Raw genomic sequence first — 999,626 nt, 5'->3', positions numbered from 1 at the left:
AATGCCTGCACCCCTCATGATATCTCATATCTCATCTCATCTCACCTCAGCTCACCTCACCTTATGCTTTCGAATGAGAAACTTGCTTTCCAATCCTTGCAGCTGATAAAAAAAGAGTAGTGAAAACTTTGAAAATAAAACTGCTGTAATGCTACTCACTGGTAAATATGTATGTCTGAGGAAGAACCACATGCTTCACATTTTATAAATTAGTACATGGAGGGTTAAAGGCACATCCTGTGGGTATGTTGTAAGAAATGCCCAGAATACCTCTGTTCCCAGGATACCACTCCCCTGCAAAAAGTGCCTTCAGCCTCTTGGCAGTGCTGTATCTGTTTCTCTAAGGGGAACTACAGACATAATCCCCCTCAGCTGCATCAAAAATAGTACCCACGTACTTTTCTTGTCATAAGGCTTTCATTTACATATATGTAGGAATACAATTTTTTCACAATTTAATTCCCAAATTAATACTTCAGTTTTGATCTATGTTTACTGATATCACTTTTAACAGAAACAGACCCCAAATTATTCCCCATAATTCTCGAGAAGAATATTTATGCAATATATTCCTTAATTAAAGAATATATTATAGAATACCGACAAGGACTTTATGATGGAAGGAGGCAGAGTGACAGGATCAGAGGCTTGCTTTAGGGTTCCATCACTCATGTAGGCTGAAATTTAGAAACTGCATTAAACCATCAGCCAACATTTGAAATGAAACATGCAGAAGTGATTTTTCTTTCTGAAAGCTGGGAGAGCTTCAGAAACCTTTTCTTTTGTATTTCTCTTCATCATTTTATTGCTTTTGGTTTCAGCTATAAGCAGAAATGGCTGTGTCCCCTCCCAACTTCTTGTGCCCCTCCAGCCTTCTTGCTGGCTGGGCATGAGAAGCTGAAAAATCCTTGGCTTAGTATAAACATTACTCAGCAACAACTGAAAACATCAGTGTGTTATCAACATTCTTCTCATACTGAACTCAAAACATAACACTGTACCAGCTACTACGAAGAAAGTTAACTCTACCCCAGCCAAAACGAGGACACAGGGTCATCAAAGGCACAGCAGACCACTTCTCTTATTGTTCAAGCCATCAAACCAGAGAAGTCTGAGGTTCCAATAGGTTCCCACCTATTGGCTGTTAAAAATTGGAGACTGCTGATTTGAAGTATAACTACTGTGATGGCAATGAACAGAAAAATATTCTTTTTCCATCTGTACAAGATAATTGCATATCATACCTGTCTTGTCTGAAGCTGTAGACCAGGGATTTTGCTCATTTTAGCTCTTTTATATATATATTTTTATATATATATATATATACACACATATAGGCTTTTCTCTAGAAAGTTGATCAGATATGCAACCTGTCTGTTTTTCTTAATTTGCTGTGAAGCAGAGGTGCATATTTTTGAAGTTCCGAATAATATTGTTGTAGCTGCTGCTAATAATCTGTGCTTTTCTAGTACCCTTACTCTCCCTTTGCTCTGGAACAAGAAATGTAAATTGCAGCTAATATAAACAACAGCAAATCAATTCTTACTGTGTCCTGCAAGTCAGTTTTGTTCTATCCATTTTCTATATGTAGGGTATATCTTGCTTAATATTTTGAAATAAAAATAAAAGCCAGTGAATTCTCTAGATCTGTGAATTCCTATTCATTATAATAAAACAGCACTATGAAGCACAAAAATGTTTTTATAATTATATGAAAAGTTGTTAGGGAGGTACTTTGTAGGTTTTAGTTGTTTAATAATAAAATTATTTTGTAATTTAGTGACAAAAATTTAATTTTGATTAAAATCAAGTTTTATGAGAAATTGCAAGGGGCAATTTCCTGATGGCACCAGGAACATTTTGTTTTTCAAAAGGTGCAAGCATACTGTCTAACTAACTGACTTTTTTTTTAACTTTTCTACTCCTTTCAAATCTATTGTTCTCAGTGGAGAACAAGGAGATAACGGCAGAATGTAAGATATGGTACTTACCAGCCAGACCTCCAGCAAATACTTTGCAGGTGTTTTGAGGGCCCCATATTACAGACTAAAACTCCTTACACTAAATATTTTTTAATTCTAAAAGTGGCATAAAATTGTCTGGTGCTGCATATTTTCGATAAACCAAAACCAAATAACAACTTATTTCCTGTGTGCTAGGTCCTGGGAAAGCACAGAAAGAAAAGGAATGTCAAGCCACTAACAAATGATATTTAAAGAAAAATAGATTCCTACTGACATCATTAAGTCTGTGGAATTGTTTTTATAAGGGTACATACCTATGCCCTATCAATTTTTCCTAAGAAATATATAAATAAAGAAAAACATCAAGTGTTAGAGCCTATCTTGAGAAAATGACCAGCTATTTAAACATGCTGTTGCATTTTCAGCATAGCTGCTTGCTCTAAATTAGCAAATCCAAATGTGTATATGACAATTTACTGTGGTTAGTGTTATTTTCATTAACTACTAGTTATCAGCTTCTAAGGGAAAGTTTATTCTAAAATCAGTAAGAAAACTTATATATGGTGGGGGAAAGCAGAGAAAATTTTTTGTGATCTAAAAATGTGTATTTAGTTAATGAAAATTTGATTTAACTCTTAATGGAAAATTATTTCACAGTCATAGGGTTTGGTAAGGATCTATTTTCAATAATTAATTAAGTGGTTATTAGGTTGGTCAAAATACCTGACTCATTATCAACCAAAAAATACATTTCATCAGCTATTGTTTTATTTGTACTTCTAAAAAGAATCTCTGTTTTCAGACAAATTCAAGAATGTGAGTGTATATAAATAGTGCAGGTATTCATGAACATGTATTTTAAAATGGAATAAATATAAGGTGGATATAACTGTTCATGGAAGCACAGTATCAGGAAATGAAAAACTGTTATTCGGGGTCTAGAATTAAGTTTCATTGATTGTCCAGTCCAAATTTCTGTGTATCCATGCCTCAGTTACCCCTTCTGCAATATAGCTTTTATTTCTCAGGTACATTATTGTGAAATTGTCAGATTTGATTTCATGTTGAATGATACTGTGTAAATTGTGAGCCTAGCGTTGTATAAAAATATTGAAGGAGCTTTTAAAGCAAGCCACAATAATTTCCAACTGTGTGTAACTGTAAGGCCATATGTTTGCTTCATTTTTTTAAATCCTAGAGGTATTTTGTTTTTTTATAATGTATGCAAATAATGAACATAAAGCACTCCTCCGCCTATACGTAGATACCTAGCAGTTAAACTTCATGTCTAATAATGAAAATGGTTGTTGAGAGAGAGAAGTCGCATGGCTGTACAGTCTTTAATATTCTCGTAATAAGGCAGTCGCAGATCTAATCTTGTTGCTGATAACATTTTGAAGGGTTTTGTCCGAGAACACTAGACACAGGAACTGGCTGGGAACTTCTTAATGAGACATTTCCTTAATCAGAATATCTATGAGTTGTGAAGACTAAAAGCCTCCCATTTGGATGCCTTCTCAGGTGAAGGAGAGAATCTATGTTGGCAAGAAACACTAATTACAGCACAACCAAATGGCCAAGGCGCTCTCTTGGGATGTTCATTCCCTACTTTGCCTCTGTTGCATTACATTTCATTGGAGAACATTAACCGTATCTCTGTGGGCTACTCTAATCTCTCCCAAAAACATCCATTGGTGATTTTTTATAAATGATAGTAACCCAGACAAAACCCGCCTGTTTAAGCAGGTGGTTTACACTGGAAGTGGGGACATGAGGTAATTCCAGATTTCAGACGAAGATTCCAGTCACTGGGCTGCTGATTTTATTTGAGAGTCTCTCTCTTTCTTGCATGTCTCTGGGATTGCACATGGAAAACTAATGAAAATTTTAAAATGCAAAATCAAATACTAAATTCCTTGCCAGCCCTAATAGGAACTTGCTTTTCCATAAAAGTTTTGAAACCATTAAAGCACAAGGGAAACTAACACGATCAGCAGGAAACACTCAACTCCTTGAAATGTGTTCGTTTTGCAGCTACAGAGATTTCCAGCTGGAATGTCCCTGATAATAATTAATTTCCCCCTACAGCACTGTTTTCATTCCCTTGCTGGGAAGAGCACTACAAAGCCTGGCTCTGCTGTAGCGTCTGGGAACAAAGACAAGACACTCCCACTTCTCGCTGCCTCTTTCTCAAAACTAAACTCAGGTGGAAATTTCACTCCCTGTGTATTGCCTTGATTAATGAGATGATATCAGGTCCAGGGCTAAATACACTATAGCATTCATAAAATGTTCGAATTACTGGAACTCTTTTCTCCTGACGATTAATATGAGTGTAATGGGCTGCCATTCCCAATTGTTTTGTCACATCTTTGCTACACAACCGGAGCCTACATTGGAACTGAGACTCGCTTTAATTATTGAATTAACACAATTTCATGGTTGATATGCTTCCTTCTCACCTCTGGGCTTTATATTTACTGGTCTGCCGTGATCTTTTTCCCTATTGGTGCAAGGAGAAATTAATGTATTTGCTTGTTGCTCATGCATTACTATCCATAACAATCCCAAATTAAATTTTACCTGAAGAAACAGAGTCTTGCATCAAAACTTTTCCCTACAGCTCCTTATACATTTAAAAATAAGCAAAACATCTTTCTTTTCACAATTACAGCCATACGTTTCCATTGCAGGATACTCGTATCCAAACTATCTGTTATATATTTCAGTTTTATGTCATTTCTTGAAACCTGTGGTCCAGATTACTGAGGCAGAGTAACTATGAACCTCATCCCTGGCCTGTCCCTGAACATCACTATGCTATAGCTCGTTCAAACAAAATAGCAGCCAAAGTTTAGATTCTAGAGTATTAAAGTGTTCAGAATGTTTAGATATCCAGAATATTTAAGCCTTCATCTAATGCAGGTTCTTAATCATTAGGCCCACATTCAGATATATCTGTGCAGCATTAAAAAAAGGACATTGTCATCTGTGGTGGCAGAGTTCCCCATCGTCTGTAGTAAAAGAATTTAAGGGGGTTTGTTCTTTTCTTCTGAAATGATGCCCACTGTTTTCTAAGCACTCACAGTGGGGCTTAGCTGAGAGAAACTTGTGCTGGATATGTGACAACTCATCACAATCATCTCTTCCTTGCACCCTGTCACATTTAAACCATCTGAAGTAATCTCCTATCATGGTGATGAGCTTGGCTAAGAAGGCAATACATTGCAGAAAAGATAAAGTCATACTTAGGGAAAACGGAAAATGTGTGATTTTAAAAGCATACAAATTAGCCATAAAAAAAAAAAAGCATTGAATCAAAAACTTCTTCCTCACTAGTGTTTCTTCTTTTGTTTTCACCTACTGTCTTTTTCCCTATCGCATTGTAATTGTTCTCTCATTTCATTCTCATCATTTTTTGCTCCCCAAGGAGAGGAGAAGTGAGGACTACTGCTTTGTCAGCTCACCTGGAAGAACATGTAAATAACAGCAATTAAACTATGGAGAAATGAAGAATTATTCAATAACATAACAATATCGGGGAAGTGGGATATGCTCATTTCAGTATCTGGTTCACTTAATATCCAAGCAGTTTTTAGAAAGACCATCATCATCAACAAGCCTTTTAGCTATCCATGTCTTGCATGAATCTGTCAGTAGTAGGCCATTTAGAGTAGTAGGGGTAGTGAAGGGGTGGCCTCCCTCCACTACCCTTTCATTCATTCTGCAAATCAATATTTTTTTTTTCCACCCAAAACTGTTCCGTATTGTGTGGTCCCATTTTGTTAGTAATTTCAGTGAAACCACAAATACCTTTTTAGCAAGAAAACTATTTAGTCTGTGAATAATTTCATGTTCATCTGACACCGGGAGGAAATAAAAGGAAAGTGATTTATTACAGTAGTCTCTTACTTAAAAAGTTAGTTCCCCCCCCCCAATCCTTTATTCTCCAAAAGAGCAAATTCAGACAGATTGTGTTGTGACTTTGAGAGCTTTATGCTCATTTACTTACTACTGGAATTATTTTGCAGATGGAAATGTTCAGGGCTGCATGGCCTCCTCTACAGCATTTACTTGGGAATATTTAATTTTTCACAGAAGATATCCTTCGGAGTTATATGCCACTGAACTTCCTCCAGGAAGAGGGATTGCACACTTGAGTAACAGTTGCCAAGTTTGGTTCTGTGTTTGTCTTGTACTTGTTGAACTTAATACAAAGGAGACACACTACACTGTGTCAGTACAACTGAACTTTAGGTAGCCTTGCTAAAGCAGGAAATCCACATTTTGTATATTCTTTCTTTCAGAGTACATATTGAAAGTACATTTTTATAAACGGATATTATACAATAGGAGGTGTTTTCAGAGCTGACAAAGACCTTGGGAAAGTTAATGTTTTTCTATTATTAACTAATCAAGAAACTGTACTCCCTGCTCATTTTTCTATGCAATGAGCCATAATTCTTTTGTTGTTGGGTAACCTTTAACTTCTATGGAACATTAACTGATCATGAATTAAAAGGAATTTCAATGGAAGATCAGACAGAAACTCCATGCATAGTATTATAAGATTTTTAATTGTCATTATTTATTAAACTTTCCAGACTTATTTTTATATCAGAGCAAACCAATCATATTCTAGACACTTAGAATAATGATAAGAATATTCTATACTAGAAATGATAAAAGGCTACAATGTTATACAGTGCTTGTATATCCACCTGATAACTCTTCTTCTAATCATGTGTTTCCAACACATGGATTTTTCTGGTAAATATCAAAAGAAAACCCATGCAACTAAGAAATTAAATGAAGAAAATTCAAATCCAGCAGGAAAAGGGTTGCAGTAAGGATCAGAAAAGAGAAAACAGTTTTGGGACAAAACTATCACATCTATTGCCTCTATTTCAACCAAGGAAGCAAGAGTTTCTCTCCTGTCTCAATTCAAACTTTTTAGTTGAGCAATTTTATGAAACTGTCTCAGATAGACCGAGGTTTTTCTCCACTTTCATCTACTGCATTTTGTCCTTTTTTAGGCAAGCCTGGTAAAACATCCTATCAAATCTTCATTTGAAAGTCCTGTGTGTTTAATAAGAAGTTGTAAAGTCTGTCTGCATAATGAGCTGCATTAGGAAGAGCCAGCAGGCTAAGGGAAGAGCTAATTAACCTCTGCTTGGCATGCCTGCAATGTTCTGTCCAGTTCTAGGACGGAAAAAATATCAACAAACTGGACAGAGTCTGGTGAAGGGACACTTATGGACAGTTAGGGGGTGAGAGCACACAACGTACAAGAGAGGCTGAAGGAACAGGGTTCGCTTAGCCTGGAGTACAGAAGCAAAAGGAGAGGTCAAACTGCAGTCTTCCACTACCTAAGGGAGGATTATAGAGAAGAAGAAGCCAGACTGTTTTCAGAGGTCCACTGAGAAAAGACAAGAGGCAAGAGTCAGAAACTATAGCAAGTGAAACTCTAATTACATATAGCTGCTGCCCAGAGGCAACCTTCTGGAGATGAATCTCCAAAGAAAGGAATGCATCCTCTTTCTCAACTGTGCCTTTGCAACTCTTCATTTTTGTCCAACGGGAAAATGGCTATTAGCCTCACATTCCTCTATAGCAAACCTGGGCACAGATGACTGCTATTGCCTCCTCACCTTTTGTGGAGAATTAGATAGCATCACTCTTCCCTTTTAATATAAACAAAATCTTAAATTTCTCATCTTAAGGTGACTCAATACTCTATTTATTATATATTGTTCATCTACAATCAAATCATCTCAAACTTACAGTTCCTGATACTTTTAGGTTTCCATAGTAACTACAGATGACACAATAAAACTTCAGAGGTAAGGAATGGGATAGAGTGCTGAGACCAAGCACACCTTTGTCATATGCTGATGGCATGTTTTCACATCTCAGAACTGCATGACAGGGAATTACAGGGCAGGGAAGTGAGAGAAAACTGACATGAATGACCTTGTCCGTGTTTTGACCACCATGAACATACCACAGTGACTTCCTCTTCACTGGGTCAGGTAACCCCATTCTTTCACAATGATTTCCACAGGTATTTTGCCTTATTTCTGTAAAAAATTTAACTGGGATAAGTTGTTAGTACAATATATGTTCATAAGCTATTCAGACGTTAATGTGGAATTGCAGTTATGTAAAATTAAACCCTTTAAAATAGATTGAATAATAATAACCCTCAATCGGTAGGTAGGCTGGCAGATTGGCAGATCTATATCATTATACAAGACATATTTCTATTCTCATCAACATTTTCTCATTCATTCAAAACAATAATGAACAACTTCTTGCTGTATTTTTTGGCTTCTCCTTTCTTTTGTATTACTTTTGAGATACCTTTTACCTTTTTTTCTTTTTTTTTTTGTTTTTTTGTTTTGGTTTGGTTTTTTTTAGTGTTTCTGGACCAGAATGTTGAGCTTCTGGTTGGTGAGTAGCTGAGCTTATTTTTTCTCTCCAAATAATTTTCAGGATTTTCTAATTAAAAAACAAGAATGTGTTTGTATCATTATTGTCTAAAAACCCAAGAACTGGAAAGATGGAATGTTAAAGAGGATCCAGGAACAGATTCAATTTGGTCACTTGTGAAATACCAACACACCTGAATTCAAATGAATGATCCCCATACCTCAGCTGTCTTGCTCTCTAGTCTCACTAGATAAACATCTTTGGACATTAAAGCTTCCAGACACATGCAATCTTGTATTTAAGCATATAGACAAAACTTTAGTTCAAATATCCTGTTGACTAAGCTTAGTCAAGATCTGGAAACTGTTCCTCTGCCTAAATCCCCTGATTCATTTGTCATGCTCTGAGCATGACCACAGGAGCAGGTTATTCACAGGATAAGTTTCATGCCCCTTTTAACTTTTCCATGGCAGCACAGCGCACTGACCCAACTGGTAGGTGACATAGCTTCAACTCCTTTTCAGTGTCAAAGAATTTTGACCCAGCATTCCCTCTCTTCAGCAAAATCCCACTAACTCCTTGGAAAAAAAGTGATTCTCTACCTTTGAATTGATGTTGTCTGTCTACAGAAAATGTATGAAGTCTAATTCAAGCCTAGTTGTAAGGACCCTTCAATAGAAAAAACGAGGACCTAGTGGCATTTTCTTCTCTGTGGACTGTTTCTGTATTTCATCCAGTCATACTTTCATTTCAGGTGCTCACATGAACCAGTCACTTTGGATTCTCTTCTGAAGTTATAAGGAAGCCTGCACACCTGACACAAACTTCAAGTTTCCCATCTAGTGACCTTGGAACCTAAAACATATTCCAGCCCCTGCTTTTTAAAGAGCCCAGCTCTGTTGCCGGTTCTAGCTCCTACCCTTGAACCAGGAGGCCAGGCGACAGATGGTAATGCAGGCTGAGGTGTCTCTGAACTCCTTCCTTTGCCTTTACCACATTTGAAATTGCACTTCAATGCCCTTCATGCATGTTCCCTGTATTTTGGTGTGTAGCCTCATGCTGATGGCAGTAGCCAAAGATCAGTATCGTTTTCAAGGTTTTCTGCGATTCATATGTTCTGTGATTATAGATATCAATTAGGTTTCTTTGAAAAGAGATACCTGCACAAAAAGCAATTTTCTCTGCTTGTAATATTCTACATTGCACTAGATATTGCTGAAGATATTGCTGTCTGAATAGGATTGTTCTCCCTCATTACCCCACATCTCAGCTTGGTAGTGCGATGAATCCACAATCCTGTATTTATGACTTCACAGTCCTAACCATGGAAACAATCTGTAGTAGCGCAAATTCAGTGCTGTGGCTTTACTTAAGATCAAACTGGTAAAGCAGACAAGGACTGCAGAGAAAGGCTGCTATTTCAGCAGAAATAATTTGAAAAAGAGAAATGAATACGTGAAACGATAACGAAAAGCCATTCTAAATACAGGGAAATTGTTTAAGTCTTTCTTTAACCCATAAACAATCATATACTTCATTTGAATTACTTTGGGTAGCACTAAACTAGGGCTTATTTTAAGAGCATTTCAAGGCATTGGCTGCGATGCCTTTCCATTTAAATATGAATAAGAAGGAAAAAAAAGATGTGTTGTGGGGTGGAGGGAAAGCAAATCCTTGTAAGAGGCTCTGTCACCTGGCCAAATTCTCGGCTCTGTGTGCAGTTCATTAGCTTTAGAGCATATAGTGATACCACTACATCTGGTCCATCTGCCCTGGAGGGAATGAGAAATCAAGCTACAAAGATGAGGGAGAAAAGTGAGGCAGTTGGCTAGCCAGAGGTATAATTTTGTTTTTTGCAACTATTGGCAGAGAGTACATGGGATGTCCACCAGAAAGACTGGCTGAAGTTATCTCCTGTTTCTCACTCCTGACTGTAAAAGAGAGGCTGAGCTCCCCTGGAGCTGTAACTATAACTTTCCATCTGGAAAAAAAAAAACAAAAAACCAACCCTATGATGGGAATGGGAGGAATTGCCACTGCTCTGAATGGAGCTTGAAGACTGAATGACTGCAGGAGTCGCTACATGCTGTGCTGGTGAATTTGCCAACACTTGCATTACATCTTGTTTGATCTCCACTCAAATTTCCTTATACACTGTCTGAAGAAGATACCCTCAAATCTGGTCCAAACTTAGCAGCTGCAGTGGCTGGCTCCCAGAGTTGTGATCCAGTGGGCTGCAGTTGTCTGTACATGACTGCTGCCAGACTGCAGTAACCTGTAAAGGCATTAGCCACAGCAGGAAACGTTTCCTCTCCTTCTTTTCCTGCCAGAAGAGTTGGATGTGGCAACATGCTGGGATGGGAATGCTGCTTATAGCTCCTTCCTCCTGTCCCCTTTCCTCCCCGACCTGTATCCTGCAGAAAAGATGTCCCTTCTTTCCCAAGAGCATCCATAGGCATTGGGACAGGCAGTCACTGAGAAACAGGACAGCAGGATGGTGTTGCCAAGCCATGCATGGGCAGGACATGTCTCCCTCCTCCCCCCTCACATGCTCTCAGGGCCAAGATTCGCTTTGTCTTTGAGGAGGTCCTGAGCAGGAGGAGGTAATTGCTAACGAAAAGGTGACTTGGGATGGATGGAAGAATCTTAAGACGAGCATCTTCATAAACTGTGTGCTGAACCACATTAGTATAGCCATTTTCAGAAAATATTCTTAATGTATAAAGTATTTTTTTCTCACATTCCTTCAGCCATGCTCAAAATTATGAACTTTGGAGTTTTCCAAGATTTGGACACCTGTGGGAAGAGCTTGAATTTGATGAAGATTTATTTTAAAGCTAATTACAACTTTTAAATCTGTGTGCAGACATGATGTTTTGGGAAAGACTTGGTGTATTGGGTCTGGCTGAGATGGAGTTAATACTCCCCATAGCAGCCCTCATAGCACTGTGCTCTGCATCAGTAGCTAGAAAGGTGTTGATAACACACCAGTGTTTTGGCTACTGCTGAGCAGTGCTGGCACAGCATCAAGGCTGTCTCTCCAACATTTTTGCCCCCCCCTCAACGGCAGGCTGGGGCAGGGCGAGATCTCGGGAGGGGACATAACCAGGACAGCTGACCTAAACTAACCAAACAGATATTCCATACCATATGACGTCAGCTCAGATATAAAAGCTAAGTAAAGGGAGACGGAAGGGGGGCATTTTTTGTCTTCAGGAGCAACCACTACGCGTACTGAAGCCCTGCTTCCCAGGAAGTGGCTAGACATCGCCTGCTGATGGGAAGTAGAGAATAATATCATTTGTTTTTCTTTGCTTTCGCGCGCGACCTTGGCTTTCAGTTTATTAAACTGTCCTTATCTTGACCCACGAGCCTTTGGTTATATTTTCTTCCCCCTGTCCAGTTAAGAAGGGGGAGTGATAGAGCGGCTTTGGTGGGCACCTGGCATCCAGCCAGGGTCAACCCACTACAGTCCATTTTGGCGCCCAACGTGGGGCAAGACAACGGCAGTTTTGCATTAAACGTGCCATAGCTAGTTATTAAGTGGCAAGCTCCTGTGCAGGTCACGGAGCTTGTTGCCTGCTTGCTTATCTCTACCTTGCTGAGTTTGGGAACATGGTAACACAAATAATGGCTGTGTGCTTTGCCCTGGCACTGATGGCTTTGCTGTGCTGTGGGAGCTATCTTGTGGGGAGAATGAAGGAACTCGGGAACATGCTAATACAAATAATATCTATGTGCTTTGTCCTGGCACTGGTGGCTTTGCTGTGTTGTGGGAGCTATCTTGTGGAGGAGATGAGGGAACACATCTCCCTCTCCCTACCGGGCATTGATGTGAATGGTTTTATTATGCAGGCTCCTGAGGTCCTTGTTCACCCTTATGTGAGTTGTTCAGTACTAATAACTAATACTGGTGGTATATTATGGGTATTGTGGAATCTGGTCTCGTCCTGGTATAAGAGAAGACAAGTTTTGGGTGAGGCAATACTGAAATGTGCCCTCAAGCGACCGGTCCCTGGGTGGCAGGGTATATGGAAGGATTTGGGCAGATTCCTAGGACGGTTATCACCTCCCATAATCTGGGACTTTACACCTGAACAGGCAAGTAACCCTGGCAAACTGACGCGCCACCTGATAGAAGGGTGCCTTGCCTATCCCAATGAAAACCAGCAGCTTCTCGCACTGTACTGGGGCCTGGCCTATGCCTACCGAGCCATAGTTCAACACTCTCAGAGGACCACGGTCGAGGCAGGGACCCAAACAACAACAACAACTACAGTAATTGCCCCAATAGTGAAAAAGAAACAGTGGACGAGGAGATCAACAGGTCCATACCATCGATTAGTGAGGGAAGAAGAAGAAGAAGAGGAAAGGCTTAATCTAGAAGCTGGTCCTTCGATAAAGAAATTGGAGGAAGGAGTGAGGGAACTTAGACAGGAAGCGGAAACTACCCGGTCCCTGACGTCCTCAGAACTTCGGGACTTGCGGAAAGACTACAGCCGCCAGCCAGGTGAGCGGATTGCTGCCTGGCTGCTCCGATGCTGGGATAACGGGGCCGACAGTCAGCAACTGGAAGGCAAGGAAGCCCAACAGCTGGGATCCCTCGCTAGAAACCGGGGAATTGAAAGAGGAATTGGAAAAGAGGCAGCAATTTGCAGTCTCTGGAGCCGGCTCCTCTCAAGTGTGAGGGCAAGATATCCATTCAAGGAAGATCTTGTGAATTCCTCAGAAAAGTGGACTACCGCAGATGAAGGCATCCAGTACCTGAGAGAGTTAGCAGTGGTGGAAGTCATCTACAGTGATCTAGATGATGAGGAAGTCTCAAAAGATCCAGAGGATGTCCTGTGCACACGGGCCATGTGGAGAAAGGTGATTCAAGGTGCCCCAGCGTCATATTCTAACAGCTTGGCAGCAATGTATTGCCCAGATATGGAAACACCAACTGTGGAGAAAGTGTCGTCTTGGCTCCAAAACTTTGAAGAAAATCTCTGTGTCTCCTCATCCCTACAGGACAGTGCCTTGGCTCTTAGGGACGCTCCAAGAAATCAGTCCTCTCCTGCCCCGGTCAGAGGGAAAGGGAGCCCAAGGCGTATGCCACGTGGTACACTCTGGTTCTTCCTGCGTGACCAAGGGGAGGACATGAGGAAGTGGGACGGTGAACCCACCTTTAAGCTGGAAGCCCGCGTACGTGAACTGAGAGGGAAGACAGCTGTTAAGAAGGGGTCACCCAAGAAGAAGGCTGTCAGTGTCGTTGCTGTAGAGGCCCAAGAAAGCAATCAGCGATCCTCCAGGCATAGAAGAACTGAAACGACCTCCCTTGACTCTGGTGAGGGGACTTCTGGTCTGGCACCGCAAGGGTCAGACAGTGAATACTCTGATGAGGAACAGCAATAGAGGGTCCCTGCCTTCGGCCAGGAGGAGGAAAGGGATGACCGGATATACTGGACTGTGTGGATTCGATGGCCTGGCACATCAGACCCACAGAAGTATAAGGCTTTGGTAGACACTGGTGCACAGTGTACGCTGGTACCATCAGTGTATAGGGGCACAGAACCCATCTGGATCTCTGGAGTGACAGGGGGATGCCAGGAATTGACTGTATTGGAGGCTGAAGTGAGCTTGACAGGGGACAAGTGGGAAAAGCACCCCATTGTGACTGGCCCAGAGGCTCCTTGTATCCTTGGCATAGACTACCTCAAGAGAGGGTACTTCAAGGACCCAAAGGGGTACCGATGGGCTTTTGGTGTAGCCACTGTAAACGCAGAGAAGATCAAACAGCTATCTACCCTGCCTGGCCTCTCGGAAGATCCCTTCATTGTGGGACTGTTGCAAGTTGAAGAACAGCAGGTGCCAATCGCTACCAGGACGGTGCACCGCCGGCAATATCGGACAAACAGAGACTCCCTGGCTCCCATCCATGAGCTGATCCATCAACTAGAGAGCCAAGGAGTCATCAGCAAGACTCATTCACCTTTTAATAGTCCTATATGGCCAGTGCGAAAGTCTGATGGAGGGTGGAGGTTAACAGTAGATTATCGCGGCTTGAATGAAGTGACACCGCCACTGAGTGCTGCTGTACCAGACATGTTAGAGCTCCAGTATGAACTGGCATCAAAGGCAGCCACGTGGTATGCTACAATTGATATTGCCAATGCGTTTTTCTCCATTCCTTTGGCAGCAGAGTGCAGGCCACAGTTTGCTTTCACATGGAGAGGTGTCCAATACACCTGGAATCGACTGCCCCAGGGGTGGAAGCACAGCCCTACCATTTGTCACGGACTAATCCAAACAGCACTGGAACAAGGCGATGCCCCTGAACATTTACAATACATAGATGACATCATCGTGTGGGGCAACGAGGCAGAAGAAGTGTTTGAGAAGGGAAAAAGAATAATTCAGATTCTTCTGAAAGCTGGTTTTGCCATAAAGAAGAGCAAGGTCAAGGGACCTGCACAGGAGATTCAGTTCTTGGGAATAAAATGGCAGGATGGACGCCGTCATGTCCCTATGGATGTGGTTAACAAGATAGCAACTATGTCTCCACCAGCTAACAAGAAAGAAACACAAGCTTTCCTAGGCCTTGTGGGGTTCTGGAGAATGCATATTCCAGGTTATAGTCAGCTTGTGAGCCCTCTCTATCGAGTAACGCGGAAAAAGAACTATTTTGAATGGGGCCCTGAACAACAACAAGCCTTTGAGCATATCAGACAGGAAATAGCTCGTGCGGTAGCTCTTGGGCCTGTCCGGACAGGACCAGATGTACAAAATGTGCTCTACACTGCAGCTGGGGAGCATGGTCTCACCTGGAGCCTCTGGCAGAAAACACCAGGAGAAACCCGAGGTCGACCATTAGGGTTTTGGAGCCGGGGGTACCGAGGATCAGAAGCCCACTACACCCCGACTGAAAAAGAGATACTAGCAGCATATGAGGGGGTTCGAGCCGCTTCAGAAGTTGTTGGTACAGAAGCATATCTTCTCTTGGCACCACGATTGCCCGTGCTACACTGGATGTTCAAAGGAAACATCCCCTCTACACATCATGCAACCAGTGCTACATGGAGTAAGTGGATAGCATTGATCACGCAACGGGCTCGACTGGGGAAATCTAACCGCCCAGGAATTCTGGAAGAGATCATGGACTGGCCAGAAGGCAGAGATTTTGGAGCATCGCCTGAGGAGGTGGCTCGTGCCCAAGAGGCACCACCATATAATGAGTTATCAGAAGATGAAAGGTGTTATGCTTTGTTTACTGATGGATCCTGTCGTGTGGTAGGGAACCATCGGAAGTGGAAAGCTGCTGTGTGGAGTCCCACACGACAAGTCGTTGAGGCCACTGAAGGAGAAGGTGAGTCAAGTCAGTTTGCAGAAGTGAAAGCCGTCCAACTAGCCCTAGACATTGCTGAACGAGAAAAGTGGCCAGTACTCTACCTCTATACTGACTCCTGGATGGTGGCTAATGCCCTGTGGGGGTGGCTACAGCAGTGGAAGAAGACCAATTGGCAACGCAGGGGTAAACCCATCTGGGCAGCAGCATTGTGGCAGGACATTGCTGCCCGTGTAGAACACATGACTTTAAAGGTACGTCATGTAGACGCTCACATGCCCAAAAGCCGTGCCACTGAAGAACATCGAAATAATGAACAGGTAGACAAGGCTGCCAAAATAGAAGTAGCTCAGGTGGACCTGGACTGGGAGCGTAAGGGTGAGCTATTTGTAGCTCGCTGGGCCCATGAGACATCGGGACATCTAGGGAGAGATGCAACGTATAGGTGGGCTCGTGATCGAGGGGTGGACCTGACCATGGAGGCCATCACACAGGTCACTCATGAATGTGAAACATGTGCTGCAATCAAACGAGCCACCAGAGTAAAGTCTCCCTGGAACAGAGGGCGGTGGCTGGGCTTTCGATATGGCGAGGCCTGGCAAATTGACTACATTGGACCACTGCCACGAACACGCCAAGGCAAGCGCTACATACTCACGATGGTGGAAGCAACTACTGGTTGGCTAGAAACATATCCTGTAAACCATGCCACTGCCCGAAACACCATCTTAGGTCTCGAAAGGCAAATTTTATGGCGACATGGTACCCCGGAAAGAATTGAATCAGACAATGGGACTCATTTCCGAAATAACCTCATAAGCTCCTGGGCAAAGAAACACGGCATCGAGTGGGTGTACCACATACCCTATCACCCACAAGCATCTGGAAAAATTGAGAGATATAATGGACTGTTGAAGACTATGTTGAGAGCGCTAGGCAATGGGACATGGAAGCATTGGGATACAAATTTAGCAGAAGCCACTTGGCTAGTTAACACCAGAGGGTCTGCTAACCGTCCTGGTCCTGCCCAAACAAAACCCCTACATACTGTGGGAGGAGATAAGGTCCCCGTAGTGCACATGGGGAAGTGGCTGGGGAAGGCAGTGTGGATTTCTCCTCCCATGGGAAAAGGCAAACCCATTCGTGGGATTGTCTTTGCTCAGGGACCTGGGTGTACTTGGTGGGTAATGCGGAAGGATGGGGAGACCCAGTGTGTGCCTCAAGGACATTTAACCTTGAGGGAAAAATAATCTGTGATGTGAGTTGTATGTTGTAGGAAGTAATGTAGCAGGAATGACCTGAACTGCGGAGGAGTGAACTTCGTAAGGAACCAGACAAGTGCATCGGTGACCCAAACCAAGCCGGTGTTGGTGCCCAACGATCGAACATACTGCTTCTCCTGTCCTGACCACTCATCTTGATGGATGGGGCCCAAGTCATAACCTGTGTGTGAACATCTGGAGGAGTGGAAGAAGCCCATGGAATATCTATCTGTTAAAGGACAGGGGATAGTAATTAATAAGAATGTATAAATCTGTATGTTGGGTATAAAAGTGGTTTAAGTATGTAGTTTCAGTTGTAAGTGTTGGTAAGAAGGGATTTCAGTAATGAGAATTAAATACAATGGCATGGTTAGAAGATATCTGTATTAAATTATGTGGGACCTGAGCATGATGCAAATGGTATGGAATAAGGGGTGGAGATTGTATTGGGTCTGGCTGAGATGGAGTTAATACTCCCCATAGCAGCCCTCATAGCACTGTGCTCTGCATCAGTAGCTAGAAAGGTGTTGATAACACACCAGTGTTTTGGCTACTGCTGAGCAGTGCTGGCACAGCATCAAGGCTGTCTCTCCAACATTTTTGCCCCCCCCTCAACGGCAGGCTGGGGCAGGGCGAGATCTCGGGAGGGGACATAACCAGGACAGCTGACCTAAACTAACCAAACAGATATTCCATACCATATGACGTCAGCTCAGATATAAAAGCTAAGTAAAGGGAGACGGAAGGGGGGCATTTTTTGTCTTCAGGAGCAACCACTACGCGTACTGAAGCCCTGCTTCCCAGGAAGTGGCTAGACATCGCCTGCTGATGGGAAGTAGAGAATAATATCATTTGTTTTTCTTTGCTTTCGCGCGCGACCTTGGCTTTCAGTTTATTAAACTGTCCTTATCTTGACCCACGAGCCTTTGGTTATATTTTCTTCCCCCTGTCCAGTTAAGAAGGGGGAGTGATAGAGCGGCTTTGGTGGGCACCTGGCATCCAGCCAGGGTCAACCCACTACACTTGGTCAGAAAGCTTGTCACACCTATAGTTACGCATACCCCTAGGATCATCAAGTGCCATCAGAATATTTCAAATTAAAATAGAACAGGGTTCACATAACACTAAACAGTCCCTGTTTAAGTCATTATTAGGAGGTTACCTAACCCCTCACAACTCTGTTGATTCCACCTTGATGATGTCCTTGATTACTGTCATGCTGCAAAGGCTGCCTGTAGCCTACATGCTTTTGATAACAGTGATATTATGAACACCATATGAATTAGCACCAAGCAGGGAATAAGAGATTATTGCTGCCAGAAATTGATCTCAGGCACTGAAGGAAGATAAAACATTATTTTCCCCTTTAAGCAGCACTTCTTCCTTTTGCCTTCATATGCTTTCTAGACTGTGATTATTCATTGTGTAAATACAAGTGTAAGAAGTGCTACATAAAGTATATTGCACTTGCTAAACCTTAAGCCACGTTGATACATCCTTGAAGCACTGCAGCACGGACTGAAAGATACTTCTCCAACAACTCTCATTATTCATGGATCATTGACATGATAGACCCTAATGGCTCCCTGAAAGCCATTACAGTGTGCTATATAAATGTGAGCCCTTAATCCATGGATCATTGGCATGATAGAATGCAACATTCTTTCAAAACCCTTGCAGTCTATCAAGTGAATGCATGCTATTAGAGATCTTTAATTTGTGGATTATTGCCACAATTGATCATTACACTTCCTTTGGGGCTGCTGTGGTCTATCCTGTTAAAGTATATTCGGTGAGCGCTAATCGGTAGATTATTGATACAAGTATTTTCGCCTGTTTTGTCAAAAGAACTGGCACAGTTGAGGGATCTCTCTCTCCTAGGCTCTTCTAGACTCTTTAATTCTTTAGTTCAATGACTTGCATTTTCACTTCTTTCTTTTGCTGCATTATCAATTGCTTATGCAAACAAACAAGTTTATGTTTTCAAATGGTGTTTTATATTCATCCTAGTAAAATGGGATTTCAGCTTTCACTTCTATAATTTGTGAGATGAGGCACAAGATGACACAGACAAAAATATGTGTTCTTGCTTGAAAGTGTAGCCCTGAGACTCCTGTAGCCTATGAACACAGGTACTATTATATTTTGAGTGGCAGAGATGGTAAAAACGTTCATGAAAAAATTATATTGCACTTCTTTTATGCATACCAGTAATGAGTGCTTTTAAACGGACTTTCTCACACAATTCTTCTATTAAAATTCCTAAAGTTATCAACCCAGACCCTATGGATTTGTAGTCTTGAGATTAACCTTTTAATGTTTAACTATTAGAAAAGTTCTTATGGTAGCCCAGTGGCATTCAGCTATTTCTGACCTGTAAGTAATAAAATGGCTAAATCTCACCTCATAAACCCCCATAACTTACATTCTTGCCTATTCCTGGTAGTATTGTAGAGATAGGTGGTTGGGGTGGGAAACTGATGGCCTGAAGAGTGGCTCAGAGCACCACATCTCCCAGGCTGCTAGGCAGCAAAAGGACTGTATCCAAGGCTCTTATGTTGCTCGGATTCCCAGCCGGGACACAAATGCAATGAGCTGGCTGCTTACCTCCCCCTGAAAACTTGCCTTTCAGTTTCAGCAAATCGACATTTCTCAACAAAAGAAAAAGTCTGCTTTGCTAGAAAATTCCTAATAATCTCTTCTTCTTCTTGCTCAGTTCATGCTGACCGTGGTTTGGATAGACCCTTGGATGGGTCCAATTCACGTCTATCAGGCATACATCTAGTACTGATGCAGTGGCTGCAGAATCTCAGTTTGCATTAAAAGATTTTCTTGTTCAGCCTTGGTGGTTGCTAAGAAAAACCTGGAATGTGAACTGAATGCAGTGGCTTTACTTACAGCTGCTTGGAGACACGAAAGAAGAGCAGCAGATGGGGAAGCAGCAGCGGTTGCTAGAGCACAAAGCCAGCGAGAAAGCCACTTGCTCCCACACCTGCAGGAAGAGGCATGGTTCTCATTTTTCAGGGGGTGACGGGAGTGTGAAAGGCTGGTTAAGAGGAGAAATCTGCCTGGGGAATGGACATGGGAAGTGAGCAGAGATGTCTGTGGCAACAACAGCAGGGAATAGGATCAGGAGGAAAGTTTACTCACCCTTCCCTGCCTCATCACCTGTCTCAGAGACTCAGACATTTGCTGCTATCAGCCAGGGTATGCGGTTTCCTATCTGAGTTCTTATCTAGTCTAAAACTGCTGATGTTGTTTTTTTAAGAGATAACTTCCATTGTAGCTAAGACTTCTGATTTTGTAAAGCCTGCATCCTTTCACAATGAAGGATTGCCATATAAACTCTGTTGCAGCATAGTGTAAGATATGTGAATTCCTTAGCCCTTTTTTTAGCCTTCTATGAACAAAAAGATAGCAAAATCAATTTAAACCAGATAGGTCCAATAAATAAAGGTGTGTGTGTGGGACCATCTCTGCTGAGAGCATATGTGGTTTTTCAGCTAAGGGCATGTATTTTCAGAAACCGTGACAGCCTCTCAGTGGGACAGCAGTAGGTAGTTTAGGCTCCAGATCTGACTTATGTTAAAATAATCACAATCTAATGGAGATAACCTCAGCAAGTTATTTTATTTGCCTTCCCTCTGTGCTTTTAGAAGAGAAAATGTTAAATTTCCATTGATTTTAGGGAACGTAAACAAATTCTTTTAACTAATGTGCTACTATTTGTCTCGCAGCAGTGCTCAGTGTAACTCCACAAAATTATTTTCCAGGATGCAGTTCCTCATTAGAATTGCTTTGAAGGCAAATCTGTAGTGAGAGTTCCCACCACAGCCTTTTGCCTCACCACACGTTGCTGCCCTCTCAGATGTACTCGTTCAACTGTTTGTGTATCTGTGCTCTAAAGCAGACTGGTGAAGTGACCTTCGGTGCGCACAGTAGTTGTTTTTTGAACCCTGCTGTTTTCACACAGGGACCTGTTCTCACTGATCCCATTTGTAGAACAGACCATGTGGTGCTGTTTGGGAAGGTAATGAGTAGTGGGAGGTGAGCTTGCCTCTGCAAGGGTGGGACAAGGACCTCTAAAATGGTTTTCATAGAACCATAGAAATATAGAATGGTTTGGGTTGGAAAGGACCTTAAAGATCATCTCGTTCCAACCCTCCTGCCATGGGCAGGGACACCTTCCACTGGACCAGGTTGCTCAAAGCCCCATCCAACCTGGCCTTAAACACTGCCAGGGATGGGGCAGCCACAACTTCTCTGGGCAACCTGTTCCAGTGCCTCACCACCCTCACTGTGAAGAACTTCTTCCTTCCATCTAATCTAAATCTACCCTCTTTCAGATTAAAGCCATTACCTCTTGTCCTATCGCTACATGCCCTTGTAAAAAGTCCCTCTCCAGCTTTCTTGTAGGCCCCCTTTAGGTACTGGCAGGCTGCTAGAAGGTCCCCCTGGAGCCTGCTCTTCTCCAGGCTGAACAACCCCAACTCTCTCAGCCTGTCTTCATAGGAGAGGTGCTCCAGCCCCCTGGTCATCTTCGTGGCCCTCCTCTGGACACGCTCTAACAGGTCTATGTCCTTATGTTGGGGGCCCCAGCGCTGAAGGCAGTACTCCAGGTGGGGTCTCATGAGAGTGGAGTAGAGGGGCAGAATCACCTGCCTCGACCTGCTGGTTACACTCCTTTTGATGCAGTCCAGAATGCCACTGGCTTTCTGGGCTGCGAGCACACATTGCTGGGTCATATTCGGGTTTTCATCCACTAATACCCCCAAGTCCTTCCCCGCAGGGCTGCTCTCAATCCACTCATCGCCCAGCCTGTATCCATGTTTGGGACTGCCCCAACCCAGGTGCAGGACCTTGCACTTGGCCTTGTTGAACTTTAGAAGGTTTCCAAAGGCCCACCTCTCCAGCCTGTCCAGGTCCCTCTGGATGGCATCCCTTCCCTCCAGCGTGTCGACCGCACACACAGCTGGTGTCGTCAGCAAACTTGCTGAGGGTGCACTCGGTCCCACTGTCCATGTCGCTGACGAAGATGTTAAACAGCACCGGTCCCAATACCAACCCCTGAGCAACACCACTTGTCCTGCTCTCCACTGGTTTTGCTGAGAGACAGCTCATAATGTTGGATATTATGTGGAGGTTATACTCGTATTAGTGGTATTAGAATGAAGCACTTCAGCTGTATTGTTGTGTATATTCTTGCAGACGTATTTTGTGGTGTGTGTGTCTGAACAAGGATGATGAAAAATGCTCTACTGGCTTTTTCAGAAATAGAAACAAATATGGAAATAATGTAAAAAGTCTGCATTTGTTTTCCTTCTTCCGATGGCCTTTAGGAGGTTTCTGTGAAAGAAAAATGTAATAAAAATCAATATTTAAAAACAGCCTGGAATTTCCCTTTAAACTATAGCAGCACTGCTGGTTGTTGCTACATTAACTGCTCTCATGAAGTTGCTTAACGATATCTTGTTAGTGATGGAAGATAATGAGATGATAAGGGCAAAATTCATTGACCTTTCAAAGCTTTTGATTCACTAAATGACACTGTTAGATAAGCTAATTAAATTTTGCTTTTTTTTGCTGGAATGATGGCTTGGTCCTGATTTTATTTGATTAAGAGGAAAAATCAGTGGCTGTTTTAGGCTATCATTCTGATTTATTACTATTACTATTGAAAGGTGCCTTAGGGCTCAAGAACTGATTTACTTCTTTTTATTTAGTCCTAAATTATCTCTGAGATATTTCTGATAAGACCTACATTCACTTACATGGTATTTGACAATACTATTTTGTACAACAGTTCTGTAATATCTCTGCCTTAATATGCTTGCTTCCAAAATCACTATCATAAAAGCATTTGGAAAGATAAACTTGAGATAATGATAAAAGACTAACTTCATCTCAGTTCCCCAAGAGACTTGTCAAGGGGAAAGAAATACTCAGCTAACAGTAAGGCTGCAATAAATTATCAGAGAATAACATGATTAGTCAGAATATTTTACTCATGGCATTCACATACAAATGCTCCAAGATAAAAGTGTGCAGGCCCCCAGTTCTGCAAAACTCTTAATCATGCATTTACTTCTAGGCATTTGAGCAGTTTAAATTTTATGTCCTTTAGCCCATCACTGGGAATCCAATTGGGTTTGATGAGGCTTCTCGTGCTCTTTAACTCAGCATATGTTTCTGAATCAGACTCATAGTTCACAAGAAGAAAAGTAAATGATATATACTGCTAGAGCTCCTGAACAAAATGGTGAAAAGCATGAAGTCTGCTACCAGGTGCATGTGCAATATAAAACTTTCTTGATTTGATGATGTCTTAATATTGCTAGCTACTTTATGTTAAATATTAGCTAGTCGACGTAGATATCACTATTTTTAGTCAGGTTATTTTATGAAGTACAATATCTCAGACTGTATAAAATATTTTACAAAACTAAGTATATTACATCCATTCATCTAACTTCATGTCTCAAACTTTTAATCTCACTAAAAACTGATACCAGGACTCACAGTTTATTTTTCTTAAAATTATTTTGACAGCTATTATTAATACATCTTGCCTTAATTTGTATCAGTTAAGTTAAAATAGATCCCCCCCCCCCCCCGAACTGGGATGCTGCCAGAATAACTGAGCTCTAGCTGGTCAGGCAAGACATTGGTGCTACACTAGTATTCTTCTACTCCTCTGGAATTTCCTGGGCTTATTATTAAAAATGACACCCCATAAATCAGCAGGGTTTCTGGAAGCCCCCATGAAACCCAGTTTAGGTGAGAAGCACCAGCACTTCCAGATTTTTTGCTGCAAAATTAGGACTCAGAGCCTGGAAGTCTTGCCATGGGTTTTGGGCTCCGTAGCTGCAGCCAGGCCGCAGGCACTGCAATTCTGCTTGTCTGACTCCGAGGCAGATTCTGCAGGAGTCTACCTCGTTCACCCCACCCCGAGCTGGGCACGACGCGACATCAGCTAAGGCAGTCTATAATGATCAACACAGGACCCTGCATGTCCTTTTCAGATGAGATCTCTGCAAAGACAGTTTTCCTGCAAAGTTGCGAAAGAATAGAAAGCTACCAAAATCCACAGAAGCCACAAAAATCTACGAGAGGGATATAAACAGTGAGAGGCTCGCGGGTACACATAAGACGCGGGAGCATTTTGCAGTAGATCAGCAGACTTCTGTGGCAAAGGTAGGAGAGACTGGTTTTATACGCAAGATCAGAGAAGACAGGCTGATGCAGAAAGACCGCATGTTGTGGACGAAAGCAAGGTGGAGGCTCGTGATTCTCTCCAGAAGGCAGGACTGCCCAGCCCCACAGCGCTTCAGGTTGGCTAGAGAAAAGAGACAGAGAAGCACAAGCAGATTTTATTATTTTGATCTTGCTTATGTACTTCGTGTTCTTGTAAACAAGAGTATTGTACTGAGAAGCTTCAAGTAAAATGTACCCTAATACTTGTGGGTCTGTTTGATTATATTGTTCATGTACTTCCTGAAAAATTGAACTATAAACTCAAAGCTGTCTACCACTGATAGTAACCTGGGAAAGGTACATTTAAGCTACCAGAGAATTCTGACTTGTTTATCCTATTTTCCAAATTCTAAATAACTAGAAGACACATTTGCATACTTAAAAAGATAAAATAATCAAAGGGTAAGGAAGACTATGCCTACTAGCAGGTAGGGTTGCACAAGTAAGAGTAGACTCAGTTGCAATGATTGGTGCTGAGGACGTGGTGTTCTTGTGATACATATTTAAGAAGTTTTGTTTCTTTGGACTAGGTCTAGTGTGCCCACAGCCTGACCAGATGGAGGGTATTAAGTGAGCTCCTGGAGTACCACTTCTGGTTTAGTTTCATCTGGTACAAATACGGTTCAAGTGCCCTAATGTTGTTCCACAGTGCAAAGTGAAGCAAAAGAAGTGAGGATGACTGGGAAATTTTCTTCAAAAGCATGATTCATATCGAAAGACCGACATACCCAAAACATCTAGAATCCCTAAAGTGGGGAATGCTGAAGTGCTTTTCAGGTTCAGGGGCTTGAAATATGTGGTGAATTTAGCAGTGGCTCCCCCTGACCAGTGATGGTTACCAAGAGGAGATACTCAGCCAGATTCCTTAACAAATCTTGTCTAAAATAAAACCTGGTTTAACATTTGACTTGTGAAACAACATCAGAGATTTTGGATGGTTTGGATTCTGCCTCTACAAGCTGTGCTTAAGTGTGGGGATTGCTACAGATGGCACCTTTCAGATCAAGAAAGGGATATTTTAAGAAGTTAACAGTCTAGAGGATTTTCTGGTTTGCTTTTGAAAACACAAACATGTAAGTATGGTGCTTCTAAAGGTTCTTTTAGAACCTATAGGGGAATAAATAATGTTTTACAATCACAGTTTAAATAAATAACGAGACTGATTTCTTGGCATCTGTGATAGATTATAAAGTGCAGAACATTGTTACGGGTTTGATGGGTAAAGAAGATTTTTTTTTTACGTCAGGCAGGGCAAAATTTTACCATTATTCCTGTGAATGTAGTTGATCTATGCTTACTATGTTCTGGTTCCTTATTGTAGAGGAACACAGTCATGTCTATGTTATTGAGTTAGGACCAGTTAACATTTGCAGGCTCTGGAATTTTGGTGTCTATATAGTTAAGTTTTTTAAATGACCCTTGGCATTGTTGTGGCTCATGTCAATCAGTATTCTCCAAAAGGTATCTCCAACAAAGTTCTGGAGTTACCATAGGACAGGGGCCTAATGTGCCTTTAGACACATTCCTGGTGTGGACACCCTGTTTTGGAGAGCGAGTAATTTAATAGCATGGATGCAGCTGTTCTGCTCCCCTTGGCCTCATCAGGAGACTGGAGTCCTGGGTATACTCAATTTACTAGTTTGGGCATAGCCATATGGACAGAGGTTTGGAGAATGTTGCAGCTTAAATCTACTGTATTTTCTGCATAACGTACAGGACCTTGAAGCAGATTCTGTGTATCACTCTTCTAAGATGCCATTGTGCTTATTATAGTGTAGCATAGCACAGCATTATGAGGTACGGTGTTCAAAACGGGTCTGGGGGCAGCTAGAGCTGTCTGTTCCTCTTTCACGTGTCCAAGAATGCGAACGTTGCCCCATGCAGTGCTAAATGGCATGGCTACTGAAATACAATACTGAGCTGCTCAGACAAAATATGTTACAAGCCTACAGGGTAAGAGGAAATATTACTTTACAGTTCAACCAGTTACAAACTGGATCACTTAAACATAGAACACAATTTTTGAAGAATTTGAACAAATTAATGTATAATGCTGCAAGCTCTCTATGCCTGGAATTCCTATTGGCTTCCCAGAGAGATCAGTATGTGGCAGATTTATAGAAATAGTTCGTAGGCAGTTTGATCGTTCAATAAGCAAAACTGTGTAAGGCACATTTTTTTATATAAAGTCATGTCTGCTTTATTCTCCAAACTTCTCTTTCCCTGTTTCCAATTTCATTTGCCAGTCATGCAGAACAATGTGGTGTAACCCAAAAAGGAGACTGAGTAAAATGAAAAAGGGCAGCATACACTGTAGCATGCAAAATGCAGCCTGACAGTGGTGCTGAATGTTAATGAGTAATTATTTGGTCTCACCCCAATCAGTCTTGATCAGATAATTAATTCAGGGCCTGACCATATGACCTGAATTTCTGAATGCAATTGCTGCATAATATCATTTTTCAATGTGTGAACAGGTGGTTCACAAAATGCCTTCATTTTTTACAAAATAAATTCCCTTCATCTCAGTTTTTCAAAAGCTTAACAGCATAATGTGTACTTAGAAAAATCTATAAATGTAGGTTAATAATATTTTGGACCCAAACAGCCTTTCTTCAAGATCACCGCCCACGTAGAGGTCCTTTGTATTAGTTTTTAAGCACAGTAGAGTTACCAAATAGTTGCTTATAACCTCCAGGTTATCTTAAATTCCCACCACTAAGCATCTATTTATTAACTAAAATGCTATTAAAACAAAAAATTAGATCTGCAGCTTCACCTTGGCTAACTCTCAAAACGTAGATTCTTCCTACATGCAGAAAAGTAAATGAGTAATGGACTGTGTATTACTTCACGTATTACATTTTGTGCTCTTTTATTTTTTTCTTGCTTTGAAACTTTAAATTCCTGAAAGACAATGATGGATAAGGGATACTGGGGAGAGAAGACAGATTTTGTTTCCTTTGAATATGTACCTAAATATTTTCACTTATGAATATAGGCAAATGTGGAATATAGGCAAATGTGGAATAAAGGCAAATGTAGTCTCTAAGGAAATCACATTCCTTCTCTGAGGAAATCACTTAGATATGCTACGTGAAGATCTGAATTACTGAGTGCTGCCTTGAAGCAAGAAAGAAGGTACGTGGTGTTACTTGAGAAACTTGATTTTTAAAGTCTAACGTCCTGAATTCTAGTTCATGCTATCAAGAAGGTAAAGATACCATTTCCTCCTGCTTCTCACATAGCTACAGATTCAGGAGGTAAGTCAGAAGAAAAAGATTTCATTGAGCACCCTTGATGTGAATAAATAAATATTTACATGGAGTATTTGGACCAAATGGATCTGGAATCAAGGTTATAAATATTGCTCCTGTGGTGCCTTGGATTTGGAGGGGGCATCTACTCTGAATCAGGAAACAAATTTGGGAAGTGGGGGAAGAAGGAAGATTTGACACAGGATCCTTAGCACAATCACAGAAAACTCTTCGCATCAGAAGATTCACAGCAGTTTTAGTTAGACCAATGATGGCCCCCTTTTGAGTGAAACAGACTTTATTTTTAGAGGGAGGAGTGACTGTAAATCAGTAAGAAGGTTCAGGAGTGTGTTAGAAGAAGAGGGAAATGGGAAATTATTATGCTCCAGGTTGGAGCATGACCACTTCTGGTGGATTCCTGAGCATGAGTACTCAGGAATCTACTACATTAAAATGAAAGGAAAATTGGAAAGGAAATGAAAAGAAAGAAATTAACATTGGAAATGTTAGTTAACACAGGTGAGCAGTCATCAGCATGACAGACTCTCCAGCTGAAGAGCAGTATCCCATGTGGAGGAAGACTTGAAAAGATGGAAGACATCTCTGGACTCTGGGTAATAACAATGGAAGGTAACTGGCAAGTCTTTGAATCACATGGGACACATTTGAACTTCCTTCCTGTCCTGATGTAGACTTCTATAGATAGTGTTTCATTTTCTGGTGGGAAAGAATTAAGATCCAGAGGAATCATGAGACAATATAGTACTCCTTTTGGGGATTCAAGGGATCTTTTCTTTTGGTTTATGCCATCTGGTATTTATTATGGGGCTTTGGAAACTGGTTTATATGTAACATATATAAATTTCTCTAATGCATCAATTCAAAAGTTCATTCAAGCCAACATCCTGTCTCAAATACTTTCCACTTTCTTGTGCTGAAGGAAAAATTGTAAGAACAGGTGTAGAGTGATTCTTTTCCCCTTAAAACTTCCCAGTTTCCTGGAACTTGTGGAGGCAGATTGCATTTCATTCATTGTGTTTAACAGCTACTGATGGGCCTAATGTCCATAACTTTTCCTAATCCTCTCTTTAAATCTACTTACATTTTTTTGGCTGCCATTAACATAGATTATATTTCTTTCTGAGGCAGCAGGTTATTGATGTATGAAGCAAAACTGCATAACTCTATAAACTGTGGGACCTGGAAAAGAAGGTATCTGTGCTCGACTTTCATGAGTCAGTTGTGTAGGCAAGGAGATGATAGCCAGAATAATCTCTAGTAAGTCTGGGTAATGGTAAGCATAGGATATAGGATGTGCTGTGGATTGCACCAAATCTGCATGTTACAGAGAGCCTTTGTATTACCATTTATACTGCACACCTGAAGGAGGAAGTTGTTCTGGTTTTATTGACAGTTTGTCAACAGTGGGTTTGGGTATTTACTTTTTTAATAAGGATTTTAATTGGTTAGTTATTGTGACCAACAGACCAACACCTACCCCATATTTGTATGTTGTCATTTATTTAAAAAAGAAAAGGTGATGTTTTGAGACATTCCAATCTCAGAAGGAGGTTCTTCTACATTTTTGGGCGTGAATCAGACATTTGATCATTTTAGGTAAAAGGTATTTATGTGCTGATAACCTATGGAGTTTGTTAACACTTGCTTGAGCCAAGGAAACTTGTGTTACAGGAGATGGATTTTGGGCTGGCCCAGTTTGAAAACTAAATTTTTTTTTCTCTCTAAGATTTTTAGAAAAGTCAAAGACATTTTCAAAATGCGAGAGTTCAGGAGTGTTGCAAAACCACACAGATGAAATGAGAGTTGACGAAGTAAAACCTGTTGTTTTTTTCTGTGTTCTTTTGCAGGACACAAATATATATCTGCTTGTTATCACTTCCTAAGATTGTGGTAAACTGTGGAACTCATGGACACGATCATCCTAAGGAAAGTGGTTACAGGAGAAAGCTGGAGTCAGCTGGATTTGTAAAGGACCGTAGATGGCAGAACAACCTCCTTTAATGTATTAAGGAACTGAAAATAGAAGAGGGTACAAACAGGTAGGATTATGAGAGGCTAAGCATACTGGGAGAGTATAGAAAGAAACTGCTGACATGCTGAATATAGTTCAAGAGTATTGCAGTAAACTCTTTCAAGGACAAACTATTCTTTCTTTACTGCAGAGACAAATATTTCAAGTTTTCTCATTTTAGCGGTTAAAGGTGGGATGGATGGACCCTGCAGTTAGCAGAAGGGATGGTGTTAATTAAAACATTTGTTACCACTTGCTTTTCTGTATCACAAAGAAAGACAATTGTTACCTACCTTGACAACTATTTTTCAGATGTTCAGAGACAATGAATGTAATTTATAAAGTATCTGCTGACCACATAAAGAAAGGATTTAGGAATGTCCAACAGCCTTCTTCAGGTTGCTTGACTGAGAGTATAAAGCAGCAGTTCATTTTTCAGAGTTACTAGGAAACATCAAGGGCTTCCCAGTTGCTTCTGATGGAGGTAGACCGAGATAGCTTTTCAGGATGTGTTTGTGTTTGCCTGTACTTTGACTTCTGTAATTATTATTTTAAAGCTTTTATTTGACAAATAAAAACACTCAAGCTGAAGTATAAACTGCTTGGCTCAGAAAGCTGTAGTTAATTTAATCTAGAATTGAGGCATACGTGTGTCTATATGTGTCTTATCTTGGAGCATCCCTTCAAAAATATTCATAAACGAAAAGGATTGCACATGGCTATGCAATATGCATTTGATTTTCCTTTGCTGCAAATGGCACTGCTCATCAGCTGGATTGGGGTACAAAATTTGTTGACGCACAGATATGATTCTCTCTGGGCTGAAAAAGGTCACCTTGCCAATGAAGGAGTCCTTAACTTGTCTTGCCAAAGCCACATAGCAATGCCTATTCCTGCCATAGCTAATTAGCAGTGTTATAAAATGAGGAAGTAAGAAAGGAGAATGGGAAGAAGTTAGGATTCTTTCCTGGCAGTACAATGGAGTCAGAAGCATTTCCATAGGTCATAATAAACTGTCTCAGACGTTAGTAGTTTACGCTGAGCAGCCTTACTTGCTGTATGAAACCATACATCAGTTTCTGGTTGACCACTGTCCTCATACTCCTGTAATTCAGTTTCTTCATCATTTCCTTGCACCACTTTGTTTCTGTTGATGCCCAAGGAACGTTGTGTTTCAGAAATTTTTGTAGATGATGGCAATGCAGAACCCTTTCAGCGGACTCTTTCCAGAATCTAATGAGAATCGTGTGTTCCTGCTAGAATGTTTAAATATGATATATAGTATCCAAACAACTCTGACTAACAAAGCACAAATTATAAGTAGAATCACATACAAATGAGGAATTAAACACTGAGAAGTGGTATATCTGGAATGACTCCACCCAGACATTACAAGGCATGTGATATGATTGACGGTGGTAGCTCTCAATGGTGGGACATAACATGAAGGTGGGCTTCCCTGTATCAGCTTTGTGTAGCTTATCTTCAGGGCCTTTGTACCTTCTCTCCAACCAGCACCAAAAGTCGGAGTTCAGAGTACTGCAGAGGGCTTGGCAGGGTTCTGGGCTTGCTGCTGGAGGCTTCATGGCCATTTCGTGCTGTCACTTGGATATAACGACAAATGTGTGATGAATAGCAGGTCTGGTCCATAGCTGGTGGTTTCAGGCCCAGGCCAAATTGTTTAGTCTGGAGTTAGAGAGCATCTATAGAAATTTCTTCCTTTAGAAACATCTCAACAAGATATTTGTTTATGACACCTAGAGAGATGCTGTCTGAAACCTGGGAGGGCCTTCAGGAGGAGGGCAAAAGTGTCTGAATGCAGAGAACAGTGAGAATCAATCACTCAGGTTTTGTGTTCTCAGAAGCTTTCTGTGGATGTTACCTAGGCTACTTCACAGAAGTAGCAATTGGGTAAGTATTAGAAATGATAAATGAGAGCTCAGCTTTTATAGCCTAAAGTGTGCAATCCAGTTCCTAGGCTCTTTGAAAGAATTCTGGTCATGGTTTCCTCCCTATTTTGCCTCTGAATACCACATCTGGTGTAACCCTGTCTCCACCACTGTTCTACGCGTGGAGGCTTTATATGACTACTCTCTCAAACCTGCAACTTGAAGTGTTTCCTTTGTCTGCTGTATTAGAATTTCTGTAACATAGGCTGGAACTTTGCAACCAGTAAATCAGTGTAATCAATGAAGTAAATTTTATAATCGGTATCTACTTCTACTGTGAAAGTCACTGTTGTGACTTTAAGATATTAAAGATAAGATAGTAAACACAAGTAAGCAAATATTTTCATTGTTATGTACATCTTCTTTTGATACAGACCACACAATCGCAACCAATGTTTTTTCTATACCTTTCACTCAGGGAAATTCCTCATCCCGGTTTAGAGGCTGGACTACAAGTAAAACGCTTATCAGTTTACTAATAACCTGAACTTCCATAACTTTGATGATTCAAAATATTTGATCCCTGATGGTAAAGAGCCTGTAGTCTTCAATCCAGAGTCCTAGTTGTGAGCCTTACTGTCCACAGCCATTTTCAAGATGCTATCATAGGAATGAAAAAGACCGTTACTACTAAATCTTCATGAATAAATGTTAGTTTGTTGAAACTGAAAATTCTTGTGTGTCAAGTTCTGACTTAAGAAATCAACCAATTCACACTTTGAATATTTGCGTAATGTTTACTATGGAAGAGCCTGGTGGTTATAACAGAATGAAGCATGAGACCCCTGCTCCCCTCATTCTCAGTGCTAGTAGACACCTACATCTAGCTTTCCCCATTCTTGGATGAACTACTGGTCTCCAAATGACTAGTCCTGGAGGTCTTCCTCTTCCCCTCCATTCCCTTGGGATATGCCTTACTGATTCCTTGGAGAAGAAGAACCATTATTCACCCACCTTTACTCACGCCACTTCTGTACTGCACTCAGTAACATACACTGAAAGTGAATAATCTTTTAGTAACTGCAGACTTCAAGGGATGGAATAACTATCAAGCTCCTTCAGAAGCTGCTTAAAGTTTTTCTCTTGTTAACATTATTTGCTTAATTTTCATTTGGAATTTTTCTCATTTGAGCTTCTTAGCAGTACATCTTGGAGGAACTCCCACCTACAGAAGTGTATATTAGATCAGGCCATAAATGAGCAAAATGAAGACTATTTTCTGGAATGTAACCTCTTTTTTATGTGAGTGATTATAAACATTGTCGCTCGTGAAATAGCAATGTAAAGGAATAATTCCTGTGATATTACGAGCTTCTAAATAAAGAAAAGTCACAGTCTAATGTTACTATAAGCTTTAAAAATATATTCTTAGGTAAACATTATGATCACAAGCTATAAGATTAAAACTGTATTACATTTTAGCTATTAAACAGCAGATTACTAAAGAAAAAAAAGTCTAAATGCACTGAACATTTTTGCTTGAAATATTTATAATTTTACAGTCTAAACTGTTTTTAGGCATGAATGTGTTCTAAATGTCCATTCAAATTCTTTGTTTTGTCTTTAATTATATCTCACCTTGACTAACAGTTCTGACAAATTATATAGTAATGATGTAGTTAGATACACACAGAATGAGCAATAAATAAAAATATTTTTGAACCTGAAAAATATACCAGTAAAAACCAAAAGGGTAATAATACACCAGGACTTCATTATGCCTTGTTTATGAGTGGCATAAAATGGAAAACCTATATAAACATTACCTCAGATCTCTTTGAATGAATGGAAGAAGCAGTGCAATGCCTCTAAATGAAGACTGGAAGAAGCACTGATGAAAAGCCAGTACCCCACTGACATTAGAACCCAGGTATCTATAGCTTGTTTCCAACCACCTATTTGTTAGCAAGCTACATCTACTTTATGAAATAGTGTTTCAATGAAAGCTTCTGCCTCACCAGACCAGAGGACCTGTTAAATGTGTCGTTCCCTTCTCTCTGGGGTGGGAAGGTAAAGAGGGAACGGTCCTACATCCCACAGGTGAGGCATAGCTACAAAGCCACTTACGATGAATCAATGCAGAAACGATGCTGCTTCATCAAGACCTTTCCCGCCATTGTATCTCCGTTACATATCGCTATTTGCCCAAAGCAGTCTGCAAGCTGACATGGGATTGCAGCTGTCCACAGCAGCATCCCCCTGTGCCTCTCCCCACATGCCTCCATATGTGGTCAGCTAAAAGGAGGTGTTGCCAACGATCCTCTCACTTCTGTGAAGTCAAAATTGTAGATGAACCTTTCAGAGAGCTGACAACAAGTTCACTTACTTTACAATAATTATTCAGTCTGTTCTAGTTTACATGAAGGTATAGAGTTGATATGAACCATTCTGAGAATGAAGGAGTAAAAAGCCATGAATTTTTTTAGGAATATTTCATTAGTTGATTAGTTCTTCATGGCCGCCCCAGGCCCAGCTCTGGGACATCAATTTGTGGTGTAAATATGTCTGCAGGCATATAGTTCAAGGGAAAACCTGACTAAAAAACCCACCAAACACAAAAATAAATAAATAAATAAATAAATAAAGACATCTTTGCTCAGTGGGCATGAGATTTATTTGCTTTTATTTTATTCCATAAAAGCTAGCAGAGAAAGAAAACACACAGCTGCTGCACACTGGAAATGCACACACACAAAAGTAATATTGAACAGTACAAGTTGCTTGTTTAATTTTAGCTCTGCTCCCTGGATATTTAAAAAGAGTACTTAAAGACTAGCATTTTTGGAAGGCTTGATCAAAATGCATATGAGAAGGTATCTGAGAAATTTTATTTAAAATGTAAAAATGTGTTATAAAAACTTCAGACAAGACCATACACTTACAGTGCACCAGGGGCCTTAAGGAATGTATCTAGAAACAGCTTAGACATCCTTAGAAATATAGCAAGGAACTGCTATAAAATAAGGCTTTTACATTAATGTAAACAATATTTTGCTGTCTAATTGCTAAATTGGCTAGCAGTTCTCAAGAAATTACTGAACCAGGTGAGCGCATGTGAATGCTAAACCATTTATTAGAATACAGGTATGAAAAGATGACCTGAAGAGAAAGAGAGGTTTTCCTGCAAGTTGGCAGATCCTTAGATGTTGATCAAAGCCAATATGTGTGTAATGCATTCAGAATTGGCTTTCAATTTATTGAGGTAACAGAAAGGCTGGGAGATCTTCAGTATTGGTAACACCTTGACAATAGGATTTCTAGGAAAAATGAAGGTATTATGAGCAGGCACTTCTGTTTAGAAACTAAGCTCTGCCCAGCTGTTCTATGAATCCTGGAACTTGTGCTGGTGGTGGAGGTGAGGAATAAGACTGTCGACTCAAGCCAGCTCAGCTCAGCTGTGTTGTCACCTCTCAGATTATTAACCAGTGTACCTGTGCTCTGCAGAATTGTCACCTTTTGGATTATTTACACAGAATCACAGAAACACAAAATTGCTTAGGTTAGAAGAGATCATCTCTCTTGAGAACATCTAGTTGACCCCCCCTGCTCAAGCAGGGTCAGCTACAGTAGGTTGCCCAGGACTATGTCCAGTCAGGCTTTGAATATCCCCAAGGATGCAGGTTCCACAACCATTCTGGGCAACCTGTTCCTGTTTTTGACCACTCATACAGTAAAAATGTGTTTTCTTGTGTTCAGATTGAATTTCATGTGCTTTAATTTGTATCATTTGCCTCTTGGCCTGTCACAAGATACTACTGAGAAGAGTCTGGCTCCATCACCTTCATTCCCGACCATCAGGTAAGTGTGCTGTTGACAATTCTCCCAGTTCCAGACTCCCAGAAACACTCAAGCTTGCTTTGCAAAGAATGGCTATACTGCATCAAGATGGAAATGCACCTGGAAGAAACCTAAGTAGATTTGAATGGTGCTGTACTAATAAGTCTTTTCAGACCTGAATCAATTTACACTACCTACAACCATCGTTCTGCTGATATAACACACAGATAATCCATCCCTAGATAAGTGAGATATATATTCATATTTATAATCATTAGCAAGAAGTGTGGCTATTGGCTGAGAGTTTTGTTTTAATTACTGTTTATCTTTAGTGTGTGGTACATCACAACAAATGTAAGCCCAGAAGGCAGCGTTGAATCATTTTGATCCATTGCATTAGGTAGCTTAACAGTGTGACATGCTGAAATGACAAAATACCAGATCTCTGTCGACGATGTGAAGTGCTTAGAATTACTTTTCATTCAGACTGAACATAAAATTTTAGAAGAGGACTTGTGGAACAGAAATAGCATGATGGAGGATAAGACAAGCATCTTTCAAGGTCATAGGCTGTCGAAGTCAACAAATTCAAACACAGTGTCTAGAAGCAGGAGTTTCTGAAATATAAATACTACAGATTTTTCTCAGAGTCTGTGTTATGTAACTCCAATCTTGGGAAAACTGTCTTTTCAGTCTAAATGCATCATTTCAGACTTTTCAATCATATTATGATATATCCTGTTTCAAAATGTTTAAACAAAGCAAACTCCAGTTTAACGCATGGGCGACCTTAGAAGGAAACCTGTTTTTCACCCCATTAATCTATGACTTTACAAAGACAGAACAGAACTTTTTTTAAAGACTTATTATATTTCTTTTTTCTTCATGTTTGCCCCAAATATCATCTTTAGTGACATTTCAAGTAGAATTGTGAAAATATATGGGTTTCATTACACTTTGCCTTTTGTTATATAGGTATGTATTAATAAAGGGATCTATTTTATCTGAAATGGCATACAATGCCATTATAATTAGTCTACAAAGTTCGCGACGCCTTCAGTAAAAACCATAAATATATAAATTTCAAGGCAATGATTTTCTTACTAACAGTGAGCTAAATGTACTTTCCTCATACAGAGTATCTCTACAAGCATTTGCATTTAAACTAATGGTTCACACCACATCCTCCAACACATAGATTTCCACCTGTTTTAACAAAAATGACCATGTCAGCATAACTTCCCCTCCAAGACATTACAAGCAGAGGAAATTATGTACATATAAGTGTAGAGAGGCTATTAGGAAGAAGTGGGAGGGAAGACCAAACTGAAGAATGAATCCACCTAATGAGCCATCTTCTAGTTCCCTCAAGTTGAGCTGATGCAATTTATACCATCTGTGTAAACTGTAGCATATTGAAAAGTAGGGGAAAAATGTTAACACGTGTTAACAGGCATTTTGTACTTTTCATGGGCTTTCCATCCATAAAAGAACAGTAACAGCTCCTGCTGATGTTTCTGAACTTCAAAATCCTTTCTGAACTAGGCTTCACCAGGGACCCATAAGGGCTATGTGATCAAGAGGAACCTAAAGCTGGCAGAGATTAATTTGAGAGTTCAGGTGAAGAAAAGTATCAGATAGTTTTCTACAGCAAGGTCTCAAATATTGAATTAGTTCCCACAGAAATTAATCAGCCCACATCCTTAACATGCCTGAACAAAACCACAAAATGTACTTATTTTTAGAAGACATTCCCCTAACAAAGCAAAAATAAAGAGAACACAAGAAAAAAAGGCTAAGACATTGGAACAGAAAGGAAAAGGAGATGTCTGCATATTTATGATACCAAGTAATAATTAAATGCTTGGCACCTGAATCATATTTTGATGGACAAATCAGAAAATGAAACAAAAATAGGCAATCAACATGCAATACGACCTGAAAAAGTTAGACATCGTACTCAGATTTTATGTTAGTCCAAAATACTTTTTTACTTGAGAATGCATCTGGGTGTTGTTTTCTAAAGAAATCTAGCATCTATTTTTCCTAGTTTGTTTCCTTTCTACCCTTCAGGAATGTTACCTTTCATTAAAGAATCAAATCTCTGCCAGATTCTTCTAACAACCTCTAAAAGAGTAATGTCTCCATGTTAGTTTACCTGCCAAAAGAGTAGCAGAGAAAAAAAAAAGCACAGGCTGCTAATCAAAGTTTTAGAATTTACCTTCAAGGTGACTACGCCAGAGTAACTTTAAGGTCACTGTGAATGAAACAATTGATGGATGAGAAGTAATAACACAGACAATCTTTAGTTTCAAATATCAGAATAACTCAAAATGTCCACACTTTAATTACTTTTGTCAAAACACATATTTTAGAAGCAATCACTTAATATCAGTATTGTGAAATGCCATGAAAAATTGAAAACTCAAATACTTTTTCTTCAATGATATAACACTATTACATTTTTGAGTGCTATACTTCTAAGGTGGTTGCTGAAAATTTATGTTAACTGTTCCTTAGTACAATTTAACTTTGGTTTATTAAACTTTTATGTTCAGCTGAGGAAAAAGATGATGAAAACTAGGTTGACTAAAAAATTAAGTAAAATAGAATGAAAAGGTGGTTAAAATCTCATTAGTACTGGAATGCATAGTTTAGTCTAAAAATATTATTTTTCACATACGTATTTTGTAATTTTTATAATGTTACTATTGACCAACACAGCTTAATTAAATAGAGTTGCATTGTATAGTTATAAGGGAGATATTGGCTTAGATCTGGTGGTAAAGAATATAATAGTCTGTCAGTTTGGAACAATAAAGGAGAACTGGGGGGAAAAGATATGAGAAAGTAAAAAACAAGATATTTTTTTGTTTAAAGTACAGTTTAAATAATCGTATGGAGTGGGAATCATCAATGGTAGTTTTTTAAGTCTGAACTAGTCATCTAGACTCCGTCATCAACAGAGGGAGAGAGGCACTTCCAGGTGAAAGATTTACCCCATCCAATACTAAGTACCTAAGCTAGTTGGGATGAATCTAGGTTGGGAAGTAATTTCTCTCTCCACTGGCAAAAGAAGGAGCTTTGGTTACCAACTTGGGCCAGGTGCCCAGAGGCGATGTAACTGCCAGCCCGAATCATATCTCAACATACTTATCTGGGCAGAATCATTCTGTAGCTCTACAAAAGCTCAGAAAATAAAAGAAAATGAAACAATTAACAAAAAGACACATTGCAATGATTTTACTTATTGATGTTACCTAGAGTGATAAAAGAAGAAACACTCGAGCTATGACTCGGTGACATGATTACAGACTTTTAGTGAGGTTTATGCTGTAAATCAGTCAAAAAAGTATTGTTGGGGCAGAAGAACATTTCTGATACTCTGACATTTTGTACAGCTCACTGTCTAGGTGATAGTGTTGAAAGGTGCACTAGAACTTGACGGTCATAAAATATCGTATAAGAAAAAATACTAAGACAAAATTAAAGCATAAAGTTAGCAATTATGAGGAAAAAAAAAGAAATATAAAAAGCTCCAGTCTGAGTTACAACAGGTGACTATATGAAATGAATTGATTTAGTGGATGTAAATATGTACAAAGAACCTTAGCTTTTTGGCCCTTCTGTGCAGTGTATGTCATCAGTTCTGTGTGCACAGTGCTTTTTCTCTGAAACAATCTCCATAAAACACATGTTACTGAATGACTATCTCAGGCTGAGGATCAAATATGTGCATTTACTGTATGCTGAATAAAGCTTACTCTCACTGTGAGTAACATTTGTTAGTATGAGTGTTGAAAAGATTAGGGCAGAGAGCAATAATAACTTAGAGAATGCAGATCATATAACAACAGACTATCTGAAATTTCCTTTTTTTCTTACTTTGCATTATATTGTACATAGAAAATTGAGTACATGCATATCTCATATTCCATCTTTAAATTTTTTTGGATGGTTGTTTCGGAATCCAAATTCACTTTAACTAAAATAAGCTTTATTTTCTTATACACAGGTCTCTGTTTTCTCAGAATTGTCCCATGGAGGGAAGACATGATTTGTCCACTTTCCAGTGTTACGAGATGTCTACTGTGGATTTCATTTGCTGTATTTGTAGGGATGTACCATTTAATTGTCTACACCTAAGCTAGTTGTCTGAGCCTCTACTATAGCAAAAGAAAATGAAGAGGCATTTTTAGGGCATGATTTATGTGATGTATTTTAAATATTTACTTTTAAATGAGATTAATAATTCTCTCAAAGTAGCCTTTTTTATTTTTCTCCATCAGTTGTAAAGAGAATCTGGATGACTAGTTCAGAAGTATCTGTCTACATTTTAGATGTATAAGGTCTAGCAAGATGAATCACATCTTCAATGACTCAGTCATCTAAAAATCTTACCATTGGGATGCTTGAAAATAGAAAATAAACCTGTGGAGGTTCGTGGGCTAACATTTCTGCCATGACACTAAGTTGAGCTTTATGCAGTCATTGTCTACAGTTCACCAAGACTCTACAGTAACTTCCATACATATAATGCAGAAGGAAATAATATTCCTCAGGGAGGGCTCATTCTTCATTTACAGTTTGCAGAATATTTGCAAAGTTATCTAAAGCTAGTCAGAAATCTAAATAGAGACAAAAACACATAGACAATGGCAAGAGATTTTCATAAAGACCCAGGGAAGAGGGGAATATGAGAATACAGATCCTTATCTACTCTACAGTCTTTCAACTTCCAAGAGTATATTTATACTTTAGAAAGAGCAGAAAGTAATTCTTGTTGACATTATACTGGTGCTGAGGTAATGCCTGTTGGATTTTGTTTTCGGTTTAGTTTTGTTTTGTTTGTCATTGTTAATGGAAGTATATTACCAGCTTTTTAGCTTCTTAAAAAGTTTCTGCACATGAATTAGTCAGATACACTGAAGTAAAATACAGCACTTATAACTGATTTAGACTTTCTAAAGATGATGACAAAGTTTCCCCTGAGATTTTTTTGAGGAATTGAGTACTCATTTGATGAGAAGTAAAAAACAGTCACGGATCAGAAGCTAGCTAAGCAGCGGAAAACAAAGAGTAGAAATTAATTATTATTATTCAACAGGGTGAAGGTTAACATATCAGGAGCTCTTAAACAGTACTGGTAAGGAATTTTAATGGTCCTCTAAAAAGGTATGGCAGACAGGTAACAAAATTGCGTGGGAGTGTTGAAAGCTTAATATCTGTCTGGCTTCAGTGTGCTGATAGAAAGCATTTATATATGTGGGGATGTAACAGTCCAGCACTGGGGAGAACACAGTTACCCCAGGAAAAATAGACAGAATTCTACTGACATGAAGTTGCCCTTTACAAATATATGATACTTTGCTTTTTGAACTGCGACGATTCCTGCCTCTCAAAACAAAACAACTCTTCGCTAGTCTGGGCAGTTTTAAAGCAGAATATCTGCATCCAAGCACAGAGGAACATGTCTGCTTTACTCAATTCTTAAAGTGACAAACTGATTAGGCATGGACAAATCTTAGCACAGCTTATAAGGCAGACTGAGAAACTTAAAAGGTAGCTAGTATAGCCTCACTGTCTTCGTTTAACATTCATCAAGAAAGCTTCAGAAGCAATCTTGGAAAGATAAGAGCATTTGAGTTCTTTAGAGACTTGGTAGGTAGTATATTGTCTGCTCTTTGGAACAAGCTTGCATAGGTAGTCCACAAAGGAGCTATGCAAACAGAAGATACCCAAGAAGTGGGGTGTACTGTACTTTTTTCTTCTTCAGAGACTGTCCTTTCAAAGCATAGTCAGCATTCTTCCTTTTAATAGTTGAAATATAATTTTTATATTTCATTACATATATGTTTGCATATTTTTCTATTATAATGCAGAATGTTTAAAAAAGTTCTTGTTACTTTTACTGTTTCAGTTTTAATAAGCAACATGCAGAACTCACTCACTGCTATATTATATCATTTAATTCAAACACCTGTTAAAACTCAAAAAAAAAAAGAGTTATCCTTCATTTGGATATGCATTACAGCAGACAATTCTGCATAAGCATTGACAGATAATCTAGCTACTGGCCATAATAAAATGTAATGCCCCTTCAAATAAATTGTATTATAAAATTTCTGCAGATTTCTGATGATTAGAGAGAAGATACAATTCTAGATAGATAGACTATCACAATCTGTAAGTTTCCTTCCTGGTAACTAAGCTATGTCATTTCCATTTGGGAAAAAAAAAAAAAAAGGCATACAAGATATATTTAATCATTTCAGAGTTATTGATTAACACCTCAAAGTCATCTTCATGCATATCAGTCATAGATAAGAAGTGAAAGAACAAGAGAGGATAATAGCCAAAATGACCAACAGCCAGAGACAGTGAAGAAGCTGCTGCAGTCTGCTGAGAAAATCTGACACATATGCATTGTTACATACACATGCATAGGTACACAAATGCCTACAAGTATCCTCAAATAGAAGCATTGCCAAGTATTGAAATAAAATTCTGGTTTATAAATACAGATACCATACTATTAATCTCTATGGAAAAGAGATTTTTTTTATGAGATTCCAGGCTTTTTTTTTTCTCTTTTTTTTTAATGTAAGAAAGAAAAGTAGTATCTCTGACATAGAAATGATACACTTGAAGTAACTACATCCATTTTGCTAAAAAGACATGGTCTGAATGAACTCCTGAAGTGAAATAATCATCAACTACTAGTACTATCTACTTAACATGCTATGTATAGGATAGGATCTAACTGCTGTATTTTTGTTTGACTAGTGTTTTTCTTCATAACCTTTTCCAAACATTGAAAAAATAAATGTTTGCCTGCAGAACCTTATGCTTTTTCCTCATGCTAGGATTTTCAAATGCATTCAGAATGTCTCTCTTCTGTTTTATACATGCCAAAGCTGCTTTCTTTCAAAAGTGTTTCAACTATATCACTTTTAAGACTAACAATCTCCAAGTCTTTAACCTTTCAGTTAAAGGTGCTATTGTATCTAGTTAGTTTCACTTTAAAGTGAAGTTTTAAATAAGGAGTGCAAAAATTGAATGGAGGGAGTCTGAAATTATCATGAATCAGTAATTTCCTCATATATACATATATAAATGTATGTATGTATACAACAAGTGTGAAGTGAAAAGAAATGCTTTCTAAATATCACCCTTGGAAAAATTCAGTTTGGGATCTGAAAAGCAATCTGCATTAATTTGTATTGCATTGTTTGCACTTCAGCACAGAAAAAGAAATCTGTTAACTTAACAGCTGCCATTTTAACACAGACACTTTTCCAGTGTAGAATTTCCCTTTAAAGGTTATCTCAACACACTTATCAACATCCAATAGACAGTTGCACAAGTGCAATTTTGTAATTGGAAATAATTTCTCACAATCCTGAGTTGCCGCAACATTCTGTTAATTGATACTATTTGTTAAAGCATCTGTAATGAAGAGTACTGTATTTCCATCCAATAAACCGGATTCATTAGTGTGTTGTTAAACACTGCGGTTTTGAAGAATGGGTAAGAAGCTGCAAGAACAAAGTACTTTCCCAGTTCTTTGCTTCATTAAACAGTCTGAAGGACTTCTCCAAAGGGCACAGCCTTGAATGCCTGGGTTATCTCAACTAAACCTCTGCACTGAAGAACCTACTTCATCGGTAGAAACCCCTCTGTATGTGAATGATAAAAAAGAACAAAAGATTCAGCTCATTCAAACAGTAGGTATCCATTGAATCCAGGTTCTGTGTGGAAGCAGAGTTTAGGATGCTTGAAGCACAACAGAACAGCAAGGAAATAATTTACTCTAGTGTTACAAAGTTGGAGAGTGAAAGCTCTCCCAAGTGAGGGAGGATTGCTTTGAAAGCAGATGAATCAAGTTAATTAGTAGTGTATATATCACAGATCATGAAATAGGCCTTCAGGATTTAAAAGTACCAGTCTAATACTATAAACATGCAGAATGCATTTTACATTTGCTTCTATTATAATACTTTTTAATGAATGAAATGAAATGAAATGAAATGAAATGGGGATGCGATTGAATGACAGCATAATAACGTCTAAAAGCAAATCCCTACACAGAAGTCTTTTACTTTAATAAAGTATTATTACTAGGGTTTTTCAAAATGTTGCCAAGCTTTCTGCAAGTAGTAAAAGCAAGATAAGCAAAAATACACAGTCAGTCTTTGCAAATAATAAGCTTGACAAGTTCATCAGTAAGGTAATGCAGCTAATAAAGCCCTTTGATCTCTTCAGAGCAAACTACAAACATGAGTAAGTTTCAACAACACATACACACATTACAGATGTGAACTTCCTTGAGTCTGCCTCTCCTCATCCTCCAAAGTATGTGATCCCAGGAAAAGAAAAACAGTACAGTAGGGATTCATTTGTAACTAATGGAAATGAGCATTAATAAGTTTTCAGTAAATACAAACAAATCTTAAGGATTCCTCCTCCACTCTTAGTATATGTTTTGGTCACAGGATTTTGCAATGGATCTGACTTATAAAACCACATTTTATTAATCATATTCCTTGTCTGATTTCCTATGGAAGTAAGATTTGTGTCCATGTTTAAGTGTGTGTGTTAGAGCTTCTTGCTCCCTGGCCCAAGAGCTTTTAAAATCAGCTCTTTTCAGTCAAATTTAACAAAGGAATAGAGGTCTCAAGCAAGTTCATTATGTCAAGTTTTCTGCAAATAGGCAAACTGATAGCAATGAAGGTACCTCAGCTGAGGGAAAAACAGCAACACGAGCACACACATTAGACACCTGAGAGTCTAGATCACATCAGGAGATGGAAGAGAGCCCTTATAAATGCCCCCACAAAGGGAAATGTTTTCAACAGAGCTAGCACCTTTTTGGGGCATCAAATTTAACCAATCATGAGACAGGAAACTGTAGAAAAACAGGCTTCATTAGTTCTAGTGCTTGTACTCTTCTAGCATAGATTTGTGAGGAAACATAAAATTTTCTACAGAATTATTCCTCTTGGTTTCCTTCACACTCCCTTTTTTATTCTACTTTTCATCCATAGATCTCACCAAAGTTAAGAAAGAAAGTGACTTCACCACATAAAAATGGTGACATTTTGAGGAATAAGTGTAGTTTAGGTAAAATTGCATTATTCACAAAGAATATATTTTATGGGAAAAATATTGACTTGTTCCCAGAAGACACGAAAAAACCACATGTTTAAAACTATATTTTTTGACATCACTTGAAAACTAATTTAGAATCACACTTATACCTGACAGAACTCTAGTTCATGCCTGGCAACCAATTCTTTCAACACCCAGCTTAAACAGAGAAGACCCTATTTCATCATAGGGAAGGTAGTCTCTTCCCAGGAAGAAGAGCATGCCTCTCCAAGCTACCAGCCCTGTAAACCTACAAGAAGACATTTAAAAGCAAGAGTCTGGTTTGTAGATAGATTTTCAGTTTTTAAATTCCTATCCAAGAATTAGAATTCTCCACAGAGAAATAAAATTATTTTAGAGGGCACATAACAATCCAGACTTTTCAGATATCACAGCCGTTAGATACAACTAAAAAGAAGTGAAATATCTCTAGTTGTTTCTACACAGAACGTGATGAAACAGAAATATCTGAGCTAGCCTTCATACCAAAAGAAATATATTAAGTCAAGAGAGTACTTTGTTCTGGCAATTTTTCACTGCTGACTTCAGCCCAAAGTATATGGATAAAATTATGAAAAATTTACATTTACTTTTTTCACTTTTTTTTAACTTGCTAGGGTGGAATTGGGAATTCTCCAGATGGTGACTGAAATGGCATGGAATTAAATCATATCAGAAACATCCAGAAACTAATATCCAGGATAGGGGCAATAGAACCTGGACCTACACAACTGCTACAGACAAATCTCCCTGTGATATGTAATGTGTATTTTGACTAGACTATTGAGTTGCTGTTAATAAATATTTCCCTAAATGCATATCTGAACTCGTTGTTGATTTCGGTGGAGTTGCATTTCCACCAGAGCGCACATTCACATTCAAAATCTCATATAATATACATATTACATTATGAATATATGATATTCAAATTCTATGTATAATATATGAATATAGAGTATTCATACTATGTGCGTAGGTTTTGTTATAAAATAATACTCTTTCCTTAAAGTGACCAGAAGCCATGAAGCCACTGACAATCAACACCTCTGTTTGTCATATTAATACAATATTTTCTTTTCTTACTTTTATGGCAATAATCACTAAACAGCAAAACCCAGAAGTATTAGGGGTTGGCACATAAATCTGTAAGTAAGTACACAGAAAGATGCAAATAATTTAGTGTGAAAATTTGGTTAACACCATGACATTACTTTGGCAAAGAATAGATCAGACAGTTACAAGGCTGGGCACAAAAGGTTGTCTGAAAAGACTTTGCCTATGGAGTGAAGTTTGGTGTTTCACAAAATTTCCCTTCTGATATATGATGTTTAGACTCACCACTGAACATTTCATCCAGCCCACAAACATGATTTATACTGTGCTGTTCATCACCATTTGTTAGAATAATGCTTGCTATATCTCTAAGATCTTTCACCTTCTGAATGATCTTTCACAGGTGAATGAGATGACTAATATAACTTACTGTGTCTAGAAAATAATACTGTAATAAATTACAGACCTTACAGCATGTTCTGTAAAGAAAAGATAAGGTTATAGATGGGCAAGTATTGGTATACTTACCAGCTGATGAAGAAATATAGTGAAATAGAAACTGACCCACTCTGGGAATAACTCCATGTTTGACCTGAAGGCTGGTGGACATAGTCTTTTAGCTAAGTTGATTGAACTGAAAACTCATATATGTGTGTATGTACATATATATGTGTATATATACATATCTATATGTATGGAATCAGCAGTAATCAGCACGTGCATTTGCGTTTCTGCTAGGATTTGTTCTTAAGTATGAAAGCTCATCCCTAAGCACAATGAGTTTAGTTAATCATGCTAGACTCATGCTTAAGTTAGCAAATGTGATGCCCATCTACAGGAAGGGACAGAAGGAGGATCCGGGGAACTACAGGCCTGTCAGTCTGACCTTGGTGCCAGGGAAGGTCATGGAGCAGATCATCCTGAGTGCCATCACGTGGCATGTACAGGACAACCAGGGGATCAGGCCCAGTCAGCGTGGGTTTGTGGAAGGCAGGTCCTTCCCTGATCTCCTTCTATGAGAAGGTGACCCGCCTAGTGGATGAGGTAAAGGCTGTGGATGTTGTCTGCCTAGACTTTAGTAAAGCCTTTGACACTATTTCTCACAGCATTCTCCTGGAGACACTGGCTCCTCATGGCTTGGATGGGCGTACTCTTCGCCGGGTAAAAAATTAGCTGGATGGCCAGGCCCAAACAGTTGAGGTGAATGGAGTTAAATCCAGTTGGCGGCGGGTCACAAGTGGTGTTCCCCAGGGCTCAGTGCTGGGGCCGGTTCTGTTTAATATCTTTATCAATGATCTGGATGAGGGGATCGAGGGCACCCTCAGCAAGTTTGCAGACGACACCAAGTTGGGCGGGAGGGTTGATCTGCTGGAGGGTAGGGAGGCTCTACAGAGAGATCTGGACAGGCTGGATCGATGGGCTGAGGCCAACTGTGTGAGGTTCAACAAGGCCAAGTGCTGGGTCCTGCACTTGGGTCACAACAACCCCACGCAGCGCTACAGGCTTGGGGAAGAGCGGCTGGAAAGCTGCCCGGTGGAAAAGGACCTGGGGGTGCTGGTCGACAGCCGGCTGGATATGAGCCAGCAGTGTGCCCAGGTGGCCAAGAAGGGCAACGGCATCCAGGCCTGTATCAGAAATGGTGTGGCCAGCAGGAGCAGGGAGGTGATCGTCCCACTGTACTGGGCACTGGTGAGGCCGCACCTCGAGTCCTGTGTTCAGTTTTGGGCCCCTCACTACAAGACAGACATGGAGGTGCTGGAGCGTGTCCAGAGAAGGGCAACGAAGCTGGTGAGGGGCCTGGAGCACAAGTCTGATGAGGAGCGGCTGAGGGAACTGGGGTTGTTTAGCCTGGAGAAAGGGAGGCTGAGGGGAGACCTTATCGCTCTCTACAACTGCCTGAAAGGGGGTTGTAGTGAGGTGGGGGTCCATCTCTTCTCCCAAGTAACAAGCGATAGGACGAGAGGAAATGGCCTCAAGTTGAACCAGGGGAGGTTTAGATTGGATATTAGGAAAACTTTCTTCATCAAAACAGTTATCAAGCATTGGAACAGGCTGCCCAGGGAAGTGGTTGAGTCACCATCCCTGGAGGTATTTAAAAGACATGTAGATGTGGTGATTAGGGACACGGTTTAGGGGTGGATTTGGCAATGCTAAGTTTACAGTTGGACTCAATGATCTTAAAGGTCTTTTCCAACCTAAGCAATTCTATCATTCTATACTAAAAAAAAAAAAAAAAAAAGGACTTCTACTACTGATGATGTACTGAATTATCTTTTGGTGTTAATGTAGCATGCCACTCATTCACAGAACTAAGGAATTGGGTTCATTAAGATGGTTCTTAGGCAAAGATCTCTTTCTCTTATTTTCTTAAATACATACTAGAGGAATAGTAGTCCTTTCACTGAACTGAGAGATATTCAGGGCAAAGTCTACCTAGCTGTTGCTTTTTTGTGCATTCTTTGATTGCAAACATTCCACTGTTTCTCAAAAATTGTGATAATAACAGTGACAAAGAGCTTTACTGAACCTGGCAAGTAAGAAGAAAGAGCACAGTATCACCTTTTTGCTCTAAGCCATAGTTTGCTAGTTTAACTATCTAAATGATACATACTACACAGGATTCAGTACTAGAAGATCATACAGGAGTTATTACCAAAGTAGCTAGCAGTGGTTGTTATTATTGTTGTATACTTATGGAATAACTGAGTGTTCAATGCTCGCTTCTGTTCTGTGACAATCAAGGGGTTGGGGGTTCCTTTTGCTCCACCATTCTTGATCTTTTTCTTAAGTGAGCCCTGGTATTTATGTGGTCAGCCAGATAAGACAACTGATGCAGCTGAAGATTATCCCTGCCAAACATATCTGTCTACCTCTATGTGTGTGTGAAATTTGCCACTGGATCAGATCCTTGTTCAGCTAACAGTGTAGTCTTATGAGTGCTAGCAGTGGTATAAGAAACGAGGTGGGAAGACTTAACGAAGGGCAGGAAGGTGAGACTACTTGCTCTTAAGCTGTCTTAAATCAACTGTGAAATTGCATCCCCCTTATAGACCTTCACTGGCTGAATGAAGTTCAGTGTGAGAGATGAGGTTAGATTCCACAAACGCACCCAAAAGTCAGGTACTGCAAGATGTGGAATATTTATATTTTCATCCTCATTCATACAGATTTTGAGGAGAGTTCATAGCTCTTTTCTCTTTTTTTTTTTTTTCCCCCCAATTTACCTTTGTGTGTGAGTTAAGTGCTACAGTGTTAGACAATTTCACTATCAAGAATATAAATATGGAACAGCTACTTGCAATGACTACTTACCTCAAAGGGACATCAGATATGAAGAGGCTTCTGATGTCTTGCAATCCATACTGGGCAATTCAGAATGGCAGTGAAAAGTAACTGATCTGTGTTAAAATTATATCCTCATAATACTCACAAGTATTATGCAGACAGGGAATTTGTGGTTTTAAAGGTGTGTGATAGCTTAGTCGAGAAAGCATGTTATAGAGCCTCAGAAATCCTCCTTCCATAAAAAACCAGCAAGGGTAATCACTGCATTTTTGTTAGTTGAAGCTGTAGTCAAGATCACTGGAAAATCATGGGCAGTATAAAATAATGGATTCTGTGCATTTCACATAATTCTTCAATTTTCTGCCACCTGGCAATAATACTGTCTGTTTAGCAGCCTCTATGGAGGGCAGCAGTTTGTAAAAATGCTCATGTCAGAAGAAAAGTGAAAGCACAAGAGAAAGAAGTATAAAGAATGATCTTTACAAAGTGCAAAGAAAGGAAAGTGGTGAAACTGGAAGGGAGATAACTTTAAGAAATTCAGAAGAAGAGGAAAGAGAGATGAAAAGTAGAAGTAAAACAAGTACTTAAAAATTGGAAGGTAAGATGGGAATATCCCTTGTGATATTTAATAGCTGTATCTAAACTCCCATATTCACACAGGCGTGCTTGTAAAGCCCTTTGTGCCATGTATTTGCCATTCGAGGTGAAATATTTTGTGAACATTCTTCTCTCCCACAACCTCCATGTGGCCTGACTGGGACGGAGAAGAAATCCAGAGGGATTTGGTGGGAAGGGAGCTTTAGCACACACAGGACCTCCAGGTATACCACAATGCACGTCACTCAGGCACACAACTCTCCTTCTCCCATTACTTGAGTGAAAAAGACCACTGCAGAGACCCTTCGCACTGGCGAACCTTTCTACAGCCAGAAATTACATTCAATAACTATGCAACCTGCTCGTGTGAAAAGCTTAGGGCTTGACACACCTATAAAACAGAAATGCAAACATCAAGAGAACTGAATTCTAAATAGATTGTCAAAATGTCTTTTTTTCTAGTTAGGCTAAAAATTCAATAGGAATTTGCTTTGAGACTATATTTCCAGATTTAAACTTTCGATCTGCATTAGATGTTCACAGACTAGAATGAGCTCAACCTGCAAGAAGTCCTCAAAACCACAGAATGTTGAGATGGTGACAATTTTCATGTTCTTATCAAGTTTGTGTACTTGATAAAATATACTGATAAAATATACATTTTACTGGCTCAAGTCCAATCCAAGAACTTAATTTCCTGGGGTGGGTCTCATCTCTGAATTTTAGCCATCGAAGAGCAAGGCTTCTAAACTGAGATGTATTGGCTTCCTCTCTAGCTAGTGGAGGGAAATAAGCGCTTCCAGAAAATAATTCATCCTGCTTAATTTAGAATAAAATTAATTGCTTTTCTGGAGGGGCTTACCTACCTTTCACCACTGATTGTGGAAATGAAATGCCAACACTTTAACTAGCCAATATTAGTTGCAGTGAATCTAAGCTTTGAACTTTGACTCAGTCAAAGAACTGCATACCAAAACCCAGGCTGCAGATCCTGCAAAATCTGGCTCAGCCCCTGAGTAATTATGGAGGTACCTTATTTTTTACATTGAAATACTCAAGGTAGGGAACTCCCATATGTGTGTCTGCATTTGTAACTCCTGCCTAAGACAGGAATTCAGAAACAAGATACTGTTCTGCCTGAGCGCCCTGCAGGGCTTTTCTGGGAATGACTGCTGTACGGTGTGTGAGATTAAGTTCTGCACAGAATCTGTTTGCAGTTGCCACAATTTTTTGAAAACACCACCAGAAAAGGTTGATTTATCCTCAGTTTAAGTACCAAGGGGTTACAGTAGTCCCGTGGGAATGGGGATATAGATGGTCTCAAGCCTGACACTTTCACGCTTCAGGAAACTGCCTTAACAGTCGGGCTGCAGGCTAATGCAGGCAGAGGGAGGAGAAAACATCCACACACCAAGCAAAATGTGTGTCTATGTAGCAAGGAAAGCAAGGTGTTTGGGGTTTTTTCTTACCTTGTCCCTAACCTTTTCATGATTTCCCATTAGCCATACAAAGAATTCATTCCTTAACAGCAGCTTGAATAATTTGTACAGAGTGACAAGGTGATGATCTGACAAACATCCCTAGAACACATTTAACCTTATTGGTAGGAATAATTCCAAAATAGGTTGTGAGACAATTGGTATATGATTGCTTGTTCAATAGGCGACTGCAAATTGCAGAGTAAATATCTGTATCCAGGATCTCTTGATCCCAAACAAATGAGTCTCTCTGGTCTCTTAGTCTCTTATATAGGAATGATGAGGTGTTCTTTACTCTTTTTTTTCTTTTCACTTGCCAAAATGTTGACAGATTGAGTCAATTAATCCTTATTCAAACAATGTTTCCTGTAGAAAAAGCTCTGTTATAGGCTTCCTCTTTCTGTACAGCAGTCAACACACTCTTATCACTGTTTTACCTTGTGATAAAAACAGGGAAACCAAAGAACCCCAACAGGTACACTGCACAAAGGTACACAGAAACAGAAGCAAAACAAACTGCCTGCTTTTAGTCTTCTAAAAAAATAAAACTAAAATCAAACCCGTCAAATGTAGATGCAAGAGTTGCTAGCAAAGGAACAAAACTGAGTCCAGTCCAATTGAACAAGGTAAAGATCACCAATCCTCCTCCCTTCAAGACCTAGCAGCCCAAACTTGTAAAAACATTCCTCTTCCAAATCATTAGCAGTGGAGATAATTGTAGGGACATGAGTCTGATTTCCTCGTGGCGTTGATTGGCAGTCTTAGAACTGCTGGTCTGTTTACTTTCTTGGCTGCGGGGTTAATGATACAGACAGCTGAACAATTGGAAGGGAATTGAACTGTATATTGCAAGGTTTTTCTCAACTGCCAGGAGGATAGATGACCCTGCTGTGCTTTCATTTTCTACCCACCCAAAATTATTTTTCCTGAAAACCTCCTACCGATCTTATGCTTTCAATAGGTTAAAATTGTACAGTTTCCTCTCCTTGTGGGGGTGTCTTTTGAGGAGTCATTTCCCATCCAATTTATGATACAGTACTAACTTGCTGTTGTGAAGGCTTGTATTCCAACATCTCTCAAAATATTGAAACAATTTATAACATGGAAAGGACATCTGAAATTTAGGAGAAGACAAAAAATACTTTAAACTTATTGGCATTGTCATATGGGGTCATTTTTTCTTCTTCTCTCTTAAAACCAGAAGAGACTCACACACACAGGGAGTCTGGGCTGAAAAGCAGAAAAACCTGAAAACACACTTAAGGGTTCACAGAAACCCTCCTCCTGAACAGTCTTCCTAATTCCCTGTTACATTTCATGGATCAAAGTACATGATATGCCAGAAAAGAGAGCAAAAATGCACTTTACACAGCTATTCCAAGGCAGAAATTTTGCGCATATGGGTCCCTTCAGGGAAAAAATATGTACAGTATGATTCTTCCTTTATTTCATATTTACCTACTACTAGATCAGAAGCTTCACTCTCTCAGACTGCTTAAAAAATCCTCCATCTTATTCCAAAAAGATATGGAAGACCTCAGAAATAAATTTAATAGCTTTTGTCCACTTCTTGTAACAGTCAGGGATTAAATATCTCTCTGTGACCCTGAATCTATAAAAAGTCTATCAGGTAGACTATACAAGTTGCTGGGCAACCTAACCCAAACAAGGATCAAGGCTAAATAGGGAGACCAGGCATGTGTATTCCTATATTGTAAAAAAAAAAAAAAAAAAAAGGAATGACCATTAGCTCTCTTACTGGAAACCAGTATGAGATCCCACACGATTACAACTTGAACTCATATTCAAATTTTGTTGGAGGGAGTGCAACACAGCAGAGACACTGATTTGCACCGTTTGGTTGTGCCTTACAATTACACCTTCAGAAAAGTATGCTGTCACTATATAGATAAAACTTCCAACTTCCAACTTTCAGATTTCATCACCAAAACTAGAAACCTGCTGTACAAAATATGAACAATTTTAAATTTTCTACTTTTTTCCTCATTCCACTTTTGGCTACAAAACAAGCTGCAGTCAGAGAAACATATTGGCGCTAACAATTTAAAGACTGCAGTAAAGAAATCTTGTTGAAAATGTAGTTCTAACTTCTTAGGGTAAATATGTATTTTTCAAGAAAGCACTTGCTCTTCCAGTACGACATTAAATTTTTGATTCATAGGCTATGACAATTATTTTTCTGGGAGTGAATTTTCCCTAGGCAGCCAACCAGAATGAGGCAGAAACTTCACTTGGATGAGGAGACTGAGAGGATAATTGTTAAATAACACACCAGTTCTTAACTGTTGGACTTAACTCTTGTTAGATACCACTTAAGTTCTAAATAGGTTAGATTTCTATTTAAGGACATGAGAATGACTGCACTAACTGGGACCTGAGTCTGGGAAGCCCAGTATCTTGTCTCCAGTGACAGCCAGTAGTAGATGTTTGGGAAAAACGTGTAAGAAAACAACAAATATTCTTCCTTTGTGTATTTTTATACTTTCCAGATAAATCCAGAGACTAAGTCAGAAATTCAGTTTTGACCACGCTTTGGCTCCTTCCCCTGTGTAATCATCCTTGTTTGGTAAGCTCTTGCACTACAACTTCCACCACCCTCTCCTGTAATGAGCTCTACAGCTTAATTATCCACTCTGTGAAAGGTTGTTTCTCTTTTGTGTTAAACTCTGCATGATGATATCAGTAGGTGCTCTTCTAGTTTTGTATGGCAAGGAACAGTGAAAGAATAGTCATTCCTTAGTCACTTTTCCTTGCCATGCATGATTTAACTGATACCTAGCCCATCACTTCTGTACTGTTTTTTTTCTAAGCAGAAGACACCCACTCTTCCTAACCTTTGCCAACATGTTGTCACCATTATCTGTATATTTTCCAGTTTCTCTGTAAGTTTCTGAGAGAGCAACAAGAGTTCCATGCAGTATTCGTTGACGGGGACTTATCATAGATTTATACAATATCATAATGACAGTAAAACTTCTACTTTGTTTCCAATTCCTTCCTTCATAATTCTTTATGTTCTGTCATTTTCCCTTACTTCTCCTGACTACTGGGTCGATATCTTTGGGACTGATATACTGTGACACTGTTACACTTTTCTGAGTAGTAATATCAAACTTAGAGCTTGCAATTACACAGATGTTTTTATGGTTATACTTTTCCACATGAGGCACTTTCTGCTCACTGATGCTAAGTTTCAGGTGTTATTTTGCTACCTACTTCCCCATATCTTATGAAATCTTCTTGGACTTTTCACTTTAAATTTTATAGCCAAGTTTTGAAAGGATTTCTTGTCATCTGCAACTTTTACGCCCAATTATTTTTTTTCCAGATTATTTATGATTATTTCAGGTTGTAGAGATGCTAGGACAGGTTTGGAGTAAAGCTGCCTATATATGCCATCATTCTGGAAACTGAATGTGTATTCCTGTCCTTTGTTTCCTATTTATAGACCACTTGCCAGTCTGTAAGAGCACTTCTTCTCCTAGAAAAAAAATCAGGATTTTTCTTTTATGAGCGCCTTTGATGAATATTTTTCTAGCAAGTTAATAGCAGCATACTAGACCATTTGTGATGCTTTCCTGTCGATGTTTTTTTTCTTTCTCATTTTTAACCTTATTAATTGTATGCAATCTTTTATTATTATGATCATTATCATTTCAAGTTCTTTGAGCAACTGATATATAACTCCATAGAATGTCAAACCCGTGTTTGCTATTAGTTTTCAATTAGAAGGCCAAGATTTTCAAAAACAACTAGTGATTTTGGAGCCTTAACTGCATAGTTGCAAACGTAGGACAATTTAAGACGGTAACTCTTCAACAAATAGTTGTAACTCATCTAATCCGAAGGTTCAAATCTTGGAACAGGTCAGATGAGTCAATCATTAAAAATCCCTGGTTTTACCCTGACTAACTAAAAAGAGAGCTTAGATGATGACCTTGGATGTAGCAGCCTACAGACGTAGGGGGATACAGACATATCCCACCTTGCTTATCTAGACATAGTTTGCATGAGGAGATAACGTATTTGGGGCATATCTAATGTCAAAGCTATCAGCTTTCTTTTTGTTGCTTAGAATGAATAAACAGATAGCAAGCATATGAAATCTGTACGGGGTCAGCTAAAGTCTTCTGGAAATTTGCAGCCCTCTTGGTAATGTGGCAGGGAGAAAACAATCAGAGAACAAAAATTTAGGCTCATTTGACAATGGTCTGCTTGTAAACCTGTCAGGAATCCATGTATGACATTACCACTTCTTGATAAACATCTTTTATACTAAAAGGGGGGGGGGGGCTGTTTTTATTGTTGTTTGTTTGGGGGGGTGTCTGTTCTTTGACTAAAAAAAAAAAAATTTTTGAAGTTTCTTAAGGCTAGCATGGGCATGGAAGAGCAGACACATCACCTCACATGGACGGCTTAATGCAGGCAGTATTGTAAACAGCACTCTAGGGAAAGGTTTCAGAAGTGCATTTAATTGCATTTTCCACTTCTTGTAACAGCAAGGGATTAAATTGAGACAAAATGTAATAGAACCAGTTCTTTCCTACCTGCTTAAAGAAAGACAGGAAGCTAACTGAAAACTGTGTTTATTAACTTGCTAGGAAAAAAAAGCCTATCCAAAATTAATGAATTTATAAGCCTATTACTTCTCATGACTAATGGAGAATTCTTCAGCTAGAATCTAAATGAGTGTTATGAGAGGTTAAGAAATGAGGATTGGAACCTACTGCATTTATTTACAAGTGTTTAATTCCCATAACCTGATGAAGCTAACTAAGGACATTGCAGCATCCACGTGAAAAGAGAAACAATGCTCAGTTAGATATTGTACATTACTCAGTGGTCTAACAGGTGGCATGTGTTACTCAGTATACATATCTACTCATGACAAATACCTATCTTCTGCACTGCTCTAATACTTGCCCATTATCTTTATACTTGCCAGAATGCAAATTCTTGAAGTTCTTTCTGGAAGTTTTCTTCTACAAATTATAGTCCTGTAAAATTTGTATTTATGCTGCTACTTTCTTTTTCTGGAAGAATTCTTTGCTGGGATAAACAGTAGAGGAATAAAATATGCCTCTTCAGACAGACAGTGACAGTGACTGAATCCCCATCTTCAATGTGGATCAGTGGATAGATACCTGCATGTTTCAAGATAACAGAACTTAATTGGTAAGCAGTGACACTCTCCACTATGAACGGATTGATATGAAAAAAAACCCAAAGAACAACTATTTGAGGTTTCAAGAAACAGTTGTTGTAAATACTCATACTTTATATTATCTTTCTGCTTTTCAAGGGATAGTGTTTTTAAATGCTGTATTCCCATACACAGTATCTCTAGAGGTGGAACACTCAACTGCCTGACTCACTAGAGCAATTAAGAAGCGTAATATTAAGGCAATAGTACAGACATCTCTGAAGTTGTTGTAAATATTCCGAGGCTTAAAATGTCATGTTATCTTGCGACTTGAGCTATCACATGAATATATAAGAATGGACATCTTGAATCAGACCAAAATTTCAACAGGGACAGAATTCAGTCTTTGGCTGTTGTTAACAGCAGAAAGAATAAGGTAATTATGTGGTGATGTACCCTTTGTATGCCTTGTCCATTTCTGACAATTTGTTGCCAAAGGAATTTTCAAGACAGGTGGAGAATTGGGTCTGACAGGTCTTGATAGACATTTCTTCCAGAAATTAATGTGACCTTCTTGCTTTTTGAGCTCAGTGTGCAACATGGGGCAAAGTCACTTCCCGCTGCTTGCTCTCAGAAGAGCAGACACAACACTAGATGAACTTAGGAAGTAAATGACAACTTTCCTTCTGTAACAGCAGTAAAAACATTAGGTGCACGGTAAACAAACAAGCATTGAAAAACATCCTTTCCCACACATGTGTGGTGCTAGTCATTTGACACATCGGTTCCTCCTTGCCACCCTATTCCATCCAAGAAAACTCTATAGTCCAGGGTTTGGTTTAAGCAGCCTTCGCAACAGCACTGCTTAACATGCACCCTTGCTTGCTTCATATCTCTGTTGTGTGACCAATTGTGTACTAACAATACGAAAGACTTTGAAGAATCTTTCGCTCTGATTTTTAGTCTTGAGAGAGTTTTATTAAACACTAACTTGCAAAGTCCAATGCATTTGTAAGGTGGTTTGGTTTTTTTTTTTCTTTTTATTTTATATTATAAGGGAATTAGTTCCTTTTTATTCCATGATCACTTTTTTGTCCATTCTGATTTTTCTCTCTGATGACTCTGTCTTCTTCACATATGTACAGCCTTATTTCTCTCACCCTGACATCTTGTCAGTTTTATTTTATCTTGACAACCACAACTGGGAGTTACTTAGTGTCTGAAGTGGAAGAATGAAAAAATAAAGGCAGCTTTTAAACTTCTGCATTCTGCCTACCCTACACTCTCTCCCACAGCTCTTCAGTGGGTTAGTTTCATTTTGCATTGAAAAAATACAATCAGGTGAACAAAACAGCACCAATTGGATTTTTTTTTTCACCACTAAATTAAATTACCCAGCTGATCAGATGAAGGGAGGAAGGCTCTGGAAATTCAGGGTAGTGATTAAAAAAAATAAAAAGATAAACCCCTCATCTGTTTAAAATGTAAGAGCACTAAAGCAAGCTTTTCTCCTAACTCCATCTCCAATTACTCTGTTATTCTGGTTATATTGTTTACTACAATATACCTCATTATATTGTTTAATACAAATGCACTGGGCAGTAGAAAAGAGGGTTTCTTGAGAGGTCTTGCAGCAGTAGAGGTAATCTGGACTAGGGAGGCTGATCAACTGTAGCAGCCATGGGCAAATTAGAAACTAATAGGAATGGGAGGCTCCTGAGTAAAAAGAGAAGCTTTGAAACAAGGAGAGACAGCAGCTTTATTAAATGTGTTTAGCATATTCGTCCTTGCTCTTGTTCACAGTTGTGATAGGATCTACTTGAAGAGGAGTTTTAAACTGTGGTGTAGCTTGCTAATTAAACACACATACACACATGAACTCTTGCATTGCCTGATCACAACCAATCTCCAAAGAGATTTGAAACCTCTTTCATGAGCCAATTTCCATTTGGCTTTCTTAGTGATCTGTAAGACTTTTTTGTTGTATTCATCTTAAATATGGAAGACTAGATCCACTGGGAAAACTTAGCAGTTGCATTGTCCTAAGTTGGAGCACCTGACTTTTACAGTATCTAGCAGAATTTTGCCATTCATGTTTGGTATCCAAATTACTTGTTTAATACTAGAGCCAGATCACAGTGAGCTGAACAAAGTAGCTGATGAACTCAAAATGTACCATTTGTAGTGGGAGGAAGGGCATTTTCAATGTGTTTTCAGTTGGATCACCCCTGTAATTGTGGGATCTTGATGCTGGAGGAGAGCTAAAGCAGGACCAAGGCATGCTGGACCACCTCTAGTAGATCTGTGTCCTTATATGCATCACAATGGGATTCACAAATATGGCTTTTTTAGTAGGACCCTGTATTAGCTTCCCAGACATGAACTCTGGAGTACCCTAAATCCCTGCCTTCTCTGAGTTTAGGCTCTTATTTTAACAGAGTGAAATATATCTCTTTGCAAGAGATTTGCGGTAGCCTTACAGGGGAGTAACTAGGGCATAAAGTAAAATGAGGAAATACTGAGAAGGCTTCAAATAAAGAAAATAAAAAGTGTATTATTCTGCTTTATTATCCTGCCTTTCAAATGTGCATTGCTAAATGAAAAAAAAAAATTAAAAGCTATATTTTCCAATTTCAAAATGATGGAAGAATTGCATGAAATAAAATAGTGTGGTAAGGAAAAGCATAAATGAAAAATATCTAATAATCACTCCAAATTTAGATCTTCAGTTTCAAGGTCTTTGATAGCATTGCATATACTTACCCCACGTCTTTATATGGAATCCTTTTTCTGTTGGATTGTGTTGGAGAAATCATATGACTTAAATAGAGATCTGATCTAAGCAGATGCCTATCAAATTATTTGCAGTGTGCTTGTATGTGGCTTTCTGTGCTTTGAGTCTTTGGAGTGATGATTGTCCATTAATTTACATTTTTCCTGCTGTTTTTTCCTTAAAACCAAAATTATAATATTGTATGCTTGCTCTCTCTCTCTTTGTTTCTCTTTCTCTGTCCACCCAACCTCATGCACGATATAGTCTGAAAAGCTCACAAGATTTTAGCACACATATCATTAATTATAGTCTCTCTGGTTCCTATACAACTGAAGAAAGATATGGATTATTTTAAAATTCTAGTGTGTAGAAATAAATAAAATTTTTGAATGCTTTTTTTCCAATGTATGAGCTTGCTGGGAATAATAAAAACATGAGATTTGTGTATGTACTGACATGAATTACATCTAGCTATACCTACTTGCCTTGACTTTCAAACACAGATTTGTGGTATATGCAGACATACCACAGAGAGTCAGGTAAATTTGCAGCAAAACTATATGGACCCGTGGGATTGACTGGGAGCTCCTACAACCTCCTGACCTGGCCATCAAGATACTGTACAGATGTGATATCTGTCCTATGAAGAGTTCAGTGTGACCTTATTTCTTTCAGTTGTCTTCCTGCTGACTGAGGTTTTAATGGTCAAGTAAAAAATGGTAACCCTAATTAAATGCAAATGCCTTAGGTCACTCTTTCCCGGACAGCTTTGAATAAGAGAACAAAAACCTTTGAACTGAAACTTGACTTTAAATGGGAACATGTGCAGAATGGATTTGTGAAATAACATGTTCGTGGGACACTATTACCAGCTTTTGATAAAAAGGTTCAGCTGAGGCCAAAGAGGTCAATACCAACATTATGTTTGACAGGTTCATATATAGCCAGCAGGTCCTCCTAATATCTTGAATGAAATGCTTTTGGATGAGAGAGGGACCTTTATTGTCTGTATGAGGACTGCAGACTGGGGCACACTTCAACTAACTTTAAATCTCCTAAAGTTCGATGTCCAGGTTTGAACTACTCAAGATTTGTTTATAGTTAGCCAAGAGTAATAATAGGCATTCTTAGACTGCACTTTGTCTGACCTCTCTTAGATGTTTCTACCTTAGGAATATTAGGGTGACGTGAGTCGCTCAAGAATTTTCTAGTTCTTTCCATAGTGAACCTTGGATGACTATGTCAGGCCATGATACCCACCTTTAAGATGCCAGAGTAAGATCCTCCATAATGATCAGTCATAAATATACCATTGTAATTTCTCTTTCATAATTTGCTTTCTCGAGGGTTTCATGCGTGAAGATCTACATGTGTATGCCTCTGAGACATAGGGAGGACGTGGGAGATGGCTCTGAATATGCAGCAATGTGAACATTGATCTAATAATTACTTATGAGTAATTGCTAAGGTGAAGAATAGATACTACGTGCCTGGGTGTTGCAGATGAACAATATGAAATTCATCATGTATTCATGCAGAATCTCTATCAGTTCTTCTGGAAGATATTTTCTATCTGAAGAGTGGCAAAATGTCAACATAATTGTCTCTGAGTTCAGATAAAGTGAATGCACTCAAAGGATTTTGTTGCAAATGAGCTTCTGACTCATTAATGCAAAGAAGAGAAGAGAATGGTTATGGTGTCTTCAGTTTGTTTGTTTATCTCTCTTGGCCTGAATTTGTGACAGCTGTCTGGAAACCTTCCACTGGGAAATGCACATTCAACAACATTTCAAATGTTCCACCAAAACATGTCAAATTCTTCTAATTTCCCAATTGGATCCAGGAAGGTTTCTCAGGAAAAATCTGTTTGATTAACACCCGGCTTTCTGCTTCCTTGGCACTCCCCATGGCAAGCTCCTGCGGTGCTGGTAACCTGGGGAGGCCAAGGAATGCCGCCTCCAGTGATGGCTTCCAGGTTGTCTGCTGGGCGCCCGGGCCACCAGAAGCCCTGAGGACCTGGGCTTGCCTTTCAGCTCCTAGAGCTTCCAGACGACTGGCCACATGGCAGATATCCTGGCAGTGATTGGAGGAAGGTTGGAGAGTTGTACTAGGAAAAAAAAAAAAAAAGAAGAAAACTGTATTTTTTAAAAGAATGATACTCAAGGAGAAGTATCCGTGTGCTGCTCAGATGGCTTTCTGAAGCAGGTAAGAGTGGGCAGCTGTTCAGCAGTATGATTCAGGATGGTAAAAGGGTTTTTGAACAGAGACCTTGTGTTGGTTACAATGAGGCAAAAGCTGAGCCCCGGCACCCGTATTTTGCACTTTTGTGAGATAGCTCTTTACCAGTTTATGATCGTGGTCTGATTAGGGAAAAGTTGCATGCTTAGTGGTTTAATCAGTTTGAACCGATGAGCAATTCATGGGAGATTTGGCTCATTTTGAATGAAACATTTTAGCAATTGGGCGAGCTTCTCAGCTGACTCTTCAGATGGAGATAAAACTGGTCGAGATGGTTGCTAGGGCCTAAATAAGGATCTGCTGCAGGCGGTGACGGCCTACTCAGCCCTCCTATAGCTGGAAGAAGATGTACATTTACAACCAGCAGAAAGTCTTTTATACCAATACAATTGCATCACCGCTGTAGATGGGGGCATTGCAGTCCTTTAGTCAAACTGGCGTGGTTAAAGTGGTACAAATATTCGTGTGCACTTACAGCCATACTTCCCTGACACGGAGTTCAGGCAAGTTCTGGGAAGAATCAGCAGAAGTTTGAGCAAAGAAACACACCTGCAGAGCCAGTGCAGCAATCAGTGGTGAGCATAGCTGAAAAATTCCAGGGAGGTGCACCAGACAGACTGTGGAAGATTGGCTAAATAAAATGCTAAGGGAAAGATGACAGGTCTTTTCTGGAAAGGTCAGGAAGCTAAAAGTAAACTAGGGTTTTTGTGAAGAGGAAAACAGAGCTAGGAAAATTGGTGTGAAGAAGAAAGGATGAAGAGCTAAGTACATGCTATTCCCCAGTTTCTTCAGAGACAGGATTTTGTGTTGTACACATGTTATAGCTCTACTTGAAATAGTTCCCTGGAGGCTGGGTTGAAAATGAAGATATATCTTTCAAGGCAAAATGAGTATGAAGTATTATTGCTTTGTAAATGAAAGCAAACATATTAATTAAATTGCAAACAATCTAAAAAAAGAAGAAAATTAATTAAACATTCTCTTTTTTGTGACATATATGTAAAATATGAGTACAGAATAATCCAATTACAAGCATTTTCAAATTATTGGGACGAGCTGTTAGTGAAATAGGATGCATAATTTTCGTACTATAAAGGAGTGTTGTCACTCTGGTCTTCATCCTTTTACTGTAATATCTCCTGTGTAATGATAAACAAAGATCCAAAGACAACACCAGCACTGCTGAAACGTACAATATGGGTGTCTAATATAATTATAATTAACAGTTTCTATTCATTTGCAGGATATACCCTGATGGCATTGCTCAAGAGAGGGGGACCATTAGTGGTAATTATGCTTTGACTTTGTAATGTTGGATTGAAGTGATGGTTTCTGACAAAACCAGAAATAAAAGACCGGTGCTTCGAAAAGTGTAACACCACTGCCATCTAACAGCTCCTACAGAGCATCACAAGTTAGCGGCAGAGAAAAATACCTCAGATTCACGAATCTAGAGTCCTTGTATTTTTTATGGTGACTGCATAAAGAAAGTCTCGTTCTATATTGTTTCTAAATCAGGAATTACCTGATTTTGCTTTTTCAAGGAGTAATATTAAACTTTTGTACTTGTTCTGAATTTGATTGTAAGCAGTGAAATTTAGTTTATCTTTGCATGACAGAGGGGAAGTTAAAACTGTAATGGAAATGTACCTGACTTTGGAAATTTGGCTTTGCCCAGGGACAAGATACAAGACAGGGTGTATGCTGGAGGGCAGTGAAAAGTCAAAGGAAACAACAGACTGCATGATCATAGGAATTTCTACATCAAATCACACAACTGGCCTACCAGTTTGCTACCTTGTACCTAACAAATGCTCCAGAAGGATGTTGAAGAACAGTTAAAATAGAAAATGGTAAATTTTTAACTCGCAGATTGTGTCATTCTATAAGGTTCTGTCTTCTCTTTATGCTACCTGGTGTAAATTGGGATGATCTCATTATTACTATTTTTTCACATCCTGTTAACACTGCTGCTTCTGAAAGCGACTTTCACCAGCAAACAGGACACTGAGTACAAAAGTTTCTTATTTCCATGCTCTAAACCTGATGTCCTTCAAGCCTATTGGAGGCTGGATTTTTTTCCTATGCCTGATATCAGGGGCTACCAACAATTCTTATTCTGCCTTTTTTTTTTTTTTTTTTACTGTGAGTTCTCTTATTATTTCCAATTATTTAACTTTTCTTTTCCAGACATTCTTATTACATCTCTAGTTATTTTCATCATCTGTTTTAAAATCTTTTTGCTTTCTGCCATTTCTTTTTTTTTTAAAGGGAAAAATGTGTGGCATAATCAAAATACAGAATTCCATCACATTAGGTAAAATCAATGTATCCATTACAACTCTGGTGTGTTGTCTTGTTTTCCAGTTAGCTGAAATGAAACTAAGCATAAGACAGTTTCTAGTGAATCCAAAGGGATGGGAGCTAAGAGCGAAAGATCTGTAGGAAAAGCTCTAGACACAATAGACCTGGAAGAAAAACAAAGCAAAATAAAAGTGAGGTAAGTTTTTTCTTTTGGTCCAAAGAGCTTCCACTCTGTGAGAGACTGAAGGAGTTGATGTCTCAAACACTGTGGTGGGGCAAGTTCTGTGTAACAAGGAACTCTGCCTGGCAAGGAACGCCAGGTGAAAAGCCGCCGATCAGCACCCATCGGCACCGGGGTGGGGGGCCGTGCCGGAGGGTGCCCAGCTCCCTGCTCTGATGTGCTGAGCAGGGCAACTCACCGCCCAGGGAAGGGGAGGTCACTCCCCAAACAACCCCCAAGTCCCAACGGCTCACAAACTGCTCGTGACGCCTAATTAGCCTAATAAGTTCGGGTGCCCGCCCGAAGGAGGGGCAGGGATGATAAAAGGACACACAGGCTGAAGCCCCAGGTGCGCAAGCCCACCGGGACTGGACCCCTCGGCTGACCGAACCAGCGCTGGGCCCAGGACCGGTGAAATCTTCCTCTTCTCTCTTTCCCTCTTTCCTTTTCCATCATCCCTGCACCTCATCCCTTTAGACACAAACCGTTGACCAAGTCTGGGACTAGGAGCGGATCCAGCCGCTCCGGGCTCCTCTCTGAGAGGGAGTCGAGAGAGCGAGGGGTCCGCTCCGAACCTCGGGACCCAACGGGAGGGCTCGACTTATTGTCTTCCCTGAACTGATTCCCAGATAAGCAAGGCCTGTAGTATATGTTTGGTGGTGTAGGGTTAGCACATGTTACGCAGTTTACTGACATAGTTTCCATGCCAATTTTTGTTGTGAGCATACCAGTTTTTGTGGTGAGCGTGCCAATTCTTGTTGTGAGCAAATAAAAATTGAGTTTTGTGAGTTAAAGGATCTCTGGTGTCGTTTCACCTTAGTCCTGACCTGGGAAACAACAAACCTGAGTCATCATCCTGAGAAATTGGGACGTGACACCCTCCTACAAGTCAGTGGGATTTTGGATCTTAAAACACTTTTGAAAAAAAAAAAAAATCTGCTGATCTTTAGCTATATCTCAACAGGAATGTTCAGAATGAAACACACATATGGACCAGAGCTTTCCATCTTTACTTTTCAGAGTGTTGTGATGGTGTTGAAAGCCAAGCTGCTGTTACAGGGCTCTCAGCTCTTTAAAAGCCAAATGACATGAGAGGGAAAGTGCAGAACCTCTTTCTCTGCCTGCCGTAGCTCTGCAATTCCTCACTGAAAGCCCCAATAGAAGACAGAGAAAAACAAGTACTTTAGGCCAAATTATTATTAAATTAGATATTTTACTTGGGTAGAAAAGGCAATTTAAAAATCCATATAGATTTTTTGCAGGAACGTTCACTGTGGTCACTGTCCAGAAGGCTGAAAATACCACACGGGTAATAAGCTATCTACAGGCTCTTTGTGAGACAAAGTACATCTTTCAGCAGAACACATTTTTTCAAGGTTAGCTGCTCAGGACTTAATAAGATGAAATATGTAATTTAGAAGCATGAACGTGGTTTCATGTAGTGTCACCCATGACAAACAACATAGTATAATAGTCACCATGGAGATACCTTTTTCTGCTTTACGCTTACAGAGTATTCTCAGCCTGCAGTAGCTAAGTTTATGATTGCCACCTGGTGGCTACTAAAGAAAATCAATTAGATTTTGGAAGCTCCGGGATTATTAAAAATAACAGTACTGGACATGCTTCAGTAAAAAAAAGGCATTTCTGTTGATTCAGGTGGTATCCTGTGGAAAACCCAGCTGAAATTATGCAGAGAAACGTATACAAAATTTTCATTCATTCTTTGCCTCTTGTTTCATTTTTTTAAAGCATATTTAGATGTTAAAAGAGAAACCAATACATTGAACAGAGGAGCTGAGATTCCGTCAATACGTCATTCATGAGGGGCTCCTTGAACTACCTTCCATCAACATACACAAACAGTTTTTTCTTAACAGCTGGAATTTGTTTGGAGTGAAACATATTTATAAACAGTAGCATTGTTTATAAACAATCAAAACCAACAAGACCCCTGCAAAGTTTTTTTCCTGCATTTGTTTTTTGTCCTATATTTACAATTAGATTCTAGGGGAACTTCTGTTATGGAAATAACAATCAGAGCAAGCAAAGAGCATATGTTGTCAAGATTTAAAATGCTGGATTACAAGTCTCCCTTCTGGTTCATGATGAACTTAGTATCATTGACTGCTCAGGCTTACTGTAATGAAAAAGTAAAGGAAATTGCATTAAGTGACCAGCAAATGCCCAACTGTTTCAAATAACAGGCTAATGGTGCTTTAACTAAGAGAAAATTAAATTCGTGACTCTGGGATCACTACGCCATTTGAAAATAGGTAGAACTGGTTAGAATTTTTTTTTCTCCCTGTGATTTAAAAAAAAAAGTATTTGAATAAAGAAAAGTTGTGAATGCAAAGTAAAATGCTGGGATTTGGAAATCCTGTGCCTCGTGGTGGATGGAACGTCTGACTCTGCCTTCCTCTTTCTGGGCCAGGTGTCTGGAGCGGGCACATCCCTGGAGGATAGCCTTTTGGAAAGAGGAGGTAATGAGTCATGAAGTCCCTGGATGTGATGGATGATGTGAAATGTATTACAGCAAGACACTGAGACTTGGAGAAGAAAGGATATGAAGCAAGCAAATTTATCTGCCCTCTTGACTATTTCATTCTTGTTTCCAGGCTCTCCTTTTCTGTCCCCATTAACTTGGAACTGGAAAAGTGTCACACGTGGTGGCAAAAGAACAAAAAGAGCAGGGGCACCAGTGCCCACTAAGGTGAGGGCACTTGCATGAAGGATGCAGACCTCAGCCACAGGAAGAAATTGAACCACCATCACCCACATGCTGCATACATTTAAACCACTTTATTGAAAAAAGTATGAGAGTGTGCAGTAATACAAGGAGGGCAAGAGGAAAGAAGATGAGAAAGAAAGGAATTAACTTTCCCCCCCTACTATCATAAAAATTGCTAAATCTCCTCTCTCTCATTTCAATTCAATCCTTGGGCATTTGGAGAAAGAGCAAGGATATCTCACATAAGGAGAGGAATGACATTTGGTATTCTTGCATATATTCATTCTTCCTGCAGTGTTGAATATGGTGTCCAAATCCTGGTGAGGAAATTATTTTAAGAATATGGAATTCTTATGGATGTGGAGAATATTTCCTCCGACTAACTTAAACAGTTTTCTGAGTATGTTTATATTCAGTGAAGAACTTTATTTTCCCACGTATTTTATAGAGCCTGTTTACCTGACTCAGAGCTGTAGATTTGCTGTAGAGCTGGTAGATGTCAGCTAGGCACTGCAAGCCTCAATTTGCATTAAATTTTTTTGTTTATTTAATCCATTATGCTTATAATGGAAATATTCATGCATTTTATTTAGGGTAGAAATTTATTTATTCAGTTTTAAAATTTGACACTTCAGGGACATCTCTTAAGGAGTGAAATGAGATCTGAATTACAAATGAGACAGAGCATCAACACCTAAATGGGAATTTTGATTACCAGAAGATCAGAGAAAGGGAGGTTGTTCAGCTCTAGGTCTTTGATTCAATTGCACACAGTACAGGACCTGACAGACAAATTCAGTTCCAAGTTTCTAAATCCTAAGATTTATTAAGAAAGAGACTGTTCAGACCCTATGGAACATTTGTTTCATGTCCATCTTTGCTTTAAACAAAATATTGCGTAAGTTCAAAGACAGTGTAGATGATAGGTGTTACTGCTGAACTTAGTGCTCTGGCTGAAGATGAAGAAACAATTCATAATTGCTTTCCTGTGGGTAAATTTTGCCCCAAATTCTGTGCTTCTGGAAGATATAGTATCAACATCCATGAGACCTCATGTAGTAACGATAAACAGAAAAAACCCACCCCAACCCCATGAAACTAATGCAATCTGGAAAGCCTCCATAGAACAGCTGGGGAACTACCTCTTGACTGTAGCAGGATTCCTCCTGCTCAGTATACCAGCCCCCTGAGTAACCAAAAATTGCCTACACCTATGAGTAGAAATTAAAAATATTAATAAAGCCAAGAACCATATATTGTGAATATGAGGGCAAAAAGTTCCAGAACAGTTTATTGTCAACAAGTCAGAGTAACTTTGATCCTATTGTGTTCTGTCAAATTGGTAGGAGTAAGTGTGCAACTGGGTTTCGGACCTAGAGGATTTGAGCTATAAGGATGCCTCAGTACCAAACCAGCCATGGTGCCAGTTTGTTTCCATTTCCCTAAAACATGAAATGAACTTCCAGGATTTTTAAGTCACATGAGTCTAAACTGACTATGACGTGGCTTCCATGTATCATTTGATATTTCAAAACACTCGGGGTTTGGATGCAGTTCTTAATACACGTTCTGTTGTTTTGCAAGACTGATTTTTACAGCTCTGTGTGGAAAACTTGTATTTTTATAATGTCATCACAATCATAAGACACCTTGAAAAAAATATATAATTATATATTATTTTGATAAAATAGGAATACACAGTGCTCCACTAACTCATCTAAAAAGAAGACATATTTGATTTGAAGCTGACACTGATTTTTCCCTGTGTGAATATAATGGTATGTATAATAAAAATATTGACAAGAAGGTGTATTTCTTATATCATAGAATTTTCATTCAAAAGTAAGTTTATTATGATTCCTCGCTATTGGCTACATCCAGTTCTTACTGTAGCACAATAGCTTTGCTGTATTCTTCAATCTATTTAATATAAGAGATTGTTTTCTTTTTTTCCCAAATAAGAAATTCTTGATGGCTCAGAAAAAAAAGCTAGTACACTCATTTGCTGCAGAGATGTAACATGAATTATATTTTTTTAAGCTAATAAGCAGCTTTTTTATTTTAATTTTTATTAATCGGGAACACAATGTCAGAGCAGTATGTTATCAAGGACAAGAGAATGGTCACCACATGAAGAGAAGCAACTTTCCAGAGTAGTCTGGAAAATTATTTTTAGTAATAGCAGAGGATGCCTTTAAAATGGTGAAGAAAAAAACCTGAAACAATAAACCCCTCAAAATTACAAACAATTTTCATAATGGCAAAAAAATACTAAATTCTTGAACCAGCTTCTTGTTTGTTTGGGAAATTTTGTTTGTCACTTTTAATTTTGTTCTTACATTCTAGACTCTCGCTTGCTAATTTGCCAGACACAGGCTTCCACTTGCCTTTTCATTGCTATACAAATTATATTATTAAATTGCATACAGGACTGTGTGCCTATGCCTAGTAGTCCTTCTCCTAGTGTCTGACAACATATCCCTGTACTACATGCCGTTGTACCTCCAGTCTTACCTGTTTCTGAAATCTGTATGTTCTTCTGAATTTAAGCTTTCTTAGAGTCCCTGATTGATTTACTGGGAGGGGGGAAAGCCTCTACTCAAAAGCCCACAGTCAATCCAGAGAGGATTTCTATCATAGCAGAAAATGAAAGGCATAAAATATTTGCCTAAAGAGTTTTTCCAGCACTACCTACTACATAGCAAATTGGGATAGAGATCATAGAAAGCCTTTAAAAAACTTATGTTTTCCATGAATCTTCATAAGCAGGAAGATTTGAATCTTCTTTTAGCGGGACATGAAATGTAGTACATAGGAGTGCAGCTTTGCTCCTGGTAGCTTTCTAAAATCTTCCAAGGAAGCCAAGGCTTCTCTGAAGTATCTGAGGAATAGCGTAAGTAAAGTAAAATGTCTAATTATGCCTATTACTCTGGTTTAATTGTCCCTGGGACAAAAATTACCTGATAATCTTTATTAAATCACTGTTAGATTAAAATAATGTTGAGACGAAGGCATCTATGCATTTGACAAGAAGAGATATACTCCCATTCTGGAAAGATAGAGATTTCTAAGAGTGCAAATCGCTCAAGCCCCTGAACCTCAAGGCAGGGACTAGGGGAACGAAGCCCCACCCATTGTAAGCGAAGATCAGATTCAAGACCACCTGAGAAACCTGAACGTGCGTAGGTCCATGGATCCTGAGGGAACTGCCTGATCCAGCTGCCAAGCCACTCTCCATGGTATTTGAAAAGTCATGGCAGTCAGGCAAAGTCCCCAGTGCCTGGAAAAAGGGAAGTGTCAGACCCATTTTTAAAAAGGGCAAAAAGGAGGACCCCAGGAACTCCCAACCAGTCAGCCTCACCTCGGCGCCTGGTAAGATCATGGAACAGATCCTCCTGGAAGTTATGTCAAAACGTGGAAGACAGGAAGGTGATTAGAGACAGCCAACATGGCTTCACCAAGGGCAAATCATGCTTTACTAATCTAGTGGCCTTCTACAATGGAGTGACTGCATCAGTGGACAAGGGAAGAGCTACGGATATCATCTATCTGGACTTCTGTAAGGCCTTTGATACAGTCCCCCACAACATTCTTGCTGTTAAATTGGAGAGATAGGGGTTTGATGGATGGACTGTTAAATGGATAAGGAATTGGCTGGATGGCCACGTCCGAAGTCTTACAGTCAATGACTCAATGTCCAAGGGGAAAGCAGTAACAAGTAGTGTCCCTCAGGGCTCTGCACTGGGACCAAATCTATTTGATATCTTAATCAGCGACACAGCGGGATTGAGTGCATCCTCAGCGAGTTTGTGGCTGGCACCACACACCGCTGAGTGGTGCAGTATGCTTGAGGGAAGAGATGCCATCCAGAGGGACCCTGACAGCCTTGAGGGGTGGGTCCATTTGAACCTCATTAAGTTAAACAGGGCCAAATGCAAGACCCTGCACCTGGATAGGGGCAATCCCTGGTACCAATACAGACTGGGGGATGAACAAATTGAGAACAGCCCTGCAGAGAACCACTTAAGGATATTGGTGGATGAAAAATTGGATGTGAGCCAGCAATGTGTGTTTGCAGCGCAGAAAGCCAATCTTTTCCTGGGCTGCATAAAAAGCAGCAGGGCTAGCAGGCTGAGGAAGGTGTTTCTCCCCATCACTACTCCACTCTCATGAGACCCCACCTGGAGTACTGCATCCAGCTCTGGGGTCCCCAGCACAAGACAGACACGGACCTGTTAGAGCGGATCCAGAGGAGGACCACAAAAATGGTCAGAGGGCTGGAACACCTCTCCTGTGAAGAAAGGCTGAGAGAGTTGGCGTTGTTCAGCCTGGAGAAGAGAAGGCTCCGGGGAGACCTTTCAATATGTAAAGGGGACTTATAAGCAAGATGGAGAGAGACTTTTTACCAAGGCCTGTAGTGACAGGACAAGGGGCAATGGTTTTAAACTGAAAGAGGGTAGATTTAGGTTGGTTTTCTGATGAGGGTGGTGAGACACTGGCACAGGTTGCCCATCATAGGATGCCCCCTCAATGGAATTGTTCAAGGCCATGTTGGACATGACTTTGAGCTACCTGACCTAGTGAAAGATGCCGCTGCCATGGCAGGGGGGTTGCACCAGATGATCTCTAAAGGTCCCTTCCATCCCAAACCATTCTATGAATCTATGATTCTAAGAAATGCTCAGGGCATATTAAGCAGGAGGCCACAAGCAAGAGGGCATGGAAGAGGACTGAATAAGATAACTGGGTAGAAGTGATGAATACATGCTTGAAAAACTCATTGCTTGCTTGGTCTGGTAAATGCATTTACTTTTGAAGAACATAGTCCGTCACTTTTAGTCTAGAGTATAGGCTAGTGTAGTCTCGTGAAGCTTTATTAAAAAAAGTGGAACAACTCAACGTTAAACTAAAAAAGATGGAAAATATGTTATAAAGAAAAAAAAAGAAAGACAAGGTTCTTGAAATAACATTACATATATATCAAAAGTTTAATGAGTTTTACTTTGGTTTACAGATACTCTGTTTCCTTCTTCTCATCCCCATGTGAATAATGGCCAGCCAGAGAAAATACTTAATTCTGAGTTCCAAACGGTTTTCTTAAAATAGGAACCACACTTCACTGGCATTTACTTTAGGCCTTATGGTGTTGCACACATAAAGCGAAACCTTGACCTTGTTGCAGTCAGGGAGATTTGACCCCAAAGTTGAGGCCTCACGTCTCTTCCTGGGAAGCCAGTGGCCTAATGATGAACTGGCATCGCTGGCCCACTGGTTTTAATCTACTGAGTCATTTAAATTACTCTCATTCACAATGTCTGAAGCTATTCGTGGCAGGGCAAATCTGGCTTCAAACCATTCTGACACGCAAAAGGAGTTTGTATGAAATCTGCACGTTGAAACGAAGCAGTCGCGGTGGCCTTCGCTCACCCATTGCACGCACCTACCTGTGTGAGCGGGTGGTTGGGTCAAAAAGGCGGGTGGCTGGGAAGGTGAGTGGAGACCTCAGACAGGTTACAGGGCTGTGAGGAAACTGGGAGTCTTTTGGCTTAGTTCCTCACCGTATTTACAGCTCAGACTGTTACAAATGAGTTTTTATTTTCACCTGTTGTTTCCCACAGTACCTTATGCCAGCTTCACTGTATTTTGGCTCATCAGGAGGGACAGCGCTGATTTCCACAGACGTATTGCCATCCTTTAGTGTCACCTAAAATGGTTCCTAAAACATTTGAAGTCTGACTTGTAAATGTCTCCGTACTTACCTCTTTGAAGTGTTGTTTTGTTACCAATCCCTTTTGAGAATAACCAATCCGCGTGTGACCAGACAGACAAATATCTAATACCACTTATTGATTCAGATCCTCATCATAAACTATTGAGTATCCCATAGGTAATAAATGAACATGTATTTTTGTAGATGTCACATCACTGAAATTTGATATACACATGATCTAAAAATTAAATGCTTTTCTTTTGTAGGTATTATTTTTCATTTCTTCTAATTTTATTCCCTTGATAGGAAGTCTGAGATGAACAGCTGGAAAGTACTGATGTTATGTTATACAGTATAGTCTGGAAAACCAGTTAAATATGAGGAAATTACCTCAATCTTTATATTTTTGTCAGAGGCATTTTACAAAATAGGTAGCTGCAGTCCAGGTGAGAACACAGGTTCTTTTCTGTTTTGTTTTGGGTTTTTTCCTCTTTTTTTTTTTTGTTGTTTGTTTTTCTTTTGAGGAAAAAGGAAGGTTGTTTAAATTTAATCATTATTTAAAATCATTATCCCCCCCCAACACCTTGGGCTTAATTTCATTCACAAATCCCTAGTACCCAAAAAGTCAGACTCACTGGTTGCATCTTTAAATTTATTCTTAGTAGAGCATTATTTTTAGTATTTTTTCACAATCTTCAACAGTTTCTCCTGTCATTTTGAAAACAAGTTTTTCTGTGAGTCATTGTAATAAATTATTTCATCAAAGTTCTCTGTAAAAAATTAAAGATAGTATTAGTTGCTTAACTAAAGTTGCTATAATAATACAATATTTAATATATTATTACAATTTACAGGTTTTTTTTTTCTTTTTTTTTTCTTTTTTTTTTTTTTCTGGCAGGACCACGTAGCCCTCTTTTCAATGCTAAGAATCATAGGACATTCCATATAGTTAAAAAACACTGATGCCTGTTTAGGCCATTTCAAATAAAATCCAGTCCTTAACTCTGTAGAAAGAAAAAACAAAAAAAAGAAGGAAAAGAAAAAGGAAACAAGATTAAACACAGTTAATTAAATTTGCTTTTAACATGAGCTTTCTCTTCATACAATTTGGGAATAACAGAAGAGTAGAATAATTTTAATTGCAAATCTGTTAACATAAGCATGTAATTTGTAGCTGCATAGTTCAATATGAATCTTTAAAAGGCCAAAAATCTGGTTTTGAACAAAACAAAAAACAAACAAATGAAACCAAGCAGCTTCTGAAGAACTACATAAATAGTCATTAAGGGTTAATAATAAAAATGCAATAATCAGAATTCTTTAATTTAATTTTCACTTGTAGGAGTGAAAATATTGTCAATTTTTTTCAATATTTCTTCTAGTATTTATAATCCTGTGTAAGTTTTTGCATATTCAAACCCTGAATGAAGCTTGTTAGATTTCAGAAAAAGAAAGGTCTATCAAAGCAAAGCTCAAAGCTTTGGCTCAACATGACTTTTGCATAGAGCTGCAGCTAATTATTTGACCAACCACTTGGACAAACCTTTGGAACATTTCAATCTTTCAGCTGTTCACATGCTTATTTATCTTATCCATGTGAGTTTATACGTGCTCAAAGGGACCTTGGGCTTTCCAAATCCTCCCTGAAGTCAGTGGAAGGACTTGCGCTGGAACGGGCAGGTTTTGATCCATAGTATTAATCCTAGTTCTATCTAAATGAAAAGCATGAGTCCCATTGAATTCAGTGGACCTGTGGACTAGTGATGGATAGAAAACTGATGGGAGAACACCTCTCTGTGAAGGAAAAAATAAATCTTTTTTTGTGGGTTTTTTTGTTGTTGTTTTGGTTTGGTTTGGGGGGGGTTTTTTGGTTTTTTTTTCCTGCACATGTAGCAAATACAAAGTAGGAGAGCTTTACATCTTATCAAATGCATTTAATTTTTTAGAGGGCTACTAAAGCAAAAATATGTCCTAGGTCAGACCAGTGACTCTGTCAGAGAAAGGGGAAAGTGGAGGGAGGGAATGAATGGGAGAAAGAAAAGACAATTTTTTTTCTTCTTCTGCCTTTGTTTTTACTGGTCTTCTCCAAAACCCACAAAAACTAGTGACTATTTTGCCCATTATTCACAGGCCTGATATCTTCCAACCAATGTAGCTGCTCTGCTTTCTTTTCAGAGTTTTCCTAGAAAGCTGATTAGTAGCTGATAATAGTTAAGTACCACTACCGCATAGGAACTTGGTCCTGTAATGTGCTAGGTGCTATTCACCATCGGGTGAAGTAACTAGAACTGAGCACATTTGGTTGAAATCCTGTATCGCCTGTGCAAATTGTAATAAATGCTGTCAAAATTAGGTAATGCTACCAGGTTATCGACTGCTTAATATATAATCTGCCTACATTCCTCAGAGGAGAAGAGCATCCCTCTCCCACATGTGTGCTGTAACCAGACCTTGCATATTTTGACTAGGCCAATTAATACTTCATTAATTTGTGTCCACTGGAGCAACACCAGAAAAGAAACAGATAAAAATACTTCTTTCTCATTCAGTAAAGAGTAGCCTGCTGTTTAGAGAGAGGACTAGTGTGCATTCACAGGAAACTCAATCACTGCATTCTAGCTGGTATAGGGTTATCACTTCATCCTCCATCTGTATTTCATGCAAAAAAGCTGGTGTAGGAGCCTAAGGCTAGTAAAAAACTTTAGAAACATGAATCCCTGGTGGAGAGAGGTACTTCCTGGATGCTCAGAGGACGACTCTGAGGGCTAAAATAAGACTATCCTGTCCAGTGGAGACCACTGGCTTAGGTGGCACCTTCCTCAGTAGATTCTCTTTTTATATCACCAACTCCTATTGTGTACTACACTTCACCCAGCTTAATTCAGACGTGTATATTCACCACTTATAAGATGCACAAAAGTTTGGTGCAGCAATGCTCAGCGTTGTCCTGACTAAGGATACATTCAAATAAATCTTGCAGCGGTGTATGAAGATGTTATCTCCCTCTGCTGCCTGCTTTATCCCTCTGCCAGAAAGTACCTCTCTGCTTTCTTTGATTCCCTCCACTGCTAAAGTCTTGATGGAAAGGTACGTGTGCCTGTGTTACAGATGTCTCTGTTGGCAATCTAGTCTTCACCCAGATGCCCTTCATTTTGCACTGGAGTGGGACATCATGTCTTCTCTTCTGCTTATCCTACTCTGGGACAATAAATCCTGGCAAAACCATCCAGGGAGGCAGCTGGGAGGGGTAATGTCTGAGCTGCCCCAAAGAGCAATTTGTCAACAAACCGCTTGTCCCTTCTGCTGAGATAGTCCTCGGTCTGAGAATAGCAAAAGGATTTGAAGACATACACAGCTGGTAAAATCCTCACCCTTTACTCAGAGGGCTGGTTACAAAGCACGCCTATCATTTTAATCCTATCTCAGTTGGTCGGGGAGTTCAGCTCACGTCTTGCATTTAAAGTACACTAGTGCTTTCTCTGGCCTTCGTAATGGGGCCTGACTGAGACTGAGGGCATGAGCAGGGCAAGCACAGTCCGCTCTGAAGAGGAAACCCAGTCATTTTGTGTATGTCCAAGAGACGAACGTGGCATGAGGAGAATGAGAGAGTCTGGAGAACGGACTGAAGCACTTTGAATGGAGCCTCTCCCCTGGGACCCAGGACGGAGACCTCCTGTGCTCCTGACACCCACTGGAACCGCTGGGACGGGGTCTGTGCTGGGAACCTTCTGCAAAAGTCAAGGATTTGAATGAAAAGTTCAGAAGAATAATAACTAAGCTTGTAGGAGACAGGATAGTGGAATGAATAACCAAATATGTCCCTTCCCCCCAAATTTTTTATTTTTCTTATTACAAAATATATTTCTGCTGCTGAAATTCTACTTGGAAATTCACACTCCATAGTAAGGAACATAAATACAGTAATTTGGCCCTATTTATTTCATAAGTCTTATCCTTTGGTGGTTTTTTTGTATTTGTAATAATTGTGGATAACATATATTGGTGTCTCTCTTTTAAGATAGAACTATTTCTATACAGATCTACACCTACATAAGCATCTTTTTTTTCATCTCTGTTATATTTTGAAGAAGTATAGCTTGTTTCTCAGATGGATTTTCCAACTTGGCCCAGCTCTAGTTTTACTTTTTTTTAGTTTCATCACTCACAGTAGTTCTCTCTCCCTTCTTCCCCCTCCAGGGACAGATCAAGCCTGTTAACATTTGGAAAAAATGCCGGAAAATACTTGAAAACTTAGAGGTGTTCAGTAAACGTGATTGCTCAGAGTTGTTGCAGAACCTGCAGGCAAATTAAATCCCTCAGTTGAAATGTTATGCGCTCCAGTCCTATTTGCCATCCCAAAATCTAGTTTTAATGAGAACTATCATATTCAGAACTGAACGTATTCTTTTCCCAAGCTTTTCTAAAATACTGCTGTCTCCTGACAGCTGCTGACTGATGACAGAGCCTCTTTTTACCTCAGAAAGGCTATTTAGTTTCATCTCCGCAATGACGAGGTTTCTGTTAGTTTGTCCTCTGTGTTCCTAGCTGAATTTTGAAACCACTCCTTCACCAAGCTAATAAAACAGTAGACAATAATAAGAAAACAGAACCATTCACCATTAATTTGCCATCGCCAGGCTCTTGTTAAGACTCGGCATCCTCTGTTGATGCACCATGCCCACGAGCAATTCCTGAGTAAAGACTGTGGGACGATGAATCGAGACCTATGTGCTAGAGTGGATTTTTTGTGGGTGCATTCCTGTACCTGTATCGAGGCCCACTGAAGTCAGCATGACTCTGAGCCCAGCTCGAAGCCTGCCTGGGCAGGGCTCATCACAGCCCTGGGGCACCGACGGGAGAGACAGTGAAAGCTGCAGTAAGGACCAGGCACCTTCACAAACCCCTTAGGGGACTGCTTACAGGTAGCTTGACATTTCCTAAGACAAATTTGTTTCACTTTCCTCAGAGCTACCTCTGCTCTGCAAACGAGTTTTGCTTGTGCTTTGGATAGTCGCTTAAGACAGGTTTCACTGTGTAAATTTGTGTGCACGTACATAAGCTGTCTTCAGCTCTCACAATAAGCAGGTATCTTCTGTGCGGAGAGGCAATGCTTACAAAAAGGACATTCATTATAACAAATACAGAGAGAGCAGAAGACAACGTCCTTGTCCCTTGCTTTTTAATAGAAGAGTATAACTATATAAGCTGAGCGCCACATTGCGTACCGGATGAAACCTGCCATCTCTGCTGTTTGAAATACAGCGCTCATTCTTTCTTCTTTAATCACTTAGAATAACGTTATTTTTAACCCTCAGGAAGGAATTTCTTGAAAGTCTACGTTTGGTTTGTATCTATTGTTCCACAGGTTCTTTGGCAGCTGATGGCTTGGTTTCATCATTTATAGAACTAAAACTTCATTCTAACATTTTGTTGGTTTTGTCTTTAAATTATGGCGTGCAGAAGGACAGCCTTCACCTGCTATATTTAAAAAAAAAAAAGATACTGTCTCTTTAATGAAAAAAAAGCGTCAATATAATGTATTACCAAATGCAAATGCAATAAGGAATAACATATAGCTCTAGTTATGTTATATGACATTTGGCTTAGCAGTATTAACATATTGCACAAAATTTGGATTTTCCCTATTGCAGAAAATAAGACGATAAAAGACATGGGAAATTTTTCTCTTCCATATGATCATAAAATAAATTCTATTTTTTTCTTTTTCATCTCATCAGTCATTTGCAGAAATATTTTAGTACTAGTTCTTTGTTAAGCCAGCTCTTTATCATGTATGTGTTAGGCATACAGTACAAGGAGAAATGGAACAAGATGGCAGTTACAGCAGTGGCAAGATGCAAATTTATTCTGGCAAAAAAGTAATATGTGCACAATATCAAGCATGCTTAAGTTTGTGCCAGGAAAACTATTACGAATGAGGAATGGATGGAATGGAATTTTGCATCATACATGATTACGTGTTGCTTAACTTCATAGAAGAGTCTTTGTCTACTCCTGATGTCCCAGGTGCCACCAAGAGAAGCTGAATGCCACACTGCTGGAGTGAAAATGGCAACAGATACCCCAGCAGTAGTCATCTCTGCAACATGACTCTTTGTTTCAAAAATTAAAGAAACAGACATCAAAAAGATGACAGAGAAAATTCACAGACCATTGAACTGCAGGCACTAACTCCAGGTGGGGAAAGGGGGAGGAATTTATGACATCTTGTACTTGTGTAATAATTGAAAGTCTGTAATTTTTTTTCCCACTTCATTTTGCCCAAGTTTAATTTGGCTACTTTATGGATGTGATGATGTTGTCACTGTTTTTCCTCATGTCTCTCTCATATTGTATGACACGTGACTGAGTGTAGCCAAGCAGTGGAGGAGTCATATTTTTCACTGTCACCACCTGAAAACATTTTTATAGAAAAATAAGGGATGAAGAATGAAGAAGAGCAGGAGAGAAGAAAGAAAATGCCTTAAAGATAGCTCTCTACATTAATTCACCATGAGGCAAACCAGAAATAATAACTCTTCTTCATGTGCCAATTCAATCGGGATGAACCAGACTTGCTACTGTATTGGTACAGTGTAAAAATAGATGACAGTGAGTAATGGCGTGAACAAAAAACCATGAAGAACGTCACAGAAACGGATGTTGGATGGCCTTTGCACAGCAGAGGTAGATAAAGGTTATAACAAACTGTTTACTGACCACGCACACTTACTAGAATTAAGAGGTCAGTTGAACAAGAGCTCACCTAGTAAGAGCTTTCTCAGCAGTGTGACTCATCAGCTGTTGTACAGTACCAGAGCACTGCCCAGTTATTGCTCCATCACTTTTCAATAACATCTCTGTCCTTTCAAAAGTCTACATTCTACCATTAGTTAAGGCTTTTTCATTTGCATTTCTACATTTTTCCCCACTTTTTGCATCAATTCAATATAATTAATACATGCCCCTCTAACAGAAAATAAAATAACTAAAAAGCACCATGTTTTATTGAACAAAATATAGCATGTGCAAGGAAGGGAAGGGAGGAAGTATAGAAACAAACCAGTGCTGAAGAATTTTGCATTAGCTGGTGCTTTTTGTTGTTGTCATATTTGCACAGATCATTTTAGGCTCTTCAGTCCAGGTTGTAGTAAAACACTATCAAAACAAATACTCTTGCAAAATATTTGAGCTTTTGAAGCTTAACATGTGCATCTTGAACCGCTTAAGCAGCATGGTTATCTTCTTTTTGTTTTTCTCCAGAATTTAACAGACCATAAAGTGTATACAAAAACGCATTATGCACCAGTGATTAAATGTTCTTACAACATTAATATTTATCAAGGGGTATTTCATAGTTAGAAAGTAGGTAACTATATTTTATTTCCTAAGACAACATTTCCTATAGTTTTCCTTCGTCTCCCAGCTACACAACAAACATCTCTAAAGTGCACTTCCCAAGTGTAGTTAGAGAATAGGAAGGAATGTAAAGTTTTTAAAAACAGCCCTTATTAACTTTTCCTTCCATTGATTCTACTGTAAACTCTAAAAAGCCTTTTTAAAAAGCAAATTCTCGTACACTCAGCAGGTGAAATGTTCCCACAAAAATAAAAGGAAACAAATTAAAAACCACCCCAAACAATGAAAAATCAGCAATCGTATTACAATCTTTTCTCGACTACTCATTTCCTAGTATATCTTTACTGGTTTTATTGCACATTTATGAAAACGGTTGTCCTATATATTTAAAAAAAAATAGTTTCTTTATCTGTGCTAACACATTCTTGTGCACCCTTAATAACTAGAGTAACTTTCAACAACACGTAGATATTAGAAAAACAATGGAATCAAAACCAAAGGGATACTTTGTATTGTAGATGCTCAAAGGCTTCTAGTGTAATCTTGTTGAGACAAAAAGACTTGGATTTTGGAAGCTCTTTGCTCCCATTCCTTATGGAAAGCTGCTGGTTATGTGACAGCAGGAGAACTCAAAACGTAATTCACAATGAATGCCAATCCTTCACCTCCAATATGAAGGCTTCCCAACTACTCAACTTGCTGAGCATAACTGGTTTTACATAGCATATCTAAAAAAGGCTGCTCCTGTTCAACTGACCAGTGAGAAAGGACTGGACTTCTTCAAAACGGGTATTGGAGCAACAGTTTGTTATATATTTCTTTACATTTTTTAACTGTCCAATCCCACCTTGTAAGGAGAGCACTTGTTTGTTCAGCTAAAAGGAACCCCCTTCATGCTCCTTTTGGGTTTGCTCAGTCAACTGGTTTGTGCAACAGTGGCAGAGGCACACTGGAATTGTGTACCCATTCATTGTGATTACACAGACAGAAGCAAATGTACGTTGTCTGCAATGGGAGATGGGAAGGGGAAAGGAGATGAATGGTTCCCGTGGGTAAGAGGACAGTTAGGTTTGTTTGGGTTTATTTGTGGTTGCTTTTTTTTCTTTTTTTTTCTTTTTTTTGTTAAATTTTGTTTTGTTGTTCTTTTTGTGATTTTTTTTGTTGTTTTTTTTTTGTGTGTTTTGTTTTTTTTTTGTTTTTTTTTTTTTTTTTTGCTATGTCATGGAATCATAGCAGTCATTCCTCTAATAGAAACTGACAGGACATAAAAGACAGAACTATCAGATGAACACACACAATGACTAGAAATATATCGACAGAGAAAAGACTTAATTTAGCTTTGAGAAACCGTCCCAAAAATAAAATCCTGTATTAACAAGTGCAAAAAACAAACAAAAAAGAAACTCCAAACATTAAAACACAGTGTATAAAATGGTGTGAGAAATTTAAGTCACCATACAGCCTTTTAGTCAATAAAAAGCTGTGTTCGTGTGTCCTTGTTGTTTGGGTAGTGGCCCATTCTTTTCATTTTACCCAAAAGGTCATTCAAGAAGAGATCTGAGGGCAAAGCACTCAGTCCTTGCTATTTTTGACTGTAGTCATTTGGGCCTCTTGTGTTTCTATCATGTAAGATGAATCCTTTCTTTTATTCCTCGTTGGTTGAATGATCTTCCAAAGTTGTTACGCCTCCAAAGCCCAGTCCTGTTGAGTTCTGTGCTGCTGAGACTGTAAGTACTGTATGTAAGAGAATTAATACAAGAACACACAGTTTAAGTCTGCTGTTACACAGTCTTGATGCTGATGAAACTGTGAGCGATGTCCTGTGACACATTGTTGAGCCACTTGTTTTTATAGTCCCTTTGGATTGATGATCTGATAATAGTCCCCATCTGACATCACAGCATTCTGGTTCTGCATTGGTTGGATAGTTTTCATAGAGCCCTGTAGGGTAAACACGAGAAAAAATAAACATCAGGCACAAAAAGATTGGCAGAAGTTGGTGGCTCAAAGGAACAGTCAATCGTTTAGTCTAGGCTATCGAATGCACATCTCTGGCTGAGCCTGAGGCCCTCAAAACACTTGCCGGTTTGTATAGTTATTGTCGCTGAAGGGATATGCGCTGTCTAACAGGAAGCAACACCAAAAGATCATTCGACAGAAGTATGACACCGAGCATGCTTGTGGAAAGAAATGGCATTAAAAAGTAATTACTGATGTTTGAATGGTAAGGATTTTTGAGTCCTTCCTTCGTGGGAAGTAACAACTAATGATGAAGTAACAAGTAACCAAATGACATTTCCACAGAATTTGAAAGGATCTTGAAATTCTTCCTCAGTCTGCAAGCACATACCACTAATACCACTGTCTATGAAAAGTTAGGCATTAAATAGCAAATAATTGATATACTGACAATAGTGACAATATTGGTTGTCAAACCAATACAGATCCAACAGCTCCCAAACAGAGCTGTTCAGAGTCGACTTGTTTACCCTACCTCAGCTGAGTTCTTCCAGCTGGGGTGTTCTCTTTGGCATATCCCAGAGGTGAGAACAATCTTTCCTCACCATGCAATAATTGGATCTCTTGATATTTCTCACTATACATCTAGGCCATTTCTGCCTTTGGAACATTACTGAGTTACTCAGCCTGATCTGATTATGAATTTTTGAACAGTTAGAGGAGTTCTGTCTTTTCCGAAAGACACAACTGTCCTTTTGGAAATTGCCAATGCTGTCTGCATTGTTATATAGGAGAGTAACATAACCAGAGTGTTCTGTTTGCTTCTCACATATCTTCTTTTCTGACAAATTAAAAGAACCTAATTAGGCTGTTTAACAAATAGTCAAATGCAAGAATGTCTAACAAAATGGGCAAGCACCTTTTCTCCATTTAAACTGATCTTGGAACAAATTTTGCAGTAAATACTCTAAGGTAGTGCTAGGTTTTATAAAAAAACCCCACCTATCTGTGTTGAAATATTAGGATAAAGATTTTGAAAGCAGCTACATAATTGCTATAATTTATAAATTAACTTTACTTCTTGGAACAAGAATTACATTTTGTCTAAAGTATTACAGCAATGATATTACTTTCAAAAAGCAATGCCTACAAGTCTAGGCATAACAGTCTTGGGTCCAGGCACCAGACTGCTTGTACTTTGTGAATAACCTGTAAAGAAAAGCAGCACACCTTAAAATAAGATAAAACTGAACTCTTTGATTCCTACTTCCATAATATTTATCTGCAACTAAACAAAAAGTACATTAGGTATGCTGAGCATGTTAAAACGCAGATTAAACCTAGACTGGTACTTTTTTACATAGCTGACACAACAGTCTACTATGTTATACATGAGTCCAAATAAAGTTGTATCTATTTTTGGATTTAACCAAGTTTTTAAAGGTACAGGAATGAGAACAGCTTGCTTGATTTCTGTAAAGTCAGGGTTTACTCTGTAGGAAATCAGGCCATTTTTGCACCTATGTAGTCAGATGCTTAAGGCAGCATACCAATGCTTGAAAATTATTTATTCTCTCTCAGATCATCACTAAATGTACTTCATACTTTTGAAGAGATTCTGTTACATTTTGGAACTTGTGGACAGTTGTTTATTGCAAGTGTAATAAAGCAGTCTTATTGCTAACACCCTATTTTCTGAGACCCATCTTTTGGTGTTTGTGTGCATAAGAGTGTTTTTAAACATGGTAACAAACAGGAGGTGCCTCCCAGAGCAGGTAATTATACAATCTGTGCTGTGACTGCAGTAGCTCAAACTGTTAGCGGTAATTGAAGAGACACAGAGAATGGTTAATACTTTGATCCCACTGAGGCTTGTTTACTCTTCAAACTATATTTCGTGCCTTTCTTGTTATAGGGAAACCCAGACTTCCTTTGAAATCAAAGCCTATATATACAAGTTGGCAATCATAAGGTATTTAAATAGTTTGTATGCACTTACTGAATTATAAATAAATTGGAGGCAACTCCACATTCAAAGCTGCATTGAACTTGTTCCTTAATGCAAAATTACATTTCCTCTTTTTTTTCAATTCAGCAATCGAATTTAGGTTTTGAATTTGCAGTTACATATTTAATAATCAATTAACTACAGAACCACTATTCATATGACAGTTGCAGCACATTTAGATAAATTCAGTCAGAGCTTTTGCACTGAAATAATAAAACTTGATGACTGTGCTTCACCACATACTTGTTTGTAGCCATAAGTATCAGTTTTGGCCCCTTGGATCTTATCAGTCAGTCTACTCAGACAGAAGGCTACAAACCCGTGACTTGCCAGAAAGCCTGGAAAGCTGGCTACATCAGCATTGGAAAATCAAGGAGGAAAAACCTAGTTTGTTCTTTTATCAAAACATTTTATATGGACACAGAGTTTGGGATAAGAAATAAAAAGGATCAGTTCAGCTTGCAGACAACATTACTCTGTAATACTCGGATGTTCGTTAATTGTATTTCTGAGACTGACTTACCAACTGTTACTGGTTCGAAACCTACTTTGCTTTTCACTTTTCACTTAAAATTCTCAGCTCTGGATCTCCCTTTTCCCAACTTTTCCCAGCACTCACCTATATTTTCACCGGCAGAAATCTCAGTGCATATGGAGGTTCTTGGACCTTGATCATAATCAAGGATCTAGAATTTGCCAGGATACTTTTTGGTATCAAACCATTCTCCAGACAGATATGCTATCACTCACGAAGGTCATGTAAAAGCTATCTCTGCTTTTTAACTGGATAGTTTTTTCACAGGCAGAAAACATTTTGATGATCAGCACAGCAGCTATATCTGTAGGGAGTGTGAGTTCCTAATACTGATGCAAGAATTAAGGCTACTCATTTGACTGAAATTATGTTCATGGATACATGACTGTAGATAAATCTAGTGTATCCTGTTCAGCTGAATCATACTGAAAAAGGTGTGACAGCATGAGCATGTTACTCACTTTGTGCGGAAAAAGCTTTGGGGGAAAAGCAGCAAACAGCAAATAAGTTCTTAAACAAGAATTAAAATCACAAAGACTGTCTATGCATGCATGGTCTGCTGACCAGCTAGATCACCAGCTAACTCAGAGAATGCTCTGGTTTCTGTTGAGCACTTGCATTTCTTTTGCTCAGGAGCCAGCATGCAAAAGAGGTGGTTGCATTTCCACATCTCACCGCAACACTTCTCAGGACGTGTCATGCTTGTAGCTGGATCTGTACCTGCAGCAGCTGCTCTGGCTTGGCCCGCTTCTTGGTTTCTTTGCTACGGAAAGAGCTATGGAGCCAGAGTATTCTGCATCAAACGAAACTGGCCTGGTTGATGTATTTGTTGTCATTGCTGGATAAGTATTTTGGAAAGCCACAGAAATAAACCAGTTCTTACTGTATGTTTTTTCCTCATTTTCTTTCTGTAGAACTCTGAATTGTGGTCTCTCTTAACATAGATTTCTGATTATTTTGAGAGGCATACCAAGCTTCTTGTGCTTGAAGAAAAGGCCATGAACTAGAAGAAGAAACCTGGTAAGTAGATGTAGTATACCAGAATTTTTGAATGCTCCATTTTATTGTGAAGCCCAAAGTAAATAATGTCTGCCAAGAGTGATCCATCCAGCAGTGACATCATTGTAACAGTGAACGCCAACACTCTGCATGACATTTCTCTTTCTGGGGAATTATTTCTGAGATTTCAGTATTAACATTTCCCAACTACAGAAGGCAAGAGAACACATTAGATATTATATGACTAGATTTTGCTGCTTGCTTACATCTGATCTGCAAGCCAGCACTCTTCGATCTTATCCAGATGGTCCTCTCAATTTCTAAATTTCTGTGTCTGTGACACATTATGATGCTTCTGTTTAGACATGTATTTTACACCCTTCATATTATAAAAAGTAATAAAATGAAATGTAGAAGAAGGCTTAAAGAGAAATAATTTATTCTTTAGTCAAACAGATTATTCTTAAACTGGTGAATAAGGCTGTTCAGCTCTTTTGAAAAGGCTAATTTCCATTTCGGACTCCATTCCAATGGTTGGAGGAAATCTGGGTTGCTCTGTTTTAATTTTGTTTTATCACTATATGTTGGTGACTATTTTAGATAGTTGCCTCGGGGATATTTTCCTGTGTGTACATGTCCACATTCAAGAAAAATTCATTGTGTTTCTTCACCATGCATGGATATTTTTTCCCTGAAATATTTACAGGACCAATTTCCTCCTGTTGGTGTTATCCCTGTAAAAGTGACTGAGCTGCTGCAGGTCAGAAAAATAAGTAAATAGCTAACTCTCAAGGCTATGTTTTATCTCTGCTATGTTGAGATACAGGATAAGGGTCCGATAACTTGCTTCTAGCAAGCATTTGGCTTTCCCCAGCTCCCCCTCCAGTTTTGCTTCTATTATGTACAATTTTTGATCAAAATTATTTACTACTGTGACATGAAAGGAAAGGGTCATACATATCTAAAAGTACTGTGTTACCACAGAAAGTTCAGGGATATCAATAGGTTAATTGCCTGGGGCTTTTTATGGAAGAACATTTGCAGCTAACAAACTTATTATGATATGAGACCTCATTCATGGGAAAGCCCCAATATTCTAGACTAGAAGAAAACTACAGTCAAAAAGATTAGCCATTTAGTTGACAGATTCTGTTGCAAAACCACGTCAAATTTTCCTTGTAAGCAGATCCATAGCTAGTAACTATTTAAACCATGCTTGTCAAACAAAAATGGGATTTGTCCTGCTGTCTGTGTTAGCTTAATATTTTGATATTTTAGGACCTACTAAGAAGTGTAGGCAGGAGGCAAATGACACATTATTATGAGTTATTTTTAGAGTAAGAATTTGGATTAAGTATATAAATTTTTTTGAGTTTGCCAAGAACAACATAAAGCAGATTGAATTCAGAGATTTTTCTCTTCTTGAATTGTTCTACAAAGAAAAGATTGTGATGCATTCTATATATCAATTTTTCTCAAGGAAATTGCTTTTCAAATTGCACTGAAATCAGGGCATCTGTTTTGAAACAGACACTCTATAGCTAAACCTGCTGGTGAAACCCAGGCACACATTACCCCTTGAGAGGAAGCTGCAGTTTAAAGTATTGTTCCTAATACCTTTGTTGAGCTTTGTTAGTCAACAAACTCTTTCTACAGATTGGTGAGAATTCTCTGTAATAATTCTCACTATGTCCTTAGAAACATTAGTGTGTGCTATGAAACATGATTGAGTGTTCTGGTGAATACTCTTCTTTACTCTAAAGGAGGAGGAGTTTCTGAGGAAGCACTACTTTGCAGGGATCACATAAAAATATGTTACTGATGTTTGCCAAAAATTGATATATGAGAGAATGTTCACACTATGCATTCCAAGCAACTGAGGTGTTGATTGGAACACATGAAATTAGGAGCCTAAATTAATATGAACCGAATGGAAAGATATGAGTGATTCAAAGCACCTGAATCACCTGCCCACTCACCTCTTCTCTCCCCTTACTTTCTCTTTCTACACTGAAAAGTATCAGAAGTGTGTTCAGCACAGGAAAGTAGACAAATTTGACTCTCCTCCTGCTGACAGAAGACTCATTCTGATGACGCTGCTCTTAGGAAGTGCCAGAGGGTGCCATGCTGGTTTTGGAAGAAGCTGATGCAACGCATCTCTGCCTTATTGCTGCTCACTACATTCCCTTCCTTTCCTTCACAGGGGAACTTAAGTGCTCCTTTAAATTCCGTGACATCTATTGTACAGGCAAAGAGCGTGAGAACATGGCTGAGATTTCCTGCCTGATACTTGCTGCTGGGTGATGGCCCTGTTATGCCACAAGGCACAAAGAGACCGTAAGTCTTGATCAATACAAAGAAAGCCCTTAGCAACACAGCTAGCCCTAATTCTGCACTCTAAGGTGGTCCAGACTTGGCACACAGATAGCAGTTTTGGGACTGTACTCCCAGCAGGCAAATAGGCTACATCTGTATTAACAAGTAGTTTGGGGCAAGAGGAGAAGATCTGTATAATGAAACAGCTGGTGCTGAGTATCTTGTGTCAACCCTAAATACATTTGGAGGGTTTTTACCTCACTCTAGCTCTAGTCTAATTCTGTAGACCATTTGTGCATCAGCGGTTGGGGCGTGCTAGGTATGGTCCTGTAGCACATCTCCTAGTTTAGTTTAGTCCAAAGGAACCCAGTTTGTATCCTCCAAGACCTCTCCCCAGTGCAAGTCAAACAGCAAGGACTATGAACAGGAGATTTGCTTCAAAAGTACACTCCTGAACTAGATTGCTAATGTGGATGCAACTGCAGCGTTGGTCTTGATGGCATATCCTGGCTGCTCGGGGAAGGGCCACGTGTGCGGAGGAGAGGTAACCTCTTCTCCCCTCTCTTTGGGCAACTCTGCTGATCATTTGGTGAAAACTGAGCTCTCATGTTTTCTGCGTTGAGCAAACTGCAGGCCTGAATGGATAGTTTTGGCTGTGAAGAAAACATTTATGGCCTCTGCATCCTCTTTCTGTCTCCACTGGGAGATGGCAGCAAGTCAAACAGAAACAGTTCATGGGCTGGACCAGTCCCCAGGCCAGCTGCTGGACCACATTACTTTGGAAGGCATGGGAAAAGCAGGAGTTGTGAATCATTACCAGTCTCTTCCCAGTGCTCTGTACATAGAGTCATACAACTTTCAGCTCTCTTTTCACACTCAGAGAACATGTGTGAAAGAAATCTTCCACATCTTCCATTCACACTGGAGGAAAAAAAGGAAAAGATGGCTACATAAAAAACTTTACCTGGAACTTTGCACGGGACTCATTCACTGTAATCTGCCGCGTGTGTGTATGTATGCCTAAACACTATTATTATCTCCCTTAAATAAGATTTTGTTTTGCACGGGCAATTCTAGACATCTGAGCTGCAGAAAGAAACATTAGATGAAACCACTGGAAACTTTAATCATATGGATATAAACTCTGAAAGTCTAAACTGAAAGCAACCGTTCAATTTTAACGAATATTAAAAACAGTATGTTCCAGAACGATTTCTTTCCTTCTATTTCCTAGAAGAAAGGGGGGAGAGGGGAACACAAACTTCTTCCTAGCTAACTGCATGTTTCCATAATCAGAACCACACTGTGATTCTGATTGTTTTGATTAATCTCCCAAGTACTTCCTCTTGCACTGCAATGGTCTCACATCCTCACATGCTTTTTTACAAAAGACAAGTTCTGGTGATACACAACTAGTGTAGCATCCCCTCTGCTTTTCCCACTATCTACGTTCATTGGAGGTAATCAAGTAAGACATTCTCAGGCTAGAATACTTCTTACTTATTATACCAGTCCTTCAGGAATTTCCAAGAAGTCATTATTAATCCATATTATAAACTACAACTTTTTTTTTTATTTGATGGTGTCAGACATAACAATGACTGCAAAATTTCTTGGGAAAAATAGCCAGTCCTATGCTGTTTTCTCATCACGTGGGCCTTCTAGGGAAGGATAAAACCTCTGTTATTATTTCTTTTTACAATCTCCAGTACTTTTTTTTTTTTTCAGCCTCCAACCTCGAGAAAATTCTGCCCTGAAAGAAAAAAAAAAGTATGTGAGTTCCCTGTCCACCGGTGCCCCCATGGCCCCGCTCCCAGCAGGTGCTCACCGCTGCGGCGGGATGGGGATGGGGAGGGGAGGCGGCAGCTTGGTACTGCTGTTGCAGCTCCTACTGCTGCTGGTGACATGAAGCCACACCAGCCTCTTATTTAACTGCAATTGGAAAATGGCCTGTAATATTTGTATGTACATCCTGCGCTCTGTGCTGTAATCAATATCAAATAAAAACAGTATCACCCGTACAACTTTTCCTGTTACTTGCCTTCCACTGCGTATTGAAATGTTTTATAGAAATCGGTCCTCTGTCTTTCCATTAACCTAGATCTTTACTGGACCTTAGAGGAAATAGTCTGTTACCATGGAGTGGATGAAGGGAAGCCCTCCTTATAAAACTGTTGCTTCTAAAACATTATTAAAGAAAATCAGAATCCACAAGTTCTTGAAGTTTCTCAGAGATAAATCATCCTATAAGCAGAGGGGGTCATTTTTTTTGTCCAGAAAATATTTTATAATTAACAGTGTTCCTTAGTTAGCCAGCTAGTCTTTCATTAGTTTCATGGGGGAAAAAATCTCATACCGACATAACCCAATTCAGTTCCTGCTGGATTCCTCTGAAAATGTAACTCAAAATTTCAAAAAAGGACCTGTAGGATTTCTCTCCAGGGGATGCCATCGGAGCCAGGAGCAGCAGAGATATTCAAGCCTAATTTAAATGACTGACAGGCTGTGGCAAAATGCCATTCATGAGGAATCCCTGAACATGAAGTTTGCTGCTGCTGTGTTTCCTGTAGCAGAGCTCAATGGTGACCAGCTTCCCTACTGGGAAGGGTCGAATGGAGACAGCAGACAACCAGCTATAGCACCTAAATATCACATAGAAATACCTGTGACCTGACTCTTTTGGGGTTTGCCAATGAATTTCACCCAGCCCAGGAAGAGCAAGATCAGTAACTAGAAATCCCAGAACGTGTCTGCCAGACAGGAGCTCAGAGAAAGCGGAGCAGGAGAAGACATCCCTCATGACCTGGGTGGCCTGCTTTCAGTTGCTTTTCTGCAAATGGAGTTCAAGTTAACTGTCAAGCCACAAGCTATGTTGAGGTAGAGTATGTTGTGTGCTGTTGAACTCACCGTACTTTGCATGAAATAATTCTGCCTTCACTAAACTGCAGAGAAGTGTAATTCTTTAGTCCCAGAGCAGATACTAATTTCCTGTTGTTTAGTGGCAGGAGGTGCTCTTACGGTGAGCTGCTGATTAATAAGAGGGTGACAATGGGCCTGTATGCCAGGCAAAATCTGGATTTCAGCCTTGTACCTCTCCTCAGCATCTTCTCTTGCACACAACTGCCTAGTGTCAGCGTGCTGTCTCCTAGGGGTCCGTGAACACAAGCTCTGCTCTGCTGATGCTGAGGGTCTTGACTCGAGAGGACAAAAAGTTCAACCAAATATCAGTTAGCGGACTGCTGAGCTGAGATTCAGGTCACCCTGGTTTTAAGTGTCTGCAATAAGATCTTGGGCACTAACAGCAGCTACAGCAAATGGAGCGGAGCCAGCGCTGTTAGCGGGGCACAGAGAGCTAGTCAGCTCATCAGGTGCAGATGCCTACTTAGGTTGAATTAAATAGCGCTCAGCTCTACTGACTACACCAGATCTTCAGTGACTCTAGTGAGAGCTTAGTCATAGAGTTTATGTGTAGATACCCACGCTACTAATGCCTGCACTAAAATGAGTTTAATCCTCCCCTCAATCTGCTTTTCATCCCAAACTCAGAGCTACTGACTGTCAGTAATCTTTGCAAAGTCATCTATTTTGTCTGGTTTAGGAAGGAATTTGGACTTGGAGATATTCTAGGAAAATGAAGAGGTGGATATGTATTTTCTGAGAGATTTTCTGAAATAATTACTAAGATGGTTTTATTTATTTTTTGTTTGTTCTTTGCCATTGTGTGTGTAAGTGTGCACACACGTGTATATACAAGTACGCACACACACATATATTGTATACACGTCGTAAATAAAAATGTCCTAAGTCTCTCACTTCAGCTTTTACTGTCCTATCTTAAACTGGAAAATAATGCTCATTTGCTTGCTGTGTTTGCATATTGGAAGGCTATTAATATTTATGAAATGCATTGAAGTGCTAAGCACCATTACCTTATTGATGACTACCAAATTATAACTCAGCTTACATTTCATTATATTGTCTTTTGCATATGGATGGATATTGCTCGATTGTGCACAATAGGCTTAATCTTCAAGAAGAAATACAGTAAATATCTTGCTACCAGAACCCCCCCTAAATCCAAACACAGTGTATAAGGGGAAGTGAATTGCCACAAATATTATGCCTGCCTCTGAGATGGTATAGAACATTTATGGGGTTTTATATTTTACTCTGTTTTTAAGTAGCTTACCTTGGGCAGCGCATTTGGAATGAAGCTTTCCAGTGCAGCCCTAATTTAAGGTGGAGGCTGTCTAATTTCAGATATTGGGACCAGACTGTCAAATGATCTAAGTGTTGAAATGCCTTTTTACTGATTTAGTGGGAATAAGTCACCTAAATATCTTCAGGATTCTCAGATGATACTCTAGACACCAGAAATCTGCAGATAACATTGATATGAGATGAAATTTTGTGTGGATGACTCCCAGCGAGTCCTGAAAAAAAGTATCTGCGGTACCTGAGATGTACTAAAAGTATTTCTTGCCTACCACATCCTCTCTGGTTGGGTCATTCTGGGATAATGTTTGAAGCAGAATGGAATGTAAAAAAGGAACCAAATCATTTTATCAATCAATGTGTAGACATATATTAGCAATACCTTTTAAAATTAAAATACTCACAGAATGTAACAAGACTCAAGAAGAGACCAAAAGATCAGTTCTTCACAGGTGAACAACTGATTCTTAAAATTCTTCACTAGTGAAAGACCTTTCCTTAGACATTTACCTTCCAAGAGCTGCTGCACAGTTTTGAGTGCTATGCCTCAGATTCTTCATTTATCTGACATAAGAAAGCAGGTGAACAAAGGTGAATATATTACAAACTGGACTTGCCTTTCTCTTTTTTTTCTGAATATTGCATGACACAGAGCCTCTTTCTCCGAGTACTGCATGACACAGAGCAACAAAAATCCTCCACCAAATTATTAAGCGTAAAAAATAACCAGAACAAATTTCTTCTAGTAATTTTATTTTGTAAAGTTAATGACTGTGGCAAGCTGTAGCATAAATGTGCATTACTAAATCTGGGCTCAAATCCTAGCACCTCCGACAAATTTTTTGTGATGAGGAATACCTTCAGGCTCTCACAGTTAGAGCTAATGGAAGAAACATTATCCATACTCTCCTTCACATTTAGATTTATGAAAACAAGTGAAATTAGCTTTTCTATACTATACCTGTACAGATGAAACTTGATAGTCCTCCATAGATGACATCATCATTGTCTGGTAATATAAAGGGACACCTCGTCTGAACCTCCAAACAGTATTGCTTGCAAGGAATTCTGTTGCTGCAGTGAAACTGTGTGACTTCAAAATACTGGGAACAGAGCCAGGCTTTGTAGACAGTCTGGAAAAAGAGAAGAACCAGAAGTATAGATGGATGACAATAGCACTGTCATTATTAGAAGAACATACTGTACTGCACACCTACATTAACGCTGCTTCTGAAAGAAAATTTTGAGAGAATATCACCTGGGTAAAACATAATCTTAACTTTTGACTGTCCTCCCACTTCAGAAATGAAAACTCCAGCCAAGTCATTTAAAAGCAACACTTAGTCAGGACTAGGCTTATGCTATTCTTTTATCTTAGTTTGTAAACAAGTATGTCTCTTAGATGCACGTTTTTATTAGATGCATGCACACATGCCACACACCCCTGTCCCTTATTATATACAAACTGAGATCCCAACCGCATTTGAAGCTGGTCTGGGAAAAACTTATGAAAGTACATGCAAGAAATAGTTTAAAACTCAGCTCAGGCCAGCTCTGTTCTTTGTATCACCTAGAGCTAAGCTATCAGGTTGCAATAGATGGTGCTGCTTCCCTTCAAATAAAACCTTATCCACTCAACAGCATTAAAACTCACATTAGGGTTCCCGAACACCAGCAGCTGTAGACTAGGGGATAAATCCGCAACAGTGAGGAAGGAGCAATGCCTACATTTGGGAGCTAAAAGGAACACATTAAAGATGCTGTCATCTGATGCTGTGTAGCCATGGCTGCAGGACCTATGATTATTACAACTATTATCATCATTTAAACAGAAAAACAAATAAATATGTTGATTTTAGTTTCTTTTGCCTATTCTCTTCTGAGCAATGATCTTTGTCATAAGAATTAAACTAGCCTTTTGGACACAGAATTTTCACATGTGATCATACAAAAATAGATTGGACACCAGGCTACGAAGGTGATGAAAAACCTGTATGACTGAGTACAGAGAGGTTTGCTTGTTTCCCATTTTATTTTCCACTTATCTGTTTTGAAGTACATTATTTACTGGTTAGGTGCTTGCTATCTAGGTTGTTATGTAATGGAAATTTCCTTTTCGTATTCATTCAGAATATCTGAAAATCTTAGTAACTACCTTCCTTTTATCACAGGCTGAAAAGCAATATAGTCAGCTGATTGTTTTCCTTCTTCCTAGACCTGTTTTTAATAAAAAAGGAAACTTAGATTAAATTTTGAAGCACAGAAAATTCAAAAACTGACACCTGAAAAGAGCAGTCTAACTAAGAGTTTGGTTTGATTTCAGTATGTTTCATCTCATGAATTATAATTTTATTAGTGTCAATAGAGGGTTACATTGTATAATTCATTTCAATTTATTAGTCCCAGAATTGCAAAACTTTTGTCTTAGCTTGTTTGCAATGGTGGCAGGTATGGGTAGGGTTGCTAGGTGATAAAGTGAAGCCTTTATCACTAATCTATGTTTTGTGATTATCTCTTTATAGAGATAGTAGCTTTTGCCTACTGCGTTCTGTAGAACATGATTTTTTTCATTACGAATTCAAATTGCTTACAAAGGTTTCTTATCCACAGTAAATGATTAATGAGAAGGAAGACTGGGTGGTGTGTGTACTTTTTGTTCTTAAATAAACTTTTAAACAGCAAGTGGTTTTCCCAGTGTTGACTATATCCCCCACCACATTTTTAATGCTTCAGTTGCTATATTGACACTTCCAAGAATAAAAGAAATAAAAGGTAATTGTTTTTCTGTTTTTAATTAGTCAGTGAGCCTAGTCTATTGCTTGGAGACAGGAACACTGGGTCTGATAACAGATAAATATTCACAGATGTTCCTTTCTGATCACTAACACTGTAGACCTGCTTAGTATGAATGCACATGTTCTCTTCATAGAAGAGATCTAAGAGTAGTAAGTTGGCTTATGAATCATATTTGAAAATGTACATCAGTTTATAGGGAGTGTATTGAAGAGCACACCATGCATGGTAACAAGAAAATGAGCAAACCCATGTGTCTACTTAAGCAAGACAGTAAATAAATGTTTATTCAAGAGCAGAAGTAAATAATGCAATCATAGGCTTCTGTGACCACTTTTCTGTATCCAATCTCAGTTTGTACACATCATCTTCCTGCTCTGATTCACAAGTCCTCAGCTTTGGCTCAAAATTGCATTTGAACTCTTGTCCGTATTTTTAAAGAATGCATGAGTATACCTGTTCCTGAGATCTATTTCTCAGATAAATGCCTCACAGTCTGTATCCTTTTTATTGCAGCCCTTTTCAACCTTGCCTGCAGTCTGTATCAAGATTTTTAATATGTTGGTCCCTTTTTGCTCTGTTTCGGCAAGTGGCTTTACATGGAAAGTAAGATTTTCAGAGTTCTGTCTGGATATGAACTAAGGTCATATCCCACTTCAGGGTGAGATGCTGATACTTATCAGCCTTCCTACCCCCATGCTCTGGTTTCTTCAAAAGAAATTTCAGGTCTGTGGGACAAGATACCTCTGCAGAACACTATAAGATGTTCAAGTAGTAGGAGGTGAAACCCTTAGGGGGTCCTTAAAATGAGCCTAGGAGATAGGAGACGCTGGTCTTCAGCCCTTCCCACTAAGATCCTCCATTTTTCCAGGTCTTTTTCAGGCCTGAGAAGTGGCATGAAATAGCCTGAGTAGTCAGAGGAGGGAACAACATGGAAAAGCACCAATTTAATACTTGAGTACTTATGGTGCAGCTGAGGTAGAATTAAGTCACATCTGGATAAGGAAAAGAAATAGGGTCAGAGCCAGATTTGAGCACTAGAGCAGGCTCGTCTGTAGTACCTAGCTGCTAGCACACTGCCTCCACAGCTTTGGCCTGTGCTAACTCACATATTTCCAGACAGTGCCTAGCCATTGCCTGGGAAAAGGTGTATTCCAAGCACCATACCCAGTAAACAGTTTTGATATGGCCATGCCGTTTTCTGGAGAAAAAAGAAAAAAAAGTAGATGTTTGCAGATGAACTGTGCTGGGCTAGCTGGTAGACCAGAGAATAGTCCCTCTCCACTCTTACTTACTAGGACAGACATGATTTAAGTGCCTACTTTCCCAACAAAGACCCCAAATAACCTCTCCTATCCTTCCTGGACATCTTAGACTTTCTAGGCACCAAAGGTTTTACACAGAAATCTTCCTTTCATGCCTAAAGATGTGCTACCCACCAGGGAGTGCAGAAGAAGATCTGATCTCATATTTGTGCATACCACCTGCTGCTCAGCAGCCTTTGCATGAGTCCCATGTCTGATCCAACTGAGTTAAGTAGATCCAGAGCAGTCCAAAGTCTTTTCTTTGTTTCAGTGATAGTGAAAGGTGACTTCTTTAGCTTAAATACTAGAAGCCCATGATTTGGAACTGAAATGTATTGAAATTTCTTGAAATTTTCCTAATAGAAAAGCAGATATTAGGGCCTTGGATCAGCCAGTATTCCTTCTTATACCCTGGGAAACAGACGTTTTCGTTGGTTGGGAATTCTGTTCTATCTCCTAGCAAATCCCGAATGCACTTAAAACATGCACTGTATAACATGGCCTGAAACTGTCCAAGAAAATACATATTGGCTTGTATTTTGAGTATGGTGTGCACTTTACAAACTGTGCTTTGATAAGAGGGTATTTTTCTTTTTTTAAAGGACATCAATGGCTAAACCCCAAAATTTATAATCACAATAAATGGTCATCTTAAAAAATATTACATATAGAACACCATAAAGTATTAGTTACATTCTATTAGTATTTTCCTATGTAATTTTCAGTGTGTCAATGGAAAAGATAGAAGGTGGATGTGAGGAGAAGACCATGTGTTAAATAGCCAGAGGCACGGAAAATCCTCTAGATTTTCCATGAAGTAAAGTTTTCTAGAGCAAAATTCTTGCTCCTTCAAAACATGCACTTTCTCAAGATTCAAGTCAATAAAACAAATGTCTTGGATTACCTTTCAAGGAAAGCAAAGAGGGTCTGTGACAGCAGTAGATGGGGCTTTCACTTTATCATATCCTCAACTAAAGAAAACAAAACTAAAACTAACTCCCAACATGCACTGAATTAAACTGAGTTATAAGATTGGGAAAGATATATAAATTATAGAGAAAATATAAGAATACACAACTATCAACAGCTTTTGAAGAAACAAGAGGAAATCTAGATTTTTACAAAAAAACAGAGCTTTAGAAGACAAAAGCATCATTTTTATTAATAGATATTTTGTGAATTTAAGTTCTGATTTAGGCACTCTATTTGAAAGAGATACAGTCCTGGCTATTAGACAAGACACTATGTTGGAAAGATAGTATCACATAAGAATAAAGTCATCTTTCATGTACAGAAGCATAACTACAAAATCTCAGAAGGTTTTAGTGGTAATTTTGCTCACCTAAATAAATTAAACCTACACTACCTTGTTCCTGTAGGAAAAAAATTAAAAATTACACTTTTGAAAAAGTCCACCAATCAATGCTGGCTTTATATACCTGTATTCATATGCATAAGTGCCTACTCAGGACAATCATCATCACAATCTTCTTCGTATTTGAAAATTATAAATAATAAAATGATAAAAATATAATATTAATTAGGCAGATTAATTCATTATTTGGCATTCATTTTATTTCTACCGTATAAGTTTCAAGCCAATGTCTGGAAGCAGAAAAAATATTCTGTGACTTCAGTGACCAAGCACAAATACCCAGCTTCAGCAATTCAAGGAATGAACACTCCACAAACAAACCAGACACTAGACTGCATTTGCTTGTCAAACCATTACAGATAATAAATGGATTCAGAGTTAAAAGGAAGAAAGCAAGGTTGTGTGTGGAGAATTTGGGGAAACTAAAAGAGCAGCGTGTGCTTTTTCCCTCAGGACATGAGGAAGAACACTTATTTTTGTCTCTTTATGGGGAATAGCAGTCCAGATATTGTCTCTTTTCAGGATATTCTGTGTCTCATATCACATGTGAGGTTAGACAGTGTCTCAGAGTTATTCTTTCTGGTCTTGAAAGGCAATCAGACAGAACTATTAGGTAAGACAGCTGCATTACTTGCCTAGAGAGGGGCCAGTCGCTGCTGCCCACAATGTGTACAGTACCGCCGGGTAGAACAGTGCGTTGGCTGACCACAGCCCTGCTCATTGCGCTAGCTGACCTACAGCTGGCTGTGCAACTGCACAAAACTAACTTTAATTGTATGACCCGTATTCACTAAGACTGCAAAAATGATGGGAAGATAAATTTGTATTTACTATGCATATATGCCCACAGTCTTTCTCCCTCCCCCTCTCATTCTCACTCACTCATACAAGCACAATACATATAATACTAAATAGCCTAATTTCTGTTAAAACAGACTGAGTACATAGCCTGAATCATCTGAGTCACACTGCATGAGAAGTATCAGTAGAGCAGAATGGAAAAGCTCGAACGGTTTCATTCTCTGTGGCTGTCAATTCTTCATAGTTTTCAAGAGATTAATTCGGCTTTCTTCTGTCCCTTCCCCCTTTGTATCTGACTGCCGTTGCCATCACAGTTCTTAACGAACACTGTGAAATTTCCAGGAAGTACTTACTCTAGCTATTCTCCATGTAAATGACTTTTTTTTCCTCACTGAACAAAAATTTGATGTTACTGGCTGGCTTGTCAAAATAATAATACAAAAGGGAACCTAGAAATCATCAAATAACTCTTACTGTGTAGATGTGGAGGATGGTGGGAGGGAAAGAAAGTAGGAAGCGAGAAGTCACAACAGAAGCTCTCTCTCAAAATGGTAAACTTTCTGAATCAAAATAGATTTCAACTGCTTTGCACTGATGTTTGCAACCATATTCATTCCTCAGTATGAAAATGAAGTCTTCAGAGAACAACTTAATAATTCCACCTATCAGTTGAAAAGGAAGAGGCCCTCATGAACTTCAGAGGCATTCTGTTCATTGACATTTTCAACCACATCAGGAAACTGTACCTTCTTGGGATAAAGGAATCAACGATATTGCCTTGAGACAGTGTGATATGGTTCCAGCTCAGCTTCTCTCAAAGCTTGTGAGTATTTTGAGCTAAATTCTGCATTCTTTATACTAAGGAGTACCTCAGGCTGTGACTAAACTATTAATTTTTCCAAGAATATTAATGGAATAACTTATTACGTAAGCTGAGCTTTTTCAGCAGAACTTCATGCAGAAACAGCATTCATTAAAAAAAAAATAAAATCTGGATTGCAGAATAGTGAAGTGGGCTTCAAGTTTTGGTGTGTTCTACCCCAGTGGTCCCCAGCCCATGCTGACTCATTAACAATAACAGTGAATAAGCAGTGTATGGAGAGCAAAACCCTTCTTTTCCTGTCAGCCTCAGTTTCAGCATATGCTTTTCTGTAGCCAAAAGTAACCTTAAAGATTCTAGTATGCAACATGCTGCCTATATGCAACAGGTGATGACTACTTCACGTGTCTAATTTCTGCCTGATTCATAGACCTATGAATGTATGAACTATTTAAAGGCATTATATGTGCATTTAAAGTTAGAGCATAAGTTTAAATCCAGTGCATTGCCTGTTTTTTGAGTCTGGGTGAATTGTTGTCTCTGTGTGGTGTTCTGTGACATTACCACAATCAATAATGTTGTCTCTTCTATGGTTTCCATCTCAACCTTTTTAGAAACATTTTTAAAGCATTTACTTCAGCCTGACTTCCTTTACTTCATTTTAGTTTGTTTTAGTATCTCACAACCTTAAAGAGTAGGGTCACCAGGTATATTAGGGGGTTAAAAATAGTAGTACTCTTCATGAGCTGAGATGTCAATAACAGCTTTGGAGAAGAGCTACTGGTAAAGGCTGGAAAACCTTCTAAGCCTTCGCTTACCCAAATAAAGATATCCACTCATGCACTCAGAACTGTGCCTGAACATTGGCCAGGCAAAGATGAATATATCAAACAATATATATAGGAAATAAGGGGACGAGATCTTAATGTAATTATGGGTTTCATGCCAGCTGTGAGGGACCTCAGAAGAGCATGCCTATTTCTTCCTGTGCTAAAGCTTTTGCTGTAAAATTCACTTTAAATCTTATGCATGCTGTACAGCAGAGAAGTAATAGCTACTGTCACCGACCAACTAACTCACTGTCTGTGCAGTGCAGTCTCTAAAAGGCTTTTTATATTTGGATCACCAGTTGTGTTGGTTTGAGTGACAGTGCATCTTCTTTAAGAAACACTCGGGTCAATCTCAGCTTCTGCTTTGTGCATCAGGACCTGAGATATCACGTTGTACAAGCAGAGATGTCTTTTAGATAGGCTACAAGTGTATTTTATATAGACTACACAACCAAAATATAGGTGGCTAACTGGTACAAGACCTGATTAAGTCTGACAAGGGTAGTGTTACAAATGTGAACTCCCCCAGGAACTTTGTCAGTTTTGAGCAGTAAGTGCTGTCTGACTTCAGGAAAACTGCATTTTGCATGTGTAGTATGGAATAAAAATCAGCTCTTACAGAGAGCCTTCTGCCCATGAGAGCTGCGGGGCTGCTGGTGGCATTCCTCTTCTGCCAGCCTTCGCTCCCAGTCCCATTCTGAGATTGTGGGCAGCCTCAGGATAGGGCTGACTACGCACACAAATAGTGCAGCAATAGTGACCGGGTAGGAGGATCAGTCCTCCATAAGGTGTCTTTGCCAATGAGAGTCAGTGGTACCATCAGGTGATTAAACGTTCTTCATTACACGCAGTAGAAAATATATAACAAGGGGCTTTCCAAGATGTCAGTTGCTGAAAATAAGATATTTCACAGGAACAGGTTTCAACAGACAAAAGGGTTTTTTTAAAAAAAGTTATCATTTTAATTTTATTTCAACACTACCAAAATCAAACAATTTTGACTGGAGAAATATATTTCAATTAGGTTCAAACATTTTTTATCCAAATAAACTATTGTCATTTTTGTTTATACAACCAAACATTGCTCATAAAACATTCATTTAAATACACATCACACTTCTGTATTTTATTACATTAATATTGACTCAAAGCTGTTCTGCTTTTTGGAGAACTTGCTTCGTACATGCACACACCCCCACACCCACACCCAACATTTTTTGGGGGGGGGAATTCTAATTTTGGTTTTGATTTTTTTTTTTTAAATCTGATCCAGAATGAACACAAATTAGCAATCTGAGCTTCCTGTAGAACAGACATTATATTTTCCAGTTTTTCCATTCTACATGCATTTTTTAAATTCTTTGTGTTAAAAGACTGCACCAGGATATGAGAATGTCTGTTTCATATTACGGAAGCATGCCTGAGATTTACAGTAATTTGGGAACAAACATATCTGCCTGGTGGTTATTTTAACCTTTGATTTTATTTATATTTTATTATAATAAAGACTTTCTGTATCTTCATGGATGGAATATAAGTATTTTAATATTTATCCAGAAGATCTTGATGTTAGTGAATGCAAACTATTGTATTAAGAGACAAAAACTGTTAGTGTTTCCTAAAGGACGGTAGATTAAATAGGAAAACTTGTTTCTTTCCCTATTTTGCCTATTATATGAATAATTTCATCTGAAAGACACACATGCTATTTTATTTGAAGATAGAGGAAAGGTAAACCAAGGTTGAAATTCATTTGCCAGAACATTGTTGATCTTAGCTTCAGTTCATATACTGCATAACAAGATTTCCTTTAACCAAATACAAATGAGAGGACTGACAAGCTGCTCTGCTCACATCTTTGTTGTTTATATTGGAAAAGACAACCAGAAAGATGCAAATATTCCAGCTCCTAATACAAATATGTTTCTTTGATTATGGAGAAATTACTGCAGAGTAGATGGCATCAACGTCTCACTGTCACTTTGGTAATCTTAAAGAGAAATTAGACCCAGATATAGAAGAGATCTATAATGTTCCTATCTGCCAAAAGAAATTAAGCGTCTGCAAGGAATAGATGTGCAAAAAAACAGATCCATCAGTCCTATCTTTCCAGTGATTAGCCATCCAATCTATTGGGGTCATCATAATGATTAACTTCTCTGTTGTTTTATAATATCCTAAAACCTGAACTCATAATCTGTATCAGAATTCAGTCTCAGCTCTTAGTATCACAAAGAAACTTTCTTTTGAAGATCACAAACATCCTTTTGGGTGAGCTCGAAGGAAATTGAAAATTGAAAATTGAATAACTCATTACAGAAATAAGTGGTCTGGTAAAAAGCAAAAAGGGGGCACTAGCCTTTGGTTTTGTGAGCTTAGTAGTACTCCATCTAATCAGATGCTGCATTAAAATGTTCAAATGATTAAAATAAAACAAATGAATAATCTTTAAAGTGTCTGATCAGCCTCCCTGGAAGATCTTAGGACCACTGACTTTGAGTCAGTTCGCAACGGGCAGGGGCCTGTTATAAAGTTTTACAGTCTGTTATAAAAATATGTCTGAATTCATGAACCAAGCGACCTGTCAAGGCTGGAAGGTCTTTGTGTTCAACTCTGCTCTCCATCACTTTTAAAGTGATGGCAGTCTATATAAATCAGTTTAACATGACATTATTCAGAAGGTTGATACTGCTGACTACCAGTGCATGCAGGAGGCTGGGACAGTCTCTCTCTTTATATCATCTGCTTCCTCAAATTAAGGACCTGATTTTTTCTCCTGACAAAGCTCCAGGGCTGTGCAGAAGAGACAACCCCATATGGGCCCAGAGGGCCTCCAATCAACTTGCAACAGCTGCTGCAGATTCCTGGCAGATGAGGGGACTTGTCATAGGCTGATATAAACATACACAGAGAAATAGTTTTCTGTGTCTTGACTTTCTCTTTCCATTTGGAATTATAACCTCTTTAAGCACAAGACTTATTCAACTTCGATGCTGAATTTCCATCTTGAACATGCAGGCTGAAAAGTTCTCTGTCTAAATCCAGACAAGCAGCTGAAAATTCAGTAAATAAGATGACAAAAGCTAAAGACAAGGAGCCAATGAATCCAGAAGAAATAAGAAAATTAAGGCACCAGAGATAAGACAAATCCTTTAGAATCTGAAATCTATTAAAATAGCAAAAAAACCCAAGAACTCATAACAATGGAAGGAGCCTGTCATAGTGTAGACTCTATTAATGATATTGTCTGTATCACTGCCACAAGTTTATTTTAATCATGGTCTTTTGAAATTTATTAGAAGAACTTTATTGTGTTGTAAACTATCTAGAGACAAAGCAGATTGGCCTTACTCTTTTCTCTAGACATTTTTGAATGCAGGAACAGGACTGGAGACGCCACTGCACTATTCTACATTGCTACACTCAATGTCTTCAAGTTGTGCTACCTCTACCCTTTACATTTAATGTATGGACTGACATAAAGACCTCAGAGTTGCATGCTGTTGCTATGACATTGAAGTGACACATCCAGACACCTGAAGATGGTGAGTGCATGAGCTTAAAAGCAGCTCCCAAGGAAAGGAGACAGGTCCCCCCTTCTCACAGTTTTTTTCCTCTCACAGCTCTGGTTTGAGGCCACACAGCTGCACCAAAAGCTGGCTTGACCCCAGGTAGCCAAACCTTGCCTGGATGGGGATATATATGACATTGCAGTCAGAGCCATGACAGCTTGTGATCATGTATTCAATAAATCATATTTTCTGGGAGAGCACAATAAGCTCTCCAAAGAGTTCACCAATAAACTCAAGAATAATTTCACCCAAGAGCAGGTGTCCCAAGTGAGGAGTTTCCCCAGTCTGGCGTGGCTCTGCAAGGGACTAGACATTTGCCATAGCAGAATGAAGCTTGTTATCACAGGAGATTACAGAGCAACAGGACAACTTGCACATACCTTTTGCCATTTCACCTGCCAATCTGGTGATCACCAGCATAGAGGCTGAAATACAATCTTCTCATCTCTGATTTCCCAGAAGAGTTGGAAGCATCAAGTGTCTGTCTAAGGATCTATGCAGGCTGTCTGCAGTTTAGCCCACAGTGACAGCTCACGTCTATAAGTTCAGCATTCAGAGCTCTCACACCATATAATACAGTATTCATGAGACTTCAAGCTCAAGCAACCCCCTTAGGAAGCCCGTGTTACTTTTTTTTTTTTTTTTTTTTTTTGCCAGTTCTCTATTTTCTTTGTGTAATCTCACTATAATATAGTTTGAGAAATCCCTTGAAAGCTAGTCTAAATGTTGTTTACCGGCATACAAAACCCATGATGCCTCTGCAATTTATACTTCATCATCAGACTCATAGTTCATTGGCTGTCTTTGAACGTTTCTTTTTATATATTAACTCTCCCATAACCGGGTTTACCTTGGAGACAATTTGAGGTGTATTTTTGATCTTTTCTACTCCATTTACTCATGTATAAAGATAAGTAAAACAAATTTAAGATATTTAAGACCCTATCCAATTATTCAAACACTACAGTCATATACTGTGCCATGCATGTAGACAGAGATGGCTGATTCAGTTGAACACAAAGAGCAATGCTGGAAGCACAGATTATTGCAGATATTGTTGCTGACATTCAGAGATTAAAGTGGAATTTCGCAAGCACTATTAACACTAGAAATGCTTATTCAAATACCTAGATTTATCAGGTTTTGCCACTTAAATTCTAATACATCTTTTATGTCCCCCGAACTTGTAATGGCGCTTTACCACTTTAAGCCACTTAATCTTGATTATTGGTCAATTAGAAGGAACAAATATGAAGATGAGATATTGAATTGTGATTCCATTGAAGACAAGACAGGTCCGTGACTTCTACCTAATTTTGTGTGCCAGACCATTAGTTCTGTCTCATACAGAGTGGAAGAGGGCCTCCATCAGGCTTTCCCCAGGAGAGTATGAGATAGGTATTACTTTGAAAAAGCTTCAGTCTCAGGGCATGAGAGTTGGTAGTAGAAAATAAGCCTCAAGAGCTTTTGGATGATGGGATTAGTGCACAGTCATCACCTACTGCTAGTGATGGTCTGTGGTCTTGAAGAGCTCATAGACTGCACTGTTGTTGACTGACTGTTCAACGGTGAGACCACAAGCAAATCACGGCTGCAGGATTCAAAGCTGTTGAGCAAGCAGGCAAATGAAAACATTAACTATGAGTATTTCTGCAACAAAGAACCTCACTAGACTTTCTGATAGAATTTATAAAAGCTTCTTTTTTGCTTGTGTAGCATGTTTGCTTCCCTCAGTTGTCAAGAAGATGCGAATAATACAGTTCTTTTCACTTCCTATCTATTTCCATTATTTTCTTCCTACTTTCCTATCCTGCATTTCCAAAATACAATTGTTTGTTTACTTTTCCCAATCCTTTTCTATGTTAGTGGTGGTCTAACATGTTCTCATGTCTGGATGCCTGGCAGCTCTTGGAAGGAAAAAATAGGTTTAATTGATCCAAACCTTGTTGTGCTTCCAGAGAAGACCCAGGAATGTCTCAGTGATTCCAGCCCGAAAGGGCCAGCTTTCAGCATTACTATACACTTCTGCAGAAGAAATAGCTGGTTTTAATAACATACAGAATGTATACAACATGTCTCATCTTTACAGTGCCTAATACTTGGATCAGTTCTGCATGCCTGGTCCAGGGAAAAAGCTTTTGTTTTGTGCTAGACTCTTGGGGCTAGCTGAAGTGGAAATTACAAGACAGGTCACATTAGGTAACATTTTTAGCTAACAAAAAAAAAAGCCTTATCTAGTTGTATGATTAGTGTGATACTACTCTGTGAGCTGCTGTACTAGCAATTATCTCCATAAAGAGAAATATCCCTTTTTTTCCTCTGCCAGATTTCCATCATCTTTAATAGTATCAAACTTAAAATATATGTTTTTATCTGAAATATCAAAATGCTTTCACTGCTTTATGCAGTATCTTTCTGGGAAACTGAATAAAACACTATATCATAATGTGCAGTGCTTGCTATAAAATTCTTTCTATTTGATCCTGTTGGATTATATCATGCTGTTTCAATTTCAGGCATTTTGCTTAACCATCTATATTCTTGTTATACATCAGACATTAATATCAATTTACTTACAGCTAAAATGTGCCTTTAGAGGCATCCTGTTAAGTGTGGTGCCATCTTAGGGAGAATCAGGGGATTTGGGGCTCAGTGTTTTTTATATTTCATTTGTATTCCTTCACTGATAGGTATGCAATAATGATATTCAAAAAGATACTGTGTCTTCCACAGTGATACTGTAAAAGAGTTGTTACACAAGAATGAAACAAGATGAGCTTGTAATGAATGCACCAAATCACTACCACATTATTTTTATGGCATTATATATATTTAACTTTGCCGTCACAATAGCATGTTCATCCACTCTTTCTTTTCACAGAGGACTGCCTGAGTTATGCAAAACTGGTATTTCTGCAAGCTGTTGTAAAGGGAACTTTTTCTCTCTGAACAGCAGTGTTGTTTGCTCTCAGGTTTTCAAATATTTACTTCATTGCAGCTTTTCTTAGGTGATTTCATGTGCTACACGGGGTCAAGTCTGAATGCAACTATCTGCTGACACACCTAACAATTTGCATAGGTCAGTAACATCAGGGAAAATATTGTGATGCAGAGTTTTGCCCTTCAAATTTACTTTCATTTGCTGTTGCTACAGCTTGTTCAGCAAATAGAAGACAATGTTGGAAGACTACCAAAGAGCTTGAGAATAAAATGCCAGGCCCACTACCAAAAATTGTACTGTCTGTCATTAAGAAAAGATGGCTTGAGAGTAGAAAATATTGTACTTCGTATTTCAGAATGATTCCCTGAGTCATTCAGAGACTCTCTGACAAGTAAGGCACAGACATATTTGGAAGCTAATAAGTTGGTTAAGACAATATTTCAAAGTGGAATAATAAAATAAAGTGTAAATGGTGATATGAGAAAGGCTAACCAGTGTGATTTCTGCAAAGGTAAATTCTCTCTCTAATGCATTAGAATTCTTCCAAAGCATAAAAATGAAAATGTGATTCTGGTGACAATTTATTTAGCCTTTCAAAAATCCATTAACAAGATCTCCAGAAAAGGTAGTAAACAAATTATTACTGCTTGTGAGTAGTATACAGTCATGTATACGAACTGGGTAAGGGGAAGCAAAGGGAGGGGAAAAAATAACCAGTTGGTTTTCATCAGTGCAAAAGCGTAAAAGCAGGGTGTCTCAGGTTTTCATATATGCTATGTTTTGCTTAGTAATGTATGAACGCATTAGAAAGAGGGTTAAACAACAAGAAAGCAAGAGTACAGAAAGAAAAAAAGTTAATCACATCCAAAAAAAAAGTTCAGCTGAACTGAAAACTTGCTGAATAGAGAGTGAAGTTTAGTGCTGAAGAATTGAAAGAAATGAAACTTTGTGAAGGAAATTTAAACTACTCGTATACCATAAGGGATTTTAAATTTAGTATGTGATCCAGGAAAATTATCTGGATCTTGCTGTTCAGTGATCTCTGTGCAGTTACAGCCAGAAAAGATAACAAATAGATGCACAAATGCTGGGAAGTGAGGTAGGAACAGTCGTCTCCTGCATAGCTAGTGCCACAGGCTTACCTGGAATACTCTACCCAGAAACAGATAAACCTACCCACAAAATTAGAGAAAAGCAGACAGCATTTCCATCACTGGGACCTCTGAAGAAAGACTGAAAGACTGAGTCATGAAGCTTTAGAAAAGACATGGTGGCAAGGAAAAATCTAAAAAATTATGAGTGTTGTAGAGAAGAGGGACAATTTTCTGATCTCCTTATTTCATGTTCCAGAACCAGGGGGCAAAGAAGTAATAAAACAGAAAAGTCTTACTTTTGAAATAATAAAGGGAAATATTTTTCCATATAATGCTTAGACTTGGCAGTCATACAATAACATTTTCTAGAGAACAAGCAAATAAGATTCAGAAAAATCCTTTCTAAGGTAAGGCCATATGTTCCTTTGTATAGTTAACAGAGGAAAAAATTTTTTTGAAGACCTTCAGGGAGCAAAACTGTGCCCACCTTAGATACCTAGGTGTACTGGCTACTGTCTTTGAAGAACCTGATTTCTCACTGATTTGTTTTCTCACTTTTGCATATATAAAGGCATTTATACTTAATTTAGGAGAGCTACTGCACTAGATGATACTTAAAATGCAGGTGTACACAAGGTGGCTTGGATACCTTATAGTGCTAACAGAAAGAGTACTAGTACAAATAGAAACAAAGTCTTTAAGAAAATCTCTCACTTTCAGATTTAATGATCAGGAAATTTCTGTGCTATTGCTTATTCTGAAATTTCTGGCTTCTTCCTGGGCAAGGTCTATTGCTGACTACTGTGGAAACAAGATTGTGGGTGGGATGGCTTATTGATAAAGTCCTGCAAGTGACAGTTGTCTTGTGGACAGTTGCCTTCTAGGGAATTACTCTTAATTTCAGTGGGAGACAACAGTGAATAAATCATGTGCTAGTGTCCAAGAACAGGACACTCATATTTGTCTCCAAAGCTACTGGGAACCCTACAAAAGCAGCCAATGGAGACGCATGGTCTGATTTGCCCACATTGTTTAATAAAATGATAAAAGGTAAAAAGATATCTGTTTACTATACTAAAAGGAGAACTTAAATGTCTAGTAAAAAAAAATCCTGAAGGATAAATTACAAAAGAAAACAGATTAGCTTTTTTATAATGCAAGTCCTTAGTTTAGACCCAGGTTCTCTAATTACCCTGTTCTTTCACGTGGTTTCCATGATGACTGCAAGTCAACATAAATACAGGCTGTTGTAAAAATAGCTGAACCTTCCCACATCTTTACAGTAGATGCACATTCCTGCTACCACTCTTGTACTGGGAATAATATTAGTGCAGCCATATCTTAAGGCAGACCAGGTCTTCTTTACTGACTTAATTCTCAGCTGAATCAGACCTGTGATCCAGCCCTGTGAATTGCAAGCATGGGAGAGACACTAGTTGGGAATGAGGAGTAAGGAAGCCCTATGTCTTTTTGTGCGGTCCCATTCATTTATAGACTTCAGGTGACTGTGGAGGCTAAACCTGCACCTTTAGATGGCTTGTGACCAGCTGCAGCACCAGGACAGACCATGTTTCCTGTGTGACATTCCCCCAGCAATGACTGAAGAAGAAAAAATGCAGAAAGGCATAGAAAATGTAATCAAAATGGTCCAATAGCAACAAACTTTTTTTTTTTTTTTTTTTTTTTTTTACCAGAGGCATTAACATCTCATTTGTTAAAATTAAGCCACAGGTTATTTTTGATCTTTAAATTTCTGTTTGGAACTTTAGATGCTTTAGAACTTTCAAACATATAGCTATTTTTAAATTTTCACTGTCATTTTGTGATGATTTTTGTTCCTTAATGAAACCCTGTTTTGTCTGGAAGCTCTGCTGTGACTGTCAAAGTGCCTCTTTCCTGAATGCACTCAATGTAATAATTGCAGATCTTTCTTTGCTAGCCTGTGACCTAGTTAATTATCCTTTTATGAAGCTGTATTTCTTCTCATATTGACAGGTTTTATTCTTTTTTTTAATGAAGGTGCTGTCTTTATGAACATCAAAGGTATCTTGGAAAGTCATCACTGGCAGCATAGTCTGTCAACCTGTGCTGTATACAATGGTATTTTGTGGAATATAGAATGGGAAAAGAGCACAGAACCAAATCCGTAATTTCTGCCATCAGCTGCTCTTCTTCATGCTGGGAATCTCACCCATACTAATAACGATCTTTACAATGGCAAGCCTGCGTATCTTCTTAAAAAGTTCTCCTCTTTAGCAGAATGAGAAAATAATACATTAAGCTCCTGTGCTTCTTTGCCTTCAAAGTTCTAAATTCCTTCAAAGTTGGTTAATCTCAGAAACTAGCCTCAGACATCTCTTTTTTGGGGTGATTACAGTTCCACTGATTGACATACAGAATCCTTCATCTAGGCAGTGAACTATCTGTGTGACATGATAATTCCTAAAGATCCACTCTCATGAATGCTAACAAGCTGCTTGGAAACAGCAAATCTCCCCTGCCTACTTTTTTCCTTCTTAATGACTTATTTCTACTAAATTATTTCCCAACCATGCTGTGTTAGCTGAATTTTTTTTTTTTTTACTACATATTTTGCTTTCATTTCTTTTGCTTGTTCACTGGCACTAAATGCACTCATATTTAATTACTTTTTGTTCACAACCTTGTCTAGGGGCCACAATTCCTGGTCAGAATCAGGGCCCAGTCATGCTACTTAGGAATTAAGTGCGATGGGCAAAATCCAACACCGAAGCAGACAACTGACAAGTCTAGAGCTGAAGTTTTAAAAATGAAATGTTTGCAGTCGTCTAGTCTTCACAGGTGTTAAAACACCACAGAACTCATTGACTGCAGTTGAATTGATGATTCCTGCTTTCTTAGATAGAAAGCAGCCTTTACATAATTAAAATGATGCGGGGAAACTGGTCACAAAGGCAGAAGCCCCCAAGATACTGAATTCCCACAAGTTTGTAAAATTACTTGACTGAATACAGTAAAAAAATACAACAGAGAGTAAGGTCAAATTACAAACTTAATCCTTACTAAACATCAAAGATGTCACCCAGGAGTTTAACAACCCAAGACATGAAGCTAAGCTTCAATGGTTCTGCTGTTCATGAATATACCTGTTTTGTTGGTATTGCTGTGGTCTCATCACTGTAATAAAAAACTGCCCTTGTGATGCTAAATAAAAATTCTTCCCACTATATTTGTTTCCAGAACTTTTATTCTTCAAATAAACAAGTGGTTCCATCATAGGCAGCCACATTATGCAATGATTTGGGGTATTATACTGTGTTGTAATCAGAGTTGATTGTAAACAGAGTTGTGCAGCTCAACCTCATTTCTGAGAATCGTGATAATCTATTTTGAGAAGATTTCTCAATAAACCATTCTCTTGGAGGTTACCGGAACAGGAATTACACTCTTCCTTGTCACTCCTGTGTTATCTGGATTAAAGGCATTTATGCACTATTTTCTCATGTCTTTCATAGAGCAATTCTGTCCCATGTTGCATCTCTGTGCTCTTTGGACCAGCAATAACAGGAACAATATTTAAGGAAATAGCTTCTGCATTAATCAATTAATTCATGAAAATCCTGTTTGTGGGAAACCTTGGCTTGGAATATCAGAAGATGATACAGGCCCAGAACATCCATGTGTTTTTGAGGGAGAGGAAAAGCTCAGAACATGAGCAGAGTGGAGGGAAAGAGTCGTTCAAAGAAGAGATGGGCATGTGTCTCTGTGGGAGACTCCAAGTCTGCAAGAGAGTGGTAGGCCGTAGGACCTGGTCAGAGGGTCAGTCAAAGTTAAAGACTCCATATGTCCTTCCATATGGCTTCCTGCCCGGTGCGAACACTGAAACGCCGTACCTTTGCCACTCCGTGCGGTATGAAATACTAGATAGAAAGTTCTGAAGCCTGCCGCCGGTACAACAGCTCAGCTGTCTAGGCGTACGTTAAGGATCCTGGGATACGCTTCAGGAAGAAAACTTGTTAACCCCACTGTTCTGACCACTGTTTTCTATGTATGTCAGTAAGACAGTGTCTGGTGCCAGGAGTTTGTATGAGCTATTGCAAACTGAATAATAAGTATGATTTGCAAATCCTATAGGGGTTGGCTTGTGAAGGGTCTTTCATGAACTGAATCCAACCATGTAGTTGTCAAGACCAGGAGTTAATTTTTAATTTTTTTTTTTTTTAAGGTATGTTCTGCTAACAGAATTAGACAGAGGGATACAAGAGAGAAAGAGAAAGAAATGGCTGAGGAGACCTAAGAAATATAGCAGTGTATGTGACGACCTCTCTTTCTCTGCAGCTATATTCAATTCCTTGCAGGCATAACTTCAAAATATAGAGATATACTTTCCTGCCTCAATTCTACCCAGTTTGATGTCACCTCACTTTTGTTCTCTAAAATACACCAACCAGAAATAAAGAACAACAAAATAGACTTTGTTCTTTTTGCTATGATAATTTAAAGCTTTAGTTGTTTAAGTCTCCACACAATTATTTACTCTCTCATTTTGGATCTGTTTTGTCAAATGTGATTAAATTATTTTTTCGTGAATCTCTCTTGATATGCTTTGTGGAAGTCTCTGTCTCAAATACCTCTCAGCACCAGATATCCTAGGCTGTGTTTTAGCTGTGGGAAAGAGAAGTGTAGGTGGAATTCATGCCTTCATTTTCTAAAAGCAAGTCTCACTCTTAGCTCAAGCAAGGCTGTACTTGTATTGCACGGATGAAGCTTATATCTGTTTAAATGTTAATGAAGCATTACTAGCTGGGCACTTCAGGTGCCAGGGTCATCTTTTTCTGTGGGTTCTGTATAATCAATGGAGACACACTGATTCCTACTATGACTCACTTGCTGAAACAGCCTGCCTACCTACCGTAGGGATGCAGAGATTTAGAGAGATTATCCTCCCCTACTCCGAACTCCTATATTAGAGGATATAAGTAATTCATATTCTTTTGATAAACTGCTACTAATTCTAAAGATAGGAAACGGACCCAAATAAGTAAAGGAAGTTTATTAACATAGATTTTACTGGGGAGTCTTGTCTTATATCCACAGATCATGGAGTGAATGAATGCAATGAGATGTCTGTATTTGGGAAATGTGGCATCCTCCCAACAAAAAGAAGCTTATGATAGGGAAAATTAGCCATTGTGGGGGTTTTTGTTTTGGTTTGTTTGTTTGTTTTTGTGGTGGGTTGACCCTGGCTGGACGCCAGGTGCCCACCAAAGCCGTTCTATCGCTCCCCCTCCTCAGCTGGACAGAGGGGAGAAAATATAACAAAGGGCTTGTGGGTCGAGATAAGGACAGGAGAGATCACTCACCAATTACCGTCATGGGCAAAACAGACTCAGCTTGGGGAAAATTAACTCAATTTATTACAAATCAACCAGAGTAGGGTAATGAGAAATAAAACCAAATCTCAGAACACCTTCCCTCCACCCCTCCCTTCTTCCCGGGCACGACTTCACTCCCGGATTCTCTACCAACCCCCCAGCGGCACAGGGGGACGGGGATGGGGTTTACGGTCAGTTCATCACACGTTATTTTCTGCCGCTTCATCCTCCTCAGGGGCAGGACTCATCACACTCTTCCCCTGCTCCAGCGTGGGGTCCCACCCACGGGAGACAGTCCTCCACCAACTTCTCCAACGTGGGTCCTTCCCATGGGCTGCAGTTCTTCACGAACTGCTCCAGCATGGGTCCTTTCCACGGTGTGCAGTCCTTCAGGAGCACACTGCTCCAGTGTGGGTCCCCCACGGGGTCACAAGTCCTGCCAGAAAACCTGCTCCATGGGCTCCTCTCTCCACAGATCCGCAGGTCCTGCCAGGAGCCTGCTCCAGCGCGGGGTTCCCACGGGGTCACAGCCTCCTTCGGGAACCCACCTGCTCCGGCGTGGGGTCCTCCCCGGGCTGCAGGTGGAGATCTGCTCCCCCGTGGACCTCCCTGGGCTGCAGGGGGACAGCCTGCCTCACCATGGTCTTCCCCACGGGCTGCAGGGGAATCTCTGCTCCGGCGCCTGGAGCATCTCCTCCCCTCCTTCTGCACTGACCTGGGGGTCTGCAGGGCTGTTTCTCTTACATGTTCTCACTCCTCTCTCCGGCTGCCGTTTATCTCCGTCCCAACTTTTTTCCTTCTTAAAAATGTTATCCCAGAGGCGCTACCACTATCGCTGATGGGATCAGCCTTGGCCGGCAGTGGGTCCGTCTCAGAGCCGGCTGGCATTGGCTCTCTCGAACACAGGGGAAGCTTCCAGCAGCTTCTCACAGAAGCCACCCCTGTAACCCGCCCCGCTACCAAAACCTTGCCACACAAAGCCAATACAGTTTTAAATATGATTGTCCTGTTAAAGAGCATTCATCTGTACAAGCAAGTAGACTTTGTGCTCTGTGGGTTTAGATCTGGACACAGGGAAGAGAAGTGGATACATACTTTTTGTCTGTAAATATAACCTTCTGCTAAATAGCTCAAAAACATGTTAGAATTTGGCCAGTACCAATATTACCGGTAAACTCTAATTCCAAAAAGTGCTGTAGCCACAAAATCAGGAACAACTTTTTTGGCAGCCAATTCCTTTTTTGAATTGAACATGACCTGTTAAAAGAGAGGCCAAGGACTTTGCGACGAACTGTACAAAGTAATTTCTTGTCAAAATTTGCTATATAATTTCCCCCATCAGGAAGTCCTCTTTGTGAGATGTAAAAATAATTCTACTGTCCATCTTAGTCCTGTACAATGAAATGCTGGAGCTAGACCAAAGTGGCAGTTGTTTAAAATTAAAGATTAAATAATTACACAGATTTATGCACAAAAAGAATGCTGGGGATAATGTGTTCAGTCTGCATCAGCCAGTGACACACATCACAGCATACAGTATCCTGTCACATTCTAGTATTGTATATAAATGTCAACTCTGCTATTTATTTTCAATTTAAAATGCATTAATATTAGCTCTATCATGCTGACAAATCTTATAATGAAGACAGTTGATTAATTTTTTTTTTTCCTGAAGGACGGGCAAAGACAAGCACGAATTTCAATGCAATGATGAACATGTCTCATTATTTTATTGGGAACTTCATTCATTCATCCAGTTCTTATTCATGGCAAAATAATCTATAAGCAAAGACACGAAGAACGAGAGATGGGAACTAAACACATAAGAAAAATTGCTAGGAAATGTTAAAGAAAAGCCAAGAACAATGTTTTTATTTTTACATACTTTGATACCTATGATTAATTGCTTTACATTATGACTAATTGCTTTACCTGTATTCATCAACTTTTTGTTAATTTTAAATTGCTTTACACTTTTCGAAGGTTATACAGACATTATTATTTAATCACTTGGTTTACTTGACCACAGAACAAATCACTGGATTGATTGATTGATTCATTGATTTGTATTTTCTTTAGCTAACAAAAGACAGTGCTATCATGGAGTGGTGTGTTTTTAAGTATATGCAAGGTCACGTTTTAACATTACCTATTCCAAACACTTGAAAACGCAGGATTGAGACTGAGAAATCACAAGGCTAGATTAATTATCATGTACTCTTATAAACCAGTGTATTCAGGATTCATCTTCACAAAACAAAGAATCAGACTGAGGATCTGGTTTCAACAACAATTTTTGTGAGCAAGAAAGTATAAGGCAGTTACTGAATGAAAAGTTGCTTTCATTGAAGCAATGGTCACTAAAGACTCTATGATATGGTGATGCTGAAGCACGTCCAGAGAATCATGGGCTGGGATCACTGGGTAATCCAGGCGGGAAAGGGCCTCAGGAGATCTCTAGAGCACCCCTCTGCTCAAAGCAGGGCCACCTGTGAGGTCAGAACGGGTTGCTCAGGGCTTTGTCTTGAAACCCCCCAAGAACGGAGCCTGCACAACCTCCCTGTCCCACTGCTGATGATCTTCAGGGGGGGAAAAGTATTTTCTGACAATCTTCTGGAACCTCTTTTGTTTTAAGTTATGTCTGTTCTCTTCTTGCTGTGAAGAGCCTGGATCTGTCTTCTCACTGACCTCCCTGTAGATACTGTTAAATTGCTATTAGACCCTCTCAACTTCAGAGATGCCATCACTCGATGTTTACTCATCGATTGGCAGTCACACTCAGAGAAAGTGTTTAAGGCTTGATAAACATTGAGTCTCATCCATCAGTTTTTTTCTTAGATTTTTCAGATTTTTCAAAAAGTAGTAATTTTTCTTCCTTGCATACTGATCAAAAAAGGGCTGAATTCATATAAGGTAATTGCTGAAAGAGTTTGAGGCGATGGAAAGCAAATTTAAACAAATTCACTGAACTCTTCTGTAACCTACAAATAGACTGCTTTTGAACAAAAGAGGAGGTTCTTATCTAGTCAAAGGATTTGATTAATCTTACACCAGTGTAATTTCAGATTTCAAACAAAGCATTACATTTTGTGAATTTTGATTGATAGAAATTGTAAGATATGGCAACTGGCACAAGATGTGCTAGACTTATATGGTCTTTTCCAAAAGTTGTTCCTCCTCTGTTTCTGTAGAAAAGATGAAGGAAATTTTTCAAATTGGGAAAGTTTCTGAAGAGCAGAGAAACCAGCAGTGGCAAAAGACAAGTAAGGCTAAAGAGTTTGTTACTAACAGTCCTGAGTTGTATCATGCTGTTACTTTAAAGCATAATTCCATCACAGAATTAATAATAATTGTTTAATGTTAATAATTTGCAGCACAGTACAGCTCAGTACAGATAATTTGTACTTCTAAATTCACAGTTCTCAAAGGCACTGTCAACACTGGGTAACTCTCACCATCCACAGCAAGACATGAAAAATGTTTGACGAATGTGTAAAAAGTAGTAGAGAGTAAAAGGGCAACAAATGTAAATATGGGAACCTAATATTAATCCCTTAAAGTAATACATTTACACACAAAGAAGGGGCCTATTTCTACTTCATTCACAGTGACTAAACTGCTCCACATCCACTCACAAAAGATACAAGGCAAGATTTTAAAGCAGAATCTTTCTCTGCTGTTTTCTAATTAAAGACAAAAGTGCTGAGGGCACACAATGTAATTAATTAAAATGAACACAAGGTGATTGAAAGTAAATTTAGAGAAATTCACTAAATTCTTTTGGAGCTTTGATCAATAATGTATGTTCAATTAATGCTTAATCGTAAATTATTCTTGTGGTAAAATATGGGTTTGCTTTAAATAAAGAATGAGACATGCCAGGAAATAAATAAGGTATTATTGTTCAGCTTTGAGGACCACATTGTATTCTGGCCATTATCCAATCATGGGATCACAACACACATCCGGATGCTGATCAATATCTTCTCATTGAACAGGCCAGAACTAAAGGGGCTAATTCTCATGTTTGTAGAGGAGCTTTTACATTCCTACAAGGAATATGGAATATATTCCAATAATTTTTCAAAGTGTGCAAAGGGACACTTGCGTAAATGTATTCAGGAGACTTAGGCAGTTAGTAAATGGTTTGCTTTGTCCCTTGTGCTGTCTCCATTCTGAAGGTCACGTTCACTTTTTCTCCTAAAGTGGCCTGTACTTTGGCTTATCTCAGCCCTAAAGCATCAGTGAGAAAGCTGAGAGTTAAATCTTCTTTTGTAGTACAGCTTCAAAGTGTAGAACAGGAACTGGGGAAACAAACTGAAGTTAATCTCTGTCGTATATGCCTTCTATACCAAATCTGTTTTCACTTTGTTTTCTTAATTTGACCACAATGGATTACTTTCAACTCCCAGTACTGTTAGGATGCTTTTTTTTATGTATTACTATTTCTCTGCAGAGTTCTTCAGTTTGCACTGCAGCCTTTTTTTTCTTTCAACTACATTTTCTGTGCAAGTGCATTCTATACCTGGACGCGACTGCTGGTCAGTCAGAGTCTTACATATTCTGTATTTATTATCTCTGCTTTCAATTAAAACTGAACAGCTCATGTAGTTTCAGAGTTAAAAAACCAAAAACACTATAAAAATATCAGGAAGCAAAGGGAAGAGCTGTTCAGGGATATCACTATTCACCTAGGTTCAGCAGCTATTTATTTTCTAAATGGGCCAAATGTGATAAAAGTTAGGACCGGTCATGTCAGCCCAGCCAGGAGGAGCCTGGAGGTGTTCCTGCGTGACCGGCTTCTGCTAAGGGGAAGAAATTAGGGGAAGAAAAGGTTCCTACCTCCCTGCCCATGTGAGGATGACAGCCTTGCCCGTTCGCCCAGTCCCACCCCTGCCGTGGATGCTACCGGCAGGCTGCGAACCCCACTTCTCTCTTATTTGGTGGCACTGCTCCCTTTAAGCCCCCCTCTGCTCCCCACCACGGATAAATTGCACGCCCCCAGACAGCTCAGAGCACTAACCCCCTTCTTTTGGTAATCCGGCAGTTTTCCCTGAGTTGCATTTCCCCCGACCCCTGTTTGGTCCAGCTTCTGATTAAACTGAAGGGCGACGAAGCAGCGACTGCAGCGGGGCCCTGAGCGTCCCCTCGCAGGCGGCGTGTGGCCTGGCAGCGGCAGACCTCCGGCTTTTCCTCTGCAAGTTTTAGCAGTTCACAGGTGGAGCGGGCCACCCGTTTCCATCAGAAATAGCTCTGTCCGTTTTAAAGCCCGTGTCTGTACTCCTGTCAGCTTGGCTGGGGTTTATGCTCTCTGATCTGCGGGACTAGCAGTGCTGCTCTCATCGCTGTTTCACAAGAAGCCTATTTCTAAACCTTGTTTTTCACTGATTAAAGAGGAAACTTGTTGAAACTGTAGGATATTGCAGTGTAACCCAGAAAAATTCTTAAATCACTTGACATTCATGTGTAAAGTAACTCTTCTGTCACATTGGGAAAGTAAGTTTCTTGCCAACTTAGCCTCGCTCAGTTCCCTAAGTGTCAATCCTCTGCGCACCGATAGATTGCTTAAAGAAATCTTATAAAGTCGGAAGAGAAGCTACTTGCTATTTATGCCATAAAGAGTTTTTGCAGCTCTGAGGAGCTGAAATGTGACCTGTTTGTTTCACTGCGGTGCACAGCAGCACGCATGAGAAATCAGCCAAGAGAAACTTAAAAGGAAATATTGAGCTGCTCCCTGTCTTTTTAAGCACTCTAATCTCTTAATAAGAGTTGGCAGGTGCTAACGGTTTTGCACTGATTTCTTTCTCCTTTTTCGGTTATCTCAGTTCTGTGGAGGTAGATTCATTTTCTGGGTTCATTAAGTATTCCTTCACCTGCCTTGAAATGGAACTGCAGGCCCTTTGATAAATAGATTAAAAGGTTATCTTATTTCAATGTTGCTTCTACAAGTATCTTTGTTTTCTCTGATGAAATGCTCTTTTGTAGCTTTCTAGAGCGGTAACCTCCGTGGATCACAATAAATGTCCCTACTCCTCCCACAGCAAAAACAAATGAGGGTGGGAAGGAAACGCTTTGCCTTAATTCTTCAGCAAAGGCGTTCAAAGCAGTGCTAAACAGCAGCACTCTCTTCTGTGCTGATTTCAGCACGTCCCCCATGAAAATTACAATGCCAACTTAACCCCTCGCTGATGCCATTAACAGAGATTCACCAGATGTAATTTCCTCCTGTTATTAATAAGAGCAGTTTAAATAACAAAGCTTGAAGGAATACAAAGGCGCAGGAAGCTCCGGTGCCTTCACCATATACTCTCACAGCCACGTCTGAGAAAAGCACCAGGCAAAGTAGAAAGATGTGGTCACATTCAGGTCTCGAACATTAACAGGTTTAAGGTGGTTTAAACATCGGATACAAAAAGTAAGCAATCCGATTAGAGCACCGCTAAAGTAAAACACTTTAGGAAAAAACTAGCTTTTGAGACAGGGATTTACTGAGAGGGACGCAGAGGCTGCAGCATGTCGTGCCTGACAAAGCATGAGCTCCACAAAGCGCAGTGAGAAAGGGACGGTGCTGCTGCATCTGCCGCCTTGCTCGGCACTAAGCTCTGGAGCACACGACCAGGGACACGATTTTGCCACGGCATGAATTGCTGCTGGGAGACGCCGCTGCAGCCTCTGGGAGAAAACAGGGACATGAGCTCTCTAACCGCTAACCCCTGGGAGACAGCATCGGCCAGCCACAAATGCATTCCGTGCTGCGTTGCAGTTGTCGGTCTGAGACAACCACAAACTGGTAATGCTTCTGTAGCTACTGCTCTGTTTTCTCCGAACATACCTCTTCCAGATGCACTGGAAAAACACTTCGCCAAATAAGAGCCACAGACATTATGCACATGTAAATATATTGACTTCAGAGGGATTCAGGTTAGGCGTGTACCCGAGGGCCTTTCTAAATCAAGGCTGAAGCACAGGCTGTGAATGGGAATAGTGCCTCACGCAACTTTCCTTGCGCTTTGTATAAAATAGTCCTATTGCCTGTAGTTTTGCAGATTCGTCTTTTTTTCTTCATTTATTCGTGGTCTAAAAAGACTGTTAAGCAAGACAGCAAGCCTGATGACAATATAAACAATGCCAATATTACAAAAGACACCCTCTGTTCTGCTAAGTAAAAGATCAAGACCAAAGGACACCAACTGGCTCACATCCACACTGCTCAGGGCTTATTTAACCCTTGCGGTAGATTTAAGTATTTGCAGCAGTTCAAGGGCAGAGCTGAGGAGACAACTCACCATTAAACAGTGTGGGTAATTAGGATCTAGAGCTTTCTCTCTTGCTCTTTTTCTTCTCTGGCTTTCTTTTACTGGCTTTCTTTTATAAGTATCAGATATTCTGCACATTTCTTAGGACCTCAGGAAACGTCCGTGACCCTTGTGATTTTCAGGTGTCACATTCTAGGTCTGGGCATAACTTGGTAGTGTGCATATAGTCAGTGTGTGAGACATTTCATGTAACTTGCTGAAATGCAACTGCACTCCGGATTCAGCTGCAGAGTAAAATAGAATAGTCCTTGGCGTCTGCAGTCCTCAGTGAGTTAAAATATGAGACACTCAGGGAAACAACAAAAAATCAAGGATACCTTCATATAATATTGCAGAAGCTCAGGACAATACGAAGAGCAGAACACTTGAAAGCAGTGAAAGCAAGCACTCTAAGTATATATAAGTATTCAGAAAAGTACTTTAATAAACAGCCATTGAAAAAAATTTTACATGAGGAAAAGAAAACAAGGTTGTTAAAAATTCAGGGACATTTATCAGGCAGTCACTTCTTGAGGTCATGAATGTAATCAAAGCCTGTTACCATGTCAGTAAAGAATTTGCACAAGTACTTTTTACCACATCATTGTTTTGTACAATGTGAAGGAAAAGCCATTCAAGATCGTGAACTAAAAAAATAAATAAATACCCAAGATCTACAAGGACAAGGACAATGACAATAGGACACACAGTTCTCGTAGTGAATCTTATGCTGATATGTTTTTCTGACAATAAAATAGCGATTTCTTGCTATTCTGTAACTGCTGCTATTTTTCTATTTTTACAAAGGCATATATTTTTCATATTCATTTTAATTAAATGATATACAATGACCAGAGCCTACAATAGACTTGTGGGGATTTAAGAAGGAGGTAAGGTAGGACAGCTTCCCTCCCCTCTACTTGCAGGTTTGGTGACATCTTACCTCACACAAGCTTGAGGCACACTGAAGGGGAAACTGGGACAATTGCCTATTAGCTTCAAGCCCAGAAGCAGCTCTAAAAATGTTTAGTCATGGAATTTTTTTTCTTTCTGAAATAATCTATACCTTTGAGAAAGAAAAAATACAGGAAAAATGGGAATACTTTTGGAACTAATAATGTCTATTCTGTAAGTAAGCATTTGACTATTTCTCTATTACAGTTTTGTGGAAATTATATGTGTAGGGGAAAATAAAGATGGGAAAAGACAACCACTCTCTCACTATGACTGATCTGTTATCCAAATCAATTTTAAATGGAAAACATTATGATTTCTAGAGTTTTGTGAAAGCGAGTAATTTTTGTAATCCTGGCAGAGCAATGTTCTCTTTTCCAAATGTACACTTTAAGGAAATTCTGTTGAATGCTCCATGGAGAGGAGAAGAACCATGTGGAAATTGCTTTCTAAATATTTCAACTGTTTCTGTGCACCCTGGGACACCCGCTGACTTTCATTAATGTAAAACATCAGAAACTATGGATTTGCTTGTCAGTTGACATAGTAGAACTATAAATCAGCCAAGGTTTTGGTATTATAATTTATCTAGGCATCTTAGGAAGAAAAGCCTTGTTGATACCCTCTGACTCTGGGACATAAGTAAAACTAGAATTCAGACCAGGAAAGACATTATAGAATTGGAATACTAATGTTTCCAAAAGCACTGATGCTTCCAAAAGATGCTACATCAATGGTGTGGTCTAGCACAGGATGACCCAGATCCACACTCTTGCTGAATAATGAAACATCCAAGTCACAGACCACTTAACCTATGCTAGGGCTTCTAAGAAGCAGCAAGAAAATGACTTGTTTGCATATTTCCTCACTTAAGCCTTTTCTTTCTTTGTTTGTTTCCAGTGTTTCAGCACTGACATAATCAGCAGGTTATTTCATGTAACCCTGAACAACCACAAGATTTGGATATTGGTTTTAAAAGATTTAAAATATATATTTTCATAAGAACTTTATCTGATGTAATAACTTTCATCATGCCATCACACCTTGATATTATTTTTATGTCTTTTCTTAAGTCATTATTGTCTATTTAAATTTAAGGGTGGAGATACCTTTGCTCATCTTGGTGTGTGAGACCTAGTTAACTGAAATTAATAGAAAAAAGGAATAGTAAACTTGACAGTACAGGATGTATTAAATTAATTTGCTGAAATTATAAATAGGGTATGATGTCAATCTGTCAATAGGCAAATGCTCAGAATCAGGTGAGAATCAGTTTATTTCATTTCATATGCGATCTGTAAGAGAAGAAAAAGAGAATGAAGCCATGAAAAAATATTGTGCTTGGGTGGATTATGGAATCCAAGAGACATTAAAGTACCCAGTAAAAAAGACCAAAGAAACCCAAGAATTTCACATTTGAGTCTACAAACTGACTTCTACAGAAGCACCTCTGAAGGAAAAAGCACCTCTAGAATTTCCAACTCAAATAATTACCTGGAAACATTGTCCTAGTGAAGAGTTATCCTAAATAAGTCAAATATAAGGAAAGTGGTCCAATGAAAATGAAAGCAGAAGAAGATTTGATATGCTTTGAAACTTGAAAAATATAGCAACAGAAGCTCTGATCAGTATATAATATCATACAACTAAAGAAAAACAAAGTAAATAATTTATTCTTTAAAAAAAACAGGAGACACTGATATGATGCTATAACAAAACTAGGAAGACAGAAATTAAATTTAACCAGGAAATCTCAGCAAATTGATATTGATCAAAATTCTAGGACTAGGCAAACAAATTCTTTTCTTATTTAATAGGGATAAAAGTAGCTTAGGTGAACACCAGCAGAAGTTTAATGACTATCCCTGCCAGACTACATCCTAAACTAAAATTATTCTGTCACTGTAAACACCAATACACAAGCAGGTCATTCTAGGCTTCTTGTTACAGCCAATGAAAAGAAATATGTGTTTGTGAAATTTGATTCATCTCCTATTATGTAAGAAGTATAAAAGAAGTAAGATGTAGATGTCCTTGGCACAGGATCTTTTCTGGATGAGTTCCTCTAATTCACAGTTATTGTATCAGCCAATGTGCACCTCCAACTGGATGAATACAAACTTGAAGTTTAGATGTATAACAGTGGACCTTCAGGTTGCTCAAACACACCACTTTTTTGGTCTTTTGCGTGTGATGGATAAGATACAACATGACCTACAGCAGCAAGGAGATACAGGCAATGAACAGATGTTCCATTATGTTGAAGGTAAAGAATGTGTGATTCTGACCTTATTAATATTATATATATTAATTTACATCTATGTACATAGCTCTTTAGCTGTCTGCAGAATCTGTTGGCAAAGGGGGTTCCAGTAATCTCCCCTCTAGTCTGTGTGAGAACTGCTGTTTCAAATACCATTCCTTCAACTGAAGACTGTATCTAAAAAAACAGACTCAGAAACTTTTCTGGATTCAGTATTCCCCACACAGTGAAATTATGTCCGGACTCTATATTGCAGTAGGATGTGGACATGCTCAAGGAGAAATACCCGCTTTCTCTTCTAAGACATTCTGGCTTGCCCCCAAAGAAGCCTGCGCATGTAGGGTGTGTTAGTGTGCTCCTCCTGGTCCCAAATGCTGTATTCCTCAGGAGATAAACCTGGAAAGCAATTTCTCTTTGCTCTCCTGAAATTTTTCAGAATTCTTGAACCTGTAATGGAGGAGGTTGAAGGAAAGCTGAAGATTTTTGCTCATTGAGGAGGTTTCAAAGAAACTATTCTGTCAATGAAAGCTTTTTTCTCTACAACTCTTTTCTTAGCAGTACCCTCAGAACTATGGAGATCTACAGAACATTTATTATTCTGGCTTATTACACAGCAAGAATAAAAGTCAAAGTATGTCATCTTATCCAAAACATCCTTTAAAAATCAAGAAGTATTTGCAAATACTAGTAGTACATTTTTTTCCTGGAATGCACTCTCTAAAAGGAAGCTAAGCTTCCCAGAAGAGAAATTTTCAGTATAACCACAACTTCTTACAGCTGTAACAAGTTGGACAATTTGGAATATATTATTGCAGAATATCTCTGCTGCTAAAATGAATGTTAATGTAAAAAGTAATAAAAAAAGATTACTGAGCATCCCCAATGCTGTTGTGCTTCTGAATTATATGATTTTACAGTCGTCTTCATTAGATTTTACATTTCTCAAAGTCAAACATGTAATTTCATCATTTCCACAAGCAAAACTTAAGATACGGTACTGGATTACATAATTAATGAAAACGACACAATAAAGCACTTAGCTGTGTTCGGCCTATGAGACTACTTGTATGCGTGAATTTAAAAACCTCTGCAATTTTGCCTGTAGATGCCTTACATGGTTTTGCCTCATGATTATGTTCAGCCAGCATGTGTTACCATTCAACTGGGGGAAAACAGATGTTCTCTATTAATTCTAAATTCAGCAAAACTGATTCATTTTATGCTTTAGAATGAATTTATATGCTGCCTTGGGGGTAACCTTTATGTAATACAGGGCATCTTGTTCCCAGTTTGGGCAAGCTAGAATAATTCTACTTTGTTTTATAGCTTTATCCTAAAGCTAGCACAAAACCCTCTAGAACATAAAAGATTTTCCTTATCAGCATGATATACAGTATTATTGTTATAATTCTCTCTAAACAGATAATGTCAGTGCCATAGAGTGAGTACATTAATACAACCATTGTCAAACTTCTCATCTTAAGCAATCCCTAAAATCTCCCCAAAATTTTGCACTCATAGTTTATGATTGCATATGCCAACACCTCAGTTATCACAGCAAACTCCAAAATTTAGTTTCCCAGTACAAACATGTGGCTTAGGACCCTCTTATGATCAGCAGAGACAGATACACTGCTCAGAAGGACAGTTCAGATACTTCATGGGCTAAAATTCCTGCTGGAGATATTTTTAACTCTTCAGTTTGGTAGAGAAAATTTTGAAACTACAATCCTTTATAAAATTTTCTTCCATAAGCCCAGGCCCAAATATAAATATGTTGCAAATATGGGGACATGATATGATTTAATAAAGGAAACTGAAGTATAAAACATCTCTTAAATCAAAATACTTTGTAAAAGGGAACATTTCAGAAGTTCTATTTGAAAGTCTTATCTGTAGAAATTGGTTTCTCCTTCAGGATTCTTCAATCCAGGCCTAGAACTGGAATTTTCACTCTCATTTATGAATATATGGGAACTTAAAAAAAATAATCTAGCTGACACCCATAGGAAGAAGTACAATCTGCCAACAGGGTGCAGTATGTTCTCACACGTGTGGTCTTCCGTATTTCTATCAAAGAAAACCACCTGAAAATAACTGCTTCTACTGAGAACAAGTAGTTTCTGCTCCCAACTTCTGCTCCCAACAGAAGTTCTATGGAGACATAAGTATAACAGACTATCCCAAATGAAAACTCTTACCAACTTTACTTATTTTTATCTTTAAATACAGCTGATTTTCTTTTCTTTTTTTTTTTTTAAAGCAGGTTTAACTATATGCACATTTTGAAGGGCTAGTAATGAACCATTTCTGTGTTCTATAGGAATAAAAAGAAGTTTTAACAAAAGGCAATATTTCAAGAGAGTATGTTTTAAACTTAAAATCAGAAAAGGAAAAAAGAAAAACAAACATCCGTGCTCTTCAAGGTCTGGAAGAAAGTTCACCATAGTGTTAACTTTTACAAAAAATAAAACAATTTTAAGGTTAAACTAAACCCAAAAGGCCAAAAGAGTGATTTGCAGAGAAGGATGTTAGCAATTATAGATCCAGGGAGGTTCATTCATTCTGCGATATTACAAGGCAGTCTACTCCCAGTAGAACATTGCTGAAGCCAATACAATCTGTCTGTGACATGGAGTAGTTTAATTCATTGTTTTTATGTGTTGAAAGTAGAAAAAAATTGCAGCAAATTTGCTTCCACAGGCCACGCTTTACACATGTAAAGCAGGCAAATAAGTTGAAGAGATTGTTTGCTAGTTAAAAAGATTACACCTTGCATACTTTTATGGTTTATGTTTCCAATTTCTCTCCCAAACCCTCCTCAAAGTATACTTTGTTTCCATTCTTTGATTTAATTTTCTGTCATTTGCTTACCTAACATTTTTGTTGTTATTTTGTAATAATAGATATTAGGGGGTTTTATGAGTAAAATTTTTCAGTCGCTTCAACGCACTTTGCAAGACATTCACATAAAACTTGGTGTTTCTGCAAATAAAAATTGTTTTCTATAAGGTTTTCTATCAGCTCAACATATTTACAGGAAACCACTCCTTTTTTTCAGCAGTATCTAGGAAAATAAATGATCTCTTACGTAAATTAATCATGTTATGCCATTTTGATCTTCAGTGTCATCTCTGGAGCTGGTATGTTGAGATGCACAACATTTTTCAATATATCTTTGCTTGTTCTTCATCAGCTTGTGCTTCAGTCCTCATTCAAACACAATTAATTCATGACTGTAACATAAAAAAATGTCTGGGCTGCAAATCAGGTTATGAATTTTCCTGGGTTGGGAGGGCTAATAATGACAGGGTGCTGAATAAAGCATTACCTGCTTAATCCTTCCTTTCTGAAGCAGAAAAAGGGTGCCCAACCGAAGCTTTGTTTCCCATATCCACAATTCACTGCTAAACAGCGAGAGGTGTTATCACCTGGCGGTGTGGACAGCTGGAAAGTACCACCGTAGTGTAAACCAGGGAGCTATTATGGAGGGAATGAAATGTTTCCTGTGGTTACTTCAGGTGTATTTCAGCTTTTATAGCCCTGGTCACTTGAACTATTAAATATAATGCATGACTGTAAGGCCTGATTAAATGTATTGCATGACTGTTAGGCCAAAGCTAAAGATAATAATGCAAAAGTAAAATCAAAAGTGGGAAAGAGCCAGAGATAAGCAAAAGACGGAGATAAATAAGTATTTAGGTATTATAATGTGCCAGATTTTATGATGAATATAATTAGAAAGTTAGTCCTTACAGTAGGTCTTATACCTTTTAAGACTACTGATATTTAGCCTTCTCTCAGTCCCAGTTACTCCGATAGACCAGAATTTGCTTTTTCTGGATATTACTCCCAACTTCCCATCTGTTTTTTATGAGGCTAAAGGGGTCAACTCCTTCAACGAAAGAACTGTTGAAAGCAACAGCCATTCGGAAAGATGAGAAAATGCAAGACTGATCCTTCTATACAACTCTCATCTTCTTACATGATTGAATCATGTTGGGCTGTCACATCCCATTACTGTTTTAAATGTGTACAGGTGGTTTCATTTGTGCTTACTCCACGACGGCAAGCTTGGACTTCAAACCCCAAAGTTTACATCAGGTCATTTAATGGAGCTGAAGCTAAAATTTTAAGGCAGAAAAACCAGAAAAGCATCAGTTCTTAAAGGAATTTGCTTAGTCTTTTTGATATGGATATAAAACTAACATACCAATTTCAGTCGGTGTTTTAAGACAGATTATTCGGTATAATAAAGATGCTGCAGGAAGTCCAAATAATTATTAATAAAAAGCAACCCTTAAAAGTCAAAAGGAACCTTTCACAGGAGTCTTGTTATATACAAGGAGCTATGCTATTAGTCTAAAATTTAGTTGGCTGGCTTCTCACCATCCCCTGCTCCTCCCTGAAATCTGTCTTTGACTCTGTTTTCTGAAAGAAAGGTGTTTGTCTGCTTGTTCATCTCATTGAATAAAACAACATAATTCACTGTCCAGGGCTGTGCTCGTCACCAGATTATCCTCCTGACCAGTTTTCAACCTAACTCACCAAAGACTACCTAGCCTGCTTTGAAAACAACTGTGGAACTGTACTGATACCTACAAGCAGTACTGAATGCAGTAACTCAAAAATAGAATAGACAATATCTTTGGAAAGGGATTGTTTTAATAAAAAATATTTTACATTAACTGAAAACTTTCACAGCTGTATACTTTCAATTAGTAAGTAGTATCAGCTGGAAAAAAAGGGGGGTTTATTATTAAATTCAAAGGCTTTGTATGGATATTTTATTGAAAAAACATTTTGATTTTCCCTTTCAAAATGGTATTTTTATGTAGAACATTGAATAAATTGACTATTGGATACAACTGTAAAGGAGAAAAGAAATAAAAATTTGACATCAACATTCTGCTTAGATTTGACCAAAATATTTTCACTGATTCAGAATGAATTTTTCTCCAATTTACAGTTTGTCTAGTTCTAAGTCAGGACAGGTACATCAAAAGTTAAAATGATTAATTACCTAATTTGTTCTACTCAAAACCAATAGATTAAAGAAAATAAAGTACTAAAAGTAAACATTATACACATTTCCTATTACTTGAATTTAAAACTTTCCAAAAGGTTTGCATATATGTTTTATCTCACACCTTCTTTCTTGGGTGTCACAACCAAATTGTGTCTCTGTAGATCAGCTCCTTCTGCCACAGCCTTCTTTCATGCTTAACTCTTCCTAACACAAAAGGTAATTTAAAATATTATAGACCTTTACTGTTTGTTTTCAATTCTGGGAAGTTAATAAGAGCCACCCAGCTGATAGGGTTCCACAGATGTCTAAAGACTCATTAAAGTATTTTCTTAAATGAATCTTAATTTCTATTAATTATTTTTCTTTTCTACCTACTTTTTAAAGAAATCCTTCTTAAATATTACCTCATGGTTCTTCTAAGTTGCATATATGGTATCTACATATTAATATAGAACATCCTCATGCTCCAGTGTCTATAAAGAAGTTTCCTATAATGACTGTTTTCTTTCATTTACTTGTAAAAAACTTGAATCTCTTTTCATATAGAATCAGCGTGCTTGTTTAAAAAAAGCTACACTTGTAAGATGTTAAAATGAAATTTTTAAAGAAAAACAATAATTTGATGCTTATGGTTTTTCATCCGCAAATTCTGAAATTTTTTTTCCCCCAGTTTTTGATGTAGTCAGTCAGAACAGATGCTTTTGCAGAGGTCTAGGCAAAATAGAAAATAAACCATTGATTTGTATATACCATATCTACTTTGCACAAAATTATATTAATGTTTTGAATTTTAAAACTTTATTGTCAAATGTCTATGATTTCATTCCTCATATCTAAATAATGTAACAATTTTGATTACCTATTCATTCTCTACTAACATTATCTTTTTAAGTTGACAGAGGAATATATAGGAGACAGTATATATGAGTGGCAATGAGGACGAGCATGTGTGCGTGTGTACATATACGTGTGTATGTGTGTGAGAGAGTACTTCCGTGCCATGCTTATGTCTTTTATTCCTCCCTTACATATATGCAAGCCTTTGCTGTCTATAAAGACATTAAATAAACAAAACATGAAGAACTAAAAGAAAGCGTAGTGTAATACACACATTTCTTTCAAAAACTTATTTCTTTTGCAGCAATTCTACAGCATGAAGTATTCCATGCTTTTGAAAGGAAGTCCAGGGGGTTTGTGGTTTCAGTTTTTTTGCTTCCATGTCTAGGAATTAAAACATTGCTACAATCCATTGGAAAATGTTAGATAACTTAGTATATGAAAATATCACCATAAACATCTCTCAAAGTTATTCCAGGTGAAACCCCTTATTTTATCAGCTCTAAGTCTAATACTTTGACAGCCTAACAGTCTTGAAATATGTGCATAGGAAAAAAAGAGAAAATTTTTTTTCATAAGAATATTTATTGCTTCAAAAAGTCATCTAAAATTAGAGGAAAAAAACCTAGAACACTAGGGAAAGGTCTTAATAATTTAATAATAGAACTTAATCAGGACTTAAAGAGATCACTGGAGTTAATTAGCAAGAAAGAGTGCTTGTAATATGCAGTCAGGCTGAGAGGAACATAAATAAAATGAAGCAATGATCTATGCCCTAAAGATATGTTATGTATAACCACAGAGGCCATATACTGTACCAGCACAATAGCACAAAGATTAATTATCACTAGAAACTATTTCCATATATTCCATCTGTTACAAAATATTTTAATATAATTTATTTCAATATATATCTGTATGTTCCTTCAGGGAGGAAGATAGAACAATCTCTAGTGTACAGATTGATTGTATAAACGTAGAAGAAAAGGAGAATCAGATATAGTGATTAACACCAAAGTTATCTCAGATACAAATTACAAGGAAGGATAATGCATGAGCTAAGCTTTCACAGCTTGTTCTGAGTCATGCAAAAGAGAAACTTTCTCTGAAAATAATCCTAGATATATGATAACCACTTTCAGCAGGACACTATAATGGCTATGTTATTTTCTCCATTACATCGCTGTCATACAAATGCCCGGAAGCAAGAAGATAAGGTAACCGGAGGGATCCCCTACCCACTCCTGCAAAAGCCCCCTCAAGACAGGGAAAGGCAGTAGGGCTGAATGGTGGGAACAGACGGGATGTAGCTCCTCTTTAGGTTGGTTAGCTCTTTTTCAAAATATTCTCTGTCTCCCTCTCAGTATCCTTGCTTATTCTCTCTCTGCATAGCTGCATTTGCATTAAGTGACTAGTTGCATTAATGCATAGAAGAGTATAATGTATAGGTGTGTCCGTACAGTTGCAGCAAGGTTATGTCTGATACAGAGCTGCTGCATAAGCAGGACTTGCAGCCTTGTGATTTAGTGATGGACAATCTGCCACTCAGGCAAGTTTCCCAGATACTGATACAACCACTTTGTGCTCGTTTAACAAAAAGTGTCGACTGATGTTACAGCTAATCGGATCTACTGACTAGCTACTCCCAAGCGTTGCTGTGAGTGGGAGGCTGGGCTAGATGATGGTCAATGGTCTCTTCCCACCATTTTTTTCTATGTTTCTACTATCAAAAAAGACAGTTTCTGCCCTCCTCTCTCCTACTCCCTCCTTCTTCTCTGGTCTGACCCTTCAGTGGGTCCATTTAGGGAGTTAAGCTCATACAAAATTACTATGACCCCAAAAAGATTAAAAAAAACCTCATTATGGCATTTAACTCCATGAAACAGTTCACCAACCATTCGACAAGTTTGTGTTCTGATACAAAATATACGGGAGATGAGGAAATATGTGGCCAGCATGAAGGGTGGAGAGAGGACTGCCCTTTTCTGCAGCAGCTAGCCTTTAGGTTGCACAGCTGTAACACCAAATTGCACGCTAAGTTTGGGTTTTTTCTGATATCACAGCAATTCAGGAAAAAGCTCAACAGGTGAAAATTTCCACTGATATGCTATACTAGCTTAATCAAGTTGCAGCAGCATATTCAATATTCTGTTAACAACACTGTTAACAACATAGATTTTAAAAAAAAGTAAATATAAGAAAAATATCTCCTATTAACTGTTAAATTTCATAAAACTCTCATGTCATTGCTTTTCCTGAACTGCTCTATTTAAATAAAAAAAAAAAAAAGAGTTTAATAGATTTAATAGACAGAGTGTGTTTGTAAAGATGGTTTGTATATTTTAGTGAGAATGAAACATTTCATTAATGATACTTGATGTCTTTGGTGAAAATCAAAAGCAAAATTAACATAAAATCACATAGGAGAAGGACACAAATCCTTTTTTCCTTTTCTTTACTTTTTGTCCCCAAATGTTAATCCTTCTGCTTTTAATTGTTTCAGTAACTATCAATATTCTGTTTTAGTGCCAAGAGCACTTCTAGTTGAAGGTCTGTTCAATTTGTTCAATATGGGAGAAGAATATAGGAAGATATTATCTCTGAAATGTGAAATAAGTTTAGCTATAATATGGATTCATTTAAATCTCCTTAATACTTAATGTTTAGTACCTGACACGAGGTTGAGTTTTATAAGGATTTCATTTCTAGTTGGTATAAGAAAACAGAAAATTAAAAATTGCAAATTGGCTAATATTCTGTGATTTTAATAAGAATCATAATTTTAGTTAGTTTTTAACAGGGTAGCAAAAACCTGGTTTTAAAACTCTCTGCTACTGGATGTCAAGATATTACTCCTATTACCTGGCTCTTGATTTCAATAATTTCTATGACAGTTTACAGCTTACCTCTTGTATGTCAGAGTTTGTAGCTGATCCATATGTTCACCCAGGTAAGGTTTGGACATGGGACTGACATTCTCACAATATTTCTTTAAAATGCCTTGTAAAATTTACCTGCAAGAAATCTGAATTCCTTTGGAAAACAGTGTAAGACAGCAAAGCCCTCACCTTTCTGAACAATGTGCTCAAAGATATGAATTTAAGAGCAAAGTAGCAGCATGTTTAAGTAAGTGCATAATTAAAATTCTGTGAGTAGCATACCTGCTTGAGCAACGCTTAACATTTTCTTAAGGTAGACTCATATTCTGAAGTACTGTGAATAAGGACACAGACGCAAACAAGTCCTGAATTTTGTGGACAGTTTATGTTGATCTTCAGTGTGATTTCAATAGGCACATGTAGGTATGGCGTGTGCATGTGTATGTGTACAAATAAAACTGCTAAACACTGACATTGTTTACTCATAGTGATGTCTGTTGCCTTTGAATAAAAGTTATAGATATATATGTATAACAAAGGATTTTCCACTGATGATAAAATGTAGAACTAAGCAATTTTGTATTTTAAATAATTAGGATGTATGAGAAATATGCATGATATGTACTCATATACTATATATACACAAATAGCAATTATATGTACTTTAATAACACTTGTTCTACATTTACAAAATCTAGCTTTGTGTAGGTCTATGTCCACATAAAGGTCCAATGCCTGTTTTAATCTGTAAGACCCTGAGGGTAGATATAAAATTCAACTCCAAACAAAAGAAATGAAACTTTGGTCTTTACTCTAAGAAATAAAATGATGTTCTTCTAGAGTAATGATTTTCCAAGGTTATATGCTACAGCTTTAAAACATTAAAGATTAATTGTACAAAGTATAAGAAGTTGTCTCATAGTATAAAAATCAGAGTACTTATTTTGTGTATAAATTTTATTCAAATTTAAGATCCACAATTGAAAATGTTAAGGGTGTCTTGAAGCTAATAATCAGTAATTTAGTCCAATATTACTACCTAAGATATAGATAAATTATGTATAAATGAAATAAATCCTTAAGTTACCTATAGAAGTGTTAATTCAGAAGTTAGCTACTTTCTTTTTTCCACAATACCAATATAAATTCAGATCAAGATTTTATTTCATATGTAACTAATTCTTTCTTGACCTGTGGATGAAAATATCAACTTTGATGATCTCTAAAAAAAGAAAAGAATATGGATGAGTTGGATGCACTTGTTGAAAACAATTGTTCTTTCATTGCTTACATCTACTCTATATATTGTTCAGCAAACTTCATTCATCCAAGGTGAAGTTAAGATCTCTATCATTAAGCTTAATTTTCTTCTAACTCAATTTTTTTTGTCTTTATACTCCATCAACCTACTTTTGTAATTTCTATGCGAAAAATCAAGGAAAGGTTTCCCGGTAGCCCTATTGGAAAATTAATATGCTGAAAGAGAGCATAGGGTATAGGTCAAGTTAATTTCTCATACGAAACAGATTAGGTAACCACAGGAGAAAAAAATATGTGCATAATGGATAACAGTAATCATCATCATAATAAAAGTGTATTATCTTGAAATGTAGTGAAGATATACTGTCCTTGCTGTACAGCGGAGATTATTTCATTAATTGTTAATTATTTTTACAATCTCCTATTAAATGAAAAAGCCTATTTCAGACTTTGGAAGTACTGGGTACTTTCTTTACAAATAAAATAGTCATCATAGCAGAGGGGAACACAACAGTAAGGAAACTGGGAAAACTAATCTGAGGAAGCAAAGCCTTTCTGCAAGCTCCCTGGTGCCCGACTCATTTTCTTAATGCAATTTGCTAAAGGAGACTTAGTGCGTTGGCTCAACACTGTTTCCTAGTTTTTCTCCTTTTCACAGTTATTTTAAAAATCACAAACAGAGCTCTCCCTGTAATTTCCAAGCTCTTAAGGAGTGAGATATAAAATACAGAAAAGACTTTCTATCCTTTCCTTCCTAAGATCATACAAGAGTTTGGAACAATCCAAAAGTAACAAAGTTCTGAAATTTCTATATTGTATTCCAGTGACTAGGGAGAAAGTATCAAACGTCTTTGTGTACTAATATTTTTTCAAAAGAAAATTAAAAAAAAATGCATATTGCAAGACTGCTGCCCCTGAAATTTCAGGATAATGTGGTATGACACATCATTTTATTTACTATTTACAGAGCTACTAAGTAATTCACAGACTTAGAGCATTCACCGCCCGTTGCCCACTTGGCCAAAACAGAGATGTGAAAAGGCAGGTTTACTACTCAGCTGGCAGGGAGAAAACTGCTGCACAGAGAGGGCAACCAGTGTTTAGTAGCAGGACCTACCCAGGAAGCTATGAACATAACCTTCCACTTTTTGCTTCCCTGAAGGAGAGCAGGAGTGCCAAATCCAACCAGTCCTCCTTTTTCTTGTATCAGCTTTTAGTCTCCTCTCTTCTCTCCAGGAAAAGGGGGGTGAGGGGGTGGGGAGGGGTGGGGGGGTGTTTGTAAATCAGTGCTGTGTATTCTTCTGAGAAGTTTGAGTTGACTGATTATTTATAATAGCAGTTGTGGTTTGGAGGCTCTGAATTCTTGGAAACTCATTCTGCTAAGCACTGCAGAAAGATACACATAGGGAGCACAAAGCCCTGCCCCAAGGAGCTTGCCCATTAAATAGCAAAAAAACTAATTAGACAAGTAAGCAAGATAAAACCAACAACTAATACAATGTTTTAGTAAATCCTAAAACACTGATGGTAAATTAACTAACTCACAGCAGCAAGCACAGCTCCTATCCTGCCTTGCCTATCTTAGCAAATACAAGATTTCTGCATGCATTTTATAAAATTCGGTGTTTACTTTTGTTCCATTTCTGTTTATGTCATTAATCCCCAGATGAGCTGCAGTCTCCTCTGAAGGAAAACTTTATTCAGTAAGTAAATGGGTCATTCTGTTGCTGTGCTAATGATATATTCTGATCAGCTTCTTTCATCATAAATACAAACTGCGGAAAGCTAAATAAAGCTGGGATGACATTTGAACTGAATAGTTCAGATTAAAAGGAGGAAGATTCGAGTGATTTCTTCCATAAGACATAAAATGCAGTGGGAAAACACCTGGTTGTTTCTCACTCTGTTTGTTTCATTTTGCTTATGAAAGTTTTCAGTATGCTGAGGGAACTTCATGCAATGAATTCTAGATATGAAATATTCTTATATTTCCTAGAATCAAGCACAAAGTCTGGAAAAGTTAAGACTTATTGCCATGATGATTGAGACTGATGGAAATGTTTAATAATTTTTAACTTAATTCTCCATTCTTTGACATCTAGCGAACTGTTCTTCTGCCAACCAAATGTATAAAATTCTTTAAAATTAACTCAGAAATAAGAACTTTATCCCTGTACAACAGTAAATCACTGTATATGTGCAGAACAAGATGGAGAATCGCGATGATTATATCAAAATCAGAATGTCTTGTGGAGGTCATTTGTATTGAAAGGCACTTATCTCTGGAATATGCTGTCCTCAGAGCCTGATAAGCACTAATCCTATTGCTTTTTAGGGTATGACATGAAGCACATTTGTTTATAAATGCATGTTCATAAAGTCAATTCCTGTTTAATGTTATATTTGTCAGCTGGTATTTTTATAAACTAAAAAGACAAGCAATAGAACCAGATACAAAAAAAGTGATATAAAATTTTGCATATTTATATTTCAACAGTGATGGAGAATGCTATTATTTTAACATATATGTGGAGAAATTCAGAATAGTTTTGAGATACTGGAATTCATTCTTTATTCTGTGCAATGCAGAAAAATATTCCCAAGGACAATCTCCTCCTTCAACTTTCTATACATCCCCAAGCCAAAATTTCTCCATTGATATGAAAACTGAAGATCATTCATGAAATTTGTGTTGATTCTTGTCAAACTGAGCCTAAGGAGTTACACAAGACCATCTATTCAGGAAAGAAAATAGCTCAAGGGTCTTAAAATGCCTGTGACACCTCAGTGCAGACATGAATGTTTTGACCCAAACCAGAGAATCATAAAATCATGGTTTGGGTTGGAAGGGACCTTAAAGATCATCTCGTTCCAACCCCCCTGCCATGGGCAGGGACACCTTCCGCTGGACCAGGTTGCTCCAAGCCCCATCCAACCTGGCCTTGAACACTGCCAGGGATGGGGCAGCCACAACTTCTCTGGGCAACCTGTTCCAGTGCCTCACCACCCTCACTGTGAAGAACTTCTTCCTTCCATCTAATCTAAATCTACCCTCTTTCAGATTAAAGCCATTACCTCTTGTCCTATCGCTCCATGCCCTTGTAAAAAGTCCCTCTCCAGCTTTCTTGTAGGCCCCCTTTAGGTACTGGCAGGCTGCTAGAAGGTCCCCCCGGAGCCTGCTCTTCTCCAGGCTGAACAACCCCAACTCTCTCAGCCTGTCTTCATAGGAGAGGTGGTAGGTAAAAGAAGGCAATAGGTAGGAGAAAGTGGTTGCCAGATTCAATAGTAGGTAAACTTCTGTCTGTGCCCATCTACTTAAACAATTCTCTCAAATCTGAAAGACAGCAGAAGAAACTGAGGTGGGGTGGGGGCAGGGGTGAAAATTCTTTTTTCAGTCAGAGTGCATATAAAGATAGCTAGGTTTTGTTGTTGCTGTTGCTGTTATTTTTTTTTCCTTAGTAATAATTCACTCCAGGTATTGTACAGAAAGATAAATAATTGAAACAATATTCCTTTTTTCCTTGCAAATGATAATAAGAGTGGGACAGGAACCAGGTCAAGATTTTTTTGTGCTGAGAACTGAGAAGCGTCAGCTGACCTCAGAGGAAGCTACTAGATACTCAGTGTTTTAGAAAAGCGATCACATACTTAAGAGTTTAGTATAAGATCTAATTTATTCTTTTAATTTGTTTAAAAGTTAAGGAAGTGATCAACTCCTTGAACTTCAATAATACTAAACAGTCATGTAAAATTTTACAAGTCCATGTCTGCATTGTTTTTACTATATTAGGTACTAACCCCTCCAGAGTCAAGAGGAAAGTAGATTTAAAAACACTTCACTGTCATATACTACTTCTTACCTATACTGATGAGTGCAGAAAAACCCCATTATTTTACAGTTAAGAAACAACTAGAAAAGAATAGTAAAAAGTCTTGAGTAGAAATATAATATGAGATCTCCTTGCCCATGCTCCGTTCTCCCTTGTTTCCTTAGCTCCATGGTACTACATATGCAATTGCATATCTACTAATATCACATGCAATGCTGAGATCCCTTACTTCATATCTGAATAGCAAAGGACTTTAATGTCACAGTATGTCTTCATTGAACACATCTCACTATTTAGAAATTGTTTCTGGCACTTAAATACAGTCCAGTATTTATTTCCTCTCACTCCAAACCTTAAGGAGCTTATCATATTTACAAAAAAATATTTTTTCTTTATATTTATAGATCTCTGATCTTTCTTTGTTGGACCTTAGCAATGACATATATGTCTTTGAGACTTCAGTATTAATTCACTTAACTCACTGTTCAACCTCTGCTGTAGTCTCATGGGTCATTCATAAGAATATTTTAACTTTTCTGTTCTGTGAATATGCAGGCCGCATTTTTCATTGAATAGTCTGCTACCATATGTCATTACAACCGTGAATGTCTACACTGGTATTATAAAATTTTTGCTTGTTTTATTCTGCATTTGTATCTTTGAATGGAGCCAAGTGGAAAAGACATTATTATTTGTATTAATGAGAATAAATCTTACAAGAAACAAAATTCTGTTCCTCAGAAGAATGAAAATAAGAGCCTTTCAATGTTGTTTTGGAGACAACTTTGAACATCAAAAATTTATCCTTTTCCATATAATTTTAATTACTGAAGTGATGAAATTAGAAGTGTAATTTTATGTTCCCATTATATGCAATAGAAAGAGAAAGGGTGAGAGACTGTGACAGATGGCAATGCAGAACTAAGTTAGGGTTTTCCTCTGCAGTACTATGTCTCTTTACTTTGCTATATGCAGCACGCCTGACTAGCTTCTTAATCTAGAACTTAGTTAGTCACCTAAAATTAGGTGTTCTGAATACCACCGTAAACATTTATTTTCAGCTCTTTTCAGCCTAGATATGGCACAGTGTTTCATAATATGTTTTTATTAAAACTAATGTTTTTTCCTAAAATTTTTAGTGTTAAAACACAGAAGATATGCTATTATGTTTCTAGCTAGCACCAGAATTCCTTCTTTCATCCAAACCCATTAGTCTGTTTCCTGTCACATTCCCTTACTCATGTAAAACCTCTCTTTTATAATATTCTCTTGTATTGGGCCATATTCTCACAGTGATTTGCAACACATCATTACTTATTTTCTAGACTTGTAATTAAATATACTAGTTATTCTCCCTTTCAAATACTAAATGAAGAAACTAAATACTATTGTTGTTATATTTTATTATTTATTCATATACTCATTTTATATTGTATAATATTATACTAGAGATAATTATATGGGATAACAAAGGCAAGCCTCTGATGTGATGCATCCTTATTCAGCTTGCCTCTATGCAGTGTGTGTAGAAAATTATTTGCAAACATTCTGACAAATTAAAAAAGTTAAATGTTGCAGCATCTTGGCCTTTCTGTGTTCACTTTTCTGGAATATCAACTGCTTCTGTGAGAGTCTGATGAATTTCAAGTCCATCCGAGCCTGTTTTCTGACAAAATACAATTATTTTCAGTTGGAAATGAAACTGCTTTTTCTTTTCCATTTGTTGTTCTGTTTTTGCAAAAGCTCAACATTATCTTATACCAGGAGCAGTGACAGATTGTGGTGATAAAGCCACACTGACAGAGCTTTTATTGTGAGAGTCCTTCCTCATGTTTTTATGGAACTTAAACGCATCTTTGGCAGTCCCTGGCCTCTCTTCACTGCTAGCATTTTTATTCTTCTTAGGCTTATGATAACACTAAGCAGTAGAAGCAGCCCGCCATAGAACAAAGGTTAATTAACACACCAGATGGAGAGAGAGACCTGTTGACATGTTCTACAGATTCTTGGCCAAAGCCCAGGCACAGAGGTTGTTATAAGGTCCAGCCAGAGTCCTAGCTGACACTGGACTCATGACACCTACAGCACCAGTGAATATGCGTATGGTCGGTAACTGCACCGGGGTACGTGACACGTTATACCAGGACATTTTATTGTGCAGGAGTCGGAGCAGGCAGGTGGACTAGAGGATGTCTTGCTGCCCCTTCCAAGGATCTTTCATCTGATTTGCATGATTAAATGAAAATGCCCTCTGCTGTCATTTTCTTTTGATACGCATAGATATAATTAAGTTCATCGCTTCCAAAACTATTAAAATAGTGACTGGCTAAGGCTTCTAGGCTAACCTAGTCACCTAGGCTCCCTCTGAAGCCAACAGAGACAGAAAGATACCTTCCAAAAAAAATTCACCCCTCATGTTGCAGACATTTATTAATTATATGAGATCCTAGCTGATCTTCTTCCAGGCCCTCTCACTGAGCTATAGAAGAACCACAGGCATAAACATTTGTCTGGAAGAAAAGTTCATTAACCGCCAATAAATTTAGATAGTATGTTTATTTTTTTAACTGGTATTGAAAGATACAGACTTCTAAAATGACAACGATTAATAGAAATTAAAAGGGATTGTTTGGCTAATTTAGTGCTTTCGGCATTAAAAAGTTTAGAAGGAATTAAATGGTTTTGTTTAGCTGTGGCAAACACCTATGTAGCACAGAGCTACATAGGGCATCCTTATGCAAAATATATCTGAGAAAGGAAAATACTTAGACTCTTGTTAAAATGTGCAAAGTTATTTAAAATTATTAATGATCCTCTCTGATTTTAAATGGAATTGTCTTATAACTTCTTTATTCTGCTTTGCCTCTGACTACTCCAGGGGATTTTTCCTTATGTTTTCTGTACTAATTAGAAAACAAACCCACACCTAGAGGTCCATTTTGTTGCCCCAGTGGAAGTAAAGAAACTGAGAAAATAATAGAAAAAGAGAAAAGGAGACAATATTTTTAAAGAAAAACTCAAAATTTAGAAAATCTGTCATTTGAAATGCTTGTTCCAGATAGCTTCAAATAAAATAATATTATGTATAACAAGTATTGTAGCAATCTCCAATGTTTTCAGCAGCACTGTAATGCATACCTTCCCCACCCCCTTTAATATTTTTGCAAACGGTGCATGGTATTTTCCCTTACACCTCTTTCTATTCACCTAAAAGTAAACTGAAGTAAACCTTTTAAAACATAAAAATGCATTCAGTGCATTGAAACTTGCACCGACTGTGAGCAGAAAAGCCAGGAGAGTGTACGGCTGTATGCCTGATCTATGCCTTTCCTTCTTGCCTTCCTTCCTTGAACCTTTTCCTGAGGGGTATTTGAGGGACTGTCCACTAAACCTCTGCTTTCCATTTTTGATCACTTCAATAAAAGGACAATTAGTAATATATATTTCCAGAACTTAGTGAATTACAGCCATATAGAACATCCAAAACAAATACCAAACTGGTCAAAAAAGCCTTGGACTGATGTATTATGCAATTATTTTAAACTCTATTGCAGATAAAAATATAACAAACTCAGTTAATTCCTTCTTTAATCTGTGCATTATTTTGAAGGAGGATCCTGCCCCCTGCCCCCCCCAGTTTTTACTAGTTACACAATAAAAGGTGAAAATTAGCAGGTCAGTATGGGGCCCCCTGTTTTTTTAATTCTATTACATAATTATGGAGAGATGTCACCACTAATGGCAATAAAGCTTTGCAGCACTTGATCATCTGGCTTATTTCCCCCCTGTGAGGTTTCCATTAGATTAGACATCTTAAAATTATTTCACCAGAAATATCAATAAATGAAGTTCAAATGAAATTAAATTTGGTTAACTGCTGGTTATTTCCCACCTTGTGTGACAGAAGTTTGAGCAGTGTTGTAATAAACTTCTGACCTGACTCTTTTCTTTTCTATTTATTTATTTATATATTTGTTTAGAGTTTAGAAAGACACCTTAAATATACTTTCGGCTACTTTCTATGGCACCTACTGGTGACAGAGGAAGGTGTGGGAGAAATCTCATTTTATTAAGTACGGAACTTTTGGGTCCCTGTCCCTTTGAATTGCTAGAACCCTTTTACACTTCTCCACAATAGACTTTTATCTTATTGTGCTCACAATTTTACTATGTTAAAAATAATAATAGTTTATTTTAACGAGGTATTAATCATTTCAAATCATTCCCAACACAAGGCAAAACACAGTTTATTTTATAACAGCTTGGTTTGTCCTTTCCTGTTAGAAACCATAGTCAAATTTCAAGTCATTCATGGTCATTGATTATCCATCCCTTGCAAAGAGTGTTACAAAGGCATGTGGATTTATACATAGTTTTGGTAATAATGATTTGAGCGAAATATTGTGTTTGAAATTTATTTTTCTTTTTCAATGCTACTTAAACATCACAATCTGACAAACTCAAAATACCTTTTACTGCTTAATGGTACAATCCCTTTGTTCATGTTATTTATACTGCACCTTTGATAGTATGAAAGTTTATTGTTTCAGTTGTAATGTTTTTTCATTGTCTTTTAAAATAGTTTTGAGGCGGACTCTGAAGAAAAACATTTCCCATCTGAATAAGATCAGAATTTTTTGTTCATCTCTTAATTTCATAGCAAAGTCCTATTTTATTTCATTTTATTATCTCTCTGTCTTTAATTTCAGTTATTTCACACAATGGGAAGGCTCTGGATTTATGCATAGAACATAGCATGAAAAAAACCGTATCTGTCAAGTGTTAAATGACACTGATGTTCTTATCTCCCACTGCTATCATCAGATGCCTGTCCTGCATAATCTCAAATGAAAACAACTGAAAGCCACAAGAATTGTGATCATCGACCCTCTCCCAGGTTTGCCATTCCTGTTCCAGGAAGTTCCTGAGCTAAAAATAGTAGGAACGTTTATTTCTAGTATTAGCAAGAATTGTTGTTTATTCTCTCCCTTTTCTGACTTTGCTAATGGCCACTTCTGAATACTAAACTAAATGGATGTTTGGTCCTCCCTGGACATTCTTTACTTTCCTAAACACTACTAGGACATGTCTATTGCCTCTCACTGTCAACAGTAAATGATATATTTAGGTCAGAAAAGAGAATCAGGACGGCACTATACAACATGGAATGGGTCACTAATGAATACATCAGATTTGAAATTCCCCAAGTACATCCTCGTGGCCACCAGAGGCTCAAGAAAACTTTGAAAAGGCTTCTCAAAGTGTGGAGAAGATGTCTCTCTGATGGAGACAGATTTTTTTAAGTAGCTCCCAGCTTGCTGTCCTGCATGCTAAATAGTCCTCTGAAGACAGGAGCTTGACAATACTTGCTCCACATCACTGGAGGGTAACTTAACTATATCAGTTTGCTTACTTTTTGCCTACAAACTTCCTTTTCTCTGTCATTGGCTAGACTTGGGTCTTGTTTTCCTGAACCACTCAGCTCAGGAATGAAGTGGAGGAGGTTGATTGGTATAAATGAGACAGTTTGGGCTCATTTCAACTGTGAATTAAAATATAACAAGACCAAGGTGACGACGGTTAATTTTTTATTATTTCATAACATTATGTAACTTACTAAAATTATCATCTTCCCCCTGTCCCCCTTTCATTTTACAGGCAGAAAATCCTTAAACAGCTTCCTTTATACTACCTGTCTGACAGCTTTGCCTGGGAAAGTGTATGAATTTCCAATTAAGTCAGACTAGATAAATTTGCTTCTGCCATCATCAAAATGTGAAAATCAAACCAAGTATTCAACATATTGCAGCCTAGTGGCACAATATAAGAGCAAGCTGAGACGTAGCAGAGTATTTGTTATCTAATAGGCAGCTGAAGATTATAGCTAATAATACAGGTTACTAGGCAGGAACTCTTCTTTCCATTCCTCCCTGCTTCTTTGGTCTGGAACAGCAGTAGAATTTACCTTTGAAGTTGCTCTGTAAAACACCTTTTGAAAATGATATAACTAAATGAGCTGCTTGCTTTATGTTAGGGCACAGGACCTGTTATTTTTACAGCTCTGAGGGTCTTGAGGAGCTATTGTCATCATCTAAACCCGGATTTCTGCTGCTCAATTCCTATCAGAATTCCATTGTTAATGCCTTCAAAAAGTCAGACACCTACCAGAAAAATAGGTACCCCAGTTAGCATCAGTAGAATTGAAGCACTTTAAGGCTAACAGAGGTCCTTTCCCTGCTTCTGTAGTTTTGATGCACAGGAAATGAGAAACAATCTGGATTTTAGAAGTGGAATTAGAAGGCGTTATTAACCTCCATGAAGTATCACGCAGAGACAAAATCTTTACTTAATATCTTTGCTTGAGAGGCCGACCTATAGCAACCAGCTTCCTTCGAACTACTGGCTAGGCCTCTTGTATATTCTGTTTAGTCAAAGTTAGTCAGATTTGCCAATAAATATGGATTTAATTCTTTCTGTAACTTAATTTATTTTGACTTGAAGTGATTACAAGCACCATGTTTGTGTGCCCAGCTGAGAGGGTGGAAAACTCTGACATTTCAGCTAGTGTTTGGGGATAACATATAATAGATACAAGAGAGGATGTGTGCTGTGATCTTACCATAAAAAAGACATGGATATAGACAACTACCTGCTCAGGACTGCTTGCAATATCTGTCATAAGATGTCAAGGGAGTCTCTCCCTAACCTCAAATTAATTATTTCTCCAAAGTTCCTCTGGAGTTCAGCAGCAAGCAATTATGAATGTTCCAATTTAGATGCTGGTTTTGGAGGAGGACCTCCACATCAGAGGTTCTCATGCAACAGTTTTGGTTATGGAAGTAACCAAGTGTATATACAAGGGCGTGAAGTTAGAGCACTAGACGTAACCCATTCTCACTTCCAGAAATAAAAATATCTGGGTTCTAGCTCACTCCTTCCCAACCGCACAAAAGGAGAAACTATTTTTTGTGCTTTCACTAGTCATGCCCCTACTCTGATGTTCTCCTTACAAATAGTACTTACTAGATCTGTATCACTGAAAGTCTTCCAGAGAAAACTAACTGATGGTATAGCTGGATGAACAAATTCATTGTTGAAAACCCATCGATGGATCAAATGACAGAAGAAATTATGGATATTTTATAACAGAAAACAGGAAAAAAGGGAGGAGAAGATCTGGAAATTCAAAAAAGCTTTGGATGATATGACAACTGCAGTACATATATTACATGGCCATGCTGGCCTGTCATTTATGGGTACATGCAGGCTGAGTGAATGATGAACTTAAACTCCCACAGAGAAAGTGTCTCCTTTGGCTGCAGGTCAGAGATGAAAGTGGTCTTAAGCTAAGAGAATTTCAGATAATCTTTTAGACCACAGGGTACTCCAGACAACAGTTTGGAATTTTCAAAGACAGTAGTAAAAGGCTTTTACTAAAAACTGTCAGGAAAGGGAAAGAATCACAGTAAAGCTAAGCCAGGCAAAAGGTTCTAAGATGTGTCATTGGAGCAGGGTTTTCACTGAGTAAAGGTTTTATTCTAAGCAAATGTATAGTGGGCCACCATGGAAGACATTGCAGTAGGAGACAGTGATTTCAAGCAGAATCTAGGCGGAGTTTAACTGTAGGCCTTGCTTGCAGAGACCCATACGTTAGTGTGAGCGACTGCTAGATAACCTGAGCGCATACTGTGACATGAGCACGTGCTGCCTTTAACAATACCATCGGTACTTACTTCTTGTAAGAGCTGTTCCTATGGAGCTGTATAAGAGCATAACGCTCTCCGTGAACCTTGGTGTGCCATCTAGAAAGTTCAGCATTGACCAGGTAAAAGCCTGATACCTCTGTCCACTTGTCAGAACGCTAGAAAGAGGTGAAGAACATTGAGGCTGGAGAACCTCACCACAGGTGGGATCTGAGCAGCATGCTGCAGTCTACGAGGAGGGGCTCGTCTGATGTTACAACAGCCAGGGTTCCCAGCACCAGAAGGGACGTAAGGTTGCTAACATCTTTTCTATCATTTCCATCCTTTACTCAGTAAACCAGTTAACTAACCTTGAGTGTCAGCACTTTTCTTACTGACATCCTAAAAGAATTGATCTCCCCTGTGCAAAACAAAACATCTGCACTCCAAGATTAGGATTGCAACAAAACTGAGAATAGATAGTTTTGGTCTGGAAAAGAAAGGTCAGTAAATTAAAAGTAACTGAAGTTGGTAACAAGCATACTAAGAAAACTACTAATTATTACTTTTAGTATTCAAGCTCAGACTGGCTGTAAAATAACTAAATTAAATTGGTGTCTTATACTGTTATATTGGTCAAATGATTATGTATAGACAAAGCCTCGAGGCTAGACCTTAGGTCCTAATTTTTGTTAACTTTATCACTCCTTCATACTAACTGGCTATGTAACGGAATACGGGAATAAAGGAAAAGTGTCGGGTCCATCTATTTCCTTAGCCAGTGCATGTTTTACAATGAAAACTGTAATAAATATTGGGGGAAAAAAAATCTTACCTGCTTTTTATCTTAATGTGGATAGATGTTCCCTTTCCTTAGTAGAGAACAGAATAGAACTAAAAAATTTTTTCAAGAAGATTATACAGTATTAATTCACAGTTTTAGTAAGTAACTGGGTTGACATTAAGAATATAGCCATTATAACCTGATCATTATTAGACATTCATTTTTGTAGATCTTCAGAAATGAAAAAAGAGGTTGAAAACCAAACTCTTCCCCTATCTACAAACAAAAAACCCCAAACAAATAATCTTTCCCTCTCCTGTAGCTATGGAATTAATAGCAAAAATATTATTTGATTTTTCTCTCTGTGTGCCTTCGGTCAATTCTTCAGAGCCAGGCCAACATACTCCACAGTCACTGCCAACTTAACCTGCCCTTAATTCCTGGAAAAGAAGGCTTTGGTTTTCAATGTTCTGATGGTAGGAAAGTGAAGAACCTATACTACAGCTTCTTTTGACAAACAATGTATTGGGGAAAAAAGAGAAAAATCTGAAGCAAAAGATTCTGCCAAAAATATTTGAACTTAATTATTCCCCTTCAGGACTTTATTAAAATACATTTAAAACTTTAATCATCTTTCATCTACTGAAAAGTGAGTGGTTTTGAAGGTAAAAAAGAAACCCCCTAATAATTTAGAAAATACTTTAGATATAGTAGTTTATGTCCTCTGTTTTTAGCCTGGTGAATAAATAAATAAAAAAATCAAATTCTTGACGAAAGCACTGTTTGTGTTAATCATACAAATTGTATAACAGTATTATAGCTGCAAGAACTGGTCAGCTTTGGTCCAGAGATCTTACAATGTCCTTCTAAACATTCTTCATCCATCAGTATGAATTTATCAAAGAATTAAAAATATTAGGGGTTTTATATTATTTGCAAAGTTGCATGCAAAATTCTAATCTCTTAGGTTTCCAAACTAAATGTATTTCTTTAATTTTGTAAATTTTATATACCTCTTAAAACTTCAAATCATAGTATCAAAACCTTATGTAACCTACAATCCTTTTTAATTTTAAAAATTACTATATGAAGTAGGGAAGTATCACAAGTTCTGTGTTCCAGTGGAGAATGAAAATCTTTTTCAAAGTAAAAGAAAGCCTTTGATAATCCATAGAAACGCACTCAACTCTTCTGAAACTTTAATCCTTATAATTAATGACACACTCTTTCCTTACACTTTTTAATATGTTTTATGTAGTCATCCAAGCAATTAAGTTGATACATAAGAAGGGCCAGCCAGTCTCTCAAAAGCCTCTGGCAATCAAGGGAAAAAGTACACAATCTGAACATGACATAGGGAAAACATCATGACCAAATGATTTCTATATGCATAAATACTGCAGAAATCAGATTTCCTGACTCTGGCTGTTCAGCTGAAAAGCTCCTCTACATAAGCTTCTCCAGCGGACTTTTCATTACAAAATAATTTACACAAGGCTAGCATGTATTTTGGATAGAGAATTACCGTCCAACAGATATTAGCATCTTAAAAGGCGGAGGTTTCTTAATGCCCAGAGTGAAGTCTGTTCATAATTACAGACATCTACGAATTAAAAAATAAAAATAAATCCACAAAAAACCAAAGCCCCAAAACAGGGCTGTTGAGTATACACAGGACAACTGTGTCTGGTCACACATACGTAGTTCACGTACATGCGCTTCTCCAGTGCTCACAGCTCAGGCATACCCGAGTCATTGTGCCTATTTGTTAGAAGATACATACGCGTTATATGAACAAACAACTATACAGGCCCTAAATCTTCACATTAATCCAATTTACTATTGCAAATGACAGATTTCTCATAGAACAGTGAACTTTTGCGCACATGCTTCAGTCTGACCTTTTGTTGCAACAAATCTTTTGTTAGGTTGTATTTTGTCTAAAATCAAGTTCACAATCAAGATTTAAGATAAACTGCATTTCTGAAGAGTATTTCTAGATCCCATACTTAACCAAAAAACTGAGACCAAGTGATGACTACCTTTGGTAGTGCCATATGAAATACAGCTCTAGTTCTTTTCATGTTGCTACATGGAATTGTTTAATCATTTTTTAGTTGCTGAAGAATTTACAATTCAAACCTTATGGTTTTTGACATTTTTGAACGAAGTCATTTTAAGACAGGCCAATCTACCACAGAGAGTGCAGCATATCGAGACAGTTGATACACTTAACTAACAATTATTTTGTTTTCTGTATTAAGCATTCCTTTATGTGGTTTGTGATACTATGAAGAAATATATTTAAAAAAGAAAGAGAAAAAAGAAAAAAAAATGATGAAGCAAGCCAAGAGATACAGTGAAAAGTTAGGAAAAGGATTCTAATTTTGCAGTGAACCAACAAACCCCTGATAGCGTTGGTTGGCCCTTACTGCCAGGATGCCTCCTGCTTCCTTTTGAGCTGGGGACCGGGTTTTCACCTTCACAGAGGGTCAGGTCACCCTGCCTGGGCAGAACAGCGGAGACAGGAGCCATCTGCCCTACAGCTCTGCCAGGCTGCTGTGGCTCCTATGCCAAATCAAAATGTTGGGCTTGAGACCAGTTCTTTTTTGATTTTAGGCTGCTGTGGGCTTTTTGGTGAAAAGCCAGGCCAACTGGGCTCCAGAACCTCACCTAATATACATAAAAACACACCAAAATGTAAACTAGAAAATTTTAACCAAGTGTGTTTGACACCAACCTTTAATCCTTTCAACTTTCCACACTGGAAGTGCTTTGCAAAGCACTGAAAAGTGTGAAGAAATTAAGCTGCAGTTTTTCTAACATACCAAACAACACTTGAGAATGAAATGTTTTTATGAATTACAGAGACAAAATGCACAACAGTTGAACATATGTTAATTTAATGAATGTCATCATCTATGACTGGAAATAATCAGTATTAATCTTGATGAAATGTAAGAAATTATTAAATGAAATCATATTTGTGAGAGCATGTTCAGAGATAAAAAAGTGAAAGGAAGCAGAATATTTTCACCTTTTTTCCTCTGGTTTTCTGCTTAATTTCTTTTCCCAGAAGTGTTTTGCTCCCACACTACAAAACAGACTTAAATCGAGCTGCACACCTGTGAGAATGTATCTGTATTTTCTTTTCTCTAGGACCTTTTTCTTAAAATATCAGTTCAGGGTGGCAGAATGTACAATTACTCTTTCAATAGAATTGAGTCAATTCTGCTAATAATTTTCTTACACTGTTCAATTATATATTCTATTATTTAGAGTGTTTTAATTCACTTCTTCCCTATATCCTTCAAAAAAGACTGTGTTTTACCACCAGAGGCAAAGTTCTCTGGGAGAGAAAGTAACAATGCACGTAACTGGATCCCTCACCTATTACTTTAAATTACACCAAAAGAACACTTTTTCAAATCTATAGACAATAATGAAAACACTTCAATAGAAAACATAGACAATTTTATCTCTAAAAATTTAATGAAAAAAAATTACTTTAACAGTGTGTATCAGTAGGGACATGCAGAAGTAATGTCACTGTGAATAACACTGTTGGAAAACAATTAACCTATGAAGCAATATCTTGCAAAGTCTTTTGCTAAAGCACTTGAAGTTCTGATGCAAATCTCAGAAGACAAAAAATTCTGATTATTCAGTGTTGACTAATACATTATCACTGTTTACTGTAACATACCTTTGCTTTTCATGCAGACTAACACAAATTAGCTAGCTTTCCAAAGCCTATATTTTGATTTTATATTGAGCTGGTTATTAACCACAATCAAATATGCAAAGTCATATTCTAAATTTGTACCTTTTTTCCTCAATGACTGTTATTTTCCCATTAGTCATATTGGTATAATCAAGAATTTGTCAAATTATGTTTTGATTAATGAATTTTTTTCTGCTATAGCTTAATAAGCACACAATGGCAATCATCACTGAGAGAAACCTTCTCCCATCTGGGCTTTCATATTATAAAAAATGAATGTGCTATTAATTGGCTACAATTTTCCTCAGAAACCAAAAGATATTATGAACCCCAGTCAGAAAGTACGTATAATGACTGTTTGCATGTCTAAACACAAGTGGGTACTTTGCAGCATCATTTTATGATTGTTAGCATAACTCTGAAGACAGTCTTCCAGAAGTGTCTGAACATATGTTTGAGGAACTGGCAGCAATAGTAGTTTTTCTTGAAGTAGTTCCTTAAAAAAGAGCAAGTTCAATTTTAAAGGTGTGGATTTCTTTCATGTTCCTATCTAGCATGCTTACAGGAAATAAAGTGGGAGTGGAAAATGCAGTTAGAAAATTCCTTCACACCCTTCTTAACTTATTTTGGTTAACAAAGAAGAAAATATCATTTATGAGCTACTGCAGTAAATAATAGATCTGAAGCAAGCAGGAAGTGTAGGAGTATTTACAACAGAATAGCTGAATTTCTACGAAGGATATTGCAAGTGGAAGGAAAAAGGTAGCAGGAGAACTTTTACGTACATTTGGAAGTAAAAATTAAGTCTAAATTCAGAGCGGAACAAAAAATTACAGAAAATGAAAGTGTCTAATTTTCCTGATAACACCCAAAATACTGCAGGAGATAATAATAAGGTTTTAATGAGAACTGTCATCAAGATAAAATAAGAATATATACAGACATTTGCTTTTGCTACCCAAAAGTTCAATTCAGTTCATTCACAACAGAAGGTGAACATTTTGCTGTTGTAGCCACAGTCTATTGAGAAGTTTGAGCTTTCATCTAGTGACTCTTGTTTAACTAAGATGTTTTTACCAGCCAGCCCTGCTCTTCCCAACACAGTTCCCTGTATCCTGAGTCTTTACTTCTGTCTGATGAACAGTTTTGTTGTCTAATGGCAGTGTGTATTGCTGCTTCTTCCCCAGCTCCTTCACCAGGCCTGAGGTTACCCTCTCATCTGGATCCCATCTACCCTAGAGACGTGCGCCTTACCGAAGATGCACGTGGGTGTCAGCCATGTCTATACAGCAACTTTGTTCTTTTAGACATCTCTCTTGTCACTGAGACAAACGGTCCATTGTTCCTGCGCTTTCTGGTTTGGTGTCACCTCTGCCCGTGCACATACACGAGAGACTCAGACCAGGGAACTGATGTGTCACCTAGCAAAAATGCTTGGTTGTTTTTTTCCACATGTATTTTGATGTCTTAATGAGGAAATGAACATATCGGTGCAAGGAGAGACAAGGATCAAACAGCTAAAGGTACAGGAGAGGAGGAAAAAGCCATTTCCTTCTAGAATATACTGGATTTAGAAGGACACTGAGTTAAAATTGCTGTGTGAACATAATTTTGCTGTTTGGAATTGGTTTTCCTGTTCTCTTTTAAAAAATCTAGTCATAAGAAGGAAGTAATAAGTAACATAGCAAAAGGAACCTTGAATCAAAACAATAATAATAGTATTAAAATACTCAAAACCTACAAAGAACAAGATCTGAAGTTGATTAGACAATCTTCTGATGAAGTTAAATGTGATATGGTGTCCTACTTTCCCAAGGAACGTGAGTCTCATTCAGTCCATGGGATGGGCAATACAAGATTTGCTCAGCTGATGAAATACCCCAAGAACACAGTCCTCTATGGCAAAGTAACATGAGAATATTTAAAACTGGGAAAATGAAGAAAAGGAATTAAATTCAGAGCTTATCTGCAATACTTTCACGCGTTATATTCCTAGCTAAAATGTCAAATTTCTAGAAAAACAGAAAGTACCAAATAAAATACATTAAAAACAGAATTTGACATCACAAAGGAACAAGTGACCTGTAATACCGGATATTCTTAGACGTTAGGCATATTCAGGATTCAAAGGCCATCTGTTGTGAAGCAACCAGTCTCCACCTCATCATTTTCAATTACTTCAACCCCCATGTTTAATCAATTCCAGGGTGCTTTTATAAAACTATAATACTAACTGGCCTGATAACATACTATTAACATTAACAAGTAACAATCATTCTAGAAGAGATGAGTAAAACAAATAAGAAGTTCTGTGTTACAGGAAATAGGTCTGGTTGGGAAGGGTGACTTTGAAATAAGAGCGTGGATATAGAGAGTAAATTCATAGTTGCTGCTGTGCTTAGTAAAAGAATTTTCCCTCCCTCAGCAAAACAAAATTGTACACATAAAAAAGACTTGATTGTTCAGTGCACTATATCATGCTGATGCTTTTTCATATCAGGAAGACAATATTTAAAAGGGAAGACCTGAGACCCGTGCCCCAAAATACTGTGAATTACTGAACTTTTGAAACTACATTGACAGTAACCAATCATTTCCCTTCTAATAGTTCAGTGAAAAAATTCTTGCATCTCTAAGGAGCTCTTCTATAATGAATTACAATCTGCTTGGTCACAAGGCTTTCAGACCATATCTTGGTTATCATTTACTTATTGTGGCCCACTAACTTCATATTTCCTTTATTATCAGTTGCACAAATATATCAACAACCTTGTCATTCAAAGCCAAAATGTAGAAAGTTCTTCAGGCAGAATGCAATAGAATTTCTAATACAATCACTTATTGCAATTACTATATGCAAAATAAAATGCTTCAGAAAATTTCAAACCAATGAAAGTTGTATTTTTTCTTGTCATTACTAGATATCCCCACTATATCTGTTTTGAAAAGTTTTGTTTCTGAACTCAACCTAAGTAGAAAAAAGATAATAACGTGTAAGAAGAAATTTCACCCAACTAAATGAAGATATTCCTTACTCAAACTGGGGAGCAGAGGTGAATTATGGAAGGATACGACCTTGAATTCCTATTTTCAGAGAAGTGCTCTATTTAGATATGGAACTAAAACATCTGTTTAGGTGTATTCTATTGTCAATCTGTCTACCTGAATGCACACTTCATGAGCAGCTTTACGAGAACTTAAAATATTGGCACAGTCTGTTCTGCACAGTCAGTCCTTCTGGATGAGAAAAAGGAAAGACGAAATCAGATAAAATTAGGCTGAAAGAGATTTTGAGAGTTTAATCAACTTTTTTTCCCAAGACAGAATCAGTTCTTCCTAACACATTCTTGACAGATGTTTGTTTTATCCATTCTTAAATCCCTAAGGATTCCAGCATTCTGGCTAGGCAAGCGATTCAAATTCTTAATCATCGTTAAAATTAGCAAGTTTTCCACTGTGTCTAATTTAAACATTCTTTACTGCAGTTTAAACTCTTTATTTCTCTGACAACAGGAGTTATAGAAAAGGTTTTCCCTTTATCTTTTCAGCAAGTTTCCCTCTGTGAAAACCCTTCTTATGCCACCAATAGTCTTACTTTTTCTAAATCTTTGAGTCTTTCTGAACATCTAAACTTATCACCCTTTCTTCCCTTGTCCTTTTCAGCCTCAGAAGGACAGACCCTGCTGCCTCTGAGCTGCAGCTTTACTTCTCAGTGTCTCACCTATCACTTGAAAGACGCACCACAATCCTGCTCATGGTATAACAAAAAAATTATCTCAACCTTTGGTCATCAATGAAAAACAAACTATGAAAGAAGTTGAGCAGTTTGTTTCAACTGCTTGGTATTAATTTGTATCTGATGAGAAAAATTTTAATTCACTGAGGGAGGGAAAAGGGGCTACAGACCTGCTTTTAATTTAAGAAGTTATATTCTGAATCTCTGAATGGCTTTTGAGATCGTCATTGATTGTTAGTCAGTGGGAGTCTTTCCATTAACTCCAGTAAGAATTTGAATCAGATTCTTAGAATTATAAAACCCCAAAGTACATAATTCTCATTATGTCAATGGGTGTTAGATGCCTAGCATCTGTGTGTGTTCCTGCAAAACCTGTCTTTAGTGCTTATTAATTCAAAGAGCACTGATGAAAAACATCAGCTTGTCCTATCAAAATTGGGACTAATGTTCCATTTGCAAAACTTTTTAAAAGCATGGCATGTAATATATATACAATTAACATGATTTTTACAGCAGAAGCAGCAAAAGTAACAATCTGTACACACCAGCTGCTGGCAGCTTAGCAGAGCACATGTTGATTTCAAATGTTTGATGTCTCATGTCATTTAGAAAGCATGAGATTTGGACGAACAGCCCTCTCCAGGCTTTTGACATACTCTAGAAACCAATCTGTTCTCTTGGACTTAGCTGGTGTGCACAGGACAGATGTACCAACCGCCTTAATGAAGTACTGTAAATTCTAATTTAGTGTCTGCAGAATAAATGAGGCTGTTCAGAAGCAATCTAACTTATTTACAGGTCACCATATTAATAATTGAAGAGTGCTGTCCGATACTACACAGCCTACGGTTATCAAGGAATCTCTCTACAGTTCCACCATTCCTCCCAGGTTTTTCACAAAAATTACATCATTCGGACTATTATCACATGCCTGACCTTCTACGTTTATTCTCAGGGACTAGCCCAAGTAAGACGGAGGCACAACTGATGACACACACGCAGGCTCAGTCAACAGCAGAGCAAGTATCTATTACTTCCATTACTGTCTCATCTCTAAGAGCCTAGACAACCTCAGTTGCACTCGTAAGATTTCCTCCAATTCTCTTCTGTGAAGTATTTTTTACCACATTGAGTGCAATGCATGCTGCAATATTGTATCTTCTTTATCTTCAACTACAGTTCTATTTTGTTGCCCCCCTTTTTTGTGACATCTGCAGTTATGTCACATTCTTATGAAACACGGGTTTTCTGTAGTGTAAAGTAATAAGAAATGTCCATTTCTACCTATTTCATATTTCGTTTTCCCGATAAAACTACCCCCCCTAGAAAAGTATTTGCCTGGCTTATTGAGACTGACTTATTCTAGAGGTCCAAGGAAATGTCAACATGTTATTGAAGAATTTTGTAAGACTCTGTGAAATATGTCTATGAATGATTAGGTTGCTGAAAGGCACCCTGATCTGGAGAGGACATAGACTAAGAAACAATACTATTGTCCTCCCTAAGATTAAATAGCAGTTTTCAAGTCACTAAGTGATTGTCAGTTCCAATATTCTGATTTGTCAGTGTGCTCAGGGATGATGAAAAAAAAAATTATAAAAGTGCTACATCTTGTAACTGATGATTTTAATGTGGTCCAAAATTATAAATGTTAATAGTTTAGCATCCTTTTTACAAGTGTGCTTAATCCCATTTTACTGGATATGACACAGAGGTATATGAAGGATAAATTATTTTTTCATTTTCTTCTCTTCTTCTTTTTTATGTATATATATATCTGATATACAATATGGTTGAAAAATGAATATAATACTTTAATTATCAAGTCAGGGTGTGGGGAGGCACTTTCTGGTCCATGGTATGCTTCAGATGCTACTGCAATTAATTATAAAGTATAAGAATAGCAACAACTTTGATATTTTTCCAGAAATTATGTTTTTTCTGAAATCAGTTTTGCATACCAGTTAAGGATATATAATTTTAAGTGAGGGTTTTTTTAGTAGTAAATATCACAAAGTAGTTGTATACTTAGGAAAAAACCGAACAAACCTGTTGATGTGTATTTGTTTTAGAAAGAACAAACAACATTATAAATGTTCTTACCATGTAAATGATTCAGGAGTTCTAAATTGAGTATTTCTATCTCAAATTTATGTCTGACTTGTCATTTACAAACAGAATATGGAAAGATGTGTTTCATCTGAGTATTTCATATCAAAGGAAAATGCTGTATTTAGCGTAGGTGGCTGATTTCTTGCTGGTTTTGGAAATCAGGTCCTTCATTGTATATGTGAAAGAAAAATAGGTTAAGATTTTAAGAACATGTAAAGAATATGAAAACTGTAACAAAATGTTTTTATTCCGTACTGGAGAAGTATTTTTCTGCTTGTTTCCATTTTAAAATTAACTGACATTCAGAGTTTTGGGATCAAAAGGAATTGAAAAGATTTTCTTAGTGACTTTTTCTTATTTACTGACAAGTCAGACACACACTCAAAAAATTGCTAGACTGGTCAGGAGTTTGGTGTTATTGACTATTTATCACAAAGATATTTCAAATTACTTCTGCTTATTTAACTGTATTGTCCACTTGAGCTTATGGCAATGATTTTGAAATCTCCTAGACAGCAGACTCAGGTCAATCAAGTAACTCAATGACTTCAATGGGATTATGTGCAAGCCATAAAGAAAAAAGAAGTAAATATATTTCAGGTTTATGAACATCAAAGCATATATGCATACATATATGAACATCAAAACACATATAAAGATGTGGGTTCTGTGGTACTTGCATGAATTTTCTGTCTATCAAAAATACCAGCAAACTTCCACAACTTTCTGCCTGTCTGCCTAATGATAGAGCTTCTGTAGGACTTCTGTCCTCTTTCTGTCTAATTCTATAGACAAATACTGAAAGATGCATTTAGTTGTTCAATGACAATAAGCAAAAGTGACTAACACCTACGAATTCTGCAGAACTGTCTATCCTAATAAATAAAGAAAACTTTCAATATGAATATATATAACTCAGTTTTACTTTATCTTTTTATATTTATCATCAGTTTATAGTAATCTTTTATAATTTTTTGTAATCAACTTGCTGAAATTACTGTAAAGAACTGTTTGACTGCACAAATTTGTACAAAGATTTTCTTCTTGCAGTTTAAAGAAGCTGCCTTGAAAAATTTCTGCCAACTTACTAAGAGAAAATACTAAATTATTGAGAAAGTCTTCCCTTAATTAATTTTATTGCTTTTTTAAAGTGGTATCATGTTTCTGAAACTTACAACTAAGATAAATTCAGTGCCATGCTATCACATCAAAAAATTGGTAAAATGACTCAGCCATTATCTTGATGCAATACTTATATGTACAGTGATTATAAAAGCCTATTCAGCTGTCACCTAGAAGGTGCATTAATCAATATTGTATATTCACATTAATAAGAAATGTGATTATCTTTTCCTTCAGTTTTCATACTGACAAGTCAGGAACCTTAAAACTAATCTTTTCAGAACTAGAGAAAGCCAAACTATTTAGATCAATAAATATAAAATACTCCATATATAAATTTACATTATTATATGAATGTATATTATCATATGGGAAAACTTGCAAATGATCAAGTAATGGCTGGATAGCTTCTTCCGAAGGCTTAGTTTCAAATTACCTTCCAGAATACTGGATATATTCATTCAAAGTCATACTGCGGGCCTTGTGTCCCTGTTCTCTGGTGTCCCAATTTTCTTCTCTCAAAAGATACAAATAAATGATTTAGACTGGGTGCTTTGTGATCCTGGTGGGTTCGGGGTTTTTCTTGTGAGAGCTGAAACTGAAGAAATTGTATTGACAAGTGCAAATATCTGTGGATCAAAAGCAAAGCCAGTTTTTATCCAAACCCCTAAAGACTAAAATTGCTGAATTTTATACTGCTCTGTTAATTTTCTCCTAATAGAATTATTCCTGTAATTTATGACTCTGCTGTAATTGGAATTTTCTTGACCTATTGAAAGTTTTACCAGAACTGACATGCTTCCATGAGAAGTTCAGGTTCTGATGGACTAAATCCAGCAAAAAGACATTTCATCACAGAGTCCTCTACCAGATGTAGAAGTAAGACTCTTGAATTTTACTGTAATGTCAGCATGCAAGCTCTGGCTAATTGACATGAAATATTTAGACAGATGTAAGGAAGAAGTTCGTTACCGTGAGGGTGGTGAGGCACTGGAACAGGTTGCCCAGAGAAGTTGTGGCTGCCCCATCCCTGGCAGTGTTCAAGGCCAGGTTGGATGGGGCTTGGAGCAACCTGGTCCAGTGGAAGGTGTCCCTGCCCATGGCAGGGGGGTTGGAACAAGATGGTCTTTAAGGTCCCTTCCAACCCAAACCATTCTATAATTCTGTGATGTAGATGTGCCTGATACTGTGTGCCTATGAAGAGCTGGCATGCTGTTAACCATTGACTCTTCTGAAACAGATACCTTATTCCTATATATATTACCACAAGGTCCTGGGGGACAATCATTTACCTACAGAAGAAGTTAAGAGTACTTTCATAATTTTGTACTTCTATGCAGTATTATAACTGGGCTACAAGCAAACTAGGCCTTAAACAAGCATTTCACAGCTGTCTGAATCAAGATATTTAAACACCTGAGGATGCAGATAGACATTAAGTACAATTTCCACAATAACACGTACAAATGACAGTTCTGTTGCTTTCCTACCAGAACTAGTTAAAAATTACAACTGAAGTGAATGGAACTCTGTGAATATCACTCAGGACTTACAGAAATGAATGTGTAGAAATGAATTAATGAGAACATGGCAAGAACATGCCCTGTATGAGCAGAGAATTTGTATTTGGTGTATAAATAGGTCTGTGAGTGTGCAAGTCACTGAAAATGCTCTTTCCAAACTGCTGCTGTTTGTGTGCTGTTATTAGACTTTACTGACACATATTGTCTCTACAACAGCTAATCAGAGTCCTACTAAACAACTACTATAACTGCATATGTTCAGTCACTGGAGCTGGGATACATTTCCAGTTCATGACAGTATATTTATTACTATATTGTGGACATTACTACTACTTGGAAAAGGGATTTCTATCACTGTCTTTCAAGCTGCTCTGTCATTTAATGTGGTTGTTCAAATGTAAAAGATTGCTTGGATGGTAATATAATTCTGTTCACATTGTAATCAAAATCAAAATGAGCTTTCATGAAAATAGTATTTGGCTTTATCACACCATATTGAGAATGACTAATAGAAAAATCTAACCTGATTCCTTATTTCTTTTTCTTTGGTTGATAAATCATAGAATCATAGAATCATTTCGGTTGGAAAAGACCTTCAAGATCATTGAGTCCAACCATTAACCATGCCCCCTAAACCATGTTCTGAAGTACCCTGTCCACTCACTTTTTGAATATCTCTAGGGATGGTGACTCAACCACTTCCCTGGGCAGCCCATTCCAATGTTTGACAACCCTCTCAGTAAAAAAATTTTTCCTAATATCTAACCTAAATCTCCCTTGCCTCAACTTGAGGCCATTTCCTCTTGTCCTATCTCCAGACACCTGACAGAAGAGACCAGCACCCACCTCACTACAACCCCCTTTCAGGCAGTTGTAGAGAGCGATAAGGTCTCCCCTCAGCCTCCTCTTCTCCAGACTGAACAGCCCCAGATCCCTCAGCCACTCCTCATAAAGTAACATATAACCCATCTTATTTTCAAATTCAGAGTATCTGATAAAATGAACAGACAGACTTTATGGCTGATGGCTTTTATTGTGATCAACAGATGAACGCCATCAAGGGTATAAATAGAAAGCACATATCCATATTGTGGCTTATCATTCTGTGTTAGAAAGAGGCAGTTCTCATTTGAGTAAGTGAAGGAACTCAGTGTTCCATCAGAGAAGGGCAAAAAGTTATTCTTAGATGAATCTTAATACACATACATCTGAAGCAGATTATGAATTTAGCAAGCAGCTTTCATTCCCTCTTCTCAACATGTTATAATTGTAATTAATATGGCTCTGGCTGAGAGATGGTCTGAACTTTTTTTTTCTTTTCCCTTCTCTGTGAAAGACAGGTGGGGATAGAAAGCTTTGTTAGGCTGAAATCAGTAATGATCGCTCTCAAAGGAAGGAGTGGCAATTTAGGCAGGGCGAAACCTGTCACTTTCAGAGAAGCAAAATGAGCAGATAATTGCAATCTTCAACTTTCAAGGTTCACTTGCACCTTTAAATGAAATAAGCATATTAATGTAATTTCCTCCTCTTCTTTTACAAGAGGCCTAAGTTGTCCCTTTCTTTTTCTGGTGTAAAGGCACTGATAGGAAGATGGACGGGAGAGCAGGAACGTTCCTCCTCATTTTGCTGGTGGTGTTTGGGGTTTTTTTAACCTTAATGGATCATCTAAAAATGATATAATGATAATATAATGGTGGATTCCATTTTACATGCTTTTCGTTTCTCTGACCTTGGGACTATGGGCCTCTATCAGATGCTACTCAAAACCATTACCTTCATCTAGAACAAAGATTATTGGCTCATGAGCTATTGAAGCAAAACAGCATGCTGATCTCCACATCAACCTAGACTGTGGTCGTAGTGCCATTTTAAAGTCACACTGTCAGATCTTAGAAGCTATTGCTTACTTAAAAGTTACAGTCTGAACATTCTGAATACAGCAGCTACAATGAAGACCCTCCTTGCTTATTGGTGCACATTAATTAATCACCAAATAACCAGACAAAGACACCTCTCATGATAGGTGACACCAAAAATACTGGGCGAGGCTTTCTTGGTTCTGTCAGTACAGGAAGGAGGTATTTACAGACTAAAACAGAACCCATGAGCGCTGCCTAGAGAAGCTATGCTATGGCTACATATGTACTGGTGGGCTAAATAAAACAATGCTAGAGGCAAGGTCATCTGTGCGCGCTAGTTGCCAGTAGTCTCTAGTATATATCTGATTTACATTAACATGAACTCTTTTAGAAAATGCCTAGGAATGATTTGGGGTGTTGACTGATGGACTGTTCCCAGTATGCAGTATGCACAAGGCCACTCTGGGTAGCGGGTGGGAAGTCAGCTGTATGAACACTGTCCGAGCTGAGCCATTTGTCCTCACAGCGAGAAAATTATGTTTGGACTATTTTAATTACTGGTTTAGATGTAGCTACTGGGGCTGTAGTGAAAGGCTGTAAAAACTTAGGTAAGATAAACAGGTATATAAATGCTTAATTTGTAAGTCTTTTTTCCCCTCTGAAGGTTTTCTGTTACTGTTAAAATAAACTTGTGATTTAGAGGGATTTCGAATCACCATTCCTTACATTTTCCAGACAGAAGAAGTATGTGCACCCAAAATGAAGGATATGCACTGTCAGTGATAGACACCTGGACTCATTCCACATATTTACAAAATTACTTGGCTCCAAAGGCTAACCCAAGCCTTAGGTGAGCTTTTGTGTGTTGCACTATACTTCCATACTTTTAGTTAGTTGTTGAGGCAAGTAAGCACTAAATGTTTCTTCTTTGCATTGCATTTGACTTGGGAATCAACTTGAAAGAGTGAACTATCTCTTTTAAGTCATAATAAAATTCAAGCATCACGGTTTAAAAGTCTCCTTCTCCACATGGGGTGTTAGATTATGTAGGAAAAAACAGATAGACAAATGTCTATATTCTTAAATCAAAACTACTTAGGGAAGCAACAGTAGCACTGACAGGGTGTGATGTTTCCTGGCACACTATTCAGAACATAGTGGTCATCATTTATTTCATAAATGCTATGGACTTCAACTGATTATCTAATAGGTCTTGAACCAATGGTCACCCAGTAAAAGATACAATACCAAACAATTCTGGGTTTTTTTTTAATGTAAGAGGAGGTTCTGAACAAACTCATAAGATTCCAGTTAGAAGCAGGAGATACCAAAAGGCTGTGCTGAAATTCAATTATCTGAGACAATTCAAAATCTGACTCCAAAGGGGTGCGTAATCAGATATGGGGACACAATCAGAAAAGTTAAAAAATCTCTACTGCAGCCGTTATACCTTGACTTTTTGCACTCCTACCCAATACAGTTTCTTCTCTCTTTTTTTCACTACATATACCCATTTTGTTACTTACACATAGCAGCACTTTCTCTTTAAAAGCAGCTTTTAAAAAAAAAATCTATGTAAGTGTTACTACTAATGGGGAAAATACAGGGAAATGTCCTCTCACCCTGAAATTGTGAAGAACGTTACTTTTTCATTTGGCTGTGTAAGCTCCCTGTTCATAATATAGCTTGAGGCTTGGCGTGGGAGGAATGTTTATACATGTCCACCAAACTCATAAACTTTTCTATTTTTTTCAAGATGACTGTACACTCCTAGATATAGACAATGACAGCCCAACACAGAGTCACACAATCTGTAATACCTGGGAGCCTTCTCTGTTACTCAGGTCAGACCACCTTTAGGTGAATCAGCACTAGAAAATAAATAAATTTTAAAAAGGCATTTATTATATGGAAAAGTTATAGAGAAAAGTGGAGTTTTAACCTTTTTCAGTGCAGTTTACTCAGCAGATTCTTAAATGAAAAAATTTGTCTTAAATATTTTTCAGTCGTACATAAAAAAAAAGATAAGAGAAATGTTACAGTAAGAAAGACCATTCTAATTTTCCTCTAAGACCTTTCTTTTAGAGACAGCATATTTACAAGCCAAACTGCTATTGTAATTGAAACCTTTTTTGGTTTTGTTTTTTTTTTTTAATGCATCCAGATTAAAAGGGAATGAAAACTTTAACCTAGGAAATGGTAGATTTTTTTAATGGCCAGTATGTTAGAAATTTTCAGACTTCTACATAATAAAGCTATTATAGAACAGAAATTAATTTAATCATTCTTACAGAGGAAGAAAGCAGATCATGTCAAGCAAGAAGGAATGTAAAATAGAAATTAATTAACTGAAATGTTGGGTAACTGTAGAGATCAGTGACAATAAGATTAGTCATGGACAGAAATGAGTAAGAAATGTGCTGCAGTACTAGCCTACAAAGCACTAACAGAAGAATTAAAATTATTAAACAGATTTTCAAAACATTTTGATATATAAGTAGGCAAGGTGGGGTTTTTCTGTTGTTTTTAATTTACTCTTGAAGGTTAACATCTAGGAAAAATGGCCAAGTGAAAACACAAAAGGAGGTTAAAAGGTACGTGAAAATTGCAATAAATTGGCAATAGGTAACTGTGTGTGTGTGTGTGTGTGTACACACTTCTTTTTATACAAAAATGAACATACAGTTTCCAGCAAATAATTAAAAAAATCCAACTGCTCATGCAATCAAGAACTGAGGAATTGTATTGGTCAAAGAAGATAAATAGCATTCTTGTGATTTTTAAGGTATGATTAATGCTAATTGACTTCAGAATTGAAAACAAAATTCTTTGTCTTATTATATGATCAGTCCAGAAAGATTAAAGGATCAGCTGTTTAGCCTAATGTAATTTCCATTGCTTGTGTAATTGCATATATGTGGATTTCTTTTATGAAGATTGGTTCTAATATCAAGTTTAATACCTCAGTCCTTTTTGACAGTAAGAATATAGGGAAATTTCTGATTATGCTGTTCTTATTCATCCCCAATTGACATTAAAGTACCTATTTCACTGAGGTGTATGTGAGCTGGGATTTATTGCAATTTTCACATACCTTTTAACCTGCTGTGTTTTAGCTTGGCCATTTTTCCTAGGTGTTAACCTTGAACAGATAATTAAAAACAAATAAAAAAAACCCCCTTCCCTACTAATATATCAAAATATCTTAAATATCTGTTTAATAATTTTAATTCTTTTGTTAGTGCTTTGTAGGCTAGTACTGCAGCATGTTTCTTACCCATTTCTGTCCATGACTAATCTTATTGTCACTGATCTCTACAGTTAAGAGTTCAAAGAGTGAAGATTTTCTTCTTACATTACTCAATTAACAGGACTGCAGTTTATCTGGTCCTGTTTTCATGATAGTATTGACAAATATGTGTGCAAGTTTTGTGTAAATATCTATGTGTATTTTGTCTATAAATCTCAAAAGATAGAATTTGTTAAAAATTCACAAATCCTAAAATAACAGAATCTGTACTAGTCTCTTGTCTTTAACCATACCGGTTATTGATGTCAAATGTGAGGTCAAAGGAGGAATTTCTCTCACTTTGTGCTCAAATTTACCAGTTAATCCTTCGCAAGAGCTAACCTTTACACCTCAGAGCTATCACTAATACTCAATCTGAAACTGTGTAAGAGCAAGCAAAAACCTGAAGCTTCACGAAATCCATGAAGAACCTCAGAAAAAATATCTTGCTTTCCTAATGAAAACCCATTGTGACCGTTCTGTTCTAAACCCCTAAATTAGATAAACATCTTTGAAATCACTCTGAAGGCAAAGAAAAAGTCAGGATGCTACCATAAAATTTGTGAGCTATCTTACCTTTTTCTTGGACTAATGGTATACTTGAGTTAATGATAAAAGGACATATATACTTGTTTATTGTTTAGGTAGAAGTAACATAAAATGTTCAGGGAGTGTCTCCTACATTAATACTCTACATTTCAGACCTTGGGCACATGTAAGCAGCTTCCAAAAGCAAATAACTCTGTGTCCTTTATTACCGCATAAGTTTATTTTTAAAATATATAGACAAAAGCAAGGAAGATTGTGTTTGCAGATAGACACCCTTGCAGTTTTAGTCAAACTATTTACAACCTCTCCTACGCTGGAGATTTTGGATATCACAGTTGAGATGCAGTAACTGATAGTGTGAGCACAATATAAAATCTCATATCATAAAAAAGTTCAGTCTAATCACTACAGAATGGTGATTTAAGTTAATTTGTCTTATGAAGAAGGAGAGCTTCCTTAATAATGTAGTGTTCAGGATGCAGAAATAGTAATTGAACAGATGGGGACAGTAATGTTTTACATCACTCTGGCCAGCTTGGTAAAAATATTTTTGTGCATAGCCTGTGTAAGCTGTATATTTTAATCCCTGCCTTATATGACAAAGGAGAAATAGTTAAGAATATGCTGCGCTGTAGAATTTATTCCTAGCTGAACAATAGGTAATTTAAAAGTTATGATTGTGAGAAAGTCATGTTTGCGTAATCAGTATTCTTACATAGAAAGGCAATAAGTGAAGTTTTATAAGGGCAAATTTATGCAGAAAAATACACCAAAAGTTGTAAAATACAAAGATATGCTTTCTAGCTTCAGAAACCCATAGCCACAAATTGCTGGAAGCTATGAGTATGTTCTGGAGAAGTACTCCTATATGCTTGACCTGTTCTCAGATTCCTCTGTGGACATTCACTGTCGACTGTTGGAAAAAGGATATTGGGCTACATGTTCTTAATTTGTCCGAAGCTAGAGCAACTTCCTGAAGGTCAGCCTTTCCCTGAGTGCTGACAAAAACTGCTTATAGCTTCTCCCTGTTAGTGGTTCATGTAACCATTATCACTTTACAAACAGAATAATGACAATCACAGCCCTTTAAATAACTGGATGAAGATAAAATGTAGATGTTAATAATCTATGTAAATATAACCGTAAAGCACTACTACTTTCATAACAGCATTCTCTTCCAAATAGTACTAATATTATTCTGCCACTCCTAACTGCAATATGCAAGTCTGACCATGTGACCAGATAAAAAATAAATCCCAATTTTTATTGCCCTATGTGAGTCCATAATTCCTTTTGTGGAGTTCAACTAGTTGATGAACTTGTCTGTTTTGCACCTTCTTCTATTCTGTAATGAGCATAATGATAAGTAGCTTTTAGGGGAGGCTATATAAACCAGGAGAAATTTCGCACTATATAGAGCTTATTTACAATATTAAGAGTGTGTGAAAAAAATACTTATTCAGGTATAAAGCCTGTTGGAAAATGCAATGCATTCAAGGACCATTGGAGCAAGTCCATAGAATTAAGAATATTACCTGGACTTTATTACAGTTCTACTAGAGATTAGCTCTACTTCAGATCTGTTATTAAATCAACTCACACCCAGAAAAACCTTGTAAGTAGGTTGTTCAGGCATGCAGCTTCCCAATGGCACACTCCTGAGTCACTTAGCAGGAGTTCACATAAAGTGCAACGCTGCTTTGTAGAGTTTTGGGATGCTAAAAGAAGTGATCATCGGTGAAGTGTCAGATCTATTCAGACAAATATTAGTTAAATTTGTTAAATGGGAGGTTGAGAGAAATGTTGCTCGTAAGAAAATTCTACAAAGTTTTTAGTGTGCACCCAAAAATATTAGCTAGCGTCTCAGATTTATTTTCTTTAAACATTTAATTGGCTGTCTGAAATTCCTCAGTCCTTCTTCCAGGCAATTATGTACTTTGAAACATTCATGTCTCCTTTGGTAGTAAGCTTAATCAAGAAGAGCCAAAAGGCAAAATCACTTCTCACTGTATACTGGCTACTTCACCACATCTTTTTTGATTAGTAGTGCCTTCATACTGTGTGCTTAAATTTAGAAATACATGCACAGCTTACAGTTTTTAAGCTTTAAAGCCTGGGTTTACTCTTCTCTTGTGTCCTATTGCTCACAACAGCTATTCTGCATTCATTCTATTTCTTCTAACAGAGAAGCAGCTCTAATATGAGAAAATTTGGCTTAAACCACTTTGTTTCTAACCATAAGATTTTTCAAGGTTTGAGTCCAATGTTTGGCCCCTGGGAGTCCAAAATGACAGACCAGCGTTCATGGACAATTTATTCCTTGGGCAGATGAAGTCAACTAATAGTATTGCTGCCGTCAGCTGGAAAGTCTGTTGCACACATGAAAATGCAAGTCCTGCAAAATACAGCATTGTTTGTAAGGACTATTGCATTTAGTTTCTGGATTCATTCTAATAAATGCTTATTCCTAACAGTTTTGCCTGAATTCCAAAACCTTTCTGCTTAAATAAAAACAATGGTATGAAGTTTTTAAAAGAAGTTTATGAAAGACCTATCTGCCATACTTAAGTAACATTTGCAGTATTTCTGCTCTCCATCAGAGAAATTTATCATTGCACAGAATCATGTTGCACCAATTTGGTATCTCATCAGCTGGCAACAAAACAAAACATTTTTCATTTTTTAAATCTGTTAAAAGTATGTTTTATTTTCTGTTGTGTTACAAGTAATTAAAATTCTTCTTCTTTGAGTAACAGTAATCTCTTCTTTAATGAATATTCTTCTAAAAGTAAGCTTATTATTCTCCTAAATTGGGGGGGGGGGGGGGATTTATTTAGAACAAGTAATTATTAATTTTATGAACCTAGACAACTTCTTCCCAAGTGTCTTTTACAGTGCCCTGTAGATACTGGAGTGTTTGCAGGAATGTCTGCACCCACCAACGGGTGCTTAGAATCAGACAGGCATGGCCCTGTCATCGCTATGTCTTCTGAGGGTTCCCAAGTGCCTACATTTGTGTTAATGGAATCTCAGAACTACTTATTACTCTTTTATTCCTCACATGTGCAAGACAGCTTAGTATTAAATTATGTCTACACTGAGATTTTTTTCCTTCAGAATACCAAGAAGGGCTTCTAATCTCTGAAAAAAGGTCAGCCAAAAATAAAGCTTTATGACTGGGACCCACATTTATGTTGTTATGAGAACCCTTGTTGAGGGTATTCATTTGTGTATAGAAATATTTCCATATCATGATCTTGAAATACACCTACTCAAGTCATGCAAAGTAGTTTGCTTTTAAACTTTTCCTCAGATCAATTTGCCATGGAAAAAATAAGTACCCTGAAGTTTTTCCTAGATAAAATTTTCTACAATAATAGCCAATAAGGTTAAGTGTCTCCTAAGACAAAGGATAGCTCTTCACTGAACCCATGTAAGTGTCCTCTGCTTTCCAGTTCAGATTCTGTTACATCATGAACTCATCACTACAGCAATGTTGATATTTATGTACTTTGAAGAAGTCAGGAATCATTTTTCTTTATTGGCTGAGTTATTTTCCTCACAGAAATGTTCTTACTAATAAATCCTCTTGAATTATGAAGGCAGTTATCTGAAAGCTCTGTAACTTACTTGATTGTTTCACTACATAGAACAGTGAAAATCCTTCCAAACCGATTAAAGAAAGTTTGAAAGAGGAACCAATATATACTATGATTATTGTTTATGAAGAAAGCATGGGTTTATAGTAATTTGCTTAAAGAAGTGTAAGGAAACAGCTCCATTTTGCTGTTTATGATAAGTCCTCATTCTGCTTCTCCCCATATGCAGAAAAGACCTGCTTCTGGTATTCCCAAAGATGAAGAAAACACAAAACATCAGCTACTGCACTGCACTGCATAGCTTCCTATTATCTCATCAGTCCAATCTCTTCTTTGGTTAAAAGGTAATGTTTCTGGTAAGACTAGAGCAATCCTCAATTTTTTTGATGTTTTGAATTCTGCTAAAAAAAAAAAAAAGATTAATTGAAAAATGCTTTAGAGCATCTGTTGTTCAGCTTCATGAGAATCCGCTATTTCTGCATGTTTGTACCTCCACATCCATCACATAAATTTCAAAAGTCACTTGTTAACATTAGAATAATATAATTATTAGGAGAATAAAGAAGTATTTACACCACTTATTAATCTATGTACTTTACTGGTAATTTTGAAACAAGAAGTAGAAAAAATAAAAAACAAGGTGAATGCATAAAGCTCTTTGCTTACTTGCACTTTTGAAATATAGAAACAAGTTTTAAGCATTCTGAAGGTCAAAAACCCTAATATTCAAATAAATATAACTGCTGTAAATCAGAAAATAACCCCACAGGTAAAAATAGGAAAACATAGCACTGACATGCATGCAATTGCATCATTCGTTTTATCTCTAAACCAAAGGAAATAATTATAAAACATAAGGAAGGATAACAAAAGCCATGGAAGCACTTGAAAGAAGCATATAATGTAGAAAGTAAAGAAAAAATAAATGTATGTAATCTGGGAAAGGGTGGGCATCAACTGTCACTGATTCAAATGTTATCAGTAAGTAGCAGAAAAAGTAACTGTGAGATACAGAAAATGGGTGAACCTGATAAATTTAATTTTTGTTGTCCTTATACTAGCCTTCTCTGAAGATATTATTTACAGTAGAAAACAAACAAGCAAACAAAAAATTACCATAAAGAGAGTATTTCAACAAAGCTACCTCTACCATTGTTGTTCAAGTATAGGTTACAAATGTTTCATGTGAAGTGTTAGACAGCTTTGAAAAACAAATGCCATAGACATGTTACATGGAGGTGGCCCTGATAATTATGTATCTACTTGAAACTGCTATTATTGTAATATCCCAAGCAACAGTGAAGAACAGTTATGGAACTGAATAACCATTTATGCAAAATAACCCTATGCTACAGGACAAGTAGAAAGTAGAATATAAAATTATTCTCCTATTAACTTTCATTTGACTCTTTCTTCAGGGAAAAAAACCAAACAAACAAAAACCTAAACCCCTAAAGAAATATTTATGGATGGCAAGTAGTGTCATGACACAATTGTGCTAGATCAAATCAATATCAAATATCAAATGTTAGTAAACAAGGCTCTTCAATTTCCCTGTCACAACTCCTCATGTTCTCCACTGAATGTTCATTAGGTCTCTACCCTGTGGGTGCAACAACAAGCAACAGATCCCTAGGACATTAGGCCTCCAACTTTCCTTCAAAATTATTGATGAAATCCTGTTGATTTCAGAAGAAACAGGATTCAACTCTAAAACATTTTATGATACATAGTTCTAGTTGGAATACCTGTTATTAAATTAATCAATTATTTAAAATACTGTACTGAAGTATTTTTAATACTTGCTATGGACAGAATACAAAAAAATCATGCTTGCCAACTTGGATTTCTGATCAGATGAGTTATATGGTACTGTTTCTATTCCTTGAAGAAATAAATACGCAATTACATCCCACATTTTTCTCTTTTAAGCTTTAGATATTATGGCTTATAAAAATTTGTGCCAATAAAACTATCGTATGAATGTTGATGGATAAATAATCCAAAAGGGCAGCAGGCACAGACAAAGCATAGACTAATGACTGGTCACAGTCAATATGTAGAGTTTGACTTGCTTTTGAGCATATCTTAATTGTGCTTGTCGTGGTTTAACCCCAGCCAGCAACTAAGCACCACACAGCCGCTCGCTCACTCCCCCACACCCAGTGGGATGGGGGAGGGAATTGGGAAAAAAAAAAAGTAAAACTCGTGGGCTGAGATAAGGACAGTTTAATAGGACAGAAAAGGAAGGAAAAAAAATAGAATTAGAACATACAAACCAAGTGATGCACAATGCAATTGCTCACCATCCACTGACCAATGTCCAGTTAGTTCCCAAGCGGCGATTCCCCCCACCCCCACTCCCTCCAGTTTATATACTGGGCATGTAGAGTACATTGTATGGAATACCCCGTTGGCCAGTTTGGGTCAGCTGCCCTGGCTGCATCCCCTGCCAACTCCTTGTGCCCCTCCAGCTTTCTCGCTGGCTGGGCATGAGAAGCTGAAAAATCCTTGACTTTAGTCTAAACACTACTGAGCAACAACTGAAGACATCAGTGTTATCGACGTTCTTCGCATACTGAACTCAAAACATAGCACTGTACCAGCCACTAGGGAGACAGTTAACTCTATCCCAGCTGAAACCAGGACAGTGCTCTATCCAAACAGTAGCACAGTTCAAGCATTTTCTGAATATTTTAATGGCATGTTGCTGAATGGAATATTGTAACAGCCGTTTGGCTGTATTTTGTCCTGTGAATCTCAGAATTTGCACTCCCTTTTTCCTACCTCCAGGGAAAACACTGTATCCATGGAGTGGATAAAAACACAGGAAAATCTACAAGATGAATCTTACAGATAATTTAACTGCTATATTATTTTTTTTTTCTGTGACAAAGTGCTCCTTGCCTTAAGCATAACATGACCCGGGTGGCCATTACTGTCATTATGAGAACAAGAATAGTACGAAAAAGGACCTCATGGCTGAATTCTCAAAATCCTAAGATCTAGATTCATTTCAACTAGCACTTTTAATGAGACACCTAAGTGACACTCCCTAGGTGAAGAGAAAGAAATTCAGAGAGAGAAATTGGTTCAGCCCACTTAAGATATGGATGGATCTGCAAATTGATTGGATAGATTCATGTCTAAGTACTTTGGGATAAAAAACATCCAGAAATCTCAATACATTTGTTATTACATGGAGTCCATTAACACTTATGTCACATAGTCCTGCTGGACCACATCCTGAAATTTTACCCTATTTATAGTCAATCTTTCCTCAGTTACACAACCTTTGAATTTAATGTGAGGTTGCCCAAGTAAAAATGAGATTCAGAAGAGTAATATCTGCAGGATTTGCATCACTGATAGCAGCAGCAGAAAATTTCTGAGAAGCAGAACTATTCAATTGATTTGATCTTAATTAAAATAAAATTGATTATGTGAAAAATATTCATTTGCTTTCACAGTTTCACAGACACAAAAAGCAGCACTAATTAGGTGTCTCTAGAAAAGGGAAGAGCATTCTTTTCATTGTCTTTTTCTCAGTTGTGCTTACTGTGCTACTGTCTTTGAGGGCAGCAAAAAACCATGACACACTACAATATTAATATTGTCATGAACTGAAGATCATTATGGTACCCATTCAAGCAGGTTCCTTCGCTGCCAAGAAAATAGTTTGCAGAGCCAGAAATTGAAGGTTCAATACCAAAGGATGATGGTTTTAGGCTTCTTGAAAGACCTTCATTGTTCCTTATGGGAGTCCTATAGTAAACAAGGATTTCAAGTTGTGCCAAAGTAAGTTGTTTGTCACTGAAAGTAGGAAATTTTCATTCTTTTTCATCACTTTTACATGAAAACGTGGTAAGGAAAAGTACTTTCCTGTAGCATGAACTCAGGAATGATGTGAAAATGAAAGTAGATTTTGTTCCTTGCAATAAACTTGGAGACTGAAAGCTGAATAAATATGAAAGACTACAAAATTTTGAGAGATTGTAAATTTTGAAAGAATAACTTCCCAAGAAGCTCTACTTCGATAATTTCTTCCCAGTTCTAAACTGATCAGATAATTTTGCCATTTTTTTATAGCTGAAATGTATTGATTTGTGAATTAGGAACATAGCAAAAAACATAGTTGAATATAGATGGACTTCCACATTAGAATCTGTGCAGGATTGGATCTGTCAGTATGTCTAAGCCCAATAAACCTACCACAGAAATTGAAGAACTTCTCTGAATTAATACAAAGATTTTTTTCATCCAGCCCTTCGGTATTACTGAAGTAAGTGGTAAAGAGACATGAAGTTTAGAATCAACTTTGCACAACATCCCTTTGCCTCCTAGAAGAATCAGCTCTGACTTTTATGCCCCTATTACAACACAGGTAATAAATGTTCAATGTATCAAAATCAAATATTGTCCTGGTTTCAGCTGGGATAGAGTTAACTGTCTTCCTAGTAGCTGGTACAGTGCTATGTTTTGAGTTCAGTATGCGAAGAATGTTGATAACACTGATGTTTTCAGTTGTTGCTCAGTAGTGTTTAGACTAATGTCAAGGATTTTTCAGCTTCTCATGCCCAGCCAGTGAGAAAGCTGGAGGGGCACAAGAAGTTGGCACAGGACACAGCCAGGGCAGCTGACCCAAAGTGGCCAACGGGGTATTCCATACCATGGGACGTCCCATCCAGTACAGAAACGGGGAAGTGGGGGGCAGGGATTCGCCGCTCGGGGGACTGGCTGGGTGTCGGTCGGCGGGTGGTGAGCAATTGCACTGCGTATCATTTGTACATTCCAATCCTTTCATTATTGCTGTTGTCATTTTATTAGTGTTATCATTATCATTATTAGTTTCTTCTTTTCTGTTCTATTAAACCGTTCTTATCTCAACCCACGGGTTTTGCTTCTTCTCCCGATTTTCTCCCCCATCCCGCTGGGTGGGGGGGAGTGAGTGAGCGGCTGCGTGGTGTTTAGTTGCTGGCTGGGGTTAAACCACGACAAATATATATGGAGAAATTAAGATTTTGGTAGAAGCAATAGTCAAGTGTTCATGTTCTGTAGATCTTTCAGAAGCAGCTGTGTGTCTCAGACATATGGTGTGTTCTTAAAAGGTATAGTAGAAAATATTTGCATGGATTATAGTATACACTCAAATACATTTCTGTTAACTTACTGAACAAATGTACATCAATATGATATTCAAAGCTGATTTAATTATCTAAGTGTAAAGCTAGAATATTTCTCTGTTCATGTCTTCAATATTGGAAACCAGAAAAAGAAAGACATTTGGGAATGTCCAAAATTAAAATTCTTTTTCCTGCAGTTCTGCTTTTATAGTTTACCTAAGTTGTGGTTCCAGTTGTTCTACCACTTTACATCTTACTTTCACTACACGTCTGTGGATAGTGTTTTTATATTAAAGCAGAAAGATTTCTGCTAGGTAACAGGACTTAGTGTTGCAATGATTTTATAGTTAAAAGATAATGATATTGCTTTTCTTATGGGTGAGACAAGATAGAGGTTATATTCATGTTCTAGAGCATGGAACCTTCAGAGCTTTAGAAAAATAAAACTGAGCACCTTTAATTTCCTGTTCACCTGAACTGTACTGAAAAGGAACTTTATATTTGAGAATTGTTGCAAATGAAGTCTTGTGAAGGTGAAAAATGTCTGGACGATCGGGAGACCATGAGAAATCTGAAAATAAAACCTCAATTCAATTAGCAAACATAGGAAGTATTGATGCTTTTGAAATCTGTTAGAACTTCACCATCCACTCAAAATTATCTAACAATCTATGGGATAATCATAAAAACCTGAGGGGAGTTCTCCTTATTGTCTGGATGATTCTTCATATTTTCACTTAAGGTTAGGGATTACCAGTAACTATAGTAACACTACCATTTGAGAATGCATTTCCTTTCCGAATAATTTCTGGATATTTGTATACAAACTACTGAACTGCATCTTTCAAACTGAATATGAGACTGTTCTGAATTCAAATCCTATGACAATGAATAAAATATAATATAAAACAAGATGAAAAAAAAATATTTATGTTAACATTATTCTCCCAAATACACAAAGAGGCTTCTACCAAGAGCTTGTTCTTTTGTGCCATCTGTTCATCATTCTGCCTCTCCATTGAATGAGGTTGCAACTGTGATTTTCATTTCAATGAGTATTCTGATTCCATGGGAAACAAATAAAAGCTTATACTGTTTATGAAGTGAGAAAAGCCTAAGTAAAATAAGCACTTTGATAATTTAGAAAGAAAGATGATGCTTAATATAATCACTATATCACAATTATTTACTCTATTGAGCAATGGTATTGTGAAATGCAGTTTATCAAATGTGTAACTTTTGCTAGAAACTCTAAAAGAAATCAGAGTGACAGAACTGTGCAATGAGCTGGTAAGATCAAATTGTTTGTAATCGATCTTTCCAGCAAATCTGGATAATAATGGGAAAAACTAATGGAGTTAAGTTGAATTCTTTGCTAAACTTTGCTAGAAGATGACAGAAAACTTCCAGATTTGGTTGTTTAATTCTGTTTGTATTTTAAAGTACAATCTTTCAAACTACTACGGAGAGATTTACTACAGCACTGTAATGTTTCCTAGATTACACATATAGATAATTTAATGTGCCTATATCTAAGATATCTGAAGTTAGGCAAGCTTTCTTAAGCTCTTGTTCTGCAACAGAATCCACACAAAATTATAATTTCACACTCACTGCTTCTATCATATTGCTAGGCTCAGGGTACTGTAATTCATGGACTAATAATTCTGTAGAGCTACAACACTACTTTACTGTAAAGACTAAATAATGCAGTGCTGTGTCTTGAGGTTCTACTCATCCAACTTTTTCCAAAGTTGCTAAATACAAAATAAATTATAAAACAGAACTATCACGATTTCATATATCAAGTCAGTGGCAGTTCTAAAACTGGTAAACAAAACACTTAACCATGATGAGTCTGAAGTGGGGACCCTCTTTTCCGGGAATTTCTGAGGTGTCTGTGAGAGGAGTTCTAAGATAAGGTTATCTGTGGAATGGAAAATGGTACATCGATTGTCTCCAAACTAAAAATTACTTTTATTATTGAAGAGTTTATTTTCTGAAAGCACAGATGGTGTCAACATGCTTCAGTAGCCATCTTTCAGTAGCTGAGAACAGAATGAAATTGCAAAGTAGTGGAATAGACCAGGTATAGAGAGCAGAGCTGTGTAGTTTTGATGAACAAAATGGAGTTTTATTTCATTAAGATCAAGGAGAAAAAAACTCAGGTTCTTTTCTTTTCTTTTCTTTTCTTTTCTTTTCTTTTCTTTTCTTTTCTTTTCTTTTCTTTTCTTTTCTTTTCTTTTCTTTGTTTTAATTTAGGAAATTTTTAAAACAAAACTACTCTTACATGTGAAAAGGTCATAATAGTTTTACATTTTTCCAGCTGTTCTTGGGCAATAATAATTGCTCAAAGCCTGAGTTTAAAAATACTTTTGCTACCCCTAAAACTATTCTCAGCTTTCATGTTATTTACTTCAATCATGCATCTTATTGAATCCTTCCCTCTTGGAACTGGGGTGGTTAAGTCCTTTCTAATAAGCCTGTAAGTCAGAGAGGAGCAGATATTGCAGCTGCATATAATCAGGCACGACTCTCACCTGAAGATAGTGTGGTTCAGTCTCAACAGAGTTTTATAGACCTCAATAAAATCTTTCTTTGAGATTATGTCTTAACGGTGACATCCAGTAGCAGCACAGCGCCATGGAGGTCTAAGAGAACAAATCATACAAAACAAGAACTGTGTAGGTTATTCATTTCCAAGGTAATATTAATAGGGCCAAAATGTTTAGTTGTTATAAAGTGGAAAACGAAAAAATGGACATTATCTTGCAAAGGACATTGTTATTTTGTCCTATATGCCCCTTTTCATGAAATTCCTATTGAAGGTTAATGACCATGCTTATTTTCATTTATCTCCTATCTGTTGTCATTTCCAAACTAGTGCAAGAGTGAACTGAAAAGCATATTTCTTGGGAGTAGGTCTTAGTCAGCGTCTCCACCTGCAGGCCTCTGGTTTCAAAGTACACAAAAATGTCCCACTGCAGTAGCCCTCAGGGGTGACTTCTCTGACTACTCAGGCTTGCAGAGATGAGCATGTAACAGCTGGGGCTGAGCGGGAACAGAGGCACAGGACAAAGTTACAAGGTCCTTTACAAAGTCATTAGCATTTTTTCTCTTCTCTAGTGTACGACAGCTAAATATTTTTGTCTTGTAAGCGTTACTTTATTATCTTAAAAATAATAAACCTATACCATTCTTGTTTTCTATGATACTGTACTCTTAATTTTTTTCCCCATCATACATGCATGCATACAAGTGTGCAGGCACACACACAAAATGCAAACAGATCTACTAAAAAATTATTCTTAATATCCCCCCCAGCTAAAAACCACTAGAGCCACCACTGAACAAACTATTCCACCACATCTACTATGATGTGTAAAACCAAACCTAATCTTGCACACCCACCCCTGCACCCCAAATCCAAATATTAAGCCATGAAGTCCTGTATGTGCACCAAAAGATTTTTTTCTTTTTCAAAACCTACAGGTGCATTGACCTTACTTGCATGACTCCCTTTGCAGAACTGTATCTATAAACACCTCCCCTTAATCCTTGAAAGAAAGCGTGCCAAAAAGCTCTCACAAATAATAAAATCACAAAACTTCTGCTCAAGGTAAGGAAAATATATAAATACTAGTTTTATGCCCAACATTTTTGCCTGACCCTAAGATGCTTGCTCATGCAGGACTTTGAAAGACCTCCCTGAGAAGACTGACTGACTGACTTTTGACTAATAGGATCCTAATTAAGTTAAGCCAGGACATAAAAAGACAGGTAAGCAGAAATGTTCACGGTCCTCAACTCATCAGACCTGAAAGGCCATAAAAAATCACCACCGGCCACAGAGAAAATTATTCTTAGCTGTGCTTAGGAAACATAAAAACATTAAGGAGAAAGAAGTTAAAATTGTTCAGATACAAAATCAACAGAAAAGGAACATGGGGAAAAAACCATAGCTGACACTCCCCACCTTCCCTCTCCCATTACCATCTACTACTTTCCTTTCACCTGCTCTGTCAGATTTAATCCCTCACAGCACCAGATTTATGAAAAAAAAGGCCTTTTCAACCACTGGAGGATATTTGGCCTGTCTCTCTGGAATACGAATGTTGATGCTGTCATTCATGGTAATCACACTAGTGAGAAGACTAAAGGGTGAATGATAATGTCTCCAGAAAGTTTGCAAGGGAAATATAAGTTAAAAATACTTTTCACTGAGTATTTTTTTCTCTTCTGCTATTGTGAAGTGGTTTTAAAAAGCTGAGCACTGCGGTGAGCAGTATCTCAAGAAATACACTGATGTACAGCTGGACAACAACATCAGAAGAATTAGGGATGTTCAGGTCTTTTCATAAGGACAAACTTATTTTCTTTCATAGAACTGGTGGCCACAGTGCCTTTACCGCATGCAGGTATCATAACTTTTCTCCAAAAAACTTTCTGAATTAAATTCTTTTGCTTTTGTGTTGCACCCGAGTGCCTTTTCAGAGACACAGAGCCTTTCAAAAATTACAAAAAGTTATATTTCTCCTTAATTTTTCTGCTGGTAAAAGGAAGGTGATTCTTCTTTTAACTCAGAAGAAATAAAGTGTGCCTGCGTATAAGGCAACTGAAATGGCTGTAGAGGAAAAAGCTGCTGTTATTTTAGAATAGATCAGGAAATAATAAGCTTAAGTTACAATATAAGAGATTTTAGTTAGATCATCGGGGGAAAACATAATAGTCCTGTAACTTTAGTTTGCTTACTTAGTGCAAATTCATGCTTAGTTCAATTCTGATATTCTCAACATTGTTTTAAACAAACACTAGGAAAAAAAAAGGTGAGATTGTGTTCTTGGTATAGGGTGACAGAATGAAAAACTTGAAAACAACAGTATGTGGGCTTCAGAGAGACCTGATTTTCTTCACTGGCACTATTTTTACGGTTAACATTAGGTTAACATTAGGTTAACATTAGGTGGTACATGATACTTCAATTTGTATTGAAATATTAAAACTTTAATGCTATTGCATTAGTACTCACTAAACTAAGGAAAGCACCTGCATGGTTAAAAATAGCTATAAATTTATTGTATAAGTAAGTTTTTTTAAAATTTGAGACAATTAACTAGTGTTTCTCTTTTTCTTTTTTTTCTTTTTCTTTTTTTTTTTTTTGTGTCAGTCGTTGCATTGCTGCCTTTTTGACAAGAGAAACCAAGAACAAAAGACAAGGCAGGTGCTGTGAGAACCACTGCCTGTCTCCTTTGTGCCATCTCTTACAAACACAGTGTCAAATTTTCCCCTCAGCAGAAGCAGATCCATAGATGTAATTGGGATCTGGCTGTTTCCATAGCACTACTTGGCGTCTCAGTTTAATGTGTTGCTAGCCACTAGTTTGCTAGCACAGTGCAGGTCCCTCCCCTGGTTAAAAGCAGGATGTAAAGATATTTCAGTGCTAAATGTGTGCAGGGGCCCCTTGTGAGGATTGCTACCTAACCTCTCAAAGTCTTAAACATATCCTTAGCAAAAAAAAAAAAAACCCAAACCAAAATCCCACCATAGCAGCATTCTAGACTAAAGTACATGAACAAAATATGTATAATCAAACATACACGTCAGTACAGGGTTTCCCATCACCATTGCTTATCGCTTAGTAAGATAAGAAACACTTAGCAGAGTAAGAAATAAGAATAGAATAATTTCTGTATTCATCTTTCTGTCTCAACTTCCTACCCTTCTGAGCAGTTGCCAGCCTGCAGCAGGAGCCATCTCAAGTTGTTTAAATGCCTTCTGAAATTTGCGGCTTCTTTCCTGATTTGTGGAACCTTCCTATCACATCTAGGAAGGTGATCATGTTTTCTGATTTGGCTGTCTAGCTAGGTCAGGCTATTTCTGACCTTGGCCTAAGCTCCCCGTGTTCTGAACTGGGTTTGTCTCTTGAAGATTCCTATTTGTTTTTCCTCCTTACCTGCTTTTTTTTGATGAGGCTTCCACCAGCGTACAACACCCAGCAGATCACAGGCGGCTCTGCTCTGCTTTGGGTAACTTTCCATTGTTTCAGAATAAACTCTTCCCCACAGACAGAGAAGAGAACACTGGGTCTCCTGGGCTTCTGCTAACCCATCATCCCAACCTGCTTTTAACTACTGTCTCTGGTCTGGAGGGACACAGTGTAGTCCTTGCCAGCTGTACTGCATGCGCTTTAATATGGAAGAATTTAGAAAAAAAAAAAAAGGCAGAGGAATTTTGTAATAACTCTACCTCACGAAACAGAATCTGTAAATTGTGTATAGACAATTATTCATATCATCACAGCCAATGAACTTATTTGGACTTGATACATATTTTTTTCTCCCAGTGGAACTATTGAGTTCACTGGCAGGAGGAGTCCTCCTGGGACAGAAAATTATTTGAGATCCAGATAATCTCTTTGCAAAAATCTCTAGGCACTTTCATCTCTCTAAGCTACTTTTATACAATGAGCTAAAATGACTGTGGCACACCATGCTAACAAAACACTCATGGATTTTCATCCTCTGCTTGTCTTCTGTCCCAGATAGTGGAAGGAAGAATGAAAATAATGCCGTGCATCTTCTCTCTTTATGGAAAGGGCTGTGCATAGTCGGTATTTGTAATCTACAATACTGGTGAGATTTAGCAGTTTGTAGATCTGTATTTTGTTAGCATTTCTACAAAAGATTTACTGTCAGAATTTGGATGGACCGTTTTACTTTTCTGTGGCCATGTAATGAGAGAAACTATGTTTATATATATTTATATAAATGCATATATATTTTAATGCAAACCAGAACATATAAAACCAGAAAATGGATGAAGCATGACTGGGTTTTCAATCTAATTTTAATACAGGAAATTAAAACTGACTGAAGGTCAGCTTTCACAGCAGCTGTTAATACAGTGAAGTTACTCTGTTTGAGATCAAACCTTACTTGAATCATTAAGACTTCAGGTTTCTCATGCTATCATACTATCTTGCCCTTGAAACTCGCCAGTGTTGTATAGACTGCAGAATGAACTTTAGTTGGAAAATTACATGCCAGTGAACTAGAACTAGATCTCTAGTTCCATTTTACACACAGGTTGAGCCAAAAAAAGTAATCATGATTTCCCCTCTTGCTCTGTGACTCTTTTTTCCTGGGAATAGAAAACAAATAATACCTTGGTCTTGCTTTCCAAAAAGTAAACAAGGTGATAATAGCAACAGCAATTCTGTTAAACTTTTCCTCATACAGAAGGAACTTTGGGATCCTGTAGGCTTCTGCCAAATAGCTTTGCTTCAGTGCAAAAATAAGGCCAAATGAATGCACAGTAGTTAGTCCCTAACTCAGCAGGAGGGAACACAGAGTGAGGACGCTGACTGGCAAGTGATGACAAATCTTGCGACAGCCCCCAGCTGGCGACTCTGCCCTTCTGACAGGGGTCAATGGCAGAGTCAGCAGAGATAATGCTGGCCCGCTTGTCAGCTGCTTCGGCACAAAGTCCTTCGCTGGCAGCCTAAACCGAGACTTCCAGCTTTACATTTACATCTCTGAGGGTGAGAATTTGTGATAAAGCTGAACCAATCTAATGGCTCGCTTCCAGTAAAACTGGCTGTCCCTTCCTCCCATGTTCTCTCATCCTAGATGCCTACTGTCACCTCCTCCCTGCTGCTGACTTTGACACTCATCTGACCTCAAAATGAGACCGTTCAATGGAACGCTAACAAAATTAAAACAGCAATGGATGCCTAGTAGTGTAGGTGGCTCAAAGGAGAAAAGAAAACTTTGGCTCTAAGTGAGCAATGGAGGACTGCTCCCTTTGGTGCAAAGAGTTATTAGATCAGCTTATTCACATTGTAGAGCCATATATTGGGTTTGCGTGGCAAGATTTTGGTAGCGTGGGGGCTACAGGGGTGGCTTCTGTGAGAAGCTGCTAGAAGCTTCCCCTATGTCTGACAGAGCCAATGCCAGCCAGCTCCAAGATGGACCCGCCGCCGGCCAAGGCCGAGCCCATCAGCGATAGTGGTAGCGCCTCTGGGATAACAGATTTAAGAAGGAAAAAAAGTTGCGGCGGACACAGAAACGGCAGCCGGAGAGAGGAGTGAGAACATGTAAGAGAAACAGCCCCGCAGACCCCCAGGTCAGTGCAGAAGGAGGGGAGGAGACGCTCCAGGCGCCGGAGCAGAGATTCCCCTGCAGCCCGTGGGGAAGACCACGGTGAGGCAGGCTGTCCCCCTGCAGTCCATGGAGGTCCACGGTGGAGCAGATCTCCACCTGCAGCCCGGGGAGGACCCCACGCCGGAGTAGGTGGGTTCCCGAAGGAGGCTGTGACCCCGTGGGAACCCCGCGCTGGAGCAGGCTCCTGGCAGGACCTGCGGATCTGTGGAGAGAGGAGCCCACGGAGCAGGTTTTCTGGCAGGACTTGTGACCCCACAGGGGACACATGCTGGAGCAGTCTGTGCCTGAAGGACTGCAGCCTGGGGAAGGACTGTCTCCTGTGGAAGGGACCCCATGGTGGAGCAGGGGAAGAGCGAGGAGTCCTCCCCTGGAGGAGGAAGGAGCGACAGAGACAACACGTGATGAACTGATCATAACCCCCATTCCCCGTCCCCCTGTGCCACTGGCAGGGTAGGTAGAGAATCCAGGAGTGAAGCTGTGCCCAGGAAGAAGGGAGGGGTGGGGGAAGGTGTTTTAAGATTTGGTTTTATTTCTCATTACCCTACTCTGGTTTGATTGGCAATAAATTAAGTTAATTTTCCCCAAGTGGAGTCTGTTTTGCCCGTGATGGTAATTGGCTGAGTGATTTCTCCCTGTCCTTATCTCGACCCATGAGCCTTTTTTTATATTTTCTCTCCCCTGTCTGGCTGAGGAGGGGAGTGATAGAGCAGCTGTGTGGTGCTTAGTTGCTGGCTGGGGTTAAACCACGACAAGCCTCATCCTGTGAAGTGGAGTGGAAATGGAGAACTCGCCTCATACGCCAGCTACAGTGGGTAGTTACTGTCACCAAACAGAGAACAAATAGTTGTGGATGGTACGGTAGCCACAGCACGATCTGCTAGAATTAGCATGCTGCCTGGAGTTATCCAGTATTCAGACTACATTGGAGTTAGCCATTAAATCAGCAAATTGCCAGGGTTTTCCACCACTACGATCTAACTTGCTGCATCACTATTGTGCTACTATCTAAAGCCATCAACACTTGAATCCAACTGCTCCCACAAACAAGCCAGGTAGGATGAAACTAAAGCATCACTTAGGTTTGTGTATGCTGTAATTATGAAATGCAATCACAACATGTGGAGGATACTTGTATTAGCTTTAATCTGGCTACCACGTCTGTTGAGAGCAGTGAAACTGAAGTAGTATGGCTTCTGCAGGAGCCATGTAAGACTGCCTATGACCCTGTCTAACAATTTGGTTGTGTTATGAATGTTTGCTGAACTCAGAGCACCTGAAGACCACTTTATGCTTACCAAAGCTTAATATCAGCCTAGGAACACTGAAATCAGCCTCAAAATGCAATGCAGATATCTCTTTCATTTGAATTTTTCCAAATCCAATTTTGTTGTTCCCATGAACTACCAAGAAATCCAGCAGCCCCATTTTCAGGTTCGCAGAGTTGAATCTGGCAAGGAAAACTTTGGAAGGCTTGCCTGCTTTCTACTGATTGTCTTGAGCAAACTAAAAGCATCCTGAAGAAATGTGCCAATTTAAACCAGTTGACATCATTGGACAAACAATTTCTGACTAATTTCACATCTCAGATTGTTTCTGTTGGCTAACTGTTATTTGGTCCTTGATTACAAGAATAACAGAATTATCCTCTTAAGTACAACCTCCTAAGCAGAGGAATTGCTTTGCAATGTGTTTGTTCTGGGTGACACAGGTGCGGTTCTGGAGATCAGAACACAAGAGAGCCTGAGTCCTAGGATGCAAAAATATTGCCATGGAAAAACATAACAAAACTCAGGAAACATCACTAAAGCTGAGGAGCTCTTACTTTCATTTAACTGGCAACAAACCCAATTATTTAACAAATTTACAATTCTCTGTTTTGGAACTTAACCAGCCAACTGAAGCAATGTTTGCAGAGAGGGGGAGAAAAAGAGAAGGCAGGCAAGTTTGCTCCAAACCTTCTGTTCAGCTTCTTGAGCTTAAAACATTTCTGTTCTGTTAATTTCATGTCATTCAGACGCTCGCTGTGAATGACAAATACGGTCACAAGCTAGAGCAGATCATTTTCCATTCATACATCTCAGCCTAACCAAATGAAGGACCAAATCCATGTCAGAGCCTCGCGTCAATTTTGCTCAGACCCTGTAAAGAAGTTGCGTGCATTTCTAGTTGAGTATCATCCCCTAATCCTAGGATTAATTAGGTATAAAGTTGGCACATAGGGCCTGGGTGGAGCTGGAACTGCTTCTGGAGGAAGGACCTCATTTAAAGTGACGAGAGTGCCCTGGTGATAAACAGAAACTGTTAGAGGAAACAGCCTGGTCCAGGCTAACATGCTTCAGTTAGCTGTCTGCGTTTACACCGCAGTGAATTATGAAGAAATAAAAGACCTGCACAATATCACCCTCTTCATTTTCCTACTAAATTACTCTAGCTAAAGAAAAAAGACTGCAGGCTTCCTGAACACTTTTGTCTCAGGCATTTTGATGCCTACTTTATAGGAGGGCATGATTTATGTGTCCTCCCTACAATGCCTGTGTTATATACGACAATAAGAAACTGTGGCAGAAGCACGTTTTATTTAAAAGCAAAACAAATTCAAATTACTTAAAAAATATCTTTCTATAAAATTCTTTATTCAAGAAATCAGAGTATTTAGGATTGTCTGCACAGGAATATATTTTCTGCCTTCCATTTTAATATAATGAAAATGCAATCATTCCTTTCTGTTACCTGTGCAAGCTGAGTAGCTGAGTATCTTGCTTTATCACCCCAAAGAACAAGAGACAAACATCACATGGATACAGTACAAATGCTTCGTAATTACAATTTTAATTAACAGTCAAAATTAACCAATAAATGGCCAAACTACATATACATAAACACCTCTTTTCTCTCGAGATGTACAATTTAAAGTCCGAATCAATATTGTTGATGAAGATCCTATGAAACAAAACCTGCTGAAGTAAGAATCCAGCTCTTCTTTCTGTTCTGGGCAGCCTGGGGAAATTTCATTCTCTGTGCTTTAGTTCCTTTGTTCCTCCTGTATCATGGGAATAACAGTATTGGTAAATGAGCAGACGTTTTTAATGATGTTTGCAAAAGTATTTGCACTCATCAGTTCTTGCATTCTGCGCATAAATATGCTTTGCTTCTTATGATATACTACCTCTGTGAACATTTCTGTCAGTACACTATTTTCGGAGAATGTATCAGGAACTAGATACAACAGGAAGGAGTAGCAAGTTTAAGCTAATCTATATTAAAAATATGAAGCAAAAAGTCACTAACAGTAATTTATATGACCCCTATATGCCAGTAATAATTATCTTCTCAGCAAGAGGTTTCCAAAACTCCAACCCTTCTCCCTTTAACTTGTACAATGTAAACAGAAAGGTGTATGAAATAGAATACAAATCTAGGCATGTTTGGTTTAGCAGCAATAGATCTTCATTTAGGCCTTCACTAATGGAGCTTTTTTTCTTGCTTTTTTGCTGCTTCTCATCTCCTCCTTTATTTGAGACTTTTTTTGGTCATTAGCTGCCTCCTGTATTTTTCCTTTAACCAATCATCAAATGTTCCCATAGAAACATCTGGGGGTTTTATCTGCCATTATCCTTTCTATTATACTTTATTATTTTCACATTTGTTTTATGTTTCTCATCTGCCACATTTTCACCTCCAGATCTCCATCAAAAATATATTTTCTACAATAGCTGACTCATCTAGAGATGTAAAGACATAGTTTAATTATTTCAGTTCAGTTTTTGGCAAGATGACAATAAAAGCTAAAAGTGTTAATCCCAGGCTTTCAGAGCCCTTGCGAAATTAAATATTAACCATGTACAATAAAACAGATCAAAGAATAATGTGCATAAAAGCTCACAATCCACTTAATACTAACCTGCAACAAGTCAAAGTAATAATAGAAAAATGCAGTTGTAATGAGCATAATATTTTAACTGAGGGAATAATTTATCACTGGAAAGATTTACCAGAGCATGTGTTAGATTCTGTACTATTTGAAGTCTTTATTATCAAGCTACTAGTGTGTTTTAAAGGATATTTTAGGCAGAAACCTTTTAATGAGTGGTTTCAATTCATGAATCACAGGAAATCCTCAAATGTTCTTAAAACTTATGCAAGAAAGAAGTTAGAAAGGGAGGTCTTGCAGGTAAAGCATTCACTTTTCTTAAATTATTGTCTTTAAAACAGTTTGCTTACAAAATCTAGGAAAAAGATCTAGTGAATGTAAAGAAGAGTGAAGGGGACTTAGCAGGATTCAGGGATTTTCCAGACCCGGAAAACAGGTGGAAGAGGTGTTGTAATTGCAAAGGCCATGTAGAGAATTCTTCCCAGCACAGAACAGCCTTCCTTCTTCTCATGGTCCCTTGCAGCCCAAAGGGAGAAAATAGAAGTTGGTTCAGGGAAGGTATAGTGAGCAGGATTTGGTGGAGTTGGTAGAAACAGGCAGACGCTACAGTGGCAGCAAGGACATTTCTTGGAATACCATTCTGTGCCTGCCAATCTCCGGATAGTTTTACTAATGCTTTGTATTAAAGCAGCAGACTGACAGCAGTATAGAATACAGCTGTCAGAGATGGCCCCTGTCTGTCTTGTTACTGTCGGGCCTGTTGGAGGGTGATGCTACATTAAATCTCTGCTGGGACCTTATGTTATTAAACAGAATGCATACTACTAAGGAGAAAAAACATCAAATATATTGGTAAAAAGGCTATGTAGTTGCCCTTGTATAATATAATATGCAGCACTTGTATACATAGATTCATTCACACATAAAATTGTGCAGCATATTTTTTGAGGCTATTGTCTTTCCATTGCTTTTATTAAGATGTCGGGATTATCTTTAAATCTTGGCACAGTCATCTCTCCAAGGGTATAATGAGCCCCTTCCTCTTGCTCAGCGACTCACCCACCACTACAGCATGATTGCTACTAAAGTTCAAGGAGAGTTTCTGTTAGATACTAATAAGTAGTATGACTTTTTCCCCCACCAAAAGTTGTAACAGCAGAGGCTTCACCTTCTTCTGAAATTCACTAATATAGCAGATACATTACCTAAATACACTTACTTAAAGAATGAGCTATTTTTCTGAAACCCTCATGAAAAAGCTAGCAAAGCACCAGATTTTTAAAAGCATTTGAGGACATGGAGATACAAACAAGATTTTAGGGAGGTTTTTTTTCAAATCATTTCATTCTCCATCAGATCAGTGGATGTCAGCATCTTTACAGCAGGAGCCATCAGCTGGTGAGTTTTTAAGCAGCTCACAAGTAGCTTGCTTACAGCTCCCTTGGGTTGCTCCTCTGCTGAGGTGGTGACGTACAGTCAACAGAGCTGAGCTGGCACAGAGACTTTTGGGTACTTTGAACATCTAGCTCTTTATCTCCCGCTACTCAAACGCTCCCTCACTTCATAGCCTCCTCAGCTGAGGTATGTGTCTTCACGCAGGGTTTTGATATATGACACCTGGGTCAGAAAGATTGGTCACCTTTGCATTTAAATGGTTTCCAAAATGCAACTAGGGTCCCAGTATATACATGGAACTTGTTTTCCTTGCTGGAAGCATCCTGTATTTTATATACAACATCATGCAAGCTTGGTACTTTCCCCTGAAGTTACGTTAATTTAGCAGTGAGCAGGGCAGGCTGCAGCACATGCCTTGCCTGCCCCCACCCCCCCAGAGCCCAGCATGCTTAGAATACATCTGGCTTTACTCAGAAAACTATGAAAAAAAAATATAGGTTGGCTATATGTCTGGACTTCAGCTGGTTTTGTAACGGAAGCTGTATTGGAAATGAACGGGAGTACTTTTGTGGATGACTTGGTCTTTTACAGGAACAACCTTCTCTGAGAAGCTCTTGCAAAGTGGCTCAGGTACCCTGCTACACCTCCAGAAATAAGTTCTGCTGGATTTATGACAACAGTGGTCCTGGCTGCCCCACCCAATATTTCAGTCTGGTGAGTTCAATATGACTACATCAGACAGTGCCTATACCACTCTTACATAGAATGTTGATTATAGGCACTCTCGTGTCTGACCCAAGTACTAGTACACCCTATCTTTAAAAGGATATTTTACTCCTGCAAAGGTTCACAGGAAAACATGTGCTCTAGAAGGGGATGCCTCATCACTGTGTTGAGGGTGTGTTTGCCAGTTCTCAAGCACATCTCAAGTGCAGTCTCCCAAAGGTCTTGATTTTTCTGTGGAATCATCAGCTCTTGGCTCAGATGCCACTTCCCTGGGACAGCCTCAGAAATTTGGGTTGAAATCTTTTGAAAAGCCCTTTTATTAAAGAGAATTTATCAGGAAATATGATACCAACATGCTCATTCCTTGTGAACTCGACTGCATGCCTCTGAAATGGGGGAGCCACACTTTCTCTCCAGAAAGTTCCTAAAGATAACAAATACCCTCTGCAGAAGTATAGGGACATCCCATTGCCATGCAAAGAGACACAGTAATCTCATTCTTTTCGTTATAAGAAAGTTTTTTGACCACAAAATACTCCAAAATTCAGTCCGAAGTCCATAGATCTATACTTAGCTGCTGTTTCACTTCCTTAAAAAAAAAAAAAAGTTTCCTAAAAAAGTCCGTTGTCAGGTTTCAGACTATGTTGTGCAGACTTCAATGGCTTCTGTAATGCAGAGGGCTATACATTACTATGGCTAAAGCAAAACCTCCTCCTAGAAAAATCATCTGCTTTTAGTGAGAACAGATGCTTCAAATTGACTTTCAGATTGAAACATAAACTCCTCTAAATCAGGATCATGTTTGACCGTAGGGCAGCTGAACTGCTTTTCTACTGCATATGGAGGGAGTATCTGGAGTTATGCTTATTTTGAAGCAAAGATATTTTGTTTTCCAGAACTATTCGGTCTGTGGGGAAATTTTTCAAATAATTCTAATCATTTGGATGAAGTGTTGTCCATTTATCTGAGTAAATAGGCAATAAGTGCAGCAGTTGAATGCTGTTGGAAATTTATATTCATTTCATTCTTTTTTTTCTTATGGAGCAATGCTTCTGTAAATGATCCAGGTCCTATCATTTAGTTTAAATTATGTTAGATGCTGTGTTAATTTAAAACTAATGCTTTGGTTAGACTGATCAAAATACTATGGCTCCAATGTCAAATGTTAATGGCCAAAATGAAAGGCGCATGTAAGGGAAACACTATAAGAAGCTTAAAATAATTTGGAGTTTGTGTAACAGACCCTATAATTTTTGTTTCATGAATCACTAAGTCAAACCTACAAAATGCATAGTAATGAAAGTGATATTTTTTTGTGTGACAGCAGTAAAAACAGATACTGTTTTAAGGATATTATGTAGCTCTCTATCCTTAAATAGTGTTGTCTTATCTAAATATCTCAGCTGAAATATCTCAGTATCCAAAATAGAGTTAGAGATAGCTGCAATACCCTGTTGTAATCACATTAGTTAAGAAGGTCATACTAGCTTTATCTTGGGGGCAAAAGGATGTGCATGTAGTTTATATTGGAAACAGCAGTGCACTTTGATCAAAAACTATATTTTGATCTGCTTTTGTAAAAGAAAAATTATATAAGTGAAACTTGTTCAAAGTAAGCTGTTGACTCCTTCCTATTAACATACTTCTGCTATATTTTTGCAAAATGCTAATGAGCTATAACTGATGCATTCATCTGGAGTAGGAATACCTCAACTCCTGCTTGAAATGATGCTATGGGGCCCATAAAGAAGAGTGCACACCTGAAACAGTGGTACCATTTCAACAGTCAAACTGAGGAAATTCCCTGAGACTGGACTTCCATTTAGCCAAGGGCATTCCACAGCACAGTGGGACATAAATTTTAGCAGAAAAGGATGAGTTATTACTTATCCCAATCTCAGTCCCAATCAATGGGCTTCCAAATATCTCAAATTCATTTTTAATTGCTTCTTTTCCAAGAATCCACAAACCTTGCACAATCCCCACAGTGGCACTTTACCAGAAAGCAGCAAAAGTGTTTGGAGTTGGTTTTGTAATAGCATGCTTGCATGAACTTGCCCTTGACGCAGAAGAAACTCTGGCATCAACCAAATAATATTGACAGAAACATGTCACAGTGGCCAGATTCTCTTTCTTTCTTTCTTTCTTTTTCTTTCTTTCTTTCTTTCTCTTTCTTTCTTTCTTTCTTTCTTTCTTTCTTTCTTTCTTTCTATTTACAATGGTTTTTCACAGAAAGAGAAAGTCCTTTATAATGATCCTGAGCTGCACATTCCTTCTATCTGGCTCATAGCTCACAGACCAAGTCAGCGTAGGACAAAACGTGACAGTGTTAAGTCACTTTCTTCATAGAGAAAAAAAAAGGAAGATGTAAAACAGATGGACTCTTGTCTTATGTGACCCAGAGCAGCAGAAGTGTCCTTGTCACTGCTCTGGATTAGGGGAGCATTTTACTGCTTCAAACTAAGGCAAACTGTTGAGATGTCCTGCAAGACCTATTCCAGGAGTGAGGCCTTAGCAATTCTGTAGCCCCTACAGAAGCTGTAGGAGACAAGAATGACACCTGTAGCAGCAGCAAAGTTACATAGATATGTTTAGGGATTCTTTCATTAAATTCAACACTATTTTTTTTTTAAAGAAGTCACAGTTGAATAATTATTTTAATTATGCTGCAATTGATCCAGAAAGTGAAAATAAAACATACGGAAGAAATTCTGCAATCTTAATCCAGAAAAACTTTCCAGATGCAGAATTAGTTTAATTTGCTGACGTGCAGATTTTTTGGGTGATGTTTTCAATAATTGTTAAGAGTAATTTCTCATATGAAAGAGAAACAAAACAAACCCTTAGAAACCCTGTTCTCAGTTTACTGCTTTTATTTAAGATTCAACTCATCTTTATATAGAACTGGAGACTTAGGACATTATCAAGAGGTAGTGAAATTTCTTTCCATGCACCTCTGAGCTCCAAGCAAGGATCAGGTTTAACATAGCGATATATCAGATATATTTAGGACTAGTGACATTCACAACCACTCTCCAGATGTTTTTAGACCAAAATAAATAGGCCATAAATAGGTTTGATCTAAAGCCCTATTGTTACGAGCCAGCATATTTCGCAATCCTATTCATAAATGTAGCAAAACGTGTTCGCCCCTATTATTTGAGTCAGAAGGTAGTTGTCCCTGCCTCCCCCCACCCACCCAACTTTGTTATTCTGGTGGTCAGAAACCTGTTTCTAGTCTAGCTTTGTTCATGAACTGTGTGTACTTATTTCTTTTTGTACCAATATTACCTGTTGTGTACATGTTTCTTCTTCCTCACAAGTGTTTATGTCCCTGAAGGATTTAGAAAGAACAGTCGTATCCATTCTCAGCAATTCTCTTGCTAAAGTACAAAATTCAGGATTGGATCCTGTAAGGTATTTGTGTGCCTAACTCCTATTTAGGCCTTACATTTACACTGAAACCAATTACTTCAGTGGGCATTACGCTCCCCAGTAGGAGTTCAGTGGATAAAGAACTTGGAGAGGCTGAACTGAAGCATCTCTGCTTTTCTTTCATTATTGTCCTGGTTTCAGCTGGGATAGAGTTAATTTTCTTTATAGTAGCTGGTACAGTGCTATGTTTTGGGTTCAGTATGAGAAGAACACTGACAACACACTGATGCTTTTAGTTGTTGCTAAGTCGTGTTTGGACTATGTCAAGGATTTTTCAGCTTCTCATGCCCAGCCAGCAAGAAGGCTGGAGGGGCACAAGAAGTTGGGAGGGGACACAGCCAGGGCAGCTGACCCAAACTGGCCAAAGGGGTATTCCATACCATGTGATGTCATGCCCAGTATATAAAATGGGGGGAGTTGGCGTGGGGGAGATCGCCGCTCGGGAACTAACTGGGCATCAGTTGGTGAGTGGTGAACAATTGCATTGTGCATCACTTGTATATTCCAATTCTTTTGTTATTATTATTGTCATTTTATTATTGTTATTATTATCATTATTATTTTTTTTGTTTCTGTTCTATTAAACTATTCTTATCTCAACCCATGAGTTTTACTTTTTTTTTTCCGATTCTCTCCCCCATCCCACTGGGTGGGGGGAAGTGAGTGAGCAGCTGTGTGGTGCTTAGTTGCTGGCTGGGGTGAAACCACAACAGACCAGTACACAAATATTTTCCTTTTTGGTGTGATGATTGTATAAACAAGGACAGAATGAAAGTCCTTTAACATTCCAGTTTATGCATTTGGTTAATGCATGAACAGTGTTGACTGTGCCTCAGTGATTGAGTTTTTTTCTGCAGTGTGTTACATTTCATGGACAACAGGTAATTAAGTTTCATCAGCGTAACAACTTGGTCAGTGTTTAAGTGCACTTTACATTTGTATTTTTAATGGAGTGACAATTTTTCTAACCTTTTATAAAGACAACAGTGACACTTAAATGTTTTTGCTTGACTGATGCAGATAAATCTTTAACATCCCATTACCATATTAAAACAGAGCAGCTACGAGCTTGACTCTGGCTGGCTTCAGACAGCAGCAGAGTTGTGCATGTTTGAGGTGGTCTGTAGGTGTGGAACAGCCAGGAGGGCTGCTACTGCAGGATGACATTTTCAGATACAGCAATCGCTCTAAATTTGGAGTCAGCCTACTGGGGGAGAAGATGCAGATAAATCAACCATTCAGGAGATCACTTACATCTTAGATCAAGCAGATCAAATGAAAAGAACATTTAAACTCATTGAAGTAAACGGAGAATGAAATTAAACCAAAGGTAGATCATGTCAGACTAAGCTTGTATTTATCTTTGATAACTCATCTGCCAAATAATCTTAGTGGTTAGTCTAATCTACAGAGACTTCAATAAAGCATTGATATAGTACTACATGGGAAGCACTAATTGGGCTGGGAAAGCAGAGCAGTAGCACAAGAATTACAAAGCAATGATCAGAGCACGATCAATCAAAGTTTCAGCTATGCAGCTCTGCATTTTCCTGTTTTCCAAATCTTGCTCAAAACCACAACTGCCCACCTTGGAGCAAACACTGATGAATTGTGTGGAGTCATGAATCAGAAGACTGGAGAGATGCTACTAGTGGGATTACTCAGAGTTGAGAGGCATAGTAATTCTGTTGATGACATCAGGCCATGGAAATGTTAAGCTAGAGGGTATGGATAGTCAGAAATATGTAGTAGGAACTGAGTGTCCTCAAGTGGCATAGGTGAACTAGGATGAAATTTTACAGTTACAGGTATGCAATTAAAGACTAGTAACAATAATTTTACTATTAGATCTTTTATTGGTAATGACTATCGGTAGAAAGGCTTGATTACACTAGCTGGACAGAGTACCTCAAGTGCAATTCAGCCTGTAAAAAGGCAAAGTTAACTGAAGATAAAGGCAAAGTTATCCTAAAGACTTGGGAGAATATTAATAGCTTTTTATAAGGCACTGAGAAGACATTATCTTTGGTGCAGTGTTGTCAATGTCCACGAAAGATAATTTTAATGATTTAACCCCAGCCAAAGAACGTTTCAAAGAGCAGCTTGAATTCCCACTGGAATACACAGTGCAGATTTTGCCTTTGTGTTTAATATTATAAACTCATGGTGCTTCCCTCCTAATATTTGCCAGTGACAAATCTCTGGTACTTACAGTCTCTCCCCATCACTCCCCCAATTAAGTCCAAGCACCAAATGCAAGAAGCTGGATGTTTTTCATGTACTAACAATATCCTTTCTTAGATGAACGTGAACAATACTTTTAGTCATATTTTACAAACACCAGAAGAAATTAGGCTTTCTTTGCTCCCTTTATCACAGAATCAAGAATCAGAGACTGGTTGAGGTTGGAAGGGAGCTCTGGAGGTCCTCTGGTCCAACCCCCCTGCTCAAGCAGGGCCACCTAGAGCTGGTTGCATGGGACTGTGTCCAGGCAGCTTTTGACCATCTCCAAGGAGGGAGACTCCACAACCTCCCTGGGCAACCTGTGCCAGGGCTCCGTCACCATCGCAGTGAAAAAGTCTTTCCTGATGTTCAGATGGAACCTCCTGCGTTTCAGGTTTTTCCTCTTATGAAGGATTATGAAGGATTAATTGATCCAGGGGTTTGGGGGCTGTTTTTGTTTGGGGGTTGTTTTTTTGTGGTGGTTTATTTATTTTCCCCTCTGCTATTGAGACATAAAAAGCATTATGAAATTGTTTTGCCCTTCGGGAAAATAAATGTGGTTGCTCTTGAGTTGCAGTGATAAAATGCCGGATTTCTTGGTGTGTGATCATACCTATAACTCCATACAGGTTCACAGGGCTTCTCCTGGAGGTAAATTCTTATATCAGCACTGGGCAACCTAAGAGAATTTCAGGGGATGGTATAAGAACGGGGGAACAAATAACTCCCCTTGTTCAGTCTGTTACTCTCACCTGCCAAACATGGGTAGGGACACTGATGAAATGTCAACAGAGAATCTCTGTAACTTCTTTTACAAACAGAAACACTGCCTGTCTTTGTCAACTGCTTTTCTTTGTTATTACTGATATATCTCATGAGTAATTAATTTTAAATTTTTTTAACTCAACCCCTAGAACTTGGCCTAATAATCTTGAAGCTAGTATCCATTCAATAGATTTTGGATGTTTATGTAGTAGGGACAAAACACAATAGAAACTTATCTGCAAGTCAGTTTATGACTGTTGTAGCTCTGTAAGGAAAAATATATCAAAATCTTAAAGCTCAAACCAAAAGAAAATGCTGAAGTTTATGTTACTTTTTATTTTTACATTGTTTCCATAATTAATTAAAAAAAAAGTTTTGATTTTTTGATAGTGTTTTAAGCTGGCTACTAATAAATATTGTTGATAATTAAAGTATATTGCAATCAGTAAGTCCCATATGAATTTTAGCACAAGTAATCCAGCAGATCTGCAGTTTTATTCTCCCCCTTTCCTTTCCCCCTGCCCCTAGTTCCTTTCCCACTCAGATGGCTTTTAATGAGCTCTCACCATCTGATGACTGCAGGAGACTGATATCTCTTTAATAAAATATTGTAATCACTGTTGTAAGGAAGGCAGAACAGATTAAAATTAAAAGATTTGGAAAGCTTTTTCTTGGGCAACCATCAGTTTTGAATACACACATTTAGATTTACAAGAAGAGTAGCAGGAGCAAACTATGCAACTACCTCTTATTATAATTTGCTCATTTACACTTTAATGAATAAATTATTATGCTGTATCAGTTCTGTTCTGCTATCATGATAAAACTTGCATTTATATAACCTGTAATCAGTTTCACTATGGGCACAAGGGAAAAGTTGATTTTGAGATGACAACCACAAATTATTTTTTTTACATACCGCTTGGTTTTGAGAATTTACAAATGGTTTGTAGCAACATGCAAAAGGGAAAGTGCTATTAGAGGTGTGTCTACGGCAATTATTACTGTGCTGAGAGCTGGAATGGGTAGAGTGAATAGGCTGTGCCATCCCCGTTTCACTTGCCTGAGCTATAGCACATATTTTGCTTCTTGTGATTTGCTTTGCTGCTACTCTAACTGTTTTGTCAGAAGGAAGAAAAAAGACTTTTTTTACATCTATACAAGATAAAAAGTGGATTTCAACATGAGATTACTTAATCCCAGCAAGCCTGAGATATTTTGCTAAATGGCCCACATGCATTTTTATTATATAGGTATCACTCTCTCCACTGAGATTTTTTCAATGTCTATAAATAAAGGCATTAAATATCATTTGTTCCCATCCTTGGCAATCATTTAAGTCCTAATTTTTCAGGTCTTCAGTGAAAATAGAAAAATGATATTAAATCTCACTTTGTTTTCTCCTTCATAGAACACTAGCTGGTCTCCTTTTTCTATTGTCAATTGACTGTTATTCAAAGCAGCTGACAAATTTGAAGGTTAACTTCAGAATATGAGGGGGAAGGCTTATAACTTCCTACACATCACATATAAGTCTTTCACAAAGTTCTCACACTTTTTTTTCCTCACCAGGAAGGACTAAAACTTATCTGCAGAACCTATATCTGTAGCTTTACTTTCATAAATTCATCATTGTGCTGATTGAGTCATACAGCTCTCCTGGTGGCATAGCCAACATTCTCAACATCTCGCTGTAGTTGTAGCTATGGTGGAGAGAAGTTGAACAGAAAAACGCAGATGTATGCTTTTGCCATCTTCTTTTATGGCAGGATAACATGGTATCCTTTTGTAGCCAACTTTTTTTCAGTACCTACCTAACCTCTGTGTCATTGTATTTACAATTTATCATGACCAGTAGGTTCAGAAAAGAGCTTCAGTGCCATGGCCAAGCAAGAGGTAGAGCAAGAATGGGAAGCCTAAGTCATGAATGCAGACCTCAGTGCTTTCCAAATATCGTAAATTTATCTTTACAACATACCCATGAAGAAGCAAAACTCCCAGTCCTTACACAGATCCCAGAAACCTGGGACTTGCCTCACCTACAGCTAGGGATGATTAGGAAGAAGTAAAAAGGTGGAAGTTGACTACGTGAACATACCTCTTGTTCACAGTCGGGAAAACTTAGTTCATGCCCAAATACAACTTCTGAAGGATGCTTTACCAAACTGGGACTGTAAGTAACCTGAAACATGTCCTACATTCCATTTTTTATAAGGACTCAAACAACTCTAGCTCCCTATTTGCCCTTATCCTATGAACAGACTTCCCTAACATCCAGTTGATTATGAGAACTGGTAAATTTCCATAAAGAGCAGTTCTGACCCTCTCCGCCCCCCAGTTCAATAGTATCTCAGTAAAATATTTATGTTAAATTCTGGTCATACCAATATAATCTTATTCTATTCTTTCTTTTCTAGCTTGACTTTTATAGAAGTTGTCAAAAATGTTAGACCTAAAATTATAGAAAGGCAGACAAATAGCAAGATATTTACTATTTTTTAAAATTTGCTTTGCTTTGTTTACTTATGCATGGTATGGTGTCAGAATCTGAGTCTATGTATAATACTTATATATAACTGGCAATTTTTTATTATTAGATTTGCTTAAATTTTCAGTCCTTTTATTTAATTTCAGGGTGATTGCTGGGAATCTAAGATATATTAACTAAAAGCAATTGCCGCAGAATAACTCTGCTGTTGATCAGCTTTTTTGGAATGTTAATGCCCCATTCTGAAGCTTTTATTTAATTTTTTTTTTTTTTTAATTCAGAAAATGTTGACTCACTCAGTTTTAAATACAAATTATCAAACACAGTGTCAATTCATGGTAACAGAGAGAATCAACAAAGATTTAGAATTCAGGCAGTGATAATTCCACAGCATGCAGCAAACATTCTTTACTTAAATTCTGTTTTCACAGCTAGTAACTTTTCAGTGATTCAAATCATGTCAACTGCTGCCACAGTGGCCCTCTTGAGACAAGAGGGGTGTAATAAAGGTTTTCAATTTGTCTGCACTGGTTTAGCTGAGTGGCAACATCAAGCAGAGCTTTCACATTTATAATGAATATGATTAAAGAATGTATTTGTAAAAATGCATACTTGAAATATGAAAATAAGATCAGAAACAACATTATGACCATTGAGCCATGTTTGGGAAGAGGGCTGTACATTTTACTAAGATCTGAAGGTTGCTACTTACGTTCAAGCCTCTCAAGTATTTTAATCATTTATTTTTCTGTGTTACATTGATTAACAGCTAGCAGGCACACTCACATTTGTTTCCAGACAAGACATGGGTTGTCCAGCAGTGACTAATCTTTGCTCTTGTGGTTCAGTTCTTTCAAAGAATGCCTTTGAGGGCCAGGAAAAGAAGAACTGTGGTGCCAGGCAGAATTAAATTGGTTTGCATATCTGCCAACTTGGCTGATCTTGGAAATTCAAAACAGCAATCATGCAAAGAAGCTGTCTTCTCTTGAAATTTAAAACTGAAAGGTGATATGAGACATAGCTAAGCACACAGTGTTGGTGTCCGAGGCAGAAGACAGTTTTTTCTTTTGTTGACAGTACTTCATTAACCATACCCAGTGTATGTTAAAGAATAGTGGCAAAGCATAGAAAATGATTGATCATTTGAATTAATCATTTACACTAGTAGGGTATTTGGGCCACATGGACAAAATTCCAGTTTTAGCCACAGTCTTTCATTGGGGGTGCAGGGACTTCTCCCCACCTGCTTGGAACATTTCTGTGAGGCTTTCTTCTCACCTCAGCTTTTCACCACCAACACAGCCCTGTGCCTTGGAAGCTGAATATGGAAGTAAAGTGGCATCAGAGGTCTAAAAGCATTAATGCAAGGAGTAATAAGGAGGCTGGACAATGACGATCAGAAAGGGACACAAAAAGCATGTAGAGAACCAATGGATTTGGCTTACTTTATTATCGCTTCAATAATACGAACAAAAGATATTTGGGAATGCAAAGCATAGCTCGCACTTATGCTACTTGTTCTAGAAAAGACTCCAAGTGTTTACTTCAGAATATCACCTTTGCAAGAATCCATAAAGGGAGTAATGAGAAACCGGTGTTCAGCCTTCTTTCTTTCTGCTCGCAAGCCTGGCAGAGGATGTGTTTAAATCTGATGAGCTGATGCAATTTGTGAGGTGTCCTTGACAGATCAGAAGAGGGCTGAAATACTGTAGAATTTCCTTAGTTACATTTATTTTCATCTTTCTGGACAGGTTAACTCTTTCAAATAATTTAAACCATAAACTATTGTACTTTTTTCTTTTTTACCCCATTACTTTAAGATCTTGAATATGAAACTCCACTTAAAACAATAAAGTAACCTTAATTAAGCTACAGAGTCATTACTTAATAACTCACAGCAACCTTAAGCTATTTATTCCCAAATTCAGGGGATATTCATTGGAGAATGGTACCGCAACCCACACTCCTGGACACACTCTATCTCAACCAAATTCTTACCTCTCTTGTTCTTTGTCTAATTCTTCCTATTTTCCTGTCAAAAAATTGCTATTTATTTTTAACCATAATATTCCATTACATCACAAACCTTCCAAGCATATACATATTTATATCTTGTACCCAATCTGTCTACAAATACAGAAGTTAATTCATGAATAAATTTCAAGTCTGCAAAATTAGACAGTATTCAAACACAGAATATCCATATACAATGTGTATGCATTTATAAAAACACACATACACACGCGTGCATGAAATATGTATACATAAATAAAGAGTATGTACTTATCTGTGTATATATGGATATAGATGTGTGAGTGGGTCTACACATATACTCACTTACACTCCTCCAAAATTCTGTAATTATTATCATTATGAACATCAGTAGTCAGGGATATTCAAATTATTATTATAATTTCCAATTATTTTCCATTTTCTATTAAATTAGTGAATGCCAAAAGCAGATGAGGTTTCCTCTTTTTCAAAACAAAGCACTGAAATCACAGTAATAACTGTTAATACCACTACCTTACTTGTATTCCAGTTTATCTTTCCCTTAATTAAAATAAAGACATATACATGTTTTTCACTCTTGCCCATTCATTTCAATTTTTGGTTTTTTTTTCAAATTAAATAGTGCTTTGGTTTACCTTGCTTTCTTTCCCTCCCTCTCAATTTTCTTTCCTGTCTTTGTTCTCCTTGTAGGGTTTTTTAGACACAAAAAAGTTTTAGGAAGATAGATAGATTATCTTCATAAACCACTATGGTATACAATAGAAGCCAAGCCAAGCCATGACCAGAATTTTTGTTTCAAGCTTAACTTCTATGCAAAGAATAGAAAGACAAATAACTAGAGACTGTATTCACTAAACATCCCGCTCCCTACAGCATAAGCACAGGCTGACTGTGTTGCGGAAGGTGGCAGAGCTGAGCTACATGAGCATGCAGACCACACCTGAACGGGACGTGAACAGCACGTGGCGATAACGGGATAAGATTGTGAGGCTATAACAGCACAGGAATGCATATAAATTATAGAGGCTGTTAATGTGTTTTGGAGGGCTTTAAGGACTTTGTTTAGCTGCTTAAAAGTAGTCATTCATGATAAAGCAGAACTCATAGCTTGCTAAATGCTTTTACTTAACGTTGACCTCTGATTGGAGGAATAAGAAGATTCGGCAAGCCCCAGAGCCAGTTCGAGCCAGGAAAAGGAGACGTAGTAACCACTAGCCTAAAAACAGGAAAGAGAAAGAACCCGCCTAGAGATGAGAAGAAGGACCCAGTGAGAGAAAAGAAGACCCCAGACCCAAATATTACTGTTGGACCAGACTATGGGGTGAGGGGCAGGAACTTAGACTGTAAGGGTATAAGTGCCCAGGGAGTTTAGTGTTTGGGGTCCCTCTCCAGAGGCACCCAGCTCGAGCTGTCTAAATTTATGCACCATAGATGTAGTAAATTACGCTTTTTATTTTGAAGGCCTTGATTAGAGATTCTGCTTCAGAGAACCTAGGGTCAAGCCTGAGGGAAGAAGAAGTACCCGAGGGTGAGCGCGTGGGTGTGAGGAGTGGGACGGGGCACCCGTCGCCTCGCTGGAGTTGCCCACTGCGAAGGAGCTCTGGTCCGAGCAGGTAAAGCCTCGGGTGGTCTGTGTGACTCCTCCATCGGTGCGTGGATGCTCGGGCAGCACGCTCCCTTAACAACTGCAGCGCCATATGTTTTCTCCACAGCTGGGACCACACAGAACTTTGACCCCCAACATCTAGATGCTAGCCCTCAATTTTCATCTTCCCTTCCTGAGGGCATTCCTTACCATTAACTCCCGAGGTCCTTCCAGCCTCCGGACAAGTGCCCCAGGAAGTCTGGCAAAACCTCCCCATGCCCCTGTCCCTCCGAAGGGTCTTTACTGCGGGTCCTCTGCTACCCACCATCTCTCTGCTAGGGTCATTCCTATGGCAAAGCTAAACTCTACTCATGAAGCATATGTGTTCATGGACAGAACTAGATTCTGTGCAACAGATATATTTATAGAGGAAACCTCTGCTTTTAGGGATGTTACTTCTTCCTACCACACTTTCAGCCCCATATCACTGCTTTCAATTTGCTGCCGTCTATTAAGGAGGGAAAAATCACTTTGGACATTTATCAATCATTAAATAAAACTTTGTATCTTTATTCTCTCCAAAGATACCCATTAGCAGGGAAGATAATATTCCATGTAGCATTTATTTTCAAAAAAAATTTTCAACTTCTCCTGCAAAAGACTGAAATCTTTTTACTATAGGGTTAGGTTTTACCTAAATTACATTAAGATAGAAATAAATTAAAAGTCAGTTTATGAACAAAAAGGTTTCAGTGATACCTAACAACATACAACTGCAATTGTTTCATAGTGTAGATAAGCTGGAAGACAAAAAAGTACATTTTATCATAATGGAACTCCCCTCTCTAAGTGGTAGGAAATCTTCAGAAGATTTCTAAAACATACTACTAGTGGGCAATAGCACTTGAAATATTTAAGTTTCCTTTGTCAGCTTTGGAGTATGTGGATCTCATTTCAGTCAATGTAGAAGACAGCAAATCTAAAAGACTCGCCTGCTTTGAAAGTATTTTGATTTCTTTTCTTATTTTCTTTCTTTTTTTTCCTACCTTGTTTTAACCTTTAAATAACATCAGAAGGCAAACTGATAACTTTATGTTTGTTTTGTGGATTTTCAAAATTTGCATTCATATAGTAGCTTTTATGCAATGTAAATACATTGCATTGTATTAGAAAAGCTTCTAGGTGATAATTTTTATAAGAACAAATGGATTGTGATGCATGTCAAAGGCAAGTGATTTCTGGATGCTGAAAATCATTAGAACACAAGCACATTTGCAGTATGATCTAGCGTTGTTCAAACCGATACTTCTGTTGGCAGGTAAAAAAAGTAAAATCTAATATATAATAACCATTTCAGGTTGAACACTAAAATGTTGTGGGTATTTTTTCCTGAGACACAAAAATTTGAAAATGCTTCCTTTGTATCAAACATAGCATGCTATTCAAGCTGGAAAGAAACAATTGGGTATTTGTAAAAGAAGAAATACTCATCTAGAAATTTAATATTCTTTCATTTTACGGAAACCCGGAGGTTATGCAAATCCCAGGTTCGGTTTCTTCTGCCTGAAACTTACATCTCCCATACTCTACAAGAATATTCTAGACATTGAGCTTCAAATTATTTTTGAGAGGGGAATGCTTTCAGTCTTGGCTCTCTTTCAAAACCAATCTGTGCTAACTGAGCGACCCTCTTCTGCTTTCTCGCTGCATAAACACTTAAGAGTTTTATAGAATTGAAAGAGCTCCAGCAGGAGCAAAACAAGAAGACCCATCCCAGCCTACTTCATAACCGCAGGCTAGGACTTTCAGGTGAGAACTGTAGTGATTTGTTCAAGTGTCTGGGCCAAATTAGACAGCTGATAGTTTTAAATACATTTCTCTGACAACCCAAAAGTGTTTCCTAACTTGTGGATTAAGGCCTACTCTTAAATTTTAGACTTGGAACAAGGAGTGTCAGGCTTCCTCATTTATTATATTGAAAGTGTTTCACATTATTGATTAGTAAAAGAGAGTAGGAGTGAAAAATAACTTACTCTTGTGACTCTCTTCTTTTTCCTAGATGAGATGTTCTGGTAAATTTAATACTAGTTTGAACACATTTTTGGCATAATTAAAACTACCTGTCAGCAAATATGTTAATTGCTGAAATAAAAATCATGCTTACTTCAAATTTTTTGTAAAGCAGGTCTTCACATACAGCGCTACTTTATGTCAAGTTCATGACAAATGTTCTATTAAGAAAAACTGAGTGTGTAGCTGGAATATGTGTGATCATTATCATTTAATGCCTATAGGATTGAGGCAATATATAAATTCTCCATTTCAGTGCAAAACCACTGCTACAGGGCTTTCAGAAATGTGACAGATTACATGGAAAAATTCCAACAAAGTAGAATGAATAATCACTAGAATAAAAAATAAATTAATAATACACCTTTTCATATACGATTGATCTAAGTTGTCAAATATTAACAAACAAAAATTTAAAAATTGTAAGATTAAGAAATACCTGAAAATGTACTGGCTAACCTAAATGTGTATGAAATCTAGTACATGACCACAGGTTTTATGATTTCCATATAAACAATGGCATCTGTTGGGCAACTCTGAATTCCTCATCTACATGAGCAAGCTGCACCTTTTACATTTTTAAGTGCCCCCAAAGTGTCTATGCTAGATAGCTCATTGTGTGTTAAACATCAGAGATATTTTTACCTGACAGGAGCAGTGTTGCACTAATCCTAACTAAACACTTTCTCTGCAGAGAGGCAGAGGGGGAAAAAAAAGAAAAATAGAAAAAAACAGGTGCAACAACACAGCTAACCCCCAAACTTTCAATTTCAGTCAGATTTTCTGATTAATTATATTAATTCCTTCCTGTTCCTTATTATATATTGAGTGGGCAAACATTTCTAATAACATACCACAGTTGGAAAGTGTCACGTCTCCATCTGATGCTCAAAAACATCTGTGAGGAGAAAGCTTTCTGTGTCCCCAGTCACCTTGGAGCTTACATGAACTCACAAGGAAAATAAATTACAACCTACTTATTCATTGGCAGGGAATTTATGGATCTGTCCACAGGGAGTAAAGATAACCTTTGCATTACTCTGATTTGAAGATCAGGTGAGGAAACATTTGTTCTTATATATAAAGCTATGTGAAATCAACCAATTAGAAGAAACAGAAGATCTGGAAGTAAGCTTGGGAAACAAGGAGAAGGAGGTGCAAAAGGACAGACAGCTGCTTGAGTAATTTTACACCACCTGACCTACCAAGGTTTTGGGTTGGGTTGGGTTGGGTTGGGTTTTTTTATGAATACTGTATGAGTAAGAGACCATTGTGATCAGTATTTGAATCTGATACATTTACATTTACAAGGCACAAAACTAGTTTCAGTGCTGGCGCAGTAACCACAGCGGGCCAAGACTGAGAATCTGGTTCATATTTTAAGCAAACTGGAGTTTGAAAAAGAGACCAGCTATCCACGTATATAGTAAATATTCCCAACAGATGGTTGTGACCCTTAGGCAGCTGGCTACAGAAGCTTCAACGTACTCTTAGAAGACCTCTTACTATTTTAGATCTCAGCCCTACAAATTCATTCCTCCATAACTTTATGAAAATTGATAAACCTATAAAAGCCAACAAGGCCACTTATGATTGAAAGTACTGCCCCAGTGGGATCAGGCCAGTATATGGTAGTCCAATGCACTCTGTGTTATATGCTTTAGCTAGCTTTTTTTGATGTGTGCATGAGTGAAGCAGTATATACACAATTTGTCTGAAAGCCATGACAAAAGCACAGCTTACTGAGTGCCATAAAGTAAATCTGCTGAGTGATAACCAGAAAATAACCATTCCTTGGAAATGGCAGTATCTGTTATATTGAAGGAAACAGAATTAAAACAAATAGCACCTTCAAATATCCTAAGATAAAATCTGCAATGCAGTGGTAAATCCCAGTGATTGTTTCCTCAAAATTACCTGAAGTTTCTAAGTAGAATGCAGTGAAAAAGAAGAAAGGGAAGAATGCATTTTTGTGCCTCATATTATAGTTCTTTTCCATTGCACTACTTGGTGTAAAGTTACAAGGTGTTCACTTTTGCTGTTTTCCTCATTCTGGCTTTGGCCTTTTTTTTATTATACCCTCTCTGCAGAGTCAGCAAAAACATTGCATTTGAGATGACTAACAGAATTTTCAGGAAAAGAAAGAGAGACTTTTGGAGATATGGGAGAATGAGGGTAAATAAGTCTTCAAACTTGGAAAAAAATACCACGGGGAACCTTTGTTTTCTTGGGATCACTTATTTGTTCATTCATAAAAAAAAGCAAGTCTATGTATACTTGTACAAGAGTCTGAACAACCTCATAGATGCTGGAAAGTGAAATCTCTATCATGCCACAGCATTTACATACTGTTTACATACTATGCTATCAACTTCTATAAAAATAGGAAGAAGTGAGAAAGTGTTGGAATTAGTTTTGTGAGAAGTTGCTCAGCATCTTTCAGATTTTGGTCATGTGAACCTAGTTGAAAAAGCAGAACTGAGATTTTTGCTTTTTATGAACTGGGTAAGTAGGGAATGTAAGAGATGACTTTACAGTCTCTGTTCTGAGTAACATTCTGTATTGCTTGGGCAAGTTTCTAAGCCTACCTGAGACTCAACTCCCTTTCCATAAAAATATAGCTAGTAATGCTTCCTTTACACCTTTCTTCTCTCTCTTGCCTACTTAGAACCTAAGCTTTTCAGACCAGGGGACATCTCTTACTGCAGTCTCTCTGGGATCTCTTCAAAGGTTTGTAGAGCATTGATACCCAATACATAGCAAATGTTCTGCTAAATGGGAACCAAAAGGATGAACGTAGGCACAAAGAACACAGATCCTTTGACAACATCATTTGAGAAAACTTTCCTGAAGAAGAGACAGCAGTAAGAAAGTATAAAGGAAGAAATAAAGAAAGAAAAATGTTCTGAGGAAGCCCAGAAAGGATTAATGTTCAGTTAATATGAATGATTTAGAGCACCTTTTTAATCCTCATTTCAGGATCTATATAAAACTGATGAGCACAAAATTAAGAAGAAAAAGAAGCTGAGATGTGATTAACATTTCTCAATATCAGCCTTTGTATTCTAACTAAGGATAAAGTTGCTATGTGACCTATTTTTTGTGCTGCAGATGATACAAGGCATAGTTTTTTCTAACTGTGCCTATCCAGGTACTTATTCAACTTGTTTTCAAGAGACACACAGAAGCTGAGTTAAAACATTCTGTAACAGCCTCAATTAAAAAAAAACCCAAACAACCCAATCAACACAAAAATGCAATTGATTTGACTCCTGTTGTCCAAACACCACAATATGATTAACAAATTCAAGCACGGTGAAGTACAGGGAAACACAGAGCAGTTTACAAATACTCTTTTGATAGACAATTTGTTTTGTATCTATGCAGTTTCAACCTGTTCTCTGAGATTTGTTTACACCCCATAAAACACTCAAGCAAGCCTTGCAGTGAAGACCATGACCTAGACCCCTCTTCTTTTTCCTAATGTGCACTAACTACCAAATTACGGAAGCATTTCACTTTTGTCTGAATCTGGGTTATTACTGTTACTATCGATAGCATTATTACTCAAAGTGGCAGAAAGAGTAGTGAGCATACAACACACATGTGTATACCCCAGCCCAGCTAAAGGCAAAGGGTTAAGAAAAGTGTATGAGAATCACCTCACAGGTGACAGAGACAGAGAACTCAGTTCTCCCAAATACTGGATTAGTGCAGTAATTGCAGTTATTGGACAAGCTCCAATAGTAGTGCTCCATCTAAAAGCACAAGTGAAATTAATATGGCCATGCCCAGTGCACCTTGTACAGCACTCAGTCATGTCAATGTTTATTAAGGAAAATCTGAGTGCACCAATTATGTTATATCCCTCTGGATGTATAAGAAATGAGAATGCACATCTGGTTGAAGGATCTTAAAACAAAAGAGGTACTGAGCTGCTCAGTGATTTCAGGACAGTTATTTCTGTACAAGAACTGATGGTCCTTAAGCATACAGTGAATTTAGCAGTAGAATCTTAGGAAGCTAGAAGCTAAGTATGTGGTTTTAAGTTTATAGTCTTGGACTTAGACCAATAAATTTGACATAGTATCAGTTTAAGTGCCTTTATAAATCTGTATCTGTGGCAGTGCAGCAGCATTTCCATTAACAGGTGGTTTCTCTGTGATTTCCTCTGGTGACAAACCCGTTTACTTTACATGTCAACACTCCAGTGTAGCATCAGTTCACTGTACCGTTTGATCCAGGTGTCCTCTCCAAAAACAAGATCTGCATGCGCTTCTGCACAATTTCACAGGTATCTTGTTCCTCTGTGAAGAAAACCTTAACTTTTTTTTGAAGATTTTTTCCTAAAAAATTTCTGAGGAGTAAGACTATCACAGACAGGTCTTATTTTCTATAACCAGCCTTAGTAAAGATTATATCTCTCCTCCTAAACAATTGCAACATGAAAGAAGTCTCCATTTAAGCTGACTTTCAGCAACTTGTGGAAACAACTCTTCACACTACTGTAGATAGGTAACAAATTTATAAACAACTGCTATCTGGGCCTCTAAATTATCCTCAAGTGCCACTTACAAGGTTTTCAGAATGGTTTACATTTTTCCTGAAAGTAGAACCATATAAGCTCTATTTCTACAATGTTTCCATCAATGACAGATTTTGTACATGAAAAACAGAATGTCATATCCACAATATTTGCAAAGGATAACCAGAGACAGAAGTTAAAGAATTGGGACTAGTCCAAACATTTAATTACTTTTTAAAAATACGTAAATAACATCCCTTTTTTTCTAAAATATAAGAATAGCTAGGAAAATGTGCCTAGATCTGTACAAAAGCCTTGAAATAAAAATGTTTTCAAACATTGTTTAATGACAGAAGGATATTCTGGCACCATGGAGCTGACTTGCTTCCCCTTCCCTCCTGAGTGATAAGACTTCCAAGGAGAAAGGTCTCCTCTCTTCCCACTTGATCAGAAGTTGCCACTGTTAGTAATGTGGCTTAAGTGTATTGACTTCTACAGGACACCCTCTTACACTCCCTTGCAGGCAGGGCTGAACTCTGCTGCGATAAATGAACTCTATTTAGTTGGTCCTCAGAAAAGTTTTACTCAATTACATACCAGAGAGTTTTATCTGCAGATTATTAAGGAAAGAGTGAGTTCAAGGAAAAAGAACAGTCTGCATAATTTATTTTTATTCCTTCTCTTCTTAAGTAGCATTAGAAACGCAAGTAGTGGTATGGGTAATGGAGGGACATCACCAAGAAACGAGATTTAAACAATTTGGGAATGAAGAAACTAGGTTGAATTGGCAAACTGCAATACAATATTTTTTACAGTCTTGGGACAGCATCTAAAAAAAAACAGGAGAAGGAAGTTAGTGTGAAAAAGCATTACCTTACTTCCTTTTTGTTGGTCTATTTGCATACAAAATATCATGTTTAGATATAGGTTTGACATTACAGTGGTTTCTCTCATTTTATATTTTGCAAATCAAATAAGAAATCTATCAGTAATGATATTAAAAGGACTTTATCTAGTATACCCAGCTATGCTGGGATTATGAGTAGCTGAAGCTTATTGTGCTCGTTTCTCACTTTGATCACTGTAAAAAATTTTAAACCTATATTTTTTAAAAGAAAGAAAGAGGGTCAACTGTATCTATTTTATTTTGGCCTTGGTGGTAGGCAATTTTGTAATTGCCCTTTTCTTAATACTTTGAAATACTTCAAAGTTTCTTAAAACTCAGAACACTTTGACTGTAACATACCATCAAAGCATGGAGGCATGGAGTGTAATAAGAGAAGAGAGATAATGTATCATATCTACCAGGTCACATAAAAGCTAATACTTAGATATTAATGTAATATAACCTAATGGTGTCTTTTGTGCTAAAATGGTATCTAACTGTTACTACAAAATACACATATTTTTTGATAAGGGCAGGAAGAAAAGCAAATCAATCTTTTAAGGAGGCAATAATTTTAGAAATGTTAAGTTGTGTAAAATATGTATATATTATATATGTGTATGTCTATATACCTAGCTATATATAAAGAACTGTTGTCCTGTGTAAATAAGTTGTCACCTGGGAAAATAAAAGAAAAATAAGGCTAGACTGTGCTTCCAACTTTTCAGTAAGATATTTGTGATATCTTTATCGATTGCAGCTGTACCTTGCATGCCTCCAAGTAGGCTCAATTTCAAAATGACTTCAAAATGCAAACTAACTACTTAATTCTCTAACTTATTAAAAACAGCTACTAATTTATGAGAACAGAACAATCAGTCAGATCAGCGTCCTATGTGGTAAAGGCATTATACTTACACAGGAATTACTGCACCCAGCTAATGGTTTATGACTGTACAGGGAAAGATCTTTGGTCTGGTTTTGAAGAGATCACACAGTAGAAAATTTGTCACAAGGTAATTTAGCACAATATATGTATCACTGTTATTCTGTTGATTTCATTTTTGTCTATAAAACTGAAGAATCTTCTAGTACTCAGCAACTTCCCCCTACATAAATAAATATATTTTCAACTCCCATTCTCTGAAGTCTTTCCTGTTTTTTTCATAGTAAAAGGTATGCTGAAAGGAACATGAACTTTAATCTCCAGCCTGGCATTGTGGTCTTCCTTCCCAATAAAAGAACAATAATAGTTAGTGGTCATAAAGATTCAGCTACATATTTATTGCTGACACACCATTCACCTCTTGTACAAAGTTGTGGTTAATTGCAATGGAGAACTTTTTTTTTAATTTAATATACTTAGCTCCACCTGAAGAAACATTGCAGGATACTTCTCAGGGTGAGGTGACAATACCAATACCTTGTAGGACGGATTGACTTGCACTTTGTGTATCTTCGAGCAAGTTAAGTCTTACCTGAGTCTCAATTTTTCTGAGTAGTTCCAAAATTATTTTTGGTTTTGTCTATTGTAACACAGAGAGTATGAAGACCTGATGGAACTGCGGTATTGCAAATGCACCTTGCAGTTCATTCATGATCTTAACAGTAGAAATAGACTGGATTCAAAACCTTCTGAAATCTTTAAAAAATGGAAAATTTTCTGTTAACTTGAAAGAAAGTGTCCCAGGCCTTAGATCTCTCCTGTTAAGAGCTAGTATCTGGATACTGAAAAAAGATCCAAGAAATTATTTTTTGAGAACCTGTCCTGCAACCTAAGCTGCCCGCTTCTACTTGTATCCACTTCACAAACGCAATACAAAACACAAGAGTACCTATTGCCTGCTGGAGATGTCTAAATATCTCTTTTATTGTAAGAAAACTGCCACAAAGACGTTATGCTATAATAAAGGGTATACAAAAATGTGATACTCTTACAACAATAAAAGTAAATAAGTAGTAAATACAGGTTTCATCTTGCTTTTCACAAACACACACACACGGCAGTTGCCAGGGTACTTCATGGCTGGCGGGTTGAGGTAATGAAGAGGTTTTGAGCATGTGCACAACTCCTTCCAGCAAAGCTGGTTACTGATGTTTTTCGTTACTCAGCAGTGCCAAAATCTTCAGAATTGCACATAATTTATCCTTAATACTTCAACAGGCCATTGTCAACTTCATCTGCCTGCCTGTCTGCTGCTGTTTTCTTCAATTGATGTACATGCTTCAAGATAAAAAGCAACACATACGTGTGTGGATTTTCATTAGAAATGCAATCCTAAAATTGAGTGGTATAGTAAAACTTACCACAATTCAAGCTGAAGAACACAATACAAGCAGGAAGGTGCTAATCACCGAGATTTAACACCTAGGAATCAGCCTTTAAGCCAGGAAAATGTGTATGCATCTGACAAACTATTTGCTGATACAATCATTTTTTCAAAGACTGCTATGCATTTGTGTATGCAATTGTGCAAATTATGTGTGCAAACTCATAAAATTTACTCACACACTTGCCTGTATGCTATCCTGGTTGTAGTTCCAGAATTTTGCTCTTAAAAAAAGGTCTTTGCTTTCTTTTTGGCCTTAATTTAAGATTGTGGTTCAATATTTTCAATTCTTTGCTTTGTCATGGGATTTAATATTGAATTCAGAGGAGTCTCACATGAACATATCCAGAATAGATTAAAAACAAAATTATGTTATAAAATTTGCAGGAAAACAGGGAGTTTTATATACCTATACAAGTACGAATAAGCAAATTTTAATTAATATTACTATTTATAAAATTCAGTAATGTTTACTTCCATCATGATGAAATGAAATTAAATGATTTCACCTGAGCTATTTGCAAATGGTTTACACTTTTCTCAAATGTTTATTAAAATCGTTTACAAAATAGCTTCTTAAGGTAATTGAGGTAGGAGATGAAAATTCAAATAGACACTGCAATGGCTAGTTTTTACTGGATATAAACAGCAGAATGAATTTCACATGCACAACAGAGAAAATATCTATGTTTTGAAAAACCAACTGCTTTCCTATAAAGATCTCTAGCATGTGACTGATAGTTTCTGGAGCTAAATTAATTTGCTAGAATATTTACAGGAGCTGAACACATAATAAATTCAATCGCAATAAAAGGTAATATATTTTTTAAAACAGCCAGAATGTAGTAATTAAGTTTTATCTTAGTTTAATGGTATATCCTATTTCAGTTGCCCCACCTGTCTCCTAACTGCCAGGAATCCATTGTGTCACAGGAGCACAGGGGGACACCAAAGCCTGATCATCATACCCACGCTATAAGGAGACTTTCACATTATCTAACTTTAAGAAGTTGGGTTAGGTGTGCAAGTCAGAAAGCTTGTTTGTTGATACTCCCAACAGAGACTTTTCCATCCAGAACTTAATGCAGTGAACGAAGATATAGGATCCTTCTCAGAATCACCTTTTAAAGAACCATCTCTTTCCGCCATGTATGAATGAAGCGTAGCAAGACAAGTGTCCTACCTGGGACACATCAGCAATTTCTTTCAAAAAAGGCTGCACGGGCAACTCCTAACCTATACAATCATTCCAAGTACAGATGAAGGAAGAGCACTGGGAGGACATCAGCAATTTTGTAAGTCTGAAACTGTTAAATTCATTATTATATCATGGATATGAAATCATGGCACAGTCCAGGAAGCAGAACAGAATGTCTAATTTGCTCCATCCAGAAGCCCCAAGATTCTCCAGACACAGGGAAAAGTCTTGCAGAAATGTGAACTGAGGATGTGATGTATGAAAAAGGGAAGGACGTCTGTTTGGATTTTGGCAAGATCAAAAAGCAGAGAAAGTGAACACTTGATATCGGAGATATACTTCAGATAGCAAATAAACAGGGAATTTAGATGGACCTAATAAGAAAATAATTTGGATTTAAAAAGGCAAATCAGTGGTATCCTTAGCATAGGGGGTAGGTATGCAAGTCTACTATAGCTGTTCCCCACAAAGTTTACTTCTTCTTTAATTACAAAACACTAGATCCTTAGCTGGAAAACACTAAGTTGCTCTTAAACACTGAATGAAACCTACTCTCAAAGTACCGCTAAATTATGATGAATCAGAGTGCAGTGAATTTAAATAAGAAGTCACATATTCTCTCTATAGACTACTCATGGACAAAGTAAGTAATGGGTTTTTTTATCAGATGCATATTTTGACTAAACTGGTTTCTGTGAAGAAAATAAGATTTACAACCCAAGATTCTGATACTATATAGCTAACTAATAAAATATCAGTCTTGTCAAGTTACTGATCACTCATAATGACAATTCACTGATAAAATTCTGGTAACCTCCATTGAAATCCTACAGAAATAAATGAATTTTGAGGCAAAATTTGTGAGGAAAAAAATAAAAAAAAAGCTCCTTGTAGCTTCAAATCCAATTTCAGAGACCCATTAATCTCCTAGCCCCAGAAATTATTTTTACAATATCAAAATCACAAGTAAGTGGTTACCTTTTCTAGTCAAAGTGAGTTTGAAGAGAGCAACGGTAGACAACAAGCATTTTATCAGAAAGATGGGTTAGATGATCAATCTTTTACATTTCTACCTCTTAGACTTCTACATCTTCCTGTAAGATAGGCTGCCACTTTCTTACACTGCAAAGCTCCAAATAAGACTAGCTTTACAATTCGAGTGGTGACCATTGTGATAATAGTGGCAGTTTGCATTGCAGGCTATTGCCCTCTGCTCATCTGTTCTGTAACTGAAAAGAACAATCAGACAAATGTTCGGAGTGCTTCAGTAAATTGGAACAGTGTAGTAAATCTCTAGTTTCAGTAATAATATATGTAAACCTCAGTACATCAGTATTTAAAGTGAATAACACTAGAAAATAGCAAAACCTGAGTAAATAACTATGTTCTTAGTGAAGGAATCTAACTGCTTGCAGAAAAGAAATAGGATAACATGTTTTAATCGTAAAACTGTATTTTATACAAAATTCGGAAGCGACTATGTCTATCAAAACTTGAATATTTTATTTGTGCTTTTCTGTTCAAGGTGCCCTTTGTGTTAAGTACAAAAGTGAATATATGTGAGACACAGACTTCTCCCAGCTATCAAACTGCTTCAGAAACAAAAAAGTGTCTGGATCTGGAGAGCAAGGAGGAATTCCTCTGCACTTTCAAAGAGCTCTGAGAGAGAGTTCAGAGGAAGCTGGCATTGTCAATAATGCCTAAAGGAATTCATGGAATAAATATAAGGCAATAGCTATGTAATTTCTAAAGATATTTTTAAAGAGAGTTTCTGAAATTAAATAAAAATAAAAGTTGAAATCCTAGACTGCTCCCACCACATTTTTTCTGTGAAGAAAAAATAATAATTTTATTAGCCTTTGGCAGAAAAGAGGCTATTTTTTCTCAGTGATAGTGTCTCCTTGTGGTATTAAGAATATCAGAGAAGTTTATTATGGTTAAAGGGACATTGTTAGTAAACATGGGAAAAATGCACTGCTTTGTTCCTACCTGAACTGAAACCAGTGGGATTTTCTCCACTGATTTTGGTGTAATAGGATTAAGACTTCAGTTTTATCAAGTAAGTTATTAAAATTGAGGAGATTGACTCTGAATCCCGCTCTTATGCAAGTAGTAGCCACATCTCTATGGGATTATTCAGAAGATGACCACCTAAAGCAGATTTAAGGCCAACAAACCTTTTATGTTGTTCTTTTCACTCATTGTTTGTCCAGTGAGAAACCATCCAAACTGGGGGAAAAAAAAAAAAACAAACCAAAACCCAAAGAAAAAAACAAAGCAATTTTTTTTTCCCTTGGGTGCTTGCAGTCAAAATTTTGCAGTATTGTGTATTTCAAGTTCAGACTTGAAAAGCACTGGATAGTGATTCTAAGTAAAAATCAAGCTAACCTTTTTATTTTTAATTTCCCAGACTGAAAGAAGTGTAAATTCAATGAAGAACACATCTGAAAAACACTGTCAAATAAGATGTTACACTCTATTTAAAACATTTTTTTATGCTGCATTGTTATTTAAACCAAGCATAAGAAACCAATAATATAATTATTTTTTCTAACCATTCTGATCAAGACTCACTACTTAAGTGGCAAAAGATGCAATTTATGGCTTATGCTGTATGTGGAAAAAAGTGTGTTAATGATTTTTTTCAACATGTCCATTTCACAGCTGACTGCAATTTCCGGGGATTAGGCTCAGTCACCCAGGTTCTTCCTCCCCTTTCTGTGCTCCCAGATGCTATTTAAAGTTCCCTTAAAAAGTGTCGCTGTCCTGTCGTCCCTCCCCCCCCCATTTTAACTATATTAATCTTCCATTGCTCAGGCTAGAATATTCTTTGTAAGCTATAACTGAAGAGAAATCTTTATTTCAATTCTAGTGAAATTCTTCATTCATTTCTCGGAATGAGATTGTGGATCATCAAGTTCACTGAGGACATCTAGGATCTCACTGCTTCAGAGCAGGGACCCGCTCCATCGCAATGACTAAATGGTGTCTTTTGTATTACCATTATGCCTCTTGTCTTCCCTTGAAATATATCCAAATATGCTGAAGTCATTAATCTCTAAAACAAAAATTTTAGATTACATAGAGTTAGACTAATTTAAGTCTCTCCCCAGGATCAGTCTGCAATAAACATTCCTTCAGCAAGCCAAGAAGTGGCACCTCCACTACCTCCCACAGACTCTTTAAGACGGTTTCATCCCCAGGATGTGAGAACTTAAGGGACTTTCCTTAGAACTGCTCATTCCAACTTCTCTGTAACCATGTGGGAATTCATCTCCCTGACATGAGATCTGAGGTCCTCCTCTCATGCTCTCACTGCCAGTCTTGTGGATGCTTTGGCAGTGAAAGAGGAAGAGAATGTAAAAGGATAAAGTCATATATGCAGAAGAGAAATGATAGTGGCCCCACTTTAGAAACATGGTATTATGCAGCCTTGTTTTTTGCAGGCCTTGGAAAATGTATTGTGTATGGAGCAATGATTTCAGGAAAAAAAGGAAAATAATTTTGTGTGTAGCTGATTTCATGTATGAGAGAGATGAATAGCATGGCTGGATCTTCTTCATGACAGTATTGCCCTGGCAATGAGCAAGTCACCTAAACCAAAGATTTTTAGAAATGCTTACTAATAGCTTTTCCTATTTTCTGGATTAGCAATTTTGGTTTTAATAATGAGCATTAGCAACTGAAATGTGAAATGGTTATTCCTATCATATTATTGTTACTTACTCAAAGAAAAACAACAAAAAAAGGCACCATAAAGGATGGGTTTGATCCATCTGATACTTGAAGTTTAAAGAATAGGTTTTTAACCTGTGATAGTTATCTACTTCATTCATGGCTAATGGAAACAATTAGCACCCTTCCATGGCAGTTTGGCAGGATCTAAGAAAGGTGTGCTTCCCCTCTCCATTGACAACAGAGGGCAGTGAGATGACAAGCTTAAGCTAAACACAGAAGTGTTAGGTGGATATTATAAAACAGATTAATTCAACAGTGACTCATAATTTTGGAAAATCATTAGAATAAAATCTTTAGTCTAAAAATCTTGTTGTTAATAGTGATGTCTGATTTTCTGTATGAAAAGTATCATTTACTCTAACAAAGACCCTGAAAAGATAAATACTTTAGAGTTTTTAAATAAGTAAAATAGTGGACTAAAATTACCACAACCTCCTGAAAAAAAATCCCAATGGAAGCTTTATATTTGCCCATGAATTCCAGGAGTAAATAAGAACACATCACGGAAAATGTGGATCCTAGTGGCCTGTAGGCAAAAATGAGTAATCTAACTGTAATTAGTGAGTTTCTTGTAATGTTTAGGTACAGACAAATATAGTTTTCAGAATATTTGAAAAAACAAGGTTAAAAACGTTACTGGAACTCTTGCCTACTTTTTGGTTTAGAATAAAAGGCTCAACCGGAGCAATATACCAAAGAAAACTGCTGAAATGAGATATCTGAAAATGTGTCTCTGGCCCTGTGACCTCCCATGCAGCACAGCTGACCTTTGTCGTTGAAGGTCCAGGGACGCCACATGCAAAATACAGTGTGACTTTGTGATAAAATAAAAAAGCTGCCACCCAGCCAGTGGAAGAACAAAGCAAACAATATTTTTCCAATACATGCTACTGAGCAGCGGCACTAGGCACCTTCTGCAAATAAACATTTAAAATCATCTTTTAAAAGACACAAATACCGTCCCTAATTAAGAACTACCACAAACGTTGCTTGGAATCAGCTTAGATATTCAATGATATGAAAACATGACAGGATTCCTATATATTCCAATCTGGGTGAGCTAATCAGTGGTTTTCCCTTTCCTTACCCTGCAGAGGTTGATGTCAGCTGTTTCATTTGAGCTCTTCTCTGACATATGCCTCTTGCTAGTTGCCGGGCAACCAGCATCACTGAGAAAGCTAAACATGTGCACCAAGTATTATTCCCATCAATGCTTTATTTCAGAGTACCTCGAAACATCTTGGCCAACTCACAAGTTTGGTTTCCCAGCCTGCAGTCCCCAAGGAATGGCTTCACATCACCATGTTCAGCAGGAAATGTGGATGCAGTTGCTTTGAGCAAATAAAATCACCTGAAAATGCTATTGAAGGAAAATACAAACATAGGTCTAGAATACTGAGGTTGGTTTGGGGTTGGGTTTTTTGTTTGGTTTTTTTTTGCTTAAAAAACCCCAACAAACAAAACCTTAAATATTGATTATTCATTTAGACCTCTTCAGGAAATCTTTAATGAAGTAGGACACCTGAAGTATATGTAAAGATTTACACTCTTTCTCACAAGTATAAGTCATTTTCTAATGGTCCCGTAGAGGTTGTGAGAAGAAAAGTCTGCAGAGTAGCATCGATATTGGGCTATTAAGAAACAGAAAAACAGACAGTCTGAAGTAATGAGCTGAATCTATCATGGTATTCACAGACAGTTTTTCAGGTGAAAGAATGAAAGCATAAATTAAATCACCATACAGTTTAATAACTCTCTAATATTCTTTTCTGTAAATCCAGTGGCATATACTGAACACACAATTGTGGAGTCTGGTGGATGGTTTAGAAAGGTCTGTGTATAGGTTAAATGGCTCCCACTGTGAAGCCTAGTAATTTTATTTACTGCTTATTTCTGATGGGAAGTGGCTATCATTGCGATAACTAACAAAAATTGATAGGACTCCAGCTTCAAAAACATTACATAGTAAAAGCCCCAAAGCATATGCAGACAGGCAGAGAAACATATAAAAAGAGGTGCATAAAAAAATGAGAGTAATAGGCATGGCACCTTGCCAATATATGTTTGTTGTGATCCAATGGTTTTATAAAAATGAGAATCAGAGCTTTAGACAAACCATAGTCCTTTGAAACGGAACTGCTGACAAATATGTTAACACTTAATTTTGATATATGTGCAGTCCTTTCTGATCTGAAGCTACAAGGGTAAAATTAAAATTTCATTCTTGCTGTGCAAGTGGGATCTGTTAATCATCTTTTATTAGGAGAAAAGTAATTTCATGGAATACTTACACTAAGAAATAAAATCTTTCCTAACTGGAAATGTTATTTCTACTACAACATTTATGTCTTTGTTGCATTTTCTTTCTGGCTTGGGTTTTGTTTGGGTTTTTTTATAAATTTTTTATTTTTATATATAAAGTCTGTAATAAAGATTTCTCTTTCCTTTGTATGTCATATGGCAGCACACGGTCAGGAAAACAACATAACTGTTTCAATTTTTCCTAAGTAATAACAAAGTGAAATGGAAATTTGAGATGTTTTTTCCTGTCAAAGACAGTTCATAAGTAAAAACTGTAGAGTCTAATATTAGCTCAGTTCATATCATATTGGGATAAAAGATGAAAGGATTTTTAGGTTTATTTATTAGTTGTACTCTACACAAGTGAGGATTTCATCTTCATACAACTCTGGTCATATCAAATGGTGATTTCAGTTTGTTTAACCTGAATCCTTTTATGAAATGGGATTACTTACATTGGACTAACATTTCACTAGTAATAACTAGCTTTCTAATATTTTGAAAATAAAAATGTCTTTCAGAGTATTAATAAGAATATTCCTTGGCAGAATCTGGGTCCAATTATTATGTTTTTATAAACACATGTATATATATGCATACATATAAACACATGCATATACATGCAGTCCTAGATATGTATGTTAACATACCAAATCTTATTTTAAATGTCCACATTTCATTAAAATACTGTACCAATTAAGAGTGGTGCTGTTCTGCAGAGGTTGCTGGAGCTAAAATTTGTGTAAAGATAAATCCTGGTATATAATTGACTTTGGAGACCTGGATGGGTCTTCTGAACCTCAGTTTTAATTTTGTGTATTTTTGTTTGATGCTAAAATGAAAATTTAATTCAGGGGATAAAAAATATGCAGTGGCCACACAGTTTGTGATAGCTCACAGTGAGGAAACCTCTACAAGCTCATAACCAGGCTAGTAGGAGTTCTCAGTTTACCTAATCATTAAGAATAATTCATTAGCAATCAATTTGTGCCTCTAGTAATTGTGGACACAGTTCAAACTGTTGTTTTATGCTCCCCTGAGTCACACAGTTTTCAGTAGATGTATCATCCAAATGTAGTTGTATATTTGTGAACATACGTTAATTTTTTTAAATATTTTTACCTGAAAAAAAATCAAATCTTTAATATCCCTGAAATTTATAAAGATGACCTCACAGTTTGTGCATGGAAGTATCCCTGATAGAAATATTAAGGAACACTAGGAAACAAACAGAGACAACAAACCAATTCTAGCAAGTTGGAAATTATAAAAAATATATTATCTTACTCTCAGTGGAAAAAAAAATCTAAAAGTAAATGAACCGATTAAAAGGGTTTTTAAATTACAAATTAGGTATCTACTTTCCTCTCTAACTTCTAAAACCTTTTTATTCCATTTTGTTTAAATCTTCCCTAACCAAACAAAATCAGCTTGCAGAAATATGTATTAGTGTTTGTTTCATCCTCTCTCTCTGTTTGCAAGAGTAAAAAAAAACATGTTTGCTCCGCAGTTATTCACAAGGGAAAGATTGCATGTTGCTGTCTCCCACTACAAAAGTAGTTGAAATGGCTCCTTTTCCAGCTTGAAGAACTCCTAAAGGTTGTTATAAATTAAACAGAGGTGGGAGAAAAAGAGAAAATCTGTTCTACGCAAAGTCCAGCATTGCTGTTAATGTTGGTGTCTGTATGATGTGCAGCTCTAACTGGTACAGCCTTGTCGTTAACATTGCCTCTGTTTTCACATCATTAGCAGATAATCCAGTAAGATTTGGAAGTAAAAAGTACAGTTTACTTCCCTTCCTTTCCAAAGTTGTCTCTAGAAGTAAAATTAGCTATATTGTGTCTTACAGAGTTCAGTAAAGTATTCTAAGTTTTCTGAGGTTAACACAAATTACAATAATTTTATTAAAAAGGAGACTGTCTTTCTTGACTGAGGACCAGTTAGTCAAAGAATTATTCAATAATCTCAAAAAAAACCAGTAAGAGCTACAATGCATGGATGTTTTCTCTGGGTCCACAAAATTATTAAAAGTTTCAAACAGAAAGTCCTTCAAAAAGAAGGAAGTCTGAAATATAGACCTGTTTCTTGCTGTCTTCCTTAATCCTCCGAGTTTGGCAATTGCCTAGTTCAAAACACCATAATAGACCTCCTGCCTTGAAAAATCAATTGGTAACTAAATAGCCACAAAAAGATTAACAAAATGGGAATATTCATCTGCTATAACAACTATCCTAAAGTTTTGGTAAATCTGTAGTAACTAGCACCTAGTCCTCAGTTACAAAACCAACTATAATGAAATAGTTTTTTACGCCATGCTTGTATTGCACCAGAGTGGAGCTGCTAAGTCTTCTGCCAATTCTACCTTCACACCATGCTTGAAACCTGCCAGCAGAGCTGGCTGGGAATTGAAAGCTGAACAGTTAATGCATGACTCTCCAGTTTAATCCACGGTGGTTACAGGGGAACTCCTGAACCCCAGGGCAGCCCCTTTAGTCTCTTTCTTCCAGGATGGATCCTTTGGCTTCCAGGAGTCAATAACAATAGACCTAGGGCAGAGGATTTTTTCCTAAAACTCAATACCCTGGTGCCAAGCCCAACACTGTAATGATTTCCCTTTCCTTAGTAGGCTGTCCTGCAGAATAGCAATTCTCCATTTTGTGAAGGAGTGAACTACGCACTAGGTCCCACAACCTTGTGTGACACTGAGGAGCTGGACTTCCATGAACGGCTTCATAGACAGGGCCGTATATATCGCACCAGTGATTAAACAGCCTGAAGATAAGACACCATATCCAAACATTCATTTTTCTCCAGGATAGTGCCCACAGCTCAGACTTGGGGTGAAAAGTTCCTATAAACATAAACATAAAACAAAATTGAAAAGTTTCTGAAACTAATAAGCTGCTACCTCTGGTCCTTCAAAAATCTGTGTATAAAACAGTTTTCCCTCAATTTATCTACCCCAGTATAACTAGACATGACCCAGCTAGGTCTTTTCTTTTACTTTGCCGGAACATGTTCGCTGTGATGTTTTTGAAGATGAGCCTCATAATGGGACATCTTATTTTTGTTATTATAGCCATTTCAAGTGCTATCAACACTTTTATCAGCCAAGATGAAGAAGTAAAAGCAGTATGCAAGTATGGACAAGCATTACAGTGAGTAATGCAGAGACATTCAGATACCACAGAATCATAGAATCATTTAGGTTGGAAAAGACCTTTAAGATCACGGAGTCCAGCCATTAACCTAACACCACCAAGTCCACCACTAAACCACGTCCCTAAGCACCACATCTACACATCTTTTAAATACCTCCAGGGATGGTGACAACCACTTCCCTGGGCAACCTGTTCCAATGCTTGATAACCATTTTGATGAAGAAAGTTTTCCTAATATCCAATCTAAACCTCCTCTGGTGCAACTTGAGGCCATTTCCTCTTGTCCTATCGCTTGTTACTTGGGAGAAAAGACCCACACCCACCTCGCTACAACCTCCTTTAAAATATATTTTCTAGCTATTTTCTTTCAGAGTCAAGCATTTATTAAATTAATTCCAAGCTAGCTAGCTTTATTGAAGTGCTGTATATGCAGAAAAGTACTGAGTTTTGTTTAAAAGTGAGGGAAATTATTCTCTGCTAAATGCTGTAAAACTAACCCTTTAACTACTTCAGTTTAGTTTTAATATGAGACCTCACAATCTTTTAGAATTTCATAATAGATTTGAGAAAACAAATGTGCCCAGACCTATTTCCTGTCTCTTGAGGGAGATTAAGTTTGCAATAAACAGAAATTAGCTAACTCTCAATTTATATTGCAAAGCTGGAAATAATATCCTTTCTTTCAACAACTGAACATACTGTACAATTGAGTGTGAAAATTATTTAGGAACAGTCATGACCCAACTTGCCAAATTTTGCTTCACACTAATTATTGTAAAAGAATTAAAAAAGCTCCAATTCTGTCAGTTCTGAAAGAGATGCCCATAATACTTAGTAGCAAATAAGAAAAACAAATGCAGTAATTAAATTTCCAAGCCCAAGTCCATGATTTTAATTTAAAGCAAATAAGTGATAAATATCTCAAAAAATATCTCAGTGAGTAAATTAACTGTTTAGTCTTTGGCATGACAACTCAATGGTAGCGACAGAAACTGCATAGAACTAACCCAGTCCAGCTCAGCCCACACCAAACAACCGCTAGCTCAGTGAAAGAGCTGCTTTAAGAACACATACATTTTTACAGTGCCAAAGAAAATGAAGAGTGGATATCAAAATACTAATTTTCAAAGAATGGGAGAACTAAAGTCTGTCTTCACTAGGATTTTTTATTCAAGTTGACTTCCAATTCCCTGCTGTCAGTCTATACAGTAATAGTATGTTTGTTTGAACCCTCTGTAGTTGTGTCTGGAGGCGAACATGCTGTCCAGAACTTCTCACATGCAGATTAGAGCATTCAAATTTATGTTGACGGACCATTACTTAATTTGAATTAAACTCAACTATTTTCTTTGAGTTTGGTGGTAATCAAAGACCAGACCACAACAGAGAGAAACTGCTGATGCATCTTGCATCCCTGTGCATTGGCAAGCCATTATTCTAAGTGGGCAAATTCCTTTCAGATGAGATGAACTACGACACAAATCACATGGTGAGAAACTTAAATGTATTTGGGTAGTTAAAAAAGGGAGTTACCTGTTAAAATACAGTTGGAAATCTAAACCCTCTTCCAGACCTCCTCTTTGATGGATTTCACAGAGATTCAGAACATACAATGTGTTTAATTCTCCTGAACTAACAAGTGACTTGGACAATACAAATGCCCCAAAATCTGTGAACTGAAAATGATGTCGTATCCTAGACTAAGTGTACAAAATGTGTGTATAGGGATGGTGTCTTTAATTTATGACATGTATTTCAAAATGTACCTCCATGCACCCAACTTATCAGAATTTTTATTTTACTGTTTCAAAGTAGAGCTTAACTGTTTACAATTTTCTGACCTTTAATGCTCTTCCAGGGAAAATCTCCAGTGCACCAATTTAAAAAAGGCACCAACTACTGATTTCCTTTTCTTAAAAGGATTCCATAGATCCTAAAGGATGCTAACAGTAGCAGCTGAAAACTGACTTAAAGATATTTTTAAAGGAATGTAAACAATGTCCTATTTCTTCCAGAATCCTCAGACTATTATATTCAGTCAAGATAAATGAATATTCCTTTTTTCTGCAAGCCACAGTCATCTTCATAAGGTTCCTTTTTGTGGCCAGCAACATTTATCTTCATCACATTAATGATGAATGGCACTTCTTACTGCACTGTATGAATTACAAGTTCTCTCATTCTTGATATAAATTCTGCAGTTCAGGTCTTTTCTATTGGCTTTGGGGAATAAAACAGGAGTGGAAAGAGAAAACATAGGGCAGAAATAATTCACAACATTTCTGAACATGCAATGTGTGAATTTGTAATTTGCACTAGCATCCAAGTGGGAATGATTTGATAGAGTATTACTATCAGCATTAATTGCTCCCACAGAAAAAAAAAAAATCATCATTCTATCTAGAAAACCATTGCCTTTGAAGTAGTCAGATTTTTTTTATGAAATACTTGTATTCCTGGAAATAAAAAATATGTATCATTACACTGGTCTGCCTTTCTGCTAAAAATACAGAGAATATTTTTAAAACAATTTCTTAATAATGTTTATCACTGAAGTCTAAAATTAGAGGTGTTTCAGTAACCTCCATAAGTGAGTCCAAAATATTTCCAGTGCAATGAAGAATCAAGATTTGTGGGAAGGAAGCACTGCAAAGAATGAAAAAATATGTCCATTTTCTATTATTGCATTGTTTGCCTTTAATGGGAAAATTTACATTGAAAACGCTACTAGAACACAAAAGATTTGATTCTGACTTTTGCAGCCAGCAGAGCATTGTAGGTGAATGACGTGCTGGAAGCCTCAAGTGGCTTCCACGGCCCTAGGTAGATCCTGTAAGTGAAATAATAAGCTTTCACATGGCTCAGTTTTCTGAGCTTACAGAACTCCCTCTTTAGTGTAGACTAGATACTTCTGCAGAACTGATCACATGTTCTATAACTACATGTCTGTTCTACAATCCCACTGAATTTAAAAGGCATTGGGTCAATGCTGGAATGTAAACTTTTCTGTTTAATTTCTCCCATTCCGTCATCATCTTGAGAATCTCTAAATCTGCCGTCTTCCATTTAGCATCCAAACAAGTCTCAGTCTCCAAGAGACATTAGACTCAGCTTTACCAGACTAACCCAATGAAATCTAAAGTTTCAAGGTCAGGAATCCATGCCATCTTAATGATGCTTTAAGAAAGGTCAAACACTAAAAACGAGATTTACAGAAGCCAGCAAGCTGTGAGTGATCTCAACAATGAGTACTGGAAATGAGTATTATTAACACTTTCCCTGTCTGGGAGAATTTAATAATGGTGTAGAAAAAAATGTCTACCTGAATTAAAGATTCTCAACTATGGACTATATTCTTTGTGTTCAGGCATGCAAATTGATGAACTCACCCCAAAATGGAGAAAAAAAGGTCTTGACTGCTTTCTATGCAGTAATTCAGCAGTCAGAGAACTCATTGCTTATGTGGGAAAAACCTGGTTCAAAGCTGCCCTCCTCTGATATTTGCAGTAGGTAGTTACATGTAGGTATTTCAACCCACATCTCTGACTTGGCAAATTCAAGGTTTAAGGAGTTGGATCTCTTTCACAGTCTTACTTATACTACAATTTATTTGAACATCATTCAGAACAGGGACCGGGACCAATACGTTCGTTATGCAAGGTATTTAATGATTTCCTAGTTCAATATTTAATCATTTTTTTTCCAAAAAATAAGCCAGATTAAAGCATGTTTTCCTGTAGACAAGCTCTGGAAACATCCATCAGGTAGCCAAGAGGACCTCTGATTAAGGAAATGCAATGGGAGAGGGGTGTTAAATTGGTCAACTTCATCAAGCTGTGGCTGTTCACATACTTCTCAATAAAACTTTAAGTACCTTAAAGAACTTGACCATTTCCAGAGCACTGAGAACTGCTCTTGGACTTTGGTTTTTAAAGGAGAATGTAGGTACCCAAATCCATCTGTGGATCTTGCCCTTTGCCATTCATTCTGGCTTCCAGTGGCTGAACTCACAACAAAGTAAGTGTAGATAAATTTATGAAATCACTGAAAACCTCTATTTTTACAAGTTTAGAAAGAAAATAAACAGTAATAGATTGGTTTCTTTTTGTTCTTTTTATGTGTGATCATAAATGACATAACATATATTCTTTTAGAAAAAAAAACCTTACAGAAACTTTACAAGGAAAGCACTTTTTTCAAAACAGTGTGAATGCAGTAGCCATCCTCAGCTAGGTAAATCTTTATACACTTAGATTTTGTACCGTACAATGCAATTTGCATTCAAAGTACTTATAAAACATGGCCCCATCAGAATGGCTATACCTTATAAATGACATCCTCAGTTACTTCCCTCCAGAAAACCCCCTTTTTCCTTAGGTTTCAAGCCAGACAGTCAGTGAGACATCTTGGTTCTGGAGCAAGATGTCCATCTATTGTTCTCTAAGTCAGTAACTGCCTCTCAGAAAGACCTTAATCTAGATCTGGGATCTGGACACTGAGATTAACTGCCCTTCACATATTAGCTGCATCCCCTCTTGCTATCGATGCAACTGTCGCTCTTCAAGTTGGAGGACCCCTATGCCTTCTATTAAAACCAGGGTATGGTTTTACTGTGCAGTTAAAGCTATGGACTTCTTGAAAATCCTATGCAATCTTCTTACCTAAAGCCCAGTTACAGCTGTTTCTCAGGTACAGTGACAGGAAGGCCCAGTCGTGAGTTCCCTCACGAGACTCATGGCATTTTTTTATTTTTGAAAAAAAATATTGTGTAGAAAAAATTCCTACTCACACAACATTTGCACAACCTGGCAGTTTTCCATGTTCAAAACTGAAGATACAATGTCATGTTTTTATGGAAAGATATTTTTTTTTCATAAACTTCAGTAAACACTAACTGCATAAATCCCTCGTAAGCAAATATAAAATAAGCTTATCTTCCAGCTTATAGGAGAGGAGCTTAATATCCACTTCTTTCAGATAAGTAGTTTTGGAACTGCGGAACTGCACTGGGTAAACATTTCAAAAGCAATTAAAAAAGTAATCCTTGATTTTCAATAAAGAAGAACTTGAACATCCAGTGACCTGTGAGCATATTAAAATATTGTTACATGTTCAAAATGGGGTTTTAATTGAAGAGTATTTTATTGTGTATAACTACATGCAACCTATCTGAAAAACATGTAGAAGATTATTAAACAGTGAGAGCAGGCATTTGCTTTACACTTGCTTTAAAGACTTTATTTGCCTGGAGGTGAAACTGGCCATTTTTGTCAGCTGCAGTGTAAGCAGCATAGCTTTCCTTTGCAAACAAAAAACAACCCTGAAAAAGGTTAACACATAGGTGGGAATTGAGAATGCAACATGAAATCAACATCTGGATTCACATAACAATCCAATGGTAACAATTCCTAATTTCTAAGTCAAACATGCTTATAGCCGAGAAAACAATGACCGGTTTTATAACATTGGGACTCAAGATTGGGTGAACAAACACAATGTCTGAAAAGAAGGTTAACCAATGTTGTAGCTTTAGACAAGGATGAATATAAAATTTGTGACATAGTCCTTAATTTTATCACAAAATGGCAAAAAGAAGAGGGAGGGGGGAGAAAAAAGGAGGGAGGGAAGGAAAAAAGAAACAGACATGCTTTTTTTCACTTGTATGCACCCTATCTGAGATCACCAAGAGAGAGAAAAATTATTTTATAAGGTGTCATACGAATTGACACACAGGCACTGTTATTCAGCAAAGAAAGAGAAGATGATGCAGAAACTTATACTGTACTTGGTGGAGCTAGAATAATTTGATTTTTCTTGAGTAAATGGAATAAATGTATCCCCAGCATTTTAGAGCACACATAGCAGTATCGGATTAAAAAAAAAATCTAAAGCTGACTGATTAAATTTTGTTTAACTGGAAATAAGAACATTTTATTGTTCCCTTATTTAGCCTCTGATTCCAATACTTTAGCTGCTGTTTTCTTTTTTTCTTTGCTCCCTAAATGAGTCTGGCTCTTCATATGCATGGTACAGTTTAACCATTTAAAAACAAAGCCAATGAAAAACCCCAAACCACCACCACCAAAAAAACCCTACCAACAAAACCCCCAAATCCCCTTGCTCTTTACTGACTGTCTCTTGCCGAAGAGTTAGATGTAATCGAATTCACGTTTTTATCAGGTTTGGGTGTTCCCTGATGGGATCCCGTAACAAGCTGCAGGTTTTGACAGTGGGGGGACTGCAGAGGTGGTCTTTGTGAGAAGATGCCAGGGGCTGCCCCATGCCAAATACAGCCAGCTCCAGATGGCCCCGCCACGGGGCATGGCTCAGCCCTTCGGCCAAGTGCGTGACGCTTCTGGGAAATGTATTTAAGAAAGGGCAAAACACCGGGAGCGGGGGGAACGGGGGAATGAGAGAACACGGAGGCCAGAGGAATAGGAGGTGCTCCATGGCGGAGGTGGTAACAGCCCCAAAGGGACTGCAGCCCCTGGAAGACCCAGGCTGGAACAGGTACTTCCCTGAAGGAAGTGCGGCCTGTGGAGGACCCACGCCGGAGCAGTGGAAATGAGTAAGAAGGAAGGAGCGGTGGAAGAAAAGAGTGGGGAACAGGAGCGGCAGAAAGAAACTGCGACACGCTGACGCCAACCTCCTGCCATTCACTGAAGGGACGGAGTGTAACCTGCAGTAGTGACAAGGGACTAGAGATTAGGAAGTGGGGAGGAGAGGTGTTTTCCGGAATTGTTTAAATATTTGTATTTCTTTCTGAATACCTCAGTCAGTATTTAAATGTTTATGTTAATTGGCAATAAATTAAATTAAATTCCCCAAGTTGAGTCTGTTTTGCCTGTGGCAGTAACTGGTGAGTGATTTCCCTGTCTTTATTTTGACCCATGAGTTTTTTCACTACTGGTCTTCATATTTTCTTCCGCATCCTGTGGCGGGTAGGACTGAGCAACTGGATGGGTGTTTGGCTGCTAGCCAGGGCCAACCCAACATCTAAGATAACCATACAGGGTTTAATTTTAGGCTTTCGAGGACTAACTGCCCTATTGTGCAATAGTTTCTGTCAATGCAAAATGAACAGGAAAAAAAAAAAAGAAGTTCTGACAGGTATGAGACTTTGAAAGGATGGGAACTTCAAAGACTACATTATGATAGATGTTATGAACATAGATGATATTAATAAAAACCAGTTTTGTTGCTAGAATTGTTATGTAGCATCCTTAAGCTGGTTCAGTTGTGAGATAAATACAATAATCACAAGGCAGGCATCTGAATCCTCAAAAAGTATTGCTTCTGGAGAAATGCAGATATATGCAAAATGAAATTGTACACAGAGGTTTGTTGCAGTGGACAAACAAAGAAAGCTAAAAAGTGAACAGTCCTCACACAGGTCTAAATCTGACACGTGGAAATATCTTGCAGTTTTTCCTGGACCCCATGAAGATGGTTAGTGCTAGTAACTGTTCCGGTTCCTACCATGTATTTTTATTTTTTATATATATATATATATATACACACACACATATGCATTCATACATATATATGCACAAAACCCATCCTGTGTTTATATGAGAATTGTCTGGGACATGTTAATATTTTGTATTTTCAAATATGTACTTTCTCTTTAGAAAGACTTTCCCCTGCCTTCCTCTTTCTCTGCCCCCCACCCCCCACCCCTGCCATGACTATACTCAGGAATTTACTATTTGCTCTCTCCGACATGAGCTTTTTACATTATTTTATCATAAGTATTCTTTGTGATGCCTCTATCTTTGTCCATTTCTTCTGTAGACATTTTCTAATCAGACCTGGAATTGTCTTAGAATGGAATTCCACAAATTCACAATAACTTTGAATAGATCAGGGGGCTACTACATCCGCTTGCCCCAGCAGTATAATTTTGGGCATATCCCAATAACAGGAGAACTCAAAAGAAGTCATAAGATGGAAAAAACAAATCATTTCAGACACCCAAGAAAAATAATTGTCTTGAAAAGACCTGCATTAATACTGTGAAAATTAAGTGAAGCAGCCATGAAATCTTTGTATTGCGACTGTTGAGTATCGTTGGCATGAATATAAGTCACTGTGAAAACTTCATTTATCTCCTCAATTCTGCAGCCATTTCCTAAGGGCCATTAGCATGTGATTTTCCATTGTATACCATATTGTGTGATTTTACTCCATACATTGCCTTTATGGTAATTTTGAACATGTAACAACATTTTCTTCCTTTATGGTGTTTTCTCTTGCTTCTCTACCTCCACGAGATTTTAAGGTTTAACAATAAAGTACCTGTATAGAGTCTTTGTAATGAGGAGAAGCATGCAAGCTGAAGTTGTTAACAGGGCATTTTTTTTCCTTGGTCATTTTTGCAATCCCTGAACTTTCATTATATCTTTTATCAGATGTACTATACTCAGAGGAATCACAATGAAAATCTGTATTATAAGACTACCTGATTTTTGATACCTTCATACATTCAAACCAACAGTTATGGCCACCCAAAGTGTGCAGTGTACTTCAACAAAAGGCAGAACAAGAAAAAGAAAAAAGAAACCCATCAAGCTCCTAAATCAAATAAAGGCACTGAGAAACTTTAAATTCAAGTATGAAAAACAGACTAGGTAAGACAGTCGTTTAATTATGATTCAGTTGTGATTTAACAATAAAAGCAAGCAGAGGTGAAACCTAGTGTACACCCATGCTGCTTAGCCCATCTTAGATTCTTGATTTTTCAAGTTTTAAATACAAGTACTCAGTCCCTTGCATATTGCTGAATCAAATGATCAAAGCCACTGTAGTATATGGAAGGAGAAAGGGGAAATCTGTCTCATTTTTCTATTCATTGGCAAAAGTAGTTTCAGTATTGTGAACAGGACGGAATATTAAGATTCCAGCTAGGATTAACCATCAGTAGATTATCAATATTAAAAGTAGGAATGGAGAAGAAAAGAAATAAATATTCACGGCTGCACCTAAGGTATTGTATTTCATAAATTTTCACTTGGCATTGATATGTTTGCACTTGTCTAAAGGAAAAATTCTGACTTCAATGGTTTTTCAATGATGTATGATATAACATAAATTTGGATATCATACGATTATAGCAATAAGTTCTTGTAGTACTAGGTAATACTTGAAAAGAAGACATTACAGAGCTCAAACAAGGGACAAAGGTTCTGTCACAACTGGCCTTTTGCTCTCTCCACATGAGTCCGTCACATAAAAAATCCCAAAATGTGTTGTGGGTTTTTTTATTATTTTAGTGGAAAAATCCTGTAGCACTAATGTTTCATGCAGAGACTCTGATACAGATATTAAGTATCTAACTCACATTTATACATACAGGGAGAAAAAGAACCATAGGACCACTTGTTTGGTATAAGTATTTTGCCTCCTTTCCAGTCTCCACAAAGGAAAAGATGACATGAAGGCAGTAAGTTTTTTTTCTAATTAAGCTAAAAAAATCAGGAGTTAATTTACACATGTTGGGGAAGATGATGCTCCTCATAGAGGCAAAAAAGACTTCTTGAGCAGCTTATAAAGAAACTTTGGATTCAGTACAACAGGGGGAGTAACAAGATATTAGGACACAGAATGGCAGATGAAACCAACATCCATGAAAGTACATGATTATTCAGCAGGAATAGTGCAAGGCATGATGCAGGAAGAACATTACATTCTGCCTTCCATTAGAAATAAAAGCATTAGGTAGCTATTTTCTCTAAGGTTTTAAGGAAGAAAAGGATTCTAAGGAGAGAACTGAGCAAAAAAGAGTAGTCTTTTATGCGTTTTATGTTAAAAAAAGAAGACCAAGAAAAATACGTTTTCTTATACCAACAAATGCTAGTGTAAAATTTTTTCTCTAATTAACAAAGGATTTTGCCGTACATCAATGACAACTGAAAATTTCTAACCCTTTTTTCTTGATAAACAGCAAAGAAATAATTATAGTTTCCACTCAAATAGTTAGTTTCCACATAACGCTTCTTTTGTTCGAGAAATTTCTCATAAGCCATGAGAAATTTAGATTTCAATATTGTCTTGGAGCAGAAGCTAAGGCTGCAAGATGATAAACTGGTTTTCTCACAAGAACAAAAATAAGATTTTGCTGGCTACATGGTCAACAGAGTCCATTCTCTCTCACACCTGCCCAGCCCGGCTTCCTCCCTCCCTTTCAAAAGAAATCAGAGATTATGAATGGTTAAACAAAGTCCATAAGCAAGCATGAATTTAGATAAAGGAAACTGATGATTTATTTGGTGTAATAGAAAACCTTATTAATTCCTTCTCCTCCAGCACTATGGTACATCTATGACAAAAGGGAAGGAAACACCTAAGGAGCAAACAGTGAGAGGAGAAGTAACACAATACTGACCGGTGTCTCAGGCTCTCAGATGTGGGAAGGTATTTGAGAAAATGGTTCACACTCTTATACTGAAAACCCTTAAAGATATAGTCCACCACCACTATCCCTGAAAACAGCAGAAAAGGCTGTAATAATCATCTTCCAAGATGACCAGACTTTATAGATCCCATCCAAAGAGGAAAAGGAAATGATGAGGGGGAAAGAACAATCTCAAAATGCTCTTTTTCCAGGATTGCATGAGAGAATTAATGCCTAGATGAATATAAAATGGTGAGATCCCTTCACTAGGCTGTGAGGCGTGAAATTTGCTCTGATTGCCAAGATCTTTGGAACCGAATGGCATACTCACCATCACTATAAGGGAGGATGCCAAGAGGCATCTATAAGAAAAAGAAGCAGAAATCAATGCAGGATAAGCCAAGATATGAAATGCTTTTATTTTGTTTCATCTGCTGCCGGCAGAGGCCTTGTCCTAAGAGCAGGCTTAGCACCCAGTGTAAACTTTTCTCAACACAGTTTATTCTGGCTAAAGACCGTTGTGTTCGCAGTCATGCTTTTTTCCAAGAGAATCTTTTCAATTTTGTCAAAAATCTCTTCCTCACCATAACTATTCTTGCATTTGAATGGACTTCAAACATTCATTTCTATCTGCTTACTGATTATGTTACCAGACATGACTGCATATTTTTGGCAAAATAACATTTCCAGAGACCAACACAGCTTTATATTTTGCATGATGGTTAGTCAACTTTCAGGGATCACCTACTTGTTTCAATATATTGAATATGCATCTAACGGCAGAAATCAGAGCTGATTACTGGATGGTGAAGGAATTATCAGCAACACGGCAATATAGCATTGAGGAAAATTGAAACGATGATGTTTATTTTCTTAAAAGGTAGAATTGTTCTTCAAGTAATAAAGCAGTGATGTATTTGTACTTGATAAATTTGGTATGACACGTAAAATAAAATACAGATATTTTGTATTCCAGTATACAATCACACACATTAAAAACAGGAAATCCAAACATTACCATTCCAGATATAAGTTTTCGTCAGAAATGTCTGTAGCTGAGAAACAGGTAAACTTTTTTTGCACTGTGTACACTAAACAAAAGAAAAGTTGTGGCTCCACCATAAATGCTGAATGTAAGATATTTCAAAATAATGAATGTGATTAAAGTCACCTAAATTATTTGTTATTAAAAATTCACTTGCTTCTAAACTTGTTAAAATCTTATTAGAAGGTGGAAGTTTTGTCATATTTTATGATGTGAGTTGCTAAATACCTTGCTCATGCTAAACTGTGCCACATCATTACCTAAGTAATCATCACAAAATCCCTCTTAAGTTGGCATAAGAATAATGAAGCTTTTTTGCACAAAAGAATGAACAGACAATAGAACAGACAAATAGATCCATAAATATTTGTAAATTTCCTTCTGATTACCTCAGGAATTTTTATGATCTTCAGAGAATGTTTCTGACAAGATATGAATGTGTGTCTGCAATTAAAACCTTCCAATATGCAGAGGATGGGAATATAAACCTTATATACAAGACACAGCTGTCATATAGAATTTAATTGCTTGTAACCCATCAGCATCCCTAGCCAGCACCACTGTTTACACTGAGATATTTGGTAAACTGATGGTGAATAGGATGAAGACTGATTTAAAAAAAAAATAAATTGCAAAACTGAAATAGCAACAAGAAAGTCACTAAACTCGGAGTAAACAGACCAAGAACATGGCATACCACATACTTTGTGGAAAGATGTGTTACAATAGCTCCTTGATGTTATTTCAGATCTCCCTTTAATGCACAGAATCAAAATGAGGAAGATCTAGCTTGGGTTTTAAGTTTGTTAAATGCTCAAGAACTACTTTTGGCATATAGATTGCAAAGAGAGAATTTCTTCCAGCAATTAACAAGGGATAATGTATGAATTAAAAATTAACAAAGTCTTCCTATGTTCTTAAAACTAACTCCCATTTGCAGCACCATAGCCTTCTTAGAATCTAGTCTTCCCTGATTACTTAGCTGTTTCAAACAGTGTTTCGAAAAAATAGTCATAATATTATCATTATAGTTCCTTAACACTTTTTAAATGTTGACCTGTCAAAATAGTATTTCTCAAGATAGAAAGAGAGAAGAGGCCCTCCCATCAGCAAGAAAGATATATTACAAATATGCATCTATGGACCAGAAAGAGAGAGAAGAGAATGGGAAAAAAAATTAGACTTATTTTTCCCACCATTTTATATTTTTTTTAAAAATAGAGGAGAGTTTATTATTTAACCCCAAACTGGACAACAGACAACAAAGTTTGAAAAACCCCGATTTAAACCATCTTTCAATAATCCAAGAAATATAAGTCTTTCATGTCTTTCCTTTGGCCTCAAGAGTGAACTTAGGCAAGCAAATATAACTTTGACTTCTGTTGTCTGGCACTTTGATTTCTTCGGTTGGAAAATAACTTTTTTCAGGTAAGCTATTAAGTATCATTATCTTATTTTAATGGAATTCTGATTCCAACATGTCTTCATTTTCTTTCATCAGTTATCACAAATGTTGTCAAGCACTGATGTTTGAGTTCATCAAGTTTTAAATGGAGACACCTTCTTTAAGTGCCTGTGCTGTGAGTGGGAGCTCTCATCATAGCTATTGAAAAGAGGTAGACTGTTTGAGAGACTAATTTTAGGTAGGCTATCTCTTTTCCATTAGACAATGCTAGATTCCTAGTTTACACACTCAGTTAAGCGTCTAAGGTTGGACGGAATAGGCCTGGGCCTTAACACATACATCTTTTCTTTGTGTGAATAAATAGTACACTTAGAAAAACAAGAAGTAGAAAGTTCCACTGACTACACTCAATAACCCTAGCTTTCAGCAGTCAGGGATTTGGAAAACAGACCTTGACACTCCCGATAAACAAAGAGGAATTAAATAACTCCAAATAAAGTGCTAGGTAATGTTACTTTTATTACTGCTCTACAGAGCCATGTCCTATGCAGTCACAGTTCACACAACTCAACAGATACATTTCATTTTGAATTTATCCTTGAGCTGAGAAACTACATGCAGTAGGAAGTAACACTAGACAGGACTTGAAGAGAAAAATGTTTCAGTACTGTTATGTACTGTATTTGTAGCCCTTGTAAATGAAAGGAGACAAGGAAGAACACTACTTATTCACTGTACAAGTTTATTACGGTCTCCAGAATCAACACTAACAAGAGGAAAAGTCAGAAAGAGTACACTTCACACTTGCTGGATGGAGAAGAATTGCTGATTACATGATCTCCCAAAAGCACTGGGTTAAACTATAGAAATTCTCCTAATAAGGCCATTCGACTTTGAAATCATCAAGTCACAGAGTGCAACCCATACAAGTTCAGTCTTACCATGACCAGGCATTGTTTTGAAATTAGCATCCATGATCAAGAACTTTGCTAGTGACAGGTAAATGGGAATAAAAGAGAAAATATCTATTTTCCTTCTTTTTAGAATTAAGAGCTTAGAATGGGTTTGGCAGAGAATTCTGCCTGGATGGTATAATCTGTGCTGTGTGAGCTTCCAGGGCAGATGAAAAATCTTAGCTTTGTCAGTCCAGTACCTTTTAATGACATGATATAGCTGCTTTCTTTTCAGTATAGATTATGTTACTGTGGAACAATCAACTTGAGATATATAATAGCTTAGTGAATAGGTTATGTTATTGTGGAATGATCTGCTCAGGATATATGATAACTCAAAGGTGGTTGCACACTAACCTACCAATTGCACCCTTTCCCCTCACTACACACAGACCAACTGAGGAGGTCCAGTAATAAGAATGGAGAAAATTCTGCATATGCTTCATGTGGCTTATGTGCAGTGTGCTTGGTTGAGGTGAAATATAAGCAGAGAAGCAGAACAACATACTTTTGAAATATCGATAGATGTTTCTCCATGATGAAACAACTACGATAGAAGGTATTCAGCAAAAATGACTAGTTTAGAAGCAGTTTGAGAGATGCACTAGGGATGGATCGCAAGGCTGGATTGCTCAGGGAGGTTGTGCAGGTTCCATCCTTGCAGGTTTTCAAGACCCAACTGAACAAAGACCTGAACAACCTGGTCAGATCTCACAGCTGGTCCTGCTTTGAGCAGGACTGCACTATAGACCTCCTGAGGTTCCTTCTAGTCTGAATGCTTATATGACACCATCTCTGCCTCCAGCTTGTCTTGTCACTTTTTTCCTAACCTTGTGCATAAAATAAGGCTCATTACTATTCCCATCATGTATTATATTATTGTATACTACGTAGGATATAATAATGACAATGTTATTGAAATCAATAAATAAACTATAAATAAAATATATTTCAACTTCTTATGGATATTTGTGCAATTGATACTTGTGGAACATGAGTTTCAAAATTTTGCATTCACATGTGTGAATGGAAAACTTATTTTGTTCCTGTAAGCAAAGAATATTTAATGCTGTTCTTATTGCTGTGGCTTAACCACCAATACCTTTCCAATAGGTGAAAAAAAAAAATATGGCTTGTCTCCTGAGGACTACTTGTTCCTATTACTTAACTCAAAACTCTCTGGGTGCTGAAAGATAAATTGATGAAAATACCATACCCAGGGAAATCTTATTCTGCTTGCAGATATTCCAGGAGCAGAAAGAGTGGCTAAATTTATCAGGTTAATTATTCATTGTGAATTATTATGAACACTAATAATAATAATAATAGTAATTATTATTATGATTGCTACTACTACTACTACTACTATTTCCATTGTTCCTATGCCACAATTTTCACTGCTGGATGTCAGGTGCATATATTTTGTGGTGCACTGATTAAAGATATAATTAAGTTCCTTTTCCTGAAAAAATCTTCCCATTCCCTAAAAATAGTTATTTTCATCAAGTCGTGTTAGAAGCACTGTGACTGCTGATAATATACTGTCAAAGAAGACAAAAAGGAAAAAAATTATTTGCTTGAAGATCTTTCCTCACTGAGTAGTATAAGATATTAAGTAAGTTTCCATATGTTGGATTCAGGAAGGAAAAAGTAATTTTAGGGAATACAAAAAAGCAGGCAGTTTCCAAGGTGACAGCCAGAGAATACTAACAGTTTATTAGTTTTTAAGTCATGAGAAAAAAAAAAAAAACAAACAAGAACAACATCCCCCCCCAAACTGTCAGGATTCTTGGAAGTTTGACTGCAATGTTTGGCCCTCTCTTTACATGAATTACTTGAGCTTTATAACATAAAGTCACATTAGCAGCTCTGTGCCAGTGAAAATAATGTTAGGTTAGTTGGAGGCATTTCAATAACCTTACAGTAGTGATTAGGCAGGATACAAAGCTGAATAGAGACTTATTCAGGTCAAAACATCATAATCTTGGTTTTACTGGGAAAGGAGCAGAATGCAGATGAACAGCATAGTAATTTCTTAGTGAGAGATATATGTACCTCCTGCTAGCCAAAGCGGAGGGTTTCTTCTTCATTTAAGAGTTTTTATTTTTTTAATTGACTTAATTTTTTATGAAACATGTATGTCCTCTTGTTCCTGTCCTCTTTGCTGAAGTAAACTCGACCGTTCTATATTACTCCAATTTAGCCACCTCCAGCATGCTAATTTAGTTGACTTGTGTGATTGACCATTTTCTTAATGTGTATTTCTACCATGTTGCAGGCTTAGCGACCCAAGGTTTATTAAGTGTATCTATATCACTTCAAAACATGTTTCGGTGGAAGGCGTCAGCTCCTCCAAACACACAAAGGAACACCGAGGCATGACAGCAGACGGAGAACCCAATAACTGAGCCAGAGACACGAGCCCCCCCGCCAGCTGTCCCAAGGGAGCCCCCAGCCCCACGGAAAGCCATCAGGAGTCCATGGGAGATGCTTTGCTCGACCGCCTTTTGGACTGAAAGGGCTCACTGTCTAGGGGTGTGAGACCCCTTATGGGATGCAGGGAAAGAGCGCTTCAGGTTTGCACAAGAAATTACGGGATGTTTGGGAGGAACCAAACATGGAGAAAGAGCAGGATCGAAGTGGAACAAACATGTGAAAGGGAGGGATAAGGGTTAAAGAGCATTGGTCACACGCAAACCATGCAAACAAGTGGCGGGTCAAGCCCTGCACCTGATCAGCGGTTTGTCCCGTCTTCTCACTGAACTACATTTCCAACTCCTTTCCTGCATGAGAGGACTCTGTTCAGTTTGCATGTGTGTATGGAGGCGTGCATGCCAGCAACTGGAGTCAGAGCAGGAGGTCTGTCTGTCTGTTTGTCTGTCGGTCTGTGGTGCCAGCAACTAGAGAGGCCAATGAGCCTGCATGTTGAGTTGGGGGTGTGTGTGCCAGCATGTGATTGCTGGGGAAAATCAAGTTGGACTAGCTGGCAAGTAGGATAAGAGGTTTGAGAGCCAAGTATTGGAGCAACCATAAGTCTGGGCCAAACACTGGAGAGACAAAAGGATCAGCAAGTTGGCTACTGGACGGGCCAGGAGGCCCGAGTCAGCTAATAGGGAGACCACAGAGACAGAGGGTCATCTACTGGTATGGCCATGGGTCTGGTCCTGCTACTGGCAAGACTTTTTTGTAAATCTGTGTCCCTGTGTGTGAGGACACGAGAGGATCCAGGTACAGATTGGGTGACTGTAGGGATCCATAGCACATGGGAACATGTGCGTGTGTGTGTGTGCGTGCGTGCACACACCTGGGTGTGCAGGTCTGAGTTCTGGCAACAGGAGAGGGGTTGTGGGCTTCGGTGGCTGGCATGCCCACATGCCAGCAACTGGGGAGACTATGGGGACCCAGGGGCCAGCTACTGGATACAGCTACTGGGGACCGAGTAAGTTTTCTGGCTGGGGAAAGACCTTAAGAGTATTTCAGAGTCAGCAGCAGAAGCAGGAAGGGAACGGACTCTTCCTTCCTCCATTAGTAAAATACTTTTTCCTCATCTCATGGCTGTGTCACAACGGCTGAAGCTTGCCGGCTTCACTCCTCCACCACAAAGAGGATGGTGAGATCACATCAAAGCATGGTGCATGTGATAAAGCCAGAATTCCTCTTAAGCCCCATGGTGGCTATTTTATGACATGAGAACTACAATTTTATTTTCTTAGTTGAAAAGCTATTATTACTTAATAGTTCTATTATAAAAGCACCCACAGGTCCTGCTTTACGATTGGAGACTGGCTGCGATAGGCATTGCCTTCACAGAGAGACAGATTTAGTTCCTGCCTAAAGAGACTGTGGTGAACAGACAGGCTGGCAACTGAAGAACGTAACCCCTTTTCAAACAATCTAGTTTTGCCTTTAAAGCACACACACAGAAGTAAAAAGTTTGTCTCTAGGCATAATGAAACTCAAATCCTGGCTAGATCTTTAAGTAATGTAAATACTTATGTGTATATATTTATATTTAATGTTTTTGTTTCTGTGTTTGTTATGCTATACAAGAATGTGAAAAGGCAGGACCTGATTATGACTCCTTATATACTAGTCCATTTTCACTTAAGGATTCTAACACTTATTTTCGATAATGTAGCTCATGGTTTGCAAATATAATAAATACATATTGCTTTCTAAAATCAGTCAACATATATGATGATGAAATATCTGCCATTATGTTTTGCAAATCTGCACACTAATGTGCTACCATTTACTGTAAAAATAACGCTTAAATAATATAGTCATTGTATCATTGCTAGTTAGAGATATTAGAAAAAAGGCCAAAAGAGCAGGGGAGAAAAAGGGCTTTGTGGTGAAGAGCGTGAACTAACAGCATGATGCACAGCTAAGTGGGAAGCCTGTGCAGATTCTGAGAAGGACTCTGAATCGAAGGCCACAGGATGGGGGAAGAGACATATGCTTATGCAGGTGAACAGGCAGAGCTTGCAGCATGTGAAAACATCTTGAGATAGCTAAGAAATCCCATTAACAACCTCTCAGCTGCAGGGCTGTGAAAAGATGAGGTACAATAAGCACTGATGGGAAACCTCAGGAAAAGAAATCAGAGGAAAAAATTAGTCTAGAGTGAGAAGTCAGATGACCCATTTAGTTGACAGTGTTTTAGCCTGCTCTCTTAAATAAATGGAACAGAAGCAATAATTCATCATTGTTCTACCTCCTTGTCTCTCTTGTCAACCCTGAATGTATTAGAGCTCTCTGACTCTTTCCTGCATGATTACATTAGAACATAAAGTCTGATTATTCATGCATGAAATGATTAATTTTTGTTTTAACTTATGGAATATCCTTTGCTGTATCAATGCTGTGATTAAAAAAGCTCTTCAGTGCATAAAATAAATGGCTTAAACTTGATCATGCAATAATTAACACCTCAATGCACACAGGTATAAGTGTATCAAACAGGGCTATGTGGCAATGATGCAATTCACACCAGCTGTCTAAACTGTATGGGAATTTTCTACTTTTGTTCCTTTTTGGAAAATGCCAGTTCATGCATATCAAATAACTCTATGAAAATTTATCAGTGTGAAGAAAAAAGTCATTGGAATATGTTTCTTAGCTCCATAGTAAACACCTCTTATATACTAAGACATTCTTTTTCACACTAAGCTAATAACAAGATAAACAGAAGACCCAGGCATAAGTCTTTCCTCTCAGTCTCTCTGAAGAGGGACCTGAAAAGGATATTCTGTACCCCAGTTAAGTCCTGTGCATTTTTCTTTCATAGTTTGAAAGTCTTCTTTATCACCATGATGCAGAACAATAATATTTTTTGAATTATGGAAGTTTCATGGGTGGGAAAATGATTCTCCATTCACGTCCAAATCAACTGAGTATTGAGATTTACTACAAGTGAAAGGTAGCCTGCTACAGCATGATTTCAGTCTTGAAACCATGTCCATCAACACCACAGCACCCATTTATCCTTGCCATGGAAATATCTTGCAGAAATGACATGGAGAAGAAACAGATGAAAGAACAGATATATTCATACATGATCCAGATTCAGGTTTTAAACTGAGGAAAATAATCATAACCCTCTGTGATACAGAATAGCAAGAACATTTAGCATAACTGATCAGGAAATGAAATTTTCTAAAGATTTTCTCTCATCTTAATGAGATGTTGCATGTAGAGTGGTTCTTTAAAAATAATACACCTACATCAGGAATAAAAAGATGTGCACGTTCTCTAAATCTTCAGTATTTTCATGGTACAAAACAGATACCACAAGACCACACATACACACAAATGTAATATCCCTCCCTCCCTCTCTTCTTCTGTCCTTCCTTCCTTCCTACTTTCTTTCCTCCTTCTCTTTTTCATTCTTAATGCTGTTGCTTAAGGCATATGTTGGCTGAATTACATACTTTGCTCCATACTGCATTCCTGGTTGACTTTCAACAGAAACAGCTTGTTTTTATCTTTATTTTTCTGTGGGATGTGGAATGTTTTCTTAGCTTCTTTTTACTGAAGTAGTAAGAACCGACTGGGGAAAATGAGGTGGAAAATGTAATGCTAATACTTTCCTGATTATAAATGGACTGCCCAGTTACCAAACATAATAAAACAACAAGAGACTATGCTAGGGGAAAGCTATTTTCTGTTCATCTTCAAGTGTTAGGAGTGTGTCTCTTTCTAAGAAACACAAACATGAATTTATACCACACAGATGTCATTCTGAATAAGTAGAATTTGCCCTGAAAAAATTTAGTAATGTATGTCTAAGACCCATAGATAGTTTTCGGGAGGTGGAGGGGTGCCCACATACCTGCTTCATATCTATTTGTTGGTGTTTTTTTCAGAAATAAACATTACTACATGAATTAAATCCAAATAATGTTGCTCAATTAGATTTAGTAAAGAGAATTAACTTGCTTTTGATTCCAACGAAGGAAAAAAATCATGAAAAACTAGTACTAGGGAAAAACAATGGGTTAACCAGTCATTTTTATTTATGAGAGGATGAAAATCAAGTCAGAACCTAAAAGATTTGATGAATAGTTATTCTTTACTCCAAAAAAGAAATTAATTAATTTGCTTCCTAGTTCCCTGCCCTTTTCCATTCCCTCCATTATACAAATGGAACTCTTATTTTTCCACTATATGAATCTGAGCAGTGAAATATTTTGTGTTTATTTTAATTTTGATTTTTAGCTGAGTTATTTCAGATATTTTGTTTACTGCAGAGTTTCACTAACAATTGGCACAGCAGAAAAGACAATAGCTTGTTGCATGAACACAGGAATGAGTGTCCAGCTGTTCTTAAAATGGCTTTTCTGCCAGAGAAAACACACCGTTGAATGACATCCTTTGGTACCATGTCTGAACAAGGATAAAAAGAAAATGGGTTACATTCCAATCTTGGTTGCCCAGTGCACATTTCAAAACATGTTGGTATACTGACATAGATGGAATTATTTCACACATAACATGAAGTAGCTGAAATTTGATTTTTGTTCAAGTCAACAACTGACATGTAAAGCAGAATTTGCAGGCTAACATTCAATTAAAAAATGATTGAATCTGCGATCAGAAAAGAATGCTTTTATTTTAAACCTTTTCTTGGCACAAAATCTAAGGCATTTCATTTGTTCCACACAGTGATATGGAAAGACTAAAGACAATATATACAATGCCATGACTTAAATGAAGGAACATGACAATAAATACTTGTTTTGAATAACACCTACAGAATATAGCAGCCATTAGCAAATTCTCACAGTTCATTGCTGCAATGATCTAAGTGCCAGTATTTTAAAGAAGTTATCCTGATTATTTTTCACTTGAAACATACAATAAGAGATATATCAACCAACTTTATAGAAATATTTCAGCATACCCTTGACTCTTTTTTGAATAAGACAGACTTCGTATAGGGAAAGTTTTGAAATTTCAGTGCTGAAAAAGGAAAAAATATTTTTCATTATTTAAGTCCTTTTCTTGACTAAAGACAAATCCCTAGAACAAGTTTAACTGTTCAGTGTTTAACAGAGCACTAGATGGGGCAGCTAAGAGAAGGGGGAGGGGGCTAAGAGAACTTTTTAATGAACTGGTGGAGGTTATGAAGCAGTCCCATTGTGTAACACCTTGGCATTATGTAGACATCAGTCTATAAATTGTCAGGGATGTGTGATGTTTCTCCAAGATCCACAGCAAAAGACTGATGGCTGCCCAACAAGAAGGGATAGACAGAATGCAAGGAAGCCCTACTACAGAAAACGAGATGCTTTGATGAAACAGTACTTCGTCAAAATCAGAATAACAAGCAGGAGAAAGGAATAACAAAATAGACTTTCATCGTGTTGGACTATGGAACTAGCCAAGGAAAAGGGAGAAGTTTGGGTAATAAAATATTTTTTAAGTGTAAAAGATGCTAAGAAGCAAAAGGCAACACATTCCTCAACATGTCTAATATTTATTTCCTAGCTAGAAAATTCCTGAGCTATCTACTGTAAAAAGTGTTTTCTTTCTTGAACCTGTGCATACTTGTTTGTTTCCATTATCAGACATCCCTGAAGACATGACTTGTAAACACAGAAGGCCTACAAGATTGGATCGCTAGAAAATTTTGTAATTAAGCTACAATGAAGCCAAAGAATGCATTTATGAGAAAGTAGGAGGATTAAAACTAATCCCCGGGTTTAAGGTAGTTGTGAAAAGTTCCTGAAAAAACATAAAAGACAGCCAGCTGAGATCAGAGGGCCTAGTGCAGTAAGAAGCAAAGAGTGCAGAAGAACATCTCTTTTTATATATTTGGCTTGTTAAGACATTTTACTAATTCTGTTTGGGACCATGCTCATGTGCTCCCAAAGTCCTGAATCAGTTAAGAAATGTTTGATTATGCTACATTCAGGGAAGCTCCTCAAATTTGTTGACTATTCACTTAATGAGGGATGCCAGGTACTTAAAGGGCCTATACTAGGACTGGCCATAGATGGCTTATTGTTTGAATGAAAAGAGTATTAATCCTTTGCATAAAGTTAATAGAAATAAAGTTATGAGTGACAACTGAATAGATAAGCAATGTTATGGTCAGTAAATACTTCTAAGGATTCTTAGGTACAAAAGCTAGTCAGTTATGAATTGTTTAAATACAGATTATATGCTTATGGGGGGACAGTATATACCCAAACCAGCAGTTATCTGCACTTCTGATTTCAGGAAGCGTTGAATTCAGAAAAAACTAAGTGCTAGAGAATAAAGCTGTTCTCATGATCTGCATTAGTTGATTTTCTTTCAGTTTATTTTTAAAATCTCTAACCCATAGCTCTAAATAAAACGTTGCAGGCTGCTTGTGAACATAACCATAAAACGATACTGGTTTGCTTCAATCCCATTTTAACATGGCAAAACTAGCTGAGCCTTTGGTGGCATATTCTAAATCAGGAATTATAGTACCACCCAAGAACAAGTGAGTGTTTCATTTCAACACTAAGTACGTCATCCTTCTTTAATATAACCTCCCCCTGGAAGTAATACTTTGAGAAACAGATTATGCTAAATCTGAGGAGAAAAACAACCTGTTAGCTTTCTCGAGACAGGCTGTAAGCATCTTCAGTTTCTACTCATGTCAGTGGGAACTGCCAGAGCTCAATGATTTTGAATCAAGTTTTGGATAAAACCATCATCAAAATAGCCATCCTTCCATTTGGACAGCAGAAAATAGAAACAGTGTGTTTCTGTCGAGTTCAACCGATGCTGGAGATACCAAATAATCTCCTATAAGAATTATTAATTTCAAATTACAATAATTTCTGAATATATAATCCAAGGTCAGGTAGCCCATAATGTGTTTGGATACAAGATAAGGAAATAAAAAAATCTTTATCTGTCTTTGTTCCTTACAGATGCATAGCTACAAGATCTCAAAGAGAATCTGTCACTAGCAGTAGCTGTAGCAGCCTCAATGAAATCACAGGAGAAAAAGAAAATTTAAGTCTAGACAGATGAGAGTAGGCTGACTATGCTAAACTATTTTATAGGAGCAGTAAAGTGAGGAATACAAAGGATGTGGAAAACACACTGAGAAACTAATTTATGTAGGGAAAATGCTTAAAGTGATGCACTGCCTACAAAATGAGGCTGCAGTCATAACTGCTTTTATAAAACAAAAGAGACATTCCTATGAGATGCTGCCAATGCATTTGTAATACCTTAAAAAGCCATTTCACTATTTGATGTGCAAATTTTATATGAAATAATTATATACATGCATCCTTAAGCTAATGCTGGTTTTGTCTACTTCATGTGGTCATGGTAGTTTTCATATGAGAATGGAATGAATATTGATAGACATTGTAGGCAATTAGCTATAAATCTATGTAACAAGTAATTAAAAGACATAACTTCTATGGAAACTCTCCTGAAAGACTGCATGGGCAAAAAAAGTATTTAGGGTAGATTACCTCTATTCTATCACAGACAACTGCTCTTTAAAATGCATACTTTGTTCCTGCCAATTTGCATAGCTAATACTGAGTTAATTGAAATCTGAGATCAGGAGATTCTGATATTTCTTGGGCTTTTCTAAGCCTGCATACAATTATATTTCTCCATTTGAGTAGGCACACTGACATGAATATCCCTAATCATGGAGGAATACAGTACTGTCCTTAAAACTATTGTCAAGGTAAATAATTTGTTCTTCATTTCTGAGTATCAGGACATGAAATGGTTATAATTTTCAAGGTAGTAACTCTCAATCTCTGTTTGCCAGGCAGTGAAAAAATTACGTTGAATGGGGAGTCAAGCAAGATCAGAGATCTTTTTTTTTTAGTATGCAAGACATTTTTTCCTAATGATTGGATCAACAGAAATGTCCAAATAGTTTTTGTTTAATTATTTGCAGTTTAGGGGTAAATACACTGAGCCAGTTCAAAGTGTTTTCTCCCTCTCTTAAACTGCATACAATCCTCTGTTAAGTATATTGATTTCCATTTTTATTTGCATGAAAGAAAAACAATTATTTGACATAATTACTGGCATGCTGTTGACAATTTGTCATTTGATTCATCCATGGTTAACATTTTCAAGGGCAACTGTTGTGATATTTTTAACATCCTTGTATAACAGTAAAGGGGGGGGGGTTGTCCTTTTTTTCCCTTCTCCCCTTTTCCTTTTCCTTTTCCTTTTCCTTTTCCTTTTCCTTTTCCTTCTCCTTCTCCTTCTCCTTCTCCTTTTCCTTTTCTTCTTTCTTTAATGATGACTGTTTCAGAGTTCTGTGCAGGTAGTTTGTCTGTGCATTCATTTGCTGTCTTCTTCATTCACCCTAGTAGTACTGCAGAAATGTTACACACTCCAAACCCCCAAAAAAAAAAAAAGGAAGCAACTGACTGTAAAACAAGCTATATTCAAATTTAATTTAGCAGTGGCAATTGTAATTGGTTTGAACAGTTGAAACACTTCCAAGATTTTACATGTAAAAGCTCAGATGAAAATGGAAGATCTGCAATTCGAGCTACTGAATCGTATGCGATGGCATAGTTTAGACTGCAAAAAAGAAGCATCTGCTCTTGTTCCCTGAATTCACTTTAAATATGGGAATTAAAATGTTTCCACAACCTAAATCGTAAATAGTATGTTTTCAATGTGCTTGTATGTCCTTTTTCTTAAAACTCTAACCTTAGGAAACACTAATTTAACGATTCACAAATTTTGTCTGAATTGGTAACCACTCACTACTAAGAAAAGAAACACTTCAAAGAAGAGTTTAGATATCTCTGGATTTCTACCACCATGCTGTTTTCAGTATAGGCAATGCAATGTTGTTGAGGAGAGCTATACTGTAGGTGATATTTTGTCATTAACAACTGTTTAAGCATTACAAATTTCTATGAAATACAAGTTCTGATCCTGAAAAGTGCTGGACACCCTCAAGTGCTATTACATTAAATGGGAGTCAAGAGCTTGAAGTACCTCACAGAAGATGCTTGGAATATCCATTCAGCCCCACTATAAGTTAAAACTTAAAACTCATTCAAAACTTAATGTGGGAGTATACCAACAGATGTCATTTTCTCTAAATACAAACCTTTCAAGAAAAACAGTCAGGGTTGTAATAAATGGTACCATGATGATTTTCAAGGACTACATATTTCCTTTAAGCACACAAAAAGCCACATGTTTAAAATTCTGAGACAATCTAGGAAAGAAAGTCAGCCATGTCCTGGTTTTTCCTTCTTAGTGAATAAGTTGTTATTCTGCATTTTTAAGTCCTCCAACATAAAGTATTAGATATGCTTATTGCTGTATTAAAGATTACATACACATATCATTAAAAGATACTATTTTTACACTACTGTGTGATGCAAGAGAAGTGGAAAAAATTAAAGCCCATCATTTCTTCTGAAGAAAACTCCTTCTTTAACTTTCTAATTGCGATGAACTAAAAGAATTATTCGTCAAATGATGTTAAAAGACCAATTTATTTCCTCACTCTTTTCAAGTGTAAATTTGAAATGCATTCATATGAAGTTAAACCAAGTTAAATTATTGAACTGCAAGTCTCTGTATGTAAGCAGTAAGCTCATTTAAACCAGCCTTGAACTTCTAGACTGAATTTGAGTCACTTGTTCTTATTACTATTTCCTGCACAAAGTAGAAATCATCACTTAAGGAGAAATGAATTGGTTTAGGAATTGTTTTAACTGCCACTCTTATGCTGTTCTGTAGACAAAGATGTTCCAGTTTTTTCTCATTAACTGCATCTCCTGTACCCATCCTTTTCCTCAGATGCAGACTATCCATTACATGTTATTTCTAAGTGTACTTGGGCATGACAAAGCAGACTAGGGAAGCACAGTTTGCACTTCTTGTATCTGTTCCTCCAAAGACAGTCATTCTCTATGTACAACATCCTACACGTGAGTCTGAGAAGTTGGAAAGGATTCTGAAAAGCCTGGCTTTTAAGTTTTCAGGTAAATTGGGTGATTTGCCTTCTTCTGATATACCTCATCTTTTCTCTCAGGAAATTGTTAAATTATCATCTCTGTCATACAAAGTAGTACTTCTGAAGAGGAAATACTTACACTTCTAATAAACCAGATGGTACCAAATGATACAGTTCTCAGAAAAGGATGTCTAAAGAGCCTTACAGAATTTTCTTAACCTGCCTATTCTCTTGCCGTGACTTGAAAATACAATATATAGCTGGCTGGATATATATTTTTATCATTTTATGGAAAGAATAAATTTTTAAAAAATTATTTCCATTCCATATTGTGATGAAACTGATACCATTTCAGGCTGAAAACATGTCCAGTACTAGTTGTTAGAGTATTCAGATGGGGTGTAAGAAATCTGTTTCTGTCTTTTTTTTTTACATATAAGGATGAACAAGAAGAAGAATCTGAGCCTGCCATTTCCTGAATGTTTGTCTTGCTTGCTGTCCTGGCTGTTTTAGAGTTGGGAGGGAGCAGGGGAGAATTTTTCTTTGTTATAACCAGAAATTTCACTCAGGACAATGGAGTTACATTTCCTTAAAAGGTTCTGCTCTCAGCAAAAGGCTATTTTCTAAACTAAAAGTGGCAGGTTGAAAAATTTCACACCAACACTGAACTAACTCAATATACTTAGTATACTTCATACCAAAAAAAGGAAACATCATGCAAAAACATGTTTGTTGGTTCTGCTTTTTCCGCCTAATTCTGGATTCAAAATTATGTATTTATATTTGGGGGGGGGGAAGAAAGAGCCTCTGAAGTGGTTTTCACTCTACTCTTGACTTACCTGCAAATTTAAAACAGAACTGCCATACTTAGAAGAATGCTTGGAGGTGAAACAACTGATGAAATTTCATACTACATGTCTCCCACTGAAGAGTAAGCTCTGTGGGCATCTCTTCAAATACCAACAACCACTGCAGGTTATTTTCCTCTACAAAAAAAACATTCTTTCTCAGCACGCTGTCTTCTGTGAATAGTCTTCTGGTGTTCACTAACTCCTATATACCATAGTAATAGGCATTTTATCCAGTTTCAAAACCTCGTGGCTTGAATCTTTTTCCATCCTTATCTTCTACACTCTTTTCACCTACTCCTACTGTGAACTCATTGCTATGTGGGACAGTAGCTGATGCATGAAGGTCACAGACAAGGCACACTTGAATAGGCAGTGCATTGTTAAATTCTGAATGCAACTTTGCTCTAATACACTTATTATTATAATGAATGTCATACCTTAAATAACAGAAAGAAATCACAGTTTACAAAGGACAAGGTTTTTAGACAGAGAGAAGTAGGGAGATGGTCAGACGCTTCAAGGAAGAAGTCACCATTCCTGACATTCTTCTGGCAGAAAGAATCAGAGATTCAGGGACAAGGTCAGGAGAAAGAGTTTAATTTCAGAGTATCACATGAAGTGCTTGAATGCTGTAACTGAGTGATAGAAATGTATTTCTCTAGTCAGACCACTTCATATCTTGTGTAAGCCTGGAAATACCTTGTTGTTGCTGCTGTTGTTGTAACCATTTATTGATGTATTCTATGAGGGGGGGGGGGGGGTTGTTATATCACTTCTATTTTTAGACTTGTTTGTGAATCTGAAAAATTTTATGACGCTACTAGCAACTTTGTAGATTATATCATGAAGGAAAAGATTCTTCAGTCTGCTCAGCTTGAAAGTCACAATCTAAAAAGAACGAACTAAAAACTCCTTTATACAGAGTGTTTTTTCAAGCCTCCAAGTGCACAAGAAGTATATAATGACAATAGATGAGTGCTACGTATGGCAGGCTAAAATGACAGTGGCGTGCATTCACCCAAGTGGAAGGAGTGAACAAAAGTCTGACACCCACCTACTATGAGTCATGACCATTTTAATGTTAGCTACATTTTGTGATGCCATCATCCTAACCCAGTTCAGGCAACTTTATTGTGGAATAACCTCCGTTTCCATCAATTGATTACTTGAACAAAAACTTATGTGTTAATGATACAGACAGACACATCTATCTCTATCTAAAGTCTTTCAAAGGCCTTTGAAACCTCTCAAGAGGCTGTCTTACAAGAATAAAACTTATTATTCATTTACATCAACTGTAATTCCTCCTTAAAAGTCCTTTTCTTCTGTTTCTCTAGATTTAGTTTTCCAACCAACATTTGAGGTAACCAGTGTGAGCTTCATCTCTTTCAGATGTGTCCCTGCGAGGAGGCTGAAGTAGGAATCTGTGAAACGTGCTTGAGGCAAGCTCAATCTTTGAGCAATCTTTTAGCATGTGACAGCAAAATGGGCAGAAAGGAGCAGGAGTGATAACCCTGGACTGATCAAGTCAGCTAAGAGGTTGTTAGTAGATATTGTGACTATTTGGAGCTGAGGAATACAAAGAAGTTCTGTAGCTCCAAAGAGAATGAATTGGAGTACTTATTTACATCTTCCATATAGAACACACATCAGGCTTTTTCCACTTAGATGAGTGAGTTGGTGATAATCAACAAGGAGTCAAACTTCTGTTCCTCACAACATGTCTCCCTCTGCTACCAGGCAAAAAAAATCAGTCTTCTGACCCTGTCATCAGTTATTTGTACATTTGTGATATACACCTGCCATAGAACAAAACCAGCAGACCATTTTTTCATATTGAATATGTTACTTTTTATGGATAAAATTCTCAATCTGCTGAATAATCAAGTTATGTGATTAGAGTGTAAACCTCATCTCCAATGGCTGACACTATTGGAAGCTACAAGAAGCTTGTAGCATTATAAATTAACATTTGTTTTGTGTTTTTATTGTATTACAAACTAGAAGGAGAAATTTAAATAAAATGTTTATAAGCAGTTTTCTGGAAGTAGCTTTCTTCCTCTACCTTTTCTGCCTTTGCTTTCCTTCTTTGCCAGCTTTCTTACCAGACTATGCTGATGTGTTCTTAGTAGCTTATTTTCTCTACAGTAGTACTACAGACGTGTTTACAGAATATATACAGTTTAAGACAGACATATTATTCCTGATTTAAAAAAAAAATAAAAAAAATTCAAATTCTACTTTACTAAACATCCGTAGCTATATATCTGATGATAAGTTGTTTCCTAGTAGACATTTTTTAAGACTGTACATTGGATTTGTGACAGATAGTACATCTGCAGTCTTTTCTGGTATTACCAAGAAATGTTACAGACTAGCAAAATTTTGCTTTGTGTGCATGAATTAGAAAATTGCACCAGAGAAACTGGGCTAATGTAGAAACAGATACCAGACTGGCAACAAGAACGTTAAAAAATCCTAGTTCGATCTGCAATGTTGACAGAGTATATTGGTAAATTCATGTCACCAGGTGAGACATCTGGCAATGAACTGTGAATGATAGCATGAAGTAATTTAAAAATATCTGAAAGTATGGTAAAACGCCATCTGCACATATTTTCATTGTTATATTAACTGCAGTCAACCCAGCAACAAAAATTAGCATACCTGCTTATCTTGCAGCAAAGCTCTTTTGAAATTCTATCGCCACAAAAAGCACGTCAGTTACATTAACAACATTGTTCAAGGCTTTAGCTACATTAATGTAAAGCAACATTAGTAAAAATGACTTGAGTTTTCTGGAGTGTGAGTACTTATTAATTTGAATGGGGATCAATGACTCTGCAGAATGTCTTGAAACTGGATTTTGTGTACATACACAAAGTTTAGGGGCCTGTTTGAATAACTCAGGTTTGAACATATTGCACTGAAGAACTTGGTTCCACTCTACCAGTCATTGAGTTCAGTTTCTAAGAGTATCTCAGAAGGTTAAACTGGATTGAGCAACACATTCTGTGACAGTAAGGAAAAATACATCCCAGAGACTGTTGCACATAATAGTAATAAAATCTTCACAAGGACATCACTTTAATATGCATGGCTTTGAAGAAATTAAGTTTACAATTTTTCCATATATTATATATTAGTTAATGTTATACATTAATGTTAGAACCAAAAATCTGGATGTGTCATTCATGTCTGTCCTGGGTTACTGCATTTGAATCAGTCCTTGTCAAGAAAAAAAAAAAAAAAACGGGAAAAAAAAACCCAACAAACCAAAACCCAAAGAAAACAGTCCTGTAAATATATTGAAAATTTATAGTCTTCAGTGTTAATTCTCCTTCTACATACACCCTAAAATAAGCCACTGCTTCATCTTGTGCCAGGTTTGATTTATGGCATTCAAAGTAAATACAAGAATAAAAGACATGAATACTTGTTATCTCCCAGTAAATTATAGGCTTTCACAAGCTTGTGTTTTATAGCCTGATGTTAAGGAATATAAATATAAAGCACACTATAAAAGCTTTGTCAGTGATCACCCAAAGGACGTACAAAGACTGTTCCTAACGACTGTCAGATCTTTAACTAAAGGTCAAGTAAAATACTACTGCAAGCCATGGGGAGACCTTCAAGTTGTTATGTAACAGGAGATTACTTTGGGGGGATTTCTGTTTACAACAACAAAATGGCATGAATATATATATAAAAATATATATTGCTATGTAAGATGATATCAAGAGGGATCTGGGAAATACCAGTGAGTAGAGAGAGAAGAATCTCAAGGAAATTCTTTAATATGCTAAATGTAAATGTATTTGTTTGTTTGTTGGTCTTTCTCAGTGAGTGTCAGGAAGCTGTGAAAAATATGTTCAGGGAGATGTGAACTGAAGGTTTTGATAGCTTTTGCCAGGCTCATAGGTGCATTCTCAATGAAATGCAGGAAGAGGACCCAGCAGATTAAAAGGCAAAAACAAGTGGTCAGATGGGAAAAGAAGAGACAGCAGTTCATGGTGATATGGACATCTCTACATAGCACTTCAGAGGAAAGCTGGTTGCAATTCTTCTAATATTGTTTTCCTAGAAAAACTAGGTTGGCTAAAAGTACCTATGTGAGGCTTTTGACAAGCATAGGATTTCCAGCAAGAAACACATGGAAGAAAAATCATTCCTGGACAGCCAATAAATCAGACATTTGGAAACTCTGTGGCTTTTAGGAGATCAAATTTCAAATTCATAACAATGCACACTAACAAATTGAACCTCATTCTCTTTTGTTTCAAGTTAATGCCCTGTTGGTTAATTGGCAGAAAATGTTTGACATTGTTAAAACTGTTTAATTGAATATGAAACCGTTCAGAGGAGAGGTCAATTCACGCCATCAGAGATTCATACACATTGATGAGATCTCCCCGTGCCTTCTCTTCTCCAGGCTGAACTGTCCCGGCTCTCTCAGCCTCTTCTTATATGACAAATGCACCGGTCCCTTCATCATCTTTGTGGCCCTGTGCTGGACTTGCTATAATAAGTCCATGTCTCTCCTGTACTAGAGAGCCCGTGCCTGTACGCAGCACTCCTGGTGTGCTTCACCAGTGCTGAGCAGAGGGGGAGGATCTCCTCACTTGACCTGCTGGCAATGTCCTGCCTAAAGCAGGAATTCTTTCTTGATGAAGAATACAGAAAAGGTCTAAATCAAAATATTTTGCTGGATGGATAAATTTTCCCATAAATACATTCAAAGGGAAGAGGTAGGATGACAGAGAAAAAGGAAGATGTGGAAAGCAGCCAAATGAATTCTCTTTTGAGCATCTAGATTCAGTCAGGGGATCTGCAGCTTTAAATACTGTATGGTTTGCAGGTATTATGGATCACACATGAGTTAACACTAGGCAGGATACCAGCAATATATGTTTCTGATTTGCTCAGTTTTTGATTTATTGTTCCTGCTATAGGGAAGAAGGTGGTAAGATTTGCTGTTGTTACTCTAGGCCAAAAAAAAGCTTTTGGAAAATGCATCTTTTATGGACTTCAGGAATTTCCTTTTTTTACCTGTTATTCATGAGTTATCTTTGCAAATCCTTGTACACGAAAGGAAACACGTTGGTTTGGAGGTATGCACACTATAAGCTTTTTAATGTCTGGCAATGTTACGATGTCCTAATTCCCTGTCCCTACTCTTTCAAGATCTGTGGTTGAACAGAAACTCTCACTTGTCTCAGTTTTGAGATGACCATGTGATGTACATAAATTGTGACTTTTGGGAAGCTTCCTAAATGTCACCTACTTGAATTTATGTCTTTGGAGGTGACTAAGCTAGCTAAGTGAGCAGATCTTGCTTATTTTAAATGTAAAGAGCATTCCCCTTGCACTCTTACGCCAACTATTTTCACCCATTTGCAGTGGGAGCAGGAATAGGTGGACTCCACAAAAGAGCTGCTCCTGTTGGCTTCATAGCCTGTGGGCTCTTGGCCCATATGGGACTCGTGGGAGGTACAACAGGTAGCTAAGCAGGAAGGGAATCGGTCTCCTCCAGAGTGGCTCCTGGAAATGTTCAGCCAATGCTGGACAACCCCAAACATAGTTATGAGTTACTTCTCTGTTTTGTAACAGAGCCAAGAGATATTAAAGGAGATTGGGAATCCTTTGTGCTAGACATCATGCAGCATATCATAAAAACAACCTCTTCCCTTATTTCAGAAGACTGGAAAAAGCATTACGTTCCATTTTAATGATGACAAATTGAGGTTCAGACTTGCTGAAAGCAATGAAGATCTTCATAGGAGATCTGGAAACTGAACTTGGACATTTTGAATCCAGCACAGTTTAAGAATCAAGTCCCATTATGGTTAGCCTGAAATACAGGACATTTCAGGGTATGGACTATAAAACCGAGTGAACTTTAAAACTTTTTCAGTCAGCTAATGAGCACCCTTGCAATATTCAAACTAACTGTTACACAAATTCTTTCTTTTTTTATTTTTTTTTTTAGTTGGACATTCTCTTTAAAGCTCTTTCTTTTTTATAGCAGTCTTCAGTCCAGTTTTCTAATTTTAGGTACTTCATCAGCTTTTAGCACAGTACAGAATTTTTGTATGGAATTAAGTTGCCTAGTTTATTTGATTCTGTATCTGAAAAAGAAAAAAAAATCTTTTGCTAATTCTATTTCTCTTTTAAATTTAGCTCTAAAGTTATACTAAAGTTACAACTGAACAATTTAACACAAAAATATGAGAAACAGATAATTGCATTCATAAATGTACTTTGAACCCCTAAGCACCAGTTGGCACTTTTTATTCGATTTGCACGTTTAAAATGTTATTACAGCATTGTGACATAGCTCTGTTGCTTTTTCTTTCTTTTGTTTTTTCCCCCTCCATAAAATTTGAAAAATAAGTTGTCATCATTTCACTAAACATGCAGGGTGTTCACTGAACATGCAGGATAACTGACCAGATTGGGTTTGTGTTTAAGAAAGGATTTTCTTGTGCATAAGGAAGGGAGTCTGTGCACACACGTTGATTGTTAACTTAATGCTCTGTGAACAGCCTTCCTGAAGTCAGGTTCTACTTGAAGTGTAGGAAGCTGAACACGCACATCACACTTCATAAGATCAGGCACTAAAAAGATAAGCAATCCCTTATTTTCCAGGCTTTAAAATACAGCAGTGCATAAGCTGAGCTTTCCCCATACAGGTAAATTATGGCAACTGGAGATGTGGCACTACTGCTGCTTCTTTTCCTGACACTATTGCTTTTGTCACCATCCCTGTCTCCCTCACTGTAACTCTGATTGCTAGCATTTATGTGGGTGATAGGAGCAGTGACAGCAGGCACAGCAGCAGGCAGCTTCAATCTGTGAGATACATCTTCATTTTAGATATCCTTTGGAAAGAGATTGTCTTCCATAGAATAGAATATGAGGAGTAGCACAAGATGTGCAACGTAGATAAAGGACGTTCCACATATACTCTACATAAATTCCTTAAAAGCAAAGGACCAAAGTGTAGCAGGAAATGTAGGCTATGTCTGGCATTCGTATTCTGTACATTTTTAATAAGTTAGCTTGTACTAAGAACACAGTCAAAACAGCCTTTGCCGTCTTCCAAGTTTTTTTGTTTGTGTGCTGAAACAACTCATTCTCAAGGAAGAAAATGCCAAAGGGAAGGATTTAGTAATTTTGACTAAAACTTTTTATGAACTCTCCAAGGGAAAGATAAAGGAAGAACCAACTGAGTTGCAAATGTGCAAAATTAGTTTCTTCTATTTTCCTCTTCATAAACTGCAAGGGAGGAAAAAAAAAAGAGAGAGCGGAAAAAAAAAAAAGTGAAAAAAACCAAAGCCACAGTCAATCTCCTTTACCTTCAGGGAATACTTTCATTTTTCTGATATTTTTCTTTCCCCCAGATGTAAGACAAGGCAATGCTATTTACTGAAAGGTCCTATTTTGAAGCTCCTGTGTTGGAGCCTCACACAGCAGCAGTACTGTGGTCTCATCTGAGTCAAACAGGTGACATTTTCTGACTTAGTTCATTGGTTTTCTTTGTCATCTTTATGTGTTCATGGGTGGCTGGCATTTATGCTCCCTTATTTCCTCATGCCCACTGTGACAAACTATTTGTCAGCTATAATTTGCTCAAAAGCAACCAACCAAAACTGCATACAGCAGAGCAAAGAAAAAAAGAGCAAGAGGGAGAGGAGGTTTACAGAAAACTATAAACTTCTAATGTTAAAGGGGCCCTTTAAAACCACCTGTAAAACCAGTGAATTTCACAAACTAATTCTAGCATTGCATTGTTTCCTTTTGCAAATTCCGATGGAAAGGAGTATTCCTCAGCACTCTCCCCAAGTGTTAAAGAGGGCCACGAACTGCTCGCACCGACCAGGGAAAGCTTAGCTCCCTTTATCCTTGGCACCAGCTCAGCTCATTTTGCCCGGCCAATGGAAGCTTATACTTCCAGCTAGTAGTTGTATAAAGTTTTTCCTCCTCCACTTTAAAGCAGCCACACTGCTGTTAGTAATCAAAGGTAGGTAGTTGCTACCTGGCTTGCATAAGTACTTGTGCTGGTAATTATAGCACTTTCTTTCTCCTGTTCTTCCAGGAATTTACAGCTCCCCTGTAGCCTGAGAAGAAGAAAGGAGAGAATGATCTACGGGAAGGGGAGCAGGGAGAGAGTCACAGAGGGACAGGTGAACACAAAAGACCTTTGTGATTTCTAAGAGTTTGGGAGAACACAAGTGAAACAAAGCTAGGTATTTTTCTAAATGCTGAAGACAGAAAAGTTACCTTTTTCACAGTGTCTGCCACCCGCTGCAGCTTCAGTCTTACATAATTTGGAAGCACAATTTTCTGAAGTTTAACGGATGTAAATAAAATAAAAGAGCATTCACTACAGGGTAATCCTTATATATAAAAAAAAAAAGGAAACAACCTTGGTAAAAAGTAATAATAACTTGGACTGCCCTTGACTTTATACTGCAATATGTGTAGCTTCACTATTACATGTGCCAGGCCACATACGCAGTGCAAGTAAGCAAGGCTTGTAATAAAGGACAAATCTTTTATTAGGCCAAAGTAGTATAGCTGGGGAAAAAAATTAGACAAGATTTTGTGTGCGTATGCCTTTCTTCAGATTTGAAATAGAGGGAGTAGCTACAATTCTGGAGCAGATTTTGTCAGAGTTTAGCAAATAATGTAGTAACAAAATGTCCTCTGGAAGAAAAGGTAATTGGTACCAGTAGAATAAAAGAGATGATGCAGGGAGAAGGAGCAAAGAAGTGAGGGAAAGAGGTATGCTAAAGTTATGTTATAGGGGAGAGAGAGAGAGAGACGTATATAGAGTTATTGGTGTTGGAGGAAGGCTGCTTTTTAGAGATATTAAAAACTAGTATCTCTATTAATTCAGTGATTTTTTTTTTCTTTACTATTTCTTCTTATCTGCTTAAGCCATGATAGCTACAGCAGCACTGTTCTGAGATACAATATCCAATACAGCTGTTTAGATAAATAATATGCTATTACATTTCAGTTGTGACTGCAGGCTCTGAAGGCATGGCTAAGGCTTTCCTGAACCTCGTGCATTGTGTCAGCCTCTTGAGACCTTCATTAATCCAAATTTGTTAGGATAGTTTTTGAATTGCCCTTGCACTATACTGATGAATGGTCCCAAAGACCCAGTAAGTCTATTCTCATGTGCGATTCTTGGTTCTCATTAAAATCTTTTTCTTCTCTGAAACTTAAGGAAAGCCATTGATTTTTACTGCAGATGACCTTCATAATGCCCACAGTTTCTTCGCTGACTGAAAGGAAACGCCTCAAACCATAACACATTTCTTTTTTAAGCATTTTTTGTGTGTGGTGTGTGGTCAAGAAAGCTGGGGATTAGGATAAAATTTACGCTATTTCGCTTCACATTTTTGCTGATAATATGAATAGTGTTTTGTGCACAGATTAACATGATCCTTTGCATTATCTGATTAACTTTTGTAACTCTGTTATAATGAGCCCATACTGTTACTTATCATAGTAATTGGTATAGTGTATATCTGTCTTTCACTGTGTTTGTTTTGTATTTTTAATAAAATTAAATCAATAACAAGAAATTACCTTCTAAAACCCTGCTTCCTGTTATTGTACGGCCTGTTGCCCAAAGCATTGTGAGAAAAAGGATGCTTAGGTGAAGAAGAAGGTACCTTTCTTCTCATGACCTGACTACTGCCTATATATTGGAGGTCATACTAAAGACAGAGATGGGTTTGATCTTACTTCAGTGCCATCTGAAACACCATAATTTTCTTTGAATTCATGAGTATTTAAGGTAAATTAGTGTTTTCTGTCCATAATTTACTATGTCAAGTGCAGACGTCTAGAGTAGTAGGATATAAACTCCATCTCAGACCTGTGTGTTAGTTCTTACGGACTAAAGGAGAAACAAGAGTGGTCAGTGAAAAAGTACCTCTCTATGTTGGAAGAGTTTTCATATGGTCACCCGGGGCAAGTCTGATCCCAGAACTTTGGGGGAACCTTAGAAAGAAAAAAAAAAAATTACACAACTGAAGTACTATCTGCAAACTCTACCCTGGGCTTCAAATTTTACCTGCTGTTAATGGTCTTAAATTCCACATCACCATATAAGATCCACAGTTTTATGTGGATATACATAGGGACTTTCCTGAAACTTTGCAAAACACATTTTTACTATAAATTTCTGAGATTTTTTGATTTTTTGATTTTTTACTTAAACCAAGAAATTTTTACTGCTTATTCCCAGGAATATTCTATTTGTTATGAAACAAAACATAAAATTTTCATTCTGAAAGTCTCTAATTTACAGTCAGACTTGCACAGTATTTCAGAGATTTTTTCCTGAAGTTTCCTTTTCCATGAATTAAAAAGTATAAGGGAAAAATCTTAGATTTCAGGGATCCATTAATTAGCTTAGAAAATTTTCAGCTTTGCTAGAATAAAATCCTGGCCTAACAAGAATAGACACAAGAGTAATATATCTATTATTCAGACAAAAAGATGGTGGGTTTTGGTTTTTTGCTTAACTTTTCTATGTATCATTAATGTTTAGAAGAATTACAACCATAAAATGTACTTATTAGCTTAAAAGGAAGCTAAGTGGAATTCTCATAAGCTAGTTGCAATTGGGGGAAAAGGGTTTTATATGGAATCGAGCAGTCAGAAGCAATACCTGGGAATACTGTGTAAAGTAAATGTGTTCAAGTGATTAAGTAGTCAACTAAAGTAAAAGAAAAAATATTTTCAGGTATAAACTAAGAAGTGAAAGGAAGGGGAACAACCCCAGCAATGGTTTAGATAATTATGGCAGACTAATAACTCCCAATATTCCTTTTAACAATGTGAACATGTGGCACCCCGAATGATTCAACAATTGTTCTCAGAAGCAGTGTTCGCAGCGAGAAAGTCCTAAGAAATGGCTGGTTTTAGGAAACTCAAGCGGCCGGGGGGTTGTGGGCTGAGCGCCCGGAGGACGGCTGCCCCATCCCTCTTGTTGGCCACCCTGCCTGCCGCCAGAGCAGGTCTGCTCTCCATCTCCCCACTTAAAGAAGGAGACACCTCGGCTTTGCCAGCTCTCTGCCTGAGGGCACGGAGGTCTCCTCCTTGCCAGCCCACAGGTGAGTGACTATCTAGGAGCAGGCTGCAGCTCCTGGGTGGGTGGTTTCTTAAGAGGCACTGCAATCCAGCAGGTCGTCTCCTTACCTGGCAGGGGAACAAATGAGAAAAAGCCTGCCAGAAGCCCAGCATCCCTTTTTTTTTTTTTTGCTTTCTGTTAATACTATCGAGTTTGTATGCCTATTCTTTGTAATTTTTCAGTACTGCTTCCATTTCTATATATTGCCAATTACTTAAGATTACCTGTAGGAGTATAAATTACAACTTAACAATGACTAATTAAAATTTACACACGATTACTTTACATTTTAAGAATAAATTATACACCATCATATTCAGTCATGCTGCATTAGTTGATTCAGTAAATTCAAAACAAAGGCTTTTATCTCTCCCTTTTTACTAAATGACTTCACTCTTATCATGCCATTTTGTCTACAATAAAGTTAGGAATTCATTCATGTTTTTCTTTCTAATTCAAAACTCTAAAACTGAGATATGTCAGAATTCTCACTGGATGCAAATTATCTCTGAAATGTTTTCTTCTTTCAGTCTTAATGAAATCTTTTATGGCGATCTTCTCAAGCAACTGCTTATGCAAAGCAAATGACTATGACATTTCTAAAAGCATTTCACACAGCTCTTTTTAGCTTCATTAGATATTGATTCTTCAGCCTTCTGTGAGTCAAAAATAAAAGTTAAATTTATAAAATCATTCTTGAACTGTATTAGAAGCAGCTGAGACCAATAATCTAGGGTTTACCAAGAGCTAGGTTCAAGGGCTAGTGAAAGCAATCTAGAAAGCTGGACAGGCTTTTTAGGAATATCATCATCATCAAACTCTCTCTAAAATATTTCAGAAAAATTAACAATTTCTTCATCAACACCCCCCCCCCATTTAATTTCCTCCTTATCCTCGTGATAGGAATTATTTTTAAGTCTGAAAAACTGGGAGTGTTTAAACTTACTCTGTAATCTTCTCCAAAAACTTCCTAATTCTTATTTCTTTGCAATACACCTCCTTCAAGTCAGATAGGCTTTCATTTTTAAGATGCACTTTCATTCTTAAGATGCGCACATACTATGTGCTCAGAAATTCAGCAAATGTGGCATTCCAATATGGATGTCATATTTACTTATTTACTTCATACTTACTTTCCAATACATGAAAGAGAGGTTTTACAGCCCACCCGCTGTGAAGTACAATAGCTTTGTACCAAGCATTAAGAAATTCCAATTTATGCAACATCCAAGGCTGACAGCAAACCTTATTCAGTTCCGCTCTCCAGCAGCTCATGATCTTTGTAAACAAATAATATTAAGAATTGGGAAAATACACTGCACAGGAGTCTGTACTCTGCATAAAATCTTCCCGAGCAGAGGATGGAACAAGGAAATCACGACATTCTGTGAAAAGAACAAGCTTGAGGCATCCTCTCAAGAAGGAGAATAAGGGTGACTAAAGAGCAAAATTAACAATAGTACTTGAAAAGCAAGCTGATAATAAAACCAGCTTTTCAAACTTATGTCCTTCTTAACGTAGCATTGGACTTTTTAAAGGAAGTTAGCTTTCCATTGAAAGATGGATGATAAAGATCTGAAACGATCCTATAGATGGTGTAGGTACCTACAAGTTACTTTCCATAGAAATCGACCTTACAGGTGGTAAGACTCCAAAGTGGGTACTGCAGCCCAAACTCTGCGTACAGGCAGAAATCAGCCTCTCCACCCTCTTACTGACTGTTAGAAGAAGGAACGTTAACAATGGGAGTGCAAGGCAGTAAGGATGGTAGGAGGCTAAGGAAGTATACGTGTCTGAAAGGTAGTGGTTAAAGGAACCGGTAAAAGATGGCAGAGCTTGGTTTTCAGCCCTGCACATAACTGATTATTACTTACTCCTACTTCAGATCCTCTTGTGGATCCCAATCTGAAACAACTTGTTTTTCCCTTATGTCATACAGAAAAGGTATTTTCTTAAGACTGAATTTCATTCACAGGAGCTAGGTTTAACAACACGCACCATCACTGCGGTTTCCCAGCTGGGTCCTGTCTGGAGTATCACATGAGAGCCGTGCAGTGTGTTAAATCGGTTTTTTTCTCTGTAGGAACCAAAGCTTTCGTTCCTCAGCTGTGGGGCTGGGAGATGGATATACGCACAGATGTAACCTGAATGTAGGGTTGTGAGAGAGCCATGAGAGTATATCTATCCTTGGAAGACGGAGAAGCTTTTCACAGTCTTGCAGCTATGTTGACTGGAGGCAAATAACTGAGAAATCACTTAAACCTCTGTATCACTTCTTCCTGTTAGTAAAATGAAGGTAGTGATATTTCCCTTCCTTTGACCCTCCTTTGTCTGTTTATAATTCAAGCCAAAAATTTATATATAATGGCAAACTATCACTAAGACTAGCCTAAAGATATGTAATTGACCTACAAATACCAGAGGTTTGTTTCTAAACACAGCTTCTTATTGATATGCTTAGCTTTCCAACAGCTGATTTAGAAAGCAGATGCACCAGCATAAAACTGAGACTTATTCAAGATGTTTTTCCTTCATTTCAAGTGTGTTCTATTGCAAGAAACTGAAACCATCAGGGTATTTTGTTTGGGTTTTTTGGGGGGGTGGGGTTTTTTTTTATTTTCTCACATTATCAAAGAAGTATTTTTCTTATTTTCTCCTTGTGTCTCTTCTCCTGTTGACACTGTACACACTAGGTTAGCAGATGTGTTTCCTTACAATTTACTAGTGATTTCTATTCCTTAGCTGCATGTTGCAGTGTTCCAAATAATGACTTTCTTGAAGGAATGTGTCTAAAACCTTGAAAGAAAAGTTGAGATCTTCCATAATAGAAATCAGTTTAGAAAGATATTTTTATTTTAAATCCTTAAGTTCATACTGGTTCAAAATACAATCTCAGATTCTTTCCAATACATTTTACTCCTCTGTAAAATACTAGTGAAGATGTAACATCAGTGATATGTACAGATTGTTTGAGTTCAGTGGATTAATATGGCTCATTGAGAAATGCACACCACTAACCATTTATTTTACGTATCTCTTTTTAAAACAAAATAGAAAGAATAGAAATGCATACATCACAGAAGGTAAGAGATTAACCAGAAGGTTAGAGAAAAACAAAGTAAATTATCACTAAAATTTATATATAGCAGAAAATACGTTGCCAAAATTCTTCCTACAGAATAAAACTTGCAACTGCTTGAGCAGTATGTAGGAAAATCCAGTTCAGGAATAATGCTAAAATTTTGTCCTTTCCCTGTCCAGTTTTTTAGCATTTTGTAAAAAATGGAATCTCTTTGAAATTCAATGCCATTGAGCCAGTCTGAACTAAATTTTTTTTTCAGAAATATAGAAAACCTGGAGATTGCAATAAAAAAAATAATCAAAATGAATTCTTGTTAAGGATATCAACATTCAGATAAGGAGATACAGGCAATCAAGAGGTTCTCTGCTAAGAGTGAAAAAAATTAATCAATATGACAATTCAAATATTACTATCTCATGACTGTCAGAGTTCAGGGATTGAGAATGAATACCCAAGAACTGGGACCTTATGTAAGCTCACTGCCAAACAAAGTGACAAGTCTTATGGCTTCAGAGGTTTCAAAATCTATTGTCTTGCTCTACTGCATCATCACATTTGCTTCATACTGTTCTTATAAGGCATCATTACAAGTGTGAAGATGTAACTATGTGGCAGTTAAAACGCTTACTATATATTTGAGAAACCTTCAAAGACTAGTAATCTAAATGCTTCTTTAAACAAGATGGCAAAAAATACCACTTCACGAAGATAATGGGTGTCTATGTCTAACTCATTTATAGTTGCACGTATTCAGCATGAAGTAACAATATAATTTAATTTTACTTAGCAGATTTTGCTTGCTTGGAGATGCTTTCAAAAATGGTAAATTACTGATAGAAACAACACACTAAACATTACAGTATAATATGTTTTTTAGCAGCAATTTCTTTGTTCTTAAGGACATTAGTGGAAAAGCATTATATGTGGAAATAATATGTTATTATACAGACCACTTGGGTGAGCAGTAAGGCTTAAGATGAGATTTTTCATATTGTACAAATAGAAGAAGGCCAGACTTTAGGATTGGCAATGGCATAGGATGGAATGCTTTTCCTTCTCATTAGTGGTTTGAGGTGAGCCATGTTATTAGCGACCAAAAACCATATATGACCAGTTTTCATATGTATTTGATGTCACATGTAAAAGAAGTGCATGATTACAAATTTCTAAGCCACATATATTTTAACGTAGGAAGTCTTCACCAAAAATAACAGATACTGAACCAAGGCAGTCACAAAAAAAAAAAGATGTGTTTGGCTGGTTGAGGAGAAAAACAAAACAAACAACTACCAAACTTCCATGCAACCTTTATAAAAAGGAAAGAAATATGAACGTAGTAGTATGAAAAACTGGGTATACTGCCTCCCATGATGTATCATGTCTATAAATCATGAGCCATTCCTATATGATTGGAATCTCTAGATATCGCCACAATTAAAAAAAAAATTATACTGATTATGGTTTATTACAGCTCAAAGGCTACTAATCAGTATTTCTCACCGTCTGGTTATTTCATGCAGACAAATAGAAACACACAACATTGCAAGTGCAGTGTCTGTTATCCACCTAAATCCATGTCTGAAGCAGATAACTACAGCAGGGGAAGACATGCAGAATTCTTTTGAAATACAAGACAGTTCTAAAAACTTGCTTTCTCTAACACACAGTACTGTGTAGGAACAAATAATATCGATAGAAATAAAAAAAAAAAAAATTCTTGAAGAATATACTACACCATATATCACATCCAATTCTGCCTTTCCTGGCAATGTGTTAGTCATGTCGCTTGCATAATACACTACTGAAGGACTTTAAAATACTGTGGTCATTATCAAAGCCTATTTAATTTTGAATAAAATCTTTAAGTTCTTTTGTCTTGCTTATTTTCACAAGCCATTATACTCAGTTTTGTAGGCTGTGGCAATTCAGCTGCAGGTCGTTTGGGGGAATGAAGTTATCACATTATAGCCAATTTACAGATGGACCGAACAACACCAGCTGTTACATCTGGTTTTGGCCAGAAGCCTAGGGTGTGAATGCAGCCCACTCAATATTTTATACACAGTCAATGAATATTTCTTATCTCCTGATTACAGTGGTGACTGGCTCTTTTAAGAGGTTTAAGCTGAAATATAAACTCCCCAAAATATTCTGACTCAGAGTGGTTATTAGAGTGAGTTACTGGTAACAAGTGACAGAATCAGACAACACTCACAAACTCTTTCCTCTAATATTTGACTGCCTATTTAAGAAAAAAAAAATCAGCACAGTTACAAACCTAAGACTAAAAATTACGGGAGAATATGATATTGGCCTCAGAGGTTCTACCGCGACTGCAGAGACAATTGGAATTGGGGATCAACTCTGAGCTTTGCAGCAGCCGCTCCTTTGAAATCAGTCCTTCAGAACTGTATCTGTGCACATCTGTAATTACATGCATTTACCAGTAATGGCAGAATCAAAATAATGCTAAAATCAATAAGAAACCTTCCTTTCATTCAGGGTAACGTGGGATAAGGCCCTGCTATGGTACACAGATTTCTCTGTCTTCCACAGAGAACATAGTCTACTGAGATCAATTTACAGCTCCCCTATAGCAACCAGAAATGGAAAATAAAGCAAACACAGGATCAAAATGCAATATAATTAAATAATAATGATAACTGTACTAAATTATTAAATATTACTAAATTCAATAGTGCTTCAATAGTATTAAAATACCAAAAGATTACGTCTTCTAAATTTTTAGAGCAAATTAATGTCCAAGAATTAAAGTGAATAGACTACATTCTACTAATACTCACAACTGGGGATAGTGAAGGAAGGCCAAAGTTAAAGCTACTCAAACCACTAGATCTTTGTCATGTTATAGGAAAGTCAAAATGCCAATATGATTTTTCCTCCTTTCCTGTTGTGATACGGGACTGTTCCATGTACAAGAATACGGGGAGAGAGGAGAGAAAGAAAAGTGGTGATAAATTCCGCAAAAACAACAGAGCAGGAGCTGGAGATGTGTGTGGGAAATGAGGATTACTGCTAGTAAATACTAGACATCGAACTAGAGCCTTAACAGTCCTGAGGAACAACTTGTACCTGAAGGTTCGACAGAATTTATCTTTGAACAGTAAGAGTATTACAGCTTCTATCTTTTTCCAAAACAAACACCCGATACAGACATGCACAGAAACTTTGACATATTCATTAATTGTTTCTTCTTTCTCTAGGGGAATTTTTACATAAGCAAAACAGAAGATGGTAACAAGAAGAGTTTCCTTCTGCAAAGGGAACTCTATTGGACAAAATCAGAGGGCAATGCTGCTCAGTTAGGCCTGAGATAATGATGGTAGTTTAGAAAAATATATTTGAATATCTTAATTTGGGGATACTTAAAATTAAGAGTTAATTATGGATCTACACTGAAGAAAGTATTGGAAAATTACTTCTGAATATCCTTTCAATTATGTATTACATTTTTCTTAAAACTACGAAGCTTCCTTCAGTTTTGGTCCAGACTATTATTTTGTCCAACTAGTTGATAGAGTTATCAAGATGTCTAGCTCAATGAATACAACCAATTGCTGGAGTTTATACAGAGAGCACAGACATTCTGTTGGAATTAATAGGAGGTTTTGCCAAAGAGTTATTTTAGTAAAATTACTGTGCTATTTTGGGTGCCTGTGTTTACAAAGAGTTGGAGAAATTACTTTTTAGTATTCAAAAGAATAGATTATTGAGACTGAAGATTCATTATTGTTTTTATAAACTAATTTGACAGCTGTTGATTCGACCACTCAAAGCAATCTCTGAGCATTTATAGCCTAATACCATCTCAAACGGAACTTACTCTGGGGAAGTACATTACTAACCACAGAAATCATTTGATGATTTGTGAGAACATGCCTGAAATCTGCTTGAAGTGTGTAGAGAAACAGAGGCTATTGTTAAAAAATTCTTAGTGTTCATTAAAATGAATGGTTCTATGCAAACTAGTATTGTTTTACACTGTAGTCTGTATTTAAATGTTCTTAAACTGCATTATTCAAATCAGAAACTGATTAGCATCTGGCTTGTTACACACAAGCCATTTTGTCAATATCAATGACAATAAACAATAACAAATAATGATCAAAAGAACAGCTTTCAATATTCAATATTTCAGCTTGGAAATCAGCTAAAATTGTACTTAAGTCCTGAGTTTCAGAGACTCTTAAATTGAAGACACATTGGAAAGATACTAATGCTTGTTATGAATTCAAAAGTTCCTTTCTAAAAGATCTCAATCTACATGTAGTAATTTGATATGGAAAATGAGCCAAATTTTAAGGAGTTTAAATTCACATTATTTAGTGTACTCACTAAGTGTTGAGACTATGAAGAATCTTCTTAGATGCAGTAGCTATTTCACAATTATCCACTACAAGTTTTCCTCCTATTTAATATGAACATCTAGCACTGACTACCATTGATAGTAATTTATATGGTTCATTGATTCCACCTGATGCAGTTATTACTAATAAATCATATATCAAAAAATGATGAAATGAGGATATGATATTTTGAAATGAAATAATAAACTTCTATAAACATAACATGTAAACTATGATTACACTTAGTGTTTCATTAGCCCTATGATAACAGAGTGCCAGTGTTTAACTCTGGGATTTTACAAAAAATGTATCTTTTATCATAAAATTCTGATCTCTTAACTCACAAAAATAGATCTAGCTTTTTTACTAAAATTGCTCAAAATATTAGGCAGTCACAAATGAAAACATAAACATTTCAGTAACAAAAGTTACCCAAATATTTTAAGTGGTGTGCTGCATTTTGTGTGCGCCACATGCTGGAAGCCGCAACAGCCAGACACTAATATGTCATTGAAAGACTATATAATGCAATATGAAAATATCTTCATATATCTTATGTCAAAAATCTCATGACTATCAGATAGAAGTCAGTTTGAGACTGTTTCAGCTCAAGTTATTATAACATAGCTAAAATTATAGTATAGCTAACATTATAGCAGCTGTCTTCCTGGTTGTTCATATTTATGATTTACATGTGCTTTATTTTAAAATAAGCTATTGCAAGACTATTGAAGATTGTTTTATCAGATAAGCAAGTCTATTATACAGGAATTGCAGCCGTTTGTTTTAATCTATTTGAGCTTGAAACAAGGCGTCATGAACTTACAGAAATCTCTGCCCTACCTTGGATGTAGTGCTAGTTATTTATTCAACAATGACTTCTCTGCTTGGTTTTGGTGAGTTGTTTCTTTTTGCCTGTGTATCTGTAAACCAGTTTAATCGACAGACCCACACTTCTCCAGCTCTCTAAGGTAGACTGTATAATATTTTTGCCTTCCTGCTGCATGGAAAAATTTGAAAGAAGTATTCTGCTCAAGTATACTTTGCCCTAGAGGAAAATTTGCAAATATATTTAATGACTGTTTATCACAATGCACATGGAAAACAATGTGATTTCTCTTGCAAGGTTTTTTCCATTTTTTTTCTTCTGCAAGTAGGGAAAATGTTCTTAACTAAGAAACAGAAACACTACTGAAGCTGAGAACACAAAACTGAATGAAAGAATGAGATCTGGCACACAGTAGTGAAGATTAATGTTCAAAGGTGGTCAAATTTTGCACCTTTTGAGCCAGCCACTACTAAAGGAGCAAATCACTGCTTAGAAAACACAGTTGCATTAGTACATGAAGTTACTAATTACAAGACAATATATATTAGAGAGCAGTTAATTCACCCAAATTCTAATTTTCTCATGATCCAGTGATTGACGACATTTGAAATGCACTTTCTTATTAAATGTGATACTGCAAATGACAAATTCAGTTAAAGGTGTAATATTAAACAAAGTCAGTATTGAAAACTGCATATAAAAATCATATTTTATCTGATTTCCTATTTAACTGAAAATAACAGTGTTCTTTGGGTGCTAAGTATATTCAGCATTTGCTCAACTACATTGTGGCATTGGAGAAAAAAAACCCTGCTTTAAGCATCTGAAGAGAAACTAAATAAACACCAGGGATCACTTTATAAAGACAGGCTTCTTATAAATTCCATCAGCACAGAATAATCTTAACCACATTAAGCTAGGTCCTCAGTTCACATATACTGCCATAAATTGTTGCTAGCAACAGAGATTGCCCTGGTGTAAGAAAAAAGTGGAGGAATAAAGGAATCATACTCTGATCATAGGGCATGAAGACAAAAGGCAGCTTAGTGTACAGATGAGAGGGAAATAGCTGTTGTTTAAAGCAACAGCTGAAGCAAGCAGACAACTGCAGTAGAGAAAAATAAAATCTAAACCCAGCACTAGCTGAAATCAGATTGGATAACATGAAGGATGAGTGGTCAGCTGCCAAACACATACAAAAAAAAAAAAAAAGTACAAAACCAGATTAATGATAAAGTTATTGGGAATCCAAAACATTAGATAATTCTACAGTAAACATAACTGATGATTACTAGAAATAGAATATCTGGATGGGATTATTTAATTTGTTTGCAGATATGTTTACTGTATTTGCCCAGGATAATCCTTGAAGTTCTGCTTACATAAAATTAAATCTGAATAGTCAGTTGCCATAACAACATAATAAATTAGTTCTCTAGATTTATTTTCGATCATTCGACTACAGGATTTTTTACTAGGATCTTTGTGATTTAACTCCTCAATGTTTCCCAGTATTACTTAAATGAAGAATCTGCATATTTAATTTATCTCTAGGATACTTCATAATTTCTTTTCCTTAAAGAAGTAAGACAGGCTCAAAGAATCTGATACTTAAATAACACCAGAAAAAATATTGTACTTTCTTTGGTAGAATCATAGAAAGCCTCAGAAAATAAAAATAGATAAATATATTTCATCCTTTTGTGTTTTTACTAGCTGTATTAGATTACAGCACCACATTTCTGCTCAAAAAAATACGGAATTAGACTATCTACTTAAGAGCCATACTCCTACATACAGCTTTTAAGTATAGTATTGCCCATATAATTTTGGAAGTAACCACACTCTCAGGGAGTGCTGTGTTCTAAAGACTGCATTTCAGTTCCTGCCTTCACAAGGTGAAACCAAAATTGTGTTTAAAAAATACAAAACAAAACAACCCCCCCGACAATCTATTTAATTGTTGCCAAGTGGAGGAGATATTACTTTTAATGTGCCTGTCCCCAGGTGAAAACCCGCAGGAAGGCAAATGGAACAGGTGGTAACTTCTCTCCACGCCTCCTGTGTAACGACAGCTCTATCAGGACCCCACGACAGTCATGAGGAAGGGTGAAACCTTCTACACCGGTGGGCCCAAATTCAAGTGACTGTGTTTGTAGCGATGGTAAATGGGAGTGCGTACAAAGGCTAGTGCTAAAGCTGATCAAATGCTAATGCCAGTAACAGGTATGCTAGCAGCCCACAGACTATTCATGAATATATTAGTATACGTTTGTCCTGGTTTTGGCTGGGATACAGTTAATTTTCTTCCCAGCAGCTGGTACAGTGTTGTGGTTTGGGTTCAGTATGAGAAGAACGTTGATAACACACTGACGTTTTCAGTTGTTGCTAAGTCGTGTTTAGACTAAAGTCAAGGATTTTTCAGCTTCTCATGCCCAGCCAGCAAGAAGGCTGGAGGGGCACAAGGAGTTGGGAGGGGACACAGCCAGGGCAGCTGACCCAAACTGGCCAACGGGGTATTCCATACCATGTGATGTCACGTCCAGTATATAAACTGGGGGGAGTTGGCCTGGGGGGGATTGCTGCTCGGGAACTAACTGGGCACCAGTCGGCAGGCGGTGAGCAATTGCATTGTGCACCACTTGTATATTCCAATATTTTTATTTTTATTATTGTCATTTTATTATTATTACCATTATTATTTTCTTCCTTTCTGTCCTATTAAACTGTCTTTATCTCAGCCCACAAGTTTTACTTCCCCCCCCGATTCTCTCCCCCATCCTACTGGGGTGGAGGGGGAGGCAGGGAGCAAGCAGCTGTGTGGTGCTTAGTTGCTGCCTGGGGTTAAACCATGAAAATGTTTAATTGTAAAACTGTTCAGTCCAATCAGAAGAGGTCTTAACTTTCCACTGATGCATCAAGTATCTATCTACTGAAGGATCAGCAAATAATGTAAATTATTTACATAGTCATATGTTTACACTCAAAGAGTAAAGTATATTCTCTCTCTTGGCATACTCTGAATTCATGTTCTCTCCCGTGCTCTTTGTTTCTCCGAAACACACTTGCCTACATACAAATTATGTTCAAACTTGTTTTCTTATTGTCATCCATAAGGAGTACATGGCAAATTAAAACACATTCAAGTAGACGCAGCCAAGAGAAGAAGTAGTGAGGGCATGGAAAACCTTTATAAGTGTCAATGCTGCCAGTGGGACTAGACTAAGACAGGCAGGTAAAATCTTGCTTTTCACAAAAAGAACTAGACTGTGTGAAAACACATTCAGTGAACAGATAGAGGGGGAAAAACAAGGGGAAAAAAAGAACTAGCTCAGTATTTGGGGATGGGGTTCTACGTTAGTTATTGTAGTTTGCCATCTTTTTCATCTTCTTCAGTTTTGCATTTTGACCTGTTACATTTCCTTGTTAACTGTTTCATACAATGAAGATTCATTCTTATCTCTTGTTCTTAAGTTATAATAAAAACAGTAAAAATACCTGATCCCTTGTCAGCATAAGTACCTGACCAACCCAAATTAACCTAAAAAAGGCTCACCTGGTTCTGACATTCACCGAGCAACAAAACATAAAGAAAACTCATAAGTGCTGAATCAGATATGAACTTATCCACTCTTTCAAAGGCATTACCTAAGCCTATAGTGGGAAATTGCGTGTGATTGAGATGTCTGAGCTAACACCAGTCTTGGTTAGCTTGTTCATGTGGTTCAGCTCTGTACCCCTAGACAGGGCTCTTTCCAATCTTGCAAGCAGTAAAACCTCCTTAGTACAGCTAATGGGCTTAGTCATAATATGTTGTTAACAGTTCTGCAGATTGTTTTATTGTGTTCATTGTGTGAAACAGATGTGCCCTAAAAGGTGTAAAGAAGATGAACGTTAAATGATAAAGAAAAAAGGAGACTCTTTCGTGTTTAATATCTCGATAGAAATTTCTTTCAAGCCAGTTTAAAAAAAGGGTAAAAAGTTGCAAAATTTATGCATGATTTTCACAGGAAATGTTTCCCATTAAAACATACTGAGGGAAACTTAACAACATATTTTGCCATTTTTTGGATCATCCATACGTACTTTCAATTCAGCTTCATACATTATATAAAATGCCTGTAAGAAGTTGCAAGGCTTAAGATAAAATTGTGGTATTATTAAGGAAAAAAGAAAAAAAGCACATAGAAAGTGTTTCTGTCAACAGTGTTTTGTGTCCCCATTTATTAGCTGCGGTAGTGCAAAATGAAATCATCGTGAACCTATAAAATACAGTAAAAACTTCACATCAGTTTTGTGTGTGAGGAGCTTGGATAATTCTATTATTATGCTGTGTAAAACTCTACAAACACAAATCAGAAATTAATAAGTTTTGAGAATGCCTTGAAGTAACAAAAAAAATAATAAATTGACTTGTGTATTATATAAGGAAAGGGTTTTGGGGGAGACATAGGGTAAAAGGGGAGCCATGAGTGAATTGCTGGGGCGCACAAGTGGAAGATGGAAAGGCACAATGTATAGTGACTTCAGTGACTAGGCAGGGGAGGGAAGTGGCAACTGAGCTCAGCTCAGAAGCTGAGGAGAGAGAAAAAAGATATTTTACTCCTACTTTCAAAATTGTCATGAATCCCACAAAATTTGGGGATAGTGACTAAAGAATGAGTTTTTAGTTACTCTTATCTATATTTAATACATCTTTATTTAGCTGTCAGGGTCATTACAGCTCTGAAATGGCACTGCCTCTAAAAGAGAGGAAGCTGAACAAACCCATTTGAGGGAAGATGAGTTGGCAATACATGTTCCCATGCTAATGCCTCTGAAGAGTATATACAAACATGTGTGAAGTATCATCATGTCACAGTCTGAATTGCATAAAGCTTTCTATTACTTTCATCTAGTAGAACTAGAAGGCAAGCCTGCTCCAGAAAATTTCTGCATGCCAGGTGATATAGTAGAAAAGGATTCTCCACTCTCGGATGTTCTCTGGCAGTAAAGAATAATTGTTTGCTGCCTTATGAGAAACAGGAATTCAGCATAGTGCAGAACAACAAAAGCTACAGTTGGGCATATTTTAACAACTCACTACCTTCAAGCTCACCATTAAATAAGAAAAGGCATAAAAAAGATTAAATTACTTTTGCTTGGATCTTTGGCTTCAAAGTTGCCTATTTTGTGCAATTAAAACACATAGAGAGGATTTTTTAGTAGGCAGTGGATTAAAGACAGGAGCTGGGACTGGAAACCAAATGCTATTCCATCATTGCTATGTGCCTTGCCCTCTAAGATATAAACTGTGGACTTGCTTTTTTGATTTCACAATAGCATGTTGAGAGTAGTCGTCACCAGACTCATATATTAGCCTTCTCTGATGAAATGTGAGTCTGAATTCTCCAAGTTGAGAAAAAGATAGAACCCAGATCCCCTATTTCTTAGACAAATGTCTCACTAGTTTTATCAGAGGTTGATGGTTTCACTTCTTATCTCTATTTTATAATCAAAGCGTAAATCCTATCCCTGTCTTTTAAACATAATTATAGGCACCAACCCTTGGGAAAGGATTTTTTTAAAGCAGGTTTTCTGATTTCTTGATTTATCAAATTTATTTTAATTTACTATGCTTCTCCAAGTTCAACATGCTTACTAAACTCTGATAGAATTTGACACATCAAATTTAAGCTGCAACTTCAATTTTACTTTTATTTTTTTAATGAGGAGGTCCTAACTAGTGGTTGCAAAACTCAGACAGGACATGTGAGAAGACCAGCTTTTCTTTCTAATAGAATTTAAACCCATGTTTCCTCCATTCTCTGCTTCATTCACTCCTGTCAAGAGTCCTACACAACCAGGTCATAGACTATTCAAGGAATGTCATACATGGGAAAGAAGTGACACATTTGATCTCTTCTATGCTGTGATAACTAAATACTTTGAAATAATTTGAAATTCACTGGACCAAGACAAAAGCAGAAATACGATGACAACTGTAGTGTAATGTTTAAGACACGTTCCTGGAAGCTCTGGGTTCGAAACCAACTGGGTCTCACAGAAAATACAGAAAAAGATCATGAACCAAAGACCAAAAGCAGTCTCCCACCACTTTCTTATGTTACTGTTGGGTACCAGAGAAAATACAGAACTGGGATGCAATGAATATCTCGGCTATTTTTTGTAATTATGATCCCACATTTCCACTGTCTGTCAGCACTAGCCATCATTTATTTATGCTCATTAAACATGAGTAAAATTATTAGTCCTGTCACCCTTTACCTTGATGGTCATCATTAGTCACACTGTATGTCCCAAAGAACCTCCCTGATGAGAACTGTTGTGTTATGCACCCCTCTGCTCATGCAACCCCGAAGTCACCACTTCACCTTCACAAAAATTAAGCAGTGTTCTCGTATTCATGCTCAGGTAAACCCTTTGTGATAAAAATTGCGAGATCTGAAATCCATTTTCCTCCTAAGAAGATCCCACATCCTCTCATACAGTTCACTTTTCATTACAGAAGAAACTTTTCAAAAAACAGATGTTCATGGACCTCAACAGATAATGTCACAAGACCCCAACAGCTTCCTTCACTGATTCCTTACCCCTCCTCCCCCAGGGCCTCCTCTGGCCATGACTTCCCAAAGACACTCCACATGAAGAGCAAAATTTTTGGCAGCAGGGAACTTTTTAACGGCAGAACCTTAACTTCTAACTTCATTTGGTAACTTTAATGAAGGAAGGTGGTGCTCAGGTTGGAATAGTTCCTCCATCCCTAAGGCACTACATGTTTTAATACACCATTACTACTGATCTGCCATATACCTGCTTATTTGCACCCATTTTATCTTATAACCCTGCTACTCTGCAATAGCTGTTACTAGTCATTATGCAGCTGTATTTTTTTAAGAGGTATTTTTTAAGCAGAACTGTAAAGGTAACTCTGTACTACTTTGCCACACACTTAAAGTCTTAACTTTCCAAAATTTAAACACACCGAGCTCAACATTTGGGCTATTTTTACAGCAGTTTTATATGAGCAGAAGAGCTTGTTTAACATTAGAAACATGATTTCCACATGCAATAATTGGGCGGATCAGTCCCTTAGCATAACTTATTTAACAAGTCATTATTCGATCCTGACTCTAAACGACAATCCGTTCACTGTAAGTATTTACCTAATGACTTTAGTTAAAGGATGTTAGCTATCTTTTCCCCAAAGCATTCACTTCGAGTACTCAAGGGCCACTATATTGATATTCTGTAGTTGTGAAAGGCAGAAGCAAGCAATTATCCAATTCCAAAAATTTAATGAGGCTCAGGTAGATTTAAAACCACAGTCTGATTTGCCCATTATATTCAAGGTCTACATGCTGTAGGTTTCATGCTTTAGAAAATTATGCATTAGGTTTGTTGTTCAAATTATTTGCCTTTTTGGTTTTTTTTATTGATTGTACCATGAATCTTAGGCATTTTCTCAGTATGCTTCCCTAATCTATAGAGTGCTGTGCTATTTTAAATTTGTAATACTTATTCCTGTGCTGCTTACTTATCTAGTTCCAGTGCCCTCTGAGAGAGTTAGAGTATGTTTTATTATTTAAACCATTAGCAATTTTTCAGCACTGCTTAGGGATGTTTTTATCTTAAACTGATAAACTGCTTATCACTTGGTATCAGTGTTAAAACCAAACCACTTTTATTTCTCAGAAAATAAATAAATAAATAAATAAATAAATAAATGTAGCATTCAGAAGTTAACAGCAATTAAGTTGAGCTTTGTTTAGATGAAAGCTTCCTGATTGCAGCAAAGCGGTGATACCAACATGCATATTTTTGTGAAGGTTAGAAAGCCACTTAGCTTTCTATTATGGAAAGTAAACAGATGTGGACAATTCAGAGACCATTCAATATAAGGGGAATCCGTGGTTTTTCAAGGCAGCCTGAAATTCAAGAAGAGTTCTTTCTTTGAACAAAAAGTCTTACTTTTGTAAAAGGAGTGGACTTTAAGTATGTTTATTTGACCACATTGTTGGGGAAAAAAAAGAAAGCAACTACGAGTGAGAAGATAATGAGTGAAAAAGCACAAGGATGGATAGTACGTAGGATTGTCAGCCTTGATACCTATTCACAAACCCTGCAGCTATAGGTCCCTCAAGCATACCTTTGAAAATTTGGTCACCTGGAGTTGAAGGCAAAGCATGGAGGGTTATTTTGGCTGTCAGCTTTAAATAGCAACCAACTCCCTACTCCCTTTCTCTTTAGCATATCCTTCACAAACAAGGAAGATCACACTCTGCTACAAAATGTTAGGCTGTAGTGATGGGCGTAATGACCTTTATAGTGTGTCACATCCTGCAGAAAGTTATGTGCAGTGATGGATTTGATTATGTTTTTCTCTCTGACCGTACCATTCTCTATTGGAGTATTTTTTTTACAATTGCTTAGATTGCCTGGGAAATTGGATTCTAGTTTACAAGCAGTCTTTTCATTATTTTTTTTTAACTAGCGGCAATACACTGGAATTTATACTTCACATGATGCACTGTACATTTCTGGAAGTCTCAAGTATTCTGCTGCTTGTATAACTGTTGACATCTGTTATGCAAGATATGCTATTGCTCTCCAGACTATTATATGCACTATTATTAGATAAAAGCACATGCTTTTGCCCATGCATTTTGCCACTAGTTTTACGTGGTACAGTATATACTTTAGGGACTCCACTTTTCCAGGAAGGCTTTAGACACAGCAGTGAGTAAAACGGAGCAACACCAATTGACTAGAAAAAGTTATTTCAAAATATTCAAATCCCTTTTGTAGTGCTTGATGCAGAAAAATACAGACACTAACCAAGTATTGGAGAGTATGCATAGGTTGGGGGGGGTGTTAGGTTTTTTTTTTTCTCTCCACTGTAAAAAGTAAATCTTTTCACACTGAACCACTAGCAGGCTTATCATCTCAATTTTACTAAGAATTTGTTTCAGGTAGACCAGAGGCTATATTTAATATGGTCACATTTATTTCAGTGAGCTTTTGAATTTAGAAAGATTTCATGTTACGGAAGACAGACTATGCTTAAATTACATGATAATATCCATCTTTTGACATTTCCAGAGTTCCCCAAATTGAGGTAAGCCTTTACCCAGCTTAAAATACCCATTGGAATAGACAAATCTTGCACAGGAGTAAACCATCTGTTTAAATATTTCAGAGATTCAGTAAGAACACAAATTAAAGGAAGCACTGGTTTTATGTCCTTTGATAGTATGAGAGAATTGTGGGGTTTGATAGCTCATAAAGTATCTTCACGGATCTTTTGCCATCAGCTCCTTTCCGCAGTTAGTACTAGGGCATAGCCCTGAGCAACCTGACCTGTCGTTACCCTTGCTTGGAGGAGGGGGGCGACCAGGAGACCTCAGAAAACTCCCGCTGTCCCTAAATCTATACTGCCACAGCAGAAAAGAAGATTCCTGGCAGTTTTTCTAGGACATTTCCTAGGTGCTTTAAAAATTAGAAGCTGCTGATCTATAACATCCTCGGCATGAACAGTAAGCTCTTAGGGGTATAATATTTTAGCTGTACTGAATGCATTTCTTTTTAATATACTGCTAAAGTCACTGCAGTTCTTGAAAAAGGCTAAGGGAAAGGGTTAGAAATTACTGGCCAGCACCACTCCTCCTAATAGCATTACTCCCTAAATAGAGGCTGTGTACTTAGCTGCCTTCTGCTCCCCTCTTCGCAAGACCTTGCTTCGAGACTGGAATTTCTCCTTCTCCTCCTACGGTTCTCCTTACCTACCATGCTCCATCTTCCTACTTGCACTTCTATTTATTTTTCCTCTTTTCAGGAAATAAAACTTTCTGAGTTTTAAATAGTAACACTTTATTTTAGAATTGGTTTGTAAAGTACCAGAAAGAAAAAAAAAAATCTTGGGAACTCCTGAAATGTTCCAGGACAAGTCATTCCTCATCCCTCCCCCACCATTATACATTAGCGTATAATAACATAATAAACAGGTACTGCTGAGTTAAATACGGGAGATCCAGCTTTGCTGTAACTCAACATATTCTATTGAACTTGCTCTCCTGCTTCCACGTTTTCACCAGGTCAAACACGCTGTCTGCATAGGCTTATGGTAACTCTTTTATTTCAATAAGAAATTCTACCTCAGCTACAAGAAATCTCTCCTATGATGTGCCCCTATGAAAAGTTTCTTCTTCAAGTAGCTGTTATTTTTCTTTCTCCCCAGTTTCTAACAATCTTCTAAATTTTTCTCTATGATCAGGCATTTGATTTTCTTATAATAAACTGATACTATCTTAAAGGAAAGAAAAACCCCACATTTCATAGGACTTACTCTTTTATTCTCTGTGAGATATCAAAACTAAGAAGCAATTGTGACAGTATTTCTTTTGTTTTTTCAGAGCTTGCTGGGATGTGTTTCATCCAAACCTATGCTCATATTACCAATTTATTCGACTTTTCTTTCTCATTTCTGCTTCAAATGTCACTTTTTTTTTTTTTAACTATTAGATTACATACCACTAAATTGAGAAATAGCCTTAATCAGGACATTTCCCAAGGAATGGAATTAAACCTAATGATACTTATCAGCAAGAACTGATGCTTAATTGGGATAGTAATTCGCTTAACTGGGATGCCTGTAGGTTATTTACCGTAATCAGATAAGGACATCTGATCCTTATTTTCCTGAGAAGGTTATTAGAAGTGCTAGTTCTAGAAAGATGTTGTAATTATATCACAGTATTTCAAGTGTGATACCCTCCCTTGAGTTGTTGTTCACCTGTTCACAGCTGCGCTGTAGCTATATTCACTGTCTAAGCTATACCATAAGTATCCTCCTCTGAGCCACGGGGGTTGAGGAGGTGACATCCTGAGCATTCCCTAACCCTTAGGGCAGGATGAAGAATATAGCAGCTCATGCTGTGAATGAACTGGGAACTCATTCATAAAAGCCAGGTGATCACTTGATCTGCCTGACAGCAAGATCCCATAACCAGCATTGGACTAATGGAATAGTCTAATAATGGCTAACAACGACTACAGAGTAATTAACATCAGCTAATGGGTCGTTCTTGTAAGGTCTTTGAGGATGCACTTATACAACAAGAATTTGAGTGGTATTTCAGTGAGCTGCAGACATTTTATAACCGCAGATGTAAACTGCTCTTTCTGAGCTATTTAGGAGACTATGCTCTCTGGGATGGCTATATTAAAAGAGTGTTTAGGAAACTGTTTCAATATGCTACTTTAATTCACTACATTTTAGCTCACTTGGTCAAATATAACAAAAGTTGAACTGCTGACAGAAGACACGGCATCATTTTCAGCTCCTTAATGAGACAATAGTTTTGAGAGGGGTAGGGCAACAGAAAGCTACTTCAGACTCAAAATAGCCTTTTGCTAATTATACTCCTTCACAGCATTATGCAGATGAAAGTATTCAGCCTCTCAGCACTAGACATAATGGAACCAATCATGCAAAGCAACACCGTCAAGATAGAGGTTGTTACAGTTAGGACTAAAACCAACAAAAAACCTTTTTTTTAAATTCTTTTTTATTATGTCCTGGTTTCAGCTGGGATAGAGTTAACTGTCTTCCTAGTAGCTGGTACGGTGCTATGTTTTGAGTTCAGTATAAGAATGTTGATAACACTGATGTTTTCAGTTGTTGCTCAGTAGTGTTTAGTCTAAAGTCAAGGATTTTTCAGCTTCTCAAGCCCAGCCAGCGACAAAGCTGGAGGGGCACAAGAAGTTGGCACAGGACACAGCCAGGGCACCTGACCCAAACTGGCCAACGGGGTATTCCATACCATGGGACGTCCCATCCAGTATAGGAACTGGGAGTGGGGGCGGGGGATCGCTGCTCGGGGACTGGCTGGCTGTCGGTCGGCGGGTGGTGAGCAATTGCACTGCGCATCATTTGTACACTCCAATCCTTTCATTATTACTGCTGTCATTTTATTAGTGTTATCATTATCATTATTAGTTTCTTCTTTTCTGTTCTATTAAACCGTTCTTGTCTCAACCCACGAGTTTTACTTCTTTTCCCGATTTTCTCCCCCATCCCACTGGGGGGGGGGGAGTGAGTGAGCAGCTGTGTGGTGCTTAGTTGCTGGCTGGGGTTAAACCACGACATATTATTAACAATTTTACTGCAAGTTGGGTACACCAGAGCTTTAAAAGTTATAGCTAATGGACAATCCATTCTTGATTGTTCTCATCCTGAAATTCACTGTTACTCTTTTCACTCCGTTGAGCGTCATGCTTTGCTTGGAGGTCAGGAGTTTACTCCATCTAAGCCTGCTACTCAGGGTCCTTGGGAATGGAAAGGATGAAGAATGACTGATTCCATCAACACAAATCACTTATCCATGCATTCACAAATGCCAGTAAGAATGGAAGTGAACATGAAAACCATGCCTTCTAATATGCAGAGTTAATGCCTGTCACCCTAATTTCAAAGATCGTAGAAAGCAATTATACTTTCTTTTGCTTTTCATTCTCCAATGGACATTTCTGCTTCATTACACAGGACTGTGCGGAGCCCAAGAACCATTTGCAGACCTCATCTGAAATTTTAATGAAAAAAGAGAGTAATAAAATCTGGATATTTCCATAAAGCAGAACTACATCTCTTTCTCTTCATTTTTTGCAGCTACTGATTTAGGAAGGAAGCTTTGTAAATTCATTGATAATTAACCTGGATTCACAACAATCTGCATGAATGCTACAGTTTCTTGGATAGGGGAAAGCTGCTATTAGCTTATAAGAGTGGTCTAATAGCCATTTTTCAGCTTCTCAGGTTATGTTTAACCACTCAGCAATCTCATCTGAACAACAACAACGCACACAGTCCGTATGTCTTCATTGCAGGACCTCAAAACCAGACATGAAGCAGGCAAGAGAATGCACAAATGTGCAGATAACTTTGAAGAAGCATTTATACATTGAATCATATAGATACCCTTTTTGGTCCTACTGCTACTGACACCATCTGACATAACATTCTCTATCTGACTGATTTACCCAAATAAAACAAAGTATTTCTGTTTAACAGTTCCATTTCACCAATACATTCTGGCATAGATTTCTAGGACAGTTGAAAAAAGAACAAACTCAATCTATTTTTGTATGCTTTTAGAGATTGATCAAGTTTTGAAATGACTGTGTATAGCAGGGGAGATATTGAGCTCCTTCTAGCAGCCTCCAGAGATCCTGTGCGATGTGCAGCAGTACTGTACAGCTTCCGCAGAATATTCCTAGACATCAATCTTTTGATGGACATTTGTAAAAAACCAAAGCTTTTTTAGGCAGTGTGCAGTCTGTTCCCTGACCCAGCTCCATTAGTGTGTATGGACTGGTGATGATGACAAAGGCTGTAAAGCTCTGGCAGCTCTTTTCCAGGAGTCTAGGGCTGCTGCCACTGCTGGAGCTCATTGGAATTCCATGTTCCTGTAGCAGAGCTCTGCTCATGCTGCAAAGCAGCCAATGATCATGGAGCAAAGGCTCCTTGATCTTACTGTCAGATGTATGTTTCCAGTCAAACACATGGGCAGTCTCTAAAACTACAGTAAATGATACAAATATAACAGTGAGTGGTATAGCCATATCATATGGATATACCAGTGAGGTCTTTTTGAGCTTGAGCCTAACACTATGCTCGTCTCACCTTTGAACTCTCTGTGGGAGCCATCTGAACCACATATACATGGTAGGACAGAGGTTGGCTGCTTCTTGCTCTATATTATAATCAGTCATCCTTCTTACCTAGTAGCAACATGCTATTCACAGTAATCTTATTTAGGATTTGTTTCAGATTGGCCCTCTTCTCTCAGAAGGGCATGTGCACATTAAACATACTGTTCATTCAACTGCAGAGTCCTAATGCCCAAGAACACTTTGCTGTTGTATTGGATATGTATCCCAAGTGCTTAAAAAACAATACTGAAGATATTTTTTTTGTTAGTTTCAGAGTAAATACACATATATTCCTTTCCTTCCCTGCCAAAGTATCATCTATGATAGAATATTTTTTACTTGGTTTCATTTTGATCAAAGGTTCATTACAAGACAATAATGTCAGGCAAAAAAATAGATGTAATTTGGGGAAAGGATGTTCTGTCTCCTTACGGGAGAAGAAAACTGTTTTGGTCAAGGGGCATATTTAAATGCACAACTAGGAAAAGACAGATCTAGCATGACTAACAGATATTGTGCTATCACAGTATGAAATGGACAGCACTTGGATCACATGACCACAGTGATATCCCTGTAGAAAAATATCCCTTCTCTTAGGCAGAGCTTGAGATTCAGTTCCATTAACAGTCAAAAGCAACAGAGAAGTAGTTTGGTGATGGAAGAGGTCTTCACCTTCCAGCCATCTCTTTTGTGCTGGCATTAGCTGTGGTATAACTTTGTGGTGAGGCAGATCAGAAAATTTATCTCATCAAGAACACCCAGATTGAAGGGAATAGAAGAAAACTGCCCTGTTTGATGACAGCTTACAGTCACATAGAAATTAAGTTATTCCAGATAACATCTAAAGTACTGCAGATAAACTTTTGACCAAGTTCAATAATTACGGTTACCACACTGTGCTGTGTGGACTAGCTTGTGTTAATCAGTCTGGAGCTAGTTCACTATTAGTATTACATCTCATTGCACAATGCAGACGTGTGTGGGGAGAATTTTCAGGCAATATGACAAAAATGCTCTTTTTATTTTTAAAGCTAATGGTTTATGGTATAATTACAATATCTACTCTATGTAATTAGTGTAGTATGAATAGTATTAGTATTAAAAATTTATATCAGTGTGGATCTCTGTCAAGATCAGGATTCGATTGTGCTGGTTTTCTTTTCTATGCAAAATTATTTGCTAATTTATAAATGAAGAGCCTCTGTGGAGTTGAAACAAACAGACATAGCAGATGGTTACTTCCTACTAAAATCACAAGTAAAAATAATTCTACATTTTCTTCAGTAGTTGTCCATATGACGAAACAGAGACTCATTAATACAGAAGTACTGTAGCACATTAGTTACAACTTTATGTTTTTAGGTAGTTATTACAAATAAGTCAACATAGTTAATCGTGTGTTAATAATTCCCTTTCATATCTATTTCCAAGGCTTCCAAACTTTTTTTTTAATAGCGGAGTATTGTCTGCTGAAAGGCAATATTTAAATATGCATTTGGGATTGAAAATCATGCTCTTAAACACAGGAAATAGGGTACATATTTTTTGGATTGGACCTAATCTCAGTCCTCCTGAATGTTCACGCAAAAATGTCCATATGCCGCAATGCTTAATTCTAGATGGAGACACGTGTTTAAAGGAAGCAGCTTGGCTCTACGCTCTTGTGGTTAGGACACTTGCTGGCTGAGGATGTGAAAGACCTACGGTCATGTACTACTGAAGGGCACAAAAGCACTGAAGGGGTTTTAGTGGGTTCCACCTTAAGACCAAGAAGAGAAGAAAAAAGTCAGGATACATATGGTCAACTGTGTAATGCTGGATGAAGAGACAAATATTATTTCTTGATCTAAGCACTGATCTGTTTATTCCCTGAAGCATGACATTATGAAGATGAATGAAATTTTCTTCGTTGTCATTTTTCAACACAATATGCCACCTGCATTAGCTGACATTCACAATTCATCAGCATTTTACATTTTAGAAAGTATATCAAGACCTCACCGCTCTTTTCTTAAAAAGTATGACTTCAAATAGCTTTGTGGGTTTTCTTTATGTGAAAGAAAAGACAAAACCTTTTCCTATTATGCACTTAGACAGCTCATAGCCACTTAAATAAGAGGTATTTCTACAGCATACTTTAAAATATTTTTCCAGCTATAAAGATTTTATTTGCAGCTGGCTTCTTTGCACTGAAGTGATCTTGAATTTACACATAAATGAAATCAGTAAGCAAGACAAAATTCTTCAGGCCATTAAATCTTTGCACATTTAAAGCACTAGGAGGCATAATCTTACTGTGACCTTGAGGCAGAACTGTGTTACTAGCTATATTAACTACTGAAACTATAAAGACATCAAATTTACTTCCAAACTAAGAATATATTTAATTTTCAGTAGAGAACTACAGGATTTATCATTACAGCTGAAGAAACATCTTCCCCTGAAAAATAGTGTAAAAATGTGATACTTTGGGACATTCAAAATGAATCATAAGTTTCTGCCAAATTTGCAAATAACTTTAGCTGAAAAAAAAATCAATTCTTGTATCCAAGCAAATATTTGATTTGGAAATAAAGATAAAATTAATTAAGAAGAAAAACATTTAGAAAATGCCAAAAGCCAAAACCAAATGGTTTAGATTGAATGTCATTTTAATCCAGCAACCTAACCCTATGTTGCTTGAATAACAAATTCTTTGGTATTTTTAAAAACTGTTCTTACCGCTGGTGTAACAAGAAGCTATATATTCATCTTGTTTGGTTTGTTTTTTTTAATATAATGTATCTGCAAGTAGGAGAGGGAGTAGCATTTTATTAAAGGCATGGTGTCCAAAAGTCCCAAATTGTTCTTATTATTTAGCTTTATCAGAGATATTTTATTGTTTGCTTTTTAGCTTTTATCAAACCAAAATAAAAAAGAAGACAATAACTGTGATCGATTGTCTCACAAAGATTTTGTCCATCATAAAGTATGGGTAACAGTTTGGTTTTTATAGGCTCTTTTAACAATTGAGCTCAAAAATTCCAAGATTGCCGAGTGCATCTAATTATATTCATGCAGTCCTACAGGGAAAAGTCTTAAAGATCTGTCTGACAGATCAGTAAAGTTTAGCTGTGGTAATTCCAGTGGTTCTTACTTTCAGATAACTTTATTCCCAGGTCCTTATTGAAAGTCATGTCTTTCACATAGGGATGGCTCAGTGGCTCATGAACCAATTTACAGCCCTACTTTCTAAAGTAAACAAGCCCTCAATTTCAGTTTTCCTTAATTCACCAGAATGCAATTTGCAACAGTTTAGGAGCTGTCACCCAAGCATCTGAGCTGTGCTAGCAGTAGATGCAGAGACATAACTGAGAGGGGATTTGGCAGCTGGAAAGCAATGCTGCAAGGGGCAACTCTTCCCAGCTAAGCCATTCCCAGAGCAAATCAGAGCCATCAGAGAGTAATTCAGTGCATGCCAAGAAGGCAATCCTCACTGAAATCATTAGCGATGATCCAAACACAAATACAGATGCAATTATTAATTTATTAATCATTAATCATTTAATAATAATAATACCTTATTTATCATTGAGGCAGATTATTTTTCATTGACTCTCACACATGTTTGTAAAGTTCCTATACTTTTTTCTCTCTGAGCTATTGTAACAGTATCTTTTGGGCAATGTATACACCTTTGCTTAAACCTAAAATTGTTCTGAAGAATATATCTTCATCCAGCTCAAACGTAACTATTACAAAATGCACTATTAATTCATGAAAATCCTTTTCTTTTCTGTAAGCAGCACATTGTAAACTGGTGTTTGTTGATTTGCTTGTGAATCTGTGTGTATTATTAAGGTGCAGTGATATTATGCCCAACTGGGCAGCCCAGAATGACAGAAACTCTCCCTAGGGAAATTGAGTTAACATTAAAGGAGAAAATCCATGATCATAAATTTTCCTTAGATAGAATTCCTAACTACGTAAAATAAGATACTATTATTATTAGAATGGCAATGTAATAAGTCACCTAAACTTTTCACCTAAAAAATCACTTTCCATACCTAAAGCCACTATCTCAGTAATGCTCTCATTTATGTACCTGTGTTTGCATCTGTTTGCAATTTCTAACTGGAGTGCCTTCAGTGATCGTACTCTGAACTAGCACCTTGACACTACTAACACAGATCAAGGTCAAAAAAACGCTTTTCCTTTGCCCCTCTAAAGCAGCATTTTGAAAGCTGTCACTTTTATTAGTCACTTCAAAGCTAGTCTGGCACACCCATTACCATCTGATTACCTCCTAAAATCCTGATAAACATAATTAGTATTTTAATATCTTTGCACTGCACAATTGCATTTTAATATCTTTGCGATTAAGAGGACAATGTAAGGAAAACACGTCCTTTCAACATTTAAATGAATGAATTTCATGACTTAGCTCCTTTTACAAGACTGAAATATTGCAAGCCGAGAATACCTACTGAATAAAATCTTAACTTGAAGTGGTTTCCAAGTAATAATTCTCTTTTCAACTGCCACTTTTAAAATAATTTAGTGGTGCAAACTCTTTGCTCTACTAGCAAAAAGAACCAAGCACAGACCAAGAAAAACAAAAGATGTGATACTTACCCTTTCTACCCATTAAACAAATTTGTCTGGGTAATGGCACAAAATGAGAAAGAAAATACATAGTTATTACCCTCCCTACTCCCTCAAAGCTTGGAAAACACCATATCACTTCTTTTGTTTTCTGTTTTCTTTTGCAGAACACTTTTATGTTGATCATATAAGTAAATGAACTTTGGGACATAAAAATTTTAGGACATTAAATGAAAATAATCCATTATTAAAAATATGTGCATTAGAATCATAACAACATAAAACACAGCAAGAACATAAAAGCTTGCTCTGCATTAATTTGCAAAAATTTTCCATAAGCAGAGCCGTAGAAAGGAACAGGACTGATACTGTAGCTCTGGCTTTTTTGTAGTTTTGGGTTTGGGTTTTTTTGCTTCTGATAGGTCAGGAGTCTCCTGGGGAAACAGAAACATTTTGTTAAATGTTCAAATTGTTAGTGACCTAAAATTCAGTTAAAAATTAATTAATTCAAGTAGAATGGTCCTCTTCCAAGTTAAACCTTATGTAATCAACATACGTTATTCTCCTAATAGAGAAAACTTTAAAATGTGCTCCTGTTATATCTCAGTGGTTGATAGGCACAGCAAGTATTTTAAGAAAACACTTTGTGTACTAGAACTGGCTTTGAGATATCCAGTATATGTCTGGAAACCTAAACCAAAGCGACACATGCCTGAGAGAGTATAGTCCTAGAAATGCTCAGGCTATATCAGTACATGTCAACTTAACACTGCCAGTGCATGACCTGAGGTCTGGACACTGCTCCACAGGCTGCAGAAGGGGTAACGTGGTCTCTGGTGGGGGGCTTTGGCCCATGCACCTACAGCTTTCCCAAATAATTCCTCAGCACGGGCCAGCAACTGGTCCAAAGAGGCCACCTCCATTAGAGAGTGAGTGATTTTAGTGAGGCGGACAGGAGCACTGTGATGGCCCGTCCCCACCTCTTTCTGGTCATGCTTTGTCTACTGCTGTGTAGCTTTGAAGTCTCTCATACTTAAAAGTCAGAACATTTATGTGTCACGGCAAGGAAATTAAACACTGGGATCGTAGGATGGATGGAAGTGATAAGACGTTACTACAGTAAGTTACTCCTTTTCCCTCTCAATAGTTTAACGATAGTTACCTAAACTTAGACTTACAAAAGTATAATTACAGGGTGGTTACTGACATGTAGATACAGCTGGACTGGTCTCAAACTAACCAGCTAAGGAAGTGCAGGCTGTGGTGTTGAATATTTTTGTCTATATTCTCACAGGTTTTTAGTGGTATAAAACATGCATGGAAGTCAACAGAAGGGGTAGGAAAGCATCACGTAAAGGAAGATTAGTTAGACTGCTATAGTAACGTAGACCTAGTCAATCACCTCTATAATCAAGTAATTAAGAAAAATATGAAACATATTTACCAATACATATATTTTTGTTCTAAATAGTAAGATGAGCAACAAGTCTAACATTTACCATACTTCATTTAATTTTGTAGCCAACTGGTATTATGTATATGTGTATATGTATACATATATATAAAAATACCAATTTTGCTGCAAAAAATGGCTTGTAGTTAAGTGAAACTATACACTTAAATCTGAGGGAATATTTTTGCAAAGGTGTTTTTCTCTTACTTAGGATTGTCCCCAGTATTTAGAATCTGATTTATGAAAATGCCTTTTCGTAATATTAATATTTTGTTTACTCTACAACAGTTTATCCTAGCTTTTCATTTCTCTGAGAGACAAAAATGTAGACTGATAAAAACAATTTTAAATTACTTTTCACTCATTGCATTAGATTAAACTCCACACACACATACAAATTTCTGTACCTCTCATAGGTAGAGGATCATTAACCTTCAGAACAAACGTTTTCCAATAAAATGATGAATAAACAAAAAAAGTCAAAAGCACACTCAGTTTTCTGACTGAAACTAGACAACAGCTTTGAGTTCAGGACACTGATTTCTTTCAAAGCCTAGAAAGGCAAGAAAGAGCTCTGACAAGAAAAGCTCTAAATAACAAAATCATTGGGGGATAGATCCTTCAAAATGTGAGCAAATCAATTCCTAAGTAATCCATTCCTAGGATATATCATTACAGTGTTACTAATTCAGATGTATAAAAGAACAGAGTCACTGCTTTTTTTTTTTTACTGACTAACAAGGACAGAACCACCAGGCAACAGCCTTTTTCCTGAGATGTAAACTCAGCCTCAAGCTGTTCCAGCTTGGGACTCCTGACAATGTAGAAAACACACTGCTAGCCAGGGAATCAAGTCAACGGCCTGGGAATGAAACTCTGGGATCAGTCCCAGTTAAACCATCTTAGAAAGGGAAATTGCATGAGACCTTGGAGTTTCCATAGACAGACAACGAAAGTACCTAAGAGCAGTGAAATCTGCATGCAGTATCATCTAAGTCATTTCTGCCTGGAATATTCCACAGAAATAGGATGCATTTTCACAGAGCTGGCATGAATGTGAGAAGGAAGAATGTAAATACAACGTATTTTCAGCTTCGATGAATTTCTCACTGTCGTGGTTTAACCCCAGCCAGTAACTAAGCACCACACAGCTGCTCACTCACTCCCCCAACACCCCCAGCGGGATGGGGGAGAAAATCGGGAAAAGAAGTAAAACTCGTGGGTTGAGATAAGAACGGTTTAATAGAACAGAAAGGAAGAAACTAATAATGATAATGATAACACTAATAAAATGACAACAGGAATAATGAAAGGATTGGAGTGTACAAATGATGCGCAGTGCAATTGCTCACCACCCGCCGACCGACACCCAGCCAGTCCCCGAGCAGCGATCCCCCGCCCCCACTCCCAGTTCCTATACTGGATGGGACGTCCCATGGTATGGAATACCCCGTTGGCCAGTTTGGGTCAGCTGCCCTGGCTGTGTCCTGTGCCAACTTCTTGTGCCCCTCCAGCTTTCTCGCTGGCTGGGCATGAGAAGCTGAAAAATCCTTGACTTTAGACTAAACACTAAGCAACAACTGAAAACATCAGTGTTATCAACATTCTTATACTGAACTCAAAACATAGCACTGTACCAGCTGCTAGGAAGACAATTAACTCTATCCCAGCTGAAACCAGGACACCCACAAGAATCATGATTTTAAAAGTGCATATATTCATATATTCATATATGAATTCATATATTACTTGGGATCAGAACATTGTCTCTTTAAATAATTGTTAACCTAAGTATGATACTGTAATCATCATGTTTTCTGCAAGAGTTAACCAAATGTTCAACTATAATATTAGTACCTTTATTAAATATGGTCTCACACATAATTGCCACCCATATGAAATTAAAACTTCATCAATTGTGTTGTGCCTGGTTGCCTTCCTAGAAGCATTAAAAATAGTGCATTTTAGCACTCCTAGTGACTGTATATTAGTAAAAAGTAATTAGACACTTTAATAACACTTTGGCTAGAGCATCAGCAAGTTTATCTTCTTAGTTTGTGTTCTGGATCTTATTAGTTTGCATTTTGCAGTACGGTACACACCCACACAAAGCAAAACCTGGCCAACACCTGAGAAGACACAGCCATAGATTATTTTTTTTTACTGCAGAGCCTTTATTCAATTTTGTACAATAAAGAAGCAATCATTAAGAGTTCTCGACAGGTTTAACCACTACCACGTCTTAGTTTACTTACAACTTTAAGAAACTTTTCTACTGTAAAGTTTCTTATGAATATTTTCGTGCTTCAGATATCACTTGAAAATATGTGTCAGCTATGGTGAGCTATGTCTCAGTGAGCTGAGTACTGCAATTTCTTAACAAGGATAGTGCTTTTTACAGGGGGATTTTCTCTTCTAGAGAAGTGTACGTGCCACATTTGCCTCAGCTTGTGATTAAAATCATTGTTGTTTTAGCTGCCTGCACAGAGATTAATGCCATCATCAAATGAACAGTTCCTTTGATTAGTAAGTGTCTGGAGAATTGTGTCCCAATCACTAACAGGCAAAGAAAACACCTAAAACATTCCTTTAGAAAAGTTGTGGGTTGTAGAAGTCAAATAAAGCACCAACTGGAAAAGAGAAAAAAAAAAAATCTAACAGTATGCTTGACAGGTCATCTCTAAAAAAAGCCCTGCTAGAGAAATAAGTTACAATTTCTTCTCTTATATAAATCTCATCTCTATTAAGTACTTAGATCAAAAACCATTACTGAGCTACAACATTATGGCCTTTTTTGTGCAGTGTTTATCAAAACCAAACTTTTTAATGATGCCCTTCTTTATAAGTAAACCTTACAGTAAAATCCAGAAACAACGATGAATGTAGATTTGCCCTTAGGCAGTCCTGACTGTAGACAGGTCCAAAAATGTGAGAGGTGTCTAGGTTTCCCTCTGCCAGAATGTGCGTATATTAATGTTATTAAATATTAAGATACTATCAAATATTAATATTAAATGCTTTTAATTATTAAGATACAAATATTAAGATTAAAAGATTAAATAAAAATTCTCCAAATATACTTCATGTATCAGCTAGTCATATGCATAGTCTACTGTGTGTTAAACTCCATGATTGATACCATCAATCATAATATGATATATAACGTAAAATAATTTTCTAACATGTTAATTCTATCTAATAAAGTTGTTATTCAAAATTATTTAAGGGACAGGTGTGAAATTTCCCAAAAGAAGCCTCCCACCAATTCTAGATCAGGCACCCTGCAGGTTCAGGTTCAAAACAAGAATGAGAAATAAGAATTTTACTAAGACTTTAAGAGCCAAGCTTTCTGTCAAAGAAAATCTCTTCCTTCACCAATTCACAGGAAAGCTTCTGAATGAACCACTTTCCACTGCTTCCTTTCACTTCTGATTTCACTTGCCTACCACACACAGAAGTTTAGCACCATGAGTAAGGTATTTCTGGGTTCAACATGTATGCAAATTATTATATACAGAATATGTCATTGCAATAGCACTAAAATTGCAAAGTCATGTCCTCAGAAGTTTTTTAATTCCAGAGTTTTTCAGGAGTGGCCCATTACTTGAAAAGGCTGGTGAAGATACAGTCTAGATAAAGTCTAAAAAAGAGCCTTAAAGATTTAAAAAATCCTCATATTTGGTTACTATCTATCCCTATAAACACCTCAACTTTCCAGTATTCCAATCGCCAGAAATTCAGTCCCTTAGTTCTAAAATTACCTGACATGTAGCATCATCACAGTAATGCACCAGGTGACCAGTTGAGCACAGCTACTGGCTGCCACAAAAGTATTTTCCTCTTCCTTTGATTCCTGCAAATCAACTAATGAAACTAATGCTTTTCAGGGTGGGTGGGAGGTGAATGGGGTCAAACTGACCTCTCCTCTTCCAGATCATTAAATTATTCCAGGAGAGGAATCCTTCTGATGTCCCTCCACTCTCCAGATGGCAATTATAATTCATTGGGGTAGAAAGCATGGGTGGCACCTGGAACAAAATTCTGAGTTTATCTAGTGGTAACAACAAAACCAAGGGGTCCAATATGCTAACCTCAGCTCCAAAAATGAACTAATGTAAAAATCTTTTGGCCTAGGTTTGGATCTCAGAGCTGCTCAGGTCAGCTTCTCACGCCAGGCAATGATCTGCTGATGGCTGACCTTGAACTCTTCCTGGAGTTCACAGCAGATAGCAGCACAGTTCAAAGGGAGATGTGGAGAGCTTCCCCTCCAGTGGCACATTTCCCAGGATGAAGATGTTCTCCAGAGAAGTGAGAAGTCAGCTGGGACTACTTCAGGATGGAGGTGGATACCTAACTTGGTTTCCAATGTCCCAAGTAGTGGGATCCCATCAGTTAGTTATTGTATAAAAAGACCACCATCTTTTCCTCTGTTTTTTTCTGCATGGACATTCACATTCAGATAGAGGTTAAGGGGCTCTAAACCCCATGTATTCTCTTGTGGGGCCCCACCTGGAGCAGGCTGTATCGTATCATAGCCTTCCAGACTGAATCAGTTGGGCCAGGTCAACCGAGCACGTTGCCTAATACGGGCCTAATGCAGAAAACAGGATTAGCTGCCACTGCTTAAGCTGCTAGCCTTTTTCCACGGGCCATTCCGATTTGCCTGATGCATCAGGTATTATTAATTGAGCAAGGGAAGTAGGTAAGTTATTGCAGTATCACAGTCGGTCTTTGCAGTTGATGAGAATTGGGGTTGCTTAATTCCAAACACGATAAAGACTTTAAAAGTTAATGTGCAGCTTGTACTGAATAATAACAGGAAAATATTATAATGAATAGTTAATCATCACTTAATTAAATTTTCAGGATACAAGGGCTACTAAGCAATTAAGCAAATATTCTGTACTTAAGGGCATAATTAAAGGGCCTTCCTGCTTCCTGCATATAACATCATTTTAAAAACTTTACATTTCTCATGATCATTTTTACCGGGAAATACCTGTGAGGCAGAAGGCAGATTATGCAGCAGTATTTCTTTGTTTCCTCAAAGCTGCCACAATTAAAAATAATGTCTTAAACAATTTACATAATAATCAGTCACAAAAGCAATTGTTCATTAAGTCTAGCATATTAAGGGTCAATGCCATATAACTAGATCGCTGAAATAATGGAATGTGCTCTTTTCAACAGTTTGATATCTGTGACTGATTCATCACACCCTTCCATCTGTAGTTAATAAAGTCTGGCTGGCACTCTGCTTTTGAGCCTTAGTTAGCTGTAGAGTTTATATGATAGGGCATTATGAGACTGGATGCTGTCTAAGGACAACAAATATGTACGCAAACATTGCAATATTTTAGCAAAGAAGTCAAGATTTAAAAATCAAAGTTTATGAAGTCTAGCAGACTTTATCAGAACAGGTTCTGGTTTGGAAATACACACAAGCACTCTTGGGATTCAGGCCACTACAGTCAATTCTCAGTCTCATTGATTTTCACTAGTATGAGCAAAATTAACAGAAGACAACATTTCAAATTATTTCAGTTCAAATATTTCAGTTCATTCAGACTCAGCCGTTCCTTCTTTCTCAATCCATCCTGCTATTTGAAACATTCCTGTCACCATGATATCATAAACTGCCCAAAACAACTGGACACTTTTGCAAGAATTCCAATAAAACAAGCAGCCATCTCTGTTTTTGTAGAATGTGCTATGTAGCTCTGTTCGTAGTAGCCTTATTAAACCTGTTCAACAGGATGCTATGACAGTGGTATCGACTACTCTGGTTTACCTTATAGACTCCTTTTTATTCCATTGGTCTCTTTAACAATATTGTTTATTCCATTTCTTATAACACAAATTATTGATAGAAAAAAGACCAGCCTAGTTATCTTGTCACTCAATCTTCTGTATGTTTCCTGAACTATGTACATACAATTTTCCTACATTCTACGTGGCTATGAACAATAGCTAATGAAATATGGTTATGCTCTTTTTTAATGCGCTATCTCTAAAAGAATGGTTAAACTGCATCATGTTATGAAACAATGGCCAACTGAGAAAATGCAGAAATAAAGGCACCTTTGCAGATTTTGACAGTTGCTTTGTTATATTTGTGGCTGACATTTTTACGCATATTTCCATGGGTTTCCTCCTGGAAGGCAGGTAGGTCATGATTATTCTAATTTTAGCGTGTGAAGTGCAAAGTGAAAAGACACACAAAGAAAGAATTTCTTCACTATTCCTCCTCAGAAAACTTATGAACTGTGTGAGTCATCAGATTTCTTTGCTATTTATCCTACCAGAACAGTATATTTGGATGTCAGGAAAATTATAACCCAATCCCAGTCTACACTTTCCTAAATAGAAGTGGTTGCACAGTTCTCCCCTCCTACTCATAGTCTACTGCAAGACAAAAAAAAAAAAAACCAAAAACCAAAAACACAACAAAAAAACGCAACAAAAAACAACCCCCCCCCCCAACCCCTCTATAATATCAACATTTTAAAGCTGCCAGTGCTTTCCTCTGTCTCTCACTTTTTCTCTGGTTAAATACTCATATCTTCACTAGCATACACCATCTCATCTCTTCATGAAGACAGCTGCCAAGATCTAAGCTGCTGAAACAGCAATGACTTTGTAAAATAAGCCAGGCAAAAGAAAATAAAAAGCTACATTTTTTCAGTGATGATCTCCAAGTTCAAACTAGTATAAAGTTCACATGCACTAGTATTCAGTCTCAAGAAGACAATTTAGCGGCAGACAGAAGCTATGAATTATCAACATAAATTGATTTCATATTGAATCTTTCTTAGGACCTTCTACAGTCCACATTAGCATTTAGCAGTCTACCACTGTTTTTATGAACAGAATGCTAATTTGACAGCACACCCACTTTCACTCCTTCACATCTCTCTACATACGAATCCTTAAAATGCAGAATAAATTTTATAGCGACACAGCATTTGAAAATCACTGAGGAGTTCTGCTTTGAAATTACAACTTATTAAACAAATACCTTGGTTACTGAAAACAAGCACAAGCATACTGATATGATGGAGATACTTTTCATTAGTCAGCTGTCTGTTAGGACACAAAAATACTTTCAACAGGACATTTTCTGAGGAATTTTTGTTTCTTCGTAAAATGTCCTGTTGGTGCTATCCAAGTGATCTATGGAAAGGAACTTACTGTATTCTAAAAAACTTACCTAAAAATTTGAGAGATCAGTAGACTGAAGACACTATAATCTGGGATGTCTTTTCATAAAATACTTGAATCTCACCTTGTTAGCATCTCTGTCAGGTCATTCATTTCCCAGCAGCCCACTTAGCCTCCTAGATATGTTTTTCTTGAGCCTGTAAACTCTGAAACTGTCCAGCTTCCAGGGAACTGTGCGCTTTGGAAATCCTGTTTTCTGTAAAAACTAGTTAAACTAAGAATTAAGAAGTAAATATGCTGCAACCCTTGTTGCATCCCCTTAAAGTCCACTGAGGAGAGTGCCATATGATCAAGGCTTGCAGAAAGTCATATACATGATCTATTGGACTCCAGCATCAACCAGGGCCTTCACAAAATTGTTTTCTGCCTAGGAGAACTCTGTTCCATAATTACTGAAATAAAAGAAGGAGCAATATTTGTATCACTTATCTGTGGGGACCTAATGTAGCGTGTAAAACTTCCTCAGTCCCTTTTGCAATCCATTGGGGAAAAAAGGTGATAGGAGTGGAGTATTACAAACTGTCCTTTGGATACTCCTCTATCTCTGTCATTCATTTTTTCCTGACAGCAAAGACTCTGCATAAAATAGTAGGGCAACTAAAACAGATGATGTGAATGTTCCTCCAAAAAGATTCAGTGTAGTGGATTTCTGGTTTGGCAGAGCATTTTTTAAATCCAAGCATCTCATTGTTATATATGAAAGAAGACAAATTCTGAAACCTTGACATTCTTCATAAAACATTCAGTTGTTTACTCAGGTTTAGTTATACACTTAGGCATCAAAATCATCCTGATTTCGTGGGTTATCTGACATCACTGATGTACAGTACTAAAGGATTTTTAAATCAATTGCACACGTGAATCTTAAAATCAATGAAGAGAAAGTAAATCAACACTGGAACAACACTGCACAGGGTGCTTTAAATTCTCCATCACCTGAAGTCTATATACTACAGAAGGAGTAATTTCTGAAGTCCTTTCCAACCACAACTACTACCAGAATTCATATTTGGAGCAAGCACATGAACAGCAATGGAATGAAGTGCAAGTTATTAACAGCAAGTGTGAAGGACAACTGTGTAGGAATGCCAGAACATTCCTTCCTTCCTCCAGAGAGTATCCCTGAAGGCTAACTGAAGTCACTATCTTGTTGCAACTAACAGAAGAAATGTCTCAGTGTTACGTACCTGAATAATAATAATGAGGAGGAAGAAAGAATGAACTTCATTGTTTTTTCTTTCTTTTCCCTTGCTTTTGTGTATCTGCTTAATCTTACATAAATGCCCTTTTTATTCAACGATCTTCTCGTCAGGAAAGTCTGAGCTTTTAAGAGTTGCAACAGTGCCATGGGACTCCTGTTCACAGAATTTCATTTGTCTTTGTAGTCTGCAGCCTCCGATCTCAGAAATACAATACTGAGGGTCCAAAATATGAACATGAGGAGCAGCAGCAACAGCATACTCAAAACATAAATTTCTTGGGGACAATTGCGGAAAAATGTCAATTAAACAAGACACTATTGCTAGTTGTTCTATGACAACGAGTTCCCTTCTGACTATGTGTTATGCTATAAGCAAAACAGACATATGTTCAGAGTATGTTTGGATTATTCCTCCAAATAATTTCTTCCTCAGTTATAAGATTCTGTTATTGAATTTCTCTCTTCTTCATCCATTGTTCGCTCCTGAATTTCCTTCCAAGATGCTTGCTAAATACTGCTAATGCTCTTTTAGATTAAATTGAGAATGATATTTATCAAATGCTTGCCCAGTCTTGTCTGCTAGCTTCCTGGAGTAAATGTTGAAGGAATTTAATGTTTATTTAATGTCGGGTTTCATTTTGGCATACAGAATTTTGGAAATATGTCGTTAACCTAACTATAATTTATCAAATGGAATTTAAAATGGAAGAGGTCTCTAGATCAAATTCACTGTTAGGTTTTGATAGCTTCTGACAGGACAAAACCGTGGAAACATTACTTTTAGTGGAAAGCCATGAATAGCTTGTATAAACAGTAAAACAGAGGTAACCCCTTCTAATCCAGGTTAATTAGGTCATTAGTTTATGATTCTGAGAAAGGTTAATACAATTTATGCCAGACAACATAGGGTAATGGAAAATATAGCTTGCTCAGCTTCTTTGATATTTCCTTTTCTTTTTAATGAGATAACAAAAAAGACTGATTAGGTTAGTAGAGTCAACACCATATTCATAGGTCTTTTCAAATTAGGGATATAGCTGCTATGTAAACCAGAATATAAATTGTATGGCTTTTGTTTCTAGCTCACATTTGTCTAAGTTTGCTTTTCAGATACTCAATTTAATTACATGTAATGTATAGTCATGAGGGTAATTAATGGAATATAGATTCTAGTGTGGCACTACCAAAAAGACTGTCACAGTCCTTGGATAACTGAACAAGGGAAATATTAAGTAGGCATGGGCCAGTTATTTTATCCATTTATTTTTAGTGGTACTAAGAACATTTTGCAAGCAGTTTAAAGAGAGTAATGAAAAACAATTGGAGACAGTTCAGAAACAAGGATCCAGAATGATGAATGGACTCTAAAACATGCCATTAACGTCCATTCAGCAACATTCACCCCAAAATCTATGTAATTCATCACAGTGAAATTAAATAATTAATTAATCACACCTGATTTATAAGTTAATACAACCAGACCCAATGCTTGAAAGTGAAAGTTGGGTAGCATCTCACAGAGGATTGAAAAAGCACTTTTGTTGAATCATGATAAACTTCTAGTAAAATTTTTAGCGGCTCTTTAACTTTTCTGTTGAAAATGGTCGATGAGATTTTTGAATTCTTGGGAACTTTTTTACTTCACTTTGGTTTCCAAATGCACGTTCACTAGCTCTGATAGTAATGGATTGAGTGAAGTCCCATGAGCTCTGTTTGCATACATGGCCATACTAGTCCTCTGGACTTCTAGTTTGTGACTCTATTTTAACATTTTAGTAAAGGCAATTATAGTCCCTTTTTATATGAATCTTGGAGTTAACATCCATGATTGACTGTTATTGGAAGGAGAGAAGAACATAAAATATACTTGCAGAGAGAGTTAAGTGTTTGTCTTATGTGTAGGGCAAAGAGAAACATCCATATATTAAGTACTTTTAATAATACAAGAACATCAACTCACAGATTTAGAGGCCCAGCTTTGAAGTACCAAAGTGTAAAGAGGGGTTTTTTAGTAAAATGGAGTATTCCAGAAGAAAGGCAATTTTCATCAAGCATAGAGCTGCAGGCACAATGAAGATTGGGAACCTTGCATCCGATTTAGAACTGAATGAAAGCAGTTCCCAGGCAGAGTTTTTGCAGGGATAAAAAGAACCGTCAAATGAAATCAGAAATTGGTGTGCAAATTGAGAGCTGTAGAATGCTATAATTAACTGAAAGAACTGGCAAGCTTGGGCTTGATGACATTAGTAATCAAAAGTAACCTCAGAGATTTTGGGACTTTGTTCTTATTCCAAAATCTTAGAGATAAATTATTTGTAACTACTGTTTTTCTGTATCTGTCTCAGTTCTTGTTAGACTATTGTGTTAAATGATTTCTACATTATTTGCAAATCCTTTTATTGCCACAAAAGGTAAAATTACGTTTTATACAAAAAAAACCCCACCCTCAAATTTATGTCTAAAAGATCTCCTTTTTATTTAATGTCATTTTTCACTCTTGGCTTTTGGTCTCATAAATCAATACACATATACCCCTAATGTGATCAAAATTAGCAATCGTATTACATGCCGCATTATTTGGGGAAGTCAGTTTTTCTCTTTTGACCTCGTTTGCCATCTATAAGCAAGAAATCACATGAACATGCTAATTTTAGTTTTGGAAGGAAGGGATTCTGTCACTGTGTAAGCATTCGTGTGTGTGTTGGGTTTGACGAAAGGATAGATAAAAGGTACAACATTTGAACAGAAGGATTCCTCTCTCCAAGACACCAAAGCTCTGCAGAAATCAAGCACCATCATCTACTTCAGAGTCTGCTGAGTAGCCGGGGCTGGACTCAGCCCAAGGCACCCTTGGAGGCCACTGCCTAGAGCCTCCCTGCTGCCAAACTTCGGAGCTCTGGAAAGCAGATCAGAGCTGGGTTTCCCACTGCACAGCTTGCAGTGGGCTCCTTCAGTCTTTTTTCTGTTTCCAGAAACTGCAGAAGTATGTCCTCAGCTTCTTCACACCTTATACTGCGCATAAGCGAGCCATGTTCACAAGCACAGAAACTCTTTCTTCTGCATGCCAAGCAGAAAAGGACATCATATAAAGCAGCACACGGGCTCTACTAGTGCTTCCTCAGTTTGCGGTATTTCAATATTCAAAAGATAACTACTTGCTCTAATCAAAGCCTGCTTCTTCCAGAGGCAAGGCTTCATTGCAAAATGTTTGGGTTTTTTCCTGTCACAATTCTCTTTGAGAGAAAGAACTTTATTGCCACACAGCAGCTTCAAATTTCACTGTCTACTTTTCCCCTTCCTCAACTAGGAGCATAGTAGACACTGAACCCAGGGTCAATATTTATGAACGCTGAGAGAGAGAAGCTGTAGAGTTACAGCTTGCATTTAACAGCAACATTTCTGGCTATGTTTATATCCGTTAAGTAAATAAAGAAACATTTCAAATAGCCGATAAGTAATATGATGTACATCATTTACCAGTCTTGTCCACTGCAGAAACGAGGTGTTTCAGTACTAACCGGGAAGTTAAAACTAGCTTGTAGCCTCTGCACAAGAGCATTACCGGGAGCAAGAAGCAGCACACCCATGGCTGATACAGGGGCCCTGGCAGGCCAGCTGGGAGGTGTAACGCAATAGAACCCACAGACAGGGTCCGATGGAAGAAACAATTCCTCCCACTTTCTGGACTGTGTCTTAGGCTCTGCCAGCACCAGGTGAACCTTAGTTACAAGCAAAATTTCAGCAACATTAATATAACTTCATGCAGACAAACGCGAGGCGACACATCTATGCTTCATCTTAGGTACGCAAATGAACAGCCTATTTAGCGTCATTCCACAGCGCAGCTTGTTTCCTACATCAGGAACCAGAGTCATGAGAGCAGTTGGCTGATTTCAGTTTCCAAGCCTGGAAATCTTAGCAAAGCAGGTAATTTGATCTGATTTTCCTTGGACCCTGTGTATTTCTAAAGCTATTGTTTATCACTTAAACTACTCAAGCAGCACTCGGCCTGAAAAGGCAATTGAACTGAGCAAAAGGATCAGAAGTTAACATTCCTTTCAACAGCAATATTCTGCCCAAGGTTCTATTCCTCCAAGTCTTTTGCCTTGCATATTCTTTTCTCCTAATCCAAGTTCTAAAAAACAACTGAGACTTTCCTTTTTTTTTTTTTTTTGTCATCACTGCTGTTATTCATGAAACTTTGAAATTTTGGCATCCTAAAAAAGACAGATGGAATAAATATCACACCTACAAAATAGATGTGTACATCTGTGTTAGCTCTTGAGGCTTTTTCTGTAGACATTAAAGAGAAAAAATCACATCATATCTGATCCTACAAGGCAAATCGGTTGAACTCACGTAGTGTCTACTTCTCTATGTTGACTATGAAGGGATTTTATAGAATTAGTTCAGATGCAGTCATGTATATTGTAGGCATCTAATCCTACCCCAGGATTTTCACAATATTCCACTGGATGTGTCAGCCGTGTGCATAAAGTAGGTACCAAGTAGGAAACACAGAAAGACAAACATTTCTTAAATATCTAAAATAACTCCTCTGTGGAATGTCCCTGTGATTTTGGTGTAGGAGGCATTCAGCACTGAAATGTAGTTCTAAGTTAATTTTCATGTTTCCTTTTCATTTTGCCTCTAACTGTTTGGCAGGTTCTGCAGCCAAGAGATGGGTGTTATTCCAGAAAACAAGAAGCACAGTTTGCAGGATTTTACTATTGAAGTAGGCTGAAACTTCTCACACAGAAGCTATCACGTTTAGATTTTCAGAGCACAGCTTTAAAGTAAATGATGGTATGCAGGCACGGATTATAGATACCTTGCTGGATTAGATGAAGAACTAATGGGCAGAAGAAGAGGGTATGATTCTGAAAGAAGTCCAACAGTTCTGCTTGATTTATCTTCCTAGCCAGGCTGAGCTTACAATATTAGCTTTAAACAGCCTTTTGCTTCATTCTTCATCTTCCCTCCTGCCCACATTCCCTAATTTCCTTGACATTAATGATGTTCAAATCTGGAAAGGACAATCACTGGATGCAAATTCGGCACAATGTATAATAGCCACTTGTTTCACAGCAGAATACATATTCTCTTGTCCCTTAGAAATATCTCACCCCAACTTACATGTATATGTGTTTCTAAAAAAAAAATCAAGCAAAAACCAAACTCAAAACCCAAAACAAAACAAAAAAAATCAATGAAACAAAAAAGTTTGGCTTTTTTTACCAGTACTATTTGAAATTTCAAGAATTTCTTAACATTTATATTACTTCTCTTCATAAAAGAAAAACCTAACAACAGCCTTACAAGCATTCTGTATATAATCATACTCAGAAAAGTAACACTGTACATTTCTTGATGTATTCTACTCACAGGATTATTTCCTTCTCTGCTATATTTCTACTTCCAGACAAGATCCAGTGAACCTCAACTTCTTAATTTGATAGTTGATATGCCTAGATTTTTTTTTATTTTTATCCTAAGCTATAGTTTTAATAAGAAGTCTTTTAAGGAATCCACACATGATGTTGTAAAGAAGTGACTATACAAAAATGACCCTGTTTAATCAAGTAAATCTAATGTTTATTTATCCTCAGGGTTGTGTCTTTCTCTAACAGCAAAAGTAAGAAGTGCTATTTTTATTGTTGTTGGCTTTTTAATACTCTCAGTAACAATGTAGTGTTTATAAAGAAATGAGACAAGAATTTTCCTTATGACACCCATTAGTAGAATTGTTAATTGGTTTGATCCTTGTCTATATTATCTTTCTCCACTGAAATTTCTTACTCATTCTAGTAATATTAGTCAGGAAACACCTGCAAATTAAGAATGATGTCTTTCTTTGAACTTAGTTTACAACATCATGATTAAATGTCAGCCTCATTAGTATAGGAGTATTTTCACCGTTCCAGTTATTGCAGCAGCAGTGAAGAACGATAGGGGAAGCAGATTACTGTAAAAAACAACTTGATTTTATCTGTATGATCCACATAAAAATCAGCTGCTCTGGTATAATTGTATGAAGCTAGAGTAATAATTATTGATGGATTTATATAGAAAAAGAAAAGAACAAAGTTGACTTTTTGAATCACAGGCTGAGTTTCTATGTATGCCAACTGAAAAAAATATATATACGTGTGTTGTTCCTCTTGCAAACAGATTTTAATTGGGAAGTCATTGAGATGTGAAGAATCACTGAGACATCATGAAGATGAAATCACTTTTTCACAGGAACAGCAGAGTCACTCCCATACTGCCATGAGGGAGAGATGCTTGTAAAATATTTGCTAGTGGATGAGCAATTGCTATGCAATGACTGAAGCTTATAAACCAAATCACAATCACCTGGCATTTGTTTTTCATTGCATCCATGGACTACAAGTACTTTGGGACAGGAACAGTCTCTTCTGTACACAAAACTGACTATCATCGTTGAACTGAGGCACAACTGAAACATCCATAAATCTGTAACTAAATATTTTAATTAATGCACTTGTAACCAGATTTAACATATTAGTTCAAAAGTGGTTTAACTGAGTGTAACCCCTGAATTTGAAAGACATGTGTTTGTTTCTGTTCCTTTGTTATTTAAAAATATGCATCCGTGTTTTGACCTAGCTAAACACTTCAGAAAAATGAAGAGATTATTTCTGTGACAGCTTTAAAAGCTATTATATAGAGAGCTTTGAAACTTTTCTTTTTAAATGCATCTAAATAAATGCATAATGGTTCTTCATCCATTTGATTTGTAGATTCAATATTTTCACGGAATGCTCATCAAATGAATTTTAAATTTGCCTCTGAGGTCATGCTTACTTATGTTTCCCTAATTTGAAGCTACTGTTTGTTAGTCTAGCAGTTCCCTCAAGATACAACTGAAGGTTTTCAAATTTAGTAAGTTTATCAAATATATATATGTCAGGAAATCTGGAATGAAAATCATACTGAAAATCATCTGTTTTCTCTCAGTAATTTAAGAGCTAAATCTACTTCATAGTTAATAAAGGTCTTATTTTGAGAGATTGATCCTTTTTTCCCTTGTCTCATTGGTATATTGGCATTTCATTATTCCCTTCTAACTCACCAGCTGAATCATACTCAGAATCAAATTGGAAGAGCTTGAATCATGTAAGTGAAACATGAATAAAATCTAATGAGCTATCTTTTCTGATAGGACATTTTTAAGCTGATTAATTTACTTTGAACAGGATAGTTGCATTTAGAATTTGCGCATACAGCAAGACTACAAGACAAAATGACCCTAAAGAGCTTTGGGGGCATATTTGGTAGAACATCTGCAAGTAACTCTAATTTATGGTCTTAGTGAGCAAATGAAACATTTATTCAGATACTGAATAGGTCTTACAACTATAAGGAAGGTAAGAAGCTGCCTTCGTATTTGCTTATTTTCCATTTCAATGAAGCAAGAGCTTTTCTTTTTTCCCACAATGAAAGGAGTGAAAAAGTATCACGGGAAGGAGAAAAAGTTAGGACAGAGAAGGAGAATATATTTCTTAAGTGCTTTGTTTTGGCCTTTAGAAAAGGAATAACACAATTCAGTCAATGTTCTTTTTGGCACAGAGCATAAAAAATTTTACATAACATTTCATGGCACTTCATAAAGCTGAAGACATCTTAATTGGCTGCTTTTGAATGAAAGGCTCTTTTATTCTTCAGTATCATATACCTACATTTTAATAGGCATGCTTTTTTGTAAGAGTTTTTGTCCAGACATTTCTCCTCCAATTTTTAGGAAAAAAGTACTTGGTATATAGAATCCTCTAAATGGAATTTTAAAATCCTATTTACTGTGCTTTTTTCTCTAAGTTAACTGTTTCCTTCTTCCACAGAGGAAACAAAACATTTCCAAATGAAACAAGAATGTCCTTATTCCAGGCTTCATTGTGAGTGTTATGCTATTTACCATCCGTGTAACAGAGGGTAAAAATGCAGTGGCTCTGTTTCAAAGAAGTGGTGGATCCCAACTGCAGAAGTCAGATATGTGTTAGTGTTTCCTAACCACATTCCACCTCTGTATGAGCATTAAAAGGAACATCTGACTGCATTTTGGCTGATCCAGCCAAATATCACCTTCCCAACCTGAAAAAAAAAAAAAACCAAAACAAAAAAGCTTTTTCCCCAGTGCTTTTTATTAATATTATCCTCTGAATTAAAAACAAAAACAAGAACAAAAACCATAGTGGAGTGGAGAGACAGGTCAAGGCTGTTATCTTTAATTTCTCCGCAACTGTGCTGGAAAATAAGCCTAGGGGTAAAAAAAATTATGAAACATCACCCTGTTTACCACCTAAAAGGAGAAAGTTGGCATGTACAGATTGTTTGTGATAGTGAAATTAAACAGCAAACAATTCTGACAGTGAAATTAAACAGCAAACAATTACACATCCATAAAAGAGAATACCCATCTGAGCAGATGATGGCATACATTTATGTGTTGAAAGCCTACATATACCCAAGCACTAAAAAGCAAAGATCTATAAAAATAGATTATAAAACTCTCCATTTCTGCGCTCTTACATAACACTTGAAAGTTAATTCCAGTAGAGCTAAACTGCTGCAGAAACATTCAATACACCCCCAAAATACTGAAACAGGCAAAGAAAATACATACACTGCTGTTCTCAGATTGGATGTATCCAAGCTCATGGTTAATGGTTAGGGTGGCCCACTGCATCACAGTACATCAGACTCCAACGCCTTGATCTGAGTGATGTGGTTTAGATTAAACTAGAATTACGTATGGCTTTTCATTTGTATTGTTCAATTGTACATTAACTCCTGGAAGACCACCACTACAGTCAGATGGATTAACTGACCCTGAATAGTACTACATGTACCTGTATTGACACTTGAAGAAGAAATTGTTTATTTTGTTCTCACACTGGGCTTTCCTCTCTTTGCAATCTGCAACTAAAGCTATGATGCTGGGCTAATGAGGAGACCCAGAAGTGCCACAGGTTTTCCACATTTCATGTAGCTGAATATAATCTGCTGTGTAACTCTGCCAGCTCGTTGCAGCGTTTGGAACAGCATGGATTCCTTTTTTGGCTTGGCTCATACATAATAGATCGAGGGACAGGAAATCATGTGTAGTTCAGCTGAAGTTTGTGTCATGGAAGAGACTGAAAATAGTTGCCGGATGTAGAGCGCTAACTGCTGACAGGCTCTTGGTCAACAAAGCCCAATATAGCAAACGAGGACAAAGTGTTTTCCCTGAACAGTAGGGTTTGAGTTCCAGTTCAGATGGTTACAATACAGACACTTTACAAAACTTTCCTTCTCATATTTTAGGGCTACTACAGATCAACAGTCTTAACCTGGCATGCAGTGCGCTCCGCATGTAATGGCTACAGTCTGAGTCCTCAAGCAGGACTGAATGAGGTAAATCTATTTAATCCTGTTTTTTGATGTCATCAAATATATAAGCAGAATAATATAATACCTACCACTAGCTGGATTTTAGCTAATAATATCTCTTAATAAATGCAATTATATTCCTAAGGCATTTCATCTTCTAACATTAACTTTTATCAGCCTGTCCATTCTGTCGACAACAAAAGCAATCATTGAATGTAATTTAAGCAAACTGGGGTCTGTTTCTAAGTATGATATATCACTGGAACCCATAGCAGTTCGTTACACTGGATATATAAAAAAAAATTTGTTTTCCATGCACAGCAACTAATGAAGCTTGTTGTCTTTTGGATTTATATACAATATCCTTTTAAGTCACATCACTACAACAGCTCCATGCTTTTTTCCATCTCACTAGCTTTTGCACCACAAAGTCGGTAATTCCCTCATATATCCCTGCTCCAGCTTTCTCCATGTCCCCTAAAACATATCCCAGCATACACACCTCCCTCTTTTATCCTCTAACCAGAGCTGGACCCATGGCAGCGTACGCACTGGCTCTGGGAGCAGCCACTGACTGGTTTGAGGACAGGGAACTGCTGAGCTCACTTTCCATCTTTCCATCCATGGACATATTCAGTGGGAATGCTCCCCTCTCTCCACCAACTTGCACGATACTTGTGTAACATACTACCTTTGAGGCACTTAATCTTTTATCGGATTTGACTAAAATTGGCAGGAGATTCTAAAATTAGGGGGGGAGGAAAGTCAGAGATAGTGAAAGCAAATTTATACAGGCTTCATTTCCTCAAGAACCACAGTAAAATTTGATTCACCTAAACATGTGTGAATCTTCACAAAGTACTTTAAGAAATATAGGTATGTTAGAAATTTAGTAAAGGATTATGAAAATGTCTAAGCTTATCATATTAAAGTTCTTTAAAAGCCTCTGTGGATGAAAATACATGCAAAATACCTTCTAAAACCATTGCAGGCTTGTAGCGCATACTGAATAAATTACTCTATTTTTCCATGATTCTATTTTCTATGATTTAAGAGGTGCATTTATAAGTATGTCCTCAAGTCCTTTGTTGGCATGTAATCAAAGATCTGTTAGCAAGGCAATTCTCTGCACAATTCTCTCTGTCCAGATTGAAGCTGCATTTGACATGACTTCTAGACAGAATGCAATAAAAATTGCTGTCACTAGTCAGAAACTAGTGTTCCTTATGGTCAGAAATACTAACTTTGCTGTGTGGGATCGTTTCACATTAATCTTACAATTATATTCCCAGCTATTTTATGTGGGAATATATTCAGCAGTTTCTTGATGATCAAAGTCCAAGATGAAATTTCTGGTTAAAACCAGGCAGGGAACCATTCCAGGCCATACCCGAACATCCAGCAACCCAGTAGTTAGGGCACACGTTTAAGAGAGAGAAGAAACAAACTAAACCCCCTGCCTTCCTAATTCGGGTTCTTTAGTTTCACGTGTAGAAACTGTAACTTGACATCTGTGACATCTGTAAGAAGTAAGTAGCAGATGCTGCCTCACCAGAAGAGTAGGATTTTATGTCCTTTTTGACTCACTTTATCTTGGCACGAATGCCCGAGCAAGGTTCAGAGTGGTAGGGTGCCCACAGACTTTCAGCTTTGGTGGTCAGACCAGCTTTCTGTTTGTGGAAAGACAGTCTATAAATACATCTAACGAGACTGCTTGAAAATTTATTTCCTGGATTGCTGTGTAATGCTACTTGGTTTGTTAAGTAGCTGTCACGTCCCTGTGTGGGCTGAGAAGATTTGCACACTGGGCATGTTTACAAGGTGCTTCAAGAGGAGAGGAGCGACCGCAGCCAGTAGCACGAGCACAGAGAGCATCCTCGGAGCGGAAACCCAGCTCGGTGTCAGGCAGGTGCACGCTATCCCCTCAGCTGTCCTATCTCTTACAGTCAACAGCTGTTGATAACTTCCACTTGTTCTGCTAGTTCATTAGTTCACGTTCAGTAATAGCAAATCTATTGCCCCGGGCAAAGAAAAATAAATGTTACAGTATGGAGGATCTATAGCTGTGCAACTGGCTTGATTTTATGAACTCTTACTGCCCCGAAGCAGAGGACGCGGACTCAGCATGCTGCACTGCATCACTGAAGTAACATCCCCTATTTGCTGCCCAGGAACCTACAGAGACTCCTTGTGATTTCTTTGAGTCTCTGCTTTCCAGTCAGTTCGCACCTTCTGTACTCTACTGCTAATACGCATTTGATATAATAAACTGAGGATGTGTTGGGGAAAGACGTAGCAGGTAAAAACATTATAGTGTTGTTTCCAAGCAGTGTAAAGGTAAAGTTTAGTCACTATTTACTGTTGAATCTTTATGTCCAACACTTCTTACCATGAGTAAGCTTTCACCTGTGTCTGCACTTGCCTCCCTCATTATTTGTTGAACTAACACTGACCTTTTTATCTCCTATGTCCTCTGCAAAATTTAACTTCATGTATTCAATATGCCTTTTCTGCTAGAGTAACACCAACAATAATTACTGAAGGACATGAACTTTTTAGCTAGGCATTTCTGCAGAGTATTTTCCACTGATAAAACAAAGGCATACTTTCCTACATAGACAAAATTTGACTTTAATTTTGAAAGGGTAATGGCTGAAAGAAGAAGCAGCTGTATCTAAAACAGAGACATTAGTCGTGTTCAAATCAGATAGACAAGTGTAAACAGCATGGTGGAGAGGGGAAGACTATGAATCTTATGTTCATCTTTTTTTTTCAGTCTCCATTGTGTTCTTTTGCTACCTATTTTTAAATTTTATTCTTTTGTTTGAAAACCAAGATCATTCTTCTGTATTCCTGAGAGCAAATGTTTTCTCCTGTCTTTTCTAACTAGTTTGTAGTGCATGCAACTGAGTCTAAGAGGAAGCCCCAGAAAACACCCTGTGCTCTCTATTATGGACTGGTTGGTTCATTTTGTTTTTTCCAGTGCCTCCCCGCCCCCCCCCCATGATTTTTTGTGATGTGGAAGCATAAATAAAGCCACATCCTTTTAGAAAATGAGAAAAATCTAACTTAACGTTTCCCTAGTGAAGAGATGATCAAACATCTAGTACTTTTCTTGGAACACATACATATTGACAGCCTGTGAATTGTTTTTGTTGCTGTACCTCTGCTTCTGTGTGTGTGTGTGCATTTTAACTATTAAGGATGTATAAAGCTCTTCGGGAGCTTTAATAAAAACTGCAAAACAATACAAACAATAAAAATGCTACTGTGGAGAGTGCTAGGAATAGTTATCTGTAGTTCATCTTCATGATATATTATTACACTATCTGAGCTATAACATTTTATTAAGCTAACCCCAGGGTACTCCAGATCTCTTATAAATGGGGAATATTTTTTCTGAAGTGAAGGCAGACTTTTTCCTAGTGATTAATCATTAAAATAGTCCCTAGAGAATGAAATATCAGATTCATACCAAACTTGCATTTTTAAAAACACAGATTAAGAAATCCTACCTAAAGAGGCTGGGAACACACTTTCGTCTTGGAATTAATACATAAAATGTGTATGAATCCAGAGTGTTATCTGTAATTTGCTTATATATAAACTTTCTTGAAAGAAAGAACTGCCGCTGCATGGACTATATTTTGTGGAATATTAGTTACGAAAATATTTAAATTTTGCCATTGAATTGGAATTATAGCCTATTTGGAACTGTAATCTGTTTCATCATCAGAACAACGATTTATTTTCTCTTTCCTTTTCCCATAGATGACTCAGTAAACCCTCCCACTAACCCAGCCCATTCATCAGCCTGAAGCAGAGCTGCTAGTTTTTTAATGGGTTAGATGTTGACCCTGGGGAAAACTGAACAATTCACACACTTTAAATCAAATCAGGATCAAAGAAATTTATTGATTTACTAATGACATGTAATTAACCAGCAAACACTATGCTCGGGAACAGTATCAGAAACAAAACAAAACACCGTAATAGACACTTGCAAGATCGTAGCACATACCTTCAGATTTCCAAATGCAATTTATTTCTCATCCCGAGAAGTCGTACACCACCCCGCCGCCGTGAGGGTCCCCTCGGCCGTGGGGGTCAGAAGCTCACGCCCCGCCCCAGGAGTGGGTGCCCGTTGTGTGTCCCCCCTCCTGCGGGACAAGTGGGTGCCCTGATCTGGGGCTGTCCCTGTGCCGTACCCTGCACCCCCTGACCCACGTGCTGGTGAGAACGCCCCGTGTCCCGGCGGGATGGCTGACCTGTTATTGCCCCTCTGGGGCAAGGTGACTGCTGCTGTGTCAGAAATCTCTTTGGAATTCCCTGCTTGCTGTTTCATTTTGCTGATGGTTGTCTTCCACTTCGGTCTGATCAGTGTGGGGCAAAGGCCCTTTTGGGTGCCCCCCGCATCGCCCAGACACACAGAGGGCTTACTCCCTCTTTCCCATTCTATCAGCTGTGGTTACAGGGACATTTTTGTCAAGGGCCAGCAATGTCCCCACCTTCACGAAGTTTGAGTCAAAGTCTGAGACAGAGCATTTCCAGCTACCGTTGGGAAGACAGAGGCAGATTGAGTACAAAAGTCCCAAGAGTCATTCAGTGAAATTATTAGTGGTTTAACTGCATACGGTTTGTATTGTTACACTGACACCTCACAGGGCATCTAAAAACAGGTTTTATGACAGAAGAAGAGAAGGCTACCTGTAAGGATCTTAACGTAAAAGCATACCACTTATTTGCAAGTCCTTGCAATGCTACGAGGCCAAGGAAAAATTTAGAGGACATAAAGGAAAGAAATGGTAGAATAAAGTCCTATAATTATTATCTTTTGGCTGCCTACCACCTAAAGTGAATCTCGAGCTCTTGGAGAGGTGCCTGGGTCTTGCTCCAAAGGTCCAGGGAGGGAACTGGGCTACTCCAACATAAGACTGTTACTAATGCAGACCATAGCACAACTCTGACATTACCACATTTCAGCGTAGGAGCCAAAGTAATGCCTGCACTGAGCCAGAGGACCCAGCTAACAAGAAAACACTTGGCTAAAAGGTGAATAGTAAGGCAGCAGAAGGAATAATCATGGCTGACGTGCAATAGAAGCAGCAAATCTCTAGATGGAGTGAAATTGCTGAAGGTCACAAAAGTAAGGGAGGAGGTTATTCTATGTTGAAGGTGTGACTTGACCAAGGGTAGGTCAAGATGAGGACAGAGGACCTCTTGCATAATACTTCTGCATTAGGTAAGTAATGCTTTCCAAGATAAACATAGAACTAAAGCAAGGTTTCTTAGATCCTTCAAGGCCTCCTCTCCTCCCTTTCTCATTCCCTCCCTCTCTCTCTTCTTTCCTTCTTGTCTTTTCACCAGTATACTTATGGTATTACCTTAAAATCTAAAGAATTTTAGCTTTGGACAATTAGACAATCGTCCAACTGTCATTAGACAATTACAGTATCGTAATGTGCAGAGCCTACCTCAAGGCAAACCTAGGCTAAAACATCCTATAATTGAAAAATGAGGCCAAAACTAGCAAGCCAAATGCATTTTTTCATTCCTTGCATGTGAACCAAAGATGCCTGTTCACTGGTTAAGCAAGAAACAGATAAAAGCAAGTCTGTTTGTGAATATCTTCTTTTAAATATGGTGTGACTGATATGAACTGTACTCACCTACAGCTTCACACTGACTTATACAGTATCTACAAGTTCATCTAAATTGAATTAAAGGATCAAGTTGCTTTACTGTCATAATAGTTCGAGCAAATTATCTTAGAAAATCAAATCCTCACAGTTTATACCAACCTTGCCATATAAATCTTCACTGGAATTTTAGTTTTCCAGTTTGGAAAATATGTTTATTTCTGAGATATAAAAATGCTGGGAGTTCATTAAGAAAACTCTAGAAAGTATTGAATAAATAAAGGCTTCTATATGTCAGAAAATACTTTTTAAGGAATTACTTCCAACAGATACATAGACCAGCTTGGTAGATAGTTACCTCCTGGATAAAGTGGGAATAACTGTTGCTTAACCTACTTTAAGACCAGAACTCATCCCAAGTTTCAGCTCCTCAGACACTGACAGGAACCCAGAAATAGGACAGAAACTTGTCTGATTTTTTCCCTGAAATTCTCCCGTTAATTCATATTACATAGCAACTTTAACTTTCAGTAATAAAAACAGTAATAAAAATAATATCAACAGTAAGATTAAATTTTTTTATAATTATTATAATATTTTTCCTTAAATAAGTGTTGTTGGTGAAGACTGAGAATTTTGAACTAGTGAAATGGGAAAAATCTGGAAAGACAAATTTGGCATTTTAACGAAACTGCTCACAGCTATAAGTCTAATGCTCTTACACTTTATACAATAATTATAGGTACCCACTAGCACTGTCATACATAAGGGTCTGTCATCATTTCCATTGTAAACCCAGTTTTTCAAGGATTAAAACTCAGCTGTGAAAATTTTCTTCTGCTTTAGATTTGGCATTGAAGACCCAGCTTGGGAAAGCATTTCTTTAGGGTTAGATACCTTGTGCACCCTGATAGCCCCATACCAGCTGTGAACATCACATTTAAATTTTAATGAATAGGGGGGAAAAAACCCTGAAAAATTAAATTCCACTTTCTAAATGGTTTTGCAAGTATATTTGTGAGGAATGCAAATAGAACAGTTGAGAACCAATCATACAGTGTTACAGTAGCAGCATGTAGTAGTTTGGGAAATAGATCAAGAGATGAAAACATCATTCAGACTACTTGACTTTTAACCTAGATCTCAGTATTTTTCCTTTGAATTATTTTTTTTATCTTATATTTCTCTTGTGCTGTCTAATCCAGATCATCTGAATCACAAAGGATGCAGAACTAGAAACACTAGTGGGTTTCACTCACTCTAAATTAGGCATTCAAGTGTCAGGCATCCAAGTCTGAGCTAAGCCTCCCTTTTAGTCAATGGACAGACACATCGTGAGAAAAATTTCTTTCAAAGATGGGTTTTTAAGACAGGTTACTGAAACTGACTTATTCAAACTTGATGTTCTAAACAGGGTCAAAATAAAGCACAGACTGTATTCTAAGCACTTTAGCACTCCTTTTTAATGCTTTGAAATGAATAAATGATTAAACATCTCAGTTTGTAAGTTATCCCCTCATTCATATGTCAGAATGTTAAACTTTGCTACCTTGAAATATTTGCCATCACTTGGAAGCATTCAACAATCATATTTTACTGAAAAAAATAAAAAGAAATTTGTCGTGGTTTAACCCCAGCCAGCAACTAAACACCACGCAGCCGCTCACTCACTCCCCCAACACCCAGTGGGATGGAGGAGAAAATCGGGAAAAGAAGTAAAACCTGTGGGTTGAGACAAGAATGTTTTAATGGAACAGAAAAGAAGAAACTAATAATGATAATGATAACACTAATAAAATGACAACAGCAATAATGAAAGGATTGGAATGTACAAATGATGCGCAGTGCAATTGCTCACCACCCGCCGACCGACACCCAGCCAGTCCCCGAGCAGCGATCCCCCGCCCCCACTCCCAGTTCCTATACTGGATGGGACGTCCCATGGTATGGAATACCCCGTTGGCCAGTTTGGGTCAGGTGCCCTGGCTGTGTCCTGTGCCAACTCCTTGTGCCCCTCCAGCTTTCTCGCTGGCTGGGCATGAGAAGCTGAAAAATCCTTGACTTTAGTCTAAACACTACTGAGCAACAACTGAAAACATCAGTGTTATCAACATTCTTCGCATACTGAACCCAAAACATAGCACTGTACCAGCTACTAGGAAGACAGTTAACTCTATCCCAGCTGAAACCAGGACAAAATTATATACAATTTTTACAATAAATTGAGTATGTATCGAACCAGCAGTTTTGTGATGCTGATTTCTCTGCTGTATAAAATGATCCGAGTTATCTGGAAAATTCCTGATGGAATTGATATTGTCAGCAAATGTTTAATGTTATGTTTAACCTGCAATTTTCATAGAAATCTACTATGTCTTTGCAATATTTTGTCAGGAAAGGTTTGGCTGAGAGGCAGCTGGTCTTGAACAGCCAGCATCCATTGGTACTCACCTAGTAGACACCGGAGAATTATAGTTTTCATACAGTCTGTTTCAGGTTGAAATTTGAGCCTCAGCCTCCTGAATCTCAGGGACACCCCAGACCAAGGACTGCTGAACATACTGGATTTTTTTTGTTGTTTGTTTTTTTCATTAAAACAAACAAACAGAAATCTTTGACAGGTCTCATTTCATCATGGAGATGAAGCAGGAACACTCTTAGATCTTGAAACTTTCCATTTAACCTGCATGGGATTTTGTTGTTTATGTTTTGTATCCATCACCCAATTCACTTTGTGAAAGTATATCCAAGATAACTTGTTGTAAAACAGTAAAGATAATAATAGCTATAAATGCATATGGTAGGTTTTGTTGCAAAGCCAAGGCTCTTTCCAGGCATTGAAACTTTCACTCCTAATATATAGTGATAAGAGTAAAGTTCAGATAAGCTACCAGCTATAGATAACAAAAATGGACATGCTGCAGCCATTCTTGGCTGCGGTTTTCTTGTATGCCAGTGCTAACCTGTGCGTGCCACATCTGTGATGTTCATAGGAACATTCTTCCCTCCTATATATTCATTGCAATTCATGTAGGGCTTTTTCCACATTTAGGGACACAGTTGCATCATGCAGTCTTTAAAGTAACATAAAGTTTCACCACAAGGACATTCCAAGTTATTTTCCACAGCTAGAAATGATAAGAAAACTTGGTTTTTTCTAGTATCAAACCACCTTCACTATGAGGTTCCTCAAATATAACTAAAATAGATATGTTTATGTTCTTCTTAGGAGAAACTATAATAAGTGAATTTGTAGGTGTGTGAGACATCTGTGTGACTGGGAAAAAAAATACAGGAAGGCATTGTATTTTGATGTGGGGATATAATAAAGGGAAGACTGAAGAATCTGTCCCTGTAATTCCATGCAAGTAAATGCACAAATACATACACAAAATAGGCATATTCATTGTTCCTCACACAAGAAATAAGTTAAGACAGTTTAGTATTAAACTGGAATAAAATTTAGTTGTATATGTTCTGACAGTTCAGAAACTCCCCCCCGATCACTAAAAAAAATTCTCGAAAGGTGGCAGTCATTAATAGGTATTGACATCAGTAGGTAGTTGGAACAATTCTGTATCTGGATCCACTTTTTGAGCATTTGGAATAAAAGATGAAATCCCAGCTTCAGACAGATAAGTGTAGTTATTTTGCCTTTAGCCGTGAAGCTGTTGAGGAAGCTACACAAAGCTTTTTTTCTCAATATCATGAGAAAACATGAAATGGAAGTGGAAAATTCAGTAACAGAGAAGACTAACAATTGCAATGAAAGTCAAGCTGTTGCTGGAAAAGACACTAGATAGCAGTCTCTGCAGAAGACGACTAATCTAAGCCAACATAAGACATGCCAGAGAAATATCGAGATATGCATTTTTTCTTCTTTTTCTGCAGTAAAAAGCTACACCAGAAGTCCTGAATTCTAGCTAATCTTGTTCATCACAGAAAGTAAGTACAGAAATTCCGGTGTTACCTGTCTTCATATTCTTAGCATAGTCACATGCCCTCAAGTTTCAGACATTCATGAACTGAAATACTAGAATATCATAAAGGTACTTTCAGTGGTAACTGTTAACTTCTCACACCATTTAAAACCAGAAAAATAAAATTTAAAAAAAGACAGGTTTTGAGGAGAGAACAGGTCCTTAAAATTTTCATGTTAAGTCATGTACAGAAAGTCTTTAAAATCATGCTTGAACAAACTTGGCCCAATCCTTTTCAGATTATATAAATAGGAAGAAAACATACTTCTACTACAAAACCAGGTTGTGACCTATTTTTGGATACTCAGAATTGGTTCAACCTATAAACTTGGTATAAACACAGTCTTCCATGAAGAAATCAGCTTGTCAAATGAGTTTTCTTGCTTCATATATGAAATAAAAAGTGATTTAGTATGTGCACAAGCTGTGCAAAAAACTCCAGTAAAAACTGTCTACCGTGCAGAACTGCAGTATATAACGTAGCTTTAGTGAGAGAGGTAGAAAGAACTGATTGTGTAGGGGCATGTAAGCAAGAATCCTGTTGTTGCTCTCTTATCCCTTTCTGTCAACTCCCAAGTAGAGGTGGAGAAATTAATCTTATTCTTTTCTCAATGAGGTTAGAATTACTGTGTCTGAGAACTGGTGGGAAAAAGGTGAGGTGGTGGAAAGCCCACCCCATTTACACAAAGATATGACCACCTTGCAAAAGAAAGAGGACATCTCCAGCGAGGGAGCGATGGGATGTGCACCCTCTGTATTAAGACAGATTTTTGCATCTCCATGGTGCAAAATGCCTTGTTGGGCTCCTGCTGGAGTGGTGTCCATACCATGGTCCTTATGCCAGATTTAGATAACAAACCACCATCTGTCCTGGAGCTTATGTGTAATACCAGTTAGCCAGGATATTAGATTACCATTCAGTTATTTGTTTCCAACTGTAGGTTTAGACATCCTGTATAAACATATTTATTTTTACAGTTTTCAGAAGAGGATAAAGGAACTCAAAATATCAAGCTTGTAATGTTAATTAATTGTGCATTTGCCTACAACAAAGCCTTCATCCCAATATGCTATAAGAGCTGTTTCTTTAATACTGGTTTTATTTCAGAAGTATCACACTGAATTTCTTGTTGTTCCAAGAATTTTTTGGGAAAACACCTAATACAAGTTCTCTACATTCAGAATTATTGTCCTGACTGAATAAATGTAAGATCTTATAATGTTCTAAAAGTGGCTATCACAAACCATCTTCTTGCTTTTAATGATAATAGGAAGATTAACAAAATGTATTGCTTTCCAGATTTAGCAGAATATAGATCAGCCAAGGAACTCGTACTTGAGACAGAACTACTGTGAAAACATTAACTATTGTAGCCAGTGGAAATGTCTGATAAGGAAACCCATAAGAATCTGTAGTATTCCTTTTCAAAAAATAATTCCAAGATTTACCCAGTTAAATTAGCATTATAGACTTCTAATGGATTTCTTAATTGGACATTGTTATTAACAAGAAAATGAAATTGACTGCACACAGACTGGGCATTCCCTTTCGATAAACAAAATTAAAAGTAGGATTTATGCTCCCTCCTGCAAAAGCTTTCTCGAATGCACTGCAATTAATAATTCACCCGTGAAAGATAAAATAGGGAAAGATCTGCATGCCCATGTAGGGAGTCTCCCATCTGTGACTTCAAAGGGGAAATTCTGTCTTCTTGTGTTGCTTCTATTATTCTCTCTGTTCTGCAGAGGCTACTGCAGTTCTGGTGCTGCATAATCATATTTCTACCCTCTCCTAACAGTGCTCTTTCACTTCTTCTTCTCAGCATCCTGGCAGGACTGTCTCCTCACTCTTTCCTCCCTCCCTGTGCTGTCTCTTTTCTTGAGGAGTTCCTTCATAGCTCCCAAAATATTCTTTTCATTAAGGATGCTTTCAGGAAGGAAAGGCACAGCTCTGATCAAATCAAAGGCTCTGGAGCAATCAGGCAGCCTGGGAATCCCTGGTGATCGTGGAAATGAAGTAAAGCACTTCCCCTGTGCTTGCAGAGGTAAAGCCACAAACCCCTTGCTATGGACTATATGGATGGGTATTACGGCAACTGTTCGTAAGTTATATGGTCCTTAGCTTCTTGAAAAAACACACTTACATATGCAGGAGAAGCAAACTATGCATACAAACAACGACGCACACGTGACAACCTCTGGCAAACACGGCACTCTTTGTCATGCCAAAACCACAGGAGATATTCCTGAAGTGGCCAGGCACTGGCAGAGGGCTCTAGGCGCCTCAAGAAAATGGACAAATACACAGAGAAATAAAGAAAATATCAGAGGAATATAGAGCATAATATCTTCAGACATATAATTTGCTGTCCATGTAGGAAAAATAGGAGGAAAAAGATTCTGCCCCATAGAAGTGACAATGTAGAACCTTGATCACAAAAATGAAAGGGCTGAACTTGATTCAAACAAGGTGAGTTTGGGATTACTCCCATGTCAGTCTGTACTCAGAAACATAGAACCTCACAACAGGGTCAGAAATATTTCCACCACTCTTAAGATATCCTTCTTCAAACTGCTCATCAGGATGGTGGTGCCACAACCTTCCTAATCTCTGGCAGGGCTTTGCTGACGTTTCAGAAGAGATGCAGTGTTAAGCCACCACTCCTTGTTCCTATCCCCACTGGATACAGAGAACAGTTACCTCCCTCTGAAAATAATCTTCTTTTAACTTGGCATGCTTATGTTGAAGTAGATAGGCTAGATAGATTAAAGCAATATATCTAAGAGGAGTAGGGGAAGGACTATAATTGTATCCTTTCCATATGCCAGCTATGCTAAAGAAAGAATTTTGCACATTATAGATCGTAAAGTCATTGTACACACAACCGTTATCAACAATCAGCACTCCTCTGTACCTCTCCTAGCCATCACTGTTCTTTGCAAAAGTAAAAGTAAAGCTGAGATTTCAGTTGCTGCAGTGGGAAAATGCTGTATATTCTGACAGCAACTGATGTTGTTCCACTAATTCTTTGTAAACAGGTAGTCATGATCATTATGACTCCAAGAATTATACTAGAGAACATGTTTTGAAAAATGATACATAACCAGAAAAGAGGCTATCCAACTAATTTTAGAGCATTATGGAATACACAATTAAGGAGCTTTTCCATATGAAAAAAGCTCATCATTCTGGCATTCAGCTGTTGGAATCGTTGCTAGAATGTTACTTAAACAGTATTTTAGAACAGAATTTCACAGTAATAAGTACTTCCTTCTTCCTGAGTCTCTTTTTTTTTTTTTAATCTGAAAGAGGAATATTCAAAGCATGAATAATAGAATATAATAAAAGTGATTCCCTACTTTTTAGAGGTCAATTTGCTTTGCAATCTATTGGAAATGATTAATAGAAAGAATAACACAATAGCAGTGTGGCATTAAATTAGGCCATTTGTCCAAACAAGGCCATTCCACTGATTATTAGATGCCTAACTACTTTGTACAAATTTCTCTAGCAGATGTTAAAATCCAGTATGAAAAAATGGAAGAGAAAGAATGAAATGGAAACAATACTACAAAATTTTCTTCTGGCTTTAGATTCTGCCATTAGCTGTGTTTTCATACAACAAAAGGAAGACACGTACAACCACTATTTGATTAATGATATTTTGGTCACTCAGTACCTAACTCTTTGCAGGCTTTTACAGGAATGCTCATATGCTCCCTCCTGCTTCCGTGGTCCTGCTCTGGGAAGCAATTACATTTTGCAAAGAGCCCAGCTTTGCAACCTGGTCCTGTACAGCATTTAGGTACATACTTGGACCTAATCCCCAAGACATGGGTATTGATTAAGGCTACTTCTAGATCAAGAACAGTCTTGAAGACAGGCTCCAGGGAAAATGTATAGGCTATTCGTAGCAATTATTCCCAGGGCTGCACACAAGGTTTACTTCTTGTTGAACAAGATGCACACCCACGGGGAAAAAGGCTCAGTAGAACAGCAGTGTACGCTTACTGCTTGGACCCGTCATGGTGTTACATCTCCTGGCTCTAGGTGACAACCTAGAAGTGTCCCATCTATCTATTGGTGATGCCACACGAATAAAGCTTGGTAGAGGATGAGATCATTACAAACTTTCATGGCAGAGCTAGGATACTGCCTGCCACAAGGCAGGGGTTTTTTTGTAAGAAGCCTTATTTCAGTCTTCTGCAAGACTGAATGGATGGATCTGTCCTGACATGTCTCAGAAATGCATTAGGCTCTCTACCACGTTTATGTCAAACTGAACAAGGCACAGTGCTGGCATAGTTGAGGTGACTCCATAAGTTCCTTTCCAGTACCTCTTTTCTTTGATTGTCCACATGAGCTGACACAAAACCATGAGAAACTAAATATTTATCCTCTCAGAAATTCACTGTTCATCCATCCTGCCTTTAAAAATCCAACCCAGCCTCAATCCCAAACCAAACCTAAAACTGGAGAGATCACTAGATTATTCTCTATAGCTGAAGGTATTCAAGAAAGGAATTCGATTTCCTGGCCAGCTACCCACTCACAATTAGGATGACTGAGAGTAGCTTTTTAAGTCTGAAGCACAGTTCTAATTTATGTCTCTGAATCTGCAAGAGCATGCTTAAAACATGCTATTTATTTATGTTTAACCAAAATGAAATCATTAAACCCTCAAGCTTTACACTAAGCAATACGTCATGTGCTGAACCACAACTCTAAAGCTTTGAATACCTTAACAAAATGGATCTTGAATACGTCACCCTCTTTTCATCCTCCTGATGTGTATGAAACCCATTTCCAAAAGTCTTAAGTTTTTCTCATACATTTCTCTTTGAACCTAATCTTTGGATGACAGGTGAAATGACTCAAAGCAGGATTCTGTATCAACTTTACATTACCTTTGTCCTATCTGTGGTACAAATATTTTGAAACAAGCAATATCTGAATCTTATTGTCTAATAATAATTCCATTTTCTGTGAGAAACTACTCATCATTCTGCACATCATACTTAAAGAAAAATGGGATATAATGTCTGAATTTGCTGGGGGGGGGCAGAAATCTTGCAAGAAAAATACTTGTTTTAAGTCCAGCTACAACAGCAGAACAACTGTATTCCTGTGCTCAGAAAGCTGGTTCTAAAATCCTATCTCAGTCTTTTTACAATCATAGTTATTATCTCTCAATCTAAGTGCCAAGCAGACAGAAGAGGGATAATGAATAAGCTAAAGCATGGAGATAGCAGCCAGTGAGAATATTCACACTGGCATGATGGTCTTCCCCTGATCTTGGTGCAGAAGTCAAAATATGTATGACCCACATTAATAACTTTACATTAATTTGACTGAACGTGATCGCAGGGAGTAGTGACACAGTCATTCACGAACTGTGCAAGTCATTGTCTTTAAAAGGAAATACATTTCATTGTGCTACTCAGTTGTCTGCCCTGTGTCCTTGTAGTGACCATGGCACAGTGTTGCCAACTGTTTTATCTGGTAGCAGCCCAGTACTGGTGCCTTTAAAATAGTTTTTAGAAATTACAATAGAACTGGTACAATAATAGCATCACAACACAGTGTCTGCTTGGAAAATGTGGGTGCAATTCCTTACAGTCATATTTGCATGTGGATTTATAACTGTAGTAAGTTACTCGGTTTACCAAGTTTTATCTCTAATCTAGGCAAGTACATGCACACATTATTTCTGTGAAATATCCTCTCTTTGCCTATGTACACTTACCAAGGTTTCTAATTTTAAGAAGACCATGAAACCTTTATGAGAATTCACATTAACTGGTAAGACAGTCTTCACTAATGACTTAGGATACACATTTATAACTTCAGCATGTTCTGCGGACCAAATTTCACTATATCTCAGTATTCAAGTCAAGAGGAACATATGGATATTACAAGAATATTTTCTGTTGCTTTCAAGGGGTATGCATTTAACAGAGATTTAAAGCACATGCTTAAATGGTTTGCTGAAAAGGGATCATCTGGAGAATCAGAGCTGAAGACAGGAGGAAACAGTAAGGTAGCTTTAATAGCTATCTGAAATTGCTTTTAATCCTAATCGAAATCTGTAAATATCCATATATGACAGTGCAAAGTCTCATACATTCTTTTATAGACCTTTTATGGACAAGTCCATAAGGTCAGGAGTATTTAAGATTCAAGATCAAGCTGTGTTAGTTTCGTATGTAACTAATACTGCATCTCACTATTAGTAAAGCCTAAAATTACTGTTGTTATTTTGTCCATTTGGGGGTGATTATTTCTTAGTCTAGCTGCCAACTGGCTTTGTTGTGGCTCTCTCTGAACAATGGAACTTCTCCCAAGGAGAGAAGAGTTGAAAGGCAATTCATCATCTTACACTTGCAGTACAACTGATGTATTGAAATAAACCCACATAAACTATATTCGATTTAAATCATTTAAGTGCCCAAGTATTCCTGTATTAGCTAATTCACTGTACTGAACTATACTTTTTACTCATCAAACCATTAAGATACTAGTCAGTTTGTCATTACAGTTGCCATTATCTAGGTCCAATTATGAATTCCTTGATCCTTTCTGATGAGAATTCATTGATATTGGATCTTTAGGCAATGGTAAATACTTGGAGAATTTGAAATTAATTCACATTATGTGGGTCAGTATTTTGAAAAATGAGAGTATTTATATACTTTGAAAAGTCTCCTCCTTCTTGTTTTGAAGCATCATCTTTCAAAATTTTCTCACTCTACTCTAGGAATTCCATATTTATTTTATTTGCTCATTTATTTCTGACAAAAAATTCTTTCCAGATTAAACTTTCTATTCCTTATTCTCATCTCAAAAATGAGTTTTGTTTGTTAAATTTGAGAAAACTGTTCAAATGTAACACATTGGGAACTAAGTTGAAAGAGGATTTTTTTTTCTGTAAAAATAAACTATGAAACTAGATTACTTTTTAAGGTTACTTCTTCAGTTACTTAAATAAAATTAACTGCTCTGAAAATCTGATAGGCAACATGAAATTTTGGAAACTAAGTGAAATAGTAATAGGCAGTGAAATAAATCATTTTGCAGCAATTAAAGTACATCATGCTCACTAAGTTTTAGAGTGATGGCAATCTTTAATTAAGCCTCTGTTCCCTTCCCCAGATTTCATAAGCAATAAAGAACGCTGTCAGAAGAGGATGGACAAAGGCAGAAGCCCAGAGAAGATAAGTCATTCCTGTGCTAAAGGAAGCTTTCTTTCCCTAGGCATGGCTCAGATCCATACAGTTAACAGGCTGAGTCCTTTCGCTTTCTAAGAGCTACTTTCTTTATTGGCAAATTTGTTCTTTTCTTTTTTTAGTGCTAGAGTTAATTAGCTTCAGCTATTTTATTACAGGAGCTTCATGTTCGGGACATTAGTCAACTGTTTGCATTTTCATCAGTGTCTCTCCCTTCTTTTATAATCTAAATGAGAGTTGTCCAAGTGCAGAGGAAAATATATAACCTCAGCTTCTCAACTGATACATAATTCCGAAGTTTCTTTCACTTCAACGAGTATAAGCTGATCTGGCACTGAATGCATCAGCTCAAGAAGCTCCTTAGCTTTGGAGCGCTAACCCTGTCATTTGGCATTTGACATATGTTTTAACTTCAGTAAAGCGAACATCAAATTCCGTGGATATACAATTTATTTTAACATGGAATTCAATATTGCTGTAAATATGTATATATCAGAGATAAGCAGAATTTTGTTTCCCAAACAGAAACTTGATGACATAAAAGACCTTTTAGGGTGAACAATGCCTTTTCTTTAGAGCGATTAAAATATGTTTTGAAAATGATCCTATAAAAACAATTATTCAATATTTGTCGCTAGAGATCCTCTGTATAAGTCCTGTTTGCTCTCTTCTCCTTCCAGCTGCTGCTGTTGAGGGCACTCCCAGATTCCCAGGGAGGCAAAATATACTTGACCTTAGGACCCCTTGCTTCCCAAGGCTATTGTCAAATTAATGACACTTGGCAAAGGAATTTACAGGGGTATTAACTGAAACATTGGCCGGCCTTTCACAAGATAAAATACAGTGCAGGACACATTTTAATTAAACTTCTTCTGCAGGAAGATGTCCTCAGGCAGCAAAAGCTGGGCTCCCCCTTGCCTCTGTGGTTCTGATGATAAACTGCTGAATCCTATGTGTACAAAAAGCTACCAACTCCCATGTGTGCAACCTGCAAAGAAATAACACGCTATTTTTCCAGTCACTGTCACTCCTCCACAGCTTATATTTTCTCCAAGTTTGTTCTCAGTTTTAAAGCTATGATCCTAAAATTTGCCCAGCAGACACAAAACCAATAAAGATTAGAGCTTCTGCTTGAATTTGCTGCTGGAGTGGGATGGGAAGGGGTGAAGGAAAAACATATGCTTTTGCCACAGTCTAAAGAGCAAATTTTTCTCCTCGGTGACAGTATTGGCCTGAGAGAAAAGACATATTACCCCTTAACTCTCCCCTTACCAAACCCTTCTGATACATTGCTTGGTGATGCACGTTGACTTGTACCCTTTAGCACAGCCAAGGTATAATATCAGACCTCATTTCATAAATACTCACAGGTTTCATCTTTGAGCAAGCAAATTATATTGATTGTATTGCAACCCATAATATAATAGAAAGGAAGAGTAAAAATATACTTAAATTAGTGCAGCAATAGCTGTCATATGGCAATCATGGGAAAATCTGCTAACACAGAATATTATACATTTTTATTTTCATGTATCCTATTTCTCATAAACTTTAACGGCTAAACCCAGGAAATTCTAGTCCAGTATACTGTCGGCTATATGATGGCAGTTGAAAACATGAAGTACCTTTTAAATCATCTACTGAATATGAACTGTTGGCCAGATATTGTATCAGGCTTTCCTTCTGAGACATATAATAAGCTAAATCCTGTAAATCCTCATACACATATTGGTCGTATGGATAAAACATCAAAAGTTATTTCAGTGAGAATTCCCCTGCTTAAAATCAAATGGGGTTAGATGTTTCAGGATCAAAAACCTATTCTTTAAGTAGTCTTTCTGTTTTCATTGAGATGATTTGAAAAGTAAGATACTGCTCAGGCTAGGAATGCAGAATCTATCCCACCATTCATGCTATGCAAACAGCTTGAAACTCAGGAGATACTTGGAACACATAAGCTGAATTTTAACATCCACAGAATGAATAAACATACTTTATGTGACATTAAACTCGAAAAATGTTTTAAATAATATATTGGAATTCTAGGCACAGTAACCCCCTTACCACATCAAAATTAAATCTGGGTTTGGGACACTACTGAGAACGAGCAAGAAGTATTTGCAAAAACTGACTGCACTGAAGTGTGAAAAACCAATTAAAACTTCCAGCCACCCCTGGATATAAATGTTTTCCATAAAATAAAATGTTGCTAAAAAACTCATGTCATGATTACACACTTAAAAAAGAATCCATTTTATTTAGAAGAAATGCTAGGAGAGAAATTTAAATTGAATAGACACAAAAGATTTTAATTACAGTTTTAAATGGGATTAATTGCATCTTTAAATATCAAACCCACAAATATCATTTTCAGCACACATTTTCTGCTTCATATTTATACCTAGCCAGTGTACTTGGACCTGACCAGGCAACCTTAGACAAACGATACTCCATTTGATCTGTGGAGCCAAAAGCCTGCAATCGCTGCTGTGCGACCGAAGCCTCTGTAAAGCTGCACATCACCACATCTGCTGTATCACTCTGACGCTTTGTCCGTAAAGCCTCAGTATGCCTTCACCAGCCTTACCCTTCCACCTTCCCCGTGGTTTGTGCTTTTACGACATCCTCCTTACAGCGGTATCTCAACTCTGCCACATAGCAGTCAAGGTAAAGGGACGTTGGTTGCAACTCCTACTTTTAACAGCTAGGTAATTGCCGATTTCTAATTCCCAAAACTCTGGGACACTTATTTTAACAGGGGAAAACTTACAAAAACAAACAAGCCAACAAACCGAATTAACTTTCCTTTACTACCATAATGTCTACATTTCTCAGATTAGTATTTTTATAGACAGACCTGCTGAGAGATCTAGCACTCATTCCTCAAAGCAGATTAGAATAGAAAAGTTAACACCTTGCTGGACCAGACCAGCATGTTCAGAGAGTTTAGTGTCTTGTCACTGACCATAGGTATAGACTGCAGTTGGGGGAACACTTGCTGCACTTATGGAAGTACTAAAAGTAAATTTAAACTGTCTAGTTTAAGGAACAAATGCTGTGAGAATGTGTCAAGATGGGTTTATACAAACCTGTCAAAGACTGGGAATACTAGTCCACAGTGAATACCATACTGCTGAGGATTTTTTGCATCTGGTTTGGGGGGGTTTTGTTGTTGTTGGGGTTTTTTTGGTTTTGGTTTTGGTTTTGGTTTTTTTAAGCTAGAAGGATTTAAAAGAGTGCTAGTATGCTTACTGATGCTGTCATTACACTCTGAGTTATGGTAGAAATCATAGGCAGTAATGGTCCGCAGAAAATGTTTGAAAGGGAAGTACGAGAAACTCATCAGCACAGCAGTACTTGAATCACACTCATGGTAAAAATTTCTTTAAAATCTAAATGGTTAAAAATCTTAAGACAGTTTAATAGACTTTCAAATATTGTTTTTCTCATCTTTAGTGTGACAATTACAGACAATCCAGTATAGTTAATTGACTGAGTTAAGGCCAGAAAATTGGACATAATGTCCATTGGGAAAATTACTTATTTTGTATGGATATATTTTTTTTAATCATTAGTAAAGTGAAGAAAATAAACAGCACATTTTGGGAACATGCAGGCATGTGGATTAGTAGGATGTCTTATGTTCAGTTCTGTAAATTATTGATCTACTCTAATCAGTTTGTTATTTGGCAACCCAAACTCAGAATGGTTTAACCTGACATCCCTGTACAAGTAGAGTATTTATTTTCTATAAGCAGACTACATGATTTTCAGGATTATTTCAAGAAAGCAACAGAAAGGAGAAAGTTAGCTGATGAATAATAGCCTGCAGCTAAAGGCTATCCTCTCGGTGCTAGAAAGCTCATACCAATTTAGCTCCAGCATTGCTATATAGGTGATTCTCATACTTTAAATTGGTTGACCTTTCCTTGAAATCCACGTCCCAACAAATCAGCTACTACTATATACAAGGAGTACATGCCAGCCTGTGCTGTAACCAACTGTCCCTGCTCATCTCTTGTCAGCCTGCGCCTGTTAACTTTGCTACCACAGAAAGAAACATTTTCACCGAGGAAGAGAGACATGAAGGTGAAGGAACGAGGGGAAAGTCAAAAGCTGTCCAACTTCTGCTGGGGCTTCATTCTCCATCCCTGCTGAAGATACTTTCCTGCTTCTTCCTTCCCTAAGCCCAACATGGCTCAGCTTGAAAACAGGTCATCTAATTTATACAACAGACCCCAAATACAAAAGCTGAGAGCCAAGATAAAAAAGAGGTGTCGTGGTTTAACCCCAGCCAGCAACTAAACACCACGCAGCCGCTCACTCACTCCCCCAACACCCCCAGTGGGATGGGGGAGAAAATCGGGAAAAGAAGCAAAACCCGTGGGTTGAGAGAAGAACGGTTTAATAGAACAGAAAAGAAGAAACTAATAATGATAATGATAACACTAATAAAATGACAACAGCAATAATGAAAGGATTGGAATGTACAAATGATGCGCAGTGCAATTGCTCACCACCCGCCGACCGACAGCCAGCCAGTCCCCGAGCAGCGATCCCCCGCCCCCACTCCCAGTTCCTATACTGGATGGGACGTCCCATGGTATGGAATACCCCGTTGGCCAGTTTGGGTCAGCTGCCCTGGCTGTGTCCTGTGCCAACTTCTTGTGCCCCTCCAGCTTTCTCGCTGGCTGGGCATGAGAAGCTGAAAAATCCTTGACTTTAGTCTAAACACTACTGAGCAACAACTGAAGACATCAGTGTTATCAACATTCTTCGCATACTGAACCCAAAACATAGCACTGTACCAGCTACTAGGAAGACAGTTAACTCTATCCCAGCTGAAACCAGGACAAGAGGCCATGAAGGTAGGTACACAGGGAAGAGCTGTGGGGTGTTGATGTTCTCCTTTACTAGGAGCAGCACAGGCAGGTGCAGTCATGAGGAGGTATTTTCATGGGTCATTTTCTTTTCCAGCACTCACCTTTCAGGAGGAGCAGCAGTCAAAGCAGTTGAGTATGTGTGACAGGTTTGTATGAGACAAAGCCTGGCACTAACAGCATCTGACAGGCTCTAATAGAGTCCTACAGGAAAACAGTTTAGGAAGTTCTTGCCTTTAAAGCTGAGGGAAATGGAAAAAAATCACACCAGCACTCTTACCACATGTACTTAGAGATAGAAATGCATATTGACTTTATACAACTCATGATTTCACTTGCTGTAGGATCTCATTTTCTTGTGGTGGCAACAATTGACCCAATGAGTCTATTTGGTGAGGCTGCTATGCGGGTCTAGGAAATGTGATCGTTTCTGGTGCTAACATTGTGTCTTCCCTATCTTAAACAAGCATGTGCCAATGCTTCTTATTCTGAATTAGTAATCACATCCTACACATTACAAACCATCAGATCTCAGGGGCTAGCAAGCTGTTCCATGTTGCCACCCATCCTCGACATTAGATCTGATAGTTGCTTGGTGGTTGCTAAGGCAGTCTTGCTAAGTCTCATTCATGCAGAATAGGAATTATTCACTGCTTCAGTCTCCAAGCTACCTGTCTTCCAAAGCGAGATTCACAATGGATTTGATGGCATATAAAACAACAACATCCTTGCTCAGAGTTTTTCAAGAAATCCCCCTTATTTCAGTGTTCACGAATGAGCAGGGCTTGATTGTGACAAGCTTCAGACAGAAACCTGCCACGTAAACCTGAATTTGAACTTTGTATACTGTCTGCTTTTCTGCTCTTCAACCTTATCAAACTACCCTTCTATTTCTAAAAGCATTTCTAATTAGATTATATCAAACCATGTATTAATTAGCAGACTCCATATTTCCCCAGTACAGGATGTAGTTTCTAATTCAGATAGCCATTTGACTAAGGAAAATCTAAACTGTTATTTATCTCACTGCAAAAAGAAACACAGCACTGCAGTCCTTATTCATGCTCTGCTGAGCAGAGGAATCAAAGTAATACCAGGAACCCAGGAAAGCCACTTTGCGTGCCAAATCTCATCTGTTTTTAATACACCATTTAATCTCATGATCACTTTCACAACGTCTGTTCTGCTTTAGCAAAACAGTATACCATGCCTATGCTTTCATACCAACAAATTCTACTATTCGAAACAACTAAATAGAGTTAGATCGAACATTTTTCTTCCTAATTACTCAATTGCTAAGGGAAGACAAATGCACATGTATAACCTTTAACACATTGACACACTTTTAAAATATTCCTCTACAGGTGACATATACACGTGCCGGGTACTGCGCACTGGGCAGATTTTTCGCTGTTAGTTTAACTGGCGTGCAGATGTGCTGAAGTTGGAAGAAGGTTATATTTACAAACACTAAATTAACCAAAGTATGCCTTTTCCAAAACGTGCCATCAACATCACAAAATTGTGTACACATTTGACTGAAATTATCATAGACTTTCATTTGGGGAAAAACAAATGCTCAGACACAGCAAGGTTCAGAGGTGAGGCGAAGTGACCCCTCCACTTGGCACATCAGGGATTAGAGCCATTCACAATCATTGTGAAAGGCAATTTTTATTTTTGCTGTCTTGCCTGACAGCATTTCAATCCAAACCTTCTAAGAAATATTCCTAAGAGCAGATTTTTGAGTCTCTTTTCATGCCAATGAATTCTACTACTAAAATTAGAACTAGTAGAATTAGTTTGGGGTTTTTTCTTTCAAATGAAGTAATTGGTAGAGTAAAAAGCCTGCTTTTTTAATATTATTCACTCATACAGTAGAGTAGGCAGAAATTTACTTGTCTGGTTGCTAATATTTTATTTAACAAAATTAAAATCTTGTATGGTGGGGACTGGTTACAGGGTAGGAAATCACATACTTTGTCTCTGAAATTACTGTTTTATTAAAAACCTGTTTTATATGAAATATAACAATTCCAACAAGAAGGATCATTAACTCTATGGAGTGCTGGATTCATGTCTCCAAAGAACAGAGGAGAGAAATGAAATGTCCTTTCCTTTGTTGTTGATGAATTTTGTAATTATCAGTTACCCAACTTAACTGGGAACGACACTTTTATCCAGAAGTTCAATAAGAATGGTTGAAATTAGTGTGCCTTATTTTAAACTAAAATATGGGATTTTCCCACAGTTTTTCAAGAATCAGAAACTTTTCCATGTAGTAAAACTACAACAAATAAGTTAACCTTAGAGTATGGGTATCAAATTAAGATATGTATTTGTTTTTTTCTCTAAAACTAAACAGCACTTTACTATGATATCTCAGTAGTCATTTTATGCTCCTTGAATTTTATATTAAGCTGCTTGTTTCCCCCCACATAAAACTTTAATAGCAGGTGTGTGAACTTGTGATCTGATCAAAAAATAAAGGGTCAGACTCCTAAGGACAGCATCTGATCTCTATTACAAAATGTGGTCAAGATATAAGGAAATCTGTCAGAGAAGTGTATTTTAAGTAAATCTGGTGTAATTTATATGTTTGGGGGTCGAAAAGCTGGTATGTTTTACAAGCAAAAGTTGCACAAGGGTTGTTGTGGGGTATGATTCTGTTATGTAAAATCTGCCTTGCAGTACAATTTTCTATAATTTTCTTCATGCTTCCGCATTACAGTGCAAGAAGATTTTATGCACACCAGCCAATACAAAAGTATCGTGAGCTGCAGCTGTTCCCTGCTTGACCTATCCAAGCCTTTTTGTTCTTGCTGGAGATTTTTTTAATATATGAAAAGGAACTCTGTTGTGCTCAGGTGGGGTTACACAGATAAAAAATCTGCCCCAAAGTCAGGAAAAAAAAAAAAAAGAAAAAGAAATGTGAGGTGAGGTGATTTAGGAATAAATGTTCATTTACAGTATTACCATGCTTACAAGTGCTGTGCCATCCCACCCATCCATTAATGCACTGAATTGCTCTTGGTCCCCTTTTACTAAGCCACCTTCTCTCAGTACAACAGAACCAAAAGGCAATAACTGTGACGAGTACAATTAGAATAACTTTACCTACTTATTAATACAGCAAGTTGAAAGCACTGAATTTAGGTTTTGATGTGTGTCTGTCTTTTGTACCAATATGTGTCAGAATATGAAAGCGTCAGAAGGCACTCTGATAAAATTTGTAGTACAGAGAGCAGACGGGAAAAGCTAGCACTGCAACTGGAAAAAGGCATTTTTTTTCCTTTGGGTTTGTTTGTTTATGAGTGAATTGAAGGTAGAGTGCAGCATGGTACAGCATAACAGAACAGAAAGGCTACAGACACAGATAAGAAAAGGAAACAGCAGTTGCTGAAGAATAAAACAAATATCGAGTTATACTAGAAGAATGAATGTAAGCTGTGGAAGTTGTGGTACATTATAAAATCTTAAAAGAGCAATAGGAGGTTTTACTTGAGTAAGAAAACAGAAGATGCCAGGGAATGAATTATTCCACAAACAGGCATGAGAAATATAATTTTTTAAAACATTAGCGCTTTTTCTTTTTTTTTGGGGGGGGGGGTTGCACAAGAACTTCTTTAGTCTTCTGAATGGTTTCCTCCTTCTCTCTACTTCTCCATTTTTGATATACCGAAGAAGGCTTTTTCAGGTCTGGTGGAAATAGTATCTCAAAACCACCTGGATTTTGACTCAAACAATTAGGCTTTTTACATCTTAGCTGTGATCCAAAAGCCTTGCTTCCAGCAGAAGATGTACAAGCCTATGACATCACCCCAACCATAAGTGTCTATGTGCCTTGACCTTTCAATTCCTTGAGAGAGAGCTAACAAGATAGCCATACCCACTGGATATGACTATTAAAGGGAAGAAAAGCTTTGCTGCACTACGGCATTTTCAGAAAAAAATCCAGCTAATGGAAAGTGCTTGACAATGCTTGCTTTTGTCTTTCCCTTTGCATGTTCAGCTGTACCTAATCTTTGCAGTTAGACAAAAGCCAGGACAAATTACATGTTTGTCTCTGCCTATCCAAAGAAAAGGAACAAAGGTTTCAGAATCAGCTATAGAAAATGGAGTTATTTTTCTTACTCTTTACAAATATTTAAATTATAAGTATTTGAGCTGCAGAAATAGCAAACTGAGCTGAAACTGCTGCTCCCCAAGAAACTTGAAAATACTTTTTTTTTAAAAATAAGAAATTTCTTTTCATTTGTCATGCAAATACTTTCAAGAGTAGTTAAAAGGAAGAATTTTTAGGTTTGATTTTATGAGACGAGAGTCATTTTAAGTATTACAGTTTTGGGGTTAGGTTTTTCTGAGGAAGGAATGCAGAAAGTGGACAAATCCACAAAAAATATTTCTTTTATTTTGAAAGCATTTGTTTAATAACAATTCTGCGGTACTTCTGGTCCTAAGAAATGTCATACTCCACAAATTTATATAATTTTAAATTAAATACATGCTGTAATTTTACAAGAGAATTTTTACCATTAGTTCCACTGCACATTTTATTTATCTCTGACCTTTTACTGTACAACCATGTTGCTTCTTGCAGCATGTCTTATGTCGTCTGTAAGGTACTAAGTCCAAAAGACACACACTTTACTGTACAACATGGGGCAGTGGGAGTGAAGAAATGTCTTCCAGAAAAGGTTAGTCATTCAAAAAATGGTTAAATGTATTTTCTACTGCATAGTTTTCACTGTTTTGAAAAAATCAGGAGATTTTTGTAGTGGGGTGGATGGTAGGCTACTGTATCATGATATGAACCCTGCCACCTGTACACACTTAAGTTTTGAGAGGGAGTTGTGATGTAGCATCGTCTTTGGTAGTTACACCACATTCATAGTTGTTGTCCACCACTGTGGTTCTCCTCTTCTGGCTGTATGCCATGTTAAGGGATAATGAAAAATATTGCCGTTTGTGGAGTGAAGCAAAGGTCCTCATTCCTTTGCAATGCAAAATCAGGCAGCTGCAGGCCAGAATTTTGATTTACCCATACAGCTTGGTGTGGAATACCTGAGCAGGAATGCAGCTACTGTATTAAGGCAGAACGAATGGCAGCTATCTGCCTTTGAGCTCTGGAGACATGGAATTATGGAACATAGATGTGGATATTCAGAGGAAAACCCTGAACTGCTACTATCATAGGATACAAGTAATTAACAAGGCTTTGTTTTAATAATACAAGTACACAGAGCTTGTGAATGGGCTGAAAAAAAACAATTTTATTTTAAAAGATGGTTGCTATGCTGTAATTTTTTTTTTGGTAGCAACTAGACATATCAATCGATCATTTTGTTGACTGCATAATTATTTAAGGGTTCGCCCTTCTAAGTACCCCCACAGAGTGCTACAGCAGCAGAACAATACCAGTTCTGCAGAGTGAGTGTTCAATTTTGTGTAGCCAAAGAGATAATGTCAATCCATTTGACACAACCTAGTACAGGAAAATGAGAGTTGGATTTTCTCCGGAAAAATGTTTCAAGATAAGCAAATGAGATCTTGGTCTAGAGAATGTCATGAATATCTGAAAGTACATATGTAATTGCATATGCATATGTGTCTGAGATGAGTCAATTCATCCTTGTGTTTCTGTAGATATTTCCACAGCATATGGGGGGGTGTGTATATAGACGAGACTGTTTAGCATTAGAATTTATTAGATTTTTCTGCCTCTATTCTACTAGTTGATATCAAAAGTTATGCCATGCAGTTTATGATATGTAATAGGAAAGTACACAATGCAATTCCTTGATTTAAAAAACTGTATTTCTGATCTGGGACTAGGGCTTCTCTGCAACGGTGCAATAGAAAAGTGTTCTTTGGTGACTAACCAGAATAGCAGAAGAGCAAATGGGTCTTCAACCTTTGTTCTAATGTGCTCACATGTTCAGCATTGAGTAAAAATCATCTTTGCACATAGTCTGAAATTACTGTCACTTTTTCAAACCAACTGGGGACCGAAATGGATTCTTTTTAGTTTGTAACACAAGCTGAATTTGTCACAGCAATAGTGGGCAAATTTTATGCTCTTCTGTATGTCTTATTAGCTGCTCATCCACTGCGTTTTTAGGTGAAAAATCTAAATTATTAGAAGAGGCTTATTCAGCCTAAAGAATGCTTGGTTTTCTGTGATACATAAGCTCCAAAAGTTCATGATTACTTGCTGTGCACTCTTCACAAAGGTTGGCATGAGGTTAAGCAGTCATAAAAATCCCTGCTCTGTACTGTTAGGCAGAGAAGATGTTCAGGCTCAGAGGGACTGAGTTACCTTGTCCTAGAAGCTGCCTGTAGCCCTGACCTGTTCTTCTGCCCTCTGCTAGAATAAAGGACCAATACTTCTATAATTCTCTTGGTCTGTCCAAAAATTTTGCTAAATCTGTCCAAATAAAAGTTTCATCTGGGAAGATGCCATGTCTTTTACACCCCACTGTTTGTATTTTGGCAAAATCTATTTAAGATCTCTGCAAATTTTTTTTGATAACATGACATGTCCCATTCCCAGAATTTTTGTTTACCGTGAGCATTTCAGTTAAAGTGAATCCTGGCTGGAATCAAAGCCATTCTCCAAACTTCCCTATATGCAACAAGCTAGTTTCTGTAATTCTCTTTTCTTTTTTTTATAACTTCAGCCAAAAAGAAATTACTGGGTAGCTAAATATTTTATCTCTATGTAAAGGAGACAAACAATAAGGGGTTAAAGTAACAGACCACAGGAGCAATGATCAGGGATTATTTGGTCAATCTTGTGGCCACATTCTAAAATGTACTGAATTCTTCCTTAAACTGGAAGGCAAGTGCTTTTACCTGATGGAGGAAAAAATGTTTGGCTGATAACCTGCAGCTTGCTAGAGAAAAGAACAATAATGTGCTGAATGTGATCAGCAAGAAATGAGCTGGGCTCTTTACCTCCCTTTCCTCATGTGTGGCCGTGCTAAACCATGCTGTTCTTGGCAAGAAAAAACATACTAACCTGCTCTGCCTATACAAGGTGGTTATCTATGTGTTGAAAACCAATCCATTTAGAATGAAGTAGAGGAAAAACATAGGCTTTCTCCATACCTAGAATACTATTTTACTAGAGGAGTTTCTGCAATGCTGATGATTTTCAACTACCTTTAGCTCTAACTGGAGTTCTAGGAACACTTTGAAGGTTTGGACCACTATTTTTTGTAACATAAATCTAAAAACTTCCTCTAAATACCCTCTAGCTATTATATACTGGCTTACTTTTCACAGACAGCATAACAAAAGAGATTCCTGAAGGTATGGAGGAGGCAAGAATTAATTTTGGGAATGCTAATAGCATCACACATAAATTTACCTTCAAGCAATTGTTCTAGTAATTATTTCTCTCATTTATTATATTATAATGAGTGTATTTAAAAAAAAAACTGACAAAATCAATAAAGTAATTTCTAATAAATTTCATTTAGAATAGGTGTATTGGACTCTCCTTTTATAAGCTCATACACCCTAAGCTCATCAAATGTAACTTCTGATAGCTAAAAAAAAGAATTGCCAGTAGATTTCTTTTGATTGTACAGTGCAGCATATTTCATTTTCCTTGGTATAGATGTCTGTAGGCACTGGATTACATTTTTTCAAGTATCTTCCAGAAACTGTAGCACAAACTTATCGTTTTCTTCTGGATTAAAGCTAGGAAAGTCAACAGCTTCAGCAACTGTCAGGATACAGTCTCACCTGATGTTTGCTAGCTATTATTTAATAAACCTCTCGAAGGGCAAGAGTGGACCTGTGCTTCTAAAATTTGTATTCTTCTCTGTTTTTTCAGTGAAGTCCTGATGCACAACTGGCTGGAGCTCCCACATCAGTGTTCCCCATGGATCTCCCTGTGTCTCCGAGAGTTAAGTACACAAATGAGAAGGGCAAAACGCAGCATGAATATTAATGTCCTGGCCATGCATCTTTGAGCTGGCAGGGCTCGTTTACGTGGGCGGCTGCCAGATGTGATCATTTGGAATATGAAACTACTTTAGAAGAAAGGTGTGAAATAAATCAAGAATCCACAGGAAAGCACAAAGCTATCATTTGTTTTTTACAAAACTATGCATTTATTTTTGTCTACAGTCTAGTAGTATATCTGCTAGAAACTTAAAAGAAAAGTAGGTATTGCCCAAGGTTGAATAAAATGCTGCAAGCCAAAATTACAGAACTAATAATAGGTGAAGATGTGCAGAACCAGAGCTAGTGCCTTTGTTTCCTCTCTCTGAGACATTGAATAGATATTAGCAATATATTTAATGGACACTTGAGTATTAATATATTGCTGCTTTTTTCCCCTTCTTTCCCTCCCTTTGGAGGATATTTTTTGGGGGTAACGAGAAAACAAGGCTCTCTGCAGACTGGCAGTGGCTAACCCCAGCTGTTTCCTGTATTTTTCCTAAGCCGAGCACCTCACGTTACCAGTTGCTGTGACACATGTAATGTCATTAGACAGGGAATAAGCAATTTCAAAACCATCTACAGAGCCCAACATCTAATTAGTCAAACAAGCAGGCTGGGAAATCAGAAACACCAGAGCCAACTCTATCTTGCAATGTGCTGTGACAAAAACTTATGCCAACTGCATCTATGCTCCAGGGCAGTACTGAAATGACTTCAGGTACAAATAATCATGATCAGATGAGACTCAAAAAATAACAGTTTTGTAATTCTTGAGAAAAAAGATGGATTTTTATATGCTATGGCTGTGTAGTAGAAGGAGGGGGGAGAAAAAATAATAACTTTTTCAGTGGTGAGTGAAATGGTATCCTCTGGAAAGGGCAGGAGGAGGATGCCAGGGCATTTTGGGATGGGAGTCTTAAGATTTTCTTCTTGGCAAATTAATATAAGATGATTGTAAAATACCCAGCAGAAATCCTATTCTGACTGTGATGGGGCTGGGAAAGAATTGTAACTTTCACACTGGGAGACCTTCAGCCAGATTGATGCTGTCCCTTACCCTGAAGGGCTATAGAACTTGCCTGCACAACCTGTGACTTTATAAAGCACTGTCATCTGCTACAGAAAGTGGGGTATAGAAAAGACAGAACCAGGCTCTTCTCTGAGGTGCACGAGAAAACAAAAAGAGGTGACGGGCTGTAGCAAGGCAAGTTCTGACTAGAGAAAAGGGAAAGAAAAAAAAAAAACCTCCAGGTGCAAGTGTTTAAACACCAGGCTGTATCATCGAGAGAGGCTCCTGGAGATTTTCAGAACTGAACCAGAAGTCTTGAGCAACCTGATGTCCTTTGAAGCTAGCTCTGCTTTGAGGGTGTGACTGGGCTCGAGGAACACCAGAGGTCTCTGACAACCTGAATTATCTTGTGATTCTGTGATATCCTACCATGGTTCAGGGATGGGGTCCTTGAACTTTCAGCCAGGACTGTGTGTCAGGAGTGGAATTTATAGTTTGGGGGAAGTTGTTCTGACACAAGGAATGAGATTGTTATTCTTTAAAGGTAAAGCATTTATTAATGTGTTTGTAGATTTGATTTAATTTCCAAATCTATTATTTTTTGTCCTCTCTTGTTGTAACTAGAACTCTCTGCAGCATTTCAGGCTGCTTTCTCCACCTGGACACCTTTTCTTAGATTATTTTTTAATTGTGTGAGTCAGAAGCAATGTATTCTATTGCCTCTGTTCCTCAGGGGACTGTAGGACTCTTTAGGCTTACTATTTACGTAGCCTATTTGCTATATGCTTTCTCCTGACAGCTGTGAATGCCATCGCTAACTCTTCCTTATATTTCAACAGCCACTCAAAAAAAAAAAAAAAAAAAAAAGGAAGGGGAGGGGAGAGAGGAGAATGAGAGAAAAGTCCCTAAATAATAAAATATATCTGATAGCAATGACTGACATATGGCTGAATTACAAAGAATTAAAAGTTCTTTTTTGTAATGAACGTGGAATTTTTTGTCTTACCAGATGTGCTGCAATGTTAATAGGGTGGGGTTTTTTATGCAAGACTTCAGGGCAAAAAGGATCTGACAGAGGAGAATTTATCTTTTGCCTTCATCTCTAACTTAAGTCAGCCCTTGAACTCTTGAGCAAAGCTACTCCTAGCAGTCTAGGTCTTGCTACTGTAGATAAAATAAAATATAAATTCCTTCCTTTCTCTTCAATTGTATTCATTCTAGACTGAAAATATACATAAAGGGAAACAAGTTACTCATTCTTAGAATATATACAGACTCCATCTCTGTTTACTCCTCCACTGAGAAATCAGACTGTAAGTGTGCACAAATATTACTGCTCAGAAGGTAAGTAACATGCTACTCAGGAATTTTGTGAGAAATACTAAGTGCTAAACAAAACATGTAAAATGATGATAGATTTCTGACTTTTCACTAGAAGTTGACACGTAGATTTGATTGACTTTTAATTTATTTTTAAAGGAAAAAAACGTGAACAAAATTGTTTTTGCAAAAATGCTATTGCACGTTTCTCCCAGCCCCAATGGGAGGGTGTCTAGAAATAGAAAATTCCTCTGGTAGCCACGGCTAGAATGAATTCAAGGTAACAGCTAAGCTTTTAAAAGGTTGCCTGAGGTATGTCTTGCCTGAAAAACAAGAAGATATGTGTACATATTATTAACAGCAACGTATTTAAAGCATGAATACAGGAATTATAGCATAAAGACTTTCTCCAATAAAAGTCAGACCTGTCCATGGACTGAGAAACCACTACTTGGGCAAAGAGTAATAAATACCATATTACACCTTGTAAATATAATTTCTTAGGATCAAATGAACTCTTTTTCTAAAATGAATTCCACTGATCCTGAGCTTACAAATGTTTTGTACAGTACTTCCTTTAGCAATTTCTTTTACAGAATTTATTTTACAGAATTTATTGCATACAGAAGTTCGTGGGCAAAATCTTTTTTTTCCCCTCTGTGTTCCATCAGTGTTTGCCAGCACATAGGTTTTAAAAATACTTGCATTAATACCCTCCTCACTGTACCATATTGTAGTTGCAGTGTTGCTCAGTACTCATGATGTTCTTTATTTCTTTGGAAAATATCATATTTTTTTTTTCTTGACTAATACTTATTTCCAGTTTTGTTCATAACTTAACTGACCCAAAGAAACCAAATTGCCTTCACTTTCCAGCAGCTGTAACTACATAACTATGCTGGTTTTAACTACATAGCTATGTTGCAATCCAAAAATAAAATGTAACTCTGAGAAAATCATCTTATTTCTGGTTTGCAGACAGAATTTTCAGTCTTTCACAAGCATTGATGCTATGTAAACCAAGTGTTTATTTCATTAGGGCCTGAAGGATCATTTGTCATTCTAGTGATCAAAAATAAAACAAAAAACTAGGCAACAACACTGACTTACTGTACAAAGAAGACATTTCCAGGTCAAAATGAAAGAACCTAGACTGTCTTACCACTTCCATATTTACACGTGTCCCCCTGCATCTGCTTTTTTTTTCCTCACTATACAACCCATTGAAGACAATACTGTTAAATAACTCTTGTTGCTACATGAGAAAGAGAGAAAACATTATCATGCTGATCACTAGTGATAACAGCTGTTACGTAATTTTGTTATGAAGCTATTTCCTGCTGCTAGAGGGCTGGAAATAACATTTACTCGTATAATTGTAATTCCATTTATTTTATTCATCCTGACCTAAATAAAAATCATGAATTGATCCATATCGAATATTTCATGGTGATAACCTCTTTAATAAAAAATGACTTAAAAGTTTTCACTAATATTTGACATGTTATTACAAAATAACTAGCGGTAAAAGTCGTATCTCAAACAACCAAAGCTATACTAACTTCAAATATCAGTTTGTCCTCCTCATAGGACTAGACTTCCATCCAATTACCTTTCATCAATCAGTAAATTATTTACTTATTATTTATTTACTGTTTTTATACATATATATATATATAAAAATACATATATGGGTCATAGTACCCTCTTTAGCCATTTGAAAGTTTGACATCTGCATAAAACCAGTCATCCAAGTTATCTCTATGGTAAATGAAGAGAGAGAGTCTCTAGAAGCCAAATAGCAAATCCTTTAAGAGATGTCTCAAGACAGGTATGCTTTTATAATTACTTTTCTCCTCAGATATGACTAGCTTAAACTATCTGTGCAGCTTATCTATGTCTATTATTATGTATGATGAATCCGGCCTGAAATGTGGGAGTCATTTTTCTTAAATTATCCAATTAAAGGCTAATCCTAACAAATAACAAAGAGCTGGGGAGAATCGGAGGAACAATGAAAGACAGAGGGGCCCTCATAACCTAATAATCACTGCAAAGAGAGCACACAGAAATGGTTAATCCCTAAGACCACACAAGGAGACCGGTTAGACCATTGTCCCTGGTCAAAAGCAGTCACAGAAAGGAACTTTGTCCCTGTAATGGCATGACATGCAACTGAAGAGGCTTGCTGTCTCAACGGGCGTGGGACTTACTGGCAAGAGGTTTGGAGGAAGGCATAAATCTTATCAAAAGATGTTTTCAGGGGATTGTGGGATGTAAGAAACTCATTAGGTGATGTTAAGGAGTGCAGCGATGAAAGAGGCACTCGGGATGACAACAAGATGGTTCCGAAGCAACGGCAAAAAAGGAACTCTTTATTGTCTCTTACAGCATACTTATATGTTACTAACACAGGAGCGCATATCTGGCTCGGCTGGGATGTTTGGCAGTCCTCAGAACAGTTAAAGATAAAAACATTCCATACACGTACTCATGACTGTCTTCAGCCACATCTTCCCAGGCCTACACAAGGCCATCCTCCGACCTGACCTTGTAAAACTAGTTCTTCAAAGGCTTGGCAAACATGCAGCACGACAAATTCTAACGGTCACTCTTGAAAACAAACGCCAGGTGTTCCGAGCTGCTCCCACAAAGGAGCGAAGTCAAAGGTGGGGAAAGGAAGGGATCAAGGTGGATCTGGGAGAACAAGCGTGAGGGAAGAGGTGACAACATGGGCTGGCCAAGTGCAACAAGAATGAGGGCCACAAGCCGGAGGGTGCTGGGTGCTGGCAACTCAAGGAAGGTGCAGTCTAAGGGCCTGCTACCAAGTGGCCTGACCATGTAAAGCTAGCGACACAAGGGACTTGCGTATGGCGTGTGTGTGTGCGTGTATACTCCGCTAGCGGACATCACTCCTGATAATGTGGAGCAGAGGAACAGCCTGTGCTGCTCGTGTTGGGATGAGAGCTGTGCTGAGAAAGACACGCTCTTCTGTCCTTGTGGGTCCGTGCACCCAGCCATGTTCGTACTGTGCATCTGTCTCTGCTGGGAGTGGGCGCTCAGCCTTGCGGAAGGCTGGACCTGGGGCCGGAGGAGATCCCCAGGTCCTGTAACCCCCAGATTCAGGTGCCTCTGGGGAGGTGCAACCCCCCTCTGCCACAGGAACGCCAGAACTGCAGAACGGCACCAGGGCAGGCTTCTTCTCCAGCTGCTTACAAGGGCTGGACAGCGTTACTTAACAGGTCATTCCTCCCTGTCCGCTGTTCTTCTCGGCAACAACTGGAAGGAGGGACCTGCTAGATCTTCATCCGTCCTCATATCTCTCTGCATTATTACCTGTCTGTAATTCCCCTGTAGGAGAACCTTTTAAATTTTAAAGCGATGGATCTATATGTCCTTCTAAAGAGTTCCCTAAACCGCATGTGACCTGTTGAATGGGGTTCATTATACGTATTCAATTAATTTTTAGAAACGGTTAATAAACCACCACCACTGACAAACAAAATTTAAAAAATCAGTATTAAGTAATCTGAATCTTAACATACATGAGCAAATTGATAATGCGCTCATTTTCGGTGAGACTGCTTATCTACTTTCTCTACTGGTTTTCAAACAGTTGACTCTGCAAAGAAAATTAGTGAATGAGAGCTCTCTTTAAGTCTCTGCTGGTTTCCAGGTCCTCCTTCTGCTTTCCACACAGCACTAGATTCACATTCTTCATTTGGTTATCTGTACTATTAGTAAATCAGAGGAATAAAAGGGGGGGGGGGGAGCTGCTATTCAGACACAATTATACACAAATTAAGACTTAAAAAGCTCTCATCCCTGCTGTTGACTATAGAGCTTCACCTTGATCTCAGTGCATGGCTCACATTAAGTACCATCTTGAGTGACAATAGAAACTTGAAACTTGAATCACACTTTAATCTGTGATTGCATCTGAACATATTTCATTCATCTCCCTGAATACTTATTTTTAATCACTCTGTAGCACAATCTACCAGAGCCCAGTGAAAAAAGAGATAAGAGGACAGAAAATAAAAGAAAGGGCTCCTGAAGAAAAATCATGTTATTGCGTCTTATTTCTTATTTTTTCTCATTCTGTACTTGTACCATACCTAGTAGTCCAAGTACTTGTCCTAGGCTTCTTATCCAGGAATGAGGTGTTTGTGCTCCACTACAATATAAATATTAGATAATAAAAGTATTCTGGAGTGTTTGGTTATAGCCTACAAACAATATGAATGTAACATAAAACCAATGGGGTTATAACTTTCAACCAATATTTTGCTATTGATCTAGATTTAGAACAGTCTTCTAAAATCCATCTTTTAGAAAATGAGTTGTGGGTAGCAGACAAATAATCAATTACTGATTGGAAACAGAAGAAAAGTACAGGGAAAGATAATAGATTAAGGATGAGAAGTAGGAAAAGACAAGAGAAAAATAGAAAAAAGAAAAAGAAAGAAGGGTGAATCTGAGAGAAAGGTAGTGGCAGAGAATATTATTTACACGAGGTAGATGAGAAAAATGCAAGAAGAAAGAGAAAACTGTGAAATAATAATGAATAAAAAGGCTTAGAAAAGTTGAGGAGAAGAAAAAAAGAACACAATAAAACAATCAAGGCAAAAGAATTAATAGGGAAAAAAAGGATTTTTGAACACTTTTTTCTGTGCAACTTGTAACCAAAGGAAAGGAGGGTAGATGGAATAGGACAAGAAGAAAACTAAAAAAAAAATGAAGGGAAATCTGTAGAGACTACTAAAGAAACAAAAGAAAAGGCAAAGAGCAAAGGAGTAGAACATGATATACCTTGTGCTGCAAGCATCAACATTCTAAATATATCAACATTTTACAATATATTTTACTTTCTCTTCATTCCCATTCATTACATTCTATACTCTTTTTTAGAAATTTAGTCTTGAGCTATATCCTGCAAATTGGCAGACATTAAATTCCATCTGCAATCTTAAATAAATTTCTAAAGGTAGAACATTGGTGCTAAGTATTTCCAATAATACAGCAGAAGTTTTATTTTAGTTTCAAGTCAATAGATGGCATTAGTTTATTATAATAATGATATTTTATATATTGCATTTCACACTGGTATTTGTGATAGATTTGAAATATGATGCAGAATACCTCAATACAGTATGAAAATCTTAAGTATGTATTTTCAATGTGTGTCATTAAGCTTACATTTCACTGCTGTTTAAAATAGTTGGAAATGATAAACGCTTGAAGTACAAATAATTTACCACTGAGGTTTGATTCTCATGAAGATTTTCACTGGTACAAACTACAAAGGTAATTTGTTAGTGGATGATTTCTTTATACACTTTAAAATTTGAGAGGTCTTTTCCATCACTAAAAGTATCTTCACACCATGTGTAAGGCTATACAAAGAAATAAAGACATCTCAGCAGGTCTTGTAAGAAACACCAATCATTCATAGATTAAATCAGACTGAATTTGCTCATTTCCACAAAAGTAAGAAACAAAAAGAGTAAACTTCATTGCTTGCCAAGCTTGCCAAGCATGACTGGGATGACAAATGTCTCTAGCACAGACGCTCAGATTCAGGCAAACCTCTTGTAGACCGGTTTTGCCCCAGCTGGGCTAAGATCAACGCAGTCCTGCATCCTGTTTACAGTACTAGCGGATTTTCATCAGGATAGCTGAAAGGGAGGCAGATAATAAGAGCAGAACATTTTAAATCCTATCTGCCACTTTAGTAAGATCCAGGTTTTTATAGGCAGATTCTCTGCAGAAGACTATTAGGTGTCTCATGTATATGTCTAAATCATAATCTATGAACCTAAAAAAAATTTACTTTACTTCCCTGAGTAGAATTCTGCTGGAATTATGCCACTTTAGACTTGGTCTAGAAAAGTTTTTAATTTCAAATGAAAACAATTATTCCTTTACTGTATTTCTTTTAGGGAAGTTTGAAAAATTGTACTCAAGTCTTAAATTAAATAGCTCAGGTTTCTGTTGCAAAACAGACAGCTGATCACATTTTTTCTGCCCCCTTTTTTCTCAACAAATCACAATTACTTTTAGGCCAGCAGGCAGTTTCTGCAAAACTGCCAAAGTCCAAATTTTTTTGTTTTAATTCTGTGAACAAACTTCATTGTTAAAAGGAAGAAGCAAAAGCTCATTCAGATGCAATATTGACTTTGTTGAAAAGCATTTCAGATGTTTCACTCCAAGTGTCAAATACTTACATTCATAATTATATATCATTGGTGTGTTTATATACCCTTAAACACTATCAAACAATCCCTGTAAGGGTTGCTGCACAATGTCTTTCCTGGGATCTCATGCTGGGAAGTACAGGTACAGAATTCTGACATCTTCTGCTTTCTAATATCTCCTGCTCTCTAAATATTACTATTCGGTGCCCTAAAGCTCTCTTTTTACCTTAACTCTTACTGATTTTGTTGTATATGAAAAATGTCCAGAACAACCATAGACATACCTCATATCTTGCTATCTATGGTTAAAACGCTTAGATTTCTGGAGGCTAAAAATGCTAATTGTTATTGTGTTCCACCAGCTAAAATATTAGCAGGAAAACCAATGCCTACAAAATTAAGATGTTTTCTTTTGAAAAATATTTTGAAATCTCAACCTGAAGAGGTAGCAACACTGCATTCAAGGGACGCAGGATGAAAACCTTGCAGTTTTAAGTGGTATTAAAGTTCACTTTCAGTGAGATATAAAGGTCAGTTAAAATCACATATTTGCAATCTTGCATGTTGCATAAGCAGAAGCTGTACCCAGGTATTCTTATTTTTGTAAGCCCAAATTCCTTAATGCCTCAAGACATTAAACTCAGGGCTTGAAAGGACTGCATCAGCCACCAGATCCAGTCTCCTGGAACTGTGGGAAACAATGCAATAGGAACGGAACTCAAAAACATTCTGCAGAACTTCTACCCTATTATCTTCTGTACAATAAAGGCATGAGACACCTCTAAAATATGACACTTTTAAGACTACTATACAAAGGACAGCATGCCTCGAGGTATCGGAAAAAGAGCAGGAGATAAGAAGGTTGCCAGTAATGCATTGAATTGCTGAAGTGCAGAGAATTTGTTATCCAGAAGTGAATGCAGTCACTTCCCTAATGATCTCTGCCCATCTGCCCGGAGGAAAATTGTTTCCTATTTCCTGACAAGAAATATCTGGTAATTACATTAAATTGGCTTGTAAATATGGGAGCAAATAACAATAACCAACAACTTAGAAATTTTGAAAACAGCTCCTTGTATGGAGAAGCTGAACAATCACATCCATCCTTAATTCTGAGCACTGAGAGCCTGGGATTTGATGCAATCACTGCTAGAGTAAGCCAATTTCTTTCCGGGAGTGGGATTTATTGCTTATGTATGTTGTACATATTAAACAGATATTTAGATTCAAAGAATTGACTGTGATGTAAAGACCAATAAACTCAGGTCAAGGGTTGGGGGAGGAAAGGGAATCACAAATGGTATTGAAATCCTTTACTGTTGAATTATTAACACAACACTCCAGTAACAAGTATTAGAACAGACCCTTCAAAAATTCACGCACGGATATTTGTAGTCAGCTTCTCAGCTATAGAAAAAACCCTTCATTGATCATTTCTATGAATTGGTTTCTGGGATATTGTTTAAATGTTGACTTGTAAAATCACCCTTCTAAATTCATTTAGCAACCATAATGTGATCAAAGGAAACATTGGAAAAAAACAGTGACAGAACCTGATGACCAAATCAGAAAGAAGACTTCTTTCCCCAGGTCATGTTGTTCTGTGATCAAAGAAAATTTCCACTCTAAGAATCCTTGTCTTATGCAGTCAGGGAACACATCATCAACTAAATGGACAGAGGTACCCAATCTATTGCTGAATAGATGTTGATTTGGAAGGAGAGGAGTGAAAGCGAAAGACAGAGAGAGAGAGAACCTTTTGGGATGGATATGCATGTATGGCAACAAAAGTTGGTAGATTAGAAATTGCAATACTTGAGATATTCTAGAAATAAGGAGGGGACTAAACCAAGCCTCCTACAAAATAATGTGCCATTAAATTCAGTCCAAATAAATTCTGACCTTTTACTTCACCTCGTAAGTATTTTCCTTCCTTTCTTTCTAATCCCTATTAACTTCGGAAATGTTCCCTCAGGAAACACAACGGATCATAACTTTCCCAATAAAGCAACTCTTGAGTATAGGGAGGCTTCCAATATGGTTGAGAACTAGTCTGAACTAAGTAACCAGTAAAAATAACATAGGAATGAAGAAACTGAAAATACATCCATTTAAAATTATACTTTGTTTCCCAGGCCCACTCCTTGAAAGAATCAAACTGACAGGATCATAGCTTTTTACCCCAAATGCTAGACTTCTGGCCATGTTTAATAAAATTCCTTGGAGAAGGGATATAGCAAGAACCGTTCTTTCCCTAGACCACCCATGTTCTTTAGAAGGTCCATTTCTCTCGTACCTAAGGGATGATACCAGTGACAACAGATAAACAAAAGACATCTGCAAGAAGTACGCCAGAACTTATGTTGAGATCCGTGTTAAATCTGAGTATGCAAAGGCTATCTACAGCATACTTCCACCACTTTCCTCTAAAAAATCACATAAACGGATATAACCCACTTTACTGGTTATAATTTGTACTTCAGTGAATACATAAGAAACAAACAAGTCATCTTCAAAGTCCTCATGGATGTGGCACAAATCACCTAAGGGATCATTCCACTCTAACGATCATGACCTGCTTTGACATCTACAGAGGAACAACATCCAGAGCGATGTACACATCTGCACAACTTCCTTTTTCACCCATCGACAAATCTTTTCTAGCTTTCAGGGTGAGCTGTGCCATCAGGATTTTTAAAGCAAAACCACAAGATTATGCTTCCTGTAACCAGCATTTATGTCTTAAATATATAAAATTGATTTAGATAACAACTCTGCTGATTAGAAAAGAGAGACTTTTTTTTCCTGTCTCATAATCATAATATTGTTTAACAGTATACATGAATAGATCTGTTCATAGTAATGTTGCATCCACAATCAGGTTTATGGTGCAATCATCTGTCTGTGAGCAGAAATGGCTACAGTCAGGTGTCAAGCTGAAATGTTTTCCCGGAGCAAAAGCCTGCCAGACACTACATATTTGCCACTATGGATTAGGTCTAGTCAGAAATTATGTGAAATGGTGTTGGGAAAATTCAGTTTGACAAAACCCAAACAGTATTTCAAGCAAAATTCTGCCATGCATTTTGGAGAACTGTCTAAGCCTGGGAAATCAAGGCTTTTGGCTTTCCTTATCATCCAGTACATCTGCTTGCAGTACTCAAGTCCTGGAATTCCTCGTCTGGGAGTCTCCTTTTGCATCTGGCTTGAGCCATAGGACTGGAGTCCTTGGCTGTAGGGTGACCTCGTCCTCAAGCCATGAATGAGAGTCCTGCATCTGCAGCCCTCTGCTCGATAGACCATCAGACCAAAATAAAATCTAAAATTTCCTGACATTTCCTAACTCCATTCTGGACAGTTCTACTCCTGATTTACTGTCAGAGCAAATTAAAGTTATTTCTTTTGAAATACAAATTTAATAAAATAATTAACAATTGTAGGCAGGACAAACTATAATAATAAGTTTCATCACAATCTGCTTGCAACAGGGGAGATAAAGATGAAGCATTTTGTCTTGAGTGATAAGAAAGAAGGAAAAATGTCTGGTTTATCTTTAAAACTTCAAAGACAGGTGAGCACATCTGCAGCATACTCCCAGAGACTTCTGGAGAGATTTGGTACTTTGCATACATGGGCAACAGTAAAGCTACATCTGCAAGTGAGTGCATCACAATTTCATTTTGTTTGCTAGGAAACATCCAATACTTCCACTTGCCAAACCTGCAGACTGTACCAGGTAAACCAGTGAACTGTGTGGCATGACACTTCTTAATAAATGATCATGGTGGTTCTCATTATTAATGATTGTGAAGTGCTCACCTAATAAAGGTATTTGTAAATGCTGGTTTCTAACGTGAGCATGTATTACCTAATACAGGAATAGTCACAATTAGTTAAAAACATAAAAGCAGCATAATTAATGTAGCTAGCAAGAAAAACTAAAGCCTCATTTATTTCAGGATAAACTTGGTGCATAACTGTATATAAACAAGGGAGCAGAAGTGACTGGAATGTCATTACTCAAATTCATGCTTCCTTGATAAAAATAACGCAAACAAAAATCAGTTACTCGGCTCATTCATTTTATTCCTCATTTCTTCATATGTTTTGTGTAGGGATGAAAGCCCCAGCCTGCCCTCCACTTGTTCCAGGCACAGATAATTACTGCACTGACTGCCTCAGTTCTAAGTTATTCTGTGCTTAGTGACTGCTAGCTTGCTTTAAGTGCCAGCTTGTTTTAAGTGCAACCTAGATGTGAAAAAATACAGAAAAATCAAAACAGAAAAGTGTCAATCATTTTCTCTTTAAAATGCTAGCTTGAAATAATAAGAAGAGCTTTATGGCAGTTTGGGGGTTTTTTTAATGTCAGATAAGGATCAAAACATCTAAAGTACCAGGGGACCTTAACTAACCTGTCTGTCCTTATCTAAATGATAAAAGGCTTACGCTGGCCTTATTGCTTAAATATGATATATCTACAGTAGCATTTTTCTTTTCCCGTACTGCTGGAAGAAGAGAAATGGCAAAGCAAACATCTACTCAGACCTGAAAGCTACCCAGGCAGCAGGGTCCTTTTGTGAAGCTATGCAATAACAGTGTTGACCAGCCTACAACAGCTTAAGGTAACTCTTTAAAATGACATGGCAAAAACCATACCCTACAGGGTAAAAAATATTGCCTTGTAAATATGCAAACTTGCTCCGACAAACTGTTACAGATACTACTATCTCCGCTACTAAGAAATCAGCTTTATAAAGTAGGTACCAATTACAACAATTAGAACAGCTGTATTTCTTCAGATGTGCAACAACAAAAAAGATCCCACCAGGCGCCACAGAGTAACGGTGTGGTAGTGACATAAACCCAAATAACCAAGTTTGCCTGAATTCTCGTGTTGCAACAGCAGCATTCATCTTCTGAGAACCAAGTTTTAAGTTTAATCTTTTGTGTGACATAATATTTGCTGGCTAAAAAGGACAACCCATAAATTTAAGCTTTTGAAAGTTTTCAGTTCACCACATATGCAGACAGAGGCATATTCTGAACTTTTTAGAGACAACTAATGGAATGAACAGGTGGAAAAGAAAAGGAAGAGCTCTATACTGAAAAAATACTATTTGTCGAAGTCTAAAAAAACCCCCACAAATAATAAATCTTAATTACATTTCATTTTAGTAGTGATACTTCTATATTATTTTTAATGACATAAAGGAGTCTATTTTTATTTTTTACCTTGATACACAATTATGTTAAATTAGAACAATTGAGACTTTATTTAATTTCCAATTAGCTATAGTCATCTGGCACTGGGAAAAAAATTCAAAAGACTTATGTTACTTTTTTTTTACTTAAACTTCTCCAGTTTGCTTAGGGTTTTCCTGACTTTGCTCAATAGGCTCATATATGTTGAAAATTGTTTTTCTAGGTATGCCTGCTCCGGGAGTCCTCAAGTATGATCTGTATTTCTGGACCTTGGCATTAAATAGCCTTCATTTAATAAACTAAACTATACAGTTCATACCTATATTCCAGCTCTGCAATTTAAAATGGTAAAGACATCTGATTTAATGAGCTAAACTAAACTAAGTCAACACTGTGCACACAAATTTTCATTATCAACATTTTGATACCAACAATACGGAGATGTGGAATACACTAAAAACCAGTAACTGTGAAACACACTTCCCTTAATTCTTATCAGAAAAGTTACTGAAAAAGAAGAAATAGATAAATATTTAATTACTTCCTAGTTCTTGAACTAGTATACATTTACATCTAGATTGCGTGAGGTTTTGCTTGATTTTTAATTCAAACTGAAGTTTCTCCTTTCTTCTTTTTAAATTAAAAAAAAAATTAATTATTTGAAACATAAAGGTATTGTATTTTTCTAACTAAAGGTTTAACTACTCTTGTGTAGGTATGTCAACTTAGAGGAACAAATATTATTTGTCTAATCAAGATATGGTTGGAAGAAAAAAATCCCAATAACATTCCATGCTTTGGAGAAAAATAACACAAAACATAAAAAACCTTCCCCAAAAGTCAGAAGATTGTTCAAATGATATTTTATCCCACCCCCTATTGACTTTCCCAAAGCCTTCTGGACTGCCCTTCCACTGTGGGAAAGGAACCATCATTTATCACAGCCTGCTCCTTGCTTGCAGGGCCCTATTAACCTCACTGTCAGGCCCTGCCATCTCTTCTTGGGTAACCGTGAAGGACATCTTTCCTGTCATCAAAAGATAAAAGAACATCACCTTTATTAGTCTCCCTTTTCCTAGTTTTTCCCTACCAAAAATAAGCAAAGCTGCACAACTGTTTTATGCCCATAGTTAATTCAATCATGTTCTTTGAAAAGTTGTCAGGTATTTGGAAACTGCCAACACAAATTTGTTTCTTATTTCTTCAATATGTTGCACGTGTCATTAAAAATCTGAGGTGAGTATTTGAAGGGGAAAAAAGGAAACTTCAAAGCTTAAATTTACAGTGTAGGGACTTATTCTGTTCAGAAAAACATAAAGATCTCTGGTGGGTGACGTTCTGTCCAGTTCAAGGTATATCCAAATATGTCCTATTCATTTAAACCTTCTCATCCAAGGCACAGCAACAAGCACCTTTGGGGATTAAAAAATAACTGAAGTTTCAGAATTTCCTGTGCTCTATTCACTCCCAGAATTGTTCCACAGTATTTTCCAACACAATCCTATTGCTTGTATCCATCTGCTAATCAGGTCTGTGCTTCCCGATGATCCCAATTTGTCAGCGTGGCAGTGCACACGGCTGGCTCCTCAGAACTCCTCACACTCTGAACTCTCCCCAGTTCCCACGTGCTGCAGTCCCCAGGAAGAAGGGCAACCTGCATCCAAAGATGCCATGGGGCCTATTTTCCAAGCGTGAGCTCAGCACAACCTTGATGCCTACAGTCACCTTAGAAAAAAAAACTTAGAAAGAAGAAAACCACTCAGTAAGTATAAACACTCATCACATGAGCCTTTATTATGTGGTTCACTTACATATATGCTTACCTTCCTAGGCAGTTTACGATACCTGCAGCCATACAAGCATAATGCAACCAAACACACCATAAGCCAAATGCATGGAGGGATTTTTGATAAGTGAAACAAAAGTTTAGTATCAACAGAACAGAAGAAAATCCTTCCCACTGAAGACTATTTCCTGGCGCAATTTGTACTTTCTACCCCCAGCTGCTCTGTTGTTTCACTTACTAAGAGTATACATCAGAAACAGGTATGTAGCACAAAACAGTCTTCACATTTTTAATAACAGACCTATACTTTTGCTCATAGTGTCCAGGGAGGACAAATGAATCAGGAAGTGCCTGTGGAAACTTTTAGCTCAAATATTACCATTTTAAGTAAAAGTGAGTTAATGAGAATAGAACTAGAATAGAAATACTGCTAAAATGTAACTGTAATAGTCATTTTCATCCAAACACAAGGCATCTAACAGCTTCACACTGGGATGAGCTGCCATGGTGAGGAAATCACAGGGAAAGATAAGAAGACAGTTTTCAATAGAATCCCTTGTTCTTAAGCAGAAATTGTGTATAATATATGTGAGAAAGTTCTATTAATATCCTTGGACAAGACTGAAAGGACTGGAGCAGAGAAGTGCATGTATTATTGTTGTTTCATACCTAACAAGCTGTTTGGTGCTTTCTCTAATATGTATTCCTTGTCAAGCTGTGGAGGTGTTGATAAAAGTATTCTCCATGTCATTCTCCCATCCTCTCTCATAAAACATTGATAAAAACAGAAAAGGAACTGCACTGGGGAAAAAAGTACCTAGAACACATCAACTTAAGTGTTTTTAAACAAAAGCCTCACTTTTCTGTTAAAAAGTGTTGAAAGGGATTTTTTTTAAAGTATCCCTATCCAAAAGGAGTTCTAGCTGGCAGAATATTTGGAGCAACAGCCTTTAAGTTATCATTGGCCACCTGAAATTTAAAAAAAAATATGTATTTTTAAGACACAACACAGACGAAGGGAAATTTTAAAAATCCATCTGGGACCATGAATGGCGCTCTCCTCACTAGATACATATTCTAGGAACTGAAATTTGGTAACAGCTTGGTACAACAAGGTGGCAACGATTTTAGTTAGAGTTCATCTGGGCATATATGTAAAAAAATGCAGGCTATGCAGTCAAAGACTCATCTAAAAAGGACCCAAATCCACCTTCCCAATGGTAAAATTGAAACCATGATACTATACTGAATTGGATATGTTTGCCTTTGATTTATTCTCTCTTCCACAAATAGTCATTGCAAAGATTACAACAAAAAACACATGGTGTTTGATAAAATCTTCATGTTTCTGCTGGGTAGAGACACAACACACAGCAAAAGTAAAATCTACACAGCAGAAGTAGAATCTTCTACATTGCTTTCTTTTTTCTTCACTGTTAAATGTCTTAGGGGGGTCTTTTCTTATAAAGTCCACCAACAGAACCTTATGAGGGCGTCTAGTTTATACTCAAGGCATGCCCACAGTTTAACAAAGTAATTTTCCCCAGTAAATTTTCAGATAATGCTGAAGTTCCTTCATGCCCCTAGAAAATATACATCAAATCCGGTATCAAGTGTGAAAGCAGCAGCGCAAGGACACCTGAACTGGAGAAGTGAGAAGGGGAATCGACACTGGAATCTGCTTCCAATCTATCTGTTGAGAAGCCAGCTGCAACAAAGCTGAAATAGCAACAAATGAAAGATCTGCAGGTATAGTCACAGGAATATATAGACGGTACTTTTGACATTTTATGTTTTCTAACTCCAATGATTTTTCCAATTTCTTCACTCTTTGGCTGAGTAAAGGTGATTTAACCCTTTTTTCAAAGCCTGCCTAGTATGAAGCATGATCCCTCTCTCAGCCTTTTCACTCCTGCCCCAAGATTATTTCTTATATTACACATATTTTGAAATTCTTGAGAGCTGAGAAATGTGCTTGCCAATTTTTTTGGCTTTCCTCTCCAAGAGGTGGTTTGAGGTCAGGTGATAGTGAATAGCATGCAACAGTCAAAAGAAATCTCCTGGCTAGCTTCTCTGTTAAGAAAGAGCTTACAGCTCTGAGAGTACTTTTTTTTTAAAGAAAACTAGCACATGTTCCTCTATAACTGCACTTCACAAATAGAAATACTGAAACAAATAGAAAATGCAACTTATTTAACATTTTGCTGTGTATTCATAGGATGCAATATTCTCTCCCAAAGAAATTTGTTTTCTTGTATTACCTCTTTTGTGATTGCCTGAGCTGTCTGACACTAATAAAATTAACTCACTGGATTCCTTATTTTATAGAACTGGGATCGCTCTGAACCATCATTTTATTTGGTAACAAATTCAGTGAAAATATCTCTTGATTTTCACATGAATTTTAAATAGAATAATCAAAATTTCTTTTTTAATACTTACTACAATTTCTAAAGACACAGATGAAACTATAGCATGTCACAGAAAGTAGGAGAGATTGCTGTGGAAGTTTGTTTGGTTTTTTTTTTCTGGCCTTTGGCCATTATTCTGTGAATCAGTGTGGCCATCAGGTATTGACAAATGTGTCACCAGTGACAACGCTGAGCAAGAGGGATTAATACAAGCAGACATTTCTTGGACTATTTGGAAGGGAGGCTTTGGAATTGAATTAAATGTGACTTCGTAGACCATAGACTCAGAGCTTGACTGTAGTGGTGAAGATCTTTTCCCTGTGAATGTCTGTTTCTCTTGAATGGTGCACATTTGCCACTATTGAAATGGCATTCTGTTTGGATAATAATCTGATAAATTACATTTCTCAGGAGGAGAAAAAATGTTTTGCATCTCTACACTAGGCAACTGACAGCACCAAGTGGCTCGTAAAGAGATCATGGAATTAATATTCTGTAACTGTGCAAGAAAATCATGCTGGGTAGGGTCCTATTCACCAGTCACACAAATGTGCCAAGGAGTGATAGTGTGATGCAGTTTTGATATAGCTTAAACATTTTAACAAGCTGAAAATTATCAGCTTAACCAAAGGTTAGTGCAGGGTACTGATAGAACTGATTTGATTCTAGTCCAGTTTAATTTAAATGCTGGCAAGGAAACCTGAGGCAGTAAATGATAAACCAGTCACTGCCAAGATATTCTTGACCTCCTTTTTAGAATATGAAATTGTTTGTTTCTGTGGCTTTTTCCTGCCCCCATGCAATGTTTACACTATTACCAATGTAAGCAAGTGAGATCTCTGACCAAAATGCAGACATTTGGTGGAAAGACTATGTTTTCACAGCATTTTATGAGAGAAGTCCTACTGTGAATTATGAATGAACGATGACTGCAGAGGTACCCACCCAAAAGAATATCCCTGATTTCCATCCCCACAGTGGTCAGTCAGCCCTCTCTGGCTTTTACCATTCCTCTTGGACTGACCGTTAAGAACAGCTGAGTTCATCCCTCTGTCCTGTATTCCTCAAAGGACTTCTTGACAAGGAACTGAGCTTCTGCTATTTGACTATGCATGTTATGATCTTGTAATAGGCTGACACAGGGATTCATACCCAAGGTCAGTTATTCTGGCAAGCCACAAAGCTGGCACTGTAGAGGAAATCCAGCTTTTAGTAGTAGAGAACGCAATGTTGCTATGGTCAAAATCCATTTATAACGTGTAAAGCAGCCTTTCAAATCAATCAGAGGCAGTGAGCTGTAAAGGAATTGCATCCCAAGGAATCTCCTTGCACTTCCATTTTAATGCATAGCATCATTATAGATCTCATGTCACATAAAATCTGACTTCTGTGAGAACAAATGAGGGCATTAAATTCTTTTAACTTCCACTGACATGGCTGCAACTATAAATCATGTTCAGAATTGCCTGGAAGTCACAAACCTAAAGCAGAAAATAAAATAAAACCATCAAAATTACTTCATTTTTGTCCTGGCTCTATATTATGCACAAATGCAAACCTGTATGCAGGACTGATGCTCAAACCCTGCAAGCAGTTACCTGTATGAGAACCTTTATGCTCACGAGTAGCCTGAATTCAACCAGTAAGGAAATCCAATGGGACAACACCCATTCATATGTGTTTGCAGGTTCAAAGCATTACATTGCCTTCAGGTCCCAAGTGCAAGCACCGGCTTTTCCTTCCATATTCTGTTCAGACATTATAAACTGTAAAGGCCATGTAGAATTTTAAATTTTCATCCACGAGATAGATAGTGCAATATTTCATCCTCTAGAACATTTCCATGCATTGATGAAGGTGAAACCTCCAAGACACCAATGAAAAGTTTATCAGCCTTGCAAGGATCTGACAGGTTTCTCAGCAGTCTGTGAAAGCGTCTACCGCTGCTTTAGGAAATGGAGCGGCTAGAAGGAATTTAAAATTTCAGCAACAAATACAAAAACAGCCGCTGGCAAAAGAAGTGCTAGTTACAAACTCAGTACAGCAAAAATACTGATGCTCTAGTTCAAGCATCAACAGCACATTCCCTGATGGCACAGCTAGATGACTTCTACTAATTCCCATATCTCCTACCGAGTATAGCAAGACTGTTGTTCCATCTGTCGGCAGCGGAGGGGAGGGGGATAGGGGGGAAGTCACTTATGCCAATTTGCTAAGAAGAAATAATATCCATCTTACAGCAGCAACAGCAGCATAGCAACAATATGCCAATATGCGAATAGCAGAGCTAGAGCCCTGCTTTTCAGAGGTTTCTTGGTTGTGCTAAAGACATATGATGAACTTTGTCTCTGCAAAAGTCAGTCCTGCTGTTACACTTATTGCTGGCATTGTTGCAATTACAAATGCTAAATTTGCAACTGCTGGCAAGGCCTAAGGCACACTCCCTTGGACTGTGGGGAGTAAAGAGGTATGCGACCTCCAGGGAGGACTTCATGTCTAAAGACAATGTTTCATGGGGATAGCAAGAATGAAGTGGTTATTAAAAATGTGGCAAAACAATTGCTCTGGGGTATGGGCAACAAACCTACCAGTATGGCAGACAGTTATGTCAAGCAGTAGTAGCTGACTAAATATCTGCTTGTTTTATTCACTATTTGGGGTCTGTGCTAGAAATTGTCCAGCAGTGTGCAGGAGCTCCTGGGGCAGAAACAGCTGTTCCTGCTATACTGTCTCCTACGCAGTGCAAGAACCCATCTAGTGTCCTGGTCCTTGTGTGTATTTCAGTGGGAGACGGCAAACAAGATTTACCCCAGTTATTGTTGGGTTCCTTTTATGCACCGTGAGGGGAAACATCCCCTGCCGTACTTCACGGAAGACAGTACAGATGCACAAGGATTTTGTGCGAATGAGAAAATCTTCTTGTGGTTTTTGTTTCACAGCTTCCTTTTGGCCAGAGCCTGCTCAAAAGAGCACAAAGCATGATTCAGGTGTTCTTGTTTTATGGAAACACCTCCATATATTATTTTTTTTCCCCAGAGGACATTTCAACCAATAATTCACATTTTAAATTTCTTTAATTAGAAATACGCTTTAAAAGTAATAGAAAGAAAAGGAATTAAACACTCTTAGCAGTCTTTCACTTAAAGAAGAATACAATGGGTTAAGGCAGCTCCTGGAGAGAATAAAGATGAAATTATTCAAAAGACAGTGTTTTCCTGATTTTAAACAATAGTATTTTTTCAATTCTTTAAACTGTTGAAAAATTCAGAGGTAAGGTGCTAGGCATTTATATTGATGTTATGGTTGCAATCAATAGTAAATCTCAGAAAACTGCAGCAATATGAGTGGGCAGCAGACAGAACTGAAGTCCTTTGCCCAAGAATAATAAAACAAAATCTGCATACATAAAGGCATCAGATACATCAAATAGAAGTCAAAATAAATTCTAACAATAGCAGAAGAAAAAAACCCTGTGAAACTATGGAAAATATTCATAATTTCTAAAGTAGGATGCTCCATTCATGTAGAAATATACCGTTTAAATTTCTTCAGATCCTCTTTGTTGGGGAGAAACAGAATGATAACTCCTCTCCCTGTGAAGCTTTTAAATACTTGTGAAGGCTGCTGAGGCACAGATAAGAAGGTGTGCCAAACCCTCAGCTACAGAGGAACCCCTCATGAGCCAAAGAAACTAAACACAGCCTGATGCTTACTTCTTCCATTCCTGTGTCACTAGGATGAAGTCTGAGGTATTGTGAGTTATCACAGAACTTTGTGGATATAACTTGAGCATCATTAGGGAATAGCAAAGTTCCTTGCATATATTAGACATAACTGAGAAAACAACAAAACAAAACTGTCTTTCAACTTAATAGAAAATCACTTCACATTAACCAGTTCTCATGTGTCCACCAGCTCCAGGTATCATCTATTCCATTCCTTTCTATACTCTTTCCATTACTGTACTTCTCACTTGGAGTAACTGAACCCCACAGATGTTAGGACTTAAGAATGTAAATATATGAGATTGTAAGAAGTGGAAGCACATACCACATTCTTAAAGCCAGCTGCTATCACACTGCAAGCCACATTAACTTAATTAAACCTCCTATAGGGTGTTCCGTATTGTTTCACCAGTTTTTGCTCGCACTAATTCAGACAGGTCAGAGGAGGTAAACCAGCGAATCAACAGTGGAACAAGGTGCAGATCATGATCCTGTATGCAATAAAAGTGATTAAATTAGTTTAGAGAATGTGACTTCAGTGAGGAAGCACACAGGATACATGTTAACGTCACTATATTAATTTGCAGAAGTGTGATGTAAGGAAAACAATTAAACAAAGGAACTTCCTTAAGGAGAAACATCTACTCAGCCATAGGAACAGGAATTCCTTCCCAAAACTTCAAAAATTATGGGAGATTTTTTAAAGGTGCAATAAATTGGGAGTAGCTTGACTGATTCTTGAGCAAATAAAATAGTACCAGGAAACAAGATGATTTCAAAAATTTTCCTTGGGGAAAAAAGTAATAATTAAAACCAAAATTGTTTTAATTTGGATCAAAAATGTGACTGGATTTCAAATGACCATCACAAATCCCATCAACTCTAAATACTATAGAATTTTGCTGTCTGAATTCCATAATGAAGTTAGTACTTGAACAAAACAAAAAATATTTAACTTTTTAGGAAAAAAGGGCAGAAGATTAAAGACAAATTCATTTGACCAAATTTTTGTACATGTGTGCAATATGGTCTATAACACTTAAGTTAAAATCCAGTGTGTTATTAACATAGATTTATGAACCACATTCCAGCCAAAACATGTCCCTTAACTGAAAGAATAATTGAGCTTGCAGGGTGTGCGAATGGCTAGAGACATGCTCTGCTGTCAAATTAAAATGCCATCCTTTTTTAAGTGCAAACCTAAATATTCCTCAAAATCCTTCAGTTTAGGATGGAAGAAAAGGAGCATGATGGGTCAACTTTTGGCTGATTTTGAAGGGAGGTGAAATGAAAACTGTGACTTGTTTTCACTGCAGCACATGCCAATGTCTATCCCGGCACAGTGTGTTTGAATAAGATCTTGCGGGCTGCTGTGGAATTTGAATATTCAAACACTTACCAAATTTAAGGAAGCACATTGACCCAATTAACAGTTATCCAGCACATGCACTGTAGATCTTTTGATTTTTGTGAGGCACTTAAAGCCAGTCTCGGCCGTGCTGGTGCCAAAATAGCCCCCAATGACATGCTCCTGTATCCCTCCTAATCAATCATGTCTCTCGTGGGGAGTGCCTGATGCAACTAAACAATAACAACTTCATTTTGTAAATGTTTCTGCTCAGTCCAGCTCACCACGTCTGAACGTTCAACTGTACTTAAACAAAAAAGGCGGCAGAAACGTGTGGTGATGTGGAGCAATATCATCCTTCTGGGCACAGCATGTCTTAGAGCAGCCGCACCTGTAAGATACCACGGCCTAAATAATGACGCGGGAGCGTTCATTTCTACTGAAGTTAACAGAAATTTTGTTACCAGTGTCCATGAGGCCAAGATTCCACCTGTTGAACTATATTTGCCTTTGACTCAAGGTCTCTAAGCCTGTGTATAGATCAGCATGTGTGAACACCTTCAGCCTCCTTGACTGCCTCCTGGTATCTTGGCATGACATATTGGATATTCATATTTGATTTATTATGTGGGAAAGTCCTTCCTGAAGCAAACAATAGCTAGAAGGGAGAAGCTGGCTCTAGCTTAGAAGCATTTAAATGTTATTTTTAAGTTGTCTTTAACTCTGAAGAAATTCCAGATTTATGTTTCCTGGAAAACAATAATAGCAGCAGGCTTTCTGAATCAATGTGAATAAAATCTAAATGTGTTATAAGAGGAACACATAATAACTCACTGATGGATAATTTGAAGAACTGGCTCACAAAATATGAAAAACTGTCTCTGTGAAATAATTGCAGTATTTCTCCAAATTACCTAACTCTTTTTCAGAAGGAGAGAACAGTTTGAAAAAGCTTTCCAAATATTTCATAATTTCCACTAAAAATGGAGAAATGTAATTTTGCCACAAAACGTAAAACAGAAGAAAGCTTCACAGGTTGAAATGTGCTCTTTTCTGGTTTTCAACAACATATTCACTTTGAAATTGTACAGTGAAGAAAAAACAAAACATACCTCTTTTCCATTCTAGCCCGCTTTGTTCAAAGAAATGTTTTAAAGGCAATGAAAATATACTTGATCACTCATAGAAGAATTGTGACACATACTACCTCAAAATTACCATCAGTGCTTTTCCCACAACTAAGATTAGAATATCCACAGGTTCTAATTGCCTGCACTCACTTGTTAAAAATCAGCCTTTTATATGCATTCATTCTACAGTAAATCCAAATTTCCTTACCCACCTTTTAATTCAGGCAGAACTCCTACAAAATACAAAAGTCACGATAAATGCTACACTAATCAAGGTTACTTAGTCATTTTTATTGAATGTTTTACTAAAATTCCTGTTCTGTTCAGACTTTTTTTTATTATTATTTTGTAAAATAAATTGCATTTTATTCTACCTTATGGAAAGGGTCAAAGTTGAAGGTAGATTTTTGGAAAGATGATGAGAAGGCAGATAATACACTTCCATTCTAAAAGACTTTCCATCATGTATCTTCATTGTTTGTGTATCAACCAATTTCAGTGAAGGTTTTTGTCTATAAACTAATTTCAGTGAAGATTGTTTGTGTATAAACCAATTTCAGTGAAGAACAGTCTTGTGTATGGTTATGGTTTCCACAAAAGCTCTGGCTTTAGCATTTTGCAGCAGGCATGAAAATGTTTTCTCTAGGTCTGCCTTTTTTCCTCTGTTTTTTATTTATCTCTTTCTCCCTCTTTTTTTTCTTTTTTTCCCCCCTTTTTTTTGGCCATTGTTTGGCTGTTGCTTACAAACACAGTTCATTACTGTCCAGTTTCCCTGGGAAGGCGACATTAAGCAAGACTATTCTTTGAGAAACAATCCAAATCTATCTATATTCATAAAGGTTTTGTGTATGTATGTTTGGCAGAAAAGGAAGTCTGCCTCCCTTAATTTTAAAGCTATCTTCAAGAAGAAAGAGGCGAGATTCTCCAGTGCCTGAACAAAGTGAACAATATACACAATAATATTGTGTAAGTCCAGTAACATCACAGTATTTATCTTTCTACTGATGTAGTCATAAAAAGATTAAGCACTGACAAACCACAATTTTCGCTTAATATTTCTGTGCTTTCTCTTATTCTGAGAATCCATAATGTTAGGCCATTTTTGGTTTTAAGTTAAATCCCTGCTCTGGCAGCGTTTCCTGTTATCCATGGCTTAATATAATACAAGTCCATAAAGATGAGGGTTCAAAAGCAACTAATCTTAGCTATTAGCACAAAATCTGTTAGAACATGTGAAGTATATATATGAGGGCGAAATTGAAGCTTAGAACTTTTCTCTACAGTAGGTTTAGAAAACATTTGCATATTTAATAGCTAGTGAGCAAAGGTCAACTCCATCGACAGCACTGCTGTAATCTACATAGAAATCTGCACAAGACTTCAGTCTTTCTGGTGTTGAAATTATAGTGGTCTGCCCACTGTTGAGGCCAAAAGCATAACTAATTCCTCTAGCCCTCCTAAAAAAATCAAATTGGCTGCTACCATCTAAATCACAACACATTAATATATACTTCTCAAAAGCAAAAAGATGATCAAGAATGTAAAATACATGAGATTACCATAAACCCATAGGAAATTAACTATCAAGCAAGCAAGGAGACAGAAAAATGTAGCAAATTTTAAAAAGGTAAACACTAGAAAAGAATTGAAATTAGTGGCCTTTTAGTAGGAACCCAGTAAATTTTTGCAACAAAAAAAGTTGGCTTTGAAATGCATGAGTCTTCTGCAGCTATACCTTTACTCAGGTAGTCCTTTGCTTGCTAAAAGGAGAATTTCTTTCCACATTTCTTGGAGGTGCTTAATACTGGCATTGTAGAGAGCAGGATCTTCAGGGAGACAACTGTTGTTAATCAACTTCTGTACCACTACTATTTTTTATTTTTAATAAAGTATTCACATTTTTCTCTGAAGGCTCCATTTGATTGTAAGGATATTCAGATTTACTTCACAAGATGGGAAACCTGATGGTTATTTTTCTAATTAGACATAGAGCCATACACAAAAAGACATGTGACTGAACACAAAGAGCGGGTATTTAACATTCATAGGTGCTTAAATGTGACTTAAATTACTGACATATGCAGTGAAGATGATACTATGCATGAGAAAGCATCATGAATTCATACAAAACAAACTCTGTCTTTTTAGCATAAATATCCTGGATTTGGACTGAAAAATAAATATTCCAAAGACTGTGACTCACTAGTTGAAAAACTAAAACCAAAGATGAGTTCCAGAAATCTCAGTAACTGGGGGTGTGACATCATAAAATATGTTTCCTGAAAATGATTCTCACATGAACAAAGATTTCATTAGAAATCTTCCAGGGGACTCAGCCACTGGAAAAATAATTTGTTTCCTTTTCACTGAGTTGCAGCTAGTCTGAGGTCACTTTTCTTTGTATTTTTAAAGAAGCTACTTCATCATATCCTTCTCCCATTTTGCCAAAAGTCAAAAGGACTTATTGCAAAGTCCTCAGCTAATCAGAAAGATTGTGAGAGACAATAATGACTGGGTATTTCTAATAGTAACCACTATAAAAAGTCACTCCATTGGACTGTGTGAATAGTACCTGGACATTAAATTAGATTCCCATCTTGCATTCTGACAGCCAAATTTAAACATGTATATATACATACACACACACACACACACACAGATGCACACCTTCATGATGAGATGGACAAGCATGCACTCCGTATTACTTTTATTTCTCTTTTTCCTAGCTCTGCAGAAGTGCAAGAACACAAAAAGGTGGGGAAGGAGGAAAGGAGGTTTGACCAGCATGTCAGAAAACATTCAACACACTTGTAAGAAACAACTGAAAAGTCAGATTACAGCCACAGAGCTAGGAGAGTCAGCCTAGCCAGTTCCCAGCTTGCACAGGTATTTGCTCCCTACAGTACAGATGCCAGCAGCCACCTCTAGGTGATGGATTTCCACCATGATCACCACACTGTATCACGTTCCGGATGATGAAGCATCTTTGCATTGAATGACTGGTAGTAAATCAACTTTATTAACAGTGCCCACAGAAGTCACCAGTTCCTTTTCAGTCCTTCCTCCTCCTTTTCAAAAGGGCAATTCAGGAACTGAGGTTGAGTAATGGTGTGGCTGCTAGCACAATTTATGAAATGAAGATTGTATCTTAGAGGGTGAGCAGTTTGTATAATAGCAGGTTCAGATGAACTATTTGGGAAGAAATCTTTGCAACCAAAAAGGCTTTCTTACTACTCAGTTACCTTTTATTGTACATAAATCAACCAAACATACTAGGGGTTCACAATGTTGGACTGAGGTGGGCTTATCAGGGAAGCGCTGTTTCAGCAGAACACCGTAGCAAGTATATCACCCTTAAGCATGTGGTTACCCTGATTGAAGTCAGAGATAGCTTAGGCACGGAGCTGGGAGAGGAATTATATTCCCAGTTACAGAGGGTTTATGACTATAAAATATTCTCCTCCCACAACTCTAAGTACTTTCAACACATAAAAACGTAACACACAATGATATTAGTATTCCATGAAATACAGTAGTATTACAGAAGGAGAGTCATCTTATTTATGATGTGTGGGAAGGGAAGGGAAGGGAAGGAAAAGGAAAAAGGAAAAAGGAAAAAGGAAAAGGAAAAGGAAAAGGGAAAGGGAAAGGGAAAGGGAAAGGGAAAGGGAAAGGGAAAGGGAAAGGGAAAGGAAAAGGAAAAGGAAAAGGAAAAGGAAAAGGAAAAGGAAAAGGAAAAGGAAAAGGAAAAGGAAAAGGAAAAGGGGGAAGGGAGAAAAGGGGGGAAGGGGAAAAAGAGAAGAAAAAAGATTCAGATTCATGCTAGGGAAAAGAATATTAAAAAATGGAGAAAAAAACCACAAAGCAGTCTCAAGAAAGCATGAATAGCAGAAAATTGTAGACATACAAAGGCATTACAGAGAAGAAAAGGAAAAGCATAGTAACACCAAGAAACAGGATGAATAATGACAGGATGAGGATAATATAGAATAAATGGAAGAGTTACATAGAAGTGATGAGACTAGGCGAGGGGAATGAATAAGATGCTGGGAAGCCCAGAGAGAGTGGAGAGAGGAATCAGTTGCACTTACTACTGATTATGACGATTTCATGAAAGAGCATAGTATAGGGACCATCACTTATTATAAGAACTTAATTTGGCAGACTTGCTTTTTGGAGTGATTTATATAAGGTATTTCTCTTCTTTCCCCACTTAGTATATCCATAATATTGCTTTGGTCTTTGCTTGTTAAAAAGATACTGTGACTGACTTCAAGGTAAAACCACACATCTCTAGGAAATAAGTTTTCATGTGTTATAGTTCTTTATTATTTATTTATTCTTTTCCTTTTAATACATTCTTTTTCCTACATGCTACCCTGGGACATACATTCAGAGAACTCTTGCTCTTCTTGGGTATGTAAGGTCATTATAAAGCAGCTTTAGCCTCAAGCCTTATGAACGATACTGCTGGAAACATGTACTAACAGGGAGATTCACTGCCAATTGCTTAATTATATCCAAATCCAAGAGCCTGACTATAGACGCATTCATATCTGGTGGGATGCTACCTCCTAGCCAAAGGCCATCTTTCTACATACTTTTAAATTTTCCCTGTAATTGAAGATCCAGAGTCCAGAACGCCTAGGTGGCAAAATGGTTTTCATGGTTTCTTTGAGAATTAAAACCCACTACAGCAATATTTTGTTAATGTTTATGAGAAGAAAATGTCACTCTTGGGTGGCAAACCTCTTTAGCTACGCAAGGCACACCTTTATTTCTTCTACTGTTTCTTTTGCGAGAGGCATTTCTAATCCATTGGCTAGGATGCAGTATATAAAACTGAACTGTTGGGCTGGATTATTCATGTATGGGTTTCCTGATGGTGCAAATGACATACAGCTAATAATAATCAAACTAATTAGCACATGTATAGCACTTTGTATCTTGGACGCCCATACAAACGTTAACTAATTAATTCTCACAATACCCCTGTGAGGAAAGGAAGTAATTATCCTGAGCCCCATTTAACACACGCAGAGAGGTTAAAGCATTATTCTGGCTGGAAAACGTAAACCGGGGGTTGGTATTAGGGTGCTTTATGTTTGCGATTCCTCAGTGATACTGCTCGTCAAGAGCCAGGCCTGCAAGCTGGGCTTTTACGCTGGCGGAGGAGAGGGGACAGCCTGCCTGGGGCGGGTTGCGCGGTTGCAGGAGGAGACACCCTGCCTCTTCGTACCTCCTCCCTAAACTTTTTCCTTCGTAAAGTCCTTTCCTTCAGTTCCACTATGTCCTACGCATTTTGTGGTTCCAGCGAGGCCTTTTGGTCTGTGGTGGCCTCCCTGCGTTTCTGCTGCGGTCTGAGCGACACTTGCGAACGGCTTTGGCCGGTGTGCGGCGTACGTACGTACGTACGCGGGCTCTGACCTCAGCCCAGGCAGCGGGGAGGAACGAGAGGCAAATCCTCTGTACTTGCCTGTGAGGACTGAGGGAGAGAAAGAAGCGAAACTATTTCTGACATTAACGTAAAGAGGTTTGCCTTTTCTGTTCTACACCTAAGGAACAGGCCTGTTACATGAGAAGAGGCCATGATCCTGCAATTCATTTTGGGAACAAAACCAGTTTTAAGATACTTCCTTTCAGTGAAAGCAGGTTACTGCAGAACTAAAGTCTGCCTTCTTGCATGGGAGTAAAATAAGCACAAGAATTCATGTAAGACACTATTTATCTCCCAGTTAATTTTGTGAATGCATCATAGAGACAAAATGTGCAATGCAAATCAAGCAGCCCAGGTGTTGAGAATACAGGTTAATGATTACAAGAAATAGTCCCCAATTAAAATATATCTTGGTCAAGAGCAGGTCACGACTACGTATCATTTCAGTAGGCCTTACCTTTCACTAGCATTATTTTGTAATCCAACCTGTTATAGTTATGGAGAAGTACTGCTTGCATAAAGGTTATGCATTTCCACTACCCATTTTGGAGGACAGACCATTGCACTGGACGCTGCCTTCAAGAACTTACGAGTTCAAAAATGCAGAGCAAAAACTAAAGGACTACAATGAGAACAGAATAACATGTCTAAAGCCATGCAAAAAGTTAGAGGCAGGTTCCCTGTTTTTCTAAACCTGTGCTAACATGGCTTTAAACTACAAACACACCTGCAGTGGCTGTATTTTTCCTATCTGTAAAGCACAGAAGGTCCAATAGTTAGATACTTTTGGTTTCACATGCTAATAAATTGGAAAATTGAGTGTGGTACAATTTTCTACTCTTAGAAAACAATGAGAGTAGATAAAGTAATCACAAAGGATAAAAGAGTAAGGCTTTCTGAACTTTGCTTTGTTTATGGATTTTTCTGAAGAAGCAACAACTCGTGCAGGGCTTTATCTCAGACTTCCAGTAATACTTCTTGTTCAGCTTAACTTTCAAATGCTATCTCTTAGAGAGAAGCACACTATCCGACAGATATAATATCTACTTGTAGACCTTTAACAGGTCAAACAAGTTCAGGAATCAAGTCAGATTTTACTCTAGATGAGAATGAAACAATTAGGTAATTTATCTAATTAAGTATTACGTATTTATGAAACAAAATTGATTTTGTAGTGTAGGTATATCAAGAGAGTACTTAATGGTAATTAATCATCTATCATCATTGCCAGGACTTGTCAACCACAATTATGCAAAAATTCCTCTCATTAACACAGACTTAGTCGCACAAATCCAACTTAACTTATAACTAAGGCAGGGCCACCAGATGGTATAATCCAACAGAAGTGTGTCACAAGTAAACAAATGAACCAAAATAATCTCCCATAATACAAAACCAACAGGGGAGGAGAAAGCCCAACCAAGCCCTCAACTGTTCATTCCCATGATGTTTTCAGTATCTATGTTTATGAAAGACTTGGTGCTTTATATTCAGCTTCATTAAGCGAGCCTTGAATCACTGATAAGTGATGAATACCTTGGGCAGGGAATCGTCTAACAGCCTCGAAACGACACTCTGCCATTCCTAAATCCCTCTTGCCATGGGGTGCTGCTTGGGGAAATAATGCTTCTTTGGGATACAGGAATTTTCCAGGCATCTTTATGTTTCCAGAACCACCTACGAGATCTGCTCCATAGCCGCAGACGGACTCATTGTCTCTTTGTATCAGACTGGGATCTAGGGTCACAGTGAATGGGCCAACTCCATTTCTGACTCCGTATTTGCAGCTCTGTAAATTCACCGTTTCTACACTGTCTGTAAAGTAAAACCTTCTGTGCTCTGAAATGCACTACACTGGACTCCCTTGGTGCTCTCTACTTTGACCTGGTTGGTAGAATACATGAAGTTGCATTCCCCACATAAATCAGTAATTTAATAGTTTTCTGCAAAAAATTTTCTCTCTCCAGCAAGACTGTATATTAAAGAGAAAAAAGTCTATATGTATGTTTATATCCACATAAAAAAGTCAATTTCAAATCACTGATTAGATGGAGTTTATATTTCATAATGAAATGAGTCTACACAACTGCTGTTATGGGAAATGTGCTTAAAATTCATACACACTCCTTAATAAAAATGCCAAATTAACAGAAAAGAAATTAACAGAAAGAATTGGGAGCTGCCATATCCAGCTTTCACAATGTTTAATTGGTGAAGTTGGCAATTGAGAAGGAGTGTTGATATTTATTTGAATCTTTTAAATACTTTAAAACTTTATAAAGTTACTAGAACATAGTAACATGCGTTCTCTTTAGTAATCTACATATTATCGATACATATTTCAAGTTAGCATATGTCTCTAAATAATGAGTCTGACATAGCCTCGTATACACATAAGAATTTTAGTAATTAACTAATTAATACACGGCTTCAATAGTTATTCCCAGAGCTGGCTTTGCTTTTATGCTGGAGTTGCAGCTGCATTTCTACATTTTAACCAATAGGTGGCACTATGAATGTCTAGAAAATATCTATAAATTTAACACATTTTTTGATTGCAAATTAGTTTCCAGGTGATCAGTAGCCAAACTAACAGCTAGATATAATTAATAATTATATAGCAGTAATTGGAGTATGAGGGAAGCATACAAGAAAAAGAAAAACACAACTAACAAGAGCTATGAAACTCAAAACCAGATGGAATAAGAAATGATGAGACACTGTCAGAATAGATTTACAAGAACCAAATCCTGGCAGCAGCAATACAATAACATACAAGTTGATACAAATTAGAAAGGCACAAATTAGCGAAGCACACATTTCTGTGATAGAATTGCTCTTCAGTTCAGAAAATAAGATTCCTATAATATGGCTCAAGCTAGACATCAAAACTTAAAACACCTTAAATAAAGTTTTTGGAAAAATAGGTGAATATATGAACATTTGATATGTATGCAAAATTTTAGATTGTGCCAAAACTAAAGGAAAATGAGTGTCTGAAAGGACAGCTCAGAAAATGTGAAATATACCCAAAAGCTGGCAAGCTGTAGCTGCGGCCCAGGGAAGGACACACAAACACCAGTCATACGACATCCTGACCCACAACCGCTTGCAACAGTTTGTGCAAAACATGTAAAACAAGAGTCAAGGTGCTGCCATGCCAGAACACATTAAAAGGAAAGAAGGATAATGGGTATTTCTAAGAAAAACTGAAACACTAGACAAAGGAATTCACTGCCAGATCCAAACTGGGATGCCACTGCCAAGTCAAGTACTACACCACATGATAATAAGCATATATCCATATACACACACACGCACATGCACGCACAAACCCAGGTTTTTAACATATTATTCCTTCTTCTCCTCACTATAGAGACAAATTTTCATACGGAGACCATCACTCACTGAAAACACTTCCTGCAGAAAGGTAGCCAAAATTATTGTTTCCAATATTTTGCTTAAAAGATTAAAAATAAATAAGAAATGTTGCAAGAAATTGAATGCGGTATGTTATGTGAACCTAAAGAAATAATTCATTAAAAATGCTTTACAAAACAGCAGATGACATATCAGAAAATTTACTAGAAAGCAAAGCCTTTCAAACAAATGGAGGAATATTTTCTGAAAGACACAAGGTTTTGTTTTGAAATAAGAGGGTGCTGTAAGCTACAGAGAATTGTTTAGACATTTTTTGAAACTCAAATACTTGCACTTAACCCACAAATTTGTATTTATTCAAAGCTGAAGTAAAAATGGCTTACACGTAAATTTTGTTTAAATATTAAGATACATGACTATGCACTTTTTGGAGGGAACATAGTGACATCCATTAACAGAATGAAAAGCTTTTTTGTAAGTGTTAAGGAGCAACTTAAGGAATCGGAAAATGTGAAAAATATATTTTTTAATTTGCCTCCTAAGACTCAAAAAGTCTAGAAGTATAAGCTTGGCATTGTCTCAAAATGTTTTAAAAAATAAAAGTTAAAAATCCTTCCAAAGTGAAATAACAAAAACAGATACAAAAAGCCAAGAATTTGCAAGTATCCACCCCTTTGTGGTTTTGATAAATGTAAATATCTAACTGAAAGACTCCACCACTACTTATGGGGGCCCAGTAGACAAAACTGTGAATGGTGGGGAGAAAAAATAAATTACTTCAGCTTTTAAAAACCATCTTATTAAGAAGAAATCTAGAGACAGATGTTACTAACATCTACCACAGACATCATATACATACATATTTATGCCAACACACAAATATATTTTTTACATTAAAGAAATCTGAAAGGAATTTCAGGAAAAAGAACTTTATCAACGTTTCTACTGTAAATGGGGAAAATGCAAAGGATCTTTTTTACTCAAAAGGTTGATAAATCAATGGCAACAATGTAAATTCTGAAACTGAGGAAATATCCATCATAATTAAATGGAATTAAAGCAGTTGCAGTAGGAAAAAATGTTGAGATATATTACATGAAGAAATTAAATTTTCTTTTTTAAAACCGATGTAAAAAAAGGAGGGAACATCTAATTGTAACTTAAGAGAATAAAATTATTTCATAAAGTTTTAAACAACCCACCTTTGGCATTCAAAGAAGGTAAACCACTAAACCCACTAAAAAGTTTGCAAACTCTTTGGCATGTCATGCCTGACTAGATTTGTTAAGGGAGTACATTAAATGAATGAAATTTTAAAAAACCTTCTCGCTCTTATTTTACAGACTCCACAGGAAGAAGAACCCAGAGCTCTGCTGTTCACTCACCCCTATGGCTCTGCAAATAATTAATTTTTCAGTTCACTAGTCACTCACTAGAGTAAGGGTAACAGGAAAAAAAAAAAAGGCAGGAAGCTAAAATAAATATTTCAAGTGAGATGGAAAAAATTCTTTATGGGGCATTTCTTCATAAAAGAGAAAAAAAATCTTTTGAGACATCTTTAATCTGAATTTTGGCATCTTTGTAGACAGAAGTCTTGCTTGAAAGCAAAAAATATTTATTTTGTATCAAAATGCCAGAACAAGATACTTCAGAGTTTCTCCTTTTCTTCCTATGGAGGAAAAGGAAGGTCCCAAATTAACTAATGAACAAAGTTCTCTTTAGTCTATCATAGAATAAAGTCATATTACTGAAGAATTTTATGTAAAATCACACCAGGAAAATACATGCTTGGCACAAACATCCATACAGCAGCCTATAGGCAGTCTAAAAAATGTGCTTATCTTAAATATCTTTTTTTTTTTTTTTTCCTAGCAAGCTGTTACAAACCACTTTCTGCTGGTGAGAGACTGCCACTTTCATCTAACAGGGACAACCGTTCTACCCCATGAAAGGAAGAACATTGCAGAAATCCCCTTTTTCTCTAACTGAAACACCATGTCTACACCACACATGAGAAATTTGGGGTTTAAAAGATATTAGAGCCACATCTTCATGACACAACACCTGAGCATTTAAGCCCTGCTCCTCCATAGAGCTAATAAGCATTCAGTGCTGATTATTCCCATACTCTGAGATACTTTTTAAACCTTACTCTTTATGATAAACTGTCATTTAAGATGACTAGCTGTTTGTCTAAAATTCTTTCCCAATTAATTGCATTCATGCCCACTGGTACCTGGCTATTTGTGCTGTATTTGAACTTTTTTGTAATATATCAGAACCTGTAAGAATTGGCAAAGTTTATCAGACTGAGACCATTTGCAATTTCATTGGAAGTATTCAGCAGTAGCAACAGGTCATGACTTGCTTTCACAGATCATTTAGTTGTCACAAAACAGCGTGGAATCAAGATCTCTAAATGCAACAACAACAAAAAAAAAAAGATATCCAAACAATATATAAGTGATGGTTGGTGCACCAAATTCCTTCTGCAGATCCCTTCCAGCTCAAGAGCCTTGTTTTGTTCATCTTTAGAGAACATTGATTTACACAGCTATACAGCCTAAGATGGACTGGCGGGTTCTAACAGTCCTAGCAGATAGACATTGAAGAGGAAATCCACATCAGTATGGCTATCACCCTTTGAGCTCAAGTGTAGTTTCAGCTCTCTTCAGTTATACTTACTACAGTACAGGTCAGCACAGTTCCACTGCTCTCTTTTCTGGACATCAGAAATACTTTTCCCCCTCCCGAAGAAACTATGCCAACAGAATTGATCATTTGAGACTGAACTGATCTGAACTAGAAAATCTGCAACCTTTCCTACCTTACTTTTCTTTTGAGAGGGGGTTGGCTTACTTTTTTGCTGTTGTTTAATTTTGTTTACAGGGTTCAATACCCAAAAATGAATGAAGTTGTCCGAGTTGAACCTGATTGATAGACACAAAAAGTCTTTGATTACCATCTGTAAACAACGTGATAGCAGGCCTGATGTGGGTATGGAAGTAGCCCAACCATGTACATAAAATCAGGTATAATGGCATGCCAGACCACTCATAGCCTATCTAAAGAAACCCCTGCACAGTACCTTCTCACTCATAGGCAGAAGACTAATCTGAACAACACAAGCATGAGTTCAATTTGCCTTGTATTTGCCTTGTAGCTAATACTGCAACTAACAAGTCACCCATTCAGAACTGCAGCGTCGCAACAATACAACCACATTAATTTAGGAAAAGAAATAGAAAAGAGAACTTAATTGCTTGAGAAATACCATGATAATGAAATACTAAATCATTGAAAGTTCACCCAGAATAGCCTGAGCAGTTCTCAGCAGACTGGTAAGGAAAGAAAGATGGTATAGCCAAACAAAGGCAAAATGGAAGATCCAACATATTACAAGTTGGAGAAGATATCCATGATGGTAAAAGACAAGCAACATTCGAATATACAAGATATATATATGACAGGCACTTCAGGGATCAGAGCAACACACGGCACGTTACATCAATACCTAAAGGAATTTATCAGCTTGAGACCCAAGAGTGCACATCCATGCTGCTACACTCTTTGCCCTTCAGCAGGACTGATTTGTTTGGCTTCCCTGCTATGTGACATGGTTAGATACTTTCCATTGCAAAACAAGGAAACACATTCCCTGTTCCAAAAGACTGCCGTAACGGAAGTGTAGGGTTTTTCTCCCTAAAAGCTATGCCTTTCTAGCGTAAATAACCTAAGCTAAAAACATGGCAATGACTCATTGTTGACATCCACATAAGGTTTTTTTGTCAGTTAGGGGCAGAGTGCTTTTTGCTTGTGCCAATGTAATAGCTTGAAGATTAGAAAGTTTTCATCAGGTCCTTGGCCTAGGGTTCAGATTCTGCTACAGCCTCAGATAAATAAAAGATTCACCCTTATCCTCAAGTGATTCCAACCCCTCTTGCTGGAAACCTTTCTTCCAGATGTTGACTTTGCAGACTCTATCTTCGTTAGCGATTAATGTGGTGCAACAGCAGTAGATCCGTAGTGCAGAATAGTTGGTAGAGCAGACCCGATCACCACACTGCACGTGATTCAGGGGAAGTTTACTCCTGAATAGCTCTGGTGTGGTCCTATAACTGGAGCATCCATTAGCAGTCAGAGTGCACTAGGAGAGCTTCTGGATTGTATCTTGCTGTTTAGTTTTACTTGAAAGGACTCCACTGTGAGATCACAAAACCAGCCAGCAAGTACTGGGTGATTACGTCAAAAGTGCATGTCTGACCTGAACAAAAATGCTAATGTCAGCAGACCACAGAGTATCACCCCAAGAACAGGCTGTGACCTATGTAGGATTGCACAGGCTGAGAGGACAAACTCGAATGCGAAGGGCCCTCTTGGGAGAACAGGGAATGAACAAGAACATTGCCTTGTTCACTTGAAGGATTACACTAGAAGGAGCAGAGACGGTATCAGTGACATTGAAACATAAACAAGTAACACATTGGTCTATAGATTGTAAAATAGAGCTCTAATTGCTGCACTCTATAAAAAAAATTAAATCAGGCTACTAATATGCCCAAATACTGTGTAACTAGCCACCAGCAGCTGTAGCAGAAAGATAAATAGCTTTGTCCTACTACAGTCTGCTGTTCCTTTTGAGTCCAGCCCTCAGTTATTGAAAGACATGGAGATAGCATTGAAGGGCAATAGGGGAAAAAAGAAAACATCCCTCAGTTCATTTTTTCTGTAATTGCCACTGCTTTTGTGGTTAAGATCTGACAAAAAAAAAAAGATTGCTTTGCTCTTCTACCTAGGGCTTTTTGTTTGCCTGGTTATCTCAGGCAGGAGTATGTTATTTTTTTTCATGCTTCTAGATCAGGACTCGTCATTTATGATCATAAATAAAAGCTAGAAATCTTTTAGAAAGATGCTTTTTTATGGTTTAATTTTATACTTTCTAGTTATACTCGCTGCATAGTGATTATAATTACAGTTTACAGTTCATCAAAATGGCAATGTTCCTATACATAATAGAAGACAATATCTTTTCAATCATGGATAGCTGCTAAATTCACAAACACTTTACATAGCTTTTACTGAACTTTATTTTTAAAGTTTACTGTGTGCTTTAAAAGTTTTGCTACCTTAGCTCAAACGGGGAATTAGCAGTTCTGGGTTTATCACTGCAGCATGCAATATTTAGGTCTGCTTACTTATATTTACATTAAAACAAGTGATTCCTCCGATTTGCTTGCATTTTCTGGAGACATTCATAACATTTGGTTATGTTAAAAAATGACATAACTCAAAAATTCAAAGCTCTTGAGCTTTCCACGCTTCTAGAAACAAGGCAGTTCTTAAAAGAATGGGGAAACAAAACCAAGGTGAGACAACAGCACTGCTTTAAATCATAATTATCCAGAAGCTCAGATGCTTAGAGCAGGTCGAGCTCCACTGGGTTCAGCAGAGCTACATGCTCTTGCACTGCTTTAGGATGCAGTCAGGATTATACAACACGCCTCAAGTCCCCCTCCTCGATTCTGCATTTTGCCCTTGCTACTTGAAAACAGACTCTTAGAAATGCTTTTTATTCCAATGTCTATTTAATCACAGCTGATCTATTTTAACAAACTTTTCAAACACTGTTTCTGGATCTCTCTATTTTTATTTTTAATAAGGCTATGTAAAAAGCAAGTATAAATAAAGCCCTAATACAATAGTACTGCATAAACACATGCGTTTTACTCAGAACAAGAACTCTGGAGAGATAATTAACTCAAATTGCAGGGGTTTTGTCCAAACACTCTGCAGTTACTGACAATTTCCCTACTTTTAACTACCTTATAATTATAAATGGTCTATATGCCAGACCACTTTGTCATTTTTCTATTGGCTAGTAAGAAATAAAAGCTTTAGCTGTAGTCTGCCTTCTTTCTTTATTCCATATTGTACCATCTCCATGGTTGCTATTAGAAATGAGAGAAAAGGATAACTCTAACCTTAAAGTCCCTTCAGTCAAAATGCTGCTAATTTGTAAATCCCATTGACAGTCACTAATAGCAATGAAGGTTTACCTGCACTCGCATCCCTTAATATACAAATTCCTTTTACAGAACAGCCATTATATTCACATCTGAAGATCCATTCATAATGACAGTGAGCCTTTCTTATGGTTTTTTTTTTAATAATTTCATTATAATTATGTAACAGTTTAACTCATGTTCAGAACATCATAATATTTTATTTCCCACGTACCTAACCACCATTGTTATGGCAATGCTATCCCTAGAACATGGTCTGAAGTGTCTCCTCATAGAGGTTGATGATCTGGCGAAATAAGCAATGTTTTCAGGTATTTTCAGTAAGAAAATGTATTTGGTCAAGTTAAGGTTATGCAGTAATTATCAGCCTCAAAGATGAGTATTATTCATCTTGTTGGCAAGCTGGACTTCTTGTTTTCAGGTCTTAGATTTCTTGCAGGAGATGTTTCTGTTGGGTTGAATGTTGCTTCCTGGTAGTAGTCTAATTCCCCTGAGCAGATATTAAGATTCATATTACCTTTATATGTGTATTAGATCAGCAACTCAGTATCAGGATGTTGTGAATGGCCAGAAAATATTATTTTTGAGGAAGTCATCAGTTTTCCGTGATGGCAGCATAAGTATTAAATAACTATCACTGAACGTCAGAAGAAAGAAAAGGCAAAACCATCTAATATGAACCTCAGTGTCCCTTCTTTCCTATATTTGTTTTCTGACAGTTACTATGTAAAACTTCTAGTGATGACAACTTTCTATCTTTCCTGTTTCTAAAGGAGCCAAGGCAGTCATTCTAGAGAAAAGACTGGACTATGAATATAGGCTGATTTTAATAATGAGGAACTGCCAGTGTTCTGTGAGACCAGATAAGCCACATATTCCAGTATGCAACAGTCCTTTGTGGATCAATTTTCCCTTGCCCTTGCTGGGTTCTCTCTTTTTAATGAGCCCAGAGGGCCAAAGGAATCACTTTCTCAACACTGTTCACACTCCCAGTGTCATGACCAGATCCCAACTAGACAGACTAATACCAAAATGGTTTCATAAAAAGTCTTAAAATGAAACTTTTTTAAAGTAATAGTACATCAATAGCAAATTGTTTTCTTTTGTCAAAGAATTACCCAAATAAAATCTCTTACTTTAAAAGAAGGAAACAGGACACATGAACACACATTTGAAGGACTGATTTTATTTGTTTTTCTATTGGCACAATGAATATCCGTACAATTAATTTTTTCTTATAGCTAATGGAACTGATTATATTGCAGCCAACCTCCAAATTTATGCATCAGTACATATTCCTAAACAAGTGTTAGGTATTTGTGCAATATAATTAGAGTGCATACCAATGCAACATAGTTGTATTGGGAAACAAAAAAACCCACTCCACTTCTATTTTGCATCCATACAGACCTAAAGCCTGAATAATTAGCCTGGCATCTGGAAATGTTCCTTTGATATGAATGACAAAACTCCTGCTGACGTTAGTGGATCTAATGGCCCACTCTAAGCAACCTCATTTCCTTCAAATAGATTTTGGCTTTGTTTTCCTGGATTTTAGAAGTATTTTGGCCATTTTAAATTATACTATATGTTTTTAATCACCTCTCAGTTGAGTAGTCACCACTCAGGCAAAGATCCCATCAATATGAGAAAAGGTTATTAGATAAGACTGTAATTAATGGCCATAGACATGTATGCAAGCCCTAAATTTATAAACTATGGGCACATAAACTTTGGGAAATATTTCAAACTCAGTCCAAACCTATTTCAATACCAGAAATAAAAAAATTTTAATCTTATCATAAGGTGTGTGACATCAGTGAGGTATTCTTTATTTATCCAAATGATGTACTCATCCCACATTTATACAAGCTAATATTTGTCTTTTATGTTATGCCACTTTCTGGGCTTGCTATTAAGAAAATTGACAAAAAAAAAACCCACCCAAAAGTAATCTTGGATAAGAAAAATATATACATATTAGGCATATATAAGAAATGCAGAAAACTTCATTATTAGTGATGATGAGAATTCAGTGAAAAAAAGCCTACATTATGCTATTTACTTTCTCATAATAGGCAGAAATTCCAGTTTGCCCAAGACTGACACTGCAATGAGCTGACATTGCTACTTGCGGGTAAATAATGTGAGAGACTTAACACTGATTACAGAATCTTCTGGTGCTAGTGGGGTGTAAGGAAAGTACTTAACTCTTAGTCTTGCTCCCAGTTTCCTTCCTAGTGAAAGGTATGGCATTATCAACCTTTAGAAAAACAGTGGAACACTAGAGAACCTCCTCACACACTTCTGAACATGAGAGAAGAAAGACAAAGCTTAATGAAATAAAATACTGACCCCAGTCAGTAAAGCCGCTTAATAGAATTAGTATAGGACTCGCATTAACTGCAGTGAGGTCATTCCCTCCCTAGATTTTAAAGATAGGTGGTATAACAACCTGTTATTAAAAGCAAAAACACTGCCAAAAAGCAAAAATGTGGCAGAAGAATAAAAGGTAGGGAAAGAGAAACAAGGTAACCTTCAAAAAGGTCAGTGGGAGGGATAACAGGCAGAGAATCAGGGAGCTCGGTCTCTGGAATCCTTTTAGTCACTAGTATCTTATACCTGATTAGGATGAAATGATTGTTATGTTTGACTTTGTGTCAGAAGAGATGGGAGAAGTGTTGTATGATCTTTTCTATTAGGACTGGAGGGAGAAAAACCCAGTAATGAACATAAATGAACTGGAGGAAGAGAATAGAAAGCTCCAGGATGCAAGCTCAAAAAAAGTGCCAGGAAAGGGTAGTTTCCTTCCTAAAATATGGGCATGAAGAGGTCTGAATCTTTTAATATATATAAATATATAAACATACATACGTATATATATATATATATATATAAAATGAGGAAGTATACCCTGCCCCCTTGGGGAAGTAGCTTAGGATAGTAAACATGGATAAATTAGAGCTTGCTGTAGTAGATAGGATGGTGTAATCCTCAAAGATATTGTCAGTGGCTTTGAACTTGTTTCGGAGTATGAGAAGAAGATTTGAAATAGCCATCTATCTCTTCAGAATTTGCATATACATCACTACTGTTGTCTCAAAGCTCCACTTCTGTGGAGACTATTTCCAAAATATGGTACAAACATTGGCCAACATGCTATTTTGCAGAACTGCTCCCTTGGTCCCCATCCCCTTGTTTAACCTTAATTGTGATTTTAGGGTTCTTTACTTTCTTCTTGTATTGGCTTTGTGTGGCAAGGTTTTGGTAGCGGGGGGGTTACAGGGTTGGCTTCTGTGAGAAGCTGCTGGAAGCTTCCCCTGTGTTCGAGAGAGCCAATGCCAGCCGGCTCTGAGACGGACCCACCGCCGGCCAAGGCCGAGCCAATCAGCGATAGTGGTAACGCCTCTGTGATAACATTTTTAAGAAGGAAAAAAGTTGGCACAGATGGAAATGGCAGCCGGAGAGAGGAGTGAGAACATGTAAGAGAAACAGCCCTGCAGACCCCCAGGTCAGTGCAGAAGGAGGGGAGGAGATGCTCCAGGTGCCGGAGCAGAGATTCCCCTGCAGCCCGTGGGGAAGACCATGGTGAGGCAGGCTGTCCCCCTGCAGCCCAGGGAGGTCCACGGTGGAGCAGATCTCCACCTGCAGCCCGGGGAGGACCCCACGCCGGAGCAGGTGGGTTCCCGAAGGAGGCTGTGACCCCGTGGGAACCCCGCGCTGGAGCAGGCTCCTGGCAGGACCTGCGGATCTGTGGAGAGAGGAGCCCACGGAGCAGGTTTTCTGGCAGGACTTGTGACCCCGTGGGGGGCCCACGCTGGAGCAGTCTGTGCCTGAAGGACTGCACACCGTGGAAAGGACCCATGCTGGAGCAGTTTGTGAAGAACTGCAGCCCGTGGGAAGGACCCACGTTGGAGAAGTTGGTGAAGGACTGTCTCCCGTGGGAGGGACCCCACGCTGGAGCAGGGGAAGAGTGTGATGAGTCCTGCCCCTGAGGAGGATGAAGCGGCAGAAATAACGTGTGATGAACTGACCGTAAACCCCATCCCCGTCCCCCTGTGCCGCTGGGGGATTGGTAGAGAATCCGGGAGTGAAGTTGTGCCCAGGAAGAAGGGAGGGGTGGAGGGAAGGTGTTCTGAGATTTGGTTTTATTTCTCACTACCCTAATCTGGTTGATTTGTAATAAATTGAGTTAATTTTCCCCAAGCTGAGTCTGTTTTGCCCATGACAGTAATTGGTGAGTGATCTCTCCTGTCCTTATCTCGACCCACAAGCCCTTTGTTATATTTTCTCTCCCCTGTCCAGCTGAGGAGGGGGAGTGACAGAACGGCTTTGGTGGGCACCTGGCGTCCAGCCAGGGTCAACCCACCACACTCCTCTTGGGAAAGGAACCAAAGAAACCCCTGTGGTAGCTGAATCTGACTGTAGTGAAAAGTACTGAGAAAAGAACTGACCTGCTGCTGAACTCAGATAACAAGCTGCTTATGCCTACAGCAGACAGCTCATGCCCTTTAGAGAAAGGAGACAGACAAACAGAGAAAGTTGCACTGGCAATTGTACTGGTTATTCTTCTACCTTCCCCTCATGAAATAACCACATAACCCTGTTCAAAATCCAGACAGAGGCATGAGGAATATGCAGTGTGGTAGTTAGGTCTCAAAAAGCAGTGAGGAAGTCAAGAAAATAAGTTTTTCATTCACCCAGCTGTATTTATACAGACCATGCTGTCTTTTTTCCTTCCACATTTTTTCCATTTCATACATTGCCAAAATCATCTCAAGTAAATGCAGTCAACTGACTTGGATACGTCTTAGCCTGCTCTGATTTACCGTGAAAGAATAAAGATGTGTCTGTTAGTGGATGAGAAGGCGGTACAGTCAATGTGTCTTAAGTATAATAAGCAAATAATCCTAGCTTCCCGATATATTTTCAGAAACATCTAAGTCTGAAATAACACTTTCACATACATATCCAGGAGCAGTTGGATTTTTATAAAAAATACATGGCACTATTAATGGTCAGGTTAAATCTGATTTCCTGATACAGGAAGTATCTATGAGGTAGTTCATCTAACAGCAGAGGTGAACCCAAATAACTTTCTTCTTTATATAACATTTTTCCTAAGATTTTAGAAAAACAAGTCAATGAAAACAAGGTGTTTGTTGTGCAGCAGAAACACAATGAATGACTGGGGCATAAGAAGACTTCTCTGGACCCGAAGGGGCTGTGCAGAAAGAATACAGAAGAACAGAACAAGTGTCTTCAGTACAAGCTCTGTGCTTTAGACACAAGTTATCTAATGGGGGATGATTTAAAACTTTTTTAGCACTAATTCACAATAACAACAGAAAAAGATTCAGAATAAAAAGGAGGAATTAGAAGAACTTCTGAAAATGTTAAAACCATTTCATACTAGCTTTGTTCAAAATGAAATGCTTAATTTCATTACCATAAAATGTTTCAAAATTAGCAAAACAAAACTCTTTTTTAATTTTGAAACATCAAAAAATTTTATTTTTTGATCTTGAAAAAATATTTTAAGAGGCCATAAAAATGAAATGAAGCATCCTCTCCGCATTTACCCAAAGTAGTTTTGTTGACAATGTAGTAGCTTTTTTATAACAAAATCTTAGAAAAAAAAAATGTTCCAGTTCAAGAGATTTCCTGTTTTTCTTAATTTTGTTTTAGCTACTGAATTAAAAAATTATTATCTTCTTAGCATTAATCCTGAATTTATTTAAAAATTCAGGTAGAAACACATATACATTTTTTAACAAGAACTCTTTTTAACAATATTTCTGACCTTGAATACAGAGCGTATGAAACAATTAAAGTTTAAGGCTTCCTTTAATAACTGAGACAGAGAATTTTTCATATTACAAATTGGGTAATCTTTGCTGCAGCTTAAGGAAAATGGGACCTCATCTCTATTTATGATATGTCAAACCCCAGGTGTATCACATCTGGGGAGTGGGGAGATTATCTGATGCTGAAGACCAGGTAAAAATTAGTATGTTAATGTCAATAATGTATTACCACAGTTGGGAGTTATGATGGTATTGAATTAATGATTTAAGACCGGTACTGTGATGAATATTGATGTTTCTGTTAATACATATAACTTCAATAGTTCAGTTTATTTATTTGGGGGGACAGCTGCCTACAAAACTCTAATTTTAAATCAAAGGGGTTTAGTGAGTCATGTTACATTTAGTCATGCCACCTCCTTGTCTTCCAGAACCCTGTAATTTAGAATATGAATAAATTTGTGTTTAACTTGTTAAAATAAGGGTAAGATCCTTCTCTACTGTAATATCATGCTGAAGGCCCAGGCAGAAGGTCCAGTTGTGTCTGGCTTCAGCACCCATATTAGAAGACGGCTCTTTAGCAGAAGATGTTGGAGCATGTTGGTGGAACCAGCAAATGATCATGATCCAGTATTGCAAAAATAAGAATCAGGAAAAACTCTCAGCTTTAAAAAATCAAACTAACAAGGAGGCACATTCAGATCCACATGAGCCTTCTCTTTCCAACGTATTCCAGAACTAAAACAAGGAAGTTTGGGATCCTCTAAGCACTATACTATGGTGGACAAAAATCCTACAATGGTACCTATGAGCTGATTTATTAAGCTGTAATCTGTTGTTCAAGCTCTCTCTGCATCACAGTGACCTGTGATGGAGTCAGTGGCACAGATCCCACACTTCACTCTTTATTTGCTATGAAACTTCCTCCAAACCCATGGAGACAGAAAGGCTCTGCATTCACTCCAAATACGGAGTTGCAGACTGGGAGCACAGCTGAGGCCAAGTAGTATTTTAGCATGTTGAGACACTACCGAGGCAGAGGTTTTTTCTTCGGTTGTAAAAGGAGTGTGAATGGAGAGAAGCAGGTTAATGGGGGACCATGAACATTTGTTCGTTCTGCTGAACAGTGCTATACTTGTCTAAATTTTGTTACTCTTTTTATTCACTCTGACCAAGGAAGGAACACGAATCATGCCATAAGGAAAAACACACATTTGTTTTTAATGAATGAATCTTCTCATCATTATAATGTGTTAATCACCCAATAACCAGAGACATTATTTAGGTAATTATTATAGACTTATGAAACAGAGGTTATTGAAAATGAACACTTAGACGCTAAATTAATTCCACAGCATTTATGCTTCCTGCATTAACAAAATGTATGTCTTGTATCTGGGTTTCAGTATACATTTACAGATATGAAGTGAGGCCATTCATGATTTATTTATATTCAGTTAAGTACGTGTTAAGAAAGAAGAGATGTCAGTCTGCCTATAAAAATGTTAGCAAACAAAGACGAGATTATAGGAATAAAAAAAAACGTTTTAGTCACAATTTTCTGCACATCTGATATGTAGCATAGAACTGAAACATTTTGCCTACAAAACTAGAGGCGTGAACGAAGATGATCTGCCCAGGATTACCATTCCAGAGGCTTTCTCAGGGGATGGAAGCTGATCTGTATTCAGTACATGTGTATCAACCCACATATTTATTCCAACCTTGCCACCAAGACATCTAAGGATGCTTTAGTCTGGACGAGGAACTAAGTTCTCAAACACAAGATGGCAATGCATCCACCTTATTCTGAATCAGAGAAGCCCAGACACCTTAAATAGCACCAAAACAAGGAAAATGGAAAGCTTGTGATGGACGGCAGCTAAACTGTAAAACAATAATAATACAGCTGGTAGCAGAAGCAGCAATACAGATGTATTAAGTATGAGACTGTACTTTTCAGACTAAAGGAAAAAGACTTCTGACCATAAGGTATTTACAATTTCTAGAAGAGTGGTTGGGCAGAGATTTATCAAGAGACACAAAACCTTTTGACAAAATTGCTGCTCACATTTTAAATAGAAATCAAAATAGTCTATGTGAGGAATTGAGTGTGGTGGGAAGAATGAAAAAAAAAATTAATTAAAACTTTATGTTTGGGGTATTTTTCCAACTTACTGACCACCCTCTGCCACAGCACAGCTTCAAAATACTTTCCAAAGAAAAACAGTTTATCAGTTTCACAAAAATCTAGGTCCGCCAAGCCACAGCAACAACAGTGAGCTACATTTTCTGCTTTAACGGAGTTCAGGTTTGCCTGGGTCACTGGTAGGAATTACTGAATATAAATATACCTTTCTTCATTACATAAATTAGATCTTCTTTTTTTTTTCCTTTTTTTTTCTTTTAAACCACAGATTGCAAGCTTGAGAGCATGTTATCTAGCTGTGTAGGAAAGTTAGCTAGCTTCAACTGAGAGAAAGAAAGGGAATTGTAGAGTTAGATTTGAGCTAACTTTAAGCTACAATTGTCACTATATATGTCCTACATAAATACCATCTATTTCATTCCCGTCCCATAGCTCTTAACAGGTAGTATTATATTTGTCATTTATACAAACACCTGCTGGTTTTTTTCTCTCTTGTGGACATTATTCTCAGTTAGCCAGAGAAAACTCAGTGTCAATACTTGAATGCTAAACACTCTGTTTTACTATCTGACACTAACAGAATCATTTATCTAGACACAAAGGAGCTGGTTAAGACAGATACTGAAAACATTGGATTATGAGTCACACACCAGACATACATTAATAGTTACTTATTCCTGTTTCTTTTCAAGCCAGTGATTTCTAGTTTTCTAGTGATTCTGCTTGTAGTTTACCAGCAATATAACTCAAAACCAGGTGTCTTCACTCAGTTAAAAAATGCTTATTTTTATCTACACCATAAATGCAAATACAGCTGAGAAGTGCAAAAGAAAAACTCTTAAGATTCTTCAGCACTATGCACGTGTGCTAAAATACATATTAGTACTCCAAAAGGTGATGTGTCAGCTCCAGAGGAAAACAAAAATCCCTGATCTTTGCAATGCCCAGCATCCCCTGGACATTGTTTAGTGCCACCAACTCTCACTGAGGTCATCTGTCACTTTTCTGTGGTGCTGAACTCACACGTCTGCAACACGACGAAGGCTGGCTACAGAAAGTTCTCTCAACTTGTTTATATGGCTTCCTGTCAAAGGGCTTCCAAAGAAATGAGCATGAAATCATTTGCAAAAGGATTTTTAGTTTTAGTAGTTTGATAAACATACAGAGGTGAACACGCCACTTATTCTCACCTTTAGCCTTTTTTTTACTACATTGCTATCAAAAAGATACATGATCTATACAGAATATAACAAGTATAGGACAATACAGAATAAGTTCAAAAATATTAATAAAATCTTCTAGGAAGTCTTCAAAGCTTCACAGTGGTTCTTCCCTTTGTACATATGTGTGCACATGTCTTTTTTCCCCTTTCTAAGTGGGCATTTTCTGAAATCAAAGGGTCTGTAATTTTTCAAAGCATATCGGGTTGTTTCAGTAAAATTCAGGCAGCACATAAAGAAAACAACCAAGACAGCAGAAAAGAAATATCCTTTACTAAGCTAATTACTATGCTTTATACAACCAAATTAGGTCTGAAATTTTCTAATTACATAGAGAATACATGAATATTTCCTCTGGCATATGGGATTTCAGGAGCGAGTTTGGGAAGATATGAAAGGAAATGAGCACCTTGAGAGATTAAATATGATACCAGCTTGATTCCATTACAATAATTTGTCAGCTGCTGTCTGATTAAAATAAAACAGAATATTCAGGCTCCTTTTTTTTATTATGATACTTACTATGACAATTATTAGAAAAACTTATAATGAAGGTCAAGAGTTTGTGTGATGCCTTATTAATTTTCAGGTTATTTACTATTATTTCTTTTTTTCTCAGAGTTTAACGTAAGTCCAGTCAAAATTTGTTAGCCAGTAGGAACTGCATTTTCGTTACAAGAAGCCAGAAGAAATTCCGTGTAAAAAGCAAAGCTATTTCTTGAAGTTTTATGTGAGAGCTTGAAACCAAGGAACTCTGGAGAAAAACAGAAAACTTGTTCAGAAAGAGTAGGGGAAGAAAGGAATACAAGGTATGTATGCTTATTTCTATAGAGTGTATAGAGGTGCATGGTAACTTTTAGTTATTTAGTGGTGCTCACCTACCAAGTCTCAAGCATTCCATGGGACAGGAGGAGCTTGGTGCCAGTTTACCCAGGCAAGGAAAAGCAGGGCCAAGCAATGGTCCTGGCTGTGCGGCAGGACCAGTTTCATTCCTTGGCAGTCACGGTCACTGCTAACTATTCTGTTTCCTGAGAACTGCTGTTCCTGACAGTTCCTAATGTTTCCATTGACTCCACAGGGCAAACCAAAACACCTTTTACACTTCCCTTTTTCTCCCATCCCTCTGTCTCCCACCAATAAACATAATTTCCTGCCAGAAAGTTAGATCAAATATTTTAAAGTGTTTATTTATACTGTAGTAAACTGTATACATACGCACACACATGTAAAAAGAAAATTGGGCCAGTAATATCTTTTGAGGACTGATGAAAGTAATCAAGATGCTTTTGCTCTTCCTGCATGAAAAGATTAATTATACCTCCAATATGTTCAGATATAACAAGCAGGACGATAGCCAAGATATTATCTTCCTGGTCTCTTGCACATTAGTTCTTCATCAGTCTACATTGACTAGATTTTCCAAAGCTGCCAGAGGTGTGAAAGAATAGGGAAAGAAGAAGACAGAATTGGCTGTGTGCATATATAAACTGAAGCATGGCTCACCTATTCTTACCTTATAGCAATGTTTAAGTTCTCAGCTCTAGTCCATAGCATGAAGCATTATTGTGCCTGCCATCTTGCAAGGCATCTGAGCACAAGGCGTATTTCTCTATAGGTAAGACTCTGTTAAGTGTTCTGTTAAGAACAGCTGTATACCTTGAGGTATTCACACTGTCGGCATATTCCTTTGTGGGAAAAGCTGGACTTAAAAGCCATGAGACTACATCTTGCCAGACAGTCCATATAGATTTCTTACACACTTAAAAACTGTTCTAAAGGCAAAACCTGTATTTCAAAAAGATGCAAAAGAGGGAGTTTTTTGTTTTGGTTTCAGGGTTTTTTAAGGAAATAGGAGAAATTACCTGTACCAACTGCTTTGCTAGCACAGACTGGCTATTTTTCATATCAAATTGATGGAAGCCTATTAAGAGTCTAACAGAACTCCGGTGCTTTTATCTAACACAAGTTCTCGTTTCAAAAAAGAGTAAAAAAGATAGAAGACCGGGCTTCATGTACAGGTCAATTTCTTAATAAATCATTTGATGTTTTAAATCACTTAATTTGCACTTCTATCACTTGCTTTGCAGGCAACCTGAACTCTAAACTCCATTTCACAGAGCATCTTCTACTATTTTCATTAAGGCATGCATGTGTGTGTGTAGGGTCGGGCAGGCAGGTGGGTCTGAATGATTTTCCCCTTTTCCACCAGCATCATGTGGAGTGGACACAGCAACCGATCTATGGCAGCTACGTTCGAAATTCAGACCACTAATGATTTGTTAAGCATTTTTATTCTAGGCAGAATGGCCTTTTATCTAACTTATTTTGCGTTTCAAAAGACTGTGAAATGTTAAAACCTTGTAACATTCCATAAAATATGTTTCACAATATTAAATATGTACTAATAAAAATGTGTTTGCATGAATATGACAAATTGAAGAGATAATGAGCTAAAATAAATTTGCAGAAGTATTTTACATACCAAAAAAGTAATATGACCGTGCAGTTGCTTCAGGTAATTTTGTTTGTTCTTTTCAAATGCGAGATTTTTATGCAGTGTTTTAAACCTTCATGCAAGGGCATCCCAAAAATTATTTTTAAAGAACTTTTTTTAATGTCCTCATTATCCCGTCAACATAACATATTTAGGGAATGACCATTATCTAAAATTTTATTGTCAGTTTGCAAGATTTTCTAAAGCATGCAGTCCAAGCAGTGACTAAAGCACTCAAAGCTTTTGTGTGCATCTACACAGGTGTGCATATTATTTTTCACATAAAAACATTAAAATTATTTCCTCAGTATTTTTCATTTAAAAATCCCACAAATTAAAAGCACAGAACCCTTTCCACGAAATATGCAGTAGGTCTTCAAAGAGCTTCACCGATCCACACAATTTAAATGCCAATAAACCTTATATTTCTTTCATGATAGTAATTTGTGTTGACAAGCATTGCTTTTTTCCTGAGTCAACCACCACCACACAATTATTCCTTCCTAAATCTCCCTATTTAACCCAGGCAGCCAAAGTCACTTTATAATTTCCTCAGATATATTATGCAGGGGTCTAGTTTGGGTTTTTCAGGGAGGGATGTTTGTTTTTTAACTTGAAATCACTCTTTCATGACTACTTTCTTGAAAATATATATTTGACAAGACCTTATCCTTTCACATGTCTTTCCCTTCCTTCCCATTTCTGTAGCCTCAGTAGAGGTTTATCAAATACCTTTCTGCTCCTCAGCTCTTTGGAGAAATTTGCAGCCATAAAAATAACAGCCAGAAAAAATCTATATATATCCCACATGAAGCATGCTGTCCCTCAGACTCAAGCAGATATCAAAGATTCTGTAACCTCTTCAGTAGGAACCTGTTTGAAACACACGTACAGAAAAATAACGAGTTCAAATAATCGATGCTGTTGTGGGGTCCTTTTAAGTCCATGTTACTTTGTGTGACTGTTCCCTTGTGTCATAGTTTTCTCTGCCAAATGCCATGATACCAAATCTTCATTTAGCATTCACAAGAGTTGAACCAAGGACAGAAATTGCTTTCCTGGGCAACTTCTGAGGTTTTCAGAATTATCTTTGTTTCTTAGTGAAACAGATGCATTTTGAGCATGTTAGTTAAAACAGCATTTTGCAGGGTACAGTTTTCCATAAAACAGAGCACTGTGGGGAAAAAAATGTCCTCCTTGGCATTTGGGGTGGCTTTGTAAAAGTCGCCAGTTCGAGTCCATGGGCTGCCTGATTCACAGCAGAATTTTTCATTTCAGATCAATAGAAAAAAGCTTTCAACTACTCCTCACTTCTCTAAGTCAGAATTTAACCATCTAATTAAAGCTAGAACTGCCTTCCTCTGTTCTCATACCTTCTTCAGGTTTGACAGAGCTACTGAGGGGACACATGAAGGAGATGACTGGGAACGGTCTGGATGGATTTCCCAAGGATAAATCATGCATAACCTCCCCAATTGCCTTGCGCGCTAAAATGAGTACCTCTGTGGACAAAGAGAGAGCAGTGGCTGCCATTTACCTGCCCTTCAGCCAGGATTTTGACACTGGGAGCCTGGGCAGGAGCCGGCAGCAAGCCCTGGCAGCGGACACGGCCAGCAGCAGCGGGGGCACAGCCAGGAGCTTGGGGCAGGGGTGGCCCCTCCGCCCAGCGCTTGTCGTTAGACCACATCCAGATGCCACGGCCAGTCTGGTGCCTCCCAGTGCGGGAAAGACACCCATAACCGGGAGCGAGTTCACCCCTGTGATGCTCGGGCGCGGAGGGTGTCCTCGTGAGCAGAGACCGGGGCAGTGGGGCTTGTCCAGCCTGGGGCAGGGACGGCTTCGGGGACACCTCGGACCACCCCAGTGCCTACGGCGGGGGGATGGAGAGGGGATGGGGGGGCCCTTCACGGCCGCGCGTGGCAGGGCAACGAGGTACAGCAGGCATGAACCGAAACGAGAGCTTCGGGATGGGTCCTGAAGCCTTTCCCCCACGGGGACAGGCTGCCCAGGGAGATTGGGTGGGCTCCATCCTTGGGGGGGTTAAGCCTCAGCTGGGCAAAGCCCTGAGCAACCTCACCCGGTCCCGCAGCTGGCCCTGCTTGGAGCAGGGTTGCACAAGAGACCTCCTGAGGTCCCTTCCAGCCTAAATGACCCTACAAAACCATGATTTTTCATTAAATCTAATTTTCCAGAGGACGTATTCTGATCAGCTTTAGTACTTAGCCTTCCAGGTTTTCTTAAGGCTCATTTGATAGCCGTGCTCCCACAAACTGACAGGGACCTTTTTAAGGTTCTAGAGGACTGCTAGGAACCTCTTGGCTATTCTGCTAATGGATTATGATAAATTTCTTGATTAAACTATCACCAGGACAGACTCAGAGGATACTCTGACATATGAAATATTCAGTACATTATAATTTGATCACTTAATATTATTTATCAGTCAAAATCGTAAGCGTAAGAAACTAAAATTAACAAGGTTGATTCCATGCTGAAGCAGATTTTATGTAATGTGAGTAACTGATTTGATATTTATATGGATAAGAGAGTGGAAAGACTTATTGGAAATACAAGGTTAGAAATGAAAAAATTGTTAGGAACTGCAGTATGGCTGGGAGGCAGCTATTCACCTCCCAGTTCAGTTTAACCACACGACATTGTTTGCATTGTTCAGAAATTGTCCTGTTCCTCCTGAAGACCATTTGCTCTCTTTCTGTCAAGCACTCGCTGTGCAAAGCCTGCTTTCCCCTTTGCCATCAATCCACCCAGCACTGTGTCAGCCGTTGCTGAAGAAAACCAAGGTATTCTCGGCTTTCTCAGATTGTTACTTTCCCCCGGGTTGTTCATCTTGCTTCATTCCCCTTCATTTTGACACTACAGAAATTAATTAAGCCTTTCATCATGAAGTTCCAGTTTGTGGGACTTCGAGGACCACTGAGAAAACGCAGCCTTCTTTATTTGCTGTAACATTTCCCTGCAAGTCACTAAAGAGTAGCACAGAGGTATGGCACTCTTTCCCTGAAAATGGTTGATCATACCATGATTGTATCTCGAGGCTTCTGCGTGTCCTGTGCAACACCCGTGCCTTCATCAGTGCAGGTGAGTAAGTACAGTTCCCTTAAACAAGTCTGAGGGACAGTCAGCTTTTTCAACAAAAAGAGATAAAGCATTCAGAATAAGTCAAAGGAAATTCTCCAGTGTGAATAAAGTCTATTTTCAAATTATTAGAGAATCATTTTGCTGCCACTTTAAGTATGCTTTGTCTGAGATGTCAGAAAGAAATAAGAGCAGAGGCTGTTGTGTGGGAAAGTCATGGAAACAATCCAACAGCTCCCATCAAACGTGCAGTCTTACAGCGAGAGTTACTACACTTGATCTCATGGGGTGGAGATGCCCTAACTCTCAGTTTCTTCATTAACTTTGATAATATTGGAGGACCCAGAAACCTTCCCAATGTCTCAAGGTGGAACTATATGACCATGAACTTCACCTAACCAGAGCCTAGCTTACCTGGATCCAAGCAGAAACACCAGACACCTGTCTTGTTATCACATTAAAACTCAGACTGCATAGAAGCAAAGGAAGATCAAACCTCTTTTTATTAGGTGTCAGGAGACAGAAGTTTGTTTTCTAAAAGGCAGAATTTAGCTCTAAGAAAAATCAGTAAGAGCTTGAGAAATGATCACTGGATGCAGGTTACTTCATTTCTGTTTTAAAAGGCCAAACCCTAGAGGAAGGAGTCAGAAAAGAAGGTAAGCGACAGGTTTCTCAAGACTAAAGAAGTTCTGAGCTGAGCGGAGCCGAGCACGGGTGCTGTGAACAGAGATGCTGCAGCTGCCGCGGGGACATCGCTTTACTTGAAACTGCTCATTTCAGACCTTGGAGACGGACATGGGATAAAGACCTTTCAGGGGTTTAAATTCCTGAATGGAGGCAAGAAAAAGTAAATAAAAATATATTTTGCAGCTGCTTGGATAAACTTGGCTACTTTCGACTAGTTTACATATTGCATAATCTTGCCAATCTACTAAGGAGCCAGATAGCTTCTAGACCATACGTTATTTCCCTCCACCGCTTCAGTGACAAATAAAGGAAGGTAAATCACCTTGCTTACCACGTGCCTGAGGCAAAGCTTAATCTAAAATATTTCAAAGCTAACAAAACCTGAGTTAGCAGAGAAAAATGTAGAATTTAACCTCCGTGGGAAAACAAGGTCTAATTCCTTCACACATACGTGACCGTGATTAGCCTTCTACACTTAAGCAGGATTTGCAGTGTAACAGAGCTCCTCACATGCAGAGAATTAAATGCAAGCATACCCACTTGCAGGCTCAAGGCCTGCAACACTGTCTTCTTCTCAGTTCCTTAATTATGGTTTTGCCTAACACTGCTACTCAGAAATCACCAAGAAAATACTAAAGAGCTGTAAAAATAAATAAATAAATAAATCAATAAATAAATCCCATCTTCAGCTTCTATTTAGACAGCTGATGTATATATGAAAAGATGTTTACAGAAAAATTAATTGGAGTTTTACAATCAGTAAAATGTTTTTCTATTCATTCATTACATGCAAAAAGAGGTTTTCTGCAGTGACTTTACAACCAAATTAATTCCTTCTAGTAGATTTAATCTGAGAGTTTCATTTTATACTTTTAAGTGATGTCACATTTTCTTCTTGTCTAGGCTATACTTAAATTGTGTGATTGCTAAAATTGGACCTGTCCAATTTTTCTATTGGAAGAGCTAAAAGATTTTTGGAGTAAAAGTCTCACCTTTTATTTCTTTTTTTTTTTAATTGAAAATTTCCAGAAAAAGACTAAAATCAAAATGAAGCTGTGTGATAGTTAATGTTCTTTTTTATTATTTTAAAAAGTAAATACTGAATCTGTGTATAATCACACTGGTGGGAGGTGGTATTACAAAGGTAACAGCCAAATAGTAGAGAGAAGCATAATCAAGTTTGCTTGAGATTAAGCCTTAAAGATTGTGAAAGTATATAAATAAAGATCAAAGCTGGGGGTTTTTTAAGTCACAATAAAATTCTTTGGAATTCAGTCATTAGTCTGGGTGCTTATAGCCTGTTATTTTTCTCATCATTAAAGAAAAATATTTGGATTGATAACAATATACACATATTTTACTTGAGAATTTGGTCATAGCCATTTATTATACAAAACCTATGCATGCACATATTTGGAGGACTCAAGATTCACCAAGGACGTATAACGGTGAACAGAGAGAGAAATAAAAATTTTCAAGGCAGTTGAGGAGAGCTCTGTCCAAGTACATGTTAAGAATGTATTTCATTATCATGTCTGACACTAGAAATATAGTTTAGGTTCAGACTCAATGATTTTGCCGAACTGGGATGTGACTATTTTATTTTTCAAGAGTACCCTAATTTTCTCCATTAACTTTATACTATTTCTTTTCTCTTCACAATTTTAATTAGGTCCTCATTCATAAACACAGCAATATTATTGCTGAAAGACAGACAGCCAGGCAGTAAGCTCTACAGTCATGAGTATTAATCATCTGTTTAACTCACCCAATTTTCTACTGAAACTTCCTCAGACTAAGAAGGAATTTCCATTTCTACAACATGTTAATCAAGGTAAAGAAAATACCGCATTAAAAAAAGCCAATATTCTTCTATAATTCAGTAAAAATATTTTAAAATGTACTAGGTGATTAAGATAAATTCCATTTCACAAGTATGTGGATCATATCAGATTAAGGTTGTTTCATTTTTCCCACCTCCAAGTCATCATCACAAATAAGCAAACGTATCTAATTTCACAGCTTAACCTTTAATGCTCAAAAGAGCCAAAATCCTCATTTAGCCCAGGAGAATATTTTTTATAGAAAACAAGGGAAGACCAAAAGGAAGATTAGTGACAAGAAAAAGCAGTTTTGAAACAAACATTGGTTTTATCTTTAGTATTTCAAGACTGATGATCCTATAAGAGCCATTGGTATGTAACAAGTATCGATGTCTTGATATGATCTTTCCCAAACACACACATTTGGGGGGCAATTCCTCTTCATCTTTTAAAGAACAGTTCCATTAACTTAAAATGGATTACTTGTTTTAAGGAAATCATGTGTGCTTAGCCATAAATTTGTTATTTCTTTCTGCTCTGAAACGTGAATAATTGTAAGCCTGTAGAACAGGGGGGAAAACAGGTACAGTGAATAAATGTGTACTTTCCTGAGGTTCAAACATTCCCTCTCTAGCATCCTATTTCCCTTAGGAATTTGTCAATATTTATATTTACTATTCTTATTATCACCTAACAACTCCATTTATAGAACATTTTCCATTAATTTAACTTTCTTGACACATTCAGAAGCCATATAGAAACAGACAGGATGTTGAAAAGGTGGGGATTTCATGCATTTATTAGGTCAGGTGACTCTATTTTCCCAAATAAACAAACAAAACCCCCACAACTCCCCTCAATGTAACATGCACTGCAGTGTTTCCTTGCAATGGTCTTTTTCTTTCTAGTTTAGCGTTCTACTTCCTGAGATAACATTCACAGCAGTAGGACTATTGTACAAACAAAAATGAACCCACACTGGAATATGAAAAATTCACAAGGAAATTCAGTAAGACTTATTGAACTGACCTGCTACTTTGAAAAAGGCTGAGGAACTCTAACTCTACCTCTCCATCACCCCATTTTACGTTCCTCTGTGTAAAGTTTTGGATTTTTTTTTTTTCCTTTCCGTGGAATACATGAAACAGATCTGCAGCACCAACTCCCAGCTTTTCTGTGGATCCACTGACTTCAAAGTCATTCAGTGTCACTGTTTATGAAATGCCGTAAGAATTTTTAGGCAGCTAGCAGATTGTTCTCATACCTGGGCTCTTTGTATATTAGCATAATAATTTTTAACAATTTCTGCATACCAAGATAAATGAATGCTGTAGGTGGTAAAAAGTCCACAGAAAAACAATGAGGCAGTGTAGAAATAAAAATAAACATTTTTCTTGTTCTTTTTTTGTTGTTTGGCTAAGAGATAAAGTAACCAATCTGTTTATCAGATATTCTCTGGCAATTTTTTGCAAACAAATATTGTCCATGGGAGGAGAATAGGGCTTTTCTTGTGTTCCCTAAACCAGCTGGTTTTAATCAGACCTCAGGTGCACCAAATAGCTGTCTTCCTCTCCATTCAAGAGAAATTTCTGATATGGGTTGTGAATGACTCCTTGCCTACAGAATGCAGTTAATTTATGAAAGAGAATAGGAAGTCCTTAGCCTTTGTCAACAGGACTTATTACTAAATTCACTAATAATTGAAATATGAAGTCTTTCCAGATGTCTTAAGACTCACATGCACAATAATCTAAAAAAGAAGCAAAATGTGGAAGTAGAAACTGAGGACTGAATCCTACACATTTTGCTAGGTGAAGAAAGGCAAAACTAGAAAAAAATAACCTGCCTTAAAACCCTTCTGTATAATGTGTATATACGGTGGAATGGTTTCCGTTGGAAGGGACCTTTAAAGATCACCTAAAGCAACCTCTCTGCTGTGGGCACAGACATCTTTCACTAAATCAGGTTGCTCAAGGCCCCATCCAGCCTGACCTTGAACAATTCTAGGGAAGGGGCATCCACAGCTTCTCTGGGCAACCTGTTCTAGTGTCTCGCCACCCTCATCGTAATAAATTTCCTCCTTCTGTCCATTCTAAATCTGCCCTCTTTCAGTTTAAAACTGTTACCTCTTGTCCTGTCACTACAGTCCTTGGTAAAAACTCTCTCTCCATCTTGCTTAAAAGCCTGCTTTAAGTATAAAAAGGCTGCAATAAGGTCTCCACGGAGCCTCTTCTTCTCCAGGCTGAACAACGCCAACTCTCTCAGCCTTTCTTCACAGGAGAGGTGTTCCAGCCCTCTGACCATTTTTGTGGCCTCCTCTGGACCTGCTGGTCCTCCTCTGGACCTGCTTTAACAGGTCCATGTCTGTCTTATACTGGCAATCCCAGATTTGGGCGCAGTACTCCAGGTGGGGTCTCATGAGAGCCCAGTAGAGGAGGAGAATCACCTCCCTCAACCTGCTGGTCATGCTTTTTATGCAGTCCAGGATATGATTGATTTTGTGGACTCCAAGCACACATTGCCAGCTCAAATCCAATTTTTCATCCACTAATATCCCCGAGTCCTTCTCGGCAGGGCTGCTCTCAATCCATTTATTCCCGCAGTCTGTATTGATGTGGCGGATTGCCCCAACCCAGTTGCAGGACCTTACACTTGGCCTTGTTGAACTTCATGAGGTTTACATGGGCCCACACATCAAGCCTGTCACAGTCCCTCTGGTTGCATCCCTTCCCTCAAGCATATCAACTGCACCACTCAGCTTGGTGTCATCCACAGACTTGCTGAGGGTGCACTCAATCCCACTGTCCGTGTCATTAAAAAAGATACTGAACAGTTCCGGTCCCAGTATGGACCCCGGAGGGACACTGCTTCTTACTGGTCTCCATTTGGACATTGAGCCATGGACTGCAATTTGTTGGATGCAGCCATGCGGACAATACCTTATCCAATGAATAGTCCATCCATCAAACCCACATGTCTCCAATTTAGTGACAAGAATGTTGTGTGGGAGCATGTCAATGCCCTTACACAAGTCAAGGTACCCTTGACTTGAACTTGCAGTTAAGAATAAGTTTACCACCTCTAAAATAAAGAACCAACCCTTTCCTCAAAACTCGGGAAACAAGATCACTTTCCACCTATGGGACATCAATGCTTTCATTTCATTAGATAATGCGGTAATAACTTATGGATCACAAATAAAACATGAAGAAAAGGTTTCTTCTGAATGAAGGCTCTCTCTTTAGCTGCGAGTGCACTCAGCTGTAATTCCCAAATGCACTGGGAACAGACAAAGCATGGTTACTAGACCACACACTTGATGTAAAGGAAGCGCTGGCTCTAAGCTGGGCTGACAAGACCCACATAAAGAAACAGTTTTCTAGGACACTGCAGCTGGCTTAGCCTCTTTTAAAATTAATTCACATCAAATTTTCTACCCTTTGGAGACTGCAATCAGGTCCTACATGTGGAAGGGACAGAAAAACAGCAAGTAGGTTAAAAATTTCACCCAAACCTTTAGCTATCAATCCAACATAAACTCAGTCCAAAAGTTTGGTGGTTTTTTTCTTTAATTCTAAGCATTTTTTGATTAAATACAGATACTATTTAATGGTTTAGCAACAGATATGAAAGAACATTGACCCTAGGCTTTCCTGATATTTCCTTTTTCTGACACATCTGAGACCATCTGTTGCTGTTGATTAATTTTTCTCTAAGTCTTTCAAAAGCTCACATCTTTGTTCTGGTTGTTTTATTACAAACTCCTCCCCTTTTTTCATCTCTGCTTTATTTCCTCCACAGTACCAGTGTGATATACTTTGCTATCCCGCCTATTGCCTTTTTGCATTTCTCATCAGTGGAAAAACAAACTACTGTTGTACACTGCTGGCTCCTTCATGCTTGGAGCCTTAGCAGCACAGAAGCAATGCTCTGCCTCCTTGCAGAACTGCATCCCTCTAGGAGCAACCCGTCAGCTTGGGAATCCCTTTATTGGTTCATGAATTGTGAAGTACAGTTGCTATCTTCCCCGTTGCAATAATTTTCAGTGTGACTCTCAGTAAATAAGTATTATCTCTAAAGTAAGCTCCATTAAGAGGACATTCCTCCCCTTCTGACCACTTTAAATATTCTCCTAGCATTTTTGCATCTAAAAGGTTAGTTGGGTTTTTATCCTAAACTTTCAACATAAAGTGCCTTCTCCTCCTCAAATAAAATAGTAAATGTAAACCCATGAGGTTTTACATCTTTTTTTTTCTTTTTTCTTTTTTTCTGGTAGCATAATGGTTTGTGTGCAAAGACAGATTTATACTTTTATACAGATATATATATTTGTGTTTCCCCAGATTTACATTCCCTCAGAATAAGTCAGTAGTCCACTGACTGTTAACTTTCAGAAAGCTCATCCAAAACCAACAGATAATGAAGGGGTTTTGTAGAAAAAGCAGAAGTTCACAGCAAATTTTTTTATTAAAGGGACAGCATTCCATTAAGCATCTTGCATTTTAGGGATACTAGTGTAATTGACCTTGCCAATGTATGAGGTTTTTCTCATCACTGGTATTTTACATTACCATACGAGATGGACTGCAAAATAGGGGTGTTTGTTACTTTTAAATGGAGTCAGGCTATGTTGTTTACCTTTTCTTTTTATTGTCATGAAAAGCAGATTTCCTAGGTTCTCTAACACTAGTAGTACAAACAGAAGAAACAAAAATGAAAATCCCGCCTCAGCGCCCAAAAATGTTATTTTTCTCTAGGTAACTATGACGTCATACAACGCACATGAGATCGACTAAATCAAATAGCGCAATTATGGTTGTTCAGAATTTAGTAATCAGCTTGGAAGTAAACTTTTGGCATGTAACATTTTTTGCATATGAGGCCTTATCACTAGGCTAGAGGTTTGAACATAAGACTTTAACTCTGATACTGAAAGATCCTCCTGAATCCTTCCTGCTTACCTCTTCATTCCAACAGGTCAACATGCAAAATTTCTCTCTCTCTCTCTTTCTGCATATATGTATATTTACACACATATTGCCTATACAGTTAATTACCTCCATGATATATATGCCTTCCCAATAGATTTTTTGATGGTTTAGCATGTGATTGTTAATTTTTATGTACTATTTGATATTTATTGTGGTTTAAACACAGATATATTCCTGTCAGGATAGCTTAGGACAGGTGGAAAGAGGAACATGGAAAAAGAGCAGCTAAGTGAAAACTTTGAGTTACTGAAAGAATGGGAAACGATATTTTATCTGATCATGGGGTTTTTTCAATGAAAAAAAAACTCATAGAAGCCATAATGAAAAGAAAACTTTTATTTTGCTTTTTGAAATAACATTACAAAAGGAGTATCAGAATAAAATGTGCAAAATTACATGCATCATGATCATGAGTTCCTTGCTACTTCCTTTTTTTTTAAAGGAGTTGGCTATGAACCATACTTGCAGCAGTCCTCATAGGATTGGCCAACAGAGAAGATAACTCCCCTGGGAACATGCAAGATGCTCTGCTATAAAAATTGCCTTTTTCCAAACTAGCTAAAACCACTGACCCCCAAAATTCATAGGTAAAAACATGAAGTTAACTTGAAAGATAATTCATTGGGTTTGACTGTTTCTTCACTGACCTGAGATTTTCATCCAAGTCTTCATTCTCACTGATATTCTTTCAGCATTTCCTTGCAGAGAGAAATTTTGGTAAGAAGATGTGAGTATAGCATGGAAGAAAGTCACATACTTGCTCCAGGGTCCAGAACTGGCTTTTCTTCTGCTCTGCAAGTTGAACTTTGATTTCCTTTTCTCATCAGTTCAAGTCCATTATGGCAGACAGGGCATGTTCTCCTTTGTGTACATCCTCTACGCATCTACTTATAATACCTGCTTGTCTCAAACAATTCGAAGTAACATACACCTCTGCTTGAGATAAACTGGGTGGATGCTGAAGAGGGAAAATAACTTGAGATCAAACAGAGGTTTCTGCTTCAAGGCTGTCTCTGCTTTACTGAACTTTACAAAGAACAGCTGTCGCCTCATGCTTTTTCTTTCAAACTACGCAAGCAGCCTTAATGTCCAGCGACTCTCTAGTGACAGCATGCGACTGTGGCTTACAGGAGAATGTCTGCTGACAGATACAGAATCGGCAGATGAAGAGTCCTGTAAATTAAAACAAATAACACATTTTTTAGAGACTAAAATCCAATAGCTTCACTTTTTTTTTATTTATTTAGTAATTACAAAGCTATAGAAAAGATGCCGCTTGCTGGATACAGACTGAACTTACTTCTGAAGCCAGGAGAAGTCTTCACCAGTAAGGAGCAGGATCATGCGCTCTGCCTGGCTACTTCAGAGAACACGGAAGGGGAAAGGGCATCTCCAAGGCAGATGCTGAAGATGGCTTTAAAGATAAAGCTGGTGACTAATAACTACTCTTTTAAGAACTTTCAGGGAGCACCAGAGATTTGTGGTAAATGCTTATTGTGTGTTTGCTAATAATACCCTGTTCTTCCAGAAGACAGAAAAACAAAATAGATTGACTTTCAGCTTACCACTTGGGATAGGCTTTTACTACATACTCTGAATTTATATAGTTTTATTAATATTTACCGTTTGTAATGCACTTAGCAGATGGTCACTGAAACTATTTCTTCTTGATGCTTTCTTGCATATAATACAATGTTCTTCTCTCCCTCTGTGTCTTGTAGGGAGAGAGAACAAGACACTTTGGCCTAACACCTGAATAACACCAGTAGTATTTTTAAGATAGCATTCCTGCAAAGTAACATCACTCATTAAAAACAGGTGATATCACCACTACCAACAGCAAAATCATACTGCTGGATGGATTGTCACAAAAATAGCACTTGTTTCCTTTGCTCCAGGCCTGCCTAGGCTCAGTTTTCAAGAGATAACAATTATTTTCTTGTTCAAAAGGCCCTCAGGTCTTCTAGGAAAAAAATTATATACTAATTGTTTTGAAGAAACAATCCATTACAAGTTCTCCTCAATATTTCTTTAGACAGCAAAGTTTCCTAAACACGTTTATATTCCCCAAGTCCTCTTGTACTAGTCAAGTTAGTTGATGCCAGTCAAACTTACTATCACTGAAGGTCCCCACCCAAGTTCTTCAAATCAACAGAGATTAGATGGAGCAAATTCAGACTGCCTACTGTAGCCTTGAAGGCAAACGCAGGACCTACAAGAGCAGTTAAGTTCAAGGCAGCAATGTCTCACTGCTTAAGAGTCAGCACACAGATCCTGTTTTGGTAATGTGGATAAAAGTGGGCATGATGCCTAATATACAACCATGTCACTGATGCATGGTATCGCTTGGATCAGTTTCTTGTGCAGACTCCTTACACCACTGCTTCATGCTCTGAATTAACTGGTTCAGTTCAGTAAAAACACCACTGTTTGACCCTCTGTAGGATGTATTGGATTCTTACTTTCTACTCAGTAGAGAAATGTCAAAGTAAGAATATTGCTAGAGCAGCAGGGATTTCATGCACGGATCTTGGAAAAAAATTCACAACAGTTTGTTCTGGTCTCTTTCCCTCTCCATCTCACTTTTTAATATAATTTTGATGGCATACATTCCTGATAAGGCAATATTATTTCAGCAGTCTATGAACGAACTTAGAGCAATGGATTGGAATCAGTCTCATGAGAAATCAAAGCAAGCATTCTCTCTCATGGTCACACAAGCAATACACTAGCTAAAAATAAGGATGAAAAGAAGGCCAATGTTTACCTAGAATATAAAAGTAGGTGGTTAAGATGAGATACACTGTAAAATAGTTCTAAAAAGACTAAAAATAACACCTTTCTTTTAAGATTCTGACATGCAATATATAATTTTCCTGTATGAAAATTCAAATGTACTTTAGCTAAAATGTGTATGAAAATGCCCTTCTAAATTGAGTCACTTATCAGCACTTAGGGACAGCACATCACAGGCCCCTTAATTTTTTATTTTGTCTACGTGAATCATTCACATTAAAAAGTATCTGGCTTCTTTTAAACATTACTGTACAAAGTAATTGTAAAATGTTCATTTCACCAAGGACTTTTACATCTGTTATACACGTTGTTAAAACTGCATTACAGTAAATAAAATATTCTCCTTCAGGTCAGCCTAAATGTTAAAAGTCAGGATTATAGCTTAGTTGAGCAACACATACTGTATGTTAAGTTCTGAGCCATCCAAGTTCAAGAAGGCTGTCCAGAAACCAAAGGAAGGGTTAGCAAGTTCAGGGAAGAGTTAGCAAGAAAGTAAGAAGACCTAAGAGGAGAAACAAAGAGTTCATTTATTCTGACAAGGAGCTCAGGAGATAGTCACAGCAGCCTACTTGAACAACAGTTACATAAATGAGAGACTCATCCCAAGTAATAGCAAGTGGTATAAGAAAGCACAGCAGTCACCTTCACTTTCAAACCACACTTTAGGAAGAACTTTTTCACTAGAAGGGTAGTGTATGACTGGAACAAGCCAGCATGAGACATTGTGAAATCTGTATCTTTCCAAGACTCAGATAGAGAAAAACACAAGGAGCTGGTGCAGTGCTTGAAAGTGCTGCTTTGACAGGGCAGTGAAACTAGAGGGCTCCTGGAGGTCTCCCCCAACCAACATTTGTATGGTTCTATGAGGTAAGCTCATTCAATTTGTGTATTATTAGAGTGCCATTACATCTGCCTATAGAAATAAAAAGCAGGAAATAAATGTCTGTCTTTTATTTTTTAATGTCCAAATTCAGACTGTAAAGGCCAAGGAAAGATGTGAAAACCCTTACAAATCCACAAGCTTGAGACAATAGGAATATGGACATTTCTTCCTAACTCCATATCATTTATTTAAGTGTCGACCCTTAAAATCTGTGCTAACAATTCTTTTTTATACTAGCCAGCCAAAGAAACTGCAGATGCTCTACTGTAGAGGGCTGATGGCAGACTGCATTCAAAAGGGAAAAAAAAGTCCTGTATATTTGAAGAATAAATTTATAAAAATAATCTGAATTTATTACGATAAATATAGTTCCATCAACGTTTAGCAGAGTTTTTATTATCTATTTCCTAAGAAAGTAATCATATTATTGACAGTTTCTCCTGGTATATAGTTAAATAACTTTGAACTATTAAGACAAGAAGCCTATGTCCCTTGCTGGCTAAACGTCCTCTTAAAACAGACAGTTGCTTGAAGGAGCTATTCACATAATATAGATGTTTCCTCTGTTTCCATATTGCAACAGTTTTGCTTCTGTTTCCTCTTTGTCTCCTCAAATTAAACAAGGCCTTAGCCATACGTTATGAATTATTAATTTGAATGAGTATCTTTTCCTTTCAATGATAAACTGATTAATTTCATTGTCTGCAAAGTCTGTCCTTTCCTTTTCAAGAGGAAAACCAGGCACTTTAGCTTGAATTTTTCAGCAGCTAAAACAGCAAATTCTGTATTTCTGCAAAACTGGTAAGAAAATCAAGGAAAAATGTTCTCGCAATTTTGGTACAACGTGCATACTATTTCAGTCATGTGTATTTAATCTACATGTGTTTCTGTTGCTTTGAATTTCTGTAACAATTCACTGCATTCACTTTTCAGGTAAAGGGTTATGAGAGAGCTAACTTATTGATTCATTCTACTACAGGGCATAAACTTGATTTGAGCTACAAATTCTTGATTTGAAACATGTTGATGAACGTGAAACATTTTGTCTTCTTTATTAATCAAGAAGGTTTGTAATTTTGCCCATTGTAGCAATTAAACATTTTTTTAATTTAGGAATTGATTTTGAATTCATAAGCATAGCAGTTCCTTGTCATAATGCTGTCAGTGCAATGTAATGAGTACCAGGGAGCATAAGAAGGTATTATTCTGAGACTCAAGGGAAGAAAGAAGGAGTTCCTTGAAAAGTATGAGAAAAAAGAAGTTATTTTATCCAGCACCTTGAAAAGAAACTTGCTGCTGAACTAAAACATTAAAGACAACCAAATCTTATCAACCAACTGAAGAATCACAGAATCACAAAATGGTTGAGGTTGGAAGGGAGCTCTGGAGGTCCTCTGGTCCAACCCCCTGCTCAAGCAGGGCCACCTAGAGCTGGTTGCATGGGACTGTGTCCAGGCAGCTTTTGAACATCTCCAAGGAGGGAGACTCCACAACCTCCCTGGGCAACCTGTGCCAGGGCTTGGTCACCCCCACAGTGAAAAAGTGTTTCCTGATGTTCAGAGGAACCTCCTGTGTTTCAGTTTGTGCCCATTGCCTCTGGGCTTGTCACTGAGCACCACCGAAAAGAGCCTGGCTCTGTCTTCTTTGCGCCCTCCCTTCAGGTATTTATTTACATTAATAAGATCGCCCTGAGCCTTCTCTTCTCCAGGCTGAACAGTCCCAGCTCTCTCAGCCTTTCCTCACAGGAAATATACTCCAGTCCCTTTATCACCTTAATGGCACTGCACTGGACTCTCTCCATTACATCCATGTCTTTCTTGTACTGGGAGCCCAGAACTGGACACAACACTGCAGGTGTGGCCTCACCAGTGCTGAGGAGAGGAGAAAGATCACCCCCCTCGACCTGCTGGTAATACTTTGGCAGATGCAGCCCAGGGTACCATTAGCCTTCTTTGCAGCAAGGGCATTTTGGCGGCTCATGTTCACCCTGGTGTCCACCAGGACCCCCATGTCCTTTTCTGCAATGCTGAAGACTTTAAGTCAAAGGACAATAAAAAGTTTAGTTACGGTTTCACAGTAATTTTTTCAGCAGACTGTGAAGGACTTGATCAGAGAATTTAAAATCAGAAATTCCTGAATCTTTATTCTCCACGTTCCTTCATGCAGATAGCCTAGGATTTTAGCGGACTATGTGTGACACTATGTGAAGTTGTGCACTTGGTAGCTTTTACGGTATTATTATTCTTTAAAGCTTTAACATCATTTTTTCAGTTAAGGTTGGTCTCTCCCCTAAAATGAGAGCCAATATTCATCTCATTTTTTCCCATCAGTTAAAGGGGAGATGATAATTTTCTGTCTCACCAGTTGCTTTCAAAATTCCTTTCTTTTGCCAACTTCAGTATAACAAAGGAGTCTATTGACACTTCATGTTTCCCGTGCGGTGCCAAATATAGAGACCCTAAAAACGGAGCATATACTTTATTTCCTACACTTGCTACAAAAAAAGAAGAAGAAGAAACACCCTTAGTAATATGAAGAATCAAAATGTGAGAAGAGAGGTGGATTTGAATAATCATCCCAATCTGTCATTGTTTCTTGTTCTTTTCTTCTGAAAGAAGCTTAACTGGTTTTGCACCATCTTTGGTTCTCCTGTTGTGCATCTTGCTCTTTTCTTCACATTTCTTTTTTAGGTTTGCTCATTTTTTATTTTCTTTAGCAGGTCGGAAACTCATCTCTCAAGCGTTCCTTCCTGCAGGTCTCCCCCAATGTACTTCCTTTCACCTCCCTGGAGCCCACAATACACTTTATCCCACAACAAAACAAGAACAAAATGTTACCGGTCTGTGTTTTTACAACCAATTTGCTATAATCACTTTCCTTTGTATTATATAACAGAAAGTACTGTACATCACCTTCAAGAGAAGGGAGGCTTTGTCTCAACTATTTTTAACAGATTTCTGTTTGTGCTCTTTTTCCAACTTCTTTTCTGCAACTCCCCTGCTATCTTTCTCACACTCCACAGTGCCTGGTTTGACAATAAACACTGTATTTTTGAAGCCTGTGCTCAAGATCAATTGAGGCAATGAACCGTTGAGTCTGGATAGGTAGGGGTTTTTACATTTCTTAAAGATTAAAAAATATATGTAACCTGGCACACAGTGTGTAATACATAAAATACCGAAGTTTATGTATTCTATTTTTCACTGAATGGCATTCTTTTTAGCTGTCTTGATAATGCCACACTTATACATTTATAAAAAAATTGACTGAATATTGAGTAATTGGAAAAAAAAATATATATATACTGCCCTGCCATTTGAGTAACGTTGATAAATGTAAACAAGGATACATAGTCCTCCAGTGGAAAAAAGTGTCATAAATTGCAAAAGTATATGTGAAAGTTTTTTGAGAGAAGGAGGCTTCCAACATGGCCTGCCTACTTGGAGAAATTGTTCTCTTCTTCCTTTGAGGAATATTTATCTCGTTCCCTTACACTTTCATTTTAATGGGATGATTGAGTACATTTTTCCCTCCTCTCATCTTTGCTTCTTGTACAGGTTTCATGATTTATTGTGTCCCAACACAGAGATTAATTATTTTCTGATTTTAGGCCTCAATCATTTTATTCTTTGCAATGTCTTCATCAATGTCAACTCATGTTTTTAACTGGTAAGGCCACAGGGAAGCTAAAGGGCTCACAGAAAACCCACCCTGGAAGTTTATCTTAGGAGGCAAACTTACAGGAATCTCTATGGGTTTTTTTCTAGAAAGGGGACTCACGCAGCTTCTCTACAGCTTTCTGATGAACTAAAGAAATGCTGACTCCTGTAATACAGGATTTAGGAAAGGGCAGGGAGTTTTTCTTTACGAGGTTGCCAGGATCACATTTTATTACTGGATGTAAATGCTGAATAATGCTTGAATTACAGTGAGCACGTGTGGTTAGGAAATTAGCAACTGTCTCTATAAAGCTGAAAAACCTAAATGACAGGCACTGATTAGGCTATGCCTGGTTTTAATTTTTATCTCAAACCTGATAATATTTGAAAAACTGAAGCATTTCCTTTCTACTCTATTATTTTTACTGCTTCTGTTTCTGATTCTTCCAGCCCTCCTCACATCTACAATGCCAACCAACAGTGGGCAAAACTAGAGATGGGGGAGCCTAAAAGTGGATTTTCTTTGTTAAGCAGAGTTGTTAGATGACTTACTGAGCTCGTTCGCAAGAAGCCTGAACAACACGCAAATGCCCACTGAAGATGGACTACTGCTTTGATTAGCAACAGTAGGTTTATCACACATACGTTACTGAAAGCACCCTTCAATGCTTGAGAGACCAGAAATGAAAAGCATGCAGAATTTTATATGCCATGACAACTACTGCTTGCGATATTAAAAGCAAAAGGAAACAAACAAGTACAATGATTTAAAACTATGGATGTGTCACTGGGTTAAGAAAATTAAAAAATAAATAATTAACAAATACATTCTGTTCTTGTACCTGACAGGCACATGTTACTTCAGCCACAGGTACCATGAAGCATGACTATTTCCTTTAATTCTACTCATTTAGGAGGGCCAGATGTCCTGTATCACATTTTGCAAGCTCCTTCCTGCTAGCACATTCAGATCACTATATTAAACTTCCACTGGTAGTGTGTATTTGGAGCATAGGAGGAAAGATGGTTGAAACAGATTATTTTTATAAGTTTGGTATACAAAATGCTGAAAAGCTGAATTTCTGTGAGGAGAAAATTATAGTTGGGTTACCAGAAGATGTTAGCAATGGGTGGAAAATAGATATGGTGGTCATTTGGAGTGGCATATATTTCACTGAACTTGAGTTACCTGTGAAGTAGGCATGTACATTGGGAAATGATTAACTACCCCTTCTAAGTGTCTGCTCCTCTGAAATGATGTGTTTGGGCAAGTCTAGCCCATTACACTGTAATTTTCTAAAGTTAGGCAACATAGGTCCTATCTTAGCTTACTATTCACTGGCTTTCTTAGCTTTCTAGAAAGCACATTATGTATGCATCAACAGTAGCTTTTCTGTGTCAAGCACTGTTGGGTATTAGTCTATTCTAGAATTTTTTATTTGGAAAAATCATGTCAACTTGCACTTGAGACTGTTTGCATGCAGCTCCAGTAAAGCCGTATTTTCCCCTTCTGGAGGCAAATAATATACTTTCAAAATGTGCTAATTACTGTAAGAGTGTCGTTGAAAATATGACAGTCTATATTTATACTCAAATACCATGTTTATAGTTTGACTTTTTTTATTTTATATTCTTAGAACTAAGTGCATCCTCCCCTTTCCCTCCTCCCTCACACACACTGGCCCAGAACTAATAAGAAATGAATCAGCTTACTGAAATGCAATATAAACTTCTGTACACTTTATATCCTATTCTTTCAGCTGTTGCCAAGACAAGGCTAAATCTCTTTAGAGCATGTAGCTTTAATATATAATCAACTAGAAGAGGTTTACTGCAAATGCTACACAAAGTGACTGTTCAATTTACTAGATACTAAACTTCTCATAGATTTCACCTATACGTCTCACTTGTGCATTGCTGTGGTCTAGAAATTTATAAGCAAGAGCTGTTGTGGTTCCAGAATGGGACTGGTGTAATGCTGGTATATATACACACAGTCCATTGAGCTGAGTCCTGCTTTTAGAGATTAAATGGAGCATGTAGGAAAAACAAAGGGTTTACGTTATTGCTCTTGGCACATGATACAATAGGATGCAATATGGCAAGACTGCAGCATTGGAATGGGTTCATGAGTCAGAACAGACATAGAAACAGCAAAAATTGAGCAACATTTCAATATGGCTGTTCTTATATATCTTAAATGCCATTCTTACAATTATCTCAAAACAATGATACGTTACTAGTGTGTTTCTAGGGTTAACCAGTACCTGTGCTTATGCAAGTTCGTTGCTGGTCTGCATTGCCATTACCATAACTTAAATCTGCACCCCCATAAACCGACTAAATTCTGACACAGCGTCCTCTCAGATGGAACATTCTCTAGTAATGTACTCATCACATATAATGGATATTCGGCCTATTGCAAGTATATAGACTGTAGCTATAAAGAACATATTGGTTATTTATTTATTTATTTATTTATTCCAGAAACTGTTGAAAGAATGATCAAATGGGAAATGACGTTGACTTCCTACTAGGTGGCCTTCTTGCCCCGGAGTATCATGGACAAACCTGGCCTAAGTGGCCTTCCATACAAATACTGTGGCCCAAGGTGAGAGTTTGGAGAAACACCTGATATCCTTTTCGACTTGTGGTCATAACAACTAAGCTTGGAGGATCAGCCTTCCATGCAAAAAGTATAGGCTGTGTAATGGACAGTTGTGGACCTTGCCTCACCTCATTAGGAGGGTGGCAGTTCAACAAGAAGTCATCCATACATATAAAGTTAATTTCAATTGGGATACAAGTCAAATTTCAGCACAAGTTGCCAGTCAGAAAAGCAGTCACATGGTGTGAAAGACCAGTCCAGCTTGGATACCAACACTGTGTAATGGCACACAGTGTGCTAACGAATGCGGACTCAGGTCTAGCCTATGCATAACAACACGGGCAACAGAGTGAGAGGAGCTGACTATAGGCACAGACATCCATAACTCTACTGCTGGCCTTGCCAGACCCCTGGAAAGCTAAGACAATTGCTTCTACTACTGCCAAAATGCTGAAGAGTGTGTGTTAGAGGTTATTCTTAACCAGCAAGACCATGGTTCTCAGCTCCCTGTTACCCACAGTAATTTACAAGGTTGTTTCTCCCACTCAGCTGCACCTTTCAGCCCATCATTTTTCCCTCTCAGGAATATCTGTGATATTCTCACAGGAATATCACAGACAGAAATAGACTCCTGTATATTATAATAGCATATTTAAAAGCTGTTTATGCAGTGCATGTATAAATGGAGCAAAGATTACCATACCCATATCAAAGTGTTAATTTTGCTCCATTTATATGCATGCTGGTTTAAAGTTTATGGCCAATGTGTAAAGAAAATTAAAGCAGTTCAGCATGCTGCTCCCATCTTGTTCATGCAAAAATCCAAATTAGTTCAAAGGGACTTTGTGGAGTAGCAAGATGACCCAGTTCTTCACTTCTGCACTCACTGCATCCATGCACAGTTGCGTAGTAAAAAGTTTCCGTAAGATGAGAATTCACTGTGAACAAAGCAAAATACTACAAAATTTATAAAGCTACAACTGGTGTGATGGTCTTAAATTATCCTACAATCTCATGAATAGTGCTGTAAGGAAATAAGGATACCATCCATGCTTTGCTAACATACTTAGATTTTTTTTTCTCATTGGCTTGTAAGTTTTATTTATTAACTTTTTTTCTCACCACAACTGGTGTGAAGATTAGGGTGCACAGGGAATGGATACCTGAACGCTATAATTTTTTGGAGGTGGGAATGGGAAGGGGAATAAAATATACTAATGGATCATAACCAGTCACAAGAAATTTTGAAAAGCATAATTTTCTGTTCAAGGAGAGAGATGTAAGAGAAAAAGAGTGGAAATAAATGACTGAAATGATGGCAGCAATCACGAATGAAAAAAGTATGTTCAAAAAGAGATTCCTACCAACCCTCCCCTAAAACACTGGAAGACATGGGGTTTAAGCCATTATGTGAAGATAGTTAAGTCTTGGGAGAATTTCGAGCACTGACTCCTATACAAAATACTTCCTCTGTCCTCCATACAAACTGACAGCCTACAATGATAGTGGTGAGTTTACGTTCACATTATGGATGGAAGTCAGTGAAGTGAGAAAACACGTTACAGGTCTTCTACCTTAAATTGACTCGACCAAGTCCGCTATTATTCTACTCCCTCCCTATTAAAAGTCAGATTCTGCATACAATAAACACATGAACTATTCATATAAGTTATATTTTTTTACTTTTGAGTTGCCTTTTTTTTTCCTGGGCTTCTGCCCTAGATTCACCATTTCCAGTCACCAGTGTTCAGACTGTAACAAAGCAGCAGCTCTAATGAAGACAGCATGATCTAAAGCCTTATCTTGGGGAGTGGAATTGAGGTGAAAACATGACAGTCCGTAACTTTAACCTTCCCATAACGTTTCTTTGTTAGCACTGAATGACTATGAAAACAATAAATCACTTAATGGGATTGAGATTTCACTTTTACATTAGTTTATGTAAGCTAAGACCATTAGATTTTTCCTGACGAAGATGTGTCTTTTAGGTTGCTGACCATGAACAGGAAGGAAAAATGTGTGAGGAATATACAATCAGTCAATTAATGTCAGCATTTTCTTAAAATACCCAAAGAAACAGCTAAAAATACCCCACAACTCATCCAGCCACAGCTCTCACCTGAAAACAGGAGATACTTAGTCTCTAGAAAGTCTACAAATGTGTTTTCAAGAAGGGTGTGCAAATGCTAGGTTGATCCATAACCATACAAAACCACAGTATAAAACACTTCTCAGCAAGCGTAGCAAAAGTAAGTTCTGTGCAGTGTACAAATTTAATCATTAATTGCCTCTGAAAAGGGGATTGAATTGATTTCACATTCCGCCTCTAATATTTTTACATTTGTGCATTAGTTTTTCTGTCAATATCCCCCAAACTAACTTCACTAAGAAATCCACTCTGAGAACATTTGTAGAACACCTCATGAAAAAAACAAGTGGTGAAGTCCACTCCTCATACAGGGGAGGGAAGGAAGTGAAAATTCTCTGAACATTAACACCATGTAAAAAAGCTTTTTTGTACAGCAACAGGGCGTTCTCAAACTACAGATCTGTTTAAACAAAAACTCTCCATGGCTGTTACTTGTTTTTCCCAGCTCTTAAATGTGGTGTTAGTTAAAAGTTTGATCCCAGCACAACAAGGGGCTGTTCATGACCTGGTGAACGGGATGTTAGACACATTCTCAGCTAATTGCTGTAAAATTACTGATGTTGCAGCAGCATGCCATGTGAAAAAGGAAAGAATAAAAGAAAATCACAGCCTGGCTGTATGAATGGGCAAGTTCATTTCCTCCTGCATTGTTGCTACTGCAAAATCACTATCACCTACGGAGTACAGAAAGATTTTAAACTGATGTTCTGATTGATACAGAAGAAACATCAAATTTAACGCTGGACTTAACAAAGCACCGGACTATCCCTTCTAAAGCATTTAAATGAAAAAGATGAAATGAAAAAGAAATCATTTCTAATTTCTTATTAGAAATATTTTTTCTCATTCCATTGTACTGGTCAATTTGGAAAATTAAGTATCTTTTCTTCCCAGATGTTGTCCTGTATTATTATACATAATAGCTTTCTCCACTTGTGTATTCTAATGTAAGATGTTATTGAGTATGAGATTAATCAAATACCAACCTGACATCAAAATCAGAGAACAATTCAATATTTTATATCTGGTATAACTCAAGTCTTCTGAATTCATCCTATCCCCCAAAGAATCAGCTGCTTTCTTGGTGTTTTGGGTTTTGTGGGTTTTGTTTGTTTGTTTTTGTTTTGCTTTCCAGTTGTTTCATATTAGACTCCTTGGAGCCTTTCATTGAGACTCTTGAGACACAGCCCTGTTCTCACAGATCCAGTTTCTGGGCAGGGGCTATTCCTGTCCATATTAATCATGTATGAAACAATATCAATATTGACTTCTTTTCTTTATAATAGCTTTAAAGTTCTGTAACAATAACACTGTGGTATTATCTTTAATCCTTATTACCCACCCCCAAACAAGCCCTGGCAGCGTGTATTACAGTGAACACACTCACTAAGCATGCACCACTAAACAATTATGTTATAGCCGTGCTTGGAATGGCTTGAGACAAAGCTGTTCAGACTTCCTGGCACAGGTTAGCCAAATAAATACACAAAAATTACAGTTTCTTTTACTGCCTTATTTGCTGTATATATAGTATCCCAGACTACTCAATGTGCTTTTTCTTCTCTTTTTTATTCCCCCGATCAAAGATAGGAGACAGAGGAAGAAAGCTGAAGTGGGTAGAGAGGAAAACAATGTTCATGGGTTTTGAGGGCAACAGGAAAACAAGGCAATACATTTAAAACACATAAAACAGTACGAAAACAACCTGGAAGGAGGGTTTAAGGTCTGAACCACCGATGTCCCTCGACACTCGGCCGGTTTCACTGCAGTGCTGGGGATCTGTGACACCAGTTGGCTCCGGGTCTGCCAACTCTTCCAGCCGTCCTGTCATGTTTAGCGAGACCACTCGTGTGTGCAAGGTCTTGCAGAACCAGATCCAGGCAGTAAAAGGTGATGCAGAAGAAATGTGTCATGAAGGAACACATCCTAGCAGGGCCAGTCTTGACTTAAGTCTATTTTCACTTCCTTCAGTGTATGAGTTAAAACAATAATTAGATGTCTCTTAGCTGCGCTTGACGTATTTTCCCCAGCCTTCAACTCAACACTTGGATTCAGAAAAAGACACAGGTCTAAGCCTCTATTATGACACTACTTGTAACACCTGTATATAAAAGAATAAACCACTTTTCTGTTTTTCAGACTCATTTTTATTCTCTTTCTAAAATTCAGAAATGAAAATAATTATTTATCTGAAAACAGATGGATGTAAAGGTGTGTTGGATGGGAGCTGTCAGGCCAGCTCAGCATCTCCTCGCTGAGCCATGTGTTACTGTAATATTTGTAAAGAATAGCAGTAGAACCATAAGACATACAGTCGTAGCTTTCAAGTGTTTTATTTTGAAAAAGTAGAGTTACATATGTCAGTTTTCATTCAGCAAAACCATACTTGTTTAGATACTGTAACATTCCATAAATATTGATATTTCATTATTTTACAGAATCATAGAAAAGAAGGAGGTATTTTTAGGTAAAGCTTTTGTTATGAGAGATATAACAGAGCTAACAACATGTTTATAGCTTTGGGGCTTTTTCTTTCAAGAGAAACAAAACATAACCCTAAATTTAAATCAGCATTATAGGTTTGGGACTCTGCAATCTGGAAAATCCATAGAAGTTCTATTCCCTAAGCAGGGACTGAAAAAAAGGGAAAAAAAAAATCAGACAAAATCCCAGTATCATGGTCTTTCATTTTGACTTATAGAACACTTCACTCAGTTTATCCTTTTTTTGGTTGCAAGAATACTTCATGGAACCTCCACGGCCTTTATAAAAGACAGAAGATGTTCATAAAAACTATCTAGTTTGCACTAAAATAAATATCTTTGGTTTTAGCAACTGAAGATGTTCATTTTTTAAACAAAATCTACTGATGTAGGCATATTAAGAAGAAACCTTTATAGTTCAGCATTTATCATTTACAAGACTCATGTTTGTGCATTTTACGTAATAATAAATTGCTTGCTTGCAGTTTAAATTTGATCTCTAAGAAACCGGGGGGGGGGGGGGGGGGGGGGTCCATAAAAGAGTTCGAACAATATCACCATGCACAATCTTTTCTCTACATAGCAGTCTCTGAACAAAGCTGAATCCCCAACTAATTTTATGACGTTTATGTGCCTAATGGTTTCACAATGTTGTGTTCTCTTTGAAGAAAATAAAGTTGACTAGGCAGCATTTTGGTGCATCACAAGACCGAAATCATTGTAATCAGGAAGAAACATGACTGCGGCACAGCAGGCACAGAAAAATTATATTTCATTTCATTTACAGTGTCAGACATGACCAGACAATGGAAAATCTATTCTTCCTTAAAAAAAAAAAAAAAAAAAGAGAGAGAGAAGATTATATCAAAAGGTTTCAGTTTTGCATAGAAAACATTTTTTGTTATAGAAAAAGTAGTCTAACTGAGCATTCCTGACCAGTTGTAGTCAGTACATCAAAATGTGTAAGGCTTGCATCAAGAAGTTGCTTGTTTCCCCATTAACTTCTAATGCAGCCTGGGGAAAAAAAAACTCTGAAAGACCAAGTCCCAAACCTATTTTCAATATGCAGGAGTACATAAAATGTTATTTTAAAGCTAGCAAAATAGAGTGATTCTCAACGTTGATGCAATACATACCCTGAAAGCAGCTGTAAAATGAGCTTAAAAATCCATTGTTATGATTGACTGAGAGATTACTTTGCATGTACAAATCAAACCTTTTCCCATTTAATGCCAGAAAAACAGAGCTCCTTATTCTATTCTGAAACTCAATTTCGACTAAATAATAAGAATTTTGACAAACAGAATGGGGACAGAATTTTCACTTTGTGTGTGGTGCATGTGTGAAAAATCATATGTTGCTATTTGATTAATCTTAGTGCTTCAGTGTACACCCTTTTCAGAGAAATAAATTATACTCACAATAAATATACCACTGTTAACATTTTAGCTTTCTAAAGAAATTATATGCTTCTGAGTTTCTGTGCTTTGATACTCATCACTTCAAAAAAACTTTTTGATCTCAACTTTTTTTTATGCTTACTCAACTTTCCTATATACCTTTAGCCAAACAAATTTCTACAGCCCATATAACTAGTCACATAGATCACTCTTTCACATATTCCCAGTGAGGAGATCTTTAGACTATCCTTATCACAGGATCTCAGCTGGTTTTGGGCATAGAAAGAGAGCATTAAATACCCACTCAGGGTAGGAAATGTGCATTACGCAGATGCATATTACTTCATACATTTATACATAATCTTGTCTGTAAAAAAGCACATACATGTACACATATGTAAGCACATATACCCATATTCATATAGAAAAATCTGTGGGTATGTGATGAGCTACATTGCCACAGTTAAGTATCTGTCCTACCTTCAGCGACTAAGTACAAATATTTTTGTCACCATAAAATATCCAAGGGGTAATGGTTTTAAACTAAAATAGGGTACATTTAGACTAGATATAAGGAAGACATTTTTTACGATGAGGGTGGTGAAACACTGGAGCAGGTTGCCCAGAGAGGTGGTAGATGCCCCAGCCCTGGAAACATTCAAGGCCAGGTTGGACGGGGCTCTGAGCAACCTGATCTAGTGGAAGATGCTCTTGCTTATTGCAGAGGGGGGGTTGGACTAGATGACCTTTAAAGGTCCCTTCCAACCCAAACTAGTCTATGATTCCATGACCAGCTGGTGTATAGGCTAAATAGTCCATTGCTGGTATTTAAGACCAATCAGGTCCACTCATTGCAATCCAGAAGGGTAGGAAAGAGATGAAGGAAGGCCCCTCAGAAGTTCCCCCCTGCCATGTCTACCCAAGTTGCACATTGAAATTAAACAAACACAACTGTATTGAACAACAAATGTTCTAACCAGTAGGTTAATCAAATGCCAAAGAAATAGTAAGCATTCTAGAAAAAGCAGTCACTCCAGAATTAAAAAAAAAAAAAGTTTAAATAAAGCAAGCAGTATTTCATGTATATCTCCATTAAAAATGTCAAATGAAACCCCAGATCAAATCTAACTTAAACATAACTTTAGTGTGTAATAATCCACTCATGAAAGTTAGTCTTGATGCCTTATTGTACACTTACTATATAAAGTTAGAACCAAAACACTGTCCAAAACTGAATCGTATTAAGGTTTCACAGCTATGTTTTCTACTTTAGTATCACAGATTAAAAATTCCTTGAAACCTTGTTTCTAAACAAAAGTAAGTGGCAAGAGAACAGACTGAAGAGATGTGATTTAGTGACACCATTCATTATTAAAGACATAAGTGAAATGTGAAGACAATGTGAGAAAGCAGTGGTCATTTCAGTAAGTCAAATGCTTCTTTTCTTTATCTTTTTTTTTCTTTTTCATAGGGAGTAATGATTCGGGCTTCTTTCTTTCTTGCATAGCATTTTGTTTTATGGTTTACAGCCAGCACCTCATTGGCTGGAACAATCCCAATGCTTATATAAAAGCGATCAAGGAACTATTTTCTTCTGAATACGAGAGAAGCATCATGATCAAAAAATCCCTGCTTTCTTTTCCTGACTGTTCTCCAGATGACTTTGCAATCCTGAATTATTTATGTTTTGACAAAGGCTGTGATATAATTCCAGAAATTTTAAAAGAGGATGTCTCCAAAATTTTCCACCTCAGTCAACAAGACATATGATATTCCCTGAGCATAACAGCTTTCCTGCCAGAAAATAAAATATGTTTCTACTTACTGCCAACCCACCTGACTCTACCTAAGTAAAGTCCTTGCCAAGTCCATCAGCCTTTCCACCCTAAACCCTCAATCCATTCATTCTTGCTCGACTTAATATGCATTCCCTTACCCACCAAATCATGAAACACTATTCGATGGACCTAAAATACACTAAAGTGGTATCTTTCAAAAGTGGGGCATGGGGCGCTAATTCTATGAACGTTGCTCTTGTCATATGAAGTATGGACTGTAAATTCAGAGAACGAGATCTCGTTTGGTCTGAGTGGATTTCCCCTGATGGCCAGTGATCTGTGCAGAAGAAAGGCATTGGCGTAAAAGTGCCAATTGGAAGTAGGAATGGGCCCCCATGGAAGGCAGGGAAACACAGTCAGCGGCTGCCAAAGAGCCACTTTGAACCACAGCCTCTACTAAATTCAAAGACCAGGTCTCCTCAAAAGACACATTGGGAAAATTTCAAGCTAAAGATCACCTTTATACTTGTTTACTATATTCTAAGAACCTAGAATGAAAGGAGCTTTGATTTGATTATGATTAGTGAAGCTAAAGCAAGCAATAAGTTTTTCCCCTCAGCTCCTTCCCATCTACTAAGATTATAATCTCTAAACAGGTAGGAAAGATTCGAAACCCCTTTTGCTTTTCCTTTTCATGGCTGTTTAGCTCAGAATCATGGGGACACTTAGGAGACTGATACTACTGTGTAGGAAGCCAGACCAGCTAAACACAAATGGTGGAAAAATAAACTTAGGAGAGTAAGAGAGTACAGCCAGCTTGTGCTATTTAAAAACCTGGTTACAGACAGAGAAAAAGTTACAGAATCAACTGGGTTACTTAGTCTGGCTTGTAACCTTACCTCCTAGTTCTAAGTGTTGACAGAGGAGGAAATGCTGGTGCTAGGAGGACAAAGAGGGAGCAAAAGCAAAATGATAGCACAAGCAAAAAAGAGGACAAAAAGAACTTTGAAAGGCAACAGGCATGGAAAAGAGAGAGAATATTATAAGGGCAGAAAGGAAAAGGGCCTAATCTAGATAGAGCCCGTACAACTGAAAAGTAAGCGTGTAGTTAAGGAGCCTTAGCTGACTAGTAAGCTCCCTAATACAGCCAATCAAGGGCAGCAGATGCCTTCAAAGCAGTGGTATAATTATAGCTTTAGTCTGATGCTGTGAATCCCCCTCCTGAAGAGAGTCACATCTCTTCAGTGACTGCATGTAGAATTTCAGGGCACCTGTGCTGCCTGAAGTGGATTTCACAAATAACATCTCTGCATAAATAACTGCTCTGCATAAACAGCCCTTTGTGATGAGACGTACCTCCCTGTTCAAACCATTTGACAAGAAACAAAGAACAAACCCCAAAAGCAAAGCTGAGATTTTACTTTGGGAAGTTTCAAAACAGTCTGAATTTATCAATGAATTCACATCATAGCTCTCCATTTGGCTAGCATGCAAATTACATAACAGTTTAAAATTTACTTTTAGTATAGTGAAGCCATTCTGCCCTATCTTCAAGTCACTGAAGCAATTGCTAGGGTTTTTTGCCAAATTCAGGCATCATTTTGTTTCTAGAAGGTAACATTGCAGTACAATTAGGTCCTTCTGATGCTAATTAGTCAGAGAGGATGGTTTAGATCATTTTCCGACTATGGTAATCCAGCCAGCCAGATACTGCACAATAGTTTATGAGTTGAAATTTACCTGGATATATATGTACATACACAGTCCATACACATTTTGTATGATATATTATTCACAATAGTCCTACTTAAGTTACAGGTAATTGTAACTTTATTTTCCTTTCATGTCCTCTGTGGATATGAACACTTTGGCTGATGTTCTGAACGCTGAATTAATCTCTTTATCGTAGTAATGACAGATGAAAAGAAATGACCTATTTTTACAATATGATTATTATTTTTTTGCCAGAATTCATTTTTATTGCTTTCTAAGCTCCCCTGCTATCATGTGTTTTCCTCATTTCTTAAATCTTAATGTTCCAGTCTTCCGTTTCCTGTATAAAATAGCTATAAGTGGATTATAAGGCAAGCATTAAAGATACAGTACATACTGCATAATCAGATGATGAAATGTTAGCAAAATACAGGGCTGATGCTCCTAGGTGCATTTTAACTCTTTGTAATCATATTTGATCCTTTCTGGAGGTAGCTGAACAAAACGTTTAAAGGAAAACTGTGGAAGTCCTTGAGAAATTTTGTTGCTTGGAAAAAGCTGGATTTTTAACAAGACTTTTCTTCATTAAGTCTGAAGGAAAATACTACCCAAACAGATCATTTTCAAGGAAAGATGACTTTCAGCTCTCCTCGATACACATTTTGTTGTAATTCAGAAACTACCAGAATGAATCAGTATCTTTGATCCTGTCTTTCAGTGTTGGTCAAAATAAAACATGAGTCATTTAAATAATATGTGAATATGCAGATATTCACATTTTAAAAACACAGCATAAGTAAATATGAAATAATCTATTCTTCTACATTAACTGCCCTTGGATAACTAATCAAAGGATAATTGAAGCAGAAACTTGATAATGCTTTTAAAATATATAACAAAGTAACTTATAATATCTATATATTTCCAAATATATTTTAAAACTCTTACTGTCTATGTTCACACACTTTTATCTATCCTAGTACACATTTGCAATCCATTTTTAATGTAATGCCACGCATTGTATTAAATTTGAGGAAATACAATATGATCTTAAAGGTTATACTTTACACTGTATTACAGACCTGAAAAATATGTTAAGTTTTATTAAAGTTAAGTCATGCCCCATAAAGCCAGGAAAGGGTAATGTTAAATATGCTCTCCTGTACATGCATATTATGACTGTATTGATTTTTCTCTCATATAGACCCTGCTACATTCAATGCATACATACTTTGCTCATTAAATGACCATCCAGTACTTTCCTTTTCTTAAATTTTTTAATATAGGGCCTTATTTATTGTGTATTTTTCAGACCTACTTTGAAGGCACAATTGATCATTCCTTGCAGGATTTTGGAGTGATTATTTGTACAGCACAGGAGTGTTTGAAAAGACTTTTTTTCTTCGTCAGCACCTATTCAATGAGGTTAGGATTTAGTGAACTTTCATCTAGGCAAAAAAGAGGTATCAAAGTGAAAGGCTTCCAACATTGGGTAATGAACTCAAGGTGCCTAACATCTAATTTTTCAAAGTACTTTAGCCTTCAGAGATGTGTTCAACACTGCGTTGTCTGAGCAGAGCAGTCCTGAGATCACAGGACAGACTAAGCACTCTTATTTTAGGTTATTAGGCCAGTCTCCTGGGAGGTATCAGCTAGTTCGAGTCCAGAAATTGCCACTGAGCATATGCAAACTAGGATTTTTGCCACTTGGCCAAATCTGGATGGAATTTTACAAAGGTAGCAGAAGATTCCTCTTTAGCACAGATATCTCTCAACATCCTGTAATGTCTATTATCCTGCTCCAAATCTGTGAGCTTTTAAAAAGACTTATGACCCTAGCCTTTTTCTTGAAATTAAATGAACTGAACCGATATAAATTCAGTCAATCTGAATAAAATATCAATCTCTAATGTTTCAGATCACACAGTCAACAACTGACATGTGGCTCAGAAATTAGTCACCTGCTGCCAGCCCCACCAGCACCTTTCTATTTTTCTAAGGTACTTTTATACTAACACAAGAATAGTAACACTATTTATATGCAAACCATATTTGCCCACCTCATTCCCACTCATCACCTTGTCTTTCTTAGAAGTTAAATTGCCTGGTTTACGTACTCAGAGTACTTGCAGATTTGGTTGTTTCTGTAGGGAGAGCACAATAAGTCCCACTAAGTTATTTGCTGTTAGCCTATAAGTTGCATTCACTGTAGCTGGCATCCAAACCATTGAATACTGAATTGTAGCAGAATCTGTCTGCAGTAATTAATTATTAATTAAGCAGACTGGTACTAGGGAAAAAAGAAAAGGCAAAAAGCCATGTCAAAAGCACTGATACTGTGAAATCTTACTAAAAGCTGTAATGAGCATGCAGCAGTTCACCACATGCATACAAAGCCACGTAAGTTACCTATTTATAGATCTTAATTTCCAACTAAAATGAAGGATCTGAAATTAAATCTAAACACATAAATACGTAGGTTCTCAGTTTTATAAACTAACCTGGGAAACTACAGGATTTCCCTCAGAACTATTCAGGAAAATGAACTCTGAACTTCTGAAACTACTTGTTTGAGCTTAATTAAAAATACAATAAGAAATTAGGCCATACATTTCTTTTACGTGTATAATGAGTAAAATGAAGCAATAGAATTGCTTCATGGGAAGCTTTTGGTAGGTAGTGGCAGTATTTAGGTTCTGTTTGGCTACAGCTAGTATGTGTCTGTTATTCTTAACCCTGAAAACTCAATAAACTACCCTCCATATACAGAATAGTAGATGGGGTAGTGAAAGACTGCTTTTCATGGTATCTTTTATGTTGCCTTATCAAGGAACACATCTTTTCGGAAGAATTTCACACACATAAAATAAATGTACACCTATTCCTGGTAAATGATCCTCTTCTGCAGTGTACCAATGACATACACACAGATTATGAACGAAGTAGTTTGAAAGCCGAATTATCTGCCAACAAATAGAACCTTGAACTCTGTGAGATTAAAGGCAGCCCCATGCTGATCATGCTGAACTAGGACTCACTTTAAAACAACAAAGCCAAGAATGAAGTATGTATGTGATTTGTTGAAACTAATTAGTCATCAACATGCAAATTAGTCAGTAACATGAAGACTTCCATGGTCAAAATCAACAGCAGTAGCAACATGAGGGAAAATAAATCATTTCAAGTGAAGTAACAGGTTAAGACCCTGATTCCTCCTCTTTACTTAGGCTTCTAAATGACAGGACTAAATCAACAGTGTTGCAGTAGCTTTCAATCCAACCAGGAGCTGAGTATCATTTCTACCAGCCAGCTAAGAAATTGTTCTTTGTGGTCTTCCTCTTTTATTATTAAGCATTTATGGAGATCACCGTGCCTATTCTTTCAGTGAATGGTAGGTGACCAAAATTTGATGGGCTCAGCTAATTACATCTAGTCAGACCCATCACATAAGAAAACCCCCAGAGGGGCTACACAGAGAAAACATCACCCTGTAAAAGACAAGAAATACTTTTGATTTAAGTCTGCATAGCTACTTCACTGGCACATGACTTCATTTGACAGCCCACTGTACAGAATAACCACATCAGTTTTATTCAATCAAGTATTGCATTCATATAGAGGCAAAGACGTGTCACCTTCTCATGATGTCTCATGGCAAACTGCACACACTTCAAACAATGTATATCAACAAATAGATGGTTTAGTTTCACAGTGTACATTACAGGAAAAATCTTCCCTGACAGCCTATTTGTCAGTGCGTCGGATGCAGCACTGTAACACCAGACCATCTGGAGATTCCAGGGAAAAAAACACTTCGGGTGAAATTCCTCCTTCGGCTACTGCTCACTGAAAGGAGAGAGAATAACGGGCCTTCTCTGCGGTTTGTCATAACATCGGAAACCAGGGACTGACTGTGCTGCTTTTGTTTGTATTGGTTTGCAAAAAGATAGGATATGCTGTAGCAATAAAAGCAGAGGATCAGAAATTAAGATTGAGTCATGACAAAACACTGCTAAGATTTACTCCTCCATTTTCGCAAGGGGAGGAATGTGTATTCCATATACATGCATTTTCAGTCTTCAAATGTCATAGCACAAAAATCAGCAGACTACTTAGATTCAAACAGCAATTTGCATCAGATTTCTTGATGATGCTATGCACACTGCTGAATTATTTTGACTCATTTGCATCTAATGACCCACGGTCACTAATGAGTTATGAACTCCCAATGCTCAGAAGGTAAAACTCACTAACGTGTTTATTGCTCTAATTCACCAGGTGGAGTTTTAACAGCAATGTTGTCTTTCTTACAACAAAACGTAATTTTTATAATTACAGTGTGACATCTGTTACATATTACTTTAGACCAGTCTGCCCAATAGACTCTTACAAAGAGTAAGAAAAGAATCTTCACAGTTTTTACAGTGGTTTCTACTTGCTGCAAAATAACATTTAATACTGCTGCTGGTGGAAGAAGTTATTGGGACTATAGACAGTTATATAAATTATACCTAGGTATATACTCTGAACAAAATACCATAAAGAATGAAAAATATTCAGATATAGTTGGATTACAGTTAACAATGTCCTCAGGGGAAAAAAATCTGGATTGGACAATGTATTTGTGAAGTAATTAGACAACAATCCCACAGTAGCCATGCTATACTTAGTTTAGTAACAAAACACTCATCCATTTAGATTTGCTCACATTTGCTGTTAGATACATTATAATTGAGGAATACCAAATGCTGTGCTTTAGTCTGATTTGCTGCTGATTAACAGCAGAAGAAGCCAAACTTAGAGCTTTTTAAGAACAGATGGTGCTTCTTTCCTCTTCTTACTGGTCAAAAATTCAGAGAAAATAAGGATGAAGACGGATGTAGATAGAGAAGCAAGCGAAAGAGAAAAAAAAGTTTGGCAGTTCCCATAAGCAGCTATAGAAACAAATTATACCCATCTTCCACTGTGGGTGTGCAAGTTTGAGGATTCACAGATGGCTTGGAATTCAGCTCCTCATCAGAGCTGAATCTGTTTCGAAGACAGTCTGAAAAAGGGGTGCTGAGTGATTGCAAAATGTTTCTTTTCCCACTTTTACTACTTGATAGTTTCCCATCCTTCCCTCCTTTTTCTCCAAATTAACAAAACATGAAGTAAGAATGGAAGTTTATTGAGGTACCAGGAAAAAATGGATGGTTCCAGTATTTGCCCAGATCAGACAACTAAAAGTTGTTTTCACTGTGGGTTTCCTAAAGTCTAAGGGGACTTGAGGAGTTCTCATATCCTCCCACCTGCTCCTTATAAATAAAACCATGACTCACTTTTAAAAAATTGGTATCAAGTGAGTCATTCTTTTGCACAATCAGCTTGAGACACCTTAAAATGGTGGTCTCCTTTCCTCTATCAAGAGGACAGGAACATTTCAAAATTCTAGGAAATACAACCAAATGTAAAGGAAGGTGCCTGGCTTTCTGAGAATCAGTCATAAAGATAAAGAAAACCATCTCAACTGTGCTGAATAAGTGTTCAGTCAGTAATTAGGTGCTGGAGTCAGTAATTAGGTGCTAGAATATAGCGTCAGAAACAGACTCGCTGCTGTTGAGAAGGTATTGTCCGTCTTTGTTCCAAAGCACAAAACCCCCCATTTGGATCCTGGTATTTCCAGCTATATACTGGCTATAGCCCTTTCTTCAAAGTCCACCAACCTATCTTTTACATCTGAAGATGCTCTATTTGCCATCCAATTGCACCAGGCTCTGTCTGCTAGGACTTGCATTAGTCTGTTCTCTAAGCTGAAAAAAATCAAGAGTTCACCCTCCTAGCACATCTTCCTATTGATTAATGTTATGAAAGAAGTGAGAAATTTCTTTTCGTCTCTGCCAGACTCACCAGTGGAGCCAAAATCCCCTCATGCACTGACTTACTGCATGATTTTCATTCTTTGTGGTGACCCACTTGAAATTTCATCAATACAGCTCAGCTAGTCAGTCTATCGGTGAAAACCAATGGCAACAGCCTTGCTAAGCCCTTGTTTGCTTCTGTCAGAGAGTTCATGAGGGCTCTCAAGAATGGGAAGGCAAAGGTGCACAAGTGTCCCGCTTGAAAAATCCCCCATGTCCCATCAGATGGAGGCATTTAGTCTCTCTGCAAAGAATTCAAAAAATGTAGTTTAACTCTGTTTCTTACCACAGAATATAGGCAAATACAGTTCGACTTACTCTGTTTAGAAAACTGATGGGGATTTCATAACAAGAGAAAGGCAAGACTGCTATGAAGAATGTCTTAAAAGACATAAAATGCTTCCAAAGCTAAGACAGCCGCAAGGAAGATTTCTCTGTGGTCTGCTAAGTTTCCCGTGGAACTCTCCTGGGGTACACACTAAAATACCTCCTGTTTTATAGGTCTGACGCAGTCACGTTAACACCATGTAAATGTTTTCACGTGCCAGACACTGAAAAAAGGACTGTTAATTGGAATCTTAATAATGTCTGTAGGTTAAACTACAATAAATAAATAATGCCTAATAGTTTCATAAATGAACATCTGAAAACATGACAAATATAAAAAAGCATGAAATCAAAGTTTAGAATCCAAAATAGTAGACAGATTCTGTCTACACATGTTGGTGTCTGAATTACAGAGAACTGCTATTTCCACAAACCTTTACTTCTTTACTTCTTTACTTTACACTAAAGTCACCCTGGACATGAAACAAGACAGTAACCTTTATTCTCCTTCATTGTTCTTAATGAACTGCTGAGAAATAAATTTAGCAGAGGGGACAATTAAACTGAGGTTTTCATTTTCTGAAATGAAACTATTATGTTAACAATTATTCCTTCCCTATACATGCTATCATGTATTTCAGAACTCTTAATAATTTTGTGCGGCAATGAAGCAGTTATTTACCTACTGCATCTGTCAGCAAAATGCTGAGTTTGAGTCTTCATTCCCCTCCATTTACAAATACTGTCTTATAAAGTCCACCTTTCTGCACATATTTCCAAATTGACCTATGTAGAACCACGGGTTTTTTATGATGGCAAAACATTTTTATCATTTATGTTTATGTTTTAAAGACAGTGTTCTCCACAAAACACTAAAGAAAATGCAGAAGATAATACTAAAAGCTCAAAACTGCAGAGTGTACTTTCCACTATTCATTGCAAATCTCTCTCTGGACCTATCATACCTGTGAATACCTAGAAGGTAGTAAAACATCTCAGTCATAAATAAAAGCAGTGAGCATATAATGCCCCACACAAGACATGACACATATCTTAAATACTAATTCAATCAGCATCACATAAAAGTTCTGTGAAAACTGAATTACCTTCCATCTCACAGTTGGAGATAACTTCCTGTCATGTCTAATCACTGGGAGAAAAACCAGATGCCACAGGCCAGCTCACATTTAGTTAATTATGCTTAACTATATAATAAGAACTGTCAAGTAGTAAATTTTTTTTACAACACCGATTTCGTCTTGTATTTTAAGAACAATCTTTGGACTTCATGAATATTCAGAAGGGTTGAGCATGTTATCGAGTAGGTCAAGAGATAGCCCATATTTTTTAATGTATTTACTGTTATTTTTTTCCCCATTCTTTGAAACTACATCTCAAATGACAGAATACATCTGTAGAGAGGCTGTTTAAAAACCTGAACGTTTGAAAATCCCCAGAAGGTGCATGAAACAAAAGAGCTATAAAAGTAACTGCTCAAATTATTGCTGCTACTGCTTATTTGCTTACATTCATTGCAATACAAAATGCTAGAACAGCAAACAGCAGTTTTCCTACTTGCAGTAAAGGTATTGTCGCAAGAAGAAAGACTGTGGGTGGGACTTACTTCAGGGTTTAAACACCTACAATAGGTATCTGTACGAGAGCTTGGAGGCTAACCTATTGCAGTTAATGAAATGTAGAAAATGACTCAGTAACTAACCACTGGGTGTCTTCTTTGGATAGATAGGCTGAATTACTTTCTAGACTCCATTGACCACATGGGGAACTCAAACTCCCTACAGATAGCATATTCTGGCACTGAATCTCACACTTGGTCTGCTTGACCAAAAACCAGAACAAAACAAAAATTATATTAAACTGCAGTCAGTGCTAGAAATATAACCACCATGGTCCATATTTAGCCACATATACCTCCAATGATTATGACAGAAATCATGCTCCATTATAGCCAGCGTAAAATACCTTGCAATTATACAATCAGTATGTCCAAGAGTACAAAGTAGTTTAAAGCATTAAACATGTATTAGAAATAGGATGACAAATGCTTTGAGGTTTCATCTGACTTGGAAAGAATGTCCCTCATACTGAAAGATCTGATTCTCAGGAAATGCTTTTTATCCATGGCTAAAGTTTTCCCTTTTACAAGGCAATTTGGGTGTTAATCTAGCAGATTTTCAGATACCCAGCCACTCAGGGCACATATTGTCTAGAAATCCTTCCCAAACGACCCCTCTGCCTATACCAATCAACTTCATAAAATTCATAGCAAGTCCTAGCTGCTCAGCAAGAGCCAAACCAGAGACGTCAGGGCAACTGCTGGCCAGCCCCACACCGGCACGTCTGCTTACGACCTGCAGTGGACAGACCTACAGATCCTTCCCATGCATTCTACGGGTGTACCAAAGAGCAGCTTGAGAACGGGGAATTAACACAACCAGTGCAGAGAGACAAACACACACACTTTGTTGGAGAGTCTATGCTGAGAGAGTGTGCACAAAGGCACCCCAGAATGTTAAACCGGGGGCAACTAATGCGTGATGGTTTTCCAGTCAAGAATTTTTCAAGCAGATATTGGGTATCAGTTTTGATGATATCCAGATGAGAAAGGAGATTCTCCTAAAAGCATTACTTTTACTGGTGTAAATAAATAACAGGTCAAATTAGTATGAGAGTATCACGTTCACCAGTGTTAGACAGGAGTTACTTCTTCACCACAGAGCATTGGATTCAGTATTAATCCTTAAACTGTGAGTTCCAAAGTGTTACGCTAAGTCTACTCCTGCCAACAAAGAAAAGTTGCTAATAAGCAAATTCAGGCCCTTTTATGAATTCAGTAGAACCTTAAGAAAACTGCAACTGCGTTTTTTATACACAGACCCATGAGATGCTAGAACAAGTTCAACATATTTTTATTATTTATGGGTACACAAAAAGCTTCCTATTTTACAAGGAATTCAGACATGCTAAAATGCTAATACTACGAGTGACAATAGCTTTCTTTTTCATCTAAGCCACAGGTACTTGTTTTTCAGCTCCCCAAATCCTTTCTCCAAGACCTTTAAAGTTAATCTCAGTAATTAATTCAGATGTGTCTGTCATATGTGTTAAAGAAAATTCTCTTGACTACACCATATTTTTCTCAATTTAGAGCTGTCCTGTGAGAAAAATGGGGGAAAAAATGCAATCTCAATTTACGTTGGCTTTAAAATCAGTAGGGAAAATTTCAGCTGCTCCCCAAACTATTTTCATTCTTTTTTTATTTCTCACGGTTTTTGTGCTGCAGGTATATACAGTTCTTTTGTAATCTTTTTCTTCCCAGCTTCTGGAGATTGTGAGGGCTCTTTTTCATTTTATTCTACGTTTCGGTTTCTTGCACTAAGGCCAAGTATAAGACATGAACTGCATCTTGGAGTTGCCTATTTCATTTTTCCCTGATTAGAGAGGGAACTATGCATCTAGTTCAGACTAGCTGCCTAATTTTTAAAGAGCTGAAACTAAATTAATTCACAAGATTACTCCACCCTTGGATACGGCTCTAGCTGGAGAGGAGCAAGGGAGTGATGCTCTTAACTTCCCTCACCACACAAACGCAACCCGCGGCTGCGTGTGCATCCTGAAAGCTTTTCACCATATTGCTGAGCCCACCCCCTTATTTCACCGTTTGGTATGACTGGACTACATTTTGCCTGCATGCTGTGGCACTCTGACAGGTTTAAAAAGAAAGTGGCTGGCTGGGCCAGGATTGCACTGTTGGACTAACATCAGTTTGACTTTGTCCACTCTTTTGTAGTAACTCCTTCAGGAGAGAAGTGTCATCTGTGTATGCATAAATCCAAGGCTCAAGGTTTGTTTGTCTCTGACCTTCTCCAGCTGAAAACCGGGGCGTATCTATATGTGGCCGTGGCAGCTTTCCAGTCTTTCAGCAAAACTGCTTGTGTGGTTCACACTATTTAAGTCACCTGTACATTTTCAAGCTTGCTCAGCTGCACTGTTCTTTATAACAGCTACTTTTTATATCTTGCCTCAGGTTTCATATCAGTAAATTATTATCCTTTTACTTGCCTTAACACAATTTTAAAAGGTATCTTATCATGACAAAACTGTGCCTAAACACATTTCAAAGAATTACTACTCAGGAAAAAGAAAAAAACCAAACCAAAACACAAACCAAACACAGAACTGCTTTTATACTAAAAATGCAGTGAGAGGAAAATTGTGATAAGATATAACTTCTGAAGGAGTGGAAATAAAGTAGAATAATGCACACTAGTCAATGACACTAATGAGGCATGCAAAATCACAATTACACAATTGTGCCTGTGGGTACAGTCTCTGTTTATGACTTTTAACATTGAGCAGGTAATAACACAGATGTGTTTTGTAAATCCCTAAGAGTCAAGTTCAGAGCTATTTAGCTAAATCCTGGAAGAAACATTTTGTCAAAATACCATGATGTCCATTATTTATTCCCAGTTTACGCTGCATTTAAAAAGCTTATCAAAGCATTTTACTATTGAACAATATTTTACAGAGGTGAGATGCACAACGATTATTTGCAACATAATAATTATGGCTAAATTAGATATTTAACTGTGATTACAGTCTTCTCTTGTTATTTTTGACAATGCAATAGGACCCAGAAGACTTCAGACAATATCAGGCCCTTACTATGCCAGACAACACAAGCATGCCATGAAGACAAACACGGAGCATGAATGGACTTGAGAGAAAAGCACCATAAATCTTAAATCTGCAAATCAAATATCATCAGAACTAACAGCGACAGTTCTGGGGACCGTACTACTATGTTGTATAACTTGAAAGAATTAAACTTTAGTAAATGTAATAAGCACTCACAAGTGCACCGTCCTTCTGGGATGTTCTATTTTTTTTTTCTCTACTGCCCATGAATAATATAATAGATTACTAAATAAATATATTAACACTAATAGATTAACAACTAAAAAAACCCCCAGACCTCTAAGAATCCTCTATTCTAAAGAGAAAGGAAACATTTCCAGAATAAGTTTCTAAATCGGATTAGCTTTTAAAAAGGCTTTTGTAAATGCCATTTATTTGCCTAGGAACAATCGGCTTGGCAATCACACCTGTTTTTCTATCGAACTGGTTAACATAAATGTGAAAGGATCAAACATGTCTTTGATTTTCAGAAACCCGCATCAAAATTTCAATTAAAAAAGGTCAATTCTATAGGTGGCTGAAAAACAAGGAAATAAAAAAGCAGCAAAAATAAAGCTTCTGAAATATTTCAATCAACTCTACTTTGTAGTAGCAACCACACTGTATTTAACTTACTGCTGGGCTGACTGACCCCAAAGAAAGAAAAAATAATTCCCCTAATTTCACACAGTGAAAGATAATTTTGCAAATTATCTCAAGTATTTGGATATCTATAAAACTTTTACACAGTATGATTGCAGCCAAGGGTCAATTGACTTCGCAGGGTGCAAAATCAGGCTATTTCACTGTAAAGGAGCCATTTGCACAGACTTCTCTGGACCAAAACTCAGTTTGCAAGTTTCCTGAGGACAAATTAGGAGGCCTTCATCACTCCTTTTGCTCCTCTGAGCTCTCCCAACTGCCACCTCAAGCTAGGGAGAGTCATTTGTTTGCTTTAATTTGTCACAGCTGCACAGACTTCCGCTAAATGAAATAACATATTTTTATAATCAGATGAAAACAACTGAGAAAACAAATCTCAGATTGAAAATCCAGAAGCTGCAACAGTTGATAATGATATCAACTGATTCTCAGAGATATTAACCATCTTCAGCTCTTTCCCTGACACCAGTCTATATGCTAGGTTGAAAATAACTGGCTGAAGGCCTCCTTTTAACAGAAAGGAGATGACTGTATTAGGCTACCAAGAGCAGCATAATAAACCTTTGGTCCAAATTCTGCTACCTTCTGTTGATGTTCTGATTCCCCCAAGTAGTTAAGATGCTTATTCATCTTTGAAATCAATGACCTGTTGGTAGCTGAAATACTCTTTTGAATTTGAGCAAGTGGCACAAGTTTCTGCCACCCGAATTTATTGGTAGCTGAAGTGAAGGAGGCTGAATCTAACTCTTTGGGAGTGTCTTCTTAATCTGCTTTAGGGTAAGGAAAATGAGAGCACATCATCTGGCTTTGCTGCATGCATAAAGTGGTCTTCTCTCTGCAAAAGCAGCAATGGTTGCTAGCTTTTAAATTAGTACATTATAAATAGGAGGGTTTGAATGACATTCAGAACTTGAGAGTAATAAAGGCACGAAAAGATCACAGGAGTTTATCCAAGTTGTAAAGCAAGCCACGGGAGGGATCTGAGGCACAATCTGTGTGCTTTACCTCTAAAGGTACCATCTCAGTTCCACTAACACACATCATTTCAGTAGCTTTCAGTATCTGTACAAACAACAGCAAGGGGACTGGGACTAAATTCTAAAAATGACATGACCATACATTCTCAGTTAAAGTCACTAAAAGGCTACCAGCTTTTCCATGTGCAGAACCACATCTTCAGGCCCACATTCTCAGGACAAAACATCTGAGGACATGGAACATTCTGAAGAATGAGTTAAGCCCTTCTATTGTAAAGAACAACACTAGTAAGAACAGAACTGGATAAGGAAAATATTTATTTTAAAGATTCGTGTTATGATAGTTAATACAAATATATAGAAAATACTTGGAAATCATCACCTGGCATGACTGGCACTACTGGACATCTATGGCGCTAAACAAGTCCACCAAAATAATATCAGAGGAGTGAAACGCAAACAGCCAAGCAATTTCAATTTTTAGCGCAACACTAAGTACTCTCCAGGAGTAAACTATTACATTAACAAAAAGAAATAGTAAGAGAAAAAGAAGTCACTGCATCTGCACCTTCATTTTGCCAACAATTACTAATTTCTTTAACTGTGAAGGCTAGAACACAGTACTTCCAGAAACTTGAACTATGGATATGGAGTGAACACACAAATAAAATTACTGACAAGATCAGGACTTCAGCAGATACAGAAACATAGTTACGATAATATTTCATTAAAAAAAAAAAAAATTCATAGCTTGCATGTATAAAATTTATATTGGGTTTGATTTAGGATCAGAAGATTGCCAGACCCCTTAACCTTCAATGATAAAGGTGTAATACAGAAAAAAAATAAAAGAAACATTGTTGCTTTTATGAAGTTTAACCTTTATCCAAGTCTGACTTCTGAAACACAGAACAAAAAAAGAGGTTCCTAGCCTAAAATCAGCCTACAAACTCAGCCTAGTCTACAAAGGAATGAAATGAGTGTTTCCTCTGTAATTGAATTATGTCCAGCAATAAAAAATAATAAAGGCAGACTACCTGATTTATAAATTCTATTTTCTTTTAATATTTAGAAAAAAAGTATCTTTATTCTCTATGGATCCTTTACAGTTTATCTTGTTTATGAACTTAACAACCTAGGTACAAGTGTCCTCAGCTCAGCTGGGATAGAGTTAATTTTCACAGGAACCTGGGAGGGGGCACAGCCAGGACAGCTGACCTGAACTCCGAACTCCGGGTGGTGAGCAGTTGCGCTACGCATCACTCGTTTTGTATATTCTTTTATCAGTACTGTTGTTGTTGTTGTAACTTCTCTTTTTGTGTTGTCCCAGTAAATTGTCCTTATCTCAACCCACGAGGTTCTGTTCTTTTTTTTCTTTTCTGATTCTCCTCCCTGTCCCACGGGAGGGGAGCGGGAGGAGCGAGCGAGCGGCTGCGTGGTCCTTTGTTACCGGCTGGGCTGAAACCACAACAAGAAGTTAACAGTTCTGAGAGTTGGCATTTGTTCCATAATACTACTTAAGGAAAAGGGTGGAGGTAGGAGGGAGAAGCGGAAAAAGAGAATAGAAACAAAGGTCACAGACATCAGAATATTTAATAATTTATAAGCAGAGTATGTATTTGTCTTCTGCCCTGAAACTTCTTGGGGATTTGAGCCCAGAATGCTATTTACCCTGCCAAAATAAGGCCATTTCCTTCAGTGGGCAAGTAGAACAGCTTTAGACTCGGCGCTTAGGCAAAAAAAAGTCACATGTCTTTTTGCCAACATAATCCTCCAGCAAAAATCTTCCCTGGGTAACAAGATTTATATGCAGTAAGGCTGGATGGCAGAAGTAGACAGGCTACATTGAGAACAGCTCAGGAGCATAAGAAACTCAGCAGAAAGCCGAGATATGAAGAGTGCATTTACATCAGGCTTCCAGAAGCTCAGCTGTCTATATACCCCTCTGGATTATTACTGGCTAAAAGTGCCAACTAGATTTTAATCTTTCTTTCCCCCCATCATTCTTTTTCCATATTGAGCAAGTACTCACCTTCCACTGTTTGACATTGCAATCCGCTACTCTGTACTTTCACAAGCTCTTTACAACCTTTGCTGATATTCATACTTGAAGTGAAATGCAAAGGGTAGAAGAAGTCAGGCAATTATATTTTGAAAGTGCAATGTTCTGAACAGTAACCCCATATTAGCCTGGGCACTTCCAAACCATATAATCTGTCTCGGTGATGAAGAATCAAAAAGAAAAGTATTCAACATTTGTACAGGCCTTTCCATTTTGAGCATTATGAATATTAACATTCCTCCAGGGAATCATTTGGACCCACCAACTAAAAATAACAGAGTAGAAATTGACAGTTCCTTGAAAATAGGTCAATATGATCACCCATATTCTGCAAAAGAAGAAACTGAGATACTTACAAGACTAAGAAAAATGCTTATACTAAAATACCTAGAGCTTTTCTCTCTTACAAACCATCCTTAGATGCTAGACACATGGCTTGATTACCAGAGATGACAAATACCAACTAATCTCATTGATTTCATACTAACCAACAGGGTCAAACAGCTGTGCATGGGTCTGCCATCACCATCAACAGAAAGGCAGAAGCTTATTAGGGTGCAAGGATGGCCCTCAGGAGACGTCACTTGTTTGTTCCGTGTGTCATAAACCTGATGATTGGATGAGCTGGTACAATAGAAAAAGATCTCTCGCCAATTGGCTTGGTCCCATGTTCAGAGTTAGGAAAGTGAACACTTTGGAAACAGTGACCCATTTTTTTGAATAATGAAATATATTCATTTTCAAAATCTCTGCCTCCATCCTTTCTCCGTAAGTCTCTAAATCTTGCCTCATTTGTTTCTAGGACCTTGCCAGCTCCCTTCTCGTTTACCAAACCCCTCTTTTCGCTTGCTTCAGCAATTTGTACATAGCACTCATCAAAGACCAAAAATACTTTTATCTCCTTTATTTTTATTACAATCGTGTTTCTCGTCTGCCTACATCCCTGTTCTGGCTTCTGATCTCTTTCCATATCAAGTACCAGATGTTCATCATGGCCTCAACACCAGCAGGAAACCTCGCAAACACGCAGTGGGGCTGACGGATAAGCACGGTGTAAAAAGTACACTCACTGATAACAAGGTCAGAGGAAAAAACTAAATTACTTCTTTGCATCAGTGTTCACAGTAAAACAGTTTAGGAAGTTTCCAAAACTCGAATTTTAATTTGAAGGGGAAGGCATCAGAAGAACTTGCTCAGTTGAAATATCTATGGAAAAGGTTTTGGAAGGACTCAGAAAAAGAACAGTAAAAAATCCACCACAAACTGAATACATCAGTTTCTCTAGGAATTAAAGTAGGAAAGCACTGAGCTGTCATTGAAACCAGTCTCAGTATCAGAGGACAACAGGTAATAATACTAATAATGCCAATTTCTGAAGCGCTCCAGTATACCCAATTTCTAGCCAACACTTTGATAGTAAAACACAGAATGAAATTAGTAGACCCATAGTAACTATAGTGAAGATTCGACGCTATTTTTTTAATCAGACTTCACAAAATTCTTAGAGGGCATTTTGATAAACTCAGTGAGCATGGGAGATGAGTGAAATGGATGAAACAGGGAACTGGAACTCCAAAGAGCTCTCGGAAATGTCTTTCACCTAAAGCCAGAAGAAGTTTCAGAGGCCAAGAATAAATGATTGGTATTCACAATTTCAAAATTATTCACAGTAATAAAAAATAAAGCTGACAGTAAAGAGCGAATGAAGGAAGCCTTGTTATTAAGGGATTGAGTTTCACCTTTTATTTTAGTGACCAATAAAAAAGCATGCAAAGTACCATACATGGAGAAAAACAATTCTAACCATACGTACGTGATGCATTAAATTATCTGTTGCTGTACAAGAAAGAGATGTTGCAAATATTGTTGATGGTCCTCTGAAGATATAGTGGTTATCATTAGTAATCAGAAAGACAAACAGAATGCTAGGAACTGTTAAGAAAGAAATGCAGAAAGAAAATAAATGCCTCCATATTGGTTAGTAATTTGCAATTCTGGCTGCCCCATCTCAAAAAGAATATAGTAAATTTAGAAAAGGTTGACTACAATGACCAGAGGTAAGGAACAGCATCCATCAAAATTGAGGAGAAACAGACCATCAGGATGGCTTTGCTTTGAAATCAGAAGGTGCAGGAAACTATAAGGTAAAAAATGATATGGAAAAGAGGAATAGGGAAGGGGGTTTTGTCTTTTTCATAACGCAAGGACTGGTGGACACCCAAAAATTTGCAAAAAATAAGACTTAAAAGAAATCATTAGGGAGTATTTTTTCTTTTGACAAGTTATCAAATTATGATACTTGTGGGGGACCTCAGCTGGACTGAGGCCCCTGGACAGGATGACTTTGACCTTGAGAAGATTCCAGTCTACCCGTGAGAGAACAAACAGGAACAAGAAGAACTGCAAGATAAACAAGTTTTGAGGAAGCGTTGACCGCAAGAGAAGGCGTACGTGTCCTTTTGGCAGAAGAGCTGAGTTGTGACGAACTGTGCAAATGTTAACCAATGATAAGACAGCATAACAACTTTGAACCAATAAGAAAGAGACACATCTGGGCAAGCTAAGGGGAAAGAGAGTATAAATGAACAGAGAAAGAGAGCAATAAAGGCTTTTTGCACTAGCTTGCTTTTATAAAGTTTTGTTGTCTTGTCGTTTTGTCCGTCTCGACCGCAACAGATACTCATTGCCACAGGATGTGAGAGAAGTCAAGGTGTAAACAGTATCAAAAACTGTTCAGTCATGAAAAAAGAATTATTTCCAGAATTCAGAACTTCAGGAAGATTTACTTCATGGAAAAGTCATGAGAGATTTATCCCTGGACTGCTGATTCAATTCAGTATGAACTCTGGTGGCCCCTAAACCAATGACTTCTAGACTTTCCAGAGGAAGTATTTTTCTGTACTTTCCCATTTCTTATTTTCTTTCTTTAAAATCTTGCATTGGCCAGTAAAGTTAGGCTATTAGGTAACACGGACCACTATAGCTGCTGCTACGTTTTCATCTTTTCTTATGTTGTAACAATTTTTTAAGCTCTTTCAGTGCTTACATATGCAATATCTGCTCTTCTGCAGTATTATGCCCTGAACTCCTAGCTGTACAGAGAGATTTGTCTCTTTCTCCCACACATGGTTTGATGTTGTAAAGCTTCTGTTTGGCTACTGATCCTCTGTGTATCACACAGCCCACTATAATTCTCATCCTTCAGCTCCTATCCTTACAAACCCCTTCCTTCTGTCAGCCTGCTAACATTAATTTATGCTTATAGTTTCTGCACCAATCTCATTTCCTCAAATTATGTTCCCTTGTCTTTTAGTCCTTTAATATTCTACCTGTCCTTCCAGTGACCCTTGTCACTCTTGGCTACCTGATGTATTATATCTATTTAAATTACTGGCTTTCTGGGTTTCTTTTTCAGTTACTTGCCTGGAAAACTAACTGCACACTGATGGTGCTGCCCGTATGATGCATACTGTTGGAAGTGCTAATAACTACCGTGCATGTTATTGAGGTCACATTTCCAGTCCCCACACAAATTGCAGAACTTACACAGGAGCTACGTATTTGATCTCTGTTTTACAACCCATGCTGTAGCCTATACTTTAGATAAAATACCATATTCAGCCTCATAAAAGATTTCACAAATAAATATAAAATACACATTCTTATATTCTGTTAGAATTCAGGGCATAAGAAGGAGTACTACAGTTCCTGTTTGCAGGATTCAGGGCATTCTATTCAATTATTCAGTGATCCTATTGCAGCAGTGCCTGTAGGTCTGTGACATGCATTAAATCTTAGGAGGCAGAGTAGGAGGAGGTTTATTGAGCAGTATTCACTCACTGATACAAACCGCTTAAATCTACCTGTAAGAGGCATATCACCCAGCTAAGAGGCCAGAAGAATCAGCCAGAAGCCAAACAGAGCAGAGAGAGGACCAGGGTGAGAAATGAGGCCATAGACAGAAGAATACGACCTGCCAACTGACTGTTGAAAGCTACCAAAAGAGAAATCATAACTTGATTTTCCAATTTGCAAAGGCATAAATGTGCAGGTTACAGGAAATGGAAAAATAAAACAGAAAGTGCTTAAGCAGCTGAGTGTCATACTAGAGCAGGACCCCTACAAAGAGGAAGAAGATGAGCTTTGCCTGAATATATATGTTTCTAGACCTCACAGTGTAATGTTTCTTGGTTTAATGGCAAACTTAATAAAATCTGTCTGAATCTTGTGCGTATGTCCCACATTTTGAAATCTTTAATAAACTGTTTGGAACATTTTTTAAATGATCGAGTTCACTTTTGGAAGTAATGTTCCTTGAAATTAGATGAATGATTCTACAAACAATAACACAGTTATCAGAAACAGCCATCAAAATATTGTTATCAGTAGCTCAGTGATGGAGGCAGAGTAGTGTTATAAATGGGATTCTTTTGATATGCACTGCCATATGCACCAAAACATCTCATTGTGATATTAAACAATAGCAAAAATCTATGGAACCGGAGGTAACAAAATAGGATCAGAAGCTGTATATGCCACAAAAACCCTAGTGTTACTTACTCCTGCCATTGCTAAAATGTAGGAATGTGAAATCACTGCAAGCAGGTTCATCTATTCCTGGGCCAAGAAACTACAACTGTTCTGCTAAATAAAAAGGGCAAGGCCTTTAGCCCTAGGAGTAACTGGCAAGCAGAGCTTGTGTCCCTATAGCTAAACCCTTTCATGCCCCAAAACGGGTGGTCTTGTCTACGCCACTTATTGGGAATAGGTCCTGATCATGGTATCTTTGAAGCAAGCATGGGCGCTATCTGGAAATGTGTTAGTACAGCCAAAAGCTCTATCAAGCAGTATGTCATCAAACTCTGAGGAGGATTGTGGACGATAATTGCGTGACAGTGCTCAAGCCAGAGTCCTGGCTCTGCTGAGTTTACTGATGCTGCTGTTATGAGAGGAATGATGTCTTGTTCATTGCTGTGCTTGACCCTTCTCAGATTTTTATTCTGGATGAAGTAAGGAGAGCAAGCTACTTGATTAATATTTCATGTTGTATGCCAACGCAGATACTCTTTTCCAAAACAAGAGGAGTCTAGACTTTACTCATCTCATTCCCTTCCACAGTTCTTCAGCCGGAGTACTTGGATAGCACCACTATACCCAAGGGACACATTACTACCAGGACACACGCTACCAGCTGATGCAGTGGGAGCTACAGCTTCCTTAGGTGCCTCTTTCTTCTCCTCTCCCCTCTAAACCTGTTTCTGTGCTATCTGTGAGAGGGAAGTTAACACTTTGATCCCCACAGCCGGCTTTGCCTAGGTAGGAGTCTAGCCCTGAGTCAACACTCAGATAACGGCTCTGAAAAGTGCTGCTCCTTCAAAGCTTTTAAAGTGAGTTAGCTGTACTTAGTGCTCATTCGAATTCTGGCAATTACTCAATGATTTAATTATGCCTGTTAATGGGATTTCTAGGAAAAATATTATTATGTGGAGACCAAAAGCCATTGTGAGCTGAAATGATACTGAAATTATATTGGACTCAGCACTAAAAGTTCAAATTCCTTCACCAGTAAAATAGGTATTATTTTTACTAGCAGCTGGGTTTACCTCGAATGTAAATTAAGGCTGTTTGGAATCAACAATTTACACAACTTGCTGCTTCATATAACTCCAAGGAAGTCACTGAATTACAGCAGGCATGTAGCTTCCTACTATATTTACATGCAAGCTTTAATGGACCCTGGGAGACTTCTTGCTCTTTTATTAATTTCTGTTTAATTGTGAACACTTTTTGTTCACTCTTAATCCTAGCTGAAAGAACTATGTCTGAACTGTCTATTAAGCTTAAACTATTTTAGCCAAATTTAGGCTAGTTTTCATTAGTAATTGCATAGTCTGAATTAAGAAGTATTCTTTTAACAAACTTCTAAGTATCTTTTAATGAGATAAAACTCAAGTGATAGCATTTGTCTAAATAAGTAGTCCTTGAATGTATTTCACACTGCTTTTGCATTTTAACAGCACTTAGTATAACATTTCCTTCTTATTTGTTCTTCGCTCACTCTGTAAACAGTCATTGACCAAAAAAAAAAAAATAATCTGGAAACCAGCATCCGAGTGTCTGTAATCCCCACAGAGTGCTCTAACCAGTCGTACACAGAAATGTGCTGCTTTTTCCTTCTTCTTTCCTGGAGAATCCTCAATTATTTTCTGGGGAAAAAAAAAGAGAAACAACTTGACATGCCAAATCCTGCCTCTTCTCTCCAGGACTGCTGGGTGATTAAGACACTCTTGAAGATGTGTCTAAGGATCCTAATCAGGGAACTTGTGTCTCCGAAACCATCAGTGAGTATCTTAATCACAAAAACCTTGACAAGAAAGGGAAGACACCAGCAGTATTTCTACTTGAAAGACTGATCTCTGCCTGGGTTCAGGAAGAAAGGAGAAGAAACCCAGGATCCAGTTGTCAAACCAACGGGGGTGATGCCATTTGAACACCCCAGTGCATTCAGCACGTGTCCAGATGCTGCTACGGGGAGCGGGGGCAGCTCTCCTGCAAATCCTGGACCATACCTGCAAGCTCTGTGCAGGGACCTCAAGCACTCTGGAGAAATTAAAACAGCACTAGACAGGAAACAGTAATGTTTAGGCCACGGAATTGCTTTCCTAGAGGTGAGTAGTGGAAATTGTTTCCCTGTTGGTTAAGCCTAGGTAGCCAAGTCTTTAAAAAAATCTCACAAGGAGCTTCAGTATCTATCTAAGCATCCTGGATCTCAGTTTTGTAGCCTCAAAACTGAGCACTGCTTGGCTGAGAAAGCCCAAGTCCCTTCTGGAGCAACACCTAGGTGTTTTAATGAGATACTTTTAGCCAAAAGCTTCAGCAGATTTTCATATTATTTTTATTTTAAAGTTACAGTTGAGATGTTAAAAGGTTTCCTGTTGAACAGTAACAATTACTCAACTGCACTAACTTCAATAAATAAAATTTTAACCTTATTAGCAGGCATCCCTAGAAGTGTTTCCTCATAGTCCTGTCCTCACATACATTTTTTTGGACTAAACAAATTTTTGCCTAGAGGCAACAAGGACTTCTAATCAACCAAACCTTAAATGTGCCCAGAGGCTAATCTATAAATACTACATGCTGTCTGTATATGTTAATAATAAATAAAAAAATTAATACTTTCAACTTTCAAAACTTGATTCTTTAAAAACTAACTACCTGTTGCTGTCATGATCTACTGTCACTGCACATAGCATATAATACGTAGCAACATTCCATCACTAACTTCAGAACAAAAACAACTTTTAGCAAAAAAATTTAGGAAATTCTGGGGGAAGAAAGCTTGTCTGGAGGCAGAGGGACAATATCCAAAAATCTTAGGCCTCTTGTGACTCCACTCGCATATGTTGTTTCACTGGACAGGCCACGTAGTTGTTCTCTTTAAAAATGAGAACTGCGACTGCTTGTAGACATTGGCAGATAGGGGCAGGAACCAAAAAGGTGGATCCAGGTAGAAGTTGGGGGCTCAGAATCTGATAATTTGTCATAACTGTTTGTGATTGATAGCATTTATATTGAACTAAAAATCAGTTCAAAAGTGAGACTAGAGGGTTAAAATATTGGTAACTATGCAAGTTCTCACTGTTGTACACAGGCAAATAGGAGTTAACATATACGTATTTCACAGCTACAGCTTAAGGGAGCCTTCTGTCTAAAATTCCCAAAAGCCCAGCACAAACCTGTTCCAAGCCAAATTCAGAGAAACAAATAAGAAATGGATTTACATCTGCTTTAACACTGCTACATCTTAAACCTATCTATCTTCCACGTGTAACCTGTCCTGACTTGCCCAGCAGTTGCAGTTCAAAGAAAATCAACAAGCTTTGCCTTGAGATTCTGCAAATCTCACTGTACAGCTAGTTCGCCCAGCTTTTCTTCCAGAGCATCCAGCTGTATCCACAGATGTCCCGCTGAGACTGAGCATAACTACACCTGTCACAGTCCAGCGGGCTATCAATATCCCTGACACCATTGCTTCTTTTACAGATTGCGATTTGCTTCCTATCGTTCTCAACCTCTCCTTCTTTCTCTGCTTGGTTCACTCGTGTTCATCGGAAACTTCATTACAAAAATCATCTTGTATACACCTGTGTCTTTAATACTGTGATTCTGCACTAGCACAGTCCAGAACGGAATTCCCAAAGTTATTTATCATGAGCACCACCAAGGTGTACGAAAGTAAATCAAAAATGGAAAAACAAAGCCAAGATTTCCCTTTTTGACTATAGAATAAGACCTGACAGTCAAACACAAGTAACTCTAAGGAAATAAAAAGGTGACTTCGGCTATGTTTTCAGAATACGCTGAAATTAAGGTTCATTAATCAGTCTGAGAAACCTAGAAAAATTGTACATCTGTGTGCTAGCATTTTTTTCTGGTTATGCGCAAAGGCTGACTGACATCCTCCTGACATGAGACCGAAGGTGCAGTCAAGAGTGGAAGGGCTATGGCACCTGTAAGACTTGGATTCACTAGCGTAAACTTGGCTGACCCTACGCCAGTTTAGATAGTCCTCTAAAAGACTGACCGATTGGAGTTTGTTGCTGCAGTTCTCCGCGGAGCATATGTGGAAGTGCCCTTTGCAGTGAAATTGCATCAATCCACTGAGGGCAAAATAGGAAACGCAGGAGGGAGATAAGAGAGATTTGGGCATTTAGCATAGGTGGGGGGTAGGGGAGAGGCACTGAACTGGGGTCTCCTTCTTCTTGGCAAGTGCTCAAGCTGCTCCAGGCAGCCAGCGGGAGCAGAAATTCACCTCGGTGATACCGGAGACTTTATCGGCACAGACAGCTAAAAAAAACTGCCTTGTCCTCTTCCTGGGACAAATTCATTCACAAGTAACTCTGTTGATTTAGTTGAACTGCAGAGAGGATATAAAAAGCCTGACATTCCTCCCTAATCCTGTATGATTTATCACCTCTGGGAGCTCTTCTGATGAAGGAATACAAGTCCCTTTTGTTTTCTTCTGTTATTCATTAGAAAGAATGCATATGAATAAGTGTGTTATTTTCTGGAATGTTTTTTTTTAAATTCCCTTAAATGTGCATGGCTTTTTGTTATGTCTCAGTTGAGAGTAGGGCTTTTGCTGTCTCATTTTTCCCATTTGTGCTGGGTTTGGCTCAGTTAGTTAGTTTTCTTCATAGTAGTTGGTATGAGGCTGTGTTTTGGATTTGTGCTGAAAACAGTGTTGATAACCCAGGGATGTTTTAGCTGTTGCTGAGCAGGGCTCACACAGAGTCAGGACCTTTCCTGCTTCTCCCCCCACCCCACCAGCGAGCAGGCTGGGGGGGCACAAGGAGCTGGGGGGGGACACAGCCGGGACAGCTGACCCCGACTGACCCAAGGGACATCCCACACCATAGGACGTCAAGCTTGGCATATAAAGCTGGGGAAGAAGGAGGAAGGGGGGACATTTGGAGGGATGGTGTTTGTCTTCCCAAGTCACCGTTAGGGATGACGGAGCCCTGCTGTCCTGGAGATGGCAGAACACCTGCCTGCCCATGGGGAGTGGGGACTGAATTCCTGGTTTTGCTTTGCTTGCATGTGCGGCTTTTGCTTTACCTGTTAAACTGTCTTTATCTCAGCCCACGAGTTTTCTCACTTTTACCTGTGCAGTTCTCTCCCCCATCCCACCGTGGGGGAGTGATTGAGCGGCTGCATGGTGCTTAGTTGCTGGCTGGGGTTAAACCACAATGATGACGATGATGATGATGATGATGATGATGATGATGACGATGATGATAACAACAACAACAATAACCCAATGAAATTTTTTTATATTTTCACCTTTAGATTCTCAAGAGTTGAACTCTGTCACTTTATGCCACAGGTGGTTTGCTATCAACAATGTGAGGCATTAATTAAACTAATTATTCACAAGTTGGGCAAAAAGTAGCTCTTTAGGTGGACTGCCCTGAGATATGATAGAAGTCCCTGAGGAACCAGCATTGGCAAAATTCTGAGTAATGCACCACTGAAGATGCTGACTTCTCTGGACCCATAAGGGAGGGAGGGCAAAAGAGACAGAAATTCATATTTATTTGTTCTTAAAAAGAAAAAGGAGCGTAGCTTGCTTTCATTACTTACATAAAAACCACCTATGTCTGCCTTCCCTCTGAGGCCAGTGCAATTCCTCATATTTCAAATTCGACGTAAACCAGACTGTTCTGTTGTGCTGCCTTCACAGACAGCAATAATCTTCCAGTAGCTGTTACCCCTTTGTGCTACACTGACATAAAGATGGGGGCACCAGAACAAGGCAAAGACCCCACAGAGTCCCAGCTGACAAAATCTTCTAATATCTTAATTCATTTTTTTTAGTGTTTTTCATTAAGTAAGGAATGTCAAGTTTGGATGTAACCAATCCGATAGCAAGTGACCTGGAAGAGGTAAGTATTCAAAGCAACATTAAATTTGCATAGCATGATAGAAATTTTTTACTAAAGACATGATTCTAAAACTTTCTTCCCTTCTTTCTTACACACAAATAAATTGCATCTTCAGAGAACACCCCACTATATTGTTCATGTGGTTTTGGGGTCTGCATGCATACTTCTGTATGCAACGGAAGAAAAGGCATTCAGTTGAAGAAAAGAGAATCTCTTTTCTCAGTGTCTGATTAATCAAGTCCCACAAATTGATGGAATAGAAGTATTACTGTTTTTTTAATACTGAAATTGCAAACAATCCATAGTGACCATACGTGATTTTAATATCCATGCAGCTAGTTAATAATGATAATAAATAATCAAATTTGGAACATTTACTGCTAATTTTCATTTAAGTTTACCAAGAATTACACAATAGATGACACAATGGTAAGGAACTCTTAACTTGAAGGTGCAAAGAGTTTAAAAAAAAAAAAAATTAAAAGAAAGATTTCTTTTTTTCCATTTTCAGTACTATTAACCTCAGACTCTGACTTTTTGTTCTTGCTGTCCTCTGGCATTTTCCTTCTTGCTCTGTCCTTCTTTCCCCCCCTTGACAAGATGTCTATAATGTTCCATTTGGTGTTCTCCATTAAAAAATCTAAAATAAAAGTTTACGTAAATGCGTTTTGAAGGAAAATCTGTTTTTCACTGCAAAGAGTTTCTAGTAAAGTTCAGTGAATAAATAAACAATGGGCACTATCTAAATATCATGTTTCCCAGAAATGATGCAAGGACTTTAAAGATGCAACGTGCATCTACACCATGTTTATATATTTGGCCTTCTCTTTCAATGTTATCAAGTTTCTCAGATGAAAAACAACTGCTGTCAAGCCAGTAAAAGCCCTAGAACTTATTATTCAGTTGGGAAATTTGTCTCCCTATGAATTCACATAGAAATAGCAACAAAGAGTAGAATTTTAGGCTGATTCCAGGAAAATGCTCTGTGTGCTGGACCAACAGGGCTAAAAGATGTTCTGTTTCACCGCTCCTCTCCAATATATCCTGCAGCTATGCCTGATTTTGTGGTGGGGTTTAGAGACTGGATCCCGTAATAAAAGTGTTCCACAACTGTTTTCATACTACTCAAAATTTAAAATAGTGAACAAGCACTAAGGCACATTCTTCAGAAAACCTTCAAAACTATTGTTAACTTGTAAGTGGATGTAAAAGGCTTTTTTAAACATTATTAAAGGAAAGGGAAAAGGTCATAACTTGCATATAGCTATTAGCAAAAGCACAAGAAGCATCAATAAAAAGTACAACTACAAAATAATGCAGCAGAGAAAAATGCCAGCTTAACATGTAAAAAACCCCGGCATTTCAATGTTGTATTTTAAGTCACAGGCAAAGATGTTGCCGTTTGGACGCTGCATGCCTAATAATAGTGAAATTAGATAATTATCTAGCTGAGAAATAGGCAAGTTTTCAAATGTCCAGATGGTTCCACCACCCACCTCATTTAGCAAAACTTCCTTTAGTCACACTGCTCTAACATGCTGCCCATTTCCTCAATTTGTACCCATTAGCTGACACGAAAAGGGCTGAGCTCAGAAATCAACAGGCTCTGACAGGAAACCAGTTCCCAGGGGCCCTCTTAGAAGAAGCAGGATTTTAACCAATATGTTGCCCAGGAGACAGATGTAGCAACTAAGTCCCTATCTGAAGTAATATTAGTGAAGGAGGTGAAAGGATTTACAGTACAAAGACCTCTTAATATTCTCGGTAAGCTGCAAGGAATGATCTTTAGCCCACGGGAAGACGAGCGCATGGGCTCAGGATAGGAACGCTAACGTAACTTATTTCCCATTCGCGAGTGAATAAAACTCCCATGTGTCGCCAAGTGATCCAACGACAAAACGTGGGGTTTTATAGTTTGGCAGATAGAAGGGGCAAGGTCAGGATTACGGCAGCTTCGAGTCTGTGCAAACACCTGAGGGTTGCCCGGGTTCTGGGGAGAGGTGGCCACCTCGCTGCATCCGCAGCTGTGTCGCAGGCAAGGGCTTGATTTGCGACGTATGGGTCATGCATATGTACGTAACATATGCAGCCTTCTGATAGCAGAGGCATGCAAGGCGTTAAAAGGGAGGACAGGTAGGAATGAACAGACAAGGTCGTCTTACAGATGTCATCTTCCAAAATATCAAGAGATGCTAACTTCTAATTAATTTTATGTTTATGAATATGACATCAGGGCGCACCAAATTAGGTCTGTATTTTCACTAACACTTCTCTGATTAAGCTGGCGATCCTAAAAGGTATTCTAAAGCATCATTGCTTTAACTGCCTTTAAAACATGAATGTTCATTATGCCAGAATGGCAAAGAGATCACTTTATTTAATTTTTAGTATGTGGACAACAAAGAATAAATAAAATGTTTGGAGTTTTATTTTGTTACAGTGAAAGCAATCAGCAAATAATGAAAGCTTCATTTCAAGGTCTTTAACGGTAACTGCCTCAGAGAGAAATGTAATTCACCTGACACTGAACAACAAAGCTGAGATGCTGTGATGACTGTATCTATTTCACAGCCTGGGAAACATATTAGATAATTATCTGTAGGCATAATGATTCCCTGACAAAACCTAAATTAAAATGGAGTTGCTACTGAGAGTACATATTAGTAGTTTAAGGTAAATTACAAAGCTGGCATTTTATAATTATGCTTAAATCTTGCATTTTAATCTAAGACATCGAATGAAGGTTAAAAGAAGGCCATACATGTTGCAGGGCAGAAATCCAGTGAGGGGACCAAAACCACCTTACTTCAGCACTGTCGAGGATGCCACAGATTGCCAAAGAAATAGATTTTTGCATTGAAATCTAGTGCCTACACGGCATCAGATAGCAAAAAATTCATTTTGCTTATAAGTGGATGTGTCAAACTATCAAACTTTTCTAATATAACATAAATAGGGGACGCTTTGGAACTGACAGTGTATCAGGCGGTACTGGGTGACAAATAATCAAATCTTTAATAACTACAAAACTAAAATCTTAATCTAAAATCTTTAATAACAAATAATCTAAAATCTCCTAAGAACAAAATTTGCATTGGACACCCTTTAGAGAACAAAGATACAACTCTGAAGAAGAAAAAGGGGAAAAATACACAGAAAGATTAGTATTTACAAGCCTTAAGAGTAGCAGAGGAGGTTGATCTGACCTGCAGAATATAGTCAATGTAGAATACTGAGCTGATGGATGCTTTCAGTTACTTCTACCTTCTGCTACAGAATTAGTCAGTAAGAGATTACCAATATGGACGCAATACCCTTAAGAAGAAAATGAAAACAAATGACACAAATCAATAGACTAAACCTCAAAAGGGAAAGAGCAAAGCATCTGAGGCACTCTAATTTATCTGTTTGTGTTATCAGTTATCTGTTTAGAAAGAGTGGTATATAAATAATATCATCCTTTTTGTCCTTCAGCTATGTCTATTATCCCAGGTAAGGGAAATATAAGGACTCATAAATTCAGCTCAAAGACAACAACATTTTTTCTTTGGTCAGCTTAATAAACGACTGCTTTTAAAATATTAGTCTTTAAAAAGACTCTTTTGAAATAGATATTCATATATACTTCTCAAAGGATTACATTCTTATTCCTTCATTACAATATATACATTAAGATGAACTGTCATCACTTCTAAATACGCAGAAACCTGAAAAAAGTTCTATAGTGATCTCTCACAGATTTCAGAGTAAATATCTCCCAGAAAGTCAAAAGAATAAAGAGGCAAACAAAACCAGCCCACTATTTGTACTTCGTTGGTTTGATTGAACGGAATGGGAGAGGGGTGGCAATCAAGGTTTTGGATTATTACAATTTGCAATACTGTAATTTCCAAAGGGATTACAACAGCTTCAGATTTCATTATATTCCTTTAATTCTTTCCTTCATTTTTTTGGAAATTTAATCAGGGAAGTGAAGCTTCATTTACTTTCCTGACAAATAATGGACAAGGCAACAATGTGACTCCTCCTCCCTGACTCCTCAGAGTTACCAAATCCACTCCGCTTGTCTCCCCCAGCTATGATGGCAACGGCATTTTTCCTCTGTAACTGGTGAAACATCAGGATGGAAGAAGCACAGATCAAAATAAGATACGTTTGCCTTGGTAAACATTGTCTAACACTGAAGCGTACCTATCAGAAGCCTTTGTGCATTTCTGGTGAAAAACTATAATCAGCTTTAATCTGTATGGTTTCCTTCATCTCCCTGACTTGGCAACATTAATACTAGAGCGGCCAGGGCTCAGCAGCAAGCTTCTTTGCCACAGCTAACGCAAATTGCTTGCTGTTGTTTAGCTGCACTGTTTCACTCAACCATGCTGAGGAAACATCCTCCATTCTCCTTTTCTTTAGATTTCAAAATTTACCATCTAAAGCAAAGGAAAACATCCAGCTGTTAAAATAGCTATTAATTTCATTTTAGCTGTTAGGTTCTTCGGAAAAGAAACTTGTAGGAGGCTGTGTAATGACATTTCTCCCTCTTCTCATAATTCCTGACTTTCAGCTACTGGGCATTTGGTTTGGCTAATACTCAGTTAATATCAGAAAATCATGCCTGTATGAATATGCAATTCATTTTTTTCACTTTGAGGCTGGTCTACACGTACCTTTTGCACCAGTTTAATTTTGCTATCAGGAGGCTGCTTTTACCAAATTAATCAAATAAACCTTCAATTTTGATTTTAACTAGCTAGTGTTAGATTGTCTCTTACCAGATAAATGTACTTCCATTTAGTATCAAAATAAGCTGCCCTGATATAAGCACGTTTTACTTTGTGCTGGATTAATAATGTAACGGTATGGTTTTTTACACTCTACAACACATTAACCATACAGCTAGTAGGATAACTAGAAGTACTGTGCAGAGAAGCCTCCAGAAAGCACAGATTTTGGTGAAATGAAGATGTGCTAGGACAAGTAAAGGCAACCAGGCATAGGTAAATATGACTTTGTTATGTAAAGGCATAACTATAAATCACATATTTCACCTAAAAACTGAAATAGGCCACTTCAAAAAAATGTTGTGTTTACGATCTTGGTATAGAAGGGGCCTCGGAGACTGCATCTACCTCACCCAGCCCGCAGCTTTCCTGGGATATGCTCTGCAGGTGCATTCTCATTTTCTCAGGGTGAAACATCCTCACAAGTGTGTCTTTTCCCAAGTGTGTCTGGTTTCCAGCCCTGTGTGTTCCTCCAGAAAGGACTGCAGTGTGCTTTGAGAGGTATCTGGCTCTATAATGCGCTGCAGCATACTCCAGCACGTAAGTACTGATAGTCTCAAAAGGTTATAAAGACTCAAAAGTAATGTATGTGTGTGTGTGACTCATGGCATTCTTGTGCCTATTTCCCTAAATGAAGAAGTTGTCTATGATATACAGTACTAATAACATCCATCCATTTATCGGTTCATATATTCAAGCACACATTCATTTATTCATGCCTAAATCAATAACCACATTTTCCACTTCCACCCAAGCTGAAGAGCTCTTTGTTCACAACTTGAAGGAGAAATTCAAGGACAACGGGTTAATGTAGTTAGAAGGGAGGACAGAGAAGGGCTGATCTAGCTAATGCTGTGCTACACTGAAAAGTACTGGAGTGATTTCTGAGTATATCACTGATGATAAAAAGCTATATGGCTATATACATACAAGTCAAGGAAAGGCTGTTCCATTTTTCTCTTCCTTGTGTCACTTTCTCTTGAAGGACAAATGCAGCTAAACCACAGTTTTTTACCTTTACATATAAAGGTTTTGTTGCATTTGATATTCATGAAAACACTGTTATTCTCAAGCTTTCCCGACTTGAGAAGTTTCGCTGCAGAGGAACTGAACGAATGCAGAGATGCAATATATTAAAATGCTGGTAATTATGATGGGGTGTTACAGAGAAGTGTGGATTGGGACATAGAGAACAATGAAGTATGGGCTTCACTTTTCAAACACCTTATTTTTACAATTCTAAAATTTGCCCCAAATGACAGAAATATCTAATATACTATTAACACATACACAATCTATAGAATACATCTCAATATAATGTGCAAGGTTCCCATGGCCCAGTTCACATCGCCTTTAATGGACGTCAAGCCAACGCACCCTATCAAACGACTGCACAATCTCTTTACCTCGAAACACACATGAATACATTCAATATTAAGGACATGACACTATTCAGCCTTCATGGACTTTGCTGAATCAAAACTGGACAATATTTAAAGATCTATACTTTCATAAAAGGAGATTCTTTATTTTCTTGTAGAATTTGAAGCTATCGCAAATAAGCAGAAAAACATAGTTGTGAGCAAACATCACAATATTGCACCATAAGGAAGCTAGGGAGGATGGAAAGACGTATAAGTAGTTTCAGTGCTCAGGACCGTGTACTTAGGAATGCATCCTGTACCGAGGCAAAGTGAAGGACCTAGCTGTTGACTTCATTTAGCAGCAGGAAACCAACAGCACAATCCTGAATACGAAGTAAACAGATGCCTGAAATTCAGAAACTGTTGCTGAAAACTTGACAAGTATTTTCTTTTCTGCCAGCAAATAGTTGTATTTGAGTAGAGGATTTGCAGCAGTGGGAGAAGAATTGGCTATCTACTGTTCCAGTCAATACATACTGTGACTGTTTGCAACAGCAACAATAAAAGAAGCTCTAAATAGTAGTAGAGTGGCTTAATATGCTGAAGAGTTTAACAGTGCAATTTAACCTATGAGAAACCATACCCACAGCAAATGCCTGGCAAACCTGGTAATGTCCTGATGACAAGGACTGCACTCCTGCCCAGGAAACTGTGCACTGAAATCGCTTGGCACTTTTAAGAAGTAGTCTTCCACAGCAAGGAAAATGCACGCCTCCATTCCCTCCCTGGGAAAGGAACTCCTTCTCAAACAGGCAGAAGAAACCCAGAGAACTCAGAAAACTTCTAACAGCTTTGCGTTTTTTGTTTTCTAAAGTAGACAGACTATGAAACACCTGACCCTGGAGTTTAGCAAGACTGGCAGGCTTGACTGGGCTCTTTTTCCATCGGTTCACCAAGCCTGATCTGATCTGAGCACACAGAGCTCCTGGGCTGTTCAGCTTTGTCTAGCCTGTCTTTGTCAGCCATCTCTTGACAAGCACTCTTAGGGGGTTGTGGCATCTAGGCGGTTAGGAACAATTCACATTAAATCAGACCATCACATTAAAAGCTAGCCTCCCACACAAAAGATTTGACAGTGAAAGCTGGTCTCAAGGAAACCACAGCAGGTTTTTGCACATACGCGGTTTCTGTGTTAACATTTCATTCGAATGTAGGCTGATACAATGGCATGAATGAGAGAAACCAGGCAGCAAAACCCAACCTTCAAATCAGAGTGTTCCCATTTTTATTGTTATTTCAGCATCCTCAGCTCAGCTCTGATGACTGGAAACATTGCTTGGCCTTGGTTCTTTTCCTGCTTTTAAACATTTGCCACGCTCCTAGCAAAATTATGTGAGAAGTTGAATGTTATCTCTGGATGTTCAAAAGAAATATTCAAGAAGTTCTGATTTAATTAAGATGCACTTGGAATCTGCCTCAACGAAAGGGAGAAAACACCTGTTTTCATTTCAGCTTCTATTAGTAAACATACCAGGTTTCATTTGGGACATATCACATTTTCATTACTTACGTATTTAAGGAGTGGATCCTGAAGTAGTGGACATGCAGGGATTTCACAGAAGCCATCCTTTGCCTGTATGAAACTACATTCTATTACACCAGTTAAGAATCCAGCCCTTTGGTGTTAGTGCAGGTGGTAGGTACTTTTTAAAAACACTATGCAGGCTTTTGCAGTTCAGCATCTCAGGGCATGACCAACATACAGAAGATAAAGTGAAGTCTGATGAAGGTGCTGCCTCCTGACCTGAGGTCCGGTGGACAGATGTGGTGGTAAAATTCAAGGTGTGTAAAAATCAGCTTGGCCAATACCACTCGCTCAGTATTTTTAAATGCTCACCCCACTATTCTACTGGAGTTTCTCATGTTGTAGCAAAGGTGGCAGAAAACGACGTGTCGGCACTGAGGCACTCCTGTTCAGAGAGGGGACAGCAGTAAAGACTCTGCCGTCACCTTCTGAACCAGGACATCTGTTGATGCTCCTTGCTGCCTTTTGTGGTTGGATGTCACCGTGTGTACGCAGAGCTGGTAGTAGGATGACTTTTTCCTACTTAGGGTGTCAAAAATGTATGTGAAAATCCTGCCTTTGGTCCGGGAAATTCAGGGAGTGGTATCACGTACCTTGAATTCGAAATCCCTCTCCTGAACATTTTAACTCTCCAAAGACCTTCATTCAAAATGGTGTCCTACAAATAATTTTCATTCTGTTCTATAATTTCCATAGCAGGTTCAGACTCAGTGCAAGCTCTAGACTGCTCGAATGATTGCTTATATTAAAGCTAGCATTTTACAGCAAATGGCATCAAAATGTGCTTTATTAAGGCCTTGCACATTTGGACACTCTAGCTATCTAAGCCAAATGTTTCTGTTGTAGGTTTTTTTAGTTTTGAGTCAACATGAAAATAATGAAAATTTGAAATTCTCCCTGGAAACAATATCAATTTGGGATTTACAAAATATTTCAGTATTGCGGATTCATTTGTTTCAGTATTTGTTTGTTTCAGTAATGTAAAAATGTTTTATTTTGGTAATGTTATATGTATGGTAACAGTGTTTGTGTCAACATCACAATCTTACCCGATTTCTGTTCAACTTGCATATCATATTAAATTTAACACATATTATATACAGTATATATATGAAATGTAATGCAAAATATATTAATTTTTTTAAAAAATTAGTCAATATTGGCAAATAGATGTGTTATATTATGCAAAGTTACATATTGGATGTTATCAAAATGAAGGTTTGAAGTATTAAAAAGGAAATAAAATTATCTTCTTCCACAGTGTTTTTGTTCTAGATTTATATGAACACTATACTAAGTATTTCATTTCAAGCAATTTTTAAAAATGTGAAAACTTTTGTCAAAATTTCTTTCACTGCTCCATTTATGACAGAAAGATAGAAGTTTGGAAAGAAAACCACTGAGCCTTTTGGATCTCCAACCTGTCTTTACAAGACAGGACAAGCCTTCTCCATAAAAAGATCATTGCTGACTGTGTTTCATTATTGGAGATATTGTGGGATCCTATGTAAAACAATATTTAAACTCTGTCTACATGAGGAAAACTGGAAAAGAATGAAACAGAAGAGGAATGACTACACTAGACAAAAACACATAGTATGATTTCTCAAGAAAAAGGATACAACCAGTTCCTTCCAGGGGCCATTATTAGGGAGGCTGCTGAAGAATCTGAGTTGCAATTTGTAAACTGTTTATTCTGGGACTGTAGAAATTTGGGGGTTTGTGCAGATCTAAGCACAATGAGTCCATCTTATTTATGGTCTTTAGTCAGTATAGTTAGTAATGCAGGCATTAAATCCTCAAATTTTATAAAAAGCCTGTGGAATTACTTCTAACTGTCTCTCTCAGTTTGACCTCATTCTTCAAAGAGTCTTGCAGCAATGTTTGTATTACTTAATTTTGCATGAGGATTTACGACGAGGTTTTAATGCTGCTAGTGTCCTGTTCTCACTCTTGTAGCATTGGAATGACTTGCACTTCTTATTAATAACTCCAGAAATATTTGCATTCCATAGATTTTCACTTAGAACAGTGAGCCAACTACCTCTGTTATGGTAGAGTCATCTATGCTACCTTGAAGTGAGAAAAGTCTAGGGTGCACCTGTTACACTCTTGGAAAACAGATCCTCAAAACTCAAATCCTTGTCAACCTTATCCTCAAAACTCAAAAACTTAGCGGTTTTTTCTTGCCAGAAAAGAACAGTGGGTGATCATTTTATATGTCTGCTAAAGCAATCCTTACATTTCCAATTGACCAAACATTTTAGAAGGACAAAGGTACTGAAAATGACTTCAGCATCTGATTACTCGTCTGCACCAGTGCAAGTGTCTGTGGGATCAGGGACTATGGGTCTGATTCAACAAAATATTTATGTTACTAACTTTTAAAAAACATTCTTTTTCTTTTCATGAAGTCATCTAATGCAAGATTAATGAGATTTCTACAAGCAATTTCTCCCCCTTACTATAACCCCCTGGTTATTTATAAGCAGTGGAAATTAGACACATGTTGCTGCTTTTTCATTGGAATCTTTTCTAAGGTCAGTAAAATGTCTCCCAGCATGCAAAAAATATTACCTTTTTTCTGGTTTATTAGTCAGTTCATCCCACCAGTCAGCTTCAGGCTGGAAGGATGGTGCAATGGTTAAAGACCTCATCTAAATCCTGGTGAAAAATGGATGCAATTCTTGTCCACAAGGCTAATTTGTCGACAAAACTAGTTCCAGTAAGGGAATCAGATGCCATGATACAAAAATTACAATTATGCTGCTATGGTTTAATAGGCTTTTAACCCTTTGCTGGGGGGTTGGGGTAGGGTGTCTTACTTTTATACTAATTAAATCCTGTCTGGGAACTTCTTATTCTTTCTTTGTTTCTTATGCCATTCCAAATGTCTTTCCAAATCTTTAGATAAATAAGTTTCAAGGTTTCTGGAACCTTGATATCTCCAGTGCTTCTCCAGAATTTCATCACAGACAGCACACAGGGACACTCAGTACAAAACCTGCTTCAAACAGTGAAAGATTCAGGAAACATTTAGATGTACAAAGGTGCCTTCCTCGTGGTGCCGACAATGGCCTGAATTACCTGCACTGTTAAATGACCACCACTGTCTTGTAACCTAAACTGAAATTTGTATCTGAATTGGTTTACAAGGGGCATTCTGTAAAGATAATTTTTAAGTATATTAATTTATTTTAAACATGACCAGTCAGTTTTTTATTTAAAGAGCAAGTTGCTAACTTATTCTAGGCTCATTTGGCTGTTCCACTCACCCAACACCACTAATAATACGGCAGTAAGCAATAGCTTCATGTATTATGCAGAATCCCTAAGGTGAAAAGGTAAAACAACTATGCAGTGCAATAGGAAAACAAATGCAGCGTTTCTCACCAAAATTAAAGGCTGCAGGTGAATCAACAGAACGACTGTGTAATTGTGGCAAAGCTGTCCAAGCTGGCCACCCAGAAATCCACTGAGGTTAAGTCTCGTGTCTCTCAGCTAATATAATGTATTCTGAAATATCCTTTGATGCAGGCAGATTGGAAGACTTTTTTTTTCTCCTTCTGGCCTGTGCCCTGAACACAGGTCCTCTGTCCATTTCTTCTTTACAAAACAAATTAGCAAGCTCTCTGAAGCAGTGCTGATACTTGGCACCCTGCAATGAAGAGCATAAGCACATTCTCCTGTCCACGGCTTCAACCTCGAGAGGTATCCTGGGTTTACAGCTCACCTCTTCAGTGGCATGTGGCAACTAAACCAAATAGACAGGAAAGTGTCGCAAGGGCGCTGCGACCCACTCCTACCTCACTTAGTTACTGTGAGGGAATAGGACTAATGAATGTCTATTTGCCCTCAGAAATCTCGAACATTTCACGGGCCTAGAACATAGTCCTCTACAGCATTGAAGATATATCTCCAGAAGTATGTGACTTCTCAGCATCTTTGTGCCTCTCCCACTCTTTTACTCAGACTTAGAGTTTTGAATTTTATTTTGTGTCCAGTTCTACCTAATATGAGGAGGAAGACAACCTGATGCACATTCTTTTAAAAGGAGATTCCCGTCAGGTTTATATAATTCCTCATTAATAACAACACTGTCATTTAAATGTAAAAATCCAGTTTGCTCTGTATGATAGCCGACCATTTATTCATAAGATCTCTGTTTGACTGAATGAAAAACTGTATTTAATGGCATTCCATTATGATCCCTTTGACAGGTGCAGTATTTTTTCATGTCACTTCCTATTGACTTTGCAGCAAAATATAGACACACAGTACAGAAGTGAAGGCAACCAAACCTTAAATTCAGAACAGAATTCTGTCGGACAGATACATGTAGCAATTCCCCAGTACCAAACAGAATGAATAACCCATACGCACACTCCTCACATCATTGCAACTGATTAAACGTATTGTCAGGCTGATTCTGCCAAGTCCTTCCTGCATAGATTCCCCAAGTCAAATGCTCCTTGTGCATTCTATGTCAGCCTTTAGATTTTGAACACAGAGAAAATATTTCAGAGTATACATTTGGTTAAGGAATCTGCATAATAACCACGGACACTGTAATGAGCTGTGTAGCCTGGTTTTAGTCAGCAAGATGTTGGGTTTTGCATAAGGCTTTTACCTGCTTTTCATCTCTGCAGAGAATTTCAGGTACTAACTCTGACAGGATTTCCATTTTCCTGCGTTTCTACGTTTCCTTTCTGCTTTTATTTCTAGACACATCAAAGGCGTGAATTACGGTTCATATTTCTGAAATGTGTTTTGTTGTAGCATTTAAATTCTAATTAAAGTTACTGATTAGCTACACTTAACAGAAATGCAAAATACCTTAATGCCAGTATTTGGAGGAGAGGGGGGCTCCCATGGTAGGATGTTGCAGTATAGTGATTTTATATTTTCTAGCAATATTCTCACACAAGTCACATAAAATATGATTCTTATTCATATGTGCTCTTTTAGAGAGTTGCAGGTATCAAACACACAGCAAAGTGAAATTCTGAAAACAACAGCTGATGGATACATGAAAACCTAACGTTGAAGAAATAATACCAGAGTTCTTATTTAGAGAGAGCTCAATACATCACATAAAAAATCCATAAGCTTGAAGGCAAGGGCAGTCCATCCTTAAGCAGGGAATCTATTCATCATAACTCACATTAGCTGTGGTGGCAACTGATAAGAGAAAGGACAAAAAAAAAAAGCTTTATGGTTCTAAGCAAAATATGTAATTTAATATACATACATATGTCATCAAAAATCTATAAAACTCTAAGGCAAATTAATTCATACAGACTCTAATTAACTATTATTACTTTTCTCATCACAGCATGAGAGAAAACTTGGTAATTTATCCCAAATCCCAACTAAGCTGAAGGTGAAATGAAGAACTGCTGCATGAAGTCTTGTTTAATAGTCTGTACACTAATTTCAGATAAGTTTTTACTATTTGAAAGTGCCCTTATTTTTTAATACTAGGAATTAGCCAAACTCTGAGCTTATTCTTTCACTCCAGGCAGGCATGGAAAGTATAGCTGTAAGGTAGTTGTAGAGTGTCTTGGCGTCATCTTGAAGCTCAAGTGTTTATCTTCAGTTTTCCTCTCCCTTTCTTTGCCTCATTGTCTTTACACCTTATGGGCCAATATTAAAGGCAAGTAAGTCTTTCATTCTCCACAAGTTTAAAGCCAGCAGTTTAATCAAGAGCTACCTTTTGGTCAGTATTCAAAGCATAGCCTCGCAAGACATAGCAACGTCATCATATGAAGGGCTCCCCAGTTCGGTGGTAAGCAATCAGTGTACACCATGACAATGCTCAAACATCACAAGATGGTTACTGTGCTATGAACATTTACTTGTGAGTTCTCTAAATGATCCATTTTGTACTTCTAAATACTCAATAATGATATCCAGAAAGTACATACTTTCTGCTCCTCTCTGTGCTTTTGTAGTTTACGTTGTCTTTACCTAAATACACTGCACTATGAAGTTCTATTACCTACTGCAGTTCTTTTTTCATTATACAAATACACCGCTCCTTGATTGTTGAAACTGTCATATGAATAAGAAAGAACCTGAGTCTTAACAGTCACAAAACATTATTTGGAAACCTTAGACCTCAGGGGCAATTTTGCCAAAGTGTAAGTTCAGCTACCCTGGTTTCATTTGGCAAAGAAAAGAATGTGAGAAAATGTACAGTATATTGTATATTACCTATTATCTGCATATGCATGATGATTGAGCTAGCCATATTTAATTGAGTGTCTTAGGCATAGAGTATTTAAAAATAGTAATAAAGCAAAATTCTGTCTCTTGGTGCGTGCGTTATGCTGTTCAAACCAGTTGACTGACAGCTGATGTTATCAACAGTAAATTATCAAGTCTTTTTCACACAGTGAAAGACTTTGCAAGATACACGGTAACCAAATAAGGTTAATTTTCACTCCATCAGCAGTTATTAAAAAAATATTTAAAACCTAATAATTGTCTATTATGTCTTTCTTACATGGTAATGGAAGGAGAGCTTGAATGTAAGTTTTCCATGCTTTTATTCCTAATGCAGAGAAAAGTAAAAAATAGTAGCAGCACAGAAAATTTCTCCCTCCCATCTGCCAAAGTAGGTAAAAGCCACTATTCAGATCATTTCATTTAGGCCTTAATCTTTTCCCATTTTCTACATTTTCTATTCCTGTGAAACAGCAAATGTTTTTCAACTCCATCATTTTATACCAACAAAACACTGTAATTTCCCATGCTTCCCTCTCTTTCCCCCCACACCCATCCATATTAATTTTGAATAGACTGTGTGAAATTCACCCATCTGCTACTTCTGTTTAACTTGTATGCTGCTGATTTTACATAGTGGTTGCTGATACTCATTTGAAAAACAAAGACAAGTGCTGGAAGCCTGAATTTATCTATCTACTAACAAGCTGTCTGTAAAGTCATTAGTTTATACAGATTTTAACACAGAGAGAGACTGAGAGAAATAGAGTACTCCTGACAGGATCCCCCAGCTCTGTTGAAGGGGATTTTTGTTAGTGTTTCCCACACAGAAGGAAATAGGAATAAGAAAAGATTATTTAGTCTTAAATGTTTTACTTCATGAAGTCATTATGAATTGGCGATGAAAATCTGATGCTATTAATGGTTGGTTTAGCACTTTGTGCATATTGATGAAAATAAACAACAGTGGTCAACATTATTTAACATTATTTTGGTTTAGAATATCAGACGGTTTTTGTAACATGGCGAACAGATGTTTTTTACATGTATAAAATAACTGATTAGATTGATTGATTTTTATTTTTTTTTTAAGCCGGGGGTGCAATGACTCTGAAGACTAACTATATAGTAAAATCCTATAAAAATTCCAATTACAAATGTCATTTTGGACTTAAAAATCAGTATAAGCATGCATACATATATATATACACACACCAGTATGTATGTATGTATGCAGTACACAGCTATTTGTTTTCTGTTTTTTTCAGACGTATTTTGATCTGGCTACCAGTTTTATATTGTGGTAAAATCATACTTGCTCTCTAACTGGTTCTCCCAACTGGTCCAATTCACATGCCCCTAATTGCATATTTTTGGTCCCTATACCCAGATAAATCACTACGTCAAAATTCTGTTACATTAAAACCAGATTAGATTAGACCAAATGACAACAAAAAAAGCTGTTACAGTTAATTAGAAGATTCCAGCTCATTCATTTCTGCTATCAGTAATAGTGATTCATATCTAAATAAAAAGTTATTTGTCAATAAAATAAAAATGAATAGAGAATGGAATAGAGTTGTGTAGCTTCCCTCTTTCTGAAAGACTTTATGGCACCTGATTTTAAAACCATGACATTGTTTACTTAATTAAATGTTCTTCTGTTTTGTGAAGCTGAATCTTCTCCCAGCTGGGGTAAGAATGCAGCACTGCATTAGAAAGTAATGCAGTGATTAAACAAAAAATTATACATGTGAGGACTATGAATACTTTGGTGAAGTCAAAGTTTACCATTTGGAACCAAAGTAACTTCAGTTAATGCAGTCTGTACGACAGATGTGATAGTTTACGAGTATTTCTAAGAAAGAAGTTTGCACTGTACAGACCTACTGACCAGTATAAAAGGACTTGGAAAAATCATTTAATATTTTTCTTCTCCTAGTTTAGCTGTCTAACTACATCATGTTTTGTAAAACTTCTTAGTGGGTTTAATTTTGTTTCTCCCTTATATTCACATTGATTGCAATTACATTATTGCTCCACACACTGAGTATACCTGATTTTGAAGGGATTTTTTTTTTTTTTAATCCAATCCATACTTGAGAATAATTTGGTTTCTCTGTAGTTTCTGTGTTGAAGACTATTATCTTGAAATATAGAATTGAATTAAAGGATTTGATTTCTAATGGATAAGATTAATTCCACAGCAAACCAGTTTACTGGTGCGAATATATTCACCACCTCCTTTGCTTGGAAATCTCTCACAGACTATTCACGATCTGCGATTTTTGCAGGTTTGGAAGTACTTTTCTGTCAACAGATTGACTTGAAAAATGAGAAAATGGCATTTCAGAATAACTGTATTCAACACCTTTGTTCACTCTTTTTTGATGACAATATAGATGAGAACAAAAAGGACAATCTGAAGTTCCTTGTCTTTTTGTTTTATTGGATGCTCTAATTCATGTGTGAGTTACTGTAGTCCTCAAAAATACTGCTATTTTGCAATTTTTATGTTCTTCACAATCATTTGTTCATCACTTAGAAAATACACTTCCCTTGCGTGTCTTTGTAAATTGTTTTTTTCAGCTATGTGCCATTACACACAATAAGATTGACTTATCTGTGTATTTTAGCTGCTGTTTGGAACTCATTTTGAAGCTAGGAAAGCGGTCTACACCTGATCAACCATCCAGGACATTAATAAAGTATTACATTTAAATCAACTGGGGATTTAGGAACGGTGACAGATTCATTGCACCAAAACGTCAGCCAGGCAGAAACGAGGAGTAAGAGAGAAAAAACAAGCGGGATTGCCACGGCTCCCTCCAAAAATAGCCTTCCCTGTAACAGGGCTTTCCTCCAGCAAGCTGCCCGCTGCCTGCCCGTCGCAGAGGGTCCGTTGAGGGGGTTGAGCCACGAATGGCACAACGCTGATCCTCATCCGCCCAACTGACGGCAGCCATCCCAAGGGCCACCTGGCTGGAGCGGCAACGCGGAGCTGATGTTGCAGCCCTAGGCAGAGCCTCCCAACCCGGGATGACGTTCACCGTCAGCGTCCTTCTCCGGCAGCACCGTGCCTGTGGCCACCACTGGAGCGGGACGGCAGAAGCACCAGGCTACGTGGTTAATCGTTTTAAGTAAGTCAACCGTTTTCCCCAAACTGTTTTTGAGACTTCCTCTCTCTGTTTTGCAAAAGTGGGTTCAGTAAAGCTGAAGCCTCCCCAATGAAAACGTGGCTTCTTCGTCCCTCTGTGTTTCAATTTGTACGTGAAAATAGCAGTGATATAAAAATGTTCCCAGATTGCTTCATTGGTGTCAGAGTAGGGAACTATCCGAAGTAAAAATAACATACATATTAAAATATTTTCTTCTCTTTCAACTAGCTTTGCAACTGCTCTTCTGTTGAACTGAACTGAATTTATGAAATACATATCACTGATATGAATTAAATTGCACAAGAGGAATTTTTTGCCCAGGATCCCTCAGAAAAGGGAAACACATCAAGCTGCTCCATCACGCTGGGAGAACACAATTAATTAAGCATTAGTCTGAAAAAATAAAGTGAAATCTCTGCATCTACAGAACTTGTCACAATTATTTCTCTCATTTATTTCTGATACCTAAAGATGAAAGCAGATCCAAGAATTAAGACTGTCAGCGAAAATGTTTTTGAACTTGAAGAAATACTTCTGAAATTAAGAAATATTAAAGATTTCCAGGTATAATACATTAAGCGCAATTAGACATTCCCACCTAATTTAACATCTTACTAGAGGAATAATTTTCTTAAATTATTACAAAATCAGTCAAATTTTCATCTTCTATTTCCAGAAATACACCACCAGTTGTAAATGTGTGTTGTGAATTTACTCTACTGTGAAAAGTAACCAAAAATGGAAACTACGTTATGAATTAAAAAATTATCTATACTTTCTGAATCAAAAGTTATTATTTTTATTTAGACCATGGAGTCCTACTCAGAATTCAACTCATTTGGCCCATTTTTTTCATCTCACCTAGCTACTCTTTTGAGCTAGAGAGGAATTTTGTTTGATTTGTGGCAATTAAATATCTAGCTTTTGGACAACTGATGCTAATTTTGCCATTTGCAACCCATCCCTAGATTACTTTTTGCTGCATTAATGAGGTATAGATACCGGTTGTAAGGCTAATCTCGACTGCAGCCTGAAGTGTGACTGTAGCTTACTCTCAGCCTTAAATCATTTTGGGAATTGCTTGCAGCACAGCTGCTATACCGTCGCCTACGCCGCCGACCGCCACGTACCCCGCAGCAGCCCAGGATTTCGGCAAGCGCAGCCTGTGCTGAGCTGTTTCTCCAGTCACACCTCCAGCCGCAAGCGAAGAAGAACTGAACTACAAGTGAAATCACAGTTTAGCTGAAGGGATGATCTTGATTTAGCCACGTGTTGAAATACCGTGATTTCAGACCCTGGTTTGGGGGAGCTGGAGGATTTTCTGAAAAAAACCCACCACATAAACAGACACGGCCCTGGTGAAAGAGGACGGCCTTGAATCTGTCAGTGCTAGACATACTACACAGCATTTCATTTCTTTGGATAGTGCAGCAGTTAAGCTGGTGCGTAGCAGTGCTAGGCGAGACAATGAAATCCCTGGCAGCTCGGCAGACGTTGCCTGACAGCCCTTACCGCTCTATGGAGCAGAGCAATGCAAAATTAAACAGATGTGACGGGAATATTTCACTAAAGGAAAGTTCTCTCTTACATAGTGTATACAGCGCTGATGGGCATGATAGGAAGAGAGAGAGAGAAGAAATGTCTTTTGTATCAAATATTTGTTATCTGCTAATGATAAATATGGTTTACAGAGTACCAAGAATGCTGTCGCTGCATGGAAGATTTCTAGCCAACGTCTCTAGGCTCAAACATCAGTGAATATCACAACACCACTGAGTGTTTTGGAGCATCTGGAATGTAACTTGGTAACTTCTCCTACCAAACTTTTCCTGGTAGCAGAAGTGAAAATGAAGAAGCCAAGCAGCTCATCTCAATTCAAAGTGGATAAATCCAACTGACAAATCGCCATAAAGAGCCAAGTAATCCTTGAGTGGGTTACTGCAAGTCCCATGTGCAAAATCCTGCTAGACATTAGAATTAAGGAAAAGAGAGGAAAAGAAGACACTACCTTTTAAGCAAATAACTACAGCAGATGTCCACATGATGCATGGAGATTGTTCAGGAATATAAAAGCAAATCCAGCCTCCCTAATATTTTAGCTAGCTTACTCTACAATTAACGCAGACTTCAAAGAAAGGGCAATCAATATTGCTGTACTACTTTCTTCAGCCTGGGAAGCACACTGTTGGCTCTGAGGGACGTCGCAAACCACACAGAGAAGGGGTTTGGGAACGTGGGGAAAGCTCCTTCCAACCCCGAGTAGTGTATTTATCCTCAGTATCGCCTCTCCCCATGCACACACGCTCTGGGGAGGGATGAAACCCATGGGAGGGAGGTGGGGGAGGAGGGTACACAAGAGTTAGGAGGCGAGGCAGGGTCATGTCACCTAATTTGTTCTCCAAAATTAGTCACCCAGCCTCCCTACACCTCTCTGTGTCTCCTCATTGGCCTCAACAGAAGTTTTAAACACCATCTCGTGTGTGGGCATTTACCGTGACCAGACAAATGCCACCGCTAGTTGCAGGATCTTGGTTAGGGGACAGGAGAAATGGAGTTCGGCGCTGTCAGACATCTGGTTATGCCCAGGACGTGAGTCACCTTAGAAGATTTAAGGTTAACACCTGAGGCACCAATAGGGACAGGGGGTTTCAAAGGCAGGGCAGCTCTGGAAAGGGGGTCCCCTGAGGGAGGGAAGCACTTCTGGAAATCCCACTCCTTCCTCAGCTAAAGATTTGCTAGCAAGTATTTAGCATTGTGGAAGATACTCTGAATAGCATCATTTTCTGTTCAGGTGTTTGTCTTACTGCTTTTACTGAAAATAATAAAGTTATCAGAAAAGTTTGTTTGTCATAGATTTACTGTAGGAAGAAAACTCAGACTAGATATTTATGATTTTTTGCTCAGACCGGCTGTCAAACTGAGAAAATAGATACAATAACTTTGCAGCATAATTGGCAGAAACTGTGCCAGGCCATAGTAACACAGTCAGTACCATGGATCTGCAGCTGATTAACTTGGTTTTCGCAGTAACTGCGTTTGAAACCTGTAAAATTTGTTCCACTAAATTCAGACTGATCACTAGGAGTTTGGAGTAGTTTGAAAATGTGACGAATCAGCCCAGGATTACATAGGACATGGGGATGCACAAATAAACTTGGACAAATAGAGGAGTAAGTTTACAGAGGAAAACATAACTGTATTTTAATATATTGTGTTCAATGAATTATATTAAAATTTAATAATATTTTAAGTCACATGTGTAAAAATATCTTAACGATTGTTGTGAAGATAACAGGCCTCTCCTAAGAGGCCTGATCTAGTACTCCTTAACCTTGGCTAAAAATCTGCACCTGTGCAAAACCAGCTGTAAAGTGCTGCTTCTCCCATTTTGTAGTTTTTAACACCCAGACTGTATATGATACACACAAGGTGAAAAGTAAAGTAGAATCAAGAACAGAAGCCATGTAGGCTGAGAGTGAAATAGCAGCTAAGTACAAGTTTGAATGTTAACAGCAGAAAAAAGGTTAATGTTGATCTGTCAGAGGGCTGCCTATAAAGCCCATTGAACTTCAAACACCAAAAAATAACTTTATCATCCATACCAGACAGGAGATCTTGTTGCATGGTTCCAGAAACTTAAAGCAGGCATGGGAATGTCACAACTATTGGAACAAATACGTAGGTCGTATCTTTTTTTTTTTTTTTTAAGGTGTAAGCTACTAATAAAAATTTAGTTGTTCAGCCCTGGGATATACTAATATCACACCTGAGGACCCAGATGAAACAGGGTCTGTCCATGAACAATTTAACCCTGCGTCACTATAATAACTTGAATGGAGTGAGATCAAACTCCAAATCCTGGAAAAATACTTTTCCTACTTTTGACCAGACACCTCTTTCTTCATCAGTTCTTCCAAGTTTGGCTACCTCTTCTTCCCGGAAAAAAAGATATTTTAAATATATTGCGAGTTTCAGAGTTTGGGGCTTTTTGAAAATATATGATGGTAAGAAACACAGGGTTTTAAAGTATATTATGGAAACAATCAGTAAGTTAAACAAGTTTCTGTAAGCAATTCATTTTTGTGATTTTTGGAAATGTTATTTCTGGCTATGTAGTCTGCTATGGAGCCATTTTTTTCCTTAATGCAGTTTGATGCCAGGAAATAACCCCGTGGGAATTGCCAGTAAGGCAGGGAATGAAGAAAAGGAAAGAATATAAATTTGAAGGTATTTTCACTTCATGAGAATTAATTATGGTGCCATGAATAAATATTTGAATAGCATTGTTCGTACAATGCAATGAGACCTCTCTGGTGGCAAAGAATTATCATTACATTGCATCTCATTGTTTTACAGGCAATAAGGGGGGTTTGACCTGCACATTTCTTTTCCCACTTCACTTCAAAATATAAGCAAACTGTGTTTACAATAACATAGTATTTAACTGTGGGGTTTTTTCCTGTTAAGAATTTCAACTTAATAGATTCTACACTTCTACTCTTCTGTACCTGCACTAAGTTCGTACCAGAGCAGTGATTTCTTCCCAAGGTCTGCCTCACAACATCAGTTCTGAAATGTCTTATTCATCTTATCAGGTGTTCCTAATGGCCATATTTTATATTTCATTATTTGATACCATTTGCATTTTTTTATTATTTTTAGTGGAAACATAGAAGATACTACACAGCATAAAACAAGCTGTTTCTTAACAGTATGCATGAAAATGTATGAAAAAGCTCTACTTACTCCTTTCTGACAGAAGCTGACAACACTCCAGTTTTTGTGCTGACAATGTTTACAATGCAGGCAGGATGTCAATACAAAATTGTATGTGCAGTGCAAAACAAGTAACAATATACTCAATAATGCAATACAATACAATGCAATACAGTAAGTACTGGCCCAATGTGCTAATCATGAACATATGTATTTCTACATCAGCAACTTAGTTGAGAGAGAGTCTGCCTAACAGAAGCATCTCAGTTATTCCTAAATTTTACGTCCCTGATGCAGTAGTCCTCCCAAAGTGATTCCCTACATACCCTAGATAGTAAGTGGCTAGACAGAGGTACTTTTGAAAATACTGGAAGAAGATTCTGCCCACCTAGTTAATGGGCTTAAAATTGCAAATGGTGTCTTCTTTCAGAGCCTCAGAGATATGTGCATTGTTAACAAAGTAATTAAAACAAGAATCATGAAAACTAAGAGCCACTTTTAAGGATATTAATACATATTAAGACTTAACACACAATCAATGCTTTTCATCTAGATTTTGTAAAATTCTCTGGTTTTTGTTCCATGCAAAGAACATGATTCATGTCACTAGCAGAAGTCAAGAGAGCAGAGACCATAGTCCGAGTCTGTCAGTCTGTCCCAATCTCTTGCTCCTTCAGGTCCTTTGGAGCTGGCCAACACTAGGAACTGAGCCAGACCAAGAAAAGAGGGAGGATTTTCTGTAGTAAATCAGCACAGTTATCAGGCAGTCTCTAGCAGGGCCGCTCTTCAAGTGCAGTACAACTCACACAAAGACTTCTCCTGGCCATCTTCCTTCACACCCCTTTTGCCCTTTTTTGTGCTAATAGGGCACAAGCCTGTTTAAAAAAGTACCAGAAATTACTGAATTGTACTTTTCTGCTGAAGTTCTATCAGTGTTAGTAAAACAGTTGCAACTTACTGAAACAGGATCTGTAAAAATGCAAATGGTATCAACAGTTCTTCAGGCCAATGGCAGCTAATTTTTGTCATGAACAGAAAGCTTTTATATGCTTAAATATGCCAAATTACTTGCTTGCAAAGTGCTCAAGGTTGGATGCCTCTAATGCATGCTCCTGAGGAGAAGCAAAACCTCAGCAGGAGTAGACTGTGGATGCCTACTTGTAATGCAGAATTTCCTTCAAAAAATACAGGGGTTTTTGTGTCCTACAAACCACAGCAATGTTAGCATGTACAGTTAAAAGATCCATTCACATTTATAAAACACTCAGTGAAGTTGCTATATCCAGATTTACTTTTTTCTCCTTATTCAAAAAAATCTGCAAATAAGCAAGAGAGACCAACAGTTTGCCCCTTGAAAGTAACTGGAGAAGAGTCCAGATTTTGCTGGATGAAAGCCAACTCCTATGCTATCTGGTTGCACAGCGTTAACTCATCCATTCACACATTTCCCAAGACTTCTCTACCTTTAGGTATATAAAAGCGAACGAAATACAAGTGTGATAGGTAGCAACAAATAGCTCATACTGCAGTCAGTGAAATATCTACCTTGGCTGTGAATTCAAAACAAAGAATCTTTTACATGGATAGCAAAGATACATGCTCCACCAGAAACTCCTAAAAAAAAAACATCTTAAAAATTCAGGTTCCTCTCATAGTCCAAAATTCTTTCCATCCACCTCCTTTCAGCACTTCCTTGCACTGTTAGTTGATTTCCTTCTATAAACCACAGTGCTCTCCCTAATGATGCCCTCCATTGCCATTATCTTTATTACCATAAGCTGTGTGGATAGAAACATGAATAATGGAGAGAGTCAAATGTGTTAGAAATCCAGATAAAACATGAAAGAAACAAACAAAAAAACCCCAGAAATAGTTCTTGTCTTACTGAGCTTTATAGCCTTTGCATGAGATTAAAAATGCAAACCAAAACAAATATTACCTTTTTCACTGTTTATTTTATTAGGCATGAAACCGCTTTGACAATCTAATTACTCTCCTCAATTTTAGAATAATGGAAATTGTAATTCATACATTGAAAACCATTATTTTCCATATATAAATAGTTAAAATACATTTGTGTTATTGTTTGTGGAGTGAAAGCTCATAAGCTGTGAAAAAGACCCTGATAAAATCGCTGGTTTAGGGGACAGGGCGTCCTTGGTCAGCCTCTTTGCCTCCTTAAAAATGGAGGAGACATAAGTCAGACAGTTCAGGCGGATGTTTTTCACTTGGTTACCCCCAAATGGCATAACAGAACTTGGTTTTAGGAAATGCTGTAAGATTTCTCTTTGTCTGCAATTCGAGGAAAGGAATGGGAAGAGTGTCCGTGCCACATTACTGAGGGGAAGCGACCTCAAAATTTGTGTCTGATGCAAACTTCTCGTTTCATAATAATCAGTCAGCCTTCCCTGTGGTGACCGATGAGGAACCTCAGTCCTGCCCAAGAACCTCCACCACAGGTCTCCGAGCGTACGCGGCTCCCTTGCCTCCCCAGTATACAGAGTTAGTCCTGCGAACGTGTATTTTTAATGCAGAATAGAGTGTGAAAAACAGCATTATTACAGAAGGTCGAAACAAAGAATGAGACTGAAAGCAAACTTCCAGGAATGAATGGGAGTTGCTGCACCTTGGATCGAAGTACACAGACTGTTTTTCAATTAGCAGCATCATTCACAGCAAGCTCCATGCATTACTTAGAAAGCATACTAAAATGAAAATAAAGATCTGCCTATCGATGACATAATCTAAACCTGAGAATGTGAGGTAGTTTTTGGTTTCAAAGGAGTTTGAAGTATGTTTGTGACTCCGCACTGACATTTCAAGGAAACTTAACATGACATTTAATTACTGTTGATTAATTTGCTGTATACAATCAACAGCATATTTCTTAGAATGTGTTTGTCACATAAAATGCAATTCATGCTTGGGATATCGATATGCAAGAAGGGAAATTGTCACCAAAGATAAGGACCCAGAACATTACTCATTAATCTCATATTTGTTCTGATAGAGAAGTCATGCAAAGCAATCAAAAGCGTATTGAGATGCACTACAATTTCTATAAACTGGCAGATTAAAAAGAAAAAAAAAATTTTTTTTAAAATTGTGCAGAAGGAAATTTTGAGTTCTCCTAACTGAAACATTTAAATATCAGTTTAGAATGAGCAAAAGTTAGCTGTGGGAAAAGCAGCCTCTTGTTAGCAATGTGGCAAAGATTTGATGTCACTCATGAAAAAACGATTAATTTGCAATCATAGCACTTTTTAAAAGAAAAAAAAAGATATCTTTCACTTATCAGTGAATGGAATGGAATGGAAAAGTAAAGTGCTGTAAAAAAAAAGGCTGGTTTAAAAAAGGTTCCTTTTTATTGCAACTTAATGTTGATACTTGAAAGGGTCATGTGGTATTCACCACGTTGTTGGGGTTTTTTAATAAAACCTGAAACACTGACAAATTCGCATGAATCTAAGATCTGGAGCTTTCAGTTCAATTAGTTGTAATGAGAGAAAAATCACAAGAACTGGCAACGAAACTACTAAAATAGACTGAATTGTATTATGTGCTGGACGTTACATGGAAAAGAATCACATTTTTTTTCTGGATATATTTGTTACAGTCTCAGAGAGAAAATAAATTTAAGAATGTTCCTTTTACGTGGAAAACTGTAAAACTCTAATACAGGATCATTACAGCTTAAATATTAACATTGGAAAAAAGCACACATTCAGAGCTGCTTTCTTGAACTAATGTATATAAATACGTAGTTCTTTAAAGATGCAGTCCTCTAGTCTGAAACGATAATACCTACTTCTCAAAGTGATACTGCAAATTATACTGGGAGCCAAGATTTATGTGTCTTTGTTTTTCTATCTGTAAAATAAGCATTATAGGTATCGCATATGTTACAAGTTGCAAAGTCCATATAATATTTTTTAAAGATTTACATTCTTAAATTTAAGTATGAGTGTATTTTTTAGTACATTTGTTACAACTGAAAATTATTATTTTGCAGTAATATTGTAGTGCACATTCAAACACGATTAGCTCTCTGGTGAACATGTTGAAATTTATGTTACAAAAGTAATTTATTATATTCAATTTAACTCCAAAATAAAGTTCTCCATTTCTTAAAGGTGTTGAATTCAAGCACCATGTTGGCTAATTTCAGACTTTTAATCTTTATTGTTTGAGAAGTCTCTTGTATACTTTCTCCCTTATTGCATTTGCTACACCAAATTGTTCTCTCAAAATAAGCCACAACAACGAAAAACTGATTAATAGCATTGCAGTCTCTGGGATACCTGCACTTTGATCTGGTTAATTATGTTACAGCATAGGAATCTGTCAGTTCAAAATGGCTTCATATCATAAAGATCCGTTTTGTACAGAGAAAGTTGTCGTAAATTTGTGTATGCTCCCAGTCTGAACCCCTGAAAGCCTGCATAATCTGTCTTTGAGACATGGCTGAAGTACAAAGAAATCATAGGCTTTAGTGGTCGTTACAAGGTGAGAAAGAAAATCACCCATTATGACAGCCTTATAGCTAAATAGTGATGATGGATTATTTTTTCTTCCCTATTAGCTTGGAAATCTTTTTTCTTCTAAAGGCAATACTACCTTTGCTTACCCTCCAGGTGTGTAGCTGGATATGTGTATCACCACCCCAGACTGCTCTGTTTTCCCTTTAGGATCCTCTTCCTGACCCAAGATTATCCTAAATCTCTCTTTTGATAACGGTAACAATGCCTAAAGCAGTGTTTGATACCCACATATCGAGTGAAGGATGCTGATACAATCCTGGATGCCCTAGGTACTTATGACTCACAAGGACAGCCTTATTAGAGTCCACCGTTGTTTACATCAGCAATGAAGTCTGTTGGCATCAGAAAAAAGAGAGCAATGACATGCGTCACAAAATAGGATGAAAATAGAAAAGGTAGACGGACAGTAAGAGAAAGTGAAATGCGGTGAAAGACAGGTGGACAGCCAGGATGCCATGAGCATTGCATACATTAGCTACCAAGCTCTTATTCTTTAACATTCTTCCTCACTTGTTATGTTTGTATTACAGCTTCTGCTATAACAAGTCATAACAAATCTCCTCAGCACGCTTATGGACTGCTCTACAGTTTTACAAACCACAAGGACTATTCTTTCTCTCGTCTCTTCCCCATACCATGTTGTTCAAGGGTTGTTACCTGTGTGCAGAAGTACACACATTCTCTCCTACAGCAGTAGCCCGCAGGACTGTAATGTATATTACAGCACCCTTAGTTCTCTGAACTTCATTAATCTCTATTTATACACTACTTCCCAGAAAATATATAACATCATTATTCCACAGTACTGTAAAACCACTGTTGTCATGGCTACATAAGCTACAAGCCAGCATTACCCCTCTATGTTTATGATCATGCTTCAGAGACACTAGTCTTTATTGTATCTACAATATACGATACCGTTGCCGTGTCTTTGTCACTGATATATGTCCTAGAGATACTCTTCCTTGGTTGTGTCCTCCTTTAACTCCTACATAAAGAAACTGTTGGCTCACACTGATGCTCTCAGAAAAGAAAGTCATCTAAAACTGCCTCAGCCAACTCGATTTCATCAATTAGAATAGCAGCAATCAATTATATCAATTCCAATAGCAGCATCTGGGTCTACATGTTTAGACCCAGCCAGGGCTGGAGATAAATACATGTCCAATGAGTCAGCTGATTCTTCAAGACTTTTTTGATGTCTAAAATGACATTTAAGTAGAATCTAGACACCAAATTCCAAAAAAACAATGCACTGACTCCAAGTTCTGATGGCCACTGCATACTAGAGGTACCTGTAGTTACTTGGCATCTCTCTTCTTGGCATGAGGGCTTCCTCAGTGCAGATGTTCCACCTCCCGTACCATTGCTGTGTGTGCGGTACCGTGACCAGAAGAAGATTAAAAGGGGTTCAGTTCCACCAGCTCCCTGGACCGCTGAGCTCCAGAGGAAGAGCAGCAGCCACAGCCACTTATGTCCAAAAATATAGCTAGAAGAGCCAACCCTGCCCACATTTTACAGCAGTTCATTTTCTGAAGCTTCACCCATTCACTACAGCGCACCACCTGTGACAGTCCTTAGTTTTCCTAAGTAACAAGGGTTTTTCTAGAGATTTGGTGACAGAAAATAAATCTGGTTCAAGTGATCATGAATTAATTCCCATGTCAAATTATTTAAACTAAATAATAAATTACTAATCAATCTGTTTCATTTCAAAAGGGAAATGAGATAAAGGTTACTCAGCAAAACTAAAAGAACTAAAGAACACAAGAACCTACATGCAGAAATCAAAGCTTAAAATCCTTGTGGGAATTGCATTCCATCCAAGAAGAGAAGTAGGTTAACAAAGCAGTAAGGATGCATCTGAAAGCAAAGTTAATACAGATATTGTTGGAAAGACAAACAAATATTACTCTAGATTTCAATGAGAATGCCGTTTTCTATGATAGCTCCTAGGAAAAGCTGTTTTCATATGTATTTGCCATGTATGTATTTAGCTTCATCATCATTTTTTCATCAAATGACAATTATTTTATAAACACTGATACTTGGTATGCTACTATGCAAGTGAACATATTCTCAATGATCCTTCTGTATTTCATCCATTTAAGGAATTACATATTTACTGTGACTTCTCATATAAAATACAACATTTGTGAGTTTCACTGTTGGAGGATGTCGATAATTGTTACCTAAACAGTGAATGAAGTGGTTGTCAGTTCAGGATTCCATTTCCCAGGCAATAATTTCCAGCACAATTCAATTATGATCAAAAGTACTTTAGATGTTTAAAGTCTATTATTTTCCTTAGGTCTTATTTAAATTATGAGTTTGTGGGTTAATATTTTAGAGGTTAGAAGTTTTTACTATATCATAAAAATATTTTATTATAAAAATATATTTTGCATGTAATCATTCCATAATTCAGATGTGATATTCTCATGGGTTATTATACACTAAAAATTCCATCTTCAAAAGTTAAGATTTGAAAGAGTATTATCATTAAAGAAACAATGAGCAAATGTACACATAGTTGACTTTTTACAATATTGTAAAATTAATACTATATTCAAAGATAATTTCAAAATGTCTAATGTTAAGCTAAATTTAAACTTTTCATATAGTCTTGCATTATTTTTTATTTCAAACTGTATTCATCACGACAAAGTTTTAGCTTTCTTTTCAATATTTTTTAGAGGATTTGTTCATTATTAAACAAAAGGATGGGATCCACCCTCAAGTCTTTTATCCTCTTTTCTTTCATATAGAAGTTTGTTTTAGAAGGATAAACTTGCATATATAAGTTTCTGTATTTTTCAAGACAAATGGTACATCTTTTGTAGCTTCTGGGGAGAAGACATAATGGTAACTGCACTTTGCGTGGGATTTATCAGAATCTATAGTGCAAGGGTCACCAGGCAGCATGGGGCACAGGTGCTAGCTCATATGCAGCTGACCAAAGATTTTCTCGGATCCTAAAATTAGGTGAGATGATTGCACTCTTTGTGCCTTCCCAGTCTGAGCTGCTTTAGGATAACAGATGTTCCTATAGTTATAACTAAAGGACTCTTGAAATTCTGTCTAGATAAGGTGGTCTCATAAGATTACCGAATAGATGGCAGCATTGTTCAGAATTTCTGCAATGCCGCAGCCCACCTTCTCTGTAACTCTTTGCTCTTCATACACTTTCTGTATACAGCTAAGATTAAAGAATTTCTTGGAAAGCAGCTTTTCAACCTTCTTACCTCATTGCTAAAGGGATTTTTCTTTGAGTACATTTTGAGCTTTCAGAGTTCCTTCATGCATCTTTGACCTTTATATACATTGCATCGAAAAAAGTCTAGGCTTTTCTTCGTGTACATATATAGTTACTCAGCTACGTATACCTAGAAGCTTATGAGCTCTTAAAAGTTAGTCAGAACCTATGAGCTCCTTAACATAAGAACTGCTGAGGCCTTGGAGTCCTTATCAACAACACATAGAATTGTGAGCACTCAACGTCACTGAAGATCAGGCCCACAATGGTTTCAAATTATATTATTTTTGAAAAAGTTAAGCATCTAATAAAGCATTAGGAAAAAAAAAGAGCAGAAAAACACAGAAAGCCAGGAAATTCAAAGTAAAGATGAAATGGTAAAGAAATTAAAACTTTGGACTCAAAAATACAAACTTGGAAGTAAGGTAACCATGAACTGTTAATTATGTGTCTGCAAGAAAACTCTTCCAATATCAGCCTACTGTAATGACTTGCAGGTTGTGTGTGTCTGTGATTGTGTGTGTGTTTGTTGGGAACGCCAGAACCAAAATTGCTTACTCTTTAATGTGCATATCATGGATGCTTCACAGCCTAGAACAAAATTAGATAAAACTTTGCCCAAACTTAGCCTTAATGTAAATGCTAAAATTATCATTTAAGGCACTATTGCAAGAGAAAAGTTTTCTTTTAATTTTAATTTTACTGTTGTGGGTTTTTTAATTCTTATTTATCTCTTTTTTAAATGCTACCAGAATGAGAGTTCCAAGTATTATATCACATCACTCGTGTTTTAAGTGTTCTCTTTTTCTTCACCCAAATCATGTCAGTATGCCTGCTGTATACCCAGATATTTATGAGTTATGCCCACACAGGATACTGAGCTAATTCATAGGAACAGCCGTCCAGATCAGATAACAGATGTAAGTGTATATGCAGCTTGTTTACACTTGCATAAATGTGGTCTGTGGTGTTAGCACCTGTTAATATTAATGATTTATTTTGTAAAGCACATAAAAATCCTAGTTGGGAGCAAGAGCCCATCTCCATAATCTCTAAGGTTACCTATTAGGCCTACTGCTAAGTAAACAGACCACAAGCACAGACCTGCTTTAGGGACCTCAGCTTCTAAGCTTGCTCCACTGAGAGCCTTTCATTACATATTCTGGTAAAAGTAAAGACATTTTTAAGACCAAATGATCAAAATGATGAATTCAGGAAGACCACAGACCAACATGGAGACCTAGAAGAGATTATCAAACAGTCTCTTTGATGCCTTTTTTTCTCTTTCTCTAAGCTGAAATTGATTTTTAAATCCAAACCAAACTTATAAGCTCTAAAGACAAAATTATACACACAGGTCTGTGTAGCTACCAACATTAATGCTGAGATTTAGCAAAGCAAAGCAATTTACCATTCAGAAAGACATCTACTCTCCCCCCTGGAAAATATTTCTAACCATTTATTGGTGGTGTTTTGGTAAAACTGTAGTCAGAATAGGCCAACCTCCAATTGCCTCACTCAGAGTTGAACAGTAAAGAGGATAAATTGCTCTAGCATGAGCCTTTCCGTCTTCTCCAGGGTCGTGGTTTAACCCCAGCCAGCAATTAAGCACCACGCAGCCGCTCACTCACTCCCCCCACCCAGTGGGATGGGGGAGACAATCAGGGAAAATAAAAAAGTAAAACTCATAGGTTGAGATAAGAACAGTTGAATAGAACAGAAAGGAAGAAACTAATAATGATAATAATAGGAATATTAAAATGACAATAATAATAAAAGGATTGGAATATACAAAACAAGTGATGCACAATGCAGTTACTCACCACCTGCTGACCAATGCCCAGTCAGTTCCTGAGCAGCGATCCCCCCCCAGGCCAACTCCCCCCAGTTTATATATTGGACATGACGTCACATGGTATGGAATACCCCGTTGGCCAGTTTGGGTCAGCTGCCCTGGCTGTGTCCCCTCCCAAGTCCTTGTGCCCCTCCAGCCTTCTTGCTGGCTGGGCATGAGAAGCTGAAAAATCCTTGACTGGGTATAAACACTACTGAGCAACAACTGAAAACATCAGTGTGTTATCAACATTCTTCTCATACTGAACCCAAAACATAGCACTATACCAGCTACTAGGAAGATAATTAACTCTGTCCCAGATGAAACCAGGACATCCAGTAACACAGCTACCTACAGTGCTTCATAAAATTATGGAGAACACTGAAAATGAACTCGTGAAAAATAAACACCCAAGTAAAAACATACTCTCCTCCCAAGGAAGAATAAACACACAGCAACAGCAGATTTTGAGCACATCAACACCTGTGTTTGCTTTTCAGTTCTTTAAAAACAAAACAAAAAGCCTAAATCTTCATTCATCAAATACAGTCATCAAGGCAGCATTAATGTTATGACCATAAAACAACCTGACATGAGTTTCTGAGTAAAAGCCTGATAAGTAGCAAGCCTAACTTAGGCCATAGCTTGACTGAATGATGAAGCATACCTGAAATAGATTACTTGTTGTGAGCTACACTGCTCAGCTGATTGAGTTTTTAAACAGTCCAAAGTGCTAACTCCATCTTCTGTCATCAGAAAATCCACCCTCCAGTCCAGCAGTACAATTAAGAATGTTTCTTCTCTTTTCTTCCCTTTTCTTAAAAATTAGACAGTAATCTTTTGGACGTAAGAGTTTCATTGACTTTGTAAGCAGAAAAAGAATAATTTAAGGCAGGCTTTTTCCCCTCATTTATCTTGAAGTTGTTCATATAAATGTGGATATCTACATGCAATGTGCACAATTACATTACATATTGCATTAATATTTCTATTAGGTAAGACCATTTTTATGCCTTGAGTAAATCAATTTCCCTTCCTGTCTTGTTTTCCAATATATTCTTTCAATGAAGCTATTTCCTCTCTTGTATATATTTCCATACAGAACCTCTACACAATTTAAAGAAAAATGTACTACTTGAAAACATCGGCTTCTCTCAAGTTGTACTAATATCTACCTTACTGGCATCACAGACCTTCATTACAAGAAAACTCATGCAGCAACACAGAATTCCCCTCCTTTCTTTTGTCAGTGTGGTGAACTAGTGTTTGTTAGGCAAGAAAAAGCAGAATGAGCAAGAAGTAAATCTGAGGAAGAACCACCTAAATATAGTTGCCCAGTTCAGGTAGCAGGTCACCTAACCTCCCTATATTGTCTATGGGAAGAGAGAAAATCCTTGAGAGGGGACTGAGAGACTAACTTCCTAGTTTAAGATTTTAAATCAGGTGGCATGAATACACTTTTTGACTCTCCGATAGTTGCTTCTGTGGCAAGAAGTTCTCTGTATCTTGACTGAAGCACTTTAATTCTATATTTAATTTAAATAAATTGTTCTTCAACCAGCCAAAATAAAGACACTAAATTTCATATCACTGTGTTTCCTGCATGTCTACACTTCCTCACTGCACTAATCCAGACACCTCCTCTGGTGCTTTGCACCACTTTTCGCAGCCCACATTCCTCCTATCTCTTTGCAGTCCTGGGCTCCCGACCCAGCACCGTGATGAGGAGCAGCAGGCACCCATGGGCCAGCTGCCGAGGCAGCATTTGTGGACACACACCAGGCAACTGCTGAGCATGAATGTCAGCCATTCCCGTAGTCTTCCTCCGCTGTGTAGGAGTCATTGCTCAGCAACCTCACGGGAGTTTCAACTCTTTGAGAGGTCTGCTCGTCACTGATGGCAAAAACTGGCCAACGGGCTCAAAAGTTGTTTAAGGGTGGAAGGAAGAGCAGGCAGACAAATAGCGTGATTACAGAGGCTTTAGGAAACCGAGCAAAAAAGGGAAATCGAGACAATTATCTCTGCTTCACTGAGATGATTCCCAAAGTCATTATGCATTCTCCCAATGCGAACCCTGCTTACCTTCTAAGTACCCTTTTTTCTTTCCTTTTATATGGTAGGAAGTGGCTGAGCCCATATAGTGTGAAAACCTGGTGATGCCAAAAATGAAGTACAGGTATAAGACTGGATTGAAATACATTTTTTTAAGTAATCACTCATTTAATTCACTTTGTAAAGACCTGTCATTAATTTACTCATAGTGACTATGTTGTAAATACATAGTTGTGTGCACGTACATTTTTTCTCCAAGCCGATAATAAAGCATTACAAGCCTCAACATGAATCCATTTAATTCTCCTCCATTGATTGTCAAGACACAACGCCTGGATCACTGAAGAATTAACTGTCAGAATTAACTGAGACTACACTAAGGAACTAGGATGCCACTGTTTCCATTTCATCTAGTCAGCCACCAGCCCAACACATCACTTTGAGCAAGTAGATTCAACTTATGTCTCATTTCCAGATTTCTCACTGCCAGCGCTTACAAAATTGAGACAAGACAGAAATGTTTCAAGATCTATAGATTAAATATGTTAAGAAAAATGTAAGGCATTGTTGGCATGTAATGGACTGTCCTTCCAAGCGCTGTCAATTCCAAATAAAATCATGGGACCTGAAGTTCTCTGCAAAGTCATTTTCCTGGACCAGTAATTCTGAATTGCCACTTACAGAATAATTGCACTTTTGTTTCCCTGGGGATCTTGCTGGTGTGCTTGAACCTGTGAGATCCTTCTTAACCCTCACATCAAAATATATACAGCAGAAATGGAAGTCATGAGCTTATAGGTCATTAATGCAGAGCCGGGCCTAAGGGTATCTTTAATAGTTCTGTCGAACACATCCTTACAATGACTGCGTTTTTAGGGGAGTGCAAAGATTTTGTACAGAAGGACACAGCTGGATCTATTCTGAGAAAGGTTAGCTGGGACAGCTGAATGTCCCTGAGGAGATAATAAATTGCATTGGCCAATTTGATAGAGCTCATTCTGAACTGGAGGAAATCCAAACAGCAAAAGCCTTTTGAACAGTAAATACTTCTCTCATTAATTGCTGAAAATACAGGTAGGCTTGAGGGAGTTTCAGTTCGACTATGCTTTTTTTTCAGTAACTTAGAGATAAAAAATGTACTGTATTTGAAAATGACTCTCACGACTTTGATGAGGCTCAGGTTGAAAAGAATGCCCCTTTCTTTCCTTTTAGGAACCACCAAGGGAGGAGCAAGGCTAACAAAGTTAATGACTTGATGTCAGAAGTCAGGAGTGGCGGATCTGAGGCAGGAGGGAAGCGCGGCTGCCTCCCGCTATTGTGCAGGGTAACTACGAAGGCACTGCATTAGCCAGAACATCGTCCCAGCCACACTTTTGTCATGCTCTGAATAGAAGGTCACCGTCTCCCTCATTTTTCCCTTCCGATCAATATTAAGCCTGCTCAGCAGCTGCCAGAGCTGGCTGCCTCTGAACTTCATCGCTCTAAGTTACTGAGAAACTGGCTTATTATGACAACTCAGATCTCCCATGTGATGTGACCTGCAGCGGCTGCCCTGTCTCTTTCAATCTACTCCAAAACACAAAGATGACTCCAGCACACGGCATTTACTGTACAAACCACTGCAGAGAAGCTCCTGATCAATAGGAAAAGTAACAGGCTATGAAGGGATTGGGGGCCAAGTACGTTACATAGGACCAAAAACTCTATGTAGTAAGGTTAAGGTAACTACTTGATAAAAAATATAGCTATGAGGACTTACTAGTTAAAATCATCTAGTTTTACTTCCTCATCTTTTACCAATCAAAGTCCCAGCACATATGGATTTTTTGAAGGTTGTTTCACTTTTCACAAGACCTTGGACAAAACACACGCTATCTGCAATGTCACAAGCTAGCCAGTAATTTTTTTGGAGAGATGTTAGATAAACACACAGCAACAGAGTGATTTTAGTAAAAATTATCATGCAGACTCACAGATGTACAGGTTCAAATGACTGGTAACAGTATACACAATTTTTAGTCCCTTGGTTAGTAGTTGGATGGTAGCAAGGGTCTAAAACCACCATGGCAGTAGTTTCAGGAGATGCTAAGAACTGAATGAGCAAGGCAAAAAAAATCACTTGCCGTGTTGTTAGGTAGGTAGCTCACAAGAAGTTATCAGGACGAGGCTGCTAGCTTGACAGTGCATCTGTTAGTACATTTTACAACATTAAAATATTTCCATTCATTTAATCTTACCTGATTTTTACATGAAAGCAGGAGCTGGAAAAGAATGTTCTGCCTTTATCAAAATTAACTTTTCAGTCTCAAATCTCAGATTATCTGTTTAGGAAGCAGCTTATGGCTTTAATATAACATAGCAGACCTTCATCCACTACAAACTGACCTTCAGCTTCAGCCTGAATGCATGCATTCAGACAAGTTATTCCCTGAAAATGAAATTGCTTCATGAATTGCACACTGTTGAAAAGCAATATGATAACATTACAAGATTCTGTCCTCTTACTTCAGTTGAAACTGTTGAAATCTAGTTACTGTACAAAACACAACCAGTTTTACAGAAAAGACCATGAAAAAGTTTTATTTTCCTATGGTAATCTACTTTGAATTCTTTTGGCTTGCAAGAGACCAACCACAAATCAGTCCGTAAATTTTCAGTGGGATAAAAATGCTTTTGGAAGGCATCCCTTTAAACTCTGTTTGGAGCAAGACAGTAGAATTGGTTCAGAAAAAGCAGGATTGAGGCTAAATCTTTGACCAAAGCAAACTAATGATGATAAAAACGATAGTAACAATATAGCTGTGTTTGTAAAATCCTAAGGAAAAAAAAAAAAAATCACTCCAACCGGCCTTCTTCATTTAGTTCAGGTAGAAATTTCAAAATACTCTTAAAGAACATTTCTGAAGTATCTCATTTACTTAGGAAGTACTGCTACTCCTACTGAAACAAAGCTTTTCAAGGTTTGCCCACCATTTGTGGGGGAGTTTTGATTCACCAAGAGCTGTGTTGTGACTACCTTTGCATGATACCTCAGGGGGAGGGAAGTGATATATTAGTTAAGGCACAATTTTTGAGCTAGGCTCTATTCCAAGTTCTGTCCCAACTTCCTCTGTGACCTTGAACAAAGCACCTAATTCCTCTGTATTTCTGTTCCATTTCTAGAAAATGGGACAAGGAAATCGTGCTATCTCAAGAGTCCTGTGAAAAGAAATTAATTAGCAGTTGTGAAGCACTCATATGCTGTGGCCATGGCAATCTACAGTCTGACAAAAATGGGGCAATGTAGTAAGGGTTTTTCCATGCTCTGTACACCTACAAAAGAGTCAGTGCTACAAGCTTGATTCTTAAGCACTTGGCACTGATGAAATCAATCACACTCTGTTTCCATCCCATTTGCCCCTGAAGGAGCACAGCTATATAAAAATTGGATTATAAAGCAGCATGCTTGCTATACAAATATATATTTTTTTTTATTTGCCTGCCAATCCAAAAACAAGAAGAAGAAAATTCAGTTAGAATTCTTATTCCTCCACTAAAACAGGCTTCTCCAGAACTGTTTCTTAGAAAATGTATTTTGGGGTACACTGAAAACAAACAAACAAAGAAACAAAGAAGAAAAAAAAAAAAAGAAAAAAAAAGAAAAAAAAGAAAATGGAGCATCAGATTCAGAAAATACCTAGCAGAGGAGATCCCCTTTTACCTACTATTTTAGTAGCTAGCATACTCTGCAAAATACGCACAGTGATCTCTCCTACAGGAGACACGGCTTTAAAGTTCATGGCTATCTCACACCTCCCACATCCTACATTTCTCATCTATTCCCATTATTTCCATTTGATGCCTTCCTACAAATTCATCACAGATTCATAAATAGTTTGGGGATGACTTAAACTGGGGGTGGGATTGGCATATTTAGTATTCATGTAACATTTTTAGAGATTTTGATGCAAAAACAACATTTAAAAAAAGTATTGATAACTGTTGAGCGATACTGTGTATGCATGTAGAACTATTATTAATATGTTTATATATTGCCTATTTGTGTTACCTGCAAGTTAAACACTCAGCTGCATGCTTTGGTCTGTTTTGAAATTTTAAATGGGTAATTCTCTGTATTATGAGTATTCACACTTCAAGAATAGGAATAGTATGTCTGGAGAGGTTACACTGTTGTAATTCCTTCCTGTGAGGTGCGTACTATGTATATCAATTTCACAAATGTAACATGGGTCAGTTAATGTCTGAAAGGGAAACAGGAAAAAAACACACCAATAGAAGAAACTTTAACCCTTAGGCTCAATTGGTAATTTTAGTACTGTTCTCTGGAAACATACACTAGATTGCTGTAAAAATAACTGTTCACTCAAATTTAAGTTTAAAGATGTACTTTGAATGGTATTTTGAGCAATTTGAATAAAATTTGTTGTAATATAGCTTCAAATTAGTTCACTGATTATTTTTTCCCTGACAATACTGGATGTCAAATGCTATTGCTGAAAGCTTTAGTTTCACAGAGATGATTCTATTGTAAAGATTTCCTTGATGCTTCAAAACCGTAAGAATTCTTAAAGACTATTTTATGCACACATATCTGTAAATGCTCAGAAAACATACGAATGCTTCACTACTATTGTATATACACATATCTACAGATGTTCATCATATGCTCCTAATCCAGGAGGTCATTTACGTGCTTCCATACCTTTTGGCATTCCCGTAGCACAAGAGTGTTTCTCCATAATGCGTATGTTGAGCACCTGCCACAATGCCTGACTAATCCCACAGAAAAAGCTGCGACAACGATAATTGATAAGACAGAATGTCATGATGGTAATACAGAAGTTACAGACATTGTAGACTGAAGAATGCTCAAGTGTGGCCGATGTTATTCTTCCCTTTCTGACACTTAATTAACACTCACCTGCCTTTTTTTCCTTGAAAGAGAAAGACTATTACTCTCTAAACTTTACTGCAGTAATTTCAGATACTGACAGCCTGGTAGTATATAGCCTCACTATGAAGGCAAGAGCTTATAAATGAGTTCTTGAAAGGCAGCACAGAAAGGCTGGCACACTAGATTCAACATAATTTAACAGACATGCACAACTGGATTTGAGAGGCAAAAAAATGCAACCTGCATTTTCTGTAGAAATTGCCTTCAGTTTTTAGCTGAGATGCTGAAATAAGCAGAGATCCTAAATCAGGTTACTCTTGTTTAGCACATGTTGACAGGGCTTTCAGTAGCCGCTGGGTAACAGACAGGGTTACCAGTGTTCCAGGCTCCTAGTGTAGCATTATAAAAACATGCTTCTTTTCTTCATTTTTTTCGTTTTCTGCAAGTTATGTATCACTATTAATACAAAAAAAAAAGCCTTGAAAGATTAATTTCAAGCATGTAACTTATGTTGTTATTTAATTGGAAGTTACTTCTCTTCTGAACTTGTTAGGAATATATACATGACAGCTGGAATTTCTAGAGACGTAGTGTCTTTTATTAGAGAGAAAAAAAACATTTTTGGGTGTGGAAACCTGTAACTTTTGTTTATTTTCTAACGGGAAATAAGTTTGTGTGGAAAAAAGATTATTAGTTCAGACCAACAAAAAAAAAATCCCCAAAAGCTATCTTGTCATTAAACAGCTAAGAGGATTTTTAATTTTTCCTTTCATAGCTTAACTTTCAAATGGTAACATGAAAGGGAGAGGGAGAAACTTATTGTTTTATTGCTATTGCACCTGACAGTCCTCAAATTAATTTTAAATACTGAGTGTGGGTCCTTGGAAAAAGCAGGCTTAGGCTTTTCTCTCACTTCTCCCTAATTCTGTAGTTATACAGTGAGAAAACTGATTTGGGACATGGCAAGGACATACCTGTAAACAACACTTTTCATCAAACCAAATTAGAATTTTTTGCTTTCAGTGGGATCCTAAAAGACGTTAAATCCCCAGACCATTTGTTGCCGGAGGATGCACTCGGGGCTTTGAAAGGTCAGATCCTTTCCATATATATTAGAACTAGGCACAAATCCCATCATTACGCTGCACTGATGTGTGAGATTTAGGTATCTGTTAGCACTGTAAGAAACACTCAGGAGTTGTCGCCCTTCCCAAACAACGAAGCCGGCTGTGCGGTGCGAGGTCTAGCTGTGTACTGCAGATTAGTCACCACGCAAACTTTCTTCAGAACCAGAACTTTCCCTCTGCCAAAGGAACTAACCAGAATTAATAAGAGATCTACGTAAACCACCATACAGCTGCGTGCACTGTCCTTGCACGTCATGAGCCCGTCCGCTAACGGCAGGTTACCTGGCGGCGTTGCCTCGTCAGCCTTACAGCTCTATTTGTGTCGGCATTTCTGGGCGCAACCGGTGGATTTGTTGCCTTGTTGTGTCGCGGGTGCGAGGCCTGATCCTACACCAAACTTCCCGTGAGTGCAGAGCCTTTTGAAAACAGAGTATTGCAAGACCAGAACTGAATTCCCAAGTAGGGTTTGTTTGTCGGTTGGCTTGTTTGTTTTTCAGTAGAGCTTGTTTATTGATTAGAAACCATCTGAATGTCCCGGGAGCCAGAATGGCTATGTTTACTTGGTGTCCCATTACATTTTTATGGTGTTTGCTGGGTTTAATAAATGAGGGTATAAACCAGCAACAACAATAGTATTTAAAATCATGCATCTTACCTTACCCTACCGAGGTCAATAAAAATGATTTATCTGGTTTTTATACTTTGTTGTACAAGATGATACAAATGAAGGGGTTGAATTCTTACCAAAACCACAGTGCCATGCGGTTAGAAGGGAAACCCTTGGAAGTATAGTTAAATTTGCCTGATCTCTAGTTGTGATTTCAGTGAAAACTACTGGTAGGCACTATTAAGGTGAAGAGGTGATGGGGCGATGGCAAGAGATCTGGTAGGAAATCCGCGTAGGGCAAAAGAGGTTTATTGTATCTTCAGCAATAGGAAAGTAGGCAGCAACAGATGGTGCAGAATGAAAAGTTCACAGCCAACACTCCTCCCTTAGATTATAGATACTTTTGTGGAACAGAATATACATACCTCAGTACAAAAATCTAGCCTTAAATTTGAAATTGAAATGAATATTCAAGTACCCATCTCCCCCAGCTGCTATGTATGATTATGCTGTGCAAGCTGGTTCAAATGACGTAAGAAAAGACCAACCTGAATTCCCAAACAAATTTAATCTTGATTTTGAGGTAAAAAAATGTTCTCAAGTGCTGTTTGAAATATCCATATACTTCCAATCCCTCTTTGCTTGTATGCTTGTTTAAAACAAGCCCAGAAAAATACTGCATTGTTAACTGAAATGAGCTCAAGAAACATTTGTAGTTTCTATAGAAAATATATAATGGGAGAAGCTTTGTGTAATTCTATTGTTTTAGACATTTATTTCTATGTCAACATGTGTAATATCATCATCTTACTAAAAATTACTGTATCATTAGAATTAGTATAGTCTACAAAATTATGATGTAATCGTATCCTATATCTATCCCCAATTTAATTACACTGCCCAAAGAGTGAGAAATATATTTAAACAAGATAAATAGCTTTAAATAGGCTGTGAGGTGGACTTGAAAGCCTCATTATTTAGGAATTTTTTGAAACTGTATTTAAACACACAGATCTGGAGTGATATCTCACACCAACCTGATGTGAGTTCAACACAATTCGAATCAATGTTCCCACTATTCCTGAGGTTAATCTTGAAAGAATATTCTGTCATCAAGACAAGAATATTGTATAATCAAGAATGAAGCTGAACACTTTCCCCTAAAACCATGAAGGAGGAGCTATCAGTTTCACAACTACATTTTTGTAAGCTTTGTTCCCTGTTTCATTCTATGTTTCATTAATAAAGCATTGCTTTTTGCACTGTAGGCACCTACGGTCAAGTAGTAATTGTTTCTAATTCTTAGTAGGCTGCCCAAAAGGTATTCTGTGCTAGTTCAACTAGACTACCAGGTGCAAAGCTACCAGTCATTTACAACAGTACTCGTGACTGGAATATCGACGGGATACTGCCCATAGGTTGTGACTACTCCTCCTGCAATGTCATTACGGAGCACTTACAAAGGATTCGCCACCAGCAGGGCAGGCTCAAACAAACAAATTTGTTAGGCAACACACATCTTCAGCTGAGAAGTACAACTGCCACACACCACACAGACATGCATGTTTCTTTGTCCTTCTGAGAATAACAGCCTCTAAATGCATTGGGTTTTTTCCCCATTATCTGCAACTTTACATCTGATTCTATTGTGCTGTAACATGTATTCTTTTATCTACCTTTCTACTATCTAGACTTGCATTGTTTCTCTGGAATATTCCTTGGCCCTTGCTCCCATGAGTTTCTCCACGGAAGCCTTATATTAGAAGACACTACTCACATAGACTAACAGATGCTTTGTAGGACTCAAGCTTCTATTTGCTTTGCTTTCCATACCAGCCGCTCACCATAGCCCCTGAATGCCATTCAATCGTTCTTTAAATGACATGGATGACTTTTTGTCACACTCTCATTGTCTTTCATAATCTAAGAAAATAATGGCAATGGCATCATCCTTCGAGCTAAAAGAGTTCAAAGAGAGAAGTCTCTCCACTGGTTATGCAGGTAGTGGAACGAGACTGGAATTACTGCCAGCTGCACTTGATATTTTTGACTCGGATGAATGTTAGCTTTACCTCGCTTCTGAAATTTAGCTACTCCTATTCCAAATGCTTTGCACCACTCTACTGTCAATCTTCCAGCTGCTGATACCAATTTCACAGGTGTCTGTGCATCTATTCTCCTAAACAACATACTCATTCTTTCATACAACAAGCTACAATGGCTTTTAAGTGCTTTCCAGCCTTGATGCATAACTCCCAGCAAGCATCACAATCGCAAGGAACAAGTTCAAGACATCAATAAAGGCCCTTGGGCAATAAAACTTTCATGCTCTTAGATAGGTCTACCCACAGTGTTGGGTGCTTTTGTCAGCATATTGCCTACGTGTTTTTGCTGCTGACAAGATACCCAATAACACTTCATATGCGCATCACTGGTTCTGAAGTCACAGCGTGTGCGTCAGGCAGAACACAGTAGATGATATAGCATGGAAAGCAATCAAAGAGAAATCTGGCCAAGATTTTGCCAGAAACCATCAACACGAACATTACACAGTAGCTTCTGCACTCTGATTTTATCTTTTCCTCTTTCAGATGGTGAGGATGGAGGCATTTTGACATCCTCCACTATTTCTTGTTTTTCTATACGGAGAAAGTAATCACCAAAAGGTCCACATCTCCCCTGGGTAACATCAAGCCGTGGACCATAACTGATTATTATGATCACTTTACCAACTTTTGAGCTGGATCTGTGTCTGTCAATGTACTCTCACTACCTTTTTAACATCATTTACAACTTTTGATCAAATGCTGGGAAGATCATGGAATTAAACTGCTGTTGCTTAATTCATATAGTTTAAAAATCTTCCTCTTCCAGTTCTCCCCTTGCCTATGCACCCTCCATTCTACCACAATGGGCTCATGGTTCTTTTCTTCTTAGCAAATAATTTCCTGCCTTTCAGCTCCTTTGTAAGTGTTCATTCTCTGCTCTGGGACTGGATGACAGTTTCGTCACTTCTGCATGACTAAATACAAATGGAGCTCTGAGACATTTTGGGAAAGCCCTTCTATCAAGGAATGACATTCCCGTTCTTCAAAAGAGAACTTAAAACTAAAATGTATTTAATGTTATTTAAGCACTACAAAAGATTTTTTACGTTTTTCTCTACAAATAGTATAATACAGTTGTGTTCAGGTTTTCAACCTTCCTCCAAATGGAGAATGCCAGTTAGAATCGCAGAGTTTTTCACTAGCTACTACATCACAGACAATAACAATCCGTTGTAAACAATAGTATTTTACAACAAAATATCAGTAATAGTGTCACCGAAATAGTCTTTCAAATGTATTTATGTGTTTTCCAGTTTAAGCTGTGTGTCTGTTAAGGTAAAAAACCCCAATATTCTCAACAAAACCTTTTAACTGAATTTACAGCATTTAATTGTTTTCAGTCAAATGTTCCACAGGGGCATCTGTGCTAGGAAATCTAGCATTTTCCAGTTAAAATCAATAGGAAAATGGTCACTGAGTTCAAAGGGGAAAAGTCAAGTCTGAAGAGAGTATCATCAATCCACTACAACCCCAGAGAGCATGTGCAACCATTTACACTGCAAAAACAAAACTGTTTTCATCCAGATTTAGGTGATAGGATTTACATCTATTGGAAAGCCAACTTTGCACACTTCTTTCTAAAAAGTGATCTCAAAAGTGACTCTTAAGATATTTTTTGCCTTATCTCTTACCATAAGATGCAATCAATCAAGGTAAGAAGCAATGCGAATGCAATCTAGATGCACAGCCAGCTGTCTCAGACAGCTCACACCATGAGACTCTTTCTAGCTCATTTTTAATGATATTACAACAGACATGTTCCTGAACTGTTTTTATTTTCTTCGGTTTTAGGAATGTGTTCTGCTTACTTCAAGGAAACACCAAATAAGGTGTTAATGATCATCTTTTCCCTAAATAATTAAAGAACTTTCCTGAGAAATATCATGCTGTTGTTCAGGCTTTTATACAATGATTACCAGCAGATATCAAGTGTTTGCACTGAATATGACACAAATTAACCTAGCGGGAACCTCATTACTGCTGTGTACTGAAATGGTTATGAATTAACATACGTACCCATCTACATTTGAAGGTGGGAATTGTTTAGCATGCTGAAACTGGAATGGTGTTGCTACTTTTCATAAAAGACACAGATTCCATTCTAGGCTACCATAAGCAACTGGTTAAAATCCAAATGGCTGTCATAAAATACAGATAAATCATTCAGCTTTTGTATACCATGTTCCTCCCACAGCCTCCTTTCTCCGCTCTATCTTTCCTTTCACCACACCTATGGGCCTACTTCTTCTGCTTAACAAAATGTACTTGATTTCCATATTCTTTGTCTTCTATTACTGATAACCTACTTTACAGTAGTTCTGTAGCCTAATTTATCACCTTTTACTTTGAGACTCTGATGTAGACACCTATGAACCCCTGAATTTATCATACATGTAAAATAATTTATCACATTTAAAATGCATTTGAAAATATTCCCATAACATACTATAAATGTTTATGTTATCTATTTGTAATTAAAAGTTTGATAGACATTATACACAATTACAAAATAGGAGGTTGATCTTCTATAAAAACTCATAGTAATTTAATAGTTGATAGTAATTCTGTAATTTACTTTCTAAAGGGTTGTAATGGTTGTACTGTTCCAGGTAAGACAGGTAGTTTGACTACTACTCTGATTTTGATTTAGAGTGACAAAAGTGAAAAGAGAAGGAATAATATATAAGAGCACTTAGCCCTGTGGTTTCCAAATGTATGAAGAGGGCCATTAAGGAACACAAGACAAATAATGCAATAACAAGGTATTTCTTGATGATAAATCCAAAACCCTGATACAGAGAAAGCTTAAGTGATAATGTATTATTTTTTATCATTACAACCTGATCTTTGTATCAAAATCTAGCTTTTTTTTGATGAAGACCTATGGCTAGTAAGAGACGTAGCAAGTGAGGATGTCAGAGCTTGCTGAAATTGGAAAGGTATCAAGAATTCAGTGATATGTAGGAGAGGCTGAGCCCTAAAAAGCTTTTGAAAAACTGAGTGAGGTTTTTTTCCCCTCATGCAGCAGGCAATGTGACTTGTCCAACATTATAACCAGAAAAATGCTTTAGGGTTATTGAAGAGAGGAAGATCTGCATAACAGGGACAGTCTGACCTTAGAATGTTAAACCAAGAATCTTAAACAAAAGAGGCCAGATGTGCCAATGATGCACATAATGTGCAAGTAGTGCAATGCCTTTAACTGCTTCTTTTCATGGACAGTGCCACTATTGATTTAACAGACTGGGGTTGCTCAAGCACTTCAATATGCTCAGGAGGAAATCCTCGGTGCACACTGATGCAAAGCGGTCTCTTAATATCTGTCCACTTCTTGGAAATATATAAAAATCGGTCTTTAATGCGCTGATGCATAGGAATGCCAAACAAATGGATGCAAAGTGATCCAGTATACATAGATTAGTGATCTTGAGGTGAGAAACCTACATCTGCCCTAAATTCTGACAATATTCTTTATACAATGGTAGCAGTTTCAATGATAAAGAGCCTATGTTTGAAAAATTCAAGCTTTGAGTAGATCCCTCAAAAATTGCTCAGTGAGCTAGCCTGTAATCAACAGAAGCTTAGTTCTCGGAATTGCTACACAGTTCTGCAAAACTCAAGAAAATTGCTACAGCCGAGATGCATTCACCCTAACTTACAACTAAGGCTGTGCACCCAGTGCTCTCTGTTGGCTAGATGTCTGTGAAGATCCAAATTTTGTCCATAGGAAACTTAACTGGATATGCACGATAAGCTGGATTTAATCAGTGCTCCACTCTGTTCTGGCAGGGGAAAGACCATTTCCCTACCTCAAATGAGTTTTATGATAATAGCTATGCTAAGTTTTACGGGGTTCTTTTAGAGTCATGGATGCCATAGCTATCTTAGGTGCTTGTAACAATACAAACTGAGATACTCTGACTGAAATAGTCTGTATCACTGACACTGAAATATCCCTGTGAACAAGTAGACAAATTCAGTTAAAGACAGGATAAACCAACGTTTTTCTAACAGTCGAAGTCTGCGTAGCATTCCCTGGGAATAAAAAGGTGTGATCCCTGTCTTGAAGTGTTATGGTCACCAGTAGATAAACACAGAAACTGAAGGTAGTAGACAAAAGAAGGTGAAGGGAAAGGAATGCAAGAAAAAGGATAATGTGAATGGTAATTACAGGCGACTCTTAGAAAATGAGACTGCGAACTCCGATTCATAAACTCGGTTGGATCTAGCTATAGCAGCTAAAGAGGTTGCTGTGCTCCCACAACCTCTTCTAGAGGCTAGGGACGTTCCTCAGTAACTGTATTTCACGAGGTGTTTCGTTAGCTTGAACCTCCACCATGTCAGGCGAAAGGATGCTTTTTGTCAGCAAGACAAATCTAAGGGCTGCGGCAGCTCAGAAACAACAGTCCCCCCCCATTCCGTGTCCCTGCTGTGGATGCAGAGGGGTGGCACAAACACCCCCGAGCAGCTGCCGCTGCGCTTCTGAGGGCTCCAGAACCCAAGTTCGGGGTTGTGACAGCACGGAAGAGATCAAACCCACCCGGGGCGGGGGGAAAAAAAAGGCTTCCCTGTTCAATTAAAGGAAAGAGAGGAGATGCATGAAGAAAAGGACAAGAGTGAACAGCAGTTTGTTCGGTGTGAGAAGAACCAGCGTGAATGCCACGGGCTGGGTATGCCCTGTCCAAACAGTACGAACGGACGGGTGTTTCCACTAAAGGAACGGTATGGCTGGAGGTCTCCTCCCAAGAAGGTCTGCTGCCTACAAGCTCTCCCTGGATCCGATCTGTTCTGAAACGCTGCTCTGGGCTTCAGCCTGGGCTTCAGTCTGAGGAGAAGGTTCTCAGCTGAGAAACTGCCCTTTCAGGCAGTGGACTAACCCATTAAGCATGAGCTTGCCTGGAGGATGTGAATATGCAGACGCATTCAAAAGTATTTGCTTATACATTTCACTTTTGTCTAAAAACATTCTGAGGTCACCTCTAAAAGAAATACTGTAGTAACAGACATCCCATCTTACATCTCCTCTGTGTGGCCCGTACTATTTCTTATTTGTATTTAAGTCAGGCAGGTCCTTTACCAATGAGGATGGTTTTTAGGCTCCTAAAGGCAGCTATGAGAATGGAAAGCAGAAATAAGTAAGCCTTGAAACACTTTAGGTCAGCTTTCTCAGCTAGGAGACTATAGTCCAGAGGCATTCGGTGGTCATTGCTGTGTGATTTGCAGTTGTTTCCCAGAAGAGATGGGGACCAACAGTTTGTGTAGATAGGTCTGCCCAGCGGCTCGTCAGCTCTTATGTCTGCCACAGTCTGATTCGGAGAATGGTGCCGTTACTGATAATGGGAGCAAGGATAACATATCAGCTCATTCAAAATCAATCCAGCTTGTTGTAGGTGCATCAGGGATAATTCTGAGAAATAGGTAGGTGTGTTGGAAAGAGTGGAAAGAAAGGCAGGGCATAAGAGGGCAACGAAAAGCTTCATCAGGCTCCTGCAGTTTCTGGCTGGACAACCCTCTCTCACCTAGCAGGTACCTGCTTTAAGAGTGCACGCAGCATCCGCTGCGTGTGGATGTCTGCTGACACCGTGTCCTGGAGTTGGAAATGACCTGTTAGCTCTCTGATACAAAAGTGAGAATGTTACAGATACCTGATCATGGAAGGAGAAGAGATTTATATTAGGAGTATAACAGTTATGAGATCAAATCCTATATGTTATCAAAAATCTTAAACTAGCTATGTCTAAACTGTCTTATCCAGTGAGATCAATATAATTTTAATCAATAAGAAATTCTGGGCTTCAGATTTTTTTAGAAGGTGAGAAAGCCAACTCCAATCTCCTTTAAAAAAATGTATTAGTAAATTTTCTAGTTTGGCATGTAACTAGGAGACATGCTCCCAAATGTTAAAGGCATCAAGTGATTCAGGGGAAACTATGAAATGACTAGGACTGCCTACAGTCAAGGCACTTATTTAAATGCTTTCCTAATGAATTAAAGCTAACTTAAGGCAATACATTATACATTGCCAAGAGTCTACTGAAGAACACCTTAACAGAACTGCTCTTCTCTTCCAGCATGCTGCCTGTAAGCAAAGTTTTCACCATTACTCACGTGTATTAGTTTCCAGGCAAACCTAGGACTGATCAATAACCTCTAAGTTTATGTGGTGTAGCTGTTCGTCAAAAATCACTAACAGCATATAGAAAAAGTGATATAAAAGAAAGAGCCTGACCAATGAAATTAATCTGAAATACAGGGATGAGCATTTTACTTGTTGGTTTGATTTTGTTGTCTTAGCTTCATGAAGGCATCAGGTAATTGGGCTTTCATCCAGTTCTAACTCACTTCTCAGTTAATCCTCCTTGGCATTCATAACATTTACATATGGACAAGAAGAACAGAGCAATCACGAAAATCTGCAAACATGGAAAAGCTGTCATTTTTACCACAGTAGCATTTGCTGCATGAATAGAAACCTAAACCCCAAACTTCAGATCACAGTTATGCAAGTATTTGCTCACACTTTAACACTGAATAATATTGCAGCAGGCATACTAGACCTTTACTGATAATACTGCCAGCATGACATAAAAATAGCCTACAGTCCATTTTAACATCGACTCAATATGCCAACCACTAATTTACAGGAAACTCACTAGCTGAGAAGACAGAATTAAACAGAATTCTATTCTCAAATCTTTCATCTTTTTTTCCCCTTTTTGTTAATTGGAATTAGCAGATTTTCACCACACCACCAAACTTCGACACTCCACAAATACCACTGAAAAAACACACTTGTTTTAAAATAACCACAATGAAAGTATTTTCAAGCTTGTAGTATTCTCCTGCACATCATTTTTCCAGTTCCAGTATGTCAAGGTACTTGTGGTACTGTAGTTATCATATACTTTTGATCAGGCAGAAAGGCAAAACAACTTGCATGAACAAATGCTGCAAAGCACTTAAATCACCAAGTCATTCCAACAAGATAGTGGAATTTAAAGCATCAAAGCAAAGTCAGTTCTGCTAATTTAGTTTTTGCATGTATATTTTTTAAAGACCTGCATTTGACAGAGGAAAAAGTAAATGTGAGCAAGAACTCTACAGTATTTTGCTTATCTGTTAATACGAATAATAAGAAAGGATATCTTTTCTCTTCCCCTCTTAGAAGCAGTGGTGAATGTCTTGACTGCATTGTTTACAAGTCAAAGTAATATTGAACTTGTTCTGAAATAGTGCTTTAGTTTATTTAGTTCTACCAGCCTAGTAAATACCACAAAGTATTTACAAAGCTGTCATGGTTTAACCCTGGTAGGCCACTATGCCCCACAGAGCCGCTCGCTCACTCCCCCCCATCAGGTGGGGGAGAGAATCGGAAGGATAAAAGTGAGAAATCTGGGTTGAGATAAAGACAGTTTAATAGGTAAAGTAAAGCTTTACAAACATCGGTGTGTTATCAGCACCGTTTTGGTCACAAATCCAAAACATAACATCCTGCAAGCTACTATGAAGAAAATTAATTCTATCCCAGTAAAAAACAATACAAAAGTAAACACAGCATAAAAGTATTTGTAAAAGACTGAAATATTTGGGAAGTCCTTAAAATTAAGCCTATGTAGATATAGTGGCAAAGCACTGTGCATGACAAACTATTTTCCTTAGCTTCCAGCCAATCAGCTGGCTTAAATTCCCATTTGCGTGTCAATGTATATCCATTTCAAGTACATACTAGTACATTAATAATTTCTGTCATTTTAAATATATTGGCCTAGTGCACATTACCATGTAGTAGTACCTGAATATATACAGCTGCTTTGTTACCAGCAGTTTTGACAATGCAATTTTTACTCTGTCTCTATGGATACATGTGAGTCTGTGATACTGTACATGTGGATGTACCTCTGGATGCACCTTTGCACTAAGATTTGGTTTAACCCTGAAAGTAAAGGACACACCAAAAAAAAGAAAAAGTCGGGACCGGTGTGCTAGCTTGAGAAGGCTTCTCATGAACCCTGTGATTCAAAGGTAAACGCTGGCAGAGGCAGATCAAATGGAAAATCAAATCAAATTGGAGGATAAAACTGTATGCCACAAGGATTTCCTAAAAGACCTCATGAAAATCTCTGCCAAAAATTAGTGCTTGCTTAAGAGGGAAGAAAGAGCTTTGGGAGGCTGGTAAGAAAAACAGTCTTTTCTTCCCTTACTCTACAATTCAGGGTAATCGACTTTCGATTACAGCGGTATACACTCATTTTCTTCCCTTCACCCAAGAGTGTAGTCTGAATAACACAATTTTCCCAGAGCTACACTATTAAGATGCACAAGAGTGTGTGCCTGTGCCTGTGCCTGTGTTCATATCTGAGCAAGGAAGCAAGCTAATCTCAAAATCTCATTCTTCAGAATGTCTCACAGAGTTCACTATCTCTTGCAATTTTAATTCTACCAGAATTTTTCCGTACTTTCCTACTCAAAAGAACGTTTTTTTATGTTCTTCATCAGCATACTTCCTTTATGTTCATTTTAATATTGTATCATACCTGCCTAGCTACTGAAGTATTTCGTACTAGCTTCAGCTTCTTCAGTTCTGTTCTCCTTTTCTTAATGGTTCCTGATGTGTCTCCTGCACGCAGCTCTCACGGGCTGTGTCAGAAAAAAGATGATAGTGCACCTGGAAGGTGCACTCCAGCCAGGGACATCAGCCAAGAATAAGCCAACATAGACCCTGAATAGTAACATATCATATCTAACACAACAGAATAAGGAAGGAATTTTGCAAAATCACTTCTTTCTCCCCTGTGGAGAATTACAGTTTTCCAAAAATCACATCCCCCTTCCAAAGGAATCCCAACCAACTTGGGTAGTAGCAACTCTTTAAAGCGAACAATGTAGAGAAGGCGCTTGTTGGGAAAACCCTTTTCTCCCCAAGTTCCTTTGCTTTGAAAATGAGGCTCCGACCCTAGGCGTAAGTGTTTATCAATAACACTGCAAGACCAGACAAGCTTTATCTGTGGGGTTACACACTGCTGCGCTGGCAGAAGGAGGAAGGGTCCCTGCCCGCCCGCCTCCCCGTGCGCTCTCATGGCAGGGAAGCCGTTTGCTGCAGCCACCTCCCCGCGCTTTCCCTCCCTCCTACATGGACATGGTCCGACTCCGTACACCGGCCTTCTCCGCTCCCTGGCTGGAAGCGTGTGCGGAGATTGCACGGATCGCATGAGCCGCGCCTGCAGTGTGAAGGAAGCTGTGGCAGAAGGGGGGTATGTGTCCCTGCCTGTGCGCTCTGATTTGCTGCACAGCAGCTAAAGACTAATTTAATAACCAAATTGTAAATTTTTTGTTTTTAATAAACCTGTTTTTCCTTTCATTAGGACCATCATTCAGTTAAGTATTTCAGAACATAATGTCTTCTTTTTTTCTGTTAATATTTTCCCCGTTTCATTTGTATTAGCATTCTACAATCTCGTCATTGTTTTTGACATTTATTCTTCTATTTCTTCCCGCTGGTCTTCTTGATTTCTCTGTCAATTATCATTTTATACACATTATGAATCACTTCAGAGTCTGCCCATTCCAAAACATCAATCATTAACCTTTTTAATAAACAAGCATTTTTAAAGAGCTGCATATAATGGGTTTTTTTAGGAACAGTGTATATGATTTCCACCAGAAATTCCAGTCTTACCCTCCTATAGCAATGTATAGGACTGCAACAGTCCTGAACTGGTGGGGATTTCAAGGCTTTTGTGTAGGTAAGGCAGAACCAGCAATCTCTGGAGCAATGCAGGAATTGCTGCAATAGCAGCAATCACATAGGGAAGTTTATCACACAGTTATCCCATATCACATCATCTCTGACCCTGTTCATTACACAGGAAAACAAGGAAAGTCTTGTCCTATCTCTTTTTGCTTGTCCTACTTTCACTGCGCTGGGATGATGGAATCCGTAGTTTACTTATGTCGTTAGTCTATGAAATCACAACAGAATGACCTCAAGTGTCTAATTAAACAGGTATTTGACTCAGATCTATAAAGTCATTTAAGTCCTTAACTGCGTAAAGGTTAGGCACCTGCACTTCTCTGTAATCAGAGTCCGCATCCTTTTAGCAGTAATAAAACCAAATCCATCCTGAGACTAAAACACATTGCTTTTTTTGTTTGTTTGTTTGCGGGAGGGGAGAAGGTTCTTTTGCTTTTTGGTGGATATTTCCAATGAACTATTGTCTTGCATTTGTTCAGATTGCTAGTTCTGCTTATATAAACAGCCTGACTGCTGAATGCATATCCATGGTAACTGATTTAATACAGAATCAGACTGCAGTGGTGTTAACTTGGTGTCATTAATGTCAGCAGCAGATCTCCTACTGATTTCAGTGCTGCCAGGAACGCTACTGTTCTTATAAACTGCACACATAACCCTAATTATCGTCAGGGTTGTTAACAGATGCTGAGCATATCTAAAAGTATAAGCTTAACAAGGTTTCCATATCAGAGGTCTACCTGCTACCATTTCTATATTAATGTCTCTGGGACTCTGTACCTGACGTACATATACCATGTATCTGATACGCATGGAAGCATCCTGTTCAGCTTGAGCTGGACCCTGGTATCACTTCTGCTCCTCCGGGACTTGCAGACGGTGCTGGATCTAGCTTTGCCATTCCTCTTGCCTTTGAGACTGCTCCTCCACACCTTCCAACTCTCAGGTTAGTATCTCAAGGTCCGGTGCCTCAAGTGGTCTTCGTCTGACACAGTCATTTATTGATTGCGTTATTTATGATGTTATTGATGCTCAGCTATAGCATTAACACTCATTATTCTTCCCAACTGCCTTCCCCCTAAACCAGTCAATGAAGAGAAGCCTTGCCTTAATTTCAGTAATATATGAACTCTGGGCAGGTTGCTCCAGATGACCAATCAATTGCACAACTCAATACCAATCACAAGGCCCTCTTTGGAGGCATTACAGCAGAAATCCTTACTGTTCTGTTACAGCCTTGGATGCTATCTGTTCGATGATACCTTTCACTATTCATTACTCCACACTGTCTGTGTGAAGACTCTCAAAATGATTTTTTGTAGTGACTTAGTGCACATAACATTTCCTCCGAATTTCCCACAATGTCATATCTTAGTTCACTAATTTTCCAGTATATCTGCCCACATTCCCACTTTGTCCTGATAGACAAATTAATATGCTTATGACATTCACATTCAGTGACCTCACTGGTAAGCCTAACTACAACTCAAACTTTTTTACTGTAGTTATTTGTTGATTTATGGCCACTCAAACAGCATGAGTACTAACTGTCAATTATTTAAATGTAAAGACATTGCTTGGGGAAGAAAAAGAGTAGAATGGTTTCAAGAAATAATATGAGAACCTTGTTGTATTTTCAAGGAACTTCTGCATAGCATAAAACATTGTGTAATACTTAACCTTCGCATTTGCCCAAAATAGTCCAGAAGCAGGTAGGAATACCATCAATAAATTAATCCTAATTAAAGAAAGAGAAATAATTGTGTCCTCATTTTTACAAAACTACAAGCATTATAAACTAGGCATACTAAAAGCACATGAGTTCATTCAATTCATAGTATCATGAATTCTTTATGTCTGTAGGTCTGAGAAGCTTTCAAAATATCCTGAACGGTCTTGGGTGTAATCAGCAAGGATTTTGTGCATCTGATTGTATATCATAAAAAATATCTGTTACTCACTGTAACAGTTGCATGGATAGTAATAAATATGTTGTTTATGAAAAGTAAAGAATGTATCCATACAAAAATATATATTTCCCTCAAAAAAAATTGATATGAAGAGAAGCCTAAAATCAAGTTTATTTTGAGATAACTCTGAAGGAATTACAGATTAGAAAATTTGATTTTACACTGCCACATACCACAGATCCAAGCACACATATACTTTTTGGGGGTAGACTTGATTTGTACTGTGCCAGACCCAGTCCTGTGGGTCCCATCTGCTTCTGGAATGAAATTACATAATCTCAAATTCCTTCTATGAAAGACTATGATATTACCTGCCAGAAAGTAATGATAAATAGGATTTATAGGCCACCTCAGTTTAGCCTGTTAAAGAACAGCACAGATGATACCAGCAGCTGAGCTGCCATTTTCACAGAGGATAAGCAAAGACCGGTCAGGGAACATTCTGCGGTCAGTGAAGAGACCATACCGAGGAGTAGACTAATTAAACTCATTTTCTGTGCCTAGTTACGGAGGACGTGGAAAACAGTTTCCTTCTCTGCTCTTTCTTTTCTCAACCAAGTATTTACCTTTTCTGGAACCAAGAGAAGCTTTTATTTTAGACTGTGTGTATATATGTATGTATGTATATATGTGCATACGTATGTATGCATACAAGCCTTTCTGTTTCAGAGGAATATTAAAAGTGAAGGTGCAAATATTTGCAGGAAGCATCCTGATATACAAGAAGGACTACATGGAAAATTCAATATATACATCTGCTTCAAGACTGTGGTAAAGAATTCGGGCTCCATTTTCAGAGTTCCTCTGGAACTGATAGAAATTAGAAATGTGCAGCACTTTGGGAAGCACCTCCTCTGTTTCCATGATGGAGGGAGGTAGAGGCCATGTTCGGAGGAGGACTCCAATGTTGGGTGAATCAAATTACAGTATTTGTTTTGGTGAAGCCCATTTAAGATGTATCATCTAAGTAAGCTCCTACATTTAGCTGCACTAGTCACTATACAGGGTATTTTTCTGTAGGAACATATTAAGATTTTACTGAAGTTGTATTAAGGAAAAACTCTTGGTAAAAGCCTGAAAAGGATATTGTAAGGATCTCCTCAGTCTATGCTTTTTTTCTCAAGATCTCACGTTAATATTCCAGTTGTAAGTAAGAAAACAAGATTAATATTCTGTAATTAAGGCAGGTGGGAAAACGTACAAACACAATGAAGACCAAATTCTTCAAAATATAAAGCAAGTGGAAAGTTCTACCAAATTAACAACTAACACTAACTTTAAATCAATGCTACTGATAAATGTACATCAGACATACTTAGGGAATATAAAGCCATGTTTAGTAACAGTGAAATACTGTAAGCAATTTTTAACAGGTCCATTCTAAATGCAGAGCAAAACACAGTTGTCCTAAAGACCAGTGTGGTGGGCTTTGAGTGTGATAATTTCAAGTCATACTGCCTTGACTAAGCTAACATCCAAAGAAGAACAGTTTGCTGTAAACTATAAAAAGTGAAATAAGTGGAATTCTAAGTCATTTCTATCAATACTAATTATGTGACCGTAACAAGGTTAAATTAGTTGACTCTATAGTCAATATTCTCAGAGTCGTCTGGGTTTTATATCTTCATTATTGTGTCTTCTTCAACACAACAAATTAAAGTTTCAGTGATGTGCTGTAGGCTTACCCTTTTTCCCTCTGCTCCTTCAAAGTTTTTTCTAGTGAAATAGGCTTTTCCTAGTAGCAAGATATCTGAGGCACATACAGTTAATCTGAATCAATTTCTACTGGAGCTACAGTTCAAGTTACTCATGCCTAAAGAAACGTGTTATGTATTCAGATATCCAGATATAAGAAAAAAAACTTGAAAAGTGAACTCTGACTATACTTTTTAGTTATAGCATATGTTTGTTTCACTGCAGAAAGCTTTGTACTTATTATAAATTTTCAAAATGTTAAAAAGTTAAAGAAACATCTAAATACAGCCTTTCTTTTAAGTCAGATAGCCAAACCAGTCTCTGTAAAAAAAAGTAATTATACAAATTACAGATAAAATTTTCAAAAATAGATGAATTGTGTTTCCAGTAGAGCAATTATGAAAAGGTTGCAAATTCATTGTACATTTACAAATAACTGAATGAAACCCAGTAATTTTTCAGTCCCTTCCAGAGACGTATAAACATTGCTAGGAAGAGGCTTTCTAGAAGAATGGCCCAGAATCCTGTCTGTCAATTTTAAGAAAATAAACGCAAATGCAGATATATTGAATAAAATGTCAAATTTTTTAGAAGATACCGTGCATTATAGTGATATTTGCCTCATTTTTTAGGACAGAAATCATTACGTAGTTCTCCATGTAAATTATTTAGTGCTCTGTCCACTTGGTCCTGTAGAAGATCAGACTCAAACCTAGGTAAAGCTTTTCATCAAAGATCAAATAGTCTGAAGACAATTTTTTTTACCACCTTTTTTCAAGCAAATATTTTGCTATCTGGTATCTTTACTACAAAAGGTGAAGCTGAATAGTTATGAGCAACTACTGAAGTCTAAAATCTCTGTACCTTTTAAATAACTCAGTCCCAGAAGAACAGAGTGCTACTTTCTGTAGAACAGACAGTCAAAGAAAACAGATCTAAGAAGAAACTTCTTTAAAAAGTAAAAAAAAAAAATTCAAAATCCAATCGAAATATCTAAAAGTCTGCCTTTCCTTCATACATCTCACAACATTGTTTAGAAGTATCACCACTCAACTATCCAAGGATACCTTCCTTATTTTAATGAACCCTAAAAAACTCCTGATGCAAAGTAGGTGATATTTACAGTAATTAAAAAAGTTACATAAAGCTGTTGAAAATAGCAGTAAACAACAACCAGTGGTTGCCAAAACCATACTGGCAAAGGAAGAGTTAGGAAGAAAAATAAAACACATGGTACAAAACTCCCATTTCAGTTTTGAACATAATTGATGAAATATTCACCTTGGCCCCACAGTCAGTATACTCATTTTTGTGTGGATCTGAGCTGGGACAAACAACGATAATAAATATAGCTGTTTTTAAGGCTGAATACAGTAGACTGATAACTCTCATTTCCAAAAATTAAATACTAGTTTATAAACTTTCTGTTGACTCTTCTTACAGAATGGCAAAGACATATTCTGAGAGGTGTATGTTTTGATGTGTGAGGAAAGAAAGAAGTTGATGATGCGATTGTATTACTATGTGATTCGCCATTTTGTTTTTGAAAACCCTTCAAATTTGCTTGAGTTTCTTAATATTTTGCCTTCAGGAGATGCAACTGAGGGGTGAAAATGGCCATAATCCTGACATATAGCACATTTCCTCCACTATTTTCTTGGGCCTTGTAAGAAGAAAGTTTTTCACAAAACGGAAAGCAGTGGTTATAAATGCAATGTTAATCTTCACGAGGAAAAAAAAAAAGCAAACCACCTCACTGTGAAGAATAATTTTAATTTTACAGCTTTGACAATACCCCGTTAGCTTAGAAGACGCAACTACAAGCAAGTCATACTACACTTTTATTGTCAGGGTATGAAGCAGAGCAGGGAAATATTAAATTTTCAAACAGCATTCACTTTCAAATCAAGATTTGGTAGAAAATGCTTTTTTAAATAGTGGTTATCCTTCACTGTCAAAACACTGCTTATGTGCTGTCTGGAAAAATTATCATTCATATTCATTTGTCAGTACTTGTCCCACTCTTCACAGTGAGCCAAACAGAGAACGTTATATCCAAGTCAAAGTTGTTTTTTGTCAACGATATTTATTGCTCCTAAATACCAATATGCAGACAAACCTTTCCTGATTATTAATGCTGCTCGCATGTTTTGCAGTGCTGCGTTTCAGGCCAACCCTTTATAATTTCCGTGTGAAGTTATATTTGGGAGGGGAATGGGATCTTCTGTTATGAAGGAGTCAGTATATGTCTTTTCAATTTAGTGATATACATTATTTTTCTGACATGCTACAACATCAAAGCAAGCTATTCTACAAAAAACTGACCATCCCATTTCAGAGAACTTGCTTTGCATAATGTATCTCCATTAGTGTTTCCATACAAGTTGTCAGTAGACCAGTTAAATGTCTTCATGTATTTCTATCACTTCCTGTAATAAAATGTCAAACGTCCTATGCACACTGAAGACAAAAATGTACAATATGTAATGTAAAATCAAGATGTGCACAACCAGAGCAAGACAATATTCTATAAACAGGGGTAGTTGGTATCAGACTGAAATCTAGAAATTACAGTCTCTTAGGTATAATGGTTTCATTAAACTGTTCAAACAGTGTCTCCAAAGCTAATTTTCTTTCCAAAGTACCCATGCATAGAAAGTACAGCACTAAGACATCCCCCTGCTATGCCTTTCTGAATAGCAGATTAACTGCAGAGCTAGAATGATGTCAATTTGTTTCAAAATATTGCAGCAAAGCTTTTGAATGGATGAGCAATTACTAACAGAGGGTGCAATTATAACGGAGTCACAGGGAATGCTTTAATATGGTTCTTCTCATATGTACAAGGAATAACAAGAAAATGTAATGAAAGAGGAGTAATGAGACAGCTGGGTTTGACAGGACCTTGGCAGATGTCACTAAGAAAGTAAGTGCATTAGTTCAGTGGAGTCCATTCTTCAAGAGATCTCCTAAAGAAATATGAGGAAAATTAGCATCTTGTCAGAGGGTAGCTGAAAGCTGTGGCTGCAGAATATTTACTTGAATCAACCCAAAATTTAATTTTTATACTTATTAACACTTAAAAGACAGTCATTTGGGCAGTTTTAACTAGAAAATCTTTGCATTTTTTTCCCTTCTTATCCCAGATCCCCAACCTGGTTTTTGTTAGCTCTTTGGAGATGATATAAAAATCTATTCACTTGTGACCTCTCTTCCCCACAAGCTTACTCAACAATTCACTCTTTTGTTTCTGAATGAAATTTTTACAAAGTGCTTGTTGCCATTTGTCACATTAAGGTAGCTTAATACTATTTCTACACTTAAATAGGTCCTGCCTGGAGCCAGCTGGTCTGCCTAGAGAGGTTTGGAAGGAAGAAAATTAAGTTTCAGAAGCAGTGGGCCAAATTCTCCTTTCAATTATCCATTGTAACCTCATTACAGGCAAAATCAATGATACAGTGTGCTCCCGTATTTTGCTAGTAGAATCAATATAATTGCCTTTTATGGTATTCAAATGCTACAAATATGTCAAATGTTTTTATTAAAGACAAACAACTGCAACAAAACCCCCAAACAGAAAAAAGCTTTACCTAGACTACTGTCAAAGTTCCTGTTTTGAACATCATTGTTCTTAAGTTACCAAAAGCTACATGAAAAAAAACTGTGAGATCAAACTGTACTGTGTGCAGTTCTGGGCTCCTCAGTACAAGAAAGAGATGGACATACTGGAGAGAGTCCAACGAAGGGCCACTAAGATGTTTAAAAGACTGGACCATCTCTCCTATAAGGAATGGTTGAGAGAGCTGGGATTGTTTAGCCAGGAGAAGAGAAGGCTTAGGGGGGATTGTGTTAATGTGTATAAACACCTGAAGGGAGGGTGCAAAGAGGAGAGAACCAAGCTCTTTCCAGTAGTGCAGGACCAGAAGCAATGGGCACAAACTGAAACACAGGAGGTTTCCTCTGCACATCAGGAAAAACAACTTCTTACTGTGAGGCTGACCGAGCACTGGCACAGGTTGCCCAGGGAGGTTGTGGAGTCTCCCTCCTTGGAGACCTCCAGAAGTCTCTGCCAACCTCAACCATTCTGTGATTTTGTGATTCTCTGAAATATTCGTATACTTGGTACAAAACTCTGGGGAAAAGGGATGAACAAAAGATAGCCAAACAGCACAAGCTGTTTCTTCAGCACACTACTTCTACACCTACTGAGTAATAAATTCTCTTTGGAGTGTCCCTGTCTAACTAAATAACTCACTCAAGAGAAGAAAGGTATCAGCATACCTAAGCTAATAGTATACTTTAGATTTGAGGGGGTTTGTTGTAGGTTTGTGGGGGGTTTTAACGGGCTTATAACGATTTACAATTTCAACTTTATAAACACGAAAAAATCCATTTAAAATGTATTCCATCTTTATTTATGAAAAACTTTTTGCTTGGTGAAGGTACAGATAATTAAATTGGAATTCTTGAACAGCCTCACTGTTCATAAAAGTGCTAATCCCAGTCCACTCAGCTACCTGTGTAAACTATAATCATCAGGTTTCAGAGCTCCAACACAGCATTCAGCTGTTCACTGTCTCAGAAGCAAAGTGAGATAGACCTTTACCATCCAAACACCGGGTATCACAGTTAAGATTTGTTTAGATAAAAGTTACAGCATCAAGTGCAAAATACTATTGGCATATATACACCCCATAGAAGTTGCCCTTTTTATTACCATCCCTAAGTATGCCTTTTGATTTTTCTCACGTATATAAGTTTCTTGGCTTCTTATTACTAGTTGGTGTTGTTACTCGTACTATCTGCATGAGCAAGAAATATTTTACCATTAAAACTATGCTTATTAATACCAGGAATAATAATAGTAGAGTATCTAGGAGCACAAGAGAGACAGACCATGACTCCATTGTGCTATGCACTCTAGAATTGCAGGACTAAAATACGGTGACTCCCCTAAAAAGCTTTAAAAAGTGTTCCTTTCTGCGCTTTCATGTTGTAATTCATACCTAATTTTTACTTTGTAGAATAAGTAAAATATTCTGAAAACATGCATAACTATGGTGGAAATCTAGAGGCAGACTTAAAGCACAAGAGTATTTTCTTCCATATCTCATCAGTAACCACTTACATTTCCCCATTGTTATACTACATACATCCCAGAGCAATCCAAACAGGAAATTAGGTCTTCTGGCTTTCTCAACTGTTTTTCAAAAGAATCTGTGCATGAGAAGATAGCCTACTTCCTAGACTATATTAACACATGATAATTACATTTTCAAAGCAAAAAGGAGCACATGTCCTTTGTAGTCTTTGATGGTAACTTTAAATTGCACTCATTGCTTTATAGCACATAACTCACTGTAACAAAAAATAAAGTTATAATACTGAATAATTGTTCACTGCTTTCCAACTTCAAAGTGCTTTGTAAATATGACCTAATTCATCACAATTTTCAGTACTCAAGGGAATTGGGTACACAACAGCAGAGATAGGAAAAGCAAGGCAGACAGAGCTAATGGTCAAATTCCGTAATTTTTGCCTAGGCATGTCCTTGCTCAGGATTTTCCTTAAATAAAACCTGAATCTAAGAAGGGGGGTAAAATTTTTCAAAATCAAAAACTGTAGCTAAGAGTGCAGGTCTCATGGATTTGGTGTTTGGCATTTGGCAACATTACTTCCAGAAATCTCCGTAACTCCACACAAAACCCGAGGATAAGGACATTGTGCCAGGCCCTCAGAATCTGCATGTAGCAGATATAAATTCCTTCCTCCACATCATAAAGCAAGTAAGCTCCTACAGACTTCTACTACCGGGTTTGGCTTGCTTTTATCTTCCTATAAGAAGATTTGGCTAGTCAGCTCACATTATATATGGACCCCTTAACAATCCATTCAACTTTTGCCCCAAAAGCTTCCTATTCTGCAAGCCAGAACACTTCTTCCTTGCAATAGCTGCAGCGTGCAAACCCAGGACTACAGTGGATTTGTGGCTTTGAATCCATCCACATCCATCTAAAGGGAACAATATTATTCCTGAGGATTTAACCACACAACAGAGGAAGTGTCATCACCATGATTTGCCCATCTCTATAACTTTATGTGATCAGTGAAAACATGAATGAAAATAAGAAATGTTTCAATACATGAATTCTGGAGTCAGCAATGGTATTTGGTGTCGGCAACATTTCTTAGTCTCTTTTTCCAAACCTTAGTCAATGCACAATAACCAATGTGTGGTTTTAAGCCATTTTTAATAGTGGAAAGATACATTCAATTAATCTGAATATATATATTATTTATTTATATTTACACATATAAGTTTTAATATCTCTACATATATACACTGTACAAATATTTACGTATATGTAATATGAAAAATATTGGATCACCATGAAACAAAAACAGTAGGGAAAGCAGACTTGCTGATATTGAAGATCATTTATACATATCATACACGACTGCTCAGATAAAATGTCTGCTTGTCATTAAACAGCTATATAACTAATTGTTTGAAGAACACTGGCTAGGCTTCCAGAAATATATATTTTTTTAAACCTTACATTAAGAAATAAAATAAACTCTGCATGGTTTACATTTAAAAAGGGCAAAAGATAGCTGATCTGAAGACAGGGTCTTGTTTATCTGCTTTTGATGATACTGTTTTCCACTATTCCTGTTATGGCTACCACTGAAATAAGGAAAGAGGCAGGGGGGGAAAGCAAGCAAGAAAGTAAGAGAAAGAAAGCGAGAAAGCAGGCAGGCAAGCAAGCAAGAAAATTACCCTGTTCTTCTCTTTCCTATGCTAAATGCTTGGTTTCCTCACAACAGCTGTAGATAATAGGGGATCACGTAACTCAGAGGAATTATCCCTCAGTTTGCCAGGAGAAGCTAAGCCAATAAGTAGCTGGAAATATGGAGGAAAATAAATGGGAAAAAATGCATCCAGCTTCATACAGGAATTATCTGAACTAAACCACCCCTAGTGTGGGATGTTCTCACCTCTTAAGATTGGATTAATGACTATGACCATAAAGCCATGGTGTTTTATTCTAATCCAGCAGGAAAGCATGTATTAGTACTGTAAAACACTTTTTTCATGAATGTTTGGCCACTAGACCCGTGGCATTTTACGCATATAAGACCACACATGCTGGGAATTTTCACAAATGCTTTTGCCTTCTTAATGCTTGTACAACGTCTGAGCATTTCTGTGAACATGTTCACTGGCCTCGAAGACGAAACTGGGTTTTCATTTAACAAAAATGTGTGTGGGGTGGGACATAATCCAGCACAGCGGGGCTGTAAGATGTCTGTTACCAAAGTGCTTCTCCTTCCAGGGAACTAGATAAAACAGTGGTATTGGGCATATAATATAATTATTTGACCTCTCTGTTAGTTTCAATAGTGCCATATTTTACTCTGCTTGTAGCTCATTTTATGTGTTTAATGAGCTCAGATATAAGTAGATCAATAGAACATACTCTTTAAGTAAAACCCTAGTAGTTAAAAGGTCAAAGTTTGGATCTCATCAGGAGAAAAAAAAGATTCTTAAAAATGACCATATGGCACTATATATATCTACTGCGTGCGTCTGACTATGCTGCCAGCTTCCCTGAAGCAGCAAAGCCCCACAAGTCACCTGGATCATCCCATTCAACCAGCCATATTTCACAGGGAAAGCAGGAGGTCTAAAAAAGCCACAGGATAATGTCACTGCTATGCAGTTTCAACTTACCATCCGGAACTTAGAAGAAACAAATCACTGGCCTGTTCACTGAGACTTAGCGTGAGCATACAACATTTGGTAACACGTATTCAGCAGGAGAAACTCTCAGCCGGCGGTTCTTGGCGAACACGCCGTGGAAGCGCCACAACCAGCCGGAGTGCGACCAAGTCCCCCGTCCTCCCTGCCCCACGGGCATCCCCAAAATAAGATCTTCTTCCCCCTGGGTCTGGCCCAGCCGGTGGGAGGGAGGAGGGCCCCGAGGGCTCGGCAGTGCCTCGCTCTGCCTGGACGGCTCACCGCCCGGCTCTGGCAGGGCTGGGAGCGACCCGCCGGCACCGCGGTCCACAGCCGTACGGGGCGGTAGTGCCGGGGAGGAGGCGGGAGAGAGGAGTCATCATCGCCGAGCTCCCACCGTGCACGAGACTGAGGAGCACGCCGTCCCAAAGTACTCCTTCCACAGGCGGAAACGCTCTTGAGCGAAATCACTTGTTAACTAGCAGCTACCTGTTCGTTAGGAACAGAGTCAGGAAATGAGACAGGAAAGCTCAGAAGTTTATTCTATCAAGCTGTAACCTACAAAACAAAAAAATACTTTTTACGTAATTGAGTCCTGCAGTTAGTCGGTGGTGGTTTGAGTTTGGCTGGAGGGAACGTGTCCTTGTTTTTTATTTAATGTACAGATCTATATCTCAGTTGTAATGTTGCCATGATGTTTTTTACACAGGAAATCAACTGAAACAGCTTACTTATTTGGTTTTCTTGTTCCTACGGAAATGGAAACCTGAGCATGCCGCTGCTATGCTAATATATGTAAACCATAAAATTACACTGGCTGAGGACAACAGCTCGAACTAACTGAGACAGACAGCAGGCTACTTTCATTATCCGGCTAAGTGAAACCAGAATACTGAGAAGCAAGAATAAAAAGTGAAAAGTAAATTAGGAACTGATGTTTTAAATCCCCGTGAGCAGCCTGTTAGTCTTCATATATGAACAACAATCAAATACAAAATACTTCCATGAATAAAGGTTTGCAGGATCGGAGCAACAGACTTCAAACAATGTTAATAAAAAAAGAGTAATCTAAGGTGCTATTAGCAACAAAAAGAAAGATTTTTATAGTGTATCTAATTATTGCAGTCTTGATTGGGTCTATTAAAATGTTGCTACTGTTTAGCTTATTATGGTTTTTTCCCTTTTTCAGTGTTTTTCCTGGTAACATACATTTTTTACTTTGAATATAAATTTTAGTGAAAACATGGACAATCTATGATTCTAATATGCATTCTGCCAAGAACATACTAAATTTAATTTAACTGTTCTTAATAAAATCAAAGAAGGTCATTCAGAAAGTTCAGGAAGGAGGACACTAACAGACAAATCCATCCAAAATGATCCAATCAATTACTTTTCATCAGTCACACAGCTGGGAGCAAATTTGTACTGTCTGGCTCAGCATAACATTTGCTTAAGCCCCATCCACATGCTCAGTGTTGAGCACACGCTTACAAACCTTGGTGATCAAATGTTTAGAGACAGAAAACTGAATCAGGATATTAGTCTTCCCTATTCCTATTCCCACAGAATTCCTCCAAATGATGAACTAGTTGACAAAAGCTATGCCTAAGTATGGAATTTGATACTAAAGTGAATCCAGCTTTGAAACATGTTGTCAGATCAAAAACATCACAAATTCATGATACAAACCATTGATCATGTGCAAATGCAAGTGCTGGTTCAAATGTATTCAAAGGGGTTTTGTGACACATCAGCTTTATACTGCAAGCTTGAGGATTGCTCAAATTTTGTCTGTCCGCTGCTACCCCTATAAAACCAGCATAAAACCATGAGGCCAACATAAACCCTGTATATGTGCCCCGGTTAATGTGCCAGAAATGCAACTGTGTGTCCATTCTTCATCCAGATGAAATTAGCACTCCTGGGTCACCTAGTAGCACACAGATCAGATATTAACAATTGTGGAACGAAAGCCTAATTACATTTACTGTAAAATGGGTATATTAATAGTTCGCACCACAGCCAGAGTATAGAGAGGATTAATTCAAATCCCTGCAAATCCCAGAGGCCCTTTATCTCATTCTATTGTGGAAAATTCAGCAAAGTATTAGTATTTCGGAACTTAATTTCTTCTACTTTGAAATTGTCTTGGCAGGAATATATATCAACATTATTGTTCACACTACATAAGCAAATGATAACAGTAGAAACTAGACTACAAAATCCTAAATAATGTACCTCATCCTGATATCTTCATTATCCAAACTACAATTCAAAACGTCTTCTTACCCAAATTACTTATTAGATAGGGATTCTTAGTCAAATTCTCATTGGATAGCTTGCCTCAGTGTGAACAAAAAATGATCTACCAGATATTCCCTGAAACATCTGAAACTTTATTTAACTCAGTCCATGAACTGGTTGGAAAATTGTATATCAATTATTGCTGCAAGTGAAAATGGTGCACATTTACACAGTCGATGCTGGACATTACTAGCAAGGAAAAATGAAGAGTTTCTTTCCATATTTGGAAGAGAAATAAATTGACAGCAACAATTATCCTGTTTTGGCTAGTCATGTTTGCAGGAGGGTGAGCTACTCGACCCACCTTCAGAAGCTGAAGGCTACTGACTCGGTGCAACTGCCATTTTCCCATTACACAAAACTACCTGGTTTCTATCATATTAGCTCGACTCCATATTCTTGTAAATGCAATAAGGCAGAATTGCCTTCCCTTTCTGCATCATAAGAAGAACTGCAACAACAAAGCTCCACCCCTCATTTCAAGTGTAGAGCTACTTAAGTCAAGCCTCCATTTGTTTCCAAGGTAACAAAGAGAAACTCAACTCCAGCCTGCTTCTGGATATACAAGTAAAAATTAACCAAGTGATGGATATATATGCCTTGCTTTCACTGAATATTTGTCAGAAGTTAACGACTGTACCAAGCAGAATGAACAAACTGAAATATATTTCAAATAAAGGGAACATTTTGGAATAAATAATATCAACAAAAATGAAAAGATGAATGAAAATGATAAGATCCATCTACATCCACAGCCCTACCGCTGTAAAGAGAGTACATGATTTAATGAACCAATTTAGGAATTACCTTGTCTTATTTTACAGCAGCCATTTAGGATAAATGTGAGTTCTGCTTTAACAGCTTGCGTGTAACAAAAAATACACTGGACACGCTGGCTAACAGTATCTCAAAATACTTTACTATGCATTGTGCAGGGTTAAAGCTGGGAAACATACGTCACCGCTAGTGATTGTTCTGCATTTAAAAGCCTTTTCAAGAACAGAGCATATTGCAAGTTACAGACAAATGTATGATTTCAACTTGGAGGGAAGCAATAAGCTAATCAGAGCCAGAATAGAAGCAGGAACCTTTTTGCAACCTTTGGGACAGAAGCATTTTCCATGGAACTGACAACCCCAAGTTTCAGCCTATGCAAATTGCAGTGTACCCCAGACAGAACTCAGGGAAATAAATGCAGTTGCGAATTTTTCTTTGCCATCGTGCCATAATTCCAATCTCCATCTTTGCCCTTTCCCATCCAGTGCTACCTACCATTTTCCTTAACAGATTTCTTTTCAGCTTACCTCAGGTACTGGCAACTCATACTCAATGTGGTAAATTTCCCAGTTAGCATACTTCAGATGCTACCTTTACTTCGAAAACAACTCTCTCTGGTAGATCATTGGGTCACACACTTAAAATCCAGTTCAGTGTCTTCTCCCACCCAGATACAAGCAATCTTTTTTTGGTTTTTTTTTTTCTTTCCTGAGAGAAAACACAAAGAAATGCAATCCTCCCAAGTTGTTTTCGGTACTCCCCAAACTCACAGTGCCAGTGTGATTACTTCTGTCCTTGAACTTTTGCTTCCTACTTTCACTGTATTTTTTGTCTGGACTACTTCAGCCACAGAAGTGAAAAACAAGTAACTAAAACCAATTTTAAGCCAAGCAATCTGAATTATATTCTCAACCTCATTTGTGATTTGGATAACTCCAGGCAAGCAATTTATCCATGTATATAATCCATGTGCCTGTTTGTGTGTGAAGACTGAGCTATACAAACCCACTCACATTTTAAGACATCTAAAGAGAAAAATGGTCTAAACAGGCAGAGACTAGATAAATAAGGGATATAGATGCCAAGCTGCAGCAAGTAGCATGGGCTTCTGAAGAGATGTATCAACAAAAATTCCAATTATTCAACTACAACTCTCCCTCATTTAACTATTCTTCTCTCAAATTTTTCTGATCTTCAACAATTATTTCCTCTCCCTTCCAGAGAATGAAGAGGACTATTAATGATCTGAGACTCAAGAACATATCTAAAACTGATTGTCCTGACTTTTGACAGAAACCTTTGGCCAAAGAAAACACGCTGAAAATTGACACAGGAGTACTCTGCTTAAAAACTTCAGCTGCAGCCAGAAGAAAATTGCTTCCTTCAGATTCCTGCTGCATCCTAAGTAAAGGCTGGATAAGAAAAGAATACAACAAACAAACTTAACCAAAAAGCTCCAACCCAGAAAAACCTTGTCTGCTAGGACTGCTTAGCCAAACAAGCATTTCTAGTAAATCCTTTGGCGCTGTTTCATCTCTCCTTCCAGCCCAAAAGATAATGAGCTGTCTCAATACCTACAAAATATTTTGTTAAAAAACTGTTGTATGTAAGTAGAGAAACAGAACTTTCTGGTGGTCCCTAGACTGGAATGTGAAAAAAAAAAGGAAGTCTTTGGATGGAGGAGAGGCGGCTTTTAGAGGCAGATGCAGGAGCTTGAAAGATGTTATAAGCATGTAGAATGAGGGGTGGCTTGACAGATAAAATGAAGATTCAGGTGGCACTGTTAGTCGCTTTGGGCAGTCAGACAAGTTGGAAGGAACAGGTTATATTGTGGTCAGTGAAGAATTCCTGGATGCTGACTTGAGGAAAGTGAGGAATGACAAATTAGTGGCATAATAAGCTATTTCTCGGTGCTAAATGGAAAAGAATCTGGGACTGATCCTTGACCTTGAAGCCAAGTGGCTCACATGGAATCTGCCTAAAGCTAGCCCCTTCTCAAGAGGAACTGTGCTGGAAAAAGCCAGATGTAGTTGTCCTAAACAGACCCAGGAACTGAGCTAAACCTGTGCAACGGTGGAGCATCACGGCTGCAGTGCCCTTACCCTTTTCAATTTATGCATATGTTCAGCGGCATAAATATTTGCACAAAGTGCAAAGCAGGACCACAATAAGGAGGGATTAAGCTATGTTGAAGCAGTATATGTTAAACACTTAAGTGTAGGAAAAGGTGTACTCTTAGCAGTAAGACATGCAATTTGGTTGTATGAGATGAAAAATGTGAACAGGTCTTTATTAGCCCACTTGGAAGCCCCACCGAGCTTGACTTCAAATGAACCAATCTAGAAGGATACCGTGTATGACTGCATGTCACTATTCCTTCCTGATTTATCAAGGGCTAAGCTGTTTCTGTAGACTTTCTGGTTCTCGCGAACTAAGGCCGAAGTAAAACGAAAATGAGAAGTTGCAAGTTATCGTCATGCTCAGGGAGCTTGCTGACTCCCTGGGGGCCCAGTGGGCACCGGACTGTGGTAACACAAAATTTACTTTCAGTCAAAATTCAGGGTGAGAAGCAGAGAAGCTCAACTCAGTTCGCCCAGGATCCTGAAAGGGCAAAGAGGGACCAACACTCTCAGAAGCACAGTCCTTTCCTGATTGCCTACAGGGTAATAAACTAAACCTTTTGCTATCCTTAGGAGGATACTGCACTATCATTTTCCTGCTTTCATTCGCAGAAATCAAGAAGGCTTTTTTAGAAGGTGATACATATATAAGATGCAGACAGAGAGGAAAAATAAATCTAACATATGTGGTTTTAAATATTTTATAAATAATGCTCCCCTTCTGTCTCATTTACTGCAGCATTTTCTCCCTGTCCCATCTTTAGCTGAACAGCAGGTGGAACGAAAAAGGAGGGAAATGTTGGTCTACTGATCAAGAAAATCGCCCTCTGTTCACACAGGTGTCTCACGTTTATCGCTTTTTTCCCTGTGCTAGGCAATAAAAAACAGTGATTATACAGCTGGGGATTCAAAGATAATTTTGTTTACTTATACTTCCTGAGATGATTTATCTTTCTCCTTTCCATTTGGAATGGATTGTATCTCTGTATCTTCCATAGCTGATATATATAGCTTCACAGGTATTTCCATCTTCCAGGCAAAGGCTGTTTAAATGTATTTTGCAAGCCTATTTAATATACAGCTTCAGCTGTGGAGAAAAAAATATATACCACAACTTGATTAGATTAATTTTTCAAACAGTTCTAGATGAAACCACTGACTTCCTACCTTATAAAACAGTATCTCTAACAGAAAATAAGAATTTCTGTGGCATTATGGAAGTGATGAGCACACTTTCCTTTTTTAGAGGAAAGTCTGAGTTAAACTCTGCACCTTGGAAGGGGAATTGAAGCATTTTAATCCCAGCATCCTTCCAGAAATTAGAGAATTTAATATTTCAGTATTGAATAAATTTTCTGTCAAGTTAAAAGCAAATCTCCTATTTAACCGACTGATTACACTGATTTTAAAAGTGCTGTTCCAAGTTGCGAGAGACTGAATTGTTATCTTGAGCTGTTCGTCCCAAAGATTGTTAGGCGTGAGAGACTTCTCAAGCCATTCATCTCAAGAATTGTGGTCTGCTTATCTCGAGCCCTTTGTCTCTGAGATGGCCTGTCTAAGCAGGACATTCCTCTGTCCATAAGGACAATTCCTAGGCCACTGAGGCATCCAGGAGAGGAAAGGGGCTGAAGCCGACAAGCACGTCAGGATGTGGAGGCTACCATTGTCAGGGAAACTGTAGTCTTTGAGATAAGACACTGGTTTCTGGTGTTGATCACGTGAAGGTCCTGTGATAGACGAAACCTGCAGCGTGTGAACAGTGCATGAACAATACATATGCGCATACCTCATGGAAATATGCCCTACAAAAAACCGTGGAGACAAGCCGTGGTGTGCACCCACCACCGAAGAACTGAAGACTGAGGGACCAACAGGACGCCGCTGGATCCATGGTGGTGACTATCCTTGCAACTCTATCCCGACTGCTTGCTTGATTTCTGCCTTTTCTTCCATTCTATCCTATTGCTACTATTTTCTATTTTTGATACTTTTGATAATAAAAGCTCTTTTGGGTATACGGCATTTGACCTCATGTGTGTCTTAATCTCGCTCTTGGGATCATATCGAAACCTTCCCCAACATTGGATGGGGACACAAGTATTAGCAGGGTATATTAAAAATGTTCAATTCAGGCAGTTTCTCCCAGAGAAATTCAGCAGAAAGTTGTTTCATTGTAAGCACCGGGTGATTTTCTTTGAAATAAGTATTGGGTTAATGATGTAAATATACTTGTGTAAAAATGATAAGTGATCAGAGCTAAGCTTGAGGCCTTTATAATATACATATTGCTGCTTTTATGCTGTAAACATGAAAACATTTTGGGCTGGCATTAATATACCATATTCTCCATTCTATATGAACTTTGAATTTACAGTTTTTCTTAAAAATAGCACTTGGACTGTGCAAGCACGAAGAGTAATGTCACTCACGTTTATACTGTACAGCCCAAGTATCAATCACGCCTGCTCTACACAACAAGCGGGGCAGACGAACACTGCTTCCAGCACCCACACGAACTCTACCCAGCTCCACGGTATCCACATGATGCTTATACGTCCCAAAAGGGAAATAAAGGAGATGTAAGCAAAGACCCGTGTTTCAGCATATGGACTTGCTTGCAGGAGAACTTTCATTAGACTAGATTGTTCACACATCAATTAATATCAGCATATGATATTAATATCATCTTAATGTCATATAGACTTATAATATATTGATACTAACTGTACAACCAGTTTAGTATTCAGTGTATCTCTAGTTTTGTGGCCTGCTGTCCTAATTTAAGAAAGCACCGAGTGACCAGCTTCAAACTCCCCTGTAAGGCCATATTTTTCAATATGAAAGTGCTAAGAGTTTGGCACTGGTTTTCCAGCTCAGTTCAGTCACATACTATATAAATTCCTCACAAATACCTGAAGCTAAGACTTGGCAGGGGTGAGGAGGTGGGTAGAGGAAGGTGCAGTAGAAAGGAGAGAACAGGGGGCTGCTCTTTGGTAATGGGGAGGAAAGTCCAGGCAGGGGAAGGGAGTTGTCCGCACTTCCAGAAATTCAAGATATTCAGCAAAAGGCACCCTCTGCTACCCGAGCAGCCTTTCTGCGAGGGAGACAAAAGACAAAGCTCCTCCATAACCCCCACACCATCTCCCACGTCTCCTACTCCTTGCTCAGAGTCTTGCCCAGAATCTACCTCCCAACAACCTGACCTCCAAAGTTAAAAAAAGGTTTATGCAAGGCAACTTGTTTCTTTGCCCTGGACTATGACAAGCTGCAAGTGACCTGAGCTTGAAGCAGAGCATGGAGTGTCTGTAGTGCAGCTCATGGCTCCCCCCGAAACCTGAAACACATTTTCAGTGCTCTTCTTAACCCAAGTGAAGTGGGCTTTCAAAGGATCGGGATCAGGCAGAGCAGGTGGCTTTGCTTTTAAATGCAATAAAACCTGAACAAATACATGGACGCAAAAGGAATTCCACGTAGGAACAATTTTAGAGTGTGTAACAGACTTACGTTTCATGACTTCTGATTTTCATTAGTTACATGCACCCTTTGTAGTTCAAAGTAAAGCTTTAGAGGAAAAAGATTTCTAAACACAAGGGCCATTATTTCACAATCAGATGGATGAGACAGTTTAAATTTATGCAATCTTTAGTGCACCTAATTTTTCTTCTTCTTCAATACTACAAAGGTGCAAAGCTCAGCTTTTTTTTAAAACAGTGAATGCTCATTTCCAACTGTTGTAAACCAAAACAGTCTACTCAAATTTGACATAGAAGTAATTTTAAGTTGTCAAAGAAATACATTTTAATAAAAAAAATTGTTACATGTGGTTTTGATATTCTGTTACAACAACTGAAACCTCTGTTAGTTTATATTTAATTGCAATGTAAAGTCTAAAGCTTAGCAGTACTCAAAAAAGAATTACTACTTTGGTAAAAAACCATCAGCTCATAAGCCTGCCTTAACCAAAAGCCAACATCTGGCAACAAAATGTCATTGTGAACTGCGTGCTTTACATACTGCTGGGAAAAGGTTTGCAATGTTAATATTTCAAAATTAATAATTTTGTAGAGTTTCTCAATGATTAATAAGCTTGCCATTTTTAATTTAAAACATGAAACACACATTTGTATGCCTAACAATAAGTAGGTGGAAGATTGTAAGCGGTTGAAGAAAATAAATTATTTTTTAATGTCATGTTTGCTGACATCATGAACATCACAGTCAAGAATGACAATGCAGAATCTGCCACGTTACGTGGGAAAAACAAACTAAATGCTTCTGGTTTGACCATGAGATACCCTAGCGTATTCACAGAGCACGTTTCAATTTTTAGTTTTATCTTGCTGCCTTATTTCTTTCCCTTTAGCAATTCTGATGCTTGATAACTGTTTCCATCCCTTAGCAGGCGCTGTGGTGACAATTTCTATTACCAGAAATGATTATTATTCCTCTGGCCAAAAGCTGCCTGCTTATCCCCCTTAGGTTTTCATTGCGAAATCTTGGCTTTGCTGAAGGCCGTGGCACGACGCCCACCCTCTTCAGCAGAGCCGGGCTTCTGGCTCCGCAGCGGCGATGGGGAAGGACGCGGCAGCCTGGGAAAGCGAGGAGGGCACCAGGCGAAGGGAGCAGGGGTGCCGTGCACACGGGTGAGGAGAGGCTGCGAGGGACGTCAGGTAGCAACCGGTCTTAGGTCTTTGGTCTCACTTGATGTGGTATATAAAGACGGATGACATCCACAACATTACTGAAATTATTTATTGACCAGAGTAGGCAAAACGGCACGCTCGCCATTCTATTTTTCTTTATTATCTTACACAATTTATTCTTACGCCTAACCTGAGCCCTGTAACATTTCATCACTGTGCTCTTTGTCCCTCTTTACCCCAGCATCATTCTTACTACATGTCATCCTCATTCATCATGTCATATTTAAAATTTAGATGGTAAGATCTCTTGGAACAAAGCTATATCTCACTGAAGCTCCTGAACAGAGCCTGCAGCACATCCTTCTTTGCGTGCAAAATAATGAAATCAATACAAGTTTATTTTCATTGTTCTCTTCCTATAGCAAGAGATGACAGAAGGTTCCCCAGAATCTAATACTCTCAAGATACCATTTGATTTTGTTACCCTTGAACCCTCTATATTATGCAGTATTCCCTTCATTTTTAGATCGCAGATCTTTAACAGAGCAGCTGAGGCAAACAATTTCAAGGATCTTTTCCCCAAAATGCACATTCCATCCTTCATCATCACTTCAGAAACCAAAATACCACCACCAGCTCTTCCTTGGTGGGAAACTAGAGCTGCTTGCCACCTGCTTCACATCCCCTGCTAGTCACCTTCCTCTAATACCAGCTCTCAACAGTTTGGGTTTTGTTCTTTTTTGTTTTAATCTCTCTGACATGTCTCTCAACACAGCAAAAGCTTTAAAACACCAAACTCCTCACTCTGTGAATTCTCCTTCCTTTTGACGATGTCATCCAGATTGACTGCCTCACAAAATGTATGGTGGAAAGGGACAGGAGAGTCATCTGGCCAACGGACCTGGCCAGAAGCAAGAGGAACTGCACCTACAGCAATTCTTGCCGCACCTCCAGTGGCCATGGCGAGCTGCATATCCCTTTTTTCTGTGGAGACCTTTCACTGACTTGAAGACTGAATACTGTGCTTGTTAGCTTACCAGCGCTAACTCAGCTCATCTCCTGCGATTATTTTGCTACCAGGCTTGACATTTCTGGGCATTCTGATGTCCTTTACTTCGTTTGTTTTAAATGTAATTTGTTCTGCACCATTGCATCACGTTTGGTATTTCAGTGCAGACTCCCTAGGGCAGGTGTCAGCAACCTGACTAGAAGAGTTTGCTGAACTGCAGGTTTATTTCTCAAACCCAAGAATATGTTTATTGCCAGTCACCTTATTGATATAATCTTAAATGCATTTTCCAGTGGAGCCCGGTTCCTGCTTATTTGGACCTCCCAGAGGTCCCAAGCTGCCTCCCACTCTTCCCAAGCTGCCTTCCTTGGGAAGCAGAACTCTCAATTCCTGCCCCAAAGCCGCAGCATGGCATCCAAAATCTAACCCTCTTCCATATTATAGGTGGTGACTTCTTCCCAAGCAGACTTTTACTTTCTCCCACCACTGCAACTGCCCAGGGACTTTAAAAATAGAGAAACAGAACCTTGTAAGCTGCAGAGAGGACTGGCAAACTTGACATGCATAGTAATATTTTAACCCATATTAATTCCCACACAGATATTCTGCAACCCTCAAAAAATATCAGCACTTGAAAATAAATTCATAGAAAACTAGCAGCCTTTGATGTTTTCCATACCCTTAGCTGACTACCCTAGCATTAAAGGCCAGGGGAAACTCTTGACAGCTATCAGGATGGAGAGTAAAGGCTGCAGAAGACAACATTCACAGGGAAAATGAAATGTTTTGGAGTAGCACAAGCAAAGATACTATAGGCAGAAGGGGGTTTGGTAGTTTCCCTCTTACTCCTTCCGTATCACTCCCTAAATTACTGCTGAATTGCAAGGATGGCAGGAGGTTTACAGATAACCTTGGTCATGGGAGTTTGTTGCTACGTCTAATAAATTCTAGCTCTCCTACTGATTTGGTATATTAACAAATATAAATTTGATTCTAGTTCTCAGTAATATCACAAGTGAACACAAACTAATGTATTATTTAAATTAATAAAAAGAATCTGTAAAAGTATTCTGAGAATTCTGTAATAATCTACATCAACTATTGTTGCTTAAAGTTGCTGATTTCATGTGAATATTTAGAAATGGAAGATAGTTTGAATGCAAAAAGAGAGAAACTTTATTTTCAAAATCTCAAAATTATGAATTTCATATATCATAGTTTTCTGTAAAATTCAGCCATGTGGCTATGGCTTATCTTCCCTGTGTCATTCCCGCCTTTGTGTTCCTTTGCCAGGCTTTCCAGGCAGAAGCAGTAAACATCTTCCCTATTACAGTATCAGCTGCAACACTACTTTTTCAGGAAAGACCTTCTTTAAAACTCTGGTGGTTGATATGCATCAATGCTATAATTTAGTCCAAGAAATCATTGGATAGATTGTGAAATAAATTATAGCAGAAACTGGGTTTTCTACTCACAAAAATTTCCAAGACTTTAATTAATCCTTCCACTCTGAATGATATGATAAATCAAAATCAGAGATTTTCATGAATCCAAATAAAAGAAAAAAATTAATCAAGTTAACCAAAATAATAATTTATCCTAACTTAGATATTCTAGACTTTTTTCCTTTAATTTTAGACTTCTGATATGAAAAAAAATTTTTTTTTAACTTGGAAACTCTTAGCATGCAAAGTATCAATACTTTATTTTAAAATCTTTTGATCATTAGAGGCATGCTAAATATCAGTTGCCTTTCATACCAGAAGTACGGAAACTAGCATATTCTCTGAACTTTCCACTTCCCTACACGTGCTTTAAATATAAGAACAGAACAAAACTAAAAGCCAAACCAAACATATTTAATTGAAAAATTTCTGTCCTTCTACAGTAAAAAAAGACAAAAAAGTTCCATATTTAAATTATTTCCCCTGAGAACATAACAGGTAAAATGAGAGGGGGGAGGACAGAAGACAGGGAGAAAAGAAAAAGAAATCAGAATCTGGGGGCTGTCAGGAACAGGTAGCACCTGACATGCTTTACAAAACTGTATTCTGTTCCCATTGTGTCAGGTTAGCTCTAAATACCAAAGGTCATTTTTTTTACTTTCTGGGAATCCTTCCCATGTCATGCTGATGCATTTACATTTTACACAAATTAACATGTGACTGCTAGACTAGATGGCTAATGGAATACATGTTTAATAATGTGAAAGCTCGAAACCACTGAAGAGCGTGAAATGAGGCACCATCACCTGCCCTGCCGAGGAGGCTGCCAGTGGCATGTCAGAGACGACGTGCTTTCCAAATGAGTCGACCGGGAAACAGAGGTGTCTCACTCCAGGAGGACAAGAAGATTCCCAGAAAAGAGGCTGCCTCATTCAGTCCTATCCTCCGTGCCTCGCAGAAGTGCTGCCAGACGGTTACCTTGTGCAGAGGACTGCACGGGAACAGCGTAATACATCACTCACAGCTCCACTGTCCTTACAAACCCAGCCAGCTTACCCCAAGAAGAGACACTTGTAGCAGTTGCCAGTAGAATCAATAGAGTAAAATTAATCATCGGCTGGCTGAACCCAGTAGGAACCACCCTGTGCTAGAGTCAGAGGAAACGCAAGAGAGACGCACTTGTTATCTGCCTCAAGATCATCTTTGACAGTCCCTCATAGTCAACATCATTTGAGAACTCCATAATATTGTTCAGCTCTGCCAAGCCTGAACCATCACTTTTGGATGTTTCTACATGACAAGGGCCACCAGAAGACCTCCTCTTTTCCTTTTTCCCCAGGGTGTAGGGAAAGGAGGAGAACCTGATGTCCACTGTCCCTTACGGGTAGCCTCTCTCAGCTCCCAGTAGAGCCTGGGGGTCTAGCAGAAAGATAAAGGAAACCCAGGACCGGTTTCATCAGTCTTCTTCTCTGATCTTGAGGAGTCAAGCTCCGTACCTAGTGACTCACTTTACCATCTGCTCAACTTCATAGGAGTACTGAGAGGATAAATACATTACGAGTAGGAGGCACCAAGTTACTACAGTGATGAAGGCAATATAGCATGTCTGCTACCAAAATGAAGGTGTAATTGTAGCTTATGCTACATTCTTCTGCAATAGTAGTAAAGCCAGCATAGGCTTTAGTAGGTGGTAGCTGCCACAAAAAACTATTTTCCAAAGAAGCTGAGAAGGTAGATAAGAGATACAGATTCTATTTAGTGATAAATTTACTGACCTCAGAAGAAGAGACTCAGGCTCAATTTCCCACACCATCAGCTGTTCATTTACATAAACTGGAAGAGCTTCAACAACATAAGTACAGAATAATCCACAGTCAGTCCAGCAAGTAGCCAGTAGGTACTCAGTTGGGCTGGGCTGTACTTGGCTTCAAGATCTTCTTCTGAATAAGATGAAATAAGAAATTGAATCCATGTCTTCTGTGTTCCATGACAACTACCTTGTTTTTCAGTTTCAGTAATTTTAAGAAGCACCTTTTTATTTTTCCCTCCACAAAATAATTCTTTTTGAAATTACATTCTTGTTGCTTGTATCCTGAGGAGCTTTCATTTCTTGTGTTGTGAAGCATACAGCAAGGGCAGCTTCGAATCTGAGAGACAAGTACCCCTTTGCACCCTCAACAACTTTTTAGTTTCTTCTATACACCACCACTACAGTTTTTTACTTCACTCTGTTACTGGCAGCATCTTGGTCGCTAAGGTACTTTGTTGTGGTGAACACCACACTCTTAATATTTCCTTATTTTTTTTTAATTGGCTGTCCTGATATATACTTAAAGTATGAAAGAACAAACTGTTAAATTCTGCTGATGACTTTCAAGATGGACTGTGTGATCAAAAACTTACATCAATCCATGTCTCAATATTTTTCTCTACAAAACCAATTAGAATAGCTGCCTCTGTTCCCAGGGTTTGCTCAAACTTAACCATTACTTGAAAAGAGTTTTGAGTTACTCAAATTAAATGTGCTATACAAATGAAAAATATTTTCTTTAATCTTTAAGTGTTTCTTTCCTTATTTATTTATTAACGATGACAGTGAGAATGTTGTTGGATACTAATGAACAGTTTAAACGTGTATTTATTTTATTTCTTGTACGTGGACTTCTTTAGAGACTTTCCAAACAGTTATCCAACCTTTGAATAAGACTGAATTTTACTTTTTTACAACCCACAGACAAGTCATTGGAAAAAATGGCAAGCAAGCCTTGCTGCTTACCAAGGCTGAGTACTAACTGCCTAAATAAAAAGCTCTAAGTCCAACTTGACCATGATCAAAGGAATTATTCCAACACCTCAATGCTTACTCCTTGAACTTAATGTGTCAGGCTGCCACCATGGGAACACTACCTTGGGCCAGTGTAATTAACTGAATTACAAAGAGATTTACTTTGCGCTTTTTGCCTTTTTTCCACCAACTGGTAGCTGTACAGGTCTTTAAAAAAGACAGTTTTGAGAGGAGACAATTTACACAGAATAAGGTTTTCTGGTAATTTTCACAAATATAAATGCATATATTCTCCTTGTGGGTTTAAGCTCCTAAATTATATTCCTTTCTTCAGGGTACTGACTAGTATAATACCCCTTTAATGTCTGTAGAGAAACTTTATAACTTTCAGGAAGGATTAGGTAAAAAATTAATTTCTTCTATGAACAGCAAAGACGAAAAGAACCTTTTTTTCTCAAAATTTGAAACCACATTTTTATTTGAAAAACAGATCAGCCAATAGTGTCAGGAACCACTCAGTCCTGCTGTGCAAACCTAACACGTAGCAGTGTGAAACCTGTCACTCCAATGTTTATTTGTACTTCCAGGCACTCTGCAGGTGGTAAAGGCCTTAAAGCATCTGAGTAAACAAAAAGGGTATTTGAATTACCATTTCATGTCATCTCTTATTTGGGCAAATTTCCATTTAATCTTAAAAAGCTGACAGCACTTTAAAAATGTCTTTTTTTTTCCCCCAGATTACTTATCAGTAATTATAACTAACATGCTCTTCTCCTGGTTTGCATGCTGAATTGCAGGCACCTGTCTATAGCCCTTGACAGAAGCAGTCACCTTCATGAGTAGTAATGATTTCACATGTACCTGAAATATCCCTGCTACTCTACATAGAGCTGCTGCAAAAAGTAGTTCAACAAAATACACACAAAAAGGTCTAGCTGTGATAGATCACATACAGAAAGTGATCTGACAGACTGCCAATCTGGAACAGGTCACCCAGAGAAGCTGTGGATGTCCCATCCCTGGCAGTGTTCAAGGCCAGGTTGGATGGGGCTTGGAGCAACCTGGTCCAGTGGAAGGTGTCCCAGCCCATGGCAGGGGGGTTGGAACGAGATGGTCTTTAAGGTCCCTTCCGACCCAAACCATTCCACGATCCTATGAAAATGCCGTACACTTCAGCTAACCTTCACTCACAAAGCTTAGCCATTTTTCTTTTAATCTGTATAAGCATTATTCCTATATGCTAGGAGAACCAAACCAAATATAACTAGGATGGAACGAGTTGAACCACAGGAGGAGTTTTGCACCACATCTTTGCACACAAACATCTTTGAAACAGCAGTTGTTAATGACATGATACGAGTAGCAGCATGCCAACAGACAGCGACGCAGCAGCAGCCTCACGTGGCCTACCACAACAGTTTTGGGGCAAGACATCAGCTCTCAGGGCAAGCAAACACGGAGGAGATGAGCGATGAGGGGTGACTAGTGAACTAACCTGACGTCTAGGTGTCCCTTCCCAGCACTATACCAGGCAAAACAGGACTTCGGCTACACGATTCAAATACAGCAAATGAAAATAGTTTTAAAACAGATGGCATATGGCAATTTTTCCACATTTGTTTACATAGACTACTTTAGTTCAGAACCTGGGGTATGTCAATGTGAACTAAATTAAAGTGCAAGTATAGAGGTGGTTATTGTTGGCTATCAGTGGCTATCAGCGGTAAAGCTAACTGACCCACTGTTGCAATTAATTTTTTAGTTTTCCACCCTTGTGTAACAGGACCTGGGGCAGACGAATGCAGTAAAACACTGAAAACTATTCCTGCAGAGATACAAAAATATGCAGGGATTCTTCACTAGAGCTCTGTATTTGCCTGTTCAGCTCCTATGCATGCGCTATACTTCTTAAGACACATAGGATTTGCAAGTACCAGGCTTTTTTCTCAAAAAGAAAAAAGAAAGTTCAGCTCTAGATTTACCGAAACATTTAAGAAACTTTTCTCTAATTCATGCAGTGAATTCAATTGAAAAACATCCTGAAAAAAACTGTCCAATTGCGTGTTCATGGATTTTAAATTAAGCACATTTTCATTTTACTACAGCTTGTTACAAATACTTCAGTTTAACTCAGAAAATGTTGAAAACCACTTTGAAAATTAAATTAAACATTTTGAATCATCCAAATTATGATCTTTTTTTTTCTTTGTTTTAAAACTGCAAACATCACTTTGGGGATGAATCAAAAATTTTTATAATCTTCTATAATTTAACTGAAGAATATGAAAACCAAATATTTATAGAGAGATACCTCAGATTAATCCTTCTAGAATTTTTAAAATAAAAGGTTGAGAGAGACTAAAAGGTATGATGCATTCTGATTCATATTACTTTGCATAGGGGAGTTAGAGGCTCACATATAACCAAAAGATAGATAGACATGCCAATACTTAGCCTGTTTAACCTTTTATTTGGATAAACAAGGTATTTTAAACTCCAATGCTACCCTCATAGCACTTTTCCTGATTAGGTAATAAACAAACCTCTTCTCTGCCTTCACCACAAACTCTTACATCTAAGGTACATTCCATCCCACTTAGTTTAAAGACTAACGCTTAAGCGAGAGTGTATTTCTGGGGAGTCATTAGCTCTTGCATGTTTTGCAGTAAAAGAACTAATGGTCAAGGTTCATTAACTGCATCAAACATCCTCGGAAAGAGGATAGCTGGAGCTACAGTTATTACAATTGTGATGTGAAAATCATTAAGACAGTGGAATCTTCTTTATGGACGAGTGTCATACATAAGATGTTCCTAATAATTTGTCAGAAAGGTTTTGGCTTTTACAGTTCAGACCAGCACACAGTTCACAAACAGCACAGCAAAATACAACGGAACATGACTAATTAATGGCACTGCATTTACCTATTTTATTGTGAAAAAGCACTTTACTATTACTTACAGTAAACTATGAAGCAGATACGTTATATAAAGGACTCGGCAATCTACACGTTACTCATAGCGAAAGGCTGAGCTATAGATTATTTCTTTAGTCAGTGTCTAGAAAATGTTAATAAAAGCTTTATATCCACAAACTGCAATCATGCATTTCCTATTTTATGTTGCAAATACCATGAAAATATTCAGTACTTTAGAGACTTAACATTTTACTGGAGCTATATCTCTGCCCTTAAAACAGGACTTCTTAAAAGAATGTGTCGGAAAAGCTTTCCACTTAGTGAAAGGAAAAAAGCAGTAGCACAAATTTTCAGATTTTTAAAAATATGCTTTATAAAAGGTGCAAATGTATTTGTGAATGTGTATACTAGCAGAGAGATATATCAAAATGGTGTTATGTATGGTATCTCCTCAACTTGGATCATCCATCAAGAGGGTATCTCCCAGTGGAATACCAAGAACTCTCTGAATTTCCCAGTCTTGGTTCAGTAATCCCATCTGACATCAGATCAGTTATCTTTATGGAGATATAGCTGCTAGTGGCCTGGATTTTAATCTCACCTGAAAGGCAGATATGGTTTGCGCAGGAACTCTAATTTTATGTGAGCAAAATCAAAAACACTTGTCTTACAATGGCTTTAAAAACAATCTGTTTAAATCCTGTCCCTATTTGAAATATCAGAATTCTGAGAGATACTGCTCAGCTATTTTTGACCATATGATTCGCCTTATGCTCACAAATTCAAATCAATAGTGATATGGCAGATATTAATTTATTTTATAATAGGCCTGTGTCAGCCAGCAATTACAAATGTAATAGTGAGAATTTTTTCCAGCATTCATATACACTTTTCTAAAGCACTAATTAGTTTTTAAAAGTTAACAGCAGCAAAGTGATCAGTGACTAAGAAAAAGCTGCATCCCTGTAAGTTTTATTGCCCAGCAGCTCTAGCTTTTAACTTGGGGGTTTTATACTCCATCATGTAAAAGCCCAGAACTAATCAACCATATCACCTCACTACATCAGCCTACCACTAACTGTGAAGTTAGTATTTAACTTGTAAAACCTCACATACATGTAAATTATCTTCAATGCAAGCTTTACATTTTAATCAATACAAAATCCATTTTTCTTTATTCAAAAATGCCATCCAACTTGCTCTCAACTCTTAAAGAATTCATGATGCACCATTAAACTTGGGGGGGCGGGGGGGGGCAGGATTGCTCTGATGCATGGCTTTCTACAAAGAGACCTTTGTATGTTTTGCATTCATGGGTATAATATCCAGCAATTAATCCTAAATTAAACAGAGCCGGGAATCTTGGGTTTCAGTAGGATACTCACAAAATTACAGAGAAACAATTTTACAAGTAAAGCAAAAAAACAATTGGCATCACAGGCAAGGAATAATAGCATATATTAGGAGGGAGAGACCAATGAAATGCTATATTTTAATCTCATATACTTTGACCACAAGGGGCACACACTACCAAAGCAAGCATCGGCCTCCCCAGTGCTTAAGTATATATAAAACTGCATCATTAGTGCACTTTCCTTACAAATAAAATATGGAAAAGAAAAAATAAAGGGGAATAATTATACGTTAATATGACCAATAGTTCAGATTTTATCTGAAACCACAAAGACTCAGCTCATTTAAGTTGCAGCAGAAAATCCAAGAACATTACTTTTCACTATATACATTTAATAATACCTGGATAAAAAATACCTACACTACAGTCTTGTGGAAAGCAGTGCCTTAGATATCATTGTTAATTTTGAAAGATTCACAAGGTATTGGATTATTTTCAGTGAAGAGTTCATGGCTGTGGGCAATTGCAACAAATGGTATTCCATTTATCACATATGATATCATTATGTAATATAGATAATATGATATTATTTATCTTTATATACATCATGTATCATACTCTTTAATAATAACTGTGTATCTAAGGCTTTTTAAAATTTTGTTTACATTTTAGCAAGCAAACTAAGAACAACCAGCTATGTAACACCATGGTGACAGTAAAACAGCGGCACAAGACCCACGCATTTCTCTACACAGGGGTGCAAAAGCAGTAATAAAGCAACAGATATAAATCTGCTACAGACACTCCCAAGCAAGCTGGATAAAACAAGTGGTTCCGCTTCATGTCTGAATTCCTTGCAAGGCCCGTGATATCTGAAGTCTTCAACTGCGATCAGTCAGTGCATGTGAACCCGTTGATAATGAATCAGAATCGAAGCCTTAAACATCCCCAAGTAATTCCTGACACTGTGCCGGAGACCAAATTCTGAGCCAGTGTAACTTTTGGCACATTGCGAGCTACTGAAGTAAAGGCTGGTAGCAAAATTTACAGATGATGTAATAACATTTCCTAAGTCTGATGCAAATGTCTGGTTTGTCACTTAAAGAGACTCTAAACCAATCAGATTTACAAAATGAAATTACTGCATATAATGCTTCAGTGCCTAGATTAGCCATGACCTTTCTTCATCTGATGACTTTCTAAACATGATGGACATTGATCTGTGGCTCAAAATTGAAGAGAAGGCATTTAGGACTTGAAAATATAAATTAGGCTAATTCAGATGTGGTGCTAAAGTAAGATGTGCAATTTAATTTTGATAATTCTGTCAAAACATCATTCAGTTGTAAATGTACCTTCCTAAATGTGGGATGATAATTTCCTTTACAGGAAATCACTCAGAAAGGTTTCTAAGGAAACCAGGCAAGCACACCAAACTAATATCAGGTTTTATATGACAGTGAATGCCACACAAGGAGAGCTGGAAGAGAATTTTCAAGGGAAAATGTTGTAAATGTGAATAAAGATAAATCTAGGTTTAAACACCGACTCTGTTAGAGAATTCTGTGCTTCTTACTTAAGATATCTTACTAGGTTAAGCAAAAAGAGGTATCCAGCACATGTACGGAAACATGCACATGAACATGCACAGCGGCATGTGGGAGACAACTTATGTGGCAAAATCCAAATGTAACTGAAGGAAGGCGAGAATAGGAAAATGCAGATTATTTTAATGGCAAACACTTAGAATGGGCAAAGCAAGTGAAATGGGAGGAATCTCAACACTGCAGTAATGACGGATGCTTTCGTGGTTTGACTTCGGTCAGCTAAAAATACGGCCAAAGGAGAGAGAAACTGCATGTAAGGAAGCTAGACGGGAATCTTTTTTCATGTACCAAGCATGTCCAGCCTCAATGCTGTTACAAATCGGACTCCCAGAAAGAGAAAAGGGCAGAGGGCCTGTCTGGATTTCTGATTTTTCAAACTTCAGGGGTACTTGAGTGCTTCTAACACAGCCTTGAATGTCTTTAATTACATATTCCTCTGTGGAGGCTGCTCCTTGCTTTCTTCCCCAGCACAGCTAACTGCTCGCTTTAAGCGTAAGGGACCAGAGGGAGGGGTGGTTCAGGCAGTGTGGGGCACCAACCAGGATTTAAGGTCTCCTGCTGTTCAGGGTGCAGGTGCAACATCTTTTTAAAAAAAAACAAACAAACAAACTCGGGCTGGAGGCGTGAGTTTTTCCCCCGGAGGAAGGCAGGGAGAAGGGATAAGAGCCGTCATGCTTGCTGGGACCTGGGAGCAAAGCAGGTGACGGCACCCAGCCCTACGACGGCAGGTGCGTACTGCGAACAATAAAGAGGCTTTGTGCCCCAAACCGGGCGTCTCTTACAAATGAAAAAGAGAACAACTGATGTAAATGTCTGTGCTTCCATGAGAGGCGAGCTTTCCGGGCAGAATTAATACCTTCCATTAGATCATCTCATCTTGTTGCGAAAAGTCACACTTCTGGGAGATGCAAACATCATGTCAGGCATCTCTGGTTCCATCCGGATCAGGGGCCCGACGGGAGGTCGCCTGCGGCACAAGGCACCGCGCTGCCCACCTGCCTCTCCGGCTTTCTGCCAGGTGAAACCCAGGTGCAGGAATCGGGAGGACCGTGGTGATGCACGCTGTACTTCCAAGTAAAATCCCCCTGGGTATGCCTTACTGACCTTAATAACTGGGAAGGTCTCTCTGGTCCCACAGGTATAACCTAACTTGTGATTATGTAGGTGTCACAGCATGTGATACGTATCATATCATATTATAATATATTCTTCTAGATTTACATTTTTCCAAAGAGATTTCAGAGTCTAGGCCTCTACTGACGGGATCTAGATAACCAAATATCAAGTTTTACATTCTTTGTTTATCCAGGATACATTCTTTGGGTTTCTTTTCAATAGGTTGTCTCATGTTTAATAAAAATATATTGCTGTTTACATGACTTTAGTCTTTGTTTTGCTGGCATACCAAGCAGCTAGTTGCATTTCAAGTTCCAGTCACAGGACTCTTTCTTATTTTTATTTAATATCCGATTTGCTTAGCTGGACAGCCGTCAGCTAGTATGACACATCAAAATCACTCTTAATTTCATTATTAATATCTTAAAAGCACACAAATCTTTCATTTACAATTTTAGATAGCTCTTCTCTCATGACAAATTGTATGCATTATTTTATTTATCACTGCTTGGGTATCTTTATTATATTGTAAACCACTGGGATGTAATATGTCATTTGCAGCTTTAGGCACGTGTCCTTTGGATTACTGTATTATAGAGAGATAAATGCAAAAATATTGAACAAATTATTTCATTTATAAACTATTTTATCACATACCATGAATGCAAATGGAACAAAATAATAAGGTTGCTTCACTACACCTCCTGAAAATATTCACTTATTAATCACATAGACAGCTTTTTTACCTTCCTTATCCAGTGGTGTGTTTGATTAGCAACCTACTATTTTTGAGATCCATGCTGGAACTGATTTGGAAGTAAAATTATTTTACAAACAAAAATATCAGGATATGTTTAATTACGCTTACCAGATCTTTATCCAGGAATTCCTCTATGCAGGTAGCAAAACCCTAAATACTTCGGGTACAACCACCTGCAGGGTCTTAAACATGCCCTTATAAACAGGGAGAACATGCACCCTTCACCTGAACTTTGCAGAGAATTAATCCTTTACCAATCTCTATGCCTTAAAAGCAGGAAACAGAACACATTTTGCTGTCACAGATGAAAACTTTTGGTGAGAAGAAAGCTTTTGTATTTTTGCTCCAGAAAACAAAACAAAACAGAAAGCAAGCATCTCCCTCTCTGAACTTACCAAAAGGGAATCCCTGTTTATCAACCCATCTGCAGAAGAAGTAAATTACATGCCTATTTTCTGGCCAACAAATCAAGCCCTCAAGATTTATGTATGATCTTAAAGTAAAAGGTACATCCTTATTTAAAGACGTTTTAATATATGTTTGTCCTTTGGAAGGTCATTTTTTTTCTCCCTTTCGCAAACTTATATATACACACATTTAATGAGTATCTAGGCTCTTGGTGATTTAACATCATATGGACACAGTAAAGGAGAAATTAATGTAAATCATAAACAAAGTACTACACCTCCTCCCTAAAAAAAGCCTTTAGGCAAAAACAATCAACAGTTTAACTAGTAAAGGCAGATGCTAAAGGGTCACCTATTTTGCATCTTGCCATCATTGCCCGAAGAGTTCTGTAGATATAAGGAGCAAGCCACAGAGCCAGATCCTGCTGTTCAAGAAATATGGTTCACAGCCAGGTAATTGCTTTCCTCAGACTATTGTACTAAAAGGAGGGGAAAGACAAACAAAAACCTAGTGCGATAGACTGCTTCAAGAAGATCCGGTCAGAAAATGTTTTGGGTAGCTTTGTTTTATTGCAACAATCTCTAACTACACATTACCTGCAATAAAAAATTAAACTTTCAAAATCAAATTCCAGCAGTGTTAAAATATAAGCAATACTGTAGATTATAATGTAGCATGAAGATCAGTAATGCCACTTGGAAATGAAAGAATGCTATCAAACGATGATGAAATTACTGTACATACACACATTTGAGAAAAATGAGTCTGCATTCTATACATAGACATATTTATATAAACATCAGCCTTAGCTTATATTATTTTTCTTCCCCCCCCTCTTTTTTTACATTTTACTCTACATCCTTTGACAAAGAGGATTCCTGTAATATCATTTCACTACAGGACACTTCTAAATATTTTCATGAGACACTTACAAAGCCTAGATGCTGATGATAAAAATGAACGGGTAAGCATCCTCAAAAAGTTAGAAAAATTAAAATTCTTGTTGTTTTGAAGAGTAGAAATTATTTTTATGTCAGATATTCATTGTATTAGTGGCTGTTTCTAAATGATGGATTTATATATGCAGCAATATGTCAAAAGCAGCAGCTCGGGCTTATTCTAGTGTCCTTGTTTGAAAATTTGAGATTGTCTTGCTACAGCATGTTTAGATGCTTCTGTTTCTGTCCTGAAGAACAGATGAACATTGACTTTGTGTAGCTGTCATCTTGTCACGCTTCCGTTTTTTTATTTTTTATGCAAAAAAGTTATTTTATTATTGGTGCCTTTTTATCAAATGATGCGCTGTAGTTCTGCCACAACAACACTTGTGGTTGTAGTCAAGTAAGTTGGAGCCTGGTATTGCAACAGAGTACCGAGGATAGAGCTCTATGTCTACTGTCTGCAGTGGCACGTGCATGAGGGATTCAGTACAACATCTGGTCTTTTTATTATATTTTTTGTTTACGCAGGAAGGAAAAGAACCAATTTCTTGGATGATAGTTTCTTAGATTTGAAAAAGTAATAGAAGCTTTAGTAGCATTTAGGTGCTGCAGATGTAAATTGAAGAGCAAAGAGTAATGCAAATATCACAATAGGTCAGTAAGTCAGGAACCGGTCATGGGCTTTGCCATGCAAAGCACCTATACATCTCCTTCAGACATTATAAATTTCTCCCACTGTTGGGTATCTGTTGAAAAATTGCACAAGTGCATATCTGCAGACTCAGATCTGCAGTGCATTGAAAGCAGTAAAATAGTTCCTTGTTTGATTATCGAAACAGATATTCTAGACAGAAACCAACTTCAGGCCCCTTTTTCCAACTTCAGAGGAGTGATGCCAGTTTACAACAGAAAAGAAATTGGCCTATTAAAGAGAAAGATGGATAAAACCTGAAAAATGAAAAAAAAAACCCCTCTTTGCCTCTAATTTAGAGATGGCTAAACCAATTTAAACTAAAATTCGTTTTCCAGCCTCTCACAGGATGAAATCCCTTTCTAACAATTTTGTTGCTACAATAAAGCCTTGAAAAATCAGAACTTATAATGGAAGCTGTGATAGACCATTAACTATAGTGGATGCCGCCATAAAATAGCAGGGAAGCTGTCAGTGGGAATACAACTTTCAAGGGATTTACTTTTGTAGTTATATAATACTAAATAACGGTAATATAATACAGGAAACCCTGCTGCATTAATTTTACTTGACAGGTTTTACTGTACCTGTTTTTTCCTTCAAAGCCCCTTTTCTCATTTCTTCGTCAATATTCTTCTCAATAGGTAAAAACTCTTCAAACAAATGTAGCAAACTGGACCATTATACAAAGACGAACTCAAAGCAGCATGCTTAAACCCAAGAATTTAAAAAGCATTCTGGTCCATCCTATGTGTTTTCAAAAGCTAGCACTGTCTTGCTGCTGGGACATACCTGACGGGACATTTCCAACAGATGACTGGTGGTGGGAAGAATGCATTAGGGGTGAAAATGGAAGTTGCCTCCAAAACTCCACCAGCTCCTCTGAAGGGGAAAGGTATCTGACAGTTTCTCACCTCAGTAACCATTTGATGTGCAGTAAATGTTTTGCCCGCTATCGCCTTCTTTATGGTATAAAATGTGCTGCTAAGGAGCTGTGGCTTTTCAGTCTTTCTCTGGTTCAAAATTACTACACTCTCTAGAGTGAGTGGGGGTTTTGTTTATTTTCTGTTTTCCTTTTTTGTTTTTTGTGCAGGCAGAGACCTGAACTAAAATACGAGGCAGACATAATCACACACATGGACTGCATGAAGCAGACTGTCTCTTCCAAATTAAAGCAGAAAGCAAATCATAAAGAAAACAAATTAAGGAAATTTATAACTTGGTCTCTTGTTAAATTTTATCCTGTCTGCTCCACGTTTGCAGCCTGTGGGTGGAAGAAAAAGTAAATAATGGATTGTCATTGAAAGCATACCTGAGTCATCACAGATCTCCAGAGGAAATGAGTTTACAGGTAACAAAAGCTGTTGGGTCTGTCTGGTTAAGGAGGATTTCTGTACGAGGCTGAACCCAGCCACCAGGCAGAGATTGCAGTTCTAATCAAAACAGATGCGAGTCCCAGTGGTGGGGGTGCTCTCAGCTGAGTTCAGCCCACCAAAAGCACAGTTATCACAGCCTTAGCCACAGTCCTAACCTTGACAGCCAGTTCTTTTAGTAGAGGACCACTTAACAACCTCGAAACCTAAATGGGCTTTGAGCAAGTTGTTGTACCCTGCCAATTTATACAGTTTTTCCTTTTCTGCATTTAATTTCCTTTATGTCCTAATCAATAACCAACTTTCTTCTACATAAAAGGGCTGGGAAAACTGTAGTTCAAAATGTGGTGCCACCAGCTTTAAATTACATCTATGTTATACATTACTCATAAATATAATTGATAGAAACCAATCTTTGAAAGGCTACTATATTTGTATTGTTCTCTCTCTACTTCTGTTTTAACAGGAGGATCAGCATCTTCATGAATTTCCAATGAAGCAGATTCAACTGACACTTTTCACACTCTGTTGGGGAAAAAAAAAAATTACTAATAAAATGAATACTACTTTAGTGAGCACTTTGGGGGTTGGGTTTTTCTAGGTGTCAGCTTAAATTTTAAAAACAGTTTAATTTTGTTTAAAATGTCCAGCAAAAAATTAAAAAAAAAAAGCATATTAGATATGTGGTTGGGTTTTTTTTTAAGAAAACATAAAAATTTTTAAGAAAACATAAAAAGTGTTTTATTTTTCGTTTGTGTATTTGTTTTGCCAGCTCAGGGTCTCTTCTTGCCCTGACTCCCTTTTTGGCGCTCAGTTTTGTGGTGTTACAGTAAAAATTGCTAAATTTGTTTTTTTCACTGGCATATTACCATCACCTCACTTTGCCTGCATAGGTTATCTGCACTACCTGTACTGCCTGTACTATCAATAATAAGTGATCTTTGTGGTTTTCTCTAGTAATAAGTAGTGCAGCTCAATACAGGTGAATTTATGGATTGAAGCATTTGGTGCTGATGTTTTGATGCACACCGTGTATACGTTTTGGGGGACAAGGATTTCAGAGTAGGTCTAGCTTGGTTGCACAGACTGAATGCCTATTAGCAGTTGAAGCACACCTTCCAGTTGAATTTCATCCCAAAGAAATCCGGTTCACATGCTCTGAGGCCGCTTAGTAATGTGAGCCAAAGCTCAAAACCAAAATTGATCAGGAGATTCACTTCAAAAGAGTCATCTGGGTCAGAACTAAAGAACTAAAATACTAAAATATTTGTGACAGCCAAGTCCCATGTCCACTGAAGTAAATTTAAAAAAAAAAAACACACCCAAAACCCCAACCTTTTTGAGAAGGACTGATCTAATTTACTTTTGGGTGTCAACAATTGATGTCTACGTTTAAGCCAGACATTTAGACTATCTTTATAATCAATTTAAGAAATAAACACCTACAGAAAGTTCCAGCTTAAACACCTACCATAGATCAGATAAATCCCACCTTCCTGTTCCTATTCCGCCTCATTGACTTTAAAATTCAGATTAAGCATTAATTTAAGACATGTTTAAACTAGCCAGAGGACCTCAATGAGTTTTGTCATTGTCCATATCAACAACTAAGAAAATATTAGTACTCATGCTAATTTTTGCTCTCCCAATAAAATATGTTTTCTATTTTAAATCATTATTAAGCTTAGAGGGAGTACTTATAGATTTGTTTTCACTCTCACATTAAGACATGTCCTAAAGTCTGATAAATATGAGTCATAAATTAAGATCACCTTTACTCCTAACTTTCTGTCCACTGAAAATACAAATTCGTTTTAGATATCTGACAAGTCATATCTCTCTAATCCATATAATTTACATGAAAACAAAGACTCATAAGAGACATTTGGTCAGGCCTTTAAGTCAGCTAGGTTTTACATCCATTGAAATCCTGAAAGACTGTTTAATGTTGTTACTTGCTGAAAAGAATTTGACTTAGTTACTTTCACAAAATATTAATTTAAATAAAAATCTAGAAATGTACTACTAAAGCTAAGGTTTTCTTAACAGTAAATTAAAGAAGCAAAGTATTAATCAATTATAAATTCAGAACTGAGTAAGAGAGTTAAATCATTTAGTGTATTAAATTACTATATGAATGACAAAAATGATCTTTATATAGATGATAAGAAAATAGCTATTTGATTACAAATGTCAACTAAGTAGCATAGTCAAAATCAGTCAGCTCTGGCTTTTATAGAGTTGTGTGTTTAAACTGGACTCAAGTTATTATCTGACAGAACTTTATAGTAATTTATATAACCTTTGTCTTTAACGACTCCCAACACACCTCTCAGCAGAAAGGCTAATCCAGGCTACAAACTTCATGCAACTCCAAGTCTGTGCTCAGAAAACTAATTCAAGAATGCCTGCTTAGGTTTGCGAGAGATTCAAAACCTACAGTTTTCTGGAAAACTTCTCCACTTGGCTTAAGTTGTGCTATCATGTAAACTCAGTAAACTTCCCATCTTCCTGAAAGCAGGCATCTACCCAAGTACTGGAAACAACTTGTTTTGCTAGTTTAGCTCATATGAAAACACCTCAGTAAGATTGCACAGATCTCGCTTGAAAGATACCATCGTCCTACTACCCCTTTATTACAGGATAGCTTTCTGGTGATAGGATTTGCTGAGAAAATGGAGACTGGTGCCTAACCTCATAGAATTCTGAGGAGGTTGAACTTAAAGCCATTATTTTCCAGGACAGTGCCAAGTAGTGTGCTACAGAACACAGCATACTAAAAAATGGAAACCCCATTGGACCAAAAGGAGAGGGCCTAGAAGGAAATCCGAATCAAAACTGAAAAATGCAGATTTCAGGGTAAAGCATCTCTTGGCTCATTGTCAAGTAGGTCCAAGGATTTTGCATTTCTGCTTGCATTGTAGTCTAGAACTAACAGAGGGGCTAAGAAATACTCATCTATAGAAATCCTTACCTTGGTGATTAAGTCGTAGGAGAAGATCACTCGGGGTGAAGTAAGCCTAGAACCTCTGCTTCCTGAATGAAGAGCAGTCTCACTGCTGAAGAAAAGAGGTCACATGCCATAAAACTCAGGGCATGACTTTTGGGTACAGAATTCCTTTCCCACAGACATGCACAGCCCCGACATGCCAAAGAGAGAGTTTCAGCCATACATCTGTCAAACTTTCCTCTTGTCTGACTTCAACACACCACAACTGAGCACTGTGGCTGGTGTAAACCACCACCTGGTTAGCTGATGCTCTTCTACACCAACGTGGTTAACTCCATCCTTAGTTTCAGCTGACTGATTTGCTATACAGAGTCTTTGTACCTATTTTCAGGTTTAGGGATAAGAGCTGCTAGTGTTGCCTCTGCTTTCTGGGTCTTCACCAAGTAAACCTCTATCACCATAGGTTATAATGCAGAATCTGACCCTTTGACATTTTATTTTCTTCCAATGTAAAACGTGGAACAGGGTGGACACATTCTTCCACTGAATGGTACGTGGAGGAGTAAAGCAGTTTGTACAGACTCAGTAGGTACAACTGCATCCCATGATGAGGGAAAGCACGTGACGGAGTAGGCAGTACTTAGGCAGAGTGGGGGGCTTCAGCCTTCTTAAGTACCTTGAATAAAGCCACTCAAGCCAAATAGAGGGAAAAATATAGTTATGTCCTGAACACTCCCAGTAATAAGTAGAACTCTGGTTTACAGACCAGTTCAGAAATGTAAAATACTGACATTACTAGGGAGACACAGCTGGGTTTAAAATTAGTTATACAAGTGATATTGCCAATTAATCTTCCTAAACAACATTTCTCTGTTTCTTAATTCTCTGCAAAGTAGTTGTAGCATGGACTACCTGTGCAGAAGTAATGCATACTTAACAATACAAGCTCTACTATTCACTGATCTAAAAAATGATAGCTCTTCTTTTTTTCTCTGCTTCATTTGTTTTGTTGTCTTGAGCATCATTTATATACATATTTAACAAACGTTTATTAGATATGGTTTTAAATGTTAAATTACTTTGCTCAGATAACAAGATACATGTGACAAGTGGATTTTATAAAGCTGACAAAAGCAAATATTTTCGATGTTTCCATGAAAGAAATTGAAGTAAAACCAATCAACCGAACAAATAAAATCACTGCAAGAATATTCTAATTATCTTAATAATTAGAATAGGTTGGATTTGGGGTTTTTATAGCACATTCTTCCTGTCTATGAGTCTTTGCATCTTGGATCTTGATGGATTCCGTATCACAGATTATGTTTACAAAAAGTTTCAATGAAATTGAAAAAGTCAGAAGGCATAATCTTCCATTCAAACATAATCTTGAGAGAGAGAGAATGCCAAACAATGACTGAATTCATTTAAATATTGAATGTAGCTGTTCCCTTCAAAATTATATTTTTTCATGTTTAGTTTCCCTTTTATTTGTCAGAAACCTTTATAAAATGTTGAGTCCTTTAATAAATATAATCATAATACAATAATTATATGAATCATACTTTCATTTAAAGAAATCTAACAACTGCTTATAATTTGACAGTGGAATGACTAGACTTTCAAAGAATACATGTGGTTTAATATTTCTCTCCACTCTTCATTTACTTCAGTCTAGCTTCTGCAAACAAATCATCCTTGCTGTCTTGACATTGCCCTCTCCCCCAACGCCTCATGGTGGGGAAAGTTCCTTCCCATTTTCACACACAATAAGGCTGCTTATGTCTGTAAATATCTCAGCCAGGTGTTATTCAGCTGAAAGAGATATCTCCATGGTATTTTTTCTGATGCCACATACTCATCCATGCCTCTTTCATCTGTGACTAACTGCTTGCAACTTCAGCTAGGCACTGGAAGCAGCCTCCCTGGGAACATTTGGTGCCCTGACTCATGGGTGCTGGAATGAGCAAATAGGAAAAAGCTGATACATCCGGAAGAGCCTGAGGCTGAATTCTCAAATTCAATTTCCATTCCTTTGGACTACTAGAGAGATAAATTGAGTGATACAAAATCTCTAAAGACTCAAAAAAGACATCTAGATTTTTTTTTTTTTCCAGAGCAATCTAAGTAGTCAAGAGAAGCTGTTGGTAAGAATATTCATAGAAAAGGACTGAAAATTATATTTAGAATTTTTTTTTTTCTATACAGAGTATAGAAAAGACTAAGTTCCACCTACATTCTGCCTTGGGATCTTTTTGGTCAATCTCTCTGAGAGCAGAAATTTATCCAAGTACCATAAAATTGATGGGTAAGTATAGAGTAGCTACAATGAAGCTAAAGTATTTTTCAACACAGCATAAAATTTTCTCTATTTGAACAAAACCCCATGCTTATTGAGTACTTCATATTGGTTATAGAAGAGGAGCTCAACCTTTAAGAAGCAGACTTCTTAAGAGTACAACATGGCGGGGGGGAACCCACAAACATTCCCAGAGCCACAATTACTGCTTTGGAAATGTAGATTTATGCAGGATATCACAGCGGAGAAGCGTTTTTGAAGAAAAGACATTTTTAGGATTTTTACAGATAAATTATTTAGATGTTCATTTTCTGTCCCCTCTGTTCTGATTCTTAGATGTCCCTGATAAAAACATGGGATGTGGATTTTTCCTCTTTTACAGCTTCCTCTAAATTTATAGTCAAACTCTTCTTGTTTTATTCTCAAGTTTCCTGCTTTTTCCTTAACTTTTAGCCTAGCATAACATCAGTGATTTTAACGGTGTTAGACCTGAACTACACACATGTACGGGACAGAAGAATCCAACACCTTTTAACAGAAGTCGCACCAGGTTTCCCACTTTCTTCGAAGGCTCAGGTTATGCTTTTGCCTCATCCAGTTCCATCGGCCAAACATTTCCTAATTCCAGTTTATTTGAATCATTCTTGATCAAAATCCATGTGGCCCTCTCCTCCTGCCCAGGTAAATATTTGGTAGCAAGGTTTTGGGAAAAAAATATTTTGTTTGTCTCTGTGAACTATACTCAAAAGACGAAGCTCAAAGTGCAGCCAGAATGATCTCATTTCAAACAGTCTTTCAGGTTTCAGCCAGTAACTTTGGCTCCTAGATACAAATATGTTCACATTTTTCACTAACCTACAAATTGTCTGATTCACACTTTAAGTTTATTCCATCTCCTGATTGAAGGCAAGCAAAAATAAGAGCTGTTGAAGGTTCCACTTGGCCATTTTCCTGGGAAGCAGCAGATTTGTAGCACTAGCTAACCCATTTTTCAACAGCATGAATTCTCACTGCCCTGATTATTATGTGCTCATTTGCACTAATTCAAAGTCAGTTCACAAAACTAACACAATCATCTAATTGGTAACAATATCTATCCACCTATAAACTGAAAAAATTATTAGACAAGGTTCAGCTGTGTAGAAAGTCAGAGTTGAAAGTCTTTCTCTTTCTAAAAAAATGTTTTCAGTTATTTTTAGAAAAATCTTTCTAAGATGAATGGCTAGGCTACAGTTGCCAAAAAGTGGTGTCTCACATTTTCTTGGAAAAAAATGGTCTCTCTGTGGCCCAGATTTGCTCCCAAAGATATAAACACTAATATTCCTATTGCTTTCAATTGAGAAAAATCCCATTCTAAATTAAATTCTATCTTTTTAATGTATTTCTATCTAAATGCTGTTAAAGCTCATCCAATGAAATACAAAAACAGTATTCTAAAACAATGTAAGTAGTTGATGAAAGACACGAACTATTACCTTCCCCGACTTACATGACACAGGCAGCTTTTTAAACCAAGCAAACTTCAAAACCTCAGCTTTACACCAGCAACTTGATGCAATTCCTCTCACCTAGCCTCAACGAGACAACGTCCCAAGAAGACAGACAGATTCTTAGACTCAGCAGTCTGTGTTGTATTACCTCAGCAGCGCCACAGACCCTTGCTAAGGAATGTTCCTAGCGTTATTCTGCTAGCACAGGCACTCCAGCTAATCTCAGCTGCAATTGTCATGCACGGTAGAAAAATGATATTCCAAATTATACATGCTTATACTATGTACAGCTTTCCTTTTTAAAGCCTACCCTCAGCCACAAAAACCGCTCCCATGCAACTGCCAGAGGATCAGTGCATTGTGCTTCCTTTAACTAACTCCACCAAGCAAGCTGAAAGTTGAATGAGCTGAAGTATTTGAGTGCCAAACTTTCCATTATCGTTATGGCTTAAAAAAAGCCAATGTTATTTTGAGTGCAGTTACAATAGCAGGCCACCTGTGAACAGCTAGTTGGAACGCCACATTGACAAAAGCCTCATTGGCTTATATGAACTCAATTTCCACCCTCTAGCAACAACCTAAACTACTCAGATATGAAACTCACTTGTTTTTCACTGCACTCTAAAGCTACATCTGTACACCAGCTATTTTTTCCATCATTTTTTCAAACATTTTCTCAAGAATGTGAAGTTATTAAGGACGGGTATATATGTACAGACAGACGTGTTAACTGACAGCACTCTCAGGTGGAAGGGACTATCATGATCTGCACCATTTTGATGGGCCATTTTGATGATCAGCTTTATCTATCAGATTTCTTTATTTCTACCAAGAGCATCCCATTGCCACCATCAGCCTCTGTGTCGAGCAGTAAGCGTATCTGAAGCTGTAAATCAAGAAGATGCTGACAGACATGAGTATTTTACTGCCATCTGACAGGCAGAGATGCTTTCAAGGTTCTAGCTCAGTGATACTTTAAATTCAGGATTCTCACAAAGACATATGCACTGTCCTGGTTTGTCTTTCCAGGAAGTACTCACTGTGCATAAAATTAAACACATATCACAGCTCTAGTAAATCTCTTCAGCTGAACATTGATCGGGTTGATGTATTTTACTCTAGTATAGGTCCATCTCCTGTTAAGCTTCCCTTGGTTCACATGGTTTCCCTGGAAGATTTCCTGAAAAGAAGGAAATCCTTTCCCAGCAATGAGACCATGCAATTTCCCTGACCAGCACCATCTATTGCCACTTCTACGGTAGCTTTAGTTTGTCCTTTCCCAGAGTTCAAACCTGTGGGTTTACCATTTCCTTCTTCAAAAACAGGCAATAAAGAAAGCAAACAGACACAAAGTCACAAGTTCTCCATTTAAACTAATGCAGTCTACACAATCAGATAAATTCTAAATATCTAAACCTCACTGTTTTCCTACTTTAGCTTTACCATAATTCATAGACATCTGAGCAGTTTAGGATATCCTTTTTTCTAGATATGGCTTTCCTTCTGAGTCATGGAGTCTCTCTCCCTTTCTCCACATCTAGCGAAGTCCTTAATTTAACCCTGTCTCTCTGCTATAGACATGACCCTCTTGCATATGCTTTCCTTGCCCTTTTGAAGAGAACTTTGAATTTCTCTTCTCTAAGTTACTCTTCTTCACACCTTTTCTCTTTTTTTTTTCTTGGGGAGTGGAGAGAAGAAGGAGGAATTTTGTTTTTAAGACCATGCACTGTTATCTATCCCTGTTTTCCATGCTCCAGACTATACTGCCTATAGATAGGAAGGAAAAAATTGCTTCATGTAGGATGCTGCTGTCCTGGTAGCCTGGTACGCTTTTATGTCAATGGGATCAACGCAGGTTTTAAAGACTCTCCAGTGTCCTTCTCCTGAGAGATGAGATACCATCCCGACAGCAGATACTGACTCCCACATACATATATTCAGGATATTGAGTGATTCAGCAGAATACATCCAGTTGTCCACACACATATTTCCTAGACTGTCACGACATGGTTAAGTCTTTTTGAAGGTAGTGACTAACCCATAAAAAGGTTCTTTCTATAGATAAAGTGTATTGAGATATTGGAGTTTGTTACTGTGTTGTACCTCATGGAAACCAGAAGGTAAATTCCTTGACAAATCCCATGGGTTTATGTAGCATTCTTATGGTGATTCTGTGCTACAACTGCTGTTTCTGCTATAGCTTCAAATACATTCTGAAGCAGGCTTTGTTTGCCTGAAATTGAATTATAAAATCTGACATTCCTTTTGGCTTTTTATATTGCAGTCATATATTATCTGGATTTACAGACAGTCAAAATAAAGTATAGACTTTCTAGAGTGTATTGATTTTTTTATTGTAACTGATATAGTGGGCTGGCACGTTCTTTTCTAATATGCTCTATTCACAAAATACATGCATCTTCTGTTCTTGGCACAAGAGAAATCAAAGCTAAAATCAGGAAATAACATCTCAGAAGTACAATTGAAACCTGCAGGCCTTAAATCTGCCCTACGTCAGTCCACCTGTCCAATGATGTAGCATCACTGACAGCAAAGGGACCACAGGAGTTCAAAAATGGAGTAGTATCATAGCAATTTCTGCCCTATTTCCCTATCATGTTCAGTGAACAGTAGCTGACTGTCTGCCTTTGAGAAGACAACAAGCTGGAGATAAGGCAAGTCGAGCTCAGGCACTTGCTTGCATCCGACAGGTCAGCTTAAGGGGTTCTTGGTATTATTTTTGACCAAGATATTAAACTGCTTCGTTATAAATGATCAGTGTTAAACTAGTGGAACATGCATTGTTAGATTTCAGAGTTACTGAACAGGAAGCCATAAACGTTCTTGTAACGCAAGTTAATATTTTCATACGCTGTTTTCACAGACTTCAAATAGCAACATTTGTTTATGGCTGGTTCAGATTCAAGCTTATCTTCAAAACCAGACTAGGGAGTTGTCTTTAATTTATCTACTTAACTCTTACAAAGAACACTTACTTGGAACATAAGATTTCTGAACAGTCTGCATTCTGCAATATTTTCCCAGATTCAGAAAAAAAATCCCATGGCTAACGTTCTTTCTCCTCTGAACTCGAGAGCAGTGGTCCTGTTTCTGCCAAGGGCTCAGTGTATATATAAAAGGATAACATGCAAACTTTGAGATTTAAGCATATAACATCTAAATTTTTCTTCTGTTCTGGTATCACTTGATTTTTCTACTCAAGACTCACTCCAGCTTCTCTTTAAAATGTGAAGTCCATTCTTTGTGCTCTGTACAACACTACAATGCTCAATGCTGCTGTTACTAATTATTTCAATGAACTGTATAGTGTTGCTCTGAATGTTTCATAATGCAATCTACTATTTTTCAGCTACTGTTACATTTAAGTTGCTTCTTTCCTTTCTAAAAGTCAAATAACCACAACATTGTGTTGTTTCAAGTGTTTCATTAGGTGTATGTAGACAGAGGTTCACCTAGTTTATTGTGAAATTTGCTTGATCTGGATAAAATTACTATAGATAGTATAAAACTCACACCTGACTTTCAAATTGCCTCTGGGAGATGTGAAGGCTGCCTTCAATTTATTTCAGCCTGGCAACAGATAAAGACTTTCTTATGTTTCTCCTAGATTTCCTTCTTCCTTTTCCCTTCTCTCTATCCTCCTTCTCCATCACACCTGCCTATGACAAAGATGTACCCAGCAGGGCAATAGCAAAGCCACTGGAATAAACATATACAAATGTGTCAACATGGACATAAACCTCTCCCTCTGTTCATTAGCTGTTTCCTAAGCACTGCAATGCCATCCTTGTAAACCTGCACTACATGCTACATCTCAGTATATTTTTTTAAATCATTTCTCCTTTTTCCTCTTCTAGTGTGTCAATTCTTTTCATTCCTTATTCTTTTTCACCTAGAGACTGCAGCAACAGGGACCACATTTCCAGTGGTCTCTACTGTAATTCCCCACTATGCCACAATTACACCTAATTATGCCTTATCCTTTCCCACAGCACATGCTGAAGTTTAACATCCATTTGATGGGACAAGAGACGATGTAAGTCTCAGTCAGGGACAGGCTGTCATTCAGGCAAAAGTCAGATAGCCCAAATGGTAAGCCACAAAGCTGGAGATAGGTAGAACATTGGATCATTAGGAAAAGGACAAAAAAACTACACAAATAGTGTCAAAGATACGCAGAAACCGCCTGGAGAAATCTTATTTATAAATATCCCATCTGTGATGTTTAGAACTTGAAATCTCTCGTCACTTCAATATAACAAAGAAGAAATTCTCCTGCCTCTCAGTGAGCTCTGCACTGTTCTCAGCCTGATCTCCCTGCTGCCTACATTTGTGGTGCTAATCAGGCATGTATCTTAGGCTTATCATTCCCTCTCCTTGGCAAGCAGGGTACAAGGAAAGGAAAGAAATCTAATATGAATATGCTTCATTGAAGATTCCCTAAAAAAACCATGCTTAGTAGTATGAACCACATTGTATTAAGGCTAACTCTTAACATTGCATTTTTCTTTCTGAAAGTGTCACGTCCTGAAGTTGTGTTCTTTAGAGGTAATTTGGAGATAATTTTCACACTAGAAAGAAAGAGGCAAGTATTCATCCTCATTCTTTCTGAGGAACACAAGAAAATGTAAACCTTTCTAAATCAAAAACAACCATGTAAATAAAAATCAGGTAATTTTACCACATTTTCACAATCTTTAAATATTTTGGCTCACCTTCTGCTTTTGAGAGGCATATTAATTTCTAATTCAGAGGGTAAGCTAAACTGCTAGTCTCCCTTCCTCCTTTTGGGTTTCAACTAGAGTAGTCCCAAGAGGGATGATGATATGGTCATGGAAGCAGATGTATGGAGAACAAAAATAAAAGATCAAGTCCAGGACTGAATAAAGCTATAGAATAAAGCTGATAAAATACGCTTTTATGATCACGAGGATTACTTTTAAGGATAACCTACTTATTACAGTTGCCTTGGTGAGAAAGGGTAGGTAGATGAAGGACCTTAAGTTCACCGATACAACTATAACTTTTACTTGGGTTTCCCCATTCCATTGTTACTATTCAACTTTTAACTGCCCCTCTTCTATGAACAATTGACTGGAGACAACTAGAGAAGTGTTTGGTTTGCCTTTTTGTGCCCCACACTTCTCTGTGGGTGATCCTGGATGAAAGGCGGGGGAGTGGGGGGAGAGAGAGAAGAGAGGGAAAAAAAATCACCTCTTAATACATCTTCCAGTATCTCCATATGTTTGCTTAATAATACTGACAATGGGGGTAGAGTAAGTAGTGTTGAACTACTCTCAAAACTGTCAGAGTACAAGCATATGCACACAGGCAATTACAGGATAGTAGCTGGCACCCTGCACATCTGCATTCTACTTGACACTGCGGTAATTTATTCATGAAACCAAAGCCTAGAGAAATAGGTTTGCAGTCAAATTAGGCAGCAATGACTCATTGATAGAAAAAGTTGAGAATTTCCCCCCCCCCCAAAAAAACACTGCAATCCAGAGCGCTGCTAAAGATAAGCTTGTTTTTATGTGTGGGTTACAAGGAAATCACTGGCTGGTAGAGAAGTACAGAGAGTGTCATGCAGAACAACATCATTTGCTAATGAGGGGAACCACGTACATCTTGAGCGATCCAGTTCATTAGATCCCCTAATCCTTGCTTTTGCACAGAAAATAATTTGAAACTACATCCCTTGGCACTTAGGAAATGTAGTATTTTCTTTTACAAAGTCTTGTTGCAAACAACAGCCCCACCTCCTTCAGACATCTAATCCTGTGGCACGTCTGTGGAAAGACTCCAAAGGCACAGCGCTCAAGAACCCCCACCGTACAGAAGGCTCTGATGCAGAGAGATCCTGCAGAGGCACTTCACTTCTTCAAACACATTTTGAAGTACCATATAGCTCTTCTCCTACCACACAAAATCAGGAGAAGGGGCGATGGGAGATCAGCAGCACGTCTATAACATGATGGATTCATAGCCCTACTTCCCCCAGAGAGCAGAAGCACCTGATCTCCAGTTATTATGGCTAACTTGCTGTCGAAGTAACCAGACAGAAATTCATCTCATTTAATTTTAGCTATCCAGTCTAACCTGTCATCTTTTTTAGGTATCTGTCACCTTAGGCTCCCTTCATAGATTCATTTGCCCCGTCACAAATGCCTATGTTAGAGGGAGATGGACGGCTCTCTGGAAATGCTATTTTCCCCCATTTGATACACTGAGTTTAACTAAGACTTTGAAATCTAACTTTTAGACATTAGAGCTGATGAATCTCTCTCTAATTAATGGAGAGAGTGCAGAAACTCCAGAGGGTAATTCAACCCATCTATTTTAAATGCCTATTTAGAGATGAGAGGAAACCATTTTCTCCCCATTAACTATGTAGGGAGCCAAGTTAACTTGCTTAACTACACACTTAGCTTTCGGACAATAAAAGTTGCTGAGATGAATTATATCCCAAGCGTTCTTCAGCACATAAGGGGATTTTTTTCAATCCCCTCAAATCCTGGAAAAAACCCTCTTAAAGCTTGTTTATTCAGACTTTACACAGACATCATGATTTAGCTCTCCGACAGTGAGACGAATATAATTCAGGGATGCCTGGTGATGCTTTTTTCTTTTTTTCTTTTTTTTTTTTTTTTTTGAGACAAGGGAATACACCTCCAAGCTAAGTACCACTTCTAACATACTAGGTCGTCTTCAGCTCCTAGATCAATACATAGCTGGAATACAACTGTGAAGCTCAGCTTGAAAAAATCCCTCCTCATAAAAAAATTCAATATGGGAAAGAAAAGTAACTTACAGATCTCTTATCAAAGGCCAGTATTTCAACCCACTTTGAGGTTAGCAAATCTAATTGCTGTATGAGTGATCAGCATCTCTTAGGTTGAAGTGCTAAGTAAGTACTGAAGGAATGCATTATTTGCTTGTAAATCCTGTTCATAAGTAGAATTCAAAAGTGATTTAATTGACAACACTTGTATTCTTACGTTTTACAGCACTCAGACCTTTCAAAAGCACACTGCCCTATTGCTCTTTTACATTAAGACAACATAGGACATTTTATGGTTTTATTAACTGAATAATGGCAAATTACCAGCCTAACGCATGTAGTGGCCTTAAATACAAATTAGAAACAGACAACATCATTCACCTCCAGGTAAAACTTTTCACTATAATATAGAAAATTTAATCTTCGAGAAGGTGCTCTTAACTTTTCCTGTCAGCATGCAATTGGTCCCTCAAAAATAAAGATAATGTTTCTCTGTATTTTGCCTTTTTGGAGAATACTGGCCTGAGAAATAATTCCCTAGTGGTTAATGGAAACCTACAAAATTAATAAATCCTCACTAATCCTCATAAAGGCTGAAATAAACACACTTGATCCCCTAGATCTGAGAAATTCTGGGATCCCATATTTGATCCCTGAATTAACAAGACAGGCTTCACAATATACTGTGTATAACTTTTTTTATTTAGTAAAGCTATCCAGGTTTTTATTTTAGAATTTCTTGGAAGGTCCATTACACAAATAGAATATTACAGATATTACAGACAGAAAGCATCAAATTGTAGTCAGCCTAAACTTACTGTAATGGCCTGTCAGGTTTCCAGTTTAGAAACATTTGAGAGGTTCTTAACATTGCTACTTTAATGTGCACTGAATTGTGACTTTTTATACAGATGCTCAATCCGGATGCAGTTTTAAATGTCCTCAAGTGCAGTGCAGTTTATGTATTTTGGAAGTTAAAAGATGCGTGAAAAGATACCATCTTCTGTTCATAAAAAAGAAAAAAAAAACAACAAAAAAAAAACCTGTAGCAAAAACAGACAGGCATTTTTCCAAAACAGCCATTCCCTAAGGAGACCTAACGGATTTCCCTTCTGGACACAGGGAGCTCATCTTATGCTTTTAATGCTAATTGTGTTGATTTACTGGGAAAGAGCTTAGAAAAGTAGGTGCTATGTACAGAAAACAGTTTTACTGCTCAAAAAGTGAGTTAGCCCTTTTCTCCAACACTCATTCAAAATGCTGTCTATTTGAGCTTGATCTTAGCAAAACTGTGAGCTGCTACTATTTATTCTTGTCGCCAATGATCCCAAGGAACTGCTTCAACTGCTAGGGACTGCCAGCACACGGGAACATCGTGTACATGGAAACATCTTACAGCTGGGCCAGACAGAGCAAAATATATCCGTTTTTATGGTGGGAAACCACAAGGGATTATTTTAAGCCAGCCGACTGCTTTTCTGAGGAATGATGCATGGAGTGCTCAATGCCCAGACCCCACATCTGGACACTCGGACACACACAATCCGACACTCCGGCGGATCTCAACTGTAATGCTACAGGCACAGGGCCTGACGGACACGCAGGCACTGAGTGCTGCCCGTGTTTCCAACGCCAGCAGCGTGGAAAGTGCCCTCGCTCTGTATACACGGTGTATGTGCTCGCTCGGTCTTTGAACAGTGAGCTGCTGCAAGAGAAGAGTAGTCCTGGCAAGCAATCACTCTTCTCATGGAGATGACTATTAGAAGAAGAAAAAGAAAAAAAGAGCCTTTGTGGGTGCGTTCTAGAAGACAGGCTTCTTTTGACTGAAACATTACCTCAAAACATTTGGGCTCACCTTGTCTGTGATAGTCTTTTGGAAGACGTTTCGCTAAGCAAGTTTTCATTAACGCAGCATAACTAGGTAGATGGTAAGGGGATATTTTTCTTACTATGGAAAGGAAGAAAACAATATACATCTTGTCGATGAGAAGGAAAACTATGTGATAAAGCTTTGGACCTTCAGTAGGTCTTTGAAAAGTAATGTGTAAGGAAGGATTTGTCCAAACGGTTTCTGCTGTCAGTATTTTACACAGTGAGTGCAAAAACTTCTTTTAATATGTTGCTTAACCACGAAAGCAAATCAAATGAAATAAACTTTTTATTATAATACCTTTGCAGTCCCCCATCAGTCGGCTTTTGCTAGCTAAACAGAAAGTAGAAATACTTTATCACAAAATCCCTAGCCCTTGCGTGTACGACTGACCACATCCAAACAGAATGCAAAACCTGATATGATGTCAACTTGAAGTGAGTTGTTCACAGGCGCAAAATTCTTACTACGAAGTCAGCTAAGCAGCTCAGGTTCATGTGAAAGGCATCTGCACACCACGCTGTCTTCCATCTAGAGACCTCATCTCCTGCCAGTCTATACACAGCATGTTCTCTCTCACGTAAAGAGAGGTAAGCATTGCACCTAGCTGTGAATGTTAAGTTTAGCGTTATCAGCAACATCTTTAGATTAGCCACTTGTAGTAAAAAGACATTCATTTTCCTGTAGGCTGCCTTCATCATTTATTTGTGTTGCACGTAAAAAAAAAACCAAACCAAACCTCATAACAAAAAACACCTTAATGCTACTATGCACTACTTTATTCTTTATCGTGGCAGTAAGAACATCTTACAGAAGTGTCCAAAATGATCAGTGACAAATACCAAGAATTCTGAATAAATATTTCATATTCTGCTTCATTTTAGTCATATGTATTTAAAAAGGACTACATTATTTCCTACCAAGTACATTGATCTGTCTTGTGTGCATTAAATAGCACTTCTTCCTATGTTAACTTTTTTCACATGATAGAAATTAGATCCTAGTTTGTATCCTAACTCAGGATATGAGTGCTAAGCACCTCTGAAAGCCAGGTCATTTCTCTTAATTTCCCTTGGACACTGTTTCCTGAGACTATCGTCCTAAGTACTTCCTACCTGGATGCTTCTGAGAGTAGAATAGAGAAGGGATACTATTGCCATCACTGTAAAACATCCCCAGAGGGAAACGAGATGTACCCTGTACCCACTGAGCGTATTTTGATGTTTGTTAATCAGCCCTTGTATACTCTGGAAGACCCAGAAGAAGCTGTTACTGAGGCAAAAGTTCCTCTGGGTCTTAGTTATATATATATAACTTTGGTAAAGTTTCAAACCTTATAACCTTTAACGGTTTAAAACATTCCCTGGAATGCTTATCTTGTGGTAGGTATGCTTAGATGAGAATTATTTCAAACACGCTAGCCGTTCCACTATTGCTCTGTTCGTAGCTTAAAACCATTAATGGGATAGCTAGGAGAGTTTGTGTAGTTACTGCACACTTCTTGTAGCCTAAGAGTACCTTTCTTTGCTCAGAGGACAAGGGGTCTTGTGCAGCAGCAGCAGCCGAGTTTTGGACGAGGCGAAAGCTATCTGAGACGTATGTGATCAAAAATAATTCAATAGATGTGATTTGAGATTTTCTATCAAAATACTTTGAGAATTATTACTAGTACTAGTCGTATTAAAAATAGTTCCCAGCAAAATCTAACTGGAAATTTGGAAATGTGGAGGAAAAAAAACCAAATAATTTTGAAGACAGAGCTAAATAATTCTCATACAAAACCCATCAACTAACAATTGATGCTATTCCTACTGCTTCATTATGTTCAAGTGACTTTGAATCTCTTCCAGCTGTGGAGGGCACTGAACATATATCAGCAAATTCCCTACATGTTAACTGAGTTCACTGGCAATTACACAAATGGTGGAGAATGGCATCCCCCAGTCTGGGGTTTTTTGGGGGGGAGAGGGTTTTTAAAAAAAAAAAAGCTGTTTGTTTCTCTGAAGGAACAGGTGCAGAAATGCGTATTACAGTGGTTTTAAAAAGCAGCACCTCAGAAAATGAGGTATGTGTGTGCATAGATGCTGCAACACATCCAGGCAGGAAGAGACTTGGAAAAAACTACTTGGAAAGAGTATCTCAGTAAAGATTTCCAGGGTTCTCTTTTGTCCTAGATTTCTCATCAGAATGTAAGTTTACCCTGTTATTCCCTTTCAAGCTATGACACTGTTGCATGACCCAGCACACATGGCTCCACTTCTGCACCTTTTCTTGCAGAAAAATGTGTCACTCTCCCTTCCAAGTGGTACAGAGTTAAAAATAAAATAAAATAAATAAATTAGACTTCAACCCAATCAGATCTTTGAACAAGGAATATCCAAGTTACTTTGGGGACTGCAACATGTAAGCTATTTGTGGATTTGCCAGTGTACCTGGCGCAGAACACTTATGGTCTTCAAGATGCAGAAACAGTGACAGGCACATCTTAACAGGGAAGTGGGATAGCCAAATGAGAATATATGGAGTAACTAGATATAAAAAATATGACCAAGAGAGATCATGATTACCCTCCCAAGAAGTTAAAGAAGAAACTGGACAAGATAAGAATATAGAATAGAAAGCAAATTACCTCTTACATCACTTTTTGTCTCAGAGAGCACTGAGGAGATACCAGCCTTTTCAAGTAAAGATAAGGAGTTTTCGATGATTCAGATATCATAAGAGGAATGGCTGGAAAAAAATCAATAAATAAAAGATCAATGTATCTCAAGAATGGGATGCTGTTTATTCAAGGCTCCCAAAGGAATGTAAGACTAACCAAAAAAAATCCACAATTATGCAGCCTCACATTGAAATCAGTTTGTATGCTGAACCACGCAGGAGAGCAGTCATCTTCATGTAACTACTGAGAGAAACAGAGGGAATTGAAACAGCCCCACACACGTATTACTGCAGTAATAAATACACTAACGGAGGTACCAATTAAAAATAAAAATGTTAAATATCTGGATTAAAGTTAGAAGCATTAATGCCTTGTACATCTCCTTAACCCATCAGAATTCTTTTGGCTTGTTAATAAACGGCAGCTAAGAGAGAACTGGCTGATACAAGTTTTCTGGACTTCCAAAGAGCCTTTGAGAATGCTTCCCACATAAAGGCTATTAGAGAAACTAAGTAATCACAGGGTGAGAAGTAAAGCGTTATCATTGATTAGAAACCAACTACAAAAACCAGACTACAAAAGCAGAATACATTTATTAGTGGTCACTGCTCCATGTGGCTAAAGGTCAACAGCAGGGTGCCCTCAGGTTCTTTACTGGGGATGAGAGTGTTTAATCTAATTATTAATCATCTGGAAATGGGACTAACAACAAGATGGAAATGTTTACAAGTGACACAATGAGTCTTAGATGAATCAAGGCCAAAGCAGGCCAAGGAGCTTTTGAGTTGCTTAAGAGCTCAGTGAAAGGAGAAACAATGGCAGATGGAATCCAGCACTGCCAAGCCTAATAGATGCACACTGGAAGGAACCGTATGAAATAGTTTGCCTAGAATTAAAAACTCATTGTGACCACTGATGGGGTGGGAAAACCCTCTTGATATGCACAGATCAATGAAAACACTCCTCTGGGACCAACCACAGTCTAAAATAAAAGACATTGTTGAGAAAGAGATGAAAAGAAAAGAGTACTGGTATAGAGATTACAAAGGCTAAGATTTATTTATTTAGGGGAGAAGCCTCACACCTCTAAAGGAAGAGGCTAAAAAGACATAATGAATAAGTAAAGGCAAATCACTAATAAAATAAATTATATAATTACTTATCTCTCTTCATAAGACAAATGAAGAATTCAGCAAAACTGAAAACTGCATATTTAGAACAGACAAATATTTTTTATTTTTCATTTAAACCAAACAGATGGAACTTCATATATGTTAGCAAGCCCAAAGGTAACACCATTTTAATGAAGGACTTTGATTTTTCTGTGGATTTATACATAAAAGTTCTTCACAGGAAAGCGGTCTGCTCTGTACAGCAAGCCAGAATCAAACCAACACAAACAATAAATGAAAAATCAGGCTACCTCTGCAGTTACCCTCCTCTGTTTCGTGGGCACACAGCTTATTCTTATTCCAACTTCTATACACTATAAACTACACTTCTCAGTTGTAGGTCTGCTGCCATGGCCACTCATCTTTCATTTCCCCTTTCAGAAAATTGTCTTTAGTACAGCATATTACTATATCAAAGATCCACAGTGAAACGTACCAGGACAGGTTAGTTTGGTAGAGAGCTTGAGGAAGGGGAAAGAGAAAAGGCTAGGTCGTGGGGAACAATAAAGGGAAAAGAGCAGCTATATCCTAAAAGATATTTTAAATTGTCATCTTTACCACTGGTGGGCATGAATTGGAAATGTTGTATTTATCACAACCCTGGCTGCATGGTAGCAAAGCATGCTGTGTACCAATGTCCTTTAGCATGTTAAAGTAGGTAAACAGTAACATGTGAAACTGTGTCCATGAGAAACTGCTAATAGCGAAAGCTTAATGCACGAGGACTTGTTACACGCGTCCCTTCTGCCAAGAATCATAGGTAAAAGCCTACATTGTAATGTGTTGCAGCTGCGGAGAAACTCTTGTATTACAGCAGATGTACAGATGTTCTTCTCATTTATGTGTACAATACACAAACAAAAACCTCCTGTCATGCAGATATCACGCAGAAACTGCACTTAAATGCCTTTGTCAGTCAGTAGCCATTAATACGGCCCAAAAACTGTATGTGCAAGGGGCATATAAGCAGCAAATCCCTCCACTAGTATTTCAATATATTCATAATTACGGTTTTTTCTGGTTTTGGTTACTAATTTGGCTATATGACTTTAAATGAAAATTACATAAATATAATTCTCTCCTTCTACCCTAGTCTCCATTTTCATTCAACAATTTGCCACTAGATAACAGAAATAAAATCCTACAGAAGCTATACAAAAAATTCAGTAAGGACTGTAGGAACAGAGATCCTATCTTATTACAAAGAACGAAGAAAACTAATGCATGAAACACAGCAAGAACCAAATTTTGATGAAATTTTGGTGGTTTTGCCAGAAAATTAGCATTTTGAATGCCATTCTAAGTGCCTTTGAAAATGAAATTTATCTCTAACAATAAGATACCCCTTCATGTATGAAATTATACTAATAGAAAAGTATATGAAAAAGTATTTTGTTGAATCATAAGCATGATAAATTGACTACTGCCTAATATGAAGTAAGAAGAAACTTTGCAAACTAGCAAACGAATTTCTGTCTGGCGTAGCATTCGTTTTACCTCCCAAGCTTATTCCCAGAGATAGGACATGACATCAAGCAGATCACTGAGCAGCATAGGAAGTCAGTTCCCATATCCTCCTTACCAAAAATACACTCTTTTCAGTTTTCCGATTCTTCAGTACTGGCTCCTTCAGGCTTCAAGATAAAGCAACGTAAGTATAATCTGAGACACATCCAACTGAAGCTTTATAAGAATATGTTGTCTATCTACTCTTACGATGACCTACGTTAAATATCTGCATTTTTGGCTACCTGCCACTCTGACTGCTTTTCCTGCTGGCAGGACAATGTCCTGCCTCTCCTGGTTGGTCTCCCTCGCAGTGCCTGGTCAGCTCAGTAGCATCTGCTGGTGAAGTAAGTGCTGATGACCTGCAGGTCTCTCCCTGATGTTTCAATCAATCACACACACTGATACTATTTCAGCAACTTATTTCTTTATCCATTTTTGCTAGGCCAGTGAATCACTTTTCTTGCCTCTTTTTAACCCCACTGGAGTTTTGAGTTGGGGAAAAGGTAAGAAAGCTTTCTGGTGGCTACCAAAGGCTAAAAGCATTAAGCCCCACAGATCTTCAGGAACATTGTTACTATTGGAACAGGGTTGATCGTGACCTCTAGAAGAACTCATTTTCTTCCCAGAAGTGCAGTAAACTTACTTAAAGACAACTCAATACGTGGCATGAATTCTCAGGGTTCAAAAGCAATGACCACCTGTAATTACTGGGAGTCTTGCAATAAAAATGCCTAAATAATAAAAATTGGAAAGGTAGTAGCTCCCCATACTAACAACAAATATTCTATCAGCAAGGCAATATTGTTCTAGTGTTATATTTTCTAAAGAACTACACAGTACTTTTTTAATCCTTCAAAGAAAAAAGCTTTACTCTGTGAAGAAAAATAATATCAGTCCATACCATCGATACAGTTTTGTCCTCAATGCTGAAAAATCCAAAGAAAACGAAGTCTTCACAGGTATATAGAAAATGAAATAATTAAAAAAGAATAACAGTTACTTAGGCTTTCCTCTGCGTCTGGTCGTCAGTTCAGTGGTTACCTAAAATCCAGACTGAACACTGCCCCATAACCTTTTTTTTTTCTAGTAGGAAACAAGAAAATAAGTTGAAAGATAGGGAGGGCAGTATTTTACGAAGGAAGGTCAGACTTGTTCCATTGCTGCTGATTCCCCTCCCTCCCCACACAAATTTTTCATCTTCATAACTGCACCCTTCTGAAACTAAGAGGAGTTGCCATAAAGCGGCACTGAAAGACCCGTTCAGCCTCACGCCTGTGCGCTGGGAAGGTGCCGTGAATTCCACGGCCAGGACAGAGGCAGCCCAGAGAGCCCAGAACACAGCAGAGCTGCAGTGGTTCTGCTGCACACAGGCTTGGCAGCTGCAGCAAAGGCATAGAGCAAAAATCTGCACCATGCTGTGCATCGCCTCCATAGGCATGCCAGCAGAAACAGAGCGAAAAAAACTAAAATAAAAACTAAAAAAAAGAAAGAAAAAGGATAATAGATGATCACTAATGCCATGATTATATAGAGCCAGGTGCAGTGAATCATTTCAGAGGTCTGGCTCAGGGTCTTGAGCTGTAGTCCAGAAGAAATTGCCGAGATATTTTGGGAATTATCTCCAGGCAAGGGTTGAATTTCAGTCTCTTTAACCATGGCTATGTGAATATTAACAAGGAGGGTGGCTCTGCAGGAACACTCTGAAGCCTGAAACAGTGCTGAGAGCCTGGCATCCACATCGTATGTGTTTCATCGGTTTTACTTGGGGCTAACCCTAGCCCTCTGGACTGCAACTCACAGGATGCGCTGCTGGGGCACTTCTTCGCCTCTCCTTTCAGCGGAAGGCAATCCAGTTTGCGTGCTCCCAGATTGCTCTGTGACTTGAATCCAGATGCAGTGAGAGTGGGAGTGGGAGCGAGGGGGAGACTTGTTTCAAAAGCACACCCCTGACCTGAACTAAAATGCTAATGGAGACACAGCCTCAGGGCAGCTGCCTGTACGCAGTTCAAGCACTCGAGATTTGTGAGCTGCTGCCCAAGTGTGCACAGACTGTAAGAAATAAAGAGTTGGCTTTTAACTCTATTAAGACACAAAGTGAAGAAAAGAATGTGAAGCAGGACCAGCCCTTTGAGGAATGTAACAGGCGCACCTCATCGCACACTGCATGTTATGGGGCCTCTGCAGTGCTCAATTACTGTAATATTTCAGTTCCCCAATAGTACCATTACTTGCAGAAAACAAAGCCAAAGCACCTTCAGGTCTTTTGCTTCTCTTTCAAATGTATAACCAAATGATTTTAAACATCTCTTTATTCACATATACTTTAAATTCTGTTTTCTATCCCGTACACAGGACCACAAATTCAGAGTAACCCAAAAAAAGCTTATTGATATTCACAGATCTCTTATTCCTCCCTGTGAGCCTACTGATCTTCCCTGCCAGTCATGATTTTGGTAAAATTCTGAGATGTAAATATTTCCTGCAAGCTGCAAAACATATCATCTTCGCCTCTTGCAGATCTAAAAAACTATAAAAGGAGAAGAAGATCTCTTCCATCCCAACTATCAGCTCTCTTCACATCAGGCCTATATTAAAAACTGTGAGAAAAAAAATCACGATATGAATATTTACATTCATAGCAAAATTTAAGGAGGAATGTTTCTCCAGTAATTGAAAAGAAACAAGCACAAGTAGACAGGAAACTGCAAAAAAAGGTTTAAATAAATATTTGAGAAGTCACTGAAATTCATGCTTATATTGCACAAGCTAACAGAATTCTGCCCTTTAAAATATTTCAGAAAAAATATAAAACTCAGGTGATACAACAGTAACAAAAACTTGATCTCCCAGATAATCACAGCAATCAAAAGATCCTAGTCTTAAAAAAACCCAACACATAAACAAACAAAAAAAAAATGTTATGTAATATGCCAATAAAGAAGCAGAAACAAAAATAATCTACAATATTCCAATTAAGAAAATACAACATTTAGAATCATGGAATGGTTTGGGTTGGAAGGGACCTTAAAGATCATCTAGTTCCAACCCCCCTGCCATGGGCAGGGACACCTTCCACTGGACCAGGTTGCTCAAAGCCCCATCCAACCTGGCCTTGAACACTGCCAGGGATGGGGCAGCCACAACTTCTCTGGGCAACCTGTTCCAGTGCCTCACCACCCTCACTTCTTCCTCACATCTAATCTAAATCTACCCTCTTTCAGATTAAAGCCATTACCTCTTGTCCTATCGCTCCATGCCCTTGTAAAAAGTCCCTCTCCAGCTTTCTTGTAGGCCCCCTTTAGGTACTGGCAGGCTGCTAGAAGGTCCCCCCGGAGCCTGCTCTTCTCCAGGCTGAACAACCCCAACTCTCTCAGCCTGTCTTCATAGGAGAGGTGCTCCAGCCCCCTGGTCATCTTCGTGGCCCTCCTCTGGACACGCTCTAACAGGTCTATGTCCTTATGTTGGGGGCCCCAGCGCTGAAGGCAGTACTCCAGGTGGGGTCTCATGAGAGTGGAGTAGAGGGGCAGAATCACCTGCCTCGACCTGCTGGTTACACTCCTTTTGATGCAGTCCAGAATGCCACTGGCTTTCTGGGCTGCGAGCGCACATTGCTGGGTCATATTCGGGTTTTCATCCACTAATACCCCCAAGTCCTTCCCCGCAGGGCTGCTCTCAATCCACTCATCGCCCAGCCTGTATCCATGTTTGGGACTGCCCCAACCCATGTGCAGGACCTTGCACTTGGCCTTGTTGAACTTTAGAAGGTTTCCACAGGCCCACCTCTCCAGCCTGTCCAGGTCCCTCTGGATGGCATCCCTTCCCTCCAGCGTGTCGACCGCACACACAGCTGGTGTCATCAGCAAACTTGCTGAGGGTGCACTCGATCCCACTGTCCATGTCGCTGACGAACATGTTAAACAGCACCAGTCCCAATACCAACCCCTGAGCAACTTGTCACTGCTCTCCACTTGGACATTGAGCTGTTGACCGCAACTCTTTGAGTGCGACCATCCAGCCAATTCCTTATCCACCGAGTGGTCCATCCATCAAATTCATGTCTCTCCAATTGAGAGACAAGGATATCATGTGGGACAGTGTCAAACGCTTTGTACAAATCCAGGTAGATGACGTCAATTGCTCTTCCCTTATCCACCAATGCTGTAACCCCGTCAGAGAAGGCCATCAAATTTGTCAGGCGTGACTTGCCCTTAGTGAAGCCACGTTGGCTGTCGCCAATCACCTCCTTATTTTGCATGTGCCTTAGCATAGTTTCCAGGAAGATCTGTTCCATGATCTTGCGGGGCACAGAGGTGAGACTGACTGGCCTGTAGTTCCCTGGGTCTTCTGGTTTTTCCCTTTTTAAAAATGGGGGTTATGTTTCCCCTTTTCCAGTCAGTGGGAACTTCCCTGGACTGCCACAACTTCTCAAATAAGATGGATAGTGCCCTGGCCGCTACTTAAGGTAACTTCTTTCATAGTCTATTAGTCCTCCATAATCTATTATCTTCCATATTAACTACTATTATGTTATCTAGTATTATTATTATATTCCATAATCTATTAATCTTCCAATCTATTAATCTTCCATAATCTTATTAATATTAGGTAGCAGAGATACATGGAGTTTTAGGTGGTTTTGTTCCAACCAGTGATCCAAATTTCAGTCCAAACACACAGAGGGTCTCTACAAAGGAGTTGCGAAGACCAATGCAAAAAAGGGTTAGTGCGCATCCTGGCTATGACATCAGCAGTTGATGCTTGTGTATTCCACATTTACTGTGGAGCATTTCTGAAGTCTTGATAAAAGAAAGAATGTACCCTAAGTAATCTACATTTCCAGATCAGTCAGAAAACAAACAAATCAGTGACTGAAAAAAGACCATTTAGAAACAATTGTTACATTTTCCTGTACTTCCTAAACTACTTCTTAATTGTAAAGAATCCAGGATATTTCAAAGGTTTCCATAGGACTCTACTTCAGGACTGTCCTAGCCTCTCCAAGATGCTTGATCCTACTAAAGTAATTTCCTTGTCGCACCTCCTGTAAGACATACACATATATATCTGTCTCACACACATACATACATACATATGTGTGTATAATACCTGTAATTTTTATTTAAGATGAGTCATTGTTAAAATTACTACCTTTTTTCTGAGTGTTGAAACGTACCACAGGGCAAAACTTCCATTCCCTGATCAATTCTTCAACTTTTGCTTAAATTCTAACTGTATTTATACCAGCGTAAATCCAGAGTGTCTTTACAGCAATCAAAGCAGCTTCTCTGGATTTAAACTAGCAATACTACTGATGAGCATCTCTCCTTTTAACCCCGACGGAGGACCTAGACTTTTGGCTGGAAAAGGCAAAATAATTCTGCTTTGTTTTCTTCAAGGTTCCCCCCACCGGATAGCTGAACAAGTTAAGCTCATGATATTTTTCTACAGTATGCCTGAAAATTCAATAGAATAAGAGAATAGGATCAAGACCAAGTACAACATGAAAGAAAAGGGAAAAAAACATTGATCTGACAACAATAGCAAATTAGTAACATCAGTCAAAGACAATGAAATGAGCATTTAAAGCACTCTACATATTGCTTTTTGTAGCAAGGTTTGTAAAGCAAATCCATCTGAGTCAAATCTGTCCCTCTGATTTCATATATTTGAGTTTTAAAGTATATCATGTGCCTCCTGCTCTCAAAACAGTATTACTTTTAATTAAAGACACTGATTTCAATGGAGTTAGTCCTGGTTTATGTCATTGTAGATGCCTGACTAAAGAAAATTGGTCTATATTTACAAATGAAAATAAAACAATATTTTAAATTCACATCTGTCATATAGAGATTGGCTTGCAGTACATTTACTCAGGTCACGTCCCAGGAATCAATCTCAGATGCTAGTTTTGAAAAGCTATCGTTACAGTAATTAATAAATTTCATTAATATAGTGAGGTTGCAAAAAATGTATATTTATAAGATTCAGCTTTAACATTTGTAAGATTTAAATAGACACAAAAGAGACCATAATGCACTTCTAACTGAACTGAGATATAAAAGAGCAAGCCTCATTTCCTGAACTCCAGTGATATACTATATCTCGTTAGCTAAAGTTAGCTTATAATTGGGGTCATTTCCGTAAGGATTGTTATATCAGAAAGCATAAAAGAAAAAAATAAAAATACAAAAATTAATTCTGCTTTTAAGATAATTTGGCCAATATTTCAAATGTACCTTGTTCAGAAACTCCTACTTCTTCATAATACTGGTCCAAGTCCTGTCAGGTTCTGTGTAGAAATATTTACAGGAAGACTTTAACTCCACAGCAGAATGGGACTGGAAATTAACATCTCTCATGTCTGAATGCATGAAGAATTTTAAAAGCCACCCCACGGGACCCTGGCCATGTTTTTGTTTTGCCTCCTTTTTTTTAAGGGCAGAACTTCAAGCCGGTGGAATCTAATCCCCACATACCCTATATATCCACATACAGCCCTGGCCCTGCCTCCAGCTGTGTAGACAAAGGGGTAGAGCCTCCCTGTTCCCGGCAGCGTGGGCTGGGTATCCCCATCCGCAGGATGCTGGGCGCTTCCCATACTTGTTCCCTTCCGTAAAAAAACTTTTTTCTTATCAAAACTGCCCAGCCTCACTTTGAAGCACTGTACCGCAATATTAGCAGCTTGAACATAGCATGCAAGGAAAAACATGAAAGGATGTTTTTGTACTTACAGGGCTATAAAATTTGCAATATTCCAAAACAGATGCATTTGGAATACTTAATAATAAAAAAGTCAATGAATTAGACTCTGACAACATGGATCTTTCTCCACTGATTACGCTATTTGCCTGACTTTAACATGGCTGGAATCAGTACAGACACATCCCACTGGAAAACCACCAGAAACTTGCTTAAGGAATTTACTAATGATCAGGATTCTAAACAGATATTACAGTAATACTTCTCTTGAAAATTTCCAGAGGTTTTAGTCTTTACCAAAGCATAGATTCTGGATTATCTGTAGCTGATTTTAACAAAAAAGATTGTGACTGACATATGTAACTTTATTTTTATCATTTTGATATTAGACATTGGAACTTAAAGATAGTTTTTTCATATTTTAAAAAGAATTTACTTTTAAAGTGAGATGTGCTATACAAGATTTCACCACAAAGTGATCTTCTCTTAAAAGTCAGTTCTAAGTCTTTGAATACACAAGCATTTTTACTTGCAACTGTGAATAAATAAAATGTCCTTATTATCCTAAAGCTCTTCTATACAGAAATCCAGTTTCAACAAATATCATATGTGAAGGCAATGTTAAAAGTACTCATGGAAAATTTGCATATACTTTCTGTAAGTACATTTTTAAAAAATATATGCTTGCATTATTTATTCCACAATAAAAATAGTCTAAAAAATATTTTTTGTTGTTTATTTGCTATTTTTGTTGTCCTTCTATTAGCTGGGCTTTATTTTAAAGAACTTCTTTTAATCCAGCGTGCATGTATACAAACACGAAAATTTTTCTCAGCAGAGATCATTTTAGTGCCTTTGAAAATGTAACTTTACCTCTAACAGCAATAAAGACACTCCTCTAAATGATCAAGTTATACTAATAAATATATATATATATTTTCTTGAATCATGAGCATAATAAATTAATTAATATGAGTTAAGAATAAGCTTTCCACCCTAGCAAAAGATCTTCTGTCTGGTATACTGTTCCTCATGAAGAATATGTATACATGAATAAGTTTTTTTATTTATGGTCTTATATTTAGTTGTCTACTACTACACACAGAAATCTGCAAGGTAGGTAATTAACTTTTAATACAGATCCTAAAGCATTTAAGGGTTGCTCAAATTCTTCCTTAACAGACTTTAAATCCAAGTATTTATCTAAATGAATACATCTCATATAAAATTAGTTTTTCTGAGAAGAACCTGTGAGTGTAACCCCTCAAACATGGAGAGCAAGCTAACCAGTGTAGAGCAATGATCAGCAAACCATCAATCAACAAACCCTGGAAACTCTCTTATTCTCCTAAAAGAATGAATAAAATGAGAAAAACTATTTTTCTAAATATCACAGACAATCCACCTTTTCCCCTTCCCTTTAATAAAGAATATCCTCTGGTTCTGGATTGCTAATACCTTAAAAATACTGCTAATACCTTAAAAGATACTTCATCATGATGTTTTACAGAGATGAAGTGTGTTGACATGCCGAAGATACCATTTACATAAGCGTTCAGGCAAATTGAAGGCAACATCTAATCTAACATGCAGAGGATCAGCAAGAATTAATCATGCATTTAAAAAGCATTCTAGATATTGTATTTGCTCCCTGGAAAATATCTCCTGAAAACTACAATATATTGCACATTCTAAAACAAACAAACAAAAAAGTAATTACTGGTTTTTTCTTTCTCAAATTTTTTAACGGATAAATTTGAAAATATAATGGCTTGACGAAGGAGCTTGCCTAAATTGTAACATTAAAAAAAAACTGTAGAAATGCTACTGTTGTATCTCAAAAGTGAAAATTTGGACTTTTTAAATTTTGTAATCTCTCAGGTATCGTTTCCCCCTAATTTCATTGAAATCATTTAAAACATCCACAATGACTTCCAAACTGCTGCAGAATTTCTAAAAACCTACACCCAAACATACTGTTTGTTGATAACTTCAGTTCAGATCATCTTTGCTACTATTTTTAATCAGCAAGTTGTCTCCTAATGATGAAATCTGTGAATGATCTCTCAGCATCAATCTACAGGGAAGGTGAACATTCCCATCAGGATCTCCAAGACACTTCAAAGGACCAAGATATTCATACAGAACTGCCGAAGTTTATCAGTTCAACATTCATCATCACCATTTGTCCCAACAATTTGGTTGCACCCGAGCAGTGCTTCAAAGGGTCCTACCAGGTTCTTCCATAAAGGCTTTAAGAATATGTTATTTCAAACACAGCTTTGGAGACATGTCATGGATGAAAGAGATGACATGAAGGGTGGGAGAGTATCAAGTGTTGATCAACTTCACTTCAAAGCTGCTTACATCATGCCCTGTTCTCTTTGTCATTACAGACTGGGAGCTCGTGGGATGTAGCTCTTCAATGTGCATGTTCTAAAGGAGCAATCTACATCTTTCATATCTGCCCTGTTTGCAAATAAGGTCAGATCACAAATCCAAAAATAAATCTGGTCTTTATTTTTTTTACGTATCTTCAAATTAATAAAATCTCTCTACAAGGCAGAATATGTCTCTAGTGCCTCACTGAATTTGTATTCATCTAACTGATTGATGCTGTAAAGTAAATCAAACTATCACACGCTCTCACTTAGCGATGTTTGCTCTACAGTTCTGACAAGAGGCAAGTACAGTGAAAAGTACATAGAAAAGTACAGTATGGTTATTTTAGTAAAGTGGCATAAATGTCTAAGAATATGTGCCTCTTGAGTGAGACAGATGGGGTAGGCTTGGGAGTTCCCTCTGATTTGGTCTAAGGGAAGAAAATGAAAGCCAGGGCTTCTCACACATATAGACACCTCCACACCACAAACTCCACCTTCCTTGTAAAGAGAGAAGGGAGAATAAAGGAAATAATCTGTAGCACATTTACGTGCAAAAATTGCTATGAAGAAGATGACCTACAATTGTTATTGTATGGTTTCTCAGTAGAAATAACAACTGGGAAAATAGTATGTATAAGCTTTTGCCCTCCCCTCTCTCAAAAAAGTGATAAAAATATAGTTATGTCATACAAGGCCCTTTCCTATTCTCATCCCTAAGAAGCAGACTGCATAGCTCACACGTTCTTCAGTGACAGAACATAGTTATCAGAGAAGTGAAAGAGGCTTGTGATTTCACTACGTTGGTGTGGGACAGCACAAGTAGCAGGATTTTACAAACTTTCTCGCAGTTAAATTTTGCATATGAACACAGTTTCATCCAAACTTATTTTTTATACCAAAATCACTTTGTTAGGATTCATCTAATATGACTTTAAAGGTCAACAGTGGAGGTGTTTGTATCTGAGATAAAATGACAGTATGTGCTCTTTAGAGAAAAGGAACAGAAAATAGGTACTTTTAGGGCATAATCCATTTGATCTATTTTAGATGTCCACTTTATTGTGAACTGACTCAGACTCTAGAATTACCTATGTATCTCCACTGGCTACAAAGACAGTCTGAACTTTTATATTTGATGTGGATGTCCATACTGAATATCTACTTTTTGTGTGTGTGTGTCAGATGCATTATCTAATTTTTCTATCTTCTGGGGTGTGATACTTATCAAAAAGTAATATTTAAGAATTCACTTTCTAAGTTACTTTTTCCCTTTCAGGCAATTCACAGATCTAAATACATTACGGATCTTAGTGCAAGACTGAAGTGATAAATTACTAAGTATAGACCAAATGATTTTTAGGCAGGATAAGTGATAGAACTATAATTTGCATTTTGATTACTTTTCCTAGAAGAACATGAAATGAAAAAGCAAGACGGTCGCATTCTCTGCAAGGTGCATGTGAAGTGTACTGCGTGACACAAAGAGAACCAGCAAACAAAGTAAAACTGAGGGCAGAGCTATGGCGTCCCTAGCCGTGTGACGTTAATACCATGACGTGTTAAATGGTGGCTGCTGAACTAGGGTGGAATCCACTTCAACTACTCCTGCTAGCCACCTGCAGCCCTTTTTCCCCTAAATCAGGAATGAAGTACCCATCTACACTATGAATGGGAGGAATATCTAGATGATCAGCTAGATGCAAACTTTTAAAAAGTTGGGTGGGGTGAACTCACTTCTGGAAAGAACACCCTGGGAAATTTGCTCTTTTAGGACTGAAGAGATCTGGTCCTGATCCAACAAAGCATTTAAACGATTGAATGACTACAAGCATGTGCATAGTCTCCCCGGAGTGCAGTGCCATTCATCTAGCTCACAACAGGAGACTGGAGCAGATTGCTGAATCAGGATTTTAGGCCAAAATACAACGACCATTAGTACATAGTCAGTGTTGCTTCTATTAATATACCAGTGCACTGTTACAAGAACAGTTATATTAAATTCATCCACAGTTTTATCTTAAATTAGTATTGAAAAATAATTCAATAATTCTACTTTTTTTTAAATTGACTAAACAAATAGCATGTGCTAACATCAATTTCTGCAGTCACATTAGTTTCACAGCATTTTAAACAAAACTTTTAAAAATATATACATTTAAGTATCGTGGGGTTTTTAATACAGCATATTATTCATTTTAAAAAGAGCTTTAAAATAAATATTTAAATTTAAACACATTCTGAAAAGGCATCAGTTCAATAGTTAATACTTATTGTTTCCCGTTTGTATTAGATGCTGACCATCAGTGCAGATTTCTGAAGGTTTTATTTGTTAAGAGTTTCTTCTGATTAGGTTAGGTATCACTCTTGCATATAATATAAATACTGTGTGAGTGAGATGTGCAATTGAAATGTCTAACTTTGTGGCAGATGCTGGTCTATGTGACCTTTTATAACAAAAGGGTTCTTGAGCTTCTGGGTTTGTATTTTTCATCTGCTCTTTTCTGCCAGCTTAACTGAGAGTTTAAATCAAAACCTGATGAGACTACATATGCTGTTTAGGAAAAAGTTCTTGGAAAAGTCATGATTCATATAAGCTTTGATATTTCCAGCTAAATGAGAACAAATGTGATTGTAATTGTTTTAAATAACTTTCAATCATCCTCTTACTCAAAGTAGTTGAACACAGTTCTTTGATAAAAAAAAAAATATCTAGTAACAGAAGCACCAGCTCTATATTCCTATCAACTATACAATCTGTTTAATGATGAAACCCTTTATTGATATACGTTTTTCAACTAAGTAGTATTATAACTCAGCTATTTTCTTACATATTTCTGATACCAACTTCATAAACCTCAGATCAGAAGTTATTAAATGATATTTAATTCCTGAAAAAAAGGAAAAAAAAAGTCTGCATGTACATGTTGAGCACCTAGCATGTCAGCTAAAGTTTGCTTTTTAGCAATGTTGATATAAAAAGAGTTGGTACATTTTATTTTTCTCCTTTGATATTCTAGGAGGAAAACTGAATTATTTTAATCTTATTTTAATTATAATGCACTTACCTGAATTACACATTTCAATATTTTAACTAGCACTAAGGAAGGCCACATTATAAACACTCTCAACTTCCAGTGGGTTAAAGAAACCCGTGTCAAAAAATGATAACTGATGTTTTGTTCAAACATTAATAAATACATTTACCAAGAAAGCCCTGGCATCTGAAATTTTTCACAATGACGTAAGTTCTATCTCTCAAAAAAAAAAAAGCTAAAAACCTTTACATTTATATGTCCTACTTAGTTATTTGACCCAGTTTTTAATCAGAAGTAGCCAGAATTTTCTTTTATTCCACAGAGCGATTGCTTGCTGTCTTAAGAATACGAACTTGAGTATTTCCCCTGATAGAAAGCTGACAAGTCATTATGAGGAACTGTGTCTTCCAACGTCAAGCCAATACAGTTCTCTGTTAATTGTCTGAATACAGTACTGTGTCACAGTGCCTATAAAAATGGTATTCGGGAAAGCAAGAAATTATAGATATTGCCAAGAACAATCTCTGTAAATATAACCAGGACTTTATGATGTGCAAAAGCAAAATTTCATAAATATTACCAAAAAAAAAATTTAAATTAAATGTAAAACAGAAAAACAGAAATGTAGATCCAGATTTTCAGTTACTCTGTCACTTTAGTGATTCATTAAAGCTACAGCAATTTATGATGTCACCTTGTTGAATATGTAATTCATTCAAATATTTCTCTTACATTAATTGTTTAGCCATTGCTGATATGTGACTATCAAGACAAGAACACAATATATAAAGACATCAGACTGCAAGGATATTTTTTAAGAAATAAGCTGAAGATGGATTTATAGTGAGACAACACTGATATCCCAAACTTCTAAACAACATACAAAGTCCACTGACATCCTAACAATATAAAATGCATATGCATGTTCATTGATACTATCAAAACCAGTGACTTTCCAAATGTTCTAAAAATCAAGATTCCCAGCATTTTCTACAAATTTTTAAAAATCCCAATGCAACTCAATGAGAAGTTTAATAGTAAGAACTTAATTACAGGACAGCATTCTTTTCAAACAAAAAGAGTGAGTATACTTATATATTAAAACCAAAACCAAAACTCATGATGTAGAATAGCTAAATGTGAACTGATAACCCAAACAACTCCTGCCTGCAAAGTTCTGCAACACAAAGCAATTTATTTAAAATATTCTTCAGAGACCAGGAGACATGTAGTGGAACACAGAATATTTTGAAAGTAAAGTTCATTTTCTACCGGTTTCAGATAAAGGAATCAAAATGTAAAGTCTGAGGTTTAGACTCATACATCAAGAGTATATTGATATGTACTATTTGTTATAACCAATAGTGCTTTCCGGAAAGGCGTAACTTACTGGACTGAGAAACCCCCATGATCTTCACTCTTTACTGTGAGAACTGACTGTGTCAAGGGTGGAGGATAGTGGTGGGGAGAGTTGGGGAAGGGGGAAGTAATACCCGATTACAGGTTTTAGGCTGACTGTTATTCAGGGTAAATTTTACTGATTTTGTCATCAGCTATAATTGGTCAACTGGATGAAAAGCTCTCTTTTTCTGTGAATGGAGCAGCCCTCCCAGAATACTAAAGATGTCTTAAATAGAAATAGTTTATTTAACAAGCCTTTCATTGTATTAAGCCAGTGCTTCCATACATGATTATTAGCTAAAGTCAGCATTTTTAGCGTTTTGTCTGAAAGAAAAGAAAAAGCAGCTCACCACACAAACCAACCAAATGGTGCATACTTAAAGCGCATCGTTAGATGTCAAGTTATTTTCTATTCTGATTCTTAAGCTAAGAATCATCTAGATGTCCGATGCTCAAAAAACTAACATGTTCTTACACAAAAAAGCTACTTCCTGACTGAGTTTTATAAATGACAGACGTACAAAACACCAGGAAGTCCAGCAAAATATTGCAATGATCACAGAAGTATTCACGACGAGTTTCTAGTTTCACCCGCACACGCTTCAGGGCAGACCACGTACAAGCACATCGACACACTCACGGCTGGACCCGCCAAACGCCTGGCTCCCTCGGCCACCAGAATGAACCCGAAGGCTGCGGGGGGTCCCCGAGCCCCCCCGTCAGGGCGCGGGCGGGACAGAGCGGCTTCTCCCCGCCGCCCCGCCGGCTGCCTGCGCGGACTTGCAGCACCTTGGACAGCAACCTCCGCCCCGACCCGCACCGCCCGGCGAGGAGAACGCGAAGTCGCACCCTCGGTTCGGGCTTCGTTTTTTCTTTCCGCTGCGGGAACAGCCTTCATTTTTAACACTGACTGGCTGGCCAAATTCTCAAAACACAGAGCGATACCATCTGGCACTCGGAACCGCAGAACTGTAGGTCACTGGCACTGCATTCGTCCAGTTCATTCATAGGTTTCACGCAATCGTTTTAACGTCAACTGTTTTCCCGGTCATTAGACAAGCACCTCTCCTTACTCAGTCTCTGAAGGGGAAATCATTACACAGCATACATTTGCTGTTCTGTTCACTTTCAACACCACGATACACTGTAGAGCAACTGCACGCTTTGTGGTAAAGTTCAGTCAAACTAAACTGTGACACAAAAAAATCACTTTAAGCGTGTAGATGTTGATCGCTTGGCAGTACAGACTAGTAGTAGGTCAATGTCTAGTTAGAGAGCTACTGAAATGGCAAAGATGTCCTTACAGCAGTAGACATCTATTTATATTCGATATGCTTTTTACTTATCCAATTCCCTCTGGAAATAAAATACATTTACACCATCAGTAACTGAGTACATAACATATATACAGTGAGTGTGTACACATACAGCTTATAACGTAGAAAAGTGGGGTCAAAATTACTGATGAGACTACTTTACTTTTGTCAGGTTTAACAAGAAAAAATAAATACAGCAACTTTCCTACTTTATCCAATTAAGACAACAGGGTATTTCAGCTTCTGGAGGGACGGTGGATCGATTTTTGTGGCAAAGATATGTGCAAATTACGCTAACTTATTGGTGATTGGGATTCTTTAGGCATGGACTGTTATCGTGAAATGATTTCAGAAGGCGCTGCTGAAGTTAGAAAGCGTGGAGGTAGTGCTAGGCCTTCTGTTCAGAGCAGGGATTTGTATGCACCGTTGTGTTCCACTGCTAAAGCAGGATTTGGTTCAGACTGGTTGATGTCGTACTACAGTAGTCGAGATAATCCAGTTCAGGGCAGAAACCATTCACCTGGCCCGGCTCTCAACAAATACTCAAACAAACGGGGCAAAAGGCATGCAGTTAGTTACTTCAGGCGCCGAGGACAACACTTTTTTTCTGCCCTTTCCTGTCTTGAGAGCTAGGCCAAGTAATCTTGCGCAAAAGTGGAGCGAAGGCAACAACTACAAAGAGCCAAAGTGGGACCCTGCCTTCTTTCTAACAAAGGAAAAGAAACACCTCTAGATCTTTCTAAGCGGTCACCGGTGGCACCAAAGAAAACGGCGGCAGCTTATCGAAATGCTGTCACCGTCGCTGCCCCTCCAAGGGCCACCGCCGTGCCCGTTGACATCCACCCTCGCCCTCCAGCTCTTCCCCGCTCCGCAGATTTTGGCAGGGCGCCTGCAGACACGGTCCCGCTCCCCGCTCCCGAGGCGGCCGGCAGCCCGCCCGCTCCGCCGCCCCCGGGGGCCGGCGCCCGACGGAACCCACCCGAAGCCGCCGGTGCGCGCTGCCGGCCCCCGCGGGGGGACGAGACGCCCGGCCCGCCGGCCCCCCGGCCCCCCGCCGCCCCGGCCCCGGCCCCGGCCCAGCCCCGGCCCCGCCGCGCCTCCGGCCGCCGGCCTGCAGGCTCCGGGCCCGGCCCGCCCCGCGGGTGCCGGCGGGCAGGGCAGCGCCGGCGGGCGGCCCCGGCCCCGGCCCCGGCGGCCGTTCCGGGCCCCGCTCATTGGCATGCAGCCCCTGTCGCTGCCTGCCGCCAAGCCGCATACCAGCCCGCTGGAAGCCGGCAGCCGAGCCGGAGCCAATCGCATATTCATGAGGAGGGGGAATCCAGCGCTGCACTCCCAGAGGACCGAGGATCGCTTCTTTCCTCTTCTTTTTTTTTTTTTTTTTTTCAAGCTTCCCCCTCTCTCTGCCTCCCTTCTAGCAATGCGCTCACGGGGGCTCCCCGCCGATCTCCTCCGCAGCTCCGACTGCGCCCCAAAGCCCGCGGCCGCCGGCGCCAGGAGCAGAGACCGAAGCAGCCACAACACGGACCGCGGCAGCCGCAACAGCCGAGGGAGGCACGCCAGCCCGCCAGGCAGGGACAGGAAACACAGCGGGGGCTCCTACCTTACAATCCTCAGGACACGATTTCACCGAGTACTCCTCCGACTGTAAATACTTCTGGAGCGTAACCTCAAACTCTTCGTATTTCTCCTGAGCGTGCTGGTCGTAGCGCTGGTAAGCCTGGACGCACTGGCTGCAGGAGCCTCCCCCCCTCAGCACCACATCCAGACTGCAGTTCAAAGTGTCCGGATTGGACAACCCGGCGAACAACTCCCAAAGTGTGTAGGAATTACAAAAGGAAAGGTAAAAATCCGTCGGGTCCCAGCCGGGCGCCGGGCTCTGCCCCGCGCCTGCCGGCCGGCCCGGCCCCCCCCGCCGCCGGCACACCGCCTCCGCGTCCCCCAGGCTGAAGCACTGCCCGGACGAGGAGCTGGGCGGGGGGCACGTCTCCAGGGGCCTGGCGGTGGAGTTCCCCAGAAAAGCAGCCTTGCCGTGCCGGGGCTCGGTGCCGTTGGGGCGGCCGCCGCCGCCGCCGCCGGGGGAGGGCGGGAGGGAGGGCGAGGGGGGGGCGAGGAGCCGGGGCGCGGGGGGCGCCGGCTCCCCCATGCCCGCCGGCAGCTCCGGCGGCTCCGCGGGCTTCGGCGTCTCGGGCGGCGGCTGCTCCTTCTCTCCCGTCCCCGTGAATTTGGCCTCGGCGCAGAACCACAAGTGATCAGAGAGCAGGACCGTGAAAAACAAGAGCGATGCCAGGGACAGTCGCCATTTCTGAGCCCTCTCTGAATCCGCGAAGGGCTTCTCGTTCTCCCGGGGTGCGAACCAGATTTTTAAGCCGTCATCGTACTGCCGACTGCACATCCAAGCACCCCTGGTCATATTTTGGGAACGCACAGCCCTGGCCGACTCCACCGTGAGGGCTCCTTTGCCGGTGTCACCGCAACATGCATTGACTTAAAAGATTGGGGGGATTTTCTTGCCTGCCTTCCCTTGGCTCGCTCGCTCGCTCCCTCTTCCACTCTCCCCCCCTTCCCCCCCCCCCCTTTCTCCCTCTTCTTTCTCTCTTTTTCTTCCTCTGAGATATTGTTGGGTTTCGCCGGTGGCTCTGCCGTGGTCTCACCACGCGAAGCAGCCCCAGTCCATCCAACGCGGAGTGCCGTGGAGAAGCTAAGAGCAATAACGCAGAGAGAGGAGGAGGGAGCGGAGATGGTGGTGGTAGTGGTGGTAGTTGGCGGTGGCGGGGCTGCGCGGCTGGTCCTTTCCCCCTCTCACCCAGGCATGGTCAGATCGCAGCTCCCCATCTCCCTCCCGAGAGAAGCCCGCTGCCCCCGGACAGCCGCATGCCGCTTCCCCCGCTGCCGACGGCCGGCTCCGGGCGGGCTCCTCGCCTCCTCTTCCTCCCTGCCGCCGCCGCCGCCGCCGCTCCTCTTCCTCACAGATGCCTGCACCGCTGTCTCCGTCTCCTCTTTCTCCTCTTCCCCCCTCCGCTCTAACTGGAGAGACGCTGCTGCAGGGCTCCCGGAGCGCTGCCGAGGATGCTGAAGAGGAGGAGGAAGAGGAAGAGGAGGAGGAGGCTGCCGGGGCCGCCGCCGCTGCTGGTGACAATGGGCTGCGGCTGCCGCCGCTGCTGCCGCCGGGCGCGGTGTCCCCGGGCGCACGGGGCGGAACTGCCAGGCTGGGGGCCCCCAATGGGCACAGGCATCTTGGGCCCCTGGGCTAAGTTGCCGCCATCTTCGTCCTGGAGAAACACTTTTTTGGGGGGAGCTCTGCCTTTTGCGTCATCTCCTCCCGCGCCGAGATCTCTCTATCCTGGCGCATTGGCAGCAGCAGCAACTCTGCCTCCTCCTGAGGAGGAGGAGGAGGAGGTGGGAGAGGCACTGGGGACCACATGGCCTCTCCAAAGGGCTGCCTCAGTGCAACTCTTCCTGCTCGTCTCGCCGAAGGGACTGCTCGGTACCACCCTCCGGCCCTCTCTCCTTCAGGCTCTCTTTCCCGTTGTGGCCCTGAAACACCACGTCCACACAGGATGGTGGCTGGAGAGGTCTGTCGCTGTGTCTGCCCTTGTCACAGCAGATCACGGCTGGCATGTGAAACTCCAGGCGCTGGATCCTGGCAGGTTTTGGCCCCACAGTAAAATGCCTGAAGACAACACAGCTGCCTGAATTTCAGTCAGCGAGCCGGAAAGCGTAACACCCGTAAACCCCAGGCTGTTCCCCCAAGACGAGTTTTGCAAAACCCTGGTCCAGCACACGAACCGGGTGAATGCTGCCAGTCTTTGTAGTTCACCTTGTAGATGTCACTGCCTAGAGAGACAGACGGAGAGAGCAGGCTTAACTCAGGGGCATGAATCGCTGATCGTCTCCACTCAGACCCACAGCAGAGATCCCACCACCTTCCGGCCCCAACCAGCAGGGTCTCTTGCTTAAATAAACATACTGTTTGGTCACTCTTAAGTTACCTTCATCTTGCTTGCTGACGCACCTTACTGTAACAGCAACAGACAAACTTGGATCACGCACGAGACAAGAGAAGGTGCCAGCTAGAGGTTGAACGTTATCAGATGAAGACCTGGAGCTACAAGGTCTTCCTCCCAAGACAACAGGTATGTTATCTGGCCATAGCATAACAAAGAGGTATATTTTAATTTCTCCGTTGGAGCGGGGGAAGGTTCAGAGGCTGTACCCTTCCTTGTTCAGAGGCTTTCTCCATCCTGGGGTGAGGGACCATTTAGAACTGCTAAAGGCCCTTGAACAAGGTGCACAATGTACCCCAAAAGGTGGCTTTCCTCCATTATTTGGTTAAAGAAAGCTTTATTCTTTAACAAACGTGGCCATGGTCTATAAGCTAATATAGATCGCTGACAGCGCTCTAATTCAGCTTCAAAAGGTGTAGTGGGAAGAAATCTGACGCTAAATGGTATCAGAGGAGGACAAAACTTGTACCTTTTCTGACTGCAGCTGTTGTTAACTGTGGGGTGAGCTTACCAAGGTATGTGCTGGAATTTCCATCACTTTGAGTAATAAATCAAGGCTGGATGTCTTTCAAAAGGAGATGGTATACCTCAAACAGAAGAGCAGACCCGAGGGAGGAATTGCTGAGCGAGGTTCTATGCCCTGTGTTATGCTGGGGGTCAAAGCACATTATCATAATGGTCTCATCTGGCCTTAAAAGATCCATGAGTCAAATTCTACACCGAGCAGAAGTTATCTGTGCCTTTTATTTTGATAGACTATTTAAAGACACAGAAATAAGTGCTAATATTGTAAGAAAAAGACTACAGTACTCATATCAGAATGCATCTTTGCAATTCTCAGTCAATCAGCTCACACCATCTGCTAATGGTACATTATTAATTTTGGTCTTGGAGCTTTGATTGCAATGATTTGACATACTGGGCCCTGTAATGTACTTGCATTTTTGTGATGCTTTCTGTTCTGGGACAAGACCATGACTGAGCTTTTAAAAGGGAATCAGAACAACTTATCTTCTCTAACATGTAGTGTCATTTATTTAACTATGTTTTGCTTGGTTGGTAATGTATTTTGTGGTGGAATAGAAGGACTGAAACAGAAACACAGGACAAAAAAAAAAAAAAAAGCCAAAACAACTGGGATAAGCAACAGGTTCCTGAAATCAGGTTTGAGATTTTCAGAACATGCTCTATTAAGATATGTGGCACTGACTGCATAATTATGTTCTATTTGACAGCTAAACTCAGGGTGAAGGAAGTCAGTTTTGGAGTCCACACCTGGCAAACAGGCTTGATTTATATTTTTTTAATATTGTTTTCCTTTTGTCTCATTGGGAAAATGAGAGGTTAATAGGCAATTTTGCAATCCACGGGGAAATTAGAAATGTTCTTTATCTCCATAGTGGAATTTTAAGAACCAGTAATGAAAAAATGCTGGTATCCAGACCTCATCTGAAACTTAATATGAGAATGAATTCCTATGTCTGTGCTACTCTGGTTACACTTGTCTAGGATCAAAGCAAAGATACTCAAAGTCAAATCTGCTAGGATTTTTTAGATATACTTGGCTTCTCCAAAAAAATCCATTTTCACGTCATACAATATTTTCTCACATTTCCCAACTTTCGTCTGGAAAAATAGAGTGAGAGTTCTTTTTCAACACCTAGCAATAAACTATAATAAGATATTCCGCATTCCTGAAATGAGCGAGTCCTTGCTTTTCCAGTGACAGTTTTCTGTAACAGAGAATGTGTCATGCAGAACTGTTGTTTCGCCTGTTAACGTTTGTTTCCCCCAAGCCCCATTCCCTCTCCACCTGGCACGGTGAATAACTTACAACATTAGTTGCAGCAGCTAGTTCCTGATGGATCTGAACAGATGCAGTTCAGTTCTCTGGTGCCCCTTAGTGTTAGGTCTTGCAGCTCAAGGGAAAAAAATCAGGCTATAAAATAATATCTGAAAATCAAGAAGCTGACTGCATGAGGTGGGGAAAGAATCTGAAGTATGTACTGTAGCTGCTTTCTCTCAAAGCTCCTTCAAAATTTTGTTAGCATAACTCCGATCTAAATAACAGAATTTTATTTAAACTAGGTTAATGAATTATATGAACGTGAAGAAAAGGGACAAACTTTCCTTAAAAATATCATTACAGAATATCATCCCCATATACATCATTCATCCTAAATAACTCCAGTGGCGCAAAATACTGGCTTCACTTTGAAATGACACTTTTTATTGGGAATATTTATTACTGGTGTTCTAAAGCTTAGCAAGTTTGAGGAACTCATGGAAGACTGTCTCCCTAGCTGGTGGAATCGCCAGATGTTTCACACACAGACCTCCTTAATGTAATGTAGTTCAGTGTCAGCTCTGCCATACAGTGCTTCGATCAATACAGTCAGAGCTGATGTTCTTTAATTGTTTGACTCATAATATGTAAGATAGCTAATTTATCGAGCACTGATGACAAAGTCTAACAGAATGAGCACAACAACATTCAAGACACTTGAAGCTATTGCTTAACCTACATACCATGTGTTTCTTTGTGAAAGTACTTTAGTTTACCAAGCAGAAATAATTGTTGACATAACACGTTAACAGTAATAAACACTTGTCAGAATAGAAGGCTTTACTGTTTCAAAGTAAATGTTCTTAAATTTTTGCCTAATATCATGCATAGTGTAATTTCCTGCATTAGTCTCTTGCTTTTCTTTGGTTTTTTTGGTACAAAACTGTAAGGTCTGAAGAGCTGTATATAGGTCTCTCAGATGATTTTAACAGGTTTGAGAGCAGTGTCTTGTCTTTGTAATGTATATTCTTTATATAAGAAAAAAAAAATTTCTAATTTCTAAGCAGCGCTTCTTTTTGTAAAATCTTGCAGCAGGCTATTTTTAAAATAGTAGATTTCATTTTATTTTGGGGTTGACTGGTTCTACTGATAGGAGCAATTGTTGCAACAACCATTAACAGAAATACTCAGTCAAACCCTTGCACTGGAGTGTCATCCAGCACTTTTAGTACCAAGCAAACATTATCAGACGCTTTACTAGTTCCTCTTATATTAATTATTTTTTCCAGTTTAAACAATTTGTATTCAATAGGAATATCTATACATTCTTGGTAGGCAAAACAATATGTCAAGTATGTGCGTTAGCATCCTCAGAGTTGTATATTTCTTCTTTTATTTTGAATTTTTACAATAAATTGTGGATATTATTTTACCCATTACCTGGGAGGGGAGTCAGAGATTTAATTATCTGAGTCTATTTGTTAAGAATAGTATCCATGATGGTTGTAAGACACAAGCACGTTAAGAACACTGAAGAATTCATTTTCTTTCCCATTACATTCCTAAGGTATTAGTTTCCCATTCAGTACTTCCCAGAAAGATGAATTATTGTGAGAAAGCTTCAGGCATCTGGGCCTGATTGCCCCAAAACAATGGGAAATTTATGTTAATGTCAGCAGGCACTGAAGCTACTAATCCCTGTTCAAACAGCTCTAATTCAGATTTTAAGATTCTTGCACTCTCCTTTGTTCCCACTTTCCACATTACCTTCAGTTTTGTCCCTTTGGCTTGATTTTTTTTAAGCTTTTCTTACAAAATTAGAGCATTAACTATCACCCAGTAAGTTATAAAAGTTTTTCAGACTGGATTTTAAAAGGCTGTGCAGTACAAACTTGGAAGATACTAATGTCATTAAGTTGATTGAATTATCTTGCAGATGTTTGCTCTGTATCCTGTGAGGCTTCCCGTTAGAGAGTAAGAACATGTTTTTGTTTGTTGACATTTTCAGCCATGGAACAATGAACAAATAACATGGGATCTGGAAGTCCGATAATTTCTCTCCAAAAATTGTAGGTCATCTTTATCATGACATCTTTATAATGAGAGCTCAGTCATAATATTATATCCAGCTGGTATATTTGGGCATGAGCTGAAATGAACTGAGGCTATTCTTCATTAACTGAAGCCATCAAACAAGTGAAATATAACTTTTGCACATGACTGCAGCAGGAAGAAGATAATATAAATGTCCTGCACAAATTAGCCTATGCCTGTTAGAGTAAGGTCTGATCCAAAGCATGCTGAGATCAGGGGAAAGATTGCAATGGGTTTTTAAACCAGGCTTGTAGAAAGAAAATAGAGAGAAGAATAAAGATTCCCCCCATAAGGGGATGGAAGAAAAAGGATTGAAAGAACCACCAAAAGGTAGATTACAGCTTTTAAAATATTTTTTCCTCCTTTCCCAATTGTATACATTTGCTGTCTTCTAACAAATGTTATAGCCTGATTATGCTTTTACAGATATCAGACATCTTTTTGTCTTTTCTGCTCAGTTGCCTTATAGATATCCCAGTCCCTCCTTGTGTCAAAATTAACCTCATAGGAAAGAGATAGTACTTGATTTTTCTCAGAAATACTCTTTTATAATCTTTTTCTTAAATAAAATAAAAAAATATGTGTACTATGTAAGAAGTCTTAAGTTTTGGTTGATCAACCAAATAGTTTTCATTTGCTCTCTCTCACCCTCACTCAAAGAAAAAAAAAGTACTTTTAGATATAACCTCTCATAGTCTGATTTTCTGTTTAAGCATGTTACTGTAGAATATTTTTTATCAGCTTAAGTTACAATGCTTATAAGGTAGGTTTTCTTTGTGATGTACTGATATGATGCTGCTATTCTGGAATGCATACTAACTTGTATTTGTAGCCCTGTTTCCACGCATGTCTGTGGTATGAAGAATACGGAAAAGAGAAAGAATTCATTTAGAAATAACGTATGTTACCAAGTAACCTTCTCCCTGCTTATTACCCCACATTTTTTTCCACTTTCCTGGAAAATATGCCATTCTAGAAAACTCTTTCAGACTGATCATATGAAAGTTTGATAGGATCTTTATGTTTTGAATACTCATGGCTGCACTGTGAGTTTTAAATGCATTTGAGAGTGGGGGCATGCAGGAGAGAGAGCTGGCCAATTCTGCCCTGAGGTTCCCACATGTGGGGGCTGCTTCTTTTGACCAGAAGAAACATCCCTACTAATAAAACATATGTAATTATGTATAGTGTTGATACAGAGCTTGACCATAGGTTGAATACTTATCATTGTAATATATATATCTCTCCTCAAAAATTTAAACCATTTTCTGGAACTTTTCATCTCATCTAGCCTTAGCTACCTAGACTTAAGCATCCAGCCAAAGCTTATCCTTTCATCATCTTGCTAATAAAAAGATACAGCTACATCCGGAGCACAGCTTATTCCATCCTTAAATAGGTGTCTAGGACAGGCACTCTTGTATGGCAAGTCATCTTCTGCCATCTCTTTGCACTGATTTTGGAGGAAATCTCCCTGATTAACTTGAAATTGTGGCCTATCGAACCTAGCTTTAATTCTCTAAAAGACAGGTGATAATTTTAGGTAAATGAGCCAGGTTCCTGGCTTTGTCTTTGTGTCCTACAAAAGATTCTTCCTGAAGAAAAAGCTGTAAACGAGCGTGGAAGTACATATTTGAGACTTTTTTCTCTTTCCTTTCATAGCAACTTTAGCCGTTGTTTACTAGGAAAGCAGACATGAACGAACCATACATTGACACTCCTTATTTTTTGACCCAGGACTATCCTTTTCTGCTGAACTGTAATATCCTGCCTTCTGCCAAGTGGCTGCAATGCCATCTGCCAGCGAGGGAGAAGGTGGGTTTTTTCTCTCTGCCTTCCGGGGTATTCCTGCAAAGAAGGCATGTGACTCAAGTTGTAGGATGACTGAAGCTCTTGGGGTCTTCTTGGAGTCGTCCAACAATCAATTTAATGTGTCTGACCTGAAGGCAAATGTCTCCGTTTGTCTGCGACATCACCAGCAATTCTCTAAACGGTTTGGCTTCTGTTCCATATGCCTTGCGAGAGGTTCAGAGAACTGCAGGCTGCATGTAAAGAGCTCCTGAGATTTTATTCTATTTCCACTCCTTCGATGGGGCATGGTTCTGGCAAAGCATCCATTCCCTCTTCCTCAGCATCTCTATTTATAAACAGGGGAGGCTGGGAGAATTAGCTAATGCCTGCAAAGTGCTGTTTTAAATAATAAAAATAATGAATTCACCTCTTGATGGGCTACTATATAGGTCAGCAAGTCGTGCTATTTCTTTTCTCATTTAGCTCCTAAGGACTGAATATTTGTTGTTTCAAATCAGGTTGCTCTCCCTTTCTCAGTGGCGTACATACCTTTGTGAATAAATAAAGATTTTCTACAAAAGGGATCTCATTGAGATCATTCTCAATGTTGGAGTAAATGAACAGTATTGCTTTTCTAATTTTCCAGTAAAATACATTACTTGATATTTGGTGATATATTACATTTTCACTGCATTACATTACTGGGAAAGCAGAGCTTTATTTTCATGCTTTTTTCTTGGGGGGGGAAGACAGAGAAAGGAAATGTAATTATATTGGGTACTTTAATCTCCTAATTAGTTTCACTGGGTCTTCAATTTAACTCTTACATTCTGTTGAAGTTCATTTTTCTTCTCTTTCCTTTCATCTTGTTCTGTTTTTTGCTTCTGGAGACAGCTCCTGATGGCCGGCTGTGGCTGTGTAACGCTCCCTTCCTCCCAGAGCACCAAAGCAAATACAGCTTCCAGCCCATTACCTAGAATATTCAGAGTCTTGCTAGGGGTAGACAGACAGACTCTGCCTTTAAGTGCCACCATTATGGCCATAATTTGCTCGAAGCCACAAATAGGGCTGGCCCAGGGACAGTGGAAGGGCACTGTGTGTCCCTGAGGTGACCGCCTGCACTCAAGAGTTCACAGACCATCATTTCATATGGCGTTGGCTGGCTCTGCTGCGTAAGGGCTTCGTGAAACAATAAGAGAGAAAACACTTCAGAGGGGCAATGATCTTCAGCTTCTTTCTGGTATTTCTCTAAAAAAATGTCAGTGCAATTTCACTCTCATTACTTTTTTTTACTTTTGTTATAATTACTTATAGGAGAGAACTCCTTGAAAGCCTGAATTACAGACCAGAATCCCCTTTAGTACACAAAGAAAAATGCAAAAATGGAGGGGGCGTCACTGCTGCACTTTAGATACCTAACACTGACAGAGAGGAAATCGGTTAAAGATAGTTCATCTCTCTGAAGTCCTTCCTTAGTCGGTGTAGAGAGAGAGGCTCCTTTGCAGGGAACAACTTGAATCAGCCCCCCTTCTCTGCATCACCCCATGGAAGAACCTCCTTCTCCCTTCTCTGTCCACCGAGCCTCAGGACAGAGCTGGTTTAGTCTGGCACCCAAAGCAGGGTTTAAGACTACTCTCCAGAGTGTCTGATGCGCAGGCTTATAAGTTAAAATCATGAGAAGATGTAATAGGTGGTTAATACACATACAGGATCAGGAAGAGTGAGAGTGTTATGGCAGTAAAGACATAGTTCAGGAGTAACCAGTGGGGAGACTGTAATCCATACTGATACTACTGAAACTTGGAGACACCCTTTTGAAATGGAAAACTATTGGTTTTCTTTTTCCCTGTTTTTTAATTAAAAGAAATGTTTCTGGCTTCCTTATTTATCACCTGCTGTGAAAGCTGCACTCTCTCTTCTCAGTCTGAACTTTCTCCAGTGACTGGCTTCAAAAAACAGGACAGATTTGGGGGTTCAAACCAGTGAAACTTGTGTTCTCATCAAAGGTGTCAGGGCAGACCAAATTAAGTGATTCTTTGGCCTTCAGGTTTTAAGTTTACCGGTAGAGTGAATATACTCCTGTCTAAGGTATTTTAAAAGCAAAACTGAGATATCTAGGTTAAGAAGTGGCACAAAGAAAGGACCAGAATAGTGGAGAATTTATTTTGCTTTATATATACAATGATATGGAGAACTTAGAGTACTTGATGCAGAAATTCCATCCAGAAATGTGGAGTTAGGACTTGAAAATTTCATAATTTTTGGTGGCCTTCTGGCAGAAACTTGATTTCTTAATTGCAATTTATCTACCCTTCAGATGGTGAAGCTGCAGCTGAATAAATATACTCCAAAAAATGATGGCATATTTTTAGTATTAGGCATTTCAAAAAAGTTAATCAGATGTTAAAAGATAACCAGATGTTCAGACAGCATGTAGGTGACAGAAATGTTTATGGTATTCTACTGAGGCACAAAACCAGTGTATGTACTTTACATAACTTCAGTTTAGAGGCTCTGTCATATTTCTTAGGCAACGTTCTTAGCCTTTAGGTGCTGTAACAGTAGAAGCATATACACTTGGGGGAAGCAGAAGTTATTTTATAGTAGCTAATTTTAGCCCAGTGAAGACTTTTCTCCTACTTGCCAAGAAAAAAAAGGAAAGGCTCTTTCAGGGTGATTCAGAGCATGTAAGTTTAGCTCTCCCATGCCAAAATAATTTTGGATATGAAAATTAAAGCTTTTAGTCTCACAGACACATTTGAGAATGCTGCTCGTACTTTAATATACAAAATTGTACATGCACAACCTTTTTTTCCTGAAGCACCAATGCAAACCAGAACCTAATGAAAAGTTATTTTTTTTAGGCATCAACTGCGTCTGTTAGTAATTTTGCATTATGAAAAATGAAAAATGTATGTTCATCATAAGCACATACAGACATCTCTTCTTGGGAAGAGATGGGAAAGATAATCTGCTCTTGACTATGAGTAAATGTCACAGCTTATGCCACTCGCCTACTTGTAGTTATTGGTACCATGAATTACAAAATTTTGAGCCATTGAAAAGCAAAAAGCACAAATCTAAGGTGAATTTAGGAATTTCCTTCCCTTCCACACATGTAACCATTCCAGGCTACCTTCACAGCAGAGGATCTAGATTTGCCCATCTTCTGCTTTGAGGGTTTGATGAAGGAGCTTCGTCTTGTGAAAATATTTCCATAGATGCTATGCATAATTGTCCAAACATACTTAATTTTAGGCAGCAGGAAAAACAAGGGAACGTAAAACCATCCTAGGGTTCACAGTAGATTTTTTCATATGCAGTTAAGCTTCCTCAGTTGTTCCTAACTTAGTAGTTCCTAACTTGTGCACCAAGGAGGGGCACAAGCATTCTGGATGCAGCAAAAAGTGGTTCTGTCATTATTCTGATGTTACAACAAGGAAACATACAATACAATTTTAATACATAAACGTAAGAAAAATAAAAGGAGAAATAAGGTGTTGTAGATATGAACTTGGATACTCTATTACGAGATCATTTCCCTCAGTGGAGCTATAGGAATTTGCTAAGTAGTCTCTCTGTTCTCATTCTAAACATGAAAGAGTTATTCAGAGCGCATAACACACAGATGGTTTGGGCATTATTAATAAGTATTTTCAATTTAATTGTATTTTCAATTATGTTCTTAGTTACAAAACAAACTAAGCAACATTAATTTTGAAAGGACTGCATAATTCTTGGATGTATTTCTGTACAAATATCTTGGTGAGACATCTGCCCAGATAAATATTTCTCAAAGCTTTCCCTTAAATCTAATCTGGCAAGGTGGGCAGAGTATGAGCTTTGATATTAATTAAAACTATCTGCATTAATTTACAAAACTCTAATTCCTCTCCCTGTACAAAGCCTGAATTTCTTGTTATGTTTTGCATTCCCTTAAATAAGCTAGTTGTATTTCAGCCTCTTTCTTCCTAATCTATTTTTCTCCTAGAAAATACATGTATTCAGAAAAATTAATCAGAAATAGTGCTGAAGTCCCTATCATATTACAAAGACCTACATCTCCCTGCAATCATTGTTGGCATACTTCTGTTGCAATTTTATCTGCAGATTTACATCATCTGAGTATCAGACTCAAGGCTTAAACTACTGATGCACATTTTTCAGAAAGCTGCAAAATACAGGTAAAAAAAGGTATGAAGAACGATCATTCTATAAATAAGTTTGCTATGATGTTTGGGGGTTTTTTTCTTTATAAATCCATTTACCTTTTGCTCTCCAAGCATGGACAAAAGTGTGTGGCTATGAAAGTTGCAAGTTAGATCTGGGGAAATTTGAAGATTACTAAAAATATATTTAAAAAATAGAGACGGTTCACTAAAATGCCAACATATTTTTATTAATATGTTTTTATCACTTAATAGTGTAAGCGAGTGATAAAAGTGATGAGTAAGAAGTGAGATGAAAATAGTGCTTATTGGGACTACAGCTGTCATTGGAATATCTTCATAATTACTGTGCTGGACACCACACTGCACTTTAAAAAAAAAAATTTAAAAAAATTTTTAAAAAAAGTTTCATGTGAGGCTTTCCCTGGTGGCAATGCTAGTTTAATATCATCCCACCATTTCTTCCTCCATATGCTTTTTCCTGTCCCCTCACTTGGTTCATTGCTCTGTCCCTCTGGGCCAATGCAACCACTCTTCTGCAAACTGGACTAGTGAAAAGATGCTAGTAACCCAGTTCATTTCAGTAGTGCCGTTTATTGTCTCATTCAACAACTAGTTGGTGCAACTGAATGCAACACAAGGCAAACTACAACACAGTGACAGTAACTTATTTAAACAGCTTTGTTGCTGAGGAATTGTATTTTCAAACTTACCCTGAGAGAGAGAGGGTTTCCTTGTGGAAAACAGAAATGCAAGTTTGTTTCAAATATCATTTAACAAATATGCACAAAGGGCCCTCAATTTTCAAACCTAGTAACATGTAAAGGAAAGACTATGTTTGTTTTAAATGAAGATCTGAGAATATGCAATTAGTGCAGAAGAAGTGAAAGGCTACTTCGAGTGGGAGAACTTATAAGGACATAAGATGAGGTGGAAAACTACATTCTGGGTTTTTTCGTACTTCCTGAAAAATTTGGAATAAGATTTTGGATTCTTTGGCTTACTTCCAAATAATTATTTTAAGCAATTTGGTTTTTTTATAGAAATACTACTTTGGTTTAGAGTTCCAGTAAGTACCCTGATTAATTCACTGCACTGGGTTATTTTTTCTCCTATTATCACCCCATCTTTACTGGTTTTGCTAATATTCCACTATACCTGAGTAAAGGTATATTGCAAAACAAAACCAATTATTAACTGGAATTCTTAAATAACTGCTTTCTATGAGTTCATGCGCCCTTCCTAGAGATTTTTATCTAACTTAGTTTCCAGTACAAACATTCACAGGAAAAAAATGTTGAAATCAGAAATACAGAGAAGCATTAGTTGGAAGGGCTTTCTAACTCAGGAAGAAAAGCCACATCCTGTGTCTTGTCTGAACAAACATGTTTTGACAATATAAAATTACTGAATAAGCTATCAAATGTGGAAAGTAGTTATTAAATAACTATGAACAACAAACATTTTGGGAGCCCATGATCAGTTCAAAAAATCTCTTTCAGACATGAAAAACAAATCAAGTAAATAAATAGTGTGCTATTATTAATGCAGACCTCATTATACATTAGCACTTTGTTAGGGATTTTCCAGTGGCCCTGTCTGTTTTCGCTACTTCTGTATAAATTCACCTTTTTCCTCCTTGCTGATGCAAATATGTGTCTTGCGTCACCCCCCACCACCACCACCTCTTTTCTCTTTCTAAAGACAGACTGTAATAGCATTGCTGCTTGATTAACAGGGCACTTTCACTATGTGCTCATAAAGATGGTTTGCCTGACTTTTTATGTGAGCAGAACCACTGAAATGCTCTGTAAGGATTCTCAGTGGAACTCCTTGCAGTACTCTAATTTAAGGAGTATAAATTACGGAGCAAAGTCCATATTGCTCAGGAGTAGTTGCAATCACTGTGTCTACAGTTTCTTTTTTCACTTCTCTTAACCAAGAACCACTGTAAGAGATTACCTGGTTTGGAAAACATCTTTGAAATGATTCATGCACTCCAATTATTCCTTCCAAGAATTCACTAGCCCTATTACTATAATTGTCTCTGCTTGGACTATGAGTACTAACTATACAATATACATGTTTTGCTGACTGATGCTGCGCTAAGAACATGGAAGCTTGTTCTCTACCCATCCTTCCTATTACATTCACAGTCTCCCAAAACAGAGTGTCCTTGTACCGACTGCTAGTCAGCGGGCACAGGCCCTGTGATCTCACCAAATGTATTGCACAAGACTTACATGGTGTCCTTTGGCCCCTGCATGGCAGCCAAGTTTTACCCACAAGCACCACGTGCCCAAATCAGCAGTCTGTGCTGCATTTATGTGCAGGCTGCACATGCCACCTTGCACACAATACCTGTCCCCCAGAGTGGAGATTTGGCACCCCGGAGACAGTGTCCCACGGGTGGGATATGTGGGGCAGCAAACAGGATGATCGGTAGTGGGTGCAGAACATCCATGTTCCACAGTCATTCTCTGCAAGGAGCTCTGGCCGCCCTCTTAAGTCCATCCCAATGGAGAAATGAGTTGCCATCACCTTCTGAACCTTTGCTGCCTCTGACTATCCAAAATCTACTCTGGAAGTCATTATAGCCAGCACTGTTAGCTATGCCAGTGAATCCCACCACACCAGATGATACCTCAACATACTCTGCTCTCCACAGCTGAGGCTGTTGTGGTTTAAGCCCAGCCGGCAACAAAGCACCACAAAGCCACTCACTCACTCCTCCCCTCGGTGCAATGGGGAGGAGAAAATATGAAGAAAAGCTCGTGGGTCAAGACAAGGACAGGGAGGGTCACTCCCCACTTGTGGTCACGGGCAAAAGACAGGCTCAACTTGGGGAAGGAACAAAATCAATTTAATTTGCTACCAGTCAAACCAAACCAAGGCTATTGGGAAGTAAACCCCAACCCGAGAGCAGCTTCCCCCCCGCCCTCCCGCCTCAGCCCCACTCCCGGTTCTCTCTCCCCAGGGGAGCAGGGGACGGGGGCTGGGGTCGGTTCCTCACCCCTGGTCTCTGCCGCTCCTTCCTCCTCAGGGGGAGGAGGACTCCGCGCTCGGCCCCTGCTCCGCCGCGGGGTCCGTCCCTCCCGCGGGAGGCAGTTCCTCACCCACTGCTCCAGCGCGGGTCCCTTCCGCAGACAGGGCGCAGTCCTTCAGTCACAGACTGCCTCAGCCACGGAGGCGCGGCCATTTTGGGCGCCCTCCGCTCCCCCGCTCCCCTCCATGGGCTGGGGGGGACAGCCTGCCGCCTCACCGCGGCCTCCCCCGCTCCTCCTCCTTCCCTGACCTCGGTACCCGCAGAGGGGTTCCTCTCACAGCCCACTCCCCCGACTCACTGGGCGTTCCCCTTCTGAAAGCTGTTCTCCCACAGGCGCTACCGCCGTCGCGGAGGGGCTCGGCCTGGGCCAGCGGCGGGTCCGGCTCCCAGCCGGGGGAGCTTCGAGCAGCTTCTCCCAGGAGCCGGCCCTGCGGCCCCTCCCCGCCACACACAAACCCCGCCACACAAACCCGAAACAGAGGCAAAAGGGCAAACCTTCGGTAAAGGTATTGGCCTGTGTGTAGTCCTTATTCCATTCTTCATCATGGCAGACGTTACTTAGTCATTACAGTTGTGAGTTCTGAAGTTAGTTCAGGGCAGTCACAGACTCTGCTCACTTCAGTCCCGATAGGTCTTGGAGAAGTGTGCATTCAGCCACCTGACTGAAGAAAGGTTAGTCTTGAAAGACAGGTTGGACAACATGGTCCTTAATGCTAACTAGATCATCAGCTCTTGCTCTACTTTATGCCCAAGGATGCTTACAAGCCATTCTGACAGGAGACATCATAGCTGGACAAGATCCTTCGGCTCTTGTTTGTCCATCCCAGAAGTGAGTGACAGGGGGATGGAAACATGCATGTAGCCATCTCAGCAGGCTATAGCTTCACCGAAGGTCTCAAGAGCAACTGGAGAAGCAAGGCGATGAGGCCTTTCAGTCTTCCCCCAACAGCTGTCAAAAAGTGGATCTGACTCCTCTTCCTCTCCCACACTTCTTGCACTGGCAAGCATTGCCAGTTCCTGGCATCTCTGCTGGTCTTTCCGTGGTCTTTTCTTCGGAGAGCCTTCCTGCCCACATGCTTCCCAACCCCTCCCCTTCCCTAAGAGCTACAGAGTCATGGCCTGCTTCCCTCTGTTCCCTTGATCATTGTTCTTTACCCACAATGTTTCTTTGTCTCTCTGCTTTCCTCCACATTTTACCCAGACAGAAACGATTTCTATCCTTGCCCTGCTAGAGCTGCTTAACATGCAGGGGCACTGTCATGACCAAGCCTCTTGGTTATTCTCCCTGTTCTCCTCCCATCAATAACCCTATGTCTTTGATCTCTGTATCTAGACCATCTCTACCATGACACCTGCACAGCCCAATAGATGGAGACTTCTATTTTAACAAAGCCTTTAACACAAATCTGAACTATGTGTAAACTTTGCTTTTAAAAAGTCAATATTTGGGAAGAGGAAAAAGCACACAAGAAGGCCTTCCAGACTTTGGAAAACCAATGGAAGGGAATGTGAGGGGCAATGTATGGTGTCTTTCATCCCAGTCAAGGCAAATGGTCTGGGGGTGGCACCAGCACTGTGGTAGGCACCCGCTTGGAGGGAGTCACTGAGGATGTACCTCTGGCACCCTTCCCAATGAGGTGAGGCCCTCTTTGAGGTGTAAGAATGCTCGGTCAGCAGCAGAATCTAATATGCCATGAAGGTGCTCCCTTTCTTCCTCTGACCTTCAGTTGATGCCTTGAGCCACTCCACTCCCTGCCATGATCACCTTCTTAAAGAGGAAGACGGTCCAGAGTGTCCAGTGGGTCACTTCATATGGGCTGCAGCTCTCACTTCGAGCTGTTTGCCTGGAGCCATTTCCAGCCCTTTCAGGGCAGCCTCTAGAGTAACCCTGTGGTTGTGCTAAGAGTATGAGATGGGGTCACACAACATGTATGAGGGGAGAGGGTGGACACAGCAAATAGGTTGTGGCAGCAGCAATGTTCTCCAGGTGGTACTTTAGGAATTCAGGAAAGACTGGTTTTCTAGGTGCAGTTCTTCTAGGAGCACGTGGAAGAAATGTGCTGCTGTCTAGCTATGATAAGCAGTGCTGTTTTTAAAGATGGTGTGACGTCCTCCACCAGGCGGAGCACTCAGTTGGGTTGTTTGCTGCCATGTTTGAGTGCTGCCAAGGCCAGTCTTATTCAGGAGACCTGTGCACGGGAAAACAACATTAGCTGTGACCTCAGCACGCGTGGGTGGTGATGTGGGGTGTAGCTGCTGAGCTGCAGACTGACCATCTGGCAGCTGCTGTTTTCTTGATTTCAGTTTGGCTGGCAGGCTGTCCATTGAGGAGACACCCTTCCCTCCTTCAGGTACAGTGTCTGTCATTGTGTTTGCTGCCTGCTGTCAACAGACATTGTACCCAGAACACTGTCCCCTCGCCTCCACTCCTTTCCAACAAGTACAGAAAACAAATGATCACTCCCCGCTGCTTCTCCTGGGCTCCTCAGCTCAAGCCCAGATGGAGGGTACTTATGGCAGCTATACCAACCTGTATCAGGTCAGTGCTTATGACTGTGGGCCCTGACATAGACAACTTTCAGGATTTTTTCAAATGTCTTGCCAATCAAGCCCAATGTTTTGCAGCTTATCTCCATATAAGAGTCAATGGGAGCTCTTTGCTATTCTTCTCACCATTCTCAAACAACTTTCTTGCTGCTTTTCTTTTGGAACTGATGAGACTAGTACAAGACAATGTATTCTAGATGAAACTGCAGCACTGACTTCTATCAGGGAATTATAATATTCTCTGCGTTATTCATTGTTTCTTTGTTTATGCAACCTGCCATCTTGATTATTTTTTGCCACAGATGCACACTGAGTTCTCTGCAGTGATAACCTGGTACATTTCTCATTTTGATGCACTTAAGTTTTCAGTCATGTCAAGTATTTGAGTAGTTAATATTTTTTTTTCACATCCAAGGTGCATTTGAGTTACATTAAATAGCAAATTAATTTTGCTAATTAAAAAGTATAAATTTTCTACGTTGTTCAAGTAGGTAATTTTTGTCCTCAGTATTTTTTGTGATTTTCTTTGGTCCTGACTGTCTGTGGTAGGTTGACCCTGGCTGGGTGCCAGGTGTCCACCAAAGCCGCTCTATCACTCCTCCTCCTCAGCTGGACAGGGGAGAGAAAATACAACAAAAGGCTCATGGGTCAAGATAAGGACAGTTTAGTAAAGTGAAAGCAAAGGTCACATGTGCAAAAGCAAAGGAAAAAACAAATGATGTTATTCTCTACGTCCCATCAGCAGGCGATGCCTGGCCACTTCCTGGGAAGCAGGGCTTCAGTACGCGTAGTGGTTGCTCCAGAAGATGAAAATGCCACCCGCCTTCCATCTCCCTTTACTTAGCTTTTATAGCTGAGCTGATGTCATATGGTATGGAATATCTGTTTGGTTAGTTTAGGTCAGCTCTCCTGGCTATGTCCCTTCCCAAGATCTTGCCCAGCCACAGCCTGCCGTTGAGGGGGGCAAAAATGTTGGAGAGACAGCCTTGATGTTGTGCCAGCACTGCTCAGCAGTAGCGAAAACACTGGAGTGTTATCAACATCTTTCTAGCTACCAATGCAGAGCACGGCACTACGAGGGCTGCTATGGGGAGAATTAACTCCATCTCAGCCAGACCCAATACACTGTCCTATACAAATTTTATCACTTTTGACAAACATAAGGAAAGCTTGAAGACCAGCACCAACAATGAAAAGATGTGACTCCTGCTGTAAAATGTATGTTGGTGAAAATAAAGACAAGAATATTCTAACACTTGCTCCAGCTGTGTTTACACACAAAGGGAATTGATCACTTCTTGCAATTTGAAGTAGATGAACAAGTACTTATGACCACCTGGAATCTAAGATTGAAGATGCAATAACCCCATAGCCGGTATGTTTATTGGCATCTCAGCAGGACATAGAAAACTAATACTCAATTGTTTTCAATTAGTTTACCGTCTCCTAACCAGACTGGAGACTTTTCTTGTACCCATCACCAGAACCTAGGCATTTTGGGAGAAGAAAATTAGCTAACAGTCAGAATGTTAAAAATATATGTATGAAGGTATACAAAACCCATATTAAATAGCATCCGACTCTGTTGAATTTATTTCACAAAGCCTATTTAATTTCATTCCAGTGACTGTTCACCCAAAACATACAAAAAGACACATTCTTCCTTTATATTTTTCTGAACATTCAGAACAGTTACTTCTATGAACTCTTTATTCCTGAGCACTGCTTGAAGGGTGGGACAGACACACAATTTACAAACATAGAAGGAAGGGAGAAGGGTCACTTCCATGAAGGGCTTTATCTCTGCATAATCCTAGTAGAGGATAAGTTTCTACCCTTTCTATGGAATCAGTCCCCCCCTTTTTTTCTTCTTCTTTTTTTAGATCTTGTCTTTCCTCATTATTTAAGCTCTGCAAATATAATCTCCTCAGGATTTAAAATGGATTTTTTTTTAATTTATTTTTTCCAGTCACACTCAACACTATCACAGAAAATATTTTTTTAAAGTGAGCCACTGAAATTCGTAACCCTTCCATAACACGATTGCCCCAAACATGCTATAACTTCCTTACATTTTATCTAACCAGGTCATTAGCCTGATTGATTTATCTCTCTTTCTGCACACCTAATTATTTTGAGAATGTAGAGCATCTCTACTTGTCAAGTATTAGCTCTCATTTTGGTTTCATTTAACTTCTGGAACTCCTCTAATAATACCTTCAAATACGTCTTCAATCATGTTCAAAAACTTTCTATTTTTGCTGGTTCTTTCTCTGAAATTAAAATTTTACATAGGTGAAAAATCTCCACAGTTTTTACAGATGAATGATTTTTTAAGGGGAAAAAGTAGTAAAGGAAATTAACTGTTCAGAATTATGGCATTTGGGAGAGCTAGTTTTCAATCTGACTAAAATCCCAAGTGGACAATACTGCATTGATTTTATGAAGCAAAAATGAAAATACATTTTGAAAAAAAAGAAAACAAAAAATGAAAGAAACAGACTAAGAAACTTGCAAAATGTTTTTCGTGATAAATTAAGATCTCACAAGCAGTTTAACCAAAAAAGGGTTCTAGCAATTTATAGTATGACAGAGGAAAAATGAGTTGGAATCAGAATCATGTCATGAATGACATGGCTATATTTGTTTTTGTTAGTTAAGCTTAACTGTTTGAGACATCTGCTCATGAATTTGATGGATGATGCACATTTGTTGAGAGGATCTAGATGATTGTCTTTAGCTATTGCTAAGAATCATGTTTGACATAATTTCTATTGAATTTCCTAAGGGTGTTGAAAATTTTTTAGTTGATACTTAACATGCTTAAGTAAACTTATTCTTGCAAAAGTTTGTGTTTTGGAGTGGTAATTAAACACAGTAATTATTACAGATAAAGATTACCTAAGATCTTCATTCGCTTTTGTATTCCATAAAAGAAGGAGATACATGCGTATCTTCCTTATTTTTTTTTCAGTCATATGCATAGAAATCAAAGCAAAAGTAACATCATGAAAACCAAATTATGCCAAATACAAAAGTCAAGCAGGTATTTTAACCAGTTTAAATTATTAAAAAGTCATTATGATTTCTGATTTTCTGTTAAAACAGACAGGCAAATAGATGCTTTTTGCCTAGACATGTAACACTTAAATTTGATCAGGCTGACTCCTGATTTATGATTCATCTGATCAAATGCAGACAACTACCTTACACTTAAGTACATCTGAGCTGGCCACCTTTGGGTCTTTCCATAGTCACTGCAGAGAAACAGGCACTTTGATGGTAAATTTATCTTTTCCTACAGTAGGTATCTACATCAGCTTGGAGGAATTGCACTTTGGCAGTGTTTATTTCTCCCCATTGACTGTAAGTTAGTCTTCAGTGACTTGTACAGATGCAGATATTCTACACTGAAATAAAAAAAAAATCAAATGAAACTGATTTTAATCTTAGCCTGCTTAGTTTTGTGGGTTCATTTACACCAGCAGTATAGCCTGTTTTAGCCAATATTAGCAATAAAAGCAGAGCATACTTATTGAAGGTTTATTTCTGTGGTCTTTAATACAGAAGAAGTTCACGTAGAGTCCAAATAAATTTTAACTAAGGGATGCGTAACCTCACTCCTTAGAATTATTGTGTTATAGAAGAGAGATGAGACCATAATGGTGTCAGTCACAATGAACCAAGAGGGAAGAGTGCCATCTTTAAAGAATGCCGACTGAAAAATACGTGTTCTATCCACCTTGTGCTATCTGTAGGATTTGGGGATTTTTGTGTGTTTGGTTTGTGCTGGGTGCAATTTTAAAGGAAACTTGTGGCCAAAGATAGTAATAAAAAAGTAATAAGCAAGGCCTTAACTTCACTGCACAATGTAATGCGTTTTTTTTAAATGATGTGCATTTCTTTATTAGTGTTTTTTTTCCATTAACTATGAAATATTTTCAGATATGAAAATCTATATGAAAATCAGTGTGGTCAATATGAAAATCTTAACTAAAAGATATGAAAGGGAATACACTACAGAATTAAATTTGTAAAATGAAATTATAGTGAAGTTTTGTGCATTTTCATTTGTTTAAAATGGTCTTACTTCACAAAAGACAAATTCTTAATTCCTACAGGTTTATTTTCTCAAAATGTAAGATGTCTGGCTTGAAGTCATTCTGATTAACTGGACTAGATTTAACATTCAGGTTTTAATATCTTCAAAATATCAAGATTATAGATGGCCTCACATATTTTTACCCTAATCTTGGGAGGTGGTGAAGCAAAGATTTCTGTGAGCAAATTGATTACTCCTTCAGATCCCACATAAGTTGTCATGATGAGTTAGACCAATTATTTTGTTCAGAGTAAAATTTCCAGTATGTCTCAGTAAATTATGAGTCCTAGTTTGATTTTCCAATTCAATTTCAGGATTAGTATTTAAATATTTTTGAAACTCTTATACCATAAACAACAAAAATCTTGTCTTTTAAGTGATGTGGCAATAACTACAGGTTCTCAAGTCCAAGTTCCTTTTGCTTCTGCAGAGTTACCCTTCTCCAGTAAATTCCATAAAATTTCCTGGTAGTGTCTGTTTAGACAGATACATTATTCTGTCTAGCATATGTAGAAACTAGGCTTGCAAAACAGAGGAAGAATAAGACAGGCTGACAGGATGTGACAGACATAAAGTAAAATGATATTTAGTCAAAATGTTTCATGGCTTTTTTTTTCTCAAAATTCAGCTGAAAATTTTCGATCTTATTCCTATTCAATCAATATCAAATAAAATACCAGTAAAATAATAATTTCTTGGAAAAAAACCACAATATTTCTCTTTCATATGTTAAAATCCAGTTTAAGTCATCTGGTTCTATCAAAAATTGATTTAAATTAAAATCAATTAGAAGCATAGGATGATACGAGAGAAGCAACAGTGCAGCTGCCTAACATTGAGCTATGTCTCTTAACAATCAGTCCTAAGTCTGGGATCTGAGTAATACAGATGCATTTTTTTTCTTCAATTATTTAACCATTCATAAAAATGGATTTGCAGGCAAATTAAAGTTTGGAGACCTGAAAAGGCTCATGCAGATGCTTATCTTCCTGATAGAGCTTCACTTTTTTTCTTAAATAAGCATGTCCTGAGGTGTCTGGAAGGCTGGAACCCCACTTGTCAGCAAAGTGTTATCTATCATTCAACCCAGGGGCAGGGAAATAATGACTGCATACTGAACAGTGATCAGTACCCAGATTTCTGCTGGTAAAGTCCCCTTAGTGTCAATGTTTCTTTTTATGGGAAGGTACAGAACTCCCTCAGTCCTGTAATCACAAAACTGCTCAGGCTCTACTGCAAGCCCATATTCCAGCATGGTTCAAAACATAGGTATTAGCCTGCCTGTATTTCCAGAGTGGCTAATATGAAAGCTATTTTTGGAAAGTGCCCATCTAATTGGAATTCATGCAAAAAAAAGAGGAGTAGCTGAGGCAAGAGAAAAAGTTCAATTTCAGATCCCAAAACTTAAAATTTTCCCCTGGGAAATGAGAATTCAGAAGGGACTTGCAATGATTTAACACTGATTCTCTGGTAAGATAGTCCAACCCTCATAGAAGAATGCTCTTCAGTATAAATTGCTTTCAAAAGGGACCAGTGGCCTTGTTTCATGGGGTGACAGGTCACAGAGGGGATTTTCAAAGCCATGTAACTGCCATTTGTATGTGATATCATACCATGTGCCGACCTGGTGTTAGTGGTTTTGAAAATCTCATGTCTTCATTTGCATCTTTTATGGAAAAGAATATTTTAAAAATATATAATAAAAACACAGTAAAAGAAGAGTAATACTAATCAAAACAGTGCAATGAATACTTTCAATAAGAATTGAGGAATAATTATTCTTTCTAATGTTACGATTTGTGAAGATGACGTGGTGGGAAGTGTTATTTCCTATCTCTAGTAGGAATCCAAAACGTAGTTTCAACCCCCAGGAGAAATAACTAATTTCCTGAATCCTGAAAGTCTTCTAGGCTTGACATTTTCAACAAGACATCTCTTCTCTGCAGTATTGAGACTTCCATTTTAATCTTTACCAAGAAAATCTCTCTTAATTCAAAAGTCACTAGCTGCTAATCAGCAGTTGTGATAAGCTTAATGCCCCCCTCAGAGGAAAGCCCATCCCTGATGGACAGAGTGTTAGACATTTTAGTCCTGGTAATTATCCAAGCAGCCTTTATATAATGACCTATGAGTAGCTGCTAGGCCTTTTTTTTCTAAACAGCAAGACCTCACACAAACTCTGACAATTTATTATTCTCTTTGGAGCAGCTTGGCCACATTATTTCTCTAGCTTCAGCACAACGAAAACAACTTACATGATCTGTCAAGCCTTATCATTCAAATAACTCCTAAATACTTCACCACAGAAAGTAAAACATGGTGATTAATACTCTAACATCTGTTGCACATTGTCATGTATCCTGCAATTGCCAGCCAGCTAAAACGGCAGCACATTTTGCAGCCAAATGTGTCAAGCTTTCATCTGCTTCTTCACTGGAATTCTAGGAAATCTAAGACCCTACATCACTTACATTCTAAAAGATAAGGCTAAGAATCAAAAATCTTCTCTCCAGGGAAGAGATGGTGTGTGCTTTGTCAACTGTAAAGAGTTGATATCCTGCTTTAAGCTTCTATTCTCTAATTGAAGATTCAGTTTTAGAAACATTTACTCACAATAAATGGTTGAGGGGAATGCCTCAAGACGTTCCTACTTTGATGGATTATAAAGGAGAGGTAAAAAGATCAAGAATCAGCCATAATATTTATTTGGTCTAATGAAATCAGTTTCTTGGAAGGATTTCTACAGTTAATAAGATACATGATTTTGAACACACCACCCCACCCCCTGGCACCAAACATTTTATGAACTGAAATGATTTTTTAAGAGTAAGATCACAGCTGGCTTTCTTGTCTCAGCCTGATTCTTTATGCCTGAGGCTTGCACATATTATCTCTTGCCGGGGAGACTTCGTATGGTAATTTCAAAATAAACCAGCTAAGTCCTACAGTCTTACGTGAAACTTAAATAAGAAAATATTCTATTCTGTTCTGTTCTATTCTATTCTATTCTAAAGTAGAGTAGATGTTTCTGACTTTATGAAAGTTCTTCCAGCACTTGTTTGCCCTGTCAGAACTAATGAGAAAATTTCTGAGAGTCAGACTAGCTGCAGCTCAAATAAATTGGAAGAGTTAATTAATAAAAATGTTCTATAATGCATGTTCACAACACCACAGAGCATATGGAAATCTTCAGATACCTAAGCTTAGGAGAGGTGCCTAATGGCATTTACAAAATACCTAAATTAATAAGGTACCTAATTCTCCTTGTCTAGCAGTATGTATTAAATGATTAAATGACTTGTCTGCTTACAGCACTTCCATAAATCCTAGGATGTATAAATCTAAATATTGTCGTTCAAATTTATTGGTATTTCCTATTACATACATGTTCCTAATAAAGTTGAATTTTCACACAGGTTCAAAGAAGCCACACAAAAAGCCTCTTCCAGTCATGAGTTATTGTGGAGACCATTTTATAAGGAAGCCTTCAGTTTCCATTTACTATCCCTATGCTTTCTGGTTGCCCTCTTTGGAAGTCTAGATAATTCATTAAATTTCAAATGACTGTAGGATTCTTATTTTTGTTTTATCCAAAAAAAAAACCTCATTTATTTTCATCTTTGGCCATTTGATCTTCATTTTTATTTTATATTTTCTTTAATCTATTCTATAACTTTCTTTACATGGCAGAACCACACTGACATTTTTTTAAATTTTAATATCTTAAAGAAAAACTGCCTTTAAACATACCATCTTATACTAGGATCTCATCAGATCTCATAAGCTAGGTCAGGTCAGGATGGATTAATACTTGTAACAGACACCTCCTAGGAATATCTAGGCCTCTCGGAAAATCTAAATCGATATACAGCACAGTGCTAGAGGGCAATGTACTACTAAAAGTGTCATCTTTTATGTACATTAAAAACTGAAGTCTTGACATTTGTAAAATCTTGTGACAGAAATTGTATTGATTTTTCATGCTTCGCTTTTGGGTATTGCACTTGGAATCTTAACATTTTCAGAAGTTGGGCTGCCAAAATACAGTATTTCCAGTTTTGGAAAACTAGGCCATCTTAGTTGTCCAAACTACACTTGAAAAAATGGAGGCTCCCAAGATACCAGTTCTTTCTAAAACTTTTGGCCACCGCCTATCGAAAACCTGTGGTGGTTTGACCCTGGCTGGACACCCGGTGCCCACCAAAGCTGTTCTATCACTCCCCTCCTCAGCTGGACAGGGGAGAGAAAATGCAGTGAAAGGCTTGTGGGTCAAGTTAAGGACAGGGAGAGATCACTCACCAATTACTGTAATGGGCAAAACAGACTCAACTGGGGAAAATTAGTTTAACTTATTGCCAATCAAATTGGAGTAGGATAATAAGAAATAAAACCAAATCTTAAAACACCTGCCCCCCACCCCTCCCTCCTTCCCGGCTCAACTGCACTCCTGGTTTTCTCTCCCTCCTCCCCGTCAGCGGCGCAGGGGGATGGGGAATGGGGAATGGGGAATGGGGGTTGCCATCAGTTCCTCACCCCTGGTCTCTGCCGCTCCTTCCTCCTCAGGGGGAGGAGGACTCCGCGCTCGGCCCCTGCTCCACCGTGGGGTCCCTCCCATGGGAGACAGCCCTCCATGAAGTTCTCCAATGTGGGTCCTTTCCCCAGGCTGCAGTCCTTCAGGCACAGACTGCTCCAGCGTGGGTCCCCCGAAGGGTCACAAGTCCTGCCAGAAAACCTGCTCTGTGGGCTCCTCTCTCCACAGATCCGCAGGTCCTGCCAGGAGCCTGCTCCAGCGTGGGCTTCCCACGGGGTCACAGCCTCCTTTGGGAACCCACCTGCTCCGGCGTGGGGTCCTCCCCGGGCTGCAGGTGGAGATCTGCTCCACCGTGGACCTCCCTGGGCTGCAGGGGGACAGCCTGCCTCACCATGGTCTTCCCCACGGGCTGCAGGGGAATCTCTGCTCCGGCGCCTGGAGCATCTCCTCCCCTCCTTCTTCACTGACCTGGGTGTCCGCAGGGTTGTTTCTCTTACATGTTCTCACTCCTCTCTCTGGCTGCAGTTTACTGTGCTGCCACAACTTTTTCCCTTCTTAAATATGTTCTCCCAGAGGCGCTACCCCTATCGCTGATGGGCTCAGCCTTGGCCAGCGGCAGGTCATCTTGGAGCTGGCTGGCATTGGCATAGGGGAAGCTTCTAGCAGCTTCTCACAGAAGCCACCCCTGTACCCCACTGCTACCAAAACCTTGCCATGCAAACCCAATACAAAATCTCTCCTCCAATGTCAAATAAGTAGTAACTGACATTTAAGAACCTCTAGGATTTTCTTTGGTGATAAAATCAAAATTAGAGAATCCATCTTAAGCAAGGAAAGAAACTTAACTCTGTTTTTTACTGATTACTGTTGATCTTGCTTGCAGAGAACATAAACTGATTTGACACACAGATTATCCCTACTTAAGCTGTGGACACAGAGTCTAGCCCAAGTTGTGACATTTTGGTACAGTTTCAGTGTAAGATCATCTCTAACTGAGAAGAAATAAAAATGGTTGACCTATTCTAAGAATCTTTGTCATGCAAAACTTTTCCTTAGATGCTTAATGAGGAGGCATGCCAAAAGCTTCTAAAAGCAGATTCTTTTCCAGTGTACCTCCTGTACACTGCTATGCAGGTCTTTCTTACTTTTTTTTCTAGCAAAGCAGTGCTGTCGTGGTTTAACCCCAGCCAGCAACTAAACACCACGCAGCCGCTCACTCACTCCCCCCCACCCAGTGGGATGGGGGAGAAAATCGGGAGAAGAAGCAAAACCCGTGGGTTGAGATAAGAACGGTTTAATAGAACAGAAAAGAAGAAACTAATAATGATAATGATAACACTAATAAAATGACAACAGCAATAATGAAAGGATTGGAATGTACAAATGATACGCAGTGCAATTGCTCACCACCCGCCGACCGACACCCAGCCAGTCCCCCGAGCGGCGAATCCCTGCCCCCCACTTCCCCGTTTCTGTACTGGATGGGACGTCACATGGTATGGAATACACCGTTGGCCAGTTTGGGTCAGGTGCCCTGGCTGTGTCCTGTGCCAACTTCTTGTGCCCCTCCAGCTTTCTCACTGGCTGGGCATGAGAAGCTGAAAAATCCTTGACATTAGTCTAAACACTACTGAGCAACAACTGAAAACATCAGTGTTATCAACATTCTTCGCTCTGAACTCAAAACATAGCACTGTACCAGCTACTAGGAAGACAGTTAACTCTATCCCAGCTGAAACCAGGACAAGTGCATACTGTGTTGAAACATGAATTCAATGAGCAAACTAATGCATGTTAAATGGGAGTAGGGCACAACAAGAACCAACTTTTTGAACTGAATCCACATGAGATACTTAAGCTCGATACATCAGAACCTGTCTGGCATAACTCAAAATCCAATTTAGGTAGCTAGACTCCCCCAGTACACGGTAAGAATTAGGTACCGAAGGGTGAGATTCATAGAAGTCAGCTACCAGAGCTGCAAGCTGCCTGAGTTTGCTTGTTAGAGGCTCCCTCTCCCTCTAAACTCCCACAGCTTGATCATTCCTGTAGCAAAATATGTATTACAATTCCTAACCCCGTGAATCCTTTCCTAGAGTTAGATGAACTTGCTCTTATACAACACACAGCCAAGAAAAGAGATTTGAGCCTTACTCCTTAATATACCAGACTGGTATCTCAGTTACCACAGAGTGGTCACTCACTGTCTTTTTGTGGATCACTGTGTATTTAATTATTTATGTTGGAACAGCTTTTTTGAAAAAAAAAGAAAAACAAGTGCCTTACTTCAGAATATTTTGTCTGCCATCATGTGAAGATACTCTCTTGAATGAGCCACTCCATGAGAACAGGCAGATAAATTACCTAACTGTAGTCTTTTACAGAGCTACTCTACCCTAGGCAGGGGGAAACTGCAGAAGAGTATGCTGGGATCTTTCCTTTTGCATTTTATGGAAGGCCTAACCTACAGTCACCTTCTGACAATGCCAATGGATTCAGTATTTCTACGTGAGATCAGGTGAATTTCAATGGAGCTTTCAAATCAGATGAGTGTAAAGTAGTTCAGGGCTGTCAAGGGTGCAAACACATGGAAGAAAGCAAGCAAAGATATTCAAGCCATCTCAGATACCACAAACAGCATACACTAGTGAAGTTAATGCTTCACATAGCTTTATATATATATATATATATATATATATATATATATATATATAGCTTCTCAGCAGTGGTAACTAGACCATTCAGAGCACTGTGCCAATACAGCTCTAATGCTATGGGAAATCAAATGAGTACCTGTAGCGCAAACTCAAATATATTGCCATATCATTCAGTTATGCTCTGCTGATATCCCTGTTTATGCAGAGACATATATAATCTATGTATTTCTAAAAAGTATATTCAACCTGTAGTACGGACTTGGGTTATGAGTACATCGCACGTGATCTTAAGAGTGTGTCTTGGGAAGGACTATTGCTTTCTCCTGAACTTAGCCAGTAAGATTTAAGCAGTAACTAAGTTCAATTACATGGCAGTGTGTTTTGATGGGTAAGAATGGCAGTGCTTTCATTCTTAACCCCTTTTTTAACTGAACCATAGTTTCACAGAATCACAGAGTTAGTTACATAGGGAGGGAATAATCTGGTCTCAGGGCCTGGCTGGGGGCCTTGTTCCTTCAAGTTCTGAATATCATCAAGGCTGGAGCTACCACAAACTCTTTGAACAACTTAGTGGTGAGGTTTTTTTCTTGTATTTAAGAGGAATTTATGGTATTGCAGCTTGTGTCCGTTACCTTTCATCCTATCAATGTGCACCTCCAAAAGAGTCTGTTTCTGTCTTTCTATACTCTCCAGCTAAGTAGTTGAAGACTACTCACATCTCAACTTACCTTTCTTTTCCCTAGGCTGAAAAAAAGCACATCTTTCAGCTTCTCCTCAGACATCAGGTGGTTCAGCATCCTAATCACCTTAGCTGCCCTTCGTTGGACACAATCCCATATGTCACAGAATCACAGAATGGTTGAGGTTTGAAAGAACCTCTGGAGACCATCTGGTCCACCCTCCTTGCTCAACCAGGGCCACCTAGAAACAGTTGCCCAGGACCACGTCCAGACAGCTTTTGAATGTCTCCAAGGATGCAGATGGACATGTCAATGTCTGTCTAGTGCTGAGGAGCCCAAACCAGCATAACAGATGCAGTCTCACAAGTGCCAAAAGAGAAAACAGTCAGCACCTACTGCCTGCTGGCTGTACTCTTGCTAATACAGTTCAGTATGTAGTTAGTTTTCTTTGCTGCAGGAGCACACTGCTGGATCACCTACTTCTTGTCCACCTGGAAGCTCAGGTCCTTTTCTGCAAAGCTGCTTCCTAGCCAGTTAGCTGCCAGCCTCTACTTTTGCATGTGGTTATTCAATCCCAGAGTCAGGGATTGCATTTGCTGGACTTCATAAACCTCTTTTCTGCCCATTTATATTTCCTGCTAAGGTGTCTCTGAATAGCAGCTCTATTTTCTAGTACCATTCCCTCACAGTTTGGTATCATCTGCAAACTTGCTGGGAGTACCTTCCACCCCATTGTCCACACCATTAATAGAAATGTTAAACAGTATTGGCTCCTATATTGTCCCTGAGGGACAACACTAGTAATCAGCTGCCAGTTGGATTTCATACACCTGATCACCTCCCTTGGAGCCCAGCTGTGCATCCAGTTTTTCACTCATTTATTGTCCGTTTATCCAGTCCATATTCACTAATTTGCATACAAGGAATATTGTCAGAAATTATGTTGAAAGTCTTGGCAATGTCAACAAGTCACTACTCTCATCTGCTTAGTCATCTCATCATAGAAAGCTACCAGGTTGGTCAAGCATGATTTGCCCTTTGATTAATTTTTGCTGGTTGTTCCCCATTACCTTCTTGTTCTTCTTTGGCCTGGAAACGGCTTTGTGAAGGATTTACTCCTGTCCTGGGTTCAGCTGGGATAGAGCTAATTTTCACAAGAAGCTGGGAGGGGAGATTTAGGTTAGATATTAGGAAAAATTCTTTTACTGAGAGGGTTGTCAAACATTGGAATGGGCTGCCCAGGGAAGTGGTTGAGTCACCATCCCTGGAGATATTCAAAAAGTGAGTGGACAGGGTACTTCAGAACATGGTTTAGGGGGCATGGTTAATGGTTGGACTCGATGATCTTGAAGGTCTTTTCCAACCGAAATGATTCTATGATTCTATGATTCTATGAGATAGCAGGTACACACCATGATGTACCCTGTGGTTTTACCTGTGTGACCACGGAGAGCACGTGAGGGAGTGGGATGGAAAACCTACCTCAACCCTAGATGCATGGGTACATGAGTTGCAAGAAAAAACAATCACAAAAGGGGATTCTTCCTGAAAAATGCTGCTCCAGTTTCCAGCGGGCGGTTCCCCAGACAGAGCAGAAGGGCTGATCTCACTTCTGATCCTCTTAAAACCACAACTCCATAACCTGCAGCAGGACTGATGTATGGCTGACTTGCCTGTAATTCTCTGGATCTTCCTTCTTGGAGATAGATGTGATGTTTGTCCTTTTCCAACCATCACAAAGTTCCCCCAGCTGGTGTAAGCTTTCAAAGATGAATGTCAGGCACTCTGGGACAGAGAGAGAGGAAGGCAGACTGCTACAAGGGCTTTGTATCCATACCTGAGCTGCATCCAGCCCTATTCATGACAGTAGGAATATTTGATATACTCATTCCCTACCACATTTTGATTTTACTTTTTAATGGGGACTTTTTTGTACTTATTTGTGCTTTTTTAGGCACCCATAGATCATGGGTAGCTTTATAAGTGAAAGAAAGGGGTGTCATGAGGATTGTTACATGGTGAATCACTGTTTATTCTATCTCTAAAAATGCCTGGAGCCACATAATTTGACTTCAACATTTGCTATGCTCTACAGTGAATACACTATTATTAGTCATCTTTTGTGTAATGCCAGTACCAATTGCTCTGATAAAAAGAATACATACAAAAGAGTTATCTGTAACACCTGGATTAACTTTAACCTGTTGCTTGCTGAAGTGAACTTGTGTGCCTTCTATAGCATCCCAAAGTGTTGCTATTTAAATGAATAGGGCAAGAAGAATAATTTTTTCAGGCAACACTCCATGAGCTTTACTGGAAAATTGTGGTTCCTTAGACTTCTTTTTCAAGCAGAATAGAGATTAATACTATTAAGATTGTAATGACAAAGCACGTATGAAGCAAAATTATTTTGCTTGTGCAGCTTATTGTTTATGGGTGAAAGAAATCAGGATTTGGTTTTAGATGTAAATATTATTCCAATTAGTGAGAATTTATTTGCCTTGATTTTTTAAAAGTTTTAATTTAAAGCTTCCAGGATATAGTAATTATTAACAGATAACTTAGAATATTCTTAGTGTTTAGCAGCTGAATTTTTCAGTTTAGCTGTGATAGGATGTATCTGTCAAGTGAAATTGTTTCCTATCTCTAAGCATATGAAAGAAACTGCTAGGAAATGTATTTTGAAACTTAGAAAAGTGTAAAATCTTTATTTTCAGACCATCTAGACCTTGCCTAGAGCATTGTTCCTACAATATTTGGTTATAATGAGATTTATAGGGATAAGTGCAGTGAGCAATTGTTATGTCTTGTCCTCAGATTTAAAGAAAGTTTTGCATGCAGAAGGTGCCTTCATGGCCTTCTGTGGCTCATTTCCCAGCCCCTGGCAAGAAGATTTGAAACTTCTCTTGTCTGTTTAAGACTGTGTAAATCCTAGGTTAGATTTGGCTAGGAACTGTTGTGCTTTGCCATCCCTTTATTTCAAATGTAAACACACAAAAGGCAAACTAATTTATTTCCTTGAAGAATTCTCTTCATACTTCTAGCTTACAAGAAGCTTAAAGCTAAGCAGGTGAAAGTAGTCATTTCTAGCAAAAGTTTTGCATTTTTAGAGAATTTAAAAGTTAGTGACACCAGATTTTACCCTAAATATAAAGCAATTTCCATTGTAAACATACTGTAAATAGTTTTTTTGCCTCTGTTACAGATCTAAGTTACTAAATATTCTCAACGCCTGTCACCAATGAAAAAATCCTTTCTTACTCTTTTATCAAGGTTAAGCGAAGACTTGGAGTTTCCAATTGAAAAAAAAAAAAAGTATTGTTATGGTAATTTTTAAGAAGCAGAACTTAAAATTCTCTTTCCACAAGCTTCCATAACAGTAAAATTTCATCCAGCTCTAGAGTAAGAGAGTACATTTCCACTACTAAGCACCTAAGTAATATGCTGGGAGAGAACATACTGCTGTTCATCCAATGAGATATTGATTTAATATCAGTAATCTACAGGATCACCATCTCTAAATTAAACCTAAGAGAGTGACTAGTTTCTTACAGCTCTTAAGGGACTTAAAGTCAATAACAGTAATGCTTGACATTTGTATAGCACAAGATTTTGAGATACCTTATAGATGTTAATTATACTTCACAATAACCCTTGTAGCTGGTAATAAATTATGTACAACATTCACTATCTAAAAGTCAACATCATCTACTTCTTTTCTGATACTCAATGTATCATAAAATATTTTTGACTTTCTAGTCACATTGACATGAATATTGCATATGGAAAGTGACCACGATATAAAACTAATTGTGCACCCGATAGTAGCTCTGTCTTTGTACCACAAATGCAATAGACCTGGTAGAACCTGGTTTAATAACACCTGAGTTAAACTACAAGATTCAGCTGGGGCCAGGCGCTTCTCGTGCCCCGGCAGAGCCGGCTCTGCCCTGGCTCCATGCTGCCCAGAGGCCACAGCTGAGCACACCCGTACAGCTCGGAGGTCACTAAATTATCAGAGCTCACACTGCAACGACTTAAGAGAAGCAAAAATGGAAAAGAGCTTAACTTAACATGCCTGCAAACTGCAGTAGGAGTCAGTCCTCGCTCCACTGTCTTGGCAGGATGGGCAGCTGTGAGGAGTCGGCTCATCGACTGCCCCCAGCTCAGCTGCCACCTCTTCCAGTCGGGAACCCAAGCGCTGTGGAGCATCTTGAAGATGAAGGACAGAGGATGCTAACTGGCATAAAATTACAGCAAACATTTGCCAATATTTTTGCTTGTCTATGAAAAGAAGTGCTGACTGCTTTCACTGGATAGGTTAATAAACTGTATGCCTAGAAAAATGATTTCTAGAGGGGAAAAAAAAAGGTGTTTTGTGAAAAGTTTTTAAGCTCCCAAAATCATGCTTTCTTCAAAGAAATTAGTGTTTTGCTTTAATGATTTTCTCCTTCCACATCTTTCTTTTAAAAAATACGAAAAGAAAAACAAAATTAAGAAAAGGCAGAGGAGAGAAAGGCAGAATGTAAAGAAGAGCAAGGAATAGAAAACAGTATTTTACATGTAGATGGAGAACTTTATGTCATTCATGGAAAATTGTCATATTTTGAAGGCTGATAGACAAAAATTTTCAAATTAAAAACTATAAGTGTGTGTAAAACTTTGCATGTTTTCTAGTTAACACTATTTATGAGGTTCTATTACAGACTAATGCATTAAATTAGTGTTACCCTAAGAAAAAGACTGTGGACTGAGCTTCTCAACTTTGTGCAAGCACAAAGGAGACCAGGCACTTGATTGCCAAAGAGGCCACTGCCTCCTACAGATCATTGCCCCTCCATTGCAGTGCCTATCTTTCACCTATATCTCATTCAGTAACAACTAGCAGTACTAGAGCTGGAGTAGGATCCAGGAGACGTAGTTTCCTAGTGTCTTACTTGAATCACTGGACTATTCTCTTCTGTATGGTCTTTTTTGATTACAAAAAAAGTGAGGCATTTTTTTAAAGATGTGCATTTAATTTTAGGACTTTTTCCTGTGTTGCCCCATGAAAGTCTGAGGTAGAAAGTTCTTTATTTATGAATCAAACTAAGAATTGCCAGTTTCTCCTCACATTAGCATTCATTTCATGATTTTTGTTTTTTTCCCTGACTGGAAGAACTGCCTACACCCCTGCTTGCCATGGCAACTGAAGAATCTAGCAGCAGACTCATGGTAGGAAAAACACATGAAAAAAATAAAGCTCAAAAATATCCCCTGATACTAAAATTGGTTTTGTTTTCACAGCAACACACTATGCAATTGCAAGAGAAAGAGAGCTATCTACCTATATTTCAGTTGGAATCACCCAGCATGGGAGGAGTACCAAAAAGAGCGTGTATGTTTGCATGTTACAGTGGAGTATGTTAAGGGTAGGTGGCACTTATTTTCAAAGCATATTTTGGCTGCTGAGGGAAGATGAGATGTTGACAATTATATGTTAGTGGATGTTTCTGTGGAAGAGAAGGCATTCATATGTACTGGATGGAAGTCACAGCAATTTTGTTTGAAAAGTTTTCCTTCTGTTCCTGAGTTGGTGCAATAAATATAGCTGTTGACAAATATTTATCAGCATGTCTAGACATATGGAAAGAAGAATAAACCAAAGTCTTTCAACCACTGTCAGAATGACAACAGGCACTGATGCGTTTGCTAACAGCATAATCAAATGTTATACAAGGAATATGAGCCTCATAGGTTATAGTTACTTAGAACAGCAAAGAATGTAAGTTTATAGAATAATTCTACAGAGATTGCTGAAAAAGGCATTTTAAACATTACCTGGACACAAATTTGAAATTAGTAATAATTAAAACAATACTAAATTATGTTGTTGCTTTTCTAAGCAGGAAACCACATATATTAGAAATGAGAAAGGAAAAAAACCCCACCATATGGACTCACCTTATTAAAGAGGAAGGAGTCAATATCAAAACCAGTGTGTAAAAAAAAGGTCAATGAAAAGTTTTCTTCATTTCTGTGCAAAAAACATTTGATTCATACAAGTAACGAAGACAGTCTGACACGCATCAATCTAATCACTGCAGACAAGCTTATTGGAAGTTCTCTTTTCTTCCATAAAATTAAGCAGTCTATTTTTCTTAATGAGAGGACAAAAGGTAAAATAACTTTGTTTGCCATCAGTTGCAAATGACTTGCAATTGAGTACAAAAAACATAAGAAAAACATTGACCTCCAACATCATTTTCCACCACATTTTAAAGGCAAATTACTCCGTATAATAAAAAGAGAGCTGTTAAGATAAACACTGCTATCTGGAGGCCAGAGCTCACAAACTCCTTGTGTGCTCAGAAGACCCACTGGAACACTGTGTTTCCCCCCGCACACCCCCTTCACACATCCCTCCTGTAGCAGGAAAGCAGTGGTCGCCCAGCTCTAGCCCAACACAGGAGAGTTGCAGGCAGGGGATGCGGTTGGATTCAGGAGCCGAAATGCACACCTGTGTCTACAGCGCAGATGACAGCCATTGTAAAAAACCTGATGGTCATGGTTTTCTCCTGCAAAGAAATTGGAATAGGTGGTTGTCAGGTTTGACAAGCTGGATAGTAATGGGCATGTGTTCAGAAAGAACTGGATGAATTTTGGTTTATTTTTGTCCACATTCAGCTCACTGCATTTTAATTTCATAAATTAGCTCTCTGTTGCTATTTATTCTCTAATTCTCTGAGTTATTCTCTCTCAGTGAATGTAAGTTGCAGGAGAATGAAGGACAGGATCAACAAAATGCAGAAAGTAGAACTAGTGCTACAAGAAATGGAGCCAGGGTTGAAGACAATCGAAGGCAATTACAACTAAAATAGAAGAGTGGAAAAGTATGCATTGATAAGGAAAGATAATAGTAAAAATGCTGAGGCAGTGTTGTAAATTAATGATATGAAATATTGGTTAAAAAAAAAAACTTACATTCTTTTTTAAAATAAAGAATATTTAGGTTAAAACCACTTGGGGAATAACTGCAAAAGAATTAATCTTCAGGCAGTTTTAGAGCAATGTTCTATACCTCCATGCAAATTCTGCTGTAGTTAGAAGTCCTGAGGGACAAAGGTACTTGATAGCCCTCAGATGTAGCACCAGCTTTGAATACCAAGTTAAAAGCATTAAACTAGCTAGAGTTTGCATTTCAAGCAATGGGAAAAAAATGTAGAAATGCTCCAGAGACAGTGCATGAAAATCACCCAAAGACAGACATTATGAGTTAGCCAAGAGACAAGGGGGAACTGGAAAAAGGACTCCTCAAGGAAGTGTAAGAACGAAGGCAGACATGCCAGAAGTTGAATGATAAAAGTTGGTTTATTTATGCAAATAAAAGGAGGATAAGGTGTAAGTGGACCCCCCTCTGTGATCATCTTCTTAACATTAAAGATAATCAATGTATAGTACTAACACTGAACTAGTCATTTGCATCTGTGTTCAAGAAACAAGGATGTAAGTAAGGCTTGGGGGTGAAGGCAGCATAGGTGATAGTGAAATCTGTGAAATATTCATGAAATGTCCTTCCCTGAAGTAGCAGGGGTTTCAACCGGATTATTTACTCCTATGTATGTCTGACCTATCTTTTCTATTTCCTTCATCTTTTCCTTTTACTTAATATTTTCAGTTTCTTTTAGTGATAACTTAGTCATGGGAGAATGACTAATCTGGACATTTTCTCAAATTAGTTTTGTAAACACTAAAGAAGCACTTAAATGGAAGCACTTTGCTACTGTTTCCAAAGGTATTGCTGAATAATCAGCTGGTATCAGTAAGGTTTGCAACATGCATACTTGCCTAGGAAGAGCTGGACTTCTATTTTCTGATTTTCCCATTAGTTACCAAAGAAATGTATTTCCTAATATTCAGTTGCATCCTATTTGTACCATGCCAAAAAGAAACAATTCAATTCCTTATTACCAGACCCCTGTCAGCAGTGTAGCAGTAAGTACTTTGGGTAAACTTTCCAGTTTGGCATTCTAGGATGAGTAATGAGAAATGGGAAAATTATTATATTCTTTATTTCCATTCATCTGGAGGTACTTTAAACCACTTCAACTAAATATTTTAATTCACCTTTTTTAATGAAAATAAAATTCTCTGGATCAAGAGCTTGAATTTGCCATTGAAAATGAGGGGAAAAAAATCTCCAGAAGTATATAGCAAAACTGCCAAAAGAGTACAATTTTCTTTGGGAAAATTTCATGAGAATTTGCCTCTAAAAGAAAGAAAAATATTTGCTGGAAGTTTGCATTCATGTTAGTCCCCTTTCATTATGCAAAATGACATCTCCAAATGCCTCAGGCAGGCATTTCTAATAGAAACCAAAGGAAGAAAAAGTGATAAAGAAATTAAAATCTAATAACATATTATGGTAGAATATTTATAAGTGATCAGCAGTGTATTAAGCTGTAAAGAATACTCATCACAGTCACTCTGGCTGGTTATATTCTCTCCTACAGAACTACCTAACCCAAGGCTAGATTGCTTTGAAATTTGAAAACAGGTTTCTGAACATTAGACAGTGCATCTGTTATCATAAACAGCTTTAGCATGTGAGTGTGCATATATACTAAATTAAGCAAGGTGCTACCTGCAAGGTTTCTTATTTATAGATACACTTTTCTTCCAGGTTTTTTTAAATTGTTTTTTAAATGAATGATACTGAGGAAGACAGCTTTAGTACAAATGAACAAAGAGTGCAGATCAGTCCTTACATGGCATGAATCAGAGTAACTGCACTGAGTAACTTAGCACCAACTGAGAATCTACTCAAAACATCAAACTTTTCATTCATAACAAGGTAATATCCAAAAACCTTCATCCCAAACCCTGTATCTAAATCCCTTAAATTCAACCCTTTCCTAATACTATTCCTTGTGCCATAGTGAAATCGCATTTCATCAAGACAGATTATTTCAGCATAATACCTTTCTTACAGAAGTAAAGCGGAGCACCAATTCTAGTTTCCAGACCACCAAAACAGCTGATATTTTACTAAATAAAACCTGACTTTGGTCAAAATCTACATGTAGAATTCCTGTATTTTAAAAGGAATGTTCTAAGCATTTGGAAGGGAGAAGGCAAATTTGGGCTGCTGATTGTTTTAATTATACATTTTGGAGTTGGGGGGGGGGATTTTTGGGCCATACCTTATTCATAGCCACTGCCATAAATTAAGGAATTAAAAAAAGTGCCAACTTTCTTTTTAAGTTTTTTTGGATTTCTTCTTATAGTCTGAATTACTTAACATTCAATGGTGGATGTGCAGAAAGCATTTTACTTAGGCATGGAGCTGCTATTGTAAGATAATCAATTTCAATTTTATTGCTACAAATCTGTCCTGTGCTACATGAAGTTATTGTTTGCCAAGAAGCCAAGGGCACGATAAACCTAGTTTAGCTGGAAAAGTCCAGCAATAGTATGCAATAGGTCTCTGACAGCATACCAGAAATGACAGAAAAGCATACCTTCAGCAATCATCAGCCATTACTGAGAATAGGATTTTTGCCTCACATTTGGAATTGTTCAACAAATTTAGTGGGTATCCTGTAAAAAATTTGGCCTGGAGTTTGTCAAGAAGTTTGAGGTGGTACTGACACATGGGCAGCATCTGATGAGGTTACATCCAGAAAATCTGAAGGATATTTTGAAGTACTCACTGTTAGGAAATATGCTTGATACCCAAGGGTTCTCTCAGAAAAACAAGAAAGACTCAGTGGAAGTATGAATTAAACAACCATTTCTCTATTCTCTCCAAACATGACTAATTTCCAATTTTCTCTTTTCCTTTCACCTAAATTGTTTTCTTATCATCCTGAAACTGGGAGTTCTAGCAGGATGACTTGCTTACTTATCCTCAGTTAATAGGCAAAGAGGAAGCAGAGCTCTGTATTGAGGGGAAAGCACTAATGAATGAAATATTTGAGAAGAATTCGGGGGCGGGGGGAGCCCCGCCTGATTACTTATGCCGGGTGAAATATGAAATCAGAGACAATTAGAATGATACCTGGTGAAAGAGGTTTGGTTATGAACTGTCATGGCCCTGAGAGCACCCAGGTGCCTACCTGTCCCTGCCCACCTCCCCCTGTGCCTCCCCCTACCCTGCCCATGTCCCGGGACCCCCCGCCAGCCCGTCCCGGGGCCATCAGTCCCTGCCCCAGCCACGGTCTAGGCGTGCCGGTCTCCAGCACTGTCCCTGCAAATCCTGACTTGCTCACTGGGCTTCCCAGGCTGACCTTGGACTTGAGTCGTTGTTCCACCTTCGCTGTCCAAGGAATCTCTTGTTACCCCAGCCCTGGCCCTGTGTGGGGTAGCAGAGCAAGCCCCGTGCTGGCTCCTCCCTGACAAAACCCAGGAAAAGTGTGTGAAGGGACACCACGAGAGAGTAAGAAACCAGCCATACAGCTGGGGAACTGGGAGCCAGGCAAAAGGCAGAAGTGTGAAAGGAGAGAGAAAGCAAGCAAGCGAGAAAGAAATCCATTTTCATCTTTATTTCCATAGTTTTTACTGTACCGTTGCTGGTACTGGTTCAAGGTTGAATGGCTTCAGAGGCATTTCATCCACGATGACTTGTCTGTGGTTTCTAGTTGCTCTTCATAGAGGAGACTTGAATCAAATAACTATTTTGCAAGCTGAAAATACTCCTTAAGTAATATCACAGGCATATAAAACAAGGATGGGAACTAAACTAATGGGAAAAGAGAGAAGTCTGAGGAAGCAGCCTGAGAGTTGGGGTTTCTGAACTAGTTTCTCCGACCAACAAAGAACCAAAGGAGGTTGTGAAAAGAGGTGCTGAACAATATGTATACAATATTACTTCAGAGCACAGCAAAAGCCGAAAATGAGGAGAATGAGACATAACTCTGTCTCTGCATATAGCAAAGCTGCATCAATGCAATATTTTGTTTAAAATAATTCATAATGGTTTTTTTCCTAAAACCAAAAAACCTCTTTATTTTTTTCTCCCCAGACAAAGCTGCTTTGTCAGACAACGTGAAATATGAACATGGCCTGGACCAGGAGCAATTGGCTTTCTTCTGTGAGATTGCGGTATGACAGAGCATTCAGCCTAGTCAAGCACTTCATGCTGTCATCATCCAGCCCATCACCTTCTCCAGCTCTTCTGTAGCTGCAGTCACAGTCACTTCAGTGTCAGTGGAGGCAGCCATATGGGTAGCATCATTTTGGTTGTTTGTGAAACACAAGGATTGATGATTTGCCCTGCTTGACTAAAGGAAATTTGTTACAGGATTTTGTCATTCTTTGATGGACAGGACTGTATACAGAGCCAGATCTTCTATAGGAACCAGCATTCAGCTGTTCACCACCTAGAAGCTGTCGGGCAATACCACATTGAAAACAGTGGTGTCCCCCACCCATGTTTGGAAGTACTGTTATCCAGGTATTTAGGTATGTCACTCACCATCGCCTTCTGAACTGTCAAACTAAACTAATCCACACCTCAATTATTCCCTTTCTCTGTCTCTTTTTGAAACTAAAGTTACTTTGCTTGAAAGTTTGAGGCTTTCTCAACAGTGACTGATTTTTCCTCTTAAAAAAGAGAGGGAAGACGTAGTAAATAAATGATGAATATAAAGTGGGGTTTTGGTGGAGCTTTTCCTCCAACTTCTGACCCAGCTGATGCTATCACTGTTTGAAGCTCAAACATGGCCAGGAGTTTTTCATAATATCGGGAGAAGTGTGGTGAAAGAGATACTGAATCTTAGCAGTCTTAGGCAAAACTTTTAGTCTGATTTAAATCTTTGCCAAAAGTATTATGGTCTGGGGTTTGTTTGGCTTTTCTTTAACTCATCTGCAAATAATTTCATAAATCCTTTACATCGTGAAAGATCAAAGTGAAAAATTTGTATGCCTAAAATTTAAAAAGAATCCAAACAAATAGAAAGAGTTTTCAGTAAAGTTGAGTGTGGTTTTAGACTTCAAAAAGGAGAATCAAAGGGCAAATCTTCCACTTTTATAGACATTTCTGTGATTCACCTTCCATGAAGACAGATGCCTTCAGGGGATAATTAACTAACAAAAAGAAATGTCAGTATATATTGGGTTCTACAAGGAAAAGTGATTTCTGTTCAGCTGCAAAACAACATGTCCAGAGTCAACAGCAACAGTTCTTTGCTGTGTAGTTTTGGGCTTTAAAACACATTGCCACCGCTTTTTATTTTTCATTATTTGGGAAAATTATTTCTTACAAATCTACATTTACATTTCCTTACATGCAGGTAGATATTCTCTCTATAAATAGCGGTAGATATTCATAGACATGATAATGATGAATACACACATACACCCACATAAACTCTCTATCGCTTTTTACATTTTTCTCTATCTTATGTAATAGAGCAGGTTAAGTACCACCATGAAGTTGCCACACATACAGTACAGCCCAAGATACCTTTTTTCTTTGGGTCTTGTTCATTCTCTCTATAGACCTTACATTTTCAGCAAGTGCCATATGGACAAAACAGTTCCTGGTAAAATTTTGGACAACAATTAACATAAGCACAGCAGGAGAACCCAACTGTTGACCCCTAAAAGGTGGTTAATCAACAGCATATGGGTTTATTTATCTCAGCATGCCCTTTTAATTAACAGTTCTGGAAAGTGTATGTTTTAATGAACACTTTGTTATAATATATTGAGAAAATTCTAAATAGTGTAAATGAAACTCCAGCTTGAAAGAAAATAACATTGTTTATAAAGAAAAAAAAATCTGTCAAGAAGTCAACCCTTCAGAAACACTAATACTATCCTCAAACAATGCTAGAGTAACAATGTTTGTGTCTAGAATCAGATCTGAATTTATAAGAAAATCTCTAAACTGCATAAAGTTTGGATTTAGTGTTTAAACTCATCTTTAAAAAATAAATGTACATTGTAAAGTTCATCTTTAGAGTAAAAAAGGTCAGTAGGACAGGGAGGAAGGTCTCCAATCCTGTGGTTTGGGTTGAGCCCACCCTCTGAACAATACCATGACATTTACTTTCAAGCTGACAGTAGAAGATACTTGATAATAGCGTAGGTTTAAAGGAAGAGAGGTAAAAAAATAAACAGTGATACCAAACTAGAAAAGAGAAGCAAACACAAACAAGTGCACACACAGCACAGGCTAAGTAAACACAAGAAAAGCAACAAACATCCAGAGTCCTTTTTAATAATACATCTTTATTAATGCACTGCAAATTATTTAAGATAAGCCTTAGGTAACCCAAAGCCTTAAGGTAAACCAAAATATTTAAGGTAAATTATTTAAGGAAAACAGTAAACCAAATTTTCAGTTGGTGTAAATCAAGGTAACTACTTATAGAAAACTGATTTACATGAGTCTTGAAAACATAATCAAGTCCTTCATACTAGGAGAAATTCAGACAACAAACCAAAGAGCCTTTTCTTTATCTTCAGTCAACTAAAAAAGAAAAATGTCTTTGATGGTATTGCATCAGCTTATAAAACCTCCTGGTAAGCTTCCTGTAAATTATGTCCCAAAGATGAATGCACTGGGAGCTCTTAAGGCATTCACACACCTCTAATTAAGAAGCCATGCAAACTGAAATAACTACTGAACACCTTGGAGTATATTGACGCTTCACCTCTCAGCAAAGAATTCTACCTTTGGTTAACAGCAACTGCTACACCAGAAGGACTATTTTGTATATACTTATTCAGCAGCAGAATCTGGTCTGTCCTAGGAGGCAGAAACATGAAAGTATTTCACTCTTTTACAGTATCTGTGCTAAATTAAAGGCATTTTTCTCTTACAAAATAATTTTCCGATACAGAGTATTGGTGTCTCCTTAGTTGAGATCTTTGACTGCCTACAGCAAAATGGAGCATTGCCCTACAGAAGAATGCAGATTTGAAGTATAGTGAACATTAGGGCAACTCCAAAATGTAGCTATAGCTACAACCTTCTAAAAATGTTTACCAAAGTATCTGTTAGTCAGCTGAGATTACACTAAGTAAGGTGTCACATTTGCCTTCAAAACAAAACAAAACAAAACAGGTTTCTGCTTTGTCATTGGCTTACTTTGCCACATTGGAAATAAGAGAAAACACAATCAAAATTGTCAGTCATTACGTGCTAATGAAGAGTGAGAAAGCAATCACAATATGAGGAGTCCACTAGAAGGAGTAAAGATTACATTCTCAGAAGGAACTTGTGTAGGGGACTGTTGTCTCCTTCTCTGTTGAACACCATACAAGACCAGCTCAGAGCAGCAATTTTTTAGACTGCTAACCCTTGCAGCTCTGTAAAACTATCAAGAGAAGTAACCACACATGACAAAGCTTAGGGTAAATATTAAACACAGGGACAGAAATATACCCTGATAGACATATATCCATACTGTCCTCTATAATACACTTTACCATTTCATGTATTTTAAATTAGTGGGAGACTTTACTTTCAGTAAAGACTTTCTACATTAAGAAGGATTTTCAGGATTGGCCACTACTAAATAAACATAAAGACTGTAACTTTAATTCCAAAATGTTGTTTTTCTAAGATGGATGTGGGACTCCAAGTATCTGATTGTTCTAATTTTGAAGAAAGACCATTGTGGAATGCCCATAAAAAATATGATTAAGGACTGAATGTGGTTTACAACTTCTGAGTAAACCTGGATGTCTTCAGCTCTGCAGATAACACAATGAAAGTATTCTTGAATCTGTGTGAAGGAGGAAAAGAAAGAAAGAAATGTGCTGTATAAATTACACCAGCTATCAACCTCCAGCACATTGAAGACTAATTCTTGTAAAAAAGATGAAAAAGGCATAGATTAGTCCAGAATGTTACCTTAAGTGAACAACTAATTTCATAAAACTGAAGACAGTATCCTGTATAAAAATACAGAAAAAATTAAATCCTTTGTGACGATTAAGCTAAGTGATTCATACAGAGATGTTGATTTGATTTTCAAAAGCAAATCAATGATTAGGCAAATCTTCCATCTTGGATTCTCTCTGTCATTGCCAGTGAAACATTTTATTTTGAAAAGATCTTTCACTCCACTAGAAGATAATTCTGGTTTTATTTTTTGAAGTACCAGGGAGTAATAAAAGCATACTTGGTAAGGTAGAATTGTGCTCCATTAGGTGTTTTTTAAAGATGTCAGCATTTTTTTGTTGTTTGGTTTTTTTTAAATTAACCAATACACACTTGAAATTACATCTATCTTATACATAGGGACTGCTCTCTCAATAAAAAGCAACTTGAGTCAGCTTTTCATCAGAATGAACTACCTGTTTGGTACCTGCTTAGTCCTGCTGTGTGAACTAGACTACAGTTTAGTTTAGATCCCGCATTTTCTTTTTGATCATTTCTAGGAAAAGAAGAAATAGCTAAGAGTTGTTTTGGGTCTGGTCACTGCTTCTGATTTGTATAAAGTGTTTCTTGTTTATATGTGTATCCAGTCAGACACATTAAGCAACCTGACATAAATGATTTAAAAGATTCATCCAGTTCTAGTGCACCAAAAGTAAAAATCAACTATAAGCCACTTTCAGTCCAGTTACCTCAAGAAGAAATTTGCTACCAAGACTGAAAATGAAGACCTAGGAAACATATATTAAACATCTCAATCCTGCAAGCACAATAGAGCACTAAAGGGCTATATTCAATTTTCGGCACTGTCAAAGGAGACTTGTCCCTAGTCCTTCCTAACAATGTGAACAGCCAGAACAAAGAGATTTGCAAGTTTCTGCTTTAAGAAATGGGTCCCAGTTTAACCCTGTTAGAAATAAAACTTCTGAATCTAATGAATTATAACAAAGAATATGACCAAGGTATTACCAGTAATTTTTTGTGATGATGCAGCAAGATATGTGTACATATTCTGTAGTATAATGCTATATATTTTAGAAAGATAATAATTTGTTACTGTTACAGTATTCCTATGGCTCTCTGTTTCTTAAATCTTTGTTAAGAAGAAGGGAGAAATAACATTTCCTTTAATTATGGAGTTTGGGAGTTAGCCAAGTGAAAATTAGTGAGCTTCCACTGTAACTAATTGAAGTTAGATATTGTTTTCATTAAACTCTCATCAACTTCACATTTTGTTTATTTTCAAGTGTAGGTTTCAAGTGTTGCAGATGTGTTGGTTAGGTCTCAGGGAGGGAATATCAGCTGTCACACCTGGTTCATTTGCTATGTTATGCCTTTTTGGTACTGAGTTACAGAACACCCTTTCCTTCTCTAATGCTTGGAAGGGTTTTTTCGGTGCCTTATAATTCATCTTACTTTCTAGTGGTTAAAAATCAATCTATGGCTAAGTGCTCACATAATTTGAATCAAAGTAGGCAAGCCTGCATGATTGTTAATACCTATTGTTCGTGATTAAAATCTTTGTACTAATGTAGACTCACACCGTTGATGGTTCATTTTATTTTCTACATCTCTATGTTTTCAGAATCTGACCAAACTACATAATGCTTAACAATGAGCATCCTAATATTTTAAAGGAGGAATTGCAGTATACAAAAAAGAGAGATGGCTTTTGTCTTTCCAAAGAGAAAGTGATTTATAGGGGTAGGAATATGGTGCGTGGCAGGTAGTAGGGGTTACAGTTATTAGCAAGCCATTAACCGGCAATAAGACAATATCAAGTAAATAAGTAGTATGCTTCATTTATGTATGTAAACATATTCATACCTTCTCTTTCTTTAAGTGGGGTCCAGCTTTTTCTTGTGCCAATGGACTGATTTGCTACTGATTTCAGTAGGGATAGGCTCTGCCATGTTACCAGCACTTTCAGAGGAGCTTGGGATACAGACTATCTTATTAATTCTCAGAGTTATGCTCAAACTAGAATAAATGTTCCATAACAAAACACAAAATTATACAAATCGGCTTTGAATATTGCTTGCTGTATAATAGCATTTTAAGTTAAGCAGTTGTTCAAATTCAGCACATACTTGAGTATTTTGCTGAATATGGGTCTGTTAAGCATAAACCCAGAACCTTTGTTGAGAAGAACAAAATGATCATTATGGATTTTGGTAGTATGATCCAACATTTTACAATATACATACAAAATCATATTTAAGGATTACAATAGAATTTGCCCCAAACCAATATACATCATTTTACCTATTTACAGGAAGATCACATAATAAATGTAACCATCAACATTGGTGCTGGAGCAATATTTTTGATGAGTTAAATCTGTATTTTATATTTAGGTTATAGATTTAAATGTATTACTTAGGCTGAAATCCCTCTGGGCTTATTAAAGTGTAGTCCAAAGCCCAAAATGTAGCTAGGAAGGCAATAAATAAGTTAGCCAACTCCAATGTGACCAACACAATAACAATACAGCCAGCTGCAAGCTGAATGTAGTAGAAACTTCTCAGCAATTAAAAATCACTATGCATGCACAGATTCTCATCAACTATTTATAACTGCTTCCTTTATTTATATTAGAGAAAATGTAATCATGTCCAGCAGCATTCTGTTTTAAAGAACAAGAACTAGTTTAATAGGTAAAATTACAAGAATCCAAGCAAGCAAATACAGACCTTAGTTTTTTAAACAATATCCCACTTGTAGGAGGAAAGTTGCCAGGACCTGCTTTGAGTAAGTAATGGCATTACAGGAAGGTAAGTCAAGTAAGTACTTTATGACACCCAAGGCAAAGTCAAGCATGCCTAAATTGTCTTTACAGATATCCAGTAAAGAAAACTATGCCGGGGGTTGCTGGCAAACTGACACGAACAAATTGTAGGAGAAGACTTTATAAGTTTGGAGGCTGCAACAAACATCTGTGGGTCAAATCTAGGTGGGCAGAGAGAAATATGAATCACCCAGCCAGGCAAAGATCAGATGCATGACTTCTGAGAAACCAAGGAGTATAGAAAAAACAGGTGAGATTTTTATTTAAATAGCCGACTTTATCAAACTGCTTCAGCACCTCCCTCTCATTAAACAATGTATTTCAAAGTTTCATGCATGTGTAAGGTGGATATTAAGAAAATCTTTATTTTTTGAGGATAAAATCCATTTTTTTCTGTACTTCTTTCATTGAACAATCCTTCCTATTGAAGTCCCTTCAAGCAGAAATGTTTCATATATCATAATCCTTCTGGCCTCCCTCAGATTTCTTTCTCAAGCTGAATGGAAGGAATTACTTCAACCCTCCCCATTTAACCTTTTAACAAATACATGTTCACAAAACAAAAGCTACCTTTAATGCCAATCTGCTTTGTGGGAAATGCTTCAGTTAATAATTTTTAGTCATTCAATAGAAACTGCTTGTCCATACTTAAAATTTCAACCCAATTTCATTGAAAATAACCTGAAAAATGTGATTGATATTTTTAAACTGTAAGATTCTTTTTTTTCAAAGCTACTGTTAATTTTAAAAGTGTTAATTTATATTTAAAAAATGGGAAAGAGTATAAAAAGTTCAAATTTAAAAAAAAATTACAAACTCATTCCCTTTTTCTTTCTTTGTTAATTTTCAAGTTGATTGAGTTTGGGTCCTAAAGAAATTCTCTTCGAGTTATATTTTCAATTAAATTCTTAGCATACAACAGCAGCATTTAAAGGTCAGATTTCTGTCTCTAAAACACAAGCCTTTAGAGCTTGTTTTTCTAGGTTGGAGTGGAAGGATTAGTACCATGGTCAACCATTTCACATGGTGATATAACTTCATCCAGCTGTCCTATTTCATCTTGTGGAGTACAGACATATATGTGTGTGTCTATGTGCACATACATATAATATCTTAATACAGATTATACAAAACTGAAATTCACTGAAGCATTCTAGAGGTCCATTATATTAACTTGGGGCATATTACAGCATCTTGAAATAGCACAGCAGTGACTGTCAGCTAGCCAGACTGCCTAATGTGGAGAATTTCCCTTGTTAGGTATCTTATTAAAGTTCTCAGCAGGGGTTTCTGATTCGTCTCAACATCAAATGAATAGCACCGGCCTTTATTCAAGAAAGAGATAACTACAGTCTAACTAGATTATGCCAAATTCCAGAAATGTGCTTTCACAGTTGCCAAAGATCTTTTTTTTCTACTGTGCATATTTCCAAGGGGCCTACCACTATGGACCCTATTCATAGAACTGTTATCCCGGGTTAGCTGCACTACCACACCAATGACAGCAGCTTACTTGCATAAGGTGATTTAAGGCAAGTTGTTCCTTTGTTTTGGAGTATCCATACAATTTTTAGTCATTTGGAAGTAGCTCCTACAGCAAGTAAAACGATGGAAGATCATGGCAGCCTTCCCTGTTCCCCTGGGGTTTTTTTGAGGATCCTCTTGAAGGAGTAGAAAATGCTGCTACTGTATCAGTTTTAATGTAATTCTAGGCATCAGTTACCAACTTTTATTAAAAACTCTCTCAGCAAGAGTCTTTGCGTAGTGCAGAATCAGATAGTACACAGACAGGAAATAAATAGCTGATCTCCAAAGTAAATCTGCAAGTACATTTCCCTATGCCCTACGTTCAGCAAGGAAGTCATCTCTTGATAGATACCCCAAATGAAGTAGAGTTTAAGAGCTTCAACCATTAGAGCAAGTGAAACCTGCATTTAACTCCTTGCTCTGCCGGAGTGGGCTGATGAGAGAGCAAGTTACTGCAAATAAGAGCTATTAAAGGAGAGTAGCTGTGAAAACTGCCTTTGAGGACCCTGCTCTTAAAGCCCAAGGTTAGATACCTGTAATCTCTACACAATATACAGAGATAGTTAAGTACCTCAGAAAGGCTACTTAAACTTGCTTCAGGGAGAGTGGGGAGGTGCCAATCCAATAGCAAACGCTACAGACAGTGTCTATAATCCCACTCACATTTGAGGTTTGAGCAGCTTACTAAAGGCTGCAAACAGATGCTTCCATGTCTGCTCAACATCTGCAGACAGGAATACTGACGGTAGATGACTACAAACCATTCTTGCAAAGAGCTAAGTAAGGCTTGTTTTCTTTCACTGATGGTGCCTGTTAACTCTTCATGTAAGACCTTCATGTATAAACCACTCAGGGAGATCTGAGCACCTCTCCCGTGTTGATATCTGTTTTCTACCAAACACCTGATTCATACAAAATAACTCCAGGTGCAGACACTATTTTTGTCCCTCCTATAAAGTTACAGTTAAGCTACCTTTTGACCTCTCTCTTCCTAGTCCCAGAAATCTTGCATTAAGGGATGCACCATGACCCAGCTTCAGCAAGAAAGATGAAAGGACTCCCCACCCTACTGAGGCTACATACAGACTGGCACTTGGCAGATACCTAGAGATATCGATTTGATACTTACAGATAAAGATTGAATTCTCTGTTTCTGTAGGCTTTGCAAGTGCTCTAGCACCCTAGAGTAAAAGAATGAGCAAAAGGTTGGTGGAAGCACCACAATCTTTTTAAAAAGAAAATAATCACAACCACATTTTCTGGGAGGTCCAGTATAGCCTGACTGCATACAGAAATCCAAGTATTATGGGAAGTTACGATGCTGTTTTGCCTAGATCCTAATGCAGGAGCTGGTTATCTAGCTGCTCAGGACACATATAAGCAGACTTGGAAGCATATCAACATCCTCGCTCAAATGCGCCAGGCTCCCAATACCTCCAAGCAAAGGAAAGCTGGTGAAATCACTACAAAGAGATCTAGTAAACTGCCTCAGAAATGTTTCCCATTTCTTCCTGAAAAACATTACTTTCAGTCCTCACCGTCATGTACTTCTCAGATGTTACTTGCCTGTACTTCCCAACGGACTACTAGTCTCTGGAGTTTCTTGTACATCTTTGCAGGTATCATTTTATGATTTTGTCACTGCATGCAAGATTACAGTCAATGGTGGAACCTAAACACACACACAAACATCAAGGGGAATCCATTCCTCATTTATAGTTAATGGTTTTCCTGATTAGCTAAAAATAGATCTGATAAAGAAACAAAAACTTTAATACAAAAATATGCATTCATTTGATAAAGTTCAGGGCTGAACAGTGTTTTTCAAGAAGGTTAACTGGGAAATTATGACTCAATTAAATTTTAACATATCACATCTCTGTAACAGTAGAGAAATTGTCCCTTCTAAAGGATCTGAAAAGATTACTGAAGTTGGGGTCATGAAGTACTTAAAAAGCACAGTAGAAAATTCCAGTTTTGTTCCCCCACAGAATGCTTTGCTCATATAAATCTTAGTCATCTTAACACAACCTCACACTCAACTTTGGTAATTTTAAATCAGCATATAAATCATAGTATATAGTCACTGAATATTGACAATATTGAGTAAAATAAAATAGTTTCTTCAAAGTCAGTTAGCACAGGCTATCCTCTCATCTTTAACAGACCTTAAAAGCTTGTGTGGCCTGCAATTTAATTTACTCAGTGTTCTAATAACGGGCTGTTTCGGCAGGGTAATATAAACATTAGCCAGTGAGGTCATTAGGAGCTTCAGGCTCCTCCTGAAGGCTTTACTTGAGAGGTTAGTGGGAGGCAGATTGCTCAGACAATCAATTTCTCTTCTTTTAAATTAAATTTCTTTCATAACAGAACAGTTTAGGTTACAGTAAGAGGGAATCAGAGAATGGTTGTAAAGTCTTAGGAAGAACTATTTTTAAAGTAATGGTGGGAACCAGTGTCTGGACTGTAGTGTCCCTACCCCCAAATCATCTGTTCTGGCCTAAACTTCTAATACAACCTACTTGGTGAAGAATTTGCCTGTTAAGATTTAACTTTCGAAAGCACTTTAAAAGTGCATGTGATAAATGTTGACAAAAGTTTTCCATGTTGAGCTTGATCTGATGCTCTGATCTTATGAAGAATTTCAGAAATTTGGACTAGGCTGTCCTCTATATAAATAAACACATCCTGGGATGTTGTGTTCAGCAGATGGTAGACTGGATAAAAACAAACTAGCTGAATGAAAAGATTTGGGGTGTGGGGGTGGGGAATGCCAGAGTAACATCCTGCAAAATTGTATGGAGAACTGTAGTATAGTGGTGGTGCAGGCAGAAGGCTTTTAAGATGGACCATAGTTTCAAAGAAGATGAACATAAGCTGTTACATAAACACAAAACCAGTTCAGATAATCAGGCTTTCACTTGACTTAGCATCTTGAGAAAGAAAGGAGGAAACACAGTGGAATTAAAAACAATACATTTCAGGAAAAAGCTCTTTAATTTTAACCCAACCACCCTGTGGAACTTGCCACCATTATTTATCATTAAATCCAGTATCTTGGATTTAGTGAATTCATAGCAATTTTTAGCATTATATAGATAAAAAGATAATTTGCAATTAAATATAGATAGATTAAACCACGACAATTTTTCAGAATAAATTGACCTCCAGACTTCTGCTGTTTCTATTATTTACTGAAGGCATATTGTACCAGTCACAATAGACAGTGAGAAGTCAGACTACTGATCTGATCTTGGAGACAAGTGATGCTTTCAGTGATACTGATGTTTGTACAACTGGTCATCTCCTGGCTCATTCAAAACCAAATATGAAAGTTATGCAAAGAAGCAACAATTTTCTATTGTTGTTTAAAAAAGGCAATATTGAATGGCCTGAGCACAAAGAGCTGTTCAGATATAGTCTGTACTACAGAGGAGACTTCCAACATCTCATCTTCATTGCTTTTTTTTGCTCAATATTCACTCAACTGTGGAAGGATGTTTTCAGACATCAAATAGTCAGAAGAAGCACTGCAAAAGGAGTAACACTGCTTCCATTAAAGAAAGCAATAAAACTCACATTGGACTTATATAGAAGAAGAATTTGGACAATGCAGATGACTTTTGAATATCTGTATATATTCATATTTGTTTCTCTTATCTTGCTACGATCTGAGAACCTAGTTATTGTATTCCTTAAACCAGATCCTGCAAAAGCAAAACTGCCACTGCTGCCAATTTTAAAAATACAAAGAAAAGCTTTTGCATAAAGAGCACAGATACAGTCTTTTTGTAAGCCAAAGGTTGTACAGTGCCACAGGAATATAACACTCAAACACAAAATAAAGGTTACGTATTTCTGTCAGGAGGTCTCTGGTATCTTGTGTTGACAACAGGTGCACTGCTCATTACCTGCTGCTAGAAGAAGGGTGCTTCTTGTTCAGAACCTGTTACTTATGTTATGGCAATTTTGGTTAGATAAGAAAAATAAAGTAAAAATGAGAATGTATCTATAGAAGAGAAAGAAAAAATTATTTCCTTTTGGAGGAAAAGGCAGATGCATTCTAATAGTTACACATAGCAATAATTGTTGGAAGGCATGAGGAAAAGAATTATTAATAAATTCCAACTATGAGATTTCTCAAAGTGTTGTTATCTGTTGAGAAATTCAGAAAATTTCAAGCTAAGGAAAGTAAACACCATGTTTCTGAATCTGCAATTTCTGTCAATGTAGGCAGCATACAAACGAATATTAACCTCTTTGACTGTCTTTAATGTATAACATATGGTTTCTGCTGCTGGGCTTGTTGAAGGAGTTAGGCTGAGGGTATGGGGGAAGGAGGGAAAAAGTAAAGATGAGCGATTCTGCTGAGCATTTGCTGCTTGTACTCTAGCTGCAAAGACTGAACATGTTTGCAAGAAGGAAGAAAATTCAGCACTGCTGAAAACGAATGGCCTCACTTAAAGAAAACTGGAGGTGGCTAGGGAAGGGAATTTCTTTACTGAAAACAAATGTATTCTCACTGTAGAAAAAAACCCACAACAACAAACAAACAAAATGAACTCAGTATCTCAAGACTGCTTAATACCTAGCTGGGAATCTGTTTCTCACTGATTGGAAGAGAAAGGGCAGTAGGAGGGGTTGCCTCGAATTTCTCCCAAATGAAGGATTGTGGGGGTGGACTAGAGGGGGCTGAAGACTGTATAACATCAGGAGACACATTTGTTCAGTCTGCATTGGCATTTCCAAGCTGAAGAATTTGTTTCTGCAAAAAAGGTTAAAAACTGTTCTGTGACTTGGGTTAAATTAATTTCTTTGGCATGAAAAGATAGACTTTTACTTCTCTCTGCTTGGTGCCCAAATCAGAGCAATCTTATTTTGTTTCTGTTCGCTGTTTTAGTTTGCCAGCATTGTTAGGCTTTCTTTTGTTTGCACAGAAATATTCTGTCACTGAATCTGATTTCTTTCCCCTGTTACACATCCTAACTCACATCTTTGTCCCCCACTGGTCCTTCTCGTCTTTCCCACTTACTCAATACAAGAAGCTGGAACTTTCCTAAGTTTCAACAGCTCTTGTGGTTTTGGGTTTTTTTCTTGCTTGAGGTATTATTTTTAAATGTCCTATTACAGAAACTGTATTCTGTTACCCGAAACACGTAATTCAACTAACAGTTCATGTTTTAAAATATTTTCCCCACCTGAGATCACAACTAGTTAAAAGTATATCCAAACAAAACTAAGGTCCAAAGAGTCTGCATCATTCTCTGTGAATTCCACTTTTGCTACAGTTATGTTCAATGCCTACCTAATGTTCTGACAATGCTTATCTAACCAGTTTTTGAAGACTTCCAATGATGGAGACTCTACAGTCCTCCTAAGGACAGCACTTCAATGTATGTATTGTGACAAAATTTCTGGTTCTTTTTTCCTCATCTCTTCCTAATCTACAACAGTTTCTTGCTGCAATTTAAGCTCATTATTTCCTGTACTATCTCACACAGATATGAGAATCAGATTATTTCCTTGCTAACAGGCTTTTATGTTCCTGAAAGCTGTCCCCTTTCTCTTATGAGAACCCTAATTCTCTACTGGTGAGACTCACAAGATCTATGGGTTTTCCCCTTTGCAACTTGTGTAATACTACTGACGTATATTCTGCATATCATCATGAACCTAGACTTGTTTATAAAAAACAACCAGATCTTGATTAAATGCACAATGATAACATAGACTGCATCTTCTAATACTTAGTTTCAGGTGAAAACAGAGCAGTTTTGTTTTGTCTGGCTCTCTTTAACATACACTTTTCTAGTATTCTGGGCGAAATTCTTGGTAAAGCAGTGGTAAGAAAGAAAAAAGTTACTTCATTTTTTGGTAGCCTAGTGCACATACCTTCAATAAACATAGGAGGAAAAAAAAAAGCAGGTCAAGTGTATGTCCTTTCCAGATATATTTCTTGTTTTGTATTTAGCTATTTCTGTTCTGCCCCAAGCTTTATTCTTTTTCCTGTGGGTGACACCGGATTTATTACTGTCCTTGTGCAACCTCTGCCTCATGCAGGACAGAACACAAGAGAGAAACCCAAACTGATTCACTGGGGAGTTCTGTAACATGGCAACTGCCCCTAACTTTCCATTTAAGTAGACCTGGACTAATTTGATGGCGCATTGTTTAAGGTCTTCCTTCTTGCAGCCTATGTTTATTACATCAATTTGCATGCAGTTGGTAAGTTCTGTTTGTTGCTATCATTTTACTTGTATGGCTCTGTGCAGTCATCATGACAAAGAATTACTCTTGAGAGGTATTCGAAAGCTTTCCAATTTTTCTCAACATGACAGGATAGGATGCTGGAAATGGTTGAAGTCATGGAATGAAAAACATCATGGGAATATGACTCAGGACTAGTCATCACCACCTGGAAAGCTGTCATTAAAAAAAATTCATGTTAGATTTCAACATACAGCTCTGAGTCTTGCAAAGTTGCGGGAAGGCATGTTAACAAACAAGAATCGGGTTCTGGAGGTTTACATCAGTGGTCTTTCTTCAGGGCTAGAGTTTTGTCTTAAAGAAAGAGACCTTCCAAAGTCGGACTTGACCTCTAGAACGGTTTTTCAGAATGAAGTCAAAATGGGCTTCAAACTTCCTCCGCGCTACCTTGCTTCCCTCTAAGGGGTGCAGGCTATTGCAGGAAGCGAAGCAGCATCTGATATTCCAAATTATGCTGGATAACAACATTTCTGATAACAAAGCAACTGTAATTAATGTGAGATCACTCTCAAGTCACTCTAATCTTTTCTGCAGTCTTTGGGGCATAAAACAAAAACCACCAGTTGTTCTCCCAAGCTAGTTTCAAGGTTGGACTTTGTGCTCTATTAGCACTCAAAGGATTCCTGAGGATCTGCTCTGAAGTATTTAACCATAGAAACTGGCCATGTACACATCTTAGAACCATCCCATTCTTTTGTCTATGTTGAATCATAGTTTCGTATTTTAATCTGTTTCAGTATTTAATTTTATCTTTCAAGCAAATGGTTTGAACTCTATTTCACTTTATTTTTTTCTACTTCTTGTACTGTTCTGCCAGTTCAACTCTTCAGGATTCTCTTAGCCCTATTATTTTATTTTCCCCATTAACCATCATGGTTAATGGTTGGACTCGATGATCTTGAAGGTCTTTTCCAACCGAAATGATTCTATGATTCTATCATAGTGGCATCTAGCATGCCAAAGTGCTCTGAAGTCCAAAAATGTCCCACAGAGAGGTCTTTCAGGATGAGTTCCTACTTAAGTTCAGTATTAAAACATAAATGACAATATTGAATGGCCCCTGAATCTACATGAGAAGTGCTAAAGGACTTTAATCTACAATATTTACTCTCCTTTCTTCCTAATCCGTCGTAATTCTTTGGAAGCACATAATTAAACTAAAACTAGAAGCATCAAAACTGCTTTGGATTTTAGTTATCATTTTTCCTTTTAGCTCCTTTCATTTCTAGCTGTCTCATTAGCATAATGGCTGTATTGGCAGTTATTACAAGAATGAGATTATATCATGATGAACGCTTCCATAGTGAAGTACTTAAACTAGGGTGTAAACTCATTAGGAACTCAATGGCTGTAGTGGGAGTCAAGAATGCTCAGCACCAGCTAAAAAATACACAGCCTCTTGCAAAATCTGCCCTAACTGTTTAATTCTCAGTTCCATTTCATTTCCAGTTGCATTTGTTGTTCTTTTTTATCATTTGCTTGATTTTTTTTTTTTAAACTTTTTCCAGAGGACCTCATAGTTAACAATTTAGATCAGCAAAGCTACATAAGTTTGGCAGGAGAAGGTGCTCAGCACATCATGAACTAAAGTAATTACAGTGTCCCATCTCTATAGTATTAGGATGCTCCATAAATTTTAAAATATTTACTTTCACAGGCTGTGCTCAGCACCTCAAATAATCTTCCCCTGAAGCTTCTCAAGTTGAGTTACATGCATCCTATAACTTCTTGGCTTTACAGTAATTTCTGGTTGAAAATGTAAAGTACACATCAATTATAAAGAATTTAATCTTTTTTTTATGCAGCTAAAACTAAAAAGCCATTTTTTATCCTTAATCCTCTTGATTTATTTGCCCTGTCCATTGATTACTATTTTCTAGTTATGACCTTATTAAACATAACTATAATTCTGAGGTTTTATTGCATATGTTTGTATTGTTTTATTACACCGCAACCAAGAGAAGAGCCATACACATGATTACACTCAATTCCTAAATGGTATCACACTATGTGAAATATACCACCTCAGTGAATGATCTTCCTATTTTCACACTATTTCACACTATTGCACTGGAATTTGTAGAGTAGTGGGAGATATATATCTATCTATCTATCTATCTCATCTAATGCAGTTAGGAATAGGTCAGCAGGAATCCCTAAACTGCTGACTGCCAGAAGCCTGTAGGGCATTTCAAGCAAGAATATTTAATAGATTCCTTTTAGTTATGCACTTTATTCAAGCTTCTACTACTTGACACTGTTAGAGCAAGGATATTGGACCAGATGGACCCTTGGGCTTACAAAATTTGGCTGTTTCTATGAAGAGAAAAGGCTCTTTCTTTTATTTTAGAACCAATAATATTAAAGCAAGAAAGTAGTCGGCATGAATGCCACAAACATCAAACTTTACTGGAGGCTACAACGTCAAACTACAGTGAGAGTAAGGATGTGCTATTTGACCAAAAGTGTAGTAAGACGACTGGAAATGAGCATAAGATTTCTCACCAAAAAATGTTCTCAGCTTTGGAGGGCAGTCTTCACAGTGCACTCTCTTCACCCCTGACAGAATATATGGTTTTATGAAGGACCAGTGTGGCAGCCCAAGAACTTAAGTTCTTTACATATTCACAAAGAAGAGCTGGTTTGGGAATTACACTATTGCCTTCCCTGAGATGTTCTGCTAATGCAGAAGCATAGTCTGGAGCTGGGGCTTCTGAGTTCTCTCTTGTCCTCTCCAGAGACCATTTATGTGAGCTCCAACAGACAACAGTTATTGAAAACAGACAACCCTTAAACGCTTGGATTGTGTGAACTGGTGATCTGCTCTGCGGCCTTTTCAGTAAGAAAGCCAACGTTTCTTACTTTGGAGTGTTATATAGACACTGTACATACCCTACATTGACAAGTGCAGCAACAGGCTAACGGACACAGCGGTTTGTGCAGCAGTCTGTGGGTTCTGCTTTGGGAGCTTCTGGATCTTCTGGGGACAAGGTCCAGGATCATTGGAGAATGCCTGGATTTCAAGTCTGAGAAACCTGAGGGTACCTGCTGCTACCAGGTGAGGATGAGGTAAGCTCTACCATATTCTAAGAGCTCAGTCAGCTGCCCTTGACCTGAAAGTGCCTGAAGCCTTTGTTGAAGCTGTCCCCCGATTACAGATGGTCGAGCACTGGTTTAGGTGGTGCTAGGAAGGGGCTTATAAAAGAGCTAGGCCTAAAGTACAGCTCCCAGATGTAGCAGTGTGTACAGAAGTTGGCACAGCAGGGTACAAAGAGGGGGTCCTTATCTCAGTTCAGACCAGCATAAGCATTCTCATGTGGGGTTGTAACGTGCCACAGTGCACATTCCCCAGCAGATGCTGGAGCAGCTGTTGCAGCCAGAGTGGAGCCTTTGATCCAGACAGGACTTTGGGTGGTGGATGCAGGCCTCCCAAGTCCCAGACTGCAGATAGTGCCTGGGGCGTCTTGCTGTGGCTGGGAGAGGTGGTCTTCTTTCCTGCAGGAGGTGTGTCATGGTTGAGAAGCCATGTTACCAACTGGAGGAGTCACGGGAGAAAGTCCACAGGCGGCACAGCATCAGAGAGGATGAGAAAGAAAGAGGCACACAGGATCTTCTCAGAGACTCAACAGCCTGAAGAGCCCCAAACCCCAACTTTAGTGGAGACACAGAGTCTGCCTGTAGCAGAAGAGTAAGGCCAGCTTGTAGATGAGGGTAAATCGGTGGATATTGTCTACTTAGACTTCAGTGAGGCTTTTGACACTGTCTCCCATAGGATCCTCATAAAGAAGTGATGAAGTATTGCCAGGATAAGCAGATGGTGAAGTGGATTGAAAACCGGCTCAATAGCCAGGCCCAGAGGTTGGTTTTCAGTGGCACAAAGTCTAGTTGGAGGCCAGTAAGTAGCAGCGTACCACAGGGGGCAGTACTGGATCCAATCATGTTCAACAGCATCGTTAATGATCTGGATCATGGGGCAGAGTGTACCCTCAGCAAGTTTGCAGATTAAACCAAACTGGGAGGAGTGGTTCATACACCAGAGGGCTGTGCTGCCATCCAGAGGGACCTCGACAGCCTGGAGAAATGGGCAACATAGGAATCCCATAAAGTTCAACAAATGGAAGTGCAAAGTGCATCTGGGGAGAAATAACTCCAGTAACCAGTACTGGGGCCAGCCAGCTGGAAAGCAGCTTTGTGGAAAAGCACCTGGGGGTCTTAATGGACAGCAAGTTGAACATGAGCCAGCAGCATGTCCTTGTGGCAAAGGCGGCCAACAGCCTCCTGGGCTGCATTAGGCAGAGCGTTGCTAGCAGGTTGAGGTTCTCTCTCTTCAGCGCTGGTGAGGCTACACCTGGAATTCTGGGTCCAGCTCTGGGGTCCTCAGTACAGGGGCAGGATAAGAGGCAATGGGCACAAACTGAAACACAGGAGGTTCTGTCTGAACATAAAAACTTTTTTTACTGTGAAGGTGACTGAGCACTGGCACAGATTGCCCAGGGAAAATTGCGGAGTCTCCCTCCTTGGCGATAATGAAAACCTGTCTGGACATGGTTCTGGGCAACCAGCTCTAGGTGACCCTGCTTAAGTAGGGTAGTGGGACAAGATGACCTCCAGAGATCCCTTCCAACCTCTACCCTTCTCTGATAAGCCTAAGGAACATAATGGTGAAGGCTAACATCGGAATGCTAAAGAATCAGGTCTAATTTAGGTGGAAGTAGTTGCTTATCCCAGACTTCGGCCATCACCTCTTTAGCCAATACACATGATGATCACAAACACAGATCTTTGACATATTGCATTTATGCAGAGTAGCCAGAAAGCCACCCTAAATACAAGGTCCTGCACCTGGGTGAGGGCAACCCCCAGTATCAATACATATGAAGGGATTGAGAGCAGCCCTGAGGAGAAGGACTTGGGGGTACTGGTGGATGAAAAGCTGGACATGAGCCAGCAATGTGCGCTTGCAGCCCCAAAAGCCAACCATATCCTGGGATGCATCAAAAGCAGCGTGGCCAGCAGGTCGAGGGAGGGGATTCTGCCCCTCTAGTCCGCTCTGGTGAGGCCTCACCTGCAGTGCTGTGTCCATCTCTGGAGTCCTCAGTACATGAAAGACATGGACCTGTTGGAGCAGGTCCAGAGAAGGGCCACAAAAATGATCAGAGGGATGGAAAACCTCTCCTATGAAGAAAAGCTGAGAGAGTTGGGGCTGTTCAGCCTGGAGAAGAGAAGGTGTTGTGAAGGCTTACAAAATTAAATTAGGCAGGTGTCGTGGTTTCAGCCCAGTCGGTAACAAAGGACCACGCAGCCACTCGCTCACTCCTCCTACCCCCCTCTAGTGGGATAGGGAGGAGACGGAGGAGAGAAAAGGAAAAAAAACGGAACGTCGAGGGTTGAGATAAGGGCAGTTTACTGGGACAACACAAAAAAAGAGAAGTTACAACAACAACAACAGTACTAATGAAAGAATATACAAAAAGAGTGATGCACAGTGCAACTGCTCACCACCCGGAACCCTACGGTCCGCCACTTCCCCCACCGAAAGTCGAGAGGACTCCCCCCAGCCCACTCCCCATTTATATACTGAGCATGGTGTCACATGTTATGGAATAGCTCCTTGGCTAGTTCAGGTCAGCTGCCCCGGCTATGCCCCGCCCACACCTCCCAGGTTCCTGTAAAAATTAACTCTATCCCAGCTGAACCCAGGACAGCAGGTAATAAACTCAAAATAAACTTTATTCCAACCCAAATTGTCCAACAGGTGATAAACTAAGAATGAAATTTGTTCTAATCAAATCTCTTAACACTCTGACAAACATTAATAAACCACAGGTCCAAGATGCCAAATGGAATCAATACTACACAACTGACTTGAGAATTTTTAAGCTTTAGAAATGAGGATCCAAAATGCACAATCACTCACCTGTAAGATAAGAATGAGGGCTCTCAACCTGCAGGAGTTACCTTGGGCAGCATTGCAACCCAATGGGAGAGTTCCTGACTGCAGACCCCCTGCTCCAAGGAAGACTGGCTCAACTTGCCCTCCGGTGGGGCTCCATTTATGCCCTAGTCGAATCTGATCTGTGGTCATATGTGGTTAATGGTCAAGAAGTTTCTTTCGACTGAGGTGTTTCATTGGCTGAGGGCCTTGCCTTTCGACCAAAGCATGTAAGTGACAGTCAACTCAAGGCAGAGCTGTGGTTCAATGGGTGAGAAATTTGTAGTGCTGTTGGGGTTGTCCACCTTCCCCAGAAGGCTCTGGGGAGACCTTGTTGCAGCCTTTCAGTACTTAAAGGGGGCTTATAAGAAAGATGGGGACAAACTTTTTAGCAGGGCCTCTTGCAACAGGACAAGCGGTAATGGTTTTCAACTAAAAGAGGGTAGATTTAAACTGGATAGGAGGAAGAAATTTTTTACGATGAGGGTGGTGAAACACTGGCACAGGTTGCCCAGAGAGGTGATAGATGCCCCATCCTTGGAAACATTCAAGGTCAGGTTGGACGGGGCTCTGAGCAGCCTGATCGAGTTGAAGATGTCCCTGCTCATTGCAGGGGGGTTGAACTAGATGACCTTTAAAGGTTCCTTCCAACCCAAACTAGTCTATGATTCCATGATTCTATGATACCTGGAAGAAATTAAGTGAAAGCAGCATTCCTCAGTGACACAGATCTGATATTAAATGGAGAATTGCCAACTTAGTAAAAAGTCCATGAAGTACGTTACAAAAAAAGAGATAGAGACCTTTTTTATAGAAGTGGGGTAGAATAGCAGGATATTCAATGGAGTCTAGGGTAAGATTTATAAGAAGGGTCGGAGGGAGGATCCGGGGAACTACAGGCCTGTCAGCCTGACCTCGGTACCGGGAAAGATTATGGAATGGTTTGTCTTGAAAGCACTGACATGGCAACTCCAGGATAAGGGGGGGATCAGGCCCAGTCAGCATGGGTTTACGAAAGGCAGGTCCTGCTTGACCAACCTGATCTCCTTCTATGACCAGGTGACCCACCTAGTGGATGAAGGAAAGGCTGTCGATGTTATTTTCCTTGACTTCAGCAAGGCCTTTGACACTGTCTCTCACAGCATACTCCCTGAGAAGCTGGCGTCTCGTGGCCTGGATAAGTGCACTATTCACTGGGTGAAAAACTGGCTGGATGGCCGAGCCCAGAGGGTAGTGGTGAATGGGGTGAAATCCAGTTGGCGGCGGGTCACAAGTGGTGTTCCCCAGGGCTCGGTGTTGGGCCCTGTTCTGTTTAATATCTTTACTGATGATTTGGATGAGGGGATTGAGTGCACCCTCAGCAAGTTTGCAGACGACACCAAGTTGGGAGGCAGGGTCGATCTGCTTGAGGGTAGGGAGGCTCTACAAAGAGATCTGGACAGGCTGGATCGATGGGCTGAGGCCAATCGTATGAAGTTTAACAAGGCCAAGTGCCGGGTCCTGCACTTCGGTCACGGCAACCCCATGCAGCGCTACAGGCTTGGGGAAGAGTGGCTGGAAAGCTGCCCGGCAGAGAAAGACCTGGGTGTGCTGGTTGACAGCCGGCTGGATATGAGCCAGCAGTGTGCCCAGGTGGCCAAGAAGGCCAATCGCATCCTGGCCTGTATCAGGAACAGTGTGGCCAGCAGGAGCAGGGCAGTGACTGTCCCGCTGTACTGGGCACTGGTGAGGCCGCACCTCGAGTACTGTGTTCAGTTTTGGGCCCCTCACTACAAGACAGACATTGAGGTGCTGGAGCGTGTCCAGAGGAGGGCAACCGAGTTGGTGAGGGGCCTGGAGCACAAGTCTGATGAGGAGCGGCTGAGGGAACTGGGGCTGTTTAGTCTGGAGAAAAGGAGGCTGAGGGGAGACCTTATCGCTCTCTACAACTGCCTGAAAGGGGGTTGTAGTGAGGTGGGTGCTGGTCTCTTCTGTCAGGTGTCTGGAGATAGGACGAGAGGAAATGGCCTCAAGTTGCGGCAAGGGAGATTTAGGTTGGATATTAGGAAAAATTCTTTTACTGAGAGGGTTGTCAAACATTGGAATGGGCTGCCCAGGGAAGTGGTTGAGTCACCATCCCTGGAGGTATTCAAAAAGCGAGTGGACAGGGTACTCCAGGGCATGGTTTAGGGGGCATGGGTAAGGGTTGGACTCGATGATCTTGAAGGTCTTTTCCAACTGAAATGATTCTATAAGATAACATTAAGTGTCTGCACTCTGAGTATAGGGGTCAAACAGGAAAAATTAGTATACTTACAGAAACCATACCATGGCTTGATCAGAAGCAGAGAAAAAAATAGAGGGATAAACTGACTGAAATCAATGTAGAAATGGAGTTTTACTTTAAAAAAAATGAAGACTGTTACACACATGAGTGCACCGTCTACTTTTTTTTCCTTCTGTTTCAGCATTTGTTGAACAACCTCTATCCTCTCAGGCTTTTTGTAGTTTACAAAGAACTGAGAGAAATATCTGTTGAAAATATCTGGTTGAAAATAAAACAGAATAAAACAGGCTTGATTTAATTGTAGGTATTTAATAAACAATTAAATTAAAAGAAGGTGTGGGCTGAAACAAACTTTTTTGTGAATTATTAGGTGAAACAAAGAACAGTAATGGAAGTTTTTGCCACTGTATTTTTGGAGGAAAAATATAGCAGTATATATTTGAAAAAATAGGTTTGAAAAAGTTGAAAGCAACAATTAAAAGCAGCTCTTTTACAGTACATTGTGAATAAGAGGACATTAGCTCACAATGTAGAAAAGCACAATGGATAGAACTGATCACAAAGCAATAAAGTCTGTGATTTTAAGATGAGGAACAAGTGAGAGCAGTGGAACAATAAAAATCTTCAAACAAATGCAAATTTCAGCATAGAGAATTGCTAGAATAGACCCCAGGCAGGGAAAAAAAGTTCAGAAAAAGCTTTAGTTTTCACAAATGTCACTATTAAGTCAAAAGAACAAACTGTTTCAATACAGAGAAAAGATAGGAAATTATATGCCATTACTGCTACAAAATCTTGAAACTAAAAAGATTTGTGTGTAACCTGTCCCTGTCTCTAAGACCCAATCCCGCAGAAAATGTGTGCCCATATAGAGATATAAAACAGAAAAAACAGAAGACTGAAAGAAATAACACTTGGTAAGGGACACAAAGTTAGGAAAGCTTTTATAAATGAGACAGACAAACAAGGAGAGCAGGGATTTTCTTACTGGGCAGCAAGCAAACCATAGCTGACTCAAAAAAAATTCAGTGCCCACTTTGCTAAGTAAAAAAAATACCACAATTGAGTATCATTGTTATCTTATGGCAGGCAATTATTTTGCATTGCTCCATGCAAGGTAAGCCTAAGCTGGAACACTGTGTCCAGTTTTAGATACCACACTAAGATGATGCCAACAAATTGGAACAAATTGAAAGAACAGCAGAAATACGAGGTTTTGAAAACATAACCCAGAAGGAAATATTTAAAAGTAAATTGGATTTGCTTAGAGAAGAATGAAAGGGTATGTAATAGGTGTCTCCAGGTACATATTAAATTATTGTAAAAAGAGATGGATGATTAATATTTCTCGGTTATGCAATCTGCCTAATTTGCAACAAGGAAGATTTAGTTTAGAAAATTTTACCCAACAGCTATTTATAAGGATAGTAAGCCAAAGGAACAGCTATTGAGGCTATGAAACCTGATCAATGGTTAGGTCTGTTCCTGAAGTGATCAAGCAGTTTTAAAAATAAATTGGATCAACATTCGTCAGCAGTGTTGTAACCATACCTGGTTCTTCAATATGGATGAAACATTTGCTTACTCTTCTTGCTTTCCTGTATATTACCACACCATTGTGTTTGTTACTTAAAAGTCAATCCTTTTTCTGATTTTTTTTTTTTATGTTTTATGGTATTGTTATAGGATTTAAGAGCCCCTTTTCCTTCTTCATCCAGTTGCAATTTATTTTGGATGGACTGTGTCAAGACCAATTTCATTGTGCTAATTCTGTAATTTTTTACTGAAATGTTTTACAGTCAAGTATTTTGCAGCTGAATCAGTAACCTCATTCAGGAGGTGAGCTTCTGGCATCAACTAGTAAAACTTGCTTTTTACTGAAAAAATAACGTGCCTGTTTTTCACTCCTGCATTTCACATGACACTGTGCGCTCCTGTGCCTGTTTGTGTGACAATCCTTAAAAAGACAAATACAGTCACTTTTACTTTAAAAAGTAAACAAAGAAAAAAACTTCCAGGTCATGTGTTTTAACTTTACCTTTCACTGAGTCCTCAAAATTAACCTCTATTCATTCAAGCTTCTGAGTTCTGAAATGTAAAACAATAAGTTTAGCTCAGTTTCAAATTATATTATAGAATATTGTATTACTGTAAAAAGAGATGGATCGTTAATATTTCTCAATGATGTAATCTGCCTAATTTGCAGCAAGGGAGATTTAGTTTAGAAAATTGTACCCAATATCTATTTAGAAGGATAGTAAGCCAGAGGAACAGTTAGTGTGGCTATGAAACCTGATCAATCATCAGGTCTGTTAAAATGTTAGAATATTTAATATCATCATTGTCATAATTTAACCATAATTACATTTAATATAATTCGTATGATCATAAAAATCAAAAGTTAACTGGTAAATTAAAATAAATCCTGTACAGTAGCAAATGTATATGAAATCCCCGTGACTTTTTTGAATTAAACCATTAATTTCACAAAGTAATTTGTAAAATTAAGACATGTCTCTCACAAATCAAATGTTTCATTTTCCACTAGCAAAAAGCCGTTTTGCATTTAGGGGCATCTTAGCATTTAGGGCAACAAATGAAGCTGTCATTTGCCTTTCTGGCAACAATAACTCCTTGAAAAACTCTTTCTAGACTTCTGCTGAAAGCCCTAATCCAGGATCTCTGCTTTCACCTCAGTGGTCCCTGATAAGAAGACCATATACTGTTTGTCAGTCAGTTTTTGTTCTCCTGTGTCCTTCTTTATTGTAACACATTATCTACATCATTATCGGCAAGTAAAGTCTCTTGCTGCTGCTCTGCTCAGCCTGTTCTTTTCTACAGCAGCAGTTTCCTTTGCTCTCTTCCCATCAGCTATTAAATCCAACCATGCTGCTGTGAGTTTTGCCGATCACCTTGTCCCAACTCTCCCTTCAGGCAAGTATGAAATGCCATCCTTGTACCTTCCAAAGGATGCTTTTATTTGTCCTAACCTGTGGGATTGTCTTTCGGTGTGCTTTAACATAGTGCAACACAGAATGGAAATAATTTAAGATCTGGAAAGAAAGCTAACAAGTATAGTAGTATAAACCCCTTGGAGGTGAAGCTAGAGGAATTCCAGAGACCAGCTTCCGCTTCTAAGCCATATACAGTTACAAAACCTTCATAAACAGCACCAACCAACGTTTTCTTTCTATGGGACCCAAAGAATTTATTGATGAAAAAATAACTCTTGTTATACTGAAAAGAAAATTTGTCAGCCTTGCCACAGGGTTTTGGCCAGGTCAGTGACTAAGCTTGAGAGATGTACTGCTGTCACTTCACTTGAAGATGGCGGGGGTTAGTGCAAACATTGTAGGTGTTAATTTTTACTCCTTAAGAAAACTTAATATGAGGCTCATGCTGGGATCAGAATGATAGTGCTTATTGAAAATATGCAAAACACAAGGCCTAATCACCTGTAAACCAGCTGGAGCTTAGAGTGTCCTTAAACACGAGATCTGGTAATCATCAGTAGCAGATTTACAAAGTGTTTAAAGAGATACTACTCTATCCTACAAGTTTTACTCTATTCTGGGTCTACCAGGGTCAGCTGGGTAATTTTTATAAAGGTGTATTCAGCCAAAACCAGCGCAGTGCCTCCAGCTCTGCTGCCCAGCTAGGCTTGAGATGCTCCCACAGCAGCAGCGATGGACTGTGGCTACTCCTGAAGCAGCCCAGAACACAGAGAAGACTGTGATGGCTTTGAAAAACTCCAGAAACATCACAGGAGGATTTATTAAACTGAATTGCATACGTCTATAATATAAATGTCTTCATCTGACCATTGATTCTGTAAGGAGCTGGGGAGGAAGAAGCCATTTTGTGTAACAATCCACCTAATCATTTCATGTCTTTATTTCAGGGTGAGATGAATTGTACTTATCTCTCTGCACTGCCTATCAAGGGAGGTGAGCGTGTCTAATTCAGATGTTACTATCTATGCTGTAGAAGTTGAAAGGAATGCAAGATGAAGCCTACTCTACTTGTTTTGAGAAAAGCTTGCCGACAGAGTTCAGACTTTAATCCTCCATATTTGAGAAGAACTGCCATCGATTGTGAACCACTTCCTATTCTTTTTTCAAAACAAAGTTTAAAAATATATGTACCATTAGCAGTGGCAGAGTAATTTGGTTTAGAATCCAGTCTTTCCAGACAGATGGAATTTTACATTAGTGAGATGATGTGCTACCTCTTAGAAGAACTTTACAAATATAGGTTAATTTTTACTGTGACACTTCTGGATTTATTCAAAGATATTCCACTTCCATCATTTTTTTACTTCTTTTTCTCTCTCCCCTAGTTTTCTCCTCAAAAACAAGGACAGCTAATTTCTGGCTTTAGCCAAAGGAATGACTGTATTTTTCCAGAACAAAAGTAGTCGCTTCAAGACGACTTTCATTTCAAAAGTAATCTTAAAAACAAATTCAAAAGCATATCACATAAGTCCAAAATGAGATCATTTCAGGTTAACTGAAATGCTTGAGGATACTTCTCCCAGTTTCCCTCCCCACCATAAAGCATGGAGCTTGTTTTATCGAGGAAGTTTGGAAAGCATGCTTTGGCTAGTTTGCTTTTCCCTAACACAGATCTCCCTTCCTGCTTTCCACCCCTCTGTCACACACAAACACCCCCCACCCCCAATAACTGACCTGCTCTCATAGGCAGTCTACTAAGAGCAAACTGATTCCCCTTCTTGTACAGCCACTGTGAGGGCTCTTTGATCTGATTTTGCCTCTTAATTAATTCAGAGTAAAGGCTGCCACACCATACACTCCAGTCCAGAGATTTACTGACAGCTAACCAGAGAGCTGTTTACTACCTGTCCATGAAAACAAATAAAGCAAATAAATAAGGAGACAAAGGTATAAACCTGATAGTCTGCACCCACTTAGCAATATCCAACTGTAAACCAAAGAGCAAAACAAAACAAGCTGGCATCTGGCACTTCGGATGTTGCAGAGTTTGCTGCCAGCCACGGGGGCTTCACAAAATCAAACTTTAAAAAAAGAAAAATCTGTGGGTTAGTGTCTGTATTTTGTAATGTTTACAAGCACTTGGTTAATAACACAGGATGCTGGCAGTACCATGCATATAGCATTGGTAGCATTATCTACTTCCTATTTTATATTGTTTCCAGTGGAGAAGCATGAATGTATTTGCTCTCATGCTGTTAGGTTAAAATGCCATGCTGTTTTTCACGTTAACTCACTAAAAGTACTACCAGTGTAGAGTGAGTCGAATTTTGCTCAGTGTGTGGCACTGAGTGAAGAATGACTGAAAAGAAAGATGAAGCTGCTAGACTTCTGTTTAATGTATTTGGTGGAAAAGCAAGGAAAAACTTCCCCCTGCAGGGAAGTATAAACCTACCTCCCCAAAACCTCATCTAATTTCTGATAGAGGCAGACTTGCCCTTGCTTAGTGGAACTGGAAAATTTTCTTTTTTGTGTCCTCGCTCTCTTTTTTCCTACTGGTGAAAACAATTATTATTTAATTATCCAACATGTTACAGTCTCTGTAGTGTTTCCAGGAACACATAAAAAAATCTGGTTTTTCCTTTTCTTCTAGAAAAGCTTGATTTGGGGAAAGGAAAACTTGCCCCAAAGGCTGAAGCAGGAGATGTTGGTAGTGCCATGCCACAGAGCAAAGCTGTGGGCCAAAGTCATCACAGTCACAAATTTCATCAGAAGTAATTCATCAAATTACCTGTAAATGTGACTTTTCTGTTACATCTGATTTCAGTCAGCCTCCCAGTATTTCTTTTCACTTGTGTCATCTGCTTTCTTTAATTTTTATCTTGAAACATCTATTTTTACTTTGACTGTTCCTTTTCAATTCCCTCCCTCACTGAGGCTTCATTAGATAGCTTTCAGATTTGGGGCTTTTTTAAAATGGGGCAGTTTTTCCTCTGAGAAAAGAATGAACATCCGTGCATATTTATATGTAGATTTTTTTTTTTTTAATCAAAATGTATACAGAGTATTTGCTGAACTTGAGCAAAGGTGACAGAAGAGACTGGGAGAAAAATAAAAAAGAAAAAAAAAAGTCATTGCAGTCTAAGAAAGTCCTAGATATCAGAAAAACAAATGACCCAGTTCCTGAAAAAAATCCTCTGAAAGAACAGGGAAGGCTTTCTCTCTGGTTACCCCTCCAAATTCCATCCCAGCTCTCTGGTTGTAAACTCTGGCCTCCTTTTATTTTCATGTTTTTTACCTGTCCAGCTTCACCTCCAAAATTTTGATTGGGTCAAAAGCCAAGAGAAATAACTGTACCTGCCTTCCGGACTTCTTAAAAAACATATTGTAAATCACAGTTTCTAATGCTTCTTTTCTGCATTATGTCAAGTAGCTGGAATTCCACATTTTCCCCATGTTTTTAATAAATGGACATGTCACCAGGAATGCACCAGCCTGGTTAAGCAGTTGACTGGTGTCACAAATATTAGTGCTCCACTCATTTATTTCACGACTTCCACATGCTGTACCTTGAGTCCTGCTGCTACCCTATTTAACTTGACATGTTTCTGTTTATGCTAAGCAGGTTGGATCTTACTGCATCCATTTAGGAACACATGTTCCTCAGGATACCCTGCACTCCTGCATGCCGCCTTTTGTCACAGCGCTCTCAGAACTGGCTGCGGGTAGTGCACTCTCCTGTCCGTGTCACCCTTCCCACAACAGCTCTTGGAAAGAGAGAGGAAGAAAGATGAGCTTTTAATGTTGTTACAAAACCGTATGCACCCTGCTGCCACCATATCAGAGAGTGTCTTTTCTCCCAGAGTGTTTAATACACCTCTTCTCACACTACAGAAAATTAATTGTGAAGGATACTGGAGTTAGAAAAGTGTTGATTTTTGCCTGGGGAAAAGAAAATCAGAAAAGGTTCTAAAATTCTCTGTTCAATATTAACTTAATCACAATACATATTTTAGCAATGTACAGTGTGTTAGTTTTAATGCACAGCTACGGTTCTGTGCCTGTCTCTTTGTCTAGCCTAGCCTGCAGCTCTCGCTGGCTGTGAAAGTTAAGATTTATAGCGATAATATTTGCTATCTGACAATAAGTTTCAAAGTTAACAGCTTTGTGGTGGTTTCCCGATCTTGTTGCATATGTTTTTTCACTTGCAACACCCATTAAGTTTAATAGGAGAATTGTACACATCATGAACACGAAAATGAGAATATAATTACCCCTCTGTTTTCAGATCAGTAAAATCAATCTTCTTGTTTTGTTACAAAGTCTCAGGCTGGCTGTAGTTGAAACTATTTTCACAGACGTCCTCAGAAAACCTAGTAAGTGTGATGACTACCTACACTACAAATCAGAATATTTCTTCTTACGTCTGAATTTTGAAAGCCATTTATCCTGTTCTCATAATACATTATCCAAAACCAAAATTCACAAAGTATATAAATATGATGCTATTTGTCTGAAGTGATTTCAAAGGAAATGCAAAAATAGTACCAGGAAAATTGCTAAGCAGCCTTAGACCACCTGTTAGACTGCTCTGCTTTTTATAAGGGGCAAGGGTTTGTTTTTTCTTTAAATAGCTTTAATTATGCATATAACTGATATGGAATTCTGTCTTCGGGAAATAACGTGTGCTGGTAACAGACATATTTAACTTGGAAATATGATTCCATAACCATTCCTGGAGTACAACGGCAGTCACTGAAACTCAGACAACCCCGGAGCAAAGCTATCAGCTGACTATACGGTCAACAAAGCTTCGTCAGCCAAAGCAGCACCTGCAATTGATTTTGCTAATAAGTCTTCTCTCCCCGAGCGGCATTTGTCCCAGGATAAAGCCCACCCAAAAGCATCACTCAGGTAGGTGGGACCTTGACCACAGCTGCCTAGCCCTAATTGATTAGGTGGTTCTGGTGTGTGCTCAGATGACAGAGATGCGCGGATAAATATCATGGGGATGCCTGACCGAGAGCACTGCGAAATGAGACACGGGCTCGTCTGTCCTGCTGTAGTGGTTTAGTTACCTGCGGGAAAGAAATGAGAAAACACAGGCAAGCTATTAGCAGCTTGCTATCTCTGTAACTTGTTTGGGGCAGGAGGCTGGAAGGTGATGGCAACGCAGGTCATGAACTGCAATTGGCTCTGGATATGGGGAAAATCACAGACGTCAGCCTGGGCCTGTGTAAGTAGCAAGGCCTTTGGCAGCTTATTCTGACAATCTGTTTTTAAGCAGCAATAAAGAGTGAAACCAGCTGCCCCTCAGGGGACACGCAGTACCGGGGTATCTGGCAGGCTGTATCAGTCTGGGCTCGAGGTGTAGCTGCGCACCGGGGCTGGGGCTGCCAGCCAGGACCGGGTCGGCGTGAGTGTCTGCCTTCCCTGGGTCCGTCGTGCAGGTCTGCGCTGCCCCAAAGTCTGGGGGAAACCTGGGGCCGGTGCTGGCAGGAGTGCGTCGTGCGCTTGTGTCAAGGTACAGAAATCTTAGAATTGGGATCTGAGCGCAGAAATCGTTATCCCATCTTCCGCGTAAATAAATTATATTTCGTGCCACTGAGTGGTACGGTTCTGTTCTTGTGGTTATGGCACCCTGAACTCCCCCATGACAAGCACTGCAATAAATATTGAGTTCATTCACAGGCAGCAGCTGTTTATCTGGGTAATATCTGGTTTATCTGATTTCAAACTGTCTCACATCAAATTTCCTGAAACCTAGGATTTCTCATGCACCAAGTAATATTTATTTCTGTTGTATTTCAAAACAAAATCCATCATGAAAATCTCACCATTATGGCACAATTTTATTTCTAAATGATATAAATATCTGATTCCTTCCCTCCTGCCTTCTTCAAAACCATCTGCAAATTCTTTACTTTTGGCTAGCTGAAAGCATAGAGAAAAGTGCATAAAATGTTTCATTTGTTTCTCCACAAGTGTTCAATTTCAAAGAGAATTCTTAATCACCATTTGCTCTTCATGCAAAATATGGTTTCAGAGAAAATTTTGAACTTGAAAAAGCTTTTTAAAGAAGTTGTTAAAAATGTATTTCATAAATAGTAGATGTTCATATGGTCTTTGCAAACACATACATTTAAAGAAATTTGAAATATCTTATGAAAGAAATCTGTAAAAACATGATTAGTCTGGGAATCTTCAGTACAGATACTCTGGAATGATAAGTTACTAGATGTAAACAGCAATTATATCTATCACTATATAGTCCAGATGTCCTCATCTGGATCAGTCTCCTGAGTACATACAATGGAAAAGACGACAGTGGATCAGGTTCTCAGCTGGTCTTTCTAAGCATACCTCTACTGACTTTAAATGACCCTTTTCAAATGAACCAGTGAAAGATCTTGTCTACTGAATGAAGACTTATGATAGGGTTTGCATTTAACCTATTGGGAGTATCCTATTCAGACTTGTTTGAAACATTCCATTTTGATAATATTCATTATCAATGTCCCCCTTTTATAGTAAATTACTGTAACCAATTGACTTTGTCACTGAAGATGTTTATCAACGAGTTTCAAAGATTTAATCCAGCTGGTCCAAATTTTTAATCCAGTTGCTCATCTGCTGGTTTTTATTCATAATGTGCCGGTCTTTAATTAAGCCATTAGGTCTTCTGTTGAGTCTTTTAATATAGAAGGATTTTGAAGTACAGAGGATGTACATTTAACTATTTGTTCTACCATAAGCTTTCCAAAGCTACACGACAGGTGTCAGTAACTCTTTGACAGGGTGAATGCCCTCACCCCTCAGTTTGACTCTCGGTTCTGGTCTTCCCTTGCCCCTGGAGCATGCTATTCGGTAGATGGATCCTGCGCACACCTCCCACTCCAGCAGGATGCTAGCTCCTGTTCAATACCACCATGGGCACGTTAGCTTCAATTCAGCTCCTCACTGAGCTGACTATAATGTGGCTGATGTTGAAACTAGGAGTGAGTTAGGCTGTTTCATGTAGGTACAACCACTTTCTACATCTCCCCTGCCCTGCCTGCCTCCCCACCGCTGCCCCAGCTCCTGCCTCTCGGCTCCCTTGCCCGCACAGGGCAGCACCCCGGCTGCTCTCTGGCAGTAACTCCTGGCAGTCGGCATGAAATGGAAATCTGTCAAAGTATGTACTACCTCTGTAACTTAATATCGATTTTACCACGATGAACACCGACTCAAGGTCCTGTCACAAAGCAGATTGATGATTGATACCCTTAACTGCTGGAAGATCATTTAAAAATGCTTTCCAGCAAAGACCTTTTTCAGAACTAACTTTTGGACTCAGGACTGCAATTATTCTAAGGACCAGCGTATAGAGATGACAACAATTTTTGATCTCTGCTGTAATCTTAGGAAGACTATACCTGTTCTTTGAGAAAACTTACAGAAGTTTTCAAAATATTGATTAAAGAAAGGTTTCTTCATTTTGACTTAAATTTTGTTTGGCATACTGACTTTTAAAACCAGACAATTTTTCTTTGATTTTTTTTTTTTTTTTTACTAAAATTTTACAATCTCTTCTAGTATAAACATGAACTTGCAATAGGGAAGTTTGGAAATGGGATATACAGCATTCTCTTTAAACTTCTGTTTAAAATTCAAGTCTCTAAGTAGAAGAGCTTTTAAATTCATACTCTATTTTGTAAACAATGCTATAACTATAAAGGATTTCTAATACCAAAAGAATTAATAGTGTGTTTCATTTTTTCGGTATTTTAATAATTTCTTCTCATCCTAAGTAAAAATTACATGATGTATATTAAATACATGGTGGATTTGTATAGTATACCTGTTGCTGTAACTGCAAAAAGAGGTCTTTATTTAATGGATGACCACCGTGCATAGTCATTGCATAACTTGAAAGGGTGAATAATGCCAGTTTTAATTCTTGTTTTGTAACTAAAAATAGAGTGAAAAGAGAGGCCTGCAAGTAAATCTAGCTAGCTTAAAACTGAAGTTAAACATCTTTGCTTTTGTAATCACAAGTTTAATAACAACTTCAACTTTTGGGGGTGAGGAGTGGGTTTTGGGAGGGGTTTTTTGATGAGGAAAATTGGCCATCATAAAGATGGTGGCAGTACAAGGCCACCAGTATTAGTAATGTTAACTTTTTGCTTATATTATGAAGTATGTGGTATTTAACTTGTAAATACTAGTTCAGAAGAAAAAGAGATGCTTAAGAAGTGCTCTGGGCTGTATGCCAGTATTTCCCTCACTGCACACTGAATCATTCCAGAAAATTATGCTATTGTGAAGATAACCTGCAAGCTTGAACATTGCTTTGTGTGGAGCACCTGCTGACAGAACTGTGCCCTGAAAGCTGGGGTACCTCATTAGAATCATCACCAGAAATGTACATGTAGGAGTCTTCCTACAAGAGCAAATATTTAAAGACACAAAAGCATACAAAGCCTGTTTGCAGACTGTAGCTGAATAAACATTAGGGAAAGGAAGAAGAAATAATAAAATATATTACACATACAAAATCTATATTAGAAGAACATTATTAAGGCAAAAAAGTCAGAAACAGAAAAGTTAGAAAATACCAGCATGACTACCCCTTGTGCAATGCCACTAATTCATTCTCTTGCACATATTCCCTAGGATTAGAGTTTAATTTTTTTTTTTATTAATTATTTCTGAAAAAATAATTCTGAGTGACTAAAAATACTCATGCATTGATATCAAAGTCGATGAAGGGTTTTGAAAGAAACAAGTGGGAAAAATAAATTATTGAACTAGTCATTTTGAACTTTTCCTAGCTGAAACATTTTGGGAACTAAATTCAAAAGGATCCATTCCTAGAATTAGGGAACAGAAATTATATGCTGTGGCTTTTTATGTCCCTCTTTATATCTGGTGCTCAAGATATACATCTATAAGACAGTAGAAAAATTTACATAAGGCAGTGAAAAAACAGGTTTCATTCCAAATTTGTTTGTTGTTAAAAAAGATGAGGCCATTAGTTGGCAACTTTAGAGGATCTAATCTTCCAAAGAGCTAATGTTGCCTGGCCTCCAACAAAAGCAGGATGACAGGATGACATTTATAGAGGGAGAGGTCGTGATGTGGCTGTGATCAGTCACCCTTATCAAAGAGCCACACTAAGACAATACAGGTTATGTTCTTTGTAGAGATTTACCCATGGATGCTACTGCAAGATAGTAGTCTAAAAGTCTCAAGCGATCAGGGTTCCTCACTGTGAAGGAGTCCTCGGTTTCAAACTTCGATGGCCAGAGCAAAAGGGATCCTGGTAACTGTGGCTGCAATAAATGTGAAGTTTCTGTATCTAAATTAACTCATAGGCACGTTAGTCACCATTCAATCACACCAAATTGTAGTGTGGATTTTGTGCTTACTGTTTTCTAATGGCTGGCTGGAGGGCTTCAGAGGCTGGAAAACCATGCACACAAGCAGGGTAATTGAAGTATGAGGTGAGAAGTAGTATTCTCAGGCAGTCAGACCAGCCACACTTATCTCAGAATAGAAAGTATAAACAACTGTGAGAAATTTTCCAGAAATAGTTAATCTGAGAGAATATATATATTCATTTCCTTTATATATATATATATATATATATATACACACACTGTCCTGGTTTCAGCTGGGATAGAGTTAACTGTCTTTCTAGTAGCTGGTACAGTGCTATGTTTTGAGTTCAGTATGCGAAGAATGTTGATAACACTGATGTTTTCAGTTGTTGCTCAGTAGTGTTTAGACTAAAGTCAAGGATTTTTCAGCTTCTCATGCCCAGCCAGCGAGAAAGCTGGAGGGGCACAAGGAGTTGGCACGGGACACAGCCAGGGCACCTGACCCAAACTGGCCAACGGGGTATTCCATACCATGGGACGTCCCATCCAGTATAGGAACTGGGAGTGGGGGCGGGGGATCGCTGCTCGGGGACTGGCTGGCTGTCGGTCGGCGGGTGGTGAGCAATTGCACTGCGCATCATTTGTACACTCCAATCCTTTTATTATTGCTGTTGTCATTTTATTAGTGTTATCATTATTAGTTTCTTCTTTTCTGTTCTATTAAACCGTTCTTATCTCAACCCACAAGTTTTACTTCTTTTCCCAGTTTTCTCCCCCATCCCACTGGGTGTTGGGGGAGTGAGTGAGTGGCTGCGTGGTGCTTAGTTGCTGGCTGGGGTTAAACCACGACACAGACATATATATATATGTAAAAAAATAAATGGCTTGGATTATAAAATTTCAGTATCTAACCACAACCTAAAGTGCATCGAATCTTCTAAGAATGGATGACCTACTAAAGTTTCCTATACCAAGTTTAATTTTAGCTAATCATGCAGAAAAATTGTCCAGGCCTCTCTGCTTCCTAAATTGAACTTGTAGATTTGCACGATGCATACTAATCATTACATTACCTTTAACAGAGACACTCCTGTCATTCATCAATGGCCCACTTGTAATGCAAATTCCTAATTAACAATACCCCAGATTCTTCTGCTAGGTTTATCTGTGACTTATTTGAACCACATGTTCTAAGAGAAATGCTAGAGAACACTAACCTAAATCAGCTAACTAGCCACTTTTTACAACATGCTAAGATTTTACTTCCAAGTCAACCATAGTTTTATTAAGGGAAAGTCATACAGGAAAAAAAAACACAGTATGATGACTCTTGAATTCTGAAATCAGGCCAGTATCTTGGAATCTGAACAGTAGCCTTGCCTCCTGAAAATGTCTGTTTTTACCAATTATGTCCTAGCCTGAGCAGAGACACAAAAGATATGAATGTATTTCTTTATAACAAATTTATGTTGAATAGAATTGTATCACTTCTCTGTGTCCCTTCTTTTCTTATCCTTCCCCACCTTTTGTTTTATCTATTTGTCAGCTGTGCTTGTACACTTACATTGCAAGATCTTCAGAACAGAAGTGGCTTCACTGAATGATAGGACTCTATCTAACACAGGGAGACATGGCCTTCAAATGTCACCAAGATGCAAAATGTAATTTGTTACCAAGGTTGGTGGCAAAAGAAAAAAATTTATTGAAAACACTATGTAAGATATTCTTCATTAAATGTTTCAGAATTTCTGAAATTAGATCAAACATTTCCAACATAACTTGTGCTTACCATTCTCCATCTAGGGTTTCTTGACCACACTGCCTCTCCCACAGAGCAAGAAATTTTGTTGTTTTACTGTTGAGCTGCTATGGCAGAAGGAAAAATTTCCTGTTCATCTCAATCTTCTTTAAACTCATGAAAGATTAGATTGAAATTGGGTGATATGATGTGTATCTAAACTGCTTGGCATATTATTCTCTGATCCTAAGTGTCTGTCACTTCATTTCTGGATGCTGTGTGACTTACTAGCAGCTGTGGCCTGATTTGACCACACATGAAAAATTTCTAAAATAACATTTAAGTATTCATTACATTTCCTATTTAGTGACATGGTTAACTAGCAGCAGTTCCTCTCCTAAGATTTAATTTACATTCCTCAAAGAGCTAAGACTGTGTTTGTTGTTCTTTACTAGAAGTAATTGGTCCAGAGTTTGGCAATTTGCACTTTCCAGTAGCTGAATACCAAATGTCAGCGTTGTTTACAAGATATCTTACATTTTCTAATTGTGGAAGCCTCCTTGCAAATGCAGATATGCACATTTTCATGACAAATTTTATCTTATGATTCTTCCACATACATTGTGACTGAAATGCTTCAACCTATGCAATCATCTTGCAACCTGCTGTACACAGCACGCTCAGCTCCTTACCATAGCCAAAAGGAGTGCACGTGCCTTTCCGTGCACGCTGCGCTAACCTTCAAACCTGCAGCGTGTTACCACAGGCAGATTTAATGCTGCCTGAGCAACCGCTCCATTAGCCTCGCATAAAAGATGTCAGCCCACTCTAACGGGTGGAGATAAAAAGTTAAGGTACATAGGTGGTAGAAAATATAATTTTATGCACCTTGTGCTTAGGCAGAGATGCCAGCCTACTGCCCTGAGACAAGGGCTTATATTCTGCTCCGTGGCAAAATTTCAGGGTGTTCCCAGCGTTTTCTGTCAGCCAGGTTTAGGTGGTGCCCTTGCTCAGTAGTTGGGAGTTCTGATCTCCTCTTTGAATGTCACTTCTTCCCATGTCTCTAACTTTAGATTTTGGATGTCACTGTAGGACCAAGACGTCTCCGAGTCAAACACTGCTTTCAAATAGGGACCTGCAGTTCTCCTCATTGGATTAAACTCCTTGTTTGTGACTGAAAATATTGTAAACCCAACCCTCTACAAGCCTCTGTCAAGGGTCTAGTCATCCTGGAAATATGACCACCTTGTATTGCTGAACACACCCTCATTTTCCAAAGCCTTTATCAATTCAGTGTTTCAAGTAGTCTCTGAGACTGTCAGATATTTGAATTGTACGAATGCTAAAAATCCAGATTTCCAAGAAATCATGAGTTTCTACGCATCTAGTTTCTACTTTGTATATTTCTTATCAACTGCTGAAACCATGCCAGAAGTAGGAGATAAAACAGATGATTAAAGAGATGCAATTTTAGATTACACTATCTGATACAGACTATTCTAAAATACAGTAAAATACTTTTAATGCTACTGTTTTTATCAGCAGATGGACTTTAATTTTAATGTAACTAAAAACCAGTTCCATTTAACAATTGATAAGGTTTAGTCCAGGATCTACTTTTCCTTGTTATTTTAAATTGCCAGATATTTTTTTCTTAAGAGAATATCTACACAGGTAAAGCAGTAATTGTAAAAGTAAAATAGTGATTTTACTGAAATATATCCTATTAAATAATTCATTTGCATTTGAATACAGAACTACATTTAACAACAGAAACAATTTACAAGTGGCCATTCAGGCATTTTAAAAATACATTACTCTAGTTTCCCCAAATGATGCTGCACATATCAAAAGGAATGATCAGAAGGCATTCAGAAATTCTATTAGCAATACTTTCAATAGCTGGAACATAAGAGTGTACATGTAGCCTATATATCTTCAATGAAAGAGCTATGAGTTATTTTGTATTCAGGGCTGTTAGTTCAATAACCAACTAAACTAAAGAAAATTACATTAAAATGAGCTAATGATACTTAAAACTTTTCTTGTTTCCCCTTGCCTCTCAGTTCAATAACTTCCATCTCAACAAATGTTTTCTGCAATATTGCTTTAAAATGAGTCTAATATTAGGGGTGTCTAGGCAGCATCCATTTGGCTGGCTAAATTCTTTCTTCCTATCTATTTAAAAAACTAACTTTTTAAAATTCATGGTCCAATATCATCTGAATTTATTTCTCTGTTGATCCAAACTTCAGCACAACAGGAGCAAAAGTAGATCAAAGCAATTGCTGAGAACTCTACATCTATAATAAATGTAATTTGGGGTTTTAATTCAAGCTAGTCGGTTCCCTGGACCAGGCACCCCACAACATGTGATTTGAATCTGCTGGAAGAAGCAATCATTGCCTTGGACCATAATTTTCCCATTAGAGGCTAGAGTGCATTTAGTGAGCACCTGAAGCAGAGTTTCCAATGTCATTATCCCTGAAAGGAGTCTCATTGGTGTGTACCAAAACCTCTCTGTGAACCAAACCACTGTTAGGGGGAATCAAGGAATTTGTCTCAGTATTGCATTGCTGCCCCAAACCAAAATGGTAATGTAGACAGAGCCTTAATGTTCCGATTTTTACTACTTTGATTTGGCAGATCAGCTGTGCTTACCTCTCCCTGGGTTCACTGGGTACTGCTCCATGATCCAGGCATTCCTCCTTTATCTGTGCCTCTGAGGCAATGAATCTTTTTTTGTTTTTTGCAAAATGAAAGAAGTTCAAAAAGAGGTCAACCACAGCTGGTGGTTAAAGAAACTTCAGTTAAGTATGAAATACATCTCTCTCCTTAAGCAAAAGAAGGCATTGAACCCGGGCCTCCCACCTCCACAAACTGGTCAACTCATCCCACTCAAATATCATTTTCATCAGCAGCTTTTTTGAAAGACATGCCCCAGCCCTCCTTATTTTTCAGAGGAACCCCAGTGACCAGGCTAATGGTCAGGCAGGATAATGTAAATCCCTCCATTCAATCCCAGCTGGGTACTGAAGTCAAAGGAGGAGCTAACTGCACATTGCTCTTCTGCAGTCCCCACCAGCCAGCTTGGGCAGCTCTGTGCTCAGTGCAGGTTTAGGCACCTAACGCATTGCCAAGCTGGTTTTTGTTAAAGACAAATAAATGTATCCAGGACTTTCTAAGTCATAAAACATGACAGTTTATAGCCAGGAGAGCTTACATTTAAAAAACCCAAAAAATGTATTTCATGCAGACAGGAAGCACTCGAAGTCTACAGGAGGTGAATACCAAAAGTTTATTTAATATTACTGACTTCCTCATTTTAAGGAGTGCAAACACAGCAAGTCACTGGACTAACATAGCATCTCTGCAGGTCACACCAACTGATCAAAAAGACTGAATAAAGGTACAGTAAGGTTGATCCAAGAAGTACAGTTTCAGACCTCACAGTCCTGCTAGGAAGTAATACTGGTAAGCCAGGTCCTGAAGTCTTCATTCACTTTTTTCTCAGCTAAGAAAACCAAATGGAGGTGAATGGGGTATTTTCTAGAGTAAAAAAAAAAAAAAAAGAAAAGAAAAGAACAGGTATGACAAAAAGAATAGCTGAAAAAAGAATAGTGTGCTTTAGTCCATTTGAAGTTACAATTTCTAAGATGCAGTATAACTCCCAGTACAGTAGTTATTTGAGTATACCCTTTACAAATATATTAGAGAGGCAGACAGGGCAATAAAAAGTCAGTGTATATTCTGTGACAACATACAGAATCCCAATACAGTTAGTGCTGCCATACTTTGGGAGATACAAAGACAAAAAAAAAATTTACACATATGTAGAGGCTTACAAAGATACTGGGAGACAGCAGAAAAGACAGTGTTTGCTCTTATGTAGTTCTAGAATGCCACAATACTTGTGCTTTAACAATAGTTGTCATGGATTAGCTTTAGTTATCATCTGCTGCATAAATCAAAGGAAAACTAGGTCAAGCTGTACTAACAAGCATATAATTGCCATTGTTATCTATAGGATAAACCCACCTCCATTTGTGACTCAACTTCACAAAAGCTGCCAGGTTGGATCAGATCATTAGTCTGTTTTACTCAGTATCCTGTCTCACTGTGGTTAGCACCAAATGATTTCGAAATGAACAAGAAATTCCAGCATTGACAAATACAGAATAAATTGCTGATAGGACATATTTCTACATATCTCCTGTGACTTAATGACTGGTTTGTGCCTTGGAGCATAAGCTTTAAATATCATGTAAGTTAGGCAGGATAAAAAAATATTTTTGTAACTGTGAATTACAATATGAAATTATTTGCACAAGCAAACATCAATATTCTGAAATGTGAATTTGATCCAAAACTGAGACGAAGCACTGCATACTGTTTTGCTCTGCAGCTTTCAGTTTAGAAACTTTACATTCTGGGCTATAATTGATGTTAATGTGTGTTTCCTAAGAAACTGTAACATTTTATGGAACATGTAGAAAATGATACTTCTTCATCGTGGTTTCTTAGATTCTCAAACTGATTCCTGCAGCCTTGAAAGCACAACTTTTGGAGTATCATGGAGAAATACATGAGAGGTGCAAGCTGAGTATGGGTATTCTAGAGCTCCAGCTAAAAGAACTACCACAAAAATGGCAGCAGATTGCCTTCTGTGTTAGAGATAGACCTGTGAGTCACCACCAGCTTAATTTAACGGCAAATAGAAATAGGTGACACATTTAGAAAGGTTTGCAAACGTAGGAAAAAGAAGAAAGCTACACTTAACCTACTTAGTTATTCATCAGTTTATGTCTTTTCTGCAGGCAATGCCAGTTTAAATACTCATAGTCTGTCTCATTACATCCTGGCCTGTTTTCCAACACTCTGCAATTTCTGTCTTCCTCCTCACCCCAATGTTCCAGCTCATAAATTTGGCCCCACATTAAATTGAACTGGGAAACTGATATGACCTGAAGAAAAAAATTTTTTTTTAAAAAACCTACCTAGGTTACTATTTTTAGCTGGATCAACTCCATAGCATGAAGTTTTCTAAACACTGAATATTAGATTTCATAGCTCTTCTCAAATTTGCAAATAGACTTTATTCCAGACATTTACATGGGATTAGTACTCCTAGTTCATTGCCAACTACGGCTTTACGTCAGGTAACAATAAGAAATAGTTTTGCTATGGTTAAATCCCAGGCCGATTTTTTAGGTTTATCAAAATACAAAATCTTAAAGAAGTTATCGTTTAATAACTTTATGCCCTCAATTTTGCCTTATGACCAGACTTCCAAGCCAAGCGAATTCACTTACGTCAAACCACATCAATCCAGAGTACGCTATGGGCTAAAAAGTGTTTGTAAGACTGCTGTTTGTGAGAAAAGTTTACATTTTGTTAGGAACTAGAGGCTTCCTCTGGTGACCCTAGCAAGGTGCTTTCCTTCTCCAAACCCGTTTCCTCCGTGCCTACAATGAGAGTTGTGATAAATACGGACCTCGCCAACCGCCTAAGACTTGCTGCCAGCTCTGAGATCTCGGTACACCCACCGCAACAAACGGGGCTGTGACCCAACCAGAAAACCAGGCCAGTTCAACACATGTCTCATCAAAGCATCAGTCAGGCAACGTAGCATCACCTTAACCTGAAAGAAGCGGAGGTCTTCTCTCCTGTGGCCCCGTGGCCGGGCAGGGCCGGGCTGTGGGGAGCTGGAGACCAGCCCTGGTGCAGCATCGCTGGGGCAGGGACTGACGGCCCCGGGGGGCTGAAATGGGGTCTGGGGCCATGGGCAGGGTGGGGTGAAGCCCCAGGGACGCTGAGCAGGGCCAGGGAGAAGGCCCTAACAGGACACATCAGAAGTGTCGTTCAGAGCAAGTCCCAACACAGGAAATGCTTCACACCCTGTGCCCCACACGGAGATTATCTGCCTCCTCCCATAGCAAGAATAACTAATATTAAAGCTGTTCAGAAAATTCAGAGAAAATCTTTTCTTTGGGGAATTTTTTACTTCCTCAGAATGCCAATTTTTCACTAAAATAGTCCAATTACGATGAAATCCCATTGGAAATCTGCCACCAGACAAGCTTTGAAAGTTTTCTTGGTGTCCTGCCAGCTCATCTCTATGGTTCCTCAATAAAGCACCTGCTGTGTGCCATGACCACGAGCTCCAGGTCCTCCAGGGGCCACAGGACAGACAGACAGGTGGATGTTCCTAGCACCAAAACTCCATACTATTTCCTCGCAAATGTGAATATTCCCAGATTTTGATCCCAGTCAGAGTGAGAACAGTTTTCCAAACATCAAAATAAGCCACAAAAGGGAATGATTTTTTTTTTTTCCTTTCAGCTCCACTCCAATGTATTCAACAAATTAAAAAATGAAGGATTCTGGCAGAAGAACCTTTTTTTTTTTTTTCATCAAAGACTTAAAAAGAACAGTTTTGTATTCTGGTTTGCGGGGGGGGGGTTGCATTAATATGCAATTCTTTGTTATTATTTGGACATTTGTTTAAACAAATCTTATTTATTGTTCACATGAAGAGCTATTTAAATTTTCAGACAAATGAGAAGCAATTGATCTAATCTCTCTGGATTACTATAAATCATCTGATGGGATGTCATGTAAGAAATTTTATTAGTGCAGTTGAAGAGGGTAGGGATTAATAAAATCCTGTTAGATGGAGAAGAGACTGACTTAGGGGGAAGACAAAAATGGGTAGCCTTAAATATACAATCTGAGTAGGTAGAGGTGATCAACAGAGCTCCTGAGTAGTGCTTGAGGCCACTCACAAATTCCACTAAATGGTCCTGGCACAAGGAGTGGAAGTCTTCTGATGACATCTGACAATGAGGGAAAGCTGAGTGATAATCTCCATATTACAGAGGATCGGTAGATTCAAAATAAGGAAAACACTGTCTGTCTTTGAGGCCCTATGTTCTAAAAATGCTATTTAAGAGAATAAGATGCAAGGTCATGCACTTAATACTGAGAATTTCTGCTCTGAAATGGAATTTATCAGTTGGAAATGAGAAAAGAGAATGGTATTCTGTGGCATTAGATAATCAAGGCATAAGTATGATTCAACAGCATAGTGTAATGATAAAACCAAGTCCAGAATGTATCAGCTGATACGGTCCTGTGGAGACGGAGGACTATTAATGTCATCATACAAAGCTCATGTGGAACGGTGAGTACAATCCCTATCGCCTGTACTCAGAAAATATGAGATCATACTTGAACAAACACAGAAAAAGCAGAGAAAAGGAATGGAGAAGCAAATAACAGCTCCTTATCCCAGTCAAAGAAAGTGTAGGACAGTGCTGCTGTCTATGGTGGTAATCACTGCAGCGAGAAAAGAACTGTTTAACTAAGGAAGAATATGAAATAAAAGGTGAAGGAGTGTAACTTTGTCATACACCCAGAGACTATTTAAAACTACTGAAAGAAAAAGTTAGTAAACATCAATGGCAAGAAGAATAGCAAAAGTAGCAGTAGAGTGGGGTTTGGGGGGATTGTTTTTTCAATTTTTAATCTTCCAATGTCAAGAAGTTTTTTGACGAATTTAGAAAATGGGTGTTACTTCACATTTTCCTGCGGTAGGAACTGGACTGGACGCCAGAAAGTCACTTGCAGTTAAATTTAGGGTGACACCCAGTTACATTTAAGATCCCAATCTAACTGATGGGCAAAGGCAAAAAGGTAGAATAGCTGCAAATATCCTTTACCAAAAGCATGAATGACATAGCACTCTGTCCTGGTTTCAGCTGGGATAGAGTTAACTGTCTTCCTAGTAGCTGGTACAGTGCTATGTTTTGAGTTCAGAGCGAAGAATGTTGATAACACTGATGTTTTCAGTTGTTGCTCAGTAGTGTTTAGACTAATGTCAAGGATTTTTCAGCTTCTCATGCCCAGCCAGTGAGAAAGCTGGAGGGGCACAAGAAGTTGGCACAGGACACAGCCAGGGCACCTGATCCAAACTGGCCAACGGGGTATTCCATACCATGTGACGTCCCATCCAGTACAGAAACGGGGAAGTGGGGGGCAGGGATTTGCCGCTCGGGGGACTGGCTGGGTGTCGGTCGGCGGGTGGTGAGCAATTGCACTGCGTATCATTTGTACATTCCAATCCTTTCATTATTGCTGTTGTCATTTTATTAGTGTTATCATTATCATTATTAGTTTCTTCTTTTCTGTTCTATTAAACCGTTCTTATCTCAACCCACGGGTTTTGCTTCTTCTCCCGATTTTCTCCCCCATCCCACTGGGTGGGGGGGAGTGAGTGAGCGGCTGCGTGGTGTTTAGTTGCTGGCTGGGGTTAAACCACGACACACTCATAAATAAGCCGTTAGCCTACACTTAATTTAGATAGAGTGGATCAAACTACAGCCACTTCATCTTTTGTATAAGAATGACAAAGGATGAAATACAATTTTGTGGACACTGATTGCAACAAAACACATCTTTTTTCTTTTTCTTTCTTTTTTTTTAATTTATTTTTGAATTTGAAAGTTTTGACAGTTAGGACAATGAAGGAAATATATGGATCACTTCTGGTCATGCCCTAAAAGAAAGAATTGCACTGGTGTAGTAAAGATTGTATTGTATTAGTGTAATAAAGGCTGTGTAAACAGTGCAACAAAGAGTAAGACTGCAGCCAATATTACTGTTGGCCTCATCATTCCAAACCAGCATAACTCTCTAATAACAGAGGCAGAAAGAGTTGAAAATAAGGGCCAAATAATTTTAATGATAGCAAAGGCCTTAATCAACAATTTGCTTCATTAAACACAGAATGCATCTCAGCCTGACAGAATTTCAAAGCTGATTAAAAACAGGCCAAGTGCTAATTTAAAAATGCTTGTCAAGGAAGAGATCAACTGAAAGTATAATTCTCAATCCTTTTATACGCATCAGTGGGATACTAATACATTTGTGCAAAAGCCACTTGACTACGTTCAAGTTAAACAAACTCAAACTGGGTAGAGAGAGACCATTATTAAGTGGATTTTTTAATTATTGGATAAAAGGTGGAACACTGGGGCCTCCAAGTCTGCCATTCGATGATGATACAATACAGAAAGTCTGTTGTAAGGTAATGTGACAAACTCACTCAGGTCTGCAAACCCTTGAGACAAATGTGGGTTAGAGTTTCCTACACTCATGTCCTAAAGATCCTCAGAAGTTAAAATTTGTCAGCAGATGAGACCTTTCAAATATAATGTGTTGTCATGGAGGTTGTACAGACATTTTCTTATAGCTCTGTGGCAAATTGCAGAAGTCATAGTGGAACAGTTAAATTTCCTGGCTCCATCAAGTATACTCAAATCTGTTTTGAAAAAAAAAATGGATTTAACTATTTCATGGGAAGCCCTGGAACTATAAATAGGGATATTTGTTTAATCATGTCACCCACGGAAAGTTTTTTCAGTCACATAACAATAGGCCATCCTTCTTTCCATCCATGAAGCGGTTCTTATTCTCCTATCCTAATATCTCCCTCCAAGATATTGCTGGACTCATTAGCTCTCAATCTTTCTCTTCTAAGTAAATCTTATGCTTAAAAGTTTCTTTGAGAGCTGCTCCTGAGGGTTCTTGTAAAAAGCAAAGATCTGATAGAAACTCCACATTCCATAACCAAATAATTTCTTTAATTATGTGGCCAATCCATTGGTACTGAGTGCTGAAGCGCTTCTGTAACATTCCTCGTCTCGTCTCAGGGCAAGACAAATATAATCCTTTCTGATTAATTAAAAGAGAGGCATCTAGATCTTAACATTAAAATATTTCAATATTCTCCACATTCTCATATTCTCCACATCTTTTTGCTAATGAAAAGGACAAGAAAAAATTCTTCAGTCAGCTACCTTATTCACAGAACATATACCTTCTGAATAGAAAAAATACCCCTTCTTCTCTTCTGGGAATTTTGACAGTATTTCAACAATGGATGCAGTAGAACAAATAGAAATAAAGGATCACAAGTTAAAAACTTAACTGTTTGGGGAAAAAGTATAGCAAAGCTCCTTTAATGCTTCTCTATTAAGCATCAACTGGAGGGTGATGTTTTGGAGATAGGAGAGAGGAGATCACGCACTGTGTCAGTGGAGAGACAGCCATGCCTGCAGTCTGTTTTAAAAATTTTGCCATAAAGACCACAAGTAAAAAGAATAAATGCAAGAAAAGAAATGAAAGGACAGATTTTATTTTTCTGAATGACTGAGAAAGACAAGTTCTGAAAAATTAAGCACATGTTATTTTTTTCTAGAAAAAGATTTTTAAAACAATCATAAATTATATTATTACTGTCAAAAAAAAGAAAATGTATCCCACAGCCATATATAAATTGAATTATTTTTACTAGTAGGTAATATGTAAAATTCACAGTAATTACATGGGAGACAAGGCTCTCCCTACCAAAGGTCTATATTTATTTCAATATTTCCATCTATATAAAAGCAGTATCCACTGCCTGATTTTTTTTTTTTGCCTTTGAACAACACTGGTGGTAGAAAGAGCTCCACAGGTTTCTCGTGCCATCTTCAGGAGACTACTGCTTCAACGAGCACTCCCAGTCCACGACTCAGGAAGGAGCTTACATTAGCAAAGTTACTGGAGCCATTTCTTGAGATGGTGATTATAGTTTTTAAAAGGCTGGAACACATACTGTAGGAGGAATTGTAGCCTCGGATGTTATGGGACACAAAGTACAATGTCTCACATATCTTCAGCAGTTCTATACCCAAAAAGCTTTAATACAAAGTATGTCAGAGTTCATTTTTTCTACAGAAATCACAAAAAAACACATTCCCAGTAGAGTTTCCTCAATCCATTTTCCTACCTAATCACTTCCAGTAGAGGCAAGAAACTACTCTCTTTTCTTTTGTGCCTTCCAGACAGCTTACCTGAATGACTGAGAGCTGTTGTGTTGGGGATGCAGGCAGAGATAAGACACAGAGTTAGACCGTATTTTTATTGACTTGCTTCATTTGGAAGCTGTCCACTAATAATTCACGCTGCATTGGTCATCACTCCTTCCTTAATTGTTTGTACATGTCGCTATCATCAGCTTCAGATCCAGTCCCCGGGCTATTCTGGATGCCATTATCAACCCTTTGCATGAAATCTGAAGAGGTGAATAAACTGTTTCCAGTGTAGTCCGTACTAGACAGTGGCAGCTCCAGTAGGAATCTTCCTCTTTCTGTTCTTTGATGAACTAAGCCTAGAGTAAGGCCCTGTTAAACTGCAGCAGACTGAACGTAGTTCCAGAACCATGTAAGTGATTCCTGGTGATGACAGAGGGAAGATCCCACACATATTTCTGCCTTGATCAACCTAGCTGTGAGAGAAAAATTCCCTCCCAATTAAAAAAAGCCTTTACCATTAAAACTGGCCTTTAGGGATCCTGGGCCCCTGAGGCCAGAGGGAAGTTCTGGAACAAGACTTACCCTTGATGGAGGAGGACCAGGACAGAAAGCATTTAAACAAACTGGAGAGGTGGGACTTTTCAGTTGGGATAAGGCTCAGGAGAGATCTTCTCGAGGTATGTAAATACCTGATGTGAGGGAATGAAGATGAGGGAGCCAGACTCTTCTCAGTGGTGCCTACTGACAGGACAAGAGAAAATGAACACAAGAAATTCCATCTGGACACAAGAAAATTATTTTTTACTGTGAGGATGGTCAAACACTGGAATAGGCTGTCCAGATAGGTTGTGGAGTCACCAGCCTTGGAGATATTCAAAACCCGGCTGGACAAGCTCCTGGACTGTTGGCTTTATCTGATTGTGCTTGAGCACAGGAATTGGATTAGATGATCTCAAGAGATTCCTTACAATCTAAATGTTTCCATAGATATGTGAAAATATTACTATTTTCTATTTGTGTTACAAATTGGACTGAGCAAACATTTGTAGGGCACACAAACCATTCAATGAATTTATACAAGATTTGATCCAGCAATAGTTTCTAATAGACATGATAAAGTGGTTTTACATAGAAGCCACGAAGGAGGACAAATTAGCCTGCTTTGTGCTGCCAAAATGACCCTGCTTCTTAAACTAGCTCATATACAGCCTTCTTTCACTATAATTGGTAGAGCAGCTCCGCCTTTATTTTTTGTGACCACTTTTATTGTGCTTTAGGACCCCTGCTTACCAATTTTAGCAGAACTCCCTATGGTGTAAGCAAGGCCAGACTTTGACTCATGAATCTCATCACAGATGGTGAAAGGGCTGGGTCTCCACTTTAAGTGGGTATTTACTTCCACACAAAGTGAACATTCACTTGTAAATTACTAGCAGCACCAAATGCCAGTGCTTCAAGTACCAAGCTAAGTTATCCATGCTAGATGTAGGGTACATGAAAATCTAGCTTGAGTGTTTGTTTATTGAAAAAACAGTAGTGATGAATTTGATGTATGATTTCAAACAATTTCACTAAATCCAGGAACCTTGAAAACTCATCATTTTAAATTGGACTTCTTTTAGTTTAGCTGAAGTTGCCTAGGAATCAAATTTAAATAAGGCAATTCTAAACAAAAATAAATCCATCTATACGTGGAATCTGTACTATTTTAACTAGTACTGTTTTAAATTGGTGTAAACTCATGTTCTGCACATAAACCAGCCAAGCACTGGGGAAGAAAACTAGCAAAGACTGTGAATCCTTTTACATGTAAAGGAGAAGCAGTGTGGAACATGCTCAGTAGTATTTAGTTGTGCAGTCATTTACATTTGTTAATTAGTTCCTTCATGCAAACTAGATGTTTTGTTAATGGCATACAAAGTTGGCAGTTTGTTTCTTGCTGTCACAATGAATCAAAAGCTGAAAAATACTAGGTTGTTGGGTTTTTTTTTAATAAAGTGTCATTTAAAGAATATTTGACTTAGGTCAATTTTATTTGTGCATTAGGAGCTTTAGATATAAAAACACATATACCTGTGCCTTCAAAAAGAGAGCAAGGTATGAAAAATAACAGGGAAAATAGGGGCCCAAACCCTGGCGTCCCTTACAATAGAATTATTTGTGCAAACAGACAGAGTTCTTGTACAAACATGACTGTCCTTATTGAGACAGTGAACTGATTCCCAGCTGTAGGTATTTATTAGAACTAGGTCATAAATTCTGGATGCAGTGGTAAAGCCATTGCCAGACCAAAAAGCATCAGACTCTGCTTCAGGTGCCCCACATATGATGGACCAGTGGAGGATTCTTCCATTCCATCTAGGTTAAGCTCTGCCTTTACCTGGGGCCTATTGCTTTGATGCTCCATACATGACCCTGGGCATCAAACTCACTGAGGGTGTCAGAGAAGGAAAAAAAAATAGATGAAAGTAGTATAGGGTCCCCAGTCTCAGTAGCTGTGATTCCCCAACAAGAGATTTCCAGTGCACAAAAGCATGAGACAAATCTAAAAGCAGACAGAAATTTTAAGAAAATATTTTTATATTTACATGATATTACTCAACAGTCCTGTTCCAAAATATAGTCCAAACATAACTTTATCCTTTGCTGTGGCTGGACAGCTCTTGACCCCAGAGCAGGAGGCTCTGGAGTATATGGTGCAGCAATGTCTAAGCTGGTTCCCCTTTTGGGCTCAGAAAGCAGGGAAGACGATTTTTGAGATTGTTTGAGTTTAAAGTCCCATTCTCAACACTTGCAACAAGCTTTGCTGTTTCCTAATTTGGTCCAAAATGTCTCTGGACCCTAGTTGGCACTGTTGCATTAAAGCGTAATGAAGTTTGGCAGAAGATAAACCCCCTTGCATTCCAGCTTGTCCTCAGATATCAGGGGGGCTGGGAGCTGCTAGGCTTAGATTCTGGGTGATGCCCAATTCAGCACTATAAGTCCGGTCGCGTTCAATATATTGAACTAGGATTACGGATGCACAAATAGTGCACTGTACTTTCAATTTAGTCACGTTCAATGAACTATCATGGCTAGATTTTAATGAATAGTACAGTTTATTAAAGCAACAGGAGTACAGTTCTTTCGGATTGCCAGTGATAAATACACTGTCTGCAAAGCACATGCAAATAATAATACAGTCAACCACAAGCACACTAAATTTTGGAAAAAACCTATAGAGATTTCTAAGTTTCCCGGGGAAGCACTCAGTATAACCAAGGGTTCGAATCTTACCCCAAAGGTATCCCTATGGGGGGAAAGAGAGATTCAGCCTGTCGACTGATCCCAGAAGTCAGCGATGTCCTCCCAACTTGTCTATGATGATGTCTTCCCTCGTATTCCTCCCCTCTTAAGCCCTTTTCTATTTTCTTATTTTTAGGTGGAGCTTGAGTGACTCTAGTCATACATAACTTTATTATGATTGGTGTAAAACTCCTCGCTTTACTTTTAAAGGTATATACTAGAGAAAATTCAGAGTGCATGCTCAGTGAGGGGTGGTCACACCTTGAAGATGGGTAGCTTTTGGGATGGAGGTGTGTTTTTGTATTATAATGAGCAAAGTTCTGTGTCAGTACTCCAGAACTGGGCACTTGTGATATAAATCAGAAGTAGGGCAGTAGCTTGACAGAACCCCTATTATTTCACCTCTTTGCTTCAGTGGATTCGATGCAGGGACCTTCCATTCTTGTTCCAGTAGTTCCAGTTCCCCATCCCTGCAGTGATATCACAGAGCCTGGCTGCAGTGTCTCCACTCCGCTCCATCCTCTGTGTTGCTTCTCAGAGTCAGCATACCAAGCTCCCCAGTGTTGCTAACATCTAAGGTTGCAGGTTATGTTGCTTAGGGAATTATTATGGAACAGATTCCTTGCATATCCACTGCATTCTACCATGGAGGTTTACCTTCCCTTAAGAGCAGGGGGAACACATATCAATAAGTCACCTCCAGCAATCATTCCACAGGCACACTGGAGCTAACCAGCAGGTTTTATTTAACCCAGAGATCTGTACAAAGTCCTATCATGCAATATAGATATGTCCATAGGAGTCTCAGGGTGTACATGCATAAAAAAGAAATAAAGTAGTGCATAAGGAGGTGATTGATGACAGCCAACATGGCTTCACTAAAGGCAAATCATGCATAACAGATTTGGTGGTCTTTTACAATGGGGTTACAGCGTTGGTGGACGAGGGAAGAGAAACTGACATCATCTACCTGGACTTGTGCAAAGCATTTGACACTGGCCTGCACAACATCCTTCTCTCTACATTGGAGAGATGTGGATTTGATGGATGGACCACTCGGTGGATAAGGAATTGGCTGGATGGTCGCACTCAAAGTGTTGAGGTCAATGGTTCGATGTCCAAGTGGAGAGCAGTGACAAGTGGTGTTCCTCAGGGGTCAGTATTGGGACCAGCACTGTTTAACACATTTGTCAGCGACATGGACAGTGGGATTGAGTGCACTCTCAGCAAGTTTGCCAACGACACCAAGCTGTGTGGTGCGGTCAACACACTGGAGGGAAGGGATGTCATCCAGAGGGACCTTGACAGGCTTGAGAGGTGGGCCCATGTGAACCTCATGAAGTTCAACAAGGCCAAGTGCAGGGTCCTGCACATGGGTTGGGGCAATCCCAAACATGGATGCAGGCTGGGTGATGAGTGGATTGAGAGCAGCCCTGCCGAGAGGGACTTGGGGGTATTAATGGATTAAAAACTGAATATGAGCCAGCAATGTGCCCTCACAGCCCAGAAAGCCAACCGTATCCTGGGCCAGTAGGTCAAGGGAGGTGATTCTGCCCTTCCACTCCACTCTCATGAGACCCCCTCAGAGTGCTGTGTTCAGCTCTGGAGGCCCCAATGTAACAAGGACACGGACCTGTTAGAGTGTGTCCAGAGGAGGGCCACGAAGATGACCAGGGGGCTGGAGCACCTCTCCTATGAAGACAGGCTGAGAGAGTTGGGGTTGTTCAGCCTGGAGAAGAGCAGGCTCCGGGGGGACCTTCTAGCAGCCTGCCAGTACCTAAAGGGGGCCTACAAGAAAGCTGGAGAGGGACTTTTTACAAGGGCATGGAGCGATAGGACAAGAGGTAATGGCTTTAATCTGAAAGAGGGTAGATTTAGATTAGATGTGAGGAAGAAGTTCTTCACAGTGAGGGTGGTGAGGCACTGGAACAGGTTGCCCAGAGAAGTTGTGGCTGCCCCATCCCTGGCAGTGTTCAAGGCCAGGTTGGATGGGGCTTTGAGCAACCTGGTCTAGTGGAAGGCGTCCCTGCCCATGGCAGGGGGGTTGGAACTAGATGATCTTTAAAGGTCCCTTCCAACCCAAACCATTCTATGATTCTATGATTATTGCCACTGAAAACCTTCAGTAGTCAGATCAGCTTCTCTCTTGAAAGATTCACTTTCAAATAGCAAAATGTTTTGGAAGTGTTTTCCTTGCTTTCTGTATTTCTGTAGTGTACACTTTGGTGATGATTCATTTTCTTCAATTAGTTGATAGAATTGCTTTCAAAGGAATCAAATTGCTTGCTATTATTTAATTTAAAGGGGAAGGAAGTTACCTTTCTGCTCACAGGTCTTTTACTACTGGATATTTAAGAAAAGCAATAAATGTTCTGATACCTGCACCAAATCTGGAGACTGGCAAACCTGACTCTTTGGCAGGTAATTTATCAATGCAGTTTTCATGGTTTTGAGCGGTGCTTAGGTAAAGACATGCCAGTTAAATACTTACTGATCAATACATCTGTGTACGGTGTTATCTGATGTTATCACCATTTTTAAAATGGTATGAGAATGCTTACCAGGGGTTGTATGATAATACCACATGCTATGGGCAGTAGTGAGATTATGAAAGCTTTGGTGTTGTCATTTCTTGACTTCTCTAATATGAGAAAATGTAGTTGAAGAGCACACTTTCATGTCTGTAGGAAGCAGGGCCTTTTCTTCCAAGCCAAGCCCAAATCTTTCCGACAGTAGCAATATGCATCTAACTGCAACTCCTCGTCCACTCTCACAAACTTTCATAAGCAGAGGGGACTGGAGGTTTCCAGACAGGTTTCACTGCCTGATACAAATTCAGCTAAGTCACTCCTGGAGAAACGTTTTGGCTGAGAACTGTAGTGACATGACCCTCTCCTCTGGAAGAATTAGAAGTAAAATGGAATAAGTCATATTTTTCTATATAAAGGTGATGTATGCAATAAAGGATGCATTTTCAAATCTTATAGCCAAGCTTTGTATTTGCCATAGCTGTCAGTTCACTAGAGTCATTTGGAAATCAAGAACAAATAACAGTTATATTAATAGGGGAACTCTGTAACATGGTGATCAGGTTTAAACAGCATTTTCAAGGGTGAGTCAGACTAGAGAGTGAAAACTGGATAGCTTTTGAATTATTCTGCTATTATTGTGCTAGCATCATGTTCTTGACACTATCACTGAACAAACTTGCTTTGTGGTTTCTGTGTGAGTTATTGCTATGGGCCAGCGATGGGCCAGCTTCTTCTTGCTACTAAAGAAATTGCCATGAAATTTCTTCCTGATGCCAAACACAGCAGAAGTTTACACACTGATTTAAACTGATAAAGGACTTGAGCCACTAAGCATTGAGTAAGTGATCCAACTGAATCGCCTCTTTCCTTTCCGGTGTGCTGTCACATTAGTCTGCCAGTTTTCTGTTGCTCCTAATCATTGTTCATCTCCAGTGATGATGTAATATAACCCTGCTGAACAAGGTTTCAACTTTCTTTACTCTTTTTATATTTAATTTAATGAGACTTACCCAATGGCTTTTCTTGCTTCTTTGGGTACACATACCTGTGACTGAAGACCTTAAATGTGACAAGATGGTGCCTAAAACCACTATTTCAAATGTCACTGAAATTTTTGTAATTGTGTTCACTCCCTCTGCTCACCCTATGACTTGCATGGTGCCTCCCTGCCCTCTAGGTCTTAAATTACAAGCCAATTTCCAAATGACAGACCTGCTTCAGCTACATAAAGACTCAGTGCTATCAGCTGAAATTCAGACACAAGATGCAGCAGAGATCTGTCAGGCTTTTGACAGATCAAAATGGTTTCAATGGTTTTGAGCCATTTCTTAGCAGCACACTGAACTGCCGTCCTCTGTTCGTTGTCTGCACAGGAGGCCATCAGAACGCCTCAGGAGTAGGTGCCAGACCGCTGCACCCTCTCCCCTTCCAGCTGGACCCCCAAAGCAGACAGCCTTTCACCCTGTTGACTGGAGGCTTCTGCCTCTGGGGCTCAGAGGGGACAAAAGTCACTATTCCAGGAGAGTTATATATGCTCCTCAGGTTCGATGTAGCAGTGAAACGTCCTCAGCTATGTATGGAACTAAGGGCAGCTTTTGAAGCTGGAACTTCCAGCAGGCTTCATGTCCCTGATTGTCTTCCAAATCTTTGTCCTCTTAGTCCTGCTGGCTCCCTGCCTCTACCTGTTACCACCTGATGTAGGCATTTCAAAAATGCAGTGTGGAAAACCAGTGCAGTGCACTCATAAATTTAACTTTGAACTTACCTCTTTTGACAACATGTTGCAACTAGTGTTATGCTGTACTTTGGCTGCAGAAACACAGAGCCACAGAGCTTAGAACAGGTTTAACCTCCCAGTTACTCACCACCTGCTGGATTTACAGAGAAAGCCTATCATTAGGGATGTCTTAGCTACCCAGCTCACAGCAGAAAGGGGTTTGTGTACAATGCGCCTTAGTCCCAGCACTGAGCCGAGCATAATAGCTGCACTTGGAGGATCCCTGTTGACTTGATAGAGTGACTAAGTTCATTAAAGATTCTGAATTAGATTTTCTTTCCATTCATATTCTAGAAAATTATGGTATTACTAAGAAAGTTAAAATATTGGTTTGGAGCACTGAAACTGTTTTATTTCTGGACAGGAAAAAAAAAAATATTTCTTTTATTAAATAGATAGGAGATACACTGTAAAGTTGCAGTTTTCCAGCAGAGGACAAAAGCATCTGGCATAATGCCACCTACATATGTTCTTTTGCCCTGCTGTTTGCTCGTAACAGGACTAGGGCAGAGTAGTATAAAGTGCATTTGATTTCTGCATTTGTCTGTGTTCTGCAACCTGCTGTTTTTCTGCAGTGTTCACTGCAGGAGACTGACAAAGGGAAGACCCTATGTTTAAGATAATGTCTCAAGCAAGCACTGTACTTTCTCAACTTTTATTTAAAAACTAAACAAGGTATAACTGCAGCCAACAGGTCTGTACTCTGAAGAGAATCTATATTTACAGAGCCAGTAATTATCTTACCAAATAATGCAATTTTTCATCTTAAAAAGCAATTTCTAGGAAGCAGCATTAACAAAACAGCAAGGAAAAAAACTAACCAACCAACCAACCAGAAAAAAAACCACCCCGAAATATTCTTGTCCTGGTTATCTTTGTGCTTGAGTTTCTGTATGGAAGCTGTAACTGATGATTGTAACTGTAAATGTTCATCATAAAGCCTTTCCAAAGAAAAGCATGTTTAGCTACCTGTTGTCTCACTAGTAAAGAAAAGATATTATTTGGAATTTAGGTTCCCATGTTCCTTACTGATCTGAACTGCTTATTCTGGACACACCTTCTCCAAAAGCAAGAATTTTTAAAATGGGTAATTCAGTACTGAGTAGGACTCAATAGTACCTCATTGCAGGTGTCATATCTGGAAAGAAAACGTGGCAAGAGCATTGTTCGGCACAATTTATATGTGTGTGTATATATATATATATAGGTTTCATTCAAAGTTGGCTTAAGTGAGTCAGATAAATAGAATGAAATTATAAAATGGAGGGGGGCTATATTGAAAAGTCACAATATAAGATTTCTGGCTTTTGTAGCCTGTTTATTTTAAAAACTTGGGTTCACAAGATCCTAAATATAGACATGTAGCAATTTTACCAGGTCTGAGGCAAAAGGTTAATACTCAAATTTACTCAACAGCTGCAGTTCTCAGAAACAAAACAATACAGCCCAGAATTAGGTAATATTAGCCACAGAAAAAAACACCTCCAATGTCAATCTGAAAAAGTTTCTTCCAGATTTTTTTCCATGAAGAAGAACTTGTCTTCCCACAGAAATGGTGGGAAAGCTTGACTGCAACCTTGATGTTAAGTGATAGATGAGAGTCACTAGGGATGGCACTGCTACTGAAGTGGAAATTAAAATTCTTTTTTGGTGCACTTCAGCTATTAACACTAAGAAGAAACCTTGATTTCCAAATGATACCTGCAGGTTACTTAGATTGAGAGGGGGAAGTAACAGAAAAAGTCTGTACTGGATTTTGTGTCCTATAGCAAGTTGTCATAAAAAAGGGAGTCATCACACTCTTTTGTGAATGGGCATGTGCTGGTAGAATCAGCTCTGAATGTTACCTGCGCTGTACGGCAATCAGTGCTCATGAGTCAGAAACACTTACTGCAGTGGTAAGTACCTCAGTAGACCTGACTGGAAGAAACAGCATGTGCAGCAAGACAAAATAATGTGCAGATAACATCTACTGTATTTTGGTTTTATTTCTTTAAGACTGTATTTTTTTTCATTTAATTTTAAGTGTTTAGTAAGAGGAGTGCTTGATTGGCACCTGAGAAGAAGCCCTCTAATTTACAGTACATGTTTCTGCTGGGCTGTCAGTCCAATGAAGGCAGCTGTAGGGATTTGTCCCTTCAGCAAACTTTTTGGATGTCAGTGTTGCCCTGATAAATGTTTGTTGAAGGGGAAAAGTAAGTTTAAAGGAAGATGTGCAAAGCTGTGAGGATGGGGGAGGAGACGTGTATGTGCCAAATAAATAGGAAAAACAGTCAAAAAAGCAATTCCTCCAAGTGAAGGAAAAACAAAAAAAACCCCAAACCACCAAACCTTGAAATGCTGCTTCTGAGCTTCTTATTGAGCTGGTTGAGCAGCTGACTGTGCCTTTACTGTGACGTCCCTAAATGTTCTCTGTTCACCTGAAATCTCTAACAATCTTTTCTTTTAACAGAATTGAAAATGATAGGCTTGATGTTTACTTATCAGCTGACATTTCTATTACCTCTGTGTCTGATAGCTGTGAATGTGCTGGACTTCTGCAGACTAATGCTGTGCAAACACCTAGCCCACTGTCCTGATGAGGAAAGAAAATCGGGCAGAACAGCTCACATCATGGCTTTTTAATGCAGAAGGTTATTGGGTTATATGCATTCATAGGCTCACCAAGTATGGCCCTTTTGATATTCTTATACCCCTCCCAGAAAATCACAGCACTACAAAGTACAGGAATCCTAAAGCACAGTGAGGAGAGAAAATCCTGCAACATGTATTTTTAGTAGCTTTAAATCTTCTTCACCAGAGCAAATTAAAGCAGTTAGATAGTCTTGTTACTGCTTCAGTGATAAATGGTAAAATATAAAGCTGTCCTCTAGAGAACGTCAGGACACAGGAAAGTTATGCCCTGGGATTATTTTCATGCAACAGAAGAATCCTTGTTTGTCTATGAGAAAAACAACTTATACCACTGGACTTCATAATAAAGTTACCACAGTCTATAAAGATTTCATCTGGTCTACAGTCAGGACTAAATTTTAAACATATTTTGCCTCATTTGAAATTATTTTCTTTTAAATGTTTTATTTTGATTTCCTTTTCATTACATTTTTTTTTGGCCTCCTAATTTCTGTCCTATTTCAAAAACACAGTGCTAAATTGTTCTGAGAGCAAAGCTCCTAAATTTCACACAGAGGTTAATGGCAGTGACGTGCTTTTTTGATTTCAGCCAAGGTTTTGTAATGTGTGTGTGTGTATGCAGATGCTTTCTTCTCGCAATCCAAGAGCACTGCTAAGATGCTAATACAACTAATTCAAAATTTGAAAATACCACAGTTCTGTTTTCCTATACATTATTAATATCTTCCATTTTTTCTCTTGTTTCTCATTCAGACACAGTTCCAGCTGGTGCCCAAAGCAGACCTGCAGCAATAAGAGGCTTTCCATGGATAGGAATGGACTAATCTAATCTCAGTGAGAACCTGCTTGTTGTGTCCCTAGATCTTCACAGCAAAATACATTATCTTCTATTTTATATATTAAACACTGAACTCAATATAGAATTATTACCTGCCATCCTGCATTTTCTTAAGGTGTTCAACACCAAAGTATCTCAGCATTTTACCAAGATGCATTTTTTTCACAGCTTCCTCAGGAGGCAAGGAGTCACGTACGGGGTGGAGTCTTGAAATGTATTGGCTGTGAGTAGAGTAGGGGATATCAGGGAAAAATAGAATAATCTTTGCATTTATTTCTGTAGACGGAAAAAAAGTGAGTAGAATTAACTAGAAGCAACAACAATGTTTTTTCAGTTATGCTTTTTATATCATGGCTGATGCCGTAAGTTAGAAGTTATGATATCTATTAATACTATTTAAAAAATTGCCTGAAATTGGGTTTTCTTTGAAGATTGGTACAGTGCTGGATCTTTCTATAAGCTTCGTATATCTTTGCATATCTCCGAGGCTTTTCCAAAACTCTTAGTATTCAGTACATTCATTTAGTATTTCCTATACATATACTATATGCTATTTACTATACAATAGAATAAGTAGTCTCCAGATATACTCATCTGTACACAGTTAAACTTCCCAAATATCCCATTGCTTCTTTAATTTCAATAGCTTTTTCCACATTTTCTTTTTAACTTAAGCAACATTTCCTTTTTAGCTTTTTGAAAAAGAGTCAGGTTAGAAGGAATAACAAAGGCATAAAAGGAGTCACCAAAAATACATTTATTCTTGAAATTTGAAAAATATCTGTATCTTTTTGCATGGAGAATGAGTGGTATAATATTCCTTGAACTCTGATATCCGGTGAAATTAAGGGTTATCACAAGCCAGGCTAGGGGGCTTGCTGGTAGTTGCTATCACCTTCCCATGCTTTCTTCTGCAGTGGAATAACTGCTGAGGCAACCCCTGTATTAAATATGTTAATTTCAGCTTTGTGCAATCACTTTGACCTGCAGGAGGTGAATCATTCAGCCATTTATCTGCTAATCAATTCTGACATCTTCCAAGAACAGGCATAATTAATCACACCTCCCTTGGTTTTGTGTTTTCATAAACAACATTGTTCTGCTGTCAAGATCTCTTGGTTCGATATAGTTGGGAGCATGCCACCTGTGATTCAAGACTGCTTTCTTTCATGACAAAACATCATGTTGATAAAATAACCCTTTTATTCTAATTTAATTGTACTATAGTTTTGTTTAAGATGATACCTATTTTGGCTTCTGTTGAAGAGTAATAAAATACACTAATTCTGTGGAATGAAAAAGCATCACAAATACTGACTCATTCGGCTGTATGACCTAACACTGGACACAGGAATAGGTTTTGCCACACTGCTTAATCTTCCATTCATGTTTATTATCCTGTGGTTAGTTTGGATAATGGAGTCTACTAACTGTGCCTGTGCTTCAGTGTTATACATCATTGTTCTGGGAATGTTGATCTGCCTCTTCTTTTTATTCTAAATTCTGGTTCCAGAAAGCATTGCCTGAGATCTTCCATGTATTTCTAGAGGCAGATGTATTTCAGGTGGTTTTGGTGATTTTCCTAGCACTCTTTCTCCGTATTTGCTGCCATATCCCATTAGATATATCCAGCTGCATTTTCAGAACATCACATATTGTTTGATGTTGCATGAGGTATACAGATTCCATAATTTCCTCCCAGCACGTTACATTTCAGTACCCCAGGTCCGTCTGATCTTAAAAGACTTATGTAAGTCCTCTCTTACAATGCACTACGTGGTAGAAAATCCCGAACAGAAGTGAGGATGGTGAGAGATGATCAAACTGGCTCTCTCAAATGTCACTAATGGACTGTTTCAGCTGTCAAGCTGAATAGGTCTCGGACCTCTTAGCAACCAGTTTCCTGTATTCCACTGAAACAGACCACTTACTTACACAATCTCTGCGGTGGCAAAGTCCACCATCAAAACTAATCTGGGTTAACGATTTCCTTACAACCTTCAGCACAAAAGGTCTTAAGACACTTCGCATGTCACAGGGTAAAAATACACACATGCAGACAGGACCTGTGCAACAGATGATGCTACCCATACCCAGACTTTCTTCACAGTAACCTCTTTACATGTCCATGTAATGGGAAAAGCTGCAGGCTGATAATGCACCTGTGAATAAAAAGAAGTATACAATAATCATCTCACCAACTTAATTGTCTAAGTCACATTGAGATCTTAGTTGCCAATATGGTGCCCCTCTACATCTCTTGATACCTAAGCAAATTTGAAAATAAGTCTTCTAAGTTTCAAATTCTTCCTGCTCTAATTAATATGAGCCCAAGCTATTTCAGGATTTTCCCCCGCTTTTCAAAAGAGAGCATACAGAGGTCATTTAAGTAGTTCACTTACCAAATCATTCCTTAAAAGCATGAGCAGTTAAGAAAATGCAAATTCCCCAAATCCATTGTATAAATTTACTGGATATGTACTGAAAATAATAGAGATAAAGAGAAAAATCGAACAGAGTAATTGTCAAACTAATCGGAGGGTTTCAATGTGGTGTTTAGTTGTTCTATGCTGAAGAAAATGCAACTTCAGAATACCAAAAAGAATGGTATAAACATCAACTGAACAGTTAAGCTATCTCCTAGCACCGTGGAGCAATTGTAGCACAGTGATACGTTCTTTGAATTGGTTCATAAGTGAAAACACCTACATGTAGGTATGGCTAAGAAAAAGGATGTGAAATACAGAGCAGAAATCAATCACATCTGTTTTAAGTTTCGCTCAAGGATCCAACAATTTTAGCCAATACTAGTTTTTAATGTTGAAAATTAGGACAAATAGCTGGATCCCAAAATAAAGTTATATTTTGCCCCTACTTTAAAATACCTGACAACCAGATACTTGAACAGAATGAAGGCCAGATGATACAAAAAACGCACCAAGACAACCAGAAGAGAACAAGCACAGAAGTCTAAGATTCAAGAGTTATCTAAATTAATAGGTATCACCTATGATTTTCTTTAAGCATCTGCCTCTCTATATGGCTACATTTGCCACAATATTCTCTTTTAACAAATCAAAACTTCTACTCACAGGAGAGCTCCTTAGTTGTTGAGCTAAGTGGAGTGGCACTTTCCACGCTGTCAGGTGAAGCTGATGCCCCTCTAATCCTGACCTGGATCTGGGGAATCCTGGGCTCTGATCCCCAGGACTCCCTATTCCGCTGGCACATAGGCAAGATCACTCATTGCAGAGCTTGATATTTAGGTTCCCTTCACTTTTCCTCTTCTAGTCTTCTTTCTTAGCCTACTAAACTTCTTACTCTGCACTGCCTGGTTAAAATACTTTATTAGGAATACTGGCAACAGCCCAAGCCTTACAGAGCATTTAGTGCCAGAAGATACAACTTGGAATACTTAAAAGGCTGAGGATATATTAAATCTAGGTCTGAGGATGTATTAAATCTAGGTCTCCCATTTGCTGTTTAAAAGCTGTAAACATCAATAACTGCATTTTAAAAGAAAGAAGCAACTCCAGTTCGTTCTCTAAATGAATAGCTCTAGCTATGTACCTTCAGGTTTCAAGCCCCAGGCAAGGGAGAAATCCATCTGCAGCCTTGCTTCCATTACCTCATTTCCAGAGAAGATGGAATTTCGGAAATACCCTAGGCTTAACATTTCCCCTTTGCCTTGTTTCTAAGAATGTTCTCACTCAGCGGCTCCTAAATGTCTTCTCAGGCATGCAACTCCCTTCGGGCACTGCAGAAGGAGCTTAGGAACCCAATCCTAGATTTTGGATTCCTTTGTGATACTCAAAGGTGTCTAATTTAGAGGCTCCTTTCACTTTATCACATATTGTACATCTGATAGGTATATGCATCTAAAGATAGACTCTGTTGCCAGATATAATATAGACCCAAGTAAATCCTATTCTGTCTAAATAGCAATGGCGTATCAACTATGTCCACAAAAAAGTGCAGTTTGGCAATTTAAATATTGAGCAATTTATTTACCAATGTAACACAAAGAGATCAGCTGTAGAAGTAGATTATTCCTGTGCCCTTCGCCTGTAAACAATCTTAAAATAAAAATCAACTGCTTCAGGAAGTGTGATACAGAGGAGACACAAATCCTGCAGAAATGCTTGAGAAAGCTATCCTTTTTCATTACATTCAGCCCATGGGTTGCAGGTAATGGAGACCGACCAGCTGCATCCATCACTTTGTGGTACAGGTCTGAATGATGGTGACTCATGAGATCTGACAAAAGGTCATTACAAAAGAAAGCATTGATTGTAACTTTAGCAAAAAATAATTTGAGAATAAGATCTATATATGCAGACTCAAATGTGTGATTACTGCTAGTGAACTGTCCTGAATTTAGCATAGTGAATGCATGACTGGATAGATGTGTAAATTGGAAGAAAACCACAGGGATTCAGGTCCTAATTCAAGCAGTATGTACAGTCATCAAAAATTCCCATCAATTTCATAGGGATTTAAAACCCTATGTAATTTTGAGGCTCTATGCTGCAGCAAATACCAGTTCCTAACTTCTGCATTGTTCCATCCAATACTGATAACATCTAATTAGATAACATCTAATTTGGCGTATCCTTAGATCTCCTACATTGCTGTCAATAGTAGTTATGTCTTAGCAGGAGTGTGTAGTAAAGAAAAAAAATCAGCATTTCTCCCAAGTATATGTCTCTACAACAAATATGAGGAGGCTAATTCTAGTTTGTCTTTGAAATTTAAGCAACTTTCAGACCAACTAGCTATGGAAATAAGGTATTTGTGGTCATTCTGCTTGCAGGCATGTCCATCTGCAAACCCTTCCTTCTCCACAGTAACTTTTGAGACTGTTGACTGATTTCCATGCTAATTGATACAAAAATAATGATCTCAAAGGTAAGACACTATGTGTTTCAGGAAACAGGGAAGAAGGTAGAAAAGTTTATTAATGCTTTTCCTAAAAGAAAGGCTAAAACATGACCCTTCAAGCATGACTACATACCTGGCATCAACATGTGATTTATAAATGTCTCATGAAAGGAACATGACATGATACAAAGTCAGAAAGCATGAGGCAGAAATCTGTGGAAAATCCACCAATTTCAACGTTTTCTCATTGAAAATTTAAGATCTACTCCACTTCATACTGCAAACTTCATATCTGAAATTAATTCTGAAAGTAAAAATGTAATTGAGCATAGTGGTTGTACTTCACAAATAGGTCTCCCATCAAGCAGATTCTATGTTACTCCTCTGAAAAATCAAATTGGTGTTTGCTTTCTGCTTACTTTGATAGTGGAGTAGGAACTCTACTATGTCTCTTGTGCAGCTAATGTTAAAATAGTGCCATACACATACTGCTAATGCAGGCTGCAGACACATCCGCCAATGTATGTACCACCACTTACTTGCTGTCTTTTAACATTTATGTGGGATGAGTACACTGACAATTTGGGGGCAGAGCTTTCATAAAGACTGCACGCAAGTAAAAAAGGTGGCTGTATGAGCAATTGTATTTCAGCCAGAATTTTTTGTTTCTCCTGCAATGCTTGCTGTTTATTGGCATACTGGAAGTTAAATATCCAGTTAAGTAAGTTATTGTTGGCAGTAATACAGAAATAACTACTACAATAGCTAATGCCTTCTAAGTACATACAGTAAATAGGAGTGAAAATGAGTACATTAATAACTACAGACAGCTTTGCCTGTAGGATCGAGCTTTCTCCAGTAAAGAAATGGACAACCCACTTGCCATGCACACAGAATCATCCTATGAGTTCAGTTTTCCCTCAGCTTCTGGACAGACACTTTCAAAAGTTGCAGTGTTATAGCATGATGACAGCAGCAGTGAAATCCCTATGGAAACCTATGGAGTTTGCTTGGGTAATGCAGAAAACCCATTAATAGATGAAGCTTTTAATTTTCTGGAGAGGAATATGCAGAAGCAGTAAGCCCTCCACCCCTGGAAATGTTGAGTAAAAATTCTACCCTGGGATTTCTCCATTTATGAATATTGGCATCTGAGATTATGTCTCCAAGAAACAGCATTTCCTCTGTACGTGATTTACTCAAACTGGGAAGACTTTTTTATTAGTTTGCATTTTAATTTTTTTTCTCCTCAGGATAAATATCTGTCAGAGCACAGCAACACACAAAATAAGAGTTTTCATCATGTAAATTCACCTTTTTACTCTGTATACTTGAATTGGTCCTTTAGGTCTAGTAACACATTTGGGAAGAAATGATGGGGTAAAGCAAAAAAAATCAAGAATGTTGAGGCTGTAACTGTGTAAAGCTGTGCATCTTCTGTAATTATTTACCCCTATGTAATAGTGACATAAACAACCTGTTCCTTGGAAATTTCTATCCATTCATATGATGACAATATTTTTCAGCCAGTTTGCCAAAACTTTTACCAGAAAATATTGTGTAAGGCTAAAGACTGAAAAAATCAGCTTCCCTTTGCAATTCTGCCACAAACTTTGTGGATAATCCTAAGAAGTAGTCTAACTTTTCCCATTTACCCATCTATGAAATATAAATATAATTGTTTTCATAAATGCTAGCACAGCTGAACATTTGTTTGCTCATATATGGGCAGTACTTGTATTCTTTGGATGGAAAGAACAGAGTAAGAGTTATAATATCATTACTGCATAATAGCAGGAAAACTGCTAACTAACTGATGTGCGAAACCTGATACTTCAACGGTCTACAACTAGGTAGAAAATTTGTGCCTGAATTGCCACGTCCAAGTCAGAAACCTCATTTACTATATTGTCTCCTATGCTTTTGTAATCTCTTAGACTTCTGACTCATCTTGTTTTATTTGTAGTACTTTTTTTTTTTTTTTTTAATTTAGAGGCCTAAATTATGACCCCAGAACTTGGGCCAGGCAGCTCCCTGATGTGCAAAGGTACAGCTGGAAGGGAGATTCAGGCACCCAAGTGCACTGAGGTCATCACCTACATCCTGACAGAGGCAGAGTGCCCACTCACAGTAAGTGGATGGGAGAAACTGGGTAACGGCAAATCTTTTAACCACAGCTGCCTTCTGATCTCCTTCTGAGAGTTAGTTTAGCCAAAACAGTTCTGTAGCATCCAGTTCTCTGTCGCTTTTAGTTAAACACAAATATGGATTTTCTGTGGTTAAAAATTGGGTAGGCTATTAACAGAAGCAGATGTGTAATTTGTGCAGCAGTACCTTGAATTTGCATCAGAAGTACGTGGACTGTGCATGCCTAATGAATAACTGCAACAATAATGTTGTATCTGACCATACAGTTGATTTGTGTACTCTGGTGGTTGTGCTTTCAAACTAAGCATGCTAATGAAAGGATGGGCTATGAAATCACATGCAAACAATATGTTACAATTTGGCTCACAAGGTAAGCGTGCATGCAAGTACACTATTATAAAAGCATTAGTAGAAAATATGGGTGATAATTCTTGTGTAAGCATACATATAAAAATTCCCTGCTTTAAGATGTGTAGGATGAGTAATCAGACAGTATTTTTCTGGATGATTGTTGCATTATGGATTAATATTACATCATCGCTGCTCCCACTCAGTAGCAAGAGTTGACGGTGTTTACCGCTGGAATGAATATGAAGTTGGGTTTTTTTTAAATACTTACCATAGGTGGTTTGCTATATATGGCACTACCTATCACAATTTAAAAATTTGAACACTATGAAAGTAACCAAAACACAAAAAATATGTCTAAGTAGTTCATAAAAATCTTGTCATTTCTTTAACATACAATGATATGTTTAATGAAGAATACTTTGAAAGAATGGTGGATCAATTCTCCCCACTTACCTTGCAGCGATATAATACTTCCCAGGGTATATACAATAGAATACCTACTCTAATCAAAATAAGCCATTAAATCTATCTATCTATCTATTGTGTTAAAAATCACATTAATCCTGCTTGTCTCTACTGAGCTTTTTTACTAGTCCACAGCTTTCCTGCAATGGGGTAGCTAAAACCAGAGCAGACACTTCAGGTGAGATCCAATACAGGAGAGGAAAAAAAAAAATTTCATGTGTCTTAAAGTGATGAGAGATGGTGGTACATCCCAGGTTAACATACACATTTTTGCAAGAGCTTGGCTGGTTTTGACTGACATTCAGTATGGGACCCACTAAAACCCTCCTTCTGCTGGGCTGCAATCTCTTCTGTCACTCCCAACAGCATAAGGGCAGCATGATTAACCATGACACAGAAGACAACCAGCAACCCTATGGAAGACAGGCTTTTAGTATGAAGTCATATCCAGCAGTCACTTTTTCTGTGATGCCCACAAGTAATGTATTAAGTATAAATTGTAAAATATTTACACAGAATTTTTTTTTTCTGAATCTCTTTGTAGTTTTTTATTTTAACTTTTGAAAGAGATTTTTTGCCCTCCAAAACACTGAGCACTGGCTCAAGTTAACATGTAAACAAAATTTTTTCAGAGCGTCCTAAATCTAGAAACATAATCAATTTGAAGACACAAAGGACTATCATTGGAAGGCTAAATCCATGATCACTGATACTTATACATGTACTGTTTTCCATTTCTAAGACACTATGCAAATGCCAAGCTATAGGCAGAACTTCCAGAATTCTTAATTACGCTGAAGACAACTGCAAGGTTCACTGTTTCTGAAGGTATCTAAATAGGATCAAGAAAATAACCAAAAAATACTGCGCTATGTTGATCAGCCTGCATCTGCTTTTTTAAAAATGTTTTTATAATTTAAAATAAACTTTATAGAGAGATTGGGTTTTTAGCATACCTTGGCTTTTGTCAGTTGTATCAGTATTACATTTCAGTTTCTGTGTTATTATAACACAGAATCAGTAATCCTGTACAATAGACAACAGAAAAGTTCAGAAGAAAACACAAAGCCTGAGAGTTACTTCACAGTGAAGATAAAATTTACCTAGAAGTCAAATTAAATACTTCTGAGATCTAACAGGCAACCTAGATGGTATACCAAACATTGGTGACATAATAAATAAGTAAGAAGAGGAAGGATAGCTGATAGAAGTGAGGTCAGAACTGAACGGAAAAAAAGGAAACGAAATGTGTACATATCCACTGAAAAATTAAGTAGGCCAATAGCTCTGAGATAGTTGAGTAACTAATGTATCCTCCACTCTTTTCACTAGAGCTATTTTTTATTATTTATTGAAAACTAAATTCCTAATGTTAACTTGTATAAAAATTTACAGCTTTTCAGTTTAGAGAATTATTTGACTTATCAGGATCAGTAAACTAAAAGAAAAAATGAAATATTTTTTAAAATGTAAATTATATATGCTGTTACTGATTCTGATCACTGTTTTCTTTTTTTTTTTTTAATTTAGCTCAAATATTATAGTAAAAGTTCCCTTATTAAAAACACAGGGGAAAAATGTGATCTCCTGTTTACTAGAAAAAATTGCAAGTGACTTCTTGTTATACTGAACACACTGTATTTAAAATAATCTGTTTTCTGTTTGATTTTTAGTCTTCAAATAGGCCTACCACGCTTATTTATATCAGAATGTTGAGATTCTGCTCAGAGTTTTATTGACCTGGTAATTAATTTGCCTGATGTTGTAAACCATTAGTTTATCATCTTTTTTGACAATAGAGTACAATATGCCCAGGAATCCTTAGTGAGATAGAGATACCATTTAAAGCAATTATATCGCACCTATTTCAGTGGCATTTCTATGGCTTGAATAATGCTGCTGTGAGAGTTTTGCAAATATTCAAAATTCTGATCTTCTCCTGATACTAGAAGAAACAAAGAAATGTAGACATTTTCTTTACATCTTTCTAAATTGACATCCATCATAAACAACTCCTTACACGTGTATTGAAATATATTTTATATCATCACCATTTGCTTCAGGGATTATTCTTCAGTCTTCCCTCTAAGTAACATCATAGACCTCATCTAGTCTGTAATCTTTGCCAGTTTTTAACATTTTTTTTCTGTGTGGCATCTTTCCTCAGTGTCTTTTAACGTGCCAAATTCATCCAAAGTAGAGCATGGCTACTACAAAGACAAATTGTGATTTGTGGAAGTAGTCGCTATCTGTACTACAGAACGAAGATGCAGGCAGATGGGGAAAGCAACTGCAGCTACAAATTAAAGGGATTTGAGCCTCTGTGGCAAATTCTTGGTGTGTGGCAGAGCTGACTTGTGCCAACGGAGACATAAGAAAAATATTGGGAGAGTCTATTGCATGGCAGGAGATACAAAGATGACCCTTACACAAATGCTGGAGAGATAGTGGCCAGGGAGGTGGCAGCTGTAATTTGGTGACCTATTCTGAAGGGATCCTGATTTCTGTCCACGTTTCTTCTTTCCCAGCAGGACAGAGGTGGAAGCATGTCTATTATCTCTGCCTGCTTCTGCTCCCTGGCCTTCTCAGTGAACACTGCAACGAGGATTCATCTATTTCTTCGCAGTATTGTCTACCCTTATGTCAATAAATTATCCTTATCTGTTAGAGTTCCTGTCGTCTCCTTTGCTGACCTTTTGTTCTCTATTTACTTGAAACATTTCTTATCATTTATCTGAACCTCTGGTGCAATCTTCCTGTCATTCTCTGCCTTTGCTTCCCTGTCTTTTATTTCACAGTGGCTTAACTTCATTTTGTAATATTTCCAGTTCTTTATAGTTTTTGGTTTAGATCTTTTGAATTACTCTCTTGTATTGAGAACTTATTGTAGCTCTTTCTATATTGACCTTTCTGGCCTTTTCATTTTCTTCTTTTTTAAAGCCAGGAGAAAAAAAAACAAAGATAATTTATTACTACACAGCTAATGTTCTATTTACAGGTAGCAGCCAATTTGCAAAAGCATAACTGTTGCATGAACCACCTTTCTTTTCTTTTCTTTTCTTTTCTTTTCTTTTCTTTTCTTTTCTTTTCTTTTCTTTTCTTTTTTCTTACAGCTTTTCTTCATTCCAGAACTCAGGGAAACTTGATGGTTGTTACATCCGAAATTTGTTGATGATCATATATAAATATGTGATCCTTCCTAAGTTATGAACCATCAGTGCAGTGTTAGACCACAGTAGGAGACGTTTCCCAAAATTTCAGGGACAGTCCTGGAGTTCATCATCTCTTCATTCTTTTTGCTTCTTTCTCTTGATCATCTCCACTATCCTCTGTCCACTGATTACACTCTTACTAAGGTAGTCAAATATTAACATGCTTTCTCCATTTGGCTACACTCAAAATATCTTTGAACAATGGGAAATAAATTTATTTATTTGATGTGAAGTTTGAGGAAGGGAGTTTTCCCCTTTATCTCCACTTTGCTGTCAGAAACAAGACTTCCCAGATATAGGTGATTCTTGCTAGTATAAGTCTGCAAACATTTTCACTCAGTTCACTCTACATGAAGTTCAGACTTTCAGCTATCACAGCACTGGCTTTCTTCAGCTGTTACAGGAGCCTTACACAAGTGTATACTCAATATTCATAGGACTCATTAAATAACATGTCACCTTAATATATTTAAAATAAAACTCTGATGCCCATTGTCTTTAAAAATGTGTATGGATGCATATAATTAGTGTAATTAGTTAGACTTAGAGCTTCAGGTCTTTGACAGCCCCTTGTTAATTTTACCTTAGTGTTTCTAAACAATGACTAGAGGTATTTTTTTCTTGAGACATATATAAAATGTCAGCAAAAATGCCAAACTGATATATTCAGAGATTTATCAGCAATGCCTTGTAGTAGTTACAGTCTTGGGACCCTTATTTTCTTGGTTTCTTCTGTTTCTTAATCCTCTTGAATATCTGTGTTTGCTTCTTTTTACTTAAAGTGTATAATCATTTTCAGTGGCAAACAGGCAAATCAGTTTCTTCAAAAAAAAGTTTTTCTTTTCAGAAACTGTTTCTGTGGGTTGGGTTTTTTTGTTACAAAGCAGCTACATAAACATGTGGTATATAGACATGAATACGACATTAATGAAAACACCGTATTGCAATGCCCAAGCTACCACACAGCCAGAGACTCTTTAAACGGCCTGTCATTGCTCATTATGTGGGGCTAGCACCTCAACACTGGTAACAGCCCATCATAATTCAAAGCACGTAAACACTGCACGCGACACAAGCCAAGCTGGCCTTTTACATTTCCTATAACACAAGCTGAAGCACCCTTTTTCATGGTTCCCTACAATGCCTATAGATATTAATATGAAATATCTGAAAGAGAAAAAACCCTACCCCCTCAAAATCTGCATTCTTATTTCTTCAGAACACAACTTCCCTCTTGTTAATTTTTGTTTCTCTCAGGATTCTGTCAAAAGCTTTAAAGCTATCCTGCCATTTTGACACTGTTTTTCGCTCATGCTTGTTCAGAAGATTGCATATATATCTGAGGTCTGTAATTGCCCTAATTTGATGCTCTGTACTGTTTCAAACTCTTTCAGCATTTAAGTTTTTGCACTTCTGCATTGTTTTGTGTTGCAAATTGCAAATTTTCTGGATTTCATAATATATGTTATTGTATCTTGCTTTTACTATATTCTCAGTGCATATGCTTAGCACTTGGGCTTCCTCCTACATTACATCATGAAATTTTTTCCCCATGTGACGGGTTTTGTTCTTTGCTCCTTCATGGCCATTGTACAGATTGCTATAAGGAACTGCACCTGCTGAATTACCAAAATGTTTCAAGCTTGTGTTCAATGACCAGATCCATATTTTGACTTTGCTTTGGAGTATGCAAATGTATCTGAAATGTGAAACCTCTCCTTCATATGCCCTATCTTAAAAGCTGGAGTCATTATTTCAGCTATCAGTCCCCGATCTGAACTCCTCAGTTTCTACCTCTTTGCCTGAATACCATGCCCCACCAACCACACCCCCAAAACCCACCAAGTTTTTAAGCATTGCTTCACTAAATCTTGCCAAAGGCATAAGGCTAGGTGCTTCTCAGCAATTCTAAGCATACTGAGATAGAAAGGCTCTACACAGAGCATAAAAGAAAATTCCAAAGAAAGAAAAAGAGTTTAAAATAAACTTTCTGGTGAGATTTCCTTTCCTTTGGAGTGACTTCATCTTTCTTTTGGTTGGGCTTCAAGGTACATCTCTAATCTTAACTGTTAAAAAAACTACTTTTTCCTCTCATGTTAAAATATCTTACTTTTTTAGTTCTTTCCTTGTTCTTCATTTATCACACACCTTTTTGTTTCATTGCTAATAAGTGTCCACTCTTTTCATGTCTTCCTACTAACTTCAAATAAGGTTTTATGCTTGTTCTATCATTTTAATCCATAGTTCTACCTTGTGAATAGACAGTCAGTAGAATCCTTTTATTAACTATTGACTCTAGACTGATAGATACTTGGTTCAGTCCTGCTCAGCCACCATGATTCTCTAAACATGAATTCCGTAATCTGAGAATTGTCATTATTACAGCTTTGTAATAGTGACCAGAAGCTGAGCAGAGAGATTTCCCAGATAGTAACAAAAAAACTGGGGAGAGTTCAAAACTCATGGGTGTACACTAATTTCCTTTCCAAACTATTGCATACAGAGACACTAATAGAAGGAAAGTCCTTCATATCCTGAAGCATGTGTTAATATTTTGAAACAAGAGAAGCAGCAGCATCCAATTACACTGTGTTTCAGGGATCACTTGTCCTGTGTTCTGAAACCTTCAGCTTAGTTGTACAAAGGATGGCATTTCATTTCCTTGCTATCAGAGTGTTAGGTATTGGTTCTCTAATTAAGCAGTCCCCTTCTAATAAAAAATTAAATTAGCAAGCGTGAATTGTTAAAGTTAGCTGTACAAATTGTCTCTGTAAAATCATAGAGAAATTAACAATTGCATACTACATACTTTGCCTCATGTCAGTAGTTTACAGAAAATTATCTGGAAATGTAATTAATTACAGTAAAGATCATATTTTGAGAGGATCATCTGAATATTAAAGAGAAAGGCGCGTTCACAGCACAGTACTTATTTTTACTAATGTCTTCCTTAAGACTTACTCTTGTAATGCATTTTTTAAAATCAGTTTTCATTAAAGTTCTAGTTCTTTATACTCAGTTTTATGATATGCATGTATTTTAAACTACCCTTAAGTCCATTGTTTCCTGTCAAATTGTCTCATTACAGTCAATGCCAGTTTTGCCTTTTGCTTTTTAATAAAATAATGATACCAATTTTGCTGCAAGGAAAATGAAAGAACTTGATGGAATAAAGAAAGAACATTTGATTGCTTTGCTTAGAAGAATCACTAAATTGTCATTTTAGGCATAAGCTACTTTAGGAGAAATAAATAAAAACACTGATCAATAGTTCTGGGTAATTACATACAAATTCTGAGCATCTATTTTTAGGAGACCATGCTAGAAGGTTGAGTGTAGCTGGCAAGGCAAGAGGAACTATCCTAAGAAACTAGAAAGAAATAGACTTTTCTGTACATTTCCCAAGTATTTGCTTTTATTTCAAATATAGTGTTGCAAAACACTAACGAGAATTGCAATTAATATTGCACAATTTAAGTTTATTTGCCCCAACCTCTCATTGAGCTGGGACATCATCCTAAATCTATCGTGCCATATGGCCAGGCAAATGACCAGATCATTTATGTGTTTGCCAAGCTGTCACAAACCTCTATTTGTGCAGTATAAAGTACAAACTGAAAAAGACTGAGAACTCATTACTTTTTAAAAAGGCACCAGAGAAGAATGCTAACATGTCCATCACATTACGGCATGATAGAGTTGTATACATTAGTGGAAGTCAATCTAATAAGAAGCAACAAATACACTTTTTCTCCCTGGAGCTGCTCACTGGTCTACTTTTGTTTAGTTTGAAACCCAGCTCTCCTCCCAGCTCCCTGCTTCCAGTTCCCTTTTAAGTTCCCTAAATTCTCACCAGGAATTAAGAGTTGGCATTTATTTACTCTGTAGCCCTGTTGAACAGTGATGAACTATATCAGACTGAAAAGAGACAACTATTCATTGTCTCGAATACTGACTATTGAATATTTGATGTCTTGAATAAATTCCTTGAATAGGGAATAAAGCAGTAAGCTGCACCAATCTGTTGTTTTGTCAGGGGGAAAGCTAATATATGTCAAGCAAACTGAAACATTGTACATTTTATTCTCCAACTTCACATATAAGAGGTCATTCAGGATTCCACCAAAACATGCATTAGGATTTGCCATCAGTAGAGATACACAGTTTTAAGAAGGAATCTTTTATTGGCTATTTATCTTACCTTGCTATGTCTCCAAATAAGCATGTGTTTTCTGCAGTCTAACCTTAATCGGGATTTTTACTTAAAGGAAAATCACTATGACCTTTGAAAACAATTTTCTGGTGTTCTTCAGGTATTTGATTTTAAAAGTAGTAAAGCCAGGAGAGGGAAATAGCTGCTATGCTCATACCCAGAAATTACACTGAAGGGTTAGAGAAATTAGACATCTTGTTTTGCACCAATTACTGTGTTAAAGAAATTGTTGCTTCACACAGTCTAGGGAACAGCAAGGCACCAAAGAGAGGATAAGCTACGCAGACTGGAACCACCGATCCATTCTGGAACAACATTCAGAACTGAACTTTGGGAGAAAAGGCAGTGAATAGAACTGTTGGGATAAATATATAAAGTTCTTGCATTTTTGCATCTGAGAAAAGCAAATGTGTACTGTATCACGTGTGTTGTAGTCTGAAGATCAGGAAAATGGAGGCTTCAGGGTAGGTAGAAGCAACAGTAAAAGTGGGAGCCATTGGCAGGATGGTGGATGGTGAAGAAAGACAATGGAGAGTAGTCTCAGTAAAAAGGAGGATGCTCAGCAAAGCAGCTTTAACATACTGAGGTGAAAAGTTAAATTCTTTGAAGGACAAAGTGGCTTTTTAAAACAGGTAATTTAAAACTGACCAGCATTCCTATTATGTTCATATTGAAATTGTTCATAAGTTCCCAGAAAAATATGCTTGTTCCTCATATCTGTGAGAGGGATAATTTCTTGAGCTAGTGTCAGCAAAAACAGTGGAAAGCAAATTTTTTGTGTCCTGTAAAACATACGAGTGATGGGGGGGGGGGGGGGGGGAAGATACATTTAGTTTAACAATACCCTCTGCTATCTAAGCATTGAACAAATCTTTATGAAATCATATAAGGAGCGTAAACTTTTGTTCGTAAAAATATTTATTATTCTTAATCCAAAACAGGCTTCACTGCACAAGTTTAGGGACACTACTGTAGCTCTAATGAGCTTCCAGATAGATTCCAATACTTCTGTGAAAGAGCTTTGAAGAGCTTTCTGCTGGAAGTTCATTCTGGTTGTTAACATGCAAACAAGCACACCACATCTTGTGAGTCATCTGATACAAATAAAACTTTGATTGTAATGTAAACAATTTTCTACATCTGTTTATTTAGCCCAAATGGCTTTATTGCTGCTGTACCCAGAATACTGAAAATCTTTTGTGCCATCAGTGTCCTTTGCTCATAGCACATGGGATTGAAGGTACCTTCTGCACAGTTCTCTTCAGAATTAAAGCAGATCTCACATCAGGATTCCTTGGATGACTGTTTTGCACATGGAATGAACTTAAAGACAGCAAAGCTAAAACAGTTTTCTGCTAATTTTTATTCTATCAATGTAAAGGAAAGAGTAGGTATTTTTCAAATGAAAAAGAAACTGGGTAAACTAAATGTTTTCTTACTCTCAAGAAATGGCAAGAAAGGATCCTGAAACCAGGGAATGAAAAGAAAAATATTCTAACAGGCTTTTTTAAAAACATCAGAAACACAGAAATTAATGCCACATTGACAGCATGGAATATTTTTAAACAACTTTCATGGCTGCTGCTGTGTTACTTCTTGTATGTTCTTGACTTAAGTGTAGGGTTGAGAATTTTTGTGAGGTTAAAAATTGAGGTACCTCATTATGATGTTAAATTTTAATAAAGTTCATCCCCCAGTCTAAGCAATTCTATCACACTTTTACTTAATTGCTATAACTGCTTAATATTACCATGCATTATTTTGATTTTGTAGTCATGGAATAATTAGAAACACTAATGCTATGAAACCAAATTGTGATGAAACACTTTTTATGGGATTTGTCTGCATGCTTTTTAAATACAGTATAAATCATAGCTGTAAACATCTATCTTGGATGTATAGAATGTCACAGGATATTCCTTATTAAGAATACAGAGCTGCCTCTCAAGCAAATAGGCACTTACAAATCAGGTTAAGGCAAGAAGTTTTGCAAAGAACTCAATAGACAGTGTATTTGTCTAATAATCTCCAATAATGCTATGCTTGTGGGAAGGATTACGAATTGTGAGGAAAAAAACAAAACAAAAAACAGATGAAGGGTTGGAAAACAAGATAAAACATGACAACAATGGCACTGGTCCTTTCAATTCATTTCACTGAGATTTCTGCATTTACACAAATATATTCCCTTAATATATTCTTTTATACATATGTATACTTGATTTCATTATGTTTCTCTTGACTGTGGCATAAGAAAACCTTTCAGAAAAAGGAGGTTTACTTTCTCAGTATGGAATATTGTAATTCAGGCAATATTTTGTCCATGGTTTTGCTTACATTTTGCCTATTTTCCCTCAATAGCTGTATCTTTGCTTTCAGCACTAATTGTCAAATGATAGTATATAAACTATGAAACAATTACATTGTATGTATTAATATGTTGAGTTGATGATGATTATAAAGATTTTATGTTTATAAAATACAGCTCAGCACTAACAGATAATTATTACAGAATGAGCCAACACTAGGGATCAGCATTTGTTTTTCAATATAAACATCTGCACTCTAAAGCAAAAATGACGGTCCTCACAATATTCCATTGTATTCATAGAGAAACAGCAGTTTTAATTTGGTCAGATTCTTCGGTAACACAGAGGTCAGCCTGTTCATCAGTTCATGTAATTCACTACTGTGTCTCAGTGTAATATGACTACTTAAATCCAAATTAAACCCCAAACCCAAACCAGGAAATCAAAAAGAAATTATATCTGGTCTGCCTCCAATTGAATATTTTCAAAAGCAGAACAATATTGCAGTAAATATTACTGAAAGTGGTTTTGTTTTAAAATATATTGTGTGAATAGATGTTTTGAATACCTTTTGCAATTATTTAAGATACCTCCTTTTTATAAGATATATCTCTTATTCCATACATTTTGGTTCATTCCATATCCATTCCATTGAATTAAAAAATGCCTTTGTGTAAGTCAGCTGCATATTGCTGTTGAGATTTTGTCATGCCTGTTAGAAACAATATATATGCAGAATCATGCAAACTACGAGAGGATGCTTCATCCAGCAATGTCCATTCTTATTATTTACCATTGGTGAACACCTGCATGCGTAGCTTTTGGTTTGGGGGGAAGTTTGGAAAATCTCTGTGTGCTTGACAATTAGGCATGGCCAGTCACTTTACTATGACAAGGTCCATTGGCGCTGGTAGAGGCTGGAACTGAATTTGTAGAAGAGGCAATGGGAGCTTTGTTTCCCCTCTTTAAGGGCATTTTTATATTTTATACATATGTTTTAGATGCTACTACACAAGCTCACATTTTAATGGAGAGACACAGCAAGAGACAGGCTAGCTACCTTACTTCTAATGGCTCCATCAAGTGGCCCACATGCTCTATTACAGCCAAGTACGTTTGCCATTGAACTAGTACCTAGCTTCTGTTCTAGTCAACTAAATTAAATATCAATAAAGTTGAACAGAAAAATGTTGCTCAGTGGCACCAGTTGGATGTACTTGGAACAGATCAGAATGACTTGACAAAAACATTTTGTCTTTTTCTATGTTCTAAAACAAGCAGCTTTTGCAGAGCAAATTAGATGTCATGAAAGCCTTTTATTACCATTAACATATTCTGAGTACAAAAGGAAAGCTTACTCATTGGTAGCCCTTACATTTCTCTACTCCTGGGTAGCTTTGGGGGTATATGATTAAACAAGATTTTTAAAAATAAGAGTTGTCATCTTTGGTATTATTTGTGTCTCCTAACTTTTGATGGTTACAACACAGGCATCTCTCCCATTTTAAATGCTGGCTCTAAGATAAGAAGAACAGTGACCTAAAAGTGCCTGTTTCTCTGCACTGATTATGAAGAGGACCTAAGGGCAACTAGCTAAGATAGACACATCTATACTGTATACAGTTACAGTTAGTCAGACAAATTGCACATCTTTTCTCTATCAAGGGGCTTGGAAGTATTCCAGGGACATGACAATTATTGCATATTCATAGCCTTTAGATTCAGAGAGCTATCTCTTTGAAACACCCCCAGGCTGAGATTTTGTTGAGGTATCAGATTCTTATCTTCTAGGTCTCCTGCACTACAACTAGGAAAAGCAAGTAAATTTACTTATGAAAGATGGACCATTTTTACACCCTCTGAATCCTTCTTTAAAACATGCTTTACAGAGCTTAATTTCATTTAGCAAGCAGGTTTTATGAGCAGTGACTTGTGAGGAGATGCCATGAAAATTAAAACCGTACTTCAGCAATTTAATCTCCATATCACAGCCAGGATTCTCCATATGCTGGAACAGCAAACAAGAGTGCTGGTCTAGGAACTGTGGACTAGACCCTCTTGGGAGAGCTAGATTTTCAATATTTAGATATCCCATGCTTTCTTAACCATCTCAATAACTCTATTAGAGGTCAAATAAAAATGATGATGTCCAGAAATAGGACAAAATATTGTTAACTCCAGCAACCTGGACTAACATTAAGAATCCCCCCACCCTTTTTTTTTTTTATAATGTATTACAATTCTAACGAGTAATCTGGCATATGTTTAAGACAAGGGACTGAGACTGGAGATCCTTTACTGTAGTATAAAAGCATCATCGTTCACTTCTTCTGGGTTGGAAGCCTGTCAGCTTGACCTCAGTACTGGGGAAGATTATGGAACAGTTCATCTTGAGTGTGCCCACATGGCATGTGCAGGACAAACAGTGGATCAGGCCCAGTCAGCGTGGGTTTACGAAAGGCAGGTCCTGCTTGACCAACCTGATCTCCTTCTATGACCAGGTGACCCGCCTAGTGGATGAGGGAAAGGCTGTGGATGTTACCTACCTGGACTTCAGCAAGGCCTTTGACACTGTCTCTCATGGCATACTCCTTGAGAAGCTGGCGTCTCGTGGCCTGGATAAGTGCACTATTCACTGGGTGAAAAACTGGCTGGATGTTGTGGTGAATGGAGTTAAATCCAGTTGGCGGCGGGTCACGAGTGGTGTTCCCCAGGGCTCGGTGTTGGGCCCTGTTCTGTTTAATATCTTTATCAATGATCTGGATGAGGGGATCGAGTGGACCATCAGCAAGTTTGCAGAAGACACCAAGCTGGGTGGGAGTGTTGATCTGCTTAAGCTTAGAAAGGCTCTACAGAGGGATCTGGACAGGCTGGATCGATGGGCCGAGGCCAGTTGTGTGAGGTTCAACACGGCCAAGTGCCGGGTCCTGCACTTGGGTCACAACAACCCCACGCAGCGCTACAGGCTTGGGGAAGAGTGGCTGGAAAGCTGCCTGGTGGAAAAGGACCTGGGGGTGCTGGTCGACAGCCGGCTGAATATGAGCCAGCAGTGTGCCCAGGTGGCCAAGGCGGCCAACGGCATCCTGGCCTGTATCAGAAACGGTGCAGCCAGCAGGAGCAGGGCGGTGATTGTCCCCTGTACTGGGCACTGGTGAGGCCGCACCTCGAGTCCTGTGTTCAGTTTTGGGCCCCTCACTACAAGACAGACATTGAGGTGCTGGAGCGTGTCCAGAGAAGGGCAACCGAGTTGGTGAGGGGCCTGGAGCACAAGTCTGATGAGGAGCGGCTGAGGGAACTGGGGCTGTTTAGTCTGGAGAAGAGGAGGCTGAGGGGAGACCTTATCGCTCTCTACAACTGCCTGAAAGGGGGTTGTAGTGAGGTGGGTGCTGGTCTCTTCTGTCAGGTGTCTGGAGATAGGACGAGAGGAAATGGCCTCAAGTTGCGGCAAGGGAGATTTAGGTTGGATATTAGGAAAAATTTCTTTACTGAAAGGGTTGTCAGGTATTGGAACAGGCTGCCCAGGGAAATGGTTGAGTCACCATCCCTGGAGGTATTCAAAAAGCGTGTAGATAAGGCACTTCAGAACATGGATTAGTGGGCATGGTTGATGGTTGGACTCGATGATCTTGAAGGTCTTTTCCAACCTAAATGATTCTATGATTCTTTTATTTTTTTCTTTACTTATGTATTAACACAACAGCATCAGCCAATTAACTTTTCAGTATCCATTCTCTTTTTCTGGATCACGTGTAACACTGGATCCTGCCCAGTCAAATCAGAAATATTAGGTTTTCTGTGTATAAGAATTTAATAAGTCCCTTGAAGATGAATATCCAAAAACATCCAGATATGAATTTCCAATTGTCATCTGGGTATTCAACTGTGGAAAAACCAGCAGTTTGTCCCCTGTAACACTCACAGATAGGACCCCCGTAGTTTTGGCTATTCTGCATGTACACAGAGAGGATTAGGGTTCCTACTGGAACCTGTTTCAAGAAAGGAAGGATAACAGCCATATGACACATTATTTTGATGGTAAAAAGGGTTGGACATATGCCTTAAAGCTACTTAGAAGCCTAAACATGCAAATAGTCACAGGAATTTTAAAAAAGAGCCAAGGCATCTAAATTCTTACATCACGAGTCATATAAATGAGGCATATTTTAGCATGTGAACTATTCAGACCTAAATCTGCAAACTGAGAGATTACAGAGTCATAGAGACATAGAGTAATTCAGGTTGGAAGGGACATCTGGAGATCATCTGTCTGGTCCAGCCCACTGTTCAGCTTAGATCAGGCTGCTCAGGGCCTTGTCAAGTTTTTAATATCCCCAAGGATGAAAAGTCCACAGCCTCTCTTGACAACCTCTTCCAGTGTTTCACTACCCTGTTGTGAAGTTTTTTTCCCCAATATCTATTCAAAATTTCCCATGTTGTAACTTTTGTCCTTGAGCGGCCCCTCCTGTTAAGTACCTGAAGGCAGCAACATCTCCCCTTTGCCTTCTCTTTCTAAGAATGAACAAATCCATCTCTCTCAGCCTCTCCTTGTATGTCACATACCTTCAAACATCCTAATCATCTTGGTGGTCCTCCACTGGGGAAGACAAAACTGGACACAGCACTCCAGATGAAGCCGACAAGAGCTGAATAGAAAGGAATAATGACTTCCCCCAACCCGCTACCTACACTCCTGCTCCCACAGCTCAGTATGCAGTCGGTTTTCTTTGGTGCAAGGGCACACTGTCTGCTCATGTTCATCTTGGTTTCCACCAGGACACCCAAGGCCTTTTCTGCTGAGCTGCTTTCCAGACAGTCAGCCCCCAGCCTGCCCTGGTGTTTGGGCTTATTCCTCCCCAGGTGCAGGACTTTGCATTTGCTTTTTCTGAACCTCATGAGTCCTGTCAGCCCGTTTCTCCAGCCTGTTGAAATCTCTCTGAATAGCAATCCTGCACTGCAGTATATTGACCACTTTCTTACCTACACGTCCCCAAATTTGAGGGACAAACACTTAAAATGTATGTATCTGACTCCATCACGATGAATCCAAGCACCAGAGCTAGATATTTCTACTGCTGAAAGAGACAATAAGGTACCTCTGACCACTAACTGAAATTTAGAGTAAGGACACAACAGGAAACACCAAAACCCCACACATTTCACTTGGATCTCTTCCTTCCAGAGTTTAGGTTCAATAGCTGCGTTGTGATCCAGGATGAGAGGTCTCTTAAGGACAGTTCCAATAAAGCAGTAGTAATCTTTCCAAAAAAACCCCACAGATGGTGGTTTGTCTTTTGCCTAGGAGCCTAACACTTACAGCACTGGGACAAGAAAAAAAATGGGAAGCACAACTTTGAAACTCTTCCTCACCTGAGGAGGGTCCAACCCCACATCTCTAAACTTCCAGGAGAGTCTCATAATCCTCAGGCTTAAATCCAGAATGGGGAAAAAATACTCCTGACTTCCCCTTGTAAAAGACCTACTTGTTTGCTGTGAATGAAAGCATCTCATAAGACAGGAAAAAATGTAATGTAGGTACAAGAAGGAGCTAAATAAAGCAGTTAGGTACTCACCTCAGTTTGTGGTTTTACTCAGTGCTCTCTGGACAGAGAGTAAGCATGTATTTTACAGTAAACAGTCACCGGATAAAGGCATGAGAACTTAATTTCAAAAGGAAATGGTAATTACATTGACACGCAATGACACTGCTCATCAGTAAGTTACAACATTTGTGCTGATTATCAGGTATATATCAATCTATTTAAATTTGTGATCAGTATACAGTATTGATAAATAGTTCTAAATGTTACTTTAGTATTCATCCTGAAGGTTGTTTAATGATTTAGATTTGGCATATTTCACCTTTCAAAATAACTGCTTTGAAATCTTAGGCTGCCATGAAATATGAATGAGGTTCTACTGAATAGTGGTATCAGAGTCTGATCTCCATATATTTAAAAGATCATGTATATTTTTAAATGTTTCTGACTTCTGTTGAGTGTGCTATATTGTTTTTTGGTATGATATTAAAACATTAGTAAATACTATTGTAAGGATGTCAAAAAATATGTGGTGTGGATTTTTTGTCTTCTTTTAGTAGCATGACTTCACTTACAAAGTGATTGTTACCAAACCTATTAATTGCTACAGAAGCTAAGAAATTTTTCACTACTAAAGCCAGTCTGTTTGGGATAATATTAAGATTAATGACTTTTAGCGCTAGTTTCTGTTTATTTAATTTGAAATTTAAATATTAGAAGCCAACTTGATTCCTAATGTAAATCAGTTACAGAAGACCTGAGTCTGTTTGATGTTTGAATCAAAGTTCACTACAAAAAATTACTGCTAAATATCACCAGTCCTAGTCTAATGCTTTTTAATGGTTAGAAATGGCTTCTGCTACCTAGTGCACCTCTGCTGTCCATTCTAATCTGAATTTGGTAATCCATTAAAAAGAAAAAAACAGAAAACAAGGTTACAATATCTAGTCACAATATCTCATCTTACCTCAAAGTGTTGAGATGATTTTGTGGGACTGTTTGTGATAACTCTTATGATAAAGCCCTAGACCTTTTTCATTATCACTCTGAGTATCTTTTTCATCTCTTGAAAGGTGAGTTCCCCAGCCAGTTTTCTCCTTAGCAAGCAGAAATATCCCCTTTTAGGTTTTGTATACTTATTTCCCTAGAATATGAGAAGAAAAATATGAAAAATGTGGTTAAAATTAAAAGGCTAGATTCCCCAAAATATTCTAGTTTCTTAAGCAGGTCATGCTCCCACTTGTTTGTTCTCCCTGGTTTCAAGCATCTTTTACCCTCTGTTGCACAGTAGCAAAGATTTGGCAGGCAGGGTTTAAACTGTACAAAATCTACCTTGAAGGTTTTGCAATTTTATGTGAGAAAAATGTGAGCTATATAGGTAATGTGAAATTCATTGAAGTTCTGCCACAGTCTCCATTTATTGCAAGCCCAAAACTTCCCAGGACTTTGTTACAGCAAACTAGAGAGATTACAAGGAACACAGTTTGTAGAATTTATATGGTAGTTCCTTTTTTCTCAATATATTGTCCAATGCTAATAAACAAATTGTTACACACACTAATGACAATTTCCTACTGATTTATGACTTTCGTCCTGCTGCCTTTCCTGCCACGATAAGCAGAGCTCCCTAACACCCACAGAGCAAGAGAGACACTGAATGTGGCAGTTTGAATCTGAATGCATGTTGACTGCCTCACCAACATATGCGTTTTGATTAGCCAAACAGTGTATATTCCACTAAACAGAACATCGAAAAGATGTATTAGGAAATTATCCTAAGACTCATGATATCGTATTATGTATTATACTACATTCAAGTATTTAGAGATTAAAATCTCCCAGGGGTAGAATGAATCTTTCGGTTACATTCATGCATTATTTCAACACAGGAATTTTTTTATCCTTCATTAGAAATTAAATACATCCTTGTAACACAAATATTTTACAATATTAAATTTGGTGGATATGTCTACTTTACATGTAAAGTACAAATCAAGCCACAGAAATGTCAAAGGCTTGGGTAATTTTCCTTTCAGCTTACATGTATAATTATAGCTGAGTAACTTGGTAATTAACTACTATGCCTGCAAACATTGAACTGCCTGAAACTTAAGATTTTCATTTTTTTATATAGGCATATAAAATCAAGCATTTCCTTATATACCTGTGACTGAACAAAAATAACCTTTCTCTATCAAATGACTATACGTAATTTTGACAATTGTACAAAAATCCATACACTTCAAGGTAAGTACTTCTGCAGCAAGTTGACTAAGGAGAAGGAAAAGTTTCACATGCAGTAGTGCTCTCCTCGGTAGTCGCTCCCTGTAGCTTATGGGTCACATACCGAAGAAAGGCTTTTGACTGTTCTGTTGAAGTATGAGGACCTTCGGTGAGAGACAGGTCACATTCATAGTGTACTTTGGTAGGAACTAGCCAGCAATCCCTCAGTAACCAACAAAGTAGCATGATCTAGCTCTACATATCTTGCTCACAACTCATCACCCTCCCCATGCACTGCAGCATATGACACCAAAATTTCCATTTCTTTTTGTCTGCACAGCCATGTTGCTTTTCTTTTTTTTTTTTTTTTTTTTTATGTAGTTGCTGCCAGTGAGATTGCCAACACTTGAACCATAAAGAGTGGACTATCCTTTGACTCCTTGGACTAACACACTAGGAAGGTGATCCAAACTCAGAAAAACTGAGCTTGAGATTTCAGCTCTCTAGATTTTGAAGTCAAAGAGGGGTTGTTCTTTTGCTTCCTTTAACCTCCACCCAGAAAACAGTCTACTATGGCCAACCTGCTGACAAAGGGGTAGATTTTTTAAAAAATCATCAGCATAGTACATAGGGTTGCATTATCAACTCCACCTTGGACAGTAAGTAGTAAGTTCAAATCTGCTCTATGAGTTTGCCAACATCACATACCTGGAGTGGATCCATACCTGCCAGACAGACAACTGAGTGATGCTTTAAAGAGGTTGATCAAAGAGATCACTTTTTCCTTCAAACCCTGGATCAGAGGGGCAGAGCCTCTTCTGTGCAAAAAACCCCAAGCACGTCCCAAAGCATGTCTTTCTTTTTCTGAAGGTAGGACTGGCTTCTGGTCACAGGGTGCATCGGCAGCCCCTGATATGACAAGAAATGAACCAGGTCCAGGGTCCATCCAGGCAGTCCTATCAGGAGCAAAAGGAGCCCGGGCCAGCAACAGGACCCAAGAGAAGGCAGCAGTGTGAGTCCAAAATCTGTCACGGAGACAGAGCCATATGAACCAAGGGGCCCATCCCATCCAGGAGGCAGGCTTTCTACAGGATAGGTCTGAGGTCCATCTGGGAGGTAGGACCAGAGACGGGAACACCTACAACACAGCTCAGGAAAGGAATTAAGCACCAGGACTCCAAGAGCAGGAGGAGAGGGGAGGCCCCAGGGAAGACTGGACAGGGACTGAAATGCCCGTTAGTGCCCTCAGGGCCCCGACGGCCTGCTACCCAAAAGTCTTGTGCAGTTCTGCAAAAGAGAAGTCAACTATGCTGAGCTACATGCAGAAGCTCAGCTTATTTAAATGCATGCTGGTTTAAGATTAAGTGCTGTTTGCTGGTTTAATTGACTGAGCCAGCATCAGTCGTTTTCATCATACTGCTGGCAGGAAATTCTCCAGCTGCAAAGCTGTCTCTGAAAGAATGGTCCCAGCATGTATTGACAAGGGTCCCATTCTCTTCTGGACAAACAAGTCGCTTCCCTCTGCAAATGTGTCATTTTGTACAATTACACATAAAAATGAGACAGCTGCTTTGGAGTTCAGCAGAGGTGTTTGTTTATAGCGACCACCTGTAAGGCAAGCAGGTATTGTGGATATCCCTGAAAGACAAGAGCTAGAGCGCTAGGTGGTTTGCTGCTACCCTGTAGCTACCACCAGGAGACACTAGATCTGGGAGCAAGAGTTTGCCCTACCTCCTATCTGCTCTTAAGTTGGCCTTCTTCATAATAGAGCTAAAGTGAGAATTAGCATATATGTAGTGTGGACAGAAGACAAGGTCAAACCAGGGTGTCCCAGTGAGACAGAAGGGGCCACCCACTGATAACAGATGCTAACTGGTGTGGTTCATAACTCTGAAGAGTTAATCTCTCCTGCTTTTCATCAGTCAGCTTGTCATCAGCCAAATTACAAACTGAGAAACCACTTCTTTTCAAAACTTGATGATCTTTTCATATTATTGATCATTAATTCACATTTCTACTTTTTTTAAATGTTGTTGTGTTTGTATTAAAAAAAAAAAACAAACAAAGAAACAGCCTGCATTGGTTTCCATATACTATAAATTACCTAAGACAAGTAAGACCCACGTGTATAGTTAGCTAAAACACTTCACTGAATGGTAGGAGAAGACCAAAATCCTTGACACTCCCTACCAGGTCATCAAACCTCCAGGGCATAGGCTCCAAATACTGGCAATACATTCAGCTTTTCTCTTTCTGCCAGCAATCCTTTGCTCAAGTAGGGAGTACCCATGAAAGAAGTCACCATAGACAAATGCAAGTGACTCCTCCCTGCTCTCCTTCCTGGATGCTCTTGTTACATCAACAATAAGCACCCCAGGCTGGTTCAGAGGATTTCACTTAAATGCTCATCGAACACAATGAGAAGTTTTCACTTTTCCACGTGCCAGAAGGAAGGGGTAGTTTGAAAAGTAAAATTACTTTTGAGGAAGAATGCTGAAATAGAGTCATTTGTTCCCTGAGTCATGAAATAGTAATACGCTTCCTGGCTCCTAGACAGGAGCAAGAAAATACAACGGAAGTAAAGCTCTGCAAAGAGTAGAAATGTGTCGATTTAGGAGTAAAACCCAACTGAGAAAATAGGCATGCCAGGAAAATGGTTGCTGCCAGCTGTCCAGGAAATGACAACAGCATGAAAAGAGCTTAATATAGGTAGAGATGAAGAGGTGACAAAATGAGAGCAGGAAAGAGATGCTGTTCTCATGAGGAGCTAAGTGGACTAATTGTTGCATTCCTTACTGTATTTCCTTGGTCTTTTAAATCATTACAGCAATACTATTATTAGCTTTGGATGTAAGCCCCTATTATTCTCTAGTTAGATTTAGAGAAAAAAAAACTGATGAAGTACAAAGATAAAGAGAGAATGAAAACAAGACAGACAAAGTTTATCAACTTAATAATGCAAACTGATTTCAACAATCTGAATCACTAGCGTGTTGACATTTCTGAACATCTTTATGCAGTTATCTAATAAAACTAGTTCATGTGAACAGGGGGATATTATAACAGTTAAGGAGTAATCACCAACTTCATTTGGTTATTACTGTTCATACTTTAGGAAGTCTTTTTAGTTACAGAATATAATTGACAAAACCTTACATTACTATATATTCAAAATTGAAAGCAATCATCCTCATGCATTTATAGCAAACATATAATTAATTATTCAGGCACTCCTATGTTCTTTCAGATACCCTGCAGTCCTCTAGGGAAACATTTCTAGAAAAAGCCAATAGGTCAAGGCAAATTTTATTATGGTATTTACGTAAGTATCTCAGAGAATATCCTTTTCTGTTACACCGGGAAATCCAACAACATTTCTTATCAGGTTCCCTGAGAAATATACAGCAGGTAAGCTGAGATCATCTACTTAAGACAGACTTGGGTCTGAAAGAAGCAAATATTAACAAATACAGCAAATGAAACCTCATTGTCCCAAATCTAATTATGTAGTCACCTAATTAACATTGCTTGGCTAATTAATTAATATCAGTGTATACCCATTTTCCCTCTCTTCTTTCATTCTGTAGAAGATAGTATGTGCATTTGAATATGCTGTTAATTACATGAATCACTTATTCAAGTCTTTAACAGGGATACTTAATTTACCAGCATTACTAACTAACATAAAACCTGTTTTTAAAAAGATCTCTGAATTTCAAAGCCATTTCATTTTGTATATTTTTCAGATGTGATCTGCATAATGGATTGATTCAGGGAAGAGTTGGGGGGTCAGAATAAATTTGAACCAGATCTTTGCCATAAACTGCGGCTCCAAACTGAATTTACAGAATACCACCTGGCATGACCCAGCCTGATGCAGCAGCTATTGATAGTGGGTCCCCACGCTAACTGCCCTTGAGGGTGGACAGAACCACTGCTAATAAAATGCAGGATTAAAGCTAGAGACTCTGGATTGAACACATTTCAAGCTGGTTTTGTTGGTGTAATAAAGAGCTTTCTATGCCTGTATTATGGATCAACCTCTGAGGCTGTTTGTTTTCTTTCTGTAAGTTTTGCAGCCAGTTTTGGTGCTTTCTTACAAAAGCAGTGTGCAGATCTCCATCTCGCTCAGTTTTTGGGGACTTCACAGGCTCTAGCATATTATATGCACACATTTTTTTCTTCGCTGTCACATTTATTTTATAATACTTAATGTTCTAATTGGGAAGGGGCTGAGTGAACAGCCAGTTGTGAAGAGAATTCTAAGAAGTAATTTCACCGAGAGTCAAACTTGATTAATTTGAGCCTTTCTACTTATGTCCTACTCATCCACTTTTGTTCTCAGCTAAACAGGTTTGCTTCATGAGGGCCAGGTTATTTGTAGTGCTGGGTGATGATGAACTTTTTCTCCTGCCATCTCACTCAGAACTTTCCTGCTCATCACCTCCTTTCCAAAAGGACTCCTTCAGGTCAGCACACATGAAGATTTGGGTCTTCTGCATTTCAGTGGTGGAGCTGCTAGCACACAACTGCTAGAGCCATCCTCATACTGGAAGACAATTCTTAGCTGAACTCTAGTTCTGATGCTGTGCGCCACACCTTGCTAACCTGGATGATACATGCAATAATGGATTTTCCTTGCATCTACCAACTGAATGCCTAGCCACCATTTTTTTTTTTTAGCCGGAACATGCAATTGATTCAATAATAAAAACTGCTTCCTGACATCACCTACGTAAGAAAGGAGCTGGACAGAAGATTTAGGGATACACTAGTTTTCTTCTCCATCCTTCACCAAACCCACATACAGTGCAATGCACAGGGTGGACAATACGTGCAATAACTGAAGCAGTTTAGAAAGGATCAGGCATTGCCACTTGCTAAAAGATCAGCTTGACATTTTTTAGTATTCAGTGGGTTTCAGTGCTGTTCAGATATTGCAGTCAGTGTACACTACACTCACACCTGCCTCATTCTGTTACATTTCAGATTTTCTGCCTTTTAATACGAAAAATCAGACAGGAAATATTGCTGCTTCTGTCACAGTTTTGCTGGTAAGCTCCTCTCTATCACCCTACGGTAGGCTTTACTTCACCTCATTTTGCAGCATGACCCTAAGAGACAAGTTATCAGTTTTTCCAAGCAATACAGCTCCCTTAATGTGCTTGCCCAGCCACTCCCAGAGGTAGGATCAATATCTCTATATTTAAAAGAATGGTTATGGTGCTCATGTAAGAAAAAAGTAATGGCTGTGGCTTTTGTGCACAGCAGAAGCAGATGTACTGCAGAGAGGCATTACACTGGTTTCCCTTGACAACTTTGCCAATATCTTTCAAATCATGTAACAAGCCCTATTCTGGCCCCAGCATCTTCAGCATGAGTAAAGAACTCTATATGCATTGTATTTAATATGTGTTTCAATATAAAGTACAGTGTATGTCTTGACAACAAGAGCTTCCACAGCTTCTCTCCATTCCCTCCAGGCAGGAGGTGGCTGCATTGGCTGTTAGTCCGTAGGCTCATACTGACAGCTTTTCTGTGGCCCAGGGTTACTGTTGAGTAGAACAGCTTCAACTAAATGTGTAGAAAGTACCCCCCGTCTCTTCCCTTCTGGCCTGGGAGCGTGGTAAAGCTATAGGAAAAGAGGATTTCAAAGGTAACAAATGAGCAACCTGCAGGATGAGTGATTTACCTGTTAGGCTACTATAAAAAAGTGGCAACCATAGGCTTTCCAGGACTAACACCTTGAAAAGCAAGAGGTGATTTCTGCTCTGTTATCAGAATATGATTTAAAGGGTGGAGCCAAAGAGAAAGGAGTCATCTCCCTGCAACCTTGAGTAGGCATCAATGCTCTGGATGGCATCAAGAAATGAGCATTTCCCACTGCCAAACTCTCTTTGTTCTCTGCAGGTGCCCTGCGCAGGACTCTAGGTCACCCTCCAGGATCTGAACTTCTGTTAATGACACAGCGTAAGAAGTCACAGCATAGCAGCACCTACTCGTCTCTTTGGGCACAGCTTTTTGAGTTGTGTTCTCTACTGTCTCAATACCCCCTCCAGCACAGTTGTGGCCCTTGTAGCCCCTGCATAACTTGTGTTTACATTATTTCCTCTTTTAGAGTAGCAGTTGCTGGGACTGATAAAGACAACAATTGCTTCTAGTTCTAGTCATACCTAACCCAACATAAAGGGGATGTTTTCACCTTTAATTTAGACACAGAAATTTCCATTAATGCAATACAAGCATGTTGCTGAAAGATTTACAGACTTACAGTGAATGTACATTAGAGATACTACACTCTCTTTCTCTTAGATAATAATAGCAGCCCTAAGTACCTATAATTTCCTTTGGCTTCAAAATCTAGAGATACTAAAGAGTGAAAGAAAGATAACTGAAGAATAAGCAAGTGATTGTCAGAAGGCTTCTGTGTTCTTTAGTGGAGCTTATGTCTTTCTCTATAGGAAAGTGTTTGAGAGCTCAAAAAAATATATATATAAAAAAGGCCAAGTCACGCACCAAAATATACATATATGTTTTTTCCATGAGGCAGAGCACAAGCCTACCACTATTTTTGAGGGCATTAATGCATTGCTACTTTTAGCAAGATCAATAGATAAAAAACCTTACCTGTAGCACTGAGGAGCATTCTTAGGCTGTATCTGTGCAGATGCCTTGCATGATATCTGGCATAGATTTGTATTTATTTGTATTTTTCAGTCAAAGACTGAGTATCTTAAAATTATAGAAATATTGACTGTAAGGGAGCTCTGGAAGTCCTGTCGTTCAGTCTCCCATTTGAAGCAGGATTATCATGAGCACTACACCAAGTCAGCCGTGATGACTAAGAATTTCCATTATAAATACAGGAAAAGAAGCTTTATGAATCAATCAGTTTCATATCAGTAAAATACATTTGCTTTTATAAAAGGGAAATGTATTGCATAAAATTACTGCTTAATTCATTTGTGCAAATATGTTTTGAAAAATTTTAATAAGACATTTTCCAGATTTTTCATCAGCTTTTTTTGTGAAACTTCTTAAAAAATTAAAATTCAGCCAAAAATACAAACAGTTGTCAGATTTTTTATTTTTAAAAAATCCTATTTTTAAATCCACTTTCTTCTTAAGATTTGTCAGTCATCTTTAATGGTACATTCACTGTTTTATTCCAAGTATCATTTAATCCCCAAATATGTGTTTCCCTAAACTGACTAATTAAAAAAAGCTGCAGAAGTCAGTGTTATATCTGAGATAATAATCACTCCAAAGCCTAGCTGACTTTTTCATAATACCACATCACTGTGCCAAAGTTCCCTTAATGAAATATGCGTTACAAAAGAGAAAGCAGGAGAAGCTGGTTTTCTTTTGATAAGATGGAGTAGAAATGACGCAATCTGAAAAAAAGCTGGTGCTTTGGGTTTCAGTCCAAGTTAACGACAGCAAAATGAGATTCCCACCCAAAAGGTGATAGAGCACTCTCCCCTGATGAAGGAGGGCATAGTATTTCATTGTACCTGAAGCCGCTGTATCATAACATAAAAATGTTTCTTTCTTCATTGCTCAGCCTGTATTCCTTACTTCAATTTGACTTCCCATAATTTAAAAAGCATTTCATATCTTCAAAGCACTGTACATGTATTAACTAATTTCACTTATTAAAATTTGATGCTGCTGTCTAATGATAAATTCCCAAATGCAGTAGATTTGAAAATTTCCTGCTAAGTATACCTTGATAAGCCTTCTCAAGTGTATAGTTGTAAACTGTCTTTTGATGTTATTAGATCTGTAACCCTTCCCTGGTTAGATGCTGTCAGGTAATAAGGAGTTACAATGATTACTGAACTTCTAGACCAGGAAGGGAGGAAGGAAGGCAGGATTTCTCTTGTCTTGGGGGAATTTTGCTACCCTGAGCAGGCATTGCTTCGTATCAATGTTGCAAAGTCTCCGTGATAACTTGGCCACCAAAATGTACACACTGCCTGACAGACCACTTTGGTACTGTATTTCAAATGTTGCATGATAAGCTTATTCTTCTAACCTGAATGCACAAACAAAAGAGACACCTGGCACGCATTTATTCATTAGGTCAAGATATTAATGACCTTAGCAGCAGCAACTAGCAATGCTCTACATCGAGTGTAGATGTTGTCTCAGGTTGGCTCCACATGACCTTTGCATTTATATCACAGCTGGGGCCACTCCTACATTTTTCCACTTTTCAGAAGCAGATCTGAATATTGTCAGTCCATAGGCAAAAAAACCTGGTGAGTGACTGCAAGGAGCAGGTATCAGGACCCTGTGTCCTGAATGGCACAAGGTGGGTCAGTCAATGTCACCTAAATTAATCCTGGAACACAAGGTAGCATTGAAATATTGCAAAAGACACAGATGATAACCTGTTTGCCAAAGGTGGTTGATGGTGAGAGCAGGCGTTAATTCTTAATTCTTTCGATCTTCCCCACTTTAAGAAGACAACTTTGATAAAGCATCTGTTGAAGAGCTCAATGGGCTAAGGAAAGGTGTGCAGGAGTGACCACAGAGAAAGACTTCAAGGGTTCAGACAGAGCGTTTCAAATCTTGACATCTCCTGTTCCAAAGTATATTAGGTGGCTTGTTAGATGTACAGGTCTCTTCGGTAACATCAAGGCAGCTTCACCTTGCTTTCTAACATAGGCTGTAGATGTTTAAAGGGTAAATCCCCTTCCTGAGCAGTAACTCCCATTAAGCATTGATAATATGACCTGCACAGTAGAGACCTGACAGAGTGATAGGCTAAGTAATCACTAGCAGTAAACAATAACGTACATAATAACAGTGAATCAGCAGAAAGAAAACAGAGCACTATTTAGTTCTAGAGATGAATTAGGACAATGCACTTCGTGCATTAAATGAATTTCCCTGCAGTACTTCAGACTGCCTAGTTTTCATACCTTCAGATGTGCCTGCTCCTCCTGAGGGTTGCTGTAGTCACTCTGCTGAGCTCCTGTTATATAAACAGAGAAGTCGTCTCTCTTACCCTGCCCTTCCCAGCTTGTCTCAGCATATGCTGCTAGCTTTCACAGTTGACAGACACTCTGACAACTGGCAGTCTGTCTGTCAAGAAGATCCTAAAAGATGAAAGTGTTGAGTAGAAAGTTCAGTTCAGGATCATCTCTGTGGCTTTAGGAATACGTTTGCAATGTAGATCTTGTAGCAGAGTGCTGATAAAATCATATACCTTGCTTTCCTGTGAAAGCAGAATCTACTTTGAAGTGGTAATATTCACTTTATGCAATGTTTAATCACCAGAAAATTACATATTTTAAAAACCAACCTCTCTCTTCCTTTCCCTGGGCCAAGTACAGTCCTCGCAAAAGACAAATAACCACCTCTCACTGTGCCGTGAGAAGTGGGTGCTTTGCCTCAAGGTGACCCTCCTAGATTTACCTCCCTTTCTCTCCCCCCCTTCCTGGACACTTCGCCAGGCTGCTGTCACCTTCTTCTTGCTTCTTCTCACCTTTTAGAACATTGTCTACTTTCCTTCTGCCTGGCTTATGTCAGGTGAGGAGCTGATCCAACACCGTCACACCAGGCAACTGGCGCCTGGCCGAGCAATATTGTCCCTGTGCTGCTGGCAGCGGAGAGCAGGAGGAGAGGAGGCGGTGACCTGCCTTGCAGCACTGACAGCAGGGGAGGGATGCCAGCGGTAGGGCTGGGATGGTGCCAGGAGCCTTGCTGGGACAGCTTGGGCTCTGCATGGCGAGACCTCTGCAGGAATGGGGCAACTTCGCCGATATCCCTGACAAGCACTTACGTTTTATCCTCTCAAGTGTAGTCCTTGATGGAGTTTAGGAGCTGACGGAGTGGAGCAGCTTTGTGCTGCTGTCACTGCTTCTAATTACCAGCTCTAATAAGTCTTCACCCTGATTCCGTCTCCCTGACTTTTAAAATGGCGTTATGGCCTCCTGGGTGAGTGGGCTATTCTTTCCAATAAGCCAGCAGCAAGAGCAAATCTACGGTGCCTGTTTGAACGTGAACAAAACTGACTTACAGTAAAATAGAAGTGCAGAATGTTATGCAAAATACTCATCCCAGAAAACTAAGACTTAATACAACAGATGATGGGAATGCTACCCAATCCTCTCCCTCATAAGTGGTTTATTTAAGCCAATTCATTTCAAGCATACAACAAATTTTGATCACAAAGAAACAGCTTGGTATACTGCACACTACCCTGTTCTTTCTGAGTAAGAGTAGCTCTGCTTAAATAGATCATTTGTCTTTGATAGCAGTCTGAAGGACTTTTGATGCAGTCACCTTGTAAGGCTCCAAACTGACAATGCTATGCAACTCATCCACAAGCTGTAGTGCACTTGCGTTACGATGAGGTTTCTTTCCCCTCATTTAGACTCTGTGCTGTCAGATTGGGGGATTTTTTCAAAGTGGGTTTTCTTCTTTCTTTCTTTCTCAGTGAGTTGATTCACCGAGTCACACAGTTCACCTCAGTGTTTTATACGATAAATCTGAAAGATAATTTAAATTGGCACAGACTCTATAAGATATGCCAATCAATTCTAAATGCCATCTGTCACAGTACACTCAAAGTGGAGAGAAGAAAGCATGCACTGGTTCAGTTCCCCCACACTACCAGGCAGGTGCCTGACTGCCCGTCAGCAACTTGTGTCTTCCTGCTTTCTGAAGATTAATAGGACAACCAGTCGTCCTGTTTAATCCTGGGGTCTACAGCAGACTTTGTAAAAATTACATCCAGAGCTAGGGTTATATCCTCTCTTCCCAAAGGAGGAGTCAGAGCAGCAAAAATCCTCCTAGTTTTCCCTACCAAATTTAGAGGGTAATTCTTCCTTTATCCCTCCTTTCTTTACAATTGAGCATAGACATGTATCTGTCTTACAGTTTGTACATACATGGCTCCTTTTCAACCCGAGAGCATCTAAACTTCTCACTTCCCTGTAAGAGTGAGGTCTCCCGCCCCAGATCATCATTTACCTTTCCCACCCACAAGTGCTCAAAAAAAGTGGCTTGTGGTTTTCTCTCTCCATGTTTATTTTGGGTTTGCTGGGACAGGTAAGAGGGGTGTCTTCTGGGGTTTTTTTGGTAGGGGAAAGCAGTGCATATATATATAACAATAATGGGCTAAATACTGATATGCTTTGCTTTACCTCCATCCCCTCTTCTGAACAGGCGTTAGCTGTAAAGTGGGTACTTGTGCCATCAGCAGTATCAAGTACACCAAGAGCAGACTGGCTGGCAGAGATGGGCCACATCACACCCCATCCGTCCCTGTCTGTAAACCAGACTGCATTTAGTGGGCTACCCAGCAAAAGCTTTTCTTCTCCTTTTTCCCCATCTGCTGTTATCCGCAGCCACAGCAATGAGACTGCTGTAGCTAGAGTTCTGCAGGCAAGAGGGGCTTTTCTTAGATTTTCCAAATCCTTCCCCCAGGGTGCCTCTGGTCTCTAAGTGGACCTTACCAGCAAGGCTTTTTTCTGTTATTTCCTGACTATTATTAAAAGACAAACACCACATTAAACTCTTCTCATTTTTATCCCCAACTTTCCTCAGCCAGCTGTCTTTATTCAGCCTTTTGAAATGATCTATAAGTTTATTCTATTCACTCCCTCATGAAATTAGCAACTTCAAAATCCTTCCCAGCTCCTCTGAAGCTTTGATGAGTGCTAACAATAAAAGCAGCAGCCAGGTTTCCGGGATTTTTGCAATGGCAGAGAGATCTGAAATGGCCTTTCTCTGCCTGAGAGGGTTGCTCAGAGTGGGTGAATTGCTTGATGTCTGTCTCCTTGCAGGACCTTCAGTCTATGTGCTGGGAGATTATGTCCTCTGCCTCTGAAAGCAGTCATGGTGAATAAAAAGTATCTTCTTCCAAAAGCGCTATTTATTTACTAGAAACAACAAAATTATCACTGCAATGTCTTTGGCTAAAGTCAGAGCTTGACTGTGCAAGGGAAGAAGAAGAACTAGTTCTTGTCCTAAATAATTACACAAACAAATAAGACAGAGAAATGGTTGAGGAAAGGGGTATTAGATATGTGAGACTCTGACCATCCCTTCTTTTGATTTTTTATGGATATTTTGTGCTTGGTCTCAACTAGATACTGTTTTCAAACATAAATATAAAAGAAAGACAGTTACGCTGGAAATCAGGACAGCTACAGGTCATTAAACAACATATGTTGAGATTCACTGATGCCATGAAGCACCCACTTAGTGGATGATGTACAAGATAGATACAACCTAATTTTATACTTGCTAAGCAGAATGTATGCTAAGAGTGGGCAGGTGGACAACAGCCTATTTTTGAATAATAGTTGTTTTTCCCTAATCAAATAATATCTGTCATCCCTAGAGAAGCAAAACATACAAACTTTCAAAAATTATTTATAGAATTTAATTAGACAATCATAAAATATCTTATTTTAACTATATTAAATTACATGGATAAGCTTTTCTGCCTTGTAAACATGTAGCTTCATTTAAAATCTTATAGGCATTATCCACTTTTTATTAAATTCCATAGGTTTCAAAACAATTCCTGCAGAACTTGCACAGACCCTTATTGCTATCATCTCTTCTGGAGGACTGTTCGAGAAAAATGCCTAATGACTATACAAATAGTCAGGAGTACAGTTTGCAATTCCACATGGAGATGAGTTTCATTATGGTTTGTCCTCACTCCATATGCTAAATAAACCTCAATTTCTTTTCTTCTCACGATGAATCTCAGATGAAAAGATGGAATCCAAGTTGCTTGTTCTTACCCTTTTGATTTCATTTTCCTTACACAATCACAAAATTACAACACTTCGTCTTGTGGAGTGTTCATACATTTGGATTTTTTTTTTTTAACAGGCACTTTCCCATTTCCATTGATAAGCTGTCCACCTCCACCCTCCCCATCCCCATTTGAACCAGTCACCGCATTCTTCAGGGAATTGCTTCCTGAGGGAAGGAGCACCTATAAATGCTCCAGCAGTCCCCCTTCCCCTGAGTCAGCAAGTTCCCGCACTCTGTTTACACAGCACTCATTCTCAACAAGGCAAGAGCTGATACCAGATATAAACATTTGACAAAGGGACTATGACCTGTTTTTAGTATAGCCCTTCTTACAGAGAAACTGTCTTTTCTTCAATTAATTATTTAAAATTAATTTTCTTCCTGTTCTTTTATTACACCATGACATCCCCTGACTTCTTCTGCAGAGTTCCTTTGTAATGTCTGAGACGTCTAAAAAGGCTAACTTCTATCAGCCGCATATCAGGTTGACTGATGCCTTCCATGGTCTGCTATGAACAGCCTGCTTCCCTGCTCTGGGGCTGCACAGCAAGCTTCTCAACTCCAATCAACTCCAAAAGCTGCCTGTGCTCTACTGGTGCTCAGAACTCCGCAAGCATGATGTAAAATGTATTATCTGTAATCATGTAAATTTGTACAGTCAGAGAGTCAATTTTTATTTGCTTGGCAGGAGAATCCACAGGCCTGCAACACTCCAAAGCTTTTAAATTGCTAGGTACAACTGCTGTGACATTTCAATTCAGTTGTGTTCATCCCAAATGATAGAACAACCATCTCTGACCTTTCATATGCACGTATATGCATAAAACTCGACAGTAAGTAAATGTTTGAAATCTCTCTCAGAGTACCAAAAGCAGCTGCTGCCTTGCATGTGTATGTGCAAAGATTTAGAAAATTTTCATTAATATTCTGCTAAAGTAAGCCTGTGAAATTTTATTGTTAGCAGTAGCACTCAGCCTCAGAGAAATAATAGGTGAAAGACAATATGTGGCATGCATTCACATCAAACCTTGACAGAAAAGCAAAGCAGTATGTTATGCTCCTTACAAAGGTTCATCTCCTTTACCCCTGAGCAGAGCTGCCAGGCTGGTGTGGGGCTGTATCACCTGTGGCCACTCCTCTGCTGTATTATGCCAGCAAATGTCAGGCAGAGACCTGCATCCATACTGTGCCACTCCGTTATTGCTTCCTTCATTCTGCCAGAGGGCCTGAAGTACATTCCACAGAAGAGGAGAGTGCTAGTTGTCAGAAAAAACTGTGAAAGCATATGGGCATATGGCATACGGGAAATGAACTGATTTGGTGTGGCTCTTAAGTAATCTCTTGCAAACACAGATCCTCAGATGTTCTGCCTGTCGATCAAAGTTTGTTCCTCTACCAAACAGTGGCATGTAAATAACTACTCATTTCCTCTTTCTGGCAGAAGGTTGAAGGGCACCTTCGAGAGCTGTATCTACTAATGTACATAAATTTTCTGCTTATAACCCTTCATAGGATTTGATATAGCAAAAAGTGACCAAAAATGCTGCCTTTCATGCTGCCCTCTGTAACAAAAACATCTTCTTCTCAAGTGTGAGGAACTGACTTCCTACAAGAATAAAATTAATGACTTTATAACCCTTCTACGAGAAGTGTCTAGTCCAAATCTCTGGGCAATATGTCACACAGCTAAGCTGAGTAACAAATCTGCAGCCTCCTCTGTGTGTGTGAATGGAGACATGATCCAAAGATCAAGATCAAGAGAAGGACCATCACAGACCCCATTGCACTTCTTCAAAAGCCAATAAATTTCAGTACTTTGTCAGCAAATACATTTTTGATTTATACCGGCGTTACTTGTCCTAGAACCCAGGCTTACACATAAAGTGCCATGCATGTCAAGGGGAATCCCAATTACTTGCTGTTTGAATCATCAGAGAAAAGAATAAAGCAGAAAATGGCTTTCCTAGCCTGTGATATATTTTGACACATCTTTCAAAAAATCTTTCCCATTCTACAATGACAAAAATCTTAGATTTCAAGATGTTCCTACAGTATAAAGGAGACAAGAAAAAAGTGACTCTGACCTCAAAACAGCCATTGGCCCAATAGTTTGGAAAAAAACAGAGACTTGGGACTGTTTATCCAACCCTTAGAGGTGTTCCATGACCATGAAATCGTTAACTTCCTGGTTAGTAGCTCCATTTCTGCCTCTGAATTTGATTTTTTCTTGTGAAAAATAAAACATTCCAGCAAAACATGTTTTGGTTTTGAGGAATACTGATTTTCTGACATAAAAACCCTTTTGAAAAAAAATTCTGACAAGAACCACCTGAACAGAGCTCTTCAGACCAAAATCAATACAGAAAGTGAATTACAGTTCACCAGAACTTTCAGCCACAATAAACTTTGTGCACTGTCATGATATTTTAGAAAATTAGAACATAACTATCTAGGCAAATGTTATTTGTTGTCTGCATTTCCTAGTCAAATGTGAAAAACATGTATTTTCCTCTAATTACTGTTTAGAATTTAGGATTATTATCTTGATCTTTGCTGTTGTATTGAAAACTTACTTAGCATTCAGCTGTTTGGCTGCCAGAAGGAAGTACAAAAGGACTCAAAAATCTCACTTTAAAACATGAAGGGACTAGGTTGGCACTTCAGAATGTATTGCTGAGGTGAGGTGTCTCCCCTTCCACTCCTCCTTTCCAAGGTTTTTGTTCGTGGTAGTGGACTCCTAACAAAGGAGGAATCTGTTCAACAGTAATATTTCAGAACAACTCCAAGGAACTGTAAGAGCTCTAGAGAGCATCACAGATGTTGAAAACAGTGGGAATAAGCAGTAGGATTTCAAATGTTTTCTGGAGAACTCCAGTCTAGAGAGGAGAGCCCACCTTCTGCCATCCTTTGTACTAAAGCAAAAGGCTAAAGGGAAAAAGGTGCCTGGCTACCCTCCTGCAACAGTAAAACTCAGCAACTGCAGACAAGAATGTGAGAGAAAAAATATTGTGAGGGCATTAAGGTCATTTTGGAATCCAAAAGGAAGAGGAAAGTGAATCCACCTTCTCAAATCTTAGAAACAATGTAGTTCAGTGTAAACTTAGACTTGTTAACTCATGCATGTACAGTCACTAAACTAATTAAACCATCTAGAAATGAACATATTAGAAAACTATTAAATGTAGCATGTGTAAGACATTCATATTTCTTTCAGCTAGAATAACCCAATGCAGATGAAGCTGGGTTCCAGTCAGTTCCATTGAATTAATGGAATAAACAAAAAAGTGCTCGTGTCCTTCTGAAATATCATCTTCTACAGAACTAAAGAGCATCAAAAAAAAAAAAAGCACAAAGAAAAATTAGACCTTCTCAAGATAGAACATAAAAAATAAATAATAGAAATTAGCTTTAAGGGTGGATTGAAAGGGAAAAGAGAAAGTAACAAGTGAATCACTGCAACTGTTGTTTAGAACCAAAAAAAAAATTTTATTCTTATTATTGCAGGGATTTTGTTTGAAAAGTGTCCTACAGTTAATCATAATTTTTGAAAAGGTGCATGCTTTTCATATTTGTTAGGCAATTTTTATCAACATACTGGTTTTTGTGAACTCTTTCTAGCTGCTGTGAGACTACTACAGCTGGGTTTGGCCACTGTAGACCAAACTCTTCTTCTGCCTGGACATTAGAGCACAAAGTCTGTTTACTTGAAGTTTCATGAAAGACCAGCATCGCATTCTGCCCATTCGTTCACACACTGGATAGTCAAACCTTTACAAATATAACCAAGTGGCTAAAGAGGTTACTGGACAGCAAGTCTATCAGGAAATTTTGTGGGCACTTGCAGGAGGAAAGCACGAGTGACTAGCACAGAGGTTAGCAGCTTGCTGTGTGCTGTGTGAACACCTGCATTTCTTTTTTCAAACTAGAGCCTAAGCAGGCTCAGAGGCATCAGACACGTCCCACCCGTCATCTTATTGGCACTTTCTTTCCCTCTCTGGAAAAGAAGGTTTCTGCCAGACTCAGAATACAAGAGACCTTAGAATCAAGGGCTACTGACTTTCTTAAGTGGCAGAACTTCAACTGGCCGACTCCAGCTGTTACAATTTGTCCACTTCTCACTGTGGGCAGCAGGGCTATAAATTACTGAATCTCAATTAGCACCTCTAGAATATTTGAAATTCTCTCTCATTACCTTTGTCCTGGAACAGTTGTTTACTTATATCTATGAACACCACTTTGAAACATGCACTGAACATGCTACGGTATAAAGAATACAGGAACATACACACTCCTATAAGGAAAAAATAGATATAAGCTATATTTATTCCTCTGTAGCAGATTTCACACCTCTAAACATTTCTCTATGAGGCTGTTTAAAAATCACTGGTATAAGGGAATAAAGGACTGGAAAAGAATTTTACAGGGCTGAACGTACATGGTAAAAATGTATCATTATTTTAAAAGTTATAATATTGCAAAATTAAGAATCTGTCTAGTTTTAAATCTAGTTTCTAATTTTGTATTTTTAAAGGATATGTTTATTTGCTTTAATACAGCTTATTAATTTTTCACATAATTAGGGCAAATTCTAATGATGATTAATATTCACATAATGCTAACCTAGGCTAAAGGTGGATTTGATTTAATAACAAGTGTTCTTATTATTTTTACTTCTATTTACATAGATACAGGTATTACTAATACTAAACTATTATCTATTACAAAGCTGGCTGTGTAAGCAATTGTGTCATATATATCATGTCCAGTTTTAACTGAAAGAGACATTTCTTTTATCTTCAGTGTTCACCTGAAGGGCATGTTAATCTTGAAAGCAGTTTATTATATTAAGCTGATGAACAACTTTTGCTTTAAAGGAAAGGAAACAAGGTCAGAAACTTGTAAAAAATGTGTGTGTTCCTGGTTCCTATTCTTCAGATTTGTTGGAAATTATTAACTATTATTCTTGCAAATAAGATCCCCACTAAGATAAGGTAGTCCTTTACATGATGCTAAACCAATATGCTTGGTTAGCTACCTCTGAAACTAAGCTAGTAAAACAGCATATATCTGTACAAGTTAAACTAGATTTGACATCTTTACTTGCCTTGAATACTACTGACTAATCTTACATAAATATTAAGACATAGTACAAGGACAACAGCTCAGCCTCCTTCACTGTCATACAGGCTTATAACCAGACCAGTCTTTCAAGTACCCTTGATAATCTATAAACTATTCTTCTTCACAATTGTCATTGTACCCAAAGGTGAAAGATGAATTATTATTTCTGCCAGGGCAGGAATGGTAGCAAGATTTCTGAAATGATGTTATGAACATTCTTCACTTGATTGGAAATGATTGAGAGATTGGCTGATTCAAACTGACTTCTTGTGTTGAATTTTAAGTGATGGATAGTTCTTTGACTGCAGTAGGACAATGCTGACAGAATAATAACTGCAGACATTTCAATATATATATAACTATGCACAGTTAAATTGTAATCAATATACCTTGTTTATTTCTTGGCAAGAACACAGCCTTACTAGATATGATTAGTGCCTAATCTACCTCCCACACTATAGTATACATACAAGAAACTTCGGTAGTGTCCTGGTTTCAGCTGGGATAGAGTTAACTGTCTTCCTAGTAGCTGGTACAGTGCTATGTTTTGAGTTCAGAGCGAAGAATGTTGATAACACTGACGTTTTCAGTTGTTGCTCAGTAGTGTTTAGACTAATGTCAAGGATTTTTCAGCTTCTCATGCCCAGCCAGTGAGAAAGCTGGAGGGGCACAAGAAGTTGGCACAGGACACAGCCAGGGCACCTGACCCAAACTGGCCAACGGTGTATTCCATACCATGTGACGTCCCATCCAGTACAGAAACGGGGAAGTGGGGGGCAGGGATTAACCAGGACAGGTAGCAAGCTGGGGAGAAGGAAAAAAATTAGACTGACGGCTGAACAACAAATGAAAACTTTTGAGAATTTCAATAAGAACCTGAAAGAAAAGTATTAAATGCAAGCATGAATAAAATACCCTTCTGAAAAGTACGTTTCTTTACACTATTTCCTTGTGTGTTTGAATCGAAGTGCAGTGGGCTGGTCTGGCTGGCTCAGGAAGGCATTCGCACCTTTTGATTAACTCAGGGAAGGTGATTTACACAAGCAGTTGATCCACTCAACTGACACAGACGATTATCCAAAACAAAGGCCACTCTCCATCCCCTTAGTTTTGAGAGAAATTCAGCTTTCTTTACAACAGCTGTGGTCACTCTCTATATTATTCTTTTCAGTTCCATGTCTTGCCTTTCGACTTTTGTGAACTGCCCACAACCTTTCAAAGGCAGATAAACAGCATCATTGCTCTTTTCAGTATGTGAATGGCATGAATGGACAACACTGTTCCAGTACTGAATCTTAAAGGTTTGGGACAGGGTTTGGAGGTAAGCGTGCACAAAACACCATTTCCTCAGGCATCATGTATGTATGCCACTCTGGTACAGGAGAGAAGCCTGCAATACACCTTTGTTATCACCATTGCCATCACTCAAGTTTGTCCTCATTCTCCATCAGCTTCTGATTCTGAAAGGCTCCTCGATTCAAGTCCATAGCTGAAATTCCTCCCTAAATTGTGGTATTTCTGTGGCTCATTGTCTGTAAAGCTACTTGCTACAGTTCAAGTGTGTTCTGTGCTCTGTGCCAGGTTGCATCTAGCCACAGTTCATCAGCCACTTTGTCCTAATTAATTATGGTTCAAATAGTGCCGACCTTAACATGTCTGAAGTCAGCAGTGTGGGGTTTTTGGTTTGTTGTTGGTTTTTGGTTTGGGGTTTTGTTGGGTTTTTTTTTTGCAAGACAGGTCTTAACATGGAAAACAAACTTTTTATCAGGAAATCCAAAGGTGTGGGTGTGGTCTGGAAATCCCAGATATGTCTGCTTGTCCTTACGAGTTGTATGGGTTCAAATCCTCACCAGCAAAGGAAGCCTTCTTAATATGCCAAACAGGTTCAGCTGAGATGGAAGGCTGCCTTCTTCAATCAGCCCTGTTAATGCTGATGTGGAATATTGAGTACTGAATCCCATGGGAGGAAGTGAAACCAATTCCACAAGATTTGTTGCTTATCACTTCCCAAATAGGGTTTAAGATTTAGGTTTGATTTAGTAAAACATAACTGTATTGGGAGTACATGTCCCAGGGCAAAGCTTTTCTATGTACCGTATCACTGTGGCTGTGGTCAGCAGAGACATGTAAGTTAGAGCCCTCTGTTTAAAAAATAAAATATTCAGACTTCAGCAAGTTATTTTCCTTCAGTTTTAGAACTTTCCAGGATATTTTTAATTAGAAACATGTTTAAATCAGTGACCTCCAGGACAGGCTGTGCTTTGCACTTAGTAACTGTATCTTCTGAGGTACAAAGGACTGATAAGAATGGGCATTTGGGAGTTTGGTGGGGAATTTGGTGTACCCTTCCATCATTTTTTTTTTTCCCAAGATGAGGAGAAGCTGCTATTGCATTTCTTATAAGGTGCATTTGTTATTCATGGTTATAGGACTAAAGATCAAAAAATGTGCTAAAACTTTTGGAGATCAGTCCCACCCCCCGCATGTTTTTCTTGGGCTACAGTGCTATATCTTCACCCACTTCATATCTACTGGGGGGAATGCCCTTTTGAAAGTGGGTATCTATTTTGAGAGAATAGCCATGGTTACAAAAGGAGGCCCTAGATTTTGCATTCAGCACAGCAAAATTATCTTCTTTCAACAGGAGACATGTACAGTGATCTTCCTCCTGAAATACCACGTAGTCCTGTGGTTCAAACACTTTAAAAAAATGAGAGTAGGTACTTCAAAAGGTGTCAAGCTATGGCGAGCCTGTATCTCAAATTACTCACTTGCATATTCACACGCTGCAACTACAGAATTGTGCCACAAAGGAGATTTCCTCTCCCTTTTCTCTACATTTAGACAAAGGATCAGCTTTATGAAATGGGGAAACCTACTGTGAAGTTCTGAATCAGGGATGTAGGGTTTTGTATAAGAAGTACTGAACCCTTTTACAGAAATCCTTGGCTCTTTACACAGTGAATAACAAGGGCCTTGCTGAGACATCTGAAAGCACTTCTCCCCCTGCTTTGAAAGCCTAGGCACCTCATCTTGACTTAGCTTGCTATGGCAAAGAGCCTTACCTTCAGTACATTGGCACACCTGTTTTAGAGCCCCAAATATGTCTGCAGATTCTGGTCTTGAACATTCTCCCTCAGCTTCCACGGTGAAGTTTCTGTCTCTGCCAGTGTTACAATCTTCATTACCCACCTGAACTCCTTCAGTTTCTTTGACTCTCTACAGGCTATTTTTTCCCTTCTGCTTAATTCAGTATCTCCAGCATTTGCCCTATACTCCCTGCTTTTAATTTGGAGGCATTTGATGCTATGAGATAAGCCTGTGGCAGATGTAATTATCCAGCAGGGTATTAGTCACTTGTTACTGCCACCTACCTGTCCTTTGTCATACCAGAGTGCTGTGGCTGGGAAGGGAGAGCTCGGAAAGCCTTTCACCTTCCTTACAATTATTTCTTCCTAATAAATAGCTGTGTGGAAGCTAGACACAAAAATCAGAAGTTTAAACCTGAAACCTGAGACTCATCAGTCCTGTAAATCAATAGAACTGACTCACAGAACCTACCCCATGCTTTATGTCTGTTGCTGGCATTACCATGTTGACTTTTTAAACTGAAAAGAACAAATATAATCACCTAGCTTGTCCTTAGGCTTCTACTGTTTCCTTCAGGCCTGTACCTTCAGCTGGACCCAGACACATCTTTCAGAAAGTCATCCACCTTGATGCTAAAGCTTCAAAAACTGGAGTATAACTGAAGTATAAGCTTTACTGTTTACATTTTGTAATATTTTTGCATCAGTTTTCCTAGTTTCAGTTTGCAGTCTTCACAGCTCTTTAGGACACTCGTTATCGTAATGCTGCAGGTGAAACTCACATTGCATTTGGACAAATAGATGATGCATCTGAGAACCGCTAGCTCTCTTCCATCCAGGGTAATGGAGTGGACTGGGACTTGGCTAAGCAAGCTGGTGAACCACTCCAGATCACAAGGATGCTAGGCAACACTGTATACAGAGGCTTCCAAATAACTCTGTGTAGACTCAATTCGCAATAATCACCGAATCACTGGCTGGACCTGAAATTACTCTCACAGTGGCTTCCTTGCATCAGGCTTCTGGTTCACACAGGTTTACTAGTTCAGATACAGCACTGCATCTGTGTTGGCTCCATCCGTTTACCTCGTTCTGCATCAGAAATGGAAAATCCTTTTACCAAGACTGCTGGAAAGTGTTTCTGCAGAATTTCCCTCAGATACCTGTGACCTTATTCACCCTCCCCCTGCCCCAGCCATGCTGGATCTGCACTGGCTTTATCCAGCATCATGCTGGTGGCTCTGTGTCACTCTTCCCGGAGCTGCCAGTAATGGGAATGAGTGTTGGGAGGTCTGGGCTGGGTTTGCATGCAGCAGTTCAGGAGCTCCTGAATGGCACATTTACTGACTCAAGATCCAAACTGTGCAAAGGTGACTACTTCTGGACACATATAGCCATATTCATATGGCACTGCACTTGAGTTTAAAAGCCCAGCTCACAGAAATTGGCTCTGCACTGAGTTAGCTAACTGTCTTTGCAACAATTATTGGAGTGATTAATCAGCAACTGGATAAACCACCCACATATAATTCACAGTTGATTATAGTTTATTTTGTCAGACTGTGCTCCAAGATTGAAATTTTATGTAATGCACAAGCCAAGAGTGTTTCAGCTAAATTTCTGATGGGTATTTGCAATCAAGATACCACAACAGGGCTTGATACAAATGTTGACTTTTGCTCAAGGGCTTATGGGAATGATGGGGTTATTGTAGGTCAGCATAAAATGCAAGGATGTCAGAGTAACAGCCCAGCTTCAGCCAAAGCTGAAACTGAAATTCTTAAGATGCTGTTCAGTGAAGGGAACTCTTGCTCTTTTGGGGATTGCAATTTGCAGAGGTACAGTTTGGATTTGTTTGGTTTTAAAAATGAGCCTCCAAGGTGGAAGAAGACAAAAGTGCTTCTCCACTTTGCAATGGAAGGCACATTCTCTGAGGAAAAATGTTTCAGTTGTACAAAACCAATGACACATAAGGATTGAGATGGCTTATAAAGAACCTTTGCTCTCAGGTGCCCCTGCAAGTCTTATTATTTGGTACCCTGACATTAACGCAACCAAAGATCCTATGGGTCCTACCTTTGCCATGTTTGAGCATAACCGGTAGCCAAAACCTTATTTTGAGAATTATCAAAATTTTAATTAGACATTTCTGTGAGAAGAAAAATCACTTTCTTAAATTAACAGCTGGTTTTGTGTATGTGCAAATGACTATACGAATTCCAAGAAGATGGCTCAGTTAAAGACCATGCTGTGCTAAACTAATATTACAAGGGGAACAACCTTTAGACATATCATATTAATGTAGTAAATGAGGGCAAAAGGCCTTTAGAGACTGAAAACAGCCTACAAAAATTCACAAAAGAACTCAGGTTCGCAGTCGTGTCATCGAGCTGCTTGACAACTATCTTTACTGCTGTACAACTCTTGTAGGCATCTGAAATGCCATGGTAACTATAATTTTATGGATAAACTTACTTAATATCTGCTGCTAGCTTCACCCTGAATCAACTGCAATCTGGAAGCTGGTAGACATCTCGCTGATTCTAATTACTCATTAATCATACTGCCCCTCATCTTGCCTCTAGAATCCAGCCTGGAAGATGCTGTCAGAATTCACCTATGCAATGGAAAATAGACAGTAGCTGTGCAGGGGACGCTGCTGCTGATCACAGCATCTCATACGACGTGGGAAACCCATGTTCATATCCACACAGAACTAGGTCCCACAGTGGAAGTGGGTATCTCGGTCTTCTGTTTGTCACATGTGGTTCCTATGACAGGAATTCGTGGTCCCTGTGACAGGAATTCGTGGTCCTGTGCAGGTTCCCCCCTGAGGTCATAGGGAGAGACAGATCTGAATCTGTCTGAAGTTGGTATGTTCTGGATGCAGAATACATGGAAAGTGAAAATGGAGACGTGCCATGAGTCCATCCCCAAACACCACAAGAAGGTATCTTTTCTGCTCAGGATCCATAGAGTTTCCTCTGTAAGTAGCCTCATCTTGTTGGCCGTGGGCACCACGTGTACGCACACACATACTGGTTCAGGAATATTTCTGTGGGAACATCTACTCTCTAGACCCAGTAATTTTTGGATTAGACCAAACAGTTGGAGATATGCGAGGAATAAAACAAAGGATGCGACTTAACCCTGTAAGGGTTAATGAGGCGCGACCCTGAGAGAAGGGAGCACCCGGATCAGCACAAGGGAAGCTCTGCTACTGTAAAGATCGACGAGCTACCTGAACTTTGAGCGAACTAGCCTCATTAAAGGTAGGGAAAGCCCCCTACCAACAGCAGCCCCCCCGCGCGGCACACGCAAAGGAGGCGGGCGCTGTGACCGGAAGCGGGGCCCAGGCCGGCAGGAACCGGAAGGAGCGGCGGGTGAGGGCGCGAAGCTGTGGCGGTACCGGCGGGCAGCGCGCGGGCTGCGCCGGCGTCGTCCTCCCGCTGCCCGAGGGGCGCCGGCTCTGCGCGGCCGTGAGGTGAACCAGCGCCTCGCCTGCGGGTGCACCGGGCGGAGAGCCCCGCGTTGGCACAGCGGGCCGAGCGCTGGGCGAGGTCCCTGTGGGCGGCAGCAGCGCTCCCCGGCCTCCGGTGGGCTCGGTGGCTGGGACTGCAGAGGGTCAGCTCGCCCCAGTCTCAGGCAGCGACTGGAAGAGGATTACCAGAATTACCGTTTGGCTTTTGCCTGCCTAAATTCCACGTGTATCTTGTCCTAAAGTGCATCGTGTCTGCCTTCTTTATAAAAGGCTGCGAGATTAAAAGACTGTGGGGTTCGTGGGTGAAAACCGCTCTGTGAGACTTAGGCTGTTTGAGTTACTATTTTTGGTAACGTGTCTGTGGCTTGTCCATAACTATCCCCCAAATGTTACTGCTGTAGTCATACGGCAGAGAAACAGGAAGCTTTAAAATTAAAGAAGTAATAAATACTCAATTTTCTAATCTAAAAGCTTTCAACACATTTATAGCAGTCATTTTCTTGCCCATTCTACTCATGTTCTTATTAACTAAGCGGCAGTCTTTCCTGGAAGTGAATATTTTATTTTAATAGCACATACTACCACCTGCTGTAAGCAACTGAAATTGCCTCTGCAATTTTAGAGCCTTTAAAGCTGCATAAAGCAGCCAGCCTTAGATTTAAAATACAGCTAGATTGTTGACCTCTCTGGTGCTAATTTAATTATCTATTCATCCAAATATTTTCTGACCGTAGAAGTTTCTAAATTATATATGATTTGTAATAGCTGGAGCTTGACTGTCTCTAAGATGCATAGAAATTTAGGAAACAGTTCTGCTGTAGATATGAAATTGATAGCACATTATTTCAATAATAATTATGAAGATTAACCATTTCCAAATACAGAAAATTCGGTTAAGAAATTAACAATTGGTCCAAGTGAGCAGAAAGTTTTTAATAAATCAAGCCATGAGGGATCAAAAATTCAGAACATAAATTAGTAAAGTATTTATTATTTTACTCAGTTGTCCATTTGACTCAAAGGAAAGCTAAGAAATGTTCAGGAAATCAAGACACCTCTTCATGACTTGTTAGAATAAGAATACTGTGGGGGCAAGGGACACATTCTATACGGCTATTTTAATGTGTGCCTCTCCATTTTCTTCTGGTATGTTTGTCTGCCTCCAATTAAGAAGCTGAATTATGTGTAAACAACTTTTTTGCCAAATCCTCAGCAGGCATAAATCCATGTAAGTGCTATCAAGTCAGTGGCTTAGGCTGTTTGTCACAATCTGGAAAATGGTTTCTTATGTCTACTCAAGATTTTGGAGGGGAAAAAAAAAAGACATTAAGTCTAGGGGCAAAGAGAAAGAAGGCAGAAAAGAGGTTTATGTGGTTTCAATAAGTATGCATGTATAGACGTAGTACTTACCACTATACTAGAAAGCACAAGTACAAAAGAAGCTAATAAGAAAAGCCAAGCAAGTTGTCCTGGAGCAAATCCAGTTTCTGTTCCAGCTTCTACAGGTTGCTTTTCATCGAGAAACAACCCCAGTCATCTTGTCCCTGCTGCCAATCTTTCCAGCACGTGGCTGTCTTGCAGTGTGTAGAATTCTCTCTCTTCTCCATCCTCGCAGGGAGCCTAACTCCACACCAGCCATGGGCTGCCAGCCGGTGATGCAGAGCAGAGTCATCCTGTTGCTGAGCTGAACCTGGCTGTAGGCTTATGTTACTCTGTTGCCTGGAACTGAAGAAACACCCTTCTGGTGTTCTCACAGTGTAGCCTGTGGTGCGGCAGGAGCTACCAGAGCCATAAGGATAGCAGGAGGCAATGGCAGCTCTCTCTAGTCTCCTTTCTCCTCCTGCCCACGGCAGCAGCAACCCTCCAAGAGTGAAGCCCAGCAGGGAAAGCTCTTTCCTAACAGCTGGTATGTTTGGTGACATAATCACATCTGAAGACTGGTGGGAACAGAGGAGTCTGCAATGTAGACCCAGCTACATTCTCCCGTACTACTGGGCAGCACATGTTTCACTGAGGTTCATGCAGGCTGGAGATTCATAGTGCTAGAGCTGGGTACTTTCCTACCCCTTCATCTCATCACCGAGGCAGCCTCACATGGCAGGGCTAGGACACCAGTTCCCTCACTAGCCCATGCCAGGGTGTTACTCCTGTTAGAGTGTAACTAAGGCACAACTACTATTTGGCCTAAAACACAGAAAGGCTTGCCCACCCTACTGCAAGCTACCTCTCAGGCCATTGTGGGCTTTTTCACTACCTACCCATGCTAATGACAGGAACTACTTGTGTAGTTCTAAGCACTATTATTAATATCAACAACAATAAAAGTAACAAATTACTCCTTTTCCTTGTTGTTTATTTAGTTTTTATGATCACCTGTCTTGTTGCTTTCCCTTTTCTTTACCAACTCCATTTGCTCCCACTGTTTTACCAACTAATCCCACCAAAATTACTCCTCTCACTCTTTTCTCCTTTTGTCCAGGTCAACGTTTAAGGCAGCCTCTGGACACCTTTTTCTTGGAGGTTTCAGGTGCCATTTCAGGCATAGGCTCTCCAAAACTGAACGCCTTCTCTTTTTTTTTCCTAATACCTCTGTTCTGTTTTTCTTCGTTTTGTCTCCCACTATATTTATAGACTTAAAATCTTTCACTCATAACCATTCTCTTGCTAGACTTGATTGATTTCCCTTTCCCAAAGCTCCCCTTTTCTACCTGTTACAATTTCAAAATGTTTTGCCATATGTTCATGCATTGCTTTCAAAAGCCCTGATGTCTTCCTCCTTAGAGCAGAGCTTCCCAAGCCTTCTTGTCTGAGCAGCACTGCCAGCAGCAGTAGTGCCAGCAGGTGTCACGCCTGGAAAGACAGTGGAACACACCTCACTTGGGACTTGTCTATCCTGAACATTGCAGAAAACTGTACGTGCTGCCTGGGATCCACTGCACCAGGAAATCCTGATCTCTTTCTTTCCATCTGTTGGTGAATGGGGAAAGGAAAGGCAATCTCAGTTGGCTTTACTTGCATACCCTCATTAGTCAGGATTCCTTCAGTGTCACACTGTGAGTCACCCTTGAGTCAGAATTAGCTTAATAAACTGAAGTAAGGGAAGATTCAAGAAAGACTACGAGCAAAGAGGCTGCTGGGGGACTCCAGGTGATTTGTGCTCCTTGTCACCCTCTGAGATACTTCTGTCAATAAGACTTCTCTCCGAGAGAAGAAATTATGGCTGAAAACTTTTATGCTACCAGATTGAGCTAAGGAAACTTCTTTGTAGAATAAGATGCTGGCCATTGCCTCCCTTCCCTAGCCATTAATGACTAATTCTTACCTCAGTTTTCTGATCTCCTTTTTGTGCAGTCTTTCCCCATTTCATTATTGATCTCTCTTCCCAATCTGTTGGTTGTACTGTTTTTGTCCCTAAATTAATTTCCTTCCTTTTGTCCACTCTGGCCTCCATATCCATCTTTAAAACACACATTTTCTAATGATCCTTCTTATCTTAACCATGAACACTAATACTATCTGTTCCTTTAATACCTGTCCCATGTTCTGACTACCTTAAACTGGGAATAGACCATGTGTTGTTCCAGGATGCACAATGCTAGAAACTGCACTGCACTAGGAACAAACACGACAATTAATTTTTCACTTTTTTTGAGCATGAAAAAGAAAGATCCACCTATTTTGATGTAAGATCCTTCCTTTTCAGTTAAAAAAAAAAAAAAAGAGAAAAAAAGAATGACTGTAAAACAATGGCCCAGAAATCCCAACATGTTCTTTGGGTGATGGAAGTTAAGCAAACCTCACTTCTGCTTTAGTGATCACCTCTGTCTTAGTCTAAAAAATCCCTGCCTCTGTGGAGAGTTGCCATACCCCTTCAAATATCTAGGCCATTTCCTGTCATCTTGTCACTTAACAACTATGTTTGTTGAGACATGTCTCATCTTGAAGCATTTTCCTTCCCTTTCTACTGTTTTTATAGGTGTCATAATTGATGAGGTACGTTTATGTAGGTGCCTCATAAATTAAATATTTTAATATTTATGGGTACATGTGTTTGATAACACCTCAGCAGCAGTCCATCTTTTTTTAAAGCAAGTACATCTTTCATTGTCAGACAAATACATATGCAAGATTAGACAAGAGAATCTCCCTTAGTAACATTCTTTCTGTACAAATATTTTTATTTTTCCTTTTATTTTGTTTTGGTTTAGTCAAAACAGTGTGGAGAATAGATTACCTGCATTCCAGTTTTATTGCTGCTGTTTCTGTTCTGCTGAACTCTGCAAGTTGTCTCCAAAAATACTGTCTGACAAGGAAATTGTTTCCACACTGTTTTCTGCTTTCACCCACAAGAATCTGTCAACCAAATCCACCAAAAACTGACTGCGATAACAAAATAGTTTGATTACAGCTAGTGTAAAACAGGACCATTCAATCAGCGTCAATGGCTGTACCAGGTTGACTTTCGTCAGTTAAAGGCTTGGCTCAAAATGTCACTTGTGTGTAAAGATGTCTAGAATAATCTGTGCATATCAGATGTGAAAACTAAATTTTAAATTTTAATTCAATCCTACACACACTTAAATACATGCCTTTTAAAAATTAATTTAAAAATACAGGAATCAGTAGCACTGCTTCCACACTTAAAATTAACCACACGCTTAAGCAGCTGGCAGGATGAGAGCAACAAAAATGCTACAAGCCAAAGCACTGAATTCCTTTGCCTTTTTTGATAGCCTCTGATCTTTCATCTACTAGAAGGATGACACATGAAGGAAATTGTTTGCTCTCAATGCACTAACCGACATGGGGTTTTTTGCTTGTGTTGCTTTGACTTAGCATAAACAGCAAACGTGTTTTCGGCAATGAAAGAGTAATATATCTTCAGGCTGTTTGCAATGCGGAAAACAGAAAAGGTCAATTATTACTGCAGATGCACTGCTTCTTCACGGATGATACCGTCAGAATAAAAGTGATGCTCTTCTCAAAAGTCAGCATTTTGATACAAACCAATGTCCTTCTAATTTAAAAGAAATACTTATACACATGGACAAAACCATAAAGAAGATGAGTATCTAGATATGTTTCTCTTTTTTGATTTTCCTTTTATTAAAATGTCATTTCTATAAACACAATCATTTGGTTTTCTGTATGACAGTAAGGTCAATTTAAATTTTAACTCTTGATTTATATCACAAATATTCTGCAATTCTTTCTACACATTAGTAATAGTCAGATGTGGCTTGTCTCTGAATATGTCTTGGAAGCTCCGAGTATCTCTAATCCTTCTCTTAGTATTTATACTGGCATAAGGAAACAAAATTCTGCACAGGTGCATATAGAAAAAGGATTGCTTTTTCTGTTTTGACTACTAAGGAGGCATGACCCAGTAAGCAAGGACGCGGGTGTGCCTGAGAGGTCACCTGCCTCCAGGGCTTAGACACAGGACTCCAGGCTATCCAGAGGCATTTCCATCTAGTTAAAATCTACAGCTGGGACCTCTTCTGCAGGAGGACACCTATTTTATATATGTGTGTGTATATATGTATATACAAAGCTACTATGTATATACAAAGCTGTGTGTGTGTGTGTATATATATGTACAGTGACAATCAATTTGCTTTGTGATGTTTCAGGATGCAGAAGCTCTAAACTCGAATCCATTTGTGAAGGATTGTTTATGCATCCTGCATTAAGCTGTTACTGGATAAAATGTATAAACAGCTCTTGAAGCAGAGTCGGCAACGCAGCGCTCCTGCACAGCTTCCACAGGCAAGGTGAGGAATGCTCACAGTAGCCCATGGCCTCCAACCTGCTCACCAGGGTTTCCTCTGGCGAGCTGGGACAAGTGAGCCTGTAGCCTCTCAGCCACAGGATATTCAACAGAGGTCACCCACAACCTTCATGATAACGTTTGTTATCACACCAGCCAGCATCCCTTTAAAGAAACAGTGAATTTCATTGCATGTCAGGCTGGACCCACACCAGTAGGCTCACTGTGAAGTGCTAACTGGGCTGAGTCCTTGTGGAGAGATAGATGGATGGAGTAGTTGTGGATTATCATGAGCCTTCATTACCAACAATGCTCAATGCTGTGAAAACTGAGATGCTGCTCTCCATATTCAGTAGCAGGAGACAAAATGCTTTTTAAGATAAGGTACCAAGGAACTTAGAAAGCTTTAGCAGCGTTTGGTAGCAATTAAACAGGTCTTCCAGGATTGTGGTGCTAGTTAGAAGTCCCTAAATGCTACCTAAGGTGAGCTTGTAATAGCTAAACCCCATTTTGCAACTTTAACAAAATGAGGATAACAATGTGGTCATATGTCAAAGGACTTAGAAAACATGAATGATATAAGGTGCAAATTCTCACACCATTAGAACTACTACAAATTAGGAGTTAAAGGCTAGCCTGTACAAGCTGACGGGTGTCTTTCAAATATGGATTTTCTGATTAAATGTTTCACTCCTATAGTGCTGTAGTTCATATCCTGGTCTTGTTCACCGCTGCACTTGGGAACGCTGACTGATAACTCGAGAACTGTGTATTCAATACTTCATTTAATGTTTCCACATGCTAGGTAATCATTATAATTTCAAAAACATAAAGAGTAGTAGCTTTGCTTTATTTTTGTGCTCAGGAAGTTAAAGTTGTGTTGCTCTGGCAGACCTTGTGCTGTTATATGTCAGCTGAATTTTCATGTACAAATGTATTCCCTAATTTGATTTATCAGAAGACTTTAAATGTCAACTCAGTATTCGTAAGGAATCTTTTGTCTGCATTAAGAGCTGGCTGCTGTCAGTGATACTGGGTTACAGAGCACAAGAACAGCCAGCCAAAAAAAAACCCCAAAGTCATTGCTCGATTTGATTGTTATTCATTCTTAAGTACTTCCATTCAACTCTGATTGCTGTAGAATTTGTCTGCTTTGTGAGTGCCTTTAAAAGGAGACATTGATGTTTTATGCTGTCTTAAGTGCTAACAATCATCACTGTTGATGAACGTGGACTCATTAATGTCTAAATCATTCACAGCACAAGAGTGTTTCTTTCCCTCTTGAGTTTGCTTTTCCTGGGACAATTAATTTCTGTATTAGCTACTACATCTGTTTCCAACACCATCCATGAATTTTAGTTTATCCTTTGGATCACATCACTAAGTTTTTCACAGTAAAGGTGGCATTTTTTAATCAGGAGAAGAGTTTTTGGAACACCCCTCTATCCACAGAAATACACATTTTTATTTTTACTTTTTAAATTCTTAAATCTGTGACCTATAGCTCTTTTAACTATTCCTTAAATGAAAGTTTCCATTATTAGTGTAGATAACATTACACTGTGAACCACGGAGAAAACAGATATACTATTAAAACTGAAAATATGACACCGTGACATTATCAAATCATGTAGGAACAAGGTAAAGAAGGAATGATATCATCATACCTGCTCTTATCTTAGTTTTGGATCCTGAAGAACAATTTCTAAAAAAAATAAAATGCTTTTCAGTGATATATTATTGTGACCATTTCAGGAAAAGAACAGCAATGCCAAAGGCTTGGGCTGAACCCAAGCCCTGAAGTTTCTAAGGAAGAAACTGCGTTGTCCTGAGAAAAATTAATACTCTGAAACAGCATCACCAACAAAAATATACAATGAGCAGTTCTCCTGTAGGGTTGGACAGTGCAGCATCCCTTCATCTTGCACACTACCCAGTAACTCCTGTGAAGGACTGAAATACCACCGAAACCAAACCATAATTGAATCTCATGATTTTGATGGGGATGTCTGTTGATGATCAAACCGCCCTTCCTGTGCTGTAGGCTTGGCAATTATTTGGTTTATGGAACTAAAAGGAACAATCTGTGGAACAGTTTTCAGTCTATCGGTCTGTTTTCCTCATCTTTGGCTCTTTCTGTCCAGGTAGAAATTGCCTTCTGAGTACTCTCCTTTTATTTCCACAGGATTTGGATTCACTGAATATTCATAAAAAGGACGTGATAGTGTTGCATTTTTAGTACCTTTCTTACTAAATAAAAATGACAAACAGCACCAGGTTACAGCAGACCGTAGCATAGTAGGAGTCTGTTAGGTTCTGAGAGTCTGCATAAAAAAGCAAATAAAAATTATAGCATTTGCAAGAGTGATGCGCATCAGGAAACATCAAGCACTGCAGCAATGCTGAACACATGTAGTTCTCTAAGCAACAGAACCAGATGAGAGTGGTTTCAAAGAGTTTTGTGGATTACTGATTAGATACTTTGATGCCTAATGAAGTATGAGATTTTCCTGTGGCTGGGCATTTGTAGTTCCCTCTTTACATGAGCACTAAGCAGCAGACTGGAGCTGGGGAGGCAGTGTCACAACTAAAGAAACTTGTTCCCATATTGCTGCGCCTTGGGTAGACTGACTTCATGAGAAGATGAGAAAACTGGGGTGAGTTCTTCTGGCATCTGAAATATTTTTATAATTTCTTCTTTCCAGGATGAGTTAACAAACCCTTTCTCTCATAGAGGCCATTAATGCCTTCTCTTCTACTCAGGCACCTACCGTATTGGATCTTGGGCAGAGGAATGGGCAGAGAGAGGGATATCACTATTCCTTTGTGAAATTTGGTTAGAACTGGCTGGTTGGTTCAGAAGTTATTAGATATGAACAGACACAGGCATTCACACTTTGATTGCTCAATGCTCATTCTTTTCAGGCAACTTGATTAAAAATGTGAAGGAAGGCAGAGGGAACAAGTATATCATCTGCTTTCTGTATGAAGGGGTCTGACTCTTACCAAGTTGCAGCTCCCTTCAATTTGCCTCTGATTTCTCACTTTATGGTTAACATAAAATTCTCCTAGTGAGTGAAGAAAAGAAAGAAACAAGTCCCTGGAAGACTGATTTTGCTACACATGATACCGAAAAGCTGGTCGAAGAAACTCTCTAAGACTCATTTTGGAGTTTTAGAAAGCAGGCATTCTTTATTGCAGCTTTGGATGCACGGGGGATAATTCCACCTAGCGTGCATGCCACAGCTTCAGCACAAACAGGTTGTATGGAGTAACAATTACATATTAATCAGATTAGTATACATATACATAAAAATTATTGTAACTGATTATCATAGTACTGCCTACATCCAATCATGCTCAATGAAGGATCTATTTGAGTCAAAGGGCTGCTTTTACGACCTCCGACCCATTTGAAGCTCTTGCTGGCTGTCCTTGAAGTCTTTGTTCTTGTCCTTGTTCTTTGATCTTGAAGCTTAACGCAGTTTCAATCACATGTGGTCAGTTTCAACATTGTTCTCATCTAGCGTACAGGAACATCTAGTCATAAGAGCAAAGAACTGCAAAACTTATGAATAATTAATTACTAGTTAATCACCTGACTACACTTTTGTAATTATCTCCCCGGCTACCCTTTGTCTATTGTTTCAACCACAATGTTAATATATGATCATTTATCAAATCTCACTTATACAGTTATCTAGCAGCAAACCAGTTTTCATAGAAGGTACAAAATATTAAAACCATAAAAATTTGAGCAAACCACATGAAATGTATGGACATATGCTATCACACACAGCACTCAATGCATGTAGATTTTCTCTGAATTTATTCCAAAAAAAGTGGTTGTTTTTCAAGTTCCATTAAATATATATATGTTTTATGAATGTAGCCCCTTTTTATCTCGTTCTTACAACTTTTCCTGCCTTCTTGTAGGATTTCTGCTGTCTGTGTTTCAAAAACCCAAGGCTTAGCTCTGGTAGGGAAACCTGGCTCAGACTTCTGAGGAAATGGCTAAGTTGTGAGAAAGAGCTGTGACAACATCTGTAGAGTGGAGCTGTGCAAGATAAGAAAGGTAAAATTGCCAGCGGAGGTAGGATTATTGAAACTGGGACAGTTAGCAGCTTAAGGATTCAGGAGGTAAAAATGCCAGCGTGGAAAAGGAAAAACCCTTAAGGAAGAAGAGGGAGGTGGAAGTGAACAACTCAAGAAGAGCTGAGATCCAGAGAGCAGCAGAGGCCAACCTGTGTGACTTTACCTGACACGGGATCCTCCTGAGCCGACCTCATTACTGACTCCTGCCTGGCTAGCAAGGAGTCTCCGAGTGTCATATGGGAAGGGGTAAAGACTGAGCACGCTAATGTTTAGCCTAGTTCTTTATTAGGTAGCTATCTTCTGTATGTGCCAAGCAATGAATAGTTGCTATATACTTTAAAGCTGTATATATTATGCTGTCATAGTCTCTTTGCAAATAGCTAAAGGTGTCCAAAGTGATCCTAACAGTTACATCAGTTGGTTACATCAAACAGGTAATGACTCAGCCATGCTAAGTTTCTGTGGATGCCACCAAAACAGGCTAAAAGCAATTGGTTGCAGAGCTTGAATGGGGAGAGACTTTTGAGGTATAGTTTCTAAGAGGAAAGGTGTTAAATGATCTGTACTATCCATTGCATTGTCCAGCCTTCGAAATCTGACTGTTGAAGGGGAAATTCTAATTGTAACTGCTGAGCAGTGGTAATTTGTGACTGAGGAGTGATCTGGAATGGAGGGCCAGAAGGCCCAGCTGCAAGAAGGGGTTAAACTGGCTGGAAGCAGGAATGCCAGAGACAGAAGGACTCCTTGCAAGTAAGTGAAGTTTCCCTGGGTGATGAGATAAGAAACAGCCTCAGCATTGTCTTGTAGACCATCCTGGAATGGAAGCACTCAGGGGCCCAAGCTCAGGGGCCACTTTTGGGCAGCAAAGCTGGGCTGGGGGATGGACCCACTGCCGAGCTGAAGTGCTCCATGCAACCACTCAGAATTGGTGCTGATGTGAGAGTATGTAAGGAATCTGCTTGTGACACATCTTTGCAGACTCCACATCTGTCCACGTATTGTGGTAGGACTCTGCCCAATGCATTGTTCATTAATTTTTTCTTTTATATTTAAGCACAAACATGTGTTTCACTTGCCTCAAGGGGTAACATAAAAATTCCCCAACACTGTATATGTCCCCTTTTCAGACTGGACCACTGTATCTTTTAACATCTCCTGATCAGTCAGAAGCAATATGGTAGCTGACAGGTAAGCTATTGTCCCAAACTGAAACTCTGAGCTGACAGTTGGGAAACTTATATATGTCTTCAACCAGCAGAAGAGCTGTGATGTGTGAAGTCTCTCTCCTCTACCTGAGAACTTTGCTGGAAATACAGTCTTCCTTGCATCAGCCCCAGACCTCTCACTAGATTCTGTGGACCAGTGGCTAGGGCATTTATCTGGATTACTGTCTCAGTTCCTATCATGATTCTCCTTTTATATAAAGACTCTATGATGTAAAACAAATAAACAGCTTTGAAAGCAGGGACTGAAACTTCCCATGGCAAGTACTTCAGCCATGAATCCAGGCTATAAAGCCATTCTAAAATATGGACTTTAACCAGTCCTTTTCAAAGAATAGTTTATGTTCACCCAACTTTAGGGAGAATCCAAGCTTTGTGCCAGTCTTGCCCTAGATATATAAATTTGGGGGGGGGGGGGGGGAGTAGTAGTAAATTTCTTCTGGTTAATGAGATTTTTTCTTTGCCCTTAATAGTGTTCCACTTGGTTTGTGTGGTTTCTAGAGGCCCCTTTTGGTATAACAGTCCATTTGTGAGAGTACGTACCCAGGCAGTAGCATGTTTTGGCTTCAGTACAATACAACACTATCATGGCACTCCCATTCCTGGGGAACACTCAAATAACAGGCTGTAAATAAAGTAGGTGAAATATATAGAAGGGTGAAAGCTCTATTAACTGTTCTCCCAAATCCATGCAGGATTATATAAATCATGGGGCAAGAGATGCAAAGAGCCAAAGGGAATCAGATTTCACTTTGATGAACTTCTTTGGGACAGATCAAGACAGGGTTTCTGCTTCTGGCTTCCTGGGGTATGAGTATATGTTGACTATTTTACTAGGAAGCAGTCCTGGGAAGAGGACTCACTTTATCTTAGAAAGTGTTCATAGACCGCTAAGTTTACAGCTGCAGTGAACAGGCTGGACACCTACGTCAGCAAACTGCATGATACCATGGAAGTGCTTAAATTTTTTGTACAAGTAACTGGAAACAAGTGGACCTGTTTTCTCTCTGCAGCTCTCCAGAGGCTGTTTAGCAAACTTAAGCAGTTCTGCTAAGCAGCCTGATCACCATTTGAAGCTAGATACATATAATGTTGATGGGTCAACATTTAAGTTAGAAGGATATATTGGCAGAAATTATTTCTTCCTTGAGATGGTCTTGAAACTGCTCACAGTACATTCTTGGATGTAACACAGACAATCTAGCCTGTTATCCTTGTACACAGAAATTATTGCACACTATTTTCAGTGCATACTGCTTAATGCCAGTGAGTGAACTCCTTTTCTGCATTTAACTAACTTCCAAGTCATCCTGCCAAATATACTAATTGAAACAGCCTGTCTCCCACCTAAAAGAAGTAAGTAGAGGATAAAAAAGCGGGGGGGAGGCAGAAGGTTAGGCTGACAATGCAAAGACCATTTCTGCTTGAATACTGATGAGCCAAGTTATCTATGCTGGCCACCTGCCTAACTATTTGGTTCCTGCCAGTGTTTCATTGCTTATGCTGATCTTTGGGGAACTGTTACTGTATGAATGCTGCTAAATGATTTTAATCTTTATTTTAATTCTTGTTAGCTTTTAATATAATTGTAAAAGGTAATTTGTGATTTGTGCATTGTCTGATTGCTAAAACCTTTGTGAGATAATAAATTAATATTAAAATTCCCTACGGGAATTCTGGAATTCAGTCAAAGGGCAGACAACTGTGGGTGAAGGCTTATTGAACAGCAGCGAAGTCCTGCCACTGCTGTTGCTGGACATTGACACCGACCACTTTGGTTGCATCAACATAGCATTCTTCATCTCTCCTCAGCCTGCATAAGAGGCAGCGGTGGTCTTTTTTCTTGGCTTCTGGGCACTCATTCTGTTTTGACATTACCTATAATTGCACGGCCCACAGCGAACTCTCATCAGTCTTCCCATGAGCTCAAATTCTCACAGCAGAGCTCTGCCTGTGCTCAGGGACCACGAAACCAAGCCACCTCTCTGCATTTCCTCTCCGCTCCTGCACATAACTCAGGGCTTAGCATGGATTTTCCATGGTTCCAAGGCTCTTCTCCACATCAGACGCTTAGCCCAGGCTCAATTCTTCATCCTGGCTAGACACAACCATGGCACAGGCCTGCCACTACCATGCTGTTGTCCATAATGCTAACTGTTCGGCCTGGACCAAATAGCATTTTCCAAAAGAGTGATGAAGCACCAGCTAGAAGGGCCTGGCCAGGGCTGTTTTAAGAAATGAGAATGTTTACTGTATGAATGAGAAATAGCTGGTGGCTGATATTACAGATTAAAGAGCTGTAACTGGGAACCACTCCTTCTGTTTAGCGTAGGCAGCAGGACGCAAGAAATGGCCATACCGTCCGCGCCTAGCCCTGGGAACTTTTTATTTCTGCCGAACTAAAACTTCCATGGTCCTTTTTCTGGACAGGGGGAAGAGGTTCATGTGTAAGGCACATCCACACTGTAGCGGCAAATTTGGTTAGCCTGGGGCAGTCTGTAGGTACCAATCCTATGACACCATCAGAGATTCTTGTCGTCCTGCCTTCCCATCCACTTCTGGGATCTCTAAAAATATTCCTCTGCGTTGGTAAAGGCAAAGGAAGAAAAAGAGGTGAGGGCACAAGAGAGCCATCATAAATCATGACATAAATATATCTGTTTCTTTCTCAGTATATACACACACACACATATATATACACACTATATATGTGTGTGCACATTTATACATACTCTAGCAGGTTTTGGATACTCTAATTTAAAAATCCCCCTCCCCTCCATGCAATCCCTGGAGCTCTCTCACATGCTGGACAGACAAGCATGCAGCAGCAGAAATCCAGAGCAGGGCCATGACCGAGCCACAGTCCATCCCTGGGCAGCGGCCAAAACATGGGTCAAGGGTTCAGCACCCCAATATAACCACAGAATTGAGTAAGTCAGACCAGAATTCATAAACAAAGCAGACCCACCGCAAAGCATGTGCATTCATGCATGTACAGACAAATACCATGTCATTCTAAGTGCATTTTACACTAAAAGATAAAGCACTATGAGAGATAATGTAAGCATGATTTTGGAAAGGTTGAATTGGCTGTGTCTGCCAAAAATACAGGTCAGGAAGGCAGGTTATCCAAAACAGCAGAATATTCTTCCTGTCCCATTATTTATTAAGACCCAGGTCTCTTCCTAGTGGTAAGATGTCCCTTTATATCCCCCAGTCACTAAAAAAATGTCAAATATTTCAGTGTTAAATTTTTAAATATTACCTGTACTGCACCTCAGATGCCATTTAGTGTGTGTCTGCCAGGAATCTGTATGAGATCTATATATAGCAGTTCATGTCTTTAAAAAGCTCTTCATCAAGCATAAGAATTTAGATATATCAATATAGAAAAAAACGCTTCAAGAGTTACCACATAAGTCAGAGAAAAAAAACAGGAGTAAAATTGTGGTTTTCTTTCTCTTAACTGTCTTTTATTTATTGACTTTGTCAATGTCATTAATGCTTGTGATCCCACTGCTCTGCCCTGGTTGCTGTTACAGCACCATGTCAGGCAATCCGCTCGCAGCACCTGCTGTGTTTCAGTTACAGGTAGATGGAGTCAACAAAGCTGGCTATCCTGTTTATTTTTCTTTTGTTCATACAACCATGTTCAGAGACCTGAACAGTGTGACACCTGTCATCTTCATATTTATTTTTGCCTTGAATAATCTTTAACTTGTTATTACTCCAATAGCACTCAGAGATTTTAAATAAAATAAAATAAAAAATAATCCAAGACATATTTAACTATGTCTGGTATAATCATATACGAGCATGTTTATAGGATAGACTGAAGCACAACACAGAGATACGCAAACTAGCTTTAAACTAGATGAATAAAATCATTCTGCTTTCACAGCACACAGGTCTGGTATTTAAAATGTGTAATACACTAATCAAAGACGCTAAGGCTGGGGAGAAGCCATGGGAGAACAAGGAGGAAAAAAGCAACCACAAAAACTAAACTGAGACTAGCTGTCTTACACATCTATTGCTGTCTTTTACTTGAGCATGCGTATCTATGCGCAGACATGAACGCATGACCCATTTACCCACCTGCCTTTGACCAGACCGTTAGTTCATTAACTGCAGGTGCAAGATGCAGAGGCTGAAAACATGGATTTGAAAGACCACGTTGCCTCGTGTTGCTGCTGTAGCAAAGCCGGCTGAGGCAGGGTGGGCTGGAGCACGTCGGCTGCGGGAGGACGCTGCCATGTGCAAGAACACAGAGAAATCCTACCTCTCCCTTTGATCCCTGCTTGCCCCCAGGGACTCGAACTGTGGTTTGGAGTAGTGTTTATATTTGTAAAGCTTACCATCACGAGAAAGAAGCTGTTACTTAAGCACCCCTGGATCAAGGCTGGGCAATCGGACAAAAGTGATTTAAGTTACTGGAACCTGTTTCCACTTTCAAAACTGATACAGCTATATATCACCTCAAACTGAAAGCAAGCTCTTCTGTTCTTTCAGATATGGCTATTACTTAAACATTTATACACAGCGCTTATAGAGTTCTTTCCACTGATCATGAGACTTTGAACAACCTTGGTGTTCATGTTCAGTATAACTCAATTTGTTTTATGCTTTGTTTCTTTGGGTTTTTTGGTTTGGGGTTTTTGTTTGGAGGGGGTTGTTTGGTTTGGTTTTTTTTTTTTTTGCCTATGGACTCATTAGTTTATTATTGATTTTATAGTACAGTATTATATAAATCCTGTGGTTTGCCTTCAGCTTAATGTGTAGCTGTCAGAATCAGACAGATGAGAGTACTAGCTATACTAATACCTCTTGTACTGCAAATGAAAAAAAAAAATCCATTAAATTTGCAATGTATAATATGCCACCATTTGACAATTTGCCCATTCACAAGACACCAGAAATTAGACTGGGAACTTCAGTTCATACCTGACTCACAGAATCACAGAACAGTCAAGGCTGCATGGCACCTCGGGAGACCTCTAGTCCAACTCTGCTCCTGAAGGACAGGCAGAGCCGGTTGCTCAGGACTGTATCCAGCTGGGTTTTGAATGTTGCCAAGGATGGAGACTCCACAACCTCTCTGGGCAACCTGTTCCTGTGTTTGACCACCCTCACAGTCAGAAAGTGTTTTCCTAGTTTTAAACAAAATTTCCCATTTCATTTTGTGCCCATTGCCTCTTGCCTTGTACCTGGGCCATTGATGACAACTCTTCGAGCCTGGCAGTTCAACCAGTTCTCAGTCCACCTCCCTGTCCATTTATCTAGCCCACACTTCATCAGCTGTCTGTGAGAATATTACAGAATACAGTGTCAAAAGCCTTCCTAAAGTTGAGAAAAACAACATCTAGCGCGCTCTCCTTGTCCACCAAGCTAGTCTTATACTACAACAAGCCACATAATGCTAGACAAATTAAAAAAAATGAAATCAGAACCACAAGTGCTTCTATCAAAAGAAACCCCATCTACCTGAATTTGTCTCAAAAGGCTAATCTGAACTTTTTATAAAGTGATAGTAATATCATAGTTAACCTTTTCTAACTGACTAGTACAACTCTACATGGAACCAGACTATGTAAATTTGTTGTATTCTGGGAAAGATTGAGGACAAGAGTGTGGAATACACAACCCCTCACACCATACACACTCATTTTGTGTGTAAAAATCCTTCTTTTTTCCCTGGTATCTTATTTATGGCAACTTCAGTCCTGAAAACTGTATTTTACTTTGTGCATGATACACGACACAGGAGAAAACTGAACTATGGTTTCATACATAGTTCCTCTACCCGCAGCATTAACAGAAGAATGAATTTAAATATATTTTGTCACTAGCATAGTGACAAATATACGTATTGAAACATTCTTGTTATGTCAGTTTTCAAATACAATCACATGCTTAAGGACCCTACATCTTTCTACATTCTTTGTAAGAAAAAATGAAGAACATTAATGCTTGCAGTTTGAACTTATATCCCTTATATGTTCTTTCAAAATAACCTTCCCCAAAATTACAAAGAAAGGAAAAGCTGTATCTATTGAAAACATCCCAATAAAATGCTAAATATATTTTATCTAAAAGAAAACAATTTCAAGATGGATGCCTTTTAATTCCTTACTTCTAGAAAATAACACAGAGAAACATTTTAATTATACCTATAAGCTCCACCTTCAGTGTTAGGCTTGTATAATAATTCAAACTTACAGACTGTTCTCTCATTCCAATCCCCTTAGAGCAAAAAGCAGTACAGTCAAATTTTATAGGCCCATCTACTGTTCTGTGGTACAACAGCTGTTACCAGCTGGAGATGCTTTATGCTCAGTTGAACTATGTTAAAAGGCATTTCCCTAGTCACCTTCAAATGAACATTTTTTTCTCTTTTTCAAGAAATTTTGTAACTTAGAACTTAAAGTCCCTCTTTTGAAAGAATTCAGACTGAAATTACATATGGATTGGAAAGATAAAATGACCTTTTTTTTTTTTTAACAGAAAGATTGAAACTGAATATTATAAAAAACAGTGTGTCAACCCCACTAGCAAACTAAAGAGCTTTTTAAAATCTCTCACCAGATCATTATATTGAGGTGCCATAAACAGAATAATACACCTTACCTGTCATTTACCATAGGTGACAGAGACTTTGGCTGATTTCACCTGAATAAATGGACCTTCTGTTTTTCAAAGATATTCATGCAGACTCTTTCAAAACATACAGATGTATTATTTCAGGGAAGAGTAACTGGATATTGAGCAACAGGGACCACACAGTTTTTAAGTGTTTCACCAAACAGATGTACTATGGTAAAAATTTATAAGATTTCCACGATTTTTTAATTCAGTCCTGGAAAGAAGTTCACATCCAAACTAAATATCAGATGAATATCAGGGACTAAGACCAGGGGCCTGAACTTAACCGCGGCTTCCAAGCTGATCGAAGGAGGTCCTTAGCAAGGCTTGTCACAACTCTTTTTGCACACAGCAATTTTCACAACTGTCCAAGCAAGGTGATACAGCTACACCACAGAGAGCTGGCCTTGAGCACAGGCACTCATGCCCCAGGAGGAGGCAGGGGCACCGAGGGCTCTGAGAGCTCCTTCCCATCAGTGAAGCTCCTGCACACTAGAAATCCTGCTCACGTGTGTGGTTGAAATAGTTTCCCTTGGAAGTTATCATTGTTGGTGTATGCCAAATATCAAAATAAATTGACAATATAATTTAGCTAGACAGGTTAAATATGTGGATCATCCTTGTTCTTCAAAAAAAAAAAAAAATTGATTAACTGAGAGGGGATGGTTTTCATTAGCTGTTTAAATAATGACTTTTCATCATATTTTATGCAAAACATTATTTATGGCCTCCTATCTAAAATATTCATTTAACTAGTTCGTGACCATTTCATACAGTATGTATAAAGAAAGACCAGTGTATATGAAAATAGGTAGTGTTTCATGTTGACTCACTGAAGCTTCTTGCATTTCTTTCTCCAGCAATTTATCTTCCTAAAAGTAGGAGGGAAATGGAGGAATTTGGTTCTGATATTCACTACACTTACAACAGAGTCACATAAAGAGACCCAAAGCTACCATAATACTACAGCTAAGTTGTAGTAAAAAGAGAGGGAAGCTTCTTTCATCCATGGAGTAGAGCTTCCCCAGTGCTACTACTTACAACACTTTAAATGTAAAATTGCTAGGATAATACATCTTCAACACAGTCAACAGGTTGCAATCTATTGTATGTGCACAGTTACCTTCAGTATTATCAGCTTTCAGGTCTTCAAAGGATAATTAAACAGTTAATACTATGATATTTCGCAAGACTGTTATTTTAAATCCTATCTGCAGATGCAAAAGTAAGATCCTTTTAAGCCCCTTAAAATACCAAAAATGTCAGTTAATTATTTTCAGCGTACAAGCACAAGCAGAAGAAATGTGAAATAAAGCATGGGGGCTGATTAAAGTTGTGCTTATGTGCAAACACCTAACGACTAGTCAAGGGTTTCTCGCTCTCCCGTTGGTGCACGAACAACTCATGTTCTAGAAAGCAACCCTACCCCTCCCCACCCCAGTGAATAGTTTTTCTTCGTATGTTTAGGTTTCAGCTTATTCATATACTAGTGGTTTGCTTAACAAGGCAGGCACATTCCAAGTGGAATTAGAAGAATTCAGTAAGTTATCCTAGGAATAAATAGCCCTTGCCAGTACCATATTCCAATGCCTTCTAAATGTCAGCTACTTAGGCTTTTGGCTGGCATAAAAGTTTACAATATTAGCAAGCCCCAGTCTTTCATTTTACATCATTAAATGTGAAACCAAGGTGTGTATTCTAAGGTATGAGAACATCTGAGATTTCACCAGCTCTGTATGGTCAACACACACTATGTTTCCACTGACAAGTCAGAGAAATCATATGAAGAAATAAAAAAAATATTGCTCCCTGGCAAGAGTTCTCATACTCTGTGCAAGGTGCCCACAGGCTTTTAATTCCAAAATTGCACTACATCAGTTTGAGCATATGCCTTTCAAAGCAGAAAAAAGTTAGATGTGAACCTGTTTTATTAAATTGTTTAATAAAAGTGAACAGTGGAACCTTCTCCCAGGGATTGTGGAGTTTATTGCCTGTGCAGAGCAAAGAAATCACACCATCATTCACCAACATACAGCTGCAAACAGGACGGGCACCTACCAGATGTTCTGCTACAGCAGGTCCTGAAAGTTGCACTCTTCTTTCTCCAACACTGGCAGCTTTATTGAAAAGTGCCAGTTAAAAGCCAGTGAATAGGAACAATAGTAAACTCTGCTCTAATTCCCACAAACTGCAAGGTCTACAGTCCCTCTTTCTCTTCTTTCTTTCTCCACTTCTTCAGGAATATCATCTTAAAATAAACTTGAAACTTTATACTACAATTGGAAGTCTTGCTCTCAAGCCAAGTGCCTATTTAAAAAAAAATAAAAATCAGCTTTGCACAAAACATAAATAAGCTAAGAAATCTTCACCTACAAAACCCCTATTTTCAAAGATCTAAATGTAATTAAGAAAACGGGAGTATTTATTGCAGTAAAAAATACAATAGGCTGATGTTTTGTAATCAGAGGAGGTCCTCTGGAAGTTCAAACATCAGGTTAATGTTTCAGCATTTTGATTCCACCTTTTCCTCCTTCTTGAACACTACTTTTAATGAATGATGATTACCTGATAATAAAGGCTAGTTTTATATGTCAAAACTTTTTTTTATTAGACCAACACAGACACTGTTGATCCATAGCAGCTCTTACTGCTACCTACAAATCTTGTCTTATATTCATTCTTAGAAATCACACCTGAAATTCTCCGCATACCTCCTGAATTAACTTGACTTTTGTGTCTGGACAACATATTCTTACTTTCTGAATAATTTCCAGCCTTCATTTGCTTCTTCAGTACAAATCAGAATTTCCTTAAAACTAAGCAGATTCACAAACTTCTTCCTTACTTCTCTTATTTATTTTCCTGCCACTACTACTCTCCCATCGCAATGCCTTTGCTTAGAGGATCCATGGATTCTCCTGTCCCCTGGCTTGTATTCTAGATACATAACTTTAATAACAGCTGGGTCCAGTTTCATGCACAGATCCATGCAGTCCATCCACCTAAGTCGCCATGTAAAAGAAACATCTCAAAAGAAAACCTGACCTGCAATGCCTGTATTTTTACAGTGTAGTAGCAAGATTCTCTTTTTACACTGACATACAAAGGACAGCATTTCTTATTCAACATTTTAAAGTAAATGTAAATTTGCAAAACAGTAACCAAAAGAATAAATACATGCCATCTAAATTGCTTGACATTATCCAGTACGCTAATTATCATGCCACATACAAATATGCATGATTAACATTTAATTTCTAGTTCTAACTGGAACTGAGGCAAAATACAAGCTAAACCAGCATACTGCATGTGCAAGGTTGTTTTTTTTTAATTTGTGAAAAAGTAAGCCTTCAGTTTAAATACATATAAAAATAAGCCTTCGCTACACTGTGCTGAGGAGTCAGGGAAAAGAATAACAATTTTGTTGATAAGTTACTAGTTCTAGATTCCCCAGCCTTGCATAGCTTTAAGAGAACAAAAAGACATGGAATCAATACTTTTAAAATACATCTCTGTAAATAATGTTTAGATCTCAAAGTGACGTATTTGATAATGTCTCAAGAGTCAGCTGTAATTCGTATTTGCCTTTGTTTCTCTTAACTTTCCTAACCAGGATCCTAAAATACATATTTTACTAAAACCCTTTTAAGAGAAATCTGTGTGGGTATGAAGACAAACTCCCTTCTCATTTTCTATTTGTAAGTCAGAATATATGACGTTACACAGAAGCAGCCCATTAAGTTAAAACTGAAGTGTTGTATTTCACATATACCAATTTTCTACTTGAATTATTAGAGGAAAAATGATGCACTGTCTTTCAGTATATACAATTTTATGTATACAAAAAATATTCTGCTTTTTAGCAATTTATATGGTAGCTTAAGAAAAGTAGTTATTACATTTTACCTATTTAGTATATTTCAAATAAGGGAGCTCCTAATGTTTACACCAACTATAAGAGGTAAGAATAAACTTCCTTCCAATTAGCCTTTCATATAACATTTCCCAATTCTTTTTACAGTAATTTTTTATATGAACACAACCACAAAAAGCACTGAAGAAACAAGTCAGCCAAAAACGGGTTCTGTGTGATCAGCCCAACAGCAGTTCTGTTTGATACCAGTATTGACGTAACAAGAACTGAGGCCTCAACCTTTCTCTCCTCAAAGTTAATGCATAAATTATCTAACAGAATAAAATCGGAAACTAAGTTTTGTGCTTTTCAAAAGAGTTACCTCTCACTAAAAAAAAAAAAACCAAATACCAGACAGACTTTAAAAATAGATTTTATTTAGTAATTGAAAAAAATATACATTGAACTGGATATTTGGAAATTAATCCTACATTACTTAAATAGCTTATGAAACACTTTTTGAAAGATAAACTGATAATTAAGTGTAAAAGCCTTGCGCTGTCACACTTCACAGTTTAACTGCAACTGTAATGAGCACAGGAGGTCATTACAGTTTTTAAGTAATTGCTTTGTATTTTACAGATATATAGGTCACTACTAATTCATCAGCACCTCAATCAGAAGTTTAGGTTCTATTTTACAACCGTTATTTACACAAAGAAACATGAGATCAATGCAATGTCCTAAAACCAAAGTGCTACTGAGGCTGTGTGGGGCGTAATGCTAAAAACAATGCAAACAAAATTAAAATAGTACAGACAAGGTTTATAAGTTACTGAATTCTATAGCATATGGAATATACACAAAACAATTCCACAAAAACATGAATGTGATTGTAAATCCATAAATAAGCAGTATTTTAAATATGAGAATCTCCATAAAACAGTAAATTATTGTCTCCATTTTGAACAATGGAGGCAAGCACTATTAAAAGCTAGGAATTCTCTTATATAAAATATTAGATCTCTCCTGAGACCTGTTTGTGAAGTAAAAGGCTTACATTATTTATCCTGTGGTATTTTTTTTTTCTCCTCCAAGAGCTTAGCATCCTCTTGCTTCCGCAACAGTATAATTAAAAGCCTTCCTCTGATTTCAACAACACAGTGTTATCCTTTAGCCAGAGCCAGCTTTAAATAGACATGAAAACACACAAAAAATGTAAGGCAACCTCATAATATCCAAGTCCATAATATCCAAGTCCAATCATGCCAACAAGAATGCTTTTGCTCCAAGCTTAAAAACTATTTTAAATTAAGTACTGATTTTCATTCTTCGGGACTCCTCCCTCCACTGACTGTGTTACCCACAGCTCAGATACAATTTTAAATTTTTTCCCAAATGTTCTTCTGAGTGCTTTCATCTCTTTTACCCGGGAATGATCTTCTCCTATAACAACATGGGAGACACCCTCTTCAAGGTGACAGACTACTCTTGCACCATAAAAACGGAGCTCCAAAGCCCTAACTGATAGTGTTGTTCCACGGATTTTGGTTCTGGGCTCATTAACAACAGCATAACAGTCCACATAAATAGTGTTTCCTCTGAATATACTGAGCTGACAGCTGTTCCACGAATAATGCTCTTCTAACTCTGCAATCATGTCCAAAGGCATCACCTTACTGTCTTTCATTCTTGAGAACACTTCCTTGAGTTGTGCAACATCTGTGTCTGCTGTGTAGCTGTCTCCATAACAATCATACTCACAAGCAAAATGTTCTTTTGTGTCAGGAGACATGTGAATCATAAAGGCCGGTTGCCAAGGCACCAGCTTTTGGGTTTGAAAACACTGAAGGAGCCACTCCGCCCTCACCACATCATATTTGTTGGAAGCAATGATGTTTTTCACTCTGACATTCTCAGCTCCTACAATGACACAGTAAGTCTCTGGCCCCGGGTTCTGTACCACACTGCCACCCCATTCGGCTATTCTGCTTTCCAGTTCAGATTTTGAGTACTTTCCCGTTCCCGTCATAACACAAAACTCAACATCTTCAAACACATTTGAAACCTTGTTTACACCAGAAAGATCAGGAGCTTTAAATTGCTCAGCTATTCCAATCACCTTCTTCACCTTTGATACAGTTTTCCTTTTTTTCTCTTGTGGCTCATCATACTCATCCATATGAAGGTGCTTAGATGCCAGCTTCCCTTCTGCTTTGCTTCTGAGATCTTCTAACATGTCTGAAGTCATGCACTCGTACCATTCTTTGTCCTCTCTTATCTTCTCAATTCGGGGGAATCTCAAAGTACAGTCAGTTTTGTACACATCACTGTTAACAATCTCAGCTGCCTTGATCTGAACGATGACAGAGTTGCAAGGTTCAATGTACATTTCAGGTTTTTCAGTTCCACACAAGATGGTAGAGGGAGGGTCCTTCCTATGGTAGGGCTTCCAGTGTTTAGCCAGTTTCAAACCTAAATCATACAATTCCTTCATAGTATAGCCAGAGCCAACACGACAAAAAGAGCGGAAAACGGTAGGTTTTTCATTTGGAGGGGGCGTCTCTGCAATAGCGCACAGAAAATGAGACATCATTCCACCACGTGAGCCCTTCCCCCAGTAACCACCAACAATTAAAAGGTCTAGTTCATCCATCAGTCCATTGACATATTCTGGCTTGATTTTTAACCAGCCTTCCCCACGTTTGTCAGGCTTGTAGGTGGACATGGGATCTTTCACCATAATCCCTTCCTCCCTGTTATCTATTGCTTCATTTAAAGCATCAATTACTTCTTTTCTTGTTCTGGCACTTTTTTTCTGTACAACATGTATCCTGCCCGTTACCGCAGTAAATACGCTACTTAAGATTTCGTATCTTTTGCTTAGTACTTCGTGCCCCAACTTCTGATCATTAACCATCAATACATCGAACACACAGAAGCAGGTCTGCAGATCAGAGTCCTCCACCATTCTTTTTATGTCGAATCTGTTTCCTTTTTGCATAAAGGTTTGCGTCTCAGGATTGTAAGCCATCATTTCACCATCGAGAATGCAATTTTGTATATTGCTCTTAAATACATTATGAATAAATGGCGTTAACGAACCATCAAGGGGGGAAGCGCCGAACTGCTGAGTATAGTCAAACCCATTTCGGGAAAAATATTTATACACATCTCCATCTTTGTGCATCTGCATACGCTCACCATCCAGCTTAGTTTCTATGTAGAATATCTGGTTATTCATTTGTTTCTCGATTTGCTGGACATCAGCAATAGCAGCAAGCATTGGTTTAAAGGCAGAAAACAACGTGATAGAAACATCACTAAGTGAGACATTGGGATCGTGCAGTTGTCTGCAAACTTTTTCCAAATCAGTTGTGACGTTGTGTAATTCAAGAGCATCAGGATGAAAAATGGAAAGTATAGTTTGTTGACTAACACCAAGCTTCAGATCCTTTATAATCATGCGGATGAGCCATTTCTGTTCCAGTGCTGTGCTCTGGGTAATTAACTGAAGAAGACTTTTCTTTAACAGACCCTTGTTTTTAGCAGCATTATTATTAGCTATCGCATCCAAGTGTTCATTGACTTGTTCTATTGTCAGTCTGCCTTGTTTCGGGCTCCTAGGTTTTAACACAAAGTACGCGATCATTGCAAAATCGCCGGTATCTCCACGTGAGCCAGCAGGTGTTCTATAGTTTAACAGCTTTGCAGCATCTTTTCCATCTTTTGGTAAATTAAGCAGTTCAATATACAGCTTCGCAAGCATAGTTTCTTTAATTCCATATGCCATCCTTTCTCTTTCCAACTGCGGAAGAATAAGTCGCATAGCTGGATAAAAAGAATCTGTGACGTCCTTCTCCTTTTGATGAAGAGCACCGTGGAATTTTCTCCAGGAGTCCAGAAAATCCCTGAAATACTTGGTTTTCTCCGGACGAGGTTTACACGTCTGCATTCGCTCCAGAGTAGAACACAGATCCGCAAAAGGCACGTGAGCGGCCACCGTTTTTTTTGAAGGCTGCGAAGCGTGCGCGGAAGCCATCGGGGTCCGTTTTTCCCTAAGAACAAAAAAAGCATCTATTTGTAGAGAAAGAAAACGCCAGCACGTTGTCCCGCCTCGGAAAAGATATCTCCAAGTAGGCTTTACCGATTTTTCCTCCTTTTTCTAACTCGGACTTACCCGCTAAGCGGGTACCACCGCCCTTCCTTGCGGGCGAGCCCCGGCTGCGAGGCCCCCACGGCGAGGCACGGGCCCTCCAGGCGGGAGGCCGGCAAGGCCGGCGCACGCCGCCCGCTGCCGCGCAGACGGCAGCCTTCTCTGCCCCGCCGCCGCCGCCGCCCTCCCCGCCGGCACTGCCCGCCGCCCGCCGCCCCCGGCGGCTGAGGAGACCCGCCGCGGGCCGGCCGCTCCCCGCCCCACACCGCTACGGCGTTGCCATGGACACGGGGCGGGGGGGAACGGACACCGCCGGGGGCGGGGGGGGGGGGGTTGTGGAACGGACGGACCCTTCCGCTCCGCACCGGCCGCCCCCTCCCCGGAGCGGACTCGGCGGGGAAACGGGGGCGGGGGGGAAGCGGGGAACGGCCGCCCCCCGAGAAGACTTACGCGGAAGCGGAGGAGCACCCCGTTGACGCCGCAGCCCGTGCCCCTCCCCCGGGCGCGGTAGTTGCGGCCGCGCGGGAGGGGGGGGGGGGTCCCGGCTATGCTGGCGGCGGCGGCGGCGGCGGCCGCGCCTGCGCAGTTACCGCCGCGGCGGGGAAGGGCGGACAGAGCCCGGGGCGGGGGGGGGAGGGAGGGCGGACGGACCCGGAAGCGGAAGCGGCGGCGGGCGCGACTTCCCGTCTCGGAGGGAGCGGAGGTTGAAGTGGCGCGTCGGGGTCCGCGGCGGCCTGAGGCACCGACAGCGGCAGCCGCCGCCGCCGCTGCTGCGCGGGAGGATGCGGCGGGTGGGTCTCGCCTCGCCTTGGGTCAGGCCGGGCCCGGCCCCGCGGGGAGGGAGCCGGGGTGGGGGTAGGTGGCGGGCCGGTGCCGTCCCCGGAAGGTCCGCGGCGGGCCGGGGGGGGGGGGGGGAGCGGCCGGCAGACGTGGCTTTGAGTCGGTGCTGGGGGTCTCGCCGGGACTAAACGCGGCTCCTGCCCGGGCGGGGGTGGCCGGCCGGCGGGGGGCTGTCCCGCGGGCGCCTGCGGCTCCTCCGCCGGCACGTCCCGCCCGAGGAGCTGCTGCCTGGAAAGCGCTGGAAAAAGTTCCTCTGGGCGCCTTCCTGGCAAGGCCTGGAAGGGCTTTCGCGGCGGGACCTTGCTGTAGTGTTCTGCTTGTCCCCGCCGCCGTGTGGAGTAATTTCTGCGGGGGGAGGATGCTTGCAGGTGGGGCGGATGACGATAGCTTTAGCAGTGCTTAATGTGCCGAGTGAATGCATGGAAAAGGCCGAGCAGGGTTGTTTCTTTCAGGTGAAAATGGGAGTAATTTAACGTGCTTGGGAAGTGATGTGTTTTAGGAGCCCACGCTCACCCGAAGGCTAAGGTTTTAGCATGATAACTGCCCTTGGTTTGTGTTTTTTTACACAGTACTGTCACAATTCAAGACGTGCTCATAAGGTTCATTAAGATTTGTCAGTTGGGAGGAGAAGTATAAGAAAAGTTAAGGGGAAAACACTTTCAGCTATGAATATGTACCACTTGATGCAGAGCCGTGGAAGTTTGCTGTCTGAAATAAGTAGGATAAATGGCTCGCTGATTTTAAAAGCCACAGCCCTTAAATGTCTGACACTTAGTTGTTCTTACTCTGCTTTTTCCTTGGCTAGGAGTAGCTACTTTGCTTTTTTAACCTTTTTTTTTTTTTTATTAACGAGAGCGTCTGTAAGATTTTAGTACTAAGAAAGTGTGTTTTTCCTGTCCTTACTAAACTTGTAGGTTTTCTTTCAAATTAGTTTCCTCTCTGAAACTAATTCTTTACAGTTGAGGACTTAATATTTCTACTGACAGAAGTCTTCTGAATAAATATGAGTAAATGTAAAGCTTGTGTAAATCTTGTCTGTGTCTGGAGGAGGTGGAGTGTGGAGGAAGGAAGTGCAGTAGAACGAAACAGGTGTCTTCAGATATTTCTCTGTGTTCTTAAGAAATACCTCGTTTTGTTTGTTTGTTTTGAAACGGTGAAATCTGAAGGATTGCAGTGAGTGTTAAAAATGCCTTTTTTTTGGTTTTAAAGCTCTTTAATGAGAAAGCAGCCATTAAACACCTGAGTGCTCTTCTTAGCACTAACTTGAAGGCTGCTCATGTGCTGAAAGTTAGGTTTAAGGAGGCAATGTAAATCTATTGTAACTTTGTTGTTACGCACTGTGTATGTTTCATACTGTGTGCTGTATTTATAGTCCAGGACATTTCAACGTGATTCTTGAACTTCGTTAAAAGATGTTGCTTTCAAGTTTATCAGATGTTTCAAACGAGCTGAGCTTCATAGGAGGAGCATGAATATGACATGCACAGTTTCATCAGCAAAGCAGATGTAACTTCTAGGTGTATTGGCTGTTATCACTTTTCAATTTTCTTTCAAGTAACTGAAGACAAACAGTAATTATGTGTGTAATTCAAAAGCAATTTTACTCAAAGTTCATAAATGGAATTGTCTTTCAGGCAGAGATGAAGCCTGGGAAATCATTGCATCCAAAGGTAAATGTTTTATAATGTCATTAGTGTATGAAAATAGCACTTTTTAACATTAAAAATGTAGACAAAGTCAAAAATTACAACAGAATTTGTGGCAAATCCAAGAGTAATTTCAACTGCCATTCAAAATGAATGAAAAATTTTTCCCAAGTACTTTCAGTATGCGCTTGGGGTTTTATGATCTTCAGCTGATAATGACATTAACCGTTTAAGAGTAGCATTAGGGCACAGCAGAACATTATTAAAATATCTTGATCATAAAGACTTTATTTTTTTCCTCAGAATTTTTATTGTTATGAGTGATTTATATTTTCAGCAGTTACTTAATTATGGGATCTGTAGCTCATCTGATAGAACATACCGGCCTGCATTAATTCCTGGACTGTTGATTCAGCAGTGGAGACGTATAGATACAGATGTGTGCGTGCGTATCTACATATGTGTATATCCCTGTGGCATAAAATTGAAACTCATCACTTAGAAATTTCATTTCTGTTTTGAGAGGCAGTACAGTTCTGTGGCTGTGTAAACTGAACTGGTCTTTAATGGCCTTTAAGCCAAAGGCACAGCAGCAGTCTAGCTAAGCCTTACTTTCATTAGGTCTTAACATTGAATTGGGCTGCGTTGCTGTTCTTCTGTGTTAATGGTTTCCATGACAGAACTTTGTATTTCAGTTTTGTCTTCTACTTGTCTCTTAAGTTTACAAGTATCATCAAAAAAACACTGGTAGGAACCACCAGCATTCACAAAGGCTAGCCTTTCTAATGCACCATTATCAGAGGGACAGAAGGAAACGTGAAGCAGATAGATGCTAGAGGAAAGACCTCTGATCATATTTGTGACTAAGAAGAAAACATCTGGGAGGAGAATGCAGAGGAACTGAGTTTATGTAGTCTGGAGAAATTGAAGGTAGATTACATATTTGGAGGTCAATAAACATTGAACTAGAAGTAAAGAATTTAAGTTAACAAGTCTCCCTTCCTGTTAAGTACTGAGAAATATTTTCTAGTAGTAAGAGTAGCTAAGAACAAGAACAGCTTATGTAGGAATTTCCATTAATATAAGAGTTACCTAGGAAGACATCTACCAGATAAAACTATATGGTTCTGCTCTTGGTGACTGTATGTTTGTCACAGACATTGACTTTCATGACAAGTTTAAAAAAAACAAAAAAATCTCCCTTATGCTTGTTTTCATAGCCTCTAACTTAGTTTAAATAATCAGTGGTTATAAAATACTGTTACTGTGTATGCTGTAAAATGAGATGTGACTTCTTGTTATAGGAGAGCCTTGTCATTGGCGAAGTTATGACAATTACTTGAAAGACAGTGCTGCAATGTAATGTCCCTTAAAAAAAAAACAAGAGCTTTTTTAGTGAAGTCAGAATGATTTCCAAGGGGTTAATGTTTTATCTAGGAGATTTGAAAAGGAAATCTGTAGAGAAACCTTATTTCCCTGGCTGAAACAGAACTTCCACTAGCCTGCCACTGGCCAACTTGCTGACTTCCCTTGGTGCCAGTGTCTCCACCTGTAATACATGGATGATGTTGCATGCCATCTCTCTGTAGAGCTGTGATACTTCTAACTGTACAAGGTAATATAACTGAGATAATCACGTTAAACAGCCATTAAAAACAAAATTAACCAGTCATATTTGCAGATGACAGGAATTAATCTAAAAGTTCTCTTTTAGAAGACATAAAGGTGTGCACGCTTCTTGCCTTAAGTGGGACATCAGGCAGTTATGGAGCAAGTCTGTAAGTGGTTCTTGTAGTCTAGGAACAGAAGTAGTCTTGTCTAGAAAGAGAAACAGGCTTGTCCAGGTGGTGAGTCCACTCTCTCTCAGATTGACCAGCTCAGACATCAAAGTCTAAATATATTGTTCTCCCTTTCCTTCCCCTGCCCCCTGCCTTTCTGTGATTATTCTGGCATCCTATTAGTCACAAAAATTAAAGATGCAGGATAATCGCAACATGTGCTCTTCATAATTCAACATAGAGTTTTTGGGTCGTAAGATGTTGTATTGTAAACTGTTTGAAAGTTTTATAACTTCCCATCCAGCACAACAGTAATGGGAAATGAAGACCAAGAAGAGATTTTTTTTTTTTTTTTTTTGTGTGTGTGTAGTCTTGCAGTATGGACTGAACTAGTGAAGTTTCACATAGCTGGGAAGAAAACTTTAACAGTCATGTAGTTGTTCATTAGTGCAGAGTAGTCAGCTTTTCTTAAATATGTAGGTGAATATGAAATGCTTATGGCTGTGTAGTTTACCCTTCCTGCTAACTACTGTATGTTGAGTTCTAGTTGTAGGATGCATTGGTTTTGCAACTCCAGTAGCAAGGTTTTTATATATGCCTATGTATGTATCGGAAGTAATCACACAGCAGCAGTATCTCAGTAGTATAGCATTTTGATAATATCCTGCTGAAATGAAAATAGAAGCAGTGCACAAATGAAACCTAACATGGCTTATAAAATCAGCATCAGTCTTCAAATAGCAATCCTTAGCGTATATGAGAGTGCCATCTGCAAAACTTAATCACCTTAAGTAAGATTTTTTGAGACTTCTTTGGTTTTTAGTAGTTTTTAATGATGGGTCTTGTACTCTTTTGTGAATGTCTTGTTGAGAAAGCATTTTCAGAGTCTCTTTCATTTTGTAAGAAAGTCAGCAAAATTTTGAATAGCATACATAAGGAGAGTGTTTTTACTGTGTCATCAATGTTCTTATAGTCTTGAAATGTAGTGCAGGAAAAGTTTGTCAACTTCATTAGGACTTTCTCTTACAAATTAAAGTATCTACTTTGTGACTCCTAATTACTGTGACTTCTTTACTAGAGAAATGGATCACAAGAATTAAATCTTCATATAGACAATTTGTGCATACTTGGATGTGGATATTGAACATGCGCTCGTAAATAATGTAAGAGAACAAAGTTGGAATAACTGCTGCTCTCTAGACTACTTTATATTTTACCACTTTTACATATTTGGAGTAGATGCACTATATAAAAGCATAATTTCACGTTGCCTTTGGTTAATATGTGAATCTTACGATGTAACAGATTTATTTCTGATTTATATCTAATTGTCACATAAAATAGAGATGGCAGTTTTTCCTGGTCATATTGGGTGCGTATCATATTTGTGTAGTGCAAAGGCTGTGACTGCAGAGGTCACCTTTTATCACGCGATCCCACCAAGATGGCTGGTGCAGTGGCAGCCCTCTCCATTAGTATTAGGCCGTGCAGGTTATTTTGGTGTGGGTCCTGTGACTTAATTGCATGCTTGGATGCATCTCTGCATGTCAGACTCCTTTGGAGTTAATTCAGCTTCTTACTGCACTACATCATTTTAGGAGGTTATAACTTTGAGTGTGTCTAAACTGTAATTATTATCTGCTATATCACTTACAGTGTTCTTAAACAAGTGAGCTTGTGTTGTCACTTCCAGGCAGTATGGGTATTCAGCTCAGTGGTGACTGAATGATTGCTGTAGTTCTCATGTAGGTTTGGCAGGTTTTGCCTATTTCCATATTACACTTGAACCCAGCAGTGAGTAATGTGAGAGATTCTGTGTATGCTGTGAGACATAACTATCTCTTATGGTTGGAAAGAAGATTTAATCCATTATCATTAACATCACTCTCCTCGTTTCATGCTGTGTGTATGTTTTTGTCATGAGTCTGTTTTCACGTTTGGACTTTTCAGTAGTTGCGCTTTTCATTGATCAGAGAACAATGCAGTTAGCTGACTGTGTTCAGTGGTCTAGTATGATGACACAATCTCTCATTCAGCTGAAGATTTAATATGGATTACTGATCTGATAGTGGAAAACCATCATTACAAATTGGAATCAATCCAAATACATTTATGGCAGCTGTTTTGCTGTAACTACAGTGTGGTATCTTACTATAGAGGAGTCTCTTCTGACCAGTTTACATGTTGCTCTGTAACCACAGTTGATCAAGATTCTGAAAGACAGCCACTAAACAATAGCAGACCCGGTATGCATTGTGAGCCTCCACTGGTTGCAGAGTGAACTGCATAGGCTTATTGAATGCTCCTCTTGGCCTTGATCAATAGCAACTTAGAAATAAGGGCTATTTTTGTTTTTCTCTGGATTCTAGAATTACTTATATGGGAAACTGACAAACTGGTGATATGGTCTGTACCGCTGTTCTGTTGGTCGGTAGGGAAGACTGAGGGAAAGTGTAAGTTATTATAGTCCTAGTCAACCAATTTTCTGGTGCTACTGATGGACCTTGCCTGCTGAAGTAATGTAAGTGGGATTTTGAAGAGTTCTAAAGCCTTTTCCTTATGATTGCTTTTCTGCTTGTTTTACAGAGCTGAATGGTTTCCAAAAATTCAAAGGGAGTTTGCCACCAAGTTTGATGTTTATGCTTTAATGCATTGACTTGCCATTAATATTCTGCAAGTACAAATGCTTGAATCACTTCCTTTTTTTCTTTCCCCAATATTTATAAATATATGTTTGGGTTTTTTTGCAGGATTTACTTGGAGTAAAAGATCACTGACTTCTACAATGGAAAAGTCATGGATGCTTTGGACCTTTGTTAAAAGATGGCTACTAGCTTTGGCTTCCTGGTCTTGGAGTCTCTGCCGTATTTGTCTTTTACTCTTGATAGTAACTTTTCACTTGTATGGAGGCGTTATACTACTTATATTAATATTTGTATCAATAGCGGGTATATTATATAAATTCCAGGATGTGCTGCTTTACTTTCCTGAACAGCCCTCTTCATCACGCCTTTATGTTCCTATGCCTACTGGTATACCACATGAAAATATCTTTATCAAAACCAAAGATGGAGTTCTTCTCAATCTTATTCTACTGAGATACACAGGGGACAATGCAGCTTATTCTCCAACCATCATTTACTTTCATGGGAATGCAGGCAACATTGGCCACAGGTTGCCAAATGCTTTGTTAATGCTGGTAAACCTGAAAGTAAACTTAATTCTTGTCGATTATAGAGGGTATGGAAAAAGTGAAGGAGAAGCAAGTGAAGAAGGTTTGTACTTAGATTCTGAGGCTGTGTTAGACTATGTGATGACTCGGTCTGATCTTGATAAAACAAAAATTTTTCTTTTTGGCCGTTCCTTGGGGGGAGCAGTAGCTATTCACTTAGCTTCTGAAAATTCCCATAGGATTTCTGCCATCGTGGTGGAGAACACCTTTCTTAGCATCCCATACATGGCCAGCACTTTGTTTTCTTTCTTTCCAATGAGATATCTTCCTTTATGGTGCTACAAAAATAAATTCCTGTCCTACAGAAAAATCTCTCAGTGCAGAATGCCTTCTCTCTTCATCTCTGGGTTGTCTGACCAGTTAATTCCGCCAGTTATGATGAAGCAACTTTATGAATTATCCCCAGCTCGGACTAAGAGATTGGCAATATTTCCTGATGGAACTCATAATGACACTTGGCAGTGCCAGGGTTATTTCACTGCACTCGAACAGTTCATCAAAGAAGTAATAAAGAGTCACTCCCCTGAAGAAATGGCGAAAACGTCATCTAACGTAACAATAATATAATTGATATTCTTCGGGGGGGGGGGGGGGGGGGGGGGAGGTACCTGCACTGTACCTTGATTTGTGAAAAGTGGTAAGAGAATGTCCATTTTTAAATGTATGTCATGTCTGTACTTGCCTAAAGAGTGAAATTAAACTTGGAAAGGTCTGATGCTTTATTAAGATGTTCCAGATAACTTTTACATTTGCAGCATTGTAAATGAACCATTTTATGTCTTTCTCACACTTTTTTGTATCTCTGTCCATATATTCCATTTGTTTGATATGTACAACAGATGTTCTTAAAGGAACTTGCTACAAAAGTAGTACAGAATGTATTAGTTTAGAACAACAGGAGGCTCTTCAGTACTCACTGCTGTGTGTGTGAGCTTTTTGGACAGTCATGGTTAGCACAATGATTTGTTGCTTCTCTTAGAGTTTATTTGAAGTGTGCCATGCATGAGATTAGTGTTTTATTCCTTGAAATTTTATATTATGCAAGGTGGGAAGTCTTTAATGTGCTAAATAATATAAAATAACATTAATGGTAGAGTATACTTGCAGGTATACTATCCTGGGTTATTACTGTTTTTTACGGTTATGCATACATATATATTTCAGACTGCAACTGAAGAGGAAAAGATACTTTCCCTGTTTTCATTTTACTATTTGTATTACAGTTGTGCCCCGAAAGTTGTACATGCCTAAACATCATGGCTTCAGGACTTTGCCCAGGCGGTTTCTTTATAGAAAACGGAAGTAACCTTCAAAAAGACAGCAGTGTGATCTAAGCTCCTTTCCACCCCAAGCGCTCCTCACTAATGTACAGGCAAACTATTTGTTGGTATTAGTCTGCTTGTGCATTTGAGGTGGGATTTCCCAAGGCAGTGTGGGTGCTGATAGAAAGGAGTGTCATACAAGGTAACAGTATGTATTTGTGTTCGTTTTTTGTTTTTTTTTTTTAGGCTGGTGTAGTTAAATGTCTGTGCCCTTTATTTATACCTCCAAAAGAAACAAATACAAATAATTACCAGTGATCACATGAATAGAGATTAATGTATACAGTTGTTACAGTAAGGATAATAAAAAGGATTAGTGCATTAAATTTAGTAGACCTAAGCTTAGTTAGTCTGAAAGAGACGACATTTATTTTAACACTTTTACCCATTTGCTTGCAAAAAGTCTTTTACAGTTCTGTTGTACCATGTGGAAGTAGCCTAGGCTTCAGCAGAAGTGAGTTTTCTTTAGCTCTGCTGGGACTTTTTGAAGCTAGTATCACCATTTCAGAGCCAGCAGTATGTAAATTGAGAGAATGTTGGGGTTCTTTGTTGTTGTTGTTGTTTGTGTTTTGGTTTTGGTTTTAGGAGTCCTTTTCCTAGGTAGTCATATCAAAGTTGTATGCTGTTAGCTCAGTCCGTATTGGAGTGTGGGGCTGTTTAAATCTCTTCTGCAGGTTTAATTTCTCATTTGCTGCAGCTGATAGTTTGCCTCTTCAAAATACTTTTTATGGGAAGAATGAACTGTGGAAAATGTTCCACACAATCTGTACAATTGCCCTTTGGATTGAAATTTTTAAATAAAACTTTCTGCCATGTTGTCCTGATTCAGAAAAGCATCTCGGCACACACTTAAAATCTGTTTCCTGGTGGACAGTGGTATTTTAAGCTTGTGCTTACGTTCTCTGGTTGAATAAAACTGCTTTCCTGAACTGGTGCCTTAATGGTTATGCCTCCTAAAATTTATTACATGGAGTTACAAGTCTTATGTACACATGGGTAATAGTTGTCAGCAATTTGTAGATAGGGTGATACATTTTTACTTAAATGTGATTTTTTTTTTAATTTATTTTATTTTTATTTTTAAATAAACATATTCATACCAGAAGTTGCTGCTTTCTCTGGTAGGTATCCTTTGTCGTACTATTATTAAGGTTTTCTTAGAGTTGATTGAAAAAGCTATAGACCTCTTTGGATCTGTAGACCTAAAATCATAGACAGAGCGTAGTTTTAAATCCGAGTGAAACCAAAACTATCTCCTCAGCCTTCCAGTGGTGGTATTTTGGGGGAGGGGGGAGGCAGGTTGGGAAGGTATATTGGTGAAGTTTGGCTAGGGGGGTGGGGAGTGTTTATATAGCAGAAGGGAGTCAGTAGACATAGCATTCCCTTTCCCTGCTGTATTCTCAAATGACAATGTGAGCTGCTTGCATAGATTGTTTCAGCTACTTCACATTGCTTTAGAACTAAGGTGGAGGGAGAGAAGGAGAATAAATGGGCAAATACTGCTTTTCTAAAAATGAGTTGATAAAGCCAAAAGAATAGATTACTTGTTGGAGACAGAATGAAGAGAAATAATTGTTTCAGAAGTTGACATAACTTGCCATTAAATACCATTGTTCTTTTCATAAAAAATGTCGATTTCTAAAGTAACATGACTTTTTACCCCACTTCCTGCCAAAGACAAACAAAAACTTCAACCCCAAATACTCCCAGTATTATGTGGCACTTGTATACAAATGAAATATTCTCATTTGGGCACACAGTTGCTAAGTCAAAGTCAAATGTGTGGCATTAGATTATGGCAATCTGGAACGGTTTGAAGTGGACTGTATCTAAGCATTACTTTTGATTATCAAGCCATATCTTTTCACTATATTGTCCGCAGGACAGAAAGATGAAACGTTGTCTGATTTTTGCAAGTAGTGGGTGTGAGAAGACACAGTTGTCATATATGCATCCTTTACACTTAATGCGGTTTCTTCCACCTTCCACATAGGCGCATTTTTACTTCTCCCTTAATGGGTTGGGTGCGTACACTTGTGAATGAATGTCTGTTATGATGCTATTTTTCATTGCATTGGCTATGAAATCCACTGAAAAAAAATAGGAAGGAAATGATTTTTTTATGCAAATATTTCACTGCTGTACATACAGTCTTTTAAGGGAGGGAGAAGGGGGAAGAAACTTGTTCTGATAAGTCAAGACTTGTTTTTATTTTATGGTCTGTGTGATGGAAACCCACAGTTACCTGCTGCTAAGAAGTGAACTTCAAGCAACAGAGTAGTAATAACTTCAGATTGCTTAAAGGTGTATTATGGTACTGTTGCAGTTATTCCACTTAATACCATTATATGTTTTCCCTTAACAGTTCTCTGTTTGTGTATAGATGTTTCCCAAGTATTTGTCCTGTATATATAAATTTCTAGTTTGGGAAGAGGAAGTTAGTTATTTTCACAGCTTTGTAAGAAAGCCTCTTGGTTTAAATATACTCATTAAAGGAATTGTCTCTTTTATAAGAGGAACTTTAAGTTTGGAGGAAAAGAAAAAAAAAAAAGTGGGGGGTCAGGAATTGAACTGGAACAGCTGTAGCAGTAGAGTCCTTGTAAGGCAGCATCCAGTATAAGACCTTGCGTGTGCAGACGTGTGTGGTTTTAATTAGTGGAAGTACTTGAGGCTTCCTGCTACCGCAAGTTTACATTCCCAGTATTTGTTTCTGAACTGTGAAATGCAGAGAGATAAGCTATGCTTTCATCTGAAGAAAAGCTAACTGGTGTAGCTGCCCTCATGTCCATTTCTCAGGTAAAATTAGAAATAGAGCACAAATACGTTTGGTAGGCTACGGACAATCTCTCAGTTGAAGGGCAGATAGATTAACTCTACAAAATATGCATATCAGCATCTCTTAAGCTAATCATTTGCATCACGTTGGAAGTTCACAGTGAAGAATGCAAGGCTGAATTGAGACTCCAAGGTATGGTCTCTTCTATTAGCAAAAAGATGCAGACATACCTCCATTTGTATTTCATAATTTAACTCTTGAGAAGTACATTTTTTTTTTTTTTAAATGACAGGTGATTTTGCTAGGGGCACTTCTGCCAAATATAAAATCTGTGCCTCTTGCTTGTAGTGGGATCAGCCTGATGTATCCCATTAAGGAGGATTTACAATGCCATCCTGCTTGTATAATTTAGGGTAGAACCCCGCAGAAGTGTAAATAGAGATAGCATATTGAAGTTCTAAATAACACTTGTGTTTTGAATTCAGAAACAGTCATTGAATATATGATGCAAGCTTTTTATTTGACTTCAATATATAGTCAAAGCAAAAATGTCTTATAAAGTATTCTTAAGTTTTGTAGACAAAGCATAAATGTTACTGTATATGTGCTAATTGTGGCAAAGTTTTACAGTCTCATTCTAGTCTGGTTTTTACAATAAATTTAATTTTACAAAAAAAAATTTCTATTTTTATGTACTGACATATGCAATAAATTGATACGTTTAAAGTGCTGTTAATGTCTTGTTCATAGTTTGTGGCCTGTCTTCAGTATGTGTACAGGGGTATTTTTGTATGTATGGTAACTGATCAACCTCAAGGTATCATCTTCAGTTACTTACTAAAACCAGAGCACATGGAATAGACATCTGCATTGTTAATGTGGCATTTGTGGAAAGCTATTACAGCAGGGAAAAACTGTATTACGAATACCTGTTTCTAAGCTTCGTCACGTGTTCTCACTTTCAGCAAGTGTTAATAAGTAAAACTGATAGGTGGTAGCTCTCCATCACTTTCTAACATGTTCTGTTATCTGGGGGACTAAGAGATGGTCTAAATGTTATGTCACTTAGGAAGTATTTTTAAGTGTTTCTGACTAGTTTTACCACCTGTTGCTGGTAATATTTTAAATGTCAATTTTAAATGCTATAATGCCACTCTAGCAGGTTTATAGTTAATTCATGTAGCTACAGTGGGATACTTGGGCTGAAGCAATTTCTACTTTCTTACAGAGAAATGCCTAAAACTTCTATCACCTCTGCTCCCATCCTGCATGGTTAATGTGAAATACCCAGAAAATAAGGATTTACTGCTGTCTTTTCTAAAGCTGCAAAATGTGTGTCCTCTCCTGGATTATTGCAAGGCTTATAGTTCAATTTTAACCCAATACCTAGGAAGCAGGGGTAGGGAGGTAAGTGGTACATGTTGACACTTTATTCAAGATGCCTGTTAATTTTGAATGCAAAAAATAATTTTAAAAATTCTAATTCTTGAAGCAATAAAAGTAAAGGAGCAACTCAGATTTGGGTACTTCATGTGAATATTGCCCTTCGCAAATGAAAAGCAGTTTGCTGTCTTGTGAACTATGTCACTAAACCTTACATGTGCAGTGTTACACTGAAGAATACAAGTCTTGCATTTGCTTTTTCTTATTTAAAAATTGATAAGCATCTGGGCTACAAGGTACAACGAAACTGTGTCCTGGAATGTCTCATGACGTTATATTCACTTGCTTAGTAGATATGTATATGCTGTCATATCAGACAAAGGTAAAATATAGCGTTCGAATTTCTCAGAATTTGCAGGTACTGCTTAAATTATAGTAAATATTCATAAGAGCATATGAATCTAAACTGAAATGCTAGAAATGAAACCTAAACCAAAGGCAGGGGACTTGTCTGTTAAAAAGATCAAGTATAGGTAGGTAAGATTTTGAGAAAATACAGAACCATCAGCTAAACAAAAATTACTTGCTCTGAAGATACTGAATGTGTCTGAGCTTTAAATCCCTTGTTGGACCCTATTCAGGGTCTTCATTTACAGTTTTTACGGAGTTCTGTCTCTGTAAGTAGATAAGGAAGATACATGATATTTTCTGGAAATGTTTTGAAAACCTTAGTGTGATTAATTTGTTGTGCTTCAGCTTGGGTGGGGACAGAATAACTCTATGTTTTGAAAAAACAGCAGTTTTTCTTTCTCTGAAAGGCAATACAGCTTAAGAGCAGACCTGATTTTAATGTATTACATGACATGGTTTCACTCATAATAATTAGAGATACATCTTTAATCTTAAGCAATGAGCTGAATAATGCAAAACTGCAAGGTTGCTGACAAAATGTAAGTGTGCTCATGTACCAAGTTCAGAAAGGTGCTGCCGCTAGTTTTGACGAGTGACAGGAACGGATTTGCTGCTTGAAGACAGAAAGAAAGGAAAGTTCTACAGCTGTTTTGCATTATGCTTACATCTGGTGTGCACTAATTATTTACAAAAATGCAAAGGGCAAGGTCGGGCAGAGAACTCTTTCTGTCCTTAAGGACTTGGGGACTGTGTAGCAATTAGATACAGCTATGAAGAAATAATGCTATGATTTGAAAATACTTGGATCCCTGTCCTGTGCCCTCTATTAAAGGTCCACAGATTGTAGCAGCAGCAGAGTGGCCACTCCCACATGAAGGGCCATGGCTCCTTGTTTATTTTGCTACCATACAAATGCATTTTTAGCCCATCTGTGCAAAAGCTGTCAAGTTGCATAGTGTTGAAGAGGTGGAGAAATGCAGTACTCCGTGTTGCTGAATAGCCAAGCCAGTGAGACTATTAGGAGAAGTGAGCTACAGCTGTATGACAGAGCTCCTTTTTCCCTATGCAGTAAGAAGGAATTGCTATAACATCGGGGGGGGGGGGGGGGAGGAGGTTGGCATTAAGCTGCTGTAGTATATAAATCTTGCGTTTTTATATTGTATATGTTTTAAAAATTATTTTCTATTTCTTGTTGCTTCTGTTGCATACTTTGAGAGACACCTATAATAATTGCTTTTCCTTCCTGTGCCATTTCCTCTTCTCTTTGAAAGCACTGTAGTAACCATGTAAAAAGTAATGATGGCTGCAAGTCAGCTGTATGTTTGTGTAGTATGCATGCCAGATTTGGACCCAAATTGTCTAGATGTCTGGAGAAATAAAGTCTTATGCAAGGAATAAATCAAGCATAACTAAAATGTGCAGAGACACTCATGTTATCCTAGGCAATATTGAAATTGGGAGGCAAAGAGAAAAGAATACCTTTTTTGCTTCAGAAAAATCTCATAGGATTTTTTTTTTTTCCTTTTAACAAGCTAATATGTCAAATAAGTCTTTAACTGTTTGTATAACACATCCTTTACTTGCAAGGTATGCAACAGCTTCCTAAAATTTAAGATAATAGGATGTTAAGATACACAGCCACAGGAGCACAATATCCACAGACAGAGTGATTTTTGGATCTATATCTGAGATGGGAACTTACCTGGTTTTGCTACTGTGTAAATTGCAGTTAATGGCTGAAAGAACTAATTAAGTGTCCTTGAAGGGCATGTGTACTCTTTCAGAGGGCTATCTATGAATACTCTTAATACAGATATCTGTAATAGCAGAAAACTGTCATACAGGATTTATTCTGATCTCCTCCAAAATAGTCCATCCTTTTTGTCCATCTTCAGAAAGGACCTGAAATTAAATGTGTTTAAAATGGAACCTGTGCTTATTCTTTGCTCCTCTATCTGTTCTGCACTGTCTTGTGTAGTAAGGCAAGCTATCGTGGGCTCTTTCTTTTTGTAATAACCACAGGGACCAGTTCCATTTTATGGCTGCTTCAGAAGTATGTGAAGTTGGACCTTTGCCACTGGAGGCGTAGTTTTAGTATGGCCATCGATATTTGCCTGGATCTCTGGGTTGCAGCATCTGCGCAACCTCCCTTTTAAAAATGGAACTTTTGTTTTTAAGTAAACTTTTACATTGCTTCAGTAAATTGGGTTTTTACCCAAGTCTTCATATTCGAATCATCTGCTTCTCTTTTGTACGTTAAACTTCATTATGGGATTTTCCTCCCTCTCAAAGATGATGCTTTTGTGGTTAAAGTACAGTACTGGATTTCAGGAAATCAAGAGTTCAGTTTCTGGTTCAAGCACAAATTTCCTGTGTGATTGCTTACTATCTCTGCCTTGGTTCCCCGCAGATGTAGTGATGATGTTTTATAAATTTGCACGTTAGCAGGGTGCATCTTGATCATTTAATCTGATGCTCTGCATAACAGAAATGAAAAAAATTAATTGCCTGCAGAAATGACAGGGTTTGTTTCTGGTGTAACATCTTGGAAGGTTTAACCAGTCTTGATTTTGTTGAGAGTTAGATGGCCAGGTCTAGGTTTCTGCTGTTTAATGCAGTGGCATTTTCTTTGCTAGAAATAGTCTGGGAAACAGTGCTTTGAACTGCGCTTGAGGTGGTCACTTGTTGCCCTAAGGTTTTACTGTGTGCACGTGTGGCATAGTGTGTGTGTCTTGAGCCAAAAAGAGTTAACATGGTACGTACTTTTGCAAAAGGGTTTTCAGGGAAGCTGGCCAGGAGGCGCAGGCTGCTAACCACAAACTGAATACCCTTTCCATGATGAGTTCTTTAGGCCTCTTCTATTCATTCTGGTTTTTTGTTCTGAACCCTTTTCACTGTTAGGTTTTGGCAGTTATAACTATATGTAAACAGTTTTGTCGATATAAAAGCACAATTACTGCTACATCTTATTTTTGCTTAATATTTTGCTTCAGTATATATATCCAAATATTACACTTCTGTTTCAAGAAGAATGTTCCACTGAGAGCTCGTGTTCAGCTGGAGTCAACACCCTCCCACGTCTGCTAATGGAAGGCTAATCTGAGCACTCCTTAGTCCTCTTTAGTCATACCTTAATTTAAAATGCAGAAGAAACTGCACATGTGTTAATTTTACTGACTTTGCTTTAAGCAGGTTAAGGATTACTTTGCACTTCTGCCAACAAGAGGAATCATAAGGATAGTATTTTATGGCAAGACATAGTGGCAAGCATCGAGGCACTGACTCCACGCTCCAGGCTCTGCAGCTGGCACGGGGATTTTTGTTTGTTTGGGGTTTTTTAAAGTAATTTTTCTGAGTTTTTACTTTAATGCAATTAGTAGTCTGCAATTTACTGAAGCTTCATTTGATTGTGTTAAAATGGAAGTCGTTCAACTAAGTATATTTCTAGGCAATTCATGTTGTCTTTCATGATTGATTTCTCACTGTCATTATTTATTGTTCCACTATGTTTTTGTCATCACAAAAGTTGTCTAAAATTGTGTTTTCTTTCAAATCACTTAACTGCTTATGACGCTGTACAGCAACACAAGGTTGCAAGCAGTGATCCCTTTGATACTCAACTAGAAATACCTGTTGAATTTAACAATTTGCTGTGTGGAGGCTGTTCTGATTTTCCTCATGGCCCCTTTGAAATTCTCATTTATCAGAATGATAAGCAAGACAAAGCCAGATGTCTTACAGAAGTCCTCTGTGTCACCACAGTTATTTTGTCAGCCCAAATAATGACCCCATTTAAAGAGGGTGTGGAGGCTGGGAACAGCCTATTTTCCCTAGAAGTGACTAGAGTGATACTAATTATATACCCATCTGTTATTTTCTTACATGTTAATGACTGCAGAGACCTCACTGGCCAATTGTTTCTCAGTATTCCTGGACAGCTAGTTATAACTTTCATTCTCTCACTTGGCTTCACTTTCTTAAATAGCACTTCTTTTCCAACTGTCATTTTATTTTTGGAACACAGTCAGTACTAGGCTGGCAGTGTTCTAATGTGATACTTCAAGGCATGTCTGCTTAGTTCTAATAATTGCTTATTCTGTTCCAAAAAAACCTACCTTGGTTTATTTCCTTCAAAATGCAGCCCTGTTTCCACCTTAACTTAGCCTTGAAAATAGGTGCAGAAACGGTATGGTATTCTGCTCTTATTCCACCCTGCACTGATTTCTGTATCATTTCTCACAGTATGTACGTGCTTTCTAGGGGCATGTTAAGATATGTGGTATAATTGTTTTTCCTCTGCATTTAGGAAAAGAATTACTTGTCTGTGCAGGATATTGGGTGGTTGCTAGAGGTGGCAAAATAGTCTTTTAAGTGGCATTGGCTGATATGCTACCAGGAAACTTTACATTGTTTCTGCATTTCTAGATAAGGCTCTAAATTGCCAGCGGTACCGGCTGTGCCTAAATTTAAAGATAATGGGAAATGGTAATAGCAAGCTGCCACATAAATAAATAGTTGAAAGTGAAAGGAGGAAGGTAGCTTAAGCAAGCAGCTCATGAGAAAGTATTCATTTCCAAAATGCAGCAGAGAAAGAAGAAAACTAAACGGAGACCGAATCTTAGATGTTCACTCTGTACATTAGGTTTAATGGTTCTATCAACAGCTTCATATGACAGGAAATGATCTGGGCGTTTTGTTCACTTATTCTGGATGCCCTTAGTTTCAGAGAGCAACTGGTAACATGGATTGCACCTCGGAAGGGGACAGCTGAACTCTCCCTCTGGCTTTAGTGAGGAAAGAGCAGCGATGAAATCCGTGGACTGTGTGCACGTCATCCAACAGAAGGATACCGCCTCCTCTCCCTCTGCCCCCCCTGGTGCTGCTTCAGGCACCGCGGGACTTTTTTCTGTCACATTCCTGTGGCTTGCAATGCTCCTGTCCTCTTGTCTTGCAGCAGTGTCTCTTTACCATGTTATCGCCCTGAAAACAGAACTAGAAGCTCTGCGCAGCAAGCTGATCTACAGGGTCCAGGCAAGGTCTCCGCTAGACCAGCCACCCGTGTCCTCTGATGAAAATAAAGCGGGTACCCCTGTTTCTTCCTTCCTGCAAGCGTCTGCAGCTGGCGCCGGGCAGGTAAGCCGGCGGGCTGGGTTTTGGCTTGCAGGGGATGAGCAAATGCGAGGCTGCTTCCACTGATTGCTGCTTCTCCCCGTTAGGAGAACGGGCTGCCTGGCCCTGGCCCAGCTGAAAGCTTCCAAAAGGAAATATGGAACGGGAGCAGAAACAGGGGAAGAAGGTCTGTTGTGCACACAGAAGAAACAGGTAAATAGCATCTGGTGGAGTGGGTTGGGATGCCGCATCTGGATACTGTCTCGGGAAAAGCAGCAGTGCTTGACCGGTGCCTTCTCCTGTCAGCGGACCTGTGCTCCCAGAGCCCGTTACGGTTTTCACAATTACTGCTGAATGAACGGTGTTAACTGTGGGCATATCCTCTTAATGGTTACCATACTATGTAAGGTACCAGGTATTCATGCTATCTGCCAGTTGGACTTTGAACGTTAGATCCCAAACCTGCTGCTTGTAGCAGAGGTGTTGCTCGATGGTGTGGTAGAGCCGAGTAAGGCAACTTTAAATCATTCGGATAGTAAACGGCTCAATTCTAAATCCATCAGTCTCAACTCAGGCTGATGCCTAACTTGTTTCTCTCTGATCAATAGTAGGGAGGGAAAGCTATTATTAAAAATGCCAAGTCATTTTTCTGGGAAAACATGCTCATCCTAAAAGAGAGAAGTAACAAGAAAGCTCCTTAACTTTAGGGAAGTAGGAGTTTTCAAAGAGAAAGGCTGGCTTGTACCTGTCAAAAGAGGCAGACTACAAGGAATTCAGAAGTTTAGCATCATTTCTACATTAAAACAATCTATTAATATAATTAGCAAAATTAATAAAGGCATGCCTATCCGGCAAGATTTTTTTCTATCATGGCCTTTTTAAAAGGTACTGCAGAGAACACTGAAGACTGTGCTCCATAAAAGACTTCTGATGTGTATTATAATGTTGGAATATTGATGGCATACATTTGTTTCCTTTGGGGATAAAATGCCTACATTTTTTTCTTTTTGTCTTTCCAAACACACCGATGCCTGATAGGATGAAATACAGAATTTTATTATAAGAGTTTGCATACATACTTTAATGGCACTGAGCAACTAAAAATGTTCCCGAGTTGCTAAATCAGTTCAATCCTCTTACGGATACTTTTAGATTATTTTAACTGATGAAAGCTGATATCTTAAATTAATAATAGGTAAAGTTGAAATGGAGTAATTTGTAGGTAAAGACTAAATCGAACTTTGCTTAAAATATGCTTTTGAGTAACTAATTAATGTGAAATGTATTTCACTTAAGCTTCAGCAAGCTAAATGAAATTTAAGTTCTAGAGTATAATCACTCTACTTACCTCCACTATTCTCAAAAGAGAATATTCATTTAGGACACCACCCAAAATCCATAGGTTTAAATGGGATATATTCTATTTCATTAGTAATCTTTGGTTCAGGGTCTTGGCTAAGAGCGATTTCACAAACAGGACGGAGGACAAGATTGCTTCAATTGTATTTCTTGCAGCCTGTTTCCTATCACAGGAACCACAGAGCTTCCCTGTTCTCCCCACCCTAGCATCTCCCAAATAAAAATTAGTGATCTAAAGCACACGTATCACCAAAAATAAGGAGGCATGTCTTTTTTTAAATTAATTTTATAGCATCACTACTCTGCAAGTTATCTAGTTCCCTTCATGGTAGCTTTCATCTTTATTCCTGTTGCTATTTGAGGGTGTATGGGGGAGAGAAGGGTTGTGGGCTCCTCAGCTGTGCTTCTGGCAGACTTAAGATTCTTCTCATCAGGTAGCCACCTCTGATTATACCTATTTACCTTTATTCACATAAAATTCTAATTAAGCTACTTATTTCTGTAAGCTTTTTTTTAAATATACAGCTGGCTTTAAAATTATTTAGGATGGATGACAGAAAGCACAGAATATGAACATTCATTTAAAAGGAAAAAGCTACATAGGTTGACCCACTACAAAACTGTTTTCTCACATGGCCATCATATTTTTGTCTATGAAACAGTAAATTACAAATCTTGCATTTATATAAAAGGTCATCTGGTAGACAGGGCTACCTTTCTGCCTGCTCTAATTACAACAAATGAAGCTTGTCAGAGTTCAGTAAGATGTTACATTTTCTCGGATCAGATTTCACTGATGGTCATGAACCTACTAGTTAATAAATTTTGTTTTAGCAGAGTGAGTGCAATAATAGAACATGGTGTTGTTCATGGTGCTGAATCCTGTCTGGCACTTAGTTGTGTACACGGAATTACTAGCCCTGCATTTTGATCTTCTCGTGTCCATTTCTGGGTACCAGAATCCCAGCAGCCTCCGAATTGTCCTGCAGATGCACTGCACTCATTCTGGTACCATGGCAGATAAATTAGGGTATTGAGTGAGGTGCCTTGTTCTTGTCCTATTTCTGTTTGCTTCAACAAGGTCTCAAAGTAGAGTCTGGTCTCGTAATTAATTGTTGATCCGTAATTTCACTTTAACATGGACCAGTTCCTTAGAAAGTGAATATTTGAAAATGTCACTGATATGTAATTGCTTCTCTTGTGCTTCATTAGAGAGCAAAAGTAAAATATAGAACCATTATTTTGTTTATAAAGTTGTGGTTTGATTCTGTTTTCTTTTTAAACTTTCATTATTAAATTCCAAAAATGGATGCCCCGTGATTCTTTTTAGGCCCAGCACAGCCTTTCTTGAACATATGGAATTTCCATTTTAATATTTTTTTCTATTTGCTTGATGTTGTGTGCATAAAAGTGGCCACAAATTAGAATTTTAATTAAAATGACAACTGAATGAAAAGGGATATAACACAAGGTGGTTCTTTCGTATTTTTATGGGGTATGCATTTTTCTGTGTTCATGCACAAAATTATTAGTCATCAGTAGTTGTACCTTTTGTGTCTTGAGAAAATTTCCAGTTCAAGTAGGTTGAAGAGATGGGTTTCAGGCATCGATTCCAAACAGCTAGCAGTCAGAACCAGAGTTCTCGATACAATGAGTAGGAGTTAATGGGTGATTTTGAAAGGTACATATTATTAATATTCAGACAGATACATCATCTAACCACTTCTAACAAATGTCATATCAGGACACATAAGAACAGATATAAGTTTTCTTATTTATCTTTATTTTTATGAATTTTGCCTGTAGAGGAAAATCACTGCACAACAAAAACCTCTCCTTAGTTTTACACCCTGTTGACAATTACTGATTGCCTTGCCTGCGTGTTTCTTTCTAAGTTGTATATGCACTTGAGTCCAGGAACAAGATATAGGTTCCATTACCTAAGCCAGTTCAATGTACGAATGTCAAGTTTCATTTACATGCTCTCTCTGTGCCTCGTTCTGATCATTATTGTGGGATTCTGTTTCCCGCGGCCAACTAGGGAGGTGAGCATCAGGTGTTCTGTAAACTCAAATTCAGGCAACATTCTGCTGTGATCAGGTTGGAGCACCCATGGACTATATTTACTTTGGTGTACTGAGGTTATCCATCTCAACCAGACTGATTGCATGTATGGAAGGAACTGAGGAGAAATTCTAAGTAATTCCACAAAGCAATGAGGCAGGCTAACCTGGCATGTGAATTGGCAATTTTTTTTTTTTTACTAGCATTTCCCAGATTCTACTCCAATATCAGTTGTGTCTGTGGGAAATAACTGTTGCCATGCAAGCGTGGTGTATAAGTTGTGAGAATTTTGCCATTGTTCTTGGTATAATTACCTTACTGGCAAATTGATACATTTGCTTTGGCAAATTGGCACATTTGTTGGTTAGAAGTGTTTTGACTCTGTATGTTGTTGTTTTAGATCTCCACGACAGAGGAATAGCAAGAACTTTCACAAGTGGAACTTGACTTTAGAGATCTTTGAATCAAGAAACCTAACCTTTTGTTACTAGTCTAAACAAATGCCACATATAAAATTCCCTCACCAAATATTCAAAATACTTATTTTATTGTTTGAAGAGGGGAAATATAAGAGTTCTCTTAATTAAAAAAAAAAAGGCCTACTTCTTGAAAAGATATGTTAATTTTTTTTGTTTCTGCTGACAACAGTCTAACTCAAAAGGAAGTAGGCCCTTATATGTGAAAGGATAGAAAATGACTTGATACAATGCTGCAATTTTACATGAAGAGTTCCACTTAATGAATGAATGAATCAGTGCTGTGTATTATGCAGAACACTGTGCAATCAAAAATACACAAAATAGGCTCTAATTTTTGAAAACAATATTCTGCTTTATACTGTATAATAGAAGTCTACATAAAGTATTCTTAATTCTTAGTAAATTATTTCCTTGTCATTCTGATTGTAACATGTTACTGGTAATTCTGTTAAGGTCAAAATAATTCTATCAATATGTCGAAGATATTTGTTAGATCTGAGTCATATCTGTAACTATGACCAAGCAATTTTAATGCAGGGACTCATTTAAGCCATGATTAATGCCGTATAAAGACTTCTTAATTAAAAAGCAGCAAATTTAACCAGTCTATAAAAATGCACAAGCAAAACGTAAAAGAAGATCTCTTGTGATGAGAAACAAAGAAGTTAAGGGAAGAAGAACTACAAATTGTTCAAGAACATGCATATCACTTATAAATTTAATTATCTAGTGTTTAAGTATGTTTTGGGAAGTCTCCAGAGAACAGATCTAGACCAAAGAAGGAACCTAAACAAGCAGGTCTGTTTTTTAAAGTTCAGGGTTTTTGCTTGTTTTTATTTCAGCAAAAATTGAGATAGATGTTTCAGGCCTCAGATATCACAACTTTAAAATTTATGCATGAGTTCACAGATAATAAACTTGAAATTTTGTTTGGATGGATTATGAAGTTAGATTGCAAAATATTAAAATGATTATGCAAGTTAAATAATACAAAAACTTGCATGGGAGGGCAAGTTTGATTCTACCAATATCAGGTCTTAAATCATGCAGATATGTAGAAAGCTGCATTCCTATCCTGCTGCAAAAGCTAGCTTTTTTTAAAAAAAATTGTGGTTACATTGCTCAACCAGTGGAGAACACAACCCTTCATGTGCTGGCTGTGGTTTATAAAGGCATCTGGAGTCACTAACTTCTTCAGAATTGGCTGTTTTGTTCATGGAAGAAGGCAGACTCTGAAATGTTGTTCTCCCCACCCACACCCCGCAGAGCGGTTAAAATCAGAAAAAAAAAATGCTTGTCAAAGCAAAGCTGTTATATGAAGTCACAAGGGGACGGAGCACACTTTATTGGTCTAGATACACTCTGTTTTATACAGCTAGACCTCATGGTGACACTCAAGTCTAGATATTTTTACACATTTTTAAGAGGTGTTTTACAAATCCTGTCTTCTGCTTGCATTATTAATTATTCAAAAATCCTCTAGACTACAAAGCTGATGCTCAGGTTTGATTTACACTGGGCTGAAAGGCATTCAGGTAGAGCTTTTGATTTATTCTGCTCAGTACTGTTAGTAACTATTCAACCCATATTTTGTAATGCATATATTCTTGACATTGTACTTCAGGTAAGATTTGGGTCCTTCTTGGAATAGAATTGCTAACATTTCTTAACAATGTTAACTTTTTACTGAAAATCCCTGTTAATCTTCCCAGAAAATATACTCTGTATATCCATATCTTCTCCTTAATAGTAGTGTTGTTTACTCTGAATTTGTTTCAATGAATTACTTAATTTTAAACCTATGTAGTTCCATTGAGGTCAAAGTGAAGTACCTGTATATACTGGAAATAGTTGTGTGTCAGTCTTGGCTTCTGAACATCTCTTTGAAGCGTGTTGTTATTCAATCCCTCAAACAGTTTTTTAGATATTATTTGTCCTTTGCAGCTTTAGGTAAAACAGCCACTGTGCTAGTTTCTGTTCTCTTTATTGTTATGAATGACACTGTTGTATCCATATTTCTCCGTGAAAAACAAGCTTACTATATTCTGTGGAGCCTTATTTCTACCTGCATACGCTAAAAGAAAAAGAGACAGTGAGACTTCTTTAGAGAATATATGTAGCTTTGATATCTGTAGCATAAAGCAGAGTTGGTATGTGTTTTAAAAAGATGGAAAAGATCTCAGACTGTACAGAACTTGCCAATTTCAATTCCTGTGTAGCAGTTCTCAGCAATAACGATTAGTATTTCAGTGCTGCAAACAACTGAAACATAAATCCAGACTTGCAAACTGTGAATCAGGATAGTTTCAAGAATGTCAGTCAAGTTTGCAGAGCAGGTTTAACAAGGTTGCTACAGTAGCCATAGCTTTCACTGCTTGTAGACGCTACTCATTGGTACCCAGCTGGATAGCAGCTGGTTAGTGTAAATCATAACAAATCCTCTCTTGGTTAGTCGAAAAATCCAGTGGCCATACTAATGAGTTCTTTTAAAAGCAGGAGTGAAAATTTTGATTTAGCTTACTGAAATACTAGGGAATCGGCAAATTCCATTCACTAGGAACACACTTCGCTCCAAAGGAGAGTGAATTAATACCTTGCGAAATAAATTGCCTGTTGTGCTTTGTTGTGCGACTCCAGAAAATCACATTTCGATTTTATTTGGAAGCTTCTTTTTCAGAAAATTCTGTCACTTGCAAGTGTGATAGAAAAATGACTGACGTATAATACCTTTTTTCATTTTGTGTTGGCTTGGTTTTTCTATTCCTTATCAGAAGGCAGGGAATTCAGATGTCTTTAAATTCTTGGTTTGAAAATCAATAGATTTTGGCACATTATTGATGAGTATTGGTAGAACTCAAGGACCCGTTCCAGTGTAGGAGATGGGAGCTTGCAGGATAGCACTCCCATTAACGTCAGTAGGTCTGACAGGTTGCGTGATTGTCGTGACACTGACGTGCTCCCAGGCGTGCGCTTGAATCTTTGTCCGCTGCCAGCTGGCACTGCTGAGTGCTGGTGAGCACCCAGCCCTCTTCTGGTGTTTTCGGGCAGCTCCCCTTGGAAAGGAGACTTGGATACAGAGAGAGGCCGCTTTCTACTCAAATCCTTTCACCGCCCGCCGTGCAGCGAGAAGTTTGTGCTGCTGGGCACTTGGTTGCACATGTGGGTACCACTGGCCGATGTAGAAACAGGATCCCATGGAGCAGGGCACTGCCTGTCGTAGGAAGAGTGGCCAAATCTGACCCACAGCTTTCTTACCTGAAAAGAGGTAAACAAAAATGGAGATTTAGCAATCCACAGCAGAATTTTCTTCTCTTGACTCTTAGTAAATTCATTTGGTTTCTGTCAAGTGCAGTAAATGTTACTACTCAGTTTTCCAACCTTCAGTGTAGCACTAGAACCAGATGTTTTCATTAAAATCTGCTCTAAGCAAATGCAACTATCCTTTTTCTCTTTTATCCTGTTCCCTGACATTTATGCTTAGCAGATTTTTTTAAAAGATTTTTGTTTCACTTGCAAGCCTATATTTTAACATACTGCAATATTTTTCTCTGATCAAACTCCTATTTTCTCAGTGTCGCCAGTCTCTACAGTTTTGAGTAACGCATCAGTTTTGACAGATACGAAGCTATCTGTTATGTGTGCATTAATTTGCTAACAGTCATCTCTGTATCTTGCCTCTTAGTCTCAGTATAGGTTGACTGAGTGTGGGTATCTGAAAACATAGTGAAAGTACATGTATATGGATTTTGAAAGTATAGCTTGAAAGTACCGTGTAACCAGTATATATGACTAATATTTTATAGCAACTGTGACTGGAAACTAATTTCTCTAAATAATATAGTAAACATCATTAGAAAATCTGATCTCTGTCAGAGGGTTGGGGGTTTTTTTGAGCTTTTGCTTAGACAATCAGGCTAACTGATGTGATGATTCCTAGCTCATTTGACTTACTGCTACATTTTTCAATTATATTAGGACCAGAGATTAAAACAAGCAAGTATTACTTGTGCTACTATCTGAGGCCTCCTGCTTAGCTGCATGATCTCTGAAAGTTATCTAGTACGTGTTGCAGTATGAATTTTATTTTGGCACATTTGAGTAAGATCTGCATTAAAATCAATAGATTATGTTTTCAAATACATGGTGAGACCGAGAGAAGATTTTTTCATGTCCTTTTTTTTTTTTTTAAAGTAGTTTCTTTGATTTCAAAATGCTTTCACTTTGCAGTGCTGCAGGCCTGTTTGCAACTGATTGCTGACAGCAAAAGTGACATCCAACAGAAAGGTAAGAGTATGTTCCATGATTTATAGATAACTATTCCATGTATTAACTCTTCCATCCAATTTTATCTAACTTCAAAGCAGTAACTGAGTTATGTCACTGAATTAAAAAAAAAAAAAAAAAAAAAAAAAAGAGGTCCCTGCGTCTGGACAGCCCTTGCAAATATCTTCTTTTCAGTGGGGAAATCCAGCTAGGGAGACTGGAAGTCTTGACTAGAAGTCAGCTTTGTTAATTTTTGACGGATGGAGATAAAGAAAGTAACTTTTCTTTCTGATTACCCAAAACTTATTATTTCTTTTAGATGATTCAAGCATTGTCCCTTGGCTTCTGAGCTTTAAACGTGGAACAGCTCTGGAAGAACAAGGAAATAAAATAGTGATCAAAGAAACAGGATATTTTTTCATATATGGCCAGGTGAGAAAGCTCAATTCATTTCAGCATCTGACTGTTTGAAGGATTTTTAATGTCTCCATACAATATATTTTAAGTCTGCACCTCTTCATTCTGTAGGTTTTATATACTGATACAACATTTGCTATGGGACATCTAATACAGAGGAAGAAGGCCCATGTGTTCGGTGATGATCTCAGCTTGGTGACATTGTTTCGCTGCATCCAAAACATGCCACAGTCTTATCCGAATAATTCTTGCTATACTGCTGGTAAACATCTAAGTTTTCCTTTTCCTTGCAAATAAACTGTATCGAATAGAATCTGTAGTGTTGGATGATTAAGTATTGTGGCAGTTGTAAAGAAAATGGACTGCATTCATGGATCTGGTTAATTGCAAAATTACAGAATACTTTAAAAAAATACAGTTTTATATAAAATAGAGGCAGCTGGAGGGTATGCATCTAACTTTGGTGATCTCAGCAATTCCCCTCTCTCCATTGACTATACAATATGGTTAGATACTTCAGTGCTTTCAGTTAGATGCAGACAAAAGGAGTATATATTGTCCTTATCGAAGAACTCGGTTTAACTTAAGGGTTGAATTCCACATTTAGTTATCCCAGTAAAATATTTAGGAGCTGTGTTCTGCTTTAAAACATCGTATATGAATTTTAGCCACCCAATTTTTGTATACCTTACTGTAGGATTTCCAAAGATATTTCTCATCAGCTTAATTCTCTACTCCTTGTAATGGCTACTGCAGTTTTTACTCTTTGGTTAGATGAGAAGTAGTTAATTCCTATAAAGAGCTCTTTCTGACTGCACAAGTTAGAAACACCACAAGAAAGACCAATTAAAATATTTAATGCAAGTCCAGCAGGCTCAATGCTCAATATATATATGTATATTCCTGCAGTAGCATTTAAGGAATTATTGTCAAGGCCCATTAAACCTTGTTTGGTAGCTCTTACCTGTCTGTCTTTTCCCCTTAATGGTGGGTTTGAGGGTTTTCTCTTTTGTTGTTTTCCAGCAAGATCTGTGTGAATAAAAACTATCTTTTTTTTCAACGCCTTATAAAAAAAGTGGGTGACATTGAATGACAGAGTTGCCTGTTGGCAAGTAATGGCATTAAACAAATGGGATGGGGAAGGAAGCTAATTTTTTTTTCCAAATAAAAATAAATTAGCTACTTCCTTCTGGCAATTGAGGCTACCAAACATTTTCTTTAACTTTCTGCCCCTCCACCCACACATTCTGGCATCATAACCGCCTTCAATTTCATCTATCCTCGTATTTCACCCTTGTATTACTCCCCCTCTTAATGAGGATCTCTACTCCATCCTGCCGCTTCAGGGTTCCTGCTTCCCAAATTCCCACCCTTCTGCTTTCACCCGGAAAACCAAATCTCACTGCAATGTCTTATGCTGTTGAGCATGTGTCGCAGCAGATGCCAGATGCACTCTCGGCTCAGTGACTGCAACTTGAAGGCGAGGTGCTTTCGGTTATCGCATCAGCTGATGGACGGCTGGCAGGAAGCAGACTTCTGTGCTCTGCAGTTGCAGTGGATCAGCTGATGTCTGGTAACTTCATTTGGTTGGTAAAGCTCGTGAGACCTCCTCCAGAAGTGTGGGAACAGAGCGGTCTAGGACCAGCAATACCCAATGCTGACCTTGACTGTCACATCACCACAACGTGAGGAGTCTGAGTACACCACTGTTACGCATTTTTGCAGTGTTTGCTTAAGTGGACTGTGATACGCTGAGTGCAGAGTGGAAAGTAGGTCCAGCTCCACAGAGGACGTTAAATGTCAGCTTTGGGTAGGCTGCAATTTGTAAGAATGTGCCTAAAGGTAAAAAAAGCACTCATCACAAGTAACAAGCCATGCTTTTGTTTGTAAGATGACGTTTAATGACTTTTTGAATACTGTTTATGAAAAGAATGTATTTGAAATATTAACTTTAAAATATCCCAAATCTTTTGCCAGGCATTGCAAAATTAGAAGAAGGGGATGAACTTCAACTTACAATACCACGGAGAAGGGCCAAAATATCCTTGGATGGAGATGGTACTTTTTTTGGTGCAGTTAGACTCCTCTGAAGCCCTTCATTTCTGTTATTATGCTTAATGCAGTTTTCTTCTTTTCCTATGCCTTTGTCAGAAAAAAATATTCAGTTGTAATAAAGATGCCAATGCAGTCTCTCCCCGTCCACCACTAGCTTCTGAGAACTTTTCTTCAGTTTAATAAGCAAACCCAAAACAGGAAACACACCAGACATACTTGTGAGATATAACCATCATGTGACTACCAGAAAGCCAATTTATTTTAGACAGTGGGAGACTCTAAATAACAACTGTAAAGCAATGGCTTTTGGCTTTAAAACAATTTCTTGTCCATAAGGCAAATCAAAGGAGTTGACCATAAAGTATAGCATAAACAAGACCATCGACTATCAAATTATTATCCATAATTGAAAAGAAAAACTAAAATACAAGTACATCTTAGATTTGCTTTGTTTCATCAATAAAATATTTGAAGTACGAGTTATGGGGAAGAAACATCAAACAGTAGATTCTTCATCACAAAATTGAGGTGTCAGGTGGGTTCTGCGGTTTTTTTGTTTTTTCTTTGACACCAAGATTTTGGGGGAGGAAAAAGTCTAAATGTATGGGATAATGAAAACAAACTCCTCAGAAATATACAGAATAGTAGCCACTGGCTTGCTTCTTCCCTGTAAACAAAAGGTGTATAAGTTACTAAAATCTATTAGTATTTACTAATTAGAATTAATTTTACTGGGAAAAGAACATGTAAGATGTTTCAACAGCTCGATCTTCAAAGCGTTGCTACTCATCAAGGAATATGTGTATACTTCTATGTAAGCAAGGCAGGGATAGAAAGAAACAGTGAGGTTAGACACAATACAGTAAGTGGAATTGGATTTCTGGCTTCGTAATGTCTGCAGTCATATATAGATGTTGTGTGTATATACATATACACAGTGTATATATATGTATATATATGAAAGTACGTACACACATCCATAAGCCTTTGACATTTGGGCATAGAATTTTATCTTCTTTTGAATAGTTTATCCAATGGAAATATTACTGCATACATATTTTTTGTATTTCTCTTGCTTTTTGCTATGATCCATTCTATGCAATACAGTAAAAAGAAAAATCCAATAAACCTGGAACCAGCCATACAACTAAGAAAGTATATTTGTATCCCAGATATCTAGGCTCAGTCCCGAAGTTAACTATAGGCTTTTTCTGCAGTTTTGAATATATTGCTCAACTCTGTTTTACAAAAAAAATCAGACCTGTAGAAAGGCTAAACAGATGTCTTTTTTTCTTTTGTCTGTCTGCTTTGTTCAGTAGATAAGATTTATGTATTTTTAACCCCAAGAATCTGTGTGTATTGTGTGGTCAAGGTAATAGCGTGGTAATAGTGTGGTCAAGGCTTCTAGGAGCTATTGTAATACAAACATTGAATACTTATCCACTGATCTTCAAAGAAATATTGAAGTGCTACTGGAATAGATAAAATAATAAAACCGACAGTAATGAATTGTACTTCATTTGAAAATATTTTTTAGGGGTTGAGAATTGTGTCATATAAGCTCATTTAGTAAAGAAAAGATGCTTTGTATCTTGCAGTCTCCTTGTCTGTTTTTATAAATCGTGCTGATTTGATTGAGTTCTCATGGTGATAGACAATAAATAAAAGAGATTTGGAGCTAGGAATTACAGACTATGGTAAACTAATGAAACAATTAATCCAACTTCTCTGTGCTTCAAGAAGATATTTCGGCAATAAGCATAGGTGTATTGGATTACCGCACCGGGATTTTTATGAGGCTTAACTACAGTTTCGAAATGTCTGGAAGTCCTCCTTATACAAATTTATTTATTTATGTGTCCTGGAGCCGAAGCAGCTGCTGCTGCTGCTGCTGCTGCTGCTGCTGATTATTATTATTATTATTAAACTTTGATGTGCTAAGTTTGCCAAAAAGACATTTGAAATCCTCTACAGGAACCCTCGGTTTAGCCAAAGGTTGTGTGAAGCTGCATGTAGATAAAACAATTATTAGCATGCAGTGAGTTGTCTGTTATTACTGACATACCTTAAAGATGTGCTCTGAGTCTCTAATCGGAAGCTTGTTGATTTTAGCGTTGTCTGATGACAGAAAAAAATGTTGTTGCTGTTGCTTTCCCAGAGACTTGATGGCTAAACCTGCAAATCTAACTTTTGGTACATAAGCTTCCCCGGTGCTTTCAGTGGGCTTGTGTGTGCTTAGCTTTAAGCCAGTTCTGAAGGTGCTTGGCACCTTAGTGTCGCTTTGATATAAACAGACACGGTGTAATATTTTAAACATACAGCACATAGCAAAAATTCTGTGAGGCTAAATCAGTTGTCATCATTGCCCCTTTTCCTCACCATATTTCTTCCTTCTGCTGCTGGCGAATGTGGACAGCACAGAACTTTGGAAAGTGTTTGTGGTGTGGTGTGGGTTGGAGGAAAACTTCTCTCTTCTGAATAAAAAGATTTCAAAAGTGTTCCCTTCCTTTAGTAGGATGAAACCAAACCTCAGGTTTCTTCACAAAAAACGTGAACCGTGATAACTCCCACATGTGTGCAAAAAGTGCAAGTCAGCAGACTGTTCAGATACTTCTACTGACAAAGCTGGCAATTTTGTTGTTAGATTCATTTTCTGCTGGCTTCATGAGAAAACTTGTCTTTGCAAAATTAATCTGCTTCTGCACAAAGTTGAGTTTTAACAGGTCAGCATTTTCTGACCAAAGCAGGAAGAAAAGGAGGATACCTCATTCCTGATGATTCTGCTAACAAACTGGTGATACGTGAGGTAGCAAAGTGCATCTAGACCTCAGTCATGCTTATGCTTCAGTTAGTGGGAGTTACTGAAACTTTCTGCGTTTGATAGAAGTTATTTAAATAAGTGTTACAGGTAATAAGTAGTATCTAATTGGTTCATACTATATTTTACATTCTTATCAAGGACATCTAGCATTTAAGATAGGTTTCTGGAAATGCAACAAACTGTGCGAATACTCTTGTTCTTTTTTATGTGGTGTAAAGCAGCATCATGGCAAACATAAAGGACTTGAACATTTTCTTTCCAGTACGTTTTCACAGAAAGTGTGAGCTTGTATCATTCTTTCCTTTTTAATAATGTGCAGTTGGCAGATATATAGCTGCTTTGAAACATGTAATTTGTGTCTTAAAAATGAAAATATGTCTGTTATATAGTATGCAGTCACACACCCTACCGACATACAGAGTATGCTCATTGCATGGCTCTCCCATCTCTGACTATTTCTCAAATTGCTCAGCGTTTGCCATTGTAAGACCTCAAATTCAGTTGTCCCGTAGTTTTGGCAAGCTTATACTGCTGGAGTCGAGATTTTCTGTATCTCTGGTTTATGTCTTAGGTTGAATTGTCTTGGATAATTTCAGCCCCCAAAGTTCTACCCTTCTAAAGATGAGCGTAGGGAAAAAGCATTGTTTGGATTTTATTTTAATGATTTGGCTACTTTTTCTTTAGAAAGGTCTTGAGACTCTATGCTTTGAAAGAAGAAATGTGTGTAATGTGCGTTTTGCTTTGTTTTAATCAGGATTTTCTTTCTTCCTTTCTTTCTTGTGCACTCATGCTGGATGTATGCTTTTGAAGAATATTTTATGCTTTCTCATTTTAAGCATATTCTGTTCCTATGGAACTTTCAAAAGGGAGAGGAAAATGTTCCCAGCAGTTTTGTCTCTTGGCTAAGTCCATGGATTACCACCATCAGTAAGATCTAAGGTTGTTTTTCAGGGTCAGTCCGAGCAGCAGTGAGAAGGAAATTGATGCAAACGCAGGGAAGAGGGAAGCTAAGTATGTGATGTAGAGAAGATCTCATGGAGTTTGCAGGTTACGTAGAGTTTAGGGGTGATAGGGAAAACAAACCCGATTTGGAGCTGGACTGCAGAAATTGGAGAGACCCTAACTAGGATTTGGTTGCTTGTGAGGTAGGGAGAAATGCAAGGGCATGAAATGGACTGGCTGTGAAAAGCCTGGGAACTAAGTGAGGTTAGGCAAAGACAGCAGCTTTGTGGAAAAGGGCCAAGGGTTCCTGGGGAAAGCAAGCTAAACACAAGTCTGCAGTGAGCCCTGTCAGAGACGAAGGCTAACAGCATACTGCTCTGTATTAACAGGAGTGCCACCAGTAGATTAAGGGAAGGGGTTATTCCCCTTTTCTTGGCACCTTTCAGGGTGTATTTGGAATACTGCATCCAGGTTTGGACACACTACACCGCAAATACAAGGACAGTGAGAAACTTGAGGGAGTCCATTTGTAATGCAAGGGGGTGGTTGGGGTGCACACGCTTGCCCTATGAGGAGGGGCTGAGGGAAATGGGTTTATTCAGCCTGGAGAAGCAGCTTGGGGGGGTCCTAATAGCAGCCTTCCAATGCCATGTCAAGAAAACAGAATCATACCCTTTGAGAGGCCCATGGTGGAGTAAGAAGAGACAATGAGCACAAATCAAACCGGGAAGTTCATATTTGACATAAGGAAAAAAATTATTACAGTGGTGTGTGTCATGGTCCATTTGGATTTCTCAAATCTACTGGTCAATGTACTCTGTAAATTAAACTTCATTTTATGAGCTCATTAGGAAAGAAAACAAGCATGACAAACAAGGGTTCAATCCCCTTTGTACAGACTAGGCTAACATGTGAATTCACTAATTCCCCACTTAAGTCATGAGGTTTCTAACTCACAAGCTCTCTAATTCATAATTGGCAACTCGGAACTTGTAACTCGTGCACCTATGAGCAAAACAGTTACCTAGCTGATGGGGAGAGCACTCATCCTTCCTCCTCCACCACAGTGAGGGTGTCCCCTGTATCCCACTGTGAAAGCCTCAGCAGTCTGGCTGCCGTGGGATCTGCTTCAAGAACTTTTTGGGTAAGCTGATGTATTTACGCCTTCTAGCTTGGAAGTTGGGTCTACACCATTTCCGTGAGTTAGCAGATTATGAAGAAACTGTCAGACAAGCAATCTGCAAGGATGATGGGTGCAGGAGACAGCCAGCTGCAGGTGGTAATGGCTGCATCGTGGCCTTTTAGCTCTTTCTGGCCACTGTGTCCTGCCTACGTGTTGCCATGGCTTTGACCTAATGGTGCTGATCCCAGCATAGGTCAGGCCTTAGCATGAGCTGTGTGTTGGCCAAAATCTGAGCCGGAATTGAGTGGAGTCAAACCATGGGGACTGAAGCAGGTTGCCCAGGGGCTGTGAAAAATCCATTCCTACAGATTTCCAGCACCTTAATGGATAAAGCCCTGAGCAACGTGGTCTGAATTCAGTGTTGATCCTGCTTTGAGCAGGCTGGAGTAGACCTCCCAAATGATCCCTTTCCCCTGATCTGTGGTAAGAAACCAGGAGCTGTGGGAGGCAGAGAAAGGTCTGAGACTGGTGGGGACAGGTCAGAAAGGGTCCTGCTGGGGAAGGAAGGGTGTTCGTTTCCTGAGTGCAAATGGAACGTGGGTTCCTCGGTGTGTGCTTCAACAGTATCAGCAAACATTTATGTAATGCACAGGGCAATTTCCAGGTAAGCACAGCAAACTGCTAGCAGTCATTGGGTACTGAGTGACCCGAAACTCAAGAGTGTAGATTGAATCAAACCATGTGGCCAAGTAATAACCTTCATTTACTCACTTGCAAGTTTCCTTCAGCTTTTTTTTTTCTGCCCCCCCCCCCCCCTTCCGCTCAATGCATAGGAGACACTTGCTTCATCCTGCAGAAAATGGAATACTGACAGAAAGTGTTTTAAGCTGGGGCCCAGACTAATCTTCAGAAATATTGGAAGGAAGTAGTAAATGAGACAGAATAAGAACATGCAAGAAGAGAAGTTATGATGTCCTATTTAAATGAGAATTGTATTCCCTTTCTGTCTGTAAGAGCTGGCTGAAAAACCATATTTACTTTCTGCACAGATTTTGTGGGGGGGTTTTGTGGTGTGGGGTTTTTTTTCTTTCTTTCTTTAAATCTGGGGTTGTTTCAATTTTGACTTAAAACCATTTCTCCCAAAACTTTTTTGGCAAATTTAAGTTCTCTCTCTAATCCTGATGAACATGAGTTATTCCAATGGCTACAGGAAATCCTGTATCTCAACGTGCAGGTGAGTTCCCCTTCCAGACGGAGCTCGGGGTACTTGCCTTCCAAAGCTTCTTGGCCTAGGGAAAAGTCTTGATGAGCTCCTCCTAATCTGGAGACTGCCACTTTCAACTTCCCTGGCTTAGTACCCAAAAGCCCTTTTGGAAGTCCGAGTTCCCTCCAGGCATCACTTTCAGTTTGGTAACAGTTCCTTCAGTCTGAAATATTTTAAACAGAACATGCTAGGCTCCGCAAACTGGCATTTTTGGCAAAGCTCTATTTTGTCTGAAAATTTCCAAGCTGCCCTAGTCTTTACCGCAGAGTTCCTTAAACCGGATTTTTCACAGGTGGTCACTGATTGAGCGTTCCTCATTTTCTGGCTGACTGACTGATGTCCTTGTGGTCTCATTTGCAGAAGTGTTGAAACAGCTGAAACTGAAATTAGCAGGAGCTGTGCTTTGAATATCTGGGGGGCTGTATAATTCTGCTTAGAAATACTACAGCAACTAGTATTCTGGAAAAGCCCTGGGGGAAATAAATTCTGATCTGGAGGCAAACTTCGTTAGGAGTGTGCAGTCAGCCAAGAGCTGTGCTTTGGAAAAAGTGGGAGGAAAGTTCTTAAATCATTGCTTGGGTGCTAGACATTGTGTGCATTCAGTGTGATAGGGATCTTAATGGAAAGGGCAATGTGAGGTTATAATAAAGGAACTTCTGTTGCAGGTGCAAGGAAGTAGAACTAAGATTACAGAGGCAATTTTGGCCCATCTTCACTGTGAGCATTTAACTTTGCATTGGAAGATTTGGTGGGTGTTGGAGACAGGACCTCCAGGGGCCTGTTCCTATTTCCAGTGCTAAAAGAGAAGTTCCACTCCCCACAAACCTCATAGAAACTACTACATGTAGCTGTGGAAGGGGTGGTGACGGTTCTACCTGTGCTTAGACAGTGTTTGCCTCTCCGTTAAGGGAACTAGAAAGCACCCACTTCATAGTTCCTGACACCACTGGAGAACAAACCTAGCACTTTTAAAGCAGGAAGAGTAAGGGGAAAATTTGCCAGAGGACAGCAGATAAGCAGTGTCTGGTAGCAGACTGCTGGCTCAGGGTTTCTTACCTAGTTTTGTTTGTCCTCTGAATGAGAAGGTCACAAGGATGACAGAGATTTGAAAAGCTATACAACTCTGTTTCACAATAATCACTTTATTGATTTTGTTGTTGTTGTTTTTCTCAAAGAGGATATTTGCCACCTCCCCCCACCCCAAGAAGGGGACAGTAAGAGCAAAGTGAGTAGATGGGGTGAAGTGGCATGTCAGATGCTGTGGCAGGCGGGAGAGGAGAGGTGGCTGTGTGGGAGGGGGGCACAGAGCCCAGGCAACGGCAAGACGACTGCCATGCTGCTGCTGCCGGTCTTCTCCTGCTGTCTCAGTTGCTCCAAGCAACCTTTCAGTCCTGTGCTAGCCTGGCATTTAATCACAACTGGCAGGTTTTTTGAGAGCAAGTTCATGATGGGTCATACTTATGTCTCTATTCAATTATCAGTTGCAATTACCAGCCAAAATCACCAGTCCCAACACTGAACCTGTAGAAGAATACGGATGATGCTCTATTGAGATGCTACACTGAAAGTGTAAGTCAGGGTTGATGCAATCAAGCTGAGCAGGCTGATGAGAAATGAGGTTGAGACTAGCATTCTTCATCTGTAAAATGATGATGGCATACTTTCCTACCTGTTAGGCTGCCAGAAACGTATCTTCCACCATCAGTAGAAGCAGTGAGCAGTGGAAACAGAAGCACATAGTCTGCTACTTTTTCCATCACATATTTCCCTTCTTTCTCTACTTATTCTATCCAGAATCCCCTTTTCCAGCTTTCTTTGGCCGTGTTCTCTCTCGTATTCATCACCACTATACTCAGAACATACCAAAAAAAAAAAAAAAGGCAGCTAGAAAAACCAAGAGTTTTTAAAGCAGAAAAGTAGCTAATTTGGATTGCCTCCCTCATTAGTTTTTGGTGGATAACCTCATACAATCATCGTCATCACCATCACCACAGCCCGACGGTACATCCGCCCTTTCCCTGCCCGAGGGCAGCAGTGCACACCAAACCGAATGATTGTACATTTTCATCTCTGCACGAAACAAACTGGCAGTAAAAATCCTCTCCCCTTTAAACTGAGTGTATCACTTCTGACACTGCAAGTGACAGAGAAAAAGGAAAAGAGAAAAAGAAAGTAAAAGCTTCTGGAGCACCAATGCCAATGAAGTAATCTTTTGTGCCTGCGAATTAACAGTGAGCCAAACCTGTCTATTAGGTATTGCATTTGCTTTTGAGCAAACCAACACCAACAACACTGCTTCCTTGAGCTTCCTTTGGTTTGTCTAAGGGAAGAGAAACATTTCTGGTTTATTTCTCAACATGCAATATTTGCATGAGAAAGAGTTTGAAAGGGAGCACAGCTGACATACAAAGCCCGGACAAAACTAGTAATCTTAAACAGCACAGAACTAGGCCTAATGTCAGAAAAACTGGGGGGGGTTTAACCTTTTAAGAGTTTTGGTCACTATTCTAGTATGGATCAGGCCTACCTTATCATTGACTCTCACTTCCTTCTGTTTGCATGCCCGAGTCTATGCACTCTCAATGTATATGTTTGACAGTAAGCTCCGCAGTATGAGAAATTTTGATTTATACATTTATTCATTCATACATTCCTAGCATGAATGGATCCTTCTGCAAACCCTGAGCAGCTGAATGCTTTGTTTTGTTTTGCTTGTTAACCAGGTTGAAAAACTAGGGTGTAAAGAAGAATATGGTTTCTGTCATTTAGAAGCCAATGCTCTGAGATGTTTTCAATAAATGCATTTTCCTCCCCTTAACAGCATAGTGGTGAGAAGAAAAATCAGTACTTGTTTTACCGTAAGTATCTTACCTTTTTGAAGGCATTGCTTGTATTCTTGCAGCTATCCTCACATTTTCATTGGTTTCTAATACACATTTCATATTAGCTGCAAACCTCTTTTCTGGTAAAACCGGAACAATGCAAATCCCACCCCTTCAATACTACTCTCAAATTCACAGCTTCTAGAGCTGGCTGATGTGTTGTTTTACTCTCCTCAAATACTTGCTGCTTTGGAGATGGTGATTGCTTATATATATATTCATTAGTTCTCTCCATAAAGGAATTGTACTAAAACTGATCCCTTGGGATGCACAAGCTGCTGGTCCATGAAGAAGAGCCAAGCAAAATGGCAACATTATGCACCATTGTGGCTAACCACAGCCTTATTGCTCTATTTTCTTACCCTGCTGGTTATGAATGTAGCAGATCACATTGGCTTTCTTTAAACACCCAGGACAAGGTTCTTCTGACTTAATGAAGACAACCGTAATGAGGATGCTTCCACGTTTTGAGGCAACCATCTGGAACGCCACTGTAGTCCATGGGGAGAAACAGGCACTTCTGTGTCAGTCTGTCTCTTCCTAATGCAAATGATTCATGGGTTGGGTGCATCATAGTGCAGATTACCTTTTTTTTTTTCTCCTCTGTGACTATAAGACCCTCAAATTACCACCTCACACAATGTAGCTATCCAAATTTAGTTCCTAATCTCACTCTTGATTACTGCAACAGCTGGGGATCACAAAAGGGAGCATGCCATTTCATTACACAGCTTCCCATACAGGAAGGGAGCAGGACTATTGCTGAAAATCCTACCTGTTGCAGCAAGAAAGGTGAAGGCTAAGAAAGGAAAAAGACTATTGTGTTACACACCAATGTCAGGCTCATGTATAGTAGAATTATTGTATTACGCCCAACTGCAGAGGGAGAAGTGTGATTTAATTGGAATTAATGGGTTAAATCACATTACTAATTTAGAGATTAAATGGGTTGAGACAAGCCTTGCAGGAAGGAAAAGCAATAACAGTCTGCAAAAGGAGCAACAATGGCATATAAAAATAAATGAAAGATGATAGCCTTTACCGCATCATTTGTAACTTGGCATTAAGTCACATATTTCAAGGTGATCTCTTTTTCCCCATTATGTAAGACTCCTTTAGAAGAGGTTTATTGGGCAATATTTGCTAATAAACTGGGTAAGCAAAGTAGCCAAAGAAATTCTGAGTGGAAGTGAAATATATTGAATTGGAATATATCAATAGTCCTGTTAAGAATCTAAGTGTATTCATAGATTGTTTCTAATGCAGCATATTGTTAGTGAGCAGAAAGCTGGAGAAAAGTCCCAAATTTATATATATTTTTTTATATATAAATATACACGCACACATATGTATATACACACATATACTGACATTTAAAGAATGAAGTGGGAAAACATGTAGATTCTGTTTTAAAAATGACCAAAGACCTTACATGCATTTCTTAAGAGGGTGGTGAGGCTTGTGGAAACCTAAGGCCTGTACAGGAAAAGCAGTAGTTTTACAGAGTGCCTCCTGTCTTCTTCCAGCGTCCTCCTGTCTTACCTCTGGTCTCAGAACCCAATTCAAACAACAAGCTTGTGAAATCCTTCCTCCTGAGGGCCTCTGGGTGCAGCTTTCAGGTATCTCCTTGTGCCTTCACCTCCAGGGCCACCTGCTCCGATGTGTCCTGTTCTGCTTCTCCCCAAGGAAAAGATGATGGTCTTTATGGTATCACATAATTTATGCTATTTGTATGCTATCATATGGAGCAAACTATGTTAGTTCAAGATCATAGTCCATGCTTTGGACAAATTATTTCAAGGCCTGTCAGTTTTCCTGTTTTCCCCCTTTTGCAATATCTTATTGTCCTGGTTTCGTCTGGGATGGAGTTAATTTTCTTCCTAGTAGCTGGCACAGTGTGTTTTGGATTTAATGTGAGAATAACATTGACAGCACACTAACGTTTTAGTTGTTGCTAAATAGTCCTTATCCTGAGTTAAGGATTTTTCAGTTTCCCATGCTCTGCCAGCAAGCAGGTGCTCAAGAACCTGGTGGGGAGCATGGCCAGGACAGCTGACCCAAACCAGCCAAAGGGATATTCCATACCATAGAACATCATGCTTAGTATAAAAACTGGGGGGAGCTGGCTGGGAGGCACGGATTGCTGCTTGGGCATCCATCAGCGGGTGGTGAGCAATTGCATTGTGCATCACTTGTCTTCTCTTGGATTTTATTTTTTCCTTTTTTTTTCCTTTTTTTGTTATAGTCCTTTTCATTACTATTGTTGTTATTATTATTATTATTATTATGTTTTATTATTATTATATTTTATTTTACTTTAGTTAGTAGATCATTCTTATGTCAGCCCATGAGTTTTACTTTTTTTTTGATTCTCCTCACCATCCCACTGGGAGGGGGAGGAGTGAGCAAGCAGCTGCATGGTGCTTAGTTGCTGGCTGGGGTTAAACCACAACAGACCCCAATACCTTCAAAAGCAGATTCCCAGGGGACCTTACTCACTAGCTCCTTCAGCAGCCCAAGAGTGTGTATATATATATATATATATGTATTTATATATGTTCTTACCCATGGACCTCCATCCTGCTCAGCCAGAGAGGGGAGCAGGGTGAGGGCGCTGGGGCTGCTTGTGTTTGTGGGAGCACCCCAAGCATCCGTGACCCGTGTGGCAGGGGGGGTGGGGAGGTGTCTGTGTCATGTATGTGTCTGTGTGTGCCTACCCATGACACAACTTCACTTCTGCTGCAGGTTAGTGTTGGGGATATGGAGCAGCTGCAGCCTCGCCTGTCACAGGTTCTTGGATCCAGCAAGATGTATTTTCCTCTGACAAGAGGAAAACCAGGAGTGTTTGGTGGGGTCGGTGTCTTGTGCCACCTGCCATGTCCCCGCTGGGCAGGCTCGTGCCTCTGTGAACATGCCTGGACGCTGAGCACCCTCTCGCCTGCTCTGCAGCTCCCCCGCCACGGGTGCTGACCTTTTAATTTTAGTAAATGCGGCTTTTGCCTTTGCAGTTTCACCCAGAAGCGAAGCTGAGGATGCATCCCACAGGCGCGCGCGCGCACACACACACACACGACACTGACATGGCCAGCTACACAGACTGCCACAGACAAGGCGCTGCCTTCAGCTGCGCCTGCTTATAAAACTCCCATAAAACAGAAGACAGACACGTCCCCTTCCGCATCTTCGGCTGGTTAGTTAAGAAAGGATGTAATGAGATACATTTTATATTTTATTTTTAATAAGATATTTCATAGCCCTTTATCTATTCCCCCTTTTGTTCCTCCCACATTCCCTTCCCCTGCACCTTCCCTCGCCAGCTTCCATAGTTCCACTGCCCCCCTCCAAATAATGGGACCAGCTCTGCTGTAAAATTCACTGGAAACATGGGAGATATTGGTAAGAGCTTCAGTCTCTTGCACAATTTTATCTGTCTTTCTCTCTTCTAGTGCCATTGCTCTGCCACCATCCTCAGCTGGGACCTCTATTTTCAAGACCGAGTATTACCCAGTACTGTTTTTTTGCAACAATAAGAACAGATCGCAGAAGAGAATCCTCACTGAGATGGCTAATTTGAAAAAAGAAAGAAACAAACAAACCACCCACCTTATTTTCCTCTCTCTTTCCCCAACTTTGCTTTCCTTCCTCTGCCCCTGGGGAAGAATCATGACCGCTGCTGGAGTTGCTCTGACAGCCAGACTGAGGGAAACATTTTGAAAGCATGGCACAAAATAACTTCAGGCTCCCGCCATTTTCTTCCTATATGCATGAGACCACCTCTCCCAATACAGAATGGTAAAGCTGAGCTAAAACCATGTGCATTCAGCTGCATTTAGCAGATGCAATCTGCTCCAGCTGACAGAGATTAAATCAATAAAGGCACTCTGACCTCAGCAGCTGGGAAAACTTTTTCCACATGATGCCCTTCCCTGCCCATGAGAGGATGAGCTGTCCCTCAGAAAGGGAGAGAAGAGAGGCAGTGCAGCAGGGTCCCTTCATCCCAACCATGGGCACCCTTGACAGCTCTACATTACAGACATCAGCCTCCATTCTGAGGAGAAGCAAATGGGTTTGGCTGCTGGTAGTCGCTTTCCAAAGTCTGGGGGAAAGCACTTTGCTATGTTTCTAAAGCAGGCTCACAATTGTAACGGCAACAGGGGAAGAAAGAAAACATTAAAAATATAGATATTTGTTCTGTCAAGTAAGCAAAAAAGTGGGCTCTCCTCGATTGCTCAAGAACATGATCCAGCTGAGAAGCTGGATAACCATCACCTTGCAGACAGGCCAGTGGCCAAACAGAAGCGAGGAAGAGTTCCACTGTGTTGTGATATACTGCCTCCCAAACTACTTGTACTTGTCATTAGCAGCAAATATTTCAACACAGTTGAGATTTTAACCATGCCACATTCTGAACCTCCCTGTGCACAGACAAGAGGGCTCATCATTTAAGCAATGAATGCATTAAGCTCGCTGTGCCACACAAGTAATGGTTTAATGTTCATCTGAGCCAAGGGGTGGAATGGGACTGTCCAAGAAACACCTACAATGGAAGAAGGCTCAGTGGAGATGAGAAGAGAACAGCTCCCATTACGTATTCCATAGAGCTCTTCAGATTTGACTGGAAGCAAAACACAATGCAAACACCTAACTACTCCCCAACACTTGCCAGCCTCCTCCGCTCCTGAGTATCTTGCAAATGCTTCCTGGGGACCTGCAGTGGCACCATACTGGCAGAAAACCAACTATGCACGGAGCTGTCGGCAAGTCCCACTCTGCTCTTTGACCTGGCAGAGCATCGCCAGGACATTGTAAGTTACACTCACAGAATCACAGAATGGGTGAGGTTGGAAGGGAGCTCTGGAGGTCATCCAGTCCTACCCTCCTGCTCAAGCAGGGCCACCTAGAGTTAATTGCCCAGGACTGTGCCTAGTTGGCTTTTGACTGCCTCTAGGGCGGGAGGCTCCACAACCTTTCTATTCCACACGAACAAAATATTGAAAGGAAGTGCTGCTTCTGGGAAGTGAAGGAAGAGTGACTACTTGCCCCTGGGATGCTACTGAGGCTCAGGGAAGGGATCTTGTCAAGAGGCTGAGAAAACAGGCTTCTGCCTCATGGTGTTATATATACGGCCCAGAGGCACACCTGCCACGAAATACAGAGGAGACAAGTTTTCATTCCGTGCTGTGACTGGCTGCTCCATAGGGGAACTGCAGTGATGGAAGGGGAATGTATGATGACATGGGCTTGTCACACAGGTCGGCATACGCGCAGCTGCAGAGTGGTTAGAGTGAGCTTTTGCCCGTGACCTGGCTGCTCTCAAAGTGAACAAATGTTCAAGACGTCCCTGTGCCACCCTCCCACAATCTACAGATTCTCAGCGGGATCCTGCTATAGAACTTCGGAGGGTACGCATGGATAAGTCATGAGTCTTCACTTCCTCTGAGAGCTGCCAGGTTCTACCCAGAAGGTCACCCCAGCCCCTCTGCAGCTGCTGCTTATGAAGTGTCTTACAACATGTCATGAACACATTTTTTAATTGTTTAGGGAAGAGTTCAGAACTTGCGTGAGCTCCTGCGAGTCCTTTGCCCCGTCAGCTCCCCGTACTGTTGGTTTTGTGCCACTACCTGTGCTTCTGCCCACACACGGTTACCCTTTACCAGGTGCTCGTGACTGGAAGGAGAAGACAGGAGTGGGGGATGAGGCAGGAATAATCCAGACTGTCTTCCCTAACGTATTTTTTTATGTGCACTACAGGGACTTTATCCCCTTCCACAGTACATAAAAGTTCTGACTGGGCAGGGCCACCCCGATCAGCAGATCCTCTGGTGTTGACTAACCAGGTGGCTTTTGCTAAATGTGTATCCCAATGTTTGAAGGTTCCAACTGCCATTGCTCTCAATGTAGTCTTTAACAATCCATTGTATCGTTCCATTTTCCCAGAGGCTGGTGCATGATAGGGGATATGATACACCCACTCAATGCCATGCTCTTTGGCCCAGGTGTCTATGAGGTTGTTTCGGAAATGAGTCCCGTTGTCTGACTTAATTCTTTCTGGGGTGCCATGTCACCACAAGACCTGCTTTTCAAGGTCCAGGATAGTGTTCCAGGTGGTGGCATGGGGTACAGAATATGTTTCCAGCCATCCAGTGGTTGATTCCACCATTGTAAGCACATAGCGCTTGCCTTGGCGAGTTTGTGGGAGTGTGATATAGTCAATCTGCCAGGCTTCCCCATCTTTATATTTCAGCCATTGCCCTCCATACCACAGGGGCTTCAACCGCTCGGCTTGCTTAATTGCAGCACGTTTCATGTTCGTGGATAACCTGTTCAATGGCATCAACAAAGTCCACCCCTCAGTCACGAGCCCATCTATATGTTGCATCTCTTCCCTGATGGCCTGAGGTGTCATGGGCCCACCAAGCCATAAATAATTCACCTTTATTTCGCCAGTCCAGATTTTCCTAAGCTACTTCAATCTTAGCAGCCTTGTCTACCTCTTGGTTGTTTTGATGTTTTCAGTGGCCCGACTCTTGGGTATGTGAGCATCTGCATGATGTACTTTCACATCCAGGTTCTCTAGGTGGGTGGCAATATCTTGCCACAGTGCAGCAGCCCAGATGGGTTTACCTCTGCGCTGCCAGTTGCTCTGCTTCCATTGCTGTAGCCACCCCCACAGGGCATTTGCCACCATCCATGAATCAGTGTAGAGATAGAGCGCTGGCCATTTTTCTCATTCAGCATTGTCTAAAGCCAGCTGGATGGCTTTCACCTCTGCAAACTGACTTGATTCACCTTCTCCTTCAGCAGTTTCTGTGACTTGTCATGTAGGACTCCATACAGCAGCCTTCCACCTCCGATGCTTTCCCACGATGCGACAGGACCCATCAGTGAACAGGGCATATTGCCTCTCATTTTCTGGCAGTTTATTATACAGCGGGGCCTCTTCAGCCCGTGTCACCTCCTCCTCTGGCAACATTCCAAAATCTTTGCCTTCTGGCCAGTCCGTGATCACTTCCAAAATTCCTGGGCAACTGGGGTTTCCTATGCGAGCCCGTTGTGTGACCAGTGCAATCCACTTACTCCACGTGGCATCAGTCGTGTGATGTGTAGAGGAGACCCTCCCTTTGAACATCCAGCCCAGCACTGGCAGTCGGGGTGCTAAGAGGAGCTGTGTTTCAGTACCAACCACTTCTGAGGCAGCTTGAACTCCTTCATATGCTGCCAATATCTCTTTTTCAGTTGGAGTATAGCGAGCTTCGGATCCCCGATATCCTCGACTCCAAAACCCCAGGGGTCGGCCTCGGGTCTCCCCAGGTGCTTTCTGCCAGAGGCTCCAGGTAGGGCCATTCTCCCCAGCTGCACTATAGAGCACATTTTTAACATCTTGTCCTGTCCGGACTGGCCCAAGGGCTGCTGCATGAACGATCTCCCACTTAATTTGTTCAAAGGCTTGTCATTGTTCAGGGCCTCATTTAAAATAGTTCTTCTTCCAAGTCACTTGACAGAGAGGCCATACAATCAGACTATAACCTGGAACATGCATTCTCCAAAAACCCACAATGCCTAAGAAAGTTTGTGTTTCCTTTTTACTAGTTGGCAGAGACATAGTTGCTATTTTGTTGATCACATCAACTGGGATCTAATAACATCCATCTTGCCATTTTTTTTCCTAAAAACTGGATCTCCTGTGCAGGTCCCTTGACCTTACTTTCTTTTATGGCAAAACCGGCTTTCAGAAGGATTTGGATTATTTTCTTCCCTTTCTCAAAGACTTCTTCTGCCGTGTTGCCCCATACGATGATGTCATCAATGTATTGCAGGTGTTCCGGAGCTTCACCTTTTTCAAGTGCAGTTTATGGCAAATGGTGGGGCTGTGTTTCCACCCCTGGGGCAGTCAATTCCAGGTGTACTGGACACCCCTCCAAGTGAAAGCAAATTGTGGACGGCACTCTGCTGCCAGAGGGATTGAGAAAAACGCATTAGCGGTATCAGTTGTGGTGTACCACTTGGCCGCCTTTGACTCCAGTTTATATTAAGGTTCTAGCAAGTCCAGCACAGCAGCACTCAGCAGCAGCATGACTTCATTAGGGCCATGATAGTCAACTGTTAGTCTCCACTCTCCATTAGACTTTCGCACTGGCCATATGCGGCTGTCAAAAGGTGAGCGGGTCCTGCTGATCACCCCTTGGCTCTCCAGTCAACAAATCAGGTTATGGATAGGAACCAGGGAGTCTCGGTTGGTGCGATATTGCCGCTGGTGCACTGTTGTGGTAGCAATTGGCACTTGTTGTTCTTCGACCCTCAGCAACCCCCACAACCGAGGTGTCTTGAGAGAGACCAGGCAGGGTAGACAGCTGTTTAATTCCATCTCCAGGGCAGCTATACCAAAGGCCCACCTGTACCCCTTTGGGTCCTTGAAACACCCTCCCCTGAGGTAGTCTATGCCAAGGATGCACGGAGGCTCTGGGCCAGTCACAATGGGGTGTTTATGCCACTTGTTCCCACTTAGGCTTATTTCAGCCTCCAATGCAGATAGCTGTTGGGATCCCCTGTCAGTCCAGAAATACAGATGGGTTCTGCCCCTTTACAACTCGATGGCATTAGGGTACACTGTGCACCGGTGTCTACAAGAGCCTTGTACTCCTGTGGGTCTGATGTGCCAGGCCATCAGATCCACACAGCCCAGTAAACCCGGTTGTTCCTCTCCTCCAGCTGGCTGGAGGCAGGGCCCTTCTAGCCTTGGTCATAGGATTCTCCACTCACTTTTTGTAAAAATGGATTAGAATTCCTTCTTATAGGATCAGGAGCAAGATCAGCCCTTCCACTCTGTCAGGCACACTGCTCACACTGCCCACTGGAGACAGAGCAGCAATTTTCCTGGAAGAACCTCCATTTGTGATTATTTTTCTTCACAATTCACATACCCATGCATCTAGGACCAAGGTAGGTTTTCCATCCCACTTCATCATATCCTCTCTGTGTTCACGCAGGTAGGACCACATGGTACCTCATGGTGTGTACCTTCTATCTCCTCTTTCTTGAGCAGAGGGATGCTTATTCCTAATAGCTGAGATATTGGTCCGTACAGGTGGGAGGCTGAATTTACCCTCAAGTAGCTGGAACTCTCAAGACGGTTTCTTGGCTAGTATATCTGGTAGTTTCTCCACAGCCGACATGAGGGAGGAAGAGAGACTTTCTTTGTATTGCCGGAGTCAGCCAGCCAATTCACCCACCATTGGTCCCTCTTCATCTTTCCAGTCCATTACTGGCAATGAGTTGGCATACAATGATGGTGTGCTCCATGTAATCTTCAGCCACATGGGTTGTGTGCAGTGGACTTCATCTGGATCTGTGGGTAACTGTGCATTGGCTGGGCCATAATAAACCATCTCCCGCATGACTAATTCCCTCAGGTACTGGATACCTTTCTCCGTGGTAGTCACTTACTTCGATGACATGCAACATCTTCCTTGAAGGATAACTTTCCCTCACACCTGAGAGAAGTCACCTCCAGAGGCTGAGGACTTGCGTTTTTCTCCCAGTCGCCTTGTCAATGCCCCCTTCCCTAGACAGGGATCCCAGCTACTTGCCTTCCTCTAATTCCAAGCTGCTGGCTCTGTTATCCCAGCATCAGAGCAGCCAGGTGATAACGGGCTCACCTGGACAACAGCTGAAGTCTTTTTGCTTATCCCACAGCTCACTCAGGGATAGGGATCGGGTGATTATCTCAGGTTCTGTCTCTTCCTCCTGTTCCTGTGATGACCCTGGTTCATCATCCCTCACTATGCGAACTGATTTTTTATATTTCTTCTTCTGTATAAGGGTGAGTGGTACTGGCACAGGTTGAACCAGAGGTTCAGCTGCAGCACCTGTCGCCAGGGTCTGAGTAGCTGCAGTACTTGTGGGGGTTGATCTCTGGGTGGTATTTTAAATAGTTGTTTAACCATAAACGAGACCTGAACCGTATTAAGGAATATGCTGTTTCCTAGCAATAGGACCATGCTGGTTTCAACATCCCAAGGACATTAAAAAATTTGCAAAATTCTCAAACGCTGTTGTAATTAGCCTGGAGGAGAAGGGGAAGATATCTCCCCAATAGGTTGGCTCCCCGAGGAGGAAAGGTAAAGGATGTAATTGTTAACAATTTCCACGAGATGGCTCCCGAAGTACGGAGGTAACGGCAATGCTGAGTACAAATACCGGGTTAGTCCCACGAGCGATAATTTTATCATACCATAAGCCAGTATTACACAGTACATCAAAGCGAAAAACCTTATGGGTGATAAGCATCAGCACAGGGACTACATAAAGCAAGGGAGGTGATACATAACAGAACTCTAAAAACAAGCACCACGACTCAAGAGCCCATAAATCGACATTATGACCAGAGACTATAAAATTAATATAATGAATGGTTGTAACAAATTTGTTTTAACACTCTCTGGTCAGATCTGTTGTTCTCTCAACCCTTTGGGCCCCACATTGGGTGCCAAAAAGGACTGTCAGGGTTTAACCCCAGCCAACAACTAAGCACCATGCAGCTGCTCGCTCACTTACCCTCCACACACAATGGGATGGGAAGGAGAATTAGGGAGAAAAAGTAAAACTCGTGAGTTGACATAAGAATGATCTAATAACTAAAGTAAAATAAAATATAATAATAATAAAACATAACAATAGTAATGAAAAGGACTATAACAAAAAAGGGGGGAAAAAAAGGAAAAAATGAAATCCAAGAGAAGACAAGTGATACACAATGCAATTGCTCACCACTTGCTGATGGATGCCCAAGCAGCGATCCATGCCTCCCAGCCAGCTCCCCCCAGTTTTTATACGAAGCATGACATTCTATGGTATGGAATATCCCTTTGGCTAGTTCGGGTCAGCTGTCCTGGCCATGCTCCCCACCAGGTTCTTGAGCACCTGCTTGCTGGCAGAGCATGGGAAACTGAAAAATCCTTAACTGAGGATAAGGACTATTTAGCAACAACTAAAACATCAGTGTGCTGTCAATGTTATTCTCACATTAAATCCAAAACACACTGTGCCAGCTACTAGGAAGAAAATTAACTCTATCCCAGACGAAACCAGGACACCTATGATGGTGAAAACTGGATTTTTTATAGTGTAAGGCAACCATTTTGCAAAAGAAAATTATAGAAGTGTTGACCTTATTTCCTCTTTGGCAAGCCTGCCTGTCCTTAGGAGCTATGGCATCTCCGTGGATTGCATCACAGCTCCAAGCAGGATGGCTGAGCAAAACTAGGAGCTGGGGTGTCCTTTGACTGCCATTTGTCACAGTGATTGGGTGAAGGAGGGTGTTTAGTCAGGTCTCTGCAGGGCAGGATGAAGATAATTTGTAGAGCATGGTGGTCTCTTCTGCTGCTTTGATGCCCAGGTCCAGGGGTCAGCAAACCCAAATTAGGGCAGTTCCCAGAGACTGACTGTCATTTTACAGAGTTTTCATTCTGCATGTCTTTCTACATGTTATCCTGGGGACTTACCCACTCCTGATGCCAAAATGGAAAAAGTGCTCTGGTCAAACAGGGGAGTGGTGTCTGCTGTGAAACTTGAGATAAAACATCTCTTTAACATCTGCTTCCCATAGCCCAATCTTCCCTTTTTTGAAAGGCCACCCTGCTCTTCTGTGTGGTAGAACAGGACTGGTTAACTGTGAAGGGACAAATCCCTTTCGCTCTGGCAAGTTTCTCAGATTACTCTGTCTAAGGAAATGATGTTCCAGCAGTGTAAATGGGGGACAAGCTGATGGCACGCAAATGCATTAAATCCTGACTTGCTGTTAGCCACAGTGGGGAAGGAGTCTGTCTTCTGAGTATGACCAGTGTCAATCCAGTTGCCTTGTTGATTTGTTCCTGTGAAGCTTAGAGAAGTCAGTCCCTAATCCAACAGAGCTCTGTTTGCGTGAAGTGTTTTATTTGCAGTATCTAGCTCTTCTGTATTTAAATGCTCTGTCAGGATGGCTGCTTAGGTTGTACTTCTAGTGACCTTCACTTTAATTGTGTAATTGCTTGCAGTTCATTTGCATGATTCCAGTAGTGCGTGCTATGTCTGATTAAAACTGTTTTGTTTCCAAAAGTATTTTCTTCCTCTCACTTCTTTGCAGAAGTAAAATAAATACTTAGATTCATGCTGAGGTATCCTGAAACATGGGGTGGGATGGGTTGAAGAGCTGAGGTGCCTCGGTTCTTACTATCCTGGAGGACTTGGCGTTAGTTGTTGCTAGCTCCAGGTCCCTGACTTCTGATACTGGGCTCCAGCACTTGCCAGCATGGGTAACGTGCTGTGCAGAGAGAGTTACCTAAGACAGGGGCTCTGCTCACGTTGCAGAAGGAACGCTGAGGACAGGAGAGGCTGAAGCAGAGAGAGCAGAAAGAGGAGATGGCACTTCAGCAAAGTGAGTGGTGCACATCCCCCGGGCTGGGCTCTCCCGGAGCCAGCACTCCAAGGGACGGGGGAAGACAGCAAAAGGTGGGGGTTGCTGGGAACTTCTGACCCTCTGCTCCAAACCGAAGAAGGGTGCTGGTTCCAGCTGGCAGCCGACAGGACACCAGCAGGAATCCTTGCCTCAAAGAGCAATTGCTCGCTGTGCCCACAAGTGCTTGCTGTCCGATCAGAGCTCGGTGATGTGTCCACTCTGCTACCCAGATGGGGAAATGGAGGAACAGAGAAAGGCCAGGACCTACCTTTTGTCACCCAGAGGTGCAGTGGCAGGGCTTGAGTGACGCTTTCTTCCACTCCTCAAGAACCTCTTCTAATCACCATGATTGTTCAAAGATTATTGAGATTGACCACACAGTGACATCAGCCAGCTTCCTCAGCACTCATGGGTGCATCCCATCAGGGCCCACGGTCTTAAGTATGACCAGTTTGTTTAGGTATTCCCTGACCTGAGCCTCTTCCACCAAGGGTATGTCTTCCTTGCTCCAGACTTTCCCCTTGGTCTCCAGGGTCTGGCATTTCTGAAGCTGATGTTACTAGTAAAGACTGAAGTGAAGAAGGCATTCAATGGGTCACCATTTTCCGGGTTGAACTTCTGTACGTTTTTCTAGAGAGCTTATTCAGAAGAAAGTGGTTCAATAATTTAAATGTGGATGAAGCTATCTCTTTCTTGGCAGGTCTGATTTCCTCTACCTTCCTTTTTTTTTTTAGTGTTCAAGATCTAGTGTTCAAGATCTAAACCAATTAGTTTCTCCAGGGAATATTTGCCTTAGCTTCACTCAGAAAACTTACTTGTTGAAAGAAAGAAACTGTGTAAATAACCCTCCAGCTCAGGCACCCTGGCCAAGTGCCTTATAGCATTTTTCTCTTAGAATTTAATTTGTTCTAGTCATTTAAAGTGCAGCATTCACACTGAGCTCAGAAGCCTCTGTGCACCCTTTGATGGCTGTCTTTATCATGATCAAATGAGCCCTCGTGGCGTACAATGAGACTTCTCCGCATTATTAATAACAGTTTAGACCTATAGAGATCCTGTTTGTTTCTGGGAGGGGAAATCTGTCTGCGGTGGCTCAGGAGCAATTGTAGCCCTTTGTGCTTGTAGGTGAGCATCAGTCAGTTTTACACACACTGCAGTTTTGCACAGCCCCTGCCACCTCAGCCAGCTAAAAGAACAGCACAAAAGGCAGAAGTATGTTTTTCAGCTTGGCTAAATCTGGAGCCTTCAGGAGGTGTTACTGGGCCATTGCCGGGAAAGAGTCTGCAGCGCAGTCACTTTGAGTCGTGCCTGATGTTCAGACAGTTAAAGACACTTAATTAGCACTCTGCTTTCTTTAGCTTCTATGAGCATCCTAGAAATCACTTTCAAACTGAAAATTCTAGCTGACTCTCAGGCCGATTGACCAACAAACATCTGAGGAAGATTTGCAGGGTCTTTTCACAAGTAATCAATCTCAGTCTCAAAAACTGAAGTATGCAGGGTTTTTTATGTGTGCATTTATTCATGTTTCATAAAGGCGGTCTATTTGCAAGAGACGTGTGCATTAGAAAGCTATTGTATTTAGAGGTATTTATCATGTTTCCAGGTTCTTTTTCTTTAAGATGTTGAAAAAAACCATCCCAGCCTGCAGGAAAGTCTACTGCTGCTGCCTGTTAAGTATACTAAACCATACAACAGTTTAAGACTTTCATGCATGATAGATTTCACAGGTATAGATGGCTGAATTAAGTAAAGAAAAATAATTTTCCTCTTGTTTTTCCCCTACTAAAATTTAATATATTTACTTCCAATATGGGTCTAAATAATTTTTCTAATATGAATATTGTTGGCTATATTTAAAACTGAGCAAGAAATGAGTAAAATAAGAAGAGATCTGGATTACAGTAACAGTTACATTCAAAAATTCCACTGCAAACAATATGATGAATTTGTAATCAGAATTTTGAAAGTAGGGGACAATATCTAGTTTCAGCATAGTGAGCAGTACATTTTAGGTTTCTGAGGGAAGATCTGTGCCATGTGTTTTAGAAGTGCAAGGGTTGGCTATAAGGCAGCTGTTTGTTCTCATGAGAAGTATGAAAAAAAGTTTTCATCCAAGTGATGCTTCGGGTTACAAGCAGGCAGGCGTAGCTTGCCACATCATACCATACAGCTGCCATTCCAACCCTGCTGACCTGATGCAGGAAGAACATCCTAGCTATCTCCATGGACAGCTTTTCCAAACCATGGGATTTCGGATTTAATTCCTGGCAGCTCCCACACAGACTCCTCCTGAAGGACAGCCCTGTTACCTGCCCAGTCCTGATTAAATTCCCTCCTGAATCATGCAGACAGGGACAAGACAACTGTCAGCTTTCTAATGTTTTTAATAAAGTCCCTTACTTCATCTCCCACATAAGGGAGAGAGATTTTCTACACATGCCCCAGTGTGATGAGTTCATTGTTCACCAACAATGAAGGCGTGATTATAGTGAAGATGTGATGCCTGAGGCTGCAGGGCAGCAAGCATGTTTGTTTCCACACATCCCACTGCAATTTAGCCTTCCTTGACACAGCAACTGTTGTCAGTGTCTGCTGGAAAACATGGCCTGCAGAAGTAATGCTGACTGCCTTGTGGGTGCTGGCTGGGGAAATGAGATATGGATGGGAGACACCTTGGTGCCAAACAGACAGCTGATGAAGAAGGGCCAAGCAAGAAAGCTTCCTCAAGAGCCTTGGCCCTGGTTGTGCTGTTAAGAAGAGCTGCCAAAACTTGGGCATGGTCTTCTTGGTAGCAAAGTTCCTCTGCTCTTTCACCTTTTCTATTGTCCAACTCTATGGCAAGGACGTTAATTCTCAAATATTTGAAAAAGAAGCCACTTGGCTATATAGTGCCCATTTTTTCCTTTCACTTGCACTGGTCTTATTTCAGCTTCCTTTGGGCTACTCCAAGTCATTTTGGTTGTTGGGGCCAGTTTGCAGCGGAGGTCGCTTGTGCCGCTGGAGATCTCATTCAGCTTTTTTTGCTGTGTATATGTTGTATCTTATTGAGCTCAAAAGGAGAAGAACTGTAGTGTTATTGCCACTTTGACCTGCAGGTTCTTGGGGGAGCAGCTGGCCCAGCAGGAATGACGCACAGCCCAGGACTTTGGTGAGATGAGCTCCAGCCATGCATGGGTGATGCTCTGAAAAATCATCTTGTACTTTTAAATGCGCTGGTAACCAGCTTCCCTATCCGTAGTGTCCCACTTCCATAAAGAGGAGCACAGATGTCCTAATTCCCCTTGTGTCATCTCCTCTGGCAGGGCAAGGGTCCAGGAGCAGTGTATTGCATCCATGAGGTCTACCCCGTGGAGTGGAAGACCCATTTCACACATGAGGACCCTAAGGGCTGCTTCTCTGAAGCAGTGTTACGGATGCACGCATACTCAAATCCAACAAGTGTTAAAGCTCAGATTTCTTCTTCAGTAGAAAAGTTAGTTAGAACTCCAGTAACAATAGTGAACTACAGGCTCTATGATGTAAGGGGAATTAGTGCTACACAGCCGACTTAAGAATCCTTGAGATTTAAAAGTGATGACTCAAAATGCGGTGCCCCGACCCAAGGGGGAGTCCCCGACTGCAGACCCGCTGCTCTGAGGAGGACTGATTCCAACATGTCCTCCAGTGGGACCCCCTTTATACCCCTGTCGAATCTGATCTGTGGTCATTTAATCCCTATTGGCCAAGAAGGTCACCTCAGTGTACCTGGCACGTCTCAATTGGCCAGTTCAAATTTCAGCCTGTGGCCTCCAGGGTTTAGGTTTTTTTCCTCTTCTCTCTGCCTGGAGAAGTTTCATTTCTGGCGGGGGTCGGGGGAGTGTACTGCACAAACAGCTGGAAAAGGGGAGAAGGCTGCTCCCCAAGTAGGACCGTCCGTGCGGGAAGATGGATGTCTCCTCACAGCTGAGTTTTCGTCTAGTAGAAAAGGGCAACAACATCCCAGACAACCAAAGCAGGCAGGCTCTGTGTTGGAAGATGACCCAAACGCACACCATCCTGCCTGCCCTGCAGCCTGTTCTGCTACCTGCAGCAAGAAGGTCGGTTTTCCACTCTCCTCATGGCCTTGAGGCAGGGAAAACACTTCCTGAGGGGCACATAGGTATCAAGAGTTGTTGGAGAAGTGAAGCTGAAATACTGGACAGCAGGATGGAGTGGCATAAGGGACACTTAACCATTTGCAGGGTCTAAGCGTGTGATGCTGTGCATCCTCCAGAAAGCTTCCTGCCTGCATTTTTAGCAAGGAGCTGCAGCTCTCTTAGTGAAGGGCTGTAGGTTGCTATTTTCCTTCTCTTTCCTCACTGTATTTCTTCTTTTATCTCAGTCTTTTTTCTTTTCCTTAAAAAAGGAACAAAAGCAAAGAAACAACAAAATCTTAAAAGTAATTCAGTCTGGCAGTCTCAAGATAGCACTGCTAAACTCACCTTGGCAAGCTCCATTCCGTTAAAAGACACATTTGGCAGCTTCCTGCTGCTTTTCTTCAGAAAAGTCTGCCCCTTTTGGTTTGTCAAGCACCTAAAATGTCTGGGTGAGATTACAACGCTGTCTTTTAATGATCCCAATAGAGGCTGATGCTATTTTTTCAAGGCATATACTACCCGTCTTGTAATTGCTAGCAGACAATTGACATGCAAGTGTCTCATTTGGGGGAAACTGCAAATTAGAACGGTTACAATGCTGCAAATTAGAGAGAGGTAGCACAGCCTATATTCCCAGTCCTGCTTGTATGACACAGGGTGCTGCTGAGGCTTGAATACCACACTCTGAGTGACATCTGCAGGTCTCCCCTACCTGCAGCAAGGAGCTGTGTGTGAGAGGCTGGGTCTGGTCTGCAGGCTCCATACGGTCACAGGGCTGCGTCAGCCCAGAGGAGCCGGGCTGTGGGTGGACATGGCCTTTGCTCACCATCTTGGCTGTCCCTTGGGAATAAAGAGGAGTCCTTGAAGCTGAAGGGCAATGCTCAGAAGAAATGAGGATGTGCAGGGTGAAGGTGAGGGCCTGCCACAAATCTCTTGGCACCTCACGCTGTCTGAGCCTCTCTGCTAATGCCCCCAGCCCCTAGACAGTTTTGGTAGCATTTTTCCTCACTGTCTTTGACTTTTCAATGCTTTCTTGACCTCCAGATGCCTGAAGGCTGTAGAGTATCCCAGGACTGTTCTCCTTGTCACAACATGAAAAGTCACATGCAGTAGACACGGATTGTGTCTCTTGGCCAAATCCTCATGCTGGGAAGTCACATTCAGTCCTGCAGCCATTGCAACCTCCATTTTGGGGTACAGTTCCCGTCCTATGTGTTTCTCCTTGTTAGACACATGACTTTGCGTATTCAAGCCAACTCTGTGTGAGTGGTTCCCGCTCCCTCAATGACCCAGATGTCTTGGCATGGCAGCCTTATCATCATCACTCTCTGCTGAGCTGCTGGTGTTTGCACCACCTGCCAATTTTATCTGCATCAACTCCCAGAACACAGCTGAAAGCAGCAAACCATTCCAGGCATAGTCCTGCTCCTTGATCCACTTCATTAGACCTGTTCCTGTTTAATGCTGGTTTCCCCTGACTGGTTGCTGCTTGATATCTGTCGGGTAGGCAGTTCTTAATCTGTTTAGTTCATGCTTTATTGATGCTATATAGTACAAATTTTTTAAAACCAAATGCCATTTGATACTAAGCCAAACACCTTCCCAAGATCTAAGCCTATTACATCTGGACAGTTCTCTTTATCAACCAAATTTGTAATCTCATCATAGAGTGAAATCAGATTTGTTTGACAAGCCCTATTTTCCATAAAAACAGATTGATTTGCGTTGTTGTATTCACTTCTTTAATTCTTCAGAGAATGGGTCCTGCGTGGAGATTTCTACAACATTGTTCTGGATTGATGTCACATATCCTTTCCACTCCACTTGCATATTTGCAACATTGGCAAGACATTACTACTGTCCGAGGCTGCGGGGCTGGCTGTGCTGCTCTGAGGTGATAGAAGAAGTAATTTCTCAGAAACCAGACTCCTAATTGTGCCTCAGAGCAGGGGAGCAAGGGATCCCATGGGAGGCAGTTTGAAGAGCAAAGGAGCTTAGGAAAGGTGACAGGTCTTCAAGGACAGCATCCTCCAGGGACAAGAGTGGGCCATCCTGATGCTACGGACCCACAGGTCACCTCCCACCAAGGCACTAGGAGCCAGGTGGCTCCTGGCAGAGCAGGTAATGCTCTTCCTCTGCATCCCCTGAGTCCCATTCCCCTGGGCAGTAACCCCCCTTACGACTCCCAGGCCCATGGGGTTGATGGCTCTCCTGCGACAGCCCTGAGAGGAACTGAGTCAGGGCATAGTTCGGTGTTTCCTACCTGCCACTCTTCCTCTGTGAGCTGGAGGCAAGATTTTGTCATGTAACCTATGAACTGATACTCAGAAAGACAAACAGATGCATCAGGAGACTGGCTTAGCTAGGTGTCACAACCCAGACTGGACAGACCAGGGAGTCGTGTTTAATTCGAAATTCCCTCGAGCTAAATTAAGGTGAAACGACACCAAATGATCAGTTAAAGATTTTATTCATGACAGAAGCAAACTGAACTGGGGAGGCGTGGTAGTAGGTGGCGGGGTTTCTCACAACAGGAACTGACATAAGACTGCTTCTGTAAACCGTGTAATCCAGGATAGCCATATATATCGATTCAGGGAATAAGGAGATCCCTCCCGTTGAGTCAGGAGGTTCAGAGCAGACCCCCTTGCTTTCCAGACGCCTCCTCAGAGAAGGGCCCAGGGGCGGCTGGATCCACTCTTAGTCTCCGACTTGGTCAACGGTTTGTGTCTTGAAACGGATGAGGTGTAGGGATTGTGGAAAAGGAAAGAGAGAAGAAGACAGAGAGAGAAAAAGGAAGAGTGAAAGATTTCACTGGTCCTGGGTCCAGCATTGGTTCAGTCAGCCGAGGGGTCCAGTCCCGGTGGGCTTGCACACCTGGGGCTTCAGTTTGTGTCCTTTTATCATCCTTGCCCCTCCTTCGGGCGGGCACCCAAACTCCTCAGGTTTATGAGCAGTTTGTGAGCCTTTGGGCTTGGGGGTGGTTTGGGGAGTAACTTCTTCTCTGCAGACGTGGCCGTTGTTTGATCTTTGTATCAGAACAGCTTATCACAGGGAGCTGCGCACCCTCCAGCACGCCCTCCCCCTCCTGTTGCTGATGTCTGAGCTGATGGGCTTTTCACCTTGGTTCTTTGCTGTGCAGGGTTTGTCTTTAAGCAGAACTTGCCACACCACAATGTTTGAGACATTAACTCTTTCAGTCTGTCACACTAGGTAGCGGAATCATGATCTGACCTGTGTCATGCTCATCAAAAATGGAAAGGAACCAAACTGGAACCAGTTGTTTTGTGGGAAGTGCAAATTCAGAGATGTGTTTTTATAGCACCAAGCACCCAGGGGTTTTGGGCTGGGGATGATGGGTGGTTACTGCCATATAGACAACTCATGTGACTAACCTTCAATTTACAGCTGTCCTTAGTCTCCTGGAGTGGACGAGCCAGAAAAACCCAGATGAAGGTGCTCACTTTGATGAGAACCAAGACATTAAAAACAGTCTCTTGCCATCTTTACCTTTGTTACCTGCCCAGAATAAAGCTAAGGCTGGCACATTAGCAGTATTGGTGGGAAGCCAGCCTTAAGAAGACCTTCTTCTAAAAGCTGTCAATAAAGATTACCTTTTGCAATGCCTCACAGGTAATCTGCTGCCTGCCGGATGATAAGACAGCACAGGGAAGATCACAGTGTGTTCAAAAATAATACCCTGATTAATGCAGACTGCCTACCTGTCTGATGCAAAACAGCTTTGATAAGCAGCATAGAGAGGCTTGGTGAGTCTATGTGCCCCTGTATTACTGTGCTGACTTCTTTAAGTTCACCTGTGACCATGTCTTTTTTCCCAGCTTTCCCTGGAAATCCCTTGTTAACCTGACCTATTCCAATGCGCTATTTTGTCCACTGATTTGGATTACTCCCCAAGCTACCTAAAAAGCCAGCGTTGGGATAATGCCTCCCAGGGCTGAGCAGAGAGGATGCCTTCCTCACTGTACTGGCAGTTTCAAAAAGGTGAGGAAGGCTGATGTGCTTGAACGCAGCAGCTCAGGTACTGATGCTAGGCACGGCTGCTTCAGTGGCGCGCCTTCTCACCCTTCTCACTGTCACTGCGTGCAGTTTCCTGAGACCAGACGGAATGGCTGCAGGGCACGTAGGTATGTTCATCTCTCAAGCAGGGGAGGGGAAAAGATGCTGAGGGAGGTGGAAATACGCTCAGGAGACTGACCAGGGGTGGCAGTCTCCCATAGAAGAACTTTATACTCCGTGGAGATTTTTTTGCCAAAAGGAGGCCAGGTTTTGCCTATCTTATTTACTGGAATGGTCTTGTATGTTATAACCTTTCCTCATTGCCAGTGGGCTGCAAAAATTTCCAGATACGCAGCTTAGGGAAGGAGAAAGGCTCACAGTAGAGGAAACATTAGAGGGCAATGTCTTGCAGCGGTACTGTGCTGGAGGCTGGAGCTGGTGTTCATGCTGGAGTCAAACGCTTTTGCTATTCAACATCACCTGAAGCTTGATCAGGTGTGCTGGATCAGACCTGAACCCTGAGGGGGTCCCCTTCTAAGAGGTCCAGCCAACTTACAGAGGTGGAAACATGTTAGATGGAGAGGGTCTGTCTTGTACAGGCGGCCTCAGCCATGCCACTTGGAGGGATGAGAGGAGTTTGTGCCCCACAGCTGCCTCTTCTCCCCGGCAAGGAGTGGTGGGTGGCTTATCCTGCATCAGTCAGAGGCAGCTGGATGTGGTGTGATGGAGGTCAGCACAGAGTCCTCCCCAGTTTGACCTATTCAGCAAACAGGAGATGTCACAAGGAGCTGAGAAGCAGCAAAATTTCCCACAGGGCATAGGGAGAGGCTGGGAGACAGGAAGGGCACTTGACTGCAGAGGACAACCTGTCTGCAGGGTGAGACATAAACTGACTATGACCAATTGTTCTCCACTATTGAAGAACATGGCCTAAATTACTGTCAGACACTTTATATTGATGATGCTGAGCTCAGTTTTAATGACCTGTATGTCATAACTTGGGCAGCAGCCAGCCACAAACACCAGAGCTAGAGGACATGTGAGAGGAAAAAATGCCACCAAGAACAGCTGAAATTGGGGCAGCCACTCCCAAGGCACAGGGTGTTTGACCAGCTGTACTCCCTCCTCCTGAGGGAGCTGCAGTGCCATGGTTTGAGGGTGCTACCTCAGCCCAGGGCTTTAAAACCCATTTTCATTCTTGTTCGTGGATATTCCTGAAAATCACAGGTCAGCAGTGGCTCCAGCCAGTTAACCTTGTCATGTTCCCATTTACATCCAGATTTCTTTCCTGGCCTCATGCAGGGCTTATGGTCTCTCACCCAGCAGAAATCTGCCCTGTGGGCAGAGTGGAGCTGGAGGGAAGGGAACAGATTGGTGTTTGTGGGTAACACCTCTGAAACCACCTGCCTTCATCCTCCAAACTCCTGCCATCTTTTGGACACATTAAATGTAACTTTAGCCACCTTCACCAAGACTAGTTTAGGAAATGGAGCTGCAGGTGAATTAAAACTCCTTGACTGGCCTTTTTTTTACAACTCCCTCCAAATCTTTAGTTGTCTCTATTGGTAAATGATTCATGCCTGTCTTCAGTCAGCCTTGGTGGCCAAGTGCATCAGAGCTGGGTGTCAACACCACAGAGGCACAGCTTTTTCTCATGAGCCCTCAGGCAGTGGGGGAAGGCCTGCAGCAGTCAAGCTGAGTTTTGTGTTGATATCCACATCTATATAGATACCTAGATGTCTATAGTATTTATACCGTATTGACCACCATGTGTGAGCGAATGTGGTGACTGTCTTTGCTTGGAACGGTCCTCTTCCCCCACACACATCTGCCACAGCCCTTTACACTGCTGCCGATGCACAGTAGCTAATGTCTTCTTAAGTGTTTTGTCTGCTTTAGCCACTCTGATGCAGGGTCTGCTCCTTGCTGTCTTCACGTATGGCAGCTGTACAACTAGGGTGAAAGCCTGGCAGGACTCCAGCTAGCCTGTGTTATCAAAGATATTCCTACCACCTCACCTGGTGCCTGAGCCAGCTCCATTGGGCCCTTGTCTTCTCACAATATTTATCAGCCAAACATCCTTTTCACATAGCTGGAACTGCTCACACAGGTCTCACTGGAGATGGAAAATTGATACAAATTTCCTCTAAATGAGGCTTAGCTAATTTGCAGTGTCTCTTGGCATCAGAAAGGCATGGTTTAACCAAAACTATGGCAGTTCTGCTTGTTTTCTTGGCAGAAATAATGAGAAACTGGGTAGTGGAGTAACTCTTCGACTGACTTTGCACAACCAGTACAGCAAGCAGCAAAAGCAAAAAGCAGCCGCTAATGAGCACTAGACTCTCGTATACAGCAAGGCAAACAAGCCATATGGCAAGCATAGAAGCCTGCCAATTAATAGCTAAACGGCAATAACAGTTATAACTTCGATCTAGCACATTCCAATCAAATCTGTCGTTATCTCAAACCCTTTGAGCCCCATGTTGGGCACCAAACATGGTCATGGTTTAACCCCAGCCAGCAACTAAGCACCACCCAGCTGCTCGCTCCCCCCCATGGGATGGGGGAGAGAATCAGAAGGATAAAAGTGAGAAAACTCATGGGTTGAGATAAAGACGATGTAATAGGTAATGCAAAAGCTGTGCATGCAAGCAAAGCAAAACCAGGAATTCATTCCCCACTCCCCATGGGCAGGCAGGTGTTCAGCCATCTCCAGGACAGCAGGGCTCCGTCACGCGTAACCGTTACTTGGGAAGACAAACGCCATCGCTCCGAACGTCCCCCCTTCCTCCTTCTTCCCCCAGCGTTATATTACTGATCATGACGTCATATGGTGTGGGATATCCCTTGGGTCAGTCGGGGTCAGCTGTCCCGGCTGTGTCCCCTCCCAGCTCCTTGTGCCCCCCCAGCCTGCTCGCTGGTGTGGGGGGGGAGAAGCAGAAAAGCCCTTGGCTCTGGGTAAGCCCTGCTCAGCAACAGCTAAAACATCCCCGTGTTATCAACACTGTTTTCGGCACAAATCCAAAACACAGCCTCATACTAGCTACTGCGAAGAAAATTAACTCTATCCCAGCCAAAACCAGCACAATGACCTTTCATCAAAGAAAGGTGGGGGAGTATCAGTGTGTTCACAATGTATTTTATTGTTTTTAAAAGTGGCATTGGTTTGACTGGAAGTTGTCACAGCATGTTTGTTTGTGTTGCGTATGAGTAGTAAAGCAGAGGAGGAAAACTTTGGGGTGATGTTTTGCAGTAGAGTCTGAGTGACTTTGGAGTCTCTATTTTCCAGGCTCCTGAGACCGAGGCTTCAGTTTCAAACTTCATATTTCTGAAAAGCATATCTGTGACCAGTGCCTCCAAGCCCTGTCTACAATGCTGGGGTACTAAATCCTTGGATCCATCACTATTTTGCTTTTCCTGTCTTTTTAGAGGAAGACACAGTCTCTACTAAACACATACACAGCATCAAGCACTCAGATCTCGGTGGGCACTTCTGTGCACACTGCCCTCTAAGTTACCAGATGGTTTTGCAGATTTTCATGCAGTTTCAAGTTTTGCAACAGAATCATGGTGAACTGTATGATTTCAAGTATCTAAACTTTGAAGATTTATCTAATACTGAGAACAGGATTACTTGGCAGCTCCAAGGTTGGAGAAAGCTTGGTGGAAGTCAGGGAAATAAGTTATTTCGGCAGGCTTTTGAGAAGTATAACATTTGGGCACAATGGAACACCACATAGACGACAGAGAAGAAACAGGTAAGGATGCAAAAACTTCTCTTTTTTTTTAATTTAAAGGATCCACAGAAGGCAACTTTGACAGTCACTTTGCCATACTCTGCTTATTTTGTTTGGCATTTGCTGTCGTTCACTTCAAGCTTTATCCTCAAATAACTTCATTTCCCTGTGTCTTTTTCTTTTTTTTTCTCCTTTAAGAAGCAAAGCATGAAAGAATCAGGATAAAACCAAACCTCCTCAACTCAGGAACTTTTGCAGCCAGAAATTTTGGAAATGTGACTCCTTACTACTCCTTTATCATTTAAAAATAAAATTAAGTAACCTAACAAGAGAGTCCCATTTGTAGCTTGAAATCAAGTTAGAAAATTAAATGCCAGGTTTTGGGCTAGGTTTTCAGCCAGTTTAAACTGATCCATCAGAGTCAGAGATATGCTAATTAGCAGGAGCTGAAAAGCTCTGTCTCTGCATAAAACCATATAATGCTGTTAGCTGAATTTTTAAACTTTGTACTTTTTGTTTCAGTAGCTAAAAATACATACATAGATACATATATATACATACATATATACTAAAAAAGAGAGACTATTTCAAGAGAATAAATTAATTTCTCTGTAGCTTTATCATATTTAAACAAATCCTGTGTATCCTGGGAGATAAGAAGTTGCCTCCTATCACTGGATTTTTACAAAATAGTGTTGGGATGTATAGCCATTATCTTAAAGAGTAAAAACACTTAGCACAAGTACATGGAAATAAAAACGAGCATTTCAAAGTCTTCTGCAAGCATGGGCTGTTTCAGCTTTGGAATTTGCAGCATTCAGGATGTAAGGATGCTCAGAAGCCCCCTGCAGTTTTCACCACAGAGCTGATGGCTGGAGAGTAGGACAGCTCTGCCTGTGCCTGATACTAGATGGTTTACTCAAAATTCCCAGAGCCGCACTATTACATGGCTGTCTTTAAGCTTCCTTGTTTGTTTTTCCTAAATAATGATAACTTGGGGGGCTTAAGCAACCAGATCCAAATCCATAGGCAAAGTGATGTTTCGTATTTCTATTCGGTTGGCATGGGTTGCTGACAGGTGGGTATGCAGCAGAGCACCCCTCCTGTGGGTTTGGGGTTGGCAGCACGAAGGCGAGAGACAAAAGGCAGGGAAGAGAGCAGGGACCAGAGCGCGGTGATGGCTGTGCAGGGTTTTCAGCAGCAGGCCTGATCTTCCTTTGGCCGTGCTCAGCACTGCCTGACCTGTGTTAGTGCCTCATCCAAGTTAAGTCTGTGCAGCTGCTCCGGGGGAGATGCACCCAGCTGATTACAGGACATACAGACCTTGAAAGCTTGTCTGTTCTGTGGGATTTTGGAACATGTTGAAATGCTGTTTTTAATTGGGAGTGAATGTAAACATTTGCTTGCACATTGAAGTGTTTCCATAGTCAGAGTCACCGGTTCAAGACTACTGAGATACTGAACTGCACGTGACAAGGAGGAGAAAATGCTGTGGTTAGTAACTCTCTGAGAAGGAGAAAACTGAAGGCTAGGGCATTGTGTGCTCGGGCCTTGTTTACCTTGCCTTTCCTTTTCGTGCCTGCTAAAAAGGTGTAAGCTTCTGTTACTGTAATAAAAAGCAGGTGTTGTTTCAATTGCATACATTGATAGCTATAGCAATTACAGAGTTGCTAACTACCATACTCTGACACCCAAAGCACAACAGACTTGTTCTAGAGGCTTTATACTAATGTACAACTTGTAAATACAGCACTCCTTGAAAACATGGCTTGTTCAATAGTGGGTGAACTTGTTCCTGGCTGGTAAACTAAAGAGCACAATGAGGTCAGGCTGCCAAAAGCCAAGTGGGTGCTCTTGAAGAAAATGCCCATTGATCGTAAATAGGCAAATGCCGCACGCTTTTGAAAACCTGGTCCGCAACACACCATCGCTGCTTTAAAAGAGCATTAACACCATCATGAAGACAAACTCAGGTGGTGAATATTTACACAAAATCTCCAGGAGCATGACACCTTCCCTGGGGAGAAGGGACATGCTATTAATATAAACAACTTATGTAAATGAGTCTTTCCCTGTTTTCAATATCCCTGGGTACATGAGACATCGGCTGGGGACCTACGTGAGACCCCCAGCCCCTGGAGGATGGGTAGGTCAAAGGACCCTGATGGGAGCCCTGCAGGATCCTGTCCATGGGACCAACAGACACCTTCCCTCGTCACACAGAGCATCTCATGGGCTGGAAAAGGGATGCTCTGGAGAGTTCCTGGTAAGTCTCTGGAGAAGAGCTTCTCCCCACCCCTCTCCCAGGGGCTTTCCCAGCTCTGGTGCCCTTCCCAAGGACAGCCCCACAGGTGGGTGCAGCCAGCATGGCAGGAAAGAACAGGCAGCAGCCACAGCGGTCAGCACTGCGGGAAAGCCGGGACCCCGGAGAGCCTCCCCGGCCCTCCAATCCCAGCCTAGCCCCGTGTGTGTGAGACAGTGCCCAGAAGAGTGGTTTTATATCCCTTTTCCCAAGGTGTTAAATTTCCCTTAAAGTGTTAACCTCTGGACCCACTGCTTCTCGCTGGAGCGTAAAACATCCAAAAGATACTTTTGTTAGTGTCTCTGATTTCCTGCATTTTGCCTGAAAAAGGCAGGTTTTTAACTCTCTTAATCATTTCTATTTTAATCAAGGCATGCTCGGTATCAACAGTTAAACCAGACACAGGACATCAAAAGCTGACTTTGGATCATTTTTCGGCTCTCACGAGGGCCTTGCACACAAACTTGTCCCCGGCTGTGTTGGCCACTCAGTGAGCGAAGGTCATGGGCAACAGGGCAGCACTCCTTTCTGCTGCTCCTCCAGCCGTGTATGCCAAGGATAAAGCCTTAACACCCAAGTGTGATAAAACCTTAATACCCAACTGTCATAAAGTCTTAATACCCAAGTGTCCTGCTCCATGGCCATGAGTATTCCTGCCTAAGCTTACCACACATTTCATCTCCATGTGGCTTTTGGCAGGAGCTGGTGGTTCCTCCCCTCTTGCAGTAAAAACAGCAAATTTTCTTCCTGTTGGACCTGCCTTACTTCCAGCATCTTGTGGATTGAAAGCTGGAACAGCATGTGTGCCAGAGACATTCCCACAGCTTGACTGGTGTCCACCAAGAGGAGTCTGTCTTTAGCCACGATGGTCATTTCCAGGGAAAACAGCTTGTTGTATTGACCACAACCCTACAGGGAGAACAGAAGAGCAGGGATGCAGACACAACATCTGCCACCAGTCCAGTGAAGCAGGTTGCTCAAACACAGCCCAATGTGACTTCCTATTCTGCTAGGCCTGTAGAGATGGTTGATGGACAAAGGATTAAACCTGAATTACCTACCTGAAATACAGCTATTGCTAGCCTCAGTGGAAGTGGACCCGGGAGCTGGTCCTGAAAACCATCAATTCAGGACACGGAAAGCTTTTAGCAACCGTGGCTATTCTGGAATAGGCTGTGCCACATGCATCCATTTCTATTAAAAACTCTTCTCCTGTAGCTGAAAAGGCGTTCGAGATCTTGCTGACGGCTAAAGGAGGATGGTGGACTCGGACGGTGGCTGAGGCTTGGGGCTTGCATTGCCTATGACTGGCTATGCCCACAGAGTGACAGAGGAAAGAGGGGCACTGGGAGGAGGCAGGGGCTGGCCGAGCAGCGCTGCCCTGGCACCGGCACCAGCACCCTGCTTCCCAGCCTCGCTTGCGCCAGCTGGCCCGTGTCCTTGGCGTCAGCCAGTACTGCACACTGCGACGGTCCTCCTGGCCCAGGCAACCTCTTCAGCTCTAGTGGGAATCTCCCTCCAGCTCTGGAAGAAGCCTCATCTCTGCTCCTAGGCCTTGCAGGTTGAATTCACTTTGCTTGATTGTCACTGTGAAGAGCTGGCAGTAGAGACGGTGAAGGTGGAAGAAAAAATCCTCAGAGAAATTCCTGAAACATATTTCAGGCAGAAAAACAAACCTGTTCTTTCAGGTATCTGCTCTGAGCTCATCAGGATCAGGATTTCACATCCAGGGGGCTATAGAAACACAGAAAGAGAAAAGTCACTGCCCATGCCTCCACCAACTTGCAATAGAAGGGTTGCAGTGTTTACCAATCCTTTACATTCCTGCAGAATTAAAAAAAACTTTAATTGCAAGCCTTCGGGAAGACCCAGTGACGATCACAAGTCCCTGGTGCTCTGCTGCCGTACATTTGAACTCCCATGGCTCTCAGGGACTGCCCCTTGGCAGTTTGGCAGAGTGAAGAGCTGGTGAGAACTGATGGGAACAGCCCCCACGGGATCTCCTCCCAGAGATCACAGCTGCTGCAGGGCTGAAGTATTGAAATGAAATGTGGAAATCTTCCCCTTTGGAGGGGAACAGAATGCGTGATTGCTCAAAGGGCTCAGTTCTTCTCATACCACTGCTTTGTCCAGCTAGCTGAACTGGTGCAGCCCGCAGGGGGAACTGAGAAGAACAAACACCATTTTACCCAGCAACTCCCCTGACTCTCTTACAGACTCCAGGCCCTGCTGCATTCCCAAAGATAGAATTGCATGCTTACAACAACAGAGCTCCCAGGTACTCTATAGGAACCTGAACTAACCTTGGAGGAGACAAGACTATAAAACCTGGGCCGGCAGATTGCTGCACAGGAAGGGTAAGGCAGTCTGCCATCTGCTCCTTTGCTCCTTTTCCAAAGCCATCCCTTAAGCATCACCCCTTTCCGCTGGGGCTTCTGAGAACTAAAGAGTGTCTTACTAGAGTGACAAACTGCAGGACAGCAGTCCTGCTCTCTTCCCTTGTCCCAAACCCAAGCAGAGGAAAGGCAAGGAACACATCTTTTCCTTTCCACTGCCTCAGCCATTAAATGTTATGGGCTCGTACACTGCAAGCTCTTCAGGAGGACACACCTCAGAAGGGACAAGCAGACAAAGGTCCCTGCCTTTGTAATGCCAGGGAGATGAACTTGGAGGGGAGGGGAATCTAGCAAAGTCTGGCTGGAGCTAGACGTCCTCTGGACTTGGAAGGACTTCCAGCTCAGCTCCAGCTGAGCTTTTCACAGCACCTGTAATAGGCCTTTCAGTCTATTTGCTGTTGAAAACAAGATTTTTGTTTTACTGTCCTTAAAAAAACCCACAAAACAATGTAAGGGATATCTTTTACCTGTTCCTAAACTGTTTTTCTCTTTTCTTCACATTCCTCCCCGAAAAGAGACGGAAATGCCAATGAATAACAGCATCAGGACATCTTGAACGCTCTGCTAATACTTGAGGTTTCCAACAAGCGTGCTACAGGAACAGGTGCCGTGGGCTGGAAGCTGCAAGGCACACGTACAACAGTGTACAATGAGGAATGGCCAAGGCACATCAGCACCCTTGTTTGGGCAGACAGCCGTTGCTGAAGACAAGTCTGCTCGGTCAGGACGCTGAAGCTCCACTGCACCCACACCCAGCCCTGACCAAAAGGGGACAGAGACACGGAGTGACTGTCCAGAAATGCCATTTGGCTCAGGGGGACGTGCAGGGCAACAGGCACCCAGACAAACTGATAACTAGTGCTCACGGTCACCTATTTCTCCTTTTCCCCTTCCAGGTGACACTAATCAAGCCCCAAGAACCTGCAGCCATGTTTGGAGTCCGCCATTCCCTGTACACGACCCTCCTGATATTTTTTTTCTTCACCTTGAGACATGAGGAGGGGGCTTATGTGGGTGAGAAAGATCTGCTTTCTCTGTTTAATTTTTATGCCTCAGCAAAAACACTGCAAGATTCGGACTGGAGGAGAGCACTGAAATCAAAAGGGGAAGCAACATAGACAGCTCTAACCACAGATTTTCACCTGATTGCCTTAAACAAAACCGGCTTGGGATCCTGATTGCTCACTTTGCCCTGGAATAGTCTCGTTCCTCGTCTGAAACCTACCGAGTACCTGGCTGAGGACAGATACAGCTCACGCAGAGGGCAATCAGAGCTAAACGCTGCATCACAAAAGCAGTCAGGTCCTTCCCTGCATGCTCTCAGCAGAGAACAGAGCATCCTGGGGCCAGAGCCCTGTGCCCAAGGACACAGCCCACCTCTACAGCCCCGTCTTGAGTGCACAGGGTTTACTTCTTCCCATGGGCAGCCAGAATCACAGGTGCTTGGCATTCTCTCTTGGGCTGTGCCTAAGTACCACAGGCAAGTCCCCAAATTACTTGCAGTTCAGGAAGAATAATCATTAATTCACGTCTGAAAAGGTGATAAATAGCGATCCAGAAAGTACTTTTCCTGGGTAGTAAGGGAAATTCTGATAGGCAAATTTGCAATAATGTGGCTTTAATACACAATTACACAGTTATGAAGTTGGACAGTAACAGTTACACTTTGGTTGCTTATCTTACATAGTTGTAGGATATTCTTCGACCGGAGACAGGTTTCAAGAGTCAGACAGGGTCAATCGGCACACTGCCCAAAGCACTCTTGCTCATGAACCAGAACCACCCCGTAAAAGGCAGCGTGTTTGCATTCTTTAGACCTTCCTCTTAGGATATGTGCTGGGAGGCACAGACAAGTGTCTGTAGGGGAAATTCGTGACTTGCGCATCAAAGCCTTTGTTCCAGCCCCATGTTAATGTCTGATGTTGGCCAACCCTGCACAGACAGTGCACAGGTACAACCTGGAAACACAGGCAGCAGGAGCCTGAGACACGAGCGCGGAGAAATGCCCAGAGCCGGAGGAGGGTGTGCAGTGCCCACAGGCTTCTGCTGTTGGCCTGGCCAACACTGCCTCCAGCCATACAGCTGCTCCCATCGGACGGGGCAGCTCTCACAGACTAAGGGAAAAGCCTCTCACAGCTCCAGTTCACCCCCTCTGCTAGTGTTCGGGTGCAAACTCAAGACATTTGACAACACCTGCTGCCTCAGGCACCCCTGGGGTAGGGACGTCTCACCTGAGGTTCAAGCACCTTTGGCTTCCATGTTTCAGATTTAAATTCCTGAGCTTAATAGAAAATACTTAAATATTTCTCTATATATGCGTAAGATCTAGAGGAATTCAGATGATCAGGGAAAAAGAAGAATTACAAATTGGAAAAAGATTCCCAAAAGTTTCCTTTGCAAAGAAAGGGCAAAAGCCAATCAAGCCTGGGTGAACTGGGGGACTGTTCAGAGCCCAGATGAACACACAGAGACAGTGAAGGCTCTTTCCCCTCCCTGCAGTATCTGAGCTGCCTGAAAAAGCCTGTTTCAAAAGAGCCAAGGAAAGAAAGGCACAAGGAGTGACTCTGTCCTGAGCAAAGCACACTCTGCTCCGCTCCCCCTCCACTGTCCCAGCACTCAGCCCAGGCTCCTCTGCCCAGCTGCGCTCTTGCTTGTGATGTGAAGGGGAAATTCAAATTGTAACCGCTCAGCGGTGGTAATTTGTGACCAGGGGATGATCTGGCATGGAGGGTGAGAAGGCATTAAGCAGGCTGGGAGCAGGAATGCCACAGCCAGAAGGACTACATGTCAGGGAGGGAAGTTTCCCTGGCTGATGAGGTGAGAAGCTCAGCAGTTCTTCTTGCCCTGTAGCCACGGTGCAATGCGGGTGCTCAGGGGGACCTTGGGCCAGCGGAGTTGGCGTTGGGACACGGACCCAACGCTGGGCTGAGTCGCCCTGTGCCGATGCCCACCGGATCCGTGCTGGTGCCAGTGTATATAAGGAGTCGGCTTGTGGTGCATCTTTGCAGACTCCTTGCAGAAACACTTATGGCAGCAGGGCTCAGTGATACTGACAGTGGCAATGCTGTGGTGATGCCAGTATCAGTGGGGTGTGAAAAGGTAACAAGGAGCTTTCTTTGAAGCTGTGAATGTATTAGCTTTTTTTTCTCCCTTTTTTGTATGGGTGGATTTTTTTGTCATTTCTTTCACGCCACTTCCTTGTGAACCCGTGAGCCTCAAATGAAGTCAGGGAGCAGCCGAAGTTTTGCTGGAAAAAGAGGTTTGTGTCCATGTCCCCCCCTCACAGGTCCGTCCTTGTCCCAGGGGCTCAGCGCTGCTTTCTGCATGGGGCTGTGTCCGTGAGTCCTGCAGGGTCCCATCCATCCTGGCTCCCCTGCCAAAGGGCTGCTTCCCCCAGGGAAGGGGACAGGAGAGTCACCCTCCACCACTGCCTGCCCCTCTGGTGGTTACTTGGTCCTGGAGATGGCTCAGCACCCTTTGGGGCTCACTGGCCCTGATTTTGGGCTCAGCAGTGCTTTTGCACCTCTTTGGTGCCATTTCCCAGTGCCCCCTGCACTCCCACCCCCTCCCACACAAGTACAGAGTGGTTCTGGAGAAACGGCATTTAATAGAAAAAATGAGAGCAAAGCTCTCATCAAAGCAACTATATAGAACTCCCCACCTCCCCCACCAGGCCCCCACCCCCAGTCCCCCTCACCATGTAGTGGGCCTAATCCCACCCTCCTGTCCCAGTGCTGGCTGCAGCAGCCTTGCGCTTGCTGCCTGGTTTTGAACACGATCTCCGCTGACACTTGTTTCCCCGCTTTTCCAGCCTGCCACTGCCTACCAGCACCCCAGTGGGGTCCCCAAGGGCTGGCCATGGGGGATGGCAGACTGGCCAGAGGCGATGTCATTACCCCCCGTGATGTCACCCCCGCAGGGGGATGTATCTGTCCATGATGGTGCCACCATCCATGGGGTCATCGATGCCTGGCGGGATGCAACTGCCCAGGGGAATGTCAATATCCATGGGGACCTCCAAGCCTTGGGGGATGTCACTGTCCACAGGGCTGTCAATGTCCACGGGGACTTCTGTGCCTTGGGGGATGCCACTGCCCCGAGGTGCTCCTGCGAGGGTGGCTGTGCTGAGAGGCTGAGCTTTGTGATCTGCTCTGCGATGTGGTGGTAGCCGGGGAAGGAGGGCAGCAGCATCCCAGGCACTGGGACCACCGCTCTCCCCTGATGACTGCAATTCTGGACCAGCTGCTGTTGGCCCTGGGGGGTCCAGGTGGCTGCTGAAGCCAGGAGGAGCCCGCAGAGCCATGGGCCCCACAGGGCAGCGCCTGGTGGAAAACTGGAGCTGTGGCCAAGTATGAAGGTGGCCAGCAGAGGCAGGTTGACATTCCTCCACTCTATGTGGGTGATGCGAGGGTCAAAGCAGCTGCCACACAGAGCCCTCTGCAGACCTGCACAGATGAGCAGGAGTCATGCTGGGCCAGGGGACCATTCTGGGGCATCCAACGAGCCGGCCCCAATTGCTGACGTCCCCCAGCTCTGCACCAGGCAAGCGGGGAGCTTGTGGCAAGGGTAATTCCTGTGGGGTGAGCTGCTGTGCCGGCAGGACAGGGTTGTAAATTGCAGAGGAGACTCGCTCATGCCAGGCGAAAGGGGAGAGGTGGCCCGAGGTAATCAGGGAATCCACCCGGGCTTGCTAACCCCCGTGTCAAAGCTGTCAGGGGGACAGGGGTGCTGGGGGATGCTGTGGTGCCAGAGTGCCAGGGGGTTTAGGGGTGCCAAGGGTGCCCAAGTTGCTTGGACACTGGGGGTGCCAAGGGTGCTAGGGGAATGGGGGGAACAGCGGGGCTGCCTTACCAGGTCAGTCAGGGGTGCCATACCTCTGGGGGTGCGCAGGGTGCCAGTGATGCTGCTGCTGCTGGAGGTGCCCAGGGTGCCAGCAGTGCCACTGCTGCTGGAGGTGCCCAGGGTGCCAGCAGTGCCACTGCTGCTGGAGGTGCCCAGGCTACAGGGAAGGGCTGCTCCTGCCTGGGCATTTGGCAGAGGTTGGCTGAGCCTGAAAGAGAGACATGAGAGATCACCGGCAGTCACCTCTGCTCTTTCCCCAAGGAGCATCCCTGGGCTGCAGGGGTCAGGGTCCGTCCCTACCTCTGGGGTAGAAGGTTTTGGGCAGGACGAATGGCTGAAGCAGCCGGGGCACCGGGGGGGGGCCTGAGGGCTGCGCAGTGGGAGCCACAGGGGTGGCAGCGGCATGGTCCGTTCTGCCCGTTGGATGCTAAGGACTCAGTGGGGTTGCCAGCTCTGGCTGCTTCTGTTTGAGGGTCTCCAAGGAAGGAATGCGGGGGCTCCCTGTGTTCCAGCCTGCCCTCAACAGCTTCCCCTGCTCCTCATGGGGAGGGAAAGGGTTAACAAAAGAGGAACAGCCAGTGGTGCAATGCCCAGTGGGAAACCAGCAAGGAGTGGTGTCCCTCAGGGGTCCCTGCTGGGACCGATAGAGTTTAGTAACTCCATTGATGGATGGCATGGATAGTGCACGCTCGAGCACAGAAAAGATAGTGCATCGAGCGCACCCTCAGCAAGGTTGCAGATGACACCAAGCTGAGTGGTGCACTCAATACGCTCGAGGGAAGGGATGTCATCCAGAGGGACCTGCTTGCTTTTCTCCAAAACAGAGATATTTCACATCCTAGAGAGGGGTAAAAATACCTAAACCCCAAACCCAATTGTTTTTGTAAGAAAGATCCAAAATGGAGCAGGAGGTACTGTGCATAACAGACCTTTCAGGAAGAGTTTCAGGGAATGTTTTCTGCCCACAAAGCACCTGAGCCCCTGGGAAGAAAACTGATCATGACTACAACCTCTGAAGACCTTTTTTTTTCCCCTCCTCTGTTCATATTCAGGGTTTACACCTAGGGCTTGAACGTGCAGGTTCTGCAGCAGCTGTACACCCTTGCGCAGATCCAACACAGCCTGAACTGCATTACCCCCCACCAGGTCATCAACTGCCTGCAAGCAATTTAGTGAGAGTGGACTGACACTCTCAGACTGTGGCAGCAACCTGGATACATACAATCATTTCAACAGACCTGAAAAACTGGAGGATCCCTGTAGTTTCACATGAGATACAAAACCTGCACCGGCTTCTTCTCCTGTCCTGCCGGTGCACACATTTCTGCAGCAGCACTGTGAGCTGCAGGAGGTGACACACAGGTTAGGGTTAATGCTGGCTATCAAAACTACACCGCTGCTTGGGCCAGGTGAGTTTTAACCCCAGTTGAAAGTTCCAGCTCCCCAGCCCCATCCTGCAGCACAGCACATGCTGGAGCAAGCCAATGGCACACGGAGAAGCTCCACAAAGCCGCAGCACTCGCTGAACAGTGGCCAGGAAAAGGCTGTCATGAAACCACAGAGTCAGCTGTTCCTGGAGAAGTACCAGCAAAGTGATCTACCTTGAGATGCAGGAAAAGCAGCAGCCAAATCAGTCAGAAATGTCCTTGTTCTAATGAAAGAAATGTATTTCTGTTAAAGCTAAGTCTTCATATTCATCTTGGATAATTTCCTGTAGTCAAAAAGGTTTTTAAACTCTGGCATCAAACACAGGAATGTCCCATCTCCTCGCTGAGTCACCTCCTGTCTTTTTGGAAGCCACTAGCTGACACGTGAAGAGCAAGAAATTGCATGTCAAGCAAAACATTACTAAAAAAAATCTGTGAAAGAGTAACTTGTTCAGTTCAGAAAGAAGACTGGACAATGCCATGTACAAACCACCACCCTATGCACACAGAAAGCTCAACAAGTCAGATGTGGTACCCAATAACAACAAACAATAGCTCTTCATGTCAGTTTTCTATATGTTCAGGTTAGTTCTTTTAGTCAGACACAGAAATAAAAAGTGATTTCTTTCTTTGCGAAAGTAGACTTTTAAGTAGGTATTGCTAAAGACTGCAAAAACAACAAAAAAAATTAAAGCAGGTACTTTCATCCTCACAAGCTGTATATCACTGAAGTGTTTCTCATACTAAATTCTCTTCTCAACTCTGAAGGGTCCCCATTTTCTCTGCTCCAAGGTAAACGTCAAAACTATTTATGGGTTTTCAGAGAGAGGAACACATAGTTCAGTGCTCAGAGCTATGGAGAACATTTAAAAAACACTATAAAGGCAAATAAAATAAAGACCAAACATTAATGGGAAAACCTGGGAGAAGAATGAGAAACACCACATAAGTAAAACTGCCCTAAGCACTTAGGCCTCCATCAAGGACCACAAGCCCCGAGGTTGATGATGGCTGTTGGATGAGTTTTCCTCCCCCAGATGGAACCACCTCTTACTACATTGTGCTCAGAACAAGGAAGGAAAAGGCAATACAACCTGACATCTAAAGGTATGCCACTCCATTCAAAGGTAATTTTTCATTTCTTTAGGTCAACTGCCTGGCCAGTTAAAACACCTGCTTATTCTGATGCCATCCACCCTTACCCACATAATGCTGTGACATGCTGAGTAAGTATGGAGAGTCAGGTGGACTTTGACACACACACTGCTACCATAGGACGTTTTTTTTAACCTATTTACACTTATCTGTCACTTTGCAGCTGCCCAAGGGTCAGCATGCCCTTGCTACTGGAGGTTCCTGCTCTGCACAGGCACCAAGGAAGACATTTCTGGTGATAGATTAATTTAAACGGGTAAAGCCCAGCAGAACATACCGTTTATGAGCTGCTGAGAATCATCCCCCAGGCATATCAGGAACAAGGGCAATGCTTGTATATTTAAGATGCAATTGACTTACGTTACTGTTAAACATTCACTACCAGACATTTCTCTAGACTGAAGGCTGACAGCAGTGTACCAGGACAGTCCTTTCTGGATACCTCACTCCTGGATAGAAATCCTAGAGACTTCCTTTAAGGACAGAAATCCGAAAAGCTACAGTAAGATTTTTAAATCAAGTGCAGCAAATAAAAAGCAAGCAAACAAACACAGAATGACACCTGAGGTACTAATGAGGAATAAAAAGTCTCCTGTTAAGTCCACTACCCTTCACAAAACAGACAAGTGGCTTAAAGAGATTCCTGCACAGAAACCGCAGATGGAAGATAACCCTGATAACTGCAGCACAAGCAACCAACATGGAAACGGCAGTGCTGACCCTTCTCCTGCTCCTCCTGCGAGGAGCTCTTTGCCAGCCATGTGAGGAGGTGAACAAAAGGATGATCGAATCAGATCTGAGAAGAAGTTGGCCCCCAAAAATTCAAAACGATCAAGAAGTCTACTTGAAATACAGATTCATATCCACTACCATGGATGATGAACCTCACCCTAAGTACATGTCATGCCTTGAGACAGGAGCTAAGGACTGTATGAATTCAGTCAGATTACACCAGAAGTGACACTGTCCAGCCTGGTCAGACATATTAGACCACAAATGGCGGTTATAAGACAGAAAATGCAACACAAACCACCAGAACAGTAAAAAAACAACCAGAAGAAACACATATAAACCAAAGGCCTCTATCCAAACACTGAAAAGAGAAGCAAGACAAAAAAGGACTCTCAAAAAAAAAAAAAAAAAAAAAAAAAAGACCACCCAGAACCCAAGCATCCCATAACCAAACTCTGGCATCTTGTAATCCTGCCCTAGCAGGATAGCCCTAGCACCCTGTAACCCTAGCATACCATAACCTCAGGACATTGTAGCCCTAAGATATCAAAAAATTGAACACAAACTCCCTTGAGATCTCTGCCAGAGCCTCCAGGTGGCCCCGGATCTCAGACATCACAGCTTTGAAGTGGGAGTGGGACAGAGCCACCAGGACATCACCAGCATCCATCTTCACATCATCCATCACACTCTGAAAAACTGCCTAGGTTCAACGGTGCCAGCAAGAAAGGCTGAGGCACTGGGAGACGTTGAACTGGCCAGCCATGACCATGGGGCTTCAGCTCATCATTTCTGTGTCAGCCACCAGGCGGATGACCCTGTCCTCCCTGCGAGACCCCTCAGGGCAGCCATACCCAGTTCCATGGGGTTGGATACGGTCTCAGCTCTATGGGGAGGTGCTTCCTGGGAGCAGGATCTCTCACGGGGGCACTGGGATCATCATCACCCTCATCAGGCTTGGATGCCTGAGAAGCATCTCTGTGCTGCTCCATATCTCACCAAAACCAGGGGCAGAGGAAAGCTGCTTTGGTGGCCTCCAAGAGAACCAGCTCATCTGGGCTGCTCTGCGGCCACTGGGCGCCTTTGCTGTCAGGCGGGTCTCAGCGCTGCTCTGCAATCGGCTGTCACCGCCCTGCAGGACCCCCTTCGGCAGACAGTATCTCTCCACTGGGTCTCCCTGGAGACAAAGATCAAAAGGGAGGTATGGGGTTTGCTTTGCCCCCATTCCCAGAGTGCCACAAGAGAGACCTGCCACCCCCCAAATCAGCTGTGATGTGGACACCACGTACAAGCTGCAGACGTAGGTCAGGATGGCTGTGGGGAGTGGGCAAGCCGCTCTGCAGTGCTCCTGGCACTGGCAGAAAGCAGAGCTGGAGATGAGAGGGGGAAGCCCAGGGCAGCCAGCAGTGGGGCCCAGCAGGGTGCAGCACCCACAGAAATGCCCGGCTCCTTGCGCCTCAGCCCCAGAGCTGCAGCACGGGGCCGGCACCGGCTGGGGCTTCGCTGGGAAAAAACAAGCGGGGCTGACTCTGAGACCCTGCACACGTACTCAGCCCTGGGATCCGACAACCTGTTCCTCTGCCCATTGCCGCCACGGGACCCAGAAAGTAGCACTGCTGGCCCTGGCTAGGTCCCGAGCCATCTCTTGACGGATGAGCTTTTAACCAACACACCTAAAAAGAGGAAAAATTGCCCAGAGTTAAGCTGTGCTCAAGTTTTTGCAGGCAGTATGGTTTTTTGAGCTGCCTGGTAGTGCCACTCCTGGAGAATGCTCAGGAAACAGGGCAGCTGCCCGGACCTGCAGGCAGGCAGTGGAGTATGCGCAGCAGGAGTGAGCGGTGGTTTGTGAGACTGTTGAATGGGTTCAGGCTTTAAATGTGTCCAGTCTGGTACACCTGGTTCCTTTTTTCTCGCAGGTGGTACTTAGAGCTTAAATAGTAGTTTTTTTAAAAGCAAAACCATCAAGCAAACAAACAAAAAAACAGGTGGGCAATTTTTCCCTCCCCAGCTGGGCTTTTTTTCCCCAGTCCCAGCCACTCCCTGTCCTTCTCTTTTTTCTATCACCGCGTCCTGCTTCCTGGCCTTATTTCTTCTCTCTGTCCTGCAGCCTGCCCCTTCTTTCCTGCCTGTCCCCCCTGCTCAGCTGGCTGGGCCTTCTCTCTGGGCCTCTGTCCTGCTCCCCGTCCACTTTCGCTCTTCCTCCGTCTCCATCCTGGAGACCATCACCGCTCTGCCCTTCTCTGCCTCCTTCTCCCGACCCACATCCCTGTTTCTCAGTCTCTCGGGATTGTTTCCTGCCCTTCCCTCGCTCTGTGTCCTGCTCCGCCCCTGCCCCTCCCGCTCCGTCTCCCCTTCCTTCTTCCTCCCAGCCCTTCTGTCCCCGCTCCCTGTCGCATTTCTGTGTCGCTCCGCTCCCCTGGTGCCTTTTCCGTCTCTCTGCCGCCGCCCCGCTCCCTCGCCCTGCCCGTGTCAGCCCACCCCTGCCCTCCCCCTGCCCTTCTTCTTCTCTGTCCCTCTCTCCTGCTGCTCACCTCCCTTTGTCTTCCCGCACCCCGCGGTCCCTTTCCCCTCCATCTCTCCCGCTCTGTCCTGCTCCTCGCCAGCACTCCTCCTTCCCCCACTCCCCGCCCAGCTCCCCTCCCGCTCTTCTCCTCCCTCTCTCCGTCTCCCGCCCCTCTCCGGCCACCCCGCCGCCCTGTCCCGCCCTCCCTGCCGCTCCTGCTCCCCCCGCCGCGCTCCAGCGGGGCTCCAGAGCCGGGGCAGCCCCGGCGAGGCGGCCCTGGGCCTGCGGCGGGGCCGGTGTGCCCGCCGGGTCAGGCAGCGGGCAGGGGCTCCCCGCGCACGCCGGGGGCTGTGGTCGCGGGGCACGGGGCTGCCGGGCGGCCATGTTGGTGTCGGGAGGCGCGGTCCGTGCCGTCCCCTGCCGGTTCTGTGCGGGGCTCCCGCCGTGCCGGATCCCCGGACGGCGGCGCGGCCGCGCCCCAAAGAGCGCTGCGCCGGGCGGCGGGGCGAGGGCCCCGCCGACGCCCTGAGGGACGGGCGACGGGGACCGGGACCGGGACGGGGAGCGGCCCCCGCCGTGCCGGCACCGCGCATGCGCAGCAGTGACACTGTCGCCCGGCGTTCTCGCCGGCTCTGTGCGCGGTGCCGGGCGCTTTCCCCGGCGGGGGCCGGGGCCGCCGCCGCCGCCGCCGGTGAGGAGCGGGGCCCTTGGGCGGGCGCGGGGGTGTCTGTCTGTGGCCCCCGCGGCGGCGGCGGCCTCCAAAGCGCCCGGTGCGACGGTTGAAGAAGGCGGCCCTCTTTTGTGCTACATGTGATTTTTTTGATTATTTTATTTATTTCCTGCAGACTGAGTCAGTGAGCATAGTAAGTCACAGGGGTCTCACTCCAGCCCTCATGGAATAATTCCAGGAAATCTGTTTTACTTGTTGGTAGTTGTTAATCCTCTCTTGATTGCTTTTTACATATTAGCTTTCATTTTGGAAAATGTAATAGAGAGTAAGATCTTCCTTTCTTTTGTTTTTTTAAGTCTCACTCAGGCTCTCCTTTATATTTGGCATTCCAACAGTAACCACCTGTCCTGGGTTCAGCTGGGATAGAGTTAATTTTCACAGGAACCTGGGAGGGGGCACAGCCAGGACAGCTGACCTGAACTCCGAACTCCGGGTGGTGAGCAGTTGCCCTACGCATCACTCGTTTTGTATATTCTTTTATCAGTACTGTTGTTGTTGTTGTAACTTCTCTTTTTGTGTTGTCCCAGTAAATTGTCCTTATCTCAACCCACGAGGTTCTGTTCTTTTTTTTCTTTTCTGATTCTCCTCCCTGTCCCACCGGAGGGGAGCGGGAGGAGCGAGCGAGCGAGCGGCTGCGTGGTCCTTTGTTACCGGCTGGGCTGAAACCACGACACCACCCCACGTTAAAGTTTCTCGTGTTCACCTGTCATTGTGTCAAGAACTTGAGGTGTGGCACCAGCACTGGGCTTCCGACCTGCAGACCCACTGGTGGTATCCTTGCTCATCCAGCCAGGAATTGGTAATTGAGCATGTTTTTCTCATGACGTGGCTCTCCTGTGATATGTTAGGGTGTGAGGCAAAGGCAGCTGCTCTTTGCAGGTGAACGTGACCATTGCAGCATCTGCCCTCACAGCTACAAAGCTAAGTGGGCAACGGCTTTCCTAAACAAATGTGCAGGATTCCCAATACTTTCAGATTTCTGCATCAGGAGAAAACCAGCTGGGCCAAAAAGCTTTTTAGTGAAGCAAAGGGTGGCAAAAAGACACTTCCTAGCATAGCCAATATCCTGATAGGCAATTTTTGGTTTTAAAAAGAAGCTTCATTCTGTGCCCAGGTGAGAGGCGGTTGAAACTGGTACCTGCTGGCCTTCTTTCTGCTTAGTTCTTCCTCAGTTCTTTCTTTCCTCTGATTGAAAAATTGCAGCAATGAACAAGCTAGCTTGCTGAATTTCTAAGCAGACCAATACTATCAAAGCATGCTGTTAGCAAATAGTGAGATGGTTGTAAGGTTCATCAATATTAAAAGCTGTTGAGAAAGTCACGAATCATCTCCCATTCTGCAAGTCAAATTCTTGACTATTTTCTCACTACTGTTGATTCAACTGTAAATTGATTTAAAATAGCACTTAAAATTAATAATTTTTCATACCAGTAAGCTCTTGGTGCCATAAGAGAAACATTGTACTGAGAAGGCACTATAAACATATGGCAATGTTTGTATACATACATTTTGTCTTCCCTTAATTAAGTTATTTTGTAATTTGAAAACTTGGTGGAAGGATTTTTGGGTTTATCATTATCAGACATGTAAGTGCCAGCCTTCTGCTACAGCTGCACCCTAGGTACTCAAGTTGCTTAAGCACCAAATTAAACTTTCACTTTCCACTTAGCTGTCATTTTTTTCCTTCCTCTTAATTCTTACATTTAAATAAACTGTTTAAGTATTTGCTTACATGGGGAAAAACAGTGCTGTCCTTGTCCTGTTATGCTATTTATTTGAAGGGCAGAAAGCTGAGACCACCAAGAAGATACTTAGAAGAGGGGGAAGAATGGGGCCTAGAAGAAAGCTGGAGAGGGACTTTTTACAAGGGCATGTAGTGATAGGACAAGGGGCAACACCATTAAACTGGAAGAGGGTAGATTTATATTAGATGTGAGGAAGAAATTCTTCACTATGAGGGTGGCGAGGCACTGGAACAGGTTGCCCAGAGAAGCTGTGGATGCCCCATCCCTGGAAGTGTTCAAGGTCAGGTTGGATGGGGCTTTGAGCAACGTGGTCTAGTGGAAGGTGTCCCAGCCCATGGCAGAGGGCTTGGAACTAGATGGTCTTTAAGGTCCCTTCCAACCCAAACCATTTTATGATTCTATTTTATGTTCTTTAGCTGGCCAAAACTGAGGAGGGGGAAGAAGACCTACAAGTACCTAAAGGGAAGCACAAGAGAGCAGCTGAGAGCCAACAGTGTGATGTGGAGATAAGAAAGTGCTACACTGCAGTGTGTCAGGCAAAGTATTTTCAGAAACTGTAGAGAGAGTTAATGCCATTGAACAGAGCACAGCTCATCTGATGTGGTGCTCTGCTGGTCTTTCACATACAAGAAAGATGACCTCCCCCTGGAATAACCGGAGGAGAGAGCTGCAGGGATTGCTGCGACATGGGAGATGGACATGCGTGATGATATCAGGAGTTATTGATTTGCTTAGGCTAGTAAAGCAAGTGGAAGAATGGTGGGGTGACTCCTGTAAATGCAGGAGGAGGGAATACCATTTAGGGAGAACAATTACTAAGCTTAAAGGTGTGGGCAACAGAATAAATGTGTACCACCTGGCCCTGCGTAAATTTAAGCTGAAAAATGGAAAAAAACTCTTAATGCTTAGGCAGTTTGGCTTCTGCAACAGCTTTCCAATGGAAATAAAGAAGGTAGAAAGCAACCAGCCAACCTCTTATTGCTTAATATGGAGTTCAGTAAATTTATGATGGGCCTGGAGATCTCTTCCAATCTCTCCTTCCTCCAAATTAACTGCCTCTTCAGGCATTGTCTTTCAAGATGTGTGTTCCCTTTTCACTTTTTAATTGCTCTGATGTCGTCTTGTTTGAAAGACTGAACTGTTGCTGATCAAGTATTTTGATGGCAAGAAGTGCTATGCTGACAGGATTGCTTTACTTGTGAATTGTGCTTAGGTACTTGCTGGCCTTTCCCATGCTCTGTCTCCATTTCTTCAGTCACTTCTTGTTGCTAGATCCTACACTTCTGATAGTACCTTGTCACTCTGTAGACACTTAATACCTTTTGTTCCCTGATTTATTTGAAAGTAAGAAGTTTAAAACCAAAAAAACCACTCCCCCCCTTCTACCTGTTCATTACAGTAACAGAAAAAATTAATTCCAGTTGAACATTGGGTTTGAAGCCAGATGCTCTTTAGGCTGTGTTAAGATCGTGAGCCACTCTTCTGTCCTTGAGATAGTGGATGAGCTTGGTTTATTCACATTGCTTTCCTCGGCTTCTGTTTACTGCTGTTCTAAGTAATGGAAAAACCTACCCTGTGTATGTTAGCATGAGATGCTGTCTGAGGGAGAACTTTTGGCATTGTCTGTGGTATTGAATTAAACAGCACCAGTGAGTGTTCCCGTGAACGGGACCTTGATCATCTGCAGTGCTAAATCTTTTGGGGGTTTACAGGTACAGGTTTGGCCCATGTCAGCTGAAAATCTCAAATTCCTCGGCACCACTCACGAGTGGGAATGGGCCACGGTGTTTCCCAGTGGGCATTTTGGATCCAGCTATTCTGCATCCAAATTTTGCATAACAAAGTGCATCCAAATGGACAAAGGTAATTGTGCCAGTTGGCCTCCATTCCAGGGAATGGTCCCGGGCACATGTAATTTATTGTTGTAGAGAGAGGTTTTTTATAGTTTAGTGAAAGGAAATTGGAAAACGTTGAGTGTATGCTTAGTGAGACCTGGGGAAAGTTACTTATCTTTGGTGTCTCATCATTACTGAAGTTGGTGTCTCAGCAACACAGCGAGGATAACGCTTCCCTTTGTTTCCCACTGTGGCTGTTGGGCAAGACATTTGGGCCACAGACTGTCTCCCTCTCTCTAGATGACACTCTGTTAAATTGGGCCCCTGCATTGCTTCCAAGGCATTCCCCCGAACCCAGACAATTAGTCTTCATGATGATGAAGAGCAACCACTGTTCTGAGTGGAGAAGCTACTCCATGAGTAATGCAGTACCAATGGTCATTGCTTTCACTTCTTGTTGTCGTTTTCCAAGCTCCTGAGGTGTAGGAAGGCTGGGGGCGAGAAGCTGTCAGCATCAATACTTGGAGAAAGAACATTTCTATCTCCGTTTTACTTTCCTCAATTATAAATTGTATTGGCAGGGCAACACGTAGGCAGGCGGCTTGCCTGGACAGTGCCTGTGGGGTTCTGGCACAGAGGATCAAGCACTTCATGCTTGAGAGCTGTTGTCCCGGTTTCAGCTGGGATAGAGTTAACTGTCTTCCTAGTAGCTGGTACAGTGCTATGTTTTGAGTTCAGTATGCGAAGAATGTTGATAACACTGATGTCTTCAGTTGTTGCTACGTAGTGTTTAGACTAAAGTCAAGGATTTTTCAGCTTCTCATGCCCAGCCAGCGAGAAAGCTGGAGGGGCACAAGAAGTTGGCACAGGACACAGCCAGGGCAGCTGACCCAAACTGGCCAACGGGGTATTCCATACCATGGGACATCCCATCTAGTATAGGAACTGGGGAGTGGGGGCGGGGAATCGCCGCTTGGGGACTGGCTGGCTGTCGGTCGGCGGGTGGTGAGCAATTGCACTGCGCATCATTTGTACATTCCAATCCTTTCATTATTGCTGTTGTCATTTTATTAGTGTTATCATTATCATTATTAGTTTCTTCTTTTCTGTTCTATTAAACCGTTCTTATCTCAAGCCACGGGTTTTGCTTCTTTTCCCGATTTTCTCCCCCATCCCACTGGGTGGGGGGGGAGTGAGTGAGTGGCTGCGTGGTGTTTAGTTGCTGGTTGGGGTTAAACCACGACAGCTGTCAAGCTGGCACTTTTCACCACTAAGTGCAGCTCTAAATTAAAGCTAAATGAAAATGGAAATTTTGCTTCAGAGCTTGATCATGTCATTTTGTTCCATCCTTTACTTGTTCGGTGGCTACGGAAGGGAACCACTCCCCTGGTAGGAGCATCCATTGAGTTATAAGCATGTGTGATATTAGAGCATCTTTGTGTATATTTATGCATGAGATCATTACAGTTGCTGTTTTAAAGATATCCATCTCTGTAGTACCTAAAACCTTTGGCAGTAAAATTGTAAATCCACGCAATGGGGCATTAAGCTCACAAATCCAATTCAATCCTTCAAACAGCTTTGAAAGGCCTCTCCCAGAGGGTACAGAAATGGTTGTGATTCTCTTGAACTGCCTTTTATGGCAGCTTGCTTAGAGTGTCTGTGACAAGTAGTCTTCTGGGTGTTTAATACTGCAAACGGTAGGTTTTTAAACAAGCAAATGAATAAACTTAAGACATGGTTTTTCTCTTTTAACAGATCCGACACAAATGGGAGGCCTGAGAGTGCTGCTTTTAGCAGGGGAACATGCCCTGACTGCACAAGAGGTAAGGAACTCTCTTCTCTCTCTTACTGTGAGCCCTCAGTTTAAAGAGAGCTCTGAAGAGGAGCATTTGACCAGTGGGAAATGTAATTTAAGATACATATCTCAGGTGGGACTGAAGTGTGAGCCCTGTGATATGAGCCTTGTATCCAAGCCATGAACATAGAGGTTGGGCCCAGTTTTTATATCGGTTCAATATTAACTCTGCTGACTGAATATCTGCTGACAGCACTCACATGGCAACTCCAGGATAAGAGGGGGATCAGGCCCAGTCAGCATGGGTTTACAAAAGGCAGGTCCTGCTTGACCAACCTGATCTCCTTCTATGACCAGGTGACCCACCTAGTGGATGAAGGAAAGGCTGTCGATGTTATTTTCCTTGACTTCAGCAAGGCCTTTGACACTGTCTCTCACAGCATACTCCCTGAGAAGCTGGCATCTCGTGGCCTGGATAAGTGCACTATACACTGGGTGAAAAACTGGCTGGATGGCCGAGCCCAGAGGGTAGTGGTGAATGGGGTGAAATCCAGTTGGCGGCGGGTCACAAGTGGTGTTCCCCAGGGCTCGGTGTTGGGCCCTGTTCTGTTTAATATCTTTACTGATGATTTGGATGAGGGGATTGAGTGCACCCTCAGCAAGTTTGCAGACGACACCAAGTTGGGAGGCAGGGTCGATCTGCTTGAGGGTAGGGAGGCTCTACAAAGAGATCTGGACAGGCTGGATCGATGGGCTGAGGCCAATCGTATGAAGTTTAACAAGGCCAAGTGCCGGGTCCTGCACTTCGGTCACGGCAACCCCATGCAGCGCTACAGGCTTGGGGAAGAGTGGCTGGAAAGCTGCCCGGCAGAGAAAGACCTGGGTGTGCTGGTTGACAGCCGGCTGGATATGAGCCAGCAGTGTGCCCAGGTGGCCAAGAAGGCCAATCGCATCCTGGCCTGTATCAGGAACAGTGTGGCCAGCAGGAGCAGGGCAGTGACTGTCCCGCTGTACTGGGCACTGGTGAGGCCGCACCTCGAGTACTGTGTTCAGTTTTGGGCCCCTCACTACAAGACAGACATTGAGGTGCTGGAGCGTGTCCAGAGGAGGGCATCCAAGTTGGTGAGGGGCCTGGAGCACAAGTCTGATGAGGAGCGGCTGAGGGAACTGGGGCTGTTTAGTCTGGAGAAAAGGAGGCTGAGGGGAGACCTTATCGCTCTCTACAACTGCCTGAAAGGGGGTTGTAGTGAGGTGGGTGCTCGTCTCTTCTGTCAGGTGTCTGGAGATAGGACAAGAGGAAATGGCCTCAAGTTGAGGCAAGGGAGATTTAGGTTAGATATTAGGAAAAATTCTTTTACTGAGAGGGTTGTCAAACATTGGAATGGGCTGCCCAGGGAAGTGGTTGAGTCACCATCCCTGGAGATATTCAAAAAGCAAGTGGACAGGGTACTCCAGGGCATGGTTTAGGGGGCATGGTTAATGGTTGGACTTGATGATCTTGAAGGTCTTTTCCAACCGAAATGATTCTATGATTCTATGATTCTATGCTAAGGGTATCTTGTAAAGCAAATTAACGTACCGACCCGAGGACTGAGGAAGATGGACCATCCGTACACTCTCGTGCCGTCTTGCGCCGTGAGCTCAGCCCAGCAATCGGTAGGTGCCAGCTTTACGTGGGCGTCCCCACGGAGGCAACGGTGGCCTCGCTGTACACCAGCCCCATGCTCTTCGGAAAAATCCCGGTATTTACACATTTGCAGAGGAATCGGTTTCGGCACACGTGGCCAGCGGGTGCCAAAACACGCCTCAGTTGCAACATGGGGAGCCTATGACGCATGCGCTCGCTGGCCAGGCGCGCTGCATGAGCCATAGCCACCCTGTCTATTGGTTCATGGGCTTTGTACACGCGGCATATTGTCATCATCCAGCAGTCACGCGCCGACCATGCTCACAGATGTACTGTGCAACAGCCTGCTGCCCATCCTCTGCCAGTATTGCTCAGCTCTCTTATCTCTGTGGTCAGCATTCCAAGCAACGGGCAAAAAACCATCTGTTTTCTGTGCTGACTGCGTTTTTCTCGGCTATCTACTTCTCCCCCAGTGTTCATCCACTGACCAAAATTCCATCATTTAACCCCTCCGTATACAAACCCGTTCGGTAGTAACTAGCTGTAAGGTGCCTTTAAGTAAAATGTATATGCCAATCGTTGGGCTCACAGGAAAGCGAGCTTTTAGGCCATTTTAAAAACCTATGGAATGTACAATTGGAAATACGGCTTTGACTCATGAATTTCTATATGTGCCAGAATGCTCCCTGCCATCTTTGGGACGAGATCTCTTGTGTAAACTGAAAGCACAACTAACATTTTTTGATAAGGCTATTCAGCTACACATGCCTGAAGAGACAGCATGGAGAACTCAGTTGTGTCTATTGACTGAAAAGAAACAAGAAGAGACCAGAATCCCAGAGGAAATTTTGGATGCTGTAATACTTCTGGTATGGGCTTCCAAGAAACCTGGATGAGCCAAGAACACTGCTCTGGCAAAAGTCAAATTAAACCCAGGAGCCCAACCGGTAAGAAAGAAACAATCGAGGGGATTTTTTGGAATGGCTGGATGGTGCTGGCTATGGATTCCTAATTTTGGACTGATTGCTGAACAGTTACACGCTGCTCTAAAAGGACCTGAGGGAATCTTGGAATGGACAGCAGAATGGTGTACAAGTTCTGATGGAATTAAAAGAAAGTTGATGGAAGCTCCCACTTTGGGACTACCAAATTTAAGAAAACCCTTTGAGTTATATGTACATGAGAGACAGCAGGTGACTCTGGGAGTATTAACACCGAAGTTGGGGAATGAAAAGAGACCAGTAGGATACTTTTCCAAACAATTGGATGAGATCAGCAAAGGTTGGCCCACCTGCCTGAGGGCAGTAGCAGCGACTATAACCTTGATTGAGGAGTCTCAAAAACTGGGCCAACCAATTACCGTGTTTGTACCTCATGCTGTATCATCCCTCCTTGACAATAAGGGGCATCACTGGATTTCCTCAAGTAGATTAGCAAAATATCAAGCTGTGTTACTGGAAAAAGATGATGTCACACTTTCTTTGATCTCTACTTTGAATCCTGCCACCTTGTTCCCAATCTCAGAATCTGATGAATTACACCATGATTGTCTAACCACTGTTGAACAAGTGTATTCCAGCAGACCACACCTACAGGATGAACCCCTGCCTGATGCAGAAGCAGAGCTCTTCACTGATGGCAGCAGCTATATGCTGGAAGGAAAATGAGGAGCTGGATATGCAGTGGTAACAGATGCCCAACCACTAGAGACTAAGGCACTGGCTAGCAACACATCCGCTCAAAAGGCTGAATTAATAGCATTGATGCGAGCTCTAGAACTAAGTAATGGAAATGGGTCCTTTGACCTACCCATCTTCCAGCCGCCACTCCAGGGGCTGGGGGTCTCATGAAGGGCAGAGCCCTGTCCCCCACCTGCCGTCGGGACAGACATTGGTGCATCCAGCCATTAAAACCTGCCGAGGCCAGCTAACTAGGAAAAAGAGATGAGCCACACTGCGCATGCCCAAAGGGCGGACGCTATGTCAATGATAACATAAATAACTACATGATTAGAACAATATAAGCTTGCCTTGCCGTAGGTAACCGTATGCACGCTAGGAGGAACTACCCCCCGTGCATCCAGCGCTGCCATAAAGAATGCCTGCTTTCTCAAACTCCAAAATTGAGCCTCAGAGAGTTTCTTCGACTGGCTTTTTTGGTTACGCGCCCCTACCTCTGACTGGCAGGACAGAAGAGTACTTCGCTCGGGCACCCGTCCCTTTCGCTCCTGCCCCCAAGACTCTCAAGTCCTGCTTGACCTTGCCCGGGTTTTGCTTTACCGTGTCCTGGTGCCCGCATGGAAAAGGAGCAGGGGATAGCAGTCCGTGCTTGAACCAGCGGGGCAGCCTCCCTGTGACATCCCACAGCACTCCCGGGCGGCCAGCACCGCGGGGCCCTCCTGTTTCTTCTGGCAAAGTCTCAGCTCCTCCTCCCCCATCCAGCGCAGCCTGCCGACTGCTGCCCTCCTCCTGCAGCTCCTCCGCTCGCTGAGGGACTCCACCAGACGCGGCACACCTCGGGCGGGTGCAGGCTCTGGAGGGGAGGTGCGGTCTTTGCAGCCTTCCACCTGGGCAGCAGCTTCCCTGGGAGGGAGCTCTGTCAGGGTGGCCACCCCCAGCTAGCCTGGCCAGGCAGCCGCAGAGCGCAGCCCTCGCCCGCTCTCTGCCAGCACGCTCCTAATTCTCTGGCGACCTCGGGCTGCTGGGCAGGCTTGCACGGCCACCAGCCGGCTCGGGGTGGCCGTCGGGGCTGCAGCCTGAGGCGGCGGGTGAGCAGAGCGGGCAGCAGCCCCGCCGCTGACAGGGTGCGCTGCCCTTCCCGCGCTAACGGCCGCTCCCGCCGGCCGGCGCTCCTCAGGGGCAGGCTCTTCGCGCCTTCCCGCCCCGTGCGAGCGACCGCCGGGGAGTGCCGGCACCCCCCGGCTCTCGCCCGCCGCCCGAGGGTGCCGGGGGGCCCGACCCCCCCTTGGACAGCTGGCGGGGACCTCGCGAGCCTCGCCGTCCTCCACCTGCAGAGGTAGGGGAAATGGCCGCCTCACGGCATGGAGTGGCACCCCCCGGCCTGGGCAGGAGCCAGAGGCAGCGCTGTCCTCTGGGGGGCACCTGGTCCCGGAGTGCCGGGGCAAGGGGCCTGGAAATTGGGGAGGGTTGTCCGCAGGCTTTTTTCCAGAAGAAGCACGGTTCTCCTCCGTCTGTCACTCTGGTCAGCGGCAGCGTTTCACTCCCCTGGGTCTGGCGGGTTTTTTGGTGGTTGTTCTCCTTGGCTTGTTTTTCCTCTGTTGGGAGTGAAACGTTTGGGATTGCTTCAGGGCTTGCCGGGCCACAGCAGGGGTGAAGAAGAGGGGTAAAAGGCGTCCCAGAAGCCACGGAGGGAGGGGGCTGAGCCCTGGGCGGGAGCAGCTGCCGGTGGGAGGGCAGCAGGTTGCTGCTGGGGAGGTTTCACCAAGCAAGGAAGTGTGGGGTTTTGCCGGTTGACTCGTGTCCTTTTCATTTCTCCCTGGTACAAAAGCCCCGTGAATGGTTGTGGAAGTGCTAAGTGTTGTCTGCCAGTATGAAAAGCAGCGATTTCTTTCCTAATTACCACAGCGGCTGGCCAGACGCACGAGTGTAACAAAATCCAGGAATAGCGTTTTAAAAACTGCGTCCCAGAATGCAAAAACCTGCACCGTTTGTCTTTAGTTCTTGGCGGAGACATGTGCCGTGACAGACAACGTGAAAACCGGTTTGATTTGGAGAAGGGGCGTTATGAAACAGTATTCAAAGCGCTACACAAATTATTTCACGCAGGACTTGCGCGTGTTTCTGCGATGTCTCTGGTGGCCCTTCCTGGCATCTGCTAGGCTGTTACCAACCGTGAAGTCCAGGAGATCCACATTTTGACATCTGTCTTGGGAACATAGGAGTCAGGGCATGAAATGCCCACCTGTGACTCTTCTGGAACTTTAGAGGAGGTAAGGTCTGGATGCCCACAATGTGATGCCATCCCTTCCCTTAATGAGCTGACAACCCGGATCGGACCACCCCTGGTACCTGTTGAGCTGTGGGTGTACGTTTCAGCGGGGGATCGTCGGTCAGTTTGTGGTATTGCAGAGAGGTACTTTTGAATCTGGCTACACCTGGAATATATTTTTGATTGTATGTTCAAGCAAGCAAACAAAACCTCATGGGGTGGCAGCGGAGTGATGAAACTGAACAGGTTCTCTCTCTTCTTGTTGAGGGTGGTTTGGGTTTTTTTTCTCCATATGATGCAATACAGAAAAATGGGCTCAAGTCCTGACCTGAGCTCTCAGCAGTGATACCAGTCTTCCCTCTGAACACAACTGGCTCACTGATGTGCAGAAAATTGCAGATTAGTGGGACTGCAATTAAGAAACAGCAGTGCTAAAGGTGGGTGTGACTTGTGCGATAGAAAAGATGCTCCTTTTCTAGGTGGTGGAAAGCATATTCTGCTTTCCCTGACTCCCACACGGCCCCTTTGTTTCCAGCAGGCTTCCCACCGGCGCCTCTGCAAGCCTGTTCTTAGGTGCAACCGAAAGGAGAATTTTCTCTTTATTATTCCCACACCTCAGAGGCAATTCTGCTTTCACTGAACTGAATGGAAATTTGTGAGTAAAGATGATGTTTAGATTCGTCTGCAGTGCCACAGTAGAGTTCACGGGGCCCTGCCCATCTTCAATAAATGTCAGCTTTGTGTTGTGGTTTTCACTGGAGTGACAGCTACTGAATTGGAGAAGACGCATGGGAGAAAATAAACTGATGACAGAAGTTTTGAACGATGGGCTTGGGAACCACAGATGTGCGTGTTTATGGAGTACATCTCTTTCAATCTCCTGAGAGGATTTTTTCCTCTCATAACTTGAGTAGGATGGAAATCTTTTTAGTCTGGTGGATTTGATATTTTTAACTTCACTTTTTACTGTGTTGCGAAAAAAAATGCACGCAATCTTACCATTTACATCCCACAGTGTTACCCGCTGGTCAGAAATGTCTGAGGCTTTCACATCTATTCCGTACCTCTGCTAACACTGTGCCAGTCTTGATCTGGTCGAATGAGAGCAGCTACTGCGAATAACGTTCTCGACTTCCCCATCTCCTCGCTCTGGTTTTCCTCTGTTTCTCAGGCATATGCTTTCTTAAGACTGCATCTAGAGTCCTTCCTTATTCCTAAAGGCATCTGAAAATTCTGTTAGGAGTCACTTGCTGTAAGTTTATCTCCTGAAGTCCTCCCAGAAATATCTAAGATTTTGTAGAAATTGTTTTGAGGCTCAGGAAGGTACAATTCTTTTCTTATGCTCAATTTAACAAAAGTCTCTGTAGCCTTGGTCTCATCTTCTTTAATGCTACATTTGAAGATTAGTGGTTCTCCCAAGCAGGGTGCCCTGCTGTTGAATTAGCCAGGCACAGCACAGAACCCTTGGTCTGGCCACGGTGAATACTTTTTTGGATAGGCTCAGACGAGCATGGTGACTTTATGTTGTTTCAAGGATTTCCTGCAACATCTGTGCCTTTTTTGACCCAATACTGCAAGCCTTTTAAAGCCATACACTTTTTCACCCCCCCTCCAATGAACCAGTCTGAGACTCTGTAGAGCACAGGATTATTGCACTATAATATAAGGTATTAATATAGCAGCAAAGCAGTCTTCCTTGCTGGAATACCTACCTAGCCTTCCTACCACAATAATATTGTTTCATAATGTGTGTACTGGAATGAAAATGCTCATAAATGCACATGAATATTTGCTAACTGCAGGTATTTTTGCAGTGCTGATCCCTCTAATATTGAGGCAGATGTAACGACAGTCACCCATGTACTTCTATGAGTCTGTGCAATGTTTAGTTTGTTAATGGACTGGAGAGTGATTTCTGATGATGATTCATGCCTTATCAGAAAGGGAAGAAGTGGATGCGGAAATGGCAGGAGAGGCTGGGAGCTTAAGTTTATAAATAATGGTAGCATCTGACAGTTCATCCAGTCTCAGTGGAAGCTGTTTGGGAACAGCACTAAGCACTGGATCTCTGTGAACAGTCAGAGTAGGGTGGGAGAAGGCACCGTGGCTTTATTCAGATCTTCCCTTCAGTTGACTTAAGTAAGAGTGGACGAAAACCCTCTTGTAAAGAAGCACTTTTGCATCTTCCTCCAGACTTTGAGGGGTTTTGCCTTTTTATTTATACTAATGTACAGTCTTTAAAATATTTTCCCCTGGAAAAGTATATCGATCTATGTGTTTCTCACTTATCGAAGTGTGTTAACATTAACTATTAGATAAAGAAGCTCTGTTGTATCGGAACCACTAGACGAATATTGTTACGGAACTGTATGGAAGTGATAGTATAATTTAACTATGATTGCTCAGACAATCATAGCAGGTTATTTTTATCAAAAGAATTGGTGCTGACTTGGAGTTGCTAACACTTATGGAAGCTCATTTTATGAAGCATAAAAGCATGGGTAAAACAAGTGTGTTAAAGGTGATAGTAGGATGGGATTCAATGTGAGCCTTACATGCCAGGTGAGATTTCATAAATCAGACAACCAAGTAGATGGCTTCCTTGTGAACTGGTATGCATCTGGGATTAATTTAGGGACTAATGCCATTGGGATTAACTTCGGGACTAATGCCATTGCACAGTTGTGGGCTGATTGTACATTTCCCTTAAAGACATTTTTTAAATAGGAAACCGAGGATTCAACTCAATTCGTACAAGTCCCTGTTTCCTCTGAGAAAAACTAAGTTTTTGCTGTAAAACTAAAAGATGCCCAAGCTGAAAGAGCCTTAGCTTTCAAACAAAATCAGTGCTTTCCAGGGGAAACATCCATAGACTCTTTAAAGATGTTTTTGTAGAGCCCTTGACACATCCTCTGCAAAACTACTCCTTTTTTTTCCTAAACGGCTCTACTGGCAGTGTAATTTCTTCAACTGCCAAAACACCATTTTGAAATGCAATTGCTAAACTGCTGTGCAACTTTGGACAAAGCATCTTTAAATTACTTTCTGTCAAATTCCAACAAAGTGGGAAAAACTATTTCTTTTTCTCTATTCACATTCTGAATGAGAATAGCATAGTTCAGCTGGAAGGGACCTACAAGTCCCTACTAGTCCTCCTAGCAGTGCCTGACTGCTTCATGGCTGACCAAAAGATCAAGCATGGTATTAAGGGCATTGTCCAAATACACTTTGGCTTTCCTCCAGGCTGCCAGCTGCCAAAATCACCCCCTCTTTCTCCCCAGGAAAAGGGGCTGTGTCCAGCCACATCAAGTCCCCGCTCCTCCTGGCTGCGGGGCCGCATAGGCTTTAGCTCTGGCGCAGAGAGGGGACGGCTAATAGGGGCGGTCTCTGCGCTGCACGCTTGGTTTCTGCCATGGCCCGAGAGAAGAGGAACAGCACCAGGCTTGGCCTTGGGAGCCGAGTGGCAGAGCAGGCGTCAGGGACACCCAGCAGCTGGGCCCAGGGCATGGCCACCAAGGGCAGGGAGAGACCCCCGGGCCTCCTGGGCACAGCCACAGCCTGTGGAATGATTGCTGGAGGTGACTTGTCGGTATGACACACGCCCCCCGCCGCCCCTCACGGGAAGGTGAACCTCCAGGGTGCAACGCAGTGGACACGTAAAGAATCGGTTCCACGGTAGTTCCCTAAGCGACATAACCTGCCACTTTAGATGTCAGCAACACCAGGGGAGCTTGGTGTGCTGACTCTGAAAAGTAACACGGAGGGCGGAGCGGAGCCAAGACGCCGCGGCCAGGCTCTGTGATCGCAGGGGTAGGCAACCGGAACGATCAGAAGGAGAACGGTTGGTCCCTGCATTGAATCCACTGGAGCAAGGAGGTAAAAGAACGGGGGTTCTGTCGAGCTAACGCCCTACGCTTCTGGTTTATATCACACGTGCCCACTTCTGGGGTACTGACACGCAACAGCAGGTCCTTTGGGGGAACTTTGCTCATTACAACACCAAAACACACCTCCATCCCCAAAGGTACCCGCCTCCAAGGTGCGACCACCCCCCCACTGAGCACGCGCTCTGAATTTTCTCTAGCGTACACCTTTAAAAGCAAAGCAAGAGAACTTTATACCAATCAAAGGAAAGGTATGTAGGACTAGAGTCACTCAAGCTCCACCTAAAAAATCAGAAAATATAAAAGGGCTTAAGAGAGGAGAAATGTTAGGGAAGACACCATCATAGACAAGTCAGGAGGACACCGCTGACTTCTGGGATCACTGGACAGGCTGAGCCTCTCTCCCCCCCCACAGGGACGTCTCTTGCGTGAGATTCGAACACTCGGCTGTACCGAGTGCTTCCCCGGGAAACTTAGAATTCTTTAGAGCTCTTTTCTTTCATCATTTAATGCGCTTGTAGTTGACTGTATTGGCACCTGCACGTGCTTTGCAGACAGTCTATTTATCACGGGCTATCCAAAAGAACCTGTACTGTTGCTTTAATAAGCTGCGCTGCTCATTCATCTAGTGATAGTTCGTTAGCGCGACCAAACTCCCTAAGTCTGGTCATTCTCGTGCGTTGAACGTGGCTAAGCCAAGAGCGCAGTAGGCTATTAAGTGCATCCATCATCGTGATAGTTCAGTACACTGGACGCGACCGCACTTAGAGCGTCAAATTGGACATCACTCAGAAAGAAATTAAACCTAGCTGTCCCCAGCCCCTCTGACATCTAAGGACAAGCTGGAACGCAAGGCGGTTTATTTTCTGCCAAACTTCTTGACTCGGTAACGCAACACAGCCCCCGGGGCCGGCGCCCCAAAGGCCTTCCTCCGAAGGATGCTGGGCCGAGGGGCGGCGGGCAGGGCTGCGCACGGGGGCCCCCTCACCCCCGTGTCGCAGTGCCACCACCCGGCAACGCAGCAGTCACAATGCCCCGGGGCAGTATAAAAGGGGCAGCCTCCCCTGTCCCACTGCCAGTCCGCCTGGCAGGCGGCCCAGAGACAGCCCAGACGAAGTCCGCGAGGAGCCGCTGGAATTACTTGCCGGGGGCTGAGGGAGGACGACCGGAGGCTGCACCAGGCTGCTGGAGACGAGAAGAACCACCAAGCCCTGGAGGTGCCCGAGGCCATCAGGCTTTTTTGGATGGATAGCTGTGGCAAGACCAAGGGAATGCCTTCTTGAGGAGCACTGCAGAGCTCACCGTCCTCACTCCCCGCGGAACCAGTGGCAGCAGCCGTAAGAAGTGGGATGCAGAGATGTTGCCGGGGTCCCAGTGCCTTGGAGCACCCGCTGGTGGCCCGAAGGCGCGGGAAGGATTCTTGCCCCCAAGGTCCATCAGGCCGCGGGCATTTGGCCACTCTCGGAAGCCCCTGAGATGGCTCCAGGTTGAGGGAGAACAGGGCTCGGGCATCTTCTGGGAGGCGTGACCAGCCTGTGGGACCAGGAGGCAGGTCTTGCTCACGTGCTCAGGGAATAGCCGATCGCCAGCTCTGGGGTCAGGAAGGAATTTTCCCCCGGAGCAGATTGGCACTGGGCCCCGGGGGTTTTTTGCCTTCCTCTGGAGCACTGAGCACGGCCCCTTGCCAGGGCTCCTTTGGGCCGTTGTGGCTAGGTGCCCACTGCTCGTGCTCCACGAAGGTGGCCCTCGTGCCCCGCATCCGGGGGGAGGAAGCTTTCTGACTCCCACGGCGGGCTCCAAGGGATGCTCCCGGGGGGTTGCTTCTTGTCCTCTGTAGCACTGAGCACAGCCCCTTGTCAGGGCTCCTCCAGGCCCTTTCGCCTAGGTCCTTGCCTGCTGCTCTTGCACCTCCAAGGCACCGCTCGTGCCCTGGCTCTCTCGGGCTCTCTTGCCCAGTGCAAGTCTGGAGCGGGAGCGAACTCTGCTCTTCCCTTAGCTCCGTTTCCCCAGGGGTTCTGGCTTGGGCAAAACAGCCTGTGCTTGGACGGGCTCCAGGCTTGCTGCCCCATCAGGAGCTGCCACTTTTCACCTCTCCCTGCATGCAAATCAAGCACAGGGCTGGCACGAGAGCGCCTTTCATGCGTTGTTGGCCAAGAAGCACAGCGGCGGAGCAAGTTTCCGAACACAAAAACACGCTTTTCACCTCTACCTGTCATGCTTTGGAAAATACCCCACGGTACCACACACCTCCTCCTCCTCCTCCTCCTCCTTCTTCTTCTTCTTCTTCTTTGGTGTGTGGTCGGTCTTGATCCTCATTCTTCACGTTCTCACTCTTCAGGATACAGGGACCGCTTGGCCTGTATTCCTGCTGCTACTTTCTGTAGCTCTGTGACTTGCCTTTGCCAGGCTGCAAAGAATGTCTTCTCAAGCTCAACTGAAGAATGCATCAGCCTGCTCCTGGCTACACGGGCACACTGTGTTAATGCTTGTGAGCATCGGCTCTGAAGCAGACTCAGAAAAATAAAAGTAATATCCTGTTTCCACTTGTAACCTTTGTGTCAGGTGTCCTTCAGAGTTTTCTTGGAGCTGAAAAGCCCCTGGCATTTCAGGCAAATAACACTCTCATCGGTATTTGACTCATGGTGAGCACAGGGAACAGAGTAGAGTAGAATGGAATAGAACAGAACAGAGCAGAATAGAATAGAATAGTTCAGCCGGAAGGAACCCAAGACAAGACAGCTGTAGTGCAGCCAAAGGCTGTACAAGACAAGACAGCTGTAGTACAGCCGCTCTAAGGCGGTACAAGTCATTACAGCTGTAGTGCAGCCACTGTAAGGCTGTACAAGACAAGACAGCTGTAGAGCAGCCATTCTAAAGCTGTACAAGACAAGACAGCTGTAGTGCAGCGCCTGCAAAGCTGTATAAGACAAGATAGTTTTAGAGCAGCTCCTCTAAAGCTGTACAAGACGAGAGCTGTAGTGCAGCCACTCTAACGCTGTACAAGACGAGAGCTGTAGTGCAGCCGCTCTAAGGCTGTACAAGACAAGAGAGCTGTAGTGCAGCCGCTCTAAGGCTGTACAAGACAAGACAGCTGTAGTACAGCCACTCTAAGGCGGTACAAGACATTACAGCTGTAGTGCAGCCACTGTAAGGCTGTACAAGACAAGACAGCTGTAGTGCAGCCACTGTAAGGCTGTCCAAGACAAGACAGCTGTAGTACAGCGCCTCTAAAGCTGTACAAGACAAGGCAGCTGTAGCGCAGCCTCTATAAAGCTGTACAAGACAATACAGCTGTAGTACAGCCGCTCTAAAGCTGTACAAGACAAGGCAGCTGTAGTACAGCCGCTCTAAAGCTGTACAAGACAAGGCAGCTGTAGAGCAGCCACTCTAAAGGGGTACAGGACAAGACAGTTTTAGAGCAGCCACTCTAAAGCTGTACAAACTAGAGAGTGTTACAGCAGCCCCTCTAAAGCTGTACATGAGAAGACAGCTGTAGTGCAGCCACTCTAGGGCTGTACAAGACAGCTGTAGTGTACCCACTCTAAAGCTGTACAAGAAAATATAGCTGTAGTGCAGCGCCTCTAAAGCTGTACAAGACAAGACAGCTGTAGTGCAGCCACTCTAAAGCTGTACAAGACATTACAGCTGTAGTGCAGCCACTCTAAGGCTGTACAAGACAGCTGTAGTACAGCCACTGTAAGGCTGTACAAGACAAGACAGCTGTAGAGCAGCCACTCTAAGGCTGTGTATAAGACAAGACAGCCGTAGTGCAGCCACTCTAGGGCTGTACAAGACAAGACAGCTGTAGTGCAGCCACTCTAAAGCTGTACAAACTAGAGAGTGTTACAGCAGCCCTTCTAAAGATGTACAAGACAAGACAGCTGTAGAGCAGCCACTCTAAGGCTGTACAAGACAAGACAGATGTAGTGCAGCCACTCTAAGGCTGTACAAGACAAGACAGCTGTAGAGCAGCCACTCTAAGGCTGTGTATAAGACAAGACAGCCGTAGTGCAGCCACTCTAAAGCTGTATAAGACAAGACAGCTGTAGTGCAGCCACTCTAAAGCTGTACAAGACAAGACAGCTGTAGTGCAGCCACTCTAAAGCTGTACAAGACAAGGCAGCTGTAGTTCAGGCACTCTAAAGCTGTACAAGACAAGGCAGCTGTAGTTCAGGCACTCTAAAGCTGTACAAGACAAGGCAGCTGTAGAGCAGCCACTCTAAAGCGGTACAGGACAAGACAGCTGTAGTGCAGGCACTCTAAAGCTGTACAAACTAGAGAGTCTTAGAGCAGACCCTCTAAAGCTGTACAAGACAAGACAGCTGTAGTGCAGCCACTCTAAAGCTGTACAAAAAGACCGCTTTACGAAAAGACGGCTTTACAACACAGTTTTTGAGTAGCAATTCTAAAGCTTTACAATACAGTTTTACAATACGGTATTAGAGTAGCAACTCTGAATTTTTACAATAGTTTTACAATACAGTATTACCATAGCAACTTCAAAGTTTTACAATACAGTTGTACAATTGCAACTTCAAACATTGCAATACAAAATGGCTTACATATTAGTAATAATTTTTTTTACTTAATTACACCTAGAGACAGTGCCATATTCTACTGCTTTTTATTTCACATTTTATTTAATTTCCAAGTTTACAGAGCATTTTTTAATATTACAGAGCATTTTCCAACGTATCAATCTTTTCCACATTCCTCGCTGCCATTACGTCCGTCGCTGCACGTCCAGAAGTTTTCCTCCCCGAGGTTACGTTACCTCCACCATCCCTGTTCCCGGGCAGAAAACGAGTGAGCTCCGCTCCTCTTCACAGACTGTCCACTTCCACACCTAGACGCAGAAATAAAAATTGAAAAATATCATTACATCACAAACTACAAAGAGCACCCAAATATTTTACAAGCACACCACGGAAAAATACAGTTACACCCACACACTTCACAACCCTGGCCTCCTCAATGCTGGCCATCTAGTCCAACTCCCCCCACCCTTCGTCCACAAAATTCTCAACTGTCTTCCAAAGACCATCCGCTGACCAACATAATTGCCTGTGCTAAGTGGCAATTACCACGTTCCAGGGGAGTGCTCCACAGGAACGCCGTTCCCAGGAACCTTGAAAAAAAATCGCCCTGCCTGCCAAAACCCCGGCCCGAGCCTGACCCCCGTCCGAACATTGGCGACGAACATCGCCGACGAACATCGCCTCACGGAGCGACCGGGACCAGGGAAAAAAAAAAACCAGCCGGGGAGGAAAAAAAAAAAAAAAAAAAATCCCCCGGCTGGGTTTTTTTTATTCTAGTTGTATTTTTTTTTAATTCTAATTCCCTGAAAAACATCTTAACTGTACAACCTGAAAGGAAAAAATGTTAAAAAGCTAAAACACATAACCCTACTATATTACGTACATTCACAACACACCACGCATTCACATCGCATGCACGCCAGCCCTCGCTCTCATCCATCCAACAGCCCGCCACCCTCAAGGGGCCATCGCCCCATGCCTGCAGCACTGGGGGCCTCAAAAATCGCCCTGTCTGCCAAAACCTCGGGACAAGCCTGACCCCCATCCAAACATTGGCAATGCACACCACTTCACAGAGCAGCCGGGACCGGGGAAAAAAAAAAAAAAAATCCCCCGGCTGGGTTTTTTTAATTCTAATTGTATTTTATTTTTTCTAATTGCCTGACAAACATTGCTCCATCCAACCTGCAAGAGACCATTAAAAAGCTAAACCACATAACCCTACAAGGTTACACACATTCACAACACACCACTCATTCACATCACAGACACACTAGCCCTCACTCTCAACTAACCCACCCCGCCGCCAAAGGGCATCAAGGGGCCATCGCCCCTTACCCGCAGCACCCGGGGCCTCAAAAGTCACCCTGCCTGCAAAACCCCCGGCCCCAGCCCAACCTCCTTCGAAGCTCCCCACAAACTACCCTTCCATTACACCAGTGTTTCAACACACACCATCTCCACCACACGTAGATTTTCAACCTGATACTTAGCTTTCATAGTGGCGCAAGTCACAGTCCAACCTCCGTAGCAGCCACATCGCCTAAACGCGAGGTTCCTTCAATCGCCTCGTGCCCCGTGATCACCTGCAAAACCAACACACAAAACTGTTGAATAGACACTTCACCCTCAGCATAAAAAATCCTCCGCAGCTCCAATCTCCTGCTTCCCACCTATTCCAAAACCAAAAACCTCAATGCCTTAACCATTTCTAGAAGCTTACCACAAAATGTCCACATAAAAAATATTAACACCAATGCCCGCTTACTGCCTTACTATATTCTGCCTCACAATCCACTTGCAATCCACTCCACTACTCACATGCAATGACCCAAAAATCATTTAACCCTCAATGTTAAAAATCTAGGCGTATCAACATTTCACCCATAGACTCTTATCGCTGTTCCACCTACCCCTGACTCTACATCCCCGGGCAGAGCAGCTCCAAGACAAACACACCCGTGCACAAACACACCCAACACAGAACACTACCAACAAGGTGATTCAAAGAGAGAGAAAACTCTCAGCAAGAAGAATGACTCCCAGATGGGAGGTGCCGTCCGGCAAGATGACCTACAGCGTCCAAAACCATGAAGCGAGGAGGCTCTACGGCAGCCCCAAAGAAGAAGAGGCAAAAGTAACGGCCCGTTACAAGATGGTACTGTTAAAACCAAGATGACGGATGCTTAAGAAGCCTGTCATCGAGACCTAGGAACATCAAGAGGCAGGGAAGAACTCCCAGTCCAAGACAACACACGGCTAGAGAGCAGAGCTGCCAAAGCAGCCTGGAAGAGCGCCACAAAAGAGAACCAGCTGGTACCTTCTGACACCGATCCACGCTTCAGAGCTCCGAGCACAAGAAAAGAAGCACCCGATTGGCACCGGGCCGATGAGTAAGGGCATTCAAGACCCTAGGGACGGCGACCGAAGCGCATGCCGTGCTCCCTGAGCACAAAGACTGATGATGGCATTGAGAGCCAAGGAAGGTCGAAGGCACAGAAGACAGACTACACAAACTACACACCACCGCGGACACAGGCTGGAACTGCCCTGCCCAGCACATGCTGGTCTCGTGCTGAAAAGCAACCCGCTCCCTTCACCTGCCCAAAGGGGACTGCTTTGGGACAGCCCTCTCTCCTGCACTAACTTTAAAACCCCTCCCTGCAATTCCCAGCTGTGTCCCTCCCTCCCAGGCTCTCCCCAGCCCGGGTCCCTCAACTTAGCTTTCAAAGGGCCAAGAGTCCAAATCCGTCCTCCACAAAACCCACACGGGCTAACTGGGATGTTCCTGCAGTCGCCAGCTTCCTCTTCATCATCTGCAGTGAAGACAAAAAAAAAAAAAACAACAAAATCAGAAGAGGCAGCAAGCATCCCATCAGCCCACACCAACTACTTTCCCAACCCCCTACTTAATCACACACACCGCAGTGTTACGCTTACCCGCTCATTCCAGAGTCAGGACCTACGGCCATCATCACTCATGGTACCTGAGATAGCAACACACACAAAATTAGCATAGCACTCGTGAGAAGTCACCAGCCCCACGCTCCTCCTCCCTAATCCACAGCTCACCTCAAATGCTCATCCCATTCCAAAGGTGGCCCGCACAGCGCGTCCAAAACAAAAGGGAAAAGCTTAAACCAAACTGCCACATAATACTTCGATATACAACACCAACCCAGCCCACAACTACCTCACCTTCTCAGACTGCTCATCGGCCTGCAGCTTCACCCCTCCAAGGCTGCGTGCGCCACCTGCAAAAACCAAAGCAGAAGACGCATGCCGAGACACCGCCCGAAACCTCAGCCCGCTCACACCGATCCCAACTCCCTCTCCTTTACCTTGGCCGCTCAATCACCCCGCCTCTGCCATCAACAGCTTGCCACATTGAAGCCTCCATACCACCCGCAAAAAACAAATAACAAGGGATGCTGCCAACTTCACCAACAATATACCACCTCCAAAGGAACCGTTGCTTCAACCCATTAGTCATGGCTCAACTTGCCCAAGTCACCTCTGGTGCCGACAGCCCGCTTCACTCATTGCTTCGCACCTTCAAAATAAAAGAAAAAAAGAACCCTTTAAGCTAGTCATAGAGCCGCCAGCCACATCTTCCCTTTGACTCCACTCACAGACCCACCTTCTTATGGTACTCTGCTGCCCTCCTCTGTCACTCTGGGGCACACATCTTATCCCTCTGCATCTGAAAAAAACCCCATATTGAACAAGTCACCTGGATGCAGAGCAAGAGCTTAACAACTCCAGAGGTCTTGATTCCATCTACGAAGACCATCTGGAGTCCAACTACAGCCTGCCATTTAAAAAGAAAACAAAAAATAAAAAACGAAAAAAAACCAGCAGCCAAAAAAAAAACCACGGCGAAACTTTAAGCCCATCACGTGCAAGACTTAACACCTTAGAGATTCAAATCCACTTCACTACCCCTCAACGGCCCCTGCCACACGGCTCCAATCGTCTCGGTAAAACACTATCAGCACGGCTGTCCACACAGCCCACCGACGCCTACTCGAGCCAAGATGACCGAACAACCCTCGCCCTAAACGGTCTAGGCACATCAACATTTCACCCATAGACTCTTATCGCTGTTCTGCCTACCCCTGACTCTACATCCCCGGGCAGAGCAGCTCCAAGACAAAAACGCACCCGTGCGCAGAACCTCGCCACGTGGAACGCTACCAACAAGGCGATTCAAAGAGAGAGAAAACTCCCAGCAAGAAGAACGACCCCCGGACGGGAGGCGCCGTCGGTCAAGACGACCTACAGGGCCGCAACCGTGAGGCCAGGAGGCTCTACGGCAGACCCTGAGAGCAGGAGTCGAACGTAACAGCCCGTTACAAGACAGCACTGTCAATACCCAGACGATGGATGCGCCAGAAGCCTGGCGTCAAGACCTAAGGACGTCAGGATGCGGGGAAGAAGTCCCAGTCCGAGAAAACGGACAGCTAGAGAGCGGAGCTGCCGACGCAGCCCGGAAGAACGTCGCAAGAGAGGACCGACCGGAACCCGCCGAGACCGATCCACACTTTAGAGCTCCGAACGCAAGAAAAGAAGCACCCGATTGGCACCGGGCCGATGAGTACGGGCATTCAAGACCCTAGGGACGGCGACCAAAGCGCATGCTGCACTCCTCCGGCGCAAAGTGCGACAAGGACAACGAGACCCGAGGAAGGTCGAAGGCACGGAAGACAGACTACACAAACTACACACCACCATGGACACAGGCTGGAACTGCCCTGCCCGGCACACGCTGGTCTCGTGCTGAAAAGCAACCCGCTCCCTTCACCTGCCCAAAGGGGACTGCTTTGGGACAGCCCTCTCTCCTGCACTAACTTTAAAACCCCTCCCTGCAATTCCCAGCTGTGTCCCTCCCTCCCAGGCTCTCCCCAGCCCGGGTCCCTCAACTTAGCTTTCAAAGGGCCAAGAGTCCAAATCCATCCTCCACAAAACCCACACGGGCTAACTGGGATGTTCGTCAAGGTGACACATTGGTCTTCAACATCTGCAATAGAACAAGCACACAAAAAAAACCCAAACCAGTAAAGGGAGTAAGCATCCTGCCGGCCAACGCCAACTACTTCCCCAACTCCCCGCTCCTCACAAGCACCACCACCTTACGCTGAGATTGAGACTATCACACCCCATATAGACCACAAGCAAGTGGGGAAAAAAACAACAAAAAAAAGAAAGAATGAACTATACACTTAAGCAACGGTTGAGTAAAATTTGTCAGGAAACCTCACTCACTCACATGGGTTAAAGCCTTACCCATGGCTCTATTAAGAATCAGAGTATAGCCAGAAGAGAAAGAAAATTTAAGTCATTATGCAATGTTATATGAAAGACCGTATCAAGAGTCCTATGTTCTGAGTATCTGGAGTGGCTTTGGAGATATGTTTTTAAAAGGTGTTATGATTTCTTTGAGAAATTCTTTTCAAGAACTTCGTCAGTATGTCTCCGCAGCTGGACCCTTAGAATTGGACGTAGCAGCGCATCCCTTCCGACCAGGAGATTGAATATATATAAAATCACTGAGAAGTGGAAAGGACCGTATCGAGTCATTTTAACAACACTTAGAGCAGTAAAGGTCTGGGCGAAGAACCTTGGCTTCATTATTCAAGACTAAAGAAAGCACCAACAGGGAATTGGAAGTCTAAAGAAACTGGCCCTTTGAAACTGAAAACCTGTAAGTAAGTTTCACGTTATCTATTTGGGAAAAGAATTGTGTAAAGTTTATAATATTGGGGTTGCTATTAGGAATATTGTCAAGGGCAGTAATCTTTTTGTGTGTTATAGGGTTTAAGTATTTTTTTTGAGGGGTTCTAAACATAAGATAAACAAAATGAAACAATTATTGTTTGAGCTATTAATCTTGATATTAACCGTTTCTGTAATTTTGATTAAAAAAAAAAAATTCTAGTTTTGGAATTGATTCGAAGTTTTGTAAAGACACAAAATTTAACCTCGATAACAGCCTGCCTTCCGATTCCAAAGTCAGATGAAAATCTAGTTCCGTGGAGAATACTGACACTGAATTTAACCAAAACTTGAGAAAAGACGTAGAACAATGAGAATCATTTTAGCAAATTAAATTGGATGGATTTAAAAGGCAATTATTTTTTTAAATTTGAAAGAAGGAATTATAGCATTTTGAATTATAACATTACCAAACCATCCACCTCACGGACAAAAGAATAAATTTATCGCCCTTCGGGAGAAACTTGTACAAAGACCCCTTGGGGCTGCCAGTTGCCAAAACCGTAGAGACAAGTGCAGAAAGGAACTTGGGACCATATTTAAAATATAAAACGATGTTTAGAATTTACTGGAGTTCCAGGATCCTTGTTAGATCCACCCAGAGTCAGGACCATCTAGGGAAATTTAGATTGGTTTAGACATACAGAGAAAAATCACACATCCTAAAGAGAAGGGTATGAAAGTTTAGACTTGCAACTCCTCTGACCCCAAAATCCAAAGACTTTCTCTAGTAGCTAAAGCTCTAAGATGGGGCATGTATTTGTAGAAAGTAGAATAATATTTTAAATGATCCTGGGTCCCCTCTTAATAATGGAAAAAAATTAGCTTGGAAGTGACTGTATTAAAGGACAGGTGAAAAGTTTAGGGTTAACTGTGTGGGTGAATAGTGATGATAGATGCTCCACTCACCTCTTCCTGAAGGACAAAAGCAAATAATGGACTTTAGACTTAATAACTCTATCCTCTCTCTGGAAGAAATCTCCCTTGTGGCCTCGGCGGTGGACCTGGGTAAATCGAAAAGATGATACCTGGCAATTGCCAAGTCTTAGAACTAAAATAAGACGGGTATTAAAATCTGTATTTTTACCCCAGTGAACAGCTCGTCAAGAGTCATCTTACTTTGACATCTTTCATTCCATAAACGAAGCGCCTGCTTCTGAACTTCCCATGGGTGTTGTGGAGTTTTATTCGGGATTTCGGTACCGCAGCTGCGGGCCGGGGCTGGAGGAGCCCCAGGTGCGGGCAGTGAGGCTGATGGCGACGGCCCCTCCCTGGGAAGGGGGGGCTGCCGGGGGAGGGGCCGCGGCGGGGCCGGTGGGAGCCCAGGCAGGAGCGGAGCGGAGCGGAGCAGAGCGGTGGCCGGGCTGCGGCTGCCCCTCGGGAGAAGGTGAGCGGGGCCGGGCGCCCCTCGGACCGCGACCGTCCCAGGCGGGGGTGGCCCGGGGGAGGTGGGGGCCGCCTGTGCCGAGGCCGGGGGGGGGCCGGGGCCCTGGGGGCTCGCGGGGGGCCGGGAGCACGTGGGCCGGGGGGGGCCCGGGCCTCGTGGCGGGGCTTGCGCGATCGCCCGGCGGGTCCCGGGGAAAGCCCCGAGGAGGACGGCGGGGTCCGTGCCGGACGCGCGGAGCGGCAGCGGGGCGGGGCCACGCCGTGCCGGAGCGGCGGCGGCGGGCGCTGCCCGGAGCCGGGCGGGGGGTGCCGCGCCGTGCCGGAGCGGCGGCGACGGGGACTGACCGGAGCCGGAGCCGGGCGGGGGGTGCCGCGCCGTGCCGGAGCCGGCGGCGGGGACTGTCCGGAGCCGGCGGCGGGAGCGCGCCGGAGCTGCCCGGAGCGGCGCTGGGGTCTCGGCGGGGACTGCGGCTGCGCCGGCGTGGGGGTGGGCGGAAACGGAAGCGGCGTCCCCTCGGAGCATGCCGGGAGCTGTAGTTTCCGCGGACTCGGCGGCCGGGCAGCCGCGTGGCTCTCGGGCGCGGCGTAGTCCTCGCTGCTGCCGCCGCCGCGGCCCCCGGAGTGCGACCAGGTCAGACTCAGGAGCGTTGCCGGTTTCGCGTGGTTTTCCGCGGGCTTCCCGCTGCGCCCGCTCCCCGACCAGCCCTCCCGGCCGCATGCGCCGTTCTGCGCGTGGGGCAGCCCGGCGTTGGCGCGCCGGCTCCGGCCCCTCCGGCGCATGCGCGGTCCCCGGGAGCAGCGTGGCGGCGCGCGGGTCTCGGCGGCAGCGGGCGAGCGCCGGGACCGCGGGTGAGGCGAGCGATCCCCTCCGGCGGGGGCGGGGGCGAGGGCGACGGCGAGGGGTGCCTCCTGCCCGCTGGCCGCCCGGGGCTGGCGGGACGGGAAGCTGCGAAGCGGCCGCCGCGGCAGGCTGCCGGTCCGCCGGAGGCGAGCCGGGCCAGGGCAGCGCCGGGGAGTTCCCCGAGAGAGAGCCGGTAGAAGGGAAGAGGGGACGGAGGCGGGCACCCCCCAGGCGCGGCCAGCGGGCGCCCGCCCGAGTCGCCAGAGCTCCCCCGGCCCCGCTCGGCCCGCGCGGCTGCCCCCAGCTCCAGCCCCTCCCCTGAAGCCTGCGCTGTAGCCGCAGGCAGCCCCCGAGCCCTGTCGCGAGGGCAGCAAGCTGGCCCTGCGGTGGTCTGGAGTCTCCCTTAACGGGGGTGCCGTTAGCAGCGGCGCGGGGAACGAGCGGCGTCTGCGGAAGCCCCTGCGGAAGGAGGGGCTCCGGCCAGGGTCGAGCTGCGGTACTAACGGTCACTGCTGCCTCTTTCCCTCTCCCAGAGGCCACGCTGTGGGTGCGGTTGTCCGTTCGTCCCCTGGGGATGCCGTTGACTGCAGCAGCCTCAGGCTTGCGTGGGCTGTCTCTGCCTGGCCTCCCTCTCCTCGCGGCGCGGGAGCGCAGAGGGACAGGCGGAGCGCTTACTGGCTGTGGGCGGGAGCTGCGGAAGCTGGAGAGGCCACAGAAAGGTAAAGAAGAAGCAGCGGAAGGCCGTCTGGCTGGCAGCTGCCTCCCGCTGCAGGCAAGAGAGAGCCTGCCTCTCCGGGTGTGGGAGCATCCCTCCTCGTAGTCCGCAGCAGGTCAGACCGCCAGGGTCTGTATGCACGACCAGCAGCGGGGTACGGCCACGTAGCGAGTGAGCGAGCGAGGCTACGTGTCTAGGAGGCCTCATCTCGTAAGAGCTGTGAGACGCTCGCGTGTTCCGTTACGTGGAGGACAGCCAAGCGACGGGAGTTCCAGAAGAGGAAGGGAGGAGAGAAGGAGAAAGAAGCGTCTGAGCTGGCAAGGTCTCCTGGCAGCTCCAAGAGCGAGAGCTCCGGTGAGTCCTAGGCCCTCGAGGCCCTGTCGCTCCTCTTGTGCGTCCCGGTCCCTCCCTCCCTCTCTCCTGGCCCCCTCGCTTTCCCATGCTGCTGTGACGTTTGGGGTTTTTTGGGTGGTGTTTGTGGTTTTTTTTGGTTTTTTTTTTTTTCTTCCCTGTACCTCTCCTCTTCTGTCTATTCTCTTGTCCTGCTCCCTCTTCTTCTTCCCCTTTCTCTCTCTTGTTCGACTGCCCCCCTTCCTTTTTCTCTCTGCGTTCTCGTCCTGCGCCCTCTCCCTCTTCCCCCCCTGCCGCCCCCCATCTTTGTCCTGCAGCCAGTCGCTGTTTTTTCCTTTTCCATCTCCTTGTCCTGATCTGCATCCACCTCTTTCCCCGCCTCCCAATTTCTCTGGCCTGTTCCCTGGCATTCTTTTCCTCTCTGCGCCTGTACGTGCCGCTCTGTGTCCCTGCCTTCCTCTCTCTCTTCTTTCTACTTTCTCTTTCTCTCTCTATCCCTTTGTCTTGCTCGCTGTTGCTGTTTATTTTTGTCATTCCCGTCCTCCTTCCTGTTCATCTCTTACTCTCTCTGACCCTTTGTGCTGCTTCCTGCCCCTTTTTTATTCACCCTCCCTCTCTCTGCAGGGCTCCTGATACTTCTCTTTCTAAATTCCCCAACCCCCTGTGCTTCTCACGGTCTCTCTCTTTCTCTCTCTCTCGTTGCCATTGTTCTTGTCTGTCGCTCTGTCTTGCTTCCTGTCCCGTCGTTTCTCGCTGTATCCCTTTGTCCCGCTCCCTGCTCGTATTTGTATTCCTCTCTGTCCTGAGGACCGTCCCAGTTTTTTATCTCCGTCCTGCCGCTGTCCTGATTTGTCCTTCTCTGCCATGTTCCCTGTCCCTCTTTCTGTCTCTTTTCCTCTGTCCCTGCTGCTTATTTCTCCATCTGTCCAGACCCCTGTCCCTTCCCCCCCGCCCCGCCTTGCTGTCCCTCTGCCTTGCTTTCTTTCGCTACCTTTTCTGTCTGTCTCTCTCTGCCCCGTTCCCTCTCCCATCCTTTCTAACTGTGTCCCCCTGTCCAGCTAGCTGTCTCTTCTTTCTTTGTTCTGCTCCTCAGTATTTTTTTTCTTTTTCCCTATCTCTCTCCCACTGCCCATCGCAGTTGGTTTTCTCCGCTGCTGGCCTGCTCTTTGTGCCTTTTGTCTCTCCCTGTCCTTCTGTCGTGCTCCCTGTGTCTATTTAATCCCTTCATCTCTGTCCTGCAGCCCGTCGCTGTTTTTTTTTTTTTCTCTTCCGTCCCTTTGTCCTGCTCCCCGTCCTTGTGTCTCTTTCCCTTGGTTCTGCCTCCCGTCCCTTTTTCCTTTCTTGCTCCATCTCTCTGTCCTGCTCCCTATCCCTCTCGCGCTCTCTCTGTTTCTGTGTCCGTCTCCTTGCCTTTCCCCACGTTCTCTGTCTTGTTCCCTCTTTGGTTTTCTTGTTTTCCGGGTGGCTGGGCCCGGCTACCCGCGGGGGTGCTTCGGCTCGGGGGTTTGGGGTGGGGGCCTGGCCGTGCCGGCCGTGGCGGGGAAATAAAGCCTGAAACGGCGATCGTGAAGCGATGCCCTGCCTGTGCTGGGGCTGCCCTGCAGAGGCGTGGGGCCGGGCCCTCCGCCGGTCCCGAGCACTCCCCAAAACTGCGCGTGGGGCCCCGGGGGTGCAGGGCTGGGGGGTGGCTACGCTCGGCGTCGCCCGTGGGCGCTGCAGGGTCAGAAATGGAGAACAAGTTTTCTGTTCCTGGGGCTTGACAACAGGCTCGCCTGGCTGATTTTGGGGCTCGGAAACAGACCGAGCTGCTGCGCGGCTTTGGGCCCAGAAACAGAGGTCCGGCCCTGCGTTTTTGGGCCTTGAGAACAGGCTCGGCAGCCGGGTTTTTTGGCTCCCAAATGGGCCCCGAGTCAGCCGGCGTGGGGGCCAAAAGCGGGAGCCGGCTTGGCTGGTTTGGCAGGCGGGTGGGAGGGTGTGGGGAGCTGCGGGGGGAAGCAGGGGGTGGGCAGGGCGCGTGGACCCTCCCCGGAGATGGGGGTCTGGTTGTGTCGGACGCCGAAGTTCGGGAGGCCGGCACGCAGCCGGCCGAACTCAACATCTGCGATGGTCTGTGGGGGGGAAAGGCGCTTTTCAGACCCCACGTGCCCTCTTTGAGTGCAGCTCTTCTTTCTGCGCTGCTCAGAATAGTTGTTCAGTAATTAATCGCCCAAACTAACGCATATTTATACGGCGTGTAACTCTGATGTTTAATCCTAATGCTCCGGTTTTGACAGCAGTTGATATACAACCTTATGGAAAGCCCAGGCCGTTGCACATAGCTGGAGCTTGTAAGGAGAAGCAGCTGAAATCAGCCGGAGCTTCAGTGCGGAGCTGGGGCTTCAGTGAGCCAGAACCGTAGCAAGCGGGAGCTGGAACGAGGCGGGGTGTCCGCTGTCTGGAGCGTGCGTTAGCCAGAGGCAAAAGTACCTGCGGCTGTAACGAGCAGGAGCCATGATGAGCTGGAGCGTCTTTTCGCTGGAGCATCCGTCGGCCGGACCGCGCTCCCGGCACGGCTGAAGAGCGGCCGGGCGCAGGCAGGGCTGTCCGCAGCGAGCGGCTCCGAGCAGCGGGGAGGTGAGTTGTTCTTCTGCCAGCGGGGAGCCCGGCCTCTTCCCTCGGGGATGCGATCCACGCCACGCTCCTCTCTCTGCGTGGAGGGTCTCGCCCGGTCCGTTCCCGCGGGCGGAAGCGAGGTGGGGGTCCCCCGGCTCTCCTGGGGCAGCCCCCCCCGCCAGGGGGCGCGGGCGAGGTGTCGTCGTCCCCTCGGTACCGGGCAAAGGGGAGAGAAACCGGCCGGTGGGAGCTCCTGGGGTGCAGAGCCCTTCCGGCAGAATCCTCCCCTGTCTTTTCACCGTTGGCTGGGTGTGACAAGCAGGTTCATTCCTTTGTCTCCTCTTTTCCCAGCGTCACCTTCCGCGTCACACGAAGAAAATCCTGCGTGGTTAATTCCGCTTGCCGCTCAGGTAATCGCACGTATCGGGCTGGGGGAGCGGAGAGAAACACTTGCGAGTTCGAGGGCACTACAGATGCTCCACGTTAAACCCACAGAAAAGGCAAATTTGCTGCTAGTGCAGAAGAGCTGATGGAAAAATTGCTGTAACAGATCGTGCCCGGTTCCTGAACTGGTCCCTTGGTATGTTTGTGTTTCAGGTGAAAGAACGAAAATTCATGTCTGGTAAATTCAGAGCTGCCTGTTAGCTTCTTTAGGGTCGAGTGTTTCTCTTCTCTCTGTTCATACTGATTTTATGGGCAAGTTGGAGATAGCCTTTTATTTTTTTATGTATAACTGAATTTTTAGGAATATGTGGTGTCCCTGTAGTTCACTTTTGAGCACCTAGATGCCAGTAGAGATGTAATGGGTGAAACATGATGGAAACTGGTACTTAAACTTGATTTTTATTTGTATTTTATTTTTTTTTTCTTCCCCATTAAGAGTGGTGATGGCGTGTTGTCCTGTGGCACAATCCCCATTCCGTTCAGCGGAGTCTTCAGTCTAGGCCTTTTAAGTAAAAAAGTTTGTCCTTCCAAAAAAGGACTAGTCGTTCATCGGACCGAGGCGTAGACTTGGAGAGTCGCTTAAGTACGTGATCGGAATTAAAGCCAACTTTCAGTTAATGTTGCTGCTGTTGGTCTTTGCTTTCATTGCTTTCTCCACCACTCTGTCATGGTTGGGAGCTGTGAATCGTAATTGTTTTCAGTCTCTAGGACATTCCACCCCCCCCCCACCGCCCCCCCCCCCCCCCCAAAAAAGGAGAGGCAGCGTCTAAAAGTGAATTAGTTTCCTCACAAATGCGTGAGTAAATAAAATCTGAGTTATGATGATTAAAACCATAAAAATGACACCAGTCCTGCAGATCTGGACTATTTCTGAACAGGCATTCATCACACGCAAAAGTCGTCAGGGTACGGGTCACCTGCGCTTCATGCTCTGATGAGACAAAATGCTGAGGCAGGGATGAGCTCTGAAAGAAAAAAAAAAAAAAAAAAAGGATACAGGGTCACGGTTTTGTTTTGTTGTTGTTTGTTTTTAAAGAGTGCATTATTGACTGGTGCTAGCCTGCAGAGCTCTTCTGCTGCCTGACCTCTCCTTCTCTTTCATGGCTGTAATTGTCATTTGGATAATCGTAGAAGAGCAATTAAGTTACTTGCCTCTGTGAATGTGCTGGTAATACCAGGAAGGCAAATGCTTGAACCAGTAGTGAATAACTTGGCTACAAGTAGAATTTCTGAAGGAAGAACAGCAGCAGCAACAGGAAGCAAATAGCAAGTGACCAAAAATTTGCGTGTGTCAAACGCATCAAAGCTTTATTGCCAAATGTTGTTTGGCAATATGTTCCAAATGGCTTTTTTTTGGTAAACGTAAACTTTCAGGAAGTTCAGGGTTGTGCGTGGCAAAACGCGTCCCTCTGCGTACGCATCCTGCTACGTAAATAGCATGGGTCAATGGCAAGTCCAGCGGCAGGGCTGTTGTTCCCTACTCTCGACGTTGCCGTAGTAGCGTTGCGGTATTGAGACCTTAACGGACGGGCTGAGGAATGGAAGGAGAATGCCCGTTTTCTGTAAGGGCTCAGAATGCCGACCCTTTTCTCTGCCTGCCGCTCCCCTGCGCGTGAGATGAAGCTGTTTTATTTTTCTCCCTTGTTCCTGGTCTAAATATTTCTGGAGCTGTTGCTGCTGTGGGTTTGCAACTTGTGTTACTGCGTTTTTGTAGCATTCTAGCGATGGGTCGTTTCTACTGTGGCGAAGCATCGAGATACGGTTTTCGGTTTAAAGCGTCAGAAACTACATTCACCGAAACCGGTAACTGGCGGCGTAGGTGAAACCGATCTGGCGCGTGCAGCTGTGCTCGCAGGGATGCTCGGTGGCTCCTCATCAAAACGGCAGGGGATGTGTGTGTGGACATCCGTAGGGTTGCGCTCTGGGTCCGAGAGCGTTAACGTATTTTTGCTGTTGGAAGATGGAATGGAGCGTGTGCCTGTTAAATCTCAGGGCAGTCAAAAGCTAGGAGGGACCCTGAGCGGGTTTGGTGGCACAACTGCGGTTTTAAAAGATCTTGACCGTTTGGAGCAACGGCCTGGAAAAAATCATTCCTTTTTTGCAACGAGGCAGTTCACAAGGACAGATGTGTTGCTGTGCTCTTTAGCAAAAATACTCGGCTTGGGACATATAGGGTGATGAAGTCTTGGCTATACTAAGGCTTGAGAAAATGTATGTAGGTCTCTATGTCTGTCACCTGCGTGTATCTAGGAAAGGGAGTTCTAGTGAAACTAAAGTTACCAATGAGTCAAAAAAAAAAAAAAAAAAAAAGGCACAGTTGTCTGAAAAATGCAAAAGCTTTAGTGGCCTGTGTCAACAGCTGTACCGAAGATGATGCAAAAATACTTTTTGCTCTGCTCAGTCGTACTGTCTTCACAAACCTTCACAAAAAAAGGCAGCTTTGGATTCCTACCCAGTTTTATGCTAAAGTTTTGTTTTGTTTTGTTTTTTTGTTTGTTGGTTTTTTTTTTTCCCCCTCTCTCAGGTGGATGTCAGCTGCCACCATTTCACCGTGGTTGCCCTTTCTTCTGCCGTGAAAGTACAAGACAGATGGAAAGATTCCGTAGTGGTCTGCAAGTACAAGGTACGCCTACGATGTGTGTCTGCGTTTTTCCAAAGGTACTTGTAGTATGGACTTTAAAGTTAACATTAAGAATGTGCCAACTCTCCTTCCACATTTTTTCTGTGAAATATTTTAATACGAATACTAAAACTAAGGTCTGTTCTGGAGCACGTTACGCCTACGCCAGGTTGACTTCCCTCTGTCTATTTCCTCTTCCTGAAAGCACGTAATCTTCTGTTTCCGTGCGCTTACTAGTAAATGATACCGTGAAAATAATTTTGTACTAAAAGAGGGGAGAAACTGTTCGTAAGAGTTCAGCTGCTCAGAAGAAACGGGCTTTGTTTTCACGATAAAAGCTTTATGCTTCTGCAGTCAGTGAGTTTTTTTAAATATCTTATAGGAGTACTCGACAACCATACTGAGATAACTAGCACCTGTACTAAAAGCAATCAAGGTCAAAGAAGAGACGCGGACAAAACAGGACAAACTGGCGGCGCTTCCGTGTGTTTTCCAGGTTTTCCCAGGAAGCATCAGCAGCCTTGTAACTAGTGACAGTGAGTCCTGAGGTGGTTTTGGTGAGTTACTGCTTCAATAATGTATTTTTATTGGATGTATATAAACATGGGCACACCCTTTTAGTGTAAAGTGAATTATTGAGATTTATTCTTTATTTTTCATTTTGCTTTTTGAAGTTTTCCACTTCACTTTCAGCTTTATTCACCAAACGAGCAAGATGCAAAGCAGCAGCAGCAGCGCAAGGGCTGTAGCTGTTGCGGTGGATCCGTAAGCGTAGATTCTGATTGCGTACGACCTCGTCCCGCAGCCTCCCAGGGTTATCTCCCTGCAGCAGTGCTGTAAGGAAGGGAGGAGACGTTTTCCAACACCGGCGAGAGTGTTTACTTGTATGCTAAGAAGGTGTTCAAAATGGTATCGATTAGCCTAAATGCTGATTTTAAGCGTTCAAATCGCTCTTAACTTTTAAAGGAGGTGGTGTATTTCGAGCTGACCTGTTTACCTGGAATCCTCCTTTAGCTCAGCGACTCTTCTTGTGCACCCCCAGCCTCCGCTGGCAGGGCGGTATGAGAAGCTGGAAGGTCCTTGACTTAGTATAAACACTGCTTAGCAACAACTAAAGCGTCGGTGTGTTGTCAACATTGTTCTCATCCTAAATCCAAAATGGCCCTGTACCAGCTACTCAGAAGAAAATTAACTTTATTCCAGCCGAAACCAGGACAACCCCAAACCCCCTGATTCTGGGTCTGCAACGGGAAAAAACCGAACGAATTTGGGACTCCTGGGAAAGCCAAATCCGCCTGGATTTGCGCAGCTGGAAAGCAAAAAAACCCACCCCGTTTTCATGCACAAAACCACAACCAAAAGATCTCCCCTTTTTATGTTGTGGAAAAGCACTGAAACACACCCCAAACTGAGTATTTTGAAAAAGCAGAAAACTCCCCAGTTTGGGGAAGATTGGGGATGAAGCACAGGCAGTTTGAGGGGCATTGCTGGGGGTCCTCCCGGTGTGGATTCTCTGTTGCGGGTTATCCCAGGTGAGTTACCTGCTGTGGATCATCCCGGGTGGACTCCCTGGGGTAGGTCATCCCCACCCGTGTCCCCCCGTGCACCTTTGTACCCTCCCCTACCCTCCCGCCGTGTGTGTTTCTCCCCCATATGCCCCCCTGTTGCTCCGGCCCGCCCCCTTCACCCACGCGAGTTGTTTCCCCCCGCATCCCCTGCTCTCCTATCTCCTGCCCCCCCCCCCCCCTCCGTATTCCACACCCCACCCCCCCCCATCATCCGTCAGGCTTCAGACCCCTGGCATGCTGCCTGCACCCCATTCTCTGTCATTTTTTTTCTTCTTTTCCTTACAAGTTGTTGTTGTTGTTGTTTCTTTTTAATGATTCAACTGTTTTTGTTTCAAGCCACGAGTTTTCCCACTTCCGCCCTTCCGATTGTCTCCCCGTCCCACTGGGGGCGGGGGAGCGAGTGAGCGGTCGCGTGGGGCTTCGTTGCCGGCTGGCGTTAAACCACGACACGAGGTGAGTTGGAAGCCCTGCCTGGCTAATGCTGGAGGCTCTCTGTGTTCCTCCTGCCGTCTTGACGGGCCGTCCTTGTTCTTCATTGCCGCTTTATAGCGAGCGCCTCTTGCTCCGTAAGCAGCAGTACTCGGGCCGTGCAGGTACTGCGCGTTGCAGGCAGCAAAGGGCAATTGTGACGCTTGCTGGCGGGAGCGGCAAGGAGTGCGGAGCCACGCTCCTGTAGGGAGCAAAGGTGGAACCTCGAGGGCTCTACGGTCATCTGCTGAGGACATCTAATATCCCGACGCGCCTCTTTTGCTTTCCCTGCTTCCCGTCTAATTACTTTGCACGCCGGAGGGCAGGGCGGTAAGTAACACCGTGCAGCGTCTCTTCGATAAGAGACAAGCCCCGCCCAAGAAGCCTTGCGTGCGTGCAGGATTAGGAGAGCAGAGTTGTGATAGCACAGAGGTGAGGAAAGGTGCGCCTACCCCAACAGAGCCCCAGGATCGCCAGGGTATCGCTCACTTGCAGGTCGGCCGCTCGCATCTGGTCCGCTGGGACGCGCCGTTTCCTGCTGAACAGAGCTGCCCCTCTGGCACGAAGCAGCTTTGGGTCTCTCGTGGCCTGCCTTCAGGCTGTCACCTGAACCAGGCGTTATTTTTTTTTTTTTTAAATCTCTCGCCAGCATCTGTTGACTGGCTGCTGTCCCTCCCACAACCCTGATGCCACGTGCAGACAGATAGAGCAGTCCCTAGGGCTTGGTCCAGGGCAACCCCCCCTGCCGTTTGCAGGTTCCCTGTGCTGCTTCTCCTCTCTAGAGAATGGGGTGGGGGGGCAGGGACAGAAGCGACCGCCCACATTGTCTGTTGTTTGCGCTTGACTGCTGTAAAGGCTCCAGCCACTCGGGTGCTTTTTGGAACGGAGGCAATGAAGAGGACTGCCCGGGCTGCGAGTGGGGAAAGGGCAGGGAAACGTAAGCCCTGTGCCCCCAGTAAGTAGCTGCCACCTGTGGCTGGTCTCTACTGGGCTGAGCTGTCAGTGGTGTCTCATGCAGCTGATGCTCAGCGAAGGTGGGAACCGGCGTTCGGGAGGCGCGCATGCGCGGTGGCGCGTGTGGCTGGGCCCCCGCTGTTGCCTGGTAAGGGAGAGGCTGTACGGCAGCTGGGGAGGCGGGCATGCGCGCTGCTCCTTTTACGGCGCTCGCCGCTGTTGCCCAGCAACCGTAGCGCGACACGACGCCTCGGCAACGGCGCATGCGCGGTAGCGCAGTTTACGGCCCGCGTGCTGTTGCCTAGCAACGAGATGCTGTACGGCAGCGCGGAGGCGCGCATGCGCGCTGTGACTTTTACGGCGCTCGCCGCTGTTGCCTAGCAACCGTAGCGCGACACGACGCCTCGGCAACCGCGCATGCGCGGTGGGGCGGTTTACGGCGCTCGTGCTGTTGCCTAGCAACGAGGATGCTGTAAGGCAGGTCGGAAACCGCGCATGCGCGGCGCGCCTTTTACGGCGCTCGCCGCTGTTGCCTAGCAACCGTAGCGCGACACGACGCCTCGGCAACCGCGCATGCGCGGTGGCGCGGTTTACGGCGCCCGTGCTGTTGCCTAGCAACCAAGACGCTGTACGGCAGCTCGGAGGCGCGCATGCGCGCTGCTCCTTTTACGGCGCTCGCCGCTGTTGCCTAGCAACCGTAGCGCGACACGACGCCTCGGCAACCGCGCATGCGCGGTAGCGCAGTTTACGGCCCGCGTGCTGTTGCCTAGCAACGAGATGCTGTACGGCAGCGCGGAGGCGCGCATGCGCGCTGCTCCTTTTACGGCGCTCGCCGCTGTTGCCTAGCAACCGTAGCGCGACACGACGCCTCGGCAACCGCGCATGCGCGGTGGCGCGGTTTACGGCGCTCGTGCTGTTGCCTAGCAACGAGGATGCTGTAAGGCAGCTCGGAGGCGCGCATGCGCGGTGCGCCTTTTACGGCGCTCGCCGCTGTTGCCTAGCAACCGTAGCGCGACACGACGCCTCGGCAACCGCGCATGCGCGGTGGCGGGGTTTACGGCGCTCGCGCTGTTGCCTAGCAACGAGATGCTGTACGGCAGCGCGGAGGCGCGCATGCGCGCTGCTCCTTTTACGGCCCTCGCCGCTGTTGCCTAGCAACCGTAGCGCGACACGACGCCTCGGCAACCGCGCATGCGCGATGGCGGGGTTTACGGCGCTCGTGCTGTTGCCTAGCAACCGAGACGCTGTACGGCAGAGCGGAAACCGCGCATGCGCGGCGCGCCTTTTACGGCCCTCACCGCTGTTGCCTAGCAACCGTAGCGCGACACGACGCCTCGGCAACCGCGCATGCGCGGTGGCGCGGTTTACGGCACTCCTGCTGTTGCCTAGCAACCAGAAGGCGGTCCTGGCGTTCGGGAGCCGCGCATGCGCGGTTGCGCGTTTTGCAGCCGCTCTCTTCCGCCACCTCGTGACCAACGTTCGGTACTGCAGCTCGGAGGCTGCGAGTGCGCGGGGCTGCCCCCGTCCCGCACGTGCCGTCCGACGGTACCGGCAATGCGGCGCCGGCGGGAGGTGCCGCCGCGCTCCTCGCTTCCTCCCGGTAAGGAAACGCCGCCGGAAAGGAAAGCTTGCATGGGCTGTCTCTGCCTGGCCTCCCTCTCCGCGCGGCGTGGCGCGGCGCGGCATGGCGTGGGAGCACAAAGGGACAGGCAGGGCACTTACCGGCTGTGGGCAGGAGCTGCTGCGGCTGAAGCTGGAGAGGCCAGAGAAAGGTAGAGAAGAAGAAATGGAAGGCCGGCCGGCCGCCCGGCCGGCAGCTGCCTCCCGCTGCAGGCAAGAGAGCGCCTGCCTCTCCGCGTGTGGAAGGATCCCTCTTCGTAGTCCACAGCAGGTCAGACCGCCAGGGTGCACCGCAGGGTCCGTACGCAGCACCGACGGTACGGTGCGGTACGGCCGCGTGGCGTGCGGGCGAGCGAGGCTCCGTGCCCAGGAAGCCTCGTCTTGCAAGACCTGTGAGACGCGTGTTCTCCTAGGGGGAGGACGGCCGTGCAGCCGGAGTTACGGAAGAGGAGGGGAGCGGGAGAGGAGCCGAAAGAAGCGTCTGAACTGGCAAAGTCTGCTGGCAGCGCCAAGAAAGAGAGCTGTGGTGAGCCCCGGGCCCTCGGGGCCCTGTCTCTCTCTCCCCTCTTCTGCGTTCTGGTCCCTCCCTGCCCCTCTCTTTCCCACACCGCTGCTTTTTTTTTTTTTTCCTTTCCTCCCTTGTACCTCTGATACTGAAAAGCCGGTCCAAGAAACTCTCTAAGGCTCGTTTTGGCGTTTTAGAAAGCAGGCATTCTTCATTGCAGCGCTGGATGCACGGGGGATAGTTCCACCTAGCGTGCGTGCCACACCTTTAGCACAAACAGGTCATATAGACTAACTAATTGCATATGAATCAGATTAGTATACGTATACATAAAAATGATGGCAACTGATTATCATAGCACTGCCTACATCCGATCACGCGCAATGAAGGATCCATTTGAGACGAAGGGCTGCTTTTGCGACCACCGACCCATTTGAAGTTCTTGCTGGCTGTCCTTGAAGTCTTTATTCTTGTCCTTGGTTCTCTGATCTTGAAGCTTAACGCAGTTTCAATCGCATGCGGTCAGTTTCAGCATTGTTCTCATCTAGTCATAAGAGCAAAGAACTGCAAAACTTAGGAGTACCTACCTCTGCTAGTTAATTGCTTGGCTATACTTTTGTCTATTGTTTCAATCATCGCGTTAGTGTAAGATTTCTAATAATTATTTACTAAATCTCACTTTTACAGTCACCTAGCAGCAAACCAGTTTCCACGGCTGGTACAAAATATTAAAACCATCCAAAACTATTTAGACGTGCCATACAGAATGTACGGAAATATGCTATCAGAGGTGTCCCAGGGGCAGGGGGAGCGTCGGGGGGGGCCCCGAGCCCCGGAGCGGACTCGCTGGCAGGACTCGTTAGGCGCGCGACTGACCGAACGGCCGCCGGCCGGCCGGCCCCGTTGCCCTCCGGGCTGCGTTTGCGCTCCCTTTGCACGGGGCGAGGGGCCGTGAGGGAGCCCAGGGGAGGAGGAGGTGAGGCGCTGGGGGGGGTCGGGCCATGCCCCCCCCGTTCCTGCTGGGCTCCAGCTGTTGCAAATATTCTGGTAAAGAAATCAAAATTTAATCACGTAGAAGAGTTAGGTTTGATTAAGAAGTAAAATTGTGAAGCGTAACGTATAGGATTGTTACGTTTGAAACGTAGCCATAGAAACTTTAGGAACTGCGTTACGTGTGACTATCGGAACCTTAATATTGTTAAGGTTGGAAATAGCTAACCCTAGAAACCTCAGCAGGAAGTTACAGGTTTTTCTATGTTCCGTTTCAAGAAACGAAGGAAACCGTCGTGGACGCCAGTTTGCTGCTTGGAAACCCCCTTACCCTTCCCATCTTGATTTGAGTATCGAAGATTCCAGTCAGTAGAGCTAAGTGTAACTGACCAATGATTGTTTTTAAATAAGAATATTGATAAGGTTATATAATCAAAGGACCAATCCTTAGAAAGGTTAAATTTAAGAACGAGCATAGTATGCCTTTTTATGGAAAGAGCTTATGTAACAATGACCTGACAGAAAAAGTCTGTAAAAACTGACGGATTTCGATACTAAGTGGGACACGCCTTTGGAGGAGCGATCCCCCGTGTCCCCAGCGCTGCGATAAACTAAGTGCCCGCTTCTTAACTTCACGTTGGTGTTAAGGAGTTCTATTCCGGATTTCGGTAACGGTTTTGGCGACCCAGACGGGACCTTGCGAGTGAGACTGGACGAGATCGAGCGTCGATCAAACTCCGGCCGGCGCCGAGGTATTCTCGGGGAGAACCATCGCCCTCGACTCACAAAGCTCCTCGCGGCGTTCCCTGGAAAAAAGGTAAGGCGCTGCTGCTTTGGAATTTGTTTGGAAAGCCTGCCCGTGAGGCGCGGCGAAAGCTTCGCAGGGTTGGGGCTTGGAGGGTACCCGTTTGCAGTGGAAGCCTAGGCGTCTGCCCCTAAGTCGTAAGCGAAAGCTATTGCTGGGTTGGACTTTGTGTATTATTTGGGACAACTGTCATTTGCGTTTGTTTGGGATTTGGGATTTGAATGTATATAAGTATAATGGCACTAGCAAAATTGTTTAAGAATAAGAGTGCAGGAAATAGAACTGCTGATGAAAAGATACCAAAAACATCACCGTTGGGATGTTTGTTGGCACACTGGGGTGAATTGCAGGAAAAATGGGAAACAAACAGAACTTTGAGTTATAATACTATATTGCAATTACTGTTGTTTTGTAGGAGAGAGAGTAAATGGAATGAAGTGCCATATGTCGATTTGTTCTTTTTAAGTGAACGCAGCTGACGGGGACCGGAGGGGAGTCTCCCAGCAGAAGCTCTGGTTACAGCTAAACTGGGAGAACAGAAAATTGAATATGAATTGACGCTAGAGTCACCTTTTCAGTTTTAAATACCTTAGAGGGAGAGTTAAGTTTTGAAGAAATTGGTGGTGTTGGTGCAACAAGTGAACGAGAAACTAGACCCTTCTTTAAATCTTTAACAATGAAATTAGGAAAGCAATGGGTCACTCAGCAGTTTTTGTATGTGCCAAATTCTCCTAAACTCCTGTTAAGGGGAGATCTACTGGAGAACTTAGAGGCAGAAATTAAATTAAAAAATGGAGAGATTAAAATTTTAATTCCAGAAACTAAACGTATCGAAGCAGTGGCTTTGTTGTTACAGGATGGTTACCGAAAGCAGAAGATCATACCAGTCAAAGTATAATGCTGTAATTCCAATCGTCTGGACTGGGAAGTTCCCGGTAAATCCAAAAAGCAGAACCTGTGAGACTGGATTTAAAGCCAGGATCGAATCCGCTAAGAATTAAGCCATACCCCCTAAAACTGGAAAGCCGGAAAGGGTTAGTATTGATAATACGAAAAGTTTTAAGATATAAATTGTTAACAGAATGTGAATCCAAATATAACACCCCGACCTTGCCTGTTAAAAGGCTAATGAAAAAGATTATAGATTAGTTCAACACCTCAGAGCAATAAATCAAATAGTACAAGATATTCATCCGGTAGTAGCAAATCCTTATACTTTGTTAACAACCCTAACAGAGAAACGAGAATGGTTCACAGTGTTAGACTGAAAAGATGCCTTTTTCTGCATTCCCTTGGATCCCAACAGTCAAGAGCTTTTTGCTTTTGAATGGGAAAATCCTGAGACTGGGAGAAAAAGACAATATACACGGACAGTCTTGCCTCAAGGCTTTAAGAATAGTCTTACCATCTTTGGAAATCCATTGGCACGAGAATTAGAGCTTTGGAAGAAAGAAAATAATCAAGAAATCTTGTTGAAATGTATGGATGATCTGTTAATTGTAGCTGAGATGGAAGAACAATGCACAAAGTTAACTATTAACTTTTTGAACTCTTTGGGAATCAGTGGATAGCGAGTGTCAAAAGAAAAAACCCAAATAACCCAGAAAGAAGAAACTTATTTGAGTTTTAAAATCCTAAAAGGACAGAGACAATTAGGAACTGAGAGCAAAGAGGCAATTTGTCGTCTCCCCGAACCTAAGACTAACAAATTAATGAAGAGCATTTCCGGGAACGGTTGCGTGGTGTCACCTGTCGATTATCAGTTGTGGCTTGCGGGTCCGACCTTTATAGGAGCAGCTCAAAACCTCAAACAATGGATTGGACTGATGCCGAGAAAGCTACTTTCAAGGAATTGAAACAGGCTGTAACAGGGGTGCCAGCCCTAGGCCTGCCGGATCTCACAAAGACATTTGAACTTTTCACTCGCGAAAGAAGAGGTATAGCTCTGGGCATCCCGGCCCAATATTTAGGGCCAAGTGGGCGAGCTGTGGCCTGCTTCTCGAAGCGATTAGATCACGTGAGTCTGGGATGCTCTGGTCGTCTGAGAGCCGTCGCTGCAACTGTGCTACTGATCCAGGAAGCTCCTAAGTTCACCTGAGGACAAAGGATCACTGTACGTTTCCCATACGATAACTGTTGCGCTAAAACAGAAAGTGGGGCATTGGTTATCCCCTAGCAGAATGCCGAAATACCGAGTGGTGTTGCTGGAACAAGATGATGTTTACTTAAAAACTACTACCACCGTTAACCCTGTTGCGTTTTCAACAACTGATCAAGTTAAAGGAGAACTGGAACGTGACTGCTTGCAGACAATCGAAAGAGTTTACCCCAGCTGACTGGATCTCTGAGATGTGCCGCTAGAAGCAGCAGACTGGGAACTGTATACCGACGGAAGCGGTTTCATCTGTGAAGGAAAACGTTTATCCAGATAGACAATAACAACCGAGGAGGTAATTGCGTTGCGAACTTTGCCTTCGATGACATCTGCCCAAAAGGCTGAATTGATAGCTCTTATTCGAGCTCTGGAACTAAGTCAAGGAAAGCGAGTCAACATTTGGACAGACTCAAAGTACGCTTTTGGAGTAGTACGTGCGCATGGAGCGATATGGAGAGAGAGAGGACTGTTATCTGCACAAGGAACCACCATTCAGCATGCAGAACAAATACCGAAATTGTTAGAAACCGTTCAAAAACCAACAGCAGTCACGATAACGCGCTGTAAAGCGCACCAGTTAGGTAAGACTGTTCCTAACGCAGGTAACCGACTGGCTGATAAAGCTGCTAAAGAGGCTGCAGAAAAAGGCATCCTAGCGCTAGTTCCAGAGAAAAGTATAAAATTGCCTAAAGAAACTCCAAATTATAATGAAAAAGATGGAAGAATTAATTGTTAGATTGCAGGCTAACAAAATGAAACAGGACAGGCTGTAACACCGACAGGTCAAATAATAGTCCCGCCCACAATAATAAGAGAAATTGCCCGAGCTGAACATAACAAAGTATATCGGGGAACAGAAAGTAAAATACGACAAAGATTGTTTAAACAATTATAAGCGGATGTGAAATTTATATATAAAATGATCCCCAAATCAGTAATAAGATTATCTTTGGAATTATTAAATAAGGAAATTTTTTAGGGGAATACTAGCAAATTGATTTTATAGAATTGCCTTGAAAAGAAGGATCTACCCTAGTTTTAGTGGATATCTTTACTGGGTGGCCCGAGGCTTTCCCTTGTCACACCGACAAAGCAAGAGAAGTAGTTAAAGTCTTGCTCAGAGAGATAATACCAAACTATGGGGTGCCTGTAAGAATGTCATCTGACAATGGCCCTCATTTCATAGCAAAGATGATGAGACAAGTCGAGCAAAGTATTATCTATAGATTGAGACTATCACACCCCATATAGACCACAAGCAAGGGGGCGGGGGGGGGGGGGTTGGGGAGAAAGAATGAACTATACCCTCAAGCAACGGTTGAGTAAAATTTGTCAGGAAACCTCACTCACATGGGTTAAAGCCTTACCCATGGCTCTATTAAGAATCAGAGTATAGCCAGAAGAGAAAGAAAATTTAAGTCATTATGCAATGTTATATGAAAGACCGTATCAAGAGTCCTATGTTCTGAGTATCTGGAGTGGCTTTGGAGATATGTTTTTAAAAGGTGTTATGATTTCTTTGAGAAATTCTTTTCAAGAACTTCGTCAGTATGTCTCCGCAGCTGGACCCTTAGAATTGGACGTAGCAGCGCATCCCTTCCGACCAGGAGATTGAATATATATAAAATCACTGAGAAGTGGAAAGGACCGTATCGAGTCATTTTAACAACACTTAGAGCAGTAAAGGTCTGGGCGAAGAACCTTGGCTTCATTATTCAAGACTAAAGAAAGCACCAACAGGGAATTGGAAGTCTAAAGAAACTGGCCCTTTGAAACTGAAAACCTGTAAGTAAGTTTCACGTTATCTATTTGGGAAAAGAATTGTGTAAAGTTTATAATATTGGGGTTGCTATTAGGAATATTGTCAAGGGCAGTAATCTTTTTGTGTGTTATAGGGTTTAAGTATTTTTTTTGAGGGGTTCTAAACATAAGATAAACAAAATGAAACAATTATTGTTTGAGCTATTAATCTTGATATTAACCGTTTCTGTAATTTTGATTAAAAAAAAAAAATTCTAGTTTTGGAATTGATTCGAAGTTTTGTAAAGACACAAAATTTAACCTCGATAACAGCCTGCCTTCCGATTCCAAAGTCAGATGAAAATCTAGTTCCGTGGAGAATACTGACACTGAATTTAACCAAAACTTGAGAAAAGACGTAGAACAATGAGAATCATTTTAGCAAATTAAATTGGATGGATTTAAAAGGCAATTATTTTTTTAAATTTGAAAGAAGGAATTATAGCATTTTGAATTATAACATTACCAAACCATCCACCTCACGGACAAAAGAATAAATTTATCGCCCTTCGGGAGAAACTTGTACAAAGACCCCTTGGGGCTGCCAGTTGCCAAAACCGTAGAGACAAGTGCAGAAAGGAACTTGGGACCATATTTAAAATATAAAACGATGTTTAGAATTTACTGGAGTTCCAGGATCCTTGTTAGATCCACCCAGAGTCAGGACCATCTAGGGAAATTTAGATTGGTTTAGACATACAGAGAAAAATCACACATCCTAAAGAGAAGGGTATGAAAGTTTAGACTTGCAACTCCTCTGACCCCAAAATCCAAAGACTTTCTCTAGTAGCTAAAGCTCTAAGATGGGGCATGTATTTGTAGAAAGTAGAATAATATTTTAAATGATCCTGGGTCCCCTCTTAATAATGGAAAAAAATTAGCTTGGAAGTGACTGTATTAAAGGACAGGTGAAAAGTTTAGGGTTAACTGTGTGGGTGAATAGTGATGATAGATGCTCCACTCACCTCTTCCTGAAGGACAAAAGCAAATAATGGACTTTAGACTTAATAACTCTATCCTCTCTCTGGAAGAAATCTCCCTTGTGGCCTCGGCGGTGGACCTGGGTAAATCGAAAAGATGATACCTGGCAATTGCCAAGTCTTAGAACTAAAATAAGACGGGTATTAAAATCTGTATTTTTACCCCAGTGAACAGCTCGTCAAGAGTCATCTTACTTTGACATCTTTCATTCCATAAACGAAGCGCCTGCTTCTGAACTTCCCATGGGTGTTGTGGAGTTTTATTCGGGATTTCGGTACCGCAGCTGCGGGCCGGGGCTGGAGGAGCCCCAGGTGCGGGCAGTGAGGCTGATGGCGACGGCCCCTCCCTGGGAAGGGGGGGCTGCCGGGGGAGGGGCCGCGGCGGGGCCGGTGGGAGCCCAGGCAGGAGCGGAGCGGAGCAGAGCGGTGGCCGGGCTGCGGCTGCCCCTCGGGAGAAGGTGAGCGGGGCCGGGCGCCCCTCGGACCGCGACCGTCCCAGGCGGGGGTGGCCCGGGGGAGGTGGGGGCCGCCTGTGCCGAGGCCGGGGGGGGGCCGGGGCCCTGGGGGCTCGCGGGGGGCCGGGAGCACGTGGGCCGGGGGGGGCCCGGGCCTCGTGGCGGGGCTTGCGCGATCGCCCGGCGGGTCCCGGGGAAAGCCCCGAGGAGGACGGCGGGGTCCGTGCCGGACGCGCGGAGCGGCAGCGGGGCGGGGCCGCGCCGTGCCGGAGCGGCGGCGGCGGGCGCTGCCCGGAGCCGGGCGGGGGGTGCCGCGCCGTGCCGGAGCGGCGGCGACGGGGACTGACCGGAGCCGGGCGGGGGGTGCCGCGCCGTGCCGGAGCCGGCGGCGGGGACTGTCCGGAGCCGGCGGCGGGAGCGCGCCGGAGCTGCCCGGAGCGGCGCTGGGGTCTCGGCGGAGACTGCGGCTGCGCCGGCGTGGGGGTGGGCGGAAACGGAAGCGGCGTCCCCTCGGAGCATGCCGGGAGCTGTAGTTTCCGCGGACTCGGCGGCCGGGCAGCCGCGTGGCTCTCGGGCGCGGCGTAGTCCTCGCTGCTGCCGCCGCCGCGGCCCCCGGAGTGCGACCAGGTCAGACGCAGGAGCGTTGCCGGTTTCGCGTGGTTTTCCGCGGGCTTCCCGCTGCGCCCGCTCCCCGACCAGCCCTCCCGGCCGCATGCGCCGTTCTGCGCGTGGGGCAGCCCGGCGTTGGCGCGCCGGCTCCGGCCCCTCCGGCGCATGCGCGGTCCCCGGGAGCAGCGTGGCGGCGCGCGGGTCTCGGCGGCAGCGGGCGAGCGCCGGGACCGCGGGTGAGGCGAGCGATCCCCTCCGGCGGGGGCGGGGGCGAGGGCGACGGCGAGGGCGAGGGGTGCCTCCTGCCCGCTGGCCGCCCGGGGCTGGCGGGACGGGAAGCTGCGAAGCGGCCGCCGCGGCAGGCTGCCGGTCCGCCGGAGGCGAGCCGGGCCAGGGCAGCGCCGGGGAGTTCCCCGAGAGAGAGCCGGTAGAAGGGAAGAGGGGACGGAGGCGGGCACCCCCCAGGCGCGGCCAGCGGGCGCCCGCCCGAGTCGCCAGAGCTCCCCCGGCCCCGCTCGGCCCGCGCGGCTGCCCCCAGCTCCAGCCCCTCCCCTGAAGCCTGCGCTGTAGCCGCAGGCAGCCCCCGAGCCCTGTCGCGAGGGCAGCAAGCTGGCCCTGCGGTGGTCTGGAGTCTCCCTTAACGGGGGTGCCGTTAGCAGCGGCGCGGGGAACGAGCGGCGTCTGCGGAAGCCCCTGCGGAAGGAGGGGCTCCGGCCAGGGTCGAGCTGCGGTACTAACGGTCACTGCTGCCTCTTTCCCTCTCCCAGAGGCCACGCTGTGGGTGCGGTTGTCCGTTCGTCCCCTGGGGATGCCGTTGACTGCAGCAGCCTCAGGCTTGCGTGGGCTGTCTCTGCCTGGCCTCCCTCTCCTCGCGGCGCGGGAGCGCAGAGGGACAGGCGGAGCGCTTACTGGCTGTGGGCGGGAGCTGCGGAAGCTGGAGAGGCCACAGAAAGGTAAAGAAGAAGCAGCGGAAGGCCGTCTGGCTGGCAGCTGCCTCCCGCTGCAGGCAAGAGAGAGCCTGCCTCTCCGGGTGTGGGAGCATCCCTCCTCGTAGTCCGCAGCAGGTCAGACCGCCAGGGTCTGTATGCACGACCAGCAGCGGGGTACGGCCACGTAGCGAGTGAGCGAGCGAGGCTACGTGTCTAGGAGGCCTCATCTCGTAAGAGCTGTGAGACGCTCGCGTGTTCCGTTACGTGGAGGACAGCCAAGCGACGGGAGTTCCAGAAGAGGAAGGGAGGAGAGAAGGAGAAAGAAGCGTCTGAGCTGGCAAGGTCTCCTGGCAGCTCCAAGAGCGAGAGCTCCGGTGAGTCCTAGGCCCTCGAGGCCCTGTCGCTCCTCTTGTGCGTCCCGGTCCCTCCCTCCCTCTCTCCTGGCCCCCTCGCTTTCCCATGCTGCTGTGACGTTTGGGGTTTTTTGGGTGGTGTTTGTGGGTTTTTTTGGTTTTTTTTTTTTTCTTCCCTGTACCTCTCCTCTTCTGTCTATTCTCTTGTCCTGCTCCCTCTTCTTCTTCCCCTTTCTCTCTCTTGTTCGACTGCCCCCCTTCCTTTTTCTCTCTGCGTTCTCGTCCTGCGCCCTCTCCCTCTTCCCCCCCTGCCGCCCCCCGTCTTTGTCCTGCAGCCAGTCGCTGTTTTTTCCTTTTCCATCTCCTTGTCCTGATCTGCATCCACCTCTTTCCCCGCCTCCCAATTTCTCTGGCCTGTTCCCTGGCATTCTTTTCCTCTCTGCGCCTGTACGTGCCGCTCTGTGTCCCTGCCTTCCTCTCTCTCTTCTTTCTACTTTCTCTTTCTCTCTCTATCCCTTTGTCTTGCTCGCTGTTGCTGTTTATTTTTGTCATTCCCGTCCTCCTTCCTGTTCATCTCTTACTCTCTCTGACCCTTTGTGCTGCTTCCTGCCCCTTTTTTATTCACCCTCCCTCTCTCTGCAGGGCTCCTGATACTTCTCTTTCTAAATTCCCCAACCCCCTGTGCTTCTCACGGTCTCTCTCTTTCTCTCTCTCTCGTTGCCATTGTTCTTGTCTGTCGCTCTGTCTTGCTTCCTGTCCCGTCGTTTCTCGCTGTATCCCTTTGTCCCGCTCCCTGCTCGTATTTGTATTCCTCTCTGTCCTGAGGACCGTCCCAGTTTTTTATCTCCGTCCTGCCGCTGTCCTGATTTGTCCTTCTCTGCCATGTTCCCTGTCCCTCTTTCTGTCTCTTTTCCTCTGTCCCTGCTGCTTATTTCTCCATCTGTCCAGACCCCTGTCCCTTCCCCCCCGCCCCGCCTTGCTGTCCCTCTGCCTTGCTTTCTTTCGCTACCTTTTCTGTCTGTCTCTCTCTGCCCCGTTCCCTCTCCCATCCTTTCTAACTGTGTCCCCCTGTCCAGCTAGCTGTCTCTTCTTTCTTTGTTCTGCTCCTCAGTATTTTTTTTCTTTTTCCCTATCTCTCTCCCACTGCCCATCGCAGTTGGTTTTCTCCGCTGCTGGCCTGCTCTTTGTGCCTTTTGTCTCTCCCTGTCCTTCTGTCGTGCTCCCTGTGTCTATTTAATCCCTTCATCTCTGTCCTGCAGCCCGTCGCTGTTTTTTTTTTTTTCTCTTCCGTCCCTTTGTCCTGCTCCCCGTCCTTGTGTCTCTTTCCCTTGGTTCTGCCTCCCGTCCCTTTTTCCTTTCTTGCTCCATCTCTCTGTCCTGCTCCCTATCCCTCTCGCGCTCTCTCTGTTTCTGTGTCCGTCTCCTTGCCTTTCCCCACGTTCTCTGTCTTGTTCCCTCTTTGGTTTTCTTGTTTTCCGGGTGGCTGGGCCCGGCTACCCGCGGGGGTGCTTCGGCTCGGGGGTTTGGGGTGGGGGCCTGGCCGTGCCGGCCGTGGCGGGGAAATAAAGCCTGAAACGGCGATCGTGAAGCGACGCCCTGCCTGTGCTGGGGCTGCCCTGCAGAGGCGTGGGGCCGGGCCCTCCGCCGGTCCCGAGCACTCCCCAAAACTGCGCGTGGGGCCCCGGGGGTGCAGGGCTGGGGGGTGGCTACGCTCGGCGTCGCCCGTGGGCGCTGCAGGGTCAGAAATGGAGAACAAGTTTTCTGTTCCTGGGGCTTGACAACAGGCTCGCCTGGCTGATTTTGGGGCTCGGAAACAGACCGAGCTGCTGCGCGGCTTTGGGCCCAGAAACAGAGGTCCGGCCCTGCGTTTTTGGGCCTTGAGAACAGGCTCGGCAGCCGGGTTTTTTGGCTCCCAAATGGGCCCCGAGTCAGCCGGCGTGGGGGCCAAAAGCGGGAGCCGGCTTGGCTGGTTTGGCAGGCGGGTGGGAGGGTGTGGGGAGCTGCGGGGGGAAGCAGGGGGTGGGCAGGGCGCGTGGACCCTCCCCGGAGATGGGGGTCTGGTTGTGTCGGACGCCGAAGTTCGGGAGGCCGGCACGCAGCCGGCCGAACTCAACATCTGCGATGGTCTGTGGGGGGGAAAGGCGCTTTTCAGACCCCACGTGCCCTCTTTGAGTGCAGCTCTTCTTTCTGCGCTGCTCAGAATAGTTGTTCAGTAATTAATCGCCCAAACTAACGCATATTTATACGGCGTGTAACTCTGATGTTTAATCCTAATGCTCCGGTTTTGACAGCAGTTGATATACAACCTTATGGAAAGCCCAGGCCGTTGCACATAGCTGGAGCTTGTAAGGAGAAGCAGCTGAAATCAGCCGGAGCTTCAGTGCGGAGCTGGGGCTTCAGTGAGCCAGAACCGTAGCAAGCGGGAGCTGGAACGAGGCGGGGTGTCCGCTGTCTGGAGCGTGCGTTAGCCAGAGGCAAAAGTACCTGCGGCTGTAACGAGCAGGAGCCACGATGAGCTGGAGCGTCTTTTCGCTGGAGCATCCGTCGGCCGGACCGCGCTCCCGGCACGGCCGAAGAGCGGCCGGGCGCAGGCAGGGCTGTCCGCAGCGAGCGGCTCCGAGCAGCGGGGAGGTGAGTTGTCCTTCTGCCAGCGGGGAGCCCGGCCTCTTCCCTCGGGGATGCGATCCACGCCACGCTCCTCTCTCTGCGTGGAGGGTCTCGCCCGGTCCGTTCCCGCGGGCGGAAGCGAGGTGGGGGTCCCCCGGCTCTCCTGGGGCAGCCCCCCCCGCCAGGGGGCGCGGGCGAGGTGTCGTCGTCCCCTCGGTACCGGGCAAAGGGGAGAGAAACCGGCCGGTGGGAGCTCCTGGGGTGCAGAGCCCTTCCGGCAGAATCCTCCCCTGTCTTTTCACCGTTGGCTGGGTGTGACAAGCAGGTTCATTCCTTTGTCTCCTCTTTTCCCAGCGTCACCTTCCGCGTCACACGAAGAAAATCCTGCGTGGTTAATTCCGCTTGCCGCTCAGGTAATCGCACGTATCGGGCTGGGGGAGCGGAGAGAAACACTTGCGAGTTCGAGGGCACTACAGATGCTCCACGTTAAACCCACAGAAAAGGCAAATTTGCTGCTAGTGCAGAAGAGCTGATGGAAAAATTGCTGTAACAGATCGTGCCCGGTTCCTGAACTGGTCCCTTGGTATGTTTGTGTTTCAGGTGAAAGAACGAAAATTCATGTCTGGTAAATTCAGAGCTGCCTGTTAGCTTCTTTAGGGTCGAGTGTTTCTCTTCTCTCTGTTCATACTGATTTTATGGGCAAGTTGGAGATAGCCTTTTATTTTTTTATGTATAACTGAATTTTTAGGAATATGTGGTGTCCCTGTAGTTCACTTTTGAGCACCTAGATGCCAGTAGAGATGTAATGGGTGAAACATGATGGAAACTGGTACTTAAACTTGATTTTTATTTGTATTTTATTTTTTTTTTCTTCCCCATTAAGAGTGGTGATGGCGTGTTGTCCTGTGGCACAATCCCCATTCCGTTCAGCGGAGTCTTCAGTCTAGGCCTTTTAAGTAAAAAAGTTTGTCCTTCCAAAAAAGGACTAGTCGTTCATCGGACCGAGGCGTAGACTTGGAGAGTCGCTTAAGTACGTGATCGGAATTAAAGCCAACTTTCAGTTAATGTTGCTGCTGTTGGTCTTTGCTTTCATTGCTTTCTCCACCACTCTGTCATGGTTGGGAGCTGTGAATCGTAATTGTTTTCAGTCTCTAGGACATTCCACCCCCCCCCACCGCCCCCCCCCCCCCCAAAAAAGGAGAGGCAGCGTCTAAAAGTGAATTAGTTTCCTCACAAATGCGTGAGTAAATAAAATCTGAGTTATGATGATTAAAACCATAAAAATGACACCAGTCCTGCAGATCTGGACTATTTCTGAACAGGCATTCATCACACGCAAAAGTCGTCAGGGTACGGGTCACCTGCGCTTCATGCTCTGATGAGACAAAATGCTGAGGCAGGGATGAGCTCTGAAAGAAAAAAAAAAAAAAAAGGATACAGGGTCACGGTTTTGTTTTGTTGTTGTTTGTTTTTAAAGAGTGCATTATTGACTGGTGCCAGCCTGCAGAGCTCTTCTGCTGCCTGACCTCTCCTTCTCTTTCATGGCTGTAATTGTCATTTGGATAATCGTAGAAGAGCAATTAAGTTACTTGCCTCTGTGAATGTGCTGGTAATACCAGGAAGGCAAATGCTTGAACCAGTAGTGAATAACTTGGCTACAAGTAGAATTTCTGAAGGAAGAACAGCAGCAGCAACAGGAAGCAAATAGCAAGTGACCAAAAATTTGCGTGTGTCAAACGCATCAAAGCTTTATTGCCAAATGTTGTTTGGCAATATGTTCCAAATGGCTTTTTTTTGGTAAATGTAAACTTTCAGGAAGTTCAGGGTTGTGCGTGGCAAAACGCGTCCCTCTGCGTACGCATCCTGCTACGTAAATAGCATGGGTCAATGGCAAGTCCAGCGGCAGGGCTGTTGTTCCCTACTCTCGACGTTGCCGTAGTAGCGTTGCGGTATTGAGACCTTAACGGACGGGCTGAGGAATGGAAGGAGAATGCCCGTTTTCTGTAAGGGCTCAGAATGCCGACCCTTTTCTCTGCCTGCCGCTCCCCTGCGCGTGAGATGAAGCTGTTTTATTTTTCTCCCTTGTTCCTGGTCTAAATATTTCTGGAGCTGTTGCTGCTGTGGGTTTGCAACTTGTGTTACTGCGTTTTTGTAGCATTCTAGCGATGGGTCGTTTCTACTGTGGCGAAGCATCGAGATACGGTTTTCGGTTTAAAGCGTCAGAAACTACATTCACCGAAACCGGTAACTGGCGGCGTAGGTGAAACCGATCTGGCGCGTGCAGCTGTGCTCGCAGGGATGCTCGGTGGCTCCTCATCAAAACGGCAGGGGATGTGTGTGTGGACATCCGTAGGGTTGCGCTCTGGGTCCGAGAGCGTTAACGTATTTTTGCTGTTGGAAGATGGAATGGAGCGTGTGCCTGTTAAATCTCAGGGCAGTCAAAAGCTAGGAGGGACCCTGAGCGGGTTTGGTGGCACAACTGCGGTTTTAAAAGATCTTGACCGTTTGGAGCAACGGCCTGGAAAAAATCATTCCTTTTTTGCAACGAGGCAGTTCACAAGGACAGATGTGTTGCTGTGCTCTTTAGCAAAAATACTCGGCTTGGGACATATAGGGTGATGAAGTCTTGGCTATACTAAGGCTTGAGAAAATGTATGTAGGTCTCTATGTCTGTCACCTGCGTGTATCTAGGAAAGGGAGTTCTAGTGAAACTAAAGTTACCAATGAGTCAAAAAAAAAAAAAAAAAAAAAGGCACAGTTGTCTGAAAAATGCAAAAGCTTTAGTGGCCTGTGTCAACAGCTGTACCGAAGATGATGCAAAAATACTTTTTGCTCTGCTCAGTCGTACTGTCTTCACAAACCTTCACAAAAAAAGGCAGCTTTGGATTCCTACCCAGTTTTATGCTAAAGTTTTGTTTTGTTTTGTTTTTTTGTTTGTTGGTTTTTTTTTTTCCCCCTCTCTCAGGTGGATGTCAGCTGCCACCATTTCACCGTGGTTGCCCTTTCTTCTGCCGTGAAAGTACAAGACAGATGGAAAGATTCCGTAGTGGTCTGCAAGTACAAGGTACGCCTACGATGTGTGTCTGCGTTTTTCCAAAGGTACTTGTAGTATGGACTTTAAAGTTAACATTAAGAATGTGCCAACTCTCCTTCCACATTTTTTCTGTGAAATATTTTAATACGAATACTAAAACTAAGGTCTGTTCTGGAGCACGTTACGCCTACGCCAGGTTGACTTCCCTCTGTCTATTTCCTCTTCCTGAAAGCACGTAATCTTCTGTTTCCGTGCGCTTACTAGTAAATGATACCGTGAAAATAATTTTGTACTAAAAGAGGGGAGAAACTGTTCGTAAGAGTTCAGCTGCTCAGAAGAAACGGGCTTTGTTTTCACGATAAAAGCTTTATGCTTCTGCAGTCAGTGAGTTTTTTTAAATATCTTATAGGAGTACTCGACAACCATACTGAGATAACTAGCACCTGTACTAAAAGCAATCAAGGTCAAAGAAGAGACGCGGACAAAACAGGACAAACTGGCGGCGCTTCCGTGTGTTTTCCAGGTTTTCCCAGGAAGCATCAGCAGCCTTGTAACTAGTGACAGTGAGTCCTGAGGTGGTTTTGGTGAGTTACTGCTTCAATAATGTATTTTTATTGGATGTATATAAACATGGGCACACCCTTTTAGTGTAAAGTGAATTATTGAGATTTATTCTTTATTTTTCATTTTGCTTTTTGAAGTTTTCCACTTCACTTTCAGCTTTATTCACCAAACGAGCAAGATGCAAAGCAGCAGCAGCAGCGCAAGGGCTGTAGCTGTTGCGGTGGATCCGTAAGCGTAGATTCTGATTGCGTACGACCTCGTCCCGCAGCCTCCCAGGGTTATCTCCCTGCAGCAGTGCTGTAAGGAAGGGAGGAGACGTTTTCCAACACCGGCGAGAGTGTTTACTTGTATGCTAAGAAGGTGTTCAAAATGGTATCGATTAGCCTAAATGCTGATTTTAAGCGTTCAAATCGCTCTTAACTTTTAAAGGAGGTGGTGTATTTCGAGCTGACCTGTTTACCTGGAATCCTCCTTTAGCTCAGCGACTCTTCTTGTGCACCCCCAGCCTCCGCTGGCAGGGCGGTATGAGAAGCTGGAAGGTCCTTGACTTAGTATAAACACTGCTTAGCAACAACTAAAGCGTCGGTGTGTTGTCAACATTGTTCTCATCCTAAATCCAAAATGGCCCTGTACCAGCTACTCAGAAGAAAATTAACTTTATTCCAGCCGAAACCAGGACAACCCCAAACCCCCTGATTCTGGGTCTGCAACGGGAAAAAACCGAACGAATTTGGGACTCCTGGGAAAGCCAAATCCGCCTGGATTTGCGCAGCTGGAAAGCAAAAAAACCCACCCCGTTTTCATGCACAAAACCACAACCAAAAGATCTCCCCTTTTTATGTTGTGGAAAAGCACTGAAACACACCCCAAACTGAGTATTTTGAAAAAGCAGAAAACTCCCCAGTTTGGGGAAGATTGGGGATGAAGCACAGGCAGTTTGAGGGGCATTGCTGGGGGTCCTCCCGGTGTGGATTCTCTGTTGCGGGTTATCCCAGGTGAGTTACCTGCTGTGGATCATCCCGGGTGGACTCCCTGGGGTAGGTCATCCCCACCCGTGTCCCCCCGTGCACCTTTGTACCCTCCCCTACCCTCCCGCCGTGTGTGTTTCTCCCCCATATGCCCCCCTGTTGCTCCGGCCCGCCCCCTTCACCCACGCGAGTTGTTTCCCCCCGCATCCCCTGCTCTCCTATCTCCTGCCCCCCCCCCCCCCTCCGTATTCCACACCCCACCCCCCCCCATCATCCGTCAGGCTTCAGACCCCTGGCATGCTGCCTGCACCCCATTCTCTGTCATTTTTTTTCTTCTTTTCCTTACAAGTTGTTGTTGTTGTTGTTTCTTTTTAATGATTCAACTGTTTTTGTTTCAAGCCACGAGTTTTCCCACTTCCGCCCTTCCGATTGTCTCCCCGTCCCACTGGGGGCGGGGGAGCGAGTGAGCGGTCGCGTGGGGCTTCGTTGCCGGCTGGCGTTAAACCACGACACGAGGTGAGTTGGAAGCCCTGCCTGGCTAATGCTGGAGGCTCTCTGTGTTCCTCCTGCCGTCTTGACGGGCCGTCCTTGTTCTTCATTGCCGCTTTATAGCGAGCGCCTCTTGCTCCGTAAGCAGCAGTACTCGGGCCGTGCAGGTACTGCGCGTTGCAGGCAGCAAAGGGCAATTGTGACGCTTGCTGGCGGGAGCGGCAAGGAGTGCGGAGCCACGCTCCTGTAGGGAGCAAAGGTGGAACCTCGAGGGCTCTACGGTCATCTGCTGAGGACATCTAATATCCCGACGCGCCTCTTTTGCTTTCCCTGCTTCCCGTCTAATTACTTTGCACGCCGGAGGGCAGGGCGGTAAGTAACACCGTGCAGCGTCTCTTCGATAAGAGACAAGCCCCGCCCAAGAAGCCTTGCGTGCGTGCAGGATTAGGAGAGCAGAGTTGTGATAGCACAGAGGTGAGGAAAGGTGCGCCTACCCCAACAGAGCCCCAGGATCGCCAGGGTATCGCTCACTTGCAGGTCGGCCGCTCGCATCTGGTCCGCTGGGACGCGCCGTTTCCTGCTGAACAGAGCTGCCCCTCTGGCACGAAGCAGCTTTGGGTCTCTCGTGGCCTGCCTTCAGGCTGTCACCTGAACCAGGCGTTATTTTTTTTTTTTTTAAATCTCTCGCCAGCATCTGTTGACTGGCTGCTGTCCCTCCCACAACCCTGATGCCACGTGCAGACAGATAGAGCAGTCCCTAGGGCTTGGTCCAGGGCAACCCCCCCTGCCGTTTGCAGGTTCCCTGTGCTGCTTCTCCTCTCTAGAGAATGGGGTGGGGGGGCAGGGACAGAAGCGACCGCCCACATTGTCTGTTGTTTGCGCTTGACTGCTGTAAAGGCTCCAGCCACTCGGGTGCTTTTTGGAACGGAGGCAATGAAGAGGACTGCCCGGGCTGCGAGTGGGGAAAGGGCAGGGAAACGTAAGCCCTGTGCCCCCAGTAAGTAGCTGCCACCTGTGGCTGGTCTCTACTGGGCTGAGCTGTCAGTGGTGTCTCATGCAGCTGATGCTCAGCGAAGGTGGGAACCGGCGTTCGGGAGGCGCGCATGCGCGGTGGCGCGTGTGGCTGGGCCCCCGCTGTTGCCTGGTAAGGGAGAGGCTGTACGGCAGCTGGGGAGGCGGGCATGCGCGCTGCTCCTTTTACGGCGCTCGCCGCTGTTGCCCAGCAACCGTAGCGCGACACGACGCCTCGGCAACGGCGCATGCGCGGTAGCGCAGTTTACGGCCCGCGTGCTGTTGCCTAGCAACGAGATGCTGTACGGCAGCGCGGAGGCGCGCATGCGCGCTGTGACTTTTACGGCGCTCGCCGCTGTTGCCTAGCAACCGTAGCGCGACACGACGCCTCGGCAACCGCGCATGCGCGGTGGGGCGGTTTACGGCGCTCGTGCTGTTGCCTAGCAACGAGGATGCTGTAAGGCAGGTCGGAAACCGCGCATGCGCGGCGCGCCTTTTACGGCGCTCGCCGCTGTTGCCTAGCAACCGTAGCGCGACACGACGCCTCGGCAACCGCGCATGCGCGGTGGCGCGGTTTACGGCGCCCGTGCTGTTGCCTAGCAACCAAGACGCTGTACGGCAGCTCGGAGGCGCGCATGCGCGCTGCTCCTTTTACGGCGCTCGCCGCTGTTGCCTAGCAACCGTAGCGCGACACGACGCCTCGGCAACCGCGCATGCGCGGTAGCGCAGTTTACGGCCCGCGTGCTGTTGCCTAGCAACGAGATGCTGTACGGCAGCGCGGAGGCGCGCATGCGCGCTGCTCCTTTTACGGCGCTCGCCGCTGTTGCCTAGCAACCGTAGCGCGACACGACGCCTCGGCAACCGCGCATGCGCGGTGGCGCGGTTTACGGCGCTCGTGCTGTTGCCTAGCAACGTGGATGCTGTAAGGCAGGTCGGAAACCGCGCATGCGCGGCGCGCCTTTTACGGCGCTCGCCGCTGTTGCCTAGCAACCGTAGCGCGACACGACGCCTCGGCAACCGCGCATGCGTGGTGGCGCGGTTCACGGCGCCCGTGCTGTTGCCTAGCAACCGAGGCGCTGTACGGCAGCTCGGAGGCGCGCATGCGCGGTGCGCCTTTTACGGCGCTCGCCGCTGTTGCCTAGCAACCGTAGCGCGACACGACGCCTCGGCAACCGCGCATGCGCGGTAGCGCAGTTTACGGCCCGCGTGCTGTTGCCTAGCAACGAGATGCTGTACGGCAGCGCGGAGGCGCGCATGCGCGCTGCTCCTTTTACGGCGCTCGCCGCTGTTGCCTAGCAACCGTAGCGCGACACGACGCCTCGGCAACCGCGCATGCGCGGTGGCGCGGTTTACGGCGCTCGTGCTGTTGCCTAGCAACGAGGATGCTGTAAGGCAGCTCGGAGGCGCGCATGCGCGGTGCGCCTTTTACGGCGCTCGCCGCTGTTGCCTAGCAACCGTAGCGCGACACGACGCCTCGGCAACCGCGCATGCGCGGTGGCGGGGTTTACGGCGCTCGCGCTGTTGCCTAGCAACGAGATGCTGTACGGCAGCGCGGAGGCGCGCATGCGCGCTGCTCCTTTTACGGCCCTCGCCGCTGTTGCCTAGCAACCGTAGCGCGACACGACGCCTCGGCAACCGCGCATGCGCGATGGCGGGGTTTACGGCGCTCGTGCTGTTGCCTAGCAACCGAGACGCTGTACGGCAGAGCGGAAACCGCGCATGCGCGGCGCGCCTTTTACGGCCCTCACCGCTGTTGCCTAGCAACCGTAGCGCGACACGACGCCTCGGCAACCGCGCATGCGCGGTGGCGCGGTTTACGGCACTCCTGCTGTTGCCTAGCAACCAGAAGGCGGTCCTGGCGTTCGGGAGCCGCGCATGCGCGGTTGCGCGTTTTGCAGCCCTCCTGCTGTTGCCTGGCAACCAGAACGCGGCACAGGCCCTCGGGATCCGCGCATGCGCGCTGGCGGCGCCTTTTGCCGCCGCTCTCTTCCGCCACCTCGTGACCAACGTTCGGTACTGCAGCTCGGAGGCTGCGAGTGCGCGGGGCTGCCCCCGTCCCGCACGTGCCGTCCGACGGTACCGGCAATGCGGCGCCGGCGGGAGGTGCCGCCGCGCTCCTCGCTTCCTCCCGGTAAGGAAACGCCGCCGGAAAGCAAAGCTTGCATGGGCTGTCTCTGCCTGGCCTCCCTCTCCGCGCGGCGTGGCGCGGCGCGGCATGGCGTGGGAGCACAAAGGGACAGGCAGGGCACTTACCGGCTGTGGGCAGGAGCTGCTGCGGCTGAAGCTGGAGAGGCCAGAGAAAGGTAGAGAAGAAGAAATGGAAGGCCGGCCGGCCGCCCGGCCGGCAGCTGCCTCCCGCTGCAGGCAAGAGAGCGCCTGCCTCTCCGCGTGTGGAAGGATCCCTCTTCGTAGTCCACAGCAGGTCAGACCGCCAGGGTGCACCGCAGGGTCCGTACGCAGCACCGACGGTACGGTGCGGTACGGCCGCGTGGCGTGCGGGCGAGCGAGGCTCCGTGCCCAGGAAGCCTCGTCTTGCAAGACCTGTGAGACGCGTGTTCTCCTAGGGGGAGGACGGCCGTGCAGCCGGAGTTACGGAAGAGGAGGGGAGCGGGAGAGGAGCCGAAAGAAGCGTCTGAACTGGCAAAGTCTGCTGGCAGCGCCAAGAAAGAGAGCTGTGGTGAGCCCCGGGCCCTCGGGGCCCTGTCTCTCTCTCCCCTCTTCTGCGTTCTGGTCCCTCCCTGCCCCTCTCTTTCCCACACCGCTGCTTTTTTTTTTTTTTCCTTTCCTCCCTTGTACCTCTGATACTGAAAAGCCGGTCCAAGAAACTCTCTAAGGCTCGTTTTGGCGTTTTAGAAAGCAGGCATTCTTCATTGCAGCGCTGGATGCACGGGGGATAGTTCCACCTAGCGTGCGTGCCACACCTTTAGCACAAACAGGTCATATAGACTAACTAATTGCATATGAATCAGATTAGTATACGTATACATAAAAATGATGGCAACTGATTATCATAGCACTGCCTACATCCGATCACGCGCAATGAAGGATCCATTTGAGACGAAGGGCTGCTTTTGCGACCACCGACCCATTTGAAGTTCTTGCTGGCTGTCCTTGAAGTCTTTATTCTTGTCCTTGGTTCTCTGATCTTGAAGCTTAACGCAGTTTCAATCGCATGCGGTCAGTTTCAGCATTGTTCTCATCTAGTCATAAGAGCAAAGAACTGCAAAACTTAGGAGTACCTACCTCTGCTAGTTAATTGCTTGGCTATACTTTTGTCTATTGTTTCAATCATCGCGTTAGTGTAAGATTTCTAATAATTATTTACTAAATCTCACTTTTACAGTCACCTAGCAGCAAACCAGTTTCCACGGCTGGTACAAAATATTAAAACCATCCAAAACTATTTAGACGTGCCATACAGAATGTACGGAAATATGCTATCAGAGGTGTCCCAGGGGCAGGGGGAGCGTCGGGGGGGGCCCCGAGCCCCGGAGCGGACTCGCTGGCAGGACTCGTTAGGCGCGCGACTGACCGAACGGCCGCCGGCCGGCCGGCCCCGTTGCCCTCCGGGCTGCGTTTGCGCTCCCTTTGCACGGGGCGAGGGGCCGTGAGGGAGCCCAGGGGAGGAGGAGGTGAGGCGCTGGGGGGGGTCGGGCCATGCCCCCCCCGTTCCTGCTGGGCTCCAGCTGTTGCAAATATTCTGGTAAAGAAATCAAAATTTAATCACGTAGAAGAGTTAGGTTTGATTAAGAAGTAAAATTGTGAAGCGTAACGTATAGGATTGTTACGTTTGAAACGTAGCCATAGAAACTTTAGGAACTGCGTTACGTGTGACTATCGGAACCTTAATATTGTTAAGGTTGGAAATAGCTAACCCTAGAAACCTCAGCAGGAAGTTACAGGTTTTTCTATGTTCCGTTTCAAGAAACGAAGGAAACCGTCGTGGACGCCAGTTTGCTGCTTGGAAACCCCCTTACCCTTCCCATCTTGATTTGAGTATCGAAGATTCCAGTCAGTAGAGCTAAGTGTAACTGACCAATGATTGTTTTTAAATAAGAATATTGATAAGGTTATATAATCAAAGGACCAATCCTTAGAAAGGTTAAATTTAAGAACGAGCATAGTATGCCTTTTTATGGAAAGAGCTTATGTAACAATGACCTGACAGAAAAAGTCTGTAAAAACTGACGGATTTCGATACTAAGTGGGACACGCCTTTGGAGGAGCGATCCCCCGTGTCCCCAGCGCTGCGATAAACTAAGTGCCCGCTTCTTAACTTCACGTTGGTGTTAAGGAGTTCTATTCCGGATTTCGGTAACGGTTTTGGCGACCCAGACGGGACCTTGCGAGTGAGACTGGACGAGATCGAGCGTCGATCAAACTCCGGCCGGCGCCGAGGTATTCTCGGGGAGAACCATCGCCCTCGACTCACAAAGCTCCTCGCGGCGTTCCCTGGAAAAAAGGTAAGGCGCTGCTGCTTTGGAATTTGTTTGGAAAGCCTGCCCGTGAGGCGCGGCGAAAGCTTCGCAGGGTTGGGGCTTGGAGGGTACCCGTTTGCAGTGGAAGCCTAGGCGTCTGCCCCTAAGTCGTAAGCGAAAGCTATTGCTGGGTTGGACTTTGTGTATTATTTGGGACAACTGTCATTTGCGTTTGTTTGGGATTTGGGATTTGAATGTATATAAGTATAATGGCACTAGCAAAATTGTTTAAGAATAAGAGTGCAGGAAATAGAACTGCTGATGAAAAGATACCAAAAACATCACCGTTGGGATGTTTGTTGGCACACTGGGGTGAATTGCAGGAAAAATGGGAAACAAACAGAACTTTGAGTTATAATACTATATTGCAATTACTGTTGTTTTGTAGGAGAGAGAGTAAATGGAATGAAGTGCCATATGTCGATTTGTTCTTTTTAAGTGAACGCAGCTGACGGGGACCGGAGGGGAGTCTCCCAGCAGAAGCTCTGGTTACAGCTAAACTGGGAGAACAGAAAATTGAATATGAATTGACGCTAGAGTCACCTTTTCAGTTTTAAATACCTTAGAGGGAGAGTTAAGTTTTGAAGAAATTGGTGGTGTTGGTGCAACAAGTGAACGAGAAACTAGACCCTTCTTTAAATCTTTAACAATGAAATTAGGAAAGCAATGGGTCACTCAGCAGTTTTTGTATGTGCCAAATTCTCCTAAACTCCTGTTAAGGGGAGATCTACTGGAGAACTTAGAGGCAGAAATTAAATTAAAAAATGGAGAGATTAAAATTTTAATTCCAGAAACTAAACGTATCGAAGCAGTGGCTTTGTTGTTACAGGATGGTTACCGAAAGCAGAAGATCATACCAGTCAAAGTATAATGCTGTAATTCCAATCGTCTGGACTGGGAAGTTCCCGGTAAATCCAAAAAGCAGAACCTGTGAGACTGGATTTAAAGCCAGGATCGAATCCGCTAAGAATTAAGCCATACCCCCTAAAACTGGAAAGCCGGAAAGGGTTAGTATTGATAATACGAAAAGTTTTAAGATATAAATTGTTAACAGAATGTGAATCCAAATATAACACCCCGACCTTGCCTGTTAAAAGGCTAATGAAAAAGATTATAGATTAGTTCAACACCTCAGAGCAATAAATCAAATAGTACAAGATATTCATCCGGTAGTAGCAAATCCTTATACTTTGTTAACAACCCTAACAGAGAAACGAGAATGGTTCACAGTGTTAGACTGAAAAGATGCCTTTTTCTGCATTCCCTTGGATCCCAACAGTCAAGAGCTTTTTGCTTTTGAATGGGAAAATCCTGAGACTGGGAGAAAAAGACAATATACACGGACAGTCTTGCCTCAAGGCTTTAAGAATAGTCTTACCATCTTTGGAAATCCATTGGCACGAGAATTAGAGCTTTGGAAGAAAGAAAATAATCAAGAAATCTTGTTGAAATGTATGGATGATCTGTTAATTGTAGCTGAGATGGAAGAACAATGCACAAAGTTAACTATTAACTTTTTGAACTCTTTGGGAATCAGTGGATAGCGAGTGTCAAAAGAAAAAACCCAAATAACCCAGAAAGAAGAAACTTATTTGAGTTTTAAAATCCTAAAAGGACAGAGACAATTAGGAACTGAGAGCAAAGAGGCAATTTGTCGTCTCCCCGAACCTAAGACTAACAAATTAATGAAGAGCATTTCCGGGAACGGTTGCGTGGTGTCACCTGTCGATTATCAGTTGTGGCTTGCGGGTCCGACCTTTATAGGAGCAGCTCAAAACCTCAAACAATGGATTGGACTGATGCCGAGAAAGCTACTTTCAAGGAATTGAAACAGGCTGTAACAGGGGTGCCAGCCCTAGGCCTGCCGGATCTCACAAAGACATTTGAACTTTTCACTCGCGAAAGAAGAGGTATAGCTCTGGGCATCCCGGCCCAATATTTAGGGCCAAGTGGGCGAGCTGTGGCCTGCTTCTCGAAGCGATTAGATCACGTGAGTCTGGGATGCTCTGGTCGTCTGAGAGCCGTCGCTGCAACTGTGCTACTGATCCAGGAAGCTCCTAAGTTCACCTGAGGACAAAGGATCACTGTACGTTTCCCATACGATAACTGTTGCGCTAAAACAGAAAGTGGGGCATTGGTTATCCCCTAGCAGAATGCCGAAATACCGAGTGGTGTTGCTGGAACAAGATGATGTTTACTTAAAAACTACTACCACCGTTAACCCTGTTGCGTTTTCAACAACTGATCAAGTTAAAGGAGAACTGGAACGTGACTGCTTGCAGACAATCGAAAGAGTTTACCCCAGCTGACTGGATCTCTGAGATGTGCCGCTAGAAGCAGCAGACTGGGAACTGTATACCGACGGAAGCGGTTTCATCTGTGAAGGAAAACGTTTATCCAGATAGACAATAACAACCGAGGAGGTAATTGCGTTGCGAACTTTGCCTTCGATGACATCTGCCCAAAAGGCTGAATTGATAGCTCTTATTCGAGCTCTGGAACTAAGTCAAGGAAAGCGAGTCAACATTTGGACAGACTCAAAGTACGCTTTTGGAGTAGTACGTGCGCATGGAGCGATATGGAGAGAGAGAGGACTGTTATCTGCACAAGGAACCACCATTCAGCATGCAGAACAAATACCGAAATTGTTAGAAACCGTTCAAAAACCAACAGCAGTCACGATAACGCGCTGTAAAGCGCACCAGTTAGGTAAGACTGTTCCTAACGCAGGTAACCGACTGGCTGATAAAGCTGCTAAAGAGGCTGCAGAAAAAGGCATCCTAGCGCTAGTTCCAGAGAAAAGTATAAAATTGCCTAAAGAAACTCCAAATTATAATGAAAAAGATGGAAGAATTAATTGTTAGATTGCAGGCTAACAAAATGAAACAGGACAGGCTGTAACACCGACAGGTCAAATAATAGTCCCGCCCACAATAATAAGAGAAATTGCCCGAGCTGAACATAACAAAGTATATCGGGGAACAGAAAGTAAAATATGACAAAGATTGTTTAAACAATTATAAGCGGATGTGAAATTTATATATAAAATGATCCCCAAATCAGTAATAAGATTATCTTTGGAATTATTAAATAAGGAAATTTTTTAGGGGAATACTAGCAAATTGATTTTATAGAATTGCCTTGAAAAGAAGGATCTACCCTAGTTTTAGTGGATATCTTTACTGGGTGGCCCGAGGCTTTCCCTTGTCACACCGACAAAGCAAGAGAAGTAGTTAAAGTCTTGCTCAGAGAGATAATACCAAACTATGGGGTGCCTGTAAGAATGTCATCTGACAATGGCCCTCATTTCATAGCAAAGATGATGAGACAAGTCGAGCAAAGTATTATCTATAGATTGAGACTATCACACCCCATATAGACCACAAGCAAGGGGGCGGGGGGGGGGGGGTTGGGGAGAAAGAATGAACTATACCCTCAAGCAACGGTTGAGTAAAATTTGTCAGGAAACCTCACTCACATGGGTTAAAGCCTTACCCATGGCTCTATTAAGAATCAGAGTATAGCCAGAAGAGAAAGAAAATTTAAGTCATTATGCAATGTTATATGAAAGACCGTATCAAGAGTCCTATGTTCTGAGTATCTGGAGTGGCTTTGGAGATATGTTTTTAAAAGGTGTTATGATTTCTTTGAGAAATTCTTTTCAAGAACTTCGTCAGTATGTCTCCGCAGCTGGACCCTTAGAATTGGACGTAGCAGCGCATCCCTTCCGACCAGGAGATTGAATATATATAAAATCACTGAGAAGTGGAAAGGACCGTATCGAGTCATTTTAACAACACTTAGAGCAGTAAAGGTCTGGGCGAAGAACCTTGGCTTCATTATTCAAGACTAAAGAAAGCACCAACAGGGAATTGGAAGTCTAAAGAAACTGGCCCTTTGAAACTGAAAACCTGTAAGTAAGTTTCACGTTATCTATTTGGGAAAAGAATTGTGTAAAGTTTATAATATTGGGGTTGCTATTAGGAATATTGTCAAGGGCAGTAATCTTTTTGTGTGTTATAGGGTTTAAGTATTTTTTTTGAGGGGTTCTAAACATAAGATAAACAAAATGAAACAATTATTGTTTGAGCTATTAATCTTGATATTAACCGTTTCTGTAATTTTGATTAAAAAAAAAAAATTCTAGTTTTGGAATTGATTCGAAGTTTTGTAAAGACACAAAATTTAACCTCGATAACAGCCTGCCTTCCGATTCCAAAGTCAGATGAAAATCTAGTTCCGTGGAGAATACTGACACTGAATTTAACCAAAACTTGAGAAAAGACGTAGAACAATGAGAATCATTTTAGCAAATTAAATTGGATGGATTTAAAAGGCAATTATTTTTTTAAATTTGAAAGAAGGAATTATAGCATTTTGAATTATAACATTACCAAACCATCCACCTCACGGACAAAAGAATAAATTTATCGCCCTTCGGGAGAAACTTGTACAAAGACCCCTTGGGGCTGCCAGTTGCCAAAACCGTAGAGACAAGTGCAGAAAGGAACTTGGGACCATATTTAAAATATAAAACGATGTTTAGAATTTACTGGAGTTCCAGGATCCTTGTTAGATCCACCCAGAGTCAGGACCATCTAGGGAAATTTAGATTGGTTTAGACATACAGAGAAAAATCACACATCCTAAAGAGAAGGGTATGAAAGTTTAGACTTGCAACTCCTCTGACCCCAAAATCCAAAGACTTTCTCTAGTAGCTAAAGCTCTAAGATGGGGCATGTATTTGTAGAAAGTAGAATAATATTTTAAATGATCCTGGGTCCCCTCTTAATAATGGAAAAAAATTAGCTTGGAAGTGACTGTATTAAAGGACAGGTGAAAAGTTTAGGGTTAACTGTGTGGGTGAATAGTGATGATAGATGCTCCACTCACCTCTTCCTGAAGGACAAAAGCAAATAATGGACTTTAGACTTAATAACTCTATCCTCTCTCTGGAAGAAATCTCCCTTGTGGCCTCGGCGGTGGACCTGGGTAAATCGAAAAGATGATACCTGGCAATTGCCAAGTCTTAGAACTAAAATAAGACGGGTATTAAAATCTGTATTTTTACCCCAGTGAACAGCTCGTCAAGAGTCATCTTACTTTGACATCTTTCATTCCATAAACGAAGCGCCTGCTTCTGAACTTCCCATGGGTGTTGTGGAGTTTTATTCGGGATTTCGGTACCGCAGCTGCGGGCCGGGGCTGGAGGAGCCCCAGGTGTGGGCAGTGAGGCTGATGGCGACGGCCCCTCCCTGGGAAGGGGGGGCTGCCGGGGGAGGGGCCGCGGCGGGGCCGGTGGGAGCCCAGGCAGGAGCGGAGCGGAGCAGAGCGGTGGCCGGGCTGCGGCTGCCCCTCGGGAGAAGGTGAGCGGGGCCGGGCGCCCCTCGGACCGCGACCGTCCCAGGCGGGGGTGGCCCGGGGGAGGTGGGGGCCGCCTGTGCCGAGGCCGGGGGGGGGCCGGGGCCCTGGGGGCTCGCGGGGGGGCCGGGAGCACGTGGGCCGGGGGGGGGCCCGGGCCTCGTGGCGGGGCTTGCGCGATCGCCCGGCGGGTCCCGGGGAAAGCCCCGAGGAGGACGGCGGGGTCCGTGCCGGACGCGCGGAGCGGCAGCGGGGCGGGGCCGCGCCGTGCCGGAGCGGCGGCGGCGGGCGCTGCCCGGAGCCGGGCGGGGGGTGCCGCGCCGTGCCGGAGCGGCGGCGACGGGGACTGACCGGAGCCGGAGCCGGGTGGGGGGTGCCGCGCCGTGCCGGAGCCGGCGGCGGGAGCGCGCCGGAGCTGCCCGGAGCGGCGCTGGGTGCCCGGCGGGGATTGCGGCTGCGCCGGCGTGGGGGTGGGCGGAAACGGAAGCGGCGTCCCCTCGGGGTCAGGCAGCGGGGCTGGCTGCCTCCCGGGGCATGCCGGGAGTTGTAGTTTTCCCGGACTCGGCGGCCGGCCAGCTCCGTGGCTCTCGGGAGCGGCGTAGTCCTCGCTGCCGCCGCGGCCCCCGGAGTCAGACCAGGTCAGACACAGGAGCGTTGCCGGTTTCGCGTGGTTTTCCGCGGGCTTCCCGCCGCGCCCGCTCCCCGACCAGCCCTCCCGGCCGCATGCGCCGTTCTGCGCGTGGGGCAGCCCGGCGTTTGCGCGCCGGCTCCGGCCCCTCCGGCGCATGCGCGGTCCCCGGGAGCAGCGTGGCGGCTCGCAGGGCGCGGGTCTGGGTGGCAGCGGGCGAGCGCCGGGACTGCGGGTGAGACGAGCGATCCCTTTCAGCGGGGGCGGGGCTAGGGGGTGCCTCCTGCCCCCTGGCGGGACGGGAAGCTGTGAAGCTGCCGCCGCGGCAGGCTGCCGGTCCGCTGGAGGCGAGCCGGGCCAGGGCAGCGCTGGGGAGTTCCCTGAGAGCCGGTAGAAGGGAAGAGGGGACGGAGGCGGGCACCCCCCAGGCGCGGCCAGCGGGCGCCTGCCCGAGTCGCCAGAGCTCCCCCGGCCCCACTTGGCCTGTGCGGCTGCCCCCAGCTCCAGCCCCTCCCCTGAAGCCTGCGCTGTAGCTGCAGGCAGCCCCCGAGCCCTGTCGCGAGGGCAGCAAGCTGGCCCTGCGGTGGTCTGGAGTCTCCCTTAACGGGGGTGCCGTTAGCAGCGGCGCGGGGAATGAGCGGCGTCTGCGGAAGGAGGGGCTCCGGCCAGGGTCGAGCTGCGGTAATAATGGTCACTGCTGCCTCCTTCCCTCTCCCAGAGGCCACGCTGTGGGTGCGGTTGTCTGTTCGTCCCCTGGGGATGCCGTTGACTGCAGCAGCCTCAGGCTTGCGTGGGCTGTCTCTGCCTGGCCTCCCTCTCCTCGCGGCGCGGGAGCGCAGAGGGACAGGTGGAGCGCTTACTGGCTGTGGACAGGAGCTGCTGAAGCTGACGCTGAAGCTGGAGAGGCCACAGAATGGTAAAGCTGCTGAAGAATAAAATAAAGAGGATCCAGCCACCAGCTGCAGACAGGAGATAGCCTGCCTCTCCAGGTGAGGATGGATCCTTCCTAGTGTAGTCCTCAGCAGGTCCGATCACCAGTGTGCATGGCAGGGTCTGTATGCATAACCAAAACCACAGTACAGCCATGTAGTGTGTGTGCATGTGAGGCTGTGTTTCTAGGAAGCCTCATATTGTAAGAGCTGGAAGACACCAATCTATTCTCTTAGGTGGATGACAGTCAAGTGAGTGCAGCTACAGAGGAGGAAGGGAGAGGGAGAGAGAGACAGACATGTCTGAACTGTCAAATTCTCCCAGCAGCTCCAACAGCAGGAGGTACAGTGAGTCCTGGACCCCTGGGGCTGTGTCACCCCTCTTCTGCATCCCAGTCCCTCCCTGCCCCCACCTTCTCTTTCTCTCACTGCTTTAATTTTTTTGTGGGGTTTTTTTTCTGTACCTCTCCCTTTCTTGTTCTCTAAGTCCCCCTCTTTCTCTGTTGTTCTGCCTCTCTGTTTTCTTTTTCTCTCTGCACTTCTGACCTGTCCCATCCCTCTTTTTTTTTATTCTCTGTCTCTGCCTTGCAGCCCATCACTCCTTTGTCTTTCTCCATCTATCCGTCTGTCTTCTTATCCCAATCTTGTTAATTCCTCCCTGTCTGCCCTTTAGCCCTTCACAATTCCCACTGCTCTCACCTGTCTGATGCTGTGTCTCTATTTTTAAATTCCTTTCTCTGCCCTGTATTCTGGATACACTTTTACTTTCTTAGATTCTCTTGTTCCAGGTCCCTGTCCCTATGTTTTAACTTCTTCCCTCACTGTCCCATAGCCCATTTTTGTCTTTATTATTCTCTCTCTGTCTGGTTCCCTGTCCCTATTCTTTATTTCCCCTCTCTCTCCCCTTTAGATCATCAGTGTTTTTGATATTTCTCAGTCTCTCTCATCTACCTCACTGTCCCGTTTTTTAATTCTTCCTTTTGCCCTGTGGCTCATCACTAATATTTGTTTTTATCCATCTCTCTGTCTGGTACCCTCTCCTTTTTTATTAGTTCCTCCTCTCTGTCCTGTAGCCCATTGCTATTTCCCCACCCTGTCTCTCTCTGTCTCCCTTTCCTTACTTTTCAATCCCGCCTCTCTGCCCTGTAGCCGATCACTGTTGTAGTGAGTTTGTGTGGCAAGCTGGGGCAGGGGAGTGGATAGGGGCTGCAGGGGTGGGTTCTGTGAGAAGACACCAGGACTTGCCCCCATGTTGGGCACAGCCAGTTCCAGCTCCAAGATGGAGCTGCTACTGGTCAAAGCTGAGCCAACCAGCAACGCTGGTAGCACCTCTGTGATATTTAAGAAGGGCTAAGAAAAAGCTGTGCAGAAGCTGTCAGTCCTGCAGACACCAAGGTCAGTGAAGAAGAAAAAGGAGGTGGTGATCCAGGTCCTAAAGCAGAGATTCCCCTGCAGCCTGCAGTGAAGACCATGGTGACACAGGCTGTCCCCCTGCAGCCCACGGAGGTCCATGGCGGAGCAGATATGCACCCTGCAGCCGACGGAGGACCCCTCGCCAGAGCAGGCGGATTCACCCGAAGGAGGCTGTGACGCTGTGGAGAGGAGCCCACACTGGAGCAGGTTTTCTGGCAGGACCTGCGGCCCCATGGGAGTGACACCACACTGGAACAGAAGAAGAGCACAAAGAAGGAAGGAGCAGCAGAGACAACTTGTGATGAACTGACTGCAACCCCCCGCTCCTTCTCCCCCTGTGCTGCTCGGTAGGAGGAGGTAGAGAAGTCAGGAGTGAAGATGAGCCCAGGAAAAAAAGAGAGGGGTGGGGGGAAGGTGTTTTTCAGATTTGTTCGTATTGTACTCTGATTTTGACTGACAATAAATTAATTTCCCCAAGTCGAGTCTGTTTTGCCTGTGACAGTAATTGGTGAGCGATTGCTCTGTCCTTATCTTGACCCACAAGCTTTTTTGTTGTATTTTCTACCCTCCGGTCTTGTTGAGGAGGGGGAATGGTAGAGTGGCTTGGTGGACGCTCGTCAGCCAGCCAAGGTCAACCCACCACAGTTTCCTTCTCTCAGGCTCCCTGTCCCTATTTTTAAAATCTGGCCTATGTTTCTTGTATGTCGTCACTTTTGAAACTTTCTACTTCTCCATCCTTATTTAAATTCTTGCATGTTTCTTAAACCCAGTTGCTTTTTAAATTTTCTTGCTACTTTTCCTTCTTTTTGTCTCCCTGACCTTATTTTAATTTCTCACCTGTGTTTCTTGTACCCTGTTGCTTTTCAAATTTCGTTCTTATGTCTCCCTCTATGCAGCTCCATGTACCTACTTTTTGATTCTTGTACCCTGTTGCTTTCAAAATTTTCTGTTTCCTTCTATCCATCTCCCTGTCTCTAGTTCTTAACTCTTCCCTCTCTGTCCTGTACCCTGTCACTTCTTAGATTTTCTTTCTACGTCTCCCTCTTTCTGTCTCCCTGTGCCTATTTGTTAGTTCTTGCCTATGTTTCTCATATGCTGTTGCTTTTTGAAAATTTTCTCTCTACCTGGCTCCCTGTTTCTGTTTTCTAGTTCTTGCTGTTTGTTCTCCCATATCACTTGAGAATGTTTCCCTGTCCCTTGTCCTGTCTTTATCTTGTTGTCCTGCCAGTCCCTTCACCTTCTCTCCCCCACTTCCTATTATTTATTCCTCCATCTCCATCCCTGTTGTTTTGCTCAGTCTCTCTGCGCTTCTCTCTCTACACTGTTTTCCTGCTTCTTGTCCCTCTCTTGTTCCCAGCATCCCATTTTCTGGCTCCCTGTCTTGCACCTCTGTGTCCCTCTGTCCTTCCTCCTGCTTTACTCTTCCCTTTTATCACCCCATCCTGCTGCCTTTGGGCACTGAGCCTTGTAGCCAACTCATTGCCAGGATTTCTTATATGCATTAATGAATAAATTTTTCCTGCCTCCTCTGTGTCCCTGGATGTGGGTAGGTGCAGGGGCAGGGATAATATGCTGTGGGGCTTTGGCAATGGCCCCTGTTCCTGATGGGCTCCAGCTGGGGCTGGGATGGCCCCAGGTGTGGCCAGTGAGGTTGAGGATGGGGCTGGCCCTGCTGTGTGAAGGGGCTCCAGCTGTAAAGGGGGCTGCCTGGGCAGGGGAACTGGCTGAGGAGGGAGTGCAAGGGGGTCTGGCTGGTAGGTGCCTGCAGCAAGGAATGGCCAGTCCCTGTGGCAAGGAAGGATCCCTCTGAGCTGTTCCTGGCCTCTGTTGGCTACATGCGTGAGCTGCCACGTATCAAGGAAGCCTTGTGGATGAGGAGCATTGAGGCGTCCGCTGCGTGCTGCCGAGTGGGTGAGGGTCAGGCAGCCGGCACTGGGGAGGAGGAAGGGGCAGAGGCAGAGAGAGAAACGTCGGGGCGGTGAAGGTCTCCTGCCGGCACCAGGAGCTGTGGTGAGTCGCACATCCTCTCCTCTACATCCTGGCCCACCTCCGCCTCCCTTCCTCCGTCTCCCTCTCTGCCTGCCCACCTATGTGTATGGCTCCTCAAAACTTGTTATTCTTCTATCAACTCTGCCCAGTACCCTGTTGCCTTTTAAATGTTTAATATGCCTCTCTCTAACCAGCTGCTTCTCCCTGTTTTTTATTTTTTCTGCACCGCCTTGTACCCCATTACTTTTAAAATTTAATTTCTATGTTTTCCCCTCTCTGTCTCCCTGACCCTATATTTTAATTCTTCCCTCTTTGTCCTGTACCCAGTTGCTTGAGACTGGCTGGGCATCGGTCAGTTGGTGGTAAGCAAATGTTTTCATTTGCTGGTTTTTTTTTTTCTGTTACAACTTTTAAAAAAAAGTCTTTTTAATTATTAAACTTTTTATATCAACCCATGAGTTTCTCACATTTACCCTCCTGATTCTCCCCCTATCCCACTGTAGGAGGGAGTAAGTGAGCAGCTGTATGGTACTTAGTTGCCAGCCAGGGTTAAACCACGATGCTACATCTACATTTATGAAGCTGCCTATTGCTATTTTTTCATTATTTCCTGTCTGTTGTGTACCCTGTTGCTTTGAAAATTTGCTTTCTATGTCTACTTTTATCCAATTTACTGTCTTTATTTTTTATCTCTCTGTCCTGTGCCCCGTGATACTTTTAAATTTCCTTTATATTTCTCAGTTTTAGTTCACTGTGGCTATTTTTAAAATTTTTTCTGTCCTGTACCCAATCACTTCTTAAATTTTCCTTCTATGTCTACTTCTATCGAGCTGTGTATCACTGTTTTTTAATTCTTTCCTCACTATTGTGTACCCCGTTGCTTTTTACTTTTTCTATGTCTACTTTAACCTATTCACTGTCTTTAAGTTATTCCTGTCTGTCATGTAGCCCATCACCTTTTAAATTTTCTTCCTATGTCTGTTTGTTTAGTTAGCTGTCCCTATTTTTTAATTCTTTTGTCTCTGTCATGTACCCTGTTGTGCTGGTTTGGGCTGGGATAGAGTTGATTTTCCTCCAGTAGCTAGTATGGGGCTATGTTTTGGAGTTGTGCTGAAAACAGTGTTGATAACACAGGGATGTTTTTGTTATTGCTGAGCAGTGCTTGCTCAGAGTCAAGGGCTGTTCTGCTTCCCACCCTGCCCCACCAGTGAGCAGGCTGGGGCTGAACAAGGAGCTGGGAGGGGACACAGCTGGGACAGCTGACCCCAACTGACCCAAGGGCTGTTCCAGACCATACGATGTCATGCTCAGCATATAAAGCTGGGGGAAGGAGAAGGAAGGGGGGACATTCAGAGCGATGGCAGTTGTCTTCCCACATAACCGTTACGCATGATGGAGCCCTGCTTTCCTGGAGATGGCTGAACACCCGCCTGCTGGCGGGACGCTTCAAGGAATGAATTCCTTGTCTTGCTTTGCTTGTGCGCGTGGCTTCTGCTTTACCTATTAAACTGGCTTTATCTCAACCTGTGAGTTTTACTTTTTTTCTGGTTTTTCTCCCCCATCCCACTGCAGGGGGGCAGCGAGCAAGCGGCTGGGTGGTGCTTAGTTGCCAGCTGGGGTTAAACCATGACACCTGTCACTTTTTTCCAATTTGCTTTCTATGCCTACTTTAACCTATTCACTGTCTTTGTTTTTTAATTTTATCCTCTGTCCTGTACCATCTCACTTTTAACATTTTCTTTCTGTGTCTGTTTGTTTGCTGTCCCTATTTTTTAATTCTTTCCTGTATGTCCTGTAAGCAGTTGCTTTTTAAATTTTCTTTCTATGGCTAGTTTTATACAGTTCAACTGTCTATATATTTTTAGTTTTTTCATCTCTGTCTTGCACCTCATTGTTTTAAAAATTTTCTTTCCATCTCTCTATTTATCTATTTTTCTCTCCCTATTTTTAAATATCTTTCCTGTCCTGTATGCCATAATTTTTTAAATTTTCCTTCTATGTCTACTTTTATCAAGCAGTGTATCACAGCTTTTTGATTCTTTCCTGGCTGTCGTGTACCCTGTCACTTCTTACATTTTCTTTCTCTGTGTCTCTCTATTATTCACCCTATCCTTATTTTTTATTTTTTTTCCTAGCCTTTCTTTAATGCTGTCACTGTTAAAATTTTCTTTCTGTGTCACCTTTTATCCAGTTCACTTTGTTTTTTAATTTTTCCGCTGTCTTGCACTCCATCACTTTTACATTTCCTTTCTATTTCTCTATTTAGTGTGCTGTCACTATTGTTTAATACTTTCTTGTCTGTCCTGTAGCCTGTTGCTTTTTAGATTTTGGTTCTACATCTTTATTTCTTTAGTTCGCTGTCCCTATTTTTCATTCTTTTCCATTTTTCCTTATTCCCATCACTTTTTAAAATTTTCTATCTCTGTTAACCAGTTCTGTCCCTATTTTTTAATTCTTTCCTGTCCTGTACCCCATCACTTTTTAAATTTTCCTTCTATGTCTACTTTTATGATGCTGCATATTACTGGTTTTTAATTCTTTCCTGTCTGTCCTATACCGCATCACTTTTAAAATTTACTTTCTATGTATCTTTCTCTTTTTCAGCCTATCAATATTTTTAAATTTTTTCCTTTGTCTTAGACTCCATTGCTTTTAAAATTTCCTGTCTGTTTTAGTTTGCTGTCCCTATTTTTTTCCCTTTAATTCCTTAATGCTGTGCTTTTAAAATGGTCTTTCTATGTCTTCTTTTATCCAGTAACTGTTTCTATTTTTTAATTCTTTCCTGTCTGTCATGAACTGCATTGCTTTTAAAATTTTCTATGTCTGCTTTTATGTAGTTCACTGTCCCTATTTTTCAATTTTTTCTCTCATAATTCTTTTACTTTTCAAATCTTTTTTTCTAGGTGTACTTTTATCTTGTTTTCTGTCCCTATTTTTAATTTTTTCCTGTTTACTGTATCTTGTTACTTTTAAAATTTCCGTTCTATGTCTACTTTTATCAAGATGTCACTCCCTTTTTTTAAATTTTCCTGTCTGTCCTGTACCCCATCTCTTTTAAATTTTCTTTCCTCGTCTATTTTTAGCCAGTTTGCTGTCTTTATTTTTTAATCCATTCTAGTATGTCCCATACCCAGTTGCTTTTAAAATTTTCTTTCTATGTCTTCGTCTGTCACATCTCACTTTCTCAGGATGACAACTCAGGTTTGCCGGTTCCCAGGTCAGGATTAAAGTGAAACGACACTAGGGATCCTTTAACTCACAAAACTCAACTTTATTCGCTCACCACAAAAATTGGCATGAAACTACATCAGTAAACTGTGTAACCTGTGCTAACCCTACATCACCAAACATATACTACAGGCCTTGCTTATTTTGGGATCGGTTCAGGGAAGACAAGAAGGAGAGCCCTCCGGTCGAGTCACGAGGTTCAGAGCAGACCCCTTTGCTTTCTAGACTCCTTCTCACAGAGGAGCCTGGGGCAGCTGGATTCACTCCTAGTCCCAGACTTGGTCAACGGTTTATGTTTACAGGGATAAAATGTAGGGATTATAGAAAAGGAAAAAGAAAGAGAGAAACAAGACAGAGAGAAGAGAAAGATTTCACCAGTCCTGGGTGCAGCATTGGTTCAGTCAACTGAGGGGTCCAGTCCTGCTGGACTTGCACACCTGGGGCTTCAGTTTGTGTCCTTTTAATGTCCTTGCCCCTCCTTCGGGCAGGCACTCAAACTTGTTAGGTTAATTAGGTGTCATGAGTGAGTGGTGTGTGAGCCTTTGGGACTTGGGGGTCGTTTGGGGGGTAACTTCCCCTTCCCTGCAGATGTGATCTTTTGTCATGCATGGTGAGCTGTCCTGCTCAGCATATCAGAACAGCATTATCAGAACAGGGAGCTGTGCACCCTCTGGCATGCCCTTCCCCTCCTGTTGCTGATGGGTGCTGATCCGCTTCTTTTCACCTGTGGTTCCTTGCTATGCAGGGTTCCTTGTTATGCAGAGTTTGTTGTTAAGCAGAACTTGCCCCACCATGATGTTTGAGACATTAACTCTTTCAGCCTCTCACACCGTCTATTTAGGGGTTTTTGCTATTTTAAAATTTTTTCCTCTCTTAATGCCTTCACTTTTGAATTTTGTTTCTTTGTTCACTTTTATGTATTTTTCTGTCTCTATTGTTTCCTTTTTTCCTATCTGTTCTCTATGTTATGACTTTTAAAATTTTCTATGTCTACTTTTATCAAGATGTCTAACCCTATTTTTTTATTTCCTGTGTCCTGTTGCTTTTATTTTTTTATCTACTTTTATCCAGTTCACTGTCTTTATATTTTATTCTAGTCTGTGCTGTGTAATTTAAAAATGCTGTCACTTTTAAAATTTTGTTTTAGTTTGATGTTCCCATTTTTTTTTTTCCTTTATTTTCTTAATCTTGTTGCGCTTTAATTTTTTTTTTCTCTACATCTGCTTTTATCTACCTCCTGTCCCTACTTTTTAATTCTTTCTTGTCTGTTGGTGTCCTGATTTTGGCTGGGACAGAGTTAATTTTCTTTCTAGTAGCTGGTATAGTGTTATGGTTTGGATTTATTTTGAGAAGAATGTTGATAACTGTCCTGGGTTCAGCTGGGATAGAGTTAATTTTTACAGGAACCTGGGAGGTGGGGGGGCATAGCCGGGGCAGCTGACCTGAACTAGCCAAGGAGCTATTCCATACCATGTGACATCATGCTTGGTATATAAATGGGGAGCGGGCCGGGGGGAGCGCTCTGGACTTTCGGTGGGGGAAGTGGTGGAGCGTCGTGTTCCGGGTGGTCAGCGGTTGCACTGTGCATCACACTTTTTGTATATTCTTTCATTAGTACCGTTGTTGTTTGTCCCAGTAAACTGCCCTTATCTCAACCCTCGAGGTTCCAGTTTTTTTTTCTTTTCTCTCCTCCGTCTCCTCCCTATCCCACCGGAGGGGGTGGGAGGAGTGAGCGAGCGGCTGCGTGGTCCTTTGTTACCGGCTGGGCTGAAACCACGACAATAACACACTGGTGTTTTCAGTTGTTGCTAAGTAGTATTTAAAACAAGTCAAGTATTTTTCAGCTTCTCATGCCCAGCCAGCAAGAAGGCTGGAGGGGCACAAGAAGTTGGGAGGGGACACAGCCAGGACAGCTGACCTAAACTGGCCAAAGGGATATTCCGTACCTTATGATGTCATGCACAGTATATAAACTGGGGGGAGTTGGCTGGGGGTGGGGAGCAGGGGCCCCAGATCGCTGCTTGGGAACTAACTGGGCATCGGTAGGTGAGCGGTGAGCAATTGCATTGCACATCACTTGTTTTGTATATTATCTCCAAGTATTATGTTTTGTATATTATTATCTCCAATTATGTTATTATTATCTTCATTTCTGTCCTATTAAACTGTCTTTATATCAACCCACAAGTTTTACTTTTTTTTTTTTTCCCCTCGATTCTCTCCCCTAACCCACTGGGTGGTGGTGGGAGTGAGTGAGCGGCTGCTTAGTTGCTGGCTGGGGTTAAACCACAACAGTTGGGTAGGTTGTCAATTTTAGAATTTTCTTTATGTCTCCATTTACTTAGTTTGTTGTCCCTATTTTTAAATTTTTTTCCTCCTTTAATGCCTTCCTTCTTGAATTTCTTTTCTATGTCTACTTTTATGTAGTTTTCTGTCCCTATTTTTAAATTTTTCTCCTGTGCCTTGTACCCTTTTATTTTTTTTAAATTTTCTTTCTATGTCTACTTTTATTTTTTGGGGGGCTCTTTTCTTGGTTCATCCTCAGGCTTTAGAGGGTCTCCTCGGCATGCTTTTGTCTCTGGGGTGTAATTTGCACCCCCCTTGGTTTGTCAGAACGTTGCCTCTTCCTCAGAGCAGTCTTTTTGTCCTCTCTTCCATCTCGCTTGCCTCCAGTGGGTCAGTCTCCCTCATGATACCTGTACCGTGTTCAAATCTCCTCCCGAGTATCTTTGTGCCCTCGAGCCTTCTTCTGTGTCTCTGTCTACCTCAGCACCCCTCTATTTCTGTCACAATGCTTCCTGCGAGCATCCTTCTGTTCCATCGCTATCCTTGAGTTCTGTAGCAGGCTTTGTTTCTTTCGTATTCAGAGACAATTCTTCCTGAGGCTTTCATTGTGCCCCAGAGCACTCTTACCTTATTCACTGCCATCTTGGATGTCTCCATTCTGTCGCTCATCCCCTGAGGACATCTGTACATTGCTGGGACACCTTCTTGAGTTTTGCATTGTGTCCCAGAGCTGCCTTCTGTCTTTCACTCTCAGCACCCTTCTTCTCCCATCATCATGCCTCCTGAGGCCATCCTTGTGCCCCACAGCCCTCTTTTGGCTCTGTTGTGCACTTTGCACCCTTCTCCCTCCCTGAGAACCTTTCCTGATGCCATCTTTCATCTCCAGAATGCTCATGTTGTCCTCTATGCTAGCTAGCATACCTCTGTTCAGTCCCTAGTCCCCTGAGGACATCTGTAGTCTATTCAAATCCCTTCTGGACTTCTTCATCATGGCCTCGAGCCTTCTTTTGCCTGTCCCTCTCAGAAGCCCTCTGCTACTGTCACAATGTCTCCCGAGGTCTTAGATTTTCCCTGCAGCACACTTTTAGCTCTGTAAGCCCCCTTTGGACTCATTTTGTTGCAATTGCACCTCTCTGATACTGAAAAGCCGGTCAAAGAAACTCTCTAAGACTTGTTTTGGAGTTTTAGAAAGCAGGCATTCTTCATTGCAGCGCTGGATGCACGGGGGATATTTCCACCTAGTGTGCATACCACAGCTTTAGCACAAACAGGTTATATAGAATAACTAATTGCATATTAATCAGATTAGTATACATATACATAAAAATGATTGCAACTGATTATCTTAGTACTGCCTACATCCTATCATACGCAATGAAGGATCCATTTGAGGCAAAGGGCTGCTTTTACGACCACCGACCCATTTGAAGTTCCTGTTGGCTGTCCTTGAAGTCTTTATTCTTGTCCTTGTTCTTTGATCTTGAAGCTTAATGCAGTTTCAATCACACGTGGTCAGTTTCAGCATTGTTCTCATCTAGTGTACAGGACCATCTAGTCATAAGAGCAAAGAACTGCAAAACTTATGAATAATTACTAGTTAATCACTTGACTACACTTTTGTAATTATGTCCCCAGCTACCCGTTGTCTACTGTTTCAACCATAATGTTAATATATGATCATTTATCAAATCTCACTTATACAGTTATCTAGCAGCAAACCAGTTTTCATCAGTCTACCTTCTAAAGGATGTGTCGTATTGTGAGCTGACCTGTTTAGCTCGAGTCCTAATTAGGGCACCTGCTAGCCTCTCCCTTTGCTGGAATTCTTCTACTCATTTGGTGTTATTTTTTTAATATGCTGAAATACAATTTGTGATTTTAATTTTTCAGATGTGTTGTCGTAAGGGTGTGGTGATGCTCAGCAGATGCCCCATCCTGTGGGAAGCACCCCCTCCATGGGGCAGGCAGTGTGGATTATCTGGCGTTGGGTCAAGAACCCAGAGTGGAATTGCTGTTGCAGATTATCCCAGACGAGTTTACCTACTGTGGATTACGTGGGTGGAGCCCCTGGTGAAGGTAAACCTCATGCATGCCCCCCCCAGCCTGTGCATGTTCTTGCGCACATATCTTTCCACCCCAAACTATCCATCTAACCCACCTTCCATGCGAGTTTTTTCCCATGCCGATTGGTGGGGGTGTCACCCCCTTCCCCCCACCCACCGTGTATCCCTGAAGTTCCATGTTTTCTTGGTGTCATTTGTGGCTGCTGTCCCCACGTAAACTGCGGGGGGCGTGGCTGCTGCCGACCCTTTGCTGCATGACTGCAGGGGGCGTTGTTGCCCCACCCACCCAGCCTGTCCCTTTGGGGCATGGCTGCTGCCTGGTCCCCCCCGTGTATTTCCATGTTTTTTTGGTGTCTTTTGCACTTTGGGACTCTTGTACCTCTGTTAAGGGAGTCAGTTGGAGACACGCTCAGGGGGACTCTGAATCATTGGCTATTCACAGTAAATAATTTATTTTGCAACCAGAGATATTTTGGAGATGGAATTCTTAAGGGATCTAATTCTGCTTTTTGATTCATCCCTATCCAGAAGGTAGTTCTGGTAGAAGTTAGGTGGTATGCACAGTCTTGCTAGAAATGAAGCATAACCCCAGAGTGTTTTGGCTTTTTTATAGGAAACTAAAGCACATCAATTTTGATAACAACATTGTCATTGCATTTAATGAGCTAGTTTCTTACATAGTTTAGAAGGACATCTATTGTTTTCTATCTACACCCCAGAAAAATTAAGTGTAATTCTCTACCCGGTCACATTGCTGATGCAATAGGTGTAGCTGTAGTACAGGAGCAAGTAGTGTCATTTCCTGCAGGGGCTACTTTCTCTGTTCAGGGCTTTGCTTGCTGTAAATTTAAGGCAGGTGAGAACAGTGCTGCTGCTCCTCCAGCTGACTTCATAACCTCTGGTGGTTTGCCCTTCCCCTTTCCCAGGTGATTGTGCTAAGGGTGGTGGGCGGAGGGTCAGGGTATTTGAGCCACAGCCTCTGCTGAGGGAGTTCATTGTGCTCCTGGGTTTCTCTGGTGTTGGTGCTCAGCTCTTCCTTGAGTCCTTTGCAGCTTTTGAGCTGGCTCAGCCCTTTGGGAAGAGGTGTCTGCCTGAGGTAAGAGCTTCAGGACCAGTCAAGGTTCAGCAGCATGTGTAGTAGAAAGTAACACTTGTATGCAGCTTTTTTTTCCCTCTCTTTTTTTCAGGTCAGTAATTTTGTTTTGAGTGTTCAGGGGTAGAAAGAGGGTTTAATAGTATGCTTTTTTTTTTTTTTTTAATTCTTCATGCATTGTGTTTTCCTGGAATTCCCAACTTTATTGAAAACGGAACCTTGTTTTTTTTCACCAGTTCTGCTGTATGCTGTGTAAGTTGCTGATATCTCTCTTAACAGGACCGATGGTGACATTGTTTAGCAGGGGTTAGGGTGAGCGTCTTATATGCATCTGTGTATGGAGTTTTAGTATTTCTGAAGAAAGCAGAAGGGCCAGGAGGCACAGTGCCTTTCAGGCCCTGGGATGCCTCGTCACCTTTCCTCATTGCCCACAGAATGCCATGTTGTCCCTAGAACCTTTGCAGCTTGTGGCAGGCCCCTCGTGGATTATAAGCCTTAGGACTTAACTTTATTTTGTGGACGTGTGGCAGAGCTCAGAGTCTCTGGGAAGTTGTAGGTTAGGAGGTGCCCCCAGAACTTGGGATGTGGCTCAGAAGAGCGGCTCCTGAGGAGTAGCCACTGAAGGGGGTTCAGGGGTGCAAATGGAGGGCAGGAGGTGTCAGGAAGCAGTGGGGTTGCTTTCCTGACAGTTGAGAAGAAGAAAAGGGGTTTCTAAAGTTTTGGGACTGATGGGGAAAGGGAGGAGGGTTCACCAGCCTTTCTCAGATGAGTTTTGCAGTTGAATTTGGATGTCATAGAATGGTTTGGGTTGGAAGGGACCATAAAGATCCTCTGGTTCCAACCCCCCCAGCAATGGGTAGGGACACCTTCTGCAAGACCAGGTTGCTCAAAGCCCCATCTGACCTGGTCTCGAATGCTTCCAGGGAGGGTGCATCCGCAGGTTCTCTGGGCAACCCGTTCCAGTGCCTCGCCACCCATAGTGAGAAACTTCTTCCTAACACCTAAACTAAATGTACCCTCTTAAGGACTAAAGTTGTTACCACCTTGTCCTATTGCTGTACACCCTTGTAAAAAGAGCCTCTGCAGGTTTCTTATAGGCACCCTTTACATACCATGAAGTCTGCTATAAAGTCTCCTGCAAAGCTGCATGCCAGTGAGCGGTCCGAGAAGGTGAGGCAGTTGTCGGTCGGGTCAGTGTTGAACAGCAAAGTATTATGCGGCTGCTCGGTTAAGCATTTACCTTCTGTTTTGGAGGCGCTGTGTGGGCTATCTTTGAATTGGATGAGCGTTTGAGGAGAGCTGTGGATTAGCGAGGAGGAGCGTGGGGCCGATGACTTCTCACGAGTGCCATGCTAATTTGGTGTGTCTTGGTACCTTAGGTACCACGAGTGACGATGGCTGCAGGGTCTGATTCTGGAATGAGCGGGGAAGTGAACACGGTGGCGCTTGTGAGGAGGGGGGAGTTGGGGAAGTAGTTGGCATTGGCTGGCGGGATGCTTACTCCCTTTTCTGGTTTATTTTTTTTCTGTGCTTGTTCTATTGCAGACGTTGAAGACCAATGTGTCACCTTGAGGAACATCCCAGTTAGCCTGTGTGGTTTTTGTGGAGGATGGACTCGGCCCCTCGGCCCTCTGAAAGCTACGTTGAGGGACCAGGGCTGGGGAGAGGCTGGGAGGAAGGGACGAAGCTGGGAATTGCAGGGAGGGGTTTTAAAGTTAGAGCAGGAGAGAGGGCTGTCCCAAAGCAGTCCCCTTTAGGCAGGCAAAGGGAGCGGGTTGCTTTTCAGCACGAGACCTGCGTGTGCCGGGCAGGGCAGGTCCAGCCTGTGTCTGCAGTGGTGTGTAGTTTGCGTAGTCTGTCTTCTGTGCCTTCGACCTTCCTCAGGTCTCGATGTCCTCGTCGCGCTTTGCGCCGGAGGAGCGTGGCATGCGCTTCGGGCACCGTCCCTAGGGTCTCGAATGCCCGTACTCATCGGCCCGGTGCTAATCGGGTGCTTCTTTTCTTGCGTTCGGAGCTCTAAAGCGTGGATCGGTCTCGGCGGGTTCCGGTCGGTCCTCTTTTGTGGCGTTCTTCCGGGCTGCGTCGGCAGCCCCACTCTCTAGCCATTCATTTTCTCGGACTGGGACTTCTTCCCCGCATCCTGACGTCCTTAGGTCTTGACGCCAGGCTTCTGGCACATCCGTCATCTGGGTTTTGACAGTGTCGTCTTGTAATGGGGTGTTACGTTCGACTCCTCTCCTCGGGGTCTGCCGTAGAGCCTCCTGGCCTCACGGTGGCGGCCCCGTAGGTCGTCTTGCCTGACGGCGCCTCCCGTCCGGGGGTCGTTCTTTTTGCTGAGAGTTTTTTCTCTCTTTGAATCGCCTCGTTGGTAGCGTTCCACGTGGCGAGGTTCTGCGCATGGGTGTGTTTGGCTTGGAGCTGCTCTGCCCGGGGATGTAGAGTCAGGGGTAGGTGGAACAGCGATAAGAGTCTGGGTGAAACGATGTGCCTAGACTGTTTAGGCGAGGGTCGTACAGTCATCTCAGCTCAAGTAGGCGTCGGCGGGCTGTGTGGACAGCTGTGCCGATAGTGTTTCACAGAGACGATTGGAGCCGTGTGGCAGGGGTTGTTGAGGGGTAGTGAAGCGGATTTGAATCTCTAAGGTGTTAAGTCTTGCACGTGATGGGCTTAAAGTTTTGCCCTGGTTTTTTTTTGGTTGGCGTGTTTTTGGGTTTTTTTTGTTTTGTTTTCTTTTTAAATAGCAGGCTGTAGTTGGACTCCAGATGGTCTTTGTAGATGGAATCAAGACCTCTGGAGTTGTTAAGCTCTTGCTCTGCATCCAGGTGACTTGTTCAATATGGTTTTTTTTTTTTTAGTTGCGGAGGGACAAGATGCGTGCCAGAGAGCGACGGGGAAAGGCAGCGGAGCACCGTAAGGAGGTGGGTCTGTGAGTGGAGTCAGAGGGAAGATGTGGCCGGTGGCTCTATGATTAGGTGATAGGGTTTTTACTTTTTTTATATTTTGAAGGTGCGAAGGAATGAGCGGAGCGGGCTATCGGCATCGGAGGTGACTTGGCAAGTTGAGCCGTGACTACTGGGTTGAAGCAATGGTTCCTTTGGAGGTGGTGTATTGTTGGTGAAGTTGGCAGCATCCCTTGTTATTTGTTTTTTGCAGGTGGTATGGAGGCTTCAACGTGGCAAGCTGTCGATGGCAGAGGTGGGGTGGTTGAGCGGCCAAGGTAAAGGAGAGGGAGTCGGGAATCGGTGCGGGCGGGCTGAGGTTTCGGGCGGTGTCTCGGCATGCGTCTTCTGCTTTGGTTTTTGCAGGTGGCGCACGCAGCCTTGGAGGGGCGAAGCCGCAGGCCGATGAGCAGTCTGAGAAGGTGAGGTGGTTGTGGGCTGGGTTGGTGTTGTATATCGAAGTATGATGGGGCAGTTTGGTTTAAGCTTTTCCCTTTTGTTTTGGACGCGCTGTGCGGGCCACCTTTGGAATGGGATGAGCGTTTGAGGTGAGCTGTGGATTAGGGAGGAAGAGTATGGGGCTGGTGACTTCTCACGAGTGCTATGCTAATTTTGTGTGTGTTGCTATCTCAGGTACCATGAGTGATGATGGTTGTAGGTTCTGACTCTGGAATGAGCGGGTAAGCATAACACTGTGGTATGTGTCATTAAGTGGGGGGTTGGGAAAGTAGTTCGTGTTGTAGAGGAACGTGTGTGTTGTAGAGGAATGTGTTGTGAAGCTTTAGGGTTGCTACTGTAAAGCTGAGTTGTTGTTGTGTAAAGCTGAGTTGTTGTTGTGTAAAGCTATTGTAAAACTTCAGGGTTGCTACTCTAAAACCCGTGTAGCGAAAACCATTATAAAACTTTGAAGTTGCTGTTGTAAAACCGTGTTGTAAAAAACCGTGTTGTGAAGGTTTAGGGGTGCTACTGTAAAACTGAATTGTAAAACTATTGTAAAACTTTGAAGTTGCTGTTGTAAAAACAATGTGTTGGAAATAACTGCGTTGTAAAAAGAACCGCGCGTTGTAAAAACAACGTGTTGGAAAGAACCGCGCGCTGTGGAAAGAACCGCGCGCTGTGGAAAGAACCGCGCGCTGTAAAAAGAACCGCGCGCTGTAAAAACAACGTGTTGGAAAGAACCGCGTGCTGTAAAAAGAACCGCGTGCTGTAAAAAGAACCGCGCGCTGTAAAAAGAACCGCGCGCTGTGGAAAGAACCGCACGCTGTGGAAAGAACCGCACGCTGTGGAAAGAACCGCGCGTTGTAAAAACAACGTTGTGGAAAGAACCGCGCGCTGTGGAAAGAACCGCGCGCTGTGGAAAGAACCGCGCGCTGTGGAAAGAACCGCGCGCTGGGGAAAGAACCGCGCGCTGGGGAAAGAACCGCGCGCTGGGGAAAGAACCGCGCGCTGGGGAAAGAACCGCGCGCTGGGGAAAGAACCGCGCGCTGTAAAAACAACGTGTTGGAAAGAACCGCGCGCTGGGGAAAGAACCACGCGCTGTGGAAAGAACCGCGCGCTGTAAAAACAACGTGTTGGAAAGAACCGCGCGCTGGGGAAAGAACCACGCGCTGTGGAAAGAACCGCGCGTTGTAAAAACAACGTGTTGGAAAGAACCGCGCGCTGTGGAAAGAACCGCGCGTTGTAAAAACAACGTTGTGGAAAGAACGGCGCGTTGTGGAAAGAACGGCGCGTTGTGGAAAGAACGGCGCGTTGTGGAAAGAACGGCGCGTTGTGGAAAGAACGGCGCGTTGTGGAAAGAACGGCGCGTTGTGGAAAGAACGGCGCGTTGTGGAAAGAACGGCGCGTTGTAAAAACAACGTGGTGGAAAGAACGGCGCGTTGTGGAAAGAACGGCGCGTTGTAAAAAGAACGGCGCGTTGTAAAAACAACGTGGTGGAAAGAACGGCGCGTTGTAAAAAGAACGGCGCGTTGTAAAAACAACGTGTTGGAAAGAACGGCGCGTTGTAGAAAGAACCGCGCGTTGTAAAAACAACGTGTTGGAAAGAACGGCGCGTTGTGGAAAGAACGGCGCGTTGTAGAAAGAACCGCGCGTTGTAAAAACAACGTGTTGGAAAGAACGGCGCGTTGTGGAAAGAACGGCGCGTTGTAGAAAGAACCGCGCGTTGTAAAAACAACGTGTTGGAAAGAACGGCGCGTTGTGGAAAGAACGGCGCGTTGTAGAAAGAACCGCGCGTTGTAAAAACAACGTGTTGGAAAGAACGGCGCGTTGTGGAAAGAACGGCGCGTTGTAGAAAGAACCGCGCGTTGTAAAAACAACGTGTTGGAAAGAACGGCGCGTTGTGGAAAGAACGGCGCGTTGTAGAAAGAACCGCGCGTTGTAAAAACAACGTGTTGGAAAGAACGGCGCGTTGTGGAAAGAACGGCGCGTTGTAAAAACAACGTCTTGGAAAGAACGGCGCGTTGTGGAAAGAACGGCGCGTTGTAGAAAGAACCGCGCGTTGTAAAAACAACGTGTTGGAAAGAACGGCGCGTTGTGGAAAGAACCGCGCGTTGTAAAAACAACGTCTTGGAAAGAACGGCGCGTTGTGGAAAGAACCGCGCGTTGTAAAAACAACGTGTTGGAAAGAACGGCGCGTTGTGGAAAGAACCGCGCGTTGTAAAAACAACGTGTTGGAAAGAACGGCGCGTTGTAGAAAGAACCGCGCGTTGTAAAAACAACGTGTTGGAAAGAACGGCGCGTTGTGGAAAGAACGGCGCGTTGTAGAAAGAACCGCGCGTTGTAAAAACAACGTGTTGGAAAGAACGGCGCGTTGTGGAAAGAGCGGCGCGTTGTAGAAAGAACCGCGCGTTGTAAAAACAACGTGTTGGAAAGAACGGCGCGTTGTGGAAAGAGCGGCGCGTTGTAGAAAGAACCGCGCGTTGTAAAAACAACGTGTTGGAAAGAACGGCGCGTTGTGGAAAGAACGGCGCGTTGTAAAAACAACGTGTTGGAAAGAACGGCGCGTTGTAGAAAGAACCGCGCGTTGTAAAAACAACGTGTTGGAAAGAACGGCGCGTTGTGGAAAGAACGGCGCGTTGTAGAAAGAACCGCGCGTTGTAAAGACAACGTGTTGGAAAGAACGGCGCGTTGTGGAAAGAACGGCGCGTTGTGGAAAGAACCGCGCGTTGTAAAAACAACGTGTTGGAAAGAACGGCGCGTTGTGGAAAGAACGGCGCGTTGTGGAAAGAACGGCGCATTGTAAAAACAACGTGTTGGAAAGAACGGCGCGTTGTGGAAAGAACGGCGCGTTGTAGAAAGAACCGCGCGTTGTAAAAACAACGTGTTGGAAAGAACGGCGCGTTGTAGAAAGAACCACGCGTTGTAAAAACAACGTGTTGGAAAGAACGGCGCGTTGTAGAAAGAACCGCGCGTTGTAAAAACAACGTGTTGGAAAGAACGGCGCGTTGTGGAAAGAACGGCGCGTTGTGGAAAGAACGGCGCGTTGTAAAAAGAACGGCGCGTTGTAAAAAGAACGGCGCGTTGTAAAAACAACGTGTTGGAAAGAACGGCGCGTTGTAGAAAGAACCGCGCGTTGTAAAAACAACGTGTTGGAAAGAACGGCGCGTTGTACAAAGAACCGCGCGTTGTAAAAACAACGTGTTGGAAAGAACGGCACGTTGTGTAAAGAACGGCGCGTTGTAGAAAGAACCGCGCGTTGTAAAAACAACGTGTTGGAAAGAACGGCGCGTTGTGGAAAGAACGGCGCGCTGTAAAAAGAACCGCGCGTTGTAAAAACAACGTGTTGGAAAGAATGGCACGCTGTAAAAAGAACCGCGCGTTGTAAAAACAACGTGTTGGAAAGAACGGCGCGCTGTGGAAAGAACGGCGCGCTGTAAAAAGAACGGCGCGTTGTAAAAACAACGTGTTGGAAAGAACGGCGCGCTGTAAAAAGAACCGCGCGTTGTAAAAACAACGTGTTGGAAAGAACGGCGCGCTGTGGAAAGAACGGCGCGCTGTGGAAAGAACGGCGCGCTGTGGAAAGAACGGCGCGTTGTAAAAACAACGTGTTGGAAAGAACGGCGCGCTGTGGAAAGAACGGCGCGCTGTGGAAAGAACGCGCTGTGGAAAGAACGGTGCGCTGTGGAAAGAACGGTGCGCTGTGGAAAGAACGGCACGCTGTGGAAAGAACCGCGCGCTGTAAAAAGAACGCGCTGTAAAAAGAACGCGCTGTGGAAAGAACGGCGCGCTGTAAAAAGAACCGCGCGTTGTAAAAACAACGTGTTGGAAAGAATGGCGCGCTGTGGAAAGAACGGCGCGTTGTAAAAACAACGTGTTGGAAAGACCGGCGCGCTGTGGAAAGAACGGCGCGTTGTAAAAACAACGTGTTGGAAAGAACGGCGCGCTGTGGGAAGAACGGCGCGCTGTGGAAAGAACGGCGCGCTGTAAAAAGAACGCGCTGTGGAAAGAACCGCGCGCTGTAAAAAGAACGGCGCGCTGTAAAAAGAACGCGCTGTGGAAAGAACCGCGTGCTGTAAAAAGAACCGCGCGCTGCAAAAAGAACGCGCTGTGGAAAGAACGGCGCGCTGTAAAAAGAACCGCGCGTTGTAAAAACAACTTGTTGGAAAGAACGGCGCGCTGTGGAAAGAACGGCGTGCTGTGGAAAGAACGGCGCGTTGTAAAAACTACGTGTTGGAAAGAACGGCGCGCTGTGGAAAGAACGGCGCGTTGTAAAAACAACGTGTTGGAAAGAACGGCGCGCTGTAAAAAGAACGCGCTGTGGAAAGAACGGCGCGCTGTAAAAAGAACGGCGCGCTGTAAAAAGAACGCGCTGTAAAAAGAACCGCGCGCTGTAAGAAGAACCGCGCGCTGTAAAAAGAACGCGCTGTGGAAAGAACCGCGCGCTGTAAAAAGAACGCGCTGTGGAAAGAACCGCGCGCTGTAAAAAGAACCGCGCGCTGTAAAAAGAACGCGCTGTGGAAAGAACCGCGCGCTGTGGAAAGAACCGCGCGCTGTAAAAAAAGAACCGCGCGCTGTGGAAAGAACCGCGCGCTGTAAAAAAAGAACCGCGCACTGTGGAAAGAACCGCGCGCTGTGGAAAGAACCGCGCGCTGTAAAAAAAGAACCGCGCGTTGTGGAAAGAACGTGTTGACAAAATGGTGCTGTAAATAACTTTGTTTTAAGAACGTGGTGTAAAAACAAGTGTTGTGAAGCTTTATGGTAGGTACTCTAAAACTGTATTGAAACACGGTATTGTGAAACTTTAGGGTTGCTACTGTAAAACTGTATTGTAAAACCGAGTTGTAAAACTGTATTGTAAAACTATTGTAAAACATTAAAGTTGCTGTTTGAAAACTGCGTTGTGTAAAACTGTGTTGTAAAAAAACGTGTTGTGAAGCTTTAGGGTTGCTACCTGAAAACTGTATTGAAACACGGTATTGTAAAACTTTAGGGTTGCTACTCTAAAACTGTGTTGTAAAAGTGTTGTAAAACTTTAAAGTTGCTGTTTGAAAACTGTTGTTGTGTAAAACTGTGTTGTAAAAAAACGTGTTGTGAAGCTTTAGGGTTGCTACTGTAAAACTGTATTGTAAAAGTGTTGTAAAACTTTAAAGTTGCTGTTTGAAAACTGTTGTTGTGTAAAACTGTGTTGTAAAAAAACGTGTTGTGAAGCTTTAGGGTTGCTACTGTAAAACTGTATTGTAAAAGTGTTGTAAAACTTTAAAGTTGCTGTTTGAAAACTGTTGTTGTGTAAAACTGTGTTGTAAAAAAACGTGTTGTGAAGCTTTAGGGTTGCTACCGTAAAACTGTATTGAAACACGGTATTGTAAAACTTTAGTTGCTACTCTAAAACTGTATTGAAACACGGTATTGTAAAACTTTAGTTGCTACTCTAAAACTGTATTGAAACATGGTATTGTAAAACTTTAGGGTTGCTACTCTAAAACTGTGTTGTAAAAGTGTTGTAAAACTTTAAAGTTGCTGTTTGAAAACTGTTGTTGTGTAAAACTGTGTTGTAAAAAAACGTGTTGTGAAGCTTTAGGGTTGCTACCGTAAAACTGTATTGAAACACGGTATTGTAAAACTTTAGTTGCTACTCTAAAACTGTATTGAAACACGGTATTGTAAAACTTTAGTTGCTACTCTAAAACCGCGTTGCAGAAAAACCGCGTTGCAGAAAAACCGCGTTGGAAACAACAACCAACTGCGTTGTGAAGCTTTAGGGTAGCTACTGTAAAACAGTATTGTAAAACCGTGTTGCAAACCTATTGTAAAACCTTGAAGTTGCTGTTGCAAAACCGCGTTGTAGAAAACCGCGTTGGAAACAACAACCAACTGCGTTGTGAAGCTTTAGGGTAGCTACTGTAAAACAGTATTGTAAAACCGTGTTGCAAACCTATTGTAAAACCTTGAAGTTGCTCTTGTAAAACTGCGTTGTAAAAAACTGCGTTGTGGAAAACGTGTTGACAAAAAACCTGCGTCGCGGAAAACGTGTTGACAAAAAACCTGCGTCGCGGAAAACGTGTTGACAAAAAACCTGCGTCGCGGAAAACGTGTTGACAAAAAACCTGCGTCGCGGAAAACGTGTTGACAAAAAACCTGCGTCGCGGAAAACGTGTTGACAAAAAACCTGCGTCGCGGAAAACGTGTTGACAAAAAACCTGCGTCGCGGAAAACGTGTTGACAAAAAACCTGCGTCGCGGAAAACGTGTTGACAAAAAACCTGCGTCGCGGAAAACGTGTTGACAAAAAACCTGCGTCGTAAATAACTGTGTTTTAAAAACACGTGGTGTAAAAACAAGTGTTGTGAAGCTTTATGGTAGCTACTCTAAAACTGTATTGAAACACGGTATTGTAAAACTTTAGGGTTGCTACTGTAAAACTGTATTGTAAAACCGAGTTGTAAAACTGTATTGTAAAAGTATTGTAAAACATTGGAGTTGCTGTTGTAAAACTGAGTTGTAAATAATTGTGTTGTGAAGAAATGTGTTGAAGAAACAGCGTTGTGAAGAAACGTGTTGAAGAAACAGCATTGTGAAGAAACGTGTTGTGAAGCTTTAGGGTTGCTACCTTAAAACGGTATTGTAAAACGGTATTGTAAAACTTTAGAGTTGCTACTGTAAAACTGTATTGTAAAGCTGAGTTGTAAAACCGTGTTGTAAAACTGCATTGTAAAACTCTGTAGTTGCTGGTGTAAAACCGCGTGGTGTAAAACTGCATTGTAAAACTTTGTAGTTGCTGGTGTAAAACCGCGTTGTGAAGGTTTAGGGTTGCTACTGTAAAACCGTGTTGTAAAACCACGTTGTAAAACTGTATTGTAAAACTATTGTAAAACATTGAAGTTGCTGTCGTAAAACCGTGTTGTAAAAAACCGTGTTGTAAAAAACGTGTTGTAAAAAAACGTGTTGTGAAGGTTTAGGGTTGCTACTCTAAAACTGTACTGTAAGACTATTGTAAAGCTTTGAAGTTGCTGTTGTAAAGCTGTGTTGTAAAACACGTGTTGAAAAACCTGTGGGGTAAAAACACGTGTTGAAAAACCTGTGGGGTAAAAACACGTGTTGTAAAGCTGTGGGGTAAAAACACGTGTTGAAAAAGCTGTGGGGTAAAAACACGTGTTGTAAAGCTGTGGGGTAAAAACACGTGTTGAAAAAGCTGTGGGGTAAAAACACGTGTTGAAAAAGCTGTGGGGTAAAAACACATTTTGTGAAGCTTTAGGGTTGCTACTGTAAAACTGTATTGTAAAAGTATTGTAAAACTTTAAAGTTGCTGTTTGAAAACTGTTGTTGTGTAAAACTGTGTTGTAAAAAAACGTGTTGTGAAGCTTTAGGATTGCTACCTTAAAACCGTATTGTAAAACGGTATTGTTAAACTTCAGTTGCTACTCTAAAACTGTATTGAAACACCGTATTGTAAAACTTTAGGGTTGCTACTGTAAAACTGTATTGTAAAACTGTGTTGTAAGACTATTGTAAAACTTTGAAGTTGCTGTTGTCAAACTGTGGTGTAAAAAACGTGTTGGAAAAACTGTGTGGTAAAAAACGTGTTGAAAAACTGTGTGGTAAAAAACTGTGCTGGAAAAACTGTGTGGTAAAAAACTGTGTTTTTAAAACATGTGGTGTAAATATACGTGTTGTGAAGCTTTAGGGTTGCTACTGTAAAACTCTACTGTAAAACCAAGTTGTAAAACTGTATTGTAAAAGTATTGTAAAATTTTAAAGTTGCTGTTTGAAAACTGTGTTGCGTAAAAGTGTGTTGTGAAGCTTTAGGGTTGCTGCTGTAAAACCGTGTTGTAAAACTGTATTGTAAAATATTGAAGTTGCTGTTGTAAAACTGAGTTGTAAATAATTATGTTGTAAAGAAACGTGTTGGAAAAAGAGGCGTTGGAAAAAACTGTTTTGTAAAATAAATGTGTTTTAAAAACACGTGGTGTAAAAAAACGTGTTGTGAAGCTTTAGGGTTGCTACACTAAAACTGTATTGAGAAATGGTATTGTAACACTTTAGAGTTGCTGTTGTAAAACTGTGTTGTAAAAAACGTGTTGTAAAAAGCTGTTGTAAAAAAGCAGTTGTAAAGAAATCGTATGGTAAAAAACGTGTTGGAAATAACTGTGTTGTAAAATAAATGTGTTTTAAAAACACGTGGTGTAAAAATATGTGGAGTGAAGCTTTAGGGTAGCTACTGTAAAACAGTATTGTAAATCCGAGTTGTAAAACTGTTTTGTAAAACGTTAAAGTTGCTGTTTTAAAACTGTGTTTTGTAAAACTGTGTTGTAAAAAAAAGCCGTTGTGAAGCTGTAGGGTTGCTACCTTAAAACGGTATTGTAAAACTTTAGTTGCTACTGTAAAACTGTATTGAAACGCGGTATTGTAAAATGTTAGGGTGGCTACTGTAAAACTGTATTGTAAAACCGTGTTTTAAAACTATTGTAAAACCTTGAAGTTGCTGTTGTCAAACTGTGTTGTGAAAAATGTGTTGTAGAAAAACATGTTGTAAAAAACTGTATAGTAAAAAAACTGTATTGTAAAAAAGTGTGTTGCGAAAAAACTGTTGCAAAAAACTGTGTTGTAAATAACGTGTTGTGGAAAAACGTGTTGTGGAGAAATGTGTTGTGAAACTTTAGGGTTGCTATTCTAAAAATGTATTGAAAAATGGTATTGTAAAATTTTAGAGTTGCTACTGTAAAACTGTATTGTAAAGCCATTGTAAAACTTTGAAGTTGCTGTTTTAAAACTGTTGCGTAAAAATGTGTTGTGAAAAAACTGTTGTAAAACAACTGTGTTGTAAATAACTAGGTTGTAAAAAACCGTGCTGTAAATAACCAGGTTGTAAAAAACCGTGTTGAAAAAACCGTGTTGTGAAAAACGTATGGTAAAAAATTTGTGTTGTAAAAAAACGTGAAACCTTAGGGCTGCTACTCTAAAACTGTATTGTAAACCTATTGTAAAACTTTGAAGTTGCTGTTGTAAAACTGTGTTGTAAAACTGTGTTGTAAAAAAACTTGTTGCAAAAAACGTCTTTTAAAAAACGTCTTGCAAAAAACATGTAAAAAAACGTCTTGCAAAAAAGTGTTGTCAAAAAACCTGTTGTAAAACTGTGTTGTAAAAAAACTTGTTGCAAAAAACGTCTTTTAAAAAACGTCTTGCAAAAAACATGTTGTAAAAAAAGTCTTGCAAAAAAGTGTTGTAAAAAAACGTCTTGCAAAAAACGCGTTGTCAAAAAACCTGTTGCAAAAAACGCGTTGTCAAAAAACCTGTTGCAAAAAACGCGTTGTCAAAAAACCTGTTGCAAAAAACTGTGTGGTAAAAAACTGTGTTTTTAAAACACGTGGTATAAAACCACATGTTGTGAAGCTTTAGGGTTGCTACTGTAAAACTGTATTGTAAAAGTATTGTAAAACTTTAAAGTTGCTGTTTGAAAACTGTGTTGTGTAAAACTGTGTTGTAAAAAAACACGTTGTAGAAAAAAGCGTTGTGAAGGTTTAGGGTTGGTACTCTAAAACTGTATTTTAAGACTATTGTAAAACTTTGAAGTTGCTGTTGTAAAACAGTGTTGTGAAAAACTGTGTGGTATAAAACGTGTTGAAAAACCTGTGTGGTATAAAACGTGTTGTGAAGCTTTAGGGTTGCTACTGTAAAACTGTATTGTAAATGTACTGTAAAACTTTAAAGTTGCTGTTTGAAAACTGTGTTGTGGAAAACTGTGTTGTAAAAAAACGTGTTGTGAAGCTTTAGGGTTGCTACCTTAAAACTGTATTGTAAAATGGTATTGTAAAACTTTAGGGTTGCTACTGTAAAACCGAGTTGTAAAACTGTATTGTAAAACTATTGTAAAACTTTGGAGTTGCTGTTGTAAAGCTGTGTTGTGTAAAGCTGTGTTGTGAAGCTTTAGGGTTGCTACTGTAAAACCATGTTGTAAACCCACGTTGTAAAACTGTATTTTAAAACAATTGTAAAACATTGAAGTTGCTCTCGTAAAACCGTGTTGTAAAAAACTGTGTTGTAAAAAACGTGTTGTAAAAAAACGTGTTGTGAAGGTTTAGGGTTGCTACTCTAAAACTGTATTGTGAGACTGTTGTAAAGCTTTGAAGTTGCTGTTGTAAAGCTGTGTGGTAAAACACGTGTTGTGAAGCTTTAGGGTTGCTACTGTAAAAATATTGTAAATTATTGTAAAACTTTAAATTTGCTGTTTGAAAACTGTGTTGTGTAAAACTGTTGTAAAAAACGTGTTGTAAAAAAACGTGAAACTTTAGGGCTGCTACTCTAAAACTATATTGTAAACCTATTGTAAATCTTTGAAGTTGCTGTTGTAAAACTGTGGTGTAAAAAAAGTGTTGGAAAGACTGTGTGGTAAAAAATTGTGTTGGAAAAATATGTGGTGTAAATACACGTGTTGTGAAGCTTTAGGGTTGCTACTGTAAAACTCTATTGTAAAACCGAGTTGTAAAACTGTATTGTAAAAGTATTGTAAAACTTTAAAGTTGCTGTTTCAAAACTGTGTTGTGTAAAACTGTGTTGTGTAAAAGTTTGTTGTGTAAAACTGTGTTGTAAAAAGACGTGTTGTGAAGCTTTAGGGTTGCTACTGTAAAACCGTGTTGTAAAACTGTGTTGTAAAACTGTGTTGTGTAACACTGAGTTGTAAATAATTATCTTGTAAAAAACTGTGTTGTAAATAATAGGTTGTAAAGAAACGTGTTGTGGAAAAAGAGTGTTGGAAAAAACGTGTTGAAAAAGAGTGTTGGAAAAAACGTGTTGAAAAAACAGTGTTGGAAAAAACATGTTGAAAAACCAGCGTTGGAAAAAACGTGTTGAAAAACCAGCGTTGGAGAAAACGGCGTGGTGAAAAACCAGCGTTGGAGAAAACGGCGTGGTGAAAAACCAGCGTTGGAGAAAACGGCGTGGTGAAAAACCAGCGTTGGAGAAAACGGCGTGGTGAAAAAACACGTGCTGTGAAGCTTTAGGGTAGCTACTGTAAAACAGTATTGTAAATCCGAGTTGTAAAACTGTTTTGTAAAACGTTAAAGTTGCTGTTTTAAAACTGTGTTTTGTAAAACTGTGTTGTAAAAAAGAGCCGTTGTGAAGCTTTAGGGTTGCTACCTTAAAACGGTATTGTAAACTTTAGTTGCTACTACCTTGAAGTTGCTGTTGTAAAAGTGTGTTGCGAAAAAACTGTCACAAAAAACTGTTGTAAATAATGTGTTGTAAAAAATCGTATTGTAAAAAACGTGTTGTGGAAAAACGTGTTGCGAAACTTTAGGGTTGCTACTCTAAAACTGTATTGGAAAATGTTATTGTAAAATTTTAGAGTTGCTACTGTAAAACTGTATTGTAAAACCGTGTTTTAAAACTGTATTGTAAAACTACTGTAAAACTTTGAAGTTGCTGTTGTAAAACTGTGTTGTGTAAAACTTGTGAAAAAACTGTGTTGTGTAAAACTTGTGAAAAAACTGTGTTGTGAAAAAACTGTTGTAAAACAACTGTGTTGTAAAAAACCGTGGTGTAAAACCGTGTTGTAAAACCGCATTGTAAAAAACCGTGTTGGAAAAAACGTGTTGGAAAACTGTGTTGGAAAAAATGTGTTTGTTGAAATAACTGTGTGGGGAAAAACTGTGGGGTAAAAAACTGTGTTTTTAAAACACATGGTATAAAAACACGTGTTGTGAAGCTTTAGGGTTGCTACTATAAAACTGTATTGTAAAAGTACTGTAAAACTTTAAAGTTGCTGTTTGAAAACTGTGTTGTGTAAAACTGTGTTGTAAAAAAACGTGTTGTGAAGCTTTAGGGTTGCTACCTTAAAAACGTATTGTAAAACTTCAGTTGCTACTCTAAAACTGTATTGAAACACGGTATTGTAAAACTTTAGGGTTGCTACTGTAAAACTGTGTTGTAAAACCGTGTTGTAAAACTATATTGTAAAACTATTGTAAAACTTTGAAGTTGCTGTTGTAAAACTGTGTTGTGTAACACTGTGGTGTGAAAAAACGTGTTGTGAAAAAAACGTGTTGCGAAAAACCCCTGTTGCTAAAAAATCTTGTTGCAAAAATAGTGTTGTAAATAACTGTGTTGTAAAAAAGTATGGTAAAAAAACATGTTGTAAAAAAAACGTGTTGTGAAAAAACATGTTGTGAAACTTTAGGGTTGCTACTCTAAAACTGTATTGTGAAACTGTACTGAAAAACTTTAGAGTTGCTACTGTAAAACTGTGTTGTGAAACTGTATTGAAAAACTTCAGAGTTGCTACTGTAAAACTGTATTGTAAAACCGTTTTGTAAAACTATTGTAAAACTTTGAAGTTGCTGTTGTAAAACCGTGTTGTAAAAAACCGTGTTGTAAAAAACGTGTTCTGAAGGTTTAGGGTTGCTACTGTAAAAGTGAATTGTAAAACTATTGTAAAACTTTGAAGTTGCTGTTGTAAAACTGTGTTGTAAAAACCAGTGTTGTAAAAAACATGTTGAAAAAACATTGTTGGAAATAACTGTTTTGTAAAAACAGTGTTGGAAATAACTGTGTTGTAAAATAAATGTGTTTTAAAAACACGTGGTGTAAAAACGCGTGTTGTGAAGCTTTAGGGTAGCTACTGTAAAACTGAGTTGTAAAACTGTATTGTAAACCTATTGTAAACCTGGAAGTTGCTGTTGTAAAACTGTGTTGTAAAAAACGTGTTGTAGAAAAATGTGTTGTAAAAAACTGTACTGTAAAAAAACGGTGTTGCCAAATAACGTGTTGCTAAATAACGTGTTGCCAAATAACGTGTTGCAAATAACGTGTTGCAAAAAAACGTGTTGCAAAAAAACGTAAAAAAACGTGTTGTAAAAAAAGTGTGAAACTTTAGGGTTGCTACTGTAAAACTGTATTGTAAAACTATTGTAAAACTTTGAAGTTGCTGTTGTAAAACTGTGTTGTGAAAAAACATGTTGTGAAAAACTGTTGTAAAAAAACGTGAAAAACTGTTGTGAAAAACTGTTGTGAAAAACTGTTGTGAAAAACTGTTGTAAAACAGTGTTGTAAAAAAACCGTGTTGTAAAAAAACGTGTTGTAAAAAACCCTTGCTGAGTCCATATCCGGTACCCCGGTGGGTCTTTCTGTCCTGTCATCCGTTTGGTGCACCTCCATTTGGTCCCCGATCCCCTGAGGACACCTGTTCTTTGTTCAATTCCCTTTTGAGCTCCTTGCACCCCCAAGGCTTCTTTGGTCTCTCTGGCCCCTTCCGGATCTCTCTAATCCCTGCGACGATGCCTCTTGCTCTACTGGAGCCTTTTCCAAAGCCATCTTTGTGGTCCAAAGCAGTCTTTTTTTTTTCCCACCTTACAGTATGTTTCTGTTTGGTGTCTGGTACCCCAAAGATGTCTATCGTCAGCTTAGATCTGCTCTTGAGTTTTTCAGAGGAGGCAATAGCCTTCATCTATTTTTATCGACACATCTCCCGTGGTGGTGTTTATTGTGTTTTGCAGTTTAGTTTTGCTTTAGCTAGTAAGGTATTAATTAGGCTGCTTCATACAGCTCCTGGTACGTATCTTGTATTTCCATGTTTTTTTGGTGGTTTCTGTCCTTTGGGAATCATCTAGTTCTCTTAAGAGAGTCAGTCAGAGAGACAATCATAGTGACTCTGAAATGTCAGCGATTTACCGTAAATAACTTACTTTGCAACCAGGGATATTTTTGAGAAGGGATTCTTAAGGAATCTAATTCTGCTTTGTGATTCAGTCCTATCCAGAAGGTAGTTCTGGTAGAAGTTAGGTGGTACGTGCAGCCTTGCTAGAAATGAAGCGTAACCCTACAGCATTTTGGCTTTTTTTATAGGAAACTCAAGCACTTCAATTTTGATAACAGCTTTGTTATTGCATTTAATGAGCTAGTTTCTTACATCGTTTAGAGGGACATCTATCTTTTTCTATCTATGCCCCAGAAAAATTAAGTTTAATTCCCTACCCGGTCACGTTGCCGATGCCATAGTTGTAGCTGTAGTACAAAAGCAGGTATTGTTTTTGCTAGTAAGGATTGCTTTCTCTGTTCAGGGCTTTGCTTGCTGTAAATTTAAGGCAGGTGAGAACACTGCTGCTGCTCCTCCAGCTGACATTGTAAGTTCTGGTGGTTTGCCCTTCCCCTTTCCCAGGTGATTGTGGGAAGGGTGGTGGGCAGGGCCACAGGGTATATGAACCACAGCCTCTGCTGGGGGAGTTCATTGTGCTCCTGGGTTTTCCTGGTGTTGGTGCTCAGCTCTTGAGTCCTTTGCAGCTTTTGAGCTGGCTCAGCTCTTTGGGAAGAGGTGTCTGCCTGAGGTAAGAGCTTGAGGACCAGTCGAGGTCCAGCAGCATGTGTGGTAGAAAGTAACACTTGTATGTAGCTTTTATTTCTTTTTTTTTTCAGGTCAGTAATTTTGTTTTGAGCGTTCAGGGGTGGTGAGATGGTTTAATAGTATGCATTGTTTTGTTTCTTTTTTTAATTCTCGATGCATTGTGTTTTCCTGGAATTCCCGACTTTATTGAAAATGGAACCTTGTTTTTTTCACCAGTCTTGCTGTATTCTGTGTAAGTTGCTGATACTATTTCTCTTAATAGGACCGATGGTGACATTATTTAGTAGGGGTTAGGGTGAGCATCTTGTATGCATGTGTCTATGGAGTTTTAGTAGTTCTCAAGAAAGCAGCAGGGCCATAAGGCATAGTGTCTTTTAGGGTCTGGGATGCCTCATTGCCTTTCCTCATTGCCCACAGAATGCCATGTTGTCCCTAGAAACTTTGCAGCTTGTGGCAGGCCCCTCGTAGGTTATAAGCCTTGGGACTTGACTTTGTGGGCACGTAGCAGAGCTCAGAGTCTCTGGGAAGTTGTGAGTTAGGAGGTGTCCCCAGAATTTGGCATGTGGCTCAGAAGAGCGGCTCCTAAGGAGCAGCCACTGAAGGGGGTTCCGGGGTGCAAATGGAGGGCAGGAGGTGTCAGGAAGCACCCCAATTTACGTGGACAGTCTTGCCTCAAGGCTTTAAGAACAGCCCTACCATTTTTGGAAGTCAATTGGCATGAGAGAGATTTGGAAGAAAGACAATAATCAAGGAATCTTGTTGCAATATGTGGGTGATCTATTACTTGCAGCCGAGACAGAAGAACCATGCCCCCAGTTAACTCTTAGCCTTTTGAAGTTTTTGGGAATCGGTGGCTATCGAGTGTCAAAAGAAAAAGCCCAAATAACCCAGAGAGAAGTAACTTATTTGGGTTTGGAAATCCTGAAAGGACAGAGACAATTAGGAACCGAGAGAAAGGAGACAATTTGTCATGTCCCCGAGGCCAAGACTCCGAAAGAATTGCGAGCGTTTCTGGGAACGGTCGGGTGGTGTCGCCTGTGGATTGCAAATTACAGCTTGCTGGTCCGACCTTTATAGGAGCAGCTCAAAACCTCAAACAACGGATTTATAGATTGGAATGGTGCCAGGAAAGCTGCTTTCAAACAACTAAAACGGGCTTTAATGGAGGCGCCAGCCCAAGGCCTGCCAGATCTCACAAAGACATTTGAACTTTTTACTCATGAAAGAAAAGGTATAGCTCTGGGTGTCCTGGCCCAATATCTGGGACCAAGTCGGCGAGCTGTGGCCTACTTCTCAAAGCAATTAGACAACATGAGTCTGGGATGTCCCGGTCGCCTGAGAGCCGTCGCTGCAACTGCGCTATTGATCCAAGAAGCTCGTAAGTTCACCCTAGGACAGAGAATTGCAGTGTATGTTCCCCACCTGCTGATCGCTGTGCTCGAACAGAAAGGGGGGCATTGGTTATCCCCTAGTAGAATGCCGAAATACCAAGTGGTGTTGCTGGAGCAAGATGATGTTTCCTTAAAAAGTACTCCTATCGTTGACCCTGCTGTGTTTTTAACAACCGATCAGGTTGAAGGAGAACCGGAACATGACTGCCTGCAGACAATTGAAGAAGTCTACTCCGGCCGACTGGATCTCCGAGATGCGCCACCAGAAGAAACGGATTGGGAAGTATATACCGACGGAAGCGGTTTCATCCGTGAAGGAAAACGTTTATCAGGATACGCGGTAACCGCTACCGAGAAGGTAATTGAATCGCGAGCTTTGCCTTCAAATGTATCTGCCCAAAAGGCTGAATTGATAGCTCTTACTCGAGCACTGGAACTCAGTCAAGGAAAGCAAATCAACATTGGGACAGACTCAAAGTATGCTTTTGGAGCAGTACATGCGCGTGGAGCAGCGTGGAAAGAAAGAGGACTGCTATCCGCACAAGGAACCACCATTCAGCATGCAGAACAAATGCCGAAATTGTTCGAAGCCATTCCAAAGCCAACAGCAGTCATGATAATGCACCGCAAAGCACATCAGTCGGGTAGGACCGTCCCTGAAACAGGTAACCAGTTGACTGCTAGAGCTGCTAAAGAGGCTGCAGAAAAAGGCATCCTAGCACTAGTTCCAGAGCAAGTGTAAATTTACCTAAAGGTGCTCCAAGTTATAATGAAAAAGGTGAAGAACTAATTATTAAATTGCAGGCTAACAAAAATGAAACAGGATGGGCCGTTAACACCAACAGGTTAAATAAGCGTCCCACCCGCAACAATGAGAGAAATTGCCCCGGCCGAACATAGCAAGGTACATTGGGGAACAGAAAACCTTGTTAAACATTTACAAACGTGTATTTTGAATAGAGATATGATAAAAAGTATCCGAATAATTACAAGTAGGTTTGTATATGTAATAATCCCCAAACCAATAATAAAATCCTTTTTGGAATGACTAAGCGAGGAAATTCTCCAGGAAAATATTGGCAAATTGATTTTACAGAATTGCTTCAAAAAGAGGGATACTGATATATCCCAGTTCTAGTCGATACCTTTACCGGGTAGCCTGAAGCTTTCCCTTGTCGCCCCAACGAAGCAAGAGAAGTAGTTATCATCATTGTTATAATCTGTGTCGCTTTTAGCTGTCTTAAACGAGCTGCGGCACGATCTCTGTTCAAGCGAGACTACTAAAAGAATTAGTAGCCTCAAGCGGGAAGGGGGGGGGGGAATTGGTAGCATATTTCCGTACATTCTGTATGGTATGTCTAAATATTTTGATGGTTTTAATATTTTGTACCAGCCATGGAGACTGGTTTGCTGCTAGGTGACTGTAAAAGTGAGATTTGGTAAATAATGATTGGAAATCTTCTACTAACACTATGATTGAAACAATAGACAAAAGTATAGCTGAGCAATTAAGTAGTAGAAGTAGTTACTCCCAAGTTTCGCCGTTCTTTGCACTTAGGAGTAGATGTTCCTGTGCGCTAGATGAGAACAATGTTGAAACAGACCGCATGCGATTGAAACTGCGTTAAGCTTCAAAATGAAAGAACAAGGACAAGAATAAAGACTTGGAGGACAGCCAACGAGAACTTCAAATGGGTCGGTGGTTGTAAAAGCAGCCCTTCGACTCAAATCGATCCTTCGTTACGTGTGGTCGGATGTAGGCAGTGCTATGATAATCAGTTATAATCATTTCTATGAATATGTATACTAATCTGGTTAATATGCAAATAGTTATTCTATATAACCTGTTTGTGCTAAAGCTGTGGTATGCACGCTAGGTGGAATTATCCCCCGTGTATCCAGCGCTGCAATAAAGAATGCCTGCTTTCTAGCAGTCCAAAACGAGTCTTGGAGAGTTTCGTTGACCGGCTTTTCGGTATCACTTGTCCGTGGGTTGGTGTCTTTCCTCCCCCATGCGTCTGTGGGTGAGTGTCTTTCCTCTCCCCCGGTGTTTCTGTCAGTGGTTTTCTCTCGATCCCTGCTCCGTGTGTCCGTCAGTTGGTGTCTCACCCCACCTCACGTGTCCATCGGTGAGCGTTTTGCCCTGCCTTGCTTGTCCATCAGTCAGTGTCTCGCCCCGTCCCGCCTGTCTGTCGGTCTGTGTCTCCCCATTCCTTGTGTTCTATCAGTCAGTGTCTCTCCTCTCTCTTTTTGTGTCTGTCAGTTGTTAAATTCCCCCCCCCCTTGCTTGTCCATCAGTCGGTGTCTCCCCCTGCCTCGCCTGTCCCTTGGTCCATATGTCCCCCCACCGTGCTCCGGCGTGTCCGTCGGTCGGTGTCTGACCCCCGCTCCGGCGTGTCCATCGGTCGGTGTCTCCTCTCTTCTGCTCCTCCTGCCTGTCTGCAGTGATTTATATTCACCCATACCCCCCCAAGTCGGTGGGTGTGGGCATTTCCTCCCTGAACCCCTGTTTGGCGAGCACTGGCCATTCTTCCCTGCCCCCTGCGTGTGAGTAGGCAAGTGTGTTTGGCTTGGAGTTGCTCTGCCTGGGGATGTAGAGTCATGTAGGTGGAATAGAAATAAGTGTCTACGGGTGAAATGTTGATGTGCCTAGACCGTTTAGGCACGGATTGTACAGTCATCTCGGCTCGAGTAGCCGTTGGCGGTCTGTGTGGGCAGCCGTGCCGATAGTGTTTTACGGAGACGATTGGAGCCATGTGGCAGGGGTTGTTGAGGAGTAGTGAAGGGGATTTGAATCTCTAAAGGTGTTAAGTCTTGCATGTGATGGGCTCAAAGTTTGGCCTTTTTTTTTTTTTTTTTTTTTATGGTAGGCTATAGTTGGATTCCAGGTGGTATTCCTAGATGGAATCGAGACCTCTGGAATTGTTAAGCTCTTGCTTTGCATCTAGGTGACTTGTTCAGTAATTTTCCTTTTCAGATGCGGAGGGACAAGATGCATGCCAAAGAGTGACAGAGGAGGGAAGCAGAGCACTGCAAGAAGGTGGGTCTGTGAGTGGAGTTGCAGGGAAGATGTGGCCGGTGGCTCTATGACTAGTTTATAGGTTTGGGGTTTTTTTCTTTTATTTTGAAGGTGCGAAGCGGGATCTCGGCACCAGAGGTGACTTGGACAAGCTGAGCCATGACTGAAGGGGCGAAGCAACAGTTCCTTTTGAGGTGTGGTATCGTTGGCAGAGTTGGAAGAGTCCCTTGTCGTTTGCCTTTTGCAGGCGGTACGCAGGCCTCGACGTGGCAAGCTGTCGACGGCAGAGGCGGGGCGGGCAAGGGAAAGGAGAGGGAGATGGGAATCGGTGCGGGCGGGCTGAGGTTTCGGGCGGTGTCTCAGCATGCATCTTCTGCTTTGGTTTTTGCAGGTGGCGCACGCAGCCTCGGAGGGGCGAAGGCGCAGGCCGACGAGCGGTCCGAGAAGGTGAGGCGGTCGTCGGCTGGGTCGGTGTTGAATAGCAAAGTATTACGTGGCCCCTCGGTTAAGCTTTTCCTTTTTGTTTTGGAGGCGCTGTGCAGGCCGCCTTTGGAATGGGATGAGCGTTTGAGGTGAGCTGTGGATTAGCGAGGAGGAGCGTGGGGCTGGTGACTCTTCACGTTCGCGTCTCTCTGTATCTTTGGTACCACGAGCAACGACGGCCGCAGGGTCCGACTCCGCAATGAGCGAGTAAGCATAACGCGGTGGCACTTGTGAGGAGCGGGAAGTCAGGGAAGCAGTTGGCGTTGGCCGATGGGATGCTTACTCCCTTTTCTGGTTTGGTTTGGCTGGGTTGGTTGGTTGGTTTGGTTGTTTGGTTTTTTTTTTTTACCTGCAGATGACGAAGAGGAGCCTGGCGACTGCAGGAGTATCCCAGTTAGCCCGTGTGGTTTTTCTGGATAATGGATTCAGACCGTCGGCCCTCTGCAAGCTAAGTTGAGGGACCAGGGCTGGGGAGAGGCTGGGAGGAAGGGACGAAGCTGGGAATTGCAGGGAGGGGTTTTAAAGTTAGTGCAGGAGAGAGGGCTGTCCCAAAGCAGTCCCCTTTGAGCAGGCGAAGGGACCGGGTTGCTTTTCAGCGCGAGACCTGCGTGTGCCGGGCAGGGCAGTTCCGACCTGTGTCCGCGGTGGTGTGTAGTTTGTGTAGTCTGTCTTCTGTGCTTAGACCTTCCTCGGGTCTCGATGTCCTCGTCACGCTTGGCGCCGGAGGAGCGCGGCACGCGCTTTGGGCGCCGTCCCTGGGGTCTCGAATGCTCGTACTCATCAGCCTGGTGCCAATCAGGTGCTTCTTTTCTTGCGTTCGGAGCTCTAAAGCGTGGATTGGTCTCGGCAGCTTCCGGTCGGTCCTCTCTTGCGGCATTCTTCCGGGCTGCGTCGGCAGCTCCACTCTCTTGCCGTCCATTTTCTCGGACTGGGACTTCTTCCCCGCATCCTGACGTCCTTACGTCTAAAACGCCTGGCTTCTGGCGCATCCATCGTCTGGGTTTTGACAGTGCCATGTTGTAAGGGCCGTTACGTTTGACTCCTCGGGGTCTGCCGTATTGCTTCCCGGCCTCACGGTTGCGGGCCCCGTAGGTCGTCTTGCCCGACGGCGCCTCCCGTCTGGAGGTCATTCTTTTTGCTGAGAGTTTTCTCTCTCTTTGAATCGCCTCGTTGGTAGCGTTCCACGTGGCGAGGTTCTGCGCACAGGCGTGTTTGGCTTGGAGCTGCTCTGCCCGGGGATGTAGAGTCAGGGGTAGGTGGAACAGCGATAAGAGTCTATGGGTGAAATGTTGATGTGCCTAGACCGTCCAGGTGAGGGTTGTACAGTCATCTCAGCTCGAGTAGCCGTTGGCGGGCTGCGTGGGCAGCCGTGCCGATAGTGTTTTACCGAGACGATTGGAACCGTGTGGCAGGGGCTGTTGAGGGGCAGTGAAGCGGATTTGAATCTCTAAGGTGTTAAGTCTTGCACGTGATGAGCTTAAAGTTTGGCGCTGGTCTTTTTATGGTTGGGTTTCTTTTTTTTTTTTTTTTTTTAAATGGCAGGCTGTAGTTGGACTCCAGATGGTCTTCGTAGATGGAATCAAGACCTCTGGAGTGGTTAAGCTCTTGCTCTGCATCCAGGTAACTTGTTCAATATGGGGTTTTTTTCCAGATGTGGAGGGACAAGATGTGTGCCACAGAGCAACGGGGGAAGGCAGCGGAGCACCGTAAGGAGGTGGGTCCGGGAGTGGAGTCGGAGGGAAGATGCGGCCGGTGGCTTTATGAGATTGCTTTGCTTTGCTGTGCTTTGCGGGTTTTTTTGCTTTGTATTGATCTGTATTTGCCTTTGTCTTGCGTTGTTTTGCTCTGTATTTGTATTGACTGTCACGTGAGACTTGTCTCGCATTGTATGACCTTTATTGTGTTTTTTTCTGACATTGTAGTGCTCTGTGCTTGTATTGACTGTCATCTGAGACTATCTTGCATTGTATTGCTCGATATTGGTTTGCGTTGTAGTGTTCTGTACTTGCATTGTTTCCCATCTGAGACTGTCTCGCTTTGCATGGCCCTGCATTGTGTTTTGTATTGCAGTGCTCTGTACTTGTATTGAGTGCCATCTGAGACTGCCTTGCATTCTGTGGGTCTGTATTGGTTTTGTATTGTTTTGGTCTGTACTTGTATTGACTGTCATCTGAGAGTCTCTTGCATTGGCCCTGTCCTGTTTTGTCTGGTATGGCAGTGCTCTGAGTTTTTTTGTCTTGACTGAGATAAGAGTACTGCCTTGTATGGCATTATATTTGCACGCGAATTGCATGGCTCTATGTTTGTGTGTGTATCGTATGTCATTGCAGAGTCAGCATAGAAAGCTTAATGACTTTGGGTTCTTTGCAAGCAAGGAGTTGAGTGGATCGCAATTGGACTGTGAACTAGCATAGAGTGAGGCAGTACCTGGGCAATGGTTCATATTGTTTATGCGGATGCTTTGTGGCAAGCCTCTAGAAACGGTCAAGGCCTCGAGGTGTGAGTAGCAGCGTGACGGGCCTCGGAGCGATCGGTAACTTTGGGACAGCTCTGTGTTTGTGATGCTCTGTTTTTTCAAGTGCCATGGAGGACACTGACTGTGAGAATGTGTTATTTTTGGAATAGGTGGGAAGCAGGGGAGGGGAGCGGTGGAGGACTTCTCTCTCAAGGATGAAGTGTCTTAATAAAAAGCTTTGTGTGTTGTTTTTGCAGGTGATGACAGGGCACGAGGTGCTTGAAGGAACCTTGTGTTTAGGTGACATGGCTGCTATGGAGGTTGGACTGTGACATGTGGCACTGTGAAAGATAAGTATCAGGTTGAAAATGCGATGATGGTGTGTGTTGAAACATTGGTGTAACGGAAGGGTAGTTTGGAAGGGGAGTGGGCTCGGGCCAGGGTTTTTGCAGGTAGGGCGATTTTTGAGTCCCCCGGTGCCGCAGGCACGGGGTGATGGCCCTTTGATGGTGGTGGGCAGTTGCATGGATGATTTGAGAGTGAGGGCTGGCATGTATGCGATCTGAATGAGTGGTGTGTTGTCAACATGTGTAACCTTGTAGGGTTATGTGGTTTAGCCTTTTTATGTTTTTTCCTTTCAGGTTGGATGTAGAGTTGAGATGTTTTTCAGGGAATTAGAGAAAAAAAAAATTAGAATTAAAAAAACCCAGCTGCGATATAGGTTGGTTTTTGGTGTCGTCCCATCCCGTTCCGGCCCCCCCTCCCATTTTTTTTTCCCCCCTGGTCCTAGCCGCTCCATGAGGCGATGCTGATCCCCAATGTTCGGACCGGGGTCCGGCTCGGGCCAGGGTTTTCACAGGCAGGGCGATTTTTTTCAAGGCTCCCGGGAATGGTGTTCCCATGGAGCGCTGCCCTGGAATGCGGTAATTGCCACTTAGCACAGGGAATTATTTTGTTCAGCGGATGGTCTTTGGAAGAGAGTTGAGGATTTTGCGGGGGGGCGGGGGTTGGAGTAGATAGCCAGCATTGAGTAGGCCAGGGTTGTGAAGTGGGTGAGTGTAACTGTATTTTTCCGTGGTGGGTTTCTCAAATCTTTGGGTGGTCTTTGTAGTTTGTGATGTAATGATATTTTTCAATTTTTATTTTTGTGCCTAGGTGTGGAAGTGGACAGTCTGTCAAGAGGAGCAGAGCTCACTCGTTTTCAGCTTGGGAACAGGGATCGTGGAGGTAACGTCACCTCGGGGAGGAAAACCTCTGGACGTGAAGCGACAGACGTAACGGGAGCGAGGAATGTGGAAAAGACCACTCCGTAGAGAATTGCAGGCACTATATAGTGGCAATTCTTGTTAAGGTAATGCTAAATTTTTGGAGTTTAAATGTATTTGTAGAAATAACGATTAAAAGAGGAATGAAACTAATAGTGGCAAATATTTGACCGATGCGGCCATAACTCTTTTCTATACGTTGTAGTAAAAGTACGTTGTAGAATTGGACTGTAAATACTGACACAGCTGAATGTACGTGGAGTGAGTAATGGACCAAATGAAACAAAAATAAAATGAAAAAAAGGCAGGTAATTAGGTCTCCTTGTGAGAGTCACAGTACTAATGGCAATCACAAAAGCAAGTGCAGAGCGAAGCATGTGTGTTTAGTGCCCATAGGTCAACTTAGCTGTTTAAGTGAAAGTGTTCATTAGAATTAGGCATCCAAGGGAGAGTTGTAGATACCTCGAGGAAAATGTAGCTGCAGATGGGTTAATAGAAAGGGTGCACGTTACTGGCTCTAGTAATTGCACAGCTTTGAAGGTGGTGCTGTAGCTATGTAACTGTGACATGGGCTCGGGTACAGTGTAACTTTGAAATGGGCTCGGGCGCGGTGCGCTGCCGAAATGGGCTCGGCTACATTGTAACTTTCAAATGGGCTCGGGTAGTGTGCGGCGCCGAAATGGGCTCGGGCGCGGTGCGTCGCCGAAATGGGCTCGGCTACAGTGTAACTTTGAAATGGGCTCGGGCGCGGCGCGGTGCGTCGCCGAAATGAGCTCGGGCGCGGTGCGCTGCCGAAATGGGCTCGGCTACAGTGTAACTTTGAAATGGGCTCGGGTAGTGTGCGGCGCCGAAATGGGCTCGGGTGCGGTGCGGCGCCGAAATGGGCTCGGGCTCGGGCGCGGTGCGTCGCCGAAATGGGCTCGGGCGCGGTGCGTCGCCGAAATGGGCTCGGGCGCGGTGCGCTGCCGAAATGGGCTCGGCTACAGTGTAACTTTCAAATGGGCTCGGGTGCTGTGCGTTGCCGAAATGGGCTCGGCTACAGTGTAAATTTGAAATGGGCTCGGGTAGTGTGTGGCGCCGAAACGGGCTCGGGCGCGGTGCGGTGCGTCGCCGAAATGGGCTCGGGCGCGGTGCATCGCCGAAATGGGCTCGGCTACAGTGTAACTTTGAAATGGGCTCGGGTAGTGTGTGGCGCCGAAATGGGGTCGGGCGCGGTGCGGTGCGGCGCCAAAATGGGCTCGGGCGTGGTGCGGTGCGTCGCCGAAATGGGCTCGGGCGCGGTGCGTCGCCGAAATGGGCTCGGCTACAGTGTAATTTTGAACTGGGCTCGGGTAGTGTGCGTTGCCGAAATGGGCTCGGGCGCGGCGCGGCGCCGAAATGGGCTCGGGCAGTGTGTAACTTTGAAATGGGCTCGGGCGCAGCACTGAAATGGGCTCAGATAGTGTGTACCTCTGAAATGGGCTTGGTTACTGGATAATATCTGTATAATATCTGGGGTTTTTTTCATTCTGTATCTCCCTGTCCCCGTTCTTCTTCCTATTCTTCTCTTTCTCTGACCCTTTGTGGTGCTCCCTACTCTTTCTATTTACGTCTTCTATTTCTCTGCAGGGGTCCTAATACCTCTCTTTCTCCGACCTCCTGTGTTTCTCACAGTCTCTCTCTATCTCTTGTCATTATTCTCATCTGTCACTCTGTCTTACTTCCTGTCCCATCATATCATGTTGTATCTGTTCCTCCTGCTTTTTTTTTCTCCATCTGTCCAGATCCCTGTCCCTTTTTTCTTCTACTGCTGTCCCTCTGCCCTGCTTCCTCTTGCTATCTTTTCTGTATTTCTCTGTTCTATTCCCTCTTACATCCTTGCTAGCTGTCCCTTCTCTCTTTTCTCTCTTCCTCTATATCTCTCTCTCACTGCCTATCAAACACAGTTGTTTTTTCCTCCAGTGCTGTCCTGCTCTCTGTCCCTTTTTTCTCACTCTCGTTCTGTCATGTTCCCTGTGTCTTTTTTTTAACTTCTCCATCTCTGTCCTGCTGCCTATCACTATTTTTTTCCTCTTCCATCCCTTTGTCCTTCTTCCAGTCCTTGTCTCTCTCTCCCTTTGTTCTCCTTCCCTTCCTTTTTTCCTTTCTTGCTACATCTCTGTTCTGCTCCCTAGAATAGAATCAAATCGAATCAAATCACGAAATTTGGAAAAGACCTCTAAGATCATTAAGTCCAACCATCAACCCAACATGACCACGCCCACTAAATCATGTCCCAAAATGCCACGTCTACCTGTTTTTTGAACACCTCCAGGGATAGTGACTCCATCACTACCCTAGGCAGCCTGTTCTAATGCCTGACAACCATCTCAGTAAAGAAATTTTTTCTGATATCCAATCTAAACCTCCCCAGCGCAACTTCAGCCCATTTTCTCTCGTCCTATCTCTAGTTACTTGATAGAAAAGACCAGCACCTCCTCACTTCAACCCCCCTTTAGGTAGTTGTAGAGAGCAATAAGGTTTCCCTTCAGCCTCTTTTTCTCCAGACTAAACCATCCCAGTTCCCTTAGCCGCTCCTCATAAGACTTATGCTCCAGGCCCCTCACCAACTCAGTTGCCCTTCTCTGGACACGTTCCAGCACCTCAATGTCTTTCCCATAGCGAGGGCCCCAAAACCGAACGCAGTACTCGAGGTGCGGCCTCACCAGTGCCGAACACAGGGGAACAATCGCTTTTCTGCTCCTGCTGGCCACACTGTTTCTGGCTCATATTCTGCCAGCTATTAACCAGCACCCCCAGGTCTTTTTCCGCCGGGCAGCTTTCCAGCCGCTCTTCCCCAAGCCCGTAGCGCTGCACGGGGTCGTTGCGACTGAAGCATGGGAACGGGTACTTGGCGTCGCTGAACGTCATGCGATTAGCCTTGGCCCATCGATCCAGCCTGTCCAGATCCCTCTGTAGAGCCTTCCTACCCTCAAGTAGAGCAGCCCTCCCTCCCAACTTGGTGTCATCTGCAAACTTACTGAGGGTACACTCAAGCCCCTTATCTAGATCATTGATGATAAAGATACTAAAGAGAACTGGCCCAACACCGAGCCCTGGGGAACACCATTTGTGACCGTTAGTCAACCAGATTTAACCCTCTTCACCACAACTGTCTAGGCTCAGTCATCCAGCTAGTTTTTTTTACCCAGCGAAGAGTACACCTGTCTAAACCATGAGCTGCCAGCCTCTCAAGGAGTATGCCATGAGAGACAGCGTCAAAGGCCTTGCCGAAGTCAAGGTAGGTAACATCCACAACCTTTCCCTCATCCACTAGGCGTGTCACCTGGTCATAGAAGAGATCAGGTTGGTCAAGCAGGACCCGCTTTTCATGAACCCACGCCGGCTGGGCCCGATCCCCTGGTTGTCCCGCACGTGCCATGTGAGCGCACTCAAGACGAACCGCTCCATAATCTTCCCCGGTACTGAGGTCAGGCTGACAGGCCTGTAGTTCCCTGGATCCTACCCACCCTGGCCCTTTTCTATGTCCTTCTCCTTGCCTCCCTTCTCCATTTCTCTGTCTTATTCCCTCTGCAGTTTTTCTTATTCTTTGATGCTCTGTCCTGTTCCTTGCCGCTATCTTTTCTCACTCTGTCTCTGTCCTGCTCCATGTCTTTTAATTTTGCCTGTCTTTCACTTTGTCCTGTTTCCCTGGCCCTTTTTTTCCTCTCTGTATCACCTTGTCTCGCTCACTGTTCCTGTCTGATACTGTGTCCTGCTCCTTGTCCTTCTTTCCCCCTCACCCCATCCCGCATTCTGCTTTCTGTCTTTCTTTTTTCTCTTTCTAGCCTTCTGCCCCAATGCTGCTTTCTCCACCGCTGTCCTGCTGCCTGCCCCTTGTTTCCTCTCACTGTTCCTCTGTCCCGCTTCCTGTCCCCATCTTTTTCCATCTTTATTTCTCTATCCTGCTGCCTGCCCAGTTGTTTCTTGCTATATCTCCCTGTCCACCTGGTTCTCCCTTTTCTCCTTTCTCTCCTCCTCTGTCCCGCTCCCTGGCCCTTTTTTTCTCCTCCTCACCTCTCTCTGCTCTAGCCCGTTGCTTTCCCCCCCCCCCACTTCTTGATCTCTTTGTACAGATCTGAACCTTTCTTTCTTTCTCATTCCCTGTCCTTTTTCTGTCTCTGTCTGTATGCCCTGTGCTCTGTCATAGTTGTCATTCCTCCTTTGTTTGTTCTCTCTTTCTACCCCCATCTCTGTCCTGTTTACCGACCCTACATCTTCTTGTTCCATCTCTCTCTTTCTTGATTTCTCTACCTCTCTGACCTTTTCTTTTGACCTTTCCTCTCTCTTTGCTCCTCGGTCTTCTCCCTTGTCTTATTTTTCTCTTTCTACTCCTCTGTCTCGCTCCCCATCACTGTATTTTCTTTCTCCATTTCTCTGCCCCACTCCCCCTGCCTCTCTTTCTCCATCCCACCGTGCTGCTGCCCGTCCCTCCTTCCCTCTCTCCCTCCCTCTTTCTCTGTTGTTATCCTCGAGTCCTTTGTTGTCTCTCCACCCCTCTGTCCCGCTCCCCAACCCTAATTTTCCTCATTTTCTGTTTCCATTTCTCTATCCTGATTTTGGTCCCTGTTTTTCCTCTGGCTCCATCTCCCTATCATTCTTACTGTCGTTCTTTCTCTATCCCAGTGTCCTTTCTCCCCATCCCTCTCTTTTTCTCTGTATCCATTTTCTTGCACCCTGTCCCTCGCTTGTCTGTCCCTCGCTTGTTTTCGGTATCCCTATCTCCTTCCTCTTGTCCTTCCTTCCCTGTGCCACCTCTGCCTCTGGCCTGCTGCTCGTCACTGGTTTTTCTTTCTCCCACTCTTTGTCCAAGTTCTGTCATTCTCTTTTGCTCTCTGTCCTTCCTCCAACCTGCCTTTTCCTCCCTCTGCCCCTAATGCTTCCTTCTCCATTTCTCAGTGCTGCTCCCTGCCCCTTTTTTTGTCTCACTGTCCCTCCTGCTTCCTCTCACAGTTTTTTCTGCCTTTATCCCTCTGTCCCGCTGCCTGTCTCCTTGTTTCTAGTTATAGCTGCCTGTCCAGCCAGGTGTCCCTTTTTTCTTTTCTCTTTTCCCTACTCTGCCCCTACTTTTTCTTCCTCCATCTCTGTCCGTTTTTTTCCCCCCTCCACCTCTGTCTTAATCTGCATCTGGTTCCCTCCACTGCCGCCAGTCCCATTCCTTGTCCTGCTTTTTTGTCTCTCCGTGTCTCACACTTTCTATCCCTATTACTTTCTCTCTTCCCCCTTCCTTTTTTCCTCCTTTTGCTCTATATCTTTTGTCCTGTTGCTCATTAGTATTTTTTCTTTCCATTCCTCTATCCTGTTCCCTGTCCCTCATTTCTCTGTCAATTTCTCTGTCCTGTTGCCTATTGTTATTTTTGCTGTCTGCATCCCACTGCCCTGTTTCCCATTCATCTCTTTTGGCTCCATTCTCCTATCCTGCTCCCCATTAGTATTTTGTCTTTCTCCAGCTCTCTGACCTGGTCCCCATCCCCCTTGTTTCTTCTCTGTCATTCTTTCTGCTTCCTTGTACCTCTCGCTCTGCTATCTTGCGTACCACGTGCCGTTCCTCTCTGTTTACACCCCGCTGTCTCCGTCCCCTCCCTCTCTTTGCCTCTCTATCCCTCTGTCCTTGTCTCTGTTTTTTCTTTCTCCATGTCTCTGTCCTGCTGCCCAAGTCTGTCCAGTTCCCTTTTCCCCCCCTTCTCTGTTGATTACTCAGCTTTTCTTCCTCTCCCTATTTTTTCTTTCTTCATCCCTGTGTCCTGCTCTGTGTTCCCTCGCTCTCACTCCCCCAGTATCTTGCTGTGTGTTACTCATCCTTCTCCCCATTGATTTTTCCTCTTGCTTTGTCCTTTTGTCCTGCTCCCTATAAGCATTTTTTAATTTTTTGTATTTCTGTTCTTCTGCACATTGCCATTTTTTCATTCTCCATCTCTCCTGCTCCCTATCCCCCGCTTTCTCTCGTGTCATTCTTTCTTCTTCCCCGTGCCTGTGTTGTGCCGTATCCTTGCATCCCTCTCCCTCCCTATCACGCTGTCTTGCTCCCCATCCCTCTTTTTTTCTTTCTACCCTTATGACGTGCCCTGGTCTTTCTCTCTACATCTTTCTGTCATAGTCCTTATTTTGCTCTTCTTGCTCTTTTCCTCTCTCTTCCTCTATCCTGCTGCCCATTGCTATTTCTTCATTTTCCATCCCTTTATCCCGCTCCCTGTCCTTGTCAATCTTTCCCTTTGTTCTGCCTCCAGTCTTTGTTTTCTCTGTCTCCGTCCTTTTTCTCTCTGCTGCTCAGTCCTTCTCCCTCATCTTATTTGTTCCTTTTTGCTCTCCCTCTCTTTTTCTCTGTGACCCTCTGTGCTGTTCCTTTCATTTTCTTTCTCTAATGATCTGTTGTCTTACCTGTCCCCCCCTCACTGTCTCTCACCCTCTGTCCTGCTCCCTGGCCCTATTATTTGTTGCTTCGCTTTCCGTCCCACTCTCCGTCCCCATTTTCTCTGTTGCTCTCGTTGCCTCCCTATGCCAGCGTCCCAATCCCCATCCCGCTCTCTTTTGCAGTATCCCACTTTCTGGCTTTCTGTCTCTTACCTATTTTCTATATCCAGCTGTCCTTCCTCCTGTCTTTCCTTGTCCCTCTGGCCTGCTGCCCATCACCAATTTTTTTCTTTCTCCATCTCTCTGCCTCGGTCCTGTCACTCTCCGCCTCTCCCTGTCTCTAATATTCCTTTCTCCATCTATGCCCTGTCCCTTTTCTCTTATTCTCTCTGTCTTCCATCCTCCCCCTAACTTTTTGTCTGTACATGCCCATACTACTGCCTGTTCCATCGTTTCTCGCTATATGCCCCTGCCCAGCTCGCTGTTGCATTATACCCCTCTGTCCCGCTCCCTGGCTTTTTTTCTCATCCCGGAACTGGTTTTTATCTCTCCATCCCTTTGTCATGATTGCCGTCTCGTTTTTCCTCAATCTTTCTGGCTTGTTTCCTGCCTTCTTTCTCTCTCTCCCTCCGTCCTACTCCTGCGCGTACCGCACGAGGGAGCGAGACTACGCGTCTAGGAAGCTTTGTGTTGTAACAGCTGTGAGACACCCGCGTATTCTCTTAGGTGGAGGATAGCCAAGCGACCGGAGTTAACAGAAGAGGAAGGGAGGAGAGGAGGAGAAAGAAGCAGCTGAACTGGCAAATTCTCCCGGCAGCGTCAAGAGCGAAAGCTGCGGTGAGCCCTGGGCCCTCAGGGCCCTGTCACCCCTCTTGGGCGTCCCGGGCCCTCCCTTACCCCATTTTTTCCTCCCCTGTACCTCCTTTTTCCATTTTTCTCTGAGCAGTTCCCTGTCCCTATCTTTTAGGTCTTCGCTGTCTCTGACCTGTAGCCCATAGCTAACTCTTTCCTTCTCTGTCTTGCTCCTAGCCACTATTTTTGCATTCTTCCCTCTCTGTCCTGCAGCTCATCGGTATTTTTGCTGTTTCTGGCTCACTCTGTCTGGCTCCCTGTCGTTCAAGGTCTCCCTTCTTGGCTCTGCAGCACATCATGCATCTTTTTCTTTCTCCATCTGTCTTTATCCTGCTCCCAGCCCCTCATTTTGAATTCCCTCCTCTTTGTCTTGTTACCCATCAGTATTTTTTCCTTTCTCCATGTCACTCTCTCTTGCTTCCTGTTCCTGGTTTTCTAAGTCTTCTCTTTCTGCCTCCTAGACCGTCACTATATTTTTCTATCCCCATCTCGGTTTGTCTGGCTCCCCATTCCTCTTTCTTCATTCCGCCCTATCTGCCACATCGCCCGTTGCTTCTTTCCTTTCTGTCCATCTTACTGTCCCCATTTCTAAACTCTTCTCCTCTGCCTGATACACGCCTGATAGCTCGTTGTAGCCTTTTTTCTTTCTCTGTCTCTCTCTGTCCAACTCTCCTCTTTTTCATTTTTATTTCACCCCCCTCTCTCTGTCTAGAAGCCTGTCAGGACTTTTGCCCCTTTCAGTCTCTCCATCTGCCTCCCTGCCCCTGTTTTTTGTTTCCTCCACCTCTGCCCTAGTACCCATCAACATTTTAATTTTCTCTGTCTCTCTCGGTCCAGCTCAAGATCCTGATTTCTTTTTTAAAATCCCCCTCCCCCCTGCCCTGCAGAGCACCGCTTTCCAAGTTGTCTTTCTTTGTCTCTCTCTCTCTCTCTGGCTCCCTGCCCCTGTTTTTTCATTCCTCCCTCTGCCCTAGAGCAGCTCCCCCCCCCCCCCGGCTCTCTCTTTCCAGTTCCCAGGCCCTGTTTTTCAATTTTCTCTTTCTTTGCCCTGTGCCACATTGCAATTTCATTTCTTTTGCGCGCTCTCTCTCTCTCTGGCTCACTACCAGGATTTTTTAATTCCTCCCTGTCTGTCTTGTAGCCCATTGCTGTTTTTTCTTTCTCTGTGTCTCTCTGTCCAGCTCCCTGTCCTTACTTAAAAAAAAAAATTTCCTCCTTCTTTGCCCTGTACACATCGCTCTTTAAAGTTCTCCTTCTCTGCCCTGTGGCCTACTGTGATTTGTTCTTTCTCTGCCTCTCCTTTTTCTGGCTCTCGGTCCCTATTTTTCAGTTTCTCCCTCTCGGCTTGTAGCACAATGTTGTTATTGATCTTTCCTCATTTCTCTCTTGTGCAGCTCCCCGCCCCTGTTTTGTAATTCCTCCCTCTCTGCCCTGCGGCCCATTGCTATTTTTGCATTCTCTATCCTGCTCCCTGGCTTGAGTCTTTAATCGCTCCCTCTCTGCCCTGTAGCCTGTTGCAGGGTGGTTTGGGGTTTTTTTCTTTCTTTCTCCGTTGCTCTCTGTCCAGCTCCCTGTACCTACTTTTTAATTCTTCCCTCGCTGCCCTGCAGCCTGCCGCTATCTTCCCTTTCTCTGTCTCTCTCTGCATGGCTCCCGGTCCCTTCTGTTTTGAAATCCCTCCCTCTCTGTCTTGGTGCTCATCGCATTTTTGTCCTTTCTCTGTATCTCTAGCTGGCTCCCTCTTACTATTTTTCATTTTTTTTCTTTCTCTGTCTCTCTGTCCAGCTTTGGATACCAATTTTTTTAATTCCTCCTTCTCTTCCCTGCAGCCTGTCTTTCTTCCTCCTCCCCCTTATTTGTCTCACCACCACCACCTCTGCTTCCCTGTCGCCATTTTAATTCCTCCCTCTCCACTCTCTGGCTGTTGCTATACATCCCGTGTGTGTCGCCCTGCATCTGGCCCCCTGTCCCTATCTTTTCATTCCTCTCTCCTCCCTGTAGCCCGTCGCTATAACTTTCTTGTTCTGTCTCTCTCTGTGTTTGGCTCTGGATCCCTGTTTTTTCCTTCCTCCCTCCCCTCTCTCTGCCCTGTTGCCCCTGGCTACTTTCTCTTTCTCCATCTCTCTCTGCCCAACCCCCGATCTCTATTTTTTCATTCCTCCCTCTCTGTCCTGTAGCCCATCACTATTCTTTCTTTCTCTGGCTCCCCGTCCCCGTTGTTCAGTTTCTTCCTTCTCGGTTCTGCAGCACGTTGCGATTCTGTTTCTTTTGTTGATTCTCCTTTCGCAGTCCCTCACTTTTAATTCCTCCCTCTCTTGTCCTGTTGCCCCTCGGGTTCCCCCTCGCCTTTCTCCACCGTGCTCTCCACCTTGCTTTTTCTTGCTTCCCGGCCCTGTTTTTTAATTCTTCCCTCTCTTCTGCATAGCTCGTCGCTTTTTTCTTTTCTCCATCTCTCTACGTCAGTCTCACTGCCCCCATTTTTAAATTCTTCCTTTCTGCCCTGTACCATGCCGATATTTTTGCCTTTCTCCAACCCTCTCTGTCCAGCTCCCTGTCCAGCTCCCTGTCCCTATTTGTTAATTCCTCCTCCTTCCTGCGCCCAGAGCTATTCCCCGCGATTTCCATCTCCCTCTGTCTGGCTCCCTGTCCCCAGTTCTTAATTCCTCCCTCTGGCCCCCATAGCATGTCTGGACTTCCCCCTGGCTCCCCCTGTCTCGGTTGGGCTCCCCCTCTCTCTGTTGCCCCCCCTCCCCGTTGCCCCCCGCCTCCTGTTGGCCCCCCCTTCCCTGTTGCCCCCCCCCCGGGCTCCCCCTCTCTCTGTTGGGCTCCCTCTCTGCATTTTAACTCCACAGTCTCTGTCTCGTAGCCCCACAGTATTTGTCTTTTCCCATCTCTCTTGCCTGGCTCCCTGACACTAGTTTTTACTTCCTCCCTACATGTCTTTTAGCCCATTGCTTCCCCCTCTGCTTTCTCTATGTCTCTGTCCAGCTCCCACTCCCTGTTCTTTAATTCCTTCCTCCTCCCTGTAGCCCACTGCTGTTTTTTTCTGTTCTCTATCATGCTCTGTCTGGTCCCCTGTCCTTTATTTATCAATTCCTCTCTCTCTGCCCTGTGGCCTGTTGCTTTTTCCCGTTTTATTTCTTCCTCTCTTTCTGTCCAGCTCCCTGTCCCTGGTTTCTCAATTCCTCCCTGTCTGCCCTGTCACACGTATGATCTTTTGCCTTTCTTCACCTCTCTCTGGCAAGCTCTCTGTCCCTCTTCCTTAATTCCTCCCTGTTACCCCTTCTTAATTCTTCCCTCTCTGCCCTGTAGCGTGTGTAGCTATGTTGTTTGTTTTGTGTTGTTTCCCACCCCCCTGCCCCTTCCCTCCATCATTTGCTGTCCTGACTCCCTGTTGTTTCATTCCTCTGTCTGTGCCCTGTTTCTTGTCACTTTTTTCTTTCCTCATCTCTCTCAGTCCAGCTCTGCGCCCTTATTCTTTTTAACTCCCTCTCTGTCATGCTGCCTACACCAGTTTTTTTCTGCATCTCCATCCTGCTCCCCATCCTTCCTTGTCAGTCACTGTCCCGTTCTCTCTTCCTCCTCTCCCTGCTGCGACTTTCTCCATCCCTGTCGGGCTCGCTGTCCCGTTCTCTGCCTCATGCTTTCTGATTACACCCCCACTCTCCAGCAGGCTGCCACTTTTCTCCTCTCTTCTAGCGTGCAGCACCCTGGTCATTTTTGGCAGCCTCCACCTCTGCCCACCAGCTCATCAGCCCAGGAGCCAACCAACTGACTGCCAAGGAGTCCCAGGGGCAGGGGGAGCTTTGGGGGCCCTGAGCCCCTGAGCAGACTCGCTCCCAGAACTTATTACACGCATGACTGCATAAACACTCGCCGTCTCCTTTGTGCTCTCTTTGCACAGAGCGAGGGGCTGTGAGGGAGTCCAGGGGAGGAGGTGATGCATTGTGGGGGTCGGGTGATGGCCCCCTGGTGGTCCTGCTGGGCTCTAGCTGTGGGCCAGGGCTGGAGGAGCCTCAGGTGCAGGCAGTGAGGATGATGGTGACAGCCCCTGCCTCTAATGGGGTGGCTGCCTGCAGAGGGGCCAGCACTGCCCTGCCCTGGCTGGCTGCAGAGAGGCCGAGGGAGGAGCGGAGCAGTTGCCGAGCTCTGCCGGGCCACGACTGCGCCGAGGGTGAAGTCGAGCGGGGCTGCGTGATGCTCCCCGACCCTGTGTTTCTTCTGCCACGTCCCTGCGGGGCTCCTCATCCCTTTTTTATTGATTTCTCAATCTCACTGTCCTCTTCCCTGTACTTTTCCTTCTCTGCTCCTCAGCCTTTCTCCCTCATTTTATTTTTCTGTTTCTGTTCCTCTCTCTTGCTCCCCATTGCTGTATTTTCATTCTCTGTATCTGCTGCCGCAGTAACGACTGCCGAGTTGTCCCAGGGGAAGGGCGAGCGTACGGGCACCGAGCCCCGGAGCAGACTCACTCCCAGGACTTACACGCATTAACGAATAAACATTTGCTCACCACCCACCGACCGGTGCCCAGCCAATCCCCGAGCTGCGGCATCCCCTGGCCAGCTTCCCCAGTTGATATACTGGGCAGGACATCATATGCTATGGAATACCCTTTTCGCTCATTTGGGTCAGCTGTCCCAGCTGTGTGGACTCCCAGCCTCCACTGGCAGGGCAGTATGAGAAGCTGAAACATCCTTGACTTAGTATAAACACTGCTTAGCGACAACTAAAACATCAGTGTGTTATCAACATTGTTGTCCTCAATCCAAACCACAGCACTATACCAGCTACTAGGAAGAAAATTAACTTTATTCTGCCCGAAACCAGGAAAGTCCCTCTGCTCTTTACTGCATTTCTTGTCAAACTTCCTTTCTATGCCTCCCTCTATCTGGCTCCCTTTTCCTCTTCTTTATTTCTTCTCGGTTTTTCCTTTACCCCGTCGGTTTTAAAATTTTCTTTATACATATGTCTCTCCCCAGCTCCCCGGCCTTATTTTTTAATTTGCATCCGTGTGAATCGTACCCTGTCGTGCTTTGATTTTTTTCCTGTTTCTCCCTCTCTCTTCCTCCCTGTCCCTAGTTTTAAATTGTTTCCTGTGTTTCCTGTACCCTGCTGCTTTCTAGTTTGTTTCTATGTATCCCCCATCCCTCTCCCTGTCTTCATATTTGAATGTTTTCTTATCTGCCCTGTACCCTGTTGCTTTTAAAGTTTTATTTCTGTGTCTCCCTCTATCCACCTCTTTCTATGTCTACATTTATCAAGCTCCCTATCCCTATATTCTGTTTTTTTCCTGTCTGTCACGTACCGTGTCGCTTTTAAAATGTACTTGCTATGTCTCCGTTTACTTAGTTTGCTGTCCCTATTTTTTAATTTTTTCCTTTCTTAGTCCCATTGCTTTTAAAATTTCTGTATGTTTACTGTTATTTAGTTTTCTGTCTCTGTTTCTTAATATCTTCCTCTCTTAATCCCCATCACTTTAAAAATTTACTTTCTATGTTTCTCTTTATTTAGTTTTAATTTTTTCCTTTCATTCCTTCATCCCTGTTGCTTTTAATATTTTCTGTTTCCTTTTATCCAGTTCGCTGTCTGTATTTTTAATTTTTTTTCTTGTCTGTCCTATACACCTTTGCTTTTAAAATTTTCTTTCTTTGTCTGTGTTTTAGTTCATTGCCCTTATTTTCTAATGTTTCTCTTCATTTTCTTAATCCTTTTTTTAAAATGCCCTTTTTACGTCTATTTTTATCCCCTTCACTGTCTTTATTTTTTAATTGTTCCTTGTCTTTCTTTAGCACTGTCGCTTTTAAAATTTTCTTTCCATGTCTACTTTTCTCAAGCTCCCATCTCTATTGTCTAAGTCTTTCTCGTCTGTCGTGTACCCTGTCGGTTTTTAAATTCACTTTGCATGTCTCCGGTTTAGTTCACTGTCCCTATTTTTTAAATTTTTCCCTTTCTTCCTTAATCGTGTTGCTTTTAAAATGTTCTTTCTATGTCTACTTCTATGCAGTCCCTGTTTCTATTTTTTAACTCTTTCCTATCTGTCACAAACTGCATTGCTTTTTAAATTTTCTTTCTACGTCTACTTGTATCTAGTTAACTGTCCCCATTGCTCTAATTTTTACTGTCATAATTCCTTTCGTTGTGATATTTTGTTTCTGGGTGTACCTTTATCTCCTTTTCTCTCCCTATTTGTTAATTTTTTCCCATTTCTTGTATCCTGTTGCTTATAAATTTTTTGCTCTATGTCTCCTTTCATCGAGTTCTCTCTTCCTGTTTGTTAATTGTTGCCTGTCTGTCCCGTACCCCATCGCTTTTAAATTTTCTTTGTCTATTTTTACCCAGTTCACCATCTTTATTTTTTAATGCGTTCTAGTCTGTCCTGTACCTGGTTGCTTTTAAAATTTTCTCTCTGTGTCTCTGTCTATTTAGGTTTTGTCACTATTTTTTTTTTTTCCCGTTTTCACTTTTGAATTTTTGTTTCTGTGTTCACTTTTATGTGGTTTTGCTGCTATTATTTCCTTTTTGGCCCCGTCTTCTACGCTGTCACCTTAAAAATTTTCTTTCTCTGTCTGCTTTTATCAAGGTGTCTATTTTTTTTATTATTTCCTGTCTGTCCTGTGTCAGGTCACTTTTAATTTTTTTCCTTTATCTACTCTTATCCAGTTCATTGTCTTTAGTTTTTATTTCATTCTAGTTTTTGCCGTACCCTGTCGCTTTTTAAAAGTCTTTTCTATGTCTTTACGTTGGCTGTTCCTGTTTCCTAATTTTTCCCTTTATTTCCTTTATCGTGTTGCTTTTTAAAGTTGTGTTTTCTACATCGCTTTCTATCTAGTTCCTGTCTCTATCTAATTCTTTCTTGTCTGTTGGATGATCTCTCCATTTTTCAATTTTCTTTCTAGGTCTCTGTTTCTTTAGTTTGTTGTCCCTATTTTAATTTTTTGTTTTCCTCCTTTAATGCCTTCATTTTTCCATTTTTTTCCAATGTCTACTTTTATCTAGTTTTCTGTCCCTATTTTTAATTTTTTTTCTCCTCTGCCTTGTACCCCTTTTCTTTTAAAGTTTTCTTTCTGTGTCTGCTTTTATCAAGCTGTCTATCCCTATTTTTTAATTCTTCCTTGTTTGTCACATACCCTGTTGCTTTGTAACTTTTCTTTGTGTGTTTCATTTTTTTCTCTCTTCTCTTAGTTCATCCCCTGGCTTTAGAGGGTCTCCTCGGCACACTGTTATCTCTGGAGCATAATTTGTACCCCTCTCGGCTTGTCAGAACATCTCGGGTCACCCTTGTTCCTCGGAGCAGTCTTTCCTCTCCTCCGTCTCGCTTGCCTCCAGTGGGTTCAAATCCCCTCCCGAGTACCTTTGTGCCCTCGAGCCGTCCTCTGTCTCTCTGGCCACCTCAGCACCCCTCTCTTTCTATCACGACGCTTCCCACGAGCGTCTTTGTGTTCCATCGCCCTCCTAGAGTTCTGCAGCAGGCTTTGTACCCTTCTTCTTCAGAAAAAGCTCTTTCTCAGGCTTTCATTGTGCTGCAGAGCACTCTTACCTTCCCCTCTGCCACGTCGGATGCCTTCGTTTGGTCCCCGGTCCCCTCAGGACATCTGTACTCTGTTCAGATCCCTTCCGGAGTACCTCATTGTGTCAGCAATCCTTTGTTTGTCTCTATGGCCACATTCCTCCTGCCCCCCGGAGCCCTCTCATTCCCGTCATGATGCTTCCTGAGACCGTCCGTGCCCCGTGGCACCCTTTGAGCTCTGCAGGCCTCCTTGTATCTCTCTTACTCAGACAGGACCCTTCCTCGGGCTTCCCCAATGCCCCAGAGCTCTAATATTACCTTATACACCGCCATCTAGGATGTCTCCGTTCAGTCGCTCATCCCCTGAGGACATCTATACATGGCTGGGACACCTTCTTGAGTATTGCGTCGTGTCCCAGAGCCGCCTTCTGTCTCTCTTTTGCTTTCGGCACCCTTCTCCTGCCATCGTCGTGACTCCTGAGGCCGTCCTCGTGCCCCACGGCCCTCTTTTGGCTCTGTAGCATGCTTTGTGCCCTTCTCCCTCCCCGAGAACCTTTCCCGATGCCATCTGTCAACTCCAGAACGTTCCTGCTGTCCTCTATGCTAGCTAGGATACCTCTGTTGAGTCCCTGGTCTCCTGAGGACCTCTGTAGTCTGTTCAAATCCCCTCTGGACATCTCATTGTGTCCTCGAGCCTTCTTTTGCCTGTTCCTCTCGGAAGCCCTCTGCTACTGTCACGATGTCTCCCAAGGTCTTAGATGTTCCCTGTGGCACACTTTTAGCCGAGGAAGTCCCCCTTTGGACTAGTTTTGTCGCAACCGCCCCTGTCCTAAGATCTCCCTTTCCAAGAAAGAGCGTTCTTTTTCTTCTCTATGTCATCTAGGATGCCTCCCGAGACCTTCCTTATGCTGCACAGCATTTTGGTAGCACTTCCCTTTCAATCTCTCTTACCCCTTTGAGCCCTTCCCAACCCCCCTGTGTGGGGGCAGCTCGGAACACCCGGCATTTGTTTTCAAGAGTGACCGTTAGAATTTGTTGTGCTGCATGTTTGCCAAGCCTTTGAAGAACTAGTTTTACAAGGTCAGGTTGGAGGATGGCCTTGTGTAGGTCTGGGAAGATGTGGCTGAAGACAGTCACGAGTATGTGTATGGAATGTTTTTATCTTTAACTGTTCTGAGGACTGGCAAACATCCCAGCTGGGCCAGATATGCCCTCCTGTGTCGGTAGTATTGGCTGTATGCCGTTAGTTCTTCCTAGATCTTTGTTGAAACATATATAAGTTTGATCTTTTAGTGAAATAAAGGGAATCTTGCACAGAGAGCTCGAGCGCTTGATTCGGTCGCCGCACTCTGCTCCCAGTCACCGTGCATCCCGAGACCGTCTTGGTGTACCACAGCCTTGTTTTAGCTCTGTAGCGGACTTTGATCCTCTCTCATTCCCTCAGAAACCCGTCTGTGGGTTTGTTTGTGCCTCAGAGCGCTCTTATCATCATCTCTGCTCTCTAGGGTGCCTCCATTTGGTCCCCAGCCTCCCGAGGACGCCTGTACTCTGTTCGCATCTCCTCTGCGCTTCCTCCTCGTGTCCCTGAGCTGCCTTTGGCGTCTTTCGCCCAATCACGGCCCCCGTAACGGTGTCACGATGCCTATCGATGCCTTTGAGGTTGCCTTAGCACACTTTTAGTGTTGTAGCGGACGTCACGTCCCTCTCGTTCCTTCAGAGGACCTCCTGAGTCCGTATCTGTGACCTGGTCCAGACACACTGTCCTCTCTTCCCTCTAGCCATGCCTCTATTCGTTCCCTGGTCTTCTGATGATATGTTTACTGGGTTTGGATCCCCTCTGGATTTAATTGTTGTGTCCCCAATCCTTTTTCTGTCTCTCTGGCTCCCTCGGGACATTTCTTCTCCGAGTCACGATGCCTCCCGAGACCTTTGTCGTGCTCCACGTCCATCTCGTAGCACTTTAGGTGAGGCCATCTTTGAGCCCTAGAGCACTCATTTGTTCCTCTGCGCCTTCTAGAATCCCCGTGTTCGGTCCCCGGCCGCCCGAGACCATCTGTACTCTGCTCAGATGATCCCCCGAGTTCCTCCTTGTCGTCCCTAAGCCTTCTTTTGTCCATTGGCGTGTGATCCCGGAGTCGTCGGTGCCGAATGCAGAGATCGCCGTGAGCCGACGGGGAGTAGCGGGGTTTGCTTACCTGGTGAGATAAGATGGCGTGGTCTAAAGCTGCCGAGCGACACCTGAGGTGAGGCGAAACTCTAGCTTTGGTAAAGCTAGAAAGACTCTCGTAAATAGGCACAGAATTCCTCGGCTCCCATAGCGACTCACCACGCCCCACCGACCTTGCAAGCTGCGAGCCTCGCTGAGGGCCAATCGGCACATGATAATTGACTTAGTCGCACCTCACGAGAGCATAAATTTGGCCTTTAGAATCCTTCATTTGAAGGATGAGAACTTCAACTACCGGCCAGGTCGACAGGCCCGGACCTCTCTCCTCCCCAGGCAGGAACACCTCTTTGGTAAGATTTGAGCCTTCAGCTATGTCGGAAGTTACCTGCGAAAGCGTCTCTAGCAACAGCACTGAACTATTAACTCGAGCTTGATTTTTGCAGTAAGTGTTTTTCTCAACAGCAATTCTGAACTTGTTATATCTGTCACCTTAATAACTTCTCTATCTTTTCAACTTTGCAAAGCTGTTTCAGTGAAAGACTCTGAGAAGGCTCTGACAGGCAAACGTTGACTCTGGTAAGTGCCTATACACACGATCCTTTAGACACGAACTGTTTACCAAGTCTGAGGCTAAGACTGAACCTAGCTGCACCTAGACTCCTCTCTGAGAAGGAGTTTAGAAAGCAAGCACGTCCTTTCTGAACCTCGTGACTCAACGGGACGGCCCCCCCAGCCACGCATCAGACTCATACCACTAGTGCGACAGGCAGCCCTCCTCGACGCTCCTCGCCTCGCAGTTACGATGCCTCCCGAGACCTTCCTTGATCTCCCCGGCACTTCGTAGCACTTGATCTCCCTTTGTATCTCTCTCGTTCCATCGGAGCCTCCCTTCTTTCTTTGTTGAAATCCCCTTTGGGGTTCCTCATTGTTTCCTATGAGGCTGCTCTGGTCTCTCAGGGCCCCTCGGGACTCCTCCTCTCCCTTTGCCAAGCTCTCACGAAACATCCCCTATGCCCTAGAGCCCCATTTTAGATGGGGAAGGTGCTCTGCACCCCTCTTTTGTCCTTGGAACCCTTGCTGAGTCCATATCTGTTACCCGGTGGGTCTTTCTGTCCTGTCATCCGTTTGGTGCACCTTCATTTGGTCCCCGATCCCCTGAGGATGCCTGTTCTTTGTTCAATTCCCTTTTGAGCTCCTTGCACCCCCAAGGCTTCTTCGGTGTCTCTGGCCCCTTCCGGATCTCTCTAATCCCTGCGACGATGCCTCTTGCTCTATTGGAGCCTTTTCCAAAGCCATCTTTGTGGTCCAAAGCAGTCTTTTTTTTTTTTCCACCTTACAGTATATTTCTGTTTGGTGTCTGGTACCCCAAAGATGTCTATCGTCAGCTTAGATCTGCTCTTGAGTTTTTCAGAGGAGGCAATAGCCTTCATCTATTTTTATCGACACATCTCCCGTTGGTGGTGTTTATTGTGTTTTGCAGTTTAGTTTTGCTTTAGCTAGTTAGGTGTTAATTAGGCGGCTTCATACAGCTCCTGGTACGTATCTTGTATTTCCATGTTTTTTTGGTGGTTTCTGTCCTTTGGGAATCATCTAGGTCTCTTAAGGGAGTCAGTCAGGGAGACAATCATAGCGACTCTGAAATATCAGCGATTTACCGTAAATAACTTACTTTGCAACCAGGGATATTTTTGAGAAGGGATTCTTAAGGAATCTAATTCTGCTTTGTGATTCAGTCCTATCCAGAAGGTAGTTCTGGTAGAAGTTAGGCGGTACGTGCAGCCTTGCTAGAAATTGGTATGCACAGCCTTGCTAGAAATGAAGCGTAACCCTACAGCATTTTGGCTTTTTTTATAGGAAACTCAAGCACTTCAATTTCGATAACAGCATTGTTATTGCATTTAATGAGCTAGTTTCTTATATAGTTTAGAGGGACATCTATCTTTTTCTATCTACGCCCCAGAAAAATTAAGTTTAATTCCCTACCCGGTCACGTTGCCGATGCCATAGTTGTAGCTGTAGTACAAAAGCAGGTATCGTTTTTGCTAGTAAGGATCGCTTTCTCTGTTCAGGGCTTTGCTTGCTGTAAATTTAAGGCAGGCGAGAACACTGCTGCTGCTCCTCCAGCTGACATTGTAAGTTCTGGTGGTTTGCCCTTCCCCTTTCCCAGGTGATTGTGGGAAGGGTGGTGGGCAGGGCCACGGGGTATATGAGCCACAGCCTCTGCTGGGGGAGTTCATTGTGCTCCTGGGTTTTTGTGGTGTTGGTGCTCAGCTCTTGAGTCCTTTGCAGCTTTTGAGCTGGCTCAGCTCTTTGGGAAGAGGTGTCTGCCTGAGGTAAGAGCTTGAGGACCAGTCGAGGTCCAGCAGCATGTGTGGTAGAAAGTAACACTTGTATGTAGCTTTTATTTCTTTTTTTTTCAGGTCAGTAATTTTGTTTTGAGCGTTCAGGGGTGGTGAGATGGTTTAATAGTATGCATTGTTTTGTTTCTTTTTTTAATTCTCGATGCATTGTGTTTTCCTGGAATTCCCGACTTTATTGAAAATGGAACCTTGTTTTTTTCACCAGTCTTGCTGTATTCTGTGTAAGTTGCTGATACTATCTCTCTTAATAGGACCGATGGTGACATTATTTAGTAGGGGTTAGGGTGAACGTCTTGTATGCGTGTGTCTATGGAGTTTTAGTAGTTCTTAAGAAGGCAGCAGTGTCTTTTAGGGTCTGGGATGCCTTGTCGCCTTTCCTCATTGCCCACAGTATGCCATGTTGTCCCTAGAAACTTTGCAGCTTGTGGCAGGCCCCTCGTAGGTTATAAGCCTCGGGACTTGACTTTGTGGGCACGTAGCAGAGCTCAGAGTCTCTGGGAAGTTGTGAGTTAGGAGTGTCCCCAGAATTTGGCATGTGGCTCAGAAGAGCGGCTCCTGAGGAGCAGCCACTGAAGGGGGTTCCGGGGTGCAAATGGAGGGCAGGAGGTGTCAGGAAGCACCCCAATTTATGTGGACAGTCTTGCCTCAAGGCTTTAAGAACAGCCCTACCATTTTTGGAAGTTAATTGGCATGAGAATTAGAGATTTGGAAGAAAGAAAAGAATCAGGGAATCTTGTTGCAATATGTGGGTGATCGATTACTTGCAGCCGAGACAGAAGAACCATGCACCAAGTTAACTCTTAGCCTTTTGAAGTGTTTGGGAATCGGTGGCTATCGAGTGTCAAAAGAAAAAGCCCAGATAACCCAGAGAGAAGTAACTTATTTGGGTTTGGAAATCCTGAAAGGACAGAGACAATTAGGAACCGAGAGAAAGAAGACAATTTGTCATGTCCCCGAGGCTAAGACTCTGAAAGAGTTGCGAGCGTTTCTGGGAACGGTCGGGTGGTGTCGCCTGTGGATTGCAAATTACAGCTTGCTGGTCCGACCTTTATAGGAGCAGCTCAAAACCTCAAACAACGGATTTATAGATTGGAATGGTGCCAGGAAAGCTGCTTTCAAACAGCTAAAACGGGCTTTAATGGAGGCGGCCAGCCCAAGGCCTGCCAGATCTCACAAAGACATTTGAACTTTTTACTCATGAAAGAAAAGGTATAGCTCTGGGTGTGCCGGCCCAACATCTGGGACCAAGTCGGCGAGCTGTGGCCTACTTCTCAAAGCAATTAGACAACGTGAGTCTGGGATGGCCCGGTCGTCTGAGAGCCGTCGCTGCAACTGCGCTATTGATCCAAGAAGCTCGTAAGTTCACCCCAGGACAGAGAATTGCAGTGTATGTTCCCCACATAGTGATCGCTGTGCTCAAACAGAAAGGGGGGCGTTGGTTATCCCCTAGTAGAATGCCGAAATACCAAGTGGTGTTGCTGGAGCAAGATGATGTTTCCTTAAAAAGTACTCCTATCGTTGACCCTGCTGTGTTTTTAACAACCGATCAGGTTGAAGGAGAACCGGAACATGACTGCCTGCAGACAATTGAAGAAGTCTACTCCGGCCGACCGGATCTCCGAGATGCACCAGCGGAAGAAACGGATTGGGAAGTATATACCGACGGAAGCGGTTTCATCCGTGAAGGAAAACGTTTATCAGGATACGCGGTAACCGCTACTGAGAAGGTAGTTAAATCGCAAGCTTTGCCTTCAAATGTATCTGCCTAAAAGGCTGAATTGATAGCTCTTACTCGAGCACTGGAACTCAGTCAAGGAAAGCAAATCAACATTGGGACAGACTCAAAGTATGCTTCTGGAGTAGTACGTGCGTGTGGAGCAGCGTGGAAAGAAAGAGGACTGCTATCCGCACAAGGAATCACCATTCAGCATGCAGAACAAATGCTGAAATTGTTCGAAGCCATTCCAAAGCCAACAGCCGTCGTGATAATGCTCTGTAAAGCACGTCAGTCGGGTAGGACTGTCCCTGTGACAGGTAACCAGTTGACTGCTAGAGCTGCTAAAGAGGCTGCAGAAAAAGGCATCCTAGCACTAGTTCCAGAGCAAGCATAAATTTACCTAAAGATGCTCCAAGTTAAATGAAAAAGATGAAGAACTAATTATTAAATTGCAGGCTAACAAAAATGAAACAGGATGGGCCGTTAACACCAACAGGTTAAATAAGCGTCCCACCCGCAACAATGAGAGAAATTGCCCGGGCTGAACATAACAAAGTACATTGGGGAACAGAAAACCTTGTTAAACATTTACAAACGTGTATTTTGAATAGAGATATGATAAAAAGTATTCGAATAATTACAAGTAGGTTTGTATATGCAATAATCCCCAAACCAATAATAAAATCCTTTTTGGAATGACTAAGCGAGGAAATTCTCCAGGACAATATTGGCAAATTGATTTCACAGAATTCCTTCAAAAAGAGGGATACTGATATATCCCATTTCTAGTCGATACCTTTACCGGGTAGCCTGAAGCTTTCCCTTGTCGCCCCAACGAAGCAAGAGAAGTAGTTATCATCATTGTTATAATCTGTGTCGCTTTTAGCTGTCTTAAACGAGCTGCGGCACGATCTCTGTTCAAGCGAGACTACTAAAAGAATTAGCCTCAAGCAGGAAGGGGGGGGGAATTGGTAGCATATTTCCGTACCTTCTGTATGGTATGTCTAAATATTTTGATGGTTTTAATATTTTGTACCAGCCGTGGAGACTGGTTTGCTGCTAGGTGACTGTAAAAGTGAGATTTGGTAAATAATGATTGGAAATCTTCTACTAACACTATGATTGAAACAATAGACAAAAGTATAGCTGAGCAATTAATTAGTAGAAGTAGTTACTGCTAAGTTTTGCCGTTCTTTGCTCTTAGGACTAGACGATCCTGCACACTAGATGAGAACAATGTTGAAACAGACCGCATGTGATTGAAACTGCGTTAAGCTTCAAGATGAAAGAACAAGAACAAGAATAAAGACTTGGAGGACAGCCAACGAGAACTTCAAATAGGTCGGTGGTTGTAAAAGCAGCCCTTCGACTCAAATGGATCCTTCGTTACGTGTGATCGGATGTAGGCAGCGCTATGATAATCACTTACAATCATTTCTATGAATATGTATACTAATCTGGTTAATATGCAATTAGTTATTCCATATAACCTGTTTGTGCTAAAGCTGTGGTATGCACGCTAGGTGGAATTATCCCCCGTGTATCCAGCGCTGCAATAAAGAATGCCTGCTTTCTAGCAGTCCAAAACGAGTCTTGGAGAGTTTCTTTGACCGGCTTTTCAGTATCACTTGTCCGTGGGTTGGTGTCTTTCCTCCCCCATGCGTCTGTGCGTGAGTGTCTTTCCTCTCTCCCGGTGTTTCTGTCGGTGGTTTTCTCTCGATCCCTGCTCCGTGTGTCTGTCAGTCGGTGTCTCACCAAACCTTGCGTGTCCATCGGTGAGCGTTTTGCCCTGCCTTGCTTGTCCATCGGTCAGTGTCTCGTCCCGTCCTGCCTGTCTGTCGGTCTGTGTCTCCGTATTCCTTGTGTCTCCGTCAGTCAGTGTCTCTCCTCTCTCTTTTTGTGTCCGTCAGTTGTTAACTCCCCCCCACCCCCCCTTGCTTGTCTGTCAGTTGTTAACTTCCCCCCCCCCCCCCCCCTTGCTTGTCCATCAGTCGGTGTCTCCCCCTGCCTCGCCTGTCCCTTGGTCCATACGCCCCCCCACCCCGCTCCGGCGTGTTCGTCGGTCGGTGTCTGATCCCCGCTCTGTTGTGTCCGTCGGTTGGTGTCTCCTCTCTTCTGCTCCTCCTGCCTGTCTGCAGTGGTTTATATTCACCCATACCCCCCCAAGTCAGTGGGTGTGGGCATTTCCTCCCTGAACCCCTGTTTGGCGAGCGCTGGCCATTCTTCCCTGCCCCCTGCGTGTGAGTAGGCATGTGTGTTTGGCTTGGAGTTGCTCTGCCTGGGGATGTAGAGTCATGTAGGTGGAATAGAAACAAGTGTTTACGGGTGAAATGTTGATGTGCCTAGACCGTTTAGGCACGGATTGTACAGTCATCTCGGCTCGAGTAGCCATGGGTGGGCTGTGTGGACAGCCACGTCGATAGTGTTTTACGGAGACGATTGGAGCCATGTGGCAGGGGTTGTTGAGGAGCAGTGAAGCGGATTTGAATCTCTAAAGGTGTTAAGTCTTGCATGTGGTGGGCTTAAAGTTTGGCCTTTTTTTTTTTATGGTAGGCTGTAGTTGGATTCCAGGTGGTATTCCTAGATGGAATCAAGACCTCTGGAATCGTTAAGCTCTTGCTTTGCATCTAGGTGACTTGTTCAGTAATTTTCTTTTTCAGATGAGGAGGGACAAGATGCGTGCCAAAGAGTGACAGAGGAGGGAAGCAGAGCACTGCAAGAAGGTGGGTCTGTGAGTGGAGTTGCAGGGAAGATGTGGCCGGTGGCTCTATGACTAGTTTATAGGTTTGGGATTTTTTTCTTTTATTTTGAAGGTGCGAAGCGGGATCTCGGCACCAGAGGTGACTTGGACAAGCTGAGCCATGACTGAAGGGGTGAAGCAACAGTTCCTTTTGAGGTGTGGTATCGTTGGCAGAGTTGGAAGAGTCCCTTGTCGTTTGCCTTTTGCAGGCGGTACGCAGGCCTCGACGTGGCAAGCTGTCGATGGCAGAGGCGGGGCAGGCGAGGGAAAGGAGAGGGAGATGGGAATCGGTGCGGGCGGGCTGAGGTTTCGGGCGGTGTCTCGGCATGCGTCTTCTGCTTTGGTTTTTGCAGGTGGCGCACGCAGCCTCGGAGGGGCGAAGGCGCAGGCCGACGAGCGGTCCGAGAAGGTGAGGCGGTCGTCGGCCGGGTCGGTGTTGAATAGCAAAGTATTACGTGGCCCCTCGGTTAAGCTTTTCCTTTTTGTTTTGGAGGCGCTGTGCAGGCCGCCTTTGGAATGGGATGAGCGTTTGAGGTGAGCTGTGGATTAGCGAGGAGGAGCGTGGGGCTGGTGACTCTTCACGTTCGCGTCTCTCTGTATCTTTGGTACCACGAGCAATGACGGCCGCAGGGTCCGACTCCGCAATGAGCGAGTAAGCGTAACGCGGTGGCACTTGTGAGGAGCGGGAAGTCGGGGAAGCAGTTGGCGTTGGCCGATGGGATGCTTACTACATTTTCTGGTTTGGTTTGGGTGGGTGGGTTGGTTGGTTTGTTTGGTTGGTTTTTTTTTTTACCTGCAGATGACGAAGAGGAGCCTGGCGACTGCAGGAATATCCCAGTTAGCCCGTGTGGTTTTTCTGGATAATGGATTCAGACCGTCGGCCCTCTGCAAGCTAAGTTGAGGGACCAGGGCTGGGGAGAGGCTGGGAGGAAGGGACGAAGCTGGGAATTGCAGGGAGGGGTTTTAAAGTTAGTGCAGGAGAGAGGGCTGTCCCAAAGCAGTCCCCTTTGCGCAGGCGAAGGGAGCGGGTTGCTTTTCAGCGCGAGACCTGCGTGTGCCGGGCAGGGCAGTTCCGGCCTGCATCCGCGGTGGTGTGTAGTTTGTGTAGTCTGTCTTCTGTGCTTAGACCTTCCTCGGGTCTCGATGTCCTCGTCACGCTTGGCGCCGGAGGAGCGTGGCATGCGCTTCGGGCGCCGTCCCTGGGGTCTCGAATGCTCGTACTCATCAGCCCGGTGCCAATCAGGTGCTTCTTTTCTTGCGTTCGGAGCTCTAAAGCGTGGATTGGTCTCGGCAGCTTCCGGTCGGTCCTCTCTTGCGGCGTTCTTCCGGGCTGCGTCGGCAGCTCCGCTCTCTTGCCGTCCGTTTTCTCGGACTGGGACTTCTTCCCCGCATCCTGACGTCCTTAGGTCTCAGACGCCAGGCTTCTGGCGCATCCGTCATCTGGGTTTTGACAGTGCCATGTTGTAAGGGCCGTTACGTTCAACTCCTCGGGGTCTGCCGTATTGCTTCCCAGCCTCACGGTTGCGGGCCCCGTAGGTCGTCTTGCCCGACGGCGCCTCCCGTCCAGAGGTCATTCTTCTTGCTGAGAGTTTTCTCTCTCTTTGAATCGCCTCGTTGGTAGCGTTCCACGTGGCAAGGTTCTGCGCACAGGCGTGTTTGGCTTGGAGCTGCTCTGCCCAGGGATGTAGAGTCAGGGGTAGGTGGAACAGCGATAAGAGTCTATCGGTGAAATGTTGATGTGCCTAGACCGTCCAGGTGAGGGTTGTACAGTCATCTCGGCTCGAGTAGCCGTTGGCAGGCTGTGTGGGCAGCCGTGCCGATAGTGTTTTACCGAGACGATTGGAGCCGTGTGGCAGGGGTTGTTGAGGGGTAGTGAAGCGGATTTGAATCTCTAAGGTGTTAAGTCTCGCTTGTGATGGGCTTAATGTTTCGCCCTGGGTTTTTTTTGGTTGGTGTTTTGGGTTTTTTTTGTTTGTTTGTTTTCTTTTTAAATGGCACGCTGTAGTTGGACTCCAGATGGTCTTCGTAGATGGAATCAAGACCTCTGGAGTTGTTAAGGTCTTGCTCTGCATCCAGGTGACTCGTTGAATATGTTTTTTTTTTTTTTAGATGCGGAGGAACAAGATGTGTGCCACAGAGCAACGGGGGAAGGCAGCGGAGCGCCGTAAGGAGGTGGGTCCGGGAGTGGAGTCGGAGGGAAGATGCGGCGGTGGCTCTATGAGATTGCTGTGCTTTGCGGGTTTTTTTGCTTTGCATTGATCTGTATTTGCCTTTGTCTTGCGTTGTTTTGCTCTGTATTTGTATTGACTGCCACGTGAGACTGTCTCGGTTTGTATGACCTTTATTGTGTTTTTTTCTGACATTGTAGTGCTCTGTGCTTGTATTGACTGTCATCTGAGACTATCTTGCATTGTATTGCTCGATATTGGTTTGCGTTGTAGTGTTCTGTACTTGCATTGTTTCCCATCTGAGACTGTCTCTCGCTTTGCATGGCCCTGCATTGTGTTTTGTATTGCAGTGCTCTGTACTTGTATTGAGTGCCATCTGAGACTGCCTTGCATTCTATGGGTCTGTATTGGTTTTGTATTGTTTTGGTCTGCACTCGTATTGACTGTCATCTGAGAGTCTCTTGCATTGGCCCTGTCCTGTTTTGTCTGGTATGGCAGTGCTCTGAGATTTTTGTCTTGACTGAGATAAGAGTACTGCCTTGTATGGCATTATATTTGCATGCGAATTGCATGGCTCTATGTTTGTGTGTGTATTGTATGTCATTGCAGAGAACAGCATAGAAAGCTTAATGACTTTGGGTTCTTTGCATGCAAGGAGTTGAGTGGATCGCAATTGGACTGTGAACTAGCATAGAGTAAGGTAGTAACTGGGCAATGGTGTTTATATTGTTTATGCGGATGCTTTGTGGCAAGCCTCTAGAAATGGTCAAAGGCCTCGAGGTCCGAGTAGCAGCGTGACGGGCCTCGGAGCGATCGGTAACTTTGGGACAGCTCTGTGTTTGTGATGCTCTGTTTTTTCAAGTGCCATGGAGGACACTGACTGTGAGAATGTGTTATTTTTGGAATAGGTGGGAAGCAGGGGAGGGGGAGCGGTGGAGGACTTCTCTCTCAAGGATGAAGTGTCTAATAAAAAGCTTTGTGTGTTGTTTTTGCAGGCGATGACAGGCACGAGGTGCTTGAAGGAACCTTGTGTTTAGGTGACATGGCTGCTACGGAGATTGGACTGTGACATGTGGCACTGTGAAAGCTAAGTATCGGGTTGAAAAATGCACGGATCGGTGGAGATGATGGTGTGTGTTGAAACATTGGTGTAATGGAAGGGTAGTTTGTGGGGGAGTTAGGAAGGAGGTTGGCTCGGGCCAGGGTTTTTGCAGGTAGGGCAATTTTTGCAGTCCCCCGGTGCCGCAGGCACGGGGTGATGGCCCTTTGATGGTGGGTGGGCAGCTGCATGGATGATTTGAGAGTGAGGGCTGGCATGTATGTGATCTGAATGAGTGGTGAGTTGTGAACCATGTGTAACCATGTAGGGTTATGTGGTTTAGCCTTTTTAGTTTTTTCTTTTCAGGTTGGACGTAGAGTTGAGATGTTTTTCAGGGAATTAGAGAGAAAAAAAAAAATAGAATACAAAAACCCCAGCTGCGATATAGGTTGGTTTTTGGTGTCGTCCCACCCCGTTCCGTGCCCCCCCCCCCCCTTTTTTTTTTTTATCCCCTGGTCCTAGCCGCTCCCATGAGGCGATGCTGATCGCCAATGTTCGGGACCGGGGTCCGGCTCAGGCCAGGGTTTTCACAGGCAGGGCGATTTTTTTCAAGGCTCCCGGGAATGGTGTTCCCATGGAGCGCTGCCCTGGAATGTGGTAATTGCCACTTAGCACAGGGAATTATTTTGTTCAGCGGATGGTCTTTGGAAGATGAGTTGAGGATTTTGCGGGGGGGGCGGGGGTTGGAGAGATAGCCAGCATTGAGTAGGCCAGGGTTGTGAAGTGGGTGAGTGTAACTGTATTTTTCTGTGGTGGGTTTTCTCAAATCTTTGAGTGGTCTTTGTAGTTTGTGATGTAAATGATATTTTTCAATTTTTATTTTTGTGCCTAGGTGTGGAAGTGGACAGTCTGTCAAGATGAGCAGAGCTCACATCGTTTTCAGCTTGGGAACAGGGATCGTGGAGGTAACGTCACCTCGGGGAGGAAAACCCCTGGACGTGAAGCGACAGGTCGTAATGGGGAGCGAGGAATGTGGAAAAGACCACTCCGTAGAGAATTGCAGGCACTATATAGTGGCAATTCTTGTTAAGGTAATGCTAAAGTTTTGGAGTTTAAATGTATTGTAAAAATAATGATTAAAGAGGGAATGAAACTAACAGTGGCAAATATTTGACCAATGCGGCCATAACTCTTTTCTATACATTGTAGTAAAAGTACATTGTAGAATTGGACTGTAAATACTGACACAGCTGAATGTACGTGGAGTCAGTAATGGACCAAATGAAACAAAAATAGAAAAAAAGGCAGGTAATTAGGTCTCCTTGTGAGAGTCACAGTACTAATGGCAATCACAAAGGCAAGTGCAGAGCGAAGCATGTGTGTTTAGTGCCCATAGGTCAACTTAGCTGTTTAAGTAAGTGAAAGTGTTCATTAGAATTAGGCATCCAAGGGAGAGTTGTAGATACCTCGAGGTAAATGTAGCTGCGGATGGGTTAATAGAAAGGGTGCGCATTACTGGCTCTAGTAATTGCACAACTTTGAAATTGGTGCTGTAGCTACCTAACTGTGAAATGGGCTCGGGTACTGTGTAACTTTGAAATTTGCTAGTGCATGGTGTGCTGCTGAAATGGGCTCGGCTACAGTGTAACTTTGAAATGGGCTCGGCACTGTGCGGCGCCAAAATTGGCTCGGGCGCGGAGCTGAAATGGGCTCGGGTAGTGTGTAACTCTGAAATGGGCTTGGTTACTGGATAATATGGGTATAATATCTGGGGTTTTTTTCATTCTGTATCTCACTGTTCCCGTTCTTCTTCCTGTTCTTCTCTTTCTCTGACCCTTTGTGGTGCTCCCTACTCTTTTTATTCATGTCTTCTATTTCTCTGCAGGGGTCCTAATACCTCTCTCTATGCAACCTCCTGTGTTTCTCACAGTCCCTCTCTATCTCTTGTCATTAATCTCATCTGTCACTCTGTCTTACTTCCTGTCCCATTGTATCATGTTGTATCTGTTCCTCCTGCTTTTTTCTCTCCATCTGTCCAGATCCCTGTTCCTTTTTTCTTCTGCTGCTGTCCCTCTGCACTGCTTCCTCTTGCTATCTTTTGTTGGAAAAACTGTGTGGTAAAAAACGTGTTGGAAAAACTGTGTGGTAAAAAAAATTGTAAAAAAACTGTGTTGTAAAAAACATGTTGGAAAAACACGTGGTGTAAAAAAACATATGAAACTTTAGGGTTGCTACTCTAAAACTGTATTGAAAAATGGTATTGTAAAACTTTAAGGTTGCTACTGTAAAACTGTATTGTAAAACTATTGTAAAACTTTGAAGTTGCTGTTGTAAAAAACGTGTGGTAAAAAACGTGTGGTAAAAAACGTGTGGTAAAAAACGTGTGGTAAAAAACGTGTGGTAAAAAACGTGTGGTGAAAAACGTGTGGTGAAAAACGTGTGTGGTGAAAAACGTGTGTGGTGAAAAACGTGTGTGGTGAAAAACGTGTGTGGTGAAAAACGTGTGTGGTGAAAAACGTGTGTGGTGAAAAACGTGTGTGGTGAAAAACGTGTGGTGAAAAACGTGTGGTGAAAAACGTGTGGTGAAAAACGTGTTGTAAAAAACGTGTTGTAAAAAACGTGTGTGGTGAAAAACGTGTGGTGAAAAACGTGTGTGGTGAAAAAAATTGTAAACAAACAGCGGCGTAAAAAACGTGTCGTGAAACTTTAGGGTTGCTGTTGTAAAACTGTGTTGTAAAAGTATTGTAAAACTTTGAAGTTGCTGTTGTAAAACTGTGTTGTAAAAGTATTGTAAAACTTTGAAGTTGCTGTTGTAAAACTGTGTTGTAAAAAACGTGTTGAAAAAACAGTGTTGGAAATAACTTTTGTAAAAACAGTGTTGGAAATAACTTTTGTAAAAACAGTGTTGGAAACAACTGCGTTGTAGAAACAAATGTGTTGGAAACAACTGCGTTGTAGAAACAAATGTGTTGGAAACAACTGCGTTGTAGAAACAAATGTGTTGGAAACAACTGCGTTGTAGAAACGTGTTGTGAAGCTTTAGGGTAGCTACTGTAAAACTGAGTTGTAAAACTGTATTGTAAACCTATTGTTTAACCTGGAAGTTGCTGTTGTAAAACTGTGTTGTGAAAAAAACATGTTGTGAAAACCTGTTGTAAAAAAACGTGAAAAACTGTTGTAAAAAACTGTTGTAAAACCGTGTTGTAAAAAAACCGTGTTGTAAAAAAACGTGTTGTAAAAAACCCTTGCTGAGTCCATATCCGGTACCCCGGTGGGTCTTTCTGTCCCGTCATCCGTTTGGTGCACCTCCATTTGGTCCCCGATCCCCTGAGGACACCTGTTCTTTGTTCAATTCCCTTTTGAGCTCCTTGCACCCCCAAGGCTTCTTTGGTCTCTCTGGCCCCTTCTGGATCTCTCTAATCCCTGCGACGATGCCTCTTGCTCTACTGGAGCCTTTTCCAAAGCCATCTTTGTGGTCCAAAGCAGTCTTTTTTTTTTTTCCCACCTTACAGTATGTTTCTGTTTGGTGTCTGGTACCCCAAAGATGTCTATCGTCAGCTTAGATCTTCTCTTGAGTTTTTCAGAGGAGGCAATAGCCTTCATCTATTTTTATCGACACATCTCCCGTTGGTGGTGTTTATTGTGTTTTGCAGTTTAGTTTTGCTTTAGCTAGTTAGGTGTTAATTAGGCGGCTTCATACAGCTCCTGGTACGTATCTTGTATTTCCATGTTTTTTTGGTGGTTTCTGTCCTTTGGGAATCATCTAGGTCTCTTAAGGGAGTCAGTCAGGGAGACAATCATAGCGACTCTGAAATATCAGCGATTTACCGTAAATAACTTACTTTGCAACCAGGGATATTTTTGAGAAGGGATTCTTAAGGAATCTAATTCTGCTTTGTGATTCAGTCCTATCCAGAAGGTAGTTCTGGTAGAAGTTAGGCGGTACGTGCAGCCTTGCTAGAAATTGGTATGCACAGCCTTGCTAGAAATGAAGCGTAACCCTACAGCATTTTGGCTTTTTTTATAGGAAACTCAAGCACTTCAATTTCGATAACAGCATTGTTATTGCATTTAATGAGCTAGTTTCTTATATAGTTTAGAGGGACATCTATCTTTTTCTATCTACGCCCCAGAAAAATTAAGTTTAATTCCCTACCCGGTCACGTTGCCGATGCCATAGTTGTAGCTGTAGTACAAAAGCAGGTATCGTTTTTGCTAGTAAGGATCGCTTTCTCTGTTCAGGGCTTTGCTTGCTGTAAATTTAAGGCAGGCGAGAACACTGCTGCTGCTCCTCCAGCTGACATTGTAAGTTCTGGTGGTTTGCCCTTCCCCTTTCCCAGGTGATTGTGGGAAGGGTGGTGGGCAGGGCCACGGGGTATATGAGCCACAGCCTCTGCTGGGGGAGTTCATTGTGCTCCTGGGTTTTTGTGGTGTTGGTGCTCAGCTCTTGAGTCCTTTGCAGCTTTTGAGCTGGCTCAGCTCTTTGGGAAGAGGTGTCTGCCTGAGGTAAGAGCTTGAGGACCAGTCGAGGTCCAGCAGCATGTGTGGTAGAAAGTAACACTTGTATGTAGCTTTTATTTCTTTTTTTTTCAGGTCAGTAATTTTGTTTTGAGCGTTCAGGGGTGGTGAGATGGTTTAATAGTATGCATTGTTTTGGTTTTTTTTTTAGTTCTCGATGCATTGTGTTTTCCTGGAATTCCCGACTTTATTGAAAATGGAACCTTGTTTTTTTCACCAGTCTTGCTGTATTCTGTGTAAGTTGCTGATACTATCTCTCTTAATAGGACCGATGGTGACATTATTTAGTAGGGGTTAGGGTGAGCGTCTTGTATGCATGTGTCTATGGAGCTTTAGTAGTTCTCAAGAAGGCAGCAGGGCCATAAGGCATAGTGTCTTTTAGGGTCTGGGATGCCTCATTGCCTTGCCTCATTGCCCACAGAATGCCATGTTGTCCCTAGAAACTTTGCAGCTTGTGGCAGGCCCCTCGTAGGTTATAAGCCTCGGGACTTGACTTTGTGGGCACGTAGCAGAGCTCAGAGTCTCTGGGAAGTTGTGAGTTAGGAGGTGTCCCCAGAATTTGGGATGTGGCTCAGAAGAGCGGCTCCTGAGGAGCAGCCACTGAAGGGGGTTCCGGGGTGCAAATGGAGGGCAGGAGGTGTCAGGAAGCACCCCAATTTACGTGGACAGTCTTGCCTCAAGGCTTTAAGAACAGCCCTACCATTTTTGGAAGTCAATTGGCATGAGAATTAGAGAGTTGGAAGAAAGAAAATAATCAAGGAATCTTGTTGCAATATGCGGGTGATCTAATAATTGCAGCCGAGACAGAAGAACCATGCATCAAGTTAACTCTTAGCCTTTTGAAGTTTTTGGGAATCGGTGGCTATCGAGTGTCAAAAGAAAAAGCCCAAATAACCCAGAGAGAAGTAACTTATTTGGGTTTGGAAATCCTGAAAGGACAGAGACAATTAGGAACCGAGAGAAAGAAGACAATTTGTCATGTCCCCGAGGCCAAGACTCTGAAAGAATTGCGAGCGTTTCTGGGAACGGTCGGGTGGTGTCGCCTGTGGATTGCAAATTACAGCTTGCTGGTCTGACCTTTATAGGAGCAGCTCAAAACCTCACACAACGGATTTATAGATTAGATTGGTGCCAGGAAAGCTGCTTTCAAACAGCTAAAACGGGCTTTAATGGAGGCGGCCAGCCCAAGGCCTGCCAGATCTCACAAAGACATTTGAACTTTTTACTCGTGAAAGAAAAGGTATAGCTCTGGGTGTGCCGGCCCAATATCTGGGACCAAGTCGGCGAGCTGTGGCCTACTTCTCGAAGCAATTAGACAACGTGAGTCTGGGATGGCCCGGTCGTCTGAGAGCCGTCGCTGCAACTGCGCTATTGATCCAAGAAGCTCGTAAGTTCACCCTAGGACAGAGAATTGCAGTGTATGTTCCCCACATGCTGATCGCTGTGCTCGAACAGAAAGGAGGGCATTGGTTATCCCCTAGTAGAATGCCGAAATACCAAGTGGTGTTGCTGGAGCAAGATGATGTTTCCTTAAAAAGTGCTCCTATCGTTGACCCTGCTGTGTTTTTAACAACCGATCAGGTTGAAGGAGAACCGGAACATGACTGCCTGCAGACAATTGAAGAAGTCTACTCCGGCCGACCGGATCTCCGAGATGCGCCAGCGGAAGAAATGGATTGGGAAGTATATACCGACAGAAGCGGTTTCATCCGTGAAGGAAAACGTTTATCAGGATACACGGTAACCGCTACCGAGAAGGTAATTGAATCGCGAGCTTTGCCTTCAAATGCATCTGCCCAAAAGGCTGATTTGATAGCTCTTACTCGAGCACTGGAACTAAGTCGAGAAAAGCAAATCAACATTGGGACAGACTCAAAGTATGCTTTTGGAGTAGTACATGCACGTGGAGCAGCGTGGAAAGAAAGAGGACTGCTATCCGCACAAGGAATCACCATTCAGCATGCAGAACAAATGCTGAAATTGTTCGAAGCCATTCCAAAGCCAACAGCAGTCATGATAATGCACCGTAAAGCACATCAGTCGGGTAGGACCGTCCCTGTGACAGGTAACCAGTTGACTGCTAGAGCTGCTAAAGAGGCTGCAGAAAAAGGCATCCTAGTACTAGTTCCAGAGCAAGTGTAAATTTACCTAAAGGTGCTCCAAGTTATAATGAAAAAGGTGAAGAACTAATTCTTAAATTGCAGGCTAACAAAAATGAAACAGGATGGGCCGTTAACACCAACAGGTTAAATAAGCGTCCCACCCGCAACAATGAGAGAAATTGCCCCGGCTGAACATAGCAAAGTACATTGGGGAACAGAAAACCTTGTTAAACATTTACAAACGTGTATTTTGAATAGAGATATGATAAAAAGTATCCGAATAATTACAAGTAGGTTTGTATATGTAATAATCCCCAAACCAATAATAAAATCCTTTTTGGAATGACTAAGCGAGGAAATTCTCCAGGAAAATATTGGCAAATTGATTTTACAGAATTCCTTCAAAAAGAGGGATACTGATATATCCCATTTCTAGTCGATACCTTTACCGGGTAGCCTGAAGCTTTCCCTTGTCGCCCCAACGAAGCAAGAGAAGTAGTTATCATCATTGTTATAATCTGTCTCGCTTTTAGCTGTCTTAAACGAGCTGCGGCACGATCTCTGTTCAAGCGAGACTACTAAAAGAATTAGTATTCTCAAGCAGGAAGGGGGGGGGAATTGGTAGCATATTTCCGTACATTCTGTATGGTATGTCTAAATATTTTGATGGTTTTAATATTTTGTACCAGCCATGGAGACTGGTTTGCTGCTAGGTGACTGTAAAAGTGAGATTTGGTAAATAATGATTGGAAATCTTCTACTAACACTATGATTGAAACAATAGACAAAAGTATAGCTGAGCAATTAACTAGTAGAAGTAGTTACTGCTAAGTTTCGCCGTTCTTTGCGCTTAGGAGTAGATGTTCCTGTGCGCTAGATGAGAACAATGTTGAAACAGACCGCATGTGATTGAAACTGCGTTAAGCTTCAAGATGAAAGAACAAGGACAAGAATAAAGACTTGGAGGACAGCCAACGAGAACTTCAAATGGGTCGGTGGTTGTAAAAGCAGCCCTTCGACTCAAATCGATCCTTCGTTACGCGTGATCGGATGTAGGCAGTGCTATGATAATCAATTATAATCATTTCTATGAATATGTATACTAATCTGGTTAATATGCAATTAGTTATTCTATATAACCTGTTTGTGCTAAAGCTGTGGTATGCACGCTAGGTGGAATTATCCCCCGTGTATCCAGCGCTGCAATAAAGAATGCCTGCTTTCTAGCAGTCCAAAACGAGTCTTGGAGAGTTTCGTTGACCGGCTTTTCGGTATCACTTGTCCGTGGGTTGGTGTCTTTCCTCCCCCATGTGTCTGTGGGTGAGTGTCTTTCCTCTCCCCCGGTGTTTCTGTCAGTGGTTTTCTCTCGATCCCCGCTCCGTGTGTCCGTCAGTCGGTGTCTCACCCCACCTCGTGTGTCCATCAGTGAGCGTTTTGCCCTGCCTTGCTTGTCCATCAGTGTCTTGCCCCGTCCCGCCTGTCTGTCGGTCTGTGTCTCCCCATTCCTTGTGTTTCCATCAGTCAGTGTCTCTCCTCTCTCTTTTTGCGTCTGTCAGTTGTTAACTTCCCCCCCCCCCTTGCTTGTCCGTCAGTCGGTGTCTCCCCCTGCCTCGCCTGTCCCTTGGTCCATATGTCCCCCCACCGTGCTCCGGCGTGTCCGTCGGTCGGTGTCTCCTCTCTTCTGCTCCTCCTGCCTGTCTGCAGTGGTTTATATTCACCCATACCCCCCCCAAGTCGGTGGGTGTGGGCATTTCCTCCCTGAACCCCTGTTTGGCGAGCGCTGGCCATTCTTCCCTGCCCCCTGCGTGTGAGTAGGCAAGTGTGTTTGGCTTGGAGTTGCTCTGCCTGGGGATGTAGAGTCGTGTAGGTGGAATAGAAATAAGTGTCTACGGGTGAAATGTTGATGTGCCTAGACCGTTTAGGCACGGATTGTACAGTCATCTCGGCTCGAGTAGCCGTCGGCGGGCTGTGTGGACAGCCACGTCGATAGTGTTTTACGGAGACGATTGGAGCCGTGTGGCAGGGGTTGTTGAGGAGTAGTGAAGGGGATTTGAATCTCTAAAGGTGTTAAGTCTTGCACGTGATGGGCTTAAAGTTTGGCCTTTTTTTTTTTTTTTTTTTTTATGGTAGGCTGTAGTTGGATTCCAGATGGTATTCCTAGATGGAATCAAGACCTCTGGAATTGTTAAGCTCTTGCTTTGCATCCAGGTGACTTGTTCAGTAATTTTCTTTTTCAGATGAGGAGGGACAAGATGCGTGCCGAAGAGTGACAGAGGAGGGAAGTAGAGCACTGCAAGAAGGTGGGTCTGTGAGTGGAGTTGCAGGGAAGATGTGGCCGGTGGCTCTATGGCTAGTTTATAGGTTTGGGGTTTTTTCTTTTATTTTGAAGGTGCGAAGCGGGATCTCGGCACCAGAGGTGACTTGGACAAGCTGAGCCATGACTAAAGGGGTGAAGCAACAGTTCCTTTTGAGGTGTGGTATCGTTGGCAGAGTTGGAAGAGTCCCTTGTCGTTTGCCTTTTGCAGGCGGTACGCAGGCCTCGACGTGGCAAGCTGTCGATGGCAGAGGCGGGGCGGGCGAGGGAAAGGAGAGGGAGATGGGAATCGGTGCGGGCGGGCTGAGGTTTCGGGCGGTGTCTCGGCATGCGTCTTCTGCTTTGGTTTTTGCAGGTGGCGCACGCAGCCTCGGAGGGGCGAAGGCGCAGGCCGACGAGCGGTCCGAGAAGGTGAGGCGGTCGTCGGCCGGGTCGGTGTTGAATAGCAAAGTATTACGTGGCCCCTCGGTTAAGCCTTTCCTTTTTGTTTTGGAGGCGCTGTGCAGGCCGCCTTTGGAATGGGATGAGCGTTTGAGGTGAGCTGTGGATTAGCGAGGAGGAGCGTGGGGCTGGCGACTCTTCACGTTCGTGTCTCTCTGTATCTTTGGTACCACGAGCGACGACGGCCGCAGGGTCCGACTCCGCAATGAGCGAGTAAGCGTAACGCGGTGGCACTTGTGAGGAGCGGGAAGTCGGGGAAGCAGTTGGCGTTGGCCGATGGGATGCTTACTCCCTTTTCTGGTTTGGTTTGGGTGGGTTGGTTGGTTGGTTTGGTGGTTTGTTTTTTTTTTTTTTACCTGCAGATGACGAAGCGGAGCCTGGCGACTGCAGGAATATCCCAGTTAGCCCGTGTGGTTTTTCTGGATAATGGATTCAGACCGTCGGCCCTCTGCAAGCTAAGTTGAGGGACCAGGGCTGGGGAGAGGCTGGGAGGAAGGGACGAAGCTGGGAATTGCAGGGAGGGGTTTTAAAGTTAGTGCAGGAGAGAGGGCTGTCCCAAAGCAGTCCCCTTTGCGCAGGCGAAGGGAGCGGGTTGCTTTTCAGCGCGAGACCTGCGTGTGCCGGGCAGGGCAGTTCCGGCCTGCATCCGCGGTGGTGTGTAGTTTGTGTAGTCTGTCTTCTGTGCTTAGACCTTCCTCGGGTCTCGATGTCCTCGTCACGCTTGGCGCCGGAGGAGCGTGGCATGCGCTTCGGGCGCCGTCCCTGGGGTCTCGAATGCTCGTACTCATCAGCCCGGTGCCAATCAGGTGCTTCTTTTCTTGCGTTCGGAGCTCTAAAGCGTGGATTGGTCTCGGCAGCTTCCGGTCGGTCCTCTCTTGCGGCGTTCTTCCGGGCTGCGTCGGCAGCTCCGCTCTCTTGCCGTCCGTTTTCTCGGACTGGGACTTCTTCCCCACATCCTGACGTCCTTACGTCTAAAACGCCTGGCTTCTGGCGCATCCATCGTCTGGGTTTTGATAGTGCCATGTTGTAAGGGCCGTTACGTTTTACTCCTCGGGGTCTGCCGTATTGCTTCCCGGCCTCACGGTTGCGGGCCCCATAGGTCGTCTTGCCCGACGGCGCCTCCCGTCCGGAGGTCATTCTTTTTGCTGTGAGTTTTCTCTCTCTTTGAATCGCCTCGTTGGTAGCGTTCCACGTGGCAAGGTTCTGCGCACAGGCGTGTTTGGCTTGGAGCTGCTCTGCCCAGGGATGTAGAGTCAGGGGTAGGTGGAACAGCGATAAGAGTCTATGGGTGAAATGTTGATGTGCCTAGACCGTCCAGGTGAGGGTTGTACAGTCATCTCGGCTCGAGTAGCCGTTGGCAGGCTGTGTGGGCAGCCGTGCCGATAGTGTTTTACCGAGACGATTGGAGCCGTGTGGCAGGGGCTGTTGAGGGGCAGTGAAGCGGATTTGAATCTCTAAGGTGTTAAGTCTTGCACGTGATGGGCTTAAAGTTTGGCGCTGGTCTTTTTTTGGTTGGGTTTCTTTTTTTTTTTTTTTTTTTTTTTTTTTTTTTAATGGCAGGCTGTAGTTGGACTCCAGATGGTCTTCGTAGATGGAATCAAGACCTCTGGAGTGGTGAAGCTCTTGCTCTGCATCCAGGTGACTTGTTCAATATGGGGGTTTTTTTCAGATGCGGAGGGACAAGATGTGTGCCACAGAGCAACGGGGGAAGGCAGCGGAGCACCGTAAGGAGGTGGGTCCGGGAGTGGAGTCGGAGGGAAGATGCGGCCGGTGGCTCTATGAGATTGCTTTGCTTTGCTGTGCTTTGCGGGTTTTTTTGCTTTGCATTGATCTGTATTTGCCTTTGTCTTGCGTTGTTTTGCTCTGTATTTGTATTGACTGTCACGTGAGACTTGTCTCGCATTGTATGACCTTTATTGTGTTTTTTTCTGACATTGTAGTGCTCTGTGCTTGTATTGACTGTCATCTGAGACTATCTTGCATTGTATTGCTCGATATTGGTTTGCGTTGTAGTGTTCTGTACTTGCATTGTTTCCCATCTGAGACTGTCTCGCTTTGCATGGCCCTGCATTGTGTTTTGTATTGCAGTGCTCTGTACTTGTATTGAGTGCCATCTGAGACTGCCTTGCATTCTATGGGTCTGTATTGGTTTTGTATTGTTTTGGTCTGCACTCGTATTGACTGTCATCTGAGAGTCTCTTGCATTGGCCCTGTCCTGTTTTGTCTGGTATGGCAGTGCTCTGAGTTTTTTTGTCTTGACTGAGATAAGAGTACTGCCTTGTATGGCGTTATAGTTGCACGCGAATTGCATGGCTCTATGTTTGTGTGTGTATCGTATGTCATTGCAGAGACAGCATAGAAAGCTTAATGACTTTGGGTTCTTTGCAAGCAAGGAGTTGAGTGGATCGCAATTGGACTGTGAACTAGCATAGAGTAAGGCAGTAACTGGGCAATGGTTCATATTGTTTATGCGGATGCTTTGTGGCAAGCCTCTAGAAACGGTCAAGGCCTCGAGGTCCGAGTAGCAGCGTGACGGGCCTCGGAGCGATCGGTAACTTTGGGACAGCTCTGTGTTTGTGATGCTCTGTTTTTTCAAGTGCCATGGAGGACACTGACTGTGAGAATGTGTTATTTTTGGAATAGGTGGGAAGCAGGGGAGGGGAGCGGTGGAGGACTTCTCTCTCAAGGATGAAGTGTCTTAATAAAAAGCTTTGTGTGTTGTTTTTGCAGGCGATGACAGGGCACGAGGTGCTTGAAGGAACCTTGTGTTTAGGTGACATGGCTGCTACGGAGGTTGGACTGTGACATGTGGCACTGTGAAAGCTAAGTATCGGGTTGAAAATGCACGGATGGTGGAGATGATGGTGTGTGTTGAAACATTGGTGTAACGGAAGGGTAGTTTGGAAGGGGAGTGGGCTCGGCCCAGGGTTTTTGCAGGTAGGGCGATTTTTGAGTCCCCCGGTGCCGCAGGCACGGGGTGATGGCCCTTTGATGGTGGTGGGCAGTTGCATGGATGATTTGAGAGTTGAGGGCTGGCATGTATGCGATCTGAATGAGTGGTGTGTTGCGAACATGTGTAACCTTGTAGGGTTATGTGGTTTAGCCTTTTTATGTTTTTTCCTTTCAGGTTGGATGTAGAGTTGAGATGTTTTTCAGGGAATTAGAGAAAAAAAAAAATTAGAATTAAAAAAACCCAGCTGCGATATAGGTTGGTTTTTGGTGTCGTCCCATCCCGTTCCGGCCCCCCCTCCCACTTTTTTTTCCCCCTGGTCCTAGCCGCTCCATGAGGCGATGCTGATCCCCAATGTTTGGACCGGGGTCCGGCTCGGGCCAGGGTTTTCACAGGCAGGGCGATTTTTTTCAAGGCTCCCAGGAATAGTGTTCCCATGGAGCGCTGCCCTGGAATGTGGTAATTGCCACTTAGCACAGGGAATTATTTTGTTCAGCGGATGGTCTTTGGAAGACAGTTGAGGATTTTGCGGGGGGGGGGGGGGGTGGGGGGTGGAGTTGGAGTAGATAGCCAGCATTGAGTATGCCAGGGTTGTGAAGTGGGTGAGTGTAACTGTATTTTTCCGTGGTGGGTTTCTCAAATCTTTGGGTGGTCTTTGTAGTTTGTGATGTAATGATATTTTTCAATTTTTATTTTTGTGCCTAGGTGTGGAAGTGGACAGTCTGTCAAGATGAGCAGAGCTCACTCGTTTTCAGCTTGGGAACAGGGATCGTGGAGGTAACGTCACCTCGGGGAGGAAGACCCCTGGACGCGAAGCGACAGACGTAATGGGAGCGAGGAATGTGGAAAAGACCACTCCGTAGAGAATTGCAGGCACTATATAGTGGCAATTCTTGTTAAGGTAATGCTAAAGTTTTGGAGTTTAAATGTATTTGTAAAAATAATGATTAAAAGAGGAGTGAAACTAACAGTGGCAAATATTTGACCAATGCGGCCATAACTCTTTTCTATACATTGTAGTAAAAGTACATTGTAGAATTGGACTGTAAATACTGACACAGCTGAATGTACATGGAGTCAGTAATGGACCAAATGAAACAAAAATAAAATGAAAAAAAGGCAGGTAATTAGGTCTCCTTGTGAGAGTCACAGTACTAATGGCAATCACAAAAGCAAGTGCAGAGCGAAGCATGTGTGTTTAGTGCCCATAGGTCAACTTAGCTGTTTAAGTAAGTGAAAGTGTTCATTAGAATTAGGCATCCAAGGGAGAGTTGTAGATACCTCGAGGTAAATGTAGCTGCGGATGGGTTAATAGAAAGGGTGCGCATTACTGGCTCTAGTAATTGCACAACTTTGAAGGGGGTGCTGTAGCTATGTAACTGTGACATGGGCTCGGGTACTGTGTAACTTTGAAATGGGCTCGGGTAGTGTGCGACGCCGAAATGGGCTCGGGCTCGGGTGCGGTGCGCTGCCGAAATGGGCTCGGCTACAGTGTAACTTTGAAATGGGCTCGGGTAGTGTGCGGCGTCGAAATGGGCTCGGCTACAGTGTAACTTTGAAATGGGCTCGGGTAGTGTGCGACGCCGACATGCGCTCGGGCGCGGTGCGGTGCGGCGCCGACATGCGCTCGGGTGCGGTGCGGCGCCGAAATGGGCTCGGGCGCGGTGCGGTGCGGCGCCGAAATGCGCTCGGGCGCGGTGCGCTGCCGAAAGGGGCTCGGGTAGTGTGCGGCGCAGAAATGGGCTCGGGCGCGGCGCGGTGCGGCGCCGAAACGGGCTCGGGCGCGGTGCGGCGCCGAAATGGGCTCGGGCGCGGTGCGGTGCGGCGCCGAAATGGGCTCGGGCGCGGTGCGGTGCGGCGCTGAAATGCGCTCGGGCGCGGTGCGGTGCGGCGCCGAAATGGGCTCGGGTAGTGTGCGGCGCCGAAATGGGCTCGGGCGCGGCACGGTGCGGCGCCGAAACGGGCTCGGTCGCGGTGCGGCACCGAAATGGGCTCGGCTACAGTGTAACTTTGAAATGGGCTCGGGTGCGGTGCGCTGCCGAAATGGGCTCGGGTAGTGTGCGGCGCCGAAATGGGCTCGGGCGCGGTGCGGTGCGGCGCCGAAATGGGCTCGGGCGCGGTGCGGTGCGGCGCCGAAATGCGCTCGGGCGCGGTGCGCTGCCGAAATGGGCTCGGGTAGTGTGCGGCGCCGAAATGGGCTCGGGCGCGGTGCGGTGCGGCGCCGAAACGGGCTCGGGCGCGGTGCGGCACCGAAATGGGCTCGGCTACAGTGTAACTTTGAAATGGGCTCGGGCGCGGCGCGGCGCCGAAATGGGCTCGGGTAGTGTGCGGCGCCGAAATGGGCTCGGGTGCGGTGCACTGCCGAAATGGGCTCGGGCGCGGTGCGCTGCCGAAATGGGCTCGGCTGCAGTGTAACTTTGAAATGGGCTCGGGTAGTGTGCGACGCCGAAATGGGCTCGGGCGCGGCGTGGTGCAGCGCCGAAATGGGCTCGGGCGCGGTGCGGTGCCGAAATGGGCTCGGCTACAGTGTAACTTTGAAATGGGCTCGGGCGCGGCGCGGCACCGAAATGGGCTCGGGTAGTGTGCGGCGCCGAAATGGGCTCGGGCGCGGTGCGCTGCCGAAATGGGCTCGGGTAGTGTGCGGCGCCAAAATGGGCTCGGGCAGTGTGTAACTTTGAAATGGGCTCGGGCGCGGCACTGAAATGGGCTCAGATAGCGTGTAACTCTGAAATGGGCTTGGTTACTGGATAATATGTGTATAATATCTGGGGTTTTTTTTCATTCTGTATCTCCCTGTCCCCGTTCTTCTTCCTGCTCTTCTCTTTCTCTGACCCTTTGTGGTGCTCCCTACTCTTTCTATTTACGTCTTCTATTTCTCTGCAGGGGTCCTAATACCTCTCTTTCTCCGACCTCCTGTGTTTCTCACAGTCTCTCTCTATCTCTTGTCATTATTCTCATCTGTCACTCTGTCTTACTTCCTGTCCCATCATATCATGTTGTATCTGTTCCTCCTGCTTTTTTCTCTCCATCTGTCCAGATCCCTGTCCCTTTTTTCTTCTACTGCTGTCCCTCTGCCCTGCTTCCTCTTGCTATCTTTTCTGTATTTCTCTGTTCTATTCCCTCTTACATCCTTGCTAGCTGTCCCTTCTCTCTTTTCTCTCTTCCTCTATCTCTCTCTCTCACTGCCTATCACAGTTGTTTTTTCCTCCAGTGCTGTCCTGCTCTCTGTCCCTTTTTTCTCACTCTCGTTCTGTCATGTTCCCTGTGTCTTTTTTTTAACTTCTCCATCTCTGTCCTGCAGCCTATCACTATTTTTTTCCTCTTCCATCCCTTTGTCCTTCTTCCAGTCCTTGTCTCTCTCTCCCTTTGTTCTCCTTCCCTTCCTTTTTTCCTTTCTTGCTACATCTCTGTTCTGCTCCCTAGAATAGAATCAAATCGAATCAAATCACGAAATTTGGAAAAGACCTCTAAGATCATTAAGTCCAACCATCAACCCAACATGACCACGCCCACCAATCATGTCCCAAAATGCCACGTCTACCTGTTTTTTGAACACCTCCAGGGATAGTGACTCCATCACTACCCTAGGCAGCCTGTTCTAATGCCTGACAACCATCTCAGTAAAGAAATTTTTTCTGATATCCAATCTAAACCTCCCCAGCGCAACTTCAGCCCATTTTCTCTCGTCCTATCTCTAGTTACTTGATAGAAAAGACCAGCACCGCCTCACTTCAACCCCCCTTTAGGTAGTTGTAGAGAGCAATAAGGTTTCCCTTCAGCCTCTTTTTCTCCAGACTAAACCATCCCAGTTCCCTTAGCCGCTCCTCATAAGACTTATGCTCCAGGCCCCTCACCAACTCAGTTGCCCTTCTCTGGACACGTTCCAGCACCTCAATGTCTTTCCCATAGCGAGGGCCCCAAAACCGAACGCAGTACTCGAGGTGCGGCCTCACCAGTGCCGAACACAGGGGAACAATCGCTTTTCTGCTCCTGCTGGCCACACTGTTTCTGGCTCATATTCTGCCAGCTATTATCCAGCACCCCCAGGTCTTTTTCCGCCGGGCAGCTTTCCAGCCGCTCTTCCCCAAGCCCGTAGCGCTGCACGGGGTCGTTGCGACTGAAGCATGGGAACGGGTACTTGGCGTCACTGAACGTCATGCGATTAGCCTTGGCCCATCGATCCAGCCTGTCCAGATCCCTCTGTAGAGCCTTCCTACCCTCAAGTAGAGCAGCCCTCCCTCCCAGCTTGGTGTCATCTGCAAACTTACTGAGGGTACACTCAAGCCCCTTATCTAGATCATTGATGATAAAGATACTAAAGAGAACTGGCCCAACACCGAGCCCTGGGGAACACCATTTGTGACCGTTCGTCAACCAGATTTAACCCTCTTCACCACAACTGTCTAGGCTCAGTCATCCAGCTAGTTTTTTTTACCCAGCGAAGAGTACACCTGTCTAAGCCATGAGCTGCCAGCCTCTCAAGGAGTATGCCATGAGAGACAGCGTCAAAGGCCTTGCCGAAGTCAAGGTAGGTAACATCCACAACCTTTCCCTCATCCACTAGGCGTGTCGCCTGGTCATAGAAGGAGATCAGGTTGGTCAAGCAGGACCCGCTTTTCATGAACCCACGCCGGCTGGGCCCGATCCCCTGGTTGTCCCGCACGTGCCACGTGAGTGCACTCAAGACGAACCGCTCCATAATCTTCCCCGGTACTGAGGTCAGGCTGACAGGCCTGTAGTTCCCTGGATCCTACCCACCCTGGCCCTTTTCTGTGTCCTTCTCCTTGTCTCCCCTCTCCATTTCTCTGTCTTATTCCCTCTGCAGTTTTTCTTATTCTTTGATGCTCTGTCCTGTTCCTTGCCGCTATCTTTTCTCACTCTGTCTCTGTCCTGCTCCATGTCTTTTAATTTTGCCTGTCTTTCACTTTGTCCTGTTTCCCTGGCCCTTTTTTTCCTCTCTGTATCACCTTGTCTCACTCACTGTTCCTGTCTGATGCTGTGTCCTGCTCCTTGTCCTTCTTTCCCCCTCACCCCATCCCGCATTCTGCTTTCTGTCTTTCTTTTTTCTCTTTCTAGCCTTCTGCCCCAATGCTGCTTTCTCCACCGCTGTCCTGCTGCCTGCCCCTTGTTTCCTCTCACTGTTCCTCTGTCCCGCTTCCTGTCCCCATCTTTTTCCATCTTTATTTCTCTATCCTGCTGCCTGCCCAGTTGTTTCTTGCTATATCTCCCTGTCCACCTGGTTCTCCCTTTTCTCCTTTCTCTCCTCCTCTGTCCCGCTCCCTGGCCCTTTTTTTCTCCTCCTCACCTCTCTCTGCTCTAGCCCGTTGCTTCCCCCCCCCCCCCCTTCTTAATCTCTTTGTACAGATCTGAACCTTTCTTTCTTTCTCATTCCCTGTCCTTTTTCTGTCTCTGTCTGTATGCCCTGTGCTCTGTCATAGTTGTCACTCCTCCTTTGTTTGTTCTCTCTTTCTACCCCCATCTCTGTCCTGTTTACTGACCCTACATCTTCTTGTTCCATCTCTCTCTTTCTTGATTTCCCTACCTATCTGACCTTTTCTTTTGACCTTTCCTCTCTCTTTGCTCCTCGGTCTTCTCCCTTGTCTTATTTTTCTCTTTCTACTCCTCTGTCTCGCTCCCCATCACTGTATTTTCTTTCTCCATTTCTCTGCCCCACTCCCCCTGCCTCTCTTTCTCCATCCCACCGTGCTGCTGCCCGTCCCTCCTTCCCTCTCTCCCTCCCTCTTTCTCTGTTGTTATCCTCGAGTCCTTTGCTGTCTCTCCACCCCTCTGTCCCGCTCCCCAACCCTAATTTTCCTCATTTTCTGTTTCCATTTCTCTATCCTGATTTTGGTCCCTGTTTTTCCTCTGGCTCCATCTCCCTATCATTCTTCCTGTCGTTCTTTCTCTATCCCAGTGTCCTTCTCCCCATCCCTCTCTTTTTCTCTGTATCCATTTTCTTGCACCCTGTCCCTCGCTTGTTTTCGGTATCCCTATCTCCTTCCTCTTGTCCTTCCTTCCCTGTGCCACCTCTGCCTCTGGCCTGCTGCTCGTCACTGGTATTTCTTTCTCCCACTCTTTGTCCAAGTTCTGTCGTTCTCTTTTGCTCTCTGTCCTTCCTCCAACCTGCCTTTTCCTCCCTCTGCCCCTAATGCTTCCTTCTCCATTTCTCAGTGCTGCTCCCTGCCCCTTTTTTTGTTTCACTGTCCATCCTGCTTCCTCTCACAGTTTTTTCTGCCTTTATCCCTCTGTCCCGCTGCCTGTCTCCTTGTTTCTAGTTATAGCTGCCTGTCCAGCTAGGTGTCCCTTTTTTCGTTTCTCTTTTCCCTACTCTGCCCCTACTTTTTCTTCCTCTATCTCTGTCTGTTTTTTCCCCCCCTCCATCTCTTTCTTAATCTGCATCTGGTTCCCTCCACTGCCACCAGTCCCGTTGCTTGTCCTGCTTTTTGTCTCTCTGTGTATCGCGCTTTCTATCCCCATTACTTTCTCCCTTCCCCCTTCCTTTTTTCCTCCTTTTGCTCTATATCCTTTGTCCTGTTGCTCATTAGTATTTTTTCTTTCCATTCCTCTATCCTGTTCCCTGTCCCTCATTTCTCTGTCCTGGTACGTATCATTATTTTTGCTGTCTGCATCCCACTGCCCTGTTTCCCATTCATCTCTTTTGGCTCCATTCTCCCATCCTGCTCCCCATCAGTATTTTGTCTTTCTCCAGCTCTCTGACCTGGTCCCCATCCCCCTTGTTTCTTCTCTGTTATTCTTTCTGCTTCCTTGTACCTCTCGCTCTGCTATCTTGCGTACCACATGCCGTTCCTCTGTTTACACCCCGCTGTCTCCGTCCCCTCCCTCTCTTTGCCTCTCCATCCCTCTGTCCTTGTCTCTGTTTTTTCTTTCTCCATGTCTCTGTCCTGCTGCCCAAGTCTGTCCAGTTCCCTTTTCCCCCCCTTCTCTGTTGATTACTCAGCTTTTCTTCCTCTCCCTATGTTTTCTTTCTTCATCCCTGTGTCCTGCTGCGTGTTCCCTTGCTCTCACTCCCCCAGTATCTTGCTGTGTGTTATTCATCCTTCTGCCCGTTGATTTTTCCTCTTGCTTTGTCCTTTTGTCCTGCTCCCTATAAGCATTTTTTAATTTTTTATATTTCTGTTCTTCTGCACATTGCCATTTTTTCGTTCTCCATCTCTCCTGCTCCCTATCCCCCACTTTCTCTCGTGTCATTCTTTCTTCTTCCCCGTGCCTGTGTTGTGCCGTATCCTTGCATCCCTCTCCCTCCCTATCACGCTGTCTTGCTCCCCATCCCTCTTTTTTTCTTTCTACCCTTATGACGTGCCCTGGTCTTTCTCTCTACATCTTTCTGTCATAGTCCTTATTTTGCTCTTCTTGCTCTTTTCCTCTCTCTTCCTCTATCCTGCTGCCCATCGCTATTTCTTCATTTTCCATCCCTTTATCCCGCTCCCTGTCTTTGTCAATCTTTCCCTTTGTTCTGCCTCCAGTCTTTGTTTTCTCTGTCTCTGTCCTTTTTCTCTCTGCTGCTCAGTCCTTCTCCCTCATCTTATTTTTTCCTTTTTGCTCTCCCTCTCTTTTTCTCTGTGACCCTCTGTGCTGTTCCTTTCATTTTCTTTCTCTAATGATCTGTTGTCTTACCTGTCCCCCCCTCACTGTCTCTCACCCTCTATCCTGCTCCCCGGCCCTATTATTTGTTGCTTCGCTTTCCGTCCCACTCTCCGTCCCCATTTTCTCTGTTGCTCTCGTTGCCTCCCTATGCCAGCGTCCCAATCCCCATCCCGCTCTCTTTTGCAGTATCCCACTTTCTGGCTCTCTGTCTCTTACCTATTTTCTATATCCAGCTGTCCTTCCTCCTGTCTTTCCTTGTCCCTCTGGCCTGCTGCCCATCACCAATTTTTTTCTTTCTCCATCTCTCTGCCTCGGTCCTATCACTCTCCGCCTCTCCCTGTCTCTAATATTCCTTTCTCCATCTATGCCCTGTCCCTTTTCTCTTATTCTCTCTGTCTTCCATCCTCCCCCTAACTTTTTGTCTGCACATACCCATACTGCCTGTTCCATCGTTTCTCGCTATATGCCCCTGCCCAGCTCGCTGTTGCATTATACCCCTCTGTCCCGCTCCCTGGCTTTTTTTCTCATCCCGGAACTGGTTTTTATCTCTCCATCCCTTTGTCATGATTGCCGTCTCGTTTTTCCTCAGTCTTTCTGGCTTGTTTCCTGCCTTCTTTCTCTCTCTCCCTCCGTCCTACTCCTGCGCGTACCGCACGAGGGAGCGAGACTACGCGTCTAGGAAGCTTTGTCTCGTAACAGCTGTGAGACACCCGCGTATTCTCTTAGGTGGAGGATAGCCAAGCGACCGGAGTTAACAGAAGAGGAAGGGAGGAGAGGAGGAGAAAGAAGCAGCTGAACTGGCAAATTCTCCCGGCAGCGTCAAGAGCGAAAGCTGCGGTGAGCCCTGGGCCCTCAGGGCCCTGTCACTCCTCTTGGGCGTCCCGGGCCCTCCCTTACCCCATTTTTTCCTCCCCTGTACCTCCTTTTTCCGTTTTTCTCTGAGCAGTTCCCTGTCCCCATGTTTTAGGTCTTCTCTGTCTCTGACCTGTAGCCCATAGCTAACTCTTTCCTTCTCTGTCTTGCTCCTAGCCACTATTTTTGCATTCTTCCCTCTCTGTCCTGCAGCTCATCGGTATTTTTGCTGTTTCTGGCTCACTCTGTCTGGCTCCCTGTCGTTCAAGGTCTCCCTTCTTGGCTCTGCAGCACATCACGCATCTTGTTCTTTCTCCATCTGTCTTTATCCTGCTCCCAGCCCCTCATTTTGAATTCCCTCCTCTTTGTCTTGTTGCCCATCAGTATTTTTTCCTTTCTCCATGTCACTCTCTCTTGCTTCCTGTTCCTGGTTTTCTAAGTCTTCTCTTTCTGCCCCCTAGACCGTCACTATATTTTTCTATCCCCATCTCTGTTTGTCTGGCTCCCCATTCCTCTTTCTTCATTCCGCCCTATCTGCCACATCGCCCGTCGCTTCTTTCCTTTCTGTCCATCTTACTGTCCCCATTTCTAAACTCTTCTCCTCTGCCTGATACACGCCTGATAGCTCGTTGTAGCCTTTTTTCTTTCTCTGTCTCTCTCTGTCCAACTCTCCTCTTTCTCATTTTTATTTCACCCCTCTCTCTCTCCCCAGAAGCCTGTCAGGACTTTTGCCCCTTTCAGTCCCTCCATCTGCCTCCCTGCCCCTGTTTTTTGTTTCCTCCACCTCTGCCCTGGTACCCATCAACATTTTAATTTTCTCTGTCTCTCTCGGTCCAGCTCAAGATCCTGATTTCTTTTTTAAAATTCCTCCCCCTCTGCCCTGCAGAGCACCGCTTTTCAAGTTGTCTTTCTTCGTCTCTCTCTCTCTCTGGCTCCCTGCCCCTGTTTTTTCATTCCTCCCTCTCTGCCCTAGAGCAGCTTCCCCCCCGCCCCGGCTCTCTCTTTCCAGTTCCCAGGCCCTGTTTTTCAATTTTCTCTTTCTTTGCCCTGTGCCACATTGCAATTTCATTTCTTTTGCGCGCGCTCTCTCTCTCTGGCTCACTACCAGGATTTTTTAATTCCTCCCTGTCTGTCTTGTAGCCCATTGCTGTTTTTTCTTTCTCGGTGTCTCTCTGTCCAGCTCCCTGTTTTTACTTAAAAAAAAAAAATTCCCTCCTTCTTTGCCCTGTACACATCGCTCTTTAAAGTTCTCCTTCTCTGCCCTGTGGCCTACTGTGATTTGTTCTTTCTCTGCCTCTCCTTTTTCTGGCTCTCGGTCCCTATTTTTCAGTTTCTCCCTCTCGGCTTGTAGCACAATGTTGTTATTGATCTTTCCTCATTTCTCTCTTGTGCAGCTCCCCGCCCCTGTTTTGTAATTCCTCCCTCTCTGCCCTGCGGCCCGTTGCTATTTTTGCATTCTCTATCCTGCTCCCTGGCTTGAGTCTTTAATCGCTCCCTCTCTGCCCTGTAGCCTGTTGCAGGGTGGTTTGGGGTTTTTTTCTTTCTTTCTCCGTTGCTCTCTGTCCAGCTCCCTGTACCTACTTTTTAATTCTTCCCTCGCTGCCCTGCAGCCTGCCGCTATCTTCCCTTTCTCTGTCTCTCTCTGCATGGCTCCCGGTCCCTTCCGTTTTGAAAACCCTCCCTCTCTGTCTTGGTGCTCATCGCGTTTTTGTCCTTTCTCTGTATCTCTAGCTGGCTCCCTCTTACTATTTTTCAATTTTTTTCTTTTTCTGTGTCTCTGTCCAGCTTTGGATACCAATTTTTTTAATTCCTCCTTCTCTTCCCCGCAGCCTGTCTTTCTTCCCCCTGCCCCTTATTTGTCCCACCACCACCACCTCTGCTTCCCTGTCGCCATTTTAATTCCTCCCTCTCCACTCTCTGGCTGTTGCTATACATCCCGTGTGTGTCGCCCTGCATCTGGCCCCCTGTCCCTCTCTTTTCATTCCTCTCTCCTCCCTGTAGCCCGTCGCTATAACTTTCTTGTGCCGTCTCTCTCTGTGTTTGGCTCTGGATCCCTGTTTTTTCCTTCCTCCCTCCCCTCTCTCTGCCCTGTTGCCCCTGGCTATTTTCTCTTTCTCCATCTCTCTCTGTCCAACCCCCGATCTCTATTTTTTCATTCCTCCCTCTCTGTCCTGTAGCCCATCGCTATTCTTTCTTTCTCTGGCTCCCCGTCCCCGTTGTTCAGTTTCTTCCTTCTCGGTTCTGCAGCACGTTGTGATTCTGTTTCTTTCGTTGACTCTCCTTTCCCAGTCCCTCACTTTTAATTCCTCCCACTCTGTCCTGTTGACCCTCGGGTTCCCCCTCGCCTTTCTCCACCTTGCTCTCCACCTTGCTCTTTCTTGCTTCCCGGCCCTGTTTTTTAATTCCTCCCTCTCTTCCGCATAGCTCGTCGCTTTTTTCTTTTCTCCATCTCTCTACGTCAGTCTCACTGCCCCCATTTTTAAATTCTTCCTTTCTGCCCTGTACCATGCCGATATTTTTGCCTTTCTCCAACCCTCTCTGTCCAGCTCCCTGTCCCTATTTATTAATTCCTCCTCCTTCCTGCGCCCAGAGCTATTCCCCGCGATTTCCATCTCTCTCTGTCTGGCTCCCTGTCCCCAGTTCTTAATTCCTCCCTCTGGCCCGCATAGCATGTCTGGACTTCCCCCTGGCTCCCCCTGTCTCGGTTGGGCTCCCCCTCTCTCTGCTGCCCCCCTCCCCGTTGCCCCCCGCCTCCTGTTGGTCCCCTCTTCTCTGTTGCCCCCCCCCCCGTTGGGCTCCCCCTCTCTCTGTTGGGCTCCCTCTCTGCATTTTAACTCCACAGTCTCTGTCTCGTAGCCCCACAGTATTTGTCTTTTCCCATCTCTCTTGCCTGGCTCCCTGACACTAGTTTTTACTTCCTCCCTACATGTCTTTTAGCCCATTGCTTCCCCCTCTGCTTTCTCTATGCCTCTGTCCGGCTCCCACTCCCTGTTCTTTAATTCCTTCCTCCTCCCTGTAGCCCACTGCTGGTTTTTTCTGTTCTCTATCATGCTCTGTCTGGTCCCCTGTCCTTTATTTATCAATTCCTCTCTCTCTGCCCTGTGGCCTGTTGCTTTTTCCCGTTTTATTTCTTCCTCTCTTTCTGTCCAGCTCCCTGTCCCTGGTTTCTCAATTCCTCCCTGTCTGCCCTGTCACACGTACGATCTTTTGCCTTTCTTCACCTCTCTCTGGCAAGCTCTCTGTCCCTCTTCCTTAATTCCTCCCTGTTACCCCTTCTTAATTCTTCCCTGTAGTGTGTGTAGCTATGTTGTTTGTTTTGTGTTGTTTCCCACCCCCCTGCCCCTTCCCTCCATCATTTGCTGTCCTGAGTCCCTGTTGTTTCATTCCTCTGTCTGTGCCCTGTTTCTTGTCACTTTTTCTTTCCTCATCTCTCTCAGTCCAGCTGCGCACCCTTGTTCTTTTTAACTCCCTCTCTGTCATGCTGCCTACACCAGTTTTTTTCTGCATCTCCATCCTGCTCCCCATCCTTCCTTGTCAGTCACTGTCCCGTTCTCTCTTCCTCCTCTCCCTGCTGCGTCTTTCTCCATCCCTGTCGGGCTCGCTGTCCCGTTCTCTGCCTCATGCTTTCTGATTACACCCGCACTCTCCAGCAGGCTGCCACTTTTATCCTCTCATCTAGCGTGCAGCACCCTGGTCATTTTTGGCAGCCTCCACCTCTGCCCACCAGCTCATCAGCCCAGAAGCCAACCAACTGACTGCCAAGGAGTCCCAGGGGCAGGGGGAGCTTTGGCGGCCCTGAGCAGACTCGCTCCCAGAACTTATTACACGCATGACTGCATAAACACTCGCCGTCTCCTTTGTGCTCCCTTTGCACAGAGCGAGGGGCTGTGAGGGAGTCCAGGGGAGGAGGTGATGCATTGTGGGGGTCGGGTGATGGCCCCCTGGTGGTCCTGCTGGGCTCCAGCTGTGGGCCAGGGCTGGAGCAGCCTCAGGTGCAGGCAGTGAGGATGATGGTGACAGTCCCTGCCTCTAATGGGGTGGCTGCCTGCAGAGGGGCCAGCACTGCCCTGCCCTGGCTGGCTGCAGAGAGGTCAAGGGAGGAGCGGAGCAGTTGCCGAGCTCTGCCGGGCCGCGACTGCGCCGAGGGAGAAGGCGAGCGGGGCTGCGTGATGCTCCCCGACCCTGTGTTTCTTCTGCCACGTCCCTGCGGGGCTCCTCATCCCTTTTTTATTGATTTCTCCATCTCACTGTCCTTTTCCCTGTACTTTTCCTTCTCTGCTCCTCAGCCTTTCTCCCTCATTTTATTTTTCTCTTTCTGTTCCTCTCTCTTGCTCCCCAACGCTGTATTTTCATTCTCTGTATCTGCTGCCGCAGTAACAACTGCCAAGTTGTCCCAGGGGAAGGGCGAGCGTACGGGCACCGAGCCCCGGAGCAGACTCACTCCCAGGACTTACACGCATTAACAAATAAACATTTGCTCACCACCCACTGACCGGTGCCCAGCCAATCCCCGAGCTGCGGCATCCCCTGGCCAGCTTCCCCAGTTGATATACTGGGCAGGACATCATATGCTATGGAATACCCTTTTGGCTCGTTTGGGTCAGCTGTCCCAGCTGTGTGGACTCCCAGCCTCCACTGGCAGGGCAGTATGAGAAGCTGAAACGTCCTCAACTTAGTATAAACACTGCCTCGTGACAACTAAAACATCACTGTTTTATCAACATTATTGTCATGCTAAATGCAAACTACAGCACTATACCAGCTACTAGGAAGAAAATTATCTCTATTCTAGCCAAAACCAGGAAACTCCCTCTGCTCTTTACCTCATTTCTTGTCAAACTTTCTTTCTATGCCTCCCTCTATCTAGCTCCCTCTTCCTCCTCTTTATTTCTTCTCACTCTTTCCTTTACCCTGTCAGTTTTAAAATTTTCTTTATACGTATGTCTCTCCCCAGCTCCCCGGCCTTATTTTTTAATTTGCACCCATGTGAATCGTACCCCGTCGCTTTTTGAATTTTTTTTCTATTTCTCCCTCTCTCTTCCTCCCTGTCCCTGGTTTTAAATTGTTTCTTGTTTCCTGTACCCTGCTGCTTTCTTGTTTGTTTCTATGTATCCCCCAGTCCGTCTCCCTGCCTTTATTTCTTAATGTTTTCCTATCTGCCTCATACCCTATTGCTTTTTAAGTTTTATTTCTATGTCCCCCTCGATCCAGCTCACTGTCCCTATTTTTGAATCCCTCCCTTTAGCTGGGGAAGGGTCTGCCCAGGCACACCCACCTGAGGGAGCTGACGAAGGTGAACCATCCGAGGAGGGAATCCAAGGGGGTCCCGCAGGCAGCCACGTCCAGCAAGGAACAGCCAGCCCCCGCGGTGAGGAAGTATCCCTCCGAGCCATCCCCGGCAGAGCGCGCCAGCAGCGCACGGCGCCTCCGTCAGCCGCGCGCACAAGCCACCGGGAAGCCTCACGGGAGAGGAGCGTCGAGGCACCTGCTGCCGAGGCGGAGAGAAAAGCATCGGGGCGGTGAATGTCTCCCACCGGCGTCGGGAGCTGCGGAGAGTCACGCATTCTGTCGCGTGCATCCCGCTCCGTCTCTGCCGCCCTTCCCCAGATCTCTGTCCGCCTCCCTGCCTGTCCCTCCTTCCGCCTCTCCCTCCACCAGCCCACCTGCCTGCCTGGCTCTCCAAAACTTGTTACTCTTCTGCCAACTCTGCCCTGTACCACTTCATCTATACATTTTTTTTCCTACGTTTCCCTCTCTGTGGCTCCTATTTTTTACTGCTTTCCCATGTTTCTTGTACCCAGTTGCATTTTAATTTCTCTTTCTATGTTTCCCTCCCTCTGATGCCCCAACCCTTTTTAAAATTCCTCTCTCTCTCCTGTACCCCATCACTTTTTGCTTTTTATGGTTCCTTCTATCCATCTCCCTGTCCCTATTTTTAAATTATTATCCATCTTTTGCTTTTGCTTCTTGTACCCAATCGCCGTTTAAGTTTCCTGTCTACATTGTCCTCTATCCATCTCCTCGTCCTTGTGTTTTTATTCTTGTCTGTGTTTCTTGTACTCAGCTGCTTTTTAAAATTCCTTCTATGTCTCCCTCTATCTGGCTCCCTTTCTTGATTTTTTATTTCTTCCCTATATTTCTTATACCCCTTTGCTATTTAATTTATCTTTCAACAATTCCCTTTATCTCGCTCCCTTTCCCTAGATTTTAATTCCTCCCTTGCTTCCATATACCCCGTCACTTTTAAAATTGTCTTTCAATGTTTCCTTCTACTCTGATCCCTGTTCCTGGTTTTCAGTTCTTTCCTGTCTGTCATGAATTACGTTGCTTTCTAAATTTTGTTTCTATGTCTACTTTTATCTAGTTAACTGTCCCTAATTTTCAATTTTGTACTCTCATAATTCTTTTTGTTGTGAAATTTTGTTTCTAGGTGTACTTTTATCACGTTTTCTCTCCCTATTTCCTAATTTTTTTCCCGTTTCCTGTATCCTCTCGCTTATACATTTTTCAGTCTATGTCTACTTTAATCATGATCTCTCTCCCTGTTTATTAATTATTTCCTGTCTGTCCTGTGCTCTGTCGCTTTTAAATTTTCTTTCCTCATCTACTTGTAGCCAGTTCGCCGTCTTTATTTTTGAATTCCTTCTAGTCTGTCCTGTATCCCATTGCTTTTAAAATTTTCTATCTCTGTCTCTGTCTATTTAGGGGGTTTTGCTATTTTTTCAGTTTTTCCTGTTTTCACTTTTGAATTTTTGTTTGTGTTCACTTCTACACGCTTTTGTCTCTATTATTTACTTTTTTCCTGTATTCTATCTGGTCGCTTTTAAAATTTTCTTTGCGTGTCTACTTTTATCAAGCTGTCTATCCCTTGTTTTTAATTCTTTCTTGTTTGTCACATACCTTGATGCTTTTTAAATTTTCTTTATGTCTTTTTTTTTTTTTCCCTTCTCTTAGTTCATCCCCTGGCTTTAGAGGGTCTCCTCGGCATGTAGAATCATAGAATCATTGAGGTTGGAAAAGACCTTCAAGATCATCGAGTCCCACCATCATCCATGCCCACTAAACCATGTTCTGGAGTACCTTGTCTACACACTTTTTTAATACCTCCAGGGACCTCCATTTCCTCTCGTCCTATCTCCAGCCACCTGCTAGAGGAGACCAGCACCCACCTCGCTACACCCCCCCTTTAGGTAGTTGTAGAGAGCGATAAGGTCTCCCCTCAGCCTCCTTTTCTCCAGACGAAACCGCCCCAGCTCCCTTAGCCGCTCCTCATAAGACTTACGCTCCAGGCCCCTCACCAACTCGGTTGCCCTTTTCTGGACACGTTCCAGCACCTCAACGTCTTTCCCGTAGCAAGGGGCCCAAAACTGAACGCAGTACTCGAGGTGCGGCCTCACCAGTGCCGAATACAGGGGAACAATTACCTCCCTGCTCCCGCCGGCCACACTATTTCTGGTACAGGCCAGGATGCCGTTGGCCTTCCCGGCCACCTGGGCACACTGCTGGCTCATATTCAGCCGGCTGTCAACCAGCACACCCGGGTCTTTCGCTGCCAGGCAGCTTTCCAGCCGCTCTTCCCCAAGCCCGTAGCGCCGCACGGGGTCGCCGTGACCGAAGCGGAGGACCCGGCACTCGGCCTCGTTGAACCTCATACAATTGGCCTCGGCCCATCGATCCAGCCTGTCCAGATCTCTCTATAGAGCCTTCCTACCCTCAAGCAGATCGACCCTGCCTCCCAACTTGGTGTCGTCTGCAAACTTGCTGAGGGTGCACTCGATCTCCTCGTCCAAATCATCGATAAAGATATTAAACAGAACCGGGCCCAACACCGAGCCCTGGGGAACACCACTAGCGACCCGCCGCCAACCGGATTTAATCCCATTCACCACAACCCTCTGGGCTCGTCCATCCAGACACTTTTTCACCCAGCAAAGAGTACACTTGTCCAAGCCACGAGACGCCAGCTTCTCAAGGAGTATGCCATGAGAGACAGCGTCAAAGGCCTTGCTGAAGTCAAGGTAGGTAGCATCCACAGCCTTTCCCTCATCCGCTAGGCGGGTCGCCTGGTCATAGAAGGAGATCATGTTGGTCAAGCAGGACCTGCCTTTCGTAAACCCACGCTGACCGGGCCCGATCCCCTGCTCGTCCCGGACTTGCCACGCGAGCGCTCTCAGGACAAACCATTCCATAATCTTCCCCGGTACCGAGGTCGGGCTGACAGGCCCGTAGTTCCCCGGATCCTCCCTCCGACCCTTCTTGTTAATGGGCGTCACGCCGGCAAGCCTCCAGTCCTCTGGGACCTCCCCCGTTGACCAGGATCGCCCATAGATGATGGAGAGCGGCTTGGCAAGCACCTCCGCCGGTTCCCTCAGTACTCTTGGATGGATTCCATCTGGTCCCACAGATTTGTGAGCGTCCAGAGGGCGTAGTAGGTCACTAACTATTTCCTCTTGGATTAAGGGGGGTTATATTCTGCTCTTCATCCTCATCTTCCAGCTCAGGAGGCAGAGTACCCTGAGGATAACTGGTCTCCCTATTAAAGACTGAGGCCAAGAAGGCATTAAGTACCTCAGCCTTTTCCTCATCTCTGGTGGCAACGTTCCCTTCTGTATCCATTAAAGGATAGATATTCTCCTTGGGATTTTTTTTACTGTTACCGTATTTGTAAAAACATTTTTTGTCGTCTCTTACAACAGCAGCCAGATTTAGTCCTAGCTGAGCTTTTGCCTTTCTAATTTCCTCTGCGCATGACCTAACAAGATCCCTGTACTCCCAAGTTGCTCGCCCTTTCTTCCAGAGTTGATAAACTCTCCTTTTTTTCCTGACTCCTAGCAAAAGCTCCCCGTTCAGCCAGGCCGGTCGTTTTCCTCGGCGGTTTGACTTGCGGCACGGGGGAATAGCCTGGTCCTGAGCCGTTAAGATTGCCTTCTTAAAGAACGTCCATCCCTCCTGGACCCCTTTTGCCCTTCAGGACCGTCTCCCAAGGGACTCTCTCAACCGGTGCCTCAAAGAGGCCAAAGTTTGCCCTCCGGAAGTCCATAGCGGTGGTTTTGCTGACCCCCTTCCTTGCCTCACCAAGAATTGAGAATTCTATCATTTCACAGTCGCTAAGCCCAAGACGGCCTCCGACCATCGCACCTCCCACCAGTCCTTCCCTGTTCGTAAACAATAGATCTAGCAAGGCTCCTCCCCTGGTGGGCTCACCTACCGGCTGCGTCGGGAAGTTATCTTCCACGCACTCCAGGAACCTCCTAGACTGTTTACTCTCTGCTGTGGCGTATTTCCAGCGGACGTCTGGAAAGTTGAAGTCCCCCACGAGAACAAGGGCACACGATTCTAAGACTACTGCCAGCCGCTTGTAGAACGATTCATCCGTCTCTTCAACGTGGTCAGGCGGTCTATAACAGACTCCCAGCACGATATCTGCCTTATCGGCCTTCCCTCTCATCCTCACCCATAAGCACTCCACCTTGTCATCACAATCGTGTAGCTCCGTGCAGTCCAAACCCTCCCTAACAGAGAGAGCCACCCCACCACCGTTTCTACCTCGCCTATCCCTTCTGAAGAGCTTATAGCCATCCATCGCAGCGCTCCGGTCACGGGAGTCGTCCCACCGTGTTTCCGTGATGGCGACTAAGTCGTATCTATCCGGCCGCACGATGGCTTCCAGCTCCTCCTGTTTATCGCCCGTGCCGCGTGCATCGGCATAGATGCATTTGAGCTGGCCTATCGAATCCACCCCTAATATTGGCACGCTGCCCCCAGGCTCATCTCTGGTGCACCTAGCCTTATCCCTTACCCCCTTCAAACCTAGTTTAAAGCCCTCTCTATGAGCCCCGCCATCTCACGAGCGAGGATTCTTTTACCCCTTTGAGATAGCTGGATACCTACCATCTGTCGCTAGCAAGCCCGGTGCCACGTAAAACTCCCCACGATCAAAAAACCCAAAACACCACCGACGGCACCAGCCTCTGAGCCACATATTAACCAGGTGTGTTTTCCTGTTCCTTTCAGTATATTTCCCTGCCACTAAGGGATTGAGGAAAACACTCCCTGTGCTCCTTCCACCAATCGCCCCAGTGCCCCGAAGTCCCTTTCGATTGCCTTTGGATTTCTCCCTGCAATCTCATCACTGCCAACCTGCACAACCAGCAATGGGTAATAATCAGAGGTCCTAACCAGACCCGGGAGTTCCCTGGTAATGTCTTTTACCCGGGCCCCAGGGAGGCAGCAGACTTCCCTGTGGGACGGGTCAGGACCGCATATTGGGCCCTCTGTCCCCCTCAGAAGGGAGTCGCCTATGACAATTACCCTCCTTTTTCTTTTTTCACAGGCTGCGAGAATGCGTGGGGCTGCCCGACTGAGCCTAGGCACCTCCCTGGATAGGGCTTCACCTACACCCTGATCTTCACTGACCCGGTCCTCAAGTTCCAGAGCCCCATACCTGTTGCGTAGGGGCAACCGGGAAGGTGAGGGAGACCGGGAGGGGACTCGCCTGCCTCCCCGAGCAGGGACCTGTATCCATTCCCCTCCAACTCTTAGGTCCCCTCCTGCCTGGTGGCAAGGGGGCAGGGGAACCTCCGCTTCTCGCGGAGCCTCCGTCTGCTGCGTCTGCCTCAGGGACGGTAGGGTGTGGGTCCACCAATCTATCTCCCTCTCACACTCCCTGATACTCCTCAACCTTTCCACTTCTTCTTTCAGTTCTACCACCAGGCTGAGCAAATCACTCACCTGGTCACAGCTCACACAAGAGGCGTTCCCACTGACCTCCATCATTTCTGATAGACTCAGGCGCTCCCTGCAGCCAGAGACCTGGACAGCTGCACATTTACACGGGAGCTCTGTCTGCATCGCCACGTTTTTCCTAGCAATGGCTTTCACCCGAGCGGCAGCCATATCGGGGTCTCCTTCTGAGGCCGACGTCCACCACTTCAGTAGCCTTCTCGAGCTGGGAAGGGGGGGGCTGCGCCCTACCTGCCCGAACTGCCGCGCAAACTGCCGCACCACGCCCTGACACGCCACGCCCTGTTTGCCACGCTCTTGGTCGCTGGCGCTCCTCAGGGCCATTTAAATCTCCCGCAGTCGCCCCTGGCAACGCCCACGCCGCGTCAGCCTCTCTTACGAGAGCTGCCGGCTCTGCACCGTCCCCCTGCTCTTCCCCGGGGCTCCCGGGCCTCGGGAACCTGCCGGTCCGCCTCAATGTAGCGCTTAGCCGCCGACTTACCGTTGCGTCTGCTGGCCTCGCCGCTGATTGATGTGATTTTAATAACTACATTGTTATTGCATTTAATGAGCTAGTTTCCTACCTAGTTTAGAGGCACCTCTATCTTTTTCTGTCTACGCCTCAGAAAAATTAGGTTTAACTCCTTACCCGGTCACGTTGCCGATGCAATAGTTGTAGCTGTAGTACAGGAGCAGGTAGCGTCATTGCCAGTAAAGGTCGCTTTCTCTGTTCAGGGTCTCGCTTACTGTAAATTTAAGGCAGGTAAGAACACTCCTGCTGCTCCTCCAGCTGACTTTATACCTTCTGGTGGTTTGCCCTTCCCCTTTCCCAGGGGATTGTGGGAAGGGTGGTGGGCGGAGGCTCGGGGTATTTGAGCCACAGCCTCTGCTGAGGGAGCTCATTGTGCTCCTGGGTTTCTCTGGTGTTGGTGCTCAGCTCTTCCTTGAGTCCTTTGCAGCTTTTGAGCTGGCTCAGCTCTTTGGGAAGAGGTGTCTGCTCGAGGTAAGACCTTCAGGACCGGTTAAGGTTCAGCAGCATGTGTAGTAGAAAGTAACACTTGTGTGCAGCTTTTTTTTTTTTTTTTCCTTTCTTTTTTTCAGGTCAGTAATTTTGTTTTGAGTGTTCAGGGGTAGAAAGTTGGTTTAATAGTATGCATTGTTTGTTTGGGTTTTTTTTTAATTTTTCATGCATTGTGTTTTCCTGGAATCCCCAACTTTATTGAAAATGGAACCTTGTTTTATTTCACCAGTTCTGCTGTATGCTGTGTAAGTTGCTGATATCTCTCTTAACGGGACGAATGATGACGTTGTTTAGCAGGGGTTAGAGTGAACATCTTGTATGCATCCATATATGGAGTTTTAGTACTTCTAAAGAAAGCAGAAGGGCCAGGAGGCACAGCGCCTTTCAGGCTCTGGGATGCCTCGTCACCTTTCCTCATTGCCCACAGAACGCCGTGTTGTCCCTAGAACCTTTGCAGCTTGTGGCAGGCCCCTCGTAGATTACAAGCCTTGGGGCTTGACTTTATTTTGTGGGCAAGTAGCGGAGCTGGAACGAGCGGGGAAGCAAACACGGTGGTGCTTATGAGGAGGGGGGAGTTGGGCAAGTAGTTGGCGTTGGCCGGCGGGATGCTTACTCCCTTTTCTGATTTTTTTGTTTGTTTGTTTCATTGCAGATGTTGAAGACCAATGTGTCACCTTGAGGAACATCCCAGTTAGCCTGTGTGGTTTTTGTGGAGGATGGTTTGAGACCCACGGCCCTCTGAAAGTTAAGTTGAGGGACCAGGGCTGGGCAGAGGCTGGGAGGGAGGAACGAAGCTGAGAATTGCAGGGAGGGGTTTTAAAGGTAGCGCAGGAGAGAGGCCCGTCCAGGAGCAGTGCCGTTTGGGCAGGCGAAGGGAGCGGGTTGCTTTTCAGCACGAGACCAGCGTGTGCCGGGCAGGGCAGTTCCAGCCTTTGTCTGCGGTGGTGTGCAGTTTGTGTAGTCTGTCTTCTGTCCCTTAGACCTTTTGCGGGTCTCAATGTCCTCATTGCGCTTTGCGCCGGGGGAGCGTGGCACGCGCTTTAGGCGCCGTCCCTAGGGTCTCGAATGCCCGTACTCATCGGCACAGTGCCATTGGAGCGTTTCTTTTTTTGCATTTGCAGCTCTAAAGCACGGATCGGTCTCGGCAGATTCCGGTCGGTCCTCTCTCGTGGCATTCTTCCGGGCTGCGTCGGCAGCTCCGCTCTCTAGCCATCCATTTTCTTGGACTGGGAGTTCTTCCCCGCATCTTGATGTTCCTAGGTCTTGATGACAGGCTTCTTGTACATCCATCCTCTTGGTTTTGACAGTGCTGTCTTTTAACAGGCCGTTACGTCGGACTCCTCGGGGTCTGCCGTAGAGCCTCCTTGCCTCAGTGTTTTGGACGCCGTAGGTCATCTTGCCGGATGGCACCTCCCGTCCGGGAGTCCTTCTTGCTGAGAGTTTTCTCTCTCTTTGAATCACCTTGTCTGTACCGTTCTGTGTTGTGTTGGTCTGTGCACAGGTGTGTTTGGCTTGGAGCTGCTCTGCCCGGGGATGTAGAGTCAGGGGTAGGTGGAACAGCAATAAGAGTCTAAGGGTGAAATGTTGATTTGCCTTAATTGTTTAGGCAAGGGTTGTACGGTCATCTGGGATTGAGTAGGCATTGGTGGGCTGTGTGGACAGCAATGTTGAGAGTTTTTTATGGAATTGATTGTAGCCATGTGGCAGAGGCTGTTGAGGGGCGGTGAAGCGGATTTGAGTCTGTAAGGTGTTGAGGCTTGCATGTGATGGGCTTAAAGTTTGGCTCTGGTTTTGTTTTGTTTTGTTTTGTTTTTTTAAAATGGCTTGCTGTAGCTGGAGTTGTTAAGCTCTTGCTCTGCATCCAGGCTGACTCGTTCAATATGGGTTTCTCTTTCAGATGCGGAGAGACAAGATGCGTGCACCAGAGCTACGGAGGAGGGGAGCGGAGCGCCGTGAGGAGGTGGGTCTGTGAGTGGAGTCAGAGGGAAGATGCAGCTGGTGGCTCTATGACTAGTTCATAAGGGTTCTTTTTTTTCTTTTATTCTGAAGGTGCAAAGCAAGGAGCGAAGTGGGCTATCAGCAGCGGAGGCGACTCGGGCAAGGTGAGCTGTGACTAAGGGGTTGAAGCAATCATTTCTTTGGTAGCGTTGTATTGTTAGCAGAGTTGGAAGCATCCCTTGTCATTTGTGTTTTGCAGGTGGTACACAGGCCTCGATGTGGCAAGCTGTTGACGGCACAGGTGGGGCATGTGAGCGGCTGAGGTAAAGGAGAGCAAGTTGGGAATCGGTGCGGGCGGGCTGAGGTTTCGGGCGGTGTCTCAGCATGCGTCTTGTGCTTTGGTTTTTGCAGGTGGTGCACGCAGCCTCGGAGGAGCCAAGCCGCAGGCCGATGAGGAGTTTGAGAAGGTGAGGTGGTTGTTGGCTGGGTAGGTCTTGATTAGCTAATTGGGTGGTTAATTAAACATTTACCTTTTTCTTTTGCAGGTGCTGTGTGGGCTACCTTTGGAATGGGATGAGCATTTGAGGTGAGTTGTGGCTTAGGGAGGAGGAGCATGGGGCTGGTGACTTCTCATGACTGCTATGCTGATTTGGTGTGTCTTGCCGTCTCAGGTACCAGGAGTGATGATGGCCGCAGGGTCTGACTCTGGAATGAGCAGGTAGGCGTAACCCTGTGGTGTGTGTGATTAAGTGGGGGGTTGGGAAAGTAGTTGGTGTTGGCCGATGGGTTACTTATAGCCTCTCCTGACTTTGGCTTTTTTTTTTTTTGTCTTCACTGCAGGTGATGAAGAGGAACCTGGCGACTGCCCGATCATCCCAGTTAGGCCGTGTGATTTTTGGGGAGGATGGATTCGTACCCTTTGCCCTCTGAAAGTTAAGTTGAGGGACCCGGGCTGGGGAGAGGCTGGGAGGGAGGGACACAGCTGGGAATTGCAGGGAGGGGTTTGAAAGTTAGCGTAGGAGGGCAGGGCTGTCCAGGAGCAGTCCCGTTTGGGCAGGCAAAGGGAGCGGGTTGCTTTTCAGCACGAGAGCAGCGTGTGCCGGGCAGGGCAGTTCCAGCCTGTGTCTGTGGTGGTGTGTGGTTTGTGTAGTCTGTCTTCTGTGCCTTAGACCTTCGTTGGCTCTCAATGCCGTCATCAGTCTTTGCGCTCAGTGAGCGCGGCAGGCGCTTCGGGCGCCATCCCTAGGGTCTCGAATGCCCGTACTCATCGGCCCGGTGCCAATCGGGCGCTTCTTGTCTTGCGCTCGGAGCTCTAAAGCGTGGATCGGTTTTGGAAGGAACCAGCTGGTTCTCCTCTGCGGCGCTCTTCCAGGCTGCTTTGGCGGCTCTGCTGCGTAGCCGCGTGTCATCTTGGACTGGGAGTTCTTCCCTGCATCTTGATGTTCCTAGGTCTTGATGACGGGCTTCTTACGCATCCATCACCTTGGTTTAGACAGTACCATCTTGTAAGGGGCCGTTAGTTTTGCCTCTTCTTCTTTGGGGCTGTCGTAGAGCCTCCTCGCTTCGTGGTTTTGGACGCCGTAGGTCATCTTGCCGGATGGCACGTCCCGTCCGGGAGTCCTTCTTCTTGCTGAGAGTTTTCTCTCTTTGAATCACCTTGTTGTTAGTGTTGTGTGTTGTGTGCATGGGTGTGTTTGGCTTCGAGCTGCTCTGCCTGGGGTTGTAGAGTCAGGGGTAGGTGGAACAGCAGTAGGAGTCTATGGGTGAAATGTTGATTTGCCTTAATTCTTTAGGTGAGGGTTGTACAGTTATCTTGGGTCTAGTAGCCGTGGGCGGGCTTTGCGGACAGCCATGCCAATAGTGTTTTAGGGAGATGATTGGAGCTGTGTGGCATGGGCTGTTGAGGGGCACTGAAGCAGATTTGAGCCTCTGAAGTGTTGAGGCTTGCATGTGATGGGCTTAAAGTTTGGCCCTTTTTTTTTTTTTTAAGATGGCAGGCTGTAGTTGGACTCCAGATGGTCTTCCCAGATGGCATCAAGACCTCTGGAATTGTGAAGCTCTTGCTGTGCATCCAGGTGACTCGAATATGGTTTTTTTTCAGATGCAGAGGGACAAGTTGTGTGCCACAGAGCGACGGAGGAGGGGAGCGAAGCAGCACAAGAAGGTGGGTCCGTGAGTGGAATCAGAGGGAAGATGTGGCCGGTGGCTCTATGAGTAGCTGATAGGGTTCTTTTTTTCTTTTTATTTTGAAGGTACGAAGCAAGGAGCAAAGCGGGGTATTGGTACCAGAGGTGTCCCAGGCAAGGTGAGTCGTGACTACTGGGTTAAAGGAACTGTTCCTTTGGAGGTGTCGTATTGTTGGCAAAGTTGGAAGCATCCCTTGTCATTTGTTTTTTGCAGGTGGAGCACACAGCCTCGGAGGGGCGAAGTCGCAGGCCGATGAGGAGTTTGAGAAGGTGAGGTGGTTGTGGGCCGGGTTGCTGTTGAATATCAAAGTATTATGTGGTTGCTCAGTTAAGCATTTACCTTTTGTTTTGCAGGCGCTGTGCGGGCCACCTTTGGAATGGGATGAGCGTTTGAGGTGAGCTGTGGCTTAGGGAGGAGGAGCATGGGGCTGGTGACTTCTCATGACTGCTATGCTAATTTGGTGTGTTTTGCTGTCTCAGGTACCATGAGTGATGATGGCCGCAGGGTCTGACGCTGGAATGAGCAGGTAGGCGTAACCCTGTGGTGTGTGTGATTAAGTGGGGGGTTGGGAAAGTAGTTGGTGTTGGCCGATGGGTTACTTACTGTCTCTTCTGACTTTGTTGGCTTTTTTTTTTTTGTCTTCATTGCAGGTGATGAAGAGGAACCTGGCGACTGCCGGATCATCCCAGTTAGGCCGTGTGACTTTTGGTGGAGGATGGATTCGTACCCTTGGCCTTCTGAAAGTTAAGTTGAGGGACCCGGGCTGGGGAGAGGCTGGGAGGGAGGGACACAGCTGGGAATTGCAGGGAGGGGTTTGAAAGTTAGGGTAGGAGGGCAGGGCTGTCCAGGAGCAGTCCCCTTTAGGCAGGCGAAGGGAGCGGGTTGCTTTTCAGCACGAGAGCAGCGTGTGCCGGGCAGGGCAGTTCCAGCCTGTGTCTGTGGTGGTGTGTGGTTTGTGTAGTCTGTCTTCTGTGCCTTAGACCTTCGTTGGCTCTCAATGCCATCATCAGTCTTTGCGCTCAGGGAGCGCGGCAGGCGCTTTGGGCGCCACCCTTAGGGTTTCGAATACCCGTACTCATCGGCCCGGTGCCAATCGGGCGCTTCTTGTCTTGCGCTCGGAGCTCTAAAGCGTGGATCGGTTTTTGGAAGGAACCAGCTGGTTCTCCTCTGCGGCGCTCTTCCAGGCCGCTTTGGCGGCTCTGCTGCGTAGCCGCGTGTCATCTTGGACTGGGAGTTCTTCCCTGCATCTTGATGTTCCTAGGTCTTGATGACGGGCTTCTTACGCATCCATCACCTTGGTTTAGACAGTACCATCTTGTAAGGGGCCGTTAGTTTTGCCTCTTCTTCTTTGGGGCTGTCGTAGAGCCTCCTCGCTTCGTGGTTTTGGACGCCGTAGGTCATCTTGCCGGATGGCACCTCCCGTCCGGGAGTCCTTCTTGCTGAGAGTTTTCTCTCGCTTTGAATCCCCTTGTTGTTAGTGTTCTGTGTTGTGTGTGTTGTGTGCATGGGTGTGTTTGGCTTGGAGCTGCTCTGCCTGGGGATGTAGAGTCAGGGGTAGGTGGAACAGCAGTAGTCTATGGGTGAAATGTTGATTTGCCTTAATTCTTTAGGTGAGGGTTGTACAGTTATCTTGGGTCTAGTAGCTGTGGGCGGGCTTTGCGGACAGCCATGCCAATAGTGTTTTAGGGAGATGATTGGAGCTGTGTGGCATGGGCTGTTGAGGGGCACTGAAGCAGATTTGAGCCTCTGAAGTGTTGACGCTTGCATATGATGGGCTTAAAGTTTGGCCTTTTTTTTTTTTTTAAGATGGCAGGCTGTAAATTGGACTCCAGATGGTCTTCCCAGATGGCATCAAGACCTCTGGAATTGTGAAGCTCTTGCTGTGCATCCAGGTGACTCGTTGAATATGTTTTTTTTTTCAGATGCAGAGGGACAAGTTGTGTGCCACAGAGCGACGGAGGAGGGGAGCGAAGCAGCACAAGAAGGTGGGTCCGTGAGTGGAATCAGAGGGAAGATGTGGCCGGTGGCTCTATGAGTAGCTGATAGGGTTCCTTTTTTCTTTTTATTTTGAAGGTACGAAGCAAGGGGCAAAGCGGGGTATTGGTACCAGAGGTGTCCCAGGCAAGGTGAGTCGTGACTACTGGGTTAAAGGAACTGTTCCTTTGGAGGTGTCGTATTGTTGGCAAAGTTGGAAGCATCCCTTGTCATTTGTCTTTTGCAGGTGGAGCACGCAGCCTCGGAGGGGCGAAGTCGCAGGCCGATGAGGAATTTGAGAAGGTGAGGTGGTTGTGGGCCGGGTTGCTGTTGAATATCAAAGTATTATGTGGTTGCTCAGTTAAGCATTTACCTTTTGTTTTGCAGGCGCTGTGTGGGCCACCTTTGGAATGGGATGAGCATTTGAGGTGAGCTGTGGCTTAGGGAGGAGGAGCATGGGGCTGGTGACTTCTCATGACTGCTATGCTAATTTGGTGTGTTTTGCTGTCTCAGGTACCATGAGTGATGATGGCCGCAGGGTCTGACGCTGGAATGAGCAGGTAGGCGTAACCCTGTGGTGTGTGTAATTAAGTGGGGGGTTGGGAAAGTAGTTGGTGTTGGCCGATGGGTTACTTACTGCCTCTTCTGACTTTGTTGGCTTTTTTTTTTTTTGTCTTCATTGCAGGTGATGAAGAGGAACCTGGCGACTGCCGGATCATCCCAGTTAGGCCGTGTGACTTTTGGTGGAGGATGGATTCATACCCTTGGCCTTCTGAAAGTTAAGTTGAGGGACCCGGGCTGGGGAGAGGCTGGGAGGGAGGGACACAGCTGGGAATTGCAGGGAGGGGTTTGAAAGTTAGGGTAGGAGGGCAGGGCTGTCCAGGAGCAGTCCCGTTTGGGCAGGCAAAGGGAGCGGGTTGCTTTTCAGCACGAGAGCAGCGTGTGCCGGGCAGGGCAGTTCCAGCCTGTGTCTGTGGTGGTGTGTGGTTTGTGTAGTCTGTCTTCTGTGCCTTAGACCTTCGTTGGCTCTCAATGCCATCATCAGTCTTTGCGCTCAGGGAGCGCGGCAGGCGCTTTGGGCGCCACCCTTAGGGTTTCGAATGCCCGTACTCATCGGCCCGGTGCCAATCGGGCGCTTCTTGTCTTGCGCTCGGAGCTCTAAAGCGTGGATCGGTTTTGGAAGGAACCAGCTGGTTCTCCTCTGCGGCGCTCTTCCAGGCTGCTTTGGCGGCTCTGCTGCCTAGCCGCCTGTCGTCTTGGACTGGGAGTTCTTCCCTGCATCTTGATGTTCCTAGGTCTTGATGACGGGCTTCTTACGCATCCATCACCTTGGTTTAGATAGTACCATCTTGTAAGGGGCCGTTAGTTTTGCCTCTTCTTCTTTGGGGCTGTCGTAGAGCCTCCTCGCTTCGTGGTTTTGGACGCCGTAGGTCATCTTGCTGGATGGCACCTCCCGTCCGGGAGTCCTTCTTGCTGAGAGTTTTCTCTCGCTTTGAATCCCCTTGTTGTTAGTGTTCTGTGTTGTGTGTGTTGTGTGCATGGGTGTGTTTGGCTTGGAGCTGCTCTGCCCGGGGATGTAGAGTCAGGGGTAGGTGGAACAGCAGTAGGAGTCTATGGGTGAAATGATGATTTGCCTTAATTCTTTAGGTGAGGGTTGTACAGTTATCTTGGGTCTAGTAGCCGTGGGCGGGCTTTGCGGACAGCCATGCCAATAGTGTTTTAGGGAGATGATTGGAGCTGTGTGGCATGGGCTGTTGAGGGGCACTGAAGCAGATTTGAGCCTCTGAAGTGTTGAGGCTTGCATATGATGGGCTTAAAGTTTGGCCTTTTTTTTTTTTTTTTAAGATGGCAGGCTGTAGTTGGACTCCAGATGGTCTTCCTAGATGGCATCAAGACCTCTGGAATTGTGAAGCTCTTGCTCTGCATCCAGGTGACTCGTTGAATATGTTTTTTTTTCAGATGCAGAGGGACAAGTTGTGTGCCACAGAGCGACGGAGGAGGGGAGCGAAGCAGCACAAGAAGGTGGGTCCGTGAGTGGAATCAGAGGGAAGATGTGGCCGGTGGCTCTATGAGTGGCTGATAGGGTTCTTTTTTTCTTTTTATTTTGAAGGTACGAAGCAAGGGGCAAAGCGGGGTATTGGTACCAGAGGTGTCCCGGGCAAGGTGAGTCGTGACTACTGGGTTAAAGGAACTGTTCCTTTGGAGGTGTCGTATTGTTGGCAAAGTTGGAAGCATCCCTTGTCGTTGTTTGTTTTTTGCAGGTGGAGCACGCAGCCTCGGAGGGGCGAAGTCGCAGGCCGATGAGGAGTTTGAGAAGGTGAGGTGGTTGTGGGCCGGGTTGCTGTTGAATATCAAAGTATTATGTGGTTGCTCAGTTAAGCATTTAACTTTTGTTTTGCAGGTGCTGTGCGGGCCACCTTTGGAATGGGATGAGCGTTTGAGGTGAGCTGTGGATGAGGGAGGAGGAGCATGGGGCTGGTGACTTCTCATGACTGCTATGCTAATTTGGTGTGTTTTGCTGTCTCAGGTACCAGGAGTGATGATGGCTGCAGGGTCTGACTCTGGAATGAGCAGGTAGGCGTAACCCTGTGGTGTGTGTGATTAAGTGGGGGGTGGGGAAAGTAGTTGGTGTTGGCCGATGGGTTACTTACTGCCTCTTCTGACTTTGTTGGCTTTTTTTTTTTTTTTTGTCTTCACTGCAGGTGATGAAGAGGAACCTGGCGACTGCCGGATCATCCCAGTTAGGCCGTGTGACTTTTGTTGGAGGATGGATTCGTACCCTTGGCCCTCTGAAAGTTAAGTTGAGGGACCCGAGCTGGGGAGAGGCTGGGAGGGAGGGACACAGCTGGGAATTGCAGGGAGGGGTTTGAAAGTTAGCGTAGGAGGGCAGGGCTGTCCAGGAGCAGTCCCGTTCGGGCAGACGAAGGGAGCGGGTTGCTTTTCAGCACGAGAGCAGCGTGTGCCGGGCAGGGCAGTTCCAGCCTGTGTCTGTGGTGGTGTGTGGTTTGTGTAGTCTGTCTTCTGTGCCTTAGACCTTCGTTGGCTCTCAATGCCGTCATCAGTCTTTGCGCTCAGTGAGCGCGGCAGGCGCTTCGGGCGCCATCCCTAGGGTCTCGAATGCCCGTACTCATCGGCCCGGTGCCAATCGGGCGCTTCTTGTCTTGCGCTCGGAGCTCTAAAGCGTGGATCGGTTTTGGAAGGAACCAGCTGGTTCTCCTCTGCGGCGCTCTTCCAGGCTGCTTTGGCGGCTCTGCTGCCTAGCCGCCTGTCGTCTTGGACTGGGAGTTCTTCCCTGCCTCTTGATGTTCCTAGGTCTTGATGACGGGCTTCTTACACATCCATCACCTTGGTTTAGACAGTACCATCTTGTAAGGGGCCGTTAGTTTTGCCTCTTCTTCTCTGGGGCTGTCGTAAAGCCTCCTCACTTCGTGGTTTTGGACGCCGTAGGTCATCTTGCCGGATGGCACCTCCCGTCCGGGTGTCCTTCTTGCTGAGAGTTTTCTCTCTCTTTGAATCACCTTGTTGTTAGTGGTGTGTGTTGTGTGCATGGGTGTGTTTGGCTTGGAGCTGCTCTGCCCGGGGTTGTAGAGTCAGGGGTAGGTGGAACAGCAGTAGGAGTCTATGGGTGAAATGTTGATTTGCCTTAATTGTTTAGGCAAGGGTTGTAAAGTCATCTGACATTGTGTAGCCATTGGTGGGCTCTGTGGACAGCCACATTGATGGTGTTTTATGGAGATGATTGGAGCTGTGTGGCATGGGCTGTTGAGGGGCAGTGAAGCAGATTTGAGTCTGTAAGGTGTTGAGGCTTGCATGTGATGGGCTTAAAGTTTGGCCCTTTTTTTTTTTTTTTAAGATGGCAGGCTGTAGTTGGACTCCAGATGGTCTTCCTAGATGGCATCAAGACCTCTGGAATTGTGAAGCTCTTGCTCTGCATCCAGGTGACTTGTTGTTGAATATATCTGGGGTTTTTTTTCAGATGCAGAGGGACAAGTTGTGTGCCACAGAGCGATGGAGGAGGGGAGCGGAGCCCTGTAAGAAGGTGGGTCTGTGAGTGGAATCAGAGGGAAGGTGTGGCCAGTGGCTCTATGAGTAGCTGATAGGGTTCTTTTTTTCTTTTATTTTGAAGGTATGAAGCAAGGAGCAAAGCGGGGTATTGGTACCAGAGGTGTCCCGGGCAAGGTGAGTCGTGACTACTGGGTTAAAGGAACTGTTCCTTTGGAGGTGTCGTATTGTTGGCAAAGTTGGAAACATCCCTTGTCATTTGTCTTTTGCAGGTGGTATGCAGGCCTTGACGTGGCAAGCTCTTGATGACAGAGCGGGGTGGTCGAGCGCCCAAGGTAAAGGAGAGCAAGTTGGGAATCGGTCCGGGCAGGCTGAGGTTTCGGGCAGCCTCTCAGTACGCGTCTTCTGCTTTGGTTTTTGCAGGTGGTGCACGCAGCCTCGGAGGGGTGAAGCCGCAGGCCGATGAGGAGTTTGAGAAGGTGAGGTGGTTGTGGGCTGGCTTGCTGTTGAATATCAAAGTATTAGGTGGCTGCTCGGTTAAGCATTTACCTTTTGTTTTGCAGGCGCTGTGCGGGCCACCTTTGGAATGGGATGAGCATTTGAGGTGAGTTGTGGATTAGTGAGGAGAGAATGGGGCTGGTGACTTCTCATGACTGCTATGCTAATTTGGTGTGTCTTGCTGTCTCAGGTACCATGAGTGATGATGGCTGCAGGGTCTGACGCTGGAATGAGCAGGTAGGCGTAACCCTGTGGTGTGTGTGATTAAGTGGGGGGTGGGGAAAGTAGTTGGTGTTGGCCGATGGGTTACTTACCGCCTCTTCTGACTTTGTTGGCTTTTTTTTTTTTGTCTTCACTGCAGGTGATGAAGAGGAACCTGGCGACTGCCGGATCATCCCAGTTAGGCCGTGTGACTTTTGTTGGAGGATGGATTCGTACCCTTGGCCCTCTGAAAGTTAAGTTGAGGGACCCGAGCTGGGGAGAGGCTGGGAGGGAGGGACACAGCTGGGAATTGCAGGGAGGGGTTTGAAAGTTAGCGTAGGAGGGCAGGGCTGTCCAGGAGCAGTCCCGTTCGGGCAGACGAAGGGAGCGGGTTGCTTTTCAGCACGAGAGCAGCGTGTGCCGGGCAGGGCAGTTCCAGCCTGTGTCTGTGGTGGTGTGTGGTTTGTGTAGTCTGTCTTCTGTGCCTTAGACCTTCGTTGGCTCTCAATGCCGTCATCAGTCTTTGCGCTCAGGGAGCGCGGCAGGCGCTTCGGGCGCCATCCCTAGGGTCTCGAATGCCCGTACTCATCGGCCCGGTGCCAATCGGGCGCTTCTTGTCTTGCGCTCGGAGCTCTAAAGCGTGGATCGGTTTTGGAAGGAACCAGCCGGTTCTCCTCTGCGGCGCTCTTCCAGGCTGCTTTGGCGGCTCTGCTGCCTAGCCGCCTGTCGTCTTGGACTGGGAGTTCTTCCCTGCATCTTGATGTTCCTAGGTCTTGATGACGGGCTTCTTACGCATCCATCACTTTGGTTTAGACAGTACCATCTTGTAAGGGGCCGTTAGTTTTGCCTCTTCTTCTCTGGGGCTGTCGTAGAGCCTCCTCGCTTCGTGGTTTTGGACGCCGTAGGTCATCTTGCCGGATGGCACGTCCCGTCCGGGAGTCCTTCTTCTTGCTGAGAGTTTTCTCTCGCTTTGAATCCCCTTCTTGTTAGTGTTCTGTGTTGTGTGTGTGTTGTGTGCATGGGTGTGTTTGGCTTGGAGCTGCTCTGCCCGGGGATGTAGAGTCAGGGGTAGGTGGAATAGCAGTAGGAGTCTATGGGTGATATCCTGATATGTCTAGATTGTTAGCATTGAGGGTTAAATGATTTTTCAGTCATTGCATGTCAGTAGTGGAGTGGATTGCAAGTGGTTTGTGGGGTAGAATATAGTAAGGCAGTAAGTGGGCATGGGTGTTAATATTGTGTAGGTCGACACTTTGTGGTAAGGTTCTAGAAATGGTTAAGGCACTGAGGTTTTTGCTTTTGGAATAGGTGGGAAGTAGGAGTTTGGAGCTGTGCAGGATTTTTTTATGCTGAGGGTGAAGTGTCTATTCAACAGTTTTGTGTGTTGGTTTTGCAGGTGATCACGGGGCACGAGGCGATTGAAGGAACCTCGCATTTAGGCGATGCGGCTCCTACGGAGGTTGGACTGTGACTTGTGCCACTATGAAAGCTAAGTATCGGGTTGAAAAATCTATGTATGGTGCCCATGGTGTGTGTTGAAGCGTTGGTGTAATGGAAGTATAGTTTGTGGGGAGTTTGGAAGGAGGTTGGGCTGGGGCTGGGGGTTGATTTTTGAGACCCCGGGTGCTGCGGGTAAGGGGCGATGGCCCCTTGATGCCCTTTGGCGGCAGGATGGGTTAGTTGCGTGTGAGGGCTAGTGTGCCTGTGATCTGAATGAGTGGTGTGTTGTGAATGTGTGTTACCTTGTAGGGTTATGTGGTTTAGCTTTTTAATGTTTTTTCCTTTCAGGTTGTACAGTTGAGATGTTTTTCAGGCAATTAGAATTTTAAAAAATACAAGTAGAATAAAAAAAACCCCAGCCGGGGGGTTTTTTTTTTTTTCCCCCCGGCTGGGTTTTTTTTTCCCCGGTCCCGGCTGCTCTGTGAGGCGATGTTCATCGCCAATGTTCGGATGGGGGTCAGGCTCGGGGCTGGGGTTTTGGCAGGCAGGGCGATTTTGAGGCCCCCGGTGCCACAGGCACGGGGCGATGGCCCCTTGAGGGTGGCAGGCAGTTGGATGAGTTGAGAGCGAGGGCTGGTGTGAATGTGATGTTAATGCATAGTGTGTTGTGAATGTGTGTCACCTTGTAGGGTTAAGTGGTTTAGGTTTTTAATGTTTTTTCCTTTCAGGTTGTACAGTTGAGATGTTTTTCAGGCAATTAGAATTTTAAAAAAATACAAGTAGAATAAAAAAACCCCAGCCGGGGGGTTTTTTTTTTTTTCCCCCCGGCTGGGTTTTTTTTTCCCCGGTCCCGGCCGCTCTGTGAGGCGATGTTCATCGCCAATGTTCGGACGGGGGTCAGGCTCGGGCCGGGGTTTTGGCAGGCAGGGCGATTTTTGAGGCCCCCGGTGCCGCAGGCACGGGGTGATGGCCCCTTGAGGGTGGCAGGCAGTTGGATGAATGAGTGAGAGCGAGGGCTGGTGTGAATGTGATGTTAATGCGTAGTGTGTTGTGAATGTGTTGTCACCTTGTAGGGTTAAGTGGTTTAGGTTTTTAATGGTTTTTTTCCCTTCAGGTTGTACAGTTGAGATGTTTTTCAGGCAATTAGAATTTTAAAAAAATACAAGTAGAATAAAAAAACCCCAGCCGGGGGGTTTTTTTTTTTTTTCCCCCCGGCTGGGTTTTTTTTTCCCCGGTCCCGGCCGCTCTGTGAGGCGATGTTCATCGCCAATGTTCGGACGGGGGTCAGGCTCGGGCCGGGGTTTTGGCAGGCAGGGTGAATTTTTCAATGCTCCGGGGAACGGCGTTCCCGTGGAGCGCGCTCCCCTGGAACGTGGTAATTGCCACTTAGCACAGGGAATTATGTTGTTTAGCGGATGGTCTTTGGAAGACAGTAGAGGATTTTGTTGGCGAAGGGTGTGGGGGGAGTTGGACTAGATGGCCAGCATTGTGTAGGCCAGGATTGTGAAGTGTGTGAATGTAACTGTATTATTCTGTGTTGTGTTTGTAAATTATTGGGGTGCTCTTTGTAGTTTGTAATTATATTTTTCAATTTTTATTTTTGTGTCTAGGTGTGGAAGCGGACAGTGTGTGAAGAGGAGAAGAGCTTACTTGTTTTCTGCTTGAGTGGAGGTAACGTCGCCTCGGGGAGGAAAACTTCTGGACGTGCAGCGACGGATGTAATGGCAGTGAGGAATGTGGAAAAGACTGATAAGTTTGGAAAATGCTCTGTAAACTTGGAAAATGCTCTGTAAACTTTGTAATTTAATGCAATGTGAAAACAAATAAAAAATTTACTACTATGGTGGAAGTCATTTTGTATTGCAATTTTTGAAGTTGCTATTGTAAAACTGTGTTGTGAAACTGTGTAGTTGCTATTGTAAAACTGTGTTGTGAAACTGTATTGTAAAATTTTAAGGTTGCTATTGTGAAATGCTGTTGTAAAACTTTAAAGTTGGTGTTGTGAAATGCTGTTGTAAAACTTTAAAGTTGGTGTTGTGAAACTTTAAAGTTGTTATTGTGAAACTGTGTTGTAAAATTTTAAGGTTGCTATTGTGAAATGCTGTTGTGAAACTGTAAAGTTGCTATTGTAAAACTGTGTGTGAAACTGTAAAGTTGCTATTGTAAAACTTTAAAATTGGTGTTGTGAAACTGTATTGTAAAATTTTAAGGTTGCTATTGTGAAATGCTGTTGTAAAACTTTAAAGTTGGAGTTGTGAAACTGTATTGTAAAATTTTAAGGTTGCTATTGTGAAATGCTGTTGTAAAACTTTAAAGTTGGTGTTGTGAAATGCTGTTGTGAAACTTTGAAGTTGCTGTTGTGAAACTTTGAAGTTGCTATTGTGAAACTTTGAAGTTGCTATTGTGAAACTTTGAAGTTGCTGTTGTGAAATGCTATTGTAAAACTTCAAGTTGCTATTGTAAAACTTCAAAGTTGCTTTTGTAAAACTTTAAAGTTGCTTTTGTAAAACTTTAAAGTTGCTTTTGTAAAACTTAGATTTTGCAGTCCTGCAGTGCTTTAAAATTTGCAGTGCTGCTGCACTTAACTTTAGAATTTGCAGTACTGCTGTGCTTAACTTAGATTTTGCAGTACTGTTGCGCTTAACTTAGATTTTGCAGTACTGTTGCACTTTAAAATTTGCAGTGCTG

At 40.8% G+C, this 999,626-nt stretch overlaps 4 protein-coding genes and 5 long non-coding RNA genes across 14 annotated transcripts; 7 read left to right on the top strand and 2 right to left on the bottom strand.

Moving 5' to 3' along the window:
• Positions 1-77,797: 77,797 nt before the first annotated feature.
• On the bottom strand, positions 77,798-566,147 carry NALF1 (NALCN channel auxiliary factor 1). Its single transcript, XM_052785670.1, has 3 exons — positions 564,956-566,147; positions 92,307-92,478; positions 77,798-81,254 (listed from the first exon to the last, which is right to left on the bottom strand). Exons 1-3 carry the CDS (start codon positions 565,763-565,765, stop codon positions 80,959-80,961), a joined length of 1,278 nt encoding a protein of 425 aa, XP_052641630.1. The 5' UTR covers positions 565,766-566,147; the 3' UTR covers positions 77,798-80,958.
• A 148,183-nt stretch (positions 566,148-714,330) lies between these two features.
• On the top strand, positions 714,331-716,748 carry LOC128141097 (uncharacterized). Its single transcript, XR_008234901.1, has 3 exons — positions 714,331-714,557; positions 715,824-716,114; positions 716,688-716,748. It is a non-coding gene; the product is annotated as an uncharacterized LOC128141097 (long non-coding RNA).
• Positions 716,749-719,844: 3,096 nt separating this feature from the next.
• LOC128141108 (uncharacterized) lies at positions 719,845-726,960 on the top strand. The gene is made up of 2 exons (XR_008234907.1): positions 719,845-719,982; positions 723,915-726,960. It is a non-coding gene; the product is annotated as an uncharacterized LOC128141108 (long non-coding RNA).
• Positions 726,961-736,208: 9,248 nt separating this feature from the next.
• On the bottom strand, positions 736,209-740,480 carry LIG4 (DNA ligase 4). Its single transcript, XM_052785657.1, has 2 exons — positions 740,398-740,480; positions 736,209-739,849 (listed from the first exon to the last, which is right to left on the bottom strand). Exon 2 carries the CDS (start codon positions 739,831-739,833, stop codon positions 737,098-737,100), a length of 2,736 nt encoding a protein of 911 aa, XP_052641617.1. The 5' UTR covers positions 739,834-739,849; positions 740,398-740,480; the 3' UTR covers positions 736,209-737,097.
• A 137-nt stretch (positions 740,481-740,617) lies between these two features.
• On the top strand, positions 740,618-749,706 carry ABHD13 (abhydrolase domain containing 13). 3 transcript variants are annotated; one of them, XM_052785660.1, is made up of 3 exons: positions 740,618-740,738; positions 742,426-742,457; positions 746,962-749,706. In XM_052785660.1, exon 3 carries the CDS (start codon positions 746,997-746,999, stop codon positions 748,008-748,010), a length of 1,014 nt encoding a protein of 337 aa, XP_052641620.1. In that variant the 5' UTR covers positions 740,618-740,738; positions 742,426-742,457; positions 746,962-746,996; the 3' UTR covers positions 748,011-749,706. The 3 variants fall into 3 exon arrangements, with proteins under 3 accessions (XP_052641620.1, XP_052641619.1, XP_052641618.1); XM_052785659.1 differs by having other exon boundaries at positions 742,422-742,457; XM_052785658.1 differs by lacking the exon at positions 742,426-742,457.
• A 441-nt stretch (positions 749,707-750,147) lies between these two features.
• TNFSF13B (TNF superfamily member 13b) lies at positions 750,148-770,671 on the top strand. Of its 2 annotated transcripts, XM_052785661.1 has the most exons (8): positions 750,148-751,733; positions 752,770-752,948; positions 758,056-758,468; positions 758,552-758,657; positions 766,574-766,630; positions 766,929-767,041; positions 767,138-767,288; positions 769,004-770,671. In XM_052785661.1, the coding sequence occupies exons 3-8, from the start codon at positions 758,142-758,144 to the stop codon at positions 769,114-769,116; spliced, it is 867 nt and encodes a 288-aa protein (XP_052641621.1). In that variant the 5' UTR covers positions 750,148-751,733; positions 752,770-752,948; positions 758,056-758,141; the 3' UTR covers positions 769,117-770,671. The 2 variants fall into 2 exon arrangements, with proteins under 2 accessions (XP_052641621.1, XP_052641622.1); XM_052785662.1 differs by lacking the exons at positions 750,148-751,733; positions 752,770-752,948 and adding an exon at positions 754,071-754,403 and having other exon boundaries at positions 758,290-758,468.
• Positions 770,672-845,790: 75,119 nt separating this feature from the next.
• Positions 845,791-852,767, top strand: LOC128141304 (uncharacterized). Of its 2 annotated transcripts, XR_008234950.1 has the most exons (4): positions 845,791-845,890; positions 846,416-846,951; positions 850,421-850,493; positions 852,509-852,767. It is a non-coding gene; the product is annotated as an uncharacterized LOC128141304 (long non-coding RNA). The 2 variants fall into 2 exon arrangements; XR_008234949.1 differs by lacking the exon at positions 845,791-845,890 and having other exon boundaries at positions 846,289-846,951.
• Positions 852,768-874,241: 21,474 nt separating this feature from the next.
• LOC128141103 (uncharacterized) lies at positions 874,242-888,702 on the top strand. Of its 2 annotated transcripts, none has more exons than XR_008234905.1 (4): positions 874,242-874,484; positions 886,654-886,924; positions 887,102-887,207; positions 888,362-888,702. It is a non-coding gene; the product is annotated as an uncharacterized LOC128141103 (long non-coding RNA). The 2 variants fall into 2 exon arrangements; XR_008234904.1 differs by having other exon boundaries at positions 888,320-888,702.
• Positions 888,703-889,520: 818 nt separating this feature from the next.
• LOC128141104 (uncharacterized) lies at positions 889,521-900,122 on the top strand. Its single transcript, XR_008234906.1, has 3 exons — positions 889,521-890,287; positions 890,594-890,628; positions 900,023-900,122. It is a non-coding gene; the product is annotated as an uncharacterized LOC128141104 (long non-coding RNA).
• Positions 900,123-999,626: the final 99,504 nt, after the last annotated feature.

The sequence above is a fragment of the Harpia harpyja genome, chromosome 4 (assembly GCF_026419915.1).
Source record: "Harpia harpyja isolate bHarHar1 chromosome 4, bHarHar1 primary haplotype, whole genome shotgun sequence".
In the NCBI taxonomy this organism is placed as follows: domain Eukaryota; kingdom Metazoa; phylum Chordata; class Aves; order Accipitriformes; family Accipitridae; genus Harpia; species Harpia harpyja.
The sequence above is the reverse complement of the archived record's forward strand: the minus strand, read 5'-3'. Positions and strand labels throughout refer to the sequence as shown.

What these genes read in the sequence shown, in the direction of transcription:
- NALF1 (XM_052785670.1), bottom strand. Translation starts at nt 565,765, where the DNA reads ATGACCAGGGGTGCTTGGATGTGCAGTCGGCAGTACGATGACGGCTTA. An exon ending in CGTGTCCTGAGGATTGTAAG is followed by an intron (nt 92,479 to 564,955) that starts GTAGGAGCCCCC and finishes CTCTTTTTCCAG; the next exon opens with ACTGTCTACAAAGCCTGGCT. An exon ending in ATCAAGTTTCATCTGTACAG is followed by an intron (nt 81,255 to 92,306) that starts GTATAGTATAGA and finishes TTTACCCTACAG; the next exon opens with GGCTCTATGAAAACTATCCA.
- ABHD13 (XM_052785658.1), top strand. Translation starts at nt 746,997, where the DNA reads ATGGAAAAGTCATGGATGCTTTGGACCTTTGTTAAAAGATGGCTACTA.
- LIG4 (XM_052785657.1), bottom strand. Translation starts at nt 739,833, where the DNA reads ATGGCTTCCGCGCACGCTTCGCAGCCTTCAAAAAAAACGGTGGCCGCT.
- TNFSF13B (XM_052785661.1), top strand. Translation starts at nt 758,142, where the DNA reads ATGAAATCCGTGGACTGTGTGCACGTCATCCAACAGAAGGATACCGCC. An exon ending in TGTGCACACAGAAGAAACAG is followed by an intron (nt 758,658 to 766,573) that starts GTAAATAGCATC and finishes TTCACTTTGCAG; the next exon opens with TGCTGCAGGCCTGTTTGCAA. An exon ending in ATTTTTTCATATATGGCCAG is followed by an intron (nt 767,042 to 767,137) that starts GTGAGAAAGCTC and finishes TTCATTCTGTAG; the next exon opens with GTTTTATATACTGATACAAC.